At 39.2% G+C, this 1,153,433-nt stretch overlaps 8 protein-coding genes across 19 annotated transcripts; 4 read left to right on the top strand and 4 right to left on the bottom strand.

The window, feature by feature from the left end:
- The first annotated feature begins 518,491 nt into the window (after positions 1–518,491).
- LOC124156357 (homeotic protein spalt-major) lies at positions 518,492–807,700 on the top strand. Of its 4 annotated transcripts, none has more exons than XM_046530872.1 (8): positions 518,492–519,155; positions 788,135–792,808; positions 793,768–793,901; positions 797,008–797,253; positions 799,238–799,532; positions 802,487–802,632; positions 804,022–804,195; positions 805,355–807,700. In XM_046530872.1, exons 1-8 carry the CDS (start codon positions 519,080–519,082, stop codon positions 805,910–805,912), a joined length of 6,303 nt encoding a protein of 2,100 aa, XP_046386828.1. In that variant the 5' UTR covers positions 518,492–519,079; the 3' UTR covers positions 805,913–807,700. The 4 variants fall into 4 exon arrangements, 3 of the variants coding, with proteins under 3 accessions (XP_046386828.1, XP_046386830.1, XP_046386829.1); XM_046530873.1 differs by lacking the exon at positions 518,492–519,155 and adding an exon at positions 787,506–787,659; XR_006864305.1 differs by lacking the exon at positions 802,487–802,632 and having other exon boundaries at positions 805,355–805,441.
- Positions 807,701–811,874: 4,174 nt separating this feature from the next.
- LOC124156355 (ranBP-type and C3HC4-type zinc finger-containing protein 1-like) lies at positions 811,875–834,753 on the bottom strand. Of its 2 annotated transcripts, none has more exons than XM_046530870.1 (8): positions 834,560–834,753; positions 833,196–833,905; positions 828,945–829,105; positions 820,930–821,041; positions 819,880–820,062; positions 816,839–816,934; positions 816,278–816,421; positions 811,875–812,367 (listed from the first exon to the last, which is right to left on the bottom strand). In XM_046530870.1, exons 2-8 carry the CDS (start codon positions 833,775–833,777, stop codon positions 812,287–812,289), a joined length of 1,359 nt encoding a protein of 452 aa, XP_046386826.1. In that variant the 5' UTR covers positions 833,778–833,905; positions 834,560–834,753; the 3' UTR covers positions 811,875–812,286. The 2 variants fall into 2 exon arrangements, with proteins under 2 accessions (XP_046386826.1, XP_046386827.1); XM_046530871.1 differs by lacking the exon at positions 834,560–834,753 and adding an exon at positions 834,098–834,453.
- Positions 834,754–845,186: 10,433 nt separating this feature from the next.
- Positions 845,187–902,100, bottom strand: LOC124155241. Its single transcript, XM_046528958.1, has 18 exons — positions 901,922–902,100; positions 901,253–901,417; positions 900,739–900,883; positions 885,816–885,958; positions 881,517–885,702; positions 881,316–881,480; positions 877,908–878,097; positions 876,876–876,980; positions 874,438–874,676; positions 873,952–874,219; positions 872,479–872,834; positions 866,823–866,977; positions 864,516–864,697; positions 862,242–862,353; positions 860,753–860,935; positions 855,554–855,652; positions 846,238–846,381; positions 845,187–845,821 (listed from the first exon to the last, which is right to left on the bottom strand). Exons 2-18 carry the CDS (start codon positions 901,391–901,393, stop codon positions 845,741–845,743), a joined length of 6,894 nt encoding a protein of 2,297 aa, XP_046384914.1. The 5' UTR covers positions 901,394–901,417; positions 901,922–902,100; the 3' UTR covers positions 845,187–845,740.
- Positions 902,101–906,604: 4,504 nt separating this feature from the next.
- LOC124156354 (1-phosphatidylinositol 3-phosphate 5-kinase) lies at positions 906,605–976,443 on the top strand. 5 transcript variants are annotated; one of them, XM_046530868.1, is made up of 29 exons: positions 906,605–906,968; positions 911,250–911,386; positions 915,467–915,598; positions 915,707–915,896; positions 916,057–916,414; positions 916,742–916,951; positions 917,238–917,602; positions 920,430–920,564; positions 928,185–928,371; positions 934,322–934,483; positions 935,911–936,109; positions 936,963–937,586; positions 939,128–939,999; positions 942,055–942,343; positions 942,889–943,064; positions 946,665–946,912; positions 949,383–949,409; positions 949,932–950,069; positions 952,253–952,455; positions 953,050–953,371; positions 953,770–953,970; positions 959,170–959,522; positions 959,687–959,940; positions 960,982–961,207; positions 962,200–962,392; positions 963,346–963,647; positions 969,135–969,270; positions 972,468–972,629; positions 974,848–976,443. In XM_046530868.1, exons 1-29 carry the CDS (start codon positions 906,857–906,859, stop codon positions 975,027–975,029), a joined length of 7,095 nt encoding a protein of 2,364 aa, XP_046386824.1. In that variant the 5' UTR covers positions 906,605–906,856; the 3' UTR covers positions 975,030–976,443. The 5 variants fall into 5 exon arrangements, with proteins under 5 accessions (XP_046386824.1, XP_046386822.1, XP_046386821.1 ...); XM_046530866.1 differs by having other exon boundaries at positions 920,430–920,609; positions 960,985–961,207; XM_046530865.1 differs by having other exon boundaries at positions 920,430–920,609.
- Positions 976,444–989,340: 12,897 nt separating this feature from the next.
- Positions 989,341–1,010,298, bottom strand: LOC124156352 (E3 ubiquitin-protein ligase KCMF1-like). Of its 3 annotated transcripts, none has more exons than XM_046530861.1 (7): positions 1,010,121–1,010,298; positions 1,009,335–1,009,502; positions 1,009,112–1,009,251; positions 1,001,611–1,001,715; positions 998,269–998,366; positions 992,713–992,902; positions 989,341–992,184 (listed from the first exon to the last, which is right to left on the bottom strand). In XM_046530861.1, exons 1-7 carry the CDS (start codon positions 1,010,134–1,010,136, stop codon positions 991,222–991,224), a joined length of 1,680 nt encoding a protein of 559 aa, XP_046386817.1. In that variant the 5' UTR covers positions 1,010,137–1,010,298; the 3' UTR covers positions 989,341–991,221. The 3 variants fall into 3 exon arrangements, with proteins under 3 accessions (XP_046386817.1, XP_046386816.1, XP_046386819.1); XM_046530860.1 differs by having other exon boundaries at positions 1,001,599–1,001,715; positions 1,010,121–1,010,297; XM_046530863.1 differs by having other exon boundaries at positions 992,713–992,866; positions 1,001,599–1,001,715; positions 1,010,121–1,010,297.
- A 29-nt stretch (positions 1,010,299–1,010,327) lies between these two features.
- On the top strand, positions 1,010,328–1,026,159 carry LOC124156353 (dihydropteridine reductase). The gene is made up of 6 exons (XM_046530864.1): positions 1,010,328–1,010,452; positions 1,010,980–1,011,063; positions 1,011,193–1,011,298; positions 1,019,473–1,019,613; positions 1,023,520–1,023,712; positions 1,024,622–1,026,159. The coding sequence occupies exons 1-6, from the start codon at positions 1,010,363–1,010,365 to the stop codon at positions 1,024,719–1,024,721; spliced, it is 714 nt and encodes a 237-aa protein (XP_046386820.1). The 5' UTR covers positions 1,010,328–1,010,362; the 3' UTR covers positions 1,024,722–1,026,159.
- Positions 1,026,160–1,028,915: 2,756 nt separating this feature from the next.
- Positions 1,028,916–1,030,090, bottom strand: LOC124156351 (TM2 domain-containing protein CG11103). Of its 2 annotated transcripts, none has more exons than XM_046530858.1 (4): positions 1,029,690–1,030,090; positions 1,029,526–1,029,613; positions 1,029,335–1,029,450; positions 1,028,916–1,029,259 (listed from the first exon to the last, which is right to left on the bottom strand). In XM_046530858.1, exons 1-4 carry the CDS (start codon positions 1,029,830–1,029,832, stop codon positions 1,029,046–1,029,048), a joined length of 561 nt encoding a protein of 186 aa, XP_046386814.1. In that variant the 5' UTR covers positions 1,029,833–1,030,090; the 3' UTR covers positions 1,028,916–1,029,045. The 2 variants fall into 2 exon arrangements, with proteins under 2 accessions (XP_046386814.1, XP_046386815.1); XM_046530859.1 differs by having other exon boundaries at positions 1,029,686–1,029,771.
- Positions 1,030,091–1,030,167: 77 nt separating this feature from the next.
- LOC124156350 (protein FAM193A-like) lies at positions 1,030,168–1,084,528 on the top strand. The gene is made up of 20 exons (XM_046530857.1): positions 1,030,168–1,030,537; positions 1,030,764–1,030,870; positions 1,039,749–1,039,919; positions 1,043,137–1,043,279; positions 1,044,381–1,044,568; positions 1,044,646–1,044,782; positions 1,044,903–1,045,013; positions 1,050,887–1,051,231; positions 1,052,576–1,052,915; positions 1,055,813–1,056,056; positions 1,057,269–1,057,384; positions 1,058,549–1,059,227; positions 1,060,793–1,061,053; positions 1,061,786–1,061,940; positions 1,063,717–1,064,023; positions 1,064,659–1,064,813; positions 1,073,677–1,074,052; positions 1,075,678–1,076,658; positions 1,077,809–1,078,666; positions 1,082,541–1,084,528. Exons 1-20 carry the CDS (start codon positions 1,030,304–1,030,306, stop codon positions 1,082,726–1,082,728), a joined length of 6,096 nt encoding a protein of 2,031 aa, XP_046386813.1. The 5' UTR covers positions 1,030,168–1,030,303; the 3' UTR covers positions 1,082,729–1,084,528.
- Positions 1,084,529–1,153,433: the final 68,905 nt, after the last annotated feature.

Here is a 1,153,433-nt window from a genome sequence, read left to right as displayed (position 1 = left end):
CTTCCACCATATCGTGCCCAACATCATACAAGGACAACTGAGTTGATTAAAAAATTAAGACTCTTAATATATCTAACCTAACTCTCATAAAATTAACTTTGCAAAAACCATTTCAATTTCCATTGAAGCGAGTGGCAATAGATAAAATGAGGTTTATAGAAATTTTGAAATGGCCCTGCACGCCCACTTTCCCCGGATAAGAGTTGAAGACTAAAAGAAAAGAAGAGACGAATGTGTACCTTCTACCTTTTCCTTAAAAAAATTTACATGATTCCGCATTTCAGAAGGGGAATTAAACCAAAAGATAATCATTTAATTCATAACCTTCCAAAAACTTCCCTTGAGTTAAGGTGAATCATCGAAAATAGACGCGGCACGGATATGTGATTTCAGTTCGTCGAAGTGATGAAACGATGAAAATAGTATCCACTCACAGGTGCCATTCAAGGTTTTTATGCCTCTTACCATCCTTTTTTTTGAGCTCAACTTCTCCCGATGAGAGGAATCAAGGAGGGGTTTTATTTCCTTGTATCTTTTGCTCCATCGCATCATGCGAGACTCGAAGGATGTGGCCAGATCCGGTAGACGGGCTCATATAATACACAAAAGCGCGAGCCCTGGCAGGGATGTTCATTCCCATCGTCTTTGTCTCTAGCCTGCAATCAAAAGAATTTTATCAGGCGTTTATGGCAGTGATACCAATCAGTTTTGAAGGGCTCAACAATAAAAAAGCAATGTAATTCTATGTTTCCTTAAGAAAAATATTAGTCCGATTCGAAGTCTCAAAATATCACAAAAAGTTCCTATACCCTATTGTTTAAAGTAGTATAATTTTCAATAGTTTTCCAGATTTTAGATTTGATTTTTTGCTAATTTATGTCATCCACAATCGTTCACTATAATTGGAAATAAATTAGATTGATGGTATGAGTGATTAGAGGAGCTGGGTCAATGAATGGTACAAATACCCGATATAGCTTCCAAAAGTTTAATCCAGTGGGTGTGAAAACAAAAATCATCGTGCTTCTCTAAATTCTGTATTTCATGTAGGTATCTTAGCAGATATCAATTAATTAATACCAAGGTTAAATTAGAATCAGTCACACAATGCACGAGGAGAATAGGGATATACGTGCAAATGCCATTCACCATTGGTGGCGTAACTATGACGGGGAGGTTATAACCCTTTCCAGAACCGTAAAAATTCATGTTAGAAATCAAAATGTATATTTTTACCCAGTGCGGTATGTTATTCAGTTTAATTCCGCTCCTAAGTCCTAATTACGCCACTGGCGACCATTATGACATAAAAGTACTATTGCAAGATTGAAAACTTGACATGGAAATCATTTATTTAATTTTTTTAATTTTTTTATTTCACACACCACCGAAAACAGCACTGTTCGGCCTTTACATCGGGGTTAATAACATTTAACAATCACAAACATCCATGCCCTGGATAAGGGTAACTTACCCAGGCGGGACTCGAACCCGCGACCTTCGGATTGGCAGGCGAGGACTTTACCCCGCCGCCACCGAGTCCAGCGAACTTAGAAAATATGAGACCGATAAGTGTTCTAATTTTTGATGAAGATAAGAAAGATAATTTGACCACTCACGACTAGATTAGACTAGACAAGGGAAATTCAAAAATATTTGGTTTGTGTGATGTGAGCGAATATAAATTCAATCATGTACTGAGACAAGAGAGTTCACGTGATTTGCGCAGAGTTATAATGTTTGCCACTCAACTTTTAGGATACATAATTACTAAGACACAAAAACATTGTCAAAGGTAATGAAATTGTACCTTGCATCGATTTTGAATCCGTGTCTCAATTTCCTAATGGTGGATCCCAAACAGTTAATTACAACTGTTGAGCAGCAGCAGTGCTCTTCGGCCTTGGGTACACAGTGTATAGTCAATAACCTCAGATATACGTAGTGCGGAGTTTATGACTCGACAAGAGAGTTCTCCCAATGTTCGATTATATTTATGGAAAGAGGAGAAAATAAATTCCTGGAGGGAAGGTGAGGCATTCATGAAACCCGAGAGGCTATAGAAGAAGTGAAATTATTATGTGGGTCCGTACCCATGCTCCTTTTTAAGCTGAAAAAAGTGACTAAGGCTCAATATCTGACGTTGAGAAAATTTCCGAAGATGATTCTCGCATGATTTACATGACGTCTGGTAAAAACAAGAAAAATATCCTAAGTTTTCAACTAACTAGGTTCAAGTACATTATTCACTCCTCAACTGTAGAGAGATTGAAAAGACCAATAATTCGTAACATAAAACTTTTGACACCTAAATTGTAAACCTTGTCAATTTAATCATCATTAAAAACCATTATGGCCCGCAAATAGGATTCTTTGTACTATAGTGTCTACTCTCAAGAGTCCCCCAATGAGTTTGAGATTTCCAAATTCCAGGGTGAAATTTATCATTTAAGTCAGCCATTAACTCTACACGAATATTTCACACTTACTAATAAATGAAATATAATAGCTGTAGTTCATAAATTTGAACCATCAAAATAAATTGCAGCATTCTAACCATCAACTTCGAAAATCACGTTCGCATCGCCAATGTATCAGGCCATCAAAGATGGATCCATTGATGGAGTCATTGCACAAGCCTAATCCTAAACACTGATTTCTATTATTAACAGAGGCTGGGTCGCAAAAAAACCCAATGAGAAAGTGAAGTTAAGGTTGCATTACAGAGCTGTTTCAGGCTTTAGAAGTATCATGAAAATAAAATGAATAGGGCAGTTTCCTTCATCTAAGAAAACGAAAGGCATTGATTGCGATTAATTACCCAACATTTGTGTATTCATATTATACAAATTATTTTGTTTTGAAAATCCCAGTTTAAACGAATGTTATTGGTGAATTTTAACCTCATTTGAAAAAGGCCAGATTGGCGCCCATGCGATGCCACTTCACGTGACGTCATAGGGACCTAGATTCTATACGAGCAGTCATGAGTTGTGCATCATCTGACATTACCAATGCATGCACGAGGCAATGAGCTCTGGGAAACATCTCTTAATAGTCACCTATTAAAATTTCCTAAGATCGAAAAGTTTCCATCGTTTGATAGGGTATTAATAATCCTTATTTAAGCCAAGCGCTATCTGCTAGCAGGGTACTCTGCTATCTGCTAGCAGCCTGCATCGCAGCGGCGCACTTATCCTCGCCCCAAGGTCACTTCACACGGCGGACGCGGGAACCAGAAAGACGTCACACGGGCTTTTCCCAGCATTCATACTCTGCCGTCGCGTTTTCGTGCGCTTGAAAATTTTCACTTTCCATTTAATCGAGAAAAATAGATATCGTCATTTAAAAATCTAAAAGCGTGAAATACCTACTCCACGAGTAATAATCTCAATTTAGGCAATAAAAAAATAATAGGAAACCACCCTACTGATACATTTCAAAATATTTACCGGCCTTAGGGGAGAAAACAAGAATAACAACAACAGGGTGGACACGGTACGCCATCAATGTTATTAACATGGGGGCAGCAGAAAACGAACCTTTAGCAATTTTTTGTAAAATCGAGAGTAAGAAGTCTATTTGAGACTCTTTCAGTTTTTAATAACATCATACTATGGGCGTACACAGAGGGGGGCAGAAGGGGGCAAAATTTTCTTTCAAAGGAAAATAATATAATTGTATAAGACAAGGAACTAAAATAAAAAGTATTATTTTTTCAAGCAAATGATAATAAAAACTAGTAAATTGCTGTCATAATTTTCTTAAAATTTTGGTTACATTAACCCTTTCCGTGCTAAAATCTTACAACTTGAGCGAACGACCACGGCCTGCCAGCCCCCTTATTTTTGATCTTAGGTACGCCCTTGCATCATACACCTTCCTGTACGTATATTCCTTACATTACTTATTTCTCAACTTTCAAACAGTGAGCTCATGTACTTCAGTCAATGGTATCGAGCTGCGTGATGCCTGCTGATCCCCTCTGTAGATCTTGGTCGACCCATTACTGCCAAAGACTTTCACCCCTCGGCTTCGTCTCCCGCAGAGTAATTGCCTCTCCATTGACCGTAATTTCATACACACGACAAATCTGACCGGCGAGAGCATGAAAGATTGATGGAGCACGGCAATGGACGATGGATGGGGGAGAGGATGGCGTGAATGGAAAGAACAATTAGGAATTATTGCTGGGCAGAAACAGAGGGAGAATCAGTTGGCATCTACACGGATATCCTTTGCGCTACTCAGCGATGCGTTTCAGGGGCGTTAGGGTAATTCGATGGCATGGGATTAAGAATCGGTAGAGGGAAGTCAATAGCATAATTACTAAAAGGAGTAGTGAACTAATGCTTGACGTTACTCCCACAATACTAGAGCAAAGCATCTGAAAACAAACGAGTTTCATCCAGCTGAATACAATGCTTCAGGAGTAATTTCGTTATAACATTTTTTCACAGTAATTCATTTGCAACTTAAAGTTTGTTCATATAAAATACTGATTAAAGGCTAAGGCTTTATCAAATTACGTCTAATCTAGAATTTAACACTTGAATTTTTTAAATCGTTTATCGAGAAGCGTAACATACGAGTAAAAAAGTTAATAAGGAGTAAAATCAACTTAAGTGCAGCAACTTACGTTGCAGAAACATGGAAACTTCAGGAGGAGAACGAAAAGAGTCTGGTGGCGTTCGAGATGTGGGTGTGGAGAAGAATGGGGAAGGTTAAGTGAACGGAGAGCAGGAGAAGGTGCTGGTCATAATGGGTGAGAAACTATTCAGAGGAAACAGAAGGTATGGACTGAGCGAGTTCTGAGTGGTGATCGGATGTGAAAAACATGGTTAGAGGGTCGAATGTTACTTAAGCGTGGAGGAGGAAGTAATAGAATAAGATTCAAGGAAATAATAGAAGGGGAATACTTTCTTGGAAATCGGAGAGAGAAGTATAAGTTGGGACAGGACATATGCCGCTGTAATCTGCGAAATGCTCGATGAAAACCTATATTAATCATTTCGCTCTCACGGCAATTTCCGTTTTAGTTCCCAGAAATCACAAAGACCGATTTCTGAAAATTTCAGTTTTTAAAATATTTATTGCAAAGATAATTCTTGAAATAGCACTCTCAAATTTTGAATTGTTGTTCAGAAAATATTACTTTTTAAATAAAAAAATTGACTTAAAAATTCTAATATATATTTTTTGGTGGAAAATATTTGAACAAATATTTTCACAAACTCGGGGCCGATGTATCGGCGCCGTAAGCGTCTAAAGGTTGACCAATTTGTTAATTTAATTAAAATCCATCGAAATTTCAGTTTCGTTCGAGCGGCTGGCGTAAATTTATCAATACACGGCTATTTATTTGATTTCAGTGCTCGCTTGATAGAGCTCACAACAGTGGAGGCGCGCTTATAGGCGGAGGAAGTCAGAGACGGAGAATCAGAACGAGCGGTTAGGACGAGGACCTGAAGAGAAATGGACGCGGAAACCATTGCAAGAGGGAGAAAGACAAGAGAATTCGAGAGAATTGAGACAGGCCGGAGGGTGATTGTTCCTTGGGCACCCGAGTATGGAGAATTGGGGGGAAGGGTGGGTGGAAATTGCAAAGACGAATGGGGTGGTGTAGGAGGATGGCATGGGGTAAGGGGAGTTGGAGGGAATAATTGCTTCGTTCGCACTTAAATTGCGGATGGAAACAGCGGAAGGAGAGGGGGAGAGGGTGAGCAAGGGAAGTGTTGCACGTGGTGGGGGAAGTGGGCTGGTAGGGTGGTTGGCGAAACGGCCGAGGAGTGAAGGTCGGCTGGAAGGGGTGAGAGAGCAGAAGGCAAAATCAGCTGGATTGGACGCACAACGCATTCGAGGGTAAGAATGACGTCAAGAAATAGGTTTAAATATCTTCAATTGTTTTCGAGTTAACGCAGTGACTATACCAAAGAGTTTCATCAGCGACTCCTAAATGCTTCCAAAAATTTCGAACAACCCAATAAGTATCGGAATTCATTAAATTGGTCCTATTTTACTTATTTATAGATTAAATCATTAAACGGGCATAATTACTTATTGCAGTTTCAAAAGGAATTTATATTCAGTTTCCGAAAAGAAAATATTTTTTACCAATTTGTGAAACTTGCTCATGGCTAAATAAATGTTATGAAAACTTTGACAGTTCCACACAGCTTTACTCACTACAACCTTCGATACAAATACGTCCTCTTGATACACGGGACAGTTGAATCCGGGCGAGTTTCTACCGAACAAAGGCTGTGTGGCATCGACAAACTTTACAATTTAGTTACTTATCAATAAGTCAAAACTTAATAGTGAAAACAGGGTGTACTCACTGTGGCCTTAATCTTGTGGAAATCAAGCATATCAATATGAGACTGTGGCAATTTTCGCGGAAAACTGCAATGTCCCAACGATTTTGATCAGTGGCGGATACATATGGGGGGCAAAGGTGTCGCGGTGTCAGTTCTGGACTTGGATTACCGGTCCTATAGAGGGTCAATTCCCAGGTGTGATCACCACACAGGACTCCACACACTAGGCTGCTTTCCTGAGGAACACCATAGAAGTACGTCATCTGTCAGACGGAACGTCAAGCCATGATCCGTTTCCAGCCAGTCGTAGGTATAAAACAAATGCCAACTGTGGGCCTACCCCTTCCTTCCACGCTGCTCTTAATGCTCCACCACGGAAACTTTGGCAAGACAACCTTAAAATCATTCTTCAACACAAACAAAATAATTTTGCAAAACTGAATGAATAGTAAGTATGGACCTCCTTCATTGGCCAAAGGAAAAAGCTAAATATGAAGTTGCCGGTGACACGTACCTTACTCGGGAGAAGTATCTAATAGTTGATTCCTTTTAATATCCAAACATTAGATGTTAACAATACCAACCAAACCATACAATTATGTCTCAAACTTTTACCGCTGAAGTCACATTCAAACTCTGATGTCATTGGACCTCAAATTAGAAGGGTGCAAACGAAGGAAAAATCATGGCTAAAGGAAGAAAGATTGCTGAAAAAAAGGAGTATTAATCACTATCACTCCTCTGGAAGAAATATAATTCTTAGATTAACCGCCGAAAAATACGACTATTCCACAATTAGCCCCGAGCTAAAGTAACTGAAGCACATGATACACAGACTTATTTGCATATCAGCAACTTATATAATTAATATGATGGAATAAAAGCAAGTATACATCCAGCAAATAAGGCCTGGATCATTTTTTACATGTGTCTTCCGAATTGAAATATTGAAAAACGAAAAATAATAACTTTATGAAACACAGATTTTAATAATCGATGGAATAGTGTAGGTTTTAAATGCAAATAATCCATTTAATTTCATATTTTCGACAAATTTTCCATCACAGAAGGAAAATAACGCATTAATCAGAGGGGAATGCTGACAACCCATGCCTCCTCGCTTTCATTTCCATCCTCCTGGCACACGCGACCTATTCTCTCGAGAATACCACGACGCGGGGTAGAGACGTCAACGCTTTCAATTTTGAATAGAATCCTCCGGGTGAGGAATGGGGGGAGCGCTGGACGTGGTCGTAGAAGTCGTCTCTGAATGAGTGGCCGATGGGGAGACGGAAGAACAAGGTTTGAAAGGGGATTGGAGACAAGTAGCCGGGGCAGATGATAATGGCACACACAGGCAGGGTTGATAGATGAGAGGGTACAAGAAAAAGAGGGGAGGGAAAGATAATGGAATCGGAATTGGAAATCTAAGAATGTCATTTTTAATTAATGACACCCGAAGTTTTATTTGCTGAATGGCGAAAAAGGTTTCCAAAAAAAAAGAATACGGGCTACGTACTATGGAGAGCCGCTCGATGCAAAAGAAAAAAAATTAGATTTGTTGTTTCTTCGTTATTATTTCATGAAGACTCCTAATGGGGTTTCCATGTAAATGCTAATAGTCAAATCGAAACACTCTCAATCAGAGCTCATTGACGATTCGAATGTTTTTTAGCGATGTGCGTTAATTGGATTTAAAATTAATATGCCCGTGAGACAGCAATGTTTGCCAGAAACTGTGTGCACAGTGTCGGAAATATACCAATGAGTTTCATTGGTGATTCCTAAATGCTTCTAAAGACCAAATTTAGATCAAACCAATAGGAATTGAAATTCGTTGGATTGGTCGTATTTTTACTCATTTATAAATTAAATCATTGAAAAGAGCATTAATAACTTATCTCATTAAAGTTTAAAGAGAATCTATACTCAGCGTCCGAAAAGAAGATATTTTCACCAAATTTTCAATGAGATATAATATTGTTTCGATTGATTGCACAAATATTCCGTAATTCATGGGATGTTTCATACCATGTTAGCCGGAGCTTGAATAAGAGAACGTGGAAAGTAGTTAGTGCGAATAAACTCCAGGTCATAAAGAATATTCCATAAAAATAATGCTTTTTCTGAGTAGAAGAATCAAATAGCTTGCGTTGATATTATTCAAATGTCAAAATAACTATTATTTGTGCTAACAGGTTATCGAATTCATCCTTCGGGTTCATTTGGCTAACAGTAGTATAAGGATAAGCGTAATACAATGATGAAGCCAGCAGATGAATGTGGGTAACGATCAGCCAGACTTGGAGGAAAGACTTTTACTTTATGCGTATTGACGAAAAGGGCTTTAAATATTGAGAGCTATATAGAGCTTAGACTTGGGATTCAACTTTACCAATATTATACTGCTGGAAAAAACTAGATCCTATACCTAACAATTATGTTTGCTCCCTAAGGAGGTAGCTGAAAATCTTACTGCTTAAAAGACTAGCCTGCTTTTTCATCTATTCTTCGATCAATTCGCTAAAATCCCCACCAATTGAATTATGATCAAAAACATATTTGTAAGTCTAGAGATGGTTAGGAAAATATTGCAATACTAATAATATGGCTATTCATATTTTTCTGAGATGTATCCATTGTAGGGATCGAACTATAGATAATTGAATGCCCTGTTAGACTAGCCCCGTTAAGAAATTCACTATCTAAATTTTATGCGTAGCAACATAAGTTATAGAGTACGGCAATGTTGAGCAATGACATTATTCACAATAAGATGAATAAATTTATGATGTCATCATCTGAATCTAAATATTGTACAACTGCTTTTAACTTAATCGTTCATAGATTTACTAATACCTGCTTCTACGTTTGATAATGACTCAGGTTGCATCTAGATATTGAAGTCTTGCAAAAACTGCCATTATTCAACATTGTCATACTCTGTTAACTTACATACTCGCTTGGGAGTGTTATTTCATAAAAATGTATTATAAATGGTCCTTTCCGGTCATATCCAGGAACGTTAAAATAATGATCATGAATGAACGATCTAAACGTAGAAGTTTTACGGCCCACTTTCTGGAATTATTCGCCTGGAGTTTCTGGAGAAAACAGGAGGGCATTAAAAAAAACACCCTCTCCGCAGAGTGAGGTGGGTGTCAAGCGGTGTTCCCCCAGTCGTGCAATTCCAACTGGCGAGACTAATCTTTTCGCTTAAAACCTCTCGTCTCGATTGACAACGATGTCTCGTCAAACTCGTCCAACTAAGGCGACGAAGACACCGCCCCCGTGTTTTTAATGCACCACCGAGGCAACGACAGAATACTTAAAAAAAAAAAGAAAGAGGTAGCTTTAGCGGCTCAGGAGAGTTTTTCCAGAGTTCCGCCGGGCAGCCGAGCGCAGTAACCTCCCGCCGGCTCTTCTTTTCTCGTTAGTCACATCCCGGACTACTTCCTCCCACTCCACCACTCCATTTCCTGGCTAAGGATCCCCCCAACCCCTTGCCTAGAGAGAGAGAGAGAGAACGCCCGCCACTTGCCGTGGCCCGCTCATCTCGCCTCGCGATTCTCAACTTTTTTTTTCTATCCTCCTCCCACACCTCTCCTCTAGCTTCTGCCTCGTTCACATTACGATTGTCCGAGCGATCGTCCTAACGATAGTTGGCCGAACTAGCCGTGTGAATGCATGTCCTGACAATAGTTCACGTAGTTCCGAACGTTGCCACTTTACGATGGTTAGGCGCTGGGAGACCGGAAAAGGAAGCGACAAGAGAAAGACGAAAAGTTCGTAAAGATCCCTTCGCCCTATTTTTTTTCATGGATTTGAACAAGAAAGGAATACTATGGGCAGAAGAAAAATTATTGGTTAAACACACGTTGAACACAGTAATGTCTTGGCCCTGCATACCTCAACAACTTTGTTAACCGTAAATTTCCCGTTCACTTTAGATGTCTGCAGTGGAGGACAGCATAGATTTTAACCATCGTTGTGTGAATGCACGCTAGTTCAAACGATTGCTGGAACAATCGTAATCTGAACGAGGCATTCCTCTACTTTCCCATCCCATTTCACCAACTGTTTACCCACGAATATTACAAAAGAGGATCCTCAAGTCTAAATATGTTGTCAACCACCGCGCATTTAAATGGGTTTACAAGAGTTGCCAATCGCGTCGCTGAAGGACAAATTTATCCAAAGTGTTGAGAAATCAATCTAGAGGACTCGGAATTTATCCGAGTTTCATAGGGAAATAAGGCTATATTAGGGGAGTTAACAGAAATTTATATGCATGATTATGTGATCTATCAAATTCATAACTTTTCAATACTATTCCTCGCAATTAAAAGCATTATATAGCAATATATATTGGAAAAAAAGCGTATCGCATTGCATTCATTACCGCGCCGCGGGAATTTTTGTGAACCGATTAAAATGCAACCGAAGCTGCAATAGAAATCAGACTTTTATGGGGTGGGATTGGGCCTCCTCAATGCAGTCCCCTTGCATGGCCCGCTTATATCGCCTCCCGATCTTCAACTTTTTATTATTCTCCCCACCCCACCTTTCCCCCAGCATCCTCTTCCTCCTCACCCCATCCTATTTCCCTTCTCACAATTATCACACCATTATCCTCTCTTTTCCTTCCTGCGATGACTCATTGCAAATGCGATCGAAAATTCGACCCGAAGCGATGGAGGAGGGAGGGAAAAAGAAGACGGAAATAAAAAAACAAGGGGAGGAAAGAATCCATCCGCTCCTCTCAAAAAGAATTTTTGAAGAACGACTGAATCCCTTGCTCTGATTATTTCCCTCAGCCATTCTTCTTTCCATTTCTTTTAGTTTTCGTCTGCAAAACTCCTCCGTTTCCGCCCCCGGCCAAAGAACTCAATCCCTCCAGTCCTCTAATTTTCGCGAGCCGCAGTCATTCGACACCTCCTCCAACTATAGCTGAGTCCTTCCCGGCTCATCTACCCGCCCACAATGCCGGTGGCTGCTTGACTTTCTCCCGGGCGTCTTTTAAAGCTCCGTGAGATCGGGGAAAAATCCTCCCCTCCCCCTCGCTGCTTCCGCCCTTTACAGACCGTGCAATGTCTCGCAGCTCGTCCGTTTCAATGACCTTTCGCTCAATTCTTGTGTGTCGCCCGTTTAACTCGCAGTCATTTCGCTCGGCGTCTTCTTTTTTTATACGGCGGTTTTTTTGCAAATGGGACTCAAAAAATGATTACCAAGTCAATTACATGATATATTTATCTAATAAACGTCTAACTTAATGCATTTTGCAATTGGAATGTGCGTACAGGTCCGGTGTACGCCTGAGGGGGTGGCGTTTAAAAGGTAGAAAAAATAAGATTGAAAAACAAATGTGATTTATTAACGAATATAGAACGGTCGTTAAATAAAAACCCCTAATTGTGACCGGCGCAAGGGAAGCAACCAGACTCGAGAGATAAGGGAAGGTAGGGTACGTTGTTACCTTGGCTGCGGTGGTAGCGTGGTCTTCAGGAATTAGCCGTGGGTCCGTCTCTCAAGAGCAGCACTTCTTGCGTTGAACTTTCGACGAGGGCCACACCAAAACGAAAATGCCTAATGCTCGCGGGACAGCACTGCTTTATATATCTTGGGCCCACTTACTTTCATGTATCATAGGCGCCTATTGAGGGTGTCTTACCCGGTACTGTGGCGTAGCCCGCCAAGCTGCTCTACCGACACCATCAGAGTGAGGACGGCTCACAATGATATGTGAGTATGCAAAAAAATTAAAATTCTCAAGCAAATTTCTATCAAGGTAGTAACTAAAGGTTTTCACATTGCCGAGGAAAATCCCAAAATCTATGTCAGGAATGCTAACTCTACCAAATTCTGATATATTTGTCATTTCCTTGGATTCAAGCAACCTCAATTCAATTCGCCAATTATTAATTCGCATGGAAAGAAGACAATTTTATCACCCATGAATTGAAAATTCATTCAGGAAACCATTTAAATACAAGACTGAATTTTGAAAGATTATTGGAAGATTATCTCCACTTAAACGCTTAGTTCACTTTATTGGGGAATTAGGACACCATTTTGTATAGGCGTTATTCTATTCACAAAATCCTAATTATGCATCATAAATATTTACGTTATTTAATCACAGATGAAAATGCTCCTCTGACTAAATTGCTTCGAGAAAAGAATAAATGTATCCTGTGCGGACTGATCTGCATTGATCATGAAATAATGCCTATTCATCACTACCATGATACTTAATGATAATTTATATTGTTCTCATGTTTTCTTTCAAAGCCCTGATGATAGTTTAAAAATGAACTTAAACGTTGGCTAAAACTTTTTCGCATTGACCTATACTCCGAGAAATATTTTATCCTGATACTTTACTTAATTGTCAATGAAGGAGAGGTCAAAAACGATAGAATATTTTTAGCAACACTAAGCACTTACATTTAATATTTTATAAGTCTCGATTGGACTAGGAGGCAGGAATAAGTTTGTAATTACACATAATAGCAATAGTCAGCTAACCATTCATCGAAGTTAAGACACAATACTTTCAGTAATAACTGTTTAACCAATAATTCGACAGAATTTAGCAATGGCAATAAGAACTGTAAAAGAGTGATATAGAAAATAGACTTAAATGCAACATACAAGCATAGATAGACAAAGAAATTTGTCATTTTCAGAGCACATGCGTAGCTTTGCTATTCCTAAGAAATAGCTGTACAGAGTCTCCATGTCTCTCATATCGATCTCTGTCTATCCATGTCGATGAGCATTCTCCTCGTATTATATCTTAGAATAACACGACCATGCCTGCAGTACACCAGCCATATCCCTGTTTTGGCCCGATATTCAATCTGAAGCACATTTTTTCGGTTTGATGGGTCTGATTTCATCCCCGAAACAACAGATATAAGATTTTCATTAAAATCCCACAGAGACGTTGCGGTTTTGGTTAAGAAGTAGATATTTTCTTGCTCCTTTATTTTAACAGCTCAACCGCAAAGCCCGCAACGATTCCTGGTCTGGTGGAGACGACCCAAAAGGCGGTCACCCGTGGCAAAAAACTTGTGAAAAATCGTTCGGAAAAATTTTGTCTGTCATAATCAGTGAGCGTGGAGAGACAAAGAGCTGGTTAAATAGTCAGAACAAGAAATGGATCCCGAGCTACTGGATGGTATACTAATAGACAGAAAATCTCATATTTTATTCCTTAAAAAGAGAAATAATTTTTCTGGTAAGTCACTACTGATGCCTTCTTTTGTCCTTTTCATTATTGACGGTTACTGATGATGTAACAAGTAAGCTCAGCCAATGATTGCTTTCCATTCGGGAGTAAATTAAAAGCCACCATATTCCTTTACAATCTTCTTATGTTCTATAGTCAGTGTTTTCATTCTTTTTTAAACTTTATCTATGTGCTTAAATAAGCTATGAAGTTACCACTTCTAGCAAATGACCAACTATCAGTTTTCCCGGTCTACGATAAAAGGCGATGCTTGATAAATCGTGTTTACTCTCATTAGCTTACAAAAATCAGCAAAAGGAATAAAAATAACAATAAAGTAATCCAGCATTAGCTACAACGGTTGAATCCAACACATTCGATGCATTTCACATGTTTTTGTGAAATCTTTCATTTTAATTTTTACATTTATTATTTAAGTATTTTATTGATGTATATTTTATCCTATTATTTCTCGGCGTATGTATTAACACCGGGAAAGAATTGGTCATAGTAAAATTGACAATGTTACGTTTACTTCAAATAGCGAATGTCATGCTGCAGATATGCATATACGAAAATAAAGATTGAAATAAAAGATAAAATAATGCCTCACAGATCAATTCTATAATTCTACGAACTCTAGAACTCATTTCAGGAAGAAGATAGGAAAAAATTGAGTAGCAGTAGGTGCGGATAGCTCGGTTAATAAAGAGGGGCATGTCAAACAAGGAGTACCGGAGGAAGGGGGAAGAGAGGATTGCTAGGGATTTCGTTTCCACGGCGGGGCCCGTATATCAAGCCGCCGACGCCACATTGCTGACTTATGCACGCGGCCCTCCTCATCTACAGCACGAGGTCCGAGAGAGAGAGCGGTGGTGGGCCCCGGCGTCGGCGGCAGATTCAGTCGCCCGGACCTCATCAATAGTGCACGGCCCATCCTCGGCGGGCGCACCGAGGAATATCCACACGCATGGAGGCATCTGGCGGAGGGAGGAGGAAGGAATGAGGGCCGAAAATGGACGCGTGACGGGGCAGAAAGGGCCTCGATTGGATCGACATGCATTGGAGAGCGCAAAGAATGATATACGGAGGAAAATATAATTAGCAAGAAAACGTTAAAAATATTAATAATAATAATAAACGTCTTTATTGGGCGGGATTGGGACTAGAAAGTCCCATATTCCATCTAACCCCTCGTCAAACATGAAATATATGCAGTTAAATACATTGTCAAGTTGCTCATGAAATTACATGCAGAGAAATTACATAAAAAGAAATAAAAATTCCATTTTCAATCAAGAAATAAAATTATGAGCTAACAAAGTTACCATTGACCAAGTGTAAAAAGATGTTAGTGAACGTGGGAAAAACCTAAGGATATTGACTGTTGTCGTTATTGGAAAAAACCCACTGCAGGAAAACGTGAAATCCGTTTGCGTTTTTCGAACAGTTCATCACCAAATAAATCTCATTGCGACTTTTGTCGGTTGCGACGGGGTAAAGTCCCTGCCTGCTAACCAAGAGGTCGCGGGTTCGAGTTCTTCCAGGGTTTCCAATGCCCCTCTCTAGGGCATGGTTATTTGTGCACGCGTAATTGTTAACATGTTGAATACCCCGATATAAAAGCTCTAGATAGGCAACATAAATAGCAATAATTAGCCAATATGTGCTGTTTTCGGTGGTGTGGGAATAAATAAAAGTGATTAAATAATTCCTGGAGCATAGATCATATGCAATGCAAAAAGTTGTTTGCCTACGTTTCATTTTATTTTTATTTAATTAATCGAAATTAATGGCAACTAGATTTGGTAATAGCTTAGTTACCTGCTATCAATAAACAAATCCTGCAAAACTAAGGTATGTCAAAATTCTTGTGTATTCCCTTCTCATTTAAAAAAGATATATTATTGTAAAAAAAACTGTTTTGTAACCTTTATTTACGTATAAATATTGTATATTATTCTATTTTATTGAACTATCATTTTTTCATTCATATCCTTGATGAAGGATCTAAAATAAACCGAAACGTTGGCAAGCAACTTTTCGCATTATATGACCTATACTCCAGGAATTATTTAATCATTAATTAAATGAGGTCAAGATAAAAGAAAAAAATATATAAATAAATTGCCGCAAGGGTTCCAATAGTATTTATAAGCGCCTTCCACTCTCAAATTGAGTCTCTTACTTGAATGATAACGAAGCAGGAGTCCTTATTAATATTTAAAAAAATTATTTAGGTAAGTACATGCATTTTTATGTATTTTTTTAACAATATAGTTAGCCATTAGAAAAAAATTGTGATCACTCATATTGAGGAAGTGAGATATAAATATGTATGATCTAGAAGAAACGGATTTTCCCTTTATTCATCTTGTTTTTTGGATAAAAGGATGAATTTTATGAGAAGACTAGCCTTGATAGTGAGGAATGACTTTGCCTTCGATAGTTCGAAACTACCTAACCCACTTGGGTATCTGAAGTCTTCACCAATATCAAATAGATTCGCCGGGAGAGCATTAGATTTTACTTGAAATGGCATAAGAGATCCATTCCTTAAAAGAACCCGCTAAAATAACCTAGCACCTGGTTCACATGCATTATACTCGTCAAGTGATGTACTTCTTTCACCCCACTTCCGCGGAAAAATGGAGTAATATTTACTTCCGGAACAGCAAGAAACCGATGAAAGGCCTTAGGCCTTTTGGGAGAAAATATTCCAAGCATATTATTAGATGTGGAAGCTCAGGAATAAGGAAAATGCCATGTTGTACTGATTCCGTGTAGCCTTTCTTGTTTGAGGGTAATTTTAAAGATCAGATTTAGTGTTCAACCCATAATGTCATTAGTACAAGCATAATAGGTGGTCACTGGTCACTTCATTTCCCTAAACGGCTTGCCAATATGTATACTGATTGAATAGCTAAATCTTGCCACGAGGCTTAGGGACTTAATCCTCATTTTAACTGCAGAGTATGGCACATTGCCTAAGATGATTGTCCATAGATGTACCAGCAATACCACTTTTCTTTCAATATGGAAATTATACGAGCTAAAAAATGAAGGACTTCGGCCACTATTCGTGGGAGAATAAAGAAGTTTTTCATTATTCGTTGCTATCATCTACGAGATGGATTCTCATGTTGTTTTTTATATGCATAGAGCAGATCGCCAGATAAAAAATAACAAATTATTGAAAACTCTTATGGTTAGGATCAAATATACTGTTAATGAAATTTACTTGAATTGACGCACCATAGATACAAAAAACGAAGATAAGCCGAAGGATATGGACGTGTAGGAATACCTACGAAGAGAAAGGTAAAAGGAAGGGGGATGCGAAAGAGTCCTCGCTGTGCAGTATATAATAAGACTAGAGTCGCATGAGGAATGGTTTTTTTGAGGGACCGTGAGCGGAATTGAGATGACCGAAAGTGACTGGATGATTGATCGATTGATTTAACGATCGACCGAAGCAAATGGAGCTAGTATATTTGTTCCACATCACGCCTCTATCGATTGTTTCATCCCAATATGAAATTTAGAAACTGCATGCTAAAAGCAAAAGTGGCATGGAGAAGAATATTAAAAGCAACCGACTCATACCCATGTAAACGCTGAGAAATTTGTTATGTTTTTATGCACAAATGGATCTTTTCTAAGTTAGAATAGATAAAATTAAAACTGTACATCATCTTTGTAGTCTGCAAGGCTGAAATTTCCAACCTTAGTAGCCTTTGATGTACTACGGACGATGTTTAGTACCCTAAAGCACATAAATCTTTAAAAAATTCTTGGTGAAAGTCATTTAGGGTACGTGGTACGGGTAATATTTGCACAGCGTGGTTACATTACCATTTGATCGTAATCTGCATGGGTTTAATTATTGTCTTGTCTTATTTCTTGTCGCCAAAAATTCCTACGGGTGCACATAAAACATTTCACAGATATTCAACAAATTTATCTGGAAGCCATTTCAGACTCAGAGAAAACGTGCTTGGATTAGATTGCTTGAGCAATAAGAATGGATATCTTTCAGAGTTCTTTAGAGAACATCATATTAGAACCTCGCAAAGCTTTCAGGTCTGACAGAAGCAATAAATTAAGAGAAATATTATACCGGACGGAATAGGTATAGGAATTCGTTTTTTCCCCGAGCAATAAGATCTTTAGTAAATACGTACTGTACGGAACTTTATAAATGCATTCGCTTTTGTTAACTGCTGGTGTCCTAACAGCCCCCGCCACATGCCTAAGAAGACGGCTTGCGGGCTATTATACTGATGTAAAATTTTGCATAATTTGGTATAGATATACAGGCTGCCTGAGGCAGAAGTATCGTCGACCCGAAATTATGAAGGAGTGGCTCAAAATATACAAATCGTAATTACCCAGTTTAATTACATGCAATAATCCTCTAGCCTGAACGTATTTTCACCAGTAAATTTGAATTGAATATGAGAGAATATCGCAGGAAAGAAAAATATGACCATTCTTGCTAACTCAGAAACTAATGTTCTAAAGAATCATTTAAAAATTGAAAAACAAAAATAATTATCACAAATGAATCATTTAAAAAGTGAACAGGTCTGAAAACCTGCCTTATTTTCCGTTCAACTTATACTCTATCAAGAATGCCACCCATCGTGTCATTCCGCTCCATACGCAGGCACTGACACATAACACTCTCTCACGTATCATGCCATTCTGTTGGTAAAATATGACCCGAAAATCATGTAGGGCATTCAATAAATTTTCACCAAATTCTCCCGACAAACTGATCCGCCTGTTGACTTATTTCGGTGAGGTTTTCGTAGACGAGGAGCAAGATATCGGCTTGATAAATATTCGTCACGGGCGAGTTGAAATTAATATACACATTACACTAAGGGTGAACACTAATTTCACAATGAACATGGGCCACTTTCGGTCAGAAACGATAATATAAATTTCGTAATACAGGCCCTAAAAATCTATTAAACTAAATACCCATAACTCATGTATTAACATAACTAAAGCAATATTCTTTATGTCATTATTGGTGCATTGCAGAACATTGACGTTAGAATAATTGTGTGCACCTTCGCAGGCACTGAATCACAACACTCTCCTACCCATCGTGCCATTCTGTTGGCAAAATTTGAGCCGAAAATCATACAGGGCATTCGATAAATTTTCTCCAAATTTTCCCTGCAAACTGATCCGCCTGTTGACTTATCTCGTCGAGGTTTTCGTCGACGAGGAGCGAGATCTCGGCTCGATAAATATCCGTCACGGGTACATCGACGATTCCCACTTATAAAATCTGCCCACGTTAAGGTCCAGTCGGAACTCGGAAAAACAAATCACGGCCGATCGACGGGGTGGGGGGGGGAGGAGTTGGAGGGGGCGGAGAGAGGGAGGCAGGAAACAAACGAGAAGACACGTGAATAAACCATGTTTCAATTTGCTCTCTCCCTGAGCTCTTCCCATATGCCACCACCGCCACTCCAACTCCTTCCTACCTTTTCTTTCCGAACCGGCAGAAAAAAAAGAAAAACCCTCTGAGTGGGAGAGTCCGTGGTAGCAAATACAGGATTGCAGGGTTCCGTGAGGGATTCGAACGATACGGGGATGACGCCAGTGTGTAGAGGGGAGGGGAAGAGGGACTTCAGACTCTCTCTCCCTCTATATCTCGCATTGGGCAATATAAATTCACTTTGATACCGTGAAGAGAGAGAGAGGGGGGGATTAAAGAGTGCGGGGGTGTAGTAAGCAGGGAGTAGGTATTGCCAGGGGGAATCGGCAAAAGGGGGGGTCGCGAATAAGGGGGGTACCTATTTTTTCTCTCTCTCTCTGGAGGGGCCAGCAGCAGGAAAGGAGGAGATAGAGTACTGCCCCAAACTCGGGGTCAACTCATCGCCGAAAATGTCCTTTGGTCAATGGTTTTCGCTTTGACGACTTCATCTTCCCCGGTGAAACGGGATGAAATATTTAAGCGGGAACGGCAGGGATGGACGACATTAAGGATGGACTCCTGAACTCCCCCCTCCTCCCCCAAATACACTCATCCTGCCGATCGAGCTTTTTTTCTCAAAGGGACCTATCCCTTCCTCCCTCCGTTTAGGTCTGATCCACGCCACTTCCACGAATACTGCAACGGTACCACTATTAAGTGGATACGGGCAGAGTGAAGCACATTACGTACTTTAATTCAGTGCAACAATATTGATCAGCAACTAATCTACCGCAAAAATATTAACTTCCTTTTATCTGGCATTGTATAATCTATGATACAGTGACGTCCAGATTCCTTAACTGGACATTCGTTTAATAAAATTAGCAAATCGAAAATTTTGATCGATCTACAGCATACTAGTTGAAATCAGGAGTCATCACTACGAGTGAATTCTAATATTGTAATGAAGATGAAAATGGGCCACATCCTGTCATAACCGGTACTATAAATTTCTTAAAACAGATTTGTTAAACGAGGAATTGTAGGACATATCCTGCGGAAATCTTGCAATGTCTCATTAAACTAATATTAAGAACTTCCACCGCATCGTACCGCATACCATACCAAATATTGGTAATGTAAACCCAAATACTCTTTTATTAACCAAATATCTATGACTCCTGCAATAACATAACAAGTATATGAACATTTTTCCTATCACAATTGGTGCAATGCAGGGCAGCTACTTTGGAATAATTATGTGCAGATGCGCAGGCGCTAAAACATAACACGAGGTCATTGCAAAGTTTCCCAGGAATAAATAAAAATAACACGACGCGAGAACCGGCGGTCGGTCAGTCAAGAAGACGGGGGAAGAGTTCACGAAAGACCAGTCCCCTGGGAGGAGAGGCTCCCGCGACGTGATAGGAATCCACAATAACGTCGGCCAGTAAGATTTCCGTCCCGAAGAAAAAATAAATAAAAAAATAAAACATATCGGCCCGGATAAAAAGTGAATGAGATAGGGGAAGGGAGCGACAAAACTAAAAGGACACGGATGTAGTGCGCGTCTCTCGACCAAAGGGGGTGGGGAAAGGAGAGGAAGGACGGGAAGTTTAGTCCGACCAGAAAGTGGTGAGGAGTGAGAAAGAGCACTATGTTTGGGTATCAATCCAACATACGGCTCCGTCGACAGGCGCCACCGACTTTTGAGTCAGCACTCACTATCGCGAGGGTGCGAAGCTGGACGATGCAAAGAGTTTTGGAAGAAGAGGAGTAGGACGTTAATGTGGAGAGAGAGAGGGTACAGGGATGCACACAGAGAGTTGTGAGGGAACACGGGCTGGACGGACACCAGAGGGTTTTGGGAGAAGTTGAAGGAGTTCAATCCCGTTTTAAGAGCATACGTACACGCTTTAAGTCCGGTTGGGAGCGGAATATTGATAAGGATGGCTGCAAGTGGGCAGGGAGAGAACTTCAGGCAGACGGATTCGGAGGGGGAGAGGAGGGAGCAGATGAGATAAAAAAAATGCCCCTAGAAGAGGGTGGAAGAGACTAACGCTCTATGGAAAGTCCGAAATTCACTCAAGAGTTCCGAGTTCGAATCAATCAGAGCGTTCTTTTTTTCCCGAAAAATCCCAGTCCGGCGCCTGGCCTCCACCACCTCCACCTTTTCTGTTATTCCCCCTCCTTTCTCCTCTGCCTTCCGCCCCCCCGGGGCTGCTATTTTCTTTCCCAGAGTATCCGATTGATCCTCGTCATACACTCGGACACAAAAAAAATTGCCCAAGAAAGCATCGCAGAAGGGGGATGGCATCTAATGGGTGGACGTGGATAGGGGAAAAAATTGGGTGCGGAGAGATGCAAAAATTGCAGTCGGAGTGGAAATTGGTGCTTTGCTCTGAATAGGAAGGACAAGACGGATGCCGAGTGAAAAAGTGGGAGAATGCAGCAGTGGACAGAAGAAACATGGCCCTTGGGAGTAAAATAGCAACTCATTCGGTCCCGGAAACGAGGACTGATAAATTATTCGCATGAAAGCGAGGAAGCAGAGCTAGTTGGCCGCTTGAAGAGAAGACTTATACCGATGTTTGGAATTATAAATGAGAGATGAGAGCCTAGTACAGATCATTGGAGGAAGATGAACTTTCGATGGCCATCAGTGGTAATACCCCTTGGTAACGGCACACTGTCAGAGTTTAAACAGGCCGGGAATATATAAAAAAAAAGGTTTGATTCTTCTTAACATTTGTCATCATAATTAATCTCCTTCAAGTTTTTACCAAGTATGCTTAGAACCATAAAAAAATGATTTATGAATGAGAAAATAATGATTCGAATGATGAAAAACCTTGAAGTTGGTTGAAACCCTTAAATACCATGTATTTCAATTGACAGAGTAATGATAAGAGCTGGATATTTAAGAAATGCTCTTTAGCGTAAAAAAATGCACCAATTTTTATAGTAAGAAAAAAATCATACCATTAGATACCTTTTCTAATTAATTTTAATTTCCAATTTTCCAGTATAATAATTTTCCATTGAAATAAGAAATAGATATTCTTAACCAATGTTATCATAGGATTGGTTTATGGCAACTCCAGTTGATACGTGTCACTTGATACTTATCGATGTATTCAATGAATAGGTACATACATCGTTAATTATAGGTTTTTAGATTTCATTTTAACCAACATTAACAAATACATCGTTGTAGGAATACATCGCTAATGATAGGTATCAATTTTGTATTGATAAATGTTCTTACAACACATAATAACTCATATGTATTATTATAACACATATCTATTGTTATTCTGACTAAAAAAAAACACCTTAAAGTAACCCCAAAAAGTGCTCTCATGACATTATAATTGCTAACTTCACTATCACAGCAAGCAAAGGAAGACGAGGCCTAAAAAGCTATAAATGCGGCAGCAGTAAATATTGTAAGCATGAGTATTATAGGCTCAGTTCAATTCAGACTTTCTTGGGGAAATACCTAGGGCGATCGCGTACATGATATCCTCTTCCCACACCCCAAATGCAAAAGACTGCGACAAGAAAGGCAATTGAAAATAAGACGAAAGGGATTGTTAGGATTGAAAGTAAATAAAATAGGGAAGTACGTATTGAGGGAATTACGAAGGAAGACAGAAATTAGGAGGGACGGGAACGAAGCGACGAGGTTGGTGGCATAAGGTTCAGAACCAGCCGCCGCCGGATACAAAAATTCACCCGCTATCTCCGTTTTCTGAAATAGTTAGAATTCCTAATGAACATTAAGAATGATCACTCCTAATTCCAGAAAGAAACGGATAAATGTGATAGGGAATTGATAATTATAATAATAATAATTCGTCTTTATTGGGAGAGATAAAGACCAAAAAGTCTCATCTTCCATCTAACCCCTCGTCAAACATTAATTTTTTGCATTGAAATACATTGTCAAGTTGCTCTTGAAATTACATACAGTCGATTATGGCTAAAGAGACGTAGAAGTACGCTTTTCAATCGACAAACAAAATTTTAACTTAACAAAGTTAACATTTATCAAGAGTGAAAAGATGAGAACAAATGTGGGAAAAACATAAGGATATTGACTTTCGTCCTCATTGAATAAAATTCACTGCAGGAAAACGCCCGCACAAGGAGGGGGGCATGATAAATCTGCGAAAACCTTCTGAGAAAGAGCTAATGCAAATATGGGTATCTATAAATACAAGAAATTACGAGGAATCAGTAAGGTATTCCATGATTTTTCTCTCTATGCCTAAAAATGCCTCTATATGAATTAAAAGGTAAAAACATCATTTAGAACTATGAGCATAACAGGAAATTTTTTAGTTAGATTCGATTGGAATAGAAGTTCTTCCCTTGTAGTGGAATTTATTGTAAATTTATTCAATTTAGTTGGAGTTTACACCGCAACTCCGATTATCTAAGAGGTGATGGACTATCACATAAAAATTCCATCTCGAATGGTCAATACGAATTATCATTTCGGATTAGGAACACGATGGCGGTAGAACGCTTTTCGGCGAAAGAGCGAGAAGCGGAAGCAGTAGCATGATCGAATAGGATAGCGTTGTGAGGAGGAGGAATAGGAGGAAAAAAGGGATTTGCGTATTTTTCCGTGGAGTGCAGCGACGACGGATTTTTTCCCCGCCGGCAAAAGCTTTTGTGCATATCTGAGGAGGTGACCGGACGAGAAGGAGCGGGAGGGCACGGCGGCGTCAGCCAGGCGGAAGGACCGACAGGAGAGGACGAGGGGCGGCAAAGGATTGGAAAGAGAGAAAGCTCTCGACGCAAAGAATTCGCTTCCTTCTATCGGGGTCAACATTTTGAGTGTGTCCGGGCGCGCGTGCTAGAATGGGCCTAGAATACATATACGCGACGGGGACGCTGGGAGGAACGTACCAGGGGTGGGTCAAGTCGGGAGTGCGAGAACTGCCCCAACCTTCTGCCACCCCCGCTACAGCAGCTAACCCCCGGGGGGATGGCAGGGGGGGTGGGGTAGGAGAAGAATCATTCAGGGATTTTTCCCATTCCACGCCAAAAGGCAAGAACTTTATGGGAAAGGAAGAGGGGTTGGGGGCAGCGAGGGGAAATCGAAGGATTCCCCCGACACCCACCCATCTCTCCACCCTCGATGCGAAAAGGCCTCCCGATACTTCTCTGCCCACCTCCCCCGAGAGGTCCAGATGTCCAGGAGCCGCATCGATAGGGCGGGGGATGGAGGAGTTTTTGCAGAAAAGGGGGAGTAAGAGTAGGAAACCCATCAAAGTCAACGCGGAGTGACCCTAGGCGAGCAATGTGCCGGAAGGAATCGACTCTCCATAAGGGTATGAGGGGGCTATATAGGAGGGGGTACCTTTTGGGGGTGGGGAGGGAAGAGACGAGCTACAGTCACGGAATGGTCAGTTGCTTTGGGGGGAAGGCGCGGCTCGAATCCTCGTGCGAGCAAGCATGTGTATTCTCAAGAGTGGTCGACACGTAAGTGCGGAATGAAGAGAGGAACGGGGTGGGGGAGAGGCCCTGTGCATAAATCTGCAAGCCCCGAATGAGGTGAAAACGAAGTCAGTCTCTCGCAACACATATAAGGAGCCCAGAAGGACGCGGGTGGAATTCAAATCATGGCATGAATCAAGGTCCGGATATTTTTTATCGGGGAGACGAGCCCCTAAAGCGGAAATAGGAGAATATTTCGTAGCCCCTTATTGAGACCCCCTGCCTTACGTCCTTGAAGTAAGTTGCGGCAATGCAAAGAGTTGATGTTAAGTTGGAAGAGGCCCCTCGCCCGCATTATCCTCTTCATTCTGGTCGAGAGAGCCGGTGATTAGGACAAGGAAGGGCGTGAGTGGGTTTTTGAAGCCGGCACTTGAGAAACCACGCCGGTGGTGAGGTCACGATATTCGAGGGTGGTTAACACCGCGGTCAAATTCTCCTCTCGCCGCATAAGCACTTGAATTCCGCCCAATTTGAGACAACAGAAAAGGGACGATAGAGTCTTTCCTTCCGGACGCTTGGAAAACAACTCGATGACTTTTCGAGGGGTGGCAGTTCGGTGGTTATTCGAGACCTCTCCACCTCCTTGATTTCCCTCATTTTTGTCCCATCTGCCCCTCTGCGAACTAAGGAAACGGAAACATTGCCATATTCCGATTGGGGAAGCTTTAAAGACACACTTTTCGGCGTAATTCGGTGGAAACTTTTGATATTTAACATAATGGAAGAAGTTATGTATTTCAACACTTATTTATTTCAACCGATCCATTTTTCGGCAAATCTTGTCATACCTTGAAAATGGCATTATGTGCCTAAACCTGGTTCGGTTGAAATGTGTGGAAATAGACAAGTACTTTCATTATGTTAAATTGGAAAGCTTAGCTTGGAACTGGGAGCACAAAAAAACCTCACGGCTTACAATTCGAACAGAATAATGCTCATGAATGCTGTTCCAAATTATCAAATAATCTATATGGGGGATTTTGGGATTGCGTAACATGAAAAAGCAATCACAAACATTTTGATTTCCTCCAAGCTTGTCCCTCTCCAAACTCATCGTTAACATTATTGGTGATTCTGTCCTTAGACAGGTTTCAACGGGAGTGTTGTCTCCATCTCACTCTGTCCTGGGCCGGTCTCTTCATCTCTATTTAATTCCTTCATTTTTTTATGTCCATCAGCATTCCATGCCTCCTCCTCCCTCTTTTACTCTCTTCCCTTTTATTTTCCCTCCTAATATTAACTTCTGCATTCAGTCACTCCTTAAAATATGCCCCATCTATTATGCCTTTCTCTTTTAATTTCTCTGTTCTCGTACTCCTTTCCTCCCCTCTTCCCCTTAGTACTTCATCATTCGCTATCTTATCTTTCCATCCAATCTTCTCCATTGGGCATCATAACCATTTCAAAGTTTTCTTAGTACTTTTTTTCTCTCTTCTTCAACGTACACGTTTGCCATCCATACAATTCGCAAGATCTTCTCAGAACTAAGGACACGCAAAAAGTGAAGCATTAGGATTGGCAAGGCTTAGCTTGGCAGCGGAAGAACAAACGAAATAAAATCTCACATATCAGAATGCAGATCATAAATGATCTTCAAGATCCTCAACTAAATGAAGATAAAAAAAGACCCTTGTAAATTTATATCTTATGTAAATTAATATATAATCAAAAACTCACACTGAGCAATATTTGATTTTTGCTTATGGATTATCATGATCAAAGTTTTAATAAGAGTACTGCTTTTATATAATTTTTATATGGCACGACGCGTTTCGACACTAAGGCGTCATTCTCGAGAACAAAAATGAGTACTCGAAACGAAAAAGACTGCTAATTCTGTGAAAATTTACATCTTCATTCAGCGTGAATTTTGATCAAGAGAAAGCCGAATCCATCAATTTCTCCTCAATCAAACTTTAAGATGGCTTTCCGGCACACATACGGACAAAAACATTCACAAGTATTTACTTGGTTCTCGTCCTCCAGCTTTAAATGGTATTTCTATTGAAGAAAGACGTAGCATACATCTGAAATTAAGTAACTTAAGCTAGAAATGGGTAGAGTTTTCGCCGAAAAGTAAATTTTTTATGCCTTTATCTAATCAAAAATTCACACCGAGCAACGTTTGATTTCTGCTCATGAAACATCATGATCAACGTCTTAGCAAGATTACTACTGCTATAAGTCACTACAACCATGTCTCCGCCACTATCAATGCTCATTGGTAGAAGTAGGCATATAAAAAATATGCAAATGCTATAAATATTCCTAACTACGCGATGCTAAAAAAATAATTGTAAATTATTTCAAGTAGCAATGAATTTCTGCGATAATCATCATTTTTAATTTGTACTTAGGAGAAAGCACAGCGACTTTTATATGGACCACCGGCAAAAAACTGGCATTACATAGGTGTCTTACGGACAACAGCCCCAGCATTAGAGGATCATGGCCAATGAAGGCACAACGCCCAGATAAAGGAGCGAAATCCCCCGGGAAATCAAATCAGGAAAACAGTTTTCATGGCCACATTAGTTTTCTCGTAAAAAGAGCGGAATTCCGGGAAAAGGAAAACTAGAAGGAATAAAAGAAAACGTCGTCTGCATGTAAGTCCGCACGAGTTAACTCCTATCTGGCTATTGACCAATCAGACGCCTCGTAAAAAGACTGGATATAAATGTCCACGAAGGCGATTCACGACCCCGATGGGAACCAGATCGAGATTGGCTGATTGGAAGAAATAGAGACGGTTCACTTGTTAGTGTCACGCCATGCTCTTTGCAATCGATATCGGGAATCGTCGAACCGTGTCTCCCCACCGACCGCCTATTCGAACCCTCCCGATTGCGCTTTGTAAGCTCTTTAATATTTATCCATCGCCGGACATTAGTTAGGCATTCTCTAAGTCAAAATCTAGATTGGCTACACTGCAACAGTTTCTTCCCTCTCAGGAAACTCGACCCTGAAGGGGGAAAAGTTACTCCTAAAAATGTTTTTGGACTATTAAATATAATGCCACGTACACTTGCTACAGTGGGCGTGTATCACTTACGTGGAAACTGTAAGACATTATCCACCAAATGCAAAGAAATTTTAAAAATAATTCACGAAAATGAATGAAAGATATTCCCATATCGAATACCTAACCGAAGGATATTCGATATCACAAAAAAGTTTCAGTGGGAGAAAAACTGACAAAATAACCCCCATGCATGAATATTCTTTATGTCCCACTGTCATATTTGGGACGTTAAGAAGATATTTTTTTCGGAGGAAACAAGTCATTGGAAAATATGTGTGGAAGAAAGATGAAGTACTAATCAAGAATACAAATACTACAACATAACGTGTTCAAATGCATAAGATAATGTCCCAAACACACTGATGATTACAAACAATATTCAAATTGGGGGAAAAATCTTCTTATATTCCTTATTTTTTATTCTTATTCCTAAATATTCAAATTGCTTGATACTCTATAATTCACCAATGGCGCTAAGAACATGAATGAAAATATGATTAGGTAACGGCCTATTAAAGTCACCAAATCAGTCTCATTTATTGCAAAAGAACTTTGTCCTTCATTTAATATGAAGCAATAAGATTTTATAAAAAAAAGAGCCTACTCCAAGGAATTTATATTTGGTGTTTTAAAAAAGACAATGAATTAAGAAATGACCATTTTTCCTATGCTATTATCCGTCGCATTAACAGAAAAGAAACGGCCTATTGGAAGAATACAGTTTTAATATAATCGAATTAATTCTTGACTCTTAAAAATGATGTATTTTGAATTCACAGAAGAATTTCAAAATTTGCCATCCTCATAATTTAATATTTACCATAGTTTTTGTCCCCAGCTAAAAACTCTATCTAAAAGAGCACTATAAATGAGGCACTCTAAATATTTGTTCTAATTGGGCAAGGCTTTGATGATTACATAATTCTTTTTCCCATCATTTCTCTTTTTCATAATCCAATGAAATATTAATTTATAATTATCCAATCTGGATTTTGAGTTCTTGTTGTTTTCGTCGAAGTAATCAAGTGCTCGCGCAGACATTCAGGAACTTCTCAAGGTGGGAGGTATTCGTAAGAATATTCAGGTATTCGCCTGGGTAGTCGTGCTCCTAAACGAGTACTCAGTAACTTACCTAGGTTATTTGTAACCTGCCTGATTATTCGAATACCAGCTGGGTACTCGAATACGGGCATCTGAAAACACTTTAAAAATACCCGGAAAACGCCTAGCTGAAAGTTCAGCAATCAGCTACGCCAGCAACTTACCTCTGCACATTGAAGTAGTTTAAGGGTGGAAGTGTTCCGGTGAGTAATTTTTCCGTTTTCAGAATTCAATGGAGGATTTTCAGGGAATAAATGAGGAAAATAGTCTATAATGCGCAGAATTTGTTTGTGAAGATCCAAATTGATGGATAGGTGAGGAGAGGGTAGACAAAAAAGCTTAACAGTTAATATAAATTAATAGGAATAGATATCAAATCAATGGCAGTGCACAAAAATGGAGAGTACTTGTTAAAAACGTCCAGGAATGGATAGCTATGGATGAAAATGAATGGAAATGGAGAAATCACAAGACATGGAAATACGGTGTTCGTATGTTTTTGAAGTTTTGTAACCCTTGAAGAATTCATAATTTCTGCTGTAAAATATGTCTTCACAATCGAGGTATCCACAGACTGAAAATGTGTAAATGATATTGGAATAGTGGTTGTGGGACACTTTTGCAATGAATTAGTACATATTGACCTTAACATTTATAATATAATAGATACTCAAAATTTTACGTCAATGGGATACTAACCATTTCATTCAAAACAATGAAGAATAATTGAGAATCTCAACAGTGTAATCGTTTCAAAATCAATAGCACAAGAGAAGTGCATTAATATTGGAAACGTAAAAAGATAGAGGGTAAATAAAAAGAAATATTATGAGTTTGAAAATTTATGAAAAAGTATAGAGAAGTAATTGAGTATAATGAATCAGAAATGGTTAATGCCTTTTGCCTTATATAATTTTAGTGACGTCATCTCTGGGAGTATTATGCCGACATATCATTACGTGTATCACATAACGTGGAGGAATTCGCACGAATATATGAGTTAGATTGTTATGTCCCTCTCACATTCCTGGGGTAACAATGAAGCTACCTCAGCCCATTTTGCTTTGCATTGATTTGAGTATCCCGCCTCGGTGAAATTCCTACGGTGCCTTTTAATGTTAATATCCCGAGCGCATTGGCCAGAAAAAAATTAATATTATGCAGGTAGTATGAATGAATGAATATTTTTATTATGCTCTCGTTAAAACGTATGAGAGAGAAAAATAGAAAATGCAGGTAATGTTCTACTCTTAATAAGTGACATTTTAACAAAAATATGGCATTATGAAGATTATTGCTAGGCTAACAAGTAGTAGATGTTTAGACAAAAAAATGTAAAATATTCAATACTAATAACACAAAATATAAGTTTTAACACAGACCATAATGAACACACACATACATGTACTCATTTATGTAAAGAGTTTTGATAAAATCACAACTTTAAGATAATAACTTCAATGAGTTGAGGAGACTAACTTAAGCCCTAGACTTAAAATAGGAGTATGTGTAAAATTGTTGAACTACGTCAAAAAATGCATAGTATTTATGATAGTAGTAAGTCGTCCTCATAATTGAATTGAGTAAAAACCAAATTATAAAGATCATCCAAATAAAAAACATCATCGAGAAAATATTTAAAATACGCAATGAGTATCAAACAGATGGCACCACCGGCAGTGCGGAGAAAAATCAGATGCACCGGCACATAAAGCATTTATATCTAATTCGTATATCGCAAAACATGACGGGGAAACACTAATATTAATTCAGGTGGAAACAGAGATCAAAAGATTTCAGCTGAAGGAGACACCGGAGATCTCCCTTAATTCCGCAACAGAACGGCATAATCTGATCCCCAAATTTTCCCTCATTCCCATCGAAAGTCTCTCAAAAAAGCATTTTCACGGATTGGTGGAAATGTGTTAATCGAGTAACGGTGAAATCGGCGGGCCTTGGACGGAATTTGTTTATTTTTTCCCCCCTCTCGGGTAATGGAACAAAAGGATCGGGATGGATGGGTGGCAAATTTTGGTAGATGCGTTGAAAAGGGAAGGGCAGATTAAAAAAGGGAGTTCTCCATGCACGGAGGCACTCGAATACATACGCCGCGAACCGTTGCCGCGGGAAAATTTTGCGCCGGTGACCACTCTCCACATCTGGGCGTTTCCAGATATCTTTTTTTTTAATCTAAATATCCCATTCTCGTCCACAGGTGGATTTTTTCCCATACATCCACAATGAGTTTGCAGTGTCACATGTATTATAGCATGAAATGCTTCGTGAATGGCAGATTCAGTCATTGTACGGGGAAACATTTTATCCGAGGTGGATCAGAGAAAAAAAAAAATACGACATATCGAGAGAGATACAAAGAGAGAGAAACGTTTGCGTTTTTCGGAACTTAGAATTCGGAATTTTGTCCACATAAAATGCGGAAGGATGATGGCAGGCCGATAATAATACCCCATTATAAGGTTCTTTCGAAAGGCTTGCGATGAAAACACATTGATTTGGAAGTCAGAAATTCGAAATAAAAGGCTTCGAATGGGATGGGCATCAACAGAAGCAATGGGTCGACATAGGGTCAATAACAATGAAATGGGCCCAAAAAAACTACAGTAGTGACGACTTACATTCATAACACGGTATTATTTTATTTCGCATCACAATGTATGCACTTTCCAGATCATAATGAGCATGTAAATAAATTGTGGACGGATATTTTTCCAGAAAAGTCTGGAATACATTTAGCGCGATCCAACATTTTGGTGTGGCAGTGAAACTAAATTTTATCACCAAATTTCCATATAGGATAAATAAAAAAGGGTGCATCACATTACAACTAGTGCACCCAAAGAACCAGCCATATTGAAAAAACGCCAACTGAAGGTGGCAATTTCCATTTCGTAAGAATTACTTGAGATACCTTAGTGGGAACACTACAGAAATTTGCAATGACTTTTACAAGTAGGGGCTTCAGGGAATTCAAACTTATGCAAGCTTCTGAGGAGATCAAATGCTTCGCAAGCACTTCTAATTTCCTATTACGCCATTCATAGGGAGGGTGACTTTAATACCAACTACTTAGCATTGCTTTTTATCTCATTTCTTTACTTTTAACTTACTTTTTCATCTAAATATTTTCCACAAATCCTCCGTTAACTAAGCGGAGTACATATATATTTACCTCATATTTACCTCATAATATTTATATATCTATTACCTCATTCATAGGGAGGATGACTTTAATTAATTACCAACTAATTACCATTGCTTATTATCTTTCATCTCTCAATCTTATTTCATTACTTTTAACTTACTTTTTATCTAAATATTTTCCACAAATTCTCCGTTAGCTGAGCGGAGTACATAAATATGTTTTATTTTACTCGAATAACCACCGAACATTGATCGCGATAATTATCTTACCTATGACACTGAATCTTTTATTTAACCAATCGCATTGTTAAAAATTTAACACACCCACTTCTTAATATTTATATTTGCAATGAAATCACCGGTAAGTTACAATGTAAAGGCGTAATTATAAAAACCTGAAAACATCTATGTGTGTATCGATGTATGGTGCACTGTATTTAATCCCATGCCCATGATGTTACTTGAAAGAGACTCTCTATTCAACGACCATGATCCAGAAATACAAATAGCAGAATTTACGGCGTATTCTCAAAGGAATCATCCGGTTGATATCCCGTCACGTAAAGCATACGAGATACATTAGATGTAATTGATGTGAATAAAAAAACTAACAAAATCCAACAATTTATAAGCTTAGCTATGCTTCACATGAGTGAATTATCATTTTGAGAGTTATATCTTTTAAAAATCCATATTGAACACATTTTGACGCGAAAGACAATGATCAATGACTACTGAACCATCCCAAGAAACGTTAAAAAAAAAAATTTCGAGCCGCAAGCTGAAAATAAATCCGGACCAAAATGCTCCCATGAATTTACGAGGATTCCAGTGCTATCTACCAAACGGTGTGAGGACGCCGGAGAGAACAGGATTAGTGGAAAAGAGAATAAGGGTTAGAGTGCGACGGGCATGAATAGAGGGGAGTGGTCCAGACTAGTGGGTCTCCGGAAAAGAGGAAATTTGTGACCAAAAGACAAATAGGAGGGAGGGAGGGAAAGACAGTAGAGGGAGAACATCATCCCAGGAGGGAATAAAGGCTATATAGAGGGGGCGTGGGAATTCGTGCCCTTTCTATTTTTACCACCGAGAGAGAGAGGATAGAGCATAAGGATCCTTGTGTTATTCTTCCAAAGAGGTGCCGCGCATTTGTCCCCAGCATGTTCCGCCTATTCTTTTGCCTTTCATGTAGGGCTGTCTTCCTCTTATCCTCTTCTGCACCCGCCACTCCCCTCTGCAGCCCTCCTTTCGAGACATTATTTCAAAAAGCCACGCGCCGCAATAGCAGACAAAACAGGGGCAAGAATGAGATTTTGAGAGAGTAAAGGAGGGAGATATGTGAGCGCGAAGAGGCAAGGGAGGGGAGGAAAATGAGACGAGGAGAAGGGATGAGTAATATAAACAGTCGGATTTTTAAATGTTCCGTATCCGTCAAGACCACGGGAAGAATGAGAGACACATTCTTTTGGCGTAACCCTTAATGTCCTCACAAAGCGGATGGGAGAGAACCCTTTTTCAGCTATCCGACCCTTAAAGAGGCAAAAGCTCAGGGGAGACGTCGAGGAGTGCAATGTGACGACTCATATTTTACGATTACCGGGAAATATATCACGCCCATATGAACTTGTGGAATGGGTAAAGGATTAGAATGTGCTGATAAAGAACCACGAGTTGGTATATTATCATTACTGAGCTACGAAGCGCCGCGCCTTCTCAATTTGGAAGGTAAAAAATATTCATTTTACTAAGTGGAATGATGGTGATGAAAAATAAGATGATTTCTGTGAATAACCTTTTCTCTCTACACTCAAAAGTGAAGAGATCATTAAAAGAAAGTACACTGGTAGAAGGGAATATCTTGAAAGAATGATACCTTTTAGGTGCATAGCTAAGTACAACAACATATATAGCTTAAAAGAATCACACCTGAGTGTTTACACACTGTAGATAATTCGATTAGTTCCAAACTAAAAGTTAACATATTTTTGCAAAAAACTACAAATTAATTTCCAATTAAATACGATCAAATATTGAATTAATTTCTCAACATATTCTATATTTTTTCGCACCTATTATTCACACTGATGTTCTAGACGAATAGCTTATAAAGAGGTTCAATAGTCATAACTCATATTTGTACCCCATCCTCAACCCTTCACTGCGTTTTGTATCATATATGATACACTACTTTCATTAGCGGTTATTTCTGAAGGGCGCAATTCTTCCTCTCTAACGCATGGTGTATCAGATATGATACACCTCGCCGCTACACTACAATGTGATTCTCGGATAGAAGTTTTCAATGAGTATGTGTATCATATGTGATACGTATACATTTAATGCAAAAGTTGTGCATACATTTAATGTAAACAATAATTACGATTAATCTAAAAGTGATAGGCATTGTTTCTGTTAATTTTTATTCTAAATCAATTACATTACTAACTGATCAACAATCGATGCTCTCAACAATCAAATCAAATATCCTCCTAGAATACAAAGATGCAAATGGCGCAAAGAAGTTATTCGTCTTTTTGACCGTGTTCCACCAATTTTAAAAACCTGAAAAAATTAGGATTATAAGTACTTGAAGGTAGGGGAAACAAAAAAATTATTTCGGCGTGTCTATTGCTCCCTAAAATTTTTAATTTGATTTTTAAAATTTCAAACTTATGTAAAAGTTTAGTTTTCGGTCTTAAATGTTTGAAAAAAATCAGGATGATAGAACGTAATTGCATGAACACTTTAAATCAATAAATCAATTTTACCTAAATAAAAGCTGGAGATATGGTTAAAACACGTGTTTAAATTATTTTTGGGGTTATTTTCCATTATTAAGGCCTGAAAATTTGGGGAAACATAATTTTTTATGCATTTTAAGTGCACGTTTTTATTTTTCAAAATATCTCTGGGTACTTTTCTCCATCTTAACCTGCTTGACCCTTTCCCTTAAAAATAAAAAAATGTAGAAAAAGCTAATAAAATAAAGTTGTTTCAGTGTTTCTGGATATGTGTATTTTTAAAAGATTTTTTGGCACGTATTTATGACTTCATACACTTAAAGTTTGATTCAAGCGACACAATCATGGGTTGGAAATCAAATCATCTAAATAAGTAAGGTAACACACATTTTTGGAGGAATCATTCTTAGGTAAGGAATCTATTCGCGTACTCGTGCGATTCATAGCCTTTGACAATTTTTTGGAGTATCAAACGCCGAAAAAATAGCCAGGCACGTATTCAATTCCTAATGGGTAAACCGGTAAGATATACAGCATTCTCTCTGTCTTAAATTCATGAAGTTATTACGTTATCGATAGATAAAAGACCGCGGAAAGTGTCCCTGTGGATATTGAGGATTTTGTAGCAATGTCGAGAGACATTACCAGCACTAAAATAAACACCCGTAAATAAAGGCTCATTTTCGAAAACCGAAATCGGTTATACGTGAAGTATTTCCTCTTCGATCCATTCCTATAGTTTTTAAAAGAATAATCTCTAAAATTTCAATTAAATTTTTTGCTTAAAATAGAAAGAATGCTGGTTATACACCCAGAGCGAAGATAATTTTCAAGAAATAATATTAGGTAGTTCGGCTTTATTTCCCACTCTAATTGATAGAGGAAAACATTTTTACTGTTGATTCAACTATTTTATAGCTATCAGTAGAGTTAAACTCATTTTATGAAGCCTTAGAACGCCAATAAATTACTTTTCCTGGGCTTTCTCCTGCCATAAGCGGCCAAGATAAGTATTATTATATAATTATTCTGATGTATTGGGGAGATAGATAATCCCCACACATCTTACATTACTAATGTATAATCAATAAAATTTTTCCCGTGACATTGGATCTCAGCTTAAACTAAGGAGATGGGTATCGACACTCAGCAGGCATCAAAAATATCATTTCTCTTGAGACAATTATTTTCATTTGCAGAATTAGGTCACCAATATTTCCAAAGTCGTTGTGCACTTACTACTCCATGCTTAAATTTTCTTGGATTTTCGCAAAAATAGCTTCCGCAGTAGATGCATAAGCATTATTATCCCATGTTGCTTCAAGTATTGGGACGTGGGAAAAAACAAATACATGAGGGGGTAAAAATTTGCCGCCGCAGTCAGCGGAACGCTATAATTATGCTTATGGAGGGAAAGTGATACCTATCTTGGTTGGGACAACTGAAACCCTTTTACGGAAATAACCAAAACAAATTAAAATTCAAAACTTTTGAATTTCACCAAAGATAGCCGATATTAAATGAGGAAAAAACGACGTTAGCGTTTTCACTTCACCCATCAGTAGGGTTTCAGATACTTTTCATTTAGCATGAAGCATGCTTACAATGACCGCAACATAAAAAATCGATTACCTTATTAAAAGATAATAATAATATTTCTTCCTTACATAACAGAGAGAATTGCAGTGCATTGATCGATCAAATATCGTTTTAAAAAGAACTCGACCGAAAATCAACTACGGCAAAAAGGAGGATATAATATTTAAATCCTAATATCTCCGAGGCTGCGTAAAGCTTAAGCTAATAAATTTGTGCAATAGAAAAAAAGCGAAGCAAGAATACATGGCATATGTGAGAGTATACATGGTAAAAGGGAAATAAACCGTCCTCTCGTGGATAAGACTTAATCGCTCTCCGGAGATTTCAACTCTCGACTTAGGGAAAACACAAGTGATACGGCCACGGGGGTGAAATAGAGCGCTTCTGAAGGAGGAAGAGATACCGGGAGGCCAGAGGGGGTTGAAAGCAAAACGAATATCGGCGGGAGAAAGAGACGCTGGACGGCGTCGGGGCCATCGAAATACTTCGAGAGAAACTCCCACGCCTCGTGTATATCTCTCATTCCCCGAAAACCATCTCCTTATTTACGGCACCCTCCTTAGGAAATAAACGTCTGGGGGAGGGTGCGGATACAAAGGCATGAAGGCGCCGTGGGAGGGGGAAAAATAGGGGATGAACCAGAGCGGGGAGGAGGAATAGAAAGAGTGAAGGGCGAGGGTGCTCTAGGAGCAGGGTTGGGTGGAAATAGGAAAGGACTAGGAAGGAATAGGTGGCAAGTGAGTGACATGGAGATGGCCTCGTTCCCTCACCCCCTTCCCAACCTCTCCTTAACTCCTCATTCCGCAGGGACACAGAAAAATCCCTTTTAACGACCTTTTTCGAGAGACTGAAAGGGATGGGATCGTTTGGGGAAAAGACAAAAGGCCCACCGTCAAATGTCGCCAGGCAAGGAAGGATGGAGAAAGGGGAGGGAGGAATACACTAGATTGTGAACGGAGATCGCCAGTTCAAGGGTGTGCGCTTGGAGGGGGGGGGGGGAGGGGGAGAACGGGGCGGCGCCAGCCCTCCTCACCAAACGCTTAACCTTAAGAAAATGAAAATTTTACATTTTATGAAATAGGAATGGGAATCCGATTTGAAAAATGAAGTTATCACAATTTCCCACCCTCCACAATCAGTCCTCTCCTGTTTTTATATGCACTGTAATGGCCTATTGAAGCTATCTGAAGTTTGTTTCATATCATCCCCATAGCATATATAAACAGCAATGTCCACCGCAACTCGTTTTAAAAAATAGACACGAAGCTAAGCCTTTCCAAATATAGGAAGAGATTTAACATGAGTGTATTCAGAGGCTATTTCTTAGGAATGTTAAAATCTACCGAGTAAAAATTGGGTAGGTACAAGAATATGCATTGGAAATTCTACGATTAATAAGGAATAGAAAGATATATCTCCGCAATTTTCCACCTATTTCGTTGGATGAATACTATGTCGAATTTGAAACAGTTCCATTGAGTTTTAATAAAATAAACGAAGGAGGAAAAATAACCAACTCTGCGTTAGTAGAAAGGCCTCCCCTATTCAGGCATTGCTTGCATCCATTTCCGAACTGCTTGCCCATGTCCCAGGACTCTTCCGATCCCCACTGGACTCCTCCTCAGCACGAGCGTCTCTTGCTTTTATCAAACCTTGGGCCCCACCTCCCTTGTCCTTCCTGCCACCGACCGATCCCGAGACGTTTGATAAAACAAAAGGTTTCGTTTGCCCTCGTGACTTCAAGCCTCCGCATAAAATAAAATCATGAGAATCCCTGGGACTCCTCTCCGATCCCCTTTTCCCGGCCACCACCGCCGGCCCAGTTACATCCTAATCCGCGCCCGCAATCAATTTATTATCACGGAATCGCAATCGGTCGTGGTCTCGCAAAGCGTGGATGCTTAAAAAAGTTAGCTATGCGTGACCCCTACCTTTAGGGGATTTTTTTAAAACAATCTTTCTTCTCTCTCTCTCTACACCACTGCTTATACTCCTCACCCTTTGTGGTCTCATGTTTAACTAAACCCCATCCTACTTTTAACCCTCTCCTCTTTCCTCCACCAATCAGAGTCGTCCGCAGCACTTCGGTTAGCTTCCACCCCCTCGTCTCTTATCGCCAACTTTCCCACAAATTCTACAAGGTAGCCGCCGACCGAATGACTATAGGGGCTCACATTTCTTCCCCTCCCCACACAAGGGGCCTTCATCCTCCGTATCCACTCGCTTTTCATCTCATTTAAGGGTTGGTCATGAGATCCGCAAAAATAATGAATCCTCCCTTGGTCTTAAAAAAAAAAAGAAATTAAATGTCACGGCCAGCCTCCTCCTCCTTTCTTTCTTTTGGGGACGCCGATGAAATCTTGGGAGAAGACTACAGATTTATTAACTTCTTTTACCTGAGATCTGGCTTTACTTTCCGTATTTAAAGAACAGATTTCTCAAAGCATTGTTTCCCTTAGACTTAAGGTATCTGTCAATCAATTCTTCGATTTTATTCCGCCTTCAAATTGGGAAACGCTTACGGTGATAATATAACTGCCGAAGCTTCTTACTGCAAAATATAATTATTCGCACAAGGAAAAATATTTTAGCAAATATTTGGTAATTTTATCGCTCAGCCACGCGTTAAAACGAAGTGAAATTAATTTCGGCATCAATATTTAAAATGAGATTTTGAGAGTCAAGAATATTTTCTTATTGTATTTTATCATATGCGGCACTTATTATCGAAAAGTCATTAATTGAAATTCATGTAATTACCCTCTGTAGCGCAAGTTTATGCAATCAATGTGATTCGTAAAAAAAAAGTTTAATTTCAGTAATATAGGGGAACCAATAAGTTAGGAAGACTCCGATATTCAACCCTCAGTATCAAGCAAAATTATATTTTTGAGATGTATTATTCTATTATCATTTATAATATGTCAAATATTGCAAATCGAAGAATGGTCATTGTATCTAAAATATAGCATAGAAATTGTCAAACTCATCTGCTCACCACTAATACTTCAAAGCAACTAAGTCTAGACGAAAACCATAGAGTCGAAATTATTCTCTTACAATTAGCATTAAGTAAGCTAGATTCGCGGATGACTTCATGGAGATTTCAACTTAAGATGCACCCGATTAAGGTAGTCAAACTGGTGAGACAACTTTGGGTGATATAGAGGAGAAGGTATTTGAGTCAATGACTAAACAAATGAAAATGTTCCAGCAAGCTAATGAAATTCTTAGAAATAACGGTGGTAGTTCTAACTTAGTTCTTCTCCCGTTCCCCCTGCGACGTAATAAATTATTTTAGTTCACCAGATTTTACATATTATTGCAAATTTTTACCAACGGAAACATAAAAGCGAAATTATCATATGCTTCAAATAGGCTCGGTATTCAATCTCCACGCTTCCAGCGCAAGAAAAATTCCCCTTTCCCTTAATAAATGCCATCGTTAAGCACAGTACTTTGAGTCCCCTGTTCTTATACCACTCAAAACCCTTCCTATCCACTCCAAAGTCGCCCTAACTCACATTCTCATGGCTCAACTACACACTTTCAACCCTTCCCGCCCTAAAAACCGACCCGACTCCAATCTTTACCCCCCTCCCGCCCCAAAACCCACGGCCTTGTCCGGAGCACCCTCTCCCGCACCTCCAAACAAGGAAAAGCCACACGGGGCATAAAGTAATGACGATAAAGTTTGACTGTGCGGGAATTTTAACGAGGAGTTGAGTCTGGGATGGTTTTTAGTGGCGTGGAAAGTGAAGGAGGGGGAGAGGGGGAGGGGTAGGGTGGTGGTACCCGGAGTAGGGGAAAATAAGGATTGGGGGGATGGAAGGGAGTCTGAAGGGTGGAGGAAAGATCGGGGAGAAGGGTTAGGTAAGGAAGGCACAAATGCCGAAAACGGGGGAAAAAACGCTTTTTCTTCTGACTGAGAGATGGGCGCAAAGGGTGGTGGACTCGGAAAGAGCAATAAGGGTGAGGGGCTGGTTGGTTTTGTGCGTGAGACGATGGGATGGGTTGAAATAAGGTGGGGTAGATAGCATTCAAGGAAGGGCTGGCTGGAAAGACTGAAGGAGGAGGGAGGAGGATAATATTAGAAAGGAGACAACGATGCTTTTCGGGGCAAGATACGCTGAAAGGCTATTCTTTTGCCCGAGTCATTGAGACTTTTTGAAAACCGTGGAGGAGGGACTCATAGGCACCGGAAGAGTTGTAGAGGGGGGGGGAGGCCAAGAAAAGGGTGAAATGGATGATGGGATGGGAATGAAAAAGGCAACAAGGGAAGAAGAGACACATGAGTTGGAGTGGGATGGGTGGAGGTGGAATTTTAAGAGCGGCCTCACATATGGAGGTAAAGAAAAGGGAAAAGGAGATTTAATAGTGCTCGGGCAGTTTTATTTTTATTTGAGGAAAAGGGGCACCCTCGGGTTAGCGCTTCTCTCTGTCTCTAAGGTGATGGGATGGGTACTATGTTTGATGCCTTAGCGCCGTTCGCATAGACACATAGCGGTGTTGGCAAGAGGGACGGTCTCTCCCTAGAGCTCTTTTAGAGGCCAAAGGAGGACTAGGATTTTAAGGGAAAACGGCTGAGAAAAAGAGGGAATTAATAAAAGGCTGAAGGTGCCTGAGGGGGAAGGAGACAACTGGCTTAAGGGTTTAAGTGATTTGTAATGGGCGCAAAGTTTATGGCGCTACCCTGGCTCCCTTCCTCCCTTTTCCTCTATGACATGCTTTGACCCACCGAGTTCTCGTAACCCCGGATTGACGGCCGGCAATCCTTCTCCAGAAAGTATTCCACTCACGCTAAGGGATGTGATTTTCACGTTTTGAACCATTAAGACCAGGAACTTTGTTTTAAAGTGAGGTTTGGAGAGATAACAATTATTCCACATCGCCATCAATGCACCGCATTTGATGGAAAAAGTTATAGCTGAAAACTCTTCTTGAAGGTTGTGGTCACACTTAACCTGACGTAAAAGTGATTATAAATAATGCCTGCGGTAGTTTAAATGCGAGAGTACCTAAAAATATAAATCACCACGTTTACGATTCATAAAATATACCCGGGTCGTATGCGTCACTAACAAGTGCAATGCACCACATCAAAAAATAATTGGCAATTGAATTAAATAATTAATAAAAAAAAGTATATTTTTTCAAATCATCGAAAACTGCGGCCTTTTTTATTTTCTCCCAACAATCAGGATGGAGTTCTTCTTTCACTCAGTAACGGGTACAGAAAAAAACTCAAGGGGAGGCAAAAAGATATCTTGAGCTACCTTTACCTTTATGAATAATTATCAAAGTACATGCAAAGTTTAAGAAATTTTGCTTAAACTAAGTATACAAATATACAAGACAATGCCATCTTGTGACACTAAAAAGTTACAATTGTGATTCTGTAATGTTAGGCAATGCGGCGGCCCCACAAGGGGGAGGGGGGGGGGGGGCGGGCGCCCCATATGCATCCGCCAATTCTTTCGCTATTAATCACGAATTAAATATTCCCAATGCTGCTTGGTTTTTAATCAACCTTTTTGGAATGACGTGAGTTAACAATAAAGTGTAGAAGCTGCGGATATTGTTCGAGCCCATATATTTATCGATATACTTAGCCATTGAGCATTTTCACATTCAAACTTCGGATTTCACGGAATTAATTTGAAAACTCCCTACTTTTCAACACCTCAGCCTCTATTATTATTAACTTCAATGCATACATTTCTGTTCCTTATAGTAGTCGCTATTGAGTGGATGATCATTGGAAAACTGAAGACTACTCAATCAAAAGAGACGAGAGAACTTACGACGACAACAGATCATATAAATATGAAGGAAAGTAATTCTAGATGCTATGTGATTGATACAGCTCCAAACTGTCTTTCAGGTTGAAAAAATGAAAAAGTGAGTAATATCTCCATCAAGGCGAAGGTAAGTCGTGATTTCCTTATAAACTCATACACTATACTCTGTTCTAATACCACGATTGGTTAAATGATTTGACAAATATAAGTAAGTTTCAACGCATAATGTTTTGTGGAAATAAAGCTTATTAATATAAAATATTTATATGTTATCATTAAAAATTTATCAATATTTATTTTGGAATATTACTTTATCATAATCAGGACGAAATGTTCAATTAAAATCTTACATTCTGATGAATCAATTAACATTTCAATCCTATGAAAGAGACTTCTACGATAATTTTCGTTTAGCACTATGACCTGCGACGATATTAAAAGTGAAAATTTGGAAATATACCAGCAGAATACCAACTATTGCCGGTTTACGCATATAATTTGCTTACTCGTAACTACGTATATAAAACTCGGCCGAATATATCAGAACTAATGACCTCATATTTGCTCAAAATAGTAATGTTCATTCTTTGATTCTTTGAAATGTCATTGATCGTAGAATTATCACGAATTTGGTGTAAATTAGGCACAATTTTAAAGAGAGAGAGTCGAAGGTAATAAATATTCCAGCCACAGTCCTTGTGAATAGTCGCATTCAGAAATAATCCAACATAAAACATTTGCCATGATCAAATTTCAAATGCAAAATAATTTCTTAATGCAGCTGATATAATACACATTTACTAAAATATAGTTGGTCACATTTAAATTAAAAATAAATGAAATCACATTCAGAAGCAATTCCGAATGAATCATTTGCCACGAACAAATGATAATGGTAAAATAATTTCTTAACCCGACAAATTTAATCATCGTGTACGCATTACCTACTGCCTTTCATTTACTAAGATATGTTTAATCACTCTTCGATTGCAATAAATGTCCCAACATCGGTGAAAAATTTGCATTTCACGAACGTAACAACGACTTTATTTGCAAGCCATCACGCGAACCTTTACCACCGAACTTGCATCAACTTCCCCTCTCCCTTCCTCTCCCTCATTCTCTCGATATTCCTATTTTGAAACACTCCATTCTCTTTCCTCAAAAGAGCCAGCTGCATTCTTACGTGCCTCGCCAAGAGACTGTGTGTGTGTGTTTATCCCACCCTTTCCTTATGAGAAGAAGAACCTCTCTCGCCAACCCCCTCTTCCGCCCACTCTAAAACCCAACCCCTTTCGGGCCATTACGCGAAATACTTGCTTTCCGGGGAGGAAACAAATTCTAATCACTTCCGGGAATGCGCGTTGCTCCCTCTCTCTTCTGTAGCACGGCCCGTTCTTCTACACACGTGGAAGGAAACGGAGGAGAGCTTCTTTACCGACCGTATCCCTCTACTCTCACTCCGGAGGAATGTTCAAATTACTTCAAAATACTTCTTCCTCTCGCCTTCCTCCTCCGCCTCAGCGTCTTGCGTGCGAGGGAGAGAGAGAAACTGAATCTCAAAAGCCCGAAGCGAACACCCTTTAACACCCCCGACCCCACCCTCCCAACCCCCATTCAAAACACCTCCCACACCCCATCCTTACGCTCCGGGCTCACTCATTTCAGCAGTGCGTTTGGGGCCAAACTATTTTAACCTTTTAATGAAGACATTGTTTTTCGGCCGTTTCGTACTGGGTGTTTCAAGTGGGAGAGAGGAGAGAGAACGGGAACCGGTTTTGCAGTTTAGTTACCAGAGTTATCCGACCATTGGCGCATAAGACGTTTGATAGGGGGAAGCAAAACATCCCAAGCACATTAACGCGGCAAGTGATATTTTACGGTAGCGCTGGCTTTTAATCAACATTAGTCGTAAGAGAGAAAAAGTATTTCACACGCAAGGACCCGAACTTACGGTAAAATCTTTTCCCATATTGTGATCCTCATGCATTTGAACCAAGTACGTCCATACAAAATAAATCATCCAAAAAGGCGATTAATTGGCTAGAATGACTCATCTACCTTTTACCTAATTCAAAATTACCTATCTCTCTTTTATAGTGGTTAGAACACCAATAACGACAAATTTTCATCACATTTCCAGTAAACAATGCCACGAGTTTAACGACTGAGTCTTCTCCTTCTCGTTGAGACAGAAGCCATTGGCCTCGAATGCTCTTGATATTTTTCCTGTGGCAGTGATGAATTTAAGAATAGGCGTCTTTTTAATCACAACATATTCATGAGACGATTCATGAAAATAATGAAATCCAGCGTAAAAAATAAACCTAAACATTCATTGATACGTAATCATACTGGTGAGAAAAAAGAAGCCTTGCCAGATGATTCCAAAACCAAGTTTCACGCTTTCCATAAAAAAACCTTTCTTAGCATACATGAATGCCTTTATTGTGAACCGTAGCCAACATTTCATCATAGAAGGGAGTTAATAACCTTAAAAACTATTCTCTAACTGTTAGCTAAGTACTGTATGACAAGGGCGTACCCAGGATCGTAACCAGGGCGGGGGGGGGGGGGGGGGGGGGGGAGAGCCATGGTCAAGGGGGCCGGCAAGCCATGGGATTTATGAAATTATTTCCTTGAAAAAATAGTTTTATTTTAGCTACATATCTTATGCTAATATATATCATTTTTGTGGGTATAAAGAAAATTTGTTGAATACTTTAGTTTCAATTTAGTGCTGATTTTACCTAAAGACTTATGCGATTTTTGCTTCTAGGAGGGGGGGGGGCAACTGCCCCCTCTGCCCCTCGCTCGGTACACCCATGCTGTATGATAGGTGGTGAAGATACTACAGATAGGTGGTGAAGACGAATCTAAAATACATTCACACTGAGTTAAATGCAATCACACGATGTATTATGCAAGCATACAAACATACACCGTGAAGGCAATTCCATAACTGAATTGTATTTATAAAGACTTTTTGTAGTATTTATATTCTGTTGGCTGATATTCCTTAAGGCGTCAAATCTTCCTTAGGACAGGGTAGAGCGTATTTAATATTAATAAGTATAATTTAAGCGGTATTTCAACCAGGAAGTAGGATTGACAAGAGTCTGAAATCTACTGATTTCCACTACGCAGTAGGAGTGTTAGCTCCACTATCTCACGAAGCTCTCACTGCCGCAATAATGCAGAGCAACGATATTTATAGAAGGTGGTCATAAGACGCGGCAGGGAAATGAACTCGGGACTTTATGGTACGAATACCTTCCCAATGTATCACTAGTGCTCCATAATATGTAATTATATTGGTTCCCGCATTAGTATAGCGATTTTCTTAAATAAAAGAACACATTCATTGTGAAAAAATAATACAACAAGAAATATCGGTAATGATTCATTACTTCTTCATTCCCTTCAACTCTTCAGTCAATCCAGAAGGCTTAGAAGTCTGTGTCAGAAGAGGAAAGGGCGTCACTCATTCTTAGAAATCACTCAGACATCGATGTATACTTTGAGTCTTTTTTTCCCTTCACTATAACTTTGAATAACCTCTGATTCAATTTTTAAGAGGGCTCTTTTGATATGAATGAGGCACTTCCTGAAGACGGCAGGGGTACAGTTGGTCAGCAATAGAAGGGAGGGATATGTTCAAGAGCGCCAGAAGCGAGTCTATCCATGGACTCCGAAGAGCAAGCGACAGAAGGCGAGGGGGAATGGCCCGATGGAGGGAAAGCATTGAAAGGCGGAACACATCCGATATTCCGGCCATCGATCATTGCCCCCTGGGCACGGCAAGATTGACCTAAAGACCTTTTTCCTGTTTCTTCGTCATCCGCGGAGACAGGCTTCTCCATATCCAGAGGGGTGAAGGGGCACACGAGTGTGACGACCCCGAAACAATGTTTTAAGGGGTGGGTCAAAAAAGATCACGCTCCAAGCAATGACCAGTATTCATCAAAGTGCGTTGACAAGGGTATACAGTCATTTGGTATGCTACACACCAACAGGTCAGTTCTCCAAAATTCTCGGGTATTTACGAGGCAGGGTGAATACAACGCAGAATTTATACAAATACGATTTCATGAACACGCGGGTTTTTATGATGAGCAAATTAACCATAACTTGTGATGAACTGAAGCCTATTCAATATTCATTTAGCGAGTAGCAAAATCTATGCAGGCTACGTAAATGGGTTTCTATTTTAATCACGGTGTCAGTCGTAACGTATTTTATTTCGAGAAAGAAAAAAATGCCCTTTTGAAGTCGATTTATGTCGTTTTTCTCACCCCTTTTCCGAACAGTGTATCTCCCAATCCTTACAAAAAAAACGAAATTGCCCAAACCATGCTGAGTAAATGCCAAAGTAGACATCAATTTATAAAAATGCTATCAAATCTGTGTTCAGCCAGTACTACCCACTAAAAAAATTGTCATACACCATTGAATTGCATTCAAGCCGACGATTTCTCCAACGTTCATAAGTTCCTACCAATCTATGCCATCAAATGCAAAACTAGATCCCCTGGAGAACAACACCTTAAAACACTGTTAATAATTATTTCAATTCATAATTTATCCCAATCAGTCACTTCACAAATATATTAATTAATTTAGAAATTGACGCAACGGCATAGCCCAAAAGTTTTTAATCAACATGACTGATACTTATTGTTAATACAAAAGTCAGATGCCATGAGCAATATTTAGAGGAAGGACAGGATGGCCTTGCTTTCTTACTTGAGGGATGATGGATATTTAAAATATAATTTCTATATCCTTTTGAAATTACAGAATATGATGGATTCTCTTCTTTAGAAAAAGCCACTTACGGGGATTTTAAACCCGCAATCTAACCATGCCGTCACCGAGACTGGCTAGGGTATAGATGTTGTAGGGATGAAAAGTGCCATGAATCATCTCCCGTAATACTTGATTCACTATCTCAATGATTCAACCAGAAGTTTTTGTTGAATAGGTGAGGGTAGAACTCACCCCAGAATAAGCTGCAAGCGCGTGAAATTTACACTCAGAGTAAGAGGGCCACTACCTTAATATTGTATTTGCTCAGGGTTGACCGAGGATTTCACTTGGGATTTGAACTCACTAGTAGCCAAGCGTTCCACAATAGGCCACACCGCTCCCCGAAATACTTAAGCCTACAATCCGAAAATAAAGTAGGCAGAGATCAGTTGCAGAGTAAGTGACTCATGGATGCCAAGGCAATGGATGCCAATATCCTGCAAGATATTTTATCGCCAGATTCAGTCTCGCTCAAAGTTCTTGCAATATAAGAATATACTTGTACACAATGGGCTTTCAGGTAGGTAAAATGTTGGTCGGAAACATAATCACAGATATACTAATATTGTATGCTCCAAAACTTTTTAATGCTCTGACCCAGGTTCCAATGTTACATACTTTGTTATTCTCAAAGGTATAGTGTATACATATATAAAGCATATAAAGGATATAATCGAAACCTGGGTCAGACTATTAAAACATTTGAGGTACTTACAATAGTAGAAATAAGTCGGTATATGAGTAATTTTTTGTAATTAAGTAATAGCAGTAATTAAAATGGTATTTTTTGCATTTTGTAGCATATATTTTTTCTTTCAAGAAAAGTAGTATCTGTGAGTGTGTCCTGTTACACAGTTCCACCAAATATTGCCATCCACCCACGAAGTTGAACATGTAGGTTCATACTAGCGCACAAAAACAATTTCTTCGAAAAACTTGGTGGAAAACTAATCAGCCAGTAATGAAAACAAACGAAATCGCGACTCGATAGCTGGAGTGGAAGGACTCGATCGAGAGGTGTAAGACGGCTTAGTCGGACACGGAGGCAGGGGAATGTAAAGAGGGTGGAGGAAGTGATCAGAGTGTTCGAGGTTGGGAATTTTTAAGGAGAGCAGTGCATAAATCAGGGTGGAATTCAGGGGGCGGGGGGAAGACGCATGTTAAAGAGGGCGGGGGGGGGGGAGGGGCGAGGGATTTCGGATGCATTGGAATACGTCGGGTATGGGGGGAGACGCAGGCCGAGGGTGGAAAATTGCCGGCAGTAAAAAAAAGGAAATATCGGTAGCGAGTTAAATTCGATGGAAGGCCCTCATGCGACTGGGAAGAAATAAATGGATGAAATTGGCTCGACATAGTTGGTGTACTGGGGGAGACAACGACGTATCCAAATAGGAACACGCATGCCTTCAAAACAAAACTCGAAAGAGCGCCAAGAAGAAGATGGATATTAAAGTGAATGCGTACGGTCGCAAGGTCTGCACTTACGAGTAAAGAACACAAACAGCAACAAAAATATTCATATTTTACAAGTGTATAGCTAGCCAATATATGGAAACTAACATCATGCTAAGTAAAATAAGATTTGATTCTTCCCTAGCGAATAATGTGGGTGTTCTTTTCTCGAGATTCCCACTGGATTAAATTCTCCATTTTAGTCAACGTTTCCGACTCGGGGCTCATCTTCGGGGCGGCTGAATGTCGTTTTATTTGTATATTTGTTGCTAAGTCTCATTGTTACAGTGAATTTGGTTTATTTAACTATAAAACAATTACTACCACGCATGGTACCAGTTCCTTAGTTACTTTTCAGTAATTTTTTATAGTTTAATAAATCAAAGTAATTGTAGCAATGAGACTTAGCTACAAAAAAATAATAAAACGACATCCAGCAGCCCTGAAGATGAGCCCCTAGTCGGAGCCCCTAGTTGGCTAACATGGTTAACATGGTAGGGGTGCACGAATTGTTTGAAATAACACGAACAGTTTTAATTTTTACTCAAGTTTAAACGTATATGTACAACTATATTGGATGACTTCAACTCATAAATGTTCTATGGAGTATCCGGTTAACACTGTAATTTTGACAAAAATATGCAAAATACCAACAAGAAAACGAAAATTACACCTCGATGGCACTCGGTAACCGCGAGAAAATCAAATACATACTAAGGTCAGATTGAACGAGATGTAGTTGAGAAAAAAAAGAGAGAAGTTACACAAAAAAAGGCAGTCGGGACGCAGATATGAAAAGACCGTGACAGAAGGCGAGGTCGGCAAAAGAAGGGGTGAGCGAGTCAGAAATCCTGGTACAGCAATAGGCGAATTGGGAGGAGGGGAAGACAGAAAGGAGAGGAATCTGAATTTGGAATGTTTACGACTGAGGGGGGGGGGAGGAGATTGAGGAGAAATACGAGGGGGTGGGGGTACTGGGATGAAGTGTGGATGGATGGAGTGGGAGGAATGAATAATGCTGGAAACGGAGGCGGGGGAGGGAATCGCTGCCAAGTATGAAAAGAGCGGGGGTAAAAATCGGCTGACAGGAAAAACGGTATGGATTGGATCGTCGTGATGCCTCCGTTCCGATAGATTAAAACGATTGGGAATTTCTCTTCCCGCTACCTCATTCTTTCATTTTTTTATTCGGTATCAGGGAAGAGAGGAATGGAGAGCACACGACTGGAGGGAAGTTTTTAAGACCCCCTTCCGAAGAGCGACCCCACTCCCCTCCATTTCTTAAAAAATAAGCGACATCTCGGAGCATGGGGAGGAGAATTTCCGTAAGACACGATAGGGCAAGAAGAACACGAAGCATAATCTCATGGCCAATAACTTCTGGACGAGTTAAAAGGCTGGGCAAGCGTTATGGTACATGGAGAATCCTAATTTTACTGCCGGAGCAGTAATGAAATAATGAAACTGCCGCTTTTATTGAATTCAGTTTGGATGGGTATTGCGATCATGGAGAGGAATACGAAAGAAGTTCTTTCGATAGAAAATGAAATTTTCAGGGAAATTTCTTAGATCATTTCACTTCAAACAACAATTTTTTTAACTAAAAAAATAATTAAAGGACATCGATCACGCGTCAGATTCTCGAGTATCTCCGTTTCTCCCGAACTTAATCTGAATGAACTAAGTCTGATTTTGCCAATACTGTGCCTAAGATGAGAGAATAATTATAGAAAATGGTAATAATTTATGACATAGCAGCAATCTATACGAATGAATAAAAAGGTCAGTGAATGATATGCTTCCGTTAAATACTTTATCAAAAAGGTACTTTCAAAATTATTACAAAAAAACGTGTTGCTCAATTAAAATTTTGAATTATTTTACCCGTGCCGCTAAGATATTTAAATGCAGAAAAATTTCAAGAAAGTATTTCACCGCAATTAAAATTTGCGCTGAAAATATTGGATTCTCATTAAAAATGAAGATACTGAGGTATGTAACGTCGTGTCCATAATGCTTGGCTTAATTAACTATGCAATTTAAATTGTATTTTTGTTATTTGTATGCATATTTGTATTTATTTTGGTGTTTCGGAGTTTAGGGCGCTATGGTGATGGGGAGTAAACAGGGGATTGTTATAGAGAGAGCCATTTTGATGGAGGGGATGAAAGAAAGCTGTAAAGATTATAAGTGATTATTATTGTCTGGAAAGAAAAAAAAAAGGTTTCGACATCACAGGTAAATGATAATGCAAAATATGGGTGTAATTTAAAAAAAGTACGTCATTTCAGGATGGAAATTTTTGAAAGATGAACTTTTAGAACATAAATGGCATCATTCTGTGAGGAAAATGCCCATAGTGCCCTATTGCCGGAATATTTTCGGGGAATCGTGCTCGCATCTTGGAGAAAAGATTGGAATAAATAACGTTTTCCGCGGAGCCGTTAAGTCGCTCGCCGTGCAGCATTCAAATCGCGACAGTTGACATCAGTGGCAGCGAGGAAACGGAGCAGCAAAAAGGGGGATGCGAGCAAGTGGAGCGGGGCGAGTTTAATATGAAAATTGCTCCGCCATGAAGTCAACGGAGCGGACCAAGGGAGCCGTGCCCTTTTGGAAGGGAGAAAAGTGATGAGGAGAAGGAGTTGGGAAGGACCATAAGGACATAGAGGAGCAATCGGGTGGGTAATACGAGGGACACGAGAGAAATGCTAGCATGGATATGCTATCTTCCTTAGTGCCACAAAAATTTGGTGGCACTATGGGCATTTTCCTCGCAGATTAATGCATTTTCGCTGCTAAAACTTTCAAAATATTCCTATTATAAATTGACGTACTTTTTAAACTTTACACACATTTTGTGCGGCCGTTTACTCCAGTCACTTCATTTTCTATTGGAATTCAATATTTTTAACGGCGGGTTTACTTGCGATGAAATATTTTAATAAAATATTTCCGCAAACAATCTTAGCGGAACGGATAAAACAATGCAAAATTGTTTCATGAAACAGGCTTTTTTAATGAACTTTGGAGATAATTTTGGCGGCACTATCCAGAAGAGGAATCCAATAACTTCACGAATAGTCTGTCTATTCATTTAAACTTACCTTATTTAAGAAAAGCTATGACCCAAATGTATCTCTCTTAAAATTCCAAATTTCTGAAAACAGAGAAATCGAAATAAGTTGAAATAAGTACGTAAGGTGAAATATTTAAGTTGTCATCAGTTACTTGATGCCTATGAAAAATCTTAAAAAGAAACAAATTCTCAAATAAAATAAAATGAAAACTGACCAATGGTCATTGTATCTGAAATTTTAATGTAATTCACTGATTTAAAATAAATATCAATTTATTTCCCACTGATAAATTAAATGCTAAACCTTAAAAAAGCTATCCTTTATCATAGTTCCAGCTACCGAAAGTAGGGCAAGAGTAATGTTGCGTAGTACCCACGGTGATTAAACAAAAGTGGCAAAGACTTCAACAGGTTTCACTACTCTTGCTGTTTTAAAGTTCCCTGGTACTCATTTTCTTCAAACTCTGTTAAATTCAGCTAGGAGTTGGAATGCCATTTCTGGTTGATCTATAGAGCTCTTCATCTACAATAGCTAACATGGAACACGAGTATTGAACTGGAAATACAACTACACTACATCAGGGCGGCAGAGAAAGAGGGATCAAGTCAAACAGAGTGAAACAGAAGAAATGATATCAGCGATGGAATGAGGGCATAAAATGAAAATCTTGGCCTGTAGAGGAAGAATGAAGGGAGGAGGGTGAGGAAGTAATTGTCGCAGTTTTGAGAGAGAAAATGAAGCCATTGACAAATGAGCATCAATTCACTCATCCCACTAACCAGGCCCACTACGTTTCAGTCAACTCCTCTCCCGTCGCCAATTTTAATCCCTTCCATCCCTTATCAACAGCAGAGACAACCCCACCAGCAACTACCGAGTGAAGTAGGCCCCACCCTCATCTGCTCTTACAAGGAGTAGAATTTCCCCCTTCAAACCATCTCTCCTTCCACCCCTGAAGAGTCCTTTCATTTCTTTTCCAGCCTTTCTTGTTCCCGCAATGTTCACTTCTCCGACTCACCCCTCTGACCTTCCCCATGAAGCCGAGACCTTACCAAGCCAGATGCTTCATCTTTTATGGCATACATAATCATCCTTGAACTCATTAAAAGCCATTCTGATGGGGAGAGCGGGATAATTTCCAGAAATTATTGGGTTCTCTCTCTCCCTTGACATCGATTAAAAGAAATCTTTCCAAGTGGGAAGAGCTTCAGTTTTAGACGGAAACGGATCGGTACTCATATTCTTCCTTGAATCTCGCAGAAAATTAAGAATTCGGTCCTTGAGAATGCTTCCACAATGAATGATAGTACGTGCTTGGAATTTTTGCCTAGTTCATTGTCATCGTTGAACAATTTTTTGGTATTTAAAATATATATCATATGCTCCACAGTTCGAAATGTTTGTATTCACCTATTGTATATTTATTGCTCATCACAATCATTACCATTTTCTATGAAAGATAATACTTGAAACTATGAAATGATATTATAATAAGGGGTATAATCTGACAAATTTCTCAGGAGAAAAACGGAATAATTACAAAAAAAACTTACTAAATCATTAAATTCTTTAGGCACTCAGACCCATGCGAGAGCTTTACATCATCTATACTCTTTAAAACACTACGTAATTAAAACGCAAGGACGGACGAAGTAAATTTATGGATAGATGATTGGTTGGGACGCGTAATTCGTCACGTGTAATACGCGTAATTGATGATTTGTTTTCGGGTTAGTTCCAGTTCGACTCATTTTGAGTGGACGACAGTTTCGGGCGCGTTCCAGCTCCCGTCTTAGGGTCCAAATGAAAAAATTCAATTCAAATTCAAAATTCAATGTCGAAACTGTCGAAAATTAAAATGTCGAAACTGCCGTCCACCAAAAATGAGTCGACGCGGACTTAACCCGGAAACCAATCATCAATTTATAGGGATGTGCGAGTACTTGAAAATTCGAGTCGAATCGAGAAGTTGGTACTCGACTCGAGTGTTTCGAGTTGCATTACGAATGTCGAGTCGAGTAGTTTCGGTTGCAGAGCTGTCGAGGCCAGTAAGTTCCTAAATTTGCCGACTAGAGGCGCTATCATGTAATGATATCGTCTTTTAAGTCGATACTTCGTCCAAATGCCTTGGCCTGGAAATTTCAGCATTCTGTATACGTAGCAGTCGACCGCTATAGTCGTCGACGTGGGCGCTTAATAGCTTTTCGTCAGCCGCGGCGTCCGACTGTCTCCCGACCCGGCGGCGTTTTCGGAGTAATCCGAGTAGAATACTGCATCGCTCATACTTTCTCATCCGATACTTTTGTACCCTACCCTACTTTCTTTATTCAAACGCCAAGAGAATAGGTAAACTGTTAAGATTTCTGAAAGAAACAAGAATATGTCTTTAACTCGTAACTTTAACGTTTAATCGGACAAAATCGATTTTGACACAATTACCATCAACGTTCCTTGCTATCATTTCCTTGCTAAATCAGACTAAGGATCGAGAATGGAAAATTCAGAAGTGGATTGGAAAAATGAGAATATGTTGGACAATGCATTGTTGTATAGCCAAGTCCAGAAATTGATATACTCGACTCGATACTCGCGAGTAGTTTTCAACTCGATTTGAGATCAAAAAGTGCTACTCGCACATCCCTATCAATTTAATAATCGCGGAGGCCTCCATAGTTAATTTTAGGATATTGCATTTCAATACAATTAACTTGAACTTCACGGAATCGCCGAATAAAATCATGGAAAACGAGGCAGAGTCCAGGTCCAGACAGAAAAAAATTAACTGCTTACATAATGGGTTGCCTATATAAAAGCGACTTTCCATCATATTGGAGGATAAATCGATTACACGCTTAATTCAACAGAAGAAATATTCATCAGATATAAATTATAGCAATGGATGAGAAAAAAGGCAGCTATGGAGACTATATAACACGCCCATTCCATGATGCTCCAATAATTATATTATTATTCATCCATCATATTGAGGGCATGTTACAACACTTCTCCGCGAGGGCGATCACGATGGAAAGGCAGCAGAAATGATGGCATGAATTGAACGTGCAAGACCACGACATATCACGTGATTTGGCATGGTCGAATGCATTTGATAGAAAAAGTAACATTATATGGTCAGTAATATCATATGGTTATGCTCTGTTTACTCTCGTCAGAAAAAGGTTTATATTCATGTTACTTTTTTTCGATGTGCCATGGTTTAAAGAAATAGCTTGTGTGCTCACTGAAAAAAATCGACTAGAACGTGAGATATAACGTGCTAAGCATTTACTATATATGATGAATACATTCGGAGACCAAAACACAACTGTCCTTTACGAAACAACGTCGTTATTCCTAAGAAAAAGGTTAATCCTGATAGTGAGATATTAAAGGCACATGGAAAATATAACTGAGCATACTTACTACCTCTTTGGGATTGCTATTAAGAATCATCTCCATTAATGAAAAAAATGTCACCTACAAGGTTTGTTGAAATTTGCCCCTGCATTAAAGTTGTTTCAACCGTGAAAGAGTCACAGCATCATTAACAAGTTCTTAATACGGTAAAAGTTGTCCCATTTTGATGTTTTGAATCGTCGAGCTAACATTGACCAGCGTCGCATGGTGAAATATAACAGTAGTGTATAAAAAAATCTTAGAATCACCAGAAATCAATCACTAGCAACTATATCAGGTATGTAATTTTTAGTGAAAAAAATTATGAATGAAATTATATGGAGGCCATTAAAAAGAATAATGCCAAGAGAAAACACTTAGAAAAGGTATATCCTGGATATAGAATGAAGCCATTTGAACTTCAAGCATGCTGAAACATAAATATTGTAACTTTTTTTTACTTCCAACGTGAAATACGGCTTATAGAATCACCTACACATTTTGTGAACGATTATACAAGTTTGGAAGAAAGATGAGGCAATTTGTATACAACGTGACTAACTACTGGAAGAAATGCAATTAAGTCCATTCACTGACCGAACGAGAATTGTCAAACCTCAAACAGGTGACTTTTTTTTCACTCATTCGAGATCGTGCTCGAGAATTCAGTTTCTTAAACAGTAACGATGCCACAATTACAACAAAATTTAAAAATAATAAGTAAATTGCAGGGCGGATGTGCATTGCATTGCACATCTCGGATGGTCATGCCCTTACTGCACGTCTTCGTCGCGTCCTCCCAACAATACCAGGATACCATGTTGTACAGAGAGTGCAGCGAGAAGGCCTTGGGCAGACTTTCGCGGCTCGAGTTCAAAGACGCAATTTACCTGCGAATCAGACGAAGCGCAACACGCAGATGCGGCATTCGGCCGGTCATTCAAAGATGTAACACGAGATCAATGGGAGCGACGCGAACATGGAGCGGAGAGTTTTCGAACGCTCAACTTGCTCGAAAGAAATCGCACGGGATAAATAAAGGGCTGAGATGCGTCTGGCATGGCAATATGCGCCAATTCCAATTATACCCGGTAGTTAAGCCCATATTCGAAGCGACCTTCAAATGCTTTGCGCTTCATTTAAGGAATAAAATGCGTCCCCTTCTGAGAACATAATGTACATTGTGCGCGCACTCTTACGGTACGATCTGAATTATAATAGCGGCCGGAATATCCGCTCAGTGGTATTGTTTTTTTTCCTCGCTTGATCATTACTGATAGCCACATATAATGAACTGAATGTTCTGTTCAATTCATTTAGAAACTCACTTGTAATGGAACATAATTTCTCGGCGTTTTCACGGTTAAAACAACTACCAATGTGTAGAACTTTGAGCAGTTCTATTCCAATTTTTCGCTTTACTAGGCACTTAACAAAATCCCTTTACATAAAAAAATTTAATAGAATTAATGGGAACAGTTGTAAATACATTTAGAGAGGAAAGAACGATAAAAACAGAAAGTTTATCAGTAAACTAAACAATTATCGTTCTATAGATGTGACACAAAGTAAAAATTGATCAACTTCATAAAAGAAGAACATCAGATGCACTCGTGAATTACATGTCACTCTTAAACAATCAGTGATCAACAAAATGTGACATAATGTTACACGAAAACTGAACTTCGAATTTGAGTACCATAAGGTCATAAAGGCTTTCGATCGCAGTACCAAATGCATTTTAGGAATATTCTGAATGAAAGTGTCAACAAATTTCAACTATTGCCACAGCAATAGCCTCAGTAATCTATGTAAATCAATTATTAGCAATAATTTATAAGCAAACACGTTAGCGATATAAATTTTTTCAAGCAAATGTGAGCTAATTTATACAGACTTTTATAGGTGGCACCATACTTCCGGGCATTTTCAATGCAAACTAACTCCAAAAATGTATTAGGAAATAAAATGAAAGCTTTCATGATCTTTGAAATATTGATACATCCCGCTTACATCGCTCATAACACAGCTGAGAAAATTTGAATTATTTCACACTATCATCACAGGGGCCAAAATTACCGGGCATGAGCCTGAAAAAATACAATAAATAAAAGTCTTGTTTGAAATATCAGATTCTGATGAAATTCATCAAACTTTTCGGTTCATATGGAACATTGAATAATTTGGTAACCTTTACCAAACCAGTTTGATAAATAGGTACTATCAAACTTGCCGCAGCAGTATGATAAAAACTAATTAAATCAAAAGGCTAGTAAAACCGACGTAGCGTGCGCATGAACTTTTGACAAAATAAATCTTGTGCTTAAATATTCGCATCAAAGTTTAAGTACATTTAACAAAACCACTCCCCATCATACTTGTTTGATAGTTTTTGACTATTTGAACACTTTTTGATATCTGCATAATATGAAGAGTAAGTAGGAAGGAACGCCTCAACAGATGTATGAATGGCTGTCTAAACTGACTACATAGAGGTTATCGGGAGACGCTGAAGATCATTCGAACGCTAAGGGTCTTGATGGCAGCACCTACTTGACTACCGCTCCAGAGAATACGCGTCTTTCCTCGGATTAAGAGGGCTTCCGCATGGAATGGTAATATACATTCTTAAGTAGCGGGAACTCTAAAACACTAAGGGCCAGTTTCACCAACGAGGATAATGGAATTAACTCGGATATTATTCTCCAAAAACCGAGATATTACAACAATCGCGTTTCACCAGATGCATTAACTCGATTTTGGGCTGTTATCTCGGTTTATACTTTTACTGACAATATTCCGCCGTTCAAAGCTTATTATCCGAGTTAATCTGAGGACAAATAAAATATGGCAAGGCGCATATGCAGCTTCATCAGCTCTCGGAAAATACGAATGACAACGATGAAGAATATTGACATTCTATTCGGAGACCACGTTCACTATGGATAAATGAGCGTGCAGATTATTTTAATATACATGGTAAAGTAGGTACATGTATTTACTCATCCCAAAATGGCAAATGAAACTGCAAAGGCAGTTCTCGCTCTCATTGAAGAAGACGAATTTTACTCACAAGGGGAGGTGGAGGTTTCCAATGCCGTATATTTTATAGCATTCGGAATGGCGAACACATCTCTAAACTGGTAGTGGTTCTAATGAATGGCCCTTAGTTTGGCTGTAATTAATTAATTTTCATGCGGTACTTTTAACAAGCCTTGTACAATAATAAGGTATAATTTTAAAATAGCGCGCTATCGGATACTACTGGTAGTTGGAGTAGCGGTACCGTCGTCGACTCTCACCCAGAGGGCTAGGGTTCGATCCTTCGCCGTAGTAACTTCACGCGGTGAAAAGTATATGATTAATTTTAAATGAAGCAAGCATAGACATGAGCGAATTTTTTTTATCATCATAATGGATACGTGATCTCCCCTTGTCAAAGCAATTTCACGTTTCTTTCTCTTAAACTTGAGCTTTTCCATGCCTATGCTTCTCTTGAGCCAATGATTCCGACAACTCTTGCCAAAATATGTTCGTATTCATAAATGTTACAAGCCTTTCTTTGAATTTTCTTACATATATATATACAAAAACCTTTAATCTCTGTCCTCTTCCTGAATTAATACCTATGTAACAGCATCGTTATCTTCGAAATCGCAATTTTACCAATGTGAGACGTAATTGATTATTGTAGCACAAAATAACCAAGAACTGTGTTTATTTTTTAAATCTGGGGGTCTCAGTAAATTAAAAATTTTCATTTTTAAATATCGATGCATTAAACAAAGTTTCTTACAAGTTTTTTTACCGCAATATCTCGCTTTCCTTGCTCTTGCCAAACGCGGTTCCCCTATTTGTTTTTTATAGATTTTTTTTATTACCCGTGCGTGGTAATCGGTAAGGCACATTAATAAATCCTTCCACTAAAACGTAATCTTTGAGCTTTTCTAACTCTCATTGTCAATATTAACACTGTTGCTGTTCATTTTCTCACTCTGTACTTGATTGTACACTTACCGGCTTATTAAAGCTTATTCCATGTCATACGGTTGCTTCCTGTCATTTATTTTTCCCACGTCAGAGTTATGAAAAACGTACGAGCCAAATCATTTATTCTGATTATCTCGGTTTTAGAAAACTAAGATAAAACGTCGTTGGTGAAACACGATCCTCACATTTCTGAGATAATAATTTTAACCGAGTTTTTGAAAACTGAGATAATAGAGAATATTATCCGTGTTGGTGGAACTGGGCCTAAGAGTAGCTTTGACGGTGGCCTCCGAATTGTAGTTCTAATAAAAGGATGGTTTGTATACTATCATAAGCGAATTGAAAAACTAAAGTCGCATGTTAGCAACCAGAATGAAATATTATTTTCCAAAATTTTAAAGATTACCATGGAAGCAAGTCCTCACCTCACCTAACACCTCTACTCATAAAAATCAAATCATAGTGCCTAATTTCAGAAAAAGATAAAGCAATAATTTCGACGCATGTCTGAGGAATGGCAACAGGACAGAAGGGAATGCATCAAGAGATATTTAAGTGGATAGGTGCTGTGAAAAAGCATGAGCATGCGTGAGACGTCTTGATCGCCACATGTCAGATTGATGGGTATGGGAAGGAACGTTCGAGCAGAGGCGAAGAATTGACGCCGGGAGACGACGGGGGAGGTTGCCGGGACGGCGGGGGCGACGTCGCCGCGAAGGAAAAAGACGACCACTGTGCCGGCGGCAAAGCCGGGAGGCAGGCGCCTGCCGGAGGCGTCTGCCCGTCGGAGAGCGCGGATTACAAGTGCCGCGAGGAGGCCGTGGAGGCGGGGGGAAGGGAAAGAGGCGTTGATTGATGCCCCCGTGGGGATGAGGGACCTGGAGGAGGGGAAGATCGCGAGAAGAAGGCCTCGCAAGTGCCCGCGCGCGCGACACAGACGAGAGCAAATCATGAACACGAGAGGTTCACGAAGCGCAGCGGAAAGGCGTGGTGACTTCCTTGTCCTCGGTTGCCCCGGGGGACGAGTAGGTACCATGAACTCCTATCCTGCGAGACGAACAGCTGATCTCGATCCCGAGTAGTACCAACTGATTTCTCCCTTTAGCATAGCTCGGAGGAATACTTACATAGGCATTGGTTAGGCACATTTCTGCTCAAGGGGATCTTATTTTTAATTTATAACCAAGTGTACTAATTGCAAATCGAGCGAAGTCATACATTTAACCATAAACATTACAAAGGTGCAATTATTTGTCAGTCCGAACTTCGCAAATCATTGCTTTTGGTCGGGCGTAAGAAAATAAATGAATATGTGCAGCTATGTTCCGGTTCTAAATCCACTCTGGTCATGACTGAATATCACACACATTTTTACAATGAGCTTTGTGAATAATGTTAGGCGGCCCAGGAAACTACTAAATAAATAATTAAACTTAACTAGCTTGCCTGGGAGAATAGGGACATAGCTTATTGCTAGGTAAATAATGCCATTAGCGAAAATCGATTTTTGGTTTTTCTAAAAGAATAGTAACAGTAATAAATTCAAACACTAGGGAAAATAAAAAATTATGACAATTCATTCCCCCAAGATCTGAATTGAAACGGCACCTTATAAACCAAAGTAGTAATATTGGTTACAATATCCGAAATATCTACAGATTGCGCATACAGGAATCAGTCTACATAATGTTTTTACGCATTTATTGATGCCACTGCGCAGCGATTGATGATGTTTTAGTGGGAACATCACTGAGTGTCGTGCTCAAGAGATTCGCAAGCCGTTGGGGATTCGGATGTTAATCCTTCTTAGCGAGACGCGAATCTGATCTTGCTCCACATACAAAGGTAGAAGGGAATCTACCAATAAACCACATCGCAAACAGATAAATTCAATAACTCACAGTTGGATGACGGACTGATTCACTAACATTTCATAAGAGTAGCTAAAATTTCGGCATAGTCTCCCTGGACTAGCGTTTTAGTGCCTGAAATTGTAAAGTTATAGGAATGAAAAAGCTTGAAACTATCGTTGAGTCAATTATAAGCTGTCTAAGAAATATAATGTAATATGTACACTTTATTAGTGTGATATTTACCTAATAATCCGCCCTGCATAATCATAATTATCTTTGCAGAACATTCTAGCTCAAATATTAAGTTTAAAATACTAGGCTTTAACTTGCGGAGAAAAGTACAGAAGAAGTCGCGCAATCGTGTAATTGTACGATTCATCGACAGGAACATCATAGCAGTGGCGTAACTAGGAATATGCTTTGGGGAGTGGGGGAGGGTCACCCACCAAGGCAATGGGGAGTCTGGGAAAATTTTTCAAATGACATGCCTGGATATATATTTTACATCATTTTGGCACTATAAATTTAACTTTAAGAAGATGCAGTTATTATATATCAAATCTAGACAATAGTTGTAAGTATTTTTTTAATTCTCTGAGGCTTTGGGGGAGGTGGTCTATCCTCTCATCCCCTGCCATAGCTACGCCACTGATAATTAGCATATCATTAAGTCGGTGATTAAATATTAAGCCGTAACATGGGGGGAAAATGAATTATATCAGAAATAAAGTTTTATTTTCAGCCTTCATTTGGCAAAAAAGATTAAATAACTTTATTGTTAAAAATGTTTCTGATTCTCAAGCCTCATTTGGGGGCCTTCACCTGGCGTGGTTCCTAAAACCTGGAACGTCCAAAAGGTTATCTGCTTAACTTCCCAGAAAAGAAGACAACAACCTCTGCCTCGACTACCCAACGCACTCACTTTCCGATTCCCATACTCCATGAACCCTCACCTCCCTTTTGGCTACGCCTACTCGCTTTAAGAACACATTCCGCATTTCCCTGATTATTCAAACGCAACATCCGTTTCCGCATACGCCTTTATTTTCCTTAAAATAAAACTGAAGTTCCTCCTTCTTGCCCGAAAAAAAAGAAAACAAAAGAGAAACAATTACCTCGGTCTCCCGAGGGAGTTTTCTCGCCACTCCGAAACTCTTTTCCTAGCCCATCCCACACAACCACACAACAATCAGTGGATGTAACACCATCCTCATTCCACCCGCTAGGAATCCCCTCCTCCCACAATACACACTTACCTCATACTTTTTTTTTCCCTTGCTGTCTCGATAAACGACTTCACCCCTTTCCACAAACACCCCCATACCCCTTCAACCTTCCTAACCAACCCACCAACCCCCCGCCATCTATCTTACATTGCACTTTATGCCGGAAACTGGTTTCACGGTTTGCCAATTCCGTTGGAGCCGAGGATAAAAGTGGGGGAGGGGGACGCGGTGCAGGTGGAGTAGAAGGAAGACGGTGTTGGTAAGAATAGGAGTGTGGGGTAGGATAGGGGCACGAGGATACCCGTTAAGGGGGGGGGAGAGTAGAGGAGGGGGACGGGCGAACATTTTCGCCCGGGAGGTGTGGGAAGTGGAAGGGTTTTTGGTTTCACGGCAATGGGGACGACAAGTGCATTCGGGAAGCGCGGAGTGCGGCGAGGGAAGAAGGGGGGTTTTTCTCGAAGGTTTGGAGGAAGAATAAGGAAGCTGCTGCTGCCGCCGTCAAGGGAAGATGGCAATATGGAATGGGGAGCTCAACGTCCGCCACTTCTCCCCCCCCCCCCCACCCGCCCGCGACCCCGAGTATATTTGGGATCGTGGCCAGAGGAATCTCGTGTGAACTCGCTTGTGAGTGCAGTTAGAATCTTGGAATGACCTAAAAGCCTCCCAAGTTTCCGATTCCGCGCATAGTGTTCCGTCTCTCTGAAAGGACTTGCTTAAGTCAAGATTCCGAGAGAATCGATGAAGATGCCAGATTTATACGCTCTCACGACGTGCCTGAGGAGCGTGAAGCTTGAATTCTTGAATGCTTAAGATGCAACGGTTCTGCATTGAAATTAAAGCGAAATCGAATTTATTTCAGGCAAAAAAAAGGCCGGTACTGTGCAAAAGATAGTACATTATGAACCAGTTCTCAGTCCCGGAGGATGCAATGAGGCAACAATGATCAACATTAGACTATCTAGTTAAAATATATACGTGTGATATCGAGTCACCTTGACTTGACGTTCCTCAAAACAAAAAAGAATAAATCCACGAGCAATAGCAGTCCAAGCTCAAAAACTGATGGTGCTTGCTTACAAATGAGAAGGGAAATGTAAAAAGATCGCCATTGTTGACCACCATCTATCATAAATATCGATAATATTGAACACAATATAATCATAGTCATGAATATTTTCAATTATGCCATTACTGAAATCTACAAATTATATCAAAAACAGCAATTACATATATGTTTTCTGTATGTCTTTCCTGAAATGAATAGTAACATCGGCGAGAAAAACTCGATACTAGACATAAATTTCGGATGATTCCACGAGATTATGACATCTCATTTCATGCATTTTTCAAAATATAGCGTAAGCTGAGTAGAATATCCAATAAGTGTTAATAATTTGAACTCGGGGCCCCTTTTACGGAAGTTGCACTACATTCGACCATATAATTTTCTGAATTTTCACGGGGTAATATCACTCTCTATGAAAATATATTTGAAGTAAAATTATATCATTTACATTAATTATTATAGAAAAGTAAGTCCCTTTGCTTAATTTGTTGTGTCCATCTCTGATAGACGAGAAAGCAAATGTATTCAAGAAGAGACAAAAAGTATCTGAATCCACTCCGTGCTCAAAAATCCTCTTTAGACACTCGAAAATAAAACGAAAATTGAAGATCAGAACCAAATATCGCAATCATTAAATACTATTTTCGTTCAACTAGAAAGTAATAAGAATTCGACCCCTACTCTTTGAGTACTAATTCGAACTTTGACACTGAAAAGTGTACAGCATGCGCGCAGATACTCATTCCGTGTCATTTACACCTGGTTCCAATGCTTACTCTCTTTTCCCTGCATCTGGTAAGTCTTCTGAACCCCTCCTCCTTCGCGTAGTTATCCATCCATACTATTATTTCCCTTTCCATCCATGCGGGCTCGATGACCTTACCGATCTGTGGTGAAAGACGAGGAAGGAGATGGGGGAGATTGAAAGGGGATTTGAGGAGAAAGGAGTGGGGGAGAGAAAAGAACAAGGGGGGCTGAGGAGGGAGGGGAGGGAGAGACGCTTTGACGGACACAAGTCACGTGCTAGCATCTCGCCTCGTCTCTTTTCCAGTCTCGCTTGACGAGCGGCAGACGGACGGGACAGGGATGAGGGTAATGGGGAGAAGCGTTTGGGAATGAGTAGCGAGGTGAGGGAAAAGAGAGGAATAGCAAGAAAAACCGAATATTTTACTCCAAAGGCCACATGTAACTATATTTCAGGCAAGTTTCCTTTACTTAGCTCCAAATATATTTAACCCACAACCAGATGAATATAAAAAGGAAAAAATATACATATTTCATTTTATATACTCATTAAAAAATGGTTGTTTGTTTGTGCTGATATCGAAATTATATTTAACAATGTACATTAAATCGTTTTGCAACATGGAGGTGTAAAGTTATGTTGTAAAATAATTCTGTATATCACTGCAATATTTCACTCTTTTTCTTATAAATATTTGCGCGGTATTTGGATTACCTCCACACAGGATTTGATCTTAGGGTCAGATTTGATCTTATATTATTATTACAATGTAAATCGTAGTGTCTTGTTCAACTCAATTTTTATTCATTTTAACTAACGTTATTTACTTTATTTCGTTCGTTGTTTTGGTTTTTGGTTGTATTAATTTATATGTTCATGTATGTTTTCCTAGGTTGATGCTTTACGTCGTTTAGCGTTTGCTTAAAGGAACGTTGCTATGTGTTGTTCATAAAAAGAAGGGGATTGTTTAAATAAAAGTTTAAGAGAAAAGGCGTGTAATAAAGACGAGCGATACTGAATTGAGATTTCAAGGAAATTTATATTATTTTAGGGATCCCAGCGTCAAAATGTATATGCATAAAAGTTTAAAATAATTCGTGCATCGATACGCAAGAACAATTTTTATAAATTAGTGATCATTACATTTTCAATATTACCGCAACCGGTAGGTTCTGTTCCTCACCTGAATTCGCTTCAAAGTTTTGACAGAAAACAATTCAGATTTTCTATTTTCATCATTCACAATATTTTAAGTGATTGATGAATTATAAAAATTTTTAGTATTAAATAGCTGATAATATAATACTTTTGACTATTAGTGCTGAAAAAATTTTGGTCACTCTATGAAGGTGAAAAAGTAGACTCACTAAATATTGTAATTTTCCATTCTGTTTTACAGTGACTGGAAACCAGAAATTGGTCCACAAACGTAACTCAGCTCTCAGTAATTTTCGAATTTTATTTTCAATAGACGAAACATCCAAAAGCTCCCTTCTATCATTGGGGGAGTGAAAAGATTTTCAGCTAACACTTGAGCTTGATATTCAGCTAACACTCGAAAGAAAGTGAGCGTCAGATTCCATATTAACGAGAAACTGCGATATTTTCAATAGCTAAGAACTTCAGAAAATTACGAATTAATTTAGTACATTGTTTAATTGACAGCAAATTATATTCGGCCGTACTGAAATTTCTATTTATTTTCACGAAAGTGGTAAAATATTATCGAACATATGCCACGTTTCACTTAAGAATAATAATAATACATTTAGCACATAGAAGCACAAAATAAAGTTCAGGAAGGGAATGTTTATACATGAAAGTTCTCTGGAGCCTGCCTTACAAGATAGTAGCATTTTTCTACTCTTTACCGTGAGTTCTTCTTTTTAGTTTATTCTTGATTAATTTCACGTCTTGGTATGCGTTTTTACGTTAAAAAAACAGTACTAGCATCATAATAATAAACGGATATCCTATGAAGAAGCGATTTTCCGAGATGCCTAAGAAAAAACGTATTATTTTTTTCTCTCAATTGGATAAAGAGGTTGAGGACTCATGCGAAATTTATTTTCTCTTCTCAACACGCAGGAACTGTCTTTGTATAACTGATGAGATCTAACCCCACCTAATCAGGTAAGGAGTAAAAACAACATCCTTGTAGAGTGGACACACATGAATCGCATCCTGAAATGCTTTTCGTAATAGGTAAGGAGAAAAGCGGTTCAAACCTGGTGAAAAAAAATTATATGAAAAGATGAAAACGGGCTAAAAAATTACCATTGAAGAAGGGAAAAGCACGAGAGAATAAGGCGCGTAGATGCTGTCGGACAAGCGGAATAAAATGAAAGAATCGAAGAAAGAAAGACTAAAGATATACGGGTCGTGTTGGCATATAAGGCCAATGAGTGTCATAAACTGGCCTGCATTTTTAAGCGTAAAAGCCATCGATGACATAAAAGGAAAAATCCAGGAACAAGGAGATAAAATATAATTCAATGGGTATAATAAAGAAACTTGCTAAAGAATTTAACGGCAGATATCCAATGGATTTTTAGTCTTATAAGTAGCCATTTCATGTCTCTATTTCATGCATTTATGCCATCTATGCATGCTACACAGGGTGATGAGAAACCTCAGAGGAATCACCAAGACCACTAAAGAGAATGCCTATCAAACTCTGAAATAATTATAATTACCATAATAATAATATAAAGTATAACGCACAGGCGAAAATGATATGATTTTCGAAGTGTCCCTAAGCGACAGCCAGGCGGCAGAGAGCTATCGTATCGTAATACCCTCAAAATAGTCGTATTGATGACCCAACTTCTGAAAAATGTCCAACGCCCGTTTTGTAAAAGCTTAAGGACCCTAAAATGCCCGTAATGTCCATCCCATTAGTTGCGAATACGGATCGATATTAAGATTTCTTAATTTACTCAATTAAGTACATACACTTAGGTATAGCATTTAACAGTTAAAAGGAGGATAGAACGAAGTTCCTTATTTTTCATTTTCAAATTTCCTACACTCCATGCCCCCATGCTCCCTATTGTGGGTTGAATTAGTAATTCATAACTAAACAAACTTCATTATTATCATCATCACTGGTCAACAATCCTAAAATTTGTATGACGCAGCCCTCCGCTCAATTCTCCTAACAGCTAATCTTCTCACACCTACGCATTTATTATCTTTCGCGTCCTTCTTTAACTATTCCATGCGTTTTATCCGAGGTCTTCCTTTTACGTTCTTGCCATCCACTAGTCCCTCGACGATTGTCTTCATAAGGTCATCATGTCTCAAGATATGACCTAAAAGGTTGTTCCATCTTCTTTTTAAGGTTTTTATGAGGCTTCTATTCTTTCCAGCTCTTCTAAGGACTTCCTCGTTACTAACTCGGTCGATCCATTTGACCCTCATCATTCTTCCGTCGCACCACATTTCGAACGCCTCTATCCTTGATTTCTTATGGATCAAAGAGGGGTGAATAGCATCACGGTTTCAGCAGATTTTGGTGGAACAGTTTTTGGAGGAAATGGTTGTTTGCGAATCAAATGTATCATACACTCAACTAATCCTCTCACAACTAAGTCAGCACCTAGAACTCCCATAAACATATTGCATCGATTTGAAATTTTTACTGCAAGGGACATTGAAGGTGCTGCTATGCAAGCATAACAAGGATTACATGCTACAGCCCAGTGGCGCAGCAAGGGGGGGGAGGAATAACCCCCCCCCCCCAAATAGCTCAATGAAATTGTTAAGTTAAATCTATTTTACTTAATTGGATTAATATTACTTAAAGAATAGTGTGAGGATTAATAAAAAATATCCCGCAGAAGGCCGTAAAAATCACCATTTTGAATCATTTATCTTCATTTTTCTGGCGGAGGGTCTCCGCATCTCCCGCTTACCCTGGCGAGACGCACCATTATATTCCGAGAGGGAACGGTTAAGTGTGACGTTTGGCTACGTGATACAGGGTGGTATCCAGAAGTAGTAGGACTGAATTTAAAAAAATTTATTTATTGAACATTTTGATACATCGACTCAATACTCTTCAAAATAGGCCCCTTGGGCATCCACACACTTCTTCTAGCGAGTATTCCAGGTCGTGAAGACCTTCCGGAAGTCGTCCTCCGGGATGCTGTTCAGCACCCTCGTCGTCGCCGCTTGCACCGCTTCCACCTTATCAAAACGATGCTCCTTGAGGTGCCTATTGATTCTGGGGAACAGGAAGAAGTCCTGTGGTGCCACATCAGGGATGTAAAGGGGTCGAGGCAACGTGGAAACGCTGAATTTAGCCAGGAGATCCCTCACAATCCACGCGACGTGGCACGGTGCATTGTCGTGGTGGAGCTTCCAATTCTCCACCAGGTCTGGTCGCACGCGTGTGATCCGATTTCGCAGCCATGTTAGCACTTCCACGTAAAATCTTGCATTTACAGTATGTCCAGGAGGTACAAACTCCTTATGGACAATTCCACGACGGTCAAAAATGCAATCAACATCGATTTCACTTTCGATTTCGAGATTGACGGATGCCCGGCGCATTGGTCATCCTCGACGACCTCCCTGCCCTCCCGAAACAACTTGTGCCACTCAAATGTCGAGGAACGGCTCATGGTAACCTCCGTGTAGGCCTGCGTAAGCATTTTCTTGGTTTCAGTTGCCGAGTCTAATTTTCATTTTTATGACGCAAGAACTATAAAATGCCTTGATTTTCCCCCAGTTGAGAATCATAGGGCCTTTCTACTGGTATTATATAGACAGCCAATTTAATAAATAAAAAACTTGTACATTTTAATAAATGAATTCCAAATTAGAATAGAATGGTATTAGCATAAAGAATGACACTAATCGTAAAAAAAAGTTTAACTCGTTATTCGTTCATTGTTAAATTTATCTTCATATACTTCATTTGCGACGCCTAATTTCAATTTTAGCCCCAAAAACCTGAGCTAAAATTTGTCCAGTAGAATTTAAAATTTCAATCGAGATTTCCTCTGCTCAAGAGGTATTTTACGGATGATGAACCTGGTGTTATTCTTTTGTAAACAAAAAACAAGTGTCATGAATGATGGATGTATCCAGTTGGAAACTGCAATTCATTTCACTGAACGGTTCACTACCTTCAGAAGTTTTCGTTCTCATTTTCCCGCTATCACGGTTGAGAAAAGTTTGAAACGCATAATGGAGAGGAAACATCATAGATTCAGCATTAAACTCCCTAGACCTAAAAATTCCATTGAACAGATTGCTTTGCTCACTCTAGCGTGAGTGAATTTGCATTAGTTAAAATTGCAATCTATTTAGCTGCCTGCAAACAGAGATAATTTCAACTATTCATTGCCAATCCGACAAACTCTGCATTTTAATTTTGCTTCATTGGCTTTCATTCTTTATCTTTGTTGAATCCTTAAATATCATATACTCCTGAGGCACATATTGAATTGATTACTGCTGCATTTTACATGTAGTGGAGTCGCATGCATATTCATCAATTTCGCTCATGAAAAGGAGAAGCTTAGTCTTTAAAGCTTTATGTACTGTTGTGGGGCATCTCGAACAATACGAGGGTGTTTGTAACACTGAAGTAGTACCTTCATAACGAGTCTTTTATTGGAGACATCAGGTAAGGACTGAATAGCAGATGAAGAAATAAGGGAGATTATTAAATAAATAAATATAAGTAATCGTTTGCTTAACACTATTTCTCTTTATAGTGCAAAAAGCATGCAAAAATCTCGAGGTAAACAGATGTAATAGCGCTTATTGAGCTCGTAAAACGGTGGACTACAGATACTCCGAAATGATAAAGCTCTAGAGATCCGTTATGATACACAGACCCTAGTTGGGGGTTCAGAGATGCACCGAATAAATCCCAAAAAAATTCGATCCAATCCGGGCGAGGTTTCCATTGTTTTTTATTTTCACCGTGCGACTCAACTCCTGAACATATCAAAGAGAAGGACGACTCGTAACACGAAATGAAAACAACCAAAGGAAAAAACTATGACCCTCGCGCGCCTGACTGTTTGGATACGAGTTTTGTTTCAATTTCCTGATCGGCTGGAAAACTTTCATCCTCCCCATGCGAAATTTTCTTTCCCCAACAAACTGCGGCGGGAAGGGGGAGAGGAGGAGGGGGGAGGTGGATAAAGTTCAGAAGAGTGGGAGGAGGTGAGGTCAAGAGGGGAAAAGTCACGTGGAAGACTGATTTTCGGAGACCCCTTTGATGAAATGTTTACTCTTTTGTTTGTCGATAGCCCCGGCTATAAGCGGTGCTTGTGACAAGAGAGTCCGATGAGCAGAAAGGGTGGGAGGGGGTGAAATAAAGAGAAAGAGAGAGAGAGAGATGTCGAGGGCGCATATATGAGAGAGAGAGTGAGTGGGATGCAGACACTCAGTTTGATAACTAATGACTGATCCCCAGTTCCGTGCGTCGCGCGGCCAAGTGGGGAGGCCCCATTCAAAAACCCGCCACCGCACCGCGCCAATGGACACATACACCACCACCCCGCTCCCAATGTTCGCCTCATCCGAGTGTGCCCAAAACACCACCCCCAGTACCCCTCCTCCACCTCCACCCCCCCCCAACAATCCCGCCCGTCATTCCGGCAGCGCACCAACACCACCACCGCGTTTCTTTTTCGGCTCCAAGCGTCGATCTCGACTCTCCGGCATGATTAAAACGCAAACAGTCCCAGACCGCCATTTCGTCCGTAGTTAAGCGGGGTGAAAAAAAAGGGTATAAAACAAAAGGCGGGACGAGAGCGGACGGTCAGTCAGCACTGGAACACTCACACACGCAAACCGAAAAAGGGAGCCGTGGTGTGGGGGATAGGAGGGATTGGGTGCGGGAGGAAAAAGGTGCAGAGAGAGAGAGAGACAGAGTGGGTGTGTGAGAGAGCGGCAATGGCATCGGAGCGTGCAGAGCGGAGAGAAGGGAGCGGGGTGCGGAAAAACGGGTCGGTGTCCGCTCTTGTTTGTGCTTCCAATGACTCTTTGTGGAATTTTTGAAGCACTAAAAACTCCCACCATCTCTCTCTCACTCACTATTGGTAACGAAATACCCCTCTCTCTCCGTATAGGTCGCGCTATCGGCTGTGTTTGCTCCCGTCGGTGTGCTTTTACACGGACGAGAGAAGGGATGGAGGGAGAGGGACGGGAAGATTTTTATCCGCGGGATTGATACAGGGGATAAATGGTGCTACATTTTAATTATGCCCTTTGAAAGATTGACTTTAAAAATCTGATAGCAAAACAGGCGAATGAAAACCTTCCGTTACGGGTCTGCATGCATAAAATGCCGATCGTTTGGATTTCTGCTCTAAATGCACCGAGGTTTTTAAGCTCTAATTTTTTTTGTACTTGCTTGTTCCGAAAAATGATTCTAGGCTATGAAAACTTGCAACTTTTTTCTCAGCCCGAAAATATATTAGGGATTATTAAAAGAACTATTTGGGATGATAAGCCGAGCTTCTAATAATGATGCAAGAATATGAAAAATCATAATTTTTTTCTGTTTGAAATTAAAAATAGGAATTTTACAAATAAACAACTGGTATAATAAGCCAAACCATAAAAAAATAGAAATGGTTGAAAATTTTAATTTAACAACTTGATTTGAAGAAATAGTTTTTATGAACAACCAAGTAGACGAATAAATATTCTACGCAAGCATTTCTATGTCATAAAAGCCAATTATAGCAGTACAGTTTCCACTGAAAGTATAAAAACTGACGATGACGTATATTTCCATTTTGGCCTTTTTGCTCAGCTGGACTAATACGATTAATCTAACTAGAGATTAAATAGATATGTTTTTATTGACCATGATTTCAATTCCAAATTCTATGAACAACGATAAATACGTATTCAGGTAAACTGCAGGTTCAAATAGAGAGTTGGTGTGTGTGTTGCATATTGGTATAGTCCTTTGAAAGTTTTGATAAAAACATTTCACAAGAAAACAGGCGAATGAAAACCTTTAGTTCCCGTCCTCCAAACCCTAATATGGTGACCTCCTCATCATATTCTGGCGCTAGTTGCCTTATTAAAATATTTTCACTTCATTAGAAGAAAAATTGATAGCCATTGTACTGATGCAAGGGAAATTTAAAAAAGCAACAATTCGTCATAGAGCAATATAACATCTAAAATTTGAAAAACTGTTTCTATTTTCAGCTCCCAAAATTCAAATTTGCAGTAGGCACAGAGGATAAATCTAGTGTTCACTGAGGTAGATGTATACAAAATAAATAGTACAAAGGTAACTGATTAAATAAAGCGAAACCAAACTTTAAAGAAAATAAAACTGTAACCAACGTAAATAGGCAGTGGCACTAGCAGTCACTGGAAAAGTTTTAGCCAAATGCAGCACTAAGTGTGTGATCTGAAATACAGAATGCATGTTTTGGATGTGGAAGCTAAGTCTGGTTAATCCAGAAGCAGAAGAAGAGAGTCTATTTTTACTCCGCATCTTTATCGCTTATCCAAGTTTAAAGATATTTTGATAATTCACCCCAAAAATGTGCACCAAACAACTTGCATTCTGACAAAGTAGGTACTCTAAAAATATTTCTTTGTAAAATATAGTATAATTACTATCCTGCAAGCATATTACCTATCACCTGGACAAAATCTAACCCATCGGAATCCTGGTACTAATTTGGGAAAGAGATAATAATAATTTGAAAAGACACCCAGAGCATAATTATATTCTACGATATACACTTCCCAGAAAATATCCTATGGTTCCCATGGCAGAGGCTTTGCATAAGCTGATTTATTAGGCAGGTTGCCAGAAAAGTAGCTCATTCCATTCTTTGCATGGTGTATTACCAATGGCATCATTCGAATTAGAGTGAGCCTTTGTGATTCGAGAGCCTGGCATACACTCTGTTGAATACATATCCATCCCAAGACTCGATATCCGAACTAATCGCAATCCGAGCGGGAACCGAGCCATAATTCTCCCTACCACGATTAAGAAATACCAATAAATAACCAACCCCATCAAAACCAGGATACTTTTCGCAGACACGCAACTGCAATTTCAGAATGAACACCATTCTTACCCTATTCTTCGACCGGGCAGCATGCATTCTGCACAACCACCGAGTAGCATACACACGATCGGACAAAAGAATGAGCGGGGCATTGCTCCTCTATAAAATTTCTGGGCCCCAAAAGGGGGTGTAAGGGGAAGTTTGGTCGCGTGTCTCCTCTCCAATACATCCAACGCCACGGCCCCTGACTAAAATACACAACACACGCGTCCGCTGCCTCGTGGAAAAGAAGGGGAAGACCAACAAATGGCACAGTGTGTAGGGTTAGGAGGAGGGGGAAAGAGGAGGGTGTCCGGCCTTGGGGGTCAACATAATGGTCAGCGGGGGTCAGCAGTTTCCCCGAAACGGGAGAGAGATGAGGCTGGGATGATTGAGAACGAGCGAAGGGGTGGGGAGAAGCCTTTAAGGGGACAGATGAAGCGGTCATTTCTTCCGCGTGGATGGCGCCCTTACCACCGGCCCCTACCCTTCCTCAACATCGTCGGAGGCGGAGGTGCAGCAGCAGCCGGCGCGGCGGCGGTCTCCTTCATGCGGCGGACCCATCCCAAAATCGCCTCGCTCCCTCCCACCCCATTACCCGCACAGCATGGGTTCCACACCCACGCGCCACCCCTACCCCCGATCCCGCCCCTTTCCTTGCAACACCCTCCTCCCCCCCCCCCCCCGGACCTTCCTGGAGTCCCCTCCGCAGCTGCACGCCACACTCCAGCGACTCGTCTTCTCCCTTTCCAACCATCCCCTCACAGATTCCATCCTTGCTTGCGCCATCTCCTCAAGACACTCATCGTATCCCATCATATTTTCTTCTCTTTAGGCCTGGTCACAGGCGCCCCGATTGTTTTAAATGATCCATAAGTCATTATGCATGTCTAAGGATGAGAAAAATATCCCTACTGTTAGACAGTACCACCGACCATAATTTAAAAAATCAGTGCTACCGTAGTTATCGGCATAGGATGATACTAAATGCTAAAGCTGTACGGGAGGGAGGGAATCCGATCGATTGTTTCATAAATGATCTATTAGTCGTGATAGACTCTAGGAATGGGAAAAATATACTTATAGGTTTGGAGTAGTTTTGGTCATATTGAAATGAATGGTAGTACCTTTCATTACAATGTGATCAATTCTATGACCATGATGATTCTGGGGAACACATACAAGGAATATTTGCGGCATAGCCCTGAAGAAATTAAGATTCGTCAAGCGTACTGTGGGAAGATTTTCGGATGAGAAAGTATAAGAAAGGTGCTATTTCGTGCGAACGCACCTTGAATATGCAGCGAGCGTATTGCATCCGGTGCAGAAAGACTTAATCCGCGTACAGAATAAAATACAAAGCAAGGCTGCGCAGTTCGTCAAAACTGCTACGGGCGTACAGACAGCGTTGCCCAGATGTTAAGCAAATTAGGCTGTTAGCCGCTGGAAACTCGGAGGCTGCACGCTAGGCTTATATTGCTTGAACAATTGAGAATAGTCATCCTTAAGAGCGACACGGATAACATAATGTTAGATCCCCACTATATTTCCAAGGTTACTGCGGAGTAGTAGATATTTAAGGGTTACCGCGGTCCGCACCTTATATATCTACTGAACGCACTTGTTTACGGAGATTTCAGCTTTTCGTAAAGCTGCCACTTGACCGTGGTTAGCGCTGATGGCGCGGCCGAAACCGGAAAAAATAAGTATAATATGATCATTTCGAGACATTCAGAGCGAAAAGAGATAGGAGAAGAAGCTTCATCGTGGTACATAGTGGGGGATACGGAGTTATTCGACTACTACGCAGCTACTAGGCTACCTGGCTTACTTCAAATGAACGAATAGTCCTGAATAATCTTCGAGGACTAAGGATTTTTTTTATTGAGGATGACCAGTAAATAGGGTAATAGCAAATTACTCTGTACGCCGTTTAGTGTGATGAGTTTGAGAAATTGCTTGGGGCATTCAAGATGTGAGATTAGAAGGCAATGGAGAAGCTGAGATGGCGATGAAAAGGAATAGGTATAGGAAGATAAGAGGAAAGGATTAGCTAGTAAAAACGGCCAGCATCGGTCGTGAAACGTTGCGGTCACCCAAACGTTGACGCGGAAGAACAACCCAAAAGTATTTTATCACCAAGAGAAAAGGATGTTTGGAACGCAGAGACATGATAGCAGGAGAAAAGGCTTTCTGGTTTGAATAAAGATATGTCCTATGCCGAATTAAAGATATAAACACTAAGTGAAAATGGAAACAGAAGAGGGAAGACTTCATCTATCACCGTGAAATCCAGCTAAAAATGTATATCAGGTACTTTGTAAAAAATCGCAAATGCCGTAATCTAGGTTGTACAGCTATTACAACCGTGAGGCTTCTATACGTAAGTACGAATGCTGGCAAAGAAATACATGTATAAAATATGACAGCATCCTGAATTTAGTTACAGCAAACTAAGTCTGAGGTTCTTGATATATACACATGAGGCTAGTTGTTATTTTATTTGATAGGAATATAGCCAGTTAGATTAAATGGACGCAGTTCAGTTTGAAGCGAAAGTATATTTACGTAAATATCAGTATGAATTGAAACGCATCATGCTTTTAACCACATCACAAAACAAATGGGAGCCTGCTTTATTGAATAACAAATAAGAGTCCAGTCTACATGCAGCCAAACTCGACCGGTCAATAAAGCGGTATCATTCACAACTTTTACAATTTCTCATCCAGCAGCAATGGGGATTTTTCAGAGGAATTCTGATCCTTGCTCCAGTGCGGCGTGTACGACTATACGAGACAATGCATACTCCGTTTGGCGGATGGGATGTAAGGGCCATTTGGTCAGTTCGATTTTATTTTCATTTGGTCAGCATCTAACACAGACGCCATGTTCTCCTCGGCATTGCCTTCTTTTTCCATTAATTCCACCAGTAATTTTGACTTGAAGTTACTAAATAAGAATTCCCCATCACTCAAAAGTATACAACAAAACTTTCAAATTACATTAAGCTCCAATTAAAAATACATACTACGATTCGAGTTAAGATACGAAAACACGCGCGTTTCCATCCCTAAAAGATGTAATATATTCTCCACACACACTCTACGTCGTCTGACTTCTCCATTTTCTCTCCTTCTCGCTTTCCTCCAACTGGATTCGCCCTTTTAGTGACACGCGTCCTTCGGCATAAAGTCACGAGTCAAGTACTTACCAACCTAAGTTACTGAACAAGAATTCCTCACAGCTGAAAAGTATCAAAAAAAAACTTTCAAATTATATTACCTCGGTGGCGGCGGGGATAATTCCTCGCCTACCATACCGAAGGTCGCGGGTTCGAGTCCCGCCTGGATAGGTTGACCCTTCCAGGACATGGGTGTGTGTTATCGTCTGCTGTTAATTGTTAAAAAACTCCCGATGTAAAGGCCTCATTGTGCTGTTTTCGGTGGTAATGAAAATAAATAAATAAATAAAATACAATTGAACTCAAATTTGAAAGCGAGGTAAGATACGAAAACTTCCGCGTCTCCATCCAAAAATAATATATTTTCTACCGGTAATTTTGACTTTGAGTAACAAGCTGAGAATTTCTCATCACTCAAAAATATCAAGAAATAACTTTAAATCATAGAATAAAATAAAATTACTTTGCTCTATTCCACACTTTATTTTAAATAGCACGAACCGGGTTTCAGTATCTAATGCTGTCTTGATGATAGCATTAGATGCAGAAACCCCGGGTCGTGCTATTTAAAATAATGTGTGGAATAGAGCAAAGTAATTTTATTTTATTCTATGATGAAGCAATTCCACAAAGTAACGCCTGAGACCGTGTCTTATAATAACTTTAAAAATATAGTTTTAAGGTTTTCGCAGCGATTAGATGCACCATTATAATTCATTTTCGGGTGTACGCAGACGTACACCCGAAAATGGATTATAATAGTGCAACTTTAAAATTATATTGCGTTCAAATTAAAAACTCATATTTGAAGGCGATGTATAAAACGAAAACAATCGCATCTCCATTCCAAAATGACATATATTCCACACACACACACTTCACGTCTTCCGACTTCTCCATTTCCCCTCTGCCTCGTTTTTCCTCCGACTGGATTCGCCCTTTTAGTGACACGCGTGCTTCGGCAGAAAGTCACGCCCGGCGTAGGATTCTATAGAAGGAGAGCTGTTGGCAGGGAGGGAATGCCTTCCTATCCCATTCCCCCGGCAGGACTCCTCTATCCCCCCCCCTCCCTCCCTCCATCTCTCGAATCCCTGAAAACAACACGAGAGCAGGAGGTGGAGAAGAAGATGTAGACAAAAGAGAAGGAGGGGAGGTTTCCGAGGGTGGAGGGGGACACTGCGTTAGGGGGGGTTGGGGAGGGCGTCTGCCGCGTAGATGGAGGGAATAGAATGCGACGAGCTTATTGTGTAAATATAGAAACGACTGAAATTCTCTACAGTCCCAACTCATCGTCGCTCCGACTCAAACCAACGTTCTGTATGCTACTACTCCCCTTGCTCTTAACACAAAGTCCTCTCTCATGTTCCCACTCCAATCTCAACAGATATACCACCTAAACACCTATTTCTAGGAATGAGTCGATTCCAGTTTTTTTTCGATTCCGATTCTTTCAAATCGATTCTCGATTCTAATTCGTACTTATAGGTGGGATATTGATTTTTCAGTAGCTTTCCTTTCATTAAAATTTAATAATTAAAAGGAATAAATAACAAAGGCAATTAAGTGGTGGAAAACAGTATTTTTTTATAAAAATTGTAAATTTTTATTGTACTAATTTCCACAGCTTTAATAAAATAATAAGTTTTTTAACTGTCAGACATAAATTGTTAACTTAACAGTGTGCAGTGTACAATGGCTCAGTTGGTTAGCCTCGAGCTCATCGCCTATTTTCAAAATATTTAACTTCCTTGAGTCGAAGGAATCGGAATCGACTTCTGGCGACTGTCTCCCGCCCCCGCCGCTCAATGGGCTGATAAAAGCTGGTCAAGAAGCACTGTAGTCTTAACGATTGCTTTTAATTAATAAAAACATGTTTACAATTTATGTATTGTAAAGAAGAATTGAAACATATTTTGGATGATGCATTCTACAATATTGTATACGAGGCGAATAACAATAAAAAAATAAGAAAAAGTGATGAAAGAAATAGTTGCCAGAGACAAGTCGAACAAATCGTAAAATTAGGATTGACCATAGCAAATTTTTACACTGAATTAACTAAAAGGATATTAATATCAACAACTATCATTAAAAATCCCGAATTATTAATTATATTCCATTGCTTTGGGAACAAAAATTGAAGAATATTTTGTAAAAATCGCGCACTCAAGATTTCGTAGATCTTTGGCGAGCCGTAAAAAATTAAAGAGCCTCGCATGCCATGGGCATTCTAAGACATACTAATATTCCCAGTGCGAAATGAAAAATTTGATATTTTGATTTTTTGGCCATCTTCTTTCGATTTCAGCCCGCTGTGCGCCGTGTCCTCTGCGGATTTTCGCTTTCCTCGATTCGGGTGACAGCTGTCGCCTTTCGCCACGGGAAGCGCCCGCTTGTAGAACTGAGGATATTTATCCAGGGATAAACCTCGGCCAGTTTCAACACGGAGATAACTGATTCACAGCGCATTCATTCGTTTGCGCTCGGCCGCTTCCCGACTTTCCTTTGTAAATGCTAATTCTTTGGTGAGAGAGACAGAAGTTCGTTGAAAACTGCATTTAATAGTGATTATAAAATTAATATTATTACATAACATTCCCCACGGCGCGATCCCAGATGCCAGTATTTCATGCAATTTTCTATGCAATGGTAATATCGTCATAAATAACGTGTAAAAAAATCACAACTATTTAAGTTTTACCATGAAATGCATGAACATTTTCCGGAGATTAACTCAAGATACATTTACGAAATATAATTTCATAAATCGCAGAAAAATGGATAAAACATAAAACAACATAGTTTGCTGTGAAAAATAAATAATTTCTAATGTTTTTGGTGCTACAATTGTGGACATTTGGTCACCAAGATCATATCCATGCCTTTAAAATAACCATACCGTGTCTTCGAGCAAATAAAATGTTAATCACCAGAAGAAAGGATTCGTCAACAAAATCCAATCTATTTCCTAAATTTGAGCACTGTTCAACCACTATGCCACTCTGTTTTCTAACCTCCTGGTCATTGAAATCATATCGAGGATGAGGCATTGAATATGTAGTGTCAAATAATTTCAAGAATCATTGAAACGAATGTGGTATAGGTGATAACAATGATTTCAGTAATACTCCTTTTTATAATAGCCGCCCAAATTCGTCTATGAGGTGCCCCTAAAGCGCATCATAATGGAAGGTAATATAATTTTTGGTTTTTTCCCGGCGAACAATTGCAGTAAAGTTTTCTCGGGTTTCACACCGGGTCAGGTCCTCCATTTCTCCTTCCAACGTTTCGATGAACAACTCGCCCATCGTCTTCAGGGATTCAGGAATCCAAGGATTCCTGATCGGATTCCTGAATCCCTGAAGACGATGGGCGAGTTGTTCATCGAAACGTTGGAAGGAGAAATGGAGGACCTGACCCAGTGTGAAACCCGAGAAAACTTCACTGCATAATGGAAGGTGTTTACGGAACTGCTGGAATCTTCGTAATCCAATCAATCCGAAGATTTCATTCCCCGATTTTCCCCACCCCCAGCGAACTCCCTTCCGAAGACTCCCACCTCTCTTGACATGTCTCATCCAAATTCCTCGCCTCCGCCCCTCCATTTAACTCCACACACGCACCGCTGTTAGGAAGAGCGAGCGAGGGACGTGGGTGAGGCTATAGATAGAATTTGGGGAGGGAGGGAAGTGGGGGAGGAGGGAAGACAAAGGAAAGGAATGACAAAGAGGGAGGATGAACAGAAGAAGAAGGAGAGGAGGAAGGAGAGATTGGAGGAGACGCGGGGAGAGAGCAGATGGTGGAAACATGAAACACGGACGCACGGTGTAATACTCGTCCCGGAGGAATTATTGAACAGATCACTATATCAAGATGCGGAAAGTCCAAATATTTTGGCTGCGAACCTAATCATCTCGAAGGTTTAAGGAAGGATAACCTGTCTACTAATTCTTTGAATAAAAGTCATCTCGTTTTAAAAACCGGAGTTGCCTTGCTGATTTGTATATGAGACATGACAGAGCAAAAAAATTAATAAACCGACTTCAAATGAGGCAGTTAGCTTTTACAGAAATCGTGATGACGATGTTCGTTGAAACTTTGGGTTTGGTTTCTCTGAGAGAATGTGGTTTGGATTAGGTGTACAGGTTTAACATCACCAAATTTGCAATGGAAAAGCATAAATATACCTAATTAGAGTAATTTTTGGGCTGTGTAGGATTAATATCATCTATCGGTAGGCTGAAACGATTAGGAGACCCACAGCAACAAACGATCCCAAACAGACATGATGGCACTGCACAAATATCATACCACAGTATTAACTAGAAAATAATTGATCAATACCATTCTTATTAGAGGGATAAAGTGTCCCTATATTAACTCACGAACAATTGACAGTTGAATAATTTATTGCGCAGAAACTTCCCCACAATCCCGCTTAAGTCCATGAGAGTGTGAGCCATGAATCTGTCATAGCAATAATGGCAATGATTACGTTATTATTATGAATTCGATACTCGAAAATAGGAGGGCCAGAGGTAGCACTTAAGATCAAGAGCATAAAAGTTTGTAAATTCTATTTATAAATAATAAATATTTTATACTTTATGAATTCCGAAAGACATTTCACGAACAAGATCGAATCAAACATTAGACCTCCTCTTTACCTCTAATCCTAACAGAGAAATTCAATTCTCACCGCTAAAAGGCAAACAGTTAATACCGACCACGTGCTTTTAAAAATTCTCTGACGTATAAGTAGAATCGTCAGCAAACAAAGCACAACTAAGGTAGCAGTGAAGCTAATAAGATGCTGAGAAGATTCAGTGTATACTTTTCATTTAAACCATAGCTATTGTTACTATTATGTAACCATATTCAATGAGAATTTGAAAAAATAAGCCAGTTTCACACTAGTCTTTACGAAGGTCGAATGTGTCGTGATACCAAAAAAGTATCTCAAGGTATTAGTTCTAAGAACAGCTCATTCAGGGATGAAGCAAACAGCCTAACATATCCATCTCACCGTACCTAAGTCATGCGTGCGATAACTGTTTTTGCTGCTGAAAGCAGTACAGCAGACTACAAAAAAAGATTTAAAAAACCTAATGACAAGAACACTAACTTAATGGGTATTTTTTTACATTGAGGTTTTTAGGGAATAAAAAATAATTCACGGAGTTTTTCGAAGTACTTACCTATACGGTTGAATAATTGGCTGCTCTTCCAATCTTCGCAGCTTTCTGCATTTCTTCCTCCTTAATGGCGGCTTCATCTGTAAATCAATGGTGGTATTTTAGATTTTATCAATGTATTGAAATAAATAATACGTAAGTTTAAGTTACTAATTAGTACATTACTTGAAAATATACTTGGAATTATTTTATTTGTATCATGAATAACTGTTATCATTTAATAATAACTGCTTTCATTAAATAATGTCATGAAAACAAAACTAATGAAGGAATGTGTGAAAATTAAATCGTTACAAATTATTTCCTGAACCTTTTAACTCGAACCGTTTCAGTAGGACTTGCCTGATGTAAACTTCGAGGGTGTTTTTTTTTTCTTCCGTCGATCGCTCAGCAAAAACGCCATACAAGCTACAAACGAGTACTGTGCAGATAGGGCTACTGCGCGTCAGCCGCACCACACGCTAAAGTCATTTCTGACCGTAAGTTGTTAGTTTAAGGTCAACTCATCACCTACACTGCCTCAGATGATTCTCCCGCCAAGTGTGCACTGCGAAGCGGCAGCCAGAAAACTCGCCGAGTGGCTTCAGCATTGACTTGTCTTGAACATTATGCCGATAAAAGGGAATTTTAACGTCAATGCAGCCGCTCAGTGTGAAACATTACGTCAATTCCAATTCAAAACAAAAGAAGAGACATGATTACTTGTGGAACGCCCATGGCAACGCCCGTCATCTCAGCGCTGATGAAGCCCAACTGCTCCTTGAGCAATTTCAATGGGACATTTTCGATCACCCACCGTGCAATGCCGACCTATTGCCGTATGGCTTCCATCTTTACGCTGAAATATATATGTGTCTAGGAGGGACGAGCTTTCAAACGGGCGATGAGTTTCAGGATGAAGGTGAAATTCATTGAAGGTCATTGGCGGCAACATCTTATGAAGAAGGAATAGAAAAGCTTGTCCACAGGCACTACCAATTTCTCAATCGCTGAGGCCATTATGCCGAAAGGACACCACAAGTAAGCTCAATATTTAGCAATAAAATAATTTTTAATCAATCGCTTCATCTTCTGTTCATAATCTATCGGGGGTTGAAAAGAAAATCCTCGCACCTTGCGCATTCTAGAAACGGAAACAGACAGACATTATTCCCAAAATTCAGATTTCTGCGAATGTTAGGTTTGGTTTCCGTGGAAAATGAGATGGAGATACCATTAACTCGTTTATGATTCTATAATCACCATTTTTAAGTCACGGCCAGTTACATACACCCATCAAATAACTTACATAGCAGATGATGTAACACAAACACCAAAATCTAACACCATCAGTGTCCTTACCAGGCAGTCTCTCGCCTTTCAGAATATTAGTTACACGTGAATTCTTCTTTAAATTCAATTAACCATCGCAACTGGGATGTGGAATTCCGAGTTGGATACTATTTTGAGAGAAGCTTAATTGATCAGATTGAAGGCTTCTATTTATTGCAGAAATACGCAAAAATATTGGGAGATTTGAATTTCCGTCCGTGATATTTGGATTAGGAAGCCTATAGTCAACGATAACTCACACTGTGCTTTCCATCCACTCGCAGAGCATGACAACCGCGCGCATTCGTCAATGTTTCACAAATAGAATTACGGACTTTTTCGGTTCTCATCCCTCCAGCTCCAACGAAGAAGACAACCCTCTTTTTCTTTAGGGTATTAAGTTGCTGCCCCAGCTGACCCTCCAGGGATGAAGGGCGTCCGATAATGACCTCACCACCTTCCCTCCATGCTCCCAAACTTCCCTGACTCGACCCGGACTGACCTCTCAACCCCTGGCCAACGTCCTGCTGATTTTTTTTCGGCGAGCTTTCTCCAGAATGTGATCCGAAACATAACTCGCCCCCTCTCCCTACCGTTCTGCCTCGTTCTCTTCACGTTCCCCTTCCAAGCAAGCAGAGAATAAAGTTAACGACCCATGCATTAGCACCTGGTTTTATATGTATACATATTGGCTTGCAAAAACAAGGGAAAGGAAATTGCTAACGCCAATTAGCGTAAGTGTGGTAAATGTAAAAGATTCGAATCATACGTCGTCCTAAATTCATAATAGGTAATTATTGTTAATATTGATAAATGTTGACCGCAAGAACATAGTCACAAAATTGAAAATACATTCTCTCTCGAAGTGAAAAATAATTATGTGATAGAAAATCACCTGCGTGTCCTTTTCAATAATATTCAAGGTTCTAACTGCTAAATTTCCCTCAAAGTTTTCGATACCTACTTGCTGGTAGACAACAGTTTCTCCCGAAGAGTGATATTGGAACTTGCTTTATTAATTTCATTACTTTTTTGCTGCTTTGTTTTCCTTCCATCATTGCAATGTTTGCAAAATGCCCGAAAATCAGCATTACCAACATTCAATGCCAGTTGGAAAGGAAAGCATTACTGTTGTAGTCATTAGAAGTACAAGTATATGCTCCTTGTTTCTACTTTACAAATAGATTTATTTATTTCAACTGGAAACGAAATATAGCAAGAGAATTTCGGGTTCTGCAGCCTGGTTTTTCTAGCAATCCATTTAACCCATTTTACAGCTGCGAGTGACTACGTAAGGAACTTTTCATTAGTCCACGGTATTATGAAAATAACTATTATTTGGAAGAAGAGAAAAGAATATTACCGTTAATGTTCTGAGTAACTCCTTTCTCCTCCTTAGTTATATTTCCAAAGACTGTCCCAACATTATCGGTCGTTGTTACGTCGTAAAGTAGATTTAGACTCAAAACATTCCAGGGTCGGCTTCATTAAAGTTTTCATAGCCTAGAATATTCTGAATATTAATTTCATGAATCTTTTATTGAGATAATGCAATAAACTAAATCATAGCGCAAGAAATCCGAGACATTCATGCTGCAGAATTGACTAGATTACCTCATTCTTTTAACCTCCAGCCAACAATTCCCTTTATCTGCTCTCCTTGTATCTCATTTCAGCCTTTGCCTGCTTGCTGTCTGAAAAGACACGCTAGGACGCTCGGAAGGAAACCACATCTTGCATCTTATCGCGTCTCTATCTATTTTTTCATCTTTTGCGTAACAAATCAAGTCAGACAAGGATTTTGCTTAAGAAATGAGAGCTTTTATCCATTAAGTCTGTCTTCATTCCCAATCTTTTCTTCTCCTAATGATTTCCCCATTCATGGTTATCTGTTGAACGGCTGTAGGCGTAAACGAGTTCTAAAGCCTACCTTCGTGTACTAATTGCGACCATTTTATTTCTTGCTGTTCCACCAGCATAGCAGAGTGCAGATTTTTGTTTATTTAATTTTTAGATTGCTCCTTGGTATTATGATACTATATTTGCAGTAGATGTTTTTCAGTACTACTACATCAACTACCATCACAACGATCAATATTTTCAAAAGTAAATACCTAAAATTAATAGCAAAGCAATCAGTTTGTTGACTGACTAATGAACGCTGAAGGACTACAACTTGAATTAAATTTTCGGCCTTATACCCAAAATATTAAAATTAAAAATATTGACGATGACAAGAACAACTGGTAAAGTCTATATTTGCACCTCAAGAGTGAATATTTATTTTCGAATTCCATCTTTTAAGTGAATTAACCCAAATTTAATATACTTGAAGTATTACGGAAAAGTATCATCTCGAGCAATGCTTCTAAAATATGTAATTAAGGCTTTCAACATACAATTTTTAATTGATTCTATTTTTTTATTGATATTATTCTATTCAGCATATTATTTTTGTCAATTCTAAAATACAGGCCTGTGAAGGGCCAAGGACCGAAGCCAATCAATTGTTCATCGACCAATTACTGGACGCACATTCAGTATCTATGCCGTAAGATCACAATAACCACCAAGTTTACACTTGAATCAATATTTGGGTGCATTTGCTTGTGTTGTAAGTATAATATGCTGCTTGCGCTAGTAAAACTTTAAAATTAAATATTCAGAAATATAAATCAGAACATATTTCAGCACGCGTGAATATGGGGGGAATGAGGGGATGAATCCCCCCCAAAGCCTCTGAGAAATCAAAACATTTTATGAAAATCTTGTCCGGATGTGATATATTATAACTACATCTGCTAAAAGTGAAATTTTATGTGCCAAAATGATGCAAAATTCATTTTCAGGCATGCTATTTTTCAAAACTTTTCCTGAAATCCCCGTTTCCTGGGGGGTAGCTCCCACTAACCCCCCTCATCCCCCCAAAGCTCTCTCATCCCCCCAAAGCTCTCTCAACCCCCCAAAGCATATTCCTAGTTACGCCACTGTTTCAGCATATGGAGACAAGATGGAGAGGAGTTTTTTCACAAATGTCCTTTTCTAATTCGTAATCCGTTGAAAACTGACTAAACGACCTAGCACATTTATTGCCAAGCAATCGGCACAAACTAAGTGGCAATGTTGGCAGCATGAGGAATGCCTCTGGCAATGCCATTAATACAATAAAATGCACATTAAACCCCTTCCCAGCGTTCACAGACATCAGGGAGAGAAGTTAGAAGATAACTTCATCTCGCACAAATTGGAGACGCCCAGGCCCACCCCTCCCTCTCCACCACATTCCCCCCCTCCCCCGCCTTCCCTTCTTTTTTTTGCAGTCCTCCACTCTTTGCCGTCCTCCCAGGGGAAGGCAAATCTCTCCTGTCTCTGACACCCGCCCCCACCCCCAATCCTCAAACCAACCCCTCCCCTCCCCCCCACTGTCTACGCCTGACGTGCAGGATTGAAATGTATGGCCAGGACGCGGTCTCCAGATTCATGCCTCCCCCAAACCACTTCCCATCCTTTTTTTCTCCTTCGCTTTATTTTCCATCTTCCTTCCCCTCTCCATCTCTGTCCCACACTATTCTCCTCCTCTTTCCCAATTCCACCATCCTAAACCTCCACCAGCAATCAACCACGCCCAGTCCCCACCTGTTCCAAATCCTCTATATTTACATGATACCTTGGCAGTGAAGGGTGTTCGGCAGAGGTTGATGTTCACCAATTTGCAATAAAAAACGTTTTGATGGTACATTACTCCTCCAACCAAGGGTCTACCATATTTGTGCATCTTAACCTACCTAACTTATGGTTTGGTTAGGATATTTAACTAACAAGTCCTAGGTTAAGGATTATTTACAGGAATTAAAATAATTAATAGCCTTGATAATAATAATTAATAATAATCAAAATTTACTATTAATGATTTAACATAATTATTTTTTATTTACATACTCGCGTGCCGGCCTCCGAGAAAAAAAAACAAATGAATTTCCCCATTAACTTTCGGCAGTAACGTTTATCTGATTCCAATTTGCCCGCGCATTTCTGCCAATAACGTAGGCGCTTCGCTCGGGCGAGAAGCTTGGCATCCTCCAAATATCAACCTGCGGTACGGTACCACTCCGTGCTTGATTCAGGCTCCGGTCCTTCTGCTGCCGCCTAGGGGCAGAGCAGGGGCACCTCTGGGTGTGTGTCTATGTGCTCTCCGCCCCGGCGGGGCCAAAGTTCCCGAGGGTGACATCAGTCGCGGGCACCGGGAAACACTGAGGACAAACAGGGGGCGAAGGGGGGCTCGTCGTGCGGATGGAATTGCAAGGGACGAAGGAAAGAAGGAGATGTGAGAGGGGAGAGGTTAAGTAAATGTCGCATTGGATGGACGAAGTTTGGAGATATGGCCGAGCAGTGGACGGTACGACAGTTAGTCGGTGAGAGGAAAAAATAAAAAATAAACGGGCACCCGCATGAAATAGGCGTGCAATTAACTATCACCATAGAATACTTCATTAGTGAATGTATTTTTTTTATTTCTTACTTATTACCCATTTGTACCGAAAACTGCATAAATGTGGCATTTCACGATATAAATATATGTACGAATTTATTTTGAAGGGTTGAAATATTCAGAAATTATGTTCCAAAGAATAAAACAATCTTTATTCAACATAATCCAAACTAAATTTTACCCATGCAAAACTTTCAAATGTAGTTTTTTTTTAACTTTCGGCATTTAGGGGTAGTTTTCACCCCCAAAAAATAAAAAGCGTCCATTGGCATGATATAGATTTTGAAGTAGAGGGTAGGATTAGTCTAATCCCAAATTTTTATGCAAATCGATTCAGATAGAAAAATTTGCAAGGTGTTGTACTTTTATGAGCTTCATTTCCTGGACTAATAGGGAATGGTCAACAATTAACAATGTACGATCACAAACACGTATGTCCTGGATATGGCATTGCCTTGGATACGACGGCCTCGGTGGCGGCGGGGACAAGTCCTCGCCTACCATACCGAAGGTCGCGGGTTCGAGTCCCGCCTGGATAGGTTGCCCCTTCCAGGACATGGGTGTGTGTGTTGTCTATTGTTTATACTCCCCAGGCAGGACGCGAACCCTCAACCTTCCCATTGGCTGGCGATAACTCTACCCCACCGTCAAAGAGGCCGACGTCATTTTAAAAACATAACTCTCACGAATGTTTATTCCTGCGATCGTAATCACAAATTTTTCGATGCAGAGTGGATATATTGGGATTAACTACATTAATTTTTATTAAAGTATTCTACCGATTAAGGTAGGTTTCCATGGAGTACTTAAGAAGAATTCTGGGATCCTCACTTCCCCTTCAAACACTTCCCTCTTCAATTCACAATAAGACTACTCCATTTAATCCTATCTAGAAATCCTATTATTTTCCTTCCTCCCCCTCGTTTACCTATCATTCTTACCTCTAGCACTGTTTTCAACATCCCCTCCCCGCTAACTTCTCGCTCCATCCATACCTTCTGTCTCCTCCGTATCTCATCTAAAAGCTGCCTCTCCTCACCCACCATGTCCACCACTTCGTCGTTCGTCCTCCTCTCCGTTTACTTCACCTTCTCCATTCTTCGCCACACCCACATCTCGAATGCCTCGAGTCTTCTCTCGTCCTCCTTCCTAAGTGTCCACGTTTCTGCACCGCAGAGCGCTACGCTCCAGATCACGCTCTTCACTAACCTTTACTTTAAATTCTTACATAGCGATCCTCTCAGTAGATCTTTCCTGCTCACGAACTATATAACATCGCAAAAATAACGGAACACTAGGAATTTGCTACACCACTGAGATAGATTGCAGCAATGAAAACATTTCCAACGTCATTAATATTCATTTGAACTGCGAGAAAACGTAATCCAGGAAAGTAAAGAACTAGAAAATACGAATTTTTATATTGCAACTGATGACCATTGAGAGAGGGAAGGAAAAATGAAAGGAAGAAATCAATATCAAGCCTATATTGATCGATTTTAAATATATTTTTCCTTTTCGTGAATTTAAACATGCATTCCCACACATGAATGCAAATGCAGTCATAAATATGGAACTAAATATCCTAATTCTTACGGCTCTGTAGCAAATGAATACAAAAATCAATAACGATATTTATTTTTCCATTGTTTAAGAGATTTTTATGGTACTAAAATCACGGCATAATCTCATTATTAAACAAATAGCCCAAGTTTATACATCCAAATATTCAGGGGCATGGGGTTCCTCATGTGAAAGCAAAAACAAGGTATTTGATCCCATATTTATTTTAAAGAGAATATGAATATTTTAACAGCAGCACTCTCGTGTATTTCGGCTCATGAAATCGTAAATATCTGCGATAAAACACGAATATCGAAAATGAAAATCAAATATTTTCAGCGCATGAAAACCGATACGTTTCCAATGAAAGCGGAAATTTATATATTCCGTTTCATGCCTTGAAGCGATCGTTAGATATTTCGGACAATAAATCCGTCTCAATAATTTGCGGACTGTGAAATAAAAGAAATCGTCATAAATATCTTCGAACGCAAACTGAGATATGCTTTCACTGAATGGTCGCAAAAATAAAAAATAAAATCCTGAAACGATGAATATTGCAATAACCCTTCATATGCAGGTCATAAATCTTTTATCTCCCGGCCCTGGTTCTTTTTAATTGAAATGCGACGCAAGGACACAACGATATCCCATGTTTTTGCAAAATTCAATCATTCAGCTGTAAGCACACAAGAGGTTTAAATGGCTATTCGTCCACAAAATTACAAAATAAGCAACGGAGTCAATCAAGAAACCATCACGTGTTCATATGGTAGTCGATAGGAAAGCACTCATTAGTATAATTAACTCCAAATATGATGGCAAAATACTACCTCCCCGTTTGCCTCTTTCCAATATCCTCCACGCCTATCAAGATGGCGGCAATTATCCGAGCAATACCTTCACGCTAAGAAAAATACTTTCGAAAAAAAGAGTTATAAAGATTTTAAATCTTAATATATGGTTAATTATTTCGTCTTCAAATCCATGGCAGTAAATTTAAAGATATCAAATTTTGCCCAGCTCCGTAACCCAGCCCTAAAAACGGACTTCTTTTCAATCTTAGTTGAAATATTCTTGTGTTTTCTCCTTCACCCCATTACTCCACGGGTGAAACCAGGCACCTTTTTAATTATCTTTGTGGTGCAAGTGCGCTTCTTCTTATAATGAGGTTCGACTACAGAGCTAATTAAATATCATTTTTTCCTATCGATATCACTTTCTTGAGTATTTAAATGAAAGCCCCTCTAGATACATGCCACTGATATCAATTCAAAACCGTTAGGTTTTAGGCCATATTTATTATTTAAGTAAAAATATATCTTCGATGCCACTTAGGCATCTAAGGCATGAGTAAACACTAAGTACAGAAAGAATATATTGTTTGATAAAAACTTATGATAAGGAGCATAAGAATAAAACAAGTCGTGACAGTAACTATTATCTTGCCTGCTTCTGCGACTTTTACAACTTCTGCAACTGCAAAAATTACAGTTAAAATCAAAAAAGTGTTTTTGTAGAATGAAGATTGCACTAAAACAATTTCACTAAAATATTTACTGCTTAACCTACATGTTGAACTTCCTCAGTATGAACAATAAAAAGTTATGGTACCTTTTACACGATTTATTCAATACGACCGGTTTCGTCGCAGAGGCGACATCATCAGGTACAGAAATCGTTATATAGCTTTTTATTGTTCAGAATGAATTTTCACAAGGTGAAGCCAGAAACAATCGGGTTTCCACAGTATGCTTTCCAAAAATGATCTTAGGCTAAATAAAAGCAGTATTTTTACTTCAAGTTTGAGTTCGGGAATATTATTAAGATTTGAAAGCCATAAAGCATATTTTACACATTTCTTGCGAACATTAATTCATGACCAGAGAAATTTAGCTTCGAAACATTATTTCAGCGCGAGATGAAGTGGGGAACTACGGATCCTGTATGAAAATACATACACTCCACGCATGCACATTGGCAGCCGGCGCGGGGTCACAACAGGAGACAACTATTATTTTCCCATTGGCCATTCGAACGAAGGAACAATGATCTAACAGCAAACAGTTGTTTTACCTCAAGTACAAAGTCCGAAATATTATTTAAATTTGAATGCCATAAATTATATTTAACATATTTTTTGCGAATGCTATTTCATGTCCACGGAAATTTCGCTTTTCGAAGCATTATTTTGGCAAGAGCTGAATTTGGTTGTTTCCGGCGATACTTGGAGGAATTTGCTGAAAATGTTGAATGAATGGCTTATTCTAAATTTTTTCACATAATTTTATTAAAACGCGACCATGGTTTCGATGGTCAACGTCATCTTCTGGAGTAGAAAGTGAAGTTATTACGGAGAAGCAAAATGTAAGTCATTCATTTCGAATTAGAGCTGAAGTGGAAACCGACGGATGCTAGATGAAAGTGCGAACACGCGCGCATTGCCCTATTTAAAAAATCGCATTAAGCATTCGCATTTATAAGCGCATTCGCAGCGGATTCGGGGTCACGATAAGTGACAGTTTTATAATTTTCCCATTAACCATTCGAACGAAGGAACAATGATCTCACGTAAAATGAAAACAGTAGTTTTACCTCAAATTCAAATGAGGGAATATTTTTCAGAATTGAAATCCATAAAGCATATTTGACACATTTCTTGCGAATAGTGCTTCATGCCCACAGAAATTTGGCTTCGAAACATTAAATTGGTGAGATCTGAAGTGAGGGAAACCACGAATGCTTGATGAAAAAAAGAACATTCCACGCATACGCTTTGGTAGACATTGCATTAAATGAAAACTGTAGTTTTACCTCAATTTCAAATATGGGAATATTATTTAGAATTGAATGCCATAACGCATATTTTGCTAATTTCTTGCGAATAGTGCTTCATGCTTACAGAAATTTGGCTGCGAAACATTAAATTGGTGAGATCAGAATTGAAGGAAACTACGGATGCTAGATGAGAATGCGAATATTCCACACATGCGCTTTGATAGACGGCGCGAGGTCACGATAAAAGACAATTTTATAATTTTCCCATCAGCCACTCGAACGATGGAACAATGATCTTACATTAAATTAAAACAGTAGTTTTGCCTCAAGTTCGAAGTATGGAATATTATTTAAAGTTAAACGCCATAAAGCATATTTTCATATTTCTTGCGAATGCTATTTCATGCCCACGGAAATTTGGCTTCGAAGCATTAAATTGATGAGATCTGAAGTGAAGGATGCTACGGATGCTAGATGAGAATAAGAACATTTCCTTTGGTAGACATTACGTTAAATAAAAACAGTAGTTTTACCTCAAGTTCGAATATGGGAATATTTTCTAGAATTGAAATCCAAAAAGCATATTTGACATATTTCTTGCGAATAGTAATTCATGCAACAGAAATTTGGCTTCGGAACATTAAATTGGTGATATCTGAAGGAAGGAAACTACGGATACTATATGAGAACACGAACGTACCACGCATGCGCATTGGCAGCCGGCGCGAGGTCACGATAAAAGACAATTTTATAATTTTCCCATTAGCCATTCGAACGATGGAACAAAACACGTACGACCGGTGGGAGAAGTTAGAGAACAAACTTTTGGATTTGCAAAAGCTTTGGAAACGAGCCGCGGATGGAGTGGGCGGTCGGGGGCGATTGTGTGCGTTTACTTCGAATGCAATTAGAAAGCCGGAAGATTGCGTTGGGAGCTGCGGAGAGTGATTAATGCCGCAGAATGATGAGGATGGAGGTGGGGGGGCGTGAGGTGAGGAAGGGGATGAGCGGGAGGGAGGAAGGGAACCTCTGTTCTATGAGTTTTGAAGCGGAACATAGTCATGAGGGCAGAGGGTAATTGCATACCTCCAACCACACAAAAGCTCGCCCAACCAGACTTTCCCCATCGCATGCTAATTCTTCTTCGCTTGCCTTATTATGGCGGGGCAGCAACCGTACTGTTCAGTCGTATGAGCCGCGAACAGGTCAATCAAGGATCGGTGCGCTGTCGGGGCTCGCCCCTCGGGATATTTTTCGGACCGTCCCAGAGAGAACGCTCTCCAAATTCTCGCCGTCGGGAGGGGGCGACGTGCGGCGCTTTGTGTGAAAATTCATGAAGCCTCGGAGCGTGCATGCGATGGAAAACATTTGGGACCGTACATAGCAATGACCCTTCCCACACAGGAACAAACAGTCAAAGCGTGTTTCGAGCAATCGGAATAAAAATCTCGCGAAGGAAAAGTGAGAAAAAGTTTAAGAATAGCATGTATTGGAATTCTAATCTTATTAAGCAAGGGTCAGAAACGTTTTACTCTCCGCAGACCGTTTGCTTGTTTCGGTATGGCTACATTGAACCAAAATTAATGTATTCTGGCAGGGGATTTTCATAGTTGCGTAATATACGACGCAAATGGGGAGTATTACATGGGGAGTATGTAGTAGAACGTGAATCGCCATTCCTCTAAGCGAAATTGTTTTTTTTACTTCTCATAGGAGTGAGTATTAGTCGAAAAATACATCGAGGCTCTCATATGTGGTTCAGAAACAAGCGTATAATTTATTAATTTGAACAACCTCTCTGCCTCTTTCTTTTCGCCACAGATTGTAGCTTTTGAAATAAATACTATCAGAGAACAGCTCTGATGATAAAAGAAGCATTAGAAAAAAACCCTACTCCCGTGAGCGTTCTTCGGCTACTATCACCATATTAAATGCCGCATTATAGAAATATATCATCATAGTATCAGTGGTAAAAACGTGAATGCATGTAAGTTGTATGCGTAGCTTGAAAGTGCTCTGCAAAAGTTTACATAATTCCATACCTCCACCAGTGTCACAGCGAAGGGGAGTTTTGAGGGATAAACCCCCCCCCCCGAGCTCAGATAAATTTTTAAGTTTAATCCATTTTACTGAATTGCATTGATATTACTAATAGAATAATGCGAGGTTTAATAAAAATATCCCTCAGAAAGTCGTAAAACTCACCATTTTGAACCATTTATCTTAATGTTTCGCAATTTATTAATCTCGCACCTACCGCTTATCCTTGTGGCTATTTCAAACCCCCATACATCCCGGTATTAGTTGCACCTAAACCCCCCCAGCCTTAATCCACTGCATAAACGCTCAAAAATTGCCCACCGAATCAAATCCGCTCATCTAGTAGCCATAATAGTACTAGATGAGCGGATTTGATTCGGTTATTATTCGATACTATTAGGACTACTAGATGAGCGGATTTGACTAGGTGGGCGATTGTTGAGCGTTTGTGCAGTGGGGGCATCGAATTAGTTTGAGTTTACTTTTTACTCTAACTCTACATCCAACTTATTGTTAGCTAAATAGCAGCCAAAATAACGCGAGTAGGAGAAAAGCGGACATGAAGAGGATGAATATCTTCTTCGACCGTAATTCTCCTTGCCCTGACTCGTTGGAATTCGCCATTCCTCCTGCATGAAGGGGAGCGAGGGAAAAGAGACAGAAAACTGGGAGACTGGAAAGAAGAGAGCGAGCAAACGGTGTCCTAAATGAAAAAGGGTTATGTTCTCCTGTCTGCGGCAGTGAATGGCATTGAGAAAGAGGGAATTTTTGTCTCTAGATGGCCGTGGAATAAATGGATGCAAGGGGACTCGGGGGTGGAAGAGAAGCGGAGAATGGCTGGATCATAGGGATGGGGAGGAGGAACTGTTTGCATGCAGCTGCTTGAGGTTTTGAGAAGAGGGCGAAAGAATGAAATATACGAAGAGATATTAGAATGTGGGATAGGGAGGAGGGGGAGTATTTCTCTCTCAAACGGAACGAGGCACAATGGGCAATGAAAGAAATTGGACGAGTAGGGAGACAGTAAAATACGGATACTGCGATTCGAAGAGGGAGCGGACAGCGAGTGAGTGACAAAGCGATGCAGTAGAGCAGGCTTGATTCCACACCAAAATCTGGAAGAGGGCATTGGAGTTTATCGTTGAGGAAACCGGTGTTGAGAGTCCCAAGTTTCACTCACAAGAAGCAGATTAAATGATCGGCGATTTTGTGAACACACCTAAAGATCATTCCTGCGTGTAGTGAACTCCAAATTAGAGGCACTTTATATGTTCCTCTAATTAGGAATACAAGCTGTATGATCAAATATAAATATTTTTGTATTACCTCCTAAAATGCAACACGAAATACAGTTTGAAAAAGACAAGAATTATCTGGGATGATAAAAACAAAAGAAAGTAATTAAAAGGTATCGGTTGAAAGGAATCTCAAAACACCAGGACCCATCATTTTCAGTATAAAGATGATTTTTCGATATATTATAACTTTTTCAAACAAATCAACTTGAACTTGAACCTTCACATTGAACTTTAAGCACAGTAACACTCTACTTCAGGTGTCAACTCGAGGAAATGTAATGATCTTATGATTTGAGCAGTAAATTGAGTATGAAATGTTAAGAAAAATGAGTTAAATTACGTATACGATTATTGGTAATAGCCAAAGGTAATTTTTTAAATACGGAGCAATTTCTATTACTGGAGAATATAGTAACAATTTATTCTTCTTCTTGGTCTTCAATTATCACAAAAACAATGATTATGAATTTTATGGATACACAGATACAATAATGATACTCAATAGCCATATATCTGCCATTTTCATGCACTTCAAAGAGATGATTAGCAATTATTTTCCATCTAAATTCAAATACAACGAATGTTCATTTGCACCCAAGAATATCTGAAAAAATGTTGACATTAGGAAAATACAATTACAAATTAGCTCGCAAACAAACAGCAGATTACGTTGGTAAAGAATCAAGAGGTGGAGAAAATGATGAATTCATAATTAAATCTCAAAGACTTCAAATCATTGCAAGACGTTATTCATTATTCTTCCGAATACTGTAATCCAAAGAAATAAATTATAATTTTCGAGGTTTTCAATTTGAAATAATGAATGAGAACTTAAAATTATAGAACAAAAAGATAGTTTGCGTCTAAATTGACAATAATTTTAAATAGTTATACATCCACACACAAAGAGTCCCCGTGACTTTTGAGGAAAAAACTTTTGAGACAATGTAAAATATAACGAAAAATTGCGTCTAGAATATGCAGATAAAATCTAGTTCAAGTTCAATTTCTTTGAATTCATTAACCATCATCCCATATTTTGTCCATCCTCCACACCAATTTCCTTCTCCGCATGGCCTTACATTATCACCTCATAACTGTGAGATTGTTTATCCACATGGCCCTAGCTCCGCGTGGGGCCTTATCTGGGTTTCTTCGCCTTCCTATCGCTAAATGAAGAATAAGCCCATAAAGGGAGACTGTGCCGTCAACGTAAACAGTCATAATGACAACCCGGACTGTTCAAAAGACTAACAAAGATACGCTCTTTGATGCAAAGAGAGCCTCAATGGATTCTGCGGTAGTCTTTCAGTTAGTTCCATCACATTCAATGCCTTGATCTCTTTGCCCTTTGATTCAGCTCTTGTGAAGACTAGAGGATGATTGAAGGAAAGTGAGATTACCTATCTGAATATATTTTTCCTGGATTAACTGGCAAAAAGAGAGCACGATTCTTAAAAGGAAAATGAAAAAAAATATGAGTATAATTGAAAGAACAGAGAGATGGCACTTTCAATGCTTAAAGGATGTCATTCCACTATATCTCGTCTGCTTCTGTTACTTTCATGATTATAATGTTTGTGGAATGGCACAGTCAAAAGTATGGGAATATACTTGCTCGTGTATGCCTAACGAATATATAGAAGAATCATCAAAGGATAAAAATATTGCTTTGGAGAGTTTGAAAAATAATTATTTTGTCACCAGAAAAGTCATATTAATCTCAGGCACTATAGGTTAGACTATGTATTTGGAAATTGAGTAATATATTTTTTAAATAATTAGCTGAAAATAATAATTGATGAAAATAGCTGAGAAGTTTTGATGACAGGATAGAGATTAGAGGATCCTCCAAAAAGTGGTTGAGGTTTAGGTAAAATATTTAAAAACAGTTAATGCCTCAGCAAGGTGAAGTTTCTCTTTTGGCTTGAAAACATGGTAAGTTTTCAAGATAGAATATGCTGGTATTAAAAAACGCTAAAAATAATAAAAATGATAGCATAACGGGACAGGTAGACATATATGTTTCTGTCCCACTTAATACAACGTACTTGCGAATTATACATGAATGATATGAAATCGGTCTGAAAAATCACCCTGACTCATTTCATACCTTCAGACTCAAAAAGAAGCCATTAAGGTGAAACATCTGGTGACCTAAACGATATCAGTTGGATGCAGCAAAGAAAAGGTCAGCTAATCGAGTTGTGTTCTATCTCCAGATGAGGACAGCGAAGATAACGCGACCAACGGAGCCTCAGGACGGAAGGAACCATTCGAATAGCCACCCGGAAGGCCTGAGAAAACAACTTGTGCCAATCGTGGGAAAGGCGAGCAGTGGGAGATGATCATCACGAAGTGACGCAAGTGGTGCGCTTCTCGAGAGCTCAAGAGATAAACGCGAGATATGATCTCAAGAGTGAAATCACCACAGGGAAGTTCGGAAATTTTCGAAGATAAATCTAGCCTATGGTAAATGTCATAAAAAAGTGAAATTTTCCTATCCGATAAAAATTCTTCAAAACGGCCAATGTTTCAGTGACACAGCATGAAATTCTGAAGGAGAGGATGATAAAGCTGATTCTGAGTCATTGAAACATAGAGCCATTGAAACATACCTCCATTGCATAAATGCTCAACAATCGCCCACCGAATCGAATCCGCTCATATAGTAGCCCTAATGGTATAGAGTGTAGGTATCGATAGGTTGGATTTAAGTTTACTTTTTAAGATAGCAGTGAGGAACAAATATTGTAATTTATCATAGATGAGGATACCTTATTATATCATACATGTACCTCATAATATAATAGATGTAATACCTTTACGATCGCTATAGTATCAATCATAGAAGTAATTAGGCATAAAATATATACTCTATAAGAATACTTTTTAGTCGATAAAATAAATCCCTATCCTGCAGAAATAGTTATTGAATATCCGGCACAAATAATTTATGAATAAGCAACCGAAAAAATGTGGATGTTTGGGTGCTGGCATGCAAAATAAAAGAATATATGCGTGACTGTATGTAACGCTATTAGTTTTTAGACATGAACTTGAATCATTCTCTAACTTTTGTTCTAGCCAGAAATAAAATTTTCATAATTAGCATATAGCTTAGGGTACTACCATATTTCAGAACATATGTGTTGCGAAAACGCTTCGTTTTGCTACACGGAAATATCCTTATTTAAACTAGGCATCCGGGTGAAAAAAATGGAAAAGCAGCAGACGCTGCCGCATTGCAGAAAAAGATTTCCACGCAGAAAAACACATTATTTAGTGAAAATCATGGAAATAATGATGAAAAGAAGGCTTCTGAAAATTGTAAAGGAAAAACAAATTATGAAAACAATTTTCGACTCGAAGAATCGAACCTGAAACTTTCAGTCAAGATTTATACACCGTAACCACCGAGCTGCAATTCATTCTCTATCGATATATGTTTCTACGGCAATATAGTAGACTTGTAAATGTTTAACCGCGTCTTTTGTTTAAACTCTTGATTATATAAACCCATATGAGGGGCTGATCCCATGGTCGTGGACAGCTCCCGAAGGACTACAACACTACAAAGTTTGATTGAAATCTGAGACCCAATTTTGTGACACTCCCCTTGTTATTAAATTATTCTACTGATTAAGGTAGTTCTCCATCGAGTACTTGAGAAGATTTCTGGGATCCTCACTCCCCATCAACCAGTTCCCTCTTCAATGCACAATAAGACCTACTCACTTTCATTCTATCTAACATTCCTAATCTTTTCCCTCCTCTCCTTCGTTTACCTAACATTCTACCCTCTAACACTGTTTTCAGCATCCCCTCCCCGCTAAATACTCGCTCCATCCATACCTTCTGTCTCCCCCGTATCTCATCTAAAAGCTGCCTCTCCTCACCCACCATGTCCACCACTTCGTCGTTCCTCCTTTTCTCCGTCCACTTCACCTCCATCATTCTTCGCCACATCCACATCTCGAATGCCTCTAGTCTTCTCTCGTCCTCCATCATAAGTGTCCTCTTTTCTTCACCGTAAAGCGCTACACTCCAGATCAGACTCTTCACTAACCTTTTCTTTAAATTCTTACAGAGCAAACCCCTAAGAAACTCCTTCCTTTTCACGAACGCCTCCTTTACTAATGCAATTCTCTTCCTAATATCCTTACTACTGCATCCGTTTTCCTCTAATGTGCGGCTTAAATAGTTGAATTACTCAACCTGCTCAAGTTTTTCACCACCTACCCTTATCTTGAGTCTAACATTCCTCGCTCGTGATGCTTTACAAAACCGCATTGCCTTGATCTTCTTGTGATTAATACTCTTCCCATATTCCTCGCAACGCATAACAATTCCACTAAAGTCTGGAGCCCCTCGCTGACTGGCTAATCAACGCCTAAATCACTGATTTGAACACCAATCCTCCCACTTTTACTCCGGCCACTAACTCTTCTCATGCTTCTTTTACCATCTCCTTCGCGTACACGTTAAAGAGTAGCGGTGATAGAGGACAGACACTCCACTTGTGAGGCTAAAAATTAAAACCCTTTTGTGTCACACAAGAAGATCGCAGCCCCACTCCGAAGACTTCCACGGTACCCATCCTCCCTCTGTCCACCCTAGTCCGTGACTATCGTTTCTCCTCTGCTCCGGCTAGCGCGTACCAACATTCCACTTTTTCCACTTTGGGCCCTCAGTGCCCATCGGAAGGCCCGCACGTCCGCCGACGCCTCTCTCTCCTGAGTCAACCCCCCGTCCTCCCCCTCCTCCGCGCGGCTCGGACACCACCTATATTGATGTGCTCCCCAAGGAGCAGCCGGCCAAATGAAAAGCGAGAAGAAAAAAAAGGGAAGGACCCAGGGACGTGGACTACAGGAGAGAGGGAAGGAGGCGTGAAAAACGCACGGAGAGAGATGTGATTCCGGTGGTGTCTGGGGAGAGCTCCGTTGCTGTGGCGACTGCTCCGAGAAAGATGGAATAGGGAGGGAAACGGATTTGACCTCAAAAATAAAAACCTTTGACATCTAACTACCTTGCCAAAACTTGGCTCGATACAACCGTGAGCAATGAGTGAAATATTCCACTAATTTCGCCTCAGATCGTGCATCATCGGAAAATCGATTTTTAAACATCTGCCGGATTCGTTGGTCATGTGTTCGATACCCGCCACGGTAAGTTAATTACATCAAACGCATGCATAGATGTTTATGATTCGAATAGCTATTGAATGTTGGAACCACCGATGTAAAGGTCGTTCTGTGCCATTTTTGATGACTTAGACATTACATTACAATTACTTAGACATTATAATTACATCCAACGCATGCATGGATGTTTATGATTTAAATATCTATCGAATATTATCTGCGTAGATAACATTATCTACTGATGAGCAAATAATGTGACATATGCAGCATTTCCCGAAAGCAACCACCAACATTGATAAAAGGTGTGAAAATCTTCATAGAAAAATTAGCTATCGAGTGATGGAACCACCGATTTAAAGGCCGTTCTGTGCTATTTTTGGGGGGCTTAGACATAAAGAACTGATTGTTCATTGGACTGTCGATATAAAATAACACGTTCCTTGTTATTTACTTGAATTTAGGTATAGTTCAGGTTTTATTCAACACAGTTTACTCTCAGGGCGTTCATGTTTAACCAATTTATTTGTTTTCATACACCACCTTCTTGTCTCAATATAGAATAAAGCACAACTTGATACCATATTTCTTAACTTAACAAAAGCCTTCGATTCCCTCAACCACAGTGCCCTCCTTCAAAAGATCAGTCAAAGATTTAATATTCAAGGTGAAATTTTTATGAATGGTGATTTGGCAGCATTTCTGGATGTGGAGACTTTCAATAAATAAAAAAATATCTAAATAAATTATCAACGGATTATTACGCCACATTGAGTGACGCCCCTTGAATTCGAAATAAACCAGTACATGTAACTTTAAAATTTCGGGCCAAATAATACATATCAAACCAAATCTGTATCAACTTGTTGTAATTGGCGGCCAGTTTGCCCTTGGCCAATGACATAGTCTTACACTTGATTTAATTGATTGACTGGATTATATGTCCACATAAACCAATCGATTCCTTAAAGAGCTTTCCGTAACTCCCTCGATCAGATCTTCCTCAGACTCAAAATTTAAACCTCTTTGCGTCACTCAAAGAGCGCAGCCCTACTCCGAATCACAGCATGACTTTGCATCACGTTTCCATTTTCTGTAGCCAAGATGTCATGTGTGCAATTTCGGGCCTACACGTGTCAGGTTACGTTTGGACGTTAAGAATCTTGATGCTAGGTGAGCAATCCAAGAAAGCTTATTCCTTTTGAACAATAATTATTCTTTTTAAAACTAATTTCAAATTGTAAATTATTATGTTTTAGATGTTTTTCGTGCCCTTGAGCAATTTTTGTCACTAATCTTAGTTTTACAGCATTCATTAACAATGAAACAGAAAATTTTCAAGGGTTTGAAGCTCTTGAATGCCAAAAGGAAAGCATATGAGAATTCAAGGGGCATTTTGATTGTAAAATACCACTACAGCACTTTACTTTCCGGTTTACGGGAAAAATTTGGTCATAAGCTATGGCAATTGGAAACTAATTTAAGCCATAATGACGTAGCTTGACGAATGGTATTTAATAGGGTTTGAGGAAGAATTAGGACTCGATTTTTAGGGGTGAATAAAATGAACTCCATGCAACAATGGCCAGCCTTAGTCAGATATTCGACTATCGCAGCAAAAAGAACTTCTAACATATATATTCAACCTATTAAGATCAAGTATCAATAACATTCTTTGTGTTGATGAAGAACACTGAATAATAATGGTATTGAATAAATATGGCCGATCATTAGAAGATTCAGTAGCATATTCATTAAGGACCTTATGCTGAAGATAATGTTATGTTTGACCCAAAACTCCTAAGGGAAAGTAAGAGAATACCAGAAATGGTTCTTGAATCTCCTTTGCATGAAGTTAGGATGAAGAATGCTAAGTTTTTTCTCGGTGGGGTACTCCTCGGGATTGTATCAGATTTCTAGATTTATCGACGCGACCCCAAGATACATCCGCGAGTGTCACGTCTCCCGCAACAGTCCCGCTATTGACCGAACCTCAAACTATGAAAGAATTCATTTTTTCTAGAGAGAGAGAATCGTCACGACGCGACGCCTCCTATCCCGCGAAAGGTTAACTGAGGAATGGGAATGGACTGGGGGATAAGCGAAGGGAGGGTGAGACGAGGGAGGTGAACAGCGACACCTGGTGCGAAGTAGGGAAACGAAAACTAAGACTTCCTCCCATCAAACCCTCTCCCCATTCCCAGTCACCCCTTATATTTATTCCAGAAAAATTTGAGCTTTGAAAAGAAAGGTTTCGTGTGAAACGCGAGAAAAGGAGAAAACAAAAGGAGGCTGGCGAACGAAAAAATGACAATAGAATTCCAAATCGGACGATATTTCACGGCCATTCGTGATGGAGTGAACTGTTTGCGTTATTCAAATATTCTCCCCCCCCTTCCCGTCCACTCTGGCCTGCCTACCTCTGCTGTCTTTTTATTTCTTCCTTCCTTTCTCATCTCTACCTCGTCGCCCACACACACCCATGCATACATGTTGTCGGGAAGGAAAAGAGAGAAAAGGAGAACGAAACGGAGAGAGAGAAGTCTGTGCAAAAAACGGAGGAAAATCGGAGATGGAATGACAATGAGGCAAAAAGCTGCCTGCCAGGGACTCACGGATCTCACCTCCCACGCGGGTCCCCCCACCCTCCAGTCGCCTCCTCCCCATCCCCCTTTACCCTTCGGGAACAACCCTCACCCCTCCCCCTCCCTTTGGTGCCTCACACCCTCTTCCTTCTTCCCTCCCCCCTCTCAACGTCCGTAACAAGCAGTGTCGAACGTCGCCCGGCGAAAATTACATACGCTCACGTTAAATGAGCTCACGCAGTAAATATTCCTCCGACGCTTCATTTGCGAATGACCACGATTTCCAGGGACGTGACTCCTCTGGTGAGAAGAAGCGCAACAAGAATGGCGGGATAGCGTTTCTACCGTATACCCTCATTCGCCTTCCTCATACCATATTGCAATTTGTGAAAGGTTCTCTATCGTAACAGGCTCAACTTTGTGGAGGTTCATTCTAATAAATAAAAGTGAACAAACTATGTATAAATCCACCAATTTATTTTTGTGGTACTACTAGTTTCGACGCAGCGGCGTCATCATCTGGTACCTGATGATGACGCCGCTGCGTCGAAACTAGTAGTACCACAAAAATAAATTGGTGGATTTATACATAGTTTGTTCACTTTTATTTATTGTGAAAGGTTGTTGATATTCTAAAAAGGCAACTGGTAGATAGGCATTTTTGGGGAGTTTCTTGCTTTTTTCTACATTCTCATCAATGGATTTAACAACTCAACCGATCGAGAGATGGAGCATGTATTCTAATCCTGGAAATTATTATTCTAGTATATAATTGATTGCTTTAACTCTTCGTAACCACGTACCAATAAATCTTACTCTTCACCTCCCTTTACTTATAAACTCACTTCCAGACATCATTGACCCGTATCTTCTTTTTTCCTACACCTTCACCAATCGCGCTTTTTCGTAGGTACATCACAGGTAACTTTTAATAGTATCTTTGTCTTTTGTTATTGTTTTCATAAATTGCCATTTGCTATCTGGCTTATTGCAGAATTTCATCTTTTGCTTTTGTTGCACTGCGTCACTGTGAATTGATAAGTGTATGCAGAATTTTCTAAATAAATAAATTAATAATCTACTGGTATCGCTCGATGAAAACAAATATTTGAGCAAGCCATATCCATGATAGGTATCAGACAACTGATATACGGAAACACATAACTCCAAATGAACACTTGAAGTATGGTAGTTTACAGCCAGCCCTTTAGAAAAACTTAAACTGATGAATTAAATAGCATAGCAAACAAAATAACCCTGAAATTAAATGAGAAGTGGACTATTAAAGTGAAGTTAATTTTTGGAACTGATACGTCCTTGTATATGATTTAATACGTCCTTTTTTGTTTCATTTTAGAAATGTTAGTGTTCCTCCACAGTTTAATTATTATTCCATTTAGGTCTCTATACTATGTACAGTTTTACTTGAAATGTAATACATATCATAATTGGTCTCCAAAAATTCAATATGTAACTACTCGTTTGCATTAGCTATTCAGATTTACTTCAACACTTCCAGAAAAAGTATCCTGATTGCCAAGGCACTAGAACGGCTCTGAATCATTAAAATTATAGTTCATCGGTGTTTTCCACGTACTGATGCGATTATTTTTAAGGAGTGAAATTATCACAGAAATCACTTTTTCAATCTCATGAAAATCCTTCAACCATCGCCTCGGCCACCCACTCCTACCTGGTCACACGGTATGAAGAAGGAGGAGAAAAAAATACTGAACTCTTAGGTGGGAATGAATGAATCCTTAAAGAAGTTGAGGATTTCACCTCCGGTCGCGGCGCAGCCTGTCCGCGAGGCGAGACCCGAACAATGCGGAATATGCAAGCCAAGCATAACAGTTTCGACTCGGCGATAACTACCCACGGGGAACCCAACCACTTGTTTAATTCTCCCACCTCCTTGCAAAAAACCACCCGTCTCGCAGGGCACAGCTCAACGCTCTTTCTCGTTCCTTCTTTTCTCTTAAAGGAGCGTTGGTCTTGCGTTCGGAAAAATCCACTTCCTTCAACTCATCAATGTAACAAGGAAATGAGACTAGGATTCGCACACTTAAAAAAAAACGGATCGAAACAGGGATGAATAAAAGGGCAAAAACTACACGGGGGTAATTAATGTTATGATATATTATCCACTCCTCCTGAGAGTAGCAACTTAAACCACTTATTACATTTAATGATGACAAAATGGGGAAAAACGCATGAATATAACTGTAGTGATCCGGAAATGGAATATTTCCATTTCCAAAATATGCATAAACATGTTGTTGTGTGACGTCTCAGATTAGCCTGCTTGGTCAAACTATGCCTCGGGATTTGTACCTTTTCACTTTCAAGTACGCCTAACCTTCCTTTTCCCCTTCCTCTTTAATGAAAACATCCTGGTTCCACTTCCCTATACATTGGCACGGTGGAGATGCTATTGACACACACTTATTTACTTGACGCAGTAACTCAGTCACCAGTAGACTCGCCAGTGGTCTGTCACAATGTAGCCGTCAGTTGGAGTCGAAGTGCGGGCCGTAAGGCCCGTGCGATCTATGCACCTCGCTATCCACCCGCGCCGTCACCAGCAGCTCCTCTCCTTCCCGAGACATTGGTAATATCTTAACTTTTGGCTATTCTGGACGCACAAATTCATTATTACTTCATGCCTTTTGCTTTAATTGATTTGGAATTTGGGATTTTGAATGGAAATAAGTTTTGGGGTAAATAATTAAAATACTTGTGTGTGATTATTCACTTCCCGACACAGAGGGCAAGAACCCACGCACTTACAAAAGCGTGCGACCCGCGACTTTAGGTGGCGGGCCGTACCATTGCATAACCATGATATAGCCGCCTTCCCCATCACCATTAATCTACAATCCTAAGATTGTGGGTTCGAAGATTTTCGCGGCGTTGATCAGATGATCTCTGCATTCTCTTCGGGTTTTCACCGCGTCCGTTGGGTTTTGGCGACAACAGTTTCGCTGACATTGCAGTCAGCCTCTTCACCTTTGACCTGAAGACGCTGACTGCAATGTCAGCGAAATTGATGTCGCCAAAACCCAACGAACATGGTGAAAACCCGAAGAGAATGCAGAGTTCAATCCTGATATTGGTTTGACTCAAATCTCCATTCGTCTCTCCCATCCGCTAACCTATTCATAGCGACGTATTCTCTTTTACATCTTTTATAAACTGTCCTATGTAACTCATTCTCTTTTCTCCCACTCTTTTTAGCACTCTACTCATTACTTATCTGTTCGATTTAAGCACGCGATTTAAGTCCATTCTCCATGGAATGCACTCACAGAAAGAAACCTTTCAGTGCACCTCTTGCAGTGCCCAGCGATTGCATAATGAGAGTCATTCGTAGCAATGTTTATAAATTTTACTTTCTGGTGATTATATTCTGTCACTTATATATCTGTTATCCACACATAAAAGTGAATGAGACCATATTGCATCCACCCGCTTGCCGCGTCGCCGTACTCTCCGCCGCAGTCGTCCGAGCGTTCGAAAAAACGATTTAAAATTCGGGGTTGCAAATTGGTGCAAGGTTTGACTTTAGATTCACAATATAGAAGCTTCAAAGAACTACATGATATAAGTTACTTAGGGTAAGCCGGTGATGATGTCTACTTTTTTTCTACGTTTATATAAAAAAATGGGTTGAAAACAGGCTCCGCCATTTTGTTATGTATCTATGGTTATTGATGAAACAAAATCTTTAAAAACCCTTTAAATGAAAGAATAAGAAGTTTTAATTAAGATGGTATAACAGTTTTGTCGATAACACTATATATATAACCACTGCACGAGGATAAAGTCGGCAATTTTCAGAAAAAATCGAGGGTGGTCGTTTTTCGCTTAATTTGCTCAACTTTGACCTCACATATATTATTAAGGTGAAAACACAGGACCAAAATAATCTGGGTAGTTATGCACAATTTATTTGAAAATGTGTATGCGAAGTTTCAACTTCCTAGCTCAAAAAAATCGATTTTGGGGTTTTGGCCAGCTTTTTCCGATTCTAGCCCACTGTGCGCCGCGGCGGTTACAAAATCGCCAAAACTGTTTACAAAGGCTCATTCTTACTTGTAAAATCTTAGTACACTAAGCGACGCAAAAATGACCTTATTTTTTCCGCTAATACTGGATTTACCGTCGCTGAGTACCGATCGGCTAAACGGATATCGTGCGAGTTACGGCGTGTGGTGGGAAAAAAAAGCACGGCATGGTTCAGGCGAGCGGGAAGACCGGCGTGGTTTGTGTGAATATATGGGAAAAATGGCTTCTTTGTTCGCCGCTGGGGTGTGAAGGAAGGGAGAAGGAAGAAGAGGATATAAGTTGCGCGCGAGGGGCGTTTGCGGATTAGTGCGAGTGGTGGTGGGGGTGGAATGATACACCTTTTGCTCAAAATTAATTGGTGCCGACTCGAGGGTTACGGAGTATGAGGACGAGGCTCCTCCACTCACTCACTCACACGGCGGACGTTCTGGCACATCCCACATCCTGCCCCCTCCACTTGTGTAATAGCCAGCATACTTTCATTACATTCGACTCCGTTCAATTAAATAAAATTTTCCATCTAGCGCTGTATAAATCGGCCTTTATATTTCGGGGAGAAATGCCTTGAAACCATTGTAAACTTATAGTAACGGGCGTAAATTGGTGGGAATCCTTAATCGTAGGAATTGAATCGTAGGATTAGGAATTGACGAAAAAACTCGGCTATTTCCAGATGGCAATTTATTATGACCGACTATGGCTTCTTTACAGCGTAGCATTATCAAAGTGGTAATTATCAAGCGTAACATTATCAACTTGATAATGTTACGCTGTAACGAAACCATGGTCGGTCACAATAAATCACCATGTGGAAATAGCCAAGTTTTTATTTCTTCAGTTCCATTGTAAAACTATTTTAGAGCTACAAAAGTGTACATGTTTTTATTGGCAGTGCGCTGGCGTTTGAGATGTGGGGTGTGAAGAAGGATGGAGAAACTAAAGTGGACAGAAAGGCGGAGGAACGACGTAGTGCTGGACATGGTGGGTGATCGCAGAGTAAAATTCGCGTCATTCCGTGCTTTCGATTGGCAATGTCACGTCGCAGAACTTGCGGTACATTCGAAAAGGTTTGTAGCAATCTCCCCCCCCCCCCCTTCGCGGACTTCCCTCTTTAATTCGCAATAAGGTCTACTCCCTTTCATTTCATCTAAATATCTTATTTTCTTTCTTTCTAACCCTCGTTTACCCAACATTCTACGCTCTATCATTGTTTTCAACACCCCGATCAGTATTAGCTCCATCCATATGTTCAGTCTTCTCTATATCTCATCTAGAAGCCCTCTCTCTTCACCCACCATGTTCAGCTCTTCGCTGTTCCCCCTCCTTTCCATCCGCTTTACTATCTCCATTCTTTTCCACATCCACATCTCTAACGTTAGCTCACTACTATTAAAAAATATGCACATTTTTTGTAGCTTTAATTGTTTCTCAATGGTATCGAGGTACAGATATATCCCTATATATAACGGCCTATTTGTACAGCCTTAGAATGAAAATAGTATTTGATTCGACGGAGTCGTAAATCAATAAGTATCGAGGGAAAAATACGGTAGACTTAATATATAAGTAAAAATAGAATATACATGAAGAAAGATGTGATACTTTCCCGACGAATAGACCGCGTGAAAAGTTCTCGGGATCGCCACCGGGTCAGGAATTGTATTATTGCCGACGTTTCGATGTCCGACTCGGTCATAGTCCTCAGGGTGGTGGTGGCCTGGTAGATCGCCTGCTAGTGGCGATCATGAGACCTCTTCCCATGTAGAAAATTTACGACACCTTCGTATTCCAATAGCCTGATTTACTGCAATTTGGGCGTAAAAACCATCCGAATTGCTGTCATACTTGAACAACATCGAGGAGTTAAGTTCGCATCATTCCTTAACTTCGACGCAGTGGCGGATACATATGAGGGGCAGGGGGGAGCGCCTACCTCCCTTGCGGAGCCGCCCACATTGACTAACATTGCAGAACCACAATTGTAAATTTTTATATCATAAGATGGCATTGTCTCATATGTGCATATTATCAGTTTATATAAAACTTTCTTAAACTTCGCGTGAGTCTTAATTAATTGTCATTACTACGGAAGCAAAGGTACCTCAAGTTATCTTTTGCGCCCCCCCTTGAGTTTTTTTCTGTGTCCGCTACTTTTTCGAATGCCAATATCATGACGCAGAACCTGATACGAAATGACGAGAGGATGACTTCATTCAGTTTTAATGCTGAATTGTCCTCGATTGTTTGTCTAAGTTGTCAAAGACTGAACACTTACTGTGTTCCACACTTTACTTTAGCGTCCAAGCATAGTGTGGATGCATATGCAAGCTGATGTTGGCAAAGGCGTCATATACTTGATGGCATCATCATTCATCATCACTGGTAAACAATCCTAAGATTGGTTTGTCGCAGCTCTCCACTTAATTCTCCTCTCAGCTAATCTCTTAGTACCAATATAATTAATCTGCTTTACATCCTTCTTTACCTGTTCTATATATTCCATTCGAGATCTGCCTTTTCCGTCCATGCCATCTACTTGTCCGTCGACGATTGTCTTCATCAGCCATCATGTCTCAATATGGCTTATGAGGTTGTTCTTGTCAAGGTTTTCATGAGCCTTCTCTTCTATCCTACTCTTCTTAGGACTTCCTCATTACTTACTCGGCCGATTCATTGGATCCTCATCATTCTTCTGTAGCACCACATTTCGAAGGTCTCTTCTTCATCCTTGATGACTCCGCGGCTGTCACTGTCCATGCCTCAATCTACCGATTTGATCGATAGATTTTTCTTCCTCATAGGAAAATCTACTAAAATTGGTAGCATATTAATTGCGTAAGCTTGGTTTCGTTAGTAGTAGGACCTGCCCGCCTTTGTGACGGTGCAGGATTCCTCGTCCCTTCCTTCCTTCCCCGTCCTTTCCCTGGAGGCGTCGTCGGGCTCTAATCGCGGCGATGCCTCTAATCCTTTATTCCTATCTGTCCTCCCCCTCTCGAGAGGCACGGGCGAATAAGTCTCGGACTTGGTTCCCGGTCCTCGAGAGCGTAACCTTTGCGGGGCCCGCCCTGGGACCCCCGAACCCACTGTCCATGCCTCACCTTCGCAGAGAAGCATACTCCAAATATAAGTTCTGATAAACAGTTTCCTTACATAACTGTTTAAATTTCCCGCTGTAAGTAGATCTTTCTTAACATGCACTACCTACAAATGTCTATAGTCCACCCGTCTCCTTTATAGAGCGGTTAACCGAAACATTGTAGCTTGTTACCTAATAAACGGTTGAACAGATTACCATGAAGTCAAGATATGGGACAAGAGGGATATTGGATAAATTATGGAAAGCGTGGGGTGCAGGTGCTAACGTGGCATGCACTTACAAGATGCCCAAGTGTGAAGCTCACGGTTTGAGCCCGCCCGCGCCTATATCTTGACGGCCACCTGTTCCAGCGGCACATGGTCTCTCTCGTCCGCCGGGCAAAGAAAGGGTCATGAATGTCTTGTCTCGGCAATGTCACCACAGACGTAAATAGATTAAGGAAAATATTACCTTGAACTACAATAGATTTTAGATAGCTTGAAGTCTGAATGGATGGTGAGAGATAAAAAGGAAAAAAAATAAACGCATGGCTTGGGACAGTTTTTTACCCAGTGAACCGGAAAATCATAAAATTCAGTTCCACGATATACGTGAAATGATACCATCGTTGAAAATGGGGTTCGATGGCATATCATAAAATGGGAAGAGCGAATTTGGCCGACTATTCTGTATTTCAAAGAGAAAATATGCCGAGAAATTGGAGAATACAAGTATTCAATCAATGAAAAATAAAAAATATCAGGGAGAAAATCTTGAGATATACGTAGAAAATAAAAAGTTAGCTTGAAGTGGCGCTGAATGAATAAATGCTTAAGAATAGGATAGCTAACGGATTCCATACATGCAACTGAGAATGGACAAGTAGTTATATTGGGAGATATTATTCAATATTTCACTCACCTGCCTAATGATAATTCTGCTGATGCCTACGATGAATTTATATCTAAATGAAAAATAAATCACCTTCACAAAGAGCAGATGAACCATTAAAAATTTTATATGCATCTAAAATATTCGTGACTCTATGAAAACATGTTGTAAATATGGAAATGGAGCGTTTATTAAACAGGAGAATGCTCATTTTCACTTATGTAGTATTCTTTCGCTACGTTCACACTACTACACAAAAGAAATATGAAGCTCAAAAGCTGTGGCAGCAGGCATTTATACATTTCATTTGACTTATCCTCCTTCGTCGCGTTGAGCAACACAAAATTTGTAACAATGTTAGTAGACTAGTTTCACCACTTCATGACAGCCATTTTGTACCAGAGAAAAGAAAGAACAATGCACTACCAACTCCATGGCAGCGATATAGCAGCCAATAACTATGAAATTGATTAAAAACTATCCAAATTTTCAGTATCAAACGAGTTTCAATTACTTTTTTTTGAAAACATATAATGTAATAACTTAGGGTAAGATTATTACCAGACCACAGCTTATAAAGGCTCGAATTCACCTTTTTGAATTTCTTCAAAAAATTTCGTAGTGTGCTGGGGCAACTACAAAAAATTAAAAACTTGATTGCAGAGAATTTTGGGAACACAAAGAAATAAATTAACATCAAATCGATGACTTTAATATGAAATAAAGATACACCTTCATAATACTCAGGAATTCTATTTGGAATCGATTCTGACTAATTGGGTATAAAAATGAGATTAAAATAAGGACTAAAACTTCTTGGGTAAACTCGTAAAAGGGATTGTATGAATATGGATAGAGTAACCTCTTGTGCACTGATTCATTCTCTTCTACCAATACCATCTTGATGAGTCTAGAACTCGATCACAGCCGAGCATTTCCATTAGTTTTCCAAGGCGAACGTGAATAAAATAAAGCGACTCCGGGCACGTCAGCCTACAAATTGGCTTGAAGTGCCAGAAAATAATTATGTGGGAAGAAGTGCAAAGAACTCACTGGGAATGAGAGAAGAACGGAATTAGAGGCATTAGTCCCGTGCGTCTGAGGGCAGTGACTGGCTACGTTGCGTGCACACAGGCTGGCAGAGGGGTCACTTCCGTTCAAGCATCATTTGTCCAATAAGTAAGTGAGGGGAGAGGGGGTGTAGTGGGAAGCGAGTCGAGATTGCAGTTGCCAAGAAAAGAGACGCCCACCTCAAGTAATTGAAGGCATCGAGAGGTTGAGAGTGAGAGATCGTCAAGAAGTCGCAAGATATTCCGAGTGCACGGAGAGAAACGTTAAACTGATCACTTGGCAACGTGCGCCATCGCAGGGGAGCCTGCTTGGCTAAGCTGAGAGAGAAAGCAACATTATTGCACACAGAACTTATCTTCTAAACATGCCGTGGAGACGTAGTGTCAAAGAGTACTAAAATGCAATGCTATTTGCGTAAAATTTTCATATCGAACGGCCATTTTGTTTACTTAGAAAAGGGATGTCATCCTTTAGGATACCACTAAGACCATGTATACTTTGCTATAATACTTTATTTATTTATTTACTTTACTTTATTTATACATTTTATTTTTATAAATACTCGTACAAAATTTATATTTTTGAATCCTAAAAATCATGTACGCCTTTTGGTATCAGTTTCAACTTTATGCTATAAAAAACTCACCTGATATAGTAACCCAATATCTCTTTTGCAATGAAATAGCAAGCAAAAAAGGAAGTGAAATAAAACCATCCTTATATTTACTACGATATGAATTACAGTAACTTGCAAATACTTTCTGCAATGATAGCGCCCTCATATAACCATGACTATGGCCATAGGAAATTGGAGAATACAAGTATTCAATCACTGAAAAATAAAAAATAAAAGGGAGAAAATCTTCAAAAATGAATCTACCAAATTCAAGATATAGAATGAGCGACACTGATTGATATTTTATACGTGTAATATAACCCGGTAAATAACGAATAGAACATTGAAACCAGCAGAAGATCTGATACCGAAATTGGAAAGATGACATCCTGGCTTTAAAATTGGCAATGTTTTTTTCTGGTGAAATTCCGATGAACGAGTTGCAGCTCGTTCACACATGAATACGTATAGTTATGAACCTCAGACGTTTATCGTAAAATCATAACAGAGGGTAAAGTATTGTTGTTCATACAAACGTTTACGAGCATGATATACATAGGTAGACCTAATTCTACATTAAATATCTATCTCTCCCTATAATTGGCAATATAATTATAAAATAACATTTTAAACATAACAAGCAAAAATAAAGTATTAAGTGCGAACAGAAACAGCGTCAATTATAACTCATCCTTCACCCATGCGATTGGTGTAGTATATTTCTCCATGGGTTACCCCAGAGCATAAATAAAGTTTTCATTCATTATTCCATTAAAATTAAGTTTTTATATACTACATGGTACAAAGCACAACGCTTACGACACAAATTGAGCAAAGTGCACATTATTGGATGTAAGGAAGATAGATAGAAGCCGAGGTAAAATAAATAATGAAACGCTAACTCACAATCAGTAGATGGCGTGCTCCATCGGAATTAATTTCACTGCCGACGCTGTAAAAATAACAGTTGGCAGTAGGAATAACAAAGAAGGCAATATTTCGGAGATTGCCGAGCACATTACAATCGTGAGATAATTATCACTCTTAATTTAGCCAAGCTCTAAGTCAAAAAGCAATACCTGTTCCACAAAATTTTTCATTATCGTATGATAAACTCGCCAGTGAGACTAAGGCTACGGGCACTTTTAGCACTTCTCTACAAGAAATATAAATTCTCTCCACCATCGAGATTCAATCGGCGTCATACTCCTGCACTCAGTGGTGTAACTAGGAATATGCTTCGGGAGGGGATGAAGAGGGGGTGATCCCCCCTTCTGGCAACCGGGGTTTCGGGAAAAGTTTTGAAAAGTGACATGGCTGGAAATACATTTTACATCATTTAGGCACTTATAATTTAACTTTAAGCAGATACAGTTATTATGCATCAAATCTAGAAAATAATTTAGAATATTTTTTTTTTTCCTCTGAGGCTTTGGGGGGGGGGGGGGATATATCCCCCCACCTTCATCACCCCCATAGTTACGGCACTGCCTGCACTAGTTACCCTGCGCGGCAAAATAATTCGCATTAGGGAACAAAAGCGATCAAATTAATCTCCACGCGACAAACTGATTAACCATTTCTATCATGGCTATCAAGAGCCGGGATCGGAATGCCTTATGCAGTAAAGGGGATTGCTCAACCAACTATAACTTTAAAAAAATAAAGATCCCCAGCAATGAATGCTCTTCCCACCTCATTCCACTTTCCCACCTCGCGTACCCACAGGAATCCATTCCTCTGCTGGCCCTATGACGCGAAGGAGGGTAGGGATTTGCCGTTGCGGTGGTGTGGGGGGATTGGCGTGAACTCTGGGCAGAAGCAACGCACACACCGCGTCGGCGTTCGGAGGAATGCGATAATTAGGGGTGGGAGGAAGGGGAAGGAAGGGGATGGGGTGGGGATAAAAAGAAGATGGCCGACTGGACGACGACGAACTTGGGATACGAGAGCTGAGAGCCTTCCTTACCGACTATAGGGAAGGTGCGCACGCTTCGGAGAGTTGAAGGGGAGACCGGAATGAATCGCCACAATCAACTAAAGCCATCTGAAAAACTAGGCATGCGAGAACTTCTCACATTTGCACGGATTGATGGTTGGCTCATTATTTCCTTCTCCGCCATGCTTACTACAAGTAAGAAGTTCAATAATAATCGAAAGTTCTACAGATTTTTGTGGTAAAACAGCAGAATCATGTAGATTTTTTCAAGCAAATAAAAGTAGAATATAAATATAGTGAAGAGGATTGCACAACAGAGGTATCCATCAAGAAGAGGATATTGTGTAAAGATTGAGTAGTGACGATGAGAAATTCAGGGGCACCCTTATGAGCAACACATTCCAAGAATTTCATTCTAGGAAGAATTTAAAACAGACATACGAACGATATCTCTATTTAAACTTGTCTAAACGCAATTTTCATGCAGATTGAAATAAGACGAAAAGGATAACAATACAACTAATGATTTATATTTTTCAATTTCCGTCTATAAAATTTGAAAGCCACACTTAATAACATCAAGATGCAATGAGATTGATATCGCAAATAAGGGATGAAATAAAAACTAAAAATAAACGACTAGGCGTACAATACGACGTAGAAATTCAAGAGAATAAGGAAGGTTTATAAAACATCCGAGCGAAAATAGGGTGGTTAAACAAGAAGAAGTGTGGGAGGAACTAGGATTCGGATAAAATGGCGAGTTGGTAGCTCATAGTATGTGTTACAATTTCATATCATTTTATTAACCTTTTCTCACAGATCTCCGTCTTCCGCAAAACGCATAAAGAGCATTGAAATTTTAAATCCCCGTTGACGAAATTTGAGCGAAGAGAATAAATACACTTATGGCGGAATCCTCAAATCACAACTTTCAACAAACTTCTAACGATAAGACGCACAGGAAGGCCGATTTAATTTCTGCGCCCAACAACTATTGTTTTAATAGTATGATGGACTAATTAAATCGTCCTTCTCGTGATTTCTTCCCAGGTCTAATTTTTAAGGTCGTAGAGTTCCATCTCCAAAACCATTAGAATAACAAAAAACAAAATACGTCATTTGACTTCCATAAGACCGGAGGCAGGCGAGATGCTGTGGAATGTCATCCTGATTTAATGAAAAAGAGAGAAGGCAATTTTCTATTAATTTATTTAATAATATACGACGAATTTCGACCTTCAGGTCATTTTCAAGTGACTTGTGAATGACTTGACGGTCTAAACGCGTCGTACATTATTAAATAAATTTGCGAAAAACTTCCATCTCTCTTTTTCATTAAATTTTTTGCATCTTTTGAACCCCTTCAAGCATCCATATGCAATGAAATTTGTTACTAACATTGTATTCATACCAGTAGTGTCATGCAGTCGGAATGCGCTGGAGCGTCGCCGTTGAGAAAAGACATAAAAATCAAACAAAACTTTTATCAATTTTGGTGCCTAAAAATTACTAAATATATTCATTCCTAACTAAGACGAAAATTTATTTTAAAATAGGCAGGCGAAAATTTTAATGAAAAAAACACGCAGAATAATATTTCACTAGTAAAAAAAGTTAAGGGGAGTGTGTTTCATTCGTATTTGAATTGCTGCTAGGGAAAGATGACGAAGGAGTCACCTGAGAATCCATGAGCTGCATTATGAACCGTAGAGAGCTAAGCGAATCAACGGGGCTCGAGGAAGAAGGTTGAGTACATGGAGGGAGGGGGGAAGGTAATAAGGTTGAAGCAGACGAAGGGAATATGGTGGGAGGAGCTAAAGGGATAGAAGAGGAGGAGGGAAATAGGAGTGGGAGGGGGCGGTTACCTCCACCGAGGTTGGCCGGTGAGCGAACTTCTTCGTGGGGTGGGTGGGTTTAAGGGGACGAAATTTTCAGCGGTCTCAGGGGGGGAGGGGTGGGAGAATGAGGGCAGGGGTGCTGGAGGGCACGGCGGAGAACTTTTCGTCAGGATGCAAATGAGTAGGTCGGGCGGGCGTGGGGAGCGAGACGAGGCGAGGGATGCATAATGGGCGATGCGGGAAAATTGTGACGGGACGATGAGCATGATGATCAAAAGCGGAGATAGGTGGGCGAACAAAGTTTGGGTGGATTTTTCGGGTTTTGAAGAGATTCAAAAGATTCACGAAACGGAAGCGCCCTTAATTAGCCTCCGCAGCATGAAGAACAACAGCAAATGAGACGATCGCACGACTAAGCCGAGGATAGGTTTGAAGCCAATCTTTTATACCGGAGAGATACATCGTTGAGCAGTGTATTTAATGATATACAAAGACATCGTATTGCCCACTAAAATTTATTTCGCAGCTCTACCAAATGTACTTCGGTTTGCTTGAAAACATCATCAGGCACTGATTTCAAGAATATCAACTTTCATCGTTTCAAGTAAAAGGTTTGAACAACGCCGCGGCGAAATTCATGTCAAAATTTCCGGGGGGGACCGTAGGTGCCCTAAACAATATTACTTACTATTTATATCTAAAAATGCAATCACAAATAGTATAAAGTTGAAACATTTTTATTTCCACTTATAAAGAAAAAAAAGTAAAACAAATCATCAGTACATATTGTTACACAAAGATACCAATTTATGCTCTGTATGTTTTTTTAAGTTAATAGATTGTTTGAAACCTTTTTTGATAAAGGTGAACTTCTCTAAAAATGCGTCATTTGACGCGACAGGCGCTTTTACCCAGGATGACTCATGTTTACCGAGTTCCACAGACTAAATTGAGCAGTAAAATAGCCTAATTGATAGCCTATATCATAGACTATATAGCGTAGAATACGAATTGTAATTTCAAAAATTCCTCCAAAAAATTTGAAAAACTGACTTTCGACCAGCTTTTTTCCATTTAGGACCTCTGTGCGCCGTCACTTCAAACGAATGGTACGCTCAGCAATGAGATAGAAACGTGACTTCATCAGAGAAAATCGCCTAAAAATTCGAGTACATCACAAAAAGCCAGAGAGATATCCTAATTATGCTGGCAAGCAAAATTCAGGTGAAAAAGAGCCACTAAAATAATCTGAGCAAGAGATGTCAGGAAATAAGGAGTACGCAATTAAATTCTATAGAAAAATTAAATGAATTCGTAGACAGGCTCTGGGCATGCCAAAAAAGAATCAAATATTCAATTCAATTCGAAATATTAAAAATACCCCTTCAAAGTAGGCATATATTTTCATCTCTTCTTAAGCTTATTTAACTGTCTGTGGATGATAATGGTAAATTATAAAATTGCAGAAAAAATGATAAATACAATAAAATTGTGCCTGCAGGGATGTGACAAACTTTAAAGGAGGGAGCAAAAGTCGGATTGCACATATTTAAATATACTGAAAGAAAAATTGCGTTTAAAATGTGAAGCAACGGCAAAGAATGAGAAGACTTTGGACGGCGTACGTTTGATAGATGGGGAGACGAGGAGTCACGAGTCTTGTTAGGTTGGTTGAGTAAAACTTAAGGGATTTTGAGTGCATAAAACTGAAAGAGATTCGAGAAAGAGCTGGCATCAAATAAGATGAGAAAGACCCATGAAACGGTTGCGAAAATTTTTAACGTTTGTGTCCATCAGGTCAAGGTATCAAATAACAGTCGTGTATCACTCACCGCCGTCTTGATGCTCATTTAAACTTTTCTTAGCCGCTTCATGCGTCCTCCTTATCTTATTTAACGTCAGATCCAGCTCCGATTGAGTTATTTCAAAGTAAAAAAACGTCAACTTCTTTCTGGGCCTACATAAGCAGTAAGGAGTTAGAGTTAACAATGGAATTGCGGTGATTACTGTATAAGACACTCGCTCCAAGGATAATACTGAAATTTCAAAAGGATCTAAAAGAAGTGGGTGCATTTGTAGCAAATGGAAAATAAGCATTTGAAATGAGAATCAAGGACAAAGAATGAGCTGCTTTGGGTGACGCACGTTGGGATACTTCAGGGAGAAGACGAGGAATCAAGAGTCGGGAGAACCACCAACACGTGAGGGACATGGTTAAGCGGACTTGGCGAAATTCAAGGGAAAAAATGGCCATATAAAACTCAATCTGAGCCGGAGCTGACGTTAAATAAGATAAGGAGGACGCATGAAGCGGCTAAGAAAAGTTTAAATGAGCATCAAGACGGCGGTGAGTGATTAAGGACGTTTCGCGGGGGCGGACGGCGGCGCAGAGACTAAATTCGGTGCTGTTCTTTATGCAGCACCCCGAGGGGGTCGGCTGCCGCAGCCGCGCTGGAAGCTCCCTTCGTGAGTGACTTGGTGAAAGGGGTGGCTGCTGATTTGCATGCCGCTCCTCAACGCAAGAGCGGCAAAACAGGTTTCGGACGAATAATGAAAATTTCGCCCCGCCTGAGAATGGAACCTCGATATCCAGAAATGGATGCGAAGGGGGAGTCATGCGCTTCTACTCAAAGCCCCCGGGATTGTATACATGTGCGGGACAGAACGTTTAGTCCACATAAGGATAATGGAAAGGCAGTGCAGGACTGAGAGAGAAAATAGACAGGTACCTGAGGGACTCGTGCACTTGGTGAAAGCAATGAAGGCAAATTTGAATTGAGGAAATACCAGCGATTAGAGATACCGTATAACAATAGAATGTAACGCTTACTACCGCTCACAGTCGTATAATTCATTCATAATTATTAAGTTTGGTTGTAAATATCGATTGATATTAGACGAAAATTGGATAAGAGGCCTCAATTTTGAAACAGGGAGACTGCTGAATGGAGTTATTTCACAAATAAAGATTGAATCCATGATAAATAATCAAAAAGTTTAAAGAGTAAAAATTTTACGACATAGTGATTATAAAGCTCAATAAATGAGTGAAGTTGGATAAAATAGACGAAAGAAAGGCAAAAAACGCTAAGAATTATCATGTTTACATGAATAAGCGAAATTATCTCCTAAAAATACAACAGATGCGCATTTTCAACTACATGAAAATATTTCAAAAAAGTTGTACCGTGATTAAGGATGGCGAAGGAAATGCAAGAATATCCTAGACATGTTAAGAAGTAAAGATTGAAGACAAGTAAAAAATGGAAGAAAATTATAGATATGCATGGTAACAGTAAGGACAAGACACCAAAATTGTGCTCAATTAATGTAAAAAGAGCGTGGATCAAAGAATGGGCTGGAAAAGAGTAAATAAAACCCTTACACTGCTGTGAGAAAAGAGAAAGATATGGATAAGGGAAGGGACAGAAAGGAGCATTGGATTAGAAAATGAAGGAATATCCTAGACACTCGTAGAAGTAAAGATTGAAGACAAGTTACAACAAAATTATGCATGTTCGTGGTAACAGCAAAGCTGGACACAAAAATAGCGCACTGTAAATGTAAAAAGAGCGCGGATCAAAGAAGAAAAAACGAAATTCGTTCACTGCCGAGGGAAAAGAGGAAGACGTGGATAAGGGAAGGAATAGACAGGAGCACGGCCGAATGTGAATAAGAAGGAGGAGAGACGAAGAGGAATACGGAGCGAAGGGTAGGAGGGATACGAGGGGGTTGCAGGCATCTCCGCGGTCATGGAAGAGTGAGGGGAGGAATGGGGGAGGGGGAGAAGTGCGCTGGGGCATTCTGTCAGCCTCGCTGGACTGGGCTCTGTGGGTCTGAAACCAGGAGTGGGCGTGGAAGGGGTTGGAAACTAGGAGAGGGGGGCGGAGGAGGAGGTGGGGGCAGAACTCGAACGACGAGAGAAGAAGAGAGAGAGAGAGCAGCTTTCAGAAAGTCGGATTCGCAATTACCGGTGATTTATCAGGACAGGTCTCTTCCGGGGAGAAGGCAAAACCCACAGCACCTTCAGAGCTCACCCATACCACCCTCAACTTCTACCTCTTCCTCCGGCTCGCCCAGCGTCCACCACTCCGCATTTTCCTCCCCCTCCCCTCACCTCCCCCTTCCTTATCTTCGCTTTGTTTCATCCCCGTCTCCCCCCTTCCATTTCCTTCACTACCCCTTCCCCCAATCTCCTTTTCCCTTCCCCCTCCTTTCTTCCTCCATTTTCTTCCTTCACTAGGTACATATATATATATATCCTGTCTCTTAAAAAAACACTATGTCTATCTCAATACAATTTGCTTCAAATCGTATGAAATTTTAAAAATAAGGCATTGTACCATATACAGTGTGTTTCACGAGGAATCTACGATCAACTCGATGGTTTCAGACTTCACTTTGTGAAAATCCGTAGTAAAGAATTAAAAAGGGATGGTACTTTTTTCTACATTACAAAAGGTGGTAGGGGAGACAATTTGAGGGTTTTTTTGTCCATAAATGGGGTCGCAAATTTTTAGTTACTGATCAATGGCAACGCAAACATGTTTTTGGATGCTCCCTGCACTTACCCTGAATATGGTTTTTCTAGGGTGTCCATTGTCCAGCCTTTTTGACATGTTATTTAATATTCTGGATTTTTAAAGACATTAAACAATTAAGGTTGGCCGAAAATGCGCTATTATTATTGCCTGAAACAATTTACCTATGAATTTAACTAAACGAAATCTTTGAATGAATAACAAAAATACGATTGAGCAATCTCGCCCATTTTGTGATTGCGCAATCAATTCAGAGCGTTAAAAAGAAGGCTGGGTACCCAAGAAAGACCGTTATCATGGTAAAAGCAGGCTTCATCCAAAAAAATGTTTGTGTTACCATAGCTCAGTAAGTATGAAGTAGCGACTTCATGTTTATGGCCAAAGAATGATCAAATTTGTCTACCTTACCACCTCCTGAGGTATTGCAGATTCCTCCTATATAAATTGAGTATATTTACCCTATTGAGTATATATTACCCTATATAAATTGAGTATATATTGAGCGCAATTGCATTAAATATATGAAAAAACATAGTTGGTTACAATGAGACCGATTGAGACGTGCAAAATTCATTATCTGATAAAAAGTGTCTTAGAACAACTTCTTTCCATATCTCTGAGCACGTGCTAAACAACTGACGCCAATTAGGAGATGATATTCGTAATAATGTCCATGCTAAAACATATCCAACGTTATCGACAATAAAGAGCAGTCCCCGTCTATATCTTCTGGCCAAATGCTAACATTACTTTCTCGTATAAAATACCCACTCATCAGGACTACTAGGGTTAGTAATTATAACTACCAATAAAATAAATGCCGAGGGAATGATAGCTTACTTTCACACTATCATAAGTTACACAAAACCGAGATAGGTTAGCCACAGCTTTAACTGAAAAATGAAAAATAACTATCTTATTACTGCAGCACATTTGTCAACAGCTCTCTTTAATGTAGAAGGCACTATGAAGGCACACTTATCGGTTTGTATTCATGTTTATGTCATTCGTCTTTCATCTCTCTGACAGATTATATGCTCTAGTCTCAGTTTAATATTGCAATATTGAATAAAGCTATCCGTTTTAAAAGCTGAGTTATTCCAAGAGAGCAGTCACGACTTCAAAAACTATAAAATGGCGTGAAAAATATCTAAAAGGCATTGATATTAAATTATATATAAAGACAAAAAGGATTAAATTTGTACCAAGGTAAAAAATTCAGTAGTTAATAAATCACAATTTTTCTAATTATAAAAACTTTGAAGGATTGAAATAAAGCAATGTAGTAAGCTTTACTGAAACAGATGGACTGCTAACAAAAAATAGCAGAGCGCAATATCCATTCGCAAAGAAATAGAGCACTTATCGATTGCTACTTAAGATGACATAATAGTCGCAGGTATTAACGCTAGTAAATTGCCCATCGAGACTTGCTGGACATTGAGAGAGTTATTGGGTACAGCAAAAATGTATATCATGCGAGCTAGAGAACGTGAGAGATGCCCAGGTATGGATTCAGAAGGCACTAAAAAAGGGGGGTACGGGGATGGAAATAAAAAAATAACTGCGGCAAGGCCATGAGGGAAGAAGGTGGATGGAGGGAGGGAATACGTGCGGGAAAATAAAATGAGGACGATGAAATATTGAATATGGCGCAAAAGTGCTTTGGGCAATTCCCCAGTGGCTCTTTGGTGGGGTCGGGCCGCCACCTATGCCAAAACCCCTAGCCCACTTCTTCTTCAAGCGTTGCCTCTTCGACTTTGCTTCTCACCCCTCTTCCTCATCCTCTCTCCCTCTCTCGCATCTCTCCATTTATGGTTTATTCCCCCTCCTATTCCCCCCAACTACCAAACCCCACCATCTTTGCTTTAGAGTCCTGTGACTTTTTTCCTTCCGCTCCCGTGAGAAGACGACTGCGCGCCCTGGTCTCTTGAATGTTCAATGCTTCCAATTTAATAGCAGAGGCACCAAAACGACGAGACATCACTAGCATCGTATCAATTCCAATCGCCATCATATTTTATATCAGCTTTTTACTATCAGAAACCGATCAAAATCAAAGACTCGAGAACCAGCGAAGCCACAATTCCATTCCCTGAAACTTTTATACTCTTCCTTGACTGGCGGAAACGAAAAATCCGTGACTGGGATGCCGGTCAAGGCGAATGATTTTTTCTCAGTGGATCTTTCGCACGATTTTGTATTGCGGGTGAATCCCGTAAAATTAATCACCGCGGCTAGTCCCGGTATACTTTATACAGGCGGAAACGAAAAAAAATCTTTTACGGAAGTTCTGATATTTGTTTTTCTTATATTTTTCAACGTCGTTGATTTTTTGTGTTATAACTGCAGCACATTTTACAGTTCATATTTCTGCAAAATTGGTAGAGTAGGAATTGAATATATTTACAGAGAGATATTTCTTTTAACTCGTAAAAGAGGTTGGAGAGAACGAGGTATTAGGTAAGTTAAAGGTATAAGATAAGAATAAGGTAAGTTAAACTATACATGCTCTTAAATATGTTAATGATTGTGATCTTAAGTCAAATAAAGGATATTTTGTAATTGCTATCAATAATAGTAATTTTCATAGCAAAAACAGTATTTTTACTAGAAGACCAAGTAAATGGTTATATTTCACCTCATAAGAATTTAAGAACTTCACTTGGAAAAAAATGAAGAAAGTCATAATAAAGTTATCAATACCAACAACAACCAATAGCTTCATATTAAAGCATATATTTCCAATCATTTCACAAACGTTTAGTAAAACGACTGGTGGCTTTGTAAAATAGCGTCAAAATATCTGTTATATACGCAGATAAGAAGTTTTCAAATCAAGTAAATTCACCGGATAATAATTTCAGAATAGTACATCCAAACTAGTTACGTAAATTCACCGGATAATAATTTCAGAATAGTACATCCAAACTAGTTACGAAAGCACAAAGACAATCTCACACTTGCGTAGGTTGTTTTTCAGCCATAGAACTTACCCACAGAACTATTACGTACTAAGGACTCATGAAAGAGAGAATTGTCTATGTATCCATAGCGAGTCATGCAACGTTTCGAGGGGCATTTACGAACTGAATGTGTGGGTACTAAGTTTAAATAGCAGTAGTAAGCCAAGATTTACACCTTACCACTCTTATGTGGGATATATATGACAATTGGTTGGAGGTGAATTGGTCGCAGACCCATACAAATAAGAAATTACAAGATTTTTAATGAAATGAATTTCCGAATGAGTTTTGGATCTTTATATTAGTACGAGTTCAATCCCGTAGGCAACATTAACTATTTAGCACTCTATCACACATTAGTGATTCAACTAGGAGTTCAGTTTGGATTACCGGGGTAGAACTCACCACAAAAAAAGCCTTAGGTGTGGAAATAACCCACATTTATGGCATGGAGGCCAGCTCTCCCGTGGTAAAATAGTTGTCCATATTAGCTAAATTTCTCCTATTCCTAAACGTAAAATTTATCTAGGTTGATAAAAAAGCTACGATTATCGATTGGAATCCCTCTAAATAATTTCCACACCTTCTAAGATCTGTAACTAAGCCCTCCGAATTGAAAGCAATGCTACCTCGTCAATATACCTACCATTTCATCGGCACAGCTCATATCGAGGTCCAACATTGAATTCCTTTATTGTCGTGAAAGATCTTGGGGTATGAATACACCAAGGGATTTTCCCCCTCACAACCTGAGGAATATCAAACACAAAAACCCTAAGAATTCAAGGAATCTTCCGGCGATCATTCATCAGTCTCCATCCCTGCTGACTTTTGGCTCCCGAAGGAACTACTTCGTGGGGTCTTTTCTGTCCTCTCTCTTTCAAACTCATAATTCTGAATAACTCCATAACCTATTCACCCTCAGAACTACCGTTTCCGTCAGAAGAACACGGGCTGACCTAAACCTTCTCCACATAACCCAAGTCCGGACCAACCAGTTCCTAAAGTTCCTTCCCGATTATAACACCCAAGTTTTGGCATACATTATCCCCCTCGATTAAATTCTCCTCCACTCCGGAATCTTTTGTGAGGAAACTGTACGAATACTTAAAAAATTATCACTGTTGTTTTTAAATGAAAGAATTTTTCTGTTCATTAATTTTATTAGTGTTTGAACTATTGTTATCAAATTACTCTTTTTTTATACCATTCCTGTGATATAAAGAGATTGGAGTAGCTGCGACTCCTCGGGATGATAATGTCGTGGTTTCCCCTTGTCTTCCACATCGCAGCTACAGCCGTTAAATTAAAGTTTACCTCACCCGTAGTGAAATTTGTGCCACTGTACCGGCCAATATGCTCTCCACCTTCGCACATATGAAGTAGAGCTGCTGCCCTCTCTTCCCCGGATGATGAGAGACATAATTGTTGGCGGCCTCTCATCGCCAAGTCACGGCATCTTCACAGGTTTCGGTATCATTGAAATGGCTAACCTAACCCCAGGACCAACGGACCAATACTCCCTCAGAAAATCGTGGATTTTTGTTCACGACTGCTTATTCAACGAGAGAACTCGCTTATCTCACAGCCTACCTCAGTATGTAGAGGTCGACTCACCATCCGCAACCTGGTGGACACACTCGGTGCCTTTATGCTCAGCCGCAATATGCTATTCTTATTATTGTATTTTGGGTAGAATGTTATTTGTACTTATGTTTTTTGCTCTTATGGGTTTCCGAGAGCATAAATAAAACCATTCATTCAGTCGCTTTCCTGGTTCCCCTTACTGGCGCGTCTACAGCAGGGACAGCAAGTGAAACGAAAGGAAATTGTTTCGTTTCGACCCGGAAGGAAACGAATATACGAGACCTAGGTTCAGTTCTGTTCCTGCACGAAATTAAAATCACCAAGGAGGTTAGTTTCAACCTGGAACGAAACTTTACTACTGGGAATGAAACTAAATTAATCAAAACTTTTCTGCTCATGGTTATGTTTCGATTCCAAAAGTTGAGTGGAGGGGGATGAGAGAATAGTTTCGACCCATTACGTATGACATACGTGTGGAGACGTTAAAAAATTGAGCTTAAAAATTGAATGGCCAGTTTACTTTCACCGTTCTCTTGTTAGTGGTAAAAATATGAGTGCCCCACGCATCTAAAGGCGGTAGACCGAACCTCTACTTCATTCAACCATACTTCGCACTCAGTGTGTGGGTCGAAACTAAACCTCACGCAGGTGGAGAACGTCTCCGGTGAGAAAGTTAACTGCGTTTCGTTTCGTCCCAGAGTTTTAATTTGGTTTCGACCAGAAGTAGTTTTGACTTCATTTCGTTGCAACCCTGAGGTTACCTCCCAGGGTTTAAATCCATTTCGTTTGGTATCTCCATTACCCTTTCGGGAACGAAACTATTGAAATTTTTACTTTTATTATAGTTTTGACTTTCGTTTAGTTTCTGTTGCCATCCCTGGTCCACAGTTCTTTCCTTCCCTCCGCGATCGAGCCCTCCAAAACATCAGTTCAATAACCGAGCCGCAGCCACCGACTTCGTGGACTGGTATCTGGGGCCCACAACCCCTTGATTTTTCATTCCCCCTTTCCCTTGGCGATCCACCCCACCGCGACTGCTCAACCCCCGGCTCGGCTTCCACTCCCTAGATCCACTTAGGGGTTGAAAGGGTCGGAAAGCTACTTTCGCATATACAAGGTTATGCTTTTTGAATACTATATCTGTGGAGTGGACGATCAGCTCCGAGGGTTGCCGCGGAGAAATCGATTGATACGTCTCACCGCCTGAATTTTACATGGAATGTGTCTGGGATTCCTTTTTTTCTCTCCCTTGAAAGAAGAGTATGGTGGTTCTTATTTTCTAACGTGCACTCCTTGCCCTCTGGGACACTTATCTTCGCAGCTTGGAGTAAGTGTTACCGATATTGACTGCACCCAGTAGGTAAAATAGATTTACAGTGAAAAATATCCCTTTGGACACGTTACAGGAACTTCGAGGTAGGTACATATTGAAAAGGGCTGAAATAAATTCTATTCACTTTTCGGTTGCAGTCACTTAAACTAATAGTTATTTAGATTATTGATACGTGCAAGGGATCGAATTTTTTCGGAGAGAAACGCTGGTTTACCATTCCGAGGGCCCGGGTTCAATTTCAGCGATTCTTAAATAGCATATCTTTGAGCTAAATTCACCGGGTCAGCTGGTCCTTTTATGAAAATAATCCCCGCCACTTCACCTATTATTTAAATTACATAATCTACCTAACAATAAATACCTAGTAAAGAAAAACCTTTAGAGAATAATGAAATAAAAAGTAGTATTTTTGTAATTGCATATTAAAGAGATAATAATATATAATTGACCATAAGTATACGAAAAACATTGGAAATAACGAAAAAGTCATCCATGATTCTAAGAAATTAAACATTTAGGTTTTCCTTGAAAAGACCAGGAAAGAGGTGAAAGGTAAATTTGCAATGATGTAAGGAAACAGAGGGGCAGAACTTAATCAGAAATTATTGAATAAACGCTTCTTCAGGCTAAAAAAATTGATGTTCAGTGAATCAAGTAAATCCTGTCAACAACACCAAATTTTTATTCAACTGTGCTCAAGCTATCAGAAAATCTAAATTCTCTTTAAACACTACCGTCGTCCAATCACAATCCCTTCAGTTCCGGAAGGAGAACGAAAATCTTCAGCAGACCTAGTACAGAAAAATCTAAATTCCAACCAAATTAAACCAAAGTTGATGTTTAAATTTCACACTTTCCTCAGCAGAAAAGGCTTCCTATAAACTTGTGTGATAATAACACAAGAATAAAAATAATGGTCTTCAAACCAAAAGAACACACTATTTTCGTGCATGAAAACACTTCAAACGGACCTAAGTTTTACCCCATCGCGTGTGAAGTGTGATAACAATATAAAAAAGGGAAAAATCTATGCCAGCAACTTCCCCCAACCCTTATCGACTACCTATTTATAAGGAAGAACATCAAATGCCCATTAAGAACTGCGGTAAGACCACTTCAAAGTGAGAATAATTTGCTTCAAACCATCCAATTTTAAAAAATCCGTCAGATCAGCCACATGAAACATTCCGTAATATTTCTCACATATTTCTACCAGGAAAATGTGCACTTGATGTGATCCTGGGTATTTTTATTTTCCTAGATATCGCACAACGATGTTTCGAAATTCTTTTTTGGTCACTGCGTGTCCAAACCATCTGTAGAACACGTGCCTTCTCTAGAACTACCTGCCCAAAGGTGTAAAAAAATATTCTTATGTTGCTAGTTTTAAGATGAAATGTTATAATGAGTTACTTTCCTACCACTAAATTCGGTTTGAATGTCGTAGTAATTTCTGGTATCAGTTTTGTTTGCATATTTAATCATAGTAATTTATACAAACAGTAATTCCATTGTTAACTTTTAAAAGAGTCTGTAAGTAGTTGAATTTCATTAAATTATTTTCTAATAACTGGGCAGTCAGCCTTTAAACAGAAAAAATTGTGTTGATTTTCACTGATATTTTCCGAATTTTTTATTTTTCCATTTCTGTCCCTCAAAAAATTTATATTTTTTGTTTATGGGATAAAGCCCCGGGGCAATTATTAAATTTCATTCATTTATCCAAATTCCCTTCTTCAATCGTAAAAAATCCACCATTTTCTACAATAAACGTACTCTGACTCACATTTCAACTATTCCATTCATAGCAGCGATAGAATATAAAAGAATTCCTTTAAAAAAACTGACGTCAGGCGAGTCCCACCCTCCATAAGCGCTCTCCACAGCAGCTTAGAGGGAAAATTCCCGTGCCAGGGTCCCATCCCCGCACATCACGCGAGTCGACATCTTCTCCGTATAATATAAAATCCGTCCTAAGCTGTCAGCCAGCTGTCTTCCTTTCCCTCCCTCTCCTTAGGGAGTATAAGGGGGGGGAGGAGACAAAAGGTACATGAGGGTAGAGTGGGGGAATAAAGAGTTGAAGGGCGAAAAGCGGGTGGGGAAACAAATCTGGGTGAAGGCAAAATAGCAAGGGGTGGATGGAGTGAAAAAAAAGAGGAGACGGGAGAAGGCGGATCTTTTTCGCGACTTTTCATTCAAGTTTATGTATTGCTCGAAAAAAAATAGCCTGATGGTGTTTATGCGAGAGTGGGACGAGGAGAAGGTGAGAAGGATCCGATCTCGAAGAGCCCATTTTTCACAAATGGAAGGAAACAGACGAATATACAAAAGCGACACATATCGATCCCGAAGAATGCTGATCACAAAAAAATAAAACGTTAGACGAAGTGTTGAGGGAGCAAGGGGCGCATCAAAGGTGCCAAACTTGAGAGAATATCTATTCTATTTCCACTGAGGAGACGAACTCAGTCACCGGTTCCAAAATATTCTCTGGGTCTCCCTCATATGTATCAAATGTTGCAGAGCCTATAAATTGAAAGTAATTAACTAATTATTTAGTACGTAATGTATTTAAAAAATGAAATCAATATTGTTTCAGTACCGCACTAGAAAACAAAAGTGGTATTCGAGAGAAATGCTTTTCCATTTCGGTGAAGAAAACAACTCTCAAAATGTAAATTGATCATTAAAAAATTGATATTGTAGGACGTTGGACATAATTCAGGCAAAATATAATTCTTTTGGAAATCGGTAGGAAAAACATCGGAGTCAACAAACTGAATTCACAGCTCAGGACCTTGTTAATATCTGGATCTACGTAAAAAAAACTCCGTTGCAATTGACATTTGGATTTATTAAATACCTATCCCTGAAATGACTAGTCATTGTATACAAAGCGTTGCAAAGATACGGAGCTCAACGCAAATAAAATAATTATAAATTATTAGAAACGCGTTCTACATCGTTTGGAACAGAGTTTGCCAATGCCGAAGATATATCCAAAGAATATTTATTTATAACAGATGGGCGATACTCGAAGGTCCTATGGGATCAATATTCGGGATTGAATCTATCTTAGGACCATATGGCGGCTGCATATTCAAAGCAAGACCTCCACAAAGACTGCTGGAAATCCATCAACTACGCTCTCGAAACTTATTCCCATCCGTAAAGAGAAAAAGCATTATGCATGTATCACACGACCGCCCATTTCTTTTCAAGGAAACATCGCCTATAGCTCAGAGAAAATAAAAAAATAACATATCAATTTTATTTCTCGTTCTTCAGGTTTCTCTTTGAAGGACGACATCACAACTTTTAGTAAGAAAAATGCGACCTCATGGGTGGAGTGGGAGACTCAGGAGATAGCAGGCTCTTCACTCTCTCTCTCAAAAGCATATATAATATGTAAAGGAAGGGAGCTGCAAAATGGAGAGGCGGGCCGGGTCACTTTGACGGATCGCTGGCTGACTATTCTCGCGTTTATCGGTCTGGATGGGAAAAGGGCGTTTTTGGGGAGGAGGCGGGGGAGACGTTGGGGGAATGAGGGTGGGGGGCGGTAGCGATACGCCCAGGGAGTGTGGAAGAGATGATGGCATCGGCAGATATGCCACTGTGGGAATAAGGCGAAGTGATATGCACTCGAACCTGGAGGAGCGTCATGTGTCGAAGAAGAGCGCTCAAGTGATGCTCCCCGCTAGCGGATATCAATATCGTAAGAGAGCTCTCTCAGCAGAGAGCAACTTCAGCTCCCAGCGGGGGCTAAATCTGAAAAATCTGCCTTTTTCATCCGATAGGTTGTGTGCCTATCCGATAGGTTGTGTGCTACGTGATGGAAAATGTATTGAATATTCACCTGAACGAAGATGTGGTAAAAGGAAACGAAGGAGAGATATTTTCCCACCCCAATGGAGGCTTAATATATATATTTTAAAGCAAATTGAAATAAATACTCGAAATTTTACACGAATATAAAATTTATTCCCGACCTCGGTTTCGATGTTACCACATCATCTTCAAGGAGCAATATTTTTAATCGGCGAAAATTCCAAGTGTTTACTTCACTCCATTACGCTAGGATCTTTGGATTTTAATATTTTATTATAAGTTTTTATCGCTGGCGAATTTTCCCAGGAAGTAAATCGCTACTAAGAAGACCGGAAGAGGAAAAAAATTGTGGAGGTCTCTTCTCAAATATTAATTGCCAAAGTTTTTCAATAATTAATTGTATGTAGGCTTCACTGTAGCATCACCTGATATAGTGCATATACTGAGTGGGTTTAACTTTTATAAACCCAAAGAGGAATTTCGAGTTGAAGAGGATACTGATGCGAGGGAAATAAACCTAGATTACCTTAGGTATTTATACAGTACTGCTTAATTAGATAGGGATGGTGCTATATTTCCGATTAAGGTAGGTAAGCCAATTGTAAGGCAAGGAAGGCAACCAAACCTACTGATTGATCATTGACTCAATTTTTTTCTGCACGAGCCATCAAGGGATGGATGTAACTAATAACTCCAAAGCATTACAGAAACTGGTAGTTGCAAAATTAGTCAGAACTAGGTAAATATCAGGTTTACAAGTATACATCGCCGCATATTTTTAATGGGAATAAAGGTAAAAATAGGTTAATAATTAGTCTAGTGTAATAATCCCATTCCAAACTGTATGAGAAACGATGCATCTTAATGCGGTAAAATACTAACGGCATAAAATGATGTATGAACGCTGAAATATCCCACAAGTACAACATTGCATATGATCAGATTGAACTGTAGTACACTATGGAATTACTTACCATCCAATCGCTCTGGCTCCTATGACAATGGCTCCAATGACTCTGAAAACTTCATGTCCGTCTATGTTCCTTACAGTGTAGATTAATTAAAAATAATATTAAATAAGCCATAATATTAATTCAGTAGAAGTTCATAACAAACTTTCAAATGTAATCTTGAAGTATAAGTAAATATAGAATAATATCAGTAATAACATTTCTGGAGAAAAAAACAAGTACGGCGATTGCTAATTGCAGTTTAACAATTACAATTTGGCAAAATCGCAAATAAATCATATATTAATTACCAACTCATAAAAATTTAATCACTAAAATACAATTGGGGGAAATTAAAAAATAATGTAGTCGTAGACAAAAAAATAAGGAACAAAAATAGTAATGGAATAAAAATCCAGTGCATATTTAACTTTATCAAAGAAAAATGAGGTATTTTGAGTTTCATAAAAGCTATATTTTGCATCGGGAAAAAAATTTCGCCAAAAAACCAAATGCCGGAGCATAAAGCAGAGAGGTAAGGTAAAAGATAAAGAGCCTGCCTCAGTCATGAGGCAACGTAGATAAAATCGTAAGACGTTGCTGGCTGGCTTGGGTGCAAGCATGGAGAGAAAAAAAATACGAAAAAGAAAATAGGAAAAAGTACAAAAAAATGAGAGGCAATAGCATTATGGGTTTTTCGGGAAGATATGGGTGAGAGGGTATAAGGATGGCCCTTTGCTTTGGCTTGGTACAGGGAGCCTGTGGGGTGAGGTAAAAAGAGAGAATGATATAATGGTGTAGGAGGGGAAATATAGGGCGAGTATGTTGGGAATAGTGTGATCCTCCAGAGCCACTTCTCAAGGGTCACATCAATAAGTTGGACCAGAAAATGGATTTCTCATCTTGCGGCTTTTTGGTAGATATTTTTTCCTCCAGGGGGGCACATGGGGATGCTGCAAGGAGCAGATGACGAAGAGGATGGATAAGGGTGGAGTCGCAGAACGCGCGGAGCAGGGTGAGAGGGTGGGATCGGTGAAAAATGTACGGTATCTGGGATGAGGAAGGAGGCACTCGATAACCGAGGATGACTGAGAAGAAAGGGATCGGTCGGACGGGAAATGGTGATGGAAACGTATTGCTTATAAAACGTGGTATTGACTCTGAATGATAGCGCATGCAACACTGTCCCGGGGAGAGAAATGAATGGGTGAGCGTTTTGTTGCTGTATTCCGCGATATTCGAAATTCTTCGATGGCGATAAATAGAGGAGTCTCCAAAAAGGCATGCTCCATCAATTCTCATTAGTATGCTTACACTACAGAGTGTGCTTCGTTGCTTCATATACGTGAACAATCAACGTGACAGTATTTGAAAATTTAAGGAATTTTCATGGGTTCTACATCATATTGTATGAGTTCTGAAACATTCGAATCAGGTAATTCCGTGGTATTTAAGACACGTAGTAACTAATACATTGTTTTTCTATATTAATGCTGTAGAGAGAAGCGTCAAAATATTTTTTTGTAAATGTAATCATGGCCATTATATTATATAATTCATAAACTAAATACTATCATCCTTGACCACCATAATCCAGATACGTTTTAATATCAGAGCGCTCTTTAACATCCCTCAGGAGTAGAATAAAGAATATAAGAACGGTAAATAGACTAAAATTCGATACAGTAAGATAAATGACTTATAAATGGAAAATTTTCAAATGACGAATTGCCAGTGTAACAAAAAATCGTAATTCGACCTTATACAGCAGGTATTAACAGCACCAAAATTTTATATTGATGGAAATATTAAGAAAGTTTCGCATTGCTTTTGACACATGTAACAGAATAATCTCCGACGATTTAAATACAATATTTAATTTAATTAATTCATTTACCTCTTTGGTTATATATGAGGAAAATATCATGGTAAAAATGACTGACGAAACAAAAAAAATTCAAATTAAGGAGTGTCTCAATTTTTTCCCCAAGGATATCTATATTTCCTCAATATTTCATGCAATACAAATGTAGGATACGACCACGATACCAAAAGACAAAGCGAAGAGCATTGGCAACCAGAGAGAAGAGCCTAAATAGTGATGCAAGTATGAGAAAAACGGATGGAAGAAGGGAGAGCAAAAAATCTTACGATCCGAAGTTTCCCTTATTCTGCCATCGATGGGAATGATGAAGGTGGAAAAGGGGATAGAGATATGATGGCCTTGAATGGGGGAATGGGAAAACAAATAGCCCACTCGGTCGAAATCGGCCAACTGGACTCGTGGGGTCCTCCCCTGCCCCCCCCCCCCCCCCGACCCCAAACTCATAACCCCACGACCAAGCCCATATTCCTCCCCACGCCTATTCCAGATTTTCCCCTCGCAAACTCCCCGAGCCCTAGCGACTCCCCGAGCGGGAGTAAAAATAAGGACCACGGATCAAGAGTTATGGTGGGCTTTGCTGCGATATGGATTCAGCGGACTCCCCCAAACCATACTCCCATACTGCACCTCCCTCCGCTACACCTACTATCGACTGTTTTCCGTATTTATTTTTTTTTGCTGCGTCCGGCGCTGGCTGAATATCATAAAAGCCCCAGATTGGAGCTAGTGGTCATTCTTCCGTAACGCTGTCGCATTTTTTTTTTTCTTTTACACCAATTCGTGAGACCCGTACATTGTCCATTGTCTGATGGCATGGAGAAGTTTCGTATTGAAAATGAACGGTTCGAAAGAATGAGTTCATGAAGAACTAGCCCAGCATAAACGAAATATTACCTCGTGGATTTACGATTTTACACTTTCCTAGAGAACAGAATATTTAAACTTTTCTCAGGTTTTACCTCGCGGATGTTGAATTAAAAAGCTCGTTTCAATCCCTTAGCCTCTTCTGATATATAATGGTAAATGGTTTCTACTCCCACGGTGATTAATTTTAAATGTGAATTATAGGAATCAATAGCGTGCAATATAAAGCTAAAACCACATACTATTTTTTTGTCAAATTTTTGTTGCTATATATTTTCGTTCATATCAAATGAAATCGTAATGTACAGAATGAAACGGGAATACTTCTAGGACCGGGAATTCAATATCTGAGCCGGAGAATGAGCGGCTTTAAAAAATACGGAGTTTTATTGAAATAAAATGAATTCCCCAAGGCCGTACACTTTGCTGAGCAAAAAGGTGTGGGGTGGGAAGTTGGAAGGATGACAGTGCTTTTAATGAAAACCGAAAAACTGTACTAGTAAAATTCTGAAATGTGTTAGAATCTATGGTAAAAGCGTTCTAAGCTATTGATCATGACTAGCTTCTTCATCTATGATTATGAAAAAATAGGTTACATTCACACGCATCACTTGCGCGCAGAATTTAAAGTCATAAAGTATAAAAAAAGCTTGAGCTCTCAAATTTAACAATGTGCAGAAGTCATTCCGATAGGGATAAGAGCGTCGAGGCCATGATACTGTGGCACTAAGAAAAAACGTGCGATCTCGCATAAAAAGCAGCGGTAGCACTCCGAAGCATGACGAATGCGAGACCGCCGTGACATTCATGACAAAGAGTCAGTCGCATAAAAATCCCGGCTTCCAATTAAACGAAGGTATTATGAAACGAAGAGCACGGTAATTGCTATATTTTCGAACCAGTCCTCGCACACAGCACAGAAAAAAATGGGTCCGCAGTAGGCGAGATAATAATGACGGGGAAATAACAAAGACCCCTCCCCTCTCTGTATGGAAACAAAATATCGGGAGCGTGAAGACCTTAAATAAACTCTTTTTTTATTTCGGAGAAAAATTTGCTCTGCCATAAAAACAGATGGTGTTAGGATAATGCCGAACTGATTGTGTGCGTATAGAAAAAAAATTAAAAAACATGCAAGGGGCTAAAGAGTGTGATTCCGCCCCGCTGTTGTTTGGGCAGAGGCGAGAGAGACAGACAAGAGAATACGAGGGGGGCGTGAGGCGAGGAAGGACAGGGGAAAACAGTTCGGTTCCCTCGTAACGGTCGGTCCTCGTCCGGCAATGGATTCAAATGCCCTATTCCCACGCTCCGTGCTCACTGACTCGTCCACGGCCAGAGAGGTGAGGCGAGGGAGGAGAGGAGGTGGCGAAGAGGTGGAGGAGGATGCGGTAAGTACAAAATAGAGGAACGGATGGATAGCGGGCGAGGGATTGTAGGTATTGCGGGAGAGAGAGAGAAGGTCGTTATGTATTTTATCACCAGTGGAGACACACGGCTGCTATTCTCCTTGCCATCGCCCCACTCCAACCTTCCACTGCAAGACCTCTACTCCTCCCACCCCCCCCTCCATATTGAACCCTTTCCCTATACCCCGTGGATGGTTGAAAGAGAGGGTGGAGGAGAGAGAAAAATAACCTAACTCCGGAGCGTATACCTACAAGCTTTTGCCCCATGGGCGTGGTCGAATCCATGCAAATGACCGGGAAATTCATGCGTTATGAGAAAATTTACTGCGCGCATGTCCACGTCCTGCTCCTCCGTTCCCCTCCCCTCTCCCCCCTCTTCAACCCCACAACCCCCCTGAAACCATTCCGCAGTGCACGTAACACAATCACCCCATTCTCGCCCTATCCTCACTCTCGCGGGGCTGTTGTCTCCTCCTCTGCAAAAATCACTCCCTCCCTCTCGATGCACACACACAAACACACGGGGCTACACATGCATGCATATACATAACTCCATCCCTCTCTTTCCCTCCCTACCCCTTCAGGACCTTCAAAATAAAAATAAAGTCCCCTGCCCATTTCCACCGAAATACTGACTGCCGCGGCGGCGTCCATTAGCAACTCCCTTTTCATTCTCAATCCCCGCGAAATAATGTGATTCAATTTCCCACCACCAGAGCGTGCGAGAGAGAGAGAGTGAGTGGATGGATTTTTCAATGTTTTTCTTTTTTCTCTTGGCCGATTCTCGTCACCCCTAATTTAAGGTTTCTTCCTCGTTTAAAACAGTGACTCCCGCGGCATTTTTTTATATTTTTTGTTCCACGACAAAAACAACCCACTTTTTGAATGCAGCGACCTCTGATGCCGCGGATACGGTCAGGCTCTATTTATATATACATTCCCCGATTCGTTTTTAAAACGTCGAGAGCAAGAGAGAGAGAGAGACAGAATTAAAATACAATAGGTGGATTTGAGAAGTGATACCGTCTCCAAAAAAAATGTATAAAAGGGTACGATTTCGAATGGAGCGTTAAAATTTATAATGCATGATATCAATTGCATCGAATGCAAGCTAATGATTAAAAATAACCTTGGTCAATTCAAAAAAACGTTTCACGTAAACTTGATATAAAAATGATATACCTACATACAAAATAAAAAATTAATCAAAATTAAGTAATTTTGAATTACAATACAGACAGCTAAGTTGAGCGACTCGGTTAATACAAAAATTACAAATGTCTGGCAAGGGATATAATTCGTAATTCTGATTTTGTACTTACACTCCTTCAAGTGTACATAGTTCAACATAAGGGTTAAAATTGCTAAATCTTTTCTTGAAGCAGTGGAGATAGAAATAGCAATTCCATAATCGTATTTTATATCATGATCTATACATCTAAATCAATAGCTTGAGATTTTCCTATCAATTCATTCTCTCGATGATTTTGCTGAAAATAGATTTTTCCGATTTAGAAGGGTACGAATGAATTTATTTGTGAAATAATATTTGTGGAGGAGGAGCATTATTACTCTAATGCTTTTGTCATAGGACTTCCTCTACCAATCAATAGTTACTGTAGTACCATCATATTCTAGTTATTAATGTACCAAGAGAAGGAGGTTCATGTTGCTGATTTCCATATTCCATCGAATACAGTTTGTCCCTCATACCCAGAAATAAAAAAATTTCATCAATATATCAGCATATTATACTTATGGGAAGAGGTAGATCTGAATTAACCTTTCAAATACTTGGAATAACTACGTCAGCAATAATTGCTGTTATTGAGATAGCCATGAATACTTCTTCCATAATCTTGAAATTTGTATTGAAAAAGAAAATATCCTTCATCCACACATATCTTAAGAAGTTCTGATAGATAAATTTAGAATGGCCGGCTTGGAATGACAAACTTTCTTCTACTATTCCATATGGTAAGTCAGCATGTTTACTTAAATTATAATAAGATTTTTAGAGTGAGATGCTAAGCGAAGATGGATTCATCATCTTTGATATCCATAATTTAGTGGAATTAAAAAAGAGAACAGATTAACCTGTTAGCATCCACCCCATGATTGAAATGCGACAACAGCGATTCCCATCAATTATTATTCGGTCAATAGTAGAAGCCCAACTGAGTTTACCAATTCATAATTGAATCTGGATTAAAAATATATTCCGGGATAATCACGAAATTAAAAGTATAACGACACGCAAAGATCTATTGATTGAATGATGGAGAATCTAAAGATAAGGTAAACGCATTATTAGCTGATAAGATATTTGACTGACTTGGTGTATTGAAACAACCTGGAGATCAATAACATATTTATCCTGCCGCGTTAGCGTCCAGGTGAAAGTTACTTTCTTCCACGCATTGCCATCTTTGATGGATCGCAAGAGCCTAGCACCTAGTTCCATGAGCCTCGGTAAAAATTGCCATTGAAGACCAAGAACCAGAATAGCGTAGTGGTCTGTGCAGTGCCCCGGAAAGCCAAAGGTCGGCGGCTCGATTCTCGATCCAGGGGATTTTATTCTAATGGCAATTCATGTGAACCTGAAGGTAGTTACTGAATAAGACGAAGTGCTGCAAAATTTCGACGGCGAATGAGCTGTAAACCATACATAAACGCCTCTGTTAATAGTAAATTCTTCAATTATATTTTATATGAATATTATTGATTCAATTTCATAAGGCAATTTCATATACATTTCAGCAGAACGTAATTATCACTCTCCTAATTAGTCGCACTCGTGGAATTTCAAATGCTTCTCCCTGAAGGCAAAATTGGAAGTAATTTTATTCGAGAGTGTCCAAAGGCTTCTCCCAGGATTATGAACCGGGATTCTTTGATCAGAAGGCCAGTACTCCACCCACTAAGCCGTATGTCAACAATTCTAACAATAAGATTAGTTTGACGCAGCTCTCCATTCCTCTCTCCTATCCGCAAGCCTTTTCATATCGACGTATTTCTTCTATTTTAAAAACTTTATAATCTGTCCTATTTAACTCATTCGGGGCCGTCCCTTACCCTTCTTCCCATCCACCTATCCTTCTATTGTTTTCATCAGGTCATCATGTCTCATAATGTGGCAAACTGAGCTGTCCCGTCTCCTTCTCATCACCGAAGCTTATTAATATGGACTACTACACAAATGTTCGGGGCCCCCTGAGATATTATAGAGAACTGAAGCCTCAAAGCATCACGCAATACTTTGTGAAAGTTATTAGTCTTCATAATAAAATAAAATTGAAAACCCCAAGCATATTTTAATGTTAACCGACTCGAGTTTCGGAAGCTAGATTCCATTTTTGAAAATTTCAGAGCCAAGAAAAGTGCCACAAAGAGTGAGGTGGGTGAGCTTCTTTGCTGGCTCTACACTAGGAGACTCTTGAGCATGGTTAAGCACAGCGTCCATGCAGGAAACGAGCTTCATTCCAGGAATGTCGAAGTCAATCCAAAACTGTGGTCGTCCATAAATCGATTGTCAGTCGTCACGGGGCAAGTACCGTTTTGCCTGCGGGTCGACAATCTTTCCCTGAGGGGTTGCACTCTTAGTTCACGCCTATGAGTGAGGTCGTCGAGGGACGGAGAGGGTGAGGTAGATGGCGCTTTGACGAGGATGCTCGAAGAAGCTGTCACATGCACACGCACACACGCGATGGAATTATGTATACGACGACGCGACCCCGAGAGCGATGAGACCTCGGCGATCACGAACCCAATCACGGATGGGACGAGATAAAAATCAAGTGGGGAGGGAACCTGTTAATGAGAACGGAGTCACGTATCGGGAGACCCGTGCTTTTGTGTGCCCACTCACTTATCCCCGTAGGAAGTTCACGATCGCAAGGGATCACGTTCGCACGGGATCCTTTGTTTTATGGAAACTAGTGACAAAGGAAACCGTAATTAATAGTCGTGGAATGTTTGCTGCACGTCTCCTATATGCACCACGAATAAAGCATCAAATCAAGTCATTTTATACACGGAACGCATTCAATTTGGTAGAAAGAAGCTGACTTCTCAGCCCAAGGATCTAATTACCCAACTACCGTAATGTATATCAAATTCATATGCGGTCACAAATTGATTAAACCATAAGTATTTTGGTGGAAGAAGAATTAACTAATAATTATTGACAAACTGGTATTTTTTCTAAATGTGGTCATTAAAAAAAGGTATATTTTATGATCTAAGATAATCTTTGATTAAATTATTAAATAGTCATTGATAGGAATAATAAATTACTGCAACGATTGATTATTTTATTGACTCAAATTGTATATTTTACCCATTGTATTATTGATCTTTAATAGATATTGGAAGTAGAGCGAATAAATCGAATAGGCGTTCTAAAAATTGTTGAATGACTGTGTTTTTCATGATCTAGGGAGTGGATTTGTTGAAAAACTGAATGAAAAATGGCTAAAATATTCATTTCGTAAAAAAGAATTGTGCATAAATTTGGAATAAAACGACACGATGCTTTCATAAGGGCATGAATACAAATTTTAAAAATTCTTTGGCTTATGAAAAACTGTCACGTAAAGGGATGGGCCGCAGAAGAATCCGTCTGTCTCCGACCATTTTTGTCGTAAGTATGTGATCCTTTTCATGGCAACGTGACGTTTTTTTAGCTCGTTCAAGTAGAAATAATGTGTGACTACAATTATAAAACAAAGGGTTTATCGTAATTAAGAAAATATAATATATACTGCAACTGCGCTGAGAGTTTTTAAGTCATTTTTAACCCAATGAAATTTCAAACACAAAACGGTGAGACAGTGCCTATCACGTTCGCCTCCCCAATTATTTCTAGGTTTGGAAGGAAACATATCTTACGGGAAATATTTATTCCTGAAAGACATGCACAATCAAATAGTCACAAAAGCTAACTGATGATTTCAGGCTTATCTGTGTGAAACCTTTCCATTAAGAAAAATAAAGTAATAAACTTTTTTAGGTTCACCAATATCCTTGAAAACGCACGACCCGGGTTTCATAATATAGTTTCACCGTCAGGAATGCATGTTTAATCGATGCACCAAACGATGTAACTATGTTATGAAATGTCGTCAGGCATGCATACATGATCGATGCGCCTAACTATGTAACTATGTTATGAAATCCGGGTCGTACTTTTTCAAATATATTAGTGAGCCTAAGAAAGTCTATTCTTTCATTTTGCATACCTACTCATGCAAGCTTTTCCCTACAATATACGCGATAGTTGTAAAAAATGAGCAGCACACAAAACACTCACCAAATACATCTCCAAATTTTAATTACGTAAGTGACCGGTACCGTGAGAGGTCGGAAAGAGGGGTCACGCCCATTTGACGGCTCGCGGGGGAGTATGTCGATGCAAATGACAAAGAAATCGGTCAAGCGGGCATCCCCCGCGACCCTGGATGCAGTATCGTCGGTAGGCAATAACTAGCACGTGCAATACAGACGAGAAGAAAATAAAGAAAAATCCGATGCCACACTCTCGTCCAAAAACATGCATCAAAGGCGACTGAATAAATTCCTTTGAAGGACGGCGTCGGTCCGTGTTGCTAAATAGAAGGAATAAGGGCGGATGGAGCGGTGGTAGGGTTTTTATATTTAGCGGGAGTGAGCCGGGAGAACATGTTAGAGGCGTGGTGCCGGGGCTCTTCCGAGTGGACGTGGCGCCCGGAGAACAGCGGCGGAACTGCCCATGGATCACATGGATGGAGTCGCCCCGTCGCGCGGGGGCAAAGCACAGGGGGAGGATGGGGTGGCGCCAATCCCCAAGCTGATGGGTTACACCCCCAACCGGTCAGCGACGGCTGCAGTTCACACCTCTGCCTCTTCCCGGGAAGCACTTCCATTCTGAGCCCAGCGTTACATTCATTTCGGGAGGAAAAAAAAAGTGTCCAACGAAAAAGATACAGCAAAAACAAAGATGCTAAAGCTTTAGAGACAGGTTCCACAGTCCTTTTATTATTTTTTTAAATGGATTTACTCACCAGTTAAAGAGTCATAGGTTTCGAAAATAGGTCTCACGTAGTCAATAGCAAACATAAATATTCAAATCATAGTCGAAAACAGAATATGAATAGGTGAAAAGTAGTTCCACAGTCATTTTATTATTTCTTTGAATACATTTATTCACCAATTAAGGCTTCATGGGTTCTGAACCAGAGAAAAATAGCTCTTGCGTTTGCCAAAAATAGCCAACAATGGTCAACTCACTGTCGGAAACACGATATGAATCGGTTAAAAACAGTGAAAACATCACAAGAATCAAAAATCGTGGAACACAATGCACTTAACTAGAAGTCTTCTACATAGTTCTATCAATCCACGCTAAAAGCACAGCGCAAAATTAGAAAGCCTTTGAAAATACTGATATCCAAGGTTAAAATTTCATTTTTAATTTCAGCATTGAGTGAAAGAAGACGCAAATAAAATTAAAAAGATCGCAAGCGTTATAAATGCAAATCAAAATCCTTAAAGCGCGCACCGCACTAGCGCCAAGTTTATTTTTCGTATAAATAGCTTACTTTGGGTCTAAAATAGCATTAATATTTTACAAGAGGAGTTATAGGAATGTCTGAATGATTTCTCAAGATTTGTTCAATGGACATCGTTAGAAATCATTGCCACAAAACACAACATAACTAATTTACATTGCAAGCACTACGCAATTACGCTGATTGAAAAATATAAGCATTTCCAGAGGAGACAACGAAATGAATTAAGGAGAAAAAAAAACGAATGGATATCACATATTGGTCAAAAGAAACATTTTATAATTAGAGATGGATTTTACAAATATCTCTTCTGTAGCATAAAGGCTTTAAGGATATGAAAATGTATTTAAGAGATCTTGTGTCAATGTAGCAATTGAACTGACAATGACCATTGTGATATTAGTTCTGTAAATAGGTAACTGTTGAAATTTCATTAAAATTCATGATTTGTATACAATAAATCACTTCTTTTAAGACATTTTACCCTGGTGACTTTATAAAGCGAATTTTTATTTAAAGCGAGGAAAAATGATATTCTTTATTATAACTATATTCCCTTCATTTGGTCAAAATCAGTTTATTTCTTATTTATTTTATTTTAAATAAAATGGTAAACATACAGAAAGACTGCCAAATTAAGTGCCAAATCAATAAGTACAAATTTTTACCTACCCAAATATAACCTAATTTGATATAAACTTAATATACGTAACTTTATATAATATAACAAATATAATTTTAACCAACATTAAAAATAATCTCAGGGAATTAAAAATGTCATCTTCCTTCACCCAAGAATATGTCAAAATCCTTGATTTACATGTAATACAAATTCCTCTCGGTTCTCATTAATTTCCCCAATTCACTTAAGCCTGCTTCTCCAAAAAAATGGCAACCAAAACCAGCAAAATCCCCTCTCTTTCCCCACCACACCACCCTCAAACTCCGTTCGACCCCACCCCTCTACGGATCAAACGTCCTCAAACTTGAAAAGCACACACAAACAAGCCAAAAACCTCCCCTCCGTTCCCTTGCTCAGGGCTCTTTTTACACTTATCGCCCTAATCCAATCGAGGAGACCATGCACGAACGCCTAGCGCACACTCCCGAAACCGCATCTCAAAATCTTAAAGGTCTTATCCCCCATCCCACGGGGGACCCCCACAGACACCCATGCCCCGAAGACGTCCTCGAGTCGAGTCTTGGGGGAGTAGCGGAGGTGCACGGTCGCTGCAGGAGTGTCGCGAACGGATTAAGGCAGCCGAGGAGGAAGCGCGGCGCCAACTTACCACCTCATCCGCACCCCTGCAGTCCGCGCCGCACACAAATTTCCTATTCACGCCGCCTTCCGCGCGCGCCCTCTTCCGCCCCCATGACTCCGAAAACTTGGGCAAAGCGGAGAGGGTCGCGGTGGCATCACCCACCGTATAGAGTACCAACTCCTCCGTCCTTATTCCTCATGCACGCGAGCTTGATTCCGGGCCGGCGAAGCGGAAGTCGAAGCGAGCGGGGAGTGAGGGAGAACATACACGTGTGCGGGGAAAACTAAAATGGAAAGGATTAGTGGCGGTAAGAAAAGTATTCTGGTGCGAGATTAGCATTCCGAGAATCGGAGTTCGTGGTGTGAGACGAGATAGCGAGCGAGGAGATCGTCTTGAGGAGTCTGAGAGTAAGGGGTGAAAAACTTCACTGTGACCCTGATATAATAGTAATACAGGGGAGCTGATGGAATAAAACTTTGCTTTTCTCAAATGGAGATTTATTTTGTTCGACCACAGTTTCGTTACTGTGTAATATTCTCAAGAAAACGTTACGTTGTTAAGACGCCATGGTCGGAAAAAATAAATCACAAGGAGGGAAAAGCAGTTTTTTTATTCCTTCAACTACTACGGTAAAGGATATCTACCGAGTAATACCCGCTACTATTACTTATAAATAACAATGGAAGTTCTTTGCTGCATAGAGACATTTTGAAAGGTCTTCATGAGCAAGGAAACTGCAATTCGATGGAGAAAAATGCGAAACGAATTTTGAATCGTGGATTTTAATAAATAGGATGCGGTTTCTCTTATATTTCCCGTCGATATTATCGAGTAATATCTCATGAGAAATTTGATATAATTTCGAACGAGATGATACTTTTGAAACAACCAAATCGATTCCCTCCACAAGGGGAGTAACAACCCACGTGCGTTCCGGAAATGATCGTAGGAACGTTCATAAACATTACAGATTAGAAAATTTACGCTTTTGCCTTCTCAGCACTAAGTTATATATCTATGTTTGATATTGATCCAACGAATGGGATAGACAAATATACCTCCACACGAAGGCAAACAATAATTAACACGGATCAACTATTGTAAACAGCAATTTGGCTGAGGGATTCCTAAGTCTTTATTTTACAGATAAACTATAAGAGGCGGAAATATTTCTAAAACCTTGAAAAATACACCAAACTCAGAATGCATTAAACACTAATCATGACTTTTAATAACCTAAATTTTCAACAGAAAGAAAGCTAATACAAGGATTAGGGATGTGATGGAGGATCAAACGGAATAATACATAAGCCACCATAGCCGTTTTCCTCATTCGAGTAAAGATAGGTATTCCAAGATTGCTTAAGGTTATTATTCAAATATTACAGAGAACGACAGGCCAGTGGAAAAGAACGTGTAGAAAAAGATAAACGACATTAGGGATATTAATATGGTAACAATTTTGATACTTTCTTTCTAACTAACTTTCAAGTAGAATAAGACGTCTTTCAACTGTCAAAGTATTCCACACGTCAAGTATGTCTCTTCGTGAAAAGTTATGACAAAGATGCTCAGTTGGCGGACACCGCAAAAATATCGAAAAACCAAAGCACGATTTCAAGCATCACCCTGGTTTCGAAATTTTAAGCGACGGGAGCTGAAATAAACCCAAAAATTCACAAGGACGTGACTTTAAAAGTTCTTGGCCGTCTCCAAATATCTTGGCCGAACATCAAGGGAGTATGTCGACCTCGCCCAAAAAAGGCATCTACACTCAAGCTTTCAAGAGGCGTACTGCCTCCGAGAAAAATTGAACCAAAAAAATGAGTTGGGTGCATATTAAAATAGGAAAATAAGGCATGATCCAAAAATTATTATTATGTATTACTCATTCATTGTAAAAATAGAGACTGTTATTGGTGGGAGGACTAGGATGCTCTGTCATCATGATGCGCTTATGATTTATTGGAAGATAAAAATATATTCGCAATATTTAATCTACGGTTTTGGATTATAGTCAATCTATGGCTCTAGACAGAAATGGTTTGGGATAATTGCAATAAAAATATATTATTTTTTACGATAAAATTATATTACTCATTTATTGTGAAAAAATGGAGACCATTCATAATGGGAATACAAAGGTGCTCAGTTTTCCAGATTAGCTTATGATTTATTAGAAGAATTAAATATACATTGACCACGCCAACCACCCAAAACGCCAACCACTGTTAAGAATTATAGCCTACGTACGGCTCAAGGCAGAAATGGTTCGGGTAAACTACGACTAAAATACAGTGTCGTCAGCGTATTCGCAGGGCATACTTTTCTTTTAGCCCAGGGCAAAACAAAACGAATACTGCAAAGCGTTATCAAATCTGAGAAACATTTCTTAGCTATGAATATCAATTCAACCGATTCAGGCGTGATTGTAGCGTAAGTTTGACGCATTGAAATGAAAGGTAGTTGCACTATTCCAAAATTATTGTGGAAATATATTATATCATTGTGGGAAAGCGCAGCTAACCTTCATATTAATATGGATATCAGTGCTTCGCTGAAACAAGGGCTTTTCATGAAGCCTCACGCGAGTGCAATCACTGGGAACAGGTACAGGCATTGAGTGCCAGATTAACGGTAACGGAGAATGCCGTGCCTCGTGCCCAGGGTAGCGCGGACAACGAGAGATAACGCGCCCCGTAAAACTACTGTAAGCTTAAATGAAGAGAACGTGTTCAGGTAATAATGGACCGACGGGGCACGCAATCAACGGCCACCGAAAATTTCTATTCTTTTAGGCCACACAGGAACACATTCCAGGGGAAACGAGCCTAAAAGAATCAAGAAGACAAAGGAACATGCCGTGGTATCAATCGCTTCCTCAATTGGAGGTATGCGTTCGACACCCCTAATCTTCCGTAATGATGAAAAGCATTCCATTCGAACTTTTTTGTGATGAAAATGCTTTTTGTCTCGAAAACAATGGAAACCGCGGGCGTGATTCGAAATATACACAGCAACAGAACTGAGTCCAGCAGTGTTCCCAAATTTGAGAGAGATTTAGTAATCACTTCGACCTGACTTTATATTCCTTCACATTTACAACATAAACCTATAGTTGTATACCACGGACACATATTCGAGCGCAATAGTAATAATTTACATGAGTTTATTACGAACTTTTAATGTAAAACTGTTTATGTGTTAGATAGGAAGATGAAACAACAAAGGATTGTTTCATTCACAATCTTAACCTTAAGCTAATAAGCGGGTTTTTATGTACTTGATAATGGCGTGACAGCCGAAACCGGTAGTAATTTTTAAATAAATTGTGTAAGTAGCACAGTGTCTTTCACTGCTAATATGGAGCCCTTTCACCACGTACAAACTTTCATTTTCGATTTAATTCCAGCTCATAAGTTTAAATAAAGAAAACATTTTAAATTAATAGAGACAGCGACGATAAGAGAAAGCAGCTTTCCGTTCAGTTTGATTATTTATTAACATATGTCTTCAATAAAAATTTAAACTTAAACATCAAACGGCCAAATGCTTAACGTATTCCTAGGTTGCCCATGATATCAAAAAAATATATTGCATATAAATCTTGCGAGCATAGCTGTAAGAGAAAGGGATGATTTATTTCCCTTCACCTAACAAAAATTATATTCATTCAAATTTTACGCATGCCAACGCATTGAAACTCTCAGAAGAGAGCCTAAATAATGTTGCAAAAAGCAGCGATTCCGTTCAGTCTCATTATTCATTGATATAATCATTATTGTGATTAAAAAATTATTGGCTAGATATGTGGATTATTAGTTAGGCTCTCTGATTCAATAATATTAGACATTTTTAATCGAAAATGGAATAGTTTGTTCGGAATCAGGCAAGTACGAAGTTGTATCAAATTTAAAAAAAATGAGGATAGTCCAAGTAGCTGAAATAAGTGTTAGAAAAACTTTAGTAGTATAAGTTTTGCCTTTCTCCTGGATATAATATAATTCGATGTCTAACGAAGTTAGCAGAACAAAGAAACTTGTAAAAACTAACGAACAGAAAGGTTTAATGAAGGCGTAAATAGTTTACAGCCAACATTTTCCAATTTTTCAAAAAAAGCAACTTTCTAACGACGACAGACTATCATACTTGAAATTTAATGTGTCTAATTTTACCCGAATGAAACTGTTAAGTGTTAGTACAACGTACAGTGGATATTCAGGCAGAAAATATATATTTATTCATGATATGTCACTTGAAATAAAAGTAAGTAACAATAAAAAAAACTACTTAGGGATTTCTTCCGCTCTTTTCCTGGCGCATTTTAATGGACAAATTTTCAAACATTTATGCGTTTCACTGTTTCTTGAAAAAAAAACATTACACTGCCATAAATAAGACTTACGCTATATTTTCCATATTTTTCCCGAAAATAATTATTCCCGGTTAATAATTATGTCGGTATATGAAAATTTATAGTCAATCTTCTCGCAAAGCATTAACCGAGGTTAGTGTCAATGCAATATTCATTAAAGCTTTTAATGACATATAAGGCTTGATATTTTCCAGGCGCACGATTTTTTAAAGGATTTCCGCCGGGTGAGCTGTACAGCTAGATCCGACGTTTCAATGGATGATTCTGCCGTCTTCCCTAGGGCGTTGAATTAGCCATTGTTACGTCGGCTCTTGCTGAAGAGCTCACCTGATGGAAGTCCCGCGAAGAATTCATTCACCTCTAATCATATATTTCTCTACATTTCTTGACCCAACCAGGGGTGCCGACTTACAAAAAATAATGGGGGGCCCAAACCGGGGACCTTGCCCCGGTAAATTTTATAAGAAGTGAATTTTAAGTTTCTAAGATTTTTAGTAGAGTCATATGATCAACATTAGAACCCTTTTCACTCGAATCTCGATATCTGGACACTCCGGGGAAAATCGACAAGCCATACACATTTTTTCCTCACATCTGTAACGAATTTTTGGGGGGGCTCGGGCCCTCTCAGGCCCCATGGAGTCGGCGCCACTGGACCCAACTGATTACTAGAAATTCTTCGTTGAAACTTTCGCGGGTACTCGTCATGTTAAATAAAAACTTTTGGCTATGTCGCCGCGTCAATTTTTGGGTGGCCCCAATGTTTCCCGGCCGATGCTGGTCACTTTCCCAAGGGAATTCCTTTCTCAAGGTAGATTCCCTTGAGAAAGTGACCATCCTCGGTCGGGAAACGTTGAGGCCACCCAAAAATTGACGCGGTGACAGAGCCCAAAAGTGTTTATTTAACTTGAATAAAAGAATTATTTATAGCCAAGGTTGAACTATTTTTATCACGCGAATACGGTCGTTCGAAGGTCCGGCTATTCCACAGAAATAATCTCGAAGCATTATTTCACGGCGGGTCGTGCCTTGCGGCCATATAAATGTGACATTTTTGAAGCCGAGTAGTCATGGCGACCATTTTCCCACGCCTCCCGAGAGAAAGATGGGGGGGAGAGGAGTATGAAAGGGAGGGAAGGATGATGCTGGCTCCGTTTCGAGGAGCATCTTCCTCACTTACCTAAGCCTCCTACCATCAACCGAGCGCCAATACACAACCCCCCCAACCCCTCTCGACTCCCGCGCGCTTATCTCCTATCTATTGGCAATCCTTCCGGGAGAGAAACAGTACGAGAGGAGGAGGGAAGGGGTTAGGGAGGGAGGGGTGGGGGTTGAGGGTCTCCTGTCCCCGAGAGCAAAAGGGAGAGATGCAACTTCACGCTCCGGTGGCACCCTCTGCTTAAAGGGGTCGTGAGTGAGCCACCCTGCCCCCCGCGACCCACACCCTTTCTCCGCGGCCACCCCAGCCATCTTATACACCTCCCCAATCCCGACTACAACCCCTCCAAAATATTTCACCCATCATAACCCAATGTTACTTCTAAGCAACATCAAAGATGATTCATTTTCAGTTCTATTCAGGAAAGATATGAACTAAAAGTGCTCTAGTGGTGTGGAGTTTGATGGCGAAACATGTAGCTGCCACAATAATTATGAGTGAGTAGAAAAGTTTCACTTTCTTTAAATAAAAATACTTAAAATTTAATTTCCACCAGAAGTAGCTCCAGGTTAAAGAGAGCGATATGGTGGACTCCAAACAATTGAACGAGAACATTGAATATTTTATGTCCTCACGAGATAGGTGAATATCCATTGATCCATATTAGGCCACATGGCCAATATAGATCGAACTGATAATTTTTAATTAAAGACCACAGGTACAAATGAATAGTACAGATGCAATTGCGGTAAAACTGTCAAACAAAGAGTAAATAGCCCCTTTTTGATATATAGCGGATGTATAGAAGTCAAGAAATTATAATAAAATTTATTGACTTATAATGCATAATGTACGGCTTTATCGTTGATTTAAAAATCAATTAAGGCCAAAGATTTCGTAAACGTTTGTTATAGTTGTTAAAAATGTAGGTACTAAAATTTATATTGAAATTTATGGAAGTATTGACTTAATTTTGCGACTCTGGGTGAATCACAGTAATACTAAGGTTATACTGAATACGATTTCCGAGACGAGAAAAAACATCTAGTACCATGAGCCTCGGATCATTTTCCGTGAGAATTCAGGAACCTGTATCACCTAGTGTCTGCTCAGCGGTCCGGAAATCTAAAGGCCCGCGGTTCGATTCCCGGACCAGGGGAATTTTTTCTCGCGATAAGTCATGTATATTTTTCACCACAGTCCACGCGGCAGGCTTAGAAATATTACACTTGCCTGCCTACCACGAAAAAAAACAATCGATGTGAAATAAAATTATAGGTAACTGATGTAACCTAAGATCTCCTGGCTAAATTAAAGAACAGAAATCAAGGGCAGTATTCTTTATGAATTGTCGTTCAAGAAGGGGTAATAGGGTAGGGGGCGGGTTGATGGAAGGATGAGGAAGCAGAGAGGAGTGAGGGGTCCGAGAAGTGGGAGCAATGATCTTGGCCAGCCAGGTCACAGCCATGGGGACGACGGACCGATGTCACGCCGTGATAGCATTTTATTCATACAACCTGACCGAGTATATATTGACCCGTCTCCGATGAAGGCATTACGATGCATACCATACTCAGTCATAACCAGGCCGGGTTGACATATTTGCCTGCATATGGTCACCTTCGGATTGGAGTTGAATGCATGATTCCGATAACCTCGGAAATCTCCGAGAATAATGTCAAGATCAAAAAATAATTCCTATTTTCAGATCTTTTTTTTCTCGCCAATAGGATATCACGTTTAATTTCCAAAGAGGAGTTGGTAATTGGTCACCAGCTCAATTCCGCGTATGAATAATGATCAAAAATATTAATGGTATTTTTTTAACCAGTAGTTTGATGTTACCATATCAGAAGTTTTGATAATACTGGAGGAGAAACGATAATTTCATGGGTGCAGGTGATTAAATAATGCCTTCAATAAAAGGGAACACGGATCGAAAAATAAAAATGCGCACTTTTACAATTTGCTCTATGGAGATTAGAGGAAGAAAACCAGGAAAATTTATCATACAATTCAGGCAAAGCAAAATTTAAAAGACTAACTAATACGATTATTACAACTAGAATAGTATAGAATCTGGGTGAGTTAATAAGAATTTGGATCAGTCAACCCATTATCCGACAAGATCCGATGCAGTGTAGAATTGAGCATCAAAAAAAGAATAGATCGAGGGCATGACTCCGTATAGGCTATAGTTCCCACAATTCATCCATGAGATTGATTCTTACCGTGATAGTTGACAAAGGAAAAAGTAAGAGTTAACCCCATACGCTCGCATAGGGATGAAGTACTTACGATAGTACAAGTTAACAAATATCTTGGAGCTAATAGCATTTGCACCCATGGCAAACATAAAGGTGGCTAGAATGGGACTCTATTGCGGACTGAGTCAGACAGGCCTAAATCGATGGCGAAAGTTCTAACAACACGTATCTCAAAAATAGCAAATTTTCAGGAGAGCAAAAAAAAATATTAATTTCTTTTACTTGCACACTTAAATTAAAAACCAAAAGTTCATAAAACTGAAAAATAAGCATTCATTTGCAAATAAAGAGTTGTTATTTGCTTGTATTTTATTTTTTAATATGCTATTACACTTTGTTTAAGATACCTGTCTCAAACCGACCGAATTTGATATACGTGTTGTTAGAACTTAGCCATCGATATTTGAAACGAATCAACGTTATGCGTTTCCTTATTTTCAGGTTCTTGTGATTGCGATAAGGCCATAGAAACAAATTGTAGTCCGCCGCCAAAGGTTTTCGTACACAAACCCCAAACTTCTATGCGTAAGTAGGAGCATATACTACACGAGGTTAATGGTATAGCCCAAGAAGAAAGTTGTTTACCCTGAGAGAGTAAGCCCATCGTCTCCGTCAGTCATTAATTAATAAATGGCTTCATCAAAGCCCTCGGCCATTTTGACTTAGTCGAGGGAAAAAAGTGGACGCAAGGGCGCAAAAAGTCGTAAAAGATTGACGGGGTCATTTGGTGCCATAATTGGAACTGGGAAGAATGGATGGGAATAGAGAGAGAGAGAGGGGGGAATGTGGCGCCACTGAGGAGGGATGGGGAGACTTAAAGCAAATGGATGCTATGGACGAAAATGGGAACTGTTATAGAAAACGATGGAAATACATGCAAGACAAGATGAAAACAAACTATTACGCCCAAAAGAGCGCTGCATTCCCCATTTAAGACGAAATAAGAGTCTTAATACGCACAAATTTCTTCATTACTTCTGGAGGATTATATATCTCACAAAAAACGTAATATAGGAATAGAACTCAGAGTAATAAATCAACAGTTTGCGACTTGACTTTTTGGAATGGTGACATGATATACTAAAAAAATAAACGCTGAATTCCACACAGTATTTATAAAAAAAGGTCAACCAGTTTCTATCTTTTCCGGTCATCATCAAGAGTTGTAATGAAGTAATTAATGATCATGGATCAGACTTTATATTCAAAGGTGTCAAATATTCACAGCTCTTGCTAAGAAATACATACTCAATTAAAATTATCTGTTAATATCTTTCCCTGTTCAGAAAGTTTAAAGGAGAATATAGGGGTTGAGGGAATAGGCTTCCTAGAAGTACTCAGGACTATCTGTCAGGAATTCAAATATTCTCGAGGTATGGTAAATGTTGATTAGTTTCGTAAGTAACCTGTCAGGCACAGTCTGCAATAGAGTCCCATTCTAGCCAGCTTTATGATGTTTGCTTGGGAGAAAATGCTATAAACGTCAAGATAATTATTATTTTATACTATTTTATACAGGGTCAAAATCCTCCTCACGCCTTCAACATGTCCCGTATAACACAAACCAGAGTTAACATCCGATAATAAAAGTATCTACATGCTCTCTTATAAAGATATATTTACAGATTTTACCACGCCAATCGTAGGGAATGTAAGCGTTGAAAGCTCATTGATAGCGAAACAAGTAGGAATAAATGTAGCTATAACCTCCCATTATATAAAATTTGCATTTAATTCCTAATGACCGACACTCAAAGATACTAAACAACGTTAAAAATTCAGGTCAAGATAAAGAAAAAACTCAAATTCTCTGAATACGAAAATAACTTACGCCTAATAGTACATGCGATGAAAATGCTGTAGCAAATCGTATGTCCCACTAGATTCACAAGGGTTGTTGTGCCATGCCATCAAAGAACCGGGGGAATCCACTCAAAACACTCGAGAAAGCTAGATGGCGGCAATACAAGAGCTGTAAGTAAAAAGAAAAACGTGTATCTATTCTTCAGGGATGCACAATCAAACCATATGGCCACTCAAAACTGGCTCACTTCGCGAAAAAAAACAGCAACAGATCAAACAGTAATACGATCATGAGGACAAAAATAGTGCGGACGGGCAAGACAAAAAAAGGAGATCAACGGATTAGATAAGGAAATATCCAGAGAGGCACGGAAGGAGAGAAAGAGAGAGAAGTACGGAAACAAAGAACAGTAGTCATCCGTTCGCGACTGACCCCTCACGACCACCCCAAAGGGAAAGATGCCCTAGTATTTTGTCATGTAAGGAGGGGGGCCTGGAGCGAGAGGGGGGGTTTGAGAGGGGAAGGGACGGGCAGAAAAGGATGGATTCAATATTTATTTGAAGGGCTTTGAAAGAGGGCGGCTGCGCGATAGATAAGGTAAGAGGGCAAGAAGCTATGGCACGAGGAGAGATGGGTTTCGGGCGGCCGGCGAGCTACACAGGCATAAAGGCATGGGGGACAGAATGCCCAGCAGGGGAAGGGGGGGAAGGGGCTAGTGGGTATCGCGAGTGGAGATATTGCGAAATGATCAAATGTCCACAATAAGCGTATTCTATGTATCGATTGGTCGAAAAAATATTATGTAAAATTAAAGGTGCAATGATGACCCTGCATATCCACAGCAAATTTATTCCGATGGTCGATACTCAACAAAATGCCAGAACTTTCGACAGCCGACCAGCTGTTGTTAGTCGGCTCATTTTCAACGGTCAATCTAATATTTTTCATATCGATGGCTAATCTACCGATTTCTAGTCGAGCATTAACGACCAATGGTTATCAAAGAATGTTGGGTATTGTAAATCGACAAAAATCGAAGAGGTTCAACAGACTTGAATATGAAAAATCGATGGAAAACTCTGTCAATCGTCGACCAGTTTAATACATGGACCATAGTTGTTTGATTTGAAAGCGTTGACTATTTTTGACCATTGAAAATCGAAAAAGATATTTTTTTAAATATTCCTCAACCTACGTGGATCATTGTTTACTACCAAAATTCGATTGTCATTATTGATCGTCGCAAACATACCATTAATTTAACATAATTAGCACTTACCAATCAATGGCCAACCTGTATTGACATCAACCAGTGGCTCGTGAATCGACAATTGTTTATTAATAACAATTGATAAACCGGTACAAAATCAGACCGTGCTCATCAAATTTGACCCGCGATAATTTATGACAATGGACAACAAAAAATAATTCAATGTGAACTCAACCATCGTTCGAAACCAGCCATTGATATAGGTTATTTTAGCAATGGAATCTCGAAAGTCAAGATCTCCCATCGATCATGCTGGGTGCAGACGCTTCTGCCAGAGCAGGAGAGCCGAGCTGGTATGAGTACACGAGGGCCGTGCAGATGGGAAATAGGGGCATGAGCGTCATAAAGTTATTTCTGCGATGAATGCGATGCCCGGGATATATGTGAAGAGTGGTCCAGTCCAGAGGGGGGGGGGTGAAGCAGGGCTTAAACCCTGTTATAAGGGTCTCTCTATCATGCCGCTCGGACGACGCACTGGACCGAGAATCGGAAGAGTCCCCCGGGAAGATAACGTCCACGAGAGAGAGAGATAGAGAGAGGGTGTGCTATACGCTTATTTTTTTTGGCTGCCAAGAATAAGGTGAACTATCGCCGAAAAGCTAACACCATTGGAAGGGGAAAAAAGAGGGCAGGATGGCGTGGAGTAGCAAAAAATAAACGGAAAATGATGAGAAATTGGTCGAGGTAGGGAGGATAAAATTCGGACGAGTGCGTTCTTCTCTGTTCTAGGATAAAGGGAAGGGCGGGGATGTCAGGGGCAGGGGCCATAAATGTATCGCACGGTAGGTCGTTTGTTTTCTGGGAAAAATAACGGCTGCATAGGGAACGGTCGAAAAAAGGAACAGAAAAAGTAATAGGGTTCAATACAAGCAAAAACAGTCAGGTGTGTAATATTTCGAATCCTGCCGAGTGGACGGCGGTAAAATATGCATGAATTGCCATCACAAAAAAATTCACTGGACCGGGAATTGAATCTGGAACCTTTGGCTTACCATGCCGCTGAGTAGACCACTACGCTATCCAGGTTCCTGAATTACCATAGCAAATGTATTAGGACTCATATTACAAGATTTTAGAATGTTGAGGAATAAAGATGATATTTGCAAACAATGATGTCTCGTCTTGTAAGTTCCTTTCGGGAAATTCTGCGTTGAAAACGTTGATTCTCTTGAAAACTCTCCCAGTAGGAGGAGAGAAACGCTGAGCGAAAAATGTTTTGAACGCAACATTTCCCGAAAGGAACTTACAATACACATAAAATTAGCTGCGAAAATCTTCATAAAAAAATGTTTAGTGTTTTCCGGTACCTGTGAGATCAAATTTTCAGAATATATAAATTATTTTTTACGAGCTGAGAAAAATGAAATGATTCTCATCATAGCCAAGGCATATTACGTTCTGACGCAAGTAGAGACATGTGTTTCTTTTTAACGCAATAATAGTTCGACCTCACTTTCAGAGAAGACACCACAGACTTTTGAAAACACTCCCTTCACCCAAATTCAAGTTCTCTGATTCGGTAGATTTTTCTTATCATAGAAATTCCCTTCTGTCTAAATACTTACTAATTCAAATATCTTAGAATAAGGTGGAGAACTATTTTTAATGAACATCTTCATGAATTTTTTCTGCTAAGAACACTCACTCTCAAGATATTCCCAAGGCTCGGCGGGTAAAGCCACTTAATGGTCACTATTTCTGATTTTTGACTTTCCTCTCACTAAAAGGAGTATAATAATTATTAATATCAGCGTTAAGTATCGTAAATTTCAGACCTTAATAATGAAAAATCAACATTATTTAAATGATAAGTAGAGTTCCAAAAATTAGGAATGAAGATTCTTCGCAAAAATCAAGTTTTAAGCCTTAAAAGCGTTGTGGAACGCCGGAAAACCCCAACAATCATCTTTTACTGTTGCCGGCCAACAAAAGAGAGCGATTAAGACATCCGGAGAGCTTTTTCAACTTTTAAGTGTAGCCAAACGGAGCCACTTTCCCTCGACGCGTCGCTTATTTTTCTCCAGAAAGGAAAGTCATGCCCTCCCGAAAAAAAAATTTCGAACAAAAATCTAGCTATGATACTAAAAGACCGGACGACATTTTCCCATTGTTCTCCTTTTGTTGAGAAAAGAGGGCTTAGCGTTTCCGAATTGTCGAGATATGGAGAAGGGTTAGGAGTACGCTGCTTATACACACGACCTCTCTCTCTTTTTCTCCCTCAACCCTAGCAAACGCCCACTCTTAAAAAACTCCCGAGACGCTACGCTGAGCACAAAACACCTGCGCAATGCTTCCGGGGTTTTCATGCGTCCCTTTGGGTCGCACGCGCCTACGCAGGTGGCCATAATTCATCGCAAACGCGAGAGAAAACGTCCGGACGGCATAAAATGTAATTTGCCCACAGGGTATGTATATCTCTCCCTTTATTCCTCGCGAGGGAGCTTGAATTCTGAATGTGCGCTTTCGTTAAGTCTCTTATTCCCCACCGGGTGTAAATGAAATAAAAGAGCGAAATGATGACCGAGATCCGATCTGAAAGGTCAGATGTCAGGTTGTGGAATCGGAGTTATGCTCCGAGGTGGTCAAAGGTGTGACGGTCGATTATGTTTTCCGACGTGTGTGTAAAGTTAGCCGTGTTATACTTTGCATATCGTCTTCATATCTGACGAGATATTTATGCATTTTTCGGCTTAAGATGAACTATTGAATGTAAAACAGTGTAAAAATACGGAGTATCATTCTCCATAACATTTCAGACACTTTTTTTATAAACATGGCTCTTTTTTAATTTTGAGTGCATGAGGTTGACTTTTTTTTAATACTGATGACCAAATAAAGCGTTAAATATCAACTTTTGAGGAAGTGATTTCAACAAACTACTTAAAACAGTGAAGAGTTATTATTAGTCCTTTGTAATGCTGATGGAAATTCAAACTTTAAATATCAACTTTTGAGGAAGTGTTTTCAATAAATCAATATAACAATAAAAAATTACTTTCAGTCCTTTCCGAACCCAAAATCTCAAAAATTGGTCATTTTCTCCGTTGATATCAAATTAATCACCAAAGTATCATTACCATAAGATTGCAAATTTTATTCTTCGACTGACGTAACCCTTTCTAACCCAATGTTGCTTATGAGCAACGTGAAGAAACGTCATTTACAAATGTGTCAACTGGGTCTTATTAATCCTACAAATGATATATTTATGAACTACTGTTCATTTATTATGGAATGTTAAAATATAACGCTACTATTGATAACTGTGAATGACCCGAAAATGTTCATATTTTCTAAATGACAAATTTTCAAGTTCGATTTACCCAGAAATAACGCTGGTTTATGAAGGGTTAAAGAATGATAAAAAAATAAGCCAACCTTTTCATTAATATTTATTTTCCAGAAACATTCAGGATGGTTCAAGAGGTAGTTAAGGAAACTGAATACAACTTCACTGGAGTGCTTTTACTCCTTTGAAGCAAATGCTCCCGCAAATTAGCAGCTCTGAAAAATAAATTTTTATTTAAACAAGGAAACGCTTTCATGCGACTTCAGCCGTATCCCCTCACGCATGTCGTCAAAATATATTGCCCCTTTCAGGAATCACCCCACATCATGATTCCACGTCTCTCAGGTTTGCCATACTCATGAACCGCGACCCCTGATGCATAATTATAGACCGGATGGAGAACGCTACCGTACTTCCGGTAACAGTGAATGAAATACAAATGGCGTGTCCTTTTCAAAATGTCTTTTTCTGGAACAATAGAATCCAATCATATAACAATTCAAGGCCGCCCATATTTCATGTGCGCGGACGCAAGCGTGTTTCCAAATTTTCTACTGGAAGCTCGAGTTCTGTCGATCCAAGTGACACATTAAAGGCCCAAATGAATAAGGCCTAGAAAAAATGAATATTGAAGCAAAGCATATTTTAAGCAAAAGTTATACACTAAATATAATGTTATTGTTCCAAAATTCAATTTCAATATATAATGCGACGCCAGAAAGATAAGACATTATCGCATAGAGAATATCAAATATCCAGAATTAAAATATGTTGAGGGCAAATTTGACCCCATATATGTGTCTTTTATGTACATGCTTCACTGATGATGCGAGGTTATTCGGTAGATATAATAGCGAAGTTATACCGAGAGCGTTTCATTTCCCACCGTTGTTGTTCCTGCACGCAAGAATTATCCTTCTATTAGTGAAAAACATATTAGAGCGGATAGAAAATAGATAACCAAAATTGCCACTGCAATAATAAATTAAAAAGCTTCCCTTTCTTTATTTATTTAATTAAATTGATTTTCAAACCTTTCGCGAAATACGCAGCAGGACTTCATTAAGCATATTGACTCAGAGATCTAGGTCGACCAAACCAGAAATGTACCTACTTTGATGAGTGCCTCAGCCTGTATTTACTCAATACAGGGTTCTAGATATATTCTTAATGGGGTATACCTCGTATCTACAGTATGAATAATTAATATAGTAGAAAAAGGAAAACTACAATACGGAGTTTATGCTGAAGACGGGGCTTGGGTATTTAAATATTATCCGTAAGCTGAGGACAAATTCATGCTTAGAACGGCAACAAAATGTCAGTTTTTCAGTTAAATTTTCAACAGAAATCTGTGCTTGAGTTATTAGTAACAAAACTCATTGTATCAGAAAATGAAGAGAACGGCTTCCTTCAGTTGCCACAGGCAAAGTTACTCCAAATCTGATTCTATGTATCAGAGCAACACCTTTGCAAGTACAGCTCAACCTTCCATCAACGTATCAGACAATCAAACATCAACCTTTACTGTGTCTCTAATGTTGTTAGTCTGCTAATTAGTTCTAATCCTGTACGTTTCAAGTGTTCCGAAAATTTTATAGTAAGACAAACCAGCGATGGGTGCTGAGATTACGCCTTCCGCGAGGTAAATAACTGGTTTATAATTTGAACACTTTTTTACGTAACGGATTCCATTAATGCAAACGACGAAGTTTAATTGCCAATTAAGGTCGTCTCCTATAGTAACGAACCAGAAAGTTCTTCACTCGAGTAAAATTTGAAAAATAAATGAAGGCATTATGATAATTTCTTTCTTGAGATCAGCTCATCAAGAGGAAACTAAGAAACGGCTGATAAGTTTCTTCTGCTTCCAACCGATTCAAGAGTACGTGATCTGGCTTGGAGAAGCATGTGTTTTTGTTTCAGCATCAGAATTCTCAGAACAATCTAAGAGTGAGATTAAAAAAAAAAGTTATGTGTAACCATCCGAGTATCCTTAAGACTTCAGAGTAATTGAAAATGACGTTTAGTTTGCTCAACGTAAAACTAAACACCTGGTATGCATTGCTTTATGAACAATAGAGGTGGAATTATTAAAATAAGACATTGCAATATTTCCACTAATTTTATTGCTACACAACTCGTTTCGCCGTCACAAACGACATTATCAAGTGTGATGTAGTTTGTCATTATCAAGTGGTGATGTCGTTTGTGACGACGTAACGCGTTGTGTAGTAATAAAATCAGTGGAAATATTGCAATGTCTTATTTTAATAATATTAAGAATTTCCACCATATCGTGCACGGCATCATACAAGATAATAGTGATAGAAGATGAAATAAGAGACAGGAATACATGATGGCTCCGTCATAAGATGGAAAGATGGTCGGAAAGGCATGGACCTTCTGCTATCCGGGCAGATGGTTAGACCACCAAGTTATCAAGATTATTCCTATCATCGGAGTTCCCGGCGGGCGGTTTATGCAACCGCATTTCCCCATCCCAATGTGTTGGCCATGAGATGGCTCTAGGCACGCTTCCCTCCGCCAGAGAATAATTAAGCAAACACAGAAGACGAAATGAAATAAAAGATAGATAAACTCACTCAGACAGTAAGATAATAATAGCCCATGCGTTACGGAGAACGGTATTCCGACAAGAAGAAATAAACCGTTCAGATAACAAACGTATCAAATTAACTTTCACGCACGTCGCCTTTCATAGTTATACATATATATATAATTAATTCAAATACAATCATTAGACTAAATTGTGCAAAAGAATGATGGAAGTCAACTGACTATGTTCTTTGAAAGGTTAATAACTCATTTTCTGACATGGTGAAATAAGGGTTACGAAAATAAATACTGGCATTGTTGTAGTCAATAACCCTACATATGTAGGGTTCTTGGTTGTAGTTATAGAACGCCTTTATTGGGCGAGATTGGGACTAAAAAGTCCCATCTTCCATCTAACACCTCGCCAAACATGAAATATATGCAGTTATTTGTATAATGAAGTTGATCATGAAATTACATGCACAGAAATTACATAAAGAGGCATAGAAGTTCCATTTTCAATCAAAAAATAAAATTATAAGTTAACAAAGTTACCATTTACCAAGTGTAAAAAGATGTTAGCAAATGTGGGAAAAACCTAAGGATATTGACTGTCGTCCTGATTGGAAAAAATCCACTGCAGGAAAACGCCCACACAAACAACGGCATCGCCATTCACAATTATGTATACATATGTATATTGTAATTATATTACAATTACTTCATTTCATGGAATATGAAGAGTTAATACCAAGCCCTCCAATGAGGGTATATGTAGTAGAGGTAGGAATTTCGCTTCATTTGTTGGATTCGGTTCATTGGATTTGATTCGTGGCAATGAATCGGTTCCTTAAATCGTTCACAATAAACCGAGGGAATCTCACATATCGAATCCATGTGACTATCGAATCCATCTGAATCACGAATCTGTGGGAATCATGAATTCTTGGAGAATGCATTATATTTATATGTAATGAATTAATCATGCTTGAATCCATGAGAATCATGCTTGAACCTACTGCATTTCAAATATTATGGCGGATAGCAATTCGCAGTGATTATTTATTTTCATTTAGAAGGCATCTCTAATAAATTGCTTTCAGATGTTAAAACCTCTTCGATTTGTCTGAATGTAATGCTGTACAAAATTAGTAGCCTACGATGAATCAATTGTAAAATGCAATTACTCTTAATGTAAATAACTCTTAAACTAAGTCCAATCCGTCAAATTACAGACATTTTTACTGTTCCATTGCATGCAACTATTTCTCAAATACTTTCTTACTTATCAAAAACATTTAGTTGTGAAAGTGAAGAAGTCGTTTTCATTCCATCTAAAAATATTCCCGTGCCTCAAGAATTTTCATTTCACTTTTACAGTCAGAAGAATACTTATAGCACTGATTACTCCGTGAAAAAGCTCTAATCACATTCTACGAAATCAGCGTATGTTTGGTTCCGTCACAATATAATTCATACCGCATATTCCTACGAGTCACATCAATAGTAATTTTGGTAAAGAATTCATTTTTATTTCCAAACTGTATTCCCATTCGTCAGGACCTAATGATGATTCACCGTCTTTCATGGGTAGCATCAACGCAGTCAAGTCGAATCCAAATCGTTCTTATTGAACAATTTGGAATTGGAGGATTTGAATCTTCCATCGTTCATTTGGAACGATTTGGATTCGGCGGATTTTAATCTTCTATCAAATCGTTCATTTTGAACGATTCAAGTGGAAAACGTAGATTCAATTCATTCGGTTCATCCCCTTGAATCGTTGATTTTGAACGATTTATTCATGAACGACTCCGCTCTAATATGTAGTGTTCATCACCCTATCTCTGATACGGTGATGGCAGGATAAAAAATGTTCAAAATCATTAGATACACAAAGGAAATCCTCTGGTTTACTTGCGCATAAACACGTTGTTAAGCAATTTGATCCATTCACATCAATTGCTCTCTTGAGGCAATTCACGCCTTGTATTCTATATCCCCGAAACCGAACCGCTTTTATAGGAAAAGCGGCGAGAGAGGAGGGCACGAATATTACAAAAGAGGATCCTCAAGTCCAGGGGCGCAGCTAGGAATTAAGGGTATGCGGGTTTTAGGCGCAACTAATACTGGGGGGTCTGGAGGGTATGAAATACCCGCTAGGGCAAGCGGGAGGTGCGGGGGCCCTCCCCAAGGAAAAAATTAAAATAAATGGTTCAGAATGATGAGTTTTATGGCTTTCGGAGGTATATTTTATTAATCTTTACACTATTCTGTGAGTAATATTAATCCAATTAAGAAAATGGATTAAGCTTAAAGATTTCTCTGAGTTCTGGGGATGTTTTATCCCTCCCCCCCCTCGCTCCGCCACTGATCAAGTCGGACTCTAAATGGTTTGTCAACCACCGCGAATTTAAATGAGTTTGCCAATATTGCCACTCATGTCGCTGACTGACAAATTGATCCGAGTTTCGCGGGGAAATAAGGTATAATTAGGGGTGTTAGTAGAAAGGGCATAGCTGCATAAAAGGGTCCCCCCTCCGGGATTTTTCCCGCACTTTGGGCACTTCGGCAACAGTTTCCACAAAAATCTGTCCCTGCGGTGGGCATTACAATCAATATGAGCGTAAGGTTTCGTGAGAGGACTAAATATATGCAACATGGTATGAAACGGATGGAGGGCCAGTACGTAGAGAAAGCAGCAAAAAATGGCCAAAATCGCATGTTCTAATTTTTTTCGCGAAGTGCCACCGCCTAAAAACTTTTCCTAAAGACTAGCCGAAAGGTATTCATAAACGCCCGCGAAAAACATTTTTTTACGTGGCCCTCTCAAAAATATTTTATTAAAACATGCTTTCGAAATTTTCAAATCGACGCCATTTCTCCTTATCCCGATAAATATTCTTGAAAATAATTGGAAATTTGCTCCATTAAATAAGCTTTTAAATTCCGCAAACCGCATTTAAAAACATGCTATCTTGACCGAGATATCTAGAAAACAGTAAAAATCGTATTTTCGAGCTAGCCGGCCCTGGTGGTCCTCTAGCGGGCTGGAAGTGTGGGGAGGTTAGTCTTATTTGGTCCCAAATCGTATGCCCCAAGTACGGGAAAAATCTCGGAGGGGGGACTTTTCACCCTCTTTTTCCATGCCCTTTATACACAAGATGACGTGATGCATGAAATTCATTAATTTGCAATGCTATTCCTCGCTGTTACAAACGGTATACTGCAAAATATTGGGAAAAAAGTGGATAGCATTGCACTCATCACCGCGCCGCGGACATTTTTGAAAACCGCGGAAGCCTTCGCACCAATTTTCGAAAACCGCTGCGGCCAAAGCGGCGACCGAAATCAGCCTTCAACGGGATGGAATTAGACCACCTGTATTCATTCCCCATGAAGGAGAGAATGAAACATAGCGATAGCTATGTTCTAACAACACGTAAGTATCTCAAAAATAGCAATTTTTCAGGTGAGCAAATAAACCACTTATTTTTTTTTACTTGTAAAATGAAATTAAAAACCAAAAGTTCATAAAACTGAAAAAGAAGCATTCATTTGCAAAAAAGACTTGCTTTTTCCTTGTATTTTATTTTTTAAATGTTATTGCACTTTTTTTAAGATACCTGTCTCAAACCGGCCGAATTTGAGATAGTACGTATTGTTAGAACTTAGGCATCGATAGGGAGAATACAAGGGAAAGGGAAGAACACATGCGCACCCCAACAATGTGTGAATACGACGCGAAATAGTGAAGAGATGGGGTGGAGGCGGAGAAGAAAGGGTAGGTATATATATAAACATATACCTAAACGGGAAGGTGGGAAAATTTGTTGTTCAGATGAGAATGAGGAGATGCGACGTTTGAGTTATATATGTTTATTTTCACGTTCGCCTCATTTTATTCATCCCTTGGCGGGGCCTTTCGGAATGATGTCCGCCGATAAGGATCGCCTGGGTGAGAGCCACCTCAGCGCCCATCCCAACGCGCCCCGCTCCAGACCCACACCGCGAGCGTATGGGCAACTTCCGGTGTGAGTTCCAAAGGGTGGGCATGTCTGTCTCTGCTGGCCTCTCTCTCTCTCCCTCCCACAATCCCTATATCCAGCGGCCCGAGGAGGAAGGCAGCGGGGTTCGGGGTGTGGGGGAGAGGATAATCCGAATGGTGGATAAGGGAATGGGATGGGGGAGAGAAATAGGGCGAACAATACTATGAGACGAGAAAATAGCGGCGCGTTTTGTAATAACTACGGACCTGATCTGAGGTCAGGGCCGGATTTTCCTAAAGGCTAACTGGACCTCAACCTAGGGTCTCAAAAACATTATAAACCAACATTTCGGACCAGGATAAAGTTAAAACACTATAGGAAACGTGTTCATAGAATGGAAAATATTCTAAAAATCGCAATTCTAAGCTACTGTTGCACACTTGGTAGCAGTGGCGTAACTATAGGGGGGGATGAGGGGATAGATCCCCCCCCCCCAAGCCTCAGAGGAATAAAAAAATATTCAAAACTATTTTCTAGTTTTGAAATATAGTAATGAAATCTGCTAAAGTAAAATTTTAGAGCCAAAATTATGTAAAATATAATTCCAGGCATGCCATTTTTCAAAAATTTTTTCCCGGACCTTTTGCCTGGGGGGGTCACCACCTGAGGCCATCCCACCCCCCCCCCCTAAAGAATATTCCTAGTTACGCCACTAATTGGTAGTGTACTTAAATTTCTCATATCTCCTTCATGAGATGATGTCATCAATTATTTATACGAACTGTCGCGTTCACGAAATAACTAGTAACGATTTTCAGCTTACCAATTGTCACGGATACGAGATGTCGTGGTTACGAACTGTTCTTTCACGAGATGTAAGTAACGAAATGCCGTTTACGAAATAGCTGGTATCGTATTGACGTGGAACCGAGACCATGAGGGGCTTACATTCAAATTGTTAACAAAATTAAATTTACTCTATTCCAAAATCAGTGAACACAAAAACACGAATACGAGAATAAGGAAAAATTCTACACACAGGAATAAAAACAAACATAAAAATGTATTCGCTAAGATCAAATTAGCTAATCTAAAATGGAGAGGAATGCTAGATTAGAGAAAGGGATAGGGAATCAAATAAAGCGAGCGATACTATGAGATGAGAAAATAGCGGCGGGTTTGGTAATAACTACGGGCCTGATCTGATCTGACCAGATTCTCCTATAGGCTAACTATACATCATCCTCAAAATCCACAGGGGCCTACATTAATATTGTTGGCAAAATAAAAGATTACTCTATTCTAAAACAGTGAACAATGAAACACCTAACCGATATCAAGGAGATATTCTACACATATGAATATTAAATAGGTTCGGATTTTCCTGTAAGCTAAGTGGACTTCAGCCTAGGGCCTCAAGATCAAGAGGAGTCTTCATTCAAATGGTTAGCAAAATTAAGAGTTACACTATTCTAAAAACAGTGCACAATATAACACTGAACCGAGAACATGGAGAAATTCTACACATATTAAAAATAAAGAAACACAAAAATTCAGGTACTCTTTGACTCTAAACGCAGAATGACATGATATTTTATTTTGATGAATATTCGCGAAGGATTTTTCACCGAGGAACGACGGATGGAGATGAGAATAACACATAAAGAGTCGGGAGGTAAGCAGTGAGAGAAAAGACGCAGAACCGCAGAAGTGTGCACTTTTAAGTCTTCCGTGGGCGAATAATGTCCAACGGCAGGATGAGCATAGGGTGCTCGGAAACTTCTCTTTGTGGAGGACACCTTTTAAAAAAATTCAATAAGTTAAGTCGAGGCGGGAATATTTAGCACTTCCTCTTACCCACACGCAGCAGCGACTGAAAAAGGTTTTTCTTATGGGAAGCGGGGTTCTACTCGTGAGCGCGCGAGCATATACGGAAAGAGGATGGGGGAGGGGTAGGGGGAGCATATTAGGAGTGGGAACGGCGGTGGGGAGATTTATGTCAGCCGGATTCACAAAACTTTTTGGATAGAGACCCGAGATAAGGTTAGGGAGGGGGAATAAAAGACTAAAGAGGAGCGGATGTGCGTATAAATATAAGCACAGGCCAACGCACATGAGCACACACGGCTAGGCACTGGAGGGGGAAGGAGTTGTTGATGGGTCGCCCGCTGCCAGAGAAGTGAGGAACGCCGGGCAGAACAAATAAGGCGGGGAAAGTGAAAAAGAAAGGAACGATTATAAAAAAAATAAAAACTGGGGTCCCTCCGGAGGTCATAAGCTAAGCTATGTAACACGGCGTATCGCTATCGAGATAACCATCCGAGCATGTTTCATCCGTGCATAATTGGCCTTTATTGTTTTGATATGAGTGGGGATATTAAGGGAGTAAGGTGTCACAAAGTGGAGCTGTCAGTTTCTTTCTTTACACGTCGTCAAAAACAAAGTGGCTAATTGGGTTGGAATTTGTGAGGGAGACGAGGGATACGGCTGTTAACTCCCTGGTTGCTCATAAACGCATTAAGAAATCAGAGCACTCATTGAGTCTCACATATATTATTTTCAAAGGGCAATATTCTCAATATGAAGCCCTTGAGATGATCAAAACTTCTAAGAGAGACTGAGAAAGTTTGTGAAAATAATTTAGCCATCTAATTGAGTAAAAATTAACAATCAAAGAGGAAATACCGAGGTTTATCCGAGAGACCTATATGCTAATGTACACTCATGAGGCAAGTCTATGAATAAAAAGTTAAAATCGTAACAATGTACACCCTTTTACTTGATAAACAAATTCTCAGCACGATATTTCATTACATTTTAGTTTTCTGATGCGTTATTCATAATAATCGTCCCACAATATCTTAAAAACATTCACCTTTCAATAAAAAACGCTTAAAATTGTTATCATGGGGACGAAAAATGAGCACATAACAATAGAACTGATATAAATTCAAAGAGATGGTCGAAAATCCAAATATATTTTTGCCAAACCAATGCAATTAAGCAAAGACCATTTCATGAACCCTCTTTTCGATTTTAATATAATGGCACTGCCGTCTCTTATAAAACTATTTCAACTATACGGCAAGTATTTAGCTCATCGGCTGAAATAAATAAGCAATGATGCCATTCACAGCTTCAATTTAAATACAGCTAGAGACAATGAATATTTTTTGGAACCAGGAGCATACATTGCTGGCTTAAATGATTAGCTGGCTCTCCTGGGTACTAAAATATATTCTTTTTCAAATAGACAACGAGTTTAAATCATACCTCAATCAACACAAAGATCAAATATGTGAAACCATGATCTCTACTTATTTTTTTCGAAAGGCACCGTAAGTTAACTTCAGAAGTTACTTTATTTCATATGAAATGGGTATTTCTTTAGTTTACTGCGCCTGAACCTAAACATGCACATGCTTTTTATGACAAAATCAGAACGGTAAAACCGAATAAATGAATCGTAAAGTAGCTCTCTCGTCTGAATACTGTTTTTTGTTTTATAACATTGTTTTCTCTTATACCCCGCTTATATAAAATAAACTTGCTGACTATTATCTTCATTCATCAATAATATTTTATCTTTGACATAAACTAAGTGCCTGATCTTCTTTCCGATCAAAATGAAGTTCATCACAGAAAAGTGAACTTCTTATAATTCATGTTTAAGGGAAACAATTCCAAAAGCGCAGAGCAAAGCCATGTATAAAATGTATTTCATTAGGCCTCAAAAATCAAACAAATATTGCAAAAACAAAGCACATGAGCATAAATAAATAAGGTATGAAATTGGCCATACTTAAAAGAGATATTGCCTGAGTGGGTATTAAAAGTGAATGTTTTAGAAAAGATTTTTAGATTTGAAGCCTGGTCAACAGAGACAACAGCTGAGGGTAATCGACAACGAATCGCGCATACCAACCATTTCAGTTGCGTAGCGATCAGTTGGAGATAAAAAGGTAGCCCAAACACTTTATCAGAGGTGGCGGAACATGAGGTAAGAATGTAAATAAGGCCAAAGCGAACTGACACCTTGTGTCTCCGAATCTCGAGAGGAAACCTACCCTCCATACTCCCCGACCCCTCACAACAGCATTATAAGGTTCCGCCCAATTAAAAAGCACTGAGGGGGTTGGGAGGAAGGAAATATAAGACTAGACTGACGCCTTATAGCTGTCTTTTCTTCTTTCTCCCCCTCCTCCTGTCGTCCTGTGAGCGTGCACGCAACCTTCACGTCTCGGGCTATCTTCATCGCACGCGAGCCATTTGGTTGAACTCCTGAGTCGAAGGACCCCTCTCTCACCCGGAGAATCATAGCCGAGTCAACCATGTATGGGATCTCGAGACGGACAGAACGCGGTTCTTCACCAACGAGAACTAATTTATCGCCTCGCGCTCCATGCACTGACACCTCGATTAGACCCACGAAGGGTTGCAAAGGGTATGCCCTTCCGGTCTGGTGCGAAAGTACGATAGGGATGGCCGCCGCGATCGCGAGCGTGGTGGAAGGACTAGGAAATTAGGCGGCGAAGGAAGTGCGAGTCGAGACGGGCGTAAGTTACGCGAAGAAAGAGGCATTAATTATTGTGTGAGCAGGAGACACGATTGGAGAAATACCAGTTCGGGGCACACTAAAATTAAAGACGATAAATTTCAATTTTTGTATTCAATAATTCTTTTTCGACAGATAGAGAAACCAAAAGTAAAACCTTTGCAACGGCAACAGTTTGCAATAGCTGATGAATTATTCGAAAAAAATATAGAGTGCAGATAGATTTTGTTTCACTGAGAAAATTCGGCCATATCTGTGAAGTTTCTTCATGGGATAACTATTACTTATGCCACTTATTTTTCTTTTGATAAAGCTACCAGGGTTTCGATGAATTATCATCATTATCATCGCGTAAATTCTTAGCTATTTATCCAATTATTACCTGGGTCGCTTTGTTAAAAAAATACGTGGTATAAGTAATAGTTATCCATTCAAGAAACCTTAAAATGGAATTCCATACAGTTTAAATTTATATTATATCAGAGTAACTGAATATTTTTCAGGTATGTGAAATCGGGAAATAATATTCATCTGGCTTTCGTTGAATTTAGAGGTGTTTCTTTAGGACAAATGAGTAAATGCATGAAGATCAGAAGCTCAATATTCGAGAAAATGAAGAATAAATGAAAAGTAGTGTTTAAATACCTCTTGCTGATTTGGAGAGGAGCTGCATCCAGAGTCTGCAATGCAAGCAGCTAACAATAAGCTCCGCTTTTTTCAAGGTAGGTATATACGCCCCGCCGTCCCTGAAATGCGTAATAATACAGTTAATTAACAATTAATTCAAATGAAGACATCAGTTTAAGCGGTACGCTATTTTACCAGTTTAGGTACACCGTAAATTATTCTATGAAGCCAGCAAGCTATGAAAGGTAATAAAATATTTACTACCATTACTATAATATTTTTCTAGCATTTATCGCCATCGCAATGAGAAGATAGTTTTGTGATAATCACCCATGCATGGGGTTGGATGAAAGAAGGGACTTCCTTTTCTAAATACTGCCACAATAAAGCCATTTTACGAGTATTACTATTATTCATAGGACAACCCCCGTTTTTGTTTGAATGTATTGGATGAGCAAACCATAAAATTGAAAGTATATGGGTACATTTTATTAAGACGACATTCAACGGTAAAATTTTCGTAGACTTAACTCTTGCAATCGAAAAATATCTATGACACCAATTAATAAATGTTTTCTCAACCATAATGTCACACGAACGAGAAAAGTTTCAATAGCTGGTTGGTACACAAAGTTGATAGCATAGTCAATCAAACTAGCACTACACCAACGATTTGGCATGGTTTTTGATCAAATCAAAGTTTCGAATAGCATTATTTAATATTGACATAATTTAGATTAAAAATAAGGTATCAAAACAACTTTTTTAAATTATACGTTCGCGTAGAATGTGGAGACTAAAATGTCGCGTCCACAAGAAGCACTTAAAGCGCGTTGATAATAGCAGACGTAAATATTTTTTAAATTTCCACATAAAACTAAGGAAATCATCGAATTAGTAAAACCGAGTAGTTGCCTCAAGATCAAATAAATTATTTTGATATCAGTATGTTTTAAATTCGCTGTAAACAGTTAGGTTTTTCCATTTGCCATTTTTGATTTTTTGCATTTGGTAGGTATTTGCTCGTACATCATGCATAAGGATCATGAGTTATAAAATGATAAAAAGATAAGTGCGAGGCTATAACCAGCAGGAAATCTACGTAGTCACGTCCTGGCGATATCACTCAGCCACAGCCATTCCTGAACAGGCCCTCGTTGTTTTGCCAACTTTGTTGCCATTAACAATACCATTCACTGTCTCTCCATCTGGTTTTGGCCCTTCACTTAAGCACCCCATCGCCAGATAGGAAACCAAACAAGTGATAAGCGAACCCATCTTCGTGAAGAATGCCCACGCAGTGGGACGGATCGTGGAATGAGCAACGTGGAGCACGCTCCCTCTCATTACCAAAAGCACCCTTGCAGCTGGAGATAAAAGCCAAAGGGCCTGAGGGTGCTTGTTGGGACGGTTGCGATGAGGTGGACGCAAGGAGGAAAGGAAGGGGGAGGATATTCAAGATCTGCTACAATGGGACGAGTTGAGAAGCTACCACGGCCCCCCACCCTCACGAGAAGATGCCTGGACTGTCCCATTCCGTGCAGATGCCGCGTGACTATACAGACACGACGTGTTTTTCCAGCGCTATATCAGAACCCTCTGGAGACCACTTTTCCTCCATCCAGTGTTTTGCCCCACAGCTTGATGTCTCGTCCACATGACGATAGTAACTACGCGCTGAGGCCAAATTATTCGCGTGAGGAGATCTAGTTGGTGTGGTGGCTAGAGCGTTGGCTTCCCACCCCGTGGGCTCAGGTTCGAATCCCGGCAGTGGCATAGAGTTTTCATAGACTACCCGATCCCACGATCTCTGCTTGAATATTGTGTGGAAAACTTTTCAAATACAACACTCCGACCGTCAGATGGGACGTTAAGCCGTGGTACCCTCGGCGCCTTTCGTTAAGAGCAGCCTAATGCCGACGCCAGGTTTCTCTCCACCCTTCCCTCCATACCCTCCCTTCATGGCGCAAATGATCTCAGCTGTCGGTCGTCTCCTCCCAACACCATCCCATAATTTATTCGCGTGAAGCCTCGTGCCTATCGAGCCAATGTCGTATTTCCTTGAGCTGCCAAATAGCAGTGCGAAGAGCTCTCATCGCAGTCCAAATCGGAAAATAGCTTGAGAATTTTTACTTGAGGAATATTCAAGCAAAGAACGTATTCTGACGTACCAACATCATTGAGTTTTTGCGTCAACTGAGTAAGGTAATGATAAATTGGCTCACCTCTTCGTCAGGCCATCCATTGCTGCCGTCGTTTTGATGGTCGAATCGTGGTCTATGGTAGTTTAGTATCGCATTAAAGCCCGAAATATTCCCACGACGGAGATCACCGATGATGAAAACGTTTCTGACTCTTCAGCCCGAGAAGTTTTACGGATGTACTGGGAGGAACACCATAATTGGAATATCGTTGCATGGGGAACGGAGAGCGAAGTTGGATTGAGACGCTGGCTGCAAACGCAAATTGAAATCCTCCATTGATTGGAAGAATAGTGGGAAGAAGAAATCAGGAATGAGGAGCAGAAAACCATCTAGCGGCCTTTCCCCAAGCCCCCTCCTTTCTCTCTCTCACCCAACCCCTCCTGTTGATAACTTTCCGAAAAAATTGTATGCCCCCGCCTCCCTCCCCAAACCCCCTGGTCCATCCTCTTCCCTCAACGTTTCAAAACTTCGCTTCCCTCCTCATCCAAACCCCTTTCAGTCTAACCCTAACCCCCTCTCTTCTCCACGTCCCACCCATATCATTTATATTTATTCGCCAGTGGATTTCAATTTCAACGTCGGGTCGATTTTCATTAACGGTGGAGTAAGAAGGGGCTCGTAAGGAGAAGGAGAAAAAAGATGTGCGTTCAAGAGGATCTCCTATAAGTTTAGCATCAAAATATATATACTAGAGTGCATAGCATGTATTCTGTTAGATCCTCTGAGTATCAACTGTAATGACAGCATTAGGTGCTCAAATATAAATGGATTCAAGTCAATTAATCCAGTTAAAAAAGGACAGGACAAACATTTTCTCCCCGAAGTAATGGAAGGAATCTTATCGTCACCAGAGGTTAAGATTAATCTCCAAAACAATATTTTTTTCCATCTGAGTGATGATCCAAAAGAACTCAGCTTGGCATAAAAGAAGAAGGCAAATGAAAATAAATAAGACATTCCATGGTTTTCAGCTTGAATGAATACGGGAACGGATGAAAAGAAAAAGGATTAACGTAGATTCATCGAAGAAAAGAGCGTTTCGGGATTATCAAGTTTCGTATCAACACTTTTCAAGGCAGTCAGAAAATGAAAGATCCAGTAGGGTGGGTGTGTATGCATATGGAAGGATTAATTAGGGTGGGAGTGTTTCAGTAGATAAAAAATTGAGCCGTCACTTTTATCGAATGTATCTGAAATCAGGAATACTAAAAAAATATAATACTCTTATCGATCCAAAGCTAGAACTTTACTTTAGTATACCGGGGCTAGCCACGGTGATAACTTTACGGAGTCACCCAATCGCAATCCACAAATCCACAAATTGCGCGAAAGAGTCACAGAGAAAAACGCATTCACCTACACTGGGATTCGGACCCGGATCCCCCGATTTAGAGGGGAATGACGCCTTGGTAGATTAACTCACTAAGCACTCAACTGTGAATCGGGGGAACCGGTTTCGCATCCCTGTCGAAAAGAGTGACCTTTTCTCTGTCGACTTTTCGCACAATTTGCGAATTTACGTAAGATTTTATATTCTTTGTCACATATTACTTTGGAGTAGGGCCCACGCATTTTTATTCTTACAACATTGTTTGAAATCCCCTTAATAGACCTTAGCAATTGGCAATGTAACACTAAAACTTCTCAATTCGCGAAATAAGTTTATAAGGAGTGAAGCATATTAGCATGAATATTAACGGCATAAAACTGTCACTAGCAAATCATAGGCCCAAGATCAGTCTACAATGAATGAAGAACAATCAACAAATATTGTAACGTTGAGATTCTATACCACCATTTAAAGTTCGTCAAAAATAATTCTTGGGCTACGAAACATATATTTCATGAAATAGAAGTTTTGCAGCCCAAATAATAACGTACCTTTTAAGAGGCGTCGTAACAAATAAAATTTTTGCTACCCATACAAGTACACATTGACGGTTTGGGGTAGCGTTTTCCCGCCCTCACGCCAGAATTAAAACGCAAAACCTAAAATTTCAATCAAGAGCACTCAAATTTACGCCGAATTGGATAATCAACACACTTTTTAAGAACAACTCACACCATAAAATATGCCTCAACAGCATTAAAACGAATTTTGGTCATATTATAATTCAAATACAGGGAATATAAACCTTGAAACTTGGCAATCCGAAACGAGAATTTTAACCAAAAATATACCCAAACAAAAAAAGAGCATCCAATTTTGCTCGTATGTGAAAGCGGGCCTTTTCATGGAACAAGAGCAAATTAATACGTAGAGCGGCAGAGAGGACTCCTCCTCTTATAAGGATGAAAAGCACAGAGATTTTTTTTGGAGAGAATCGGTTGCGATGGTGATGATGATGATGATTATAGAGGGAACTGGATTGGGCGTGGAGCATTAAAAGAGATGCAGAGGAGAGAGCGAGTATGGGAGGGAGGAAAATATGTGTACAGGAGGGGAGGAGGAGATATGGAGAGAGAGAGATAGAGGTATATAGAATTCGGCAGGTTGTAGTTAGCGGCAGGAGCATCGGGGGTAGAGGAGGTGGGGGGTGGTTCGGAATAATGGCGTGGGAGAGGCGTGTGGCAGGGGATGCGGAGAGGGAGATATTCCCGAGGGGGGGAGGAGAGGGAGGGCAAGGAAAGGGCGAGATGAGCTCGTTTGAGTTCTCGTATTAATCCACTCAAGAACCTTGAAGCCCGGAAGAGTGGCGTGGGGAGTAGGGTACGTGTGGGGATGAAGTATATAAAAGGGTCGGGGGTGGAGTTGGAAGGGGGGGGGCAATATAAAGGCGAAGTTATGAAGGGGTGGGGGTGGGTGGGGGAGGGTAGAAATGGATTGGGTGGGGGGTTGGATTAAGAGCTGAATAAGGGCGGCGACCCGAAGTTGCGGGCGTGAACTGAGAGTTGATGAATATCGAACGAGAAGGTGATAAAAAGGGAGCAGCGCATGGGCAAAAGGCCAATATATATAGAGAGAGAGAGATCCAAAACCTCCCGGCCTCCCTCTCCATCACATGACTTTCCCGTTGATGATGAAAAAGATGGCTCTGAATGGATATCTCCCGACTAGCTTCCCTGCCTGCTTCCCGGTTATTGAAGCAAATTGGAAGAGGAGCTGATTACTAAATTTATTCCAAAAATCCACTATATTTGAAATGAATTTGACATAGAATTGAAGCAAACCGTCGCTCAGCACATGAATGTCCATGATTATTCGGCTTGCTTTGATCAGAACACTTAAGTAATAGAATTTCGCACCCAAAAATAGATATTAAAGAAGTTTTAACATACGGCGGCATAACTTGTTTACTATAAATGTAACCATCTGGTGTATAAGTGAAATGAGGCACTGCATTGCTTCCACGGGATTTAATTTTTTTGTAAAATCCTGTGGAACTTTACACTTAACTAATATTTAGAACTAATATTAAGAACTTCCTCTAAACCGTGCCGCATATCATACAGGATACATCTTGCATAGACTTCCCCGTTGATGATGATGACGAAAAAGATGGCTGTGAATGGATATCTCCGGACTAGCTTCCTTGGCTGTTCCCCAGTTATTAAAGTAGATTGGAGGAGCTGATTACTAAATTTATAATAAAAAGTGCACTATATTTTAAACTAATTTGACATAGAGTTGAAGAAAGCCATTGCTCAGCTCATGAATTTCCATGATTACTCGGCTTGTTTTTTTTCAGAACACTTAAGTAATGAAATTTAGTACCCAGCAATTGAAATTAAAGTAGTTTTGACGTGCGACGGCATAATTTTCTAAGTACAAATGAAAACACCGGCATATAACTAGTCCGAAAGATGACTCTATGTGGATACTTCCCGACGAGCACCAAGTCTACTTTCCAGTTTTACTCCTCGTCTATCCAAATTACAGCTTTCATTCCTCCACTAAAGATGCATTTTATATTTTCGCTACAGGTTAATAAAATTTTACAGACGACAAAAGAGCACAGATATTATTTGATTCTACTACCAATGATTGCTGCAAGGAAAGTTGACTTCACGACACTGAGCTAGGTATATGAATGACACCATATAAGGTCACTAAATACTCTTGGAAATTAAAAACGGGAGACAGATTTCATGGGGAGAGGGGATATCAGCATAAGGCAACTAATCTTTGAATAATCTGAGAGTAGAATTGGAGAGGGGTAAAAGATTACAGGGAGCAAATAGAGTGGAAAGGGTTATTTTGCAGGGAAAGAGGGGTCGGAACTGACAATGGACGGCATCCTTTGGATCGGAAAAGGGTTAATCGGAGCCTGCGAATGGCAAATGTAGGGAGGTGATTTCTAAGAGACGGCGACGTCGGAGATGTACGGAAGGGAAAGCAAGGGGAGGGGAATATCAAAAGAGAGAGGGGAGGGGTGGAGATTGAGGAGTGTAGGGGCGGGGGGAAAGAAAAGGGATGGGGTGGAACGCAGGGGAGAGAAATATGCAACTCCTGAAGAATGATGCAGAGGACGGCCGGAGTGGAGTTTTCAAGGGGTTAGTTGGATTTTACGCACGTAGAAGGCGTGGAGCAGCCATTATTTCGGGACCGTACACTGGGATTATACAAGGTGGAGAACGTCCTGTTGTTACGATGAATAGTAACGATACACAGTTAATAATCGACTGCGGGCATGAAAGCGTTGATGTTTCAATGGTTTATGATTCCCAGACTATTAACATTGATAACAGCAGACAACAATTCAATGATAAATTTTTTAAAAAATTAGTAGCTATGTCCACCGTTTTTTATTCGCGTGCTACTTGTCTCTGCGAATCAGCTTCGCCATCATCAGGTATAAATATTATTATTATCAATATTTAAAACAACTAGCAGATAATGTGGACAGAAGGTTTTTGGAGAACTATGTTGAAACCAGATAAGAGGAACAATAATAAAATATTTATGCATCGAATTGGTAAGCCATGAACTTAGTCACGTTACTTTTCCTAATTATCAATACAGCACCAGAGAGTGCGCAGGCGATGAATTAGGGTGTACCTACATTTTAAGTAATTTTTTATTGCACTATACAAATTATAACCAGCGCAGATGTAACATGTTATGCTTGTGTTCCCAGTCGTAGGGTGACAAATTCACCAAGGAGTAAATACTAAGATTAAAGAGTATCAGTAAAACTGGCTAACAAATGTATAAGAAAAATATGGCAATATTTTTCCTATCAGTTTGGCAATATGGCAAAAAATACGTATTGTAAGTGATGAAAGCATTTTTTCCACCACAAAACATTTACATTTTTATTTTCCGACCACGGCAATAAAGCATTGAATTGATACCATAATTACTTTGATAAGAAAATCATAGTTCAACCCATTTATCCGGGATTGATATCTTCATCAAAAGAAAACTATTGAAAATTAAATAAATAATTAGATTATAATCACGACGTGTTGTATGAATTCGGTGCAAAAAATGTAAACTAAAATTGTTTGTGTACTAAAATTGGGCCTTTAATGCTTTGGTGTGCTGACCCTATTTTTGATATCCATGGCACCAGCCCCTTATGACAATATGCGGTAATGGAAGATTTAATACTTTCCCGGCGAACAGAATATATAAACTTTTCACAGGATTCCGCGCGGGTAAGATTTTGTGAGAGCGACGACGTTTCGGGTGCGCGGCTACCATTATTACTATTCTTATAGCCGTGAGAATGGGTAACGAGTCGGTAACCGAAACGTCGGCGCTCTTACAAAATATTCCCCGCGCAGAATCCCGGGAAAAGTTTATATATATGCGGTAATGGATTTTTAGGACTCTGATATTATGAACCGTAGCCATTCTGCAGAGCTTAAGCAGGAGGAGAAGGGGATGAGGACAAGGTAAAAAGGAGTGAGGGGGGAGCGTGAATTAGGCAGGAGCGGTGGCGAAAGTCTATGACGGGAGTGAGGCGAGCGAGCAGAGAAGGGGAGGAGTCCACAGCCTCCGGAGATGCATGAATGAGCATTTCAATCAACACCCACTCCTCGCATTAATTGTCTTCCGGAAGTGTGGAAGCGCAGAAATTCGTGCCGTATTGTCTTCCCATTTGCACGCAAAAACGGGCGCTGCTAGGGTGAAGGGGTGAGGGAGAGGGGAGGGGGTAACGCGATGAGATAGGGGATGCTGAGAAAGATGGGAAGTACGGCGCGGTGTTCACTTTTTTCAAGGGGAGGGGTGTGGGGCGAGAGAGATTGTTCTGCAAGGGGGAAGCCGAAGGGTTACAAGGGGAGGACGACCCCACTTCACAAAGACCCCCCCCCCCCACCTCCTCCCTAGCTTTTGAGACCTTATTTTCCCATAAATTGAACTTCTGGTGTGAGTTCAATGATGTAATGCGGCATTATTTGTTCACTGCAGTCAGGCTCCAAAAGAATTAAAGTCCTTCAATGTATGACAAAGACGGGAGATCTATTCAGTTGAGGAACTCAATGCTAAATCCTATTTAGTAAACTATGACATTCAATCATAATTCTAGAAAAAAATTCTTCAACAATATGAAAACAATCGCATGGCCCATTGATATATTACGTACCTTATGTATTCTATACTATAAATAAAAATACAACTGTTCTTTATTTATTTAAGAATTCCTTTTCAAATACCTGACGGCTGATTTCTAAGTATTTATATTCGTAGTTGTTGAACGTCACCAGATGCACGAGACAAACTTTGTATTTTTTGAGTCGAATAAAATACTGCGCATCCCCACAAGGCTTGTGGGCGGGTTATTTTTTTGTTCAAGATTTTAAAACCTGCCTGAATTAAGGCGCCAAACAAATGGGCTACGAGGAAAATATTTGAGAAAATAAAGAATCAATGCCAATATTCAACGTTTCTCACCCCAAACTCGAACGTGCAATCAGAAAAAAACAGCTCGTAGTATTAACCACTCCTAGAGAAATTTTTCACTTAAAGGATCAGAACTATGCACTCTTAAAAATCAGAGGACGTAAATACAACTACGGGTAAAGTTGAGATCCCCTCGCGGACCCGAAGTGAAGCAGATTTTGTAAAACCATTATTTTCAAACGAATACTTCTCCCACGTGTCACCTGAGCGAACAAAACGGCATGAGAAATGAGCAAGGCGAGATGTGGATTGCAGAGAAGCAAACGAGGAAAGCACTGACGCGGAATGACGCTTTTTCCTCCCGCCTGAAACTGCACGACGAGAAACTGCGCTATGAAAAGACAAACAGGTTGCAAAAACCGCTGCAATAGTCCGCGTAAAATGTTTTACATGAGCGCTCCTCAGAATTTCGGTGGAACGTGCGACGCTCTCGTTTTCCTCCCTCTATTCCGAGCACCTCCGCACCAATGCCCACGTGCTCCATAGCTACAGTCCTACATGGTGCCTCGCGAAGGGTTCGGGCGAGAGGTTTGGGCAGATTTAATTAAATGCAGTCGGGCGACTGACTGCATGGAAGGTAGGAGGAGGTGGGCTTACAACACGGCAAGGTTTAGTGCTATACCGGCGTTCCAGATGCTCAGAAAAGAGTTCTCCCGCCTTACATTAAATAACATTCATCGTACAGCGCTACCACCTCTTTTTCTCGCTGCGACTCGAGATAAAACGTAAAACAGTTGACTTAAGGCATGCAAATCAACGGTAATGTAGTGTAATTGGATTGCGCGTGCGAGGCGTAAAAAGTTCCGGGGCATCGGGGCCGCCTCTTCTCTGAATGGCAAATACAAATGCCTTGGAATTTTTATGCTCTCCTCCGGAACGAACGTGCTTTTTTTATTCTTCACCAGTACACCTTTTGCGTCAATAACGCAAATAAAATAAGGTACGAGTACATTCCTCTGCTTCAAAATGGCCAACGTTATTTAATGAAGTTTTGTGAAATTATTGCGTACTCAAAATACTGACACTTCTTTACATGGTCATTTCTCACGTTAAATTACAAATTTTTCCGAAGAACAAAAAACTACTCGTCAACATTCACCCTATAAGCCTGTTACCTGTAAAAAGCCTTTATTATTTTACATAGTTTTACTCCGGTTTGAGATCCAATACTTTCAAATATGCCGATTCATTGTTTATAAAAAAACGACCAAATAAAAACAATCCTCTTTTATACCTAAACGGTTCTATATTTTTGAAAGAGGTAATCAAGGCACAATGATAAAACAGTCATAGGAATTTGTTCACTCGATTGCTTAAAGAATTATTCAGAAAAAATATAACGAAATACAAAATTAAACACGATCACTACAACCGATAGAACTCTCGAGGTAAGCCCAATCAGCTATCACAATTGATCATGAAAGAGGTGGGATGCAGCATAAAAGGAAGAGAAAATTAAAAACGAATGAATAATAAAGTTACGAAGTGTTAACTAGCATATAGAATGCTAAAATAATACCATACGGCGTAAACATTTTTATTAAGAGTATGGCATTACCTTAAGTGAAATAATAATGTAAGGAGGGTTTTAGCGGAGTAGCTCTACAAAACGACGAGCTGAGCTTGAGGAACACAGCTGTGAACTTGAGAAATTTAGACTCGCTTACGTTCAATGGTATCAGGCTTAACTATGTGGAAGTTGATATTCACAAATTAAAAGACGACTTCGTTGACTTCCACTGATTTATGTTCTTGGCAAGTCATGTTTCGATCCACAGAGGTCATTTTCAAGTACAAAACTTTGAATTTTAAGCAAGCATATACACTCATTGAAGGGGATAGAGGAGAGGATAGAAGGAGTGGGCGTTAGGTGGAGGGCAAGGGTTCGGTTGGAAACCCCAAATCGAGGTTACGTTGAGAAATGGATAAAAACCAACCGTTACAGGACGGCGCTGGTGAGACGCGTAATTTCAACATTCAGATACTCTGCAAAAGCGGATGTTCAATCGCATAAATCGCTTCCTTCTCAGTCTTGCATATCGCTGCTAAGCTTACTGTATGAATAAATTACACCGCTTTTTATGTCTAAATTTGAAACAGATGGCGAGATGCTCATATAGGTTGGAATAGACGCGAACTTCTTACCCTATCGCACCCTCCTACAATCCAATCTTCCATTGTCGAGAATGACAGACATCCGCCTACTATACTCGTACCATGCCACCCCTCCATCTACCCCTCCGAATCTTTTCCCGATTCATTTTTTGAGGTCGGATGACCCTCTCTCACACACAAGTCACTACAGCCATCATCCACATCACTCTATCCCACCCTAATCATAAGCACCCATTTTTATGAGTCATACCTAATCCCTGAAGAGTTCGCTTAGGGGTTTGCGAGAGGTTTTGACCCATTGCAGTGACATCAGTAACTTTGCATAGGATGAGTTTGAATTCTAAATTTCGAAGACCATGCCTAAGGTGCTTGAAGAGGACCATGAGATTCTGTACCACCCATATTCGTACATACGAGACTGAACTTTCCGTTTGGAAAGCCGAACTTATATATGTGTTTCAGTTTTTTAGGCAATCTGTAGTTAATACAACTGAGGTTATACTTCGCACAAGTTTTACTCTAAAATAATTGAGTCATTGGTTAATATCTTTATTTATTATCTCACCACATCAAAGTAGCATATCTTATATCACGATCTATAATTTTTCTCAATATTATAGTATATTGATTATCTGCAAGAGGTACGGGGTCATGCTGAAGACTCGGAGGCTGCGCGCTAGGCTTATATTGCTTGAACAATTGAGAATGGATATCTTTGAGAGCGACACGGAGAAAATAATACTAGAACCCCACTATATTTCCAGGTCCGACAGAAGCAATAAATTAAGAGAGATGTTTTGCTGAACGGAGAGATACGGAAATTCATTTTTTCCCCGAACGATAAAGGACTTTGATAAATGCATGCCGTAATTTCGTTAGAGCATTTCCTTCTATGTGTAAATGGCTGGTGTCCTAACAACACCTGCCACACACCTTTTAGGTGGCTTACGGAGTAGTATATAGATGTAGATATGCAAGTAAGAACAATATTACGTTCATTTCATTTCGGCCAATGCTGATTTTTTCCGAATATCTGTATAACGGCTGAAAAATCGCATATGATCATTATTACTCCAATGCTATGACGATCTATGTTGTAATACCTAGGTAGGATGGTATCCGAGAGAATCTTGCTTTATACACGCAAAAAAACGCGTAAAGATATGCAAATAATGTGAGATAAGTAGCTTTCTTGGCTGAAAAATTCTTAGCACTGCATGAAACTTCAGGATGTGACATTGACTCGACCTACATGAAACAGCACTTACAGGCGAATTTAATCTTTTGATGTAATATATAAATTATGAAAAATTCTACGGTCTTAAATTGGAGCTCATTTTCAATACGATTAACAAGCATTAATACTTTAAAAGAAATTCAAGAAAATTAACAATTCTTTCTAGAAAAGTTCTTTTCAGACTGGCATCGTAAGTACATCTACCGATTTTGATTGACCTAGCCTTATGCTTAGAAGTCCTGCTCCGCCATACAAATAAACTCATAAGTTCTAACTTACCCTAAAACTCTACAAGTATCAATATCCTCCCAAGACCCAACTGGATACATGTAACTATTTACATTTCGATTAACTTAGCCTTGTACTTAGAGGTCCTACTCCACCGTACAAATAAACTTCGTCATATGCTCTAACTTACTCTGAGAATCTACATATTGGTCTTGAACGTGTTCGTTGGTTGTTTTTCCAGCTTGAAATATGTGTGCTCCGTTTTTTAATCAGCTGTTTTCTAGAATTTGCATTTTCAGGTGAGGAGGTCGGTCTTGCTCCTTTTCAATGCTATTTCCGACTTCTCCACTAAGCTTTGAAAGTCATCACTCGTGGATATTTTGCTGCGGTTGCCCATATGCTCCACTTTGAATTGATGCTTGAACCCTAAAATTGGTAAGCAAGACTAACAGGCTTTGACTCATAGCTAGTATATTCTTTGGTCGCAGGTTGCATATTTATCCTCTAAGAGTGATAGGAGAGTGACTTTGTAAATTGAATAACCATGAAATTACAAATGGGTATTTGAATTTATATTCTTTCACTGTTACTGTTACTATTTCATTTTCACCTGTTTCACTATCCCTAATTCATAATAATTCGATTGGCCCAGCCTTACGCTTAGAAAGTCCTGCTCCACGGTACAAATAAAACTCATACTCGCGTTACTCTAAAAATCTACCAGTATCCATATCCTCCCAAGACCCCTCCGGCATACACTTCCTCCCTTAAATGCGCAAAACCCATTCGACGACCCCTCCATCGTGTCACTCACCATTCCCACTGTACACCCTCCCCAACCCATCGGAAATCCTTTCCCCACCCCCCAAACAACCCCAAGGGACCTCACACCCATCTGCCTGAAATCGTCAACTCAGGTTTAATAAATTTTAATCGGCTTAATTGCTACCTTATAATGCAAATACCTTATTCTCCCATAGAGGAGGAGGGCACGGTTTTGGGGGCGCGGGCAGAACGATGGAGACGGAAGGGGAGGGCGGTAACAGCCCCAGGGCGAAGAGTGGAATGCAGAGAGCGATTAGGCTTTAGGGTGTAGGAGAGGGGGAAATGAATGGGGAGATAGGGTGGAGGGAAAAGGAACAGGAGGGAGGATGTTCATACAGAGAGAGAGAGAAACAAATAGAGAACCGCCAGATACATTGTGACTAGAGGAATAAGAGGAAGATGTCAAAAATAATTAGGGGATGAGAAGCCAAGTGGTACAAGTGAATATTCTTCAAGATCATTAGAAAAAAGGTAGCTAAAATTAGAAAAGAGAGTTAGGTAGTGCATAAATAGATAGACAAAATGTACAAAAATTTGGTGGGCAAGGGATACGAGTGTAGTACGTCTGTTCTGTGCTAGAAAATAAAAATGCACAATTAAATATCTAGTTGGTCTCGTTTGTTTCTTTACCTATTTTCTATTCCAAAATCTGTTAAAAAAACACTTTTACCCCTAGTCTTCTCACTCCCATAATTGTATTCAACGCGTGGTTGAATCGTCGAGTAAAATCCTATGACTCAAGCGTGATGGCGCAGAATTTTTCCATATTTAAATAATTATTTGCAATTTCTCACGATTGTAAAATTTATTACGACTTAGGTTTCAATGTACACACATCGTCTTCAAGGTACTAGGCCTTGAACATTATGCAGTAACATCGAAACCTAGGTCGTAATAAAATGAATAATCTTGGAGATTTGCAAATGTTTATTTCTTTAAGAATTGTCGAGTCAATAACACAGAGAAGAAGTGACATAAAAACTAAAATGAACTAAATAATAATTCTGATTGCAAAACTTCGGCAGTAGGTTAAGGTATGAGAGAATCAAATACGCGTCGTATATCCTTCGTGTCGGCGAAAATACTTTCCAAATTACAAAATCAATATTTCCAACATGAGCAGCTACAAATTAGGAAAGAAACCTCTTACGGAGAAATAATATCAATGCAAATGCCTATTTGTAAAATTATGAGGTAATTCAGCTAACAAAGTCCCCTCAATAACTCTTAGAAGATAATCATGCAACGTGAGGCAAAGTGGTATACGAAAAATGAGTCAAAGCCTGTTGACGCAACCTTGGCTACTGATTTGAAGGTTGTAGTTTCAATTCAGAGCATTTAGGCGATACCAGCAAAATACCCAAGAGTCAAGACTTCCGATGCTTAGTGAAAATAGCATTGGAAAGGATCAAGATATCCTTTCCTAATACTTCAAGTTCTAGAAAACAGCAGATTAAAAAACGGAAATCCAAGGAAAAAATATTCCAAGCTGGAGAAACAGTCAACGAACAAGATCATTGCCACCACGAAAGATAAACCCACAATCATTTGATAATAAAAAACAAATATTTTCTCATTTTATGATAAGTGGCGTACATAAAATTCATTCTATTCGTAACAACTACCATTCATAACTACATTGCGTGTTTTTATTTGTGACTACCCTATTTTACATGTTGCGGGAGGGCGGGTATCGAGATAAAGCTTTCTTCCTCATTCTTCCTTTATTAAGTAAAGGCTGCAGCAACACAGACAATCTTTAGAAGGAGAATCCCAATTCCACTCTGTATTAGGGATAAGTTATAAGGAAAAGCATAAGCGAAAGGAAGAAGATGAACGAATAAAATCAGAGGAACTGAGCCTACTGACCCCCATCACCTTTTTCTCTGGTTATCCAGGCATCATCTTCCCCTCCCTTAACCTCCTCTCCAATCCGTTAACTTCCTTCTTCAGATTGTTCCATCCCCTCCTCTTCCTCTCCTCCCCCTCTTCTCCACCACTACAGTTAACAAAAATGTATGCAATGCATGCACAAGACACCATTTTGAACAGTTTTGCACCTTGAAGTTGATGTCATAACATCTAAACCTAAGTCCAGTAACGGATACAGAAAACACTCTCGTAAAAGATATTTTGGAGTTAAGGGGAGGTAAAAGAAATTTTGAGCTACCTATACTTTTATAACATTCAAAATAATTAAGTTACATACAAATTTTAGGACAGTTTTATTTAAACTGATTATATGCATATTCAAGACAATGATATCTAATGATATAAAAAAATACAGCTATGGTGTTCTTCTGCAATGTTCGGCAATGCGAGTAGCAAGGGGGGCTCGTTCCCTGCGTCCCCCATATGTATCCGGCACTGCCTGCGTCGAGAATAAAAGTTTATAATCGTGTAAAATTGCATTTGTTTCTTTCAATCAATGAAGAGGAATGAGGTGTAAGTGGAAGAGAAATTATTTTTTTTTTCGAGAGCGTATATGGGGATGGCGGCAAGGGAAAGAGAGAGAGGAAGGAGAGGGGGTATTTGGCAGGAGTTGCCAACGGCGCGATGGGTTGAAGGTGCATAGTGAAAGGACAGGAGTGACGGCAATGATTGATTGATAAGAGCGGAAGGGGCGAGTCCCCTCAGATGTGGCTCACGCCCTGTATCCACGCGGGGTAGGGCAAAAAGACATTCTCCACTCCCCAGCTCCCCCTACGGGACCGGTCCCTCACGCGGGTTGGCAATTGAATATCCTTAATGAGCGGCAGAGGGAGGGGGGAGAAGATGAGGGTCTCTGTGATGATGGGAATAAAAGTGGACGGAAAATGACTTAACGGGTTTTGGGAACAGCAATTTAATTCCGAGGGTCGAGTGGAATCCCTGGCAGAAATTTGATGATGAAATTAAACGCCAATTTGAAGAAAAGAGATGGTCACGACGCCCTATAAGTCTGAAATTGCAGCTTTCATATCAGGAGGAATGAATTACAAATTATCTTTGAAATGATAATGGATTGGTGGAAGGAAATTCTTCCTATTACATTATGAGAGCTAAAATAAGAGTTGTTACAGCATGTAGAATAACTCACACTCAAGAATTCAACTCAAAGATTGTCTAGGATAGGTGAGGGTAAAGCTAACCAAACACTAGGCCACTCAAGATTATAGTTTCTTCAGCAATTGTATTATATTTGACAGTTAGTTAATAAATAATTTCTTGCTAAATAAAACTAAGTATACTCTCACTTAAATTCATTTTAAAATATTTTAAACGAGCCTTATTTATTGTTAAAACGTAACACATATTATAGGGTACGAAAGAATACAATTAATACTAGTACGAAGTTTTTCACTATGAATGATTGCATGGATATTAATATTTCAAACAGTCAAATAGTTTTTCATGGCGAACTTCATCTGTTGGTGTATTTAACTTTGCAACCCTGGGAGTGACTACGTACAAAGTCACTTGTACGTGCAGTGCTTAGAAATTTATATACGTGCTGACGTGATCTATCAAAGTCATTACTTTTCAATACTATTCCTCGCTATGACAAATATTACGCAGCGAAATATTGGAAAAATGCGGATCACAATGCACTCATCACCGCGCCGCGGACATTTTTGAAAACCGCGGAAGCCTCCGCACCAATTTTTGAAAACCGATTAGAATGCGGCTCAAGTGGTGACAGAAATCAGCCTTCAATGGGATGGAATTGGACCACCTCCATTCATTCCCCATGAAGGAGAGAATGAAACATAGGGTGAGTACAAGGGAAAGGGAAGAATACATGCACACCCCAACAATGTGTGAACAGGACGCGAAATAGTAAAGAGAGGAGTAGGAGGCGAAGAAGAAAGATTAAAAACAAAGAAGAAACAAACATTACCCTGCAAAATATTGGATAAAAGTGGGTCGCATTGCACTCATTACCGCGCCGCGGACATTTCTGAAAACCGATTAAAATGTGACCAAAGTAGCAACAGAAATCAGCCTTTTGTGGGATGGAGTTGGGCCTCCTTAATGCAGTGCCCTTGCCTCAAACACACACCGCCCGGGAGTACGAATTCTTTTCCTTTTTTTTTGTCGAACGGGATACGGAAGAGGAGGCGGAGATGATAATGAGCGTGACTTATGATGACAGTAGCAGAAAAGGAGAGAGTCAAAGCGGATGAAGTCGTACGACTCGCGACGGATGGGAAGGAAGGCAAAAAGGGAGGAGGAAATAACAGTGATGAGGAGGATGAGACGACGGTCAGTTCGTCGAGCGCGCCGCCGTCCCTCCCAGCAAGGGCTAGCAGGTGTGCGTAGTGCGGTTGGGGGAGGGGGGACGCGTAAACTCACGAGGGGAGGGGTGGGGGAGAGATGGTTTCCCATGGCGACGCAGGGTGGGGGAGGAGGGAAGGGAGTGAGCTGAGTGGGTGGGCGAATGAAAACTCGGAAGAAAAGAAGCGGAGAGGAAACGGCTTCACTATTATGCGTTGAGCAGGAGGAGATAAAGGTATTGTGGGGCCAACACTCGACGCGTATTAAGTGCCCCACGAGATTATAAAAGCGGGACAGTTGCAACTTCCACGGCCGTGGGATGTAAGCACGTTAAAACGGAGTAAATATTAAGGCCGTTTTACACGGGGTACGGAATTGCGCAGGTTAGAACTGCATTAATTTCTAAAACGGCGTGGAATTTCGCGAATGAATAATTAGTCATTTTGACTGCGCCTTCGTGCACACGTCAGATTGTGTGTTGTACGTGCCCCGTGTAAAACGGCCTTTAAAAGCAGGGATTGCAAGGGAAGCGAAACGAAAATACTTTTGCCTAGGTTTATTTTCGTTCCCGCTCGAAATTAAGATCGCCAAGGAGTTTAGTTTCGACCCGGGACGAGACATTATTCCCAGGAACGAAACGAAATTAATCGAAAATCCGCTGCTCATAGTTAAGTGTCGATCCCAGAAGCTGAGTGGAGGTAGAAAAGAGGGAATAGTTTCGACCCATTTCACGACGGAATATTGGGAGGTAAAACTTGGTGCTTTAAAAATAGAATGGCCAGTTTGCGATCACCGTTCTCCTCTTAGGGCCAGTTTCACCAACGAGGATAATTGAATTAACTCGGATAATATTCTTCAAAAACCGATATATTACAACAATCGCGTTTCACCAGATGCATTAACTCGGTTTTGGGCTGTTATCTCGGTTTATACTTTTACTGACGACATTCCACCGTTCAAAGCTTATTATCCGAGTTAATCTGAGGGCAGATGTAACTTGGCATGGTGCGCATGCAGCTTCATCAGCTCTCGGAAAATACGAATGACAGCGATGAAGAATATCGACATTCTATTCGGAGACCACGTTCATTATTGGAATATGACGGTAAAGTACATTTATTTACTCATCCCAAAATGGCAAATGAAACCGCAAAGGCAGTTCCCGCTCTCATTGCAGAAGACGAATTTAACTCACAAGGGGAGGTGGAGGTTTCCAATGCCGTATATTTTATAGCACTCGGAATGGCGAATACAACTCTAAACTGGTCGTGGTTCTAATGAATGGGCCTTAGTTTGGCTGTAATTAATTAATTTTCATGCCGTACTTTTAACAAGCCTTTTACAATAATAATCTATAATGCTAAAATAGCACAATATCTTATGTGTCGGGCAGCTAGTGTAGTGGTACCGTCGTCGACTCTCACCCTGGGGGCCAGGGTTCGAGCCATCGCCATGGCAACTTTTGCATAGCTTTTTTTGCCATCTTCATTTTGATCATACGGCGACAAGTATATGAATAAATTTAATTGAAGCAAGCATAGACATGAGGAAAAAATTTTTGTCATCATAATGGGGTACGTAATCTCCCCTGGTCGAAGCAATTTCACGTTTCTTTCTCTAAAACTTGAGCTTTTCCATGCCTATTCTCCTCTTGAGCGTATGATTCCGACAAGTCTTGCCAAAATATGTTCGTATTCATAAATGTTACAAGCCTTTCTTTGAATTTATTTTACATATACATATATATATACAACAACCTTTAATCTCTGTCCTCTTTCTGAATTAATACCCGTGTAACAGCATCGTTATCTTCAAAATCGCAATTTTACCAATGTGAGACGTAATTAATTATTGTAGCACAAAATAACCAAGAACTGTGTTTATTTAAATCTGGGAGTTTCGGTAAATTAAAAATTTTCATTTTTAAGTAACGATACATTAAACAAAGGTACTTACAAGTTTTTACCGCAATATTCTCGCATTCCTTGCTCTTGCCAAACGCGGCTCCCCTATTTGTTTTTTATTTATTTTTTATTACCCGTGCGTGGTATTCGGTAAGGCAAATTAATAAATCCTTCCATGAAAACGTACTATTTGAGCTTTTCTAACTCTCATTGTCAATATTAATACTGTTGCTGTTCATTTTCTCACTCTGTACATACTTGATTGTACACTTACCGGCTTATTAAAGCTGATTACATGTCATACGGTTGCTTACCGTCATTTATTTTTTCCACGTAGAGTTATGAAAAACGCACGAGCCAAATAATTTGTTCTTATTATCTCGGTTTTTGAAAACTAAGATAAAACATCGTTGGTGAAACGCGATCCTCACATTTCTGAGATAATAATTTTAACCGAGTTTTTGAAAACTGAGATAATGGAGAATATTATCCGTGTGGGTGAAACTGGGCCTTAGTGTTAAAAATATGAGTGTCCCATGGATCTAATGGCGGTGGGCCGAACCTATACTTCATTCAACCATACTTCATATTCGGTGTGCGGGTCGAAACTAAACTGATCAACGGTGAAGCACGTGGTCCCTCCGGTTCGAAACGTTATCTACGTTTCATTCCGCATCAAAGTTTTTGTTTAGTTCCGACCCGTCATCATCATCATCACTGATCAACAATCCTAGGATTGGTTTGACGCAGCTCTCCACTCAGTTCTATCAGCAAATCTTTTCACACCTCCGTATATCTTCTCTTTCACATCTCTCTTTACTTGTTCCATATATTCTGTTCGAGGTCTTCCTTTTCCATTCTTACCTTCCACTTGTCCTTCGACGATTGTCTTCATCAGGCCATCATGTCTCAAGATGTGGCCTATAAGGTTGTTCCGTCTTCTTATTAAGGTTTTCATGAGGCTTCTCTTCTCTCCTACCCTTCTTAGGACTTCCTCGTTACCAACTCGGTCGATCCATTTGATTTTCATCATTCTTCTGTAGCACCACATTTCAAAGGCCTCTATCCTTGCTTTCTCCGCTACGGTCATTGTCCATGCTTCACTTCCGTATAGGAGCATACTCCAGATGTACCAATGTAGTTTTAACTCCGATTTCGTTTCAATCTTAAGTTTAGCTCCCCGGATTCAAATTCTCTTTCTTTCGTTTCCACATTTCGCTCCCGGGAACGATATTATTGAAATTTTACTGGTTTTAACTTTCGTTTAGTTTCTATTTCCATCCCTGATTAAAAGAGCGTTGGGAGTTGAAACCCAGCGAGGACATGCTCGGGCTTTCCGCATATTCGAGCCATTTATTGAATGATAATGTTCAAATCAATCGCTCGAAAATTCGATTTTCGACCAGCATTACCAGTTTCCCAGTCAAGTTGTATTAACAATCCTCACGACTGAATTTATTAAGCCCCTTACATAGGGGAAGATAAGCAAAAATTAACCATATTAATAAGAATAAATGAAAGAAGAAATACAAGTTCTCTCCCTTGATCACTGATCTTATCTAGAAATCCTATTCTCTTCCTTCCTCTCCCTCGTTTACCTAACATTTTACCCTCTAACACTGATTCAATATGCCCTCCACGTCACGCTAAGTACTCCCTCCATCCATACCTTCTGTGTCTTACATATCTAATTTAAAATCTGCCTCTCCTCACCCACCATGTCCAGCACTTCGTCGTTCCTCCTTCACTCCTTCTTCTCCATACTTCGCCACACCCACATCTAGAATGCCTCGAGTCTTCTCTCGTCCTCCTTCCTTAGTGTCCACGATTCCGCACCCTAAAGCGCTACACACCAGATCAGAGTCTTCACTAACCTTTTCTTTAAACTCTTACATAATTATCCTCTCATATGATCCTTGGTGTTCATAAACCCCTCCTTTGCAAGCTTTCTGATGTTCTTACTACTATATCCGTTTTCCTCTAACGTGCTGCGTAAATAGTTGAATAGCTCAATATGCGCAAGATTTTTCCCACCCACCATTATCTTGAGTCTTACATTCCTCGCTCGCGATGCTTTACGAAACCGCATAATCCCTCAGCCCTAACTACCTTAATAATTGAAAATAATTTTAAATTGTGCACTGATATTTTTACCTCCAGTAGCTCAATTGCTTCGATCACACCTTGGAAAACATTTACCGTTGATTCTACGCCCGAGGGATGCTGGCCCCATGATACTCAGAGAAAACGTTTACACACATTGCTAACCAAATACAGCTGCGTGTAAAGCTACTATTATTCAAGATAAAGCTACATTAACCCTTCGCATCGTGCCTTAAGTGTACAATCGCTATTAAAGGTGGACCGCAATGCATTTTCGTTGTTGCTTCTGGCTAGCAAAAGTTTTGCCACCTAAGGCACGGATTTCGACAATCACCACCGCACTGAAACAGCAAATATTACCCATAGCCTTTTGAGGCGCGATAGCAGGCCTCCGGGATTAGAATGTATGACGAGAACTATCACGAACGCATGTGACGGTAATGGAGATCTAACACTGCGAGGAACCGATGCAAAGCTCTGTGCACGCCCAGAGGACTTTCACAGCAAGGAATTCCTTCCGGCACGCAGGCAATCGCATCTCAGGTACCTTCCGACTCTCCATGAGTAAGACAGAAGCAATTATAATAAGTTTTTCGATACATCTATTAAACCTGAGCGAGAATTGCTTCCAATTAAATTTGCCAAATCTCCTCAGAGAAAGCAACTATTTCGGAAAACAAACTATGCATCCAGAGCTGTGACATTTCTACCAAAGAAAAGAATTGATTACGAAACGACTTGAATACGTTTAATATGCCAGGGAATCATAACATTTTCTTTATTATTATCTTAAAGAGATTGATATCGATTTGGTTGACGCAGATGATGACATCCTTAAAGAAATTCCGATTAAAATGAGAGCATTTAAATTTATTTAGAGAATATCAAGACGGTGACTTCACTTCACTGTCAAAAAAGACATTTTGATAAGGAGAGGCAAACGAGAAGAAAGGCGTAATTTGTGTTTGTAAATAAATCAACTATTCTTATTTTACAAGAGAGCGAGATGAGAAGTGGTTTAATCACGAAATTAGATGCGTTCTATTCGTAAATGTATCAACAGACTTCAAAATTGAACATATGTTTTAATTCGAACGTTGCTAACGAAAGAAGTTGTGAAGGAAAAAATACTTTGTCGAAGACCACGTAGCAATTTCAAGCAATAGATATACTCAGTATGGGATTTTCGCTGCAATATACTGAAATTGAATCAATGTTAGCCCAAAAGAGAACACTATAGTATACTTATTTCCCTCGAACAACAATTACTCTAACAATGAGAATATGAAGCCCATTCCTCGCACAAAACCTATTTAAACTAGGGATTACGGGATTCTTGAGAGCATAACATTCTACTCAAGATCAGTATACGAGAATGTTTATGACTTCACTCGGCCTCACCAAATGCGATACGCGACGAAAGTTTTCACCCTGCGGCCAACAATAAAGCATGCCAAGTAGCCTGACAAAGCCCGCACCACTCCCACCACCGACTCTTCTTTTGCCTCTTTTTCTCGACATCAATTTTTCCTCAAGTGCCCAGGTGAATGAGCGAATTTCGTCCACATGCGCAATGACACCCGAGTATGCACTCAAAAAGATAATTTTGGCCATACCCACCTCTCCTCAGAGGGGAGGTAAAAGCATTCTTCTACCCCCTTCCCCTCCTTCCACCCCAACCTCTCTCGTACTCGCTCGCCTCCTCCCTCGGAGGAAAAAAATGTAATTTTTTTCGCTAAAATCGTTGAGACCTGCTTTCCCACCCCCACCCTCCGAAACCGTCAGCGGCGGTAGTGGCGGTAGCGAAAAATTCGTCATTAAATGGCGCGGCAGAGCTGGAGCCCGCGGTGGGTCACAAAGCCTGTTAAGTGACACCGGGGTCGACATTTACGACTTTTTTTCTCCCCTAACAGGTGGTTAAAAAGGACGACGGAGAGTGGACTGGAGGCGCAAAATGGGGGATGGGTTTCTTTTTTTTTTGTCGGGGATTTGAAAAAAAAAATTTTTGGGGGTGTGTTGAGGGGTGGGTGGAGTGCGGCGAGGAGGTGGGGAAGGAACTCGCGATTATGGGCGATCGGGGGGTGGGGAGGCGGGGTGTGGAGGGTGGGCCATGCTCCCTCACTTCAGGGCCCCGCACCATGCCATCATCCAGCACACATCCATCCTCACGCTCACACACGAAACTCAGGACGAGCTACGCACGCACACATGAGCTCATTTGGCCCGCAAGCCGCGGTGGTAGGCACGGACCGACATTCGGCATTCCCCCTCCGATCTGGGCATTTGAAAATTAAAAAAAAATATATTCTTTCGGATTAATGGCACCTGAATGCAGAGATATGATGGTACCTGCTCTTCCGAGAAACGCGTCCATCGAAACGGATGGTGTATTTATTTTTCACACAAGGTGTATTTATTTTTAATTTTACGCAACAAAAACCTGAGCCCCTTTACTTCAAAAACGCGACTTCGTTCCAACGAAAGGGTTGTATTCATATTTTTTACATATACAACTTCATATTTTGGACTTCACATATTTATATATCTATACATCTATTTCTTTTAAATTTTATTGTCTTCTAAGAGGCGAAGCAATCATTATATTGAAAAAGAGGTCCTGCTTACGACCAGGCCTTTGTTAAGGATAATGACATGCATCTAAATTTACCAAATCAAAAGCCTACCTTCACAGAATAAAATATGAATATATGCATATATTGCGCATGATACTGAGGTGACGGCTATGTAAATCACAGACTTTCCATCAAGCTCCCAGGAAATTAAATTATTTTTCTCGGGACCAAAATACTTCTCTTAGGCAACTTATTTTAAGAGCCCTTCCCCTCCTCAAATACTCTACATTTTTAAAGATAACTATCATTTCCCAATGATCAATTGCATGCAGGTCAGGTCTGATAAGTTGTCCAAAAAATACGGATGCTAAATAAGCAAGAAATCTTACACGTGAAGGACATAAAGAAAAATAAATTTATAGCCTTCAAAGCGAACCAAAATAACACAACCAGATAAAAGCATTATTTTGAAATAATCTTTCCATGGCCATAGTATTAATTCCCAAATAAAATCTGAACAACCGTCTCCTTAGCTTACTGAGTGAAATGAATATTTCCAGTTTATTCAGAATAATAATAATAATTGTCTTTATTTTTCAAGCGAATTTAGGACAGCATTGCCCTCTCTTACAATTAACTTGACATTCACAAACATCCATGCCCTAGATGGTGATCAATCCACCCAGGCGGGATTCGAACACGCGACCTGTATGTTAGCAATCGGGGACTTTACCCCGGCGCCACCGAGACCGGCAGTAGTAATAGGTAAATCTGCGGACAGTAAAACTTTACTGAACTCACAATAGTCTCCATCCCTCAGAAAATCAAAATCTCGGACGGAATGATGCATTTTTCAGGCACCAGTATATTGACATGGCTAAAAATTCATTTTGAATAATCACCATTAAAACAACAAGCGACTCATTGACACAAATAGACATTTTTCTTCACTGTGTGGGTAAAAATTTCTCCCGCTCGCATAAGTTCTCCTTGGCCTACGAATCGCTGAATTCTAAATTAATTTTGGGATCGATAGCTATTTCACCGAACCAATTAATTGCGACCAATTGATATGGGCGGAAGAAGGTTAGGACGATGTGCCATGCTTGGAGGCCTGTGGATTATGAGGTTGAGATCTCGAGGAATTCAGGATATTCTGCAATCACTTCCGATCAGAAGGTGAAAGGTAGGTGAGGGTTTGATTCCAGTTGGAAGAGAAAGGTGGAATTTGGAAATGTATTTGGACCTCAGGAATTCCAATTCAGGGGACGTGGCGCGAAACACAATGGGGTGATAGAAGATAAGACGACTTCTAAGTCATACGAGCTGGCACGAATCAGAGAAAGAACATATTAACACAGGGCCGAACGGCCCTTTCCGCTTTAAGTATTTAAAGACGGCGAAGAAATTATGAAATGTAAAGGCACTAAAACGTAAAGAATTGATCGAGTTAAATTTTTGAGTAGCTACTAATGATTGTTGGCCGAATAACTTCAGATTCGTTTTTAAAGCAAAAAATAAGCATTATCACTAGGTTACTATAAAACCTGAGGAATAGTTTCTAAGTATACTTCGAGTAAACTCGTTTATTATTAATAAAAATGTTTATGAGAATTTTGGTCCGTATTATTTGCCACACTTAAGGTATAAACAGAAAAATATGCTTTGTGGAAAATGTATTAAGCATATATTTACATACTTTTTGGGCGCTTATACCTTTGGCCAGCAGGCATGACTGCTTTTTTTATAAATTTATAACTTTCAGAAAACTGAAAATTAATTTTTGCCCGTGGTATTTGCCTTTCTTCTAGTTTACGTAGAAATTATTCTCTGTGGGAAATGTATTCAATATATTTTTTACTCTTATTTTTCGTGCACTCCTTGCATCGTCTATCGGGCATGACAACTCATGATATCCGGCGTAGACTCGCATACTTCGTTGTTATAAAAAAAAGGGGATTCCAAGGCTCAGTTAATGGTTCACTATGGCCACAGGGGTGGTGAGAGGTAGACTGGGGAGGGCCACTGGACAGTGACGAGAATAAATGCTCCTTTGGGAGATGGTTGAGGCTTTTGCTGACTCCCAGGCAGAGCGGAGGAAGGAGAGAAGAAGTTCGAGAGGAGGGTGGAATAGAGGAGAGAGAATAAGAATGGGGAGGGGGAACTTGGGAAGTAGTTTGCAGTTTCTTCAGGGGGCTGACCGTGTAATGTGCAGGGCAGAGAGTTGACCGGAGCATGTGCGGTGGTTCCCAATGAGGAGGAAAGAGGTACTCAAGTACATCATGGGAGATACATTCTCTGACGAATTCGCTTCGGAACTAACTCAAGAAATATTCTTTTTGTAAGTTATTCCCAATGAGAAATGGTTTACAATGCATACATATTATCAGCAATATATTAATATCGAGAAAAAATTGAATCAGCAACCAAGTTCATCAATAATGTATGAAATATCCAGATATTACGATGAAACATTTTTTTATTAACGTCATTTCACCATGCATTAAGAAGAAGGTGTCAACCATTGAAAATATTTCAATTGCCAGCATAATTTTTTTTGTAGATGTGCCCCGACCATTCCTGCAATGATCAGTGTCAAAATCTTGAAATAGTGAACACAAATAATTTCAAAATCAACTCTTCTAATAACCGTAAACCATTTAAATTTAATTTGACCACCAAAAATTTGACCACTCATACGAAATAGTTACATGGCTAGCACAAGTAAAAACTATTTAAGCCTTTTGATACAATACCGAATTCCGAAATGGAAATAAACACGTTTCCTTATGACACTAAGCCATAGTTTACTCCAAACCTGTTTACTAATTGTAAAGAATGAATTGTAAACTAAGAATACATATTAATTTTGGCCATTAATACCAAACATTTACTATACTAGCACAGGAAAAAAAAGCTATTTAGGCCCGAGGAAGAAACTAAGAAAAACCTTGGATGGGTGTGACGAGGGGGTAGTGTGGATGTATGGTGGTATGGTGAGAGTGCGGAATAGAAGGAAATTCTTGGGTAGGGGGGAGAAGGGAGGGAGTGTGAGGGAGGGCTAAGAGGTGTTTGCGGGAAGTTTAGCCTCCCGAGGGTCGCCTACGTATTTTGATGGAAGTCATGTGGGTGAGGTGACAATATATCAAAGTCTGAGAGCGGCGACCCTGGATTTCGGGGAAGCCGAGAGGTTGGGTGGGGCTGCAAAGTAGAAGTGAGGGAGACGAATACTTCAGATTGGACGAAATGACATCCACCAAATGAGAGGTCCGAATAGAAAAAAAATACGATTACTACCTCTGAATTATAATTTCTGAAAAAATAATTTAATCCTCTAGCGGGCGCGCCAGATATTTTTACACAACCGGGCGCGTGGCGTACTGTGCCCAAGATAGATGCATTTATAGGATAACACTCGATATTCGTTAAAAATAATCTTTATTTGTAGAAATTAATTCAAGCTTGTACATTTATAGGTGATACAGATATAAAGATACATAGGTGGTATACGGCCGGTCGCGCGGCGTAATTTATACGCCACTGGTGTCGTGTTCCTTTTGCCGATCTAAAACTTTTCGGCTAAGCTAGTTTCACAGCGGAACCGCGGTGATTGACAATAATTTTTCCTCGGGAAAAGATATTCGAGGCATATTTTCACGCAGCCTTCCCATAATGATAGAAAAAAGGATTACTGTGTTCGTTTGCGATAGTTTATTTCAGCATAACAACGATGAGGACCGGATATTTCACCAAATAGTTAGCATTGACTCTTATGGGACTATCAATGTTTTGGTCAAAGTAGGCGTGGCTTTCCTACCCAAGCACCCCCATTCCTGCCACACTGCGCTCAACGCTCGAAACCAGTGGTGCCCCCTCCAGCATATTTACAACATCCTTGGTCAAAGTACATTGCCAGAATAGACGAGCCCATTCTAAATCATAATGTGCGTACAATGTTGAAATCCTTGGTTTTCGAAGATATGCGTACTTTATACGCTAGCGCGCCCGCCCGAGGGTTAATCAATCACATAGAATAGAGCACACCCTTCAAATCTTCTTATGAATAGAATGTAATTAAATGTAAAAAAATATAATACCACTTACAGTTTATGTTGTGCGACCAAGGGTACATTTGCATCATAGACAGAGAATATACTAATAATTTCATTTAATTAACAATTATTATATTTAAGATAAATCAATAATTATTTATAAAGAAGACAGAAAATAAATTTATTTTTTCTCATCGATGCAAATCTACCAGATCATGACAAGTCACGTCGAAACCTAGGTCGCGCTGTATTAAATTTATGTGGAATAATAAAGTTTTTTTTAATTTCACTATGTCAAGTCAATTGAATGAAGTCATGCCGGAGACAACAAATTCTTGACTAGAAGTTGGACAAGTAGCCAAACCAAACATAACATGAGCGATGTGGAAGAAATGTTGCTCGAGAGAGCTCGTCATTGTTAACTCAAAAAGCGAGAAATCAAAATACTCCCCTTCTCCTTAAATTACCGCCACTGAACTCAAGTCAATCATAGATCCTCTGCTGCATCCTCTGAAGGATTCGCTTTGGCACTTGGTCATGATATATTCTTTTTTTAATTATTTCCAGTTGGAAATGATTTGAAAGGTAGTATACAAAATGAATCAATAATGAGTAAATGAAGTTTAATTAGCAGCTAAATGCATATTTTCCCAAAATATTACCAAAAAAGAGGAATAATGAATAAAATATCCAGAGATTACAATGAATAATCTTGATATTAACGTCATTTCACATTGCATAAAGATTGAAACTTGGTGATTACTTCAATTGCCAACTTAAGATTCTTTGTTGGAAAAACCCTTCCATTCCTGCCAAGGGTAGAAAAAAATGTTGAAAAGATATATACAAAAAATTCCAAATAGACTCTTCTAATTAATAACCATTGCCCATTTAATTTTAGAATTTTAGAACAAATTTAAGAGTGTATACCAAAACCGACCATTGATACAAAGTAGCAGTTGAAGGAATAAAAACTTTTCTTTTTCCACATGGTGATTAATTTTTCCCGACCGTGGTTTCGTTACAGCGTAACATTTTCAAGGTGAGGAGTATAGGAAAATTGAGCAGTACGTATATATTGCGTTAAAACGGGGTGGGAAAACTCAACTCTTTAATTACTTACATTGATGAAAAATATTGACATCATTAGCACAGGAAAAAACTGTTCAATGCATTCCAAATTCCTTCACCGAAATAGAAATAAACACCTTTCTTTATGACACCAAGCCATAGCTTACTTCCGACCCTTCGCACGCCTCGTGCTAGCGACGCAACCAACAAAGTATTTTTTTTCTCCCCTTTGATTATCCTCCACTCGTTCATGACCCCACCCTCGTTCACTCCGCACCATTACTCTTCCGTCTCCAATACACTTTGAACCCCAACACTCCCCGTGCTTTCCCAGCCTCATATTCCCCGACACCACATACTCTCCTCCGGACCACACTTATTACGGTGGACTGGTGAAAAATGTTCCGCCAAAAACAGAGGAATGGCCGATGCTTAGCCAGTCTTCGAGAATGAATGACCAAAGGCGAGGGCGAGGAGGGGGTTATATTAGGCGGATCGAGGCGGAAAAGGGAGCCCGGAATGAGTTAATCAAAAGGGCTCCAGAGATGGATCATTCCAGATTAATTGGGAGCTGGGGAGCGGGAGAAAAATATCCATCATTGTTTAAGTTCGAGTATTGGGAGGAAAATAAATTAAGCGAAATTAATTGCTTCGTATACAGATAAATGACTGGATTTCGAACAGATTAATCTCTGCTCGCTTGGAAAGTGCGTCGACGGACATACCATTCCATCAGTATGCTCGATACTTTTTTCCCACCAGTATATTCGATAACGCAACCAAGAATTTTGAAACTGCAAAACTCCACCGGCTCCTCGTGCGTTGACATTGTTTCATTCCGATGTTTTAGAAAATTAAGCACGTAGTTCATTCGCCGTCCGATTGAAAAATAATGGAGCTTGCAGTTTGTAATGGAAGCAATGGGAGAAAATTAGCTGGTCGAGTGAGCTCAGTCTCACCAGACACTGTACTTCCTCTAAAACTATTGAAGTGTTTGCGGGGGTATGTTAATCGACACTACTGAAAACGAATGCCTCCAAAAATGCTTGAAAAAGAATAATTAAAGGGAAATTTCAGAGCAAAAGAAATATTTTTTAGTTCAGTTAGTTATAACCGTAAAAAAAGGATTAAAATAAAATACATTCCATGAGCTACTTTTGGATTGTTAAGTTTTGCCTTCATCAAACTCGTCTTTAAAACTTGAAAATTTAGCATTTGGGCTGCGAAGACCAACAAGGGTTAGTAGAAAGGAGGCTTTTAAATAAAATATAATTATAGCTCTAAGTATTTTCAATAATAGAAACCTCACACGGAGATTATGTACAACATAGAGAGAAAAAAACGATAAATTTCAGGAATTACTTAGTGAAATTTCTCAATTATAGAAAAAAGACAACATTTGCGAATCTCACAAGGAAATTCATTGCGACCCGGGTTTCAACACATTCCCTTAGCTAGTGAAATCCTCAGTTTTCCTTTTATCCAACATAAAGAGAGAACTTTAACCTTGGTTACACTTGGAAAAAGAGAAATTCATTACTCAATTGATTCCAAATGAAACCATTATAAGCACTCCTAAAGCCACTAGACAAGATCAGTTCATAATATCCGCAACTATAAAAAGATAGATCAACAAATTTTCCTGACCGATGAATCGTTAAACCGACTGGCAGTGGATTGCATGTACTTCATCCTGATCATAAAAGCTTACGAAATCAATCATTCAATATGGAATCCAATTTTTCACGATTTCATAAAATATTTTCCCCTAAATAATCTGATAAACGAATATATATCAGAGATACCATACCATGGATTCCGGATGTTTTCGGTTCCAGTAAACGATCCTCCTCACTTATTGATAGCAGCAATGAAAAAATGAGATTTATAACCGCTTACGAAAACTAAAATTCACCCAAATTTATATTGAAAATAACACAAAGTTACTAAGCTATCGCACAATTAAAGGAGGAAAAGATTACTGGGCGGGCTTGAAGATACGAGAACCAATACCGAGCTGTTTTCCAAAAAGATAAAAAAGAGCTCTTTTTCCGTCTTCCACCAAAAAATAAAAAGCGATCGCTCAACCGAAACAACCCCACGCTGCTCACAGACGTCTAGGACGGCAATTATCGGGGTAACGAACCCATAACAAAAATGTTACACCACCACCCGTCCAAAAGAGACTGACCCCTTAAAACTCCCCCTGACCGCCACCCAGGCACCTGTATCGAACTTTTTCCCTTTACTTCCTACTTCACAGGAAATAACCCCTCCCGAGCTGACCCTTACACTCTTAACAGCCTCATCCGGTCCAAGGAATCAACGCAGACCACACACTCCACCGCATGACCACATACACACACACACACACCCGCACTCTAGCCAACCTCTCCGAGTCGCAGAGCTTTCGTACCATCGACTTTTCCCATAAAAAAATCGGGAAAAAGAGGGACTAAGAAGTAGGGGCAGGGCTGGAACTAGGAGTATTGTCAGGGGGGGCAAAGATCACATTACCACCCCCCGTCCCTTGATCTCCCCTCGCTCCAACACTTCCGTACCCCCACCACTACTATATAATACATCCATAAGCTATTTTCTTTTTTGAGAATCAGGAGTTGAAATTACACACCGTACATTTCTTTTTTTTTAGACATTTTATTGATATTATTATAATTAATGCAGTCTTGGAATATAGGTCAGGAATATGAAATCCTTATGCGTTTTCTTATATCTTTATCAGAGCTTATTTGCACTTTGTTTAAATATTGTAATTGTTACAATCGGTAAACAATGTGCAAATTAGCCCTGATGTAGATATAAGTAAATATCGAAATGTCGGCAAACATTTTTGCATTTAATTTCCATGAGCTATATTCCATGACTGTATTAATTATCATGCAAAATGTGATCATGAAAAATAAATCGATTCATTGATATTACTGTGTAATTATTTATGCATTAATAGTTATTGTAAAATAATTTAATTAGAAAAATTATAAGACTTTTAAAAACAAACCTTTCAAATTTTACCGCCCCCTGAAATCTGCCCGGGGCACGTGCCCCCTCTGTCCCGCCCTTGTTCCGCGCCTTTGTCTGGGGTTGCAATCTGGAGTAAAAGGGATCTTTTTCTATCTCCCTCAATAATAAGACGGCTTGAGGGGGTCCAGTCATCCGACACGACCGAACTTCCCCACCATCCCTGACGGGGCCAGCTCTACAGACGTCCAAACCAATCCACCCGACCCGACCAACTTACCAAATATTCCTCAGTACCCAACGTGATCGCGTGGAGTGAAGTTGGTTTCGGCTTTTGCTGTCAATGGCTCCGTAATTTTCGAAAAATGAAAAAAAAAGGGCTTGGCTTTAGCCAAGTAGGTTCTCATTGATAACATCAGAAAAAAATAGAAGAGTATGGGAGAAGAAGTGACCGCTTGAAATTTCACCCACGTGAATTTACTTCGAGAATTGGATGGAAATGATTCCCGAAATTACTTGAGGATGGGCGAAGTGTGTTCAAAGGAGTTGCTTGGCAGAATCAAACCTCAAACCGACAGAAAAAATAGCCGTAAACAGTACAGACGTTGCGAATCCACAGACATCGGGGCAGGGCGGTCGGCGGTTGGATGGTCTGACAGGACCATGGGCGCAGGAATTAAGGCTAGAGGGGGGGGGGGGTTTAGGTGCAACTAATACCGGAGTGCGTGAGGGTATTGAATACCTACAAGGATAAGCGGTATGTGCGAGATTAATACATTACGGAATATTAAGATAAATAGTTCAAAATGGTGAGTTTTACAGCTTTCTGAAGGATATTATTTTAATCCTTACACTTTTCTATTAGTAATATCAATCCAATTAAGTAAAATGGATTAAACTTAAAAATTTCTCTGAGTTCTGGGGGGGTTTTATCCCCCAAACCCCCCCCCCCCTCGCTGCGCCACTGGACAGGACCAACCGCCCGACCGTCGGGTCCGACTGTATGCTCCGGGCGACAGGCCTACACACCCTCCGACCGTCTGTGCCAACGTAGTTGGTCCAAACAGTTGGGTGGTTTGGTCGGAACGTGTGTAGCGCCTGAGTGCCTCTTCAATATCTGTATTTCTTTGTCCCCTCTGTATGTATATCTCCTCCCTTGTCTCACCTATGACCCTGTAAGACCTCTACTAACCAATAGGTCCGCCTCTCCCCTGACGCTCCACCTAATCCTACGCCAAGAGTCCCCCGATAGTATTGCTGTGTCAAGAGGTCGGTGATTCTGACTTGGAGGCTATCCTCAAGGGGTGGCCGAAGAGTAAAGGCTACCCCTTATGTTTTCTATTTTTCGAACGAGTTTAAGAGAATCTGCTGCGATATGATTTGTAATGGAGGGATAAAGAATATGCAGGGAGAAGAAAGTAGAATCAAATCTCGAAAGCTTAGAGAAATTAATAACATTAACCCCGTTTAGTTAAAAAAAAGCCCCCTCTCAACTAAAACCGTTTATCACACTTTACTCCAAATTAATACAACACATGTTCAATTTCCAAGTGTCGAAGTACCCGGTGAATATTGGCCTGAACAAAATTATGATTAGATAATATTCTAAATTATCTATACATATTGAGAATCGTAATCGTAAGCAAATTTTCGAATCTAACTTTCACCAAAAACCAGCACAGTTAAAACATATCGTCATACCAACACCGTCTGGAAAAAATCGGATATTTTCGTAAGCATGCAATAGATGACTGAACTACCAACATCATACCCATTTGCTTACTCTAATACTACCAAAGGGAATAGAGTGCTTCGTGAAAACCAGTTTAACTGCATGCTCAAAGAATCATTTTTAAATGGGCAAATTCGATTCTTAGTTAAGCAATTCATTTGCCAACAGTTTTCTTTGACATTATCCTTGCATTCGGGCTATTTTAAATATATTCAAGATAAAATCATTCTGCATACCATTAAATTCAGTGCAAATTATTATTTATACCCTCACATATACTATAAAACATAGGTCATACGTAACTACATGATTCCTCGAAAAAAATTAGAAGTTCTTCAATGAGTGCACGAGATTTACGTCATCTTTCAGTACAGGAGACTATTGCAAAATAATTCCGGAATTATTTCAATGTATCAGCTTAAATTACGAAGAGAAAAATTTGAACCACAAGTATTACGGATAGTTATGGATTTAAACCTGCTATTCATCACCTTCGCATTTGTATAAAATATCTTTCCCGGGCACCAAAGCAGGCAGCTATTGCCTGCTTACAAGGTAGCCGGTGACCTTGCGCGGGCCAGATATTTCTGCATAACTTGAACCAACCATTCATCATCTCCAACGCCACTTTAAAAAATCAACTTTCTCTCTCGTACAAACACGGACAGAGAATTTTTTCTTGTCAACCTTTACTTTCATCCGACACTGACCTCCAAAACCAACAGTTCACGGCGCATCAGTTGGCTTTGCCATGAGAGATAGGGGAAAGAAAGAGGGATGAGTTGAGGAGGTAGCAAAGCCGGAGTAAAGGACGGAAGGAGAGATGGCCAGGAGTTGGTGGATTGGACGCGAAGCCCCGGCAGATGTGCCCTAGAGATAAGTTTATGGCTTTGAGGAAGGGAAGTAGTATCATATTGCAGGCGGGACATTTGAAGATGAAGGCCGTGAGAGATGTAGGAGGTCGCGGCAAAAATCAAAGCAAAGAAAGGAACCGGGATGAGAAGGAGGAAATAGTGCGTTATTATAATATGCGGCATAACCACGGTCTAGGGAGTCCAGAGATGGATAAAATTCTGCGCGAAATTACTATCACTCAAGACGGCCATTAAGAGCAGGTACAAGGAGCGCTCAAGTTGATTTATTAAGCACCAAGCTTCTTCACTCCGGCGGGGCTAGTTCCTGAAGCAAGACCAAGTTTCCAACGCGGAACATTTAGCGGTCCATATAAGATGCAAAACACGCTATGGATCAAAACTCTCTTTTACAATCAGGGCTTAACTTTCTTACGACTTAAAATTACATACACGCTCCTTAAATCCAAATTTATTGAGATTTTTCTGAGGTTACTACGTCATAACACTACTGTGGAAGAACTGATATACAATAAAATGCAAAAAAATTACGTAAGATGAACAGCACAGTCAAATTATTACCATCGTCATCATGATTACAAGCGTGAATCACCATATGAAAAGACACCTTTTATCCAAAGAATAAAATTTTTCTTACATATGATTAGTACCTACACCAAAAATGACATAAACTAGTACGGAGATTAATGTAACAGCTAGATAGCAGAAGGCTAAAAAAGAAGTGTGGACGGCGATGCTATTCCAGGCGTAGCTTGGTACTCCTTCATCAACGGTGTATAATAAGTAACGTCTGGCAACTGCGAGGCCGAGCACACATTAGGGCTAAACTAAACATAAGTATTCAATTCATGTTGCTATGAACTATACTGGTTACGACTTGGTTTGCGTCCAAGACTCAAAATATTTGTATTGTCAGATTTACATAAATTGCCATGGGAAACAAATTTAATAATATCAGATGGTGTCATATCTCAATGATTATATCCTTTTCACCGTTTACCGCGTTCCAATTAAATTATGAGTGCCTGTACCTAAACTGAATACGGAGAAAGGTCCTCTTCATATCATATAATTTATTTATAATATTATTAAAATATTATTTCTTAACAAATATTTTATTTTGACAGAAAACCACAAATAGATAGGCAATAGATGAAGACCAATGATAATTTCAGTACCCAAAATAAGTATTTGCGTATTTCTGTAGTAATTCACATAAAATGAGCCTTCTCTGTTATTTTACTGCATTGGGCGTCGCTAATAATACAGTTTAGATAAGAAAAAATAATTATTTTAAGAACACACAAGGAGACTTAAAAGTTAAGATTACACTCAAAGTACAAACACGGTAATAATAGATAATTTATTTTAAGAACTAAAAGTTGGATGCAAGAAATTAATATTTTTATTCAAAGATATCATCTGTGCTGAAGTGCATACAACAATTTGAAAGCATGGGTTTCCTCTGTACATTGCAATGACTGTAACTTATAAGAGAAAGTTGCTCCAGAGGTTCACAAAATCCTGACAGAATTATGCGTTTCAATAGAAAGCCATTTTTGATTAATTATGCATAAAAGCCGTTAACTTGTCATAATGTTACCCATATAAATAATATTGCAAATTTATAATTCCTGCCAAGTGAACAGGAATGGAAAGGTCTTATATGAATCCATCGATGGCTAACGAGCAAAAACTTTTCAATGAAAAATGAAAGGAGAACACGCGATATCATGACTTGCGAATTACTTATTACTTGGCATCAGTTCATGCATGGTATACGGTCAAAATTCGCTCCACACACATTTTTACTTTCATCAAAGCCGTTTTTGTATCCCCAGTGATGATTTAAATATCCAAACAAGCCAGGCTCTGAATAATTCGTTTCTACAAAACCTTCATCAAATTCCCTCATCATTTGTTGATTTTAATTAATACGAAGTGGATATTTTCTACTAGTTATAACTACGCGAATGCCAAGTATATGATGAGGAAATAGAATATCAAAATCCATTCGAAGCAACAAATATTTAAACGCATTGCTCATTTACGCTGCGTTAAGTAGCAAACGTGTGCTAGTATTGTGTCGGAAAACTTGCCTTGCGGGCACCACTATGAACCATCATCTCTACATTATCATCACCACTATCAACCGGCATATTAATTCTCCCAGGATAATCCTTTGACGAGGTGCATATTTTGTTGTTCAGCAATCCGAGAATATTGAAAATGATAGGGTTAAGACATAAATGGCATCTCGTTTTCACGATGAATACAAATCATTGTCAATTAGGAGTAAGGCATATTTCTTAGTGCTCGTGACTTGGCTTGGATCCCAGTAACTCCCACGCTTCAATTATAAACTCATTTCAAAGTAATTATTATGAAAGATTGCTCTGATTCATGGCTTCACCGACATTGCATCAGAAGTTGATGGATAATAGGAAGGGGAGGATGGACATTTTTCAAAAGCCGCAGTAAAATGATGTTATAACTAACTCGACGTTTGGCTATGCTACTAATGGACAGATATGTTATGATGGCTTCTTGGGCACTCCCACGGTAAATGTCCTATTTCTGAAGGATGATATTATGTAATTATGTTTTTAACAGGTACGAAACATTGGCAGTCGATGGAATTGAATAATTAAATAATCTGTTAGTATGAGACTCAAATCCAATATACCTAGGGTTTATCACCGCAACAACTTGTTAGATGGATGTGTAAAGACAAGATAACTCATTACCCTCTCGCAAGGGCAATACTCATCAAATGTCAATTCTGACAGCAGTTGGTGACATTTGGGTCGTGGTTTAATGTTGAATAAATATGATCTAATTTACACACTAATTGACACCGTGTGGGCTGGAAATCAAGGTTCAGGAAAATGGTGTTGAAAGTATTCGTTGTAAGCAACTAACGATTGCTACATACGCAATGCTACTTTTACGTAATGCCATTTTTAGACTATGTAAGCTCCACCAGAAAAAGTGAGCGGCGGGGTGAGATTCAAAATATTATAATCCCAGAATATGTCGTAAAGCATATTAGGTGTTTAACAGTCTTCATCATTAATCATTTTCATCATTTTTTTAACATCAACCTAGGAAAGCATAAGCTTGAAGAGGTGAACGAGTTCTCTTACCTGGGAAGCCGAATTACCAGCGATGGACGGAGCAAGAAAGAAATACACAGTAGAATAGCTCAGGCGAAGAGGGCTTTCTACAAAAAGAAGAATCTTCTTACAGCTGAAAATACCAGCATAGAAGTAAGGATACAATTCATCAGATGCTACATATGGAGTATGTTTCTCTATGGAAGCGAGGCTTGGACGTTGGCAGCAGCAGAGAAGTCAAGAGTGGAAGCATTCGAAATGTGGTGCTACCGAAGAATGATGAAGATAAAATGGATTGACCGTGTAAGTAACCAGGAAATGCTAAGGAGAGTAGGAGAAAAGAGAAGCCTCCTAAAAACATTAAGCAGAAGAAGGGACAACTTAGTTGGCCACATTTTGAGGCACGATGGTCTGATGAAGACAATCGTTGAAGGACAAGTGGAAGGGAAAAAGGGCAAGGGACGGCCCCGAATGAGTTATATAGGACAGGTTATGAAGGATGTAAAAGAGAATAAATATGTAGCTATGAAGAGATTAGCGGATAGGAGAGAGAAATGGAGAGCTGCGTCAAACCAATCTTAGAATTGTTGACTAATGATGATGAACAGTTTTCATTTTATATTAAGGTTTACCTATTTTTTATTAGGAATTTACCATGATTGTGTGTGTAATTTTTATGTTTGACCAATTATATGTTAAAGAAAGTATTTTTATGGCACCGATAAAAAATGCAATAGGGAATTAACGAATGAAGCATCTAACTAATGAACCGTATGTATTCGGAGATGCCGCCATAAAAAAAACAATGATGTGCGAATCATCTCAGTCGTGGGTACTTTGATGGAATTAATTCATGACTACTCCAACTCCAATCAAATACTCCAATGACATTATATAGAGAAAGATGACATTCCAGGATGAAATTAGAAGTCTCTAGTAACACATTTTCACCACGTCATAGATGAAATACATCTGAAACAAAGTCAAGAGCTGTTCATGAGAAAGCTAGAAAGACATAAGCAAAAATAACGTGTGGAAAAGCATCAAAACCAAATATGAGCGACATAAGGCAAAAAAGTTGGAAACGGACGCATTAACACACCCAAAAAGAAAAGGGAGAGATAGATGTGAAAAAAACGAGGAATAAGATGAAAACGACACGAGATAATAAAACACGTTTTACTCGAAAAAGGGAAAATACAGTGAGGGAGGGGAGAGAGAGAGAAGTGGGATGGGAGGAGAGGACGTGTCGGGTGAGGGCGGCGAGGATATAAAAAAATAAATAAATAATAAAAAAAACAAAAGTCGTCTGCGGCGACGTCGTAGATGGCGTCACGACCCGAGTAATGCTTCCCCCGGGGGTTAGGCTCCGTTTCATTTTTATAAGCATTTTTTATTTATTCACCTGCCTCTTCCTCGCGGAGAAGGTAGGGCAGGGATAAAATAAGAAAATAAAAACGATGGGAAAAGATACTCGGGGGAGAGATAGGGGGAGAGTGGTAGCGTGTGCTGGGGAGCAAAAGAGGAAGAGATGGATTTCAAAAGTGTGGGAAGGAACACTCCATAGGTGGGAAAGACATGTGAACGAGAGGGGAGCGGTTTGTGCCGAGGAGGACCGCGTGTTTTTCGGGATCGTCGTGGAGGTATGGGATGCTACGATATATAAGGGGTGAGGGGGCTTTTAGGAGGGTTCTCTGGATAGAGGGGGTTTTCCAGAGGATGGTAGCAGAATGCTTGGGGTGTAGCAGGAGACACTGGGTTGGATAGCGGAGTATCTCAGGGAATAGTCTCAGGAATCGAAAAAAAAACAGGGAGTCATTTGCTCATCTTATTGGTCCATTACATGACATCTTCGTTTAAAATGTTAGAGGGTTTTTTTACCAGAGGTGGTGGGGTGGTAATAGAATACTTGGGGTGTAGAAGGAGACGCTGGGTTGGATAGAAATGTATGTTAGGGAATAGTCACAGAAATAGGGAAAATCGAAAAACTTGGTAACTTCCTTTCCACTCACTCTTTATAGGGGTCATTCAATGCACTACTTGTAAGAAGGCCAATTTAATATCGTGATGTCACAAAGGATAGGTACATTTTAAATCGAGGTTCGGGTTAGAGTTCTGAATCTAGAATGTTGGCGTCCCACATAGGAGGCCCAGGTTCATATCCCAGCGGTGGCAGAGATTTTTACTACTAATACTCAAACTATGCCCGAGACAAAAATTGAATCTTTAGTTCATCTTCCGGGTCCATTCCAAGACATTTGTTGCGATACTCCACTCAAGATTGGTAGATTTCTTTCCTCTCTTCCTCCATTTATATCAACTTAAAATGTGCTTATCAATGCTAATTGAAGGAGGCGACCGACAGAAAAGGTCATTTGCACCGTAAGGGAGGGAAGGGAGAGAAAGGTGGAGAGAAACCCGGCGTCGGCATTAGCCTGCTCTTAACGAAAGGCGCCAAGGGGACCAAGGCTTCAAGTCCAATCCGACGGACGGAGTGTTGCCCTCGAAATGTCCTCTACACAAGCAGGGATTGCGCATTCTCTGAAAATTCTCTGTCAACGCCGGGATTTGAACTCGAGCCCTAAGGGTGGTATGCCAACACTCTAGCCACCACACAAACTCGAACCTCGACTTAAAATCCAGTTCATCCAATCGACTCCAGTCCTACACAGAGCACGTCATTGCGCAGATTGGGACCTAAAACATTTGTCGAAATTTTAAGAATGCGAGCTCGGAATTAGAGCAAGGGCTATTTTGCCATCTCGCTTACAGGCATTCTCGCGATTCACCGCTTAAAGCGATGCAATTTTGACTGCGCCTTCGAATATATATCAGATGGCGCAATAACTTGCCCCGTGGAAAACGGCGCGAAGATACTGTTTCTTTTCTATCCCTGAAGAATTGGTTGAGAAGAATGCTTCGGCCAAAAATTGTAATCTATTAAGCTCTCAAATTATTTTTATCGAATTAAATTGATTTTTTTACGACCTCATTGCTATGGGGTTAAGAAGTCAAGGGACGATTGAACCGAGAAGTAGGCATCTCCATCTCCCTTCATATAACCTATTTCGCCCTAACCTAATCACGTCCTTTCCTCCCTTAACCTCTCTCTCACATCGCTTCCATCGCCTCTAACTCCACCTTTTTTATATAACCTGCGCAGTCTTATGTACACCCACATCTCGCCTGCCCTCCCCCTCCCCCCGTGATACCTTCTTTCGCACGATCTAACCCCCTCCAAGACTGCTACGCTATGATGTAGTCGCGGTATTTCCGCTGATGTGAAATTTAAGAGGAAGTTAAAGGGTATGAGCGGGCGCTGGATCTGGAGAGATATAAGGAGGGAGGAGAGGTAGGCTCCTTGGTGCGGGAGGATGCTGCGGAAAGATGGTGGGGGTTATAGGGGAGAGAGTTTTAGTGGTTTTTTCCCCTCCACCCCCGGCACGTGATAGAGCGTAAACCAGGTCTCATCCACTATATTATATGCGAGGTTTTAAAAACGTGCTCTCCCTCCGGTGGCAGATGAAAAGGTGTTCGCGATGGGGATATATATATATATAAGAAGAGGAGGGTAAAGGGATACGCCGACGCGGAATGTTGAGGGATATTAAGTGAGAGGGTTAACGGAAAAGGGTGAGATGGATTTTTTTTTATTTTATGAACATAGATTGGGAAAAAAAGCGAGATGGTGCGAATACTGCTCCCGCCTCAAATAAGGATTTGGGGGAGAGGATATATAGAGGGGAAAAAAACCTGGTTAAAGATTTGTAGGGATGTAAGAAGATCCGAAATTAGATTAAATGGGATGCGAGTGAGGATATTTTAATAAGACTTGGTGGAGAGGAACGGCGTCAATTTCAAGGCTACAAATTGAGGGAGTGAGGGAAAAAGGGAGCATTAGCGTTGGTAAAATATAGCATGGAGCAGGATTCCCATAAAATATAATTATTGCTCGAGCGACCGGGAAAGATTAACTTTCCAACTTCAGACCGTTTAATCTTCGGATAACGATTCTGAAGTGTCATGGCTTATCACGAAAATTAAAAGCTCTCTTAAAATCTCACGAAACTCAATCCACATCGGCGTTCATATGATACAAGCCAACACTTTTCCAGCTAATTTGTTCTTTGATTTATGCTTGTACAAACCTAAAATCCCAAGGCCTTAAGTATTAATCTCGTAAAAACATGAAGGTTACGCTAAAACACGACGAAGAAAAATATTGATCAGCTTCTCAGGCAATTCTCACCTTCATACAGGAAAAACTTGAAAAAGGGATTTATTATATTAAGAAATAGCATGAGGGAATTAAAATGGAATATATTAGCAAACATAAAAAATACTACTTATAACCAAAACTGATTTGTAATGACGCTGCATGTATTTATACTCTCTTAATTTTAGGGTTATAAAAAATAGTAAAAAACATAAAAAGAATGAACTCTGAGAAAGATTTTAAACAGAGCGTTCAAGAAAGACTTTATGAATTAACTGAGTCGTTTTTCATAGATTTGCAATCATTCATAGAAAACAACTCTACTAATACTGATAATATCAATTTAACCAAAAACTTCAATTTATACCAAGGAACCCTCAGTAAAATGTAAAAAATCCAAATTACCCAGCAAGTTCTTACCAGAGAGTTAGATGGGTGCTTCTGGAGTAAATAAACTAAGTAAATCAATATTATATTGAAGTTTTAAGATTGCAATGGAGATTTGAAACAAAACTATAAATTAAGTGCTATCCATTAAAGATCTTTACGGTGCCTGAAACGTAATAGTAGGAAGGGGTTTTAATGACATTCTAAGATATTTATGCGGTGCCATATCTTGATAACTGTGAAAAATATTATAAGCTAAAACCATGTACAACTGACCTCGCCATGGAGTTGATGGGAGGTGGCAAGCCAAAAAAACTCATAAATACTAATTTATGCCTTGAAATTAGTCACGCGAGATGCTAATAAAACGGGAATCCTCTGGTAAGATGCTGAGAAGGGATCATGAGGAATAATAACGCAAGACTTCGAACGTAAAACCATGCACCATTACCAGGATCATGGATCAACTGAATTACTGTCTTCCTCGCCATTACAAATTTAATTTCTCAACTCTTTTTAATCTATGATTATGGCTGGGTTTCACGCGAATTTTAATTACATTTATGTTATGCACAATTTAAACGACAACAGTAGAGATGAAAACGATATAGTTTGAATTAAATTTTAATCAATTTATTTATCCACTTTAGTAGTGACTTCTTAAAAGAGAGAAAATCTACAAAAATTTGGCAATAGATAAGGTATGACAATGTGCTATTATGTGTATCTTAAATCCAATTTTTTATTTTTAAGTGCTTGAAGAGGATGACAACTGACAGTAATTTGTTTGAAAAATTGAAAAGGGTGGAAAGGAAATCACTTTCAAAAGGCTCCGACATAATGTCCCCACCATCATAACCTAGCAATCATAATTTTGTTCAAGGTATTATTTCAAGTCAACAAGGTGAATAGAACATCGGACAAGGAGCCCTGAACATACACCTGTACTATACCATAACTGGTTTGCAAGCATACATATCCCGTTCCTGATCCCCCGAGTCAAAAGCCATTTGCTGCGCCAAGAACAAACATCTGCACCCATGCTTCTATCACAGGATTCCACACACCTATTATCCTCATGCACCCGCGATTAACAAGTATATTCCCACACCCTGAACGTACGTCTCCACACTTGTCACCACAATACTACGGCAACCACAATAGGGTAGTTTCCTTCATCAAAGAAAACGAAAGGTATTGATTGCGATTTGTTACCCACAATTACTGTATTCATAATATACAAATTATTTGGTTTTAGAAATACCGGTTTAGACGAATGGCAATGGTCCATTTTTATCCTCATTTGAAAAGGGCCAGATTGGCGCCCATGCGATGCCACTCCACGTGACGTCACAGGGACCTAGTTTCTATAGGAGAAGATAGGAGTTATACATCGTCTGAGATTACCAATGCATGCATGAGGCGCAGAGCTCAGGGAAACATGTCTTAATAATCACCCATTGAAACTGGCTAAGGTCGGAAAGTTTTCTTCGTTCGATAAGGTATTAATAAACCTTTTTTAAGCCAAGCGCTACCAGACAGCAAGGTACTCAGCTACCCTCTAGCATCCTGCGTCCTATCAGCGCTCAGAGCCTCGATCAAGGTCACCTCACAAGGCGGGAGGGGGAACCAGAAATACGTCACACGGAGAGATTTCCTAACCCGTCGCGTTTTCGCGCGCTTGAAAATTTTCACTTTTCATTTAATCGCGAAAAATAGATGTTGCCATTTAAAAATCTAAAAGCGTGAAATACGTACTCCAGGAGTAATAATCTTCCGATATAGGCAATAAAAAAATAATAGGAAACCACCCTATTCACACACCCTTTCTGTGCAGTTGTGACATCGGGATCTCTCTGAAACTTCCTTGAAATTATTCAATCTGGCGTTGCTCTCCTTAATTACGCGTCTTCTCACTTAAACTTTCTAACAATCCCCTTCTTCTTATCACCAACAACATGGCAACGTTCTTTTAAACAAACAGTAAGATATCTAGACATCACCTAGCAAAACATACATTGACACATAAATTATTACAATCAAAAACCCAAATACCGAATGAAATTAAATAAAGAAATATCTCCACTAATCAATATTATCTAATAAATTACATCAACATAATATGATTAAAAAAATTGTTGTTTTACCTCTATTACATAAACGTGAGAAAGGGCCCAATGACAACAAATTCAATCTCGTCCTTACATTAGCATATTGTTTTTATGGCTCAGCATTTCGGAGGTTTATTTAGTTACTGTTGGCTGCATTTTTTAAAACCTTATCTGGTCGCCATACACTTTAAACGCAGAGATAATTTAAAGTATAATAAAATTTATTCAATGTTCCAAGTCGTTAATTTGCAATCAAGTATTTCCGAATTAACAAAAACTTGATCTTTAATTCTGCCTCAATAATTTCACTCAAACGATCAAATTCAATATAACTTGATTCTATTATGAATAATATTAGTTAAAATTCATAAAATATGGAAACTAAAAGCTTAAACAGGAACCATTGATTCATTTGAAATAAATTGAGATTGTTTTCAAATGTAGTCCTTAAGCCTCAATGGAATTATGCAGTGATAAAATGTTATAAGACTGGTACATAAGACGATATGCCAGTACATGCAAATGAAGAAATATCACAGGCTATAGCAGAATCAAATTCAAAAACTCGTTACGGGGCTATTAGATACACTCATCTATAAGCTGGCAGATACCAGTCCGTGAGGAAAAAAAACGAAAAATGACAAGACCATAGAATAAAAAATGTTTGGATAATGGAAGAGGAAATGGATTGAACAAGCACTCCCCCAATTAATGATAAAAATATCCTTCAAGCATATCACAGAAAACAACGTGGAGAAAAAAACAAGGAACGAGGAAGACAAGCAACATCCGAGCACAGTTTTTATTGCACAGGTAACATGTTTTAGCAGCGCGGCAGTTTGATCTGCATCACGCCGGTTCACTCAGGAATAAGGACAATCTAGCTTACCTCTCACTCTGAATTCAGGTAAACGTGCTTCAAATATGAAAATTAATAGCGACCAAATGACAGCTTACTGAGCCACAAGTGTATAAAATTCATACACATGTGGTTTTGTGTGGGGTGATCTCTGTCATCAAATGCCCTCACAAACCGTCGGGTTGAATGGCTGACTGAGAGACAGAACAGTTGCATCTAATCCCAAAGGTAGTCAATGGCAAAAGGTATGGCAAAATCAATAATAAATACTAATTCTTTCGTTACACGCCACCCTCACCTTTGAGGCCAATAGACAATTCAACCACCATAATTAATGCCTATTCGCTGGGCTAATAATTTATTCAACCCCACAAATATTGGCCCTGTAAGTTATGAGAATATTTGTGGAACTCATCAACTTATGAAATGTTCCTAAAACTCATGTGTGGTGTTCAACTTGACTAAAGAGTTTCTAATTTTATCAAATAGATATGTATCGTTCCTGCAACCAGAAATAAATGTAACACTGAAATATGGCAAGGGATTTCAAAATTGAAAGAATACTTACATGTTGGAGGAAATCCATGTCAACTAAAATTTGGTGAATGCCAGTTACTTTGCTCCTCCGCTGCGTTGGCTGCAAAGAAGAAAATTATAAATAGAAGATACACGCATCAAAATTTTAATGTCACGAACGTTCCTTTATTATCTTCCTCGCATGCTTAGGTGAACTTTATCGTACAATATCGACCACTCTATCAAGAGGATGATAATTTCTGCAGATATTGAGAGCGTTCCTTTACGCTCTTGGTGCACAAACACAGATTCACCACGTTTCGCCTTACGAAGGTAACGCCTACTGGCAGGGAATTAGCTAGCAATTTATATTGAAATTAGCCAATCACAGGTTTCCGTTCAAGCAGTCAATGAGATTGAGCGCAACGAAGTGTTCTACGAAGTGTTCTACTACCTTGTTCTACGAAGAGGGTTTGAGACAAGAATTACGTTTTCCTTTACAGACTAACACGCATGATCGCCATTAAGTATTTCGTCCAGCCACAGAAGTGAAACACACGACTTGATTTCGCAAAATAAAAGAGCTTCAACAAGTCCTGCGCTGTAGAGAACAGACTTCTACAAAAACAATTTTGTTAGAAATGGGAAACGTACAAGATACCACACTTCGAAATAAACTGATAAGATAATTCTTTAGAAAAAATACACAGGTTCTTACCTACCAGTGAGTGTTCTAAATTAAGTTGGCGTATGGAGTTTCCTGGTGCATAGCGTCTGCGTCTGTAGAAAATTGTTGTCATTTATTTATTTTATGCGGGACATTATAAGTAATCTATAGAACACGCCATATTTCAAAATATGTAATAAGAACAACGAAAAAAATAATTACACAGAAATACTCATAAATTAGTCCTCAACTTTATAGAGGTATTTCTAGAGGAGAAGATTATGCAATAGTCTTTTGATGGCATGCAAAGATGAGTCTTTTTTTAATATGGGATGGTATAACATTATATAGTTTTATCCCCATGACTTTGGAATCCTGGGAACAAAATGTAAAATTCTGTTGCATAGTATGCAAATCCTTAGATCTCCTGATGTAGTGGTTGATGTTGTTGGTGATTGAGTGGTTGATGAGGTGGAGATTCTCATTTCTATTAAGTTAACTGCAGAAAATTTATTTTACTTATTTTAAATAATTATTGCAGAAAAAATAATACAAACCTCTATCGAGAGTGTGCTTAGCGAGAGCGGACACAATAAGAATTTCTGAGATTTCGAAAGAATTTCTGAGAGCCTTAGCGTGTATAGGAAAAAGGTAGAATAAATAGCTTAGAGAGAGTTTTTGAAATATAGAACTTATAAGTAATGACTAATATCTGTACGTGGGAAATACTGAGTGAGCGGTGTAGAAGGGAGGAAAAAAGGATTGATTAGCAGGAAAAGGAGAGATTGGACATGGGTGGAAAAATAAGGCTAAAAAGTACGTTTTTGAGGTATACAATTTCCTATTCCGAAATAATAAGGCAATAAAAGAGAAGACACGTCCTTCTGATAGTGGAAGAAAAATTCTGCTCCCACCAAAACATGCTATTTACTGCAGATATCTAGAAATGCCAACATTTTTTCAGCGACTCCAATCGAGTGATTATAATTACGAAAACAACAACAAGAAATATATTAACATATCTCTAATAAGATACCTAATGTAAAAACTGTCGCATCATGCTCCTCGGTCAGTCACAAAAACATGAGGTAATCTTGGCAATTTTTAACCCTCAGAGTTGTCTCTCACCTCTAATCTTAAGCAAGGTTATGTTCAGGAAGTGCGTTCGAGGCGGGAACTCGGGAGCTTATCTCATTGAGGTAAGGAATATCCGGGTAGCCAAAAAATTGCATTTAGAAAACAAGACGATTTGAGGCACAATCTGATCTTTTACCAGAAGAAATGTTCACAAGACAACTGAAAAATCGCAGGCAGCTGCTATTACGTACATTGATATACCTCTCCGGTTTTCTGCGAGAGAACATTAAAAAAAATGATATGGCTAATTATATAGATTTAGTTTATGCAGAACAAATTTTTATTACGTAACCCTTTTTAAATATCTGGAATTTTTGGATTATTAAGATATGTCTGGATTGAAAAATAAAATTTTGCCATATTCTGAGATGGATAATTTGAAAAAAAAATTAATTGATAATTTAAATAAATTAATGTAGAAACAGCAGGAAAAAAAACTACAAATAATTTTCACGTTTAATATCAATCAAGACGCACAAAGGTTAAGAAAAGACTTAGCTGTTTCTTTCAAGACCTTAGTTTTGAAATGAGCTACTAATCATGGAGCTAAAGCAATTTGATGGAGCTACTTACGAAGCTATGCTATCCAAGTAATTTTTTAAGAGAAGTATTGAAAAGATGAAAAAGAGCATATACCTGATGAAAAATTATTTTTCGCACTACGGTCACGGGGTACATACACACCTGGGTCATTCTCCCACAATCGTACAAAATTATGTGTCATGTACTGCTATAAAAAAAACCAAAACTGGTCAATCAAAAATAAAATGGCATATTATTTTATGCACCTTTTTACTAATTTTAGAGACAAATTAGCAAAGAAAAAAATTATATTCCCAAATTTAATGCCCGCAGGCTATGATTCGTCATGTCCGTGGACAGTCCCACATAGATTTTCGAATAGGTGTTTATCGTATTAATAACTTTTACTGAATAATTTATCACAAACTCTATGATTAACAAGTTACAACAATATAAAAATTCCAAAATAGTCTTTTTGGGTTGCTTTCATTTCATAACATTTATTATAAAATAAAATAAAACATGTGTCCTACCGAAAAAAGCAATGTCCGTGGACACACAGGAAAAAGGGGGAATTTTTCATAGAATATGGTGGCAGCCCTGAATAACCACTGTGCAGAGAAAGATATTGTCAGCAGTTATTATTACTATTATTATTATGGGTTGTTTGAGTTTATATTTGTTTTAGTGAATGTTTTGACGCTGTAAGAAAAATTTTGGTTCATTTTTTTGAAGGAGCCAAGATCATCTCTCATGTTCGTGAACAGGTAAAACTTAGTAGAAGTAAAATCTTTTACTAATTACAACTGAGATGTCTTTTGCAGCTAGAAAATGCAAGTTCAATGTACAGTGTCCTAACTAACTGTAAGTCCCAACTATTACTAAATTTTTAAGGAAATCGTCATGTCCGCGGACATCATGTTCGTGAAATCTGCAGTCCGTTGACATGACAGATGGTAACGGACATGATGACACCTACACTATGACTAGTTACAGAATGCCCAATGACAAATTAAAAAATAATTTCTCGTGAGTGAACACAATATTCCTCTTCTGCTATGTCCGTGGACATATATATCATGTCCGAAGACAGCACAAAAGTAAAATTAAAAAACTGTTATCACTGCTAACCATCTCTGCCACTTACTGCTCTGTCATTATATTGTATGGATGACAAACTGTAATTAGACAAATTTGGTTCTCAATAAACAAAAATTAATTTTTTTCATATTTTTCCTGTAGAAAATGTACGATTTTTGAAGGTTGACCCACCTACACAGGAATTTCCATCAGCCTGACACCCTGAGATTGAAAGGTCAGTTTAATTAAGGTGAAATGATCGAAATATATTGTGACAGTAATAAAAATTTTGGCGACAAACGCTGATATAAATCGTGTACAAGATAAACCTATTTTCAAAAATAAATTTAATAAACTTGAGCATGATAAACCTAATATTTGCCGTCACCAAAAGAATAATTACAATAAGTTGATAGCATTTTTAAAACTAAACGGAAATGACATAAACGCATTTTCTAACACTTAACTTCCGAAAAGGATTCATATGGATATACTGTCTAGGTCGTACGTTAATGAAGAAACAGCGAGATCTTCACCCCTTGGATTCCCATTAATGCAAGGAAACTCATCCTCGGATCGGAAAGTTGAAAACTGAGTATTTGAGAAATTAGCTAATTTTATTTAAAATGCACCAAATATGAAGTACGCCATGAAACAATATTTGACTTAGCCGGGATTCGGACCCGAATCGTCCAATTCCTGGTCAGATTTTTGCTATTCCTGATATAACTAGCTAATACGCCTAACTGGCATTTGGGATATCCGTGCTCGAATCCCGGCTATGTCAAATATTTTTCCATGGCGAACGTTATCCTTGGCGTATTTTACGCGTAACTTTGCGCCCGTGCGCATAACTGCATACAATTTCACTTATTCTGCGCAGTGCTTTGAAATTTTATTTAATTCAAATTCAGGCATTTCTTGTAGAAAAAATAACGTAAAAACGGAAAATGATAACGTAAACTCTCAAAGTAGATAGGCAGTATGTTTCCTAGTGCATAAAATTAAAAACGATTATATAGTATTGGAACATTTTTTTCCGATTAGTCTCATGATAATTTCCTACTGATAAATTAAACAGGCAGGGAAAGTTTTTCTACTCAGAAAGCCCAATGCGGTATATCTATTAATACCTATCATTTTAAACGATCACTATTGACAATCGATGACTTTTAGGAATCAGCAATTGTCGAATAATTAAGTTGTCGATACCGAAGGTGACTGAGTCATTGATAGTGATAAAAATCAACGATGATACAATCTCGCACGCATTTTCAGTGATGCATTATGCCTTTGGAGTATTTATTTTGAAAATGTAAACAGGTAGATGCTCGTTGAGTCGGTGCAGCTATAACTGGTTAAGACAAGGGACCATATTGCGGAGTTTAATAGTCGGCATTATTACCACCGCACGTTTTTAGAGCATTAAGGGTGCATAAGGTAAAGAAAGTGAAAGTATATTTTGCATGACCAAAGAGATGGTATTACAGAGGATGGACATGTATGAATACCGAATATAAATATACACCTTGACTTTAAAAAATGCGTGAAGGGGTATAGAGATATGTGGGAAAATCAAGAGGACAAATGAGAGGGAGAAAGTATAACACGCCTATTAAATTGTAATAGAGGAGGGTAAAATGCCATCCTAATCACCAGTGTAATAAACTCAGTCCGTCGATGAGGATAGCGTGGCGTTAAGCATAAAGGCTGAATTTCAAGTGCGACTGAGTGATACCCGTCAACAGCATTAGCAAAACAAAGCTGCGCATATTTTCCCTTAATAATGCCATATTTAAAGAAACGGGGAATGGCATACAATAATAATTACCACGCGACATCCCTTGGAAAGGAAAAACGAATAAATAATGGAATGAATTCTATTTTATTCTAAACATAACAACTGTAAACCTAGTAGTTTTCAACCATCGCCCGAGAAGCAAAATAGATAAATTTTGTGCCGGAAGTAAATGCTTGTCGCTTTCCTCTGATTGCGCATTTTATAATTCTAGATCGAGAGCAGCAATTTGATGCAACTTTTATGTACAATTCGTGTTGTATAACCCTCTTCAAGAGTGTCTATATTCATATCCCAGTCATGATGGTAGAGGATCGAAGGCATTGCAAAGAAAACTAGTTATATGGGCGTAGATAAAATGGAGAGGTATTGATTTTCCAACAATAAAGTTTATATCCCCTCACCATTCTTGCCATCAGCAATTCCTGAGCCACTGTATCCTAATTTTAAACACGTAATCAGTCCAAAATTTAAATACCTTCTAACTGACCAATGAGAAAGAAAAATACGCAAAGAAAGCTCTAGGTTTTTCGGGTGGGAGGGGTCATTTCCAGAGTGGGACGGTATATATTTGAGCGGTAAATCCAAGTTTAAGCGAGGACTTTCTCTCGGCTTAGAGATGCAGATTTGTTGAGCAGGGGAACAGGGGATGAAAATCGTTGGAATGGAAATTTTGGAAACCAAGAAAGAATTATTTGGGAGTTTAATCAGCGTGAAAGTCATGTTGTTTTACTTTTGCATTGAAATTAGCAAATGAGGTTTTGCGAATGTGGGAGATTTTAATGAGAGAATTTTATTCACTAACCCCTAAAGTAATACCAAAAAATAGTGAATTCAACAAATATAAAACATGGTAACTTTTATTATTTCGCTCAGACCACCACGAAACAATGAAATGCATTGACGTAAGAAAAATCAAAGTTTCAAAACCGGCAAAAATAAGATAAAGGTGTATCACAGAGGTGTTGGTTATTTGATGCACATTAAAAACATATGAATAGTTGCAAGATCCAAGAATTGGTGACAATTACGACATGACTCAAGTTAAACCAACGCGAACAATTGTTTTCAGTCTCCCCTTGTAGAAGCATCTTTGTCATTTAAAAAAACTGACAAAAAATATAGATTCAAGGAGTGTTATTTCGAGGAGTTGATTTGTTTAATTTTGCCTAAGCAAAAATGCACGAAATTTAAAATCAATGAAGTTCACATATGATACAAGAAATCATTTGTCATCCCATGTGTTCGCCAAAAGAAAAAAAAACAATCACATTTTTGCCCGTGTGCTTTTTCTTATCAACACAAAAGAGAACTAACATAATATCGAGTAGCTAAGTCAGGAAAAATTGTGGGAGAATGTAATAATGATGGCTGGGTAGCATAATTCATGAATTATTATCTCTCAACAATTACAGCCACGTGGAAAATAATTACCAAATCCTTCCTGACGATCGAAAGCAAGATTGAAGATAGACGTGGATCGGCTATACACCAAGACATTTTCCTCAAAATTTTGAGAGCTTGATATTGTGAATCATTTCCATTCTATTTGCATGATCTTTGGTAGGGCAAATGCATATTTTAATTTTAATGGTTTCCTTTACTTCACCAACGCTTAAGTGAAAAAATATAAAAACAGCATTCTATACGTAGTATCTTACTTTAGAAAAATCAAAATCTTAATTCAAAAACAGGTAGCAATAATTCATTTATTCTAAATTTTAAGCATTAAATTAATGAAAAATTAGAGCAAAATCGGACATAGCGTCTTCAGTAATAAAAAGTTCTAAAAGTAATTTTTACTAAAAACTTTGCGCAAAAAAATTGGAGCATAAAGTGAGGATTTTCTATTAAAAATCCCTAATTATTTTCGGGCACAGAACTGGATTAATCATCAAGTTTCCAAAAGTTAATTTCTAAAAGTCCAAAGGAATCAACTCATACGTTGCTGATTACGGGCGGATGCTTCTTCCAAACATCTTTCATGAAATGTTTAACCCATATCAGAGAGAAGTTTTTTCAGACCACCACTAGATTACACGACCGAATTTAACAATGCATGAGTGAGTGTCAGAAAAAATGTGCAACGACACCATTTCCGCCAGCAGCCATTTGTGTAGGTACCACCGTCATCCGTAAAAGTGAAAAATGAAACGGAAAACAATTTCTTGGGGAGTGACCCTTTTGCTTCGAAATGGTAGGGCGTCGGAGCAGTTGGCCAAGGAAAATTCATTTTCTTAATGGAAGGGGATTATCGGTTTCCCTCTACCGTTTTCAACCCCAACAACGCCCGCGATGAACTGAATTCGAAATATTTGTTTCGCCATAACTTATTCACCGTTCCCGGCACTTGATTAATATTCAAAGGGAGGGAGAAGCCATCAAAACATCCCGGGGGGATTTAATTTGGACTCCGCGGTGCATTGAATTAATTATATTTTATGATTGTGATAATTTACTTCCCCTCCCCTCTCTACGCGGAAACTTTTACGAGCGACTACTTTGAATCGGTATGAGGCGAAATTAGCATTCATTCCTCATTATTGCTTAAAAGCCAATTCCCAAATGGATTCACTTCATTAAACTGATTTAATTCGCTGCAGGAAGGGATTGGAAAGGGTAGTAGTGCCAACATGCTAAAATATTTGTTGCCATACACTCAAACAAAACCACAGGTAAGTAGCAAATATAATTTTATCACTATCGTTATAGCTAATCTACTATTTAATCAAGGTTAAAACGATACGCAACGCATTGATAACAGCGTTCGCGGATACAGTCCAGACTAGTCACAACAGAATCGACCAACGTCAGACTAGATGATTGGCTGTATATTTTTTTACGGAATTGACCTCCGAAGAAACCAAAGATCATTAAAACCAGTTCGACGCAAAGAGAAACCTTTTCTTTGGCAAATTATTGATTTTGGAAAGCTGCATTTTTATGGCTATCAGGTATGGGAACATGTATCAACAAAATTGTTGAAGTTAATAGCAATTGGTAGTCATCAGGGTAGGGTGGTATGCAACTCATTGAAAGATACCCTTCGTTTCAATAATTACGTAATTGGAATAATAAGCGGGCCATTCGACTGGGTTACTCTACGAAGTCAGCCGTAGCGGAGCACGAAGCCGCGACACACGCGATCGATTTAATAAAATCTAGAATCATCGCGTGGGCGAAACATTTCAAAATCCGACTCATCCGCGAAAGAAAAACAAAAAAAATACAACAGAGATACTGGACTGAGAATTAGCAATCAACACATGGAACCCAATCATCCACAACATTTCTTCACCTCCCCCCTCCACTCCCCACTCCTCACACCCTCCGCCCACCTGAAATAAATAGGCAGCAGAAACACACTCCAGCTTGAAGAAGTGACTAGCAGTCGGTCTCGAAACGTCGGGGCAATTTTCGATACATCACGCGACATACATCCGTATGTCTCTCTTGAATTGGAACAATAATTTACAGATTCTACCCACAATGCTGATTACTTTGTGAAATTTTATATGGAATAGAAGCAAATTTACAATTGCACAATGGAAAACTATGACTAAAATCTGTTACCGTAAATAATCCTAGCGTTCCGACCAACTTTCGACCATAAAACATTGCTAACATCGGAATTAAAACATAATCCTGATTACTATCAGCTGTGCCAACGGCGCTGTAATGCCCCGCATACATACCTCCCAAACAAATCTATTTCCCGATGTTGGAGCATTATCCTAATGGACGCAATAGGGCTCCTCAACAAGTCGGCTCGCGCACGCAAACAGCCAAGACGAATAACGAGAACCAGAATATAAGGAAGAATGAAGAGAGGAGGTAGGTCCCTAGGGAAAGGGGTAGGTATTGCAGCGTCGGAGGAGGAGGGGGATAATGCATCTTCCGCGAGAGTGAGCGTTTGGGAGACCAAATCTGGAATCTCAATGTTTATTTGCGCTTCGCAGCAGCAATAGCAAGGGAAGGAGCTGGTTCTTTTCACTTGGGCATATACCTCCCTCCCAGACGAGATGCGTTCGGCAATCGGAGAGAACCAGTTTTCCTCCGCGCATGAGAGAGATACGGAAAGAGTGGGCGAAGGAGGAGGTTGCAGGTTGGAGAGGAAGATAACGGTGGGGCGGGAAGGGAGAAGCGAGGAGAGAGGGGACGAAATAAAAGAGGGTCGATGATAGGAATGAGAATCGAAAGGGAACAATCGATACTTCACATCGATTCAAAGTGAGACATTTTCTCCAGCAAATTATTCTTTTAAGAAGACATCTTTTTTATGGTTATAATGGAGCAGGAACAAATGTCAAAAACATTTTTGAAGTTAATGGTAATTGGTAATCTACTGACAACGAGTCAGTAGATTACCAATAACCATTGAGTATAACGATTGTGAGTATAACGATAGAAAATCGTCATTGAAATAATAATTTACTGCAGCACTATCTGTGAACATATCTACCCCCGCAGCTGTTGGATTCATGAAATTATACACCTACATTTTGATACAACGTCGATTAGTAGCCGTCGATAGCTGATCTGTAATGGTTTAGACAATAATGACCGTCATCATCATAATCATCATCACTATTCAACAATTCTAAGATTGGTTTAATGCAGCTCTCCACTCAATTCTTTTATTAGCTTATCTTTCATAATGACAGTTAACGTGCTATAAATACCTGTCCCGTGTTATACCATGAGACGAAATAAGTAGAAAGAGATTAGCAATCATCGATTGCTAACATGGGTGCATTTGCGAGGCTAAACTAATGATAATAATTGGCCATTATAGATGGCTTTATCATCAACAACAACCACTGCATTTCTAATATAATTCTTAACAGTAAAGGTGGCGACGGAATATTTTTTTTAAGAGAGTAAGCTTCACAATTAAATCGATAATGTTTATCAGACCACCCTATGATCAAACCACAATTATGGAGAGTTGCACTTTGTATATATACTTTTACAGTGGTGCAAAATGATGTAATGATTGAGAGAGATACTTTCGAAAAATTAAAACCTAAGAAAGGGATGGTTCGTTTGACATTGAACGGTCATCTCACAGTAATAAATTTTACTTACGAAATGTTTACGAATCGTTCAAGAAAACAGTGGTAAAACCGTCGACAACAAATAATAAGTGACAAAAACATCCGCAATCTAACGTTAATGCTCCCAAACCAGAGACCTTCAAATGTTCATTTCAAATGAATACGGCTGCCGTATTACGCATGCTCACGTAGAAGATGACGACGGATTGAACAAGCAGGGTCGAGATAAGCAGCGTAATGCTTTATTTGCAAGAGGCAGCACAGATCACTGACTCCTCAATAGCCTTCCTTTATCGCGTTCTGCTGGTAAATAGTATGGGTGACCATCGACAGAGGCCATTGGAAACACCATAGAAGTAAAGGTAGACAATATTGAAAGAACGGTAGCATCTGCGCGCTAGTTAAAACAAAGTCACGATATCACAATATGGTCCCCACCATAAATGGATGCATTTTTTAACTGAAAATTAGTAATACTTTTAGTACTGTGCAACAAACTCTTCAATGCGAGTGGTTGAAAAACTTATAAGGTTTAACGGGTTTTTTGCTCATAGATTGCTCTAAAATTTGTTGTCAATAAAATCACTCATTTTTATTTATAAAATGATGCATCAGGCAGATATATAGGTTTAATTCCAACAGCAAAAAAGGAAAATGGCAGTCTTGATCGATTGAGGAAAGTACACGAAAACTTAGGTGGTATTTAAATTAACATGCTATGTAATGAATAAATATTTTCAAAAACATAAAAGCGTTTTCCCCAATGGTTTCAATAATATTAGGCACGATATCGTGGATGTCTTGGTGACTACATTAGAGGTCTAAGAGGTTTTTTTTCTGAATATTATCTCTCGATACCTACATGAAAGAGTGATAGCCACGCCTACATTGGCGATATAATATACATCGTGTAGCTTCCAATTAGGCACTCAATACTCGGATCAAAAGCCACAAAGGGTCCAATGTAGTTAAGGGCTGGATGGAGAAAATCCTGAAAACTCAGAGAAGGGTATCTTTGTGAAAAATAAGACCAAGCTTTTGCTATAATGAAGTAAGCATGCTGAATACTATTGCAATTGGTACAATAATTAAGACGGTCACTGAAGTAATCGTTGCACCCAAATCCGCCTCAAAAACAGATTAAGGGAAAGGGTCGAGATAATAACACACGAACGCCCCTTACCAGTTATCATAGAAAAGTCACATATTCATTAAAAACATCAAGGAGCCGCTATGATTTCACATCGCGCGTGGGAATTCAAGGGATTAACTGATGTCACTAATTAGGAACTATTAGTTGAATTTACCGCTCTGCTAAGCTAAGCTGCATACAACAAAGACACTCAAAAGTATGCAGATCTAAATGCATCTACAGTGAGCATTAAAAAAATCAATATTATTCCCAGAGCAATGGACGACAAAATTCAGTATTAACATAGGGACAATCAGTAAAGACAGGTAGAAATTAGATTTTTAAAAATATAATACTTAATTTCCACGGATCCTAGCCCGACGCAATAAGGAAAAGAAATTTATGAAATTAATCGGAGATCAATGTGAGGATTGTATAATATTTCAGCCAAACCCACAATAGAGTTCAGGTATAACTTCATTTTACGGAATAATAATGCATGCACTGAACTAGATTAAAATTATTGCAAAATGAAAAAAATGAATCAGATGAAAATTTGTAAAGAAACAGCAAAAGAAACGATTTATATTTTAAATTGCACACTGAAATGAAAAACAAAACATTCATAAAACTGAAAAAGAAGCATTCATTTGCAAAGTTGTTTTTTGCTTGAATTTTATTTTTTTAATGTCATTACACTTTGTTTAAGATACCTGTCTCAAATCGGACAAATTTTGAGACACGTGTTGTTAGAACTTAGCTATCGATGTACAGAATAATTTCCTACGATGGGTCTTGGAAAATTATGAAGTTCCAGGAAATGCACCGCAAGCTGCACAAGTGAAACAATCCATACGTTTATGAGGGCACAATTGAAAGAGCAAGCAGAAGAAAAAAATCACCGGAAATAGGTAGACGACTTTTCCGCAACGGATTGCTCACACATGAATGAGTTTCTATTTATAGCTCCCGATCTTTTTTCTTCAGCCTTGATTAACACATTCCTCATATTCTGACAGAAGTTGTCTCCGACAAGGATTCAAACGTTACTGAAGCAAAAAAAAAATAGGCATGACCTGCTGAGGTAAATCTATTACTCCCGCTACAACAGATTTTCAACCAAAACACGTGTGTATTCTAAAGTAGTGAATGCAGTGGCGCTTTGCGTTCAAAACAGTGAGCTCAGAGAAAAATAATCAAGTTTGGTAATTAAATACACCAACGGATGAAGTTTGCCATGAAAAAATATTTGACTTAGCCGGGATTCGAACCCAGATCTCCCGATTGCCAGTCAGGTGTGATAGCCATTTACACCAGCAAGCCATTTTCTCAAAGCGAACTTCGGGATGGGTTTTAGGGAACAAGATGTTGACGTCACAAGTCCACACTGTGGAACATGTGGCTAGGGTAGTGCTTACTAAGCCACTGTCGGGGTGAAAAACCCTTATTTTGTCGGTGGTCTGCAACAACGGATTTCAAAACACTGCAGGAACAAAGTGCTTTGAAGTTTGGTAATGGTTGGATGAGATGGTAAAACATTTTTCCAGAAAGTAATAATTTTAATTCATGGTACGTCTTTTTTTAGCATTCTGATACACAACAATTTATAAAAAAACAGGATGCTTCAGTATGAATGTACAATTTCAATTAACTTGTGGAAATCGATGATTTAGCAACCTTCTATTCAATCTTAAATGTAGTACACTATTAATTTGTCAGCCCAACTACTGGATGAGGGCATTTGGATAAAAAGTTTTCTCCTCTCATGCGCAATATCACCAATGAAATAAATCGGCTGTAATCATTTGAATTTGCACCATGTGCACCTAAGTATTCCACCCCGATTCCTGGCCTCCAATGACTGTGTTCGTCAAATAAAATAGCTTTAAAAAATGAAATAGAAGAGACACTTCCATGAAAAACGCATCAACTTATCCGATTATTTTACACTCAAATATAAAAATTTGCTCCAGCATCGTATTCAGCACCTCAGGACAAAAATGAGCCTCAAGAATTTATGCATGAAGCCAAAAACATGGTTGATATCAAATAAAGTCCAAATTTGCTGCTCCAAATTTGTGAAATTCTATATTGAACTCAATGACATTATCTGTTACTCATTATTAAAATACGCGAATGGTCGCGTGATGTTGCTTAGATTTTAAATGCAAAATGCATTCACAACTGTTCAAATGCATTTACAACTGTGAAAATTAGAGCAAATTGTTGGTTATTTCCGAGAGTATTCTTCTCGTTAGAATCGCTGGTAATTAAACATGTGCAGCCCTTCCATTTAATTCTCTAAACGTTCAGAAAAATACTTTCGAGGACGTTAAAAATAAAACTGACAGAACTCACGACCCATACGTTTTCATACATTTAATCGACAAGAGCCCTCTCAGCTCGGAATATTTTGCTTCATAGGGATAATTCTTTGAAATTATATGGTATTTTTTAGCAGGATGCGGGATCACATTAGACGATTTTCTTAGCAGTTGTAATAACAAATGGATTTGTAACGTCGTAAAACAGTGGATTGATAGTGACCATATGACAAAGTAATTAAGATAATACTGTGAATACTCTGATTAGAAAATTTAGCAAACCAAAACACTTCCCTTTTACAACTCACTTCCACTGCCTCCAGTAAGCACTGAGCGACACCCTTTGATTTACTTTTCTGTGAGCATTTTAGAGTAAAAGATTGCGATAATTGACTGACATAAATTTCGAGATAGAGGTAAATTTTCTGAGATTACAAGATATTAATACTTATTCGTAAAAAGCCTTCACAACATTAAGACATAATTTTGTACGTATTTTGAACTATTAGCAGATTCTGAAGGGATTAATATTATTTCATACCACATAGCCAGTCGAGCTATTGGCTAGTTGATGTCCAGGGATATAGCGTTCAAAGCTGATGCCACTGAGAAAATATTCTACATATTTCTCATGATGCATAAAACGGATGACAAGAGTTGTCCGCAATCAAGTTCAATAACTCATTCATACTTGATCTTGCGGACAAAAGTGACGCCATTAGGCTCGCTATAGGATATAAATCCAGTTTCGCGCTTCTGGTGCACATCCGCTGGACACGCCTCGGAGCAGACCTGTCCGCATGGACGGAAATGCAAAGTGAAAGAAAAAGAGAGAGGGGGAAATTCAGGATGACTGCAAATCCAGAAAGCCATCGTTCATCGGAAAATGAGAAGAATGCAGCTCGACCAGTTAACTGGAAATGAACTTCTTTTTCTCAGCATTCGGGACTCATTTCTCTCTGATCCTCGTCTCATTTCAGAGCATGACCTGCAGCTAAATATATCAAAATTTGGAGTCATTTTGATCTCAATATTCCTCCCAATACTCAGGGACTCATTACCCTTCTTACTTACATCACCGTGCGCTCCAAAATTATTTTCATACACAATGACACAAAATCTCATCCATGCAGCATATTATTTTAATATTATAATTATCTTAAGCCTATAAAATTGATATGACAATGAAGGAAAATGTTACCGTTAACTTATACATCTCATAGAATAGCAAAAATTATTGGAATAGAATTATGAATGGTATTTAGATATTATTCTATTTATCTGAGACCAGTCAGGTGGATGGATGAGGCTATTTAGCTGTTCAAAATAACTCCAGTCGTTGATTATTACGGCGTCCTTAGGTATATAGCTGAAAATGAATGCTAAAGTTATGTAAATCTGCTGATGAGCCACACTCGTCATTGCGAGATTCGGCTCCAGAAGTTTGTGACGAGCTAGACTCGTCATTTCAGCTCAAGGGGATAATAATATCTTTACCTAATTTGCGATGTAAATTAATACATGAAGACTTGCCAGATTTGTACACATTTAAAGGATAATTATCCAAATAAAAATTGATTAGATGGGCAAGTTCTATCCCCAATTTGGAAAAAGTGAATAAAACCAATCACACCAAAATGTAAACAATATAAGTCAAGAACATCACGGAGCAGAACCAAGGCATTTTGTCGAATGAGTTTTCTCGAAAATGAATCTCACATTATTTCCAGTTCCCGATAGGTCTTGTCACGAAGACCACTTTTTGTTCACTCTGAAAAGCCTCAATGAAAGCACTTACACACACCTGCCGTATTTTCCTCTCCTGAGAGCGTTTTATGATCACTTCAAATTTTTCTTCCCAAAGAGCATTCTATCTTTACTTTGGCTCAACATAAAACTATCAATCTTCAAGCCATGTGACACATTTTACGTCTCACTTTGAAAAATGTCGATTGCTCAACCGAGTTGGCAATTCCAATTCTGAGATGATATATATATGCGCATGCTTTCCCCTGCGAAGCGGATTTCGCCGAAGGACCTTAGAAACTCAAGAATTCCTCCATGTCGCCCACCTTTTTTTTGCCAGCGTCACTAAAAAGGGAATTTCCTCTCAAATGATTTATAACTGCACTCAATTATTTCACATTAAACCACTTTTTATCACACCAGCATCATTTACCACCAGATGTTGAATTATTCATAGGAGTGGAAGCCAGTTCTCAGATTGTGTTCATAACCGATTATAAAATATTACTCTCATAATCCAACTTCAAAATAATATTAATCAAACTTGTGATTTTAGGTTGGAATTTATGAGAACGAATGTAGAAATATGAGGTAATAATTAAGTGCCTCGTCTTGCACAAATGTTTACGCTAGTTGTCGCTTTTTAAAAAAACGATTGATAGCTTCAGCAAAAAAATACGTCAATCACAAATGGTGCATTGGAATAACTTCCTTGAGGCACGCAGTTGACAGCAAACAGAAGTTAATTTCGAAGAATGATATTTTTATCGATAACCGCGTAAAATTAAATTTCAGTCGTAAATATGGGTGCATCATAATGATTTGTAGCTAAAATTAAAAATAAAAATTGAATTAAAGATACGTAATTTTTAAGCTAGCTTCCATCCGGCCACAATTTTTTAATTAAATAGTGAAAAATTATTGAAGTACATTTTGCAAAATTAAAAAAAAAACATATTAATGTCTTCATTTTGATAGCTAACTCCTGATGTCATCGCTAGGTACCAGTTCTGCAAGGGGAAAAATGATCCAGCACGAAATAAATTCCGTAGTATTATAAGTAAATAAAATAAGAAAAGATAAAAAAATTGGCCATGAAAAATTTACCAAATTAATGTATTTTTCTGAAAATATGAAAGCTTTCCGACGAGTAGGAATCATATATTATCACAAAAAAAGCTTTATTTTTCTACATTTTCCTCCGAAAGGCCATTATAATTTTTTCGTGAATCCATGTAAATACCCCAAAATGCTCGAGATTAATGCCCCATCCACCGTTCTTGCGAGAAATATATACGGAGAAATGGTTAGGAATGTAACAAAAGTAACGGCAAAGCAGATGCGAGTCATGGGGAAAACGAGGAGAAGACATTGGAATTCTATTGTCCGCGCCCTCCCCCCTCCAACAATAAGAGCCAACCCCACTCCGGAGACTCTTGACATCCCAAAACTGCCCGCCACGGGGAAAAAGAAACAATAGTAATGGCCGAGAGGAATGAAAAAAAAGTCTGCATCAAATACTTCTCACGGCCAACCTCTTTAATGCGACCGAACCCGTATAAAAGTAGCCATCTCCGGGAAATATAAAAAAAATAGCAAAAAAATTAAAATGAGCTAACACGTATTGCATCGTTTAATTTATCGATTTCACGCATATAAAGTAGCTTAGGAAAATTCAGCCATCAAGAAGCTAAACTAAGTAGGTACTAAATAAGAGCATCTGCCGTTTTTGTCCTCTTGCAGTGTTATACCATATGATCAAACAGTTTGCCATCAACAATGGCTTTGTGCATTCCAGAGCAAATAAACATTGGTCATGATACTTGAATAAAATTATGGTGAATGTATGACTAGAAAAAAAAAAACAAAAATAAAAATATTCTTTGCATTCCATTGCAATTTTCAATTAGTGATATTCTCCGATTAATCTCTACTCTTAAACTGCAAAATGAAAACATAAGCGAAAATGTAGGGCCTACTGCTAATTTTGAACTGCCACATCTTATATATTTAATATACTCACATAAAACTTGCCATCCATCATTATAATACCTAATGCAGTCACCAGGGCATCAAGTAAGTACATATTCTTCGCAGTATAATCACACGAAAAAGAATGCAGGATATTTCTGTACGTTTGCATAATATGCATAAGGCTCTAGCGCTTCCTCTGGTAGCGCATCCCAAGTTTCTTGACCACTACAACACTTGTATGACTCTCAGAAATCCTCTTTCCTAATGGTGAACTATGAGAGTTCTAGATTTATTGCAGTTAAATTATCAGGTACCTCATAACGTACATAAAATGCGTCAAGTTCGCCTTAGTTTTCACAGGAAATGAAACTCCAATCCATAATGTAAAAATTCGGTGAACTAAAATGACGGCGTAAAATGGAAATTATTATTTCGGAAAAATGGAATTAAAATTACCTGCAGTAGTATTTAGCACCTCATCAAGTTCGTATTCTCTAATCACGGGCAGTTCTAAAGGCCGTTTTACACGGGGCACGGAATTGCGCAGGTTAGAGCTGCATTAATTTCTAAAATGGCGCGGAATTGCGTGAATGCATGAACGAAAATAGAACAGGTGCTATTTTGACGTCTCGCATTCTCGCATGTGTTCTAGCAATACACCGCTTTATACGACGCAATTTTGATTGCGCCTTCGCACGTACGTCGGATTGAGCAATTCCGTGTACCGTGTAAAACGGCCTTAAGAACTTATCGATGGGAAGCAGGAGAAGTTGGAGGTGGTATTGGTGAGGTCATGCGTTGGATTTGACGACTTTGTAAAATACACACAAAGTAAAATATAAAATTTTAGAATCCTTCCATGCATCTTAGAATATTCGATGTGAATCCAGCAAAATAATGAATGTTCTGGTACTATTTCATCAGATTTAATATTTTTCTTTCTTGAGGACTTGAGCCCGACCGTCCCCCACGTTCGCAGCAATTTATGAATATCTCATAAATATAGCATACTTAAACAGTACGTGCTTAGTGATAAAACAAAAGTTTTTATACGATGAATGACAAAAACATAGGAATCAGAGGCTGCTTACTGGTTATGTCAACAAATTTCCTGGATATAGACAGTTACTTATACCACTTATTTTATAAGAGCGCGACCCGGGTTTCAATGAGTAATCATCATCATCAGGCGCTAATTATAATTTATTTATCTTGTTGTTAATCTTGTTGTTAATCTTGTTGTTAATCTTGTTGTTACCTAGTTACTTGATGAATTTTAAAACAGACGCCAGAATAGGTGAAAAGGATGGGTAGAGGTATTCATTTATAAGGGTACTATCTTGATTTTCAATAATTTTTCAAATTTCTAACTGTTCCCTAGAATCCAGTTCTCGACGGTCATTGCAAAAATTTAAAATATTCATTTTAAAGTCGCTTCTGTGGCAGTTACATATTAAGTGCTTAGCAAAATTACTCTTTTCATCTTTATTATGTTTGTAAGCACTTAAATGTTCTTTTTTCCTAATTTCAAAACTTCTTCCTGTCTGTCCCACGTACACACCATTGCAATTGCAATTAAATGCAAGGACCATATAGACCGATTGGATAGATGTGGAGTATATTCTTTGAAATGCAGCGATTGCAATGGTGTGTACGTGGGACAGACAGGAAGAAGTTTTGAAATTAGGAAAAAAGAACATTTAAGTGCTTACAAGCATAATAAAGATGAAAAGAGTAATTTTGCTAAGCACTTAATATGTAACTGCCACAGAAGCGACTTTAAAATGAATATTTTAAATTTTTGCAATGACCGTCGAGAACTGGATTCTAGGGAACAGTTAGAAATTTGAAAAATTATTGAAAATCAAGATAGTACCCTTATAAATGAATACCTCTACCCATCCTTTTCACCTATTCTGGCGTCTGTTTTAAAATTCATCAAGTAACTAGGTAACAACAAGATTAACAACAAGATTAACAACAAGATAAACAAATTATAATTAGCGCCTGATGATGATGATTACTCATTGAAACCCGGGTCGCGCTCTTATAAAATAAGTGGTATAAGTAACTGTCTATATCCAGGAAATAATGGAATACCACATAGTTAACCAAGAGTTAGTGAATTTTATGTCAACAAACTCAAGAAACTCCAATCACTCGAAATGCTGGGTAATGGGATGGAAACGCATGAAATTAAAGGAATGACTGACGTTGAGAAGTACTAGAGGCTCCGCCGATCTGATTGGCAAAATCTGGCGCATTCTGTTACCATCCCTATTGACGAAACGTGAGTTATTCTCCATTATTATTTTGAGGAAAAAGATGAAGATAAATACAAACTGTTCACAAACGGAGAGTGGAATTTGTTGAAAAAGTGTTGACTTTCTATCCATGCAAAATTGCATTGCACGAAATACCCAAAACGGCCGGTATCTTTTCTGAATGATGCCTGCAGATGGGTAGGTGAGAATTGGTCAAATTTACTGGTGCAACCATTAAACGTCATGGGTATCAGGACATACACTCAGTAACGCATGGAAGCTGGCACTGACAAGGATTCTATTAGCCCGCGAAGGACATAAACCGGCCAATCAGAGGAGTTCTCGATAGCAGGAGCAACAATAAATATAAATACCGGACATTTTCACGGACCTGAGACGACCTAATCATCATCTATTAGACGGCGGTCTACGTGGGGTTTTGTGGTTTCCCTCACGTCTCGGACGAATGATGGACCAATGGCCATCCCGGAAAAAAGAGCTGAACATAATACCGTATAAAATTGTTTCTGGCTTGATTTGGTGGAAGTTCGATATATCCATGATGAAAGAACAATATTGGTGCTTTCTATACTTAGACATATGTACACGATGAACCACGTTTAGGAAATTTTCTCTTCGGGGTTTGTCATATTGTTATTTCAAGTTTACGTATGCTTGAGAGCTTGAAGTAGCTATTATTTTTTTGAAATTGTTTATTACATTTTATTGGATTATTGGAAAAGATTGGTAATTTCCAAACTTTTTAATTCCCAAACTCAACAGCCGACCCAGGTTTCAACACATTGTAACACACATTGCACATCTGATTGCGCATCTGAACACACATTGAAAATGATACAATGTGTTGAAACCTTGGTCGGTTGTTGAGTTTTTGAATTAAAAAGTTTGGAAATTACCAATCTCTTCCAATCATCCAATAAAATGTTATAATACCTGCATCATGCTCTCAAGTATATGCGAGCTTGAAATAAAAATTAGACAAGCCCCGAAGAGGAAATTTCCTAAACGGGGCTCATGCTGTATATATGTCTAAAAGCTACATAAGTATTTTAATATCCATATTACACTGGCAGCATTGGAAATAAACCTTTTTTTGACTCGACTTAACGGACCTAAGATTAGCCCTGATGATGGGAACTGTTTCGAGGTTTAAAACGTTGGCAGTTATGTGAGTAATCACTCGATGGGCAACCAGAATAGCCGTCTTGCCGTGAGTATCATAAGATTCGACGAAATTCGACGAGGAACGCAGACAAAATGACCGTATAAGATTCGATGTTTTCCCGGCGAATAATATGGGTAAACTTTTCTCGGGAAAATAATTTCAATCGAGTTTCTGGGTACTCCATTGACAATACCTGTACACCCGTTCTGAATAAAATATCAGAAATGAGGGAAAGTTCGCGACGAAAAAAATCCGGAACTTACGTCATCAAGCGACACAGAGCCAACCAAGCATGATGCACTTTACCAAATTTCTTCGTCATTCCAGTTGAAGAACATAATTCACAAAAAGTTATATATATAAGAAAATAATTATTATCATTATAAAATACATATAGTTGCGATAAAGGAACTGGCATCATACTATTCAGTATTTTTTTATATTTTAATAAACAAAATCAATTGTAACGATGAGACCGGCAACCAAAAAAAAAAAAAAAACAAATAAAACGACATTCAACAGCCCTGAAGATGAGCCCCAAGTCGGAGCTTAAAACGTTGGCTGAAATCGATAATATGACCCTGTGGGAAGCCCGAGAAAAGTTACCCACAAACAGTGGTGTCATGTCAAAATTAGCAGTGCCAGAACGCACTTACTGAACAGTACAACGATTCACTCAACCAATTCACCAAACCACCAATTTTTTCAGCTATTATAGAATAAACAAATCGAAAAAAATTGTTTTTGCTGCGAATGTACATATTGTAAATATTGCGGCACCAAAATTGATGAAAGTGTTATTTGACTATTATGTCTTTTCTTCACCACATTATGTCTTTCTTCATGACACCACTTCCCACATTGTACCATATAGTTCATCTACTGGATGTTCCGATATTTAAGCTCCAAACAGCCCACCCCCAACACTGCCCCTTCCGGATTTCGGTCCTCACGTCCAAGATGGGACGAGCGAATTTCCGTCCATCACGAGCTCCGTCTCTGGGATGGAACGGGTTTGTCACCCTTCCCTTCTAACATTTCTGCAGACGGCGCAGGGAAAGAGCATGGAGATCTGCGAGGTGGACGGGGACGGAGTCGAACGATAAATACATCAATCTCCTTTCTGTCCTTTCAACGGGAGAGGTGGAGAGGCGGACACGGCAGCGTGAGGCCCGAGGAAGAAAGAGAGAACTCCTCTCAGAAGAGATATGACGGGGCGGGCTGGAATTCGAGTCCCTCCTATCGGGGGACGTTGCGTCAAAAGATTTCCCCCACTCTCCGTCACCAAAGTAAGTCCCCCGTGCTTCCTACGACGAACGTCCCCTCGAAGAGATTTTGCGAAAGCCCAGCGTCGTATTATTTTTTTTCTATTCACCCCACATTCCCGAATTACAATTTAAAATAAGTTCGTTGGTGGTCGACGATTTAGTCATTTTGCTGAGAAGGGATCAACACTGATTTGAAGATGGAGTGACATATTCAAATATAATGGTGTATATATTATGGAAATGAGTTTGTTCCGCGCTCTAACCTAAATATTTCACCTCAGCATCACTAAATTCAGGAATTTTCTCGCGAGAAAAGGAAATGGGCAGTCCGATACGAATGTAACTGTTTAACTGTATAATTCTTATTAAAGTTTAATATTTTATTTTAAATCTGATGAAAAAATTATACTGAGTTCAATTAAATACAAAACTTACGTTGGTTTTTCAGATCATTTTCAGCTAAAAATGTGATGATTCGAGTTATTTCGATGACATTTAAAACATAACTGTTCAGTCATATCGTCCACATAAACAAATGAAGCTATCCGGTTACTCAACCTTGATTGAAATTTTGATAAGAAACCAGAGACTTTGCAGATTTTCCCACACTTTTAAGGTAAGTAATTACTTCATTAAATTAGCTCGCACCATTCATGAATTGCATCCAATGCGCAATACCCATAAAGGGTGTATACGCCTTTAAATCCTTGTAATCCACGACACAATCTAAAAATTATTTCCTTGTATCACGGCCATCGATCGTAGCATTCAATGGCGATAATTCTTCCCTCCTCTTGTTCGACACGAAATGTAACTATTCATGAATACTTAGCTGTCATCCGCGGTTCTGTAGCATCATTCATAACGTCTTTCATCCTGCCAATAAAACCAGTAGTTATATCTAAGAAATGATCTGAAATCAGAACCAAAAAACTTGGCTGCTTTTCTCGCAAGGAAACAATCCAGAAAGATGGAAAAAAATACGGCCCCCAACCATAAGCGACACCAATAAATACGCGTCAATCGAAGCGAAAAAAAATAACGCAACTACATTCCACTTAAAATGGGACGCCGTCAAACTATATTTATGTCCTCGATCTGAGATATATACTTTTTGCTTCCGACGTTTTTGTCCTTCCTCCACTCCCTCCACTCCCCCCATCCCCACATGCTACTCTCCTTTTTTTGCTCGTCCTCTCACAACAGGCAAGAACCTCTCCACCCACCTGCGGAGACTTCTCATCCTGACGACCGCTGCGATCGTCCCCGTCTCCTTTTCTTTCCATGGATGAGGAAAAATGGGCCGGAATGGAAAAACCCTTTCGCCGGGCGTATAAAACCTCACTCACCTACCTCACTGTCACGTTCATTTTTTTTTCTTTCAATTCCGCACATACGTGTCCTGAATGCTCGCCATATTTCTGATGCGCATTTGTGGTAGTCTCGACGACCAGCTACGCACCTGTGAGGGAACCCAGCCTAATTGGTTCAAGCGATACAAGAGGGACCCACGGTCCCTCGGCTCGCTTCCTTGTATACATTTACTGATACAGGGAATCAGGATGCGCTGCCGTTCGGTGACGAAAATTAAAATTTTTTCCGTGACAGCCCAGGATGGTACTCTTAATGAATGTTGTGGAACGTCGTAAAGTTTTCAATTCCGTAAACCCTGCGCAGGGCACGGTCTGAGATTCTCAACATCTGGGCGCGGTGAACCTTACAGGCGCATGATGGAAAAAATTCTTAAAACGCCGTAGGAAATTTAAACAAAAATTCACCAATCATCAGCAGGATGTAGGTAATAAGAGAAATAAAAGTTTTTTTTAATTTACGAGCGTAAATTTAATAACAAAAACAAGCAAGTAAAAATGTAAAAATCACCAAGCTGAGCGGCATACGAACCCGCGACCTCCAGTGCTATCGGCGAGGTCTGTACCCCGTCATCAGCGAGGCGGGAGAATTTACTTAATCTATGATTAATTTTCACGAAAATATTATATAGTTACTTCTCAGATGAAGCCAATAGTCCAGAAAACGATCGCGTTATATGCATCCTATTTTAACCTATTATGCGTTAAAAAAAAAACGGAAATAAAACATGCGAAATCTTCTCGTCTCGGTCAACACATCCCTCGAGGCGTGGTGCCGGGCCATAAGTGTCAGTAACCGGGCTACCGAATGCCTCCTCCCTCCCAACCAATTAGCAGAGGGTCCGAAGACACAGAGAACACCCCCTTATACGGTGCGTTTCTCTCGGATAGGCGGAGAGAGAGAGTAAGAGAGAGAGAGAGAGAAAAGGAAGAGAAAGGTAAGCGAAAGGGAGGAGAATGAATCGTCTCATGTCCACCGTAGCCGTCCCTCTCCTGAAACATAATTTAAAGAAGGGTGTCCGCTGCACAGAGAGAAGTTTCATTCCACCCACCCATTTCCCTGGATTTTTTTATCCAGATTTATATGCATTTAAGAGACCAAAGTGAGTGATTTACGGCCTAATAGATTCATTCCAGTAACAATGCATGGGTGCGTCGTCTACCTTGTCTGATGCTTGCGTTATCAATTTTTATTTTCAAGGCAATCCAGACTGATTCCAATTTGGTGTTGTCAATTCGTTAATGATAATTACTTAATCAATTAATTACCTCATTATATAAGTGAAAAAATATTGGGTGATTAGAGAGGTTATTTTCAAAAAGGACTTTTTCAAATTCATTTGGACAAGAGAATCCTGATTACTTTCATTTTAGAGTTATGAATGAATTCCAAACTACAGGTAACAAGAATTGACTGAAGATAGTTCCTTCATTTTTTTTAAATATCAAGTTGAATCAATATCAAGGCATGCACTTAAATTATTTAGAAACCGTGATAATCGTTTTCCAGCCGAATACAAAATTCTTCAGAATAATTATCAAAGTAGCCTTATTATAAATATCAAAATATAAAAGCTGATATGGTAAATAAAAAATTCAGTGTAAAGAGTCCTAATAATGTTCAAAATTGCTATCTGTATAATTCATAAAATGGAAATGGGAATCACGTTTTCGTGATGAGTTTGAGGAAACATAGAATGATCACAGGGAGTGGATAAATCTATCGTTTATATTTAAGAATGCGAGTTTGAAATCCTTAATATATGCCTCCCAATATACTTCTGAAACTTGCATAGGGAGCACAGTAGGAGAGGTACCATTCGCTACCAATCGTACCATTCCAGGTGGCTAGTTAAGTCCTTACTGCATGCTTTTCAAGTTGTCTTATTATTAAATCACCATAAAACGTTTTTCCTTGTTTACAAAAAAATCACTTAAAATTAAACTTTATTTCATCATAGGTACCTTCACCAGCACTTACAATGAATGCATGTGTCACAGGTACCGAATTGCTTTTTAATGCGTAGAGTACCAGGAAATATCTAAAAATCCAATAGAATTACAAACAATTTAAACTTCTCTTTCCTATGAGTTCAAGCGGACTGAGTCCAAAAAATCAATTTCAGCTTGAGATTGAATACGAATTTCGAATTTCAGCCATTAAACAGTCGAATACTTCAAGCAGGATTCCTTCTTTAAATATGTAGCTGGAATGACTATCGAAGTTCTAAGAGATTAATTTGCGTCATTTGCGTCAACTCACTTTTTCTGACTTAAAGTACAGGAATCATTTCCAACAATAGACAAATATTTCATGGAATTCTATCTCGATAAAGGAAAAACTACTTCATTTTAGAGAAGTCAGTCTACGTTCAACAACTCCGTAATAAATGAAATACAAATTTGTATCATCCTAATTAATTTTACGTGTCCCCGTCCATTTTAGTCATTTTCCAGGGAATAATACTTCTTTAAAGTGACGTCAAGGTATTGTATCCGTATGGGTTTAAGCAAAATTAAGTGCTGAAAATGATACGTTCGTCTTTCAATCACAATGAAATGAATCTCTTCAAATTTAACTCGTTGAAGAATTAAAATAGACTGGAAAATTTTTGCTAATATGGGGAAAGACAAATATTAATGCATGCACTACTCCAGAATGGATATTCACGAAGAATCGTCTCCCGACTTCTGTATTGAAAATACAGTCAGCTAGATAGAATTCCTCGATGTAAAAATAAATAAAAAATAAAGAAGTTACGAACAACAAGAATGAACAGCTGAAACGTTCAGGAAACGTAGCAACATCATCATTTCAAAGGTGAAACTACTGCTTCTTCTTAGTTTTGGAATGAAACACCAGCAATCTTCAAATAGATAACTAACAATAAGTATAACTGTTTATTCCACCGAGGAGCCAATGATTTTGGTGCTCGCAACGACAGTCGAAATCGCGGAATGCATATTTATTAAAAATTTCCATTAAAATTTTTCATTTTGTATAGCAAAGATGGCATTTTAACTCCTCTTCCTAACAGCTCCGTAATAAATGAAATACAAATTTGTATCATCCTAATTAATTTTACGTGTCCCCGTCCATTTTAGTCATTTTCCAGGGAATAATACTTCTTTAAAGTGACGTCAAGGTATTGTATCCGTATGGGTTTAAGCAAAATTAAGTGCTGAAAATGATACGTTCGTCTTTCAATCACAATGAAATGAATCTCTTCAAATTTAACTCGTTGAAGAATTAAAATAGACTGGAAAATTTTTGCTAATATGGGGAAAGACAAATATTAATGCATGCACTACTCCAGAATGGATATTCACGAAGAATCGTCTCCCGACTTCTGTATTGAAAATACAGTCAGCTAGATAGAATTCCTCGATGTAAAAATAAATAAAAAATAAAGAAGTTACGAACAACAAGAATGAACAGCTGAAACGTTCAGGAAACGTAGCAACATCATCATTTCAAAGGTGAAACTACTGCTTCTTATTAGTTTTGGAATGAAACACCAGCAATCTTCAAATAGATAACTAACAATAAGTATAACTGTTTATTCCACCGAGGAGCCAATGATTTTGGTGCTCGCAACGACAGTCGAAATCGCGGAATGCATATTTATTAAAAATTTCCATTAAAATTTTTCATTTTGTATAGCAAAGATGGCATTTTAACTCCTCTTCCTAACAGCTCCGTAATAAATGAAATACAAATTTGTATCATCCTAATTAATTTTACGTGTCCCCGTCCATTTTAGTCATTTTCCAGGGAATAATACTTCTTTAAAGTGACGTCAAGGTATTGTATCCGTATGGGTTTAAGCAAAATTAAGTGCTGAAAATGATACGTTCGTCTTTCAATCACAATGAAATGAATCTCTTCAAATTTAACTCGTTGAAGAATTAAAATAGACTGGAAAATTTTTGCTAATATGGGGAAAGACAAATATTAATGCATGCACTACTCCAGAATGGATATTCACGAAGAATCGTCTCCCGACTTCTGTATTGAAAATACAGTCAGCTAGATAGAATTCCTCGATGTAAAAATAAATAAAAAATAAAGAAGTTACGAACAACAAGAATGAACAGCTGAAACGTTCAGGAAACGTAGCAACATCATCATTTCAAAGGTGAAACTACTGCTTCTTCTTAGTTTTGGAATGAAACACCAGCAATCTTCAAATAGATAACTAACAATAAGTATAACTGTTTATTCCACCGAGGAGCCAATGATTTTGGTGCTCGCAACGACAGTCGAAATCGCGGAATGCATATTTATTAAAAATTTCCATTAAAATTTTTCATTTTGTATAGCAAAGATGGCATTTTAACTCCTCTTCCTAACAGCTCCGTAATAAATGAAATACAAATTTGTATCATCCTAATTAATTTTACGTGTCCCCGTCCATTTTAGTCATTTTCCAGGGAATAATACTTCTTTAAAGTGACGTCAAGGTATTGTATCCGTATGGGTTTAAGCAAAATTAAGTGCTGAAAATGATACGTTCGTCTTTCAATCACAATGAAATGAATCTCTTCAAATTTAACTCGTTGAAGAATTAAAATAGACTGGAAAATTTTTGCTAATATGGGGAAAGACAAATATTAATGCATGCACTACTCCAGAATGGATATTCACGAAGAATCGTCTCCCGACTTCTGTATTGAAAATACAGTCAGCTAGATAGAATTCCTCGATGTAAAAATAAATAAAAAATAAAGAAGTTACGAACAACAAGAATGAACAGCTGAAACGTTCAGGAAACGTAGCAACATCATCATTTCAAAGGTGAAACTACTGCTTCTTCTTAGTTTTGGAATGAAACACCAGCAATCTTCAAATAGATAACTAACAATAAGTATAACTGTTTATTCCACCGAGGAGCCAATGATTTTGGTGCTCGCAACGACAGTCGAAATCGCGGAATGCATATTTATTAAAAATTTCCATTAAAATTTTTCATTTTGTATAGCAAAGATGGCATTTTAACTCCTCTTCCTAACAGCTCGAGATCATAATCTCGAATATGTAAAACGATTACCTCGATCCGATAAAATGAGGCGTAAAATCTTCAGCTTTATGGCCTAAGCTAGGTTATTACTTCCAGAAATATCGAATGCAAGGCAATAAAGTGAAATGACTAGGTCATAATCCCAAGGTTATATTTTATTTTTTTGACGTCATAAACAGCCTCTTACTCCAGGAATTAAACAACTCCCCTCGAGGAATTTATCTCATAAATAGTGATTAATACCGTTAAATTAAAGGATGCCTAAGTGAAAATCGATGTACACTCTGGCACTAAGTTTTTTTTACGATTAATACGATTCAACGTCAGGTAAGGGAATTCCCGTTCCATCATTAATATCTACCAACAACCAGCACGGTTTTAATGAGCACGAGTACCTACTTGTAGACGCAATGGCTAACGACGCTGACACTTTGCAGCTAGTAACGTATGATAACCAAAAATCTCTATTAGTCGCTAAGTATCCTAAACAAATGCTTTTAAATAACAAGGATGTCTCCCTCACCTTACATCAAAACCAGTTAGTAATACTTCCTATAAGGTCGGAGCTGAATGATGGTCAAAATTTAAGAAGATTCGATGAGAAAAAGAGAATTCTCGTTCCATCATTAATATTTGCTAAATACAACCAACAGGATTGTAAAGCACGAATGCCTACTTAGACACAATGGCTAACATCGTAGAGACTTTGCGACTAGTAACTTATGAAAACCAAAATCGTTGTTAGCCTCTTAATCATGACACAAAAAATGTTATCACGTAACAAGGATGTCGACATCACCGCACATCAAAGCCTGTTATGATTCCAAAAAAGTTGGAGCTGAAATGATGGCTGAAATTTTAAGGTAGATCCTGAATAGAGGAATGCTAAAAATCGGCTATTGCGTCGTTAGCTTAGGGGCGCTTCGAAGGTTTAATGCTCTCGTAATGGTGCGTCTATTTTATATAAGGGCATAAAGAATAACATTAACACTCACTGTGCGTTGACAAACTTCTTAGAGGTAGGATGGAGGAAGAAGTTAAGAGGCGAAAGAACGTCGTCCCATAAAACAGAGGCCACGCCAAATAAATCCTAAAATGAAAAATCTGAGCGAAGGAATAAAATGAGGTGACAATGAGCGTGGAAGGAAAAAGAGGTACGAGGAGAGAGAAGAAGATATACGTCTCGAGATGGGGAGGTCGCGATAGCACACACTAAGTGTGTCTTTTATGGCGCCTTCGGAAAGGCCATATGGGAAGAACAGTCCATTTCAAGGCCAATCGGCACCCTTTCATCTGCCTACAATGACGTCCCTATCACTCCCAAATACTAACTATCCTTCCTCCCGCGCTCATTTAAGCAAATATTCCGCTGCTTAATTCTCATCCTATCGCTCCATCCTTAACCGCGTTCACTCCGAAACCATACATTTTACATCAGCATAAATTAGAGCTCCAAATTTTCTGATCGTTTGAGATTTGACGCCATAGGAATAATTCGTTAATTATCTCTATCGCCTCAGGCTCAACTTTGTGGAAGTTCATTCCAATAAATAATGAAAAAAAAATGTTTTTATTCCATCAATTTATTTAAATGTGTTACTTTTTTCGACGCAGCGACCTCATCAACAGATACGTCAGTATAGTATTTGACGATGACGCCGCTGTGTCGAAACTAGTAATACCTTTAAATTAATTGGTGGAATAGAGCAAAGTTTTTTCATTTTATTATAATTCGCCAACACCAAATCGAGGCTTCTTAGGAAAAAATTCTGAAATTATAAAATAAAAGTGTAATTATAAATTTTCCTAAAAAAACTAATTAAACTGAAAAACTAAAAGCAAAACTGCTCTGCTACTCCAAATGAGTGTGGGATATCATCAGCAAGGACGCGATAGAAATACGATTGTCCAATAAAAAAATCAACAAAGACAAAGGACTTAACATCAGCAACACCTGGAATCCCATCATAAAATTGGCAGAAAATAATCCAATTCTGGTTCCTCCTAGCAGAACCGGCCTCAATTGTCCAGGATTTTTAAGCCCAATATCTTAGCAACCGGCATCAAGCAGCCCTGAGAACGATTAAAAAAGTATTTCATCGAAACGTCGGCAGAAATGGATTGCCTAACCCGGATCCCAGAGAGCCCCAGAGACATTCATGGAGACTTATCAATTGAGCTTTATCAGGATTCATTTTCTTCAACTGCCATCAAAAGACGTCGCATTATCACGATCTCCATTTAGGGAAGTAAAATGGAAATCAGGATACAGCACTTTGGGGAAGTTTAACAACGTGCTTTAATATCTTATGCGAAATAATACATATGAATCAACATTCGTACGTTACCAAAAGGTCATATTTCCTATTCAGTCTCAATTTTCGTAAGAATTGTATGGACTATGCATTTGCATATGCATATGTACAAAGGCTAATTATTTTTTGCCGAAGTTAACAACGGTTTATTACATTGTGACGTAAATTTTCAGCTTAACAACGATTTTTTATAACCAGCATTCCCAAAAAAATTACTGAAGGGCCTATTTTCTGCCTTAACAATAACTTGTGAATTTAAAATTAGTGGAAGAAAAATTGGCAAAGTCACCATTACACATGCGTTCCATACGGCCAGAAAACTAATTTTAAAAATCCAAATATGGCAACTGCCTTTCCATAATTTGAACCATCATCAGTACAGGAAAAAAATATGTTTTCGAGCATACACTGGTCACAATACACTTCTAAGATGAAGAGAAATACATCAAGCAAAAGTGGTATAATAATCACCAAGAAAATATTCTTGAAAACAGCATTCTCATCTATATTCTACTTTATCAGTTGAAACATCAGTCATTCCCACTGGCGATTGGACCAATAGACACTCCACTTCAAACGTCGTTAAACCTCACCCCACTTAACACACTCCAGCCTACCCTAGCAACCTTTCCCCTCACTCACACATACTCCATTCCCAATTGAACCAACCCTTCCTCAGACCACCAAATAACAAGCATCTTCCCTCATCCTTAAAACCCAGCCTCCGTCCATTAACACGGACCATCTCACGCCCTTAATCCCTCGTCTCGGTAGCATCTAATTTCCACGCTCAATCCAGCGTTAAAGGTAAAAGGGAAAACTAAAAGGTAAAAGGGTGAAGGCACTGAAGAGACCATCATCTTCACGGACACATCATTCACTCGTCCTTTGCACTCGCGGGCGTTTATTTTGGGAAGGTAAGCGGGTGAGTTCGGCAAAAGAGGTGGTCACCCTTTTTTTCCAGAATGCGACGGCCATCCAATTGGACGGGAAACCTTCCGAGGACCTTGAGGTATACTTGCGCTTCGGAGATCAAATTAATCGGGACAGGGGCGATTGTTATTGTTGGTGCTCGTCTGCGAGTCCCGTTTCACGTCGCGTCGATTAGGTTAGCTAGTCATTTCGACGGGGCAGTTGAGGGGTGAATTTGCCTGCTTTAACGGTGGCAACATTAGACTAAGTAGTCTGTTAATGGAGATGGAGCTTGTGCGGTTGCTAGCGTATTGGAACCCAATTCGGACTTAATGGGAAATGAAATCACTCTATAAGGATCTGATGGCCACCGTTACCATTCTGTTTGAAGGAGTCCAAAGGTAAGTTTTTGCTTTGTATTTCGCTGGACTGAACAGCGTCAACAGATACGTTGTATTTAAAATACATCTATGGCTACTCAGCTTAACGTACTTCCTGGATATGTAGATAATGAATTACTTCAATCTTGTATCTGCAATTGAGAGGTTTTCAAAAAGGCTATCAAATCCATTACATGGCATGGAAAAACACCTTGTATTCATTGTAGTGGCGATATTAGTGCGACAATAGATGCATGGCAAGACTAGTATCATGGTGCTTCAAGTAAATAATCTTTATTAGTATCTTAAATCAAGAAAATATTACCAAAGAGCAAGAATAAGATAATACCAATCAATAAGAGGATACCAATGAACAAAAAGTCACTGAAACTGCACATCAACTACCTATATAAATACCAACTACCTATACCAATATTAACAATGGCTCTTTCTATCGCGAGTACCTACAATGAAAAACTCCTCTCCTCCACTATGCCACATGTGAAACTCAAAACCGGATGATTTTCTCTAGCGTCCCACTATATCTTTCAGAGGCTAAAACATTCCGATACGACATAGTTTCCTTCCATTAGTTTAGTCCCATTAGGAGGGAGATACATACGGGATTGATCCGTGGCTCTCCAGCGTATTTTAAGTCAGCCTCCAATACTCGTATCCTATGCATATGTGAAATAAATAATCGACCCAACATTCCTCGAAAGATGGCGGGTCAAAAAAGGAAAGGGACGAACAAAATGGAAGTATAAAAAAATAGGTGGAACTGCGCGAGATAATTGGGCTCTTTCTCTCTCTCTCTCTCTCTCGCCAGGTTAACCCACAGAGGAGATACCAACCAATGGGAAGGACCCTTATGTTTGAGTGATATCGAGGGAAATGTAGAATTATTAATGGGAGTTCGGAGAGGGCGATTTTTTTCCTTCTCCTTCTCAGCCGCCTGGTCCAAAGCTGACAGATTAAAGCGATAAAAGGAAGACATGGTCGGCAACAGGACACGCACTCAGCGGAGGGGGGAGTTAATTAGGTAGACCATCGAAAATATGGAATACGCAGCAAAAGTTTGGAGAGAGGTATGGTAACTCAAGTAGCACGGGGGAGAGCGAGGCTGACTCGGGGAGCGAATGGGAAAGGAGAATTATTTTATGGCCGCTTATCCGTTCTGCCCGTCGCTTACATCACCCGAAGTTTCTACGCGATCCTGCACATGAGCATAAAACTTTCATATCGGAAACTTTTGAATGAATATTCATGAGAGATTTTTCATCCCGAGGTCATTAAAATAAAAGGAGCCGGCATGTAAATTTTCCAAAGGCTTTAAACTAGTGGATTAATCCGATGGGTATCGTGAGCGGAAGAGACGCTGCTTTGGGATCGGCCTACCTCCAGATTCTTTCATTTACGTCCTTTATGCGGAGCCGTCATTCCATATCGCAGCACCACCATTATGCCCATTTTATTTGTTCCTCGCTCCTGCTCATCGTATAAAATGTATCAAGCTTAGAACTTATATAAGAGCCCAATACGTGTTGAAAATGGGTGAACTCTTTTGTATTCACATGTCTTATTTCCTCTTGGGTCCAGCGGACTCATGATTTGGTTAGCAAAATTCACGGTTTTGAATATTTTTTCCGTTGTAAAAATAACCTAAAAAATCTTCGAATTTGTCTAAATTATTTGTATCTGTAAGGTACTTGTGGTCATATTTCCTGCTGAGTCCAGCAGACACACAATTTGGTTAAAATTTCACAATTTTGAATATTTTTATCATTGTAAAAACCCCTAAAAAATCTTCGACTTTGTTTGAATTATTTGTATCAGCAAGGTATTATTGACTACTTAGTCACGTCTTTGCATTCCCATCCGTGCCATAGCATACCACAATGATTAGGATATTAATATTAGATAAAAATGTACATAAAAAATAATACTTTACAATAAATAGCATACCAATACGAGAATAAGTTAATGAAAAGTAAATTTAAAAATATTGAATATATTGTACCTACGTAAAATTCAAAGTTGAACTCACACATAGGGGATGCATTTTTAAATTTTCATTCATTTCATATGCAGTCCTGACAATCAGAGTCCCGGGCTGTACCTGAAATTGATATGGAAAGGCACATGAATCTGCAGTCTAAATGATAATAGCCTTCAAAGCCTTCAAAATGTAATTTTCGGATCTTAACAGGTAATCTTTCAAGCTAAAGCTAATACAATAATTTTGAAAAATTCCCACTTTGACCGTGATGATAATCAAAGTCTTTCAGAAGCAGAAAGGGAGTAACAAAAAAAACTATGGGTAGGTTTATGGTATAAAGTACACTAAGTTTGAAAAATTCCCAGTTTGACCGTGATATTGATTAAAGTCCATCCCTAGAGGATAATAAAAATCCTATATCCTACAATAGAAAACAAAAATAATCATAGTCAAGCCACTTGGATAACAATGGGGTGTATAATGAAATAATCACCGAGTTAAAAGGCCCGGAGTAACTGAATTGATTTTTTAAAGTGAGTAACATAGCAAGGGGAGAATTAAAGCGAAAGAAATACCAATGAAAATAAAAAAAGGTTGGGAGAAATAGAGAGACAAGAGGGATGTTTGGTAAAAAAATATATAAAGGGAGGTGAAATCGTGGAGTGTTCGTCGGGGAAGAAGAAGAAAAGGATCCTCGGTGCCGTAAGATACTTCGGGAGGGAATTGACATATGCCCGTGACTGTGTGTCTTTTCTCTGTATGCTTTCGTAATTGGATCATAAATTTCATGTTGCCGCGCCGCCTGCCCACCTTCCTTCCCGGCGAAGCCACCCTTCACATCCCATTCCCACCCTCCACCTCACCCGAAGATCCCTCCTCTTGGAAAAAAGAAAATAAAAATAAATTTAAAAAACCCCTTCACATTTCCCTACATCCCCACCACCAACCAACTCACCCATCGCGGTCCACTCACAGAGCACCGTTGACCACACAGCCACCCCTCCCTCGGCCTATGTCCCGCAGGTCTTATTCCACCCCTACAACTACACTGCTTCCATCTTCTAGCCGCTAGGTTCGCCACATTTATGCCTAGAGTAGGGATTCCAAGCTTTGAAGAGATGAAATGAATAATGAAATTGAAATTATGCGTCGTGTTGTAAATTATATTCTATGTTGAACCAATTGCCTAAAGATTTTCGAAATATCAAAAACATAAATGAAGTGAAATAAGCAAAGGAATGGCTATTAAAATAAATTATCAGATAAATCAACTGTTTACTGCACGATAAAATAAAACTAAATTATATAATAATAAACGTAAACAATTTCATAAAGGACATAAAAATGATAATTCAGCACAGTAGATGAACTAAGCAAAAACCGACATGTGCTGACATGTCCTTACGGGCTTAGCAGAACCAAAATTGCTACGATTTTCAATAAAATATACATAATTAATGAATATTATAACTTATTTTGTTTATAAATTAACTTTGTAAAATATTTTACTACATTGATCTTGTATTGTTTGAAAAAAATCCTTTAAACGCGTGTCTCATCCAGTTAAATATACAAATCAAAAATTTCAATGGGTAGGTACACTCTCATTTCCGAGTGTCTCAGTTGATAATTGTGACGAGTGATCCATTGCGTTCGCATACCATTGGTTTGCCATATTAAATATAGGTATGTCCTTGATTGAAAAAAAACACTTATGAATATGATTAGTTTTCAGGGAGATATGCTTCAACTATTTGCAGACTTGCAGACTAACGTGGTAAAAAATGTATACTCTATAATTAAATATGCCAATAAAAAATATTTTGTCGTATAATGTCAATTCACTGAACATACTTGTACATACCACAAAAAATTAAGAAGAAAGCTTATAAACTGAGTTTAAGATTGACATAGATAGATTATAGGAGAAGTGAAAGGAGTTTGAAAAGAGAGATCGATAGGGGAATGATAGGTTAACTGGAAATTACAAAATAGAAGTAAAATATCATAGTACAGAATATAATGACGCTTTCGAGCAGTTCAAGGGATAAATTTGTAACCAAAATTTCTTCTCTTCCCTAATTCACTTTGAAAGTGCGAGAATTATTAATATTTTGGAAAAAAACAATGCATGCATCATATTTGAGAAATTTCCTATCCGCATCACATAGATTTTCGTTACTGCGAATGAAAAAAACAGGGAAAATGTTTCATTAGAAGTTGAAGTTGGTTGATAAAAGAAATCCAGCGAAACGAACCAGCGTACATATTGGTTGTAATGATGAGGGAATATTGAGATAGTAAGACTTCTAATTTAATGGTTTATTTAGTGTTTCTGGAGGGTGATGTGTTTTCACCATTGAGTACAGGTAGGAATGTTCGTAAATATGTGGTCTGGTGCTGTGCGCTGTGAATAAATATGTGATGGAGAAAAATTCTAATGGCTCTCAAGTACGGTTAAGTATAACTAATAAAATATGTATAGCTTACGTATCGTTTTACGAGAATATAGTGATTATAGTATGCAAAATATAGGAATCTTTTTTAACATGAATCTGGAACACATTAATGCACGCAATTACTGGATGTAATTAAGTTATTGCCTTGGAACACCAATTTAAATTGCCTTATAAACATTCTACCTTCAGTAATTTATACCAGTCACCATTTGATACCTTGGCAAGGCGATACAGAGATCGTCACTACCCTGGCTGTAGCGTGCTGCATTACAAACAATGCTTTCATATTGGAAACTTACTGAGACCATCCTGGCCTCGGGTCCATAATCGAAGACAGGCTCTGCATTGTGCGGCCAGCAAAGATATTGTAATTTAAACTCGTAAGGTTATGAACAGTTTTGGCCAGGACTTTTCCGGCCATCTACTGTTTCCGACCTACTACTGATTTCAGCATCAGTGAAAAAAATCTTTTTAAACCTTGTCTCCGAGTATGATGATTGCTGAAAAATATGTGAAATACACTAATTGGTGTAGTATTCTATCTTCACATCTAAATTTTTAGAAGCACCTGGAAAGACCGTTTTACACGGGGCACGGAATTGCGCAGGTTAGAGCTGCATTAATTTCTAAAATGGCGTGGAATTGCGCGAATGCATGAACGAAATTAGAACAGGGGCTATTTTGCCGTCTCGCATCCATGCATTCTCGCATGTGCTCCAGCAATTCACCGCTTTACACGACGCAATTTTGATTACGCCTTCGCACATTCGACAGATTGCGCAATTTCGTGTACCATGTAAAACGGCCTTAACAGAGTTTCGAAATGAGGAATTCCATTGGAATAAATTCAGCTATTTAGATAAAAATGAAGGCCTAGCGAAAATTTCAGGATATTTTTAAAGTATGGTTCCCGGGAGAAGCATCGTATTGGGTGTGTGGCAGCCTATCCATTCCAGGAACGTTCCTCATTCCGTAGCAACGCTCTCATACCAACATACGGAACAACCAATTCCTTAAACCCCACTCCGCTTCCCTCTGTACCTCCTCTCCGCGTGCCCACTCCACTTTCGAAGAACACATCCCCTTTGCTCGTTAATGGTTCCCCACGGCGATCGGGTGGGGAGGATTGGCTCTGGCTGGCTGGGAGAGAGAACGAAAGCAGGAATAAAGCGTGATCTGTGGGGGTGAGAAAGCGAAGCAGAAAGGCAAAAGACAAGAGGAGGGGGAGGATTTGGATGGAGACGGTGGTGAGGAGGGCAGCGCACACTTTTTTTAAAAGGAGGAGAAAAGAAGAGAAAAAGAATGGCGGTGGAGGAATAAGAAAAGATGGAGATGAACCGAAGGTTTTGTACAATGTCGAAGAAGGGATATTCTTTCTCTTTTTCTTTTTCATTTCGGAAAAAATCCAAGAAGAATAAAGAGAAGGGTGTGTGTTGTGAAGAGAAGTCGAGGAGTGGGAGGAGTTTGGGTGTATGAGAGAGAGAGAGAGATAGTGGGCGGAGTTAAAGGTTAAAGGGGCATTAAAAAAATAAAAGGGAATAAGGAGTGCAGACACACGCATAATGGAATGGCCGGCGCGTTAAAGCCTAAGATAAAAAGATATAGCATACCGAGCGATGGAGGAATTGCAGGCGGAGAGGTAAAAGAAAGGAAGCGCACGCTTGCGCCTATTTTATATTCTTTCTCAGAGGCCGTATGGTTCTTCCTGCGCTTAGATTGAGCTCGAGTGATCTCTCTAATTATTCTGATAAGTTTTTCATTCTTTGCATTCGATGAACTGGGCGGGGTAAATGAGTATTATTTTACTAAACAATGACACCGAATCATCCTACCTCTGAGGGTATTTTCATATTAAGTGAACATTTTCCGTTAGAAATAAGATGCTCTCCTTGCGAATTATGTGGGTACACTTTTCTCGGGGTTATTACCGAGTTATTGACTCCATTTTTGCCTACGCTTTGCCTCCAACTCATGGCTCATCGTTAGGGCTACTGAATGTCGTTTTGAGGAAATTGGCTATCTTATCGCGGAGTAATTTGTTTTTTGGTTGCTATGTCACATTGTCACAATAAATTGGTGGATTAAACTATGATAAATTTACTAAAATCTAAATTTCAGTTCCTTTTTTCAGGTATTTGTGTTTATTGAAGTAAAATCTATTGCTTTGTATTACCAATGCCACGGCATCAACATACCCGAGGATGAGCCTCAAGTTGGAGTTCGACATTTGGAGAAACTTGGAAATATAGAAAAGGAGTTTTTATCCCGAGAAAGATTTACCCATGTTTTCCATCAGATTTTAAGAATGAAAATACCTTGCCTAATTCGTGAAGCAAATTGCTCATAGTTCTCTTGTGATATAATTATTTTGAATTTAACAATTAATATTCTCATAATTACGTCAGCTAAATTTTAAATATTCTTAAGATCGTATACTCCATGAAAATGAGAAAAGTAAAAGTACAAATACATGACGAAGAATAAATGCAGAAATGAATCAAGTAAGGCATTGAGTACATACAATTCGTAAAATCTAAAGATGGACATACAAATCAACAGATGCCATTTCGAACTGAATTTTATACGTTTACTCCGCGCAGCAATAAATAGCATTCAGTATAGCGGCTTGTAGAACACACCATTTGACTGAATATATGGATACCGTAAGAGCGTTCTAACTTCTAGGTAAAAATTCTGAGTAAGCTGGGACAGTAAAATCCTGAATGTCTAAGTTAAATAAAGAATACGGACATTAAATTAGTGGAGAAAACACAAACGAATGACTTAAGGTTAGAGCGTAGGTTTCCGCGGCGATGGTTTGATCTCTGCATTTCTCCAGGGTTTTCTTCCGCGTCAGATTGTTGGTTGACAACATGTGAGGATTAAAGAACATCAGAGGGCGACCAAGAACAAGCAGTTTCAACTCTCTGCCATCGCCGAACATGCATGGTCGGAACCCGGCCATGACATTAAATTTGACGAGAAGAAACTATTAGTTAAGGAGTGCCGATACTTCCCTAGACAAATCAGGGAAGCAATAGAAATTCAAAAAACACCTTTGAATTTCAATAGAGAAGATGGATACTTCCTTCACAGCGCCTGGAAAAGAGTGATCAAAGAGAGAGCCAACCAGAGAGAAGCACCCAGTCAGACAGCCAATCACAGTGCAGCTCCCATCCAGCCTACAGTATATAATCGAGGCAGAAACCAACAGCCGACACCTTAGACCTGAAGACGCTGGCAGGATAGCCAGCGAAACTGTTGTCAACCAACAATCTGACGCGGAAGAAAACCCTGGAGAAATGCAGAGATCGAATGACTTAAGGGGAATAAATTTTTCTATAGTTATGGTTTTAAGTTTTATTTGTATCTGAATGGAAAACCAATGTCAGAATCGGATTAATTTATATCAATACTATCCCTGGTTGTCATTTTCAGGAATGTACCAAAAGCGCGTGGGGCAAAAGTTACAAATAAAATCCACGGAGTAAGTAATTGATGCTATCGGCCAGCATTTTATTCAATTATCCTCTCCATGAATGTTTCACGAATAAAGCGATTATTCAAATCATTAAGCTCTAATTTGTAAACTTAATTAGAAGGAAAATATTCGCCCAAATTTAACACTGAATTTACGCACTAACACGCGCTTATGAAGCCATGAAGATTTGTAATCACATTAGGGAAAGTGAATATTTAAAAAGGGCACCAAGCGATTTTTTAACACTCGTTTATGTACATTAACTTCTCGTTAATAAGTGTTTGCTATCTTTCCCTATTTTGGCACATGGAAAATTCATAAAACAAGAATAAACTAATAGAGTTACGTGGGAAAGGAAATGTATAAACAAGCATGTTACATGACGCATCAGATGTTTGATCAAATTTCAATATATGCTACTCAAGCCGCTAACTTAGCTCTGAAAGCTCACGGTATTGAGTTATTTAAAAATAACCATTAGTCAATTTAAAAATCCACTGGTTATAAATATACGTACACAAAGCGAAGAAAAATATTAATCATTAAAAGTTAACATTTTTCACTCAAAAAAGCTATATGTTCAAACTTCCATAACGAAGTTTCCCAAAATTTTAAGTGGGATAGTTTTATTGGATACTAGATTTATAGAAGTCTCCCGCAGAACTCGATGAGTGATTTAAATACATTATTGGTTTAGATGTTGAGGGAAGAGCTCGCACCCAGCATAGTCACAGGTGCGTGAGTTTCATATATTCAGGTTAATTCAGGTATGAGGGCCAGTCCTTTCGCTGGGATATCGTCTTCCGTGAGTACTTTGTTCAAAGAAATGCAAATGCTTCTACTAAATTTTAGTACTGGACCTTACATAAGGAGGTGGAAGTTCTACCTGATAGCTCACGTAATGTCGTGGTTTTCTCGTGACTCATTATATCAAATCATATACGGTAATATTAAAGCCGGTATTTTCACATTCATGTGCAACCTCCTAGCAATCTAAGTACGAAATTATTCCCATTTAACGAGAGTTTTATTTTGGCCATTGCTTTTATCTATATTTTTTATTCACTTACGAAATAAATTTTGGAATAACGTGCAAAATATTTTGGCAGTTACTTCCTCCTGATGAAAAAGTATTTTGTATTTTATCTTTTCTTATATCCATATAGTGAAGTGAACAAAATGAACTTAATCATATATCGCTGCCTCAAACACGCAATATTTCCACGAATTACGCAGATAAAATGTCCCAGTGTAGACCAGGAATGAATTTCAAACGAATTTCGTGATAAAAAATTAGACCTGCATGTATTAATTAAGAAGCAACTACCGGATGAGAAAAGGAAGATTTTCAAACAAGTGTAAAGATATAACCAGACAGCCACATGGCAGCCAGCTTATTGTATAGAACTTCTCTATTTCATGGAAAAGAACTATAGTCTCACTCAGTTTCAAATGGAAAAGCAAGCAGATTTAACATTTTGATTTCAGAATAGATTCAGACAATTATAAATAATATTTTATTAACCTATCAAAAAATATTTTCAATTTCAATGTCACAAGAAAATATGCTAATTTACATGCAACTTGTAAATTAAAAACCTATATTCTCATATCGGGTATGGTTCGCGATAAAAACACTTTTCTCTTAATATATTTTTGCTTGCCAGAGTTTCACTGAAATCTAAAATTCGATAACTCATAAAATTTTTTCCCCATAAAGGTGCTTCAAATCATTCAGATGATAAGCTTCTGTGGACAATGAGTCTTAGATCTTGGCCACCTTTATTTCCGCCTATGAAAACTACCCTTTTTCTTTTAGCCTTACTTTGTGCAAAAACAGCCACCCATCTGCACTTGATGGAATCTCTTTACATGATTAAGAACAGTAATATCCCATATTTGCCCTTGTAATCTTACAGCAAGTCTTTCATTGGTTCCAACAGATCCCAGCTGAGATTCCAAGATTAATTTTTCATAGAATAAATAGCATTACTTTCGGCGACATTAAGCTGCTATTCAATTTCCATTGCCAAAAAATAATGCATAAGATCATTATATTTTAGGGATGTGCGAGTACTCGAAATTTCGAGTCAAGTCGAGTTGGTACTCGACTCGAGTGATACGAGTAGTGTTACAAATTTCGAGTCTAGTCGAGTAGTTTCGGTTACAGAGCCGTCGGGGTCATTAAGTTCAGAAATCTGCCGACAGAAGGCGCTATCATGGACTCTTGTAGTAATTTATAAGCCAAGTTCTATACTTCAGTCGCTTTGTCCTCTAAAATTCTATGAATATTCAAGATCCATTTAAATCTTTGATATAACTTTTAATAAAGCTTCCAACGGTTCCCAAACCTTGCAACTTTGGAAAGAAACTACTTGTCCAGCTACACAAGTGTGTTGCGAAAGAAATTTTTCTGCAGGCAGCAATACTGTAACATGGAGATATCAAAACCTGCTGCCTGCCTGAACAATTGGTTTTTCTGCATGGAAATTTGAATGGGTCGAATATTACAAGATACAGTTACGTATCAATCTTAATTACTATGCAATTGTGCAAATATATTCGTTGAGGGTTTTTTATGAGCAGTTTGGATACATAAATTGACGACATATTACTAGAGGTAAATTCATTTCAATTGTGCTTATGGAACTGTTAGTGACACATTAATTTTCATTCATCTCCTAATTGTGACTCGATTACCACCAACGCTCCTCGTTATCTTTCCCTTTTTGTATCAAGCTAAGCATTAAAAATATAAAATTCGCAAGGGGGTTGAAAAAAAATGAGAATATGTAGGAGCACGCATTGCTGAATTGCCCAGTTCAATAATTACGATACTTGACTCGATACACGCGATTAGTTTTCAACTCGACTCGAGGTCAAAAAGTACCACTCGCACATCCCTAATATATTTATGAAGCCGCTAATCTACAGGGGCAAACGGACAAAGTAGCTCTTTCACCCTCCGATGTCATAAGCAGTGACCTCCAAAGATAGATATTTCCATGTCTACATTTCGTATTTTACTCCTTTCACAGAATCTCACTATGTCTATTGTATTTACCATAGGAAATAATGAACCAAAGGTCAGACGAACATCTTGAACAGTCAAATCTATTGCATCAAATTTTATGACTCGTCAAAATAATTATGCGATGTAAATACAATAGACAATAACCTCAAGTCTCATAAAAAATGTAATTTGCTGCCTTCAACGCATAGCATACATGAAAAGCCTCATATTTTCAGGGTCAAGTAGGGTGAGTAAAATATTTAACAGGTAAGTCTAGCTATATTCCGGCTCAGCTGCATAGAAAGCTCAAATTATTAAAGGAAAACAGCCATGTGCTAGGAAGAAGATGAGCTCTGTTTAGCCGTCTTGTCATTCTCTCGCTTTTCAGCATTATTGTTACACATTTTGAATGCACCATGGATCCATAAAACGAATGAAAAATTGTTCACAGATGTGATAAAAAGGGAATACATTCAGACGAGATCATATGGGAAGATAAGATGACGTCTCGCAACAAAGTATAGGAAATTTCAACAAAAATGTAAATAAAATCCCTGTGGAAAAAATGTTAATGACTGCGTTGGCCGTTGAAAAAAGTAATTGGGAAGAGTTGGAGACCGTGAAAGGAGAGAATGGCCATCTGTAACAGCACGGTTTAAACCGCTGGCCACGAGCGAGGAGCTGAGTTAGGCAGTTACGTTTTCTTATGGAAGAAATACGCTATAAAAATACGGTGGAAAATGGTTGAGGGTGATGACAGCCATTTTCATTTATTCCTCGACCAAACAAACGGGGAAGAAAAACCAACGGACCGGAGGTCGAATAACAGTCGAAATAAGTAAGATGATACAAACTATAAAGCAAAACTTGAACGTAAACATTTTAAGAACGGTTGAAACATTTCCTCAGTACTTTTTTTTCAGAGGTTGACTTCAAATTGTAATAACTCGGACCTGGCTCATGCAGTAAAATCATTTACGCTATCTGAATTCCGTGTAACAACTTAATGCTCCTTCCACCACTCAGCATGATGGACTAATAAGGGATAAAAATGCCACTGAAGTAAGTCTTGCGACGTGAGAAATACGCCAAAAATGCCACAGACGAGAATGGCGAATAAAATATGAGGCAGTGCCGGGATGATTGCAGTGGAAATGCGTCGATCAATGGAGGTCAAATATGCACAGCCCTCCGCTCATTGCGTCCATTTACTATCCTTTACGGTATCAAACGAGGTAATGACCAAGTTTGCCAATAGTGAGGTCCTTCATGTACTTATACTGCCTTGCGAATGGAAGTAATATCACTAGGCGTTATAATTTCAATAATACCGTATTAATCTGTAGGAGTCGTGCATTAAAATTCACCCTTTCAAGCCCTTATTCTTTGCACTTGAAATTGAAGGCTATGATTGTTCCCGTAGCCATTCTTGTTACGCAGTAAATAGGAAGCCAAAACACATTCATAATACAGTTTCTATGTTTATTTCCATGTCCTTCTCCACCTTTGTGCAGTTCGATCAGAAATTTTTTTCGTCCTATCCTTCTTTACCTATTCCATGTATGAACTTCATTCGACGTCTTCCTTTTCCGTTCTTGCCATCTACTTGTCTGTCGACGATTGTCTTCTTCAGGCCGTCATGTCTCAAGATATGGCCTTTAAGGTAGTTCCGACTTCTTGCCAAGGTTTTCATAAGGCTTCTCTCCTACTCTTCTTAGGACTTCCTCATAACTAACTCGGTTGATTCATTTTATCCTCATCATTCCTCTGTAGTACCACGATTCGAAGATCTCTACCCTTGATTTCTCCGCGGATGTCATTTTCCATGCGTAACTTCCGTAGAGAAGCATAATCCAAATTTAAGTTTTGATAAACTGTTTCCTTATTTATATGCTTTAACTTTCCCGCTGTAAGAACTTTTGATGGAATCCTCTCTTGCCTGGGCTATTCTGGTGAACATTTCTTTCTTGCTTCTCCCATTGCTACTTAGTTTTGCTGCTTCTCAAATAACAAATTCATCCGGCTCTTCCCTATTTTAATATTAGTCTTGATTTCTTGTCTTCTGCTGCTTACTAATTTCTTGGCTTTCCTTGTCCTTATTTTCAGCTGATAGATTTTTGCATAGAGTGGTCAAGATAAGTTTCCAGATGCCACTTCGTGAAAGGGCTGAATCTCGGTTAATGCTGTTTTCCTCCAGGCTAATTTTTATTCACCCCTTCACTGACAAGGTCCCAAAATCCAGAGTAGCGGGCAAGTATTTTGGTTTCACCAAAATTCCAATGGTGGTCAAACTCAATGCGAAGTTCACTGTGCCGAATTAAGCAACACTAAATCACGCGGGACCTGTGTAAGATGAGGAGGTATAAATACCGCTCAGTAAACCACCCTCGACACTTATTTCCCAGATTATTGTACCCGAGTGAGAAGCCAAAACGTTGGAGACCATGGAGATGCTAAGCCGCCAGGTTATCCGAGATTATTTCTTGAACTGCTCATATAATGCTTTGCAGATGTAATCGTCAACTATAATCCATGGATAATGAGATACATATACACAAAGATGGTTGAATTGCTATTCAGAGCCTTCGATTTTGTCAAGCAACAAGTCCAATATTTTATAGGTTTACTAATAAAGAGTAAATCCCATTGATAAACACTGAATCTAATTGCAACAATTTAAATCAAACATCTGAGCTTCTACTGTTTAAAATGAGACTCATATATCCTCATTGACAATAAAATTTGACGTGGTGAAAGATTGTAATTAAACATGTGCATACATGTCAAACTCCTATTCTAGAAGTTAGTTCACTTTATTAAGAAGCGTTGGCGATTTCATTTCAAAAGGATAGGCATTAAGCGTTTACATTGAAGCAGAGAGAAAAAAAGATAAGCTGAACGCAGCCACGGGCACATCTAATTCTGCCATCACAGAATGGAATTCACATCCCAATGAAGTTGATTCTTTTAACGGATAGATAATCTGGAACATTTTTGCGTTTGAATTCATTTATTTTTTCCCAGAAATCATTGCAACCTCAGTTTCAAATTGATCGTAAAAAAATAAAAAAGGTAGAGTTAAATACAAATATACATCGCGGCTACTCCATGATGATAGAAAAAAGTTTTAATGCTCCGATGGATGCATATAGATTCACATACACACGCCCCTTTTGCTCAACGACAATGAGTGTGGGAGGGAAATTGAAAAAAATAAAATAAAAATAACAGCCCTATTGAAATGGGTGGTCCGGTGGTAGGAAATGAAGAATCACGGGCCAGCGACTCTAATTGTGAAATCTAAAGCAGCGAATCCAGTCAGGCCGGCGGCGGCAGAGGCGCCACCATCATCATGGTTGGCCCCGCTGGTGGCACCGAGTTAAGGGGGCCATTCCCTGCATATGCATGTCCTTCCTCATCGCATTCATATACATGCGCACACATATAAACGCCCAAATCTTTTCTCTCCCTCACCCCTCCCCACCCCCTTTTAGCATCTTTTTTTCTATACTGTTTTGAATACTCACACACACACACACGCTCGTGCACTGACCGACCGACAGGACCCCCTTTTATTCGCGGACACCATACTATAACCCTCCCTTTCTCCGGCCACCCACCTACCCCGCACCGTCCCCCGATACGAAACGGAAAAAAAGAAGGTATTGGGATGGTGGAGAGTTACACTGCGCAGATTTACCATACGCACACAGGAAAAGAGGGAGAGGGGGGGTTGGTACGGCATGAGAAGGTTTGGGAGTGGGTGGTTGTTGTTTGGCGTGGCGGAACACATATGCAAATTCTCGCTGCTCAGCGTTATTTACACCCAATGACGAATGCACGGCCCGTGGACAGAAAGAGGGAGAGAGACGCACACATCGACGGGAGAGAGAGGATGCAAAAAAAGGAGAAAAAAATTAAAGATATAAATAAAAGGGCTTAGGGATGGGCAAGGTGATGGAGGGGCGGTGCACACGCCGCACGAAAAAAATTAATGGGATGCGGAATGAAGAGATGGTCCATAGCAAAAAGGGGAAAACGTACCCGGATGATTATTCGGTATGCGATCAAATGAATGAATATTTGTGCAAAGTTTGGGAACAATTTTTACTTATGGTAAGCAAATTTTGCTCTAATGAATCCATGCATTGTACATAAATTGCGATCAATGTGAATTTAACGCACAATTTTATTCATGAATGCGGAGGATTAACTACCGATAGTTAGTAAAAATCTGTAGTGGCTAGCTGATAAACACGAGTCTTTACAAAATTTTGCGCGTCTGCTTTAAAACTTTACAAGCATTATGTTGTGAAAACTGTTTACAAAGCATGCATTCTATTTTCACTCAATAATTACGCACACTATTAACACATACGATCTACCCACAATGGGATGCATACTTTTCAAATTTCATAAATAAATGACATTATTGACAAATTGAAAAAGATGCTATACTGTTAATATATGAATACAGGATATCGAATTAAATATTATTGAATTAAAACTTAGCACTATTTTCATAAATCGCACCCAATATTACCGTTTACGTCAATAAATATTTTGCAAACATTGTGCTAATTGGTGTTCCGTGACTACATGGGTCTAGGTGGTACATTATAATTTGTGTTGCGTACTAAATTTAAGTAGCCCACTGAATGAATGAGTCAGAAAGTGCATTCCTAATATGTATTTTAAACAAATTTTAATGCCATAAACCTATATATTTACGAACCAAAGCATAGGTTTCACTCCGAAATTTCGACCTTTTAGAAGTTATCTTTGAAATGTGTGCGATGAATTTATCCTCCATAAAAATTGCACGCAATTATTTCGATGAAAGGATATGAAAGATGAGCAGATGTCATAATTCTCTCTATTTCCCCAACCTATTCACCTGCAATCCATCGCTTTTCTCACATCATCCCTATACCTGACGCCAATATCGGTGGAGTCACGTCGCTAGTGTGACAGTTGACGGTACCTCGCCGCCCCACATAACCTATCGCATATGGTGCAGGACTTTGCAACCCCCTTTGCACACCGCCCTCCTCCCTCGGCCAAACCCCACTCCCCGCCACCCTCCCGCACTAATGAAGCGTTTGACCAATCAGTTGATCAAACAATCAATCAAGCCCAGGGTACCAATGAAGGAGCAGCGCGCTGTGATTCCGTTTTTCATTTTTTTCGCCAAACACTCCCTCCACGCCACTCGCGGGATTTTTCACGTACGTTTGAGCCACGTGCAAATTTTTTTTTTCCGCCAAAAAACCTGCCGACCGCCCCCCTCTTCACACACACTCCCCCCCTCCCCCCCCCCCCCCCCGAAAAGGGTTGTAGGGGAGGGGGTGTGGCGTGCGAGAGGGACTTGCCGTTTTTGCTTCTGTCGCCCGACCCAGTGTGCATATTTTTTGTGCATTTAGTTTTTGCCCCCCCCACTTACCCCCCCTCGCTCTCCTTTAACCCTCAGAGCGTTAGCCCTCCCACCCATCCCATTCCCAACATCTATTTTTTACACACCATTCTCCTGCACACACATATTCCCCTCGCAGCATTTAAAATAAAATTAAAAAAAATAAAAAATCTCACAAACATACGGTCCTCGGACCAACCCCCCACTGTGTGTCACACACTCACACGTATGGTCACCCCTTTACCCCCCCCCCCCCCACCAAAAACCTCCCTTGAGGGCAGTTTTCGGAGTTGTTTTCTCTCCCGTTAGCAGTGAATTTTTATCCGATTCGCGTTTTTGTCCGTTTTCACGCTCTCGCCGTGAAATATACGGTAAATCTGGCGGTGAGGGAGGGAGGGATGGTCACGCCCAGAGAATGGCGGTTTTTCAGAGGTGGCAACAAAACTGCAAGAGGATGGATATCTCCACCAAACTGTTCCTCCTCCTCGTCCCACCCACCCACCCTCGCTCTCGCGAATACTCTTCCAAATCTCTTCCTCTCTATCTGATTCCCTCACTCTCGCTCAACATCATCCTCCTCCACGAGTTTTTCTTTTTGTTTTTTTGTTTCAATCCGACCGATTCGGAGAGATTTTTCGACGGGACGGGGGGGGGGGGGTGGATGGAAAGTAAACGGATCCCGGCCGAAATGAGTAGCGCAGGGCGGGTCGGAAGTGTTTTTTAGGGGATGAATGACGATTAGCAGCTTTCCCGTCAGTTGAGTCTCGGATGGCCTCGGGCGGACGGTAGGGGGACTCCCGGATCGGCGATTGAATCCCTGATGCACTTGAAATCCTCGACAATATCCCAACCGACCTCGTTTAAGTCTCTAAGTGCCCCAGCAATACTTCACTTGTTTCCGCTATTCCAGAGAGAGAGTACGTCTCTTAAAATGAGGCAAAGATTATTAGTATTTATCTTATATTCTACCCGTTCTGTCACACTCAATGCAACAACAGCTTATCAAAATTGTTTTGGAAAAGCCATGCTCTCCAATATAACAAGCGCAATAATGAGACTACTGAGAATCGGGTTATTTTGGTGTCTAGAGTATTGGCTTCCCATTCCATAAGCTCGGGTTCAAATCCCGGCGGTAGGAGAGAATTTTCGGAGACTAACCGATCCCTGCTAGAATGTTGTGTGGAGGACATTTCAACCACAACACTCCGTCCGTCAGATGGGACGTTAAGCCGTGGTCCCCTTGGCGCCTTTCGTTAAGAGCATGCTACTCCCGACGTCGGGTTTCTCTCCACCCTTCCTTTCATACCCTTCCCTCATGGCGTATATGATTTCAGCTGTCGGTCGCCTCCTTCAAATACCATATCACATTTCCTTCATTTTGGTGAGTGCAAAAATATATTTCTTCGTATTCTACGAGACTAAGATATTCGAGTAAGAAGTATCAACATTCTGTTCGATATGTAAGGGCTCTTCCCTCGATAACGTCAGGAAAGAGGCATGCCGCTAACACCATGAGCAGTGAGCACCGTGGGCGGATTTCGCGGAAAAATTTTATTCTGATGCAAAAAAGGTCGTTATATTTTCATTACTCTGAATGCCTTTTGAACTAAATTTTTTCTATAGCTCTGTCTGGCATTATGAAATAGTGTAATGTAACGGTTGGGTGTTCAGGCTGCCAAAAATGCAGCTACTCGACAGCAACTTCGAATGATGATAATTCCAAATGAATCCATCTCGGAAATATTGAGTCACTTCAGTCCCACTGGACGTGTTACTGACTCCAAGCGGCATGAAACAATACTTAGATGTATCAACATAATTTTAATGATGAAAAAGGATCACGAAAATTTCCCTGTAGCTGTGTATTCTTTGAATCAATTCATCTGACTCCATGACTCTCGAATAAATGAATGAAAAAATTGCTGAATTCCACCTCATTTTACTTCAGTCACACCTTAATTCACGGTGCTATGAATCCAAGCGTCTTTTGAATCCGGCGATGGCTCTATACAAAATCAAAAAAACGAGGATCAATGCGAGTACGGTGACGCGAGGGGGCGTGGCGGGCATGTATGGAAAGTTGGATTGATAGAAGAAGTGGGAGAAAGGGTTAAATGAGGAGGATGGGTGATCGTAAGAGGGACGAGGGCGAATTAATCTCGGGGCAGGAAGTGACAAATTCACCGGAAGTGTACTGACACTCCCACTTCCCCATTCTTTCTGCCCCAATGACAAGCCGCCCATCGTCCACCATCGCTTCTCCCTCCCAAACTCCCTTCCCCTCCTCCTCACCGCGGCTATATCCTCATCTCATCCCCTCAACTCTCAATAACTTCCCAGCATCTAAGCGACCCTCTCCATAACCCCTCGCGCTAGAGTGTCCAACGCCACATGCCGCCCGAACTCCATAGAGTGGCAGTCTGTTGCTTGCGCAATCATTGAACTCACCCGCACATACACCGAAGCTTTTTCGATGGGCGGCTTTTGAAATTTCGATAATTAGTTCGACGGAGTTGGAAAAGGTATTTGAAATCGTGGAATGGAATTCAATGCTTAGAATTCTGAAAGAAATTGGAGTGCTCTGCGATGAACGCACCATTGCGCACAGTTAATATATCGATGGCTAAGTTCTAACAACAAGTATCTCAAAAATAGCAACTTTTCAGGAGAGCAAAAAAAACGACTGATTTCTTTTACTTGCACACTGAAATTAAAAACAAATAGTTAATAAAACTGAAAAAGAAGCATTCATTTGCAAATGAAGAGTTTTTCTTTGCTTGTATTTTATTTTTTAATGTTATTACACTTTGTTTAAGATACCTGTCTCAAACCGGCCGAATTTGAGATACGTATTGTTAGAACTTAGCCATCGATATGTATACCTGCAATAAAATGTGGACCCAGCCTTGCGGAAGCAAGAATAGGAAAAGGAGTGAGACAAGGGTGTGCACTTTCCTCCGTAATGTTTAATGCTTACAACGAAAAAGCCATCAATGAAATCAAGGAGAAGGCTTTGAGTGTGAAAATCCACGGAAAAAATAATATAGTAATAATATACAATTTTCTGATGACATCGCAGTCATAGCCGAGACAGAGAATTATTTGAAGAAGACTTTAACAAATATGGAAAAAATGCCCATATTTCAGCTGAATATCAAGAAAAGAAGACTAAAATATTAGTAAGTAGCAAAAGAGAGGAGCCCTGGACAAACATTTAGCTAGGAAAACAAAAGATTGAAGAGTTCTGTTACTTTGGAAGCCGAATTACCTACGACGGACGAAGCAAGAAAGAAGAAAGAGTGCTAGCAGAATAGTGCAGGCGAAGAGGGCTTCCTACAAAAAGAAGAATCTGCTTACAGCTGAGAGTGCAAGCATAGAAGAAAGGAAACAATTCATCAGATACTATATATGGAGCATGTTTCTCTATGTATGCGAGGCTTGAGCGTTGGCAGCAGCAGAGAGGTTAAGAGTAGAAGCATTCAAAATGTGTTGCTACCAAAGAATGATGAAGATAAAATGGATACACCAAGTAATGAGGAATTGCTAAGAAATGTGGGAGAAAAGAGAATTCTTCTAAAAGCCTTTAGGAGAAGACGGGACAAATTAGTTGGCCACATTATGCGGTATCATGGCCTAATGAAAACAAAAGGAGAAGGACAAGTGGAAGGGAAGACGGGTAAGTGACGGCCCCGAATGACTTACATAGGACGGGTTATGAAAGATGAAAAAGAGAGGAATTACGCCGCTAAGAAAAGGCTAGCGGATTGTAAAGAGGAATGAAAAGCTGCGTCAAACCAATCTTTATATTGATGACTAATGATGATGGTGATGATGCTGATGGACGAATTTCGTCATATAAAATACATTAATCGATGGATCTTGATTATTATCATGTCCATTGACTGCTGAACATTGATAAGCGATGGTGAAGTCATTGTCGATGTTTACTTAAGTCCGCTGTCAACAATGAGCTACGAAATTCTTTGCCGTTGATAGAAGATCTAGAGCCACATGGATTTTTCACCGTTTATTACCCGATCTACGATCCGAAATATGCTTTAGATCGAGGAAATACTGAATTGGGTTCGTAGAATATAATTTATAAAGAATTTAAAAGAAATAAAAATGTACGCATAATCTATTAATTTTTATTTTAGATTCTAGTTCGCACGACATAACAAAACTTAAGTAGGCTGAAAAAAACTATGGTAGGAGAAATTTTGGAAACTCTCCGGAATAATTATTCTTAAATATGCCAACTTAAATATCGTCTATATGCATTGATTATCGAATGTCTCCCTTTGATGGAGATGGTATTCTTAAAAGGACCAAATGGTTGTAGATAATGGTCGTTAATGATCGATTAATGAGAGAACGTATATGATTAATTATCGGTATTCATTGCACCAAAAAAGTAGCTATATAAAGCTATCGATTCATGATATCGACATGGAAACGTGCCATGGCACCAAATTCAAAAATCGATGATGTCTGTAAAAAATCGAAATCCCGAAAAAAGTAAAATGCATCCCATTGCTTCTATTTGAGTGTATCAACCATCACCCTGCACCATGGAGAAAAAGATGGATTATTCTGGCATTTTTCGCGCCAGATATTCCCGAACCGCAGCCTGCATCGGGAAAACTCACCCGTGATACCGCCAGTGTTTTCATACCCGGGCCTAAACTGAAGCGTAATTAGCCTCCCGCTCACGATGCAAATATATGCAGCGCCGGAATTATTGGATCTACGAATGCCTTTTAATTGGATTTAGTTTCATCTCGTCATTTGAAAAATACATTACTAAAGCCCTTATGAAGGATTACACTATGCGCATTCCTGCTTTGCGGATGCAATCTGCAAATTTAATGCGTTCGCGTCGCGTACCACTGATTAATTATCACTCCCACCGCACGGAACTGGGAGAAAAATTCAACAATAAAAATGTTTTGACAGTTTTTGGCGTAGCAAAATGTTGCATACACAGTTGAATTTAACGCAAATTGGCAGTAAAATGGATTCATCACATTGAAAAAGTTTTACAACACATTTAAACACGAAAAACGATGAAATGCGATCGCAACTCCAATTCATTTTAACGCTGAGCACAATCAATTTCCGGGAAGGCTGCGGCATAGAGTTTTAGCACATGGCATTACGGCATAGAATTCTATGTAAATCAAAATGATGGCGATGGATTATAGAGCAAGCGATATATCAAATGTGCTTTAGAACATCAGGATTAAATTATTATGTCAACAGAAAAAAATAACTTTTCTTTCAATGTTGTCAACAGGGATCAACACTAAAATAAGGGGCGGATAAAATATCTATGTGACTAAAGATATCTTAAATTTTTAATGGAATTCATATTTTGTTTGCAATATAGATGCATCGCATGTATCACGTTTTCAATTAAGAGATAAGCAATTAGCACTGAGGTGGAAAAAGAGTTAAAGAGAGTAACTTAAGTTCTTGCATAGGTACTTTGCTTCCCATTTTCCTTTTTATTTATTAATTTGTTTTATAGACTTCACAATTAGGAAAGCTCAGCTATATTGCTTGACAAAGAACTTTTTCTTCAATAATAATGACATAAATTCGCAATCGACATTTAACATTTAAGAATATATTATGATCAATGTAAAATATTAAGCATATAGCATGAGCATGTAGTATGATATATTGCAAAATTAATGTATAAACAAATGAATTTCTGATATTAATTACTTCTGTCTCTTTTATAAATAATCGTCCCAATTTTGGTCCTGCTTACTTCAACATCAGATTCAAATCAGAAGGAAATAAAAATAGCCCCAAAATCACTTTCCTTCATATGCAAGAACCGAATCTGTCATCAAAATCACGTTCACACTGTTAAGGCTACAAACATAAATTTACGGCATTGTTCTACAGAAAATAGGTGCGTAGGATCCAGATTATGCTAAAGAATGAGATTCTCGGGCGCTAAATGGCACCATTACAGGACCCCGACATTTCTTCCGATGCGTTTCATTACCGAAGGGGTAATGTTCCCGTAGTGCTCGTGTTTTCTCCACTACAGGATACAACCATGTCTATGGATCCACATTCTTCCGTCCCCCTACGATCGAGGAGGGGGTAATCACCCCCGTCGGACGCGTGAAGCTGCGCAGAGAAAGAGAGAGGTTAAAGGGTGGGGTTCGATACCCGCGGCAGACCGAGGTGAAATATGCAAATCTGACTGCTAAGCTGAGATGGCCATCGCCCCTCTCGGAGGTTCGTATGAAGACAAGCGGATGAAAGGGAGTGTAGGAATGAAGCAAACGATGCGGGAATGGAGAGCGGTGGTGGAGGTGTTAGGGAATGGGATTGAATGGGCTGGGTTGTTCCCTCTCTTCCCTGAGGATGGTGAGGCGGGCCTGTCTGGCGTCACTCCTTTGAAGAGATTTACGCGACGTCAAGGAGAGAGACACCCGCCGGAGTCGGGATGGATAGGGCGGCTGGAGGGAAGAAGGGAAATATCGTGATATGGGCGTTGGAGGAAGTGGAAATGTGGGAGCAAACTTGGACGGAATGCGCGCAATTGGAATGTTCTGGAGGGAGTAGAACATTTAGTGAAATGACGATCTCTGAACGATATCACACGGTTGAACAAATGGAGGGCTTAGAAACATATTGGTGTATTAGTTAAGTGAGAAATTGCAATATTTTCAATGGATTTCATTTTAACACGACGCGTTTCGTTGTCACAAACACCATTATCAAGTGCAGCATATGTCATAAGAGTTATTCCTTACATACGTCTTGGTGCTTACGGGGAAGGGGTAAGACGGTTGTCGAGAAGTGGGGATATTGAAGGTTGTGGGTGAAGGGTCGTTTTTTAGAGCAGGTGAAGGGGGGAGGAGAAAGGTTCCAGGGTGGGTGAGGGTACCACGCACCCCGTCACTGTCTTTTTTAGCGTTGTGATCGTTTCGAGGGAGTCCTCGTGAGTCAAAAATTAAATTTTTGAACGAATGAAAAATCAAGTATTTCAGCAATTAAACTCTTGCGTTTGCCATAGTTCTTATGGGTGTAATCCTTAATCATCGCTATATCGGTATTACCAATAGATTTAACAGTCTTTCACTATTGGGTTCCATTATGTAATGTTGTGATTCAGCAATCAGTGTCAGCTGCTTTGATGAACAATGGTGTAAGTCAGACTCACGTCCCTATGATCCTCAAACAAGTTAGAACTGTGCTCAGGGCTTCCGGTATTTGCTGCTACCTGGCAGTCCTATGTGTAATAATGCCTTACACCATTGTGTATCTAGGTATATAGACAATTTTGAAGTTGGTTGCCATGGGTATCTCAGAATAAACAAAAATTGATCTACACCAGTCCTCCAAACATACAAACCTACTCCATGCACAGAATCTGGCAGTGGTGGGCCAAAAGTATAACTTACTTCATATAAAACATATTTCACTCACGAAGAATCTCCATCTAAATGTCCCACTACAAGCCTACGGAATAGTATCTTATAGACAGTAAGTTATTCCCTTCATGTCCATCATAAATTAACTGTTTAAGAAAGTACCACTTCATGTCATCTAAATGTGCGACTGTAATTAGCTCTCGCCATGCATTATTTCCTGCGATTGAAAACTTAATATAGCTTGTAAATTACTCATATTGCAACTATATTTATTTAATTCATTTGTCACGCCCAATCAATCATTGGTAGAGTTTTTGGTAAAGTATCAGCAACATTACTGCACTACCTGGCGTTGGAATGGAAATGAAGTCTCGACAGTTACTACACCCTTACATCGTTCAGGAGAGGGTTTAATTTTAGCATCAATGTTTTGCCATCCATTTTTCTAGTTCCATGTATGTCTTAATATGTAACGCAGGTCTATAAGGATTTTCCCATTTCATTTGATATATCGACATGACCTCAAAAATACTTACTGACTCTCATAATGAGTCTCATACCATACCAGCCTATAATTACTAATATTAAGAATATATTATTTAGAACGCTGATACGGGAAAAATCCCAACAAATATGATTATTCCAAATATACATTCATTTAGATTAGGCATTCAAGCACAATCGGTAGCGTATAGCGTCATTCTCCAAATCATCTGCCGGAAACCTTTAACAGAAAAAGCTTCTTGGTGAAACTAATATTGCCGACAAATGAAATGATCGAAAGTCATATTACGCGTGAATTAAATATTGGGGAACTGTATCAAATAATTATTTAACAAAATCAACACGAAAAACCCAATCTAGAAAGGCATGCGTAAATATCTTATGCTTGAACAAAATGTACAATGTTGCAGATGAATCCCGGAATCAAGCGAAAATTTTAATCCACAAAATTCATACATTAAAATAATGATACGTGTATCATTGGAATGAATAAAGTTCAAATGTCATCGAAATGCCGAGATTATTCTGATTATCCTTGGCCTAATCTTTTGAAAGCATAAAAATCACACGATGAAAAAGCTCTACGGAAATGCCACATTTATCAATCCTTTGTTATACGCGCATTTTGATCTTCCTAACCAATGGTTTCCCATATTCACAACGGCTCCAGTTTGTTCTACGATGGGAGATGGAAGCAGTAGAGTATACAGAAAGCCAATCCCTCGTACTTCAATACAACTTCAACGTCATGGCGACAATTATCATGAGGTATCATCAATAAGCCTGTATAGGAAAGAAACATTCCCTACGGAAAGCTTTCATACCTACGATTAGCAAGAGACGAGATAGCAACATAAAATACCGCCGTATATATATCCGAGCGGTTTGTGGTCACAACCGCACGGATACTACTACACTGCACAAGTAACCGGTGTCCCCATACACGGACTGTCGGTTAGCACGCAATTTTTATGTCCTCCGGGAAAAATTAATTCGTGATAAACCAGGGGACCTCAATTCTCCCGAGCTCCCTCATACAACAACCCCCATGGGACGGGAGCAACTCATCCGTTATCGCGACCGTAATAAAGACTTACCCCCGGAGCTCAAACTTTGGCCAATGAGACGAGTAATCAGGCGCGGAGGGAAGCGCACCGCGCCGATAACACGGGCTCCGGCTATGCAGTCGCTCTCCGGGAGGCCACTTAATTACCCCCATGCGACGAACCCTTCATCAAGGAGAGGGAGGCCACGTACACAATTCACGATGCGCCGGGGCAAATGCATTGCGGAGGAGGCAGTCGACGCAGATATACATATATACACACACGGAGGGAAAAGTACGGACGCGAATGGGAAAGGGGAGGTGGGGTATGTAGAGAGAGGGAAAAATAACTGAACGATGCAGTGATTGCCTGCCCAGAATTGAAAACCCATAGAGCATGAGGCGTGGGCGGCAGAATGAGGGTGGTAATAAAGACATTAAAAGCATCCGCTCTCCCCTCCCTTCCTCCTCCCACCCCTGCTCCCAATTCCCAACACAAGCCTCCCCCCTACCCCCCCGCTCCGAATGCGTATCACACGTACGTACCGTGAGCTCAATGTGAGTCCGGCACATAAATTTCCTCCATGACGCTCCCCCGCAAACGTCCAGTACAACGAACGATGCCTTTCACATTTCTACTTCTCGTGCCATCCCCGGGCGCCCATCTACGATGATCTATCCCACCACATCCTATTCCTCCCCTGGTCATTTTCACGTTTTGCCGCTGCATCGACCGCCCGGATTCATTCGTCCATTCTCGCCATTATCCATCCATCCACCTCTCATTCTGCTCAGGTCTCTTCCTGACTAGATAATACACATCGAGGTATTGTGAAGAGATTGGGAATAACAAAGGCCATCATGAAATAATGATAAAAGCAGCTGTTTTTACCCACAGAGTTTTATTCAGTACAACCAGTATCCAATAAATCTCTGGATTGGGATAAAGTTGTTTTTTTCATTATTTCAAATTATTATTACTATTAATTGCCTGGTTACCTGAGAGTAATCGTAACCGAATCTCGCATTACAAAAAGATGCTAGATTTTGGTAGATATGTATTCTCACCGGCACCTGTTATCTAGGTCTATTTCTCGGGAAATCTCGATAGTGAAGTGTAAATATTATCATGGTAGACCTATGATCGCTCGTATGTTGACAAATTTGTTCAATCACTTACCAAGAAAATAAATTTTTGTGATTATCATAAATTTAAGGAAAGAGATAGACGTGGAAAACTTAGTACTGCCATTTCATCTTTACAGAACATTCATTCATTCGTTATTTTCAGTGCCTCGCCACAATTATTATCACCAAGGAAAGGGTTTCGGCAAAGCAGTTTATTTTAGAATTTCACTACATCTAAAGAGCTTATCTCCGTGATATTTCAACATTCGAATTGAAATTTTTCCGTAAAAAAGTGGGAGTCAAATTAAGAATTCTGATAAGTCACGTTTCTAATTTCATTCCCGGAAACATACTTCACGGTCCGGGCAAAATTCATTGCTTTTTGCTGTTATTTTTATTTGCTTGTGGTTTCGTTAGTGTCAACATTAGGCTAGTGGAATATCCTGAATTTTTTTCCTACGCGAAAAACTGGAAATAATTTCAAGAAACAATTTTTAAATATTATAAAAATGTGTTATGCATAATAAACTTTTTGACGATACTCTTTTCTCTTGAGTCATGCAATGAACACCTATGTAAGACCATTTCTTACTTTCTTTATTTATTATAAACCAAACCATATTTAAATGGCGGCCTACAGAACATTTCTTCTCAATTTTTATATGGTATGCATGGTACAGCATAGCTTTCATAGGCAAAAAATATAATCTTTGAATAAATTTCCCACGACCATAGGGGTGATGAAGATTCAAGCACGATTGAACCTATTATTTTCATTATTCACAAACACTGATTTATAGAGCAAGTCATTGCGTATAATATAAGGGTTACCACTAATTAATGCTGCAAATGACCAAATGAATATTCCACGAGCACCAACAATTAGTGAGAAGGATTAGAATGCTTTGTCTCTGCCATTGATTTGATAATTTTTTGGTGAACAGAAAATAAAGAATCTCAAGGAGTACAGACCTACATTTGTTAGAAGCCACCGGTAATTTTAACGCCAACGAAGCTGTATTTTGGACTAAACCAGCAGGTTGGGTAGAGCCCAGGAGCTTTTAACTTACAATTAGACCTCGAAAAAATAACAAAAACTGAAAATTTTCCTGGATTGTAAAATATCTTAAGTAAAATAACCGTGCAGCAACTACCAAAGCCATGCTTATAACTTTGGAACACTTAAAACTTCAAGCGATGAAAAAATAATGAAAATCAGGGGGACTCACTGGGACATTTCATTTAATTCTCACCACTTCGAACAATATACATCTGCAAAATTTTCAGCTTTTTTGTTTGTGTTCCTATGTCCGACAAACTTTTTGGCCTAAGTGCGAGCACTACGGAAAGACGAAGCATGTGTAATGTAGTTTAGTTTCATCGCCATACACTCCTTGCTCTCCCATCTACCAATCTCTCCTCAAAACATGGAATTTGCCCACCTCCGTCTCCACCCATACCTCAGCACGTCCCTCGCCCCACCCCATACTTACCCCAACCGCCTTCACCCCCACCCCCAGTAAACCCGGCCTGTTATACTCCCGCTCGGCAATGCCCTGCGTATAAAGGGCCTTGGTACACATAAACCCGCCCAAGCCAACCATTCCGATTCCCAGATCGGGTGTAACCCTCCGGAGCGGACTCCGAGTTAGACCGCGATGCCAGCTGTGGTCTGGGGGCGAGAGACACCTTCCCCCCCCCACTTCCCGCCCATACCTCCTCCTCCCTCGCAACAGATCTGCTGTAACCCCTCCCCCGCTGACTCCTAGCCGTGAGCAGAGGATCGGAGGAACTCATATGTTTATGAGGAGCGCAGGAGAGGAGGCATCAACGTACCTACAGCCGCCTCTCCTTCCCGCCCCCACACACGTCCCCAACGTCTCCACGACGTCCACACCCAGTCCCGACGATATTATTCCACTTGTATCGCCTCATCTAGCACTTCCTCTACCACGTGTTTAATGCCGCAGGACTCGTTTTCCTAGTCACCTCCGCCCTCAAGATGGGTCCACCAGACCTGGAGGCACAATAGATAAGGAAAATTCCTGGCTCTCAGGGGAATCACGACCGCAACGTTAAGCCAGTCCAAGTACTGGGCATTCAAGTCAATTCCTTCGTAAAAGAAAGCACTCTAGATCATCCCTCCATCATACAATTTAAACTACAGAGCATTATTCAATGCGCAATGTGGCACATATGGCACAGAAGCCATATTCAAAGACGTTTAAGGTAGACCTTTTAACGTAGGTATTAACGGTATACTTTTATAGATATAAATTTTGAAGCGACAGGTTTTACTACTAGCCACTAGTATTACATTAAAGGAGTATTGAGAGCGATTAATTTTATCACTTATTGGAAAATATATTTGACATATCGCTTTTTCAAATTTAATTTCATAATTTATACTATTTCCTGTAACTATAGCATGAAAATAAAACAATTACCGATAAAAATACTTCAATACCAAATATATGTTCCATTTGTCAGTTTTTTAAATCTATTATCAATTTATCAATAGAGGACTTGCAGCCATAAATACTATGGCATACTTTCGCTGAACAAAGTTAGTTGCGCTCAGGAAAACGCAGCCTCTAATTATATCTTGAGAGAAAGTTTCTCCACTGATGACTTTTCAGAAATAATTCTCATATTTAATCACTGAAAAATGTGCAAGGAGTAAATCAAATATTTAAGCGGATGCGAGCAGTCAAATTTAAAAAAAAAATCATATTTACGAATTTCCGAAAGTTAAATTTACAAATACGAATTTTAACCGTTGTAGATATTTATACCGTTGCGTCATTTTGAGTATATCATTAGATATCATACATGTATCCTTAAAATAAACAATAAGATGTAAGATTGAAATGATGAAAAGATAACTGTGATTCCAAAATCGGCCATGGTAGATCGTGAAGGGAGTATAGACTCCTCGTGCTCCTAAAAACGGATACCATCGAATCCTTGAAGGGAGCCAGACGAAAATTTTGGATGGTATCCTTCCAACCCGCCCACTCTCCCGCAGACACATGAAAAACTTTTAACAATATTAGTCCACGAGATGATTTAAACGCATATATACTCCTAGCGAACAATAACAAATTTTATCTGCCCGTTAAGCTCTTGATGGCATCTCAGAAAAATCATGTCCAAAAATGCGTTCCTCGACCGTTCCAAAGATTTTCCCAGAATCTCCATTGAAGTAACATTGTTACAAGGGTAACCACTCTCTAAAAACGTTATTGCATCCATAAATGGGCATAATATTGCGAGTATATCCATAGCTTCCAGGAATCGTCCAATTCCAAGAACTTGGGAGCTTTCAACTGCGACTACAAATAGCTATCGATTCTGTTCTCCACAAATGGGATGAAAAGGTAAGACTTCCAAGGAAACTTCCCTCACAGGCGTAGCATTCCTTTCATGAAGGGCCGCTGCGTAGGCGTAGTGACCGAAAACTTGGATGGACGAAGGCTTCCAAAGAAGGAAGCCAGCGGGATATAACTCGCCAGTAAAGACGAAGTCGTCACGCACACGCGGAGTAGAGAGGGCTTTCAGGCCGCTATTTTCAATTCGTATGGATTATACGTACTGAATATACAATGCTGGTAATTTCCTTTAGTGTTTCCTAATCTTGTGTCTCTCAATTTCCGGGTTTATACAGCGTTGTTCAGTCTTCTACGACCTGCCAAAAGACGCATATTGGAATATTGGCGAACAGTCGCAATATTAAACTTTACATCGCGAGATCATGAATAAATGTAGACATACCCGTGATAAATGGACTACCAAATGTATGCTAAAGATACACAAGCTCAAATAATTCAGACGGTATATTGAAGAATCTAAGTTTTTATCATAGATATGAATTTAAGGAATCGATGATTTATACAGGAGGACATTCACTCATCTTAGCTGTCATCCTAGCACAACACCAAAAATTGCAAGCAACCACATTGAGGCGATTAAATACAATCGTAAAATCACGAAAATTCTGCACGAATGCGGACGAGCTTCAAATAATTAAGATAATATCTTGAGTCAATAAAAGCTTTAACCTAAGAAGATAAAAAAACCGTGCGTTATAACAGTTTGAGGGTCAAAATATCTTTGAAAAATGGGGAAAGGAGTTGCGAGTGCTTCATTGATTGAAGTTGGTGAACACTAAGGTGACGTGTCACCTATCTCCGAAATTGATATAGTACATACAAACTCTGAATACATTCCAGCAGGATAAAGTGTCCAAACGAATATCACCCCAATTTTATCCACTTCCACACTCTCAAAGATTCAAATCGCCAGTTCCCCGGAATTGAATGCGCATTTTACGGCCGCGGTAAGGAAATAAAGTGATGAGGTAAGGGATGAAAAGGAGGAGAATAAGCGAGATCTACATTACGTGTAGAAATGGGAAAGGAAACCTTAGACGGGGTGAGATGGAAAGAGAGTGAGCATTTGAAAGGACGGAGGAGAAAATATAAGGAAAAGAATTGCAGTAAGCTGCGGACGGAGAGGGATTTTTTTTCATCCCTTTTCACTCCGATATGGGCGTGCGGAGACGCGGGGTAGGAGTAGAAGAAGTAAGGCGGCTGTATATTTTTCGGACACGTTTTCGCTCTCAGCCGGACCCAAACAAGAGTATATCCCAAATGGACCATCCTTGAGGACAAACCCCGAGGCGCGGAAGGAGGAGGGAAAAAATAATAAAATGAGAAAGAGGGGAGATCGGTTTCTTCGCCGCATCCAGGCCCATCCATCCGGGATCTCTTCCGCCTCCACCGTCGCCAAAAGCCTTCTTCCACCGCTCCTCTTCCGCATCCCGCGCCTCTCCTCCATTTCATGACGGCCTGCGGTCATGCCAACCCCCTAAAGGACGGACGCCAGAATTTAAGGGACGCGGAGGAAAGAAAAAAGGGTCCAAGGAAAAGGGTGCTGCTCTGTAGATTTTCATTTCACGAAATTCAAGTGCATCCCAGGTTCTCCGAGAGAAAAAAATGCGTTTTCACGAAGAGGTGTCCGCATGGCCGGAGTAACATAAACAGACCTTCCTCCCATGGCTATTCTTATTGTTTTTCCAAGAAAATTATAGCATTTTTGTGTTACTTTACACCCAGGTAGGAACTTGAAACTCCAATCACTTAATGGGATCGCTCAATCAACATTAAACAAATGACATCGACATAACAAGAGAAATATTATGATTTTAGAGAGATGATGCATACCGAAAGAGGTAATAGCTTCATAAATAAGAGATTAATGGTAAATAAGAGAGTAGTATTCTTTTAAATATCCTCCAGAAGAAAATATCGCACGTAATACGATATCATAAAATACCATTACTCTTGGTATACTGATTAAAAACTCATTGTGAATTTGTGATCATTAACTCCACAGAAATTCCATAAGTTCAATCAACACTATAACTCATCGAACACCTGTATTGAACCTTAATTTGAAGGATTTGACCAGTCAAAACCAAATACACATTAACCTACCCATTAAAGATCAAAACCGCGGATTTTCCATCCAAATTGTTAAAATTTTAAATTCATATACTTCACAAATTATTTTAACCTTCACAAATATCCCGACAAGAATGCATCAAAACAAAAAGGTATGGTTTCTATTCATATTTAATGCTGATTTAAACGTTTAAATATTATAATAACTGAAAATTTCTACGAAAAACAGATATTTTTCTTACATATGCAACGGTTTAAAATTTTGCCCCCGAAACCAGATGATGACGACGACTGAGCTGTATATGTGGGGATTAAATAAATACTGTAAAGTTAGGTCAATAAAAAGGGTAAAAAATATACTATATGTAATAGTATATAATGTATAGTATATAATATATAGTATGTAACATTTTTATTCAAATCATTAAGGGATATGAGTTTTTGGGACGTAAAAGCAAAACGGTTTTCAACGGAGGACATCGACCGCGACCAAAAGACTATGGAACTCCAGCGGAGAGACACCAACGAGTATTTGGAAGGAGAGACGCAAGATGAGGCAAGGACACTTTTCGGCCTGGAAATCGAGTCGGGGGAGATGGAAGTTATACACATGGACACTCGCCAGGGGGCTTCGACAAAGAAAAAGGATATCTTCATCCCTCTCTCCTTCACATATACACGCAGACGCATTCGAAGAAAAAAATCAAGCTACTATTTTATTCACGGCCGCGTGTGTGCTCGCAGCGCATGAGCACATAGAATACACCGAGTTATGTCACACTCCACCGAACTCCGGAGTGACCACTTCGGTTTGGAGGAGAAAGAAGGGACGTGTCCGGATATATGGAGGGAAAGGGGATATCATCGCGGGGTAGAATAAAGAGAAACGCGTCTCAGGGTGAGGACCCACGGAGAGAACGGCACAAGAAAGCTTTTGAGGTTTGTGTACGTCTTTATTTCCTCCAGAATTCTAACAGAGTCCCCAACTCCCTTCGCCGATACTATTTAGGTGAATCCTTTTCACGCCAAGAAGTTCGCTTAAGTTCTCAACCGGGAGTCGGAAAAGTTGAAAGCGTCACAGTTCTTCAGGGGAAAAAATTCTTACACTTTTTTATCGCAAATAAATTATGGAACGACGGTTAATCATACTATCTTCATCGAGGGCTCTGCATGATTTTCAAAGATTAGAACTATTTTTTCAATAAAGAAGCCGTTACATTTAATGCTTTTTTCAAGCGCTCATCGTCAGCTAATGGCATAATTTATTTTGAGTATTTTATTCATGCAAAAGCTTATATCACAGATCTTCTATCACTATTCTCAGATCCACGCGCAGTACGAAATAACTGGTTGTACCTTTAGTCATTCTTTTCCAATACCAAATAAAAACAAATTATTAGTTTGGTACCTATTTTTTCACTCAAGGTTTTTGCTCGAAACAAAGTTGAACGTCACGAATGACGATTTATAATTGAGTATTATTATTATAGTATTCTACCGATTGAGATAGGTTTTCAAGGAGTACTAACGGAGTGATTTGGGAGCCTCCCTTTCCTTCCAGCGCTACCTTCTTCAATTCACTCTAAGGCCTACTCTCTTTCAATCTATCTAAAATTCCTATTCTTTTCCTTCCCCTCCCTCGTCTCCCTAACATTCTACCCTCTAACACCATTTTCAACATCCCCTCCCCGCTAAGTACTCCTCCCATCCATACATTCTGTCTCCTTCGTACCTCATCTAAAAGCTACCTCTCCTCTCCAACCAGATCCAGCACTTCGTCGTTCCATTTCCTCTTTGTCCATTTCACCTTCTCCATACCCACATCTCGAATGCCTCCAACCTCCTCTCGTCTTCTTTCCTCAGTGTCCACGTTTCCGCACCGTAGAGAGCTACACTCCAGATCAAATTCTTCACTGACCTTTTATTTAAACTCTAACATAACGATCCTCTCAGAAGCTCCATCCTGTTCATGAACGCCTCCTTTGCCAATGCAATTCTCTTCCTAATTTCCTTACTACTATAGAAGATGAAAAATAATATGCTCAATCTTTTAAGGGTTACAAATTCCATTTTTCCATTCCACAAATTCCACTTTTGCCATTTATAAATTTCCTTTAAAAATCCGAAAAATCTCGAAAGTTAATGAGTGAGTATATGAGTGAGTCTGTCTCGTCATATAGACGACTGAAAGTGACTGAGCAGCAATGCATACTTGGGAAATCATAAACGTTGGGCCATAAAACTGATAATGAACGTGCTCAAAAAATAACATGCACACACCCTAAAGGGCCAGAAATCAGGCGATAAATGACAGCAGTATGCAGCCATATTTCATGTTGCGAGCGCCCGACCTTGGACGTCAGACGACATTGACGTCGCGACTAACATTCTCTATAATCAGAACATTGACATTCAGACGGCAATTTATTTTAATTGCATTACCAAAACGTGTATGGCTGAATAATCTTTTGAAATGAGGAGCGTGGGACTCGATACGATTCTTGATTTTTATGAAGAATTCAACTCCTATTAAAGAGAAGTTCCTTTACTATTTAAATCCAGTTCGACAAGATTACAAATATTAAGCTCATAAATTTTTAGCATTTTTAATTGCTTTACATATTTTATAAATCATTTTTCGTTTATAAGGTTTGCAAAACCTCGCATTTACATTGTTTCCAAGCTATAGATCATCTAGACAAGATAGACTAATACCAGAATTACTGACTGAAATTAACTGATTAACGGAAAGTCATATGCGCATGAGGTTGGGGTGTAGACATCACTTTCTTATTGGGTTCAAGTGCCGATTAGACAAAATATTATTTTACATTCATTTTTATCTACTATTATGAATGAAAAACCGTCGTATAAGATATTGCTAGCTTATTGCAAATAATAAAAATGGATGATTAAAATATTTACGTCTAGATTTTAGGTTCAGCCATGGAGGAGTGGTGAAGCGGCGGCAATACCCCTTAAAAATTGGTACTGTTGATATATCAGAATTAACATAATAAGATGAATGACCTCTTGTACCTGTCCTTATCCCCAACTTTGGAAGAATTTTATAAATCCTACCAAAAACCCTTAACACAGGTTATTAATTGATTTTCTCACTTAGATTTAGTTTTCTTTTCTTTCCATGAAGAAAGCGTTCAGACGAAAGCTCTCTTGTACATAAATGTCCTTACCCCGTCTTCGGAAGCTTTTATTAATCCTACCAAAACCCTTAAAACAGGTTATATATTAACTCTCTCATATTGATTTATTTTTATTTCCTCCCTCCATAATTTATAATATGTTTTATATTAAGAGCACTTTAAAATAAAACATGCTGGAATGGTGCGCGGCCGTATAGCGGCAAGAAAGTACGGTTTAAGGGTCCGCCGGTACTTAGCACGTAGGACGAAGTTGGAGGGTTGAAGTTACATTGTAGGCTTTAACAATATTAATCAGGACACAAGAGGAACAACATTTTCATGACTGTATCACTTGAATGTAAATATTGCCAGCCAGCAGGAGTATAGACTTTGTTGAGGGCGGGGAAGGGGTGGATGGAATGTCTCTAGCAAGTGGTGCAGACCGTACCTCTGCGGCACCGCGGTGCGGGGCAGCGCCCTGGGGAGTGGATCGCATTACGACGGATGATATCTCATAAACGTTTAGAGATAGGTCAAAACAAACAGAAATATTTCATGGCTTTCATGAAAGACAGACTTTCATTTTTTTTCATTAGGATAGAGGCTTTACAATAGAGACAATTTTCAGACGCAATGGTCCCCTATCTCTTTGTCTTTGCTCCCTACATGAGTGAAAAGTAACGAAGTTGGATGGCGAGTCGGAATGATGGAATTCTGGGATACGAACAGGGTCAATATCGGTCCCGTACTTTGCCACCATGAGAGAGGGTGGAGAAGAACATCTCACCCTGGACAGCCAACCTTGGTGTACGTTCTAAACTTCCTCGGCGTCGTGACCAATATAGTCAACAATTACGCGCCGGTCGCTGCACATCTATCCTCCTAACACCGTCGCACCTTTGGTACGTACCGCCTCAGTAAGCCTCATCACGATGGAGGCGCCTCCCTTACGTGGAGAGGTACTCGACGGAAGGTACTCGACACCCCCTCAATACAACACACCCTTTCTCCCCGGCTTGTGTGTTCCTCCCATTCCTGCATTAATGACTCGCCTCCTTTCCCGCCGCCGCGGATGTTGCCCGAGGCAGTCTGCATAAATAGGGAAGATGCGTCAACCGCTGAGTAAATTAGGGTAAGATAAAACCCTCCCGAAGCAAGGGTTCACTCGGGAAGAATAAACAAGGAAAAGATATTCGAGAGGCATTATTCCCTTACCTGTTAATCCTTTCAGCTATATCCTTTCGCTGAAAAAAATACGGAGAAAATTTGCTAAAAAATAAAATTGGTCACAAATATTTTTCTCAGAATATGTAATCCATCCAAAGAATACGATATTTCCAGAGAACAAGAGTATTGTGAATCAAATGCTGAAAGAAATTATCTCCTACAGTACCAACGAACCTTCAAATCTGTGGAGGTATGTGCATTTTCAATTGGATAAAAGTAATTTATTACGATTCACAATCAGTAACAAAAAAATATAAAAACGTATTTCTAAGACAGAATACTACAAACACCTTTGGTGGAAAAGGTACCGCAAAAATATAAGGCATTTATTTGATAACTTGATAAGGTATTAAGCAAATATTTGGTAACTTCTGACTATGATTATATTATCTGCATCAAAAACTAAAATTTGTAAGCTTTAATAGGGAGAAAGAACGTAATTATTTGGCGAATTCTGGAACATGATTAATTAATCATAAATTTTGGGAAATAAATCTATTAAATAAAAATAGTGAGCACATAGAGCTATGAAAAATTAATACATTTAAATGTTTAAGTATGAGTAGAAGAGCATGATATAGAGAGTAAGTAAATATAAATACCATTAGATCCTTGAGTGGTCTGAGCGTTAATTGCTGACATATGACCTTAGAAGACGAGATTCATGGGATTCAAAATGTTTAACTGGAAATAAAGATAAAACAACCCTTGAAATACCTATTCAAAAAGAGGATAGAGAAACATAGACGCCAGTTAAAGCAAACCGGTGTAACCTTAAGAGCATCAACATGAACGAAATGAAATGAAGGCCGAAGACAACACCGGGCTTTAGCGCCGAGGATGTAATTAAGTAAATACTGACTTATATGAATATAATTAAATACACAGAGAAAATTCGTGCTATTGCGTATGATAACAATGACACCAACTAAGTTAACAAAATTATAAGATATATCTCTGGATTGTGCAAGGAAATACGCACATAAACGCCGTCATATATCATTTAACGACAGTAGACTCAAGAGAACGGTAATAAATGGTAAGCAAAAAATGAAGCAGTGCTGTAGTTGATAAAAAAAAATTTAGGCGGTACTCACCGAAAATTGCCAACAGCTGAACTTGTATTATAAATATGGCCGCGATAGACATGTCGAACTCCTACTCTTATATTAGTCCCAAGTTGTGCCACTAGATAACTCTGAATAAGTTAATAATTATTTCAAATTTTCCTTTCTGAAATCCATTGGACAATATACAGTAGAGCTATTTTTTTACAGATTTAAAAAGGTAGTTTGACCGGTACGCTTATTACGAGTGCGGATTTTAGGGGCTACGCCGTACCGGCCCATACAGGCCCAACCACAGCACTGAAATGAAGTAATGCCAAGCATTCACAACTACGCAGACTGAAATTGTTTCACTCGTTTTCCGGCCATAATAATCGAAATTGTATCAAAATTTTATGGAATAGGTCAGACGAGTATAGCGTATGAAATAATAACACTCCAAAAAACCTATTATGAATATTTTTATTGGAATCATAATTGTGACGCATATTTAAATGACAATCAGTAAATTACAAAATTGCTAACGAAGTTAGTCAAGCAATGCATGATAAGTTAATTTACTTCCTCTCTGACTCTTTATAGCTGTCTTTCTTGGGTTTTAATTAATCGGTTCCAAAATTTCAATGCACATGATTCATCATATAATAAAGTATTTATCCAGAATAAGCGAAGAGGACAATTGATGATAACAATTGTTAATGACAAATGACAAGCTTTTAAGATGATGATAACAATTACATTTCCTAAGGACTTATCAGGACCTTCATATTACCTTTTATAACCGTTGAAACATTAAAGAAGTTCAAAAAGAGGGAATTAATGCACGAGTCGTGGGGCCTGATTGTGTAAAAAAACGTAACCCAATGCAGTCAAATGCACTTTTTTGAACTGATTGTGAGCTAAATCATGCCTTCCACAAGATTTCGCGTTATCAATTTTAGGACTTAAATGAAACAGAGACGCTTTAAAATTAACGAACAATAAACTGAAGAGGAAAGGTAAGAGAAAATTAGCATATGAGTTAAAATTAAGAAATAGGAAATATGGCGAGGTTGGTATATCAAGAAGCCAATATTTTTCAAAAAAAGCATGAAAAAATTATAGCAGGCAAAACGGATTGATTTCGTTGTTGCTTTCTAAATTAGTCACCATAAACATGCCGGTACATGAAAAAAGACATTTTATTCATGAAATTGGTTTAATTTAACTTTTTTATCATCTTTTAACACGGCCTTCACGGCCTGAATTCTATTTCTCTTGCCTAAGGTTTCATTCGTATATTATGAGCGCATTTTGAAGGGAGTATGGAAACTCTTTAGCACAAATTATGCGTATTCATTAAATTTTGTAGAAATTCGACTGTTCAAAACACTGTTCAAAGAGGAATAAAACATTAATCAATCCATACCCATGAACTACCTATCATGAGCGTAAGTGATTCAGTCACAGATGCGATGAAACATCATCTTTTTGAGATAAAAAAAGTGCTTGAGGTTTCTTACACTCCTCCAATATGGTTTCCCGGTAAAGTCTGTACTTCTTCCTCACGTTTATCCTATAGTAATTTTAAACGTTTAATCAAGGGTATTTGAAAAATAGTACAACTTTGACACAATGTTTAACACATGGGCCATTCTGTCGTGAAAATGGCAATAAAATCTATAAAAATGTCAATGGGAAATTATTCATGGTAACAAAAAATTTTACAGATGCTTGTACTTTTGGCAGATATAAAATAAGGAGCACATCTCATTGGTTCGTTACCGTTTTTAATCGTGCAAATAAACATAACCTTCACGGTACTCTTAAAAAATAGCTATGGAATGAGACGTTTACTCCTTTTCCTCATCATTCCGTGACAATTTTATCTCCACAATCGCACCATGGAGCAACGTCGCTAACGCCCAAGATCGCCCGGTTCCCTTCAAAATAACGGGCAACTTTGACTCCGTCAAAGGTAGATTCAAATTTCTACCTCATTCCGAAGCGGCGTACACCTGATATTCGAATGGTGTTCCGGGGCCATGAGAAAGATGTTGAAAAGAGGTGATGTGTATCGTATCCAGATACATGAAATATTTTACGTATAGTTGACGAGGTTCACCTTAAGTCTTTCTAGAAGGAAGAGAAGAATGCAATCCCACTGCTTTTCTCCTCCATCTCATATTAATGAGATTCAAAGGAAGAAACAGATGGAAACCAAGGAGGCATTCTAAAATCTTTGTATAAAGTATTTTCCCTTCAGAATGTGTCATCCGAGTCCCCTGCCTATCAGGTTTGGAGCGACGAAGGCAAGAGGATTAAAAAAAAATAATCATGGTCTGATTTCCCGTGATGATACGGAATTTTCTATCTGATGAAGATGAAATTCTAAGTCCTCAGGTATACCTGATGAACACCCGGGAGTAATCATAAAAAGTAATCATAACACATTGGTCAACGGGGAACAGTTATGATCACACAAACGATCGAGAAAAATGTCAATTTTGAACCGCATTCGGAGGAGTGATATATTGCTGAGACTGCGGAGACGTAATTCCAATGCGGGCCTCATGAACAAAATCGTGAGAGAATGTATCTAAGCCGTGGAAGAGCAACTTCAGTAACGAGAAATTCAACTTATGCTAAATAAATATTTCTATGGTGATAATAGCAATGATATTTCATTTTTTAATTAGGAAGTATAGAAGGAGCAACACACCCTTGGATTTGAAGATTGGTTTGTCTCACATGAAATTATGGTATTGAAGAATTTTCTCTAGTTGAAGAGACAATTAAGAATATAATTAATGTTCAAATGGTGTACAGGGATGAAGTGACTGCCAGGGATTTTGAACCATGCGGAGTGATTAGGAATTGGGAGGGGTGGAGAAAAACCCGGCTTCGGCATTAACCAACTATAAACAGAAGATGTCGAGGCAACCGTGGATAAACGTGCCATTCGACGCGCACAATCTAGCTCTAAAATTGCCCTTCACATAACACTCAAGTAAAGACCAGTCAAAAATGAAAATCGACCGGTCAATACTGACAAATAAGGGCTAACACCGAGTTTTGAACCTCAAACCTGGATAAAAATCCAACACACTACTCAAAACCCCTATTAATCCGTTAGATAAGGCTGGAATTAATTATCCCAAGTAAAGTTTTCAAGTGAGAGAAATAACCAAGAATAATGTCACAGAAGTATCAATCGAAGCAATCATTGCGAACCTCCCCTGGACTTGCCGTCTTAGGCGATACCTTGTGGAAATCGAGAATCGATATCATTATAAAGAGAAAACAGTTGTTTCATTTATACAGATTTTATTTCTTATCCAACGCAGGTTTTGACAGTATAGTCTGTCATTATCAAGGTATCTCAAGAGACCTTGGTAGTTCCAGAGTATATTATCAAAATATAGATCAGTTAAGAATTAAAATCGGAGGAAATAAAACAACTGATTTATCTTTATCATGATATCTCCCCTAGGCTGTCACGGAATATTTATTTTTTCATGAACCACGAAGAACAGCGCTATTGGACTTTTGAACGGGTTTTTCATTTGAATAAACAATCAAATGCAAACGAACATCCATGCCCTTGATAGGAGCAACCAACAAGTAGGACTCGAACCCGCGACCTATTGTGTGGCTGGCAAGGACTTCAATCCTCCGCCACCGAGGCCGGCGCTGGGCCAAGGGATACTGAAAACTCCTTCCTATTCCTCCAGTATGCCATGTAACTCACCCCAAGCAACTTGGCGACACCTTGGAATGGAAGTGGCGCCCAATTAATCCCGATCTTGCGATCAAATCTACCCGCTGGCAGCCGCCACCTCTCCGAGAACTATCAAAATAATCCGGGAGCGAGAGGAAGGAAGGGAGGAGGGATGTCAGCAGTGCAACGAGGCGATAGGCCACTTTGCCACCACCCCCGCAACACAAAGGGCACCGCGCGGAACCACCCTGACCCTTGACCCGTCCCACCCCTGCGAGATTCCATACGAGGAGCGAGGGAGAGAAACGGCAGGGGTATCGTCTTACAGAGGACTAAGGGTCCGATGGCTGGCAAGGATGAAGGGGGAGGGAGGGTGTCTGATGCGAAAGACCGGCCGTTCCCCCAACAGAGCCCGGGACCCACGACACCCCCGTCGATGGTCCACCCCATCTCGCCCATCCATCCCACCTCCGCTCCCCCGCACGGGCACCAACAGATAAAACTTTCCTCCCACGATGCTCGCTCCTGGAAATCAAAGACCAAATGTTAACCTCCTTCCCCATTGAATCATATCATATACAGTGGGGGAGAAATCTTCCCCGACCCCCCCGGCCTGAGATCTTCCCATTCTCTCTGGTCTCCTGTCTCACTCCCACAGCACACGATTTGGGCGACCCATCTCATGCCGTACCTCAACCTCCTTCTCCGCCCCCCGACCCCAAATGCCCACCCCTCCCAACCGGCTAACCACTATGGAATTCCCTTTCATCCCGACCGGGTCCCCGTCACTTTTGGTTCCCTTGGCCACTCCAATACCACCCACCCCACCCCTTACCTCTGTCCCACAATGCTTCCTGATTCCTGAGCTAATATAAGTGCGTTCTTTAGGCACATCTGTCTATAACATCGCATCCCCCATAGGATAAATGAAATGGGAAGGTGGTATATACACTATCAAACCTTGTGTCTCCCACCAATCTACAACAGTATCTTAGAGTTTATGCAAAATTAGGATAGATCTGGAAAAAATATGTTGAAATATACGGTGGGATGGACATAGTCATATGCAAGCTATATGAAACCAATAAACACATAAAAAGAGAAGAGACGAAGTTCGACCGCAATTAATAACTAAAATCAAGGTAATCATATACTTACTTTAAAATAAAGTTGAGCATAAAAATTAATTAAATACTGTGAGATACAGTGAAACTGCATTTTTAAATCTATAGATTAAGTAATTATATCATCCTGAGATGGCTTCCACAACAACACGCTGCTTTGCAGAAAGGCAGCTACGTTCAATACTATTAAAGTATTTAACTAATTTACTAACTTTACCCTAATATAGTCTTTGGATTTACGTTCACATAATGCCTGCTAGTGTTTGTTCCCTCCACCGCTAAACACAATATTTATCCGAGTAAATATTTCTAAAAGCATCATATCTGATGCTCGTGGAATTTGCAACTCTTGGGAAAAAATAACTGTGATAGAATATTCACAAATAACTACTGGAAATTATCGGAATTTTAGTAATCAAAATAGTACATGGTAAAACATATATCTTCGTAGTTTAGAAAGTTATTATTATAGGATATCATGCGTCGTTCAAATTTGCATAGTTTAATCATATAGCTACAAAATTCAGGAGTCGCTCGCCAGCCATAATCGATTTTAATTAAACCTTCCGCTAATTAATTTAGTCTGATTAATTGTAAGCCCGATTAATTTGACTCCATTATCCTTCCAGTGTTTTGGTAACTGTATGAATTAACGTTTCAGATTTATACTCTCACAAACGATAACAGCAGCGGTCCTTTATTCGATCAGTGTGTGAGCGTACATATTATGCTTTTATGAGCGTAGTCCTCATCTGTGTTTATTTTGGCAGATTCGATTAGCTTTATACTCAATATTTATTCAATAAACTATATTTCTGTGATGGCAAGCAGAATGTCCATTTCTGGTAAAATCAAGAAATGAAAACGCTCAAGTAAGTTCCTGAATTATTTAGAAGGGTTTGCTATTAAAAGAACTTAAAGTTCATCACTGGACATTCTTTGAGCGCTCATGTTCCAATTCCGTAATTATTCAAATTGGCGAACGAGAGCTTCAGTTGCATGGAAAAAAATGCCAAGCAACATTCTAATCTGTTAGGACTATATGCTATATTCTGTTACTACCTAACGGAATATAGCCATTGATAGAGTTAGATGAGAATTTATTCCTGAATTAAATCCATTGCCTTGTTTCAGACATCAAGCATTCACCAAATAGTACACCTGACTTTTCCTTAAAAACACCGAGCTCCTAAAAGGCATGGAAACGCCTCAGTAATGAACGCCTTGCATACACTTTGAAAATGCTCCTTGGGTTTCAATGTAAAATGTTAACAAGCAACAGTTGACGCGGATAACAAGGATTCCTCGAAGAAAACATCAACCTAAATGAACATCAGGAACAGACACAAAGCATCTGCCCCGCCATGAGCGCGTCCAAACTCGGCGCGATGATAATTTCAAAGCAAGACAAAGAGGCAAACCCTTATCCTCCCGCCACCCCATATCCCTTTTAAACAGAAGAAAAATAATGAAAAGAAGAGTGCGAACGTTCCCATCGTGCACTCCGCTCGATGCGTCGGCGGACGCATAACTTTCTACCCGCAATCTCTTCGCTCGATTCTCTCTCCGACAAACGGAAAGATATCCACTCCCAATCCTATCCACACAACCACCTTCCCCGCAAAAACTTTTTCAGATCTTCCCCTCACACTGCATCCACATCTCTTTCCTTTCCCTTAAAAACATCCCTCTAGACGTACCCCACCACTCGTAAGCGTAAGCGATATGTGCAATGCGAAGGAAACCGGGCGGGAGAGAAAAGATGCCGCAGAATCCTCGCTCCCCAAGGCTTAAGAGGAAGCACCCGTTGCGTCCCTTGGGAGAGGGGATCGGCCATAGAAGGTGAGGGGAGGAGGGGGGATTGTCGAGGGTGAATGGGGAGGTGGAAGGGGGTGATATTGGCCCGGACAGGCAGAGGAGGAGGAGAGCCATTGCAGAGATTTCTAGTCTTCGCCTCGTTCTTGTTTCGCACTGTCCCTCCTCATCACCCAGAGCACATGCCCCCTCCCCTTACAACCGTTCCCCCCCACTCAACCCGCAAGGAATGCTATTATCCTCTTTCAATATCACCTCTCCCCGCCCATATCACGCCCTCCCTCTCCAACTTCTCGCGCCTCGAAGCATTCCTTAGATATAACAGCCTCCCCTGCATCGTGTCTCACCACCTTCATTATGTGCATCGGTGCTGATGGCCTCACTTATTTTTCTTTGCGGCTCTTTCATGCACCAATCGTGTTTACGTTAACGCGAACCACTCAAGGTGGCGAGTTCTAAAATGGTAAACTAGGCAATTTCAAAGATCATATTATTGTTCAGAGAAGGATCCAGATAAAAAATATATAAACCGAAGCGTAATCGCACATTCGTTTAATGTCTCGGTGCTTTCAGACTAATTTCTTTTTTTCGTTTTAGCCCAGTGTACCGATCAATCTTAAAATAAAAATGCCATGGATCCAAATAAATTAAAATTAAATAACTTAGAATAAAAAGTAAGAAGCAACCGAATTAATATCAAATTAAAACGCTTAGTTTGGTGGAACGCCATCATAAGATAAACATAAACGTTTCTAGTGTATTTCTGAAAAATAAAACATTGCGTGTTTACTTTCGTCACATACTGGCTTCAAATATAAAATAAATAGATTGGAGATCAGGCACACTTATATAGAAACATCATCTCACCTTCACAGCGTCCCATGGAGACGATAGCCTCACCCACTTTTTAAAACTCTTTCCTACTTTTACTTCATCGGTCTGTCGTCTTCAAACACCTCAACTGACAACAATTCCTTTTCGCATCGCAGATTGATTCCTTTTGGCCGTAATTTATTCCGTTTCCTACATTAAAGAGAATTTTTTGTGTTATGACGTAGTTTTGGAAATAAATGATGGCAATAATAATTTTAATTCCGGTAATAATCAAAATAGCGGGGAGGGGATGACGGAAACGGTGCTAGAGGGTATAATGTTAGGCAAACGTGGGAGAGGAAGGAAGAGTATTTGATTAGGAGGAGAAGGATTATTAGATAGAATGGAAGGGAATAGGCCTTACAGTGATTTGAAGAGGGAAGTCCTTGAAGGTAAGGGAGGCTCTCAGAATGCTTCATATGTACTCTATGGAACCCTACCTTAATCGGTAGGATACTACAATAAAAATAACTAAAAATTATAAATTATTTCCTCGGAAATAAAGTTAAAAATTGGCTCGGCAACTTATGCCGAATGCTCAGATGAATTGAAAATGAAATATTTTTGAGTTGAAATGATAATCCCTATGCGCCCCTCTTGCTCAGACCTTCACCAAAACTCAATATTACAGGTTACAAAAGGACATTGTAGACAATAAAATGCACATGGTGATCCTAAAATGAGCCTACAATATGCCCAAAATAGTTTAGAATGAAAAAAAGGCCAGAAAAATATGTTTAAATTGGTTAAATACCTTTAGCTTCAATGAAAGTCAAAATTACAAATAAGTTTGATACTATAAAAAAAATTTGGGACCATTTAGTTACATACTCATGGTAATTGGTTCAATGTAACTCAAAATTAGCCATTTTTAAGGACATTTTAAAGCACCTCATAACAGCAGGCATGCATTCTATATAAAAAAGAACATGAATTCAACGAAATTAGGATGAAAAGGCAACTTGCCTTTCATTTATTTGAGACTTCGGATACTTCTTGATGCTCGCCAAGCAAAGATTTCTGGGACTTTGTAAACACAAGCTCTCTCATATTTCCGAATTCCAACTAATATCTCTCAAGAAAGAACACATCTTACCACCGCAACACGATTTCGTTTCAAACCCCCCATCTTCCAAAGCTTTCGACTCTTAATTCTCAGGTTACTAAAAATGAAGGGGAGAGTTGTTGCAGAGAGGAATCACTTAACACCGCACATAAACAAAGGGAAAGAGGAAGAAAATCTTCAATTTCAAACTTCTAACATTTTCAGGGCACACGGAAACATAATCCCTACCCTTTATTTCCCAGGAAACACAGTAAGAGCTTGGCCTCACCTTTTCCGAATATACACGCGTGGGTGGGCACTTGCATTCCCTTGAAACCACACCCTTCAATTCCTTATACACCCAACCCCTTACCATCAAATTCTGAGTTAAGGTTTACGATCTCTGGATTACAGAACCCTAAATAAAATTTCAACCCCGAAATCAAGACTGGCCATAAATAAGATCCTCGTATCTCAAAATAATGTTTGAATTTTTGCACTAACAAGATAAAATACAAGGCATTGTAAGATATTACACGATTAATTTTTTATCAACAAAAATATCACTCACCTGAATTTTTAAAAACTTATCATATTTTAGCATGTTTTTCCACATACTTCATGCACAATTATTTAAAATTGCTATTATTACCTTTAAGCAAATCAATTCTAATAATTTTAAGTAAGAGCATCAATTTTAATTCCTTCATAATTAATGACAACGTGACTGCTTCTCACCGAGGAAAATTATTTCTTTTAATCATAAATCTCGGAAAACAAAAAGCCAATATCAGGGACCAATATTACAAATTATATCTTTTATACATTTTTAGTGTTCATATTGTGCATTTCTTCCTTAATATGCTCGAATTGTATTAGTATATTAAATTAGATTAGCCTATTTAAATTAGTATAGCGTTCATTTCCTATCATCTTTTATTGCCTATTTTTTTCCTTCAGCAGTTCAGAGTGCGTTATTTCTCGTATTCCCGGGCATGGGAAGATGAGAATGCTAAACAATGGAATGGAACACCCCCTATTATTAATGCAACCTCGAATAGAACTGCCAACTACATCAGAGTAACTTCCACTTAAATAACACGGAAATCCAAGCACGAGAAATTGGCATGGCGCAAAATCAAGGAATACGATGTATCAAAAGCACGGTGGCCCCTTTTCTTAGCTGCCTTCTCCACATCAAACCCCACAAGCTTTTCCTCCACTGCACTCAACCCAAATAGCCGCAAAGATACTCCGAGCTCTTAGCCTATCCACCTCCCTTGAGGGTATTCATTTGAAGATTCGACAGGGAGGGGGATATATAGAGGGAAGAGATGAGCCGGGTGTATATAACGCTTGTGTGCGGCGAGTTAAAGAACAAGGAATCGCTCGGGACATGGCACGCACGTATAGCTATAGGAGGCTTATTAAGCCTCCGGCGGCAAAGTGAGGAAGAAAGAGGGGTCGGAAAAGCCGCAGTTGCCTGATAGACGAAGCGGAAGAAATTTGGCGAGAGCGAGAGAGGGGGAGTCAGTTTTTAAGGGTGAGGAAAGATTATTCTCACCATTCCATCTTCCCCCTCCCATATCGGCGGACATGCTCGCAAGAAAAAGTCCTGGGAGAGGAGAGTTAGCAGGGCGAAACTGTGTTGGGACAAATGAAGCGAGATGGTAGGAGTAGAAGAGAGGGAATGGAGCTGATCGGCGCTGGCGGAAGAGAGAAGGAAAAATTACGGAGGAAACTAGAGAAAAAGCCTTCTAATTCCACCCGAGGGTATTTCCCTCCCGGTGAGAAAATCTTGACCTCATGGCAGAAGAGTAAGCAGATTCGAGGAAACCTCATGGAGTTCGTTCTCGCTGCACCTTTTTCCAATCCAACTTGTATTGACACCAGGTTGAACATAGCGAATTTCACGTAAATAATTAAGAGCTGAGTAAAATGAGCATTAAAGAGGCGAGAAATTATACTGTTTAGCCTAGCATCTTCTAGCAATAGCTTAAATAACGATAGCTTGAAAAAGTATATGAAATGAATCTCATAGTATGCACTAATGACGGACAATAAATCGACTGGAAGCTTACCAAACACGCCATGACAACCTCCTTCCGGCATTCTAGTTACAACTTAACATTTTATAATCCAGTCATATGGAACAGCAATGGTTTAGGATTTTGCAAAATGAATACTGGGGAGAACAAGTCAAGGTACATACTGTTTTGTGTACAAAGAGAAAGTTTTATATTATATTCTTTGACCTTAGTCATTAAAAAGTGAGTATTCTAATGCACCGATATGATCGACAAACTCAGATGGCAGGGAAAAGTTTTCGACCAAAACTTTTATGCAATCATTTGATCCGTATTTAAAATTTTTGCATGAAAAGACTGTGTTACTAAAACTTCTACTCGATTATAATGCATAAAATAGTTAAAACCTTTCTTATAGAAATATTAATTCCATCCTAATACCATTGTGTAACTTTCAGGTAAAACCGAAAATAACGGTTAAAGAGTTTTTAGGAATATGGGCCTAAAATATAAACGGATGAGAGCGAGCGAAGGGTAGTAATCTGTAAAGAACTACTGACCATTTTAGATCACATCGGCATGATCATGATACAATTACGCTGAAGGTAATTCTTTGGCCATCATTTTCTTAACATTTTCTGATGACTTTACCAAGGGTTTGATCTTTTTACACCAGAGGATGAACAGTTCTGTTTATATACTTCTTCTATACCCTACTGTGCAGCCAATTGTTTTCGAGTATTTCTTGGCGAATTAGTATTCGAACCGAGGAAAAAATTTTGTGCGTTATTCATAAATCCATCTACGAATGTACTCCCGTAATTATATTGCACACATATCTAATTATATTAAGTCCAGTTCGTAAAAACCGAAAACTTACAGGAGCATTCAGGGTCTGTTTCATTATTGGTGATAGCGCCAACCACAACCCGAAAGAGCAAGTCAAATTTGCCTGGAGGTGGTTGTTATTTTCTTGTTGTGATTTCTGGACAGTATCTATATAACATCAGACTTCAAGCAAACCAGAACTTACAGCCACCACACGGTAAAGTTGAGAGTGGAATCATCTTATGATAGGCGCTTACCAAACATTATAAGACTAATAAAGTCAACTATCTGCGGGGAGATATAGCGAAACCACAATTCTAACGATAAGTTAAATCGAAACTTGATGCTTATGCGTGATGGAAGGGTTCCTTATGAGCAACGAAAAACACTTCGTTTCTTCCAGAATTTATTCAAAAATTACTAGCGGTTTCGGTTGTGACGCCATTATCATGTACATAAATACCCAAATATATAAAAAAGTATTTATATACTTGATAATGGTGTTACAGCCGAAAATTTTAGTCATTTTTAAATAAATGGTGGAAGTAAAGAAGTTTTTTTAATTGGCAATATCGAATGATAAGGAACATATCGTACTGCCCACAAATTGTATTAAAACAGCTTACTAGACGTGCTTCGATTGTTACACAACCATCATCAGGTACAATCGAAACACGTGCAGTAAGCTGTTATAGTGAAATTCGTGGGCGATACGACATCTTCGTTATCATTATTCATTATAAAACTAAGGTTCTAAGAGTATAAAAATTCCCTCATATGGCAAAAAAAAAGTTTTCCCACCCACCGATCGAAAACGTAGAGGAGGTGCAAAGGAGACAAAAGCGATCGGAAATCAGTTTTTCGGGAGAGAAAATCGGGATTGTGGCCGATTGGTTTTGTGGCCGAACAATACCTTCGGCAGGATAAGGACGGGAGCGAAGAGAAAAGGGAATTGCAGGAATTGGGGGCGGGTGAGGAGTTCCATCGTTGGTAGGCGGGGATGAAGGCGATCTGTGGAGGAAGAAGAAATAAGGAGGAGGCGGAGGCAAGCGGCTTAGTTGAGGAGAGGGACGAGAAAGGGCCGGATTATCCAAAGGACCGGCCGGATAGGAACTGGGAGCGATAAGGAGGCCACCAGCAGCGCCTTCGGTAAGGACAACAATGGCAAGTTAGGAGGGTGGCGTTTTTCGGTGAGGAGTAAACGTGGGGATGGGGTGGTTGGAAAAACCGTCCCCGAGAGTCAGACTGAGGGGGGGAAGAGATGGAGGAAGAGAGGATTAGGAGAGAGAGTGGAAAAGCTTAGCGGGCTTGCTAAGGTAAAGTAAAGGCGATTGGCGGGTGGAGGAGAGGGGGGGGGAGAAATAATCGATAATCACGGGTTATCTCCCGAGACAAAGGATGGCGAGAATAAGTATAGGATGTAAAGGGGGGTACAGTAACGGCCAACATCCAGCAAAAACAGGCAGGAAACTGTATGAGAAAAAATAACCTTGACTGATCAGACTGGCTGATCATTGACGTCAATTTACCGTTATTTCGTAGGCTAAAATCATGTAGAAATTGACGATAAACCGTTAATGGAAGCATTCATGCAAAGATATTGCTTATCAATCACACCAAGAAGAGATAGTGGCTAGAAAAGAAGCATGGAAAAGCGGCATTTACTCTGAAACCCAGAACGCCGACATAATTTTCGAAAACACTATCGCAGCCACTAAATTCGAAAAAAACAACAGCACTGGCTGGGTCACCAACGAAGTCATTTTTTAATTTCTCATACTGTACTTTACTACATAATATGCTTTTTGCTGGGGAAATTACCCTAAAATGGAAAAAATTTTGAATGATCATAGAGGCTTAAAATAATCGAACATTTTTTTGTCAGAGCGTAATTTTAAAAATCCAATGTAAAAAATAGCTAGACTTTTGAGATTTAATAATTTTGGCAAAGAATAAACTACTACAACATGTTTTCACCGAAGATTAAGACTCACGTTGATGAGGGTGTGTAGGATGTAACGAGTCAGTCGATTCTTCAAAAAATATCTAACAAAGAGTAAATTTAATGTGACAGCAGTCTTCCACTTTAAATTTAACAATCAACTGAAAGAATATACGCTGTATTATACGGCATCCTTAAAATTAATCAACCTCCAGAATACAAATTCAGGCTAAAATATCTTGAATTTTACTAAAACCAGATGGATAAATTTCAAGGAAAATAGAGCAAACCTCCAGAATAAGTGACGCAAAATATTTAGAAGATGTTCGCTCCCATTTCAATTCAATCACACCCTTACCCTACTTTGAAAGTATATTTAATCAGTTTCATTATTTCTCGGCCGCAACTTTTCCAATTAATTTAAGCTAAAATAGAATACCGATATTGTAAAAATGATTGGGAACTAATAAACTAAAATAGGAAGTGTTGTTCGAAGAAAAATCAATGATGCACAAGAAATAATTATCAAGAGAAATTCCGGTCTCACTTTTTCTCGGAAATTACAAAAAGTTTCTCCAAATCCATTGAGACACAACAACACTTGAGTTGAATCGGCGTAACTAAGGAATTGAGACCTGAGAAGAGCGTATGGTGGATTACAATAACAAATAATGGCTCCATTCGACTTAGAATGGTCATTAGTCTAGAAAAGAACAATTTCATCAGAAACATGGCCAACGGCAAAGAAGATAAAATACTTCTTTTGATAGTCGCATACTCTAATAATAGTCGTCTTAATGTGCGTTCACGATAAATTTATGACCAGAGCAACTATGGGTGAATTTTTTCACTCATTTGTCTAGGCCAGAGGCGGGCAATTGTTCGGGCTGGAGGGCCACTTTGAATGAGCGGAGGCTATCGGAGGGCCGCACCGTTTACAATGATTGTATTCATCGGTTAAAATTACATTTAATTTCATAAAAAAATAAAAATTGTGTAATAAAAATTGGAAGATGGTTATAGTTCCATTCTATTCTACTCATTTATTTGGTTAATTTTATATTAGCTAAATTTCTAGCTACCAACACATTTAATTATATAATCAATTTAATGAGACAAGTGTACCCTATCACTTTTTTGACATTGTGTCGGGCCATCACAAACTCTTTGGCGGGCCGCATGTGGTCCGTGGGCCACAATTTGTCCAACTCTGGTCTAGGCTATAGCAAGGTCAAGGTAGGGTCAATTTATTTCAAATTAAAGCGTTGTGAACCGCACTTACGAGTACGCTGCACTGGAACAAAAAAACCATGCTATATTTAAATTTGGCGGTAACCCTAGGGGCAAGGATGTTGCAGCATCGCGCTGAATGATCAGACACGGACGGATAAAAATCAATGGGAAAGAAATGCGGTGATGGAGAGGACTAAAAAACATATAGAGGTGAAGTGAAAAAGGAGCAAGAGATGAGCGCCCGTCCGTGTGACTTCACCCTCGTAAGAGACTTCTCCTTGCGCGGTGTTAAGGTTGAAGTTTAAGGGCAGAGTGTTAACCTCTCCTGTAAAGAATCGCTCCAAAGCCATGTTATGCACCGTGTCGCAAAGGAGGAAAGGAAGAGGAGATGGTCCCATCCGGGTGATCCTCTTGCAAGGAGCCGGCGCGGTCGGATTGACGGAGATTTAACTTGAGCAGATGGGCGGACGAGGCGGGGGAAATGCGAATTGAAGCAAGGGGTCGCGATTGCTTGGGAGGAAGCGGTGGATGGCCGGGGGGGTTGGTGGGAATGGGAAGACTTCGCAGTCGGTGAGAGCTTGCAGAATCGTTTTAGGGAAAGTTCCGTACGGGGATTAAAGTGAGGTCGAGACAAGCGGCGCCGGGAGTGGAAAATGATCTCTCCTCTCCAGTTATTCAGTCGGATTTCGAGCCATGTCCAAAGTTCGCTGCGGCGGATTGGCCGGATGAGGGTGTCCCCGTACTCCTCTCCTTACGAACTGCGTCTTAGTCGCATCGAGAGAAATATACATGCATCCACATACATTCCGTCGTCTCTCCAGATGTCAACCATTCGCTAAACGAAATAAGCTTTTTTTAGGGAAAAATGCACGGTAGTATTGAAGGAATTGTAATATAGAACATATGAATGGATTTGAAGAATTATTTTTACGGCTAGTTTATCATTAGGTACTTCTCAGGAATTAACGTCTTGTGAAAACACCACTTTTCAACCGAAGTCTTATTTTTGCGTGAAGACACCAGGCAACATAGACTAAATTAATGAAAAATATGAGCAGAAATTAAATTATTTCATCACATCAAAACTGCTTAAAAGTCTATAAGTGAATTGAAATATTATCAAATAAAAGATATTGAGGCAAAAAAATCCCGGCGGATTGGCCGGATAAGGCTGTCCCCGTACTCCTCTCCTTACGAACTGCGTCTTAGTCGCATCGAAAGAAATATACATGTATCCACATACATTCCGTCGTCTCTCCAGATGTAAACCATTCGCTAAACGAAATAGGCTTAAAATTACTTCACAGATCATTTTTTTAGGGAAAAAAAGCACGGAAGTATTGAAGAAATTGAAACATAGAAAATATGAATGGATTTGAAGATTTATTTTTACAGCTAGTTTTTCAGTAGGTAATTCTCAGGAATTCACGCCTTATGAAAACACCACTTTTCAACCGACGTGTTATGTTTGCTTGCAGACACCAAGAAACATAGAAATGAATCCAAAAGGTGCGCATAAGTTAAATTATTTTATCACATCAAAACTGCTTAAAAGTCTATAAGGAATTGAAATATTATTAAATATAAGATCTTGAGGCAAATAAAATCGAAAGAGATTTATTTTTCGAAAAAAAGAGCGGTCCCTTTTATTTCAGGGTTTTAATTTTAGCTAAAGTAGACTAGATTGATGAATCGATGGTGGAGGTCGATATTGTGTGGAATTAAATTGTGGTAATTGAATGAAATTATTAGTTTAAATGACGTTTATTAGTCTCCGTTTGTCATTAAGTTTACGAGTGAAATTGTGATAATCAAGCATCAAATTTTACGCAAGAAAATTTTATTATCCTATCATCAACCATTACTAAGATCTATTACCCGCCTTATTTTCCTAAAATACCTTAAAAATACACAACCAAATTGACGATGGACAATTAAAGTCAAGAATTGAACGGATGGCAATCACGAATTTGTTCTCGGAATATCAGAAAGGAATATCAAATATCTCGGAAAGACTGGACTAGAGTATTGGAATGCGACCACTAAATTTCGAAGTAAAAATGAAAATGAAACATTTCAGGCCATAATTCACGCAGAACAGGCTATCGTTCAAAAGAAACGTTTTGATTCTCTGCCGTACTTTTATAATAATTAAAATTGAAATACTTCTTGTGCCTTTCATTAAGTATTTGTATTAGTATTCACGAGGAAAAATCTCATATAAAAGTACTCTTGAATGCAAATTATTCACATTAATGTGATCAATTCCTCAAGTTTACTTTTTATGATACAATCAGAATATAAGGCGGCCTATTACAAATCCTCTCTACTTTTAAAGAGCGTAGAAAATATCTACGCCATACCCTAAGAATTCCAGGATTTCAATTCAAAGTCACTAATATTATAGTCGATGATTTTTTCAGAGAATAGAAGTAGGAGAGAAATCGGAAAACAGATCCGACGACTAGACGCGATGAAATGGGCACGCAATGGGGAGTGATTTTTTTTAATACCGGAACTGTGGGTATAAAAGGTCTGCGGATTCGAACGGGAAGGAATATTATGGTTAAAGGGAGACGGACAGAAGTTAAAATTATTGGGGTACGGGGAGAGATTAAAATTAGGGGATGCGATGAGATTGCTCATAGGAAATCGTTGGCATGAGTGGTCCACGAGGTCAAAAGGGGGCAGGGGATAGGATAGATATGAGAGACATAGAGAGGGAGGGGTTGACAGGTTTTGGGGGGCGAACCAACCAAGGGTTAAAATAATAAAAAGTCTCTTTTCACCCCCTCCCCTTCCCATGACCCCACACACGACTTGGGGATGTTAATTTTTCAAGATTGCTGGGGACACGGAGAGAAAGGGATCCGAACGGACGAAAAGGGGATGAATCTGCCGTTGAAGAAGGGGAGTTTTTTTCTGTCTTTCTCTGCACCAAAAGGGATTTGGTGGGAGGGATCCTTGAAGGATGTGAAAAAGTAGAGGGGGAGTTTCGGAGGGGAAATTGCGGAAGGACGAATGGGTTAGACGGCTTGACGCGGGAAATGGCCGGAAGTTTAAAAAAAACCACATTTTTTCACTATTTTTTTCTTTTTTCCTTCATTTTTATTCTTTTACGATTACACCGTCGGGAGGCGATGAATGTCAATGAGGCCGGTAAGGGAACTGTTGATCGCAAACAAAAGTAAATTGCCAAATTACTTCTACGGTACGGATGAAGGTAATAAAAAGAAAAGAGGAAGGGAATTTCGTCATTGCCCGATCCGCCCATTTTATTAGTCCATTGTGTGATCAGAATATCGAGTGAAGGAAAGCAGGCTTTCCATTAGCATTTCGTGATGCCGAGACATCAGTGGCTTCTATCGGAAAAATCAAATTTCCTATTTCGACGGTAAAAATAAGGGGATCGAGTTGGTGCGGTGGCTAGAATGTTGGCTCCCCACACCGTAGGGTCAGGTTCAAATCCCAGCGGTGGCAAAGAATTTTCAGATACTACCCAATCCCTGCTTAGACGTTGTGTGGAGGACATTTAAGGCGCAATACCCCGTCCTTCGGATAGGACGTTAAGCCGTGGTCCCCTCGGCGGCATTCGTTAAGAGCAGTTTAATATCAGCGTCGGGTTTCATCATGCCTTTCCTTCCATACCCTTCCCTCATTGTGCAAATAACCTAAGCTTTCGTTTAAAAATCAAAAAATGGTTAACGCTAAAATAGACATTAAAAGCACAATAACAATTTATTTTTCAAATGTTGTCTTTTCACTCGATTTTTCAGTAAATTAGAAGGATTTTCTTGCCCTGTTAGATGGTAAGCTAGATAAAATTGAAATGCGGCAGTTAAAAAAATGATCATGACTTAAGACACATTTCAAAAATTTTCAACAAATTAAAAGAATTAAATTTCGTAAGTTTCATATAAAAGAATTAAATTTTCATATATTATTTTGCACTGAATTTACGCAAACTTATTGTAATTAAATGGAAAATTTTAAAACTACCAATTTTTTTTGGGCGTTGACTTCATTAAATCATTGAATAAATATACGATATAAAAAGATTTGTATTCCATCGGATGATCATTTGCGAATTCAAAGTACAGTTTATAATAAAGGTTCTACCAAGAAGAGCTTGATGTAGAACTTCATTCATATTGATAATTATAAATTAAAGAGTTAATAAAATGCACGGATTAAGCATTAAAAAATTCCAAAATTGATTGATGCGATTTATATTAAAGATCACCATAAATCGATCAAATAGATTTTTACGAGACCAATACTTTAATTTATAATCTACTTATCTGTTCGGCAAATATAATCAATTATCTCCAACGAAAACTCTTTCAATCAAAACATTTGCATTGAAAGTGACGTACGAAGCATGTTCGAGTGTAATTTGGTGCGGTGTAATTCAAGGGATGATGTTTATTTGGATTTTTAGTAAAGTCACATTCCCTGTATTCCCAGAAAATTAAAATTGGGCAAAAAATATTTTTCCACGAAACAAGCTCATGTATTGACTCCACTCCCTCGATTTAATGACATGCAAGGTGATAAATCTAAATTTCTGCATCATTTTGACCGCTGCGCTGCTTTAGTAATATCCGGGTGGAATTATTTCCTTCAACCTAAATTAATTAAATCATTTGTACCACCAGGATAAAATCAGTACGCGTATAATTTGATCAATCATTCCCGACTAATGAAAAAGCACCATAAAAATTGTGTCCCGCACTCATTTTTTTACAGTTCGGCCCCGAAACTAGATATAAAAAAATCCCCGAGATTTATGCAGCGAAATATGCACCATTTATTTCCCCATTTCCTCCAAAATGAAACAAGAATATGGTGAATTGAGAAAAAAAACAAAAGAGCGCCACTAGGAAATGAATGCGGAGAAACAAAAAAGCAATTAATTTGAGTAATCGAACGGCCGCTTTATCATTCACGAATGAACAAACTGATTATTTCCAGGGAGGAGGGTAAGGAGAGGAGGTTGCTAGGGGGATTGTACATGGATGAAAATCCAAATGAATAACTCCCATTTAAAATGAGTAGGAAATCGGATGCCTTTGGGACGGGCTGGTTGGCCGTGGAGAAGGGAAGGCGTGGAGCAAATGGGGGGAACTACGGAGTATAGGGGGGGGGGGGGGTAACTACTACTGACTGCGGAGGACAAAAGCGAGAGGAGAAGATTAAAATGGAAAATGGAAATCGGTATGAGGCAGCAGCGGCATGAAAAGCTTATATGCGAGGGGGTAGGGGTCGAGTATTGAGGAGAGAGAAACTCCCAATACTTGCTTGCTGGCTGATGCAGGGACTATCGGAAAGGAGGCGGGGTTTTGGGGGGGGGGGACACACAGTAGTGGTGGTGAGGAAGGATAGGGTGAGGGTGGGGGAGGAGAGATAGGTTTTTATGGGCTGACTGCGTCGGAAGGGGTTTTTCCTGCGGGGTGGGAGCCGAGCGGAGTGTATAGCTGCTGAGCACCCGTTGATGTTAAATTGGGCGAGGCAGTGATTAGAAATATGAGTCGCTTGAATAAAGAAACGGAACCCTCTTAGTGAACCAGATTCATCCGCGGGACCCCTTCTCCCTTTCACTCATCTCCGACTCCCGCCCAACCCCCCTCCCCTCTCCCCGCATACATATATATAAAAATACACCCTTTTCCTGCTACCCACCCCCTTCACTCGAGAGCACCCTCCCGCGCCATTAGACACAATTCCTTCCCTCCCCATCTTACGCGTTGGCCTCTCGAGTCATTCCGCGCGCTACATCGAACACACGCACTTCTTGGTCGGCCGTAATTTTCTCATCTAACGAAGCACGTACCCCATGACGCAGTGATTAGGCGTTATGAGGAGGCTGAAGCAGAATGAAGGATGAGGAGACTTATGTCATCATCCCCACACTGTCCAACGAGTTCCTTGGAATACAGGATTTAGGTCATGTATTATATAAACTCTGTATTCTATGACGCTATCCAACTCAATGACTACATCTTTTAATATTGAATAAGCGAGAACGCAAGGGAATTTTTACTTTTTCATTTCTTCATTTTATTTTATTCCCAAAACCACTGAATACAGATCTCATTTTATATCGGAGTATTCAACAAATTTAGCTATTAAGCACACACGTACAACCATGCCCTGAATAGGGGAAACTTGCCCAGGCGGGGCTCGATCCCGCGATCTCATGTTTGGCAGGCGAGGACTTTAACCCGACGCCACTGAGGCCGGCAAAAATTAACCATTGATAAAAACTGACCATTATTTACACTTATACGCCAGTAGTTCTGACAGTGCCCTGGAGATTCCGTATTTCTAACCTTAGATATCATTTGTAACATTATTGCAATTATAACAATGTAAAGTACTCGGCTAAAATTGTTGTATTAAATGGGAAAAGACACCGTATTGGTACCTTTCTTAGATGGACAGTTCACAATATCTGAAAAAATCAAGTACATACCGCATAACTGATATCTAAGACGTGGAGGACATGAGAAAAAGATAGATTTTGAAGGTGAAGAAGAAGATACGAGAGAGGTTCACCACCGGCATTGACCTAACCTCAACTAAAGGCAAATCGAAGACCACTTCTTTAAGGGTACAGAGAGGCTGTACTCAATGTTCTCAAAGAACGGGAAATGAGGAATGGCAGGTGGTCAAAATTTATCTTCCGGGGAATTAGACACTGAACCCCGGCAGTTAACTTCCTCAGCAACTAACTGACCCCAATTTCAGCCCACATGAGCATTAAAAAAATTCTCTTTCTACATGGTTCCGTTTCAAATAAGAGATATTCGGTATGAAAACTGATTTGAAGTATATACTATGAGTGTTTCTGTCTTCCATTAGGTAGGCACAACCCCTCAATTTCTCTTAAGAATCCTCTCCTCTCTTAGAGCATTTGAAAGAATATACTTGAATCAGCAAACTACAAGTACGAGTACTAGTGGCTTACAATCAGCTATTGATCATGTGAAGCAATATTGTCGACTCCAATCTGAAATGCACGTCCAGGTAAATAGTTATTTAGCACTGAATTAAAATATTAGAGTAAATAACAGTACATTACCGCACAGCTAGTAGTTAAAACTAGAGTAATATTTAATATAAAAAACTGTGGAATTAAAATTGTTAGTTCCACAGTTTTAAGCATCAGGATCCATTTGAAATGGAAGCATCAGTGACTCCGCTCCTTGGAACACATATGAATTTGGGATTAATGAAAACTTCGACCAATTTTATTCCGAAGACATGTTCAGTCCTCAATTTATTCTCATAGAAGAGGAAAATGGTTTGCAAGCATCGAATAGAATAAAACTATCCAATGAATACCTATTCTTAGGTCTTCGAGCCATAGATTTCATTAGCAAGAAAAGTATGGAAACGAAAAAATTTGGCTACGAAACATTATTAGAGAATATAACACCGATCTTTCCAACGCTTTATGGCCTCAAAAATTTCTTCCTCAATCTATACCAAGATAATAATAAAATTCCGATTATAATCTAAGAAAAACAGCTCCCCGTATATCATTTTGATATATTTCCTCCATATATTACTTTGGATCAATATTCCGTTGCATTTCATTGTCACTGAAAAACAGGTAGATGTTAAGCTTGCAAAACTCATACTATCGGTTACTTTACTGTAGCGAGGTACTGAGAGCAATATAAGGTTGCCAATCGCGTCTTTCTTTCGAGAATAGAATACCCTTTCAAGCAGCTCGAATCTGGCGGGAGGAACGCGAATTATAGATTCTAGCTACAAACAAGGATTAAAATCTCCGCTTTTGACAGAAATTAGTCACGTCTTACTCACTATTTTGGGAAAATTTGAAGTATATGCTCTCGCTCCGAACGGGCGTGACGTTTCCGGAGGAAGTTACTCTGATGCATCCTTTCAACCTCTCTCACCCACCAACCAACTCGTGGACCAATCGACTCGTTGATTTCGTTGACACTCAAAAAACGCCGCGTGCGCATCCCGTTCCAAAAAATAAATCCGTAGCCGAAGCAATGAAGGGAAGTTATTCGTTGTTGACGCCGCGGGCGGAAAGGTAGGAGGAGAAAAAAGAGAAGATCGGATACGATGATGAGTTCGGGTTTTAAGGTCTTTCCAATTTGTCAATCACCCACACGAATTCCGCATCGGGATACACCCGAGGCCCCCTCTATAACCCTCTATCCTTCTTTCACCCCAGCATCACTGGGAAACCTTTCTGAAGGAGGTAGCAAAAAGAAATTCCCAAATTAATAATCTTATTTTTAATATAAGTAAAATTGGACATTTCAATATTTCCAATGAGTTGTATTTTGACACTACGCGTTTCATTGCTAAAAACAACATTATCGAGTGTAGTGTTTACCAATAGGTTTTAAAACTTGACGCAAGTCCAGTTTCTTGCGTTAAGCCTAGTTAAAAAGTAGTCTGTACTTCTTCAATTCAAGGAAAATTAGAACCAGAACTAAAGAACCCTGCAACTCAACATTCTAGTTCATTTTTAATTCCTGATGTAACGGAAATCCATGAAGTGCAGCCTCAAGACTCAAATCAAATCCCAAAAATTATCGATGTGAGACTTCCTGAATGATAGTCTTTTTGCGAGCTCTCGAGGTAAAAAAGAATCAAGAGTCAAAGAGTATACTCATTGCCAAACAAAATCAGTATTATCACAAGTCAAGACTGCTAGAGTTGGTTTGATGCAGCTCTCCATTCCGTTCTCTTAGCTGCTAACCTTTTCATAGAGACGTAAATCTTCTATTTTACATCCTTACAAACCAGTCCTATGCAACTCAACAAAATGACATTCAAAATCAAAAGACTTTAGCGTGATGGAGTGGAATACTTCCATGCTGAAATAAATACTTGCAATTTCCACGATTTCAAAATTTGTAACGACCTGTGTTCCAATGTTACTACATCATCTTCAAGGTGATGGAGGATTTAGGATGTGGAGACCTTGAAAATGATGTAGTAATATTGAAACGAAGCTCGTAATAATTTTTATAATGGTGGAAAATTGGAAGCGTTTATTTCAAAATTACATTTCCTTGATATGACCGCTCTGAGCCTCGATGTGACCATTGTCGGCCTAGGCGGCTGCGGGGTAGAGCAATCGACTGCTAAACCGAGGGTCGCGGGTTCGAGTCTCACTTGGGAAGGTAGCCTCTAACTAGGATGTGTGTTTTTATGATCGCTCATTGTTGAATGTTGAAAAAATCTCCGTCGTAAAAGACCAAACTTTTGCTGTTTTTGGGACAACTGGATAACAAATAAGTAAATTCTCCGCAGCATATCTAGTGGGTCGGGGAGGCAGTTAACCCAAGGGCGCAGAAAGTGTAGAAGAAGACAAGTAGGCAGAGAGGTTACCGGGTGGCCACGGGTTAATATTTTCCCACTACTCCCCCCAATAAGAGTGCCCTCGGCTTACCCTCCCCTCCCCCAACCTTCCTCTCGCCCATATAGCGTCGCACTCTTCAAGACGGGTGACACGAGTCGAATGACTGATTGCGAGGGGAGAGGCAGACCTTCCCAGAAAGAGAGACTCCGGATGGAAAGGCACATCTCTCTCTCTCTCTCTCTCTCTCTCTGTGTGACCCCCAAACCCGCAAAGCTTGCCGAGGGAAAACTCGTGTGTGTATGTGAGGGGATGGTAGGTAGGAGGGAGGAGGATGCTTTTGCTCCAGCGGGTGCTAACCCTTGAGTGAATCGCTTTTCATCTCAGCTGTCCATCCCCCGAGTGCCACACCATATTGCTCTCCCTCTCTCCCTGCCTGCCTGCTCCAACGCAGCATCCCACATACACGCATATCGCTCCCTCTCCCTCCAGTGGTCCACGCCCACCCCACAACCCTCCGCGTGGAATCAAGAGAAATGCTTCCAGCATCCGAGAGGGCGCCACCCACCATCGTCCCTCAAAACCATCCTCATCCTCCTCCTCTCAACATTCTCTGTTTTCTCCTTCGTATCATTCCTCGAACAGCACCTGCGTCCACATTTCTCTTTCTCTGGCCTTTTGGGCATGCCTGCGGTGAAGGTGGAGGATGCGAGGAGAAGACGAGATGGGAGGGATAGCTAGAATTCAAACGTCAACCGAAGCCAACTGCCGCTTTCAACGCAAAACATAGGAGACTCTTGTCTTCCAACTATGTAAATCACTTCGCGTAATAATTTCGACCATTTATATTACCCCTTTCAACGGATTCAATGTTAACTTGTGCATCTTTCAAACCTTGCGACACTGACTAGTTTATAGAAATAATGTACACAGCTTGTAATGAAAATCCATCCATTGAATTACTGCAGTCATAGCTGGATTAAGTAAATCCATAGACCAAGAATGAATGAACTTAATCTTAACTTCTTTAATTCAAAGAAATTACGAACTATATTTAAAGAACAAATTCTGCAGCTCCGCTTTTAGTTATTACAGCTATTTAATTCCTAGTGTTCTGGAATTCCATCATGTGCAGCTCGAAATCATCATGAAAAACAATAAGATGTCGATACCGAAAAGCCATATGGTTTATAGCGAGGGAAAGTCCGGATGATAAAGTCTAACCGCCAGTAAAAAGGGGAGGATGCGAGGAGAAGACGAGGGATAACTGCTCTTCCTGCGTGGGGTTGAGTGAAACAAGGGCGGTCGTGCTTTGGCTCCGACTTGGGAGGCTATTGAAGGTCAGGTTTCAATTTTTGGCGGGCGTCTCTCCCTCCGGATTTCCCCGGCATCATCCTCTTCCTCTCCGACCCCGCGATGCGTGCTACCCTTTGCGGAAGATATAACATCCCTCTCCCCCCAATCTCCCTTTTCCCGAGGGCCGTCCTCCTTCATAGTGGAGGAGTAGTTTTGTTTGTTTCACGGTTTTCGTTATCGTTCCACGCCACCTTTGTGGGATGATTAAATTCAAACCTTTTGACTCTGTGGGGTGGAGAATACATGTGAAGTCTCAAAGCGAGAGGTATAGCATATGGGTTTTCTCACAGTTTATGACTCAGTTCCCCCCATCCTCCCTCCATGACTCTTCCGCTCAAACCAAGTGAAAGCCTTTTCAGAAAGGCAGAAGTTAATAATGAAACCTTTTCTCCAAGAGTTAGGTCCCGATTCAAACGGTCATAAAGGAAAGTGATGTACCGTCCCCTTTTCTCTGGAAAATGGATCGGTGAATCAACGGTCAAAAGGGATATTATTTACACCTAACTATACGTTGGTTGTAACTGGTTGTAACACAATATCAATTGCAATTATATCTGATGTGTAAAATTCTGGCAACATTGCATAAAAAAGAATGCGTAACAAATACCTTTGAAAATATCGGGAAGAAAATTCAGATAGAAGGCCAGCATTACATGATGTTAATAAAATCGAAATAACTACTCTTATTATTGTATTTTCTAACAAAATGGTCAAACACAAGCAAATTCTGTTGAAATAGACAGATATTTTAACGAATACAACGTACAGGAGAAGAGGAAATTAAGAAGCGAAAGTGAAGTTTGATTAAGCACAGCAAGTGAGATATTAAATGAGCAGTGAGCACCATTTCAATAAAAATGTCGTAAAAAAATAAACATACTGACATTTTTCCTCATTTATATGGAGAATTTTGCAGATAAAACATTTAAAAATATTTTGAAAAACATGGAGGCGATATATCATCGCCCTTGGACTATTTTTGCCGAGTTGCGAAAAAGTAAACTGAGTATGAGTAGCAACTTCTTACACAAACAAAATTAAGAGTTTTTTTAGAGCATCTGCAAAAATACAATAGAAATTCAGCAATTAATAATGATAAACTCTTCATAAATATACAGAAACAGAACATTTGATGTGGTATACATTTCCTGCAAAATGAAAATTTTCTCCAATTATTTCTTAGACTCCTGAAAGCCCATACGACAGGATGGTTCTTCATTGGAAACTTTCCGAGTGTGGTTAGTTTGTAAAAGCATCGGTCATATTCACCACAAATCAATTCAACTACTTGGCAGAGGCAGCTATCATATCATGCACGGATTCTCAACAGGATTGAAACATAGAAATTCAGATGCTTAGAGAAATGAATTATTTACCTAAACCAGGTGCTCAATTACCGTCATTGTTTAGAACTGAATTCTTTGCTACGCATCTAAAAGAACGGGTAAAAAAATAAATTATAGTCCACGTCAGATAAATACGAAAAGCTTTATCTTTATAGTTTCTAATTTTTATTTTCTTCCGAATAGTATGGTACACCATCACAGCAATTTAAATGTACATCGGTTATTCTTTATTTTCCGTAAACTTCAAAGCGCGTAATGCATAGATTTCATTTTTATGCTTAGGCATTTTAAGGTTGTGGATGATTAATCCTTGGTATGAATAATTTCTACAATTTTATGCTTACTTCGGAATTATTTTAAATTTAAGGGAATTACTTTATAATAACATTTAATGCAAGTAAATGGCAATTAATTATTATTACATTACCTCTACTAACCTGGCAGAAAAAGTCATTACTTAAGTAAGATCCGTTGTCAAGTATGAAAGCCTCGTATCCTTTGTCTGATGAGATTCCTTACCACACGTGTGAAATTGTTTTATGCTTGACGAGGTGGAAATGCGGAACATCCATGATAAAATATAAATAACAAATGATGATTTCCACACTTAAACATGTAATTGCACTATCGGCCATGGTTTGGACTCTATAAGGAGTGACCCAAAAATAACCGGACGGAAGTCGCTGTGCACGTAACTCTTTACATTAATATTTTTTTTAAATATTTTGTGCTTCTCCCACTGAATAGGTTTTATTTCATCATTTCTGAGTCATTATGCAAAACGGTGTGGCTTTAGGCGGTTGCCATGAGCCCCTGTGACCGTTTACTTTCGAAGAGTTTTTTTTATCTCTTCAATTTTGTAAATGGCTGATATTCTAGAACCGCGCGCAGCGTTGAAAATTTGTTCTCTGCTTGGTGAACTTAAGTCGGACACGGTTAATCTCTTCACAACAGCTTATGAAGAACACGCCTTAAAAAGAACTGGAGTGCTCGAGTGGTATTCGGAATTCAAACGCGGCAACATGTCGATCGAAGACATTCAATGTCGGCCTTCCAGGTCCAGAACTGATGACAATGAGGAAAAAATATCTAGCCCTTGTGCACGAGGATAACAAACGTACTATTTACGAATTTGCTGAACAATCTGGTCATTCTTCTTTGAGTCACTGCAGTGAATTTAAGCTGAAGATTAGCAAACGAGACAAATCGCGGCGAAATTCACCCCACGTTAGCTGACTCCTGATGAAAATGTGGCACGTATTGCTGCTTGCCGCAACTTCAGTTTTTGGTAAAACAAAATTGTATGACACTGCTTTCTAACCCACCCTACTCACTAGATCTCGCACATTTTGATTTATTTTTGTTCTCCCGGATGAAAATGGTGATGATAGGAAATGTTTTTTATCGCATTGCGGAGGTGAAAATGGAATCGAAGGCGGTCCTGCAAGGAATCAGAAACAACGAGTACCAATGGTGTTTCGCGCAGTGGTAAAAACGTTTAAATAAATGTATCAGTTAAAATGGAGAGTACTTCGAAGGTGGCTAGCGTTTGTAACACAAAAAATTAAATTTTGATTTTTTTTATTGTGTCCCGTTATTTTTGGGTCCTCCCTCGTATATCATTTCCAAGGTGTGAAAAATGACATTAAGTGCCTTGAAAACGGCATAAGGTGTCGAAACCACGGTTGGTAACGGAGTTAACAGTAGATTTATATTAAAATGTGAAAATTAAATTTGTTTTTATACATCATATTTTATCCTTACCCCACCTCTCTATCACCATACGGGCAGGGATGGCAACCAAACCTGACAAAGATGATCAAATGAAAATATATAATTATAATACGTTGATGGGTTCAAAAATTTCAGATATATACTCTTATTTCAAAAGCAACGTATCTAATGTCAGTAATGACCAGGGATGGCGATAGAAACTAAACGAAAGTCAAAACCAGTAAAATTTCAATAGTTTCGTTCCCGGGAGCGAAATGTAGGAACGAAACGAAATGGATTTAAACACGGGGAACTAGACTCAAGGTCGACACGAAATCGGAGTCAAAACTACTTCGGGTCGAAACTAAAGTAAAACTCTGAAACGAAACGAAACGCAGATAATATACCCCACCAGAGGAAAAACGTGCTTCACGTTTAGTTTCGATTTTAGAACGGTTTAGTTTCGACCCACACACCGAGTGCGAAGTATGGTAGAATGAAGTAGAGGTTCGGCCTACCGTCACTAGATGTATGAGGCACTCATATTTTTCACGACTAACGGGTGAACGGTATACGCAAACTGGTCATTCGATTTTTAAGTAGAATTTTTTTACCTCTCTACACGTATGTCAAACGCAATGGATCGAAACTATTCACTCTTTCCTCCCTTCAACTTCTGGGATCGAAACTTAAATATGAGCAGCGGAGTTTCGATTAATTTAGTTTCATTCCCGGGAGTAAAGTTTCGTCCCGGGTCGAAACCAAACTCCTTGGTGATTTTAATTTCGTGCAGGAACAGCACTAAACCTAGGTCTCGTATTTTCGTTTCTCTCCGGGTCGAAACGAAACATTTTCCTTTCGTTTTACTTGCCATCTGTGCATACGTCGTCTGGTCTCTGGTCGTCTTTCCTGCCCTAACTCAACTTCTAAATATTATCTGTGAGGCGAAATCACAGTTTAGTTAATATTCGATTCAAAATAGAATTTTGATCAGTTGACGTCTGGAGCGATTAAAGGCCTCGAATTCTTATTTCATAGTGTAAGCAATTTCACCTCTATACTAATTCAGAGATGACTTAATCGGCCATATCATGGCATGTGATGACCAGATGAAGGCTCTTGTCGTTTAATGGACAGGAAGGACAAATACGGAAAGTTTCAAGTGACAAACTTAAATATTAGATCACGTTTTTGAGATTGCATGGAAAAAATAAGAAAAAGCCATTCCAAAGATTGGCGACCGACAACGATATCATATTGAAGCATGAAAAATAGGAATTACAACAACACACATTAATTCTTGAGTACATACCCTCACCGTGCCCATGCTTTTCACATTCCCTGTCTCACAATTGGTATTAAAAGGCAATCTCTATCTCTACCAACGCATTTCCTCGCCGAATCACAAGCATGACAATCTTGTGAGTGATAACGGTATCCGTTACTTGAACCTCGGGCATATGGGTTCATTTTTCATGACAGAAAACCTCTGCAGTTATTTTTTAGATGATTAAACCCGTAAATACCACCGAAATATAGTCCAAAATCCCGCTTCTTAAGTCAGGTCTTACAGGAATTCGGTCCAGACTATTCATTTTGAGGACTCGCAGGTATAATTGAATCAAAAAGAAATGCGTCGCGGGCAAGATTAATTGCCGCCAGTCGCGGAACTCGAGTTTGTAACGACATTCCATAGCCAGAACCACTCAACTGCTTTTATCTCTCTGAAATGGACTCAAAAATAACCACAGGAGAAAGAGATTCGATAATTTATGGGAAAATGTGGCTAATTTATATATTTTCCCATCCTTCATATTAAAAGTTGTATGACCGCATCCTATAATGAATGATAACCGTTCCCATAAAAACTAAAAGATTTCAAATCAAATTATAATTAATTCGGAATTCGTTGAGTAATAAATAAGTAACGATGGAATTTTGACGCTGAAATCATTAAAAATTAATTTACGATGAAGTAAAATATTTTATACCGATTCCATTAACATCATGTATCTTTTTATTGGTGCATAACATGAGTGACTCTAACAATCGCACATGTTTGGGATATTCGATTCATCAGAGGAGAGAATAAATTTACTCACTCAGAATGAGTGAGCGTCTCAGTTTTCAAGTAGTATCAATTTCCTTGCGCTATGATATGGAATTATCTTTAGAAGGCTGACGTCCGGAAAACATAAGGTTTTCCCAGTAAGGGCGCGAAAACATGACGAAATCCCTAATATAGAGAAGAAATACTGACTGAGAAAATACACAACGGCCAATTAACTTCAACAAAAAATTTTTAGTTAAAATATATTTATTAAAAAGCCTAATCCAAGATTGCCTCTCCTTTGAACGAGATAAGCCTAAGTATTCGATAAACATATTAGTATTCATAGTACTATTGGATCAAATCACCCCACAATTTCGCCAACCGCTAAATTTTCAGGATTCCACAGCATCAATGTGAAAAGAGTACTCATGACAAAATATATCGATTCTTAACTACATTTTATAACAGCGAATAAAGAATAACAACTATTATACAAACTTTACCATTATATATTCAGTTTCATCTGTTGAATTACACTATTACCAAATTTAAATTCAATACACGACCCATTCTTTCCCATTTATATACTAATATTTTTTGTGAATTATAATTGCCCATTAGATGTCACAGTCGGCTCTTAGACAACCATATAACATATTTCATTCAAATGTGGCTTCATTATAATACAATGCAGTATCAGTAGCGCCATTAACACCAGGTGATCGCTGGGATAGGCAGAGTCATCCGACAAGATAAAGGCATGAACTGGTCAGAATTAATTTTCGCCACAGTTTTATCTAAAAACTTATGAAAGTAAAAATAAATCATTTTGAATAAACACGAGTATTCAAAGGATATCATCAACATTTTTAGATCCAATGTAAACAATAAATAGGGTAAAAACATTGATTAATGTGTAAGGAGAGAAAACTGTTTTCTCCACAAACAATCAAGTAAATGACCATTTAAAAAATTAGGACGCCCCACAGCGGGTAGAATGCTCAAAACAGCTCTTCTATCATGAAATCTAAATGAGTGATATAATGTTCACGCGATATCATTCATTCATGTGAACAAGAAATCGATCATTCATGAAACAAATAAATAGTATTAAATATATAGGTACTACTGTCATTTACTCCGTGATGAAATTATAAAGAACCACGATTATGTCCAGTTAGCCTTCATTCTACTCGCATTTGATGAATATTTCGATTAAATACCATTTTTTACTCCGAGGGGAGGTCTATTAACACCAATATTCCCTTTAAGAGTGGGTATATGAAACCTCGCAAGAGGATTCATTTCCTACCTTTGCCAAAATATTTAGCTTCGTTTCATGATAACCACTCTTGTGAAAAAATATAAATATTCAACAAATTTGAGTGAACACGCCAGGGTTCAGACACCTAACCAAACTAATACGCACGCATGTACAAACACGTATTTTGGAATGATACCGTTAGCGACAGAATGAAAAAGGCACATATCATTCCCATCACAGCAAAGAGAGCAGATGAGCGGCGTTAAAAATCGAGAGGCATTTCACATGGGTTCCTAAAGCATCACGTGCTGACGAAAACTGTCGTGCGCAATGGACCGTGGAGAAAGAGAAAAAGGGGCATGGGGGAGGAGGGAGAGGAGGAGGAAAAAGAATCGAAACAAATAAATAAAATAAACAAAGAGAAACAAAAATTCAATCCCCGGAAAACCACCAAATATTTTCCTCCCACTTTACTCCTTTACCTCCCTGGTCAGATGGCCACCGAAATAAAAATAAATGAAAAACTTATACCAAACGCTCACCGTTTCCCCCTCTTCCCACACCATTCTACTCTCTACCCCTCCCGAAATCCTCCCCCCCCCCCAAAAAAAAAACCATTCCCTCCCCCCACGCCCTCTTTGAACCCAATTCCGAACGTAATCCACCCCTCTGACGCCCGCCCACCTCAACACCCTCCTCCCTTCACCAACTCACCCCTTTCGGAGCGACCGGTGGTTTGATCGCCAATTTCGGCATTAGCGTGTATATGTATGTGTGTGTTTCCCCGGCTCATATGTGTGTGGGAGTATAGAGAGGACTGGCGAGGGAGCGAGTCCGTCATAGCAATGCACGCTGAATACATGGCGGGCATTGGGGCGTGCAAATGGTCGACCGTCGGGCGGAGGACACAGGGAGAGAGAGAGGGTATACCGGGGTAAGGGGGGAGGAGCCGCCTCCGGACTCCCAGCGCTTTCGGCGGACCTATCTCTCTCCGTATGTGAGTGTGTCTGTGGCATTTCTATGAGATTCGATGTGTGCGTGGGAGAGAGAGAATTGTAGCGGGATGATCGGTCGCCCTGTATGTGTGCTTCCGTGACAACGGGTGGAGAATGGCCATAGAGAGACAGACACAGAGGATAGGGTCAGTCGGAGGAGGCATAAGGGAAGCGGGAGAACACGTACGATTGCGCCGCATGAGTCGATCGCGTGGGGAACAATGGAATCGCGGACAATGAAATTTGAATTTTATCCCCGGAAGGAGGGAAAATAGTGATGGCCGAAAACTACGCATCTGGCGTGGGACACAGTAATAGGCAATTTAAAGCTTCCCTCTCCCCCTCCCTCGGGGCGTTAACTAGGGATTAGCGTGTGTAATGCGCGCGCGGAGTCGCATTCAGTCGCAATTTTGATGATACGAATTCGCAGGTCCAAAACGGAGAAAGAGAGCCACGGGTTGACCAAGTCTCAGGATCTATTTTTGGAAGGATTATGTAAGCATTTATAAACTTCGTCAAAGTTTTTTCCGTTTCTTTCTAAAGCAATCAAAATTTTCATACTCCCAGCTCAGACGAGAAACAAAAGAGAAAATATTTTTATTTCACTCCGGGGAAACTGCAAAGAATAAGAAACCATGATAACGAAGGAGATGGTAAGGAATGTGAAGAAATGGTAATTTGGATAACATACTCTTTAGCTCCTTAAGGTCAAAGAATAGATATAGATTTTTCGTAAATTAAAGGCGGCTCCACAAGTAACTACTTAGTAATTTTATGACGATTCCAAGAATCAATAACACCGATCAGTAATAAATTTTGATTGATAAAATCGGTAATAATTTTTATTTGATTTAATGATTACGGCTACGATGGAATATTTTTTCTTAAAATGGAGAATTTATTCTTCCAGAAGATGTAAAGGCAGAGCAGATAACATCTGAACACTTGTGACGAATAATACATGAGTTACATTCTACATTTAATTTCGTCGATTAAAAAAAACTGATCATAAAACATATCCTGTGAATGCATTACCAAAAATATATATCCTGCATCAAGGCATATACGAATGTAACTACACTAACAAAACTATTAACTCCGGCGGCGGCCTTGTGAAAGCTGCTTAATAAACACTGGACGGCGACTCACGATTACTCCAAGGGTCGGGACCCATTAGACAGAGCGTTTAAAATAATCAAGGACACGGAACTCACAGTTGGTAAGCGAGGGTCGTTTCTCGGACAACCGCAGAGGCATTCTTCGCTTCGGGAGAGGAGGATAACACTCCCAGGGCACGGCGCGGCGGAGTCGCATACACTACTAGATGCACGGACGGGGTCGTAGGGTTTTACGAGGCTCTCTCCGTGGTATGGAGCGGAATGGACAGCATAACATGGTTGCAATGCTACGCCAGTAGTATCAAAATGCCGAAGCTGGGACAAGGTCAAATTAAGCGTCCCCTTTCACTCCCAGTGCATTCCAGACACGTGCCGAGCCCATAGCTTCTCCCACTCGAGTTGGATATGTTCCCATTAGCAGTTACCAAGGTCTTAACACGTGTGGTTGCAACGTGACTCCTCCCACTCCCGCATATAAATGACTCCCGAGTGATTATTACCTCATTCAACGTTAACATGACCTCCAGAACTGTTGCTGAGCTGCGAAGAGATCCCGAAGCCTCCCTGGAGGACACCAATCTCCGGGTGGAGAAGCAGTCAGATCCGGATACTTACATCGTGTACATCCCTCAACGAGGCACAGATTTTGTGCTCTCGGTACTTTTTAACGAAGTTTACTACTGCGTATTCCGACACCAGAGAAAGATATTTGAAGTGATCGGACAGAAAGTGACTTTCTCCGGCTTCGAGAATGAGAATGGTGTAGTGGAGAGATTTAACATAACGAACCAGGATGACATCACCGATCCGGAAAAGCGACGCCTCGCGGACAAGCAGCACCCAATCATCTGGTTGGATGTGTACGAGTGCTACCAGCCCCGAGTCTACGCAAAAGGAGGAGGAACGAGGACTCAAAGTGATTGTATTGACGGACCAAAACCTGTTTGTTATACAGACCATAGAAAATCAAAAGTGGATTATGGTACCACAGACGCCATTAAAGGTACCCGTCTGAGAGTGATAAAGTTTATACTCAAAATTGAAGTTGATATGTATATTTATTAACAATAAATATATTAAATACTATACTATGTGTTTTTTATTTCGAAATGAAAGACCAGGGTAAATTTTAACAACAAAAGTTTATTTTCTTCAACCACACACAGATGAGTTTGTTACATTGTTCACCATATACATGGTTTCATAGTTCATTTCCCCACTCATACTTATGTTATAATCCTCTTGAAACAATTGAACAGCACGTCTGAGCGCAGACAGTTCTCTAGCACTCTCGTTTAAATAACCACATTCGATTAAATATCCCCAGATACAATCATATTGTCTCAATTGTATAGCATCGTAAATGATCAAAGTGAACATGATGATGTAAAACAATAAAATGATACATTTGACTAGAAAATCTAACATATTTTATTTCGTATACACCAATCAGCTAGCTTAAAACAATTTTTTCTGGCACATTGTAGATTACCATCCATATGAATTTCAATTAAACAACCCTCATTCGTGGTCAATTTCGTGAATGAAGGACACCCATAAAGTTCCAGATTAGCCACACAAATTCCCTTGGGAAGAAGACTTGTTAAGAAGGCAGCTTTTTGAGCACCCTTTGTGAATAGATATTTAAAATTTTTAGTATAATTGTGAAGTATACTCTCCAGTTCTGAATAATCCACATCTCCAGAGTATTCGCACAAGCCGTGATAGTTGTTTCTCAGCCAAGAAGACTCTTTTGTAAAGAGCAATCTCTGTGGTGATTTAAATAACCACGTATTACAGCATTTATTCTGGACAGCGATAATTGCCAATTCTTTGACAATAAAATGTCCATTGCTACCCGTAAATCCTTGAAATTCGACAATGGCACCCATCGTGATGTATGTCCAACTTACAAGGTTTTTACACCCAATGCCAGGGGTTGAACTTACATCAAGACTCTCTAACTTACGGAACTTTCATTCACGCCAGAGGTTAGAAAGCCTTTCACTCACACAGGCTATTCATCAGCCGAACCATACGCTATGAGTACCATCTCTAATTCAAGTCTTTCAAAATCACAATCTGTGATATTCTTTGCTAATTTTGTGGCGAGAAAATGTCTCACTTTGTCACGACTAGCTGAAAGTCTCTGGAGAAATAAATCAATCAGCTTGAAGAGTTTCACCAATGCAAACCACTCTTCTTGCTTTAAATTAAAGGTCTTTTTAATAACCAAATGAGTCTTCCCAAAGTAATTCGCATAAGCCAAACAGGAAGTTAAAAAATGCTTTTCTCCTTTGTAAAAGAACAAATCCACATCCTTTTCACAGTTCAAGATGTTTGCCCACTCGCTTTGTGAAACAATTACACTTTTTTTTCCAACTTGATTAAATTGCACAACTGATTCAAAGTCTCTACCAGGATCGTAACCAATACACACACTCTTTGTCTTTGTTTTGTTCAAATAATACACAGTTTGAAGAAGTAAATTGTCCGATTGTCCAATAGAAGGAATAAAATTTCCAGCAGGTTTCTTTCTCTTCACCGGAGGAGACTGATGGTCTGCATCCACCGATGACTGCATGACGACTGGCGTATGGTGACGTAACCGTCCTTATTTAGAGGTTGATGTAGGGGAGGGGTGGGGGAACAGTCATCCGGGCAAGGATCAACTTCGGTTTTGAGACGGTTATACTGGAACCACTGGGCGAGAGAATGTGCATCTCTCAATGCGCAAGTGCTGTTGCGCAATTTGTGACAAGGATTGAGGCAGGAAAAGGCAAGAAAGGAACATTTTTCGGGAGGGGGACAGTTTAACTCTTTTTCGAGAGAGATGAAAGTGCGTCCCGTCAGATCGGTCAGGAACTCACACTCTGCTTCGCTGAATGCGTAGAGAGCGGTTGCACCCTCAGTCATAGCTTCCAGGATAGTTGAAAGTTCGGTGTGTGAAATGAATCCTTCGTTGAAGGATGTCTCATCTCGTTGTAAGGGGTCTGGGAAACGTAGCTTCTTTCCTCCAGCGATGAGCTTCCCATGTTTCTTGAAACTGCCCCAAAATAAACGATTTGAATCCACGTCGACGGCTGCAAGCTCCGTCACCCCGCCTTGGCTATAAGTCACAGATACCACGATCTGCATTCTGCGGCTGTTTCTTCTCAAATAATCACCTCCTCTTCCTGCTCATCGTATTTATTCGGGAACAGCACCGCTGAGCTCTGGGATGACATTTGGCCCGCCGAACCCGCTTGAAGGTCTGATGAAACAGCTTCAGGGCTCGACAGTCGTTGAGATGAGGGATGGTGTGATGAAAGTGTGCGAGGAATTTGTGTAGTGTTTGACCTAATGATTTACTAGCGGTATAGAGGCAGCAGTATTCACCGCAAATATCCGAACGAAAGCTTTGAATTTGAACGTGATTGCGAGTGACTGAGAATGACTTTAAAAAATTACTTATATTTGAAACAAAAGGAGGTAAGCCGTAGGAATCAAAATACTCTGCATAATTATTATGTAAATAGACTGCAACCCAGTGTGAACCCGGTAATTTAGATGGATCTAAATTTATTATGTAAACTCCATTTCGTGGTGATTTTGGTAACCTATCGGATGCGTAAACTCCGCGAAATATATTGAGTGGTCTTAGTAACCTGTTAATTTGAATTCCATCCATGACTAAAAGTTTGTGATAATGTTTCTGTTTTTATCAATTTCCACTGTTGCATCATACTCTGAGAAAAGTAAACACGTAACCGTTCTCGATAATTCGTTTTCAAATCTCGCCTCTATTCTCACCACACCTCTATCTCCTAAACTTATATAGTCCTCATTACCCGAATCATCGGGTGTTAGATCGAAGACTAGCATAAAATAACCGTGTCCAAACATATCGTAAGTGATTTGATTACCCCGATTGTAATGCTTTATCCCACTTCCTGAGAATATTGTGTCATACGCTCGCGCCCAATACTTTTTACTTGAAAAATTGCATTGTAATCCCTCGGACGGAATTTGCACACCGTTCACAAAGAGTGAAAAATTCTCGAGCGAATAGTGAGAGAGAGCAAATGGATTCTTATTCAAACTTCCCGCATATGCTTCATTATCCACCATTGTAAAAATAATTACATTAGGTATTCGACCCACGATCGCATTGTCAAGGCTTAAAGTTCGTCCACCAGAAGGAACAGTAAAGGTTTTCAACTCAGTACGCTTGTAGTGATATTTGGCATTGTTGTTTTCCAGGATTTTATTATGTGCAACTAAAATGGATGGGTTAATATCGAAATGTTGAACGTATAAAGTTGCGTCTAAAATTTTCAATAGTCCATCATCATTCCCTCCCATAAGATGGAAAGCATGATTAGAGAGCAATAGTCTTATACCGATGTCTACTCGATCCATCATTAATTGTATCTGATTAAAAACATCTACGTGCAGTTTACCATACAACTCAACCTCTGCACTGTTCTTAAACCAACCCTTACGCCTTGTATAACCAGAATTTGAAGTATCTGTCAAGTTAATATCGTCTCCCGTGTCCAACTCCCACCCCACATTTCGTAAATGTGTTTTGCTCGCATCTGTTCCATAATTTAACACATTTTCCAGGTAGCTTCTGTAATGGTAATTATCCTCTGATGGTGTGACCAACGTCCCATTGAAATAAACGTTACACTGCTCGAACAGAGAGTGCAGAATATTGTTCACTACTCCCGGTTGATTGGTAGCGGATTCATTGTAATCAGTCCCGTCTTTTTTGCAAAGTTTCACTTTAAGTCTAAGATATATACTATTCAAATCCTTATACGCATCCCCAGAGTCTTTGATCAGGAATTCTATAACCGATCGATTATCTAGCGAAGATATGGGTTTGTAGGACACGAGTCTTTTTGCCAAGATGTTAGTTTGCACCGGCGGATTGGGCTGAAATAAATCCAACGAAGTCAGCATATGCTCTGCCATTATCGCGAAAAAATATCTCCTCCAACAACCTTCTTTCCTCTTCGACTTCTCATCGACTGTCGCTTTTTTCTTACGCAGCTATGTTTTATTTTGTTTAACCTTGGACGTTTCGCGATCCTCAACCCACCCCCAGACATGCCTTTTATCTTTTCCTCGGCCTTGCGTTTCAAGTTCTGACCTGCCTCGTTTATTCTACTGCGCAGTATCTCCTTAACCGGTTTTGTTCCAAGGTCTCCAAGAGCTGCTGCCCCAGCGCTCGCGGCCTCCTTACCAACAGTCTTAAGCCCGCTAAATAGCAAAGGTTTTGCAAATCGCCACAATCCCGCGAGGAAACTCCCGATACCTCGTCCCTTTTGCACCCTATAAGAAGCTCTATACAAGGATCCAATCTCTCCTCCCACCTGTTTTGAATAATAACTATAATATCGATCCATCACCGGCGCCATCTCGTCGTAAAATGATGTACTAACGTGAATCAATTCTTTTTTATAAAGTGTAGCACAACTATCGAGCTTTGCTCCCCACTATGAAAAGAAATTGCTTCACCGAGTTTATCAGCAAAAAGAATTTCAACACTCTCGATATTGTTTTTCTCGACGGGGTAGTAATAAATCGGATTGAAAGTTTGATATTCACCAATTTTGACATTTATGATGCGGATGCATCGACTCAAAGTGTCACCCACCAACTGCGGTTTTATTATATCTGTGTAAACGTAAACATTTTTTGAGGAGGTTGCAATGCTTCTTTTTCCTCTTTTTCCTTTGTCTTCTTTAGTGTTAATCTCTACCCTGGCATCATCGATGATTTCAGCTAACTCATCATCTGTCAACGTTGAATCTTTAAATGATAATCTAATAAGAACAGCCGATAATAATGATAGGTCATTTTTTATCTTTTCCTTGCCTTTTCCACTAAAGCCTGACAAAGTTCTATTGAATAAGTTAGCAAACGAATCATACGTTCCCGGAGACAACGAGTATTTTACTCCGCTCGCAAAAATTTGCGCAGACCGTGGTAATATGCGTTCATCAACTCCAACCTGGTTAATCCTTACACTCAGTTTATCAATATAACGCATTACTTCATTTGAAATATACGTTTGTTTTTGTGTACTGGAGGTAATATATGGTTTTGCAAATGCCGCCGCAATACTGTCATAAGTACCAATGGAAATTGTAAAGTATGAATCATCTAAAAGTTTCACATTTATAACTTCTTTATCCCCTCGAACTAATCCCTCTTCAGTCCGGGTCCTATTATCCTTAGGAGGCAATTCGTCTGCTACGCGAGGCGCTGGAGTAAAGTTTTCGATAACAGCTGGTGTGTCTTCGGAAACTTTTTTTACCTCAATAGAAGGAATCGAAATCTCAGCTAGACCGACATACCACTCGTTATTTTCTAAATCGATGCGATGACTCAACTTTGTACGATAATGAGCGATTGTATTTCTTGGGAAAAAATCCCTCGAGCTATCGCTGGGTAGTGTAAGATAAAATTCGTTCATATTTTACGCACGGAAGAAGCTGAAATCCACGAGTTAAAAGACGGTGGGTATCCGTCCCACTTGATAAAATACTCTAAATTAGGACCACTCCCCCGACGTCTCAATATTTTCTCGATCCTGTACTCCGTGTCAGGAGACACGTTAACTTTGACTAATTCTTCCGCATAGAAACTACCCTTTATATCCTCCCCGTTCAAATCATTCAATTTATAGGTTGGTATTAGTTTCATTCGATCAATGTTTGTAACTTGAAATATTTCCTTGGTATAATTTGGTGTGTATCCTTTGGTGAATGGAATCCTCTCTTTACTAATCCTCACATAATCACCTTTATTAAATTTTGCATCCGTCTTCTTTAAGCTTTTTCTCCGACTAGCAATGATAAATGCATTTTTAGCATTCACTTGAGAGGGAGCGATCCCAATGCTAGAATGCGTACTATGGTTATAAGAACTGATGAGTTTTGGAAGCACATCGATATATTTGTAAGTTTCGTATTTTGTAAAATATTTATACATTTTTGTCTTGAGAGTTCGATTAAAGCGTTCCACGAGGCTAGCTTTAATTTCTGGATTATTTGTAGTGTAAAACTTTACACCTTGATTCGAGAGAAAACTTTTAAACTTGCTATTAACAAATTCCCCTCCCTTATCGCTCTGAATTTTCAATGGTTTGCGCTCGCGAAATATGACCTTAAATGCTTCTATAATTTCCTCTGGTCTTTTTGACTTGAGAGGACTAGCCCACGCATAACGGGAAAATATGTCTATTACGGTTAAAATGTAACAGAACCCGTTGTTGTATTTTTTCAAACTTCTCAAATCATTTAAATCACATTGCCAACACTCATCTATATAGTTTACTTCGTAACGGTTTCTAACAAACTTTTTTCTCACCGGCTTGTGACGCGTGTACGCTTCTTGAGATTCCAACCACTCGCGAATTGTTTTTATAGGGATTCCAGTCGCTTTATTTAATTTTTTATCTGTGGAAAAACCAGCAGGATGTGCGGGATTGTTGTACACGCTAGCTATTACGTCGTGTCCCACTCTGCCCCGAACATTTTTGGTACCCTTTTTCGCTTGCTTCGCCTTGGAATTGGTCTCGGAGATGTCCATCGCTCCTTTGGAGATGTTCTTTGCTCCCTTGGAGGTGTGCTTGGCTCTCTTGGAGTTGCTATTATCCGCTTCATTTTTCTCGGTGGAGAATCGCTTTCGATTTGTTCCTTTATTCGTGCCCATGTCGAATCCAACTCTGAATTTGTCCTCCTAATTTCGTCTAACCGCCTTCTCATTGCATCGCTACCCTCATATAGCCGTGTTGGTGGTGAGTGTTTCACTATCGGAACGTGTACGGGAGATTTAAAGTCTGACACTGAGTCGAGATATTTATCGAGTATTCTTTTATACAAATGCCACTTGTCAATATCCTTGAGCCCTTTACTCGCTAACACAAGTTTCATTTCCTTATCCAATTTACTCAACCTAGCCTTTGCATGACTTCGATCAAAGACTTCGGGACTCACTACGAGCATTTTCTGCAAACTCATTTTCCCAGCAGGCTACCGATCACACCGCTTAAAATCGAACCCAGTAGTAATGGCAAAAAGCCACCTTTTTGTACGAGAAGCGCTCGTTTTCTTTTTACACTCGTCCTCCGTTCAGCCAACTTTCTCAGTGTGTTACGATGCTTGGATAATTTTCGTTTCAATCGCCTATCGATCTTATGATTTCCGTTTAGAGTATTGAGGCAACAATCGCAAATTGTTTTAATCAACTCCTCGTCCGAGCTATTCAATATGGCAGTACGTAATTTAGGCTTTGCAGATTTTAGGACGTGGAGCAAGTGTTTATTGTTCTTCAACCTTTTCATCGCGTTGGGGCATGTAAATGACAGTGGCCCCGTCTTGGGGAAAAATTTTGGTTCTAAAGCGGAATATCTCGTCCGTGTCCTGACCAAGATCTAGAACCAAATAACCGAATGGTTCTTGCGTAACCTGTTTATATACCCTCTCCAATTCCCCCGATTTTTCCGGATAGACCTGCCTAGCTAAATGACCAAATTGTAACTTATCTCTGGGATTTTTGAACGCTACAATATACTTTGAATTCAATGATATGTTTCTCGATTGCTGGCTTTGATAGAAAATATTCTGCGTGATCAAAAACACCGAAATGTTAAAATGATGGCTACCTCTGGTGAATAATCTACACACATCTTTGCTGTAGGCTCCCTCACTCATTAAATCATCTATAACGTACAAAGTAGGAACACCACCAAATTCTTCGAAAGGAGGTATTTCGGAGTAAAATTCAACTGGTATTCGTATGTTAGGCTCACTCCCTGGGGCACAGCACCAAACCACTTGCTCTATCGGGCTATCTATCATATAATCCAATTTTTCCAAAAACCGCGTGACAAATGTGGTTTTTCCACAACCTGACGGACCCGCGCAGATGCATGTGAAAGGATGTTTCCAGGCTAACGTCATGATTAACACTGAAATTATGATTACGATGAAACTAGTTTTTATCAACTTCAATCATTACCAAATGCCTGATCATGTGTACGTTTCCGTGGAATTTTGTAATGTCCCCAAGCAAGCGTATTCATTCCATCCTCGCAAATATATCGTTTATCATCGGATGCATTTAGTGTCACCTTATTTATTTTAACAGTGTATAACTCGTGCATTTTGCTACGGATTACGTTCATCTTTCGAAATTGCGTCGAGTTCTCTCTTAAACAATTAATATAATCACCAAATTCTAGGCATTTTTCCTTCACAGATTTCGTTATCCCCTTTGCCTTCTTTTTTTCTTTACCCGATTCCATCTTGAATGAGTACAATTTGCTTCTTAATCCAACGAAAGCCGTCATAATGAGACCATCGCATTCGTCTTTGAACTTTCCAATGACCTTCTTGTTTTTTTCAGAATAACACGGATGTTCTTTTGGATAATTCGAGGTGTCGAATGCATCTAGGTATTCTAGCATATCTCTGTATACATCATCCGTTCTAATCTCATAAATGAAGCTGTCAGTGTCTGTGTAGGCGAGTGACAATTTATTTTGGTACTTGGGCAGCATGGTACGGTAATGAAAGTCGTACATTAGAGTTTTGCTGAGATCGAGAACGCAGAAACCAATGTATATTGGCTTAACCATTTTGATGGTGGCTTTCCGCATGTGAACGGCTACTAAAGACTCGTTGAAAATTGTCCTATCCAAAAATGTCGATTTATTGATTAATTTTTGAAGTCTTTTTTCGCTTGTCACTAATTGCATATTCATCCGTTTCCTTACATTCTCCATTGTCTTGCCAAATACGGCGTTATTCATGAGCTTGTAAAAGTCCTTCTCAAACTCATTTTTAGCAACTTTTCGACGATCTGTATTTAGGTCAATATAGGTCTTTAACCACGAAGACTGTTTGAACTCGATAACTCTGTGCACTTTTTTGAGTATGATGCCTAATTCTAATGCCTGTTTCAGGTTCATGTAATGAATTACATATTTACTTTTATTTTCGAGGGTGGTCAAAAGTTTTTCATGTTTACCGTTAGGTGGTGTCTTGTTTTCCGGGCAAAGAGGGAAATCTGAATGCGTATCGTGCAGCCGATGTGGGTACTCAAGATCCACTTCGAGAATAAATCCATTTTCACTGTCATCGGGAACATTTTTCACGCTAAAATCGTCAATTTCCTCCTGTTTTAACCACCGAAATTCACCGTAAGGAAGGGGTCTGGAGAGTGCCCATCCGTAGAGATTATTCGCGTCAAGATAGGTTAAAAATATTGAATCTTTACCTGGGTCATAACCTGACATGTACTTATTGTTCGATTCACAGTATCTTTTACAACACTGTGAAATTCCACCACGGATACCGTTCTCAATCATGAGTATCATATCGTAATCAGTCAAAAGCTCTAGCTCTATTTCGGTATATTTTAGCATTGCATCAAATGTTAAACCTGGTGCCGTGTAATACCACGCCGGGTCTAACTTGTAGGCTCCGTAGCACACGTCGCGAAAGTTCTCAAAAACATCGGCGAGAAGAGTGACGTCACTTTTCAAATAAACATCACTGTAATCACCGAGTGTTTCACATCCAAACGAAGACCATACGTTCAAAGCGTGACCATAATCTTCATCTGACACATGCTCGTCGTTCAACCTGTTGTAAAATTTATCCTTGTCCGGGAGCAAGGTTTCATCGAGCTTATTCAACGAATCAGTATAATCATAGGGATAAACCCCCTTTCGTGTAACTAGTCGCGTCTTGTTACCAAAAATTTCTGAGGTATTTTTAAATTCAGTCAGGTTCGAGACTAGAGAAGCAAGAGAAGCGGGCATAAATCGAAAGGTATCTACAAAACGAATTTTGAAATTATCCTCTATAGACTTGGAAAAAGTGATATATTTTTCTTCAGAATTTGGAATAATGAATATTTCCCTCTCATCATAGTCTAGCTCTCGTACAATGAAATGACCATCATACGCGGACAGGTTATGAATAAAAATTGGAAGAAATTGAGGCATCTTATACTGAACATTGCAAAACGAATGAGCTGGACCTCGATACTGTCCCGTCAGGTGATCGTGATCCCTAACCCTATCCTCGTTCAACTCATTCCCACAAATGTGGCACGTCGATGCGTTTTGGAAAGCGCTCTCTTTTTCCTCTGTGAGTGGTGTTATAGGAATAGTATTTTTGTACAACTTGAAAACCTTCTGGGCTTCATCTTTTATACTTTCAATAAAAACACGTGCTGCATTAGGCCCTCGATACAATACTGGCTCCTCGCATCCGTTTGGAGTCATCATGATATAACAAAAGCTGAATGGCTCATGCTTCTGTATGATGTTAGTGAACGAAGTATTAGAACACGGTTCGCATGTGTTTACATTTTTCAGTAGACATTCAAAATCGGCATATATCACGTAAGGTACACGGAAAGTGCGATTAATGTTGGTAAATTTTAATAATTTATTGTCCTCGTCTGGTAGCACTATTTTACTTGGAGTTCCCGTTCCTCTGCATAAGTCTTTGTGAGATTCGAGATTTTCTACGTCATGGTAATAAGTTAGACACCGTTTGCAAATAAAAATTCTAGTTTTATGTCTCGTAATTTGGGATCGCACGAGTCTTTCAAAATTCTTTATCCAGCAATAGTGAGCAGTGGTTTCGTTGGTAATGTAGAGGAGGTCGCGATGATCCTCAAGCTCATAATCTACAATTTTTATAGGATACACATTGTTTTTATCATCTAGTCCAAACACATTAATTGAAATGTTATTTGTACGTTCAAATTTAGGGATATCCTTCAGATCAACCGGGTAATCGACACATTCCCAATGGTAACTTTCATGAAATATATTAGTATTATACTTTGAAACTCTCTGGGGGTCTTTAGCGATATTTTTTGCCCATATCGCATACTTGAAACAAAACTGGTCTTCATTTTCCACGTTTATAACTGCTTTGGTATTTTTTATCTTTCGTGGCAAATCTATATACGTTGAACCTCGAAGGGGGGTGTACTTGTTAATACGGAGCTCTAAACCTACAACTTCACCCAAAGTCCATCCTGACCCTTTTGCTTGAAACTCGGACTTTTCTTTTAAAAGTTTGGAAAATTTCTCGCCCACAATCTCATTTAACTGATCAACAAGTAGTACTCGTTGATTACTAGTCTTAAATGAGGTATCTAGCTCCTCGTGTTCTCCTTTTCGAAATTTGCAAATCAATACAAGGTTGAACTTTATACTTCTGTTCGTCCTTATTTGCTCTCTAATTTTCTCAATCAATAGATTTTTTATTCCATCGAGAAAAGTTACAACGTCCCGAGCATCCCCCTCGGGAGTTATCCAAAAGGTTTTTAGCCTGGATCTAATTGCCGATTCGATTTCATTGAACCCTCTCCCTATTTGCTCGTTAATTTTCATCCGGTGTGCGTTAGTATTCTCATGAGGCATAGCCTCATCAAGGCTATAGAAGATTTCGCAGTAAGAGCAAAATTTTCTACCATTTGCTTTATCTAATGCATCTTTCATTTCATGATATGTTTCCATGTCATCAATGCTTTCGTTTTCAAAAGCTACTTTTCTGTAAATGCACGCTAAAGCCTGTTCAAGTTCTTCTTTAGTTCTATATGTATTGTTTTTAAAGTTAAAAATGATGTCTGTAATGGATGTCATGATTAATGTGAGAAATCTGAAAAAATAGAGAAAAGTTTATCTCATTCTTCGTCTTGGATCAATTGTAGGATCATAAAAACGTTCGATTCTAACCTCGTAACGCGTACCATCTACTTAAAATCTCAATTTAAATAAAATGTTAGTTTATTCTGCGTTGATAACTTCCTCAAGCTGTTATTTTATGTCGGGAACTTGGAATATGACTAAAAAGTTGGACTTACCCAGATGTAGATACGATGATGTTGTCTTCGTAGAGAGCAGATGACGTTGTCTGAGGAGTAGTCACCAAGAGGAAGTTCTCGGATCAAATGACGAGATTGCAATGAAAGTTTCCGTCTTCGATCGGTATTTTTAATAGAAAATCTTCTCCTCCTACTCTTCAGCGGATGGCTGCCAAGTGGGTTGAGATGACTGTATGATGTCAGCTACAGAGGTATTCCAACTAAGTGGAAAAAAAACCGAGGTCAATCCTCACGGATAGATGACAAAGTTATGCATTTCCTTACACCTAAATAAGGTAAGGAATGCGCAAAGCTGCTACTGAATGACGCCAGCAGTGTGGCACATACCTAGCTAAATTATCCTCGGGTGGATAGCAAAGTCGTTCCCTATTTCCTTTCACCCCAAATAGGGTAAGAAATCCACAAATAAGGGAGTTAGACCACCGCAGGAATTATCTCCTGAGTAAAGGGGTCACATCCTTGGAGTGAGGTGATTTCTTTTGCATACAAAAGATCAGTGGACACTTACTCATCAACATTCAAATTTAAACTATGGTCCTATTTGTTCAAATAAGGGAGTTATAGACGGTCGTAGGAATTATCTCCCGAGTATAGGGGCCACGCCCTTGGAGTGAGGTGATTTCTTTTACATACAAAAGATCAGTGGACACTTACTCATCAACATTCAAATTTAAACTATGGTCCTATTCGTTCAATTAAGGGAGTTATAGACGGTCGTAGGAATTATCTCCCGAGTATAGGGGCCACGCCCTTGGAGTGAGGTGATTTCTTTTACATACAAAAGATCAGTGGACACTTACTCATCAACATTCAAATTTAAACTATGGTCCTATTCGTTCAATTAAGGGAGTTATACACCATCGCAGGAATTATCTCCAGAGTATAGGGGTCACGCCCTTGGAGTGAGATGAATTCTTTTACATACAAAAGATGAGTTGTCACTTACTCATCAACATTTAAATTTAAACTATGGTCCTATTTGTTCAAATAAGGGAGTTATAGACCATCGCAGGAATTATCTCCAGGGTATAGGGGCCACACCCTTGGAGTGAGATGATTTCTTTTACACACAAAAGATGAGTTGTCACTTACTCATCAACATTTAAATTTAAACTATGGTCCTATTTGCTCCAATAAGGGAGTTATAGACGGTCGTAGGAATTATCTCCACAGTATAGGGACCACGCCCTTGGAGTGAGATGATTTCTTTTACATACAAAAGATGAGTGGTTACTTACTCATCAACATTCAAATTTAAACTATGGTCCTATTCGTTCAATTAAGGGAGTTATAGATGGTCGTAGGAATTATTTCCCGAGTATAGGGGCCACGCCCTTGGAGTGAGGTGATTTCTTTTACACGCAAAAGATGAGTGGTCACCTACTCATCAACATTCAAATTTAAACTATGGTCGTATTTGTTCAAATAAGGGAGTTATAGACAATCGCAGGAAGTATCTCCAGAGTGTAGGGGCCACGCCCTTGGAGTGAGGTGATTTTTTTTACACACAAAAGATGAGTGGTCACTTACCCATCAACATTCAAATTTAAACTATGGTCTTATTCGTTCAAATAAGGGAGTTATTAAAGATTTTCTTACAAAGATACCTGCTACTAACCTATATTCTCCTAATACCATCATTCATATATTGGCCCACCGAATCTAAACTATTTGCTCTATCAAAATTTTTCAAACGGAATTATTCCTTTACTCATCTCCCCGAATTTTAGAGGAGAAAACGAGATTACTAGGACCAGGATTTCTACCATACCCTTAGTATCCTAGGATACTTAAAAAATTTCATCCTGTTTTTTGACCGGGAGTCGAAGGGGGGTATTGAGCATAACACGCTCATGAATTTTCTCGGTTCTAAAAGCAATAGAAAAAATAGGAAAAATCCGAAAAACTCAGTTTTACGGATCATATTTACCTTAAAGCGGCAAACTCCTTCGGCGTCCGGGTCTCTGATGACTCTTCCGGAATTCAATCAGAATTCATAAAGAATTCCTACAGAATTCACTTCTAGAAGACCTGCTCGATGATTCAGTTGGACCGATGGAATCAGACTAGTTCTGAGACCGCTGGTGATTCTCTCAGAGACTTCACGGCCTTATATACTGCTTAGAAGGTACCGTGGAAGGGGCAAATCTAGGCGTAACCTACCCATCCCACTTGGATCGCTTGGAAACGACTTTCACTTATAGCCTTGTCTCCTAGGCGTAACCTACCCATCCCACTTAGATCGCTTGGAAACGCCTTTCACTTATAGCCTTGCCTCATACCATAGACAATATGTGCAGTTTTTGAGGAGGGTTCTGAAAATGAGTATTTATCGCTGTGGTGACGAATTTTTGGAAATGCTAAAGTATTCTAGATTGAATTTGATGATGATAGGAATTTGAATGGTGATCATAGCGTAAATATTAACAAAGTTATTGCGATTTTTAATAATCAACAATTGTTTATAAGACAAGATACTATTTATCTTCATAACTATGACTTGTATCGAAAAAGTGTAGGAGACCTTTTTTACTGATAATTATTTGCTCTTTTACTAAAAAGGATTTATTTTCAAAAATGTTCAATAGCAAAGTAGTTAGAGGTATTATTTCGGTTATTTCCGATGCCGAGACGGGAAAATACGATTCACGTTGCAACCGCACGTGTTTAGACCTTGGTAACTGCCAATAGGAACATATCCAACTCGAGTGGGAGAAGCTATGGTCTCGGCACGTGTCTGGAATTCACTGGGAGCGAAAGGGAACGTTGTGACGTCATGCGCCAGACTCCCCAAATTCCCACTACTTACGCCGTGTTAGCGCGAGATGGGCAGCTCAGGTGGTTGACGGGAGAGGGAGACGGGCGTTAAGGGCATCGGAGCAGCTAAAGGGCTCAGCCGAGAAACACAGCCACAAGGGGCCACACAAAGGCGGAGGTTCTCTCCCTCTATTCACATCTCTCCTTCTGCTCCTCCTCTCCACGCGTTACGGGAAGGAGATTCCGCTCGGAGTGGATGCGAAGGAATGTGAATGCGGAGACGACAATCGGAAGGGGCGGGGTTCGACTGCGGGTGACGCAATTGAGGAAAAATGGGCACGATCGGTGAATAGCATGTTCGATGGAGGATTGATGAGTCATTAACATCGAAATTTAACGAACTACGACGGGAGAACATCGCCGGGAGCCATTTAAGTGGCTTAAGCAAGGGGACTGCATTGTGTATACCCAATTCCATCCCATAGAAGGCTGATTTCTGTTGCCACTTCGGTCGCATTTTTAATCTGTTTTCAAAAACATCCGCGGCGCGGTGAGGAGTGTAATGCAATCCTCTCTTTTTTTCAATATTTTTTTAGATAATTTTAGTCATTTATTTCGTCTTTATTTTTTCAAGCGAATTTAGGACCGCATTGTCCTCTCTTACAATTAACTTGATTAACAATCAAAAACATCCATGCCCTGGATGGTGGTCAATCCACCCAGGCGGGATTCGAACCCGCGACCTCTAGGTTAGCAGCCGGGGACCTTACTCCGGCACCACCGAGGCCGGCAGTCGGTCATTGTGAGAAATGAAAAATAATTTGATACTTCACGTCATCATGTGCAGTGGCGTAGCCAGGAATTTCGATGGGGGGGATCCAAAATCAGGGGAAAAAAGTTTGAAAAACAGGGTACTAAGTAGAGGGTTTTAAACTTATTTAAATGCTTTTCATAGTCTAAAAAACTTCATTTGTTAAAAAAATATTTTGTAAATTCATGATTTTTTTCAATATTTAGTTATCTTTTATGGGGAAAAATAATCGTATTTTTATATTTCGGGGGGAAGGGGTCCGGACCCCCTGGGCCCCCTGGCTACGCCACTGATCATGTGTATCAATATCAGTTAATTATAACTTATTTCCCCGTGAAACTCGGATCAATTTGTCCGTCAGCGACGCGTGTGGCGACTTCTGTAAACCCATTTGAATGCGCGGTGGGTGACAACACATTTACAGGCCGAAATGAGGATTCTCCAATGTAATATTCGTGGGGGAGGGATTCAACTCTGGGTGACGCAATCGAGGGAAAAAAAAAGCACGAACAGTGAATAATTCGTTTGATGGAGGATGGATGAATGATTAACATGGAAATTTAACGAACTGCGACGGAAGCATCTCGCCGGGAATCATTTAAGTGGCTTAAGCACGGGTTTTATTATCCGCACCACGCCTTGTGAAAACAAAATGACTGAGCATTTTTCCCATCCTTTCCGAGACATACCACAATGCGATTCCAGGAGTCGGCTAAGTACACGGCTTTTTCCTTATCTTTTTCATCCTTTACATAAAATAAGGAAAGAGCACATATGAAGATGCTTGAACCAAAATTGATGGCTCTTAGCACTTAAGGGTCTATTCACTTATCAATGGCAATCGTGACATATTTAATTTAACTAGGGCATATTATGGGAGCAATGGTCACTGAAATTTTTACGCTAACACATCTTGAGGTGGCAGCAAAAATAAACTTGAAGATTAAAAACAGATTTAAACTGAAGATCAATATGCATTCTGTTATAAATAGCTTACTTTGAGGTAGCTTAATGTTATATACAATAGTTACTACAGAAAAAGGTGATCGAATGAAAATGCATAATTCTTATACGATGATGGGACCAAAAATTTCAGATATATATTCTTATTCCAAAAACAAGATATCTAACGTCAGTGATAGCGTTGGTCACCCCCTACGAATCGTACGTTATCATTAAATAAATATGCATTCATTTGCGAAGCCATGTAAGTTATTATTACAAAATACTATGAAACAGAAATTAGGTAAAATTAAATTTGCGAACGCTGGGGTGAAATACTTCCGCTAGAAAAAGAATTTAAGCACCCACACACATGTAAAATCAGGACTCAATCCACCGTAATTATCATTAAATACAGAATAAAAACTCAAGGGGAATCAATGCGCTGCGATGCGGCGAAAGAACTAAAAATGTGAACAACATATGGATAGAAACTCTGAGAGTACAACAATTCATTTGTCTAATCTCCAGCTTTCAAATAATATAATATTTTGAAGGGATTGACTCTTAGCGATGAATGTACCCATATGGGTGTGTATGACTATGTAGTCAAATCTACCAGAGGAGAAGAGAGAGAAAAATGGACTGATTACTTAAGAATAAAATGTAATTGAAATAAGTGCCGAGGATTTTCACCAACAAGAGGATGAGTTCCCTCCGAGAATTTTTTTAGACATATTCATGGAAACGTGAGGATCCTAATCCCTTGGTAAAACGAACGCGAAATCCTATCCGCGTATAGAGAAGTCCAAAGCGATCGCAACTCCAACAAGCGGAATGATATTTTTCCATCCCAGTTAACACACACACACACCAACACACATTCAGTGCAAGAGGAAATCCAGATCACTCCATCCTTTTCCATTTCCCCTCCCTCTATACTCATCCCCCCCCCACCAAATGTTTTAACCTCCCTCCTCTGATACATCCCCCACCCCCCCCTTCCCTATTTCCGACACACAAAAAGCACGCGAGCTCCGCGTTGGGGTGGAGGAGCAAAAAAAAGGGAAAAATTTTATTAAAAACCAAATGGGGAAGGGGAGGATCAAAAACTAAAACAAAAATCACTAGCCCTTCCGGAATGCCACGCAATCGAGTACGTTTCATCAATTCCCAGGATTCATCTGGAGTGGAAAGCGAGCCCCATGCTAGGCGTGTGCGAGAGCTGACTCGCCGCGCGCTCAGCATCTCTAAAACCTTTGCGTACCCTTCCTCCGCCCCAAAAGCCTAACTAAAACCCACCGCCGCCACCCGCTACACATTCTCACCCCTCCTCCGTCTCCAATGCTCCCCACACTCTCCTGCATTTCCCCACGCTCCCTAAATCCCGCTAACCCTAACTAAAACGTCCTCATTTCCACCCAGCCAAACCTGCATAACGTCCATCCTTCCACATTTGAAGCGAGCCGTGTCCATAGACGGTGGAACGGAAGGGTTGCGGAATATCTCCCGCTCTCTCTCTCTCTCTCTATCTCCACAACAGGTAATAATTCCAGTCGTTTGACCAGCTCTAGTGCTTGCGGCATTATGAGAGGCTTATGCTCTCGCTTCAAAACAAATTTAATCTCTGAGATCTCTCGTGCAATAACTATTCCTCGAATAAATACATGAACGAATCCTAAATCTCTCGTTTGCATGAGAGGAAGGCATGAATTTTTGTGTTCGATAACAATTTTTATCAATAATTCTAAACCTATGGTAATAAATCGAAGTAAAACAAGTTTAAAAAAAATAAATTGAATATCAGAATTAGCCATACCTATCAATATCTTAACCAGCATATATTAACATCGCAAGCATTTTTACATTTGTTGTAACAGGAAATTTATAGAATCAGAACATAATTTCTTCTACATGTTGAGTCCCTCTGAGCCATATGTGGTTCATCAGAAAGTTCTTTCCACTTTTCTCATTTTTGCAATTAAAATATAAAATACTGACATAAAAAATACATACTAGTATTAAGATTAAAAACTTTTGGGCTATGTCGCCGCGTCAATGCTTTGGGTGGCCCCAACGTTTCCCAACCGATGCTGGTCGCTTTTTCAAGGGATTATTAATAATTATTAATCCCTTGAAAAAGCGACCATCATCGGTCGGGAAACGTTGGGGCCACCCAAAGCATTGACGCGGCGACAGAGCCCAAAATTTTTTAATCATAATGACGAGCACCCGCGAAAGTTTTAACGAAGAATTACATACTAGTAGTAGATTAATTTTAAAATTGAGTGTTCTGAAGAGAAATAAAAAATGCAATACCACTACATTTATGCGCCTAATGACGTATGGTAGCATCTAGAAATGGTAAAAATTCAATCCAAAAATGGTATTACATTAAATTGCCTTAGAAATAGACCCTATTTGCCGCTTAAATAATTATAATCCACATTAATGATTCAAATGAGTTTCATCACTGTAGTTATTTGATTAAAATTAATCTGTTTTATAAGACAAAATACAAGTTAATGGAATTAGATATATTAAAAAATCATCTTTGAATGAAATTTTAACAACGATTTAATTTATTTACATTAATAGAAATTTTTGATTTGAAATTTTAATGTGATGACAGGTGAACTAGCGTTATTATATTATGTTTAAACTGCATTTTCATGATAGAACAAGAAAAATAATAGTGTTAAATATTTTATATAACGCAACCTATATTATCACTTGTTAATTTAATGCTTTAATTGAAAAAATGAGAAATGTTAACAAAATTTTCTGATGACTTTTCTCAGTTTTCAATATTTTCTCAATTCTGATGACGCATATGGTTCAGAGGGACCCAAAATGTAGGAGAAATTATGTACTGCTTCTATTACACCCAATGTGAAAATGCTTGCAATATTAATATATACTGATTAAGATATTATTTTATAATGCTTATAAAACAATAAAAATATTTTCTTTCACTTTTATAAAAGATAAAAAACAAAAATTAAATATGATACAAAGCTTATGAATCAAACGCTAGCATACGCGGTAATACCTGATATTTTTTGACTGAAACGTTCCTGAGCAGTTTGTAACTCAGGCATGAGAGGTATTAAAACAAAAATAAAATTAAAACTGCGACGGACAGATGATTAAAAAATACTTACGCCTCCGGTCTCAATTTCAATTCAATCCCGACTCACACAAAAACGCGCTTTGCAATGAGATAGCCAACTCCGGAATGACACCGTGCCCTTTTCGGCGAGAGATATTTTTCCGCGCGCACGCTTTTAGAACTAGGGTCGACAGATTACGATGGCACCGCTCCTTTTTTTTCTCTTCCCCCCCTCTCTCTCTCCCTTTCTCCTCTTTTACCGCGTGCTCGACCGTTGCGAATCATTTTTAATCACCCAAACCCTCGGAAATTCCGTGAAATGCCTATGATTAACCCCCTTTTCCGCGTCCTCCTCTCGCGGTCTATCTCATTCGTGCACTCTTAAAAACCTCCGGCGTGTATAAGCCGGAAAGCCGAACGTCGATTTCGAAATGGACAAAAACGTTCGTTCCGATAGATTCCTCCCCTCTCTCTCTCTCTCTCCCTCTCTCTCACTCTCCCCACCCTCCCCGCACCTGTTCCTCTGCGCTTTGAAGCCCTCACCCACCTCCCATCCTCTGTCCTCAGTCCTTCCGCTCATCCGACGGTCGCGCAGCGCGCCGTGCCTCGTGTGAGTGCATGTGCATAATCCGAATGCTATCCCCCTCCCCTAGCACCACCGCGCGCTGACGCCTCATATCCTCCACTCTCCCATAAACAACCTCGCCTCCCTTCAAAAACCATTCGCGCTCAGGATACGGTGGCTGGGGATGAGGGAGAACGCGATCCAAAAACTGAGGACCAAAGCGGGAGACTCGAAATTCGGGGTATTAACACGACTCTGCTGTAGCCGAATGTTTTGGGGGGGAGGGAGGGAGGGTGTGTTGATTTTTTCTCCATTTCCTCATCGCGTATTAGTATTCCAGAGAATTCTGGTATTGCTCTTAATTGGATCATCAGGATCTTTCCTAGTATTTAAACCCTCTATCAAGCCTTTTCTCCACAATACTAAGGTTATTTTTAATTTATCACTCACAATAAAGACTCAAATTTTGTTTCATTACTGTTCTGTGTATTTTCATATTCATTTCAATCATTAAACTAATAATTGTATTTTGCCCAACGCTGGATACTCATCCTTCTTGACTGCACTTTAGTAATGGATAATTTTTAGCCCCTACAATGTAATACTAACGCGGCCAATATCTTTAAATAAAGTATTACCTCTAGGTAGCTATACCGAACTGAGACTATTATAAAACATTGAACCTCATTGATATTTTGCTTTCTTGCATATTTTCTCTTTGAACCTATGGAATGTACCTGCCACACCCAAGGTTCTTAGAACCTTGTGCCACACCTATGGAATGTAATGAGTTGATAAGAAAAACTCTCACGAGATCGGTGTTCTATAGCTCTCTCTTTCACCCTTTCCCAAGAAAGTTCTTTGAGTTTCCTGATGTTATTTTTCATTGTCAGTCTTAAGAACCTATCTCTGGATCTTCCTCACGGGGCTTTTCCATCAATTTTTTCTATTATATTCCTAGCGGGGTTTATAAATCTATAAACTAAATAATAGGTGATTAGGTTCATGATAGATTCTTGTTCGCTTCGACACTCGACTCTTTCTCAAACGTTTAACCCTCAGCCGTCAAAATATTTTAATTTTTACTTCATTTTATTTAAATATGAATACCACATTCAGGAAACAAAATAAAATTATCCAGCATATTTTCTATTATAAATTGCAATCAACCTCGGCTCTCTACACTATCATTAACGCACAAAGACTCTAAAAAAATATTTCAACTTGGAACATCGAACAGTCTTAGTTTTTATCAACCATCATTTTACCAGTGAAGTGCATTCTTCCAGATAGCATGAAGCGAAGCATAATATAATCATATATATATATATATATATATAATCAAATTATTTAACCTTAAATAGCTACCAAGTTGTTCATCGTGAAATAATTGTCATTGTTCCATTGAAGAATACATTTAAAACGAAGCCATTTGCGATAACCCATGCACTAAAAAACATTACCAATTCACGGCTTTTGGGGACGTGACACAAATATTAAGGCATGATTTCCTACTCTCGGCATATTCCAGTGGTAACGTTCGCCAAAGGTAATAACGTCGTTCTTTTCCTATGATTCTGATCCAAGATTTGATTATTTCCAGCGTTCAAATCAATCCTATTCCATCAAAACTAGCCCATTCGAACGACATGCAAAAATAATTATTGAACGGTCATAAGGTAACTTTTCACTCACTCCAAGTGCAGCAATTACTTCAAGGTTGGAATAGATGAAATAAAAACTTGGATATTTCCACTTGGCAATTTATTGTGACTGACCATGGTTTCGATACAGCGTAGCATTGTCAAGATGAGTAGTTGTCAATGTTACGCTGTATAGAAACCACGGTCGGTTTCAATAAATAACCATGTGGAAATAGCCAAGTTTTTAATTCTTCTGTTCCTACGATAAAGGATCTCCACCTAGCCACGCCCTCCACTATTTATTACTTCAAAGTTATTGTCGTCCGCCAGCCTCAACCCTGTGATGATCCCATGATATATTCACGATTAACATTAAGAAAGTAAGAAAGAAGCACATTTACGACGGATTTTATATAAAATGGATTAAGGTAATTAATTAAATTACCTTATTAGTTAGATTATTATTAATTAGATAATTAAGAAAAAAGAACTCTTCAGAAAATCCGCGGCACTGAGCGGCAAATGTGGAATGGGATTGCAGGCATTCATTTTGCCAGCACAAATAATATATGTTACAAAAACAGTTGGTGTGGACTCAGAGTCCCGCACAACGACCAACTTTTCGTTGATCTCATTCTCTTCAATAAATACAAAAATCACAACATCAGTTTACATCAATGATCGACAACCCCTTGCCATTGATTGATTTATTAAAACCGCGCTGCGGAGCAGACAGCATCAAAGGATATTCAAATATTCTAATGCATGCATGGTGCTAACGTAAATACTTTAGTACAGGGGAAATTCGACACAAGATTAGCGACAACTACGATGCGATGTAAGGAAACGTTACTGCAACTCTGTTTAACAATTGCAGATATCAATAAGCAGTGAATTAATTGTAAGAAGGGAAGAATATATTTTCTCGTGCGAAATATCCACATCTCGTGAGATAAAATCCTGGGATGATCCTGGTCGAGACGAATGATTTTTTCTCTGTGGATTTTTCGTACAATTTGTGCATTGCGGCTGATTCCGAAAGAATATCAGCGTGGATAGTTCCGGTATACATAAATTAGTATGTTTTCTCCTTACGTCACATGACGCATTCTCCCGGTTCAGTGACCACAGTTACTTAAGTGTCGTGTATGGTATGGATTTGAATGCACTGGATTTCATTTGAGCAATCCAGAGTTTTCTAAATAGCATAAATTCTGAGTATTTCTCTCCAGCGGCAGAGAGAAAATATTCCACTTTCACCATAACTTGGCGGCCGAAAACATAATGACATCGTATACATTTTGACCATAAGAAGGCACACGAGTTAATGCACAATAAGGAGGATCATGACTAGAACGGAGAAAAAAATCAATGAAGAACAGCTCCTACTCCCATTGCTTCAAATCCAACCACTTAAATCATGGCAACGGCTTTTCCAATGAACCTTCTATTGATTTATTTTAATGAATTATAATATCAAAGGACAAAAGTTACTTAAGGCTCAACAATTAGCATAAATACCTATACATAATTTTTCATAGAAAACCTGGTCATATGGTCACTCTACTTTTTTGCCGCAATAATTTGAATGTACTTAGGGAGCATTTTAGAGTGACTATAACAGACATTACCTCAGAAAAAAGGGAGATATAGAGAAAAGTAGCAAAATCTTTCAAAGAGTAAAAACAAAATGAAAGATAGCGTATCCGCGCAAACCATTAATTAATCATTTCGAGGAAGGCGCTGTGCGATTATTAGTTATTTATTATTCGCGACCGCTGCAGTCGATGCCAAACAGCTACAATGGCTGTTATTCTCTTATTCTCCTTACTCCACAGTCCACAGCCCGTGCACCAGCACAGAGAGCAGCGGCTTCATCCGTTCGCCATTGTCTCTCCACCCCTATCGTGCAGATTTTTGCTGGGAGTATGAATGTGGTGGTAGGGAGGAAGAAAGTCACAGGGAGAAAGGGGGTGGGAAAGTTGAAAGAGGCACGGAGGCAGGCGTTTGATGACATGAGTGGAATGGTGGCGAGAGATTGGCTAGGAAGGACGGAGCATGCTTTGGAAACGTCAATTCTGACACGCCCCATTCGACCCAACCCCTTTTCTTCCCCTATTAATACATTTGCAAACATTCCCGGCAAATAATTCCACGCAAGCAAACAAATTTATTACGATAAAATTGCTAATCGCTCTCAAAAGTCACAACAAAATCGGTAACACCTAAATGCACGCTAATCCTACTCACTGTAACCCTCACATGTAATGCTATAAAATTCGGTTACCACGATAGTCCCTTTTATATGGACAGTAATCGGTTGTCATCATGCCACAAAACCAATGCAAAATTTTTTTGCATTGGTTTTTATAGCATGGTGACAATGGGCATCCTGATTGGGAAAACACACTTTGGCAGAGCAAAAATATAGAAGAAATGGCATAAATAACAAAGAGTGACGCAAATAAATAGCATATAGCAAAAATATCTCAATTAATTAATAATACACTTCTTGTGTACATTTTCTTCATTAACATATACTCCTGAAATACATCGTTTATATACAGCCAAGTTACTTTCCCACATTTATTACAACAATGAATATCTTGAAAATAGCAATAAAACTGAATTTTGCCTTTAGAAATGTTCTCCCACACAGGATTTATTTTTGTAAATTTTTGCGCCTATATTATATCTAAAATCAGGTGACGTGTTATTCTTCCTACAAATCTTGGTTACGACCTCAATGGCATAACATTTCGCCGCCCCATAAACGTTGGAAAAATCACTCCTTTTGCCAAGGACCCATAAGTCTTGGAGCAAATAATATATTTTTTTTAGATTCTATTCAGAAATTCTTTTTAAGAAATATGAATTTTTGCCACCCGCTGCACACGATTCTACCAAAGAGCTTCGGTCAATTCCAAACATAATTCCTCACTTTGTCCAATGGACACACCCCTGTCTCCATGGCGTAAAATTATGCCAACCTCTAAATATTGCAATTTGCCGGCCTCGTTGGCAGCGGGGTAAAATCTTCGCCTGCCAACCCGAAGGTCGTGGGTTAGTTGTACCGCCTGGGTAGGTTGCCCCTATGCAGGGCAGGGATCTTCTCGTGCGTTTAATTGCTGATTATTTATGAAAAACCGCGGTATAAAGGTCAAATAGCAGCGGCGTGTCAATTAATAGGAATGGTGGATAAATCACTCCTTTTGCCAAGGCCCCAGTGGCATGTGAATAACTACTTAATATATATTTTTTAGATTCTATTTAGAAATTCTTTCTTTTTTAATTGCATTGTTTTTTATTCTGCCACCCACTGCACACAATTCCACCAAAGAGCTTCGGTCACATCCAAAAATAATTCCTCCCCATGTCCAAGCGAAGCACACCCCAGTCTGCATCCCGCGAGTCATTTCACCACCACCGTTCCTCCCCTTTGTCTTTCCACACCAATCACCCCACCCGGCGCTACGACCCCCACCCCTCACCAGCCCCGCAACATCCAGTTTACTGGTTGATGTGCCGATCTGACGGACATAGGATTGTGATGGGCAAGCAGAGGGACGGATGGCCATCGCTCAAAGGGTGAGGGGGTGAGGGGTGACGTGGGAGGGGGAAGGTGGCGATGGGGAGGTGGGCAAGTAATCCGGGGAGAGGGAGGAGGAAATTCGGAAAGTGGAAAGTTTAACCCTTTGCTGCAACCTACAGGATTGTTCAACAATTTTTTATCATGGCAACATAATATTACCGCTACTACTCGTAATAGTGCTTCAATATCAGGATTGGTTTTACTGCTCCAACACCTTCCCCTTCCTTCACCTATAAAAAAGCCTTCATTGCCAAAAATCTTAGCAAATACGTATCTGAAAAAAGCAGCGATCATCAATCAAAATTCTCACAACTTGTCAGACTATCAAAAAAGCACTTTCTTAGATTTTTATGCCTCAGTCCACCCAAAACCTCCATGATATATCATTCAAATTATGCCATTTATGGGTTTGATCTTGATATTTTATTACCAGGCTAAAATTTCTATAATCTGAGTATAATTTTTTTCAGAACTATTCGACGACTTTAAGCTACATGCGTAAGGACTGAATTATTGCTTATTTCTGGATCAACTGCTTAAGGAAAGTGAAAGTCTTCTGCTATTCCATCTTTTGCCTCATCTACCCAAATGTACATGAGCAATAGTCGGGTTATGAAAATTATATAGGGTATTTATTTTGAATATTTATAATATTAACCTGACGAGGGAGAGTAAGGAAGAGAAAGGGAGTTTTAGATAAAATGAAAAGAAGTACGCCTTATTGTGAATTTAAGGGGGAAGTTCATGAAGAAAGGGGAGACTGCCAAAATACTTCTTAAATACTCCATGGAACTACCTTGATTAGTAGCATACTTTAATAATAACAATAATCCTTATAACTATAATAATTATCCTATCAATGGTATCATAACTATTAACCATTTACCCACAGAGTACATGAATTTGAATAAATATACATAGTTACATAAATATCCTAGAAACATCAAACGCAACAGAGGGAAGTAATGAGAGTGGAGTTAAAAAGGAACGGTGGCATGGAAAAAAGAACAGCCAACACAGCTTGGTCTATCTCCACTATTGGATGGATACAGGAGGGTTCATAGTAATGGAGAAAGCGAGAAGAGAAAGGAGGGAGAAGGCGAGATTTGCAATTACAACGTACGCACAAGGGGAGGGAAGGGGAGTACGGGGGCGGCATCATGTATGGGTGGTGGCAGTGGTGGTGGGTGGAGCCAGAGGGGAAGGGGGACGTGAGGGGCTTAAGGGGAGGGCAAGGACGCACGGCGAGAGGCGGGGTCTATAGCCACGCGGAATGGAGAAAGGGGAAAGGTGGGTAAGGACAGATATCCGTCGCCGATTCAAATCACACGGGTACACACACAGATATACAGGGGCATTCCCCGACGCAGCACACGTAAGCCCCTTTCCCTTGACCACACCCCCCTCCCGCTCCTTCCGTGGCTTACACACGCGAGGACGGAAGGTGCAGGGGGTGAGGTGAGATGGGGTGCAGAGGAGAGCTCCGTGCTGCTGGGAGGTGGCGGCCATGCCAGCGAATTCCACCCTTCCCTCCTGATTGCCTATGTATTCCGCTCTCCATAACACACACCCTTGCTATCCGTACCCCTCCCACCAAATCCCCTCCTCCTCCTTCCACACAACACATCCATACCCCCAACGTGTCCTCTCCCTCCTCCAAGTCACTACTGAGCGTGTATCTAATATAAGTTTTCATGACATAACTGTTGAAAGTACTAGTAACAGTTTCGCAGTACGGTAGATTACCGGGTTCTGTCCAAGTTTCCCATTTTGAAGCCACCAACATTCATCGCCATCAAAATGACAGCACGAACGGAACCCGGAGATCTACCGTACTGTTAACCTGAACGCCGCGAAAACTTACATGTATCAGGAACTAGAAACAACCGTTAATTGTAAACAGATAGTTAATTATTGTTGTTGTTGTCGCCATCGTTAGAGGGAAGAAAATAAAGGTGAGAGCAAAAATACGCTGTGTATTTTATCTTTATACTGCGCAATTTCAATTATAACTTTCAGGGAATTTTGACGGTAAAGCAATCGTTGCCAGATTTCACACTTTTATGTCTGGTTTTTCCTCAAGGCTTTTTGTCCATTGAATGATATAATCATTTTCCAACTTTTTTGGAATATATTTCTCTCCATTTGGGTTTATCCTTCTGCCATTGTATTTTTAGAATTCATGAGATGACCATTTAACCAACGCTTCGTGTATGTCTCCATAAGCTTTTTCTCTCCACCGTCTCCAGAATTTCCTCTTTGCTTTCTATTCCGAAAGCTGTAGTCACCTCACTCTCTTCTACCGCCTAACCTCACTGCCTCAGTAACGACAACGCTGATGCACTCCTGCACTTCACATGAGCCGCTCCACCAGCCTTTCCATTATGCCCTCATGTGTAAGTTTCCCTCATACCGTAAATACCTGCTTTAGCCGAAGAGCATCTAAAGGTAAAGAAACCTTCAAGGGAGGGAAAATGTATTGCGCTTATTTCAGCGGGAATTTTTTTTTTCGCTTTTTATGTTATTAACCTGGGAAAGTCCGTGCGGGCAGTATATCACCCCTTGGTTATTCTTTACTTAATAAGAATAATTATTAGTGCCAATTTAATTCGGTGGGCCTATTTAAAAAAGAACACAGCACAACTATATCATTCCAGGAAAAGAGAAAAAAAAATGTTTTCTTTAGGGTATCGAATACACCCCACGCGCCTCCTAATGTTAAATTTCGCCGCGCGCCCTCTCCTGGGTTAAAGGCGCAGATCATGCTTGGGGTAAAACTTATCGTTCAAAATATCGAGCTATAGAAGTTCTAATTATGGAAAATCTGGTATATTAAATAGAATTATGCTAGTTCGTCTTTGATTTTACGGCCAAAATATTCATTTCCTTCCCACATTCCAACCAAATAAGTTATTTGATTTCCATGGCTGACAAAGATTTCATCCTCTCGTCTTCATGGTATGGCAATATACCGTGCAGATTCAGAAACTTAATTATTTATGGAATAACTTTTCAAAATTTTATTTAATATAGTTGAATCGTTGACAAAGCTTTGTCTTGCATAATTGAGGGGTTGAGAAGTCAAGGGGTACGAGTTATTTTTCTTCCAAACAGAGTTACAGAAATCGATTGAAGAAATATACTAAGCATTGGTGGGCCAAGGAATACGAATGGGTCTCAGCTGAAATGGATTGTTCTGTGCTGAAATCTATTGGAAAATCAAAGGCAATGCAGAATATCTAGTTGTTCTCGATTGTTTTCTTCACCCAATTTCTGCACCAAACTCTATTTCGAAAAAAAATATCCAAAACTCCTTCGCTTCTTACTCGCTCAGTTAATACCCAAGCCAATCATTATGGATGGATTCCATGGAGAAAAATATTTACTCCTCCACTGAAACAATATTGAGTTTCTGGGGCATGAGAATAAGACATGGACCGTAACCTATTCACGGCAACACACCACAAGATTTTCCGCCAAAATCGGACCGATCTCGAGTATCATCCCTCCCCATCCTTCCAACGGAGTCCTAAGCTGCACACCTCTCTCGTCCCCAGCCCCCACGAATCCACCTCGGCAGTCGGGTTCACCCAAGGGGCTTTAAACACTAATGCCGGCCTTATCCCCACCACAGGCTCAAATGGGAGCCGAGAGTGTAGTATGCTGCAGCACAGACTGTGCATGCATAGGAATTTCACCCACCCTCGCTTCCTCTCCCAAATGGCCACCTCATCCTCAACGGCCCAGCAACCGCATTACTCCGAGGTCGTCGCAGGGCGGACGCCGCTCGCTGCTCCAAGAACGGCACCAAACGCCCTCCCCCCATCCCGAAACCATCTCCTTCCCTCCGCACCACTTATCCAATTCTCGCCGTGTGCATTAGACTGGAGTGTGAGCGAGAGGGAGATGCATGCACCACACGAACACAACAACCGCGCGGGGAGGTACAAAGGGATGCGATGACGGTTAGAGTCACCCCCGTCGGCGGCGCTGCGATCGCGGCTCGCAGAGATTTCAATGCCGCCGCCGCCACGTCATGCCTGGGAGTGCGATATTCCCTCGGCCCATTTGACCAGAGGCGAGGGTTGAGAGAGGTGGACAGATAACCGATATGCGTTCGTGCATTTCCTTTGCACTTTGCGCATGCATGCATGGCCATCGCTGACTGCCCTTCGGTCATATTCCGCCCCAACACCCCTTCGGCCTCGGTATAAGCTCTCCCGTTCGAAGAACCGCTGTCAGTGAGAGCAGAAATGAGCAACGGCGGAATTCTTTGACAAAAAAAAATGAATACTCTCAGCACTAATATTTCAAAAGAGGATCCTCAAGTCAGCCTGTAAATGTGTTGTAAACAACCGCGCATTTAAATGAGTTTACGAAAGTCGCCACTCGCGTCGCTGATCGACAAATTGATCCGAGTTTCGCGGGGAAATTAGGTATAATTAGGGTTGTTATCCGAAATTTATATACATGATGATGTGATCTATCGAATTCATAATCTTTCAATACTATTACTTACAATGACAAACAATATTACGCAAAATGTTGGGGATAAAGCGGATCGCATTGCACTCATCACCGCGCCGTGGACATTTTTGATAACCGATTAAAATGAAATTGGGCCTCCTCTATGCAGTCCCCTCGACTCTCGCGTAACTTACCAGATGACATCATAAGACGATGAAAACCTCTCCTCCCCAAGAAATCAATACCGATCTAAGGCATCAGAGCCTTGTGAGATGTCCATTGTGAGATCAAAGCCTTGAGAGTGAAAGTCGAGATGAATAAAATTACGCACATTGATGAACCTCCCATGATTTGATCGCATATTTCTTTAAGTAGCTCCACGATCACATTCCACCAACGCATTAAAAAAAATTAATTAAAAAAAATTCAGATGACAAAGCTCAAGCGATTGTTATTGCACTGATATTGAAATTTGCAACAAACCGAATCCCCAAAAATTAAGCTAGATAAGGTTCTGAGAAATAAGAAAAAATTGAAGCAATACCAATCTAATTGAGAATAACAAACATTTTTCTTATAATTCGTAACAGATTTCATTTGATTTTCTACGCAATGTTTGTTGGATTTTACATTCATAATCAAAATTATGTAGTCACGACTCCTTATCACCATATGGCTGAAATTCAATTGTATAGAAATATAATATTCGCAGGCATATAATATGTCTTTACATCGAATGCTGTGAGAAGCCAAAGCTCTGCAATCTCGTGCCACATAAAGTTGATAAATGAGACGCCCTACGAAGCTGAAATTGGACCGACGTGCTATGAGTACATTTTTGCGGCGCGATCCTTGCGAATACAGCGTCGGATTGCGAGACGTACAGGAAGGGAAAGGTGTGGGATAGTAAAACGTTGGTATGGTCGGATAACACTCGGAAGCAAGAAGAGCGGGCAGGACGCAAAGAGATATGGGATACAACAGGCAGAATCAGAGGCGGCGAAACCACGGTCTCCGAACTCATATAATCGATGACTGACCCCTCATATCGCGTAGATACCGCAAAACTCCATATATTCCCACACGAAGGTGGCCCTACCCACGCACCCGACCAGCCCAGCATTATCCACTACGAGGGCACAAGATGCTTCCTCCGAACATAACGCCATCTCTCGCAAAATTGAACCGTAAGCCGGCGCGACTGAACAGCGTAACGTGTTATCACAGGAGTTGGGTTGGTTTTCACAGGAGGGGGGTTGCAGTTTGGTGCGCACGGAGCGGCGACACAAGAAGAGGATACTATTACTATTACTACGACTATTGGTGAGAGGGAAGAGGGCGTATGAGGGATTGGAGGGGTTTAGGCTAAAGGTGTCAGAACCTGAGATTTATTTCGACACCTCCACTGCATAAACGCTCAACAATAAACCACAGAATCAAATCCGCTCATCTACTATTATAAGGGCTATCTAGATGAGCGGATTTGATTCAGTGGGCAATTTTTGAGCGTTTATGCAGTGGAGGTATCGATTAATTTTTTATTTCAAACGGATAACACCATTTCACAATACTGATCAAATGAAGAAAGCAACAACATCTAAAAACCACAGACAAAAATTTATCTACAACAAGTAATTACTTCAAAAAAATAAGTCTACATCTATGAAGTGACCCCATACAAGATAAATTAATGCATAATGGTTGATTAGATATCATGAGATAGATAGATAACATGCGATATAAAAATTTTGATACTTAGTTTCTGTCTTTTCTTTCTTTGTTTTAGTCTTCTGAATGAAGCTGCAGATTCATGGAAGAAATCAGTGTTGTACATAGAAGCAGTACTACCTGTTCTGAGAAGACGGGAGAGCCCGTTGTAATATGCGTAATTTGTAGAAGAAGATGAAAACGTTTGATATTAAAACACTGTTATATAATATCTTACACGTTTATTTCGGGAAATGCTACGAGGAAATCATTCTCCAAAAGGGACATATAAGACAGAGCAAAGAAGCACGAAAGTCTTCAAACAAACTGTTATTTACTCTTGTCAGGGAGATGTTGACGAAATGACAGGGGGATTGTTGAGGTGAAAAGGGAAACGAAAAATTGTATGAAGGAGTGTGAAAAAAAAACTATATTAAAAAAAAATAAAGAGGTTTTTGGAAAAGAAAACAATCGTCTGACGTTGTATAGAGCAATGGAGAACGGCCAGAGGATGCATCGGCGGTGGCTAATAAACATATACTAGGGCGGTCTTTTTTCAACCTCCGAACGCTCAGCTAAAAAAACCATAGAAGGGACAGGTGAGCACAGAGCGGATAGGGCAACTGCGCGTCCTCCGCACCACACACTCAGGTCATTTCTGATCGTAAATTGTTAGTTTAAGGTTAGTAGCAATCTTATTAACTACACTGCCTCAAATTATTCTCCCGCCAAGTTTGCACTGCGAAGCGACAACCAGAAAACTCACCGAATGGCTTTAGCATTGACATGTCTAGATCCTCATGCAGGTGGAAGATAAAATTTTAACGCACTGCGGCTATAGTGTGAAACAATACGGCCATTCCCATTCCAAACAAAAGAAATACATGCTGAATTCTGGAGCGTTCTGATCCATGACAACGCCCGTCATCTCAGCGCTGATGCAGCCCAACTGCTCCTTGAGCAATTTCAATGGGACACTTTTGATCATCCACCGTACAATGCCGATCTAGTGCCGTGTGAATTCCATATTTACGCAGGAATGAAGGTGTGGCTAGATGGCAAGCGTTTTCAGACAGGCGATGAGCTTCAGGACGAAGGCAAAAATCATTGGAAGTCATTGGCGGCAACATTATATGATGAAGGTATAGCAAAGCTTGTACACAGGCACGACCAATTCCTCAATCGCCGAGGTGATTATGTCGAAAGGACACCACAAGTGCGCTCAATATTTAACAATGGAATAATTTTTAACCAATCACTTCGTTTTCTACTCATGACCCATCGGAGGTTGAAAAAAACGGCCCTCGTAAATACAGAGAAAGAGGAGAAAAAAGAAAAAGAAGAATTTGTCATTGACCAATTTGCCCTTAATTTTCCCATCCGTTTCCGCCTAATTTACCAAAATGGGGTTATTCAGACAAAGAAACTAGACTACAATCAACATGCATTATTTCATCAAAGGGCACATAAATTCTGCTCAGAAACCAACAAGATCACCTCTACAACAGATATTAATTTTGCATCCTCATTCAAATAGGCCTTAACTAGTATTACATAAATCGTTATATTAAAGGTAAATTCTACCAGAAAAATGAAAAAATATTGGTATTAAAAAGGAGGGTGGCAATGAAAATTCCGAAGAGAAAGGGAAATACATTTTAAGCAGTTGGAAAAATATTCGTCAGGGAAAAAATTAAGAGAAAATGGCTAACGTGAGGCACCGACCGAAGGTTAAACACGACATTTATACCACATTCCTACGGCTACATAAAATGTCTAATAACGTATACATCAATGAATACAAGCATAAATTTATTTTAATCTTCCGATATGTGATGATTATCTAAGATAGTAAAAAGCAGAGACAAAACAAATACCACGATTGAAGAGTTCTACTCCAACCGCTAAGCACACTTAAAACATCAATTCTCATCACCATTCCATCACCATGTGAAGAGAATTGACGAAAAAAAGGTGATTGATAAAAATACCACATCGATTACCTAAAAGAATTCCACCAATCGTCGATGATAGTTCCCCACAAGTGCCATATAATCTCAAAGACACTAATTCCAAAGCACAATAATCACGTTATACGAGGAAAAATAAAATAATCCCACAACCAAATACCTTTAGAAATTGTTTTAGGTGAAGGAAATGCACCAATCATCAAAAAGTCCTAACTAGCGCCATTGAATCTCAGCGACACTAAATCCAAAGCATATTGACTTTATCCAGAAGATTAAAAAATAATCTCCACTACCAAAGAGACCTGTTGAGATTGTTTTACTTCACTGTTTCATTTTCTCTCTAAGACTATCCAAGCTCATGATAAGTAGACCCACTTTATTTCACTTCTTTGCTTTTTATTTTCAATGGAAATTAAAAAATAAATACTTTGGTAGGAAGGGATAAAGGTCTCGATGTGACGAACATAGGAGAAGCTAATGCATCTGTGTGCGAGAGAGAGAGAGAGAGGGAGAAGGGAGAGAAGATTGGTGGCTAGAGGGAGCTGAGTAGCAAGGGCAAAGGGTTGGGTGTGCGGCACTAGGACATATTGAGAACGGTGTGGGAGGATGCACACTGTGTTGCCGAGCGCGCGGGGGGAAGAGAGGCGGTGAAGGGGGTGAGCGAGCAACCGATGGCTATCCTCCTGTCGTGAATATTAGCGCGGAGCAGCGACACACGCCTGGGGCTCATCAAACCGATCCCCATCGCCCTGCTGCTGGACCATTCCCACCATTGTGCCAACCCCTTGCACCCATCCCTCCCTCCCCCGCCCCACTCTCTCCGTCCATGGGCGATCGCCTCACCCCCCAACGCTCTCGGAAGCAATCTGCGCCCCCGTATATCGACCGCCCCCAGGCATTGTCCATCCTCCTCTCCGTGTACTCCGCTGGACTCCCTTCGCGATCCCTTTACACCCACCGCACGTCACACGCTGCCATCCTCCACGGCCAAACTCCATCTCTCGATTTTTGTTCTACCATACACATTCAAACCGACAGAATGGAGAGAAGGGGCTTGTGTGCAGGAATTAATACGGTACTTATTGAATTTAGACACAAAAATACACCTTCAAATGTTATCAATTCGTTCAAAAAAATGTTCTTTATATGAGTGGGTTGGAAGCTGAGGGGTACAAGTGATATCTCTTTTCTATACAGAGTTAGGAAGAGAAATATATATAGAAAACAAACGAGATCAATTAGATGTTTAGTAGTGAATATCATTTTCCACTGGATGTCTGAACAGAACAGAGACTCACTCATTACCCTTGGAAACCATGTTTTTGTATATTTATTCTAACAATTAACTTTACCTAACTCTGTTGAGAAAAGAATCACTTGTACCCCTTGGCTTCCAATCCAATATATTCTAGGTAGATTGGACCTGAGGTTTCCACGGCGTTTCTCCACATCAGTAACGGCCGCGGATTATAAGTTCCCCATGCAATAGGCCTTGAAGTAATTTTCTACATTAAATACCATATGGGAATATTTTCTGTAAAGAAGTTATAACACTTTCAAGATAATTTAATGTCTTAGAGTGTGAAAAAAGTAACTTCACGCCATTTGTTGGGTCGGTCCCCATGACATGAAAAACGGTGAAGAATTCACAACCATGAAACGGTGGTGTTCATTTGAAATTTCAGATTTTAGAGTGCTATAAAAATTGTTATCTAACGTATTAATTGTACTTAAAAATTTATTTAAATTTGGCGAAAAAACTGATAAACGTAATGCATCTTGCTCACGCAATAAATTTTGCTTTGGAGCTTGGAGAATTTATTATAGACTTTGTCGCTAAATTCGTTAGTTGAATTTCACCACATCGAAGTTACTGTATCCTGTGCTTTAAAATACATATAATTAGTGGATTAAAACGTAATGGAGATCGACAAGATTGTCTTGAGGTATTCCACACAATATCCCAACGATGAAGGTACAAGCAAATATCTACCTCGTGCTTAGTCAATTTCCCATTCCTTCCACTCCTCAGGGAATGCAATGAAACCCTCATTCCAAACAAAATCAGAGTATAAAACACCTCATGAAGCGCCTCAAAGAATTTGCGAGGAAACCTACCCCATTTGAAGATAAAAACCTAAAATAAACGTTTAATTCATAACTGGCAAATGGTTATACCCATTTAGGCGTTGATCAATTAGCAGCCAAATTAGAAAGACTTTTTCGATAAATTGAAAGCATCAGAAACAATACTTGCACGTTTCATTGAATGAATAAATACATCATAATTATTGTGACTACACATACAAAATATAGTTCGTTTTTCATTGTATTTGTATTTTGTATAGAATACGTGTTACAATTGACAAGCTCAAATGATATCGCTTTTTCATATTGTTGTTGCAGCATTTTATTCTCTTTTAATAGTGCCTCCTCTGTAACAGTTGAGCCGGTGGCTTCAACATGGGAGTTTCTTCCAAAAAGGGCACCTTATTCCAGCTCCAATGTGTTTATAATTCATCTGTATACTATCGAATGAATCGGGTAGAATTCATGTTATTTTTTGTGGCCTAACATTAGTACACGTTATACCTAATGGGAACACTATATTGCGAGAAAAAAACTTCCTTTGCGCTAGATATTAAGCCGGCTATTCTCTTCTATAACCGCCTGGTAAAAATCATCCTATTATCAAATAAATCGGGTAGAAATTTATATCGTATGCTTATCTAATCTTTCTAATATTCCTACGCAGTATACCTGATGTGAACACAATTTTTCAAGAAAAAAAAACTTCTTTTAGGAGAGACAATAAGCCGGCTATTATCTACTACAACCGATTGCTGAAAATCATCCTCTTATCAAATGAATAGGGTAAAAATCTATATCATATATTTATCTAATATTACTACGCGGTGTACCAAATGAGAATACAATTTTGCGAGGAAAGAAAACATCCCTTGCGAGCAACAATAAGTCGCATATTCTCTCCCATAACCGATTGGTGCAAATCCTCCTCTGCACGAGAATCGAAGGGATTCCTTCCCGAATGGTCAGATGGCGTGGTCGCATCCGTGCTCTAGCGATGGCTGACGGAGGGTGGCAGCGGGGGAGGGTAGGGAGAGCATTGTTGGGGGGAGTGAGAGGGGGTTAACTGGAGGGGGAGGGCACCTCGTCTGACGGCGGTGGTGGAGAATTCCAGGGATGTTGCGCCGGTACTCGAGTGACCAGCGAGGTATGGTATAGTGAGGGCGGCATCGGCTCGGTCAAGGAAAGTTTTTGTTGTTATCATGAATTGGAAAAGGAGATATTGGAATGGCATTTGACCTGGTGGAAAATTTCCGCCCCGCCGAGAAAGATCAAATGCATTCCACAAAGACATTAGCCACGGATTTAACGCGGCAGAAACTACAGTGCTGGCTGGATTTCGGTTTGGGAATTCACCTGTTTCCCTCGAAAAAAAAGAAGAGAATTTGAAGGGATGTTCTTCAAAAGGAAAAGTCACCGTCACTGCCGGATGAAATTGAGACCGGATCACTCAATGGCCCTATCGTCAGAAGGGTCCCCTACCTTTCGCTTTACAATATCTCCCTCTCGTTTTTAATCTTTACTTTCCCATGCTGATTATCACGGAGTACCAGCTTTCCCTTATCCATTACGATTGTGGGCCGTCACTAACATACTATTTGGAGAAAGGTTAATTCAATTATGCCCATCTCCATAATAATTAACGGCCTCGGTGGAGGTAGGGTTAAGTCATCGCCTGCCACAGCGAAGATCGTGGGTTCGAGTCCCACCAGGGTAGGTTAATTAAGGGTCTGAAAATGTAACCACGTTACGAAACCCGGGTCGTGCCCATATTAAAATAATAGTGAACCTTACAAAGTTTTATTTCTTTATTTCCAATGTGGAGAGGTTTCACAAAGTAAAGCCTGAAGTTGTCAGTTTAATTAAGGGCATTAGGGGATAAGGTCAAATTATTAAAATACGTACAAATTTCCAAATAAGTGCATATATATTTCAGTCGTTTGTTGCTAATGTTGGAATCCCCGTCATAAAGGCCATTAGGTACTTTTTAAGGGGAATTTGGAAATAAACAAATAATTGGATACCTAGCTGTATGGACTATAAGTTTGGATAACATCCTCCTCCTTTTAAAAGTAAAAACCGATCGTTTCATAAGTCTTAAAAATTATTAAACTCACAGAATACGTCAACAAACATCGGATCTCAGTAATTGATATGGACTATATGCTTACATATCAGAAGCTTATTGAGTATGATCAATAATCATTCACAATCACCAATCATTACCTTTATTAAATCGAATATAATGATGTATTTTTTTGACATCTAAAATGCTCTAAGCTTCTCCCCTTGAATCCCACGCTAACTGGAAAAAGATTGCAATGCTATTGCCATACCTTTTATTTATTTTAGGACCAAGCTGAGAATGAGAATTTAAGTAGAGGATAGGGACTTAAATATATAGTATCCCTATCTATAGTATGATGACTATAGATAGGGATGTGAATCAAACTATAAATTCTATTGGAAATTTGCACGTATTTTACTAAATAATTTAACCTTCCGTGTGAGCGTGCACCTACAAAGGTTTCAATTTCAATTTTATTTATTTTTAAACGTGGCATTTAATTCTGTTGTAAAACTGTACTTGTTGTGGTAAAAGGTATACAAGTCGGGAAACAATAGTATATTTGAGAGGAGGAAGATATTTAGAGAAACATTTCACCATCCAAAACACGCAATCTGATAACGTATACCTATAGACTATCGAGAGTAAAAAGTAGGTAAACACATGATTTAACGATAATGATATCATCATAACCATCCCTATGAATGCGATAACCAGTGAACAACGTGAGTTGCACTTTTGTCCGATAGCTAAATTACAGGCCATAAACATCAGGAAATAAGCGATTTAACACCGTTTTTAATGCGCAATTTTGCACATCGAATGCATTGGAACGCACAGTTGCATGGGTCAAATCCATTACGCACCGAGACTGTTGCGGTAGAAGTAGAGAATAGTCGTAATGAGCTGCAGGATGATGCAATTACTATGAATGGAGGGATGAACGGGATGTGAGCTTGAGCAAACAAAGGAAACAAGAGAAGAGCAAGATGGATATCGCTCCCATGAAGTGGACGGGCATTCATTAAATGCATCCGTTTGAAAAACCTCATTAACGAGGGCGAGTTACGAAACTTAACGCAGATTGCCGGTCCACATAAATGAATAGGATTTAAATGACGAATAAAACGCTAACGATTTCCCTTTTTCCATTGAAAACATTAATGTATGCATGGATAGGTATGAATACCGTGCAAAGGATTACTTAAATCTACACAAACGAATTGAAAGCCTTGACAGCATGAGACAATATCGCCCTTGCAAAGGTCTTGGGGTCCATTTGATGCCAATATTGACCGGGACAAAATACTCGTAAGGAGTATCATCAAAAATCTACCAGAAACCGAATAATACGTATTTAATGCGTATTTATTTTTTTATTTTACGTACTCTGCTCATTTTAGAGGAGGATGGGGTTGCTAATAAGTTATACACAAATAAAAACATTTCTCAATCTTCCCGTTAAACAAATACAACGGGTTATCCAATCCTATTGTCTGTACTACGAACTAGCAACCAGCAAATAGGCCAAATCATAAAACAATATAGAGAGGTTTTATGAAGTGCATTGAAACTTAAACTAATGTCCAATGTATTGCAGTATGTGAAGTGGGTTATGTGGGAAGGAATACGTTCATTACCTATTGTGTACATTTCTAAATCAATACATTGTACAATAAGACAGCATTCAAGAAATGTTTTCTCTCCGATAAGCCTACATCTATCTAAATCTATAACGAAAGATCTATATTGTCAACTAGTCTTTCTTCCCTAAAATGACGGTAATGTGTTGACGAATTCACCAGTGACATATCGTAGCTTAAATAATAATATAAAGGATTGTAGCGGCCAATAGTCCGATACTGTGGAGCTCCATTATCACAGATAGTTATAAAACGCCGCAAATATTGAGTGCAATATTGCAAAGTTTAATTAAATCTCTGTGATATCAAAATATTAATATTGCTTCCCAGCATCAATAGTTTATGTTTAATGGCATTAACATATAAGATAAATTTCAACAGCAACTATCTGAACGACACCGTATATTACAATAAATTCAGCACTTCTACTGCAACTGATTTGTGGTTAAGAGGATAAAGTTGAATCCACTCTTAAGATAATTTTGAAATTATACCAATACTGCGATGAGTGTGATCGATTTCTAGGACTTAGGTAATTTGTAAATGAGAAATTCTCAACTATTTGTGCTCATATGCACATAATTAGCGGTGCATAATATTGTGACAATCACATCTTCAGCATCAGGATCGGTTTATCTCCGATATTCAATGACATCAGCATAAAAAATCACCTCATACTTCTAGAGACACGGCCAGTTAGGTCAGGAAGCATCGAAAACAGATAGCTATTCATGAGCCATAATAGAAAAGAAATATATCAAAATCTGTCTCGATAAGAATGCTGGAAACACGTTTGAAATACTGTTTTTCAAAACTCAAGACCTTGCATTAAATCGCAAGTTTCCGTAATAGCATTGTTAGGTATAAGACCAGTCTAGCATCGTCATCAACAAATCTGAATACTTTATCAGCTGGCCACTGTGGTGTAGATAAAGCATCACGATAAAAAATGTTCGCGTAATCTGGTTCAAATTTTATTGTGTTAATATATAGACAGACGGCGTTGAACAATAAAAATTTAGAATTTAATTGACGAAATGTTGATTACATGAACGTAATCAAATTTAGCTTGACGAATTTACTCTTTGGCAAGAGAACCGAGCCGATAAAGTAGCCAGTTGTGGAAGATAAAGACATATTTTGAAATTCCAAAAGCCATCTACATCACTACGGACAGAGTAATGACATGAAATAACCAGAATTGGCAAACAAAACAGAAAAAAGACATTTTTCATTACATTTTATGAAAAATATTTCACCATGGTCAATAAGGTGGAATCTCGAACGTGGAATGGAGTATTTTCTGGCGAAATAACGATCTAAATTAATCCCTGAATGCCTGGTTGTGAAAATCAGATTCATTCAAAATGCCGTTATTTATGCCCGTTAAGTAGCAATATAACAGTAACTTCGCTTGCAATTTTGTCAGCACGAGAGAGTACATGGCTATACATATATGCTTGCAGCAAATCTCACGGACGCCATTCCACGTCTAAATTCCCCATCTCTCCGCACACATACGTTCAAAGGGTGTTCTCGACCCCACTCCACCTCCCCTTCCCCTACAATCCTCTCCTAACCACCCATCCACCCACCCTCCTCCTCTCCCCCTCCACCAATCCTAGCATTCGTGATCACAGCACACGGAACCAAGGTAACGAACGATCGGCGGGAGCATTGTGATTCAATTTGGAGCCGAGAGAGGTCCTCACGGAATAGAACAGTGCCGCTGATCCCACGACACCGCCCAGCCTTCCCTCCTCCCAACAACTTCGAAACTGGGAGCAGAGTGGATGAAAGGTAACAGTTTCCGGCGTAATTCGATGGAAATCTTAGATATTTAACATTATGAAAGAACTTTTCCCTTCCCACACTTCTTTACTTCAACTGACTGAAGTTTGGGCACATACATCCATTTTCAAGGAATGGTAACATTCGCTTACAACGAATTTAACGTGATCGTTGTACTACTTTGTTATAAAAGGTATTTCGTTACATCAATAATACAGGAATATGCCCTATACCTCAAAGGATTGTCGGCTAATCAGTCATCTTTTCAGATCCATTACAAATAACTATCGTCCTACCCTTGCGATCAAACGGCTATAAAGTAAAGGATTTTCAAATCAGCAGTGTAACTGTGTGGTGATGACCACACGTGAGAACAACTGACGATAATTTAAGGAACGGTTGAGTAGATAAGTTGTCCTTCATTTCTTTATAACAGAAGAAATAATTCCCCAAGGGACCGAAGAATAGTTCGTAATAGCGAGGATTTCCTACCATTCGAACTCGTTACATGCGGGGATATTAACACTGGCAATCATAGAACAATCCAAAGGACCTATCTATCGGAAACCGGAACTACCGGACCGGAAACTATCTCGTAATAGGCGGGATTTCGTTACATGCGGGATTGTTATAAGCCACTTCTACTGCAGTAAATATTCGTTGAAAATGGCACTATTCGCCGCAACCTGGGTCGGTAGAAATGAAGACGTGTGGAAATAGAGAAGTGCTTTCACCATGTTAAACTGAGATCAGAGAATCCGTTCTTTAACCATTCACTTTCATTCCCATTAAATTAGGTGAGAGCAAGGTATGATAAGAAAATTGGGAGTCTTAAGTAGAGATTTCTCATAAAATTTCACAATGATTTAAAATGCCATTAGATTGTTTAGAATGGGAACTGTTCTCCCAAATTTCTACAAGCTCTTACTTATCAAAAATAGCAGCGATTTCAAATTAAAACCAAACCATTTCAAATTCCATGAAGGATTCAATGGGAATAACAAATTATTTTATTTTATTTGCATTTGAGGGGATTACTTTAAATAATATAGGTCCTTCATGCCATATTCCGTCAAAATGAAACAAAAGATATCCGCATAAAATGTAAGGTAATTCTTCAAACTTTTTGGTTCATTAGTTCAAACGCTCGCTTTATTGAATTAGGTGAGAATGCAAGACAAGTCAATTCGACTGGATAATTTGTAATAATTCAACATGATAATGGACAAATACGAAATTATGTTTTCTTAGAAAAGCTGTATGCAGCTTAACAAACAAGTAAACATAAAATAAAGCAAAATGGCATTGGAACCAATTATATTGCGTAAATCAATAACAAGTGATTATGGTTCATATGACGGTAGAGTCCAATAAGGTTCTTGATATCTTTATATTGGTCAAATTTAAATCTAAGTACAAATTAATTTTCAGAACGAGAAATATCGAAGAATTAACCAAAAGTTGTCATAAAATGTACGCATAATAAAAGCTTTAATCCGAAGGTTTGATACATGACGGCAGAGCTTACCCTAGACTAAGGTAGAGTCAGGTTGATCTCAAATATTCTGTTTTTCTCTAGTCCATCTAGGATTTCAGCAAAGTCCAGTATTCCGTACAATCACAACCCACAACAAGGATTTTTGACGGGAAAGTTCAAAGGTTAGACCCAGCAAATTATATGCATATCTAAAGCCACTGCTCCTCACTCGTAAACTTCATCTTCCTCTATCCACAAAATCTTTTTTCACATTGTAGGTATTAAAATGGGGCGAAAAAAATTAGTGACAGAGGAATTTGCTACAATGGATAGCGAGAAATATCAAAGAAATAAGTAACCAAAGTTGTCATAAAACGCGCAGCTCATAAAAGTTATTATCCGAAGGTTGGATACATGATGGCAAAGTTTAACGTATACTAAGCTAAAGGCTTATGGTTCTCAAACATTATTTATTTCTGTATTCGACCTACGATTTCAGAGAAATTTTGGATTTCACATAATCACAACCCACAACGAGGATTTTTGACGTGAGTATACAAAGGTTTGACCAACCAAATTATATGCATAACTAGAGCCACTACTTTTCACTCGTAAAATTCAAAATTCTTCTTTCCGCAAAACCTTCCTTCACAGTGCATTATAACGGGGAGGAAAAAATTAGAGTTAGAGGAACTTGTTTCAATGAGTAAAGGATAATTTCCTAGGGATACGGAGATTTTTTTTCTGACACCTGCCCTCCAAAAAATTTCTACCTCGCCTCACGTTTTTTTTTTTTTTTTTTTTTTATCCAGTCCGCTGGTTCCGCCCCCCCTCCCTCTCCTATATACTCATTCCCCTCCCACAACCAACACCTCTTCCCCTGGCCACGTGGCCGACAGGGAGGAATAGATTTTTTCCCACGCTGCAATAGTAATGATGCCATTTGAGTTTTACCGGCACACAATAAATCCCCGGATAAGAGCTCTTTTATAAAGCTCGGACAGTATCCTTTTCTCCCATCACACAATCAAACGCAGAGAGTCATTCTCTTTTCATTCTTTCATTTTCTACTTAGTTTTGTTTACATCTCCCTTTACTTCACTGAAATTTCTCTCTCCGCCCTGATACAGGATTTGAATCCCTTTAATTTGATTTTATCAATTTAAAAGCGAGCTTCTTTCACGGCGAGGGAGAGGAGTGGTGGTGGTTATAGTGGAACGCCGAGGTGGCAAGGGGTTGAACTACGCTGGTAAAGTGATCTAGATGCTTTCATAAAAGAAGAGGAGAAAGTACTGCTACTCGAGACCAAGTTTAAGTTTCTTTTAAAAAAAGGCTACACATGCACATAATCAGTTGTATCGAAACAAAAATTACTCATATTATGTTGTGAAAACAAATATACGAATCTTCGATTACCCAAGGAAAAAGGCATATAAAGTTTCAGCCTTGATACGGCTTACAAATAAGCTTAAACATTTCGTATGAATTTTATGTTAAACTTTATATTTGTTGGTGTTAACGTTTTCGTTAGCTCTAATTAGTAAGGTTTATTTTTGTAGTTTTTCGTATCTAAAAATGCAAAATTTACACTATTCCCTGGAATATAGAACAGTGCGTGATGGGTCCACAGGACATAAACTGTTTAGAAGCTTTTCAATAAAGGTAAATAGGTACCGAATTTGAAACCATTAAAGCATAGTAGGGGTTGCTTTTTTAAAATTATTGGAACGAAAAGTTTTAGGTTATACACAAATCCGTAAGAGACCAAATAAAATAGGGCATTTTGATATCTTGCAGTTTTTTTCTGATGCCGTAAAGTTATTAAGAAACCCCACAAAGTTTACTGAGATGCTGCTGGATTAGAAGTGGTAACAAGAGACGATATGAAGATGGTTAAGGTAGCGATGCAGAGAGACTGAGAGAGAAAATATCTCCGCCGATAGGTAAAGGGAAAGAGAATGGCTCGAGAGAAAAAAAAAAGATCTTGGCTATTTAGTTTTGACGTCGAAAGTCCACCTCTCTCTCTTTCCATCGCGTGTGTGCCTCGCTGGTCGATTGATTTTTCGGTCACAGATAGGAAAGAGCGCTGGCTGCGGTGGGGAGCGTATGCGGCAAGGGGGCATATGCGAATCAGTGGACATCAACCGTTTGGGGTGGGGTGGGGGGGGGTGGCGGAGATATCCGAAGGCAGGGAGAGGGAGGGAGGGCGCGAGTGGACCGCATCGCGGTGATATTCAACGAATGAGAGGGGGGATATGCATCCGGATGAGGGAACTAATGAAAAACGTAGAAATGACTCGGACGGGTGACAATTTCGAGATGATTATCCCAGGAAAAAGCTGCTTTTTTCGGAAGTTAACGTGCAATAACGTCCTTTCTCAACATGAAGCATTCAAGAACCGAAAGAAAAAGAGTGATCAACCAGCAGTCATAAAAAGAAGGCATTTTACTGTCCATAAAATGTTGCATGGAGAAAGAGGTGTCAACTTTGAGATAATTTTTCCATGAAAAAGCGCCTTAATTTCGGATATCATGGAACAAGCAACCTCTCCTATTAACATGAAGCTTTCGATAACCGAAAAAAATAATGATCAACTATTGTAGTTATAAAAAAAGGCGTTTCACTATTGATAAAAAGTTGCATGAAGAAAGAAATGACAATTTCGAGATTATCCCAGGAAAAAGCGTCTTTTTTTCGAAAATCAACGAAAAAATAATCTCTCCTCTCAACATGAAGCTTTTAAGAACCGAGAAAGCAGTGATCAACTGGTAGTTATAATAAGAAAACGTTTTGCTATTGAAACTTTCTCTACGTAGAATGACGGTATTTTAAAGGAATACAATTCGTTTTTGAAATGCTAATAGTCGTGACTGAATATATTTAAGGATGAAATAGGATAATTTTGAAAACACCAAATAGAATAATATTACGATATTTACAGCGCTTGGATTTTACTGTGGATGATCACAAAGGCGACAACAGACTACTCAATCGAAACTTCAAGGGATTTTAATGCCATCTATCGGTAGAACACATATATCGGTAGAACATCTATAGGTGGCGGATAAATTCCCATCCCTATAAAATAAATATACGTTTATTAAACAGTTGCAGTCACTTCAGGAAAATTAACGTAAAAAACGAAACTTGCGTAAAAAATAAAAGAGACCATACCAAATAACTTCACACACACGTGAATATACAGTTCCTAATACAGGTTATCTATAGAGAACAAATGAAAACGATCGGGATGGTTTCGCAAAGTTTGGAGGTGATGAAGCCGGGAAAAGAGGCTTTTTAATAGAATTTATAATACACTAACTTCTCAGCTGAATATAAATGGTCGCAATGCTTTCGCCAGGAAGTTAACATATTAGAAAAGGCCACTAAAGGAACATTTACAATGGTGAATAGATAATAGTGACACAACTTAGACTCCCCTTTCCGAGAATAGTTGCTACAGGTATCAAAACAAGGATAGCATTTTTGAGGAAAAATTATGTTTTAAAACACTTACGTGAATGGATATTATTTTGGGTGGGATATAATTAATGAAACAATGACTTGCAATTTTCCACTGCGAGATCCTCTCAGTTGTACCTTGAAAATGATGTAGTAACATCGAAACTCGAGTCGAAGTAAATTTATTATTGTGGAAAATTGCAAGTCATTGTTTCATTATGAATCAATTCCACTCCATCTCGCTTGATTCCTCGAATTTTATAGGATATGATTAAACAAAAATAACAAAAATAAATAATATAGCTAATGTAGTTGCAAATAATAATAAGAAAATGTAGTTGCAAATGGCTACAAAGGCAATGGTAGAGTTTCTAAAAATCTGAACATACATACCTGTACTATGATCTCTTAGCTTCACGCTTCTAAGATTCGTGTCTACGTATTTATTGAGCTCGGTTAAGCACTATCCCTCGGTCTTCATTTAATCCATCATTTTCTCTTAACTGTGGGAATTTCGGCAACAGAAGATACCGCGCAGTTTACATGCAATAATTACACACTAACACGATTTAAATACTTATATACGTGTACCCACGACATCAAAGATGGTTTGTGGATAAACAAAAGCCAAGTGACTTTAATTCAGACGAAGGAATCAATGGCCTAAGTCCTTGCCCCTCAAGAGGAATAGACACATAGATAAAGCCCTTTCGAAAGCAATTGTACTAATTTTTCGGTAGGTTGTGTAGTGTGCAAAGTAACTCCGCAATAGAGCATTGGCTTTCTTTATCGCCTATTTCATTTTTTCCCAAAAAAAGATACTATCAAATTTTTATTAAAATCTCTAGCCCAAAACATAAACCATAAGTTTTTTCTTCTGAAATAAATTTCCTAAAAGGTATTTTTGATTCACCAACCTCTCCGAAGCTTTTGGTTTTGCCTGATGTAATTTTGAGACAGAATTTGTTGGATGGATTTTACGCTTTTTTCTACCGATGGGGTTACAATAATTAATTAGTATTTATTCCTCTATGTTATAAATAAACGGTAATTTAATTATTAAGTCATGACTTATCTTCTACCTCATAACTCGCGGTTCTCAAACGTTTTCCAAAATTGATAAAAATGCACGAGATAACATTATATCCACTCAGAATATTTAAACAAAATGCTCACACACACCGACTGAGTAGTCAAATATTTTCGCCTATAATACGGTAATACCAAACAAAACGAAGCAAATGTTAAAAAAAACGTCAAATTCAGGAGACCAGCTCCCAAAAGAAAAGCGTGCTACTCATGCAATTGACCTCAGCTGTTTCGTTGAGTTCCCTTGCACTCATATTTTTTTGACCTGTCGCGTATCCACCAACAAACTGATCTCAATTGGGTACAGATGGGCGTTCGTGACGCGCTCTCCCACGAAGAATGGGGAGGCCTAAGCTTATGAAAATGGCTTCGGTATGGACGGGTGGGTTGGGCGGGCATTAATATCGGGGTCAGGTTGGCCGATTGGACAGCTAAGTGACAACTTCCCTCTTGGGAAAAAGTTTTAATAGTCCCCCGGTGGGTCACCATTGCCTTTGAAGTCACGAGAATCACCCTTCCTTGACCACAAATACTCGCTGCTATTCTGTTTATAGTCCGGAGGCCACAGTTGCTTACCCACGCAATAATTCCGCAGGCGAGGAAAACAGTCGACATTAGTTGGTCGCTAAAGTACCCATTGATCACCCCACTATATAGAAACAAGGATAAGAATAGGATACCTTCTATGGCATGAACCACAAATTGAGGATATTTTAAGGGAACGAGGAGAAATTAAAATACGACAAACGTCAAAAATCAAAGACTCATAGCCTGTTTGATGCAAGTAAGGGAAGAAAAACTTTGAACTCACCTTTCATTTGACCCTGTACAAACTGCCATGCAACTTCAGGGAGGATCTATCATCCTTGATGGCATTCAATATTTTTCTGCACCAACCGTCCCTGAAATAACAATCAAATGTTTATATTTGAATTACTTACCGGGTAAAGTTAAAGATGACTCAAAAACAAATAACGTGCACATCATTTAACCAATAGTAAATAATTCAACTAGCCTTAAGGAGACAGAGTAGAGGCTATGGGTTACTGAACCGACATTTAAAATTTCTCAGTAGTGTCTACTACGATAAGCTCCCAGTTATCCTGGTTTAAAATTAATCATTGATTGACTTAATTTTAGGAAAATACTTTGAACAGATTTAAGTAACTGCAAAACCTGCATGGTATGCGATATTATCTATCATTACGACTGCATATGTAACAGTCTCACAGGTTCAAAGGAGAAGGCGGCAATGGTTAACGTGTGTTTTTACTTAATAACCAATTCCCAAAGGAAAAAATAAAAAGAAAAAATCAATAACAATCATTTCCTATGAAAAAGGATAAAATTTTACCACCTCCATCATTAATCTACTCATTGGCCGGATAAAATCACAAAGCATCAAAGTGGTACATATAACATTTAACTGACAGTAACATTGGTATTAAGATTCCAAGGGACTTACTCATTCTTCGGCAAGTACGTATCTACTCCAAGAAGAAACACAAAATAGAGTCGTCGGCATCATGTTGCTAACATTTGGGGCTAAGTTTACAACTGACATTTTTTCAGTCACCACAAATAGATAAGCAAAAGCTCGATGCAAACTGCAATGTTAGATCGCACTATATTTTTCAATATCCCCTAAATTTAGAGCGCTTTGTAAAATTTTGCTTTTCATTAACACGTAAGTTTCGCCAAAAGTTAAATTAGGAATAGCGTCACGACCAATCGACCAATTCTGGCACTTATTCGACGCATGTGTCGGAGGATTTTCGTGGCATGATTCCAGCAGTTTCTCCGGTCTTTCAACTGGCTTCCAGGACACAAGCTCGCATTCCGGAACGCGACATATTTATTCACGAGAAAACAGAAAACAGAGAGAAACGCGGAATTTTTAATGATTATCGCATGCGCACGGAAAGTTTTACACGATGACAGGATACGCTGGAAGACACGATTGACCGAGAGGGACGAGAAGTCGAAAGGACGAGGCAAAGAAAAGGTAGAAAGGGGAAAAAATTAAGGGCAACATGGAAGGACAGACGAACAAAGGAATTTCAAGCAGTGGGGTAAAGGAAACGGCGGATGGACGCGAGAAGACCAGGCCGAAAGGAAGTTGGATGAGAACCGGGTAGGAGAAAGGGATGGATGACGGAGAAGAAAAATAAAAGATAGGAGAATGAGAGGCTCTGGGTATCACAGGTGGGAGATGATAGTGGGCTGAAGTGAAGACACATACGAGACGAGAATGGACACCTTGAAAATGCTACCCCATAACGAAACCGTGGTCGGAAAAATAGAAAAATAAATCACCACCTCCTTCAAATCCTAAGATAAAGGATTATTACGAAGTCACGCCAGCTACTATTCCTTAGATGAACAGGAAAATATCTGATACGAGAGAACGCCGGTGTAATTAATACACATATTTTCCAATGTACTGCCAAGATCTGGTGCCTAGGTGGCGAAACTAGGAATTATAATAATAATAATAGACAATCTCTATCGTCTGAGGTTCAACCATGTGGAATTTCATTTTATCGTAAATGAACGGATGAACTTTGGTAACCTGTGTAAAAAATAAAGTGGTGAAATATAGCAAAGTTTTTCTATACTTTTGCGATACCTAATACAAGACAACTTTAAGTATAGACGAGTGAACAGAGATGGAAATTCAATTTATTAGCGCACAATTTAATTTTTTTATTTGTACACCTCCGAAAACAGCACTATTCGGCCTTATAATCGATTTTTTCGTAATCGACATCTATCAATCAATCGTGCACAAACATCCATGCTCTGGATAAGTGTAGCAGGCGGGACTCGAACAAGCGACCTTTGGTTTGACAGACGAGGACTTTACCCCGCCGCCGTGGAATGGTCGCGGAATATAAAAGTTGCATGGAGAAGGGCAGAACATGATTCAAGAATGAAAAGTATTTCATGGGATCTTGTAGCCAAATAATGTTATAAATGCAGAATAATGGAGAAATTTCAAGTAAAAAAATTGGGAAAAACAAAAGAAAGCCTGTGTGTTTTCAATTGGAATTTTGCACATTTCCTGATAAGCAAATTGAGGGATGAGTATGATCAGGCAACTTTTTAATAGAAAGAAAAATAATAATTTCAATAATAGGAAATTAGTTTAATAGTAAGAAACATTTCCTATAATAAGGAGCACCATCAAATAAAAAAATGGCAAAGAAGTATTCTTTAATCGGAATTCACCGTACGTACTAAAAAGCAGCTAATAGACAAGTAATCAACAAAATTGACTAATATCTCACAATCAACCAATTTTACATAATATACGCTGAATTAAATTTCAGATTAGTATAATTTGGAAAAAAGTGTAATGATGCACAGCGCGCTTGAATATATTTACCGTCGCGTCGTCCAGGCGAAGCTCCTTCATGTATCTTCAAACATGGTATTCAGCTTCAGCCAACTAAAGTTGAAAGGCTGTGACCTTCACTAACACACCTATACATTGAACATTTTCAATACGCCCTGCTTATATTATGTTTTTCTCTGGGAATATATTTCACATCTCATTTGTCTCCAGGTGATATGAAAATATAGTAATCCCATGCCAAGAATTAGCATGCAACTTATTATCATACGGTGAACTGATTAAGATACCCCTAAATATTATATTGAGGGTTATATTACATTCATGTATATAAAATTTTACTTTATTACGGTCGTGAAGAATCATTTGAGGCTTAATTTGCAGAATTTGCTCACATTCATAACGAAACTAACTTTTGTGGGTTTCCCGGTCAAGGCGAATTATTTTTTTCTCTGTGGATCTTTCGCACGATTGTGCATTACGGGTGACTCCCGTAAACGTTATCACCGTGGCTAGTCCCGATATACTTTAAACTAACTTTGTCTTAAACCCACAATTACAATTTCACAACCGAAAAAGGGTTTAAATATAATTTTGAGACCAGATCGACATTCAGTTGATGGCAAATCTGTAAAACCCGGTTACTTTTTGGAATTTAAAAATTTGTATTTAAAACAAAAGGTAATGTTATTCAGAATACTATCAAGTGAGCCATTACCAGGTGTCTCATAATTTGGTCAACACTATAATTATACAGTGAATTTAAATTGGGTATTAATCATTCCTGTTCCTTTCATTTCTAAATTACTTTCGAGGATACCTGCGCGGAGTTTAGCCTACTTATTTTTGAAAAAAAATCCTAAAAATATGAGATTAATTATATCAATTGAGTGGGTGAGAAGCCAAGGGGTACAAGTGATTTCTTTTTTCTATGCAGTGTTAGGTACAGAAATTAGGTCTAGAAAACAAACCAATTACATATTTAGTATTGCATTTGATTTTCTATTCGATGTCAGCACAGAGCAGAGACTCACTCGTATCCCATGGTACCCAGGTTTTTGTTTATTTCTTCTTACAATTATTGTACCTAACTCTGGTGAGAAAAATATCACTTGTACCCTCTCACCCTATCAATTATAGTCTTAAATAAATCACCCTTTAATTGAATGGACGTGAATTGATTGGAGTAAAAATGCAATAGGCTGGAGGAAAATAATCGTTCATTAGCTTGGAGCACTAGCAGGATTGAACAATATCAAAAAAAGTCAAAGAATTTATACTTTGGAAGCGGAAGGGCAGAGGTGCAATAAAGCAATCCAGCATGTTAAATAATTCCATTAAAAATCGTCGCATTTATTGAAGGCTTGAATGAATAGAGACAAATCAGAAATGAAATTAAATTTTGCCTGCAATGCAGTCTTTCGCGTTGCAGAACAAAATATTTCACTCCTCTCGTGAGAATTCAAGGACCACTGAGGCCGTGAAATCACTGAGAAGCGTCATAAATTGTCAGCACCGACTCGCAACTCAAAGAGGAGAGGACATCATTGCGAGAATAAAACGATGAAATGACGGGATCTGAAGCGGGGCAAGACAAAGGAAAAATACACGCCGACTTAAATATTTTTTTTCGTCTAGACTGATCCTTATCACCCACATTTATCTTTGACATATGCCTCAAGTCTACCAAAAAAAATCCTTGTATCCATTTGACAGATAGACCTCGGAGCATATGCAGCAGGTGGACGACATTTGCATGCTATTTTCTTCGGAAAAGTTGGGAGGGGATGTCTAGGGATCGAAGAAGAAGCGAGAAACTATGAAGTGAGGGCAGAATATTTATAAAAATACTCGAGAATACGTTAGCGTATTACATAAGGAGGTTACATATTCCACCTGCATTCAATATTTTACCATTAAATTTTAACATTTTTAAGGAAAAATTTATTTGAAACTAATTTTAATGACGATTTTACATTTATAGTATTTCATGGTTTATACTTATATCAAATAAAGTCTCGAAAAGCCTCGAGAAACCAGATTGAAAGACGGAAAATGAAATCAGCTGATTGAGGCAATAATAGAGGCCCGGGTGGTCAAACACAGGATGGAACGGTGCAGGTCAGTGGACTTGTATAAGTAACTCCTATTATACGGAGAGGCCCAGCCAAAGGATTCGAGATGCTTTAATATCGGAGGCAGATGATTGCTATACTACTCTCCCCATGTGCGGCGGAAGTGCTATGAATAGCTCGGAGGAATCGATTTGGTTATCTGGAGTTCTGACAATTCAAACCATAACTTCTATTCATGCGGATCACATGAATGAAATGGTAAGAGAAGACTTCGAACCGTGAAAAATGCCATGTACTTCGATTGCATAAGTTTTTACCTTTTTTCAATACCTAATAAAAGTCTTGAGTTAGGGGCTGAATGAAATGCACATATTGACACTGACTTATCTTTCAAATAAAATTACGTGATATCGTATTTGTTTTCGCTGAGTTTTTAATTTCTTACATGGGAAATTTTCATTTTAAAATTTTGAACTAGATCATGCATTTTGTATCAGTTACGTCTTCCTAGATAAATGAGTATCGAAAATATGAGTACAATTAATACGGGCAAAAGTAAACATTTCAGGTAATTGGAAATAATTCAGAAAATTTAAAGGAACGTGGCTACTTAAACCAAACTCAATTATCGCCATGACAATACACTCTGGAATTATATGTTTGAAGGCAAGCAGAAAAAAATAATTAAACTCGCCTATCAACATAATATAGCATTCCCAGTTTGTACATCAGCATAACTGTTGCCATTGATGTCCATAATATCCAAAATTCGAGCATTTGTCTTCACATGAATTCTTCATTCATCTTTCTGAATAGCAATATCAAAACTAATACATGGGCGTACCCAGCGGGGCTACGGGGGTGCAACTACCCCCCCCCCCCCCCTAGAAGCGAAAATAAATTTAGTTCAAAACAAAATTTATGAGCTAATTTTTCTTTGGAAAAAAAATGATATCAGTATAAGGCATGGAACTAAAACAGAAAACATTATTTTTTCAAGCAAATTATTAAAAAATAACAAATTGTTGTCATAATTTCCATAAAATTTTGGTTTCATTAACATTTTCTGTACGGAAAAGTTACAATTTGAACGACCACAACCAGTTTTGTCAGCCCCTAGTTTTGATTCTGGGTACGCCCATCAACTAATAATTGATTAGGAAACAATTAGGCGTTTTATACTGTCTTTACCAAAATGCCACGCATATTCTCCACCTACAGAGAGTTCTCAACCCCCAAAAAAGCTTTATTTTGTATTTCTCTCATTCACCCCTTGGAAGTCATTTGCAATTTGCTTGCATTGTCACATAAAATTAATGATTATTCACTTACATCTACTCTCATAATTTAAAAACATCATCCCTTATGGAAAAATTCCTTAATAATTATTACAACGAGTTATAAGCAATAAGATTGCTTTTATAACACCTAAAGAGAAATTCAAGAGGTAGTGACTATTTTTTCGCCGGTAATATTTATATAAGTTATACACTTTATACCAACGAACTTAAATACAATTTTAGCGCAAAAGAATCTCTGTCATAAGAGTTATTCACTGAGAAGGTTCATTTAACTGAGTATTACATTTTAATAATTATATTAATACAATGTGAAAGATTTTACTTCGTCATTAAGTCATGCAAGAGAATCATCCTTGTATTTTTATTGCTAATTGTTAGCTTTCATATTACTATACAGAAAGATGAATTTAGTATGAAGACAAATACTCGAATTTTAGACTTTTCAACTTCAATGGCAACAGTTATTTGCAGTTATAATATTAAAATTATACCAGCTTTTAATATTGAGCGTAATTTTTAACAATAACTTAACAATAGGTCTGAATTATTCAGCGCATGTGGAAACTCTCGAAATAAGTTAGCATAACAATCGTTAATGAGAGGAGGCAGAAGGGTATATACACGAATGTATACGAAAAGATTCTCATCTCCGTAAAGGAAGTGGCGGAAGGAATGGCGCCCCAGAGATGGAAGGGAGGAGGAGACCTTCCGGCACTTTCCGACTGCATTATCAGGAGGAACACCTCCGCCCCCACCCTCTCGTTTATACACGGATCCAACCCATTTGTGGGGGGTTTAAAGGGCCTCAATTCGGGCATGTCTGGTCGAAAGGTTAGAGGGGGATGGGGTCCCAGGCGAAAAATAAACAAAAGAACGCGAGAGAGCGGCTCCTAACCTAACTCCCAACCCACCCTCACACCCTCCATCCCTACCAAATGAGACTCGGATGGTGAAGGAAAAGAATGAGGGAGGGGATAAGCAGAATAAGAGGGCAGAATACACACCCACAACACGCCCACTTCATTCTTGCGCCATTTCTTTCCCCATTGACACGACCAGGAATGGCAAGTGAAACGAAACGAAAGTCAATGCCAGTAAAATTTCAATAGTTTCGTTTCCGGGAGCAAAATGTAGAAACGACACGTAATGGATTTAAACCCGGGGAGCTAAACTCAGGGTTGAAACGAAATCGGAGTCAAAATTATAGTCTGTATACCGTAGGGTGGCGCATGGGCCCGCCGGCTACCTGAGTCGGGCCCATAGAGTTTTTAGGGTCGGTCCTTTCCCCACTCCCCAGGCGCTTGGGGACCCGCACGGGCCCACTATCTACCTGAATCGGTCCTATAGAGTTTTTATGGCCGGTCCTTTCCTCCCCCCAGCGCTAAGGGCTCGCGGACCAACTCAGGCAACTGACGGACCGGTGCACCACCCTACGGTATACAGACTATACTTCGGGTCGAAACTAAACTAAAACTATATGACGAAACGAAACACAGATAATGTTTCGCACTGGAGGGATCACGTGCTTCACCTGAGAACAGTTTAGTTTCGACCCACACATCGAATACGAAGTATGGTTGAATAAAGAAGAGTTTCGGTCTACCGCCATTAGATGCAAGGGGCACTCATGTTTTAACCTCTCTAAACGCATGTCAAACGTAATGGGTCGAAACTATTCCCTCTTACCCCCCTCCACTCAACTTCTGGGATCGAAACTTAACTATGATAAGCGGGGTTTCAATTAATAGTTTCGTTCCCGGGAATAAAGTTTCGTTCCGGGTCGAAACTAAACTCCTAGGTGATTTTAATTTCGTGTTAGAACGAAACTAAACCCAGGCCTCATGTTTTCTTTTCGCTCCGGGTCAAAGCGAAACATTTTCGTTTCGCTTTACTTGTCATCCCTCTACACAACGAAACCAATACTCAGAATATTCGATGGGTAAATTTTAAGATGAGATACAGAGGCGAAGGAAAATATGGACGGAGTGAGCACTTAGCGTGGAGGGGATGTTGGAAATTGTTTTAGAGGATAGAGTGTTGGGAAAACTAGGGAGAGGAAGGAAGAGAATAGGAATAAAGTAAGTAGGCCTTAATACGAACTGAAGAGGGAGGTAATTGAAGCCAGGAGAGACTGTAAGAATAGTTCTTAAATTCCCCATGCAAACCAACCTTAATAGGCAGAGATAATAAAATTTTTAGACAAGGTCCGATGACAACGTGATCGATGGGCTCCGATATCGATAGCGGTTATCGGACGATTGTCAACTATGGTAATCGATTGTCAACAGCTACATATCGTCAACGCCATTGTATACCGCTAGTAGAACCAAGATTGACTGACAGCTGATGGTTAACAATGGTCATCCCTTATGTAATGCAAACTAAGTGACAACTTTGAAAAAAGTTTGAAATGTCACCCGGTGGGTCAGCATTACCTTTGAGGTCACGAGAATCACCCTTCCTGAAATGCTCGCTGCTATCCTGCTTATTGTGCCCATGTCCAACAGCCACAGGCGGCCAACGCAAATATCCCCAGGTGAGGAAAGTAGGTGAGGAAAACAGCTGACATTATTTGTTCGCAAACTATCTATTTATTACCTCACTTTTCACGATCAGTGATGAGATGGACGATCCTAGACTTGAAACGAAAGTGAATAAAGTCTTTAATATGAGCTGATAATCATAAAATGGCCGTGAAAAAATAAAAACAAAAATGGTAATTTCCAAATTTTAATACATAAATCCACTACCGACCGTTATCATTTTCAAGGACTGGTATATGCACAAGGGTGGGTAAATTGTATATTTTTGCGTCAAAATCGACGACGCAGACTGCAAATGTATCAGACGATGACTTGCCACGTCGGGACGCCATTTCATTCTTTCAAGTCGATTCCATGAAGCCACGCCCGAAACGACGAGTTATGCATTAAAGTGTGACAATTAGCATTTTTTATTATATTATCATGGGTACATCGCATTACCACCACTTCGAATGATAAACCACTTCATACGATCATAAAATAAAACGCTATCAACAAATGGTAGGCCTATTAGTAAAATAGGACATTGCAATATTTCTACTGAGTTTTATTATGAAACTACGCGTTTCGTCGTTACAAACAACATTAATGTTATTTGTAACGACGAAACGCGTATTGTGATAACAAAAATCAGAGGAAATATTGCATTTTCTTATTTTACTAATATTAAGAACTTCCACCATATCGTACCCAACATCATGCAAGGTAAATGGTCGACCCTTGAAAATTATTTCATACCGAATCCGCAAAAATAATTTGCCAGTGCTCCTGCCCGCGACAGCGATTCATCCGCCATCTCGATTATTAATCGAACCAACCCCTGCCCCCATCCATTCTCACTCATTCCCACATGCTCCCGTCTCCACTGTCTCTGTTGCCCGGAAACCCAGACATCCGCCCCTGGGGTCGAATACCCGACATCACATTTATATTTCCAAGGACGAAGACGAATCAGACAGTCGGGCGCGTGGAACAAACCCCCCCTACCCACCTCCCCCGCCCATCCACGCCCCAAACTTCTTTCGATTCTTTAAGTCTCCCGACCCCATCCTCTGACCACTCCCCCAGCTCCCCCACTCCCTCCCTCGCCGTTGACAAGTGGGAAGGGGTGTAACAAAAAGGAAACGGATCCGCTGGTCACCCATCGTCTTTTAAAAATATAAGCTGCTGATTCTGCGTCTGCGCCAGGGTCTCCGCTTCTGTTTGGGTTGAGAAGGAAGATCCGTGGGTTTCGTCACCAGACCGTTAGACGCCCGCAACGGAGGTAGGAGAGAATTTCTTTTGACATGATGGGATTCACTTTGCGTTGAAGTTTCGACATAGACCGAAAAACTTCGTCTTATGAGGTGCTAATTTCGTCGGATTTTCGAAGTTCCAGAAGAATAGCACAGCGAAGGCCAATGAGCAGTAAACATATCGTCAATGTCACGATCAATGCCATCAATCAGTTCATGTATCTTCATGTCAGTGCTTCCCCATCTAAAGACCGATATAACTTGAAGGCCTTGCAATTTTTTTCCATTGAATGAAGGAAAAAGTCACAAAATAAGCGCTACCAGTAGTGAGAACCTCGATGAAAATGTACCCAAGTGATATTTTGTCCGTGTAATTCGAATTTCTCACAACTGATCGTCGAACGCAATGTTTTGGATGGGCTCCAAAGTTTATGGTTCAGAAGCTCGAAAATTAAAAATATTATTTGCTGCAGAAGCCATGATCCGATAGGATTAACAGCAATGGTTCCAGTGAGCATTAAAATACCTCAAACCGAATTGCCAAGAGGGATGCGCACGAAAAAAATATATTCATTCAATAATCTTATTCTACGTGTATTTATTTCAGTAATACAATAGTGTAAAGAAATTTATGAACATCTGTACTACATTCTTGCGAGCAAATGAGACTTAAATACCTATGTAATTCTCATAAACAATCTGATGTTTTACATAAAATTTTAGATGCTTTTACCAACTACAACCCCTCTGCTTCAAAATTGATACGGATGGTACAAAAACAGGGCCACTCTCTGACTCGTATATCTACCTTTTACGGCAGGGTATATTATTTATGTACATGGAAGAAGCATGCTTTTCAATATGTTCAGAGGCATCTATGTCTTCATTCAATCATTCATTCACGTGAAACATTATACTCCTCCTGGATTCATCCTTACAATTAATATTACGCTCACCAGAGACTCGCAAGGTTTTTAAACTTCACCTGCCATGGCTTCATGAAGTGATGAGTGGGAGTGAGAAAGTTCCCAAAGGGGCACAAAAGGGTGGTGCATATTACGGATTCGGCTGAGGTCAGGTAGGGGAAGCAGTGTGGGTGGTGCCTCTCCGAAAGTTGGGCCTCTGATAGCAAGGTCAACTCATGCATTGGTTTTTCATCACGGGCAATACTTGAACATCAAGGTGAACTTAGGAAACACTCAGACCCAGATGGCATGAGGCATATGTATGATTAATTATTATTCATACGAGTATCTTCTTCAACGTGAATTGATTTCAATGATAAATTAATGGACTCATTTTCAGCTTTCAATACCCAATAATTCGGCTGGCAATGGAGAAAATAAAACTGCAAGCCTATTCAAAGATATTCGTTTCATGAAAAAAATCACGGCGAAACGGCAGGTAAAAACAATCCAGTAATAGGGTAGTTTCCTTGATCAAAGAAAACGAAAGGCATTGATTGCGATTCGTTACCCACCATTAGTGTATTCATGACATACAAATTATTTGGTTTTAGAATTCCCAGTTTAGACGAATGTCAATGGTCAATTTTTATCCTCATTTGAAAAAGGCGAGATTGGCGCCCATGCGATGCCACTCCGCGTGACGTCACAGGGACCCAGATGGTACGCGGGTAGTCAGGATTTTACATCGTCTGAGATTACCAATGCATGCATGAGGCACAAATCTCAGGGAAACATCTCTTAATAATTACCTATTAAAACTGCCTAAGGTCGGAAAGTCTCCTTCGTTTGATTAGGTATTAATAATCCTTATTTAAGCCAAGCGCTACCAGCTTGCAGGGTACTCTGCTACCTGCTAGCACCCTGCGTCGTATCAGCGCTCAAAGCCTCGCCCCAAGGTCACCTCACTTGCGGCAGCGGGAACCAAAAGAACGTCACACCGAATTTTCCCGGCATTCATACTTAGCCGTCGCGTTTTCGCACGCATGAAATCTTTCACTTGTCATTTAATCGCGAAAAATAGATATCGTCATTTAAAAATCTAAGAGCGTGAAATGCGTACTCCAGGAGTAATAATCTTTCGATTTAGGCAATAAAAAAATAATAGGAAACCACCCTATTGGGGCTATACGTAGACCTGATACTTAAGAAAAAGAAACCCAATTCTGTGGGAAAGTAACACTTACAGACTAAGAAAGCACTTGATGATGTTTAGAATTCTCATAATATATGTTCGGTTTTAAGTTTTTACCGTCGAAAAAATGACCACAAGGGTCATAAAATTTGAGCAATAAAAGATAACATGAGTTTTCATAATTTCTCGTTCTCCGATTTCATGTCTCCGCGAATCCTTTTTAACCAAATGCACTCGCTTTTATTAACCGGGAATAAAGCGAGGGTCCATTAAAAACCACGAGTCAAACAAGTCGGACATATTTCATCCGACAGTAATTAAGCTTGCAGGCACCAGGTTACGGACCGTTCTCGCCGTGTCGTCAACTAAAACCTTTTTATTGCTCGCCATAAAAACCCTCCCTTTCAAAAATAAAACTCACGGCCGGAACAAATAATAAAAAACGAAACCGATTTTCTTATGATAAAACCATTTACCCTGTTGAGGCAATTATCCGAGTTGACTCGAAAACATAAAAGCATATTTTCTCGAGGTGGAGGGATGGTGTAAATTCCACTCGAGATAGACGGAGTAGGGAGAGGTAGGTAAGCGTGGGGGTGAGTTCAAAGGTTTCTTAAAAGTATCAGCATCCACGAAGCAATCACTCTTAGTACTTCATCTAGCCCCCATTTCTCTTTGCCTCCCATGGGTTTTGCCTTCTTCTCTTCGGTCGGGCAGTTAACTTTCTTCCCTGATGTCCACCATGCGGTCCCTCGGCAGCAATAATCACCGATGCACAATGGCGAACTCCTCCTCCCCCTCCCCACTTCACCCCCATCACTCTCTATGCAACATGCATTTGCCTCTCTTAACTCTTCCTCTTGTTCTCCATCCTTTCCCCAGCATTTCACAACCCACTCCAGTTTCCAGGCTCAAAACAGGAGGAATACCTTCCATTCCCATACCCTGTACCAAACCATCCTACCACTTCTTCACCTTATACCCTTTCGAAAGAAAAAAAATTTCTCACTCCCCTCCCCAACTCCACGCCTGTCCACGATTCCTCGGTCTACGCGACCGAAAAGTCGCAGAGGTGAAGCTATTTATCTGAGTCCTTCTGAGAGCAGTGGAAAAAATGGATGGGAGCAAAATACACCGGACGGCCATCCTATCAGGTTCGTGCATATGTGATTGTGTGCGCCCACGATTGCTGCGCGATCCAAGGCGGAGTCGGGAAGCTTCAAAAAGGGATCGCATTCCGCACTCGGGATATATTTATTTTTCCTTTGGTCTTTTTCATCTACCGCGTGGCGTATATATTGCAAGCGCATAATAGTGTATAACATCTAAATCAGAGGTGTGGGATGAGACGGGAAATCGTTTCGGCGTGTTTTCACGGCCAGACTTCGGACTTGGAAAGGTGCTTAGACCGTGGCGTTCCTTGGGTACCTTTGAGAAAGGTAGCGTAGTGACATAAAAACGTTTGTGCGGTCCACAGAACTTCATCATCAACCGTCCTAGGTTACGACAAATTATGTCGATTTCATCTAAAAATTTGTTGAAACTTGAGGTGGTTTGTAATAAAATTCAGTGAAGGTTACCTTAAAACAGGCAATATTACGACATAAAAACGCCTGTATGGTCTACAGAACTTGATCTTTAACGTCCTAGGTTACGACAAATTATTTCAATTTCATTTAACAATTTGTTGAAACTTGAGGTGGTTCGTAATAAAATTCTGTTTAGTTTACCGTGTAACAGGTAACATTACGACATAAAAACGTCTGTATGGTCCAGAGAATTTTATCTTTAACCGTCCTAGGTCACGAAAAATTATTTCTATTTCATAAAAGAATTTATCGAAACCTATGTCGTTTAGTAATAAAATTCTGTCGACCATTCAAATGTATATCCATCATCATGTTACCTGTTACACGGTACAACAAAATATCTCCATCTACACATGAGTACCTATGAGAAATATATTGTGCCAAATATGTAGTGGAGCCAAGAGGGTAAACGTATAAAGTCTGAACGATCTCCCAGGAAAACGGATGGTTTTAGATTTTAACAGAGGTAATCTTACGTAAGTGGAGACAAATTATAGGAGCGCATTAAAGCTAATGATTAATAAAAGAAAAGGACCTCACTTCTCACTCAAGTTTGAATTTGTCGAAGTTCCTACAACGTTCCTCGTAAAAACTTTGCAGACGGGGAATTCCATTACCGCCTAGACCCAGTGCAACTGCAAATTTTTCATTACGTACTTTACTTCTTCTCACTTATAGAAGGATTAAAATTACTTGCGGAATTAGAAAATCGTAAAGAGTAAATAAAAATACGTATTGCATGGGATTACAGAGATCATTCCACAACAGAAACGGAAGGATTAAACTGTTTATCACCATAATTTTGATGTATTTAACCTGCAGACCGCCTTTTTTGTGACTTCAACAGGCTTGTATATAAATTGTAATTTGCTCTGGACCACGAAAAAAAGTAGCAACAAATTACAAAATAATGACGAATATTCTATGGTAATTTTCTTTCACCAATATCGGTGAGCCATACGTTGTGAGGGCCTTTGAAAGTAACAAATCCTCTTCTATAAATAAGAAATACTCACAAAAGTTCATTGCTGAAAGAAATTTTGTTAAGCTTACTACTGATGGTAAAATTGACAATAAAGTTTAAATTTCCGAAACGTACGTAGGCAATGGAATATTTTTTGCATTCGTGACATAAATTCGAGAGGAACCGTACTGCGCAGAATACCACCACGAAATACTGCATAAGTCACTGATTATTTCACCATTGCCACCATATCGTAAATTGCAAGAAGGACATCGTATAACATTAGAGTCATTACTTTTCCTTGAAGAAAAGACGGCCGACTCGCAAAAATAAAGGTTTAAAAGAAAAAAAAATCGCTGGCCGGGGGCGAAGGGTGACATGGGAGAGAGAGAAATGCATGCTGGGACCGCGCGCGGCGCGAGTGTTTTGTTCGTCCTGCATTATATCCTCACGCCTCTGGGATGGTAAAAGAAAAAAATCGAATTTGAATGGGCTCATTATTTGTCCCGGTGGTGGTTTTTCTTTTTCTTTATTTCGTTTTCACCCACACATAACCACTCCCCCCCCTCTTCTCCTTTCCCACCTTTTCATAGATTCGTACATCCATGCCCTCGATCTCTGTCTCAATTGTCCCTCAAAACCACTTTGCATACAATCGAAAAGTGAGTTATGCCATGATTCACCCCGACGAAATTGCGGAATTTATTTATACACGCGCGACGGGTGATTCCTACGGCACCACGTTTTATAGAAAACCGCGCGACCCTAAAAACTTTTAACGAACTCCCTCCCATTTATTTACTAACCGTTTTAAATAACAAATAGGGTTGAGGGCGGCTGCTACGAGGCTTCCATTCTACGGATGCAAAACCCTCCCGAGGTGAACAGGTGACGCGGCGAAGCAACGGATATAAAGCCAAACAATAAGCGATGGAAATGCGAGACCGTAGAAAGAATCGCCACTATATGGTCTTATTCACTTACACTGACGTGAACTGTTGAATTTTGACGAAAAAGTGATTATATATCAAAAATGGCATTAAAAATTCACGAAGATGAGATATCATTGCGATTCACCCTTCCAAAAATATTTTTCATACTATTAATTTCCAAAAGCGTATTTCCAAATATGAATAACAAAGGCAATTGGATTTTTTTTCGTAACCTCGCGCCATTATCTTTCTTGTAATCTTCAAACGTAAAGACTCCAAAGAAATGAGTATTAGGTTTATCAAGCACATGAATCCATATAAGTAAATTAACCAAGGAAAATATTTTATTAACTTGGCTTTTTTGGCCTTGGTTTATACTCCCAAAGAATCGTCAGCGATTTCAAGGAAAATGATAGCGCAACGAATTAAAATCACTAGTTGATTTGAATCACTGAGCGCTCTACTTAGTGGCATCGATTCTCATATCTCTTTAAAAGTAATCCCTGATGTCTCAGCAACGTCTCGGGTAGCTACTTTCACTTCCCGAGCGTAAATCTGAGAGTAGATAAAGTGATGGAAAGCAAAAGATAACTAAACCTGATTCAATGAAGACCAACTGACCTGTGAGTATGGCCATGAGGATTAGGACGTAGAGCTGATGGTTGTGGCGATTTAGCGGATCATGTCAATAGCGTATTTCCGCATTCCGCACACGACCTTTAACCATACATTAGGAAGAGAGTAAAATTTTTAACATAGGAATATTCACATAGCATTTGAAATTATCGACGAAACATTTCACGGTTGAACTATGATACCAATGACCACATTCACAGTTCCGAGTATACGGATCATTAACGCTAAGAAAAGTTAGTATAACTGATAGTTAGTAAAGTTAGCATAGCCATTTAGCCTTAGGTATGACAAGCTATATAAATACAATGATGCTTTGATGAAATAACGGTTAATCGGCTAATAAATTTAAATCATAATTGTACCACAAGAGGCAATGAATCATAGGCACGGTAGCGTTAAAGTAAAATAAGAATAATTGAATACTGACAGGAGTATATCCCACAATGCTATAAAGCGCCAACCTTATGAATGGGATAGAGGTATGTACTCTAAATCATTGAAATCGCCTCTAAAACATGGTATTCGCATCATTACTCATTAGAACACAATGACTGAAGAGGATTTAGCAAGAAAATGTTCTACTTGCATAATACATGAGTACATAATAAATCGCAAGTGGTGTAAAAAGTGATTAGCATAATTAGAGCGGAAAAAATGGAAGAACGATTGAGTCATATCATTTATTGCTTTCATAGGCTCCCGAAAAATTTGATATAATTGCTACGATAATGCTAGTTTACCGGTGAAATAAGATTTAATGCTTCCCCGGCGAATAATGTGGGTAAACTCTTCTCGGGACTCCTACCGGGTTAAATATTCTCCATATTAGCCAACGTATCATGCTCCGATTCGGGGCTCATCCTCAGTGCCACTGAGTGTCGTTTTAGTTTACTGGTGTAATATTATTGACATGAAGAATATATGATTGCACCAGAGTAACAAAATGCAATAAATATCATGAGTGCATCTCAGTATTTACGGTCAAATAAGTGCTTACGAACTCATGAGAGGCAGTAAAACTGAAACACGCGATGGTTATTACAAAACGACCCACCGAGGGGACGCTAACAGCAGAGGGGAAATGGACTCGTAGGATTTCTCTGAAATTTTAAAGGAAGAGAACCATGATTGCGGGGAGAAATGAACGTGCAGACTAAACGCAAGCGTGGGAGGAGGAGGAGAAATAAGGGAAAGGTGAACAGGGACGGTTTAAGGCTGTAAGCAAAGTACGCGTCCGCGTAGCGCGCCAAGCAAAAGGGGGCACCTAAGTACCCAGTTTAATGATCAGTACTAATCAGACAAGGATATAAAAGGTTGACGGTTAATTTTCTCCACAAAAATATTGTAGAAGGTAGGGTATATCGTTATAAGTTCACGTTGATATTTATGTCTTGACCCTTATTTCTCCAAACTGCATCCAGAGATAATCCCTACTACTTTATATATGCTTGCATTGATGCTAAAGAGGGGTTCGGTGGAAAACGGGTCTTTTTAACCTCAACCTCGCCCGAATAAAGGCATCTATTATTACTACTACTACCTCTCAGGTTATTTTTGAGAGGAGGGAGGTGGAATATTGTTGAGATCAATCGATTCGGCTTGAAATACTACTAATACCGTGCTTGAAAATGACGCCTAAGTGTTTAAACGCGTCGCACCAATAAAAATTTCCAGTGAAAACTAACCAAGGTTGTTCATTTTTCATTTGGAATATTGTAGTTCGCTTACCCTAGAAAAATGTCTTGAACCGGCCCTGAAGTTGAAGGATATGTGGGATAGCTGGGAAGGAAGAAGAGAGAAGCGATAAGAGGACCGAAGTCTTGCTGGGGAGAAGAAGAAGAAGCGATGTGCAGAGTCAACTCATTGCAGACAACCCCCCTATTCCCCTATTCTTCTCCAATCTACCTCCTCACCACCGTGGGCAAGCAGGCAGTCCAGCGCCCAATCCCCACGACCACTTTTCTCTGCCTCCCTCCTCCTCAGCCATCCATCCGTGCAAATAAGGCGCTCTCGCCACATTCCATCTCCTTTTTTGTCATCTCACCCTTCTCTTACCCTTTCTTCCACTGTTCGGATGGGAGGAGAGAGCGGAGGAACGCCAGCGTCCCCCCTCCCACCCTCCATGCTCCCAACCCACCCTCCCCCACCCCACTCTCTCCCTCCTCTCTCCCTCACCCCACGACTCACCCTCCCCACCCTCAGCATCCATTCCGATCGCGACGATTCCCAGCCCCGCTGTCGAAGGTATGCTCTCTAAACCATAAAACACTCATTAAAAACCTTTAGGGCAGCGCTTTAACCCTATTTAATTTCACCTTCCTCCATCTACCTCCGTCGATTGCTGGATAGATTGCAAGCAACACTGATCGCGCCCATTTCGCTCGGTGGACCAAGTGACGGATGGTACCTTGTCATCGTGTTATGAAGAAGTTTCAGCAAATATAATTGAGTGCTGTTTTCACTGAAAGAACCCAGTTGAAGATGAGATCTTGCCATCATGTTATGAAGTATTCTCAGCAATAAATGTTGATGTAATGAAACGCTCATGTCACTTGGTGAACCTAGTTGAGGATAAGACCTTGTCATTAGCTTATGAAGTATTTTCAGCAATAAATTTTGATATAATCGAGCGCTAATATCTCATGGTAGACCCCGTTGAGAATGTGCCTTTGTCATTATTTTATAAAGTATTATCAGCAATAAATATTGGTAAAATCAAGCTAAAGATCTGCACTACTTGTGTTTTTTTTCTGATTTTTTTAAAATTAACACTCGTTTTCTACATATTCACAAACAAGGTCCCTCCTAGTCATATAGCTTGTCAGAGGACTCCATACATATACAATGTGGAAAAAATCAGAATGAAATATAAAACACAATGTTACAACAAATTATCAACATAAAAAATAGCTTATACATTTAGGCATTCCACTATTTTGAAGGCAAAGGCATTCATACCAAATACATATGGAATTTACCGAAGAAACGATTCTTACGAATACTTGAATAGACGTACGAAATATATAATCATTACGAACGAAAGACCACGGAATTCCTCACTCATAATTGTCAATTTAGAATTTAAAATTTACTAACATTCATATAGATCATACTGTCATATAGTCACAAAAACATTGCAAGCTCTGAATAAATGATTGGAAAATGGGAATGCTTGCATAATAAATACTTCGAACGCAATATAAAAAAAACTAATTTAGAGCAAAGAAGAATTCCGTTCACTAACTTTTTCAGGTTTTCCCATCTCTTCCCGCTGATCTCTACCCTTACTTCTCCCTCTACAGTTTAACATATTATACATTTAATATAATGTATTTATTTTATATTTTTTACATTATATATTTATTGTATATTGAGTGCACTACGCACCATTTGTACCTTGAAGATGATGTAGTAGCACTGAAATAGGTTTTAATACATTTTATCATCGTATAAAATTGCAAGTGTTTATTTCAGTAGGGAAAATTCCACTCCATCACGCTTAAAATATTCGGATTTTATCCATCTCTCCTTGAGCTCCTGTGTTTCGATATGTTAAGACAGGAATATTATGTTCTCCTTTATCCTATCATCCATTTCCTTGGTTTCCGTATATTCTTGTTGTTCCTGAGAGGTTATGTATCAAGTAAAAACCGTTATTAAATGTTTTTTTATTATCTTTTGTCCTTCGGACTTTGAAGATGATGTATCAGCATTGATACCTAATTCGTAATTGATTTTATAATCATAGAAATTTTCAAGTATTCATATCAATATGGAAAAACTCCTCTCCATCACGATTGAATCTTAGGTAATATCGAAACATGAGTCGCAATACATTTTATAATCGTGGAAAATTACAAATATTTATTTCAATAGAGATGGATAAGATCAAGATGGGCAGGACAAAAACGGAAGTCCGGGTAGATAGGAGGACGAAAGCCCTAGGTAACTAGCGTGAACAGGGAGAATGGGCAGTATTAGATCCGAAAGGAATGAGGGACAAGACATAGCGATGCGGTGGAGGTGGACATCGGAAGAGGTCGGGTAGGAGGAGAGATAGACAGAGGACGCAAAACGCCCCGAACATAGCCCACCATGCAGATAGGGAACGGCACACCATAAGGGGGAGGGAAGGGGATAAGGCAAGGGTACAAGAAGAGCCGCGCCATTGGTCAAATGTTTACACTTTGTAAATAGGGACGTGCTGACATACACTCTACCGCACACATGGACGCCGGTGACTCTACCTCCTCGTCCAACGCCGCATCCCACCCCTTTCCCTCCCCGAAGCCATCGCCTAATTCCCCTTCGCCATCCCTTCCACACCCCCCCCCCCTTTCTGCTCCCGCGGCGCGGCTACCGCCACACTCCCTCCTCCACCTTCCTTCCTGCATCCATCGGAGCGGCCATCCTGGATGACAAGCTCAACACGGCACAGCCCCGCCGACACACATACACACCAACATCACACACGCCCCCGAATGTGTGACGACCAGAAGCCCGAGGCGGCCATGGCTGGAATGAAGGGAGTGCAGGAGAACAAGGTGACGGTCCTTTGGATTATTATTTTTTTTACTTAAACGGCGATGGAGTAGTGATTTTCTTTTTCGCTGCAGCCGTAGGGGCGATAGAAGAGAGTGAGGTGTTTGTTATGTGTTGGAAAGCAAAAAAGTGCATAAATACCAGGACTTCAACAATGAAAAAGGCAGGAACCCTACCGTAAGAGTGTAAAAAGAAAGCAAAAGGCTTTCATACTGAAGGTAAAACAAAAATGTACATGTCTCGTAGACAGGGAGGAATTGCACGAAGCAAAGGTCCTTTGGAATACTTTATAAATTTAAATGGCAATGAAATAGCGATTTCATTTTCCGTTAAATCAGAATGATGGAGAATTAAATTATGTAGTGTTAGCATCATAGCAAAGATCTGAATAAATAGGGCTCGATGCCAAAAAATGGCAGTATCCTCCGACAATAAAATGAGAAAAATCAGCAAATGGCTTCCACGGTAGGGGAAAAGGAAAATGAAGAATAGGAAAAAATAAAGAAAACACCACGAAAATGCTTCCATGGAAAAAAAGAGTTTCACTGAATGAGGATGAAAACTAATAAATTAAAATGAAAATACCTGAGAAGCGTTCATAATTTTTTCATGCATTAGTAAAATAGTTTAAAAAGTAAAATAATAAGGAAACAACCCATTGCTAGGGATAACATATGATTTTTGGTCATTTTAATCCCGTCCATTCTATTCCTTAGAAATCTCGGAATACAAAATAAAACTAAATATTCTATGCAGATATCAATGTAAACAACTCGGCTACCCCAAGAATCCATTCCCTAATAGTACTTCCAGTTCTTACCTATGAAACATTACCTAATTCCACGTTAAAATCATCATTTATTTTTAACAATTCAATGGAAGAAAAATGAAGAAAGGAAAAATACGAAATAAAGTATGGAGAGAATAAAGAAAAACACATTATAGCTTTCTCATCTCAATAATTCATCATCTTAGCACGTCAAGAAGTACCTCAGAAATTTATTAGACGGTGAAGTAGATCATGAGGAAAATGAAAACGTTTTCCAATAGTATTATTACATCTACATCTTAGCTACTTTGTATACATAATCCTATCACAATATCTTCCGGCTAAAATCTGATTCATTTCGTTAGAAGTTCACTCCAGCTCAAAATTATTTTCATTGAAAAACGTTCCAAGCTAGGGAAAATAATATCTGAAAACAGGAAAATATAATCCATGAGCCGCACTAAAATTGACAGAAAATACTGAGATTGACACCAGAAACCATCGAAGTTTAAAATGTTTTCATCCAAAAGTGAGTATATCTCAAAGATAAATATTGTTGGGGGAATGATCTTGGGCGCTCCTGGTTACATGAGGTACATGTCGAGTATTATCGTAACGGTTGGCCAAAAACGCACGTGCAGAGTCCACCTCATGCGCCACATCGGCCAACGGTCACACTGGCACGGTTTGCGGGGTAACTGAAATACATAGGACCTGCTCGGCGTTGGCGTGTATGTGAGGGCTAAGCGTTGAGGGAGGAGGCCAGCTATTCGGCGTCGAGAACCTTCAACCCTTCGCCCCAACGCGAGTGTATGTGATTGTGGCAAGAGGGTTTTGTTGCACGAGTTTGCGGACTGATTGAGGAGGGCGAAGGGGGAGGGGATCAGGAGATTGGGGGCGGGGGGATATCCAGGACAGAATCCAGTTAGCGCATGGGTTTTAGAGATAGAACCAAGAGAGGGAGTTGAATGTGGAAGGGTTTGAGGTTTAGCGGAAGAAACTCAAAAGCAAGCAGTAGATGAAGAGGAAGGACGTAGCAGACGATAGTGAATATGGGGAATAAATTAGCATGAAATTCTATACAAATTACACTTTATACTGGGTAAGAAACGAATGAATTTCATGTGCGAAAGAGATTTTGGTCAAAGAAATGATGATGCCAAATTGATATATTTTGATTGTAAAAACAATAATCTATAAAATCACGGATAGGAATGGATAATTATGTTATTTCCTTACTTACGTAATTATGTTTACTTCATTACAGCGAGAAATAGGTTAAATTAAACTAGTATCATAAGATTACAGGGTGGGCCACCGGTAGGAAAAAATAGCTTTTCAAATTAATAATTAAGGATCTATTGATAAGGAGGTTGAATTAGCCAAACGTAATAATTAATACTATGGTCAATTTATTTATCATGTGTTGAAAAACTATCGGAAATTAATAAAACAACTCATGGCTCAATAGACATTATTATGCAGTACCCTTTTATTAGAGCACTGCAGAAGCATTTGAAATTCGTCGTCGTCGACCAGCGACAAAATAGGGTTTTTTCACTCTGACAGTGGCTTTGTAAGCACGACCCTGGCCACATGTGCCACGGTGTGGACTTGTGACGTCAAAATGAAACACTGACTTGCAATTTTCCACAAAAATAAAATTTAATTCGACTTAAAATTCGAATTAAATTTTATTTTTGTGGAAAATTGCAAGTCAGTGTTTCATTATGAATCAATTCCACTCCATCTCGCTTGATTCTTCGAATTTTATTTGTGACGTCAACATCTTGTTCGGTAAAACCCATCTCGAAGTTGATGGTGTAACTGGCTGACACACCTGAACGGCAATCGAGAGATCCGGGTTCGAATTCCGGCTAAATAAAATAATATTTTTTCATGACGAACTTCATCCTTTTGTGTATTTACCCTTTTATTAGTGAAAAAAACTGTTTTGTCACATTTAATTTCAATTCCTCTTCTCCGTCTAAATCGTTCGTCACACATATTATATTAGTATCCTCTTTTCTTACACGCGCATCTTTCATTAACTTCCACTTATTCCTCCTTTTCCTATTTCTCTTCTACCATCCTCCGTTTCGGGTCGTTTTCCTTTCGGCTCGGGAGAGTGGGAGAGAGAGAGGGAGGGGGGAGGAAGTTGTTGAGAGGGACTAGGGAGGCAAGACGACGCATCAATATTCATAGGGAGGGATGGAAACAAAAAGGTATTTGCTCCCGCTGCACACAACTCTCCACCTCCTCCGGATAAATCCATTCCAGCACTCTCCTATCCTCCCCACCCCCTCCCCCATCCACTAACTACACCTCCCCCTTCCCTCACCTACGGGAGAGAGGGTGGGAGGGGGAGGTATGGCCTGGGTGGGGTTAGCTGCGAAAGGGGGCGTGGCCAGCGCGATTGCTAATGAAGCGGTCAGCGCCAGGCACGACGGCGGAGGCGGGGGTGAGGGGTGGTAGGGGGGCGTGGTGGGCTGGGGTGACGCCAGAGGAGGGAGGTGGGGGAGGGAGTGCATATATGTGGAGTGATAAGGGAAGAGAGGATGGGAGGATAGCAAAGGGTGACTCTCTCTCTCTCTCGGCGGAAGCGAGAACACACGAATGGGGTCGAAAGGCGAGAGGACGGGAAAAATTCGCTCCCATGATATTTCAGTCGTGGGAGCGAAATAGGATGGGCGCAAAACGCGACGGGGTGCAAAAATCAGAGCGAAAAATTGCACGGTGGAGACAAATAAGGGCGGAGGGAGAGTAATTAGAGAATATAATGTAAAGCAAGTAGCACAATGAGCCGTTTACATCAATAGAAATTAGGGATGGACGGATCCAGGATTTTTTTCGGATCCGGATTCGGATCGGATCCTTGATTTTCGGAGTCGGATCTTTCGGATCGGATATTTTCGGATCCAAATGCATTTTCAAATTCCTGCAATTAAACGAATTAATTATTCCAGTTTACTCTGGGTACGTACAATCAAAGGAATGCTTTATAGATGTTCATACACATTTTAATATTTTTATAGGCTTTCAAGTTGTTTTTTTTTAAACATCTTTACATGCTCAGGACCCAAACTGTTACGCTTGGGTTTGGAAATGAAAATAGGAAAAATCTTCGGATAAACCACTGAACAGTGGCGTAGGACAACAATCGCAAGCGACGGCACATTCGAAGAGAGAATCGGAACTCTTTCCACCCTTATGGGGTGTTGCATTCACTGAAGCTATTGTTTAAAATTTCGGATCCAGATCCGATGTCTTCCGCGACTTTGGACCCGATGTATCTGATGAAGGGCAATATCCGCGGATATTTGGATCCGAGGTATCCGATCCGACCATCCCTAATAGAAATACATTGTTTCACCTTCCGCCTTTCTGTCTCCAAACGTTCTTTTATATTCAGACTTCCTTCTTCCATTAACTCCTATGCCAAATGTGTTCCAAATTTTGATCCTTTTTTCATCCCTCATCCATCTTGCACCATCTCTATCGTAATTTTCCCCCTATTCCTCGCACCACCCGATGAAATTTACTATTCTTTGTTATTTATTTGTAAATACTGTTGAATATTTTTGTTCATTATTGGTTACGTTGCTTAATATTATTAAATTGTTTCTCCCGTTATTGTGAGTCCTCTGAGGCCTCGTGCTGTTTTTGGGCTGGATTAAATAAATAAATGTGCTTCGCGAATTTATATCGCGATAATTTTACCAGCTAAACAAAAATTTCGCCACATTCATCCATTCACCACTAATTAAGCGTAAGGGATATAATTCTCAAAATGGCGCCACGATATGTGAGAAACCTAATTATCACATAGTATAATTTTTTCATTGCATTGATAATCTATTTTCACAAATAAGTAATGATCATCAAAATGGTAACTAATAGGCAATCGGCTCAGAAGTTCACACGTGAAGAGAAATAGTGCGATCGAAGAATGCTGGACATGATAATCGAAGGTGAATCATTCTTTCGCTTATTTTAATTACAAAAACACAAAACATTTTAGCCTTAATGTATTAGCAAACTTTTAACTATCACCATAGGAAATATCATATTTAAATCACCTGACCAACTTAGGACTAAAGCTGTTTTGAAAAAACATGCGATAACCTTGGGTACAATACGTTAGCATAATTTTTCGAGTAGGCAGGTTGTAGCAAAAATAACTGCTAAAAATAAAAACTTTCATGCATTGGAGGAGAGAGAAGTATTTATTTTTTAAACTGTTATCGCAGAAATGTTGGATAGAATGAAAGAAGACTGAAAAGGATAGAAAGAATGGAAATATACGACAGATGCAATGCAGATAAAAACTTTAGCGAAGAATAATGAGAAAATTTATATGAATAGACATTGGTGTGCAATTAATGGCGTTGTAAACATCCAGAGAAAATGAGCCAAGTTGGAAACTTGACCAGAAAAAATTTTCGGAAAATGACGACGCCAAAGGATAAGGGAAAGAGCCGCATAGAGTCCACTAAAAGGGAGGACGCAGGAATAGGTGTTGAGAGAGAGAGGCATTCACCACATAGGGAGGAGGATGCCAGCAGAGTAAAGGCTGGAGATTTGCTGGCAACGTGTTGCAAGGGAGCGAGGACAGTTTGGCTGGCGTGAGGGTGAAAATGCAGATGATTTGGGGAAGATGGGATGGACAAATAAAAGGTGGGAAGCGAAAAGTGGCTTTTGAGGATTGATTAAATGAGGTCGGACCCCTCCCCGATGACCCTCTTCCCTCCATTCAGAAGCAAAATTAAGGATTAGCACTTGTTTCCGACTTTGTTTGCAAATTGAGTCCCCACAAAGTCAGCAGAGAAAACGTTAGATTTTCGGCAGGGCGTGTGTGTGTGTGGCCCACAAGGCATGAATTCAAACGTGCGGCGAGTGAGGACTCTTTCCGAAAGGCGATGTTGACACACTTGCTGCGGTGACAGATAAATGCCACCGCAAGTGAGAGAAATTTCGGTAAACGAAAGAGTTTACGGGTTAAATACCAAATGGGGGGGAGGAGAAGGAACTTTTTCTCTGGATTTTGAAATGTTCATGCTTTGGCAAGGAACGCTGTCATTTCCTCGTCAGTAAGCTTATATTGAAAGTCAGAAAGCTTATACTGACGCAGGAATGACAGAATATCAGCAAAATTATTTTGTCATATGGATACTAAAAATTCCTGGAAGAAACAAATAAGCACGTTATTTTAAAATATATTGATTCCCTGAAGTTAAGAAAATTCAAAGATCAAATCAATAAAATCGTTCGAGTGGAATACCCAACATCCTTCAAAGCATCAAATAAGATTACTGAAACCACTTTAACAAATCATTATTATCACCTGCATTGAAGGGGCAAGTTTAGGATCGTCATCACTAATAGTCATCTATTTGAAGATTGATTTGACGAAGTTCTCCTCTCAGCTCTCCTGATAGCCAATCTTTTAACTCCGACATAATTCCTCTATGTACTTCACAAGTTCAGACTAATGTAAGTATTTAATATAGCAAAACTATCAACCGAAATATTGATTAAACAATCATTGCACAAATTAATCATTTGAAATATACCTCTTGATGAATGAAATATAATTCAGGCTAAATGGAATATAATTTGGTCACCACTGTTAAAAATTTATATAACAACATATTTTAAGTTAAAAAAAAACATACCGAGCGTGGTCAGTCAGTACTGAAGGATAGCTTATTCTTTCTGTAGTAAATCGAACGATAGATATGAGCAGACCTATTAAAAAGTATATCTACTCCAATGGCGTATAGCATGAGCCCAAACCGAAAACAAATACACAAAATGATTTACATAATTTTGCAATAAACCTGCTCAAACTCCATTGTAACCCACTCGATAAAAAATGAGGTTCAGAAAATAATAAAACAAAAAAAACAAAGCTAATGAGCATCGTCGAAATACAAATATCCGACGCCGTGCGTGACGTGAAGTGGGGAGGAAAGAGAGAGAGAAGAGAAAAGGGGAGATAGAGAGAGAGAGAGAGTAATGCATCGGTCGAAACGAATGGCACGGAGCGTACCTACCCGCCAAAGTCGCAGCACGGGTCACAAATCTCTCTTTGTTCCGAGACGAAAACCACCGCAAAAGAGGGATAATTTAAATAGGGCGTGCAGGACGCAAATCGTCGAGGGGAGGGAACGAAAATTTTCAGAGGAGGAGGAGGAGAGAGAAAAAGGCTAAAAAAGGAAAAATACTAAAAGGAAGGAATCTTGTGGACGGGAAGAATGTGGGTGGGTACGAAGATAGGGGGGAGGGTAGAGGGTGGGGGCAAGGGTGCGACCTCGTGTATCGGAGCGAAGAGGCGTGACTGCATAGGGGGAGGAGGGTTGGTCGCATATCGAGGTGCTGGTACGGAGGGTCGGGGTTTTGCGGCACCACCACCACGGTGGGGTGGGTTTTAAGGGAATGCCTCGAAGATGGATTTATGAGATCCGCGCGGCCTCAACAGTCGGCGAATAGCATCCTCTCCATCCGGAACCTCCTTCCAGCAAGCTATTCCCACCCTCAATCCCCCCCTCGGGACTGGGAGGGGAAGGGAATCGAACCCTGTCTCCTCTGCCTCCGTACATCGCCCTGTTCCTCCCTCTCTCTATGTCCGGCTGTTGTACATTTCGTGAGGAAGGAAAGATGGGTGGGTTGGGCTGTAAGGGTGGAGGAGGGATCTGATTGGCTGCTCTCGCTTCGACATCGTGCCCTTCGATTTACTCAGATCCTCCCCAACGCCTCCTCCTCCTCCCCCCCCCCCCCACATACACTTCTCCCATGCAGACCCTCCGTTCCTATCTCCCTCTCATTTAACTGGGGTTTTCTTCATTCGTCGTCCCGGCTCCGTGACGCCCTTCAGATCGGGTTGAGAGGAGGCAAAAAGTAATGGGAGACTGCCGAGTGGCCAGGTAAGCCAGCACACGATGCCAACCCCAATAATGGACTCGATTTATAAGGAAACGAGGGAAAAGTAAACTATAGTTTAACTCCATATCAAATGGATCATAAAAATCAATCACGGTTTTAACGATATGATGTTTTTCTCTCAAATTATTGAAGAGAATTGTATCGCATTATTCTTCTTTTTTTGTTGAAGGTATTTTTACGATTCTTCCATTATTTCAGCAAATAACACCCGTAGCAAGGAATGAAAATGCTAAATCCTTTTTTATTATTATCAAAAATTCATTTAAATGATGAAAGTTAAGCGAAAACCATTTTTGGGTTCATGGAGGTTTCGAAAGTATCTCCTGACGGCGCTTCCAGGAGAAGGAATAAAATTTGAGCACTTAAAGTTCATTTAGTTAACAGTTAACGTTAACTGCCAGATGAAGTTCATTAACTGTACTGTGTGCGCACCGTTTATTTAAAATTTCTGTACAATACTTGATAGAAGTGAGTGAACTTAATGGAAATATCTTTGAGAGGGAAATTCGCAAGAAACCTTGGAAACCAAATTTGAAAATACGAGAATCTTTCTCTACCAAAACATATGCCCACTGTATCAATGATTTCAGTTTCCAGGATGTGGTACTTAAAAAATTCTCTAGAGCCGATGGCCGATTAAGCAGTCTCAAACACAGAAGAATACAAATGCTACAGTGTCAAGGTGAAACATATAATTAATCATATTGACGTAGTATTATAACTAATCTTTTGCTTGGCATTATTCAAAGGAGGAAAAGCGAGGAATGTGGTGTGTATACCTTCGTGGTACCTATGTTTAAGGGGAATTCGCAGTAAAAAAAGGGTAAAAATTCTTTCATATATCAATCTGCATAGTATTTTCTTGTGCGAATAGCAATAGAACCGACTGAGTAAACATACGGACCAGTAAATTCATTTCAAATGGAAAAATTTATGATACTTTCATGGAAAATGCAAATAAATGCGAGTTTAATCCAAAGGACTGCACCATAACCTTTAAATTTAACTCCGTCCAAATCTAACCATTTTGTGATACTTGATGAATATAGGCATCATAATCTTTTTATTAATTTTTCTGAACTTTGTTTAAGTTTTATTTTACCTGCCTTCGGAACCGATTTCTTTTCATTTGACCACACAAGAGAGAAAAAAGTAAAATTGGGACCGCAGATAGCTTTTCAATGAAATAACAATGGTTAGAAGCAAAACATTTTTATGCAATTGAAAAAACGAAATCAATTTTATTCTATTGATTTCGATGTCTCCGGTATTACATTTCATTAATTTGGTAACGTAGAAATTAATAGGAGTGAATTAATGCTTCCGTCTAATTTGAACACCGGAGTAGTACATCAGTTATACCTCTGGAATGAAAGAAATGAATACGGCTGAGGATATTTAATTCATATCTAATGGGACATAACAATTTATACATGAAAACTGCTTCAGTAACTCATTTGCATTCTTGATTCAAGCAAGGAGTCATAATATTCGCCAACAGTTCTCGACACCACAACATCAACTTTAATACTCGTAGAGAAAGAAATTAAAATATCAATAAAGTAATGACTTTTTTAATTGCAACCATATGTAAACATTTTTTGGACGCTTATTTCTAAACTATGCATTAATATAATATCTCTCACTAACGTCACCCATCACTCAGCTATCACGCTGCCGACGATGTGCATAAGCTTAATTTTCCCGATCCCGATATTCTTTGCATCAAGTTGCAAGGTATAAGGACATGTAATGAACATAATGCTTCATTTCACAGAGATAAGGAATCAAAGGGCATAAATTAACTAACATGGAAACCCTCTCAGAGGTTTATTGAAAATAGTGCAGCTCGAATACTTCGGATATCCGATATAAGTGGAGACATTAAAAGCGTCATCTCCTGTTTTAATGCCAATAGTATTTTCACATAAATTTATACTCAAGGCTAGCATGCAAGTTTCTTAGCCTTCCTTCCACATTGAGCTATTTCTTTTTAATGATCTGTTTACGGCACCACTGAGAGGGAGATATAGGGTGCATATATATCTTTTACCAACCTCAAATGCTTCTGGATTAAGAGGATCTTTACAATTATATCATCATTCACTCTAGTCATTTCAATGCCAAACCTGCTGTGAGCCCTCCGTGAACTTTCCATAGCCATTGACATTTTTGTCTCGTAATCGCCTAAACTGATAAGTATCTCAATATTTGTGAATTAAAATTTGTTTCGAAGATATTATACGTCTCTAACACGGTGTCAGCTTTCTCTATCAGTTTTTAAACTATTGTAATGTAAAAATAGTTTCAATCACTGCATACTTATAGTTCTTCATAGTGAAATCCATGTGAAATTGACAAAAAATGTGAAGGAAAAGTAGTATCTTGATATTTTTCAAATTTTAAACTTTCAAATATGCATTAGAGTAGGGTGATACCAAGTCTCCATAACTGTGACTAATTCCAGTTAATACCAGTTTTTTATTTGAATGCAATGAGAGGGGTGATTCTTTCCGCTGAGGAGAATATCCAACGGAAGAAGATGGTTACACTGTATATGTATCCAGTAAAGGCTTATTTCCCGATTTCATTTGAATGTCTTGAAGTTCATAGAATTTCGCGGCATTTGGTTGCTTGTTGATCACTTTTAATTTTGAATTTATTTTTTTTGTCTGAGCTATGAATATGAATGAGAATAGACCTCCAATAATCATGCAATATGGAGCAAGGTGACGGCAAAAATAAACCTCTTCGAAAACACAGTTAAATTCATATTATTAAGATTAAAACATGAGATTTTTAAATCACGAAATAAAAAAGAACTATAATTACTCAAAGCCATTTAACATGTAGAATATACGATTATTCGTGTAGTTTTAGCGTTTTATCTTCTTTCATGAGTTCACTATGTAATTATACGTGGTGGCCTAGTGAGTGAAGCAATGAGCCACCAATCGTAAGACTGCGCAAAAATCCTCTTAAGTTTCCACAGATTCCAACAAAATTCCTCGCTTTACAAAGTGGTACAGTGAAAGGAAACTAGCCCATCATACAACCCTATATTCACACGCCACTGGCTTACTCTGTGATTGAGCTCTATCCTCGCCAATTCAAACCAGAGTTCGCGATAAATAACTATGTATATGAATGAAGTATGAAACTTACATACTAAGAAGCAGATTAAAAATCGTGATCAATTCCTTGATATTTGATGAAATCGATAGATTCGACTTTCATGTGGTGAACATTCATGCTGAATGAAGATAAACATTCTTCGTAAATTTTCACAGACAATTTAATCAATACGACGCGTTTAGACGCCAAGGCGTCATTCTCGAGCACAAATATATTTACCGGGAAAATATAAATTGAGATTTATCCGGCTATTATCTTTGTACTTGAGAATGACGCTTACAATTAGCATCGAAACGCGTCGTGCCAATAAAAATTTTTATCAAAATTTACAGTTTTTTATCTTCATTCTTTTTTATACTTATTTTCAATTTCTGGCGCCCTACAATAAATGTATCCTAAAAATCCAATTCATTCTCAATGAAAGAGCTATAATAAAATGTATAAAATCGCAAAGTTACTGGAGAATACTTTTCCCATTATTCTCTGTATGTACCTACAACAACTTATTTGTACCAGTATCATATTCATTTCTTCTCCATCAGCAAATTGTGGCATAAAATTGAATCTAACGACAGAATTCGCAGGGGTTAAAAGGCTGGAATTCAGGAAAGTGGCGTGTGGCAGGGGGGGTTAGGACACCAGCCGTCAACGGCTAAAAAAATGAAGTGCTCTAATGAAGTTGGCACTAGCGCTTATTAAAGTCCTTGATGGTTCGGGGAAAAAACGAATTCCCATATCTATCCGTTCGGCAAAACATCTCTCTAAATTTATCGCTTCTATCGGACCTAGAAATATAGTGTGGCTCTAATGTTATGTTCTCTGTGTCGCTCTTAAAGATATCCATTCTCAATTGCTCAAGCAATTTAAGCCTAGCGCGCAGCCTCCGTGTCTCCAGCGGCTCCCAGACTAATTCGCTTAACATTTGCGTAACGCTGTCTGTACGCCCATAGCAGTTTTTGACGAAACGCGCAGCCTTCCTTCGTATTTTATTCAGTTCGCGGATTAAGTCTCTATGCACCGGATCCCATACGCTCGCTGTATATTCAAGGTGCGTACGGACGAGTGCGAAATAGCACCTTTATTTTACTTTCTCATCCGAAAATCTTCCCACAATACGCTTGACGAATGCTAATTCCTTCAGGGCTATGCCGCAAATATCTCTTATTTGTGTTCCCCACGTGAGGTTCGAGGTTATCGTAACTCCCAGGTACTTCACTTCGTTTAGCAAAAAATGAAAAAAATGTACTATCAGGGGCAAAAAAAAGAGCAGAAGAGACTTTATAAAGACGGTCGTCCGGAGTCGAAGGGGTAAGGTAGTCCGAGGGGAAACACTCATTATCCGCTCTAAGGGAAAGGAGGATCTCGGAGCGATCTTATAAGTGGCGCCCTTCATGTCCTCAAGTCCTTCCTTATCTCGGTCTCAGCATCATCTTCCACCATCTCATGGGAAACTATAAGGACCTAAAACAAGTCAGACCTCTCCAATTACGGCTCTGAATAAATCAATCATGCCTCGCGAGTGGTTTGCGCCGGAGAGGAATAAGAAAGAGAGATCCGAGCCCTTTGCGTGGCCAACTGCAACCGTCCTCTTTTCTTTCCTATCCTTCCTCTAACCACACTACTCATCACGTGCCAGTGATATACAATATCCCCTGTATATACTCTTCGTATTTACCTGGGTAGTCCACAAAAATACTTATTATTCATCAATAGTTAGTGCGAATATATACCGCCATGGACTACTTTAATTCCCCTTCAATTTAGCGGCAAAGCGTAATTCAATCTGGGTTGCATACGTGCGTGTTTTAAAGGCCGTTTTACATGGGGTACATATTTGCGCAGTTTATTACAGCATTAATTTCTCATTATGGCGTGAAATTGTGCGAATTCACGAAATAAATTAGAACAGGGGCTATTTTTTCCATCTCACGTCCACGCATTATGGTATGTGTTCTAGCAATTCACCGCTTTACTCCACGCAATTTTGACTACGCCTTCGTACACACGTCAGATTGGGCTACTATGTTCCCCGTGTACAACGGCCCTCAGAGTTGCGGAATCAATTCACTGATTAAATGTTTACGATGGTAGAAAAAAAATGCTCTCTCGAAGAGTAAACCACCTATTATCTATTTTAAGTTTTACCAATGTATGCATCGCACAATCGCTAAAAAAATTACTACTACAGTGTCTAAATCTAATAGAATCAAGAGCAATAGGAAAATTCGAACTTAACAAATTAACTTTTTGCTAGGTATTTTCTCGTCTCACGTTGCTTGATCTTAGCAGTAACAGACCCGTCAATGTCACCAAAAAGCTAACTTGAGATCGCTCGCAGGTTGGGCACAAGGCAAGGTGATTTTCACTCGGGTAGATCGAGCCTCCTCCACCAACACCTCTAAAAGAATGCCCTGCGTCAGTCACAATTTCTCAAAAAATCTCTTGGCCCTGCCATTAGTAGTCGATTGAAGTGATTACTGTGAGTCGATAGTGAGTTCCTACCGGAAAACTCGGGCGTGAAGGTAGAAATGACATGTTTGACTTGGAGATAAATGGTATCAAAACCAGCTTATGGAGTGATATTATTTAGCTGTGACACATGGACTCTTCGTCAAGATGATAAGAAAAGACTGAGTTCATTCAAGCTATAGTGTAATAGAGGGACGCTAAAAACTAAGTGTATAGCCCAAATAACTAACGGAGAAATATTGAATCAAATGAAATAGAAAAGTAGCATATTGAAAACGGTCGTAAATAGGGGAGCCCAATTTTTGGGCATATAATGAGGGATTGGAGGGATCCTATTGGCAATCTTAGAGGGACATGTTGATGGAAAAAGGCCCAGAGGAGCACCACGGTTCAAATTTATAGACTGAATAATGAAGGATGCTGAATGCAAAAGCTTCGAGGAAATGAAGAGGATGGCGGGGAGACTAGAAGATAGGAGAGTGCCAAAAATTCGAGCTGCTGACAATCAATCTTAGAATTGAATACCAGAGGCAGAGGCTACCTAACAAGCAAACGTTCATCCAGCTTTCAAGACTTATCCAATCAAGCTCCTCAATTTACTGCTCTCACATATGTGACAATTTGTAAACGGCATTGAGCAGATAGAACATTGTATTCAAATTATTTGCAATGCTTAGTACTAGTCATTGGATGATTTACCCCGCGAATGGAATGAAGATATAATATCCAAAAATGGCTTTAGCCTTTTTTAATATATCTAAAGGTATATTAAAACGATGGTGTGATTTTGCGATCAGTTGGCCGTGTTTATAGGCAACATGAAAACGTAAAGGGAGAAGATGTAAGATACGCCAAGAACTCTCAGCGATCCATTAGAAACCAATATCAATAAGGGCATGCAATTTTAAAATAATACCGCATGGGATAGGAGGAGAATAAAACGAAATGGCATACATGAGAAAACAGTGGACGTTGCCCATTTCCATTCATAGTCAAGCTTAGTGATCTCAGGTCTTTCACTTTGTGTTCCAACCCTTAAAGAGTCCCTTTCTTACAAGAATATCATTCTCTTTCGAAGCTTAAGTGCCAGTTAGGGAGTAAATAGAGAACATTCTTCTTATATCTAAAATTTTTTGGTCATGTATTCGAAATCCTTGAGCTTCTAAGAAAAGGCTCGATTACTAGCAAAAAGAATTGGTAGTCGAATATCCATACTGTTAATCGCCAAATACAGAATATAGGTTGGAGTAATGACTGTTTTTCCTTTGAATCTATTTGTAATGAACCATACTACACGACAATAGTATGCTGAACCAACTAGAATTATATGCAAAGTTAGTACAGGCTTCACATCAGCCTGAAAGTCTGTAATCGTTGACAACGCCACGACAATTTCGAAACGAGAGTGAGTGGGTAGAAGTTTGTAATCATACTCCTAAAATATATTTCTGAACACAAATCTTTTGGTAGGAAAAGAAGATATTCATGAAAAATATACAGATATAGCTTTTTTAGCTACCTCTGAAATATATCTTTATTCATATTGATGTGAAAGTATCACCTAATGACGTGTAATCGAGGTAATAGACCGAATTCCAGCTAGTTTTGAAACATTTCTCAAGATATATTAGCAGATATATTTGACAAAATTCCATAAAATTATCTACATTATAAGAGAAATGCAGCCATGAATATGAAAAAAGAAAAACATATATCAAATTTGCAAAAAAATAAGCAAGCGCTTTTTTATTGCTACTAATATCGAATAAGATTGAGTTTTTGAATTCCGTTTTGGATTGAAATTTGTGGCTAAGAATATGCTACTTCGATTAAAATGGCATGTCATCGCTTTTTTTTCTATAGTATATCTTCGGGAAAACATAATACATGAACAAAAATAGGGAGAAATCCCTCCATTTCATCGTCCAGACGACACACGTCAAAAGTGCAATTCATTTGATGAATTGCACTTTTGACGGAATCATAACGCAAAACTAACCACAAGAACAAATCGAATTAAAAAGTAATTTTTTACCAACCTCAAACAGAAGCGATAAATATCGGCAATATTACGCTGCGTTAATTATTAATTTACACTGATTCATGATTGAATACGTCCTTTTTAGGTTTCCACCGCGTTTTTTTGATCCTTGACAACAGTTTAGGCGGTAGTCCCACCAATACCTTCAGGATAGAAGTTCTGACCTCAAGATGCTGGCGGGATATCCGGATGAACTGTCGACATCCGACAACAAATAACGCGGTTAAAAGACAGTTAACTAGTTAACTGTTAATTAGTTAACAGATAACGCGGATAAAAGACCTAGAAACATTTTCGCAGAAACCGTTCTCCGCTGAAGAATTCGCAATGACTTCAATTCGTGATTGATTCTCATCATCACGACTCAACAATCCTAAGATTGGTTTGATGCAGTTTTTCATTCCTCCCTCTTATTCGCTAGCCTATTCATATCGACGTACATCTTCTCTTTTACATCATTTATAACCTAGCCTATGTAACTCACCCGGGGTCGTCTCTTGCCCTTCTTCCCTTCCACCTGTCCCTCTATGATTGTTTTTATCAGGCTATCATGTCTCACATTGAGGCCAACAAAGATGTCCCGTCATCGCCTTAAGGATTTTAGAATACTTCTCTTTTCTACCACTCATATCAACACTTCTTTACTTACCCTGTTGATCCATTTTATACTATTTCCCAATTATTAGAATATTCATATTTCATCCCAAAACCATATCTCCCACTATTACTGCCTTTATGAAAAAACAGCCACTAAGACCGTGTAAACATCAGGCTTAATTCCAATAATGTGGATAATCAGCATGCCATCTTGACACCTACCATGCCAGCGCTAGTATTATTTTAGCTTCAAAACTATTGACCATTTACAACAAAGATATAGAAAGGTTTATACAAATTTTGTCAGCTTAGTTGTTTTTAAATTATTTACACTTTATTCATTGCTATTTGATCCTTATCACTACCCTAATGTACATTTTCGTGGATCCTTTCAAGATTTTAGAACTTCGAAATCATTGTTCAAACCTAGGATAAAATGACCGTAATATTATTTATGCTAGATAACATATGTACTCGGAACGCATACAATGTAGATCAGGTTGAACTTTTATAATAAAGTGAATGAAGTTGAATTAGACAATATTAATATGAAGCTGCCAATTCCAAGTCTTTCAGAGCCATAAAAGAGTATTTAGGAAATTGAATTTTCGTTGTTGGGATGAAATGATGCTTTTCTGTAAGTATATGCGAAACCTGTCTACTTTTATTTTAACGAATTAAATATTTTATAATTTTAGGAATTCTGTCATAGACATAGGCATTGAATGTGGCCCAAAAGACAACTCTTTCATTAAAAAACGACACTGCCATACCTCGGTGCCATGTCAGGGTCACTGATTTTCAATATTCATCACCATAGGTATATTCTGCGAGCAATTATTAGGATATCAGATTAGGTATAAATGAGATTTTTGGGCGGACATAAACCTGAAATTCTGTCGCTTTTGTTCATGGCAAGCCAGGAAAACTTGCAGCATCGCATTGCTTGTGTACAAACTCATGGTTTGCAAAGATTCCGTTTTTCCCTCCTCACACAGGCAGTCCGTAAGGCTAACACTCGAGCGTGATAGTGTGCACATATAAAAACTCGGTGATGCATAATATACACGATGTGTCAAATCTTACGCTAACGTATTAACTCAGGCGCTAAAGGCGACAGCGAAATCTATCGCTCCACTTGACTCCCATGTTCTGTACACTCATCATATTTATGACGATGTTGTATCTCTAGCAAAAGGTAATTAACTATGCAAAAGCTTTCGTGCGTCGCATACCTTATTTATCTATGAATAATATCCACACGTGGAGACATCGACCGCAAAATGCGAGAAAACATCTCATAAATATTGACCTAGTCAGGGCCTTGGAGAGGAAAATGAGTGGCGATGCAGTACCTTGCACAATGCACATTGACTGGACGGATTGCGGAATATGATCTACTTATAGGCTTAACGATCTAAAATTATATACCACTTGGACTAAAATGCTATAATCACTCGTAAATTTATCAAAACACAAATTATTACTGAATATAACATACTAAACATACTAATGCTCATGCAAGAAGACTGCGTCTAGAAGTGGCTACAATGGAGTGCTCTCATCACAGCTCAGTAATTTAATGATGACGGACCAAAAGAAGCTATAACCTGTAACCTGCTCACAATTAGCTTCCTACATCATATTTCGGGGCTATTTAAGGAAAAGAGCATTTCCCATTACTACCCTATTATGAAGCCATTAACAGCATCAGAAAAATGGAAAAACATTAAGCTTCTGTGATTGCCACTATTTTTTGCATTTTGAGACACATAATGAGTCAACACCTGGAGAAATCTTTCTTATTAAACTGCAGCTTGAAACGTTAATGCACTATTATCAGTGTAGTCTAACACTTACACAATGTCTTACGTGTAATATATACACCCCTTTTCACCCCTTCATACAGCTCTCGATCCAGCCGATGTGATTCCGATCGGCTGGGTGTGATTTAACATGCTCTTTACGTAATTATATTTCACCAAATGTATTCATACATCGAGTAGTAAACAATGTAGAAGCATCGAATGAACATGCCTAAAAAATATTCTGCCTATCAAAAATACACATCATCCACAGTTTATACAAAAACCAAGTAGCCGTGATAAAATCAGGGCCCAGCTGTGAAGAAGCAAGAATTAGGAAAGGAGTGCGACAAGGCTGTACATTGTCACCCGTAATTTTCAACGTTTACATTGTGAAAGCCATTAATGAAATCAAAGAAAATGCATTGGGAGTGAATATTCATGGAGAAAAAATTAGCATGCTAAGATTTGCCGATGACATAGCCGTTATAGCAGAAACAGAGACGGATTTGAAAAATATTCTAGTTAATATGGGTAGGGTAATGGGTAGATATCAACTGAAAATAAGCACAAAGAAAACCAAGATCTTAGTATGCAGCAGAAGAGAAGAAGTCAAGACTAACATTAAAATAGGGAAGCAAAAACTGATAGAGGTGGATGAATTCTGTTATTTGGGAAGCAAGATAACTAGTGACGGGAGAAGTAAGAAAGAAATTATCAGCAGAATAGCCCAGGCGAAGAGAGCATTCCACCAAAAGAGAGACCTGCTTACAGCAGGAAACTTAATTATGGAAGTAAAGAAACAATTTATAAGATCCTACATCTGGAGTATGCTCCTATACGGAAGTGAGGCATGGACAATGACCGCAGCGGAGAAAGCGAGGATAGAGGCCTTCGAAATGTGGTGCTACAGAAGAATGATGAAAATCAAATGGATCGACAGAGTTAGTAACAAAGAAGTCCTAAGAAGAGTAGGAGAGAAGAGAAGCCTCATTAAAACCTTAATAAGAAGACGGAACAACCTTATAGGCCACATCCTGAGACATGATGGCCTGATGAAGACAATCGTCGAAGGACAAGTGGAAGGTAAGAATGGAAAAGGAAGACCTCGAACGAAATATATGGAACAAGTGAAGAGAGATGTGAAAGAGAAGAAAAACGTAGGTGTGAAAAGATTAGCTGAAAGGAGAATAGAGTGGAGAGCTGCGTCAAACCAATCCTAGGATTGTTGACCAATGATGATGATGATGATGATCAAAAATACATCCCTTTAAAATTGTGACGATTCCGGGCGCAATGAGCTTTTTTGATCCAAATTAAAACAACTTCCCGAAGGGACGGCCGAAGTCAAACTAAGCGAGAAGGATACATGGAGCGTTTCAAAACAAACAGCTACTGCGAGCGTCAAGGGTCTATGCCGCCTAATAGCGCGAAGAAATGAAAAAGCACTCGCGCTGAGCCTGTCTGATCCATTGCGCCCAACGGAGGGTTAGGTTTGTTGACTAGTGATGATGTGAGTGATTTGCCGGCCTCTGGCGGACGCGGGGTAGAGTCCTTGCCTGCCGAACAGAGGTCGCGGGTTCGAGCCCCGCCTGGGAAAGTTACCCTTATCCAGGGCATGGTTGTTCGCGCTTGTGCAATTGTTGAAACGTTTATAAAAACCCCAATGTAAAAGGCCAAAGTGTGCTGTTTTCGGTGGATTTGAAATGAATTTTAAAAATTTTTAAAAATAAAATTTTAAAGAATTTTGCTTTGCGTATTCTCATTATGGCGTATTGTCACAGGACACCTTTCTTTTTTATTAGTAGTATAACCATTGAATGTACCAAGGTTTCTTCAACGGTCCTCTTTATCTTCAAGGACCGGGATAGACTTTTAATCCAGTTCACCCAACCGACCTTCAGGTAAAAGTATCAGGAGGCCCTTCCGGGGAAAAACAATCCTCACAACCTCACCACCAGCGCAACAATGCCACAAAATAAATTAAACAAATCCGAGCTCGGCCTGCATCGCAAAACTCCCCCTCCCGATCCCTTGGCGGCCACCAAACCCCCCACCCTCTGCCATTTTATGCCCGGGTTCTCTGTTATCGAGACCTTCGGCTCATCTTCATTACGGACATCCTCTTACCAAGCTCCCTTTTTAATTGGTGCCATTCCACGAATCGAGTGATACAATTCCTCCGCTCCTTCCACTCCACTCCTTTTATTTCTCTCTCTTTCCGTACATCTTTCTTTCTTTTTTTCCCCCCGACTTATTTTCCACGCACGGAATCCTTAATCCCGTTCCAGGAGATGATGCAGATCGCATTGAGGGACCTTTTTCCCGCTTTCTCACAGCCATGCACACATTCACACACACACGCACACATATTCACGAGTTCCCCTTTCCACTCTCCCGACTCCCGACGCCAATAACTCAAGATGCCGAGAGTCGGCCGGACCGCAGCAGCTTCGTGTCGCAGTCTGGTTCTCGGGGATTTAGTGTGAGATCTGAACGCAAATGGGAGGCGGCCAGGGGGAGTAGGCGGCGGCGGCGGTGGTGGTGGTGGTGGCCACCTCAGGGGCGAAGGAGAGTTATCAATATATATATAAACAAGGGGATAAATAAAAATCGATAGGTTGAAAATTATATTGAGATCGAATAGGAGAGTTCATTATGAGAAAGTCTGAAACTCTCAGAAACATAAAACACACTATATCATCAACCGACGGACCTTGGACAATACGAGATGGTTACCTCACAAGGTATAAGATAATTACATCTACATACTACATCGCAGGCCGCCTAAAAAGGCATGTGGCAGGGGGGTTTGGGCACCAGCCGTTTAAATATAAAAAGCAAATTCTCAAACGCAATTACGACTAGGATTTATTAAAGTCCTTTATGGTTACTATCCTGAATCCTATTGTCTTATGCTGTGGGGGAAAACGAATTCCTATATCTACCCGTTTGGAAAAAATCTCCCTTAATTTTTCGCTCCTGTCGGACCAGGAAATATACTTAAAAGGGCTCCGAGGTGATGTTCTCCGTGTCGCTCTTAAAGATATCTACTCTCAATTGTTGAAGCAATCTAAGCCTAGCGCGCAGCCTCTCTGTCTCTAGCGGCTCCCAGCCTAATTTACTTAACATCTGAGTAACGCTATCTATACGCTCGAGGCAGTTTTTGAGGAATCGCGCAGCTTTGTATTTTACTAAGTTCGCGGATTAAGCCTTTCTACACAGGATCCCATATACTTGCTGCATATTCACGGTGTGTTCGGAAGAGTGCGAAATAGCACATTTCATTTACTTTCTCTCAGCGATGCCGACTTACAAAAAATATTGGGGGGCCCAAACCGGTGATCTCGCTCCGGGAAATTTTCTAAGTATTGAGGTTTAAGTTTTTTAATCATTTTAGAAGAGTCATAAGATCAACATTAGAACCCTGATAACTCGAATCTCGATATCTGGACACTCCGGGTGAAATCGAAAAGCCTGACACTTGTTTTCCTTACACCCATAACGAATTTTTGAGGGGGCTCGGGCCCTCTCAGGCCCCATGAAGTCGGCACCACTGCTTTCTCTACCGAAAATCTTCCCACATACGCATGATAAATCCAAACTACTTCAGGGCTCTGCAATCTATATTCCTTATTTGGGAATGCGCGATGGAAGAAGTGACAATTGAAAGCTTTACAGCCGATACGATTATTGGTTTTCACTGGCAATAAACTGATGTATCAAGAGGAAACTTAAATAATATCTCTCGATTTACCGATCTGCATATGATGAGGCATGCATGCGTTGGAATGAATACGAATTACTGAAAGTGAAGGTGCACAAAGACATACCAGCTATATTTTGCCTCGTTGCGCAGAAAAAATGCTTATTACAGGTCTAATGGAATGAATTAATTCATTCTTTCGCATATAGGACAATACATATGCGGATTTAGGGGGGTGGGGTGCGGGGGCACGTTGTGAGACCAGACGCTTAAAAATGGGCGAGATATTTAATAAAAATATTAATAAATTTATATTTTAATGTAAAAGTTATGAATATCTACATATGAATAACTTTTATATTAACATTAAGAGTATATTTCGTGGAATTGCACGTGGATTGTTGCATGTAGTTTTTAATCCCAAATATGAGAAGACCATTTGTCTGTTAGACCCTGGTGACCCCCCCAGCAAAATACCCTGGATCCGCCCTCGTGGCAATAGATAAAGAGCAAAACCTTAAAAAGTAAATGCTTCCTGATATCTCTATACTAATGCATTACGAAGATATTTAAATGATAGCGTTAACTTGGAACATCGTCCTTCGCACGGGTCAATCTGGTCGCCTCAGGCAGGGTAAGCCGATGAAAGACTACTTTTCGGATTGAATTTTCCATTTTAGAAAAATTTTCCTTTCTGACACATTGGTTTTGAATAGAAAATTTTACTAAAAATTGAATGGATTGTCCATCGTCACCTAAACTCCAAAGTTTAACAATTTCAAAATTCAGGCGAAAAATGGGATGTAAAAGCCTAAAGACTCACAGCCGCCACAACTAACAGCCTTAGAGTGTATTAGTATTAACTATGAATTAATATTTTAAAACTGTTTCATAAACAGTGAAATCGATCAGAATAAACACACTGGATAGTTTACTGGGAGCCACAATTCATAGGCATCGTATGTAATACAGTACTGAAAAATCACCTAAGTATTCTACTCCAGTTACAGTGTAGGGTGATTTAATACGATGAGCTTCAAACAAGTATTTCTTACCCCTCTGTCAACAATTATACGAGAGGTCGCGTGACCTCATGTATGGCACTCTCAGTTAGCGGCTCGTCCTTGTTTAGGGAGGGATAAATTCTGACTAGTACCCAATAATGCCAAACATTTTATGATCATTTACTAGAGGAAAATTCAAACAGGGATTCCTCTTCCCTCATGAGTACTTTAAAACCGTACCTTTTCACGGGCTTGAACGTCCTGATTCTTCTCCCTAAAAATTTTTATCATAGATGATGGAAAAAGCAGATTTCAGAAATTGTGACTACGTAGGTTTCCGCGGTGTTCAGGTTCCAATTTCTCCATGTTTCCGGTGCAACCGCGTGGGTTAGTTGGTGATGAGAACAGTTTCGCTGGCACTATTGTCTGTTGTCTATTGCCATCTGTTGTCATCACCAACAAACCCACGCGGTTGCACCGGAAACATGGAGAAATTTCAGAAATTGTGTTTGCTTTAAATCGCCATTGATGGCAACATTATTCCTTTTCTTAAATGAATATATATTTTTCAGCCCAATTACTGCTCACTATAACCGTTTGCATCAAACAAACGAGTTGAAAGGGCTTGAAGCCATCACCGAACGCTTTAAATGTAATGCTTTATGACCCAGAAGAATTTTACGCTGAAATAATTCGCCAAAGGCAAAGACTTCAGCATTATAAGATAATAAATCACTTTGTTTATTCTCATGAAATAATTTATTCGCTCCTAGTATGCACGTGTACAAATGATCGTGATGACGTCTGGAGCAAAGGCCGTGGAAATAGATAAGTACACTTAAGTGGGACAAGAGAGTGATTCATTTTCACTATGAATCGGTTGTGCAGTCTGTGGTTGGAGACCACCTCTCGGACTGTACTCTAAGTTATTATGGGTGTTTTCTATTGAATTAGAGCTTTGAAAATGATTGCTCTCCATTCAGCCCAAAAGTATTCGAAAGTCTATTCCAAAAATTAATTTTAAAAAATTCGCTACCAAATTGGAGCAATGAAAAAATATGCGAGCAGAATCTTGTGTGCAGAAATGAAATCCCGATTCATTATGGTAGGGGAATGAAGAGAAATGGAATGCAGGAAGTGCGCGAATCGAAAAACCAATGATTTATTTCAGGTGAAAGCCACCAACAGTGGTCATAATGGGACGTTAACCCCGCGTGAACTGGTCCATCATCAAACGGATTCTACCAAAAAGACCTTCCGCGTTCGGTGCATTGCAACCTGTTTTTGGCACCGTGGCTCACACGCCAACCACTATAAAAGACACGTGGAGAATTTCTATATGGAGCAAGAAGAAATATGGAAACAACTTACGCATTTTAAAAAATTGGATACAGTGCGGAACACGAAATTCAACATGCGGCTTCAAAACCACGCTCAAGACAAATTGAGTGACAATACATGCAACGTGAATACATAACAATGACGTTCATGAGAAAAATAATAGCTATAGTAACTATACTGTTGACACGTAAAGATTAACAAACTTACTGTGAGAAGCAACCACACGAAGACCGAGAAACGAGATAAATACAAGATCATTATCTAACGGCTTAGTAATCGTGTATAATGCTTTTTCAGCCTAAAGGGGGCAGGGAAATTTTGTAAATATTCCCCAGTTTATTTGAAATTCAATAATTAATATACCATAGTTATTTCAATACTGGGGTTTTGTAAAAATTAGATGGAAATATAGAAAAAACCTCTGAGGGAAATTACTCATGAAACCAAGAACAGTTATCGCACAATTTATGTTTAAAATATTATCTGACACCCTACGGTCTGCTAATAATGGAATATACATGACATAATTTAATATCTACCCCAATTCAGAACATAAAAAAATACATATAATAGTTATATTCATGAAGGATGAAATAGAAAATTAGTAATTTTAATTAGTAAATTTCCTCATTGAACGTCTTTGAGGAAGATTCGTTGTCGATCGAAATATTGACAATTCAAGTACTCACCGTTGCCCAGTCGTTCCATAGATGGCAAGCGATTGGGTAAACTCTGTAAAGAAAAAAAGGAAGCGAGTGAAACATTTTTTAGCCACAAATGTACATGAAATCCGAATGCTTACAACAAAGCATTTTATAATGCTTTGTTGTAAGCAGCAGCACGCAATATCTAAATTTAATGGATTCCACGGAAATTACTTGAAATGTTCTATTGTGCGTGAAATCATTCGGATGAATGAAAGAAACCGTGCTAGCAGAGTTTATGTGGGAGGAGGTAAGTGAACATGTTTTCTTTATGTTAAAAACAGTAAAAAACATAATTTCTAGACACCCTCTCTAAGCGTTTTCAATACAAAGAAAGACGGTTCCTTCGTTTAAAACCCACATTGGACACATTTCTAGCAGAAGTTCGATTCTTTGAGGAATGATCGCAAGAATGAAAATAGTAGATTTTGACACATATCATGTTTAAACACAATACAGATCATATCAATGCGCATGATATTTCCCAATTCATCATTTCACAAAGGTAAATTTCACTTTAAAGTGTATCCAAAATAACAATAACATAATAAAAATAATAAAAATTAAATAATGATAACAAAATAATAATAAAAATAATCTATTCCCACGTACCTATTCACAATGAAATCAACGCTTTTATAGGGGCAAGATCGCGACTATGAAGTCCGTTGTTCCATCCAATCCCTTGCAATTAAACTATTTCTAATAAATTAAGTTAATAAAATTTATACATGAAAATTATAAAATAAAATATACAATAATATACAGTCCAAAATAAAAAATAATTGCATCAGAGTACATCGTGTTATAATCAATAACCCACATAGAAAAGATGACAGTCTCCTGAAATAGAACAAGATAGTCATAAAATGTGCGAAAAAATATGCATGTTGTGAGAAAAATCTGAAGATTTTGTTTGGCATATCCGCACATTTTTAGAAAAAAAGAGACCATAGGAAAAAAGGCCTATCAGTACCCAGTATGCCATATCTACTAAAATATAAGTATTTATCACTTCACAGTGAGGTTGAAATTTGCAACGCACTTCATCCACGGGTCATTCCGGGCGATAAAGTAACGCATCGGCCCCCACGAGCGAATGCATCACTGTATTGCATTACGACGAACTCGGAGGAGCGAACGCTCAGCGAGACGAAAACTGCCTCTCAGCAGCAATAACGCCACGGGTGGACATCCTCACCTTCAAATCTCCCCCCCCCCCCCCTCTCATTCAACCTTCCTCCCCAAACCTTGTTTTCATCATCGCATGAGACCTACCCCATATCCTTCCTTCTCCCCCATTCCAACCTCCCGTTCACTCCTCAAGCCTCCCCCACCCCCCCCCCTACTCGTTTTTTCCCACCCGACCCACCAGCGAAGAGAGTCCACCCATGTGCCTTTCACACGTGAGAACCCAAACAGTTCCTAGCAGCCATCGTCATAATTTAAACGAAATATGTCGACCCCGATAACATCTGAGTGGCTCGGGTATAGGCGGCGGTTAAAAAGGTAGAAGAATGGTTGGGAGGGGGTGGATTTTTTTTGGGGGGGAGGGGGTTGAAAGGGAGGGGGGAAGCGAAGGGGTTAAGCAGGGTGGAGGAGAGGAGGAGAGGCAGGGATGGGACCTCACATTCAGATGCGGCAGAGGAGGTGGGAGGGGGACTGGATGTATGTTCTGTCGCCACACTATAAGATGAGAATTGGTGTGTGTGTGTTGTGTGTGCTTCAGAATGCGCACGGCGAGTAACATAAAAAAAAAGGGCCGGCCGGGCGGGTGGGAAAGGGAGAAAGAAAGACGAGATGCTAAAGAATCAGAAACGGTAGGTGTTTAAGTAGAAGGCAAATAAATACTGCCGCGGTGTCCAAACAAAGTGCCAGAAAAGGTGGATTATATTCTATGGCGGTATTGTTTTCGCCGAGACAATTCATAGGCTGCATTCCTCCCATCTAGTTGCGCGGTCGTTCGAGTTTTCATGCAAATTATTATCCTCCCGCGAGTTATAATGATTACACAGCCCTAGAAAACACTTACAGATTATCTTGAAGGCGTCTGCGCGTGTTTTATCCTTTGATCCCTCAGACAGCATGAAGAGCACACGGAAGTTTTCTGAATATTTCTTGGAACCCAAATATATTTCTCAAAAAGATATGATAGACCAGGTTGAAAAATTTAACAAGTTCTAAAAACGTTTACAGTATTCACATTATAATGACCAAAAAGTACGTCAAAATAAAAGCTCAAAAAATTGGTGCAAAACCGCTGGAATCCATTGGCGAGCCCTATTTTACCTGCTGAAACAACTACAGTTCATTGTTAAAAACAAACAGCAATTCTGAACTTGACTCTAGAGTTTAGAGGCTACAAACTGAATAAATACACTTTCAAGATGTTATATAACTAAAATCGCATGAAATATAATATATATCTCTGAAATATATTCAAATACTCACCAAAGAAGCACACAAAAAATGTATTCCGAGCCAAACTAACTCCATTCGCCAAAAATTAGCCGTTTTTATGAATTTATTAGCTTCACCCACACACGTAGTATAAAATGTTAGATGCCAGTATCACTGGTTGCTTTTGGAAACAAATAACGTATACTTGCCCCCTTATACGTTCGTTTGAATAAATGAAATTCGTTTGGAAATATTTCGAATCAAATTCCTATTTTAGGATTATATGACTAAAACTATTCCACCCTTCTTGTAAGTTTTTGGGAAAGTAATTCCAGGTTATATAAATTTCAATCACAATAGTGATGAATATTAACGAAGAATTGACGTAGATAATTCATTTTTACGCACTTTAAAGGCAAATTCAATTGCAAAGAACACCATATACTTGTAAATTATAATAAAGAGTATGAAATGAGAATGAGGAAATCTGAAGGATACCTTAAACCATTTAATTTTTCGTGCTGGTAGTGCTTTCTAATGACAAAACTTTAGCAGAAAAACTTAATATAAATTAGTTTTCTCAATAATAATTCTTAACTCATAGCTAATGCCTAATTTGCGTTTTTAGAGCTACGCAATATATTAAGCTTGAGCTTGAGCTATCTGCACTTATTTCACAAAAAGCATCAATATTTACATACCGGTTCCTACAAAAAATTTAATACAGACCCTTTCAAATATTTGAGAAATTTTAAATCAGTTTTTGGATGTATTTAATTAATTCTCATTCGAGGAAAAAATTTCTTTTTTTGAAATAAGTAGCATTGATTTTTTTTCATTAACCCAAGGATGATAAAAGCTCCGGTAGAATAATGAAAATTCTAGTATGAAAGTGCCGATAATTTTAGAGAATATGTTGATCAGAACATAACAGTGTAAGTCTTTGCTGCTTAAATAGAGGAATGGCAATCTAGGTAATTATCAGATGAAATATATACCTCGTCATGGAAAAAGGAAGCTAAAATCATTAAAAGATCTTTGGAAAATGTCTATTTTATATAAAGTGAATAAAAACATTAATCATTGATTTATTTATTTAACAGTCTCAATCTTAAATTGCGAGAAATAATTTTTAGACCACAAAAAGGTAATGATCAAGGGTAATTATGATTCGGCTATCCCATTGAATGTCCTCTTCCTTCTTAAAATGTCTTACAGGTCTTTTGCTTTAATCCCACTAGAGATATATAAAACGCCATGAGAGGATTTCGCAGAATATATGTTTGTTAGGAAAAGGGCAATGTTTTTAAAATTTCATTTTTCTCTCCGGCTTATCATAACGCAGGATAATAATTTGCTAAAAAGCTATCAAAAAAAGAGCTGAGAGAAATACACATTTATGAGGATGAATACATATTTTTGAGATCAGGCAACTGGTCAGAGTTAAGGTAGCCAGTTACGCAAGCTGGAAAAAGAGACGATAATTTTTCTCGAGGAGCAATATTTAGATGGATTAAGGAAATTCGAAAGAAAGAGGAGTGGCGTGGTTTCAAGCAAGAGAGCTATGAAGGGGAAGGAAGCGTTAACTGCGCATATCATCGACGCCATCAAGCTGTTCGCGTAAGGGAAGAAGGGTCGGAAAATGATTTAGGGAAGAACAGATATCCCCAACGAAAAGTCATTTCTCACAAGGATATCGGCTCGGAACACTGAGGTTTTTTTTACACATCGACAAAGTTTTCAACATGAAGTTTTAAAAGCGTTGTGCCACAGTCGAACTAAAAAAATGAACGGCTCCCGGATGATGTTGGAAAGCAATTTCTAGAGGATGATAATAATAATAATAACCACCACTCCTACCCAGAACCGCATTTGACACAAGCAACCTCCAGCTAAGCTCAACGAACCTTTTCCCAGGCTCTTCCACCTGGGAAGCAAAGCCAAACCTTGTCTCACAGGTAGCATTAATGCTACGGAGATTTTGCGGGACGATATAAAGAGGACACCCGTTTCTGAGAAAAATATCCTTCAGTTTTGGCTGGCAAGTAAAAATAACTCGATCCAATACGATGAAATATTCGCATAAAAGTCTGCGGTTAACGTGCACGGTAATATCCTCGAGTCTCAGTCTCAGAAAATCACCTTTGGATATGAGGCTATAAGCAACGTTCGAGATTAAAAACTCCAAAGAAATATGAGAATTTTGCGACGACATATGCTGAGCCATTACATCACTTCCACTGCCCTAATTTATGCCCACGAGTAAAAAGCGAATATTTCATAAGAATATCAAAAACTCCTCGTGAAGTGAAACTGATTTCCCAGCGGCAGTTGAAGCGGTCCAAGTTCTGGTCTGCCAATCTCAGTTCAATCTGCCGCGGGTTCGATTCCGGGACGGGTGAGTTTCCTCGTGCAAGCAAGTGTATGTGTGATCTTTCACTGTTATACTACAGTAAATTTCAATGAATAAGACCCCAAAGAGGCCACAGAGAAAGAAATTACGCAGAGAAAAAATATGTGACAAAATGAAGCAAATTTTTTCTAGAAAGTGAGTACTTTCCTAGGATTCAATCCGTCTGCAGTCGCCTTTATGGGAGCCCAGCCCAGACATATAAGTAGGTAACTTTTCTTAGTTGTAAAAGGGAAATAATTCAAACTGCCAAACCACACATAGAAGTACAAAATATTTTTCCACGCTACTCTTTTGAAGCTTCTTCTCGGTTCCAGATGGTCATGAGCCATAAAGTAACATGAAAAAATAAAAGTATAAATATAAATTTTAAACAGGCATAAATAAATATTCTCAAATTTCCTTCTCTAAACTTCTAGTGGCTCATTTGAAACTCGGTTATTAAGGAAAACTTAACATAATCTTATTAATTTATTTTTTCATTTTGATTAAGGTAAATATTTCCCCAATGCTGACTAGCTTATCAAATGAAAGTAGGAATTTATAGTTTGAAACATTTTCCTTTTCTAAGTAAGATTAACTTTGGCCTCACTTACATTAATTATTATAACAACAATTAAGATCCCTTCATCAACATCTCTGAACGCAAAATTGGAAGCAAGCAGTGGAAAACTGTCAATAAGTGGATAAAATTGATTACGGTTTAATCGACTGAAATATTTTCTCGAAATTTAAAAAAAAAAAGTTGAATGGTTTCTAACAAAGCATAGGAATCATTAATATAAAAGTTGACTTCAAGGTGATCCCCGCCAACCTTGAAAAAATATGCCACTGAAAGAATTGCAGACAAATGATAAGAGTGAGTAGGTCCCATAAGTTATGGCAACAACGTCAACGATTCTATTTGCATTTGCACGCTTTCTCCAATTAAGTTGGTGACGTTCGTCTGCATCGCATTACTATGAAAGTCTAACTTACAGTCGCTATTGGTGTAAGACAAAATATCGCTAAATATGCATTCAAAATTGGAAAATATATATTAAAAATCCACTTTTACATCTGCTTATTTATGATGTATTTAAATAGCCATCATCATACGGTTCCATGGATACTCAAATGAGTAAAAAGTAGCCATAGAAAAACGGCAGAAAGAAAAATAAAATTGAAATGCCAAAAGACAACGCTGGAAATTAGAGAAATAAGCTAAGATTTGCAAAACGCGTATATAACAGAAGATTTTGCTTTACAAAATCACTCGGCATTTTTGAAACTTTTTTAAATACCTGGAAGGTATTTCATAATTATGAAGACTCCACCTCTCTCCACCTATGGATTCCGAATCATTCACAACGGTTTTTCTTTCACTCGAACCAGACCCTGTCTCGCGTCGGCTATGAAATTAATCGACGAAAATGTTGAATTTATGTATTTGGAAGCAATTAAGATCTTTTTTTTTCAAACTCGAACTTCCGCGACCATCCGCGAACAAGAAGAAATCAACCACACTATATATATTTTTTTCTCCCCCCCTTTCATTCCAGAAATTTGTCCCGAGAGAAAACATGATGCGAGCATGACGTAAACCCGTTCTTTCATGTCCGGCTCGGAAACACCGACAATGTCACGCTTGATTCATTCGCCGTGCACTTGGGGGAGTGAAATGAGGCCCGTGCTTTTCGAAGCCATAAATATGCCACCGAGCACTCGAGGCAGAGAGTGAGGTTCCACGTGGAGAGATGAAGACGAAAAACTCCAGGCGTCCCCCGACCTCCGCTTTACATTTCAGTCGTGAAATTGGCGACTGGGAAGGGACGCGCACCATCCAACGTTCAGTGCGACGACGCACGATTGCTTTTGCCCAAATTCTAGCCAAAAACCTATCGCCATGTCCACTTCGCATATTCTCTCGGACGAATTTCGTTATCGCCAGCGAGGTCAGTGGCGTAGCCAGGTGGGGGATCCGGGGGGTCCGGTCCCCCTCCCTCCTTCCGAAATATGAAAACACAATTATTTTAAATAACTCATAAATTAACAAAATATTTTTTTATTATTTTTTTTCCTTTTCTTGACCTTGTCACAACAACGAATTGGATTGGATTGGATTAAACGAAACTTGGATATTGAAATTGAATATGAAATGTAATATGAAATTGGATACCCGCCTTTCTGAGTGATCAATTTACATCAAAATTAATGGTAACCTAGGTGTGGCAATACCTTAGCAACAAAAGATCAATAAATATGTTCAAAGTTAAGAGGTATGTCAAAATTTTTTGTGTATTCCATTCTGTTCTTATATATATGCCTATATATTTTTTTTATTATATTATTGTATTGAAAAAACCGATTGTACCTTTTTTATGCATAAATATTGTATATCGTTTTAATCTTTGTATTTTATACTGTTCATACTTTTTTCTTACATAGCCCTGATGATGATTTAAAAATAAATCGAAACGTTGGCTGAAACTTGTTTTAAAATTAACCTTAACTCCAGGAAATATTATATCGCATATTTTTTTAACAAATGAAGTTTTTACGATTATTAAAAGTGTTTAAATTAGTTTAAAACCCATTACTTAGTACCCTGTTTTACAAAAATTCTCCCTCGGTTCTCCTTCTCCCTCTCCTGGTTTTGAACCCCCCCCCCCCCCCGGACCAAAATTCCTGGCTACGCCACTGAGCGAGGTGATAGATTTCCTGGATCTCAAGGCAACTGCATAGAGCAGGCACAATTTCATCCCATAGCAGGCTACTTTCTGTTGTCTCTTCGGACGCATTTTAATCTGTTTTCAAAAATGTCCGCGAGTGCAACGCGATCCACTTTTGCCCAATAGCTTGCAGTATAACATTTTTAACTGCGGAGAATAGCATTGAAAAGTTTTGGATTTGGTAGATCACATCATTATGTATATAAATATCGGTGAAGACACCTAATTATACATTATTTAGCCACGAAACTCGTATCAGTTTGTCCATCAGCGACGCGAGTGTCGACTTTTGTAAACCCATTTAAATGCGCGTCGAATGACAACTCATTAAGAGGACAACTTGAGGATCTTCTTTTGTGATATACTTGCGACGACGCGTCAACTTTCCTCATAATTTTACCCCATTTTTAATTGTTATTACTCTCCTAAACAATATCGTGGACAACATCATCCGAAACAAGTTTCATTCCATCTTTAAAATATGCAATAAGCAAAAACTTTAATTAACCTAGTTATACTTAAGATTACAGCTATTAATGGCCAGTGGTATTCGTTTTCGATCCACTGTGCAACACATGAGCGCTTTTGCTCAATTTTTAACCAAAACCCTAAGGTCATATCCAATATAGCATTTTCTTCCGGGTGAATATTTCGGATTCGTCAACGAGGTGATAGATTTCCTCGATTACCTATCTATTCCTATAAGGAATATTTACACAACAAACTTATATACAAATTACAGTTATGTAGATTAAACGAAACTGTGATAAATTGGATACCCGCCTTTCTTAGTGATCGTAAGCAAAAATTAGTTGTTGACGGAATTCGCTACCATGTATATAAGTGACATTAGGTGTGCCACAAGGAAGCGTAATCGGCCCCCTTTTGTTATTTATATACAATAATGACCTCTGCTCCCGAATTTGCAGTAACATACGTTTATTTGCTGACGACGCTGTCATCTATCAAGAAATTAGTGATCACTCTGACTTTGAAATTCTATCATCAGATTTAAACAACGTTCATTTGCGGAGCCAAGAGCGGGGACTCGACCTTAATATGAGCGAATGCATGGTGGTATATTTTTTGCGGAGTTCGTCGAACTATCCCCATGTTTATGCTGTGGATGGTATTAACTTAAAGGCAACAGAAGTGAAGTGCCTGGGAGTTACGACAGCTACGAATCTATCGTGGGGAACACATATAAGGAATATTTGCGGCATAGCCCTGAAAAAATTAGGATTCGTCCAGCGTATTGCGGGAAGATTTTGCGATGAAAAAGTAAAAGAAAGATGCTATTTCGCACTCGTCGTATCGCACCGTGAATATGCAGCGAGCATATGGGATCCGGTGCAGAAAGGTTTCATCCGCGAACTTAGTAAAATACAAAGTGAAGCAACGCGATTCGTCAAAAACTGCTACGGGCGTACAGACAGCTTTACCCAGATGTTAAGCGAATTAGGCTGGGAACCGCTGGGGACTCGGAGGCGGCGCGCTAGGCTTATATTTTTTGAACAATTGAGAATCTTTCAGCGCAAATAATTGAGGATATCTTTCAGAGCGACACGGAGAACATAGTATTAGAGTCACACTATATTTCCAGGTCCAGCAGAAGCGAGAAATTAAGAAAGATATTTTTCCGAACGGATAGATATGGGAGCTCGTATTTCCCCCGAATCATAAACGGCTTTAATAAATGCTAGTCGTAATTTTGTTTGAGCATTAGCTTTTGATATGTAAACGGCTGTTGTCCTAACACCCCCTGCCACACGCCTATTTAGGCGGCTTGCGGGGTAGTGTATAGATCTAGATACCCTGATCGCCTGGTTATGCTTGCTATTTCACCTCCTCCCCCGTTCCAACTAAGTCTTTAGGAAGATAACAGGTCAATTAAAATGAATCGATTTCCTCCGTAATTGGCGGTCATCATGCAACCATCAGAGATCCAATTAAATCGTACGGTGAGAAGACTTCTATGCTTCAAAGGCCATTTGCACGCAATGTAAATGTTAGCCTTAGTTATCTCGTCGTGCATTGCTATTCAACTATAAGTGACATAAGAACTCGAAAATTTTTTCGTCAAAGATGACTTAATATCACATTCCAATAAGTACGGTGAAACACAAACCCCTACTGCCTACATATGGATAAAATGAAACACAGTCTTACAAGGAATTTCTGTCTTCTGCCACAAGGTAAAATCTAAGAATTAAACCCAAATCGAGAGAAAATTAAGGATCAAATTATATCGCAAAATAGTGAAAAAATAACATTAATAACGTTTCGCTGCTAAAAATTTATCAAAGGACAACAAAAAATAGTTTGATGCTTGAAATCTACCTACATTTCAAAGACAGTAAAATTTCCTGATAGCATACCAAATAGACCAATTCAACTTAATTCACAAATTCCTGTTCAAATCGCAAGAATACATAAGGAAATATGTGATGCTTAACTATATTTGCCTTTGAATATTGTAGTTGTTGGCTTGTACGGGAAAATTAAAATAGTTCCCCAACTATCCAAATACCGATTATGAAAATTTTTAGAGACACAGAAATAACATCATGCATAAGCAGGAATCCAATGAACCGTACACAAACCTAAATATTTCGCTGCTTCCTGGCTCATTGAAGACGGAAAAGGATATTAGGAACTCAAATCCTTAAACGGCAATTTTTCCATCGGGAGTGCGCTTAAGATAGAATTATCTCCTGCGAGTTTTTTTGTCCCCCCGCGCCGGCTGAGAGCTTGTCGACAAATAAGCCCGTTATAAGACACAAATGGAGCTCATCGGCTTCCCCCCAACAAACGGGAGGCAGAGCGAGAAAAGGACACGGCGAAAACAGAGGGAGGGAAATAGAAGCGCCGCTATATTCGCAAATTCCTCCCGTTGGACGGTAGGAACTCCGAAGCGCTGAAAACGCGAAGGCGACTCGCGGGTGAGGTCGCAAAAAAAGTTAGAGATCAGCGGAGACAAAAGAAGGGGAGAGAAAAAACTTGGAACACGGACAAAATAAAAACTCTAATTCCGCCATCTCTCCAACCCCTCCTCATACGATCCCCATCGCCTTCCTACCCTCCTTTGTTTATTGCACTTTAAGTCTAAGCAGATGGCTTAAAAGTTTTCCACACACAACCCTTTTTCCCACCTTCCTTTAAAATAAAATAAAAAAACTACCCCCTCCCCCACCCTCTATCTCTTCCTCATCCCTTAAACGCACTCCTTTCCCTCTTTCCCCCCACCTCCTCCCTCCCCCTCCCTCTCTCTCAAAGAGCGGACACTTCGAGATTCTGAAATCTTCCCCACATAAATTCGACCCTTTCAAAAGGAAACCAGTTGCCGGACGACGGGAGTGGTAAGGGAATAGGAGGAGGAGGATGGAAGTGGGTGGGGGGGGGGGATATGATGCGTTCCGAGTCTCCGTTTGGATAGGTTATGCTATCATCATCAGGCGAGACACTGGAAGTGTATTATGGGAAGATATTCGGATGAGAAAGGTGCTGTTTCCGACCACGCCTTGAATATGCATAGAGCATGTGGTATCCGGTGCAGAAAGACTTAATCCGCGAACTGAATAAAATACAAAGGAAGGTTGCACGGTTCGTCAAAAAATAATGCGGACGTGCAGACAGCGTTACCCAGATGCTAAGCGAATTGGGCTGACAGCAGCTAGAGACTTGGAGGCTAGGCTTAGATTGCTTGAACAATTGAGAATAGATATCTTTCAGAGCGACACAGAGAACATCATCTTAGGGCCTCACTATATTTCCAGGCACGACAAAAGCGATAAATTAAGAGATATATTTAGCCGAAAGGATAGATTTGGGAATTCGTTTTTCTCCCGAACCATAAAGGACTTTAATGAATACTAGTCGTAATGTAGTTCGTGTATTTTCTTTTCACATACAAACGGTTGGTATCCTAACACCCACTGCCGCACGCTTTTTAGGAGGCTTACGGCGTAGAATGTATACGTAGATAAAAGCAGTAAGATGTAAATATATAAGTAGAAAGCAAGAGAGCCACTCAATGAGGGAGTTGGAATGAGAGGGATAAGGCGCAATCTTGTGGGGGAAATTAGAGGAAAAATAAAATTGTGGCCGAAGTGGAAATGACTCCAGCGGCCGATGGCGGCAATGACGCGCCATTCCACAGCAATGAAAACGCTCTCATCAAGCGCCGCCGATGGGATTTTCATTGATGCAGTCGGTTCGGTGAGGAAGGGACGTATTCTTTGGAGCAGATGATCTAAAGAGGAGAGAAATTTTGTTCAAGTCAGATGGAGGACCTCAACACGGGGTAAAAAAAGCAATTACTGAGGAAGCTCAATGATACAATCTCACTGGAAGGTGAAGCCCTATAGGTGTATCATGAAATAGTTTGCATTCAGTAAATTTTTATAAAGTAGAGGTGGTAAAAAGAGTCAACTTCAATTCTTCAAAAAGATAGTCAACTTGAGACACTGGAGATTCTTATTTTCATATTTTTTCATTACCCACGATAAAAATAATTCAAAAATGAAAAATATTTCACTCTTAATCAATCAATCAAAGTAAAAATCCTTTACATCTCTGTAACATTAAAATTCAGTCGTAAGTGATAAAACTATAGAAACAAAGCAATTCTATAGAATTGAATTCTGCAAAAAAAATCGCTTTTTGTCATTTGAAAATGATTTTTATACCTATTGCTACTAGCACGAAAAGCATATTGTTGATAGCGCAAAAAAGTGAGCCATATCTTACAGGAGCTTTAATGAAAGCAGCAAAATGAGTTTAGCAAACAAAGTATAAATATCAGAGGAAGACAAGTACAGTTTTGGCATTATTCTTTCTTAATAAAAATTTGTAGCTTAAGTCTCCAAGCAGTAAAACGGCATTAAAAATAAAGGAGGTATTCTGTACACACATGCACATGAATCACCGCATTACTTGAAAATCTCCTACGTCATTCATAATGCCACGATTTACAACAGATAAATCCTAAACTTGTACGTATTAAGATGCCAAACACTATCCAAGTCAATACTGTCTCGTTGGTGCTTTCATGAGAAGATTTTCGCTAAGATAAAGCAAATTAAACTAGAAAGTGGAGAAACTGCCGAGAAAGCAACTAACTCACGAGATGTAGACAATGAATCGAACAGCAGATGCTAATCTATAAACGAAATGAAGCAACAAAAATAAACGAAATAAATTAGTACGTGGTAAAAAATTTCACAGAGCTGTTACTCCATTGTCAAATATAAACAAAGTTGAAGTCAGTAGGTAAGACGGGACAGAAGACTACTAACTAAAACGTTGGTTAACTATCAGCACAAAATTAGACGGATAAAACTTTCCCATCCATTTAGCAGGAGTATGTCTTAATAGAAAAAAAAAACACCATGGACAGAGCCTCTATTTCTCAATATGATAACCCGTTGAAAGCCTAAAAATATGAAATGCGTTCTCGACTTTTCCTGAATTGAAATCTTACACATCTCCCAAATTAAATCACTAATATCTTCGATCATCTCCGACTCAGTTCAGATTTCGGCTGCTACAATTTTATTGCCCTTTCACTGCGCAGTGCAGGTGGCTGCACTCGGAAAAAACAGGTTGAGAGCACGGTCAATGAGTGGGATGAGGAATCATACCTTTTTCTGTGACGGCGCATATGTACGGTTCATCTCATGGTAGCTCATAAGTCAATCGACTGGATATTTCCGTCATCGTACACTGAGAATGTCAGAATCAATGATATATATTCCCCCAGCTTCGCGCATAACTGTAAAAGTAAGAATATTTGAACCACCGTGTCACTCCAAATTGAACGTTAAATTATATGAAAGAAAATCTTCTGACGATGGAATCGAACTGCTTCAGATTCAAGCTCGCGAATTCCCGTTAAAAAGTATATGGAGTATAAATGCAGCAGTAGGTGGATGAAACAAATGATGAATTACTTACGAGAAAAATATTTTCAACAAGATGACTGCTTGACCAGCATAAATAAAAAGATAACCAACTATTCCGAAATGGCAAAATAAATTCCGCGCATTTAATTATCTCTCAAGTTTAAACAACAATATGGGTACAGTAGTAAGACTTATAATCTAAATGGAGGTAACAATTGTTCACAAAAGTATTCTGATTCAAAATATTAAAATAATTTTACATATTTCCCAAATATGGGTCCCAAATAGTAGCTAAAAATGTCAGATTTTTGTAGTAATTAACTACCCAATTCTTCTATTCGTCCAGAATGAAAGCACTGGTGCAATTTACTGCCGTATCCTCCATGAAATCAATAAAATAAACTTTTTTGGAGCAAAAAAAGTGTGTTATAGCGGGTAAACTAAATAAGATCGTCCCTCTCTTTTTAGTCCCACGAGTCAATAAAAAACAGCAATCCTGGGCTCAGGTCATCGTCTCTGCGTATTTCAAGGATGAATTAGTTCCGGATTCGATACGAATCATTTACACCGTGAAATTCTCGAACACTGAACACACATGATAATGAGAAGCGATGAGATGCTACATAAATCAATCGTGGGACAAGGAAAAAAACGGGCTCTAAGAAAACAGTCAATAGATGTATATGAGCAAATTCGGAAAATAAAACGTCACCAACCTCAACATAACATGAATTTCAATGCATAATAAATCGCATATACCATATCCGAAACCGTTAGTTTTTATTCAGATCTTACGATCTTGTCGGTATGAATTGAAGAGGACGAGTGATCATGCAATCACTTGTGATTCAAGCAATGACACCGGTACAAATAAAAATAATATGATCAGAGAATTACTTCCTAATACTTAATATTCTTGCAGCATGAATCGCGCTGGTTGCACTTTTCTGCATTATCCTTCATGAAATCAATTAATATAAACAATAATATGGGTCCCGCAGTAAAACTTATTGCCTAAATTGAGGTAAAAAATGTTCACTGAAGTATTTTGATTCAAATACTAAATTAATTCTACATATTTCTAGAACAAATATTCAATACTTCCCTCGCTCACTATTTTTTCCTTGCTTAGGCCACCGTGCGACAATCAAAAGCAAATTAGGAGCATAACACCACCAGCAGCTGCACAAATAATGGTGATAGCATAAACACTAATAAGATTAAGCCTCAAATTTCATGGACACACGTTAGAGTATTTGAAAGTACGAATGCTAGTAATTCGGGAACCTTAATCCTTGGTCACGTCGCTCTTCTCATTACGAATCAAATCAACCAAAAAAGTGCAAAAAATGGTCTCTCTTAAGATGCCGTGTCTCATCAAGCATGCAAAACTATTCATTTATGGACCGATTTGAGGTCAAACAAAATCCTCCATCCGAAAACTTGTGCTTTTAATTAAAACGAAGAAAAGTCTTAAAGCACGGAAATAAAATGAAGAGAAAAACTCCTTCCGTCCCTAAAGACGGTAAGAAACGATTAGGAAATATCCAAAGTCGCTGATAATTAACAGAATTCCCAGGCTTTTGTGCTAAGTCACATGCATACGAAATCACAAGATTTTCAATAGAAATTCTAGAGATAGTATCTGAACACGCCATAGACTACTTATAACTCATGAAAGAAATCAAGCCGCATAATTTATTGTTGTACTTCCAATGATGAGAACGCATACATCAGTAAGATTGATTTAGGATATGGGTTACCAAATAAATACCATATGAAAGAAGTTTTGCTACTGCATTTACTGTTCTCACATTAATATTTATAGTCAGTAAATGCGTATTTAAAATCGATTTCAAGCCAATAATCAACATTTTTCCTCAACTTCTCAATGAATATTCAGCCTGCTCATGCTTGACATTGTTGAGGAAAAAATACGGAAACAAAGTACTGAAAGAGTTGCCTATCTTCAGAAACAATAGCTTAAATTATCCAACTGCATACTTTGAACTCAAAATGGGGGATAGAGGATAAAAGAGTATTTCGTGATGGCTGCAAAATAGAAATGGATGGCCAAGACTCGGTGAAAATGTCTTTTTGAAAATTTCGGCTGTTCTCGTCTCCACTACTCTGTAATTCAACAAACGAAAATACCCCAAATTACATATTCAGTGCATGAAATAGGAATTATTAGGGAAGACACGAACAGTAGTGAGATATGAAACAAGATTTGGAGTCGAAGAGGACGACTTCGACATAGAACTAGTTCGGTGTTGTCATTTGGTGATGATTGTGGGGCAAGAAGAGATGTTGCTAAATCTTTAACATTTCTTGTTCTTCAACAGAAAATTATTAACTGAATATATTCATATAATGAAATTAACTTGAAAAGCGTAGGAGACAAAAGATTTTAAAAAATTAACAAGAAGAGGCGCTAACACATTACTAACAGATTAACTGTGCAAAGAGTTCAGCAAAAATTAAATAAACAAAATAATCTTTGAAGAAAGGAATGGTAAGAAGGAAAGCAACTGATCATTCTCACTATCGGTGCAGGATACGAAAATATTGGCCTGCGTAATTTTTCTAGGGCTGTTTATTCTATTACCGATGCAAAACTAGTTGACAAGTCAAGAATTGTGCTTTACAAAATGAAATACATTAAATATATGACTGCAATCCCAGTGAAAATTAAAAGAATTGCGGGAAACACAATAGGTAAGAGACGCAGGTTGTTAACGCTAGTTAAATGCTGAAGATAGTTAACGGGAGGAAGAAATTCCGGGAAAAGTAAAACTCTAGCTCTGAAAAAAAAACAAATTGAAGGTCTTCAACATTCAACCAATGATGAAAGGTGTGGAATGATTTTGGGATTTACGAAAGCTAATAGACTGGAGAAATAATGAAATAGATCAAATGGGTGCTTGCAATAACACTGAAAAAATAACTGCAAAAACTGAAGAAAGTTAACTGGAGGTAGAAATTGACTAGGAAATCTAAATTCTAGCCCTAAAAAACGCCGGCACTATTTATTTATTTATGTATCATGTTTTATGCTCGCCCAACATATACATAATTATAGGACGAACAATACAAGAACATAATTACAAAAAAATTGAAAATAAATTGGTCACAGCCACCAAATAGTAACAATCATGATAACAAATGCTGAAAAATATTAACTAAATACTATTCTTCTACTATACTACGAAACATTCTTAACATCTTTTACAAAGCAGTATTTCTTTTGATACAAGTCTAGATCGTTGAAATTTTTGTTGTATAGTACACAAATCCTTCGTATTGGCGTATTGGAACAATAATTTGTTATAACCTTTGATATGTAAAACGTTCTTTTAAACCGGCTATTTATTAACATTTGGAACTAAAATTTTTATTTCCTTCAGTAACTAATAACATAGGCTCTTAATGATGACATCATGCAGAAACAGCAGATCGTTTATGATTCTTCTATTTAGCAGGGTATGGAGACCAAACACTCTTAACAAATCACTATAGCAAACATAATTTTTAACTCTTACCAAATCACTTTCACTCTTAACAAATCACTGTAACTAACACAACGTCTTAAACATGCAACCAATGATGAAAGGTGGGGAACGATTGTGGGACTTAACGAAAGCTAATGGACTGAAGAGGGCAGCGGTAAGGGCAAGCGATCGGAGTGAGTTAATTTTTTTCGCGAGCTCCAACGGGACCATGAGATCTTCCCCAGTGTCTGGTAAGAGTGAAGAGACCGCGAGGGAAGAAGCGATCAAGCCCCTTGGATCCCCTCCACCTTCCCACAACTTTCAGCATCTCTTTAAATTTTCCACTTCATTCCCGGATCCGTCTCCCTCAGGAGTCCGCCAAGTTTAAGTTTATGTATCTCCACATCCATCTCCACTCCGGAGGGAGCAAGGAAAAAAAAATCCATCCCCCTCCCCACGCAAAACCCCGAGATATAATTGCCTCTCTTCAGGGCTCAAGCCGAGGAAGGGCTGTGCCCGGAGAGTGTGTAGGTGCAAAGTAAAAACTCTCGGTGATAGATTGGGGAGGGTATGGGTAAAGCTGGCATTTTTTTCCATCTCTTCTCCACTAGAGTCGCTCCCTCGGTGCTTCCGTGAAATTTGCTAGCTCTATCTCTCCCACGACACCTTTGAAGATGGACCGTTTCGGATGAGTTTTCGCGGAATCTCCCTGGTAATTGAAATTAAGCGCAAATTCAGAAAAACTGTTCAAATCACAGCTCGTCAGTAGAGAAATTACGGAGCGATGTAACTACACGTAGGTTTCTGGAGGAAACTCACAAAGTTTGAAAAATGTTTCATAAATTTCGACGATATAACTTATATTGTAATTTAAGTTATCATTCATATTATTATCATTCAAGCCATGAAACCATTTTATAGGCAATACGCTTTGATCATAAACAAACTCAAAAGCGATTAAAAAACGTGATGTTTCAGCCGTATTCAGTATTCGGTTATTCAGGTCATTATATGGTGATTGTATTTCCAATATAACCGCATAAATACTTCCAATTCAAAATTCAAACGTAATTCAAACGAAGAGGTGATGAACATAGGTCACGTAATTGCAGATTTTGCATTAAGCCAGTCTTGTTTCATTTATTTTTTATGAGAAGGGTTTTTATTTAGCGGCACACACTACGAAAGCCTTAGCATGAACGAAGATGCGAGTTCAAAAGCGAGAAAGAAACGTTAGATATCACTTTCATTCAGTGTCTGGTTATTCAAGATATTAGATGGTGATTGTATTTGCAATATATAACCATATAAAGCCTTTGAATTCAAACTCCAAACTAAATCCGTACGACGAGGTGATGCACAGCGGTCACGTAATTACAGACTTGGCATTAAGCCACCCTCTTGGGATTTATTTCTTATGAAAAAGCTTTTTATCGACACAAACTGCTATAGCCTTAGCGGGCACTAAGTTGCCACTATCTCAGCCACGAGCAAGAAACGTTGCAGGATGGAAAAGAGCAGTGCAATGCTGACTTTAGAAGAGCGAAGAAAAAAGTCAGGAAGGATAGAGAATGAAGTGGAAGAGATAATTTTAATTGAGTCCCGAGGAGGATGGAGAAGGGAGAAGGAGCGTTTTTTGCGCCGCAAATGGCACATAATGATTTCAGATCTACCAAACGGAGGCGACCATATTACCACCGCGTGCAGGTGTTTCCTTAACCCCGGCACACACGCTTAAGACCCCTAATCTCTAACCTACGTAGAGACTGATGTCGCACCACCTACAGTAGGCATACGTGCACCCCGCATGTGCACGGAGAGGGGCGCAAACACGCCCCCGTGTACAAACACCCCTCCCCTCACCTTCCGCCATCTCCGAACGCCCTCAAGACGACTACAATGCCTGCGGGAGATACATAGTCTCCCAGGCCATACCTTCTCCCGTCGCCTAGCGCTGCCGCATACTTGACATACGCTGCTCCTTGGTATCAGCAGCCACGCAAGCAACATCGGTGTCCTTTGAGATGCTCAGGTAAACGCCTTTTGCTTTCCCCATCTTTTCTTTTCACAATTGAATTCGAAACCTAAGAAAACAGCACATATTTAGAGGATTTGCTTCAATTAATCCTCGTTTCCAAGAATAAATTAAATAGAAATACTAAAGAGGGATATGCAAAGATATCGCACTGTCCTCTAATTTTATATTAACAGCTCACAACACGTGTTTCGATTGCTTTACAATGAACTTCATCAGGTACTCCTGTTTATGTACGTGCCAGTGCTTGATGATGATTGTGTAGCAATTGGAGCACGTGCTGTGAGCTATTAAATAAAATTAGTAGGCAGTACGATATCTTTGTTTATCATTCAATATGTTGTTCCACGATATATCTTCGCATAAGGTTGACTTTAGAAAGGCTAAATTCAACAGATAAAAATTAAACAAACTGAGGTCGAGATATTTCGGCGATATATTGTACATATATGTAAGTTCTTCATATTGCAAAATATTATTGGCGCACAAAACATTTTTCAATCATAATTAATCAATAAAAGACTATAAAGATCGATGACAATGATTTCAAAGGCGTTTTGGAAAAAAATAGAACGGCTCATTTTCAAAATTATGTATAGAAAAAATAAACGTGAATGGACAATTAATTGCTGGAACACAAAACATCTTGGTGAAAAATCAACGTTTGGTGCTCATAACTGTACCTTCAAGTTGGATGTTGCACTAAAACTCACATAGTGACTTGACAATATATTCCTCTGCAAACATTTTAAGGTATGACGAGGAGTTAAATGGACGATGGGGCTTTCTAGTCCCAATCTCGCCCAATAAATACGAATTATTATTACATTTCATGATTTCGCTGAAACAAGGGCGTACCCAGGATCAAAACTAGGGGGAGAGGCAAGCCATGGTTGTTCAAATTGTTGGTAAGGTTTAAGCGTGGAAAAGGTGAATGAAATCAACATTTTAAGGAAAATATAATAGCTCTTTATTAGTTTTTAAAATTATTTGCTTGAAAATATATTATTTTCCTTAAAGACATTTGCAATATTTGCTTCTAGGGGGAGGACATCTGCACCCTCCTGCCCCTCGCTGGGTACGCTCATACGCTGAAATGATTACAAAGTAAAGGAACTTCAGAGCCGAAGATACGGATGGTGAGAGAAAAAAGGCACAAGGAATGAACAGGGGTTTCATGAGAAGTCAGACGAGTCGCGGTCGGGATTTCGCGCTCTCGCCATCCTCTTCTGAGAAGGGCTACTGCGTGCGGCATAGGATACGGTAGCAAGTGGCGTCCACGCCCCGAAGGGAGTGTCGCGAAATGCGTCAGACGGAATCAAGACACATGTACGCATACCCCAGAACAGCTTGCAAAACAGAGCAATGGTGAGGCTGCCGCAATTCTTGAAAGAAAAGGGCTAGAATATCCCCCTCTTCTTTATATTTACACACACACGAATGTTCGGATTAGAAATTTTGTTCTAAAAACATCAGGATCTATTCTATTACATTCACTGAAAAGGAAATTGACATTGCACCATGAAACGCCCTTATGATTCATTCAAATCCTTTTAAATACATATACGGTATATGATATCTATCACAACATACCTCTGGGATCTCCAAAAAGCAATATCTCTCATTTGCTAGTTTCATATTTTGTTTCCAACTGTGAAATTAATTTTTTCACCGTTCTATTTGAATTTTTAGAAAATCATTACGGATCAAACCACCACTAGTCCAAGTGCATTATAATGCCGACCCCAAGTTAAGTTACCGCCACCTTAATAATGCAAATAAATAATGATATTCACTCCACCCAGTTTAGACAATGAATGCAACATTCATAAACAAGAGGTTGTATTAATTCTACTCTGCCAAAGGATCGGCGTTACTCACACGATCGCTCTACGGTCTCTCGTCAGCAAGGAAAGGCGAGTGAAACCAATGTGTGATAAGAGAGAGTCTAAGAAACGAAATAATAAAAGATACGAGAAGATACTAGGCGTAAATTGTCGGTTCATAAAATAGCTCTCCCCTCAGCAAGAGTGCAAGTTTTATTTCTGGTAACACGCCCTGGTGTACACTCGTGTGTGTACGCGTACACTAAGCCATTTAATCGCTGCAATAATAAATATATCACTGACAGGAATTTTATGACCTATATACAGATGCATAAGACTAGATTGTTGGAACCTGAAAATCTCCAGAATAGAATGTTATTACACAGAAGCTTTTATATGCAACGCTTTCGTTTCGCTACAAAAAATGCAAGAAAGTGCTACGGGGAAGTTTTTTTTATCTCTATTCCAACATCTTAGCTCGAGAACGTAGAAAACTTGACAACCATTCTGATTTTATTGCACCTAGTTTATAAATAAGGTATATTTTTTACAATTCCAAAATTTAAGACTGCGATGTAAACGACGAATCACACTAATTATTTAAGTAAAATTGGATAGTTAAATTGGACATGGTACTTATTCAGTTATCTGAGTAATGATGCTCATATCAAATACCAGAACTAGAGAACTCTCCGAGTCATGTGATTTTATATAGCTGATGCAATAGAAGCATTGCTGTAAAATCAATATAAAATGGTTACGCAACGATTTGTTACAGTTGTATCAAAAAAATCACGCAAACAATTTTTTTAAATGGTCTCCGCACATCATTTGACGGTGACAATAATTACAAAAAATTCATCTGCATACATATGGCAAAATTTCTCTCTCCTCAGGAAAATTATAAAACTCTAATTGAACAGTACAAGGTTAACCGCTTATGACATTTCGAAACAGGAAGCCACAACGAACCTCATTTCATTTTTATTTCGTGTTATATGCATTCTAATATATTTTATCAACCATTAAAATGAGCCAAACTCAGCAAAAGAAATTGGTATGCTCCGGTAAAAGCCCGCTGCCCCCATGTTTACATAAATTATGACTAAAATCCTGATAAAATCCTCGTACAAATGCATTAAGTAAGCGTTATCACAAAAAACAAGTAAAAATAAAGTACACAAATTTGCCATTCTCCGCAAGGAAACATATTTCTGACAACTAAAAAAGAGAAGAAGTTATCTTCAATAAATGTGAATAATTAATTTGTAGATTACGGCGAGCAACCCAGTTCATCAAACAGGAAAAAGCAAATATACTGAACAATACACTAGCGATAACAGCACCGCCAAAAAGGAACTAAAAGAGTTGACACAGGCGGTGCATATAATACAGGAATTAGAGGGCATATTTTATCACTCAAAATGACGCGCATATACGGCCTTGAAAATTCACCCATGAATTATCACATGCGGTTTCCCAGTGATAGCTGTACGAGTACGGAAATGAGTTTACACAAATAAATCAAGTCCCTAGGCGAAATAATGCAAAAAAAATGCAGCAATTTATAATCATGAATTTAAAAAAAGACCTTTCTTGAAAAAGGCAGAGAAAAGCTTTTAGTTAGCAACAAAGACTAACAGCATATCTTACTCAAAAACCGGAACACGCAGAATATTTTTGCCGATTCTTTATCCCGGCATGCGTAACGCCTTATAAATCGGAATCATACCAAATGCAAAACGTCCCCAATAATCTTATATAACTGAGGTGTTGAGATGAGAGTTTGATAATTAAACCAATAATTGTTTCAAGACATCCAAAAAATTAGAAGAAATAAACCAAATAATTGCATATTAATTACGAAATGTAGATTAATGATGAACTATAGGCATTCATCTTCCTAGCAATGACAGCACGGAATCTGACTGATCTTAGGGAAATATTTTAATACTTGAAAATTCCATCTTCACACGGCAAAGGTAACATTTAAAGCATATTAATTAAGTATTCGAGTGAAAGAGCAATGATTATGCATGATTGGTGTCATATTAAATAAATAGAGTTAGGTAAATAGAGTAGCGGAAGGCTACAAATCGTATTGCCTCATAGGATTCTACATCCAAATACTAGTCAATGTTACTCTCCTTAAATCAACTTTGCTGTAAAGATACACGTGACAGAATATTTACGATAAGACCAGTAGTGACTTTCAAGGCTGACAATGAGACGTGCACTTCATCAAAACACGGTGAAAAAATCCTCATGTAATTTGAAAGAAAAAAAACGAGGGGTATCTATGTCTAAATTAAATGAGAAATGTGGTGGATTTGAATGAACATGGAAGCAAATGATATCCTAAAATGGGAGAATGTATTTTGATTGTTCGAGGAACTACGGTTGGCATGGCTGGGTAATGTAGGTGGAATGGTAATCGAAAAAATGCCAAAATTTAATTCCTAATAACACGATGAAAGGGTTCAGGTATGGAGTAAGAGGAAGAGATTACTACAGCATTAGATGAGGATATAAAGGCGATGTAAGTCACGAGATGGAGGGCTAAAGCAAGAATAAGTGAATGACGGTGCATCGTAGAGGGAGCCCATACCTGGCTATGGGGTTGAGGATGATGATGATGATGATAACCACTTCCTTTGGAATAGGTAAATTTGAATACATAAATATATATTTATCATAAATAATTATATTTATGAGCCAATTTCTCTCAAATGCATGGTAGCATAAACTAAAAATTGCATTAACCCAACGATTTATGATAACATATATTCTTACTGGTCTTGGTAAGGATCAATCGTAAAAACTTCCATGATGTAAAGTTTGTTCTGCATCGCAGATTAGTTTGTAATAACAATACGATTCTTATAAAGCATATTGTCTAAACATGGCTTGCAAAATCCAATGAGATTACCCAATATTTTGGTACCTATCACCAGGTCGTATCAAATGAATACAATAAAAAATGTTACGGGCACGAAAAAAGTCAATTTATCAAGTCATGAGGAAACCTCATGCTGTTATTCAAAATCGGTAATAGATGGATGAACTCTGAACTTCATCATCGCATTCATGGCTTTGAGCGGAAATTTTCAAGGCCAGATGCGCTTCTCGACAACGAACCTTAGAGAATAAATGTTCGCTCTTCAGTTACAATATTTGAAAGCCCAAATGCTATTGCTCAATGAGACGGTCAGCGCGGAAAATTCCTCAGGAGATTTGCACTTAGTAATGTGAAGGGCTTCTTGATTTTCGTGAATAATGATATTTGCGGCCTCAGACTCTTTGAATTTTTTAAATTTTTTAGCATACGTGGTGTTATTAACGATTTATTCACAAATTTTGGATTATCATCGGACTATACTACCACTATCGAACACTGTGAGCAATTAAGAGAAAGCGAAAATAAAGTTATTTGTAATAATCTGCAACTCTTTCCTTGTTAATCTAATACTCTGCAACCGCTCTGCTACTTTCGATAGGAAAAGAATAGGAACTGAAAAATTAGAGTAAACATTTGAGATCACGGGGAGTGTGGAAATATTTTGAGAAGAACGGGCGGGGGTTGGACCAGGGTGTGGAAGTCAGGACGAGCGGGCATTGTAAAAAAAATTAAATCTCGCCGAAAGGGGTAGAAAAAAAAAACAAGATAATGTGTGCGCTGAAAGTGTAGGCTGGCGGGAGGAGGAGCCGTTTGGTAGGGTGGCGGCGAATATAAAAGAAGCGCGGACATGGGCAGGTGGGTGGATGGGTGTGCAGAGGGACAAAAGGGCACGACAGTAGCTGCCGGAGAGGAGGGACGGATGATGCACGATGGAGCGCTGGGAAGAAGCAGTGGAGAGGGCGATGTCACGCCGCAGCGGGAGAGGGTTTGGGGACGGGAAGAAGGGAAAGGCGTGAGAGCGACAAGGAAGCATGGTTTAAGGACGGAGGCTGAGGAAGGTGAGGTGGTGGTAGGCAAATAAGGGAAGAGAGGAGCCCAGATGAGGGAGGAGGAAATAAAATCAGAACTACCAAGCATGATGGGGTGGAATCTTTCCATATTGAAACCAACACTTGCAATTTTCCACCATTATAAACTTTCGTTCCGACCTTGGTTTTGATGCCACCATATCGTCTTCAAGGTAGAATCATTTTATACCTTGAAGATGATGTAGAACAAGATATTTTCAAGACAGCAAATCTTTGCAGGCAAAAGATCTTCAAGGTAGAACCATTTTGTACATTGAAGATGATATATAACTGATTGTGAGTAATACCGAAACCAATTCGGAATAAAAGTTTACAATCGTGGATAATTGCAAGTGTTTGTTTCAATGAGGAAGGATGAAGCTGAGTGAGGCGGCCACTGGTACAGAAAGGGATGAAAAGTGTTTATCAGAAGAAATGTGATTTTTTTGTAAATCGCAGGAGCATCTGTTGACTGTTTGGCTCGGATATATTTGAAAATTTACTTTGAAATTTGGGCATTAATAATTTATTCCACTTATTTAGATAATATTCGGAGGAAGGCTGTGCATTTTGTTTGGTTTACGTTGGTATGTTTCTCAAATATCAATTGGTAAAGTGTTGTTCATGTGCTTCACTTAACGTGATTGCTATTATTTTACTTAACAAATAAAGTCATCTAAAATGCTATGAAAACAATTTTTTATTTACTCACTTCGGGGTTGACAACCAAATTTCATGCTATTTAAATTGATTTTTGACACTTGATATCCCTGAATGTGACGAAACGTACCTTGTTTTATATATTTATAGACATAGCAATAATAATTTATAGAGCCCTGAGGGACAGTAGCAGGAGAAAAGGGTAAATGAGCCATGTAATTTCAGAAAAAAAATAGAGCATAAACTTCTTTTATGGATATTTTTAGTCATTTCAATCGATTAAAACACTTTAATCTGTGGATTACATCTTTATTTTGAAAATAAACCCGAAACTGAAATTCCGTCCAGGCTCAAGTTCATCGTGTAGATCACATCGCATTTCGCAATGAACGTGGTAATAGTATTAAGTGGTAGGGTTATAAAACAATAGAGAGTGCTGTTAAACCACAGGGCCACATTTAGTTATTTCAGGGAACTGTGCTGAAAATAATCTCCACCTTCTCTTATAAGCAGTACAACATCCTTATACCCTGTATTCCAAATCACGATGGCTTACCTTCACTCACCATCCAGATTTACTACATACATATTCGTTAAAGTTGCAAACTGTAATCACATAACACAGATATTACCTTTATATTACGATAAATTTAGATTCCGTTGCGAATTGGCAACTCGCCCCGTGACGCTCAACGACAAAGTTGTGGAGCAACAGCATGGTAATAATGAAAACTGGAATTGATATTCGAGGATTTGAAAATGAATTCTAGCACTACAGCCTTACATGTTAATGGAACGAAAACATTTCCATCTCGTCATGCAGTTTGACACCCTAATTCGATTCAGGAAGGATAAGGAATTTCCTTAGATGCATAATATTAAATCAAAGTCAATATATATTTGAGCGTCTGCTCTCCAAATACGTGGATGAATAAATTGGCAAAACTTTGGAATTAAATAATCAGGTATGTCCTTTTCATTCCTATCCTGACTCTTATAACTATCTCCTTACATCGGCCAAATCCACTTTATCACCAAATCAACTCGCCTCGAATTCGTGAATCACTTACGAAAAGAAATGTAGGAGGCAAGGTGAGCAAAATCTGTTAAGTTATATAATACCACGGTATTGAGGGCTAAATTTATTTATTTTTCACTGACAACCATAATTAGAACGAGAGAAAAATAAATATTAGTCGACCATTGAGCGCGATGTATCATTAATAGTAATAATAATAATAATCGATGTCTTTATTCAGGCGAGGTTGAAACTAAAAAGTCCCCTCTTCCCCTTTTCAAAGATTAAGAGGAATTTTCACGGAGGTTGTGACTGAAGAGACAAAATAGAAAGAGTGGAAAAATAATAATAAACATTTATTATCGTGGATTCCTTGGTTCTTTATATATTGATAAATTGACAACCAATTAGAGAAACAAGAAATAAATGAAGCAGAATCCAAAAAAATACAACTCAATAATACTGAATAATAGGTGCACATAGAGTGAATAGATATACGACAATACATAAAGCGAATGAGAATGACAAAATACAAAAATATAACAATCAATTTCTCTTTTCATTTTAGCATGTTAGAATTTATTACATTGAAAACGTTCCTTTCAAAACTTTCCAAGGATTTACAAGCCTAAAAATCATCTGGCTGTGAATTCCATCTGTGGGAAATGGAAACTACGAACGATTTATGGTGTATATCTCTGTGGGATGGTGTGGGATCAATAGATCCGATAGATGTGTTCTTGTAGAACGCTGCTGTACATTTATTTTAACTACAAATTTGTTAAACGAATACGGCGGACAGGACTTTAAGAATTTTTACATGGAATAGGGTTGGGGAAGAGTGGGGGAGGTGGAGGAGGACGAAAGGCTAGGACGCGGTTGGGGCGATAGAGGGGAAAGGCTGGCTGCCGATTCCGGAAAGTCAAGTGGATGGCGCTGTAATAACGGTCCGCGGATGATGTATAAAGGCAAGGTTGCAACAGAGCATGAGGGTATGGAATTTAAACGGAGTAACGGAGTTTCGGAGGTAAGCAGAAAAAAATGGGAAAGTTCGCACGCGACATGATGCAGGACTTGGAAGCCGACCCTCTTAATATTTCTTTCGCCTTATTTTCTGAAATTCTGATCCAAATATGAAAACCCGGAAAAGGGGAAAATGATAAGCTATCGATTTTGTGTAAAAGGGAAGCAAAACACATATCCACTGCAAGGTTATTTATGGATTCATGGATCACGAAAACAAATGTTAGGTTTGTAGCAATTGATAGAGGAGAGATCATTGTGCCATTTAATTTTTTCCAGGGCGGGAGTCAATTTATTTCTTGAGAGAACATGAGTGAGGTTGATGATTCGGTCAAAGTTTTATCGAAATAGTGAAATCAAAATGGGATTTTTTACAATCCAACATTATTTTTTCCGTAAGTACTAACGCTAAAAAATCAATTGGCAGAAGCAGGACACAAATCTGCGACAGTTGAGTCACCAGGGTATTATCGACATACCTACTACTACCGAGCCAGCTCTAGAAGACTTCACTTAGCTCGAATCGAGAAAAGTGTAATTGGCACTTAGTTCCCATTGCTAAAATGAAATTACAGAATATGATTTTCTATAAGTCGTCTTTCCTTTGGGTATTGGTACGTATTTCAAAAATGTGTAATGGAGCAAAAAAAGAAAAGGAATAATCAAAGAAGATAAGCCTACAAAGATTAAGAATTTAAATATGCATATTGAATGAAGAAAACGTTCATGTTGAATTTATATTTATATGAGATAACTTTTTATTTATTTATTTATTTATGTATGTTTAAGAGAGTGGATATTTAAAATTTTTCTCAATCAAGCCATGGGACTAATAGGAAACAAGCAAGGCGGAAAAAGTCAAGTTCACTGAATTTGGGCTAATATCATTACCACAGGAAATAGATATCAGATCGATCTATATTCATTAAAAGAGGATTTCTGAGATAATTAATACCGTTTCACAACGTTGCCAACATAGGTTAGTAATCATAGCAAAGCATCATCAACAGCTACAATTATTCATGCATGCTTATATAACGTCAACATACTCTGGATTTCATACAGACATCAGAAAATGGAATCAATGGAGCGGCGAGTTTTAACAAATACCATGCCATCAAAAGGGACATTTGTAATTAGACTGAATGATAAATAACATCATTGTTCCCCTTCCCAAAGTGAAAATTGATGCTGACTAAATTCCATTACGAGAACCAAGTTATACCGGACTCATTTCCGACTCAGTACCGAAATTTCTGACTCATACGAGACACATCCACAGAAACTGGGCACCATCGTTGAGCCAAATGGATAAAATACATAATTTTTGAGGAAGCAAATCATGAAAAACCTCGTCAAAATTGAGGTTACCTCCACCATTTATGCAAAGACGATATCCATAGAAAGTTAAACAGGTTGAGAATTTTCATTAATTTTTTGAGTTGAGGAAGCATGATTCAACCGTAATTGCAACTATTGACCCCAAAGAAACTAGCGATACCACTCTATAGCTTAATACCATAAAGGGATTGTGGCAACACACTTCATTAATTACGCGGAGCTGTCATGCAGCATAACGATACCGCTATCAACATTTGCCGTAAAAAAAATTCACACAGGTGCCTTACGAGGAAGCACGTAAAAATTTACGGCGATTGCTGATTAATGTTCACATTTATTAATACTATTAATTTCAGCAATTTTATCCCTAAAAATTATTTTTACTAGCTATTTTTATTTTTGAAACAGCATATCCGCCGAGTTCGTTATTTCAAGTGGACAAGTTTTATCTTAGATGACTAAAATCCAGGAGAAAAAAACGAGAGCGGGCTAATTATTTCAATTCGCATGCTCTTACCATAGACGTCAAAAGATAAACGGTATTCCAACGAATATACTCGAATATTTCATTCAGTGATCACCATTACGTATCATTATTTTGATGAAAGAAAAAAAATTTCCCCATACCTAGGTGTCAACCTCAGTTTCAGGTTAGATTGCTGGATATATTTCCGACTCGAAAACCAGTTTGCTTCTCAAATTTCAATTGCGGAGTTAGTATCTATGCTAAGCAATCATTTATGAATCTATCCGAGATAATTCTGACACTCCAATGATGATTTGACACTTCAGCAATTTCTTTGAAACAGAGATCGATTGATTACAGCCACTGGCGTTGTGCCGAGAAAAACCTGGTGAGTTTCGATGAATAAGGGAAGTGTCCCTTAGATGCACACTGCGAATGAAAAAAATCCCTAACCTAAGGAAATTCGATCTTACTCGGGTGAATTAAAAAATTAATTTCTGTTAAAAATATCCCATATTTTACGAATTACAAGAAATCGCCATCGAAAGGTTGTAACTTGAACCTATTCAACCTTTTCCATTCCCGGATATATCTACCGAGGGAATCTCTCATTGGCAACAGAGCCATTTCTTTGACGTTCGCGATATCTCTTCGATCACTAGACGTATCCACTTATAATTCTCCGCGGCCTCGCATGTTAGCGACGCAGTCATGCGTCATATATCCTACACCTACGAAATCACAATAGCCGCAAAATGAGGAAAATATATTCCCTCTTGGAATTCAAATTCCAAACATCGTACTTAAGAGAATGCACATCGGAATTACTAAACAACGATAAATGTGTACGTATAAAAAGAAAGCGATAATTTTGAGCAAATAACACGCCATAGCAATGAGTAATGAGCAGCATATATGGTAAAATTTCACCGATTTCATAGACTATCTTTCATTTCAATACGCCGAACTTCCACTATGGCATGCCTGCGTCTGTGAACTTACTGAAGAAGTGGTCTCGTTCTTGAAACCTAGGGCACCTACGATTTCTCAAATCGCACTGCAGTAACTTCAATAGGGAGTGTCCCACGACACATCTTCTCTTGAACCCCTAAACTTAATTACCTGAAGTCAAACGCTAAACCAAGGCCAACACGCCCACGAACTATTAGTTATATAAATACAAATTTATTCAGCCTTCATAAGCGACACGAATTAATTATAAATATTTGTATCCTTCAGTTTATAATTGGTTTCAAAGCCATCATAGGGAGTCTTGTCATTAAATCATCACTAAGTCAGCAATTTTCGTGTTATGAGCAGAATTTTTTTCTTATGTAATTTTAATGTGCGTCATAAGATTTAACAGCCGATTTCATTATTTTGATGCAACGATAAACGTATTATCGTGGTTAATGTTGGGATGAATCCTTATGTAACCAAGCTCCGTATCGTGCGAAAGAAAAAAGTCGTAATGTGTGTATTAATTTACTCACTTCTATGCATTATACATTAATCAGATAGTGCACTAAATTACCCCTTAGAGCAAGTGCTCGTATGTATACTTTTTCGCACGTAATTAAACTAATAATTGAACAAAATGTTCACCTTTTGTAAAGGCGACAATGAGATTGATATTCAAATACAAAGACCCATTTGCCCAATAATGGCATTTTTCCAAGAAAAAATACTCCTAATATACTGTTATTTCACCCATTTTCTTTTAATTATCATTGAATCGCCATAGACTATATTAATACTGTACCACCTAGCCGATATATTATTCAGAGAAAAATGCGATAGAATGACAGAGGCTGACATAAACGAGTTCATTAATGAAGCTCATCGCGGATAAATACGCCGATACGAGGCATCAATTAGAGTTAATGATTTCCTATTTTTTTACATGGCCATCTACTTGCGGTCGCATCAAAGGGATGGTTACTAATACGGTGGCACAACCAAAGAGGGTTTTGATATAAGACTCCCCACAGCCAATATAGATTTTTAATGGAAGTCTTATCGAATTTAATTTAGAGAGGACTGAATGAAAACGTTTAAGATTTTCTTGGGGGAAAAGTTTTTAAAATAAATATATAAACCGCATGTTAAGCTATACTGAGAGAACATACCTGACATAAAATCTGACTTGAATGGTGAGACGTCAACTAATTCCTCTTCCACCTGTCCTTCTCAAGTCATCATCATTGTTAGTGAACAATCCCAAGATTGGTTTTACGCAGCACCCCACTCTCTTATATTCTAGCCATTTCATAGCGACGCATTTCTCCTTCTCATCCATTATAATCTCTCCTATGTTCGTGGCCGTCCCTTGCCCTTCTTCCCTTCCTCCTGTCCTTCCACGATGGTTTCATCAGGCCATCATGCCTCTTAGGACGTCAACTACAGCAACATTTAAATTATCTACGCGATTTTAAAAACTTAAATATCACTTGACACTATAGTTTTTCTTCATTTCTTACATCTCAACATGGCTTCTCTAACAACAATCCTTTGTTTTTTTTCCTATCACCAAGCTGCCAACTCATTCAGAATACTAAAACATCAACAAATAACCCTCATAAAATAAAACAGAATGATGAAGTATATAAAACATGTATAAAAGTTATGTGAGTCATTTAAAGAATATTTGTCACATTTAATTAGTGTTTTGCCTGAGAGATACCCTACAATACGTGGACCCAACACTTGCAGGGGTGGAGGCATTATTGGAGAACATGATACTATGCACTATAGGCCGTGGCTATTGCATCCTGCGTGGCTCAGAGAAAGTCACCTGTCAATCAGGAATTTCTTCCAGGACCACATTGTCACGATTCATCACTTCTTCAAATCAATAGAATTACTAGAATGGGGTAACTGGTGATAAAATTCCTTCAATTAGCAACCTAGCTCTAATATAATATTCAGAGTTGAATTTTCTTCGGGTTTGATTTATCTGGCAACGTAATAATTCATGGAATTTTAGGTACTTTTTGTGTGAGATAACATGGACATCATAACTTAAAATTTCTCGTGATATCCTACGTGTTTGGTTGCTATCGTGAGATTGCATGTATGTAAGGGATTAAGTATCTTAAATTTCCAAAATGTGAGTCTTTATTATTTGTAATGTATTTAATGCTCCAAACAGTTAAGTTTAATTTTCTGTTATGGTAGTTTATGTCAGTGAATTCCGGTGGGAAATTAAAGAGTTGTTATGAATATAGTTATATAAATTTTATTCATCATAATTACACCCTGCATATAAATTACTGCTTTATGTCTTTGTTGCCTCATTCCAGGCAAGTGGAAAGTTAAAACTGCTCCATGTAAGAGAATCCTAAGATGTAATACTATTTTTTGGATATTCATATATACTGCCGGTCTAAAAATAACAATTTTTGGAAAAAAATGTAATTTTTATATAAAATATTCTTCGTCACAGAAAGAAAACTTTTGCCACCATGGGAGAGCAATGAAATTTCGTGGCGTGACGATACGGACAGCTACCATTATAATTCTTTTTACGATCGGGAAAAATGACATGCATGAAACGTTATTTTTTGTTTTTAAAAGCTGTCATCTGTTAATTATTCTCATCAATGAATCCTATTATTTTCCCATCATCTCGTTGTATGTTGTCATTTAAAGGTTTATGATTGAACCCAAAATTCGCAATAGTTATTTACTTGTAGCTTAGTTTGAATTTTTGATAATTTTGATATGATCATGTTTATTACTGAGACGATTATTGCAATCTGGTGACCAAAAGATTCAATAATACGTCAGACTACAACAGAATTGTTACCTCTTTTTTCTTGTTGGGATTTATCACTACATTCAGAATCAGTTACTGCTAAAAATGATAGTAATAAACTACCAATTAGTGATGCCTACGGAAGGTTGGTTAGAATAGCTGAAGGTAGACTTAACTCAAGACTGAATCACAGGCGAGTGAAATTCACACATTCAGGTTTGTTCCTCCTCTTGAGTCGACGTCTATTCGACATGGATTCATTTCGTTTATGAGTGTTCGAAGACTTCATCCAGGTCCCTTCGATCGGTAGTCCAGTGCTCTATCCACTGGGCCACCACGCTCACCTATAGTAAATGTCATCATCATTAGTCAACAAACCTAATATTGGTTTTACGCAGCTCTACTATCCGCTAGACTTTTCATGGTGACGTATTCTTTCTCTTTTACATCCTTCATAACCTGTCCTATGTAACTCATTCGGGGCCGTCCATTACCCTTCTTCAATTCCACCTGTGCTTCTACGATTATTTTCATCAGGCTATCATGCCTCATAATGTAGGCAACTAAGTTTTTCAACGTCTACTGCTTAAGGTTTTTAGGAGGCTTCTCTTTTCTCCCACTCTTATTAGCACTTCCTCGTTACTTACACGGTCGATCCCTTTTATCTTCATCATTCTTCGGTAGCACCACATTTCGAATGCTTCCACTCTTGACTTCTCTGCTGCTGTCAACGTCCAAGCCTCGCTTCCATAGAGAAACATACTCCATATGTAGCATCTGATGAATTATTTCCTTACTTCTATAATTGTATTCCCAGCTGTAAGAAGATTCTTCTTTTTGTAGGAAACCCCTGCGCTATTCTCCCGGCTTTCTTGCTTCGTCCATCGCTGGTAATTCGGCTTCACAGGTAAGAAAACTCTTTCACCTCTTCAAGCTTATGCTTTCCTAGGTTAATGTTTGTCTTAGCATCCTCTCTTTTGCTGCATACAAATATCCTAGTCTTCTTTTCGTTGATTTTCAGCTGATATCTGGCCATTGTCCTTTCTGTATTTGTCAAAAATCTGAATCAAAAAAGTGAATCTAAATATGCTAGGCACCTTTGCATGACTAAATTCTTGCTTCAGTTTCCCACATGAGGAGAGCTCATGAGAAGTCTCAAGTGGTACTTTGTGGAAATAATTCGAGAAATTTATTATAAAATTGAACTCCCTCATGATTCTACTCTTATGTGGTATTTTAGGGAATGTGGTATGTTATGTGGTATGAAATCGTACCGAGTTCGAGTTCCTTAACTAACAGAGTGAGTAAGTTCAGACAATAAAGAAAATTATAGTGTTTTTAAAACAATATTTATTTATTCGTTTACATTCATGTTGTCGCCTTCAAAGTAGTCCCCATTTCATATAAATTCATGTGAATGACCATTTCCTTCAGTTTCCACGTTTCCATCGGCTTTTGATGTGCTGCTCGTCATCTTCAACGTTTTCACGAACATCTTGGAAACGCATATACCACACGGAAATTCTTGTTTTATCAATCATCATAGGCCTTTGCTAAAATTTCTCACATTTTGTTACACTTCATTTGCTGATCGTTCTTTGCTTTGCAATAATTCTTTGATTCGTTCTTTTTAGAAAACAAAAATCACCGATGTAATTAAAACCGGTATAACCTTAGCGACTGCTACAGGCAATGTAAACAATGAATACCTACAACTGAAAATGTCATCATAATTCAAGAGCATATATATACAAATATAAAAATAAACATAACAATCGCACTCTTCAAAGCCGCGAAATTCGTACATTGCCAGGTGAATTCCTCACCTCATTGACGCTCATAAGGAGTAATAATTAGGTACGCAGTAAAATGGATTTTTTTGGTAACTGGAAACAGTTGTGTCAAAGAATGGGGGAAAAAGGTCGGTAACTGACACCGGAAATAATTTCATTTCGTCAGAGAGAAGACTTGCAGAGTAAACAGCTCCCCGTGGACTTCCGGTGAAAAAGCAGGGTTTCCCATATGAATATCTTATTTCCATCCCGCTCCCGTCGAGCAAGGTGATTGCACCGCGCCGGAGCACTCCGTGAATTTGTAAACCCATTATATATAGTATATCATCACGAGCGGGGAAGGAATCCCGACAAACGCTCCGAGTGCGGGATTTGCCGTTTATGCTCCCGACATGGCCTGATATGATATCCGTTCATGCTCCGATCACTCCAGTCCCGTCATCGCCTCCCACGCGCGCATGAAAACTGGCCAGACACCCCCTCGGAGAGGCCGACCCAATGGAAATGCACCCACCCACTCCAACCCCACAATTTCTCACATTATTTCGACGGATAAGACCGGATGAGTCGGCCCTCGCTCAACCCGCTCGCCTTCGATGACACTTTTTGGGGCTTCCTGAGACTCCCAGGTGTCCGGATTTGCCAAGACGGGGGCGCGCGCGCGCGTCGAAAAAAGCTCTCGTACGATACATCGGCTTGTCGTCATCGTCTCGTTTTTTTCCCCCCGCCGTGGACACACTTATCATAACGGTCTGCATGACAAAAAAATAGGGGGGGAACCAGGAAAAAATGGACAGTGTGGGGTGAAAAGGGGGTTTGGTTCGTATCGCCCCCGCAGGAAATGTAAAAAAAAGGCGCTGTAGTAGGGGTAGTGCCCGGGCGAATTATTATAAGCCTTGGTGAGTTGCGGGAAAATAAAATTCGCTCGCGGGATTCGTCATCTCGTTAGCGGGATTGTATTTCACCGTAGGCGCGTCGAAATTATCCGTCGAATATTTCTCTTTCTCTCGCTGCTTCCCAAGTGGAATATGAGAAGGGCGTCCGATTGAGTATTTTTCTATTTATGAAGCCCTTCTTTATGTATTTAACGAATATTCTTCGGGAAATGTGACGGTAATGCGCAGGTAATTCTTTGCGGATAGCTCTTGACGCCTTGGAATAATGTCCCACCGTCCTTGATCCGATGTGATTGATATTTGTAGGGCATCTTCAATGCGTCGGCATTATAATTTGGATTGCTGTACTGTATCAATAACCAGATTTCAAAAGCGCTGAAAGTGCTTCTATGTTGCTCAGGAAAATAAATGTATTGGGACTAGTATAATAACCATATAACTTTACTTATGGAGGAAAATAAATGGTAGGAAGAAAGAACGTTCAGTATATCTTAACATTTAAATTATGTGTGGAATATGAATGATAAAACCTAGTATTATTCTGCGAATGCCTTTTTTTAATACTTATCTCGGATTAGTGTCAATTTCTTCGAGATAAGTACGCACATTTTACTGTGTTTTATTCCGTTAAGTACGACACAAGGAAATATTCTGTAACATTCTTCATTTTTTATATTTACGTTGCAATGGCATAAAATGTTTGAAAAAAATTGAATTATCCTCCGGTCTAGCGCGCAGCCTTTGAAATTTTAAATTATCAAAATATCAAAAGGAAATATAGGTTTTAGCGATGCTGGTTGATGCTGATGGCTAGATCATTATCGGCAAGCGACAACCCACGTCTTCTGCACCTGTTTCAATGATGACATGATAGAGCTTTAAACTTAATCGCTGCAATACCGAGCGGCAGCGCACATTACTACCTCTCCTTGGGAAGTTGATCACCACATAATATCTGATCTTCTCAAAGCAGTGATCCGTAACCCAGGGCCAGCGGAGTGGTTAACGCGATCAGGGCAATTTATTCTTTTAAACTTTGAATAATGGATGTACTTGGAGGTTCTCGTGGAAATTTATTTCATTATTTAATTCCTAAAAGAAATATATTTCACGAAAACGTGTCCTTCTTTAAAAGATCGTTCGGCTTTAGTAGACCGAATATTTTCAATCAGCAGAATGAGCAAAGACCTAATATTTTAGTCTTCGATTCCGGCCTTGCATGGTCAGTTTAACCTCTACCGCCTTGCGAATTTAACTTCAACTATAAAATTATTTTTGCACGAGTGTTTTTTTAGTATACATACGGCTACACCTTGTAATGACGTTTTGTTATAGTAATAGAGATGGATCGAAAACCACAGAGATATTATTAATTATTTAATTTATCAATTTCATTTTATTTATTTTTTGTTCATTTTGAAGGTGAGGACACCTCGGCAGCTCCATTGAATAAAGCTCTGGGAACGAAACCATCGGGTTAGGGGGATCGGGTTAGTGTGGTATCTGGAGTGTTGGCTTCCCACCCCGTGGGCTCGGGTTCAAACCCCTGCGGTGGCAGAGAATTTTCAGAGACTGCCCGATCCCTGCTTGAATGTTATATGGTAGAAATTGCAAGGACAACACTCCGTCCGTCGGGTAGGACGTTAAGCCGTGGTTCCCTTGGCGCCTTTTCTGGTTAATGCCGACGCCAGGTTTCTCTCCACCCTTCCTTACCTATCCTTCCGTCATGGCTCAATTGACCTAAGCTGTCGGTCACCTCCTTCAAAATACCATACCAAATGAAACCATGGTAGCCTAGTTAGCGTGCCGATATTCTATATTTCTTGAACTGCAAATAATAAAGATATTATTTCACTGCGCAAAAATTACACCTAGATACATAGATAATCAGTGAAATTAAACACCCAAGAAGACAAAATCTTTTGCAGGGGTTGCTATTCAATGAAAATAAGACAATGCTCGGCAGTAAAATTTTCAAAATAGTTTTAAACAAAAGCTGCTCATTTATGATTAATGATTGAAAACTGGGTCCTTATTCAATCAATAAAATGAATAAAAAGTGTGTGAACAATAGATAGATAGATAGCCTCGTTATTTACGAGAGAGAACCGCTGAGCGACTGAGGAGGCTTCAATGATAGGTATTGATAGAGACGGCACTTAGGAAAGAGCCGTGATCGCGTCTACGAACACTCTTGCCTAGGGTGCTAGAAGCAGAGCAAGCAGGCCAGAAACTCGAGCGGTAAAGGTGTAACGGGAAAGAAGGGAGGTGGAGGAGGAACACGAAGTCTGCGAGGAGTCGCCGCCGGCAGCGCATAAGCCTTCGCTTCTATCGGCACCGGCGGCTGTGCAGAGGTGTTGCCCACCTCTGGGGAGGCAAGCACACGTAAGGAAGGAGGTGGTTGGGAGGAAGGGGACGCACGGTAATGAGGTGAAAGGGAGAGCGGCTGGCTATCGCAGGTGACTTGTCCGATGATTTGTCGACCAAGCTATGGTAATATATCTGTCAACGGCTCTCAGCCGTTCTCCAACTCCTCGTGCCCACGGAAACGTCATTGTGCGAACCCAGCCATTGTTTTCCTCCTACACCACCTCTCCCCCTCACGCCACGGCCTCCGCCCCATCCCAAAGGTACCACAACCCCCCTTGGGGGCTCTCGGGCACCTAAAGAATGACATAACTTATATTGAAGTTATCGAATGAGCAGCAAAAGAAAACAAGTTGTCTCCCGCCGCCTCGTGGGAGCGTTTTCGCCAGCTGCGCTCAACGAGACGCGACCGCTTAGACGCTCATCCCAATGCGCAGAAACAATAAGTGCGACTTTAATTTTCGAAGGAATGAAAATTTTGCTTTTTCAGCAAGGTGATTTATTTTGTCGGACCTGGCAAGCAATGGCTGTAACGGTAAAACCTAAGCATCAGCTTACTTATATACTGTGACGAAATCGTTACCTATGATGCCAATAAAGTGGTAAAAATAACATAGTGGCCCAAGGGGTGGAGAGCTTGGCAAAATAAAATTCTAGATTTCGCTCTCAATCTCTCTCAAACTCTCTCGATGATTCTTTGACGATCATAACTTGGAGTATAATGCCAGGTGCACCACGAAAAGAAACTATTCCCTCTCCCTAAAGCGAATTTCACAAATGCAGCTGCCAAATATAGTTAACTATGAAATCTATAGATTCGGCTTCAACTTTGTGAAAATTCATGTTGAATGAATATAAACACACTTTGAAAAATTTTCACTGAATTTATTTGTTGGTACGACGGGTTTCGACGCAAAGGCGTCCTTCTCGAGTACAAATACAATAATTGGGCCAATTTCTATTTATATCCGCTAGTAGGGGAGGTAATGGGAGGGGGAGGGCAGGTTGGGGTGTAGTCGGGGTTGGATTGGGGGAGTGGTTGGGTTGTTTGACTAAGTTCTAAGATCATTATCTTTGTACTCGAGAATGACTACTTTGCGTCGAATCGCGTCGTACCAGCAAATAAATTCAGTGAAAGAAATCTAAAAGATAATGAATGAATCTTCAATAACACAGAAGATCCATTGCCACAATGATTTCCAACCAGTACTCTCAATTCACAAAGGTTAAGAAAAAGACTTCGCTGTTCCACAAAATAAAATATATTTGCAGCCGGTTTCGATACAGCGTATCATCATCTGGCCAGATGATGATACGCTGTATCGAAACTGGTCGCAAATATATTTTATTTTGTGGAACAGCGAAGTCTTTTTCTTAACCTTTGTGCATCATGAAGGAGTTCCACCATGTTACGCCAACCACCATCGCACTCCCAATTCATTCGATTTTACAAGTTCACTCACCCATAGATGCCCGAACTGTCGATAGCATATCCCTTATTCAATCCATACGATAAATGCACAAATAATACAACTGAATTTACGTAAGTAGCGAGATCAATGCCCTGATACGTTTCGTAAAAGAAAATGGGCAAGCAAATACATGACTCGTGATATCTGAGTCAATCTCATAAGCACATACTCGATCAGAATTCCCACTATGAAACATGTGGACGTGGGAACGTGGTCTGTAAAATGATTTTATCGGTCACCCATTCATCATCCAGGGGTAATGTAACGAGTAAATCAAGTCATAATTGATGTGAGCGCATAAGCGGACAAGGCGCAAATTTACATTCTCCAAACGTGGATAAACTATTCTTACTCATTTGAGATATATTACAATATGCTATCCACCCGTAAATGGAGAGGAATGGAAATTATTGAAGTCGTGTTGGAATAAAATCGTAGGTAATTTATGAAAGCTTTAAGTTCAAATTCACATTACACATGGAATTAACTTCGTATCTCATCGAAGATTTAAAATACCAGAGAACACAAATTGAAAACTTAGAACTGATCTCATTTCTTCTCAAGTAACTTTAAATTGTTACCTAGATAGTTTTATTATCAGTAACTATGCGAATTCAATACTTGATAACTTAATTCAGAAAGGAAAATATCAGCTATAGAATAGGAGAGGAAGATTTCAATAAATTTCATTCCATTTCCATGCCGTCAACTCAATGAAAATAATTCCGCTGCCCTACAAAGTGAGCTTAATGGCGCAATGATATAATGCGCGACAAGAAAAGCCGTGAGACATATGTTAGCCAATTGCAGAAGAATGCACTCAGGCGAAATTATGGGTGGGAAGAGGGGAGGTAAATGCTTTTATGTCTCTCATTCGTGATTCACCAAGCTTTATTCATCCGACTTGTGCCTATAGGAAGACTAATCCGCAGGTACAACGCTCCAGCGATTTGAAAAACCAAATCTAAAACATTAGACCGAGAATAAGCTGATCATTGTCTGCTCACGACCTACTTGTCTTTTAGTAGCTGAGGTAATACGTACTGAACGTGTAGGTCACGACATATCGTAGAGTGCTCCCCGATCCGCGGCTCTCCCTATGTTTCAGTGTGCAGGAGATTCATACAAAGGTAGCGTGTTCGACAGCTTTCAAAAAGCTTAATCACAAAACATTTGAAAATTCTAATGTTCAAAAATAAATAAAGTATAAGTTCTATCTTTGTAATAATAATAAACAATTCCGTTAATATTAAATACCGTTAGTATTCCTTTACTAATCAACTATACGCGACTTACAACGCGATTGATTAATAATGTCATATATAAACACGTAATACGAGAACATTAAACGTAGCGATATATTTACCTAAGGTGACCTTTTAACATTCGTAGAGCAGGACACCATTGATCGAGGGGGTTCTTGATTAAAAATTTGGTCTTTATTTTAATTTATTATTTTTGAAGTGAAAACTTCTTTAGCGGCGTTAAGCACTTTTGCGGGATGGGGAAAAAGCATAGAATTCGCGTGAGCGTCACCGACCCGACACCGCGATCGCTACAGCGAGATATAAATTACCGTCTTAAAATTCATCTCTTAGTATCACATCCTCGGTAGTATAGTGGTCAGTATCCCTGCCTATCACGCGGGAGACCGGTGTTCGATTCCCCGCCGGGGAGGATTTTTTTCTCAATCTCATAAAATTAAAAAAATTTTACAATAGATATTTCAACTACGCAGGCTGACTAGGTATAGTAAATAAACGTTGTTAATATATTGTTAGTATATAGACTGTTATAGTCTTTTGGTTTTAAAAATATTAAAATTGAAAATAAAAATCTATAGTGTATATTGTATAAGTTCATTAAATATAAAGAGCTCGCGCATGAACGTGCAGAAGAGTGTACACGCTATAAATATACAGGTCAGTACAATTTAAGGCAGTTTCTTTAATTGCATAGTGAACAATTATAGGTTTAAAGCATATTAAATAAAAGAAATAAAAGCATATTATATTTTATTATATAAATGACGTTACTTTCTATTCATACACATCGTATTTTTAATACATATTTAATAATAAACAGTTTGCTGAAAAAATAATTTCAATTTTTGTTGAAAAATGAGTATTACTGGAAAAATTAGTTCATTGATAATATTAAATCTATATAAAAAATAAATGGATAATAATTATTTCAGTTTTCACTTCTGTCGGCCAGTCCCACGACTGCCCCGTTTTTTTTATTATAAGAAAAATTACAACGATTTAAGACAACATAGTAACTTAATAAAAAGTAAATAAATGAAAGTATTTCATTTAATTAAAAGAAATGAAATATCATCATTAACTCTTAGTTTAGAGCTCTCTCATGTGATTAAGATTAAGATTTCAAAAAATAACCTTTATCCGCTGACCCACCCAGGAGCGTTAATATATATTCTCAAGAAAATCAAATATCGATGGAAATACATATCTTTTTACCCCCATAAATATTATTGACATGCTTATATTTATTATAAGCATGTCAATAATATTTATGGGGATGAAATGGAGACTGGAGACTGAAATTCACGGAAATGTTCGCACTCTCCTCAAAAACGTTATAAGTTCAATTTATCCTCGCTTTTATTTCCAATACTTTCGTAGCATTCATAGCGTAAAGGGTGCCATTGATATAGTTTATAATTCTACCTACAACTGATGTGAAAAAATATTGGCAAAAGATGACGAGTTATTACATAACTAAGAGGCAGTCATTACAAGAAACTGATTGTTAGATACTGAATGACTGTAAAATAAAAGGTAAGCAGTAAATGGCTTCCTACGATTTCCTTTGCGAATAGAAAATGATTTATATAATTATTATTTTACCTAATAACTTCCACTAAGTCTGACACATCATGCATTACCCTTTATATTCGTCTATTTAATACATTTGATTAGATAATCAGTTAAATCAATTTAAACATAATTATTTAAAACGTTAGTTTAAAATTTACACCTCAGGAGTTGTTTAATCCGTTCTCTTCTGGTTAAAAACCCAGCTAAATAATATATTGAGTCACAATTGGCGCACGATCTAAGATATTAGTAGTTCATCAATTTAATTATTTTTCTTACTATAACTATTAGGTTGAATGGATCATAAAGTCTCTGTTAAGGTCACAAGTTTTAGGATTAAAGTCTCCCTCACAATCTTCTATATTATTTCTACTGTATTGATACCTTTTTCTCAACTTATACGCAACCAAACTCTACAAATGAGGTACCAAAATGCACATAATTTATCAGAGAACATACGACGGCATATCTTACTTCCTAAATATTGCTATTGTTTCCTAAAATTGGTTTTTAAATGATTAAAAAAAACGGTACATATACCTAACTTTAAATTACGCACAAAATGATACATTTGTTCATTTGCAACAATATCTCGCATTCTTTAAATAACTTTTATCAAAATGCAGCTGATTGCACATTCAAGTCTCCTGTTGATACGTAAGTATGAGTCATCATGTGCGTTTAACAGAGGATAGTGTAATTACTTCCAATGTTGTGTTTAAAGAGGTCCTCTGACCTCAATTTGAACATGAACATTCCAGTTAAATTTGTACATAAGACCCAGCCTTTTTTTCCTACATTTTAAAATTAGAAACGCGCCTATCCCTCTAAGGACCTGCATTGAAAAGAATGGGGGAAGCCCGCTGGGAGCGGGCGCATCACGCTCGTGTATAATAATTTCCGGAATAATAAACTTTTTTCTATAAATTTTTGTGAAGAAATAGGATTGTATCTCAGATAAATTGTGAAATGACCTGAAAAATTCCAGTAAATTAAACATATTTTCACTGGTAATGAGCTAATCGTCTCTATACAGCAAACATATATTTAAGGTATCGATAACGGATGTGATCTAAGTATATCATGCAGGCGATCCCATCCCACGATGGTTTTTTTCTGCCTCAACCCGATTGGATTCCCAAAAAAACGAATGCGGGACCGTTGAGCTGAGCTCACATTTCTAAAAAAGAAATGAATCCTTTACACAAACCTAGTCCAAAAATTCCTATCTGCATAAAGATAAAATTAAAAATATAAAAAAAACTGGATCAAAACCAAACATACCCATTCCAAAGTTATCCTAAATCTGTTAAACGGATCTGAATAAATAAACAATCGAAGCTCTCCAAATTTGACAAAGTGGGATTATTTTTTCAACGCGAGATTTCATCAGCCAAAGTATTACGAGTCATCTAACCCCTCCGAGGCCCCTCATTCCATTCAGGGGTCATTGGTGCTCAGGAAAACGCATAAACACTCATCAATTCGAATGGATTGAGTGCAACCAAACAAGAGGCGCTTTGTTTCCGTCGATTTGAGGTAGTAAAAACTCGTTTTCAAAGCGAGATTAAAACCATCTCATCAATCACTCCAGAGAGAGACCAAGTATCCACAAACTCGATGGCAGCGCGGCATCGTGTTCTCCGTTGTGTTTCCCCTATATCGGAGTAAATTACATCGATAGTTTTCCATGGAAACTGCTTGCATACCTTGCGTGCATTCTTAGATGACCTATAGCCGAAACACTGTCGACATTTTATGACAAATTAATGGGAGCCTTTTCTTCTTTTCAAAATATAATAATGATAATATAGAGCAATCATAAGCTTTCAAAGAGCAGAAATTTAATTCCGTTCCATATTTTCATGTAATCATATGGTAAAGAATCGACGGATTCAAAGCGCGTGTGTCGCAGATTTACGGAAAGATAGGAAAGGAATGGCAATAGGCAAATAAGTAAGACAAAGGAAGTTTACGAGACAGAGCATGAAACTAATGCGATAAATTAAAAAAAAAATATCATGTCTTCAGCTCGAATAAATTTAAAAGCACTCACACAACATACACACATGAAGTCGCCAATATCCAATCCCCAAGAATTAGATGAACTGTGCAATCAAGGCTAGAATCCAAGACCTTTGAAACAAACAGAAAATGAAGTCGCTTGAATGTAATCAAGACCTTGTTAAGCGAAGGGCACAGAAGTTCCTAAAGACTTATTGCGATGTAAATCAAGAAAATGACAATGAGTGGAATTTTCAGCTGAAATAATTGATGTCACCATAGTCTTTATATTCAAGCACGATTCACGGCGCACAGATGGAAATTCCTTGCCGCATTACGTTCATCTTTCTATTCGCCACTCAACGCAGCTGTCATTGCCACAATGGCTATTTTCCAGTTTTGAACGCAACAGCAAAACGTGAACGAAAAGTAAAAACGCCATAGTATCTCCTAGGCAAGACCTTGCAGGACAATGAATATGTAATAAGACTACGCTCGCATACCAAGCGAGAGGCTTTGACGCCTCATTCGTCAATAATAATGCAAGCAGCTTTTATGAGAGGGTGTCATGAATTTATGGGATGTGGTGTGGGGTGGTACGATGGAGGACAAGGGAAGCGACGTCGGCGACAATAAAACCGCTGCCATCCTGATTTCCCGGCCACGAGGTGAAACCTTTTCATGAAAAGAGGAAATCTAGAGAGGGTAGGACGCGGACGAAGCTGACCTCAAAGAAAAGAGGCGGGGATGAAGAGCCGACAAAACAGCTAGAATAACGAAGGCATGTAATCCATACATGGAGAGAATTGAATTGATTTCGACGTAGCTGAGTACTGATGGAGACACTAACATGTAATCTAATAAAGAGTCATCTGCAGTCCTTTACGCCAAACATAAGATTTTTACCAATCACTCCTTTGCAGCAGCACGTATATCCAGTCACACAGTCTTCACACATAATATTTCATCTATTTTCAAGCATGACAGTAATAAATGCAAGTTAAACAAAAAATTGTTTGTAATTATATATAACACTCTATCAATCTGCTGAGATTCTATAGACAAGAAAATATTTACCAACCATATTACTTGATACCTATCGTTAACTATGATAAGATTACGTGTTTATTAAATAGATGAGAAGGAAGATGAGAAAAGGGAAATGATGAATGAAAGAGTAGAGGATAATGGGCGAACTGCCCTACGATTAGTGTGCACAGCGTGGTAAATCTCCTTCGCCCGTATCAGGTGACCCCGAGCAATTGATTGTTCAGCGTTGCTACGAGACTGCGGGTGCCCTTCGTTCGATTTAGGCAAAACACATCACGTTCAGTATTATAATGTCTAATTCCCGTTGTATCATCCCAACCGTTCATCAAAATCTTTACCCACGAAATTTTTTCGAGGCACAGCAATCGCAACGTCTTGGAAAACTTCACCCTCAAAACATTCTCCACGAAGATACAGCGAGGTAGGCGGGAAAAAAAAGAAGTTGAAAAAAAATCAAAATTCTAGTGTATGTGTTTTTTTAGAGGCGTTGAAAAGAATGAGCGAGGAGACATTTGGTGGATAAAAGAGGTGTTAGTGGCACGAGCTACGACATAAATCTTTTTTCTCTTTTTTTTTAAAAAAACAAGCAGAGATGAAAAAAACCTATCTCCCGTTCCGAGGGGAAGAAGATCTCGAATCTTACCTCACAACGTCTCCCTCACGCCACGACCATCGTTTGGAGCATCTTAAAACCACCACATCTCTCTCACACGTACACGAACAACAAGCAGAACCAATCCCTTCCGTCTTATATGACTAGAGCAGGGCGTTACATTACCCCTCCAACCCAACTCCCCTTCCTCTTCCCCCAAACACTGGTTTGTTTACCTTCGGTGGCGCCCCACGGCCTCCGGGGCTATCTCCCCCCGTGGCGCCGCCGGCCAAACCAACTTAAAACCCCTGTGCAGTGTTTTTGTATTTGCTGCTCCTGCTTGCTTCTCCTCTCGCGCTCCTTGGATTTCTGCCGTGGGCGCGCGCGAGAGAGTGTGTTGATGAGTTATGATCTCTGCCGCGAAAGCAAGGAGAAATCCAACCTCTTTCCTCTGGCGTGTCAAAAAAGCCGGATCGATGTCTTGGAAAACCGGGTATGTCTATGATGAAGGACTCACGGCGAAAAAATAGATGGTGAATTCTGACGAATATTTCTCGGCTTTGCAGCCAGGTTAATGATTTTATACAAGCCGACGTTTCGGCTTGTATAAAATCATTAACCTGGCTGCAAACCCGAGAAATATTCGTCAGAATCGCTCCAGTGATCATTTTTCTGAATCACACGGTCACTCCCGCCGTCGCTTTTCGCATCATTTCTGATATCACATCTCGTTGTCATAGGACCCGCATGACGAAAATATATAGCGTGTTTGTTTATCTATGTCGTTCCCACAATTTTCGTACGCTGCGCTGCAATCACACCATACGGTCATGCGTTCTGATTGGCTGATATGGGGATTTAGGCACGGTTTTAGCGACGGAAAAAGCGACCGGACGAGTGATGAAAAATAACGATGGGAATCCTCATCGCGATCGCGAAAAAGAATTGCCGGCGACGATCATTATGCGAGTGATGGCGATAGCGATCACTTTCGCGGCGAAAAAAAATGATCGTGTGATTCAGGCTTTAGACTAAAATTTATTTAAACTTAAGATGTTTCGGAAATATTATCATTTAAGTTGGGGGATGGCAGGCTCACCCAGGGCCCCACTCAAAACTTTGCTCATGTTGGTAGGACTGCACGAGAACAAACGAAACTGAAGAAGGAAGACAAGAGTCATCTTTTTTCCCACGGAAAATAAAATCCCCCAAAAGCCGCTGCCATTTGATGCTTCCCTTGAAGCACCCCGGTCGGCTCACTTCGCCCTCTTCCGGAGATAATCCTCGTTCGGTATTTATATTTTATGCGTCGAAGTTTTCTCCCGATCCGTTTCGTTTCTCATTTCCCGTTGAGCTACTATGTTATACGATCACCGGTGTTTAGAAGTTCGCGCTGGGTGTGTGTGTGTGGGTGTGGGTGGGTTTTATAGTCTCACCCAATTAAAATGGGATCGGTCGATGGGAAGTTTTAAACTTCCGGTTCCTATTTTACAAAACAACGATTCTATTTAAATGGCCGAAGCTTACTCAGAAATGAGGCGCCTACGATAGTTACGACAGAATTGTTCTTCAGACAAATGATCTCCTTTTGTTCGAACTTCCGGGGATTTTTTTTATACACGTGTCATTTTGAGAGACGTGGCTTCAGTTTATGTTCACGATGCGAATGAGGGGAGCACTCTATTGTGTTTTGTTCGGTATGCCTCAACAGATATATTGTTTGAATACGAGTGTGGATCATGGCGTAAGATACATTTATATATATAGCCGTTCTCGAAAAGGAAATCCTTACATAACAGCCGCTGAGTTGAATACGAGTCATCTCTCTCGCGCGTTGGACATGGGAAAGCAAAGGATTTAAATAGCCAAGGGATATCCGAGACTGAATCTAACCACGAATAGACAGAACACAATATGGGTTCAGTATGATAAGCAATAGGAGAGAAAGGTTTGGACGCATGGTAAGCAATGGGGACAGAACGACACACTTCGAATGTGATCTCCAACAAGCATGAAAGAAGAGTCGTTGCCTCGTGAACCAAGGCAAAAGCTGATTTTGAGGTGCTCCCATATTAATAGCATAAACATGAAAATATTTCCTTTCTAAATATTTTCCATGGACAACGACAGAGACCGGTTTGACAAGTTCAGCCAAACGCGAAACGGATTCATGGTACTCCCTCCCAGTCGACTCGCAGGATGAGGAATTCACTGAAACCTTTTCAGCGCTTTGGAGGGTATAATTATCATTTAGTAACGTTATATTTACTGCCCGAGGAGTGGCCCAAAATAAAATACACGTGGTCCCAAAATGATCTTTGCTAAATTAAATATATGATACGTAATTGGCGTTTTTATCTTGTTTCTATTATTGCGCCAAATAAAAAGATCCATAGTTCACACTTGAAGAGGCTTTATTTAAATATCTAGGGCTATTTAAAATACTAATGATACAGATTTAATTATTGAATGGGTTAAGATTTACATGGGGCCACTAAGTTGCACAATTGCGAAATTGCGGAGTCATTACTTACTTCAATATTAATTATTAAGATCATCAACCACTTATTATTCACTAAAATATTCTCTCAGGTTAGAGAGAGGCCAGTTGAGAAGAAGTAGCATATGACTACGTAGATTTCCGCGGTGTTCAGGTTCCAATTTCTCCATATTTCCGGTGCAACCGCGTCGGTTTGTTGGTGATGACAACAGTTTCGCTGGCACTGCTGCCAGCGAAACTGTTGTCATCACCAACAAACCGACGCGGTTGCACCGGAAATATGGAGAAGTAGCATATGCTTACACTGCATGCACTGTACAACACAGAAATGCGCAATAATCTATTAAGGCGTTAGCCCATGCATATAATTTCAGTTCTTAGTATTCTTTTCACTTAAATATTTATCTATTGTAAATTTTTTTTAAATTCTATTCAACTACATGAAGACGCGAAAAAATACGGTATTTGCAAATCGTTGAATCTCATGATCACTGACAGAGCGTATAAATGACCGAAAACACTTAGAGGACATGCATATCAACGTTAATCTAAATCAGGACATCAAACTACATTAAATTGAGGTCGTCGTCTAATGTCAATTGCATCATACATACATTAAAGAGGCATCCGAACCCGCAGTATTCATCGGTCACAATAAGAAGTCATAACACATCTGACTGATTACCAAGGTAAATGGATGAAATATATACATAACGTCAATGAGGCGCCGTCGAGGAGTCGTGTACCTACTTCGTGAAACAAAATGCACACGCTGAATGAACGGAGTACGTGTGGGTGAACTCTTTATAGCGCAGAGAAAAATAAATTGAGCAACAACTGTTAGGCGTATATTTTATAATTAATAAATCATTGCTACCTATCTAACGCACGATTTTTTTTAAGAACAAGTAAAAATTACGTTTTTTTAGTTACGAGAGGTTAGCAATTCAAATGACCCGTTCTCCCAGCGCCAAAAGGAAGATATACGAAATCGCAACATTACGAACGAAAAAAAGTAGGCATGAATCAATTCCACTTTTTTCGATTCCGTTTCCAATTCATATTTTTTCAACTCGATTTCCCATTCTCTAGTCCGATTCCAGGTCCAATAAAATAATAAATTCCTCAGCTTTAATATAATTATAAACACCTCAACTGTTTCCAACATAAGTTGCTATCTTAATAATGTATGGCAGTGGCCTAACTAGGAATACGTTTTGGGGGGATGGGATTGCGTGGGGGTGATGACTCCCCCCCTTCCCCACTCAGGCAAAATCTGGCAAAATTTATGAAAAATTACATGACTGGAAATGCACTTTGCATCATTTTTGAGCTAAAAATTTAACTTTTAGCAGATGCAGTTATTGAATGTCAAAACTGGACAATATTTTTAGATATTTTTTTAATTTCTCTGAGGCTTAGAGGGGGATCCATCCCCTCATCCCCCCACAGTCACGCCACTGATTTACATTGCACAATGCTTCCGGTATGTGACGGCCTTAATACCCCCTACTTTTAGTCTAAGTTCAAAATATTTTTATTTATCTTCCTATAATCGATGGAATCGTAGTCGACTATAGGCGATTGATTCTCGATTCCGATTCCGTGCCCAAGGGTCGGTGGAATGGAGAATCGACATTTGGAATCGACACATTCCTAGAAAAAGGTATACCTCGATAGAGAGGGAGAAATGGGGTGATAAAATACGAGTAAGTGAGAGAGATGTCATACAACCCTCTCACACGATCGGCCTGAATAAATACTCGATTGAGATTTTATGAATGCACAGGCATCTCGAAACGTATGCGCATACGTTTCCTCAAAATCGTACATTTCCATCGCTCCATTCACGTAGAGAGAGGTATATTCGCACATCAATTCTTTTCTCGCGAATTATGTTGATTGACGTCTCGGAGTACAGGTCTAGGAATTAAGGTAAAGCTGCCAAATTTCGTCCCAGTGCCTAATTTCGTCCCCCCAAGGTTTTCTGTTCTGACGGCAGGGGTGCCATCGGTGATATTTGTTGTTAGTTGTGCTCGTGGCCACCAGTTAGTACTGAAAGTTTCAAGCGACTAGTCGTCTGCGTTCCCCTTTGGGAAACCTTTTTCTAATTTTTAAAAAGTTGAGCTGTCGAAATACTATTGGTAAGTGCTCTTTACGATTTAATTTAATGTGTATATTTAGCTGTATTTTACCTATATGCTTAGGGGTGATGACTCCCCCCCTTCCCCACTCAGGCAAAATCTGGCAAAATTTTTGAAAAATTACATGCCTGGAAATGCACTTTGCATCATTTTGGCGCTAAAAATTTAACTTTTAGCAGATGCAGTTATTGAATGTCAAAACTGAATGATTTGAGCGTTTTGCCGTGTTTGGTTCACTTCACGTAGTATAGGAAGCAACCATATTGGCAAGTAGTACGTTCCTATTTTCGCAATATATTTTTTGTCTTCTTCAGGACTACGAGGGAATATGATTACATTAAATTAATACATGAAGGCATGAAAGATTATTTCAATATGTTTTACTACAATAAAATAAAAATAAAAAGAATCCAGTCGTACATAAATTAATGTATCGATTTAATTTAATTTAATAATATTCACTCATAGCCCTGAAAATGTATATAAAAATAAATGAAAGCGTTAGCAAATAATTTTACATATCATTCTTAGACCTATGCTCCGAGACGTTATCACTTCCCGTGCTGACCATTGTACAGTAGATCTGCGCAACAATGCTGGGTATTTTCAATACTTTTGTGTTATTTCTTAACCACAACATTTGATGCAAGGAATAGGAGTTTGACATCATTTTAAAGAATAAATTTTGCTTTTGTTCTTTTCATTTAATTATTTAGAAGATAGAACTACCACTTTGTTAAAAATAATGGCAGACAACGATTTTTTCAATTGACGGATGACCCGCTCGTAGCAAAAACCTGAGGATTTCTCGAGGCGTAATGATACCACAAAGTGTTTATTAAAGTTATAAAATTGGGCTCAAGAGAAAGAAAATAGAAATCGATTTATCACGAATGGATCTGGACGAGAGCGAAAGGAGACTAAAGGCCACTATACACTGTGAATGATCATACTGAATGATCACGTGATCATTCACGTGATCATGCGAGCAAAATAGAACATGTTCTAATTTTTACTGAATGATCATGCGCATGAATGTGCATTCGCGAATATTTCCGTTTATACACGGCGAATGATTTCATTCGCATGGCCATTCAGCATGATCATTCACCGTGTATAGCGACCTTTGAAGAAGGTGGGAAGAAAGAAAGGGAAAGAAGGCGGTGAGAAGTACTAAGGCGTGATGAAAATGGGGGGAAGAGGGTCAAGGCTCACGAAAGCTCATGTGGACCGGTTTCATTGGGTCGCGCAGACGCTCGTCTGTCTCCCGTCCCCTTTCCTCGGACGTCTCTCTTCCTTCCTCGGAGAGAATACTAACCACGGAACGAGAGGAATTCCTACATTTCCCTCCTTTCTTTATTCATAAGCACGAGTGATCCCACTTCGAGCGCCCGACAGACTCGAGATGCTAATAAAGAAAATTTAACGCGCGCAATGAGACACGAATACTCATTTGCTTGCAGCGGAAACGACAGGAATAAGAAATATATTTAAGGAGTACTCCCAAGTATGCCACGAATTCCCTCATGCCGCAGACAGGCTTCGAGATGAAAATATATGAAACAAATTAGATAGCGAATGATAGTCATGCTATTCTTTTAATTCGATGAAATTATGTTACTTTTAGCATTTTACAATATCTTAGCACTGAGAATGAAAACATAATATATTAGATCACCCATCTCACTTTTTAGTCCACTTAAGCGAAATGTAAAATTTATAAAACAAGGTAATAACCACTAAGAATTTTTCGCCAAGGTTTTTCGGCCGAAAAGTCTTGATTTATTTTGACCGTCCTAAAAAACATAAGCTAGGCGTACAAACATTTAAGCAAAGCGTGAAACTGCAAACTTTACCAGAAAAAGAATAAACCAAAATATAAGAAGCACCAACTAATAAGTCAAAATTAATTTTGATCTATTAAAAGTACAACAAGAATATCAAGAGGGATTTCACGGAATGGGCCCAGAAAGTGGGAAAATCGAAGTATCGCACCTTACTCATTGAATGCCGCCTATTTTGCATAATTGTATAATTGATGACAGTGAGCTTCACTCGCAGAAAGGAGTTAATATGATTCAATCGCTTGAGCTGGTGTATACGCATGAGATTGTGCCACAGGTGATGTGATCATCGCAAGAAATAATTTCGCAAGTTACTAGAATCTTATTCAAACGCCTAGGAAGGAAGCATTGATATATTTTCCGAGGAGGGCTAAACAGAGCTTCAGCTTTCTATGAGCGGAAACGCAAAAGGGGTCATTTATTCCTCGAAAGAGGCCAGCTATGAATTTAATGTCTTTCGCCGAGTACATCCATAGCGATACAGCAGTAAGCGTCTCCGTCAGTTCAGGTTTGATAGCATCACTGGTCCATAAGTTTAAGATTGGCAGTTCTCCAATCATTTATCCTATCCAGTGGCGCAGCGAGCGGGGGGGGGGGGGGTTGGGTATAAACCCCCCCTCCCCCCAAGAGCTCGGAAATATTTGTAAGATTAATCCATTTTACTTAATTGGATTAATATTACTTACAGAGTAGTGCAAATATTAATAAAAAATATCCCTCCGAAAGCCGTAAAACTCACCCTTTTGAACCATTTATCTTGATTTTTTTCTGAAGGAGTGCCCTGCACAACACGCTTACCCTGGGAGGTTTTCCACACCCCAGACACCCCAGTATTAGTTGTGCCTAAACCCCCCCCCCCCCCCCAGCCTTAATTCCTAGCCGCGCCCCTGCTCCCATCAGCTCACCTTTTCACACCTGCGTATTTCTTCTCATTCACATCGTTCTTTGGCCGTATATTTCATCAGAGGTCTTCCTTTTCCTTTCTTGGCATCTACTTGTCCCACGACGATCGCCTTCATCAGGCCATCATGGCTCAAAATGTGGCATATTAGGATGTTCCGTCTTCTTATCAAGGTTTTCATGTGGTTCTCTTCTCTCTTACTCTTCCAAGTACTTCATCAGACTTGATATACGTATATGTATAGACGAAAAAAGCATCCCCCACCCCGAGGACCTTGCCGACCTCGCTGCCACCTACGACACCTTCCCTTAAGGTCTTGGTCCCGCGATTCCATCCGAAGCTCGTTCGATCAAACTTCATGTTTTCAGAGAAGAGATAGTTGGTAAGGTTTCCTACTTCCATTCCAACATTGTTTTTTACGTGACACCATCACGTGGACTACCTTTCGCCTGGCTCCTACTCTTCGACTTATTTGGCATACCTACCGGGAATAATTGCGAATTAATCCCGCCAGCGCAGCTCTAGGGTTCATAGGAACGCGCAAGCCTTTCCACCGCGACAAGGTTGTATGTAGCCTGAGGGAAAGGGAGAAAATATTATTTTCTGAAATTTGCCTAAAAACATTTTCACATCACGGGGATACCAACGTATAACAAGGCATAAATGACATGCCATGAGAAAGCTCCAGCTCTGATTTCAATTCGGTCAAATGGTTTCCTTATGACCAACTTCATTCATTGGAGTGTGTGACTTTTCACCTATACGTGATATAAAAAAAGCGATCATACAATTATGAATGATTTGAAGCACTTCACCCTTGCCCTCATTTCCATCATAATAGCTACATAGGTATCTCCTGAACTGATTCCGAGCTTCTACCTATAAAACTAACGCGGGAGTAGAGCAACAGTGATAGATTTGCACAATTGAAAGTTTTCCGGCGTATACTTTGAAGGGATGATTCTTTAAGTTTCCCACCTGGTATAGTTTTGGGTTATTGGTCCCACCGTTTCGATGGCTGAGACTGCCATCGTCTTCAGCGGTAGCATGTGGAGCCAAATTCTTGTCGGTATTTTATTTATTTATATCTTTGAGTGCCCTGATTCGTGATTTCTCGAATTTTGTTTTCGTATATGGTAATTGATTATGATATCCCACGTATTTTTTATTTGGAAGCCTTCGTCTCTATTGACATTCTTTTCTTCCAGGTTAATTTCAATCGCTTCTTTTACGATGCATTCACAAAATTAATTATTCGTATGGCTTAGAACCTTCGTGCGGTATAGAACATTCGTATTTTTTAAATTTATTCTAAGTCAGAAGTCCAAGCAATGCTTTGCTACCGCTGATTACCGGTAATTGATGATTATGATATTCCACGTATTGCTTAGTTGGAAGCCTTTGTCTCTATTGACGTTCTTTTCTTCCAGGTTAATTTCAATCGCCTCTCTTACAATGCATTCACAAAATTAATTATTCGTGCGGCTTAGAATCTTCGCATTTTTTAAATTCATTCTATGGCCGAGGTGCAAGCAATGCTCTGCAACCACGGATTACCACTAATGACAGGAATATTAGCATTGTGTACGGAGAGATAGATACGATTCGGAGAAATAATAATAATAAATTTATTATTCCAATTTCTCAACTTTACAGCATTAGTAACAGAAAAATAAAGGAGCTTTAGGTAGTTCCAGTGGTTAACACCAGTGTGTTACCGTACTCAAAGTTGAATAAAATGTTAGCTACGAAAAAGAAAAAATATCAATTTCTAATGCATAATAAAATATCTCATCCAATATGACACGAAGCAAAAAGATATCACGTGAAGTACATTGAATTGCAAAAAGAGAAAAAATAAGAGCATACATTCGTCGCAATGACAAATATTTTACTGCAAAGTATTGAGAAAAAAAATTTGATCGCATTGCATACATCATAGCGCCGCGGGCATTTTTGAAAACAGATTAAAATGCGACCGAAGTGGAAACAGAAATCAACCTTCTATGGGGTGGAATTGGGCCTCCACTATGCTTTCCCCTTGGGAGCAACAATGGCAGGAATGTCAGCAGTAGCCCGGTCAGCTGTTGTCTCCGTAATGTGCATGACTATATTGTTGCTCTCTCCGAACATTATTGGACAGTTTCAGCTAACTTTCGAATGCATTCTTCTCAGAAATGCTAAATCTTAAAGAAAAATTTACTTGACAATTTTGTAGATATTGCCAATATTGTTGCCCTCTCCGATCATTATCGGAAAATGCCAGCTAACATTCGAATGCTCAGAAATGGTAAATCTTAGAGAAAAATTTATATAACAATTTTGTAGATGATTTCCTGATCTACAATTTTTGTCTAATCAAATTTTATCGTAAAACTAACCGCTTTGCCAAAACATGCAAAAACCCATTTCTGTGACCACTGACCTTGAATAAAATTTTTTACACACACGGGATCGATGTGGACTTATCAGGATAAGGGAGCTATTCCTAACATTCCTGTAAATTTTCAGCTTTTTGTGAATTTATGTGAGGGTACCCCTATTTTTTGGACTTCTTCGATCAGGCTATAGTGCTCAAGGAGAGAGAGATAAATACGATTCGGAGTGAGTAGCAAAGAGACGAATATAACTATTAGCGACAGAAGTATAACTTTTTGTGTGGCAAAATATTACGCAGGTTGCAAAGAGACGAGGACGAGAGAGAGAGTGAACCACGAGAGAAGAATGAAAGATAGGAAGGGAGGGAGGGAAAAAAAGAGAGGTGTCGTGAACTGGGAGAGCTGGTGTGTGGAGGAGGAGACGGAGGGATAGACAGGGCGAGCATGTGGGCGCTTAATGCAGTCATATTTCTCTTCCTGCCACCCCCAATACAGCCGCAGAAAACCCCCGTTCCTACCGCTAACCCGTTCACCCTTTAAACCAGCCCGTACTTCCTCCCACACCACCCTGCCACCACCCCTCCCCCCCCCCCCCACCCACGGCCCGCGTCCCCCATCCCCTTCAACGCCCCCAGGGGAGGCTCGGAAGCTCCCCGCCGTCCGTCATAATGCATTAAAATTCAGCAGGTGACGACTGTGTGTGACTCGGGAGGCCTTTGTTGCTGGGCTATTCCCTCATCCCAGCTCTCCCGTCAGACAGCGCCGGCCACTACCTTCCTTTCTCGCCCCCACCAATGCCTGCCATATTTTCATTTTATTATCTCTCTCTGCCCCCAAAACGATTATTATTTCCCGACCATCACGAGTTTGCCACATTTTGCTCAATTGATGCATACTTTTCATCGCTTCCTGCCTTTACGGTGTGTTTCCTTTCCATTAGGACCTTTAACTCTTAAGCAATGCAGTCTCGGTTCCACAATTGATTCGCAGGCTGGTTATTTTCTTGCTAATCATTAGTATCACCACATCATTAGGGGTTCAATTGACAGGTAAAATGGGTCACTTTGTAAGCAATTCTCTTTTTATGTCCCTTAAACTACAAAAATGCTGTGACATTTCCCCTGCATATTCGAAGTTGATTATCTTCTTCCCATAGCTATTATAAATTCTGAGATCACTACGATTATTAAAAGGATTTATTCACGGATGATACTGATCGCATAATAACAACGGAGATTCTGCTGCTCTCACTATAAGTTGTAATGCGGTCTTCGTTTTACCACAGGTTGTAAACATTATGATAGGCGTAATAGCAGCAGCGACCTTTTACCTTCTAATAGGGCAGGAGACCCAGTCAAAGCAATCGCGAGGATTTTAATACAAAGATGATTATGCCTAATTAAGTCGCACGTTGAGAACATTTTGAGCGCAGAACATAATGTATTCAAGGCGCAGCAGTTCCCTTCAAGGCCTCAAATTAAGAGTACGATAATTTTAAGAATAAACTCCTGCTCGCGTTTTCACTACTAAGCAACCATTTTATGTCGGGAATCTGTCAAAGAAAATGTTTCCGATCTTTAGAATAATTAAATTATTGTGAAAAAAAACTGATCTTTTCTGAAAACTGAACTAATTCGTTAACTACCTTTCATCCCCGTGCAATTAAGATCACACGCAGAAGAGATGTACTGAATCCCGCAAGAGAATCATAATTAAATTGTTTGTGGAGTATAATCTAAACAATACGCTAATATGTATATAGAGAGACTGTTACGCACAGTGAACGTAGAGGGGAAAGAGCCAAAACTGCATTTCGTGAAAATGCCCAGAGGCTAAACGCGTCATTCGTCACCAGAAATTACAAATCAGATAGGCTTCCTAAACCAAACCCTACGATACAAATCATAAAATACCCCCAACGTGGAGTACTCAGAATGCGAAAATTAAAATGCTCTTAAGCGAGAATTTCTTACAACGAAGAGCTTCTTTATTCTCCTTTTTATTTGCCTTGAGTAGCTCAACCTGAGGTTTCACTCTCGCTTCACGCTGAATTTAAGGAATCCGCTGCTTTCTCTACGGCAGGTCGCCGTTGTCTTTGCCTAACTGGGATGCAAATTTTGGAGACAGACGTAGTGAGTTAAGAGTAAGAGTAGGGTTTTACTACACCCACTCACTCGCTATTCCGTCCGAAGAGATAGGAACACCGTGATGGCTTTGATTCCCACTCCTCTTTTCCCATTTCATCTGATCGCCGGCCCCCTTCCATTTATACAATCAGCTGCCACTGTCACACCAACGGTCAATCTTCCTTCTCCCACGAGACGTGATACAACTTCGAGGTTTGTATTCTATGTTTCTTTCTCGAAGGATACCTTGTTCTCCAAAAATAACGCAAAAACAAATATCTCAGGAAAATTAAAATAAACACTACCAGTCTACGTTGAATGATAAATATCCCAGGCGGTGCAATTTTTTTAAACGTTTGCGCGTTTAAATATGAACATTATTTTATTACACTGTCTCACGGTAAATATAATAGATAAATACAACAATAATTAGTCAAAAAAGTCTTAGGATTTGGTGTTATACACGGAATAATATATTGCTTTAGAAAAATCAGGCATTATCACATTAATTCGAAAACTGAAAAACAAGAATAAAATTCTGTTTTTACTCATATTCAGTCTATACCCACAATGTTATGCACCGCAATTGTAAAAGACTGAAGATGATAACTGATAATATCAGAAAAGGGCACGCATTTGTATTCCCCACAATAGGCATCACTTTCCCATACAGCGGAAGCTTGGTATTGCGGAACGCAACAGATCTTCGAGTACACAAAGGCTTGGGAGAAATGAATCCATTGTTTTAAGCAGCTGACTTTGACCAGTGGAAGAAGTGAAATCGCTGGGGTTTCATTGGAGGAAAATGTTGACCAGTAAGTCTAATCTATAAGCCAAATGTTCACAATTCCGAGTTTCCTTGTTAAATTTACATAATTTCGCCACAGTCTTTCGGGTTTTATGAAATATTCTTATACATAGAGAATCCAATAATTCTTAAACACGAGAAAAAATGAGTTTTTAGGGCAAAAAATATTTTTTAAATTACTTAATCACGAAGACTTACAAAGGACATCACATAAAAAATGAGCCGTCAAATGGAAGAAAACCTGGTCATATTTTTTCCTACATTAGCCTTCTTTTGAAAACATAGGGGATATCATCATGTCATCGTCATTAATTTTCTTTAGGAAAAGACTTTGACTCGAACTATTATCCTCTAAATTCTGGCCGAATGCTTTACCCTGAGGCTTTATCGCAATGCAAATGCACTTTCGAGTGAGTTCACAACGGTTCACTGTTGTTTATTCCGCCGATGTCTCCAAGACTCATTAATACCAATCACCATCATGTTAAATGTTCGGCAGCAGTTGAGAACTGAGGTGATAAACTATTTACAGAATAGCTATCATCGAGCTGCCTCATATAACTGCGTACCCGGGAACATATACACCGCATTCCCGAATGCCACTAAAATCCCCAGGGTAAGACAGCGCTTTACTAGATAAGAGTAAGCAATTGGTTCACATACAGGAAATACTGGATCGAGTTCCGGTTAAGGCAAATGATTAGCCGATCCGTGAAATTTTGCATATCATTTTAATTGCAATCTCCATGAATACAGAATTGCTATCCAGCTACCTCCTGATGAGTTGGGAATCTAGCTCAAGTTTTCCGGTATCGCTTAAAATATCTCAGCCAAGGGGGCCTGTAAAAATGTATAACACAATATACTTCTAATCATTTTTAACTTTATTAATTTAATCTTCTCTCCTATGGTATACGGTTGATATAAAATATTCAAATAAGCTCTAAGCACTATTGCCTTCCCTCTCAAAGTATCTGATTTTCATTTGCTAAAAATATAGGAATTTTTGGATAGAAAACAGAACTTCACATATGAATTTATCCTTCATATGTACTACTTATACAAATATATAATGCTCAGCGGCCTAGTCAAATAACAAACTAGTCACATCAATCTGATAAGAACATCTGTGGAATTAATACTACTAATGAGCCTAATTATTAGCTAAAGTAATTATAAAAATCTAAACATGATTTTCTCAAAACTTACAATGTTGAGAAAGGGCCTGATTGCATGCTTCCTGAAATTACTCTACAGGATTTATCAGAGAGACCACAAATTTTACATTGACTTCAAAAGGATGGTTCATTGAAAAAGGATATCACCGCAATATGATTTGAGCACAAAGCGGAGAAATGATGCACTGAATGGTTGAGGCGTTAACTTTGTGGAAATCCATTGTGAGGTTTGGACAAATAACAACTTTGCATTTCTACGAACTTCTATTGTCGTCAACTAGTTCCGATACACTGTAACATTCTCAAGACATTTCTCCTTTTTCAACGGAGAAATTTTTCATCCTATTTTGTGGTAGTAAATTTATTTAGAAAGACATGGGGATTCTGCGCATCAACTTGTTGGTACTCACTTGCAAAAATGGTAAATAATTAGATTATGACGGCTGAGGGTCGAATAATAATTATTAACTCCTAGAGTGCTGGGGAGCGCTACCTCTCGCGAAAAGTGCCAGGACGCGTTAGCGCTCCTCCTGCAATGTCACTCTTAGATGCTGATAGTTCGCCAATCTTTCAATAGTCAATAATCATTTTATTTTAGCATTAACTTTTTTTAATCACAAAAATCAACTCATATGACCAAAATTCCGTCAAATTATGCATTAAAAAGGTAAAAACACGTATAATAAAGATTTCCTAAAGTTCTTGAATATGCACCTTTATTTTTTTTGTGGACTTTAACTTTTCACGATTCTTTGAAAAATTTCTAAGTTCGAATTTCCCGTACGTACATCAGTTATTCTAGTGTACTTACGGGGCAAAATTTTTCCAGTCCAGAGATTCCAAGATGGCGCTGGGCGCAATAACAAATGACAACAACATATGCGTATTAATGAAATAAGCTATTTATTAACCTTTAACATAAAATTTAACATCACCAAAAACTCCAATGGAGGCAGAATCTGGAGTCAAATTACTTTTACAAAATACAATTAAACGATCTTCAGGTTTAAATCTCATACACCTTTTAGAAGTTAATACATTCGAGGAAACAGTAGTACAATGCTCCTTTTGATAAGATTGAAAATTATTCATTTGAATAGTTTTATAACACAAAACATCAGATGCAGGAAAACTCTCCAAGGCACCAATATTCATGGTTACATTATTAGGTATCCTTGCGAAGCAAATAGTGAGCCAATCTGACTGAAAGTAACTGAAAAATCAGCAAAAAATGTCTCGGAACTTTTAGCATAGTGCCTAGAAAATCGGTTGGCACTCAAAGGTTTAATAATATACGTGCTATGTTTGTATTTGTAATAATGAAGTTTTTCAATAATTGAGACTCGATTGGATCGATCGGCACGCCACCTACCCCGGCTTCTAAAGATTCACTTGTTCAGCTCGAAAGAAGTTGTCTCCTTACCCTGCCGCCGGCCAGTCGGCTCGTTGAACTCTAAAGCCACGGTGTCTAAGTCAATGGGTTTAATATACCACAATACAGTGTGTCCCATTTCTCTTGAACACCCGAAATAACTTTTTGTCCAGACGTAAATTCAAAAATGTGTCAAGCAAATGTCCATTAGGCGTCAGGGGGACATTAATCAGCATGATTTCCTTCCTTGTAGTTTTGTTATTTACAAAGATATGAACAGCGGTATTTCTTTTTTAAATAGCATCATTTATTTTTTGTTCGGCAATTCAATTCCTCCATTTAAAAAAGACATACCGCTGTTCATATCTTTGTAAATAACAAATCTACAAGGAAGGCAGTCATGCTGATTAAATGTCCCCCTGACGGCTAATGAACATTTGCTTGACAAATATTTTTGAATTTGCATCTGGACATAAAGTTACTTCGGGTGGTCAAGATAAATGGGACACCCTGATTACTTAAATGCCAAAGTTTGTTTCCAAACTATCCCTACCTCAAAAATGCCGCAGGACAGTCGGAGAAGCGATTGATGTCGAAATAAATTATCTCCCATTGATATGCGAATATGTTTACTAAAAAAGAAGTTCGAGTTCTATTCCAGAAAAATATGGTATCACATTGGTATCATAAACTATCTTTAAACTCTCACTACTTATCCCTATCTCTCTTTTTCTCTCCCTCTCTCCTTAACAGCCAAAACATAAAATACATCGGAAACTGAAGCGATCATCAAACTATATAAAATCTTCCACTTGACGCCCAAAATATGCGTCTCATAATACACTTCCAACCGGAAGTGGCTTGGTCTTAAATGGGTAACTGAGCATTAAGGCAGAAAAATGTTGCAAGGGGTGGTAGGGAGAGAGGGATAAGGGGGAAGGGAGAAAGGAATGGTCGATATAAAGGAGCGAAGGGGTTGGGAGAGAGAGAGAGAAAGAAAGGGCCTACACAACCATTCTCGTCGGCTTGCGAGTAGGACATTTCCACGGGGCGGGCCATCCATTTCCCGCACCCGTAGCTAACGTCAACCAGCGCTTATGAATAGCCCAATTATGCAAGGGCAGTTTGAGTTTCAAAATACGCTCAAGCCGTTTGTTTACCCGCCAAACGGCGTCCCGAGACATAAAAGTTACCCTCATCTATAGGGGTGGTGGAATGGGAGGGAGTGGGGAGGAGGGGAGGGAGGGGAAGGGGTACGTGGGGTGGGGTGGGTGAGGACAGATGACGACCGGCGGGGATCAAGGGGAGGGGAAGAAAAAGAAAGTTTCTTTTTTTTATTTTTTCCCTCTTTATCTCCACCCACTATTCTTTTATTGTTCTTCCTTCTCCCACCCACACGCAACAATATTCCCAATTTCCTCCATTCCCTCCGTTCTACAAACAAATGTTCTCGGCGATATATTTTTCCTACACTGACTCATCCTCCTTCCCATCCTTTTCTTTGAAAAGTAATCCACCTATTTCAGCATGGAATGCATAAATAACTACATCGATTGACCAATTACCCCAAATAATATTTGATGCTGGCGAATTAAGTGGGTAGAAATTTTCTGGGTAGAACTTTTCTGGGGTTTCCACCGCGTTAAATACTCCATTCTGAAAAATGGTGGCAATTTTAGAAAATTTATTCGGTGGGAATCCCGAGTAAAATTTCCCAACCCCTAATAACAGTTTTCATCGTAACGGAAATAATACTCGCCGCTCAATAATTCAATGATCAAATTTCTTAAAATATTTTATAAAATTTAGCGAAATTAGGAATAATAAACAAACACTTCCTTCGGCTTGCCAAACAATAGATACCACTAAGCAGAAATATTTACAGAGAAGCAAAATTAAGAAGATTTCGACCTCATTCTCAATCGCCTCTTTTCCTTTCGTTTGCAATATAACAGACACAAATTTTGATCGCGAGCGAAGGTTCGTTAAAAAAAGATAACTTACAAATATTTGAGTTTCTCAATCAAAACAATCTAAACCCCAGATGTCTACTTAAACCAAGCATTAATGAAACAGCCAATTAGGGCTTAACTTATCTACAATACACTTATTTTAAATTTAAGTTGAGCGTTCAGCCACGGGTAAACTGTCGTCTAAATATGCGGATTGATATTCCGAATTGATAATTTTTAAGTTTTTAATTTACTTCAGATTGAATTTTTAATAATATCCATGCATGCATTATTTCCATACTTTTTAAACTCTGAATAAGGTTCCAGTGCTTTTCTATCGCCAAAATTCGCATAAAGCCTGCTAAAAACTAGTGTCACATCTATTTCACAAATAAACATGCTGTACAAGATAAGGCAGAGAGCAAAAATGTAAACGTGATCGATTTTGAAGTAAAATTGTATGTTTGCCATCTTGAACCATAGAAATAGTCATCAAACTAACATATTGGAAATAAAACAGGGACTGTGAAAACAAAGGTTTTTCTCTGCAACCTCCCTGTGTCGACGCCTTCTTCTCAGAATCCGATTATGAGTGCGAACCAAAGCATAAAAATACTTCGTAATTAATTTTTATTTGACTACACTATAATTTTTCTTTATAAATAATCATTAAAAGTAAGCATGGCAATTGATAGGCGCGGGATTCGGTACACATTACGTCAGAAAATAACCAGGTAGTGCAATATTAAATATTATAAATCAAGACTTTTCCATGTAGGCTATAGTTAACACAAAATGATGATAGAGTACTAGTTCTCCAAACTACAATTCGGGAAACCCAAGCGAAGAATAAATAGAATTAGAAAGGTTAAGGGAGCCACGAAATAGGGTGGTTTCCTATTATTTTTTTATTGCCTAAATCGAGAGATTATTTCTCCAGGTGTACGCATTTCACGCTCTTAGGTTTTCGAGTGACGATATCTATTTTTCGCCATTAAACGAAAAGTGAAAATTTTCAAGCGCGCGAAAACGCGACGGCTAAGTAGGAATGATGGGAAAAGTCCGTGTGACGTATTTCTGGTTCCCGCTGCCGCCCTGTGAGGTGACCTTGAGGCGAGGCTTGAGCGCTGATACGACGCAGACTGCTAACAGGTAGCAGAGTAGCCTGCTAGCAGGTAGCGCTTGGCATAAATAAGGATTATCATTCCCCTATCAAACGAAGGAAACTTTCCGAACTTAGGTATTTTTAATGTGTGATTATTATGAGATGTTTCCCTGAGCTCTGTGCCTCATGCATGCATTGGTAATCTCAGACAATGTAAAACTCCTATCCTCTCGTGTAGAAACTAGGTCCCTGTGACGTCACGTGGAGTGGCATCGCATGGGCGCCAATTTGGTCTTTTTCAAATGAGGTTAAAATTGACCATTGCCGTTCGTCTAAACTGGGATTTCTAAAACCAAATAATTTGTATTTATTGAAACCCCTAATGGTGGATAACGAATTGCAATCAATGCATTTCGTTTTCTTTAATGAAGGAAACTACCCTAAAAACCACGTAAGAAAGATAATTATTTACCCTATTCTCTTCACTCTAATGTGCAATAAAATTATTTTTCTCACAAATATTCCATTCTCTTTCCATTGAGAAAATGGAAAGTTGCCGGGACGTTATCGTTCCGCTCGAAGCACTGGGAGTTGAGTTCGCATGGGGAGTAATATATCTCGTCTATTGCATATTGATAAGCCAAACTGCCCGTTCAATAAGTGGGACGACTGTTCAATTGATCGGATAATGGAAAACCTGTTTCACTTTCATGCACGTTTTGTAATATATCAAATAGCATAACCTTAGATGGTTAGTCGTGCTCCGAAGCTTTGCTATCTACGCCCGCCGCTTTCAAGGATCCATGTTGTATCGACCTGAAGAAGACATATGAGACACCGGTTCGCCTCATAATTATCCTTATAATGCAACTGCAGTTCGAATTCAGATGTGCTATCAACAGAATGCATTATCTGTGATTTGTGAGCGAGATGTAGGTGAGTTTTTGCTTAATATCGGCGGATGAGACCAAAAGATATCGGTTCTCATTTCGAACATAAATTATACTGGTAAGCAAGTCGTTTAGACGACTCTTGGCCAATTAAAGCAAGCATAAAATGGACAGTCTTTTATAGAGACTATTCATACGAGTATCGTGATTGTGCAAGCATTTTATAATTCTCACACATCAAAAAATAAAGATTTATTCCCCTATTATCACAATCCAAACCTATTAAAACAAAGAAAAAAATACATTTAAATTATCCGTAGACGCATTACATTACAACAAAGGATCTCTCATGTATGCGTGAGTTTCAATTTTCCATTTCTTCACGGAAGATCGTAAATGAAGGCCTTAAAACCATCTCAGTGAGAAGATCGGAGATATTGCTGGGGATGGCCGTATCCAATTGGATATTAAATTCAGGTAAAATACAAGCATTAGAAATTATTTTAAAATATTCAACACATCATTTAGACCTCAAATAAGGCCTTTTTACTCATACCAGGCCCTAAATATGATATAGTATTACAGCCATATTAAACATCAACAAGCAAATCCTGTGGCAATCATTGAAACAATTATTTTTTGTCTTATGATTCCTGCCGTAAAAAATATAATAATACCAGCCAGCAGTAAAGTAACGAACCTTTACTCTGTGTACTCTGATCTCGGTGAGTTTAATTTGAATAATTTAGTACTTGCAATTTTTTGGTATGGAGATGATTGAATTAAGCAATCACTTAAATCCGTCAACTACTCAAAGAGACCGTTTTCAAAGAGCAAAATAGATTAGTCAAGACAAGAATGCAGATTTTTTGCGCAATTATTTACAACAGCTTCATAAAAAAAACCAGCAAGGTTTTGTGGGTGCACTCGAGGTCCCTGAAAGTTTTACGATGTCCTAACCAGTCTTAAATCTATATTAAAGTTGTAAGAAATTGAATAAGACATAAGGGTGCGATAAACATGTCTAGAAGGACATGGGGGTCTCTTACGTTTCGCTTGATAGCAATAAAAACGTTCCGCAAGGAAGAAAAGAACACGGACAAACGGCTTCGAATACGTCGTCCAGCTTCTCATTCGCCCAAGTAATTAATAATAAAACGCTCCAAAGAAAGCGAACGTTCATGAAAATTCCCTCTTACACTGCCTTACGCAAACGCATATCATTATGTCCAATTCCAAAACGGGAGAGGACTATTCTTCTCCTTCATGTCTCCTTCTCCAAATGATAAATTAGGGAAACAACAGGATGGAGAAGAGTTGAAGGGGTAGGAAGCAAGCTTCTTCGGTGGGAAGAGAGTGAGGGAGGGAGTGACATGTTACGTTAAAACGTTTTCCTCAAACGGCAAAGACTCCCGCCACGCAATAACAATATGCCCGACTCAAGAACTACTCCGGAAAAGAGAGAGCTCTTCCGTTCTATTACAGCCCTCTCATGGACTATTACGAAAGTATCAACATATAACAACCACCCCAAAATTTTTCCTTTCCTCCAATAAAATGCGTAACTTGCTAAATAATTATTTGCATGGCGTTATAAGTAAAGGTAAGAGTAGAAGTCTGACTCGTAGGATAAGTGTAAATGTTCCAAATAACAAATTATGGTACAAGAGGACTTTTTATGTTCTGAATGTTAAAAGTGACAACTGTAAAAATGTTTTTTTCTTAAATAGAATTTTGTGATTCCTATAATAAACTATGAAACGACCTGAATTTGTTGGAGCATAGGAGGAAATTTTTCCCGGAGGTGATGGAAGTTTTGCACAAGATGAGGTTATAAATCAAAATAACGTATGCACACGACCAGTTTGACTCTATTACATTGAAATTGTATTTATTTTTGTTAAATTGTGTACCCTGTAATTTGAATTTATACGTTTGACATAATTTAAACACAATAAATAAATGAAAAAGGAACCTAGCTGCTTATAAGAGGGAACTCTTATTATATTAGATTGAAACATAAAAATGAATGGATAGAATTCGTTTGAAATAATCTTGCGGTATATCTTGCAAAACATTTCTAAAAAATTTAACTGGCGGAAACAAATTCATACATTTCAGTTTCTTATTCACAAAACTAACATAGGCTACATTTGTTTGCATGATCTAGAAACGATGTCTTACATACTATACTACTCCTCGAAAGAAAGACCCCTGCCTTTTTACTTCAGTCCCTCCTGGTCAATTATGAAAGTATCATCATATAAAAACTTCCCTATATTCTCCCTTTCCTTCAATAGAATACGTAATTCGTAAAAGGAACATAGCTGCTCATAAAGGAGAAATCAATTACAATAGATTGAAAAATAAAAATTAATTAATAGAATTGGTTTGAAATAATATTGCGGCATAGTGTAGAAAAAAAATTTTTAAATTCCACTCGAGGAAAAAAATAAGTATATTTCAGTATCTTTTTCAGAAAAACTAACAGAGGTTATATTCACTTACGGAGGTTACATTGAAGACGATGGCTTACATAAAATATTTTACAATATTTGTAAAATTACTACCTGCTTAACGATGATCTTGATAAGCCTCTATACCAATACTTGAACTTGAACTAGGGAAGGAGTATGCATGTAACGGTTCAAGGTGGGAGTAGTACCATATAGACGGTGGAGCATGTCGAGGTGTATTCTCATCCTATGTGTAAAGGACCGGATTCCAGGGAGAGTGAATATTCATCAATTGAATCGTGAAGCTAGTTATCACGATGTAAACTTGGTAATACACAATGGAGTATCTAGTTCAACTAAGCGACCGCCAAATAAGTTCAAAACATCACTTCAACTCCCCAATAATCCTACTTATAAAAACCCACTTAGCTAATCGCCATCGATTAAGAAACCGAAGTCGCTTGCCAAGCAAATAGGAATAGTACACCTGAAGCATATGCGAACGTAAAACTAATATTCATGATGTATGATTGAGCAGATTGCTTTCGCAATTGCTATGATTGCTATATGTATCATTTTCGGCAAAAAAATAGGTACTCATAGTATCCTTGAGGTCTCTAATTACTCGCGTCATAAATTCACAAAACGCTCGCTTGTTTTTGCCAAGTGAACCATTAAAACAATAAGTCCCTCATTTGAATGCACTCTGCTTCTGCTGCTATGCCATGATTTACAGTATTATTCAGGCGTCAAGGCACAGAAATTTTCCTCCTAGAGAACATGAGTAGCGAAAAAAAATTAAGCGTTCTGCCTTCCACCCTACTCCATTACATAACTGCTGACAAGGATACCTCCTTTCCGAATGTCCTTTAAACCTCTCCGAAAAGCAAACCTGTTTTCCATGTGAAATAATGGTCGTCACATATGAAGATGTTGTTTGATATACATTCTATTCCCGGAGGAAGTAGCATGCAACGAGCAGAAAAGAAAGCAGAAGTGTACTTGGGCGGGCTGGAAAAAAAAGACGACGAAAAGACGCAAACAAAAGAGCTGGGTAGGGTCACTCCGGCTGGAGTCAGACGAGCGAAAACATTAGTCATTTTTTTTCCTCGGAGCGGGGTTCAAGAGTTCATAACCTTTTCCCTATACCCTCTGCCTCTTCCCATAGTAGAGAGGTAAAGAGAGGAGAAGGGCCGGGAAATGAGAGAAAACGCGTCGTCACTAGGAATACGGCGAGGCAAGGAGAGGAAGACATCTCCATTCCATGAGGAGGAGCAAAAGGCCACAGAAAGATAGCTTCGTGACCCGTGTTGATCAAAGAAAACCATAGCAAGTGACTCAAGTTCAAGCAGCTACTGCTAAAACGCTGCCTCTCCTCTCCCGTGAGCACGGCACATAAGCCTGGCGTGCCCCCGTTTGGCGGGGGTGTTGCGTATGAATCGCCTCGATCCATGGGGACGATACGACCCCGACCATTCTTCAATGAGGAACACCGGGGGCTGGGGTGAGGAAGGACAAGGTGGAGGGATGCCGGCAGGTAGCAGAGAGGGCAACCGGGAATCGGTCGTGATCTCTTCGCGCCGCGCGGCTCCGCTTCAAAGGGAAAATGGGTCTTATCTCTTTTGTTTCCGCGGGCACCTACGCCCCGCGTCCTCCGGCACCTAAATCACCGAGGAAGGGGTTCGATGGGGTCGTGCGGGCGGTGTTGGTTGGGGCCGCGAGGGAAGAGGAGCAGGCGGAGGAATGGCGGAGCTATTTTCTGTTTCCTTCGCCACGGAGAGGAAAAAGGCAGCGGTGGAAGGATGCATCACATCGCAAGAGCATTCGCCGGAATAAAAAGGCAAAAAGCCTCATGATTCGCCCGTTGAAGTCACCTCGGGAAGATTTAAAGGCAAGAGAACTCGGTACATGTCACCAATACAAGGACGGATAGCAGTACGAAATTTTTATTCGAGTGCCCAGCTGATTAATATAATCAAGTGAAACAAGAGGATGCAAACAAGTACTAAACATGGCAATCGACAAGACTGAGGCCTGATAACCCCCCCAAGGCCTCCTAGTCGATAGGCTTCAACCGCTCACTTGCCAAAGATATTAATCGGTAGATATCAGAGACAATGTCGCACGCTACTGAGCACACGCCAGTCAAAATCTCTGAGAATAATTATAAAAATCATTAGTATTGTGATCTCTTCAAAATTTGAGACGAAATAACTATTTTCTTTCAAACATAAACAGTGCTGTAGTTTGGCCGGTACGGCGTACCCCCTAAAATACAAACTCGTTATAAGCTTACCGGTTAAAATACCTTCGCGGCCGGATGTATAATATATGTTCAGCTGTTGGAATTTTTGTGGAATACCGCCTAAATTTTTTTTCAAGTACAGCACTGAATATAAATCAAAATATGATCTTTACGGGAATTATAAAACAGGCAAACAATCGGCCCTTTCCTGAGGCGTAATTTAAGGAAATACACATAACAAGGCGACTATCATCTAGGAACCATCGTCATATTATACTATTTTCAGTGATTCTGTTCGTTTACTTAAAATTTTAATTATTTCAACAGAATTTTAAAAATATGCTTGTATTAAAATTCTATAAATTAACTTTAGAACCAAAATTCACATTAAAGTCGCAGCAAAACACTGCCAAAACAGGAAAAAGATTCTACACGACGGTATAAATCCACTGTCAGATTTTCATCCGCAACACACAACTTTACCGCAGCATCGGGTCTTGGAAAATATTTATGAAATTCAAAACTATCATATACATACACACCGCAAGAGATGAAATCTTCCTCGACCTGTGGACCATGACTACGGCCAAATACTTGGGATGGTCTCGGAAAACGGAAGGGTCCGGCAATAAATCATCTCTGAATTTCCCTCTCATTCTTCTGTCCTGTTTCCATTGTGACCGGTAGAGGGACGGAGGGAAAATAGAATGCGAAGGTGGAGAGGACAGCCCTCCATCCTCCTCCTCCTTGCATCCACCGACACGACAACTAGCGCCACCACACAACATCTCCCAAGTCATAAAAATACACTCCCATTCCCCACCCGCCGTTCGCGCGCAAATACGATGCTGCGCAAGTCCACTAAACGTATTTCCCTAGCTCCTCGAGTTCATCGTCTGGCTACCTGGTTACTCAAAGCATCCGCTGGAGTACACCAGCATATGAGAACCTGACCACAATCACAACTTCAACCGAACCCTTCCGGAAAGCAATGCCAATATTTCCATCATTCAATTCTTTCATGTGCCTTCAATTTCAACACGGAGAGTATTTACAACAGAGGCAATGATAACCATTACAACAAATACTGCAGTACTTTAATATCCAGATGTCGATTACGCTGCAACTTAACGTCGCGATCATAACGAAAGACATTCCATATACCAAAGAAGCTATCACCAATTGTATTTCTCTAGATCCTTGAGTTCATTACCTAGTTAGTTAGCCTAAAGCATCTGCTGGAGTACACCAGCATCCACTTCGGAACGTTATACCAAGATTTCCATCAGTCCATTTTTTCATGTGGCTTCAAGTTCAACACGGAGATTATTTACAATCATGGCAATGATAACAATTAGGACACATATTGCAGTACTTTAATGCCCAGATCTCGATTGCGCTGATACTTAACGTCGGGATCAATGCGAAAGGTATATCACATACAAGAGAAATAGGCTTCAAACCGAACCAAATCTTTTTTTATTTTACGCACTATAAACCTGGTTACCAGACGGTGATGGAAGGTCCTTCAACAGAGAAAGATAATTTTGGGCCCTCATTAGAAACGGAAAGGCCAAATAAGGAAAAAAATGGACTTTCCTTCCAACAACTTCGCAATTTCCATACAACAATGGCATGTCTTAGATGTATATTACACAAAACTTTCGAACGATAATCGTAAATACTCCAAAAAAATGCTATGTTATGTGAAAAAATATTTCAAAGGCCCTGATAACTTGACGTATATGATTTATAGTGATTTAGAACGTATGGATGACTGCTAGTATATTCTATTATCGTTCTAGTAAACTCTAGTACCATTTTTTATACAAGATAAAATTACGAATACGATAATCCATAATTCCTATAATAGTTCGTAATGTATTCAAGTTCAACACCTGTATAGCAAAAGGAACAATGGCAAATAATGAGAGTGCATAATTATCCATATCTCCAATTAGTGGATATCGATCAAAGGATATTAGTGGTCTGTGTAGGTTCACAAAATTCAAGAATAGGGTAGGAAAGAAAATACCTCTCATACACTGTGGACTGATAAGAGTCACCTACCTCCAGCTGCCACTTCATTCCCACTGCAAAGCGAGGGCATAGCCTTTTGCTCCATCAATTGGAAATCCGAAACCCGGCAGTCGCAATTTGAAAAAGACTCCGCATACACAAATAGTTGATATCGTTGAGACACAGTGTAGGAGGCTACAAAAATATGCCCGACGATTGTATAATGTTTCACAGAAAGAATCGTACTGAATGAATTCTGAAACTCAATGGCTTTAGTAATGGTAGCTACCTATTCATTCATTTTGAGAGCTTATGACCGTGATCATATGATTTAAAAATGATTTCTTGTAGGAAAAATTACCTTCCTTCCTCGCGCATAATATTCCATCAACTCATTTGAAAAAGGTAGAAAACTTCACCTCAAATAAAATAGCAACATATTTTAATGGAGTTATTGCTGATATTAAGCTTAAAAAAGTAAAAAACCAGATATGAATACACTATTTTGGATTTGAATGAAAATCTCCGAGAACTTTAACATTTCTTTATAAAATTAAGAGGAAACCTTACATTTTTTATGATTAACAAGCGTTGGCAGGGGCCTTCCGAGAGATTTTCAAGAATAGTGAGTTTTAAGAAAATACCTGAGGTCAATTGAAAAATCCTAAATAATTTAAGACCATTTCATACAAGCTATATGTTTTATAGCACAGGCATTCAGACTTATACCCAAGAGTACACATAATTTGCCATTAAATGCTATGCAATTACACTCAAGTAAGCGTTTGCGCAATAAATTTCGAAGAAAAAAAATGCACCGCGAATAAAAATCTGAGGAAACACAACACAAACTTGATGACTCCGGCATCCCTTCGCAGAGGCAATTCACCAATGTGGAACTAACACCAACCCTTACCCCCGTCAAACCATTCAGTGTATTATCCTAGAGAGGATAGTACTCAGCTCTTTCTCTCGAAATGCTTCTCGAACCGCACGATCACTTTCCCCAAAGAAAAATCGAGCGACTGCTGAGTGAGATCTGAAAGTTCCCCATATTGTCTACCGTCGCATATTTTTCCCTTCTCCTCCCGCACGACCGACCGTAAATATCATCTGCCTGATTTTACGTATCTTTCCGAGATATCTCGCGATCGGCGAGAGCAGAATATTTTGCGGGAAAAATAGGGAAGGGAGAGCGAGAGAGGCGGATTGAGTTAAACGAGGCCGTTGGAAGCGTGTGGAGGACGTTTACGACGAACTTGATTTGTGGCTAAAGTAAATTACAAAATTAATGTATGCAAGATGTTTACTTAAAGGCATAAAAAATCACAAACATTCAATATTACGATGCAATAAAAAAATAAAAGTACGAATGAGAAATATTCATTCGATTCTCCTTAGGCAATAAAAGGTGAAAACTTAATAACATGGAAAAATGAATACGTAATCAATATTGGTAATATTAAAATCCCGATATACACCTTTGTCCTGGCTTTTAAAGTTCATTTACCTATTGTTTTCTTCGCCAACAAATCTCCTAACTTGAGGGCCACTGCTACAATAAGAAAGAGATGAAATCGTTCTTCAGATTAAATGGACTTAAATACGGACTTCATGGTGTTTCTACGTCCACTTCCTCGAAAACCCAATCGGCACATTTTTCAAATTGTAGTAACACTCCCCTCACGCACTGCGAGCTGCACAGCCATGGTATACCTCTTGGCATTAAAAGAAAGACATCCAATATCATTATTCCCATCACAAGAAATTACTCAAGTGCATTACAGTAATTTTTTATTTCCATTCCAATAATTAGATTCATGGGCTAAATCTGCATTATTTATGAGCGTGGGTCATATAAGTAAATAAAGTAGAAAACTATATGCATTACACATGGCATAGAAGTAAGATATAATAACGGTCTTATATCACCTGCATCATTACAAGAAAATAATGGTCTCAGTCAATGAAACCTAGCACTTCAATTTTCACCATTCAAACGTTTAAGAGGCTGTTTAACCTTAACTAGGAATTACCAATTTACAGATTAGTAACGGCGACCAAACAAAATAATGTTTGAACTGAAAGGGATATGAGAAAACTTTACATAATTAAAAGCATTTTTAACGGATCTTATAAGGTTTTTTTGGCATAACAGTATATAGGATTGCTCGTCAACTTAGTATGAAATATCGGTAGGCAGCGATTCTTCCGGGTTTCCTTCCGCGTTTATCCATTTTACTGGACAATATTAGGAGAACGTTCCAGTTGGCTTCCTTAGGTCCACTGAAGTGAGGAAGCCAACTGGAACGCTGGCGATATATTTTCCAGTGAAATGGATAAACGCGGAAGAAAACCCGTAAGAATCGCTGCCCACCGTCATAATCTCCGCGAAAGCCTACTTGGAAACTTTAGTATTAAATGTCTTCGTTTTGACTCGACAATCACAGTTTTCTCATTCTACCCCACACTGCTTATGCCTAAGAGAGGCAGTGCTGAAAATTCCCCGATCGATAATACACATATCGATGGCTAAGTTCTAACAACACGTATCTGAAATTCGGCCGGTTGGATACAGGCATCTTAAACAAAGTGCAATAAAATTGAAAATAAAATGCAAGTAAATAACAACTCTTTGTTTGTAAATGAATGCTTCTTTATCAGTTTTGCGAACTTTTGGTTTTTAATTTCAGTCTACAATAGGGTGGTTTCCTATTATTTTTTTATTGCCTAAATCGAAAGATTATTACTCCTGTAGTACGTATTTCACGCTTTTAGATTTTTAAATGACGATATCTATTTTTCGCGATTAAATGAAAAGTGAAAATTTTCAAGCGCGCGAAAACGCGACGCGTAAGTATGAATGCCGGGAAATCTCTCCGCGTGACGTATTTCTGGTTCCCGTTGCCGCCCTGCGAGGTGACCTTGAGGCGAGGCTTAGCGCTGATACGACGCAGGCTGCTAGTGGGTAGCCTAGCACCCTGCTGGCTGGTAGCGCTTGGCTTAAATAAGGATTATTAATAACTTATCAAACGAGGAAAACTTTCCGACCTTAGCCAGTTTTAATATGTGATTGTTAAGACACGTTTCCCTGAGCTCTGCGCCTCATGCATGCATTGGTAACCTCAGACGATGTATAACTCCTATCTTCTCCTATAGAAACTAGGTCCCTGTGACGTCACGTGGAGTGGCATCGCATGGGCGCCAATCTGGCCCTTTTCAAATGAGGATAAAAATGGACCATTGCCATTCGTCTAAACCGGTATTTCTAAAACAAAATAATTTGTATATTATGAATACACTAATGGTGGGTAACGAATCGCAATCAATACCTTTCGTTTTCTTTGATGAAGGAAACCACCCTATTAAAAATAATAATCGTTTTTTGCTCTCCGAAAAAGTTGCTATTTTTGAGATACGTGTTGTTAGATCTTAGCCATCGATATATACTTCCGTTTGATTGAAAAACCTTAGCTGCTGTTATATCCAAAATAAACAATGAACGCAGCTGAAAATTTTATCATATTTCAGGGAAATTTATGTGTTTATGGTACAGATCTGAGACTTGGACGAGACAAGGACAGAAGTTCGAGATGTGGGATTGGAGGAAGATGGAGGGAGTTCGGTGAACGGATAGAGTAATGAATGAGTAAGTGCTGAACAGGGTAAACGAGGAAAGAACATCGATGGCTAAAATAAATTAAAGGAAGGGTGACTGGGTGGGGCATGTGATGAGAGGTTATGGCATTCTGAAGGGAGCCTTGGAGGGAACGGTGGAAGGGAGCAGAAGAAGGGAAAGGAGAAGACTGAAGTTAATTGACAATTTAACGATGGGAAAATATAGAGACTTAAAAGAAATGACCGGAAATATATAAGAGTGGAAACAGCGTTGGCGCAAGGGACCTGCCGACAAGCAGAAATCCAGATAATTATTAGTATCAGGGAAATGCGTACCAACATGATTAAAAAAATTGACAATCGGATTCTCTAAACTCGTACCAAATTAAAATAAATTGGTTCCCATTATTTTTTGGACACTTTTTCAGAAATTTTCGCATGTAATAACAGAAAAAAGACCATCTCGTGATACGAAACCAGTGAATACGGTCCTTCTAGGCATCAATTTCAGCTTAATTTCATGCCTAAAGTGAAATGTGCTAGATCGCAACTTGACTCCCTTTTAACCGTCGGTGAGACGAAAAGTAAAGAGCGGAGAGAGCCCATAACTTCAGCATTTACCGAGTAATAGCGAGAGTTATCGGCGACTCGCTTCCCGATGGGACGTCGCCGTTCCATCATTCACCGTCCTCTCGTTTACTCGCCCCACTTCCGACTTCATCCGAAACCAAACTCCCCCCCCCCCCCCACCCTCTGAGCCCCTCCTTGGCGCCTCCTTCCCCCCCCCCTCCTCCTCCTTCCTTGCACCTCCGACCTGATGTCCCTCTCCCTTATAAAATCTCCGCGCCATCTCCGGTACAAAGGGGTGGATGGAGTGGAACTCTGGGAAGGGGGGGGGGCTGAGAGGGGAACAGCAGCATCAAGGAAAAGGACGAGGTTTGAAGGAGACGGGCAGACTGACAAATGGCTTCATTAAACTCACGACACTGAGTTAAGGAGGCCGGCTGGGACGGATTCACACCCTCCGTAGAAAGGACCTCATACGTCCCTCCGCCCTCTCGCCGGCCATCGACTCTCCTCCACACTACTGCCACTCTCTCTCACCGAATCCCTCAACAGAAGCATCTATCTACCCCTGCACTATTTCTCTGTCTAGATCCCCGCATGAAATTCTCACGAGTGAGTATTCTGTCGAGATGTACACGTTTTCGCAGCGCCGATCCCAGTCTCTTCTTTCATTCATTTCTTTCGGGATACATCACACGTCTCCGCACGAGGCCGGTGTTTCCCTGGCCTGACTTAGGAGTTCATGTGGACGTTGCGGTGAAAGGATCATCGGGAGACACCATAATGAGGTAGAAAAATCAAACTCATTCCATTTCATCTGTGAAACTTAAAAATGGAGGATCTACCAGAAAGAAAAATGAAAAATATCGTTTCGGCCAACTTTCGAACATTATCTTTCGTTCATGGTGGTATTTGGAGGATGCGACCGACAGCTGACATCATTTGCACCATGAGGGAAGGGTATGGAAAGAAGGGTGCAGAGAAACCCGGCGTCGGCATTATGCTCTTAACGAAAGAGTCCAAGGGGACCACGGCTTAACGTCCCAACCGACGGACGGAGTGTTGCGCTTGAAATGTCCTCCACACAACATTCACGCAGGGAACGGGAAATCACAGAAAATTCTCTGCCTCCGTAGCAATTTGAACCCGAGCCCACAGGGTGGGAAACCAACACTCTAGCCATCACACCAACCCGATCCCTTCTTTTGTTCATTACAAGGCTTAAGTATATGGATTGAAAATGAAAATAAATTACATTTACATAAGGTAAAATTATATTCCCGATGCTTATGCAAAAGAAAATCTACGGTTTACGAAACATTTATCTGTAAGTATCATATAAAAAATATGGCTAGTAATAACGCCATAATCACCAATTATTTTAAAAAATAAGTCAACTTACAGATATCTCCAATGGTTTTTTAATCAGAAATTAACATAGAGCTCAAAATCATTTTCATTTTAAGCCCAAAAATAAAAGATTTGCCTTTTACAGTGTGATTCTATTTGACATTTCAAGATTACTAAACTAGCTACGAAATTTATGGAAACTAACATATTAGCTTTAAATATATTTCACCGCAATCTGTACCTAATCGAAGAAGACTCAGAAATCAATTGCAAATGCAAATACTTAACTTAAGGAAAGCAGAATTTCTTTGACAAATGCTGGTTCCTTATACATTGAGTAGGCTGATGTTATTCAAGGGGAAAATATTTTAAAGTTATTCTTCTTTTCCTATAAATTCATGCGATTATCAAACAACAGTGACACACAGGAATACTATTGAATCATGGAGAATTATAAAACTACATTGTCCTAATTCATAATGAGAGAAAATTTGTTTTTAGGCAATTTAAAAATGTGAACTACGGTGAAAACGCAATATTAAATTTACACAAGGTCAAGAATAAAACAGGAATGAAAGCCTTGTCATGACAATTTCAGCTCAGGTTAATTCTGGATTTCAAGGAAGGGAACTAAACAAATTATGTCCAAAATGGACATGCATTAATGAACAGCATAGATTTACTGACTTCACATTGTCCTTAAATATTAATAATATAAGCCAGCATATATTTAATACCTTAATTTTAAACTTCAAAAGACGTTCATGCTCATAAATCGCCATGCAAGGTTAGCTATGTATCCGTTGATAAAATGTTTTCATTCAGTTATATACTCAGAAAAATACGATTTTACCGAGTGTACTTAAAATACTTGCTCAAAAATGTTCATCATTATTTTTATAAACTTATGAAACTCCCTTGCAAATATAAATTCATGAAAAACACATGAAAGAGTACCTTCGGCGTAAGGAAACAGTTAAAATTCTCTTACTACCCCAGGAATTTGACATTGGTAGTGAAAATAGAAAAATTTAAATCAAATGGCGGATATGTACGAAAAACAATTGGTAGTGAAAATAGAAAAAAATAAATCAAACGACGGAAATGTAAAAAAACACCTAGTCCAATAGAAATGATAAATAGAATAATAGATAATAATAATCGTAATTGTAATAGATGTGGTGAGAAGGAAAACGATGACTCAGAAAAGAAAACATAAGAAGATGACTAAAGTGAGACGGTAGGAATATTAAACAGAGATAGAGGCAAAATGAAGGAAAAGGAGGAGAGTTTTTTGGGGATAAAGAGACGTATGGGGGGATGAAGTGGCAGGGAGAAAGGCAGTGAAAGAAGTAAGGCGGCGCCGGGAGCGATGGAGAAATTGAGAGATGAGGAAGGCGGGGAAGGGGGAGGAGGGGAGGTGGAGGGTGGGGTTAGAGGGAGTTGGGATCACTGAGTAAGGACCCTGAGATGATGAGGGGAGGAGGAGAGAGAGAGTGGGGGGGACTATGGGTAATCATATGGGAGGAGGGTGTGGGGTGAAACTGGGGGGTGGAAAGAGTTCGGAGAACGAACCAGGCCAGACTCTGGGCGGCCTCGCGCGATGATAAACAGTGAGGCGGCAAAAGAATGAGGGAGTGCGCCACTAAATGGTGGGAATGGAATCAAAACGCCGTTAAAGATCGCCGCTTTTTCGAAATGGAACGGAAATAGAGAGGGAAAGTGCGTGGGGAAGTCCGTGGAAATTGAGGAAAAGGGTGGTGGTGAGGGAGGTGTGGAGGAGGAGAGGCCGCAGAGATGAGAAGAACTGGGGAGGGAGGAGGAGTGTGGAGAAATGTCGTCCAGATTGAAAGAAAACAAATCCTTTAGGAAGATCAGAGGAAATTGAGATGGAAAGCATTCTGCGGGGATTTTGCCTTTAATAAGCACGATGTGCGCAAATGGGTAATGGCCGGGGATTGCTTTTGCTTTTATTTCCCAATGACGCAGTTTAACTTGATCACGTCCTTTTTTCCCAAAGCTTACGCCAACAAAAAGTAAAATGATGCGCCTAAGCTTCTGAGTATATGCACGCATTTAAGTAGCGAAAACCTTTTTACGAAAATATGACGATGCATATACTACTCCAAGACAATTAAGAAAAGAGAGGTTTATTTTTTGTTCCTCTGCTTTCTGTTCCTCTGTTTTTAAGTTTTCACCAATTTTGGACAAATTTCACATTAGCTTCCTGTAAATATCCTAGATAAACAAGTAAACCTCTCTTCTTTATTTTTCCAGATTTTCGCTTCTTTACGCTGCCTTTTTAAAAGTAAAGAATAGAGATTTTTACATCAAGTCATCAAGGAACTTATGCAGCGAAATTCAAATCAGATCACGCGCATCTTTGATAGGAAACCTCTGCATTCTTAATTTCATCTGAACAGCTAAGAAAAAGCTTTCAAAAGGGTTTAACCTGGAATAAAATATTCACTATAATAAATTTAAGCATCCCATTATAAAAGCGCCGTCCAAACCATTCGATAGCCAGCATAATCCTAATTTACTTTTCTGCAATTTTTCCCAAGGTTAAACGCAATGGAATAATTGTAATTAATTTATCCAGTGATATTGCTATTTAGAACAAAGACTTAGCCATAATACAAAAATAAATGCATGAAATTTAATACCTCGATATAGGAAAGCAACAGAGCCGCTTTATTGAAATTCTTCCCTCGAGATTCCGATGTCTAAACTTCTTTTGATATTTTCTCCAGACGATCTTAATGGCCTGTAGTCGGCGCGTTCCTCGATCCAGTCAAAGGGTACCAAACCCTTTGAAAATGATATGGGAATGTGTTGAAAGGAAAAACGTATCTGGTGATAGGATAGCAAGTCTATGCTTTGGCCTATGCCGAGCAATATTGCAAAAAATATGATAAAACTTGCATTAGAATGAGAAACAGAATTGATCCGATAGTAATTTCTCGGAGAGTGAATGCGATGCCTGAGGAATGAGATGTTTATTATCGTTTCCAACCTAGAAATCGAAGAAATCTTTATGTACTATCCTTGAGCTAACATTTCTAGACATGAACTTAAGACCAACACCTGTTCTGATTTGCGAGAGTATATTAAAGAAAAACGTGACTAATTAAACTACCAACTTCAATATCATTTTCAAAACAGATTTCTCGCTTAAACTAATTTTATGGTTGATTGAATGATGATTTACGATTGATAGCAATATTTTGAGACACCTACCGATTTAGTCCAAGTACCTTACCTCACTAGAAGAATAACTGAAAAATTGTAATTCGATCATTTTTTTTAGTTTGAAACTATTTAAGTACATCTGCTACCCATATTAAGTGCATGAATCTCAATTATATATTCTAGGAACCGAAAATATATATATTTTTTTAAATAGAGAAAGAACTCCTTTTTTATAATTTTCAAAGAACATTCCTACCGATCAGGAATAACAGTATTAACCTGATTGAAGAAACAGTTTACGGATGTATCCCAACAGCTTTAATTCAGTCACTCTAAAGACGATGGATGAGTTATCCGCGGAAGCGTTGGTGCTGTATACATATATTTAATCCGGTGGAAATTCTGAGAAGAATTTATTAAAATTTTCAATGAACGTTACATAATAAACGTCATCGGATTGCTATTGGAAATTGAGTACAGGATAAATAACGTTTCTCTGCTCGGTTTTTTTCAATTACCTCCCATTTCTAGTTTTCGAATTGAAAAATGAAAACTGAGATTGGAGCCAACGTAAATGAAGAAGTAGGATCTGAAATTTTGCGGCATAGTGGAGATGAGATAAACAATTAGAGATTTCGGACTGGGGGTTGAAGAAAGAAGTGGAGAGCTAGGGTCCACCAGAGTGTATTGACGAGAATGTATATTAGGAAACGGTATAAGAATAGAAGAAATGCCGCGATAACTGAAAACTTGAATATTTTAGAATTTAACGAAAAAGATATCATAAAGATAAAAATAGTTCGACCGAGTAATTAATGAGGAAGTACTATAAGTACAATGAAAAGAACTAGAACTTATATGAAGAGTGGGAGAAAGGAAAAGTCTTCTAAAAACCTTAAGGAGAAGACGAAACAACTTTGTTGGCTCACTTAAGAGGCATGATGGCCTGATGAATCAATGGTAGAAGGTCAGGTGAAAGGGAAGAAGGGCAAAGGACGGCCCCAAATGAGTTACATAGAAGAGGTTATAAAGGATGTAAAAGAGAATAAATACGTTGCTATGAAAAGAATAGAGGTTAGGAGAGCGGAATGGAGAGCTGCATCAAACCAATCTTAGGATTATTGACTGGTGATAGCGTATGTATTCCTTTTTCCACTAAGGATGTTTTGCCTCCACTGATGATTCGAAGCAAGTATAATAATCTCGTGAGAATATGACGTTTTAAAATTAATTTAACAATAGGTATATCCGGTCGTTTGGTCTCTATTGATATTTAACAAAATAGCGAAGTAACTCAAAAAGTGACAGAGTGAGGACAATAAATAACAATTTTAATGTGACTATAACACTGAGACGTAATTTTAACGCTATTCTCAGAGGATTTATACTTTTTTCATTTCCTAATTTTTCTCATGACGGAATTTTCAGGATTCAACGAAAAATGTAGGTAGTCCATGAATTCATTTTACATTAAGGGTGTTTTGCCGCCAAAATTGACTCGACAGTATATATGCATGAAAGAAAAATAAACATAATCCCACCGGGCAAATGGTCCGCAATGCCTATTGCTCTGACAAAGACCACATAATATTCACTACAGCAAGCAAGCGTACCTTTTTCATGACCAAACAGCCCACTCAAAAAGCAACATACACCAGGCCACCAAAATCAGTGTCATAAATTCGGCGTGGGTCACTCCATAATCCCGGGACGAAAAACATCCCATTCCCCTTTTCTTTTGATTAACGGGCTCGTGGATGGGCGGGACATCACTTGGAAACGCCGCCATCAACGAGTGGGTACGTGCGTACGCCCATCTATGCGTGCACAAGACGATATCAGTCACGAGCGATGAAAGATCAAGGAGCCGAAAATGACAAAGTAGCCCAAGGAAAGGTCTATCACCCATCCGACGGAGTCACGCGTCCCGCACCGCTAATATGCTTCGGAAGGGATTTCCGACAGTCAATTATTTTCACTTTTTGACCGTCGTCCGTGATCGTCAGTGGTGTACATTATTTAAATGTATCACGAACTGTTGTTATTTTAAGTGAAATTCTTACCGTTGAATATTTTTGCTGGCTTAAACGATAGCACAGCAATACGCAATGTACGTAATTGCCTGCATACGATGGAGCTGCAAAGTATTTCATGATAACATACGATTGCACAGTATACGCAACAAGACTGCTACATTTCACGAACGCTGGCAATCGGTAATCAATGCAAACCGGAAATAATCTAGTCGATCCCACAATCAAGAGGTCAATTTCACTTTGGCGATTGCCAATAACAACTATGATAGTCAATATCAATCGAACCGCAGGTATTGAACCGTAAACGTCTACTCTGTTGTGGTGAGGACATGGAATTCCAACAACAACGTGTGTATGTACTTGCTTTCATTTCGGAATAAACTTCGGATTCTTCTACCGTAATTATATTATTTATCCAACTCGTTTCACCAAAATCCGGGATTTCAGCATCATCAGGAATTTGAGTCTCTTGTTAAAACCAACAAAATGAGGTTTTTTATTGTTTTTCTAGCTAGTATTTTAACTTATAAACATTAAAAAGTAAACAAAATTACGAGAAGATAAGAACTTACAAAATAACAAATGAAAAAAGTTGTTTCGGATTATTAAACCATAATAAATTTAAGTATAAAGTCACATCAGCTCCTATCAAAGCAAGTGTAATCCGGATTAGAAAAATAGGCGAAGCGGAAGAGAATATCGCGGAGTTGAAGTGCGCTAGTGAGAGGACAGCACGAGAGAGAGAGAAAGCGAACAAGCGCTCTGAGAGGTAACTAGGCAGGTGCGCAAACAATATGCGCAGTAGAGATAATCTCCCTAGTGGCAAGTGCTGGGACTAAAATTTACGCAGAGGCACACATTAAAAAAAACAAAAATTCGCAACAGAACTCTATCTTAAAAACCCTCAACATTACCAATGGAACATGAAACGACGACCTAATTGATTTTAGTTCAATGAGAGGAGAAACTGAAAATATTAAATGTAATAGCCTGGTATAAAATCGTTTCAGGCTGGACTGGGTGGAAGTTCAAAAATATACATGATAAAACTGCAAATGGTAAATTCCACGCTTTAATAAAATAAACTCAACTACCCACCATAGTTACAGCATTTTATGTCATTTTCAAGGAGGACCTTTTTTTATTTTTGAAATTTTCATAATTTGGCAGAATTTACCACTTGTAGTTTTTATCACGGATTTATCTACATCTATACCTACATAATACCCCGCAAGCCGCCTAAAAGGCGTGTGGCAGGGGGTGTTAGGACACCAGCCGTTTACAGTCAGTCAACAGTCAACAATCCTAAGATTGGTTTGACGCAGCTCTCCATTTCTCTCTCCTATCCGCTAATCTCTTCATAGCTACATATTTATTCTCTTTTACATCCTTTATAACCTGTCCGATACAAGCCGTTTACAGCTTTAAAAAAAATGAAGTGCTCTAACGAAGTTGGGACTAGCGTTTATTAAAGTCCTTTATTGTTCGGGGGAAAACGAATTTCCATATCTATCCGTTCGGCAAAACAATCGCAGGTACTAGCCTGGTCCTACCTAAACACATGCATACTACCAGAGAGGAGAATACTACGCTATCCTCCTCAAGCGACGAAGGGTTGGCTCTACCACCAGAAAATGACTGCTGCCACTCGTCAACACCCGTTTGGCTTCTCGACCCTCCCTTCCCACTTTTCCTTTCCCTCCGATCAAGAAACCAGCGTCGCCTCGAGATCTGTTCGTACCATTTATAAGTTCCAACCTTCCCCTCCTCCCCCCCCCCCCCTCCCCCTCCGCCTTCCCTTCTTTTGTCTCGCCTCGTCCGCCTGCGCGTCTGACTGTCTACCGTCGCCACAAATCAAAGGACACGCCGTGTTTCTTCCCCTTTTCCCTCCCCCGTTTCTTTTCAGCTCCTCCGACCGAAAGAAAAAGACTCCTCTTGATATGCCGAGGGGGAAGAGGACTCGAGGATGAATCGAGCATGACTCGGGATCATAATTAATGCTCGGAATATCATTCCGCCACTCTAAAAACGATGTGGCGACAACGCGATGACTGCTAGGCAGATGGCAAAGGAAGAGAAAAGAAAAATAAACGCGGGAAAAACAAAGGGAAATGTGAACGATGATAACGTGGATTTGACTACAATGGGCGAATAAAAACTACTCTCTCATTCAGACCGATATATACAATTTTAAGCAACAATTATCCCATATAAAAGACGTGAACAAACCATATCCATTAGGGCGATGAAAAGTTGGCAGAGACACATAGAAACTTATGTGGCATGGTCAAATCAATATACATTCAATTAAATTTACCTTCTTCAAATGAGCAGCTAAATTCTGACACATAAAAGGGCAACATTTACATGACCATTTTGACACCAAAAAAAAACTCAAAAGCGAATGCATACAAGTAACGTTGGTAAATTTTACGAGAATTTGAGATGTAAACTGTTCAGTAAAAAATATGCGAGAAAATTAATAGGGTATCTGGAATCTAATTATCAGCAGCAGCAATACAATGGCCACATAGTGGCGTAACTAGGAATATGCTTTGGGGGAGATAATGGGGATGAGTGGGGGCTACTCACCCAGGAAACAGGGAGTTAAGGAAAATTTTTGAAAACTTACATGCCTAAATTGCACTTTACATCGTTTTGGCACTTAAAATTTAACTCTAAGCATATGCAGTTATTATATATCAAATCCAGACAAGATTTTTAAATATTTTTTTGGTTTCTCTGAGGCTTTGATGCGGGTATATCCCCTCATCCCCCTCCATAGTTATGTCACTAGCCACATACATTGAGTCTGTTCCATTGACGCCCCGCGTCGCAGCAGCGGCAGTAAATGCCGAATTATTACAGGATTTTGATAAATAATACCAGCTGAGTGCCTTGGCCTAAAAAAAAAAAAACAAATCAAAATCGGCAATTTAGAGGACGGCCGATCTCACCTCATATGCCAATACAAATTGAAATAAACGCTAATGAGCACACTTCTTTCCCCTCAACATCATTTACGCCGAACAAAACACCCAAAGTAGGTATTCCATTAACCAGGCCTTGCGCTCGATAATGTATATTAAACGAATATTGAGGTTAATGGTTGCGTATCCAGTCAGCAACATAAGTTCAGAAATGAGAGAATGAAATAAAATATTAGTATATTTATAAAAATGGTGAGGTATCGGTAGGTTCGGTCATATTCAGTCACTTTTTTGTTTTGTCTTATATGTCAATATCGTATAAAAATGTTTTAACAAATCAACGTTAATATTCCAGGATTGATGACATAAAAAGAACATAAAAAGTAGGAGAATTAAAACACAGCGAAGGAAAAACACAAAATAACTTGCACGCACATACATGGGATCTATGGAAACATTATGGGATCCCTGACTTTCAATTGAACACCTCGCCTCGGAGCTACCGCGTCTCGGAGAACCCCGATCCTGCCGTATAGCCAGTCGGTGATGATGTTGGTAGTATCAATATTCAGGCCCAGACCTTTCGAGCAATGCAGTCACAACTGGCAAAACATAATTCCCCCTCGAAAGTTATTAATCACGGCTGGGAATGGGAAGAGGGTTGAGCAGAATGGCTTTTTATTTTATGTCCTTCGATATGACGGCATTGCCTTTACATAAAAATGTCGCAGGAGGATAGGTATTCATCCGGCAGGAAACTAATGATGAAAACAAAATGCCATCAAAAAACCGTTGTCATGGATGCCGACAAACTTGCGACGGAGGAGCTGAAGGAAGGATATCAAATAATTCCTTCCTCCTTTTCGGAGACATTTACGACCTCGTCTCTCCGACGGGCAATACCAATTATGAAGCCCGCGTTTAACTATTTCATCAACCACCGACCATTTTTTCGCCATTCACCCCTTCCACGCCTCCAATTAAAAACGCGCGGAAGGGTAAAGGTAGAGAATCAGGATGCCACGGATGAAATTCAACGGCGCTTAATAACCGAGCACGGATGACATGGGTGGATGAATATTCGAAAAGAAAAGCGAAGGGGGAGGGATAATGGGTTTGGAAAAATAAAACTATCACTCAGAAAAGAAAAGACGTTAAACACGTTGTTATGAGAGAGAGAGAGAGAGAGAGAGAGAGAGAGAGAGAGAGTAGGGACATCGAGAAGATGGACTTTTCATTAGTTTCGGATTTGACAATATAAACCGGGAAAAACTCTCTACCTTATCCCTAGTTGGCCTTGGCGGATTTTTATTGTTTTCATAACCTTAATTATGATAATAATATTAATAATCTGAAGCGAAGCTTCTAAATGGAAAACAGAACAAATATAGATTCCAAAAATGATGTGGTAAATGGTTGAACGGATTCAAACTGAAACGATTCGCTTCATCATTAAGGAAGAATTTAGAAACTAATGAAATCAAAGTTGTTATACGCACATTCAAGAAATTTACACAAGGAACTCACGAATATTTTCGATGTCAATAAACTTCGAAGAAATCGCAAGGAGATTAAAGGTAAAATACTGATAGATTGGATTCCCTTATGAATTAAAGCAGTATTTGGCACTATAGCTTTCATAATTCATTAGTATTATTAACTTTTTTGATAAGTTATTCTATTTGGAACCAACGAAGGTAATTTTTTCATTATCATCCATTTTTCATGCCATGGTTTCTTATATAAGGCCTGACAGAGCTCGCTTTAGTTAGAAGTTAAAAGTGCAATAGTTACTTCGCAGTAAAATCTGCCTCAGTTTTTCCACGGTTAGTATCTTAAACGTTTGAATAAGATTATTTAAACCTTTCACAATCGATTGGAGAAATGAAATTCATTATTGCCATTTTAATCGTAGGTAGGAAGAGAGTATCATTGTCAACATGGTATGAAACTCAGAGCACAAAACAATAAATGGCGGAGCCTAAAACCTTAATCTATCGACTCAAACTTGCATGTACTAATGATAGAAATATAACCATTTGATAAGACATACCTTCGAACTCAACCATAACTCAGAGTACTCTCTATAGTCAACAGCATTATGCCCTCTCTACATGGTTCAGTTTACCATATTTTAATAAAAAAAGGAAACATTTGCCATATTTTACGGCAAAATAAGTCTAAATAATAAAATTCAAGAAGATATCCTTATTTGATTCAATGAGTTTACTTCCTCCGACAACATTTTACTCTAAATTGTTCCAAATTTCACCCAGAAAAGCTGGCTCGCAAAGAACTCCATTGCTGCATTTCAAAACTCGCAGATTTTACACAAAAGGAGAGGGCAATAAATCTCGCTTCGCCATTTTATGGCTCCTTTTTCGCAACAACTCTCCCAGAGAAACCCTTCAGTTGAGCCTCCATGCACCTGAGCCCCAATGAAAAGGACGCCCAGATTCCGACGATACGCAGCTATTCTTCTAAGGGTGAGAAGTCATTCGTCCCTAAGAAAGAGACTTAACGGAAAAGGTTGTAAAGAAAGAGCACTGAAGTTTTCTCACATTCCCCACAAAAATCTCGGAACAAATACACCCTTATTTGACCTACCTAACTCTCACTGTCCACAGTGAAGGTATGCTCAAGCGGCCCTTAAATGCGTAGAGGGCTCTTGGAGTTCAAGTGAACAGTTCTTACGCAGGCCTCGAAAATTAACTCTTATTTTTAAATTAAGACTTAGAAATTAGACTTGGACAATACCCGTCCAGTAAAATTCCCGCATTCACTATTTCTATCTTATTCAGCACAAGCCGGAGTAAACAGTGAGAAGGAAAGCGTTATCCTGATGTTAAAATTAAGAAAATATAGTAATAGTGAACCGATTACCACATTAAGTACGCATTAGGGGCCCTAGATTGTTTGACTCTGTACGCGAATTGTGCAAGCAGACTAGGGAAGAGCAGCTCAGCGGATATTTTACTGATGAAAACACTTATAAGAGTGGTGATTTTTCTATCGCATACGCTGCGTTTAACATCTAACCACAGCACTGTAGAGCGTATTTTATTTTTTTAAACCGGAATGAATATACGATTAAAATTTAATGTTATAATTAAATTAATGTTCCGTGTGTCTCATGGAGTGGTAAGATTTGTTCCTCTAGTGAATTTCATTCTAATTCTGGGAATAAACAAGGGAGGATTTTCCTCCTCCCATTTTATCCTGACTGACTATAATATCCTGACTCCCATTTTTAATTTGCGTGAGATGGACGAAGTGAGCACATTTAAGAGCAGGCACACCTTTGTTTTTCTAAATAGATAAAACGTAAAAAAAAGTTTTGACTTCAGATACACCTGGATTTTCCTTCTGCATCAGATCACATGGAATGTCTCTCTCATGAATTAAACCAACAGGTGTTGATTCACGAGCGCGAAGGCCTATATGAGATAAAATCAATTTCTAGCATTTAATCGCAAGTGACTTCCTATTCGTAAGATAGCCGTTCTAAGAAATCTAGTTAGATTTATTCCTCACTATTAAAATTGATCTAATTACAAAGCTACTATTCACCAGAGCTCACAAAATTATCCCTATTGAATAGAAGTCATTACGATTACCAATTGTTTCAGGAAACCGAAATTGCCTCTTTGTGACACTCATTTCGGGTTGGAGAACCCGCAACACATTAAGGACTTTCAAATGTAAGCCGTCATATGTGTGAAAGAATGATGAATGTCCTTCACACGGTAGACGCGAACACGGGAGTTGTCTCGGCATGACCTTGCGTAGCGGAGCAAAGCGTAATAACACAACATTGACGCTCCCCCGAATTGAAGGAGATAACCGATGGTCGATGGTTCATAGGGGCAATTCATGAATTCCCCTTCTGAAGGTTAGAGTCAAATCACTCGATACAGCAATTAATTTTCAGAGGCACTCCGGTAACTAGTTTAAGAGGACTTATCGCACCCTCTTCAGAAGTTGAATTTTAATTTGTAGCGACAAATTACTCCTTTATAATTACTTTTGTCAACCTAAAATTTTCATGTCATACGGAGAGGCTCTTTTTCAATCTTTCCCCGTATCGCAAATATAAAAATTGTACGTCTAAGGAAATACTTCGGCAATCTTTTCGAACGCGAGGCAGAGACAATTGTTCACAAAACCGCACTCTGGAAAGCAATGAATACCCTGAAACGTTCAAGAAGTTAGCCCATGCTTTAACAATAGAAGGAACAGACCCGTAAATATAATTTGATTTTTTCACATAGAAATGGGGTAATACCTATCTACCTTAAAATGCTAACACTAGCCAAAACGACGGGTTAAGCTTTCATATTTTATTTGCTACGGTAACGCGTGTTTTATTCAGGAAATCACTACGCTATATTACGTCTGGCCATTCTGATGTTTTATTTAGCACGTTTATGCATTTAAAATTCCTTGTTACGTTTTGAATGTAAGGAAGCAGCATACCATACCGATTGGCGTGTGACAGGCAAGGGTAGAGGAACCAGGAGCGATGTGATACCTGTCCACTTTAGTTTTTTCATTGGAAAATTATTTGTCAAAAATAAATCATTTTTGTCGATAAAAAAGGAAAACGCTATATTTAATGAAATCATCAAATAATTTCAACATAAACGAGGAAATATTCAAAATAATTACTACCCATGAAAATGACGGAAATTGGTCATTTTAGGTAGCCATACGACCCTGGTCGTTCTAGTGTTAAACGAGTAATGCGTCACCAGAAAAAAACTTGTCGAGCGGGAGAGACGGTCGCGTCCTGCCGAGAAATCACTAAGAGCACAAGGATAAACGTATTTTTAAGAAGGGTGAAAACGCATTCCTACCCAGTTCCTAATTTCACTAGCCATCACACTCGTGTCACGATTCCGCAGGCTTTCAAATAGGGAAAATGACCAAATAGGTTAGCGATCAACCACCCGAATAATCGATAAGAATTGAAGGAGATGGGCGGCTTGTTGGACACAAGATCAGTAATGTGGAGAGCGTGAGGTTGGATTGAGTGGAGAGTGAGTTAGTGTGTGGTATGGGGATGGCAAAAGGTAAGGAGAACCGGATGATGAGACACAGGAGGGAGAGACGGGAATCGTCCGATATTGTGAATGGGATTGCGTCGACGGGAGGTCAGTGGCGTAGCCAGGGGGGAGGTCCAGGGGGTCCAGACCCTCCCCCGAAACATAAAAACACAATTATTTTACTTCATAAAAGAAAATATTGAAAAATCATGAATTTACCAAATTTTATTTATTATATTACATTATATTACATATATTACACATTAAATATTATAATTCATATTTCTTTAACAAATGAAGTTATTTCGATTATGAAAAGGGTTAAAATTAGTTTAAAACCCATTAATTAGTTCCATGTTTTTCAAAACTATTCTCCCCTGGTTTTGGACCCCTCCCCCCGAACAAAATTCCCGGCTACGCCACTAGGTATGGGGATGGAAAAAGGTAAGGAGAACCGGATGATGAGACACAGGAGGGAGAGAGGTGAATCTTCCGATATTGTGAATGGGACTGTAGCGACGGAAGGAGGGGGATGAGATGAAAAGAGACAGTGGGGGGAGGGGGAGTTTGTTTGGGGCGACTGACTAAATGAAGGGACGTCGGGTACAGAGGAACTAGAGGGATGAGGAGGAATAGAGTGTCATAAAACGCGGGGGGAGAGGGGGGTCGCTTTCCTTTGACGAATGGATTTCCCACCCTCTCTAAAACCCTTGGGGACTCTAAACCCACTTTTAACTCCCCCACGCACACACACAGTTCGCCTTCTCCACTTACCCTTGCATTTCAACCACTCCCCCATCACAGAGGGAAGAACTACTTACTCAAATCCGACCTCTCACCCCCAATTCGAACGCCACCCTTCTCCTCTCCACGCCATCCGACAACTCCCAATGAATCCGCCACCCCTTAACCTACAAATTAATAACGCGATGGAGTTTGAGGTTTTATCGGGCTTTCAATTTGGAGGCGATGGAGTTTACACTATTACCTTCCCAGCGGGGGGATTTTGATGGCAGTCACCCCACTCTGCCCCCAATAAGGGTGGAAAGTTGAGAGAGAACATTTTTGAAGGGCAAGACATTTTGGGGGTGAGTGGGAAAAGGTTGGGAGGTGGAATTTGGAGTGGGAATTTGTGGACAGAGGCGATGGAGGTGGTAAAGGCGAGAATATTGGAATGGGATGGCGGCGTGGTAAAACATGATTGAAGAGGGAAGGAAGGGGATGGCAATAAGTCTCGCAGGAAGTGTTTCCCATGGCTCAAGTGGCATTGAAAACCAGCGAAAAATGATTCTGCTTTGACACATACCTGAAGTATAATAATCGAGAAATAAATATAGTGTGAGTATACCGATGGGTTTACAATGTAAAAATGCTAGAAAAAAATAAGATGGCAATCCTTAGAAGGATCTAAGGTTTTCCCAGCGAATAGACTGGAGGAGGAGTTCTCGGGTTTCCAGCCGGGTCCAAGGGTTTTTCAGCACCGACGTTTCGAAGGTTAAGTCTGCCATCGTCTTCATGGTGAATGGCAGAAGAATTCATCCTGAAGACGATGGCAGACTTAGCCTTCGAAAAGTCGGTGCTGATAAACCCTTGGACCCGGCTGTAAACCCGAGAACTCTTCCTCCAGCGATCCTTTGACTTGAAACATTAACTATAATTCAGAGAGACATGAAAAGTCTGATGGCATCAACTTACTCGGACATACAAGCTGGCTCAATGTATCAGTATGAATATAACCCCATTCTGTGTGTCACACTCTTGAAGTATTATATCCGAGCGGTGAGTGAAGTAACTATATAGCAACGTTTTTTTATTTAGAAAATTTAGATATTAGTTAGCAATCCTCTATACTCTCTTTACTACTCTCACCATCCCAGGGATAGTTCTAGCAACGACATTATTAAGTCAGTACGACACAAGAAACTAAACTAAAATAAAACAAACAAACTGGAAATAACAACGATAAAAAATCTGGCGTAATTATATAAATTAATATCAAACGAGTGTAGCGAAAGCAATGCCATGACCAGAAAATACTTACTAGATAATCGCCTTAATCCGACGAATGAGACCCCTCTCTAGCAGCAGACAGGAATTTGCCAAATATTATGTAGAACGTACGATCAATGGCAAACAGGATAAACGAAGCACAATCCTGATCAGTTCAAGGAACACTCGGCGCACTATTAAAACGGAAAATTCTTTCAGTTCACAGCCGTGATGTACCAATTGGAATCGGAGCACTAATTCACTATCGGAGATCTCACTTTATGGAAAGCCACAGAAAACCATTAATCAGATGTCTCAGGAGCCTTGCATGCACACTTTCGTAGGAATATAGCATTAAATAATGAGCGATCAATCATTTATCGCAAGCTCCTTCTCACGATCGGAAACCTCAGCGAAACACGTATTAGTGAATGCATATCACTCACTGAACATGTTCCTCTCACGGTCAAACGCGTAACACACCGCCAACGCGGAACTCACCGCCGGAGGGAGCTTATTCCCGCCAAGACTCTGACGTCATCGGTGTCAAAACCTTCGAATTCATAGAACACCTTGGGACGTGACGTCATTCCTACACTGGTGGCTGAGAAAAGGCTCCTCGCTCAAACCCAGGCTCTTGAAATTTTAAATGCATATTCTCCACCACGAAAATAGTTCGCTGGTCAGCCGAAAAACCTGCTTTTTGCTCGTATTTCTGTTGGCATTCGGGTATTTATTTCTCGATAAACTTATTAAAGCCAATTATCGATTTACTGCGATGCGCTAAATGAATAGTCTTTATCTGATGTGGAGCCTTCATCCCAGGCCCTCCATGCCGCGCTTCGTTCGGTATATTCAGGCTTAAGTCATTCCTGGTTATTTTTTTATGATAAAGGAGATAAACTTTGACAATCCTTCATTCAAAGAATGGAACCCTTGCACATAGTGTCGCAAATGCTCACTATGATTCAGATATCAGCCCATCGGTTAAAAATAAATCTTCACTCATTAATAAGGAAAAAATCCAATTCTTCTGAAAAAATTCCTTGTTTAAGCGTGTGGATTTACACCAAACGAAAAAGAATTGCTACAGTGACTAAAGACAGTAGAGATTGCCAACCCCTAAAATGCATACTTTATACCATCTAGAATGAATTAAAATCAATTTTCGCCCAGTTGTCCATACATTTTGCAAATCATCTATTATTTTCTACACTTCCTTACCGTCTGACGGCTGTACTTTCTTCGTTCATTTCGTTAATGCAATAAATTCGGGCATACTGAAGGAACACATGGAAGGAATTTTATACAGCTACAAATATATGTAACGAAATCTTTTGATCGGGGGAGATCATAATTTTTTGAGCCATGAATAATTGTAAGAAGCTATCACAACACTGTCGAGGCAATGCATCATTAAAAGTTGGCTGAGGATTATACCAACGTTCTTTTTTTTATTTTCGTTTTATATAAGCGATATAAATTGTTACTGCTTTTAATAAAAGGAATAAAATGTAACTAGATTCCCTTTATCGAATTGGGTGTAAACGCTTAAGTATGTACATCGTACATAAAAACAATTCTACAAACTTTGGGTCGAATACAAAGAATAATAATCGCCTAAAACCTCAGCCTCGCAATTCACTTGAAAACATCCTTCCCTTTTAATGTTCCCAGACAATACTTAGGCAAAATATCGTACGTTACTTTGCCTTACTCTGCTCTTTCATTCAATCTACCGATTCGATCGATGGATTTATCTTCCTCATAGGAAAATCCACTAGGATTGGTAGCATATTAATTGCGTTTCGCTTGGTTTCGCTGTTAGTAGGGCCCGCCCGCCTTTGTGACGGTGCGGGATTCCTCGTCCCCTCCCTTCCTTCCCTATCCCCTCCCCGGAGGCGTCGTCGGGCTCTCATCGCGGCGGCGCCTTCTTCCTTGTTCCTTCCCGTCCTTCCCCTTCTGGGTGCAGAGGAGAAAAGCTAGCGCTTACAATCCCTGCCCCAGGAGTTTATCCGCGAACCCGCCCTAGGGTTTCGTTTCCATTGCTCCTTCATTCAAAATGTGGCGCTACCGAAGAATGATGAAGATAAAATGGATCGATCGTGTAAGTAATGAAGAAGTGTTAAGAAGAGTGGGAGAAAAGAGAATTCTTCTGAAAAAGACCGGAAAACTTGGTTGGCCACATTATGAGGCATGATGACCTGAAGAAAACAAAAATTAAATCCAAACTTGAAGCCTGAACGTGGTGGGTGGAAGTATTCCTTATTCGCAATGACAACACTTGACGTGATTACCAAAATTTATTTATTTTAAATAACGGCCGGTTTCGGCTATCAAGCCATTATCAAGTAAATAAACACCAACCTATAATAAATACCGAAGAATGGTATTTGTGTACATGACAACGGCTTGATCTAGACGAAACTGGCCGTTATTTTTTTAAATAATTGTGGAAGTCACGAAATGTTATCATTCCTTATACTGATGAAAAACATTGAGAGTGACAGGTGAAAGAGAAGACAGTCAAGGGACGGCCCCGAATTAGTTACATAGGACAGGTTATAAGGATGTAAAAGAGAACAAATTAGTCGCTATTGAAAAACTAGCGGATAGGAAAGAGGAATGGAGAGCTGCGTCAAACCAATCTCGCGCTTGTTGACTAATGATGATGATGGCTCTGTCTAACTTACGGCGTTTGAAAGTGAATGAAGTGGCTCATCATATCCTCACCATATGTATCCACCTAACATCACTCGGAATTGATACGCGGAGGATGAGGAAGGGGATGGGCTAGGATCGAGAGACAAGGTGCGAGCAAAGGAAGGGCAGGGAGGAGTACTTCCCCAGCGCGAGCCGTATCAAAGATTCAAGAGGTTTGCGAGGGAATCGACACCGGCGCAAAAGAACCGATCATGGTGAATTCCTAAACCCAAACCTCCCCTCCTTGCCTTGCACCCCTAACCAACTAGACTCACTCCTTCCCCTCCCCCCCCCACCTGAAACCATAACATCCACCGACTAAACCATCTTCTTCTCCATCCCCACCCCCACTTCCCCACTCATCTCTGAATCGCAACTTTTGCCCCAAGTAAGAAGAAGAAAAAAAAAACCTAAGCCACCACCGCTTCTCCAATTCCGACGGCAAAAGTGATTTGATCGGAAGCGGTGGCTGGTTTGTGTGGGTGTGGCGGAGAAGGAAGAGGGGTAGGAGGAGAAAAAGGGAATACCAGCCCTGTCGAAAAGGAAGCGTTCGGGGAAGTGTCCGGGTAGTGTTGCGGGAGTGTTCAGGAAGCGTTTAACGGTACGTGAACGCTTCCCGGCAGCTTCCCGAACACTTCCTCAACACTACCTGACTGTCGACCCTTCGCTTGCCGAACACTTCCTCGCCACTTCGTGGTTGAAACACTTCCCGGACGTTTCCCCGACACTCCCGGAACGCTTCCGAAGCGTGGGAAACACTTCCTCGACGCTCGCTGGACGTTTCCCCGACACTCGACTGCGACCGTTGTCGACACTCCCCGAACGCTTCCGAAACACTTCCGCGGAAGCGTTCCAAGTGGGCCATAATCTGCTTCCCGAACACTTCCGCGACACCTCCTCAACGCTACCCCAACACTTGCCCGCCACTTCCCGAACACTCCGTCCGACGCTTCCCCAACACTTCCTCAACACTTCCGTTTCGCCTGGGAGGGTATTTTTTCAGAATGAGGGGGGTCTTGTGTGGGGGGAAGTATTCGGGGGGGAGGAGGCAGGGAGAAATTGGAGATGGAGAGATCGTCATAATGCGGAGAATTCGAAGGGAATTCTGGGGGGAGGGGGAAATTCCTCGTAGCCGCCTCCCGATCGGCTCTGGGATGGGGGAGCGAATGGCTGTTATGGGGTTTTTGAGGAGGGAGAAGCAAGATCAGGCGTAGGGCTGGAGGGAGGGAGAGGGGTTGGAGAATTTCCGAAAGCGATGGCCCAGGAAGGGGATTGGGGGGAGGGTGGGCTGCTAAGACGATAAGTAAGGCGAGTTTAAAGGGGGCCTCATGAAGCGCATTTCTAAGGAGGGTTCTTTCGCGATATAATTCAGCGACGAGGTCAAATTCACTGAATATAGGTCATTGGTTCAGTTTTTATCCGACATGCTGAAGCCATCACTTAAGGGTGTATATCTACCATCAGTTCATCAGGAAAGCATTGTGTTTCAGAGTGTGTCGTAAATTTTCAGAGAGTTTCATAAATTAATGAAAAAATTTCCAAGACCTACACTTCAAGACCCTAATCAGCATTAATGTTTCATAAATTATACATATCGATGTCTAAGTTCTAACAACACGTATCTCAAAAATAGAAGCTTTTCAGGAGAGTCAAAGAAACGTTTTATATTTTTAATGGTACACTGAAATTAAAAACGAAAAAATCCATAAAACTGAAAAATAAGCATACATTTGCAAACTAAGAGTCGTTTTTTGGTTGAATTTTATTTTTTAAATGTAATTACACTTTGCTGAAGATACCTGTCTCAAACAGGCCAAATTTTGAGATGCGTATTGTCAGAACTTAGCCATCGATATACTGCATTTATTTTAAAGATTGGTTTCAAATATTATTTGCGATTTGCCTGCAATATATTTTGTAGATCGGGCTAACAGTAAAACTCGCAGTTGGAGTGAATGACAAAATAGTATATCAAGACGTTGGCATAGCAATTCCCAACTGCACACTCCCGAAGTTATCCATAGGGTAGAAGTGGTTACGATAAAAACACGATAACCATTGAGTAAAGGCGTACAAATATACCCTCTGTAGAAACGAGATGAATCCCTAATAGTATTTCCGTCCCCAGAGATAAAGGTCGATCCTTTTTCGTACCAACCGAATACAGATAAACTTAGAGGGAATTAGAACTATAATGAGAAACTAATAAGGTTACCTCAATGTCTAAGAAGAGGCGTTTGGCAACACACATCTATCACCTGTTGACCACAGTTATCTTCAAACGAACTTTACGAATGGTGAGGATGCTTGGCCATGGATCCATCACTGATTCATGACATTTAACCCAAAAAAATAGATGTAATATAATTTATTACCAAAGGATCATGATACCCAGTCATATCAAACTATACAGCTACTCGTTCTTCTTGGGCACAAATACATCTTTTCCACCATAATTCAATTGCCATCTTGGATTTTAACCATCAACTTTATTTCAATTTTACCCAACTCCAGAAAAAAACTCTTACCTTTTCATATTTGAAAATAGGCTGAGCAAGTCGTTTACGGGGATCAAATTCGACGATCAACTTTCAGTGGGCAACATATGGTCTGCCTATGTAGGGTATTGTACCTATTAAATTCGAAGAAAAGATCTGTTCTTTCAATTTGAACCCACGCACTGATTAAATAGGAACTAGAACCTTTTTTACTGAAAGCATTGCACCCAAAAAATAAAATTCCCACGTAAACCCACAGTAATCTACATTAAAGTTCATTACTACACAAGCATGGTTAAAATTTTGGAATACTTACCATAACTTTTGAAGCTGTTTAAATCTAACCTCTGGTGTATTTAACATTCTGATTTAACGTCCGTTGCCAAATACAATGTAATTTCACCATCATATTGGTGGCAACCTGTATTGTATAAACCTGTTTCAAATTTTGGCAATGGCCATAGCAATGTACAAGAATGTATAAAAAATTGAAACAGATATATATATAATGTTTTCATAGGGGGCAGCGCAGGAGAAGGATATTATCAATGCCATTTCGTACACTAAGAAACTGAAGTAACTGTAGCCCACACGATTCAACCTATTCAATGATTCTTCCTGCAGAACTGCTTCAGCAATCCAGTATCCTAGCAACATAAAGATTTTCAAGAAGAGATGCAAAAATTTATCGTAGAAAACTAATTTCACTGCTTATTTTAAAATTTCGATTTCACTGATCTAATTCCATTTTGGTCATTAATTTTTATTTATTCCATTATCATTACATATTAACTGTTATCACCAGGCAAATAGCCAACTTGTTACTTGAATGGTATAATAATAATGATAATACATTTACTATATCAACTAAAGATAGACAAGGAGAACAACAATTTATGCCAAGTCATAACAATATTACAATGATAAATGGATCATGATGGTTTCGTCCTGATAAGCCATTTAAAGCGTGTCAGCAGGTGCCGTTTTTATACTAACTTAGTGATCGGACGTCTGTAAAGCAAATTGTCCGGAATAAATAATTAATAACGGTTACATCCGTACAGCACAGGCAGAATTTTACTCGTGTATACTAACAATAAGTCGAAATTTGGTGTAAGGAATAAGTCGAGAATTTGCCCGTTTTTACACGTGTACTTGCTGTGTAAATTTGGGCCAACTCCCTTGACCCTTTATGCATAAAAATTTGTAGCAAAATTTAGTACTGCATATGCTGTGGTCAGCAGTAATCTAAACATGATGAAAGTTTCAAGAAAGATAATTCAATTGAGTCGTCTACCTTAATACCAGCAAAAGTTTCCCAACGAAATCTGGTTAAAATCATTTTACGAATCAGCATGTAACATATATTATACAGGTATATATTTTCTTATGACTGCATATATATAATTGCTTCGATGGAGGTATGAACGAATTAATCATCAATTGCAACTAGAATGTTGTCTATCAATTTAAAATTCTGAATAATTTCGAATTATTTGCGTCATAGCCTCGCACCACGCGGATTGAACGCTGGGAAAACAAGCACGTAACGATATAACTCGTGCGACTCGAACTGGAAACACCAAGGTTCGGTCTCTCTCTTTCCCTCGTGTGCTTGTGCTCAGTGAAACGACCTGCGGTTTTCCCAAGATTTTGTGTTTTTTTTTTTTAACTATCCATCAGTTCTTTTAAAAGATTCATCCATCATCTCATATTCGCTATCATCCTGTCCATTATGTTATTCACATTCATTTTACACGTCATTACCACTTTTTTGTCACATCATCAGCACTCGTGTTTTGTCCTGTAAGTATTTTCGGATGAATTATTTTATACTGAGCCTTTTTCTGAGACAATAAATGAAATTATTTGGACTAATATGTTGCCTGTGTCTTATTACCTGTTTCGTATACGTGAAGTGCCACCGTTTGCGTAGTTACAGCCATTTTCCCATCATCAACTATACTATTTCAAGAAGCCCTATCCCTGGTGGAGAATGGAATAACTCTAACAATCCCCTAATTGGGTTCCTTGAGCAAACACCTGTATTATCCGGTTTGTAGCGGACATAAGACCATTTATACACGAGGTTTATTCCGTTTTTACTCAGGTAATAACGGTTTTTATACGAGATAAAACACGTGTAATACACGGCCTATATGCTAGTTTGCGACCGTTTGTGCTGTATGGGTAGTATTTATATGTAATGGTTATGAAGATAACACTCCAATACAATAGCAATAATAATAATATAGCTGAACACCAATCAGGTTTCTTCCTCAAATAGACGTGCTTCTTACTTTCCCTTTTCCAGCTTAACCCCTTGGCAAAGAAAAAAACTGGGGCAAATCCCGACGGTCAACGAAGGCAGAAGGGTGCAAAGACCAAGGCGGAATACAATCGATAAAAGAAAAAAGGGAAGAGTGAGTTGGGAGTTGAAGTGCAACGTAGGGAAAGGCGATGCATCCAAGTGCCAGAGGATATTTAAATTACCATGTCAATTTTAATAACGGTGCATTATGTAATCGGATATGATACGTCCATCAATAGCATCGCGTACGATACAAATTTTAAATCGTTGCCATTTTTGTTCACGAGAAAACTGATATTGGAAAGAAAAAATTAAAATCCTTACGCCTTTTCCCAACTAAGCCGTCACTGTGCAGGAGGGTGAGTCAAGTTCACAGTTAAAGCGAGTGATTATGCAGGAAGATATATTGACAATGATGATTGTATGATCATTTCAAAACGGTGAGAGCTAATTCATTGTTAGAGAAATTCATAACAGCGATGGAGTTTACCACAATGAACACAAGTATATAATTGTGCAATATTTGTATGAAAAGTACTTCTCCACTCAACCCTTCCAAAAAGATAATTTTAAATTAATTTACTGACGCAAACTGGATAATATTGAAATTATTGCTAGAAAATGATGATTGATGAAAAAACTTTACATTTTCGCAGGTTTCTTCCTAATGCAAGGAGTCAGAGTAGAACCTCTTGCCTATTACAAAACAAGATATCAGAAAATAAATATCATATTAAGAAAGCACATCAATCAAGCACAAGAATTTTTAGATAAACTATTTAAATAAATGTTACTTTTCTGAAACATTAGCCAGCACTCACAGATATCCTTCTCATTTCAAATCAATGAAAACAGATTCAGAAATAATATACCTATTTCCAGCCATCACAGATATTATTATGTAATGCAAGACTCCACTCATTACAAATACGAATCAGACCTTTGAATGCGAAGCATTGAATGTAAAAAAAGGTAAGATTTACGCAAGACTTCACTTTAGTATCTCTTTTTTCGATCAGAATCAATGAATTGCAGCAAATCATTGCAAATTCATAATTCTTGTTATATGGAATTACCAATGAGATCACGCTCTTCCAAGAAATTTTCTCGTTTTTTTTTCATTCAAAAAAATATTTTCCACGGCATTATCAGTGCAGCAGAAAATTATGAGACGCATAAACAGTATTTGTTACGTTAATTAGGGATCCACTCATTGACTGGCATCACAGAAATAAAAACTTTGTATCGATATATTTCTTTTATAATTACCCCTGTACCACTGCAATTAATTTACCCGCAAACAACCAAGTAGCAGGCTCATGAGCAATTTGAACGAGTTCTTCGGTCGTTTTTCATTTAACCACGAAATGTTTTCGTAACATTCGTTAAGTTACCTCCGCGAAGACCGGTTTTAAAAATGAAAGATATTTTTTTCATTCCTCATTGTCTGGAATAACTATAAGCGGGAAAAAATTCTGTATGGTGGGGCATTTCCTGTGTTCCATTTTTCCACGATTATTATTTAATAACAATCTTAATATTATAAACTGTTGCTTCCCGTTTTTCAATGCAGTGGCGTAAAATTTTGGATCTAAAGAGGTCAAAGTAAAGTACATTAGACAGTTTATCTCATTATTTCCGTGTAGCAATAGATGGTAGATATTTTCGTAGTAATATATTTTCCGAGAGACAGGACCTACGTCATGAATCAAATGTACCAACAACGAAGAAATTCACATATCTTTATATCCAAATTTATTCCTATCCAAATGAGTATCGTTTAAGAAAAATGTCATAATTTGGGATTACATGATATCAACTAAGTACCAGGCAAATGCTCACCCATAACAATAAAAATGGCTTAAGGTAATCCCGGATTTGAGGGTCAGGTTTTCATGATCTCTCATTGGAATGGAATAAATGATACTTACCATATTCTTCTTAACGCTATAGAACAACACGAGGAAGCAAAGATATATAAAGATGTTCGTTTGCACGGGGGATAATAATTCCTAGTCCCAGTGAAGGTCAGAGTCAATTAAGAAGTCGCTTGACGGGACAGCAGGAGTTAGATCAGAATGACTGCGTATCAATGAATCTCGAGAAAAAGAATAACTTCCCTCGATTTCCCCTTAGTACATTGACTCCATTGGTGTGAGTGAATTTAAAATAGCAAGATTCGTATAATACCTAGCAGTTGGTACAACTTACGCTGTTACGTGAAATAATCTCATCCACACAAACATTGACCGTGACGACCGGCGACGCAATGATAAAAACGTACTACTTTCCCTCGTTAGAGTTCATTAAGAGAGCGTTGTAAGTATCCTTATTGTATAATCCTCAGTTTGGGATCATTATTACCTATCCGTAAATCGTGGCGGATCCAGAGATGGGATAGGAGAGGATAAAGCCCTCCCCCTTGGGTATACAAGTTACAATAGATAAAATGATATTTTTGTTCAGCTTTCGAATATAAAAACATAATACATTACCTTACCAAGAGTTGATTCACTAAAAATGTACACAAATGTTTATTCTTAACGATTATTTCTTTGGAAAATGAGTAATGAGGCAATCTTAAAAGTGTTGTCGCAAGCCTAGAAATTCTCAAAAATTTTCCTAACCTTCCCGACCCCCACTATTACTGGGAGGTTAACCCCCAGGCCATCACCTAGATCCCCCCCCTTGTCCCTATCCTGGATCCCACTGTCCTTAACACAGAATCATTAGAAAGCAAGTAGAATTAAAACACAATGATGAAATAAATATAAACACGCTTTGCATAATGTTTGGCAAAATAATACAACATCGATTATTAACTCCTCTCCAGCTGAGAAGTATACGTCTCTATTTATACAGCTATATAGTCGTCAAAATATTGCAATATTTTGCCGACAATTTTTGCAATATTTTGTCGGCGAGAACATGCCCATTTGCATTGCGATATTCTCGCCAAGTGGCATATATGATCTCGAAACTAAAATCTGTTATCCCTTTCAAAAAATGTACACATTGCTGACTAACTTACAAATTATATAACGCATGCAGCTAAGATATATTTTAAATCGGCGCAGAAATGATGGTGCACTGGGCCATTCGTCTAAGAAATTCGCACATCTAAGGTTTTTTTTCTTTCAGATGAACCACATGGCAAATCTCAACTGAGCTCTGCCAGACAAATATCAGATACCCAAGTGCCCTTTTGACTACCAGTCTACAGCTCTACCTAAAACGCCACACTGACCTCAGCCTTGTCAGGATTAGAAATTAATTTCCAAGAAATTCCCATTTGACATGCATGCATTTTCAATACATATCGGTTTATTGCCATTCAGATCAGCAAAGTAGCTTTATGGGCACAGGCTTAACCAAGAGGAACCACGTACGATTGCAGAACTCCTGCCGCTTTAAGCCAAAATGGATGTTGGATCTAAGTGTCATGAAATAGGGATTTGATCGAGGAGATTATCTAAATAATAAACATTTTTTTAAATGCATCCGCAATAGCCTCCGCAGAAGTACCTACATATAAATCATCACGAGCACTTTACATAATGCTCCCCTGCTAAAGAGGTCGTTTTCTGGCTGTCTGGCTGTTACTAGAGATAAGTACTCTTCACAGGTGATTATCATGTACTTTTTCGGTAATAATCATGTTTTTCACATTGGAAAGCGTGTATAATGTTAAGTATATTTCACTATCGATAAGTACTCTTCACAGGTGCGGATCGTGTACTCTTTAGGTAATAATCATGTTTTTCACATTGGATAGCGTGAATTATGGTAAGTATATTTCTTCAGGTTGCACAAGTGGCAATAGAATTTAAAGAAAACGAAAACCACTACTCTCTTCCACTATCTTGCGCCCGCACTTATTGTTAGATATACCGGATATGAAGCTTTGAAGGGGCGGCGTGCACAAGTTCCTCCCATCGCCTCAGCGCACCGTTCAATTCGCGGCCAGCCTAGTTGTGGATGGACAATCAACAAAAAAATCCGTTTCCCCGCCTTCCCCCGGCTCACAAAACGACAACAAGAGAACACCCAGCTCCTCCCAGCGGCCGCCGCGGAACTTAACCGACCCGAAAGGAAAGGGGGATGGGCAAAAGCGAAGGCACCCACCCCTTTGCTCCTCGATCCCCTCCACTGGGGCAAGGGCGGGCACCGGAGGCACCCGAAGCGGGGCCGGAAACGCCCGAAGTCTGGCGGCTATAGGGGATACAAGAAAGAGGGTGGACTCGAGCATCGGAGAGGAGTGGGGGAACCCTGGCTTACGAGGGGGTCCAGGGGGAGGAGGAGGAGAGAAAGGCTTAGGAGGGGGATGGTTACGGGGGTGTAGGTAGAGAGAGCGCTGACACTCCGGCCACGATTCTCGTGCATTATTTGATGTGCGCACTCATAACCGCGAGGGGTGGTGATTTGGAGGGAGAGGGGTGGGGGTGCAGGGGAGAGGGAGAGAGAGAAAAGGTACGGGGGAGGGGAGAAAAACTGCGGAAGGGGGAGCTCTTGGAGTGGGGGAAGGCACGGCCGAGGGTGCGAGCAGGGGGATGGGTTAGTAGCGGGAGGGAGGGCTACGAACCGAGGGAGGGGTATGCTGCGAGAGTACGGGGGGGGGGGGCGAGGAGGCCGGGGGCCCCCCTTGCTCGGAGAGCGCCGTATACCGCCGCTGACTGACGCGGGGAACGGTCGGGCTCTCTCGTTAGAGTGTTGGGGCCTCGTAGAAGTGGAGGTGCGGTATTAGTCCCGCTTGTTGTGTGTGATATCGGCCGGCGCCGTTGCGAGAGTAGTCGTGTGTCGTTTGTGTGCATGCAACGCGGTGGTGGAAAAATTACGAGAGGGAAGAGGAGGGATTTTTTTTATCATCGTCGCCTCCTCCAACGGTGTGATATTTTGTTGACAACTGAGTCCGCAAAGACTCCCCGTGATCGTCCGTAAGAAGAGACAAGGGAAAGAGCAGTCGCCGCCACCCTTCCGGATTGTTGTCAAACCCCAAATCATCAGCAAGATATTTTTTTTACCATTTTGCTTTCCACCCAAAAAATCAATTCCACCGAGGCTGTAGGAGCATCCCCGAAATTCCCCACATATCAACAAACTCGTCGATCGGCTGATTTCCCCGCCAGCGCCTAATCTTCCCCTTGAGCAACAATTTCCTTCTCGCTGGAAATCAAAATTCGTCATCTGCATCTCCGCCGCAGGAGGGAGTAAAATCGACGCTGCCCGACTCCGGCCACCTGAGGAGACGTGAAAGCGGAGAGAAAATCGCCGGGGAGTCGACGGAGACGAGACGGACATCGAGACCGCGAAGCAAGGCGACCAGAGACAATACCACTCACACATACACCTTGCAACACACAATAGCACCTTTTTATTTTCGTGCGAGAAGAAAAGGAATCGGAAAAAAAAGAAGCGACTTCCCTGCAGCACCTATCCCTCCCACCTCGAAGAAGCTCTCAGCCAATCGGAGGAAGGGATGGGAGAGAAACGGGGCGGGCTTCTCAACGTCATAACCGGCCACTCCTCATATTGATATCCATAAGCTAAGAGTCCTGCGCACTCGGCCATGTGGACCGCTTAAGGTCACACCCACCGCCGCCGACGACGAAGGGAGAGGAGCGAGGAGCCGGATAAGCGCGGCGACGTCGACGCGCTCGGAGAAAGGATCTGTAGGGCGAAGAGGCACGCGGCTCAGAAGGGACTGCCGGCCGGGATCAGTCAGCTGGCTTCGCTGGGACGTCGGCCGCCAGAAGTTGGCCGCATCGGCGGAGTTACAAAGCCGGCGGGATCTCTCGGGAGGAAAACACCGAACTGTTCGTGTTTCTACCCAGTGCCACGGACTTTTTAGGCGAAGTTGGAACATTTCCCCATGTGATTCCCCGTGCGGGGGTTTTGTGAGTGACTTTTCCCTAATCATCGCTCAGTATACGGAAAATAAAAAAAAAACTTGTGGACAAACTTGGGTTCCCAGTTAGTTGACTTCGCGAAGATGGATTCGCGTGGGATTTGAAAACGTGTCGTGTTGTGTGTTTTTTGTGAATCGGTGAGCCAAGGAAGAGCTATTAGGAGGGTTGGATTGATAAACTGACGTATATTATACATAAAGGGAGTTGGAATACTCGTGAGGGACCTCGGACATGCGGGGGTGGGATGGTGGACCAGGGTTCGGGGCGGGGGTGGGGGGTCAGTGCACGGAGGAAGGATTGTGATCACGAGTCGATCTCCGGTGGCGAGCGGCCGGTGATAAGGGCCGGGCGAGGAGTGAGGCGGGCGGCGGGGGGGTCGAGGGACAAACGCCGGCCCTGGAGCGTACGACGGAGGGGGGACTGGTGCCAAATCCAAAATCCAACAACCCCTTCCTCCTGAATTAATCTGGTGACAGGCTCGCGGGAAAGGGAGAAAAATGAATTAATCAACAGTCGACAGAGAAAGAGACACTGCAAGACATTTCACACAGTGATCGTGCAGTGATCGCCGAAATACCCGCACAACACAAAAAACCAAACACAAAACACAAACAAACCAATTATACGGACAAAAATCTCCAGAAAAAATAAGTGACGATCGGTGAAGCAGCGGACAGTCATCTTCATGTGACGAAAAAGTTTCTCCACACACCCTCCCAAACGCAAGTTCTCATCGTATCGGTAATAGGGAAACAAGGGAAGAGATTGTTCGAGAGAAACGGGGGTCAGGGTACGTCTATTTCCGATCGAAGAAGTTCTTCTGTTGTGAGGTGTGGCTTCGATATATAGCGGGGGCGACGAGAGAAGAAAGAAGATGTCAAGACGGAAGCAGGCTCGGCCCATCAGGGTCCTCGAGACGGGAGATGGCTTCCCGGCATCACCCCGAAACGGTGAGTCCAAACACCCAAGTGTCCTAAAGTTAGCTCCTTCCCTGTAGTAAATGTGCGTCAATCCTCCTATGAAATGCAATACATGTATGCGTGAGCACTTGACCGAGCGCAGGACTTGAGACGCCAGGAGGCGATGCGGGGGAAGCCCGGCATGTGCCCGGCCGTTCCCAGGGCGGCTGACGGACCCGGTTGGCCTCGCCAAGTGAGCAGGCCGCCTTGTCGCCAAAGGAGTTGCCGACCGAGACAGCCTTGTTGGTTCTCAGATCAACACCGAAATACGATTGCCTAGCATTTGTCCCATCATACAGCCACTTGTAGGATGTAATGGTAGCTGATTGTCACCGCGGTACTTCCCAAAAAGTATCTATCTATATTGCTATCTTCCCCTCGAATAAAAGCGGCTACACCCTCTCCGTTTATTTTTTTGGGGGAAATCAACGGGATTCCGTGAGGTTTTTGGCATTGCCATAAGTGGATTCAATCCCGAAAGTAAATGATTTCGAGGCCCATAAAATAATTCTCTATCCTCAGTTCACGTCTCCCAGAAAGAATTTCATTTCATTTATGATTAATCCAAGAATATAAGATAGGGATCACGTTAGTGGGTTCTGATAGAAAATATACATGAATAAAGGCTTAACATTAAGTCAAGCCTAACAAATGTTCTGACTGTGGCGTCAAGGAAAAGCATTTCAGCTGTTCAAGGATAACTCATTATCCCAAGACAGTGAAGTGAAAACGAGAGGAAGATATTTTATGACCACATGTATTTTTATATGCTCAGTGTGACTGTACTCGAAATTCCGTAATTCTTGAAGTTCGTCAGTAAAATTTCGATCGCTTTACGTGGTGTAACACGGAAACTTATATTACTCCGCTCTCGACTTCGTAATCTCCGCGCCACGGCACCTTGAATTGGCGAAAGGAGAATCCTTCGATCGCCAACACTATCAATGCGACCTCACCAGCTTAAACTTAGCTTCTGCCCTCAGCAGTCATTGTTCAGATCTGTTGATTTTCGCTAGAAAGCAAACAAGTAATGTGTTTGACATAAGATGCCTACTATAAAACCTACCCAAAATGCGATAAGAGTTAGGACTAGCGTTATCTACCTCATTGTCAGAGGGACATGGCATCTTGCTATTGCAAACGACGCAAACTGATTTTGCTTATTTCCGGTATCGGTCAATGACATCTCCATATCTATTTGCCGAATAATGAGAGATTACTGTGGAATAAAGCGGTGAATAATAGACTGGGCTCGGGTCTTCTTCAATCACGTGTAACTCGGCGCAGTCCAATTCTCTTGTCTAGAGAGATTTACATAAGTTCATCCCTGTCATAAAATATCCCAATGAAGCATGCTAATTTATGCATTTAAGGATATTTTCAGATACTTTCTAACACATCCTTCTTGCGAAATAAACTCTCAAGAAACAATTCACGCAGTAATTTAGGGATAAATTTTTTTCAGCAAATCTTTTAAATAAAATAACATGAAATGCCCGAGATACAATTTTTTTCCTTTTATTTGCATTTAAATCTATTTATTTTTATTTTTGTTGCATAAACTTCATTGATGAGCAATAAATACTTTGATTCCCAGCGGTACCAAGCTGTGTTCAGAAAACGATACTTTTTCGTAATATTTTCAATTTGCTGATCCGTATGAGTAGCAAGGAGTGATTATGGTGAGAGCGTTTGCAGAGTTTTAAAAGAGCGTATCTCTCACGAAAATTAAAAACAGTAGCTGCTGCAAGAGATTAATTAATTTTTAGTCTATTCTCATCCCAAATATTATCCGTCACGCGTAAAAAGTGATTTTATGATATACTTTTAAACGGTGAAACCAACCGTTCGCCTATAATATAGTTGTATGAAATGATGGAGGATTTTTGAGCATGCAGGTTACGATGTTCCAGAAATGTCACGAACTTTATTTTGAACAATACAAAAGTGTGTTTCACATTGTCGCTGGTACGACGATACGCCGGTGACTATTTTCTTTGAAATTAGCTGATTGGAAAGGAAATATTATTACTTAATATCGGCATGTCATTGCAGTAGACTTGACCGTGCGGTTTCAAATCCGACGTCTCCCTCTCCGCGGTGCAACAATGTAGCAACTTAGTTGCAGGAGATTGGAAAATTTGAAAGCCATTTAATTTTTGATTTCGATATAAATTATGGTGAAGGAGCCCCACTACAAATATACCCTTATTCCCGCAGTATATATCTGTATTACAGACGTAAGTTCGCATACATTGTTTCGTCAACCACTGTGGATTGCTCTGTTTGGGAAAGCGAACGGAGCAAATGCAGACGACAAATCTCAGGATTAATATGCATGAATAACAGGGCAGGTACACTACGCAATTGCCTCGACTAACTGAATTGCTATCTTGCTCCAGATGACTAAATATAAAACCAAATTACAAGCAAATACCGTAACTGAGCGTAAAATTTCAATATAACTTTGATTTCTTTTGATTAGGCTTATTAAATATATGTGCAGTGTTGTCATGGTGCCGGAATTGGTTAACAAAAGACAAGAGTCAATTAACACTTTAAACAAATTTGCTGCCTCAAAATTTCTAATTCATACACTCGTAACCGAAACAAAAAAATGTAATAAAATGTAAATAATAACTTGTAATAAAAAAACACACATAGCAATCAATATTTCGCTTCTAACAAAAGTTAAGGAAAGTGCGTTCCGGCACCGCTAATTTTGCCATGACGTCACTGCATATGTGCCGGATAAAGGTATGGTTATTTAAGTACTCCTTCCATCGCGCATGTATATACTAGGCATAAATGGAGGACTTTTATCTAAAATAATTCCATGAGACGTGTTTCAACGGATTCTGTGAGCGGGGTGAGTGGTACGAAGTATCAGCCTCCGAACCCATTGACACGTGAGTTTTGCAACAGACAATCAATCTCCAATCTCAGTCCTAAAGCATTATTATGGAGCAAGCGTGATCTGGAAGCTATTTTATAAATTAATTTTAAAATTTTATCAATTCTAAGTATGACGAGAGCTAATTTAATCGCTGCATTTCGAAATTAACAACATTTATTCAGCTTCCTAGTTTATGAGAATACTGTAAAATACCAATTTTGAATAGCGTCTTTGCTGTCTTTTTCGTTGTATTTATATTTAATTTTTACAGAGTACGTGGAGTACGAACTGATGGGATTTTTCCTGATTAACGCTAAAAGACAAAAAACTCTCCGAAAGAAATAAACGCAACTACATAATCCGAGCGTCGATGGTCCAACGTACGGAAATCAGTGGAACTGATCCCATGATAAATCTTGTGCAAGTGCATTGTGTTCATTCAAGAAAAGTTCTAGTGAAATCATAGATAAACCGGTTAAACTCGATGGAAAACCAGAAATCAAGTAAAATTACCTCACCCGTATAACTTTATGAATTTATAAGGAAAATTGTGGAAAAATTGGACTTTTTTCACGATTGTAATTTGATAAAAATAGATAAAGTAAAATGTTTTATTCGAGTAACGCGACTCATGAGGTCTCAACCATGTGATTTTCTTATTACATTGATTTGTACTACACATTTAACGGAACTTCATCACCATTGATCTCCCTCATCACCTATGCTCACACAATTTTGGAAGCGAATGAAGGTAAAAAATACCAGGGCGTAATCAAACTGGTCTATTCAGAAACAAAAGTCTTCCACTTTGCCAAAGAAGAGACATTAGTTATATTTCGCTCGTTTTTGCAACATAATTCCCCCTCCAAAATAAGTCAAGAACGTAACTCGTGTGACATCAAGTCAATAACACTGATTTTGAATGATTTGGTAATGTAAATGAGAAAGACATAAAATATAAATTTAATTTGATCTATTTCTTTGTGTTTTTGTTACATTAACTTTATTGATGAGCAATAAGTACTTTGATTGCCAGCGGTACCAAGCTGTGTGTACAGAAACCGATAATTTTTCGTAATATTTTCATATTGCTGATCCGTAAGAGCTTCATATGTTGAGAGCTTACAAAACTGTACTGGGATAAGCTACTTTGAACCGTTGATAGGTGTGAAATGTCTTCTTTTTCCGCATTGAATGGGACTGCGATCAAGAGACTTGGGTTATAATATCACTCCCTCATCGTATTTTTCACTTTCGTCAGCCCCTTAACATTTCTCTTCAACCACATCCCCAAATCCCGGCGTCTCACAGCAACCCGATATGCGTGGTAGCGTGAAGCTGTAGGTTTTTGTGAAAGAATGGTGGACGAAGATTAAAAAATAAGGCAGTTCGTCATCAAAATAATTTTATTATTCGCCACAATGGTACCACAATCCTTTAAAAATGTTTGAATTTGATAGCGCCTCAAATTTTACGCAGGCGTTTTATCCTGAAAATTTAATATTTTTTCTCAATTTTCTCCTCTATATGACTTGAATGAAACAGACGAAACCAAAAAACAATAAAAGGCTAATTTTCGGAAATACGAAATGTTCAATAATTAGCACAAAAGTTTTAATTCTCATAATGCATTGCCATATAGTTTGACAAGCATTGAGCAGTCGTGATGATAGGTTGACAGACAAAATCGGGCGCAAATCAGTGCTAAGTTACGAATGCCTTAGGCGTCGCAATTTTGTCTAATCAGATAGCTGAAACCGGAAAGGATAGCGGGTTGATCGTTTCTTTGATAAAAATCAAAACGGTTCAGCCCGGGCCTTGGTAATCGTTCCCGAATTTCCCAATTTATAATTTTCGATGCGACTTTTCTACAACCTAAGAAATAGCGTGATCATGGGTCTAAAACGATGACAAAGAAATATAAATCCTTCGGAGTTCACTTCGAGAAAAATGTCCATATTTGGTAGAATATTAAAAAGTAGTTGTTATTAGGAAGTAATTTTGTGGGTTTAAAAATTTTGTGGGCGCTTTAGCTGCGTTCCGAGAGTATGAATAAAATAGTATGAATAAGCATATCTTGGTGGGGTGGTGAAAAAATTCTGTTGCCAAATAAAACTGACTAAATTATTACTAATTATAGTAAACTAGCTTCTCTCCAGATGTGTACAATTATTTGTTTTAATCAGTTCATTTGACCGGTAAGCGAACTAAATTCTACCTATTTTCTGTCAGGTGAGCCAGTCGCAGTGCCAAACCTTCTTCTTCTACCGAACAAGTGCGTAAATCTAAATTCCGTGATTGATATGTGGGACGGATTCTAACTCAGTGCTTCACTTTCGGGGAGATTAGAGCCGACTTTGCAGTTTCGCAGCGGTGAGCAATAATTATTTCCAAAGAATAAAAGAGTCAATCACGGGCATTTGTGAAAGCGTTTATATACGCACCAAAGGATGTGATTCGCGAAGAAAATATTTGATTCTGTCGGGATTCATACCCGAGTAATTCAGAGGAAGCGCTTTGAAACTGGAGGTTTTCCTCTGGATTATTCGCGGGATGAGCGTTGAGACGACTCATAGTGGAGACAAGGAAGATGATGGACATTCGCGTCCCCAGATACCCCGAACAATAATGATTTCCAGTGAGTTCAACTATGATTGGCGAGATATGGTGGAACAATATGTGGAATAAATGATAAAACGTATTGTGCTGTCCACTGGTTTAATAATAATAACAACATTTCGACGCTTAGCGTCATCATCATGTCAAATAGAAATAACCAATCATATTATTAATAAGCAAGCGGACAGCACAATAAGTTTTATCATTTTATGATTTCCAAGCAGTATAGGAGCCAATCACGCGCATTTGTGCGTGCATTTAGATCCACCACATGATGTGATTTGCGAAGAAAATATTTGATTCAGCCGGTATTCAAATCCGACTTATCCAGTCGAAGCGCTTTGGAACTGGAGGTTTGAACCTGGACGATTCGCTAGATATGCGTTGAGACTCTTGCAGTGGAGACAAAGAAGACGATGGACATTCGTGCCCCCCAGTTCACCCCCTCAAGCCTTTGCTATCTCTTCACAATAGAGCGAGGGAGGAAGAACCCCCCCTTCTGACCCCCCCCCCTCCCGCCTCGTTCTCCATCGCCTCCATTTCAATCTCACGCTCACTTCTCACCCATGGTCCCGCCCCCTTTTTTCTCCAGCCGCGCCGTAGAGGCGGGCCCAAGTGCACCGACGGCCTTTACCGCACGCCGCCGAGAGGTTAAAATGTTGGAGTGAAGGCGCGAGATTACGCCCCCTTCGGCATCCTCCGACGGCGCGCCGACAATGCAGCGGCCACACCCCGATGGGCAGTTCGCGGCCGAGACAGCCTCGGGTGGCCGACCACTCGCCCGGAACTGAGGAACCGAAAAGATACCGAGTCCTTAAGAGCCACTGCCGGCCGGGAAGCAGGCGAGCGACCGGCCGACGGCGTCGAAGGCGCCGGCGGTAATCCTACCACATCCCTCGCGAATCACTTCTTGAAATTAAAATGAGAACTAAGTAGTTGTCCTCTCAATAAAACCCACATTTCAGGTACAATAGACCGAAGAAAGGCAATAACACAATCTACACAGTAGTATGTACTTGCACGAATGATAGACAAAATTTTAGACTTAGCACAAAAACGCCATAATTACATAAAGACATCATAAACCGATCGCCAGCTACGACGGAGTATCGAGTTAATAACTGTGTTACACAGTTTACCACATTAGCGTAGCGTAAGCTATCACAAAAGAAAATATATCTATTATTTCTGCTGATTTGGCAACAACGCGTTGTCCTATTAGGATTTCTACGTTGTTGTATATCCTCAGTTACAGACGGGGAAATTATTGATTCAGTCCGGTTTGTGCACAATGATTCAATTCGTGAAATTTTAATTTATTTTTGAAACAAAATGTTACCTCATATGGAAAGTCCCTTATATATACGGCCCAATACAAGAAGTTTGCTGATAACGCATCTCATACCATTGATCTATCACTTCTACGTCTACTAAACTTCTGACTTAATGGTATTTTTTTCATTAGAATGCACCTGTTATGGCCTAAGCCGATCCATTTATACCCTGATGTTTTCTCTTTGTCATTGGACAAGATGTTGATCCAATCTACCATTTAATCGACCAATGATGACATAGTTTTGTCATTTTATACTATGGAAATAATTATATTGGCAATTATTTGAGCTGTCGTTGCTGTTTTCCCACTGACTCAATATAATGGTGAAGTACTTCATCATTACAGCATGAAGGACAAGGGAAAATAATATAAAGTCAGTTGAACATGCTATATAAGCAGTGTTCATGCTGTGCGTAGTTGATGGGACTGATTCAGTGAGGACCGTTATCAAGTGTTTGAGACAGTCTTTAATGCAATTGCCAAGAAAAAATGAAGAAATACGCAAGTTTTTTCGGAAAACTGCCACAAGTGCAAAGCTTATACGACGGAAGTATTATGAAGTTTTCCACGCGATGACAGAAGTTTCTCTTTTCCATCCATTAAAAAGAACGAACTTCATCAACTTAAAAGTATGAAAGAAATAGCATCACGAGGTTTATCATGAACGGCCAAATTATTGCAACTTCGCTACCAACACATAAAACTTCCCGTGAGCTGAGGATGCATTGGGCTCATAGTTACTCGCTACCTATCGTTACCTATCCATTCATAAGCGTCTTCATTCCTATCGTTCATCCATTCCGAACAGAAGTACACCATCACGACTATAACTCCAAGACAGTGATTAAATCACTCGAAATACATCCCAACAAGAGCCTTGTCACAGACAAGTAGTTGACGTAGCCTAGGTTAGAGTCCTCATCGTAGGAACAATGTATTCGCAATATTATTTCGTATTGGAGTATTTTACCTACGAAGGATATATCCTATTAATCCCTTAAAATCATCCCATGCATCGTTGATATGATTTGACGTATTTGCTCACTTATTATCTTTCGGAAATTCTTTAGATAGTTGTTTCCAGATTAGACCAATCTGAGAAGCAGGAGAATGTTTACTTCGTCTATCTATGTTTCCCCACAGAAACGACAAAATCAGTATGATATACATTGTGACAAGATTTCTGACTCATCTGATAATAAGCAAAATCGCATCTACAACTAAGTATAGCTACCAGAACGCCACTACATATGTGATTTCTAATGTCGTTTGACGATCATATTACATAATATACGTCCTAAAATTTTTCTTGAATTTTCTCCGTAGGGGTTAACTGCGTCATCATGCAATTTTATAAACTTCATTTAGCACAGAATTTCTCGTAGTACGTTGAAACCTTTTAAGAAGATGGAAAATTACATCTGATGTAGGGTATACTCAGGTAATGTAGTGAAGGATTATAGAAGGAGAAGTTAGATCATGAGCAGAAAACGAAGATGGCATCGGCGCAGATTAATGTTGAAATTATCACATCTACTCAGGATAAAACAACCTTTCCCGGTGATCAAAGGGAGAGAATTATTACGTCCTCATTTGTCCGATAAACATGAAGAGCAAACAATAATATTCGCAATCAATTTGTCCAAACGAGCCATGTAATGACAATAACACGCAGGGCATTTTGAACCGACTTTTATTGGATTTGATGAAACGGGAGTGAGAATTAGGAGCATAAGTTTTGCATATCAACGGCCCCGGACACGATCTGTGTACTCATTTAGTGACTCTTAACGATCGCTATGCCTCCCAGGTTTGCTGCAAGCAATTCCAGTGGAAATAATATCATTCTAATCTCGATATGGAAAAAAGTCTCACTTTGTCCGCGTGCCTTCAATCAAGTTATGTCTCACCCACGAATCATCACGAATCGAACCAGTTCGTTCTTTAAAAAACACCTCCGGTAAGATAAATCCCCGATCAAAATGAATTTCCATAAAAATGCCTCCTTGATTAGGTATCGAATTACGAACCAATCGATAGCAACCAATACGCAATGAACGCCAGTTAAGAAAATTCAATGGCTCGTTCTCCTTCGAGTAAAAGTTTAATCTTATTTATTTTCAAATAATCATCCAATTTACCCGGTAGCAGGAGCTACGGTTTCAATAACTGATGGAGGTAATTCAGATATTCACGATTACAAAAGACTGTCGTGATTACCAAATAAGACGCGAACGGTTTAAAAATGAAACTATATTTACAATGATTAATGAATGAAAGCCTACGTCAACTCACAAGAAACTATTACGGAAATATTGAGTATTTTTTCTAAAAGTAATAAGTATGAATGAAATCACTGAGGTTTTATTAAATGCATGCTCAGGAACGCAGATGAAAATTTTTCACTGTGCGGTTACCATCATAACTAAATAAAAATTTATATTTTGGATTTTTAAATATTTTTTCATCAATGTATTGTATTAGAACTTCCAATGGCGCATAAATCAGAAACATTCAACTTTCGGTATTATTCATCTTGCAACCCTTCCATATTATATTGGACGTTTCCATATGCATAAAATTGTTTCCTGAGTAACCTAAAAACCAGAGTAGATGATGGAATGAACCCACAATATAAACCACATTCTTATCAGCTATTTTAATAGTAGAAGGTACGAATTTGCTTTGAATATCTGCAAGTGGACGCAGAATGATTTTCGTGTGTTAAAAAAGGTGTTCGTTTGTCGTTTCTCTGATAAGTTCATCAGATGCCTTATCCCCCAATTTTTAGAAATTTATAAGCTTGGTATCGTAACTCGACTGTACTGATGTGCTTTACCAAATTACTACTCAGTATAAGGTCTAATATATATTTTCAAATGTCATCGCAGAGTCAGCGGTTTCGTATTGAACAAAATACTAAGCCGTCAATGAAAAATTAGAGCCTGTTTTGCTTGATTCCTACAACTTGATTGCTTACAATTAGTGAAACCATCTAACCGTCCAGTGACGCTATACACCCCACAAAGTGCAGGAAGTCGCAATGCCCCTCTGAAGAGTGCGTGACTGATTCGGTAGGAGCACCAAAATCTCTTGAGGCTATAGCACGCCACCATTCAATCCCCACGGATCGCGTTAAAAAATATCATCGACGATTGCACACAAAGCAGCAAACTCGTCGACTCCATTCAATTTCCAGCCATTATCACTCGATTGTTTCCCAGCATCTAACACAAACTTCCTGATTCAGAAGTTTGGCGGGTGGGTATACGAATCTACCTATTGTGCGAATACGTAAATTCGATCAACTGTAGCTTTACGCAATTTACTATCACTGTATTTATTGCCGAGTGAACTTATGAAAATATCTTCTAAGTAGTTGAGGTAGCCTAACGTAGATTTCTCATCAAAGGAACAATGAATTCAAAAAATTCTTCCATAGTTTTGTATTTTACCTACAAAGGATACATCCTATTAATCCCATTGAATCATCTCGTGCGGTTTTGCTCAGATGCCATTCGACCCACGTTGCGACAACTTATTATTTATGATTTTACTCTTTCCCGGCGAACAACATGTAAAAAATCTTCTCGGGATACCGCGCGGGTAAGACTATACATATAAGAGCGCCGACGTTTCGGGTAACGACTCTCTACCCATTCTCACGGCTACAATGCTACGGTAGCCGTGAGCATGGGTAGCGAGTCGGTACCCGAAACGTCGGCGCTCTTATATGTATAGTCTTACCCGCGCGGTATCCCGAGAAATTTTTTTACAACTTATTATTGTCAAGCGACGAAAATACTCTTCAAATATGATTAATATTTGAATTAATACTGAGGAATTAATAGAAGTGTATAATGTTATAAATTTGCTGATTTGTCCGTCCCTATGGTTTCAGTATATTCTTGCCGTTTCTAAAGTAAACAACCAACCCTCGTGTCAATCTCGTCCTTCCTGTTTCAAGTCTTTTAACCTTCTCAAGACAGTCTTATTCATCTCTTTCTTTATTCCTTCCTCAAAATCATGAGCGAAATAGGGCAGCGTGCACTTTTTACGCCTGGAGCAATGAGAGGCGCCTACAGAGACACGGAGCTACAGTAGCAACATGCACGAGTACATGGAGAGTGGCGAGTGAGGATTGGCGGCGATAAGCTGAGGAGTCACGCAGGGACATGGGCTTTCACCGCTACTCAGTAACGCGCATGTAATTCGGGAAAGGTTAGGAAATCATGGGAAACATATGAAATAGGTATGGAGCAACGAAAGGAGGTGTTTAGGGGGAGCCATGATCAACCATTCATTCGCATGATTTTTAGCATTCATATAATATATATACTATAGAATCAAGATGAGATCGTCGAGGGAAAGAAATAACACATCCTCCCAACACAATCCCAAAATTTTCAAAATGACAGGAGAAATCTGAAATACCATTAGAAAGAGCAAGGGAATACCAGCACATGAGCCTATTTCGTCGGTAAATGAGTTAGTTGGAAAATGAAAAGGAGATTTCCAATGATTTATTTCGCCCGTACGACATGTTTCGAACCATAGAGGTCATTATCGAGTACCTACGAAGTCTCCCTTTTGTTTTCGAGTATTAACTTCCGCATGGTTGATCCTAATACCATTGAAAGAGTTAGTTGGAAAGAATCAAATTCGCTGCCTAAGATGTACAGCGAATATCACGATGGAGAACATTTTAAAAAGATGGATATAACAATTAAATTTTTATGAAAAAGGGGGAAAAATTATTCCCTTCTCACGTGTAAGCGAGTTATTTATAGCAATTTCCTCAAATTGTTATACATTAGCAATAGAAGGTAAAGCGGGAGACTCACTTAATACTTGACGCCTTCATTTGCTTAAAAACTGGTCGGATGTAATGACGGATTTCATCCCATTCGGCGTCGAATTTAGTCCTGATTGTGAGCTACCTTCGTAAAATACGCAATAGCCCTGCTACTCTTTAGTGAACTGATTTTGCGTGGCAAACCGACTCGCTAGAACTGAGACTACACGCAGTACGCAGCAATCAAACTCGGCGTTGTAGATGGGGATACCAATAGCACGCAATGAGTAATCATATCACACTCTGGGCGCAATCACGGATCTTATGTACACGCTACTGCTTAAGATATCTATAGCGTGATATATCCACCAACGAACACTGGTTATACCAGCTCTCTTTGAAATACACTGCTTACGCGCAGCTAGAATAATCGATACATATTAGGTAACATGCGAGCATCGAAAAACATCAAGTTTTTCCCCAATAAGAAATTTCTGCAAGCAAAAATGCAGCGGAAAGAAATATTTTATTTGGATTCATGATATCGACATAGATGAGAGAAAATTTGGATGAAATCTGACTTCGAGAGATCGTGGATAAAATCTTGCTGTTTAGAGACTGGTAAATTTGTTTTGAGCCATAACTTTTGAAGGCTATTAGTTTTTAATAATTGTATGAGCCTATTTTCGTGACACCAACTTGCCTTAGAATTTTCTGCGCACGTATCAAAGATGGAAAAGCATCTAAATTCCATTCTCCCTAATTAAACAGGGAAGTTTCCAAAATCATTTTAATACATTTTCTCTCTTATTTTTCTGAAATAATTTTTTCAAAAACAAGCTAATTATGTTATGAACTGATTCATTTATTGCATTCATGAATTTATAGCAATCTCAGCAGAATTTTCTTTGAACATTTCTTCGCTAGAATTAATGTTACATGATTCACAGAGGATAAAAGTCATAGGCAATCATAAAAGATGGCCGATGAAAGGAAAGAAGTTCTTATGGTTAACGCCTCAAATTAATTATCGCATGATCCTTCGAAGCTCATCATTGGTCGCTCTTTACTATGAAGTGCACTGTAATTGTCAATCCTACTGCTCTTGTGGAGCCTCTAAGATAAACTGTACACATTATACAAAATTATCAATTAATTAACACTTGTAAGTTTTTCATCATCTTTATTTTATTTTATCACCACCTTGCTGAGGAGACTTCTCTTTCGTGCGAAACATCTCCTTCGATTAAATCAGGTGGGAAACTAAGAAGAGAAACCTCGATCCTTCCCAATTGTTTGTCGAAGCCTTCTTTGAGAGGAGTAAAACTAGCGGAGGAGACTACTCGTCTGTAAAATGGCCGCCAGCAACAGAGGGGTCGAATGAAAGTAAAAAACAATCGCCAAAACTCGTGTTGGAACCGAAAAGGAGTTGATTCTGAGACAAATCTCTCCCTTTACCCGCCATTTCTCCTTCGCCTAACTCCCTTTCTCCCTCTTGATCGCTTTCGGACGAACATTTCCCTTCGCTCAACATGTTCACTTCCACCATCACCACAAACCTCTACCACCACCTTTCACAGCCGCGTTTCCCCTTCCAATCAGAGATAGGAAGGGGGAATCACTGTGGAATTTCGGGCGGCGGGGGGGCGGGGGGCTGATGGCGCCCGAGTTGGGGCGCTCTAGGAAGTAGTAAAGGGGATTCCGAAACGCTTTGAAAATGAGAGGGAGGTAAGGATCGCCGTGTCTTCATCCGACCGAATTCAAGATATGGCTTATGGGAAGGAAGGAAGGAGGAGAGAAGTCGGAAGTTGGGAATTGAAGCCACCATGTTAATACCACGGAGACGGCGGTAATAGTGAAGACGTAAGCGGTGTCGGTGGTGTTAGCCGGCCAGCCTTGTGGATGGTGAAGAGGGGGAGAGATTTGGAACGGGAGAGGCCTGCAGGGAAAGAGAGCCTTTATTTTTTTTTCTACGGGAAAAAAGAAGTGGGGACATGAGGTAGATGTTGTGGAGGTAAAGGGTGGGGCTGAGGGATTTCCGTGCGCGCATCGCCCCGGCGATAATCTCGCCCTTTTGCTGCTTGAAAGAGGATCAGCTCGGAGGGATAGTGAGGGAAGGGTCGGGGATAGAACGAAGGGGTGGAATGAGGGTAGGATATGCCTCTATTGGGAGAAAAAGGGTAGGCTGAGAGAGGGAACGATTCGAGATTTTCCGGAAGAGAGGGGGGGGGTTTGAGAAGAGGACGACACTATAGGTTGGGATTGTGGGGACAGTTGTGAGGACACCAAAGACGAGACCTGCCTCGTTTGGTGCCAATCTTTAAGCCAGCACTTAAACACCAAAACCAACTCGACTTGAACAACCCTTCGAAGCTGAAAAATCCGCAAGGAATCCTATATCTATCACTCTATCAAGGATAAATCTTAAGGCCGGAGTCTTCTCTTAATTTTTATCGTTTTCCTTCATTGTAATGCGCCTAAAGATCGTGCTGGATAGGTACTCCTTTTCGTACTCCCTAATATACGGGTGCCACACGTCTCAACAATTTTTAAACCAACTAAACTTGAACAAACCTTCGAAGCTGAAAAATCCGCAAGGAATCCTTTAAGTATCAGTCTATCCGAGATAAACCTTGAAGCCGGAGTCATATTTTTATCGTTTTTTATCATTTTAATGCGCCTAATCATCGTGTTAGATATGCACTCATTTTCGTATCCCCTATTATGTGGGTTCTACACGTCTGAACAATTTTTCATGAACAGCATAAACGTTTAGTGATTATTTGCATTCATATCACAATTACTGAAAATGTTGTGTCAAATAATCAAATACGGTAGAAAAAGTAAATGTTGCGAACATATCTTGCATCATATGAGGCAAGATGTGGTGGAAGTTATTAATATTAGTTAAATAAGACATTGCAATGTTTTCATTGAATTTATTTCGGCACGACACTTGATAATGTTGTTGTTTCAATGAAAATGGCGTCGTGAGGAAATAAATTCAGTGGGAAATATTTCAATGTCATATTTAACTCATAAGCTAAATAGATCATTGAATAAGTCTACAAAGCTTAATTTGTGCCCACACGAAAAAATAATACTGTAATTTTTCAAAAGCGCAATTTTAAAAGTTTATCAGGCAAAACTTCATGATTTTCAAAATCTTTATACATTGTCTGGGAATTCTGATGGCGAGCGATTTTTAAAATAACTGCCTGCGAAGTAGTTGCACGGGCAATATTACTGAAAGCGCTTAGATGTGGTCCAGACAAAATATTCCCAGACCCATACTGAAAATCTAAATCATTCAAGCCTGAGAAAACACCCCAATCTTCCGACCCCGACACAATGAAGATAGAACACTTTCATCTCTATCCTCATCCCTACCTTTTCCCGGAAATGCCTTTGTAACTCCTCGTGGAAGGAGGAAGAGATTTTCCATGGCCTACCGACGATAGCCCCGTCGCCGCTGAGCTACCTTCAATACAGCTGGATTAATGCGGCATCCAGCCTCCCTAGCTCCTAATTCATATTGTATTCTTAAAATACCCTCAAGAGTCAGTGACAATTCGGCAATTGTCTTGCACCGGGTTACAGCTAATAAAAGAGGAGTTACTCTCCGGAAGGTACATTAGGAAGCAAGTAGACTTGAGGCAAAAGGCAATTACCAACCACCTCTCAGGATCACATAATTTCGTACAGCCAGCGTCTGGGTAACCTTTGAATCCGATCTTGTGGTTTGTGTTATAGTTCTTCAGGCTAATGCTACGCGAAACTACTCTACGTCTTGTATTGAGGAACTTATAGGAGACTATGAAACAATATTTTATGGTAAAAGTACTTAATTTTATTATTACTTTTGCATCATATTAATGTCCTTGACATCTTAGAAGAAGGGATTATAAGGTCAAAGGTAGAGTACCGATGGAAAAAGCAGAAGAATAATTACGAAGGATTGCAGAGAGTCGAAATCGTCCTATGACCCTGCTAACGGGATGGCAGTTAATATATCTTCATAAATATTTTAGTCTCATTCTGTTTCTATTAATATAAAATGAGATTGATACGGTAAAGGTTATAAGATAAGGTAAGATTGATAAGGTAAAGAAGGATGTGAAAATGAAAAAACACGTGGGTGTGAAAAAATTAGCTGTCAGGAGAACTGAGTGGAGAGCTGCGTCAAACCAACCTTAGGATTGTTGACCAGTGATGAAGGACAATAGAGGTTTTTGTCATTAGAAACAATTTACATTAGACAAATAATATACACGCTTGAAGACGGTAAGTTCGATACCACGTATGTTTTTGACATATTGCCCTCATCGAAAAATTACTAAGTTTTATTTTTGAAACTGTCAAAACTTCCGTTTGACATTTTACTAAATTAAAAAAAAAGAATTTCTAAAATGATTTTAGAAATTCTTCCTTGCAAACGTATTCTATGTCCCCAATGGAGTTTCTAGATATTTAGAGTCTGTTTTTTTTTGGGGGGGGGGGGGGTTCGTCCAGAGAGTGGTACCGAGGCGAAATATTCTCCTGAGTCTCTAAGTGCGCCGTAAGACTCGACCCGAGACGCTCGCCTCCCCTTCGCCGATGAGGTCCGAGGCGGTGGCGGCGGACACCCTGGCCTCCTCCGCCGCGCGAACCCTTTCGCGATCCCCTCGCACTGAACATAAGGTCCCCGGTCGCTCTCGTCCCTCGAGGCACAAATCTTTCCCCCACTCACCCCCGCACCAAGCTGCCGCGTCTTCCACCCCTACTCCCGCCACAATTCTTGATTTTGGCCCGCACCCAAAATGACTGTGGTCCCACTTGGGAGACACCAGCGCCGGGAGGGATGAGTGATCCCGCCTCGGCACACGAATACTGAAAAGACCGGCCTAACCCAAAGTTCGTACGTAGCATCGCCTTCACGGCACCCACCGGCAATCTCACTCCGGCGTCTTGATCACAATTCTCAACGCCATTTTTGCAATCCATCAATCCACCCTACTCCATTCTGTAGCAACTGGCGTGTGACGGATTTAGAGTGTCGATATAGTTGATTCCGTGTGAGTCCTTCGTGATAGTTCGTAGATAGTTTTCATATTTCGCCGTAAAATCTACTAAATGAAATGATTGTAAATACTCTAGAACCGACTGGTTAAAACACTTGAGTGTTCTCATCAAGGGAGCATTACTCAAGTTCCCCTTACAATGACATATGAGTGTTGAAAACTTTCGGGTTATTAAAATTTTTGGCATACTTCCAAGAATTGCATTTTGCATTCAATAAATGGAACCAAGTATCGAGCAAAGCTGTGTATATCAGGGTTAAAACTACCATCAAACATGAAAGGTTTCAAAATATACAGTATATACGATGGAATATACATAGTCACTAGTTTATTTATGAGAATTACTGAAGCCAGTGTTCTGGAGAGGTGATTTTTGGCTGTCTTTTGTTGCGCTAATTAAGTAGTGACGGATATTTTGCTAACACTGTAGTAACATTGACATCTAAACTCTTTAACTATGCTTTCTACTCTTAATAGTTTATACGCTGCTTCGAAGTCATTCCCATCGCCAGAGGGGGGGCATGTGTTCTCAGTAAATCTCCACCGTTGCCTCAATACTTCCACAATCCAAATCCCCACCTTTGTAGCACCCTTTATTCAGCTCACTTACCTTTCGCTAAACCTTAGGCCCACTGAGCCGATGTAATCGCCTCCTATCCCCGCTCTTTAGCGCCTAGACCCGATTGCCGTAATTCCCCCGGCCGCCAACCGAATTCCCCCCTTCGAAAAATCTTTGTCCTTACCCCGTCTCACCGCGCCATCTCCCTCCCCCCCGCGCTCAAACCCCCCCCCCCCCCCCACACCTCCCTCCACCCCTCCCGATCATCCCTTCTTTTTTTTTTAGGGAACCCCACCCCCTCTGGCCCTTGGCAGTAATCGCTTTCACGATTTTTCAACTCCTCCCATTCCCACATCGAAATGAAGAGCTGAAAGTTAGGTGCCCGCGATCACGGTAGAGGACATGCACCTAAATGCATCGAAAATAATGCAAGACTACTTACTCATTCGCTTTTTGCGGTGTTGTAACACTACTTAAACAATTACTGGAGCATAAAAATGCTCGTCAACACGGGCTTTTGAACGTGCACGAACGTATTCACTCACTCTTTTTTTACTCACTTGGCGTTTCAATTACGGATCGAACAGTTAAACCATATTGGACTCACTTAAATCGTCCTCTCCACTCCTCTTGCGTCGGCCAATCGTTGTAAATTCCGTGTTGCTCTTTAGTTTTCAAAATCGCGAATCAAAATAAAATGCTCTAACAATTGCAGCTCGCTTTTTCAAAATTTGTGGGAACCTTTTTACAGCTAGTGTTTTCCCATCTTTTTCTCACTGCCCTGTCGGCATATATTTCTCGCAGCATTAATGGCCTAAGAATGCTCGTATCTTCCTGCTTACAGTAGGCACCAATGGAGAGGCCTAAGTAGATTTAAAAGATATCCTCTTCTCCGCTGAAAAAGAGATGGAAGGAGTTGGGTGCATGCTTGGGGAAGGGTATTAATTTGTTCGGTCGATTTTCCGATAAGTCCTCCTTATCCAATGCTGGCTGAGGATTTATCATCCCATCTTAACTACTACCTCCCTTTCTCTCTTGCCGTGCTCTTTTAACTTTTCTACCTGCCCTTTGGCTCCCCCTCTCCCCATCTTTCGATAAATCCACACTTAAAACCTTTTCTCAGATTTCGTTAATTACACCTTAGCTTTGTTTTTCACGTTGCATCGAGGGAATTACTGGTACGAGGATTGTCATCAAATAGTTTTCGGCCCGTAAACCGGCGAAAATGGTGGGATTTTAGAATGACCGCCAATTATAGCACACCAGCGCACATAAATCGAGAGGACATCCTTTTATTCCCAAGGAGATAAATGATTCTCGCTCAATTTCACCTCTAGAAACCACTTGCACCACATGGTAACTTCAAAATGATTATTTAATCCCTCATTGCCCCTCAAATTTCATAATTCTAACTTCCTCTTTTTGCTACTGCTTTCCCATCTAGCTTCGTACAGTGCATTCAAGCTAGGAAATAGGGTTATATATCAAACATGGTAGATACTAGTTCATTATTCACTCTTTTTATAGTGAAAGTCATGAATTCCTTTAATTTTCCCCCTATATTTAAACATTATTTCTACATAATAGCTTCTGATTCTGTGAGCAACATTCATGTCTCATACTTAATGTGAACCTGATATCGCGAGGTACTGGGGCCGTCCAAGTGTTTTTAAAATCATTCCCTCTAAATAACGCAAGAGAGAGATAATTGGATCGTATGAACTACACGATTTCCCGGTTATCAGAAACGATGCCACAATATATTCGCTTGTGTGCTGCCGCGCTGAATCGATTATACAAAGCTATTTCATATCCTATTCACAGTAGGGAACACAGTTATTTCCTAATAGAATATTAAACTCAAAATAGATGTCGAATCCGGGTATTCCTAGAATTTAGCGAAGTTCCAGCAAAAGTAAATGTAGTTTAACACTATTTTAATTAATTACTACTGAGCTACCCGTATTCAACAATATCCTGCACGGTATTTGGATCATTCGAATGGCAGTATCAATCTCACAATTTTAACTCTAAGTCGAAAAACAAAGAATGGAAATGGAGGATAAATGGATTTGTTATACACCATTAAAATCAAATAATAAGTGGAAGAAAATTTGCAACAAGTTCGCTTTAAATATCAAAAACCTTTTTCCAACATTGGTATAACGAAATACTCCAGTTGAATAGTGTCTTTTAAGACAGTTACTGGCTGCTTTATTTTATCCATTTAATAACTACATCTCTATTTACTTTCATAATCGATGAATATTCTTCGCTATCTCTACGGTGTTCATTCTGCTCCTTTAAAAAATCAGCCACAACTACCTATGTTAACCTTTCTAAGAGCGTTTCGACCTGCTTTTTTTATTGGAGGAATTACAATTACTTCAATATGGTACATCCTAATCGAGGTAATCAGACAATGCGCAAAAGCAAGGAGACAGTCTTGTTAACTATTATTCATTCCTTGTTGTAGCATTTAACTCTGAAGGTAATTATTTATTAAGCAGACATAGAGCAGAAAATGTTGAAAACAGTGATTCTTCATTCACATTTCGTGCACCCTCAGCCGTTCAACGTTGAGAAAGAAAACAAATGTCATAATATTACCAACGTTACAACAACGATTACGCCTGTTTTGACATAAAAACTACTTTACAAATATCTCCTGCATCCAAAAACTTTTGTCTGTATTATTGTATGATCAATGATAAAATTTACAATAACTAAAACCTTAAACTTTATCCCACGCTATGATGTTAAAAGAGGATGTTGCTGTCAATCACCCAATCCCTTATGCATTTGAGAGGATGGTGGCGTTATTGGAAAACACATTTTGCTTCATGAAATGGATGATTGTTATTTTCCGTACAATAATCTAAATAAACATAAGTCCATCAAAGCACCTCGCAATGCATTCTGGTCCTCCCTTTCTCTTCTTTGCCATGCAAATTTAGAACCAATTGCTCTGTTATTACAGCATAAGCACGCCATAACACGGTCAATTTATCCCACGGGTAATCTTCGACCGAAAATAATATACTCAAGGAAATCGCTCTCCTAAAAAATTAATCATAGGTGCTTAATAAGAAAGTTCATCAAATCTCTTTCAAACTGGAATCAATTAGCGCATTGAATTCCGAAATCCCATTACAGGAACCGCATAATACATTCAGGGAATTAAATTTTGCCATCAAAATTCAGATGAGGGTCTGCAATTAACGTGATGACGCATTTAGGCTGAGAGTTTGCCAAATTAAGGTCAAGTCAGTCAATCAAAATGGTTATTTAACGATAAATAGCATTTAAAGTAAACATCTGAGTGATTAAGTATAAATATTTAACATAGTATAGGATGAGTTTATTACCTATCAGGGAAATTAATCATCTTGTGTCTGCCCTTCATTGCGCGGTGTCTTATTTTCAACACTTATTCTTGAACACATAAATTCAAACAATAAAATATTATATTTTTCACCATTCTTCAAACATGCTCAATTTTATATGGTTCACGTGAGATGCGCGTAAGTGGAAAATGACTCCAGAATAAAATTAGAAACATAAAATTTATCTGAGAGGACGGAATTTTTCTAACATCTGAGATTTTGAATACGCTCTTGAATGATTAAAAATCAACGGAACTGAAAACTGCCCTTTCCTCGGGTTATTTATTTATTTATTTTCATCGTCCCGAAAACAGCTCACATAAGGCCTTTTACATGTGGGGGGTATAACATGAAGCAACAACTATCACGTACAACCATGCCCTGGATAGTGTTAATATACCCGGGCGGGACTCGAACCCGCGACCTTCGGGTTGGCGGGCGAGGACTTTACCCCGCCGCCACCGATGCCTCCTAACTGGGCCCATACTTGTCTTTCTCCGCGAGTGGATATGTGAGCTTGCTCATTCAACGAGTCGGTGCAGACAGAGATTCCGCGGAGAGGAACAAAAAGGCAAATGGCATGGTCGCTGTATCCCCTTCGGCTCACCACTCTTTTTCCGCCCGCGAAAAAATTAACAGTGGAGGCAATTCGCTAATCGGAATTTCATTATAACTCGTCCTATTGATCGGTTTTTCACCCCCTCAGCCCCTTCCCCCGCTCTCCACTCGACGCCCCCTCACCCACAGTTTTCAGCCCCATGTGCTATTTTCCAGAGGAGTCCCCCTCCTCACGACTGGAACTAGAGCCTCAACAAGTGGCTGGCTCTTTTACGCTAATACGTTCGCCTCGTCTGTGTCTGTCCGAACGTCGGCTTCCCTTCCTCCCTTCGTCCCACGCCCGCCACTATCTCTTCCTTCCCTCCTCTGGCTCCACAGCCGCCGCCGCTCCTGTTTTCAAAATCTCCCTCCATTCCGCGCTCATCCCTCTTCCCACACTCCTAGCTGTCTCGTTTTTGGCACTCGCTTGTACTCTTTTTCCCTCGCGAGCCGCTAGCTCAACAACCGGTCGGCTTAGACCCTAAGCGTAATGGCGGACGCGAAAAGGTTTCACCTCTTTTGTTTCCCCCTCGCTTTTTTTTCTGCAACGCGGGAAGCGATGGCTGTGGGATCTCCGGCTGTGTCTACCCCCAAACAATGGTACGATGATACATTGGCTCAAGCGCACGGATTCTCCATGCACGAGAAGGGCACGATGTCTTTATTTTAAATATAATAAATGCCTTTATTTTAAGCTCACATGGCGCCATAAATCTAAAAAAGTAATGAGCAAAATAATATCATGAGCCAATCTCCCACTTTCCGGTCAATTTAAAGTGTAATCCACTTTTACGAAAAAAAAATCATGATGTAAAGCTACAAATCCATTAATTATACCGATATAAAATGATAGAAACATATATTTTATTAGACCACAAGCGCCTGGTTCTCAAATCTGTTTATTTTACCGATACAGAATGATTTAACGAACCATTACGAAATATCATTCATAGGAAAAGGGACAAGTAATCATATTTTAAAATTCTATCAGATTAATATTATTTTATCGGTGTTCACTTATCTCGCGCAGCCTCCTTAAATGTCTGTTCACTGGTCAATATCTTATTCGCCAATGGCGTCTTCTGATCGCATGAATTTCTCTCATTTGTCAATCTCAATCAATCCCTCTCAATCACGCCCTGCGCAAAGAGAATTCATAAGGGTAAAGGTGACAAACCAAAGAGAATTCAGTAGAATCTTATGAGTGAGGAAGGGCGAAGGGCTTCTCCCTAATACGGGAGATGAGAGGGGAAGACAGAAGGAATGATAGGACATCGTGCGGGATGGAAAAGGAGTCGATGAGAATAACGAAAAAATGAGGTTTAGGATATGATTGAACTGGTCACAAAGCTGGAGATATGAGAATCGCGCGCCTCAAATAAAAGCTGATACACAGGTCAAATGTTGGGCGGAAGCACGGTGCCTGTCCGTCTCCCGAACAGTTAGTTCGCTTATTGGTAAATGCGTGGCTTGGACTTGAGTTTCGGGGCTGATAGAGGTAGATTCTCCCTTCAATTCATTTCTCCCTTGAATGAATAATCGGTCCTTCACATGCACTGAATTGAAGAAAAAAATTATGAATAAGTAAGCTTAAATTTAAATATTAAGATCCTGATGCAGTCCCTCCTATATGCGAGAGCCCGATCGAATCCACTGGATATTTACCCCCTGTCTAAATTTTCAGGTGTACGAAATACCATGGCATAGCTGCATCATTTAAAAAGGACGGATTATATTCACAAATAAAATGCCTCTTATTGAGTTGCGAGTACTGCATAGGTACGTGCAGATACTTTAATAAATGTATGTAATTGATAAATAAATAGCATGAAGCCATTTTGGTTTTAAGGTTTCCACAGCGATTAGATGCACTCTTACATTCCATTTTTCGGGCGTACGTCTGCGTACTTAATATTTAACTCGACGTTTCGTTCCTCCTGCTGGGAAAGTCGAGTTAAATATTAAGTACTCCGACTTTCACCCGAAAAAAAGAATGTAATGAAGCATGAACCCAGACTAAGTGTCAACATTTGCCTGAATAAATCTTCCCATAACAAGGAGTATTTTCTCGATAATTTGTTTAAATATTTATGCCATTAGATGAGCCTTACAAGATACATTTTCGACGCAACAATCCTTAAGTATTTAGCTGCGTTGGTAAAAGTATTGGGCAAAAATTGGTACAGACTCATGACTAGCTGAAAGTGGTTTCAACTTATGTTCTTACTTACACAAATGGCGTCATGGGAAACCCGAATGATGGGTCTTTTCGATGGTGCTTCCAACTGACCAAATCTCCAGGATAATGGATTTACAAGACATCCACCATCGCTCTCCTGAAAAATAATTTTAATTCACAATGAGTTTTTAATGTAACCATCTGAAATATGGAAAACATAGAATACTTCATTCTAGGCTCGTTTACATTAACTCAGTTTGAAAAAGCTGCCCTAACCACCAATAACCGCAATAAAAATTGCTTCTGAGAAGAAAATACGGGTAGCCTCTACACGTAATGCTGACCGTCTAAGAAACCAGCCTTCCCCATAAGATAATGGATAGATCAAAGGAGTAGGCATTAGGTAAATGAATAAAATGATTCGATTCTGCGCCAACCCTAATTCATTTCTAAGCCTTCAAAATTGTTAGTATCCACTCCATACCACGAAACTCCAAAATCCGTACTAAATTGTATAAATATTATAATGATTTTATCTTCATTTTTTTCTAAACCCTGACGTGCAGTCTTTATCTTCTCATGGCCATGCTTACACGAACCATTCTCATGCAACATTTCAAATCAGATTTTATTCCTAGCTAATAAGAAAACTTTTCCCTATAATCTATCCCCCGAGTCTTGTGTAGTGCACACTTAATATAGTAACAAGGCGAAATCCACCTCTACTGAATACATAGTTTATGGAAAGTAAATGCTTCTGGGAAATGCTTTATAAGCCCCCTTAAAAAGTAAGAAAAAAATTATACGTCTACGGTGAAGTATACTTTTTTTTAATATTTCAGCAGTGATTCAGTTCATCACTTCACATCATTTCTGCATCACCTCGTGGTGTGTCCGTATTCAATATCTCGGGAACGTCCGCTTGCAGAATGCACTGAGCGACCGTTTTCCTTTCGGGAACAACATCGAGCCTTCATCCATAATTTAACAGCTCAAGCATTGATCATAAATTATCTCCGATGCAGCGCAAGATCATGAGTGTATATATTCCTCTGTTGTTGTATTACTGGATGGTGCATGAATTCAATAAATACGGACGGTGATCCAAATTTGCATCAAGACTCCCATTACGAGTTTCTGGGGAAACAATCTCTTGGATTAGTAGTCCAAAACGTAACGGTTGAATTATAAGGGTCATTAGAGCTTAATTAAAAATATAATCCCGAAATAAGAATACCAAAACTCAACTTGAAATACAAGCCTGATAGTGAGGTCTTTTGTATTGTCGTTAAGGCCAGAGATGAATGTTTATTTTTTTACAAACAAAATCCTTTACTCAGCAACAATATGAAAATGACCATACGTAATAAAATCAGGAACTAGATGAACAATATAGTAATTAAGTTAAAATATGAACTGTATGATAATGAAGTTATGACGTCGTGATTACATTTTTTCCATCCCGCACCGAGCATGTTTTTCTCCACAGTTCCATTCTTGAAAATCCGCACTCGTAGGGTAAGCAGAGGACTGTTTTCTTTGGGCTCAACTCCAATGATCACAACTGCTATAGACTTAGAACTCCTCTCTTCGACATACCCAATTTTACAGCCAGTCCGTCTTCACGTCTTTTTCCACAAGGGTCACGCTTTCTCCTCACATCTCCGTCCCTCTCACCTGTGCGAATTGTGTTAGCCTTCTCAAGGATTCCACTGCTGCCCGCAACTTTTTTTCCACAGGGGGGGGGGGGGAAACACCGCCACGAAATACACACCCTCTTCACGCCCCCTATTCAGCGTTTTGAGACGAAAGTGTGCCGTGGTGTCAATGAAAAGAGTCCCTTTGCTTCGCTCTCTTTTTTTTCCTCGACTCCATGCTCCCACCAAAACTTCCGCCGTGCCACACACCCCTGTTCCCCTGTTCGGGGGTCGTCGCTCTTCCTCTTCGCAACCTTGTTGTGTCGCACGAGGGCTCTTCGCTTCCATGCCTCGTGTTGACGCCCGCATTGTGCCATCAAGGGTCATATTTCTGAGAGATGTCAAAGATATTTCACAATTGCCCATCCAGAGGTGATTTTTATCTCTTTTTCTTCCACTGTTCCCTTATTTATGTAGCACCTGAGTAAAACGTTCGGAGGAATTGAGTACGATCCAAATGAGTCTCGATACCCAGTCAATTTGAAATAGAGCGCCCACAGAATATTTAAACGAGTGTATTATTTTTTGTCGAATGAAAGAGTTGAAAATCGCCACCCGGGCAAATCCTGAAAATAGTCAGTCCCAATTGTTTTCGGCCTGTTGTTGAGTTACGAGAAATCAAAGTATGTGTTTGGTTAAAAAGAGGATTATGCTTGATTTATAGCATTAATTATGTTATATTTAATTTGAAAATACAACTACTAGCGTTCCCGGGAGGTAAACTAACTTGAATATTAGGTCCACAAGAATAGGTTTCTTCTCCTGACTTAATAGGGCGCTGCACAACAAACCGACAAGTCCTCGGTTCGATTCTGAATAACGTCTCTGAAAAGCAACCCAAAATCTCGCAACACAATTTTTAAGCAGACATTGTCTTAAGGAATCGAGAATTCAGACGGGGAGAAGGAACTGCATCACTTACCCAAATTTTGTGACAACTCCCGCCACTACTTACCTCTTATTGATTACACTGAATATGTCTATCCGCAGCTGAAGTAAACGTACTTAGGTATTTAATGTAAAACGATTCTTCATTATATTTACCATTTAGGAACTTAACAGCGAAATTCTCTGAATTTTTTCATATCGGCGTAAAACAGTCGTGCATGCGTTTAAGGCAGCATTTTGTCATTAAAAAGCTATATGAACCTGAGCTTTGCAAGCCAAATCAAAAAAATATATAAAAATGTCTCAGATTCTCGAGGATAAAATTACAAGGTATATAATACCTTATAAATTTATTTAAGACCGTATTTAATACCTAATGCATGTGCTATTCCAGCCATTGACGATTGTGGCATGTGTACTCATGAAATGATTCTAGTCATGACATCAACGGCTTGGAGGGACATACGTTTAACTGAATTATATCATTGATGCATTAGGTATTGCATGGAATACTTAACCTATCAGCTCACACGAATATATGAATAAAAGAAACCACATATGCGATTGCACTAACGAGCGCGGACGTCGAAACATGGCGCATTACCTCACGCCTCTTGTTTCTCTCTGAATGCACAGATTCCCCCTCGTCCCCGTCCCATTTCTCACACCCCCGACTTCGCAACACCGACGACGGAAACGTAATAAAAATTAATCCAACATGTTTTCACCACCATGACGTCGAATCGGTTCCATCGGAAGCGTTCAAAGGGAAAAAAATCTGTCCCGTCTCTTTCTTTTCCCGCCTCTCTCTCTCTCTTAAAGCCTGGTAGCCCTCAGAAAGGTGCGAGTGATATTGCAGTATTACGCTGTGGGAGATGGACCCGAAACAGCGGGGGTCCAGGGAGCCGCCGGAGATGCGCGTGAGATGGGACGGAATAGTCTGGGGTGGGCGGGCGGCTGGGAAGGAGAAAAGGTGAGTCGAGAGGAAAAAAAAAGAATGAATTTAGTCAAGAGGGCCGGACGAAGCAGGTATAAGGCGGGCTTCGGGTTAGTGTAACACATTTTTTTTCGAATTCTCCACCCGACAGGGTAATCGACGATTTTAATCGTTCGACTGCATAAAGAAAGCCATACCTTACCGTTGAATCATGGAGAATACCACCTTATAAAACCACGTATAATGATTATGCGGTAATTTTAGTGTCTTACTCAGTTCTCCAATCGGAAGGTTGGTTTGGATTAGCGTCCATGAATTCGTAAAAAATTTCTAATTTTCATTTCGCCTTGGAAATTTTTTATAATAATTAACGTCTTGATGGCTCTTGGTTGACTACCTTTTTAGTGCAATCGCATTTATCGTTTCTTTTATTCACACACTCGTGTGAGCTGATAGGCTTAGTATTCCATGCAATACTTAATAGATTAATGCTATACTTAAGGAAAACATATGCTCTTCCAAGCGTTGATTTCATTACCAGAATCAATTAATCAGTACCACGTACAGGTGTTCAATCTAAATCAGGGTGTGTGTTGTGTTTTACTAATTATAACCGCTACAAAAATTATCTTTGTATATTTCACTAAGGCAGTGGTTTAACTATGGAGGGGAATGAGGGGATAGAACCCTCCCCACCCCAAAGCCACAGAGAAATGAAAAATATATTTAAAAATATTGTCTAGTTTTGACATATAATAACTGCATCTGCTTAAAGTTAAATTTTTAGTGCCAAAATTATGATAAATGTATTCCCACGCATGTCATTTTTCAAAAATTTTCCCGATTGCCTGAGAGGGATAGCCACTCCGGGCAATCCCATCCCCCCAAAGTATATTCATAGTTACACCACTGTATCAAGGTAACACGCCTATGATAAGTAGTAACTTTTACCTATAATGCAGCTTTAAAACATGGTTGCTGTACGAAGTGAGTGAAAATGAATGTTGGGCTATAAGTCTGCTAAGTTTCTCTGAAACTAGATTGCGATATAGTGTATAAATAACCTCCACAATGTCCCTGATTGCTACAAGAATTCCCTGCCTTCTCACTGTAAGCTCATCATCAGTGATCAACATTGGCCAACAATCCTAAGACTGGAATGACGCAGCTCTCCACTCAATTCTCCTATCAGCTAATATTTTCGCACCTACTTATTTCTTTTCTTTCATATCCTTCTTTATCTGGTCCATGTATTCCATTTTTCGTTCTTGCCATCTACTTGTCCCTCGACAATTATCTTCATCAGGCCATCAAGCTACCTGCTCCATGTATTTCATTTGAAGTCTACCTTTTCCCTTCTTATCATCTACTCGTCCCTCCACGATTGTCTTCATCAGGCCATCAAGTTCAAGATGTGGCCTATTCGCTTGCCCCGTCTTCTTGTCTCTAAGTCACTCGCCCTTATTTAATAACAAATCCCGATCGCAGGACGAAAAGATACCCTCAATGGGATTCAACCGAGATATTCCCCATTTTTTCCCCCTTTCCTTCCCCTTCCTTCTCGGGAGCGTGTTTGGAGTCTAGAAAAATGACGGCTCGTTCGAAGATGACAGCAAAAACGCCTGGGGCCGGCCACTGAGCCGAATCGCTCAAAAGACCGCCACTCCGTTCCGCCGCTCCACGCCTCGGCCGCCTCGCCTCCCTCGCGGGGCCGCTTTGTGCCGCCGCGGGCGAAGCTAGGAAGCGCGCCACCAGCGGAGGGGAAGCACATTAAATCTGTCGAAAATCACTCAGCGGCGGCTTCCCTGATGAATCCGCCTCATAGCCGTCTAATAAATCACTTTCAAATCATGGAACATAATCACAGAAACACTAATATTGTATGATACACAAAGGTATCGTATTGCCCACTTATTTTATTATAATAGCTTACAGCACGTTTTTCGATTGCTGTTATGATAAAATTAGTGAGCAATATGATACTTTTGTTTATCATTCGATATGCTGTTCAACGATAGCTCTCCGTTGGCTTTAGTAATACTGTATGTTCAACAATGTTTTATTAGTCTGACACTGATTTCTACAATGTACTCTATGTCGTTCTCTATGGTGCACAGTGATCTTTGATATTGACATAGTGTACAGTGTCGAAACATGGGTCAGACCAATAAAAATTTGCGGACAATATAATACTTGTGTCTCTGTGATTATTTTTCATGTTACACATTTCCACCAAGTATCGCCAATCTACCCTTAACTTCATCACTTTCAAAACCACCAATCACTTCAATTTATGTTGTCCATCACTGACGTGAAAAAGACCTCTTATTCACCATCAACGTCTATGCACCTTGCTGTAAGCTGTACTTATCTCGATGAATTTAATTTTATCTATTACAGGTGTGAAAACACTTTTCTTTCGTCAACAATATAGTAAATGGGGTCGAAGGGCAGCATTTTTCGGAACTTGCTCGTGTATTCATGATCGAGGCTTGCAATCTCAATACTTGAGTCCGTAACTGGCTTCATTTTTGGGTTGTGTACATTATTTATCAATAAAAATATGATTAAATATAAATTAAAGTTTGCCTTTTCAACTGAACTCTAAGTAACAAACGATATATAAGTTATGGAAGGTTTCCATGCAAAGTTATGCAACCATACCAATATTCCATGGATGTAGAACGATCAATTTCTAACTCCATTTCCCCCAGCGCTGCGTAGGTCCTACCTCCTTTCATTATTTCAGCATTGCGGTCTCTGAGACATTCTTTACCGCTTGCCTTTTCATCTTTACCATCCTTCGATTACAAATAATATTTCCTTTCTATTCGAGATCCTAATTCGTAATATGTTTATTTACATTCAGTGACTAGGCCATTCATTCATTCGCCTTTGGCTTAAACAATGGCAGTAGGAAAGTATTAATAATATCTAATTCCAGGTATTTCATTCAGTAAATCGTTATGGAAAATGAAAGAATAAACTTTTTGAGGCTCACTAATACATTTGAAAAACCACCACCTGGGTTTCATAACATAGTTACGTCGTTGGGTTACAAAAACCTGACGCTATACTTATGTTATGAAACCCAGGTCGAGCCTTTTCAAATATATTAGTTAACTTTACAACTGTATGTCCTCTCAATTTCCATAGTTGAAAGTTTGAACACGATAAATCCTGAAATCATTAGTTATTATAAAGCTTTATTCCATTTGTGATTAAATATCAAGAATAGAGCATTGAATAAAGGGTTTTCAGCGCAATAACCCATATAAATTGGCTGGAGGTGTTTCCTTGCACCCTAAACTACAAATAGGAGGTCAAAAATGCCAAAATATTCCCCCGTGAACGAGGAACCTCACAGAACCCCAGGGGAAAAAATACAGTCCCAACGCCGCCGCTTAAAAAGCAGCTTATTATCGGCCACAACAACTCGTCATTTGCTTCAACCCTTCCAAACACACTTCCCCCAACCCTCCCCCCTTCTCACCCTATCCCCCTCCCGTCCTTATCTCCGCCCTCTGGGGCCATTTCAATCCCCCTCCACTTTAAATTCGACTGCACGTCAACCCTTTCCCCAAACCCAGCCCATGTAAAAACCCTCCCTCCCCAACCTACCACACACCCTCGCTCTTTTTTCGTGCTTCACGCCCTTCTGATTATTCACCCACCCTGAAAACAGTGGGGAATGGAAGGGGGGGGGGGTCGGCCGAGGGGGCCAAGGGGGTCGGTGGCGCGTTGGCCCCCGACGCACAAAAAAAAGCTGACGGGGTTGAAGAGAGGGGGTCGCTTTAGGGGGGTTGTGCGAGGGATGAACAACGCCCCCTATAGGTTGGGGTGGATGAAGGGAAATACCCACTCCTGACTTTCTTATAATTTTTTTAAATAGTCTCCAAAGCGCGATTTAAACGTGTGAAGGAACGGTGTGTAAAAAAATATGCATTTTCTCCGGAAGTTACGGAGCGGACTCTGTCGTCCTTATTCATCGGATGAGCGATTTTTGAAGTGTCATAGCGGGGTCGAGTGATTCCCGAAAATCGTGTCTTCCAAGATCGCAAAAGAGAGGAGGGAAAAGAATCAGGATGTGTTTTTTTCTGCCTGAAGAAAAGCTTTCCCATCTCCCGAAAAGGAAATGCAGCGGACTTCCAATTGTCAAAAGTTTCCATGTCATCCGTCGTCTCCATGGGGGTTCAAAAATATTATTTCCGATGAAAAAATGAGAGGAATAAACCATGAGACCAAACCGCCCGCATGGCTTGGTGACTGGAAACAAAAAATGTATTAACTCCTAAAAATATCTGGGGAGGAAGCCAAAATTTTCTTCGCCATACGAGGCCTATTTTAAACATTTTAAATGATATATCTCGGAGTCGTCTGAGTATATTCAGTATAAGTTCCTTACAATTTTCTTTAACCTCACCCTTTGATATAATTCGTTGTAGTTTAAATGTGATTTCAAACATTTTCACAATATTGAAGGTAATCTAATTGCATGAATGTCTACTTTCTTACCTAGTATTACCATTTATGGCATTACTAGAAAAGATATAGGAACTCATAAGAATTGACGGGATCAAATCAGTGCGAAGATAATGGCGACAAAGATGCTATACTAGTTTAGAAATTATTTTCATGTTTTAATCCATGGGAAAGATTAAAATTATTAATCGATCGATCGATCGATCGATAATGCCCAGCAGCTGTGTAAAACCAAATTATAGCACAGGCTTTATATCTAAACCTAACAGAATTAGCTGTCTATGCCAAATTTTCGTTATGTCCATAGCATATGAGGGAGTTAAAGGCCAAGGGGTTCATGCGATTTTTTTTCTCAATAGAGTTATGTACAGGAATTAGGTTATGGAAATAAACGTTTTCAACTAGGCATTTAGTAGTGCATTTAATTTTCCAGTCGATATCAGCACAGAATAGAGACTCTCACGTATCTCTTGATCACCAAGTTTTTGTATATTTTATCAGTTTTTGGCCCTATGTTTAGAAAAAAAAGTTAACTGTGCCCCTCATATGTGAGGGAGTAATGGCGACTGTAACACCTCTCCCCTGGTGTCGAGATAAAAATTTTCGGGAGGATCTTGAGTTTCATACCTCATTATATTAAAACGATGCCGTGATTCCTTGGGTTATGATATGGTATGATGCGGAAAGTGACGACGCAGGATTTTTGTAGAGGAAAGGTTAACGGCCCTGAAGGTTTCACATCGACAAGAGGTGAGAAGGAGTTGGAAGGAGGGCCACACCCCTGCCCGCCACCGCACCCCCACTCCTCCCGTCGACGAAAAATGCCCGAATCCGCCACGCTCTGGAGGAGCCCAGAACCCCGAATCCCCCAATACATCCGTCGACGAAAATGATTCCCCCATACAATAGCAAAAAAAATCAGCAACTTTTCATCCTGCCCTTAAAATCTCCCACTACCACCTGCGCCCGTCCCGAAGCAAGGCAGTGCTCAGAAAAAAATCGGTGCCAATTCGCTTTTAACCTTTCGATGAAAGTTTTGCTTGTCACGAACTTCCGATACCACATCGCGCAATGACGACTGTAGTTCTTCACCAGATTTTCATAATTCTAGCACTATTTAGGGGAATAATATAAATATTATGAAAGTTAAACGGTGTCAAAACATCTATAATGTACTCAAATAACTCATGTTTCATGAAATATGAAGCATTTGAATGAATGAAATGATTTTATGCCAATAGCGACAGCTGTGCTCTCGATGTTTAACAATCACTCATCATTCACCGATTACAAACTACAAAATACCATTCTACTACTTACCATTCCATTTAAAAATAACCACAGAAAAAAATGTATAGAAGACAGGAGCATGATATTCAGAACATTAATTGAAATAAAAGGAGTTAATATTGTTCCACTGGACAGACTTTGATTCCTGTCTCCAGTTTCATATGGAATCCCTGTCATGATCATCGCTGGTCAACAATCTTCAGGCTGGCTTGACGCAGCTCTCCACTCAATTCTCCTATCAGCTAATCACATACGTATACACATATACGTTTCACACATACGTATTTCTTCTCTTTCAGTTCCTTCTTTACCTGTTCCATATATTTCACTCGAGTTTTTCCTTTTCCGCTCTTGGGAATCCCTGTATGATACGTAAATGATATGATTCTTTGGCCATAGCGCACCCTGCTAACAAAGCGAGTTTTGAGCATGTGAATTTCACGAATCCTGTAAATTTTGTGAGATTAAGGGTCCATCTTAATTATTTTTGCTTTAATAATGCAACGGTTTCATTGATATTTTCTCATCCATACATGAAAACAGAATGAATACAACTTCTAAAAGCGCTTTCCCCTTCCAAACAAGCAGCATGAGAGGCGCCCAATTCTACTGAATAGTGGAATTATTCTAAAGAGAAAATGAGGGAGAAATGGAACTTCAAAAGGTAAAATTTTCTCGTCACAGGAAATAAGCTCACTGGCAAAGCATACTCGCTAATTTTTTTTTTCAAAATGGCCCCCGGGTCTCTCATAAGGTTGAGAGAGAGGATAAATGAACGGCGGAGGAGGAGGTATGCTGGAAATACGTGATGGAAGGAAAAATAGTGGGCGAAAAGAAAAAAGGGAGGGAAAAAAACAAATGAAAAGCACCACCCACATCTCTCACACATCTACACGTTGATAAATGGATAAGTTTCCAGGAATGGCCCGCTGCTAATGGGCACGCCCAACACTTGGAAAAAGAAGGAAAAATATATATATATTCTTAGGGGAGGGACTGAGGAGGTACCCAAGGAGAGGAGAGGGACGAAAGAGGTCATGAGTGAAGAAAGAGGGGTACAAAGGGCGTGGTAAGGGGGAGGTTTAAGGCGGGGGGAGCTAGCAAAACCCTTCCCGACCCAACAGCCCATCATTTCTTAGCCTACTTTTGTGCAATCGATTCCGGGACTTGGAGGAATGAGTGGCCAGGCAGCTGAGTGCATACCACGCTATATATAGTCCCTTGCTGGGCGCGGAGTAAACTTGGCCAAGGCGGGGTGCGGTGCAAGTGGGGGCGCCTCCAACACATGCACGTACACCCGCACCTCGAGGGATCACCATGGGAGCAGCTACTATGAACGGTGGCATTAAGCGTTTAATCACCCGGCCATTTTTCAACTCCCTGTCTCTATTTTGCCTCCTCTCCTGACGTTGAGAGCGATCGTAGCTCTTCTGGAACCGAGCCTCGTGATTCGTGTTCTGGAAATATTCTAAGCCAGCCGCGAAACAGGGAATGGTTTGATTCAGGAAAGCGCTTAACTTGAAGCGTATACTGAGACTTATTTTTCCCCAAAATATTTTGTAAACAATTCAGATCTTTGAGGGTAAACTTTTCCCGGGATTCCCGCCAGGTTAAATTCTCCATTTTAGCCTAAGTTTCGAGCTCCGACTCGGGGCTCATCCTCAGGGTTGATGAATGTCGAAACGTCGGCTAAAATGGAATATTTAACCCGGTGGGAATCCCGAAAAGAGTTAACCTACATTACTCGCAAGGGAAAACATAATATCTTATTCATCTATCATCTATTCCGATCTTTTTTCGCCACAAGGTTTATCGGCAAAATTATGATATTCGTGTTTCATGTCCGATTGGGGAATATTCTTCGAATGTTGTTGGGTTGCGGTGTGATTCATAAGATCATAATTATCATAGGAAAATGTTTACCAGGCTTCATATACAGTGACTCGCTAAGATATGAAAGCTAAACTGCACCGGTTTTCGCTTTATAACGCTCCATCGATACACTATATTTACGTTTTCACCTGTAAATCATTTCCTCCACGTCGGTAAAAACTGACTTTTGAATTGAAAACAGAAGCACCTCGCTCTTCAAGGCCACATTTTTGAGAATATGAGCGACATTTTCGAAAATGAATATTTCTTTCTGGTACCCAGAATATTAAAATTGCATTACGAGAAATATTTTGGAACCAGATACATCAAAAATAACTTATCAGTCTCCATAATGAAGGGCAATAATTTGGCCATTCAGTATGTGATTTTTTTTTCAAAACGGTGACCATTCCAACAGTTTATATAGGCTACACCGGGGAATTTTTGGTTTAGGTACATTGAGAAGTAAAGAAAAAGGGAGCTTAATTTATGTGTCCATGTCCTAGGAGCTGCAAGAGCAGATCAATTCGCATCTCTAACGTCCAGATCCAAAGACGCTTACCTAACCTCATTATTCCTAGTCTTATTCACCCTATTTTGCAACCTAATCTGAATTCTTGGCCATCATCTACGATCCGTCTTCTATGCTGTTTGCTTTTGGCCGCCTTATGCCAGGTTTACTGGCAAATTGGAACGGATGCATTGTTGTAGCGGACGGTAAAAATACACACGGGGGCGAAGGAGGGGGCTCTCCCAGCCATTCTCCTATCCCACCTCGGTGAGCTACCGATTACCTGAGTATCTCTCTACACCACGAAAAGTGCAAAGAGGCCTGGCTTAAATTATTGCCCACCAAGTAAGAGCTAATTCGCGAAATGGGGCAGAATTGCACGCGACGACGAGATTCCTATTGTGCAACAAAATAAAAGTATCCTCAAGAATTTAGGAGCACTCGAAAGGGAGACTAAATGCATTAACATGTAAAAATAGTACTCCTGGCGGATTTTATGGTCGTGAGTCGCTGAATTTTTCCTGGTGAACACTTCTTTATATAAAAAAATTATATATTTAAATGTCCGCAAGAGAAAATCACTCGGCTAGCACCAAAAACCAGCAAAATGTTTACGAAAATAATTTTGCATATGCACAAGTAAAAATTTCCTAATACATGCAATACTTAAGATCCCTTCCTTTGATCCAATTAACTGTTACTTCCATTTTGTTGGAAACGTAAAAACTCCTTTTTCGCTCTCTGACGTGGATTAACAGCTGGACCACAAATTTCCATTTTTCCCGACGAGAGGTTGAAAACAGGCAACCGCTCGCAAATGGGTGCAAAAGGAGGAGTAATAAATGTGCTAGGCTGTAAACACGGAAGCAAGATCGTTGAACATTGCACACTCCCACTCACTGAAAAGAGAACCACGGCCGAAAAATATACAGGAAGGGTATGAAGAGAAAAAAATGCAACGCCATATAAAGAGAGCACCACAGTAAAGGAGGTTTTATTTATGTGAAGTTCCTTCTCATCAGTCTAGTTTCCCCGCAGAGCACCGGATTTCTCAACGCCTACGCTTGTTATTTCTCAGCAACTCCTATCCTAAACGATTATCTTTGTTAATTACGCCAGCTAGAGGACGACGATAGGTAGGACATCGTCTTGGGTATAGGTGAAAACTTTCTGGAGCATTGGCTCTCCCTACAAACGATTTTTGAGTAGGAATAGCAACCAAAATAATAATAGTAATTTCATGTTTTCCATTGATTAATGTGGATGAAATGCTTCTACAGAAAAACCGTTTTAGATTATTTGGCATGCACACTCTAACTCAAGGTATTTCTGGCGTCAATCACAAATTCTCACTTGCGTCTTATATAGTCAATTACCTGTCCCATCCACTTATCAAGACTTATGTTCCTCTTTCCATTAAATTGGAAATAAAAAAGTGAAGATTTATCCTTAGAAATATCAAAATTCTCCCTTTGAAAACTCTAATTATAAAATGTATCCTGAATGTTCAGAATACAAGTTCCTTTACAATAAATCCTAAACCAGGAGAGGTACATTAAATTTAAATGCAAAAAAACTAGGGAAGACTTCTAAAAATGTTGAGGAGAAGACGAGACAAGTTAGATGGCCACATTTTGAGGCACGATGGCCTGATCAACACTATCGTAGAAGGACAGGTAGAAGAGAAGAAGGGCAAGGAATGGCCCCGAATGATTTACATAGGACAGGTTATAAAGGGTGTAAAAGAGAAGAAGTACGTCGCTGTGAAAAGGCTAGCGGATAGGAGAGGGAATTTGAGAGCTGCGTCAAACCAATCTTGGGATTGTTGACTAATTATGCTGAAATTTGCAGTTGCCAATTCTCCCGGAAGATATCCCCTATTACAGTTGAAAAACAACCCTTAGAAGACACTTATCCATCCATCCCTGGTCCTCACCCCTTGAACCACACCCCCAAAGTCTCCATGGAGAAGGAGGCACCACCCCATATCTTCGCTCCTAGCGGCGCGGCTCTTTCCGCACCCTTTCCAGCACCCTTGCCCACCCTCATATCACCACCACCCTTTCCTCACTGCCCTCTTCCTCCACTGCGAACGTCCAGTGAACTAGCCTCCCCTCTTCGCCCATCCCTCTAAGCTCAACGCTCTCCTCCTCCACATCCTCTCAGGAGCTCTCGCCCACCCCTCCCCCTTTCCCTGCATTCTCGTCGTGGATGGAGAGGAGGGGGTGGGGTGGGGAGGAGGCGAAAGATATGGTAAGGGTGGGGTGGGGAGGGCAGGTTGAAGGAAAGAGTGGGAGGGGGATGGCTAGAACGAAACTAATCGATTGGTTCTGGCGCGAGTGTTCTCCGAGGCGAGACGAAGGAGGGGGTTGGAGGAAGAAGGAGGGGGAGGGTGGGGGAATGGGTGGTTTTGTGTACGTGGGAGAGAGAGAAAGAGGAAATGCATCGAAGAGAGGCAAAAATGAGATGGGATTGAGAGGAGGAAAGATTGCGCGGAGGGGATCGGGTTGGTGTGGTGGCTAGAGTGTTGGTTCCCATCCCGTGGGCTCAGGTTCAAATCCCGGCAGCGGCAGATAATTCTCAGAGACTGCCCGATCCCTGCTTGAATGTTGTGTGGAGAATATTTCAAGGACAACACTCCGTCCGTCGGATGGGACGTTAAACCGTGGTCCCCTTGGCGCCTTTCGTTAAGAGCAGGCTAATGCCGACGCCAGGTTTCTCTCCACCCTTCCTCACCTACCCTTCGCTCATGGCTGGATGATATGAATACCCTTCGCTCAAATATGATATGGCCGGATTAATACAATCGTAGAAGGTCACGTGTAAATGCCGGTGGGCAAGGGACGGCCTCGAATGAGTTACATAGGAAAGTTTATTAAGGATGCAAGAAAGGACATACGTCGCAATGAAAAGTACTAATGATGATGATATTCAAATATAACCAAATATAAATATCCAAGTACCAATAATAAAACATTTGAAAAAATAATATATAATAATAATAATAAATAACCAAAAAATATATATTTTTATGATGTAATAACATCTGTAATGTTGTACCAATGTAATGGCTACCAAAAAAGCCAATATTCCTGTTTTAAAATATTTTAGTTATAAGGTTCTATTTCACAAAGACAACACAATACACCCACAATAGAACACGTGCGCCATTTTTAAATTGATCATTGTAAACTGGCTGGTTGGGGTGATCCAAGGTTCTCCGGTACAGCATTAAATCGCGCCTTCGGTGCGACCAGGACGTGGCTATATACCGGTTAAGAATTCACCTCTAACATTTCCAATAATTATAGGCGATATACACGTAAACTATGGATAAATTGATGCTTTTCCACGGTTTATAGTTTCAATCACATTTTGAATTTTTACCATCAGCAACACTATTTATCACTGATATTGTATCAGTGGAGCAATATTCAGTCTGAACAAAAATTGATAGAAGTGCGTTGTACCTCAAAGTTTCCATAATTTTCACGATTAACTAATACAATTTGAAGGTAACAATTAGTGAATCAGGTCATAATTCATTTTATAAGTGCATTTTCGCTATCATTTTCAACAACTCTAAAACGCTTCATATTCATAGCAGTTAGATTTGATTAGTGACTGCTCCTTACCTATACCTCTACATCCAATTGAAGTCCTCTACTAATTGTGACGTTCTACTATAAAAATTCCTTGCATTTATTTCTCACATTTATCTTAAAAGGACAAGTTCCTTACCCTGAGCCACTTCACACTAAGAGGATTATTTTTGGGAGTGATGAGGTCTCGCCCGAGATTTGAACCTCGTCGTAGGTAAGGGCCCAAACGCTTTAACAAATTAACATATCCCGTCTCCTATCCCCTTAAATGCATCATGATATACGTAAAACGCTGAAATAGGAGGAACCGAAAGGGTGAACCCAGAGCATGGGATATTTTCTGAATTGGACGCGGGTTAGTTGAAAAAAAAAGTAGGAAAATGATAACAGCATGGTGAAAAGGAAAAATGCGACAGTAGTGGGCAGTTGCAGGAGATGTACGAAGAGCCTTTAACGTGGAAAGACAGGGGGGCAAGATAAAGGGTGTGGATTCGAGGGAGAAATATATGTATGGAGAAGGAGTGCGGAATGAGATGAACGTGACGACGATGTTGTCGGTGGTCTGACTAGAGGGTGGCGGGCAGAATAAGAGATTGGAGCGGGCAGGAGGGGGGATGGGGCGGGCATCGGTGGGGCGACCTGTCACGACTTAGCGTGTGAATCGCCACGGGATTGAGGCGCCACAGTGTTTACTGTTAACGAGAACAAGAGTTAGTGCACGACCGGTTAGTATGAGAGAATGGGACTTAATTTACTATTCCAAGGGACAAGTAGTCAAAGACATTTTTGGAAAAAACTGTTCACTCACAAGTTGTAGCGTACGGGAATTTACAATTTTTATGACTTGCTCGGTTGATTTCCCATGTCTATATAATTCTGCAGGGAAATGAAAAGGAGTTTGACAGAAAAATTGCGCTAAGAAGCGGATATATAGCAGTCTTCTGCATCCGTATCTGGGAATTTATACTATCCATATTGCTCTCTTTTTAAGGTTTGTTTTAATACATTTTCACGCAGTCCTAATGAAGATCCCACGAATTAAGTTCATGCTTACATCTAATATAAAAGATTACATCACACACCAATTAATAAACTATTTTTTATCGATACATTCATGGATTTGGCAATACAATCGTCGATATTTTTCCATGAATGCTCCACTTTTTTCAAAACGTTGCCATTTAATGCGAATTAGTAGTTGAGTACAAGAAAGGGAATGACAGTTATTACCATCCTATACGAAAAAATTGCGTTTTATATATTTGACTTACTGAGGATCTCATTACTTTCCAAGCACAAATATCAAGTTGATTCGTTCACTAGGATCGTACCTATGAAACTCCGGAATATATTATATCGTGAAATTTGGGGCTGATCAAGGACTTTCACCACCTTTTACTATCGGTTGGTCATCTAACTTATTTGTCAACAACCTCGAACATTCTCAAGGTAATACTCGTTAAGAATTATTTATTCAGAATTGTATCAGATTAAACTGTTCAACATAATTCTTAAACCAAGGAAATAGGGTAGGAAAGGATATGAATCAATGTGTATAAAAATCATTCTGTGTGAGAAATTATGTCGACAAATTAAGGAGTAAGGTTCAGACTAAATTTACGCTATTATTTCTTGACACTGACAAGAATGATAAGTTAATATTAGGAGCAAATTGTCGGTATATTGGTAGGCTAAATTCACTTCCAGGTCATCAAGAACTGATTCGGAAATCTGGATGACTACCGGATACAGCTGAATAAGAATGGGCAAAGTTAGGATTGGTTTTACTGGTACATTACTCCCTACAATCCTCTAACATGTTTTTCTTTTGCGCTTTCTAATGAGAGCATTCAATTTTAAATTAGAACAAAAAATGTATTTATCTTATATTAATTGAAACCCAAAATGACTTTTGACTTATTCTGAATATGTACAATTTTTCACAAGTTTCCCGAACACCTTATAATCACCTACTAAGCTCCTTCTTCTCCATCCCCCTACAGAAAGATTACATTCACCTCAATGAAGGTATAGTAATCACAATTTTACTGAGATTGACTGGCACCTTAAGTACGGGAGAAGAATCCGTTCTAGCTGGATATTTTGTTGGGGTATTTAATACGCCCAGATCCTTAACTGATTGATATTGTCACCGGACTTCCGTTTCTAATTTTCCTGGCGTAGTCAGTCAACAGAAAATGAGGCGCTCTTAAATGGTTGCTTCCGTAATGCATCCGTCTTTTTAGCGCAAGAGCCCATGCGCAAGTCAAAAGTATTTAAATGAGTGATGATTTCCTGCGTTGCATAATACCTAAAAGTACACGCAACAAGCTTTTTAATAGTCCGACGCTTCAGCGATTTCGATTCCCCCTCCCCCCCTCTCGCTTGTATTCTGCGGTCGTTTGACGATATTTTTTAGTTTCCAAGGTTAAAGGATTCTGTTACCAGCAAAGACTGCCTGAGAAAGCCCATAATCTTAAAAAAAAATAAGATGCAAAGCATAATATAAACCCAACATGGGAAGTGTCTATTCGCGCATTTAACTTCATAATAATAAACTAAGTTTATATTCAAGTGAAATACTTATTAAACTCACTCTAAACAAATATTTATGATAAAGCACCGCCAATTCATTTCTTTTGGAGCACAGGAGTAAACCTTGATCTGATAAGGTAAATTATATGAAAAAATGTGGAGCGAATAAGAGCGTCAAAGCAAGGGTAGAGCAGTTATTCCAACAAAATGGATTCTTCGATAAACAGCGGAGCTTTAAATCAAGGTTGGTTGACGTCTTCAAACATATTTTTGTTCTTTACTGAGCCACATGTTTGGATATCTTGATCGAGCATGATAAAATTGTGTTAGATATGCTTGTTGATCCGAAATGATATGACGCATTTCGTCATGGTAAATTTATTTCGGGAGGAAAAGCTAGCTCGCTCCCTCTTAAAGCGCTCCGTATAACGCGTCCCCCTCACCAAAGAGAAGCAGAAGGGGCAGAGATAAACGATGAAATAACCAAAACGCTTCATACCACTTATTGATACTTATCTCGGAAATTGATTTATGTCAAGATTTCACACCACTCATTTCTCCCCTTAAGACCTCGCCACACTTTTCCGCATCGCGTGTCAAGGGCTCATAACCGCAATTTCCGTCTTTTATAACTCCTTTCATTTAAAAATCTATCCGATTGTGTCGAGACTGCTACAACACGTCATATATGAGAGGAGGGGAGTGAAGTCAGACGCCAATTACTACTACAAAACAAAAGAATTCCCCCTTTAGCATATACAACATAAACAAGCCGACACGTATGAGACATTAAGTAATTAAAAAAATCATGATAAAGCCATGAAAAATTCATAAGCGCTCCTCTCTCATCTGCAAAGCGGTTTCCTGGAGTTCCCTAAATTGCTAGATTATCATCATCTTGTTCAAGCTTTCATCACGCGAGGTGGAATGTTTGCCGTTCCCCCAAGCACACGGCCCGAAGCAAAGAGTAAGCGAGGAGGGGGGTGGTAAGAGAGGGGGTTAAAAAGCAGGGGGGGCACAGGAGTTGAAAGGGGGTGAAGAGGAATTTCGTAGCTGGGTTGAGGGGAAGAGGGATGGGTAGGGAAACGTAGGTGAGATGTTTATGAAGGGTGAGTTAAGGAGTCTTCCGGCTTGAATATGCTCAGGCGGTCACTATTAAACGCAGCTGACGTCGTGTTATGCATGAAAATGTGGCGGATTGACGTCGCTAATTCCGACGGAGAAGTAGCGCTGAACACATTGCACCACTGAAGGCGTGCTTTTCATTGCGAGCGCGATAATATTACGAGCGGCAGCATGAATCAAAATCACGGGGATATCTTTGATTCCTTTTGTTCGTGCACGGATTTTGTTTGCGAAATTCTAAGCATCTCATTTCAAGAGATGAAGAATGCCATTGATTTTCCTATCGATTAACGATGGATCGACAAAAATCAGCGATAATACTACAATTTTTTATACATGATCATTCATACTGCAATACTTGTTCTTCTCTTGACCTCTTTGCCTCCCGCACCAATTTTAATAACCAACTGAAAAGACTATCTTTTCGACACCCACATTTTTGTATGTATTATATATGTTGAAAATTGTTGTTATGCACGATATTATTTTTATGCGTGTTTCTAATTATATTTGCATAATTTATTTTGTTTATAAACCCGATATAAAGGCCGTAGTGTTGTTTTTGGTGTTATATAAATAAATACGTTTGTGAGGCATGCTAGCTTTATAAGTTTCCATGACGCGTGATAGAACGATACATACGAATCTTTCTCGGTTTCCATGTAACACATTACCGAACGAGTCGAATATTGAAATGAACGTATGAGGAAATAATGAAGTCAGGTGAGGGCATTTAAAATTACGACAGGAAAGAAATATAAAGCCCTCACGGCATATTATGAAGACGTTTACCACAAAACCAATTTTCAGAGTGGAAATTATATTTAATAAGATGGCGCAAAGTCGCGTGACTGACGAAGGTTCGCGTGAAGAAAAACAATTAAACTTTCTGGAAAACATCATAATTTTCAGATTATAGCTACTCTTAGACTTCGTGAAAGCGCTTGAATAATAGACATAAGTCATTTCCTTGAGGTACGAACAAATATATTCAATTGGTACCTGATAGTTCAAAATTGTGACTAATATCTTCATGGCTAATCGCCAAGTATTTTAGTGACATGCTTTGCACTGTAATTATCCTTAAAAAGTCATGTGAACCTACTTCATACCTCAATTTTCTGTTAACACTGCGGTGATTCTTATTTCATTCTCCCGACCAGATGTTACGTGAACGAATGATCGAGTCATAACGCAACAGCTGCTCATCGCTCAACGCTCCGCCCATTATCTCGATAGTTAGCGACAAATCTTTCTCGCACAGGACATCTTTGTCCCAAAGTATTCACAATTTCTCTCTTCTTTCGACCAAAAAGAGACAATCACACCAAAACAGGTTTCGATGCTGCTTTTTTTTTTCTTTTTTTTTTTAACCTCCTCTTGCCCGCGTTCGGTCGTGGAAAAATACGCGATGTCGCAAAGAAAAGAAATTCACGAGGGAAAGACTCGGCCGTGAAGTAGTAGATGGAAATGAAGGTAGATTATCCTCCGTTCGATTGTCCCTTTTGGCTTCGAGTGGAATCCTTGGTAATAATAATGAGAACGGAAATCTCGGAAAAGAGGCAAGGCATCACGGGATGGATGTTCTGGAGTTAGCGAAGAGTTAGGTTATCAACCGAGAGAGATACGAGGATGAATTGCAGGCAGTCGCAGGGGAGAGAGCCACCACGGAAGGAAAGAAAGATCGGAGGGAAAGAAGCCTCCTCCTCAGTCGAGGACTGGAGATGGAAAAAGATCGGTCCGCGCGACGCGTCGTCTGGGGAAGTGGCATGATGCGACATCTGCTAGCGGGAGAGCTCAACTACGGCCAAGGACCACCCCCTCCCTCGACGATCGAGTTCCGAGAAAGCTCGAAGCGGGGGAAGAAGAGGAAAAATAATAAAAAAAAAGAGAACTACTGTGTGGTGAGGGGATGCCGGGAATTTGAAGAGTGAGGCCGAGGTTACGTGGGATGCGATGGATACCGAAAAGGGTGAGGTCCCTCCGAGTCCGAGCAGTGAGGGGAATTAAATTTAGGAATGATGTACCCGTCATTGTTGGGCAGAGTGATGGAAAAATCGATCAAAATCGAAAATCGAGTTTTAATAGTCAAAGATCGAGGAAATCGAGTGCGAGACATGATCTTCGAGTTTCGATCCAAACTCGAATTTTCGAAAGTATGAAATCTTTTCAGGCTTGATTTTGCGGAAGTTCGATATATCCATGATAAAAACTCCAAATGGTGAATTTCCACACTGTAATACAACACTCAACTACTGGCCATGGTTTCAACGTATGTATTATGAAATCTAGAAAATGGCATAATAGGTTAAAACCACGGTCTGTAGGTGAGTGTTGTGCTACAGTGTGGAAATTTACCATTTGAAGTTTTTATCATCGAATTTTCAACTCCGATCTTAATCGTCCATTTTTTACACTCATACGCCTTCTCCCAAATGATAGGACAGAATTTAGTTTATAAATGGAGGTAATAAAAGATGCTTGGTTCGTTAATATTTGAATAACAATTTATTGCATCAAAATTAATGGAACTAATAAATGGAAACTCGTGAGGAAAATGCAAATAATTTGCAAAGAAGTAAGTCCCTCGCATAATTTTCAACTAGAATGTGCTATGGAAAGCGTTTATTCGTCTGCTAGGACGATGATGAAAATTTAATCTAATAGCTCAAGCTCTCCAAAACGTAATCAAAAATAAGTTTAAATAATAATGACTTGATACAACAGGAATTATATTTTTATCTCTGAAGATGCTCAAATGAAAAAATGACATTTCATAGAGATTTTTTACGTGAGGGAGGTTTGATTGAAACTTTAAATAAACCTATTCAGTCATTAATAGGGATAAAAGGTTACGATATCTACTAGTTTTGTTTCTGTTATTTACCTCTTACGCCGTCTGTATATTTGAATGTTGACGTGAAAAAGCCACATTCTGCTCTCAATGAAGTCCTCCTTCTTAGTAGGTAACAGTGACGTAAGCTTTGATCACCACAAAAGTAACCATAAGCCAGGTTGCTCCACTATATTATGAGTTTCAGTTGGAACTATTCGAATGACAGCACTTTGATAAATAAAAGGAACTTAAGAACGATCTGGGCGAATCAAGTTTGAAACCAAGGCAAACATTTGCGAAATATCCTTCTATAGCTAGTTATGCCTATCTACATGGGTATCTTTGGATCCTAGAGGAAAATAATTTATTACAAATAAACCATCTGTTACGGCCGGAGTATGTTTCGATCCCTGTCACGAAAGCACACCAAGCAATCCCTCCCTCTGTCAAGATTCCCTCTATTTCACTGCGTAGTTTATGCGTCCGGAAAATAGAGTGAATTTCTTCAACCAGGTCGTGTCAGGGCAGACAATTTACAACCCTAACGACCATTTTAGTATCGGAAACAAGGTAAAACTAAGTGCATCTAGAAAGAATAAATTTTTCGACTGAATCAACACTGAACCAATCGTATTCCCGGATGAAAAAAATCTGGATGGAGCCATGGCGTGGGTATATTTAGTCTCTCCTTCCCGAAACGCAGAGAATCCACCATATAACTATGCATCCCAAATAGCGATTACAAAAGGTCGAGACTATACATCATTCCGTATGGCTTGAAAGGTCTCGTCGCTAACATCAGCAGAGAAAACAGCGGCATCACAAAACCTCCTCCTCGTCCCCCATAGCAGCCACCAAACCATTCTCTTCCTGTCTTCCTGTTGAGTATACAAATGCGCGGGATTTATGAAAGACAACCGAGCAGCCACCCTCTGACACATGACTATTTAACCGTACCGGAAGAGGGCGTTGAGTAAAGAAACGTGGATTAAAATCGTCAGCTTCCAACGGCCCGTTTTATTTTCTCTTCCCTCCGACATAACAATACCGGATGATTCAGACCGAAGATGCATCATAGCTTCGAGGCAGTTCCAGAAGCTTTGAGTATAAGAAAAATAAAAAGCGAGAGGAAATTCTTCAAAAAAAAAAACATTTCAAGAATGTGGGAGATCGAAAAATAACGCCGTTCTGGATTGGGTTTGGGGAGTGGGACGGGGTTTTGGAGGGAAACAATAAATTGTTTGTGGCCACCCGCTCAAACCCGGATGGATGGAAGGGTGAGTTACTGTCGAAGCCAGGGGTTTCGGTGTTCCCTGTGAGAATGGGGCGAGTATTGTGGCGTCCGCGGGACGTCAAAACAAAAATCAGAACCATACGCCTCTCTCGGTGGCGGTGGGAGGAAATTTCGCGCCTCCAGGGCTTATCCTCCGTCCCACACCTTCGGCGGGGTGAATAAGTGTTTTATTTCATGAACGAGAACCTTTGTTGAGCCCATTTAACCTCCGCTGTCTACTCTAGCTGTATACAAGTTCTTGCCCAACCCTCTCTCATTCTTTGCAGCCGCGATCTTCTCTTTTTTTATTTTTACACCCTCCTCCTGGCCCCCCCTCACTACTTATTTGTCGAGTCGATTCATCCGCTCAACAGCATATTTACACCCTCACCTCGGCGTAACCTGAAAATGTTTCACTTCTCATTTCCTGCTTTCTTTTCCACCTGCCTGTTTTTCTATCCTTTTAGATTTAAGGCATGTCACTGTTTGCAAATGATTCGAGAAATGCTTGATCCAGCCCCCATCAAGTTTTCACGTTAAAAAATTCAACTCATTAAATTAATCTTATCTACTTAATCATCATTTAGTGCTCCAAATTCATGCCTGTGATTTGATGAAAGAGGAGTGTGGTATCTTTAAAAAAATATTTAACTCCCATAATTATATATTTCACTGAGCAAAAATGTCATTGGATGCCTCTGAAATACAAGTGTCCTCAAATTAAAAACAAAATGTTTTTCTCTAAAATTTTTACTGCATATTTTACTGAAAAGAAATTTTTACTTCCAAGAAAAAGTATTGGAAGACATATTTCACTTGGATTACTTCACTATTTAGCTCGCTGGTAAAAGTAATGCATAATATAACTTACGCTATCTTCTTCTCGTTTTATTTTACAGGTAGGTAAGGATAAGTGAACCAGCCCCAGACACTGCTTCCCCATTTTGATCTGAAACAGATGGGCCAAATGTTTCACTCAACCTCCGCCTCAATCTCTTCCCTGTGATCATGAATGATGGACTTAGATTCTTCTCCTGCGCGCGAGATGTGGAGAACGAGGGGTGATCTGGGATACCTCAAGCAAGGAAAGTCAAAACTTAAAACCTCCATTCGCTCCCGAGACGTCATCGCATTGTGTGCTTCCGCTTAGAGAGCATTCATATGAAATCCCCCTCCGTCTGTTTTTCGCGCCCGATTTTTGAGAACCAATGAAAGTTTCATTACCTTTATCTCGCTCTGGCTCGTCTATCTTAAGGGCGTTCCACTGAAGCTGCATGAATCAATTAAATTAATGCTAAATTCGACAATTTTTTCTTACCGTTTGAAATAAAAATACGTATTTCACCAGTAATGAGCCTTTAATACCGAGAAACCGATTTAATGTACTAAACATTCGGGATTTTTATATACTTTTTTTCAACCGATCGACCATAATTCCAAAAATCTCTCCTCAAGGCTAGGTATTCCCACGGAATTAATGATTGCTATTTTCGCCGTTGATCTCTTACAAAAGTAATAATTGCTCTAGTTCAAAATTATTATCATTATCGTATTCCACGGAGAGATCAATGGGCAGTTTACTGCAAAAATACAATTTATAGTTAGTACAGGGATTGTTACATTCTCCATATTTTGAGCTCATTATCGCATTTCTCATTACGAAACTTCCAAAATTATTATAAAATAATGCTTCACCTTCTTTCCAACTAATCAATTGAATTTTTATAATTTTCTCAAAAATATCGTTTACTGAGAAAAATTCATCTATAAGTTTTCTAGTTACAGAAACTTTTCCGAAGCAAAGAAAGGAATAGCTCTATATGGTACTTCTCTCCCTCTTTCTCTTCCTTATGTTCATAAATCTCGTGGCTATTGTTGAGCAAATAGCAATGATTCCGATGCCGGCCATAAGGTTTTGTACGCAGAAGTGAAATTAGTATGGCCATTTTTAATTCAGACTAATAGAGTAGTCGCTCCTAAGCTTCGATTTTAAAATCCATTGCTAGCTTCCTCTTCCACGGTCCTGATCAAATAGATAATAATTACGTAAATTACATCTCGATTATAATGTTTCGATAGACTCGAAATCAAAATCAATTAGTAATTCTAACGAAATTTGCAAATATTATGTCGCTTACCGTGCTGACCTTAGTAGGTACTGTAGATCTGTACCCCAGCTCTGGCCATTTTCAATACTTTCGTACTATTCCTTAACAACCAACCTTTGATACGAGGAATAGGTATTTGGAATCATTTTATAGAATGAATTTTCCTTTTTTGTTTTTTTCCATTTGTTTACTTAGAGGTTAGATTTAGAGGTTTACCACTTTGTTAAAAAGTGGCGATCTACGATTTCTCAAAAGACGGATGGCGTAACATTACGCACATAGCACAAAAAGTTATATATAAAGCTCGAAATGAATTAATAGGTTATAGTCAACGGTATGGAATTCGAATCTCTATCATATGCATCCGAACGAGTCTCGGATCTATTTATTCGTATCTTCATACCCATGCGCCTTCTCCGTATGCCTTTCATATTAAATGCAAAGAGATCCCGTGCAAATTGAAGGACCATACTGATTGAAGCTAAATATTTGGATCACGACAATGTCCTCGTCCGCCATTTTGTTCTCCTGTCTCCCCTAACAACTCAAATTTCTTCCCCATTGTTTCGCTCGTTTTGTGGCCCTCGTCATTCACCCTCCTCCCCCGCCCCCGCAGCTCTGACCGACTCAGCTTCCTGAATGACATCCATCGAAAAACCCGCCCCCAGCACAATTCACTTCAACTTCCTCCCTTTCTTCTCCTCTTACACACGATTTTCTTGTCTTCGGGGCCTCCATTTTGTGTCACCGGTCACCACCGCCACATAGAAGGCCCCTCGAGAGTGTGTGCGTTCACGTTTCCTTGTTCACCACGTCGAAACCTCGGCTCTTCAAAATGCGTCCTCCTCCACATACGCACGCACAAGCTACGGAGACAAACCGACAGCACGCGGAGAGAAAGATAGGAGGGGAATGAGACTTCCTTTCATTAAATTCTCACTCCTCCCACCCTCCCCCACGAGCAATCCCACCTCCTCCTTACCCATTCTTAATACCTTCCTGTCCTTCACGCAGAGGAAGGCCTCGTATCGCAGTTCCACGCGGGGGAAAACCACGCTCACATACACACTCATTGCTCAAAAAGTAAAAGCGTCCATTTTATTTTTCCCCTCTATTTTTTTCCCACCACTACTGCCCCCTAATCTCATCCAGGAGATCTTTCGGCCGCCGTCATTCTTTTATTTTTTCTCTCTCTCTCTCTCCTCCCACTACGAGCGACGCGTTCTTTCTTCACGCACTCTCCCATGCATGTCTCGCTACGCCCTCCCTCCCACTCCTTGCTTTAATCTTATCAGTTGCCCCCCACTCGTTACTCAACTCCCTGCCACCTATTATTCACCCTCGCCTCGCGACAATCTGTATAAATAATCTCGCATATTCTCGGCAAACGGCCATTACCGCGTCCGTGAGAACTTACGCCTTGCGGTTTAGTTAGGGCGGTGCGTGAACGGTTTGGGGGGTGGGGAATCTTTTTATAATAATAATGAAGCGCGCACTCCTCTCGTGTTTTTTATTTTTTTTAACGACCGGCTGAGAGTTGTAGTTCGGGGCTCGTTTTGGAGGACCCTGTTGGCCCACCGAGGACAGTGCGGTTTCTCCGGAAGTTTGATCGCTTTGAAGATATGCCTAGAGGAAACACCCACCGCCCCTTTTCCACCGTCCTTTGAACCGCCCCAGCCTTTTTGCACGTGAAAAATTAACAGGACTACGCCCGCAAAGAAAATGTTTAGAGTTTTTAAGGAGGCTTAGAATGTAAGCAATTACACTATCAGCGGCTAAAGTCTATATCATGCGCGATTTGTAATTGCAACTGTAAAGAAAGAAATTTAAACTGCAGTTCGGTAGACTTCTCAGAAATGTAACCCCAATTAAATTTCCTCATTCTCGGTACTGCAAATTTGTGATGCATGGAACTTCTGGAACGTCACTATTAATGTAAATACTTACCCAGCACCATGTCAAAGTCAAAAATAGCTATACTTTAATATCTTCATATCGCTTCCTGTACTCGCAACTACGTGATAAATAGTCACCTGCCGGAAGAGCCATGAGAAATATTTTTTGCTGAAAATAATTACTCTCGTGATAAGGCTAGATGCACGCCCGCGTTAAGACTACGGAAAAAAAGATAGTCTCACGTATGCACGGGGGGAATATTGCCACGAAATCAAAGTGAGTGAAAGGGGCGAATAAGGGGGGTAATGAATAATGACCGTCCGGACTCTCGCCGACTATTTCCCACACGCTGCTAATTAATCTATTCCCTTCAAGCACGGAGAGGAGAGAAGAAAAAAATACCTCCCAACCCATTTCTCGTGGCTGCTTACGTACTTTCACACCTCTGCCGCGGCGATATCGGGAACCAACCGCTCGCACCTCGGCCCTTTTGTTCCCACACTGGCTACTGCGCACGGCCCGCAAGAGGGCACCACCCGCGCACCACATTAACAGAGGGTGTTGAGATGGCTCGCAGTCCGCACGGTACTGTTTCTCCCAAAGGGGGTGGAGCTTTGAGGGATGCTACTAACTATGCCGGTGGCCGCACGCTCGTGACGGGTGGACCTGTGAGACGGCAACACCTTCTTGCCTATACCTCCCTCTTATTACGGAGGCTGACGCTTTTTATTCGACACCCGGACGGTGACACGGAGATTAGCGAGTCAGATTTAAGACTCCCCCGCGGAGGGCGGGGCTCGCCATTGGGACGATGGAGGAGGTGGCGAGGGCTGACTGGGAGAGAATCGCCCGTCGAGGAGGAGTTAACGACGGTGGTGGCAATGCAAACTGCAGGCGAATTTTTCGGGGTGTGGAGAGGAAAGGAGAGCTATTCAAGAGCTGAGGTAGTCCTTATTATGGCGGATCGACCACCGAGATAATGCATTCCTTTCACAGGGGTAAGCAAGGACGGCCAACCTTCACTGAATTCGAGCGTCTCATTAGAACTCGTGGGTAAAGAATGAAATACCTACTAGTACATAACGCCGTGGTCGGAGTTTGAGGGAGTCTGCCTTTTTGAGCTGACTGACTTATTCTTACGCCCTTGCGATCACCATTTTAAAAACATATTTACGTCATAATTTTAAATTGTCTCCCGGTCTATGGAATCTGTCTTTTTAATATCTTGTCTCGCAAGTAACGCATTTTGCATAGTGCATGAAAATCATCAGCGGTTCCACGCTGGGATTTTCGATTTTTTAAATATTTTTAGACATTTCGCCGCGGTTACAATCATATGGCTGAATGGAATGAAATTATTTTTAGCAATTGAATATTTAATAACTTTTATTTACCTAAATCAGGATTTATCGGCCTCATCAAATTAGTTTTTGGATACGGCTGGTATCGAGCTTATTTCTCCAAATGTGTAGCATATTAAAATTGTCTTCAAACTCAACTGTAACGCCGTAATCCATTAGGGCCTTCAATTCACGTAAACACAATCTTTGTATTCAATTTTCATGCAATAGGTGATGCCCCTAAAACCCATGCCACACATTATTAGGCCCCAGTAACTCGACAAAGCGAAGAAGTAGATTTACAATATGGCTTGGTGAAAGGAGGAATATTTTTGGGAAAAATTGGTAAACTTCTCAAGCATCATTTATGTAATAATATAAGAGATGGTTCGATAGAGAAAACAAGTGCGGAACAATATGTGTTCAGCTTAATATCATACCCGAAAAGAAAATAATTGAGCGCTCTAAGACTGATCAATCACAGCCACTGCTCCGCGAATAGCATTACGATACTCCATTAGTTTCAACGTGAAGGTTCATGAGAACTTTGCCCGGGTACCAAAAAAATATCTCATTGCAGAAGCTTCAGCAGTGTCACGCGCGCACGATTTTTCGAGGAACTAGAGGAGGTCGCAGAGGGGAAGATAAAAGGAAAGCGAGAAAGGAATGAACAGGAGACTCTCGGATGTATACGCCCGATGAATTCCAATCCCATTAAGCAAGACGATCCCCATGGCGAAGCAACGCATCCAGAGCTAGACTCGTCTCTCTTCCCAAACGCAAAAACAAGGGCGAAGCGATGGAAGAAAGACGAAGGGAGGGAAAGGTAGAGGGTTTTCTTCCAGAAAATTCCAACCTCTTGAAGACAAGGTTGGTCTTAGCGGCAATAATAAAGACGCAGACTATGGCTAGATATCCATGAATCGCGCTGGCCTCCCTATTTACAACCACTCCACGATTCTTCTCCTCTTCACCAACCGTAACCACGCGGACCTCACAAGCTGTTCTTTTTTTTCCTCCTTACCAATCTCTTTTTCTCTTTTTTTTTTAACTCTTCCTCTCTCGTTCTCACACGCAGACACACACAAAACCCCCTTGTCACCTACTTATACACCCCACCCCCTATTTTTTTTCTCGCCTTTCTCGATTCTCTTTACCACCGAGGGGATCTCAAGGCATTGACGCGCTGGAGAAGAAGACTCCGCCTTAATTACCGCGAACACCTATCCACGCCTTTCTCTCCCACATGTCCGCCGGGCCCTCTCCTCTCCGCCGTCCCCAGGCCATTCTTCGCTGCTCCACCCCCGCTTGTCCCCTCACGCCTTCGGGAGCCACTCCCAGCGCCTGATTCCTTCCTCTCCTCACCCACTGCACCCGCACTAGTTATGCACTGTACCCCCACCACTTTCCCTTCCACTCTACGACTCTCATTCCCTTTTGCTTTCCCACACCTTCTCTTCCTTTTTACGTTCAACTCTTCACGCCTCTCCACTGCGGACATGTCGTCTCCTTTATCTTTCCTGGCCGATCCAGATATTCACGATCGCTCGACTGAAATTTTCTCTCGTCCAGAAGGGAAGGGGAACGAGACGCGGTGCCACGTAGGTTTCGCGTGTGAACTCGCGCGAAAAACTAGTGATTTACCCCAAGGAGAAGTCGGTCCGATGAAGTGACTGGAGTTCTTTTTTTTCATTCCACCGAAAATAGCATACATTGGCCTTTTACATCAGGGTTTGATAAATATTTCAACAATTACGCGTGCACGAACAACCGTGAACCGGATAAGGGAAATTCAACCTTCGCGGGGCGGGACTCCCGACCTCTTGTTTGGCAGGCGAGGATTAAACCCTGCCACCAACGAGGCCGGTAATCTTGGTTTTCCATCCGGGGGTGTAAGTTTCAAAATCACGGAAGTGGATGAGATTGCGCATAATTTCATCCTTTGGATGGAATGAGCGTATCCGGGTAGGCTAATGCCGATGCTGTAGATTGCCACCCTTACCCGCACCGATCTACTCATCAATGGCGCAAAAACTTAATTATCGGTTTCCTCCAATGAATAATCATCCATTGAGTACAAATGAGAAATTTGGTGGTCTAAGAGACAATATAGTACGTTAAAGAACCGTGATTACCTGAAACTACCAGTGATCCAGTGCTTATAGAAAAGAAATATTAGATATTATTCAGGTAGAATATTACTAAAAAGGGTGATGAGTTAAGAAGGAACGTAATCGGTCCGCCACTGCAGGCTCTAGAAACATCTTCTCTGACTAGAATAACTACCCCACCAGTATGGTACAGCTTGGAGCTATTAAAAACCACGATGGCTTCTCTTCCCTATTTACACGGCAGAGTAAATCCCCCAATTCCGCATGTCCCATCCCTTGGCAATTCTCCGACTAATAACCCCCCACGGCTCGATCATACGACCCCATTAAAAACCCACCACCCGTCCATTCTTTCCGCTGCTTCTCTACACGACCACCCCCATTGTGAATATCACCCTCTTCAACACTCCGCCTTCCCCCCCCTTCCCACGTGTCTCCTTCTCCATCCTCCCCCCCTGCCGTACCCCCCGCGAGCGTGGACTTCCACGTTCCTTTCGACGCCCTTCACGGCCTACGACGGACGAAAATTAGAAGAAGAAAAAAGCAAATAACGCTTTCCGTGAGGAGCATAGACGGCAAGTGGGATAACAGGAGTTAAGAGGGGGGGGGGTTATACATTTTTTCCCCGAAAAAAAGGAGGAAATCGCAAGTTTTCGCGGTGCTTGGATTGCTTTTGTTCGTCGGGAGAGGGAATAAGGATGCTGTGGTGTTGGGGAGGGCGACCCCATCCCGAGTGCGCCATCAAAACATTGCAGCGGCGGGCACAACCACCACCTCCATTCTTCTCGCGATCCTCGTGAAAATTTTCGGAAAGGGGACATTTTGGGAGCGACCCCGGGGTGAGGTGGGGGGAGAGGAATTGGGGGGAGGGGGAGCGTCCCGGGGTGAGATGCAAACAATGGGGAGCGCTCAAAATAAAAGAAAAGACAATGCGGCCATTATGAGAGCAAAATTGGGGTTGGAGGTTTGGCGAAAATTTTCAGGGCTGTAGATGGAGAGGGAGAGAGAGAGAGAGAGAGGCTGTACTTAATACGTCTAAGGCGAAAAACCTTCATGCTGCGGTGTCCAAGGGTTAGAAGCGGGGAGTGGGGTACACGCATGACACTCGGCCGTGCGCGAAAAAAATAATAGGAGAACAACGAGAGAGTTTTAATTTCGCACGACGGCTTACTGTTGGAGCAGGCGGAGACGTACACGATGACTCCAACGCCTGTCGACATCAGCCAACCAACCAGTGAGAGGGAGAGTAGACAAAGAAGAAAACATGAAACGACAAATGAGGGAACAAACCTCGTTGTTCCCCCCATCCACCCCCCTGTGCTGCTTGTGGAGCAGGAGGGAAATGAAATAAAGGCGGAAAAGAATATTCGCGAGCCGACGAGAGTGGGCAGAGGGGGGATTATATGCATAATGGAAGCCAAAGCAGACAGGACACCCCGCGAATCTCCACCTTTTATTTCATCGGGCCCGTCTCTCGTCTGGTCTCGGACCTTAAAACAAATAGAATAAGCACTCGCACCGAAAGGGGCATATAAAGAGAGAGGCCGTCACGTGCGTATGCAGGCATAATGCCTCCTTGCCCTCCCCCCGCCCCCTTCTTTCCCCTAGCTTCCCACCTCCATTCTTCATGTCACTCTGGCTTCCGACTCAAAACGAATGAAAAACGAAGTTCGCGAGGAAGGGAGCGCGCGGACATGTGTTGATGACGGCCATTGGTGAGAACGGTTGGGGTTCAGTCTGGATGGTGGGGGGGACTTGCGTAGAGAGAGAGAGAGAGAGAGAGGTCATCTGCATTTGCGTATTATATATGCGTGTGCGTGAGAGTATGGCATTAGAAAAAATAGAAGCGAATCGGAAAGGAGGAGATGGAGGCGTTTTGATTCGCCAGGGGAACTCACGCTCATGAGTCCCTTTTTTTCAAATCCCATATATACCTTCCCCCACTCTTCCCTTCAGAGAGCGCATGTACGATTCTTGTCTTCCTTCGCAGCAGCGTCGCGTACACAGCTGCTATTTTTTTTATCTTTCACCCCGCTGCCATTATCCTCTGACCGTTGGTGGTGGATGGCCCATGGTCCTTGGGCACTGAGGAATTGGGATTAAGGCACTGGCCCGCGATAATTTGCCGCGCGTGTAGGAAAATGGCCGCCGGATCAGCCTGGGAATCGCATACAGACGATTCGTGGACAAAAATCCACCAGACTGTATTCTAGATGTTCTTCGAATGCTATACTGGATGGAATTTTATATTTATGCCACGCATCATACGTTAACGTGCACTGTCACATTCTCATACCTAGTACTGCCCTAAACATGTTTTACTATGTTGCATTCTTTAATTCCAAATAATGCAGCAATTTACTGAGCTCCGACCTCGAGATCTGTCTTTAACTACCTTAAATGTTTTCCTAGAGTTGGAACTTGCAAATTATATATTGAAAAACCCATTATCTCCATCGAAGATCACCAGAGATACAGTTTTAAGGGTGCCATGATATAACGATGGTTTCAATTGAGATTTCCAGGTGGTCTCACATTGAATGCGTATTCTGAATGTAATTTATTTGCCATATTGTAAATTGAGCTGCACTCAAGAACTCCAACACCTCATTTCAACTTCAACCCTCCATGTCATACGGCCGGAGGTAGAAAAATACCCTGACACATTCCCAGGCGGCGGATCGCAGCAGCAGCAGATTCATTATACAACAATCTATGAATACACTGCGCTTCTTTGAACTATAAACGTGTCATGATTACACATCATAATCAAGTATTACTCAATATGGAAGGCACAAAGCCTTCTCCGTTTTAATAAACATCATCATAAAACTCCGTTTTAATAATCAACATTTAATAAACATCATTTAATCACAGCAACATAAACAACACAACACAATAAACAACTTAATTATCCATGTTATTTCTTCATTATAACATTTAATGACATACCATAAGCCGCAAAAATAGAGGATAAACCAATAATCTTTTCATACTCATTGATTAAGGATAAATTTATGCTGTATTTAAATGAGGAGTAACTAAGAACGCATTTTCCGATAGCAATCCTTAGCCATGCGATACTTGTTTACGGTACTAATTCCAAAAAGTAAGTGCGTAAATTTTCATTGCATTTTAATTATGTTCGATGCGTCAATGAAAAAGTATATCGTGGGTTATAAATTTTACTGACGTCTGCCAACATTTCATAGCAGTTTTTCCAAGTGCGTCGCGGAATCGTATATATTTTAATGGATGTTTTATAGATAGTACTTGGCCTCCGATGCATGAGGCTTCAGCTATTTAAATTATCATACAGATTTTTTTAATCCCCTCACTCTACTACACTTCGTCAAATCTAATCAATGAAAACATCATTAAACTTAAGTGATTATTTATGAGAAAAAGCACTGGCATTAAATGCTGATCGAATTTACTGGCAAAATGATTTACTATCGGAGCAAACTTCCTCCGCCCTTATTTATCCAGCGTCTAAAATAAGCCCAACTCTTACAGTCATACCCATGAGTCTATATTATTAATAGTGATGCAATTCAGGAGTTTTCCACATCTCCAAATAATCTTATATACGATTTGGCCAAATTCCCCAATACCTGAGTCCTCTTTCTATAAGAGTATACTGGAACTGAAAGAGACTTTCTTCACTAAAATTAATCACACTTCGCATGGTGCACACCATTTTTTGACCAACTAAGGTTTCAGCAATAAACATTAAAGATAGGAAAATGTACTGGTATATTTCTGCAGTTTCTTAAAGATAAGCTGGGATCCTTCGCTTATAACTAGTTTGCACTTTATGTACGTACTAATGGAGAAATAGGAAACGTAAATTTACCGATTTAGCCTAATGCCGCAATACCCGAGTCCTCTTTCTATAAGAGCATGCTACAAATGCAAGAGATCTTCTCTAACATTAAATACTCGTCTCGTGGCGGACACTGTTTTTTTTACCATCGAAGGTTTAAGCCACAAACATCAAAAAATGGACACAAAGTATTGTTATATTTCTGCTGTTTCTTAAACATAAGCTGGAATCCATTGTTTTTTATTAGTATGCACTTTATATTCGGTGCTACTCATTAATGGAGGACTGAGAAACGTAATTTACCGTATCCCGTCCCCCATTTATACGGGCAGCGCACTGAGAAAGGTTTAAGTGTCAAAAAGCGAAGAAGCGGTCCGTGAGGGTGGGAGGAAGGCACGCAGAGACGGGGTGAGAATACAAACGGTGGAAAAAGGGGTAGATTTTGGTCCATTGGGGCATGGCTAATGAGCTTAGCCCCGACCACCACCTCCCTGGTTCGCATACGCCATCGCGGCAGAAGCAAAGCCCCTCAAATTGAACTCTGACTCCCTCCCTTCAACCTCCGAATCCCACCCCAGGGTAGTTTTCCCACCCCACAGCCGACCAGCGGTCCCCCATCCCACTCCGGGGCCATCATATCGCCACCTTGCGGAGAAGGGGTTTTCGGAGCAACGCAAACCTTGCACAGCAGCACCCTGGGATGATCAAAAAGGTCCTCCTGGGCCCTGCCATCGGTTATGACGCCTGCCAACCAATATGCGCGGCGGCCCAGCCAACCAGACGCGTCGCTTCTACCCTTCACCCCTTCAAAATGTGCCACCACCACCACCCCCGGGGGATAAAATACATAAAGACCCATTCTCCCCCCTTTGGAGGCAGAATGCAACTCCGCCCCCTTTCTTACCCTTGCATGAAATCTGTATTTACCCCCATGCCTGTCTACCCTCCCCCCTATCTCCGTCTCACTCATAAGCACATAATACACACCCCTTGGCGCGCACCATGTCCTCCACATCAAAAAACCCCACTCCTAAACCCCTCCCCCTGCTACCCTCACAAGAGCTTCACCCCGCGGACGCGTGACGTACACCAATAATAATCCTCCTACCATATCTCGCACCGCTGTTTCTCCTCCCCCCTTCCGCCCCTTCCTTCCTTCATATATATATATCTCTCTCCATATCACCTCTCCTCATCCGTCTGTAATATCCCCCACCCGACTCCCTTTACACCCCTCGCCTTATCCCTTCCACTCTCCCGTTAAAACCCTCGAAGTATGCGCAATACCCTTCGAGCGAACTCTTATGGCGGCCATGAGTGAAACCAGAAGCTCAGAACCAGCTAGCGAGAAGTATTCATAGGATATAAAGCTAGGAAAAATCAACAGCTGAGCAGAATTGAACGTGAACTATATCACTACGCCTCTTTTGGATTTGATTCCAGGAAACAGTTTTGGATTCATTTCCTTAAAAATTCACTACTCCAAAGTGCTCCTTGAATAGCAAATAATTAGCAATGCATATGGTCCTTTTCCAAACATAAAACTTTTCTAAGTCATAATTCATCTATTTAGATATTTGATTGCAGCTTTCAATCGGTAGATTGGTGAGATTATACGGGGCTCGTCGGGACAGCCCTCAGTACACCGTCTGCAATTGCAATACTTATCTCTTTTAATATGAATGATTAAGGTTAGTAAAATAGAATGTAACACTTACTTATACTTACATTATCACTTAAGCTTTAAATATATTTAAGGACTGGATACTAGTACTAGGCTCCCCGCGAGAAGCCGAACTTTGAGTGTAATACTGCGTAGAGGTGCCTACCGAAAGGGATATAATTGTATTTTTACCGGAGATAAGATGAGCGAACCAGTAATATGAATTTAATCGTTAAAACGTGGAAAATAACATACTTAAAATCAACTATCGCGTACAAACAATTATAATCTTAACTCTTAAGCCTGAGAGAATTTCCTGTCTATTCTGATATGGTCTTAAATTTACGTAAAGGAGAATTAAATTTGCAAATCCACAATTAAATCTGGTAGTAAGGTTAAGTTGGTGGTTTCCGGCGATACTTTGTGGAATTCGCTGAACGTATTGAATGAATAGGTAACTTAAAACTTGTTTTTCCACAGAATATTTTTATTGAATCACTACTATGGTTACGACGTTCAACGGTTAAGAATCGTCACCAGAAGATGACTTATCCGTAAAAACCAAGGACGTAATTTTTTTTATTCTGAGGAAAAACGAAGTTTAATTAAAGAGAGAAATACGGGTGTATGCCCCGTGATGTATCAGAAATCGCCCCGACGTTTCGTGACCGACTGCTGGTCACTTCTTCAAGGGAATGGTCATTCCATTGAAGAAGTGGCCAGCAGTCGGTCACGAAACGTCGGGGCAATTCCTGATACATCACGCGGCATACACCCGTATGTCTCTCTTTAATCACCATGAGCCGCGAAACCTTCATTCAAAAAAGTTTAAGTTAATAATTCAAAGGTGTATGGTTAAGGTTTATTTTAATTGAAAAGAATAATTCACATCAAAACCGATTGGATATTTGGTTTACGCCTTCTGAAATTTAGGCATGATGTCAACGAGGCAGGCAACGCGCAAGCGTCTAAAGGCATTAGTTACCTGCGTCAACGGCTGTCCGCCCAGTCATTCGGCGGGATAGGGAATGAAGGAGAGGAGAAAGTTAGAGCTCCAGGCCTCATCCCACCTCTCTTTCCACGCTCACCTCTTCGGTCTTCTCCCGACCGTGCGCTCTCGCCTCACCCCCTCGCGCCACCTCCAATTGCCGCCATCCCCACACTCCCAACCCCCGCTCGTCCAAACACCACCACAATTAAACGGCACCGATGCTAATGAACGCTCGCGTCCGTCGGGCGATGGGGTCAACTGTTGTTTTACCCCCTCCCCCCTCCCCACAACCCCTTTCCCGCGCGCACCAACTCCAAATGCCTCCTCCCTCATCCCATCCCAGCCGAGGATTGTGGAAAGAAAGTTAACGCCGGTTTTGCCTCGCAAACTGTGAATCTAAACCGGGGATAACGTACCATTTTCAGTCCGCCATTCAAAACCGAAGCGTTCCGCAGCTACCGGTGGGGAAGGGGGGGAACGTAGGTAAAAAAAACTGTCCCGTTCGCGTTGTGAGAGCTCGCCGCCGTTGATGAAACCTCCAAAACCGATCCCCGGGATTCATTTCGACTCGCATGCGAACTGATCGAGGCCCGTTTTTTATTTCTCTGGGAGAAGATTTATCATCTCAAATCAATTTTGCCCAAGCCCTTTCATTCCGCGAATGAGGATAAATATGGTTCCCGTTGGTGGAGTGAGGAGAGATTTTCGGCGTTGGCCGTGCATTACAAAACTACAATCTACCTTTTTCTTTCACGTGGCTTAACGTTGATACTATTCACCGTAGACCATTCGATTTTATTTTATTCTACACTAATAAAATCCACAAATTTTGTCTTTTCAGCTATTTTGAAACTGAGTTTATTCGAAAATAATAATACTTACTTCTTAATTTGGCAATAGGTATAAGTTGTAAGAGCATCTTCGTAGTAAGAATGAATGGTTGACTTAACACTCACACAATTCAGCGTAATTCGATCAATTTTAATTTATTCTACGGCTATAAAATCCACTAATTTGGTCTATCCTCCTTTTTTGAAACTGAAGTTATCACAAAAAAAATATATTTCTAAATTTACCAACAGAGATATTTTATATGGGTATGCTCGTAGTAAAATTGAATGGTTAATTAAATGCTTATGTTTCTCTTTGAGCATTATACCAGAAATAGCGCACTAATTTGACTCCGCGTTTTTTATTTGTGTGGCATTCATGGAGCTTTCCATCGCGATAATTATGAACGGAAAATTATGGTATCACTAAAATATGATGTAAAATAGGAATTCTCTGCATAACTATCTTTTCATAGTTTTTAAGTTTAAATAAGTTTTCGACGTTCAAATACTTTTGGCTCAATCTGTGTAGCCAAGCCTTGTCTTTGTCTCAATCTGCGGCCCAATCTGTATTTTTATATGCGTCACGGACTTCCATGTTAAGATCACCATCATTTACCTCACCATCTATCACATTATTTATCATGATTCCGATAAAATGCAATGACACGCATACAAGTCTTTTGCCTTGGAACTTATTTAACGTAGAACATTACTTTTCCTCACTGCTATCTGCTGCTTCACCCAAAATATTCCTCCATGACGATAATATTCACCTCTTTCCCTCACCGCTGTCGCCATCTTTTCCATTCCTGTCGCTCCAGTTTCTGTTATTCCGCTTCCCCTACAGATATGCGAAGCACGTACATACATATATTACTCCTTGTACCTTCCATCCCCTTCCCCCTCTACCCTCTCCCCCCATTCCTGCATTATCCAATCCCTCCTCCCTTCCCAGACCGAAATTTAATCCGGGCCATATTTTGTATTTTCGAACCAGGGGTGGATCCGTGTGGTATGACGGCGAGAGGGATATAAGGGGTGTGGGAGATATGGAGGGGCGTGGTGTTTCTGCAGCCATCCAATAGATGTCACCCGAATGGGGACGAGATCGGAAGAGAATGGAATATGGGAATGAGGGAAAAAAAAATGCGGAGGGGAGAAGGAAATGAAGGAAGAGATATGGGAGAGAGGGTTGATGGAGGAGGAGAGGGATGGGATCACGAGGCGAGGGAAAGATGTTGCAAAATGATAAATGGCTCGGAGAGGAAGGATATGCCGCGACGGGGTTTTATGCCCCGCGCAGTTAAAATGGCAGTAGGCATTTGGAGGACTCTGGCTGTATTCTCAGGATTCTGCGCGCTCAACTTCTTTTTCTTTTCATTCTCCAGACTCTCTAGACTAATGCTATCATCTTCAGTTTATTCCTTGATGCGCATAAATGCTCGGGAGAGAGAGATGGAGTTCATTTTTTACGACCATTTAAATTCGCTAGAGTAAACTTGCGTGCGAAGACTTCTAAAATTTCTGCTCCTTCGCAGAAATCGATGGAATACGACAGCAGTAGTTTTATCACCAGTAAGCGGGCGACGTACTTCTAAATCGAATCGCATTTTTCGAATAAAGGTTCACACCACCCATGCTGTATCGATCTTTCATGTGTCAGTAGCGAAAAAAATTAACTTCCTTTGTCTATAAAATACTTTTTTGTTCAAGCATTAGCTATTAGAATCTTATGAACTCAGCTTTATGAACGTTTGTGCTGTGGTTCACTATTTTCTTCGTAAAAATCGAGTATATTTGCTCGTTTAGCATATTAGCAGAGTCTTTGATCAGTGCAGGCAAATATTTTTACCAGTTAAATCTCTTCTCCTTCGTCAATGAAATACTTTCTTTGTTCAATTACGTGCTATAACAATCTTTTGAAATCAGCATAATGAAATTTTGTTTTGTGGTTCATTATTTTCTTCCTAATAATAATAGTTAGATTAGAATTACTCGTTTAGCACATTAGTCGTGGCTTTGATTAGCGCAGACGAATAGTTTCACAATTTAAATCTCTGATCTAGCCCTAAATCGGCTTTTAAGCAGGTACAGCAATTATGAAATTCTCCCAATTCTCTCGGCTAATGCGTGTCGGCTTTTGGTTTCACCGAGAGTAGCCGGAGTAATTATTTATCAAATCCACCATTTAAAATGAAACCGAGCGGCTGAGGAGTTAAAATAAAATATGCATAATTTCCCATCGAATAAAATAGTGGAAAGCACCGCACTGGTTATGTTATCTAAGGCTGCATACGATTTATTTATGGCTTTCAGCCACGCATATTTCAATCTTTTTTTTCTCTCTCTCTCCCCTTGATCCACTCTCGCCGTGAATTAAAACCCGTTTCCTCTTGCAACTTGGCGATAAATTTTCACGCCCAGCCCAATTAAAACGTTCTCTAAAAAAAAACACTTATACGGGCGGGTGTATATGTATAAATAAATAGTAATCCGTTCGAAGTTTTTCAAACGGGGAGTGATCATACGATCTCATAGGAGGAGAGGAGGAAAAGGTTGGATATCGCTACGCCATAAAAACTACACAAAGAGTCTCTGGACCCTGCCGACTTTCTCCGCCCCTTTCATACGTATACATATATCAGGGATGAGTCGATTCCACTTTTTTTCGATTCTGATTCTTTCAAATCGATACCGATTCCATCGATTCTTATTCGTACTAACAGCTGGGACATCGATTTGTCAGTAGCATTACTGTCATTAAAATATGAGAATTGAATGGAATAAAATGACAAAGACAATGAAGTGGCCCAAAAAGTGTATTTATTAAGAATAGCTAATTAATATTTTACTAATAATAAATTCTCAACTTTATTGAATTAATAAGCACTTTGACTGTTTCAGATATAAATTGTTATCTTAATAATGTAGAGTACACAATGGCTCAGGTGTGAGGCGGCCTTTATGCCCAAAGCTCATAGTCAATTTTCAAAATATTTATATTCCTGGAATCAAATGAAGTACATTCGATCGATTCTCGATTCCGATTCCGTGCCCGAGAATCGGTGGAATCGAGAATCGTCACTTAGAATCAACTCATCCCTTATATATATATGCATATACCCACCACCCCGATTCAGCCGCAATCCATAGTCAAACTCCGGAACTATACCAAATGACATTTACTACTAATCGAATTCGGAGCTTGGATTCAGCCGATGATTTAAAGCGTCGCATCCCTTGCGAGCCACCCCACACCAATTTTCATCGCACGTCCCATCCCCACTCCACCCTCCCAATCAAAACGGCAAACCCCCCTCCCAACCCCACACCGAAAAAAGCGACAGCGGAGTTGGGGTGGGAGCGGGTGTAGAGTAGCCGGCAGGGTGGGAGAGGAGGGGGGGGAGGGCAGGGCTTTACCGTTTGGTTCACTCGCCGCAAAATGAACGGATTTAGATGGAGAATATTCCGCATCTGCCATCCCCCATGGGAGCGGTAGCTTAGTGCTCGCGCGAACACAAAGAGAGACGTATCCTCACGCAAAGCTCAACGCGCGCAACTAGGCTTCCCAGCCGCTGCTGCCGTCTGTACCCGCTAATAAGAGAGGGTGCAGACACGGTGGAGCGATGATAACGCAGGTAGAAATTCGTAGGAAAGCGAGAAAGAGCGAATGCGGTGAGAGTAAATCGTTCCATCTAAGATGTGGTATTAAATACGTCGATGGCAGACATCGACACTAGCATTTCGATACACCATTTATCCATGGCCTACCGCCCATCTAGTTTCTACAATTATTCTCATCAGCGAAGGTCCTTTGATGTTGGATATCACTTGATCATAGATTGCCGCTCCATTGATAGTATGGATAACCGATAGTGAGGGCAAACTTCGAATACCAATGGTGACAATCAGTGGTCCTTGATTCTTGAATTCCAACTTCACAAGTATAATAACATTCATTAGCTAGAGGCATTCCACTGTCATCGTTTAATATCACCAGTTGTAAACCGTCGAACACCGACCAACTATCAAGCATCGGTTGACCGTCCGCTAAGGGTTGATAAATAATCGGTCGTGGGTTGAACACCGACGATGGAATGATCGACGGCTATTGAAATAAATTATTCGAATTTAATTATATGTATCGAATACTATCGATAAATATTATTCGATGATGGAAATCACACATCCAATGAGATAACACTCATTATTAGTTAAATGAAACATTGCAATATTTCCGCAGGATTAATTAGAGCATGACGCGTTTCGTTGCTACTACAACATTATCATTCAAAATGTTGTTGTGACAATGAAAAACGCGTCAGGTTCGAATAAATCCTGTGGAAATATTGCAGTTTGCGACTTTCGCAAATATCCTGTGGAAACAATACAAAGACATGGAGATATTTTCAAAGGATATATTCGAACTCGACGCGTTTCGTTGCTACAGCAAAATTATCCCTAACAAATGATGTTGTAACTACGAAACACTTCATGTTTGAATAAACGCTGTGGATATATTGCAATTTCTCACCTTACTATTATTACTATTTATAATAATTACTATTATTTAACTAATTTACATTAACCAATGTCTCATTTAGCTAATCTATGGAACTTCCACCACATCGTGCCGCATTTCATACAAAATAAAAGATTACCCTCGGCAAATAAAAAGTTATCATTGATGTATTCAACGGTGTTCGTCGAGACGTTGTATAACATATTTCAATGATAAATGAAATTGAAAAACTTTGTGTATGTCCACAGTATTTATTATCGTACGACGCGTTCCAGCGAATCACCATCGCCATTCGCTGATGGCGAGGTGATTCGCTGAAACGCGTCTTACGATAATAAATACTGTAGACATACACAATTTTTTAAATTTTCATTCATTTATCTTTAACGTTATCATGGATGAATAGGGTTAGGGTAGTACTGTGAGAGGAAAAGGGTGACAGAAGGAAAAGACGTAGTGAGGGTAAAGCGGCTAAAGGACGAGTTGATATTGCTGCTCTGCTAAACACGACAATTCCAATATGGCAGCCAAAGTCCCTTTTTGCCCCGACCACCTCCTCCTCCTCCCATTTATCTCATCCTTCATCCCCTCCCTCCCTCCCCTCTCTCCCTCCTCCCCATCCCCCGCCGAACATCCGCAGGTGCTCCGCCGAGTCGCGTCTCTCTCTCTATCTCTCTCTTTCTCTCTCCTCATCTCTTTACTTTCCGCCCTATTCCATCTCTCCTCGCCCCACCGTTCCTCTTTGCATCCCCCACCCCCTGCGTATTAGTACATACCCTTATCTTGCTTTCGACTGTCGCAACTTGGCGCTGCAGAACCATTACAAGGACCAATTTGAAGGGAAGGCGTTAGCCGGGAATTGGGGTGAGTTGCGGAACGTGGAAAAGAAAGGAAATGAAGGATGTGCCAACGATTAAAATCAAGGTGCCTTTGGTGCAAAGAGAGGGTAAATGTATATAGTGAAACCATACACAGAATAATAGAAATATGTAAGTGCAAATCCAAATCAATAATTACGCCACAAAGGAGCCCTAGCTGCTGATAAGGCAACAAAAACTAATGATCGCTGAAAGGAAAGAAAAATGATGCGAACTTAAATACCACGAGCCAAGGGAGTTGGGTTGGTTTTGAAATAATTATAACCTGGGGGCTGATTGTGGAGGGAAATTTTCAATATTTTTAAATTCCAAGGAAGCAGACCAATCACATAAGAGCAGAAGTGAGCGAAAGTACAGTTACCTTAGAATGCACATATTCTGAACCTTACAGAAAAAAATAAAGAAATGCGGGAGGAGAGATGGATGATGACGATTCATAAATTCTCCCAAAAATATTAAAACAAAATGTTTTAGAATATATGCTAAATATTTTTTCGAGTTTTTTTTCAAAAACTCGAAAGCATATTTGTTTCTTGGAGAAAAAGTTTTACTTGTACACGGAACTGTGCTGGACCTTAATATTTTCAGGACTTATTTGAAGAACACAATGTCGTTAAAGATGCATTAAGTCCATAAGAGTTGGCCCGGAAATAAAGATGCCTATGAATATATATTTTTCATGAGAGTAGTGAAAAGGTACACAGAGATATTGTACTGTCTACTTACTTTTATTTCAGAAACTGTACCACGCGTATTTCAAATGGCTTGCAGTCATCATCAGGTACCTGAAATTGATATAGATTAACAGTACGATATCTTTGTTTATTTTTTCAAAAGGTCTGGTTTTTTCCTTTCCAAAAGATTTGGTTGATTACCTGGTCCAAGTGGTTTTTTTGCTCATAAAATTGAATTGTGGTTGAGTGTTGGATCCGAAATTTCCAAAATACTTGCCAGTGTTCCTTTAATATCTTCCCTCTACTACGATTACCTTGTCGCCTCTCACTACTCAATCTCATTCCTTTCTTTTTCCATATTGAAATACACAATTGCAATTTTCCACGATTATTACATTTATTACTACCTACGTTTTGATGTTACTATATCCATCTTGAAAATGTTGAAGTATCACCGAACCCTATGTCGTGATAAATTTAAAAATCGTGGAAAATTGCTAGTGTTCATTTCAATACGCAAATCAAAAGGTTATTTTAGCCTTTTAAATTACGCCGAATGGAATTCAAGTCCTAAATATTTTGATTTAAAAAATTGAGGTTTTTCATTGTTTTTTTTATATTTTAAATCGTAAATGGGACTGAATATTCATCTCATGTGTTCCGTTTAGTGATAAGAGTAAATTGACTTCTTGGTCCAGATGAATTTTTTATTTAGAAAACTGAAGTATCGTCAGTGGGTTGGATACGAAATTTCCACAATTCCTGCCTATATGTCCCTTTAAAATCTTCTCTCCACAGCGATTACCTTATCGCTTCTCACTACTTCATGCCTTTCTCTCCGCTTTCCACTTGTATTCGTCTTCATTCCCGCTCCTCTTCCTCGTCCCTCGTTCCGGAACGCCAGCCCCCATCAACCCAACCCCCCCCCCCCCTCTCCTTTTGAGGGGATTTTTATGACAGCCATCACCGACGACACCAGCTCGTTCACCGTTTAAAGTTTCTTTTTCTTCGAGAGCAGACCTCGGATCACGATCGCTCGGGCAATCTTTGCTCTTTTGAGGCCGGCTCCGAGTATGCCTGATGTCCTACTAGATTAGAGGTAAACATGCTGGCCTTTAATGTAGTGATGCTGCTCGGAAGTTTTTGTTTTTGTAGAGCTCTTGATAATTTTCTGTGGTATTAGATTCGACGCTCCTCCCTTTTTCTCTCCCTGAAACACTAATTATATTATTTAGCAGACGCATTTCTGGAGTTGAATGTCTTTTAATATTGGTAGGTTTATATACCTACACCTCAAGAGATATATCTGCTAATTAACTGCAACTTTATTAACTATATAGAGGTCAAGAAGACTTAACCATTCACTAATTATACTTTTTTTTCTTTTCCTGATAAGTTGCTTCAATTCCCTCTGTGGATTTCTCGCATTCCATTAAATCGATGGTCATTAATCTACAAAAAGATTAAACCCTATCCCACCTACGTATGGCATTGGAATAAAATTCAGGTCTCCCTGAAGGCGTATTTTTCGAGTAAGTGTGTTCCAAAGAGCCCGATGGATATAAACCCGATTTCAGTCCACTCAGTCAATTAGCCATCTTTGAGGATTTTGTGTTCCGCTTATCCGAATCATTTAAATCAATACTTACAAGACCTAATATATTTTAAATAATGGACTCCACTCCGGCTAAGCTTTCCTAGAATTCACCGAATGGGATTCATGTCCTACGTAAAAAGAATACTAAAATGGAGGCTTTTCATTAACATCGAGTTCTTTCCAACCGAACAGGGGATTGAATATTCATCTCATTTGTTCCGTTTAATTATAAGGGTAAACTTGCGTATCTGTTTCGTTTTACTCTCAGTATGAATCATGCTCTCACCACCGGTCAAGGAAAATTCTATGCTTTATTCTATAAACTGAAATGCGGAGATAATTTTTGCTGAAGCTGATAGGTAGAGATAGGTAGAGTTCCGAATTTGACTATTCGCATTTTGCGAGCTTGGAATCAAACGTAGGAATTGGATAGCCCACGCGAATGGCCTAGATTATGTATTGGTTTTGCCCTCAGTTCCACGGCAACTTCAACTGTCTCATGCGTGCTCGGGCCAGACCCTCAGCTGACGTTTAACTACTCGAGCGCCCCTTATCTCCGCATCATTTCCAATGAAAATCCCACCACCATGTCTGATTACGCACCAATCCGTTCGTTCTTATCCGCCAGAAAGCTCAAGCGTTTGGCGCATAACTGCCGCCGTCATACACTAATCCAGGTTTGAGGCAAATGGAGGAATAGGATTAAGCTCCATTGCTACCGAGAGCTCTGGAATAGTCGACACATATGGCAAAGCAAAACCGGCTTTCTCCAAAGGTTTTCGCAAGTAAAAACCTTCGTATTAATTAGTTGTATTCTAATACTTTTTCACTCGAATAAATAATGTATTCTTCTTATCGAGTTTTTACTACATAGGTACTGAGCATTCATCGAGGGATATGAAGGTACTGCAACCAGAGTTTGTTTGCGCTTATCAATGTTATTCGATTTACGCAATGTCCAACTTCTTTTTTACTGCACTAAGCATTCGTAATGACGGTATGATTCAAATATATACTCTCAAAGTGATAAGAATTGTACATTTTCCACACCTAGCTAAAAAAGAGACTGGTAAAAGTTTCTAAACACTAAAGGCAACTCCGAAAAACAGTAAAAAAACACTAATATAAATCCTAACTAGAATTAAACGCTTTCTGAAGTAGGTTTTATCGAGTGAGTCTAGTGATTAAAAATTTTCAGATTAACTCACGTCAGCCGGCTGAGGACACTCAAAAAGTCGTTTCCAGTCACACGGAACGAATTAAAAAATGAACAGAGTCAGTAGAAAGAAACTCTTTTGCATTATTTCGTCCTTTCTAACGTAGCTCCGCCCACGCTTTAGCATTCCAAAAAAAAATTATTTTTATCCATCAAATACGGCGAACTAAGCGACCGGTGATATCCCCCATAGCGTATGTAACGCCCGTCCATAAGGATTAAATAAAAAAAATTTTTAGCTCCACCTCCCTTCCTACTCCTCCTCTCAGTGTATGCGGCGTGAAATTCATTCAAATTTATTTACATCGAATTTTCGTGAGGCCTTTTTGCATAGGGGCGGGGTTAAAGAGTTTGAAGGGCCGCTCTCGGATGAAGAGCGTTTAGGCGCAAGAGCCAGAGAGGAGAGGGTGAAGGGTGGAGGAAAAAAAAGAAAGGGGTGTAAGAGGAGCGTGTGTGTGTGAGCCGGCGCGAAAAAAGGGAGAATGGCATGGGCTGTTGGTGGTATCGGTCGGTGGTGGAAAGCCAAGAATGGGGTGGGATGTGGGGGAAAAATTTAGCGCGTGGAGCAGGGGGTGGAAAAAAAGGGTTTGGGGGATAGGCTGCGTTCGCGAGGGTATATATATGGAGGGAGGTTGGGGTGGGAGGGGGATGGGAATCGAATAATTTCAGGTCACGGCCCCATGTTCCCACGCGGAGAATCGAATTTCCATCCGCCCGAAATGATGCCATTTCGCCAAAATCTCTCCGTCGACTGATTCGGGAAGGGCTCGGTTAAAACCAGGGTTGTGGAGATAGAGAGAGAGAGAAAGAGCGATGCGTATAACCATCCCATGCTATAGGTTGAGAGGCAGAATTAGCAATCTGCTGAGGAGATGGAGAGAGAGAGAGAGCGCGATAAATGGTGAAAGAGAGAATTGTTGGGACCCGTGGAACGTATATATATGTATATAATCTCGTACGCGCCCGGCAGATGAACGCGAGAATGAGGGTCGCACATAGAGAGAGAGAGGGAGAGAAATGTGTGAATCGCGATGGACAGAAAAACGGTGGGTTAGAGAGGGAGGAGACAATTTCCGCGCGCAGCGCCTCTTTATGCCAAAAAATGAAGCTCCCCTAGAGGATCCATCACCTATCGATGTCCAGAATTATTCGCGCGCCGACTGAATCATTTCGAAAGCCATTATTATCAAGAACTATACTTTGTCGCATAAAGTAAAGAATATATCAAACCTAACAAATAATGTACTTAAGTATGATCACATTGGAAAACCAGACTTCCCATTGTTGTGCCAAAGATTAACGCAACGCAATTAATGGAGTGGTAATTCCTTTATTAATATTTTTATATCTTTCTTAGACATTTATTCTTACCATAGGTAACGTTCACAGATTATTGATGACACGATTTGTAAACGCTATGTACAATAAAAACGTCGAGTGTGAGGCAAAGCTTCGCATGTTCGTTGACTGACGAAATTATCAACAACCGGACGCATTGATGAAATGATCTCTTCATATCTGCATTTTGCTCTGGTTTGGTTGGATATGCCAGCTGGGTAATTTTCATGTATGATCTTTCCGTATTGATGAATATTCCTCAAATCCGAATAATTGATTATAGCTGATCGAGCCAACAGTAAATTAATCCAACTTTTTCATAGACACCCTTATTCACATGAATAATGAAACTGAATTGGAAATTAAAAAATGCATTCAATATCTGAAGGAATTCCATGATAATGAAGACCAGATTCGAAGTGCAGCTAATGATATTCCATCCAACTTCGTGTTCGGAATGTGATCCTGATAATTTGTGGCATGTTGAGGTACTACATAAAATGGCTTTAAAGCTGCCATTATCTACATCTTACAAGGACAACCACGAGCTTCCCATCCGCGCAGATAATACATTTACGAGTGACTAATAATGAGCTGTTCTAAAATATTCAGATAGCGTCGCGAAGCAAGCGATCCAACTTCAAGATAAAATCTTTGAACGAGCTCTTGCACATGAGGAAAGTATACCCACATTTAAAATGTGCGATTCCGAGTAAGTTGCATTCTACAGACTCTTATCAAGACTTTCCGAAAAATAAACTCGGATGCATTTTAATGTCATGAAGACGATGTGGTGAAGTGTTTCCATGGGAACAGACGAGTGCATATTATGGGAACTTGAGGGAGAAATTTGTAGTAATAAAAAGAGGCAACTTAGTACGCCTAACTTCTTGTAGATAGAAAATTTTTCGTGTCGTTCGAATTAAGGATCACGGTTAGCGTAGAGGTCCGCGAAGTAAACGCAGAGTGGAAAACCCGATGTCCGTGGTTCGATCACTGATCGAGAAAAAAAGATTCGCATTTGGCGACGCTGCGATTCATTTTTTAATATTTTTTATTTATTGCTGTGCCACCGAAAACAGCACCATTGGGCTTTTAGATCGGGGCTTTTAACTTAACAATTAAACGAACACGAACACCCATGCTCCGGATAGGGGCAACCTAGCTAGGCGGAACCCGCGACCTCTTGTGTGGCAGGCAAGGACCTGTCGCCACCGAGGCGGACAATGGCAGTACAAGGATCATCAGCAATCGAGAGCCATCTTTGTAGGATTCGTTTTCTCATGTCCAATATTGATATCAGTGTTCCTATATTTAACAGTTCTATACCATCAATATTAGGATCTATCGAGAAACGTTGCTTGCTAAGCAGACATTCACATATTGTGGCGTGGGTATTCTTTAAATAATATAAACTTCCTTGAAATTATTTAATTTGGCATTTGGCCCCTTTTAACCCATGACCCCTCAGCCCGCTCATTGCCCCTTTTAACCCAATGTTGCTTCCAAGTAATAGCAAAACTCGATACATTTCCGGCTCTATTCAGGAAAGATTTGATCTACGTGTTCTTATGTGCTGTAACGTGTAATAGCAAAATGTCTAGTTGCCACAATAATTATAATTGCGAATTTTTTACATTTGGTTAGAAAGGATTAATTATTCGCCTTCTCTCTTAAACTTTCTTTCCAACAATCCCCTTTTTTATCAAAAACACATAGCAAGATTCTTTTAAACTAACAATAAACAATGAAAAATCCAAATAACGAACGCAATTAAATAAACAATTTTTTTTTATTATATAAAAATGGAGTTGGTCAAGGCACGACGCGTTACAATGGCTACACCTCCTTCGCCTCCAAGCCCACCGCCACTGATATCCTCCGCGGAGACCTCCTCCGTCTTCGTCTCCAGCCTCCTCCTACCGTCTCCTTTCGATTTCCAAGAGAGTGTGTGAGTGTGCATGCCGTGAGATATAAGAGAGAGAACGGAGAACACACTCTCCTCACACACACACACACACAGCATCTACCAGAGAGAGAGTAGCCCTCCCTTTCCCCTCCCCCCACTCTTCCCTTGATCCTCGAGGGGCTCCTCACTCCCTCATGACCGCCAATCGGCTACGAGATATCAAACCAGCATGAACAGGAAACGCCTCCCATTGGTCCGGGGCCCGGTTTTGAATACGGTGGTGGTTGCCATCCTCTCTCTCCACCTTGCCTCCTCACAGACCCTCCTGCTGCCCGTCGGCCCACTACCTCTCCCACCCCTCAGCATCTTCCCCCCCCCCCTCCCCATCGCATATAGGGCCCACCTCCTGCGTCCATTGTCCGCCACCCTCCAGGCGATATCCCCCACCTCCTCCATCTCCCTCCCCTCAGCCTCATCCTCCGTTCCCCCTCTCTCCTCCCTTCACCCTCTCCAAGTTTCCCATACCTCCTCCCCCTCCCTCCACTCCAACACACAACAGCCTCTCCTCATTCCCCCGCTCGCAATACAACTCTTCGTCTCCTCCCGGACTGAATCTTATTCGCGCGACATCGGCAATGGCTCATGAGATATACTCTGCCCATCGATGCGCGCATTCACGGACACGCCGTACACGCATATAAACACACCAGGGCGAAATGAGAAAAATCTTCAAGTTTCTCTCCCTCCGTCCCTCCTCCTTCTTCTTCTTACCTCCTCTGATTATATCCGCGGCGATATTTTTTTTCTTCTTCTTCGACTTCTTCCACACGAACTCTTGTATCTCTCTTCCTCTCTTTTTTCCTTTCCTTTCTCTTTCTTTCAATCCTCTTCTCTCTTTGCGTATTTTCTCCCTTTTCAAACCTGTCCGCTGAGAGAGAGGCTCGTTAGGTGCGGTTGTGCAGGACTCCGCCCGCTCAAAGTTGACGTCCAAAAGCCTTTTATATTGGGAGCCTTCGGCCCGTCGCGATAATGTGACCGCACGTAAATTCACTCTCCCTCTCTTTAAAACAGGGAGGAAAAAAATATCTTCCGCTCCTCATTCTCGACTTGTTTCTCTCCTTTCGTTCCGTCTGGCTTGTATTTTTCTCCCGTGATATGAAGTAGGATGTAAGAGTAAAAGATGGGAAGGGGCATTGCTTGTTATGGGCCATTCCGGCGGTGTGAGAGGCTAATAAAAGCAGGTTGAGGAAAAAAAACAATGAAAAAAAGGCCTTAAATGGAGTGGGTGGCCAACTGAACGCTGATGGTGGCAATTAGAGCCGTTAGGAATCGTTCCGAGGTAAAGGTTAGTTTGTATTACGAGAATAATTTTGTTTCCAGCTATGGGAGGATCATTAGATCACTGTAATGCATCTTTAGATCCATGTAATCGATTTCGAATGCACGCATATACGCAGGGGTGTCGATGAAACTTAGCAATCCTTATCTACGCAAGTTATATATACTGACCTGTATCTGTATTTTCGTCTAATAAAGTATGTAATACTCAAAATCCTTGTTTTGACCAACCAAAAACGTTAATAAAATGCGATTATGATCAGCACTTTATGAGTCCACCCATTGTCAGTACAAATTACATGAAAGGCGGAAAGGTACCGTCATAAGTAAACGCTTTTTTGGGTCTTTCGCTTGGAGGAGATGATATTTTTTGATAGATAAAATACAAATGTGCGGTAGTATCCTCATTGCTCCTCGTCTGGATCCTCAATTCGCAGGAATTAAAATACTTTTAAAATACAAAAATAGGTTTTAATAAAATTAAAATACTAAAATAGGTTTTTCTTTTTACTGACAATGAAAGCAAATTTTTAAGCGCTGGATAGGGATGTATTATGACATTTTGAGATCTAGTAAACGAACTGAATCACGCAAAATTAACAGTTAAAGCCTGGAATATGTAATAATGACCTAATACAACGTAGGGAAATGAGTTCTGTCCTCCAGGACAATCTGCGGCCAAGATTTTACGTGTTCAAATCTATGTTGGATAAACTGAAGAATACAGAATAAAAATTAGCTAAATGCTATCGCATTTTATGGGAAATAGAGGAGATTAATTAATGAGTCACTTAGAAAAACAATAATGTTTGCGAAAGAATACTTATGCATTCCATAAAGTTTATTATGAATCTTCAAAAAAAAGGTATAGAATTATACAGAAAGCAACGATTCGTGTTTATGTGGTGTCGGAAATGCGGCATCATAGATTTTTCCAAGTGATATAACCATATAAAATATCACTGACCCTCTTGCATGGATTGCAATTTATGAAACTAAAATACTTTTGAATAAATACCACGAATAAAATGAATTTAATTCATTGGCAGCCGTAAAATTGAATAATGAACCAATGCTTGGAAAACATTTAATTGTGTCTCAGTTTATTCGTATAAATCATTCCATCTATTCATAATTTCCTTCTTTGCCTATTATGAAAAGTACTGAAACGGTGAACCCCAGTTCAGAATAGGTTGCGGTACCATTTGCAGATGTTTAATTACCCGGAGAAATCTGATTAATTACTCTATCGCATTTTCTACTAATGCCAATATCATCATCACTGGTCAACAATCCTAGGATTGGTTTGACGCAGCTCTCCACTCAGTTCTCCTATCAGCTAATCTTTTCACTCCTACGTATTTCTTCTCTTTCACATCTCTCTTTACTTGTTCCATATATTTTGTTCGAGGTCTTCCTTTTCCATTCTTGCCTTCCACCTGTCCTTCGACGATTGTCTTCATCAGGCCATCATGTCTCAAGATGTGGCCTATAAGGTTGTTCCGTCTTCTTATTAAGGTTTTCATGAGGCTTCTCTTCTCTCCTACCCTTCTTAGGACTTCCTCGTTACTAACTCGGTCGATCCATTTGATTTTCATCATTCTTCTGTAGCACCACATTTCAAAGGCCTCTATCCTTGCTTTCTCCGCTGCGGTCATTGTCCATGCCTCACTTCCGTATAGGAGCACTCTCCAAATGTAGGTTCTTATAAATTGTTTCTTTACTTCTATATTTAAGTTTCCCGCTGTAAGCAGGTCTCTCTTTTGGTGGAATGCTCTCTTCGCCTGGGCTATTCTGCTGATAATTTCTTTCTTGCTTCTCCCGTCACTAGTTATCATGCTTCCCAAATAACAGAATTCATCCACCTCTATCAGTTTTTGCCTCCCTATTTTAATGTTGGTCTTGACTTCTTCTCTTCTGCTGCATACTAAGATCTTGGTTTTCTTCGTGCTTATTTTCAGTTGATATCTACTCATTACCCTACCCATATTAACCAGAATATTTTTCAAATCCTTCTCTGTTTCTGCTATAACGGCTATGTCATCGGCAAATCTTAGCATGCTATTTTTTCTCCATGGATATTCACTCCCAATTCCTTTTCTTTGATTTCATTAATGGCTTTTTCAATGTAAACGTTGAAAATTACAGGTGACACTGTACAGCCTTGTCGCACTCCTTTCTTAATTCTTGCTTCTTCACAGCTGGGCCCTGATTTTATCACGGCTACTTGGTTTTTGTATAAACTGTGGATGATTTTTCTGTCATTATAAAGAACCCCAATTTCCTTTAGGATTCCAAGCATTGTGCTCCAATCCACGTTGTCAAATGCTTTCTCTAAGTCCACAAACGCAACGAATGTAATGCCAATATATTCCATTATTTTTAGAGTTTTTAACTACGCGCAGCGACGATCGGTATGGAAAGCTTGATTTTTACCATTCTAAATAATATATTTAGACGCCATAATTTCTTTACCATTAAATTTTTCAAAAAGACAGCAATACGGCATCCAAACGCTCGTCTTAAGGCGATGAGCAGATTGCCGTGATCTTGTTCCCATCACTGAGGGGAGGTAACGCTTGAGCTTTGCCGCGCGTCGGCCACTTCATTTGCCGGGAGACCGTCAGCAGCAATACCCGTTCAAGTAGCGCGGACTGAATTCCCTCCCTTGAGGTTTTTATTAACGTGTTATCTTATATCAAAATCGGTTCCCCATTTTATGCATTCCTCGATGGTGCTTCGTGGGAGTCGATCAAACTCTAGAAAAATCCTTTAATCACCCTATCTCAAAAACGCTGTCACCGGAAACATAACCAAGAAGACTAAGCGAGCACTACATCGAATATACTTTGAAATCAGTTGCAAGAAATATGAAGATTCCCAATGACACATTATGTAACCGTAGTTTCATATGAAGCAAAAGAATATTATTGACGTGTTTTTATGCAAGTGCATAATTACCAATATGCAAACTGCCAGTCGTGTGTCACTTCGTGATGCGTCATCTCTGCGTGTTTAGAATGCTAATATGAAACTTGAAGCCAACGATCTTCTCCAACTTCGGCTACGTAAAAGGATACTCGTAAGAGCATCCAATATTTTACTTAAGTTACCTCGCATGTATGCACATCAATGTATGCATACCACGGAATGCTATCAAGATTTCAGCAAACTGCCTCGCGTATTCGGGGGAAGACACATTATCTATGAAATAATTGCTCTTTCTGAGGTCACTGATTTCTCAACCAAATATTCCTCTCCACTATCATGAACACATGAATCACAATAGCTTGGAATAGTTAGTGTTTAAATATGCACTGAAGTAGAACCTCTGCCAAATGGCGCGTTCAAGCAGCTGATTCAATCTATTCATACCGAATACGGAGTTCTTTACTGAACTTATTCAGGCCATTCTATTTAGCTAAAAAATGTAACTCACTTTTCGCATATGTGGTACGCAAGAATAATATGAGTGATATTCTGCTGAATTTGCACAAAATATATATCAAATCATAGTTACGAATTTTAAACAGCCCAAGACCACCTGCAATATTAGCATACGAGCGAGGTACAACCTGTGCTTTGCATTAATTAGAATAAGAAAATAATCTCGTGTCTCTTCTCATAATTTGACTGAGAAAAAGGTTTTTTGTCGACGTAATAGCAATGAATAACTTGGTAATACTTAATTTAATATTTACTTGATTTCCCTAAACTACACTTCCGGTCAACATCACGACAGCGTCATTGTCGAAGCTGTTAGCAACAAAGTTGCAAGAGTTGAATACTGGCCAAGAATCAGAAACGGTATTTCTTGAAATGAATGAAAACCTCGTCTTGGAATGAAAAAAAACAGCCCGTCTCCCATAATCCGTGCAACATTGCGTCCGGCGTTGGCCATGATATCACAATTCAACGTATTAAAAAGAAAATAAATTCGATATCTAGAGGTAATACAGACTCGGTATCGGTAATTTTATGAAAGCAAAACTTCTGGAAGCATGCGATAAACGAACGTTTGGCATCGTTCCTTCCTTGAAACGGCATCGTCAGCTTGCACACAAAATGCTCACCTCCATCGAACCACTATCCGTATTTAAAAACGGAGACGAGGAGAGGCACATGTTGGCATACTATATCGTTGGATAGGTAGGATGAAATGGAAGGTAGTTAAAGTTTGAATCTCCGTGAATCGCTCGATTGGGAATGTCCTTCATTTCCTCCTCTCTCGCTCGAAGAGTCGACCTTCCCCGACCACACTCGCTATCGCCACTCCCTCTTTCGGAGGAGACCACCGAAACCTGTCTGGGGAGACACACTCACGGTCGCACGCACCGACCGACGCAACACACGCACTTCCTCGGTCACCTCTCCCTCCACATGCGACAATCCATCCCTCCCACCCTCCAATAATCTTCTCCCCCCCCCCCTTCCTCCACCTCTACATCCTCTGACTCTTTTTCCCCCTTCCCACGCCGTCACACGCCCACACACGTTTCCGCGGACACCGATTCCGTTCGCTCCCGCGAGACCGCCGCGTTCGTACCCGGGGCGCGGAAGGGAGGGGCGCCCGCAATCATCCGCGGAAGGTTTGGGCCAACTCCTCGAGGAAAAGATTGGCGGGACAGCGGTTGCGACCGAGGGGACTGCATCGAGGAGCGCATAGATGGCCGATTTCTGTTGTCTTTTCGGACGCATTTGAATCGGTTTCCAAAAATGTCCGCGGTGCGGTGATCCACTTTTTTTACAATACTTTACAGTAAGTATAATGTTTGTAAATGCGAGTAATAGCATTGAAAAGTTATCAATTTGATTAATCTCATCATCATGTATATGAATTACGGTTTACACCCCTAATTATACATTATTTACCCACTTATTAAGATTAGTTTGGCACTTAATAAATTACGAAGGATGTTTAAGTGAAATGAGTTACTTACAATCCCTTATTCCTGCATAACTACTCAGGGACCAATTGCCTGACAAGATTGGGGCCAAACCTTCAGAGGAAAGGTGTCGATAAATAAAGCTGATGGAATTATCTTGGAAGTCTCTTGGAGACGTATTAATTCCGTTTATTCAGAACAAATGAACTTAATGATTATATATATACGCACAAATATATATATCTTGCTAATCATCATACATTAATTTTCAATTTTAATGCTGTAACTCAGTTATCCTGTTTAGATTCATCGATTCAAACGAGTTCAGCAATTTTCAAACTGGCTTCGCCTCCAAATAATACGGTAATTATATTTACACAAGGAAAAGGGACTATGAGCTAAAAGAAAATTCATCCATGTTAAAATTGACTTGACGGCCGGAGCATGGTCACTGTGCCCAGTCAGTCAGACCCCAAACGCCTGCATGAGAGACCGCTGCATTCGCCTTGCTCTTCGCCTTCGCGGATGTAATAGTAATGCGAGTGAATAACTGCAGTCTCATTGTGGCTTCAATTCATGACAACCTAGAATGTGTCAATGATAGTCACACAAAGGGCGTAATGCAGTTCTATGTACAATATAACACAATGTGGTACTGAAGGTACCGATAACGAAGGCTTAGATGATGTCAATATCTTTCAAATGAACTTAATTTTTAACCTGTCGCCTCCGCACGTTTGCTTGCAAAACAGCAGTTCAAAATTTTTTTACATAAAACGTACATAAATTAAACCCTTTAAAATGCTGCCTTAATAGGATACCCGGCGCCATGGAAAATTACGGAATCCTCCTAAACCATATACATTTTATTTCTTTTATACATTAAATTTGCGCTTACAATCGATGAAAAATAATTCTCAAACGTCATGAATTTTAATGTTAAGATTTTTTTATTCTTCCAATTAGTTAAAATAAACTCAATGCAATAAAGTATTAGCGCAAGATAGAGCAAGTGAAAAGCGCACGGTCAAGATAAATAATTGTGTAAGCGAGTCATATGAATTTTAATTTATGCTTCTATCGGAACGAATGATCTTTGCATTTAAATTCTTTTACCCGATCAAGGCTATATTATTCAGCTGCTTATTCTTTACTCTGTTAGCAAAAAGATATCAATATTATGACTTCGCTGCATTGCTAAACCTCATTTTACGTCTTACACGATGCATTTTTTCGCCGTTTAGCGTAGGTTGTTCATAATACTGCATTAAATTGGCAAAAACGCTATTATTTAGGAATTCCTTTTCAATTCTTATGCCGTTCAGAAGTTCTTCGGTTTAGCTCTCCTTTACGAGCTCAAAAATTTTCAAACTGCCGTTAATACCAAATTATACGCCAATAATATTTAACTCAATGTATTTACTAGCGTTCCTAAATTATGCCGGAAAAAAATACTTATGGAAGTTAAACGTTAGTATAATATTGCTTGTGCTCGAATAACTTTTATGAATATAGACCGATTCGTAAAGTGTAGAATAAAGAAATAGTTTAATATCTACTTTTCTACTTCACAGCCTAGGTCAAAGACGCAAATTAAACGGAAAGATGTAGTCCTGACCATTATATGCTGAGAACAGTTGTAAATCTTGAGTACCAAACAAGAATTTTTGACTAAAAGAATATTTGAATGAATATTTTTTCTTAGTGCCCAGCAATCCCACGCATTGTCACCGCTAGATACTGGTGTCTTGGTTCTAAGGTCCTCTCCTAAGCGGATTTATGGCACCGAACTGGTTCTTCCTCGAAAACATCCTGAAGGGGACAAGGGATTGCAGCCTTGCTCGAAAACCCTTCAAGGCCGCCCCGGGCTTTTCTTACTGGCTTCCTACCCAACAATTGCCGGAGTTGCCTCTATTTTAAAGGTCTTTCTAGGTTTTGCTGATAAACAAAAAAAAACCGACGCCCTCAAACGGATACGGAGAGGAATTCTAAGCACTGTTTCGTGGAATAATTCATCTTTCCTCTCCCGACATTTTTTCCGGCCTTCTTTCACGTCCCGCCATTCTAGCTAGAGGAACGAGACTGAAAAGCAAAGATGCCAAAAAGATCTATTACAGAGAAAAGACGCAAGTGCGGTATTTTTGTGCAGTGCGGAAATAATCCATTTTGTATGGATGAAGATTTTTTTCAGCTCACTTGTTAGTATTGCCACGCAACGGGAAGAAGTGACAGTGCGTGTATTTGCGAAAAAAATATAGTGAGTAATATTTATTAAAATTCCACCCTCCTACTCCAAGCATTTATTCCAAAGCACGATCGACAAGATGTAGGAGACTCATGAGTCCCTAAATAATACCCGTGCGACGTAATTGGAGAAAATTTTCTGGTCCCACGTCTATTGTTCACCGATCTGCGCATTAAGGAACGAAAATATGAGATGACTGCCAAACACATAATCCTTTCGAAGAAAAGTGGATTCCGCGCAAATAAATGAATCTAAATGGACGTCCCCCGGCTACTGTGGGAATCCAAATGAATTTACTGATGCGACACACAGGGAAGCAGATACGGAAAGAGAATTAATTTCATCGGGGGCCCGTTATTCTCTTCCCAATTCAAAAAAATCATCATGAACCTCAGCTGGAATGGCACGAGATAATTGGGAATATATATATCCTTCAGGAACACATACAAACTGATGTAATTCATTATCTATTCATTTACTCGAAGCACGCCGCAAATGGAATGTAGACATTGGGGTATAATCATTTGAAGGAAAAGAGTAGAGGGACCGCATGAACAGATTTAATTTCAGCCACGAACGCTCACTCACGAACTGATAGCATGGATAATGCAGCTTCGAACACTTTCCCTCATATTTTCATGGCTTAATGCAAGAACGTAGGCACTTGTATGTTTATTTAGACTTATAGGGAAGCAAGTTTCGAACAAATCACCTACCGTCGTGGTTATATTGATGAAATAAATTATCCGCTCGGTTAACGTGGACTTGCTTCAAAGTTTGCTCATTGTGAGTATAAAAACATCTACGAAAAGAATGTTTCAGGGCAGCTATATATTATAAGTTGTGGCATCAATAGAATTAAGCTTGACAATTCAATTGTGCGGACCTGAAGCTGAGAATCTGAAAGACCAAATGTGAGATCAGACTTAGCATTTTTCAGCTTACTCTGTTTTAATAGAACCATAAAAATAAGCGTTATCAAGTTTTTTTACGTTCTGAAGATTCATTTGCACCTATTTTCACTCATTTAACTATAAGTAAACGATTTCATTTCTATTAAACATATTTCTTTATACCTTTTGCATGGTGCCTACAGCATGAAATTCAATCTTCTATCATCAACTTAATACCTCAATTCCTACGATTTAATTAGCCAAATGTAACAAATAATCGTCATACTAGGATAGGAAAGTTAAAAATTAATAATATTTCCTAAAAGATAAATGATTGAAAATTCACATGTAAACGACGAAACGATTCATCTGATGTTTTCGCCCAGATTTGAATGATCTTCGCCTTCCGAAATGACATGGTACATTGAGGATAGTATTTGAAAAGTTTCTGCCGTTTAATTGTGTCATCACTAGTGCTTTACAGTAACCCGGCGTTTTCGGTAATCCGATAGTGCTCAGGTTCGATATTTGCCGTATTATGGAGAGACCACTGTATACCCTCCAAAGCGGCGTCCGCGGCACGCAAGGTCTACCGAATGTTCACAAGCGCCACATAGGCGTACCCAGCGAGGGGCAGCTGTCCCCCAAAAACAAAAATCGGAAAAGTCTTTAAGCAAAATCAGTACTGAATTGAAACGAAAGCATTCAACAAATTTCCTTTAAACCCACGAAAAATGATATGTATTAGCATAAGATATGTAACTCCTAACTGATAGAACCTATTTTTCAAGGAAATGATCTAATAAACTAATGTCACAACTTGGTTTGCCCCCCAATAGACCATAGCTTGCCCCCCCCCCCTAGTTATGGTCCTGGGTACGCCCTTGAAGCGCCACTTTGGGACGAGAATAACACGAAAAAGGTGTGGGATACTATGTCCCTCTTCCTTTGGCGCCGCCGCCGCTGCGCAGGAACCAGAGAAATGACTCTGCTCGTCCCCGTGAACCTTTACGCGACTCGGATGAAGTCATCTTCCCGGGAAGAGTGACGTGCCTTCGGGGAGCGGCCTTCAACCCTCTCCCCTCCTCCTCCTCCTCTCCCCCCGCAGACAACAACTCTTTGGCCCAAAACCCTTTCGCTTCTTCCACCTGCCCTCCACCACCACCATTACGACTCCGCAGATGTGGACCTCCTCACCCCATCGGACGGCGACCTCACCCGCCCATGTCCGTCCGAAAGGGACAACGACGCCGCACCACCACCCATAGCACACTCTCACCGCGCGACTCCATCGTCGCCGCGGGGTGCTAGTCATGACTCTGCGACGCTATAGACGTCCATCCGCCCACCATTTCAGGGAATACTACGACCGGCAAGTTTATTTTTCACGGACTATCCCATAAACTTCGACTTGACCATCCTCTCTCCCCTTGTTGCCTGACTGACCTCCTCTACGAATTTTTGTTTGCCAGCACATATTATTACTATAGTATTCTACCGATAGGTATTATTACTACTGGTACTATATAGGTATTATAATAATTATTATAGGTACTATACGATAGGTACTATAATAATTATTATAAAAGAAATAAGGTAGGTTTCCATGGAGTACTAAAGAAGTGATCTGGGAGCCTCCCTTTCCTTCCAGCACTGCCTTCCTCAATTCACTGTAAGGCCTAGTCCCTTTCAATCTATCTAAAAATCCTATTCTTTTCCTTCCCCTCCCTCGTTTCCCTAACATTCTACCCTCTAACACCGTTTCCAACATCCCCTCCCCGCTAAGTAGGTACACCCTCCATCCATGCATCTGTCTCCTCCGTATCTCATCTAAAAGCTGCCTCTCCTCGCCAATCATATCCAGCACTTCGTGTTCCTTTTCCGAGGAATGAGTAAGTATGATATATGCAAGCACATGGAACAATGAGGATGAATAAATATTTTAACGTTAGATATTAAAATCTCTAATCTTGTTCAGAAGTCATCGAAAATGCACGCAGACAATCTTCACCAACCCATGTCATGTCCTTTCCTCTGCGACACTGGGGGCGTCTATCCTCCCACCATTCAGGGAACACTACGACCGGGTATTTTTCACGGACGATCCCATTAAATTCGCCTTGACCATATCCTCTCCCCCCCTTTTAATAACCCAAGACGCCTGACAGACCTCCTCTGCGTATTTTTTTGCCAGCGCTTGGAAGAAGAAGAATATTATGCTCAAACCATATGGAGGGCTGAGAAAAATATTGGTGTAAGTCAGTTTTTGTTCATTTTCAGATATCCATTGCAAGCTATTCCAAAATAGTCTATCCACTAAGAAACAAAATTGTGTAAGGCATAGATACAAATATTGGTGTAAGTCAGTTTTTGTTCATTTTCAGATATCCATTACAAGCTATTCCAAAATAGTCTATCCACTTAGAAACAAAATTGTGTAAGGCATAGATACGCAATATAGCAGCACACACTGGGAGCCCTCAACACAGTTCCATCTGGTTCCAAATTCTTTGCGAATCATAGTGAAGTGAGTATGACTTACATCATTGCGTATCTAAGCAGCTGATAGTGATAGCTGAATCACAGCATTGAATAATGGAACACAATAGTGAAAAAATGTTAAATCTATTGATGAATAGAGATGATACGATAAAGATAAGGATTATGATGCGGAGAAGAATGGAAAACACAAAGGTTTAATTATTAAAACACTACGATTTTTGACTTACACCAGCCCTCCATATGTATGTACTAGGGCGTTGCCGGAAAGAAGATACCGTCACTGACGGTGGAGCAGACTGCATCGTGCCCTCCTGAAAGCCGTCTTGATAGAAAGATATTACGGTAAGCGTTAACTGAGCTGCCACAGGTTTAGGCGAATGTTGAGGAGATGAAAAAGCATAGTTTGCGGCGCCAACAGATATTATATTTGTTACATTTATATCGTGCATCCCGTGTTACTTATCTGCTTAAGGGCAAAGATATACACGGCAATGTGGCTATGAAATAAGAGATTCCTGTCAAAATTGCAAAGTAACGTCAACGATTTCCTATTTCGTCAAGGTTTTAGCGTTACATATAAAAATCTTCAATCTTGCTCAGCTTTCAGCGAAAGTGGGCGCTGATTATCTTCACCAACCCATGGCCTCAGAGAGAAATTAATATTTCTAGAGTGAGCAGCTATTATCTTTTGTTGTAAAATTTACTTACCTTCGTTCTGGATAAAGTACCGATTGAAGATGGCCAGCATTTTCAATCTGATCAACTAATATAATGCCTGTAACTTATAAAAACTTCACGGATTTTGCATCTAAATAACTTTATCAGGATATTAACTTGAATGTTCGAAAATAAAACTCCAGCAGGCATATAGAAAGCCAGTGGGAGGTGCGTGTCTACCAAAATTTTAAAGAGGTTTAGCAGGCTTAACAAGGACTTGAAACTACATACTAAGCCATTTAAATATAACAGACTATTTTTTCACGCTCTTCCTTCACAACAAGGCCATACCAGGCCTTCTCACTTCCTACTGCCTTCCCCTTTTAGCCTCCTGACTGAACTCCGGATGTTTGAGGTCAAGCTGACCTCTCTCTTTTAAGTCTTCCCGATTTTTTCGGCCACATGTCGTGTGACCGCTCGCAGTGAGCGTGAACTAGCAAGCGAATCATCCGAGTAAGCGAGGTAAGGAGCATTGTTGCTCTACAGGGCGCTCGTTAAATGCTGCACGTCATAAAAACCTCGTTGGAATAAAAATGGCCGCAGAAATTTCATTCAGTCATGTCTAACAATATTAATTCCCTATTCTAAATGGAATCGAAATGCCTCCTCAAAATATTCTCCAGCGTGCGTGCAAGAGACATACAATGAGTTTGTGAATACTTATATACACTCGGCGGATTTCAAGTTGCGTTCTTTGAAGCGAAATCAAAAAGGTGCCGCCGAAACTCTATAAGGAGATGCGTTGCTTCTTGGGAGGAATGAGTTTTGACTAATAGCATCCGTCATTGTTGGGCGGGTCTTCACCTTTTTAGCATAAAAAATTGTGTTTCCGTTTAACTGCCCATAAAATTATCATCAGTGGAATTCTGTGATGGAAATTGTATGCCTCATATTAAAATATATAATTCGGCGGTAAAAGATGCCTCTGGGATGACTCGACGAAGATATTTCAATGGCTCAATATCATAAATTCAATACGTGGGTTATTCAACCGAGGAATGGGAGCGGAAAAGTGGAAATAATGGCTATTTGAATGCAGTAAATATCGTTAAAAAAAATTAGATTAATAGAATGTAATTCAGCTGAAGATGTGGTCTCAGTTTTAGTATTTCTGATTCCAATGTTGTGAAAAATTGAAGTGGCCTGATGAACATTGTGAAATAAAAGTACCAAATTTGAAATGATGCTAACCGCTAAAAGGCGATACCAACTGAAACCATTTTTAAATTAGGCTATAAATTGATGGATTACCAATCTTGCAGTTTCATTTATTTTTCTCCAATTTTATATTTTTGTATTTCGAAATAATAGCTGAAATAGTGATGGTACTGAAATAAACATACCTCAGTCATGTTATGACCGTTCTTTAGTTCTAATCATATGGAAAAGTAAATAAAAAACACTTAATAGAAAGCTTACGGGCATTTTCAGCAAGTACTGCACTGTTTTGGAATTTCAGCAGCCAATTAGCTGTTTCGCCACGGAAAAGCATCAAAAGCGTTCGCGGCCACGGGCTAAGGATGGCCTTAATCCAACTCGTTTTGGAATTGGGAAACTTCAAATTTGGTTTCGTCCACATCCCGCGGGGTAGAGTGACAAAGGTTTGTGTTGGTAAGGGCGGAGAAAGCTCCGTTGGATTGAAAAAGGCGTCCATCCTAATCATACTGTCGATTTTCCGAGGGGGGGGAAGTGCAAGAGAGATTGATGATAGAATTGGGAGATAACAACGGCCAAGTGTTTTCACGATGCATAAACGAAGGAGGGCTATTTGTCCATCAGGCAAAATTCGCTCTCTCTAATTTGACGACGGTGTGACACGGGCGGAAATTGCCTGATTCCCCCGCAGCCCCGAGATCACAACCCTGAAACGAAAAGAAATCTCGCGTCCCACAAACACCAGCGCCAATTACATGGAAATGGAGAGCTTGGGCACGCGTATTGTGGTTTGCGAGGCTTATACGATGAGGCGATGAAGGAAGGAAGTGTGAGTGAAATCATTCTAGGGATCAGGATCGTAAAACAAAACAACGCACGCCACTAGCATAAAGGTCCTCATATAATCAGGGATCGGGATTCTTATATTCCTTAAAAGGTCGCATTCGTCCGCCAACAAGCGCATCAAGGGCGTACCCAGGATCAAAACTAGAGGGAGGCAAGCCGTGGTTGTTCAAGTTGTAACAGAATAAAGGTTACGAAACCGACATTATAAAAACATTATCACAGCGCTTAGTTGGTTTTTAAAATTATTTGCTCGGAAAAAATATATTTATCTTGAATACATGTTTTATACTAATATCACTTTTCTTGCATCGAAAGGAAATTTGTTCAAAAATTTCGATTTGAAATAAATTTATTTTTGCTTCCAGGGTGGGCAGCTGTTCCCTCGTGCCCCCCGCTAGGAACGCCCATGAAGCGCTTCACAAGCCAATTTCTTCGATTAAAATATATAAAAGAAATCTGTCACATATTCGCACTTTCAATGAATCCATTGCGCATCCTTGGAATTAGGATCAGGCCTGACGGGTGGCACCCTTCGACATTTCGCCATTTCGGCTGTTAAAAACTATTGATTATGTTCGACTACCAGCTTAATAGCTGAAAATAACTTGAATCATTAGGTATCCTATGCCTCAACGGTTCTAATGGTTTAAACGATTAAGCTGTGCATTTTAGAAATCACTTTTAGTAGATAATTAAAAGATTAGCTGGGTACCTATTCATTGTTTTATTCATACCAATATCGATGCATCACATCTTTGAGTGTAAACTATAAAATTTATTGGCTCAGTCGCTCTTCCAATGTGTCTTATGCGTACCATTGCAATTAGGCTCAGGGCAGACTCCTTCATCATTTCGCTTCACTTTAACGGTTCAAAAAATGAAAATTTTCGACTACCAGCTTTATTGCAGAATATAACTAAAATTAATAAGTATCCTATCCCTAAACGATTCAAATGGTTTAGACGTTTAAGGTGTGCCTTTTGGAATTCACTCGTAGTGGATACTTATAAGATTGGCTGCGTATCTATTCATTATTTTAATTTCAACGACGCCAATGTCGACGGATAACGACATCTTTGAGTGTAAAATATAGATTAGGTTTGTACACTAGCCATTAAGAGTCATTTAAATTGTGAATTTGGTGCATGGCAGTCTCTCGCGGAAAATAACGCCAGATCTTAGCAAATACAATCATTTTTGAAAACGCAGTTGATCTTATTACAGTACGTTTAAGCGTTGCTTATCAATATTAAAGGTGAATGGTTCGATATATTAAGAAATCGGCTCCGTGAGTTTTTTTTTTTTCACTGAGAACGACGCAGAAAGGCCTTTATGGACGGTAACAGATAGCCGTTGTCAATTATACAATTGCCGTTGAAGGACTGACTTCCTTTTCTGGGTTATTGAAGAAAGACGGCACACGTCACTAAAGACGCTGGTCGCATGAATTTATTTTAATGGTGACTAAGGAACTTCAGATCAATTATCTTTTTATCTCCTTAGACTCTTAAATTTTATTGCCCCATTTCTGCATCGTGAGGTAATAAAAACCTTCACAGATGACCGGTGAATCAAAATAAGTACAAACAGAAAGATCACAGCAACATCTGGATTCTTCATTTCAAATTATTTTTGCATAAGGCTAGTGGATGGTTTAATTAAGTAAATAGAATGAGCACAGATTCACTTTATTCATTTCGCCATGTTAAGAATATAATATTTAATTGACACGCTCAATAAATTGTATAGATAAAAATAAAGGTGAGCAAAATCAATGCTCACGTAAAACATTATAGCAATCTTTTGAATGTGTTTCACCTGGCAGTGCAATTATTGCCCATTATAACATCTGAAAACGGTCATCATATTACTACGCTAGATTAACTTGATGTTGAGTCAACGTTCAGAAGATAAATGCGGTGATGGTGGTTACCGGAGTCCCATTAACTAATTGAAGCTATGTTATAAAAAAACGGATATAGCTATATTCTCCATTCTTACCTGGGTGCTGCTCGAGTCATCAACTTTCCGTATCAAGAATTAGTTTTTCACTCAAAACCATAGAATCACACAAATTCGGGCGTGATTTAATTCCCAGAATAAGATGCAAGTAGTTTCTAGAGGCACCATACTTAATACTATTTTAAATCTTTTAGAGTATTCGATTGAAAAAAAAAGTAATTGCCGTGAAAGTAACTACCAATTATTGTAATAGAACGTAACCGTAATATATATACAGGTAAAATAAGATATCGTAAAAATTTTCATAAAACATTTCCGGATCTAAAATGTTCGTAATTATTAAAACCATGAGGAGAATTTCTGTAGCTGTTTGACATCAAGCATATGCAAAATATCACCATATATTTTAACATGAGTAGAAATGATTTTTTATACCCATGTGTAAGTTAACGTCGCACCCAGCTGCCCACCACGGCGAGTTAGATTGAGCGTATAAGAAAATATTGTAGCGAGTATGGAAGCCATTATGCCACCGTGATAAACGAGGAGGCCATTATTGTACCCGCATAAAAATAGAGGACTAGAGAGGAAGGAAGGCCAAACAAGTCCACCCCTCGGCAAACTCCAAACAAGAACCCGTCTCAATTTTCCAACCCCTCAATCCCTCAACGACGGCCATTTTAAATGAAACGTAACTGTCACAAAGGTTACAAAATGGGACAGAGAATAATGTGACAGGGCCAGTCGGAGTATTAGAACAGAGATGAGTTGGGAGTGCTTTCCCATGTCTCAGGAACGCATACTCCCGTCGTCCTAGCACCATTCCAGTGATTACGCCATACGGAGCCAGCAAAGATGATTTCACGTAGAACACTAGAAAGAGCGACACAGCCATTGAAATCGTGAAATTCTATCGAAAGTGATCAAATTGCAGAAGCGCATTTTATAAATTATTTTTAACCTGCTTGTGCTTATTTCAAGGACAGTAGCTTCCGTTACATTTCCTTGTGAATCTCTCTCAGCCGTTTCTCGGCATGAATCTTAGCTTGCTAATTATGACATTAACTTCGATATGGTATGAAGCGCCCAAACATGGATCAGTTTGACTGAAAATCGAAATTATACGACTTTTGGTACGAGAGTGAAATGCCATCCGTCAGAGCTGGAGTGGCGTGGTTGTAAAACAGAGTAAATTAGAAACTAATTATTCAAGAAAGCGTATATAATATAGTTAAGTTCCAACTTCCATTCCTTATTCCGTTTTGAAAGCTGGCCTCGTATTAAGAGAACATTCGTTTGCTCTATTTGTGGCGATTTGTCGATCGCAGGTTTGAATGGTAGATGTTAGAGAATTCATTGACGCAAGATTATTCAGTAATGGTTGCGGCAAAAGCATGAGCACTCAGCCAATAAAATTCGACAACGACACATACTATATCTCCAAATTCCATAAATACTTAACACAATGTGAGTAAAACGTTCTGAGACTTAACGCTATTTCTGACTGGAAACGGCATATGAACGGCAACGACCGGTTGTTAGAAGCGAAAAGAAAGCATAAGAAGGGGGGATTACATAAAGGGAGACATGTATAACAGCAGATAGGCAAATCGCATGGCACATTGTTTGTGTGAGCGAGGTATGGGATGTATATAATGTACATTTCCTCTCGAAGGGGATTGCCTCCTCTTCCAAAACTACCTTCCCCCGCGGCGGGACATCTTTTTTCGTGTCACAGATCCAACCGCCCATCTTTTTTTCGGGGCCACGCCACTCATCTCTTCAACCCTCCTCACTCCCCATATCGCCCTGGTTGATTTTTCTACGCGATCCACATTCAGCTTCACCCTCCGGGACCATTACGCCGAGATTCGCTCTCTGGTAGTCGACCGTGGGCGACGCATGTCATACTGCACACACACGGGCTTGCCTCGCCATATGCTCTCTGGGGAGGCTTTATGAGCACGAACGGATGACACTTCCCCTACCATCCCGCCCATATAAACCCCCCTGCTCCCACTTACACACCTAAATGTTCGTGTTTTCAAAACCGCGTTGTAAAAGATCGCTCGTCAACTTCCAATTTTCCCCCACGGCCACGCAAAAGGTATATCACTTTTTTATGCAACACACCTTTCTGTCATCTAACGGTTTAACCAGATTCGCTAATCATCGCGAGAACGGCACTTGATAAATATCGCTTCGAGCGAAATTTGGCGTGAGAGGAATGTGTGGCCTCTGAATTTATTAATGTACTTGTTACTCTGTAAACATAGATAATTTAATCAACCAATTATGTCATATTCTTTCTAGCCAGTGGCAATCAAATATCTTGATTTAAATGAATGAATTCCTCCCGAATAAATGTATAGTCATTAGGCAGACTTCTACAGATGTCTTCCACGGCAGACCTTAAGGCCTGTTTACACGGTCCATTAACACGTACGGGTTAATGTCTAAGTGTATGAATGCGAGAATGAACGCCAAAATGTACCGTGTAACCACCCAACTTGTGCGAATGCATGCACGGAAAATACAACCTGCTCTAATTTGGTTCATGCATTCGTACATATTCCGTTCCGGTCCACAAAAATCATTCACGCAAACGTACATTAACTCGTACGTGTTAATGTATCGAGTAAACAGGCCTTTACAAGCAAGCTGACTGATGCAATATAACTTACACGTCCACATCATGTTTCCTCAACATGGCGAAGGAAACGGTAAAACTTAATATAGTTAGGTAATTACCGGTAAGGAACTGATTCATCTGCGCCTTTGAACAAATTTCTAAGTATATTGAGAGTTAATTCTTTTCAGACCGCACCTCTAACACTTATCGTGAGTTTCTATGAGAATTCCAATTAAGGATGAGTTATGCCTACTTTTGTGACATGCGTTACAGCATAAATATTTACCGTCACAACAAAAGTTGCCAAATATGTTGAAGCTCTGGGAAAATATGACAAATATAAATATGCCGACTGACAAAAGAAAACATGTGACTTGTGTTCGCACGTGCCATGGGACGTGTTCCGCCAAAAAATCCTTGACAGTTGCTTCGGGGAAACGCCATATTCATTCCCTAGAGCAGAGTTATGCACGCAGGTAGTGAAAACCCTGGGCCTTTCTTTCTTAATGTCTTCCCCAGCAGACTTTCCCTCGGCCCTGGCATAAAGGTGCCCGAACCTCTTTTCCTCCGACCGCGGCGGCTCAAAAACAACATATTTCATGCGCACAACCCTTGTCACGCCGGAGAGCGAGTCAAATCAGCGAGAGTAAAAACCCTTCTGCACCGTGCGAGTGCTCAGGGTTAAGGCGGCGGAAAAGGGTTTTTGGGGGTAAATTAGGGACAAGGGTGGTGCCAGGACATGTCGCTGACCCAAAATAAATGACCAAGGCCCAGGCTTTTTTGAGAGACATTTTTCTTACCCTTTCCTGCGAATTTTTGTCACTTTTTTTTTAAAGCCGTGGCGACCTCTTTTCGGACGAGCATTCACATGCATGAGACTGGGGCGAGGATACGTCTGCTTGACCATGTCAGACTACCTTGACTGACGCAAAGAGAAGAATTATTTCTGTTCAATGCTTGGGAAGCTAGAAACATGAGTAACGCTGCTAATTCTTGGTGGGAATGTTAAGAGGAACTTTAACCGCCCTTAACTACAATATTACGAGGAAAAAACATTGATATCCGGCACAAAAAAAACAGAAATCCTGTTACAGTATCGCACTGCAAACCACCAGAAACCGAGGTCTCGGCATATAGTGTCTTCATCACAATGTAAAGGCGGCATTTACAGCTGAAAATTTGGTCGGTAGTGAAAAAAAGTGTAGAACTGTAATATTTATTCAGTTTTTTGTATGGATACCTCAGTTTTCTATAAGTTAGGACCTGGAATATTTGTTTTTGAGAGCGACTCTTCGTGAGATGTATTTTAAACCTATGTCCGTCAGGCAAAAAATTCTTTAGCCACATTATACATCACTGATACTATTTCACTCCATAATTTACAATTATTTAGAAAAAGGATAGGAAAATAATTGGTTTTGAGAAATAATTCCATCGAGGGAGTATACTTACCTGCAGAGATTCATGCACACATTCAACTATTATTAATAACTATAAACTTTTATTACTTATTACCTTATTAACAGAATGGCTTTTACTAAACGTGTTTCACCTTCTACGTGTAACCATCAGGTTTCGGAGATTCATTAGAACATTTATGCCGAAGGCATGAAATTTTCGCTAATTTTTTCCTTCGTTCCCACTGGTTTGAACGCTCGAAATAATATCTTGTATGATGTTGGCCACGATATGGTGGAAGTTCTTAATATTATTAAAATAAGACATTGCAATATTTCCACTGAGTTTTATTATTGCACAAAGCCTTTCGTCGTTACAAACAACATTATCAAGTGTGTCACTTCTCGTCACCCAAACCCCATCCTCCACCCTTCAAGCACCAAGATATATACAAGGAGGAACTCTTTAAGACTTGTCACACTTGATAATGTTGTTTGTAACGACGAAACGCGTTATGTAATAATAAAACTCAGTGGAAATATTTCAATTTCTTATTTTAATAATGCTCGAAATGATGCTAATATTGAATCTGCAAGACATTACAAACAAATTATGCTAGTGAAACTCTCCGAAAAATTGGTATAAGAAGAGGTTTCTTCAACCTTACCCGCGCATTGGAACGAACTTGGGTCGTCTCCGAGATGAGAGAATGACGTCGGAGATATTTTCGAGGCGCATTTCATCGGGTGAGCTATACAGCAGAGGGTGGGAAAAAGACTGGTGTGACACCAGGATGGGGGGCTGGGACAGGAGGGCGAGGATAGATTTTACGGGAGGATGGACACGAATGGACGATTTGCTACCTTGTCCTACACTCCTTGCTCCGAAAGAAAATCTCGCTCATCCCCCAACCCACCACCCTTTAAGCAAGCGGTAGGCTAATCCTCCGACCGCCCTCACTCCATCCCCTTTCTCCAGCTTCCCCACTCCACGCCGCGGACATATATATATGTTAAAAGGCCATAGGGGTCCTCTCTCCCTCTGATGTCTCTCTGGTCGGTTGTCTCCATACGGCATTTCCAGGGGCGTAGAGAGAACGGGAGGTGGGGAGAAGCCGGCGGCAGCGCTGTGAGGCAGCCGCCCGAATGGCTAAGGGCAGAGAGACCCTCTCGCGCGCGCTCCTTCCCTGCCTCACCTATCCAACACCCACCTTCCCAAAAGAGGATATCATTTAGTCGCCGCACAACAGCCCCCATCCCTCTCCAAGTTCAAGTTCCTCTTTTCTTTGCATGTCGGACGCGAGCGAAACCATCCCCCCTAGTTTCCACAGAGGCCTCCTCCCCTTCTTTACCCCTCAGCGTGCCCGTTCCCGTCCTCTTACCTGCCGACACCCTGGCTTAAACGCTAGCGGGCCCAGCGCCGCGACCCCCTCTTCCTCCCTTTCCTCATCTCTATTTCATCTCCACTACTTTGTTGTCCTTTGCTCTCTTCTTCCATAAAAATTTCCGGCGGACGAGATGGCAGGTATAAGGGAGGGGAGGGGGTGAGGGTCCCACGAGTGGACCCGTCCCTCCTGGCACCCTCCGCCGGGGAGGAAAAAATTGTCCCCATGGGTCCCTCCCACCTTTTGTCGGCGGCTTTACGGGGAACTAATGAAGTCCGCATACTCTCCTCCCATATAAAGCGAAGACACGCGCAAACAGACGCAGCAGCGATTTTGGCAAGGGCTCCGTTCGAACGGTCCTCATGCGGAGGGATGCCGACGATTTTATCTTAAGGGGTCAGGTGCTTGAGGGCGTGGAAGTTGCTAGCAAAATTTTTTGCGACTCCATCAACCATAGATTTGAATATCTCAACGTTTTGAAAACAGAACATACTGCAGTTAATTCATGCATTGTCATACTTAATATAGTTCTAATACTATATAGTAGGAAATTTATTATTACTAGAAATATAATAGTTTTCCGCCTCTCTCGCATTTTATGGGAACATCAATGATTCACGTCCGATCCAATGCTTTTTCATGCTTGAACAAACATGTTTTGCTGTTAGCATAACAGAATTTCCAACTCTCTCCACTCTCATTCCCAAGTAACCGATGATTTTCATTTCATTATAGGCGATTTTTCATGTTTCCGTAATCCACTCGTTGATTTTTAACAACTTAGAAGCATTCATAGTGAAATTTAAGAAGTCAGCAGAAAGTCTAACGACAATCACTCGCGACTGAGCCGAGGAGGAATTGATTCCTGTAAATGAGAAGCACAGCAGCTGATAATATTTTCCATAGGTTTAAAAAACTAGCATGCCGGCTGCGGTAATTAGAAATGTGAACGTCTGCTTTGTTACCCAGATTACTATGAAGACACACTGCCATTCAGTATTTCTCAGCCTTACTACACCTGATGGTGGTAAAAAGTAGCAATATATATTAGGTTCCAGGAAATTATCTCATGCTTTCCCTAATTAAGGCAGTCTATTAAAGCAGGTATATAAATATTCTTAATTCTAACGTGATTTAATATTATTTTCGAGGCTCCGATCCCGGAATTTCTGGTGAAAACTATTTCTATATCCCCAAGAAAACTTCCGGTGAGCGCAGACACTTCGAAACCAGCCCGAAATCAATAAGACAGAGAGCACAACGTCACCTGCGTTGATACGATCAGATGATGACCACAATGACGCAAAAAAAGAGAAGAGTGGTTTGCTTCGATGTGGGAACAGAGAGCGAAGCGAGGGGCGGTGCAGGGGAGAGTGAGGGACACGCAGAAACAGGAGTTGTGACGCTGTAAAACCTTCCGCGACTCGCCCTGTTGCGGTCGTGCTGAAAGAGTGTGTGCGGAGTCACTCATCCCCACTAGAGGCCGCTCCCTCTCACCCCTTGGCGAAGCCATGGGAACTTCCCACACACACACACTCCTCCCCAAACCTAATACTCAAATGAGAGGACCTGCTCACTTTTCTAGCTCTACCCCCACCATCCTTACCCCCTCCCCTCCCCCTCCTGATTGATCGACCAATTATCGGAGCACGTGTCGGGGAACGATAAGAGAAAACGAAGCAAAAGAGTGCGCGAAATAAAAATGAGTACCTACCTAACCCTCCACTACTCCCGGAACACCTTTTGCTACATCGAGTTCAAAAATAAATCCAACGAGCTACTACTACTACTTCATCTCCTCATACCCCCTCAGCTTCTCCACAACCGTCATCCCCTCGGGAGCCTTCCCTCAATGCCTTACCCACACTGTTACTGCCCATAATAGCTCCGGAACCACCCCCTCCCCATTCCATTGACCCCTACTTCTTCGCATTTTTTTTGTCGAAAAATTGAAACTTTTCATTGACTTTTTTCGCACGCCGCTCACACGCCGCGAGCTATTAGTCTCTCCGAACGGACAACGAAAGGGATAGGTATGAGAGACAAAGAGAGAAAAAAAACTGTGTGGAAATTTAATTTTCTTACCCGCGTATAAAAGTGGAGAGTTTATTCGTTCGAAATGTCCTTCTCTCTCGACGTTTGAAGTTTTGAACTTATTACAGGTTTCCGGAAGTTATTTTAACGCCTCTCGAATCGATCATCATGGAGAAAATAGTTGGCGTGAAAAGCTATTCCGTTAATGTCTGCTCAGACTTCAATAGAGCTGAGCCGTTTTCCCAATGTATTACAATGGAGCATATCCCTCTTCCATAATGAGGTGCTTAATAAGAAGGTATTGGCATAGTGATGCTACAAAGGAGACACTAAACAAAAGCACTGTCGTTAAAAAGCAAATAAAGCCATCTAAAGCCTCGCAAGGTTTTAGATACTCTCATCAGAGAAAGAGAATCGTTTATAATTGTTTATGGATAAAATAGAAAATTCATCGTGCCAACGATAATTTTCTTGGTGCTGATTTAGAACTCATCAGTGAAGAAAGTATTATATAGTATGCATACAGAAAGCAGTGCATGTGAGAATACCAGCGCGCAAATGAACTACAAATTCATCATCATTCTATTTCCAAAAAATAGCTAATTCTAACATCTGTGAAATCAATCTTCAAGCATAGAAAGTAATTGAGTTGTCGAGAAATTTTTTAGGTCCATCCACTTATCCATTTAATGGGCAATGAATTTTGATTTATCTCGTGAATTCCGATGTTTTCATGAAAGAATGAGAATGAATTACACACTTTTATCCATTTCTTTCGGTGCTGTTTCACAAAATACACCAAGACTCAAAAAATCAATTTAAAAATATAATTGAATGTATCACCTATATAACAGCTTCATCAGGAAATTTTCTTATAATAATGAGTAATTTTTGACCTAGTAAACAGATTTAAGGATCGCCCCCAACTTTTGTAAATTGCATTTTATTCCTTAATTCAATATCATCAAAATAATATTTTCGTGCTACTTCTTCAACCTCTAACAACCAATTCGACCGCAAGTGGGTACATAAAATAATTGACGATAGATCATAGCACTGGCGCATCGCCAACCATCAACTATTTTCACCCCTGCTACGGTCATATATTTTTTCACTCATCTCCAGCGCAGAAGATAAGCATGATAGAAGTGTAAGCAAGATCATTTCAAGAGGGCTAAACTTCCTTCGCCGAAAGCCCATCCCTGATGTAACATACCGTCAACAAGCAAAACATAATCCTCTCACACTGAGTCAACAAATGACTGTCGCCACTTTTCGTTCATAGCCCTCATAGCTTCTGCCCACGAGTTCCTCGGCGGGTTCGATGCTATGAAAGCACATTTTCAAATTTCTGAACTCCTAAAACAATATTTCGAGATGTAGATTTTCATCCCCAGCAGAAAAACATTCACCATTCTCTGCACCTCGTTCAAAACTTTCCAGTTTTCTCGCGGGCTGAGGATAGTTGTCTGGGCGAGGTATGAGTTAAGGGTGAGAGTATAGCACAAAATAATACTGTGCAAGTAATCTCGGTAATCCGACACATATGCAACCGTAGCAAAGCCGTATTATCGAAAATGCCGGATTATTGGAAACGAACAGGAAACATGCGCAATTCCCAAAAAAAAACTTTTTAAGATATAATTTTGCAATGAAATGCTTATGGCGACGTCAACTCTCCTTACTGATTTAGGTGTGAGTCAGGGTATATACATGCATGACAATAAAACAAATGCGTATTATTTAAAGAAATGTTTTATTTAAAACTACGAAATTATATTAGCCGAAGGGAGGTCGCCAGCCCTGCACGCCAGATTCCTGGACGTGTTGGATTACCGCAAGGCCGGATTACAGAGATTTTACTGTTACTATTTAAGCATTCTACCGATTAAGGTAGATTTCCATGGAGTGCTTGAGAATAATTCTAGGATCCTCGCCTTACTTCAAGCACATCCCTTCTCAATTCACTTTAAGGCATATTCCCTTTCATTTTATCAAAAGATCCTATTCTTCTCCTTCCTCTCCCTCGTTTACCTAGCATTCCACCCTCTAACACCGTCTTCAACATCCCCTCCCCGCTGAGTAACCGCATCCATACCTTCTGTCTCCTCCGTATCTCATCTAAAAGCTGCCTCTCCTCAACCACCATGTCCAGCACTTCGTCGTTCCTTCTCCTCTCCGTCCACTTGTTTTTTTACTGTACTTACTTTAAATATAAGATTCCTTTAATGTCCTTCCCTTAATTGTATCCCTCCCAGGTTCTCACTCCTCCTTTCCTTAAGCATGCTTTCCCCTTCGTTATGGATACCAACCGGGTGCATAACTTACGCGGCACATCCACACCTTCTCGATAAGACACCCGTCTTACCGCTCCTCACCAAACACTCCAACCCTCTACCAACAAACCTGCTCCCCGTAATCCTTTCTAAAACAACCCTGATCCTCTCCCAAGAAACCAACCCCATCATCATTTCTCCCCGGTATACACGCACACGAGTGCATTCCTTCCGAAAAAACTTCCCACCTTCGCAAGTGAAGACGATGAGGGATCTGCTCGGGGCCTGGAAGCCAACCCCGTGACCCCTTCCTGAGTTCCAACATGACCCCCATCATCATATCCATCCCCGCTTCAAACCCCTTTTTTTTTAAGTTCTTCAGCCACCCTCTTAGTCCTCACCCCTTTTCATCCAAGGAAGCTGTTCAGTTTTTTTTTATACTCCCCTTTCCCCCCAATCCTTTCAAAGGAACGATCTTGCTCCATTTCTCATCGCTAGCACACTTCTTTTTTTTTAAACGCCCTTTTTGCTCTCTATTAGCATTCAACCCTCTTTTAGACGAATGCCTGGCTTGTAAGAGTCATAATGGCCTCCCTTCATATCCCTCGCTTCCTGCTACGCTATCTCTCTCCTCTCTTTCCCTTAGCATACAACCGAGTGGGTACGAGCCGAGAGGGGACGTTGGTGTCCGACGCGGAAATAAGTTGTTTCATAATGATCTTGATGGGCTCTCAAAATTCGTCCACAAACAAGGTACACCTTTTTTTTACAATCAAATCTCACGCCAATTCACACGGTTGAGTACACTTTGTGTCCGTTTCTCAGTCCCTGCTCACCCTTTTAACGCTCCATAATGAACGCCAGATGACGGCTGCCTGTAATATCTCAACCCATTTATGCGTATTTGAAAAACAGAATCGCGATTACACGTACGATAAGCACGGACGGGACGACATAAGATGAAGGGGAAACGTTGAGTGAACAAGTACAATGCCAGGTATGTCATTTTGGGCACGTTTTTAAGGATAGGTAGTCTATCTCAATGGGTGCAATTCAAGATTGACGATACCTAATGGGAACGCTAGAAGCTTAAGAATGGCACAAAAATAAATAGCATGCACCAGCTCTAATTAGGAGCGCGCTGACTGAAATTAATAAAAAGAACGTTAAAGTTTCTCAGTAGTTGTACATGATAAGATAAGTAGAATAATGATTCACACGATAGCTAAAACACTTCCGTGGCTTACATTTCGTATGACACATTTAAGTTTTCAACCTCTTTTATAAAAATTCATATAATGTATCAGCATAATTTTACTTCTATATTATATTTTAAGCTGATGAAGAAAATGAATAAATGCCTGATAAGCCGAAATAAAGAAGATGAACTATTATCAGTGACCATTATTTTCATTAATCTAGCAAAAAATATATCGCTGCCACTATTAAAGCTTTTCCATAAAACCAGCACCAAAGAGCTTGGGTAGCATTTCAAAGATTGTGGGAACGCAGTGGGTGGCATATCCATATTTTTTCCATCTGGAAGGGAATTTTTTTCAGTCGCAATCAAACCCTAAAATCGACATTTGTTGCCACCCAACACGAAATGTGAAAGACACTTTTAGCATTCAGCGCGAAAACGAAAGCTAAGAATTTTAACGCGATCCAATAAAGCCCCCTGGGAGAGAAAAAAAGCTGTGTTGTGGGTTGGGGAGAAGTCGATGGTGGATCATCGAAGGGAGTGGGTGAGAAAGAGAGAGAACAGGATGACGCGCGCTGCCTCCGCCACCTCCAGCAGGTAGCGTTAGATCGCGCTCGCTCACGTATATGATGGCATCTGTCTCCTTGTGGGCACCTGGACGCATTCCAGCTAATTGTGACGCGTGCTGAATGACGGAGTAGGCCAGTGCCGTAGGACGGTGGCGGGAGGAGAGAACGAGGGTGTGTGGGGGAGGGGGTGCGCTTCTGGTGCGGAGGAGTACGATGGGATGAGTGGCCAAGAGTAAGTGGGGAGGGAATGGGTCTGGGTTTTTGCGGAGTACGGGAGGAAGACGATTCCAACGCCGGTGACGGCAGAGCAGGCGCCGCCACGCCAGGAGGTAGGCGCTGGGTATCCCGCGGATGTCCATAGTGGTATTGACACGCTTCGTTCAGATACGAAGGAGTGAAAAGAAAAGCCGAAGTGATGTTTTTCTAAACAGAGTTAGGTACAAAAATTAGATTAAAAAAACAAAGAAAATAAATTAGATGTTTCGTAGTGCATTTGCTTTTCCACTCGATGCCAGCACAAAACAGAGAGATACTCGTTTCCCTTGGTCACCAAGTTTTTGTATATTTCTGCTATCAATTTCTGTACCTAACTCTGTTTAGAAGGAAAATCACTTGTACCCCTCAAATGTAATCGTTTCAGTAAGACTAGTTGATTTTTTTTACCTGTGTATGATTACTGCACAAGAAAAAGAGACAGTCAATAAAATTATAAGATACGTACTATCAATTTAACGTACAAGTTAGAAATAAAAATATATTTCTAAATGATATTTTATTGAAAACATTTAACAACATAAAAGTGATTAAGACTGTACGAGAAAGCCTCATTTTTCCGGATTTAGCAATGCTATTACTTGAAACACAAATGCTCACGCCTTCCGCATGGAAGAAATCATTGCATAAGAGAGAGTTAATTTTGAACCTCTTCCAACATTCCTCGCCACCGATTCATCAAGTAAAAGTAGGTAATGAATTCCGTCAATATCCTCTCTAATTTTAGGTAGTAAAAGAGGCTTTGTAAGCGGATTCCTATTAAATAAAATTGCTTGAATAAAATTGCTATTTTGAATTGACGACGACTAAGCATATTCCATAAAATTCAAAAGTAATTATGAATTGGCTTTCGAGTTACTCACCCTGCCCCTAAGGTAAAACTCAACTGAACAATTTTCGAGTATATTACGCCTTAGTTCATTATTTACCCTTGATATGAATACCTCGGTGTGATGAGGAAGTTGTACATCAAAGGGATGTCATAGCAAGACAAAAACTGAATTATTAAAGAATTTCAATGTATTTACATAGTTATTTAAATAACTAATTAAATGCGACAGAAATTTCCAATACGTCGGTGAATCTATTAATTGGATCCATATGCTAATTTTGAAAATTTTCATACCTTATACTTCAATGCATTCAAGCCTCATCCGCAAGCGGAATACTAAACATTAATATATTATGTACACAATTAAGACATCGGTCAGACATCCAGACATCTCATAGCGATGACAAAGATTTTTTACATTTTACATACTCTATTACGTTAAAAATTTCTGTTAATCGGACAGCATTAAATATTCAATATGGATTTTTTTACATATTTCAAAAGATATCCTGTCAGAAAACGATTCTATCTACTCTGATAACCATTGGAACTTATTTTCTCTCAACATTCTTGGGATTTAGAACGCAGCCAAAAAATGGAAGACAATGTACTTTAAAAGTTGCTCAAGATCGACTTAAAAAGGCATACACATGGGATCAATGACGCAATATTTTATTTAAGACCTATTCGGGTACGCTTTTCCTGTGTTCTGTTCTTTTTTATCTTCATGTTTTTATCTTATTTTTCTCTCAATATTTTATTTAAGACCTCTCCGGGTAAGCTTTCGCAAAAATTTCGAGCGTCGCGGCTTTAAATCACCCTGCAATCCAATCGCGATGGGATAAAAGAAAAACCGTATAAATACATTAATAAAAAGGGTCAAGATCGGGACGAAGACAGGAATTTTTATGGCTCCTGGCGAATTTGGCACGCGGCGCAGAAGAGAATGCGGAAAGTATGTACGCGCTAAGAAATGGCTTCGGAGGAGGACGATTGGCCTGTGGATGATGGGGTGAGAAAGAGAAAGAATCAACTTGCGACCCCGTCTTAAAAATTGCTCGCGTTCCAGCCCGCGATGGAAAGAGGAGGAAGATCCGACCTGAGGAGAGTACCAGATGATACTACAAGAGTCATCTGTTAACTTCTCTTACATCGACACATACTTCTCATTTCCCCTCGCCCTCATTTCGATTATTTCCACCGCTTTCCTCTCAGTTATGCAGAAAAATACTTGAAAAGCCTTATATTTACAATTCGCATTGCCCTATTCGTTGGTCTGGTTATTGTACCGAGATTTTTCGGCGTATAAATTGAAGAATATTTAGGAAAAAAGTACAAACTATACGAAAGTACATAGTAAGGGATGCCTCAACAGTATTTTAAGTGCCAGAAAATATATTTAATTCGAAAGAATTACTCAACAATGTAATTGAGATACAGAAAATCCTACAATTTACTTCAAGACTTGAATGCAACCCCAAAATCCCAATTAATTTTAAACCCCGAAATTAAATTAAATTAAAAACCCCGAAACCTTCTTAGAAAAGAGGCAATTTTTGAGCGTTACAAGGAATCATTTGCTGAAGAATTAATTCGTAATTTTTTTCTAAATATCCGTTTCATATTTTTAACGCAAGAATATTAAAAAAATAATCTATCAATAGCAAGCAGAAACTCGCGTAAAGCAATTTTTTTCAAATAAATTAAGCAAGGAGTACAACAGTGCCCAACAATTCATTCCTTCCCATGAGAATCTCCTTCCGTTTCTCAATTTTTCTGTTTTTTTTTTTATCGTCGCCATGCCCATCAGTATTCCCTTCGACGCTCTCTCTCTCCCCAGCCTTCCACCAAAGAGAGAAAATAGCCGTACCTCTTCATCTGCCGGAATTCCTCCGCATCATTCGCACATGGCTCTGTCCCCTCGTATTTTTACGATTCCAACTAAATATTCCGAGGACCAACTTGTAAGAGACAGGTGGATATCGATTATATTCTATTGTTTCGGCACCATAGTCGCCTTCGAAAGAATCGACGAACGGAGAAAAATGCATGTCACCTTCGATACCATAAAAACGTGAGCCAACTTAATGTATAACTGGCACTCAACCGATGATTCATAAATATATCTGGTGAGACAAAATGGCACAATTCAGAACAGGAGTAGGAATAAAGATGATTTTCAAGAAAAAAAATCACATCCCTATTGGTTCTATCACTGAGTTTCAAGATAGCCGTAATCGAAAAAAATTACACAGTAAAGCATATACCAAGTGACTTACATTTGGCAACCAAAGATTGCACGATCATAAATGTATCTGGTGAGACAACGTGGCGCAAGTCAGAAAAGGAGTAGGAATAAAGAAAATTTTCAATAAAAATAATCACATCCAACGGGTCATATCATTGAGTTTTCTAAATAACGACGATGAAAAAAATCCGCAGTAAATGGTATTCCAAGAGACTTACTTGATAAATGCGATGGTGGTTGGCGTAACATGGTGAAACTCCTTCATGATGCACAAAGGTTAAGAAAACACTTAGCTGTTTCACAAAATAAAATATATTGCGACCGGTTTCGATACAGCGTATCATCATCTGGCAATTACAAGTATCAGTACACAGAATTTATACCCTTGAAGGCGTTAGAGGGGTGGTAGAGTGGAGGTGGAGAAAGGGGGAACTTCGAAGTATCCATTATTGGATGCAATTAGTTTGATTGTGTTTAGCTCCTTCATCCTGTTGTAATTCGACAATGGAATCAATCATAATCTGTGAAGCAACAATGTATTGCTGATAGTTTGTGAGAGAAGTGGTGTCTTGAATTGCGGTGTATTATTTGGTGGAGGGGGTAAGGGAAGGGAAGGTAGGTTTGGGAAGTACGTCGCTGATGGGTCACTGCACGGTGTAGCCGAGGGTTGGTGTATGATGACGAAATACCGGCTTGAGGTTTTACACCCGTGGTCCTCTCCCATATCTTACATGTTAGATTGTTTTTACGGCCCGTTGGGAGAGGAGGAGAAAAAGAGGAGACTTACTTGAGGTAAGCAAAGGTTGCACGACAAATCAGAGCGAATTCTTAAGATTTCAGGCTCAGGATACGTTTAGTTTCGCGGTGCCATTAGAATCTCTTCTAAATTTCTTTGGTGCAGATTCTTAAGATGCTTTGACGGAAAACATCCGCGAAAATTTTTCTCTCTGTCTGGTCTTTGACAGAGGCAGCAATGTATGTCCTGCCCAGTTCTTAGGTCAGCAATGAAGCATAGCAGAGAAAAGCTCATGCCGATGCCTCTTAATCCCATCAATTTTTTTTACTTTAGCGCACGCATCGAGCGAGTAACGGGGTCTAAAAGGTTGATATATTCCTTTGTTTCAGATAAAGCTTGAGGTTTTACACCCGTGGTCCTCTCCCATATCTTACATGTTAGATTGTTTTTACGGCCCGTTGGTAGAGGAGGAAAAAAAGAGGAGAGATACCACTTATTTCGACTGCTCTTGACTCTTTGTCTCCCTCTTCGTCGTCTCGTTTCAACCCTCTGAACCCCTCCTCCCCCCTCCCCTCTACGTCCGCAGCGATGTCAAGGAGACGCGGCCAAACTTTTGATGAGAGATCCGTTGTTTCTCAAATGCTGCCAAATCCTCCGCCGCGTCCGAATAAATAAAGCTTTTCTACATCCTCTTCCGTTATTTGTCGATTTTTTTAATGACCAAGATGGACGAAGTTGGCTCTCGCATCACAGTGACCGAAGATATGTGTGACCTTGATCGCGTGATCGCTGGAAATATAATACCAGTCGTAATGTATTGTCATACTGGTCACGAAGATGCCCTCGCGGGTTTCTTCGGCTACTACATCATGGACAAGAATTCAACCCGACCCAAGACGTCTGCATTGCATGATTTACGTCTTCATAAGTCACCAATAGTCTGCCATAATACCGTATGTGGGAAGAGTGTTTGACTAACGCTTGCTTGAAAGCAGAAAATCCTGCCAACGCTTATATATGACAGGATCTCTCGGTAAAAAGCAAGGTTTCGCTAAGTGTCAGTTCTTTTGCGTAGATCGCAGATAATATAAGCCTAATCCCTCAAATGATCAAAATCCAAATGAATTATGCGCACTTTGAAATAAGGCGTTATTGTGTATCCTTCATCTTACGGCATGGTACTTTCCATGACAGAAAATCATTAAAAACTTCTAGAAGCTACAATTCAATTAGTTTTAGAAATCCTAAACCTTCTTAGGAATCTTCATATTGATTTCACGCAAAATATTATTAATTGCTCTCTGCTGGTTGAACTTGCTCTTCAGAGACTCATTTTTGCACCAAACAATAAGTCCTTGATAGTTACGTAATATTGAAGCTCGCGGATACACAGGAGCTGCAACATAATACTTGTAATACATCGTCTTGATAGAAGATTACAAAAAATTGTCTTTAGTTCAAAATTAAGTTTGATTTTACAATAATCTTAGTTCAAAATTAACAGTCATAAGAGATAATCAACCAAGATATTCAACTACTTGTGCGATTCAGAGTAAGTTAGGCGCCGAGCCAATAGGAAATAAGTCAATGGTGAAATGTATCGGAAGAATTTTAGCAAGTTAAGGTTTTTCAATGTGAAAAGACTTATACATCGGTGTCGCACATGTAGCTTGGATATTGATATGAGGGAAAAAAGTTCGGACAGAAAAAAAATCGTACATTTTATAAGCGAGGTGGAACACCCTCTGTTTAGCCCTCGCTGGACCTAGCCAAGGAATCTAAGGGATAAAAAGCCTAAGGCAATGTTTTAACAAAAGTATTTTCTCTCAAGAGGGACGTATTTATAGACGCAACATTGTTTCCACATGAACTAACTTGAGCTCGGAAGAGAGAGATTTGAAATTTCTGTGGACATCAAACAATTCTGTTTCAATCAGAGGAACGGCGCAAATAAACGGATGGATGGATTGTAACGATTGGGTGGTCGCATTCTACAAATATTAAATGCCTTCTCCGAAAGCAAACTCCAGTTTTATCGGCCTTTTTATTGCCACAAATTTCATCCGATTCGTCAGAAAACTGCCAATAGCAATCATGCCTCAGCCTTCTCCCTTGCTGCGAACTGACCATACTCCGTTTCCTACATCAAGGATACGCTTTTTTCTGCGACTTCCCTATCTCTTTTACTTCCTCATCTCGTTCTCTCTCTCTTACTCCGTTTTAGTCAGTTCTCTACCGCCATTTTTAGGTGACGAGGTGGAACCTTTCATTTTTTTCTGCTGCCCCTCTCGCACAAAAAAATCGCCAACAGCGCCTCTTTTCCTGGAGGCATTCCCTTCGGGACAGTTCTACCTCCTTATGCCCTACTCATCTTGATTCTCATCCCAACCCTTTCACACCCCTTCCATCACCATCACACCTCCCAGAAGGCAGCAGCAGCAACAACGGCGGCCCGCCCCCGCGCAAACCCCGGCGTTATGGGGGGAAGGGAGTCCTTCAACCCCGGAGCGCCACTCTTACCATTCCCCCCCCCCCCCCGCGAGAGAGATATCACCCCCACGCTCAACCCATACCACCACCCCCTCAGGGGCTTCCCGCAGCCGTGAAACACCCCTCTCACCCCCCTCGCCTTCCCCCACTCCCCGGGGGCAGCACCCAACAAACCTCCCATCGCGTGCAGAGTAAACATAGGGACTCTCCCTGAGCGATATTGCTCTTCCTCTTCTCCCACCTACCCCCATCCAAATCCTTTCTTTGCTCTCACCTCTCCACCCCTCACAGCCATACCGGGCAGATCCCATGCACGCGCCACATTATTCCTCCCCCCTCATACCCTTCCACCACCTCCTCCTTCACGCCCCCACCCTTGGAGACCACACGACCGAGCATTTATGGGGGTTTGGAAGCTCTCTCGTGCGCCCTATTTAATATCCACTCATTTGTTTATCAAACCACTCCCTTGAGGGACACCATGTTGGCTCACCCCCACGGTGGGCATATGCAAACGTGGCGCCTCTTGAGGCTCAGGCGTCTCTCTCTCTCTCTCGTGGTGGTGGGGAGGGAAGTTTCGGTGTGAGCTCATGTGGGGGGAGGGAGAAAGAATAATAATTCTTTGCCACCCCCATCTCCTTCCGGGGGCGAGCACCCTGGCTGCCCTGGATGCAAAGCGGGGCTTCTCCTTTCGTCCTCGGGCTGTTTTGTATTGCTTGACGGAGGCGCTGCCACGCTCGGCCATCCCTTATAAACCCGCATGGGAAAGGGGTTTTAGGGCTTGAATATCTCTCGTCCATCACAAGCGAGAACAATTTGTCAGGGTGGCGCCATTAATGAAGACCTTATTACCCGCTAAAGAGAATGACAGGCTCTCAGGCTGTTTGAACGATTCCTTCTGTTGCATCGGCTCCCTTCCAGCCTGTAGTCTGGGGCGGAGTAACTAATGACTACGCGACTCGCGTATTTATAAAGACACCATTGTGTCACTGTTTTCAATGCTTCAGTTTTAGCTAAAACAGAGAATATCGTAAATGTGACCAAAAAAATTTATAATTCGCCTAAAATACATTTAAATTTGACTATACTTGCTACGAAAAAGAATAATTTAATTCTCTCCAATTTAATTATTCATAGCTAATTGAATTATTTGGAAATCATCATTTCAAAATAATTCAATCCGACGGAGTAACCTATCGCTACCATTTATGAGTATCATACTTGAACCTATAACTTTGGAAAATTATTTTAATATTCTTAGATAGAATATGTAAAATCAAATATTTTAGTAACTCTCATAATCATTACTCAGTGTTATCTTAATTTATTTCCAGTAATTAAGTAAAACATTTTAATTCTAATTATTTTTTCTCTTTTTTCAGGTAATTGCTATATTCTGGACACATTCATCAACGATTCATCCCTATGATCATGGCTATATTCTCCTCGAGTTTATTCGTAAGCAGTTGCATTCGTCCCGTGAGTGTGCAGAATCCTGTAAGATTTTTAATGCATGAAATTCCAGATATAACTATTTTGACTTTTACTGTAGCTAAAGCGGTAATTTCTATTCATAATCGTTAAGCGATATTATTTTAAATGTAGTCTTAATGTACCCCAAACCGACGTTTCCAAGCCCTTCTCTTTCCTCCAACGCCACGACCATCTTTTTCCACAGTATACGATAAGAGGAAAATATCACCTCTCTCTCTCTCATCCCCGAAATAAATTTAATTTCCCGACGAAAATACTTCGTTTTATTCTGGACACACGGCAAAAAAGGTCGCGTGGATATGGGCCGCGAGGATTTTTCACTTTTTCTTCAGAGCTGGGCGTGGAAGGTCCTCCGACCCTATCATGACAGAATCACAGCGACCTTGTCAGACGACTAAGTTATCGCTCCGGGTGGAATAATGTCCCAAGATACAAACACACACGTATATATATATATACACACATATATAAGAGGGAGGGGGTGGAGGGTAATGTGGGAGAGAGAGAAAGCTTAATGGTCGGGAAAGAGGGCCGTGATGGATTGCCTCCTCCTTAAGGAGACAAATTCACACAGTTGCGTGAGTGCAACAGAGTCACGTGATTCCCGACGCCAGAGAGAGAGAGAGACCCCTCTCTTTTGCGCGCCTAATAACGAACGTCCCCACAAAACCCATTCCATCCGGCGCCGGCGAATCTCTCCCACTCTCACTTAATACTCGTTACGGTCCCCTTCAGGGCCTCAAAATCCTTCCCCAGGCGGATTTATGACCCTCTGGAGGGGACTGAAATTAAACCCACCTGAACTTATGTGTCAACCACGATCCTTGATAATCGGAAAGCAGGTTCTTCGTTTCAAATGCTAGCTCGTCAAATACACTGTGAGTCGCTACAATTCTGTGCCGTTGGTGGAAGATTTAAGACCTCTTTCTGTAGTTCCACTAACCTGCGACAGTTAGTAAAATAATATCAAACCTCTAAAAGTTAAATTTGTACTGAATATTTCATGGCGATAATGCTGCAAAAAGTTCGAAGAATATTTTACTATAAAAAGTAACGTAAAAAATTATATAAAAAAACTATAATTTTTTAGAGTACCTCTACAATTCCATAAAAAATACGTACATACACAATTTAAGTTTCAGCCTTTATTGAATTTCACTTCACTGGCTAAATAAATAGGAAAATGCAAATGAGAAGATTTCACTTTCAATGGAAATTTTTGGTCTATTCTAATTTTTCACGTGGTCATTTCGCGATCATTCTTCGCGTTCTCCTTTCTTTCGGCCCTAAGCATTATATTGTTAGGTTGGATTTATAAGCATGCATTGGCAGCGAAAACTATAAAATAATTAGCATTTGGCTGTACCTATCCATTTTATTACAATATTAATCAAGGGATGCTCTTCGATGTAACCTTAAAAGTCTAAACGTCCTCCAAATCTTATAATAATTACACCGGCATTAATATTCTTTCGCAAAGAAACTGGAATATAAATAGCTGCTGGCTCAATTGATTGAATATCATTATTAATAAATGAATGCACTTCCACAAAATCTTTACTGCCTATATATCCTCCAACTCCTCTAACAATAATTACCTTGGCATTAATATTCATATGTGCCTATGAAGGATCCAACACGGCATTTTATTGACCCGTTTCCCAAGAATTCGGGAATGAAGATGCTGACAAAATGTATTCTGTCGGGAAATTAATAAAGGGCTATTGCTACATTTTTAGACTAAAATAAAACAATGCGACGAATACAATCGTGAAAGCGAATTTATTATCTCAGATAAATCATGATATTTCGGTAAGAGTTGGACAGCTGTTTGTTACACCCCCTTCTTTCTGATCATGTCTCCGAAATGTATACCCACCCCCCGGCCCCCAAACCATCTTTCACCCCTTCTCAAACGCATATCCCCAATTTCTCGGCGCAGCCATTCTCCCCCTCCCCCCAGGGTCGGCCATAAGATTTCCCCTTTTTTCGATATCTAGGTAGGTATACGCCGATGCCCTCTTCTGCCCAGACCCATTTCATTTCCTTCCCTTCCGCGGCTCTCCCGAACGTGAAAATAGAGTGGACTGCTTCGTAAAAACCCTCTCCCCCTTCCCTTCTCACCCGCCGCCCAGAGTACAAAAAAACCGCCTGCGGGCATACGTGCGGTGATGGAGAGAGAGAGAGAGGGAAGAGTTCAGAGATCTGGATGTTTTGGCTGTGACTCCATCACTCCCCCCTTTTCCCGTCTCCATTCTCTCCCATCTCTAAAACTCAAAAATCTTTTCCGCGCCGTCGAAGAGCACACAACACAAAAACCCTCTCACACGCCCCTTCCTCATATCCTGCCCATCTCTTTACGACTCTTCCATTTCTTCTCCTCCGAATCGAGCACACACGGACATGCACACAAATATATATATCTACAGGCTGCTTTTGTGCGCATGCATGTGTGGTATCCCGGGCACGTCCTCACGCGCGGTCGCAAAAGATACATACGTTCATTCATATATCTATAGATTTATACACCGGGTGTTTCAGGAGGAATCTGCAATACTTCAGGAAGTGGTAGGGGAGACATTTTTTAGTATTGTTTGTCCATACAGATGGGGTCGCAACTTCTTAGTTACTATGGCAACGGAAACATTTTTTAATGCACTTTGCAGTTACCATGAAAACAGTTTTTCTAGGGCATCCAGCCTTTTTGACAAATTATTCAATACTTTGGATTTTTAATGACATCGAATGAATAATAATGGACGAAAACGTGTGATGATAATTGTCTGAAACAATATTTGAGCGTAAATAAATGAGAGCTTTGAGCGAGTATCAACAATACGATTGCGCAATCTCACCCATTTTGAGATACATTGTTTCAGACTATTATAAAGGCACATTTTCTTCCAATATAAATTATTAAATGTCCTTAAAATCCAGAGTATTGAATAAAATATCGAAAAGGCTAGATAGATACCGACGAAAACTGGCTCCACGGTAACTGTTAGGCAATGCGTACGTTGCCATAGCTCAGTAACTAAGGAGTTGCGACCCCATTCTTATCGACAAAAAAATGCTAAAATTGTCTTCCCTACCACCTTCAGAAGTTTTGCACATTCCACCTGGAACACCCTGTACATATATATGAATGAACGTATGTATCTTTTGCGGCCGTGCGTGAGGATATGCCTGGGGTACCACACATGCGTACACACAAAAGCAGCCAGTAAGCTTCCTCGTCCTCTTTCCCTTCCTCTCTGCAAATATTGCCCAGTCCGAAAGTAAAAAAATGGTTGTTTTTATGACAGGGGGTCCTGTATTTTTTTGGCTGACATGAGAAAAGAAATGGCCGCCGGAGAGGGAGCGTTTGGATTTTTAAATATTACGTGGCAGTGCCTCGGGGATTCATATGGCTTCAACCGTTTCTAGGTTTTTACTTTTTTCGTTGTGATCATATTCAATTCTAACTGCACACTTTGAAAAGCGTGGATATATCACTGATATCGCTGACATAAGTATGAAAAACAAGGGATCATTCATTTTCCGCTCAACATTCAGAAAAGAACATATAAGATGGTTAATCGCGTAAACAAAATATGGAGTTCTATAAGTAAGTTGAGTGCAAATGGAGAATACGTTGGCTCAAAGAATCTTATTCCAGAAAATCATTTCCTAGCTAATTTATTTCGAGATTCAGTATCTCAGTTTTTTCCAAATGCCAAAAGTAAGTTTCCATCTACGAAAATTGTTACGCTACCTCCAAATTACCTACCTAATTTTTCAAACGCGCCAGCAGAAATCCGATCAAAGAAATTTTCATTGAAAACCACATTCAAAATCATAACTTATTTCGAGAGGTTTGGCCAATCCGGAAACAACGCTTATTATTCTGTTTAGTCTCATCAGGGAACACATTACAGCCACATTACCTAAGGCCATTGAATTACAGATTTAAGTATCATTCCACGTCGAGTAAAATTTAGGGATCGACCACTCACAATCAGAGGAATAAAATCCTCCAATCCCGCTGTCATATCCTACTCCTACCCGTCATTTACTTGTTGCCATTTTTTTTACCGAACAGAATATAAAACAAACCTTCCGCGTAAAACGCCACCTATGTTTCTGGCGCATCCACAATTTTTTTATGATATAAAAAAACGATATACCGACGAAAGAGGTGGCAATTTATTTTTTCCACATCATTCAGTTGTATTTTACCGAGAGAAGTTTTTTATTCCGCACTGACGAGGATTTTCGCGGAGCGAGAGAAAAAAATAAAAGGAACAAAGCTTTAGCTGCCGGTAGGGATACATGACATCCCACCAGAGCACACTACCACGACGACGGCGGTGTTGGGTATGTCATAGGGCAGCCGGGAGACCACACACCGAAACGTCGTCCTATGAGTCTTTTTCCCCCGCGGAGTTCAGATGCGACTCCCTGGAGAGGCATTTCCGTCTACCCCAGGGCCACCCCACCCAACCCCTCTCTCCATTTCGTCTTCCTTCCTTCCTTCCATCCCCAGCAACCAATACTCATTCTCCCGCCACCCGCGCAAAACGCGTTTCGCTTCACCTACCTACATCATCAAATTCCTCTCTCCCGCTTACACTGCCCTTTTCATACCCTCTCCCCAGAGTCTGTGAATGCCAATTTTTATTTATCGTTGCTCCACAAAGATGACGCAACTGTAGAAACACCAATTTTTATTGGAAAGTCCGAGTTAGGGAAAAAATAAAATTAATGGACCAAGTGGTCCGTGAAATTAGACAGGTTTTCAACGGATCGTTTATTCCGTTTTGGCAAAATCCCATCAAATCCTAAGTTGTATTCACCTAATGATGTTCTAGATACAAGAACACTTAGTTTTTTTAAAGAAATTTTTCGGTTTAATGATTGTTCCTCTGGTGTAGTTTTTTCACGCATACAAACAAATAAAATGGTTACCGTCCTCCGAATTAGGATGAAATTTTTGCGCTCAAATCTTCGATATAATTGAGCAATGAGTTTATTGCTTCAAACTTAGAAATTTTATAGAAATAGTCCGTAATCAATAAATGAGACTGTCGGTGGTTCCTCGCACATTGTCTTTAATGTTATGATAATCCTCTGTAAATAATTTTTTGCTCAGTAACCATTGGACCGTTTCCACGCGAAACGCGAAAAGAATCAGCGTAGCAAACGAATATATTTTATTTTTTATTTATATGGAAGACATGGCCGTACCCCATGTCGTCTACCGCACCGTCGGCCGTCAAGCATTTTGGCGTGCACATCGCGAACTCCGTGGCACTGACCACTCCAAGAGCTCCGTACACGACCGACCTTTCGCGTCGGAGCTAGAGTAACGGACAACGGATCATGCGCGTCCGAAGCAGTCATACGTGCATTATTTTCTTTTACTTTTTTACACCATCCATTTTTTCCACTGAGCTTCCCGCTTTACCCTTTTCTTGGCCCTTCTCTGAAGTCTCGTGTGAGTAATATGAGTGTGGAAGTTCTATATCCAAACGAAATGAATCTCGAGACAGGAATGGAGTTGTAAAATTAAATATTCTCCGTCAATTATTAAACTAGCCCTTTATTGTATACCCTGCTCCCTCTATATTAATAGTTTTTATTAGTGTTAATGAAAAAAACAACCTTATAATTTGAGTTTCATTGCATAAATTGAATTCGACCCCTTCAACATAGTATGACTCAAAACAAGGAGGACTCAAAGAAGATAAAGAAGGAAGAAGAAATTTAGAGAAATAAGGGAGCTAACTACCTTGAGAGAGGTAGAAAGGGAGGGCCTTAGAGTACCAGTCTTAAGATTTCACCACAGTGAATGAATGGCTTAAAAATTATTTTAATACCAAAGCGATGGTAGTCTTGTAAGGAAAAAATACTGCATAAATGGAGATTTAATGTCGCAAATAATAATCCATCTTTAATTTTGAAATCACCCGTCACAAGAATTGTATTTGAATATGAGGACAGCAAGCATGCAACATTGGCCGAGTCGTCCACATCGTATGCGAATGAGGATATATTATGCGGGAAGTGTAAGAAAAGTATCAGAAACAAAAATATGAATAGTGTTGTAATGAGGACAGTCATATCAAAGGTCCATTAAGAAACAAAATCCTTTTCAATGCATTAGCATTCTTTTCTATTCAGACTTCCTTCTTCCATTAACTCCTATGCCAAATGTGTTCCAAATTTTGATCCTTTTTTTCATCCCTCATCCAACTTGCACCATCACTATTGTAATTTTCCCCCTATTCCTCACACCACCCGATGAAATTTACTATTCTTTGTTATTTATTTGTAAATACAGTTGGATATTTTTTCTTAATTATTGGTTACGTTGCTTAATAATATTAAATGGTTTATCCTGTTATTGTGAGTCCTCTTTAATTGGCCTCGTGCTGTTTTTGGATTGGATTAAATAAATAAGTAAATAAAACCATTTGCAACTAATTACTGAGCCGTAACGAGGTGGCAAAATAACGTGAATTTTCATTATCATCTCCTAACTCCTTTTTATAGCGTAAATCTCTCCTGTCACCTTACTCGAGCCACAATCTCAGTGGAAGGCATTTTTATGAAATTGATAGGGAGAGCGGTATGGCCCGACAAGGGGTTACTTGACCCTTGGGATTCTGTCCAGTCGAACAGCATACATAAAGCCCTCAACTCTCCTCTCGGTTATTCGCCGTCAGCATCCTTCCTTCTCGCTCCCTTTCCAAAAGGATATGCGTTGCATATTGCAGTCAAACATAAAATCTTATTGGCCTAGGGCGGAAGCTCACAAAAAAATCCATGCATGGTGATGTACTAAAAAAGATTTTCAGCGCATAAAATAAATGTACTTTTATGCGGTCAGCTTCCCTATTCCTGGTTCAGTTTTATACCTTGTATCTTCATAAAAGAGGATATGCAACCTCCATGGGGAATGAATAAAGTCTCTTTCATCTTACGATTTGTATCCAGAAGATGTGAAGTTTTGAAATTTTTATAAACTAGGTTCCACCAGAAATAGGAACGAAAACGCTATCAAACATTTCTTGACCCCTTGCCTGATCTAAAATATTTACATAAGACACTAGATCGAAATTCTCTAAACTTTTGTTTTATTAAGACTGCCAGCATGATGAAATAAATGCTATCATTCGTTCTCAACTAGCTCATTACTGACTTCAAAATTCCTTGGTCTATGCGCATTGCAAAGCGGTAGTCAATAATTTTTTTAACCTCCTTGAATCTATTCATGAAAATAATTTCTGAGTTCCAACTATTGTTAATAGAACTGTGGCAAAATCCACGCTTACACAGAAACTGCATACTTACGTGCTGTAAAATGGAGGTTTTTTATACCCTAATTCATAATAACTTCATTCTTTAAAAGTAAAATTTAGTAATTTCAATAGCTATCATAAATAGACGCAAAACATAGCCCTCCTTGAGGCATTAATTGACTCAGTATCATGCCTTGCCGTTTTTTCTTGGATAATTATGCAACTTTGGTCATTAAATCCTTGAAAGCCAATTATTTCATGGTGGTGTGCAACTCTCCCATATGTTCTTCTCAAAATATTATTTTAGTAAATGTCACAGAAATATTAAAGTTTAGTTTGCACTTAAAATGCCAGCTTTGAAATACATGCATGACTTTTAATATCAGTTTCTTGTCCATGATTCTTAGGTATCCTGAAGTGTAGTTTTTCGCACCATTCGAAACAGTATCTACGAACTATCTGGAATGGATTCCCCCAATTTCAGATCATTTGTTTTGACCTGCATTCATTCAGATAATTTGGATTTTAAATTTACGTAAAGCGAGACCTCGCGGAATGGCCTTAATCACATTTTCACAAAAAAGAGGGTAAAGAACGGACAGGAAGAAACATGGAACACAAATTAAGAGAGATGGCGAAATGGGCACTCGGAACAAAAAAAATAGGAGAACTCATTTTGTCGACGACATTAAACGCTAAGGCCGGATGTAAGGGACGGATGTGAGCGAGATAAGACCATCTTCTCATCCCATTCGTTGTGACCGTTTGCGCTTGTTTTGCATGTATACATATATATATATATATATATTTATATGTGTATGTGCATGCAGGTATGTGTATCCAGTTTAACCTCTACGACGCCTTGGGTCGCACAGGATATCCCCGGCACTTCAGTTTTAGATTGGCTGCCGTCCTCCCTCTCTCTCTCTCTACGTAGGAAAACGAGGCCCATTTCGCTCCCTGCGATTTGCGTCTTGGGAAATCCGTCGCAATTTGGGGTTCGGGACATGCTTTTTTCCCCACCTCTACCCCCTTCCTTATTCCTTCTCCCGCAGTGTGGGTGGGAAGGGTGAGGAATGAAATGGCATCGCATTGTGGAAGGAAGATAGCACTGCGACCGCATCCTTTTTCCGAACCCGACGGAATAATTCCCCACGGCAGTGCTTTCGCGCACTTTCTTCCTTCCTCATTTCGATCATGAAGACGGGAAAGGAAAAAAAAGATATATAAATACTCATGCACACACACAGAGAAACAAGTTCACCTCCCGCTTCATTATATCTCCTTCATTTATTTTTTTCGCGCCGCGGGAGAGGAAATTTCTGACGGGGAGGCATAAAAAAAAGTGGGAAAAAAGGGTTCTGGAAAAGTATAAGGGTGGACGGTGAATACCTCCTCCATCTCGCAGTCCTCCGATATGTCCCCCTCCGATGTTATTCCAGAAAGAGAGAGACAGACAGAGTATGCGTATGCAGATTAATCCCGGACCAATGGGCACACGTGGTTTCATTTCCCTACGTCCCTCACGCGGGGGCGCATGCGCGGAACGTCATCGACGCCCCCACCTTTGGCGTGGCCAAGAGCGGAACTGAGATCAATGACGCCTTCTGTTTACTCATCCACTTCAATCTTCGTGTTCCATGGCTTCTTCCTTCTGTCCCTTACCCCCTCCTCCGAGTGCACCCTCAAACCCCCGCCATTTACTCATTTCCGACCCTTTTTCCTACATTTCCAATTTTTTACGGATAAATACGATTTTTCCCCCAGTCTTCACATTTTTTTCTCCTTAAAACCTCATCTCGCTCAGCGGGATAACCATTTCTTTTGTTTTTTCTTCTTCCTACTGCCAGAGAAATGTAAATGAATCTAGTTCAACTGCCAGGAAGGATGCCTTAGTTAAAAGAACGGAAGGAAATTAAAATTACTCGAGGGAGACATGGAGGAAGAAGGAAGTAGTTTTTTTTTTCTTTTTCCTGCACACTGAAGGTGAAATGCAAATCACATCGACAAAGAGGCCTCCTGGAAGTCTGTGTCGTCACATTTTTAATTCGATCGTTAAAGGTACTGAATGACGACTCGGTACTCTTTTTTGTCCCCCGATATACTATTGCGTAGAGCTCCAAAGAAGTAACAGATCGTGAATGTTGGAACTAGTTAGCTAGGTTGGATTCCCACCTCGATATATCCACAATTCAAACTAAAATAATAAGAAATTGTAAAGACATGAAAGCTTGGATAATGCAAATTTATTGTAAACTTTTTATGTGATCATTCCGATCATCACATTAAGTCATCATCCGATGGTTGTTTCAGATAAACTTGAATGGCATACCAAAGGTTTTCCGAGATGCGAAGGTGGTAAATTATTAATTTGTAATACTGAAATTCATGTAGTGCTTACGCCTACCTGGTAACCATGAATAAACAAATTCATAACAGCGCTTTACCTTGAAAAACACAACGAGGGAGGAAATCTTTCTGATTAGGTAGGTCTCCAACTCAAATTAAATCAATCAACTTTTCAAACCCCACATGCCCGCCGCAGTCAAGGGGCAACGAACGCAGGTTATCAAAGTTCAAGCAGCGTCGTCAGCTTGCACGCGGTAACGAAGTAAGCAACTTGCATAATAAGTTATGGGGAAGCTGTGAACTTGATTTCAATATTTGATTAGTGACACCAGCCCCGTAGCATAGGTGTCCCACCGATATCTCAATCACATAGGTCTATTGAAATGAAAATTAGCTGCTCTTTTCCTCACTTATTTAATGCGTACGACGCGCTTTGGCTCACAGAGCTGATCATCTGATGCAAGACTGTGGGAAATAGCAGCTACCTTTTATATCAATACGTTGAAATTTCACTATATAAACGCCTAAAATCGGTCGAATTTACCATAGGCCAAACCCAGAGAAAAGTTCAACGACCTCGTGACGTCTCATGAGAGCTCGAGTTACTCTAGGAAGTCAGATATGGGTGATGTGAGGAGACGGTACCGTGAATGAGAGGAGGAATATGTGAAGTATCTGAGGTTTGATGGCCAAAGGGAGTGAATTGCAAGTCTCAAATGAACTATTGACGGAGATGGGACGGGCGACAGGGGGCATCAGGGGATAAGAGAACGTTGAATCAAGGAGGAGGGGGGGGGGCGGGCGAAAGCGAAGTGGGATATGGGGCGGAAAATTATTAGAAAGGAGTGGAGGGGCACGGCAGCAGATAGTAGGGGGATGAAGGACGTCGCGCAAAGGGAAGGGGGAGAAGTCCACGGAGAAGGGAGCGTTGGAGTGGGGGGAAGAGGGTTGGGTAATATGATGAGTTATCCTGCCTCGGTTCTCTTTGATTAAAAGGGTCCCCTCCGCTTCTGGTAGGAGCGGCAGCTATACGGGGTAACTAAGGGAAGCGGGTGAATGAAGGGGCGTGTTCGGCATAAGGGTAACGAGGGATAGGAGGGCGAAGGTGGTTTTAAGGGGATGGAATAAAAGGGGTGGCGTTATGCAAAGGCCGTTGGGGGGAAAGAGGAATTGAAGGGGGGGGGAGAGGGTGGCTTAATTTTTGTTCGAGGGCACTAAAGCGTGTAAAAGCCTCGTATGTTTTATTTGTACCAGGGGTTAGAGGGGGGGGGAGGCCTATGGTGTCGAATGGATTATTCGAGATGACATAATGCGATGATTAAAGTGAACCGTGGATCTTTTTCTTTCCTCGATCAACTTCGTGAGAAATGAAAGGGGTAACATTCCACGCTCATTGCCTCTCCTAAACGGCTGTTGATGAATAGATTTCATTAGTTTTAGAGCACGGGCGAAATTCTTATGCTTCTATGATCCTGATCCCATTTTTCAAGTGGCTGAAAGCAGCAAACGAGCCCTGCTGACTCTCACTGGTAATTGTAAAACCTTACCAGGTGGTTAATAGCTTCATCATGTCTTTTTGAGGAGAATTTTCGGGCAAGGATGCTATGTTTGAAATAAAAAGACACATTATTATCAAGAATAAATTTTAGGTTAATTTTTTCATCAATATTTTTATAACACTTAGAAAAAATGTAATGGCTTAGAAGTTGACGTTTAGTTGGAGAGAAATAAAGTTGAGTCGCAGTTGCGTAGTAAAGACTGTGCCGAATAAAATGCAAAGGCCTTAGGTACTCGCGGGAAAAATAGGGCATTTCTTTCCAAATACCTATTCATATGGCAAATTAACTCTTAATGGTCTCATGATAAGGCTTAATATTCTATAATCATGTGTGATAAATTTTGACGGTATTTTTTTTTATTTTCAATTCAGTAATGTTAAAATATTCGCGACAATTTTAAAATAAGCATGAGTTAATTAAAAGCTTGAATATGAGGTAAACAGAAATAAGTATTGCAATCTGTTTATTTCATCCCTATGGCATGGGAATGAAGTACAATTACATTCCTAAATATTATACTCGAAAGTGGAGTAGAAATTCTACGAGCATACTGATGACGAGATAGGTGTTCTTCAAACAAAGGTTGGCGCCTAGGAATTTAATTGTCAAATCAAGTTTTTTCGGGGTGTTTTCCGCGCAGCAGTATTTTCGAGCCAATATATATCCCGACTATGGAAAGGATTTGCTCATTTATAAGTTCCACAACTAATAAACTCCAAACATGAAGCATCCTACGGAGATAACGGGCGAAATATTACCCTGAAAGTTGAACCATATTGCGGAAACCCAGGAAAACAAGATTTTACCTCCTTCAGCTGAAACCTTCATCTAAGCTAAATTTCCCTACGTCATCCTTAAAAGTTCATCCTTCCACATTTTCTTTAAAAAGAAAAAAAATTGGTGCCCCGAAATGTGGGCCCTTGGAGCAGCAGAGATGAGGGAGACGGGTGGCTGCGGCGCGCGGGTAAGGGAGGAGGGAGGGAGGCAGGAGGATTTCATAGGAGGGTTTTGGGTTGATGGAAAAGGAGACACGCTGAGGCGGAAGGCATATTTCTCAAGATCTTCGACTTCTCCCGGGCAGGGAGGAACTTAAGGGAGATCATGGGGAAAGATTTCTTGGGCCAGGGGATGGGGTGGGAAGGGCGGAAGTGGAATTCGTCGGCGGGGGGTAGTAAGTGCAAGAGAGGAGGCGGCTCTTCGCGGAGGGGGAGGAAGAGAGGGATTATGAAGGTAATGGAGTTAAATAAAGTTTGTCTTTTCCCCCGACGTCGTAAATAAATCGGGCGATGAAATTTTCCGGAGATATTTTCCCTCAAGGAGAGATGGATCCAGGAGTTAAATGTAGTGGAATAAATTTTCCTCCTCGGAAATTCGAGCGCGTTACGCACTTTCCTTGATATTCTTGGCCACTTACAGCGTAACAGATATTAGAACCATGGAATTGAGTGATTTTTTGAACGATCGCAATGCATAACTTGAAAAGTTTTAGAGCCTGCTTTTGATTTAATTTGAACTATTACGGCTCCATATCATATCATGCGCTAGAATAAATTTAAACCTAAGAGAGGTTTACGATCACCACGCAATTCTCATGAAATCTCCCAATAATTGATGTTCGTGTACTTTCCTTTACTGCTATTGCCGTTTCACAATACTCATAAATAATGTGAATTATATAAACTTATGGGTTTAAGTAGTTTTTCATATAATTTTATTCGAATGATTCAAATATATTTATTAAGACGTGCCTATAAATTCACCAACTAATTCCCTTTCTCGTACATTTTGATCGGCTAGGGTTTTTCATCTGCTCAATAAAAATTCTAAAATCTCGAGGAAAAATAATTGCTCTGCTACCGGCATTATTCGGATATTACGCACAAAACAGGCTCGAAAAACACAAAGACTTAAGTCCAATCTCCTAACGAAAAAATCATATCTTCACCTCGCCTTTTATTCTATACCCGCAATAACACTGCTGTGCGAAGATGCACGGCAGCAGACGAATGCTACATTCGAGACTTAATAAGAGTACAAAGCAAGGAAACTGTGAGGAGATAAGGAAACAAAAACGGAGTCAAACGGAATTTAAGACGGAAATGACATTTCTACCTATTCAATCTCGTTGTGCATTCCTATGATGCGAGTAATCAATGTTCCCAAACATCAATCTAACTAGAAAGAAGAATATACCTTACCTTCACAGCCTTGTTCTTCCTCCCTCATTTGATTGTTCGTTTCCTCCTTCGACTTCAACAGCGAGAGCCTTAGCAACTCTTATAATGACATTGGAAGTACTCTTAACATGGCGTAGATAACTTTCTGAAACAAAATTAATTCAAGAATATTATGAGAGGAAATATTTTTTATCACATTGGAATAGATCTAAATTGATATATAATCCATTTTATTTCGCTAACTTTTTAAGTTTTGAAGCCCTGCCTCAATATTAAAGTACGAAGAATTCGATAAAACCAACGTCTAAAATTATTGGCAGTGAAGCATCAATTTTCTTCTATATTGAGAACAAAAAGTTTCGTATTTACAGTACAGGCACCGAATACACATTAAGCTCTGACGGAAGTCCAGCTATTCTTATGTGAACTGTAAACATTGGCATAAACTCATGTTGTACATATTGATAGGAAATGAATCGTTTTCAAGTGATGAATAAGCATGCTTTCATCTAATAAAACTCAATCTGTGCCTCTGAAGTTATTTCGCATAGCATAACTTCAGGATTTCGTAAAATAGGTAGTTATAAGTACAAATTAGCATACAGTTACAAGTACTGGCGGAATAAGGAAGAAAATGCACAGGAACTATAGCTTATGGTAACGATAAGTGGCCAAATATATCTTTGAGTTACTCGAATGGTGAATTTAGAAGATGAATCATTTAGCAGTGGAAAAGGAGACTTGAGAACTGATAATTAAATGGAAAATACTTTAATGCTCTTAGTTGGATATTTAAATGGGACATTAGCTAGCAAATCTACTTCATATTGTGAGGGCACTGGTTTCTGGGCGGTAAAATACCCTCACAATTCCTCTTGCTGATACCGAATCGTTCCCTCATTATCTAAGCTATCACCTAACCAGACCACCAAGCTATGGCAAAAGGGTTAACTCCTCGTATCCATAGGTTTTCAATAACTGCATTATTATAAAATCCAAAGCGCAGATTCTCTACATACCCACCTTCTGCATTCTTCTGACTGCTGATCGTGGCATTGGCGATGCGCCTTTCGTAAAGAAAAGGAAAAGATCGAGAATCGTAGAGAAGAAGAATCCCCGAGGGCTGTGACTGCGAGGGGGCCGAAAGAATGATGGAGAGTTTGTGTCCTCAGGGGGGAGGGGTGCATAGGAGAAAGGGTGCGAAGAACGCGGACACTACACTCTGCCACACACTCAAACAAACTCACACAACGCTCGCACACCTTCAAGGCTTCACTATCCTCGTCGCTTCCCCTCCCATAGGGCACTTCATTATTATTCCTCTCCGACCTCTTCGTTTGCGAATACCTCTCGCCGTTCAATCGCGATGCAGTCCTCTTAATCACCGGTTCCAAGTCGGTCAGTGCAAAATCGGCCAAAGCGAAAATTGTTAATATCTCAATGTATATACTATTCCTGTGACATCCAACGACGACAGTCGCGGAGAAATGAGGGATAGAGGAATGTGGTGCTGAAGAAGAATGATGAGGATCATATGGTTCGAACGAGAGAGGAATGGGGAAGTCCGAGGAAGAGTTGGAGAGAAGAGAAGCCTCTTGTAAACCTTGATAAGAAAACGGAAAAACGCAATAGGCCATATCATGAGACATGATGGCCTGATGGAGACAATCGCCGAGGGACAAGTAGATGGAAAGAACGACAATGGAAGATCTCGAATGAAATGTATGGAACAGGTAAATAAGGATGTGAAAGAGAAGACATACGTAGGTGTGAAAATATTAGCTGAGAGGAGAATTGAGTGGATAGCTGCGTTAAGCCAATCTTAGGATTGTTGACTAGTGATGACGTACTATTCCTCGAACCGCTGCATAATCGTGTTGTATGGGTTGTTTTACGCATGCCGTGTGACTCGAAGAGGGAAGAGTAAAGTTTGGTCGATTCAGGCTCAGCTTCCGACGAGACATAGCATTTAACAATCATTAAACACTTGCGTTTCCCTCAATGATGATTTACCGAGTACACTGGTGAAATTTATCATAATCCTATGGCAATTGAAAATAGCATATTTATTAAGAGAGTATTTTTATCACTTATTAATTATTATTTAACTGTAGTTACGTAATTTTTACTAAAGTGATTAAGCCAATTAAAAATTTCATTCCCGTCCTTATCTTTTGAGCTAGGAATCTCCACTATTTTACTCGATTAGCGTGACCTCGACTGGGAGAAATATTCCAACTGATCCATCGCTGTATATCTTTAAGCTATGGGCTAATCGCTCTGGGTTCCGCTTAGGAAACCAAGATGGCACGTCAGATTGTTCCTCACGTTCTTCGTGGCCGACCCAATTCGTGGGGAATGGAATCCTGATCAACTTCATTCCATTACGTTCACCATACAATCCTGATCCAATGGTTACCGCTACTTATTGTAGATACGCACAAGTGGCATGCAGCAACAGGTTTTCAGGTACACCGTTAGTTTTCACGCGATTTTTGCACCCGTGACATATTTTGCAAAGTATGTTAAACAAACTGTGAGCCCTGCACTTCAGGCAAGCTCTTTCTAAAAGTAACTAAGTTTCTTCGTAAGAAATTGAAAATTGTTACTAACTTTTCTTTCTCAGCTCTCGCCATATACCTTATTGTAGCTGTCACGCTGGTAATAATAGCCTGACGAATCTGCTCGAGGATTATAAACTCAACTCGTAAATAGAAATACTCTTTCCGGATACAATATTATTACTTGTCGGAGAGCTTCTTGTTAGCTTAGGCAGTATATTTATCCCTAGCAGTTGAGGATCCATAACCCTTCCATTACTACTACTCCTCCTAGGCATTTCGTAAACTATTTCTGTAAAAACTAAGCACTGGCGAGAGAAGATCTTGTGCCTAATTATGGCACACTTAAGAGCGACAATGTTTATCCCTAGATCCTTAAGTATACTGAATGCCGTGGGGTAACGATCATGAGAAGAAGTCACAAGGATTAAAAAGGATCGCGTTCATAAAGCATGAACCGAAATGGATTCGCCTCCCTTGGCGTTTGTTCCGTATCCATATGGCTGTTCGGTACTTCCCAATTCTTCCGCTTGCGTCCTTATTGGTATTTAACTCCTTCTGTCTCTCTCTCTCTCCATAAAGAGCATCATCCCCTTCACTTCGAACACCCGTTGCATACCCTCCCCTCCTCCTCCTTTACCCCCCCCCCCTTGCCCCTTCTTGTCTCGCCACGGCGCGATATTTCGGCTTCGTTTCTTTGACTGGCTAAAGACGACGGCTACGCGCGCGAGGAGCGGGGAGTGGGGGATGGTGACAACAATTGCCCATCACGGACGCGTCGTAGATCCCCTTCCGAAGACCCGCTCTTCTATTTATACACTTATTATAATGGTATCGCGTTTCGTGCCCTTCGTCGAGGAAGCTTTCGTTATACCCTTTCCTATTCTTGCCCACACCCTCCATTTCCACTCTCAATGTTTTGCCTCGATCGATTCCTCCGTTCCCCTTGTATTTTTACTAGTATTTCTTGAGCGATGAGAAATGGTCGAAGTAATTTTTTTAACATGAATCGCATGTTACCGAATGTACGATAAAATATCTATTGAATGTGTAAACTTAAAAGTTGCAGCCAGAAAGTAATTCGGTTGGTGCGGTGGATGTAGGTGACGAGGATTATTTTTTTATGGTACCCTGGCCAACCATTCACCCATTTTCTCATATTTGTCTGTTTTTATTTCCTTATTTTTTTTTGGAAATGTAACTGCGTAATTTTTAACTGGGAGAGTTAATTTATGCAGTAACTGTAACATAAGTTGAACCTAGAAAGAACCTAATTTTTCCCCCGAATCATAAAAGACTTAAATAAATGCTAGTCGTAATTTCGTTTATGCATTTGCTTTATGTATGTTAACGGCTAGTGTCCTAAGACTAGCCGTTAGTTAGCCCCCCGCTACACGCCTTTTTAGACGGCTGGCGGGGTAGTATGTAGATCAGTGGCGTAACTAGGCAAATACTTTGAGCGGGATGGGATGACCTGGCGTGGCGACTCCCCCCCTCCCCCTTGCATCAGGGGTTCCGGGAACATTTTTAAAAACGACATGCCTGGAAATACATTTTTAATCATTTTGGTGCTTAAATTTTAACTTTAATCAGATGCAAATATTAAATATCGACACTGGAAAATAGTTTTAATTTTTTTTATTATTCTGAGACTTTGGGGGGAATCTATCTCCTCATCCCCCCCATCGTTACGCCACTGATGTAGATGTTGATGTTGAGTTCAAAGGACTAGGCTCTTGAAATAAATACTATTCCACTATTTTTCCCCCTTCAAAATCACTCCGCGTTTTTTTTTTAGTCATTTGTTTCCAGCACCGGTTCTTCCTCGAACATCTCTCTCGCTCATCGCTCGAATCTTCCTTCTACGCATATCTTTTTCTTTCATCCCCCAAACCACTCGCTTCGTCGTCCATTCTCCTCATCGCATTATTAAAAGCCCTTCTTTCACCTACGCGACCGCACCGTAAAGTGCACTCCATCGGATAAAGCGAGGCTTGGCAACCGAGTTTCTTTCGCTTATAGCATGCATCCATGTGTTTTTGAACAGCTTCCCGTCGTCATTTTTCGTCCAGGTGAGATATTCTCTCTCTTTCCTCGCGCATCACATGATCGAGTCCTATTTGAGTAGTGGAGAGTGGTGCAGAAATTTCAAAGAGTTACCACAAAAAAGAAGAAAAGTTTCTGAGATGAGGATGATAAACATTGCTTTCTTACTACGTCTCATAAATGGAGAATCAGAAATGTGCCTAGGTGTTGATTCTTGATGTTGGGGCGAAATTCATTTAAAATAGGGGAATCATACCGACGACTAAAAAAAAGGAGAAAGACTGATGGCTGATGTAAATGAGACGGGCAAGAGCCCTCTAATTTTAAGAAATACTTTATCTTAGCCAGGAATTCTATTTTGAAACCAGTAATTGCTAATAAAAATATAGAATCGAGATAAAATTAGGCAAATGAGGCTATTTACGTCAACGGTTCACTGGATTCTAAGTATTAAAAGTTATCGCAATCCTTGACAGACACTGGCAAAATATCTTAAAGATTCAACTTTTTTTACAGTCCTTCACTGAACAAACCGCACCAAAGTTTCCCACGGTATTAGAACCATTAAAAATGAATGTGACTCACTTACTTGAAAATTGCACCTGGGGTAGGGGAAGGAACGAAATAAAAATGCTAATCCTTCACTGATTGGATGATTAACCCTGACCCTTACGACGATTAAACTCCGAAATCCACCATCGCACCATCACCAGCAATAAATACCGGTAGAGGTAGCAGAGTAGGTGAAGGGATGCATGAGGTAGGCAGCTCTCCGGATTACGGGGGGGTGGGAAGTGATCGGGAGAGAAGGGGAAGAAGCAGGGGGTGAAATGGAATGAGGGTGGGGGATGAAGTGGTGGTGCATGCTCCGGCGGGGGTGGCAGGAATAGCCACCGCCGCCGCCGAAGACTCGCAAAAGGAGAAAGCGAGAAAAGGAAAAATAGATGGAGGGAAGAGATTCGATGAGATGGAACGGAAGGAATGGGAAGAGCACCACTGATGGACTAAGAATCTCCAATATGTCGTTGACGACGCTAACGCATTTCTCAAATATTTAAATATTTAAGTGCAGTGCAGAAACTATTAATGGGCTCATTAACTTTCGTTTAATATACCTCCAGTGAATTTTTAGCCCGCGGCGTAGTCATGCCATGCCTGACGATATATACCCCCGATAATCAGAATGCAATACACCACTTAGCAATTATTAAGCTTTATCTGTCTTTATCTTTCATAAGGCTACGCATAATACCTTGCCGGTGCCTGTTACTTCCCATCTTACTACTTATAAAATTATACCGTTTTTTATAGATGTTAGTGTTCCAGTATTAATCCATGCAATCTTCATTTGAATATATTTAAAAATTTTAATAACTTTTTTATTAATAAAATTGATTTAATAACCTACAAATTAAGCGGTAGTAACAACATCTATTTACAATTTCTCAGTTACGATCAAATTTAGCTTTACTTGATCAAGGTCTAGCTATTAAACGGCTATCGGATGGATTTCGCAATTTGAGTAGCTCTATGGCCACTAAAGCCCTAATTTCTGCATTAAATGCGTCCAGATATTAGAAACAAACACATATTATACCCAATCTATGCGTACAGAGAAAGGTTAATCCGGGTGCAGCAGCAAGCAGTAGCGTGCTACGGAATAAGTAGACGGGAGAGGGGGAAGAAACGCGGGGAGGCCGGGGAGGAAGAAGGATAGATGCTGTCCTTTTTATTCCTTCCCTTTTGTTTTTATCCCCGTCGGGGTGGGAATGAGTCCCCGGCATTTCCCCGCTGTGATGTACTTCGCCAACCGCCGAAGGAGGATGAGTGGGCCGGCAAGGAAAGCTTTCAACCCGTCGCCGCGTGAAACACCCACGCCTGCCCCAACCGGCACCACTCCCCCTCCGCGATCCGATGCATCCCCCGCGAGGTGAAAGGAGAAGATGCTCTCCTCCCAGCCATTGTGCCTCCGCGCTTCCTTGCATAGTTGGGTGTGGGGGCATTCGGAAGGGGGGTGGAGATCATCCGGATGCCCTCTGGGAGCGAGCGCTTGGAATGCGATTAAAAAGCTTAGCCCCACCCAACCCACCTCCCTCTTCGAGAGCCACCATTGAAAAAGACCACGCGATGATAAGCCAATTGGTTGTTTGCGGTTTGGCCGGCGCGAAGAATAAAAAGGTATCTCGTGGAGTCAGATTTGGTCGTAGGAAAGGTTACATTAATAAATATAATACACACCTTCTGATTCCGCGGGGAGTACGCTTCGGTTCGGCATGGGTTTCGCCACGATGCATAGCACCATCAGCGATCGAAGATTCGAAGGCTAATTGGTGAGGCGAAGTGCAACTGAAGCTAAATGCACTAAAAATTTAAAACTGACATGAATTGTCATGAGAAAAAATTCCCCTGGACCAAAATCGAACATCCATTCCCAGTCAAGGTGAATTTTTTCTCACGGCAATTTATGTCTAGTTCACAGCCGTTTGCGAGGCAGGCTTCGAAATATTACACTTTCTAATCAGGTCTGATTGGTTTGCTATATAAAGTCTCTTCATAAACCTGTGATGCAAAACTCAAATTATTCCCCCCAACCTTTTCCTGACTACTAAATTAGCACGTATGGCATTTCCATTTAGGAATACAACTATCCGCTGTGTGGTGCCTTTATGTTTGAGCCCTTATATTACTGCCGCTACATTTGATTAATCACCTCTTTTTCGTAATTTAATGAGGCTCGAACCGAAGAAATTATGTGACCGTGAAAAATCATGCATTATCACGGACAATCATTGAATACATACCTAAAAAAGCCGCAGTGAGAGGAAATCTATCGGTTGCCAACGAAATATTGTGGCGTGAAATCTTCCACCCCCTGGTTACGTCAAACATGTTAGACCCGCGTCCGAAGTTGAGACTTTTTCCCGGCTAGTGACGAAGTGAGGAGAACGAGAGAGAAGAAAAAAACACTATAGCATTTAAAGCAGACCAATTTCAACGCGTTCTACACGCACCACATATCTACGTCAAAAAGAATTTTTTTCTCTCCCAGGAGAATCAAGGGAAAATCTATACTTCATCAGACCAAGTCTCACGCGTCGTAGGTTCCGAACTAATCTATGCGTGTAGGCGCCGTCCAAGCAGACTTTTCCTCCTCAACGCCCATGAGTCTAGCCATCCTAATAATGGGCCACTTCCACTTGACTAATGAGGGACAAATATCTCTTTTTTTCATAAGACTTATTTTCCTTCGTCTTCGGTGAAATTTAATTTTGTCGGAACATGCCAAGAATTTTGAGACGTCTATGACGGCAACAACGAAAGCATTATGATCAAATAATTATAATTAAGGGAATCCAGAAATAAACTACAATCCGACGGTTTAAAGATAGCCCAATCGATTAGGTCCGTTCAAGCTCTTCCTTGATGAAAAAATTGCATAAACCTTTCTTAGAATTTTTAACAGTGAGTCCACTCGGCTAAAATAATCTAATATATTTTGTACAATGTAAGGGTAAATTGCGCGTCCAATTTATTGATAGGCATGATTATTCGTATAAAAAGAGGAGCATAGTAAAAAATATAAGCTCTAAGGACGATACCATCATTATTCTCAATAGCGTGGACAAAATCTTAAAATTTCTATCGTCCATCCCTATTCGCTAAGTTCGGTATGTATACATCTGCTTGACCACAAGCTTAGTTCTTCTGTGTGAGAAAAACTCTCCGGCGATGTGGTCGCCTCCGACAATATTGATAATAGCGAATGTGCGCTGTACTAAATTGATAATCTCAATAAACACACACCAATACAACACATGTGAATAAGCCTGGAAATTTCGCTATTCGTTTCGAGGGACTTTACAGTATTACTCGATCGCATCGTAAATTAAGAACCATTCTGAAATGATGCGAATATGACTGAAATTCCTCTTTGATCTTGGCATCTCCTCAAAGGGCGTATATGTTATATCCGTCACAACATCGGGTGAATCCTGTTATTTCCCGGATCGTCCCATGCTGAGCATACAAAGCCCCTCTCCGGCCATCCATCTTTCCTCTCACCCCGCGTCCGCGGCCGTGCCTCGGTAGCCCGCCACCGCGCCCGTAAGAAATCTTACTTTGCGCTCACGCAGAACGCACATGCAGGGACGGAAAATAAATGAAGGGGCAGTAATAAGGGGCGAGGGGGGAGTGAGAGGAAGAGGGAAGATAGGGTGAGAAATGGAAAAGACATGAACTATGCATCCGAATCTGTATACGGCTCCGCGCCGACGTATAAATTGTCCGCGGAGGAGAACAAAGGATTTTTTTGAGGCGAGATCGAGGAAGAGAAATAAAGTAAAAAAAAAACGAGAAGAGGGAAAGGAATGGAAAGGGGGTAAGTTGGAAATGGATAAGAGGCCAAAGGGGTGGAGTTTTGCGATAGATGGGGGTGAGGCGGAGGGTAAATTGGAAAAATACGAGGATGGTGGTGGTGGCTGCGGAGAAGGACGAACGCGGAGGGGAAGAGCTAGCGAGGGGATGAGCCGGGAGCTGGAGTTCGGAGAGAGAATTTATAACGTACGACCCCGCGGGTTGGGAAGGGCAAGGAGGCTTGCGGCGCAAAGTGCAAGTAGATGGGAGGAAGGGGGTTAAAGAGTTTTAAAAAGAAGAGGGAGGTGGTTATGTTTGTGTTTGTGCGTGCGCGCCTGCAGATTGAGGATGGGCTCGTGAGAAAACCAGGTGGGGTGAGGGTCCGCGCGAGAAGAAAGGAAAGTCAGGGATGGGAGGAAGTGGAATGCTGGGGGATATTAGCACGGAGATAAAACGGATTTTCCCTCTGTTTTGTTCACCCACCCCCCCCCCCCCCCAATTCTCCTTTTTTCCCTCTCATCCTTCCCATTTTATTTTCTTTTGTTTTCTCCTCCGAGCAAGCGACGGGGAGAGAGAGGAGGAGTGTGGGCACGTCACGAGGTTATCTCTCCCGTAAGGGGTGGAGAGCATTCGCATAAAGATCGCCTCCTCCTTTTGTCTTTGGAAAGGTATTTTTCATTTCCTTCAGAGCGAGAGCGTCCCCGCCATTAATTCGACGAATATCTGCATTTTTCCCCATTCGCGAGAGACATTGGGGGAATCACCTTTGCAATACACGCGGGATTGAAACAGTCTGGCTTGAAAGTCGCAACGGAAGACGGAAAATGAGCAGAGATCAGCAACTCCCTATTAATTATAAGTCCATGCTCATTGCCGTTTTCTAGAAAATATCCTGCCCTTAGCAGCCCCGCATATTAATCATAAGTGTCATTTGCACACTACAGCCGCTAAGGGAATTCTTTAGGTCCCCTAGGCCAATAATGGTCTTGGAAGGGGTGGCTTTTCACTGAAATCTCATTGAAATAGTACCTACTTAAAATGAAATTTATTTTCTAAATACAATTATTACGAAGTAGCTAAGAATTTCAGCACAAGCACATCACATCTCATTTTATCCAAAAAGAAAATATTGCATCTCAAGCGATATCTTAATAAGATAATGGAACTGCTATTAAATATTGTGACGGAAGGGGAAGAAGGGATTTTAGATCATCGATAAGCCACAAATAAACCTATTTCTCAAATGCTATTTCTCTTAGGTGTACGAAGAAGTTTAAATGTCTGACTCACACAGTTCACTCTTTTTGAAGTAATAATACAACAGTTGCAGAAAAATTGGAATCCTTCACATTTGATATTATCGAAAGAGTTGGAACTTGCCAATCCGTATAATGGAGCAAGCACCCGATTAATCCATCGCACGTAGTAGTATTAGTAGAGCTTAAGTATTAGTGCACTAATATTTTTAATACGAAATGTAAAAATCTCTACTAATATGCAATGATTCAAACTCTAACAAGGACCCTGGCGATTGCAGAGGCGATAGCAGAAGTTTTACCGAATGGTTATCGGTATTATGTCACCTGATTAGACTACAAAATTAAACCCATCACACAAATCCTCATGAATCTATATTTGACTTATTTGTGATGAGTAAATAGAAATAAACCCATCGAACTACGGTTATGATGAAACCTTAAAATTAGAGGTGACAAGACATTGATTCAAATACCCAGCCGTAAGAAGGAGGAGAAAGATTATCATTGAAATAAATACTTGCAATATTCCAAGATTATATATATAATGTTATATGAGGGGATGATAAGGCAAGGGGTACAAGTGATATTGTTCTCAGCAGAGTTAGATAAAGTTAATTGTTAGAAGAAATAAACAAAATCTTGGTTACCATGGGATACGAGTGAGTCTCTGTTCTGTTCAGACATCGAGTGGAAAATCAATTGCTTCACTAAATATCTAATTGATCTCGTTTGTTATCTCTACCTAATTTCTGTACCAAACACTGTTTAGAAAAAAAAAGAAATCACTTACACCCCTTGGCTTCCAACCCACTCATATGTGATCGTGAAAAATGGAAAGCATGGAAAAAATTCAAGTCTTTATTTCAATATGGAAAACTTCCACTCCACCACCCTTGAATCTTCGGATTTTATTCTTAAAAACTAAAAATTGTCTAGAAATGAGCATAGGGCATGGCATTGATGAGGGAGACTTATGCCAACCAGGATTTCTGCATTTTTGGAAGGGCATAGGTTAAATGGGGGGGGGGTGGCTGAGTATTGGAAGGGCGCATGTGAAGAAAGGGCTGGGCATGTAAAGGGAAACGAGGGGTGGTTAGATGGGGTAAGAAGAGGGAGGGGAGCGGGATGGGTCGAAAGTGTGTTAAAATAACGGAGGAAAGGAGAAAAAAAAAGAAACGATGAGATCCCCCGGAAATCTGGCGTGGCATTCTCTGGCATTGTTTTAAACTCCTCTGGCCCCGATCCCTCTCAATTTCGTCCTTCCCCCTCTCCTCCCTCCCCTCTCCGCCTTCCCCTCACCCCCCACCCCACCCCCCTCATCACACGCTCCTCCTCTTTTTAACAACTCCCTGTCTGGAAATTTTTCTCCTCATCTCACGCTCATCCCAGACCTTTCAGTTTCCCCAACCACACACCAGAAAGGCTTACTTACCCCTTTATTTCACCTTTTCCTACCGTAGGAAGAGAGAGAGAGAGAGAAAAATGTCATGAAAGTATCCATTCTCCTTCCTTCACCCTGCTCTCATACTCTTTTTCAGCTTTCTCAGAATTTTGTGTGTCTAACGATATCTCCTTTCCCGACCGACGCTAGAGAGCAGCAGCGGCAGCATCATGAAAACTTCCTCCTCCTCCTCCAATATCCTCGACTCCGCCAATGTCTCCCTCTACACTCCTTCCGCCGTACACTTATGCCTCAAATAACAGTCGCGCTTTCCCCGAAAGACGGACATTTCTCTGTCTTACTCCCGTCCCGCATTCCCTCCTCCCATTCTCCTCTTATGCCCCCATCTCTCTCTCTCTCTTTTCCGACCATCTTAGTGCTTCTCCTGCTAGACCAGAAGGTAAGCCAGAGCCCGAGTGATTTATTCGTCGCAGACTGGATGCCAGCGGCGCTCTCCCCCTTCCACGCTCCCTTTCCCCATCCCCCCACTCCTCCTCCTCTCGATACACGTCCGCATCGTAAGGGCATTATCATCGGATTTAGCCGAGGACGTCATTTTTAGTCGCCGAAAAATCAAGCTCCACCTTGCTCGATACGCAGTGACAGTGCTACACGTTCAGGCATGCATTTATTTCTCTAGGTGTCTGCTGGCACTCGCTGGATTTTGAGCGGTAACCAAGGCCAAACGCAATAGCTAAAATAAGTTAATATAAGCATACATCACAAGTCGCCACATTCTTTGTGTACCGGATAATGTGGGGAAAACATTACGAAAATGAAGTCATAAAATATTTAAAAAGTAAAAAAATTATTAAAAATTAACTTCTTCCGCGGATATTCTATTCATGGCCAATGAAATACGATTTATTTTTACTGCCCGCTTCGAAGATATTTTCTTATATATACTGATGTATATACTATATTTTACATATACTGATGTACGTTTGACTGATTCCTAGATATTTAAGAGTTAATTCGAACGAAACGATTAATTTGGAGTGACCAATTCCATTTCCTATGAGTGGAAAACCAGCGAGTTCGTAATTAGAGGAAGTAATTGCAATAATTCTATTAATATAACTAAAAATTACTAGCCGGGCTCAACGCATCCAACGATCACTTTGAAGGTGCCTTGTTTCATTTACAAATCACGCATAGGACAAGTCTTTGATAATAATGTATAAGATAAGACTGTTTACCGATGCATCCACCGACTTGTTTAATACGCTCACGGAATAAGATGGTTTAACTATAAATATTCTTCCCGTATAAAAAGAGTAACTGCTCAAGTAAGGACGAAGATGCTTATTTTTTCATTATAACAGGAACAATCCGTACTGAGAAGGAAATCATAGAGACTAAGACATAGGTCGACATCGACAGGAAACTAGAAAAAGAATACAGATAAAATGGGCGGTTGACGGTAGAAGAACTAAGGCTGTCCAAAACGAAAAGGAACTTTAGCTTAAGAATCCACAAATGGAACGTAACCTTACCCATCGAAGAAGTATTGCCGTTGCAACTCGTTGATAGGGATGTACGGTATATTGCATGCATTCATTTTATTCCCCGTATCAGTTTTACCGAAATTTTTTAACGGATGATACCGCCAACAATCCCTCGCGAGAGACAAAAAAAGAGAGCGCCGCGAGGCAAAGCACCTGAATGAGGACGCGTAAATTTAGAGGGGAAAAATGTCAACGTGGCACGGAAAACACAAGCCCGGTGTCTCGATTGCTTACCTCTCCCCATGAGCGCGCGATTAACGAATAAAACCAAGCGGGGTAAGCGGCGGCCTCGTCTCCTCTCTCCTTTCGCCCGTCAGACATGCGAACATGCGCGAGTGTGGGGGACTCTCCGGAGCAGCGACACGCGCGGTTGGTGCCCGCCGATGGCCGATCACCTGACCGAAAAATTTCACTCGGCCCATGCCCTCCTCTTGTCATCTCCCTACCAGCCCCGAGTCTCCAGAGAACGACGACGACGAACTATTTACCTGGCAGATCGGAAGCGACACCGAGCAAGAAATTCCTCAAGAACGTACTTATCATTAACAACGATTGTCTTGCCTAAAATATGAAATTTCCCATGCGTGGGATTCATTTTGAGTTGGTAGTATTTATGCCTATTATAAATCCAAAAATCATCATTGTCATAATTCGACAACCTTATGATTGGTTTCACGTAGCTCTCCATTTATCTCTTCTAGTCGTTAGCCTTTCTATAGCGACTTATCTTATAGATCTGCCACATTCGTAAAAATCCAAAAGGGCTCCAAATTTATGCGAAAATAATTTAATGGTTGAGGGTTATTTTTTTTAAGTCTTGAATTTTGGTTCTTCCTAAATGTACACACTTGTAGAATGTGACTCTGAAATGATCTGACCATAAAAGTGTTATTAAACCTAATTATCCAACTGTTCCCTTAAACCCGAGAATTCTTGTAAATCACATAATTCTAGAATGTGACAAGAACTTCTCCAAGGTGTGGTAGGTCAAACCTACACTTTGAGCATGCCTACGCGTATTTGGATAAAGGCCTTTGATTGTAGACGGCGGGCAAAACATCATAGCCCTTGAGTTAGAATACAAGTCCAAGTATAATGTAAGATTACACGTTCCCCAGTGGATGATGCAGAGTTCTGGGGTTGAAACGAGTGATCGTACGGAAGGAATCACACTGCTACACACGAGATCGCGGGTTCGCATCCTGCCTGGGTAGGTTGCCCCTATCCAGGGCATGAATATTCTTGTGCTTTTGATTGATAAGTTAAAAATCCGGATTTAAAGGCCAATGATTCTGCTTTCGATGGTACAAAATAAATAAATAAAAGATAAATAATTTCGAAGGATTTCAAACGATGGCTATTTGAGGCTGGGCATACTTGAGATCAGCTAAACTTCTCATATCATCTCTCATCCTCATCTCGGCTTCCCTGCTTCTAAATCCCTTTTCCCTCTCCACATACTTCGCTCGCACTTACCCCACCCACTGACTTACCACTTCCCTACTCGCCATCCTCCTCTACACTCCGATTACACCGAAAACCTCCCTACCCAGACGACGCCCATCCCTCTTGTGCCTACTTGAACCACCCGAAAAAAATATCATCCCCCCCAACCCTTTATCTCCGCGGAGATACCAAGCGTAAAGAGAGCCGAAATGTCAGATAACGATCCTCATCCCTCCCTTCGTATGCACGTATGGGGTGAGGCGAGAGATTATTTGTATATATCGCGTGACAATGAGAAGCTATACCTCACAAGCGGCGACCACACCGCGGCGTAGCCGAGGAGTCTAAAAAGAGGCGGGCTCTTCTGTAAAAAAAAATAATACCACGCGTGCGTGCAAAGAGGCGTTACAAGAGGGATTATTTTTATTTCCGGACAACGAGGAAGAGATTGGCGGTTTTATATTTTACACTCGGGAGTCCCCCTGTAATCCGAGCGAGTCGAGAACTCTCGCTACTGGTCGGCCACCAATAAAGGGATGTAAATTTAGACATCATGGGCAAAAGGGGCTCCAAATTTGGAGAATCATAACGATCACGCAACGGTGGAAAGTTATTATTGTCACAATTTATACTTATAAAGCGATTACTGGTATGGTACGCCTCTAGCATTTTTCACCGCCTATTCAAAAATAAGTGGTTGAGTTATGTCTTGGTTCCCTAAAATATATTTTTTTATAAAAGCCTAACAATTTACAACACGCTCTTATGATTAGCTTAATTTATAATTTTATAACTTTATGCACAGAGCAGCTTCCTTTATCAAATTTGTGTCGCCATTCGGATAATCATGATTAAAATTATTTTTATTCATGACTTAAATAGCCACGTTCGCTGACAGGTTTGTACAAAAATCGTATTCTGACTCACCAAGCAGAAATGATAGGTGATAGTATGTCAGATATATTGGTTGAACATAAATTAAAGTTAACAGGCAAAAAAAGTTTTAAGATTAAACAGGCAAATAAACCATTGATATTTACCCCCTCGAATTTCTTCACTCTGCAATCTATTTATGCTACACAAAGCCACAGCAATACTTTATTGTCAATTAGATTATGTGATGAGGACTTTAAATTTTGTAATCGATCATAAAAAATGAAAAAGGAATTGCACAACCTCTTCTGCTCTCCGTTACATATAAAATCAGTTAAATTACACATAAAATGCAATTCCACTCATGATCAATTTTAGTAAAATATTCAAAAACTATTCCATCTACAACTAATGCAATCGAAACTATTTTGTCTCGCTCTGACTCCATCTTGTTAATAAATGCTTGATCAATTCCAATGATGAATATTTCTTTTTCTTTGTCACGTTACTCATTCCACACGAATGGATCATTTAAAATTATTGTGGAAATCGCATGCAAACGAACACACTCGCACATTTCCACGGACTATGAGAAAGTTAAAATTTAAACTCGGGATAACGGAGATCGATTGACTGCATGGCAATCTAAGATGCACGATAGGAGAAAAAAATGGAATTTCAGTAACGGATCCGTGGTGTTCTTAAAATATCCCACTCTCTTCTTCGCGAGAACGACCTTATTGAGACGAGCATCGACCTTTCCCATCCACGCGTATGGTGCGCACGTCACCGCGGTGACACCTCCGTTTTAAAATCCCTCGAAAGAGGGTCGCATCATTCCCACCGTAAAGAGAATGCTCCGTGATGAGCATTTGGTATGTCCGTAACTCGGGAGCCATTCCAGGAGGTCGAGGTCACTCGCATAGGATTTGATTTACTCCGTCTCCCCCTCCCTGTCTTTCCTCGATCTCCCCTCGGCTTTATTTACCGTTCCTTGCCCACTTCCTACTGCCACCAACATTTTCTTCCACCTTTACGTCTGCGGTCAGTTGGCTGAATAGCATACGTCACTGTTTCCGAATCCTCAAAAAATATCGTTTTAAATGTGGAGTAGCACCTACAGAGTGGCTGTTTCCGGAGAGTGTTCGAATATTGGCCCTTGTTGACATGCTGCAGATCTCAAGTCAATAAATATATATTCGTTTCAAGGCAGGATATCTTCAGCAGAAAAAGGTCAAACACAGACTTTGAATGCAATAAATTCATGTACAATGTTCCCTAGAACTTTCGGGAACTTCCTGTTACAATCGATCCACCAGAAGGAAAATTTCAATAGGTGAGATAACAAGTTAAGAAAATCTATGCTACATCAATATTTTGCATTATTTTCAGGCCTTTCTACAGATACAAAACATAAAAATTAACATTTTTTTTAATTTCCAGCTATATATTAGTTTATTAATGTGATAATAATCCTTTAAAATTTTTAAACAGAATGGTGCGCGTCGCCTTGGGACTACCAATATGGTACAAGTCGACTTCCCTTTTCACCTATTGTCAAGATTATGAGTAATTATTCAAGGTACTTTTGTTTTTTTGTTAAAATAATGAAATGGTAGAGTTTTAATTACGTCTTTTTGTCATTATCCCAAAATTATCATAAAGATAAGCACGCGAGTCCTATTCGTATTTTTCAGGTATGATAGGTAAAATTATTCTACGTTATGTATTAGCATTTTAGTATGGCAACGTAAAAGCCAACGACCTGAAAACGGACTTTCTGGCATTAAATCAACTCTCTTTAAGGGTTCTCCCCCTAAGCGCGAGATTATTCGATCCCAGTACAGGAAGTGGATTTCTATTCATGGACATACTCTGGCTAAGAATTTCTGCATTCTATCAGCCACTCGCTGCACTGTTTCCAAGAAGGACACATAAATTTCATGCCGATTGCAACGGTTCGAGATTTATTCATCCATCGATGCAATTTGCTTCACCACAAAAGTAAAAGACGTGAAATAATAAGCTCATATACGCAGCGAATCCCGCATGTGATCATAAAGAACGAATGCTATTAATAATTGCAGCATTGTACCCGATTCTCGCAACAAGGAGAAAGATTCCTTTTAAATGAGTTCATTCTGCGCATTAAATCCCACTGACATGCGTCAAACAGTTGAAGAAATGGGGCCACCTCTTTTCCGGGAAAAACGAACGGGGGGGAGTATAAAAAAAAGAAACTCTGGCGATGACAAATGGAACTGACATTCCTCGGCTTAGAGCGAGAGCATGTGCCAGCAGCAATATTGTCACCCTTTCAAGGTGGGAAGCGATAAAGACATTCATCACGGTGTTGGATGATATGCTTCCATCATCTGCTCGAAGACGATCACGTGATTGCGGACCCATATCACATTCTCTCGCGACTCCGCGAGCTTGCATCACATTCGCGTCCGCCGCTGCACGCGCTGAGCGAGTTCATAACTTCCCGACTCGTCCCGCCGCGGCGCCGAGGCGATGAAGAAGAGTAGTATGAGCGACGCACCATTCAGACCCGCTTCGATTGGCGACAGGTTACGAACATCGTTCGTCGGCTGGCTTCCCTCCCACACTTTCTGCTAATTGGGAATCGCGGCGCGCGTCCTTCGACGTATCTCGCTAGCTTGGAACTCGTCTCGCGACAGGGCAGTCTCTTGCGGGGGCGTACGGGCGCCTTCCGCTGATCGGGGTGCGCCTTCGCCGCAGGCCGGAGATCGGTCCCAATGGACGCATAGGGACCAGACGACTTGACCCCGCGACGGAACGGCGACATCCTAGCAACGGAACCAAGCACTCACCCCAAACTACAATTCCGCATTTTTGCACAGGATAAATTGAAGAATGTAATAAAATGACTTTATTCGTCATTCACTTCCTCCATTAAACGACATGTATGATCTTAGGTTTTCCCGGCGTATCAGGTGCAGAAAAGTTTCTCGGGTTTTCCACCGGTTGATGTTTTCCATGTCTTCCCATGAAGATGTTTTCCATATCTCCTCGGAAGTGGGAGACATGGAAAACATCAACCGGTGGAAAACCCGAAAAACTTTTCTGCACATTAAACGACATTTTTACAAAAATTATAATAAAAATTGTGGATAGGAAGCAGACAACAGATAACAGGTTTAATATATTTGAGTATGTAGCGGATATAGACAATAGTTATCGTACACAATGATTGGCATAAATTATTTTTTAAACTGATTGATCCGACAAACTAAATCTCTTTCGATGAAGTAATTGACATCACATCTCAATCATTAGGTCCAGACATTTTCGCAATTGATGTATTGAGAGGGATGTCAACACGGGCAGACATATATGGTCACAGCAAACTTATATACGTCAAAACGCTCAAGAATACCTGTCTTCGATTTTCAGCACGGCATATTTGGAGATTTCTTCTGGAAAGATAATGCCTTACCTTCTGAGGAATGTATCCAAATATGAGACTTGGGATTTCATGCCATATCTGGATATTGGAATCAGGAAAAAAAACTCCAGAAGTAATCAACTCATCGTATAACTTATATGACGTTTACTAACTTTGTAAAATACTGGTTGTGTCGGTTTGAGATATGCTGTTTTGTTATCAGTGCTCAACAAACGCGAGATAAACCTCAAGAAAGGAGGGTAGGACTCCCATAAAACTATCAAAAATGGAAAATATATCAAAAACCCCATATATTACGTATATCAGTCTCGAAAAACGTAGTAATTTTATACAAAACAATAAATAATTCAAAACATCAACCTAGCAAAACTGGCATATTATTACTTTCAAAAACCCAAATAACGAATGAAATTCAAAAACATGAAGTACCGAAATAATCATACGCAAATAAGATAACAGAAACAAGCTTACAATATTCTCGCGAGTAATTTGTGTGGAAATAAATTATCTCAGAAATGTTTTCTCTTCGCTTCGATAAAGCTCATTTTTTGGCGGTGAAAATTAACACAAAAGGAGAAGTCCGCGATTGTTTACTGCGGAACCGTTCCACAGGGAAATAATTTGCGAACAAACGTATGTGCCTCGACATCGTATTTTATCCATGTGATCGATGCAGATATATTTTATTGGAACCATACTTTTAATACGTGCATGCTAGGGACAATAGTGACCAAACTATTTGAATGAATTTACTAATTGCTAAACTAGTGGAACTAGTTAAATTTTCCACAATTTCCGAGTTCTTTACAGAGTGACGTCGGGATCCCTCATATAGCATAAACTTCCTTGATATCTCAATTTGGCATTGCCCCTCTTTACTGCACATCTTCTCTCTTAAACTTTCTTTTTTAAAAATCCCCTTTCTTTTTATCAACAGCACCTAGCAACGCTCTTTTAAACAAAACAATAAATAATTCAAAACATCCACCCTGCAAAACAGACACTGACTCATTAATTATTACAATCAAAAACCCAAATAACGAATGAAATTTAAAAACATGAAGTTAAATGAATTGATAAAATAGAGTTGGACAAGGCACGACATTACAAGTTTATCCGCACACTTGAAAACTCACTGCTCGCGCACTGCGATTGGGAAACTGAAAATCTATACGAAATAAAATCTCCTCCCTACCCCCAATGGAGTCGACTTCGGATTATTAAAAAGGAAAATTTCATATTTTTTTACGAAAGCCAAACAACTCATGTCGAATCAATAAAGCGCGTCAAATATATTACGCGATCGGAGACAAGGTGACGTCTTTCCTTGAAAGGATAGAGGAGGGGAAGGTCTTCCTTCCTTCCCCCACTCTACCTCCTCCCACCCCCTTTACCCCTCCCACCTTTCTTCCGCTCTCCACCCCCCACTCCTTAGAAACGTAGACCCACCGACGAACCCCACCCCACTGCCCAATACGAAGTCACCACTCTCCCCCACCTCCCTCACCGACCGCCTCCCCCCATATAACTTCTTCAGTTTTCCGGTCGCGTCTCCGCAGTGTCCCACCCGCGAGAGGACAAGGGGGGCGGCCCGTGTGTTTGTGCCCATGCGAGCGTGAGTGCAAGGTTGTGCGTGTCCTTGCGTGTGGCCTGGGTGAGGTGGAAGAGCTAACAGGAGAGAGAGGAAAAGGGACGAAGAAGAAATGTAAGGAGGAGGAGAAAAAAAGGAAAAAGGGTGGAACGCTTGAGATGAGTCTGCCGTGTCCATGGGGTGGGGGCGAGGAGGAGGGTAGGGTGAGGTTTTGGACGAGGAGAATAAAAAACGGGAGAAAAACTGAAGAGAGAGAGAGAGAGAGACCTTGCGGAGTGCAGGGAGGCTTGGAATACATTCTTAGCAGTCGGCCCTCTTTCTCCTCCTCTCCCGACTCGATCACGTCCCTCAGAGAACGGGGGAGGGGATAGGGGGGAAGTGGTGTATCATAATCGGAAACAACACCACAAGTGACGAGTATGCGATCCTTCCCGACACCCTGCCCTAACCACCCCCAATCCACATCTCACGAATTATTCTAACATTCCATTCCTTTCTCCAGATGCCATCCTTTTTTTTGTCTCTTCGACCATGCTGTTTTTTTCATGACCATGACTAACGGATGACGTCCGATTTTTTGACAAGGATTGCGGACTCGTAGCTTATTTTTAATTCTTCAGTGCACTAGGGCCACGAGCCAGAAGATGGTTCGTTGCGTATGCATTGTAATATTCATCAGCTACGAACTGGAGAATTAAAAAAAATACAACTACACGAAGCAAAATACCCTGGAATAGCTTGACCTACTAACCTTCCACCCTTTACAAGCTGAGAAATGTAAACCATTCAGAATTGGTACATCATAATGCAAATTAATGTTGTATACCATAATTTAATACTTAAAAATTATGGAATACAACAATTTGATTTATAATTTTATGTTTTGACGCTCTAGAACAAGCTGCACTAGTAAGGTAATAAGATAGAGCAAGGCAGTAAGTTATAATAAGGTAGAATAGCAAAATAATAAACCAATATCAATGGACGATCTGGAGATGTCTTTACGTCGTTACTTGTTTGTTCAAAAATCATACGAGACAAGTGCCGTTGATGGTAGGAATTGTCAAGCGGCGGTATAAAATATCCCATATAGATTTTGAAAATGGAGTAAATGATGAAAAGAGAGATTGAATTATGGGGATTAGGGGAAACAAGACAATGGTGGGAGGACAGGGGATGGACGATGGATGGGTCATGGACTGGGGGAGTGGAAAAAAGTGGGCTCCGTGACAGGAATAGAATAAAGCCTTTCACGCACACGCACGCAAGAGCACTAACGCACACAAATGCCAGCACACATTTTTTGTCCCTTTCTTCTTCTTCTTCCAATCTTCGTCCCCCCGGTCCTTTAGTGTCCTTTCCCCATCCCTTCCCACCATCTTCGATGCGAAGTCCGACTTCTCACCATCCCCCCTCTATGATTCAACCTCCTTCCGACCCCACCCCCTGGTTTAACCTCCTCCCTCGATCAAAACTTGTCCTCCCAACAACTCCCTTATACCTCCATCACCCCACTCTCTTTTGAAGTCCCGAAAACGAAACATCTTTCAGTTTCCTCGCTAACGAATAGACACATGTGCTTTTATAAGACTCGCGTAGCATGTGGATAGAATCGTAAAAAAGACGAACTTGGTAGGCATGAAGGTAATGTATCAAAGCGATTATATAAAAGAAAAACTTCAATATCACTTGACACACTTTTATCTTTCTTTATCCCTTACATATCAATATGGCTTCTACCACGACAATCCATTCTTTTTCTCTCTGTAACCAAGGCGCCAACTCAACACATAAACCTAAAAAAATCGAAACGCAAATACATGAAACAACAAATGAGCCCCAGAAAAAGAAACTCGTAAAAAGAATGTAAAAGTACAAAAAAAAACATTTATAAAAGTGATGTCGCTCATACAAAGTATATGCATCAAAGCGAGCGTTGAAGACCGTGTCCGAGTTCTTTCCATGGTAGGTTCTGTAAAAAAAAACTGAAAAGTGGTACCTCAAATAATTCCGTGACGAAAGATTGTCAAAGAGAAATTGACGCGTGTATTTTTACATATATTTATTGAATGTAGCAGTGAGTGGCGAGATAGCACTAAAATAAACCATTCAACGTTAGTGATCTGGAGAATAACTTTCGATTGTGCCGAAATTTTAGCTTATACATATTGACGAGATGAAATTTTAAGGTTGAATCAAAGTGAACAATTAGATTGTTTTATTTCCTTATCATATGCACTACACCCAATGACGTCAATATCGTTACGCGCAAATGCGCTTCTCATACTGATTTTAGAGCATTTTTTTACTTTCCGGATAACCCGCTGTGTCAAGATCGGTACACTGCTCGAATATACTCCCTGTAGGTACGTTTGAACCCTTTATGTACGCATGAGAAGCGCGTGCCAATGCAGGCTTATACATGAAAAACATTCAAGTTTTTTGCGAATATCTCATGGCTATAAGATGGATTGAAGATGAATTAAAACCTTCAAAAGACTATTCATCATTCTGTCCAAAATGCTGCATCACTGCGATTTTTTTCCTCAGGACAGGGTTTACATGCATGAGCGGAAAAATCCTGAATGTATACTTATATTTCTCATTTCTGCTCAAAAGCGAAGCTTATATATATGATTTTCAAAGGACTGGAACGGCTCCAACATTTCACTCGGGGATGTATACGAAGATTGGCTTTCAATATTTTCATCACGGCATCGAGAGCTCCGGACTACGTTCCGGCTGCTACATATCGATGAGGAATGATTTGCTAAGTCTGGGATTCGTTTTCTCATGGACGGGATGCTTTGTGTGTCCACGTCAAAAATTCAAAAAAAAATAAAAGCGAAATAAAATGTACTAATGAAGATATTGCCCCAAAAGACAGATACGACAGTGGAATAAAATATATTTTGAGCAGGCTTCGGCCATCGAAAGGGTTAGCAGCATTCGATACACGAGGCGAGGGGGGATTTTAGGGTAAGGGGTGGGCAACCGAGGGTAAGGGGTGGCCGCTATTGGGGTGGGGTGTTTGAATTAGTGCCTCGGTATTGGCCCGCAGAAAAATATGGGGGGGTTCGCGAGGGCTTTTCTCATTGCCATTTCGCATCACGAAGTTTGAATGGTGAAGAGGAAAAACGGAGCGATTCTTTCCGGCCTTTTGAGCATCCCTTGTCCACCCCTTTATAATAAAACTTTTTCCCCTTCCAATTCGAGACCTTCTTACCCCTTCATCCCCTAACTCATACCCGTCGCCCCTTCCCCAACAGAAGGCATAAAGATTCAGGTCTCGCAATGAACTTCATACTCCCATAAGCTCGACGATGCGTCAAAATAAAACTCCGTGTTCCATCTGACACACCGCTATTGATAATTTTACAGTTTTTTTCTCATTCTAATGCTATATTCGATTGCATTAACACATGTTAAAAACTATTTGTAGCTTAGTTTTGGGCATGATCATTATTTAAGTATTCTACCGATTAAGGTAGGATTCCATGCAGTACTTAAGAATCGTTCTGGCAGCTTCCCCTTCCTTCAAGCACTTCCCTCTTCAGTTCACAATAAAGCCTACTCACATTCCAACTAAAAAAAATTCTATTCTCTTCCTTCCTCTCCTTCGTTGACCCAACATTCTTCCCTCCAACACTGTTTTCAACATTCCCTCCCCGCTAAGCAGTCGCTCCATCCATACCTTCTGTCTCCTCCGTATCTCATCTATGAGCTACCTCTCCTCACCTACAATGTCCAGCACTTCGTCGTTCCTCCTCCTCGCCGTCCACTTTACCTTTACCATTCTTCTCCATACCCACATCTCGAATGCCTCCAATCTTCTCTCGTCCTCTTTCCTAAGTACCCATATTTCCGCTCCGTGAAGAGCTACAATTCATATCAGGCTAGACTTTTCTTTGAACTCTTACTTAACGATCCCTTCATTAGTTCCTTAATACCAATAGTTTATCGACATAAGGGTGCGTGAAGATCTTATAAGAACGTATTAAGTGTGAATTCATAGTTTCGACAACTCGAAACTGCAAAATTTGACATATTTTGCTCATATAATGCAAAAGCTATAATAAGTTACGCTAGGGATAGCTAAGTTACATATTTTACACTTGGCACGATCTGCGTTTCTAGCTTCCTCCTTCAATTCTTTTGCCACTCTCATGATTCGCACGCGTGCTTCACAATGACATATTGTAAATTTTAAAAATTATTTATTTTGCATTGGTTCCTCTCTCACAAGGCATAAAATTAATTCAGTTTTACATTTCCTTCAGAGTATATAGGATTGTTATTCTTCAGATCAATCGAAATACCTACGTAGCACAGTGGGTTGAAATCGAAAAAAGCTGACCAAAAATCATATCTTCCATATTTTTATAATTAGTGGGATGAAGTTCTTCCTACTAATCTTGTTTAGGCTATATACCATGAATAAAATATCATTTTGCCGAAAAATTGATCCGGGGAGTTTTTTAAACAAATTCGCGGAGACGAAAAAAAAAACAAAAATCGACTATTTGGACCTCTTACGCGTAGGGTGATGAAGTTAACTTCTTATTTGTTAAGACTGAAGTTAACAGAATTTTCTAATTACTCGATATCTAAACATCAAGGCTACCCATTGTCGAATACAGTTAAATGAAATATTATTCAAAACTCGGTGGCAAGCAAATAAGCAGCCGATTTATATGAAAAATTCCTTTGATTTCTGAAAATAAACCTATATTTTTGAAGGCGAATCTCTATCAAACGACAATCAATGCTGCACTTAAACTATAGCTTTTATCTACCCTAGTCTGAGCGTGCTTTTGCAGGGCATATAAAGGCAACGACTTTTGTCGTCGCAGAGGAAGCGTTAAAGTTATGTATTTGAACACCTTTCATCCCGCACAAACCATAGCGGACGAACAAACGACCTACACACAACTCGGCTGACCCGCTGGGTAGGTATGCGCGGAAAATTTGCAGCGGAGGAATTGGCCATGATATGGAACCTCGTGGCGTAACATCTCGTTGTTCCTCGTTTTATGGAATCGTTATTCTTCGTGCCAGAGGTTGTTGTGACAGTGGAGCCTTGTCGCCTTCAGAATAATGATGCGGTTAAGCCTGTATGGATGCTTTGTACTCCCAAATAGGAGGGTGAATCAAAGGAAGGGATCTTTTTTTTTACACATTTTCCTCATATTTGATATCACTTGAGTCTATAAATAACCTCTTTTCCATTTAACATTTTCAATACGCCTTGTATGCTCTTTTATCTTCGAAAATATCTCCTTTGAAAACATATCGAATCTTAAATTTAGTTGTGACATATTATTAATTCGTATCAGATTTCGTAGTAATCCATGTTTCATACCAAATAAATTTTCAATGGTAAATGTTTTTCTGCGATAATTTTATCCCCAATAAACCTTAATTCCAAAAATATAGTTCATAGGTAAACGGAGAAGATATGGTTCGTTTTAATATTATCATAAATATCATTACTATACCGCCTTTTTATACTATTTTCCCAGTGAATTCTATGAAGTAAAATGGTAATAAAATAAACTTTGATGTGCCTTCACAACGATTTACCTTTCATTATTATGGAATCGTGCCAAATGTCAAATCTTCATTTACGCGAGTATAGCAGCAGGATTCCTGAAAAATTAATACTAAAAAACAGCATCCATATTCACAGTTCATACATCAGTCAACCTCGAGATCAATATCGTTGTATTTTTCCATCGTATAAATCTCTCATAAATTATGTTTCATACGGAAGAAAAAAATCACCGTATCTCATTTATTCTTTAAACGAGTCCACCAATTACTTTTTTTACTCGCCGACCGGGTGGAGAGCAAACACTGGGAGAATTCTATTAGCAAATGGATAAAGTATTTGCGCATTTGACACTTCTACCCTTGGTGATCACTGAGAAAAAAATTTCTGAGTATCTCAATTCCAACGGTAGCCTTAATTATTAAAAGATAGTGGATGTGCAATGAAGTATATAGCCTATAGTAAAAACCTATTTATTCCCAATTCGACGTAAGTACTGGAAATATAGTAGCCATCTTCAAATATCTAATTGCAGCCTTAATTATCTTTATTCCTCAATAAGTAAAAGATAAGTTATCAAAATTTAAAAAAATCGTAAAACCCATTGATTGTTTCTTCGGGCAAAAGATAATTTAGGCGATAAGTATATATGGTCATTTCAATGCCTTCAGTGATTATTAAATACCCACCGCCAAATGATTCACCTAAAGAGTATTCTTCTCCGATCCATACGAGCTCGATTACACGCAGGCTGCATCATCATTACCGTGAAGGACCGCATTTGCTGAATATACCTACTACGTCGTCCCGAACATTCCGTGATTCGCGACAATCATGCTTACAACCCTCCCGACAACACATGCATCCCTAATCATCCCCCACACAGATCCACCCTCGAAACCCCCTCGTACTCGGGACGAGTGGCCACCGCCTTCCTCACCAAACCAACCCCCACCCTAACGTCATGCCATGCTCTCCCATTTCAACCTTCCCTTCCTTCCCCCAACCGCCGCCGCCGCCACCCTCCATCTCAACCGCTCATAATCACCAGGGTCATTAGGCCAACTTTCTCCCTCCTCCTCCTCATCATCATCTCCCGACGCAGGACTCACCCCCATCGCCATCCCATCCCTTCCGTTCCACCCGCCCACCTCCTCCCAACAACGCCCACGCAACATCTCATCCGCTCCGAGAGCCCCGCACTGACTCAACACTCTTACGTCCTTGTTTGCAGAAAGGGAAGGAGTAAATGATGACGCTTACGGAATTGGAGGACGCTGAACATTTCTGTGTTGCAGCATAGAGCGAAAAAATTCAAGTATATAGATTGTACGCCAATTGCCTTATGCTTTTTTCTGAAGAGCTATGCAATTATATGAAACTTTTATATTTTTCGCGACATGCAAGGGAAAGTATAAAATGAGCTCACTCCAGACCAAGCCACAGTCGTGCAAATGTCACATGCTCAGGGTAATGAAGTGCAGCTCCTTTCCCTTACCGCCTCGCACCAAGAGCATTTTTTTGCGCAGTGTTCAAGGACTTCCAGCGGAGTCTCTACTTGGGATCCTTCGGTCAGTGATCCATTAAAATACTAATTGAGCCACCACGCTCCCCGCATCGAAATATTAGCGTGGTATATCTCTGAGTAATGCGTTAGTTTTATCAACGTCCAGCCCCTGCCAAACACCCTAGAGATGGCTCGCAGGGTATTTTGTAAATGTAGACAAGCACACGGAGCGAAAGCAATGATTGTTGCTCTGAAGGCAAGGCATCTCAGCATTTTATCAAAATTAATGAGGAAAACTTCTCATTGGGGAATGCCTTAGTTTTTATCTACCAATCAATAAAAGGGCAATTCCACTTAATTGAGAGGCATTTATTTTTTATTCAAAGTGATTGACCACGCTGGTAGGCATCTGCTGCTCAACAAGAGTCAAGCGTCAAGAGATAGCCTTATATCCCGGAAGTTTTTATTTGGTCCGCATTTAAAAACTGCTTACTTCTTGGAAAAAATCGCAATTTCACGGGTAAAGGCTTTTTTTGCCAGCTATATACGTAAAAGTGTAAATATCCCTCATATTTTAGTTGACTGTATGATATTTTAAAAGTTGGCTCCCCTTAAATGACTAAGAAAGAATAGCAAAGAAATGGAGTAGAGATGTAAAGAAAACGAGCCACCACGATCCATAAAAAAACAAAGAGAAGTGAAAGTATGTGGATATATGAGGAGTGGGAGGGAGTTAGAGGCAACTTTGGGAACGGTGTCGACTTGTAAGCCCAAGAAAAAGTGAAGAGGAGCAAGAAATGGGTTTATTACTGGGGGGGAGTAGGGTTCCCTGGCATCAGCAAGGGGAAAATTGTTTTTGAAGGCGCGGTGCAGGTGTCGGCTTTTTGGAGTCCGGCCCGAAAGAGAGTGAGAGATGATGAAGGGTTAGGGATGTAATTATGAGAGGTGAAGGGTGTAAGGATATTCCTGTTTTGAGAGGAGACAGGACGGAGAAAGCGGAGGACGGGGCGTGTGAAATATTAGAGGCGAAAGGGGAGCGAAGTTTTGAGATTTTGTGCGCGGAGGAAAATCTCACGGTGTGTAGGCCATGGAAATTGGGAGTCGTTTGTTTGGTATACTTTCCTTACTCCTCTCTACTTCTCTCCCTCTCTCTCTCTCTCTCTCTCTATCCTCATACGTCACTTCAAATTTCACCCGTTAAAGCTCCCTTTAGTGGAGCTAACTGCCATGATTAGTGGTTCTTTTGGATCCTTAATTGAACATCGCGGCAGTTTCACGAGGCACACTATGTCTCATTAAAACTTATTTCTTCTTACGTTTTAACAATCCTGCTCAATATAGCACGGTTGGAGTTTAAATTAAACATTGGAGGCGAATGAGGATTCCTCTGAGGAAATAGCCGGATGAGTAATTTAAGATATTTAATCATTAGCTTCAGTCACTGATTAATCTTAATGAAAGACATATTAAATTTTTCAAAGAATTTTCCATGGTGTAAGTAAAATTATAAATTGTGCATGGTAAGAATTTTTCTGTGTCAATACCCTTTTTCACTCCTTCTGGAAATAATTCTCAAGTCCTTGCTCTTCGTTAAGCCTTAATATAATTCGCAAATAATATCACACACGTAAATTCATTTATGATCTATTCATGCGGCAATTCATAAAAATAATTTAAATAAATTAGTAGTGTCGACGTTATGTATTGTTGCGATAGTATGCCGTTGACTATGGAATAAGTTGTGGTAATCTAGGACATAGCCATAACGCTCTTATATCATACCTGGCATACGGATGCTGTAGTAACATTGTAACCTAGGTCGTAATACATTTTATAACCGAGGAAAACTGCAAGTATTTATTTCAATATATTGAAGTTCTTTTACTCCAAAATACCTCTTCACCTCCGAGAGACAAGCCGGATTTTAGTTAATAATTAATTAGTTTCACCTTGCGTGAGTACGGCTTAAAACAATTCGAGACTCAGCACAGTCACGTGAAGCACCTTTCGGGTTTTTTTTGGAATAATGGTCGAAAAATATGAGTACATCCCCGGCGCAGTAAGCCGACGAGATTCTGGCGAAATACGGCGGGAAACGTTCACGGAGAAGAGAGGGAGGGTGAGGGAATGGGGACGGCGCAATATGAGCAGGATTCCACCCTATGTCTATTTCCCTCGCCTCGCTCTCACCCCGTCTCCATAAGAAAATGACCCATTAGGCAGTAATGTCCGTTCCACCCCCGCCCCCCCCCCCCACCCATATTCCAATTCCGTATCCCTACACCCCGCCCCCCCCCTCCCTTCCCCCCCGACCTCTCGCATCCACACAAATGACCCTCAAGAGCGTTCCCATCTCTGCCTTAACGAGGGCAATGCCGCATTTTGCGGAAGGGAGATTTGGGTGGGGGTAGAGAACTACTGCCACACCACCTTTCCTCTTACTTAGGATTTTCTGTTTTCCCCAATGCTCTATTCTTCCTACCCCCGTTACCGCAACAGCCAAAGCCATTCGGGCCATTGCGAGCTCACGCGGGGAAAAGGAAAAAAAAGAAGGCCATCAGGCGGACATCAAACGCCCAGCCATCTGCGTGACAGGTTAATGTCACTTTTTTTTATTTAACTCACCCTGCTTTTCAGCCCTCCTAACAATTGGATGGGATTGCTCACAATATATCCGTGCGACACACATTCACGTCGAGTTCGTTTTATTTCTTTTTTTTTCGTCCTTGTCGCAAAATATTTTTTCTCCACTTAAGCACACTTTGCTGGAGTATGGAAATACGCGGCAATTTAAGGAAATTTCCCATTCAACAGCACCAATCGACGTTATTTCAAGTACATTACCTCTCTTCAAAGACCCATACGCAAAAAATCGCTGTAAAAAAAGTTGATCTTAAATGTCTTAGAGCACAAATGCTCCCTTTCCAACGTTTACTGAGTGTATCTAAAAAATGCTAATAATTTATTTCGCCGATATAAAAAAGGTATGCATTCACAGTATCTTTATTATTACTATCGAAATAATGCACCTTTATTAATCTACTAAAGTGAGCCACTTGAAATTCATATATATATCCACTAAGAATCATGAGGTGTGCTATAATCTATTCAAATTACATTGACTCAAACCCGAACATACTTAGAAAAAATACAATCATTAATGATATCAAGCTTATACTTCTACTTACTTACTCTAGAGCAACAAACACTGCCCGGTAGAAATTTTCCATGATATTAAGATTTCACTCACATCTTTGAAGCCCATCCAATTTACTACCTCAAGAATATGAAGTGAGAAACTATTAACATTGAACTATCGCCAAAAATAATTTCACGATCGATTAACAAGAATATTGAAACTAAATCACTGCTGGCATATAAATATCTAAGTAAGCGGAGAAAAATATGTTCTTGGGCAAGACATTCCAAGGCGTTGGAAAAGAGACTTATGTCATGAATAATTAGTGAATGGGAAGTATGGGGATATAAAAGAATGCCAAGACCCGGAGATATATAATGGATAGCACACTGGAAGCGGCGGAGGGGTGAGAACTAAGGGAGGTTGAGGGAGCACATCAATGGATTCGGCATTTGGTGGAGGGTGGGGGAGCTCGTGTATTTGGACGAACAGGGGGTGAGGGGGACAAAGGAGATCGAATGATGCAAGTCAGACTGGAAGATGTATCGTAATGGTCTTTTTATTGACCCCCAAAAGCATCAAGCCTTATGGAATCGCGGTCCGAATGGATGAGATGTTTGCCCGATGGGAATTGGAAAAAGGTGAAGGAAATATCGGCGCTGTACCTTCTACCTCTGCGCCATACATTCCGTAGGTATGAAAAACAATCACGTATCCGGAGGAGCAGAACTTTTGAGCCATAAAAGCCCCCGGTGCACTCCGGTCAAATAAATATTTACGGACTCCCATGATAAAGGGCTGGAGCGGATAATGGAAAACCTCTCTGTACACTTACCCTAAGATACCTTATTCAACTGGAACCATTAGTCATTATCATTGTTCCCAAAACCACAAAGCCCCACCAAAAGGAAAGTATTCAAAGAGGAAGGTTGCGGATTAAAATAATGAGATGAGAAGCTAGAAAATTTTCACGATAAAATTGTGAAAATTTCCATTGCAAAAGTAACTAGGACGATTAAATGGGCTCCTCGTCATCTCTAGTCAGCAATCCGAAAATTGGTTGTACGCACTCCACTTTCCTATCCACTAACCTTTGATATTTACCTATTCCTTCTCTTTTAAATAGACTTTAATAATTTTTTCATGCTCATTCGGTGCCGGCCTTAGCCTTTCTTAACGTCCACTCTTTCCGTCAACGATATCTAATTAAAAAAAATACTTTAAAAGGGGCCACCAATGTTTCCAATATTCTTTCCCCAATTCCGTGATATCTGTTTACGCGAGACTTCCGGCTTGGAAACTAAAATTCAATTTATTGCGAGTCAAAATAAATTGCTGATCATTACTGGAATAAAGCTTGGAATAAGCGAGATTGCTATGGAGCTGTTAAAATATATTCAACATTCAAGACCGACCAGATTAAATTCATATGTAATTAAGTTGTACTTATATTTATAGAGCTTAACTCTACTGCATCAACGGAATATTGCATGAACCTACGTACATACGCAGAAGAGACTAGTATTTTTGAAAATTTAAGGTAAATATGCTGGATAGACGGCGGACAAGTGAGTGTAACGCTTATGCAGATGCTATCTAACTTCTGACGATGATAGCGTAACGCGTAAGATAAACCTTGAAATGGAGAAATTAACGAGGCGTCGATTCTGTGAAGGCATATCACTCCTTTCATGAGGAAAGCCTTCATATCAGACCTTCTCTCGCATATATACCAACTCTGGACTATTGCTCATTATATCTCCGAATGGGCGTCCTATTCTCGACCATCAGCCGAGGATGTTTATTAGCCCTAACAGATATTTTATCCATGAATAGTATCCTCTACCTCCCCGTTCCATTGAGCTTTAATTGGGATGGGGAGACGAGCGACGGTGGGAAGCAAGAAAAAAATTGGGAGCTCGTAAAAAAGCACCCATCTAACCGAGAATCCCTATGATAAGGCGAGAAATTTAGGAGCCTCTATTTTTCCTTCTCTGTGTGCGTCAGGACTGCCATTAAAACAAACTCGATCAGTCGCCACCTTTGAATCGAAAATTTCCTCATTTTTACTCCTTCATAATCGCCCTTTTATATATGCCCATAAAGAGAAGCGTAATTTTTACAAGGGGAGTAAGATAGGTGACCCCGTCTAATGCAAGGGGTGGTTCGACAGACGGAATTAGAAATTCCCAAGGAATACATGAACGGATTTTTCGACCTAAGGTTTTATGACCCCCTCGTTACCGAACCTAATGTGAGAAAACTTTTTATTCTCATTCCTTCGGAATCAGTTGGCTATTTTTTTTGCCCTTACAATAGATGGGGCGCTTTATTCCTTAGGTTTTTCTTTAACTTGAAATCTGGCGTGAATTGTTGATACCAGTAAATATGACATTTTGTTGAGTACGTAAATGCATACTGCACGGAAAATTAGTACTCATGTCAGTCGATTGTAAACAAAACACTTCCTATTTTTTAGTCCATCTCAGCGGTCCTTCCGAGAGAAATTCCTCAAAAAGCTCATAAATTAATTCTGCTTATAGGAAATTCACAAAACGAGTTTTTATTTTAACTTATGACTTCTACTATATAAGAATATGAATAAGGAAACCATCTCATTTTTTCCTGATTACAATATTTGGTATTTGGAAAATGGTGACTACAGAGTATCTAATGAATAAATTGATATTACACTTCGTCGAAACTCAAAAAAAATGAACGACAAAACAATAATGATTTTATGTCATCGGTATATCATTCGTAATTCACTAAATTTATTTCCTTTTGTTTTTTTGCAGGTAAGTTGGCCTAATTCCTCACCGCGGACTCTATAGACCCTGTGTCTTCATGTGCCTTCATCATCCCTTCTAAACTCAAGGAGGTAAGATTCAAGATGGAAAGCAGAGTGCGAAATGGGTACGAGTTAAGAACCATCCAAGAACATGTTGGCGTAATAGTGACGTTTTAGGAACCCAGGCAAGCACAGAGGTTGCCTAGTCGACAGAAATAGACATTTGTTTACCGAGCCCCCCACTCTTAACGCGCACAATTCTTTCCTCTATCACTTCCTGAATATATCCGGGCTCTGGATTATAAATTCCTGAGACTGTGTTAATGAAGGCCGGTCGCATCTACCGTGCCTTTAATTCGGGATGACTGACTGGACGTAACTCTTTTCTAGAGAACCCTAGCGGATAAATGAGTTCAAATAAAATATCTGGCTTTTCAACACCCTAAAGAAAGAAGTCATTGTGTCTCGATTATCTATAAAAAATGGATTACCACAAAATTTAGCTTAAGTCGAATCAGCACACAGGCTCCAGTAAAATCTATCAACATTTTGTCAGTTGAATACAATTTAACGGATGCCTTATTGTGGCTCTGGCGCCGTTAGTTTGACAACAAGGTCGCTGCATTTCTCTCACTTTCAAGACAGCATTACTTCCAGCCACAAAGAAATTCTTTGGGTTATTAATGCAACGACGTAGGCCCAGACGAATTTTATGAAGGCAGCGGAAAGAGCGAAAAAGAAAATGTTTTCAGCACGCCTCGTTGGTCATTTCTACATTAAAATTTACGATTGCCTTGGCTACGTGTCACACTTAGTAGTTGAAGTGGGCACAAAGACATTTCTCTTACGTTTCAAAAGTAAAACATGGAGACAAATGGGAGCCGGTCTTGAAACTTCAAAAGTGCGCTCTTAATCAGCGTGCATCTGCTACGCGGTTTTTCATTAGGCTACTACGAATGGCGTTGTAGACTTCAAACACACAAGCATATACGTTCTGCGGGCAATAAAATTAACAAAAATAGACAGCCGCTGGTCGTCTCGTGATTCTGGTTAAATCCACTCGGAGTTCTACTTGAAGAAAGGCAAGCATGAAGGGTCATTATGTACAGAACTTATTTTCCCCTCGTAGAAAGGGGGCTGATAATTTTCGATTGGCCATCTCACTAATGACCTCCTATCGTCACTGAGAGGACAAGTCTATTATTCACTGTTACATCCTCTACAAAGAAGATCGTCCACTGAATGCTCGGCAGTAAATTGATACTGAGCGCGTGACTTGATTTAAGATAAATATTTTGCCGAGATATAAAATCAGCTAGTGGAATGAGAATCTTGAAAAAGAAAGCGGTAAGGATTAGTTTTGATGGTGGTAAAGGGTAGCCTTATGCCCGATATTGTCGTGATAAATGCATGGGGTAACCCATTATAACTCGTATTTGAGAGAGGAGAAAAACAAATAGACGATTCAAGTGAGTCCGGGAGAAAACTTGTTTGGGTTCCCGTGCCCCACGGCTGCTGCCGCGTGAATTATAGTGGACGATGCTTTAACCACTATATCTGATGGAAACAAAGGGATTTTTTGGACAGAGATGATGAGGTTTCTACGTTGTTTGCCGAGGCTGGGATACAAAAGCTGTCTCCAAAACGATCGCGAAGCCTTAGCTCTTTAGTTTCGGTTCGTTTATCGGAATATTTTGTTTTTTTTCCGAGTCGAAATTTTAGATTGAAGATAAAGGAATTTTGAACGCTCAATTTACTATCCTATTTACGATTCGCGTTGCTTTCGTTCGACTTAAATCGCAGCCAAATATTCTATTCCTGCTTTTCAAAAAAATAATATAAACCCAACTAGATCTCTACAACTCGTAAACACGTAATCAGATTAAGTCATGATGCTGAGTTTCTAAGATTCCTTACTACTTGTTGTCAGTAATTACCTAACGATGGTAATGCGCTATTTCTTTTTTTCCTAATTAAAATTTTTGTTTGAAACATAAGAGTAAAGATAAGTATTCCAACTTGAGACTAATATACTGTTTGACGATGTAATTTTTTAGTAAAAAATTAAGGTATTACCAAGCATGAGCTTCTCCTAAAAAGTGAGCTAAACTGGTTTCACACATAGCAGTCATTGTTTAATTTAATAGAGGTCATAATTGCAGTATCCAACTAGAGTTTGTGCAACGAACAAAATAATAACATTCTTGATTAGGGATGAACCCTAATAACTGCAGGAAAGAGTTAGCTCTCGAGGCTATAACACGATTTTAATAATTTGGTAAAATATATTTACATCGCCCAATACACTATTAGAATTATCCCTTTGATAACGATAATTTGGTCGAGCAAGGATCGAATATCATCAGAAAACATTTGAGATATCTAACGATTAGATAGTCACAAATAATTAAGCTATAAAAATGAAGCGTAGGCATTCCTATATCATAATGGTATTTTTAAAATACTTTCTTTTTATTCATACAGTGAATTTTGAAAAGAAAAATGTGGATAGTGAAAATTATTCTCAATGCTTATGCATGTCAATGCAGAGGCATGACTCTACGAGTTCTAAGTCCCACCAACCTAATGTTGAAGGACGGCCGTATGTAAGGCTACACCTTTCTAATTATGCATCTGCGTCTATCCAAGCAAGCAAGAACCACTAAATCACGCCAGCGGCAAAAGATTTGCGACCAAAGTCTCGACTTTGAACAGGTATACAATTTCTAACTCCTATCCGGGAGATGACTTAGCATACTGATTGCAGTAATTAATCAGCATGTCCGGGGCATCATACCGTGAAGCGGGAGCAAGAAGCATCTCCATCCTGCTCATCCAACCCCGAGCGCTCGGGCGAGATTAATTTGTTGATCTCCGGTAATGAGTGGCCAGGTTCCTTGGTCACCTTTTATTTTTTTAACCTTGAGGGCTTATGGATGAGAACCCGCATGATTTCTTTCCCTTATTAATGAGAGATTCGCTTAATTAATTCACACATAAAATCTGTTTTCTTGATGATTTATAATTCTAATCGCGACCTTTTCATTTTCTAATAAAATTTCTTTTTCCGATAACTTACAATTCAAATCGCGGCATTTGCTTCCCGCCTTTATTACTACCACTCTAAACTGTACAGCCTTAGAGCCATTTCAAGAGCCTTGAAAAGAATGTCTGTATCAGAGCACCAAAATCTACTATGCTTTAACAAAAGCATCATATTTTCCCAAAATTAAATGCCTTCGCAAACTACACGTATTTAAATTTTTCGCCCCCAACTTCTACCAACGTTCTTCCAGTGACAGTTTTAATGTGAAATTTTGTCCGTTAAATCGCCTATAAATTTCCCCGTCGACACGCATAAACTGTGTACGGTGGAAAATCATTCATGCACAAAATCAGAAACGGAATTGGCCACAACTAGGTATTAATATTCACTATAAGCGAGTAACTCATTATTAAGCCAGCATATTAACATAAACGTTTTTTATGAATATTACATTAGATGTTGAGTACACTTTTTTTTTGATTGAATTTTCCTAGGTGAAATGAGAAACAACGGCCATTGTTTTCATTCGCACCAAATATTGCCGTGTTGCGACATGTGATTTCTCCGCCAAGGCGATGATTGATTGGCAAATGGCGTTGAATGTGGTAGGACAGAGGGAAAAAGGGAGGAGAGAGGATCTAGGATGGAAAATAAAATAAAATAGAACACAAAGAGGGGACACGACAAATGACTGTTGTCACGCGCGCTCTGCCGCCGCAGAGGTAACCTCCGAACGAACGTCAGGATCGTAGCGTGAAAGTCGGCAAGGCGGCCGTGAGAAACGCAGATGGCATGGCTTTTATGATCTTCAGGTCATGGTTATGCCCAGGTATTATATTAAGAAGAGTCGTCAAGAGAATTTCATTATTACAATGAGAGGGTGAACGTTCACCGATTAGTACAAGAAACAACGAGCTCTAATCATGCTAAATAGAGAAACAAGATTATAGTTCTCTATAGAGTTATTTTAACTCTCTGCAGACGCTTCTTTGCCGAAAAATTCATTCTAAACCGTTTTTACGCTAAATGATAACCAAGAGGATGCTATCTCCCGTACATTTCCGTTTGTTTCAGATGATCTCGCAATCACCCATTTCATTCGCTGCGTTATAGGGCACGAATTTATTTATAAAAGCGTGCTGACGCAATTCGTGAATGTAAAGATACCTCGTTCAATGGCTTTTAAATAAATTCGTACTCATTGCTTCAGTACCTATTCCAGCCAAGTAATATATCACCCAATTCTAAAAAAATGGATTAAAAAATTTAGATAATGTAAAGAGTTAATTAGACTGAAAAATCCATGAGAATAAAAAATTATAGTAAACGCAGAATGTTTTTCCTTTTCATAACATAAAAAATCCATGACACCTAAGTAAAAAAACGGCAAATGGAGCTATGCACCAAGGCAAATTTGATACAAACACAAATAAAACTCTTGTATTCTTAACTTAACAAATAAAACAATGCTACAGCAAAATTGTGAGGAGAATTGCCAAAATAAACCACCTTCTGCTTCAATAGTCGTGATAAAATTATGCTGAGATGTGTATGATAAGGATATTCAGATTGCATGGAGTAAAAAGACAAAATTTGTTTCTCTGGGCTGTTTAAGCTATCAGGCACGCTAATTATGTGGGGATGGAGCATGATGAATTATTGGTAAAGGGAGGAATAAGTGAGAAAAAGACATGAGTGGAAACACGAAAACTATAATTGCGGAAGATAGATTTGACAGTGTTGGGGGGGAGGGGAGAATGGGAAGCTATGGGGGGAGGGAGTGGGACGAAAATAAAATAGAAGAGGAATAGTAAAAAAGGAAGAAAAAAGGGAAAACAAGCATTTCTCAGGCCGGCGAGGGGGGAAAGAAAAAAAGTAATATAAATATGACGCGGAGCGGGAACAGACTCGAAGGAGGGAGAGATAAATTCGAGCTAGCACTTATAAATGAGACGAAAGAATACGGAAGAAACGTTAAGAGTCGAGACAGGGAGATGAATATGATGCGATGCGGGCGGTTTGGAAAATACAATCATGAAGGAAAGAAGTCATCCCGGATCGGAAAATGGGAACGACAGATAGATACGTACGGAATAGGCGTAAAAATAGAAACGGAAAAGAAGGGACGAGTAGATTTTGAGGCACTCCAAACGGAGGAATAATGGGAGCTAGCAAAATCGGCATAATTAATGCAGACGCAAGAGTGTAAAGGTGGGCGCATGGCACGCCGTCGTCCCGCTCAAAAACTTCCCCCGCGAACTAAAAACGAAGGAAATACATGCCAAGGATGAAATGAATACAGTCGAAATAATGAGGCAGAGGAGACATGGGGATATTTCTGGGCGTTGCACAACGGAGATGACTTGTTCAAATGAGATTGGTCGTGCAGGGAGAATTTTTGAGAATAGGAATGCCTGGCAGGAGTTGATTTATGCGGGAGGCGAAAATTTTTCGGAAACATGCGCGCGCGCAAAATTCTCACGTCTCCGTAAGAGGCTGACGAAGGTTTTTATTTTAAGATCGTATTATAAATGGTGCCCTTCGCCAAAATACCTCAGTCTAGCCATTTATTAATGTAATCATAAAGTATGGTATATGGTATTTGGTATTTGGAGGCGGCGACCGACAGCTGAGGTCATTTGCGCCATGAGGGAAGGGTATGGAATGAAGGGTGGAGAGAAACCCGGCGTCGGCATTAGCCTGCTCTTAACGAAAGGTGCCAAGGGGACCACGGCTTAACGTCCCATCCGACGGACGGAGTGTTGCGCTTGAAATGTCCTCCACACAACATTCAAGCAGGGATCGGGCAGTCTCTGAAAATTCTCTGCCACTGTCGGGATTTGAACCCGAGCCCGCCGGGTGGGAATCCAACACTCTAGTCACCACACCAACTCGATCCCCATTTCATAAAGTTAAATGACAATATTAGTACCTTGATAAATGTGTTGGGCTACTAAGGTTCCTATCTTAAGAACGTAATGTAAATCGTAGTATCACAGATCAACTATGGCACCTAAATTGTAAGTTAATTATAATACACCATCGCAACTCCCTAAGGGCTGTGATAAATAAAAATGTCTACATTAAAAATTGTTATTTGATGCTATCAGTAGTATAAGATTATCAAATACCCGTAATATTATGCTTCAACTCATTCAAACCATACGTACATATCAACCATATTGAGGCAGAAAATTACAAATTCCTTTTAGCCCGTACAAAATATCCAAAGATTTTTACTGCATTCACTGATTACTGATGGAATCAATTGTTTAATTACTGACTTGATACAGGAATGTAATCGCTTTGATTAATTAATTTCATCTAATCCAGAGAAATCAGATGTTAGTTAATTATACCAAGGGGTTCTTTTTTTAATGTCTTTCGCGTTCTATATATAATTATTTCATCGAAAACGAGCGCTAACTTACTTCACTCGGGATCACATGCGGCGAAAACAAATGTAACAGGCAGCCAAGAAATTCTCATTATTTCAATTTGAGATATGTTTTTCAATAAGTACTTCGTGAGATGCAAACGTAAAACTCACAATATGAAGTATTTGTAAGGAAAATAAATTAACTAAGAGTGTCTTTCTGTTAAAATAACACATATTTTTATGCTCAGTAATCCTCACCACCGACGACAATCAAATCAGTTGATGTAAACGCCGAGGTTGGACGCATGTTTTACCGATTGCGTGGTATAAGCATCAAAGTGATACCGGGATGTCATACACGTCCGGGTAGTCCAGGTAGTCCGCCACCCGCAACGCAGCAAACGGAACGGGTTGCATGCTTTCGCGGCGTATCTAGCAGCCCATCAAATGGGGGGGGGCTCAGCCCAAGCGCCGCTCTCCACAGCAGATGTTGATTAAAAGGCAAGGATCAATTTTAAGTGTTGAATCTGATACTTAATAAAATCCTGTCTTACTAAAGGTATTCGTCGGCGCTTTCCCCTTGGTAAATGCCCATTGAAAACAAGAGATACATCTTGTTCAACGCAGCGGGACATTCACCCTCAAAAAAGAAACCTTCGATTCCGTATCCCGACATATTCGTACTCGGAAATGAAGAATATAACCGAGCTCTTGAAAAAAAATCTCGGTTTTATCCTGATATCGTACATGGCGGCGGGTTGGTGTTCTCGCCTGCCGAACAAGAGGTCGCGGGTTCGAATCTCGCCTGAGTAGATGGCCCCTATCCATGGCATGGTTGCTCGTGCATGAGTAACTGCTGGGCGATTGAATAAATCCCGATTTAAATGTCATTACGAGCTGCTTTCGGTGGCATAGAAATGTAAAAAAAAAGTTGAAAAATAGGAACTGAAAATAACGAACAGCATTAACGTGTAGCCAATAAAAATGTTTACAGTTTATTATTATTAAAGACGTATCAAATAGAGTTTCTGTTATTCATTTCTTCATTTGTGTTTTCATTTGGAAATGAAAGCAACTTGCTAGCGGAAATGTCCAAGAATTCGAAATAATCAGGCGTACGAGAAAGTTGAATTCTTTGGTTTTGATATTATTACAAATGATACCGAATATTCACCTTGTGATTGATGCTCGGCCTTCCCCACAGCACGCCTATCGCATTATTCCTTGTTGTTTCTTCGAGCAGTGTGCCGCCCTCAGCCTCCGGAGGTATCTTTCTTCCGCTTGCCCTCACAAAATTCTCCTCAGACTTAAATCTTCTCTCGCACTCTACACCTAAACGTCTTTTCTTTGTCCTCTCTCTCTCTCTCTCTGCCTTCCTTCCTTCTGCATACTCTTATTTTCTTTCGAAAATTCGTTTTCCCCTTCCTACTTTACTCCCTCTTCTACCCCTTTTAATTTATAAATGCAGTTGCCCGTGAAATGTCAGCCGGGCATTAGGAACAAATGAGTCGCCTTGCCTCTTTCTTTTATTTGCTAGTTTTATTCTCCTCTCTCCGTTATTCTCATGTTTTTTATTAACGCTTGCTTGCGAGAAATACTAGCAGTTCCTTCACTTTAAAAATCGGTTTAATGCATGGTTTGCACGCACAACGACTGAGGGGTAGGTAATGAAGTAGGCGGTACAATGTCAAAACTCCATTGGAAAAACGGAAAACGAAAGCTATTCGTTGGATGGGCTGAAAGCTTCCTCTCCATTTTTTCTCTTTTTGCTCGACCATAATGATTCTTTATACCTGCGTTCTGCCCACGGCTATCGCCGCTTTTTTTCACAATGATGTAGTCTGTTCTGTTCATTTAGCTCTTGATTTCAATCCAACAGCAATAATTAATACATGCGCTCGTTTATTACCATCTGGTCTTGTAATACGTCTCATTTTTTCCAGGGAAGGCCTAAATAAACACTAATTCTTGGTGAGGAAGTCCTTTGTTTTTCTTTAAATAAATTAGAAAGATTTCTCTTTTTCATCATTACAACTCAAAAGCAGTGCTTAGCAGCCTGCTTAACTTAAATGCGCACAGATTTTGTTAGGATGACGAAAGCATTCCTAAAAAGAAATACGATATGATTGCAAATTTTAGAAATGACACTACGTTATTACGATAATTATTTATCGTAATCATAGTATATCATCATTTTTATGATTAAATTCACTGGAGGAGCAAACAGAATAGAAAAAGACATCAAATCCTATCCCCTAAAATCCTCTCATTTTTATAAAATGGGTATATGATGGGAGACGTAGTTCCAATTTATCATGCCTTTGATTAAATCACGAGATATGTGAGAGCTACCGCCTCGTAATCTATCATCATCGCAGCGGAGTCAAGCTTTTTCAAGTTTTAACTCGTTCCTCACTATTTTTCCGTTCGGTATCCCTGAAAGAACGATCAATTGAAGCATGCCAGTAGTTTATACTTCAGTGAATTTTAAAAATTCAAGAGATATCCGGTCTTTATTTATTTAAATCGGCCACATTTTTTCATCAGAGACGGAACCAGGATTATGCAGAAATCTATCGCCGCTGTCCAAAAAAAAGTGGATTGGGGATCTAGACTGATCGGTGGGTTTCATAGGAATATTTTCCATTAAAACAATGCAAATTACGGCGGCAGTGACACAATGTACGCTCTTATACGTAATCCGGTAATTAATCAATCCGTGACTTTCCAATTCCGGAAAGATTTATCGCTCAAATTGTACGGTTTAATTGAAAGCTTGTTCCCGGTATTCATTTAACGATTTATGCTTCTCTCGCTGGAGTATTTGGTATTTCACGTGAGGGAGCCTTACACTTGAAATAATATCCTTAACAAACACCGATGATTGTATTTATATAGATAACTTTAAGCCAGCGCCCCCTATAAACGGATGACATTTAATTGACGACAGACGATTAAGCTTATGGAATGTGGCAGATATATTTCCCGGAACAAAAACTCTCGTTCATTTGACACTTTTATCTGTATTTATTTGCGTCGAGAGCTAAGCGGCAGGAAGAATTTAAAAAAAAAGCCAAATTCACTATTCATCAATAGAAGTTACCAATCGCATTGGACTCATATACTCCTCAGTATTGAGAAACAGAAAACACCAGCAGGCTTAAAATTAAAACTTCGATCTATCGTAAATAATTCACCGCGACCAAGAAAATGTAAATGTATCGCGACTGGGAGAACAAAAGGAAATCAACTGCGGTTTCTCAATGCGAGTCTCATCAATAAAATCCGCAAGTCCCACCTGCACGTCCAGAATCCATCCGTCTGACAGGCCAAAAAAATAAAGGATTAAAAAAAAAAGGAAACCGCCGAGGAAGGAAAGGAAAACAGCGGAATATTTACGATATGTAAGAATAAACTGCGATACTGAGAAATTTTGAATAGGGGGAAACGGTGAAAATGTCGATTCGGACGTGACGGAGGTAGTCACTGCGGCATGTAACACGCGCGCCCCTCCCTCTGCGGCTTGCGAGCTCTCCTCATCCATGCCATGAATATACACGCCTCGGCCAGCCATTCAACAAGCAGCGGAGAGCTTCAACTCATGCATTCTTCCTCCTCCGAGCGGAGGCTTCTGCTTCATGCATTAATCAAAACCGTCCGGCCCGATTTCACCTCGCCGGAGGAGGAAGAGGTGGGAATGGGCGAGGTTGTGGTGGTGCCCCCGGGGTGCAGCGGACGAGTCACGAGATTCCATCGACCCCTCCTCTAAGACGCGTATTTAGAGTGATCCCAAACCACCGCTGAATCTGATTACTCCCACCTCCCTCAACTCCTCGCTCCTCTCTGGACAAGGAACATCAATTTAGAACATGTGTACTACGTCATGTAATCGTATATGGTGCACCAATGTGAACCATTGTTCTGGAAATGATTACAGCCATATCGACTATTTCTCCTGGTACACATATTTTGAATACATTTTGCTACGCGACGTCCGCCTTATTATTGGGCCCTTATATCCGCCTTGTTGTTGGGCTTTATTATATATTATTATATAATAATAATATTATATTATAATAATAAGGCGGGCGTCGCGGAGCAAAATGTATATAAAATACGGTGAAACATCTCATTAACGGTACTCAAAAATAAGTCCGTAAATAAGAGGTGTCCGTAAGTTGGAAGTGACTTAAATAAAAGCTCATTGTTACGCTTAATGTTACCTCGCAAGTATTATGGTATAACCATCTGAACGAAATATTTTCCTTTTAAAAATTCTCAATATTTTTAAAGATCGTTCGGAAAACTCATAGCGATGGTGTTCGTTAAAGAGTAAAATTGTACCTATAAAGTGTTCGTAAGTGGGAGAGTACATATACTAGAAGTTCTACCCTTATACGTACAAATGCATATCCTTTTACCAGGTATATGAATACTGTCCTTAAGCCATAAGTGTCCTAGAACAGAGATGCCACTGTATATAAAAGAAGAAAAAATTAATATAGTTGTAAGCTTAATCGCTCTTCCTCCCTTACTCCTTTGCCTTATGACCTTCGAATATAAATTTCAATAGAAATAGACTATATTGATTAAAAATACTATAACTATAGTTTTTCTCTAATTATCGACCACATTCGCTGCTGATAATAATTCAAAATATTTCAATTCTATTTTAAATCTCATTATAACCATCATGAGACATGGGAAAACCGAAAACGAATTCTTTGCAGAGTTGCCTGACATCAGGAAGAATGCGCAATGATTCTCAATGAATTTGCTGTGGAAAGTGGTACCAGTTTGAACAATACCTAATGTTGCAAGGGTGATGAATCTGGACTGCTTGATAGCAGAGAAAGCGCAAGGGAGAAACCGGCATGAGATAATCGCACTGCCCTTCTATTGCAAAACAACAGGAAGCTCTAAATGTGAACGTTCCATGCTGAGCATGAGCTAATACAGCTGCATACATTTAAACACGACGAAATAGTTGCTTCTCCGGATATTTGAATGCATTCGAATGGATAATAATCCAAGCACGAACCGACGAACCACTCAGAAATCATTTCTCCTCTTTCGAACTAACCTAGTCTCCTCGCTCTAAGAACTGATATTTAGATTAGGGAAATGAATATGAATTATACATGCGATGCATCAATGGAGGAAATGATACCAGGATTTTGAAACATGCCATGAGTATTGACATTCTTTTCACATCACAATAATGTTCATGAATGCATATTAAATCCTCATACAATAAACAAAAGGACATGCATCACAATCAGAGCTCGAATGTCAGTAAATTTCCCTACATTTTTAACCAGCGTTGCCAATATGACAGGACCGAAAAATGAATTAAAAACTGAAGAGCCTCATTTCTCTCTCAGCCGCTATTTTAATTCTAGAAAAGCACACATTCGCATCAAAGTTAGCAAGTCCCCAAAAAATCCAACCGCCTCCATTTTCCTGTGGTATCCGCACGTATAATACCCAGTGGCGTAGCCAGAGGGGGGGGGGGTCCGGACCCCCCTCCCCGAAATATAAAAACACAATCATTTTCCTTCATAAAAGAAAACAAAATATTGAAAAATCATGAATTAAAAAAATACTTCTTTAACAAATGAAGTTTTTTCGATTATGAAAAGTGTTAAAATTAGTTTAAAAGCCATTACTAAATACCACAATTTTCAAAAATTTCCCCCCCCCCGAATGAAATTCCTGGCTACGCCTCTGGTAATCAACCAGTCGATGGCGCTTGAATTACGCCCGACTAATTGGAATAAAGAGAATGGGAGTGGACTATAAGCTGAGGGAGTCAGGCGAGTGAGCGATTTACAAAAAAAAATAGGCACGAAAATAATTAAGAGATGATTTTAACGAGAGGATTGGCGGCTGAGAGGGTGGAGGAGAAAGACGACCGTTTTTATTTCTGGCCCGCTTCCACGAATTTAAAACGTGAGACAGTAAACCCTTTTCTTTCCCATCTCATAAGTTAGTCTTTTCGGTGGTCTCGTTATATTTCCCTCTCCTCCTCCCTCGACATATCCAACATCTTCCTCGCTTTTCTCGTCCCTCGAACTTCTGCCATCTGATCCTTGCTCCCTCTCCGTCTCTCTCTCTCTCTCCCCGCTACTCTTTAACATATTTCCGGATTTTTCCCACTCGCATTCTTTCTCCCCTCACCCCCTCTTTCTTGAATGCCTTGCCTAAGCGACAGTAGGTATATATGAAACTAATACTTACTCACTCTCGTCTCTACTGAATATGACCGAGCGAGGTTTGGAGGAAGTGAGGGCGATAATTATTCATTTCTGAGCTAACTATGATATAAATAACAGGGAAAGACGCACCATTTATATAACCGTAAGGAAACACGAAACATAGATATTTTATCCCAAATGAATCAGAATTGGAATGACTCATAAACCTTCAGAAGAAATTTTTTCCCCATACACGAGCAACAAGACGTCACATCATGCGACCGTAATCATAATAACTGAATTAAAAAGTCATAACGTCAAAATCATAGCTGAGAACTCTATTAGTTATCCCTTTCAATGCTAAATTATTTAAATATCTTTTTTGTTGAAAAGGCTAAAAGCCTTGTTTTCAAAGTACCAAATTATAAAATCTCACTGATTAATCATCAAGAAACCCAATTAGAATCAGAAATTCGCTTCTGCCAAGTATTTAAGTTCACTATAAAGCAGGGGATTGATGAATTCAGAGAAATACGTTCCTTATGACTCCCTTCGCCCAGAAAATCCTGGCCAGCCGCGCTTAGACCCGACAACTTTATTTATCGGGAATGTTGCGGTGGACGTGCGTCACGAATTTTACATCCCAGATGAGCACGTGACGAGGCCATCCTGACGTCGGAGATGACACTTATTTTTTTAGCAATTACGCGCCCATCCCGAAGGTACTCCACCGTTTAATATCTCCACGAGACATGATTTGTCACACTTAGGGGCACCTAAATTATCCGTTTTAATGCCGCACGAGAGTGTGAGCATCTGTGAGCGATCGAGATGGCTTCCGATACTGGGTCGAAAATAGGTATGAGTCCACTTTTTTTCGATTCCGATTCCTTCAAATCGATTCTCGATTCCGATTCCATCCATTCTTATTCATACTAACAGGTGGGATATTGATTCGTCAGTATCATTGCTGTTATTAAAATTCAAAAATTTGAATGGAATAATGTTTTTTTAAGTAAGTGGCCCAAATGTATATTTATTTTTTAAATGGCGAATTAGTATTATATTAATATTTCCTCCGCTCTAATAAAATAATAAACACTTCTTTAACTGTTTCGGACTAGAATTGTGAACTTAATAATGTTGGTGCAAAATGTCTAAAGTGTGTGGCGGCCTCTATGCTCCTAGCTTATAGTCTATTTTCAAAACACGGGATGTTTCAAAAAGAATATACGCATTACTAATTAGGTATTATTTTGTTCAAATCATCGATCGTTGCGCCTCGATTTTTTCCAAAACTACACGAAGACAACTTCATTTTTGAACAAGACGGGAAATTTTCACTATAATGTAGTCTGTTCTGTTCATTTAGCTCTTGAATTCAATGCAACAGCAATAATGAATACATGCGCTCGTTTATTACCATATGGTCTTGTAATGCGTCTCATTTTTTCCAGAGAAGGCCTAAATAAACACTAATTCTTGGTGAGGAGGTCCTTTTTTCCCCTTAAATAAATTAGATAGAGTTCTCTTTTTCGTCATTACAACGCAAAAGCAGTGCTTAGCAGCCTGCTTAACTTAAATGCGCGCAGGTTTTGTTTGGATGACAAAATCAGTGCCAAAAAGAAATACGTATGATTGCGAATTTTAGATACTTTTATAATTCAAATATTCACGCTCAGTCGCCAAGTGCGTGAATATCTTGTAGGTTAGAAGCCAACTGGTACAAGTAATTTTTTTCTCAACCGAATTAGGTAAAGTTAATTGTTAGAAGAAATACACAAAAAACTTGGTTGCCCAGGGATACGAGAGAGTCTCTGTTCTGTGCTGACATCGAGTGGGAAATCAAATGCACTACTAAACATCTAATTGATCTCGTTTGTTTCCTATGCCTAATTTCTGTACCTAACTCTGTATATAAAAAAGAAATCACTTGTACCCCTTGGCTTCTCACCCATTCATCTGAATGAAACTCTACCGAATCGTTGGATTGGTCGTCAAGGAGCTGTTGACTTAGCATGTCTCAGGTGGACTCCACGGTCATTGGACTTGACACCATTTGACTTCTTCCGGCGGCGTTTCGTAAAAGACAACGTTTATGTACTACCACTGCCACAGAACCTGGAAGAGGTGAAGAAACGAAGGACATACTTGCCAGGGGATGTTAGGAATTTGAGTAATATCTATGTGATATTGTTCGTATCGCTAATGGAGGACATATTGAACATCTGTAATGCCCCGTTCAGATTACGATTGCCCCAGCGATCGTACTAACGATATTTGGCAGAATTAGTTGCGTGCATGCATGTCCGGGCAATAGTTCACGTTGTTCCTAGCGTTGCCACTTTACGATGGTTAGGCGCTGCGACACCGGAAGAGGGAGCGGCAAGAATAAGACGGAAAGTTCGTGAAGCTCCCATCGCTCTATTTTTTTCTCATGGATTTGTCCAAGCAAGGAAGAATATGGGCGGAAGAAAAATTATGCGTTAAATAAACGTTGAACACAGTAATTCCTTGACCCTACATACCCCAACAGCTTTACTAACCGTCAATTTCTCGTTCAATTTAGATTTCAGCACTGGAGGGCAACACAGGTTTTAACCAGTTCTAACCTTCGTAGCGTGAATTCACGATTGTTCCAGCGATCGCTTATGTCTTAAAGTTTATTAACATATGGATCCGAAAAACGAATATTCTTTTTGAAACACCTCGTATTTATCTTCTTGGAATCGATGGAATCGGAATCGACTCAAGGCAATCGATTCTCGATTACGATTCCGTGCCCGAGAATCGGTAGAATCGAGAATCGACATTTGGAATCGACTCATCCACGGTCGAAAATGATTCCTATCCCCTTGGTCCTCAATCCTCCAGTCACACCTCTCTCTTTCTCTCTCTCATTCCCCATCCACTCAGCCCGCTCCTCGATTCATAGCCAACACCAATCGTATTTACTTCCCACGAAGACCACACAGACGGAGAATTCAGCAGAGGATGTTTAGATCATCTTTCTCGCACACAGGACTTCCACCCTGCTCGCCATACCCAAAGGTCAGGATATTTTTTCGCCTGCCATTGTATCTCTGATGCGGCATAAAGTACGCTTTAATTTGGTGTTGGAAGTCGTCTCAGTCATTAAATCCGCCATGGGTGTAATTTGTTCATCCCTGAGTCGCATTAGATTTTTCTATAACAATCATAACTTGCTCCCGCGCGGAACAATGTATTGTCCCTCGAGGGACCAAATCATGTTAATACTCTGAGACGAGTTCTGCTAAAAATTCTTCCGGCCCATTAGTTTTTGTCTCCTCTTTTCTTTAAACGAAGACACTAAAATTTTCGAAATTATTACTCTTATCATACTAACTTGATCAATTACACGCCTATGACCCAGTAATCATTAAGCAATTAGAGGTTAAACTATCACCTCCAGGATTTGGAAATTATCCCGTAGATCATTAAATCCTTTCGTTTCCGAACAATGCTACATAGTGCCAGCTTCCAAATCAACGATGGAGATGTTATGTAAATATTAGTCGCGCCAAGGAGGCATTCTCGTTCCAAAATTCCGTCAGTCATCTGTTGGTATCTTATTAGCTGAAGCCTTGGAAACGAGCGGCAAAGAAACGCGCCAAAGACCGAATTCTAAAAGGATGTTAAACTTTACTGTGTTTCATCATTCTCAAACTATGGATTTTAAATATCTCTATTATCAGCCAATCCTTGCCTAAAGTTCCGTCTTAAATGTAACTTCTCAAGACGGATTTAAGAGAACAGATCTTATGTCTTGAATGTTTAAATTTCTAATTCATTTAAGAGAGCAAGCACCTGCTGAATTCATCCTCGGCAGTAATTTTAAAAAAATTTTAACCTTTGATTCTGAGATAATTGATAAAGATTACACCTTGATCAGATAAGAATGTAGCGCGGTATATGTCGTATCCCTAAGAAGTGATAGAAAGGAGTAAAACTATTGGCCTCAGTTTGATATTGGCTGCAAGAAGTACAATCTTTTCTGGCACCCAACCACGCACTGACTAATAAACATTTTTTTATTTTAAGTATGACGGCACTATCCACGGTGATAACTTTCCGGAGTCACCCGCAATACACTAATTGCGTGATACATCCGCAGCGAAAATAAGCAATTGCCTTGACCGTGATTCGAACCCGGATCCCCCAATTTTCGGTCGAGTTCTTTAGCCAGTTAAACTACCAAAAAGTATTGCTGAAATTTGCGCTCCGTGGAAATTTGACGACTATGCTGGATAAGATGATCTTTTTTATGAGCATATTATGCGACTAGCAGTCCAAGTCGTCCGTACAGTGCCGCATTCATTTTAAAGCCACAGCTTAATGAACATAAAGTTACTTTGAAATAGGAATCAGAGATATCGCGAAAAAATCGACCTCTCTGCTGACTTTCGCTCGCTGTCTATACCTTAGCAACCCTTATAACCTTCGGAGAATTCGGTTCGGGGGCCAGCGGGGGATGTGCACAGAGGAGCCGAGACGGATTTTTTCTTCAGGGGTTTCCCTCAGGGAGGAAGGGGGGGGTATGTTTGGAAATGGTGAGCGGGTTGGTTGGGTTGAGTGGGGTCAGAGATAGCGGTGGGAAGGGGGAGAAGGTTGAGAAAGGAAAAGAGAGAGAGAGAGAGCACTCTTTTATCGCGCTTGTAAATTTCAGGGGACCTGGGGTGGAGCCAAGCCTGTTTGGCACGTGGTCTCGCGAGCCGAGGCGGGAAAAGAAGCGAAGGGATGGGAGTAGGGGGGCGGGACGGAGGTGGAGGGGGGGTACGAGGGGGGGTACGTGCACATGAGATGCTCGGGTGAGCCATCGCTTATTGCACCACAACATACAGCAATACTATGTCAGTTTTCTAGTATTATCTGATTTTTTTTTTTAATCTCTGTTCAAATCACGCTCCACCGGCTGTTAGGGCTTCGATGATTGTTGTTCGGTGACTGAACCCTCAACTATAATCCGGAAACATAATATTTGTCATAAGAGCGTAAAACAATAACTCAGATTCCTTCATCATCTCTGGTCAACAATCCTAAGATTGGTTTGACGCAGCTATCCACTCAATTCTCCTAATGGCTAATTATTCCCAGCTTCTAGTACTACTATTCTCACTTACGTATTTCTTATCTTTCTCATCCATCTTTACCTGTTCCATATATTTCAGTCGAGGTCCTCCTTTTCCGTTCTTACCATCTAATGATGCCTTATAAAGACAACTACTTGTAATTTTTCACGATCATAAAGTTTATTACGGCTTGGTTTCGATGTTATTACATCACCTTGAAGATGATGCTGTAACATAGAAACCTAGGCCGTAACACATTTTAAAATCGTGGAATATTGCTAATATTTATCTCAATACGGACTAATTCCGCTCCATCACGCTTTGGTTTTCTGAATTTATACTGATGCCTAACATTCGATTGTGAGAATCTTCCTCTAAATCACAATCCTCGCACGAAAAAGCTTATTTTTGAGACGGCTAATGGTACGCGAAGATGATTCAGGTAATAAGCGGTTGTGTTTACTATATATTTTTGCCTAATAAGTATACACTTTTTCATTCAACGGTTTCCCAGCATGATGTGGACGCATTCTATTCGAGTTCTCCACTGGATCACACTTTTTACCTCCAGCATTTCGAGGTGTATGTTGTACATCATTATGCCCTGATTACAAGAGTGAACAGCGTGACCTAATGGTAACATTATAACAATACAATAACGCTTAAACAAATAAAAACTCAACACTCACCTTATTTAGCCAATTTTCATTAAGCTTCCAGGTTGATTCCATCAAAACCCTCAGGTATTATAGTATTACACCAGGCTATCCTGTTAATGCATACTGGTACGAGGATGGAAAGATTGAGAGACCATAATTTGGATGTTTAAGCACTTCGAGTATGTTTTTCATCAGGATTCCTGTAAAAGATATGGATAAATATTCATAAATATGTGTATATACCAATTACGAATTAGTAAATACGTTATTGTTGGCCAACAAGCGGTCGAAGAACATTATTTTAAGATAAACAAGGTGAAATTGAAGCCTACCGATAACTTTCTCATAAATATTTCGCACTAAGAAGGCTCGATTCACGGTAATCCCAAATCTCTTATCACAATCGTTTTTACAAACACTGCTGATATGGTTCTTCACATCGATTTACACATATTTCAATAAAATAATATCAATTTTTTACTAAACTGTCATTTTAAAGAGCAAAAAGTTATTAATAACTGGTAAGTCAAGATATTCTAAGGGAATTGGACTAAACTGAAACCTATGAACGATTTAACCGATCATTATGGTTTACTACGGGTATTCCTCACATATTTCAAGTAATACTGATTTTATACTGATTGCTTAGTTACCATCAACAAACTTATTAAAATATGGGCATAGGCGAACGTGAAACAGTGAGCATTTTTTTCAAAACACAGAGGACGTTGTTATATGTGAGATTTCTTAATTTAAATTTACGAACAGAAGTAACAAAACTGATTGCTTCGTCCCAATGCCCACCAGCGTCGGCAGCCATCGTTAAGTCTCTAAGAAAGCTGAAAATGAGGGATGAGTTTCGTCTCCGTCCTTCCCCGCCCTTTCGGAGAGCAAGTTTCCACGGCAAGAGGAGGAGAAGAAAGAGACGGGATGAGAGAGAGGGAGAAGGGAGCCTTTGTGGCGAAGGAAGTCTATGAGGCGAATCCTTAGCTGTCATATCTCTCACCGTGATGAATGTGGAATAAGAAATGCGCGAGCCGGAGAGATTTATTTTAAATGACTGCGGTGACTGCGCATTCAAAATAGTCTTGTGGGAACGAGGATCGGGGGAGAAAGCGAAGAGAAAAAGGGGATAAAACAAACGTCCGCTCCCTGCACCTCTGGTGGTCGGAAATTATTTTGGAGCTCAAAAGTCTTGACAAATGGTTTTCAGAACGCCACTCTCTTCGCCTTCTGTTTATTTTTTTGCCTTTCCCCATTCCTCCGCTCACTTCGGCACTGACAAAGGTCTTCTCAATCGATTTGCTCATCTTGCATCGTGATGTTATCTGGTTGCCGAAGTGTGCTCAGGAGGGCGGTTTTCTCCCGCCCAGTCTTTTGAAGGGGGCGAAGACTTACTGCTCCAGCCACCGCCTAATTGGCCTCAGTCGTTTGCTTTTTGAGTTTTTCCGGGTCTAGAAAGACTAATTCTCTCGCGTAATGGCGGTAGTCTATGGTTTTATTGCCACACTCATTTGAAGCCATTTGGTTTTAGGGGTAAGTATCGCAAGAGTCTCGTCCGTGATTGTGTTTGCCGATGTTGTCTGGTCCCAATTCCACGCAGTTAGGAGACGATTGGAAAAACTCCTTTCGTAAGCATCGAACCAAATTGAAATAAAATACTGTAACTATATTTTTTACACGTGAAGACGTCATAATAAAATTAAATTCACACGCTCTCAAGGCAATAATAGGGTATTCGTTTTGAGTAGATCGTCAAAACTATTTTTCTTCTAAACAGGATTCTAAGCCACTCCCGCTTAAAAAGCCATAAAAATGATGGGACCATAAAGTGCACCATTGTGACTGCTATTATATATATCGAGATCCTGGCACAAATACTACTTTCATCCTTTTGAAACTTCGTTCGCATTTGTTTCATATTTTTCTTTCATCGGTTGAGGAACGCTGAAGATTTCCACGCCTTACAACAATTCGTGGAGGCCGTTCTGAAGCATCTTCATCAACTAGGGGGATTTAGTATTTCTAAGCCTGCCGTGAAATATACATGAATTGTCATGAAAAGAATTTCCCCTGGACCGGGAATCGAACCATTGACCTTTGTCTTGTATGGTGTTAGGCACGATGTGGTGGAAGTTCTTAATATAAGTAAAATTGGACACTGCAATATTTCCACTGAGTTATATTTTTGACCCCACGCGTTTCGTTGCTACGAAAAAAAAAACATAAACTTGATAATGATGTTTGTAGCAACGAAACGCGTAGTTTCAAAAAGAAAACCCAGTGGAAATATTGCAATGCCCCATTTTACTTACAATGGCTTTTGGCTTTCCGTTAACTTGATGAATCCTTAACCGTTTCTCCGTTATCAACCATGATTTTTTTTTGTTATTTTAACTATTTCCCCAGTTCTTCCGCACCTCTTCCCATTATCCCTTCAGCCTTCCTCTCCCTCACACCAACTTTTGAGTAACGCGCGGCACCTGTTGGCGAAAGCGTGCGAAATGAGATTCCCTAGTCGACGCCACCCTTACTGCACGGCTTTCCCCCCCCTCCCCTCCATAACTCCCCCCTCTCCTCCACTCACTCTTTCCTCATATTAACCCTCTGCCCCCTCCCTATCTACATTCCCTCCCTTTCTCGCGTCCTTGCCATCACTCGCGCCCTTCCCCTCCCCTCCCCTCATCGCAATCACTCATCCCTCTTGCGCCCCCCTGCATACCAGCCATATTCCACCTTCCATCCGCCCCTAATTTTCTTCCTTCCCACCACTTTTATTTTCCTCTCTCCCGAGATTTTTTTCCTTCCACTTTACTCCTTCAGTAATTTTAGCACCTCGCCCCTCCTTCCCGCTCCTTCCTTACCCTATTAATTTCTTTTTTTCCGAAAAATTTAAAATGGTTTCCGAGATTTTTCAGACCCTCTTCCTCGCGGCTTGTTTTCATGTCACTCCGTCGCATCCTCGTCATAACCACTGCACAACTTCCCAGGCACCGTGCCTCTCTCTCTCTCTCTCACACACGACTCTCCCTATACGCTTAGCATTATGTGTCTGATTCACCACTTCATTCTCGCGCCAAAATAGTTCCGCGCTCTCGAGAGAAGTTAGCAATTTCAGCTTTTATACCAGATTTCTCAGTTCCACATTTCTTTCAGGACAAGATTATGGGTTTATGAGCTAAACGCCAGACACCATGAGCCAATATTCCGATATTTCAGATAGTAAATATTAATTTAATTATCAATATAATTATCAAGGTTAATTTTTAGTTGTCGAGGCATGACAGATGATTACTTTCACTTGTAAACACTGTCTGTATTTTTTAAGCTTCACTTAGTTCAGCTTCCGTGAAGCTAATTACAACAATCGCTGTAATTAGCATATGAATAACGATAGTGTAACATTGCCATTTTATAGCTAAGTCAACCGGATGAAAATTAGATATTAAAATAAAAAAATTATGAAACGATGGAAATTATAGACTCTATGCACTAAAACAACATCGAATCGAGATCTATGAAATACTTGACCTTCGAAAACAAACACCATTCCTTAGCCAGCCATTGAGAGAGATGTTGTCCTTCTCTGAGTAAATATATTTTGACTAACATATGATTACGCTTGCGTAGACTTGATAAGTACTGCAAAATAACTCATGGTTGTGAGGAGCTCTACCTAAGTGTTCCGTAGCCTAATGTTTACGTCTACTAAGCTCCTGCATTTTCGAGCACGCGGTCCGAGCCAAACGGGACGCGCAAAATGAATGTGAAATTACTTAGCCGCGAAAATGATACGCCTGGCGCCTTCCCGACGAAGGGCATACTCCACATCACTTTTGCCAGTAATTTTCCATTTTCCATGAGCCACTCAGCTAAAAGAAGTGTTTAACTTCAGTCCACCACTGATCATCATACATACGACGTAACTTAAGGAACACAGTCATTTCTAAAAAACCCCTCTTCACTGTTATAATACACTATAGTTACAATTGCTTTTTACTTTGTTCTAATATCCTATTACTATAAACTAACCCAATTTGTTCCACTTGATTGTTGCGATCAATAAATGGCGAATTATTTTAATTTAAGCGCCTAACGTTAAGAGTTAAAACCTGCCTAACATTTTAAGAATCATAAAACAAGATCCAAAATGGATAGCATATTACTCCAAAATTTCGTACTCCCAAAATCAGCTACAAGCTTGACAGCAGAGAACTCTTTTCAGGGCAGATAGTGGACATTAAACTATAATTTCATAGTTATTAGCAATAAAACCAGATACTTTAAGTGTTACAGTGCTAGCTATATAGCATTCCTGACCACCTTAAGACTTGAATAATAACTGGCATAAATACAATTAGACATTCTCCTTGCTTAGCTGTCTCCGCCTTCTAATTCCGAATGCTGGTCTTATGGCTTCATGTCCCAAGGAGGTGATTAACTGTTAGTTCCAGAGGACGGAAAATTAAATAGGACTAGATGCATTTTAAAACTATTAACGCTTAGTTGGCCTGACATTAAGTACTCACAACAGGACCTCCTAAATTTAGATTGTGCCGCGCATTAGACTCGCGAAAAGTGATCATATATGCGCTGAGAAACCAGAATGCCATCCAATTAAGTTTTAAATATTAAGGGTCACCTTATTTCGCCAAAATGTGGATAACTTGTAGCAGAACTACGTAGTAAAGACTCTTTACTGCAAACATTCGCTCGCCAGAGGTTAAAAGCGATGAACCAGCTGAAACATGAAAAGAAAGTGGAAAACCTTTCCGACTCACAAAATTAAACTAAGAGTAACCTATGTCACCGTAAAAATTCACGAGGGAGTCACAGTGACTAGACGCAGCAGCCTCCTACAGAAGAATAAGTAATTGAAAAAAATAGCTAAACTTAGGTGCCAACAATCTTACCATCCAGGCATAAATGGTTAAAATAAAAAATATCATCCTTAACCCACCATCATCAGAAGTTATATCATCAACTTCCAAAACCAAGATAGTTAATTGCAATATACAATGGTGATAAAAAATTAATTAGCTTTCGACTTAATTTAGTTCATATAGCCGTCATAATTTATGAGAATTCCAACTAGTTCGCATTTTTATCCATTTCAAAATACAATAAACATCCTATGAGGGTAATCACACAATTTCGCATGGACTTACAAATTAAATCTGCCGACAAATTTTTAAATATATTTCTTTCCAATATTCCCACTAAAATAAGACCGATTTTATTCTCCATTTACCGAATTTATTTAGCTAGGCCTAAGTATTTTCTTCCTAATTCCAATAAATACAAGTGACAATCACTAGAGCTCGACATATTCAAATTCCGTAAAAAAAAACAGTAAAGCAGCGCCAAATTCAAGCGCCACCTCAAAACGTCTTAATAATAATAATAATTTTAATTACCTCCCAAAAAAGAAAAACAATATTCACGAACAATTTACAGTTTTTTTTACATACAAAGGAGGCTTTAGGTAGTCTCTAGTAAATAACTGAGGTGAGGTTAGCATCCCAGAATTTATGGCTGATTATTTCTTTTTAAAAGAACTATACAATTTCTCAGAATAGTACTTCGCATCGTACAATTTCTTAGAAAAACTCTCTCACGCATTCAAAACCCTTCCTTATTTTCATAAGCTGATTTGAAAAAACAGCGTTTTCCTCTTCCTCTCTGTCAGCCGAGTCTCATACTGCTGTGATACGTCATACCCTCCTAGTAGTCATATCACACTCGGTTCTCTTCTCGCACGAGCCTCTTCGTTTTTCTAACATCCCCCTCACCAACGAAAAATAAAAAAAAAACGAATAAAAACATCCACTCAATCTCTCCCCCACTTACTACGCTCGAAACGCTAGACCGTCAGTCCGGAAGTTGTCAATTTCGGAGGGCGGGAAAACTGGAAAATAATACGAGCATTGTTACGCGTTACTAAGTGAAAGGTGTTGCAGGATATGTATATGGGGAGGAGTGGGGAGATGTTTGGTGTTGCACCACGGAGCATAGGGGTGAGGGGAAGAACGAGAGATTAGCGATCTCTCCCCCCCCCCCCATTCCACGAGTTCCAGCCTGCTGCCTTTTCCCCCCTTTTAACTTCCCTGAACTCCCCCAACCCTTTCACCGCCTTTTAAAACGGCTGCTCCACCTTCCATATCCCATATTCCTATCCTCCCCATATTCCTTCCCCTCTCCGCTCACCCCACATCCTTTATAGTGAAACTACCCAGCTGTTTCTCCGCCTCAACCTCTTACACTCTGAAACTGCTGTCTTTCTACAGCACTTCCCCTTTCCCCCCCCTCCAAACCACCCCATCCACCCGTTTGCTCGCTCCGTCTGAGCCTACTAATTATCGCCTCTTGATCTTTCTTTTTTTCCTTCCATTATTATTTTTAAGTGTGCGAGTAGTGGAGAGGGAGCTATTCTTCATACAGCGAAAGACAGAGAAGGGGAAGGACGTCATTTTGAGGCCATTATTAAGATAATACCTGAAAACAGGTGGAGATAAAAGTCATGGTATGAGTTACGGCCGGAAGAAAACGATAGTCGTCCTGGGCTCGAGACGTTCCGTTTTAGATGTAATCAAAAGTGCCAAAAACACGCATTCGATGGTTTTAAAGACTCGTATCGAGGTACCTTCCACGTGTTTGATCACAAGGGGATAAAATTTCAGCGATGACGACTTAATCACTGACCTTAATATAGCGAGTAATTCAATAAGTGTCTAACAAGCTTCATCAGACCATGAAGATACAACACGCTTGTCTCGTGGCAAGAACGGAAAATTTATGCCACTTGATGAGATAATTGCTTACAATTTCATAAATTAATGAGTTTTTTTCTTCTCGAGACCAGTGAAAAAGCATAGTTATTTTGGTGAGATAGCGTTTTTAGACATTCCGGGAATAAACATAAAACATTAATGATCTCAATTCGTAAGAAAATTGAGAGCATATAGTTTTTTTCACGTAGTTCATGAGAAACCGTAAAAATTATTACAAATATTACGGCTACAAAAATATATCAAATGCATGTAATCGATCAGCCATCAAGTAATGAAACTTTTTCGAATGAAAGTTCTCCATGAGGCACAAGATGAGGCATAAAAATTACTCAATACCCACAATGTATTGCAAACTAGCTGAGATGAAAAGGTCACCTTCACTATCAATCACAAGGGGATAAAATTTCAGCGAAGTTTTCAGCGAAGATTTCAGAAGGTATATCTGGGAATGAATAAACAATGGGGATCATTCGATCCCCATTGTTTATTCATTCCCAGATATACCTTCACAAGAAATACCAAAATTATTTACCTCACTACTTACGGAGAAAATGGGAAGAGTTACGGAGGATAGGAAATCTGTCAAGGAAACGGTTAATTACCACGGAGTTCTAATGATAACATGGATTCAAATCGTCCTCTTCTATGTTGAGGTGAACAAACCACCGATTTAGGAAGTAGATAAAAGTATCTGAAATCAACATTTATTATTTCCGCAAAGAGAAATGAAGGGCAAATGTAAAACTGATAATGCCATAAACTACCAAAAATAACAGGCATTAATTGCAGAAATGCATACGTTGAACATTTTCAATTTCCATAATTAATTGGCTGTTCGAAAAACTATACATTAACGTAGCTTAATCAAAGGCCTTACATAGCAGCTTAGTTAATTAAAGGATTGTAAGAAAAGACTGCCAGAGTAAAAACCATAATTAAATATTTATTTCTTTACCTCAGTATAGAGAAAACAAAAAAACAGGAGAATGAAAACGCTTTTTACCCGGATAGCTTATCTATGAAGAATCGTCGCTTCTCATTGTCAGTAGTAAAGCCTGCTCACGAAATAAATAAAAGGACTGTTTTCCACGCCTATGCTGTGACTTATAACCTTAAGCTGTAAAAAGTATCACGAAGGAATGAGTAAATGACACTAAGACTCTGCCGAAGTCATAGCCGAAATGAGTGAATAAGGATCAAGGCACACTTAATCAGAAAGATTGGGCGAATAATAGGAATATATACACAGGTGAAAATGTTCAGTTATTGAGGGTAAGGAGACCCTCTAGGGCAGAGGTCTTCAACCATTTTCATGCAAGGGCCGAAAATCGATTTCTCATCGTACGGAGGGCCACAATTCCCAACGTCATTTTACCTTCACATTGATAAAATAAATATAAAAAACATCATTTCAAATATGTTATAATCTTTATAGGCTAAAAAGTTCAATCAATCGATGTAAATTTTGACGTTGTTTATGTTTGACGAGTACGTCGATATTTGGTTCATGATACAATATTTTCTTTAGCCTCAATAGCCTCAATAACACAAGAAATTAGCCGGTGGGCCGTGGGCTGAAGATCCTTGCTCTACGGTCATTACTAGAGATACGTTAAAATCGCACTTTAATTATTTATTTATCGCACTTTCAATAACAGTTTATCGCATTTTCTAGCGTCTATTTTTTTTTTTTCATAATGAGGTAGTGTAGTGAAAGATAAAATGTAGTGAAACACAGTTATATGGCAAAATACAGAATATTTTAAATAATTATTTTTGTAGAACAATAATCAATTATGGAGTAAGACATATAGAGGCGGAGGCGTAGCTTGCCCGCGCCTACTTGTAGTTCGCGGCCACGTAGAGTCCCAGCCAACTAGCAGCTGGCCAGTCGCTCACATGCTTTAAGCGGTAAGTGTCGGCGGAGCATTTAAACTGCGCTCGGCACAAAATGTACGAATTTTTCCGTCGAAAAGGCTAATTTGCGTAAAAATATCATAAAAGTCCAGTCATCGCATCTATGCCTCATTTATTTGCGCACATCTCATCTATATCGCATTTATCGCATTTGCGATTTTCTCGCATCTCTAGTCATTACGATGGATGAGTGGCGAATAGGGAGGGAACACGTTGGAGTTGAGGATGTTAGCTGCGTATCGGAGAGGATGTGGAGAGAGGAGAGGGAGTGTCGATGAGTGGGGAGGAGTCGGACTATACCCGTTGGATATAAAACATCCTTCAAAGTTTTGCGTAAGCACACAAACACAAAAACCAGCGCACAATCCCTCTCTCAGAGGCAGCAGCAGCTCTTTTTCCGCCCGACCCTCAAAACCACGAGCAGCCCGCACACATGCTAGCCTCACGTCCGTCTGACTGACATCTACACGAATTTACGACTCCCTTAGCCCCCTCTCCTCCCCCCCACGCCTCCAACCCCCCGCAGATCCTTGCCTTCTCTTGCCCCACATATCCTTTATTCCAACACTTCCCTCCCCCCACCAACCCCTCAACTTCCTTTATAACTCTGCCCCATCTTGATCCAAACCACTTCGAACTCATTTCTTACCACCCTTTCCCATATCTCAAAGAATAACGCGTAAATAATTTTAGTAAAAATATTATTCTTATTATACTAGACCAAAGCTGGTTAGTGAACAAAAAAGTTAAGCATCAAAGAGAAACGAAAGGCTAATATCGATTTGATATCCACACCTTAAGCTGCCCAAAATGACATGGCATCAAATGTAGAAATGCATACGTTAACCATTTTCAATGGTCATACTTAAAGGGCAGTTTGAAAATCATGTACATTTCACGTAGCGTAATCTAAGGCCTTACTGCAGCTTAGTTCATTAAAGTATGGTAAGAAAACACAGATTCTAAATGCATAACTATAAATAGATATTAATTTCTTTACCCAGATATTTATTTCTTAATTCGGCACCCAATTCTGAGGAATATTCTCTTACTAGCTGCTAAAAATGTGGAAAGATAGATTAAATTAAATAATTAATAGGCAACAATAAATGCACGATTATTTCGTCACTGCAAAGATAGAGGAAGTCTGTGTGCAAGTGATCATAGATTGGCGGCTATGAGAAAATCTCTGAGGGTTTTCTTTGGAAATTCTGCCGTAAAAAAACTTGGGAGTAAGAATTTGTGTACTTACATAACATCTTTCAAGTATATTAACATAAAAAATGCCAAATGACACAGTTCTGCCATAAATATGAATCAAACATTGACATATTCATAAAAATGGTTAAACGATCGCTATATCAAACATATACATATATAACTATATTGGCTAAAAATATTAAATAATTATAGAATTTGGAGGAATAAGATTTAGGAAATTCATTTACGGAATTACATACAACCAAACGGATCTTTCGACCGATGAGTCGTTCACACAACGATGAATCATTTATCTTACATTGGTAATGGAGATAGTTTAACGACTACTATTTATTCCATATATTGAATTGTGTGTTGCGCACCATATTACCCATTTATCTTCAAAATGAGCTGCATTTAATCACATTTACAGCCGCTCCGAAAATTAATTACTTGACATATATCGCAACAAATTTTACGGCTCAAACTGAAATGAAGAAAATTTGTTTTTATCCCATTCCCAGTTTTCATTCAGAAATCTCTTTTTTAAGCGTCCGATAAATGGGATCGTTTTATTTTTTTTCTTTTCATTCTTTCATCCCAAAACCAAACTGAGTTTTTATCCGCCTATACATGCAGCGCCATAAAACTTGATTGTTTGCGAGGCAAAAAAAAACGATGTTAGTTTAAATCCAGAATATTTTCGCATAAAAAAGTAAAAACCACGTTTCCTTTCCGACTTTTGCAAAAAAATATAGAACGGTCCAATATTTTAAAAGAATCGTGCCATTAATTTTTGAAATCTTCTGCTTTGGCGATTCCGCGCGTCAATAAAATGGCTGGCCGTAAATTATAAGACCCTTTTAGCTTTTGCGATCGACGCTCGTTAAAATAAGCGATGACCATCACTTGTTGGAGGAGACGGCAATTGCACTCCATAAATAATAATAATAATACTATCGAAGCCGATATTTGTTCATTTGCGTGATTTCAAAAGGGAAAATTCACGCATGAAATCTTTCGGAGCTTTTCGTGATGAAAATGCGATACATCCATGTCAAAATATAAACTATATATGGTAATTTCCACACTTAAATATCAAACTCATATATCGACCACGGTTTTGACATTCTGCATACCTTCATGCCTTGAAAATCACATATAATGTTGAAAACATGGTTGGTAGTGAATTTTTACACTAAAGCCTGGAGATTACCATTTGTATTTCATATATTATCAAGGAGGAAGTGTGAATTCTATGAAACCGTTTTTTACCATTCTCAAAAGAAAACACTTATTGCTATGCAATAGTTTAGAAATCGTGATAGTAAATTATTAAATATTGGTAGAATTTCTCTCTCAGGTTCATTAATGATAAATTTTCATCAGACCATCATTTACGAAGCAACAATTTATTTTATTCCCCTTACAGCATTGAAACTTTGCCCGAGGTAGATTTGAAGCCTCGTTCTGGCTTTTCTTCGCTACTACTTATCATGGTTAGTGACAATAATAAGGTGACTTTCTATGCATTAATTGTTTTGAAACCACACCCGAATAAGAGATCAAAACCATAAGCACAATTTTTCGCCATAGAAATGGCCTCAACTTCGACTCGCTCTACGCCGTAACACTCACTACCTTCGATTTAATCGAAAAGAGGCTAAATATGTACGACCTAAGTGCCGTCTCACAAATACCTACTTATTTCCAATACCCAATCCCTCCCATACTCCATCCTTACGCTCCAGTAAAGATACTATTCATCATCATCGTTAGCCAGTTATCCGAATATTTATTTTACGCAGCTCTCCACTTCGCTCTCATAGCTGCCAACCTTTTTTTATTTGAGTGTTTCCTTTCTTTTGCATTCCTATCAACCTGGCCTGAGTAGCTAATTCAGGGTCTCCTTTGCCTTTCTTCCCCCCCACTCGTCCTTCGATAATTATCTTCAAAAGATAATTTTTATATTCTTTAATTATATTTATTATGAATTATTTTAAATGGCTACTTTTAATAAAGTAAGGCATATCTGCCGAGCTCTCGTTTTCTGCTGTCCGAAAATTCCCGCAAATTTAAATGGAATTCATTGTTGCGCATTATGATGTCAATTATGTCCTTAAAGACGGAAATGCAAACTCAGAAAATTGACTTAAAATCCGAGTCAAAACTGATATAACAATTCGGAGTATACTTTCAGTCCCACAATAGGTGCTGCTGATTCCTAAAATGCCCCAGCCCCCGGTTTCAAAGCTAACGAGCAACAATAGACAATTCATACCTTAAAGAGCGACAGTTTCAAATACTCCACGCAGAGCGTGTACATATACCCTTCTAGGTGAAGCTGAGCTCTAAAAGATCCTAGATGGAACATTTTTTTTTCTTTTACCCACCGGTTGAACATTTTACCCGCGTTGTACGAACCCAGAATACTGAATCTAAGGGAGGCGGTCAAGTTAGGCATTTGAAACCGCACCAATCGCGCTGCCCTGAAATTACGGTCTCCCCGGCAGCCAAATATGTATCGAGAATAAGTCAAGCGAAGTAAAAACGTCAGCGGTCGGCATGAAGTAAAGGAGTCGGCAAGACGACGGGAAAGGAAAAAAGGAGGAGAAGGGGCGAGTAAAAAAGAGCGGCCGATGTCTGAACACGTGCTCGGCAGAAAGGTTGTAAAGACTTTAGGAAGCGCGAAGTGAAAGTCGATCTTTCTGGAAAGGGTTTCGAGGAGACGGAGAGCCGAAAGATCGGTACAGACAAATTGTTGCTATGTGACCGTTCGTTCCCATGCCTCCTGTTTCAATACTATAACCAAGACTCCCGAGCACAGTAAGTTACTATGGTGACTCCACCCTTCCTAAAGGCCTGGTTACACGGTACATTAACACGTACAAGTTAATGTACGTTTGCTTGAATGATTTTGGTGGACCGGAACGGAACATGTAGGAATGCATGAACCAAATTAGAACAGGTTGTATTTTCTGTGCATGTATTCGCACAAGTTGGGTGGTTACACGGTACATTTTGGCGTTCATTCTCGCGTTCTTACATTTAGACATTAACCCGTTCGTGTTAATGTATCTTGTATCCAGGCCTTAAGTCTTGATAACACGATGCATATACCCGCACAGGCAGATTTCAGACCACAATCAAAACCTTGATTCAGCCTCATAAGGAGTCTAACTCATTTAAGTATACCGGGACTAGCCACGGTGATAACTTTACTAAGTCACCCGCAATGCACGTAATGTGTGTAAAGTCCACAGCGAAAAAATCACCGAGTTCCTGATTGAGATGAATGGTTTTTCTCTGTGGAATTTTTAAGTCCAACTCACTTTTGAGGAAGTCCACATTATTGATTATGTTCGAATTCCAAACAAGTTCGAAACAATTGTTTCAAAGAGTTTGGCGGGATAATGGCGGCAATGGAAATACTCGTTTTATGAAGGCGGTTGTCGCCTATTTTTCTGAGGGCGTTATTTCAATATCTCTGATTACTTCAGCAATCTGCATCGACGTTTACACATGTTTCATCTGTAATAACGGTGCGTAAGCCAACATTCTCTGACTACCTACGCGCGATTTATCTAAAAATTAACCTGCAAAGAAATTAAAAGGATCCTATTAAAATATCATTCACAATTCCAATTAACTTCTGGTGAAACCGTGTATCAACTTCTTCAATTCTAAGAAACGTTTTATCCCGGCGATAGAATTACGCAAAGCGCACAAAAACGCTAAATCGTCACACAAGCATTGAAATACTTTATGTACCCTGATATTTCAGTAACCGATCGAAAGTTTTAAAAATCCTGCGTGAAAGTTGAGATTGTGACTAGGAAGTTTTGTTGCTGCATTGCACTGCGACGCGAGAGGAAAACCTTACGTATATCATAGCCTCAAACTAAGGAAGGATTGAAATACTTGATGAACCCTGATATTATCAACCGATCGAGTATTTTTAAAAATCCTCCGCGAAAGTTGAGATTGCGAATAGAAAGTTATTCCATCATTCAATTTTGCCCGCCATATTGCACTGCGACGCGAGAGCTATACCTTACATAAAGCACACCCTCAAACCACCAGAGTGACACCTCCAAACCACAGCAATTCATTTTTTTTCATTCCCTGTTGACTGTAACTCCGCTGGGTGTTCGAAACCCCAGGCCGACTTGACCGCAAGCAATGTGAATAGGGATTGAACGGGAGAGTGCACCTCGGTAGTGAGCTTTCCGGGATGGTAAGTACCCACTCCGCAGTTGGGTTGAACGTCCCCTCCCGCGGCCAAGTCGAACAAACGGCGGCTTCTCTCCAGCAGCCAGCAGTTAGCACAAGATGTGCGTGTATACGTGTGTGTTGCGAGCAGCGCTGCCTATCGCAATGCGCGACGCGGAGGGATGCGGCCGGCCCCCGTGGGGTTGGCACCGTTCCTCCCGACTCTCCGTTGCAACATTCGACGCGGATCCGGCGGCAGTTGCATGTAACGCTCAACGGAGAGAGAGAGGGGGGAGGGCACCTTGTGCATTGTTCGGTGGTGTGATGCCATTTTAGTGACCGTCACGCGCAACTGTCTGCCTTCCGCGAGTGGGGTGAACGCTTCGACGAAAACGGAGGCAAAGAGAGCGGAGAGAAGGAATTAAGGGTCGAAGGTAATAACTCGACTTCAAAAATAAAAAAACAGTTAAGTACTTGAGGTGTTTTTGATGGGCTAAGGGGATTTTTCCTTTCTGCCATTCTTAAATTGGTGAGAAAGCCCCGGGTTCGACGACCTTTCGTGGCTCGTTTAATTTAAGTATAACGGGATTAGCCACGGTGAAAACTTTACGGAGTCATCCGAACAAGTAGTCCACGGTAGTTTTTCCTCGGTAGCTTAACTGGCTAAAGCACTCGATTGGAAATCGTTGGAATCGGGTCCCGATCCCGGTCGAGGCGAATGATTTTTTTCTCTGTGGAATTTTTGCACTTTCGAGCCTCAACTACCCAATGGGTATTTTAAAGATAATCCTCCTCTGGCTGGCAACGTGGTCACTGCGAAAGAGAAGTGTGTGTAAGGTTTTCGAGAGATTAACCAGGAGATGTACTGACTGATCGAGTTTAAGGGAATAAGCAAGGCAGCTTCGGGTTTAAACAAGGGTGGATAGGCGTGATAAAAGAGGGATAATATGAGGAGGCAAGCAAATGGTTGGACGTTAAGGAAGGGTTTGATGAAATTTCTGGGATATAATTTGAAAAATCACCAGTGTGAGATTGCGGAATAGGCACTGTAACCTCCCATTCCATTTTCTTATTGTATTACTTTTATTCAATTATCTCGCGAAAATGCAAGGTCTTGTGCCCAGCTATCCTTGCTAATGTCAACATGGGAAACACAGGTCAAGAGATAGCTAGCCCCTGCCATATGATTGAGATAAGGATTACGGAAGGATGGCAATTGACGGCCACGACTTAGTGACACAGAACTGGTTATAAAGGATGTAAAAGAAGAAATACGTCGCTATGAATAGGCTAGCGGATAGGGGAGAGGAATGGAGAGCTGCGTCAAACCAATCGTAGGATTGTTGACTAATGATGATGATATATTGACTAGGATTTTTAGTTTTCAACGAAGTTCCTCACTTTCAAAAAATAACTATGCAAAAATGGAACTGTGATTAATCCTAGGACGAATGTGATTAGATATTTATTTCAGTGGCAGTGTGAGGGTATTTGAGACTCTAGCATTATTCTTCTCATCATGCATCGGAACTACGAGTCTCATCTCGAAGACACGGATGCATGTTATACCGAGTGGGATGAGAGATTTGCGGCGATTGATATCTCTAGTGTTGCACAAAGTCACGAAGCACGATTCATTTATAAGCTGGTGCTTATGAAAGTCTCGAGTTATGATCTCACATGATATTTCTCCCTATAATCCCAGTAGATCTAGCTTCTGCAAAGTCGTTAAATCCTTAATTCGCTATGATATAATATATTTTCCGCTGTCATTCACAGGGATATATTTTTCGCCAAAAATAAAATAGAATTAAATGCTCACTCAACTAAAGAATTCATGCAAAATACCAATACGCTGGTAAGCAAAACACACGTTACAGGTGCACTGTGCAACACCTTTTTGGCATCAAACCACCCCCCTATGCAAGCAAAATCGCGTTGGTGAATTATGTGGCAACCTCGAATGTAAAAATACAATTTATGGAATAAATCGTTCAAGCGTGAGTGATAAAAATGCGACGGAGTGACAGATAGCTTTACCCTTCGTGAATCATGATGAGAAGTTGACTCGGACAATGAAAATATATGCAAATCCGCACCATGAGAATGTTTTGGTGCCATGGAGGGCGTTAGCGAAAATATTTTAATTCCTATCGCTTCCCGTTTAAAAAAAAAAGAGTAAGCGTCACGCTCCAAGCTCTTGGACAGCAAAACTCCAATTGACTGGAACTTCAGAACAGAAATCTTCCCCGTATTATTGTCCCCTGATAAAAATTCTACCCGCGGTCGTAAATAATTCCGCCAGATGGCCGAAGCAAGCCTTTGCATGGACAAATGAAGCATTATTATATGCACCGGAGTGGGGTTTGGAGAGCAGCGGATTCTTTCACGAGATGGATGAGAAGGATGATCGAGTGCATGGGGATTTTTTTCGAAGATTAGCCTCCCTACACCTTTTTTCCCCAATACCGATTCCCCACCCCTACCGTAAGTTTCTCTGGTTGTAGCAAATGAAGCAAAGACGAATATAATAATAATAATATTAGATAGAAATGTTCCCCGATGAGGTGAATAACAAAAATATCCCAGGTTGGGCAGAAACACAGGACGCAAAAAGATTTTTAAACTCACTCACTGAACTAAATTTTCGGTGGTATACATCCACCTTCCTCAGAGCTAGGTAGGAGACTATACAGTCTCCTACCCACTGTAGGCGTCAAAATGATGTGCCGCTGTACTTTGCAAATTCATATCTGGACTTCAGCGCATGCCATAATAATGAATTTTCGTTATTTTACAACAAAATTTGCGTTTTAAAAATACGCAAAAGGTATTTTATTGATCGACATTAAAGTTTGCAACTTATTGTGGAAGATGAACGTTGTAGACCTAGTAGTTTTCCCTAGGTTGAGTTGCAAAGTTCCTGAAGTTGACAAAATTGCTATATTTATTACATTAATTTATTACACACCTCTCCATAAGTATGAAACCTCATTCAGAAAAAATATACTTTTCTTTAAATATTATTCCTTTCAACGTAACGTAAAAGATGACGCAAACTGCTAAGCAGTCAAACCGAATACATGTTTGATACAAAGAAGGATTCGGCTTCAAAGAATCTTATGTAACTTAGATAGAGAGTTCTTACGCTTAGATTAAACTTTCAGATAGTTACACTTAAATTACTCTCTGGAACGATAACGCAAGCCAGGAAACACTATTCACCACAAGATACCGCGCATCATCATATATATATTGGGTTGATATACGATGTTTGTCCGAGCGGCGGCCTATCATATGAAATAAGTGCCTTATTCCGCTATTTCTAGTCCTTTTTTTTGTTTATTGAGCGATTGTTACATGCGGCGTGACAAACCCGTATATCTTGTAAAGGAGACGGATTTGCATACTCAATGCGGAGAATTCCTCTCATTACTGGCAAAAAGTCTTACTAAATATATACGCTAGTAGAAAATGTAAATGCTTTCACGGGCTTTAATAAACAGACATAATTATTAACTATTCTTTCTTCATTTTAAGTGAACAATACATGAAATACTAAAAGAATTCGATAAGAAACAAAAGATCGAGTATCATGTTTAAAAAGCGGTTTAAAACCATGGAACAATTAAATTTGTAACTTTTCCGATAATGATGAATTCAACGAGTTGACAGAGTGAATAAACTAGTGCTCATCTGCATTCACGGAATATTCAACGAAGGAAACCCATTCGATATATAGAGGTTCTTGGAGAGGTGATTTAGGATATTATCAATCGGATGAAAAACGGCCATCACGTAATTCTTTGAAGTGCGCCGGAAACGAAAATAGCGAATAAATCACGAAGTTCCTTTCGGTTCGGTTTCCAATCCACCTTAAATCACTCCAATTTCTCTCTTTGGATATTAAGGCTTACTTTTCTTTATGGCCAATAAAAATCATGGATGAGCTACGGCCCTCCATCTAATACACTCACATCTAATCACTCGGTGTAACTCACGGAAAAAGCCCCGAAAAGAAGCGGATAAGAAGAATAGCATTTGGCCTAGGAATCAATCTTTCTCTTCCTCTCCCCCGGACTCCTCCCGCTTGGAATATAACATCATAACCGTCCAACGTTTCCCTCCCCCCCCCCCCCCAACCCTCTACCAACGCACCCCTATTCCAAGCGAGAGAGGCCAACACTAACTCCGCACACGGGTGATATATATGGATTACCGATTCTGACTCTTCATCCTCCCCACCTTGTGGCGCAGAAACTAACTGCCCATACGTGATTAATTCTTAATGGCGATGATTTGTAATGTGTTTCACTTCAATGGCCATACAGTAATGGCCATGTAATGACGTATCTATCACTACTTATCTAAAATGATTCTATTCTAGTTTGGACAAATAATACTTGATAAATGGAGTCAACTGTTATTTAAATGAAATTTTAAAAATTTCCACAGGATTTATTCGAACATGACGCGTTCGTTGCTATAGCAACATTATCAAGTAATAGATCAAGCAACATTATCAAATCACTTGATAATTTTGTTTCTTCTTTGCTACAAGAACGTTATCAAATCACTTGTTAATGCTGTTGAAACAACGATCCCCGTCGTTTTTTAATAAATAATGGGGAAATATTGCAAAGTTCAATTTAACTAATGTTAAGAGCTTCCACCATATCGCGCCGCATATAATAGAGGAATTAACAGCGATCATTTGTAAGCTTTTTCACCTCATTAAGAGAAATTAAATTTATAAATAAAAGTTCTAGTGCAGAAGAGTGAAAATATGGAAGAGATGATTTAGAATGAGTTTTTTTTTATAAGTCCTAAATCTGAGGGGCAGATAAGTGTCGCGGCTAGGATTATTACTTCGAACGCAATGCGCTCGTGTTCTTGTGAAATTAGCAGCAACACATTGTGCCTGCAAATCTGATCCCGAGTTGCCTAAATGAGATGGTATGAATTGCACCTGTCCTTGTATTGCGTAATGGCGTCAATTCATAGCCACGGACCATAATTAACAGAGGTAAATGAATGCTAGGGTAAAAATCATTATCCTCATCCTCCCATCTCCATGCTTCAACCGCATCGCTATCAGAAGTGTATATTCTAACACGTAGGTTTAATAAAAAAATGCAGTACTCTTAAGCCGGAAAATGTTACATGGCTCCGCTGTAAGCATTAATGATTACACGCTTCATAACAAGTACTTTCCATGTGCCGCGGAGAACGTCGTATTGGAACCACGCAGTATCTTGATTGATATTCTTAAAGTGAACATTTCAACAATAAAACAAGGGTCCTGCATTTCAGAGCGAAATAATACGATCCTGAATTACGCGATGAAGACTTGATTGAAGCATCCGCATATATGGTGCAAAAAAGTAAAGAAATTAGGCCCGTAGCTGGTGCGCGTGGGTCTCCCTAACCTGACCACCCTTGTGATCTAACTACGAGATAACCCCTCAAATGAAATCTTTCGGCCGTGAGCCCTAAGGGTCATATTCTTTCCCGCAATCTTTCGCATCCCTTCTTTCCCAATCTGACCCGATCCTTCCTCTCCTCGACATTTTTATTCCATCCTCCATACTTCTACCGGCCATCCAAACTCCTTCATTTCAAGACCCCTTCTCTCTCTCCTTATCACCCCGAGCTAAAAAAAATAAATGTTGCCCACATACTATAAAGCCCGTCATTCCAGCCACCCCGTAACGCAGACCGTCTCTTCCCCTACCGCCGCACCAACTACCACCTAGCCCACCTTCCAACCCACCCACCCACGCCCTCCCTAACCCCCCCGACCAACATCCAGACACAAAAGTCATTTGAGAAAAGAGTTATGGGGTCTGCATTCGTGCATTGACGTCGGAGGCGGGGGTAGGGGTGAACCCGATGGGGGTGCGAGCAGGATGGTGGAGAGAATACGGGGCTGGAGGTGGGGAAGTTCAGAGGAGGAGGAGGAGGAGGAGGGGATTGAGATATTGAGGAGAGAGGCTGAGGGTGGTGGGTACAAGGGTAAGGAGGGGTGAAGTGTTAACGGCGGTGGGGGGCGCGGGGGTAGGGTCTGGTAGGCATAGGTGCGGGTGGGGGCGTCATTCGGTAGAAATCGAATCACCATCGGCCTCATCATTTATCTCTTGTCGAAAAGGATGTCTGGGGTGGAAAATACGCCGGCGAAATACTTCATGCTCGGTGACGATGAACCCCGCGAGAAGACACCCACGACACCCAAAGACGGCTCACGGAGGCGCAGGTGAAATTTTCCGTCGAAAAGGAAAAGTTGGAAATGTTCGGGAAAATATCACTGAGATGAAGTATAGGTACACCAAGTGCGAAGTTTTGGGTTACTGCGGGACTGGTTGCGAACGCAAAGTAAATTGTTATTTCCAATATTTCCGGGACGCTCTGCAGATCTATATTACCATTACAATAAAATAATGGCGTATTCTTATGTTATCCCCTCTGTATATCCTCACTGTGTGCACTGGCCGGTTTTGAGACATTCACCACGGTAATGATCACGATGGCCAAATCATTCGCTCGATAGAAACAAGAACTTAACATAAAGACTAGGCAATTGCAACATTTTTATTATGAGCCTTCCTCAGCTACTCTTTACACCCCATGTAAATGATATTTTCCCCAGTTGGATTCCACTAGGGAGGCATGAAATTATTAGTTCATTACTTACCTGAAATAAAAAAAACGATGAGAGCGTTGAGCAAAGCTTCAACGAACCAAGTTTCTTTTAAGACTTGGTTAGAAGCCGTACCATAATTAATAATTATCCGAAAGAAAAGAAACTCACACGGAATCATAGACCAGAGCTACAATGGACCAATCGGTAGATTGAATACGACGGAAAGGTTTCATTAACCTGAATAATGCGCATTAAAAAATTGTAGCCCAACCTAAACGCAATCATACAGCGGATTATCTCGATTTAAGTATAGGAATTTAAATCGGCAAGTAAGACACGCTGACCACCCTATATATTCGGTAGAAACGGTAGAAACCATGGTAGTGTACGGCGAACGACGAGAGAGGAGTAGGTAACAGTGAGCAAAGGAGGGAAACGAGAAGGCATTTGGGAGATCGGAAAAAGGGGCGAAAAAAATGGGTTTTGGCCTAGAAAACGGTGTCGATGAAGACGAAACGAGATTTTTTTTTCTTCGAGGATATTTTTATATTTTATTTTCTTATCCCACCTCCGCCTTCTGGCTGGGGAGAACTAGGGGGTAACACAGGTATATACATATATGCGAGGGATGAGAAATGAGAAGGAAGGAGTTGGACCGCACTGATGTGGGTGCAGGGGAAAAATGCAAGACGAGCAAGTAGATGAACGGGGAGGCGTGCGCGCGCGGTATTGAGAGAGAAAGATGGGAGGAGCGAGCGAGTGGAGAAGTGTTACTTGTGTGTGTGGGATGGAAACTGCGAGATGTGGCGCTGTATGTGTGTGTGCATGTGTTCGCAAGGGGAAGGGGAGTGGGGGGAGGGAGGGAGGGGTGATAAATTCAGTGCACTGGAGGGGAAGGGGCGCAGATGAAATTGGCGGGAGGAGAAGGGTTGGGAAAATGACGAGGTGGTGGGGGTAAAAATGGCGGTTTCGCGGTGATTTTTAGGAGTTGGGAGGCGGGCATTCATAAGAGTGGGAGGGGGGGGGGGATGAGAAATGAGGGATGGAATAAAAAAAAAACTCCGGAAGAATACGAGTGGGAGGCAAAAATGGAGGTGGCAATGCATCAAGCGGAGTGAGCTCCGCTTCCCACTCCATCACCCTTTTTACTCCCTCTCCCGCATCGGAGAAATATATATTTATTTTCGACGTGATTCAAAAGCCTTATGGCGAGCTCCGACGGATGAATAAAATATTTTGAAAGTTCTCGATGCAAGAGGCATTGATATCCTCGGAGTGGCTATGCCATTTCCTAGCTTGATATATATTCTTTTATTTGTGATTGTCATTTTTCCTCAACATATACTTTGTGGAGATAAGTTAACTACAAATACAGGCATACTGCCGTTATTTCTTTGTCATTGTAATTTTTCCTCAACATACACTTTGTAAGTAAAAAAAAGTGCAGGCATTCTGACGTTCGTTTACCGAAATGAAATATTCAAAGAAATACCTCGGATAGCGCGAAGATGTTGCCATAACGCGCATCACGCTCGCTTCCTTTACATTTATAATGTTTGCCTAGTATTTTAATTCAAGAGCATACGAAGGGTTGAACTGAGAAATAAAAAAGGGACTTCTTAATTCATACTCTTTGGTGACGATTTCCTCTAAAGTAATTCAGGAAAATTAACTCGGCTAGGTTAATTTATGGAAGTATGGAAAATTTTCCTACGGAGTTTAAATGATTTTCTGAATATAATATTTTAAAACAAAGTCGTCGCTAAGACATTTTCCTTAAAAATAAACTAAAATAAGGGAAAGTGAATTTATAGCTTGACATGCTCTTCCATGTTTTAAATGAATCATTGGGAAATGTTCCGTACAAAAAAGTGATTGATTTGAGAAATGAAACCCTAATTCAAATCTCAATTGGTGGATGTGAAACCTTCACGTTTACAATCTGGTCAATGAAATGATCAGATCCCAAGGCATTTCTATTTCCCGCACAAGGTTGTGACTGATTCGTATGACGTCAGCAAGATTCTCGTTGCGCGTATGGAATGCGATAAAATTAGATAGGCTAACATTCAATCAAGAATTATGATGGAAAATATTGTGCTTTGAGCGTTCAGAAAATAATGATGTTAGTGTTTTTTCGAAGGTATGGTATGGTATTTGGATGAGACGACCGACAGCTGAGGTCATTTGTTTCATGAGGGAAGGGTACGGAAGAAAGGGTGGAGAGAAACCCGGTGTCGGCATTAGCTTACTCCTAACGAAAGGTGCCAAGGGGACCACGGCTTAGCGTCCCACCCGACGGACGGAGTGTTGCGCTCCGTATAACATTCATGCAGGAATCGAGCAATCCGAAAATTCTCTGCCATCACCGGGATTTGAACCCGAACCCACGGAGTGGGAAGCCAACACTCTAGCCACCAAACCAACCCGATCCCCTCGTTTCTTTCGAAAGAAAGCATAAACAGTGAGGCATACAATCGCGTGCGGACATAGATTACACGAAAAGATTGAACAAAAATATCATGATGAGGGTGAATAAAGGAAGGAGGCGCGTCGAACAAAAAATATAATACGGGAGGAGAGGTTATGGAGGGCGGTGGTGCGCAGGCGAAACGAAAAGCTGAGCGAACGAGAGTAGTACCGGGGCATTTCTCGCGCCCTGTCAGGAGGGCTGCAAAGGGGAAAAAAACATAAGGATATCTTCATCTCTTGCGAGGGAGGCGATAGATGGTAGCACGGGAGGTGCCGGTCGTTTGGCGAGGGAGTGAGAGGGCGTGGTGTAAGGGAATAGGGGTGTGGTGGGGGTCGGGGGAGGGGAGGGGGAGGGGATTGAAGACGTATCACCTCTTTGGGGGCGCCACACCCTCCTTCCGTGACGTCACAATGTTCAGCACCGAAAAGGTAGGTGGAGGAATATAAGGGCGGACAAAGAAGAGTCTATGGGGGAGGAGAAAAATAAAGAAATGAGGTGCGCAGTTGTGTAGTCCTTTGTCATAGTCTGCGTTAGGGCCGTAAACATCTCAATCTCCTCGCTGGGTTCAGTGCGAGGCGTGGAGGTGGGGTGAGTCAGAATTTCTCGCTTCTCTCGGCTCGTGGATGAGGATGAATAGTGGGGAGAGGTCTCGGACAATATTGATAGCAATGATGCAGGATTCATCAGGGCATCGGGAAGGGTGGAAACCACGAGGGTATGGAAGATAATGCGCGGAAGAAAAAGGGTTCTTTTTTCCGTTCTTACTCCATCGTAATTTTCCCCCTAGTCCTCGCACCACCCAATGGAGTCTGCCATTCTTTGTTCTTTATTTGATAATACTGTTGAATATTATTTTGTTGATTGTTGTTTACGTTCGGCTTAGTAACTGTTAATTGTTTTCTTTGCTATTTTGTGTCCTCTGTAATTGGCCTTTTTGCTGTTTTTGGACTACATTAAATAAATAAATGAATATTTTGGCCAAAAGGAAAAAGGAGGCGGCATGTAATTCGAGAGTAACCATTCGAAAGTATCATCTGAATATAATAGAATACACCACATGAATTTTGATGGTTCAAGCTTCACTAAAATAGAGACGAAGCAAAGAAGGGCCTTTCAGCAGCATATCAACGATCGCTAACAAGAAAAATGTATGTTTCAGGGAAAGAGTTCATAAGACTTTGAAGACTTTTCATCAATAAGGTGAATGTATAAATGTACACAAGAGTTTTTAAAATGTGTTAACACTATCGTTTCACATCGTTAACTTACGGCAGGTCAAACAAAAATTGCATTCATAATTCACCTTGCGTTTGCACCAATACACCCTAATACCGAACGCGGAGAAGAAAAAACACACAGGAACATCAGGGGAAAAGAAAATTCAGCATTCTTTAATAAAGTTAGACCATGGAAATCAGGTGAAAATAAGGATGCGGCAAGGTAAAATAATTGAAGGAAGGCATACAAAAATTGTTTACCCTTCTTTTCAATAGTAGGTCATGCACTACACATTTGACATGGCACACTGGCCGAGTTAACCTTTCCACTCCTCATGCTACTTTAAAATAACAGCTATGAATACCTTCCATGAAACTAGGATTTTATGATTGAAAAAGTATTTTCTGGGCCATCACGTCCCATTTAAGGCGTAAGGGATCCAAAAGTTTCAACAAAATGCATGCGTGGGTATTTTATAGGAGGCGCCATTGAAACAAAGGGATTGGACGTAAATAAATTATGTGATTTATTTAATAAAAATAGCATGTTAGAACAGCTAAGATCGTGTTAACCATTGTTTCTACGAGAGTTTCTTGGGCCTCCATTCCATCGGCTTCTCGGATAAAAGTACAGGATGGAGGAAGAGTTCTCGGGTTTCCAGCCGGGTCCAAGGAAACCCGAGAACTCGTCCTCCAGTCTATTCGCCGGGAAAACCTTTGATCCTTCAAAATACAGGATATTTCTTTCCTCCGCCATATTCGGTTAAATTTTTGGACAGCTTTTTCACATATTTTCCCCACTTACCAGTATGCTTTTCCACGGTCACTCAGAAAATAAAGATGCCTTCCTTCAAGCTTTGGCATATATCGGTTTCTTAGGCAGGCAGAACAATATATAGTGTGTACCCCACGATTGCCAGATCTTTCTTCATGACACCCCGTTATAAATATGAGTAATAAAATTTTTAGACCCAGCAACGACCCTTACTTTACGGTCATCCCCTTCCTTTCTTGGCTGGGACTATAACCGAACTCTTCGAAACCTTTTTTTTCCTGCACAACTGGCCCCAGGAGGATTTCGGCAACTAGTCTTCGCCCACAGCCGCAACCTTTCTTTGCCGCTCAACCCCCCCCCCCCTCTCCCCAATCTAGGCTCAGCTCATCCTAAACATCCTCACTGGCCAAATTACTGCGTTCCAACAGGCTAATGCATTTCAGCAATTGGCGCAATCAGCCGCACTGAGCAATCACCTCTGATCAGCGAGCGTTGTGACGTCAAGGGGCTGAGCGCTGCTTGAATGAAGTGGCAAGAAGATGATTGTGACATGGTTCTGCCTAGCCTCCTCGATAAAATTTCTGGTGTGGCTTGGATATTCGTCAAAGACTAGGAGAACAGGTGATTCAGAAAATGATCGAACCATTTGAAAACATTTCTTCCATCCTGAAGCTATACGTGAGAGACAGCACCTTGAGTAGCTCCTGTTTGTAACTGACCATTAATGTATTTTCGAGGAAATACCACCATGGGTAGAACACAGTCGCTACCAGAACTCATGCTGATGACAATTGTGTAGTGACGTCAAGGGACTGAGCGACGTGGCGTCAAGGAACTGAGGGCTCAGCCGTTTAGAAAGCAAGTAAATCTTCGCTCACCTCTGATCACCATGGATCAAAAACGAGGAAAACAAGTAAGAGCCACGCTGCGTAGCATTCGTTGCGCTCTCACTGATCTACATCTACATCTACATAATACCCTGCGAGCCACCTATAGGGTGTTTGGCAGGGGGTGACCAATCACCAACATGCAGCATGCAAGAGGACCGCCACATGCACACCACACAGTCAAAGAAATATTACACACACTAGAAAAATATACATATGCTTATTCATAAAAAATTGCTAATGGTTAGTAATTCCTAGAGCAAATACATGCAAGGTTAGAACTACGAAAAAACATGCAATGGGTGATCCTAGCGAGCGTTGCCATTAATCCTTTCAATTGAGACAACATTGCTATCCTTAATAGTACGAGGGAAGAATGACATTTTAAATCTCTCTGTTTTGCAGTCTATTTCTTTTATTTTTTTCTCATGATCGCGTCTACTATAGTACGATGGTAAACGAAGGATATGCTTCACGTCGTCTGAGAAAATATTATCTTCGAGTTTCCTAAGTAAGTTAAGCCTATACTTCGATCTACGCTCCTGTAAAGATTCCCATCCTAACTCGTTTAACATACTTGAAACGCTGCACTTTTTGTCGTAACAACTCATCACAAATCTGGCCGCCCTGCGCTTTACTCGATTAATTTCACCTATTAGTCCTACCTCGTAAGGGTCCCACACGCTAGCAGCATATTCCAAGTGAGGCCTCACTAGAGTCATGTAGCTTATTTCTTTCACCTTTTTTGGGCATTTACCGAGAATTCTTTTTACAAATCCAAGTTTACGGTTAGCTTTCCCGCATACTTCACGTATGTGCAACTGATGTGCACTGATGAGTGATCATGACGCCATGATCTAGTGGTCACTGAGCAGAGTGTGGCCGAACACACCCAATGCTTAGGCAGAGCAAAACTAGCCACTTTAGTTGGATTACAATCTACTGCTCGTCAATTTCGTCGTGCTCCATCGATTTTGCCATTAAGTCCACCCAATAATTTCTGACAATCGAAGGGATATTTTTTTTTATAAATTTCAATATTCACCTCCAATACTTAATATATATGTTACTACAAAAAAAATAATTATATAAATCGTTACTTAAAGTTTATTCATACTTTACAAGCATTGCCGTTGGAAGATGTTTTTACTTTATGCCTGTGTGACATCATTTACAGGACCTGCAATATTAATCAAATAAAAGGAAAAAAATAGCACAACTTCGGGTGCGATCTACGTAGAAATGTGCCCACAAAATTCCCTCTGCTAGTAGATGGGTAGCCTTACGATTATGATTTGAATTGCAGCCATGCTAGCCCTCAAGGGGCCATCACTGCCATTCTATCCCGTTGGGTTGTTTTTCTCCCCTTCCCTAGCATCGAGAATACCCACCCCAACGCTCCAAACCTTTTCACGCTCAACACGGTTTCACCTTCCTCGCCTGCCCGGGAAGGGTCATTTATGGGTCCATTTAGTCTCCATTGAGGGCGCACAAGAGGGAAACTACAAGGCCTGCAATATAAATTTTTCCACCACCTTCCAAGAGATAACTCATCTACTCCCTTGACCTACGCCAGAAGAACTTATTTTCATTTTTTTAAAGCCAATTAAATTCTGTAACCTAGACAATACCATCGTTTAACCTTTTTGCCATGCTTTTCGGGCGGTTTTCCGGCTAAGATCCGTGGACTGGTTGGCTAAACAAAGCATTTATAAATTCCTAACTGATCCAACCCGCTGAACTCATTCAACTCAAATTATATCACCTAATAAATGTATATCACTATGTATATATGTGCACAAGGTATATTATGAAGATACAATATCCGTATACGGTAAATATTTTTAGGACCAGCATTGAATGCGAAGCGTTTGAATCCCATGCCTCAGACATAGTATAGTAATGAGTAAGAAAGAGGATTGAAATGTAATAAAGTTGGTAAATAATGACACTGTAATGCTCGATTTCGTTTTATAGGTCTAATTTATGAGTTATTTTCATAACTTTAAAGTCTGATAACCACTGTTTTTATATCGATACTGAACATTTCGTACCGCACGAACGGGGAACGAAGAAAGCGGTCAAGTATCAATGATTAATTCTAGGGGGGTTTTCCAGGGAAATATCAAATTTTTCTCCTCTAATTGCAAGGGACGTGTTCAAAGTGATCTGTACCACGCATTACGTTCTCAGTTCTTTTCCGCAGAAGGATCGAATCCCTTCGTATAGTTGACTAATTAAGGTTATGCTTGAAACGCTCTGAAGTGTTGACACGACAACTGAAACCCTTTCTAAGCCTTGGTTCCAGATCCTGCATTAGGTGCGAATGAAAGAAAAATATTCCAACCCCACTTCGTGTGAGAGCTCCAAGCAAAGGTAAATTTATGGAGGGACACGCAGAACCAAAATTCTAAGGAATCCGATCCGCTCGTCCCTCGCTTCAAAAGGGGTTGGCAGGCCCCTGGACAAACCCCTGTTTTTGCTTGTTGTGCCTATGCATACAATCCACATTTCCCAAAGTAACAGCTTCAACTTCTACCACACAATATTTATATTCAAACCTCGTGTTATAAGTAAATGTTTCGGTGTTAAGAGTGTGACAGCTGAACGTAAAAACGGTTCAGTCCGGTGCAAATTGGTAAACGGTGCGTTTCTAATATTCCCATTCATCTCTCTTATTTCGTTTTCGTCCCTAACTTGATAACTTGAGAGCTCACAATTCCTTATCTGGGATAATTCGGTTCACTTTTGATACCATAGTTAGCAATCGGATACTAATATATTCTATTAAAAAAGTTTCTAAAAGAATTACGAATATACTCTTCAGTAAAAGTACCCTTGTCCACTTCACATTAGTTAAGTAATACATTACAATATGTAAATCCTATTTAAAATATTATCTTATACTATAACGTTTAAATCCTGTGAAAATATTGCAAAGTCTTACTTATATAATAATAAGAGCTACATCGTACCATGGTGCCGTATATCATATAATTTATTCCCTTCAGCATACCGATGATATTTGTACATGGAACACTGAGAGTAGCTTCACATTCTCTAAAATTGGATTCCATTACATTCGTTAAAATGTCTAAAAAGATTTCATTAAACTATTTCTATCCTTTACATTCTTTTTGTGTAGGCGTGTCCTTCAAAGTTTATGTTTCTTCAATGCTGAAATAAATACTCGCAATTCTCCATTGTTATTATAAAATGTATTACGACCTAGTAGGTTTCAATGTTACTTCGCCATCTTCAAGGATATTGAAATAAAAGGTACTTGCATTGGCACAATACTATTGCACTTTTCCACAGTATTATTGAGAAAAAGGGCTACAACCTTTCATTCCAATATGTCGAACTTCCACTTTATAACGCCTGAATCAGTTGAACTCATCTTCAAGGAAGTTGTAAAATTGAAGCCTAGGTCGTAATAAATTTTATAAAAGTGGAAAATTAGAAGTATTAATTTTAATATGGACAAATTCCACTTCACCACGCTTGAATCTTCGGATTTTATTTGTTTTCTCAATGTTTCATAAATATACCCAACTTTGTCTCAAACCAGGGCTGAAATCCGATGTCAGGATGCGACACTGAATTCTCTCTGGAACCATTTCTTTTGTGTGTCATCTAATGAGCTAAAGAGCTGAAGTGAGGGCACGGTACTGTCGATGGCAAACGAGAGATCCAAATTAGCCATGCCATGAAGCACAACTCTATAAAAAAATCGCCAGAGGTTTTCAGAAATAAAATAGTCACATGATTAATCAACTATGGATTGGTATGTATGAGAGATGATCAACTCAATGGAAACATTGAAATCTATTAGGTCGTAATAAATTTTATAATAATAATGGAGAATTGCGAGTATTTATTTCAAAATTGAAGAAACATAATCTTTGAAGGACACGCCTACACAAAAAGAATGTAAAGAAGGATAGAAATCAATTCATGAAATGTTTTTAGACATTTGAGCGAATGTAGGAAGGTGATGGAATCCAAATTTACAAAATGTAAAGCTACTTTTATGAAGCCAACCGCCCCTGACGACGGGAGATCGCACGTTGTAGCGGGTGTCGATGGGTGTTTGATTGTTGACACAGGGATCCGTGCGTCGGACATCATCTGCCTTTTCCTCAGCCCTCCCCCTCGTCTCCCTCACGGTTCTTCCCGAATTAAGTGCACACTCCCAGTACTTCTCCTCCCTCTCCCAAAATTCGTCCCCTTTTTCCCACATCTCGCCGGTCCGTAAACACTGTCCGACATCCCTTTTCGCCTCCAACGCTCCAACCCTCGCTCCGTCAACTGTTCGTTACTCCATGCCGCTCGTGTCGTCAATAACATAATCACAAAGTCTTCTTTTACGTCCACGGCGCCTTCGCCTCGAAGTGAGTTGCCCTTGATCTTGTGTAAAGGATTGCTAACAACGCCAAAATAAAGCTGTGGGAAATAAAAATGCCGAAATCGAAGGTGTTAAGTGAATGTTTGGATACAGCATTTAAGGCCATTTTCTTTCGTTAAGTCATACAGCATTACACAGCATACCAAAATTCCTTCAAAACATGAGGGTCGTGGATTTATTTCTAAAAGATGCATTGTCCAACAGTCGTAAATGATAATGAGTAGCATAGGGGTTCGTGAACTAGTTCAATGTTTTCCATTCAGTTGATCATCTCTCATACATACCAATCCATAGTTGACTAATGATGTGACTATTTTCGAAAACCTCAGGTGGCTTTTTATAGAGTTGTGGATATCTTTGAAGAAGTACTTCATGAATGCGACCAAATCCATTATCCAAATGGAAAACTCACTGCAAGTAAAGCTATCAGTTTGAGTAAATCGGAAAATTTGTCGGATAGGAATATCGTTCTTATTGCGCGAAGAATAAGTTAGAGGCAGCTTTTGTTACAAAGCTCGAATTTCTTGAGTGATACCACGTGATATGAATTATATCCCAAAAATGAGTTTCCCAAAGCAAGCTTATCTTAATTTTAGAAATAATATACATGTAATAAGTGCATAACGGTCAAAGTAAGTCACCGTCAGATAAAGTTCATTGGTGGAGGTAAAACTCTAAATTGAAATCAATCGCGTCCGAATTTTGTGCTGTTCTTTACAAATAATTTGTTTTACGATGGACTTCAATTATCGATTGAAATTACCTATTCGATGTTCGATTTTGTATTCACCACCTCACAGCAGTCTTCCAAACTTCATTCCCCGACCAGATGTTCATTCTAGCCACTGAAGATCGAGGATAAGCATTCTTAGTTCTTCCGGCCCTCTCCTGTACGATGCGTGCGAGAAATGATAGGCATAATCTCCAACTTGAAGACAGAAACACGTCCAGCTCTTCTGAGGCTACTTCTCCACAGCCCAAAAGAGTTGGAACGCCTCTCCTCGTGTGTCATCGCGTATCAATTTCAGCGTCCGACGGTCGATATCTTCCCTTCAGCGACACAACATCCAAATGTATTAAGTTCAGTGGACCACCTATGCACTAGACACACTTGTGGCAACTTAATCGATGCTTTTAAACGTTCATATTAGAGTTCCCCCTTTTATTTCTTATCAGACTATTATTTTCAATCATTGACCTATGTTTATTTAAATATTTACAGAGATGATTAAGCTTCCAAATTTATCTCATCCCTTTTAGTTAACTGCCAGTTAAGGCTGAAGAGTGATAATTTTTTCACGCATCCCTCATGCATAGTCCTTTCTCCCTCTTCAAGACTATGAAAAAAGTTTGGTCGGGATACTGAAAAAATTAATCGCAGAATATCAGAATTACCGTGTTAGAGACGACTATAGAGGCACGTAAAAATTACAAGAGAACCTCATCCGGGTATGTCAAATGGAATGAACTCAAGAGCTCCACTTGGTTTTTTTTTTTAACAGTTCTTCATTTTTAATTTCTCATTTTGGTAGGTATAAAGTATTAAAGAGGAAAAACACAATAGATAAAATTAAAGGCTACGAAATAAAACGCGAAACAGAAACGAGATATTCCTTCAGTATGCTGTGAAGAAAGTGCGGGACTTGAAGGCTCTGAAGTGGGAGTCAGAATGAAGGGAATAGTGGAAAGGATTGTGGAGATATATATATGGAAAATAAGAGAGAGGAAGGACGAGAGTGGTCGAAGGCAAGAATGAAATGTCATTGTTAAGTCTAAAAGTTGTAAATATTCTATCACCACTATCGCTTTTGCGTCACTTGGTGATATAAAAGTTACACCTACCGAAGATGATGAAGATACGATGAAACGACCAAGTAAGTAATGAGGAAGAGCTAAATTCACTTTTAATCACGCATTTTCGTCGGTTTAAAATATTCATGAGGAAAAACGTGGCATATTACAGTTAAGGCTACGAAAGAAAATGCGAAACAGGAGAGTATTTCCCTTCGTTGTGCTGTGAAGACTGCGGGATTCGGAGGCTGTGAAATGGAGGTTAGAAAGAAGGGAAGAGGGGATAGGACGGAGGAGATGGAAACGGAAAATGAGAGAGGGGAAGGATGCGAGAGTGTACGAAGGCAAGAATGAAAGCAGAGGCTAGGATAAGGAGGTGCCTGGAAGGGTTAAACCCGTCTCCCATAAATCGAGAGTTTAATTGAAGGAACACGACTCGTCGTAAACATTTATCGGAAATTCCAGGAAAATGCTGTATGGATATCTCTCCCTCCTCGGGGTAACTAAAAATTCGTCCGCCCGTATGCAAATAAAGAAAGGGCAAGATGCTTATGCTTACGCCTGATATAAATAGACAGCTTGCGCTTGTCCTGTACATGCCACGGTATTTCTTTTTTTTTTGAGACCTTACTCGTTTACAACCGAGGGTAATAAAGGAAGAATTCTGGATGTCCAATTATATTTCTCGCTAGAAGTTATGTCTTCCTACGGGTCGCTGTTCTACACACGAATAGGTACCGATATTCCACGAGTGTAGGTAAGTTTTCCCGATAAAAATTAGGGGAATTGGCAGAGGATTTTTCTACGACTAACCATTTAGATTGCTCCTAGATACATGTTGATACATCAAAATATTCTTCCGCGCTGTTGAAGGCCTCGAAATAACCTTTGACCACTTTGTAAATCTTAAAACAAATTATACGAGCTTAACCTAATGTTGCTAACCCTCAACTATGCTTTACGAAGACGTTCGGTGAAGCTTCGAACATAAAAATGAATGAGTTATTTGTGTGAGGTCGTATCATATAAATGAAAGAATATAAAAGGGATCATTGAGTTAGGACGACTTGTTGTTTTAGGAAACTTTTTTTTCAAAGGCGCTTTGAAGTCGACGGAGGGTTTTTTTCACACGTTTCTTCACATTTGTATGAACGCGGCACTCATAGATGTGTAGCTCCTTAGGAACCCTCTAAACCTCAGCAAACATTACCAAATATTCCTAAGGTTTTTGAGGGGTTCGTCGGCGTGAACAAAGTGAGGGTGAGCGCGATTCTTTTTTGTTTTCCATCGTAGTTTTTTGTGCTCGGTGAGTACTTGGTGTCAAATCCCGCAAAGGGGCGGTTTCCGGGCGACGAGTGTCGAAAACACACGCTATCTGGCCCACGTCCATTGCAAACAAGCAACAGTTGGCCACAAACTCCTTTGACAAAAACCGTTGTGAGTTCGGTTTCCGAGTTTTCAGCTGTGTGAATGGGAAGTCTTCAATGGGGCGGCATCTCTTCCGCATTTCGCGGAATCCCGGTAATAAAACGTGAACCTTACACGCAGTGGAACGGGGGATGAAATCGTGGCGTATTATCCATTAATTAAGCCGATTCTAAGCGAATGAAACAAGAGGAATTTATAATAGGAGGGAAGAAGAAAAAGAAAGCTAAGCATACAAGTGTAAGCATTACGTAGATTCAGCTAATGACATTTACTTTTTACTGATGAAGGCAATCATCGAGAGACAAGTAGATGGCGAGAACGGAAAAGGAAGACCTCGGACAAAATATATGAAATACATGTATGATCTCAGCATTGGCGCACCCAACAGGGGGGGCAGTAGGGGGCAGATTACCCCCCAATAAGGAATCAATTCCCAGAAGCAAAATTAAATTCAGTTCAAAGAAAGTTTTGAACAAATTCTCTTTAAATCCAAGAAAAGTGATGTAATATAATACGTGTAATTAAAACATGCATTAGTATAAACCCTGTAGTTAAAATAAAAATATTTTTCCGTGCAAATAATTTTTAAAAACTAATGAAGCGCTGTTGGTTTCCATAACCTTTTCTGTGTTACAACCAGAACGACCTCGTCTTGTGACCCTCCCAAATGACTAATGAAAATAAGATTGGCAATGACGTTATTTTATAAGATCGTATTATTACAGTGCCAAAACTTCTGACAGAAATCACAGCCGGTAGAAGTTATACAGTTAGACGTCACCAGTGGTGTAGCGAGGGGGGAGGTTTGGGGTGTCCGGACCCCCCCGCCCCTCCGAAATATAAAAACACAATCACTTTGCTTCCTAAAAGGGTGCAAAATATAGAAAATCATGAATATATAAAATGTTTCATTGAAAAATGAAGTTTATTCGATTATGAAAAGTGTTGAAACCCCGCCGCCGCCGCCACCGAGGCCAGCGGGGTAAAGTCCTCGCCTGCCAAAGCGAAGGTCGCGGGTTCGAGTCCCGCCTGGGTAAATAACACTTATCCAGGGCATGGGCGTGTGTGAATGTCCTCCATTATTAAATGTTGATTCCCCATTGTAAAGGCCGTAAATGTGCTGTTTATGGAGTAATGGAAATAAATAAATAAATAAAATTAGTTTAAAACCCTCTACTCAGTACCCTGTTTTTCAAAAACTTTCCCCAATGGTCTTAGAGCCCCCCGTTCCGAACGAAATTCCCGGCTACCCCTTTCGACGTTACGCATTATTCACAGTCATATTCTGAAATATAACCAATGATCTAAATAAAGTAAAATCAATCATCCGATCACAAGCTTGTGATGGGCACCATGCTCCGTAAGTAAAATTGCAAGGGACAATAGCACGGTGACGTTTATACAAAATGAAAAGCGTGGGTGAAATTAATCTCAATTAAAGAAACGCCATCCCCGCGCTCCCATTCTCTCTCAGCTGGAACAAATGCCGGCGCTTAGACAAAGAAATAAATCCCTCCCACTTAGAGACGGGAAAGGATTTTTCAGATTGCACACGAGAACAAAAAAAAGGGAGTGAATTCCCTTAGGAAAAAAAAACTCAAACACCTCTCTCCCGACTTGTTAGAAATGGAATGAGAAGAAAGGTGGGTGCAGAGAGATTGTGAAGATTGTTTTTCTTTTTTTTAAAGCTTCACAAGTTCCGCCACCGCTAGTGTCTTATCTCACGGACGGTAGAAGGAAGAGAGCTTCCTTGCTTTAAAGAGCGCAGCGCACTCACTCGCCTTTGAGAGTCAAGGAGCATGCAGCGCGCTGGAATGACAGGAAAATTCATGATCCAAGCGAGTATTAACTACAGGGACAATGCTTCTACCTTTCCCCCACCAAATCCCTCCTTCTCTCTCTCCACTGCCGGAGTAACAACCATTGTTCGACCCGATGGTACCATCAGAGGGCATAAAGAGTGGACGAGACCAAGCAGCTTCAACCTCCGCAAACCCTCCTCTTCACCTTTCTCTCTCTCTCCATAATCCTATCTGCCTCCGTCCTCTCCCTCTAAAACAAACCACCCGTTTCCACGGTGATCGAAGTGTGCAGCGCTGGAGGATGCGTGTGGGCAGTCGCTCCAATCACAAAGCTCAAGGCTCAGAGAGCACGCACAGCGCCGGTGCTATGACCTACCATGCTCTCTCGAATGAGCTCAAGTCCCTCCCACAACGTTTTCCTTCAATTATGAGTAGGTACTTAACTGCATACTGTGGCGGAAATAAATCGTGAGACGCGTTTAAGTCGCAATTAACGACATCAATGAAATTTAATGATGTGTGTTTTATTCAGCCCGCGTTCAAGTGATTACGATCCTCCTAACTATCGTGAAGAGGAATAGGTGCTCGACCATTTGCAATGATAAAGCCTAACTTATAAACACGTAATATATATCCACAAAACATTTTCTTTCCCATATCCAATAATAAAATCTTTAATACGCAATTAAAATTATTAGCAGTTGTTCTAGGATATTTTAATGGGCAGTTAAGTAATACACAAGGCTGTCTCTGGCATTACTGTGAGTAAACCTTTTGTTAACTTCATGCTAGGATAAAAATATTGGTATGATTCTATTCTTCATCATAAAATAAGCGTTACCCTGATAACAACATACATTGCCTAAACTGAGCCCGCATGCTATGCATAAACTGTGGGGAAAAAACTAGGTTTTAATATCATAATGAAATGTACAATAATAAATTAATACAAATTTAATCCGCAAATAAGATAACGAAAACCATTTTTTCATAACATGGGACACTCACGACGTTCTCAATCTAGGGCTAAAAAATCTTGAGAGGAAATATCGGTCTATATGCTGAGTTTAAGAGGCATGAAAGATACGACTTCAATTCAGAACTATTTTTTTACGCAATGACTAAACCTAGTCTCGAAATCAGGTAACATGCTGGTTCTCAAGTACGGAATCAATTCCTGGAGAAGAGAACCAACTCTCCTTTACACGTACACCTAACACTGTAGCACCCGAAGGCAGCGGAGGTCCCCATATGGCGTCTGCGTTCACCAAGGCGCCAGCCTAACTCGCCACCACGTGACGCCATTCCAACCAGCCCCGAAGACAAACCTTCCAAACCAAAATCACAAGCCAACCTCCCGCTCGGTGCATCGTGGTCTTTTTTGAAGGACGCCAAAAACCTCAACGGAGACGAACACATTTCCCCTCTTCTGGAATCCTCCTGTTTAGGGTTTAAGAAGCACGGCGCCGAATGACGTGATGTTTATTCCAACAGCTCCCAAAGATTTTTTAATGGCCCACAAAGGCCACATATTTAGAGGAAACAGGGGATCAGGAGTTTGGTATTGGAGCGTTAACTCGGGAGAGGGTATGAGAGAAAAGGGGAGAAAAGCGGTGGTTTTCCTCGGTGTCCATAACGCCATCTCGCTCAAGTGGGTGAGGTCCACCTCATACGGCCATAAATGGGAAGGGATCTTTACCCACCCCCTCGATGCACCGGAAGCGTTATCATCATTGTGCGGATGTTGAGTAAAAAAATGGTCCTATGCCCGCTTTGGACACTTAAAATGCCATTCCGTTCCCCGTAACGTTTACCAGTTTACCATTCCTAGGCGGAAATAATGTTTATAGACTCCGCGAACGTGGTCGTAACTGTCGGACCGAATTCGTTGCATGGGGATAAATGAAAATGGGAGCCAGATTTACGCTTCATTCTACGCAATGCAGAGTGACGGCTTTGTTGGTGTTTAAAGGGTCTCCCATGAAATGCAATCTTCTTTTACAAAATAAAAATAAGGATCACATCGCCTGCGCAAACTCGATATTTTATTTGAGGAAGCGATTCAAGTTTTTTTTATCGTGGTTTTCTCAGCACTGCCATTGCTTTCAGTGATGGTAAAGTCGCGCGTTCTTTAAGGTTATGTAAATGTGAGATATAAAAACCTGGACTCGACTTTCAAGAGATTAGCTATCGAACCAAAACTCGGTCATGAACCAAATTTTGAGAGCCTCGTTTAGCTTGAAATGCGAGTTCGAATTGGGAGATAAACAGTCTATTTACATGGACTGTGTCAACGGTAGAATTGTTGAGACACCGCTGCGGAAAGACAGTTGATTTCCCTTGCTTCATAATGTAAAAATAAACGAAGAATCCGTCAATTACAAGCCTAAAATACCAATAAGGAACTTTGGAATCATCAGAAAACTCATTAAATCAGAGCAAATTTATTCCGCGCATCTGTAAATATTGGCCTTTCATAAGGAAATTTTTAACGATCGTCCGTAGTGAGAGTGTAAAGTAAACGTAGTGAGAATAGTCCTAATGAGAATGTAGAAGTTATTTTCATTTTGGAGAGAGTCACAATTTATTGCATACCTGTAGAATTATAGGCCGGTTCAACACGTCAGTACCCATTGATCGACTTGATTTATCTTTACATATTTCACACGAGACTGTAACCGCAGAACGCCGCTTCGATAGGTACCTCAAGGATAACCTGAAGGAGCCTTGAAAAAATTATTTTTTCTTCGGTGTGAAATTCGTCGTCACCTCTGTCATTCCACAAACTGAATGCGAGAAAAAAATCCCATTCGGCGCATAAACAGGCAAACTTTCGATCGCATGACAGTCATAATTCGACAATATCCGCTCACCTTTACCGTGTTCCACAGCCTCCTTCCTCAATCCCACCTCCTCATCGTTAACTCTTCCACCAACTCCCATCCAATAACCGACCGTGGCTATATTTTTTTTCCAACGCGGTTATTTCGCACGGGAACTGGTTCCGCCGCTCGCCGTCGGCGCACTGCTCAAGAGAGTGTGGAGGAGGTCATTGGATTCCTGGCCGTAATATATTTTATCTGCCGGGGAAGCGGACGGGTTTTTGAATCTTTAATTGACGTGCGTATTTTATGCAGGGCTTTTCTATACGCTTGGTCCCCCTCCTCGTCCTTGCCCACACTGCCCAACTCTGGATAACCCTTCCTCTCTCCCTTCAGGCCCGTATCTCTCGCCTCTCCCCCGGAGACTTCCACCCACCTCCGACACTGCCAAGCAAAGCACGCCGAAGAGCACCCCTCCCGCCTCCCGCCCACACCTGTCCCAAGGACTCCCCCTGCACAGAGGTGGGGCCGAGGGGAAGGCTGCCGAAATGGCGAGATTGCGTCTACCCCACTTGCTGATATGTATGATGAAGGGATGCTTTCCAAATCATGGCCGACCTAGGTGACGGTGGGGTAAAGTCCTCGCTTGCCATACCGAAGGCTGTGGGTTCGAGTCCCTTTACAGGGAATGGATGTTTGTATTGGGCAATGTTTATATTATAACCTTAGCTGTAAAGGCCGTTACATGCTGTTTACGGCGACGTAGGATATTAATAAAAAAAAATAATGTGTCCTCCACGCTGTTTCTTCGGCGAAGGGTGGCATACATTGGTTTTCTCTTGGCTAAGGGGAAGGCTGCCGAAAAGGCAAGATTGTGCGACCCTACTCTTGCTGATATGCATGATAAAGATTTCCTTCCAAATGAAAACCCAAACTTTTACTACTCTTATCATCAAGGATTTTTTTATTTGACACTTTCCTTCGTGAAAACGTAATAAGAGACGGCATATGAGATACATCTGGCCTCCGATTTGATAAATATATTCGTCCATGCAAATACCCGGTAATTCGCGTCCATACTATTACACTGGGTGTGTTTTCATCCACATGCAGTGCACTTTATGTTCTCGTTACGAAAAGTGAGCCTCATAAATTATGCTAGCGTTCAATAATCATATTGCTTATACTTGAAGTATTCATACCACAAGCCGGAATCATGGTCGGTAAAAATAAGTCAGCGAAGCAGTGAAATTAAGTGTGCAAAATGAATTTTATTCTTCAATACCAGAATTCGGTTAAGTATAGAAAGATAGTTAAAAAGGGACTCAAACTGTGACAAGGAGGTTTGCTCAATTATTCGATTCAATCAGAATCGTTCCCATCATCGAAAAAAATCAACGGTGAAGATTGGCGAGGCATTCATTGAACTACGGAGTCTATAGATTATTTCCACGATAGAACTCCACTGATGATGGACACTTTCCTGAAAAGTCCACTCAGGAGGGTCGTGGCACTACGGTTGAAGCACAATTGCTCCGTGTATCACCCAACGGCGGCGACTTGCATGATTGTCTGGCTTGAAAGGATGTTTGTCTTTGGGCGATTCATGGATCTTCGAAAACGAACAATCTATCTGCGCACGCCGTGCGGTCATGTATCTGAGACTCTTTTCCCAGCTATGGTTCATACATTTACGCCACCACCCACTCATTTTCTTCCATGGACAACTTCGCGCCTACTTTCCAACATCCAACGACCAAGTGAATTGGGTAGTCTTATGACGATTGAAATACAGCAATAAATATCTTATAAAAATGTTGCTGATACAAAATATGCTATCGCAACAACTATTGAAAATGGCAAGTGTTCCCCGTACAAATAACTAAACCCACACACCACACGATCAATATAAAATACTTATCTCAACCAAGCAGTAATAGAAAAAGTAAGGAAAGACGTATAAATACAAAATGAATGCATAACTTAAAACGTTATTGATATTTCAATGGATGCGTCGTAAATATACACAGCAACGCATGCATCATGAGGAAAACGAAAGTAGCTAAATAAAAAATGTAATCACACGTAACGTTCGGTATATTTTGAATTGATTTCTCTTCCAAGGTTTTCCATGCGTCTTGAACGATGATACTGAATAAATTTTTTTCTCATCCATTCAGTCTCACACTAAATACACGAACTACCGAGGGGGGCCGACGTCAAAAAAACAATTTAAGCCTCACTTGAAGATCAAATCCACTGGAGTGAACGCAATGAATCAACGAGCAACTTTGTCCACGTCTCATCGAAAACCACCAGGATTAAATTTACAGCAAAATTCAAATTATTTTATACAAATTTGACAAAAGTATGTGTTTGAAGCATTCATGAAACGACAAGCAGTTCTTGAACCATTATAATTTCCAATTATATAACGCAAAATAAAAATAATTTTACGTTCGCTATAAATTTTTGATCGTAAAAAAGGCGTTCCAATGAATTGATTCACCCTCAATGAAGATTGGTTCTCTAGATTTAAAATAACCCATTAGGTAGCTACAACTAATTTCCAACAAATGTGGAGCAAAGGCTGAATTTGGTGAATGGTGTATGTTGGCCGTTCTTTAAATAAAATGGATCTTACGGGACAAAAAAATGACAGAAATTCTTCAAATAGAAATAAATCTCGAAAACTAACGCAAAGCATTCTTTTGGACAGCAGTTTGTATTTTTTTATATATGCAAAAAAAACCTTTTACAGAACCAGTGATTTTTATCTCTAAAACTATCGTATAGTTAAAATCCATCGGTTAATCCTCACGGACTTGCTGGTTCGCATTAACGAAGATAGTGACAACATTTGCATCCATTTAAACCAAATTTAGGGCGGTCTTTTAAAACATCCAAAAGGGAGTGAATTTTTTTTCCTTGTCCTTAAAGAATACATTGACAAGCGTGACAGAATGCGAAAAAAATCAAAATTGATAGCTCTCGCAACAAAAAACGTCAAAATTGCGCCTTCACAAGAGAAGCAGGGGGGTAACATATCTTCCACAGCCAGCAGCATTCCGATCCAGAAAGCTCATCCAAAAAATCACGCCATTATTTCACCGCTCGACCATCCAATGGACGGTTTGGCTCTCTCACATGACACTCAAGAATCCCATCGAGTGAAGGGTAAGAAGAAATGGCGAGAGGGGAGGAGCGAAATCTCGGAGCCTTAGATAAGACAGGTACGAGGCCTGGACTTCAAGGTGTTTGAGGGAACTCCTCCTCCTATCTATTCTAAGCAAACCAGGTCCCATTTGAAACATATTCACCCCTCATAAATCTCGAGTTTTTATATTGCCTCCCTCTCAGCTTATAAGCTCATAGCGAAAGTTTTTTTTTCCCCTTTTCCCGATCTCATCTCTTTGAGGCTTCAAACGCTGAGGAAACCAACCGACACTCATCCTTTCACGGCACTCAAGACAACGTCGCAAGGTGGACCGTTTCGACTGACCCTCCCAGCCTATCAATATCACACGCTTGCGAGCAACACATTGGGGCTCAGTGGAGCGAGTAGTGAGCGCTGGAGAGACGAGGCCGCAAATCATTAGACTCGACTGGAAGAATCTCCTCCCATTCCATTCACGCGCACGGTCCACCATTGGTTTTTCCTTTTCCATCGTCGACGAGAGCAATACCAACTCCCCCGCGGCGACAAGACTTCCCCCCCTTTCCGATGCAGCTGAGCGCCGAACTCTTTCCTCCTCTCGAATCGACGCTTTCCGCGCCTCGATCGGTTATGGGCTGGTCTGACGGCTCGAGCCCAGGCAACCCGGCCGTGCGAGCACGATGCAGAATGGCGATGAAGTGTTGCGCATTAAATTGCGCGGAATGGAGGCCCAGTCTCTGCGCGCAACATCCTCACCCATCCACCCCCTCCTACTACGGTGGCCCCGTGTTATTATTTCTGCACGCACCGAGCGGAGAAAACTACAGATCCGCGCGCCGTTCACCAGCACCTTTGTCTCAATCACCTAGGTACCTGTATGATTTGTCCCATAGTTATCCCTTTGTCTTTACAACCTCAACTAGGTCTGATCCTAATATACGGTATTTCTCTGGGCATCTCACCACTGTTTATAGTAAATCATTTCTTGTAACAGCTTTTCATACGTGGAATATGAATGCCAACTGAAGTTTTAAATTACGGAGCTAATTTCGGCCCCAAGAGCCTGTAAAATTGTGCGTTACCCCCAAAAATCTATGTTATTTCCTCAAATCGGGAAAATTGAATGTTATTGCATTCTCATGCTCTTTGAGCGACCTCCAAATTTTAAACGATCGGGCGGAAACTTATCAAAGATCCATGTTACACCTTGTAGCATATTTTAAGAAGTAGAAATCAAAAGTCTGAGGGAAAAAAATAGACAACACCCTAAAATACACTCTTGATTTATAATCATCGCGATTCGATTTGTCAGGTTGAGAGGTTGCGATCATGTAATCCATTCTAAAAAATGCGATTTTTTTCAAGTCATACCGTATTCCCATTTACCTTTTCTGGATGGATTATTGTTGCAAATACGATCGAGAAAAGAAAAATAAACTATCGCATATTTTGAGCCCGGTTTTGGCACACTATAACTTCGACCGTGCTACTGAAAGAGATGGAAAAACTTCTATAAATGAGACAATGAGCGAAAAGTATCACAGATTAAATTTAATAGATCAGTTCAAATCGTTATTAACTGTCATCATTGCTCCATGGTGAAATATTCACAAACGGTATTTCCAAATACAAGCTACGGAAGAAATGGAGGATAATACTTCCCGCCAACTGCAAGAAATTTTGGGTCACCAACTTCCAAAAGCAAACATATTTTTCTATACTGCGATAACCTCGAAAAATTCCTCGCACGGGTGCAAAAATGCATTTAATCTGCACCATTTCGCTCCGAATTTAATTGAACCTGTGCTGTGAATCAACACGATTCGCTTTTTTCATTAAACGTAAATATAGCGGAATGCACTCCGGCGCACATGAATCAGTCATAAAAGACAGAAGGAAAGTTACGCCCACCATTTCTTGCTCCGCCACCCGGGTGTGTCAATGTCAAGCAGAAATTTCGACGACACGAGGTGGTCCAGAAAGAATGTAAAAAAGGATACGGACACACTTACAGGAGGATCATAATTGGTCCTCCTTTGATATGTAACCCGATTCCACTGATGATGCTGATCACAAAAAATTCTCGTTCGTAAAAAAATAAAATTGAGTATTTATAGTGTCTCAAGAGGAGGCTGGGAGGAAAGAAGAAGTCTTGAGGTCGTTAAGATGCTATTGGAATTTTTTATAGCCGAGGCAAGGATACGTTGGGAGTCATAAAAGATATACTCTAGTGCTTTACCTTGATATAATTTCAAATTTATTGCCCACACCTGCATTTGAATAAAAACGACCCTACCAGTAAGAGATGCTTGGTATTCTGAACGAAGAAAATGGCCCGTTTTTTCTTCACAAGTTGTCAATGAATGCATCGTTGCTCTTCATTATGTTTCTTTGGTTTAAGCCGGTCACAGCGGCAATGATTATAAGGGGCTATTCTCCAATAAATTTGAGATATAATATTCCCTCCTTAGCTTTTCCTATTTAATTATTCAAGTTAAAAATAAACTCCGCCACTTATTAGCGTTTTCTTAAAAGCTAAATAACAGTTTCAGTGAATCTCAGTGCTAGGTGTATAGATCAAACTTTAGATTTGTGTGCTCACCACGTCGTAAACGAAATAGTTTACCGCCATCAACGAATCAAAATGAAAAATATACTTTCGTGAAAGTAATTTTGTTGATAACGTTTTATAATTTAAAAAATATATCACATGTTAAGCACATTAGGTCACATGTTGCTAGCAAATAGTGACTGATTTTTAGTAGCCAACCGATGGGAAATGCTAATAATTATAATTTTTAACGGAGAATCAGGCTTATAAATTACACATTTGAGATGCATTAAGAGTATTTAAAGATTCCCCATTAGAGAAATCTTAGAAGCACGATTTAACCTTAATTCAAACTAGAAAAGCCAACTGCTTCCTTAAATCACTGCATTATCGGCGGTAAGAAAGATATTATTTGCGTATTGATTCAGGTGACACATGATCATCTTCTCAAGCTGGAGGGGTGACTGGAATGCTGCAACATTGTCGAAAAAGATGGCAAAAAATCAACTCAGACAAGAAATCTAATTGACAGACTTGAAGCTTATGATAACCAAGCACACGAACCACTGAATAAAGGGCTAATCATAAAAAGGAAACTCCTTGTTGCCCTTAAGGACGGAAGACGCAGCCACCCCAATTAACCCAAGAGGATCGTTGACTGGATGTGAAACGAGTTACTCTCTTGTAGTACCCTACGTTTTATAGTCGTCCCATTCCGTTGCTCAAAAGATTCCTTCCCCTCTTATCTCACCGCAGGAAAGAATGGGTAGGGACGTGTTTAAAAAAAAACGAGAGAAAAAAAATCTTCATGGAAAAGCTTGGGGTCATTTTTTGTAAACACTTCCCTACCAAGTCCTTAAAAACCATAAAGATGAGTGAAGATTTGAGAGGACACGGTATCCTCCCATAGCATGCAATATATAGATATATTTTAATGCTCAAGGCAGAAAGAGAGTTTGTAATTTTATACCCTTAGTCGAGAAGAGATTCTTCAAGGCCATTTCTGCCAATCAGGTGAACGACATAGAAAAAAAAGAAGGCACTACGCTGCGAAGACTTCCATGGCCTTTCATCACAAAGAATAACTGAGTCGATCATTAGTTAAAGTAGCAAACATGCCAAAAAATATCACCAAATTCACTTCTAAGATATTTAATGCTAATTGATACGTCTTGAATTTGCTAGCTGGGAAAACTTATCAGACGTGCGGAAGTTATTTACGATCAGCGGAAAGATGGAAGGTCAATGATGAAATTTAAATTTACTTTTGTGTTTTCGGCTCACATAGAGGCTGTAAAGAGAAAGTTTTACGAGCGTAGTAATGAAGCGATCAGGCAGGTGGATTAGTTTTCATGTAAGGTGAGCGATATTGACGTGAGGATGAACATTGGAAATACCAAAACCATTGAGGATATTGTGTCGTGGGATTTTGATCATCTTCTGCTCACTCTCTCGTCAACATCGCTCTTCTCAGTTAACTAATTATTGATCTACAGCGTATTAAAATTATCAAAATTACGCAATGCTATCCGAGTATAAATCTAAGCTGTAAAGTTGGTTTTTATTCAACGGTAGGAGGGTATTACGTGAGCGATGGTTACTTTTCTACGAGATTCTATGAAATTTCTACCAGAAATATAGGTAAGCTCGTGCATAAAGTCACTCCATCGTGCTATCAATTTGTAATTTAGGAAAATTAATAGTACAAGAATGTTTGCTTCTTAAAAACATTGACTTCTGATTCATATTTTGAACCACTGCTCAACCCCGGTCTCATTAGATCGATGTAAAGAATGAAATCTTCTTTTTGGAATATAATACTCTGATATCATAATACCTCATAGCGAAATCTTCCAACTTAAAAGTGCTGCTTAACCCTCTCTAACCTAGAGTTGCCTATTGGAGAAATTTAATTTAAAGCCTTCTCACCAAAAAATTTGGAAATTTTTTACTCAGTCACAATTATTGTGGCGGCTACATATTTAGCCATTAAACTTTGCATCATAAAAGAACACGTAGATCTTAAATCTTTCCTGAAGAGAGCTGAAAATGCACGTATTTTTGATGCTACTTAGAAGCAACATTGGATATAATGTGTTAAAAGGGCTTACAATTAAATCAAAAGCGAGAAAATTACAAATCTCCTACAAGATGTTTTTATTATAAGTAATGAATAAACAACCCAAATATATGAGATCCCATCCAAATTATACGAGATGAATAAACATCTCAACCACGTGCTTCACCACCATGGCGCTCAAAAATGAGGCAAGCCTGGAGGTGACTCGTGTGAGCTCAGGAGACTAAAAATCTGGCATTTATAAAGTTTATGGACTAAGGGAATGAGAGGGAACGAGAGTTGAGTAATTGGCGTTAAAAGAGGGATGCACGAAAGGAGTAATGGAAGAGGCTAAAGGATTACAAAGGAAACCCAAGCCGCGGAGGGCAGGCGGGCGTTCAGCGGTCTCCAAAAACTAGATGGGGAAGGAGGAAGGAGGAGAATATCAGGGCTGCATTGGAGAGGCGAATGGACGGTGAAAAAAAAGACAAAAAAATATAGGACCAGAAGGGGTGGAATAAAACACGTGAGAAGCAGACAAAGGCAATGTGGGGAAGGTAAGAAGAGGAAAGAAAGGATAGCCTAGAAAATTCCCTCTTGTGTGTGTGTCGTAGATAGATGACGGAGGAGAGCGGAGACAAAAATAATACGATATGTTAAGAAAAAAATGAGAGGCTAGGAGGGTTGATTGTCTGCAAAGATCCCAGGGGGGGAGGGTGGGAAGGCGTGCAGCCGGAAAGGTGGACTAAGAGAGCGGGGGCGTGTGGAGGGAGGAGAGGGGATAGGAGAGGGAGTGGGAGAAATAATTGGGGGAGGAGGAGGTGGTGGGGGCAGGCAATAACAAGAGCGGAGAGGGAGGCTGGAAGGAGAGTTATTGTGGGAGGGGCGGAGCTTGGGCCATCGCTCACCGAGTGGAGTGGGCGACTGGGAATGGTATAAGAAGAGGTGTGTAAAAAATAAAAAAGAATTTGGAGAGGGGAATGAGAGGGGGAGGGGTACCCACTCGAAAGGGTCCGGGAAAGAGAGGAGGGGCCTCAAGACAGGGTGGCACCACCGAAAAATTCCGACCCTCCCTTGCAGGATACCCTTTTTTTCCCCCCAGCCTCCTTCCCCACCTCACGGACCAATGGCCGCGGCGGGCGGGTGGATCCGTAGATTATTAGAGTCATAACCCACCCATAGAGAATCTTTGAGGAGGGGAGGAACAGGATGAGGAGTGGAGGCTTGGGGAGGAATATGACGTGATGGTGGTGGGGCGGGATATGTTGCGTTGGGGAAGATGTATCGAAGCGCGGCCAGTCTGACCGTGAGGAGTGGTTCGGGGTGGGCAGGATGGAGTGGTTCGGAGACGGCCACGATCCTCCCTCCGCCAATGGCGATCAAGGTAACACTTTTTTTGTGCGCGGTGGTATGGGTGTGTATACGTTTGTGCCGGTTGGGTGGAAGGGGGGAGGGATGGAGGGAGAGGCAAGGCGAAGAGGGAGCCTTAAAAAAGTCGACCAACCGGTTTTGGTGGGACGTCGGATTATAATAATTCATAGCATTAGACTGGAAGCATCCACCCTCTTTCCTCTCTCTCTCTCTCTCTCCCTCTTCTCCACCTTGCTTTCGCCTGCCTCCTCTGTTTTATCTCCTCCCCCGGTCCGTGCATCGGTGTTGCCTCCACCATTCTTTCTAGCGAGAGCCTAGCATCATCGCCCGCCACCCACGTGCACAAACTCATTACCCATGCGCGCCGGAAAAGTTGGGGACTTCAACGGCTGGGACCCCATAAGAAAGCTCATACCGCATTTTCTGAGTGGAAAATGAAGCCCAGATGTCCGAAGGATGTTTACATCGAAATTGTAGCGATAAGTTTCACGTTATACAAAACTCTCCGGAAACTGTTGAGATAAAATACAACTGTTAGCACATATTGACATTACTTCTACTACTGATAAGTTCGCTATGCAGTCGGTTCATAGCTGCGCAGGCTTTAGATTGCGTATTCTAGCAATCGGTGACGGTACATCACGATAAAGCAGCATGAAGATAATTTCCACCACGACCTTTTAGCTTTCTCTTCCATAGTCGAGGAGGGACACGAAGTCAACGCCACTTGTGCATTTCGTATAGAATTTTAAAAAAAGATTCCAATCGGTAAATTTCAATGGCTCGTTGAGACAGTTCATTTTTTTTCAATAGATCTTTGAAAGGCGATCATTTTTTTCGAATACACGTTAATACACGGTAAAATTGATGAAATCCTTTTTTTCCTCGGTTCCTTAAATTAATATAATCATTACTAGTATAAATTTAGTTACTATTACTAGCTTAGGTTTCCATGAAACAAAATAAATTGAACAGAAGTTAAAAGGAGAAGCTAGCAGCATGCTTTCCTTCACCGAGGCTAAGAAATTACTTGGGTTGAACGTTTTTTATATCCGATCTAAAGTGAATCACGGTCGAGCGCCAGGTAATTATAAAATCCATTCATGTTGCGCCGACAGCCCTTTTCAGCATAGCCTGGTTTCATAGAAATGGCAGCCGCAACAACAGTATCCATAAGTAGGATTGGGTATAAACCATTCAGGGAATAACAGGTTCAGAAGCAGGTCATGTCAACTCAAATGATAGGCAGCTTGTCTCCGATCGTGTGTGAAGTCCTCTACAAGAACCATCTTCGGCAAATAGGCTCAAATTTTATGGTAAATCCTTCCCTAAACAGCGTGCACTTAAATTACGAGCGAAAATATTGCCAATTACAGATTGATCATCGGGAAAGGTATATTTTATTCATACGACCTCGATTCACTTTACCGTAGTGGGTAAGTTAAAAGTAGGATTAGACTAAAAATGAAATATTTCGTGGGCAAGAACACGGTCAATCATTCTGGACAACCGAGTGGTATTGGTAGTGGTATCACGTTGTTCAAAATAGTAAAAATGTTAGAACTAACATATACAAAGCTTGTTTCATACTTCTTATTTTTCGTAATCAGTTGATATTGAGACTTATAAAATAAATATAAAAATTCTAGGCTAGCGTTGGTTAGCGCTTCAGCAACATCTACTTTCTGCGATCGAAATTTTAATGAACGCTCTTCCTGAACAGATTAACAACAACAGTATTGTATTCATTAAAATTACTAAAATTTATCTATTCGTCACTTCCATTGCGTTATAAATAATTAACCTCATCCGTGCATTTAAGCCTTGTTTTGCGCAGTCTAGATAGTTATTATTGACCAAATTGATAATTATTATTTCCTCGCTGATTCGCGTAATTTTTAGACAGCAAAAAATTTCAATTTCGGACAATAGCTAACAAATTGAAGGCATTTCTTTTTGAAAAATGACAGCTGGGTTCAAAAACCTGTTCATCGCATTCCATTTAAATATTTTAAGATAACTCTCGCACAGCCATAACTTGTGTCAAAACTCACTTCCCTGTTTTTGTAGCGAATTTAAAACTCATACTTCAAGGTATATAGAATAATTGAATACATATCCAATTTAATTTCATAATTTCAGGAAATTGAAATTCCGCCATCCAAATTTCATTAAACAACAATTCATGCCTTCACTTCAAAAACATAGTTATGTCATTATATTTAGCTCCCTAAAGGCAACTGGTTTTTCGTCGAGACTACATATTTCTCCTTTTCAATGTATACTTTTTCAAAGACCTAGAGCGTCTGCTTATTTGCTTCAAGATACGGTCAACACAGATGACCATTCTTTGAGTTATAATCTTTTATGTATTCAGGCCATCACTCTATGTCGATATTCAGCGAATATTCCGCACTCTTTTCCCACGCAAAGCGCATGTGTGTTCTCTTTAAAAGGCCCGTTGGCCATTATGGGTACAGGCACTCGGTTTTCTGGTCTCAACCGCCGACCACCATTCCAAAACTCCGGCTTCTGCTCACGCCGCCTCGCTTCCCTTCATTCAAGCACAAGGGGATTGCTACCAGCCGTGTCTACGATTTTGGACGTTTATATGTTTTCTATGCATATCGAGAGGCACAATTCGGACATTTTCAGTACAAATTCCATTATATTTCCCCAATAATTGTTTTCTCCCGTTTGCGGTAGATTTGGAATTTTTAAGACGAATTTCAATAACACCTAACTTTCGCCTGTAACTTCCATTATTCCTTCCCCAACATCGATCTAGTTTCTCCTGTTTTAAATCCTTCAAACATCTCGTAAGAACGTCGAGCGCAAGATAAGCAGCCAAATACGAAAATTCCAGACAAATGAACACTCAGGCATTGAAAACTAGATAAAAATGGACCGTCAATCGAGTAAGAATTCCATTATATATCATCGTCTTCAATTTAATCGTTAATAACCTAAATACAACAGTGATCGTAACAAAGTAAGAACAAACCCATTGATTTTCCGCAGTAAGTAAGAATAAAAATATTTACCCTACACGAACCATTGCTGCTTCTACAGGAATTCTATTATTAATTACGTGGTTAAGGACAAATATGACTGAAAAATGCAACAAAATACACTTCAGATCCACATGAGGCACAGGACAATAAGATAAATATTCCACGAACCAGGAATCGTTACCCTACAGCAGTCGGTAGACAAATTGACGTGCCGCTCTGACATTCTGAATGCCCTGAAGTCGGACTTCGTCTTTTACATATTATGCTTACATTCTGATTATAATTTCAAATAAAACACTTAGGATTCATTTCCCAGGAATCATTCGAGCTACTAACGTGAGCTGCTGAAAGTTTCACCAGCGTTGCAGCTGGTATCTTTAAGAGTTGTTAGCTCAAGCAAAGGACACATAGGACAACTGAGATACGCATTCTTAATTTTTCAAACTCCACAGAAGCTTTAGCAGCCTCTTTACTTACATATATTCGCTTCTTACTTTGGCGCAAATACTTACACGCGACCAACCGGAGATGAGGCAGCGTTGCCTTTCTTTCTATCAAACCCGTATCTTTATTCGGAATATTTTATTGTTTTTTGGATAAAGATGGGATGATAATTTTTTTATATGAAATTAATGAAAAATCGATGGTGTTCACACACTAAGGATACGGTAAATAATGAATTAGATATCCTGACCGAATTCCTAGCTACCAAACGCGATGTAATTTTTTAATCATCGCTACCTTCCAACTGACCTCCGCAGTCTGAAAAAGAAACATCAAACTGCCCTTATAAACAGAGATGACCAAGCGACAAAGGGAATGGGGCGAAGGGGACGAGGACAGTCGAATGAAACCACCGCGGACGCGATCGGCATGTAGCTTCGAGACCAATGTCACGCGGAGAAGTCGTCGTCATCTTGGCCCCACCGACTGCATACACGCGGACTTCTTTTTCTCCGACGCGCTTTTTCCCTCTCCCCGTTGGGCTCTCGGCTTCGCCACTACTGGAAAACGAAATTCCACCGTGGGTGGGCATAAGTTACAAAAGAGCAAGAACCGGTCCGGAGATGCAAAACGTCCCGTTCATTTCCCTGCCTCAATTCCGATCGCGGAGTTTGCGTCGAGGGAAATGGTGAGACAGGAGGTGGAGGGACAAAAGAGTAGCAGTGGCACTCCTCCGTGAAAAGTCAGCGATAAATTCACAGTCACTTCTACCTGCACCCTCCCCGATTGTTCGTTCGTGCGATTTATCTAACCCATTATGTATGGTTCAAGGCATCGATGACGTGATAATGTGTTTCGATTGCGATGGCCGGCTTCGGCCCCTTTAATTTCTATTGTAGATGGTAACGGCGTAAAAGTGAAGATAATAAATGGCAAACGAAAATCCTTGACATGAGATGATCATCGAAAATTTGGCAGCTATCGACAAACTTTGGCTAACGACAGCCAATAATCACAGACAGTCAACGCCCATAGAAAATAGGTAGTCATGGAGGACTATCGATTCAACATTCGACTTTTTGATGCCTAACATTGAAATCCCTCGATTACAGTGGCGCCGACTCCGTGGGGCTCGAGGGGGCCCGAGCCCCCTCAAACATTCGTTATGGGCGTAAGGAAAAAATGTGTCAGGGTTGTCGATTTTCCCCGGAGTTTTCAGATATCGAGATTCGAGGTATCAGGGTTCTAATGTTGATCATATGACTCTTTTAAAATGCTTATAAAACTTAAAACTCACTACTTATAAAATTTCCCGGGGGGAGATTCCCGGATTGGGCCCCCCCAATATTTTCTGTAAGTCGGCATCCCTGCTCGATTACTTTATCCGCCAAAAGTATACGGCAAACCCAGTCTATCGAAAAATCCCTATAAAGCTAACCAACTCAGATCACCATTTCATTCAAGTTGCTCTGGCGCTGGCTTCCCTAATTTGCCTTTAACCTTTTGGTTTCCGGAGTAGACAACAGAAAGGCCGAAATACTTCACGAACATAATTTGCAAGAACCGAATTTCCCTTGAATGAAGTTTCCGAAACGCGGCTGTTGTTGTACGGACTCTCTGTCCTCTTCGGAGGCCTTGCAGCGTAGGTAGTGACAATTGCGGCATTTGGAAAGGACGGAAGAATAAAATGGTCTTCAAATCGAAGGTAGAAAAAGAAGGGTAGAGATGAAAGGGATGAAGCTTTGATGGCATCCCGTGATAGCAGACATGTCAATCGTTGCTGTCACGGAGTCGTTTCCAAACCGCGGTGGCAGGCTTTGCTCATAACAATGGTTGTCTCGGGCGCTGAGACGGAAAAGGAGAAAGAAATACGGAGTCCAATCAGGCGACGGCTCAAGGACAGGAGAGAATATCTTTATTTTTCCCCACCGAGCAGCTCTCCTTGTTTAATAATTTGGAAATTTACCACCTCCCTTTTCAGTTTTACATCGTGACGCGTTGAAACTGTATCCAATACATACAACTATGATTATAAAGACCATTCTACATAAATAATTAACTGCTTACCACAACCTTCATGTGTCACGCTGAATTAAATAAGGGAAACGACATTTTACTTCTACTGTACGTACTTATCTTCTTCCAAATTTATCGCTGTAATATACACGGATGCATTGCAGTACAGCTCAAAGAAGTTACGGTTTTTATTAAGATAGTTGTGTAGTTGATTTAAGACTATGTTTTTCAATACATCTACATCAAAATTGGTGTCTACACATCATCTAATTTTTAAAACAAAGCAAGTGAATATGCCAACAAGTAAAATGATTTTTCAATTAGGTATACTGTAATATTAAAGAGAGAATGTTCAAAAATTACATTTAGTCCAGCGAACATTTCCAAATGCCCATCATGCCTAAGAAATCTCCTGTTCTCCAGGCAACGAAGCCGCCATTTTCATAACGCCATGTTCATGAGAACGAGACCAGTATTACTATTCACTGCCAGTCATCACCATTCCTAACTCTTTCACTTGCTCCCTTGGCAACCCCCATTCACTGTCAAGTACAAAAATCGCCTGCGGTTAACCAAGTTTCGATATTCAGCTCAAGTGAACTGAGGGGCACTTTTACCCCGTATCCTTCGCAATTCTTACCCCTACAACCCTCCGAGCCATCAGTCGGAGAACCCTTCATCACAATGGTCTCACCTTCCTCCCCCTTGCTCCTTCTTTCTGTGCTCTCCACAAATGAGTGATCAACCCTTACACTCTTCCTGTGGAACCACCTTCAAGCCTGCCTATTCTTCTCCCCCTCTCTTCTATGACCCCTTAGGGTTGCCTTGAGTAAAAAGGTCAACGTTCCGATACCAACTTCATGACGAGTACCTCCGAGACGATTAAAGTAGATGAACATAGCCAATTTAAAAATCGTTACGAAGTTGAACATGAAAGAAGTTTTGTATGAAGAAAAAAAGCTTTAACAACGCATTCATTTTCCGCTGTAACTAACATATTTACCTTACATGAACCATTGCTGCTTCTACGGGAATTCTGTTATTTATTTCGAGGTGAAGAACAAATATGACTCAGAAATACAATAAAATACATCAAAGGTCCACATGAGATACATCAATATCACCATTACTAGTCAAAATTCCTAAGGTTGGTTTGACGCAGCTCTCCATCCTCCAGATCATATCAATAAAATAAGAGAGATAGACTGTATAACAGATAGATTCAGAATGTTGTTTTTTCCACGATCACTAAGAGACTATAACGGCAGCGTTAGAACTCACAAATAGATTAGATGACTTGTACTGCAGCTTACTTACTTACGCATGCCTTAATGCATGTTTCTGAATTTTCTTATTATTTCTTACAGCATGTTTTGCGCGTTCTTGCTTTATTGGCAGAAAACCTTAATGAGTAGTTGGCAAGTTTTAACTTTGAATGAATATGGTATATTTAATGCGTTAGTATGCGTAACGTTTTTTGTACCGTGTGGTGTGCATGTGGGGATCCTACTTACTGTATGCTGCATGCTGGTGATTGATCACCCCCTGCCAGACACCCCAGAGGTGGCTAGCATGGTATTTTGATGTAGATGTAGATTCCTCTCTCTTATCATATTTTCTTTTTATCTGTATTACTAGTCGTATTTTTAGTGTGAACAAGAGTTCCTCGCACAGTCGCAACTCTTGTTCGATCTCTCCCCGTCTCATTATGGCCTCGAACACCCCCTCCTTCCTCCGAGGTTTCAGCGCCAACATCATTCCATGCGCATTTTTCAGCTATTACGCGTCTCCGCAGTCCGAAGGCGACAAAAATTTATTCTCCGCGAATACGGAATCGTCATCGCGGGCGATGACGGGAATGTAGTGTCATAATGAATTCAGTGGGCGTCGTCAACGGTCCCGTCTCCTGAGACGTTACCTTATGGCGTTTGAGTCTCCGTCCCTCTCCTCCCCCCCGCCCCCCGTAACCAATGCGGTCGCATCGGCTGCCGTGAGCCCACCTGAATCGTTGAAATTTCCTTGCCCTCGATAGTAAAATATCTTCGGAATAATAAAAGTGCGGGACATATCACCATGGGACGTGTTTTTTTACGGCCCTAAGAACATGCTGAGATATTGGTGCATGTGAGAAAAAAGTCACTGAAGCCAACTCTGGACGAGTTAAACAGTTCGCCTGGGCAACAAAGACTTCGGATTCCTTTCTCGGCCAAAGATTTATTTCTTTCAAAAGCGAAAATCGTCATCTGCGATAGCGACCTTGTAGCGATACAAGAAACATGACATTGATGCGAAACATTGACGAAGTTTAGCGATGCTGTAGCTCATAGGTAATACTGAATATTATAATTATTTTTCATTGAGAAATCACCGAAAGAACTAATTATATAAGACTTTTATTCCCTGGAAATTTCTTTAACAGGACCTACAAAGTTTAATACAATGGTGACGCTTCTAGCATTACTACCCAACGTTCACTACTGTGTGAGCAGGGATGGCTTATCCTCGGCAAAATTTAATTTCGTCTGGCCCCGTAATTGCATCTTTCGTAGCGTTATAGATTTCATACAGGTTTCACCGGTGAAATACTTAATCGTGGCATAAAAGTTGCATAAGCAGTTGTCGATCGGCCCATGCCATGACTACAAGACAAATAGAAAGACGCTCGTTAAGTCCCCCAGTTTTGTAAACTTGAGTTCTCATCGATACCATCTCCAGAAAGAAAGAAGGAGCATCGTAAAACCATGGGACTGTCATCGTTTATGGTGAAAACACTAACTATCTCATCAAAATAGCATGACGTCAGGAGCGTTAAAGAAACACAACTGCTTTCTCGACACACTCAGCAACTACGGATATTTCTTTAAAAGAGTAAAACCGTATGGTTGACAAGATATGGGTTAAATAACTAGCGCCGTCACTTATGACAACATGTAGGCGGAATTTTCAGTCATTTATCTTACCATTAACAGGATGTTATTAGTTTTTTTTTTCTAGAAATAGCCGAGCGCTATATATGGTTTCTAGGATAAACCAAATTCCAATTTAAGTTTTTCGATGCTGTACTACGCCAATGTCAGAAAAAAACTTCTTTGCGATGAAAAAATATTTCTCTTCGTTTATATTGTCGGTTTTAATTGTGATCTCCATTGAAACGAGATGATGGTTCAAGTGAATTTGCTTTTGATACTAGGAAAACTCGAGAGGCAACATATATGTTCTAATTTTGTACATAAAAAATCGCAACCAGTCGCCACTTTCAAATGTTCATATTTGTAAACAATGATTGACATGTTTTCTGGGCTAATAGTTGATTAATGATAAAGTTAAAATATGGCTCATGTTTAATCACAACTTGTCTGAACGTCCGAATTTGTTTGTATGGATTCCTAATTGCAGTCTATGCTAATTGTCAGTGTTAATAAATAAACATGATTCTAATTCATAACTATCCATAAGCTAACAACAATCCAATTCTTTCCTTTTCACAGGTAAGGTGGCTGTCATCCCTACGTGGTCTACTCAGAGAGATCGCTGAGAGAAATGGAAAACCCCAGAATCAACTCGTCGACGGGACTTATGAAGGTGGTGAACGCCCATCCGGACCAATGCGGATTTCCTCGGTTTTCGAGGCTATTAATCATACAAACCGATATGAAAACAGTTGTCCTTATCGTGATACTATCTGCCCTCAAAATACTGAATCAATCGATGGCATTATTCACGTGAAATTCATTCTCAAGAACACAAGAAACTTGTTTACCCGTACGAATTCATCTAATCTTTATGAAGCGCTTCAATTCATTCGGATATTTTTAATAAAAAGATAAGTTATCAGTCAGAATCCACTTTTGAATTATTTTATTGACTTAGATATGAGCACACTCATTAGTACAGAGATCACAGTTCTTCCTCGATAGATGCGATAACGTCGGGAAATCAATTTTAAAATGATGGCATGATATAACATTGCAAGAGAACGCGAACCGAGAAAAGACTTTGACTTCGTTTTCTCCAATTTACTTCCCAGCCAAAATCACAACTGCTATCATCGCGTGTTAACGTAAATGAAAACTAAAAAAGCAATTTATCACCAAATTCGAAACTTACAGTTATCATACTCCTCCGAATAACTTTCCCTAGCTTAATATATCACCAAAGGTTCATCTCGAATACGAATGTAGCCGTGGGACTATCATTCGGAATACGTTCTCGTTGTGTAACGAATTAGTTAACCTCATCATCATTATCACTGGTCAACAATCCTAAGATTGGTTTGACGCAGTTCTCCACTCAATTATCCTATCAGCTAATCTTTTCACAACTACGTATTTCTTCTTTTTCACATCTTTCTTTACCTATTCCATATACTTTGTTCGAGGTCTTCCTTTTCCGTTCTTGCCATCCACTTGTCCCTGGACGATTGTCTTCATCAGGCCATCATGTCTCAAGATGTGGCCCATAAGGTTGTTCCGTCTTCTCATTAAGGTTTTCATGAGGCTTCTCTTCTCTCCTACTCTTCTTACGACTTCGTCATTACTAACTCGGTCAATCCATTTGATCCTCATCATCCTTCTGCAGCACCAAATTTCGAAAGTCTCTATCTAGCCCTTGCTTTCTCCGCTGCCGTCTCAGTTAACCTCGTCTAAATAAAATTCCTCGCGAATGAGGTTAAGTTTTTGCTACGTTGTATATCTGTCCACAATACCTACACGTTAGTAATTGGGATAGTAGTAATTATTTAGCACATTAATGACGATTAACGGAAAATAATATTCCAATATTTTTACGAGCTGTCTTTATTAAACAGACCGTTTAGTTACTAGAAAAATTGTTGCCATCTAGAAAAGTACTAAATACTTTATGTACTATGAAATGCAAGAGTGGAAGAATTCGAAATGTGGTGCTACGTAAGAATTATGAAGATGAAATGGATTGATCGAGTAAGTAATGAGGAATTGCTAAGAAGAGTGGGAGAAAAGTTAAGACGGACTACTTAGTTGCCAACGTAATGAGGCATAATGGCCTGATGAAATCTATCATAGAAGGACAAGTGGAATTGAAGAAGAGCAATGGACGGCCCCGAATGAGTTACATAGGACAGGTTATGAAGGATGTAAAAGAGAATAAATACGTCGCTATGAAAAGGCTAGGCGGATAGGAGAGAGGAATGGAGAGCTAGTCGACAAATGATGATGATGTACTAAATGTTTAGCGCAAGTTCGGTGTTAATACCAAACGAAACCTCGTGTTCTGCAGCATCATTTTACGTGGGAAGGTGCGGTGTGCAGAAGAGGAGCTTTGGTTTGATCTCTGGCGGGGTGGAATCGTATGGATGGAGGCGAGCAAGTAAATATTTCAAGGAAGGACGCTGTGATCCCCCCTCCTCCTCCCATTAGACCATCCACCCCCTTCCCGACAATCTCTCTCCCCATCGTGCACCCACTTTCAACCCCTTCCACACACACACTACAGGATATTGGGAAGTCGGCGTCGATTGTAACTCTGGTAATAACTCTATGTTCGGACTTTAATGTGCACCCTCGGCTCACTCCTTCCTCCCCCCCCCCCCCTTCAGTCCCAAGCCTCCAACCCTCTCCTCCTGCCTCTCTTCTTCCAAATGCTGTACATTTATACTTTCTCCAAGCAACAACCTTCCTCTGACAAACCACTCTCTATGCCCTCCTCATCGCCTTCTACGCGCCATCCAACTTGTTCGCATTTTTCTACCTCTCTCTTCTTCTTCTTCTTTGTCTACAAAATCCACATAATACCCTGAGTGCCACCTGTAGGGTGTTTGGCATGGGGTGATGGGTTAGATGGACTTTCTAATCCCAATATCGCCCAATAAAGCCGATTTATAATTATTATGAATAACCAGCATGAAAGAGGATTCCCACATGCACACCATATCCTCATTTAAATCTTACGCATAATAAAAAAATATGCATCCACACTCATGAAAAGGCTAAACTTGCCATTTACTCATGACGGAAATATGCCTATGAAGCTAGAACATGCAACAGTGAGTCCTAGTGCCCTGGTGAGCCGAACCTCGAATAATTTTGAAGCTTATATAATCCGTAAGAAATTTTAATATTGTCGCCAGCGACTAGGATTGATGAGGATAATAGAGGAGGATAATTGTGGGTTTAGAATGCATCAGTGTAATTCTGCAAGTGTTCTCACAAGTGCAGAAAGCATTCGTGAATTAAAAAAGTGCACTACGTTGCAAAAAAACTCGTCGTAACAAGCAGTTAATTATCATCATCACGCAATACCATTCTCTTTTTTTTATTTCTGCCTCAAATATTTAATGAGGATTAATATTCGCGGTACATTTCGTCGTTGAATCATCGCTAAAACCACCTGATCATTCTCTGATGCTGGTTTTCTCGTCTTTACATTATTTTATTATAGAACCCACCCATTTTCGAGTTTTCATTAGTCTTCATAGTAATACATATAAATTTCCTTTGTGGCCACCTTACCCCACAATTTAAAGGAATACATCCCTATTCATCTTTCTCTGAATTATTAATTGTTACCAATAGCCTCTCTCCGTCCGTTTTCTAAGCAATCTCTTTCTCTGCCCTTCACGAATCCATAAAGAATTTCCATACCATTCCATTGGTAAGTAATATTTACTTATTCATATTCATCACCCCGAGAACAGTGCTACTAGAACTTTGCTCTGGGGGGCTACAACAAATAACAATGAACTATCACAAACAAACATGCCCGAGGCAGGGGAAAGCTACCCAGACGGGACTGGAACCCGCGACCTTCGGTTTGGTGGACAACGATTGTACCCCGCCGCCTCCGAGGCCGACAATTCTATCATTCAAAATATTCTCCTCATGCCCCTATATTTCTCCCCATCGCTATCGCCGCTTCATTTTCTTTCCTCGCAACCCTACATCCCATATTTCCTTCCATGGCATTGAGACTCCACTTTTTTTAAAGGCCTCGACCGCTCTTTCACCTCTTCTCTGAAACTTCAAACAAAAAAAAAGAGACCTTCACGCACTCACAGCGCCAGCCTATCAAACCAACCACTCGCCTCCTTTCCTCTCTTCCCTCAAATACAACAGGAGGCCAAACCCTTTCGCGTCCCCTCCCTCCCTCTGCTAACCCTCGGAGGGCCCAACCATTTCATCCAGTCCCTACCTGCCCTTCCCCTCAACGGACCCGCCTCCTCCCGTCCCTCACCCCACTCAAAGCAGCCTTATTCTTCCACCATCCCCCTCCCTCCCCTTACCCACATATCGAGTCGAGGAAGCGTTTTATTTTTCCATTTCTTTCCCACACATGTAAAAACCCCCATACTAACTCTCTTCATCCAATCCAGCAGCCCCCTATTTCTCTCCGCTCACCCCACCACTAGCATTAAAACCATAGGATTGGCTCTTGTAACCAACCCACGTTCAAACGAACTTCGTTCAACCATCATTAACCCGTTTTGTGACGTTGTAGTCACCGTCACTCTTTTGTTTCTATAAGAGAATAAGATTTAAAATATGGTCAGTAGAAATTAAAATGAAAGGTTTCTATATTGACGCTAAAATATTAAGGAACCAATTTTGTTTTCACAGGAGAAAATCGAAGAAGTTGGAAATGGTCAAGTTTATAGAATAGGTATAGGTGTGTACGTATTTGTTTTTACACAATGTGGAATCACTGCAAGTAATTGTCCCGCATTTTTGTCAATTTTTTTATTCGTTGTGTACAATAAATGATACCAGAGACAGTATTTCTCCATTTTATCGTTTCCAGAAACTATCAATAAAATAGACTTTGGCCTCCCACACGCCTCCACTTTAAAAAATCCGTTACGGGTGGTGGTGGTGGTAACGGTATATGTAGTATAATCAGCACAAGATTTTCAACCACGGTTGACATTAGTCGGAAGTTCCAGTTTCATGCATTATTACTGCCGCTTTAGTTCACTGGAGGCAGAAACAAATGATAATAATATAGAAGAAGACATTTAATGTTCCGTCTCAAAGCAAAAACAAAATATTTTAAATAATATCTACTAGTCTTTCCCTATTGTAATAACTATTACTTCTCATAAAAATAACCGTTCGCGCTAATACTTGGAAAATATGAGGAGACTTCTAAAAACCTTCAAACTGCATTGAGACTACCTTCATATAGGATAGCTGCAACAGTCTTATGAAATAATGCATTTCTAGGTACTTTTGTGAAAATTGTAATTATAAATACGATTAAGTAATAATCCAAATGGGCAATACTCAAAAAGGCTACAGGTAATCATGTGAAAAGATAAAAAGCTAATGGTAATTTTCACATGTAAATGTATAAATACACTCGACTACGGTACCGACCTAGAAAATGACATAAAGAGTGATGAAACCATGGTCGGTAGTGAAGTTCCACATAAAAGTGCGGAAATTAACATTTGCTGTTAATATTTTATCGTGGATACATCGCATTTCAATTACGTCAAGCCTGAAACGATTTCATAAGCTTTACTGAATTATAAACGGGGATGTTTTACCCGTTATGACCCAATGTTGCTTCTAAGAAACACCACAAATGCATAAATTTTCACCTCTATTTAGGAAATATCTAATCTACTTATTACTTAGTGGCGTAAATTTTAATGACGAAATATTTAGCTGCTACGAAAATTATGATTGAGTGAACATTTAAAAGTTTTCAAAATGAGAAATCTTGAAATTTGATTTCTCCCAGAAGCATCTATGGGATAGAAAGGGCTAATGAATGACCCAGGTCGAGCTGAGTATCAGGACATATGAGGCCAACCCCCACTGAATCCTTCACTCTTACAGCCAGTGGCGTAACTAGGAATATGTTTTTGGGGGGTTGGGATGGCCTGGGGTAGCGACCTATCCCGCCCCCACTCCCCCCCCCCCCAATACAACGGGAGGTCAGGGAAATTTTTTGAAAAATGACATGCGTGGAAATACACTTTACATAATTTTGGCAATAAAAATTTAACTTTAAGCAGATGCAGTTATTAAACGTCAAAACTTGGCTATAGTTTTAAATATATTTTTATTTCTATGAGGATTTGGAGGGGATCTATCCCCTCATCCCCCACCCCTCCATAGTTACGCCACTGCTTCCAGCCACTTCACCCCTTTCCCTCTCTTCCTCTCTCTTTTTCGCCTTCTTTCCCCAATCCCCATACGAAATCTTTTTTTTTTCCTATTCATTCCCACATCCTCCTCTCAGATTATTCCAAGCGCGCTCTCACAATCCATTCGAGAATCTCTTTCGCACCATCCTCTCTTAGTTCTACTCTCTCCATTACTCTTTCACCCCCCCCCCCCCTCCCCTTCCCACGTCACCCCCCCCAGAATCTTTTGTTTCACGCCAGGCGTCCGCTCCGAGTTGTACATCCTTGACAAGACTCGAACCCAAGGCGATGGCCCCCATTGCCTCGCAGCTCGCTAACACAATGGGGGCGGTCTCGGCGTCCGTTGTTCTTCTCTGAAGCAGAACTTGCCCATCGAAGTGTTTGACGTTTTCGGCGCGGGGTTCTCGGACAGCGCGCTCTTTTTTTTTTAGCATTTCTTTTTATTTTACCTCTTGAAGCAAGCTCCACGCCATTCGATAGCCGCGCTTTGAATGTCCGTTCCTTCCTCCCCATTGGCCGAGGGATGACGAAAATGGCGCAAATTCCGCCATCATGGGACGAAAGATAAAAAAAAGAGTTTACTGTGTGCGGCGGTACAGAAGTTTGCACTGAGGACACTTAGCAAAACTCTAATGCAATGAATATTTTCAATGAAGCAGCATCAGGCTTTAAATGATAAAGTATCGCTCAGAAATTACGACCAGAGTGAAATGATGTTTTTTTTCATCTCCATTTTCAAATTTAAACGTTACGGAAAATTCATCCCTGCAAGTACACTAAATGTAATACTACAATTCATCTACATATGGCAAAAAGTAGAAAGTATGACAGGAGTAAAATAGGAACTATTCCATCAATGACTTGTCTAATTTAGAAAATACAGATCCCATTAAATTTCCTGCTAAGTATAAAATTCTTCGTGAAACTAGATTAGAGATATAGGCTGATATAACAAGCTACCGAATCAAGTATTTTTATTCCCTCTAGCATAATAATAACCAATGTCGGCTGATATTAGTTACATTTGTCGCAGAATGTTGGGAAATTATATCAATGCCTTAATGAATACATAGAAATCAAAATTAAACAGCCCAAATATGTTCACTTCTTTCTTCAACTGTGGTTAAAAATCTGCATTCAAAAATCAAAGCACTAATCTTTCTCAATAGTGCCCTAACCACCATGTCGATCGCAAAAGACACACCAAAAATATCCATATCTTAACTGGAGGATGAAAAAGGGAACGGCAATTATGATGTATTCCTAGAAATAATTTCCAACATGAATTAGAATAGTGTTTCCTTCACTAAAACTTGGTACAAATCGCTCAGCAATATAAATATTCAATTTAATGACAAGGAACTCTTTGCAAAACTTTTCACATTCACACCAATATTACCGTGTTCTCTGAAAAAAAATTATTCAACTTCCGATGATTATATCAAACTTTAATCAAAAGATAATGACGATAAAGTCACTAATCATAATGCCTGACTCAACATCTCATTTTGCGAAATGACTGCATGACATCTTGTATTTCATTCAACTTACTGATAAAGAATCACCTTGTCCACACAACGTCCCATGAAGAGCACAATGGTGATCGATAACTGAATCCGCAGTGAATATTGATAATTTGACCACTTATCCGATGATACGTAAAGTGTCGAAGGAAATAGGTTTTTATTTTTAAATGGACTTTGGTGGCAATATACGAGACGGATGACAATTATAGAATCCTATAAATGTAGGCACAAAAAATAAAGATCTTATTGATGTTATGGTAAGAACTCAGATGTCTAGATAGTGTCAAGAGAATACATTTATCGCTCTCCTTTTTTAAATGAAGAGGTTTGAAAGTAAATAGCTAGATATCAGCAAAAAGTACACTTTGTTATCAGTCATTACTGCCTTCCAAGTCAAAGCGGATAAGCAACGAAAGAATAAACTTCTCTTTGCAATAAAAGTCGCCCGAATTGATTTTACTCTGTTTTTACACGTTAAAAACAAAAGTTAATTTTACAATTAATTAAGTTTACTTATTCAATTCAATGGTTTCTATGAGCTAAAACAGGTAAGCATGATGGTCTTCTGGTCATAAGTAGAAGATATGCGATGAAATAATACTAGTTCCTACGGTGGAAAACTTGGAAAAAGGTTAACCTGTGCGGATTGAATAATATAAGACCTTAAATTCTTTTAGGAGTTCAAATTTATATGAAGATCGGAATGTCGGCTTCCACACATCAATCACTTCCCCATAGCATAGCTTCCCCATTTTAGATTTACAACGCTTCATCCGCATAGGAAGCTGTATTTGAAGGGATAGTTGCTGAAAATTCTCAACGAATCGATTCATTAGCAACATGTCCTTCTGGATTCGAGGTTGGACACGGGTTAAATAACACCCGCGGCCCCCATGCACATACATTAACTCGAGATTTCGTTGGAGATTGATTCACAGGAAACGGATTCGCACAGTCCTGAAACTTAGGACGACTGAAGTTTCAAACTTACTCCTCTTTCAGTTTTAAGCCGTATCTCGGCCAATAATTCTATTTTCGTTTTGTGGACTCGATTTTCATTCATTTTTTGTATTATAAATTTTTTTACGATATTTCGCGCTCTCAATATTCCAAAGTTTACTGAAGATAAGTTTTGAAAATGAAATTTCACTCCTTCTTGTGGAAAGTTCTTGTAGAACCGAGAATTGGATTTTTAGATATAAAAGACACGAAAATTTTGTTTTTTTTTTTAATCATAACATGAATAAAATTGTTTTAAATAATGTAAATCGAGATCCCAAAACGAAAATTAAATAATAGGTCGATCTGGACTGATTCCAGGTACAGCTTTTTGGGCGGGTATTCTAACGTACGATTTTATGGGCGAAATTTCACGTACGATTACATGGCTCTTAATTTTTACACGTACGATTTCCTGGACTTGGAATTCAAGATATATCTGAATGGAATGATTTTTTTGATATGGTGTGTTACGGTTAGGAGCGGTCGATATGTATATATGTATCTCCACCATTTTCGTGAGACAGAAATCAAGCAAGAACTTCAACCTCCATCTATAAGCCTAACCTCTTGACTTTATCCACTTCTCGCATACCCCCACAAACCAGTCACACAAAATTTAAATAAATAAAGAGCACTTTTCCACAAGAATTTTTAATGCGTACAACTAGTTTCGGCTCACCGAGCCATCATCTGGTACAAGACCACTACCAGATGATGGCCGGGCAATGGTAAACGGCCAAGGTCTTGTACCAGATAATGGCTCAGTGAGCCGAAACGCGTTGTACGCATTAACAATTCTCGTGGAAAAGTGCTACGATCTTTTATTTGTTTAAATATGTCTAACTTCCACCAATACGGTAGGTAGTTTCCTTCATCAAAGAAAACGAAAGGCATTGATTGCGATTCCTTACCCACCATTAGTGTATTCATAATATACAAATTATTTGGTTTTAGAAATACCGGTTTAGACGAATGGCAAGGGTCAATTTTTATCCTCATTTGAAAAAGGCCAGATTGGCGCCCATGCGATGCCACTCCACGTGACGTCACAGGGACCTAGTTTCTATACGAGTAGATAGGAGTTTTACATCGTCTGAGATTACCGATGCATGCATGAGGCACAGAGCTCAGGGAAATATGTCTTAATAATTACCTATTAAAACTGCCTAAGGTCGGAAAGTTTCCTTCGTTTGATAAGGTATTAATAATCCTTATTTAAGCCAAGCGCTACCAGCTAGCAGAGTACTCTGCTACCTGGTAGCAACCAGCATCGCAGCGGCGTACAATATCCTCGCCCCAAGGTCACCTCACGCGGCGACAGAGGGAACCAGAATGACGTCACACGGGGTTTTCCCAGCATTCATACTTAGCCGCCGCGTTTTAGCGCGCTTGAAAATGTTCACTTTTCATATAAACGCGAAAAATAGATATCATCATTTAAAAATCTCTAAATGCGTGAAATACGCACTCCAGGAATAATAATCTTTCGATTTAGACAATAAAAAAATAATAGGAAACCACCCTATTGAAGCCTGAATCTGTTACACTTATTCAGACACAAAAAACCTTGTGTGTTCACCCCTCCACCAATCGAATGCTGCCCTCGTTCTTCCCCACCCCACCCCTCCCTCCACGATCTCCCCACACTGTGCCACCTTAACCGCAGTGCACACCGACGACAACACCCGGGAAGATACCAGCTTGACCGCATTGACAGCGGCGAATGAATCAGTTCGGTGAGCACTCGTCGGTTGCGGGGGGGACGAATAAGGAGGTGCTAAGAAGGCGGGGGTGCGGGGGGAGGAATGGTAAACGGCCATGGGGGATAGGGGAGGGGTAGGTTGGGGGAAAGGTAGGGAGGAGGTAAGTATGGAGTTGGGGCGGGAAAGAAAAATAAGAGGAGGTGGAGAACGCGGAGGGACGAGAAATCAAATGAGGGGAGAGTTATAGGGATGCCAGAGCGCGCACAAAGCAATCCAAAAGGAATGGAAGCATTAGCGGTTTTGTGATTCTCCCTTGTTTTTCCCTTTTGTAAGAGCGCAGGCAGGGAGGAAGGAGCGTATGGGAATGGAGGACTGGGAGATGGGGTGGACTCCGAACTAGGAATGCCATGGAGGAATGGAGAGAGAGAAGGGGGAGGGGGAGAGTGTTTGAAGAAGCTCATGTCTGGCCGAGGCGATCATTCCCTCTCTTTCATGAACTCATAAGCGGCCTCCCTGAGGCATATAAAGCAAATAACGAGGCCCTAATGAATCAATGTCGAGATCACTCCCCGATGTGGTCGTCTCATAGGGCTAGGTAATGCGATCCCGATCGCTCATATAATGGGGGGGTTCGAGTTGAGCATCGCTCTAGGGTGATTACACAAGAAATTACTCCTGCGACATTACACGCACAAAATCTTTATTCCTTTCGCCATGGCTGACGTGGGTCCGGAAAAATAATATCTGAAATTCATAACAAATGATTTTATTCGCTAATTTACTTTTCATATTAAAAAGAGGAAAATTTGCAAAATTAATTTTTAACATTCTCAATTTTTAAAAACGGCTACATTTTAAGCAACTAAAATAAGTTTTAGAGCAAGTAAACTAATGTACACAATAAAAGTTTCAAGTTAATATTATGCCTTACAAAAATAAATACGCCCTTCATTCAACATAAATTTGGGAGAATTGAGGATATAATTCTAATAATAACTTATTCAACGTATAATGACGCAAACTCTCACCACCTCGTTCGAAAATGGAAGGTAAATATTTTAGCGTGAATTAGCTTATTTGTTGATACTTTAATTTTGGTATTTACTCCATTAAACCGCTGCAATTCGGTAATTACCTAGATACAGATGAATTTTTAAGTATTCTATCGATCAAAGTTTGTTTACATGGAGTTTTTAAGAAGTATCCCGGCAGCATCGCCTCCTTTCATGGACTTCCCTCTTCAATTAACAATAGGGCCTACTACCTTGTATCATATCTAAAAATCCTTTTCTCTCCCTTCCTCTCCCTTGTTTACTCAACATTCTACCCCAAACACTATTTTCAACATCCCCTCCTCGCTCAGCATTCGCTCCATTACATACCTTCAGTTTCCTCTCCGTATCTCATCTAGAAGTTGTCTCTCCTCACTCGCCATGTCCAGCACTTCGTTGTTCCTCCTCCTTTCCGTTCTCTTTACTTTCCCCATTCTTCTATACACCCACACCTCAAACGCCTCCTTCTTTCGTCCACCTTTCTAAGTGTCCACGTTTCCGCACCGTAAAGCGATACACTCCAGATCAGACTCTTCCCTAACCTTTTCTTTAAGCTCTTACATAACGATCTTCACATAAGCTCCATTGCTGACGTAATTCTCTTCCTGATGCCCTTACTACTGTATCCGTTTTTCTCTAATGTGCTGCCCAATACTCAGTGTAGATTCTTTCTGCGCAGCAGAAATGAACCATTATAAAGATACCGATAGCATAGCAGAAATCACATAATTCTCCGAAACGAGGCAAAAACACCACTGCAATTTGATAATTACGTCAGTACAGATGAATATGACCTGATTAATTGAATGAGCCACAAAATATAGGCTAACTAGGAACGGTTCGCGGATACCCGCGGAAGTCTATCGCGGTATCGTGTTTGTGGCTGATATTATAAGTGAGGGCGCAGGTAAGAAACATCCCTAATTCAGAGCACACTAAAACTAGCAGCTCAGCCGCGAGGAATCTGTCTGAATGAAAAATAAAAATGTTTTCGTACGGGAGGGGAGGACGACCGGGGCGGGAAGATGTTGGGATCAAATTCTAATCCGATGCGAGGAGGCAAATGGGGGGAGACGAAGGGGAAAATAGAATGGGGTTGACAGCGCGGGGAGGGGGGGGGCAAAGACGACGAGGAGTGCGGGGCCCTGCTTGTCTGGCAGATCGAGGGAAAGGTTGGTCGGCGGAGGAGGATGCACGGAGTACCCCTGGGAATGTTAGGAATGGAGAGGGGGATCATGATGATGGGGGTGGACCTATAATAGAATGGTGCCCCCCACCCCTCTCTTCAACAATAATACCTTCCTTCCTTCCTTCCTTCTGAGACGACGACTGCACCCTCGATCGAACTCCTCCTCCCTCGGTGCATGACAAGAAGTTGACAACGCGATCGCTCTTGCGTCTTACTAACCCACTCGTATCCATTTGGTCTAGCAATATGCGTCTTCGGAATTAAATAGGAATGCTGCAGCATGAAAAACGCTCTTACCAGAAAGGTTAAACTAAATTATCACCTTCTCCCTTTGAGTGTCAATCGATTTTCTAGGTACTGTGCCAGAAGTGCCGGGGCATTTTTTTCTTATTTTGAAGTAGGTTGCGTAAACAAATTAAGTCTCATAAACAACTAAAGGTATTATTTGACGAATTTTTTTGTAATACGAGTTAATTTTTACAATTTAAAGAAAATAGTTAATGTTAAAATAAGATGAAAAATGAATATTGAATGATTAGTGTACTATCAGCATCTAAGAGTGACATTGCAGGACGAGCGCCAACGCGTTCCTGACACTTTTCGCGAGAGAGGAAGAGCGCCATAGAATTCCCCGGCACTGTATGGGTTAAGTTTCGTTAAAATCAGATAAATAAACCAAGGATGAAGTTCGCCATGAAAAAATATTTGACTTGGCCAGGATTCGAACCCGGATCTCCTAATTGCACTTCATCCTAAGAATATTTAACTTTGCACTCGTGCGCGTGACTGCGTACAAAGTCACTAGTTCCATACAGTGCTTCACCAATAAACTGAGACGTGTTGCTATGAAATCAGACTACTTTTTTTTGGCAAGCCTAAATAACCACTTTGTTTCGAGCTGAAAAACCGCGTATTGTCAAGAAACTTCACCATCACGACTTCAAAGAGTAATAAAACAGTGGTACATATAGTTCACGTACTTAACTAGAGTATTTCAATCAGAGACTGGAGGTATCTCAAGAAACTAACGCCGTATTGATTTCGCAAAAATATGGCATGATCGAGGTGAGAAATACCAATTTATGAAGCAAATTGTTTCTGTGTGGCATCAAAAGAAATCTTTGATCCTATGATTTAATACACTAATAAATATTAAAATAAGCAGACTTTCAAATTATCAAAAAATGTTTGTTGATGAAAATGATAGAATGAAAGAATTATGTTTAAAAACAAAAGATCCTGCGTATGAACCGGAAGTTTTAGCTTTAGGAAGATAGCAAATGAATGCTTCTTTTTCAGTTTTGTGAACTTTTGGTTTTTGATTTCAGTGTACAAGTAAAAAAATTAATCGTTTTTTTGCTCTCCGGATGCCAAGTTGCTACTTTTGAGATACGTGTTGTTAGAACTTATCCATCGATGTATTAGTCTTAACTTCTCAACTTCTATTATACGCACTATTAAACTGTATGAATTATTTATATATTTTTTGATGCTCACAAGAACAAATAATTCCCAATGAGAATCGGTAAATGCATTCCGCACATCGCAATATAACCTACGGAAAAACTTGATCGTTGATCCCATCCTCCTCCCTTCACCGCCACACATCTCGCCGCCGCGAGTCGTTCGCCTCGGTCAACCGGCGCGTTTGAGCGTGACGAGAACAGCCACCGGCAACATCATCCGAGCGCGCCTTCCTGATTTCTACAAGTATCGAGTCCTCATACTTGCTATTGAGCGCGTTATAAATGGATAACGAGGAAAGTGTTAGCGTGAGGGCTAATTTCCCCCGACGACGACCGAAGGTATGAGAACGTAGAGGAGGAGAAAGCCGTAGAGAGAGAGGGAATTGAAAAGAAAACAAGATGGAAAGAGAAGACGGTGTGTATAAGTGGGAAAAAAGGTTGGGCCACTGCCAAGTTCTATCCCCTCCTCCTCTTCTTCTCATTCGCACTCCCACCCCTCGACGCCTACCTTCATTTTTTTTCCCCGCCCACCTCACCCCTCTCCTCCTCCCCATATATCTCTCATCCGCGTGCCTCACACCAAAGACACCCCCAACAAATTTACGCATCGTAATTCGATTTCATGGAGAGAAAGAGAGGCGGCGCGCGGCGTGGCGTCGCTTTAACGCGCGTCCTCCGTCCGATATTCAGAACTTCGCACACCCATCATGCGCTCCACAAGCTCGGGGATTTGCCATGTAGTTGGCAGAATTCTCGTTGTACCAATATTGAACCTTTTGGCCTTGAGGTCGAATTCAATGTATGAAAGCGATTACGTAAAATAAAAACTTCGATATCGCTAGACACTATTTCATCTTTCCCAGTCAACACAACAATTGTGGCTACAATGTGGCCGTACTGTGGCCATAGTGGGTTGCCAAGATGGCCCCACAATGGTTTTGACCCCCGGCCATGTTGTGGCCAACGTGTGGCCCGCCATAAGGTGACTTAAGTATGGTTAGTACACTTTTTTTATAACACTAGAATTAACCAAACTTCCATTTTAATAACTCACCAACAAACCTGTATCAATGGCAACCGTAATATACTCATGTTTACTAATGTTTGGTTTGACAATCAGTGGCCTTCCTGAGACGAACCAAAGTGTGGCCATAGTTGCGCACGTGTTTGGCAAGCCTAACTACGGCTTGCCGGATGGCACCCATATTCGGGCCATAATACGGCAAGCTGTGGTTAGCCATAGGCATAGTTGCCACAGATAAACCACAGTTCGGCTACATTGTGGCCATAATTGCTGTGTTGACTGGGTTCTTAAAACATTTCATATTAATATGGCTTCTCTCACAACAATCCCTTGTTTTTCTCTCTGTAACCAAAGCGCCAACTCAACGCTAAACACTAAATTATGAAAAATTAAATGCAACAAACAATATATGAACTTCAAAAATGAAACTCGTTCAAATACGGGAAACGTGTATGAAAACATATATATAAGTGATGTCGGTTCTTCAAAGTGCATGCAGCGATTCTTTTCTCTCGTTAATATCCGCCCTCAAAAATCTCCTAATAATACAAAGAAACTCAAGAAAATAAAAAGGCTTTCTAGCAATTAGAAAGAGTTTTGGCTAACGTTGAAGATAATGGATTTACAGAGTTAGACAATTGTTAAAAATGTTTGATACAATCGATTTCGATGTCCAGTGCGTGTTTATCAAATCTTTGCTTAAAATTAATCAAAATACCTAGAAAACGACGCTAAGATACTTCCACATCGAATATCATGTATCAAATTTTGAATAATTAATAATTATTCTAACCATAAAACTTCGTATGCATACTGCTTTGTTTCAACATTTCATACTTCATAGCTTCATACAGCATGTGTGGATATACTGACCCTTTTAAAATAGGACCTATTGAAATACAATGGCACATATAAATATAAATCAAGAATTTCTAAGAAATGCATATTTATTCAGCAATATAAATGCAATAATTTCTTCCATCGGGGAGAATCGTCTCTACATTTTCCAGGCTTAGTTCTGTGAAATGGTCTCATGCCTATTGAGGTACACTATGACGAAAGTCTTCATGGAAAGCTATTTTCACTAAACAGATTTGAGTTGGTAATTCAGATTGTAACGAACGTGAAATTTATATCCCTTTGTACATAAATTATTCTTTTATATAAAATATCGGATAATTTTATATCAACGTACAACAGTCTTTCGACTGTCTGCGTAGTCGATTATGTATCATTGTGGTCACTCTTCTAACATGTACAGAAAATTAATCCTATTACAACATTTGTTGAAACCAAGGTCGAAACTATGAATGGATACTCAAGAACAGTCTTTCCACGTTTTTAAAATTTCTATTTCGCACTTCTTATTAAATAGCCATGATGTACGTCTGAAATGATATGCAGGTGATGAAATCCTTCCTCACTTTCCAATCCGTGGAGACGACGCGGAATGGAAAGGCATAGCAAAGCGGCGTGCGTTGCTCGGTAGCGACCTATTGCCATGAATGTATCATAAATAAACGAACTATCGTGACAAGTGATCTGGCAAAGATGAATGCATACTTATGACACACGATCGTGTTTCCGCTTTTATGAGATTCGAATTCATGACCTGCCTATCCTCACGTTGTGAGCAATACACTCACGAGTCCGTATCGGCATTAATGAGAATTAGACATGGACTCTTCGTTTTGAATTATTCATTTCTTGCCACCTTCCCAGTTCGATTCGAGTGGCATAATTTTACGGAATATCTGTTTCAATAATCTTTGAAAAACTACGTATGTCCAGTTTGTTACTGCTTTAAAGCGGGAAAAACCGAGCGCTTTCCTATACCTACTCCGGCGACACCAGCATCTTAGCATGTTTAAGAAAAGTACGCGTCGATGTTTTGATATCATAAATCAATTGATTGATCACCTGCTGCCCAGGGTCGTTGCTATGGTTATCAATTTAAGCTCATAATTATTTGTTGAGATATGGCATAAAATATCATAATAGGAATGTTTTTCTTAACCAAAAGAAACAGCGTGTCTGTGTAGTAACTGACATTTCATCTGTGTCAAAACGCGATATTTTTAAAACTTTTAAAATAAGTATAATGAAGTCAGTTCCGCAAAAAAAATGTATTTAATCAAATAATTTACTCTATCTTAATCTCTGCTGAAAGGAGAAGGCAAGTGAGATAATTTGAGGCATGTTTAAAGTACACCATAATTCTCACTATGTAACTTTCTAATTGTTTCTTATCTGTAATTGGCGACTATAATCTAAAAGTGATATCCACTTAACGCTCCCCAGGCTCAACCATGTTATTACTCTCAGCTGCGCCAACAAAGCATTAAAAAATAAAAATAGTTTCTACTTCTAAACTTTCGACGCTTCCCATGAAAAGTACGTGAGAGAAGTCCCCCCGGATGAGAGCAGCAATATGCGTGTTACGTAAAGGATTACGAGGTTTCAAGATTAACTTAGCCGTTTGATAGCTTTAAAATGCCCGATAGTATAACGCACTGAGAAGTATACTCAGAGCCGAGTGCTTGGATGAATGTGGGAAAGGGCATAAATAAAATTCAACTCCAGTTTTCAAACTATATATCCTGTGGTGACATCTGGGAAGTTCGTTTCCTTTTCCAGGCGGCGGGGAGCCTCATGTAAGCAATGTAAATACAGAATAGTCCATTAAGCCTACTAAAAGGCAAAATAAAGAAATTAAGTAATCTGTTAAGAGCTCCCAATACGAAAGCTCCTTAATGGCCTTGATTATCTATTCCGCCCTCGTTTTTCATGAATAAACATAACTCACTAATCCCCCTAGTCCTTCGGACAGAAATGCCAATAGATAAAACTTATAAATACTTTCTCGGCCTCATTAATTCCGCGTTATCGAGTGATTTATTATAGCCACATGCCAATTTACATCCGCATATGCACTCAACGATACGGTGGAATTCGATCATTATATTTACTCAATGCAGATGCAATTAACAATAATAAGAATGTGACGTCAGCACGAGAACGAACGCAGCTCACAGGACGGCTGCCTTGATACGGCAGGGAGGATAAGCTTTTCGTGGTTTAAATTGAGTCTTCCATCCCTAAAAAATTATCGTCTTTTTCCTCAGGCAAAGAAATTGTAACTTCATCGTAAATTCATGGGCAATTGTTGTATTCTCTAAAAGAGCAAAATATAAATAATAACAAAAGTAGTACGGCGTCGTCTTTCATATATGTAGATAACAGCTTCGTATTTTCATTACTATTGGCACACCCCATAACTCTAATAACTATGACACGAAAAACTGCAACTTTTTAGTTGTTTTTATCTTTAACTGGTGACTATAATTTAGGAGTGATATCCATTTAGCTTTGCCAAGGCTTTAGCATACTATTACTCTTAGCTACGCCAATAAAGCACTAAAAATAAAATAATTTCCACTTCTAAACCTTCGAGACCTTAATTATTTAAATTAGTTATGATTGTGTGTTCACAAATGAATAAATCAAACTATAACGTCGCCACTGAAAACTGGTTGAATGCGAAAATGTGAGTTTGGAAGGCAATCAAGGATATAGATACTGGCAAGCTATCTTGCGGAAATGGCGTAAAAATCAAACTAGGAGTTCGTCGGAAATTAAATTTAATGGCGGAACAAAAAAACCGTCTAAATACATTCCGTCTTTTCCCGCGGTTAAATATGAAAACATTCGTTTGAGAAGCGATCAAGGATGCAGGTACTGGCAAGTTACCTCGCGGAACTGGCTTAAAAAATCAAACAAGGACTTTTTCGCCTGAAATTAAATTAAACGGCGGAACAAATAAACCGACAAAATACATTCTGTCTTTCCCACACTCACGCCAATAACTAACCAGCCTCCTTCAACACCTCCATCTCATACCTCCCTAATGTACATTATTCTCTCGGATATTCGGATGGGACATGAAAATATTTGTGGATCTGAGAATAAAAAGAGCATGAGGGGAGGACGTAATTTAAATGCTTCTTCTTTTTTTTTTTTCTTCCACCCTGTTTCTCCCGCCTCTCCTTCAGCCCCCGGCCGGCTCCCTCCACCCTTGCGGTGTCCGTCCGTGTTCGGGCCGTCAGAAGAGCATCACGGGCCCATTGGGAGGCATAAATCGTAGGCTAATGCGCCTGGCGTCGACCAACCCGGGCAGGTAGGACTGGAGGAGTCGGAGTGAGTGTGAGGAGGATGGGGTGGAGGTGGGAATGAGACGTGGGGGTGGAGGGGAGGACGCAGGAGGTTCGAATGCGAGATAACGGAGGAGATCGCCGGCCGAAGGATGGGAGGGAGGGAGGGGGCTACAGTGTTGCCAAGTCGCGCATTCCCATAAAATTTTGGTCCATCAATAAAAGTGACGCGAATCACGAAACAATTACACGGCATAGGTGACGTGCCAATAAGTGTGTACCCTCGCTGGGTACATTCGAACCCAACTTTTTTTTCCTACACGTCCCTTTTCCCTCGTGATACCCTTCTGATACACCTTCGACACTAGAATATTGTAACCTCATCGTATATTTATAGGCAATTGTTGTATTCTCTAAATTAAAAAAAAATATCAATGATGACGACAGTAGTACCGCGTCGTCTTTCATATAGATAACCGCTTCGCATTCTTCATTACTGTTGGCAACTCCATAGCTCTAACCATTTCAAACAGTAACTTTTTAGTAGTTTTTTATCTTTAATTTGTGACTTTAATCTAGACGTGATATCCATTTAGAGCTCCCCAGGCTTTAGCATACTATTACTCTTAGCTACGCTAATAAATCGCTAAAAATATAATGATTTCCGCTTCTTCTCCAATTATTTAAATTAGTTATGATTGTGTGTTCACAAATGAATAAATCAAACTATAACGTCGCCACTGAAAACTGGTTGAATACGAAAATATGAGTTTGGAAGGCAATCAAGGATATAGATACTGGCAAGCTATCTTGCGGAAATGGCGTAAGAAGCAAACCAGGAATTCGTCGAAAATTAAATTAAATGGCGGAACAAATAAACCGACTAAATACATTCCGCCTTTTCCCGTGGTTAAACATGAAAAAAATCGTTAGGGCATTATTCGTTATTATTAAAAATTCGTTACTTAAATTAGTTTTGACTATGCGTTCACCCCCGTTTTCAATGTTTTACTTCTTTAAATATATCAGGCTTTCTTTCACTGTCACCCAACAATGACAGCGGTGAGTAACCAAGGATAATTTTTCTAACATACGTTAAAGCGTCAAGTATTGATTTCCGGCTACAATTTGTCCATACTTATTTGCACTAAAATCATTATCATTCATGCCTTCATATCGATTTGCAGATAAATTTTCCAAAACTGTCCTTGAAATGTTTTTTATATCGAGAGGAAACCCAAGGAACAAGGCTGGATTTACCCAGAAGTGAATACTTAATATCAACGATGGGAGTCTTTAACTTCATGCACGATGTTTTTATTGTAAAATATGAGCTTGGGATACCAGGAAAAACCGTTCAGATGTAACTACTACCCTTTGGAGAAGACTACCACAACGCTTGTCTCAAATTTTAAATGGTTCCGTAGACTGTTGCCCGATACCTGAAACTCAGACCTAACCGATTGCGCACATTCGAGTTAAAATGATCATCAACTCCTCAGATGTATATGTATGAAGATTATTCTCGAACTATATTTAAACGGGCTCATAGAATTTTTTACGATGATTCGCCCGTAAGATTCGTAAAGAGATCCAGTATATTCCTCTCGAACAATATTTAATCGGGCGAATAGGATTCTTTTCCGATAATTCGGCCGCGAGATCCTTAAAGCAGCAAAATGAATACATGTAAAAAATGTCTCATCCTTTTTAGTAAGATCTCTGCATTTCTCAAGGGTTTCCTTCCGCGTCAGCTTGTTTGTGGACAACAGTTTCGCTGGCTATCCTGCCAGCGTCTTCAGGTCGAAGGTGTGGTGAGGTGAGTGAGTTCAGGTGAAGACGCTGGCAGGATAGCCAGCGAAACTGTTGTCTACAAACAAGCTGACGCGGAAGAAAACCCTGGAGAAATGCAGAGATCAAACCATCGCCGCGGAAACCTACGTTCTAACTTTTTAGTAAGATTTGGCAACGCTGATCTGAACGAATCGGAAGACAAAAAAAAATAAAGGGAGGGGGAAAGTGTGGGGGAGTTAGGCATAGTGGGGATCGGATGGTTGAAAGAGAAAGAAAAGGGCTGAGAATGAGTGGAGGGAGAAAACATGTCCACAGCCTGAATGCAGAGGTCGTAAATTGGGGAAACTAGGAGGAGTGGGAGGGAGGGAGGTTTGTGAGGCAAGGGGGAAAAAAGGTGCGAGGAAAAAGGAAGGAGGAGGAGTGGGAGAGGAATAAGAAATACCTTGTTTAAGGGAATGATGGCAGCGGAGTTCATAAGTACCTGTCTCCCAGGTGACGCACCTATTTACCTCCCTCAACCTCCATACACAACACTGGCACCGTGAGCATAATCTGCTCGCATGAGGGCATATAAACGAACACCCTGCGTCCTTACCCCGATTCGTTTTAAATCTCGGCACATTTTTGCCCGCACTATTTATAATGCGATTTTATCACATGATTCAAGTCTGATCGAGGGGGGAAAAAACATCTTACCAATCCGCAAGCGTTTAAGAAATGAGATTTTATTAAAATAAATCTGTGCTGATGTATTTCCCGGCGCTAGATCAACCTGGAGCGATGAATCTACGATATAGCATTCTGTCAATCAAGTTTAATTAAGATCTTAGGCGTCCAAATATATAGCAAAATGCCAACTTAAGGAGCAACATTAACTGCTATATTTTCCATGTACTCTGATTCTTCCTGGTGTCTGAGGAGAGGATTTTGCTCAAAAGTTTGACGGCGAGAATATAGGGATGAAGGAAGAAACCGCTTTCAAGGAGTATTTTTGGAGCTTTTTTTTTTGGAAAAACAGGCTCAAGTGTATTTTTATCCGATTGAAAAAATCGTTTTATGTTCAACTGAAAAGATTCTTTGCCCAACAACGGCTTGGAAGAGGATTTTTATTTGCTTCTTATCCCCAATTGATGTCAAAATTATTTCCAAAATCTTATGTCTTTCGTCGATCATTAACCAAAGCTCATGGCCTAAGTAATACGAAATAAATAATTCCTTGCAGTTACGTAATTCCTTGTGCTTCTGATCAAAGCTTCATACCAGAAAACCGTGAATGTAACACCAAGAAGAAAAGGACATATCCTCGTCCAGAGGAAATTAATCTCGAGGCTTTTGGCTGTGATCCAGGGAGTAAATCATCGTTGGAGTTAAGATTCTGCTGCAAGCAGAGTGGGAAAGGTTGTTGCTGACAGCTACGTATGATTTAGAGGTGTAGATGCACCGTGTATCAAAACAGATGGCATGCTTAATGGGGAGAAGGAATTAATATCTTGCTTCTCGGCCTTATGGTCCCATGCTAACAGCTCAGACGTAATTTGTCCCCTTTCGTCGGTTTCACGGATTCAAGCGCTAAACGCATCTTAAATCCCTTGATGTCATCATCATCATCTCAAGAATCTTCGAAATATATTCCTCTGGATTCCCAGTAGTTATGATATACGATAATCCCTCACTTAAACATCAGCTCATAAATTCAACTTTACGGAGATAGGTTGACATAAATGTTTGCCATAAATTATATTCTAGTTCATTGAATAGTCGTTTGTAGACATGATATGTTTGCGCAGGAACGCCAGAAGCCCCAGTGATAAACGCAGGATTTTAATGTATTCCAAAAGTAAATACACAATTTACCAGAAAAAATTCTAACTTCACATATATTAGATAGACATGATACTCCAGTAACCCAAGCACGTGCGAAAATCTACAGGGAAAAAATATCATTCGCCTTGACCGGGATTCGAACCCGGATCCCCCGATTTCTGGTCAAGTACTATAGCCTTATTTTAGCCAAGGTAAATTAAACTAAGCACGTTAATTGTTAGTTCAGTAACATATTATTGTAAAACGCCGTAACCACGTACATTACAACATGCATGTAAGTTTTATTTCATCAAATACATTTCTGATGCTAAAGTCTTCATTTCAACGATCGCGAAAGTCGGGATAGGTGGACTTGTGCAAATAGTTAAGCGCGACGTAAATAAATTGGCAGTCGATCCTTTCGAGGGAGAGAATGCCCAAAATTTAAATTCAGGTCTTAACACGGAAGGCGCTATTGTCCAAAGCATGACACCGTTCTTCCGTCATCGCCATCTGAAGCCTTTTCCCGCAAAAAAATGACGATTCAATCCAGCTTACTGAAACGTAACTCTCTGAGTCAAACGGGTCACATGCCAGTAGTGCCTGCCAAAACGATTCTCACGAATGGTGGATTCTCGTTGGGACGATGAGGAGTGAGCAACAGCTACATTCTCTACCACGGGCAACGTACTCGCTGATATCAAGAGCATATGAATCAGTGGCGTAGCCAGGAATTTTGTTCGGGGGGGGGGGGGTCCAAAACCAGGGAGAAGAATTTTGGAAAATCAGGGTACCAAGTAATTGGTTTTAAACTAATTTAAACACTTTTAATAATCGAAAAAACTTCATTTTTTTAATATTTTGTTAATTCATGGTTATTTTAAATATTTAGTTTAATTTTATTAAGGAAAATAATTGTGTTTTCATATTTCGGGAGGGGTCCGGACCCCCCTGGCTACGCCACTTATATGAATACCGCTTCAAAGTATTCTTAAAAATGATATCCCGTCGTGTAAGATGTAAAATTAAAATTTCCAGAAGGACTTAATAACGTCATTAAAGGTTTTCAATTAAGGCATGAAGTTATATAAAGAGAAAAATGGTATTTCTGTGGATGGATTAGAGTTTTAGCCATTTTCTTATTGATAGGTTAGGAAACATGTTAACTAATCCATTTTCCTTTGCTAATGAGGTGAAAATAAATAAGCTGATGAAAGCGAGATGTCGAAGTAAATATTAAAATGACTTGGATGATTTATGGGAAAACATTTTATATAATGCTCTTCCGTTCTTCGTCCATGTACTTGAAAATGACCTTGCGGTCGAAACGCGATGCGCATTACTGAATAAATTTGAAGAAAAATTGCCATCTCTCTTTTTCATTAAATCAGACTATCTATCCCTATCTATCTAATTTATAACACACTCGTCACATAAAACTCATTATTTTCTGCTAAAATTTTCAAAAGTGACATGAAATAAGACTCAATTGGAAATTATTTGTCTTTTCCAACTTACGGAATCAAATTGTATTTCATTTCAATCATATCAATAATTTCATTTCATTCTCTTAACAGCACTTGAGGTTAACATTTATCGGACTGCCTTGTGTCAATAAAGAAATGGTTTTGTAACTCGCCTGATCAAAGATACGTCTCGTCCCTTACGAGTAATGTAAATGACCGAGTAACATGATTAGGCCGTAATATCTCCTTCACACCAATAAAATTACATGGTCTATCTTAGATTGTCCACCGATGAGGACTGAGTATTCGAATGTCAGTGACTAAACCTGCTTAGGGCGCTGCCGATCTGACCGGCACAGGCATTAGTTTTTGATGCCCCTCTCCTCAGAGGATCAAACGAAACTTGCGATTTTCATATTTTGATTGCTTTGTTTTTGTACACAAATAAATACTCAGAAAAAATATTTTTCAATTATTATTCCTTTTACATCCTGTACATCCCGGAGATGATTAGTAAATTTTGGCTTAACTAAATACGGCGCTTTAGGTATATTTTTCCGTCATTCCGCCTTTCAGACTCATCGCGCCACGATTTGGAGAATCCCATACCGCAACATACGCAGGGTTATTGACTGAATTTATCGAAAAGAATGTTGATTATGTCACGGCAGTGCGGAGTAGAGTTCAAAACGATGGTATATTGACACATCCGGAGGAAACTGAGAGAAAATTTTAACGAGGACTGGTGGAAACTAGGGAAAGAATCAAACTTTACAACCCCCACGAGCTCTCAATAACCTCCTCCATCCCCTTTGACACACACCCTTGGCCTTACCCGTCTCTCCAACACAAATATGGCAATAAATTACGACAGAGGCGAGCAGAGGAGTCATCACAACGTGGTGCCATTGGGTAATGCCGCGGTGTCCGAGCGGAGAAAGATGGGTACGAGGGAGGTCAGTCCCATTATACTTTTGGGGCAGTGGTTTTGAAAAGATTTCACGAGTGCTTGTCCATTTTCGAGGGTAAGGTTTGGTCGGTCGTCAAAATTGTCGATCGGTGTGGGTGGCGGTGGGTTTTCATCGGGAGAAGGTTCGACAGTTTATGCGACAGGGGTCACTGAAACTGGACAATTGAAAGGGGCTCCCCTGGTGTGAGCACGCGCAGGGAATATTCTCTCCAGGCCCCTTACGACCACCTTGCCTCCTCACCTTTCACTTCACATTTTCGCATTTTCCTCCCCGTGTCCACTCTCCGAGCAGCATGGACGAGGCTTTTTGACTCACGGCCCATAAAGGGAAAAAGCCGGCGCGAGGGTGGGGGCAAGGCCCGCGTCATAAAGTGTGACGTTGCCCTTCGGTTCTTTCGAACCGTCTCGTGGCTGGCTCGAGTACCAACACCCGCTACAAGCCATCTCCTTCTTCCGTCTGTTCCCTTCCAAGAAAAACTCTTGCAGGGAATATTTGCTGGTTGCTCAATGGATGAAGTCACTAAATTTCGCCACACCTAGTGAAAAACCAGTCGCTGCTACGTCTCGCTCGACTACAAGGGGTATTTAATTCTAACGAATAAAATAATGCTAATCTTCATGCAATGAATGAGTGGTGTGATTTTCAAAAAGTAGCCATCTCGATTCTCGGACTAAATAAAGACGCGAGGGTTGGTCCTCCGAAAAATAAATATAACACAGAATTGATAACTTATCAAAACTGTCGTTCACCGTTACGATAGAGGTTATTTTGAAGACCTGATAATACAAGTGTTTGCTGCTGTCAATACAAGGTTTCATTTTAAGTATACCCTAAACTTATAAAATAATATCAGCCCCAGGTGCGATATCAATATCTAGCTCAGCAATTAAGAACCAATTTGAAAAATATTGAAAAAGTCTCACTTATATGTTGGCAAAATTAGACTTTAAATCCCATTGTCCAAATATTTCATGGGAACACGCACGACTGGTAATGACGCGATTTCAAATGGAAAATATTTTCAATTGAGACGACTGATTGCAATCGCAGTATGAGGAATTTAAGATTCACAAGGTACAGACACGACACGATAAAAAGTTCACTTCTACTTACCATGCTGCTCTTAATCTTTCTAAGTGGGTACACACAGAAGACCTCGTAGGCCAGTCAAATACCGTAAATGTCGATATTTTTGTGAAGTTACTGTTAAAAATATGCCCAATGATGTACTAATTATTCTATTCTGGTTCCGTACTGCACCTGAAAAAAATAAAAAGATCAAAAAACATTTAATATCAAAATAAATCACCAACTTCCATATATACATGCGGGTAATACATAATCTGAAAAAATTAAACACATAATTGCCAATACTAGAGAACAAATGCAATGGTGATGTAGAAGACTAAGGCCGAATCTATTAGTTATAGTCAAAACTTTATACCACGGAAAAAAGAAATATCCCACCTTCAACCTCGATGATTTCATAATAGAAAAATTGTTTCCAATCCCTACTGTTTTCTTCTAACGAACCATTCCTAAGTATAATTAACAATTTTGAAAGAGGTTAGAAATTGTCGTTAAGTAGAACCGATATTTTAACGTTTTAATTAAAAATCAATCTTTAAATTAACGAGAGAAATTGGCATGAATATTTTATAGGGTAATGATTCTTTTCAAATGGCTTTCATAAAGTATTCATGGCAGTTAAGGCAATTTTACAGAGTGGGCCTTTTCGGCAAATAAAGTGAAATTGAGTATTTAGCCTGGGAAAGATAGTTTCTAAATGTGGATGAATTCCTTACGGGATTCCCACCAGGTGAGCTGTTCTATCAGAGCCTAAGTTTCAATGGCTAACTGTGCTATCGTCCTCAGGACGCCTCGTGGAGTTAGCCATTGAAACGTGGGCTCTGACAGAACAGCTCACCTAGTGTGAATCCTGTAAAGAATCCATTCACATCGTACTCCAGGAATGCACCAATTCTCATAAGTTTCAAAATGCATTTCCTGAAATTTCCAAAAATTTCCTGAAATTCTTCCCCGTTGGTTCACTTTCCTGCTCACCTTTCGATATTCGCAAGAAATTCAATTTAACTATTAAAACTATCGTTCCCCATTATGACAGAAGTGATTCAGAAGACCTGACATGGGCTTACCCGGCGTGGAGCAGGAGGGGACAGCTCCCCCTCCCCTAGAAGAAAATATCGCAAAATTCCTAATGGAAAATCACGACTGGATTGAAACGAAAGTTTCCAACTAATTTTCTTTAAACCCACGAAAAATGATATTAGTGTAAAACATGTAGCTAAAATATTTGTTTTCCAGCAAATAATGTAAAAAACTAATACAGCGCTGTTATAGTTTTCTTAATATGCTGATTGAATTCACCTTTTCTATGCTTAAATGTTACAACTTGAACAACCATGGCTTGTCCCCCTCCCCTAGTTTTGAATCTGGGTACGCCCTTGAGACTTGAGAATACAAGTGTTTGTTGCTGTCAAAACGAGGAGTTAAAGGTTTCATTTCCAGTACATCCAAAACTTATATAATATAATCAACCTCTAGTACGGTACAAGTATACAGTTCGGCAATAAAGAACCAATTTTGAAAAATATTGGGAAAGCCTCACTTATAGGTTGGAAAAATTAGACTCTAAATCCTCACCCCTCACAATGCGAGCCTCTTCTTTATTTTCCTTCCGCCTTCCACGGCCAATCCACCTCCTTCCGCTCTGCCCAAGACGAATTCTAGCTCTCCTCTAGCCGACCACAACCCCCTCCTCCTCCGCCCACTCGTCATCCCTTTCGCTGGAGTAATTGGTCTCGCTAGCCTCCCCCGCAAAAACGCCGTGTGCGACCAGTGTGCCCTCCAAGAACAAGAGGGAGTGTGGGAGGGAAGAGCAGCGACACCCTCTCGACAACACACTAGCAGAGTGCGCCCTCCACACTCCCATTCATTCATCGGTCCGCCGCCCCCGCGCGCGCGCCCTGGGTGTGGGGCGGCAGCTGTTGCCTTAGGGAAGGGGGCGGGGTTGGGTGCCTCCCTCTCAAGAGGAGCAGGGGAAAGAGCCGGGAGCAGTGTTGAGGTCGAATGGAATGGCTTCATCGGCTGCATTAATAATTTTGTCATAACGAGGAGTGGATTACGGAAAAAATGAGATGGGGAAGACGAACAGTTATACAGGGAGCACGTCTCTCGTCTTCAATCAAATAAATTATTTATGGCAATCATTGTGTGATATTAGTTAAATGAGACGTTGAAATATTACATAGGATTTATTCGAAAACGACTTGTTTCGTTGTAACGATAGCATTATCTAGTGCGCTTGATCATGTTGTTGTAGCAACGAAAGGCGTCTTGTTAAAATAAATCCAGTGGAAATATTACAATGCCTCATTTAAATAATATGAAGAACTTACACTACATCGTGCCGCATACCATACGAGACTCATAAAAATTATTCCTCCTTAAGTTAACTTAGCTTATTTACGACCATCTGGTCCTATATTTGAGTAGTTTTTAGACTCGTGGATCATGGTTGGACAACTGCAGAAACCCGTATCCTGGATATGGATAAGATATTTTATTCGAAGACGCTATATAAGGTCTCAAGAAATGAATACAGTATCAAAAGGATAGGTTGGATTACTGCAAAGCAAGGAAGGCTGCAATTGCAATTTTAAAAAAATGATAGCAGTTTTCTCTTATTAAATTTATCTAAATACCCATAATGCATATCGCCAACAATGTTTCCGTCGAATTGTACCTAGCTTGGTGTCGTTTTACAAACGATGTCAACTCCGAGGAAAATGAGTCCGTTGAATGTTTCAGGGTAGGGATTTAGGGTAGGGCGTCTTTCACGAGGGAAAATATTCCTGATTGAACTGCAAATGTAATCAGGGCACCGAAATCATTTGTGAGAATAGCGTCAGTGCAACCTTCTTACCGGAGTGGTAAAATCATATCTGATCGATCTTTTTCGCTGGAGGCGTCTTATATTGTTTTTTCCATATCACTGGCTGATTTATTAGGTCTATAATCCTAATCCATTCGCATTTAGTCATTACATTGAACCAATTTGAGTTGATTCCGTTTAATCTGTAAAAATATGAGTGCTAAAATAGAGCGTGTTCAATTATGTTTTCCTATTTCAATGCATTAAACTTTAAAGCACACCTAGCTACATATTGTATACTAGGAACACGCTGTCATTCGCACACTAAAAGAAACTAAAATATCGCAAAAACAGGAAATGAAGGAGTCTTATCTATTGATAAGGTGTACGTACCTACACGGCTAAATTTAACTGATATCGCCGAGTATTTACCTAAAGAAAATGGGTTTTTCCCAAACATTGTACCAAATAGCTTCCGTGTATCAAATCACGGCATATCAAATGTCCATATATTATTAGTGATGAAATACGAAGAGATGATAACACTTAAACATAAATCCATGTGCCTTTCTTAGTTTAGAGGCCCGTCGAATGACAAATGGTTGAGATCATAGAAATGATACGAATGAAACCAGGAATTCAGCACAAAATAAAGCCGATGGTAAGTAACAATGGAAAAGGAGAGGAATGAGGGCCCCGTCTTTCCCCTAGATAGAATTTAGCACCACCAAACAAAAGGTTTTTCATCCCATTTCAGCCTCCAGGCGAAATTGTTTCTAACGATGGGATTCTGAAATGCTTTTTGGCGAGAGTGGACGAGAAAGAGAAACGAGGCGAAATCATCCGTGTGAATCACTTTTGTTCTTCCGAAAGGAACGAGAGGCAATTGGCTCATAAAAGGATTTATTCGAGAAAGGCCAGCCATTGTTCAACAATGTCCGGGTAATGAAGACTTTTGGGTGGACGTCCTCTTCGCCTGGAGGTCGGACCGCAGCCGAGATTGATGACCCATCATTTCGTAGCTCTCTTGTCCTAGCCACGCGGTCGGCGGCCAGTCGAAATTCTCTTCGCCCTTGTCTCACCGCGCACGCCAGCGAGATAGCTTAATTTCCCGAGCGTCCCTTCCCTAATGACACGGCCCTATCCACGAAGGAGACTAGGCAGTTGGAATGGAACTGGCAGAGGCTGTAAATGGACGCCGGCTACAACAGTGGGGTGTATAATAGATGGGTCATTCTAAAGAATCTTCTCGATTTATTCTCAATACGCAATTACTACGTCGCAGGCAATTGTTCGTATGTTAGACCACTACGTAGAGGTAATATCCAGACGAAAATAAATTTTGGCTCTGAGTGGAGCAGCTGAATTCGGAGCTATATAGGCGGACAGCTGTAAAAATGAATAAGGGCATAACATGCATGAATTGATTGATTGATCGAGAAAAAATGGCAACTCATGTATATTTCACTACCGTTCACGCGGAAGACTTCTAAATATATATATGAAGAATTCAGGCTTCACTTGGTGGAACCACTCATGCATAATGCGAAATAGCTCACTTTGTTATGTTCCACAAAACGTTATTATTCAGATCCTGGGTTTCAACTACTAGATAGTTTGATAATACTGACTGACTAATAATAATGACTTTCTAGTAATTGAAACCCAGAGTCGGGATAAAAAATTTTTTGGAACATCACGAAGTGAGTTATTTCGCACTTCGAAATATTACAAGGGAATTATATATTTAATTTACAACGAAATGCTTATACAGAGATTACTCACGCAAAGCTTTAACCGAGAAGTAATTATCGCAAAGGCATCTAAATTTCAATCATGAGAAAAAATGTTTAAATGCTTTTAAAATTTCAGGTGAATAATTGTGTAAAAAATTAGGTGTTTTGGGTCAAGAAGGTTCTCTTAATAGCAAGTAAAAGTCTTTTCTTGCTCAGTGCACCCGATAAATTTTTCGATATATTCGCAACTAACTCCACAGAGTAAATATAAAATGTATTCTAGATGTTTCCTAAACGTGTTAAGCGATAATATAACTTGATACATCGCCTAATGTGTACCAAATAATATACAAATACAATAAACGAACAAAATCGAAAGTAGTCCAAGAGCAGTTTTTTTAAACAACGGGTATTGCCGGCCCAGGTGGCGGCGGTGTTAAGTCCTCGCTCGTCAAAAAAAGAGGTCACGGATTCGAGTCCCACCTGGGTGGGTTCGCTATCCTGAGCATGGTTGTTCGTGCACGTATAATCTTTAACCTGTAATAAAATCCCGATGTAAAAGAGCAATGTGTGCTGTTTTCAGTCGCAAGGAAATACGCGAAACTATTCATCAGTGACCACTTACAATTTTTCCATTCTTGCTCAGTAGATAAGATAGAGTTGGGATAAATAGAGTAAATTAGGAATAAATTTAAATAACTCGTCCCATTCAGCCAAGATTATATATAAAACTTACGGCATCAGACAATCAACCATGAATACTTAAAATATTAAAGTAATCAATTTTTAAATCTAAATAGGAATTCCGTACATTCAGCGCCAAATTGTTATCTGCCTTAACACGACGCGGGTACTATAAATCACAGTATTATTCTAAACAGTTAAAGAAAGTAACCGGGAAGTATTAGAAAATTTGAGTCAATATTTGTAGAAAAACTTGCACAGATGAGCGTAATTTTCCACACTGCCCCAGCAAGCGGAAATTCAAGGGGAGGGGGGGAAATATCATTAAGTAACACCCGTCGCCCTCAACCTTCCCGTTATCGATGCATTTGGACATAAAACTCTGAACCCGGAGTAAAAATAATACGCGGCAGAGTTTTTGCAGCAGGTCGACGAGGATCAGTCAGCGTTCTCTCAAACGTGGAAAAGGGAAACAGATGACTTCCAGAGAAGGGGTGGGGGTGGGGGGATGAGGTCTGGAGTGGAGCGCGGAAGGGAGACCCTAAGCTATACGTAGATGGTATAGCTTCCCCCTCGAATGCTATTGACGCATTGCTTTCAAAAAATTTCCAAAATGAGAAACCCACGCGCCAAATACCCCACGTCCCTTTCGACTCCACCCTATTGCATGCACACGAAGAGAAAGAGGGAGAGGAGGAAAAATTCCTATTTATAGAAGGACACGCGCCTCTCCCCTTAATTTTCAACCCCTATTCCCCATTTCTGTAAGAGTAGACTTTTAAAAGTTCCGGGAGCACTGCGGCGGGCCGAAAATTTATGTATTTTATGAGAAGCAGGAAGTGCCGGACGATATATGCACTAATAACGCGGGGATGCGGTTAAGAGAGAGGGAAGGAGGTGGGGGAAGATCGAACCGCTGAGGGGGGGGGGGGTGGACAGACGGGGAGGGATGGTAGTGAGAAATGGTCCCTTTTCTCGGTCGCCAGTCGCCACCCCCTTCTCCCACGATCTTCCCTTTAAAACTGTTTTAAAAGCTGACACCTTTCCCCCACACCCCTAGACGCCTAGCTCACCTCCCTAGGCCCGTATGCCTCTCAAAAGGCTCCTTGGATCGGTAACTAAATACAAATACTACGCAACCACAACTCACTTCTTTCCCCTATTTCATCCTCACGTTTGTATGAATGGTGCTCAATAAGGTCAATTTAATTTTAACCCATTTCCACCCAGAAAGTTTGAAATTTGTGATTGTGAAGATATTTAAGTACGTTGTTCCTACAGTCGTCTTCAGTAGTCCAGTGAAATATTTTGGTGATACATAAACCTTTTTGTCAGAATTATTTGTAGCCAAACGGCTACACGGGGTGAAAGCTCAATTTTTGCGATTATTTTGGGATAAATATATTTTTCATCTTACAAAATATTTTAATTTTTTATTGTCGAATAAATAATTGTTTATTTAGACTCTTTCTGGACCTAAAATGAAGCGTTCAAACTCTTGGAGTATTTCATGAATCCACTCATTACGGATAAGAATTATCAGCTATCGTAAAAATACGGCATGGAAAGCTAGTGGGTATCTTCAACGGGCATGAAAAATGGCACCTTTCAACGCTCGCGGCACGCGACGGAGACATTGAAAAAGATGAACAGCGAGAGAAGGAAAGACAAAGGGGCTTATTGATGGAACGCAGTTGCAGCGGTTCCGCAGGCATAAGTGGAAAACCATCCGAGCCTTGTTTTCCTTCTCTCCGCTTCTTAGGATCCCTCCCCTCACCAGCCATTCCAAGCCCTCCATCCTTAACATAACCATCTTCCTGCTAACGTCTCAACTCTCTCACCATCTCAGGTCGAGGCGCGTGCACCGAGATGCTATAGTTCCGTGCCCCGCCGATCATCCTGAGAAAGGCAGTATCCGAGGGGATTCCATTACGGGAGGCTCAATAACATATCTGTTGAGATTTTCGCGCGCATTTTATTCGGCGGCGCCACTACAACCCTGGAGAACCCTGCGCCAACATGCAAGGCCGTAGCCAGAAAATATTTTCGGGAGGGTTTATGGAATAGTAGGCAAACATAAAATTATTTTTATAAGATAAATAAAAAGCGTATACGGTTAAATATACATATTTATTATAAACCCTGAAAGGAAAATATAACAATATTATTATAAAATTGAATTTTGCCTTCTAGCTTTCTTTTGCAGCGACCAAATGAATTAACTCCTCGGTGTCGATGTCAATTCTGCGGTCCCTCAGGAGGCTCATAAGTCACTCACCTCTCTCCTAATTCACAGCACTATTATTTCACACACTGCACTACAACTAAACACACTGCACCTACAAATTCGCTTAGATAATTATTGACTTAAGTCGCAATGGACTACTAGATGTCCCTGAGCCGCTACATAATATCGTGGTGTGAGCATCAAGCGAGAATAAAGTATCTATTTAATTATTTTCATTTCTGGGGGGGGATCAATCCCCCTTGATCCCTACTACGGCCTTGCCAACATGGTTTACAACCAATCTCTGTCCCCCAAATGCACCTCACACCCTCGCCTAGTCATACAACGTTGTCACATGCATGTGAAGCACTGAAACAAGCCTGAACCACCAAAACAAGTCCCTTCTGCGAATCGCCAAAACAAAGGATTTTTCCTTTGGATCCTTCACGCTCGTCGTCTCTTCTGGCTGCTTTCTTCACGGAACCCTTTTGTTTACATGTAATGTGGGCGTTTCCCTTTCTTACCTGGCAACCTTGCCCCCTACCCCTTCTAGCTGTCAACGGACAACTCTCGGCGGCCGGACTATAGAGAGCGGCAGCAAGCAAGGTTTGGGGGATAACCCCCCCCCCCCAGAACTCAGAGAAATTTAATCAAGTTTAATCCATTTTACTTAATTGGATCAGTACTACTTATAGAATAGTGTTGGGATTAATCAAATATCCCTCATAAAGCCGTAAAACTCACCATTTCGAACTGTTATTCTTAAAATTTTTCTGGAGGAGGGCCCCCGCAACACCTGCTTACCCTGGCGCGTATGCAACACCTCCACACCACCAGGTTTCAGTTGCGCATAAAACACCCATTAGCCTTAATCCTTAGCTGCGCTCCTGGGGAGCGGTATCTCGTTCGCTGTGACTTTCGCCATTAGCCGCAGTGGAAGTGGTCTTTTTTTAGTGGAGAATCGTCTCGCATGCGTTAAATGCGTGGTCTGTATGATATATTGGCTCATTTGAGTATTGCTTCTGTGTATTTCCTCGCGAAAAGGGGAAATCGATGTCTGGTAGCGCCCGCGCCGTGAGTGGCGATTTTGAAGTATGATTTTAAGCCAATGTTGCTTTTAAGTAACATCAAAAATATCTACATTTTCAGCTCTATTCACGCGAGATTCAAATCACGTGCTCTTTTGTGCTGCAAAGTTTAATGGCTAAATATACAGCTGCCACAATAATTGTGATCAGAAAATTTTCACGTTTTTAATGCGAGAAGTCTTGAAATTTAATTTCTCCCGGAAGCAGCTGTGGGTTGGAAAGGATAAATAATCGCAGAGCGACAACAATTGTAACGGCGGACTTGAGGATCCTCTAATGTAATATTCGTGCCAGTGTCTATTTATCCCGCTCTTTCCCCGCGCTTCTCCTTTCGCCTGCCCTGAACAACAAGCCCCCTCCTCCGAAGACAATTCCCTGTTACGCCCTCTTCCCCGAGGAAAAGGGCTTAACCACGTGCCAAAGGATTCCCCCAACACTCCCACCCATCCTCAGGAACACTCCCATCCATCCCTACCGTAGTCATTTCCGGCTTTCTGGAATCTGAAGATATTTGCTGCCCTCGTTCCCGACGAGGCACAGCCAGCAACTGCTGCCGGATGGTCTCGTGCGCGTAGTCTGATACAAACCCCCACCCCTCCTCCCATAAACCTCCTAGCAAGGCAGATGGAGCGTGCCGAGGCCGATGGCTATGTTTGAGCGAGGTTCCGAAAATGACGAATAGCGAGCGCCTAGACAAGGGAAGGGGCGGGGGTGAAGAGATGTAGCGCAGGCATGGTAACAGATGAAAGAAGAAATCCACCCGCGGGTTCAATGGTCGAATCAATTATGATCACTACTGAAAAAATGTCTGAAAATGACTCCATTTAATTCATTTCCATGATTTAAAAACATATTTTTCAGATTCCTTTTGGAAATTTTCGCCTACATCGAGAATTACGTGAACGTACTTCTAGGCGTAGGTTTATAAATTTCTTTGCTCGCAGTCCATTAAATTAATTGGGCATATTTTTTTTAAACGTGGTCGAGAGTGTCGTCACAGATTTTACGTGTAAAGCTCTAGAATAAAGCCAGAGCTCGTGCGGTTTGTTAAAATAATGTCGCGACTGTTTCCCTTTTACGTGATTCACTGATGTAGGTTGGTTGAAGACATATCCAATTTAAATATCACTAACTTAAAATAGTAGATCCGCTACCACTACGAAGAGCAACGAGAATACACACATCGGAACATAATATATCCGCGATTCAAGGCTTTCCCGTTCATTGCGCAAGTGAACTTTTATCCATTATTTGTAATTCCTACGGAAATTATATAGTGTCATGGTGCTGGATTCCATGCTTTTGAGGTCCACCAAGGATGACTGAACAAAAGAAAATAAGTTTGACAATGGTCTACACATTCGCCCGATACACCAGAGGTTTTTGAATCGATTTCCGGTCAAGTGCATTTTTCCTGAGACAATTTTAGAGCAGTTCGCTAAACAGTGGTCAAATAATAATACTACAACTATGTCTCCACAAATTACATAGTATAATGCATAAAACATCCTATCTGAGGGATATTCCAAAAAGTATCTACGGCCCTCGGAGGTAGTTACAAAATAGTCCATCAAATCCATTCCAGGAATAATAGTTGATTTAATAAAAAAAATACTGAAAAAAATTAAGGGAACTAATCCTATTCGTCTTGAAACATTCACGCTGATAGTAGTCATTGTAATACAATTTTCCTAGCTTTAGAGCCACGAATGTGTCAATTACAGCGGGGTCGTTAACGTAGAGCCGCAATATTAATTCATAAAATGAATTCGTTACATGGACGGGAAAGATAAGTCTTTCTCATTCAGCCATTTTCTTATAAGTTTAAAATAAAAAAACGCGAAAGTTGACGAACAATATCCATGAGTTGGTGACGACAATAGATATCTGGATCCTTAATTATTCAGAGAGAGAATTTTCGAATTCCATCCAAATCGACAATTTGAAAAGTAAAAATAGTGAACGAGGCCATCATAGCTCAATGACACCCACATACCTAAAATAAAATTTTTCACGATGATTATAAATATACCATTGCTTTTTAATGCTAGGGATCACGGAAAATCAAACAGCGCTTTCGCGGTAAATACCCCTCGCCGAAAGATGATAGTCTGAATTTTGATCGGCAAATAATATTCATTAATATTACGCTCCTCACTTTTAACTATTTTTTATGAGTCAGGAGAGCATTTTATTGTGTCTTTTCGAATATCAAACATTCTATATACCTATTGGTATGAATGACGATTCTCCGTAATTGTCAGTGTTGATAAGGTATTACTTCACAACTCTCCCCGTATTTTCTGAGGACTTCCGGTGGCTTCATTCACAAGGTAGAGCCATGTACGGGATAACCATCACTAAAGGTTACCGGGAATAGTCAAAACGAAGATAAATGAACGTCCCACCGCAAGTCTGAGTGATAGCAAAGAAATAGCTCGGTACAACAAATCCGTTGCAGTGCATAAGTTTCTGGCCAGATAACATCATGTAAGCGATAAGAGGAAATGCGCTGTTGACTTTTCTCGAGAATTTTTGAGATTCATACAGGTGGTGGAGTGATGGAGTTATCTTTTTCTCTATTGCCTGCCCGTCATATCGCTCTTCCGTTACGTAATAAATTTTACAAACGATGATTTACTTTTAATTCAACTCCATGGCCTTGAACGATTGAAGCCGCATTTGAGAACGATAAACTCGCGCTCAGAGTTAGGTAGAATTATCAGCAGAGAAGACGCGCCTACGAGTGCTCGCTGCGAAGAAAGGCTACATAGGGAGTATTTCCGCGAATTCAAATTCCCTGAAAAGCATTTTTTCCACACTTCACGTCATCAGGAGTAACCCATGCGCTCGAAGAAATGCCTCGGATATAACAACGTTTCAGCACCAGGTGAGCTAGACACATTTACATGACGAGAAAAAGGATACAGTTGTGGAGGAAAACGAGTGAAGTTAAAGTGAACGGTGTGCAAAATGCAAAAGTGATTCCTTTTCCTTTCGCCTCCATATTTTATTATAGCCTTTTCTCAGCCTTACCCTGTTTAATTAGATCCCAGTAATATCATACTGGGCTCCTTCACCAGCGATTGCTTTAATATTTTTTCGGATAAAAAAATGCATACAATGGCATGGTAGCAATAAATATTAAAAGTATGAGATGGGTGTGAAAACCAATGTGTAGTCAAATAATTGTAAAGTTTAGAGCAATTGTATAGTGATTACACCACAGCGAGTGCGTCAAAATACATATTAGCTATCCATTTCAGAGAAAAAAATATTTTTGGCAGATTGCTCACGGAGCATGAGCACTCATGAATTCAAAGTGTGCACCAATGTTAATAGTTGGATTTTCTTTTTTTTCGCAGAGGAAGTGTCGGGTTCGTGCTCCGAGGAGGACGTCGCTGGAGGTAGCGGCGTGTCGGTGACCGGTGGGGACGATTTGACCTGCAGGCGGTGCGGCCAGGACTATTCCACCCAGGATGAACTGCTGGAGCACCGGCTGCAATGCCGGGAGGGCGCCTCGACGCCCACGTCCGCCGAGGGCGAAGACGACGAGTGTCTAGAGAGGGTGGGAAGGGAGACGGCGGAATCTCCGGACGGTGCAAGGGGAGAGAGCGGAGAGGGCGAGGGGTACGACGAGGAGGGCGACCGGGACGAGGCCTCCGAGGCGATGGACGCCGACGAGGGCATCCCCAGGCCGCTGGACGACAGGGCGGACGATGAGGACGACATGGAGGCGGAGGAGGAAGGGATGCGCAAGGCGGTGCGCCGGAGGCTCGAGGACGCCGACGACAACAACAACGAAGATCTCGAGAAGGACGATGGCGAGGAAGACGAGAGGGAGGGAGCCATGGGAGAAGTCCAGGGTGAAGACGGTCAGACGGTCCACACCCAGATACTCAACAGGAGAAAGGAACGCAGCAGAAAGCCGAGGAAAGCGGTGTCGCTGAAAGACGTTGTCGACCCCGTACAAGCCGGACTTGTGCACCCGGCTTTCCCCTTGCAGTTTCCGGCCACCGCTGACAGAGCGGCTCTCCTGGCACCGCTTTTCCAGTTCCAGCAAGGGGCAGTGTCTCCGGACTCCTCCTCCGTCAAGTCCGAAGGTGCGCCCTTGGGTTCCCCGGCGGCTGCGGCTGCGGCGGCAGCGGCGACTGCTAATCTTAGTCCGGCCATAGCTGGGTTGCTCACTCAGATGGGAATACCCGGACTATCACTACCGGCCACGAACGTGACCCTGGAAGCCCTGCAAAACACGAAAGTAGCCGTCGCCCAGTTCGCAGCGTCCGCTCTAGCGGCTTCCGGAGGTGGGGCTCCCGGAACTCCAGGCGCAGCCAATCCAGAAAAGGCAGCCGCAGCAATTCAAGAACTGGCCGTCTTGCAGTCCACACTGTACACACTCCAACACCAGCAAATGCTGCAACTGCAACTGATACAGCAGTTACAACAACAACTGCAGATCACGAGGTGCAATCCACAAGACAAGGAGAATGGAGAGGAGGGCGAAGATGGAGGGCGCGAGGACGAAAGGGATGAGGGAGGTAGCGGTATGGGCGGTGCGGAAGGTGATTCTCCCGGACCAGAGGAGGTCGAAGGCGGCAGAAGAAGCCCCACATCTCTCGCACGCGCAGCATCTTCGCCGTCCTCTTCAGACGAATCTTCCCCATCTGCGGCCGTGTCTTCGGCTTCGAAACGCACCACACCTCCGCCACCACCGCACCCGCCCCCGTCACAAACCCAACAGCTCCTCCAGAGGCATTTCGGGAGCGTATCGTCACCACCCACTGCCTCCAAAAGCATTATTCAACATTACTCGCATTCCCCCCTCCTATCGCACCAGCTTCCGCATTCCTCTATCCTCCTAGGAAGCCAACGGTTGCCGGCGTCCGCCCCGACCACATCCGGTCCCTCGTCGGCCAGCGCGCCGTCATCCTCTTTAGCAACGATGGCGCACACTCCGTTGCCGGCCACGGGAGCACCGCTGCCACCGAGACCCCCAATCACGTCCTCAGGTCTTTCCATGGCACAAGGAGGGGCGAGTTCAAGTCAGACTGCGCAGCAAACGGCAGCCTCCATACTTGCATCGACCATAATCACCAATTCCGACCCACCACCTCCTCCAACTGAGCCAAATACTCTGGAGATGCTTCAAAGGCGAGCGGAAGAAGTCTTGGACAACGCCAGCCAGGGCCTTCTCGGTCACGGGCTAGCTGACGAACTCGCTTCCGCATCCGGACGCAAGGGCGGGAGCGGAAAACCTTCGGGCGGCTTGTCACCGAGAAGTGAACCCTTCTTCAAACACCGCTGTCGTTACTGCGGTAAGGTTTTCGGAAGCGACTCTGCCCTCCAGATCCACATCCGTTCCCACACGGGCGAGCGCCCGTTTAAGTGCAATGTCTGCGGTAGTCGGTTCACCACCAAGGGAAACCTCAAGGTGCACTTCCAGAGACACACCGCCAAGTTCCCCCACATCAAGATGAACCCTAATCCAGTGCCGGAGCACTTGGATAAGTTTCACCCTCCCTTGCTTGCTCAGCTGGGACCACCCCCTCCCCCTCCTCCCCCGCCTCACGCAATGCACCCGCACCACATCAATCCGTTCGCTTCTGCAGCCTTCCAACCCCCACCAAATCAGCCCCCGCCCCCTCCCCCGCCCCCGCCCACGACCTCCTCGGCACTGTTTCGGCACGACCTCGTGCAACAGCACCTGCAGGCTACCAAACAATCCAGCTCTCACCCTCACATGCCACCCCATCCGTCGCTCCCTCACCATCTCCCCATGTTCGGAGGACCGCACATGCCTCCGCCCCCGCCAAACGTAGCAGTGCCTCCCCCGCAGGCGCCGCCTCCGCCGCCCCAAACGCATCAGGACACCCCCGAGAACCTGAGCAAGCCTCAGCAACAGGCCACATCACCACCTCCTCACTCGACCACCCCTGGCATACAACCGGGGGCATGCAAGAAAGAGCCAAGCGACGACTCTGATAACGCGAACGAAGGAGAATCTGTAGCGAGAGAATCGGCAGCCAGAGAGGAAGACGAAGGAGAAGAACAAGAGGAGCAACTTGGCAGGAACACTGGCGAGGAAGGAGCGCGTTCAAGCCCCAAAACTGAACCCGATTCAGAAGCAGAAAGATATCCTTCCCCAGGAGGAGTGTATGGGGGCGATCTCAGTTTAGACAGTAAATACAGTGTGGAAGATATGGGAGATGACGACGATGGAGTTATGCCAATGGATGGAGACGACGATGAGTGTCAAGACGAGCGAGGAAGCAGAGAAGGCGGACACAGTGGAAGTCGTAGCACTCCCGGCGTTGATGGAGATGGAGACAGTATGCAAGATCAACCAGAAAACTTATCTAAATCGGTTGGCGAAAGGGCAAGTTTTAGTGAGAGCGTCCAACGCTTACCAGCGTCCTTACCGTTCCCCTTAGGTAGTTCCAGCGGCTTGGGAGGGCGTGCTGCCTCCACTTCTCCAACCCTAATGCACCACTCAGGAGTAGGAATGCCCCATCTCATGGGAGATGTTGATCCAGCTAAGGATCCCGCGATATACACTTCCTTGCTACCTCGCCCAGGAAGTAACGACAATTCGTGGGAGAGCCTCATAGAGGTAACCAAGACGTCCGAAACTTCCAAGCTTCAGCAGCTGGTTGACAACATAGAACATAAGCTAACAGATCCAAATCAGTGCGTCATCTGCCACAGGGTGCTTTCGTGCAAAAGCGCGTTACAGATGCACTATCGAACCCACACCGGTGAGCGACCCTTCCGTTGCAAGATATGCGGGCGAGCCTTCACGACGAAAGGCAACCTCAAGACACACATGGGCGTCCACCGCGCCAAACCTCCGACCCGTCTGCTTCACCAGTGCCCCGTGTGCCACCGCAGGTTCACAAACTCGTTGGTGCTCCAGCAACACATTCGCTTGCACACGGGAGAGCCGACAGATCTCACTCCGGACCAGATTAGGGCGGCAGAGGTGAAGGATTTCTCCCCGTCTCCCATTCCTCCACCCCCGCCCAGTCTCGGTTCACACCCCGCGGCGGCCGCCGCCTTCGCCTCTTCATTCCTCCGACAAACGCCTCCACCTCCGCACCTGCAGCACCACCCTTTCGCCGCCCTGTCCCCCCTGCACCCCCCGCCTCCGCCACCTCTATCCCTACACCCTCCGCCGACGCCACCCTCCAGAACATCCCCAAAGCCGGAGCAAGGATCCGAAGACGCAGAGGATAAGGAGGAGAGCCAGAGGAGGCAGGAGAATGTGGAAGACGAGGATGACTTGGGGGACGGCTCGCAGATGGCGGCGGAAGAGGATGCCGGAGAAGAGGATGAGAGCAGGGCAAGCGAAGAGGGAGCTACCGACAGGGAAGTCAAGGAAGAGGACAGAAAGCACGCTTGGCACGAAGAAGCCGAGGAGGCCCGTCCTCAATCCGCGGCCGCGGCCACGACCCCTCTGCAGTTGCAGCAGCCTTCCTTCCTGAGACAAGGCACTCCGTTGGCGCTGCATTCCCAGCATGCCCTTCTCCCAGCGTCCCTTCCGCCGGTTTCCAACGTCACGTCTTTCTCCACTTCCCTGGCCGCTCTTGAAAACCAAGTGCGAACCATCACCACGATGGCCGCCGCCGCTGCAGCCGCGGCTGCCGCCAACCACCACGATACGTCAGCGGGGGGCGCGAGGGGGGATCGGTCGCCCGGTTCCATAGGAAGCCCGGGACGGGCCGGGAGTCCCTCGCATGGACCCTCCCGAGTGAGTCCAGCAGTGTCGGAATCTAATTCCTTGGGTGCGCTGGACCTCACGCCGAGGGGAAGTGGTGGCGGAGGCGGGAGTGGGCACGGAGGCGGTGGCGCTGCCGGAGGGAACATGGGCCCCATGGGCGGCATTGGCGGCGGACCCCACCATCCTCCGGTTTTCTCGGCTTTCGGCCTGATGCCGCCGTCCTCCGGATCTCCACTCATGACGTCTGCTCTCTCTTCCTTAACATCGTCGGTGCTCACGTCGACCGCTTTCAGCCCGATGGCCTTGTCCGTGGGACATGGAGGTAAGACACCCATTTCTTTGCCACTAGCAATTGATTCTCTATTGATTGATCGTCTTGATATACTCAAATTCATCCCTAAATGATATTTAAAATGCTGGTCGGGAAGTTTGCCGCGTATTTTCTTCTTGAAAAATAGATTCAGGTAACCACTTTCACACATACTTTCATAATCCTCAAAAAGGGTTGCATCACAGGAGACTTTAAATACTTAAATTAATGAAGGCAATTAGTAATACCCACGACCATATGAGTTAATTTCTCACCCAACTAGCGACCGCGGTAACCATTTCCTCGCCACGGTTCGCCTCCCCCATTAGGCACCGTGTACTCCAAATACATTTGCAAGCGCGATTTGACCTCCCCATGTTTTCTCTACCTCACACTATTACCCCCCCGCCAAAGGAGAAATGTAACCAGTTATACTTGCATGTAAAACTGCCAAAATTTCTTTCGTCAAATGTAGAACTTCCTTCTTCCACGTTGATTTTATCTTTTAAAAATCCAATCACTGAATCAAAACTGGTAATCGTAAAATAAAAGGCTCACTGAAACGCGAACTAACCCACATAATTTTTCCAATTATGTAAAAAACTTTACTTAAAAACTGTCGGGTATTGACATATATTCTATTATTCAATTTGTTACAAATTCAACACCATCGTCGGTAACAGTACAGTAGCATTGTAACGCATTCGTAAGCGAGAATTTAAAAAATACGGTAATTAGTATTTGGTAGATATGTGATCATAAAAATCTTGAAAATCTGCTATACATAGAAATACCAGTGATTGAAAAATTGTAGAAATGAGAATTTCCAGATTCCATGGCCGCAATTCTCGCCTGAAAGTAAATAATGAGCGAATATTGAATAAATACAAATTATGATATTTTAAGAGTGAATTAATGAATATTCTGAAGCTAACGAGCGCATCGAATTTCGATTCTTTTTTTCACTTCAGGGCGGGGAAATACAACATGTAATATATGCTACAAGACTTTCGCATGCAACTCAGCCCTGGAAATCCACTACAGGAGTCACACCAAGGAGCGACCTTTCAAGTGCACCATATGTGACCGAGGCTTCTCGACAAAGGTGAGTACAATTTAGTGTCTCTCCACTTTCCCATTGCTCTACGCGAGGCCTTTCGTGGCATTTTTGCACCAGGTAGCGCTCTCATTGTGCGCGTCATAATCAGAAAATAATAATCATAGAATCACACCCAAGAGCAGGAATCGCGTCGACCAGAATCAAATAAAATTACCTTAAATTAGTACATACAATAGCGAAAACATTCGCAGTCAGGGGAGATCCAGGATTTCTTTCTGGGGGGGCACAAGCAAGGCCGTATCCAGGATTTTGTTCTGGGGCAAGGTAGATCCGCCTATGCTCGCAGTTTATCATTTGCGTCACCCGCGGAAGCCAATAAGTAATTTTGTTTTACTGAATGATAACCAATCAATTCAATAACGAATTGCAGCTCACTACAGCCGAGTATTTCACTCTGAATGAAGCAGATATTTTAATCATATGTATACCACAATCGTATTTATTTCCCTGGAGATAAATGCCAGAAAATGCTCTGTATGAAAAAAAAAATATGCCAACCAAAAACTCCATCACGAGCTGCCTTCATCGTTAGAAAAAGAAAAAACGTTGTAAAAGGCTTCTTCCACAACGAAGCCGCGGCATTCGGATTCCAAAAAATGTACCGCGAATCACCTTGACATTCCGGTAAATTACGCATTTCTGAAAGAGCTCCATGGAAAATAAAATGAAGCCGTTCGCGGAATTTTTATAGCTTTTTGGTGGGAACACCCGAGGGTGGCGCTCTAGTCGAAGGAAGTTGACTGATGTCCCGTCCGTTGGGTGGTGTTTGTGCCGGTCTCCGACATGCCAAACGACCGACGACAGGGGGTTGGGAAGAGGAGAGGGTTGATTGTGGGAGGAGAGATGGGGAGAGTGTCGGTGCAAGGTAAAAAGAAGCGGCAAGTGAGGGGAGGAGTGCATTTGCTCCAACGGCGACGCATTTTGTTGCCTTGTAAAACGTCTTCAATCTTTTTGGGCGCTGGTGTGGGTGAGTAGATGGCACCGGCTACGCCCTCCTCCTCCACCCCTCTCGAGACTCCCCAACCCCCACGAACAGACATACACACGGCTCCCCCGCCCCCTTCTCTCCCCAACCACTCCCCCCCATCTCAAAATTAGCCGTCGTTGGAGCTGACCCAAGCCTCGGCTAGACCGTCGTCTGATACTGCTTATTTTAGAAGGAGTTTTCGCCCCCCTTCCATCGCCCTCTCCAACCCCACTCCTCCTCCCTAGTCCTGACGCTCTCTACCCCCTCCTCCTCCTCCAAAAACCACCCTCACTCCATACCTCCACCCACCTCACCCCCCCCCCATCTCTAATGCCATTCTTTCCACACCCCTTCCACGGTCTCCCCACCCACCTCCACCTTTGATTCTCTTTTCTAACCCTTCCTCCTCTCCTGTATCTTTCTAGCATGTTTTTCCATTGTCAAAATTGAGGTGATTTTTTTCAAATGATCCTTTTTTCCGTTATAGATAGTACATCTCATGCATTAGGAAATCAGAATAAAAATACTCCCCTACTCATTTGAAATAATATTCTATCTTGACGATGAAACCAATCTTGGCATGGCCCCAACCTTCATTTCAGAAAAATTAACCGAGGTTTGGCAGATAATTCCATTTTCAAAGATAAAGCTTGAAGACGCTTGTTCTAATATTTTCACAAAGAAAGTATGTACACCTAAATACAAGGCCATTCCTTGTAATTACAGTATGACCCTCCCTGATCCCTTTCTAATTTAGCACATTTAGGGTATCTTTAGAGCTTGGAATTAATTTATGGAGTTTTACAGCATTAATAATAAAGTTACATGACGTCAAATTTGTGGTATTTTAGTATATCTATCAACAAGTAAATGTCTATAGTTCAATCTTTAATTCAGGTGTGGTTTATAAACAAACATTTTTGAAAAAGGAATGAATAATAGTAGAAAGTGATACACCATGCGACCTGTTTTTATGAATTTTTAAACCAAAGGTCATTAATATTAAACTTTGATTAGTGGTGGGAAGGGTAAAACAGCACCACTGTTTACTTGAACATATTAAGGCTGGACTAAAAATTAATTGGAATGATTTAAGGATTGCTTAATGCAATTGCAAATGCAGTATTTAATTTCATATACATTCATAGGCGGATTTAGGGGAGGGGGGGGCACGCTTTACAAGTAGTTAAGATTTTTAAAATAAATATTGATAAATTGTATTTTCTATTACAAAAGTTATAAATATTTACAAATTAATAACTTTTATTTTAAAATTAACAGTATATATATTTGAGTAATTGTTGCATGTTGTTTTTAATCCCAAATATGAGATGACCGTTTGCCTGTCAGACCTTGGTGCCCCCCCACCCCAGATAAAAATCTTGGATCCGCCCCTGCGTACACATAACAGTTTCAGCTATTACTATGCTAAATCGGGTTGCTAATCTTATTTGAGTATTCAGTACATATTCTCATCTGACAATGTCATCTCAAACAATTTGACACTACACCATTCCTGATGATTCCTAAATGAGACACTAAAGATAAAAAACCTTACAGGCAGATAAAACACAAGTTGACAACCTCGATAGCCTTTCACCATATTTCCCATAATCAAAAGGTTGTTCTTGTTATACGGCTGCTTTACAATCACATATTATTAATCCCATCATATCTCCTTACATTATTACTGTTTTTGAAAGAATTTTGATCAGAGAATAATGTCAAAGTATGTAATTTGGATCTGAAAATTTACACCAGAGACAACTAAAGAAGAATATATTTATATACTTCATAAAATCAATGGAATGCAAAAGAGTCAATGTCATGAAAGAGTATACCCCTTTTACATATGCATAAGCTATACACGCCTCTGATAATGTCACATTAATTGATTTAATTAAACCTTGATCAAATCCTATAGCCTCTAGTTAACTATTTAAATCTTTAAAATATGTACATACATGTCAGTTATATTCCTATAAAAAAAGGCTTTAGCTTTCATTGGAAAATAATCAAGAATTCGTATGCTAAATATAATAGAAATGCATTTTTACACCTTCTCTGCCCTTCCTTTGGGTGAGAAAGAATTTTTTCGAAAATGTTGTTCTGCGCTGCTTTCAGGAAATAACCGAACTTCTAGACCCTCTCAACCCTAATGCCCAAGCCAACCATGGTGTATGCCTCTCATGTCAGAGGCGTATCCAAGGCTTCAACGGCAGCGGAGGGGGCAACCTGCAGCGCCAGCTGCCTCCACCCGCAAGACCAAGGCCTAAAAGGCGTAAGCGGGCAGGCGAGAAAGTGTCAAGGTTGCCCCCCCTGCCTCTGGGCCTACCTGTTGGATACGCCCCTGACTGGAACCCTTGGTTGGTAAGGGACCACTTCCCTTCATTATCTTCCCCTCTCTTGTCACATCACAGAGCAACTAAACCACAAACAGCTTTTAAATCAGCTTTTGTAGGCAAGCATGGCCTTGGTCACTTGAAAAACTTTTCATATTATTTTTTATAGCGGTTGGCCTCGTGTAGCATATTACATGAGTAAATGCCAACTTTTTCGTGGAACAGGAAATGAGTGAAAAAACAATGCATGCATTTCATATTGTTTTCTAGTGAAAAGTAGTTGCGCTCACTCAAATAATTGCTACTAATGTAGTGTGCCAGTAAATTTTACTGCCATATTGGAGCATTCATTTACCTTAAAAACCAAATTTTTATAACAAGAACTTTATATGTAGCTTTCTTCATGTAACCGATCATCTCTTGTTTAGACATCAAACCAATGGAATGCCCAATGAGAATCGGCAAAGATTTCCAAATTTCTAACCTGATGGATAAACTGAAGGTTAGGGAGGGAAATTACTTCCTATTAAATTGTACCAGTATCCCAAGTACCTTATGATACCAACTGATGAACCTTACCAATAATTATTGACATGACTAATTTTCAACAGATCTTGCTTCTTGCATGAATTCTTTCAATTAGGTTTCCATTCCGTTTGCAATATTTACCCTGAGCTTCATTTATAAAATAATAACTCAAATATCTGATGAAAATATTCTAGGGAATTAGAAATTGGACATTATTCTTGGGTGCGAAAGGATAAGGTTTTGATAAGGTTAGAATAACTCAAAATATGGACAGTTTAAAATTCACTAAATGCCAAAATATCAGTTTCAACTAATACACTACAGTTAGTAACAGTGCATTTGATTATAGAATTAAATTAAACAAACCTAAATTGAGTAAACAAAAAAGTAAAACTTTAATCTCAATAACAATGCAGTGCATTGCCACCGTACATAAAATATTTCCAGAAGAAAAAGCTTATGCTTATGAAAAGCTGAAAATTCAAAAAATAAGGTTACCAGATAAAGAGCATCTAAAATTGAAATAATTTGCTAATTTAATTATGTACTATCCTTCAACTCACGACTTAAAAAGAGTAAATTATTATAGACTGCTGCTGATTACTTCTCTTAACAGATTCGCAGAAATGAAGTTGATCCTCCTCAGAAATTCGTGAAGACTCTGAGACAAACTAACATTGTCTTTCAGCCTCTCAATAATTTTCTGCAGGCATCCAAATTTAATTATACCGGTACATTGAGCTAATTGTCTTCTTTCAATACTTTGCAAATAGATCTTGCAAAGTATAGCAAAAAGATGGATTAGCTCTTGAATTCGATCTCTTACAAGGATTTTCACAATGATAATATAGCAGTTGTGATTGTGAATTGCTTTTGAATGGCGTGGCTTCTATAAATATTATCTTTCATCATAAAATATCATATGAATGATAACTAACCCAGCTATGATAACTGCGACGCATGATATCATACATGAAACTATATCAAAAGTTTTTTCATCCTGCTTTGCACTGATAACTTGCTTTGCTGTGTGGAGCTATTTCTCAAAAATATACTTTATTGTCACCGTATAAAATGTCACTCCAAGAGTTGTGTAGTTGAAGTATATGTCATTCGTGAAAATGTAGAAAATTAAAATGGCTGTGAGATTTTATTAAATGTATCCCACAAGTCCCTGTAGAAAACTAAAAACTGTGGAACTTAACATCTCCTGAACATTATGCTCTAACTAATATGAACTTCAATAGTTTCAAAGTCACATGGTTAAGCTATGAAGGTCAATGATTTTTCTAACAAAAGTAAAAATATTAATTATGCATACCAAATGCCTTTGAGTTATTTTTTAAAGCTCAGCAATAAAAATCGATTTTGAATAGAAACACTAATTCTATAAAATTATCCGGAAAAATTATTGGCAGAGATCCTAACAGAATAGTTATGATACGAAAGTACCACCTCTCATTCATGTGTGTTTTATTCTTCAGGGAAACATGAAGCAGCATATGCTAACACATAAAATAAGAGACATGCCTCCCCACCTGTTTGAAGCAAGCAGCCGCAGCCCAAGCACAGGATCCCAAGGGCTGCCCATGAGTGAAGATGCCAATCACCATGGTGGAAGTGGGAGCAATGGTAGCATTTCTTCCAGTATGCAACCAGATGACATGGGACCTCTTGGCGATGTTAAATCTAACCCAGGGCCAGTAGCATTGGATGGCTCCAGCATCAAGAGGCCACCAGAAAGCGAAGGAACTCTTCCTGTCCCGAAAAGACCACCAGGCAAGTACTGATGCAGGGCCGTGTATAATTTTGGCCAGTCAGTTACCACTGGTATGAACAGGTTTAAATTTTCGGCAATGTATTATTTTTTTAATAATGCCTACATTAGTTTCTCATTCAGTCTTTTTAAAATGCACCTAGATTTTATTTCAAAGAAAATCTTGGAATCAACATCAGTCAATTTTGCAACCAGCCGCTAAAATTTGATAAATCTTTTTATCATAGGAAACTCGACTTGTGATACCATAAATAAAATAGAGTAGTTATCTTTTCATTAGCTTCAATATCTTAGCACATATGTAACCCTATACACATACTTTCAAAATTTATTAACCTTTTGCCAGGGCTGGTCACAAATTTAAGTCATAGAAATTGAGTTCATTTCTGATTGTTATAGATAGAAATAGTAAATTTGTCAAAGTTTTCTCATACATAATAATAAAAATAATATCCATAATTATTCAGTATAACTGTGACTCTATTGCATTACATTACAAGAAAAATTATTTAAAATACATGTTTATTAGTGTGTTCAATGAATTAATTAATGTTAACATATCTCATTTTAAAAATTTAAGATTTTTTCCTCATTTGTGTGGTTTGAATTTGGTATGGTAATTCACAATTAACGACCATTCTCAAAGAAAGCTAACTACTTGATTCCAGTAACCATTTCCTGGCCTTTGTTAGAATTATAACATTTTGCTATGCTTTGCCCTCTTCTGCCTTAACATTTCAAAGTGTGCTCAGTATTCCCAAAAGTGGTTTTGGTGATCCTGCATGATGACAATCAGAATTGTAGTCCATGGGAAACTTGTCTCTATATAAAAGTGGTCATGGTCATTGAAGGGAACTTGGAATAGGTCATCTTTTTACTTTTACACTTAAAAAATAGGGTAATTTACATCCTCAAGGACTGGAGTCATTGTTAATTCAAGTTCATTGATATTATTGCCTATTACTGAGAAATAAAAAATCCTGATTCAGACTACGCATTGAATCTTACATTGATAAGAAATTCCACCATGCAAAACACTCCATCTGCAATAATTTTACTACTCAAAATATGCGCCTTCAAAAAAATGTTATTCCATTTGTCAAAAAAATCCAATCATGTATTAGCTAAGCCCTTTATTTGACATCAACAGTAAAGAGCGATAGATAACGACATTTAAAAACAAAATTTTTACCAATCATTAATGAAGAGCTCAAGAAATTTTTTTACCGAATTTTAAAATTAAATAATAAAGGAATTTCAAGGAAACATTAACTCAGAAAAGCAGTCATATTTCCCCATTAAAGATCTCTTAAGTGGTTCAATTTTTCACCAGATCAGCTCCAGATAGATTTCGTGAGTTAAGAAAAAGACTTTTGCTGAATAAAAATTACCATGAAAATAAGTGTTTATTATAGCTAAATACCAATAAAATTCAACATATATGAGCTAGGACTGCACAATTTGTAGAGTATGTATATGGCAGGAGTAATTTCATTTTCTAACTATTGACAACCCTTATCTTAAATGCTATAAACAGCTTTTCATGATGAGCAGAATGAAATGTTACAGATAAAAATTTCACTTAGAATGCCTAGGTAAAAGATAAAATACAACCACACACTGCTTCAAGAGTATAAATAAAATCATGTACATCAGAAAACATTTTCACTACATATATTATTCTGATATTCTCTTCTCCAGAATATTTCTGATTGATTTTAAATTAAAATAACTTAGATACACATAATTTTAATAGCACGCAAGGAAAATTGTACCAATAGTATTATGAGTACATTATCGTAATAGTGAAATACCAGAAAATATTATTTTTTGGATAAAATTTTCATCTTTTATGTCATTCCTATTGTATACACAAGTTTCAAAAACTTGCTGTATTATTAGGTATATTATTGACTATAATGGAACAATAACTCAATCAAGCAATTTATTCAGAACCAAAAGGAGTAAATAGAATAAAAACTCTTGTTTTCATTCCAATATTTGCGATATGTCACTCCAAAATGAGGTCTGACTTGAAAAGATATCAAAAATATTGATAAACTGAACAGGAGAAATAAAATAACAAGAGTTTCCCAAACATTGATACAAATTTAATGAGCGCTATAACCCACATAACACACAATATCTACTTGATATCTCCAGCGTGTTTTCTATGTCTTGGATATTTTAAATATCTGCTAGGTGTCTAAAATATATCTATTTTGAGCTAGGACTCTTATTGTATGATTCAAGTGCAATTATACAAAAAAACACCCGAATCTAGGAAAAAATGTGACTGCTATGCTTTTTAGCGGATGGATAGATGAAGTCATTGTACACATATGCACTCAGAAACCGAAGGCAACTCTTATGACAAATGTTTATAAAAGCAATTTAAAGTTACGCAAACTCATTTTTCAAATATCTACTGGATGTCTAGAATATCTCTCTTCTATAAAAGTATGGCTATTGCTTGGACTTCGAAAATACCAACATGAAAGGCAGGCTGTAAACTGAAAAATAAACTCTTGTTACACAGAAACATATTATAACACAGTCCTGAATTTTCCCAGCGGATTCAATTTGAATATGAATGTTTAGAAAATATCTGCTCAAGATATCTTGTGGATATAGGAAAAGCAGACAATCGGGTATCTACAACCTGTCTAGAAGATGTCTATAAGTTATTACAAGATATTTCCTACATTTTAGCAAAAGATGTATTAGATATTTTATAGATATTTTGTAGAAATTTTTTGCTAAGTGGGCAAGTCGAACAAAATTTTCTAAATATTCAGAACTAGCATAGGGTGAATTTTTTTTCTTTCGATGCTATTATTGGGGGAGGGGGAAGTCTTGAACCCTAACTGACCTCTCCTCCGACCAATCCCCAAAATACTTTCCTTCTTACAATCTTCCCTTATACATGAATGCGTGTGTGTGTGTGTGCTTGCAGGCTTGCCAAAGCACTTGTGCCACGTTTGCAATAAGAACTTCTCGTCATCGTCAGCACTGCAGATTCACATGCGAACTCACACTGGGGACAAGCCGTTCAAGTGCACAATCTGTCAAAAAGCTTTCACCACAAAGGGGAACTTGAAGGTAAATATGAGTAAAATTTATGAGAAATTTTTCAAAAGATTAAATTTTAGTGCCCATCACCATGTTGTGATAACTGTAAAATCCAATATCTACAAGCACATATCCCCTTTCAGCAGTAGGGAGTGGAATGTTCTAGGATAAATTAAATTTTAAAATCAATCTGTAACTATTTCATACACATGAAATTTTAGAATTGCCAAAATGAATAGAACGAGATGTCGTGTTCAAATATGTTTGGAAAGGTTTCAAGAGTCAATGATGAAATTGCTATTCCATTTATCCAAGCAATAAAATAATGAATACCTGACAATTCATGAAATTAATGGAGAATTCACCGTAATGCTTTACAGGCTGAATCTCCTATAATGCAAGTCTTTTAATATATCACTTGTACACTTTCCAAGGGCCAGAAAAATATGTTCTCCAATTGCAAATCACTGAATTTTTTTGTTCCATGCGTACTAGAAGCATTGACCTACATGTTTTCTAAGAGTTCCACCACTCCAATGACGTAAAACAGCATATCTATTAAATTTTAATCAAACCATTGGCATTTAAAATTGAATCCCCATTTTGCACAAATCTGGAATCTAGCACAGTAAAATAGAGAATACTTAAAGACTAAGATGCAGTAAAACAACTTGTCACCCAACTGCAGTTGCATTATGTACTACAGAATGCCATTTAAGTAATATATCATTGAATTGAAATTTGTTACCACATTAGAAAAATAAAGCTTCATTACTGATTTAATATTTGTGCATCACTCTGAAGCCCATGCCTAAAAAAATTGCATTGCAGCATCAATGTGAAAAATCCCCTTCGAAGATAATATTACTTTTATCTGGGTGTTGCATAAATTCATCATTAAGAACATCAAATAAAAATTCCACTCCCTAACATTCCCATAAGTTTGTTAGATGAATTTTATTGGCTTAATCTTGTGCCCAATGTGTGGCCAAGTTCTTGTGGATTGCAGAAGGCTAAAATTATATAGCTACTCATGCTCTGCTTTTTACTAATGCTTGGCCTATCTGACTAACAATCCTTGAATCCTATTTTATGTAGTGTTGGTTTATTTAATAATTGTATTCGTAATTACACTCATTCAATCACGCAAGTTATTCCTACCTATCCATAAGGCTGTTCCAAAAATAATTTTGTCACATTGAGTAATAGTTTTTCTTCATTTATTTTTGTTTCCCCACTAACCTTTGAATTCACTATGTCCATTCATTTTCACTCATGTGTTAGTTTAATCAGTTTTATAAAACTTTGTCATTGGGTAAAATTTATTTTCTAGCAATGAGTTACGACTATTCATGAAGGCATGGAACCTATCTCACGGATGATGATAATTTTTTTCATAACTCTTTTTTTAATGAATAGGTGCACATGGGAACACACATGTGGAGCAACGGAGCATCTCGGAGGGGCAGGAGAATGTCCTTGGATCTCCCCCCCATTCCCATGACACCGAAAGACTCAGATTTTCTCCAGAGGAGACCTGATCTATTCTACCCTTATCTCCCAGCTCCCTTCCTCAACGGAATGCAGCAAAAGGTATAGTAAAAATTTCACACCATAATTATTTGTTAGCTTTTGATCTAATTGAAGAGAACCATAACCAGTGCTAGATTTACATATTTAAGCCCAGGGGCACCGACTCCATGGGGCCTGAGGGGGCCCGAGCCCCCTCAAAACTTTGTTATGGGTGTGAGGAAAAAATGTGTCAGGCTTGTCGATTTTCCCCGGAGTGTCAAGATATCAATATTCGAGTAATCAGGGGTCTAATTTTGATCATATGACACTTCTAAAATGCTTAAAAAACTCAAAACTCACTTCTTATAAAATTTTCCGGGGCAAGATCCCCGGCTTGGGCCCCCCCAATATTTTTAGTAAGTCGGCACCCCTGTTTAAGCCCCATACTAAATCAGTATCCATAAAAAAATTTCCTCAAGGATTCATGTGGAATTGGGCGGACTTCGGGGGAAATTATTTGTGAGGTGTCTATGGTAATGGCCCATATGCACCATGAACATGGGACACTTTGGATTTCAATGAAATCAGTTGGAGCAAGCCTACAGCTAAACTACAAACTAAAACTATAGCAGGATACATTGGTAATGTCAGCCAAAAGTTCAACATGCTGAAAGAAGCCTTGATAATAATGTAAAAACAAGTGGAATTAAAAGTTCAAGGCCTTAAAAACAAAAATATTTTCAAAATAATTATTTTTAGTTTGTGTGCAAAGCCAAGACCAGGCTGAGTAAGTGCAAAACCTGGTAAAACTTCAAATAGTCACATCCCTAACACTGGGAATCCTATCTTTAAACATAAAATTTACATTAAATCTTTAACCCTTTTAGTGCTATCCTTCTTCCCAGGGTACAGTCGAAAAATGCAGAGGGTATTTTAATAAAATGTAGCGACTAGGAAAAAGTCAACATTATATAGTTAATTTTTTAGATATCTTTAAGCGGTTTCTTTTTAATTAATGAGATTATATTGGACAATAATCACAACATTTTTATACGTTTACTGATATATAAGTCCTTTTCTTTCAATGTCCTCAAATTTAACAACAACTACGTAAAAGCCGCCACACTTTTCAGCCGAGCGGTAATAGCCGATATATCGGCGCACCGCACTAAAAGGGTTAAAAAAATATTCTCAAAATTAACATGAAAGTGGCTAACCAAATTTATTTGACTTTTCACAGTTGAATGAGATCTCGGTAATACAGAGTGCCAACAGCAACCACATGCCTGTCCCCCCTCAAGTTCCTCCAACGAGTGGACCCAACGCGTCTGCGGCTGCAGCTGCAGCTGCTGTGAGCAAGTACGCAGCCCTGGCTGCTTTCGCTGGATACGACAAACCCCTTCCTCCTCACCATCCACCACCCCCACCTCCTCATCACCACGCTCCGTCGGGCGAACCCACGCACTCTCCTCTCTTTCCACCAATTCTGAGGCAGCCAATACCTCCGCTACCCCAAGCACTCAAGGCGTCATCGCCTCCACCACCATCCTTAAATCCCCCCCCGTCCCCATCCATGCAGCAGTCCCAACAGCACCAACATGCTCTCAGTGGTGGTTCTAACGCCCAAAGAAACTCATCCCCGAACAGCCCTCCCCCCATGTGGGACCTACACTTCGAGAGGGAGCAACGGTCATCTGTGCCGGGGGATAGTGAAGGACTAATGGACAGTTCACCTGCCCCTTCTCCGTCGACCCCTTCTCCGATGGTTACCTCTAGGGAAGAGAGCCTAGTTGTGTGATGAATCTAGTGCAGGAAAAAGGAAGGAATTGATACAAGGAGGAAACATTAATAAGTGTTTGAAGCCAATGGGTTCTAGTCCAATCAAAAGGCTGGTTTTAGTCAACTCATGTTTATGTAATTCTGCTATTGAAACCGCCATGACCCTTTTGTGGCTAGAGGCACAAACTGAAAAATTAGTGGCAGACAAAAGATATGAGACAAACTAATAGAATAAGCATAACAGTGAGACTGAGTGATTGTGTTGAAAGTTGAAATGGAGTCTACATATCGTCTAATGTGGTTTATTTATTAAGCAAGGTTGGTGGAATAGTTACAGTGAGAGGATGGTATCAAGTATATAGGAAAAATTGTTATATATTTCCCATCATGGTGGCTTTTTGATTACTTTTTCAACTTTTTTTGTAATTATTTTTTTGTTAATTGCTGAATTCACTGCTGCAATGTTCCTATTTTGAAACTAGTCTTAATGTGCAAGAGATGGGGGTGAGGGAATCCTGTGCAACATGTAATACTTTGAGAGTAAGGAAGGAAGTGAATAAAATGGTGTTGACATTTAAAAACAAAATGCTATTGAACAGTTCCAGCTGACAAAGATTTTTATGTGTAGATCTGTTTATATATGCCAATGTGGATGCAATTTTGAAAGTATTGTGAGCAATTTAACACAGCTGTGGTTAGTTGTCAGCCAATTCCTGAAACATGAAGCTCTGCTTCTGCCAAAACTTTGAATCTCAATTGCCAAACAGGGAACAATAACAGTGCAGTAAAAATATTATCTAGTGAAAACTAGGAAACAATGGCTTCTCAGAGGTCATTTACACTCATATGAAATGAGACGGAATAGAAATATGAACAAATGAAGAAAAAATAAGTGTAAATGAAAAGTTATAAAAATGCATGGTGAGTTAAAGGTGCCTGCGAGTGACTTGGTTTCCATGAGATTCATACGGAATGTGCTTTGTGGCAGCAATTAAAATAAGCACTTACAACTCTATGAACCCATGGAGATTGATCATAGTGATTTGAAAAAAAGGGTTACTGAAGTCCTAATTTTCTGTCACTCCTTTCCATTCCCTATTCTCCTCCATCCTAAGTTTATTGAAGACAATTGATTCTCTGTGATACTACACCATTTACGAGGGTTCTGCTAAGAATGTCAAGACTTGTTCAACAAGATAAAAGGCGGGAGGGTGAATTGAAAGAGTAAGGCTGAAGATTGTTGAAGATGTGTATAAAAGAACAGAAAGAAGTGTTTGGTATATTCTTGAGTGTGGTAGGAACTTTTTAAAATCATATCCTCTTAAAGGAAAAGTTTCAAAACCCACAGTACTTCATTTTGAAACTTTATTCCCGATTCGGAAAAGTAAAAATCCTGCATGCCCACATTTTAAATGAGCTGTTGTGCAATTTACTAACTACCAACATCAGAAATAATATCCAACAGTGTTTCTCTAGTTCCTGGAGTTGAATGGGACAAAATTAGATGGTGCAAATGTGAAAATGGAAGATGCCTAAAACGTGAGCAGGAAAGAACATTTGAAATTCCATGATTTGAACCTTTTCATTTACCTTCCATTTGCCCAGCTTCATCCAAAGAAGATGAAAAACATTTCAATAGTTTACATGGAAAATCAGATAGTAGCATCTCACTCAAGATACATTTCAAGTGTGAAAGCAAAAATTCTGTGGGGTTCAAAAGAGGTATTGTACATTTGCTACTGTACTTTGGTGTTATAATAATCATACAATTGCTGTTCAGTGGATGTTGCTCGGAACAGAAAGAGTACCTTTTGAGTTTTTACTGATGTTACCTGAAAATGAAACTTTTTTCCTTAAACCCTCTCCCCAACACTCTCTGTGACTATTCTGGTGAGTTTACGTTACTGTACATAGTGTATATGTGGATTATAGGTGCATATCTTCAGAGCAATGTTTAATTAGCATAGTTTGTGATAGAGAAAATTCATTGAACACCCATTTTACAAACAAAATCCACCCTAAAGAAACTCACTTGCTACATCCTGCAAATTTGTTAAACCTGTGGGGGGCTGAAATATTATAAAATTGTGATGCTAGTATAACTTAAAACTGAAAATTATTTTACATTACAAAGAATCAAGAGCTAAATTACCTAAGGCACTATGGACCCTGAAGGCCACTGAAACATTCATTCACATTCATTGAAATACAACTCCACACCTATCCACAATATATGTATGTATGACGATACCACATTTTAATTTGTAGAACAATTAAATATGCATCTGTATCAATCAGAAACATTCAATGAAATCTTGACTTAACATTTCACACCATAATTGCAGGAATACAAATTCTTTCAATTTGTTCTACTCAGAAATGACACACAATAAGAAATTCTTTATTTATTTTCCGACATATTTTCCAAAGATGAAGATAATGTCAGCATCAGGATACTTTTAAATCACTGATTTGATAAACAAGTAGTTAGTAATACTGGATCTCATATAAAAAATTATAAGAATGCAGTTCATGAGTTGTGTAGCTGTGGAAGGCTGTATTTCTAATTATGTGCATTAAGAAGATATCAGAGCATTTATATACAACTAATTGATCTCACTTATACCTCAAAATTATGACTCCAGAGGTATGGGATATAAGTGGCATGTAAGGTATTCACATTTCCAAAAGTTATATATAAAATAAAGTGTAAAAACTATAACTTGTTTCACCAAATAATATTAATTTTTGGCCGTAAAGTTTGAAGCATATCGAACCTATTTCTCATTAAATTCAAATAAAATTATCATAATAATAATATTTGTTTATCAATGTCTTTGCACTGCCAAGCTTGAAATTGTTTGTCCAATAACCTATGGTCCAAAGTACATGAAAGAAAAGGGGAGGAAACTGCTACCAACAAAAGCCAACTGATGCAACGGAAACCCAGAAGATGGGCGCTGACTCATATGTTATTTTACTTGGGTATTTCCCATGCATTTTTATTTTTAAGGGCACATTTCATCTAATTTCATCAGTTAAAGTCAGGTCCTGAATGTTTGTGACATATATCCTAAACTTAAGCACTTCTGAAAATAATTTTTTGAAGTCCATGTGAAACCAATCATTTCAAATTTATGGGCGTACTTTTCACTCATCATCGAAAGAGTAATCTTAACGTTTAGAGCTTCAGGGCAGAAATATTGAGTTGGGTTAATCATAACTACATGGCATATGACTGTGATATAACCAACCTAGCCTGATTAAAGCTCCCAAAATGATACAGTGAAACCTCGATATAACGACACCCCACGGTGCACTAATAAACACTCGCTATAGCGAATTGTCGCTTTACCGGAGGTGGAGCAAATAATAGCCAATATACCTGTTGCGAACAGATATACAGGAACAGGAGTGGTGCGGCGACAGATAAACATCTATCCGATAAACGTAAGCATAATCCAGACAAAAGGCGATGTTTTTTTGCATCACTAAATTTCCTTACTCAGATAACGACTAACTATTCAAACAATTCATAAGTGCCGCACTGAATAAAAATCATGCAAAGCATTGTTTCGTCATCATTATATTTATCGAACGACAGTTTACTACATAAATTTGAGACTGAGCACTCCATTAACTTCATTTCTAACATATCGCTAGCAATTACAGAGGTTAAGGAGTCTTCATGAAAGTCTTCCGGCGGTGAAACCCTCGCTATGGCGAGAGCCAACACCGAAAGGGTCTCGTAAAAACGAATTTTTTAACACGCTTATTATAGGGTCAATTGACGGTGCATCGGCTATCTCTCGTAATAGCGGGGGTGTCGCTATAGCCCGTACTCGCTTTAACGAGGTTCCACTGTATTTGAAATGATTAATAAAATGTGTGGAGAGCATTTTATAAAAAGCCCATTCGAGGGTAAACTTAAAAGTAAGGTCTCCAATTATCTTTGTCATTCAATATGACATTTATTTAAATTGTTGGATATACCGTTGGAAAGGTCATAGCTTGAGGTATTTTTCGATGTAGTCATCCTGGCACTCGATGACTTTTCTCCTTTGCACAATGCACTTTTGAATACCATTGTCATACTAGCTTCTGTCTGCGTTGCGAAGGTAAGTTTGACCTCTTGCACCTTGTCGTCCATCACGAACTTCATCCCTCCTTGGTGTTTCGTAAGAGCAAGCAACATGTGGAAATCACTGGGTGATAGAGTCCAAAAAATCATCTCCTTCCTCTTCAAAATGGCAGAAAACTTCTTCCGCACATTCCAGGTGCTGCCACTGATGGTCTTTTGTATGCTCTTTGGGTACCCACCTGGCACTGGACGTTTGCGCAGTCAGAAAGGAACATGTGGCACCACCAGTGGTGCCGACTCCATGGGGCCTGAGGGGGCCCGAGCCCCCTCAAAAATTCGTTATGGGTGTGAGGAAAAAATGTGACTGGCTTGTCGATTTACCCATTTAGTCTCAAAAGAGTGGAGTTTTGCCTTGGATAGTACCTGCAGGTGAATTAATTTCCTTGAAGAGAATTAGACTGTTAAATGGATGTATGTATGTATGTAACACAAGCATGAGGAGTTACTGTCTGTAAAAAAAAGTAAGACACCCGAGTTTGAGGAGCTCTAGCGTCTAAATGAAGCAATCAATATCAACGCAACAAAAAGCATGCAAAAGAAAATTTATTTCTACATTTGATCGTATACTTTTAAAAATCATCGGCTCCATAGTATTTCCTGTACTTAATTTTTTCTCTAAAAAGTACCCGTTTTTGGCACGTAAAATAAAGTTTCCCAACTTTGAGCGCTCAGTATTTCCCATAGCTTTTGTTCCAGTGAATTCTCTTTTGCATGTTTTTTTTGCATTGATATTGATTGCTTCGTTTAGAAGCTAAAGCTCCTCAGACTCTGGTGTCTTGCTTTTTTTTTACAGACAGTAGAGAGACTCCTTTATTTTTTTTCCTACACCACATTAGCACTCCCTTCAATCAGTTCTGTGATTCTGCAAAGCATTATTATAATTACATATATTTATGTAGTGATATACCTGATTGCATGGGAATGCTTAAACACAGAGGAAGTCACAGTGACATGTGGACTTGGAGCTGGCAGTTTAGCTTGGACTAGATAACAAGATCACAAAAATGGTCAGGCCTAATAAATTGGTCTTTTCCTGACATAGATATGGTACCAATTTCTTATTCTGAGATGTAGCAGACTAACAATACTGCGAAAAAACTAGGGGTGAGCCGATAATTAAATACGATGTAAATACTGGCCGATATTGGACAATCGGCATATCGGTATCGGAGCACCGATATCCGATAATTTTTCCTCTACCATAATGTTATTTATGTATGTATTTACCTCATCAAGGTGAAATATTGGACCAGATCAAGTTATCGGTTCTAAATATCGGTTATCGGTACTAAATATCGGTTATCGGAAAAAAAGATTATCGGCTCACCCCTATAAAAAACATCATGAGTTTTTGGAAAGTTCTATCCCCTGCTCTGGTACAGCAGTGGTCAGTCCCGCAAGTGGCCTCCACAAACTCTCCACATGACAGAGGGTGGCCTCAAGCAGGTCAACACACTGCCTCTCTTCTCCCTTGCATTGCTGCACTGGCTTACATGCTGTGGATCTCTCATAAATATCCCATGCCCTTTGGTGGGTTTGCCATTAAGTAGAGTTGTGCTTGGAAAATCAATCAATGAAGTTACATTCATTGAATATGCGGTGCTTCAATGTACAGCAATTCAGGTTTTGGATTTTTAGATTTACATCCTCTCCTCGTGGGATTGATTATGAAGCAAGTCAGAAACTTCCTGACCAAAACACAATTCTGGCTATAAACCATACTCACTTTTACAGGCTAATAGTGTAATTCTAGTAATTTTAGTTGCTGATAAACATACATATAGCATGATTCCAAGTCTAGGTTGTGAGCTCAAATGAGAATTGTTTTCACTACCAAAAATTAAATTATATTGCATTTATTCAAATCCAAGTAATTACATGATGAACATAAAATGGATAACTAAGCAACAGCATCTGACTTCCTGGCCAAAATATTTTAATAAATGATACTGGATTTGTAAGATGGATATTAGATAAAAAAACTACAAATTCTTTACCTATATTTTACCAATGAACTGAAAAATACATAACCTAATGCCCTTGCACAGAGGAATATTTTAGTTCAAAGAGTACACCTCTGTTGGTTACAAACAGGAACATATTTTCTCTTCTTGATACATAATACAAAATGGAACATACATTACAATTTCAAAAGGAAAAACTGACCAAAATCTGTTTGGTTAGCATCAGGTCCTAAGTTTTAAAACAGTGAGAAATAAGCATGAACTTCCCTGATATTATCTGCTTATTTTTCAATGGCAATTCCGACAGGCTGGATGGCATTTTCTTCCGTTGAAATTACATTTGCACCCGCCTGTATTGTCTCCTCTTCCCTGAAATACAAAAGCATAAACATTCATACTCAAGTATTCTGCAGCATAATACCAACACACAAATAATTTTACAAAATGTAGGCATTCAACAGACATTCTAACTTGGCGATTTTTTGCTCACATAGCACCACCACCAAAACAACTTCTTCTTCTAAGAAGTGGCCTTGAAAAACTCACTAGCAGGTAATGTTTTTCTATGTGCTGTGGGCAGCAGTGGCGCAGCGAGGGTGGGGTTTTGGGGGTTAACCCCCCCCCCCCCCCCCCCCCAAAGCTCAGAAACGTTTTTAAGTCTAATCCATTTTACTTGATTCGATTAATATTACTTACAAAATACTGTAAATATTATTAATATATTATTAAATATCCCTCCGAAAGCCGTAAAACACACCATTTTGAACTATTTATCTTGAAATTTTTCTGAAGGATTGTCCCCACACCTCCCGCTTACCCTGGCGGGTATTCCACACCCCCAGGCACCCCAGTATTAGTTGTGCCTAAAAACCCCCCTAGCCTTAATTCCTAGCTGTGCCCCTGGTGGGCAGGAACCCTTGAGATAATCGCGTACGACCGTGAAAGGAAGGCTACGGGGCACTCTGCAGGGTCGTCCCACTGGGGTTTCAAAATGAAGATAATCCACGCTGACCCTAGTGTTCGGAAACCAGTCTGCTTCCAAGGTCATTTTTTTATTCAATAGATTTTTGGGTTTCTACGAAATTTATTAATGAGCTTTCTGGACCTTCAAAAGGCGAGCTATGACTAAACCATTGCAGGTGTCAGTCAACTGAAACCTTCCAAGCAAATCCCGTCTTCGTCGGTGCTGTGTTATTCTCTGGTGTTACCTTGCCTAAGGAATTATCTGCATTGCTATGGGAATGCGCTATTAGCATTTTCCAATACATATACAAGGAAATAGTGATGACAACTTGCCCATATACTCTGAGTGACAATTCTGTGGTAGATTGTGAAACAGTGTGTTAAGATGAAGTGTTGAGTATCAATCATTATAAAATACTTGGAATCAACTTATATCCCCTTGTTGAGGTGTAATTCCCCTTGGTGATGAACCAAGTGATTGAACAAGTGATGACAACTGAAAACTAGTCCAATGAGTATCAGAAAATATCTGCAAGAACCTGCCTTCCCAGAACAATACCGTATATCTCCGAATATAGTCCCCCTCTGAATATAGTCCCCCCCCCCCTAGTTTTGAGACCCCAGTTTTGGGAAAAATTTTAAAATGCAAAGGAAGGCAGTTTTTCTGTGGTTAGCAAGTTAAGATTCTAGAGTCAATAAAAACTATTTTTTTCTGTGAATAATTAGAACAAATCTGTTCACACATTTTCCATCACAACAAAATAACTATTCCTAAAATATGTTGTTATCCATTGCATGTATGTATCAGTAATTTATAGTTCCTTAACCAGATGTAATGAAGTAATGAGAAAATTTTTCAAGTATCCAAGGCTATTGTATATTTTTAAACACTCGCAAATTATTAATATTTTTGATTTCCAAATGACAACAGACAATGTAAATATATAAGCTTTAACATAAAGCCCATAAAGAGTGTTGCATTTGGCCCTGAAACTTCCTTAGACCCAGTGTAACACACCCATCACAAGTCATGTCAAATCCAAGTGACTAGAAGAATTTAGGAAATCTAAATAAAATTGTGTTAAATGAGTTATAAATATTATAAAAATATTGCCATCTAATGCCTGCTAAGCAAAATAATTAAACTACAGGACTTACAAATATCAAAGTAATAAAATTAAGAAATAAACTTTTTCCACCAAACATAAACACTGAAAAAATATGCTTTCAATTTTCAATGCATCGTTGCGAATCATTGCATAAGTTACACAAAGAGTTTCTGCTCTGCATTTGCGCACAAATTCGACGATGTTTTCCTCTAATTCTATGAATCTGCTGCATCGAGACCCCCGAAATGACTTCCGCGATGTATTAGCGCTTTGCAATCTTTCCAAAGACTTGCTTTCCACGCCAAATTTTTCAGCCGTCATGTGAATACTATGATTTACGGCGCATTCTGCAACGGCTATGTTTAAATTGGCATCGAAACTCCGTCTTTGATGGCTTCTAATCTGCCGCAGGATTGATCCTCATCTTTCTACTTGATCCATCACCTCACTGTTGAACGTAAAATTATTTTTAATAAAGAAAATATCGCGAAAATAATTGCGAAATATTATGTGACGTTATTTATCGATCCTACTTACCCTGGCGAATTGAAGATATTCCTCCATAAATTGATCGCACTTTCGATGCTGAGTTGCTGGATTTCGATCAAATGCAGTAATACCGGCGCTTCTGGTTTAAAGCCATTGATTATTGCGCCTTTTCAGAAACAAATGCATAACCATTGCGCATTCTTGTTCTGTGATGGCGGTAAAGGCAGTGGTTGTAAACACGAACCGCACGGGCACATGGACATATAGTAGCTACGGCCGCAATGAAATGCGAAATCGTCACGAAAGGTTTACTTTATCTGTTTATTTTTCGCAATGATTTAAATCGTGTTACTATTAAATGAGCGACGGGTACATATACTATTGATTCAATTCTAGTGTTCGATTAGTGTGATAGTGTGTGTTTAGTTTTGATGTTAATTATTTATTGTTTTGCGTCATTAAGTGATCAGTGTCGATTGAATTATTCTAACAATACTTTTCCAAGAAAAATTAACGGCTACCCCATGGATTCCGTGAAAACGCGTATTCGATATGCTATTTGAATCGGAAGAATCGTATCTTTACAACATTTGTGGCAAAAATTGTCTTAATTTCCGGTAAAACGTGGTAGTATATAGTCATATCTTCGATTATAATCCTCATAAATATACTCAAATAGAAAGACTACGAGAACATTAGCCATTATGCCGTTATTTATAACTTGATGGTCACCTTTAGTATGCTAAATTGGATTATACTCGATTATAGTCCCCCCCCCCTTACTTTTCCTCGGCCATTTTTGGAAAAAAAGGGGGGACTATATTCGGAGATATACGGTAATTGCTGCTTACATTAAGATCTGAACTACAAAAACCAGAGAGGTATTTAGTGGGATTTACACGATAAAAGATTTATGCTACAATATAATTTTTCTGATCTTAACCACGCTACTTATAGCAGCCCTTTTTGTTAAAATTGATTCTTGTGCAATTAATTCTCATTCCTTTTCCTATGCCTAAATTCAGCTGGTAATATTGAATTTTTTTATTAGGTTGGTGAAGAGGTTTTGAGTTTTTTCATTCCTTTGCGTAATCATGGAGACGTGCCTTCGATGGAGATAACCTTCTCAACCCCCATGGATGAATCACTGAAGTTTACATTCGATATATAAGGCAGAAGAATTTCTGCATGAAAGGCCAGCATGCTAGTGAGGCATTAGTTTGCTTTTGGCGATTCTTTCGCATTGCCACTTTTGAAGGTTCGTACCCAGCGTGCACTGCGTCAAGAACCGGTTAATGGGATTGATCGCTTGTAGTCAATCGCTGTGCCTCTACCATGGGCAACTGGGCTTGGGGAAACTCTCTAGTGCACAGAGACTCTGCGAGCACTATAGCTAATATGTGGTGGTTTCCCCTTGCTTGCTGCATCTCAGTACTACAGCCAAAAAAAATTTTTACCATGCCTGCAGTGAAATGAGTGCTGTTGTACTAACCAATGTGGTCTCCAGCATCACTCATGCGAAAAAAAGCTGCTGCCCCAACCAGTTCCCAACTGATTCCCTACCATTTCCATGATAACAACATTCCACACAGTCCAATTTCAGAGTTTAAATTTATTTTTGATAGGAAAGTACTTTGACCTATGCACGAGCAACACTGTATTGAAATGCTGAACAAATTAATACTTTGAATGATAAAAAAATAGGAAACAAAACTCACCAGTGGACCCCAGCGGGGACCTCTTGTAACCCAGCAAATTTCCAATTTGCAAAATGTGCACTGAATCCAGTCGCATCCTAAATCCTTCATAATGACAGCCATGCAAGATGGGCAATACATAGCAATCTGTCGCACTAGCATATCCTGAAACAAAAGACAAACATCATGAGGATGTTGAAATTAAGGATGAATACTAAGTTCACACTACTGAGAGAAACGAGCAGGAAATAAATTTTTTAACGCATGGAATTAACATCTAAAAATAATGAAGCATATGAAGGGCACTAGAGCAAAAAGAACAGCTGGCAAGCGGGATGATGAAAGTAAAACATAAAATAGTTGCAAATCTCATCCACTTTCAAATGTATGATGTTTGGTATAGAGAATAACATCCACTACACAATCACCAAAAATAGCCACATCATCAACTTAAATAACTTTGAACTTAAAAATGAGAAAATAAATCTGGTATGGTTACAGAGCAGAAAACACTCATTATTTCATGGGTATACCATTCACAAAATATATGACTACACGAAAAATTCATGCATATTAACTTACATTAAGAACATCCTCAGTCAATAAACCTTGATCATTTTCTGGGTTCCCATTGATTCTCTGTTGATACTGCCAACAACTTATTCCATCATGAATGCTCTGCAAGTGGAATACATATAAGTGTATCATTTTCCCTTAAAATGCCACATAATAGGAATAATTTCACATAGGTATTTTTAGAGGTAATAATCATTATTCTACCCTATTCTTCACTTGTGATCCTTCACCTTCTATAGGTAGTTTACATGACATATTAACACATACCTATTTTCATTGCAATCACAGTCACAGTAGAGGTCACAGTTGTGGGAAAATATCATGGCTAGACCACTCACTATCCTTGAATGCACCCATTATTCCCAGGCACAATATCAAATCCCTCTTTCCCTTAGAACTCTTGCTAAAGCACAGAGGCAACTGCGTAGCATTATTTCAACCTCCCTGAATAGACATGTCGACATAAGGACTTAAATATAATCTAGAAACACAACATTGGTAGCCGAGAACGAATATTTGAATTCCCGGCAATCAGCAATGAGTTCTCAAGCATGTAGTGATCAAAAAGCGTCTCTGAAAAATGAGCGAGCACTCAAATGAGTGTCTACGAAATGGTTGAATGCATGGCGACATTCAAATTTCCATAGCTGGAGCGCTCAGTCTCCAAGTGTCAGACCATCTTGGAGATGGGGACATCCATACTCTCACTAGCCTCGGAGGCTTATCCCCCTTTCTGCCTCTCATTTGGACTAGTTTTGCTTTCTATCCAGCAAGGAGTATTCATTCCATAATCCCAAGGATATAAGATATGAAAAGTGTAGAGTTGATATTTGGATGTGTTACTATGAGAACTTTTCTGGAGAAATGCTTTCTTAAGAGCAAATCTAGCAAAACACTCAATATTTTTGTCCTTAATTATCTTCCAAAGCCCCTTTGAGAAGACCAGCGGTGGATTAACATCCATTCCCACTAAAAGAATTGCTGAAGATAATACTTGACCATTAAACTCTCAAGGCATTGCATAGTGACTTCCACTCAGAGGGCACAGAGTATCTTTTAGGCAATCTGTTAGATAAGGAAAATTATCCTGTGCGGGGAGAAGATACAAAGCCACATGCTGGACTGTCTGGCACCAAGATCACTATTTAGGCAGTTGCAAGAATGCGGAGTCCGAGTACCATCAGATGAGCTCCATGTATAGGCAATGCAAGCACTCACCTTTCTAGAGGGTTCTCACAGGAGGCCTGAAAGCCTCTAATGACATGGATAATCGTCACAAAAACTTAATGCAATTCTGTGAGGAATAGTGCCACAATCTGCAGGACATTTGGGTGTGATATTGCTTTTATCTGCATCTATATCTTTGTGGGGGTCTCCAGGCAAGAAAATAAGACATATAGTGGACGATGATACTATTAATTGTAAAGGAGAGCATAAGGATCTGTCACAATAGGGTAGTTTCCTTCATCAAAGAAAACGAAAGGCATTGATTGTAATTCGTTACCCACCATTAGTGTATTCATAATATATAAATTATTTGGTATTAGAAATCCCAGTTTAGACGAATGTTAATGGTCAATTTTAACCTCATTTGAAAAAGGCCAGATATGGCTACCGCCCATGCGATGCCATTCCACGTAACATCACAGGGACCCAGATGCTATACGAGTAGTTAGGAGTTTTACATCGTCTGACAATGAGATTACCAATTCATGCAGGGACCTACTCTATGCTACCGCCATGCTTGACAGCAAGCAGCCTGCATCGTAGCAGTGTTCATAGGCTCGCACCCAGGTGGCCTCACACAGCTTTTATAGCTTTTCCCAGCATTCATACTTAGCTGTCGCATTTTCCCGTGAATAACGTGTTCCTCCTCCTTTTCTTGTGCGTTACCCCACCCCAAGATGGGGATTATAAAAAGGTTGTGCACGTGGAAGAAAGAGCATAGTGTCGCCGTGTAGAAAGAGCATAGAGTAGTAGAGTGAAGTGAGTGTCGGGCGGAGCCCATGCCCGAATTTGGGTGCGACACGGCAGAGAAGACGAGGGGCCTAACAAATCACGCGACTGATTGGCCTGAAATAAGAGACCCCCCCTGTCCGAAGGAGCAAGGACCAGCTGAAGAGGATGCATTCCCTCCGTTCCGGATGCAGCTTCCTCCAACAAGGGAGAAAGGAGTGTGCAGTAAATGGAACGAGAGTTTGTTGGATCCAACCTGGTCTGACCACGGACAACGATCAAGTAAGATCGCAACTATCCCAAGTGAAAGTGAAATTAATCACCAAAGTAAAATTAACACTCGTTGGGATGGAATTTCATTTACCTCCCCCATCAAGAAATAATTAAAAAGTGTATCATTATTTACGTGTTCACAACCGAACAATATTTTGTTGTTATCATTTGCTATTTCAATTTCATCTTGAAAATCAAGTTATATTGTTGTGTTTTTCTTTTTATCATCGATTTGTCATAAATTTTTTTCACCAACTCATACATCACTAGTTTATCAGAGGGTTTCTTTTTGTTTTGTCATACGCAGTCTTATTGTTTGAATTATATTTTGTTTCGCTGAAAGTGTTGAGAAAGTGTTTTGTTTTAATTCCTTCACGGGTCATCTAAAGGAAAAATATCCCTCGCCCTTCCTTTCGTCCCGTTCGTTTTTCTTTCCGTGAATGCGTGTTGGAAGAGTGCATAAGCACCCGAACGTTACCCATCAGGTTGAATCGGGAACCACCCACCCGCAATTATTTCCAAAGAAGGGTAATATTTTTAATTTATGTGAATTGTACAAAGAGAGTGGCATAGTTTTGTCCCATAGGTCCCATGCGGGGGGATCCACGCGGATTTATATATTTTCTTTTGTTTTTGTGAGACATCTCCCCCCGGTTCTATTTTGGTATCCGGGCGAGACAGGAGTGGGATGCCACAGTATGCAATAATGTCTAATGTATATATGCCCAATGTCTTCTGGAAAATAGTCAGGGATTACAATCTCAAGGAAATTATTTTAAACGAGGATATGAAAGGCTTAAGTAGGTTACATAAATTACCTTGCAAGAGAGGCAGTTGGTCCTATTACAAACTGGGCATGGAAATTCATTTATATTTCCATCAACAACGCACCATCCTTGGCAGTCAGGAGTCTTGCAATGAATAGCCTCAGCTCCCATCCTCTTCTCGGCAAGAGAAACTGATCGAGCTAGAAGCTGTTCTTTTACTTCCTCAGGTACAAGCTAAAAATGTATCATCATCAATAAAGTGGTTAACTGTTTGATAGAAAGTAAGTTCATGTTTCTCATAAGTAAGTAGAAACAGCTCAATAATAGAACATAGCAACTCGATTAAAGTGCAGTTGACTTATGCACAAAACATTTGCATAATTTGCATTCCATAATTATTGAAGTATGTCCTAATGTAATATATTTGAATGTAAATGGAATAAAAGTTATATTATTATTATTATTTTATTATAACATGCATATTATGTGAAAAATCTGTACAGATACAGTTTAGATGGAAAGAACCAACAAGCAACTTACACGCTTCAATGCTTCACCTAACCCCGGGCCATATTAACTGATATTTTCATTGCATACTTAAATATCTTTTAAAAATATTGCATACGCAATGAGCCAATTAAAAATCTCAGCCGAAGAACTAGCTTAAAACCAATTTGTCCAACAAACTTAATTTTTAATTTAAGAGCTATGGGAAATTTTCCCCACAGTTCCACTGCCACAGATTGCAACAACAGCACTTACTATCATAAGTATGCACATTGGTATAGCCATTGCGTGAATAGGGCTTCGCATACATGTGTACAACATCTGTATAAAGAAGACAACAAACTGCTGCCACAACTAATGCAAACTATCACCAGCTACGTGATAATTCTTAAAAGAGAGAGCAATCCATTTTCTAGTCACCAGTAAGACTAGAAGGTAGAATAACTTGAATGCTACAAAAGGTGAACACTGTTTTTCATCATCTCTTGATCACTACCTCCAATATTTTAATAATTAACCTTATATACTGAGTATCACCAAGAATCTTTTCTCGTTAAGTACTAATTGATAGTACTAAACGAGCAAAATACTTACGGAACGAATCTCTCTATCCTGTAGAATACTGTCACATGCATAATTATCATCACGGTATGGACACTTTACCTCTGCTTCCTCACTGTACTGGATCGTGCTTACTAGACATTGGCTACATGTAAACATAGGAGAAAGAGAAAACATATTGGAAACACAGGACTTGAAATATGTAATTATTATTTTTTTAGAAAGGCCTTGGATTAGCTCAGATAGGATATCATGATTCAATCAAGGAAAGTAATCTGTGCGCTCTAATGCCCTTTCACTCTTAATGGCTCGGTAACTCAAATCTGCTTTTGCTCCCTTTTTTAAAAGTAGACTCTGAAGCCTTACATGGAAGTGTTGAGAACAGTAAATATTTGATGAACAAACTAGGACAACCAACGATTTTTTGGTAAATTTTTTGTACTCAGGAAGGTAACCTATGCATGAAAAATTTGATTAACAGGTAATGTAAAAATTATTTTCAAAACAGAATAGATAGCTATGACCTCATTCCTGAATTCAAAATCAAAGAAAAATTTCTTGACAAAAATACTATGAGAGTAAATGATATCACCATTGCATTCATAGATTAGCCTAACATGATTCATTCATGCTAAAAACCCTTATCGAGATTGTTTTTAAATACATACATACATATTTTCAAGGGTGACTTGTGGCCATTGAAGTGGGTGCAGTGCAGGCCAGTCTCTCCCCCCAGAGTAGACTCTCAAATGGTAAAGCGTTTGCCCCCTCTTCTCCCCCTTCCCACCCCCATCTCCCGATTTCCAATAAAATGAAAAATTACAACATGAGGCAAAGGGTGTTGTAGCCAAAAGTGTGTAGAAATTTATATGAGGCAGACAAAAGAACAGTGACCAACTGCCAAAGCTAAGGTGACCAGCAGGGTTATTTCGCCAATCACATGGCCTGGCCATAAGTCGAAATCCACCAAAACTATGGCCTCGAGACATATGTATGGCTTCGAACAATTCTACTCTGAGCGAAAGGCCATAAGTCGGGTGGTGTGCCATAGCCTAAAGGCCATAATACTAGGCCTGCCTGCCTGCCTAGGAGGCCATCAGGGGTGGATCCAGGATTTCTATCTGGGGGGGGCACAAGCAAGGTCGTATCCAGGATTTCGTTCTGGGGGGGCACAAGGATACCTCGTAATACAAAATGAACGCAATGATAATGGGACCGTATTAAAAATCTTGCATATTTTTGAGGGTCTGGGGGGGGGGGGGGGGGGCAAGTGCCCCTGGGTACACCCCTGGATCCACCTATGGAGGCCATTACAACACGGGCCATACGAAATAACATTGCTTGCCTAAGGAGTTATAAAAGAAATTTACGAAGTGTCATCGATTATATAGCGATTCTTTCAATAAATATGTGAATATTGCAGGGGAGCATGTACGGATTCAACAGGCCTTGGCTAGATGTATAAAAGAAAAATGTCAATTTCATCTGGAAAGAAGGAGGAAACAGGATACGTGTAATCCGTTCGTATACGATGATATTTGCATAAAATATTTCTGCGCTTCAAAAGAAGTTGTTACTTACTTTGTAAGTAGATATAATGGATGAACTAAAAGTTCGCTTGTTGTTAAAAAGTTAGAAATACTTTTTAAATGGATGCTCTGTTGAAGTGAACAGAGGAACGGGCTTTTATTTGCTTTCTGTGCTACATTTGCTAGTAGATTTCTTAGTTATTTGTTTCGAAAAGCTGTAGGTAACTTGAAATATACGCTATGAATTGATTTATATTTTAAGATTCTCGTTGCATTGCAGGTCACGAGGGATAATATCAAAGAAACAGGGCAAGACATTTTTTTGGCAGTATGGCAATCTTCAGTAAGTCGATGCGTAAAGGACAAATGCCATCCACAAATCAAGGAAAGAATGATAGTCTCATATTGATGTTATAATTTTATACAGCTACCTAAATATAAGCCTCTGATAATAAAATTAATGAAAGTTAAAGTTTCAATTTCATCTTTAGATTTAGTGCATTGGCTGGATTTCTAAGGCTTTTGGGGGCAAATGATTGCAGCCATGAGACAATAGTTACATCATAGGAAGGAGAGGAAGGGGGCTAGAACTAAGAGGATGTCATGTTCTAACTCTATTCATTACGTGTACAATTCACGAATAGTATAACACTGTACGGTACAAATTTCTTCTGCTTCTTCTCGTCCGTGATTTGCATTCTTCACTTTTTTTCAAAGCTCTCCAGCGTCTGCCGCCAGATCAGTGTTTAAAGAAAATCTAAATTTATCCTTTAATAAGAGTCCACTTCGGTTAAAGAACACAGAATTAATTTTTTACCCACGTTGGAACAAACTTTCTTGTCAAAAAATGACTGGTTTTTAAAAAAAGTGAACCCAACTTATAGTACTAATTATAATTCTCATACTCGCCTACAGAAAGGGCTTTAAGACTTTTGGCTGGGCCAAAGGATATGGCCCCTCGAGAGTGAAATCGGTATAGGCCGTAATTTTGGGTCAGGCCATACCAAACTTATGGCCGGCCATACGCATGACCCCGTTTAGCAGAATTGCCATGATCCAGGATTTTTTTCAGGGGGGGCACAAGGGTCTGACAGGCAAACTATCTTCTCATACTTGAGATTAAAAACAACATGCAATGATTACTGTGCAAAATATTCTCTTTATTTTAACATGAAAGATATTTATGTGAAATTAAAAGATTGAGGCTCCATAATACACAAAACAAAACGGATGTAATGATAAGAGTATAAAAATGTTATCTGTTTTTTAAGCATCAAGGGGGTGAGGGGCACGTGCCCCTCCCCCCTAAATCCACCTATGCAGGTGACACTGGTGGGAAAACAAAATTATAAGTTCAATGGGCAAGGGAAGAGTTATGAAAAAATTTTACCTAGCAGGCATCAGCTATTGGAGCTGATGATGCTTCTCTGCCTAGCACGCGTTATTGCTGTCTGATGTGTCGAGTTTATAGGATGTCCTGTGGTTATTTGCCACTTCAAAAACTGTACAATGCCATACATCTCCATCCTCATTTGCAAAAGCTGCATAGTGATTCTACATAGGTATAGATAGGAGGGACCCAATTTGTCGAGTTTCTACGACGTCCGGCCACTATTTGCACTTCAAAAACTGCACAATGCCAAACATCTCCATCCTCTTTTGCAAAAGCTGCAGGGTGATCCTACAGTGGCAACAATTACACTGGTACACTATCCATTATTAAAATCTTAGAACTGGTAAGTCTAAAATAATTATTTAATTTTGGATTACTTTCAAATAGTAAAAAAAAACTCTGTCAATCATTATTTGATGATTTCTTTATTTTTAGCCTTCGTCAGGGGTGGCATCAACATTAACCACCAAAGATTCACATCAAAAAAGAAGAAAAAGACATACCGTATAAGCTCGTGTAAGAGGCACAACTTTTTTCCCAGATATTGCAGCCGAAAATGGGGGTGCGCCTCTTACACAAACTTCTTATCTTCCCCCCCTCCGCTTCACCGGTTGCAAGTTCAAGGGGAACTGAGTGGCCTTGGTTTTCAGCATGAGTCAGTCATCTGAAACCCTGGGTCAAAATCAAGCGGCAGGCAGGGGAGTTTCTCCCTTAGTGACGTATTTTTAAAATGCTCCTGTTTGAATTTCTTGCAAGCATCGCGCCATCACGTCGGTAACCCAGAGGTGAACATTGAAAAGATCGCGCGGAGGGATTCGCTCCGGAGCGCGCGCTAAATTTATTGCCACGAGTGGGCATCCCGCGGCATTTATACTGCATATAGTAATATTGGTGTCACAACCTGCGGTTGAAAAAATTCGAACGAGTGTGCTCATTGTTGGACTTAATGGTGGATAGAAGAAATCGGAAATGCTTACAAGTTAAGAGCGCTGAAGGAGAGGTCGAGGGGGAGAGGGCTCCCTCCCCTCCGTATTTAAAGCTACGAGCGAAGGAGCAAGGGAAGAACACGTCCGATCTTGCATGTGACGTCGTTGCCTTTAAAGCGAAGGGGCGAAGGCGCAGCAATGTGATACGCAGTTTGCGTTGCCTGAGTTTCCAGTCCGTCTCGTCTTGTTTGAATGCGCTTATGCTACGCTTGTTTCTTCTGAAAAAGTGCTGTTTGGACTATGTTGAATATTAGTAGCCTTATTTTAGCTATAAATCTTTAAAGATTTATAGCTTAATGGTTGTTGAAGATTAATAGCTAAAGTAGGATAATATCCATAGTCTTTAAAAATTTATAGCTAAAATAAGGCTACTTTAGTTTTTTGAGCTCTAATTGATTGACACAATTGTGTCAATCAATTAGAGCTCAAAAAACTTAAATGCTGTAAGATATACGTCGCGTTAGGTCTAATTCTTTTTAGAACCTCGTGCGTGTCATACAATTTCTGAAAGATATCGAGATATCTTCGAGCTCAGAAGGTGACTCAAGTAGCATTTGACCTCCAGAAACTCGGGGAATTGAACCTGGTAGACCGAAAAAGGTCAGTTGGTGGAATGGGGTAGGGATGAAACACGTTTCCATTGTTCCCCTGTGACTTGATATTTTCCTGTGGAGTCTCGGAAAGGAAAAAAACAGCAGAGCCATTAGCTGATGGAGAGCCGAGTGTAGTTCCGTTAGGCCCCTTGCACACACACCGATTTTGGACGGCCGGTAAAATATTGGCCGATATTTTACCGGCGAAGCGATGCTTGCACACACGCCGGATTTTTACCGGTCAAACGATACGTTGCTAAGTTTTTGAGCCGGCGTCGGCGATCCACAGTGACAATAGCCGGCAGCTAACCGGCATTTTGCCGGTGCCGGCGTGTGGTCGGTACGTGTGCAAGCTCCAATGCTCTCCCATTATATTCCCGATATTTTACCGGCCGTCCAAAATCGGTGCGTGTGCAAGGGGCCTTAAATATACGACGTGGTTATTATCCTACGGCGCTGAGATTGCCCCGATTGTTCTTCAATCTCTTGGGAAAGCTCATGCCATTTGCCTGTCGTGTTTTGCCTTAAAATTTTCCACGGCTGCATTTCTATTGCAATACTCCTGCGAGAGCTTTCAAACAAAATCGTTCGTGAGTAGGACAAGCAACATAGAGCGATGGCGTATGCAAAGAGAGGATCGGAACTCTTTCTACTCCCTCTTATGCCGCCGCAGTTATCAAAATTTCCTCTTTCAAATAGTACTGAAAGAGGACATTTCGATAACTGTCGAAATTCCAGGCATACGTCTGCAACACCGCACGATAGGATAAAAAAATGTCGCAAATTTTTTTTTATAGCTTCGATCCTCAAAATAGGGGTGCGCCTCTTACACAAGCTTATACGGTATCACAGGCAGTCTGTCATAAATTCTTTCATTTTACTGAAATGCTGTGGGTTGCTTTAAATTTGTCAGTTGATTCGTTTTTGTCTATAAAATTGCATGTAATCATGCATGGCGTTCACCTCAATTTCTACCAAAATACACATTCAGTTTTCAGTCATTTTCATGATAACTATTCAACCTACAGGTATAATTAAGCCCTCAAATTAAAGGCAATTAAAGTATGAACATTGTAATTTATTATATTTTTATGAGAGTACAAGAACTTTGGCCAATAATTGGCTTCAAACATGACTAAATCGAAAAAAATTAACTTTTTTCAAAAGATGATCAATTTCTGAAGAACTGTACATCCAAAACTTTTGCATGCACCGAGCTGATTTTGATCTCATTTAAAAAAATGTATTCATATTTAAAAATTGTATAAAAAACTAGTTACCCTAAATAACGCATAGATCGGGAGAAAAAAGCAAATATCAACAAAAAGTAGACATTTTTGCGCATATTGTCATCGCCAGGGGTCACACAGGTCTCTCAGAGTTGCAAATCATTACCAGAGATGCGTGAAAATCGCAAATGTGATAAATGCGATATAGATGCGATGTGTGCAAATAAATGCGACATAGATGCGATGACTGGACTTTAATGATATTTTAATTTCAAATTCGTACATTTTGTGCTGAGCACAGTTTAAATGCTCCGCCGACACTCACCGCTTAAAGCATGTGAGCAACTGGCCAGCTGCTAGTTGCTGGGACTCTACGTGGCCACGAACTACAAGTGGGTTCGGGCAAGCTACACCTCCGCCACTATGTGTCTTATTCCTTAATTTATTATTGTTCTACAACATAATTATTTAAAATATTCTGTATTTTGCCATATAACTGGGTTTCACTACATTTTTTTGTCACCTACTTTTATGAAAATAAAAAATAGACGCTACAAAATGATAAACTGTTATTGAAATTGCGATAAAATAAAAATGAAAGTTGTGTAAGTCGCCAAGGCCCTCTCGTCGTCTCGCCCGGGGATTGATTGGGAAAATCGCACAGAAGAAGGAAAGAACTCATGTCGTCAACAATCACACTTTATTCTTCCTTCATTTGAATACACACGTCGACTGCCCAGTATACTGTCGTCTCCCTCTGGTAAGCGTTTTTCTGTTATTCTCCGGAGCGTAGCAGGCTCACGTTCTTAAGAAAGATGTCTCACCTTACGTGGCCATGCGAGCACTTCCTGTCGGGGTAGGGTGGTTGGGAATTGTGGGAGCCGAAAGGAAAGTAGTTATCGCTGAGTTTGGATGGGAAAGGAAATGAGGTAAGGAAGACGACAGTCGCCTCTTACAAAGTGCAATTTTCACGTATCTCTAATCATTACATAGAGGTTTTATAAAGTGCCTGATATATGTTCATCATTTAAGGTATAATGTAGTAAACAGGGATAATCAATAAAAAAATTCTGGACTTATCGTTCCCTTCATAGGGGACATATGCCCCCAAGAAAGATATAGAGGTTGCCAGAAGAAATTGGCTATGGCATGCTAAGGTAATTTCCGGTGACAGATTCTTGCCTTGAAGAAGACCAAATGAATTGCACATGAAATTGATGCCTTATTTATTTAAATTCCACTCCGGACCAAGCATTTCATTAATGTCAAACAAAATACAGACCTAGCCTAAATGTGTCCTTTGAGTGTCTGCAGCGGACACCTTACAGCAGTCCAAAGGCAGTCTTAATTACTTACATGCGGACGTACAACAGGCATCCTCTGGCATAAATGCGGACAGCCTACGGACATCTGCAGTTGACTTGGTGGACAGTCGCCGGATGTTTTGCAGATGTCCGTGAGCTATGTGAGTATAATAATCATGGTAATGAAGTCCATCTCTGAGATCAGTAGAGAAGGACATACCAGTTGTAATTGTATGATAACTGACTCAACATTATCTATCATTAGTTAGTAATGCCATAAAATTCGAAGAAAAAGTGAAGTCAACTTATGAGTATCCATGAAGGTAGTGGCATAACTAGGAATATGCTTTGGGAGGTGGGATTGCCTAGGGTGGTGCCCCCCACAGGCAACTGGGGGTCCGGGAAAATTTTTGATAAATGACATGCCTGGAAATACATTTTACATCATTTGGCACAAAAAAATTAACTTTAAGCAGATGCAGTTATTAAAAGTCCAAACTAGACAATAGTTTTAAATATTTTTTTTATTTCTCTGAGGCTTTGGGGGGGATTTGTCCCCTCATTCCCCCCCCCCCCCCCCATTGTTACGCCACTGCATGAAGTCATGTATCTGACCATTTACTCAGAATGTATTCTAGGAAATAGTTAACTAAAAAATTCATCAGAGTAAAAGGAAAAATGCTTTCCAATATTCTAGAGTGCCATGATTAAGACAATAAAGGGTGCAACTGATACAATCCCAGATAGTTCAAGAAAAGAGCATCTGAAATCTTTCCATCCCTCACTCTATGTCCTTTACCTTACTCTTGTGGACCCCTTCACCACAGTAAGTACAACATTACAAGATTTTTTCACACCATCTAAAAGTGTGCATCAAATTTGCTGAGTAGTTTTTGCCTATACTGAAATCAACTAACCATGTATTCAGAGTACAGAGCATTCTGGCACCTCCTAGTTTTTACAATATTAAAAAAATTAATATTATGCATTCATAACATACATTTAATAGCTTACCAACAAAATGAATGCAGACAATTTCGCAAAGTAACACCTTCGTTAGCCACCACGTCAACAAAGCACACTGGGCATGTAATATCAACAGAATTTGGAACAACTTCTAACTCCTCTAAATAAAGGAGTTGTTCGTACTCTTGTTGTTTTCCTGCGTCATTTTCCTGAAAAATTTTGAAGCCGATTACTATGACTTTACACCATAATTAATTAATTCTTAATTACGAGGACAAAATATTCACTAGAATAGAATTTTTCAATAAAAATGATAAAATATGTGCATATGAGTACATAGAGTAGATGACAAAACCATTTCCAAGTCAAATTAATACGGGTCATTCCATGTCAGTTCATCCAGGCATGACACCCACCGACACGGATTTGGATGAATAAAACTGGGCAATTTTCATTCTTCCATGAAGGAATGAAAGCATGTAAAATTTTTCTTAGCTATCTCTACTAGTTATTTTCATGATCCTTTGAAGTTTGGGTAAAACTGCAGTTTTTCACTGAATGGGGTCTCCGAGGGCACTTGTACCTCAAGAAGTAAATAAATTGTTTTAGTCTCATTTTTCGTCTAATTCTTGCAAACATTTGCAGTAATGTCATAGAAAGCATGAATATTCAAAATATTAATTGAAAAATGCCCTAAGAGATATTGAAAATTCTCTAAACTAATATGTTTCATAAGATTTTAGAAAGTTTAGCATAAAAAACATACCTATTTCTATAAAAAATCAAATTTTGCCTGAAGGCAATACGTCAATCAAGCTAAATTATTTTTCTAATATTCCTCAAGATATGGCCCACCACATGTAAAAATAAAATTCATGGCTTTTTGCCTTCTATTTTGTTAAAAAAATAATGTTGACGTCCAAAAAAATCATTTTTCGCGACTATGGTAGTCAATATTGGGCCTTCCTACAAATGTAATAAAATATGTACTTTAATAGCTACATTCTTGTACACTGAGATAAATGGATGATGATCAGAGTGTTCAAAAGTGTGTAAAGGTCTGGTAATACAATTATACATTACACTATACAAGTTAATAAGTGAGAGCATGAATCATTTTTCTGGATAGGATCAGAGCAGGTACAAACGCATGAACAAAATTAGAACAGGTTCTATTTCCTGTTCATGCATTTACGCAAGCAGGTGCATTTTTGCATTCGTTCATGCATTCATACATTTAGACATTAATTCATGAGGGTAAATCATGTAAACAGTTACTAAAATATGCCTCAAACTTGATCCCAAGAACTCAACATTTTGTATACATGTCAAGATCACTGCCAACTATGCTCTGCTCAATGCTACAGGCCAGCAGGAAGTCCGAAAACCAGAACATGGCTTGCCCATCTGAACACATAGCCAATCCTGAATTCACTCAAACCCGTTGACGTAGATGACCACCAGTCATCCGGGACCCAGCTGAACGATCATCTTACAAGCCGAAACTGCTAAGGAAAGCAAAGGTGATCCTCCAAAAAGAGACCAGCATAGCTAAGGGACAAAGTAACAAGCTACTGCCTCTGGAGGGGTTCACCCCCTCTACCCTTTTAGCCCTCACTTCCAGGAAGAGGGTGAGGAAAGGAGAAAACATGCAAGAGATAGAGAGTATCTCTCTATCTCTTGGATGTTTCTACCCAGGCGTGAGTGACCATATTTCGAGTTCGGATGCACGCCTCGATCCAAAAAGAGGTAACCATGGTTATAAACATCATAGCATCCACCACATTTTCATTTTTTTCACATAGTGGATCTGAAAAAGTATTCAGGTCTTAATGATTCAATATAAAATCCATGCATTAGTTCTCAACCCCTCATTGGCCATGCAAAGGAACTACAGTGAAACCGACGACATATAACGACACATATAACGACACCCCACGGTGCACTACTAAACACTCGCTATAGCGAATTGTCGCTTTACCGGAGGTGGAGCAAATGATAGCCAATATACCTGTTGCGAACAGATATACAGGAACAGGAGTGGTGCGACGACAGATAAACATCTATCCGATAAACGTAAGCATAAATCCAGACGAAAGGCGATGTTTTTTTGCATCACTAAATTTCATTACTCAAATAACGACTAACTATTCAAACAATTTATAAGCGCCGCACTGAATAAAAATCATGCAAAGCATTGTTTCGTCATCATTATATTTATCGAATGACAGTTTACCACATAAATTTGAGACTGAGCACTCCATTAACTTCATTTCTAACAGATCGCCAGCAATTACAGAGGTTAAGGAGTCTTCATGAAAGTCTTCTGGCGGTGAAACCCTCGCTATGGCGAGAGCCAACACCGAAAGGGTCTCGTAAAAACGAATTTTTTAACACGCTTATTATAGGGTCAATTGACGGTGCATCGGCTATCTCTCGTAATTGCGGGGGTGTCGCTATAGCCCGTACTCGCTTTAACGAGGTTCCACTGTATTTAGATGACATTACACCCCTCAGATGAATTTAAGAACTGATGAAAGATTAGGACAGGCTAAACATAGAACAAAATTGTCACTGCTTACTACTAAATAAACAGAACCATTGATGGGGAATCAAATTTTAGATTCTTTTTAATAATGTGACAAATTATTTCATCCATTTGTGTGTGCATGCAAATGGAGATCAATTGAGGATGAAAGAGAACATGAAAAAGCATATTACTGTGTTACAATGTGGTTGCAAAAGTTCTCAGACTAGGCGGTTATTTCCAAAAAGGTTATCTCCAACCAGCCTATTTTCTTAACCCGGCTGAGTACTGCTCTTATTTTCCCAATATAAATGGTCACATGGGGTGTCCCAAGGATGGAAATCACAGCAAATTTCATCCTTGGTGTATATTGCTGCAAGTACTTGTTGAAATTTGCAGTGAATTTCAAACTTGGGACACCCCATGTGACCATTTATATTGGGAAAATGAGAGCAGTACTCACAGCTAGGTTAAGAAAGTAGGCATAGATAGGAGGTATAGTTGACTCATTCGTAATCTGTACATGGTACAGACTGTAGTCGAAGAATAATCAGGGTGGGCAATCATTGGGCGAGACATGAGGCAAGGTTGCCCTCCATACCCTTTTTTTAATATGTAGGAAGAAGACACAGTAAGAGAGGTGTGGGATGAGACAGAGGTGGGAGTTAAAGTGGAGGGATTGATATTTAAATCAGTGAGCTTTGTGGATGATCAGGTGTTGATTGGTCAGATGGCGAAAGGGTTGCAGGCCCTGGTAGACGAATTAGATAAATTGTGTGAAGAATATGGCGCAAGAATTAATCACAAGAAAACCAAATATATGCAGCCTTGTGAAGCATAGTAAGCTAGGAACATGAGGCTGACAATAAAAGTAAGTGATCACAAAGTTGAGCAGGTGGAGAAGCTCAACTATTTGGACAGCAGTAAAGGAAAATGGATACACTAATAAGGACTTCAGAAAGACAACTACATTAGATGAGGAGGCATTCATGAATAAGAAAGAGCTGATGAGATGATTGTCACGAAAGAGCATAAATAAAATGCTAGTGAAGAGTCTGATCTTGAGTGGAAGTGGAACAACTAAGTGGGTGGGTGAGAAGAGGAAATATCTAGACAAGTTGCGGAAAAGACAATATGTTTGGACAAAGGGAGTTTGGATCGGGGAGGGGAGGTTAAAACCCATGTTAGAAGGAAGAATGTTAGGTAAGCAAAGGAAGAGAATAAGATTCATAGATGGAATGCTAGAGCGTAGACCTCAATGAAAACTTAACAGATAGGTCCAATCTGGGATGGCTCAGCTAATTTTCATAACACTCCGCGCAAACCAACCTTAACTGGTAGAATATTTCGATAAATACATATTTTTGATACTGCCCTTCACTGGTTGTGAAATTAGATACACACAAATGGAGTAGGTAGCTACATTGAAGAAAGCCCGTGTAGACCACACAGGCTTTCTGTGAATGTATTTCCTGCTCATAAAAGTTGGCCTTAACTGGCAGGGAAAAAAAGTATCATTTTACAAGTATACAGCACAGTAAGACCTGTATCTACATCATGCTCATTAATTTTCATGAGAAAACTTGATCAAAAGACTTGAGGTAAGGTACTGGTAGGTTACATGATTATACGTATGGTCTACAAAGAGAATATGACATTGGACATTTTTTTTCCTGTGAGGCAGATACTGTTTCCAAGCAATACACAATTAAAAAGAAAAGAAATAAATCAAATAAAATGGCAGGAAAAATTAATTAAATAGTTCCACTGACCGAGTCCACCGCCAACTGCACCCCAGCCTCATTTTCTTTGTCTAAATCAGTTCTCCTTTCTTCCTTCCCTTTCATCAATATCCCATCCTCTATTCCTCTTTTTCTCCTTTCATCTTGGGCTTCCCCAGCAGTCTCCTCCACGCTTGCACCTTCCAACTCTGGCACAATTTCTCCATCTGCCACTTTTAATTTATCCAGTTCAGCTATGGCTCCATCAGCCTCCAAACTTTCATTTCCTAACACTTCTTCATCTTCCACAGCATTTTCTTCAGTCAATTCAATAATAGGTCTATCAGTCACCAATATTTCATTTCCTAATACTTCAACTTCTTCCATAGCATTCTCTTCCCTTCCTGACCTATCCAGTTCAATAATAGGACCATCAGTCACCAATCTTTCATTCCCAACTGCTTTAGCTTCTGCGTCTTCTTCAGTATCTCCTTCCATTCCTGCGCTATTCTTTTGCTGGTTTTCATTATCAAGAACTACCTCATCTTCCTGAACCTCTCTATCGTACTCTACTTCCTCATCACTTGCCATTTTCGGCTCTCTGATGCCTTGTATAGGGATATCAAACTCCATTGTAATTAGTCTCCACAAATATTAATGTCCAATGACTTTCAAGAAATCAAGTGCTTCTGCCAAGCCACGAAAGAAGGCAAAAAAACAATAACTGGACCGAAAAGAGCACGCCGTGGGTACCTGCCGATCTGAAAAAGTATTGAAACATACTATTTACATAACTCTTTAGCGTAACTACGTCTATTTATCAATTTAACAGTTAAATTTTCCGCGTGATTAAAGCATAAACTCTAAAAACGAATGCTACAGTGTGAGAATTTGCTAAGCACAACAGAAAGACAGTACCGAGAATATAATATATGGGGTATACGGTACCGTACCACCATAAAAGGTGAGTCAATCTTGGATGTTTATGTAAATCATGATATTCCATAATAATCATATCATCCGGTACACAACGCAGAAGACTTCATTCGCAAAAACATCCACGTGGGCTCATATGTGTAGTGTCAACACAAATCAACAGGAAATATAAGACATAACAAGCAAACAACAGATGAAAAATATTATCACAGCAGCCCACGAGTAAACCACTCCATTCGCTCATTACTTGATCACTTGTAGCGTCGAAAAACATGGTGCATGAATTTCATTCATGGGTAAAAATAATTATTCTAATGTAAGCACTAGAATCCTACATAATGATAATATGATTAAAGCAAATTTTGCTTCTAAAATTTCTCACAGTGACATGGTGACTAAGGCGGATACAAATTTATTTCGTTACAAATCAGTCGGAATAAATCCATAAGATAGGAAATTATTGTACCTCGATGACTCACCATAAGCTTCTCGGATTGAAAATATAAAATCCTTACGCAGTGAATGTGCATATACGTCTACGCCTTCAGCGGTAGAATCTTGCACGCACTCGCTCCCTCGCGTAATCCATTCCAGCCAAAACAGCGCAACAGCGGAGATGTCCAGTCTGCAGAGCAGTCCATTCCCCGTGTTTCCCGCGGTGCGGCCTAGCGGCGGGAAATGGAGTTCCGACGCTAAGAAATTGTTAGAACATTTGTCAGAACCATTGTTTGAAAGATTCCCGAAAAATCACCATCCTATGGCAATATTCTGCTCGCGATAATTGCATAGCCGAAGCTGTTTAATTGTTAAGGAGAATTAACTCGACTCCAACGACGTGCAGCGAGACCCTCGAGCTCCGCGCACTCGCGGAAAAAAAATTTGCTCGGGACCAGGACTTATACATCCTCATCCGCCTAATTGTTTAAGAGATCGGTTCTTCACCGTACCATAGGAGTACGGCCATGTTACAACTTTCTCATCCCAGCAACAAGAAGTTCTTCCTCTCAATACCTCGCCTCTAATCCTCAAAGCAGTTGCGGTAAGGCCCTCAAGAGCAGAAGTACTATACATTATTATACATAAGGAGGGTCCTGGGGAGACCGTTTCCCCCAAAATTAATTTTTTAAATTATTTCAGTAATTTACAAAATTGCCTCCGAAATTAGGCTTAAGCCTATTAAATAAATTATTTAAATTCTGGAAAGGTGAAATTTTAAAAAAACTATTGGAGAGAAACGTTCCCTCTTGCATTAGAGGTAAACCCCAACGTACCCTCTGGATGGTAGGTGGCCCTGGTGTAGTCCCATGACCCAGTGCCAAATTCCAAGGCTAAGCCCATGCTCTTCTCTCATTAAGGTTATTATATTTTTCACAAAATTATCTATCTCAAAGCAATTGCAGTTGCGAGTTAGGGGCAAGGCTGTATGTGCACAGTTGGCCAAGAGGAACTCCTTGCTTTAGGTTTCCATTTTAAGAAAATCCCAGTGGGGACCCTGATAGCATTGTTAATACTTCCCATGCAGATGGCTTCTTAAGCAGTCATACTGCCATCCCAACCCATGGTGAATGACTCCTTATACCGTCACGAAGCCTATGACTGTTCTTTCCATTCCCTCATCCTGTCACCACTGGGTAGGGTTCTCTTTTTGGCGTGTCATCATCAATTGAACCCCTAGCATCGTTAAGGAAGCAGTCATTCTTGGCGTACATGTATAATATAAGCTATGGCGAATGGCCGCTTAAGAAGTCAAGAAGTTTTTTTCAAGAAAAAGGTTTTTTCGGCAGAAATGTGATTATATGACATAATTGAACAGTAATCAGTCTTTTAAACATGAAACTAGCGAAATAATAGATTTACCATTGAATATTAACTCAAAATTTACACCCGCACTGAAAGTGTTATAGGTGGAGGAAGGGGTCTGGGAGAGAACCCCAAATATAGAAGGTATTGCCTAAGACTCGCGGCTGAGCTTTAAGCCACCGAGTGCGTCCACCGGGTTGTGGATGGTGGGTCAACCTCTAGATATAGAGGTTAGCTGCGATATAAGCGAGTTTACTTGACGAATAAGCAGTCGTGGACTAAAAGCGGCTGTAATCCAAGGTGGTATGGGTCTATCCCTGGGTGAGATAGGCCTTATAACTGATACATTAAACCTGTGAAGATACCGTGACTTGGCGATGAGAGGCCGCCAACAATTATTCCACACATCACCCGGAGGAGAGGGCTGCAGCTCTTCTTCATATGAGTGAAGGTGGAGATCATGATGGTCAGTACAGCGACACTCATTACACTTCAGGCGTGGTAACATTTACTTTAACGGCTGTAGTACTGCGATGTGGAAGGCAAGGGGAAACCACCACATTATTATCCCGAGGAGTCGCAGCTACTCCAACTTTGAATTATCTGACATGATGGAATTCTCTCAGGTAAAATATTCCGGAGGTAAACTAGTCCCCCATTCGGATCTCCGGGCGGGGACTACCCGAGAGGGTACATCGGTCAATTGTGATAAAGTTATGAGGATAGGTATATGGAATGAGAGATCACTCAGGACTTGCAGTAAGCTAGAAAACCTTAAAGTGGAAATGGAAAGATTGAATATCGACGTGCTTGGAATCAGCAAAATGAAATGGCCTGAGGAGGGAGACTTTTGGAGTGGAAGCTATAGGATTATACACACAGGATCCCTGAATGGTAATGCTGGGGTTGGGATAATGCTTAGAATGCGTGTGAAAAGCTTCCTACAGTACAATGAAAGGATAGTTATGGTAAAGATAGAGACTAAGCTGGTAGATACTGTAGTGGTACAGGTCTACATGCCTACGACAGACTACGAGGATGAAGAAGTGGAAGACGTCTACGATGAAATCAAGGAAGTAATCAAACAGGTAAGGGGTGAAGAAAACCTTATTGTTTTCGGTGATTGGAACACTGTCGTCGGCGAAGGTCAGGATGGAAGAATAACCGGAAAATATGGATTAGAAAATAGAAATGAAAGAGGAGAAAGGCTCCTGGAATTCTGCACAGAACACAAATTAGTGGTTGCCAACACACTATTTAAGAATCACATGTGAAGAAGATACACATGGAAAATGCCAGGAGACAAAAGACGATTTCAACTAGACTATATTTTAGTGAAGCAGAGGTTTAGGAACCAGATAAAGGACTGTAAAAGCTACCCGGGGGCAGATATCGACAGTGATCATAATCTAGTGATGATGAAATGCCATCGGAAATTCAAGAAATTAAAGAAATCAGCAAAGAACGCCTGGCAATTAGAGAAACTAAAGGAGCCAAAGAATCAACAGACCTTTCAAGAAGTAATGGAGCGCAAGATAGGATTAGATCAGCCTGAAAAATCAGTTGAGAATAACTGGACTAACATAAAAAGTGGGTTTCAGGAGGCCGCTAGAGAAGTTCTAGGGATAAGAAAATGTGTTAAGAAACAGCCATGGATCACGGATGAAGTCTTAGACCTCATTGAAGAACGGAGAAAATATAAGAATACAAGTACTGAGGAAGGACAGGCTTGCTACAAGAGAATAAAGAACGAGATTTGCCGCAAAGCGAGGAAAGCCAGAGAAGCGTGGATGAGGAACATATGTGAAGAAGTACAAAATAACCTCGTACAAGGGAAAGTGGAAGCGGCCTATAGAATAGTGAGGAACCATTTCAAGGAACGAAACACAAAATGTAATACCATAAGGGACAAGAATGGAAACATTCTAATTGAAAACGAAGACAAAGCCGAGAGATGAAAGGAATACCTGGAGGAATTATACAACGGAAGCAAGCTTAGCTCAAAAGTTATCGAAGAGGAAAGTGAAGTTGAAAAGGATGACATTGGAGCAAGCATCTTAAGATCGGAATTTGACGCTGCAATAAGAGACCTGTGAAAGAATAAGGCCCCAGGAATAGATGACATTCCAGCAGAGCTAATAAAAATGCAGGAGAAAAGGTCTTAACTCAACTGCATAAAACTATCTGCGATATGTACTCAACAGGAGATTTACCTTGTGACTTCGAGGAGAACATTATCATTCCCATACCCAAAAAGAAGAGAGCTGAGAAATGTGAAGAATTTAGGACCATCATCCTGACGACACATGCGTTGAAGATTCTGACAAGAATCATTTACAGGAGAATTGAACGAAGAGCAGAAGAATTCCTGGATGAGGACCAATTCAGATTTAGGAAAAGCAGGGGCACAAGGGAAGCAATTTTGGCACTTAGAATGCTCATAGAGAAGAGAATGGAGAAAAACAAACCGACTTTCATAGCATTTGTCGATTTAGAGAAGGCATTTGATATCGTGGAATGGAATTCAATGCTTAGAATTCTGAAAGAAATCAGCGTACTCTACAATGATCGTAGAATTATTCATAGTTTGTATAAAAACCAAGTAGCTGTGTTCAAATGTGGACCAAACGGTGCAGAAGCAAGAATAAGAAAAGGGGTGAGACAAGGTTGTGCACTTTCCCCCTTAATTTTTAATGTTTACATAGAGAAAGCCATCAATGAAATCAAGGAGAAAGCTTCGGGTGTCAATATCCACGGAGGAAAAATTAGCATGCTGTGATTTGCTGACGACATAGCAGTCATAGCCGAGACAGAGAAGGATTTGAAGAAGACGTTGACAAAGATGGAAAGGACAATGGCCAGATATCAGCTGAAAATCAACAAAAAGAAGACTAAAATATTAGTCTGCAGCAAAAGAGAGGAGGCTAAAACAAACATCAACCTAGGAAAGCGTAAGCTTGAAGAGGTGAACGAGTTTTCTTACCTGGGAAGCCAAATTACCAGCGATGGACGGAGCAAGAAAGAAATACACAGTAGAATAGCGCAGGCGAAGAGGGCTTTCTACAAAAAGAAGAATATTCTTACAGCTGAAAATACCAGCATAGAAATAAGGAAACAATTCATCAGATGCTACATATCGAGTATGTTTCTCTATGGAAGCGAGGCTTGGACGTTGACAGCAGCAGAGAAGTCAAGAGTGGAAGCATTTGAAATGGGGTGCTACCGAAGAATGATGAAGATAAAATGGATTGACGGTGTGAGTAACCAGGAAGTGCTAAAGAGAGTGGGAGAAAAGAGAAGCCTCCTAAAAACATTAAGCAGAAGAAGGGACAACTTAGTTGGCCACATTTTGAGGCACGATGGTCTGATGAAGACAATCGTTGAAGGACAAGTGGAAGGGAAAAAGGGCAATGGACGGCCCCGAATGAGTTATATAGGACAGGTTATAAAGGATGTAAAAGAGAAGAAATATGTAGCTATGAAAAGATTAGCGGATAGGAGAGAGAAATGGAGAGCTGCATCAAACCAATCTTAGGATTGTTGACTAATGATGATGATTGCCTAAGACCCTGAATTGCTTGAGTGATTTAGTTTATAGGGGTTCTGAAAGGTGCCAAATCGTTACGTGGGGTACAATTGGTAACGTAACAGGAGATAGTGCCTCCTTATGGATGGGAGCCATGGCCCTCAACTGAATTGGCATTGTAGATGGGAGGGATGGAATTTTTGTTACCCAAAACAAGAAGAACTCCATACTTTATTAACTGAAGAAGAATCCAAAATTTGCTATTTTCAGAATTATCAACCAAATCACATATGGAGGACTTGAAAGGATCCAAAAAGACCATGGAAAGAGAGACCATTGAAAAATTGTCATCGGCCTAGGCTGGGCCAACCCAAGGAACATAATAAATTAACAACCATGGAAAGAAGGAGCATATTACCACAGGGCGTCCAGGAATGATGAGGATCCATCAGTGGTAGGAGTTCTCTCTTCCACATTGCTTTCCTTTTCTTACACAACCTTTCCAAATAGTTGTAGGTGTCGTATGCCGCAAATGTGCGGCAGTTGGCGCAAAAGGGTTAACTTGTGCTACTCACAGGTTTTCATGGATCTGACTCAGTCTCTTTAATGCATAGATTAATTATCATTCGTATTTTCACACCATGAAAGGAAACAGCATCAACAATATGAAAGCATGCATTCCATAATGGTATCAAATATTACGGCAACAAACGAGTGAGAGGAAAGTTGGTTTTACCTAAACTATGAACCATTGTAGGCTGCATTTTCCGGGTTTCACCGCGTCGTGGTTGCGTTGGTGACAACAGTTTCTCCTGCATTCCAGCAGGCGTCTTCAGGTCGAAGTGATTATGCCGTGTTTTGGCCGCCGTTATATAGGCAGCCCAGTGGTGTAGGTTCGCCCTGATTGGTCGCCTTGCGGCCAATAGCATAGGGGCATGGGGCGAAGAGTCTCTTCCATGTGCTGTGGAGTGCGTAGCTATCCTCTCGATTGAAATTATGAGGATGTTTGGATATTTCAATCGCCTCTCGGATGATCCTCAGAAAGTATCGGGATTCTCTGGCGATAACTTCCCAGTTGATGTCGTGTCCAGGTTCACTGAGAGTGTGCTCAGCCACAGCCGACAGATGGAATTGTTTGTTTTTCACCGCTCTTCTATGTTCTTGAATGCGGCACTTCACAGCTCTCCCGGTCTGTCCAATGTATGACATACCGCAACTGCATTCAATTTCATAAACTCCTTCGTAGGCGTGAGGTGAGATACGGTCCTTTGGAGTCGGAATAAGTTCTCCAGTCTTCTTAACACAGTTGAAGCGTGTTGTAACGTCGAATTTTTTGAGGAGTCTCGCAATTTTTTCACTGGTCCCAGCCACATAGGGGATTGTCGCATAACCTGCTGCCTTGGGTTTCTCCGTTTTAGGACTTGGTGTCTTATTCTTGAGTTTTCTTTCTATCTTTGTGGTCCTTTTAAGGACCATGTCATTGTGATATCCATTGCTGGCCAAGGCCGTCACCAAATGTCGTTTTTCAGCTGGAAGTGAGAGTTGGTCAGAGATGGAATATGCTCTGTGCACTAATGTCGAGATTAGAGCTGCCTTCTGAGTAGGGTGGTGGTGGGAAGCCTTCGCACCAACTATGAACCATTGTCTATTTCACACACTTTCAGGAAATATAAAGTACAGGATGAAATGATAGAACATTGGTATTGCTCCTAGCTCTTTATGACAGTTCTCAATGCCAGATGGTCTTAATAAATACAGAGTAATAAAAATTCATCAAATATTCCTACTAATGCAAATTTCTGAGAATAAATTATCGTTGAGCATTGGTAGGTAGTGTATTACTCAGTAAAAATAGCACAAAGATACCAAAGTTTTGAGTAATAGGTCCCAAAAAGAATGAGTTTTTTCTATTTTCAATGGTTGATTCTAAGAAGACATGAAAATTTCTTTCAGCGTTTCATTTTAATAGTAACAGGCATGTAGTCTTATATATATTTTTCCACACTCTCAGTTTTGCGCAGAAATATTGTAGTGATGTAGTGAAACATCACTAATCACCCTGCTTTATGGGGATATGGGAAACATGTAGGCTGGCATTTGCCAAGGCTGAGATATGTTATGATTCGTTAAAAATTAGAGTACAGATGTTTAAATTATGGAAGCTCAGCGGCAATAATTTTTTTTATAAATTACCTACCACTCCAGCTAGAGAGCATGGTAGCCATGAGGGTAGAGAGCTTGACTACCAATAGCAAATAGGGTCTTGGTTTCAAATCCCAGGTGATACATTCAGACACCCTCCAATGAAGTTCTTTAAGAGAAAGATAAATAAGGGAAAGGAGACATTGACTGACTGTATGAATCACAGGCCCGTGGTTAAATCTGGGGTGAACTCTACCCTCACCCAACCAACCTTTGGTTTGAATCACCAAGGGAGTGGTCACTCTAGCTCCAAAATGCAGGGAAATTTGGATAATTTAGACTTCCATGAGATAAAATGGTCTGCAATTCATACTTTATGCTTTGTCATTACCACCATGTATCGAAACAGTATTTAACAATAATATTTTTACATTTAGCAATGTTTTAACTCAAAATTAAACAAAAAAAATAAATAAATCACTAAGCAATAATTTACTGAAAGAGTTGCAGATATTTTTTCACAGAATGCCTATAAGTTTTTGAACTATGCGTGTAAAATTAAAAAAGTCTACGGTTCAAATTTTTGGGTAATTCAAAATATTTGATCAACCGATCCCTTGTAGTTTAATCCAGTCAATGTAGCTAAAAATCAGGTGTAACCTCTGAATTCTTGAAACTAAACCCATTGATGTGAAATTTTGAGCATACATAGTTAGAGAATGTGTCAACAAATGAAGTTTCCACCCTCAGAATGGTTTCCACCAATTCTCGTGGTAGGAATTTTTTTCAATAAAGAAGTGAATACTGCTTTAATTACCTATACATAATTGAAAACCAAGTAAAAATCATGAGTAACTCAAAAGCTATGAAAATTATCAAATAAAATGGAAAGAACAAAAATGTAACCATAAAAAGCAAAGAAAACCGTTTGTTATAAAAGGAATGATCTAGAAGGAACATTAATCGGTACAGTAGACGCTCGTTATTACGAAGGATATCGTTGGTCCCGATGAAACGGCCTATCCGACGAATGGCAAAAGAAACGCTATTCCGACATTTTCGTTATTACGAAATTACGAACTTCAGTCCCGGTCCCGCCGGCTACAAAAAGAACTATATTACGAAGTTTTACAAATAAGCAACGGCATTTAGGTGGATATACACAACGATACGTTATAACTATCGCGTTACGTATAAGTTCTCCTCAGTCATTGTGCGCAAGAGCGTCAACTATGGCTCTTTCTTCATTAAGAGATACTTCAGTATTAGCGCCCGTGAATTGAACGTAAAGTAAGTCCTCCTATTAAGAATGCACGATTTACGAACTTTCAGAGATACGAAATTTGGATAAGTTTAAGCGTGCCCAAAATTTCAATTTTGGCGCCTTTCGCGTTGACGATGCGACGCGGTGTGGAGTAAAGGAACTCGAACTTCGGGCATAATCTGAACAAAGTTTCACTTCTGATGTGAAGCCAGGAACTGTTCAGAGTTTCGCCCGTTCTTTCTTCCAGCAGACAGCGATTTATTTCGGCTCCGGCTGCACAATTGTAATGCCTTGTTGCATTCTGCGGGATAGCCGCACATCTCGCTGCCTTGCATGGCTTTATGAACTAAAGATTCCTAACTGAAACGTTCATACGAACTTCGTTATTACGAACCTCTGGTTTTTTGGTCTCGTAAACTTCGTAATAACGAGATTCTACTGTATATGGTTGGTCGAAGGGAACTTTCTTTTAGCGCATACTCCAATCGTTGCTGCAGACATCAAATAACAAAAATAAGGATTGATTTCACAAGCATGTTGACTATTGCATTTTTATATGGTGCTTTAAAAGACCTTTTAACAGTTAATTTAACTGTAAAGTTTAAAAAGTAAAATTAACAGTGATAAAAGCCAATTAGAATAAAATTGGAGGCTTTATCATTAAAAAACAGATGGCTAACTTGCATTTATCAGAAAAAACGAGCTTTTAAAGCAGCAACATTTACATCAAAATTAGTGTTAATCAAATACATACATTTCACAATTACTTTTATTTTAGTGATTTCTATATGATTATAAAGTGTAACTGCTTTAGAATTCATGCAAAAAAAAGTACAACAAAAATCCTATATGCATTTCTCATAATTTTCCAAAAATTGTATTTTTTCTTCATAAATTTGAAAATAAGAAATATGTCCAAAAATCATGAAAAACAAAAATATATCAATTTTTAAAATTGTTTTTACAGCTTAAAAGGTAATGGATATATATAACCACATGAAGTTTCCATTTTATCAGGCACACAACCTGTACCAAGCCCTTTGATCATTTCTCTGTAGAAACAAAGAACTTGGTTTTGTTTTTGAATGAGCTACATTTTTGTCCTGGCACCGGTTTTGATAAAACATTAGTTTTGTCTAATTTGTGAAAAATAGTTTGAAATTATGATTTTTTCCCAAAGAAAAAAGTGTTTAATCAAGAATGGCAAAAGTATTGACTTATCAAAAAAAAATTACATAACTGGCTTAAAATTTTGTCCTTTATTTATTGGGTTATTTTTGAAGGATTTAAAAAAAACATGATCTCGTTGCTCTTGAAATTATCTTTCAAATTTTCATTTACATAGGCTACAGTAACTTAAAAAATTAACTGAGCATAGAAATAACCGAAGGCATTTTGCAAGATCAAGACAAGCAAAAATTTCTCTTAACTCCTTCAATTTTACTCTATTTGACTTCTTTAGTGATATTTGGAAGTTCTCATTAAGCACTACACCTGCCATCATACCCATGGAATCAATCCTTTTTCATTAATTTGATGCCATATACATCGATTCGAGTGTTCACCAAAGGAAGTTTCCTTCACCAACTATACATCCCTTGCAGGGGCGCAGCTAGGAATTAAGGCTAGGGGGGGTTTCAGGCACAACTAATACTGGGGGGCTTGGAGGTATTGCATACCTGCCAGGGTAAGTGGTAGGTGCGGAGGCCTTCCGCCGGAAAAAAATTAAGATAAATGGTTCAAAATGGTGATTTTTACGGTCTTCTGAGCGATATTTTATTAATCCTCACACTATTCAATAAGTAATATTAATCCAATTAAGTAAAATAAATTTAACTAAAAAATTTCTGTGAGCTCTGGGGAGGGTTTTATCCCCCAAAACCACCCCCTCGCTGCACCACTGATCCCTTGGCATTCCTCTTAGATAATTTCTAGACAGTTCTCTTTGTTTTTTAATAAGCTACATTTTTTTCCTGACAACGGTTTTGATAAAACATTAGTTTTGTCTAATTTGTGAAAAACAGTTTGAAATTATGATTTTTTTCCCATAGAAATTCTAAGTGTTTAATTATGAAAAGCAAAAGTATTGATTTATCAAAAAAACTTTACATAACTGGCTTAAAATGTTTTACTTTATTTATGGGGTTATTTTGCAAAAAAGGGTGGAAACCACCTCAAGGGTAAAAGTGTCAATCGGCACTATGTCCCTAACGTTTGTTGACACATTCTCTAACTATGTTCAAGATTTAAATTCAATTGTTTTAGCTTCAAAGAATTCAGAAGTGAAAAGCTTCAATGAATGGACTAGTTAGAATAAGTTCCACTAAATGGAGTCCCAAAATTTCTTTTACTTCTTAAGAATGAAAGTAAGAGATGAATCACACATTTCCAATATTTATTATCAACACATTTTACATTAAGAAAGCTTAAAAATACAGTCAAACATCTGTACAATAAATAAAAATTTGAATGACATAATGGAATTGATCACATACCTATCCTAAAACGTTATCTTAAGAACATCGGCAACACATACTGTTGAATATGTAATCAGCCAAATATTGAACCAATTGGAATATGCATCATCACTCAATTAATTGCAGAGAACAAAGAGTAAATTTCATCAAACATCATTCCAAAATGTGGCAAATGCTATAACACTTTTAAACCATTAATTGGATTTATTATTGTTAGACTTGAAGAATTGATACCAGTTGCTTGGCAAACAACTGCCCACTATGTACAATATCCACTTTACTTCCACTTCTGAGATCTCCTCTTGTACTGCCTAGTCCTCACCGATGTCAAATGATCATATATGGACAAGATAGTACAAAAAACTCTGATAGAATGTTCCCTGAGCGTACCCTGAATCATTTTTAGAGCAAGACTTGGAACTCAGGTATAATATTTACTTCTCTCAAAAATTTAGTGACAATAATTACACTTGGGATGACACTTGACTCCATTCACTCCACACTTACATCCACCACTTGTATCACCTTTACCCTAAAACAAAAAAATATTATTCTTAAAGATACAGCACAAATGCTTTGGTGTGTTTTTCATTAACCCATATTAAATTCAAGATGATGAATTAAACAAAATCATTTCCTATGAACGAAGATTTTCACATCAATTATGCTCAAGTAACATGCATATACACATCTAAAGGAGAGACTAAATTGAAAGAAGAAATTTATACAACATGGTATAATGATATATAATGATATAAAATGATATAATAAGATTTGATGCTTTCCCAGCGAATAATGCAGGTAAATTTTTATTGGTACTCCCACCGGGTTAAATATTCCATTTTAGCTGGTGGGTATCCAATAAAATTTTACGCACATAATAAAATGATATTACAAATGAGAACTCGTGGACAACTCAAGTAATAAGTGACTTGATAGAATACTTACCCCAGGACCCCACCGAGGGCCTCTTGTAACCCAGCATATTTCCGTCTTGCACATGGAGCAACGCAACCAGTCACAGCCCCATTTCTTCATTAGAACTACAGCGCAAGTTGGACAGACAATTGCCTCTCCTCGGGTCACCATTTCCTGTGATAGTAAAAAAAAAAGCCTTAGCGAAGGAGACAATATCCTTTTTAAAGAGCAGACAAATTTAAAAAACGTTGATACGAAGAAATCAGGATATAAATACATTTTGATGCGTGAGCAACTTTTTGTCATAAATTCAATGCACCATTTCAGTACATATACCAGTCCTTTTTGTATGCAACATTAAGGCAACAATGAAAATTACAAATAAAATAATCAAATAGAAAATACAAATTGAGAGGTAAGGTGGATAAGGGGGATTCCTCATCAAATGCCCACACACTTGATGAAGAGCATGTTAAGGCATTAATTGTAACCCAATCAACCATGTCCAGGCCCAACATTTCGTAACTTAGGAGGACCTTGCAGGACCACTTTAGCAATGTGACTAGGTTCCTGTCCACAGAAGCAAGGTAATGAGAAAGTAAGTCAAAATCACCATCAACTACAAACTGTACACTAAATTAGAACAATATGTATAAATAATTATGTAGCTGGCAATAAAAACTGATCCTAATATTATTTTCAACCTAATTAATTGATGCTTTCAACAAATGTCATCATAGGAAACATTGCCAATTTTTTTTACAGCTAAAGAAATTAACAAATAATTACACATCCGATATCACTAAATGTCAATCTATCATCAATTCTATATCTTATCAATTATTATTTTGTAAATTTCAACTTTGCATACATCTATACATGGGATTATGGCAAAAACAACTTCATATGATCTTATTCAATTGCTCAAAAGAATGGAAATCAGATTACAAAACTATGGTTAAAAACAAAGACTTCAAAAGTTCTAATCATGGTTACATATGATCAAAAACGAAGAGAAAAAATATTTTCAATGAATAAGTGAGCAAAATGAATAATATAATTTTTTTAAATGAATTACCATACAAATAAACAAAAATAAATTAAGGACATTTTACCATGGTACTGAAGAAAGACTACATTGTGATCTAGGCTAAGAAAAATATAAATTGTAAAAAATCTGTTTTGGTGAAAACAAATTCTTCTGTGTAATTAATTAAACATTCTAGCAGCCAAGAAATTTTTCAACATGAGTAGAAATCAGCCTATCGTAACAATTATGAAGTTAAATGATTTCAATGTTTACTCAGTGCAATACAATTTAAGTCTCTCCAAAGCAGCCTGTAATCATTGAAAGCCAACTGACAACAGAATATGGTCTGGCTGAAGTCAAAAGGTGAGAAAATGCTGCCATAGTCACATTAGATTTATGAGGCTAGCCCAATGGAAGCAACTATGAAAAATTTCAACAAGAATAAGCATTCTTTCATAACTCTCATAAACCAAATATTCTATTCAATGAACTCTGTCGTGGTCCTTCGCATCATTCAACAGCTCTATCTCTAATAAACCAATAACACAGAGTAAAAGTAGAATAAATATGATTATAAGAATTACTTAATAACTTAAAATCCAAAGAAAAGAGAGTAACATCTTGGTTATTAACTTTCAACGAACTTCCCAATGCATTAGTCATGTCCAATGAAGAAAGCTGACACAATGTGTATGTATTTATGCAACTGGAAAACTCAATGGAATGTAGGTGAATGGGAATAAAACAAAATAAATTCATTATTACAATCATTTATTGGACTGTTGGAAAAGTGTTACATTACTCATTAAGAGGCAATTGCAGTTACTGGAATATGCAGGACTTTTCAAGTAGCATCCATTGAATTGGTTGCCATTGCAATCTTTGGGTATTCCACTGTAGTCAGAGGATTTCACTTTAACAAGAGAAAAAAATTACGGCAATGTGAGAGGATAACTGTCTGCATGGAGTTAGACCAACCAAATGATAATGACTGCACATCATAAAAATCAATTTGATTGCTAGCAGTAGAAACAATAATTTCATTGAGTTGGAAACACACAACACAAGCAGGTGATATAGAAATCCAAGGATCATCATCTTTGTAGGTTAATTAAATCTGAAGTTATCAATTTTAAAGCATTGATTTGATCAGAAAAATTAAGTTAGATATTTCATTTAATCAATCAAACTCAAATTTAGTGACAAGAACATACCACAAATTTTAACCACTTGATTCAAAAAAGATAAAAATAAATTTGCATAAATAACATTATTTCAGATAAATCGTCTTTTATATCACACACAGTGTGTGCTTCACATTACAATAGTAGCTATTTTAAATCAATAACACTGAAAAGCACATGAATCTTAAGTGCTTATGTTTAATTATCATATTTAGCATTGAAACAAGAAAGTGTTGAAAAATGTTAATATGTTTATCAAAGCAAAAAAATGTGAAAAGTAGTGCAGGCCAATAATTAAGGAATATAGATTATTAAAACCCACATTGAAAAGTTAATGTAAAGAATTTTACAAACATATCAAAACAAAATAATAATAAGTCTTAGCTGATATTATTATAACAAAGAAAAACAATACTTAAGAGAGAAGATAATTATTGGTCTCAATTATCAATGATAATGTGTAAAGATAGTAAAATAGGCAATATAAATCTCTCCTTGATACATGATCATAAACTGAAATTGAATAAGATTATTTACATTAGCATCTATTTATTAATTTAAGACTTGGCAAAAATATGTGAAAATGTGATAACCAAGAAAACAAGATTGATTTCTAAATCCTATCCATTGCTTGCAGGATCTCATTTAAAAAAAACACCACTAATAAAATGAAATATAACACAATATCCAAGTAAAAGAAGTCCCAGGTTTCTAAAGCTAATGTGAATAAAGAAGAAGAAGCAAGTTGAGCTTTTTCTCAATCAAAAAAATTATCAACTTTCCTCAGCAGCAGATTTGTAATATCAGTGGCAAAACTTTAAGACCCCTCCAATAAAATTTTTTAGGTGAAGAGGAAAAGAAACCACTCCCTTATCATAAATTTATGAAATTCACATGCCTGTGGCTTAGTTTGGAGTGAATTCTACCCTCACATATCCAAACTATATCTTTGAGTTGAAGAACAGCGATTGAGTGCAGAACCAACAATCTCACACCACTGGTTACTGGGTATCTCAATTCCATGTGAACTTACTTTGGCACAGTAATTGTAAGATACACATTATGTATTATTATTACAATGCAGTAAGTAGCTAGTCATTCCACAATGTTAACTTTTGCAGCATATGTAAAACTTTCCAGTAGTCAGTTTCATCCAATTATTCCACGACAACTTGAATGCAACCAAGGTAACCAAGCTCATAATTCTACCAAATTTTCATTCCCCACACTTTCATGGGGCATCCATTAATTAAATGAGGCGTATAGGGGGCAGGGGGGCAGAGAAGACAATTCTCACCCAATCTCAAATGGGGGAGAGGGGGGTCTTGGCACATATCATGTAATTTTTTTTAAATATGCAATTAACGGATGCCTCCTCATGCTTGAGGATGAAATAGGTACATATTTAACATTTTATACAATTTCAATAGACAGGTATTAAAAGTTGCATTTGCAAAAAAAGTATTCTCGAAACATAAATTAGCATTTTATACAAAAAAATGATCTTCCCTCTATAATCAGTACAGTTATAGGGAGAAAGAATAATTGTTTAACCGCAGACATAATTATAACTTACTTTTAAGGAAAAATAGTACATAGCAAGTACAGCTTACATAATTTAAAGGTAACAGTCACAAGAAAAATTACATAAGATGTAATGGCCATTTAGTTCTGCGAAACATTCACTTGAATAACCCATCTGAACTACTCTGAGTTATTTATATTCTCCTTCTCCATCATATATCCTCCATTACATAAAGAAATTTTTCTTCAACATGGAATTCATGACCAAAAAACTGAATAATAAAGCAAACTTTCATTATGGTTGAGACCCCATTGTTTCAATGCAGTATTTAATAAAAATAGTTGACCAAGAATGAGATGAGAAGGCGAAAAAAATTTACCACATTAGAAGTAGTAAACCAATGTTTGTCTACATTGATCATATCTGGTGTGCAATCACTCGTGCTATGTTTATCTATTTCAAATTGTCTAATATCCATTTGGTGTGCTCTATTTTCCATTCAATCAACATTCACAGTATAAATAAAACACCTCAAATCTGATATTATCTTCCTAATCAATAAATTGAGTTCCAGAAAAGAATGCTTTCCAAAATAACCATTAAAGAAATCAAAAATGTAAATCGCAAACTCTTTCACATAAATATACATATCTTCATTTTTATACACATGAAAGGGCACAAAATTATTGTGACGCAATAGAAATTTCAGTGTCCAGAGATGAGCAATTACTTTTAGGGATATCCACTTTCATTTTTTGGGGATATAAAGTTTCATACATCCTATCACCCCTACTGTCATTGTCTCAATTTCATTTTCAATAAATAACCAATTTTTTAAATTGGTATTACATAGCTGACTCGTCTTAATCATTTATGTGTAAAATGTTTTTCATCTAAGTTATGCCAATTTTGAGGTCTTTAGAGCTGGTATTCCACAAACAAGATAGAATATAAGGAAGACGTTAAATTACCGTCTCACACCTGCTTGAGTTACAAAGGGCCAGCCTGGATGAAGATTAATGGCTCGCGTGTGACCGCAAATGAAGTGTGGGTCAATTATGGAAAGAATGGTGAAACGGATGTCAAGGAAGGATGATTCCAAAGGCTTTCTGGAGGGTTTTATGGCAGATGACGAAGGTGCTGCACTATCAGATTAAATATAAAATGAACTTGATTTGCGATGTGAATATTTTGATAAATAATGGATTACTTCGGATAATTATTTGGATATAATCACAGCTAAAGAATGCTCTACCTACAGAAACCTCAGCCACATGGTAAATCATGGAATAAATGTATTAACCCTTGGCCTTTGATTGACAACTTCTTGTCTCCTCTGAAAGTTGAAGTATGGCAATTAGACAACCCACATAACTGAGATTGCGAGGGAATTTCAAATATTTAATACAAAACATCTGATGGTTGCAACAAAATGGAAAAGTCAATTTGGCATCAATTATATTATAACATGTTCTTCCTAGCAATACACACAAAAATGCCTTCCACTGAGAAGAAGGTAGCCACTGAATACTTCATAACCTAACTCTGCTAAGAAGTTGCACTCACTCCAAGGCCAAAACTTATGAGCATCCCAACATAAAAATCAATTTGCTGGTCAAATTCCTCTTCTAGATGAGCTACATATGCACTCTTTTTATGCACACCTATCTTATGAAAAGGACTATCCTCCCTCCTCAGAGAGTTAGTTGTTATCCGAGACAGAGGTGTGGTATGGTAGTGTTGCCAATTTAGAGTAGAGTTGGAGTTTAGAGAGAGAGTTAGAAAATTTTTGGCCCCCAAGTGGTAAGATTTTTTGTGTGGAAAATATTGGTGGAGCTCCTATTAATGCATTTTAGGTATGAGGGTGGTTTGATAAGTCCATGACTTTTTGAATAAAATATATTTTTTTCGGCAAAAAAGTGTTTTATTTTTATACATAGATTCCTTTTAGCCCAATACCTTTTGTTCGACGTTTTTCCAAATTTTTTATTTCTTCTAAATTATAGCATTTATGCAGGCCCTCAAAATAGGCATTCGTTACAGCGATAACCTCTTGGTTTGACCCAAATCTCTTACTGCCTAACCATTCATTCATACATGGAAACAGAAAGTACTCGCAGGGGCTTAAATCTGGAGAATATATTGGGTGGGTTAGCAGTTCATAGCCTAATTTATGGATTTTTGCTATGGTGACTAAAGAAAAGTACATCCGTGTATTGTCTTGAAGGCGGAGTTGTATTTCCTCCTTCAAATGTGGTCGTTTTTCCTTCAAATCAATATTGAATCTGTCCAAAAGCTCTGAATAATATAAGCATGTGATCGTTTTACCCTATTCAAAATAATATATGTGAATGACATTGCGTGCATCCCAATAACTGTGGCCATGACCTTGTTGGGCGACGCACTCACCTGAGCCTTCTTTGGGGAATGTTTACCCATATTGAGTATGTACACACTGTATTGTGATGGCTTATGTTTCGCCCATGACTACAAAATGGCAAAAAAAAAACTTGTTCGGATTGGATCTGAACATTGCTAAACACTCCTTTGAAGTGTTCATATGATTGTGCTGATGCTTGAGTGAGGGCAATCGCGGCACCCATAGTGCAGATAGCTTTTTCATGTCCAAATAGTCATGTAAAGTGTTATGTAAGCACTCATTGGAGATGCCTAATGTATCAGTTATCTCACGAACTTTCATTCTTAGATCATCCAGTATCATTCCATGGATTTTACTGATGATTTCTATCATCACGACCTTTTTCAGGCATCCTGAATGCTCGACGTCACTTGTGCTCATATGACCACAATGGAATTAAGGGAACCATTTCTTCACCATTGAAATAGATGGTGCAGAGTTTCCATATTACATATTTATAAGGTCTTTCATTGGTTTGGACAACAGTTTTTTAGCACAAAAATTGTTTAGTTAGCACATGAAATTCACTTTTTTCAATTATCGTTAAAGTTCACAAGGTAGTCTGCTTTACATGGCTGTCAAATGCAAACTAAACGACTGAACTGCCTTAAAATTTCTCAGCTGTTTACATTGATGGCAACTAACAAGAATATTGTTGTATTTATAGTTACTATGAGAGAAATTCAAAAAGTCATGGACTTATCAAATAACCCTCGTATATCATTAACAATTTTTTTCATCACTAACTAAGACCAAAGGTGGCCTTGAAATACGAAACATTTTTGATGTTTCATTAAATATGGACCAAACTACACGAAATATTAATAATATCACAGTAATTACCGAAAGAAGTCCAAAGTATAAAGAAAACCACATAAAAAAGTGTTAAACTAGGAGATAAGGGTAGCTCTGACATAGAAGACTGTTTCTCCAAAATGATTTTTTTGATGAAAAGATGCCATCTTAAAACTCCTCATCCAGTACCCTGTGGGAGATGCATAACTGCTGAATTAAACAAAACCTGAAATATATAACAATTGCTATCAATTGCTTGACATAGGAGGTCTTAGAAGCTCGCTTAACTATGAATAACCGAACCAAGAAAATGTAGAACTGCTGGTGAATTACAGTGAACGTATTATGTGCTGGTTTACATTAGAGCACTATTATCATTAATCTATCTCCAAAGATGCTGTACTCTTCCTCAGCTATTTTTCCTTTTCCATTCCTCTTCCTACACTGAGCTGCCTTTTCTGATCAGCAGCTGTGATGAAGTCCACAAAACCCAAACTTGAAACTCTGACTTCACCCACTCTTACAACAAGCTATTTAATTGCACATCTGATTCCCTTATAATGAGAAGTCTGCGATTAATTTACCCTTGCCTTTATTATAATGATATTTTTCTCTTTGGAAATGTCTCACAAGTTACAGCTTTATTTTAATTATCCAAGATGGTGACCATGCACTTTGAATTAGAACCTACACGATTGTGAATGGAAATGCCTGTACTACAAAAGAGACAAGAAATCTTTTTTTGCACAAAATGCTTTTCCCAGTGATTTTGTGTGCTTATACGTAGTAGCTGTTAACTGATAAAATAAAATTTTCTTACTGAGGGTTTTGATTTTAAGCTCAACTTGACCCCTGAACTGATGAGGCAACACACATTTCATCCTCACTTGGAAATTTGGATGTGCTTCAGCAGGGTCAAGGATCGAGCTAAAAATTTCATGAGATCTCGTTCATATTCACATGAAAAAAATGAAAATGTGCCCTAAAGATTCAAACTTGTAAGTTTTATTGTAGATGAAGTATATACATACGTAGAAATTACTGAGGATTTAAAAACCAATAAAAGGATTAGCAACAAGGGTCTTTGGAATATTTAACAGTAGAAAAGTCACAAGGTATGTTATTGAAATCTCTACAGTGCATGATTTTGAAGGTTTGTGGATGAACAAACATGCCAATTCATAATTGTACAGCACTAATGAAGAATTTCATTTAAAAATTAAAATTTTATTTCTGGTAATACAAATGCATAATAATTACATGAAACAATGTAAAAAAATTAGAATTTTGGAATTTAATCTCTATTCTAGAAATGAAGCATTTACATGAATGATTTCACTCTTTACTGACAAATTATATTTGTAGTATTCTTGGGCTCACCAAAATATGAGCCTCAAGTCGAAATACAGCCGAAAATCAAGGCATTAGCCATCATGAGTCACCACTCAAAAAGTCCCCTGCAATTGAATTATATACTCATCTTGCGGCGGGACTTTAAGGTGTTATTCAGCTTTATTTGAAGAATTCATTTTTTGATATTTTTTTGCAGCCCCAAATTTGTTTCACTATTTTATGACAGCACCTCACAAAGAATGACTTACCAATACCCTACAATACTGTAGTTAATTCTGATAACATCTTCTCGCAACTATCATCTCACATCAATGATGTCAAGATGAACTGCAAGCTCTCCCACATGAATTTAGAATATTTTCATCTGAATCTATTTGAAAGTTATTCACAGATTTGCAGTAAATTATATACTTTAATAGAGAAGTAGTATGAACATTTCTTTAGAAAAATCACAAAAATTCACTCACATCTGGTATTAAATGAATTTAAGTAAAAACTGCCAATGATCATAGTTTGAAAAAGGTAGTGTTAATTCAGAAAACCTATTACTAAAAAGATCATTATAAATAGATTTCCAATCCTAAAAGATAGTTAACATGACATATTTTTATCTATTAGAACGAGCAAACATTTGCAAATAATTAAATTATGTGATACCCATAAAAAAATGGATATGAAGGGTATGGATACATAGGTGACCAAAACCAGTTCTTCTGATGATTAATAACCATACCAAAATATGTTATAACAGATCAAATTTACTACTTTTCCTACCATTGTGACTGATAAAAGAGACTATTTAAAATGGACCTCGGCATTATTTCTAAAGATCAGTGCTATATAAAATTCAATAGTTTGTCCACATATAAAGATCAACTGAATCATGCTAAAACTGTATAAAAGCCAAAAGTAAGAGGCAAAAAAAAGTCTATTATTATCTAAAGAAATTCATTAGCAATGCCATTCACTCCACTACACATTCAGTTTTTATAAAACTATTTGTGGCTATTAATGCCAGAGAGAATAGTGAACAAACTTACCTCAAGCATGTCCTTCGTCCTTTTTGCATCAACATTTGTTTCTGAATCCTTATTTAAACCTTCTTGGTACTGCTTACAATTGACACCATCATGAATTGCCTGCATACATAAAAAAGGTCAAAAATTAAAATTTGTTTATTTGAGTTAATTCATAAAAAATAGATGAAATCAATTATTAATTAGGAAAGGAATTATTACATACTAAATGTTTTAGTTTGATATTTCATGAGCACATGTAATCTTGATGATTAAGTTTTAATCTTTCTAGAGAACCTGTAAGTTTTCATTCACATGCAATATTTAATACTCAATAAAAAAATGGGAACTGATCAGCCATTTAGAATGAAATGATAATTTTATGAAGAATACTAAAAACATATTGTTAAGCAACTCATATAGATCTGAAAAATATATTAAACGCATTTCCAGCAATTTTTAAGGCTAAAATAGATAATCTTCCTGAGGTGAAATATAGAAGAAGGGATATGTTGTGCAATGAAACTGCATTTTTCCAACATGATAGTAATTGCCTAATGGGAATGGAAGTTTCATTCCTAAGTTTTAACATTAGGTAATTTATCAGGGCATTCTCTGATGACTATGATTACTGGGCTTTAACTTATTTGAGACAACTCAATTCATATCTCTATCCATATTTCCTGGTACACAACAAAACATATATGGGTAATTCCACCTCAATTCAACAAGCATTCTTCAGTAGGGTCTCAGATTTTGAAAAAAAAACAAAATGGGTGTATGCATATGGGTGTACTCACTCTAACCTATAGACCATTTTGTGACAAAAAATTCATGGGATTTATGCACATTAATTTTTTCACATTTTTGACAGAAAAACGTGACTGAACCTTTTATCTCCCCATAAAATTTGTGTAGAGCCATTTTTTATGACTCACTTAAAAGATAAGGCTTTGCTCACTGCACTTGGCATTGAAAAATGTATGAAATTCTATTTCCTATTATTTTTATATTTAATTGTACACTAAATAATAAGTAACATTTTCTCAAATATTTTTCTTCAAATCAGCCCAAAAATTTACCTAGCCATCTACAATGTTTACCTTACTATTCCAAAAATACAATTTAATGGCGAGTAATGTACGAGGGTCATCCGGAAAGTAGTACCCGTTCGTGCCGCATGAAGTGCTGACGACGCGAGTAGCCGCTGGACAAGGTCAGATAGCTTCAGTGGCTTGTCTGCCTTCTCTGAGCCAAGTTGCGTGACGCTAGCATTGCCTGTGTTGTTTCTGTGATTGTTTACAATGTTTAAAAAAATTGAGAACGCCGCCAGTTGTGAAGTGAGGGCAGTGATTAAATTCCTCAATGCAAGAAACGTTCGCCCATGTGATATTCATCGCCAATTAAAGGAGGTGTATGGAGACAATGTAATGGACGAGTCGTCTGTTCGGCGGTGGTGTCGCAACTTCAACATGGGGAGGGGGAACACACACGACGATGAGCGTTCGGGGAGACCGTCTGTCATTACAGACCGACTGGTGAGCTCAGTTGACGAATTCGTGAGGAACGATCGGCGCGTCACAATTGATGACATCTGTGAACATTTTCCCAATGTTTCTCGAACAATTGTTCATGAAATTGTTAAAGACCATCTGCATTATGCAAAAATTTGTGCAAGATGGGTCCCTCGCATGCTTACAGATGAGCACAAAACCAAGCGTATGGCTGCAGCACTGACGTTTTTGGGACGTTATTCTGATGAAGGAGACTCTTTCTTGAATCGCATAATTACTGGTGACGAAACATGGGTTTGTTATGCATCACCTGAGAGTAAACGACAGTCAATGGAGTGGCATCATGCCCATTCACCAAACAAACCAAAAAAATTCAAGACAGTTCTGTCCACCAGGAAACTCATGGCAACCATTTTCTGGGATCGACGAGGTGTATTGCTTATTGATTTTATGGCCCGTGGAGACACTATTAATGCCAATGCGTATTGTGAAACATTAAAGAAATTACGGCGGGCAATACAAAATCGGCGGCGAGGTCTATTGTCTACTGGTGCCATTCTCGTTCATGACAATGCCAGGCCTCATGCAGCTGGGATAACACGAAAACTTTTGCAGCAATTCAAATGGGAAACTTTCGACCATCCACCGTATAGCCCGGACTTGGCCCCTTCAGATTTTCATCTCTTTACAAAGCTTAAAGACTTTTTGGCGGGAAAAAAATTTGACAGCGATGAAGAACTTAAAGAAGGAGTGACCCTGTATCTCAATGAGCTGGCGGCGGAGGACTATGCAGCAGGAATACAGAAACTTGTCACACGTTATGACAAATGCCTTAATTTGCTTGGAGATTATGTTGAGAAGTACACCCATGTCTCGTATAGCGCAAGGGATGCGTTCCTTGGGGTCTTTGCGCTATACGAATTTGCGTTATACGAGAGCGTTTTAACATAGGGAAGATAGGGATGCGTTCCTGGTAGCATAGGTCTTGGGTATTGAATTTCCTCTAAAACATCTATATTCCCATAAAAAGCCTTAGAAAACATTATTTCTATAAATATTTATAGTTTAAAACATCTTTAAAGATAGTATTCACGCATTCAAATACTTTTATTCACGTTAAAAAAAATTCTTACGTGCTTTCGAAATTCCGTCCTGTCGTGCGGGTGGGCTAACATCTGCTATCTCAGGGGATCGTAATGCGTTGCCGGCAGTTGATGATTTTTCAAACTAGTCTAAAAACAACTATTGTGTCACCCAGGCCCTTTTGTCGCTCATCGAAATGATAGGAAAATGCTACTTTGAATGCCATTTCATAGCTAGCGGAGTTTATGAATGATAAATCATTTTAATTTGAAGTCCTCCGAGTCATTAGCAGCTACGTGAAACAGTCTTTAAATGCCTTGAAACCTGACCCAGGTTTTCCTTCCCTGAAAATGAATGAACGAGAATGCATTCTTTTCCAAAAGAATATCGTCTCATCTACACTAAAAACTAGTTGAGGGGGAAAGGAGCCACTTTCAATAACAGCTTGGAGTTCATCAGAAAATGTTGTGGTGGCTGCGCTATCAACACTTGCAGATTCACCAGCTGATATCGCCGCACTGAAAATACCTGCTTGCCGTTTAAATTCTGGAACCAACCGGAGCTTTCACTTAATGTCTTGGAGCGATTACCACTCTCGTCTTTTTGTACTGATTCACCATGAACTTTCCGTATGTGTAGACCGCTTGGTTGAAGTTGGTGCGGCTGAGGTCACTGATATTTTAGCTTCGTCTTTATTCAGAATAAGGTATCGTGAGTTTAAACTTCCGCGCAATATCGCTTTGACGCTCTCCATTTTCAAAGCAATTGACCTCTCTCAAGTCCTCTTCTAGGTTAATGGTTTTTCTTGATAAATTCTTGATTTTTCTACACGCATTCCTATTTTTTGCCATATTCTCTTGGTTTTTACCCTGTATGGCTCTATCTAAATCACCTTCTTCTGCTGAACTGTATTCCTGAGACGCAGAAGGGCTATGACTGCGGGGAGGGAACGAAGCCATTGTGTTTAAGACTCTATAGCGGACCCTTTTATGTGTTGATGCTATTCATGCGCAACTCGGTCACCGCTCCGTGAATACCGATGACCTTGAAGGCTTTAGCGTAGACTCTCTACCTGGAAGTCAATCCCCGGTAACCTACGACGGCAAAAATACGTCTCAAACCGTATTGCTGAAAAAAAAACTCATTTCCACTAGCCCCACGCTTAATTAACGATCTAAATTATTTATTATCATTCTGCTAAGGAGACGAGATAAATCTTCGGTAGGCCGGCTATCTAGACCCAATGACGAGTAATACTTTTGGCAATTGCGCAGCAATGAATTTCGATTAATATATAAACAAAAAAGAAGATTTGAGGCAAGAAATAATATTAATATGCGTAAATTGATAGAAATTTCGTGTGTACTTAGCGCAAGTTCACGTTTTATCACGAGAGCGTTTAAGATTTTTGATTAGGCTACACTGCGTTGCAATGTTTCCCCGAGGGACGAATTTGCGCTATATCGAAATTGCGCTAATCGAAATTGCGCTATACGAGACATGGGTGTAGTTTAAAGTATCCTCTTTCAAATAAATTTTGTTATGCTTGTTAATATTTACTTTTGTGTCTTTATTTCACGAACGGGTACTACTTTCCGGATGACCCTCGTATGATTTTAAAAATATTTCGATCATTACACCTCTAATCAACAAAAGTTTGCCCCTTAAGGTCTAAGATTTTGATAATAATTTTTGCACTGGTCTACATTTATTCAAACTAAACACTACAAGATGGCTTTTAAAAATTTAATTTTTATGTTCATTTTAATTTTTTTGGCATTGCATATTGCAAAATAAATAACCTCAAATGAAACATTCCTTTTATTTCTCCTCCACAATGAAATTTCCTTTCCCATTGTAATATTAAAATGTTAAAAAATTGTTAAATAATTTTCTCTAATACTCCACATTAGAATTCGCCAAAACTTTGTTTTATAACATAACTTCCTATTTTAAAAAATCCAGTAAACATTTACATGGTTTTTGAAAAATATTTAAACATTTAAAATTTTCTCCCATTCAGCATTTCAACTCCCCAATACAATCTTGTATTGTAACCCCACCCCAAGACACTTAAAAAATAGACAAGATTTTAATACAGTTATCATAACATTCGTTTTGTTTGTGTATTACAGAGCCTCCAGATTTATTAATTCATTTAATTTCATATCAATAATTTTCATATTAAAATAAAGAGATTATTTCATACAGTAATTCTTGTATATTGTTTTTAATCTCAAATATGAGAAGACCGTTTGCCTGTCATACCCTTGTGCCCCACCCTCCAGAAAAAAATCCTGGATCCACTGTTGTACACAATTAGCAAAAGAGTCCAGCTGGAGGAGAGGTGAAATTATTCTAGAAGGTGAACCATAACAGTCAAATGAGTCTGGCAGCATAAACGTTTGGAGAGCTATTTTCAATGCTTTCTACAATTGACAACATTCAATCTAAAATTCTTTGGGAAAATGAGTAAATCATATCACTCATGTTTTGGAATGACCAGGAGTGATATTTTTTTACAGATGGTGAGGTACAACCTTAGAATACAACTATAAATTTAGTCTGCCAACGTGATTTATCTTTCAGTAAAAACGAACATTATAAAAAAGATGCAATTTATTACCTGACAGGTGAGGCAATTGGTTTTCCGACACACAGGACAAGGAAATACATTGATATTGTCCTCAAGGACACACCACCCCTTGCAGTCAGGAGTCTTACAGTGAAATGCTTGGGCCCCCATCCTTTTTTCTGCGAGAGCCATAGAACGAGCTAACAGCTGTTCATAAACATCAGGTGGAACTAACTGAAATGAGGAAAATTCGATTACCTAGTAAACGGGACATCTAAGAAAAAAAGCAAATAAACCACAATGATCAATATTAAAGAACTTATGAGACCTGAATATTCTCCAAACAATTCAAATAACTTGTCATCTTAGATGAGCTGGGTTAAAACACGTGAGTTCAAGTCGAATTTTTTCCAAAATTTACTTTATAGAGGTTGATTTCTTATTTTAAAATTTGATCAAAAGTCGAGTTTAGACATCGAATTTCAACTTTTTTGCAACTGCAAATTAGATTTTTTTACATGCTGTTTGTAGCAAAGGGTCCGGCATGATATTCATCCTTCACGATGGCTATGATCATTTACAAGGTTTTCAGCAAAAGGAAAAAAGGAAGCTTTCTCAAAGATACAGTAAATATTAACCTCAATTAGCATAGTAACCAGATAAAAAACTACTTATGCTATTGAAAATTGAGATATTTGAGAATTAAATTAAGAACAGGAACCGAGAACCATAGCCAAGAACTGAACCAGACCCAAAAATAAGGGGAACCAACCCATCCCTACTTGTAACTGCAACTAAGTATATATTATGTACTTTATTTGAAAAGTTCCATTGCTGACTATAATATAATAACAATGAAGAAGAGTAACTGCAATAAATCCAGCCACCACTTCCGAAAATTTCATCTCCATTACTTCACAGAATGTTGTTCCACCAGTCTCTTTCAACTTATCCCGTTAACTACTGTTATCTGTTCACTTTATATTTGCAGGTGAGCTTTCATGAGATCCCGGTAATTCTTGGAGGTCTTTGCTGATGGGGGAGGGGTATTACCAAGGGAGAGAACAGGAGCAAACTCAACGCTGCCAAATTTACATAGTCACCCTAGTTTGGTTTGTTTAGTTTAGTTTGTAACTGAAAACGCTTGAGTCATGGGTGGCCACAGGTATTTTGGGCCCAGCATCGAGACAATATACCTACTCATTTGGAAGGTATTGAGGATAATCCATTCACAGAAGACCATCACATTGCCTGCTACTGTGACTGAATTTTTGGAGCGTTAGGCCACCCATACTGTCTGCTGATTGGCTAAGGGAAAGTTACGTAGGGAGAAACTTTCCCTCCCCTGGAGCCACACCAGAGCACCCACAAAGATAAAATGAACAGAGTCTATGTAGGTATTAGATAAAAATCCTGTAATTTACAAATTATCATTATGTATTTAAGCATTAGATGTGCGCTGTGTAACAAAAAAATCAAAATGTAAACAACACACTCTATGTTAAGTAACCTGTACGATATTTATCATCGACTAACTCACCGCACGAATCTCCCTATCCTGGAGTGTGCTATCACAGGCATAGTCATCATCACGATAAGGGCACTTAACCTCAGCTTCCTCACTGAACTGGATAGTGTTGACTAGACAAGGACTGCAATTTAACAGAAAAGAGAAGAAAATATAAGGGAAATTGTGAATACTTGAAATTTTACTTGGGTGAATACAAATTTATTCAGAATATATGTATACATATATGTGAAAATAAATACATTAATGATAACTTCATTCATAATAGTTGAGAGAATAAATTCCTTCACCATAATCAAGAAGCAATAAGTGAAAGGTAATCAATCAATCATAAAAAGAGAAGGCTATGTTCGCCCAATGTGAAGATTAAAGGATTTAAAATCAGAGAAACAACAAGATTGGAAGGTAAATTTTGCTTTTTAACATTCCGCATGCCTTTATTCTCAAAAAATTATGATCTAAATAATAATCATGATTTTATTTAAGGTGCAGAATAACTTAAGTCCAAAGCTCACAAGCTTAGAAATTAAGGTGGGAGGGGGAAATACGATACGACAGGAGGATATAAAAAAGGGGGAACCACAAAAGGTGAGTAATTTCTGTTCAGAAGGGTGGGAAGTGGAAAGTGATAGTTAGATGAGGGTGAATACATCAACAAGGATAACCATGATGTCAATACCAAAACAAAGAACAGAAGGACAGAGCTGAAGTCAGAAAAACATCAATAAATCTTATCAATGTTTGAAATTTCAACATTGGTGAATTTTGGAATACCGATAACTAAATCGACATTTGAATTGTTCTTTATTTCCAAAATTTTGTATTGTCCTAATTAATAAAATATTTTACCATTTCAATAATGTTTCACTTTAAAAGTGCCTAGTAACTGGAAAACTTAGAATGTGACACTTAACAAATGAAGGAAGACATCCATCATTCAAGGATACCAAGAAGCAAATTAGTGAGAGCTCTAGGACTTGAAGAAAGTATACGTGCACTCAAAAGCTTTAGCTAATAAAACGAATGTTTTCAAATGGAACACTGCCCCAGAAGATCTCAGGAAGGCCAAAATGGTGTATATACCGAGACGGAAATTGGGGCTATGAAAGACGAGTCGAGCCAAACCTTGGGCATAGAGTCATAAGTCAAAGGGTATTTATATCTTTTATTGTAATTTATGAACAAAAAGACATTGGACCCTGAAGATAGAATGGGAAAATTACAGTGTAGTTTATCAGAGGAGTGTCAGTTCATCAAACTTTATACACTAGCAGTGCATCAGATACTGGCCACAAATCACCCGACCACATGGGATTATATAATTAATAGCTAGGGCTGCCATATTGTGGTAAATAAAAACTTCACAAAGTGGTAAAAAATGGGCGAAAAAATGGCAAAGACAGTCAGTACAAAGACCCAGTTTGTAACATAAGTAGTATATAAAATGGTTAAATACAACCTTTCCCAAAAGCATATTGAAAATTTATATGATCCACTTGGCCACCATGATTTTTTAACATAATTTTTCCCAAATCAGAAAAATAACGACTTACTTCCTACAAATCACAAGTATTTGAGAAACCCTTAAGGTTTTCTATTTTTCAAGTGGTACATTGGCCTTAATAAATACCTTTTTTACATCGTAGTTAAACTTCTCTCTAGACTGTTTGTTTTTTTAAAGTGTGTAGCAAAATCTGTAATGACGATGGTCCAGCTACTTCAGAATCTTTCTTGCTTGAGTTTAGAGCCTTGGCCAGGTGCTTCTAGCACAAAACAAGAATCACAAATCTAGTCTTTCCTAGCATAGCAGAATTTAGCCTCTATTGAACACATAAAACCCATTGCTAGCACACTCGTAAAGCAAGTTAACTCCTTGATGCACAAACTTCATTTACAAGAGGAAATCTAAGTAACTGGCCGATACTGACGGACCTACAATTTGACTTAACCACACCTGCAGGAGAAAATAATTTCCTAAGAAACTATGTATTTCTGAAATCATAAAAATAATGTTTAATTCATTTGAAATATTTTTTCCAAAGAAGACGAAAATCCCTATGAAATGTAATGGTGACATCAACAGATAGCACACTTTTAATTCTTTAAATGTGTTCAATTAAATTAATTAAACACATTTAAAGAATTTAAAATTAAACATGCAACTAAAAAACCAATTTGATCCAAGCATAAATTACCAGGAGTTATTTCTATAGCGTAAAAAACACGATAATTGATATTTCACCACCCCATTCAACTAGGAATGCATTGCAGACCTCTGCAGCATACCGGCAAAAAGAGTGAAGGCAATCTCTCAGTATTACACCTTCATCAGCAACCACATCCACAAAGCATACTGGGCATGCAAAATCTTCAGCGTTCGGCACAAGTTCTGATCGCTCCAAATGTAGAAGCCGCTCATAATCACGTCTTTTTTCATCTTCTTCTTTTTTCTTTGCTTCTTCTGGATCCTAATCAATTTGAAAATTATGTCACAGAAATGTTCATTCATATTCTGCCATACTCTATAGTCTATGATAAATCAAAAAAGAAATCCATCACAACTATTCACCAGGACTCAATTTCAAATGATTGTTAATAAAAGGTAGTTTTTAACAAAACATTTCACACCAAAAGGTTCAAAAAGTAAATTTAAACATCATCAGTTGATCCAATCAACCATAAAGATCAACTTAAGCTTAATTTAGCTGCTAACATTAAGCATTGCCAATTTTTTTTATCATCTATTTTTATAGAAAAGTGTTGAATTTAACCAGCAAGATAACATTTTCCCCTGCCTTACTTGAATCAAGAAAATCATTTCCCATTGATATGATGAAGGCTAAATCAGGTTTTGTATGGTTATAATACAGATAAATTTCCATTAACTAAAGGCAAAGATGAATGAAATATTCAATTTCTACCAAAACATTAATCCATTTTGGTCAATGATTCCATTATATAAACTTTATTTTGCCACATTAAATTGAAATGGTTTCATAAAAAAAGCAACTTCAAAATACTTGATATAATATTTTTGTAAAAAAGGCTTATTAACAATTTTTACAGCATATGTGCTAGGAAAAACTTATATATGTATAATATATACTTTGAAAAGACAGTTGATATTTCTTTTGGAACACAAATTAACCCTTCAGCTGCGGAAAACGTTCAAGTCAAAGAGTACCAGTGACTTCACGAAAAACATAAAAGAGCAGAGGCAACTCTCCCTTCTTACCCAATCTTGTCCCTTGCTTGTTAGCGGTAGCATAACATTCCCTTATGATACTAGCCTATACTTCCATTTTTCTCTCAATACACCCTCCAGACTGGATGCAAGAAGTAGGAAGTATGAAAGAGTTGGTAAATACCAACTGACATCCTTGGTACTTGGTATCAAAATGAACAGAAAATTACAGACAAATTTCACATTAAATTTGTCATGTAAATTTTGGCCTATGAAACATTTTCACCAAATTAATGAATGAATCTCTGTGGGCCATTAGGAAAAGGGTCTGGAAGGGATTGCAAGGGTCTTTTACCTGCTTTTCCCATAACAGCAGAAAAAAAACCTCTGGCCTACTTGTTTACTTTCCTCACACAGAGTGGATAACTTGCGATCCAGATATCCCAGGTGAAGGGTTAAGAAATGGTATGGAGGCAGAAAGTATTAAATCATCAGACCCAGCAAAGGGAAAGTAGGCAGTCTCCCATTGGCCCCAACCCTGAGGAAATTTTTCCCCTAACCTCCCTGATATCTTGTTCATTCACCTTATTATGAGGAATAAACACATGTACAAGCAGACTAATTATATCTTTACTTGAATTTAAAAGGTGAAAATTAAATAAACTGCACAAACAAAACATATGTGCATTCAGTCTGTCCTCTTTCAGTTGCTTGTATTGCCTACAGTTTCTACAGGTGATCTGTCAAAGTAACTACCAATAGGGTCTGCAGTAAAAACACCTCCTTTAACTTTTTTAGGACAGAAGGGAAATAGTGTACCCAGAAGGAAATACAATTTGAGGGTAGTGTAATTTTCTTAAAAAGAAATACATACTGAAAATAAAGTAACAATACCATTTCAGCTTAATATCAGACATGTTCCAAAAGAAAAACAAGCAGAAAAAGCTAGTAAGGAGTACAACAAACATAAAACATTAAATTATAAAAAAATTCATAGTACTATCAGACACTGCGGTGACTAAAATCTGAGGTAGGTGGGAATTTTGTAAGAATTGTGGTATTTTAATAAAATTGTAAATTGCTTAGGAAGTCCATTTTATAGGAGGATCATACCATTTTTGCCCTGAATAAAAAATTCATACTATTTGCCTACTGCCCACAATATTTCACATGAGAATATTTTCACTAGGTCAACAGATCAGCTGCCTCCTCCACCCAAATATTTCGATTTCATTCCTCTGTTACTTTCAATAAGTTTTTTTTATCAAATGACTGCTCATAAGTCAATCATAAATTATATGGTACATATTTGAAAATACTCTTCTATTTGTTGACATTCTTGACGGTAATGGAGACCTACAGCAAATAAGTCTAAAAACTGCGGGTAACATAATATAAAAAATACACACCGTTTGTTTTCTTTCTTTTTCTAGCCTTTCAGCTTCTTCTTTTCCTGCTTTATATCCAGATGGTGGATGGTAAGTTTGTGGTCTTTCAGAGGCACAAGCAGCACAACCTGGCCTGGTAGGTGGGTTGACCAAAGTACATAGTGGACATTTCCAGCCTGGATAAATAAATTACATAAAAAGAAATTAACTAATAGGTATTTAAATAAATATACATTCACCAATTTTACAGTGATAGTTGATTTTAAGAAAGGGAGGCCATGTTCCACATTCTAAAAGTTTGCAGAAAGAATGGAAATGACCAACTGCACTCCATTTTTAAACAAGCAATAAATTACTCCATATTTCCAAAACATATAAGAAATCAATAGATAAAATTTTATTATTAGCACAAGTAAAGACATGAGATGCTAGATAAAAAAGTGCTATCTCCGTCATTGTGAGTTAATAGCAGTATTTAAAAGTTGATATTAATTACCAAAATAAATACTTGGATAAAAAACAATATGGGGTAAAAGTAATTAGGTAAAAAAACATGAGATATAAAAGTAAATGATAGAAGAATAAAAATATGGAAAATACATATTTATACAGTAAGAAAATAACCTTTTATATCATATCACAGCTGACCACAAAGAAAATAGAGATGATTGTAGAGAGAAAAAAGATGTAAGATGAGTGTTTAAATGAAGTCATCAGTATACATTACTGGTAAGTGAGTGTTTAATTTTGGTAAATGAGTGTTTAATTTTGGTAAATGAGTGTTTAATTAGAACCATCAGTACAAAACAAAGGAGAGGGAAAGTCTAATATTTGTCGGAAAAAAATCAAGGCCACAGCAAGCAGGGGAATCTTGAGGTTCAAAACGCACTGAAACCCTATGGAGAGTCTTCAGTATACTCCACTGAACCCTCAGCTGAAAACCCCAAAACGTACCCCCCTCTCCAAAATTTTTCTGACTAAGACTTTGAGGAAAATTAATCAACATTATTTACAGAATTTATCACAGCATTTCTCTGAATATAGTGCCCCCCCCCCCCCCCCCCAATTTTGAGGATTCAGCTTTGGGAAAATGTAAGAAATGAGTTTCAATATAGTTCCCCATTTAATTCTACCGTGGCCATTTTTGGAAAAAAAGGGGGGACTATATTCAGACATATACGGTAATTATCCTGGGTCTCCTACACAGCGAAGTGGAAGACCAGGGGCTGAAAAAACAGCACAGGGTAAACTGCTCATGGATTAATTAGAAAAAAAATAAGTGGAGTGCAGAGCAATAGGAATAAGAGATGCATAATTTAAGACATGATCTTCAACCGTCAAGAACTATACATGTATTTCATTTTGCCAAGAAGTGGGCCGTCATATAATTGATGCAGGATAGAAAATTTGAAGGAAAGTTCTGAAGGATTTGAAGTTGCAAACAGATTAAAAAATAAAAATGGAAGAGAAATGCTTGGCTTTGAATGAAGAAAAATAGCTCAAAGAACCAAAGTTTTGGAACCTGGAACCATTTCTATGAATTGAGGCCGGACTGCATTCAGTATTTAGAGCCCTCTAGTGGCACAAATCAATGCTTCAAGACTGAATTATGGTAAAAATCTAAAAATTAGATTCCTTAGTATTGCATTTGATATGTATGATACTACAATAAAACCTCCATAAAACGAACCCCCAGACAGCAAAATTTGAAGGAAACCTCCCAATTGCAAAGCCATTGTTCCAGTCCCAGACCATTCCAACAGTCAACACACACAAAGAAACCTACTGTAATGAACATTTCTGACTACGAAAACTCCCTGCAATGAATTCTGCGCTTGGTCCCAAAATATGAAAAGAACCCCCTTTGAATGAATTAATGAGAAAAAACCTAGTATTTTGCATTTATTTAAAGGTAATTCTTTCCATCCATATTTACATAATTTTCAGGAAGTAGCAAGAAAGCTGCCAGTATGTATGAGGATAGTAGATGATCCTGTACATGTTTATGTTTGTGAGGAGGTGAGTGAAGAAGAGATTGATAGAAAACCAGATTAGTTGTTACAGGAATTTTTGTACTTTTTCTGTCAGTGTACCAAACCAGTTGGGCCACTTAAAGAGTAGCAGACTACTGGGCCAATTCCATCAGAAACAAACGAAATAAATATAAAAAGTAGAGTAAGGGTGTACACCCATGTCTCGTATAGCGCAAGGGATGCGTTCCTCGGGGTCTTTGCGCTATACGAATTTGCGTTATACGAGAGCGTTTTATCATTGGGAAGATAGGGATGCGTTCCTGGTAGCATATGCTATATAGGTTTTGGGTATTGAATTTCCTCTAAAACATCTATATTCCCATAAAAAGCCTAAGAAAACATTATTTATATAAATGTTTATAGTTTAAAGCATCTTTAAAAATAGTATGCACGCATTCAAAGACTTTTATTCACGCTAAAAAAAATTCTTACGTGCTTTTGAAATTCCCTCCTGTCGTGCGGGTGGGCTAACATCTGCTATCTCAGGGGATCGTAATGCGTTGCCGGCAGTTGACGATTTTTCAAACTAGTCTAAAAGCAACTATTGTGTCACCCAGGCCCTTTTGTAGCTCATCGAAATGACAGGAAAATGCTACTTTGAATGCCATTTCATAGCTAGCGGAGTTTATGAATGATAAATCATTTTAATTTGAAGTCCTCCGAGTCATTAGCAGCTACGTGAAACAGTCTTTAAATGCCTTGAAACCTGAGCCAGGTTTTCCTTCCATGAAAATGAATGAACGAGATTGCATTCTTTTCCAAAACAATATCGTCTCGTCAACACTAAAAACTGGTTGAGGGGGAAAGGAGCCACTTTCAATCACAGCTTGGAGTTCATCAGAAAATGTTGCGGTGACTGCACTATCAACACTTGCATATTCACCTGATATCGCCGCACTGAAAATACCTGCTTGCCATTTAAATTCTGGAACCAACCGGAGCTTTCACTAAATGTCTCGGAGCGATTACCACTCTCGTCTCTTTGTACTGATTCTCTATGAACTTTCCGTATGTGTAGACCGCTTGGTTGAAGTTGGTGCGGCTGAGATCACTGATGTTTTAACTTCGTCTTTATTCAGAATAAGGCATCGTGAGATTAAACTTCCGTGCAATATCGCTTTGACGCTCTCCATTTTCAAAGCAATTGACCTCTTTCAATTCCTCTTCTAGGTTTATAGTTTTTCTTGATAAATTCTTGATTTTTCTACACGCATTCCTATTTTTTGCCATATTCTCTTGGTTTTTACTCTGTATGGCTCTATCTAAATCACCTTCCACTGCCGAACTGTATTCCTGAGACGCAGAAGGCCTATGACTGCGGGGAGGGAACGAAGCCATTGTGTTTGAGTCTCTATAGCGGACCCTTTTATGTGTTGATGCTATTCATGCGCAACTCGGCCACCGCTCCATTTCTCCCCCGTGAATACCGATGACCTTGAAGGCTTTAGCGTAGACGGCATAGACCCTCTACCTGGAAGTCAATCGCCAGATAACCTATGACGGCAAAAATACGTCTCAAACCGTATTGCTGAAAAAAAAATCATTTCCACTAGCCCCACGCTTAATTAACGATCTAAATTATTTATTAACATTCTGTTAAGGAGACGAGATAAATTACTTCGGTAGGCCGGCTATCTGGACCCAATGACGAGTAACACTTTTGGCCATGCACAGCAATGGATTTCGATTAAGATATAAACAAAAAAGAAGCTTTGAGGCAAGCAATAATATTAATATGCGTAAAATGATAGAAATTTCGTGTGTACTTCGCGCAAGTTCACGTTTTATCACGAAAGCCTTTAAGATTTTTGATTAGGCTACACTGCGTTGCAATGTTTCCCCGAGGAACGTATTTGCGCTATATCGAAATTGCGCTAATCGAAATTGCGCTGTACGAGACATGGGTGTAGTTATTTTTCCTTCCAGAGGGAAAAGGTTATTGAATAATAGGCATTTTGGTATGGAACGTTTGGGAGGGTTAAGTTAGCTATCCACTCCTTGCTCTTACTCATTTCTGTGCATGCACAGGGATAGTTTCTTGCTGCGTTGTAGGAATGAGAAAGGAAAAACCTGGCTTAAAATTTTCTTCAAATATAAATAGCTAATTGTGTTATACTTAATTACTGGATGAACCTTGACAGGGGTTGGGCAGCAGTTTGCATTTCTGGCCTGTCTCGTCTTGTGTGGGTGTGCTCATGCAACTCTTATTTCTTAGAAAATTGTACTGTTTGGACAGCATCGAATATTGGCATAGCCTTGTTGTAACTAGAAAGCTTTGAGCCAATTACTTAGAGCTTAAAAAAACAAATATACTGTCAGAAATGTTTAATCTCATTCTATTTTGAATCACGTGCATGTCTCGTACAGCGCAATTTCGATTAGCGCAATTTCGATATAGCGCAAATACGTTCCTCGGGGAAACATTGCAACGCAGTGTAGCCTAATCAAAAATCTTAAAGGCTTTCGTGATAAAACGTGAACTTGCGCGAAGTACACACGAAATTTCCAAAAGCTATTATTACAATCTTTTCCAATAGGTGACTCACATACCAGTTGCCTCCAGAAATGGGGTGAATTTGAAGCACGTAGACTAAAAAAGGTCAGGCAGTGAGACAGAGGATGGATGAATAACGTTTCCATTGTTTTCAAGTAACTTGATATTTTCCTTCAAAGCTAATGATTTATGGTCTGCTTGGTTTCGGAGAGGAAAAAAAAGTGTCAGAGGCAGAGGGCCGAGGGTTCGTGATTTTGTGAAATCTTAGACGTAGTTACTTTCAACTTGGTTAATCCTACAGCGCTGAGCCTTCCCCTATGGCTGTTCAATCTCTTGAGAAGATACACTTTATGCCTGTATATTTTCCCTTAAATTTTTCCACAGCTGAAATTCTGTGACATAACCCCTGCTAGAGCTTTTAAACAAAATGGTTCATGAGTAGGACAAGCCTAGCAGGGTACTGGCGCATGCCAAGAGAGAACTCTTTCCACTCTAATGGGACGCTGCATTCACTGAAGCATTAATTTAAAAGTTTGGATCCAGATGTGATGTTTTTCAAGACTTTGGATATGGTGTATCCGGTGAAGGGCAACATCTGCGGATATTTGGATCCTATGCATCTGATCCGATCATCCCTAACACTAACTATACAATGAAACCCCTCACGGCAAAGTTATGATTTTTCTGATCTCAACAAATTCATTGTATGGAGATTTTACTCTAACATTCACAAAAATATCAGCAAAAATTAAATATTTGTATTGATATCAGTTCATCCCTGATACAGAACCAAGAAGGCAATAAATACTTGCTTGCCTGGGCCATGCAGATAGTGATCATGAATCTTAACACTCATTATCAATAAGAGAAGTTATATGATATTGCAAAAAGGGCAATTTGAGACCTTGCAGTAAGTAAACCATTTTTATGGGCAAAATGCAAAAAAATCTTATATGCCGACAAAATTAAGCAAGTTTGTAGGCATGAATATGGCCACACTCTACAAGAGAGAAATACTACATAAATAGGTAGCAGGTAGTAGAGATGGAAAGGGTAAGAAAAGGAGGATGAAAGAAGGATAAAAGAAGCAAAGATGCAACAGAATGAAAACAAAGCCAGACCACTGAAAAAGTAATAAAAAAAGCCATACCTAGTTGAAGAGTGCCGGTTGGTTGATCTTTTTGAATTATATTTTTTGCGACATTCTTTTCAGTATCAGCATTACTAGTGTTCACAGCTGCTGCACCTTCGACTACCTCTTCCTCCTCCTCCTCCTCTTCTTCCTCTTCCTCCTCCTCTTCTTCCTCCTCAACTTCTTCTTCCACTTCTTCCTCTACTTCTTCAACCTCTTCTTCTTCTTCATATTCCTCCACCTCTTCTTCCTCCTCACTTTCTTCATCAGCTGTTATTAGTCTAACCCCATCCTGAGGCTGGTAAATGGGATTACTAGTAGTTTCAACTTGACCGTCGAGTCTCGTTAGATTTTGACTGACCTGAGAAGTTTGCCTAGAAGACAAAGTACATTCTAGCAAATCAAAGTGGCATACGAGGTAGCCGTAAATTAAGGATGATAAAGGATAATACATACAAAAATACTACAATTAACATCTCTGTTGATTGTGTCATTCTGTGGCAATGAATGTATCGCGAATGCCTTTTATATTATGCCTATACCTTCAACAGACAATAAATGATAGTTATTCCTCAAAGAGACAATAAAACCAGAGATCAAGACCCAGTCCTCATTAACATAACTATGTAGCAGCAGATGCCAAGGCAATTAATTATATTTAAAACTCAGCTGAGGAAAGTCTATTCCCAATTTATACATGAATAACATTTAGTACCAATATGGTGTCCTTTCATAGAACAAGAATCCCCAAAAAGGTAAACCACAATAGGTTAATTAGTACATAGTATGTAGCATGACCTGGTGCTATAGCAGCTCACGGAATGGCAAGTGACATCATGGCAAAATTAGCAGAGCTGGAACACACTTTCCTTAACTTTTTTTAGAAGAGAAATATTACTCTGTGTGTTTTTTTAATGCAAGTTATTATTTATATTTGATTACAATTTTTTCTGCTACCAATGCATACACTTGAAATTTTGTAGCAACAAAACTGATAAAAGTGTTATTTGACTATTATGTCTTCAGTTAACCAGTGCTGGAACGCCATTCCGGCACCATGACACCACTGTGTAACCCCTCACAGGAAGATAGCAAACTGGAAATATCAGAAGCTGACTTTCAATGACTGACGCGACTATTTTTTTTAAGCATTCAAGAAAGCTATGGAAAAGCAGTAATCGAACTACCAGCTTTATGATAATTCTCACACGGTTCCAATAATATTAAAATTCCATGGCTTTCTTGAATGGGTAAAGATACTGAGTCAAAATCTGGGATTAATTAATGATAACAATTGTCAGAAGGCATGGCCATTGAGAGAAGTGGAGCTTACCAAGAAATGTTGATCAATTTAATCTAGTTCAAGGGTATCTCAGCCTTATACTTGCAAATTACATTAACAAATCAATACTAGAGCCCAAACAATTCAATCAATTTCAGCAAAAAATTAAAGTATGTATGTATATTTAATAAAAATTCTCAATAGCTTACAAAGGCTGCTGTACTTCTTCTTGATCTGAATCACTGTCTGAGCAATAGCTGTATCGATCTTCTTCAAAGTTGTAATACCAGCCTCGGCCCCTGGGCATATCGTCTAGGGGCCGTGCAATTATTCTTTCCTCAGGAGCAGTTGGAGTTGGCAATGGCTCTTCTTTCATCTCATTGGCATCCACATGGTCACTCTCTTCACCCTTCTCTGAGGCTCGACTGGATCTGCTTTCTTTAGATGAAGCTGTTCCAGAAGCACTGGCTTCTATATCTTAGAAATATGAAAGACCAATAAAAATATTAATGGATCACAAAAATTGAATAGGATATTATAAAGCTTCAATGGAGGTATCAGAGAATATTCATACCATGGCTCATTATCCCCATAAATATAAAGTAATGGTACCCAAATAACAAAAGCATGGAAGAAAATTATAACAAGTTTTCAAAACCAACATTTTTTGCTTATCCCAATACGGCAAAACTTACCGGCTGGAGCAACGAGATATAAGAAGACAGGGGTGCCATTACTGGTTACATCATGCTGAAGCAATGTTAGCTCATCATTGGAAGCAAGTCTCCGTCCAATTATCCACCGCTGTACACCGATAGGAATTTCAAAATCTTGTTCAACTCGTGCCTTAAGTTCACCCACAGTCATAGAGGGACTAACAACCACAGGTATAGGGCCCAGATGTGAAACTTTATCTTCCACATACATATCTATTCTGTAAGTTAATAGAGGTTACAAATTTAATAAAAACACAAGAACTGAACTGTTCATAAATCATGACACAGTTTGTTTTCTGCTAGGAAAACAAAGGTTTTTATCATTATTAGCAGCCTGAAAAAATTATTTCAATTTTGGAAAATTAAAGCCATCTACATTCTACAGTAGGCTTCAATTAGTGCAAACAAAGTTTTCTGTAGTAAAATTTTGTATGCAGGAATCAAAATGATGGTCTACATAAAATGTACATCAATGGAAGGAGAAAAAAATTACAGGGAATTTATAAGCATATAGAAAAATTGTATACCTAATCCCAGTAGAAACACAAAAAACATGCCTTCAACATGGCTTGGCGAAAGATCATATATATATTAGAGATGCACAAATAGTACCCGTGAATACTCAAACACCTTCAATACGAGAAAGTATTTGATATTTGAGATCTCGAATAATTATGCTCAAAGTACGTTCTCCAATAATTATGCTCAAAGTACGATCTTGAATACCTCTAATATGTACTTTGAATTTCGTGCCATACACTGTCGCACGCACGTCGTATGTAGTTAACTCGGAAGAGCGTAGGGGACTCTAGTTGTTTAGTGCATGCAGCACCGTTTTAGGCAAATTGACAAATTACATCAAATTCACGGATTAGTGATGAAAAGATATCGTTCGACGTGAAGAACCGAAAATGATCGGAGGAAAAAATCTGAAAATCCCCGGTTTTCCCCATGAAATCCCTCAAAAAAATTAAAAATGGCGGGCAAAAATATCGACTTTAGGGGCACCTTCCGCTATGCATTGAGCTACTGCTCCCGAACCGTTCCACTCATCGGAAAGATCATCACGAATTCGAAGACTACAAGAATGCGGGCTTCCCTTGACGTCAGTTATGTTTCTATATACTAAATGACGGCTCCGCAATGACACATCAAAGTTGATAAAGGATCGAAATTTTCATTTAAATATTGGAAAAAAAAACAGCATATGCCCGGGCCCTTGGCTGAATGCATCAATACACCAACATTCAAAAAATTATTTTCACCACTTCTCATTCTATGCTCATCCAGGATGAACCCACAAGAACAGTCTTTTTCAAATGATGAGGCATCTACCGGAACAGAAGCATGCCATAACATTAGCTGCCTCTGACTAAAGTTTATTGTAGACATAACTATACCACAGCGCGATGCTATCAAGCAATTGATTGATGTTATCCCACTTGTGAATAGCATTATTAATTTTCTAGAAATTATAAAGAAGTTTTTGAATTTTCATCTACAAGGTTTTGTCAACGATTTGCTGTTTCCCAGTAAAAGTTGGTTTAATCTTCTAGAAAAAGAACAATTATTCCCTTTTGCCACAATTCTTGATGTACGATTCAAATCAGTGATTTCCAAGATTCAAATAAAGTTAATGATAAAAATTCAGTTGGCTTTGGAGATGACAAGTCTGTCTAAACAAAGTCACCCAACAAAAAGAGATACCTTAGGAAAATTGCAACCGAAAATAGCTGATGTAAAGCAACAACAATCAATGTGGGGAATTTATTCCAAATAAAAAAGTTTATTTTAAAAATGTATTTGATATATAGCTTTTTATTTATACATTCATCATGTGAAATAGAAGAAAATACGTTTGATATTCTTTGCACAATTCTAGTATTGGCGGCATTAGAATATTCGAGGTGTTCGAATATTCGAGCAATGATTTAATAATCAAATTCGATATTCGCATTTGAGAAATCTGCTATTCGACCCATCTCTGATATATATACACATATAGTTCCACCTAACTCCAGTATTTTACCATAGTTTTCAATTATCTTTGCCTTATCATGCATTCAGCACGGTGGATAAGTTTACTAGTATACACAAGAGCTCACATCAGTATATTATATGCAGTGTGTGGATGAAACATGAATATAAAAAACATTATGAATAAAAAGACTTAAGAATGTAGTACGTGGATACAGTAAAGTATTAAGGTGATAAAAAAACTACATTTGTAAGCAAGGATCAAGGAGGTGAGTGTGAATACATGAGAGAGGTAGAAATGACACTAGAGAGAATATATGAAAGGTATTGAGGGATAGTAGGAGCACTTTGGAGGAAATTGAAAATTTGACATCCTAGCCACAATACATAACTAATCGCCAGTGTGTTTTGTAGTAGTACGAAAACACAGACTAACTTACGTGATCTTTGTTGATGCAGAAGAAGATGAACCCACTGAGGATGCACCACAATCTCCTGCTGGATCGTGTGAATTACCAACCAAATTTCGTCTGTTGTTAGCATGCCTAGAAATAGTACAAAGCATCAATACCTGGGGCATTAAAGTAGCAACATTATGACATCACCTACCTTTTATTCACATATGCACAACAAATGATGCCAGCTAGATAATATTAATACGTTATGAATGTAATGCATTAGAATTTAAAGAAATAATAAATTAGACAAATATCAGCTGGAGCTGGAGAAAAATTTGCCAAAGTTGCTCAAGCAAATGACAAATGTTAAAAGAGATTTGCAAGACATGACATGATTATTTCTCTTGTAATGGATGACCTCAATGGTCAGGTCTATTGAAATCCATCTGAAGCAAGTCATTGTTAACCATTAGTCACAGTCAGGCTCTTCAAGAAAAATTGTAATTTCAAATTAAGCATTTTTACATTTACAATCACTGGATCCCAAATAAAAATGTGTTCTGTTTTTCTGCAGCAGTTGATGCTAACAAAAAAACCCTGCCATTGCAGGCATTTTAGTAATAATTATAAACCATAGACAGATATCTTTGATGCCATTACTTGATATTCGGCCTGGAGGTCATAGAGTTATACATACACAGTAATTAAATACTAATAAATTATTACCACTTCCCTTTGGTCGAGTATACTCTCACATGCTTCTATCTCAAAGAATGTGATTTTACTTAGAAGAATTTTTAAGGTTACTAACATTATTAGGACTCATTTAAGCCAAGAACTGCCTCTTTTCCCATGGTTTATGTGAATAAATTTAGTACCATTTGAGTAATTATGATAGCAAATAAGAATATTACCATGTTCCATCATGGATTCATGGAAAAATTGATTGAGTGATTGGTGATGATAGAATTAAAAACATTGAATGATGAATTATGTCTGTAACCACAGTCTAACTAGGATTATATTACAAATCACATTGATTGGAAAATTTAATCAAGCATTTATTCAACACACCTTGTTACTGAGCACTTAATCTTAAGCCTGGCCAACTGTCTGGCTAAAACTGCAGCTGATTCATGCTGTCCACCAGCTATTGCAGCTTCCAACCTTCGAAGCAGTCTTGCAACAGCTAACGTGTCAGGATTCAGTTTTCCTTGTGCTTCTTGATCTGTTAAGCTTCCGCCATCCTCAGGTAAGAGAGATGCTGCATAGTTGAAAAATAAGTGTCTTCAATTTACATAAGATTAAATAAGATTGTAAATTTATAAAAAAATAACATTATATGTTTGTAAATGTATGCCTACTAGTGCCATCTTAGTAGCCAAATTAAGACTTTAATTCAAAGAAAAAGTTGCCCTCACGGTAATAGGAGCAACATCAAATATTAAAGAATATATTTGGTTAGCATTAAAGACTCCCATGATTTTTGAGACAATAAATCAGATACATAATTTATAAACAATGAGCATGAACTGTGAAACACAAGCCTTTAAAATTTAAAAGGAATACAATGCATGAAAACTTGAGAATTATATTCCTATAAGTGTTTCATTTTTATCGGCTGTAGTTTTCTTGGTTGATTGCAAAAACTTTAATGAATCAATGCAGAGATATGTGCAGCATAAATAATTATAATATTATTAAAATAAATTTCAGTAATCTAGCTGGGTATGCAACCTTGCATGACACACTACTTTCCATTTAGTGGCTGCAGATAATAATTGTCTTGGTTTTAAAATCACCGAATACAAATGGATGAAACTTTTTTTAAATTTTCATCAATCAACTATTGGATGTATGCTGTGATAGACTGAGGAATATGGAGAATATGAAAAAATCCTGTAGCATACGAGCTGTATGGAGAGCCTAACATTATATCAATTATGAAGCAAGGAAGACTTCGTTGGACAGGTCATGTATAGCAAATGGGGTAAAGCATGGCAATCGAAAAAGCTTTTGCTAACACTCTAGGAGGGAGAAGTAGAAGAAGACCACAAAAGTCAGAGGCCAGAGTCCTACATGGGCAATAGGGCCGGGTCGTTGACCATGATTAATTGAATATAGACTTTAAAACAATCCCAAAGAGCAAGTGAATAATGCAACGGGAATAACTTAAAAAAAGTTCTGCAGCATTAGCAGCATGTTACATTAAACGTTACTAAACGTTATACACTGTGTGGTCTAACCCAGATAGCACAAAGTAAGAGAGTTAACCGTTTCTTATGGTTTTCTTACGGAAAAAATTGATAAGCAGCTTATCGTAAGCTAAGGGACTTATATAAGGCAAGGGTAAGATGTTAGGGACGTTTAGGTAAGGAATGCCGTCAAATATCCTCAGGCAATGTAAGTCACTTCTGTTGGAGCGCCAAAGGCGGCTGAACAGCGTACTACACATGCTACGCGGCTCATCTCGACATGAATTTAAAGGCTATTGGTGAAATTAAGCGAGTTTTTATAAGGGCTTAACAACTGAAAACAGATTTTCCCGTAAATAGAAAAAATTTAATAACTGCAAGCGACCGGCTAGTGAAGATATAAAGCATAATACAAGTACTCTATCCATGCGGCGGAAAGAAAAAAAATAACATCGAGGTGGAATCGAACGTGCGACCTACGTACCCGAAGTCCTGTACACTATCCCCTACACCGCGGCAGATGTTAAGAGCATGAGGCATAGCTACCAATTAAATATCCAATTATGTAAAAAAAACTTGTTTGGCATGTGCATGAAAAGCTGAAATTATTCAAGGTCCATACATTTAAACATTGATGAATTTTAAATTATGGCTTGATAACCCGATGACTACAATACGTATATTAGATGTTCCTTCCCGCATTTTTATATAATTCTACGTCGGTATTCTTGTGAAATTGTGTTTTTCTTACGACCTTCGTTTCGCTATCAGTTCATAAATGTGAATGATTTTCAAATTATGGCGGTATGATGTTGTTTCTCCTCATAATTTAGAAGCGCCAATAATAAAAACATTGTTTTAATACATAAAGGCCTTAAATAACACTCTGAAACGATGGGATAATAACAGCATCTACGGAAGTGCCTCAAGTTTGGCATCCATTTTGCCATTACTCTGGATGTTTGTCGCCCAGGCCGTAAGAAACCCATAACAAGCTTACTTGAGAAGCAACTTCCTTATTTCTTCCTTTCACCTTATCTCAATGACTTATAATGCGCTAGCTGGGAAGTTTTTTGAGCAAGTTAAATGCTTTGAGTCATCAAAGTGCACAAGCAAAGGTTGAAGTCCCACTACATGGAGATATCAACATCAAACTTTATAAATTACATGCATGAAAAAATTATAAAATTAGATATCTAATGCCAAAATTTTCACAACTTCATAAATCACACAAACAATTAAAGAAGAAACAATAACAGGAAAACAGTTTCATGCAATATAAAATATGCTCACAATAATTATATAATTCCAGCCTTGGAAGTAGCTAAAAAAATCATTTTCTGCAAAACCTTAGGTTGTAGGTTTCCAGGGTAGGCAATATAACCTTGGCTTTAAATGATTTTCTTCACACAAAAGTATATTAAAACAATTAACTATATAGGTTGCTAACAAAAGGTTAAGTTCTCTATGACTTGTTTTACTATTGTTTAGCAATATTAGCTAAATTTACGTATGCTCAATAAATTAATAAATAGACTAGCGATAAAATTATCCAAAATGTAAGATGAAAATAATGCATACCTGATAGAAAGACAATGTAAGGCTAAATAGCATTGAACTAGCTTTTTAGCACACTAGGTTGCACTACTTTTTAAAGATTCAATACTTATTACCCTATAGTGAGTGTAACAAATGAGATAGAAAATAAAAAATTGAAAATATCACAATAACCATAAAATAAGTTCAACAAAGGGTAGCCAAAAGACTTAAGTCATTTTGAGGGGCATCTATGGCTGGCTCCTCTAAATTAATTTCAGTGGATAACTTTTCATTTCATATGTTTGATTCCTTATGCCAAACTCACAAGCAAATGAGTGCATCTCATAGGTGACATTAGAATTGCTTCCAAACAATTGAAAAGCTTTTAACAGATCAAGTGATTTTCATGTTTTGCATTGTAATTTTTCATTCAACATAATGGATTAAGTGTTTGGGGTTCACAGTAATGAATTTGAAACAAAGTTTTTCATAGAACGAATTGAAACAGGTGAAAGCTGCTACAAAAATTTCATTCAAATTTGGTTATTTCACTAATGATCATGTATTTGAATTATGTCAAACTCAGTGTCATTAACTTCCTATTGTCATAATAATTTTCAAATACAGAGACTGATTTAAAAGTCAAAGTATAAATGATCCATATTCATATTCAACACTAATACAACCATGCCATAAATTAAGCTGCTAAGGCGCAATACTTAAAGAAATGTATGTGTTAGTAACATACCATGGTAGTTAGTGGCTTCCCTGAGATGAGGCAGCAAACACTTCACAATATCCTCAGAACTGCTCATGCAGTACAAGGAAGCATTTAAAGATGGACAGCTGAAGCCAAACTGGGTCACAAACCATGGATAAACCTTTGACATGCCCTCCACACAATGCAGGGAAATTCAACCTCTGCACCACAAAACATCAGCCCTTCTACCTTTGAACTTGGCCAAGCCTTTTGGTAGTGTCAGCTGTGCAGCAAGTCGATCCTCCTCATCTTTATTGTCTTCTGACCCTGTGGAATAGCCCTTGGAGGGCTGACTGGATGACACTGGAGGGCATGCATTATCCGCTTCCACAGCTTTACCTCTTGGCTGCTCATCACTCAACGGGTGCAAGGAGTCCTGCCGAGGAGAAGGAAAGGGCCCAGCTGGGGGAATGCCCATTGATGTTTGCCGGACCTGACCAACAGCACCACTCACACGGACCCTCCCAGGTGGTGGAAGGTTGGCGTACACATGCACGGGGAGGCCATTGGCTTCAGTCTTGGTCGCCTCAATACTGGCAAAGTCTCCCGCCTGGATTAGCTCAAAGGTGCCTGCCCCTATGACTTTCCTTTTAAGAGAAGTGTACAAGATGCCATCTTTGATGACTACCTCTCCCTTATTAATCGTTGAGAGTGATGGGGCTGAAGGTGGGGAAGGATACGAGGGGCTATTTATGGAGGAAAGTATGCTCTTGTGAGGAATACCACCAGCAGGAGGGATTCTACGCACTATAGCTGCACTAGTTTGAGCTGAAGATGAAACTTTGGTGCCTGGGGGAAGAGGATGGGGACGAACCTTGATGTTCTCATAAACTGTCTCAGTTGTGACTAGATACGCTTCTGCAACTTTTTCTGGAGGATTTTCAGCAAGCAAGGACGATTGTTCGACCAACTTCTGTTTCTCTACCGATGATTTTTTTATAGCTCCTTTGGAGCGGTGAGAATGAGGGAGAGAATTTTTCATCTCCTTCAGCATGTCTCGAAGCTTTTGCTTCTCTTCACCATCAACTATCCTCTTCTTGTCTTTGCTGAGAGTATCAACAGAGACAGATGCAGGCTTAACAATCACTTTTTTCTTCTCAGACCCAAATCGGGATGGATCATCTTCAGGTTTATCACATGTTATATTTACAGGCAATTTTTTTGGTTCAACTTTCTTCTCAGGTGAGCATTCCAAATTCGTTGCTTTTTGAGAGGTACTATCAGCAGAAGGCGGTTCACTATCTACTTTAGAGGATGAATTTTCTGTGACGTCTTCTTTTTTGAGAGAAAAAAATGCTAAGCGAGCCTTTCGAACTTCATCTACATCAGTTATCACATCTTTACCACAAGTTTCCTCTGGTATTTTCTCTGTTTTCTTCAATGCATCTACAGATTGATGATTCCCACTACTTCCGATGAAGTTTGGAACAGTAAATTCTTTCTTGGTAGTAGAATCTCCCAAAGGTGGTTGAGAATTGATACTATTATCCACTTTACTATCTTTTGTGTCTGCACTGGAATTTGACGATGCTAATTTTACATCACCAACAGTCTTGTTCTCTCCTTTCTTTTCTTCATTCTTTGGAAAATACTTTTGAAGTTCTAGCTCCCAGTTTATGCTTGAGCCACTCACTTTTGCATCAGAATTGGTACTTCTATCGCCACTTTGGGAAACTACTTTACTCTTCATTTCTTCTCCACTGGAGGAATTTTTTTCAGCTGTACCCTGTGAAGACCTCCACATGTTGCAAGCATCACATGTAAGCCTCCACTTTGGATTTTCCAGAGTGCATCGAGGACAAACCCAAACTTTAGGTGGGTCTTCCTTTGCAGGAGAAGATGAATGACCTACATTCAAATCTGAATTATTTATCCCAACCGAATTTGTATCAACCTTATCCACTCCAGAAGAGTTTGCTCCATTTCTCGATACTCTACGACTATTGAGTCTAGCACGGTTTGCATCTAACACTAATGCTTGAACAGTTTCAGCGGTACTTCGTTTTCGCTCCTCTTCCTCTTCAGAATTTTCTTCTTCTATCGCCATTGCAGCTGTGGTTGACACAAATGAAGTAGTCACTCTGGTTTCTCTGCTACTCACCACAGAACCCCCACTAATGGAATTAAACAGGGAAATGAGACTTTTTGTGTTGCCTTTAGTTTGGACAACCATATCTTCTTTGACTAGTGAAGAGCCTAAAGGAAGTGGTTCGGGTTGGGCTACACCTCCAGACCATGCAGCTGCAAGTACAGAGGGTAACTCTGGTTCCGTGTAAAATTTCTCATCTTCAGCTGATGCTGCCTCTCTTTCTTTCTTCCGCTCTTCACTTACAATTGCAGCTGCCTCTCGATCAAGTTCACTGATATTGGCCAATAGTGAAATCACTTGGGAGCGTCTTTTTCCTTGCTCCCCCTGGTCCCCACCAATATCACTTGCTGCTTCATCCACAACATGTTTACTTGAAATCTCAGGACTGTTAGTAACACCTAAAATCGCACCTGGTCTTCTATATCCCACTTCAGGCATCCAATCATCATCATCTTCATCTTCACCAAAACCAACACCATCATCTTCATCCTTTCTTTTCCAAGGTTTCCTCTTCTCAAGACTCTTGAAAAAAGATGGGGTCGGAGACTGGCCAGAATCCTTTTTGGCTGCAGTTGGAGAATCCCGTAAAACGCTTTTTCTTTTATACCAAGGCCTAGGGGAAAGTGTGGCCTTCTGCTCTGAAGTAGCATTACCCATCCCAATTTCACTTGCCTTCTCCACCGATGGCAATAACTGTCCTTTCTCCAACCTCAAATAGTCATTCCTACTGAAATTACTCATATCCTCTCCGATACGGGGGCTACCAGGTGGGCTACCCATTCCCCTTGCTGACACATTATTACCACCCATTGAAACCTTTCCCTTCTCCGCATGAGCACGGAGAATAGCTATATTAGCAATAAGTCGTCTCCTCTCATCAGGAGGCAAGTGACCCCCTTCACCAAAAGCACTCCTCGATCCATCAACAGCCTGAACTTCTTTATCCTCACGAACACAAGCATTCACAGGGGGAGGGGGAGCAGCCCTTTTCCTACGACCAAAGGAACCATAACGGGGTGAAGTTGGAGGAGTACTTTTTACCAGTGGAGTTTTAGGGGCTTCTTTAGGCTGAGGTTGAATGACAGTGGCAGGGATTGCAGGGGTATGTGACTGAGGAGGAGGGGGTGCCTTCCGTTTTCCCTTCACATGACAATAGCCACCACGAGTCCTTGATTCACTTGCACTTCGTCGATGTCGAGAGCCCTGTGAACCATGCTCAGGGTTTTCACTGTTCTTACCAGGATGCTCCAGGGTGTTGGGAAGACTAAGGTCAAATCCAGGAGGCAGAGGAGCTCTCCTTTTCTTTCGACCAAAACTAGATGTTCGGGACTTCAGCGATCCCTCCTTACTTGATTTCACAACACACTTTTCCAAATTTAACTTATTGATTTCCTCCCTCTCCCCTTCCACATCTTCCGCCACATCACTTGACAAAAGCAAGATTTTTCTCTTTAGTTCTGGAGTGGGCTCCACTTCAAAGTCATGCAAACGATACTTTCGTCTCAAAGTTAAATCTTGATCCAAATGGCGACTCCTCTCCCTCAACCTTAACCTATGGCGGTATGTATCTGTGTCTGGGCCACTATCGATCCCCAACTCAAAGTGATTCACCCCCCTGTTGAGGTAATCCGTGGGGGGAACAAAAGCAAAGCTGCTCGTGCTGGCAAGTGTATCAACGCTCGACCACGTGCCAAATTTTGAGGGTAGGCGAGGAGAAGCCGGGAGGTCGAGAACTTCATCAAATGCTTCTTCTTTCTCAGCTTCTTCTCTCTCACAATCTCGGCTACACTCTGCCTGTTCTTCTTTCCCCCTCTTGAACCATCGCAGGAAGGAGAAAAAACCACTCCTCCGCTGTGTAGAGTTAGTCCCATAAGAGTCCTCTCCCTCCCCCACAGACGACGACAAACCACCTCCTCCTCTTCCACTCACACTCTCCGCCTGACCCACAGGGCCTACTGCTCCAACCCCAGTCATAGCAGTCCCCCCACTGCCATCACTTGTCTCAACCCTATCCCTTCCCTTCTTCCCACCCCTCCTCCTCCTATGGGGAACGGTTAAAGAATACTTCACCAACTCTCCCCTTCCTAAAACTTTCCCACCCACCTCTTCATATAGGTGCTCCACAACAGGTCCCTGGGTTTCACCGGCAGTGTGGTCTATGGCATCATACCATTGGTATGCACCATTGGTTTCAGGCTCCTCTTCATCATTGGGAGGAGACACAGTATTCTTGCTTTCCTGCCGATTAACTACCTCCTCCTGGGACGCAGGAACGATAGAAGGTGGCTGAAAGCAGATCACAAATAAGCATCAGGGAGTACTGCTGTTTAGTCATGAAAAATGCAAGTGATTAAAGGAAACAAGGGAGAGGATGCATGATATAGAGAAACTCAACTTACATCTTTCTGTAGTTCAATTTTACTCTCTTTAAGTTCTTTCCTCGCCTCATTTCTTAGGACTTTCAGCTCTTTCTTCTCCCTCCTTTTCTTGGCTGCATCATAGCGAACTTGCTTGAACTCTTCTTCCAGCCACAGCTTTTCGCCTGCACAGGCACATGGGATTGATCAAAAAGGGTATGAGATGCCTTGGCAAATGGCCAGGGTAAAGGGTATGGACTTCCATCTCTTATCCATTCATTCCCCTCCCTCTCTACTCGCTCTCCCACACTCACTCCCCCAAAATCTCTAAAGTATGAAACAAAACACCCCCTCCCTCCCCCGATAGGACCCGTGAATGGGGCAGGATTGAAGGATGGAAAGAAGGGCCGAATAGGTTGGGATCGGAGGAAGAGAAGGAAGTTAATGACACACGATGGGCCCGCTCCCACGGGACGCACGCGAGAGGGAGTGGGTGAAAGACGGAGGGAGCGAATGCGAGGAAGAATGAGAAAGAAAGGAAGGGAGGCGTCGAGAAAGCACGCGGGGAGTGGCCGGGAAGTGGTGGTGTCGGGTGCCGGCGGGGAAAAAAACATGATTTTTCGAAGGGCGGTGGTGGAATGCGGCGCGGGGAAGGGAGCATTTGAACAGCGGGGCCGAGGGACTGGTACCGAGGGAGGTGGGGGAGGGGAAAAGTACGGAAAAAAATGCGAGATTAGTGAGCGCCGAAGGGAGGGGCGAGGGGGAAAGGGTTGAAGGGGTGGGCGCGAGTGACGAAGGGGGGGAAAAAGGGAAGGCTGAGATGATGCTCCTAACATGCTAATTTTAGTTTCTGCCTTCCAGACCTCCTTCAAATCGGAGGAAAATCCCTTCGCGAAGCATTAGCGGGCCCTAAACGCACGGCAGCGCGGCACGAGGTTCATAGACAAGAGTCGACAACTATTCTCCGCCACATGGACTGGTTGAGGCGACGACAGCAAAGTGACTCATTCTCAAAATGAATCCTGAAATTGCACTTGGGAGAAACCCCAAGCCAAAAATCTAAAATAACGTCCTCTGAAAACGGCGGTGCTCTTCAGTCAAGTCCACGGCTCAAGGAAGCGCCTTTGCGAGCTAACAAATAAAAACCACACTTCCTGAGAAGATGGCATGGATGAATTATAAGGAAGATCAGGCGTATGCTATTCTCAAACAGTGAAAGTGAAAATACTATCGGCAGACATGCAAAAAATTTAGCAACGCAAGCATAAATAATGAATTATATGCTTACTAATAAACCACTCCCAATGATTGCGATAGCAAGTAAAGCCGAAGAACCCGTTAGACGCATTAATTGCAAGTTAATACGGTTAATCAATTAATTAATCCACAAATAGGACTAGAAGAGCTAATAAATCAGTTCCTCAAATACATCACCTTGTGCAGAGGGAATAAAATTCTTTAGGAGTAGGTTGCATGGGAATTATAGTAATCGGATATTCCTGTCAGTGGTAAGAGTTCGGTGATGGAAGATGCAATTCCAAAAGAAATCACTTTTGAGGCTATCTAAAAAATAAGTATAATCTGTTCATAGAGAATTTTCCATCGATAAATTAAATAAGGATTACGCAGAATGTCCCTATAAAAATTAAATTATAATAATTTCCTCAAGCATCATCACAATCTAAGACGCGGAAACACGATAATAAGAAGGTTGAATAACATCGGCACGCAACAAGAACACCGACAAACACGCACGCATTGAGGATGCCACAGGCTGAGGTGATGCATGTGATCCGATGGTAATAGTTGGAAAAGGGACAGAACGCTTTCATTTGAGTGTCTAATAATAAAGGTAGTTTAATTTAATCAGGAATGAGCAACCGATATTTTCAGAGAGTAAAACGACAGAAGAGAGAGTGAATGCTAAGCAAGTGGAGACGGGAGAAGACCCTGGCACTGGACCACCAAGTCTCGCATGACGTAATGCAATAAACTTCGCCATGACGCCTATCCTTGATATGGAAGGGAAGAGGCTCTCGAGATTTTAACAACTACCACGTTGTGTTAGCTAATTTACAAAAGAAAAGAGTGAGTAGGTAATTAAGCACACGAATACATGAGGAAGATTATGCCTTAAAATATGCATCAATCCGACGATAAAAATATTAATTTGTGGCCATAGAATAAACGCAACAAATCAAGAGAATATTATCACTCGGATCCTTCTGGTCCGAAGTGAAGAAAGGATTTCAGAATTAAACTGTAGAAATTTTTAATTACATAAGCACCAAAAGGAAAATGAATCACACATTACTTTTAAGAGTTTCCAATAATTGATCGATACATACAATCAGCCAAGATTGTAACCATCGGCGCTAGGATATTGACTTACTTCTGACTTCGAAGGCAGACAGAGACCGATTTATCACGATTATCGCTGATCAATAGATTGTTAATGGCCGATTAACGATGATCGAATGATAACGTTGACTTTCGTCGATTTACCGATGGTCGAACATCTATTCATGTCACTGTTCAGTGATTTCTGCTTTATAAGTTGATCGAGTAGATGATCGCACTGTTTATAGAGGCTTCCATGAGGCCGATTCCAGAGGCGACGCTGAAACCGATCGATTTATTTTTCCAAGCTGCCGACGACAACCTTCACCTTAAGTGCTACCAATGTAAACAATGGAGTCCCTTTATACCGCTAAATTATTCATCTTTAGTACATTAACAGTTGAGTCTACAATTTTCATGAAGAACATCCGTGACCGTGAAGACATTGCGCTCCGAATTTCTCTCGACAACTACAATAACCCTGCGTAAGGTCGTAAAAGTTTCCATGAATATTGAGAATAATGGGAAATATAATAGACGTCAAAATTGAATTTCAAATTCGATTTTTCAACGAATTCTTACGGCGAAAATTAATCGGAAGGATCATAATTATAATAATGTACGATTCGCAGAGTACGGTATAAACCCTATTCATCCATAATTTCTTACCCTTCCAATGTAAAATCTGCGAATATTGTGCCAACATAGAGAGGAAACAAAAATAAAGTCACTTGAAGTATTGAGGATTCCAAGCAAGAATTTTCAAGAGTTTATTATAAATGTTTAACACATATGAACATAGGAACACATAGGGAGATATAATAGACGTCAAAATTGAATTCCACATACGATTTTTCAATGAATTTTTACTGCGAAATTTAATCTGAAGGATCATAATTAATAATATGCGTCATTTAAATTATTGAGGATTGCAAGCAAGAATTTTCAAAAGTTAACTATAAATTTTTAAGACATAGGAACAAATTTATAGTACATGCGAAACTGTGGTGAAAACAATTTCATAAGTGGTAACAGGATTTTTGTAAGCATATACTTCCGTTTATTTCTAAGACATTAACAAGATAAAACAGTCATTCCGAACAATAATAAATAAATAAATATAAAATTGTCGATTTACTTTTCAGAATCTTACCCTGACCCAAATTTGCAAATAATTCGCAACATTGTGAAATCCGATCTTAGAGTGCCTATCTAACCGAAGCCTCGGGACATATGAAATATAATACAAAATGGGCTTCCCGATAAGTTCAATTCAGCAATAGAAGTCCTAACTTCACCGCAATGGTCCAGACCGTAAACAGAAAATACAAAACCCACGAAGATTACGGTAAATTTTACCTAAAACACTGGGCAAGAACAGAGGCTGAATCCTTAAGGTAATAGGAAAAAATTATCGGCCAGTGTATGCATCAGCAAAGTCAGAAGTCATACCCTAAATTATAACAAATTTCTGTTGTACAAAACCTGTGTCAACAGAGACGCAAAAATATTAAGAAAAAATTATTATAACAAAAATTAGCCATGTTTCCATGTCTGAAGAAACAGCACGAGAAAATGGTTGCAAGCGCGAAAGAAAATTAGGAAAATTAGACAAATCTAGGGTCACTAAGAACCCAAAATCTTGAAAATGCATGTTGTCGAAACTAATATCTCCATAAATTATTACTCACTTGAAATAACTGAAATATTGTCTAGGCGTAAAAATAAAAAAATGTAAAGGCTAATAAGTTATTAGGTGTATGATCGAAAAACTAGTTATCAGTGCTGCAAAACCCGTCTCATTTCGTGTATTTTTCCGAGTTTTAGGACAATGGCTTTCCGGCCCACTGATCTATAAAGTATATTCAAAGAAAACCATTGGAGAGACCCCTAGGAGAATTGGTGGCACGGCGCTCGGAAAGACATCTCAAACCCTTTCGTCCTCGGGACGTCCCTATTCCTCCGTGCTATTATTACACGTAGAGTCGGCGCAGGGGGTGGAAAAAATTGTGTCCCTTCGAAGCCCCACTGATCTTAAATATAAAGTATGCCCACCGGTTAAAAAATAGACGAGGTTAAAAGAGGGATGTTATGAGCACGAAAAGAAAAAAAAACACGTCCAGATTTAAAGATCACGGATTACAGCGATAACACTCAGATGCACCTTAATGCCACCGCGGCATTGAGAGCAGCTTTCACGCCGAAGCTTCGCCCTCCAATAAACATTATTTGTACCAACACTTAGAAAAATATCCCGCGGGGTAGATTTCAGAGCTAATTTTAGGAGATAAAGGCAGCTATCCGAGACGACACGATCCATTTCATCGACCTCATGGCTGGACAATATTGAAGCACGACCCACTCTCATTTATGTGATTCCACAAAATAAATTACTGGCTCCGATTGACAGTGAAGTGAATAAAACATACTACCGTATAAATTACGACAAAATATGCGCAGTTACGACAAAAAATCAAATTAAATTCGAACTCAAGACCAGGCGGTTTTTCGCATTTAATAGTGCAGGTGCTGGCAACTTTTTACGGCTGCGTAAAGAATGCTCTTAGTACTTAGGGTGCAATAAAAAATTGATATTTCAAACAAAACCCTACCTATTAGTAATTACAATATATTTTGCCCTAAAATAGTTAATACCCCACAGCCGTGCGGTCTACTAGACGCTGTTTCGGAGGCCACGGTATATCTCTAGTCCAGGAAGTTTTTAATTATAACGCTTAACATATTTGCTATAAAATAATAATTCCCATTTAAATATTGACTTTTCTTCAACACATGGAACATAATGATAGGCATTAAAATATGTGGCATTTAAAGCTTTAGCGACACAAGATATTAAAAGTATCTTTACAGAGTGCATGCATCGATAATCCATATATAATAACTAAAACTTTAAAATTCTTAATAAATAAAATACGAATTAAAACATCGATTCGTAAGCGTAGGTATATTCATGTCGTTTTTCATATTGGCTATGACAAAAAAAGTGAAGGGTGAACTAGGAGACTTATTAACACCCCTATAGGTGCCAGTGGCGGATCTATGGAGGGGGGGCAAAAGGGGCCACAGCCCCCCCCGTGGGTATCCAATTTACACTAGATAGAATTGTAATTTTCTTCGGACGCCCACTACTGCTGGGAGATTTCTCCCACTTAGCTCATCCCCCCTTGTCCCTATCCTGGATCCGCCACTGACAGGGGCCTAAAACCAATATAAAATAAAAATGTAAGGATAGGAAATATCAGGTGGAAATCCGGAGGAGGCGAAGGTGGCGGAATAAGGAAATTAAGAAAATTAGGCATAGTGAACGTCGCGGAAAAAAGTGAACAAGTATCTATGCATACATACAACCCCTCAAGCTGCCGAAAAAGGCGTGCGGCAGCGGGTGTAAGGACACCAGCCGTTAGCCAATAAAAAGAAAATGCACTAAAAAACTTCTGCCAAGTAACGTCCTCTATTTTTCATGGGGTAAGACAAATCCCCATGCCTATCCGTTCGAAAAAATATCTCTCTTAATTTATCGTTTTTGTCGGACCAGGAAATGAAGTGGGGTTCTAAATTGATGTTCTCCATATCGATCCGAAATATATCTATTTTCAATTACTCAAGCAATCTAAGCCTAGCGAGTAGCCTACGAGTCTCTAGCGGTCCCCAGCCTAATTCATCCAACATCTGAGTAACGCTTTCTGTACGACCGAAGTATAAGGCAAATAAATAAGGGGATAATGGAGGCCAAGAAGAAACGTAGATGTAGTAACGAGCGACGAAAAATGTCAAAAAGTGGGAAAAGAAGCCACATTACGAAAAACGACATCCTGCCTATGATGTACTTCACTCATGAGTGATTGGAGAGGATCAGGGCCGGTACTCGAGATTTTTCTAGTAAGTGAACAACATTTCGGCGCCCCCCCTCAAAAATAACCTGAGAGGTAGTAGGGATTCTCTCTGGATACATTTTAATATAAATAAAAATATTTTAGGAACAAGGGTCAGCGTAAACTTATACGGTGATTGCTCTTATATATTGAATGCGATATTTTTAGAGCTTAAAAACAAATTATGCATTTATAAAAAAATCAGAGTAATGTTACGAATGAGACTGTAGTGCTGCACTTGAAGTGCTGAATGAGACTGGAGTGCTGCACTTGAAGTGTCACCCACACAGTACGCAAGCAAGGCTCGGACTTCCACAAGAAAGCGTAGCCAAGTCAAGGATTCGAACTGAAGACCTCTGGATGGGAAGCCAATCATGGTTTTCACTCAAACTAAAATATAAAATTCACAGTTTTTTCTAGGTTTTCACGGTCTGGATGTCAAATTCACGGTTTTTGTATACGCCATTTCAGGCAGAAATATTGATCGCGTAACGATCATCGGCCGCAGGTTAACTAAAAATTTAACAAACGCGACAGGCACCGTGAAGGCAAACGCAGCAATGAAAGTGCTATATCTTCTGACATCATACATCGTTTGCAAAATTCAGCTCCCGCTAAAGGTTGTGAGCGGGAAAATGGAGGGACCATGGTGCCAGGGAAATCAAGAAGTGTCTGAATTTTCGCCAGGGTTAATGAACACTTTGGTTACCAGTCTAATGGCTTTGGTACAGGCTTAAGGTCAATGTGTTATCATGGCACACGGACCAATAATAATTACGCTTAGAATAAATGTGGAGATAAATGCGTGGACAGTGTCTGCGCATGACTGACCTTGAAACATGATCGACATATCAATTTTTCTTTTGCTCTTTCAATCGCAGTTCTAAAATCAAGTTTGAGAGATTTTTAAGGTTTTATGACGATATTCACGGCTTTTTCCAGGCTTTTTTCACGGCAGACGAAATTCATGGTTTTAAGGTTTTCACGGTTGAGTCGGGGCCCTGCCAATATATTAGTCAAAACACTAATCCGATTCTCTTTTCTCGGAGAACTTCATTTCTTCTCAGTTAACTTTCCAAAAGTAAAAATAAACTTGGCAGGTGGTATAGTGGATGGTCACCACCTGCTGGGCGGGTTCGAACCCTACAAAAACACTGTAGGTTTTGATGACGAGAGTTATCCGAGGTACAACAGGGTCGACCCAAGTTGCATGATAATGAGCTCCGAGCTTGTAGAAAATTCTCGCGGTGTCTGCCCCAAGCCAACAAGTTGAATGGATAAAGTGACCGCGATTAACGGGCTCTTTCAATTAATCCTCGAGAAAATCTCATCGTGTAAAATTCAGGTTGACGTTGTAAAAGGAGCAGGAATTAAGGAGAGGAACGAAGATTTTACAACAGGGCGAGACCCAAAAAGCTGAGGTCCCGCCAAGGACGAACACCACGCAGGCTGAGAGGATTTTCCAGACCACAGAGGGACAAACCAACCTGTGTCGTCCAATAATTGAGTTGTAACTAAAAACTTTTATTTTCATACAAGATACAAGAAGCCATAAGGTAAGAGGTTTTCATTGGTCAGGAATTAAGTTTGTTAACTATGAACTGAATTAACTGGTATCCCTCTGTATAAAGTAATTGGATTTTGTGAAAAGTTTAAGTGATGAAGTGAGGGAAATGATTAGACAAAAGAAGGAATAATTATTCATACACCGAATTTGTGTCTAAATAAGAGTATACAGTTGGTCATGACCTAAGGGTATAAGGAATTATTTTTATATTTTTAAATTGCATGTAAATTTATTATTTCATTTTGTCCAATAAATTTCAAACTTATCTCTGCAATGTTTCATGTATTTTCTTTTCCGACGAGCAAGCTGAGGCAGAGTAATTAAAATACAAGGTAAGAGAAGATATAGAAATCGTGGTTTCTTTCCAAGAAAAAGAATTAATAAATTTCTAGTTACATTTTTAGCACACAGGTTGGGGAATTTCGCGTATTAATTTGTTATAAATTTCTTGTTACAAGATAATATCAGCAATAGAAACTTTCGTATTGACTGCAGGTTTCATTCCTTATTCTTGAGAACTACTATGCTAATGACTTATAAGACGCAAAAAATAAGGAAGAGTTTTTACACCATATTTCACTCTCTCGGTGTTTCAACAAGAAATTTGGTTCGAATGGGTAAGAATTAGGGATGGACGGACCCAGGATTTTTTCGGAATCGAATTCGGATCGTATCCTTGATTTTCGGAGCCGGATCTTTCGGATCGGATATTTTCGGATCCAAATGCATTTTCAAATTCCTGACACTGAGATTCCCCCGATGATTGTTCAATCTTTTGGGAAGAGTCGCACTATGTGCCAGTCGTATTTTACCTTTTCTATTTTCCACGGCTGAAATTCTCCTACGCAACCTCTGCGAGAGCTTTCGAACAAAACGGTTCATGAGCAGGAGAAGAATCGCATGCGACGGCGCATTCGAAGAGAGAATCGGAACTCTTTCAACCCTTACGGGGAGTTGCATTCACTGAAGCTATTATTTAAAATTTCGGATCCAGATCTGATGTCTTCCGCGACTTTGGATCCGATGTATCCGATGAAGGGCAATATCCGCGGATATTTGGATCCGAGGTATCCGATCCGACCATCCCTGGTGAGAATAGAGCTCAACCCATGGACAGGGGCGCCGACTTATAAAAAATATTGGGGGGCCCATATCGGAGGTCTTTCCCCGGGAAGAGGTTAAATTCAAAGTGTGTCGCAGCGCCGAAAAGCTGTCATGATTCACACCACCTGATTCAGTTAACCTGCTTAACCTTATAATTATTTGTTTTAACACATTGTTGAATTTATTTTAAAAGGTAACTATCGTCAAACATGGGAAAAAAATTACCAATATATTTTTGTGATTTCACAAAGCATAATATAACTTAATTATTTTCTTGAATTATTGAGGGGGCTCCGCCCCCCCAAACGAATCTTTGAGGGGGCTCGGGCCCCCTCAGGCCCCATGGAGTCGGCGCCACTGCCCATGGACAGGCAAGTGAACAACTCACATTAAGGGCAGGGGGGATAGTTCCACACCACGGGCTTCCTTCAACATGGATTGTGTCAGGGGATGCCCAAAGGCTTCATGCAGGATTTGACCCCGGAACCCTTCGTTCAGAGACCAAGCCCTCTACCCACGACGCTACCGCGCTCCCAATTTAAATTCGGAAAGAAACAGATGCATAAAACAACTGCATTTAAATTTAGCACATTCTAATAATAAATTATTTTTTTTAACACTCCACAGAAAAACATTGCGGAATTATATTTGAATAAATTAACTTGCAAGTGAAGGTGTCGCAAACACTTACCGAGCAAAGCTGTCCTACTAATTCAGACGATATGTCGTACAATTTATTTTTAATTGTGAATGAAGCAAGAGTGTTTCTCCATGAATCACAACGGAGAACTAAAAGGAAACCCGATGACGAATCGAGGCGTCAAATTCCGCACACTGTATGCCGACGGCATTGTACTTCCGCGTCTCCTTGCGCAATGTAGAAATGCCCCTGTGCGTGGCAGGAGAGATTAAGTGCAAATCTGAGTGCTAAGCCGAAGGCAAGGAGAGAGGAGTTAGAGATTCTGGTGGTACTCTCAAAAAGATGGTGGGGATCACATGGAGCACACCGATTTAAATAGAGATGATGCGGTGTTTCGGGAACAGTTGGAGGGGGAATCTTTCCGTCACTTGTTTTCCAAGGTAAAAAGCAGAGACATCCTAGCTCCGAAATACATCGGGCACACAAAATATTCTTCCCCAACGTTTGCAAAAAACACAAACCTAAAAATCGCGATGGATTATTTTGTCCGAAATGAGAAGTAATGAGACTATTTTAATATAATCCTTTCGTCAATATCGCCAGGACACAGTACCACTTTCCTCAACAGATACTCTTCTCACGCTAATACATGACGATTTATAAGCGGATACGTGTAATACATAGCTACTAAGTGTTGGATTTGACGACAGAAATTTAATTGAGAGAATTAGGGAGCGTTAGCAGGCAAAATAACAAATAAATTTTAGGAGATAAATTTCACTAATTTTTATCACTTCCAAAACAGCAAATATCATTATAATGGACAGTATGCCCAACACCTCGAATCAAACCGCTTTATAACCTTAGAGAAATCACGTTGACCTGCGCAAACATGCATTGCGTGCGGTAAAAACAAAATTCCCAATATTTTGTCTAAAAAGTGCATAACATGAAGGAAACAAGTATAATAAGAATCCTAATTAATCCTTTGGCGTGCCTGGTAAATAGCGCGATTTTATCTGTATAACTACAATGTGTTGCCAAAAGTTGGTCTTGCAAGCTAACGAAAGAACAGGGTAAGAACTAGTTTCCTGTCCGTGGAAATCAATGTGTTTGGTCCCACAAATGTACTTTAATATGGTATTGCGGTGAATTTTTATAATACGGCGAATTAACAGTGAAAGATATGATGGTTGCGGAAATTCCAGGATATTTGATTGCCTCTAACATCAAAAGGCTACAAGAGGAGAGACAAGAATTCTGATAGACGACTTTCAGTATTTCACGTGACCCAGCGGTGCGAACACATAATGAAATTGATAAGACAACTGGAAGATCAACGGTAAATTTATTCATACGAACAAAAAATGTATACTTCCACACCTTTCCAAAAACGACTTCGAGGACTCCAGAGAGGGTGCGCAAATTTAGGGAGCGAAGCCGCCGATTTGTTTTTACTTTAATTTCTAATAATATTTTGAATATTTACGATAAGATAAATACAGGAACTAATAAAAAATTAAGGTATTTGATATGCTTCAAGTCCTTATATTATTTTTCCTAAATCCCCCTATCTCCCTTTATAGTAATTCTCCGCAAAATCGAAAGACACTCAGCTTCTGGATAAAATTAAAGGCTATACCAGTGAGAAAATGTAACGTACCTTTCATGTACGGAGCAAAAGCTATTCAGCTTAGCATGAGGCATCACCCCATGAACAAACTTATATTACCATACGAACTAAGATTGATCACCAGATATGCTTCCTACGATTGATAATAACTTTCAACTCATCCATCAACACACACCTTCTTGAAGGGACAAAAAACTTGTAATAAAAATGTTTAATAACGAAACAATTGACTGAAGTGGCTACGCGCCAATATTAAATGGCATAATCTGCTCTGGAAGATGGGCGAAATGAGAGTAAATAGGCGACCACCCCTTGACCTACCTACATCTTAAGATCAATTTTACACTATTGAAATTCCCTCCTCCTTTCCGGGGACAAGGAGTTCTGACGTTTAACAATATAGAGATGCAAATAAGCAAAAGCTCAATGCGGGTGGTAGGGAAGAGGAATTTGAACTCGTATCTCATTAAACTATTCCGCACCAGGAATCGCTAAAAGAGGCGCAAGGTGTGCCATTAAAATTTTTGTACATGATTATAAGGGCAGGATATAAGAAAGGTACTGGGGTGGAGGTACGTCAGTGGAGGAGGGGCGCAATCAGGGTTTTAGGAGCATACGGAATCGATCCTGGGGAAAGGGGCGGGAACTCAGGCACACTATACACGCTGTTATCACGATTGTTTATTTATTTATTTCACGAAAAGTTGGAAACTTTGGCATGTCAAAGCAATCCTTCGATCACTTTCACGCAAACAATCCGAGTAGCAATCAATAAGCTCTCCAAACTCATGACAATGGTGTTGGGGTAATCCTTCACATAGTTTCCGAAGGTTTCCAAATTATAGTCCTATATGGATTTCCGGTTCTTCGGCATTCTGCAAGGTGAGCTCATAAATGATCTGTTCTCCTATATTTTCTCTCTATTGCATGCGCTCCTCTTCCACACTCAACCCCTTAAAATACGCCCATCAAAGAGTACGTCATTGGGGAAGTCCATTTATTTAATTTTCAGGCCTATGTTCCGATTCTTTTAAAATATATTAATACTTTATTCGAGAATGAAACTGAGGGCAGATATTCCATGAAATAGAATTTATTTTTTTCCCCGGTATGTGATCCTAGCGAAGGCTTAGCGGGTTTTTCACCGCGTTCGGAACTTGAAGGCCGACGTTCCATTTAATCTTGCCCTGTGCGTCCAGGGCGCTTGGTTAGCTAGGCATACAGCGCCATAGGGACAATGGACGAGTTATCCATCGAAACGCCGAGATTCGCCAATAAACGAATCATACCTATTAATTAATCTTTCTGTTAGTGCATCAAATCGACTGCAGCTCAATCATCATTCGGAAGTTGCCAATTAGCACCTTGAAGACCATCGTCGTCGAGGCCAACGCACGCCGCAAAATTACCTGCGGAATCCTCCGGCATCGAATCCTAAACTAAGCACAGAAGCCTATACACATATATGTTCCTTGATTTCAACTAACCACGTTTTCAACGCAAATAACAAGAAGCTACCAGTAGAACTTTTAAACCAAAATAACGGATATCAGTAATTCACAAATAATGAGTCCCCCATAACTTAGAATTGCTATTGAATACATTTACAAATAATTAAAAACCAAACGCCAACTACTTACGTCGACGGATTTGATGATGAGGGATTGCACTTACATTAAATTTAACCAATTGATTCCAAAAAGGCGAATTAGCAAACCAGTAAATGTTACATCGCTGCTGAGAAATCGTTCGAACGAGCGACAGCGGGGATACCACATGCGGGAGACGACCTGTGGAAATGTTGTGGCTAATCTTCCCCCTTCATCGAAAAGTTTAATTTCGAGAGAGACCGAAAAGAGAATTTGAGACGTTTTTCATTCCTTTTTCTTCGTCCAAAAAATGCTTAAGCACCGGAAGTGCGCGAGCGACTGGCGTTACGAAGGCCAAGGCGGGACGAAGGGGCGACGGAGCGCGTCACGGGGAGGAAAAGTCTTCAGGCGACTGGGACGACCCGCGGACGAAGACGTCTTCGGGTGAGGGGCGGGAGGCGGGGCGGAAACTTGGAAAGGTGCCCTCCGTGTTTTTTTGGTGTGTTGAAGGAACACCAACCACCACGCCTGCGCGCATCCTCGAAAGATCGAGAGAGGGGGAGAGAGAACACTTCCTGGAGACAGGAATGAGGGACGCGAGAGCGTGAAATATCGGGGATACGAGTTAATAAACGACTCGGTAAGGTATCTGCCACTCCCATTGTTAGAACCAACGTCTGTCTCGATAGTGTATGGCAGGGGTAGACACTCACGATTCTCTGCAAGTAGAGATGATTTCCTTAAATCCCAGCTTGTTTCAGGGGCACCTAAGATTTTATGATGCTTTTTTTCTTTACGTGGGTGCCATGCAGAAAGGAAGGATAGAGAAGGACCATGAGGAGAATTATTTTGATTGCATTGGATGGCCATAAAATACTGATCTCCTAGGCACCCTCCTTCACAATCAACCTTGGCATTCAGCTTCTCTATGTCATTGTTTTCAGGGATGTCGTTACTTAATGGCTATCCTGTGGGGTTAGTTACTACTTTTTTTTGGGTATGGGGTTAGTTACTACTTTTTTTTGGGTATGGGGTTATTCCCCATACCCAAAAAAAAGTAGTAACTAACAGTAAAGGAAAAATTTGATATATTTGCATGAAAGCCAATGATTCCTTATTTCCCCTTAAAATCTACTAATAAAATCTGTTTTTAAATTAAGGAGCTAGATTACAGCATTTTTACTGGTGTACCAACTTCGATGTTTCATTCAAACTGGTTAGGTACCGGCAAACTTCTGCCTTAGTACAAAATGTTTTGCAGAGGAATTTTATCAGACAAGAATATAATACAAAATTGAACAAATGCCTGATAGAGTCACATATTCTTGCTTTGGATAATGTAGAATGATGCACTCAAAGCATACGGATAAGATAAAATTTTAATTGATTTGGCAAGCAAATGCTAACAATACAAAAAAAAATATGGGGAATCATCAGCACCTTGGGAGACAATAATCGTGAAAAACCGAAAGGGATTAACTTTATTTCAAATACTGATTCAAAAAAGAGGAGCACTCCGATACCTACTCTGCACAAATGCTCAACAATTGCCCACTGACTCAAATCCGCTCATCTTAAAGCCCTAGTAGTACTACATTAGAACTAGCGGACTTGATTTAGTGGGCGATTGTTGAGCATTTGTGCAGTGGAGGTATCAATTCATCATGTAGGATTCAGATAGAAAACGATATATTTCTCAGCACTAGAGAAGGGGATCATGGTCTTATCAAATTAATTAACTCTTTTAAAATATCAAAACAATTTCTTTTTACAATTGATAATGATTTTTAAAACAATTTCGTGTTACACTTGATTTTCAAACTAATAAAAGGGATAATATAATGTTAATAAAGCCAGAATAAGAACATTTTTTGAAAATAGAAGATGTAATGAATTTATGCTGTATAAAAAAAATATCTCATTTACTCCCCATTTCCAAACAGCAATGAAAACATGTCAAGGACGTACTTTTGCCATCTAGACAAGATATCATTTAGATCTAAAACCATGTAATAAGAGTCAAGTAACAACCCACTATAAACAATACATAAAATGAGCTGAGTCATTGGCTAATCGAGAAGCAGGAAAGGAAGAGAGCAATATCGAAGTCATACCCAATAGCCCAACATGAACCACTCCAGTGACTCCACCTTAAACTTTGAATGAGGATGATGACAAAAAAGCATTTTTCTTACTTACCAAATCCTTGCTTGGCTCGTGTCCGAAGATCCGATTCTGGGATCACACTGGCAAGAGGAACAAAAAGTCCGTGAGATGGTTTGCAATAAAACAGCCTTTGCCCAGCCCATTTTCCGTCAACACCTCCTAAAGGAAGAGCCTCGTCCTGTTCCATCCAAAGAAAAAAAGAATTGATGAAAAGCACCCATTCCACCATACAGTGAAAGTGTCATTCCAGATGCTGAAAACAAGATACCAAGAAGAGTTCTTTACAGTTGACCAAAACTTGTCAACAATACTTCACCATACACGAAAAATGGTTCAATTGATGAAATATCTTATAGAAGAAGATAAATAGAATTTAATGTAAATAGGAGGAAAGGGTTCAGAGAAAGAAATGAGAGATTTAAAAAAGATTGAACCAACTTTTTGACTGTTGAACAAAATAGACTTTACTTAGGTGAATAAAATAAGCACCATTAATTTTCCCACGATTTCATGCCACATGTCAGCTACATTTTTAATGTCAACTAACCAATTCAATTCCTAAAGTCCAACCAGCTCCCATTCCAGGAAGCCGACCAATCCATCTCGCAGTGGCTGTACGAGGCAAGCCACTTCCACTTCCAAGCCATGCTATTCGCTGTCCAATCAACCAGCGAGGAGGATCTGACATTCCCCGACCTGGAGTATTATTTCACTGAATAGAATAATAAAGGCACATTTAAAAAATTGTGTGATAATTAAAGTCATCAAAAACCAAGTTTGATGGGCTGATACCCAATAGTTTAAGTTTACACAAGTTGACCCTATACATCCGATATATTGAATACATCATAAATGTGCTCAAAACTATACATGACAAAAGAAACAAATTAAGGCATGCAGTCGTCCTAAAGTATAACCTGATTCAGGGCACATGTAACACTTGTCTTAAACTACTACGTGTTACACCGTGTTAGCAAGGAGGGTCTACTGGCACAGGTGCATGCATTAGGAACAATCCTTGAATAGGACTGAAAGACGCAACCGATAAAGTGCAACTAAACATTTTTCCGAATTTAACCAAGAACATATTCGATCAGGGCAAATTATAAACGAATAAAAGCCATAAAATATTTCCACTGACAGCCACGAGATAGCATCACGAATGCAGATGGAGAATACATCAGCAAAGTGACATTTCTGTATTTTGTACGATTACCTTTGATTAATCCGATTGTAAGCAGAAGATAAATAAGGGTACATTTCGTCACTTCCAAGCCAACGAGGAAGAAGCAATTCCCAATGAGCACATTACACCAAGCGATACAAATAACAAATTAAAATTACACCTCTATAACCTTTGTAAAACAATAGGCGATGCGATAAGGTCTATTTTTGTCAATAGCCAGGCCTAATAAGTGGGCCAAGGAACAGAAAATAAATTCCGCTTGCAAGACGGTTTACGTTCATAGCAAACTGATACTGGAATTTTTAATCAATAATTAGCATACTAACCTAATTACGGCCGGGACCTTTTCTCTACCCACAAAAGAACATGCCGACAAAAAAACCGCACATTTGAGCGAAGGAGTGGAAACGCCGTCACAAGACAGTTGAGATCGCGATGGCGAACAGAGCGGGAAAACGAATAGGTAAAACAACAACACAATGCTTCGACTGCAACTTATTTCGCTATTTTCCCATTTAATTTATCCGTCTAACCAATAGTTAACTAAATAAATGAATCAAGCGATACTAAAAGAACTTACAAAACAAAATTGAGGTATTACTGAACGAGAATGCGTGTTGTCAACGATCGTATATAATTATTTAATGTCACCGTATATACGGTTCCGTTAGAATATCACAGATATTTTACCGATAGGTAACTTTCGTGGAATTGATAAGTCGTTTAATTAAGTAAGGTAAATACAAATAATATACCCACTACCGAATGATTGGACGTTCTTGATAACTGAATGAAACGTAAACTAGATGGTAGATACCATACGCAATCTGTCGAATAGTCCGAGAAAATGGTGACCGATGGTCTCAGCCAAATATGCGGATTACATACATATCAGTCATAACGTTATATAAACATCGGCTGTAGCCAATGTTTCTAGTAGCTATTGGGAATTAGCCTTTTTTACTAAAACTACATTTTATACCTGCAAAATTGAAATTAGACGTGTTTGAGAGATATTCGAAATGGCAGGCACATTTACTTTTATATGGCCACAGCCTGTTGCACGTCAAGCTTGAACCTCTGCTTCGAGAAAAATTCTTAGTCATCTGATGCTCAATGTTTTTACTTACGACTTACTTATCACACACTGTTACGGTGAATTGTGCATATGGCCTGCAGATACTATTATCCAAGAAATACTGTTGGGCGAGTGCCTGTGGTTGCAGTGGCGGTGATAAGGGCCTCACAGACCCCACGGTGGGGAGGGGTAAGGCTTTAATTCATATCCATTTACACAAACATGGCTTATATAGGGGCCCCACCAAAATTTTTGCCTGGGGGGAGTGTGGACGGAAGGAGGGAGAGGAGAATCCTTAGCACCTCCATTGTGTGGATGTGTTTTCCTTTGAATGCAACATAACGTATACCAAAAGACTTTGAGAGGAACACCATCATTCTTCTTTCAAAAAATAAAGTAAAACAGAGAGGAGTGAAGATTTTTTAAATCTGTTACTGTAAGTTCAACTAACTGTAGAGGCCTTTTCCCCAATTTCACTTGGATCTTCAACCTTGACCTCACCATAATCTATTCTTTCTGGTACCAGTCTATATCTCTTGACATCTTCTGTGTGCATATGCTCTAAAAATGCTGTATAACCATGAAGAATGCCACCACAAATGTCTTTCCACAGCAGAATTTCGAGACTTTCTCTTCTCTCGTTCCATTTCCCCAGCCCAGACTCCAATCTCTGATCACAGCATTTCAATTCATCAATACCATCAGGTTTTCCTTTCCTTCCTGTGAGCTCATGACTTTCTCTTGGTGCTCATACCTTAATATTTCAGTTTCTTCCTCTAATGATAGAACATTGGCTTGTATAACTGTACCATTACATTTGTCATTCCCTTTTCTCTTGGCTACCATTATCATTTCAAAGAACTGTCACTACACATTCACTCCTACTAGCAGTTCTTACAACTCCTAAAAGTTGTTTATCCTTGGACTATGTATATGCAGTGGAGTGCAGTGACACAGTGTGTGCAGTATATGCAGTGGTGGATCCAGGATTTCTTTCTGGGAGGGGGCCGCAGCCGCAAGCAAGGTCGTATCCAGGATTTTGTTTTGGGGGGCACAAGGATTCCTCGTAATACAAAATGAACACAGTGATAATGGGACCGTATTGAAAATCTTGCCTATTTTTTAAGGTTCTGGGGGGGCACGTGCCCCCATGCCCCCTCTTAGATCCGCCTATGCAGTGGTGTGCAATGACCCTGACCCGGTCGTAAACCCGAGAAGCTTTCATCCATGCTATTCACGGGGAAAAGCTCAGATTCTTCAGTGACAGTTACAGTAGGTGAAGTATAAGGGGGCCTCGGCTGACAATGAGCTGGGAGAGAGATAGGGGAAGGCAATGAAATTCTTTGCTACAGTCGTTACCCAAGTTTTATAATTTACTCCTTTTCACCAAATATGTAGAAAAAGGCTGATATGACAAGTGCACAACAATATGCTTCACTTCAACTTGTCACAAGCTTACTTGTCTATCACTGTTAAGGCTACCTGAGACTTGATAACACAAAAGCAGCCCACCAAGTTGGAGAGTGTAAAGCAGGGGCGCAGCAAGGAATTATGGCTGGGGGGGTTTTAGGTGCAACTAAACCTGGGGTGTGTGGTATACGCCAGGATAAGTGGGAGGTGCAGGGCCCCTCCCCCAGAAATTTTTTAAGATAAATGTTTCAAAATGGTGAGTTTTATGGCTTTCTGAGGGATATTTTATTAATCCTTATACTTTTATATAAGTATATTAATCAAATGAAGTAAAATGGATTAAACTTAAAAGTTCCTCGAAGTGCTTTATCCCCCAAACTCCTAGCCTCTGCTTTAGTTAGCTTCCAATTGGTTGTTGTGCAAGTTTGTAGAGTAAGTGTAGCTTCTGATTGGTAAGTTATGGTAATGGTCATACCTTTCCTGCCAAGTTGTGTTGTATTAATTAATCATTAATTGCAAGTAATTTTAATTACTGAATACTAAGATAGAAGCAGCGTTTTCCTTGCTTCATGTAAGTGCACGCTTCTTGTGTACCTATACGACTCTATAACCACCACTCCAGAAGATAAGCGCTCCAATCCACTTAATCTTCACTCATTTTTGTAGGATCCCTCACACAGTCAGTAATGCCTTGACAGAGAGTACAAGAGAATTTGTAGAACACTTTTCAAGCGGAAATCTTGAGTTCTTGGTCATGAGTGACAGCGTAAGTCTATAATGGGAATTGGATCTCTCTAATGAGTAATGGTGCGGAAAAATGCAACAGCAGATGTTGAGACCTCAGTAAGAGACAAAATTTAGACCAAAAAGGGTAGTGCCCACTAACTTTTAACTTTGGTGCTTTTATTAATTTTTTTCATATTTATAAAACACCAGAAATAACCATTATTAGTGCATAAATTCAGTCTTGTATGCTGGTGGTGAGACTTGCAAAAATTTCAGCAGACATTCCAGAGCTGCTATTCTGAATATAATTAAACCGCGGTGTAGTAATACCGGGGAGTAGCATGCATGCTCGCAGTATTATGGGAGAAGGCGTAACCATCATATACAGGCCAGACATTGGTCTAATGCTGGCTGCTGATAGTTAGTGTCAGGCAAACATAACCAATTACGGCCTGAGTAAGTGCACAGTATATTGGTCCATACATAACTGGTAAGCAATGTCATTGTGCCAAATGACAGTGCCAACTTTGGCTTACGGTAATACAATAATTAAGCAGTACATTGGCTTCAATGACATTGTCATTGATTTTGACAAGATTGTCAGTTAAGGAATGCAACATGGATAGAGAAAAATTAAGGATAAAAAGCATCTTGCCTATTCAAAATGATAGCATTTTGCCCCAGCTAAGTTTCAAAGCACGATTACTTGTTTGAAGAATTGTTTTATAAAGTTGAAAGGGAAGATTTGTTTTACACAGTTGTGAAATGATCAAAATTACGCATACGTGATGCTGACATGTTGAATGGATAACCCAACTTTCAATGAAAAGAAGATAAAAGTTTTGATAATGCTATCTGTATCACTTTGGTAAAGCAATTAAAAAGCCACAAGATAAGGTGTAGGAAGAGAAAGTATAAACAAATTACATAACTTTAATGTATGAATACCAGAGGATAAAGACATGAGAGTAAAATTGAAAAGATCTCCCCATATTGAATATTCATTTCTTGATATGAAAATTATGCCCACCTGCATACACTCACCTTCCTTCATCCACTTTACGGAAACTTTGCCCAGAGGAAGGATTTCGGTACAACAATTTCCAGCAGTCGTAACTATAATGGTACATAAACGTTTCAGATAATGATATAAATTCTCCTAAACAAATTTAAATGATGAATTCTCCACTGCATTACAATCGAGTTTTAATTGTTTAAAGACACCCACCTACAGGGTGTTGGAATGCTCAGCGATATATTACAACATTTTTGGTCAAAATATTGATTTAAATACCTATAAATTCAACATAAATCTTTCCTGAGCTTATATACCATTTTATCGTTTAAAATTCACCTTCTTATTTAATCAACGTTAATAATATTGCGTATTCCTTGTTTAACGTTACCATTCCCTCCAAATAATTTAAATTCTGTTTAAATAATTCGTTCTTCATTTTTTTCCTGTCATATGTTAACAAAATACGTTCGCAAGGCGACGCTGTGGAGAATTTGACATTAGTTTGACGGAATATTACGTAAAAGTTATGAATATGTGATAAATGTGATCTTTCAATAGTTTCTGTCCCACTTTAGTGAAATCCTACATGTCTTGTTTTTCATAATCAGCCGACTTCATTTATGAAGGCAGTAGATCCTTTCGAGGTCAGAGCATTGTTTTGATGTGTTTGCCTGATCTTATCTAGTCATGTGAATAAATTTCGCCATTAAATACTTGGGAAGACAGTGCGAAAATGAGTAATTTGCAGTCCCCGACGAAATTGACTGAATTTGCTCCATTGAGCCCAGAGGGAAGACAACCTGGTGTTGGATTCCTTTTATCCCGATTCTTTAAGATTAAACGGGGTAAGTCATTTTTTTATTGCCAAATAATGATTAGTTGGTGGTAACGCCATAAATTTTGCTTCAAATGATATCTAGGGCTTCACTAAGCTTTTTTCTCTCTTCAAATATCTTTCTCTCTATTTGCTTGTCAGATAATATACTTATTTTCGTGAATGTTACCCCAGAATTTTTGCTGTTGGGAAGGGAAAGATAATTTTAAGATAAAAATGACGATTTATTAGTTTCTATCGTTATATCCTCTATATCCATGTGATATACATGTACACTTTCTTTTAGTGCTCAGTATCCCATTCCTATTGAAATCATTGTAAATTAGCCTGGGACATTCCAATACTTGCTTGTTTATGATACTCATAGTTGGTGAAAGAAATTATTTAATGTACCTCTCATGTATGCGATGTAGATTATATATTCTATTGTTTCAAAATGGTAATTACCATAGTCAACTAACATATATCCCATTTTCCCACTAGGGATCTATAACTTACATCCGCACCCTTTTGGGACATAAACATCGGATCTTTTTAACTTAAAGCCCAGTTTAAATGGGGAATGTATTTCCCCACCCGATTTACATGTAGGAGCCCGTGTCAAATTGTTGTAAAGCCGTGAACTGCTGGAATGTATTAAAGTACTTCTGTAGCTAGGATTATTGGCAAGGGGGGGCAGACAGTTTTTCAGGTTGGGGAACAAGTATATATTCCTGGGGGGTGGGGAGGGCGGTAAAACGAATGTAATTGTAAAATGCTTGCAGTTCAAGTTGCTGAAATTGGGCAAAAATTCTTCCAGGTCGAGTGCTGCTTGACCTGCCCCCCCCCCCCTACCCTGACTATGACCCTTCATGCAAGAATGCATGAATGTGAGGTAGCAAAAGAGCTCTTGTTCTAACTTTGGCCAAGTATCTATGCATTTGCACCCCAGATTGAGAATAAAAGAAAGTCTAAGTAAAAGAAAGGTGCAATTACATGCCCTATTTAAAACAGCTTTAAGACTCCAAGATGAGGGATAATTAAGAGATCTTGTCTTCTCCCAGTCATGGTCCAGACTCAACATTGGAAATATTATTATCTCTGCTTAACCATCTACTCTTCCCTCCCCTTACTCTCAAATTAAGTGGCAGTCAGTGTTTTAAAATTGATTAGGCCAGCACATAGATATTAACTCATCTAGGGCATCGTCTTTAATGTTTTCGATGGGCAAAATGGATGGTGGGTAATGATGTATTGGCCTTAAAAGAATTATCCGTGCATCCCAGTCTTCTCTGACTTTTGTATCATTATATGTGATGTGATTATAAGCTGATGTGCTGGGTTCTAAGGTCTAGCAGTATGGTTCATCACTGACAATTGTAATAAATTGAAGGAATCCAATTAACGGAAGGGAAAATGGCAATGAATCAAAGTACATAAAAAGATGTTTTTTATTTTAGTATTATGCATAATTCCTTGAGAAGTCCAATAATATCACCAAAATTTTGCATCAACGATTAATTGCTTTCATCCTTTAGTGCCGAACATTGGGTGGAGCCAATGGGCATTTTCATACGCAGAAGACCTACCGTTGGGTATAGCTGTCGTGGATTTTTCAACCCTAATGACTGGACGTCGGCTCTAGCCGATGCGAGGGAATGGTAGTTACCGTTGAGGTAGCAATTGTCGGATGCATTCAGGCCCGGCCTGAGACCCAACTTAGCGAGACCATAGGGCTGCTCCTCTACAATAAAGCCCGACCCTCCCACGCATTCATGATCATCCTTACTGAAGGAATCCTTTGCAAAATGGTTATATTGTCTATGGTTTTTGCATTGATATATTTTGTTGCATAATACAATTTTTTTATACTTTGGAATGAATTCTTTGTTTTGTTCTGTGCATAAGCAATTTTTAAACAAAATTTTAGCATTAAAAATAATGGACTCGTGGATTTATAGTCTTATTACCTTATGTTCACTAACTTCGTTGTTATTAATGCTAGAAATCAATTTAAAATTCCCCATTGCATAAAAAAATATTCGTAATTCTTAAAGAAGAATAAATCATTAAAAATCACGATCAATATTTTGTTAAAAAAAAGACTGGTGCATAATAAGTTGACCGTGGATTCGTGCGAAGATAGGGTTAGAGGATTTAGACCAGTGGCAGGGGTAAGGGACGGGTGCCTTTTGAGTTTGGTCCCAAACAGTGGCGCTGACTCCATGGGGCCTTAGGGGGCCCGAGCCCCCTCAAAGATTCGTTTGGAGGGGTGGAGCCCCCTCAATAATTCAAGAAAATAATTAAGTTATATTATGCTTTGTGAAATCAAAAAAATATATTGGTAATTTTTATTTCCTATGTTTGACGATAGTTACCTTTTAAATAAATTTAACAATGAGTGTTGAAACAAATAATTATAAGGTTAAGCAGGTTAACTGAATGAAGTGGTGCGAATCATGGTAGTGTTTCGGTGCTGCTACACACTTTGAATTTAACCTCTTCCCGGGGCAAGACCTCCGATATGGGCCCCCCCAATATTTTTTATAAGTCGGCACCCCTGGTCCCAAATCTGATGGGCAAAAATACCAGGAAAACTCCACCCTAAAAAAGAGCTCTGCAAAGAGAGGTTTAAAATATTCTCATGCTACTCATTGCACTGAAAACGTTTTCCTGTTGTAGGCACCGGCAGGAAAGGGTTAAAAAGTTATTGCGAGCTTTCGAATGAAATACTTATTATTATAAAGATTTGATTATTTTCATTCTTACCTGTCCTTCCTTGTTCAATTAAGCAAATTGCGTTATATATTTTGGAGCTTTTTCTTCCAATTATGTATTATTAAAATTAAGGGATGAGAGATTTGTGAATTTCCCAGGGCAGTGTGCTTTTGCAGTCCATACATGAAGAAAGTCCAAGTTTCTCTTGTTCTTACCCCTAACTTTTACAATTAAGCATGTATGAAACACTGTGATGGCAAGAATACTTAGCTGAAAAGATATTTGGCCAAACATTGACAAATAATTAGTAACCAAAGCGCTGCTGTGACTTTGTACATAGGCTTTGGTAAAATTACTCACCAAGGTTAAAATATGCCGAGAAAAAAATCATTTGACTTCAACAGGATTTGAACTCAGATCTCCTGTTTGCTAGTCAGGTATGCTACAATCCCTAAATAGCGACAAAGCAGATTTTTTTCTCCCTGACGGCAGTGATGGATACATATGGGGGTCGAGCACTGCCCCTGCGGGGCCACCAGCATTGCCGAACATTGCAGAACCACGGTTTTAACTTTTTTATATCATAAGATGACATTGTCTTGTATATGTGTATCATCGGTTTTAAATAAAACTTTCTTAAACTGTGCATGTGAATTGATTTCTTTTTAGTATGGTAAACGTAAAGGTAGCTCAAGATATCTTTTGTGCCCCCCCTTGAGTTTTTTCTGTGCCCGCCACTATGACAGTGGCTTAGTTAGCAGGTCTTCCATCTCCTGAGTCAGTGCGGACTTAAGACCAGCACCTTGTTTGGTTAAACGAGTTTGAAATTTGCCTTAGAGGAAAGATGGATTGGTGGTATAACTGGTAGCATGCCTGACCGGCAATCGGGAAGTTCAGGCTTGAATCCTTGGTAAACCAAATGGATTTTTCTTGGTGTATTTCTCTCTTGGTGTTTTAGTAACTGGTACATATTCAGTGATGATATTTTAAATTATAAATTGATAATTCTTTTCTGCTGTATAAAATCTACGTAGTTCCTTTTGGCATCAGATCACAGTGATTTTCGGTATTTTTAGAGGATCATAATTCCCCTGGGTTCTTCCCTTTTATTTATTTGCTCTGAGGGTAACTGGGTGATACTTGTTGAAATCTCATGGAAATTCATAAATCTCTTATCCCTTTTTTATATGAATTGGAATAAAAATCTCCAAAATTTGTAGTACAATGTGCTTAACTGATCAATCAAGTTCAGGTAAAAATATAAAAAATAACAATCTTCATAGTAGTAAAAATTTCATTATTTAAGTAACAATAACTAGTTAAAGCAATTAATTATTGAAGCAAAATTTTGATGCTATTATTGGAAATTTTCAAGGAATAACCATAAAACTAAATCATCAAACACCTTTTTATGTATGAACTTTGATTCAATGCCATGGAAATATCACGACAAAAATTGTGTGTTTGTACTGGGCATTATTTTGTTTGTAATTCCTAATTATTTCTGGGATTGAAATTGACGTTTGTAGTTGTACTTTAAATCAAAAATAAAGTGGTGAATGTCAAATAATTTAATTTAGCAAACATCTTACAGGTTCAAGCCAGGAGAGTTTTTCATCTTCTAATGGATCATCTCAAGTTCCTAATCCTGAGGAGGCTAATGCTGCAGGAAGTGATGCCTTACCAAAGAGAGATGCGACTCTCCCTTGTAACTGGGAAGACAATAAAAATGTAAGATGTTTCAATCTTAATTCTGTCAGCAGAAATAGTATCCACAGGGGCAGCTACTCTCACCAAAACTCTATTTCATTAATGGATAGGTAAAATACGAACAAATTTGCAATCACCTTTGTATGCTGCATTAGACTAACAGCTTAATTAACAAAATACAGTTTTATAATTTCTCTTATTACTAATCGATGCTATCTATCAATTTCAAAAATATGTTGACATAGTTCCTTTTAATTCCAATGTTTGATTGGCATGTCTGCATTAAGAATATGTGTCACGTCTTATTGACCAATCCTATTCTCATTTAAAACTTGCGTTATCATCTTCAATTAATCTGGGTTTATAAAGCAAAATTTTATTAACATTTGCATTTACCTCACATGTAAAAATTTTACTTATGAGAAAATACTGATTACTATTAGAATTACGTTATGGACACCCGGTAATTAACTTGGTTTTCCAAATCCGCAATCACGGAGCTTGGTCGCGCACTGTGAGGTTTGGAAAACAGGAACACTGTGCTCCCATGAATGCAGCTAGGTGCTTCCATTTTACGAAGGGGATTCTGACAGAAATAATAAGCCCGGTGTATCCTTGCATTAATGCAATAATTCCAGTGATTTTGCATCTGATTTTATTTTTTTACAAAGATCGCAGAAAATATTGAGCGAGAGTGAAAATCATGCACGGATAATCCACAACACGGATATACCGCAGCCGGATAATCAGGAGTCTGATGTATTCCTGTTATAGTACCCTTCTGGTGAACGGTCTGGAATATTAGCGAATTGATGCGGCATTTTTTAGTGTCCCCCCCCCAGAAATTTCTCCGAATTCCTCCGAACTTCCTCCGAACTTATCCGCAGAACTTCTCCCGCTAAGGACTTTTCGTGCTAAGGTTTTTCGCGCAAAGGATTTTTGCGCAAAGGCCGTTCGACAAAAGGCTCGAAGAGACTAAGTCTCGGAAACTCCTGTCTCTGGAAAATCCTGTCTCTGGAAAACCCTGCATCCAGAAACCCAGCACCTAGAAACCCAGCCCCGAAACCCAGCCTACCTGCAGTGCAAGACTTATATATGACTACTGTGGAGGAATACTTACTCCTTGGCAATCAAGGGGAAATGGGTGCTGAGGTCCTAGTACAGTAAAACTTCGATTTTACGCACTTCGATTTTACATCAAGTCTCGTTTTTACGCAGCGGCACTCAAGTCCGGCCGGAAAGCATAGGGAATTGCAATGGTGAAACTTCGATTTTACATCTTTTCTTGATTTTACGCAGTTTTTCGATTTTGCGCAGCATAACCCTATCCCCTAAGAGGTCGCTAATCTTGATTTTACGCAGTCGTCTTTCGGCTTGTTTTGAAAATCCGACTGGAGCAATATGCAGTTAGGTTATTATTTCGTCTCAATGAGTTGCAAAATTAATACAGGAACGGTTGAAATGACGTCGCGCTGTTGAGCGTGAAACTAAAAACATCGCGAATCTAATTATTGCTTCCCCGTGAGCCCTCTCAGTAATATTTCAGGCTCCATTACGAACGCGAATGTCGCTCTTAGTTCAAATTCGCCGTAGAAGGATATCGAAACCTAAAACACACGGCAATCGCCGTGTATGAGTAACTACTTTTGATTAAGACATGATCGCTGGAGATATTAACATTATCACCTTTCGTTTATTATTAGACTTATTGATCGACGCTGTTTATATCCAGAATTATGAGCTACGGAATATCTATCCCTAACGCAAGGCTTTCTAGAATTTTGCCAACGCTACGTTTTCCGTCGCCCCAGCGAAATATAACGGCGAAATGAGTCGTTAAAAATACTTCCGTGCCAAAATTTTGGCTTCCAAGGTGATCCAAAAAGGATAGTCGTACTTCTAGTATGGACGTTAGTCGATGGTGATTCAACACGATGGTAAAAGCAGCATGCATTGTCTCATTCCCAGGCTAACCCCACATCTGCGGGACAAATGGAGGCGAGGGAAAATTGCTTGCTCTGCGCGCTTATCAGAACCGACTCAACTTGTATCTCATTGTCAGAGGGTTTAAATTAAACATGGTTGGAACTTGAATAGCTATTAGCTTAACTCCGCTAGGTGGCAAGCGTTTTAACGGAACTGTCCCTTTAAACTCAGAAATGGCTTAGTACCATTAAATCGAAATACAAGTGTCCAGTGTTGTTACCAGATATGGGGAAGCAAAATATTACGTGAAGCTGAGTCACACGGCTTGTGAGTCGAAGGTCCCGGCGCTGAATTTGCGGAAGAATGCCGACAGAGAAGCTTTCCCGGTAGATTCAATCTACTAATGCTAAAATTTCATGGGGAAATGTTTTTTTAATGCGTATAAATTATAAAGAAGGAAAAATTTTCAGGACTATTAGTAATTTTTTATTCATCACGGGCGGCATGACGGCAGTTGTGTGGTCATTTAAATAGCTCACTTTAAAAAAAGTGATCTAAGCACCGGAAATATCTGAATTTCCGAATATCCCGGGTCCTGTGTGCTCCGTATTATCTATGGTATGCTATTTGGAGGTAACCAACAACTGGGGTCATTAGCGCCATGAAGTAAGGGCTGGGGGGATAGGAACCCTATGTTGGCATTAGCCAGGTTGTAATGATAAGCTCAAAAGGGACCAGGACTTAACTTCCCATCTGATGGACAGAGTGGTGCACTGGAAGTGCCCTCCACATTAGACTCAAGTAGGGATAGGGCCAACTCTGATAAGTCTCTGCTACTGCCAGGACTTGAACCCAGGCCCACAGGGTGTAAAGCCTTTGTGATGTATAAGTAAAATTTTGCTCCCTGTTAATGGGGTTAATTTGGATGACTATCCTCAGGTATCTCATTTCTTCAATCTCCAATCTTTGTTTGTCTGCAGGTGGTTAAACGGATATCCTGAAAGCTGCTTTTAATGAGAATATTTTTGAAAATTAGCTTCTCTGCGACCATTTAGTATCACTATTCCGAGATTTCTCCTGGGTAACAGAAGAAATCTTAGCGCCAGAAATGCTAGCAATTGGCCTTGCTTTGGCTGTTACTTTTGGCTCGATACGGCATTTCAACCATTTTGTTCAACCATGGGAAACACTATTCAGGAATGCAACGTTGTTTCTCTTAAGGTAACACGTCATCTGTGGTGTTGCTTTTGAGTTAATAAGATTATTAGGCTTCATTTTCCGAGCAATAATGAGCAAGTGTTATCCTGAAAACTATACTCCTCCTCAATACCAACTCTTGATTTTACACACTTTGATTTTACACAGTGCCCATATTTCGGTCCCTCCAACTGCGTAAAATCAAAGTTTTACTGTATGCAGTTTGGAGTGAGAAGTATTACCATAGTCCTATCACAACTCTCTCTCCCTCCAACACCTCACCCCACTATGTCCCTCCCCTCCATGTGTTCCAATGAATATCCCTCTGATTCGACTGATGTCTCCAACCCAGAAGTTTGAGGGGAAAACTCCGGCCCTGCATGCTGTTCACTCCAACCCAGGGATGATGTTTTTTGCGGAGTAGCCTGTCAACAGGGGCAGTTACGCAGCAGATTTAACATCGTCATTTCTACCCACCCACTCCTTGCAATATCCCTCCCCTCCACACTTCCTCGTCGTGGAATACCCAGGTCTGTTCTGCTCGAGCGCCCGTACTGCACGGATGGGTGGACTGACGTGGGTGATCTTAGAAAAATTATACTGCTGGTATTTAGTTTGGTAATGTTTCCTCTGGGATCATTAGTTATCATCGTTGTTTTCTGTAATAATTCTGATTTTGAATACTTCTACTTCAAATAGATATTGATGAAAATAACTCCTAAATATTTTTGGCAATTTTTTTCTTGTGTGCTGATTTCTTGTTTGTGGAGTCTTTCCCTGAACCAGCTTGTGACCGACGGTTGGAGTTTCCCTATGTCTGGGCTTACGTGAACAATCTCCTAGATTAACGACGTAACGCCACATATTCAAAGAAAAGTTAGGGAATTCAACAATTGGATATCTCTAGCCACCCTTCATGAACTTAGCTGGTCCTTACAAGGTATGAATATTCATTGAGTTATTTTGAATGCATTGCAGAAACCTGGAGGAAGGAGTAGTAGCCGCTTGTCTAGTATCTCGTCAACAACCACTTCAACTATGAGTGTTGATGGTAGAAGTCTTCCCAATGTCCTGAAAAGAATAAGTAATCTTCTCGCTATGAAACCGACTGTGAGTAAAGTTTCCTTATTCCCAGCTTTTGCGTTCTGTGTGGTTAAAATCAATTTCAAAGTTCTAATTTAGTTGTGATTATAATATTCTCTCTGTTGTGAATATCAGAACCTACAAGCCTATGAGGACACTGAATTCAAGCAGTATTGGATGCCAGATTCTGTGAGCAAGGAATGCTATGAATGTGGAGAAAAATTTACTACATTCAGGAGGAGGCATCATTGTAGAGTATGCGGCCAAATATTTTGCTCCCGGTGTTGCAGTCAAGAGATACCTGGAAAAATAATGGGATGTACTGGTTAGTGCTTTTCATTAATCATCATGATAGGACTTTTTGATGGAATTCTATTCAAGTGTTAAATATAAGTCAAGGAATAATTTTTTGTAAGTAAGAGAGAATAATTGATTGAAAGTAGGGGGTTACCGTTCTTTGTAGTGCAGCAGATTTTACTTTTCAGGTGATCTTCGTGTTTGCACATATTGCTGCAAAGTGGTGCTAGCATATTTACAGTCATCAGATGCAGGAGCAGATCTTTCGGCTGATTTGAGAGCTGTTCAAGAAGACTTGCAAACAAAATTAGGATTAGGTGAAGGAACAAATCTTACTAATGTCCTGGAACTTCCTACACCTGGAGCAGGCCCTTCTGAAGGAATTCGGGGGAACAACAATTTTACCAATGCATCTGCTCCACCATCACTTGGGGGATCTCATACAGGGTCACATCACCATACCCACCACCATCATCATCTTGGGACGGGAGGGTCTCGAAGAAAGACTTCAGTTGGTTATCAAGAGGAGAGGTATCCTGGAGTCAGGTAATTTCACTTTTTTCAAATTAGTATGCTCTCAATTCTCGTTCAAATAATCTTTAATTTCTAGCTATTTCATAGATTAATATGGCCATGAACATATTGAAAGTCTGTCTTGGATTTCATTAATTTTACAAATAGGAGTGCAATATTATGTATGAGTTACAGCTAAGGCTTCTGAGTGTGCCTTAGTAAAATCAAGGATTTTTAGTTTCTTCCTGTCTGTGTTAAAGGCTCAATGAATGATATATATAGTTGAGTAATAAGATTTTTAGTATTAATGTTAACTTAATGATGTTTATGTTAATGATGATTTAATTTTGAAATTTACAGGAATGCAGATGATAACATATCTAGAGGATTGGTATCTCACGTCAATGGGAAATCAAAAACTCACTCTGCGGGGTTGCGACATGTATTTGATGAAATGTGGAGGAGTATAAATCTTGGATGTCATAGGTATCATTTGAGAACTTTCCAATCATGCACTGCAGGAAGTGACATAGTCGATTGGCTAATATCTCATGGTGTTGTCTCATCAAGGTGAGTTGGGAATGAAACAATGTAATGACTGTAATGATTTTTCATGTAATTCACCCACAAGTGGTTGATATGAAAATGAGAGTAACTGAAGTTTAACTTACACTCTTGTATGTTAATATTTATAAAGAAAAAGTCATTTGGTAAATGAAAATTTGTACACATATGAATGAAAATCTCTAGACATGTGGTGCCTTACTGGATCCCATTGCTCTTAGTTTGGCCATGTTCGACTCCTTAAGATTTTATGTTGATGTACCTTTCTCTGAAACCTTTGCTTATTTCATAGAGTTCAAGCAGTAGCCACCGCACAATCATTTATGGAAGCTGGTCTCCTTGAATGCATTTCACATCCTGAGGAACGGACTTTCCTGGATGAGTATGCATTGTATAGGCCAAGGAATTCTGCCTCTCTCTTGGCACCCACCACCTTGTCAACATCCTCTCCTTCATCTTCATCATCTTCGTCATCGTCTTCTTCAAACCAACCGGTAGGAGATATTCCTCACCTATGTCCATCATCATCCTCTTCATCAGTTCCTTCATCTTCTCCATCAGGATCTGAGTTGTCACCTGGGCAGGTCTGCTCTGGTGAAGGCCAAGAACCAAACTGGGTGAAGCAATTGGAACAGAAAGGAGATTATTACTCTGAAGGTAAAGTATGAAGCATTGCTGATTATGCTATACCCTTGTCAATGGTTTGCAAAATGCAGAGGTATTAAAATATGCAAAGGTTGGCCCAATAAAAGTAGCCTATAAGTAGAAAATTTGGCTTATACAGTGCAATAGTTGGTCAAAATGCCATTCACATGCTCACCTACTGGATACTAATGAATTTTTAAGTTTGTTCTAATACATATTCATATTTTGCACGATATTAGGTTATTGCATTGCAACAATTCACCAGTCTGTAGTCAAGCTAAAAGGGAATTTCTTTTCTAATCAAAGGCTTTTGTGACCATTATCAGTCGATGAAATGAAATTGATGTCCAATTCACCAATTACTGTGTGAAGAAATTCAAAATACGTAATCCTTTTAGTGATCCAAACGTGACAGTTCCTATTATTAAGATAAAGATGTGAAAATAAGTTAACAAATTAAAAAATGATGACTAATTATTGAAATACGAGTGTATTTTCAAATATCTCATCCGTCATGTTTTAGATAATGAGGCTCAAATCACCATGTGTACCAATTTTTATTAAAACTATAGGTGGTCTGTGCAGGTGCTTGTTATCGCTGCAAAATGACCCTTTGAGAAATTGAGAATATTTATGACACATGTAAATTTAGAAAGATATATATGTTTATAGTATATGTAATTATAAAGTAACTAGCTGACCCGGCGAACTTCGTACCGCCTAACAATCAATGAACTTACAGTTTACTTACACCATTTATAAATCAAGAGCGGCTGTATCGTTTTTAATCATGTTTAATTTATTATAATAAAATAAGGATACAAATTCAATAAAACTACGTAAATGAGTACCAAAATTGCTTGTCAGAAAGACATTTTCTTTATTGAATCTACATAGGGTGAATCGGAGCACGTTTACGCGGATTTTTTTCAACAAATTTTCTTACGTTTTAGCTTAAGAAATTTTGATCATTGTGGTTTAATAAAGCAGTTCATGAAATAAAAATTATACGCATTCAGTTGTTGGCTATTTGCGTTATTAGCTGTAAAAAAATGTTTTTAGGTCCAAGTCTGTTGCATACACTTGGCCCATTCAGGGGGCAGGTTGACACGACCCCAGACCAACGCTTGACTGATGCTCAAAATCGTGCAAGAAAAGCCCCTATGAAGCAGCATTCGCATTAAATGACTTAAGGCGCGCCAGTTTTAGTATCTCTATTTGGAAAAAATGCACTGCGTAAACGTACTGCATGCGTAAACGCACCACGGTGAGCCCTACACATTCGGGTTTAATGTCTTGCGTAAAGCACCTTCTGAGAAACAACAGTTTTTGTTTTGTTATCAGGCGCAAGATGAAGCGGATGAAGCTAAATAAATATAGCGAAACAAAGCAGTGACGCCAGGAGGGGAGATTTTGGGGGATAAACCCCCCCCCCCCCAAGAGCTTAGAGAATTTTTTTATGAAATATTTTGTTATTAATATTTGAGGGACGGATGACTAACAAACAAAACATATTTAACTATTCACACAGCCACAAAACCCACTATTTTGAACTATTTATCTTAAAAAATGTCTGGGGGAAGTGCCCCCACACTTCCCGCTTACCTTAGCGAGTTTTCTAGGGGATGGTACAGAGGAAGAAATACAGAGGATGGTTTATCGACTCGAGAACATAGCACGCTAAATTGACCTTGAGAAAATCATGGGTTTTCATTAGCACATGAGCACAAACAACACAAAAACTGAAAGAATAACCATGCGATTTTTTAATCGTTATCACGAATGCAACACGAATTGTAAATTGAATACATTTAGGCTCAAAAGGGCATATGAGTTGAGATCATGGAATCTACGGAATGAGGACTTCCTAACCTTTGAATTTTCCTTTGAGTAAAGTTGCGTGAATCACATTCATCGCCAATTTTTTTAATGATCAAACACGTTCCGTTGGATAGTTATGGTTGGTTTAGGCTTCGAAAGATCATGAGCACAGAAACTACATTTCTCTGTAAATCGTGCCTTGGTAAGCCAGGTACGTCCAAGGACTTAAAATACTCAGATAGATAGTTGGTGATTTCGTCTTCGTTTGTTACACATTTAAAAGATTTGAATCCATGCAGAGTACGAACTATTTGAATTTACCTCGTTTTAGTCATCCACATCTTCGTTCTTGCTCGCTAAATCAACCATCTTTGATTCTTTTGGTGATCAATCATATTCTGGAACTCTTTGTTGATGAGCTCACCTTCCGCTGACTCTAATTTGCAATCATTCTAAGGAAATGAGTCAAAACTACTCGATTCCTCGACAGGAACACGGACATTACCGTTTGTAAACAATTGCTTGGAGATTTGTTTACAAACACGGTAGTGAAGTGTCAACTCGAGCTGGGCCACGGCTGGGCTTACAATCAGCTCGAATTAAATTTTTAAAATGTAATTTCAATTTAATTAATATTTTGAATATATTTAGTTAATAAAATGTTATATTGTTACTAAATTCAGTTATTAAAGTGGTAAAAACAAAACAAATTATTTAATTTGTAGTTTTGACCGACTTATCAATTGTTGTGTTACTATAACTCCTAAAAGCATGCCCATAGGAAAGAGATGAATTTTTTTGGTGAAATTATCCTTTTTTTAATGGCCTATATGTTAACCCCGCCTGAGACGAATCCAAAGAACCAAATCTCATTGAAATCGGTGCAGCCGTTCTCGAGTTATAAGTGTTCTAACTAACACGATTTTCGACTTTCTTTTATATATATAAGATTTCATGCTCGAATATTGTTATAAACATAACTATAGAAATGAAAAATCAATTTTGTGGTCTTTTTCAGATTCTTCTAATCCTATAGCAGATGAAGATCAGTATAGACTTCCATCTTCAACTTCATTTTACTTGGACCTAAATCTTCAGGAAAACAAAGTAACATTATCTCGGCCAAAACGAGAGGAAATAGAGGAAAAAAATGGTAAAGAGGTTGCTGTTAATAAAAAAAGAGTCAGTCACAATTCAGGTTTGTTGGGAGTCTGGGGTGTGTTAGATCTCTTGTATCATCTTTTCCTTTCTACTTCACTTCACTTTGGCTTACAGTAAACTTGTATAGCATGAACTTATGATAGATCTAAGATGTAATGGACTGTACTTGTTAGGTGACTGAACTATTTGGCTAGAATTGATGAATGTATGCATTAGTTTATGATCATAATTTTGGCAAAATTATTTTTTGTGTGGGGCTCATATGAAAAGTTCTCTGCTTGGTTGTTAAAATGATTTTTAGAGTTTTGTTATCTTTTTATATCTTTTTGATCTTTAAATCTCTTTTTACACTATGATAGCTATCCAATGATTATTACTTTCTTTTGGAGTGTGGTAGTTTAGTGAGTAGAGCTCTTGGTTGCTGACTGAAAGGGCATGGGTTCAAATCCCTAGTGATGACATCGGACACCCCTAAATAAAATCCAAGATTTGCAAGGTAGTCCAGGAGAAGAAACTGGCACATCTACCCTGAAATTGTGAAATTCACACACCTGTGGCTTAGTGGGTGATGAGCTCTGCTTTCACCTACCCAAATCAACCTTTGGGTTCAATAACTGAACAAGTACTTAATTAAGATGGGTCAGAACTTTTCAGACCATTCACCTATGTAAATATGATTGAAATGTTTTCAAGCTTTCACTATTTATTTTGGCCAGCTCTTATAGCTTAAGTTATTCCAAATTGACAAAGGTGGAAGATATATGTAGGATGAAATACATTTATGAGCCTGCCTCTTCAGATCAGAATTACTCTATATTTATTGTTACTTATATTGGAAATAGTTGTGAACAAATGGAGTTAAGCTACAATATTCATCATGTTTACAAGTAAATTGATTTAAATTTTTTTGGTAGAATTTTGATTTTGAATTTAGTCTGCTTGAACAATTGAGAACAGATTTCTTCAGGAGCGACAAGGAAAACATCATCTTAGAGCCCCCCTTCCCTTATTTCCGGGTCCGACAAGCGATAAATTAAGAGAGATATTTTGCCGAACGGATTGATACAGGAATTCGTTTTTCCTCCAACCATAAAGGGCTTTAACAAATGCTAGCCGTAATTTTTTTTATATGTAGATGGCTGGTGTCCTAACACCCCATGTCACTTGCCTTTTTAGGCAGCTTGTGGGGTAGTATGTAGATGTAGATGGATGTAAAATGTTTGCAACCTGTCATTCAGGAATTCTGGTAAATCTTAGCTCCATGTAATATGTTTTCCTCAGCTTTTCTTCATTTTAACTTTATTTTTTAAAGCGCATGCATAGTGGTTTAAGAGCCTTTAATCTGAAAATTTAGACTGGTCCGAATATTGCTGAATTACCATACCTAATATAATTTTGTATTAGACCAAGCATTATTAGACATGAACAGGATACACCCAGAATTATAGTGAAATACTATCCATCCATAAAATTTAGAAGATGAAATTTTACAACAGCAGTTAGACTTGTTATTTGTCTACATACTTAGGAATATAGCTGCCAGCTTAGAATTGCTGTTTAAATTGAGATATTATGGATATCTCAGTTACATGAGTAAAAGTGCATAAATTCTGTGTTCATGTTAAGGAAATTTTTATTTTTAAACTAACTTTGATCGGCTTACCTTGAAATGATATACAAGTGATTTAATACAAAAAATTACACTATATAGATGATGAGACATGAAACTTAAGTTTTTCTTTATTTAATTAGATTTTTTGAGAAAATTGCTACATATATTCTTGCGTATACTGCAGCCTGTTGTACTGACTTCCTCCAGAGCTAGCTTGGAAGAAAGGCAAATACACCCATGTCTCGTATAGCGCAAGGGATGCGTTCCTTGGGGTCTTTGCGCTATACGAATTTGCATTATACGAGAGCGTTTTAACATTGGGAAGATAGGGATGCGTTCCTGGTAGCATAGGTCTTGGGTATAGAATTTCCTCTAAAACATCTATATTCCCATAAAAAGCCTTAGAAAACATTATTTATATAAATGTTTACAGTTTAAAACATCTTTAAAGATAGTATGCACGCATTCAAAGACTTTTATTCACGTTAAAAAAAAATTCTTACGTGCTTTTGAAATTCCCTCCTGTCGTGCGGGTAGGCTAACATCTGCTATCTCAGGGGATCGTAATGCGTTGCCGGCAGTTGACGATTTTTCAAACTAGTCTAAAAACAACTATTATGTCACTCAGGCCCTTTTGTCGCTCATCAAAATGACAGAAAAATGCTACTTTGAATGTCATTTCATATCTAGCGGAGTTTATGAATGATAAATCATTTTAATTTGAAGTCCTCCGAGTCATTAGCAGCTACGTGAAACTGCCTTTAAATGCCTTGAAACCTGACCCAGGTTTTCCTTCCCTGAAAATGAATGAACGAGATTGCATTCTTTTCCAAAACAATATCGTCTCGTCAACACTAAAAACTGGTTGAGGGGGAAAGGAGCCACTTTCAATCACAGCTTGGAGTTCATCAGAAAATGTTGCGGTGACTGCGCTATCAACACTTGCAGATTCACCTGATATCGCCGCACTGAAAATACCTGCTTGCCGTTTAAATTCTGGAACCAACCGGAGGAGCTTTCACTAAATGTCTCGGAGCGATTACCACTCTCGTCTTTTTGTATTGATTCACTATGAACTTTCCGTATGTGTAGACCGCTTGGTTGAAGTTTGTGCGGCTGAAGTCACTGATGTTTTAACTTCGTCTTTAGTCAGAATAAGGCAACGTTCGTTTAAACTTCCGCGCAATATCGCTTTGACGTTCTCCATTTTCAAAGCAATTGACCTCTTTCAATTCCTCTTCTAGGTTTATAGTTTTTCTTGATAAATTCTTGATTTTTCTATACGCATTCCTATTTTTTGGCATATTCTCTTGGTTTTTACTCTGTATGGCTCTATCTAAATCACCTTCCACTGCTGAACTGTATTCCTGAGAAGCAGAAGGCCTACGACTGCGGGGGGGAACGAAGCCATTGTGTTTGAGACTCTATAGTGGACCCTTTTATGTGTTGATGCTATTCATGCGCCACTCGGCCACCGCTTCTTTTCTCCCCCGTGAATACCGATGACCTTGAAGGCTTTAGCGTAGACCCTCTACCTGGAAGTCAATCGCCCGATAACCTATGACGGCAAAAATACGTCTCAAACCGTATTGCTGAAAAAAACCTCATTTCCACCAGCCCCACGCTTAATTAACTATCTAAATTATTTATTATCATTCTGTTAAGGAGACGAGATAAATTACTTCGGTAGGCCGGCTATCTGGACCCAATGACGAGTAATACTTTTGGCCATTGCACAGCAATGGATTTCGATTAATATGTAAACAAAAAAGAAGATTTGAGGCAAGCAATATTATTAATATGCGTAAAATGATAGAAATTTCGTGTGTACTTAGCGCAAGTTCACGTTTTATCACGAGAGCGTTTAAGATTTTTGATTAGGCTGCACTGCGTTCCAATGTTTCCCCGAGGAACGAATTTGCGCTATATCGAAATTGCACTAATCGAAATTGCGCTATACGAGACATGGGTGTATGCCAAAGCGAGTATGTATAGAAGAAAAGTGACAACATACTGATTTTTTCATAGCACAATTTAATTCTTTTTAGTGGAATGCTAAACTATTTGGATGGTAATCTTGTTCTCATGTGTATATTAATTTATTATTTTGTTCAATAGTTTGCAATAATTTAAGCAAAATACCCAGGTTCCATTTCTGTCAAGTGTATTTTTCTGTTGATTCAATCAGAATTGCTGAAATGTGAGCCAATTTTTTTTACCTAAGCACTTACTTTTTATCCAACTGTAGGATTCTTATGTACCCATAATGAAAAACCATTGTACGGAATATCATATATATGTTATGCCATTTATATTAATTTTTAAGAATTTGAAGGGGGGCACTTTTGGTAGAGAGGTATAAAATTAGCCTAAGTTTGCTAATTTTATGAAACTATTGTTTTCTAAATTGAATTAATTAACTAGTGCAAATATTGGGAACATAAATTGTCTTCATTAAAAGAAATATAGTTTCTTTGCATTACAAGGTCCAATCTTTAAGGCTTATGTTACCTTAAGTATGAAGTGCCAAACTTGATTATTTTCCAGTATACATTGGCCATTTTTCATACTGTCTTTTCTACTTTCCATGATGATCATCATCATTAGTATACAATCCTAAGATTGGTTTGACACTCGGAGTTGGCTTGCCTTGGAGCAGATGGAAGAATGACTTGAGTATCGGAAGACTTTGTAATATGTTCTCTTTAATAATTTTTTTAATATTACCTTCAGCATACACATTAAAAAGCAATTGTGAAATGTAGTGGACAGCCTTGCCTCACTCCTCTTTTCCTTCCACTCTTCTTCTCCGTCCGCTACCCTCACTTGCGCAGTCTGGGTGGTATACAGATAACGAATCCCTTCAACCCAAGCCTATTTTCTTGTGACCATCCATTAACATTACCCCATCCACCCTAATAAATGGTATTTCAAAATCCAATAAGCCAGCATATTCTAGCCGCCATTGCTTTATTCTAGATTCCTCTCCACTAGGGGCCTCATTACTGCTATTAGATCTTGCATTAGTTGGCATTCTTTTTCTGACACCAAAATTATCATTGCCAAAATTCCATTGCCTCCATTCGTCCATTTAATATCTTTGGTACCACTTTAGCGTGCAATATAAGGTTAATAGTCCTGTATTCATTTCTTTTCCGTATTCTTCAGCTTTCTTGTTTTGATGGTGGAATTAGAACTGTTGTCAGGAAATCTTCCGACCAACATCCCTTCTCATAGACCCTCCATACTAGTTCAAAAAGCTTTCTCTTGCTAGCCTTCTCTAGTTTCTTCTGAAGCTCATATACGGTATTGTCCATGTCCACCGCTTCATTTACTTCTTCTCCCCTATGATTGCTAGTAGGCAAAAAAATGTAAACTTGAATCATTGCAAGGTTGATGGGTTGCACCTCAATTTCTACCACTAGAATCCTAACGTTTACCTGATTTATACCTACCACTCTCTTACCTGATTTATACCCACCACCTTACCACTATCTTCTCATTTAAAACTAAAGCTTCTCCTGATTGAATTTTCTGACCACCACTAAAATCATCCCTTTCTCCATTTCCCTTTTGATATTCTCTACCTTGCCCATCCTCAATGAAAAACCAATCATAAATTAAGAAAATATTTTTTACATTCTTTAGTTGTATTTTTCATATTAAAAATGCTCTGGTACTGCCGCAGCCTTGCGTGAGGTTGAATACACCCCAAGGGAATCGGAATTTCATCACACTCAGGCATGTGTATGCCATGTCCAGTCTAGATTAAGCAAGAGAGGCAGGGAGTAGTGAAAGTACCGGCAATGGGGGCAAAAGTGGAAGCAGAGAAGCAGGTAGTAGAGATCACATGAGTCAGCCAGGTAGACAGTTTGCTGGAGTAAATGGAGCATGGGAAATACAAGTACAATAACATTATTGCCGGTAACAAGATATTTGGTCAGGTGAAGAAAGCTCTCAAAGAGTCCTTGAAGCAATTTAAAATAACATATTATGTAGTTAGTGTGGTAGCTGATCTTGGCTTAAGCTCATGTACATTTGAACTTAATATGTTCAGTGTGGTGGACTTGACACATGAGTCATTGGTGTCCCATTCTCAGAGATTGCATGTTGGCTATTGTGTATCAGTAATGGCTAAGTATGTAGTGATTTATGCATGCATGAATTTAATTTTGAAGCTTGAAGTTGTCATCAAAGCAATTTCCAAATCTTTCTTATCTATCATCTGCTCTCTTGTAGTCAATTATTGATTCCTTCATTGCTAATCAATTTCCGACTAACTAGGAGACATCATGAGAGTGATGTTCAGGATCTGGATGCCGATGTTTTTTCTGAAACTACATAGGTAAGGTAAAAAAAGTGTCGCGGCTTTCTTCTGCATAGGCCCAGGCACGTAAAGATTTTGCGCACCATGACTACCCTTGAGTAATCATTCCCTCTCAACCATCGAGTTGGTCAAGTGTTTATAGACTCTTCCCTCACGTGTGTGGCTCGGCTTCGAGTCCCAGTGTGGGCTTATTTTTTTCTCTCTCATAATTTTAGAAATCACAGTCACAAATCATCCCTATTCGTTTTATTTAGTTACTTGGCGAATTTTTTTTATTTTTGTATTAGTTTATGGATTTTGAATGGAAGTCCGAATTGTGCCTTACCGTGGTAATGTGAGGACGTATATAATTACACGTGAATTTCTGGGTTATGTGCTCATCTTCACCCCAGCCATTGCTCCCACAGCCTCTTTGTATATTTATAACCTCGATTCTTTCTTCTCACCAAATAAGCATGTTGGCTATCCTCACATTCAGTTAGTGACCCTTGTCAGTTTCCCCTCCAACCCTTTATGGCCCGTCGAGTGCAATGACCCTTCCTTCCAGCAGCCTGCTCTAGCCGTTCTTTGTGGAAATATTCTTTGTCTACCTTTTGCATCTGTTTTCACACAGTTGGGCCTCGATGTCTCATTCAGGGATTAGCGAGGGTCAGCTGTGGAGGGAGGGTTGTTGGGGCGGAACTCTTTGAAGGATGCTAGAAGGCATGTCATGAAGGAGATAGTGTGAATGGAAGGATATTCTGTATTAAGGAGCGAGATTTGTTGGGAAGACAGTGGGTGGGCTGTGGAGAAAATGTAATGGTGGGAAAGCCCTGTGGAAATGATGTTATGAATAAAATAATGTTGAGTCGAAAAATACCTGTGTATCAGGAATGGAAGATATACATTGAAAGTGGTGGCACATACCTCAAAAAACTATGAATAATTGATGTATGGGTGTACGATCGGTTCATTGAAGCGAGGCAGAGGTGTGAATGGGTGCCCGGAGTGGGCACCGATTCTCACCTCTGCCGGTGGACCGCACCGATGGACTTAGCAGGAGTGGGCACTCTCAAAGGCCAATCCGCGTGTTAAGGCACAATTCGGAGTTCCATTTAAAATCCATGTACTAGTATGAAAATTAAAAAATCGCCAATTAACTAAATAAAATGAATGGGGATGAGTTGTGATAGTGATTTCTATTATTATGTGAGAGAAAAAAATTAGCTCTCACCTGGACTCGAACCCAGGCCCCATGCGTCAAGGAACAATGGACCTATTGAACATGAGAGTGTTTAACCTCTCAGCCAATGCAGTAGTTGAAAGGAAGTGATTACTCAAGGGAAGTGAAGATGCGTGAAATCAATACATGCGAATATCTCTCGAACCCGTGCCTATGTGGAAGAAAGCCGTGACACTTTTTTTTTTACCTTACCTATAAAGTTTCAGAAATAACATCAGCATTCAGATCCCGAACATCACTCTCGCGATGTCTCCTTGTAAGATATAAAATTTCAAATAGAAGTTTTCTCCCCAGAAACAATTTCCAACTGTGGTTCCCGTACTCAACATTTTAATGACGTAAACTAAGTCTGCATGCTTATGATTTGCTGTGTCAACTGTTCATATGCTATAGTAGATATTAACCATTAATTTATGGAAATATGAATATCTGTTTTCATTATCTTCACCAGGGGACCCCTCATTGTACAATGGTCAGCATATTTTTTGCCATGGAGAAGCTCCTAATTTCCTCTGTGTTCCTCAAGACCAGCTTTCTTCTGACACAGTCACATCCAGTCCACCTCACAGTTGGCATTTAGTTGATGCTAAGCACCTAAATCCAGACAATGGGGAAAGAGAAGCATTCCTGAGACTAAGGTGGCATTGCTTCTGTTTATAGTAGAGTTTAATTATGAATAATTGCTTTAGTATAGTTTGTTTCAGTAATTTTGATTTTCTGGCACATTTATTTAATATTCTATACTTTTTGTTGAGGATGCTAAATTTTGATTTTGTCTACGTAAATTTTTCCTTTTGCCGTTACATTCCTGCCTTCAGGTTTCCTGTGTAGAAAACAAAATTTTGCTTTTTAATCCACTACAGGCATTTTTAATCATTTTTTATTTTACGATTTAATTATGACACAATAACTTCTTTCAATTAATATTTTAATCTTTGGCCATACCTATACATAGATATACACGTGTACGTATAACATTATTTGCTAAACACAAGTATTTCAGGTATCCTTGTGTCAGTAATTAAATAATTTAAATGGTGATTTCTAGCAACTGACTGAAATTTGGTTATGATTGATTTTTCATGAAACCCATTGAAAAATTAATTGCCGCAATGATGGAGTCTCCATTTGTTATCAGTTGCACCTACATTTGTGTGTAATGCATCATCAACCATGGAATTTTCACAGTAGGGTTGTTTCCTAGGTCATTTATTCTCAGTATAAAATATTATTTATGTTTAGAAAATTTATTTGAAGCTACCTTTTTAAAATTGATGCTTAATATGTTCCCAGTTAATTATATGTATAAAGGAAAATCTGTGTAGTGTGAGAAAATGGCTATTGCCTGTTGTTTTTTAAAAATTAATATTGGAAATGGCTGTGTAAGAGAATTCTAGGTATTCCTTCTAGATGAATTTAGTGAAACAAGAATTGCTAGAATGATTTTTAGCTCTAAACCATAATAATTATGCTAAAATTGATTTTGAAAGGAGTACATAACTTGAAGTGGGAGGGTTGAACGTATAAAATCATTTCAGGCTTGATTTTGTGGAAGTTCAATATATCCATGTTAAAAACATAACTAGTAATTTACACACTTTAATGCAAAACTCAACCACAAACCATTGTTTCAGCGTATTACGTCATTTTTAAGTGTGGATTTGTAAATATGTGGAAATTACCATTTGTGTTTTTATCAGGGAGGTTTGAAGTTTCATAAGATAAGCAAGAGGAGGTGAAATCTTACTCATGAGAAAAGCATGGGAAAAAAGTGGAGACAACATGTTAAATTGGAATAAAGGATACTTGGGTTCATAGACAGAATAAGGGGGGGTCACAGGGGCATGTGCCCTCCCAGACGCTTAAAAAATGACAAGATTTTAAAAACGGTTATCTGTATGTTCTTTTATTTTGTGTATTACGGAGCCTCAAACATTTAATTTAATATTAAGAACAAGGATGAGTCGGTCCCTTAATTTTTTCGGTTCTCGGTACTGGTCCGGATCTCCCCCATCGATTCTCGATATTTTTTCCCCTGCCAAACACCCTAGAGGTGGCTCGCAGGGTATTATGTAGATTATGTAGATGTATCTTCATGGGGGGTGAGGTCGGTTTCCAACTGGGAACAATTCTTATCAGGCTCACACTTCACAAAGGAGGTGTTTTTGACGAAGGATGTCACTTGTGATTATTTATCTTCACAGGGGGAGAGGTGTTTATGGCAGTAGATAATACTTATGAGGTTTGGTTATCTTGTCTTGATGCCGGTTCATTCACAGTGCATACTTATGACTCTCACGGCTGGGGTTTGTCACGGGCAGTAGTTTTCTCAGGTTGCAAAGACTACAGTTTCTTGTATTTCATCCCTCTCACTATCATCTCTCTCGTCACTCCTGCTTTTCACCCTTCTTGCCTTGTCTTCATGAGTGGACGATTATCAAATCTCCCTAATTTTAGCTGATAACTCTTCTTTAACCTTTTCCGTACTAAAGACGAAAATATGCATCAGGACTTTTCTTGACCCGGGTGACGAAAGCCATAAATTTTCATCCGAGATATCCTATGCAGGTGAACAAATGCCGAATATATATGTTTCCTAGCCCTCCCCCTGTTATGACGGTCGCGGGTGTGCGATGTCTTTGTTTTGGGACCCAACACAATGGGGCTTAGGCTTTACCCTCGAAATCCAGGGCAGGTACCCGGACCCCTCATCTTATATTACCCCTCGTAGCGGTAAGGGACCGTAGTCATACAATTGTGCATCCAGCCATTTTGCGAAATAAATATGCGTTCCTTTCTCAAAAAATATAAACCAAGAATTGAATTATGTATTTGTCTTTTGAGCAGCATTTACAATTTTTAAATGAAATTCTACGATAAATATTAACTTATACAGTAAAACTTTGATTTTACGCAGTTGGAGGGACCGAAATATGGGCACTGTGTAAAATCAAAGTGTGTAAAATCAAGAGTTGGTATTGAGGAGGAGTATAGTTTTCAGGATAGCACTTGCTCATTATTGCTCGGAAAATGAAGCCTAATAATCTTATTTACTCAAAAGCAACACCACAGATGAGGTGTTACCTTAAGAGAAACAACGCTGCATTCCTGAACAGTGTTTCCCATGGTTGAACAAAATGGTTGAAATTCCAGCATTTCTGGCACTAAGATTACTTCTGTTACCCAGGAGAAATTTCGGAATGGTGATACTAAATGGTCGCAGAGAACCTAATTTTCGAAAATATTCTCATTAAAAGCAGTTTTCAGGATATCTGTTTAACCACCTGCAGACAAACAAAGATTGGAGATTGAAGAAATGAGATACCTGAGGATTAGTTTAAAGTTTACCGGGACTAGCCGCGGTGATAACTTTTACGGGAGTCACCCGCAACTTTCGCACGATACCTGAGGATAATCATCCAAATTAACCCCATTAACAGGGAGCAAACTTTTGCTAATACATCACAAAGGCTTTACACCCTCTGGGCCTGGGTTCAAGTCCTGGCAGTAGCAGAGACTTATCAGAGTTGGCCCTATCCCTACTTGAGTCTAATGTGGAGGGCACTTCCAGTGCACCACTCTGTCCATCAGATGGGAAGTTAAGTCCTGGTCCCTTTTGAGCTTATCATTAGAACCTGGCTAATGCCAACATAGGGTTCCTATCCCCCCAGCCCTTACTTCATGGCGCTAATGATCCCAGTCGTTGGTTACCTCCAAATAGCATACCATAGATAATACGGAGCACACAGGACCCGGGATATTCGGAAATTCAGATTTTTCCGGTGCTTAGATCACTTTTTTTAAATGAGCTATTTAAATGACCGCATAACTGCCGTCATGCCGCCCGTGATGAGTAACAAATGACTAATAGTCCGGAAAAAATTTCCTTCTTTATAATTTATACGCATTAAAAAAGCATTTCCCCATGAAATTTTAGCATTAGTAGATTGACTCTACCGGGAATAGCTTCTCTGTCGGCATTCTTCCGCGAATTCAGCGCCGGGACCTTCGACTCACAAGCCGTGTGACTCAGCTTCACGTAATATTTTGCTTCCCCATATCTGGTAACAACACCGGACACTTGTATTTCGATTTAATGGTACCAAGCCATTCCTGAGTTTAAAGGGACTACCTTATCACTCACGTCTTGAATTTGACTTCAATTATTACATGACGATTGACGACTCGAGTTATTCTCTGAGGGCATTAACTCCCGTTCCGTTAAAACGCTTGCCACCTAGCGGAGTTAAGCTAATAGCTATTCAAGTTCCAACCATGTTTAATTTAAACCCTCTGACAACGAGATACAAGTTGAGTCGGTTCTGATAAGCGCGCAGCGCAAGCAATTTTTCCCCGCCTCCATTTGTCCCGCAGTTGTGGGATTAGCCTGGGAATGAGACAATGCATGCTGCTTTTACCATCGTGTTGAATCACCGTCGACTTACGTCCATACTAGAAGTACGACTATCTTTTATGGATCACCTTGGAAGCCAAAATTTTGGCACGGGAGTATTTTTAACGACTCATTTCGCCGTCATATTTCGCTGGGGCGACGGAAAACATAGCGTTGGCAAAATTCTAAAAAGCCTTGCGTTGGGGATAGATATTCCGTAGCTCATAATTCTGGATATAAACAGCGTCGATCAATAAGTCGAATAATAAACGAAAGGTGATAATGTTAATATCTCCAGCGATCATGTCTTAATCAAAAGTAGTTACGCATACACGGCGATTGCCGTGTGTTTTAGGGTTCTATATCCTTCTACGGCGAATTTGAACTAAGAGCGACATTCGCGTGCGTAATGGAGCCTGAAATATTACTGAGAGGGCTCACGGGGAAGCAATAATTAGATTCGCGATGTTTTTAGTTTCACGCTCAACAGCGCGACGTCATTTCAACCGTTCCTGTATTCATTTTTGCAACTCATTGAGACGAAATAATAACCTAACTGCATATTGCTCCAGTCGGATTTTCTAAACAAGCCGAAAGACAACTGCGTAAAATCAAGATTAGCGACCTCTTAGGGGATGGGGTTATGCTGCGCAAAATCGAAAAACTGCGTAAAATCAAGAAAATATGTAAAATCGAAGTTTCACCATTGCAATTCCCTATGCTTTCCGGCCGGACTTGAGTGCCGCTGCGTAAAAACGAGACTTGATGTAAAATCGAAGTGCGTAAAATCGAAGTTTTACTGTATCTCGATTTCAGTATAAAAATCAACATCAATATGGAAATTGTTGCTGCATTAAATACGTTAATATTGACAGTAGAGCTTTGTTCATAATTTTACAATTATCAGAATAAAACGAGGAATTCAATTTGAAGACTGCAGTTTACGTTGAAACCACAATTATCCATATAGCTTATTCTTATAAACAAAGCATGATTGACCGCGAACCAATGCCGCTGGTAGGGTTATAAACCCCTAAAGGAGGGAGCCCAACTACCCTCGAAGTCCGAGATAATGCAGAGTCCCCGCTAGGAAGGGTCGAAAAGGTTGGTGCTGAGAGTGCGTGATTATCAGCGAATGTCCTGAAAAATGTTCCGTACGGAGGGGACAGAAGAGTCTCTTTAGGCTCAGTACAGCAGTCATGCTAAGGGGAGAAAGGGTTAAAGGTCAGTGGAGGGTAAATTGTGTGGAATTAGGGTTGTGAGCGCTTAACGCTTGATGGGGAAAGCGTGGGATAGTGGAAGGTGTGCATATCACTCAGCTGTTCCTAACAATGACAGTCAACTTGGTCTGCTGATTTTGTAATAGTGGTTAGTCATATTTCACCAAAAATAAACAGTAGTAAAAACAGGGGGGCATAATTTATATGATCCAGGTGCACAGCAAAGGGGCAGGAGAGATGGGAAGGTATGGAGGCAGGGGGTCATTGTCTCCCAAGCATCAAGATTTTGTCTCCCCTCCCAATCACGATTTGCTCATGTTGTTGTGCTCCTGAACACATTAACTCACTAAATCACTATGTATAACTAAAATTTGCTGTGAAATAGATTGAAAGCACTACTGAAATGCTTCCTCTTTTTGCTCTGTTATATATGATGAAAAAGGCTAATTGGAATGAACATGAGCTATAGTGATTTATTGTTTTATGTTATGCAGTTTTTAGTATTAATTGGTATTCATTGCAATGTACACATATCATTTCTCCTAATTGGATATGTAGGCTTGAATTGCAAATTTGTTATTGCATTAAGCTTAGTGTTATTTTGTCCCATAAGCAAAGCTCTCGTTAATTTTTATGCAGGAATACCTTCCTTATTATTATCAAAGATTTGGATTAATCACATGCTACTTTATCTACTGTGACAATGATTGGAACAGTGAGAGAAAAATCTAATTCTTAACTTTTGGCATAGTAGAAAGTTTGATTTCAACTTTTAAAATTTAAAAAGGTATCAAAAAGTATGACTTTTATTATCCTTCGTGTATGGTATGTATAATTTGTGTTAGAATTAGAAGTTGTTATCTCGGTATCACTTGTTTTTTGCAGCTGTTTGTACTTTGTTATGAATTATCTTAATGCATCCTAATTACTTTTTGTCAATTTTCCTAATGTTGGAATGATTTTCTTCTTTCATAGTTCTGCTTACAAATCTCATCAAGAAGCCCTTCTACGTCAACTTTTGGTTTCAGAAGGGTTGGCTCAATCCTGGGGAGATGTAGTTCTTCCTTTGGTGAGCCAGATTGTGGAACTGGTTCGTCCCGATGTCCGAAGTGATACTTATGAAATGGATATTCGCCAGTAAGTACAGTGAAAACTAACCAAATGCTCACTTCTGTCCTGTCTACACATCCTTAACCTGCTAATTTTCCCATGCACTTAACATATTTCTCAAATCAGAGGTGTACAATTTGTGTGACTTTTCACCAACCATCTCATTTAACAGTCAGTGGTCACATTTCTTCTTTCTAGCAGCCAATCTTTATGTGACCAGCCCCAACCCTTAACATTGGAAGAATGCTTGTATATCCAAGCCACTACAAGCTAATGAATTTGACTTGCCACTCTCCTATGATGCCCTTAAGTTTTTTCTTCCGTCATACATGTTTATTCTGCATCCACTCCACTATTCCACATCACCCATCCCGTACTTAAATTTCACTACAATACCCTGTGATTAGAGGAACTTTACCTTACTCCTTGCCCCTTAAACTAATTTATGAGATTCATTAAAATATCCATCATTTTTTCCAATGAGACAGATTAAATATATAATTTCTCACACTTTTTCTTGAATTGCAGAACAAATTTCTCATAATCCTGTAAAATTTATTAAAAAACATCTTTCACTAATGGTTGAAATAGAGACTTGTCTCTTAAGTTTGTGACCTTTTTTTCTTGAATGCAGTAGTAGGAGACTACAAATATGTACCTTGAGAAACCAGGTTTTCCTTACCTGATAAATATACAAATTTGAGTCTCAAAATGTTTTTAAAATGAATAAACAATTTCTGTGTTTGAGTGAGGTTGGTTACAGCAATATTTTGAAGTCACTTGGAAACAAAAAAGGGGCAATAATGGTGCACAAAGCTCCCATCAGAAATTGTCAGTGTTTCCTGCTATGTTCACGGGGACAATATAGCCTCTAAAATTATGTTACACAGAGGGCTCCATGAGGCAATGACATGTGTTTTATTTTTTATCCCCTAAAATTGTTTAATAATGACAATGAGTTAGATCTGCAACAAAATACATGAGTAGCATCAATGATGCTCCTGCTAGTAGGCAGGAGATACAAGCTGCCTGCTGCCCATCACTTCACACTACATTGCTGTGCTGCAATTAGGTTTCCTGCACACCCACACTCACAAAATCTAAATTGTCAATTTGTGCCTTAATAGTCACATATAGGATAAAATGGATGAAAATTTTTATCTCAAGGACTCATCAATTACTCTTATCATGCATTTTTGTATTTTCAACCTCTTCACCGCATATAAGCTCACAATACCAGGGTCTTGGGTTGACCTAAAGGTGCCATATTTTTTGGGCCTTATTTGGAGTAAGTTCCACAACTTTTATTCAATGTGATAAGCTTCCCTGAAAAGAAATCGATTTTTCTGACCTTCACTAATTTCTCATTTCTTCTGTTGAATTCTTTTTTCAAGTTTCAATCCAAGTTTTTTGCATTTACGAGTGGACCTTAATACATTAATTTTTCTCTATAGGTATGTGCAGTTTAAAAAAGTTCCTGGTGGCAATCGTTCTGAATGTGGTATAATCAGCGGAGTGGTATGCACAAAGAATATTGCTCACCGAGCCATGGCTGCACGGCTCACCAATCCTAGAATACTACTACTTGGGTGTTCTGTTGCATATCAGAGAGTTGAGGGACGCTTCCTGTCTCTTGAGCCTCTTATGATGCAGGTAAGTTAATTCCAGTGCCATGCTAATGCCATAATTCCTCGTGCCAGTGGGCATGTATACATGCTGTATTTGAGAGCCACTTCCCTGAGAGGCCTTCACAAGATGCCTCTTGCTGCAGAGATCCCGAGCAGTGGCTACTCCATGATCCTCCACTTCCCCTCTGCCTCCCATACCATCAGGGAAGGTCTCAAATACCAACCAATGGGTCACATCACTCTGAATCAGTGGCGCCGACTCCATGGAGCCCCCTCCAAAATTTGTTATGGGTGTGAGGAAACATGTGTCAGGCTTGTTGATTTTCCCAGAGTGTCCAGATATCGAGATTCGAGTTATCAGGGTTCTAATGTTGATCATATGACTCTTCTAAAGTGCTTAAAAAACTTAAAACTCACTACTTATAAAATTTCCTGGGGCAAGATCCTCGGTTTGGGCCCCCCCAATATTTTTTGTAAGTTGGCATCCCTGCTCTGAGTGAAGTCCACCCATGACCCACCAGTGGCTCCCTCCACAATCAGACCCAGGGAAGGGGTATTCAGCTCCATAACGAATGTTTTAAGCTGGTTTATTGATCTAAAATCAGCTCTTGATACATGAACATGTACAAAAATGTTATTGATCTTCTAGAAAATATTATGTAATGTATGACTTTTGCTTCTTATAGATATATCTCTCTATTAATTTTGATTCAAATGGATGTAATTATTGAGTTGGTTCTGTGTTTAAAATAAGTGTATCATAATCAAATTGAAATGCTTGCCTGGATATCGGTGAATGTGTGGATAGGATAATTTTTCTCCGATTTTCCATTTATTTTTCTAATACTACATATTTGTCTTTTTTGTTTCATCTGTAGGAGCATGACTATCTCAAAAATGCTGTTGCCAGAATTGCCTCCCTTCAGCCAGATCTCTTGCTAGTGGAGAAAAATGTTTCTCGTTTGGCCCAGGATTTCCTCTTGGATTTGGGTGTGACCTTAGTGACTAATATGAAAGTTTCTGTGCTAGATCGTGTTGCTCATTGCACTAGAGCTGACATTGTTGGGTCAGTGGATGCCCATGTTGGACGCCCAAGGTTAGGGGCATGCAGAGCATTCTATTTAAAGACTTATGATCTAAGCCCTAGTGGAAGTGAAAAACAGTTCTATGGCCTAAATTCTCAGTCATCAGCCACCAAAACATTGATGTTTTTTGATGGTTGCCCTGCACATCTGGGCTGTACAGTAATTCTTCGTGGTGCTACTAAACCAGAACTAGCCCGCTTGAAACGGGTTGTCTCGAGGATGGTTTACATTCACTACAGCTGGCATCTTGAGAAGTCTTTCCTTATGGATGAGTTTGCCATGCCTCCTGCCCCTCTGCCACCTGATAGCGAACTTTTTGGGGATTCCTTGTGTTCTACCGATGGTGCTCCAACCCAAGATCAAAATCTTGAATGTAATGGTGAAGAAAATGACAACAGAGAGGTTTTACAGTCTGAGGTGAGTGCATTGAATTGTATACCATTGATTCATTTTATTTATCATTTCGTATTTTTGATAGAGGAGTATATTCTTGCCTAAGAACCGAAGTTACTTGAAGTTATTCAATACATATACTCATTTTGTAGTTTCAGTAATATCATTATAAAACTTGATGCATCTGCAATTGAACAAAGTGGAAATAGCATGGGGTTCATACTGGTCAGGGAAGTATAGTAGGGGAATAAAAATTGGGACTGCATGTCATGGAAGTGTCAGGAAAATCGGGTTATGGCCATGAAAATGCTCTAGAGGCATAGCAAAAAGAGAAATTGGGGTTGCACATTTGTAGCATGGCTGTGTTTGGGCTACTAGTTGGGTGTTTTGTTGCCATCTGGGCTGGGTGGCACGAGGTGCAGACTTGGTTCTACTTGACTTTATTTCTGCATTGTATGACTTAACTTTATTTCACAATACACTATGCCGAATTTTTCTATAAAATCCCTTTGCACCAGTGGTTTGCCTTTCATATAAAGTCAGGGATATGTATTGAATTTGGTCTGGAAATCAGGGAAGAGTTGGCAAAATTAATAATGGAATATTGGTATGAACGCTGTAACATTGTATTCTGTGGTTTTCATTTCAAATTACTTGAAACCAAGCCGAAAAGTGATAGGTAAAATGTTCTCTGTTCATTGTGTGGATTGGATGTGGTAGCTGATAATTTCCCATGCGACATAAAGGTTTTGGCACCCATGGTTCAGATTTTAACAATTTCAAGTGCTTGCTTCCATGTCATAGGTTAGGCTTGGATATTTTTAGTTTTCTAATGCCTTAGGTTTCTCTTGGTGCCTTTTTGCCAATGTGCTCTTTTGCTAGTTTGCATGTACATATGTACATTGCTCCATGAGTCACTTTGTAATGGTGCAGTTGGCATCTGTTGGCAAGCTTTTAATTGACCAGTCATTTCTTGACGACCTTGGCGATTTTATGTAAACTGTATCCCCATGACTGCCTTCACTATCTCTGCTTTAAACCACCTACTACACATACTGCAATCACAATTTACTATGTACCTTACTTTTGATCAATGTTCTGTTGCAATTGGCTGGATATTGTATGTGTACATCCTTGTTTAACTCTACCCTTAGGTCTTACCCAACCTCACCACTTAGAATATTTCTCCTTTTTTATGTATTCAATTCATCATCTTTATTATGCCACATATTATGTTCCCGGATATTTTGAAGCATTAGAATATGCATTCTTACATGAAGCTTTCATCCATAGTTGGATGAAATATATTTCGTCACCTAACTCAGTTAGAGGAATTAAGAGTTTTTGCCCATTCTTTGGTATCAGCAATTTTGTTTCAGTAAGCAATATTTTTGTGAAATGCCTTTAACTTTACTTTTTCATTTATCTATACCAATTTTAATATCATTTTTTTCACATAAGTTTCTCATTGATATCATTTTCTTCCACTGTTTTCCTTCTTAGTAGCTTAATTTTTTCCCAATGCTCTCTTTCTCAGTTCCTTTCATTCTATTTTATTTTTGCAGAAAAAATCCACTCCATCTCCAAGTATCCGTATGGCTGGTAAAGAAAAAGCTGCTGAGGATAGGAAAACTGTTGCAGCTGAAACTGTTAGTGATTTCAGCGATCCACTCCATTCTTATCTAAGTGTTGGGTCAGCAACCAGTCCAGATGTACTAAATTCAGAAAAAGGTGGTGATGCTGAAAAAAACCCACAGCAGTCGGAAGTTGAAGACCTCATTGATGAAGTATTTTCCTCAAATAGACTCTCTGTTGCATCAAATCCTAGAGAGTCAAATCGGTTCCGCAAGGCCTTAGATGACATCGTTTTGTCTGCCTCTCCATACTTAAGACATTCCGTTCCTTACCTTGATACTGAAGTTGGACGAAACTGCCCTCTGCGGAAATATTTTCCAGCAGAATTGTATTGGTCTGCCCAGTTTGAGAATAACCAGATGTGTTCTTTAGGGGAAGAGCCAGTCGCAAGCTCCGCAGTTGAGTCCCAGGTGGAAAAAGTTATGCCATTCACTCGATGCAAGAACAACCATCCATTTTTGAGGGCAAAATTAACAGGCAGTATCAACAGTGAAGCAGTGCAAACAATGCTTGCCAACTTTCGAGCTTGTGGTGGACATGTTCCACCATTTGGAGGTGAATCAGACGAAGAATGTGCTGAAGCTGAAAAGAAACAGCCTGAACGAGAAAAAGGGGGAAATACATACAAGTATGGACTCTTGGATGGACCCAGAGGGTCAATTGGCGAGACCCATGATAGTGCTGGCCATTGGCCAATCAAACTTGATGCTCTTGATCCATTTAACCATCAGTGTTTACCAGTTCTGCTATGCAGTTACTCACATTCTTCAAATAATGCCCCGTATTTTTGTGTTAATCCATGGTGAGTACATTGCTTTTTTTATGATTAGGAATTGTTTCTTATAAAAGTGCATGCAGTAATAATATGTGGAGTAAAGGTTTTATTAGAGATAAAAATAGTAAGTTGTTAAAATATGCAGCCATCCTTGTGGCCTATCAAAATGTTGACTACTTTAATGGGAAAAATTAGGGGTGCAGATTACCGTAATCATTTTGATTTTTGTAATCTTTAAGCATATATCTGTGAAATTGCTTATCTGGAGAAAGGATTATGCAAAGGTGTATTTAACAACACAAGTGTTAAACTTGAATATGTAAAGAAGACAGGTGTGTGGATGCAGCCACTGCACTACACAGATTGGGTTCATTAACCTACTTCAGTTGGATGCATCCAGTAGATAAATGGGAAAAAACTTTTTGGCAAATTTTTAGTGCTATATTTAGACTCTCACCGATCAATTTAATGAAAATTGGTGATTGGCACTGCCCACTTGTAAGTGAGTGAAAGTATCAGAGTTGCAGATTGGCACAAAATGTGATTTTTTGATGAGAGGAAGGTACGGGAAAGGACTTCCTTATGATAAAAGAACATTAGGGAACTAACTGCCATGGCGGTGAGATGACACAGGACCAATGAAGAAACAGTTTGGGTAGCCATGGAGATAGTGCCGAAAGAGGAAGAATATAGACAGGATAATCAGAGGTGGAATTTGGTACAGTAAACTCTTGTTATTACAAAGTTCACAGAACTGAAAAACCGGAGGGTCGATGTAACATACTTCATAAGAGCGTTTCTTTTAGGAATCAATGCTTGCATACATGCTGCGGCATACCTTCACGCCACACTGCGTTGCATCGGCTAACTCCATAGGAGCCAAATTTGAAATTTTGAGCACACTTGAATTTCTCGAATGTTCACTTCTCTGAAAGCCGAATCATCCGTCCAATTTATCTCTGGAACACTGGGTAGCATATACTGTATAAGAGCAGTGAGTGAGGTAAAAAAACTTCCTACACTCCTTCCATGATGATTAAGAACTTTGATAAATCACCTCTGGCAAGTGGGGAAGTTGCCAAAAAATCTAATTGTAGATAAAAAAAAGCCTGTAGTCATTAAGGGTAAGTAACTATCGGTGAACTCATTTTACTTCAGTTCAACTTGTATTGAAATCGTATTAGTTCAAATATGGCTCATCTACCTCTAGATGTGTGATGTGTTGTCTAAACTCAGGGGCTTCCAAACAACTTTCAAGTACATATTTCAGAGCTTATGTGAGGTGCTTCCCTTCTTGTTATACCTATCTCATTAATAATTTCTCAAGGATTGTTATGCCATTTTAAAATGTATCAGATTAGATAATATTATTATTTACCTGGAAAACTAGCCAAGGACTTATTGCAATAAAGTGGAAATTTTCATGAACTATTAATGTGCTGCAATAAAGAAATTTCAGACCAAAGGATATTTTTCTTTGAAACTTCAGAATTAGTGGTGGTTGAGAACTCTTAGGCGTATCATTATTTGAAAGGACAGGTGGGGTTGGCTTTGCTAATGTTGTTTCTAATTAGTTTTTGAATTGAGACACATCAAAATTGTCCTGTGATTGAAAATGATTTGATATAATTATTGTTCCTAGTTTTGTTGTTGCAAGTTGCCCGAGGCATACTTTTAAGGATTGCCTTCTTTATCCAATTGGAAGCAGCTATAATCAATCTCGGAAGGTTTTGCTTCATTTTAAAGCTCCTGACTTGGTGTGGCAGCTGGAAGAGGGGTAACATAAGGGAAACCAACGTACAATGTCATTTTGGCCATGACCTAAGACTCCTGCAAAGTATGCTGCTAAATAACTAAGTTTAAAAATTAATCTTTGTGAAAAACACAACCATTCTTGGCACTTGTGCATGTGTAGTGAGCCTTGGGCCTTATTTCATAAGGAATGCCTCTAAACTGCATTTCAGCACCTTTTCACTTGAAATATAGCCTATGGAAAACTTATTTATTCAGTTATTTAAAATTGAATTTTTTTATTGCTTAGTTTTATTTTATTAGTTGTATGATTCAACCTTTTCTTTTTAGGGTGTGCCACATGGAATTTTATGGACATTATGACATACCATTAGGGAAATTCCTTGAACGGTATTGCTTCAGCTCAACGTACTCGTGTCCTTCTGATACTTGTGATGTCCCTATGCTCAGTCACATTCGTCGATTTGTGCATGGTGGGGGATGTGTGCATTTAGCCTTAAAAGAACTGGATCGTACTATTCCTTATGTGTATGGGAATTCACCAGCAGGTCAAGAAAATCCTGAATTGAGAGGGCCAAATCCTATTCTGTCATGGAGCTGGTGTCCTGATTGCAAAATGGTCAGTATATAATTTGTAAATGGAGGTATTATTTTGAAGTTATGCAAATGATTAACCCTAGCTATTAAGTCATCCATCATTTCTGATTAATAATTCCTTTTGCTTTGGTAGCATCTTATTTTGTATAAAATCCTTTGTTTTCTTGCTATATTATTTATTCATTGTTATTTTGTGTGGTTCATCTGTGTGTCATGTCTGTTAGAGTAAATGTCTGTATCCTAGTTTCAATTATTACTCAAGTGCACATTCTTCTGCCAGGGAATCTAAGTCTGTCAATTGTCAGAGGTGACCATGAAAAGAGGTTTTACTCTATTTGCTATGTGAATTAATGTGATAAAACACAAATTTCAGTTTTATTACAGCAAAAAAAATTATTGTTTTATTTTCATATATATATCTACGTACTATATGCCAGATTCCAGGAATAAATGATATGCTAAGCTATCTACAGTAAAGCACTTGATTTTTTATTAGTTCAGACAACATTGGAGTGTATGTATCTTGCTTTTAAAAAACACTAATTTCTTTTTTCAATCAAATGAAAGGCATCTCCTGTGGTTCCATTAACATCAGAGTCATGGTCTATGTCATTTGCCAAGTATCTTGAGCTGCGCTTTCATGGCTATGTTTACACTCGGCGTGGACCCAATGGATGTAAACATTCCCTGCATCAGGAGCACTATCAGTATTTCTGCAAGGAGAAAATGGTTGCCTCTTTTAAGTAAGTAAAGTATAGTATGTCACACTTATGTTCTGTGTTATTGCTATTTTAAATGATTTTACATGCTCTAAATCTCCAAAAAAAATTAATATACTGGCCAGCATGAAAGTTTTTGGGCTGAAGGAAATGGCAGCCAACCTATACCTTATAGCCAGCTGTGATTGGCTTATTGTAAACTGTTGTGTTCTGTAACAAAAGGCACCGTACATCAAAAATTCTAAGCCCAACTCCTAGCCTTCAAATATTTTAAAAGGTTCATAGAGCTATGGGTGTAAAGTTTCTAAATAGGAAGAAATGAAAGGATTGTGGCATGGCCTACCCAGTAGGAGGGTGAGTGTTGGTGGGACAAATACTCTGGTGGTGATGAAGGTCTGGAAGCATATTGTACTTCCTTTACTCATTGAGAGCTTTCTTCACCCGACCTCAATCTTTTTAGCGCAAGCAATCTAAAGCAACAAACTATGTGCATAAATAATTAGGTATATATTCATTGATTTATGTAAATTAAGAGAATTAAAATACAGCAGACTCCCGATTACACCCATGTCTCGTATAGCGCAAGGGATGCGTTCCTTGGGGTCTTTGCGCTATACGAATTTGCGTTATACGAGAGCGTTTTAACATTGGGAAGATAGGGATGCGTTCCTGGTAGCATAGGTCTTGGGTGTTGAATTTCCTCTAAAACATCTATATTCCCATAAAAAGCCTTAGAAAACATTATTTATAAAAACATTTAAAGTTTAAAACATCTTTAAAGATAGTATGCTCGCATTCAAAGACTTTTATTCACGTTAAAAAAAATTCTTACGTGCTTTTGAAATTCCCTCCTGTCGTGCGGGTGGGCTAACATCTGCTATCTCAGGGGTTCGTAATGCGTTGCCGGCAGTTGACGATTTTTCAAACTAGTCTAAAAACCACTATCGTGTCACCCAGGCCCTTTTGTCACTCATTGAAATGACAGGAAAATGCTACTTTGAATGCCATTTCATAGCTAGCGGAGTTTATGAATGATAAATCATTTTAATTTGAAGTTCTCCGAGTCATTAGCAGCTACGTGAAACAGTCTTTAATGCCTTGAAACCTGACCCAGGTTTTGCTTCCCTGGAAATGAATGAACGAGAATGCATTCTTTTCCAAAAGAATATCGTCTCGTCAACACTAAAAACACTAGTTGAGGGGAAAGAAGCCACTTTCAATCACAGCTTGGAGTTCATCAGAAAATGTTGTGGTGGCTGCGCTATCGACGCTTGCAGATTCACCTGATATCGCCGCACTGAAAATACCTGCTTGCCGTTTAAATTCTGGAACCAACCGGAGCTTTCACTAAATGTCTCGGAGCGATTACCACTCTCGTCTTTTTGTACTGATTCACTATGAACTTTCCGTATGTGTAGACCGCTTGGTTGAAGTTTGTGCGGCTGAGGTCACTGATGTTTTAACTTCGTCTTTATTCAGAATAAGGCATCGTGAGTTTAAACTTCCGCGCATTATCGCTTTGACGCTCTCCATTTTCAAAGCAATTGACCTCTTTCAATTCCTCTTCTAGGTTTATGGTTTTTCTTGATAAATTCTTGATTTTTCTACACGCATTCCTATTTTTTGCCATATTCTCTTGGGATTTACTCTGTATGGCTCTATCTAAATCACCTTCTACTGCTGAACTGTATTCCTGAGACGCAGAAGGTCTACGACTGCGGGGAGGGAACGAAGCCATTGTGTTTGAGACTCCATAGCTGCTATTCATGCGCAACTCGGCCACCGCTCCATTTTTCCCCCGTGAATACCGATGACCTTGAAGGCTTTAGCGTAGACCCTCTACCTGGAAGTCAATCGCCCGATAACCTATGACGGCAAAAATACGTCTCAAACCGTATTGCTGAAAAAAACCTCATTTCATTAGCCCCACGCTTAATTAACGATCTAAATTATTTATTATCATTCTGTTAAGGAGACGAGATAAATTACTTCAGTAGGCCGGCTATCTGGACCCAATGACGAGTAATACTTTTGGCCATTGCACATCAATGGATTTCGATTAATATATAAACAGAAAAGAAGATACAAGGCAAGCAATAACATTAATATGCATAAAATGATAGAAATTTCGTGTGTACTTGGTGCAAGTTCACGTTTTATCACGAGAGCGTTTAAGATTTTTGATTAGGCTGCACTGCGTTCCAATGTTTCCCCGAGGAACGAATTTGCGCTATATCGAAATTGCGCTAATCGAAATTGCGCTATACGAGACATGGGTGTATCCGGCTCGGGTTTATCCAGGTTGCGGATTATCCGTGCATGATTTTCACTCTCGCTCAATTTTTTCAACGATCTTTATAAAAAAACAGAATCAGACACAAAATCATTGGAATTACTGCATTAATGCCGGAATTACTGCAGGGTACACTGGGCTTATAATTTCATTCAGAATCCCCTTCGTAAAACGGAACAAATCGCCCGCTAGCTGCATTCACGAGAGTACCCTGTTCCTGTTTTCCAAGCCTCGCAGTGCGTGACCATGCTCCTTGATCACGGATACACGTCGCGCAGCAGTTGCAACCGGGGCAACTTGTTCGAGACGCGACTACGTGGCGTGGTGACTGACAGTGTAGTTTCCGACGTCGAGCAGTGGTTTGGAAGCATTTGTGCAAACCACTTTTCTGTTTCCGTGATCACACAGCCACGGATGCGTGGTTTTCAAAACCAGATCTTACATGGAGCATTAATAATACAAGTACATGTTATCGCCATTAAAAAGATCGTGCACTGGCGAAGAAAGATCTCAACGAGTCCGGGAAGCACTCTTAAATAACAGAATAGCTACATACATAATAATATATTGTTTGCTTTACGTCGATTATGAACATTACCACACAATAAAGTGAAAGTTAACAATCACGTAATCGCCACTAAAAAGATCGTGGCCAGGAAAAGAAAAAGTAATTTCTAGGTGAAAGTTTGAATTATCCGTGTTTTTCGATTATTCGTGCCGTCTCTCCCCATCGTTAGCCCGGGTAATCGGGAGTTTACTGTAATAGGAAACTAAGTGCGTATGCAAAGTAAAAATAATCAGTTTTGCGACACGAAAGGAAGAAACAAATTATGAAAAAAAGTGATGCATCCAATGATCAAACCTATGACCTTCCGGGTAGGAGTCAACTGCTGTAACAGCAGGGCTACCGCTCCTTGTTGTTAATAGAGTATTTCTAAGGGGATATAATGACCCTGTAAATGTTTAACTGCATTTTTTGTTTAAACTATTGGTTATGTAACCCCATATGGGGGGTGATTCGTGGACAGCTCCCAATGGATTACAACACTATAAAGTTTGATTGAAATCTGGGACCCACTTTTGTGCCACTTTCCTTGTTAGTACGGTGAAAACTTGTTTCTGAGCTTAATGGGCTGTTTTTGCTGTTTATCTTTCTGTGAGTGGGAGGCTTCTCATCTGATAAGTTAATAATGTTTGCATTCATACATTTCTATCAAAATTTTAAAGAAAGGAGCATAGTTTTTGATTGGTGAAGTCATAGAACTTAATTGTTCTTTGCTTGTCATCACAAATTCATCTCTTGTGATTATTCAGATTGTATTTTCCCATAGGTACACCAAAATTTCTCCTTGGGAAATTTCTTTGCCTCAGCCACAAATCTTGCCTCGGCATTCACTCCCTCAGTGGAATGGAACTGCAGGTAACATCAATGGGGAAGGTGGAGCTGCTGTGGAGGAGAAAATACGTCATCAGACAGGCTTGGTGGTGGAGGAAATCAAAACATTGGCTCTGAAAGGCTACGAGGTGTTTGCTACAGTAAGGGAGAAACTCGTGGCTCTAACTCCTGAGGCAGAAAATGGTAAGCTTAACCATCATTACTGGCATATGTATGTCAACACTTATGATAGATATTAATAATGGCTTGCTGATGTATTAATATGTGCTTACTGAGAAATTCATTCTTAGTGACAAGAATGGGGTTCGTAATCTATTTATCATGCCATTAGCATTTGTCTGGTTGATTTTTCTATTTTCAGATCGTATTACAGTGAGTCCTCGTTCAACGTCACCCCGTTTAACGTCATTTCGCGATAACGTCACGAAAATTTTGAGATCGTCATTCGTTTATCGCACCTTCGCTTCGCGATAACGTCAAGTCTTTTAAATTTCGCGTGAGAAAAAACGCGAAGCGGCGGGCGTTGCAGGTTGTTCGTTTTGTGGGCGGTAGACAGTCCGTCTAAACGAAGTGTAAAACGATGTGTTTATTGTTAATTGCGATTACGGTTTAAGCAAATTTTCTGCAAAATTAATTCTTAGGTAGTTGCGCAAGGTTTTACTTGACATAATGGTTTTCAGGAACCTAAAAAGTGATTTCAAGGAATTTTTCCATGTAGAACTCGGAGTTTTTGTCGTCACTTTTTTTGCTGCCGTGTTCACAATAATTTTGGTTTCTGTAACTGCGACGATGTTTCAGCGATGATGATGCCCAGGCGACGCTCGCCCGGGCGACCACCATAGCGAAGCCGAAAAGCAAGTGCGGGAAGATGCAAAAATGGAGAAGGATTTACATCACTGCTGCTATTGTCGTCGATGAAGACAGGAACTCGTATTTATGCCATAGTTTGCATTCCCATCGTAAAAAAATGCCCCAGATATGATACGCTAAAATTTTTTCGCGTAGGAATTGTGAGGTCTAGAGGTTGATATTCACTTTTTACATAGTTTCTTATGGGATATTGTTTCGATTAACGTCATTTCGTTTATCGTCACATTTTTCAGGAACGGTAAGTGACGTTAAACGAGTACTCACTGTACTTTGCTAAGCTTGAAATACTTCTCAGATAAAAAAAATCGAACTAAATTCAACACTTCTCTAATTTAGCTTATTATTAGGTCATTTTTAATTGCTGGAAAGTCTGAAAGACTTTCCAGCAACTAAAAATGACCTAATTGACTAACTATTTCTTTAAATTGACGAATGACCCCTGAAAATTATGTTCGGCCCTGCATCCAGGCAGTTTAGTGTTGATATCTCCCAAATAATGGGTTAAATGATATACTTATCGTTTTAAAATTATACCTGAACTGGGAATCCTGATAAAATGAATAAAGACATGGGAGCTCGTGGTAAACTATTTGAGTACAGTATGACCTTCTACAAAAACTTCCATATAATGAAGTCCTACACTCAGTCGCCTCCCCATACATAATTCATGAAGAAAAATCTCCCACAATGTACCTTCAAAATTATGAAACCTTATGGTATATGATGAAGTGTACACATGGACTCTAGTTATGGAAATAACCTCTCTACTAAATATCATATCATTTATCATCATATAGCTAAATATTTTTCTTAGAAATTATTTTACCATCCAAGTTATTTCATTATGTTAAATGTATGTATGTACCTCCATAATTACTGGTACTGGAAGAATAAAATTTAGACGTTATAACTCTGAAACCAATATATTTTAAAATATTAATTAATTACTGATTTTTAAGAAAATATTTTTCCGTGGGATTATTGGGTTAAAATTGAGGATGCACTGTTTGTATTATGGTGGAAACTGATGTTATCGTCAAAGGTCAAATCTGTTCTCCTCTTGTGTTATTGAAGTTCAAGGATCTCTTCTCATCTCATCATATCTCTTATAACCTTTCCATTTTCTCACTCCTGCTCACTGGTGTGCAATTTGAATGCTCAAATAGTGAAGTGGGGTATGCTGAGAAAAAAATGCATGAGTACAAAAGGACTGAAAGCCCCTGTTCTATATTTTCTTTACCTATGCTCAACAGCATGAATAGCTGTTGTGTGAGAGTGTACTCCTAAGTGCCACCTAGTAAACAGTCTCCTAAATACATTTTCTCTGTTTAATGGTTTCTAATTTCTTTTATACCTTTATACATGTCCTATTTTCCATTATTTGTCAAATTGCAATTTAACGGCTGTTAATATAATACCTATGTAATTATATGTAATAAGTTAATATGTAATATGAGGCTCAACTGGTGTGCGTGTATAATGAAGACCATTCATGATGAATTAAACTCCCTAATAACCCCTTCAGCTTTGCTATAAAGGGCCCCTCCGTATTTGCCTTTTCAAGTGTTACCCTATCATAATGCCCTAAAACTGCATGCATGATTGTATTTATGAGTGCTATAGCTCATATAAAATATAGTGAGGATCTGGAAAATTCCGAAATTCAGAAGTGTTTCCATCCTCAGCTTTCTCATTTTTTTTATCATTCTTTGGGTTCCCATGCCATTCCCATCATTTCTTATAATTTTCTTTTTCTTCTGCTACAATTGTTGATGTCTCACAGCTTTAGCCAGAGCCATAAATTCAAAATGTAAGTTCTCTTGAGTTTTATCCTGATTAGTTCAGGCTAGTTTTATTAGCATATGAAAATTAGTCAGTAGAAGAATGTGTGTTCTAGCCTGGAGAATGTGTTGATTTTCATAGTGAGGTATTGCTGTAAATAAACCACTTAAATTTGATACCCGATTTTATAGCGTCATTATTTGAATGATTAATTACTTTCAAAATATGCTGAGGAAACTAGTGTATCTAGCAGTTTTGATGTTCAGGAAATTTTGTTTGTTAAATGTGTGAAAATGATCGTTGCAGATCCTTCTTTTCTTTATTCCAAATCTAATTCAGCACATTTGGTAATGATTTAATACTAATTTATAATGATTATTTAGTCATATACTATTGGGTACATAATAGGAAGCTATCGTTTCATTTTAGGGCCTTGCATGTTTATAGATGTTATGAGTAAATTGTTTGCTGTACTTTGTTCACATTTTTTATGGTAATTTTGTAGCACCCATTGTCATTTATACAAGAGGTATTTATTTCCTAAAACCAGGTGGTTCAATGATGGCTCAGTTGCAGAAGGATCAAACTTATTTCAAGTCTAAAATTGAGCAAATACAATTAAAGTTGACTTCCCCTACACTGGAGTCAAAGAAGCTGGAAGCAAGCCAAGGAGTTGCTGTGGCCAAAGGTATGGAACTTCTTAGCGAATTTGTATTAAGTTTTCATCTTTATTTGAAGTGTTTTTTTCATTCCAAAACTTTTTGGGCAAAAGAAAAAGTAAGATCATTTGATTTGTTTTCTAGAATCTTTCATATCTGTAACTTATTTTATCCCACTGGATACCCTGAAAGTGATGCAATGAAACTGACTTATTATCCAGTATTATGTTACTTCAAGTTGTGTCTGAATTAAAATCGTAAATCAGGGAATCAAAGTGGAGGAGAGCCTCCCGTTTCTTAATCACTTTGCTCTAAAGTGCTGAAGGAGTCCACCAAGACTTATTACTCAGCTGTGGATCAAATGCAAATTGTTTATCCTGCTCCAAAGCTGAACCATTTTGGCAAATTCCTCAGCTCAAAGAAGAGCTCACAAAAAGAAGTTAATGCTCGTGTTCAGTAGAGACCATATTGCATAAATTACGTTGATATGATAATAGATATTCAGTAAGTCCTCCACAGGTGAACACGATACATTCTTAGACCTTGTTCATAAGTTGAATATGTTCGTAAGTTAAAAAATTAGGTTTGGCATCAAAAATTGTAGTTTTCCTGCTGCATGCAGCACTGTACAGTGCAGCACAACAATTTTTACAAACTCATGATCATCACGTACTGATCCCTGCATGTGCGATGCGACTGGAACTGAAAACATTTTGCCGTCTGTGGGAAACAAAAATGGGTGAAACACTGAACATTATTCTGACTTCACATTGGTTGAATTGATACTTAATGTTGTATCAATGCATTTTAAATTTGTCAAGGCAAAGAATTCATCACACATTTTAGGCCCAAAGTGAGAGATTGTCCACACCGCAATGACAGTTGCATCAGCTAACTCCAAAAGCATCAAATTTGAAATTTTGGGCACACTTGAATTTTTCTATTGAGCATGAATGTTCATATCTCTGAAAGTTTGTAGGTCGGATGTTTGTAAGTTGAGGACTTATTTGACATGTATGTATATTGCACGACAAATTTTGTATGGGGGTCATTCCATGTCAACTCAACCAGGGTCCCACGCCCACCATCTCAGATTTTGATCATTTTTTCCCGTTAGTTTCAACCTTAGTTAAGAAAAGTCCAAAATATTAAAGACCCATTGCAAGTATTTTCCAAGATATGACTGTTTGAAGTCAATGAGGCACACACAAAAATTCTGCGCACCAGTCAAATTATTCAAAACTACCATATTTGTGCCCCTGTAAAACCTAAACCATGGGTAAGAAATGTTGTAGGATGTAATGTTGCCATTGCCTAAATTATTGGGCTGCTATTATGCATGTGCCGAGCATGTTATCCAGCAGATCCAGAAAGATGTCATATGGTAGCTCATGAAATGGAATTCAAAGCCATGTGAGGTGGCAAATGGTGGTGTATGGTTAAAAATGGATTTATTGTGCTTATTTGACTATTTTGAAGATTGTCCAATGCAGTTTTTCTATTTTAGTGTTAAGTCAAGTGCTGTAAATAGAGTGGTTTCCTATTATTTTTTTATTGCCTAAATCGAAAGATTATTACTCCTGGAGTACGTATTTCACGCTTTTAGATTTTTAAATGAAGATATCTATTTTTCGCGATTAAATATAAAGTGAAAAATTTCAAGCGTGCGAAAACGCAACGCGTAAGTAGGAATGATGGGAAAAAGTCCGTGCGACTCATTTCTGGTCCCCCCTCCCGCCTTGTGAGGTGACCTTGATCGAGGCTCTGAGCGCTGATAGGACGCAGGATGCTAGTGGGTAGCTGAGTACCTTGCTGGTTGGTAGCGCTTGGCTTAAAAAAGGTTTATTAATACCTTATCAAACGAAGAAAACTTTCCGACCTTAGCCAGTTTTAATAGGTGATTATTAAAACATGTTTCCCTGAGCTCTGTGCCTCATGCATGCATTGGTAACCTCAGACGATGTATAACTCCTATCCTCTCGTGTTGAAACTAGGTCCCTGTGACGTCACGTGGAGTGGAATCGCATGGGCGCCAATCTGGCCTTTTTCAAATGCGGTTAAAATTGACCATTGCCATTCGTCTAAACTGGGTTTTCTAAAACCAAATTATTTGTATATTATGAATACACTATTGGTGGGTAACGAATCGCAATCAATGCCTTTCGTTTTCTTTGATGAAGGAAACTACCCCATTGTTTGTTTTAATTTACAGAAGTCATGGATTTGCTGCTGAAAATTGAAGATTGTGTGGTCCAAGTAAAGCGATTGATTGCCGAGGCTGTGTCTGAGTGGAACTCCCGCTTATCTGATTTAGCTGTCCTAAAGAAAAAAGAGGAAAAAGCTCGTCGATCTATTGAGTCTGTCGGTAACCTGGACAAAACACCATTTCCACAGGTGCCATCTTCTGATTCTCTGGTATGTATGGTCAACACTTCATAAAATACATAGTGTAAACATTCAACTACACTGTAGTTAAGATCATGTTGTCTTGGTTCCAAGGTTCTATAGCTGGCTATTTTTTTTCTTTACAATTTGAATTAAGCACCCTTTCTCAGAGATCAAGTCCTTGTAGGGACTGAAATTCTAATAAGGACTAGTCATTTCTAGTATAATGTCGTTAATATTTTGCCCAAATCCTTTTCTACAAACTCAGAGGTATGAGTGAACAAAGTGATTGAGAGATTGGGGAAAGGTGAATGCATCCTTTTTCAGGCTTTTTTTCTGACAATGTATTTGATGAAGCAATATCCAAAAGCTTTACTCACATGTCGAATTTCTCTTTCTTGCTCACTTGCAAAATGTTATTTTAGTAGTGCTTAGTGATATTGTCTATCGTGACAAAAAATTTTAATTCTATTATTTATTGTCAACACTATTATGGAGCCCTTCCACCATGTTCTAGCTTCTAGTTTCGATTTAATTTTGTGAGCGGTGTTGATTTAATTCAAATCTGTTTATTTATTAGCTGTGTGTGTCTGATCACATCTGATGATAGTTGTTTGTTACCAGGTTCAAAATAAGTCTGCTGAGGAAGTTACTGTCCAATCTGTTCAAGAAAATGATTGTTCCACATTGGTGGAAGGTGTTGAGGCAGATGAGAGTATTAAAACAGATGAAAATGTGGAAATCCCTGAAAGATGTAGTTTGGACAGTGCCATGAATGAGGATTTCAACAGCTCATTTTTGACCTCTTCTTCACCAACCAGTTCTAACAACAAAGAATCCAAAGATGATATTGCTTCTGTTCCATCATCATCATCATTGGATCCATCCTCACCATCATTTTTGAGACCTCAGAAAAAGAACAATGCGTGTCCAAGTGAAGGGGGTGGTAAGAATATTTTTAACTCAGTAGTTTTCATCATTATGATTTTTTAATATGATGAATTTAGATTATTATTTTTTCTGCTTATTATTATTATTATTATCATGCATGATTGAATGATCAATGTTAAACAAGTTTTAGTTTTTATAAAGATTTATCCAGTACTTCTTGTTGCATTGTTTTTATTCACTACCACATTCTCTTTAGAATCAATTTTTTGTGCTTTTTAGCATGCCTTTGCTGCCTGAGGCTTAAAAATAACTCCATAATTTTTGTGTTTTGTTGCACAGTTCTTATCTAATTTAATTTTTACTTCATGATAGGTATTTAAGCGATGGATAATATTTTATTATATTTATAGATGCGTTGAAAAGTTTATGCTTATTGGAGCTTATACCTTTCAGAGATTAGTGTAAGTTGTAGTGAGGGAGATGCAAGTGAAGAAGGCAAATCACAAAGTTACGGTGACAAGGTTGAATTAAGGGTACCCTCTCCATCAGGGTTGAGCTTCACCTCACCGACAGCTGAAGGCCTTGAAGCTGGTCTTGGCATATGCCAAGCCTGGGCTGATGAGAATGAATTTGTACTCATCCACCATAAAGAAGGTGTGATTCTATATATGTGGTAAACTGATAGTCGGTTTTGTATGGTATACAATGAATTCATATTTAGTTGTGTAAGATTATCATGAAAAGATTGTATGAAGGTAAGTTTAGTGAGGCGATTATGTATGGAACATATTTCTTACTTCAGTCCCCAATGCAGAATTTTTTTTTACCTTCTTGCTACGATTGATGCTTAGACAAAAAACATTGTGAAAATGTGGCCATCTTAAGCATTAAGTTGTGTATCCTGTATTAATATCTTTCTGCCACCTTTACTTTTGATCTATCACAATGTCGTGCTGTCACTTGATGTAATGCTTTGGGGCTCATTATTGCTGTTGTAATTCATACTGTTTCCTTTGATTCACTGTGGTGAATTTAGGGTTCAAGCTATCTTAAAATATGCCAGTCACTCATTTTCATACCCATAGTTTAGCAATTTTGCAGCTATACAGTGATAAAATTACTGTTTGGCAAATATTGAGGCTAATATGTACTACATTCCTATCGGAGTGAGAGGGATAAGGTATTTGATTATTTATTTTCAACTGTAATTTTAAAGTTATATTTAATCAGGGTTCCCACTAAACCGTGAAAACCTTAAAGCCGTGAATTTTGTCTACCATGAAAAAACCTGGAAAAAGAAGTGAATTTTGCCATGAGACCTTAAAAATATCTCAATCTTGATAATAATACTACGATTGACTGATCGAATTCGTCAAGTTAATCTCGTTTCAAGGTCAGGCATGCACAGTCTCTTAGTCTACGCATTTATCTACGCACGAATATTCATAATGTAGTAATTGGTCCTTACTATATAACGACACATTGACCGATATTTTCCATTTTAATGGTAGAAGTCTGTTAATTTGTCCAAGCATTTCAATTTCAGTGATAGCTTGGGATGGACTTGTATTCGAAAAAGGACGAATGAAATAACTTGCATTTCTAATAGACCCAGAATGAACCAGTTACAAAAACTATCTGATTTGTCACTCTAAGTTCGGTTCTCACACAAATTGAGGGCACATGCCATATGCTTCGAAATATCAGTTTGCCTTTGGAATTTTACTTAAGGAAACATTTCTACGGCAAATAGGCTTTCAATTTATAGCAATTGCTCTCAATAGACTGCGCTCACCTCATTTGAGTTTATGTGAATAACAAAGTGAAAGTGAAAATAATGTGTATCAGAAGGTATTTATTTTGTCTTTATATATTTCAAACCAAGTGCATTATAATTATATGAAATACACCAAAGGATGAAGTTCGCCATGAAAAAATATTTGACTAAGTCACTAAGTATTTAACTTTGCACCTGTGCGCGTGACTGCGTACAAAGTCACTTGTTCCTGCAGTGCTTTATAATTATATGAAATTGATTTTTTCATTTATTACATTCTATAAACAATTTTAATAAAATAATTTCTGCGATCTCAGAAAGATTGGGTGAGGGAAACTTGATTACTGTGCGGCAATAACAACGTGCGCAAAAAAACAATCTCTCGGCGAGGAATTGAAAAAGGACTTCAGGTGTCCAGAGGGAATAAGGTCCTAAGGGTATTCGCATATTAAAGGAGGCCATGGTATTCAGCATTCGGGCAAGAGTGGGGTTGGGTTGGGCCTTTAGTTGGCCCTGAATTTTGCAAACAATAGGTGACGTCATAATAGATATCACTTTTCATTGCTGCGTTTACATTCACGGCGTCTGTCGTGTACATTAATTTTTAGTTAATATACAGCCGGTGATTGTCCTATTGTTGACTTACAAACGGACCGTGAATTTGACGACATTGAGACCGTGACAACCTGAAAAAAAAAAAAGCAGAGAAAACTTGAAAAAAAAGATGAATTTCATTATTTAGGTAGAGTGGGAACCTTGTTAATATTTTTATTAATGGTATTACAATTATTTACATACTTTCGTTCTTAAAATTTTCTAGCTTTTTTATCCAATCAACCTGTGACTTATATGCCCTGTTCTTTCCATGAAATCATGATTAGGTACTAGAAATACCTAATTGGTATTTTCTGTAGGAAATGTGATCAATTTATTCCAGATGGTGATAACTGCAGTGGGCAGGATGTTCTAATGCCCTGGTGTTGGTGGAGGGGGTTGTGTTAGTTTTTAAATGTACTTGGTCTCAGTTGCCTTCGAGCTTCTAGAGAGTTAAGGTGTGCATGATAGATCATTCTGTTGTGCAGCAGTACTCTATCAAATTATCTAGAGTAAAGGCGGGCTCATAGAAAAAATCAACTACTTATAAATTATCAGTAGAGAGAACTTATTGGAGATTCTAGTACCCATTTATTAATGGCTTTGTACATAGAAAATAATTGGTTTGGAATCTGGTGAAACTGGAGCAATAATTAGCATGGTGTTAGTTCAAATTTGTATTAACTGGAAAATTAGCATGAAACTTTGGAACACGCAGTGTCATAGTCATTTCTTTAAATGCACTTTTCATTTGTGTTTTGTTAGCTGTTACCGTGAATTGTGGAAGAAGATATCTCAGAAGAAAAAATAACATGGAAGTTATGTGGAATAGGGTGGTTTCCTATTATTTTTTTATTGCCTATATCGGAAGATTATTACTCCTGGAGTACGTATTTCGCGCTTTTAGATTTTTAAATGACTATTTCTATTTTTCGCGATTAAATGAAAAGTGAAAATTTTCAAGCGCGCGAAAACGCGATGGGTAAGGAAATCTCTCTGTGTGACGTATTTCTGGTTCCCCCTCCCGCCTTGTGAGGTGACCTTGATCGAGGCTCTGAGCGCTGATAGGACGCAGGATGCTAGAGGGTAGCTGAGTACCTTGCTGTCTGGTAGCGCTTGGCTTAAAAAAGGTTTATTAATACCTTATCAAACGAAGAAAACTTTCCGACCTTAGCCAGTTTTAATAGGTGATTATTAAGATATGTTTCCCTGAGCTCTGTGCCTCATGCATGCATTGGTAATCTCAGACGATGTAATACTCCTATCTACTCGTATAGAAACTAGGTCCCTGTGACGTCACGTGGAGTGGCATCGCATGGGCGCCAATCTGGCCCTTTTCAAATGAGGATAAAAATGGACCATTGCCACTTGTCTAAACCGGTATTTCTAAAACGAAATAATTTGTATATTATAAATACAGTAATTGTGGGTAACAAATCGCAATCAATGCCTTTCGGTTTCTTTGATGAAGGAAACTACCCTATTGAGAAGTATAATCTTGAAAATACATTGATGTAGTTAAGGAAAAACTCAATATATTTGCAAAGCTTACATACCTAAGTTTCCTTGGATATTATACTATTACTTATACCACTGCTTTTTTTGTATAAGTAATAGTGTAATATCCAAGTTAATAATGAGTTAGTGAATTTTGCTTACATACCTTCTGTGCAACAGTTTGCAGTTACATAGTTCTGTACAGGATGATAGATGGCCTCGAGTGTGAGATAATTTTTTACAGTAAACGTCCCATAGCTGTGAAGCTAATTTTTCATTTATTGTTAAATTCAAATTTATCACTAATCTTTTCTATAGATGGACCTAAAGGCTACCCTTAAGTTTGACTGTGAGGAAAATATCTTTGGGGTGAGGGTTAAGTGGAGGGGAACAGAATTTGCTTTTACTTCTGCCCTGTAAAATTTTTTATTACACTGAGGAAGTCTGTCACTTAAGTGTTTATATGAATTATTCAGGCGGTAGCAAGTGATTATGTCAGTAGACATTCAAGAGGACTGAGTAGAAATTGCTGACAAGCCCCTCAGTGGATAACCATCAATCCGAAAGTCAGAATCAAAACCATTGATTTGTTTTATATCATTGGCATTGTCCACCACAAGTCCGTGTTTACTGGGGCTTAGAATGTAGTCCTCTATTTGAAAGTGTTTACAAGACTGAAAAAGAGGTATACATCGTGGTAGTGATACTGAGGATACAAACCAGCTTCATCACAGAACTTCCTGGCCAGGGCACAAGCCCTATAGGTTTGCCAGACTTCCTGCAGTCCTATCTTGACCCCTACAGATTTTTTTTGTTGCCTTGGTGAAAATGAATCTTGAAAAGGAAATAGAAATACTCTAGCTCATATTACTTCGAACTTAACTTAAATCCCGGGGAGGGCCTTTTAGTATGCTTTCCAGTTTTATAGACACCAACACATGAGGTGTATTGATGAAAAAGGTGCTTTATTGAAGAAGTTTGACAAAATGTACAGATTAGGTATTTTTTAAGCCTGCCGTGAGAATGGTGGTGAATGTCACATTTCAATCAATGGAATATAATCCACTGCTTGGAAATTCAAGCCATATATCCCTAAGCCTTTCTACACAGAGCACTCTGCTATTCAGGTTTTCTAATTATGTACCATGGCAAGTTCACCAAAATTCATAGTTATTTTTCATGTATCTCTGTTGCTTTTTATCTTATGCTGTACAGTTTTTCGTTTTGCTTTATTTGTGCTCATGTACTTAGAATAACATCCCTCCAAAGGTTATTTTATGTAGGTTATGTTTTTTAACCTACTTGCTCTTTAATAATGTGAATGGGTAAATCCAACTGTAGCTGGAAATGGATTGATCACAGCAAAAATTAGAGGATGCTTAAGTTCAATGGAAGTTTGTGGAGTTTATCATTTCAAGGTATGAATTAAAAATATGTTGGCACATTGTGTTTTAAATCCATTCAAAATCATTAAAAGAAGAGTCTCAACGCAAGTGAAATTTAATTAACATTCAATCTTTAGTAGAATTTAACATAAACGTCACACCATATTCCACAATTGTTAATCCTGATGCTTCGAACTTCTATATTGCTTGCCTTTAGCCTGTTAACTGTGTGACTCATGCACTTTTTCTTGAGGCATTTCTTTAAATATTCAAGGTTTAATTTTTCTAGTGGGGCATGATACATATGCAAATATGGTGTGTAGAGGATTTGATGTTTTGCATTTGAACCATCTTTGTTATATATTAGTAGGAATTTTTTGATTGATGCTCTTTGATTCTTATGCTTGCTAGTTTGCATCTTAGTTTGCTTGTGAAAATTATTTACCTTAGTAGCCTGAATTACCCTCCAATTTAATAACATGTCCTTTAGTAAATTTATATGTGTTAGATGTTTCAATAAGTGTGTTTCTTTAGCATTGTTGATTTCTTTAAATTTGATCACTCATCTACGAATTATTGAAGTTTCTCATATTTTTCAAGTTCCAGGTCCTGAAAGTGATTTTGAATCCAGCATCAAGGACTCAGACAACATTCTGAATGAGAGCAAGAGTGATGTTAGCACTGTTCCTGGCTCAGTCTTAGGCCATGGAAGATCTAAATCTGAGGGTGATGGGCGTTGTCGCAGTTCAATACCTCCTCTTTCTGCCCCTCCATCTCCTGCCCCACCTACTCATTCGATGTCTGCTGATGAACAAACAGTTTCTTCTGCGGGGTCCATTATCACAGCTGTGAATATATCTTGCAATGAGAAAAGAAATTCTAGCCAATCGGGAACAGTGAAAAATATTTTGTCCCAGCTGCTTCCTTCAAATTCAAACTTCACTCCTATTCAGGTAAGCCTGAATTAGTCATCGCAATGGTTCTAAATGGTTGTTGCTAGGAAATTTGAAAATTAATCTTTTAAAATTTAACGATTATATTATGGATCTGGTCGCGCTACAATCCAAAATATCAGCTTAATGAATGAATTCAAATATAAGATTCCAATTTCTTTCAGTGTCCATTGGATGCTGGAGAGCATCACCTCCTTCCCATGTGTGCTACTGGGATTCCTGTGGTTGTTTATGAATCAGAGCCTAGTTCTGTTATTGCTTATGCCCTCTCTTACTCTGAATATCAGCGTTGTATCCAGGAAATCACTAGTGTGGGGCCTCGCCGCTTTCCATGGCAAAATATGAACAACACTGCCTCTTCAACTCAGTCTCATTCAGATTGTGAGGATGGAGTCTGCACTACGCCTACTGCCAAAAGGTAGTACAGAGTTTTGTCATAGTTATTTTATTCATGAATAAATTATATTCTTAGCCATCCGGTCTCAGCGTTTTTGATCATCTGGATCTTTTTATCAATCTAATGACCGTGGATTGGAAGAAGCTGATGTTTTTTATCCTTTAATTGTCCAGTAGGAGCCCATTTAAGTATGTCTTTTAGTGAGAATCGCATTGTAGCAAGTGCTTGGCATTGTGCCGTCAAATGGCCTATCATAAGCATGGTATAAAATATGGTTATAGCATGGCAAAGAAGCCCTGCCATGGTAACACTGGAGGTATATTTATTCAGAGCGGTGCATTACTAATTAATTAGAAAGTTCAGTCATAATAATGCCCACTTCAATCATGGTCAATGCCAAATTTATCTCTCCTTGTAACCTGTGGCATAAGAAATACCCTGGGATTCAGTCGTTTTGTGGCTGGTCACTTTGACTGGTATGGTGAGATGGGAAGTTTCAATGTGTCACTTTGACCGGCACGGCTGTCAACGTGTTAAATTTGTAAGTCAGCAAAAACAGATTTTCTACCTCTGTGAAATTGCATGTATAGAAAAGAAAGGCTGTAAGTAAGGATGAATATTAATTTATTCCAATTACCCCTGAAAGAGCACCTTGGCCCTTTATATCAGAGCTTTACCGTTAGCAATGAACTAACTCTAACACCTTGTGCCGGACAGTGGTAACCTACCCAGGCAGGACTCATCGTTGGTGTCCACAACCTTGGGTTTGATGGGCAAGAACTTTACCCTACTGCCACCAAGGCTGGCTTTTATTGGAATTTAGTGACTTCTGCCTTGAAGTGAGCACCCATTATCACATGAGATTTTTGCGGGCATTCAGAGCACTTGTTATACTGACCTTCTACTGTATTAATTGTGTACATATAGGTATTTTTGTTGCTGTTATAAATCTCTTGCAAGGAATAAGTTGCCATTATATATTTACTTACTATTTTATATTTACTTACTGAAGTGTTAATTAGACTTTTGTTTAAGTAATTTTCTATTTATTGTGTGTAAAAGAAGTTCTAGTTCTGGAAGTGGAAGAAATGTTGTCAACAGTGGTGGCAGCAGTAATAGCACTGGAACGCATAATTCTGGTCCATCCCAAAGTTCTCGCCCAAGCAATGAGGCTGGTGGAAATAATGCTGGAACATCAGAGCCTGATGCAGGTCTAGATAGTTCAAGCAATCAAGAGAGTGAAGGCATATCAACTAGTACTCCTGTTCCTCAGCAACTGCAACAACAGGTATATACCTCTACATATTGCTTTGATGAGGTATATCCAGTTGAATATTGTGGTACATATATGCATGAAATTGAGGATTTTCAGAGAAATACTTGACAGTCTGCCCCAAAATCACAGCTCCCTACTCTGTTGTAATCCTTGTGTTTGCATAATTTTCCTTTGTGACAATATGTAGTTCAATGTAGTGCGAATGGTCCTCATCTTGATGGCCAAGAAGGAGCTTGTCTTTTACCCATTTATGCTTCCCACTGTGAGGGTGGAGTGAACCCAAGAAAGAGCAGTACATCATACCCTCACCTTATGATATTAATCCATTCTGAATTGTAATTCCGAAGGACCAATTGTAAAGCAAATCACATCATATGTTGCATATGTATTATTTCTGGAAGAGGTATCAAGTTTAAAGAGCATCAGTGCATGTAAATTTTGATGGGTTAAAAATGTGTTTTGTTAACTACTTATGTGTAGAATTACATAATTGATGACATATTGTGCAAGTAGAAGCAAAATAAAATTGGCAACATTTGAAATTTTAAAAAGCACTTGCAAAATCAGCCTAGATTGTATGTTGCATCTATCATCAGTCAAACCCATTACAAAGCTGGGGTCAACTGTGCTTCATTAGTGATTGATGCCCAAAAGACTAAAGCAAACTTAATGAAGTAAAATGCTGAACTCCTAAAAACGTTCCCACAGCTGAAAAGTCTTGATCCCAAAGAGTGAGCACTTTACCGACTGTGCATAGTGTGGAAGTTTAAGTGGAATGTTGAAAATGTCAGGAAAATTTCTACCTTCTGTTCACAATTCTAGAAATGACATTCCTGCTTATTGGAATTTACTTTATTTTATTTGATATTATAAAGTAATAATTTTATATTTATTTGTATTCCTTTTGATGACTTTGTTTTGAGTATTTCCTTGCCAAAAATGTTTATCGTTACCATCATTTTTTTTATATTTAGGAGTGATTGATAATTTTAAATTATTCACAGGCTCATATTGAAGTGCAATTCAATGACCCTAGTGCTCATTTCTACTGCCGGGTTTATTTTGCGGAGCAGTTTCTTGCTTTGAGACAGCATGTTTTGCCTGATGGTGAAGAAGGATATGTACGATCTCTATCAAGATGTGTGAAGTGGACTGCTCGTGGTGGCAAATCAGGATCATCTTTTTATAAAACCAAAGGTATGTCCATTGGTATGTCGGAATGCAATAAACTCTCGTTTTTTACGAACAACTTAATTATGAAGTTTCCGTCATTACCAAGTTAATTCATGGTCCCATGCAATAATAGCATCCCATTGTGCAGAAGCACAACGCATATTTTGCAATTATTGTGGTCATGTTCAAAAATTAGTGGCAGAATTCTAAGATGAGGCATTTTATATCACTTGATAGGCTATTTTTGCCCACTTACTGCACTTCCTTGATGAATTCTATGCTGGCTGAAATTAATATAACAGTTTGTGATAGATTTTAATATGATCAGTAATTAAGTCACTGTGCCGGTATACAGCATCCATGCTTCTTCTCTTGTCTGATTGTACTCATCATTTTCGTTAAGGTTTGGACTTCAGTCCCGCCAGTAGAATATTTTCATTGTATAACCGCTAAACTCAGTGGGTATTATGGCTGCACACTCGGGGAAATACCCTTCAGAGTCAAATTATTTTTAGGTATGAAACTTTGGATTAAGAATGATGCAGCATGTGATTTTTCTCATTGCTCACTGGAATGAATTCCATGGCATATGTTGATCATATCAATACATATTTGGAAGCCTTAAATTATTCAATATTTATACTTATAATTAAAGTAATCACATGATAACATGAAAATCTTTTAAAAAGTATGAGGTATATATGTATTTTACAAGTATATCATTAAAATTACAATGTATTATTTTCAATGTTTCTGAAAAGAAACGTTCTTATGACATTCCTTAATGCAAACCTCCAAATATTTGGTCCCGTGAACTTCTTAGTAAGAAGTCTCTTGTATTGTGTTTGTTGATAGGATTGAAAAATATCATTGTTTGTTGCGCAGTTTTGCTTGTGGATAATGAAAAAAACTGAAAATATGACTTTTGATTAGCTTATACTTATCTTATGTTCATATTTCTTTTCTTTGTTTTACAGATGATCGTTTTGTTCTGAAAAATATGTCTCGGTTGGAGGTACAAATTTTTCTCAGTTTTGCTCCTGGATATTTTGAGCATATGCGCAGAGCTTATGAACACTCAAGCGTGTCACAAAATGCTGAGAATCCTAAAAATTTTTCTACTCCTCCTCCAACACTTTTGGGGAAGATTATAGGTGTATATAGGGTTGCTTTTCGAAATACTGGTTCAACTGGAAGTATTCTACGTGCAAATTTTCTTGTTATGGAGAATCTTTTCTACGGTCGAGGATCCCGAGTTACTCAGAGGTTCGACCTCAAGGTAAATTTTAGTATATATTACTCATGCTTACTGTATAATAAAGGTTCATTTTGGAATACACTTTTAATGAGGAAAACATGATCAGTATTTGTTGTATTCAGGCCTTCTTTTTGACAGTTTTCATGTTGTTAGTGCAACATTTACTTATAACCATCCTCTCAATTGTTAAATTTTATTTTCTCCTATTTATGGGAAACTCATAGCCTCACTCCATTCATGTCATTCATGGTTAAGAAATGTCTTTAGAAGGAATTCCTGCTGATTCCTATTTTTATGAAACTGGTTTTGCTTTGCTAACGGCCATGAAGTCATTCAAGAGCAAGAATACTGTTGGGACCTCCAATTCCTTTCAATTTGACCATGTTTCAGCTTCTCACTTTGATAATATTATTGTGCATAATGATGCATGTATAAAAAATGAGCATCAAGCTATTCATTTGTGGCAACTGATTCTGCTCTTTCCTGGCTGAGGAAAAAGTTGATAGTCCTGTGAAAATTTGTTAAGGTTCTGGAGAAATATGGTTGCTTGCTAATCATGTTATAAAAATAAGAAAAGAGACTTCACACTGTGTAGCACATAGTCCTTGCCTTCCTATTTAGATCATCTGCTACATTGGATGGCAAAGTTTGAGACTTTTGTGTGCTTAGACGAAACATGGGTGCCCACCGCATGCATATACTCAGTGGGCCATTTCCTGCTCTCTATCTCTACCAACCCCATGGTCTGCAGCACTTACTTGCCATTAGCCAGAAAATATAGGAATGCTTTCCTTCCACTCCATCTCCTCCTATCCTTTGAGTGGTTAATTTGATTACACGATAAAAATTATTTTCACCGTGAACATGGATTTTACTACAATGTAGAAGATTGCCATTATTACGAGCATCATAAGAAGATTGAACAAAAAAACTGGAATTTTAGTGATTTTGTTAGACCTTGTCCTGGATGGAATTATTCGTAAAATCTCCAACTGTTAACTTTTTCCATTTGTCCATTTTCATTTGCCATTGCATTTGCAAGCTTTACAACCCCGTAGCATGAGTGTTGTAATAAAAAAACCTGAATTTTTCCCCTCAAAAGTAGGAGCTTAGCACAGACATAACTAGGGACATGCAAAAGTCGCAAATGCGATAACGCGAATTTTAACGCGAATTCCGGGGTTTTCCCGCGAATACACGAATTTCGTGTTAATTGCGATTTCCTCCATTTCATGGGCGATTTTCTCTAACTCAGACGCGATTTTCACCAATTTTTTTCTTCTGCTCATGCTCCTCCCACGAAATTGTTTTTCGAGGCGTACATTTAAGCCGTAATTTTTTCACTGCATTGGCCGCTTTCCGACGCGACGAATTTCCATGGGCCGCCGTTCACGGCACAGCGCCGTGAGATGTCTTGTATGAAAGTGAGAGAGATGTCTCGTTTGAAAGTGGCCTGAATTTCACTGAACCAAGCCGTGAACGGCGGCCGGCGAAAAGTCGTCGCATTTGAAAGTAGCCTCAAGGTAGCACGGTGTGTATTTCACGCCATAAACGGCGCACCGCCGGGCCGGATTGAGCCTTGCCTTGCTGACCGTCATCAACGCCTTGCCGTCAACTGCGCGATTCGATTAGCTTGAAGACATGCATTGAGACCAATGGTTATCTGAAAGCACAGTGCCGTGCCGTTACGATGGCCGGAGCAAAGCAAAAGTCCGAAAGCGGCAAAAAGTGGCTGTGCGCCTTCTATTCCGTGAAATACACACGGGGCTACATTGTGGCAGCTTCAGCCGAAACGACTTATCGCCAGCTGCCGTTCCCGGCACAGCGCCGTAAAATTCAGGCCACTTTCCGACAAGACGACTCTCTGGATTTCGCGGCGCTGTGGCGGGAACGGCGGCCCGCGGAAATTAGTCGCGTCGGTGAGCGGCCAATGTCGTGAAAAAATTACGGCTTAAATATACGCCTCGAAAAACAATTTCATGCAGAGCAGAAGGAAAAAAATGATGAAAATTGCGTCTCAGTTGGTGAAAATCGCCCATGAATTGGAGAAAATTCATGATTTCCACAAAGAAACACACTCGAGGAAATAAGGCGACTTGTTTGTCCGGAGAATGTCTAAACCGCATTCACGATGTCTACAAAGTAGCCAAAATGCCATGGGAATCTGATGGTTGACTTAATAAAATTACTGGAGGGTTCAAGCTAACCAAATGCTCACATTCTATAAAGAGTTAACCCTTTCGCTACTAATGACGAAAATATGCGGCAGGACGTTTCTATACCCGGGAGACCAAAGGCCAAAATTTTCGTCTGAGATTTTCCTACCCAGGCCTAATGCCGAAAATACGTTTCCTTGCTCTCCTCCTTTTATGACATTCGTGGGTTCACAAAGTCTTAGTTTCGGGACCCAACACAGGCCAACACCATGGACTGGCAAAATCTGTAACGGCCGAAATCCTGAAGCATGAACCTAGACCCTCGTCTCTTATTACCCCTCTTTGTGGCAAGGGACCGCAGTCATACAATTGTTCATTCAGTTAGTTTGCAAAATAAATATATGGTTCTTTCTCAAAAAATATAAATTAAGAATTGAATTCTTTGTCTTTTGGCAGCGTTTACAATTTTTAAACGAAATTCTACCATAAATATTCACTCATATCTTGATTTCAGTATAAAATCAATATGGAAATTGTTAATGCATTAAATTCGTTAATGCTGACGGTAGAGCTTCGTTCAAAATTTTAAAATTCTCAGAATAAATCGAGGAATTCAATTGGAAGTCAGCAATTTACGTGCAAGCAACAATCATCCATATAGCTAATTCACATGAACAAAGCATGAGTTGACAGCAAACCAATGCCGCTGGTAGGGTTATAAACCACGAAAGGAGGGAGACCAACTACCCTCAGAGTCCAAGATAATGCAAAATGCCCACTAGGAAGGATCAGAAAAGGTTGGCGTTGAGAGTGTTTGATTATCTGCAGGACCTTTCTTAACAGATGTCCAACATAAATGCCCCATACAGAGGGGACCGAAGAGTCTCATGGAGCGCAGTCCTGCATTCATGTTAAGGAGAGAACTCCACCATTTTGAAAGAGTTAAGGAAGTTAAAAATGACCCTCGAGAAAATTCATAAGAGTACTTTTTTTTTTAGATAAAACCACTTATTACATCTGCAAAACATGAAAACCTCTATAGCAGCTGCTGTAAAGTCAATACTTATGCAGATGGCTGAAAAAGCATCAACCAAATTTAGTTCTCTTATGGTAGAAGACCTAAGCGGAAAAATAGGTATTTGAAAAGATCTCAGTTTTTGATCCCCAAGAAGTTCCGTCTACAGACATGAACCCTGACTTAAAAACAAAAAATTCATGGCCTGGAATCAATGGAGACAGAGAAGTTGATGTTGGGGTTGGGAGAATTACAGAAATTATGTACTACAAAAGCTAAATTCCCTGGGTTCAGTGGATGTAATTAAAGCAATCCAGGAGCTCAAATGTCTGAGACATCGTTTGCATCTAAGTGCCTTTAAGCAATTTGGATCCCTTCTGCAAACATGGACTGAGAAAGATTTCTTTCCTGCTATAACACTGTGTTAACAGATAAGAGAACAAATGTAAAAGATGACAACTTGATCACAATAGCAATATTTCATTTGAAATTACAGACATTTAAAAGTAATATTTCTCTATGTAAGCTAGATATATGTATACGCAAAGGATAAATATGTAAAATAGGTGAATTCAGTCAATACTCTACGTATATTATTGCTTAAATTATTCCCGGTAAATAATATCCTAAATTTAGGGCATTAGGTGGGCCACTGGAGGGATGGCTCTCAATCAACATCAATTATTTTGCTGTTAAAATAACACCGATTTCAGGGCAAAATAATATCGCTTTTGTAGAAAAATAACACCACTTTTGGCTATAAAATAACCCCACCTTTTGCATGTCCCTAGACATAATACACAAATGTAGCAACAAGGGTGGACTCCTATTGGTACATTTTGGAAAGTACAAGATGCTTAGTAATGCTATACACATGTGTATCCCCCAACAGTTCCCTTTACGTTCTGTATGCCTTTTCAGCATGTCATTTTTGCACTGAAGTGTCACCATTCACCAAACAGTGCAATAAATAATTTTATTATCTGATGGGCCAACTCACCAGTTTGAAATTCATCGGTCAAAATTTATTTCACCTCTTAGCATTTGCATAGTCCAAGCTTACTACAAGTTTTTGATCAATGCTTGAGAGGATGCTATTGGAGTTTGCTTATCAGTAAAGTGGAGTAAGTGTACACGTATGTACCCAGTTGGAATGGTATGAAATGGTGGATTGGTGTGATGGCCTATTTCAAGGGATAAATGCTACCATTATGGAATGGAGTTACCAACCTGTCTAGCAGCTTATATTTAATATTATAGGATTGTCTGAAATATTGGCCTCTGCATTTGTCTAAAATAACAAAGGATTTCATTTCCATGATTGATTTTAGTAGGTACGCATGAATGGTAAGTATGTCACATAATTTTAGTTATATTTTTTGGGCTCATCATAATGACCTCATTTGGCTAGGCCTGCTACTGTTTTTAAATTGTTATCTCTATGTATTATCGAGTGTACATCAATGTAAGCATACCTATGTTTTTGAATCCAGCCATCATCAAAATAGCCTAAATGAGTGGCAGGTTTAAAACTCTCCTTAGAGCAACTTGCTATGTTCATAATTTTTATACTTTCCCAGAAACTCCTAATACTTTAAATGCCATGTTTGGTTTTGCACCATTTACCCATTAATTCGATCCACATTTTCCTCTTGAGCCAATTCAGAATATCTTGTACTTTCCAAAGTGTGCTTAGTGGAGTGGAGTGTCTGTGTTGGTAGATGACTTCCGTACTGTTCCTTATAAAAATGCCTGCACAAAGAATTCATCATGTTTTTCAACCCAGTTGCATTTGTCAAAGAAGTTTTGATGCGTTTTTATTTAATTTAGTATTGAAATGACAATCTTAAAGTTCAGTGATAATGATTGATGAACTCCATTGGCGAAGAATCCGGATGAAATTATTTTCCTCATATTCTGCTGCAGTGGGTGTGGCACATCATGATGTTATGATGAGCTTTATTTTTATTATTAGTAATATATTTTTGTCAGTTGTTCTTTATACTTTTAGCCAGGAGACTATTATCACTCTTACAAATTTGCCATTTGGCCATGTCATTAAAAGATCAAGTTTTTTATTTGTTCCTTAAATTTTTTATTAGCATCATTTTCAATCCTTTATTAATTTTGATATTTTAGTATGCATGGAATATGAGGAAATAAACTGAATGAAATTCACTGTGAATGCTTGAAATGTAGGTTCTAATGACCTAGTAGTGGGTGAGCTCTATCTTGCCTATCCAAACCAACCTTTTGCTTGGAGCACTGAGTAAGTGATTTATAATGTAGTGTAATTCATGTACCATCAATTTATTTCAATTCCATTCATAATTGAAGGGGTCCATGAGGAACCGTTTGGTGGATGCTGCTGCCAGTAGTGGAGGTTCAGGCTCTTTGCACCCTGGTGCCAACGGAGGAATTCCCAATGTTGCCGACTCTGAAATCGTTCTTCTTGATGAGAATCTTCTGAAAAGTTAGTATGAATGCATTGGAAAATAATTAAGGATTATTATTTTGTGTCTGTCTTGTTTTTTACGTTGACTTTGATTAGTTTTTTTTTAATTTCAGTAAGAATTCTATTTCTAGAAGTCTATGAAATCAAATAGGTACACATATTTGATTTTGTAAAAAAATTTCCATTGTTGAATTATTCCAAGCTAACATTTAAAAGATACCTACATGATAGAAACCAATGTTAAGCATCAGATCAAACTGTATTTATGTTTATGAATTTGACCTAAATGTAATTCAGGTAATGCCACAGAATAATATTTGCTTTTATGTACCAGCCTGAATTGTTTTCCAGATTAATCATACATTTTCAGGAAAAAATGTAATAATCCCTGTTGCCACCAAAAACCAAATGAGTCTTTGTGATGAAAAAATTAGGGTAGCTATTCTAAATTGAATGAGTTATCAAGAGGGACATTTTATTTCTATTTTCAGCCATTGGAAAATATAGTCCACTAGTTAAGATGTTTATCCATTGCTTATTATTACAGACTAAATGAAAAAGTCTAGAATAGAATAACAAATTGATGCAATATTTTTTAATACAGTCAAACCTCAATAAGTGAGAAATCTCTGTGAGTGAGACTCATTGACTAGTCTTGTCATTTTTACCCTTAAAAGCCTCTATCAGGGAGAGTCTAAGAACCTTTAGATGTGAGAGATGTTTTGGCCCACTTCAGGTTGGGAAATGTGTGCATGCTGTCTGACTCCATGCAGAACGACAGGAAGCCTTTGTTGCACTTGTCGTGACCCGGACCCGGGATGAGCTGGGACTCGAGTCCGAGCTAGATTTAACGTGGGCTCTTGCCATTGGCATCGGGTATCAATGATAGCACGTGGATTGCATTTTGATGAAAAAAAGGAAAAGGAACTCTACCTTTTGGTGTCTCTCTGGCACTGAGAGACCACGGAGATGCGGGAGGCGGGAGAAGGCTGGCATTGGGCGGCGGCTGAGGATCGACTGGCGAATAATTGCCTAGCTGCAGCTAGAGTGCGTGCAATTTCCCGAAGGGGAAAGGAAGCTGATCTTTGAATTTCGTAAGTAGGGAATTAACGGCTAATGTCGCCCACTAGAAGGGCCCGAGAGCAAGGAACGAAGAAAGTTGAAGCAGAAGCAAGAGAGCCCGTGATGCGGGTACTGACAAGAAAAGTAGTGCGTGCAAGGCAAGGTTTTTAAAATAAAGATGTCAATCGACGCCGTCTCACTCTTGCACAATCACGATTAACCGCAACTCCTAACAATGGAGGTCATCTATTCTTTTAGTTTTACCTTTATGTAGTGTCTCTCGAATGACGTAGAGACGCTCAAAAAGCAAAGGTGGGGGTATTTTGTGAAAGTATATCTTTAAACTAAGCCCCCCTTCCGAAAGGTTAGAGCCCACGAGCGTTCTATTAGTTGTGTTTATTTCCTATTAGCCAGTCCTTTGGTCATCGCCTTCCTTCTCCATTCTCCCGGATCTCCTATTGTATGACAAACAGGGCTGTTTGCGCACCGTCCTCCACCTCGCAAAGAGCCCTGTCCTTCACGAAATATTTTGTAAATGGCCTCTGAATTTCGGGCCATTACACACTCAAACTTTTAATTTGTATACATTTTAGTTAACATTGACTTGAAGGGAACACATTCTTCATGACTCAATCAATTGCTGACGCAAACTTTGACAGAAGTCAAGAGGAAAAGAAATTGATATTTTTTGGAAGAAAATTTCATAAATTTACATTGTTGCATCTTTGAATCCAGTGAGTCAAGACGTGCTGTTGTTGAGTTTTTTTCAGAAAGGTAACAATCTATTTTTCAAAGAAAGGGAAGTGAGTTCAAAGTAATGTTAATGATGCCACTAGAGAATCTCAAAATGCAGCAAGTGTTTCTTAAAATAAGCATAGTAAATAATTTAAGTTTATAGATACAGTTGAGGACCTCAAATCTGGAATCTCGAAACCAGCAAAACCAGAAAACCAGAACGTTTGAAAATTCCTCTGTGTAGTGTTTCGACTTGCCACCTCGTGGCCCCACTCTCCGAGCATTGTTCTGGGACGTGTGGGAAGTTAGCACATGCCGTGAAAATACACTAACAACCTTGGCAGGGATGTGTAGGGACAGGGGCGGATCCAGGATTTATTTCTGGGCGGGGGCATAAGGATACCTCGTAAACAAAACAAACGCAATGAGAATGGGACCTAACAATCTTGTATATTTCTTAAGAGTCTGGTGGGGGCACTTGCCCCCCTTACCCCCTCTAGATCCGCCTATGTGTAGGGATCTCAAATATCGAGCACAAAAGCCTGAACGGATTTATAAATTAATTAACAAAATGCAGAAGCATTTGTACAGATTTACTGTCCGACTAAGGAAGGTATCCATAGATATCTCAACGTCGGCTAGGGAATGCTATCAACGAAAGCTATTGAGCATGAAGAAAAAGATGTATTTATTGCTCGTTCTCATCCAGTATTAAGCACGTATAGTTTATGCTGCGGAAGCTAAGGTCATGATTTGACGGCTTATCTGGCAAGTTTGTTGCCTCCTTCAATGTAGTGTACTTGAATCCATCTAAGGCTAATGTTTTGAATTGTATGAATAATAAATCACGTACTACTTTTTTCTGATAATTTTAAAGTAAAGTTATATATATTAAATTGAAATACTGCCTAAAAGTTTATGCTAATTAATGTTAAAACCCCTGTCATGTGTAATTTCTGAGTTATGGTTTTATTGCAATAAAATTCTCAAAAAAAAGTGTATCACTTTTTCCGCGTGCGTGAAGACCAGAAATCCAGAAAAACCAGAAAACCTTTGGTCCCAAGCTTTCCGGATTAGAGGCCCTAAACTGTAGTTACATACATTATAAGTTCATATATAATTGTGGATTCCCTGGACTCTCCTTCCTATACTACCTTCTTTGTTCCTCTATTAGTGAGAGGGGTCTTTCCGGAACCTTTGTAAGTGAGAAACCTCTATAAGCAAGAAAATAATGCCAGTCCCTTGAACTTTCACTTATCAAGGTTCGATTGTATACTAAAACAATAGTGACACAAGTTCAATTTGGTAAACCTTTGATATTGTAAATAATATGACCTTTGTGAAAATGAAAGTCTACTTTGATTTTTTTAATGGTTTTAATTGTGGTTGGTGTTATTAATTCTTTTTCATTTATACAGTGACATGTGAATCTCCACTTTATATACAATCTCACTCCAAGGCTGTGCTTACTAGAGCCATCAGCAATGATACATTGTTTCTAGCATCTCAGTCTGTGATGGACTACTCCTTGCTAGTGGGCTTAGATGAAGAAAAGAAAGAACTGATCGTGGGAATAATTGGTAAGTATATGTGCTTTGAGTTTCTCTATCTGTAATTGATTCAGAGTTCGATGCTAAAGATAGCGAGAAATTTGATCAGAGGAGAGATATGTATTGGTCAAAGTGGTATCTGAGTCTTTTAATATTTTTCAATCGGATTTAAATGGACAGCCATGCAATGGTGAACGCTTGAACATAGATTGTGCTAAATTAATGTTTACATGGTAAGATTTATCAATAATGGCTAAAGCTAATAAAAGTTGTGTGTTTTATCTAGTTATTATTTCTTAACCTGGAATTCAGTAATTTATTTCGCCTGTAGTGGAAACTTGATAACTTGGGAAAGTGAAGCCATTCTCCCTGGAAATTAATTGTCTTTCTAAAATCACCTCGAAATCTTATGCTGTGCTCTAGTCTGCTAAGATGTTTAATGCTACAGGCTAAATCACCTCAAGACTGATTTCTAGGGACTTTTAAGGATAGGGGCCGTCTCCAGTTTGTCATGACTTTTGGTTTTACCCAACATTGCCCACCACCTTCTCAACTTCCGCTCCTCCCCAAATACCTATATTCTCCTTGACTTCCTACCCCACCTTTACTCTACCCAAGGCGTTACTTTGTGGAACTGCTTCATCATAGAATAAAAAAAAATTACTTTGTTCTATTTCACACTTTACTTTAAATAGTACGACCCGGGTTTCTGCATCTCATGCACCTGATGATAGCATGAGATGTAGATACCCCGGTCGTACTAATTAAAATAAAGTGTGGAATAGAACTAAGTAATTAAAGAAATTTTTTTTTAATTATATGAAATCTTTCCTTTCTGCAGAAACATTTTGTTGGTAGTAGGCCCCACCATCCCAATGACGGTACAGGTTTTTCCCTATCCCCTCCCTTCCATCCCTATCCTCACCCTAGAGGCAAAGTCAGGCTCTCATCTTGGCGGTGCCTCCCATCCCTGTCATCTCCCTTCTTAGATGTGTGGGTGAAAATCGAAGGCTTATAGACCGGGCTATCGGGAGAGTAACCCCACGAGCACATCCTGGGTCCTCGTTCCACCTTTCATTCGGGCATTGGCTGTACCAGAGAACGTCGGTTCCTTCAAGTTGAGCTGGGGATTACTCTATAAGCAGGCGTTTGGTGCCCACTCACTATCCTTGGGTTGGGAGAGAAAGGAGCTGCGTAGTTCCTCCTCTGAGCCCTTGTTAAGGGAGGTGAGGGATGAATTGGGGCAATGAGATCCTTTCAGAGGGAACCACCATTGTAAGAACGTGAGAGGTCATTCATATTATCTGTGTCTGGCCTGCAGATTGTTCGTGTATCTCTGAGTGATATCTCACTCTAAACTTTGAGCTACCCCTCGAGCTTGCCGTGATCTGTATGCAGATGAAACAGTCCTTTCACATTCTTTTTTTCGATGAAGTACTAATGCACAGTGCATATACTAGTTAACGGAACGTGGTATTTTCTGAGGCACTCAACTTTTTTAAGTACACATAACTGGGAAAAGAGCTAAGAAACAGCATTATTAGACTGTTTATCCCGATTGTCTAATCTCTTTTCACCACTCATTAGCATAAAATCAGTTATCAACTATACTGCCATCTGTTGCTGCAAGACAGAATTTGCCTGGGGCTCATTAGGACATCACAACAAATTGCTAGTTCACTAAAACTTTCAATGAAAATTTAGGTATCCTTCTTATAATCCAACCTCCAGAACATGGAAATGATTCTCAGAACACATCAAAAACACCTACTTCAATGAAAAATTTTTTTCTCTGTTGCATAGCGTTATAAGGGTATGCAGTCTTTACATTATGGCTTTCAAACCTCGTTTTAATACTCTATCCTTCAGGGAGTTACAAAAAGATTGAAAAGTCAAAGAAAGTGTTAAATAGACACACCTCATGGTCATAAGATATTGGCCATGACATCATAAGTAGTATCTTTGTAAAATTGGTAGGGATGTATGATTTGGGAGTGAAAATGGTTTTACTGCACCTTTTTGACTAGGAATGAACAGTTTTTCATGATGCCTACAATAGCAAAATTTTCATGATAATATGAAGGAGTTTATTGGGAGATATGAAGGAGGAGGAGGTTGTATTTGAGTAAATTCTTACAAATATCTGAGTTAAAACAAATTGAACATTGCATTATGTACTCGGTGTCCAGGTACAGATGTACGATTTTTTTCCCGGCTGAATCCATGTTTTCTCTTCATCCAAATATAGATTATATCCGCACCTTCACTTGGGATAAACGCCTTGAAAATATGGTGAAGTCTGCTGGTGGAAAAACTCCAACCATAATTGAACCAGATCTCTACCGTGGACGATTTATAACTGCAATGCACAAATACTTTTTGCCAGTTCCTGACCAGTGGACTGGATTGGGAATTGGAATTGATTGCTGATGAGTAAGAAATCCATACAGCTATGGATATTAGCATCAAATATGATGATATTAATTTCCAAATCAGTTATCTGTAGTTCAAAGTTTTATTTACTTCACTGATATTTGCTTTAGAATTGTTGTCATCATCTAATGAATGACCAAGTATTTAGCTCTGTGATTTCTTATTAAATTAAATACCCTTATAGACTGCTAAATATTCCATTAGTATCTATCAATTGTTTTTATGCCAGATTTTATTTTTAATATGCTGCTGAAGGAATCTTCTGGATATATACCTGAGATTACCATTAAAAACTTACATATTGAGTTAGTATTTATAACATTTGTTACACTCAGATGTGATTGTTAACCCTCGTAATTTAATATATTCTACTTTTAAAATTATTTCACCCTTAGAGTAATGTGTTGAATTATCTAATTGTGAAATTTATATATGTGCTATTTACACTTATGTTTCAAGATTATTGTATCAATTTCAATAAGGGAAAGATGCATTTTATATCATGTGAACTATTAATGATTCCAAGATTTTCTATTATAAAAATCCTGAACTGTGATAAATCTATAGTTTCTCATGACTCATTAAGTTATTCATTATTACTTGTACCTGTATTAAATGATATTATGTGGTTATTGTAATATATTTTTGTCACATATTTTGTAAAACCTTGGCTCAAAGTCCATGTTCTACATCCCAGCTTTTATCTTTTTATACCTCAAGAGTGTATCACCATTATTTCATACTGTAAATCTCTATATTGCTTAAAGTTGTCATCTTCACTGCCACCTCCTAGTGAGCATGCATAAAAATGATCACTATGAGTATTGGTGGCTATAGAGATGATTGGGCTCCTTGACAGTCTGTCCAAATCATTATTCACTAACATTATTATTATAAATATGTATGTGTAGGCCTTTCTTCTAGTTGCCATTCACTGATTAGTCATACAATACCATTTTGGCATATCATTTGATTGGTTTTTATTGAAATTTAAATTTGGAGTGGGTTCTCTTAATCATTGTACCAATAAGTTAATTCTCTAGTCATATTTAGGTATTGAAGGGGCTGGTGTGAAAGAAGTGCATAGATATTTTGAATTTTGTTGTTGTGTATAACTATGTTTTTCTGATAATATACATTCATTTTGACCTCATAAATGCTTGCATGTGATATTTGTAATAATTACAAGCTGCTGAAAACACATCTAAGCTTGAAAATATTTGGATTTATTACAAATTATAATTGAAGCCAATTTATTTTCAGAACATAATGTTGACATTTTTATTTGTTCTGAAGGATATATTCTAGAATTTGTGTATGGTAAAACACAGTTTACATGTTAAACTCGGGAGAACTGTGATCAGCTGTACATACTGCCAATATGTAACAAAAATATATTATCATGATTTAACTGTAGAATATTTATTTAAAATTTATTTTAGGCTCTTAATATTCAATCAAATAATAACAATCAAATAATGATACTTTTATTTTAATGTTTCTGTATTGACTGAAAAATATTTTAGCTATAATATATGTAAAAAGATTTTGATTCTTTGAAAGTTAAAACTCCTTCATGCAATGCTGAAGATTCATATACCTGAGAGACAAAATGCATATTCTCTGTATGGTCAAGGTAATGTGTATTCCCAGTCATCACAAAAGATAAATTACCCCATTATTACCCTTATTTTACATGGGTAAAATGGGGAACTTGCATGAATTTTTTTTATTTCATAGGCAGACAGAAAATTATTTTCTGAATACAACAAAGAAAACCGCATGTAAATCTGAGTTTTCCTTCGCGAGATATTTAATGATAAATATAACGAATTTTAAAGCGCGGGAAAAACTCCCTCACCCCCCAAGCCACTGCCGACGAAGCCTCGATGACGTCAAAGGTGCCTAAACATCACGCGAAGCTATTGTTGTGATTGTTTGTAATAGTTTCCAGCAGTTGTGAGAGCTTCGTTTGTTAGACGTGTTGATTATTTTATATTTAAAGATAAATATCCGACGATAGAGGCTTGGAAGCCCTCGTATTTTGCATTATTTATAATATTAATATCAGAGTAAGGGCATAAAATATAAAACTGGAGCAGTTAAACCAAAAATTTGATAATACCTAAATAACATCGTTGTAGGAGTCTGAGCCACGGCCATTGGAAGGGGGATACGTTAATTGTAAGTTGATGTTATCGACGGCATATCATTCATTTAAGTATGTAATTAGAACGATTTTGATGTTTACTAATGTCCGATTAGCTTTTATATACAATAACTTCATCCGTTTATTCGTAGGTACCGGAGAATTCGGCGTTAAGGACTGTCTGTGCTTGTATTATGGGGTGAATTCCAGTCAATGCAACTTTTGCTCGCTGATTGGAGACATCCAGAAACATTTTTGTGCCAAAATAGTGTTATTTTCAACGTGACATCTCCCGTTAAGCTACTGCTAATAATCACAGTGCCAGTTGTTGTAATGCACGAAGTTTGACAAGGTTGAAAAATATCGGCCAAGAGTTATCAGTGTTCCATCGTGATTGAATTGTAAAAAGTGCTATTACGCTATCGATAAATGTCTAACAGTAGTGTAAAAATTGTCAGTGGCGTGCTAATCTCCGTTGTTCACCGTAGATATGACATTTCACGATCACGCTATTGAAATAAAAACTGTGTGTGAAGTTTGTTATTCCATTATTTCAACGAATAGTAGTGAGAAATGTCACCTGTGTGGGCTAATTTAAGGGTTTAAATCAGTGAATAAATAGTTGTATTCATCATAACGAGTTCTGTTATTGTAAGTTGTACGTGATGAATATAAGAATGTGATAGTGACATCCAGTTTTTGATAAGAGTATTTGCCTATTTCCCATTATATTTTTATGGTATATGCTAGTATATTGTTTATGGATTTACCTATATTATTTAAATAGGTTGTAGCTTGTGTGTGTGTTGGCAGCGGAACCGATTCGCGATCTCACATGTGGATTGTGTGCAGACTGTTTTGCTGTGAATTCGTACCGTGGGACGGATAGGACTACCTTCTCCGTTAATCCGGCGTTGCCAAATTCAACAGCGCAGCTTACTCTAATGTCAACAGCACAGCTTACGATCGTTATCCTCCAGTATTACAAGTTTCTTTTAGAACTCGATTTGCCGCCGGCGTATAGCAATAATTTGTCTTAACAAATTCCATGAGGGTCGTGGCATCAATTTTTGGTGTCCTAAAAAAAGGCTGGTGTCCTAACACCCCATGCCACACGCCTTTTAGGCGGCTTGCGGGGTATTATGTAGACGTAAATGAATTTCAGGTGTACTATTCGAACGAGTGGCAACGTTATCATCCATTTTTCTGATAACCAAAACACACGAAGTGAAACGCTTGTATTTCATAATCCCGATGCCGCATTATTAATATCCCAAGTAATAATCTAGGCACAATAGCAATAGGAGAACTTGCCCAAGAATAACAGAACAAAATAAAGTGACGATGAGCGGCTAAATACTCCCTCAAAACAAATTTTACACCATGCGCTCAGCGTATTTCCCTACTCCCTACGGTTGTTTAGGCACCTATGACGTCACGCCTGGCCTCGGCAACGCTCGGGTGTCTTCGCGCAGTGGTCGGCTCAGAGAAATTTTTCTCGATTTTAAATGCAATTTTTTTATTTCTTTTGATGTTGAATGGAGAAACTGAAGGTATTTTTGCGAGCTAATGTATCCATTTGACTTATTCAAAATAGTTTTTAGAGCAATCTACGACCCATGCAAGTTCCTCATTGTGGAAAATGATGGGTAGCCTGCATGTTAACGGGTAAAATATCTGTAAATTTAAGTGGTAAAATTTGGGTAATTTGGTGGTAAAACATGGGTAAAATTGGAACTTTTTCCGGGCTAAACTTCCCAATGTGACATCAGAGCCGTCTGTGGAGCTTTAAAAGAAACATGACATCACCCCCTCAATCGGTGCTATTGTGAACTAAGAGCACATAGCTTTAATGCGTTGTAGGCGTTCATATACATGGTAAATGAATGAAATCGACATTGATATTGAAGAATAACTGAAAAATGAGAAAGAAGAAACTTTGTGCTTTAACATGAATATTTATTCACATTTACACAGGCTCCTCAGGTCATCTGATGATGACGTCTAACGTTGATACCATGGTCGAATCGACATGAACGAAATCAACATTGATACGTATTGAAGAATAACGAGAAATGAAAAAGGTCACCTGATGATGACGTCTAACGTTGAAACCATGGTCGTGTAAATGTGTGAATAAATATTCATGTGAGAGCACAAAGTTTGAAAAATCCACAGAGGAAAAATCGTTCACCTTGACCGGGATTCGAACCCGGATCCCTCGATATCCGGCCGAATGCTTTAGCCAGTTAAGCTACCGAGGCGTCATTCTCCCCTGTGGAAATTTGTGGACTATACCGGACAAGGTGGTATGGACTGCTTAGTCGCATCATATGCTCAGCAGTCCATACCACCTTGTCCGGTATAGTCCACAAATTTCCACAGGGGAGAATGATGCCTCGGTAGCTTAACTGGCTAAAGCACTTGGCCGGAAATCGAGGGATCCGGGTTCGAATCCCGGTCAAGGCAAATGATTTTTCCTCTGTGGATTTTTCGCACTATTTGTGCATTGCGGGTGACTCCGTAAAAAGTTATCACCGTGGCTAGTCCCGGTACACTTTAATAAGCACAAAGTTTCTTCCATATCATTTTTCATAATGAATCGCTTTCACAAAGTTACGCCTCAAACCATCAATTTTTCGAAGAATAACTGTTTATTGAACAACGAAAAGTTACTAAATATATAAATACGACATTTGTATTAGGAATTAACCCCTTGGTGAAAGTGAAATATGTAATAACAAAAATGAAACCTACATTCATGAGGAAATACGTAGGTACTCGATGAAAGAGAAATGATCGAAATAAATAACAGCTGTACAATTTGACTTCTTTTAAAATAGAAACAATGTTAAACTTGGAACTAATTTTCTTCCCTTGAGCTCTCGGTGACAACAACTTCCACACCAAACTCCTCAGGGCAGGATTACGAGGAAACAAATTCACCCAAACGAGAATCCTAAAAACTGCTTTTCCAAACTTTTTTCACCTGAATTTTCCAATGAAATCACTGTAAATAAAGAGTGCTATATTTTAGCAGAGGTTGAGGGAATCAAATTTCAGTTATAAATGTTATTAAAAAGTATTGTCTCACCATGGCATTGCAGCAAAAAGTAATACTACACTCTGGTTAAATTTTCCACTGAATTAAATTTGACTATTTTCGGCATTATATCAGGTAACTTAGTTTAATTTAATTCATGCTTCAGTAATATTTAGAAATCATAATTGCCAGGCACGTTACTTTTGCAGTTGCGTTCATGTTCCTCCTTCATTGTTTATTTGTCCACTCGTAGCCAACGTTTTGGTCCACTATTCGCAAATCGCAGTTGAGGATCCAATATAGCCAACCATCAAGATGTGAATTACATCTGTCATATAATCATTTTAGCGAAAAATAATTATCCGATGAAAATCTTCTCTATGTATATACGAAAATAATCAGGAAATTTTGAAGTACTTGAATTTTTGTTAATGACCACAGCCTTTCATCGGTAGTGTGTATACAATGTGAAACCATTTGCAAAATGAAATCTAAAATAATTTGAAAAATATCACTAGTGTCGCTGTGGATGTATTGGACTTTATTTTTCTACTTTAAACTTTTCTCAACCTCATACAATTAAGTAAATGCCTCACTATATATTTTTATGCTTCAATGTTGGCAATTCTGCATTCGAGTAATTACGTGGTAAAGGAAGGGTAAAAGTTACTAGGCCAAATTTGCTCCAAATTACCAAAATAATTTCCATCTAAATTATCTTTTGTGCTGACTGGGTTACTTATTAGTAATTTAAAAGCTCACATCAATATTTGAAGCTCTTAGAAAAACGGAATACCTTTGTGGAAGTTTCATGATTACTTGCTGGGAAGTCATAAAACTTGAGTATTCCCCCACTAGACTCCTGTTCACCCATACAAACAGTACGGTCATGTTCAATCCCATAAATTTGCTACAGTTTCCCTGTATAGTAGATTTTCCTGTATGCATTTGACAATTTTGTATTGAGTCTCCTGCATGTGTTTACCATCTTTTTCTGTAGCACTATGTGTTCAGAATTTGAGCTGGTTTGATCTTGGCTTGTGCAATCGTGAGAGCAGAGGGGTTATCTGGGATTCCATACAAGTAACGTGCAATCTCCTTCAGGACAAATGTGCCACCTATTGCTAGAGGTGGAAACATTGGACTCAAAAGAAGTGTACCTAGTCATTCATGAGTAGTCATGCTTTAGGTAAATAGATAGAGATTATGTTAAAAAATATGGTGCTGTGATTGCCATTAGGGCTGCCCACAAGGGTGATATGCTATAAAATCTTGATAATACGAAGTCATCACACTGAAAAATCAACTTTTCGTAATATCATATTGAATATGCATAATATCGAATTATGTAATTTCAAGAATTTTCAAAAAGTTTCACAAAATATATTTACTTGTTTTTCAACCACAAATCATTAGTGTGAAATCACTTTGTAGCGTTCCACTAAAACTTTATTATTCCGACCTAGGGTTTTGGCTAGTATATAGTCACTATCAAGGTGACCAAATGGTTCACTGCGAGCCCCTTATAAATACAGAGTAAGAAGGCAGGGGAAGGGGTCAACAGGCAAAGAATGCATGATGAGAGGGGTGCGGGGAGCATTGTTAAGGAATTGCATCACGGGGGCAGGGGAGAAAGGTAAGGTCAGGCGGGAAGGGAGCATTTCATTTAAAGCATGTACATTGTTGGTTTTTGTAATGCAACTTAATTTCTAAGTTTTCAAGAAAGTCCAGCTTGATCCCTTTGCATTGGAAATGAATGACTGTTGGTATGAAATCACTCTCTGAGTCCTTATGAAATCATCTTTCATGAAACAGTTCTTATTTTATTTTATCCAGGTGTGGATGACGTGTCCTGTTTGACCAACATAGTATACTGCTGAGAAATTACAGAGATTTGACAATACACTAAATACCCATTACTGGTATTTAAATCTTAAAATTTATATTTGGAATTAATAACTTACTCAAATATTGTTGATTACAAAAAGAAACCTTGAATTTGTGTTTTGGTGTACAATTAGCTACTTTACACGATAAATTGCCAATGGACAGAATTTTGCTCCTCTTCAACAATGCTTTTCTAAGGTGTGGGCAAACTATTAATTAGCTTTTAGTTTTTAACATTTTCCATTGTTGACGGTGTAAAATCTTTTCCTCTATGTTGCTGTTGTAGCCGTTAACCTCTGCAATACGTTTGATCTAATTTATTTCAAAATGGCATTAGTATTAAACATATGAATAGATCATGGCCCTTATCCCAGGAAAATTGGGATCAATGGCAATGCCTTATCTTGGTTAAAGTCTTATCTCTCAGACCGTAAACAATTTGTGCAGGTAAACCTCAACCTCAATTCAAATGCTCGTTCTTTCAGATCTGATGTGGCCTCAACCAATTGTGGTGTACCACAAGGCTCTATATTAGGACCTCTTTTATTCATCATTTTCATTAATGATCTACATAATAACTTTCCAAACAATGAAGTTATATTATATGCTGATGATACATCCACACTGAACATAAGTGACAATTTCCTAGATGCTAGCAGTGCTGCCCGTCAAACCTTAACAACTATGTCCAAATGGTGCCGGTCAAACAACCTACTTCTTAATGAAAACAAAACATGCTTCGTTCATTTTCATAATAAAACAAACCCACCAATTCAAAGCCCTCTTCTCAGAACAGACTCAAATATCACTATACTTCACTGTGACACCACTAAATTTCTCGGTTTATATCTCAATATGAACCTTGACTGGCAGCCTCACATAACCAAATTAATCAATAAAATGAATACTGGGATCTATATGATCAGGAAACTTGCCCAAACCACCTCAACTCAGATTCTAAGTCTCATCTACTTCGCCAAAATCCATTCTTTTTTAGTTTATGGAATTGTATTCTGGGGTAATAGTAGTGCTGCAATAAAGGCATTTTCAATACAAAAGAGGGCTATTAAGAGTATGCTAAGGGTCTCAATTAGGACCCCAGGAAGACCCCTATTCAAAGAACTTAAAATACTTACTCTCCCCTGTATTTATATCTTGAATTGCTGTACTTTTGTGAGAAACAATAGGCACCTGTTTATGCCCAACTCGTCAATCCATAACCACGGGACACGTAGTAAAGACAATGTCCATCTGAACAATCAGCCTTATAATGTAAGCAGAAAAGGTCCTCACCACTCAGCCTCTATGGTTTACAATAAAGTTCCAAATGCAATAAAATGTGCAGTGAGTAATAATACTTTTAAAAATAAGCTAAAAGAACTGCTACTTAAGAAATGCTATTATAGCATTGATGAGTATCTAAATGACAAATTAATATAATTATGTATGTATTTAACTGCTTATCATTTATTGTAATTTCTATGTAACTTTTGTATAAACTTTTCTTCTTTTTTGACTAAATCCTATGTTATACTTGTATAGCCAACAGGAAATTAAATATTATTATTATTATTATTATTATATACTGGTTGCTAATCTTGGGCTCAGGATTGTTGCCTGAGATTCCACTTTTACCCCTCAAACACAACTCTGGGCACAGTGCGCTATCACCATGGGAAATATGGAACTAACTGTGCTATCGGCAGCGGTCTATGCTTTCGACAGCGCAGTTTTCCGTATTTCCCCTAGTGACAGCGCACTATGCCCAGAGTTGTGTTTGAGGGGAGGCGTGTGAGGGGTTTGAGGAGTGAAAGCGGAATCTCAGGCAATACTCCCGAGCCGGAATATGTCGGGAGATTAGCAACCAGCATATAAGGACCATGGAATAGATAATACTGTGAGCTCCATGGAATTGAAAGCTGATAATTTATGAGCATGATGGTGGAGGGAATCGAAAGGAATTATGTATTACATTTTAATAAGTAGATATTCTATGTGATAGAAAAAATATGATAAAAAATTTCTCCTTTTTGCATTCGAAACACCATAAAACAAGTTTAAGGGCACTTTATCACCAAGTTTGGGTGGTATGCTCTTGAATAATATTTTAAATTCATTCTGGAACACAAACATTTTGTCCTCATATGTCATCTCAATAGATTCCTTCTTATTTGAGAGCCAATTTCAACTTTCTGAGATGTCAAAAGTACTCTTCATGACTCATCGTATCAACATTTTTCACATCATATCTCAGACTAGATACTATAGGAAAGTATAAAAGAAAAGAGACAATGAAGTCACTTTATTTAAGTTGGTACCTTTTTGATGAGAGATTTTTCCAGAGGGTGTTCCAGTATAGCACCCATAGATACAAAGATAGAGATGAGATCATGTCCCTCAACACAAACTGTATGTTGCTGCTATTAATTTCATGGATTTAAATAGTTTAATTTATGGCTTTCTCTCTGTTCTCCTGCATCACTCTCCTGTCTTCTGTTTCACCAGCTAGAAACATTATTCGTGTACTGCTAGCCAAAATATTATTGGTAACCAATCACACAGAAAAAATTTTTAGGGGGGGGAACTGAAGAATCCACAATGTTTGTATTCATCATTAGCTTGCCCAGAAGGAACACTGGAATTCATTTCACTTCTAACTTGGACATGGCTCCAGCCAGAGTTGATACATACACCCAGTCTTGGAGGCATCATGCACTGTGTACAAGCTGCATTTACCAGGATCAGGATCCCCTTGATTGCCCTCAACTTGCAGGATATCCCAGATATTCTGAGAATTAGGGCATAATTCCCTGGACACCTGAAAAATATGGTTATAATTTGGACCAGGATGCACCTGCCTCAAACGCTAAGAGAACATCGGGCACATTTGCATAAAATGAAACCTTAAGCTAGACACCTCCTAGCCGTCAGGCTCAAATAATTTGATGAAAAAACATGGATTAACCCTTTCAGAGGGGTGACTATGGCCTCCTGCCACTTATTCCATCTAAGTAGGGAAAACTACTGAAGCCACTTAATTTAAATGGAATACATATTTGGCTATTTCCTTTACAGCTGAGAGTAAGAAATATTTAGATAAATCTCAAGTTTTCATGCTTGATCACTTTACTTCTCAGTCACTGAAAAGTTTCAGTGTAGATTTCCGCAGCCAGGCCATGACTAGAAGGATATTACGATATGTATAGCTATCCCTGATACAGTTTTATCTTTCAAAATTATCGCAGAAAGTTAAATTCCAGTTAATGTTGTTAGATTTGTTAGTTAAGTTATTATTTATCTTGCCTTCTTACAATACCTACAATTAAGTTACTGGACATAATTTAAATCTATAAAATACTATGTGCTTGTAAGTGCCTACATTTTTACCATAAATATAAAAGTTATCATTTTGCATATTGGAAAAAGCCCAATTCTTCAATACAGTCAAAGAATAACACTTCTCTCGAAAATATGGAATCATTGGGTAACCACCAAAGGAGTGTGCAATGGCAATGAATTGGCCATACAGCATAATATAAGCAATGCAATCATCAAACAATTTTATAAGGATAGAAAAAGGCATGTATGGCACAAGGACATAATCCATAACCAATGATGGAATTTAAAATTATTGTTATGAGTTATTTAAAAAATCCTGAATCCGTTCAATTGGATGTTTTCCTCATCAGATTCTAGTGACACAATGCCAACCTCACGTGCCAAAACAGATGACTAGTGCAATGCAGTAAACATCATTCTTAGCAGAGAGAACATTTAGTTAAAAATTCAGTGCATATATGTATTTCAGAGCCAATTTGGAACTTAGATGATGGCTAAATTAAATACAGAACTTGACTGCTTTAAAACAAAGGTTTTAAAATGTTTCAAACTTGATCAGAATCAGTAGGAAGAAAAATTGTAAGAATCGGTTTCCTCGAAAAGACCAATTATTTAACTAAACAAAAATAGTGTATGTATCCCTCCTTAATGGTGATGCCACATAGCATGTGAATTCTATTTTGAACTGAACTAGAATAATAGCAAGAAATAAGTTTCATTTCATGATAGATGCATGGTGTTAAGATATTAAATATGCTATGATCAAGTGATTGACAATGTTAGTTACATGGTGTGTAGTTAGGAACCGAGTAGTGTGTGAGATGTAAGAGTAGCATGCTTGAAAATTCTCCGCATGTATTATGAAGTGATCCACCAGAAATTGGGGTCTAACGTGAGTGAACCTTCAAAGTTTATTTCACCGAATATTATGTGGTAGAAAAAGAGTTGGTTATTATTACTAAGAGTGTGGTCTTCAGTAGAATTTTTAATCACGCGGTTACCGAAAAACTCTATAGGAAAGCTTTGAAACCTTCCTGTAGATTCTACCTTTCCATGGAAGACACTAAGCACCAAAATTAGGCACTGTACTCGACAACTATCATCGAGGGTGTTCATGCTCAGCCAGCTGTCTAAGAAATCTTACCTTACTTGAATAGTTGCCAATATCACTCCTGCTATTTTAGCTTGCTCGTGCTTCAATAATGCTTATGGCTGCATCTCAAAAATGACACCTCTCTTTTCAAGACTTCTACCTATATTTCTTCGCTTATGTTCATACATATTTCCTTAGAATGTAATGCCAAAGCATTTAACAGAGGTGACAGACCTGTAAATTATCATCATTCCAATCCAAAGACATCTGCAGGAATAGACTTGCAAGGACGTGAATAAAAAAATGTGTATATCTTTCAAACATCAGGAGCACACACCTGATGTAGCTTCAATAATTATCCAATAACAGTAATAATTTGAAGGATTTACATCAATGTCACAAGAAGCAAAATAAGCTAAAATACTATAAGAAAGCTGATAGTATAGCCAGTGTTTTGGCCCACTACTTCGAAGTTAACCCTTGACGCTGGGGCTTCCCTTAAAATGGAAACTGCAATTTAAGCAAAAATGCAATGAATTTGTTTGTTCGAGAAATTTTGGAATGTTTGTGCCTAAGCCAATTCCAATGTAATTAGAGCAATTGAAACCTGATTCGGCGATTGAAAATATAGTGATGCAAAAACAACTTTCTTGAAATTATAGCTTGGTGATTTTACGAAAGTGAATAAAATATGATGGTTTGCATAAGCATCGTGGAACATTTAATTCAGTTTCATCTCAGAAAAATCCATGTTGCAACAGAAACAGAAAAGAGGGGTCACTACGCTACCTCTAGCCAAGGTGGACACCCTAGTGGCTGCTGTGGATGTTAATACCCGAAAGCTGACATGGGATCAGGATGAACGAGCACACTCGTGTTTATGCAGGCAAGTATGGGAGCCACTTTGCAAGATTCAAATCCCAGGAAGAGTTATTATTAACATATGTGATTAAGGAGAGCCAATAAAATCTTTACTGTCACACCTGTTTCCGTGTAAAACTCCTGTATTAACAACAAGGAAGCCATACTGTGATAGCTTGTAATTTGGACACACTTGTTAGTTAGCGTTTATTAAAGACACAATGGAAATGTGATACATCAAAACAGGAAAAAATATCAGAAATGCTGCTTTTACCTTACTTGGATTAGCTGAGTAGCTCGAACAAATAGTTTGTGGGTAGTACTACAAATTTTCGATCTTGAATGCTATGCTGGCAGGTGGCATTCTATTAGATTGGACACTGTTAAAAAAATAAGTAATATCGATTAGGGGGTGATGAGCCATGAGGTTCAGCAGCAATCTTATTGAGTGAGCAACGTTCATCAGTCTCATTTTTATGAAATATGCCCAATAAAATAAAGCATTCTTACAATTCAAAATAAGGAGAAAATAAATGAAGGTTAGAGTATAAATGCTCATAGTGAATAGGCTAGTGGGTCCCAGCCAAGTTGATGAAAACATCATTCACTAAATGACAAGTTTGGGAATTCTCTTAAATCTGAGGAATGCTACGTTAAAGATAAATTTCCTCAATCAAGGCAATAAAATTATTTCGTAAATCTCTACAAGAAATAAGCAATTCTAAAGACCGTTTTACACGGTACACGGAATTGCGCAATCTGACGTACGTGTGAAGGCGCAATCAAAATTGCGTCGTGTAAAGCGGTGAATTTGCTAGAACACATGTGTGGATGCGAGACGGCAAAAGAGCCCCTGTTCTAATTTCATTCATGCATTGGCGCAATTCCACGCCATTTTAGAAATTAATGCAGCTCTAACCTGCACAATTCTGTGCCCCGTGTAAAATGGCCTTAATAAGATTGGTGTGTCTCATATTCACTGAAAACTGGGAACCACTGTCCTACATGGCTTTGAGGATGCCAAATGGATCATGAAATAATTAACCTTTATTTCTTGACAACCTTTCACACAAAAGGTAGTACATATAGTTATCTGATTTCCAATATCGGATGCACCACCAAAGCAGGAGGCAATAATCTTGATTTTATACTGTGCAGAAGTTGACATTCATAATTTGTCATGAAACTGCCAAGCAAGGGGCTTTAGGACTAGTATTCACCTTTTATCCAAGTCGTTCATCACAAAAGACATGTAAAGTAAAATTACTGTTAAAAGGCAGCATGTAGGTTAATACCAAAAAGATAAACAGTTATATTTAATACCAAACGTTCGTATCAAACAATGATGGAGTACTTTTTGGTTTAACTTGCTTTTTAGCATATTCAATATTTTTTAAATCACTGTACACCATGACTTCCCAAAGATATAGATATACATATATTCACATCATATTACTCCAAGTAATTCATCTCTAATAGAAATATTTTGTAAGACTTAGAATAATAGTTCTGTATCAGGGCAACACCATACCACATCATAATCAAGAATGCTTTATTTTTTTTTTGTAGTGGAACCACATAACTATCATTAGCCTTTCCTCAATTTCGACCGGAAAAACTAAGTTTACACAATCCCAAGGCCAATCAAGGCACCCCACACTTCTTGTCATTAGCCAAACTTGGAAGACAAATAAAAATCTTCCTGAGACATCATGATTTGGCAATGCTGAAGTAACTTAATTAGTTTTACGAGTAACTTAACTCCAATATGACATTATAGGATGCCTCCTTAAACAGATACTAGTTCCTATTTTGGACATAGTAAGTGTCGAATTCCGTAGAAGTGACTCCCTAAAATAGCCAATGCAGCCAACTTCCAGTGTCATTTAGGATTTTAGGTGCTTTGAAATGTAGAAGGACTTCTTGCTCAAGTGACTAGACTTGCTGACTCAAATTTTATTCACAGAAGAAAAAGAATTCTTGCAAGAAAAAAGAAACATTCATATCATGGAATACAATGTACAAAAAGCCATGCTGAATCACTCTGTAACTTCTTTAGCTCTTTAAGCAACAATAAAATGTTTCAAGAAAACATTAAAATTGACTCAGCTTTCATAAATGTACACACAGAAAATAATATTTATCGGCATAACTGTTAATGGCCTGCTCCATGAATAGAAGATTTAAAACCCCAATTCTGTGCTAAAGAGCACTTATATGTAACAACGCAACACCCATTAGGATAAATGAACTCATTGGCCATTGGCTAATTTCATCATGGCTACATTCACTTCCTCATTGATCAACACTGCCAACGGTATACTGACTCATGCATTAAAAATGTTTTGTTAGCAACTGTTACGGACAGCAATCAAATGTAAGATTACTTATAAAAGTTTATCGCCTGGCACTCATATACCATATAACTATCGGCAGTACACAACTGGTTTTCTACTAGTATGAAAACCATGAAAATAATGCCATTGGATATAACTGCTTTATTAATATCGGATGAAACAAACAGAAGACATTGTTAATTTACCTGAAATGAAGTACATCACTCCAATATGATAAAGTATGCATTAACTAACAAAATATTCAAGCAGTCTTGAAAGGAAACCAAGTACAGTATGTAGGTGTAGTGCAATGATGATAACTTGTGTTGATAGATGCATACCAATTGACTTTTAAATTAAACATTTTTATGCAAAGTGCATGCCTAACAGTTGCTATTGCAAAAGCCTTGTCTTGCACAAATAAGTGAGACGTCTCATTTCTTACTGTTTAGAAGTATTTCCAAAGTTTTGTGAAATGATTTCACTTAACATGAAGAGAGGCCTTTGTCTATTAAAAATACCTAAGATTGGAGCACCCTGCCAAACCCCAACATCACACAATTTTGGTTTTAATTTACTGTTAGGCAAACAATAATGTTCCACAGGAAAACAAGAAAACTCAGTATAAACATGGCGTAACAGTTCCCAAATACAGCACACACTGGCAGCTTTTCTGTTTTTACACCCCTCACCTTCCCTTCCTCCACCCCTAAAAAATTATACTTGCCGGCTTTCCAAGTACACACACACAAATAACAAGCTATTATACAACAGGCCACAGAAAAAAGTTGGCAAGACTGAAGGTGTAGAAGCAGCAGTGTTGGCAGTCTGTGGCACAATATAATTCAATCACTTCCTTGGCAAAAACATCCCTCTTATGGAGCCATAATGACTTAATAAAGCAGCATTTTATTACACAGATTCAATGCTCATATGCTGATTAGCATGAGGAGATAACATTATCTCCCAACGTAAGTCCTTCACATGGCTTCCATAACACAGTCAATAAGGGAATTCACCCTCGATTCTCAAAATTTAAAGGGGATATGTCCAAAAACACCAGAGAAAACCAAAATATTGACTATCAAAAAGCTATTTCCTCTTCCACAATTCCACATTCACATGCCCATGAGCATTACACAGTTACATTCAACCTTTCACATCCCCCCTCCTTTAAACCACACCACTTCAAGTACAGGAGGAATACAAAATTTCCTTACAGTCTCACCAACTTTTTAACAGGTATATACAATGACTGCAAATAATAATTATTACAACACAAAGTTAACCTAAATAATTAATTTAATTTTTTAAGAGGGGAAGGAAAGATAATAACCATTTAAGGCAGAATTGCAGTGGTACGAGATTAAGGGTTTGCAAAGGTAAAAATGCGGTAATTGGTGGAGGAGCGGACGGGGCCAAGGTATCGCAGAGATGGGGAATTGGGCCACATCTATTGTTATCGACTAGCTCATCTTGTATTAGTGAGGGGGTGGAGGCTCCGTAGACTGGTTCCTCCCTTCAATGGGTCGGACAGGCTTCCTTCTGGCAGTGCCTGGTGACCCTGCACCGGGCCCAGCAGCTCCACTACCACTGCCTCCCCCAACACCTCCCCCACTCATTCCCCCACCTCTCGAAGACACTACCCCAGAGCTACCCCTGCCTACTCCCCCCACTGCTGGTGTCACCACACTGCCAGGCTGCTGTGGCGGTGAAACAACCTCGCGTATCGTGCCTGTCCCAGTAAGGACCCGCTGAAGTGAAGGCATCATTCCCCTTAGCCCTGGGCCTGCATTTGAGCGCATATCATGGTGGTGAGGAGGCAGACCAGAGCCTGATGCTGAAGGTACAATGCTCCCTGGAGGTCTGGCCATGCCACCTGTTACCACCACACCTGTGGTGCGCCCAGCCCCAGGACCTGAAGCTCGCTTTGAAGCTGGGACTGTTGGCGCCCATTTCTGCTGCGTACACTGAATATTACCGGAAGAAGAACGACCCGATGATGTACCTCCATTCGCACCTCCGTCCTTTTTTGAGGAAGGTTTGTTTGGGGGTGCTTGGGAACTTGGATTCGTAAGTGACAGGTCTGCTTGAAGTTGTTTACCATTCAGTGAGAGAGATGCTAAGCGTACAGCTTCTTCCACACCAACACCTAAGGTTCCCAGGATCAACTCCCTTGCAAAAAGACCACGGTCTGCTCTTTCCCTTTCAGCAGCTCTTCTCTCCGCTTCTGTAGGGACTGGGTCCATGCCGCGAGAGAGAAGGAACTGTGATTGAGGTTGGCCCCCATTTCCACCACTTCCAGGGCTTAAAACCCCCGTGGCTGAAGATGCTTCCACTGCACCAGCAGATGAAGCTGCAGAGGCAACAATACCAGAAGCTGCAGCCGCTGCTGCTGCCTGGGCCTGTCGCCTAGGTAGCCTTTCCAAAGGTTGCCTGGCAGCCTGGGAAAGAAAAGTTTTACAAAATCAACACACATCTCCGAATGGAAGAAATAAATAAGACTTGAAATTCAGTTTTGTGATATCAAGACAAAAGCTATTCTCAATATAAAATCATGTGCAAATCAAGAAAGACATACTCCTAGAAATGATGAATATTAATAAATTATTGTTAAATCAAACAGCTCAGATAAATGAAAAGATGGCAACTAAAATAAAACCACTAAGTTTTCTTTCTGGTTTGCTATATCACAAACTGAGGCTGCAAAACTTTCATAGAAGCTACCAGCTCTTCCTTTCGATTAATGATCAGCTGAGAAATTTATTTTTAAACTACTTGAGATGTTGCCAAACTAATTTCATAAGAGCCTCACTTGGAACAACAACAGTAACTGTTAGTGCACACAAAGAGAGAGAAAACCCTAGCTTTTAACATTGTGGCATATGAAAGTAGTTACATGGCCATTATATTACCAAGAGCATTAAAAAGACAGCTATCAAGATCAAAACAATAGGAAATACATTGCATACCTGCTGTCTCTCTAACTGCAACTGCATTTGTAACTGCTGTAGAGAAGGACCAGCACCTTGGGTGCTACCTGTAGCAGCAGCAGCTGCCACTGTTGACCGCCGAACTCCAGATAGCTGAGATAACAATTCTGCAATTGGATCCACATTCTCTCGGCTGGATGGTGAGAGGGAGGACAGCCCTCCAGAGGAACTGGAGGAAACCACATAACGGAAATAATAATGGTCCAAATGTTTGGGAGATAACAATAATTGGGATTTTTTAATGAAAATTTCTACAGAGAGAAACCTAATGAGGAGTCTTTCAGACAGGGGTAAGCACATGGTAACTTCAACAATAGCCATAGGAGGGTCAAATTAATGCATGATGATTGCAAGATAGCTGATTATTACAGTAATGAAAGCTAAAGCAACACTAATTTTTAACAATTTCTAGAAAAATTTTGTTTCTATCTCAATAAATTTTGGCAAATTGAAAGTGCAAATTTCTAACTCACCCATTTAAACCCGGATTCTCTCACGAATAGCAAAAAGTGTACTACTAACAAAAAACTAGACTTTTTTTCTTACGTAGGATTTAAAATAATAAAGTAATCGTGGTAACATTTATTTTTGATTATTGAGCAGTTCTTTTAACATACAACTTATATTATACCATTTACATTAAAAGTGACCCTGCAAATTGATAGATGTGCTCCAAAGAAAACATGCTAACATGCAAAAGACAAACAAAAAAACTGTTATAAAAGAGGAGACTTTTTTAAAGCAACAAAGCATAATATACTTTTTTACTCTCTCACCAAAAACTGCCATGTAGCATTATATAGTGAATCGGGAAGTTGGTTGATTTTTGTACATTTTACTGACTAAAGGTAAGAATCAATTTGCATTCAGTAACTGCTAACTTCTAGTAACCCAACCACTTATAAAACATGATTTTAGAAAAAGCAGACAGTGGATTAAATTCTTTAAGCATCATGAAAGAGTATAAATTCATAACGTTTCAATGACTGCCACATTCCGGGTTTTCCAGCCGTGTATGTTGTTTATGATTGACACCAATCATAAACGACGAGTCAATCATAAATGACAAATACAGCAGTGACATTCATGTTGACTGCCAAATTTCGGGTTCTATTGGGGTTCCAAATTCTCCAGCCGTGTTTGTTGTTTATGATTGATGCCAACCGTCAATCATAAACGACAAACACAGCTGGAGAATCCGGATTTGGTATTCATCATGAAAGTCTCTGCGGAAATCTATGCATGAATCATAATGCTACGCCTGATTACTTATTATACCACCTCACATTAACCAAGCACCAGAAGTTTTTCTATAGATGCTTTTATCAAAATGTTGCCGTATGCTTGCAGTTGGGAAATCAAGGAGACTAAGATCATAATTCAGAATGTAAAAAGAAACATCTATAAGCAAAATATTTACTGCCCCAAAAACAGTAGATTAAAGACTTCTAATTAACCAAGAGATTAACCAAGCACCAGAAGTTTTTCTATAGATGCTTTTATCAAAATGTTGCCGTATGCTTGCAGCTGGGAAATCAAGGAGACTAAGATCATAATTCGGAATGTAAAAAGAAACACCTATAAGCAAAATATTTACTGCCCCAAAAACAGTGGATTAAAGACTTCTAATTAACCAAGAGATTAACCAAGCACCAGAAGTTTTTCTATAGATGCTTTTATCAAAATGTTGCCGTATGCTTGGAATATTACCAACCAATCATATTTACATCAATGTTGTACACATTAGTTACGGCATGTACTTCTCTGGGGAATCAAGGAGACTAAGATCACAATTCAGAATGTAAAAAGAAACACCTATGAGCAAAATACAGTAGAATCCTGATTTAAGGTTTTTCAGGGGGGACAAAATTTAAAACACTAAATGCGGAAAAACACTAAATGAGGACCTGCCATTTTTTTCAGGTTTTAGGGTCTGTAATGATTGGAATGGCTTTTTATGAATAAAAAATATTATTTTAAGTAACTAAAAGGTGCTGAATGCAGCAAAAAATTCTTTAATGAAATGTTCTCTGCCCTGTGAAGGTTGGATAATACTTTTCAGGAATCAGCTAAAAAAATGGGTAGTAAAAATAAGTAATGAGAGGATGACAATTGTTTTAATGAAATATTTTAAGAAAATTCTAATAAACATCAACTTAAAAGCATTCCCACACAGATTATTATTATGGACATTAGTGATTCCATTTTTATGCATATTTCAGTGGTCTCGATGAAATTTAGAATTTTTTCTGTAAAAGTGACATGTAGGTGACTATAGCATTTCTAATATAATAAGAAAAGGTGTAAGTAGGTACTCGGAAAATCATGAGGAATGAGTGAAATAAAGGGACAGCAGAAGATCGCTAATCCCGAATTCTCAACTACCGAATATCTAGTAAAAGGGAGGTTTTCTGGAATTTTGCCAACTTAACGTTATCTGTTGCCTCGGCGAAACAAGGGATTTATGAGCCTTTAAAAAGCCTCCTATGCGCACATTTTGGATTTCGAGGTCATTCAAAAAAGTAGAATCTTATTTTATTATGCGTACAAGTCGATGGTGATTCAACTCGATGATAACACCAGATTCGTTGTCATATATCCGCGGCCTTATGCAGGTCGAATGGAGCCGGGAGAAGTTGCTTACGCGGCGCGCTGATCACCTTGACTCTGACTCGCCTTGTTTCTCGGCAGCTTTTAATAAAATTTGGTTGGACCTTGAATAACGATTAGCTAAACTCTGTTACGTGAAAAGGTTTAATCTTCAACGGGACTGGATTTCATCCGAAAAATTGTCAGAGCCTCTGGAGTTTGGCAATTTCGTCAGGGTTATGATGTCGAAGTCAACCACCAAGGGATACCTGCCGGATTTTCGTATTTTTCCGCGCTCATCTATTCTACCGTGAGTATGCGGTGATTTTTTTCCAGTATGAGCGATTTATTTAGTCATGGACCGTGATAGTTCGTCAAAACTCCGATTGTCATTCTCTTTTGACATTAGTTAGCACCAGATAAATATTTTTGAATCGACAGCGATATCAACCAGCCGCATGTCGATAAATTGGCTCCGAGATATCTAAATTACGATGTAAAATAATGTTGTTCCGTAGGGAAAGAATGCTCTCACTCACGGTCATGACAGGGGAAACACTTCCTCTGTTCTTTCGCTATTCCTCCGTGGAAACTGACCTTGGAATGGATTATAGAGAGAATCTTCTAGTGAACTGCGCAATTGATATTGGGCCTCCTCTTTTGAACAGAGAAAGTAGCCGACTGAAAAAATATTGGGTTAATAATCGACTGCCCGTAGGAAGTAGAGTTAAAAGGGGCATAAGCCATCAATTGAAAACATAACGAGAAAACCATTATTGTAGCGGCCCTCGGAGGATAACTCGTGTCCTCAGTCGTCACGTATCATCGAAGTCAAGTTCATGAAGTGAAGGATAAGGTAGTTCGAGGTAATTAAGGGATGACTTTGCTCCATTAGATCGGATCTGATACAAAAAAAGCCTGGTGTTTGGATCAGAAGGGGAGCGAAACGTTACGAGAAGACAAATCACCCAACTTGCGAGTTGAAGGTCGCAGCGCTGCGCTCGCGGAAGAAAGCAGTTGAAGAAGCGTTCCCCGGTTGATTCTATCGACTCTTGGTAAACTTTCATGAGACTGTTCTTGTTGATGAGCATATAAATTCGAAGACTTGGATGAACCGTCATGAAAAAACGTTAAATCGGGCAAAAAAATCTTGAGCGGGACAAATTTTTACGACCATAAATGCGGAAAAACGCAAAATGCGGAAACACTAAATAAGGATAATTTTTACATTGTCCTAATAGGGAATGAATCGGGACCCAAAAAAATAAACCCTAAATGTGGAAAAACGTTAAATGCGAAGACCTTAAATCCGGATCCGACTGTATTTACTGCCCCAAAAATAGTGGATTAAAGACTTCTACAGTGAGTGAATTTAAAGGACAACATTATAGGACAATAACATACATCCATGCCCTGGATAGGGGAAACCTACCCAGGCAGAACTTGAACCTGCTAGGCAGGCGAGGTCTTCGCCCCGCTGCCACCTGGGCCAGCAAATTATGACATCATTTGATCATAATTTGTGGGGTGTTGGGGGGATAATTTTTGTGTCAGCTATCCACTATATCAGCTTCATTTCAAGCCAATGACTTCATAATGTTCGCTTGAAAAAAAAACTGAGGGAACCTTTACGACTTCTATGAGGCACTTGATTATGTAAATTACTCTCACCTCCTCCACAAAATTAATAATTTGGGAGTATATTCATAATAAGTAAAGAAACCTGAAAGTAAGAATGTTCTTGGTTGTACCTAGGTTTTGAAGGCAAAGCAAAAACCAGGCAGTACAGTTGAACAATATAGAACTTGGTTGGAGCTCAAGGTTTCTCTCAAATAACTGGTATGGATTGCAATGAAACATATTCCCCAGTGGTTAAATGTAAAAGCATTGCATAGTTAGTTAATGGGTTTAGCAGTAGAAAATGGATGATTGCAAGAGCAAGTGGGTGTACTGTCGGCATATTTGAACAGTCCATTGAATGAGGTAGTAACAGGAAACAATCCAAATATTTTAATAGGGAGGACAAAATTATGTTTTTAAACTAATTACGAGTATTTATTGGTCTTAAATAAAGTGGGGGAGAAAGTTATGAACATATTGATAACATACTTCGTAATCTAAAACTGAAAAGATAGATGAGTGATCCAAGTGTATATTGTGATGACAAGAAGTAACTCATAATGGGAATGTATGCAGATGACTTGACACATTGTGTTATTCATTTTTTTGTCCTATGAGTCACTCCCTATGTTGTTACAAGGGTGGTTTATGAATTTATTCACTTCCGTAACTGTGAATTTTAATGCCAACAAGAATGCCCCAAAGTGTTCCAAAAACAGGCTACAGAACTTGACTCAATACATGACACAGAGATTCAACCTGAAGGCTGGTTTGGATAGGAAAGGGTAGAGCTCACACCAGACTTAGCGACAGGCATGTGAACATCACACATTTCGGGTGGGGGGCCCAGTTCCTCTCCCTAAGCCACCTCACACTTCGCAGCTTTTGTTTTGGAGTTGCCCTAAGGCTTCACCCAGGATTTGAACCAGGGAATCTTTGGTCAGCAGCCAAGCATCTTCCCACTAGGCTACCACCCTCCCCAATACATGACTAACATAATCAAACCAACTTTTTTATCACTTACCCTTATTCAACTTTATTATACAGAAAAGCAAAAAATATCTTATATGCCATAACTTATATGTGTCGCACTTAAACCAAGACAAGATATGTAAAATGTCAAAGTCACTAGCATTTCAGGTTGGCACTAGGTTCATCTCTATACCTAAAAATTACTTCTCCCATTTCAGACATCAAAGAAATAATGGTAGGAAATATTTTAGCTGCTAGGGAGCAATTTAAAATTATCAAAAATTAAAAAATTGGGTGTAACAGTCTGACCTTTACCATCACAACATTTAAATGAGATACAAAACAAGAAATCACCTGAAATGCATGTTTGATCTTCTAGTCCTCGGCCCTCCCACTCCCCGAGATGGATGTGGTATTCTTCTAACTCCATGCCTGGAGGCTACTGGTTCATCGTGAAAAACGGTTAAGGCAACAATCCAAAATACATTTCAATCAATGAAGGTCAAAAGCAATGATTTCATTATCTGAAATAAGTAAAACTAAAAATGCTAATCGGAAAAATAGAAACTGGACATTTGAAGACAAAATAATTCACAAAGAAGACTGATAAGGGAAACATCAAGAATGCAATTCCTTATTTTTCACAGTTTTTTCATCGTGTATGAACATTTTTTCGTATAAATAATAAAATTTTCATATAGCACTTGATAAACTGTGACTAAAATTCTAAACTCAAAAGGAACCATAATTTATTGACTCACAACAGGACAGTGATTTTGTCTTGAAATGGAGGTTAATTGAATGTAGGTAATTGGTTACATTAAAAGACAGTTTAAGCTATACAACTTTTTGGGCAGTTAGAATGTAAGTCAGGGGAATAAAAGTGAATGGAATAAAAAGTATAGAAGATAAGTCAGTACAGAAAAATGTTCTGCCCAACACAAGCTATATAAATTATTCATGAATATTTATGGCTTTAGTGAAAAAACAATGAAGGTAATACAAGGGAAGATAAATAAAACAGCAATTATTTTCTGAATATGTATATAAAATAAATTGAAATTTAATGCAAGGAAAAATAATTCCAATGAACTTAAAATGCTAACTGAAAGCAAATGAACTGAAGGAAATTATGATTTTAAAAATAAACAACACTAATTGGAAAGAAACCAAATTGAAAAAAATAAGCAAACTTTTATGCCCTTAGCTTCAAATAAACTTATAAAATCTCGATTGATGAATATGTCTATTATGCATGGAGAATCCTCAAAATTTAAAACTTATTTGGTGTCACTACCAAAAAATAATAAAATCTTGATTAAAACAACCTATGAAAATATCAAGTAATGTTAAGAAATAATAACTCACGCAAAAACATTTTGGGACTAACATAATGATAATGTGAAGGCTTTCTCAAATTTTTAGATTTTTCTAACGGCAACTAGTTTCACTGAATACATCATAAGAGATGAAGATATCAACATTTCTATGGGCCACCTTATTCTCACACTTTCTGTTTAACCAATAAAGCTAATATTATAGCACAATTTTAAGACTCAAACAGTGATTATTGAATAATTTGTGATAAAAAATGCTGATCTTTCTAATATTAAAATAAGAAATCCCTTTTTGAGAAAATAGTCGAGTGGAAAAAAATTCAAAATACTGTCCTAGTTATAGGCTTAATTGACTATCTCATGAAAATCCACAACAGATTTACAGCGATACTATTAAAAACTAAACACACTCTCATGCATAAATGAGTAAACTATGAAAACACTTAAGTGCACAACTACTACCATTCATAAAAAACAATACCACCTTAGATCATCCATTGCATGATCTCAAACTACAAAACCCAATGAACCTCTATCGTTGAAAAAAGGGCAACAAATATTTTCAATAAAATCAAATCATCCTACTGTTCAAGTAGTGGACAACAGCCACAGAAGCAAAGGAATAGTACAAAGAAAAGGAAATTCTACTCAGGAGTTTGGCATAATGGTTTTGAATACATGCTACTTCTGGACATGCCCTTCAACTAATTTTCTCACTTTCCATTTTACTAACTTATATAACGTACTCATAACGTAAGATCATACACAGAAAACATGAATATTTTTTAAATCTGGCAGCCAAATTGTAAGGAAGGTGATGCAGATTGTTCCATTATATTGATTTTTCATCATTAGAAAGCCCATATTTGAACTTCAAACCCACTTATTTAAATTCAAAGTGTTTCAATATTGTTCATTTGTCCACATTTTACATCACCTGGGAGGAATTAATGGCCATGTAAAAGTTATAACAATAGGTAAGAACTGGATCCATGTAAGTTTTTAGAATATTCAAAATAAATGGGAGTACATTGTAGAAAAGCTTCTACATGGATAATGCCTCGGCGATCTGCTATATAAGCCAATGCATGTCAAGCATCGGGATTTTCTGAAAAACTCTAAGCACTGAACCTCATAATACTGGAGAGCAGATTTATAGGACACACCATCTAGGAATAAGTTTACCTTGCATAGTATGATGATGAATTAAAAAAATTGTGCAACATGCACAGTGAGCTCCTGAGGGGTGAGCAATGAATTTAGTGAACAGCTGTCAGACGTGTTAGCAAGGGAGCAGCCAAGTGAATCACCCCGAGACAGTCATGAGAGAGGCACAATCCAAGTGTGAGGTTGTGGTGCTGGAAGATAGACAACACTCACTAACTTATGACACCTGACGAGGTATTTCGAAGGGAGCAATTCTTCCGATACTGCGCGTTTCAGATTTATGTTGTGTTTTGCCCATATTTAGTGTTTGCATGTGTTGGGCAAGTGATTCATGCATGATTTGAGTGAAGGATTAATGGTGAAGTTATTAAGTATTTGGGTACTACTGCCTCTACATTACACAGCAACAGTAGATGTAGTAGCACCTGAAGATGAGGAATGAACACTAGTGCCACGGTGAAGTTATTAAAGTGGACATTTAAATTGATCCTACGAATGGTCATAAGCAGTAACTTAGAATACATACACTCACCGTCAAAGTTAGAAAAAAATTAGACCAATATGACAGCAGACCTTTTTAGCACCTTTTACTACACCATCAATAATGAAAATTTGAAAATGGCTTATAAATAACCAATTCATACGTAGGTAGAAAACATTCAATCAAGTTGCTTTTTGAATGAAGGAAAGGCATAATCTTAGCTAAGATTATAAGCCTCAATGTTTGATGGAACATTTGAGCTGGATAGACTGAAAACATTGATGCTGCCTGACAGAAGTCGAAGTCAACATGAGGATGCTACATTTTTCAAAGTGTCCTCAACTTAATTCTGATCATATAAACAAAATGATGGCATGCTTAATATTTGAGGTTGAATCTTCTTCCTTCTAAAGACATAAAGGCAAAGTAAGAGATCATATGCCTGTAAAAACAATATGACCTCAGCTAATCAAAAACTTATGAAGAGAAAAATAAAATACATCACTGTTAACTACAAAATATCATAACAAGCAATCATACCGACAATTTCTACGCGTAATTACTAAGCAACATGCAATAAATAATGTATGTCCAGAGCAAGTAATATTTCATTAATAGATTTTGGAAAAAAGTCACTTCTGCACATCAACAAAAGTTGAAATTAGTTTGTGTTGGGCAAATTTTGTATAAAGAGGATATGAGGAAGGATATCAGGTCCCTAGGTCCACTGCGATGCTCTAAAGTCAGGTGTCCAGCAAAGTCCTCCGTAACATGGTTTGGATCTCCTCCCGGTAATGAGGCACATACAGGGCACACCTGTTTGAACACGAAAATTTGTAAATACTATAGACACAACAAAATACACAGCTGGATATAAAAAATGGCATACAACAACAATACTAAGTTCTTCAACATCTCTACTTTCTCATAAATCCAATGAAACTTTCAGCAGAAATTTCTCTATCCTTGAGACCTCCAAGGATATTTGTACATAAAGGAAAAAATGTGAACCACTTCAGCCTGCAGGTTGGAATTTATAAAAGCTTGAAGTGCACTAAATTGTCTCCACTTTACAAAATTTTTAGAGCAAACTGTTATGCACAGAAGTTGTCTAACCTTGAAAATATATAAAAGATGCAACTTTTTTAATAACTCCAGTTACAAATTAAACCTCAATGCCACCAAATTTTGATAACAAACAACAAAATTGTCATCAATTTTTTTTCAATTAATGCTACCATTTTTCAAATAGAGCAATTATCACTAAAATTTAAAACCATAACTTGCCAGTCCTACGTCAATTTTTAATGAATGTGATGAATTCGTATCGTGGCCAACAGTGTTTGAAGTGTGGCAGCAGGTAACCCACAAGACATATTCTCTTTTTCCTATATTTCTGAGGTAAAGTACCAGATGAAAATGTGTTTATCAGTCATGAGAGACCAAGTTTTTTCATCAAAATAAATAGTTATCATATATCATATCATAATATAAAGACCAACATGCACATTTATTCTCATCATTGGAATCAATTCACGATTTGTTTTAATTGTCTTGAGAGAGGATGTTTACAGTCCTGGCAAAAGGGACAGGGTTGTAACTATGCAATTCTCGTCAGATCTTTGAGGCAAGCTAATTTAGAGTACCTACTTGTATCAGCATCGCATGATTCATTCTTTCAAAATATTTTCCACCCACAGAAAAATATAGCCCTATTTTTATCCCTGAATTACCATCATTAATAGCAGCTATAATCTAACTGACGAGACATACAGACCAAGTTGCACTTTTTATTATCAAAGGAATTATGATCTCTTCACACACCTGGATTTCATAAAATTCAAGAGGCACTAAAAGACACACATTAGAATTATTTATTGTCAACAAATGTAGTTTGTGAATATTTTTCTGCAGTGTGGAATTCCAACCATCTTTTCTTCTACACTTGTTTTTTATGTCGCAGATTGAGGAAAGGCTCACTTTTAAAAAAATATTGTATTTTAATTGGAGGCACCAATGGCCTAGCAAGAGTAAACAAATTATCTCTCAATATGATCCTTCCTCCAAACTTCTAATTCCACTCCCCATTCCCATTCATGGAAATTTATACCCCAAAAGCCTCCTTATTGTATCCTACCTTTCCTTTCCAATTCTTGAAAACATTCATTCCAATCCAATAAGCATTTTTTTACTATCCATCCTTTGGTGTCCATATTAATGAATCAAAAAAATCATTTGAAATACATATAACTTTTGAATTTTTTATAATGATGACTTAACACGTTGCGTACGGATGGCGAGAATTCTCGTCATTTTTCCCAGAGCGTTCCGGACGGATGACGAAGATTCTCGTCATTTAAGCGCGTCAACCTAAACAATTTGAAAGCGTACAATACGTATTCGTTAGTACGTTTTCAGCTGTTGTTCGTTATTCATAATGAATTGATTCATCATCATAATGATTGGGTAAAGTTATATTCTAAACATTAGCTTTTTAACCTTGTTTAAACCAAAGGCATTATGCCCTAATAGGCACATATATCCAATCTCGGCGTTCCTTGGAATTTAAATACCCCGGTACGCAACGTGTTAACAAACCTTTGATTCTGACAATTCACTGTTGAACATTCCATTATAATGTAATTAAAAAATTGCTTACTTTAAAGGGACTATTCTATGAATTATCAAGATTTCTATCACAGAAGTTTTGACTACCAGTTAGATAAACAACCCTAGGCACCAAGAGAATTTTTCCCAATGAGTACCTTGACTTTGACTAAGTTAAAAACTGATCATGTTAATGCTGACCTGTTCCCCACCATAATATAAAATATATATGTATTTAAGAAAATCTGAATACGAACAATGTACAAGTAGTCAACTGTCTCGCGCATATTACCTACTGGAAATGATCAACTAAGATATCATATTGCCCACAAATTTCAATATACAGCTTACTGCAAGTGTTTCAATTGTTACACAATCATCATTAGTACCTGATGATGGCTTTATATTGAAACACATAAGCTGTATAATAAAATTTGTGGGAAATACAATATTTTAGTTGATCATTAGATATGTATGTCGTTCCATAACATCTCTCCACTAAAAGTTGACTTTATACATACTGGTAAGTTTCACCTTCACAAGATATGAAAGGACATGCCCTCTTAGCCTTAATCTAACTGGCCAACCTTACCTTTTATTGTGACTACTATTCAAAATCTTTTGACAAAAAGGCTTGGCTAATGCCAGTAGCTTTGAGAAATTACTAAAAAAATACTTGACACTGAATTTCATTGGAAGAGGTAAGCTGCAAACATTTCGTGCAGCCTTACAAAATATGTACTGTATTATTGAGCTGATTTTTTCTGTGGTTTGTTTGCAAATAAAATTGCACCAAAAAATCATCCGCACCCACCAAGTTAAAAATAAAATAAATTCTTTGAGCCACCCTAATGCAAAGGAAGCAAAAAGGAAAAACAGCTGTCTATATGATTCAAGTAAGTATTTTCTAGAAAGAGTCAGTCACTTGGTTCCACTTCTCAGCCAGCTACTTATTTTTATCTATTAAATACACCCATGTCTCGTATAGCGCAAGGGATGCGTTCCTTGGGGTCTTTGCGCTATACGAATTTACGTTATACGAGAGCGTTTTAACATTGAGAAGATAGGGATGCGTTCCTGGTAGCATAGGTCCTGGGTATTGAATTTCCTCTAAAACATATATATTCCCATAAATAGCCTTAGAAAACATTAATTATATAAATGTTTATAGTTTAAAACATCTTTAAAGATAGTATGCACGCATTTGAAGACTTTTATTCACGTTAAAAAAAATTCTTACGTGCTTTTGAAATTCCCTCCTGTCGTGCGGGTGGGCTAACATCTGCTATCTCAGGGGTTCGTAATGCATTGCCGGCAGTTGACGATTTTTCAAACCAGTCTAAAATCATCTATTGTGTCACCCAGGCCCTTTTGTCGCTCATCGAAATGACAGGCAAATGCTACTTTGAATGCCATTTCATAGCTAGCGGAGTTTAAGAATGATAAATCATTTTCATTTGAAGTCCTCCGAGTCATTAGCAGCTACGTGAAAGTCTTTAAATGCCTTGAAACCTGACCCAGGTTTTCCTTCCCTGAAAATGAATGAACGAGAATGCATTCTTTTCCCAAAGAATATCGTCTCATCAACACTAAAAACTAGTTGAGGGGGAAAGGAGCCACTTTCAATCACAGCTTGGAGTTCATCAGAAAATGTTGGGGTGACTGCGCTATCAACACTTGCAGATTCACCTGATATCGCCGCACTGAAAATACCTGCTTGCCGTTTAAATTCTGGAACCAACCGCTTTCACTAAATGTCTCGGAGCGATTACCACTCTCGTCTTTTTGCACAGATTCACTATGAACTTTCCGTATGTGTAGACCGCTTGGTTGAAGTTGGTGCGGCTGAGGTCACAGATGTTTTAACTTCGTCTTTATTCAGAATAAGGCATCGTGCGTTTAAACTTCCGCGCAATATCGCTTTGATGTTCTCCATTTTCAAAGCAATTGACCTATATCAATTTCTCTTCTGGGTTTATGGTTTTTCTTGATAAATTCTTGATTTTTCTACCCGAATTCCTATTTTTTGCCATTTTATCTTGGTTTTTACTCTGCATGGCTCTATCGACATCACCTTCTACTGCTGAACTGTATTCTTGAGACGCACAGGGCCTATGACTGCGGGGTGGGGAACGAAGCTATTGTGTTTGAGACTCTACAGCGGACCCTCTTATATGTTGATGCTATTCATGCGCAACTCGGCCACCGCTCCATTTCTCCCCCGTGAATACCGATGACCTTGAAGGCTTAAGCGTTGACCCTCTACCTGGAAGTCAATCGCCCGATAACCTATGACGGCAAAAATTACGTCTCAACCAGTATTGCTTAAAAAAACTCATTTCCACTAGCCCCACGCTTAATTAATGATCTAAATTAACTCATTCTGTTAAGGAGACGAGATAAATTACTTCGGTAGGCCGGCTATCTCGACCCAATGACGAGTAATACTTTTGGCCATTGCACAGCAATGGATTTCGATTAATATATAAACAAAAAAGAAGATTTGAGGCAAGCAATAATATTAATATGCGTAAAATGATAGAAATTTCGTGTGTACTTAGCGCAAGTTCACGTTTTATCACGAGAGCGTTTAAGATTTTTGATTAGGCTACACTGCGTTGCAATGTTTCCCCGAGGAACGACTTTGCACTATATCGAAATTGCGCTAATCGAAATTGCGCTATACGAGACATGGGTGTAGTTGGTTTCCTCTAAGGATCATTAGCTCAATCTACAAGTTTGTGTTGTTGAGGGATAGGTCTATGAAGAAGACTTCAGCAAGTGGTCATATTTCTTGCACTATGCAGTCCACCGTCTTTACCAAGAGACTGGTTAATAACAATTGAAAGTGACATGAGTACAAAAAAAACTGGCTGGATTTGAGCATCACCCTTTGGAAAATATTTGGCAGTATTTTTTACAGCTAAGATTCACACAAATACCAAAAAATCAAATGAATTTCAAAGGTGTTGAACAAAAAAGTGCAACAACTCATTTTATGATAGGGAATCTCCTACAAAATCTACACCATTTATCTCAATGCAAGCTTCATAAGGCTCTGTTAATTATAAAGGCACTTTGTACTTTCAACACTTATTTTAATACTCGGCAACCGGTTTTGACGTATTCTATGTTGCAGTGCTTCTGAATGAGTTGAGAAATTGCTGAGAAAGTGAAGAAAAAAAAGAAGGTAGCTGCGATAGAGAATGGCATAGAATACACCGAAACCGGTTACAGAGTATTAAAATAAGTGTGTAAAGTACAAAAAGTCTTTATAATTAACATGCATAACTTCTACAAAGTAAATTCACCCACTATCAACAACATTAGGCATTGTATTGAACTGAAGGACTTTCAATGAGGGATTGAGGACAGAATAGAGTGATTGGTTTGTTTTTCATGTTCCATACTAAACTCTCTTCACCCGTAAGTCACCAACAATGATCAGATTATTTTCTGTACTTAGAATACAGTTGTGCAAACAAAATAGAATGTCAAATGGAGGAATATTATTATCAATTGTAAAGAAGAGACTGGACGTAAGAGATTTCAGCAATCATACTTCTTATTCAAATCACATCTCAATTTTGAATTTATCATGAAATCTCACGAGTTCTACTTTTAGAGAAACAGCAAAAATGAAATGACTTAGATATGAAGATAGAAACACATTTAATTTAGAGTTGAGTGACTATGAGCCTATTTATTCCCAACAATCCCCTACAAATTCCCAATTCTACACCTCTTCTTAAGATCAAAATCAGAGGGAAAATTATGATTAGCACAATTAATTGTCAAAAAATCAAAGAATACTCTGAACAGATTAAATTATTGCACATAGTAATATTTCCAATTTTCTAACGTCATATGTTTAGGAATAAATAATTTATCATTTAAGAAAAATAAACATAAACACTCGAAGCTTCTTTGAATACTAAAAAAACATGCATAGATTCACTATTAGCACAGCCATGGATTCAAGAACCTCATCTACAAGAATATAAATTAACTTGAACTTGATAAAATAGTATAACCAGCCTTTTAAGCGTGAACATTTGTGCATTAACTACTTAATCTCATGAAATCAGTTTTTCTAGAGATCGTACATTTTCCTAAAATCTCCATGGAAGAAATGGTAAATTATAAGTGAATTTGGAAGTAAAATGTTGATTATACATTTAGGGATATTGAAGCTCAAAGAAGCTCCATGATAAAAAAAACATAACCAAGTACATTATTAAAAATGAAATGAGATAAACCAGAAAAACATGGCATAATAATTATATTTATCATGTGAGATAATGTGTGCCTAAAACTTTTCCTGAAAATTGCTTCCTACCTTTGCTACGACAACACTTCAGGATGCCTGAGAGATACGGGTATCTCTCTAGATACTTAAAATTAATGTATGTAATTATTTATAAGGAGAAAGGTATTTCAAACACATGATGCATAAGTTCAACACTGATGGATGGAGCAACAGTTGGAACCAGAAATTAAAAATGAAACTTGGACAGGGAAAGCCATTTTTACCTTCTGATGAGAGCTCAAATCCAATACCACACCACTATTGATTATGTCTTTTTTATGCTATCTACTTCATGTTTCTTCTTTGGTCAGTCTGAGTTTATAACCGCCATTAGCCACCATGCTAATAACTGAATGCATTACAAAAACGACATTCCGAGACACAAGAGTCACCTAACAATAAAAAAACTGGTCCTTGAAATAACTTTCAAAATCGATACTTAGGAATTCCTAAATGTCTCAATACATATTCCATAAAGAGAAATATCACGTGTTATTTGTCAAAATCTCTGGTTTAAACTTCTGCATTAAATGGTTACATCAACATTCAAAAAATAAAAAAATTAACAATGTAATATGAGTGCAAACAAAATTTAGATATGAAAATAACGATTGAGGAGGTACAAGTAAATTTTACTGAGGGTTTAGCAAACCACAAGTCTCACTTCTAGGAATTATTAATATCTTATGCTTATTGCTGCATTAGCCTCACGGGAGCAAAAATGGTTAGTTATTCCACTTACTCCAGAGTCAAAAAGGAGTGTAAACTTAGCATTAACACCATATAAATATAGCAAATGAATAATAATAGATAACACAGCTAAATTGTGCACACATATTACTAACCCAAGTATTGCCCCTTGAATAAAGGATCTATACTCATACATCCACATATTACCCCGCAGATGAAGATGAATAGCAAAAAATATGAGCCGTGAAGATACAATTTGATTGAACTATTCTATTAAAAAAATCGATATTTGCCATTCATTGATTGAAACGAATAAACAAAGGACACATTTCAAAGCCCAGTAAGTTACGTTACATACCTGATGAATGAATAGAAATTAAATTATACAACTCGATGCAAACCTTTTCTCAATATGCTCTGGCAAATAATCGAATGTAGAATATGGCTTGCAAATTAGTAACAATATTAAATTCCCATAGACATTTCAAAATAAAAACCTACCTATATCAACCCAAAGTAAAACATTGGCGGTTGCACATTGTCATTGACTTATCGCCTTATAACTAAGCGACGTCAAAAGGTGTATTTAAATTAATTTTATCTTACGACTTCAAATGAAGTTTCCGAATGCTCAGATGTAACATGCTCCTGAAGGGTGGTTTCAGTGAAGCCCATCTTTCCACAATACGGGCATGTAAAAGATTGCGGTTGTTCAACCGAGAGGGATTCTCCCCCGTAGTAGAGATCTGAAACAATCACAGAAAAACTTAGAGCTTCTCAATAAAGGAATATACACTGAAAAAGAAAATAATGAAATAACAATAATTACCAAAATCCGATCGGGTGAGAATGCATTGCATTGGGTGCTCCGTTGTATGACGTGTGGTGGTTGCTCCAGCTTCGTAGCATAATGCGCATAAATCATAATCATAACAAATTAAGCACTTATAACGACGTCCACGAAAATTTCCTTTTAAACACGAATCACAGCTAACACCTATTAAACAAGTAAGATATGAGGGCTGTATAAAACAATAACAACATAGAACTGAGAATTTCGTAATATAAAGTTGATATAAGGAATTAAGTATGGTGGAAATGAATCAATTTCAATCAAAGCCAAGTTAAATTAAAACATAAGCCATTAAGATTATTGCATGCAAACATTCACATTGGGATATAAAGTTCATATTTCCATGACTATACATTGATCCCTTTACACATAATCAAAGTTCCCTTTCCGAATTCCCGTTTCATGAACAATATCATATATTGCATTGTTCAGAAAGAGACCAAGGTAAGAATTGTAGAATTATCACATTTAGCAGGTGGAATAAATAAAGTTAAGTCCATAGCAAACAGGTGATATATAATATAAATTAAGACAAAAACGTCTTCCGTAGTGGATATTTTCCTGTACTAAGTGTAGGAACTTCCGAGTAATATCCAGTTTAACATCATAAATAAACATGATTCAAAGAAAAATAATGAAGCAGCTAATATTACAATTGACTATATCAACAAATCCATGTTTACTGAGATAGCAATAACATTTAACATCAGTACTTAAGCCAGGGCAGGACATATCAGAATTCTATATTCCGACTGAACTCACCTTCATGTCGAGACATTTCGGGGTGCACACTAAAGTTTCAAGTCTATAATTATATTTTTTATGCACTTAAAATATCCTAGTTATGTTATTGGGAAACGATGTTAAGTTATACCGTAAAATACATCCCCAATAACGACGAAATTTCAGTGGTTTCCCATGTCTAATCCTATCCCAACTAGGCCATCATGACGTCACACATTCTGTGGCCCCAGCATTCCACTCGTCGTAAATCGCAGATCAACATGGCTTCTGTGCTCGGAAGGGTGCTCATATATGGGGGCAGGGGAGCATTGGGAGCGGCATGTGTTGCACATTTCAAAGCGCACAATTGGGTAAGCATATGTATTATTATTTGTGATATCATTAGTCTGCGATATAAAACATATTTTATGTCCATTATTTCGATCAATACTAATCGTCGACGAGTGAAAGGGACTCCAGAAGGTTGGATGGTACGATGGAACATATTCTGTCCCAGTAAATTTCTAATGTGTGTAATTCATCTTAAGTATTCCAGGGCCTTAATTTTCCGAAACTAATTTTCCCGGATGTCCGTAGAAGCACAATGTAAAAATTTTCCATTATGGAATAGAACCGGTTATTTTTTTTAGAAATCGTATTGAGCATCGTGAACCGCGGCCCGAGGACATTTAATCGAGCGTGTCAATCTTGCCACGCAATTTCTAGACCGATATCCTTTCACTTCTACCGTTGAAGTGAAAGGCTTAAATTCCGCCTTTTGGCGCCTCGGATACAGTGGGCTCAACGCAACTGTTGAATCATTTTTAGTCTGATTGGTGCTAGTTTTTGCAGTTTTTTTCAGGATGTTTTTCATGCAATTTCTGTGAATTTATTCCAGTGGGTCGGTTCTATCGACCTCGTCGCTAATGATCAAGCTGATGCCAATATTTTGGTGAAAAATCAAGAAGGATGGGTCGAGCAGGTTAGTAGAAATTGCACCCTTTCCCCTCGAAATACTTCGAGGAGGTAGCATATTTTGAAGTGATAATGCTTGGGATGCAGATTAGAGTATGGTTGACTTATGTATTTATCTTTACTGGGGCTTATTTAGGAAGCCAACGTTTGCGAGATGGTGGCTGAGCTCTTGAAAGGAGAGAAGGTGGATGCTGTGATATGTGTTGCGGGGGGATGGGCCGGCGGAAACGCGGCGTCGGAAGGTGAGTTCTACTTGATGGCGCGGTGCCATTGGATTTTCATTCGTGCTGTCCAATGCTCAAGATATTCTCGTTGTGGGCAGAGTATTCGTTTCATTTATCACTGTCAATTCGTTAAGGAAGAAGTAAGAATTTTCGCGGAGTCGCTTCCGTAATGATACTTGATTTCGGTTCGATGTAGTGGTAGTGGTTCTCTCAGGGTCAAATTGCCGTATTTCAGGGTCAAGGTGATCGTACTATGTCAGAAGCGATTAACTATTTTATTGTGATAGTTGTGGTAAGGTTAGCTCTTGCTACGCTCGAAATCAATTGGATGAGGTTTCTCATTGATTAAACGTCATTTTTGGTTTAAATTAGTTAAAATGCGACCGCCTATTTAAGATTGTGCCCGATCTTCTCAGTGCTATTTCCATAATTTTGGAAGTTTTTTCTTGTTTTTTTTTGACATTTTTGGCCATAGGTGCGCGATAGCTAATGGAGAAACTTGGAGACGGTGCAGTTAAATTTCTTTGCCGTAGTTGTTGATCTGGCTCTGAAGCATGATTTCCCATGAAAGACATTTTCGAATCGATGCTGAAGTGTTTATTATGAAGGAGGAAAATTGAAACAAGGAAGCCGTCATTTCTTCGCTTCGAGTGAATTCTAACTTTTATGTTTTTCGTAGATGTATATGTTGGGAGTGTAGGGTGCGGTAAAATTGATGGAACCGTATTTGGAGGAAATAGTGAGGTGGAAAAGGGTAAAATTCCAAAATTGAGTGGGCATAATATACTTCCCTTCATAGCTCATAGTAGTCTTTATTAAAGGTGAATATTGAGTGTGGGTAGCTATGGTCACCCATGTTTTAATTGTTCAGACCCTTACCTTCAGATGATAGTGACATGAATGCTAACCATACTCCTATATTTTTATTTTTTTAATGTAATATTCGTCAACATAACTGAAGTTCTTATACTTCTTAGTTTCATCCTGTTATGGATTCCTGAAAGCATGCCCATAGGCTTTATGAAAACGAATCATTTTATGCTAGAGGACATTGAGATAACTTCTTTGTACATACTCACCATGGTAAACCTGTTCGCTCCTTAGAATTCAATGTACAAATATCCTCACTATACTACTCTTATTAGGCATTTAGTGTAGCTCTGTGCTGAGAAGTTTCGAAGGGAAGACCCTATCCTTAGCAGCCCATCCATGAATTCTGTATCAATGATCTAATCAAGCATTTCACTCCCACCTTTACCTCTGAGGGAGATAGCATAGCAGACATATTTGGTCTCTCTAACCTTGATATACTCGTACCCTAAAAGGAGAGTAATTTCTTCTTCCAATATGTAACCCCACACAACCTACGTAAAACGTGATCTGTCTCTAAATCCAACTCAACTGAGATTGATGGAGTCTCAGTTAAATTTAATAAGGCCTTGTCAACTGTACTTCTGCCTATAATGCAAGATATCTTTAATTTTTCCTTAATGCCATCTGAATTTCTGTTTTTATGGAAATCATCACTTATTACACCTATTCAAATAGTTAAAAAACTATCTTCTCCCTGTGGTTATTGGCCAATCACTATTTTGTTCTTTTTCTAAATTCTTAGAAAGGTTTTTTTTTCAGCTGTTTACAAATTATCTGAACCAAAACAACTTGCATGATCCATATCGATCTGTATTTCGGAAAAACTTCTCTACGCAAACTGCACTACTCAAATTAACGGATGTACATAGAGCAATTCATAAACGGATGGTTACAGTTCTAGTCCTATTTTATTTCTCCAATGCTTGTGGTCTAGTTAATCATGCCAAACTTCTCCACGTGTTGAAAAGCCTTAACTTTTCCTGTTCGTCACGTAACTGGTAAAAGATCTTCATCAGGCAGTCAAGGGTGTGAATAGGAATATATCATAATGGAAAGTGGTCATCACAATGGACCACTCTCCCTTGTGGGGTCTCCCAAGGGTCTGTTCTAGGTCAGTTATATTTCTCCTGTATGTCCTTGATCCGACTAAGTGCTTTTTAAACTGTAAATACCTTTTATATGCTGACAGCCTACAGATTTATCCTCACTACCATTTGCTGAAACTGAATGATGCTATTTCAAAAGTCAATGAGGACGTTCAAGCCATCAATTCATGGACTGTAGACAATAAATTTATGCTTAACTCCAGAAAAACAAAATCTATATTACTCAGTACCTACCTCAAAACTACTCAACTATGTTGACTTTGATGTCTTGCCGAAGATTATTGTAGGTGATGCTGAAATATCATTGCAAACTCCGTTAAAAATCTTGGGGTCATTCATATTGATGTATAATTTGTCTTGGCAAAACCATGATCAAGCTATCAGCAATTAGATTAACATGATCCTGTTTCAGCTAAAAAAAACCCATATCAACCTTCTGCCCTCTCATACCCGCAAACAACTTGTATCTTTGCTAATATTCCCCCATATTGATTACTGCTGTCCTGTGTATCATGACCTAACTGAAGAGATTAAAACCCTGAATCAACCGCAATTAAATAAGTGTGTCAGGTTCCATTATGATCTTAAAAAAGATGAACTTATATCCCCTTATTTCTCTAAGTGGTAATGGCTTAAAGCTAAAACAAGGAAGGAATGCATGCTTGTCTCCTTTTTATATAAACTCTTCAATTTTTAGCAGCCTGATTATATCGTGCAGTTTTTTCAGTCCAAAGAGAGAAACCGAAATGTTGCAAATCGAATGTCACCGGATTTTTTAATTGTCCCACAGCATCGAGCCACTACAAATTGTGATGATCACAATTACTTGTTTTTCTGCTCAGGAAAGTTTCATGATTACTGTAGTTGATTTTCAGCGTGAAATGGTTAGATACATATACCAGCATTATAGGCTTCCATTTGCTTACTGAGCAAACATTGTACTATGAGAATCCTACTGTTTAGGTAAAAAAAAATGTGGCATATTTATGCACTCAAATGGTTTTGGTGCTTGCTGTGTCATTTCTTGTATTTCTTCTATCATTTTACAAGTTCATTCACAAGACATTCACAAGACATTCTACAAGTAGTGCTGAAAAAAGTTAAACTCTGCTATTGGTTTGAATGCAGTACTTCTCTTCTCTGGAAGGTTTCTGGCGTTGTAAATAGGTTAATAAAGTTTGTTTATTTTGAGATATCTGATTTATTACTTTTTATGGTACAACTTAAAAAATATATTTGGAAATTAATTCTTTGATTAGAAGGTTGGTGTAGACATTCATTTTCCAAAGAAATCTAATTTCATGTAAAAGATTTTCTAAAAGATGAGCATCTTAAGGGTCATCTGCTAAAGCTCTGCCTTAACTTAGCCCAGCCACACTAAACCAAGTCTCTGTTAGAGATCTTGGGACTAAGCGACTGGGGCCTGTGGCATATGATGCCTGGTGTATAGATGGCTCACTGAAAAGAATTCTGTCTTTGGGTATTGCGTCAATGCCTCTGATAATACATCGTGTGTAATAACGTTCAAAATCTACATTGGGTTTACTAAAGTGAGGTTACTGGATCAAAATACCAAAGTCCTTTAACATATCCCTGTTTTGAAGAAATCTGTGGTATGGTATTTCTCTTCTGATATCAACTCCCAAAATTTTCAGATTGGTCTCCATGGTGGCTTAGGATATACCAGCTTTTTGGGATAATCTAGAAAATGAGACCTTGTTGATATGTTGTTTTGGAGAGGAATATAGGACATTGTCTGTGTTTTGTTAAGTTATAGTCTTTCTTGGATTCTCCTCATTACATTGGAATTAGGAGTGTTTTTCTTTGAATTTTAAAGTGTGTTGTAAAATACTTGGTTCTTTTAAACTCAGCAGCTATGTATTCCTTGCATTTATTCATTTTACTATGGTGTAAATAAGTCAAGAGAATCTGCCCATGAAGTCATGTATTAGTTCTTATCACTGCCATAGCCAGACGACATTATCATTTAGCAGTTGATTGTGGGCTGAAATCTCTTAAAATATATATCTTGAACTTTGCTCCCCTGTGTCAGGCTCTGTCCAGTCCTTTGACCTTCTCATCCTGATAATGTGATCCTGATAAGGTGTTTTATCATATTCTCATCCCCGGGTATTGAAGTCTGCTTATCTCTTTGGACTTGAAAATATTTAAGTCCTAGATTTATGAGTGCTGTAATATTTGGGGGGTAGTTAAAAAAAAATCTGAGTGATCATTGTGTGGGTACTTCACGGAGACAGTGAATTGTGATTGTTTAAAAAATGGCTGTTTTCAAATGTCCTATTACATTTTCCATTTGAATTATTGAAATTTTCCATTTAGTGTTGAATTTTTTCTTACGTTAAGGTAAACAGTATTAGATTTGATGAATTATTTAGTTTCCAGTATTGTTCAATTTTGCCTGTTGAAGCATTTCAATTTAATGCCTACCAGTACAGTTATCACTTTATTATGTTGATTTAGTTGTTAATTATTATAATTGGTGCTCTTATTTCATCTCATTTAAATTTAAATCTTGTAAATATTGGGTGTTATATGTGAGAAGCATCATATGGCGACTCAACAGGATAGTGGTGATAGCATTTTTTGTTGCATCCAGTGTACACAGTAATGCTTATAAGTAGTGGCTACAAGAGAACTCCAATCTGATAATTGAAAAAGGCTAACATTCTTTTAATGATCATTTTCGTATTACCTAGTTTTGTCTTAGGTCTTCATGCCATGCCTACTTCACACATTTCACTCCATAACATTAATTTTAAACACACTAGGTACTGATGTTTTATACTGGAGAGTAGTAAAATTAAATGCGATGGTGGTTGGCGTAACATGGTGAAACTCCTTCATGATGCACAAAGGTTAAGAAAAGACTTTGCTGTTTCACAAAATAAAATATATTTGCAACTGGTTTCGATACAGCGTATCATCATCTGGCAATTACAAGTATCAGTACATAGAATTTATACCCTTGAAGGCATTAGAGGGGTGGTAGAGTGGATGTGGAGAAAGGGGGGAACTTTGGAGTACCCATTATTGGATGCAATTAGTTTGATTGTGTTTAGCTCCTTCATCTTGTTGTAATTCGACAATGGAATCAATCATAATCTGTGAAGCATACAATGTATTCCTGATAGTTTGTGAGAGAAGTGGTGTCGTGAATTGCGGTGTATTATTTGGTGGAGGGGGTAAGGGCTCTTCAGATGATGATACGCTGTATCGAAACCGGTCGAAAATATATTTTATTTTGTGAAACAGCTAAGTCTTTTCTTAACCTTTGTGCATAGTAAAATTAAGTTTTTAAGTCCAATTCAGAAAGCCTGAAGACTAACTTTGCCCTCCTTGGATTAAAAAATAATTAAAAAAATGAGGGAATGGTGATTAAGGAAGGAGTACAAATACATAGAAAAGTAATAAACCAAGGTGAACGCATACTCAGGGTATTTCTTGGTCATCTTCCTCTTTCTTGCCCCTCTTCCCCCTCCCAGAAGCTCATATTGTGACCATGTGGGCGTGGCCTTAAGGGGTTACATGAGGCTTACAAACCCAACCTTAAGGAGTAAGGGATAACCAGCTGCTAGTTAGAAAATATCAAAACATCTAATGTGAAATATTACAAAACATGTAATTGTGAAGAAGCAAGCTTAGTGCTGATGTTTACAGTGATAAAAATGTAGTATTCAGCCTGTTTTGTGTGATTCGATGTAGTAGGAAATGAGAAGCGTAGGAGAAGAAGAAAAAGCCAGGGTTTTATGATTTTGCAAACCTGCAACCTTACAGTGAATTTTGCGGTGATGTGCTGTACATTTTTTTGTGTGCATTTGTAGAAAAATGATCTGCCTCGGGATGTGTCTGGACTCCTTTTTTCTGTTCCATTTCAATTCTTAACCCTTTCCTGCCGGTGCCAACAATATTTTAAACCCCTCTGTACTGGGCTCTTTTTTGGGGTGGAGTCACCCTTGTATTTTTGTCCCTCAGATTTGGGACCCAGCTCTGCCCATCCCTTGCCCCGGCCACTGGACTACACCCTCTAATCCAATCTTAGCACGAATCCACGGTCAACTTATTGCATTACCAGCGTTTTTTTCAACCAAACATTTTTTTAAGCATTGTGGAATTTTAAAAGGATTTCTAGCATTAATAACAACAAAGTTAGTAAATAGAAGGTAATAAGACTGTAAGTCCGGAAGTACGTTATTTTTAACGCTAAAATCGTTAAAAAAATAACACAGTATCTTGCAGCATTAATGAAGACAATGCCATTAGATGGGGTGATGCAAAAATTCTTTGCCATGCACAACGTTACTGGGACTGCAAAATTAAGGAAGCCATCGACATATGCCTCAATCCCAAAAATTTCAATTGTGATACTGGCTTCCATCTTAGCAATACATGGAGACCTGTTATCAGCTGCATAAAAAACATAAAGGAAGCACATAGAGAATTTCAAAAGGCCTTCAGCCATTCAGACGACACCTGAGCCTTATTGATGGGCTTTGCTAAATGGTCGCTCCGGTTCAGTGTTAAATGGGACTTTCATTGAGTGACACACGCCTTGAAAATGAGAGACAAGTCATCTTCCAAAACGTCGGCCTAAAGACTTAGTTAACCTGGTTTAGAACCCGAGAAGACTTCATCAATCCATGTGTGGCTTTCTCTTATGAAAGATTAGAGATATTAACAGGAAAACATGGCCCTTTAGTTGAGGTTACTGCATCCATTTAGACTTAGCAACTGTGTCCATCCAAAACCTGTACTGGAAAAACCTTGAAATTTTCAGGTGAGGCCTGCAGCGAGGTCTTACCTGGCTTACCCTGTGATATGACTGGGGTTTAGGTGTATTATTTTGTTGGTGCTGAAAATAGTTTACTTTTGTCTGTTTAATCATCTCTGGTTTGCTCCTCTGCAGTTTTTAGATATGCCTGCCACTAAGGTCCGTATTCTTAGTCAACCCTGTGGGGCCAGCCGACCCTGGGTACGTCATCAGCCCCTACATAAACCGATCTTGCCCTACATACGCCATGTCAAAGCCCTACATATGGCCGTTTTTGGAACTAAATGGGCCCTACTTGATGTAGGGTAGCTGAACCAGCCCTACACCCTACAAAAACATGGCGGCCAAATTTCGTCTGCTGATCACTTCGATTAAAGAATCTACGTCGTAATGCATATTAAGCGAGACTAAATCACACAAACTATTTTAAAATGTACAGAAACACAGCAGAAAGGTACTACCACATTATATCCACCAAGTTAAATAATTTATAAAATTGACTGAACTAATAAGAATAACATAGCGGTACACATGCACCATGTTTCTACGAATATATAATAATATTTTTCACGCTTGGCAGTTCGTATACTTTTGGGAAACCAATACTTAGTTTACGTATAAACCATGTATTTCGCGATATTTGGCGAATAATGGCATGAAAATGTATTTTCATGCCATTATTCGCCACATAATAAACTTAACTACGGAAGGTGAAAGCGAATAACGAACCTTGATGATGCAACGTAAGTTCCCACGTCAATGATCATATTTGTTCCGTAGTTATTACTATCTTGTACAGACCGCTTTTGAAGTAATTTAAAGACAATAAGGTTCTACTTTTGGCTCGATATGAGAGTGTTTGTAGTGACAATTAAGGTACCGACACGACCTGGCGGACGACACCGATTTTTTATTTACCTTGAGCCCTTGCCTTAACAATACACCCGAAAAAATTTTCTTAGTTTCATAGTTAGTTCCCATTATGTCACCAGAGTGGAATATTGGTGCTGTGCCATCTTCTATGTCATCTCAGAGAACTTGATGACGGAATCACCCCCCACCACTTGTGTAGGGTCGACTGATAAATGCATGTAGGGGCCTTTTGTTATGTAGGGTCGACTTAGAATACGACCCTAAGTGTTTGATACTCACTCCTAATGCCACAAGGTGTTTCATACTGACTGGGTGGGGTTTCCAGCACCCAGAGCAGGGATATTTAATCTTCATAAGGTTTAAATGGTTTAGAGTACCACGTAGTTCTAATCTTGATTCAATGGAGATGCTAGACTTCCTGTTGGTCTTTCTGTTCTACATATTTCATATTTATCTTAGCTTATGCATATATTTTTCATTCAATCTGTTGGTATTTTTCCTTTTTGTATTTTGGTTGAAATTTGAGTCCCCTATTCACTATTTAATTTCAGAGTTAGTCAAGACTGCTGATTTAATGTGGAGGCAAAGTGTTTGGAGTGCAGCTATTGCGGCATCCATTGCTGTAAAAAATCTGAAAGAAGGTGGTCTAGTCACACTGCCAGGTGCCAAGCCAGCTCTAGGCCCTACACCAGGTAATGACTTCATAATACAGCTATGGCACTTGCAAATAATAGTTTCTGTTCCAGCTCTGGTTTGATTTATTATAAGGTTGAATGTCATTGATGGGCCTACCTTGTTGAATGCTAATTTATAAATGACCTGCAAATAGGTGTATCTTACTTTGAAGGTTTGCTTTGAATTTTTGTTGCCCTAAATCTCATTCTACTTTGGTGTGTGACATGCTAATGATAATTTGCAATGGTATTGGTATCCTCCATCTGCAAGTATAAAAATTATGTGACTTTCACTAATTAATCTGGTCCTCTTTGTTTTCTTTCAAATGTGTCATACATCCCTTGTAAATCATTAAATAATGTAAATTTGCATAGTTTTGTGACAGTAAATTTTAATAATAATAGTAATAACATCTTTATTTGCCCAACGATTTGCAAAAAGCAAATATAGGGCACATCAAAATGATACATTTAATTTTATCAGATGTAAAGCACATGGGATACATCAGAAGAGAGCAAATTGATATAAACACAAAGATGATATAAACATCAAAATGAACCACATGATTGTTTCAAACATAAGGAAATCAGGTGATACAAACAAAAGTAAAAAAAATATGGAGATTTAAACAAGATTAATAGCATATAGACAAAAGAAGAATGTCCATATGCATTTTGCACTGAATAGGGTAGTTTCCTTCATCAAAGAAAACGAAAGGCATTGATTGCGATTCGTTACCCACCATTAGTGTATTCATAATTTACAAATTATTTGGTTTTTGAAATACCGGTTTAGACGAATGGCAAGGGTCAAATTTTATCCTCATTTGAAAAAGGCCAGATTGGCGCCCATGCGATTCCACTCCGCATGACGTCACAGGGACCTAGTTTCTACACGAGAGGATAGGAGTTATACATCGTCTGAGGTTACCAATGCATGCATGAGGCACAGAGCTCAGGGAAACATGTCTTAATAATCACTTATTAAAACTGGCTAAGTTCGGAAAGTTTTCTTCGTTTAATAAGGTATTAATAAACCTTTTTTAAGCCAAGCGCTACCATGCAGCAAGGTACTCAGCTATCCGCTAGCATCCTGCGACGTATCAGCGCTAAGCCTCGCCTCAAGGTCACCTCACCGGGCGGGAGGGGGAACCAGAAATACGACGTACGGAGATATTTCCCGACATTCATACTTAAGCGTCTCGTTTTCGCGCGCTTGAAAATTTTCACTTTTCATTTAATCGCGAAAAATAGATGTTGTCATTTAAAAATCTAAAAGCGTGAAATACGTACTCCAGGAGTAATAATCTTTCGATTAAAGCAATAAAAAAATAATAGGAAACCACCCTATTCGTCCAAGCTATAGAAAGCATTTAATAACAGATAGTTCTTGAGATTACGTTTGAATCCATTTAGTTCTTTTACTGACTTGAGGTAATGTTAGTGATGAGCGATGATGGGTCTGATGAATATGTTTACTAGTGCGGGTGAAATGAGTATGGATATTTGCATTTGATTTAACTAGGTGAAGGTTTTGTTTGATGAAGAGTAACAGATTTAGGACATATGCACAGGGTAATGTGTGTAATTTATGAGCTAGGAAGTGGGGTCTACATGATTCTCTATAGGGCAGTTTAGAATGATACGTAAGGCACATTTCTGAAGGAGAAAGACTTAATTCAATAGGGTGGGTGAGCCACCCCAGAGTAAGATGCAAAAGGTAGCTCTGCTATAGAAATGGCCGAAATAAACAGCAAGTAAAATATTTCTGGACACAGAGGATGTTAGATATCATAGACAAAATATTGAGGAGTGCAGTAGTGAAATAAGTTTGGAGACATGGACATCCCATTTTCCGTTGTACTGGTCATGTACATGTAAAAGTTTAATTAATGTTGTTGTTTTTATTATGCTGCCATCCAGCATTATATCTGGAATTTTTGTCATGCAATTATGTGTAAATAAAACCAATTCAGTTTTTTGCTATTTAGCTTGAGAGAGTTTCTAGTGCTCCACTCAAATACTGAGTCAAGTAAAACTTGGGCTTCAGGAACTAATAAGTCAATGTTGGGGGATGAAATTAAAAAGCTGGTATCATCAGCATAAGTTGCATTACCAACATTGCTGTTGTTCCCAATCCCTAATAAGTCATTTATAAAAATTATAAATAATATTGGGCCAGCTACAGATCCCTGTGGTACACCAGTTTTGATAAAGGATCAGACATATTTATGTTTATCATGGTTTAAACAACACAATTTGGTATCTGTTGCTTAGGTAGATAGAATCCAGTTTTAAGCCACACCCCTTATACCAAATGCATTGCATTTCTTAAGCAGCAGTTGATGGTCATCCATGTCTAAGGCTTTGGAGTAATCCAAAAACATTCCCAGAGTACACTTTTTCTCATCAATAGAGTTGAAAATAAAGTATATTGCATGGAAGAGGGCAAGAGAAGTAGATCGCCCTTTCCTGAAACCCCGCTGGCTATTAGATGACAGTTTATGATCTTCCAAAAATGGAATTAAAGGATTTAAAAAGATTTGCTCAAATATTTTGGAAAACTGCGAGAGCAGGGATATGGGACGAAAGATATTTAAATTATCACTATCACCTCTATCTATGTAAATTGGCATAGTTGAACTAGTTTTCAAGGCTTTTGGAAATAGACCCTCATGTAGGGACCAATTAATGAGGAATAGAAGGGGATCACCCACTTTCAGACAAAACAATTTTCTACCAGCTGCCGTTCACGGCACCCAGCGTTGCAGAAAGTCGTCTCTTCTGAAAGCCTGCCGAATTTCATGTGAATGGCTGCCGACAAAAAGGTGTTACATCTAAAAGCGGACTCAATATAGCATTGTCTGTATTTCACACCGTAGACGGCACATCACTGGGCCAAATGGGCACCGTGCCGTCAATGGTGTGATTCGACTCATTTGGAGAAGTCCATAGAGACTGATGGTAAGTTGTAAGAATGGTGCCGTACCATGGGCGGCAGAAGGCGAAAAGTCTCGTTTGAAAGTGGCCTGTGCGGCCGTGGCTACGGAAAAGTTACAAAGTTGACGAGAGCGACAAACTGATGAACACTTAAATGCACGAGTTAGCCAGAAACTCTCAAAAGAAAATAAATGTAGAAGCCATACAATCTCAAAGTAATATATGCGTTTTTAAATCTCTTTTCACTTTTTGGCCTTAAATACAATGTTGACCATTTCAGCTTTGGGCTCCAAATTAAAATCCTCCAAAGTACTGACTTTATGCGACCGTTCTCGATACCAGTTCCACAGCCTAGAACCAGCGGCACTGAGAACTGGGTACCCAAACTGACCCATCTCTAATCTAAACCTAATATGTTAATTGCCTGTGAGCCTATGCGTTTCCACTCGTATGTCCATTGGAAATCCATAAAATAGGCTAAAAGTAGGCCAAATATCACTTTGGCTCTGCCTTTTGTCAATATTTTATATAGAGGGTTACTTAAGTGCATGTTTATGAGAAGGAAACGAAAAGACCTATGTGCAATGTGTTGTGTTAGTTTAACAATTTAAACCAAAGGTTAATGACTTCAAACATTGACCTGGAATATGTCATAACATTTGATGAAAAAATTTTTTCCCCAAGTGTCACTATTTCCTCTAAAAATATAAAAAGGGTTAATTGTTCTGTCTTTAGAAGTGCAGCTATGTCATGAAATCAGCATGATACTATTAGCAGACCCAACTTTCCTGCAAAAACAAATTGTAAGCAAGAAATTGATGAGAGAAACTAGTCTTCAATATTTATTTATTTGTATTTTTTCTTATCGAGTACCGTATGTTTATTTGCTTCATTGTAAGGTTTATTTGCCAAATAAATACACATTGTGTTAATTGATTGTTTGCTTTTTCTTTGATATATTTTTTCATTTTATGTGATTTTTAGGCATGATTGGATACGGAATGGCAAAAGCAGCTGTCCACCAGCTGACCAAGTCACTTGCTGCAGATAAAAGTGGCCTCCCTCCTAACTGCTTAACTGTGGCAATTTTGCCTGTTACCCTGGACACCCCAATGAACCGGAAATGGATGCCAAGTGCTGATTTTTCCACCTGGACACCACTGGAATTTGTTGCTGAGTAGGTTTTAACTGAATTTTTACAGAGAATTTTTAAATATATTTACACCCATGCCTCGCTTGTTGCAATGTTGCTAGAGGATAAATTTGTTCGTTGGGGAAGCATCTCAATGCTGTGTTGTCTAATCAAATAACCATAACGCTAACCACAAACTAACCACTTTGTCAATTTCGCCTAATAAGTTGCAATGCTCAAGAATACAAATGCATTATTGCATATGTAAAGAGATACAATCATAAAGAGCGTCAAACTTTACATAGTATGTAAATTTAAATGTTGACATTTGACACAAATGGTGACACCATTATATAAAAAGGTCATTGTAAAAATTGATGATTTAAATGAAATTGATAAATTGATATGAATGAGTCAAACTGAGTATACTTAGTGTAATAAACTAGAAAAAATTCAATTATATGTTAAATATCTGAACAGCTTCGTTATATCTCAAGGGCATCTGAAATTTTCTATTAAAAGAAATGCACCCTTGTAACCATTTCATAGCTATGTAAACATTAAATTAGTATGTTTTGGTGTAATTCTACTTCCCTATGTGAAGCGAACCTTGAACAAGTAGCTTATTAATACACATTAAAGGCACAGCATTATTAGCCACTTGGTAAACATGGATGAAACTGACAAACTCTACTTGTTCATGCATACCATTTTCTTTTTGACAAAAGCAAGGTGTGATGTGGTTATAATAAAAGGTTATGCTAATGCAACAGAATTATTTAGCATTGTCTTCATTATCCAATTGCAAAGACCCAGTTTAACCTAGAACAGGTAATATTTGAAATTAAGAATGTGATCTGTCCAGAGGGTCAAAAACATTAAGCGACCTGACCCAAAACTTAAGATCCTGACTTGTGCATTCCCAATTATAACATAAAATTCATTATATTGTAGGTTGTTTCTCCGTTGGAGCAGGGGAGAAGATAGACCTCCAAATGGAAGTCTTGTTCAAATGGTGACAAAAAATTTTAGAACTGAACTCCTGTTGGCTTGAAGAGAATCTCGGCAAATATTGCACACAAGAAACACAAGATCTGCTGTCTTTTTCATGAAAATGGAAAGGTGCATCTCTCTGTAGGTATTCAATTTCATGTATAAAGAATATTTAATTTTTTATTGGGGGGGTTTCATCTTGCTGGTTATCTGTTTTATGTTTATGCATAATTGTGGCAACTACCATTACCTTACTGGGAGGGTTTTCATCTCATACAACTGTGTATCTATTCCTGCTTATGTATTTCTTAGTAGTAGACTTGCTGACACTTAACCATTTCCATTTTTTTCTCGTATCTATTAGACATTCCGTGACAATAAGTGATTGTAATCAGTGTAATTGTCTTCCTTGTGCAATAATAATCCACAAGAGCATGACAGAAAATTATTGTTGGTAGAGTCGAAGCATTTGTGTACAGATGAAGAATTATAATTTCACCCATCATTTGAATCTCATGTACCATGGTGAAGTAATAAGTCAGTGTCAAATGAGTAATATTCTATCATTGCCTGTAGTGTTTATTGTACATTTGTCAGTGAAAGAAGCTCCTCAATTAGATATCCATGACGTATTGCATTTTGAAATTAAGTACCTTTGCATTTTTGAGAACTCCAATAAGCATTTACTTTGAACCTATTCTTGCCATATTTGCTTGAATTGATATTGAAATTTACTGCAAGGTATAGTTTGAGAAGCTTGATACACATTTCCCGTTTCAAAATCCCCATCATTTTTGTCATCTCACTGAACTTTTGTGTATGCTCATATCCTTTTTTATTGGATGCATTTATTTACAAAGCACAAAGTGGTGATAAAGGAATGGTGTGGTGTGAATTTTATATCACCTTACCATCAAGTTGTTGGGTTTTGCGATTTATCTGTTGATAATTATGTCTTGCTGTTACTTTTGTCATTCTATTGATCAAAATTGTTGAAAATCATATCACTGAAATATTTAAAGGGTTATTAAAAGTGATAGTTCTGATGTTAGCATTTTTTTAATAGCAAAGAATATATATACATATTTAGGGTGTTAATTTGTAGGGGCATTAGGTGTTAATGTAGTTAGAAAAAGTATTACCTAAAATTGTATCTATGGAATTCTGGTTTTAAAGCTGCATTTGTTAAATAGTGTACAGAAATATCATGTTGATGTTTTCATAGTTTGATTATTGGTTGTTTTATTGCATATCCTAATACATTTATTTTTTACTCTGAGAGATGTTGGATAAATGCTGTTGAGCAGCATAATTGTTTGCTTTATCTTTATTTTTATGGTGCAATTAACTAAGTTCTCTCAGATGTGCAAATTTTTGTCAGCGCAGTAAAATAAATACTCAATGTTCAATGTTTGTACTTGAAAAAAAATGACCAAGAGAGAATTTATCTGTGATGGATTGTTCTGTACGACTATTTTGTGTAAAAGTGTTGAGCATCACCTGTTTGTTTTCATTTAAACTTTCCTATTTATCCCAATATCTTTTGATGTGAAAATGTTCTTTTGAATCATGAGAATTATCTACTACATGTCGTAATTTTTTTGATACTAGTTCGAAATGAGTGGCTTATGAAGTGGATGATACCACCTACTTGGGTTGCTGTAAAGAAGGGGCACGGAAGTAATTGAGATGAGGCACCAGGAAGGAGCTGGAGTTGGTTGTCACAGGATGTGACCATAATTAAATTTTCAAATGGCTAGATACTGCCAAGACTGCTTTCAAAATTACAGTACTAGGATGGCATAGGTGTTGTCTACAAGTTTGTGGAACCAGAGGGGTAGTGGCTCCAACAATTCAAGGGAAAATTTTTTGGATCTCATTTTTTACTTCAGCTAATAGGGTAGTTTCCTTCATCTAAGAAAACGAAAGGCATTGATTGCGATTTGTTACCCACCATTAGTGTATTCATAATATACAAATTATTTCATTTTAGAAATACCGGTTTAGACGAATGGCAATGGTCCATTTTTATCCTCATTTGAAAAGGGCCAGATTGGTGCCCATGCGATGCCACTCCACGTGACGTCACAGGGATCTAGTTTCTATAGGAGAAGATATGAGTTATGCATCGTCTGAGGTTACCAATGCATGCATGAGGCGCAGAGCTCAGGGAAACATGCCTTGGGGGGGGGGGGGGCACACTCCACCGAAGGGGTTAAAATTTTTAATATTCTGTGTGATTTAGTGAGTTTTTAAGGCAATCTAGGTACAGTGGAACCTCGTTAAAGTGAGTACGGGATATAGCGAGACTCCCGATATTACGAGAGATAGCCGATGCCCCGTCCATTGACCCTATAATAAGCATGAAAAAAAACAATCACACTAACAATCAACTCAACTACAACTAGGCCTATTTACATACCAATCAATCATTCGATAAAACAATTTACACATAATAAGTTAACTGGTCACCAAAACAAGGTATTCTGCAACACCAAGATCATATGGCCGCCGTCCGGCGCAGAGATCACTAGTTAAGTCGCTGTGTGCATGCTCGGGCAGCATCCCAAGACTTCCATAAGGCACAAGCTTAGACGTGTCGTAGCACCAGCTGCCCCCACCACTACCACTCTTCATATAGTAACTGCATGGTGATGGATTGGGAGATTCTGGCCAGTGCCCCATGGCTACAAATACAAACTTCTCGCGCTATTTTTCCTACATTTTTGATGTATGCGATTGATAAAACAATTTGGTTAATTAGAAGTATAATTAAAACTGAAGTGGTATTTAATTTTTTTTTCCTTTTTCAAATCTTTGAGAGGGGTGGCATCTGAGAGTCCTTATGGGCAAGCCGCCACTGGCTGAGTCGCCTGACAACTTAACCAAGAGTTGTCTGGGTTAGAGTCCCTGTGGAAGCAGTTTGCTAGACATAACCAGTTGTGATTGTTTGTATGGTGAAAATGTTGTAATCCTATATTTATGGCGGGGTTGTAGGAACAATGGCTGGGGTGTAGGTGAATGTATTACCAGGAACGTTAACGGGGTTCACATGCCCCCCCACCCCCCAATCGTTATATAGGAATCTCCAAATTCATGTGGGAAGTCACCATTCGGATGTTCATTTAATAAAATATGCTGAGAAAAAACTAATGTAACTGACATTGTGTGGGTATGAAACGATTCCCTCCATGAAGTACATAATGTACTTGAAATGTTTTTATCAATGTGTGTAATCAATTAATGTGCAATAACACACCACAAATGGGAATTTATAGTGTGCTCATGAGGGCAACCATTACATTGTGAAAAAATTCAGTTCATTGGTGGTCTCGCCGTAGCCCAGCAAACAATTGAAATGTACACAGGACACTGAACTTAAAAAGATTTCACTCCTCAATGTAACTCAGACCGAAAGGAGAGTATGAATACTTCTTGAGGCAGGGAAATGAGCGGTCATTTTTGCTATGGTATGGATGGTACTGTACTATACTCAATTTTGTGATGCATTCAATAAGATAAAAATTTAGGGCTACATACAGGCTATGAATATGAAGGCTGTTATACATGGGGCATGTTATTTTGAATACTAGAACTGCATTTATTTCTCATTAAAGCATGCAATTGCACAAACAAAATCAGAAGGGGCCATTTTGCCATCTCACATCCATGCATTCTCGCAAATATTCACCACTTGACATGTTGTGATTTTGACAGTGCTTTCACGGAGTAGATTGTGCAATTAGGTATGTCATGTAGAATGGCTGTAAGAAATTTAAATGCTGGCTTTGGTATATATAACCCGGGTGGCCATTCAAATATCAAATAACTTGCCATACTAATGCTGTTGCAATTTTCCTATTTGACATTGTTTTTAAAGAATATTAACCGTGAGAGAAGTAAAATATGATTTGATGGACTTTCTTGCATAAAGTAACTTAAAAATTTAAGAGTTACATAGGACCACCTGAATGACTTTCAAAATGTTTTTCTAATCAAATGGGAGTAACGTCACCATTTTAAATTTAAAATAAATATGATAATACCAAAGTTTTTCATCATTTACTCTGGCATTCCATGAATTTCCTGAGGAGTGGCAACCCTGGTCACATACTTCAACATCGTTGTAGCATAATTTGCAACGGTCAAGTTAATAGTTTGTCAGGATTCACTCTGTGAGCAGATCTGCATTAGTCAATCTCAAATAACAAAGGTAAGTGTAACCAGTAATTTGAAGGAAACTTGTTTAAAAAAATAATTGAAAACAATAGCATTTATTGCTCTAGTTGATAATCAATAGTCCACATGTAGGGCAGGTAAACCCATCAACCTATTTGTAGTGAAGTGACTGCAATCAGGTACGTATTAATTGTCTTTAAGTCACACTACACATAACGATTCCAATTGCTTCCATCCTCTGGCAGCAGTCCATTGGTGACGAGAAGGACAATGTCCACAATCCACCATATCCCCACTCCTCCAATGGTCAAAAGTTTACCCACTGCCGTGCCCGTATGACTCAGGCAGAATCTATCCATTCCAAGAAATCCCAGAAGAATGCTATAAATAAGGGTCGTGGCGAAGTAATTTTTGGCGTATCTGGAAATACAGAAGTAAACATGAGGTAAAAGGATTACAAAAACCTGAATCCCCCACTGACAGCTGGTAACTTACTTGATGCATGGGAATCCTCCGCGGATGAAGGTCCTATTACCGTAACATTCTATGTCTTGCAGAACCGTACACGTAGTATTAGCCTTTTCAACGTCTTCGTAACGATATCCACCGTACTAAACAGCAAAAATTATTATGTCAGCCAATCTGAAAAGACAATCAATTATCAATGAATAACAATTTTAAATTACCTTGACGCATCCCAATCCGGTATCTTCTTTAGCTGTCTTGTTGCCTTTGAGGTCCAACGGCTGCTCACAGTCCAAAAACTCTAAGGGGCTGAATGGGAAAAAAATGTATTAATTGAGTGGAAAAATACAATCTTAAAAAAACTTTAATAATGATTTTTACCTACAGGAAACTACATTGCACCAAGGGCCCATAGGGTAAGTATGTCTGTGACTCTTCCCCCTGGGAAGTTTTGTTATTGGCATCGCCACGAACAGTCACAAAAATCGAGAGAAAGACCAGAATGGATACAGATTTTACTATCATCATGCATAAAGTAAATCAGGAAGGGAAACATTTATCAATACGCATGACAGCGGTGACATCGCATACGAGTGCAGGGGTATTTGTCAACAGAGCGCAATACAATTGACACTATATATATATACCACAGAAAAATTAATGTTAGAGCTTTAGCTTAAGGGTAAAATAGGAATTAAAGACGAAACACACAATGGAATGATAAATAACAGAAAACCACATCAAACATTATGTTTTCCAACTTTTCCAAAAGTCGAAAAAAACAATAACGACAATTCCTTCCAATTCCGTTGTTTGCTGCGACATCTGCTGATAATCATGTTTAGTTAGACTTACGCCATATTGACCGTGGGTATACGTCAAGCTTCATTGGAATATAGTAATTTTTAAGGCAATGTTTGCTATGTTCATCCCGTTTTCTGGATAATTTTCGGAATTCTGATCAAGGCTGTAGTGTTGTTTTCAATTATTTGTGCTATAATGAGTTGCTCGGATCTAATGAAATCCTCCGAACATAAGTGTACCGAGAGCGGTAACATGGGTGACGTTCTGGGAAAAGAATGTGAGGATGGTGAAAAAGATGAACTTCATGAAGATGAGTTCGCTGATGAAGTGCGTGAGGAAGCTGACGGTGCTCCGAGTGTTGATGAGCAAACGCCACTTGCTTGTGGGCAACCTGTGGGGTATGAGTTCAAGCAAGCTGATGAAGCTAAGGTACGGAACTAGGCCGATAGGGATGTCTCAATGTGGGACTCATTCTAAAAAATAAGCAATTACGTGCAATTGCTATCGTATGTCAATAGCCTTAATTGACTTCATTTGGTATAATTTACTCTTTTTTCTTCATAAATAAATCTTTCATTTAAAGACTTACGTATGCGAAAAGTGCTACAGAGTAAAACTTGAGCATTCTATCATGTGATTATTTCATTTTTTGAAGGGAGCGGCAGCTGTACCCGAAGAAACGGCTGCATCTGCTGTGAATCCGTCGAACAGTGTTGTTCGGGACGAAAAACAGTGTTCATGCGAAGCTTGCAAGAACAGGAGGTAGGAAATTACGAATTTCATTGTTTTAATATCGATTCACCATCTTTGTTGTGTAATTTAACTTAGTGTTTAGTTTTTAATGTCTGGAATAATTATATTTCCTGTTTCTTTGTTAGTGATATTTTGGTGGTCACTCAAAGGGATGAAAAAATTTATCATATCGATTTTATCATGTAGTGGTTATTTGATTCCCAAGTTCGCATATTTTGTATGCATTAAAAATTGCTCTGCATTCATATGATGTTTTATATCAGGTTTTGGTAGTGACTCTTTAGTTTATTTGTGTTAGGATGTTAGGAAGGAAATGGATATCGAAATCTTTGGTTGTACTTGGTAGTTGTCAAATTCAGTGCTTGCAATACACCTAGATATTTTGCCATAAGTTTCTCGAGCTATAATAGATCGCATAGTATGAATGAAAATGTTCTATGCTTTCTGCTTCGTCTTGGGAACCCACCAAATATTAGTTGGAATTAGGTTTTTAGGCTTGTGGGCCGTTTTAAGTTTTAACTTGCGGTATTACCAACTGCTTTTAGATATTGAGCAACTTGATGTGTTTCTCAAAGTAATCTTATGGTTAAGTGCATCCCAGTTTCCTCTGTACTACTATTGTGCTGTTTTAAATTTTGACGTTCATATTCCTTGCAGCCATTTTTACCTCCATATTTGGAGAATTTTTGCCATTCGCTATTTCATATTTGCCATTTTTGCTAAGTGATGGACGTGATTTATTAGGCTGTTATAATGTTAGGTTAGTTATAAGTTTATTAGATACTCATTTTATTTATGAAACATCACTCCTTCCTCAGAGTTTGTAAGGAGTGACTGCTGTCCTCTTTCATTTTCCTATTATGTTTTGTTGCATAGTATTTTTTATTATTTACTTAAGTGAACAAATTTATGAATAGGATGTGAAATTATGTCTTGGTAACGCATTAGCATTTGCTAAATTTTGAGAATCCTGAATGCCTCTTGTCATACAGAATAGGGATTCCTTAAAAAAAAATCAATTTGAACACTTGTAAGAATTCATTATTTAAACTTCATCCATCATCTCCTGTCAGTCATCAAATGATGTATTGGGAGACATACAAATTCCGTAGTATGGTCTATGTTTATATTGAATTGCAAGGAAAAGTTTAATAATGTGTACTTTTTCCATTTGTCAACATAACTTTATAGATTTTTAGGGATCCATTTTTCACATATTTAAAATTGTAAATTATCGATTCAGCTCATCAGAATGTGATTATCATGAATAGACTGTTGAAGTTTTGCTGCCGAATTATGGGTTTTGACATTGTCCTCAGGCAACAGCTGTTTGTTTATTGTTATTGTTAGTGTTCTTATTCTAAGTGGTTCTAAAAGGCAAAACAACCTCCTATCAGGAGAGATCTTTTGAAATTTATATTCTTGAGCACGTTAATGTATTTAAGAAACATTACAATAACTCTGTTTTAGCTGCAGATACTAGTCTTTTTTTCTAGATTCCCTCTGTTGATTCTCTTAGTAACATACATAACTACAAAATCGGCGTTGCAGCACCATCTCGAAGTCAAACTGTAAACTTGGGAATTCAACTTGATTTTAACATAACAATTTCAACAAGATCATGCACCAAACCAACCCTGCAGTGGGTTCATAGTGATAATTCTTGATCCAGAATGGAAATAACAATATTTCATTATACATTCATTGATGAGTACAACATTTTTACAATAGTTACCTTCTAGTATCCAAGTATTTAGTATTCTAAGCCATAATGAAATAGGAAGCTCTAATAACAGCTCACTTTAACTTGAGAATGAATCAAAATGCGATTGTTTAGAAATCTAGCGTATTTGAAGGTGCCACCTGAAAAGCTTATACAAAAACTTGATTCAAGATCAGTCAAATGTTATATGCTTGGTTATGCAAATAATGGTTACAGGCTGTGGAATCATATGAAGAATTGAGTTGTCATTGGTCAAAACGTAATAATTGATGGAGAAAGATTAGAACTATGAGAGTGGCATACAGCAAAGAGTTTATCGGTGCAGAAGGAGCTAGATCTAAAGCATTAGATGAAGGTAGATATAACAACCTCAGGATACAGCAAGAATACGTCAATGCTGGTGGATGTAAATATGGGGAATTGGTAGAAGAAAGATCAGAAAAAGAATCTTCCGATAAGAAAGGGAAAGAGAAACCTTAAAAAAGGTACTGACCATCAAGCAACTAAAATATGTGGAACACTATGAAATTGTATGGGTCTTGAGTGCAGAGGCATATGTTGAAGATAATCCTTATAGTTATGAAGATATAGCTTAGGCCCGTATTCTTATTCGACCCTGTAGGGCCAACCGACCCTTGATACGTCATCAGCCCCTACATAAACTGATCTCGCCCTACATATGCCACATCAAGCCCTACATATGGCCATTTGTGGAACTAAACGGGCCCTACTTGATGTAGGGTAGCTGAACCAGGCCTGCACCCTACAAAACATGGCGGCCAAATTTCGTCTGCTGATCACTTCGATTAAAGAATCTACATCGTAATGCATATTAAGCGAGACTAGATCACACGAATTATTTTTAAATGTTCAGGAACACAGCAGAAAGGTAATAATACTTCCACATTATAGCCACCAAGTTACATAAATTATAAAATTGACTGAACTAATAAGAATAACATAGCGGTATACATGCACCATGTTTCTACGAATACATAATAATATTTTTCACGCTTGGCACTTGGTATGCTTTTGGTAAACTAATACTTCGTTTACGTATAACCATGGAAAATGTATTTTCATGCCATTATTCGCCACATAATAAACTTAACTAGGGAAGGTGAAAGCGAAAGACGAACCTTGATGATGCAACGTAAGTTCCCACGTCAATGATCATGTTTGCTCCGTACTTATTACTATCTTGTACAGACCGCTTTTGAAGTAATTTAAAGTCAGTAAGGTTCTACTTTTGGCTCGATATGAGAGTATTTGTAGTGATGATTAATGTACCAACACGACCTGGCGGATGGCACTGATTGTTTATTTACCTTGAGCCGTTGCCCTAACAATACGCCCGAAAATTATCGGACGTCTTTTCATAGTTTCATAGTTAGTTCCCATTACGCTGACAGAGTGAAAAATCAGTGCTGCGCCATCATCTTCGTCATTTCAGAGAACTTGACGATGCAATCACTCCCACCACTTATGCAGGGTCGACTGAGAAACGCAAGTAGGGGCCTTTTGTCGTGTAGGGACGGATATGTAGGGTCGACTAAGAATACGGCCCTTAGTGTGAGGATAGACAAATATGATTTGAATCCATCATGGAAGAAATATGTGCACCAAAGGAAAATAATGCTTGGGAAATTGTTGAACTATTACCTGGTAGGAAAGCAATTCTAAATAGATGCGTATTCACAATCAAGTGAAAGGAATACAAAGAAATGAAAATGTACGTAGCCCATCTAGTAGTTAATGGATGCTCAAAAAGATATGGATTTGACTACACAGAAACTTATGCACCTGCAGCAAGAATGACAGGATTGTACTGGCAATAATCAATGAAAGGAATCATATTTCATGTGTCATAGATGCTTAGAGTACATATCTATATGGAGTTATTATGGAATAAATCCGTTAGAAGCTACTAGCCGGGCTTCTTCAAAATCTCAAAATCAATTTGTAAACTAATATGATCACTTTATGAGTCAAGGCAGGCACCAAGATAATGGAACAAATGACTTGAAGATTTCATTCTTAAGTTAAGTTTTTCAAGATCACAAAATGATCCTTACCTGTATATTAAGAAAGAAGGAAATTTATGCTTATACTTCCTATTATATGTGGATGTTTGTATAAGGATTGGAAATTCAAACCTGAAGTTAGCTCTAAGTAAAGAATTTTGTATGAAATACTTAGGGGAACAACATTGCTTCTTAGGAATTACTATTTTGTGAACTGGAAGTGAGTGACTACTTACCCAGCATGGAAAATTGTAAACCTGTAAAAACAGAAAAATTAAAAGAGAAGGAGTAATTAATTCTTTTGATATAAGACAGGGAAAACCTTGTTAGTTATTTAACTTGTGGGGTGTTTGGTATACTTAATGCAAGCAATTTAGCCTAACTTAAGTGCAGCAGTGAACTATTGATGTAGATTCCTAGGAAATGCAAGGATGAGCACTAGAGGAGACTAAAGAGGGTACTTTCGTATTTACTAGGAGCAGTGCATCTTAGATTGTTCTGCACCCTGAGCAGCCAAAGTCTCCCTTTTCGGAGTGGGCGGCGATCAGATGATCGCAAATATTCTCATACCTATATCATACATTTAAGACGTTTTTCTGCCCACAGTTACTTGCGCCAAAAGTACTGGTCAAAGCAGAGTAGAACGTGAGGGATGTAGACAAAGCTAATCAGAAGATGAAGTTATAAACTAGCCTTATTGTTTGATAGTAATATGTTTTGAGGGAAAGTGGACAGATGTAGTAACACAGAGAAGCGAAGGCTAGAAGTGGGATAGAACTGAAAGTTAAGTTTATTTCTCAGACTACACACGGAAAGTAAGGAATGATTCTTGGTGTGTAGGTGGTTAAGGTTATCATTCTACTTTGGCATAAGTCTTCCTGTCGTAGAACGAATACCTTAGTTTGTAATCCATATTTCTTTACACTAATGCTGTATTTCAATACAAAATAAAAATGCCATTCGCTAACAATGTCAGCTCATCTTGTATGATGTTAGGCATGATGTGGTGGTAGTTCTTAATATAAGTAAAATTGGAAACTGCAATATTTCCACTGAGTTTTATTTTGACGCTAAGCGTTTCGTTGCTACAAAAAATTACACTTGATAATGTTGTTTGTGGCAACAAAACTCGTAGTGTCAAAATAAACTCAGTTGAAATATTGCAATGTCCAATTTTACTTATAATGTCAGCTCAATTATGCATATATACAATGTAACAAAGGGGCAGCACAGTGGCAAGAATCCGAGGCCATGAATTCAGGGCAGTTAGTGCTGCTTATGTGCCCATATTTTGAGTCTTATATTATGTTGTTTTATTCCTAGTTCTGTAAAACCTTTAGATACGCACAGAGGGTTTCTGGCTCTCTGAGTATTCCAATTACCAGTCTACTTGTAAGTGCATAGATGACTGGTTTTCATGGCAAGTTCATATTCCTTTGACTTCCATTTACATTACAGCAAATAAATGTATGTATCTCATGAAGTTATTTAAGTAAAAGCGTACTGTTGGAGAACCAAAGGGTAGAACAAAGAAGCTTTTATGTAATCACTTGAAGTATTTGTGAACATGTCTGAAAGGTAGTGTGATTTTAGTATTTATTTCATTATCAGCAAAAGACTAGAGTTTAATATTTCAATCTAATTCCAGACATTATGTAAAAGATACATTATTTTGTATTACAAGTCAGTTGAAAATGTGTTATCTGGCTATAAATAGGGAAATCTTTTACTTGACATGTTCCTATATGCACAGCTTGTTCAATGAATCTATAAGTGACTAGGAAGACTGAATTTTTTCCTTCCATCCAAAAATTCTGGAGCAGAATACAATAGTCAATCATGATGTATAGACTTCTTTGGCTTATATTTTGCTGAATGCTATGGCAACCAAAAATTAAAATGGTAATTGAAAATTGATCTTTTAAGTACACTTACCTGAGGTCATCGATATTTTAGCTCATTATTTTAGGCTATAAAATTAATGATTTGGAAACTGCTGGACTACGGTAACCTGGACATCAAAATTCTTTTACCTTGGTATGGTTAAAATAGCTTTTTCAGCAAAATGTATTATTGGTAAAACTAGGGGTGAGCCGATAATTAATTCTGATATAAATACTGGCCGATATTGGACTATCGGCATATCGGTATCGGAGCACCGATATCCGATAATTTTTCCTCTACCACAACGTTATTTATGTATTTACCTCATCAAGGAAAATCAGGAAGTATTCATTCATACTCTGGTATCTAGGATTGAAATATTGGACCAGATCAAGTTAATCGGTTCTAAATAACGGGTATCGGAAAAAAAAGTTTATCGGCTCACCCCTAGGTAAAACTATACTTCTCAAATAATTTTACTTCTGAGAAGATCTTGTGGATTCTGTCAATTCATAATTTACATCCCAGTTTCTCATACATACCGAGTGAAACCCCTTGCATCTTGAACATAATAGCTGTTTGTGTTTTTTTTTAACACTTTCAGCCCCAGGCCTATGAAGTGGTTATTTTTCTAGAGGACCGACGTTTTTGTTTGTTTTTCAATGGGTAATATTTTATTATAAATAAATGACATAGTTAAAGTATTTTTCAGGTTTGTAGAATAAAGCTGTAATAAAAATAGGGAACAATTTGGAAAACAATTGTTGAACAGTTGAATAATTGTTTTCATGTAAACATTGTATGTATTAGACGAAAAATAAAAATATAACTGATAACTTCATATGATTCAGGCTGTACTTAGTGAAACTTCTCCATATTGAAAATAAAGGAATAAAACTTTGTAAGGTTCACTATTGTTTTAATATGGGCACGGTCCGGGTTTCGTAATGTAGTTACATCTTCAGGTGACTGATCTTACATGCATCTTATATTTATGCATACATATGGCAGTAAGGAAATCTATCGGAAGGGAATGGACTGGTTGAGAGGGTGGGGGAAAAATTACAAGTCCATATACTGCTTATCTACGCAAACTGAATCATGAAGTTCGCAAATCCATTGTTTGTGGGAGCACTGTGCAATCATGACCTGCTGAATGTGGAACTAAAAGAAGGCAAAGCAATTATAAAGGGCCAAACCCGACTTATACTCATTCGTTCATGGCAAAACAGGAGCTGAAGTACAGTAGCCCGAGCCAGACCTGGGTTCGGGCAGGAGGGCATTTCACGTATGCTCGGGCTTGGTCCTGAAAGTGTTGTGTATTAGTGGTTAATGACACATTGAAATATAATTGCAATAGAATCTAAAATGATTTTTATTCTGTTTTGAAGTACTGTAGTCATAATGACCACTTTGATCACAATCCATTTCTAAACAGTTGTTCATCATCCATGGTATGATTCCACTGGGATGTAGTTGCTCAAATGAAGACGAAAATGATGCCATAAGGAATTATATCCTGAGTGTAGCACTTATACACCCAACTGCCACGCCCCTTGTAAAACAGGCATTAAATTGTTAGGAGTAACTATATCCTCAAATAAATTGTTAGATCACTTTTTATGGACTAATGGACTATTTTTTAATGTGTGTCTTTTATGATGAGAAGTATGTATCTAAATACATATTATTTTTCTGCTCCCAATTACCCAAATTTATGTAGGTGAACTTTTGGAACGTATTGAAAACCTGTAGGAAGCAATTTCTTTGGTTATTATTGAAAAAAAACTTAGGTAAATACTAGGAAATTATGAAAAAAAATTGTGGTTATCATGTTATAGGTGCAGATAGCTCCTCAGCTAATTCTAAAATGAAAGTTCTATCGGACATCTTGGAATCACATGCAAGCTTGTAGGGAAGGCCAGACCTACTTTCTGTAGCATTTGGAAAAGTTATGTTTCTATAGTCACAAAACCTCTAAATTGAATTTATATTCACATGATTACCTATGATTAATTTAAAACAATGGGAAACTGTGGGAAACAATGGGAAACCCCTAAGGCACAGAGTATTAAGCACCCTAAATCAGTTTATTGCAACTGAAAAAACTCTCCTTGTATACAAAATTGGAATTCAAGTGTTTAAGGCCTTAAATTTATTTTGTTTTGACCTGGCTCCAAGCATTTTAAGATATGGTGCCGCAAAATGCTATCCCTGCAGTCTGTGGGGCGAGCAGGGGTGCGGTGGTGAGTAGCTTGAGTGTGTGGTAAGGTACATCTTGTAATATTGGTCGCAAACAGCTCAGAGAATCGACGAAGACATCTAAATAACATTATAAATACAAGAACAGTCAATTGGCCACTTACGGTCATTATTGGTAAAAGCTGCCATCGACCGTGACCTGAAGCCTCCTCCCATAAGTAACTTAATTTTCGCATTATTTTTTCCAAAAAATTAAAATTAAAAATAGCTTTTTTACTTTAAATATTTTGGATCAAATTGGAAAAAAAGTGGCTTTTGAAAGAAAAGGTGAAAGGTCAATTGACCATCCCCGGTCATTCAAATGTTAAAAGTGATCTACATCTGGAGTAAAAATAGTACAAAAAGCATTTAAAATCAGGTAATCACTGTTAAGTCCATGTAAAACTAATTATTTGCAAGAAAATGAATATGTGGGCAAAAAACTGTAACCAACCAAACAGTTTGCTGTAACAAAGAAAAATTGAAATGTGACGCCTTATCTGACCACCAGTGTCCTAACAACCTCACTACAAGCCTATTGAGGTGGCTTAGGGGGTGGTATGTTGACATTTTGCTGCATTTTTCCATAACATCCTTATGCATAACTGCTTTGATATATAGTCAGGGAAATTTGAAATATTCAGACTAGAAATCAGGAAAAGACAAGGAAGTTGAAAATGGAGTGTCAAAATGAACACTTTTTGTATTTTTGCGTACTTTTTCTTTTGAAGGCCATTGTCCATCACCTAAAGATCCCAATTATGGGGCCATGTACTTATACGCCCAGCGCCCCTTGTGGAGGGAGCAGGGGAATGGCAAATGTGCAATTCCTATACAGGATAATGTTTGGCAAAAGGAAGTTATTTTCTTTTGTCCTATTTTTAACTTTTTTGTGATTTCTTATCTGAAGTTCTCACTTTTTTTGTTGTCATGTTGCATTCACATTTTGTTGATGCTGTAATTATTATTGCTATAATTGTTAAGAATTTAAGGTAAAGCATCTATTCATTTTCAGGGATACTGCTGCTGAGCAAATGGAGGAGCTGCGTAGGTTGCAAGCTTATTGGCTGGAGGTGAGGCAAGACATACGGCAGATATACAGAATGGCAATGGAAGGAAATATCGGAGATAATAGTAAGACTGAAGAATGGCCAAATGAATCCAAAATGAAGGATCTTATTCAGCAGTAAGTTCAGTATCTTTTTCTTGTAATGATTTTATCCTTTGCTATGGGAATAATTTGAAAAGTATAATTATTTAATGTTTCAAGTGAGCCTTTTAGACCAACTGTGTTCCTTCATATTAACCTCATCCATAGATGATATTGCTGTTAGAAAATTTGTTTTTTGGTAATTTAATTCCTTATCATTTCCTCATCACAAACTTTATAGTACAGGCATCCCCCGAGTTACGTATGTCTCGACTTACGTAAATCCGTACTTACGTAAGCGATAGCCATATTTCAAATGATTACGTTAATTTTCGAATGCGAGCGCGAAGAAGTAGATATTCGCTCGTACAACCTATGGTAGATAAAATATCGAATAGTTATCGAGTTTTTTACGTACTAAAAATAACAAAGTGACCCATTTTTGTCATTCCTCGAAGGAATTTTCATTAATTTCTGTAGAAAAAAATTAACGTGAAAATTTGCAGTTCTAGCGATGGATGTGGTTGCGCTCATTCCTATACGATACAAATTGTTATACAGGATGCACACCCAAACTCCGACTTTCAACTATTTAAAAATTGTATCCTTAAGTTTGTTCATTTCCATCTGTGGAATTAAAAGAAAATGTTCAAGTTCAAGCAGAAATCTTTATTGCGGAAAAGAATTGATTAGTACCTACGTAACGGCATTGAAATTTTGAGTGTTGTCAATGAACGCCGCGAAAAAGTTAAGAAAAAGATGACACACAATATTAATTGCGTAATTGTTTACATGTTTCTGGCGGAAAATTTTATTAAGCTGCATTTTCTCGTTCTCTCATATTGTGTGCAACTGTAAATGAATATTGCGTCATTGAAAGCTTTTCCCCACTAACTTTGTTGCACATTAATGATGGAGTTGGCTGAATAAAAGCTCTTTTTTAATTAGCTTCGTGCTTTGGAAATACCCTTCTACGTTTCCAGCGAAGTAAATATTCAAATGACGATATTTTCATGTTATTTTATTGAGATATGAGAGAATGAAAGTATGTTTCCGTGCGTGAAAGATTAAATGTATGTGCATGTGAATGTATCTAAGAATATAGTAATTTACTGGTATTTTTTGTGTGTTATTTGCTCGTAATCCTAGACTCCTCCTAAGTGTTTTAACTGTGACAGTGAAACCACCAGATTCATCGATCAACATAATATATAAAAGGCAGAATATATAATGAGTACATGTAGGTAGACGATGCATTCTTTGAGCCCTTAGGTCGCAGTATAACATAATGAATCAATTTAAGTATTCAGTTTAGTAATGTAGCGTTGAGATACCGTACTTTCCCGAATCCACGCGATCGGTCAACTCGGGGAATAATATTACGCATTTTGATTGGCAATGCTCGAGATGCAACTCTCAGACTATATTAATGTTTATCGATTTTGTATCTAATGACGTAAGAATACGCGGTAGAGTTCACGAATGTCGCAGTGAATTGAATGAAACTTCACCGAGAATTTACCACGCCTTTCACTGCGTCGATCGCAATCTCTGAAGCACTAACGCAGAGGTTCGACTTACGTAAATTTCGACTTACGCAGAGTCTGCCGGAACGCATCTCTTACGTAACTCGGGGGATGCCTGTATATTTAAAAGTTCTTTGAGTTAAGGCAATCATCATATTTAATATATTTTTGGTACTCGACCCTTAATTACAGTGCATTTGTACGTAGTATTGCAATTCTAAGGTTGTACTGGACACCTCTATTTCTTCCTGTTCTTTCATCTCCCTGAGGTTCTTCCCTGTATCCTTCTTGGTCTGTCCCAGGTAGTTGTCCCTTGGTCTTCCTCTGTGGACTTTTCCATCAATTTTTCCTTCCATTATGTTTGAGCTTAAAATTAGATAAATAAATAATCAATTATAGTGATAAACTAAGAGGGCAAGTGGGCAAAAAAACCCATAGAGAAAAAATCATTTCACATGACCAGGATGATGTGAATGATTTTTTCTCTGTGAATTTTTCGCACAAGTTGTGCATTGCAGATGCCTCCGTAAAGTTATCACCATGGCTAGTCCCGGTGTACTTGAATTAGGGCAAATGAGGCTTAGTGGAAGAAACAGTGTGAGTAAATGAAACTTGTTGGAAGGAAGGAGAGGCGCGTGCACTGTATGACGTAAACGAAGAACCTGTTTTTTATACCTCATTCTTTTTTCTGATGTGTCCTATATGCTTACTTAAAGCTTTATTTTGTACAGTGTCTTTTGAATCAATGTATTATTATTCTAATTATTGCTATAACCCCAATAATAGGGCATTTTTTCACTCGACCAACTGAAAGCGGAAAAGAAGACTTTGATAAATCTAGCACTTGGGAGTGTATGCATTCAGGAGTCCACTGCTTCTACTATGCATAGCTCCCTGAGAGCACATTCCCCTAAATGCATGCAAATAAAATGGCATGTTCTTAAGCAAATTTATGCATATTCTGTCCTCTTTCAACGAATATCTAATGTTTAAATTTGTTATTTTAGGGAGCCTGTCTTTTTTCAAACAGGATTGTTTAAGATGTCCCCTATGCACTACACTTGTTGCAGTTTCATTTCTAGGAGTCTGTCCTTATGCCTGCGATTAGTTACAGACCAATGCTAAGCATTTGAGTATCTAGAGAAAGTTACAGTTCAATGTGACATTTTTTTCTTACTGGAATGCTGAAAATCTCCAACATATTTAAGAATATTATTTCTAATATGTTTACCTTATTGTATTCGAAATCCAATGCAGAGTCAAGGCTAGAATTGGCCACGTATCATTAAGATTCTGGCCTAGTTTCAAAGGTAAAAAGAAGCATTGCTAGTGGTAATTAGATTTGGATCAGATTGCTTGTTCAGTGAATATTAGGGTAATGCTCTAGATTTGAACCATGGTACTTCTAAGCCAAATACATATTTTGGTCTTATAGATTTCCAATTGACATTTTTCCCTTAATGTTGAAAATGAAGTTGAATATTTGATATTGACTGGATTTAACTGTTTTGACCTGAAACTTAGTGTTTTTCCATGTCACTTAATGAATTGTGAATTGACATAGCAAGCCACAATTGGGAAGATGCAAGCTTGATGGCTCTGGGTATATGAGTTAAAGAGGGAATCTTTAAACAGGATTTGTGTCTAATACATGATAGATTTAAATTTCGACCTAATTAGTTTGAATGTGCAAGTGTATAGATTCTTAACTGTATTATACTTTTCAGGTTGTGCATACAAGATCCTCACCAACTCTTTCAGAGACTAGAGTCACAGGTTCAGGAGTTTGTGATAGAAGCAAAAGTGAGACTATTGGAACTTCTTCATCGTGAGGAGAAAACACCATTATTAGCAAAGATATTTCTTACAGGTATATTCTCTCTGAGGCATAGCTCTAGAATATTATTTTTAATACAACCTTGTAAATGAGGCTTGTGAATGCATTTTCTTTTTTGTTCCTAAAACTTTGATGCATAAATTCTTAAAGAGTCCTTACATTTTTATTGTAGGTATATTTCTCAAATCTCTACTTGAGAATTCATTTTGTTTTCACCATCCTGCGATTTCATTTTACTTAAACCTGGATTGACTCTCTACCTATTTCCTGTAAGATAGGCTTTGCGGTATTTGTATTACAGTGGAGCTCACTTATGATGTACCTTCTTTTAGCAATTTCCCATTTTTAACAAAGTTCTATCTATTCCCCATCAAAAAAGGTCTGTCTACCATGTAAAGAATCCCACTTATTTGGCAATTTGTGGAATGGAGTCATGTTTCATGTTATTTTTTACACAAGTGGAATTAGACCAGGAGATCAAGTAAACTCTTGATAATATGAAGACATTGTAACCAAAGAATTAGAAAACTGTAACACCAAATTTCATGATTTCAAAAATTTCAATCAATGGCGAAAGATGCACTCTTCTGTTATTTATATGCCTTTTGTCTTCAAGGTGCAACATCATCAATATGCTGCAATAAATAGTTAAGTTGCAAGCTTTTCATTCATGTCTGTAAAAACAATATTATTTCTTCCAGAGGACCGTGTCCGTGGTTCGCCAATTCAAATTAAATTTGAATTATTGAAAACTTCATATTATCAAATTTAGCATAGGCTTTTAATTGGGACCATGAGTTTCACTTTGTACTATCAGAACTTTGTATTATCCTACTTCATATTATCAAGGTTTTACTAAATTGCCCTTAAAATTTAATATGTAATGCCTCTTTTCTTTGGTAGTACTTCATTCTTCAACAATTGTTTATCTTCATTGTAAGTCATGAAAAAGGTGTACAGACAGTGGCAAATGTACATGGTTGAGAATCTTAGTAACACTTTTCTATTCTTTATCTCCTGGTCAATGCTTTCTGATAATTGAGATCTTTTAGTCAGAAATTATTGAGCATATACTTGCTTTTTATGAGTGGAATTTGCTGTTTGCATTGTTTGATGTATTACAATTCTTCTTAGGGCTACTTGAGGGTTACAAGAAATTGTGCCTTGCCTCCTTGCGATTGGCCCCCTTGCTTCATCAACTTGAATCGGAGCACCTGCGTCGCTTTGGCTTGTCATGGGAAGTTCTTAACAAGCACCTTTATCAGAGCTGTGTTTATACTGACCCCTTAGTTCAAAATAACTTGCCAGCATTCATTACTCAGGTAAGATAATTTTGTCCAAATTTACATGATGTAGCAAAGAGTAATGAAGGTATTAATTTAATGCTATCTTTTTCTAGCTTCGTACCACACTTCTGCCGGGGCAAGATCAGAAAGAATATACAGATTTAGTTAGGCAATATTTAGCCTTTGATGATGAAATGACTCACATAGGAACATTGTGGAGAGATATAGAAACACGAATATTGGAGTATAAGTAAGTTATTTTCATAATGGAGCTTGGCTGGAAGAGCCATTATTCTAATAATTCATTGTGTTTATATCATCTGGATTATAATATTTTTAAGTGATCAGTGATTGTGGATTTTTTTTTCAGTAATGAACAGGCTACTCTCAAGGCCAAGCAGCGTATGTTACGGGAGGACTGGGAGCTTTTTAAAGCTCATAGAAAATTTTTCCATCAGCAGTTGTGGAAGAAGAACAATGGGTATGTAGAAAATTAATATTTGAATGATGTTAGGGATGGATAGTTATGTGAAAATTATCATATACAGTGCAACCTCGATATAACGACACCCCACGGTGCACTAATAAACACTCGCTATAGCGAATTGTCGCTTTACCGGAGGTGGAGCAAATAATAGCCAATATACCTGTTGCGAACAGATATACAGGAACAGGAGTGGTGCGGCGACAGATAAACATCTATCCCATAAACGTAAGCATAAATCCAGGCGAAAGGCGATGTTTTTTTGCATCACTAAATTTCCTTACTCAAATAACGACTAACTATTCAAACAATTTCTAAGCGCCGCACTGAATAAATACTGAATAAAAATCATGCAAAGCATTGTTTCGTCAATCATTATATTTATCGAACGACAGTTTACCACATAAATTTGAGACTGAGCACTCCATTTACTTCATTTCTAACAGATCGCTAGCAATTACAGAGGTTAAGGAGTCTTGATGAAAGTCTTCCGGCGGTGAAACCCTCGCTATGGCGAGAGCAAACACCGAAAGGGTCTCGTAAAAACGAAATTTTTAACACGCTTATTATAGGGTCAATTGACGGTGCATCGACTATCTCTCGTAATAGCGGGGGTGTCGCTATAGCCCGTACTCGCTTTAACGAGGTTCCACTGTATCACATTGTTTGGTAGCAATGGCATAACGAAGGAATGGAAGGTCAGATGGTGTAGTGGATGCTTGCTTAGGTTTTAATTAACCTTTTCCCTACCGTACACGTATATATACGTGTGGACGTTTCCTGACCCGGGAGACCACGGGCGTATATGTACGTGTGAGATTTTCCCGGTCAAGAAAACGAAACCCGTATATAAACGTTTTCTAGCTCTCCCCCTTTCAGGACGGTCGTGGGTTTAGGTCGCCTTTGTCTCAGGACCCAACGCTTCGGGGTTTAGGATTAACCCTCCGAATCCAGGAGCAGGTACCCGGACCCTTCGTCTTTTATAACCCCTCTCAGCGGTAAGGGACAGCGGTCATACAATTGTTTATAGAGTCAATTTTCGAAATAAATATTTGTTCATTTCTCAAGAAATATAAACTAAGAATTGAATTGTTTGTCTTTTGAGCAGCGTTTAGAATTTTTAAACGAAATTCTACGACAAATATTAACTTATATCCCGAGTTATGTATAAACATGAACATGGAAATTGTTGCTGCGTTAAATGCTTTGATAATGGCCTTAGAACTTCGTTTAAAATTTGACAATGCTCAGATAAAAATGAGGAATTATATTCTATGTCTGTAATTTACGTGCAAGCAACAATTATCCATTTGCTAAATACATATAAGCAATACATAAGTTGTCCGCGAAACAATGCCGCAGGTATGGTCGTAAACCCGGAAAGGAGGGAGCACAACTACTCTCGGAGTCCGAGATTGTGCGGAGTCCCACGGTGGAGAGGTCGAAAAAGGTTCAGTGAGACCCTTCTTAACGAATGCCCTCCAAAAATGCTCCGTACCACGAGAAAGAAGAGTCTCTTGGGGCTCGGTACAGCAGTCAAGCTAAGACGAAAACTCCACGGTCTCGAAAGGGTTAAGAGTACTATTATCCTGTAACTTTGGAAACTGGTAAACCCGGAATATTCTGGGAATTTTCATTCTCATGGAAAAACTCTGGGAATCCTCCGTGAATTCTTGGCGAGTTACTGGGAATTATCAGGTTTTTTTTTCTTACAACATCCGGCAAAAACTAGCTCAATTCTTGTGAATCACTCAAATCTGAATCAATTTGATGGAAGCTTTTCTTCCAACAACTTTCAACTGCTAGAATTTTCTAATAGAATAGTAGCTTAATATTCTCCACTTTTTCACTAACAGCTCATATTTGGGAACTTGTAAGCAGAACTGTTTGTGTACTGGACTTGAGCTCTAGGCCATAAAAGTTTATATCTGGGGTATCACAAGGTGTTTAATAGCCCACCATATACCTTGGTGACCTTTGCCCCAGTAAAGTCCCTGTTGGTCATCAAGTGAACATTACCGATCAGTAGACCTTACCTTCAATTTGAGCTCCCAAAGAAACCTATTGTGCAGCATCTTGTCCCCATGATTTGGTCCAGCCTTCAGTAACCTATGACCTCTGTATAACCATTGAAGGTCAAATGTAGGGCAATTTGAAGCTAAGTACATAATCATTGTCTTTGGCACCCTTGATAGTCAAAGGTTGGCCATATCTTAGTGCCTTCATAGTCAGACGCATGCCTCAGTAACCTTTGCCCCCACAATACCTCTGAATTGGGTATGTATGTAACTAGATTGGCTTATCTCTTCTTGTTGGAATCAGCATTCTCTGAAATGCATGTGCTATGTATATCCCATTGTCTAAGTGAGGAATCCCTTTAACATCATCACGGCCATCCAGGAAATACTTATACCTCTTGTAAATTCATGTTTACTCATCGGAGACTCGACATAGGCCATTTTTGTTATTTCACACTCTTTGTTATGCTTCATTCTTTGATTTGCAATCATTATTTGATACATTTCCTTTAATAAACGAAAATCGCCAAGCTCATAAAAACATATCTAATCTTAGCTGCCATTGACAAAGTAAACTATGGAAATAGCTGAAAATCTTATCGTACTTTTGGAGCATGTGTACCAACAAAATAAAAAACATTTTGACAAACAAGACTTTCCATAGCGGCAAAATTAAAAATCCTTGCTTGCACAGCCTTTATGTTTAGCCCATAATTTACCAAATCAAGCAAAGTACTTTTTATGTAAGAGATGAGTGATTGGATCTCACATTATTTACAGAAAATATGTATGTCTACCAATTACAAAAATTTGGTTGCAAGAAAATGCCCTATTTCTGAGTTTCAGATCACTACAAAAAAAAAGAAGATAGGGATGATAGATGTATTAGGATTATGCGAAGTGAAAAGATGGTAGGGATAATTGGAGTAATGGGTTATATGTAGTAGTGGGGAGGAAGTCAGTGAGGGGTAGCTTTAGTATTAAACAGGAAAATGGGTAAGCGTATGATAGGTATAGACCAGGTAAGTGATAGGATTCTGGTGGCTGAAATTGAGGCATGACCCACCAACCTTGTGGTGGTTCAAGTTTACATGCCCACTAGCAATTATAGGGAGGAAGAAGTAGATGAAGTGTATTAACAGCTCGAGGAAATAATTAGAGAAACTGGATAAAAAATAACTAGTAGTGATGGGTGACTGGAATGCTTCAGTTGGGGAAGGGAGGGATGGACACGAAATAGGATATTTCGGACTAGGAATGCGAAATGACAGGGGAGAGAAAGTAGCAGAATTTTGCAGGAGAAAAAAATTATTCATCACGAACACGTGGTTCAATCATCTTAAAGGAGAAGGTACACATGGAAAAGTCCAGGGGATGTGGGGAGATATCAGATAGACTACATTATGGTAAAACAGAGGTGTAGGAATAGTGTGAAAAACACAGCTTCCCTGCAGCGAATGCAGATTCAGACCACAACCTAGTTCTCATGAAGTGTAACGTAAGATTTAAAAGAAATACTTATGAAAAAAGAAGGCGAGGAAATGGAATATAGAAGCTCTGAAAGTGACTATGAGGAGATAAATAAGCTGTGGATTAGGATGCAATTGTAAAAGAAATGGAGGAGAGAAGGAAGTGGAAGAACGTGGACACAGAGCAGGGCAAAAGAATGTATAGGGAACTAAATAATCAATTACAACGTGAAACTAAGAGGGCAAGGGAGGAGGAGGAGAAGATGGAGCGCATTGTATGCCAAAGTTAAGCCGCTATGGGGTGGAAAAAGAAGGCAAGTCATGTCTAAAATTAAGGCCAAAGATGGAAGGATGCTAACTGAGCGAGAAGAGGTACAGAGTAGATGGAAGGAATACGTGGAGTATCTGTATGACAAGGAAAAGGCCGGAGAGATTGACTTTATAGGAGTCAAAGTGCAGTGGAGGAGGATAATTTTGGGCTGGGGATCTTAAATGTGGAAATCGAGAGAGCACTTTGTGGTATGGAGGCTAGGAAAGCAGTGGGCAAGGTCAATATCCTGTGTGAGCTTCTGAAAAACCTAGGAAGGGATAGTAGGAAAACGTTTTTATCCTAGTACGCAGCATTTATGAGGAGGGATGTTGGCTGGAGGATTTTGTGAAGAAGGTTCTGATTCAGCTACTGAAAAAGAAGAAATCTGTGGAATGCGGAGATTATAGGACTATTAGCTTAATATTGCATATAGTGAAATGGTACTGAGGTTATTTAACAGACGAATGGAGGCGAAAGCAATCGAGTATTTGGGTGGAGATTAATTTGGTTTTAGAAAAGGGAAGTCAACTTGTTTTGCAATTGCAGTAGCGAGATCCCTCGTGTGGAGGAACCTGGGATGTCATCGTCAACAGCTTTCGGGAGCAGGTGCGTGTGGCGCTCTGTAGTGCGAGCTTTCGCGTCCATTGCAGGCCATATCATCAGGCGATGAATAATGTTTCATCGCTCCAAAAGCCTATGTTCCAAGTGAACCTAGAATGTGACCAGGACGTTTATGCCTGTTTCATGGATTTCAAAAAAGTATTTGATAGAGTGAACTGTATAAAGTTAATTGATACTATAAAGAAAATAGGACTAGATTGGAGGGATAGGCTACTCATTCGAAATTTATATCTGGCCCAGACTGCACAAGTGAAGGTAGCGGAGGGAGAATCTGGGTGGGCAAGCATCAGTCGAGGAGTGAGGCAGGGCTGTCCTCTATTGCCGCTACGTTTTAATGTATATGCTGAGGAGAGGAGCATTGGGATGAGTTGGAAGCCGGAGTAAAAGTGGGAGGAATGATGTTTAAATCAATTCGGTTCATGGATGATCAGGTGTTGATCCCCCAGTCAGCCAGGGGACTGAAAGCTCTAGTGGATGCGTTAGACAAGCGATGCAAGGAGTATGGGAAGAGGATTAATCACAAGAAGACCAAGGTCATGTGGTTTTGTAAGGCATCACGAACGAGGAATGTGAAACTCAAGATGAAAGTAGGTGGGGAGAAGCTTGAGCAGGTAGAGCAATTCGTCTATTTAGGCAGCACATTAAAGGAAAACGGATACTGTAGTAAGGACATCAGGAAGTGAATTGCATTAATAAAGGAGGTGTTCATGAACAGGAAGGAGCTTCTGACTGGATCGTTGTGTAAGAGTTTGAAGAAAAGGTTAGTGAAGAGTCTGATCTGGAGTGTAGCTCTTTACAGTGCAGAAACATGGACACTTAGGAAGGAGGACGAGAGAAGACTAGAGCCATTGGAGATATGGGAGTGGCAAAGAATGGAGAAGGTGGAAGTAGACAGAAAAGATGAGGAACGACAAAGTGCTGGACATGGTGGGTGAGGAGAGGCACCTTTGAGATTAGATACGGAGAAGATGGAAGGTATGGATGGAAGGGGTACTCAGCGGGGAGGGGATGTTGAAAACAGTTTTAGTGGGTAGAATGTTAGGTAAACAAGGAAGAGGGGAGAAGAGAATAGGATTTTTAGATATAATGAAAGGGAGTAGGCCTTATTGTGAATTGAAGAGGGAAGTGCTTAATGGAAAGGGATGCTCCCAGAATGCTCCTTAAGTACTCCATAGAGAACTACCTTAATCGGTAGAATACTTTAAAATTAATGTTATACTAAAAACAAGTTATTTATCACAGCAGCTGTGATAAGTCCATTGAAGTGAATTTTAAAAGTTAGTTTATGTTTTAAGTTATTCTTAAACCCATATGGATATTTTTCAATGTATCAAATCAGTTAAGTGGTTGGTGAGAATGGAGTTCAATGTATGTAATTTACTACCATATTTTGTGAACTTTGTGAAACAGGTAGCTAATATTTCTTGCAATTTTGTTTGATATTTAATACAGAGAGATATGTGAACTTGGCGAATCTAATATTCCTGGCTGTCCTGCAACTGGCCTTGGTCCTCCACTTTCCTGCCTAGATCTTGAGGAATCAGATGACCTTGCTTTGAGTGTTGGAGGAGGAGCTCCCCCACTTCCTGAAGGGAGTGACCAGGGGCTTTTCTGTCCTGGATGCAGTGTGAGAAGGTGTCCTTGTGTGGAATGTAGTGTGAGCCATATGTTATCTTGCTGTTTGGCGTCACCTGTTGGCCCCCCCCCTAACTCATCTCAGCCCCCCCACCTTCCGCAGAGTCCATCTTCCATATTGGCTCCTTCAACACCTCAGAGGATAGTTCAACAGGATTCTGAGTAAGTATTCTCCATCGATGTTGGTAGGATAGTAGGAGTCAAATTACAGTCCAAATGGATGGTACATTTCAAGTAATCCTTCAAATAATAAGTAACTATCATTCACTACTACTCCCATGTGACACTCAACTTGTTTTGAAATTGAAGTTGCTTTTTTTCTTTTGGTATCCTATTCATATAGTGTTCTGTCTGGGTATTATATCTTTTTTTTAAGACTTGATTTATATGGTCAAACCTCTGTAACGAAACATCCACAGACAGCAAATAGTGAAAGTTTAAGGTCCCGATTTTCCACCCATTTGCTGTACACTCATGCCTCGCTTAGTGCAAGGGATGCCTTCATTGGGGTCTTCGAGCTAATCAAATTTGCGTTATTTGAGAGCATTTTAACATGGGAAAGATGGGATGCGTTCCTGGTAGCATAGTTGGGTATCAAATTTCCTATAAACCATATATAATTCTATTATTAGCCTTAGAAAACCTAATTTTTATGAGCACTTATAGTTTAAATATCTTCAAAGATAATGGGCACGCATTCAAAGATTTCTCGTTTAAAAAACTGCATGTGCTTTTGAAATTCCCTCTGCTTGTGCGGGTGGGCTAACATCGAGGAAAAAATGCAGTGTTTGTAATGCATTGCCGGCAGTTGACAAATTTTCAAACTGGTCTAAAAACAATTATTGAGTCACCCAGGCCCTTTTGTTGCTCATCCAAATGACAGGCAAATGCTACCTTGAATACTATTTCATTGCTTGTAGAGTTTTTAAATGATAAATCTTAACTGACTTTAATTTGAAGTCCCCCAAGGCATTAGCAGCAACCAGCAATTTGAAACGGTCTTTAAATGCCTTGAAACCTGTCCCAGGGTTTTCTAACCCTGAAAATGAATGAACGAGATTGCATTCTCTTCCAACACAATCCTGTCTTGTTAACATTAAAAACTAGTTGAGGGGGAAAGGAACCACTCAATCACAGCTAGGAGTCTATCAGAAAATATTGGGGCGACTGTGATCTCAGCACTTGCAGATTCACCTGATATCGCTGTACTAAAACACCAGCTTGCCGTTTAAAATTCTATAGCCAACTGGAGCTTCCACTAAATGTCTTCGAGCAATCACTGCCCTTACCTTCTTTTATTGATTTGAATAAAGCCACAGCTTTTGTATAAATAACTGCCTATGATAAAGGAACATCATTCAACGGTTTATAATAAATCCTGGTAATCAGATGTCCCTCTTTTTTTCCAGCAATGAATTGTGCGTACGTGTACGGAAATTGAAATTTGATGGAAATTGAAAATTGATGAAGCGGGATTTATTTATTATTTCTGATATTTTTTTCTAGTGTAACGCATGCTGTGCCAGAATTGGGATTATCTAATCAGCAGCACCCCTGGCAGAGGTCAGCTGGTGAGGGCAGTGAAGAGAATGCCTCTTTTGCGTTATTGGAGGACAGGGTTGCAGTTGGACCACCCCTGGATATACCAACTGAGGTTCTGGATAGGCCTGCCTCACCCACAGAAGGGTCTCCTTGTCCTGGTAGTGATGATGGCGATGACTCTGGTTCAATGGATGAGGGAGGCAGTTCCTCCACACCGCCTCCCTCCCCAGCCTCCCCTCCATCACCACCTCCACAGCAGCAGAGTTGTGAGTGCCATGTATGCACTGCACCGCTTATGTCACCTGTAAGTCAGCCTGGTCTTGTGTTTGCTCTATCATTGTAAGTTGATTAAGTGCATTTCTCAATTATGTGGGGATATATTTAGACATATTGATGATAAAGAAGTATCACATTTTAATCACGTAAAATTAACATCCTCTTTCAGCATGACGACTTTCAAAGATTAAATTTCTTAGAGGAAGGGATCGATTTTTTACCTAATTTTGAGAGACTCTGGTTCCTATGGGCCTTTGTTATTTGACGGCTGATGGTGGTCTTAGTAGTCTAAATTTGGTCTTATTATACCAAAGATCATCATTGAAAATGGAAAAACAGGGCATCTTGTTGTCTAGGCTGTTTAGGCTCCTGTCTAGGGATATTGGTAGTTAACAATATATGTGGGTCAATGGTAGTGATTCTTTGCCATTATTCACTCATTCTTTGTGCAATACCGGTGGTTCTCAAAAATTGAAGATCAACTGCCATAATTGACTGCTACCAGGCAAGTAGCTATGGAGGGAGTAGTGCTGATATGTTTCAACATGGTTAAGTTGAAAGTCCTTTAAGGTCTAGTAATTACTCCTTGCCAGACCATCGGATAATATTTTGATCATATAATCATAATCATAATTTATTCAACATTAAACATAATACAATGTAATAGTCTTCGTCAAAGAAAAACTAAATCTAGAATATACAATTTAGAGTATTGCTCTCCAGAAATTCATTGAGTGAATAAAAAGCTTGAGTCACAATCCACGAGTGAAGAACACCTTTAAACTTTCTTAAAGTACAATTTTTGCCTCTTGAGGTAAGTGGTTGAACATGCAAAGTTTAACATGGTCAAAAGAATTTTTTGTAGTTGACAACCTACAGTGGGGCTGTAACAGATTATTTTTGAGCCTTGTGTTGTAATGGTGGACATCAGCACCAGTTTTATGGCTGTCAATATTCACTTTTACATTTATTAAACATTTAAATATATATATACCGTACAATGTCATAATCCCTTGCTGCCTGAATAGTGGTTTGCAGTGTTCCCTTACGTTAGAATTGGTAATAATCCTAATGGCTCTTTTCTGTAGAATGAATACTATACTTCTTGTGAATCTAAAAAGGACCAAAATGTTGGGAATGATTCCATTTAATTGTTACTGCTGAACTAAAGAAATACTGGGCGGCCACTATTTTTGGACGTCTGGAAAGTTGTGGAACTTCATGACTGATAATTTTTTATACTTTTGAAGATAGAAAGTATTTACTGTAAAAGACAAGAGGTGATTTTCTCTCTTCATCTTTTTCAGTTAATTTTTGATATTTGAGCATCCTTATCCCAATATGTCATTTCGATTATGCTTGATTGGTGTCTTAAGTTCATTTTATAATGTTATTTTACTTATTTTGCTTTTGGGTTCATTTCAACAGTACTTAAGAATAATTTATCGCTTGTTAACTTAAATGTCATGCACCACTCGCATGCACATGGGGCTAGTAAAGATTCCACCATATTAAATCCATATTTTACTTATATCCATGTCTGGAAAAATTCTTGCGTGTGTGAACCAGATGTATCGGGTATCTTCCAGCCAAATTTTGTCTTATCAATAGTGTAGTTTTTCAGTGATAGTTAGTGACAGAAAGAGCCATAGACTTCCAAATATGCCCATATCCCATGCATTTGTGACTTCAGATGTACACCGATTGAGGAAGTTCCCTTATGGATTTTTTAAATGTTTCAAAAATGTTTGGGATTGATTTTACTGTAATAAGTAAACAAGGAATTGGTCAGGTCCACTTTTTTTTGTTCTTGGTGCCGGTTTTAAAGCAACACTGAAATAGCATAATTTTCAAAAGTGAAGAGATTTTAATCTGATTCCTATACATATCTGGGATAATATCAGCTGCATCTTTGATAAAGCTATCTTCTTGTATCACTGCAAACATCGCAAAACAACCAGAGCCAACATGAAGAGAGATTATATTACCAGTCCTGAAGTCAAAACCATCAATGAAACAAACCTTCAAAGGGGCAGAAAATTTTTTATATGGTATTAGATTGGTCTGTAATCTTAATATGTTTACTGCAAGAGCAGGCAGGAAGCACTAAGGGTTAGGGGACCCAGAACTCCATGAAGTGATCTATTATTGCTGCTTAAAGTGTCATGAGCCTAGGCGAAGTAGTAGCTTCATAGTCAATTGTTAATAACAATATAACACAAAGAATGTTCTCAAAAAAATATTGGCAAAATTTGAATGAATCTATCAGGTAGGGCTGCTTCATAGGCTTCTGACAAATCAGATAATTTTTTTTTATTACATTCAGTCTGATGGTGACAAGTTATTCTGAGTTCTGCAGGGGCTACCTTCTTATGCTTCTTTCTCCTTGAATTATTATGTGATAACTGATAACACTATTTATTCTCTAAAGGCAGCTTTTACAATAGTTTGCTGGGAATGGATAGATGACTTAAGCCCCTTTTGCAGAACGCAGTGTATTATTTTCCCAATATTTACCCATACTTACCCTTTTCAAAAAATGAAAGCCCAGTAATGATGATGCAGTGCACCCAAAGATCCTTTCAAGAGGGGAAGATATGACAATTTGACTTGGGCTTCTTGGTATAGCACACTTGAATTTTTTTCAATAATCCAAATTTGCCGATGAAGAATTTTTATCTTTGTTGAATATATTTGATAATTATTTAAGTTCCTTATTTGCTTCATTTTACCCTGTATTCCTTAAGAAATAATGTGAGTCTGTTATGATCGGAACCAAAGAATCAAGCTGACCCATCCCTGGTGTTAACTTTAAATCCCATCTGAATACCTCAGCCTTCCATGCTTAAGTTTCTTCTATTTCTTTTTGAATTATTTCCAACATTAGTAGCAATTTTCTACCATTCTGTATTCATTTTTTTGCAGGTTGAATTGATGGACAATTATGGGTGTCAAGGTTGTGGTGTTCAGCAAGGATCCTCTTCCCTGACTTCTTCTTCGCCTAGTGGCTCCTCATCATCCTCATATGCCTCAGCCTCTTCTATTCCACCCCCTGCTCCTGTTGTATCCTCTTCTGTCTCCCCATCTCCATCAGGTGTTGGAGGAATTAATCTAAATCTTCATGGAGGAGGATTTCATCTTTATCCTCACATACATGGCCCAGGAATAGGTAGGCCTCAGTAATTCTTAATTAGGAAACATCATTTTGCATATTCGGGGTTGAAATATATTAGAATTTAAGAATAGGCATCATTTCACAGTATTTCCATATGTGTTTTTGTTCAAGTAATGCTATTTTTATGCTGTGGTAATGCACAAATTTTCAAATATGAAAGAGCTGCATATCTAAAATCATGGTACTACCAATAGAAGGTTGCACATTGAAGACATCATTTCCAGTGATGACGCCATTGAAGTGTATTTACAATTTTGTATCTACAGGTGTATATCAATAGCTTGGTATCCAAGGAGTTAGTGTTGTTAAATTTCACTGGGAAATAGGCATGAAAAAAGGGAATAATTTCTATAGAATCAATCCACTCCATTTGTTGAGCTGAGGAAGAGGTTATTGTACATTTTTTTAGATTCAGAACTAATGGCGACAGCTACTTTGAGTACAACCACAAGCTGTGGGTGAAGGAAATAATGATATTTGTATTATATAAACATGTTACTGCTGTGTTGGCATCATATCGATACCGGATAAGAAGAATGTAGAAATTTAATTTTCCATTTTCCATCTCCTATTTTTACTAATTCTATAATGCAAAGATTTCTACGTAAATTACATGATACATAAAAGTCTCACACCTAACACACAATGATGCTAAAATGATTTGGTAAAGGCAGATTATGGACAAAATTTCTTGAAATTACATAATATGTTATTACAATGCGATAATGTTTCAGACCGGATAAGTTTGTTTTGCCAAGAGTTTTCAGTATGCCTTTTTTTGATTGTCTCTTGCTGTCACAGGAGATGATGAATCTTTTTCTATCTCATATTATTAGTAGTTGAACTAGACATTGGTTTTGGATAAGAATGAAATGTTGCATAGTAATGAGTGTCAGAAAACAGTTGTTTTAGGATGTATTTGGTGATGTGGTATTATAGATCGTAAAACAGATAACTGATAGTATATTAAATCTCATTTATCACTTGTGAACCTCTCAATCAGGTGGTTCCCATTTATTCTCGTTTAGTCTATTTTCAACTGTTGTTAAGTTCATATCAAGTGACACAATGATGAATCTTTTGTTGCCATATACACCATGATGGCTTGGATCGATAGGACTGATGTGTCTCATGTATTTTCTTTGGACAGGTTTATTCATTATTTGATTTGCTTTTCATAAACAACTGTTGTTTCATTCCTTATAGGAAGAGATACAAGTTGCTTGTATCCCCACTTGTACAATATCCATCCATCACTGCTCACTCAGCTTGGGACCAAGAATCCCCAAATAGGTGGCCACCCCGCAGACCAATCACAACAGGTACATATATGTACTTAAATAGCCATAACCATTATGCTTTATATAATACCTCATTAGTAATGTATTAAAATAATTTCTTCCTGTAATCAATGTGTCAAGTCCTTTTTAACATCATTTACTTTTTCTGAAGAATCTAACTTTTAAGTGTATTCAAGTTGTATGATAACTTAAATCTAATGGAAACAATTCGAGAAATTATTGATTAGAAGTGTCACCTAATTGCGCAACCCTTTTATGGGTTAATTTTGACAACAGAAAGCTCGAAAGATGCCTTCAAAGTGACTGACTGTAAGGAAATTTCCAAGTGGATTACTGACAAAAACTGATTGTAATTTTGCTCTCCAATTGAGTTTCACCTTTTTTTAGTGTGTGAAAAGAAGAGGAGGTCGCCCATCAGAAATGTACCTAAGTCACTTTCTTATTAATTGTGTTTGCTCCCATGCAGTCATATGACATAATTTGGTGTTTTTTAGAAGCAGTGCCGACTTTAACCTGCATAAGCTGTAAAAGTTTATATACAGTTTTGGGAAAAGACATCAAACAGCATGATATTAAATGAGGACTTAACTATATATAAAGTAGGATTTCAGTTAACAGTTCGCTTATTTTAATTCATCTCTTTCTTTGTGATGTGATAGTGCTTAGTAAAAACCAGGGTGTTCACTAACCTGGCGGACTGCAAAAACCTGGAATACTCGGGGAATTTTAGTATTTTGGAAGAATTTTTCGAGTTCAGGTAGTGTTTGAAATATGTATCACTTTTTGAGGTATACAACATCCGACAAAAACTATCCCTGTATTTTATTGGTGCACTCGAAGAAAAGCAAAAGGTTATTTTTGTTAGAATTTTGTTCTAATTTTCCCAAAAATCTAAATCCATTAAATGGAAGCTTTACTTCCAATATTTTAACAAAAATTTTCTGGTAGCTTATAATTGATTGCTTAGTTTTGCTCTGTGAAAATTTTGTCATGCATGTTAATTTTTTCCAAAATATCTTGGGGTGGATAATGATAATTCAGTGTTCAATGCAAGTGCATATGTTACATTTTGAATGATCTGTGCATTAGAAAATGCAGAGGTGAAGAATATTGGTCAATGAATGGCTAATCAATTTTTACTTCATCCACAAACTTCTCATACTGCCTCTTTGTTTGATTTTTCAGCCGTCCACAGGAGGAAGTCATAAGCATCCACTTTCACTTCAAATGCCATTAGGTGCTCCACACCAAACACATTCTACGGCTCCTTTGCTCCTTCCGACTGTAACTACCCGAGGAATTCTCTCTGCTCCTCCTCAAGCTGTGTCCTTCCCCACCCTTGCACCTGGTATGGATTCACTGCCTCAAATTGTCACTGAATTTCATGCAGCCAATCCTACATTCCCATCCACACCTTTGTCTCAAGCATCCCCCACCTCAGCAATGCTGATCTCTAAGACTTCATCGAATTCCCCCCCTCCCCTTCTACCAATATCCCAGTCCAATCCCCTGGTCATTTCGTCGTGTAATCAAGGTATTCCGATTGGTACTTCTGGTCATTCGTCTGCTGCGACCCAAACCAGCCCCAAAATTCGTAGACTTTATTCGTCGGGTGAAGGACCTTGGTGTCCAAATCCGTCGATCCCCCACTTCCAGTCCCCAGCACCCTCTACTCCTCCCGAGTCAATATCTCCCGTTTTGACTCCCCAAGCTTCTAAGGGTCATTCCCTTACTGGTGCTGCTTCGCCAGCCAATGCTGCTTCAGGCACTAGATGTCCTCAACCTTCCTCACCTATGTCATCTCATTCGCAGCCTCTGAACACTCAAGTGCGTCACTCCACCACTCAGACTGGAAATCGTGTTTGTGAGTAAATTTTACTTATGCATTCTATTAAAAATTTGTTAAGTGTAAACTTGTTTTGCAATAGATTTAGGTATATATATGTCTTTGGTAGGGAATCCAGTGGGAAATCTCTTTAAAGAAAAGCCAGGAAAAGCCTTGAAAATGAAAATATATCATTTATATTTGCTGTAAAAATGAAATGTTAATTTCTGCTCATCATCTTAAGTAAAGTTATATACTTGATATAAACACATTCCTTTCTCAGCATGTCTATTAGGTGCTGCTCCTTGATTGTAAAAATTCATTTTTATATCGTGATTTTGCTTGATTTGTTTTATTTAGAAATTTAGTATTCAATAAGATACAAAATATCAGTCTGGAATAATTGAAAAATATTCTGTAAATTTGGAAAAGTCGGGAGATATCAGTTTGGTACATATTTAAGTGGCCACCCTGAATTAATCTTTTATTAAAATGAGTGATTTCCAGTTAGATGTTTTCTACATTTATGTGACTTTTTAAAATTCTTTTCTGTGATACATGGCACAATGATGTAAACTTACTTCCATATTAACCATGACGGTTAAGATCGATAGGACTGAAGTGCCATGTATTGCTGCCTCGCAATATAGCATCTACGAGCTTACTTCATAGTCTAGGATAGTTAGGGGTCAAAGTTTTAAATAGAATTGATGATTTTTATCGACTAAGTTTAATTGTAAGTCTTAGGTCAAGGGTTAGCTGTAGTTAGGTAATGCTTGTTATGGCTAATTTTTAATCGGCAAGGCTATGTGGTTATTTGCTTTACTGGCATAATTTCAGCCCATTTCCAGTCACATTCATGTAGCAAATCAGGAATACCATGGTGGATATTTAGAAAAATATATGATGTAGGCCTATGAGAGTGATTTAAAAAAATAACAGCTTTTAATTTCTAAGGGGTCATTCCATTTCATATCAACCAGGCCCGGACACACACCATCTTGGATTTTCATGAAACTTACATGGTCATTATAGTATGATTAGAGATTTTATGCAATTTTAGCCTCCAACTGTCAATTGCTTATGAAATATGATCAATTAAAATTTGGGCGTGACCCCTAAAGTGCCGCAACGTGCAATGCACGGTGATTTTTATTTTCATCCATAAGTCCATTCCTTTATGATGAAAAGTCATGATTTTTTTCTAGAGCTAAGTAGTCCATCATGATCCCAAGATTATCATTATTCACTGCATGAAGTAATTCAGCTGCAAAAAATTCTATTCTACTAGATTGTTAGTAAAACTTCTGGTGAAGTCTAAAAAGGGGAACATAGTCAACATAAGGAATAAAATATCTTTATTTATATTATGTTGTACCCTTGGTCGGTTTTACTCTCACGATTCAAGTTCTTTGGAATTCTGTAGATTTTTCAGTGCAATGGTACCCATGTATCTGATGAATTATTTATTTGCACTTTCTTGTTAATTGTCCAGAAGATGTCAAATTGCTTTTATCCTTAAGATTTTTTTATTAATTAAGATTTTTTTATCAAGATTGCTTTTATCCTTATCCTTTATTCTTATTGTACTTTCATCCTTATAGCTGGTGTTCTGAGGTCAATGCACCATGTGTGTAGCCATGACTCTGGGACTCCTGGCTCAGCCAGCAATGGTATTGTCAACCAACCTGCCTCAGGTCCTCCTCCTAATGCAAGCACTCCACATCCACCTGCCACAAATCCACCAAATGTTAGGCATCAGAGTGTCCATAATAAAGCGTCAAATGGGTCATCTGGCCATGCTTGTTATCGAGGAGGGAAGAGTGGAGGTCCAGAGCCAATAAAACGTGTTCCAGGGGGAGAGTGTAAGTGTGCTCCATCATTAAACGCCATTATGCTGTAGTCTTCTGTGATGTCTAGTGTCAACATCCTTTCTCCGGGTACTCGTGGCGTCAGTTGGCTTTTTGTGACATCATTTTGTCCCCTGTCCCGGATACGTCCTCGGGAAATGTGACAAAACTGGTGACAAGAAGAGTTAGCTGACTTGATGTGTACTCGGAAGATGGACGTTGCTTCAACGCCATTGAAATTAATAAGTTGATTGGTTCCTGGGATTTAGGTTTTTTTTTTTCATTGGTTTTATGCGTATTTAGTGCATGAAGTTTTATTCACTCTGAATGGCCATAAAATAACTGGTATTATCGCTAGGTTGGTCAATTATTACTTTGCTCCAAGATTTATTTACACTTTCAACCTTGACCCCTTAACAAATGTCAATCAAAAACTTATGTAACACAAAGCTGTTTTAGGGGTTAAGGGATATATCCCAATAAGAGTTAAGCAGGTATCATCTGTAGTGCCTTATTGCTGGTTCCATGATGTAAAACATAAGCCAGATGTTTATACCATGATGGTTTGATCGATAGGACTGATGAACCAGATTTAAAGGCTCTTCTTTTGATGATCTATAGCGTAGCTGAGTTGTTAAAAAAAATTATTTACTAATAATTTGGTATCCACCTCTTAGTAGTCTAGTATTTGTTTTCATTTTGACATGAGAAAATATTAATAAAATTATTATTGGGATACTATTTCAGGCCCTGAAAGAGTTGGTGAAAATAATATAGATTGTGAAGATTCTTCAAGCCAAGATGACTCCTGCTCTGAAAGGTCAAGCTCAACAACAACATCAACTCAGAGGGATTCAAGGCACTGTGATTGCTGTTATTGTGAAGTTTTTGGTCATGGCGTGGTAAGTTGCTCATATTTTTAGACATTGTAACTATATATATAACTAATAGTAGCAGAATTATTTTGGGGTTGAGGGATAGCTACCAAAAGAGTTACGCAAGTATCATCTATTATGTCTTATTTCTGGTTCCATGATGTAAAACATAAGCCAGATGTTTATACCATGATGGTTTGATCGATAGGACTGATGAACCAGATTTGAAAGCTCTCATTTCTATGATGTATGGTGGAACTTCTTTAAATACAGAACTTGATTATGAGCAGGTCCATTACAATTGGGCTCCACAGTGCGTGAATTTTATGTTATCACTTTTTATTTTAAAACTCATGATATTCTTCATTTGCTTTTGTCTCCTCATTCAACTATATGTGGTATTTTCTTTCGGTTATTATGCCACTAATGCATGTGTATTCCTTGAGTGGGTACATTATTGCAGTCGACTCTCGTTATTATGAAGTTCACGGGACCGAAATACCGAAGGTTTATAATATTGTAATTAGAATGAACCTCTTTTAGGAATCGTCGACATAAACATGGTTTTTCAAAATTTCTTATCTCTTCCATCTCCCGAACTTACAGTCGCACTACAAAATAGCTTCAGAGTTAAGTGCATAATATACATGATTAAATTACGCGTAAATGTATGAAAACATGCACATTAGTTTCATTTTTTCAATGGAAGAATGTTGCATAATGCAATTGAGGGTTGATATCTTCCCGATTACAATAAGTCCTCAACATACGAACAAGATGCGTTCTGAGACTTTGCTCGAAAGTTGATAAACCTATGCAGGCATTTAGGAGTGCAGCTATCCTGCATAATGCAACACTGCATCACAAATGTGCATTAACTCACGATTGTGATGAACTAATCTAGCTGGGCGTGCGATGCAGCCGGAGCTGAAAGAAATCGCTGCCCGCAGGAAGGAAGAATGGGCAAAACACTGAACAGTTTCTGACTTCACACCAGATTCAATGATACTTTGTTCAGATTATGCCCAAAGTGTGAGTTCCTCTAGGCCATACCGCATCGCATTGGTCCACTCAATAGGTGCCAAATTCAAACTTTCAGGCTCGCTTGAAAGTTTCGAATGTTCGTATCTCTGAAAGTTCGTTAATTGAATGTATGTAGGAAGAGGACCAATTGTACGTCGAATCAATGAGCGGTAATGAGTTGGTCACCATGATTCCACAGGAATGAAGCTTATTGTATGATGTTGCGTGCATTGTGCACTTGTGCACTGAAGTATCTCCTGCTGAAGAAGGAACTATAATTGATGCTCTTGGGCTCAGTGCACGAGGATAACTTAAACATAGCACAATGATTATAATGTAGTGTAGTGTATTTTAGCCTAAATGCAGTTGCTCATTCATGGAACTTCGTAATAAAGTTCATTTTGTAACCGCCGGGACCGGGACTGAGGTTTGTAATTTTGTAATAATGAAAATTTTGTAATTGCGTTTCTTTTATTATAGATTGGATAGGCCTTTTCGTCCCCACCAATGATTTGCTTTGTAATAACGAGAACTTCGTTATAAAGTTGTTCATAATAATGAGAGTCTACTGTAAATTTAATAAGCATATTTATAGATGAGGAGTCAAATACTGCATTTACATTATGATTTCATTTGTGATTAATTAGTATTTGGAGTCATAAATTTTTGTCAGATTTTGCCTTTGAAATGAATAAAACTTGAGCAAACTGAAGAAAATATCAGTTAAGCTTCTCATGAAAATTCTGTGAAAATCTAATTGATGTTTTTATATTTTTTCAGCCATCGGTATCTCCAGTGACTCGTAACTATCAAGAAATGAGGGAAAGGCTTCGTCTCATCTTGACTAAAAAGAAAGCAAAATGTAAAGCTGGTGCTGGTCAAGCAGCTCCAGCCAATTCCAGTTCCAATGGGGTTAATTCCAATGCTCCTCCTCAGTTGTCAAATGGTTACACATCCTCCTCTGGAGCATCTGCTCCTGGAAGCACAGTGTCATCGGCTAACAGCATGTCGAGTAGCTCAACATCATCACATTCAGCTCTTGGAGCAGCATCTTCTGCATGCTTAGCTGGAGAAGTTGGAGATACTGGTTAGTAGTATGGATGTTCATAATTGTGCATTTCAGCCCAACTAAAAATGTAGTTGAAGATATAGATGAGGTGGGACAAATGTTAAAAATAGCTTCTAGGTTCTAATTTTTCCTTTTTTCATCAATTTACTAATGTCAGTCAAAAACTTACGCAATGAAAAGCTGTTTTATGTCTTGAGGTATATCTCCCAATAAGAGTTAAGCTGGTATCATTTGTAGTGCCTTATTGCTGGTTCCATGATGTAAAATATAAGCCAGATGCATATAACATGATGGTTTGATCGATAGGACTGATGAACCAGATTTAAAGGCTTCTCTTTCGATTCACAGGCATCTCATTTGTAGGGGTTGTATAGGATCAATGCCATATGTTTTGGCAAATTCTTTTTCTAAATATTTGGAAATAATATATTAAAATGTGACCATCAGATTAACTTTGGTTAGGCATAACTTCAGTGATAAATTGGTCATCATGAGCAGATACCAATGACACAGGGACACAATTTTGAAGAAATATATTTGATTTTTTATCATCTTGAAAGAAGGCCTTTTACGAATAACTTTTTAATGATTTGTCTTCTTTTTGTGGCAATATTTTTAACTAAATTTTATTTTATATCCTTACAATTTTCTAGGAATGGCTGCCAAGCCAGTGGAAAAAGAAGATACTAGGGATCTAGAAGAGTTATTAGAATTCATTGAAGGTGGAAGTGGGGGTGGTTCTGGTGCTCAGAGAAGCTGCAAGGATGCTAAAAAGGCTGCAAAGAAAGCAAGGCAAAAACAGAAAAGGGTGAGTCTCTGTTTAATGCTATTTATTCAGTTAGATGTAGGCTTAACGTGGGAAATTAGCTGCTTGCTCAATGTGGACTGCTGTAAATTTTCATTTTAACTTATCGTATTGCTGTTTTTGACTGGGAATATAATTGAGGGGATGAGATGCTAAGGGGTTCTATTTTTTTTTAAACAGAGTTAGGTAAAATAATTGATAGAAGAAATATATAAAAACTTGGTGGCCAAGGGATACAAGTGAGTCTCTGTTCTGCACTGACATCGAGTGGAAAAATTAAATGCACTACTAAATATTTACAGTGGAACCTCGATCTATCGTTTTTCAAGGGGATGGACGAAATGAACGATGAAGGCGGGAAAACGATGAATACGGGAAAGTTTGGCACGGTTGCCTATGCGGCAGGAAACGCAGGATGTTGGCGCGTAATAGTGATATTCTATAAAGGATTCATGCAGGAATATAGCTGTTTTCTATTTGAATATTTTATTTGAATTTTATGAAATACTTTTGGGCATATACTTGGTTCGACTAATATATCTTTCAATAATCCTTAGGAATACGACACCTCAATAAAAAATGTTTGCTCGCCGTCTTGGCATTCACACTGCCACGACGGATTCAGCAGTCTCATTACGACCATCTCTCATCACCAAAATTCAACTGCATGCTAAAATACGCATGCTTTGCGTCAAAACTTGGGCACATCAGAAGTGTATTCCGAAATCTGTTGCAGGCCTGTTTTTTCGACGGAGTCCCGAAGACGAATTGTGCCTGTGGGGCACCAACACTTTCTGGTGTAGTCTTCCTACTTCCGCGTTCGGAATGAGATTGCTTCAATACCCAAAAGCCATTACGACGGTAAAAAATTTATCCTCTGGCCTAGGCTTGCTACAATTTAAATTACATTGAATCCGGGCAAAACTGATTATTTGAGAACGACAAAATACATCGCTCTCTCGGAGCCGCAAACCCTTGCCTCCCCGATGGATAATCACAACGATAATCATTACACCACCATACCTCATGGAGAGAGCGTTGCTAGATATTTTTAAATGATGTAAGTCATGTTAAATGTACCACGTAAAAATTCAATCAAACTAAGGCCAATTCCATGGAACCGTACCCTTTCTGAGAAGCGTTCGGCATTCCGATTGCCATCAAAATATGGCATTGACAAAGGCGTATCGAGGTACGATATCTCCCCTCGTCAGTGGTCTTCAAGACCTAGCGTCGGTCGTCCACTTGGGATGAGAAGTTCTGGATTCAACCCAAAAATAACGAGCCAACTAACGGAACATTTTATTTATTTTCTAGGAGGGAAATGTTTTCATGCGCTGATATATTAAAATTATGTTTTCTTACCTCAGTGGGTATTTAAATCCCCACACAAACTCCCTTGGTGAAACTGAAGAAAATAGTAACCAATCTGAAAATATTTTAGTCGTAGGTGCGGCACTTCCTTGTTGTTTTAATGCGTCCTTCAGGCTATAGTCAAATATTGATGGAATGTCATAAAATCAGGAAAGCCCTCTTCAAAATTATCAGGCTTAAAAAATAAATAATTCCTTCCTATTTTATCGCGTTTTTTATTTGATTTCCATGCACTCATTCATTCACTCGAGAATGCATCGCTCATCACTTCTCTTCAAACTGGGCGCCAAAATACCGTTGGTACTACCATAGAGTAAGTACATACATACTCTATGGTACTACAGGTACCTCAAGCATATTGGAATTTTACTGGTTGCAAACAAACTTTGTCGAACAAACACAAGTTATAATTGATAAAACCCATTAAATAATAGTACCTTTTGAATTACTTTTGGCTAGGATACACTATTAAAACTGTTCACATTTTAATCGCTACGCTTTTGAAAGAAGTCATGCATTGTCTTCTGTTTCTTAGCGGTATTCTGACGTAGTTGAAAATATGATTTTTCAAGACTTAAAAGTGTTTTCACGATCCTCGTCGCTTCCACTATGCGCATAGAAAAACGCTTTCACTTTTTCTAAAGCTTCGTAAGTCTCGACAAAGCTTGGGATTACTTCTACTTCGTTTTCCTCTTCTTCCTCTACAGCCCCAGTAGATGTGTACGCTTCGCACAGTTCTTCAATGGTTTCAGTGCCACTTGTAACCACATAATGATCTACTGCTCTGAAAATCGTATTTCTGGGCTCTACACATTTCTTCCCAGTCTTGATCAAAATCATCAATATCATCATCTGCAAGTTCATTATTATCAATCGGGTATCTGTGCCCAGCTTTACGGAAGCAATTCTGAATAGTGTTCTGGCTCACTTTTTACCATGCTGCCATAATATAGTGGAGTGCTTCAAGTAAGTTTAGTTTTTTCTTCATTGCATTTCCTGACTCCATAAGGCAAATGGATTTTTGTACGAGGCGTTGTCTATAGTACGCTTTTAAACTGCGTATAATCCCCAAGTCAAGTGGCTGGAGCGTACTTGTACAGTTTGCTGGGAACCGTACCACTTTAATATTCCTCAAAAAAGATGTGTCTTTGGAGTGTGCCGCAAAGTTATCCACAAAGAGGATAATTTTTCTATTTTGCCCCCCATTTGCGCGTCTAATGCATGGAGGAACGAAATAAAAATTTCTGTTGTCATCCATGATTTACTGTTTGCGTAATATTTTGTCGGCAATTTTCTTACGTTTTTGAAGCACCTCGGTTTTGGCGATTTCCCTATCACAATCGGCACTTGCTTGTTGCTGCCATCACTATTCACGCAAAGCAAAACCGTTAGCCTGTCTTTGGATAATTTACCTCCATGGCAGCATTCTCCTTTATAGGCCAATGTTCTATCTGGAAGCACATTGAAAAACAGACCAGTCTCATCCGCATTATACACATCTCGTGGATCGTAGCCTTCCAGAATAGGGTGGTTTCCTATTATTTTTTTATTATCTAAATCGAAAGAACATTACTCCTGGAGTACGTATTTCACGCTTTTAGATTTTTAAATGACGATATCTATTTTTCGCGATCAAATGAAAAGTGAAAAATTTCAAGCGCGCGAAAACGCGACGCGTAAGTAGGAATGAAGGGAAAAAGTCCGTGCGACGCATTTCTGATTCCCCCTCCCGCCTGGTAGGTGACCTTGATCGAGGCTCTGAGCGCTGATAGGACGCAGGATGCTAACGGGTAGCTGAGTACCTTCCTGGCTGGTAGCGCATGGCTTAAAAAAGGTTTATTAATGCCTTATCAAGCGAAGAAAACTTTCCGACCTTAGCCAGTTTTAATAGGTGATTATTAAGACATGTTTCCCTGAGCTCTGTGCCTTATACATGCATTGGTAGCCTCTGACGATGCATAACTCCTATCCTCTCGTGTAGAAACTAGGTCCCTGTGACGTCACGTGGAGTGGAATCGCATGGGCGCCAATCTGGCCTTTTTCAAATGAGGATAAAATTTGACCCTCGCCATTCGTCTAAACCGGTATTTCAAAAACCAAATAATTTGTGTATTATGAATACACTAATAGTGGGTAACGAATCGCCATCAATGCCTTTTGTTTTCTTTGATGAAGGAAACTACCCTATTGATGGCAGACTTTCCAGCCAGTCATCCGTGCTTTCAGCATTTACTTCTGCACTCTCTCCCGCCAGCTTCTTGAATACAAGACCATGTCGATTTTTGAATCGACTTATCCAGCCATTGGAAGCCTTAAAATTTTCGACGTTCAATTGGGTGGCAACAATCTTTGCTTTTTCCTTTAATACCACTCCATCAACGGGAATATTAGACTCCCGTGCCTGCTGGAACCAATTGAAGAGCACCGTTTCCAATTCGGCAAATGTAGACTCCTTGCCAGTCTTTCTCTTCTTGGATGCGCTTCCACATCTGTCTATTTGCTCTCGAATCTCACTCTTCTTGGCTTTTATAGAGTTTAATGTACTTGCTGGCAACCCGAGACGTTTTGCAATGTCAACTCGCTTTTCCCCCAGATTTTTTTCCACTTCTTCAATTATTTTGTGACGATCTTTCAAAGTTCTCTTTTGCTTCATCGGGACGGCCATGGTCAGAAGACGAATAAAAATTGAACTACCGTATAAGCTTGTGTAAGAGGCGCACACGTGTAAGAGGCGCACCCCTATTTTGAGGATCGAAGCTATAAAGAAAAAAAAATTTACGGTATTTTTTTATCCTATCGCGCGGTGTTGCAGACGTATGCCTGGAATTTTGACAGTTATCGAAATTTCCTCTTTCAGTACTATTTGAAAGAGGAAATTTTGATAACTGCGGCGGTAATAGCGGCATAAGAGGGAGTAGAAAGAGTTCCGATCCTCTCTTCGCATACGTCATCGCTCTACGTTGCTTGTCCTACTCACGAACAATTTTGTTTAAAAGCTCTCGCAGGAGTATTGCAATAGAATTGTAGCCGTGGAAAATTTTAAGGCAAAACACGACAGGCACATAGCATGAACCTTCCCAAGAGATAGGACAACAATCGGGGCAATCTCAGCGCCTTAGGATAATAACCACGTCGTAGATTTAAGGCCCCTTGCACACACACCGATTTTGGACGGCCGGTAAAATATCGGCCGTCCACATTCCAATAGTGAACAATGGGAGAGCATTGGAGCTTGCACACGTACCGAACACGCGCCGGCACCGGCTAAATGCCGGTTAGCTGCCGGCCATTGTCACTGTGGATCGCCGTCGCCGGCTCAAAAACATAGCAACTTATCGTTTGACCGGTAAAAATCCGGCGTGTGTGCAAGCACCGCTTCGCCGGTAAAATATCGGCCGATATTTTACCGGCCGTCCAAATTCGGTGTGTGTGCGCGGGGCCGTTTTTTTTCCTTTCCGGGACTCCATAGGAAAATAGGAAATTATCAAGTTACAGGGGATCAATGGAAACGCGTTTCATCCCTACCCCATCTCACCAACTGACCTTTTTCAGTCTACCAGGTTCAATTCTCCGAGTTTCTGGAGGTCAAATGCTAGGTGAGTCACCTTCTGAGCTCGAAGATATCTCGATATCTTTCAGCAATTGTATGACACGCACGAGGTTCTAAAAAGAATTAGACCTAACGCGACGTATATCTGACAGCATTTAAGTTTTTTGAGCTCTAATTGATTGACACAAAGATTTATAGCTAAAACAAGGCTACTAATATTCAACATAGTCCAAACAGCACAATTTCGGAAGAAACAAGCGTAGCATGAGCGCATTCAAACAAGACGAGACGGACTGGAAACTTCAGGCAACGCAAACTGCGTATATCACATTGCTGTGCCTTCGCCTCTTCACTTCAACGACGTCACATGCAAGATCGGACGTGTTCTTCCCTTGCTCCTTCGCTCATAGCCTCGTAGCTTGAAATATGGAGCGCGCTCCTTCCCCTCGACCTCTCCTTCAGCGCTAGTCCAACAATGAACACACTCGTTCGAATTTTTTAAACCGCAGGTTTTGACACCAATATAATTTTCAGTTGCAAAAATCCTCATATTAGCGTCTGAAGATAATTTTTGAAAAATCAGGTGCTCAGCGTAATGGAAATTGCTCGGCAAGACAGATGTTGACGAATCAGGTATGTCCTTCAAAACTACGCGGTTCTATACGTTTGATAAGCGATTACTATATGCAGTATAAATGCCGCGGGATACCCACTCGTGGCAGTAAATTTAGCGCGCGCTCCGGAGCGAATCACCCCGCGCGATCTTTTCAATGTTCACCTCTGGGGTACCGACGTGACGGCACGATACTTACGAGAAATTCAAACAGGAGCATTTTAAAAACACGTCACTAAGGGAGAAACTCCCCTACCTGCCGCTTGATTTTGACCCAGGGTTTCAGATGACTGACTCACGCTGTAAACCAAGGCCCCTCAGTTCCCCTTGGACTTGCGACCAGGTAGGGGAGGGGGGGAAGATAAGAAGTTTGTGTAAGAGGCGCACCCCCATTTTCCGCTGCAACGTTTGGGAAAAAAGGTGCGCCTCTTACACGAGCTTATACGGTAATAAAAATGACACCAGGCTTCACAAAGCCTCAAAGAAAACACTGGCTTTAATTCAGCGAACACAGGAAAATACGGAACCACTCGTACGAGGTGAAGTTCGGAACTGACGCTGAGCCGATTGTCGAGGGTGAAGCGCGACCAAAGTGTGTAACAAAATATCCTGAGATATCCCTTTGTTTGTGAATCTGACAAGAGAGATTTATACGAGTCATAGTTTGTTATCTGATATTGTTTCCGGAAAAAAAATGTTGAATCAACAGTGGAGAAGCTCAAATGCGAGGGTATCGAGTTTCGTCTGCCTCGTCTTTTACCAGTCATTTGTTACTCACCTTTGAGGCCAATAGGTGACTCAGACAGCAATTGGCTTCCAGAAATGTGAGCTTTGAAGATGAAAAAGGTCAGGGGGAGCGGAAGGAGGAGGGGTGAAATACTTTTCTATCATTCCCGGGTAACTTGATATTTTCTTTCAAAGCTAATGAGTTATGGTCTTCGTAACACGAACCCATCGCGAATTGTGACCCGGGTCGTTAAATGCCTCTTGGTTGGTTTCAGAGAGGAAGAAAGAGTCAGAGGGGGTGGGGGACAAGGGCTGACGGGAGGGGGGTAGCTGATTGTGAGAACTGTGCAACGCAGACAATCCCACGGCCCCGAGCTGCTCCGGAGGGCCCTATGGTGCTTCCATCTCTTGGGGAAGATTAATACTATGTGCCGGTCGAATCCGCGAATGCCACATTGTAAATACGTCGTTTCATTTTTGTCAAACGATGAATGCGGGAAAAAAATACATCGGGACCGTGATCTTCGAACGACAAATGCAGGAAAACGATACTTCGGGGAACGATAGATGCGGGAAAAAATTACATTCTCTTTATGGGACTTTTTTGGGACCAGGGACGGCGAACGATGAATGCGGGAACGATAAATCGGGGTTCCACTGTATTTGATTTCATTTGTTTTCTTAACCTAATTTTTGTACCTATCTCTGTTTAGAAAAAAAATCACTTGTACTCCTTGGCTTCTCACCTCAATTTACCCCTTCCAAAATGACTCAAAGTATTGGTTATTAGCCAGTCATAACAGCTTAACATGCATATATATGGAGTTGAAAACTTGGAAAGAGATTCTGCTGGCTCACAGCAACTTGAGGCAACTATAACTTAGAATTTGACTTCATCATGCATAAAGAAAGCGCAGAATTATCTTGTTAGTACCCAGTAGTAAGGAAAGATAATAATATCTAATGAAAATCATACACGCTGTGAACAGCCCTTCTATAACAATATAATAATTTATGTTGCTGGATCTGTGATCAGTGGAAAAATATACTTAATGGTTTGGGCTTATGTTATACCAGGTGTAGATATTGTGAATGGGGCTATATTCTCATAATAATTAGCTCTGGCTCTGGGGCAATTATGAAAAAAATATATGCGTTTTCAACGCCATTGATCAGTCTTCTGAAGAACTAACTAGAAAGTTCTTGTCCAGCCACACAAGTGTGTAGCAAAAGGCAAGTTTCTGCTGGCAGTAATACTGTAACATGGAGACATGAAAATCTGCAGCCTGAGCATATAGAAAAATTGGTTTTTCTGCATGAGAATTTGAAAGTATCAAATATAAAATTAATAAATTACAAAATTAATCTATTGCAATTGTGCAAATGTCTTTACTCAGGGCTCTTCCTAGCAGTTTAAATATGTATATGAATTGAATTTTCTACATATTACTAGGGGTTTATTCATTTCAATTCTGCTCATGAAACCCTTTAAGACACTTTAATTTTCATTCATTTCCTAATGTTGACACAATTACTATCTATGCTGTATTACTAAAAAATGTCCCTCATTTTTTGCATCATGCTAAGCATTAAGAATAGATCATTCAGAAAGGGGATTGGAAAAATGAGAATATGTTGGAACATGTATTGCAATTTTGCCTGGTCCAGAAATTACCATGCTCAAATTGACTCAACTCGATACTCACGAGTAGTTTTCAACTTGACTTGTTACTTGAATCGAGATCAAAATTTACTACTCGCACATTCCTAGAATTAACCCTAAGGCTTTGGGAGTACATGATTTTAGCTACCAGCCTGTGTGGGAGAGAATCAAGAAATATTTTTCCCTCTAGCCTGGTCGAGTGTCTTGCAAGGAGTGAACCTTTATAATCCGAGGCAACCCTTCCTTCTCTCCTACCAACAGAGGGGACATTTGGGCACTTGTCATAGGCATATTAGATGCGTGGAGTGGGAAGGAAATAATACGAAATGGGCAGCACGAAAAGAAATGCCAGGAGGCACCCCCTGCCGTGAGGGATGGCCAGGGAGAGTTAAGCCGCTTTAGCGATCCCTACAGTGAGGGATAGTGCACATGGGCTCTACCCGGGTACCAGTAAAGATTTTGGGAAACTGCCGAGCCATGGTCAAATGTTTAAAAACGTTTTTACCGCAGTCAGCATACGACATGTTTAAAAATGTTCTTGCAGTCTAAGGGTTAATTAAACACATTTAAAATGTACATGGGTCACTTAAACAACTGGCTATGATACTACCAGTTCCAACATTTTCAGTCTAATTTTTTCATTAATTAATAATCAACCAAACCTCACTCTTAATTTTTGTACTAATTTTATCAGGTTTTGCATTAAGTTTTTATATGAATGCCTGCGTGGGTGTTGGAGTCCTATGATCAGTGCTACTAATGGATAATTTTTTCCTTAATTTTTCCACGGAACAATTCTTAGCCTCAACAATTCAATTTTAATCAGTGAATGTATTTCACTTCTTATACATTATGTCAGTTGTTTCTTCCACTGGAGGATTTGAGACTGTTTGTAATGAGTGTGGAATATTTTCAAACATAAGTTTTTTAAAATTTACAGCTTGAAGAAAAAATGAAAAAAGAGAAAGAAGAAGCTGAAAGGCAAAGACTGGAGGAAATTGCCAATAAGACGCCTGAAGTGACAATCACTGTGGTCAACGCCCCTGGAGCAACTCCTGTGATTCCCCCTGTCAAAACTGCCATTCCTTCCAAAGGGGCTGTGACTGTTAATAAAAAAGACAATGGTTCCAAAGTTAATGTTGCTAGTGCGAATGAGGCAGTGAATGGGAATGCAGGAGAGGAGAGGCCTGTTCCCCAGATGGTTACTATCAAGAGGGTGATTGAATCAAATGGTGCAGAGCCAACTGTCACAATAACACTGAAAGGGGAGACACCTGATAAGGACAAAGTGCTCTTTACACTTGTGAATGGGCAAGGTAAGGGAGTATTGTTAGTGTGGTAGTAATATATTACGTGCGGCTGCAATGGCTTAGCTATTACTTACTAACGTTCACATGCCTCATCCTGATTTTTCAGCGGACATGATACTTACTGTGAATTAATTGGAATCTTATAGCTTACTCATTCTCCATAACACCAACTAAGCTCCAAGAATGTGTGTAACATGGAGTGTATATTGTAGTATTCTAATTTACTTAACTAAAGTATTTCTATTTAATGGATTGAGGCAATTTAGGTGTAATTACTTCAAACGCAAGAAGTACCATTTGACTGTAAAGAATCCAATAGTTATCAAATTTTTATTGCCATAACTTTGGGTACTCACTGTCACATACTTGTGTGTACCATTTTCATGTTCTTTTTTTGGAAAAATGTTGTGGTAGTGTTATTTTATTTGCTTTGCTCCAAAAATTAATGTCAGCTTTTTTATGAGGTATATTTCAGCCAAGTTAGTTGAGTGGATATTGGAGTTTAAATGTTAACATACTTTTCATTAGATGAGCGAGTCTGTTTATCATTTACTCAGCATCAGTATTAGGTTTTCTATGCACATATTAAATTGAAAAGCAAGTTATTTTAACTTTGAAATTACCTGATTCCAATTTTTCTCACTCTTCAAAAACACTATATTACCCAGTCCCATAACATAAGTCCAAACTTTAATTGGTCAATAAGTAATTTTACATGCTGAGTGAGTGGTTGGTATGGACTTGCCTGTTAGCAATCGAAATATCTAAGGCTGATCAATTACCATTCACCATCTTTAGTTCCATGAAGTATCATTTTACCTTGTTTGTCGCACCGTAATAATGATTCTGACGAACATCTTGCATGCAGTCATTGTTTAAAAAATATCACCTGTTACCAATACAGAAAATCAACTGGCAAGTGTAATTGTGATTGATAATTGGAGATGGTATCTTTTAATTTTTATCTTACTATGTCTTAACATTTATGGACCATTTTTTGGTATTGTTATTTTTAACATTATGTGAAGGAATCCACATTGCTTTTTATTTTATTCATGGACGATAATAAGGTAAATGCCTCCTTATTAGCCCTTTGACAGCAATCATAATGTCCATTTTATTTTTACCCTAGGCATTTTAGGTAAGGTTAGCTATTTAAATAAGAATTTACTTGTCATCTATGAATTATAAAGAATAAAATCTAATTCAGAATAGACATTTGTCTGCAATATATTCTCAGGTCATCATGGCCACTAGGCCATACAGGCTGTAAGTCATTCGCTATCACTCAGTTGTAAACAGAATATTTTGTTTGTAATTTCCAATCACGAATAATTTGATGGTTTAGAGGGCTGGATTCAGCATATTTTCTGTTTTGTATCCCTTATCATTAGTAGACTGGCTCTGTCAAAGTTCATAGAGATTTGTCTTACTATTTGCATTATCCCCTTATGAGGATGTACATTTATCCATGGGCCTCAAAAATAGTTTTATGCTGGTGGCATAGTGGGGTGTAAAAGGGCTGCTGGTAGTGAAAGAAGTGAAAGTGAGTCCAAGTGTATCATCTTGTTGTAATCTAAGGTAAACTTACTTTCACCTGCAAGAATTAATTCTGTGGTCTTGGTTTTCAGTTTGCCAAGCTCAAGATGTTGTGGATGAGGCATCAGCTAATACCTCTGGAAGAACTAGCAATGGAAATTCTAACAATAAAAGTGCAAATAACAATAAAAATTCCAGTCAGAATCAAAAGAATCAAGTTAATAATAATAATAATAGTAATACCAATAATAGCAATGTTTCCTCTGGAAATGGAAAGAAGAAGAAAGGAAAATCGGGTGCAAATAATAGTAATAATAATAGCAACAATAATAACAATAATGTTCCTCAGACTTCCCAGTCAGCACCTCCAGTTAATAATGGCAATCAGTCCTCTGTTTCCATTCAATCTTCCAACTCTTCTAAAGCAAACAATTCCCGTGCACCGCAACCCACTAATCAGAAGCGCACCCCTGCTCCTGTTGCGCTGGTGAATGGCCAAGCACGTCCGAGTGAAGTTCAAGCTCTAGTTTCTTCAGCTGTAGCTATAACTCAGGGTCAAAGTCCCTCCATTCAGGTGAATAATGCCATCAATGCTTCCAGGGGAATTCCTATTCCCCGAGCAGTCAATGCTGGTATTGGATCAGTTCCTGTCATTATGCATGGTCCTTCTCTGATACCAGAGACTGTAGCTCAGAGAGGGAGTAAGCAGTCACCTCAAAGCTTCAGTTTGGAAAACTTGAGGTTACCTCCTGGGATCACCATCACTAAAGTAGATGGTCCTGGAAATGCTCAGATGGGTCCGCCTTCCTCAGCATCAAATGTTCCTCAGAAGAAGCCTGGTTTCAATGGGACTTCGAATCAGAATAATCCATCACCTCCACCAAAGGTCCCAGATCCCCCTCCCAGAATTCCCTCAGGACCAGCGTCAATCGTAGCTGCACCAATGATGCCGGCTGGAAGAAACTCGAATGGTTCCATTGGAGGATTTCCTGCTGGGCTTAATGGTCCTAACGTCATCGTTGTTGATACTGGAAAACTGAGAGAGGATGGGGAACCCCAAAATAATATCACTGGTAAGTTGAAATTAGGTTGATTTATAATTTCTTCCGTAGGGAGAATATTTCTTTGGCTGTGACTATGCATTGCCTCCTTTTGGGTTGCTGTTTTCAATAATTCCATAAATTATGAGAAAGCACGACACTACCCTTGTGTGTTGAGATTGCAATTTATTGCTTCAACTGATTATATGAATAACATGCTTATTGTTGGTATAATTATGACATGTATATTGTTGCTGTTTTGCTTCCTAGTTACTTGAAAAAATAAAACGAAATCTCATTACTTAAGTCAGCAGGAAGTTCTTTTTAGATTCTGAAGTCCATAAAATCTGTATTGTGGAATTATTGAACCTAATACTTTATTTGGATGATTTTATCCAATGAACATCAGCTTTCTGTTGAAAGTTGTAATTTGAAGCTACATAAATAAATAATTAATTTTATCAGATGCTATTGACTAGGTATGGTCATATTCCATAAGCTGATACTGATTCTACTTTACAAACTCAAAATTCCACGGCAAAAATATTTAGCTTCAATCTAATCAGTTTAGAAAAAAGTTTTGGACATGGAGCAAGCAGGAGAAACCTGGAACTTGGCAGCAATACAATGCCCCTATCTTTTTGGCCAGCTCCAGGTAGCTCATAATGCATTGAACCTTGCAATAAATAATACCTAATAAAACAAGATAGAATTTGCCAAAAAGTTACTCAGCAATAGTATTGAGAATATAAATCACTTCAGGGAACAAGGTGAAGCTTTCTGTATATCCAAACTTCTCTTTAGCTGGGTGTGTTTCTTATAGAGCACTTTACTGAATTTCAGATTTCAGTATTCAGTTGGCTACTCCTAAAGGATAGAACAGATAGGGAATAGGATAGTTTGGTGATTGTATTCCTTCTTGCTTTTTTCTGTGAACAATTTTCAGAGTATCAATTGTTACCTGTGTATGTATGTAAATGATAGGGTTCGGCGTAAACCTTTTTAAAATTATATCTAAATGAAATTAATACTTCTCACTCCAATTCACAAAAAATAACGAGTTCTGAGACATGGTTAATTGGGTGCCCATCAGTAATAGGATCTCGTGAGCCATCTCTACCATGTAGTCTAAATTTTTTAATGTGGAATTTTGGGTAATTGATAATTTTTACTTTTCATGAAGAAGAACCTCAGGAAAACGGGCTCGCTTCTGGTTCTAAAAAGAAGAATAAGAAGAAAAAGAACAATGGCAACAACAATGCAAATGGTAATGGAACAAAGGTCGTGGAAACTGTTGCTAACCCGGGAGTCATTAATGTTCCTAAAAGTCGACAAGTTAGTGACACTCCTCAGCAAGTTCCTCAGCATCAGATTCAACAGCCTCGGAGTTCTATCAACGCGAAACAATCTCAAGTTTCCAATCAACAGAATGGTTCAAAAGGACAGATTATTAAGCTCCCAGCTCAAAAAAATGGTGTTCAGAAGAGTTCCAGTGAGGTGAATCAAAATTTATCCAGCCATCAACTGCACGAGAAACAAAGTAGTGTGAACACCAAGGGAGTGCGTAGCCAGCCAAACTTATCGCCGCAAGTGAGTGAAGTCATCCAGGGTAACCGCAAAGTGCCTCAAGTTAGTAGTGTCATTAAAGGCAAAGAGAATGTGTCCCAAATGGGGAAGAGGCGGGAGGAGACCAATAATAAATTGGTACCGGAGAGCAATGGTATACCTCATGGAATAACCAATGGCCGTCCGTTGGATAACAACCGAGGGCCACCAGCTCATGGCCCTGTTGTAGTGCCCACTTCATATCCATTCAAGATGATTCCTGAAGCTCCTCAATGTCGCCGTGTTTCTGTTCCCGGCCAGACCATTACAGGAGCTCCTCCATGTCAGAGGATGGGAAATGGAATAACTGCTACCATTGGCACTAGCACTGTGGGTGATGCAGTAGCTGCTGCAGCTGTGGCGGCAGCTCTGCGGAATAAGAAGAAGAAGAAAAAGAAGGGGCAGAATGGGCAATTAGATGACTGGAATTCTGTTGGTAAGTACCCTTTACTCTCCATTTTCTGTGCCTATATGGATGTAATTTAATGGATTTGGCCACAGGAGCAGGGTTTCATTGCAAAAGGTCTATGCTATTTGTCTAATGCAGAAGGTCTATGATATTTGTTTATGGTACAACCTAAATAGGCACCAAATATTTCAAAATAGGCAATTACAATAGGTGCTTAAAAATATTGCATGACTAGCCCATCATTGTCTGATCTCTGCTGTCCCATTCACGCAAAAACAAAGAATCACTTTGCGCTGTCGTTTAAAGTAATAGACATTATTTTCAAATTGTTGCATGTATTTAAGGAATTTAATAATTAAGTAAGAATAACAGACTTAAATGAGTTTGATGAGAACAGAAAACCTAGTTCTCCGAAAAGCTGAAATAGATCCAACCAAATATCTTCTTACAATCCTTCAAAAATGCTCGAGTTTACTTATGGTATTTCTGAAAGACTTATCAGATGAAGTAAAATATATTTAAATGTTTCTATATTAATATTCCAGCACAAGTAACTGCCTGACTAAAAGATGGCTTCATTAACCAGTTATTGCTAAAACTTACAGGCAATTAATTTGAATAAATGATCATCATCATCATCACTGGTCAACAATCCTAGGATTGGTTTGACGCAGCTCTCCACTCAGTTCTCCTATCAGCTAGTCTTTTCACACCTACGTATTTCTTCTCTTTCACATCTCTCTTTACTTGTTCCATATATTTTGTTCGGGGAATGAATGATATGCAAAGAAAATGTAAAGACCTGTAAAATGAGCCATTGCATTCTTTCATATCTTCCTAATTTACAGAGATACGATGTCTGATGGGAAGACACAGGAGTAAAATTTCAGTTTTACAAGATTTAATATTTTCTAAAACTGAAATCTTGCAAAAATACTAAGTCATTTTCTATTGAAATGAAGATGATTTGCCAAATTTTGTCAAAATCGGTGACACAAGGGGCAATTTCAATGTTGAATAAGGTGGAATGACCCGGGTATTTTATGGAATGAGGGCTAAAAATATGTTTGATTCATTTTTCTAAAATAAATAACACAGCTAATTAGGATTTTTTGTGCATTCGGGAGAAGTGGGTTTTTTCCTAGATTGGCAAAAATTCCCAATTTTCTTGTGGAACACAAATGGCTATAATCAGATAAGAAAAGGGACAAAATTTGTGGATGCTACTGTGTACAGCAATTAATTTTCAATTGATAAAATATGTGTGTATATGTATATAAAGTTCTGAGATGCTAAGTTACCAAAAGCAAATAAAAAAATGTTTCTATTTTTTTTCTGAATGTCGTGAAATTTTATAAATAGACCTCAGATTCGGATCCATCACCTCAAAATGAGGACGAGAGGAAGAAATTGAAACTGCCCCAAAACCATCTTATCAAGGCCCTTTTTGAGCACCCATTGACTGGACATAATTGTAGTGTTTGAGTGCATTCCCCACAATTTCAATCCTGTCTGTGAAGGCCGATCAACTCTGGCCATTATATCTTTATTCTAAGCTGTTCATTCAAGAAAAAGTTATAAGCAATTGAAATTATGGTATGTATGCAACACATATAATTACTGTAGTTTTTTCTTCTAATCCAACGAAATAATCGATGGATTATTCTCATTATAGATTAATCTTCCAATTTCGTTGGCACATAAAATTATGGATTCGCTAGTAGTGGGCCCCATCGTCCCAATGGTGGTATGGATTTTTGCCATACCTTCCATCCATATCCTCCATCCTGGAGGCGTCGGCAGGCTCCTAATCATGGCGGCATTTCCCTCCTTTTTCCTTCCCATCCTATCTCCTCCCCGGTTGACTGGGCAAATCAGTTCTGGTACTTGGCCCCAGTGGTGATGGGTCGGTCATGAACGATCGAATCATGTGACCAGGGTCACCTCTGAGATTGATCGGTGAACGGGATCATTCAGATGACTGATAGGGTCATTTCCCCACGTCGGTCGTTCATGACCGTGGACGTTCTCTATCAGTCGCGATCATTGGTCATTCATTATTGTTTCATTGCGAGGATCCAGATGCATGTCATTCGTGATCTTGGTCATTCTCCGTCAATCGCCAGCCATTTGGTCATTCGTGATTGTTCATTGCATAGGTCATTCTCAAACACAGTCCAATCGCTATCATTCTTCGAAGATGTCGCGGCTGATGAACGTCACTCGCGACCTGAATTGACCGTATTTGACTGCTCTTTCACTCGTGGTGATGAATGGCATGGTATTGCAATCATTTTTTGGGGCAAAGTTTGTAATAATTGTAAATTTTTCTATAATCGACATTTCAGGGTACCTATGGCCTTCATATCTCTGGTGATATGCCGAAAATCTTGAGAGAGCCCAGTTTTCTCTCATGCCTTTCAATCAGTTCCATTATTTATATTGACTTTCCATAATAAAATATTGATCATTAACCCTATGTCCCACGAATGATTGGAAATTATTGTTGATTCTGCATCTTGAAAAACAATAAAAGGAGTGTAATACACAAATTTAAGGCACATTCTATATTTGTAAATGTTTTGGAAGTAATTAATATAAAAATTAACTAGATTCTGAATTTAAGTATACCGGGACTAGCCACGGTGATAATATGCTCGGCAGTCCATACCACCATGTCCGGTATAGTCCACAAATTTCCACAGGGAAGAATGACGCCTCGGTAGCTTAACTGGCTAAAGCACTCGGCTGGAAATCGAGGGATCTGGGTTCGAATCCCGGTCAAGGCGAATGATTTTTTCTCTGTGGATTTTTCGAACTAGATTCTGGTTTTAATAAATGAAACAACTTTATAGATTAATAATAATAACAACTCATCTCTCGTTTAACAAGCTTCATTGATATAACCCTTGAGAAGAGAGCGATCAGCGGGTCATGATTGACAACAGGATAGTGACTGCCCCCTCGGTCGTGATTGTCTATGCGGTCATGATTGCCTACTCGGTCGTGATAGCCGTCCACTTTCCACAATCGTGACCCATTCAATCATGACGTGCCGTTCATGACAGAGTCACTCAAATGAATGGTCACCGTGATTGGGATCATGAGAATGACCGACTAAGTCCATCACTACAGCCCTCAACCTTGAAAGGCCTCCTTTGGGTCTTCATCCGCTGTAGTTTTTCCCACTCCGTATACAATATTGCCTAGGATTTTATGCATGTTTAATGGCATAATTTCAGCCTTAACATAATATGTGTATAATAAACTTTTAAGTAAAGCCTAGTTCTGCAATAATGTGAAGTTTGGTGACAGTGAATAGATAATTGCTTTTTTAAGCCCTTAAGTCGTCTTTATCAGTAGGAAAAGGCTAAAATACGTAAGATGGCATTTTTAGGCAGTACCAAGACTGTAATTTTCCGTATATGATGCTTGATGAACATACATCATAGAATTGGTATCCTAAATACAAGAAAAATAGGCATTTCATTTACATATAGCCCTATGCTTAACTATCTCTTTTTTGAACCAGTTACCTGAGATGTGGAGTTACCGTATTTCTCCGAATATAGTCCCCCTCTGAATATAGTCTCCCCCTAATTTTTAAGGCCTCAGTTTCAGGAAAAAATTTAAAAAATATGCTTGAATATAGTTCCCCCTTTACTTTTACCATAGGCATTTTTTGAAAAAAAGGGACTATATTCAGATAAATACGGAATTTAATTTCCTGCCATTTAATGGTGAAACTGGGACTTGATATTTGTGACAGTCACACTATTTAACTATTGTTTAATATAGGTTTAATTGCTTTACTTTCATTTTTTATGTGTTGATAAATTCCAGTATTCAGTGCAGTGAGATTGGAATCAATGAAATCACATGCCTTCTTCATCTATTACAGATAGTGTATTTGCACCAAAGGAGGATATTGACTTGGAGAATGGTGATATAGATGATGATGAAAGAGAGTTGGAGGCCTTCAAAAGGTTTTGCTTTAACTCTGTTCCCCTGGAAAGAAAGGAGAAGGTTCATCTAAACATCAAGGACATTGTGTTGAAAAAGAAACATTCAGTTCTGGGTTGTAGCTAAAGTGCTGGATGTAAATCAACAAGGTGTGGTGGTTGGGAGATATTCCCATGTTCATGGGCTGAATACTGCTGGTTAACCATTCCCTTTAGTTTAAGGATTTCAATGAAATATTGAAGGAATGTCAGCAATATCACAAGGACTGAATTTAGTGTGTTTTAAGTCAAATGTAGTCTCACTTTGAGTGAGCTGCATTATTTGGAATGGTATTTCATACGAGGCATGACATTGCAGAGGTAAATTAACTGATGCATGGACGCCTTGACAATGTTTTGAGACTGTGCTGATGTCTCATCCCATGATTTCATTACATTAAATGATACTGCCATAAAGTATTTATATGAATACATTTTTAAATTATAATTTTACTTGTATATCTACGTACATGATGTATGCTTTTTTCTGTCTGCATTTTACTTTTGTGTATGTTCTAGAGAATATTATGTATATAAAAGAGACTCATTTTTATGCTCCTTTCCCTTTGTATCAAGACTACAGTTGTTGGTTTAATAGTTATTTCGTTTTATCATTTCGTCTTACCAGTTTTAAGTCCTCAATATTTTTGCACAATGGATGAGAATATGGCTGCGAGTAACATACCTATTGAAGACATGGTGCTGCAATGTTTGTTTATGCAAGGGTGACACTTTTGATGGTCTCAATGATGTATCAAGAATGATACAATTTATCTTTGTTGAATGCACACCCTTCTGCATGCAATATATAGGGCAAGTAAGAAATTAATGTGAATAATTTAACATAGAACCTGAAGATTGGGTTGACCAAAAACATTATGTGTAACAATTTTGTTTTTAATCCTACAATTCGGTGTTTAAATTGTTTTTTCCCCGAAGCAATCATTTCCAAGGTTTTTATTGTTTAATTATTTAAAAAAAATCAAATAAATCAGCCCGTTATGTATTGCAACCTGTTTCTTACCTTTTCTAATTGATGTGGTTATATCATTATAAGTGCATGAGTTTGTGTCATTCCCTGATTTTCAAGACTCAAGTCTTTAAAGAATTTTAATGTATTAGTCTGTGGTCTCTTGTTTTTGAGGCCTGGATATGTGGGCTAATTTTTCACTTTCAAAGTTACTATGTAATTTTGAAAAATATTCTATTAGTCATGTTGGTATTTTGTATATGTATGATTGTTTATTATCTTTATCAATGAAATCATCTTATATTATTTACAATATTAGCAGATGAGCTGCCACATCAATCAGTATTGTCAAAAATTGTCTAACTTAAAATTAGACTGTTTGTATGGGTGGAAAGTGCATCTCTCTTGTATATATGCGTGAAAGATGCTGAAAAATACTTTTATCAATACGTAATTATTCCATGAAATTGTGAAACCTTAAGAATACTCACCTTTTTCTGTGTGAGGATTGACATATGCCTATTTGACTGCATATATTGTAGGTGCAGAGTTGAGAACTCGTGGGTTATTTAATCGTACGGTGAAACTTGAAAAATGTTTGTTATACCAGATCTGTGTAGTACTAGAGTCTATGCTAAGTAACTTTATTAGTATATTAAATCAATCTATTAAATATGAGCATATTAGCATTTTATATTTTAAAATACAGCTTAACTTGACCTTTCTCATATTTTCATGAACCTTGCTTGTGGTAGCTTTCTTTATGGTATGTTTGCATTGATGAATCCTGTTGATGTGTGAACATCCTAATTTGTTGAATATATATGCCAATTAATTTTCTCAATTGAAATATGATATAGAAATTGTAAAATCTGTACAGAGATTGTTCGTAAACAATATATGGTTGCAGAACCTCAAGGTTTCGCAGTAACTTTTTTGAGATAACCTCTGGTTATTTCATTCTCATGCAAGAACTCTTTTCTGTGTAAACCGCACCTGACGAAGAATTGACAAGTGTAATTTGGATAGTAGCCCAGGCTAAATGGCATAAGGAAGTGGAGCATTTATTCAATTACTTGTCATGTGGCTGTGAAGGCAGTACTTATAATTTAGAAAGATGTGGTGTGTGCCTCTTTAACATCCATTAGATATTTGGGATATACCAATTGCTTGCTGGAGTTAAACAGTATGTACATGGCCGGGCTCCCTCAAAAATTGACCTTCCTGATTGCATTCATCAGGTTTTTTTTGGATTGGGATGCTATGGCAATGAAAGTCAAGCATCACTCCTCAACATTTATATATCAGAAAAAAATTCAACAAACCTTGATGCTATTAAATCATTCGCTCCTCTGTGTTTTAAACATTCTTATCAATGGAAACATTTCTGATCAGGTAATGAGTAAGTATACCTGGGATGTATTGTTATCATTGCACAGTACTCCCTAACATTATAATGGAAAGGAAGGTGTATTATGCTAAATATTTTGTGTTTCATCCACAATTTTATGAATATGATGTATGATCTTAAGAAACATAATGGTTTAAGATCTATAAGTGGGTGGTTTTGATACTGGTACATAAGGGATGAGGAATTAAATCTTGAAGTTTCTAGTTTTTTTGCAATAATCACCAAGCACCTTAAAGTTTTTACTTTAATTTGTGTAATAGTTAATGAGGCTCTCCGAAATATAGTAATCCATTAAATGACTAGGTTTCCATCACGTAACCCAAATTTCTGGGAAGGGATAGGGAAAAGAAGATCTTCAAGTAAATGCTTCATAGGCTTTGTGGTTGAATTTAGGTGGGGAAAATTATTTAATGAGCCGTGGTCTTATGTGAGAGGGGAACGAGTTTGATATGAGAAAGTGATGGGTGAAGTTAGTGAAAGGTGATGCGTTGTTGTAATCTGTGATTGAGAGAAAGAGATGCAAAGTTAACCCCTTGCGCTGAAATGACGAGTCTAGTTCGTCGTGAACTTCCTATGCCAAATCGCGCAATGACGAGTGTAGCTCGTCATCAGCTTTTCACAATTTTTTCACTATTTAGGGGAACAATATAAATATTTTGAAAGTTTATTAATGTTAAAACATGCCTAATCAACCGTAATGTACATAAAGAACTCATATTACATGAAATGTGATGCATTGGAAGTAATAAAATGATTTTATCGGAGTAATGATAGCTGTCTTCTTGATGTATTTAACTAGAGACTTTACAATATGAAGTAATCACTTTTAATTTCACTGTCCTATGCTGGTTGCTAGCTACAAAATGTAATTTCATAACCTACCATTCCATTTAAAAAGAACCGGAGAAAAAATAAACAGAGGATAGGAATGATATTCAGAATTGAAGTGGAAGGGATTAAGGATGAGAAAAGGCTTCTTTGAAGGGGTGAAGAGAAATAAGACAAGCCTACAAGCAAGTCATGTGATGAGACTTAAAGATAAATTGTATTTTCTATTACTTTTTAGGGATTTTTCAACAGATAGGTTGGAGCTAGTTACGGCATTATACCACCTGGGAAGGGCCCTATTTTTCATCCTCAATGCTTTGTGTCGAAGTAAGGATAATAATGTAATCGCGTAAATGAAGAGTTGTTTCAGGCTTAATCTGGTTGATAGTAAATTAAAAGTTATTGGCAATTTTCTACAAATACTTTTTTCTCCTAATATTTTACTGTAAATATAATGGTAATCGATTTGCATGTTATTAAATGAGAATATAGGTGCGCTGGTCCGATTTATAAATGGAAATGACATGATGCTTATCCGTGTATGAGTTTTACACTTCTTCGATGTTTTCCGCGATATTCATAAAAAAATTAATCGGGCGCAAAATCACCGGGATATTTGCGACGAACACTTTGCGCCGATCTCCAGTCGGGCCTGCCTGTCGCACGTTTTCTTCGCTGGACCACGACCCGCTTACTTTAGAGGTCTCGTCGTCGTTCTTTCTTTGCGTTTTTTTGCTGGTGCGATGGAAGAGTCTAGCAAGCTCAACAGAAAATGGCGCTATCGAAAAAGACGGTAGTCCAAGAGAAGGAAATCGTACAACAAAAAGAATTTACTGCAATGGAAAAATGCAGGAGAAGTTTAGAAAATATTTAGTGATATATGCATGAATACTCGAAAAAAAAACTTGATTGCTTTGTGCGCTGGCGAGTATAGGCGGATCTAGAGGAGGGGGGGGGGGTCCACGGGGTTACGTGCCCCCCCCAGAGCTTTAAAAAAATATGCAAGATTTTTAATACGGTCCCATTATCATTGCGTTCGTTTTTTATTACGAAGTATCCTTGTGCCCCTCCCCCCCCAGAAAGAAATCCTGGATCCGCCCCTGCTGGCAAGTGATTAACGAAGTTATCATTGAAAATATTATTAGACTCTTAGTTTCAGGTGCTTTCGAATTGGTAACTGAAGGGGTACAGAATGGAGAACATTAACCGGTGTAAAACCCGAGAAACATTTTTGTATTACGAAGTATATTGGAGATAATTTACCCCGATTGAGAAATGCGGAATCTTAATGAATTAATTAAGGTAATTTTTCGTATGTCATTTGGTTTTTCCCCCCCGGCCCCGTTTCGAGAACTGCGTGCGGTGATATCTTAATTGCGCAGACAGACTACATGACGTTAAAATAATGTCATCAACCACAATTCAATATTGAAGTTGTTATTGATTTCGTGATTTTGACGTAATGCCTGCTTACACAATGAAGATAACATCGTTGGCTCTTTCAGAAAATGTGCTTGCTCAAACGGACCCTCGAAATCACAGGCCTATTTTCTCAGCGCATTAGAGTGAAGCATGCCCCCCATAAGTTTATACTTCCTCGCCACCTTCTAGGTATCACATATCAACTCTGTCTGCGATTCCGGTATCAAATTTCTCCTCGAAGTTGTCGCGGGCGAAGTTGGCAGGGGAGTCCTCTCTTCCCCCTCTCGGAGCTTCGGCTTCGGTCTCCATGTGCCGGCGCCGCGGCTAGAGGGTTTCGTGAGCCGTCAAATTGGGAAATTCAAACGCCCCCTTAATTACGTGAGATGATTTCGGCGATTTTTGATCCTCCCCCACCCCCATAGTGAGATATGTTAATTTTTTTAATATCAGACATGATGCAATTTCCTCAGGAAAAATATTCCAGGGGTATACTGGTCCATCTTTGGCCTCTCCGGGTGGGGATCACCCGAGATGGTACATCGGTCAACTGTGATAAAGTTATGAGTAGAAGCAGTTACTTGTCTGGACTGTTGGTAGTAGTAGTTATTAACCCAGCACTGTTTAGCAAACTAGCACTTGAAATGGACTTATATTAAAAAAAAGGGCTATTTTTATCCCATTAGATACTAAATACTTAAAGTAATTTCCTTACCCTATGAATGTAATAAATTCAACAATATCAGGTGTTATTTCTAGCCACATAAGGGCATAATGGGGAGTTCCATGACTTCTTCCCCTGATAGTGAACTCACATCTGAGTTGTACGCACGATTCCTGTAGCAAGGGGGAATATTATGTGAGGAATATACTGAGGTCTAGAAGTTTCTTGAAATTGTCAATCTCACTTTTTATCGAGTCTACACGCGAGTGAACATCGTGCAAATTGAGTAGTAAGAGTTCGAGCTCCGTATTCAAATATTCGTTTATTCTCCAATTGACTGGCCCCAGTGGCGGATCCAGCGAAGGAGCTATGCCCTTCCCCCCTCGGGGGTATCCAATTTACACTAGATAAAATAGTAATTTTTTTCTCTTGTCGAATTTATACAGAAGAAGAGAGCCCCTTGACTCCCTTTGTCCCTATTCTAGATCCGCTACTGGCTGACCCCATTTATTGCATTTATTCTGATAGTGTGATTCGATCAGTTTCAGTTTCTTTTAATGTCACGAACCTGAGTATTTGATCTCAGCTTGTGTGTTAGCTTTTCATTCGGGAAACTCTTTCTCGACTTCAGTCCTTGTCGCTTCCCCTTTCTTCCTCCTTGCAAGAGACCCACCCCTCTTCCCATACTCAAACAGCCCAGGGAGTTATTCTTCTCACGTTCTGCAAACGCGGGCCTTAGGGAAGCGCGCCGCTGCACGAGCCGGAAGTAGGAAAGAGTAACCGATACGCAGAGGGGGTTAAAAAACGCTCACTTCCCCCTCATCTTCCCCCCCATCACGCGGACATCCCTGAAATAATTGATTCTCCGCGGCCATCCACCTCGTCACCTCGAAGGACTCATATTTTATTTCAATGAATGTTATCCTAATTTCGGTCATTTCAATGCAATCAATATCTCCTCACTGGGGACATGCACTTATACTGTATTCTGAATTACAATAATCAATGGGATATGTCACCTTTTTTTCACTGTCGGCTAAGTTAGTGTTTGATAAATAAAAATACCCACATTTTTTCTTGCACGAAAGGTTCCTTCTGAAAGAGTAAATGGATCAGAATTCCTGGCGCTACTAGTTCATGAAAAGAGCTATTTATTTTTAATAAGAGATTTTGAATAGTTGAATTGAATGTTTTTAGCATTACCAATGTAATTTGGTACATATAAAATCTAAAGGGTGGTGCCAGTAAGTAAAATCGGTCACGTAAATAAATTTATTTGGGGAAATGTGATGCTGGACACTATTTTTTGGCCCTCAAGTTACACTTTTATTTTTGAGTATTTTGAACTCCGTATTCAGTGATTGTTTACATAAAACCTACCAGTAATGCATATGTACCGACTCTTGAGACTTTATATGCTGAACGTGAAATTCTCATTTTGTCAGTCAAGAGCCGTTTATTAGAGCAAGCGCTTTAGTTTATACAATAGTTTTAAATATTTTTTAATTTCTCCGAGGTTTTGGGGGGGGATGTATCCCCTCGTCCCCTCCATAGTTACGCCACTGACAATCCATATAATCGTGTGGAAAGAGTAATCCGGCGGCTAGTGCTATTTCCATATACTTTCCATTCCATTTTTGCGACGCAATATTTGTTCCAACGTGCTACTCTAACCTATTTGCAAACTGCAATATGCTTCGGTGGTTGAAAAATTTGTACGTTGTATTTTGCAAGGGTCTGATGGTCGTAAACGTAACCAAGAGCATTATATTTCATGGTGTGGCGAGACAACGCCCGAATATGATGACGACTGATACTGCTTGGTTTATTATCCACGTAGAGTCCACTATCGACTAATGTAATCATCTCCCCAAGTGTTTATGCTCGCCCTCCCCTTGGTGGAAGGAAGCTTTTTAGAACCCCGTCGCCGACGATTTGAAGGGAGGGAAGGAGAGGGGTTTGTCTGGTCACCGGCCGTGTGATGAAGTGGAAGGGGGGAGAATCAATCCCTTCCTACCTTACATGCTACATTCGTCTACACGACCGACTCCATTCATGACCTCAAAGCGTACGCTAGTTCAGCGACAGTATTTCTTTTCTCTGTACGAGGATATCGTAGGCGACGCGACGGGATGGAAAATGGACGCGTGAGGCCACAACTGTGTAGTCAGTAGCGTAGCCTGGATTTTGAAATCGGGGGGGTTACTGGAGATTTCGGGCCCTTATGTGGTATGGAAAACACCTTAGGGCAAAGGGGTCCGGAAAACGGAAAAAAGGGGAAAATATTTGGATTTTTTTTGTTTTTGAAAACGTAATTTTTAGGACTCAAAAAACAGTAATTTTTTACGATTATTTATTAAAATAAAGTATATAATAAATATAAAATAAAGTAATAAAAGCTCAAAGGGGTGGGGTTTTTAAACCGGAAAACACCCCCATGGCTACGCCACCGGGTGTAGGGATGGAAAAATCGCTTTCGATTTAAATCGAATATCAAGTTTTCATAGTCTAAGATCGAGGAAATCGGGATCGATCCATGATCTTCGAGTTTAGATCCAAATTCGATTTTTTCCACTTCGATCTTGAGTATTTAGTTTGATCTCAGCTGCGTCACTACACGCCTATGATAACATAATGTGTCCCATGTGAAAGACTTATCTCCGAGGCCGGTAAAATTGGAAAGGCACGCCCTTGATCATCAGGAAAGTATCTCAATCAGTTGATCTTTATTGAAAGATTTAGTGAAGCCGAATGATTCTAAGCGGTGATCCCAAAACTTTTACCTGCGTACATTTGTAAATATTTACTGCTAATAATTACAGCATGTATTCGAATAAGACTTTTTCTACCACTCAAATGTGTAACTTGATTGCCTTTCCAATTGAGAATAAATTTTTTTTCAGCAAACTTTTTTTTTAAGAACAGTCAATTTTTTTCAATTTATCGATATTTCGGTTCAATTTTCGATTTATGTTTAAAATTTGAGCTTTTCATTTCGATTAAAAATCGTTCGCTCGAAAAATCGATTTTAACCGACAGTATTCCATCAGTACCCCGGTGCGGACACGTTTTGTGTCCAACCGACTGCGTGAGGGTAGTTGGTCGAGTCTGTGGGGGTTTGCCGGGGTGGTCGGGTGAACTTCTCAGTTGCATTGTACCCGCAGTGTCGCTCAGGTTTTCGTAGCTTATGAGATACTGTATGACAGAGGATGAATCGTCAATGATAATTCGAATGTTCTGGTTCGATTAGCGGTTCTGAATTTTTACCGTTGACTTTCAACGTCTTAATGCAGTGGGAAACGGGATTTCTGCGTCAAAATATTTGTTTCAATAAAAAATATTGTTGCAGATAGTTTCCGAGGTTCGTCGATTAAATCGATATTTGTTACGACTTTCACCCCTTTGTTAGTGTCGAAGTAAAAATGCATTAAACAGAAGGTATCGTGTTCGATTCTGTGGAATATGTATATCCTCTTACCTGATTTAAGATATATCCCGCTCTTTGGAATGAATTTTAACAAATCACGACAACCATTCTCCGCGGCGCTCCTTCCGTCAGCTTAATGGCAGTTGGACGATGGTGGGGGTTTAGGGTGATGCCTTTGGAAATATGTATTGACGACGTAGGATAGTCTTATTTTCAATGAGCAACCAAAGTGAGACAGGTTTGGATGAGCAAATGATCACCTCCTATCAAATTTTATTTCTTGAATGATTTATTGTGACGTTGACAGCAGCAGATAAGTCAAGAGTGGAAATTCGAAACGTGGTGATATCGAAGAGTGATGAAGATGAAATGGATCGACCGAGTAAGTAATGAGGAAGTGCTAAGGAGAATGGGCGATAAGAGAAGTCTTTTAAAGCCTTAAGGAGAAGATGAGATAACTTAGTTGGCCACATCATGAAACATGAAAACAATCGTAGAAAGACGGGTGGATTGGAAGAAAGGCAAGGGACAGCATCGAGTGAGTTACATAGGACAGGTTATAGAGGATTTAAGAAAGAAGAAATATTTCGCTTTGAAAAGGTTAGCGGATAGAAAGAGGAATGGAGAGCTGTGTGAAACGAATCTTAGGATTGTTGACTTATGACAATGATGATGAATGATTTATTATTTTAGTCTTGCATGCATCTTGCAGATTATAATTTAAGAAGACAATAGGAAGAGATGGTGTGGTCAGATGTTGGCGGTTGACACCGACAAGTTTTTTTTTTACCTCTCGCAGGCAACGCCAATCTCAGACAATTTGTGTCGGTGTACTCGAGACGCCACTTCGGGGGTGGTCTTCTGTGATCGGCTGTGATAACAGTCGCCTAAGCGGGAGGGTTGATCACGAATAGAGGACGGTGAACAACCTCACGAAAGGGCCGAAGAACAAAGAGCAATCTCCGAGATGTTCACGGAATATTCAACAGTTTTTTCATATCGAGACCCCTGAATCAGTCGTAGATGGCTTCTTTGTTGAAAATAATTGGCCGATGAATCCTTGTTTTTCTTCGTTATCCTCTATATTATTTCTACTGTATAGATACCTTTTTCTCAACTTGTCCGCAACCAAACTCTACAAATGAGGTACCAAAATGCACAGAATTTATCAAAGAACATGCGACGGCATATCTTACTTCCTAAATATTGCTATTGTTTCCTAAAATTGGTTAAAAAAATAATCGATAAAAAATAATAATAATCGATTTCGGTAAGATTGTCCTCGTCCCAAGAATACATTTAACGCCGTCGGATCCCACCATGCCTTTTAATTTGACTCGCAGACAATTTCCCATTAAGGTTTCATATGCGATGACTATTAACAAGGCTCAGGGTCAGACTTTGCAAAGAGCTGGCTTATTCCTGCCTGATCCTGTATTCTCTCATGGCCAACTTTATGTAGCATTCTCTAGGGTAAGATCTTTTCAAAATATTTTTGTAAATATTAAGGAAAGCGCTAAACAAGCATTAACAGTGGATAGTGTAATTACTTCCAATGTTGTGTTTAAAGAGGTCCTCTGAACTCAATTTGTACATGAACATTCCAATTAAATTTGTACATAAGACCCTGCCTTTTTTTCTACATTTTAAAATTAGAAACGCGCCTATCCCTCTGTGGACCTGCATTGAAAAGAGCGGGGGAAGCCCGCTGGGAGCGGGCGCATCACGCTCGTTTATCATTATTCGTTATTATTATTTCGGTATTATTCGTTAATATTATAACGGTAACGGCAATTAATAATAGTCTTTAGTGGTAAACAATGCCGTGGATTATATTACAATGGCCGTACATATTGGAAGGGCATAGCCAGTGTATTTGGTCCATCACATGGGTGGGTTCGTTTTCCATCATTACCCCTTCTACTAAAAACCATTCATGTTGCTTTTAAACTTAAAATGAAATAAGTACAGGCTGTTCTCACCATGGTGTCGCCTAGAAAATAATTTAGGCTGTGGCTACGAAATATGCACGAGAGATGTTTGCTATAGCTCTGTTTTGTATTTTGAAATGGTGCGGTTATTTGAATGAGATTGCTAATTTTAGAGTTGTTACTTGAACCTTTTATATTGGACTAATGTTAGGGGAACCGTGAGAAGGGAGTGGATGATACTATAATATTGAAAAGGATTGGACTTGAACTATTATCGGCGTCAAAATGATGTGCCGCTGTACTTTGCAAATTTATATCTAAGGTTATGTGCATACTAAAATAATGAATTATACGTCATTTAAAAGAAAATTTTATTCCTAATTTTGAATTTTTTTAAATGAAAAATTTAAGAATGTAGACACGCCAGAGCAATAATAGACTCCGCGCACCATAAAATTAGCCGTTTTGTCAACTACATAAACTTTTTAACTCAACCTAGGGAAAACTGCAAAGTCTACATTATATTCATCTTCCATAATAAGTTTCAAAAATTAATTGAGATAAATAAAGTGGCTTTGGCGTGTTTTTAGAACGCGACAGTTAGGAAAAGTTTTCATAGATTTTTGGCGTGACTAGAGGGGTCACTTGGGTTGCCTACATCCTAGGATGTTGGATTGGAATTGGTGCAATGGTCTTCTGATTCGTGTCATCCCACGCTATCTTCAGTAATTCTCTTCTCGTTGAAACTTTATACTGCGAGTAAATTTTATCCTCTTCTCTAAATTATTCTAATTTCACTTACGTTTCATCTACTGGGCATTGTATCCGTTTGCTCTTCTCCATCCAACGTACGAAGTAATGTTGGTGTGCAAGGGCAATTTATACTATAGCTATATTCCTCCTTTAATTATTTATTAAACATAAGTACCAGTTTTTTTCGGGAACTTCCCTCAGTGTTGGGAAGCAAGTGTGATGAAATGGTTTGCGGAAAGAAATAAATAAAATTTTAATGTGCGGATGATTATTTTCGAGTCACCGAAGTATGCCTCCCTCTGCTTTGACGTACTAACTAACCTGTTTTGTATCCACGCTGATTCTGCAGCGTCCATGTATGCGACGTCATTAGGATGTTTAATGTCCATTTCTTCATTTTGCTTTCCTTGAAATTTTCTCCGATTTCTATCTAATAACAACTCAATGTTGCATTCTTGCTGAAATATTTCTGTGTATCGTCCGCTAGAATTTGATTTGATTAATATTTATGTATAACTTTTAAATTTTGATTTACTATTGAAGCATTGGTTTGAGAATGCGCTCACCAACTGCACTTGTTTTGCATGTTTTATCAATTTTTTCATGGGGAATACTAATTCATTAGAATATTAATGCCTACTAATTCATTTGTGGTACACGGAAGTACCGAGTGTAGAAATTTGGATTCGCTCCCTCTTTTAAATTCGCAACATTATTTTACTCTTGGAGAGTGGAAGCAGTTAAGGTTTTAATATATGGGCATATGTGTTTCCTCTGTTGGGTGTCAAAGCCTCTCTTTCCGACTTTATTGATGCGCAGTTATTCTCCAACTCACGGATTGGACTATGGCGTCGGTCCTTGAAGATTTTATGCCTAGTGTCTTTCGTAGTGTCATTTTTAAAGCCGAATATCGATTTATGTTTGGCTGCTTGATAGTCATTCAGTCAAACAGTCGATGTTTTCGATGACATTGATTCCCATGCAATGGGCGAGGTGTCGGCAACGCCTCCATTCCCAACGAGGCAATGTGCTCATTTCATTAAGTTTTATTTATTTATACTACCAATAGACACAGTGTGAATACGGCCAGTCACACATTGTAGAGACCGGCAGAGCAGTACATAAAAGGTTAAAAGAACATCTCGAACATCCTCTAAGAGTAAAGTAATTTTGCAAATTTGAAAGAGGGAGCGAATCCAAATTTGTACATTCGTCACTTTCGTTTACTATAAGTGAACTAGTAGCCATGAATATTCTAACGAAATAGAAATCCCCATCAAAAAATTGATAAATAATTCAAAAAAGTGCAACTATTGAGCGCATTCACAATCCAATGCTTCAACGACAAATAAAAATTTATTGCGTAGGTATGAACAATCAATTCAAACTCTAGAAGACGATTCACAGAAATATAACTCCAAGAATGCTACATTGAATTATGTTTTGATGAAAGGGGGTGAATATTTCAAGGGAGTAAAAACGAATACATCGTAAACAAAATACCATTAAATCCATCAACCCTTCTTCAGAAATAATTTCTCTGATAAAAGAGGATGTTTGGAGGTAAAATAATGAAGATTGAGGTTTACTCAACTTCCAATTCTCTCGTTGTTGTAGCTGTAAAAATTTCTTGTAAATTTCGTTACTTTCTGTAATATGTAATTATTAAATGATTTATTTTCTATAATAAATTATAATTAAAATTGAATGATATTATTTCATTATTTTCTAAAAAATAATCGATTCTTAATTTCGTAAATAATTCTTTCAGTATTTCCATATCTTTCATAAATCCTCAATCCTATATTTTCTCTGTCAATCACTGATCGCTACCATAGAAGGATTAAAACAGATTAAAAATTAATTTGCAATATTCTAAACTCACACATTGATTGCCCTGATTCGCTTTCCTTCACGTATAACTTCATTATTTCTTACGCCTATCCCTAGACTATCCCTCGTTAAGCGCTCACTCCAACACCGCCTTTACTCCCTGCTTAATTGATTGCCAGATAATATTGATCCGTTTTTTCTGTCCTTAAAATCATTTTTCAATCTCGCCATGTCCCATTCCCCGGTGAATAAATAAACCTCTGTCTTCACCACCCTTACCACGTGTCCTGTATTTTTTCTTTACTATCTTTTGCATGTACTCTTTGTTTTGATTATTTAAGTTTTAATTTCATGTTTATTATTACTGCGTCACTGTAAATTGGCTGAAATGCTGTATGTGAGGTACTACTTAAATAAATAAAATGAATAAATACATTCGACCGTGAAAAAACACGCGTAGTGAGTGGTTGGCGAGTCGAAGTGAAACAGGCGACGTAATTGAGGAAGGTTTTTTTTTACGCCGCTCCTTATTTGGGAGGCTGTCTTTTCGGTCGGACCCATCGGCATGCACCGCTCACCCGTACACACTCGACGTGAGCCCGGACACGCAGTCATTCGGACATGGGGATCCATTTCACCGCCGAATTTCCGTCCCAGGCCTACCGCGGAAGTTCGTTCAACTCAGTGAGAAGCTCTTTACGCACGGTACTAACATCGCAACGCACTTCCTCAATCCCAAAGTCTTCTCCGCAGTCATTATCTCCATTTTGACCGTCACACTGCGAATTATAGATGGAAAAATCGATTCATATTAAAGTCGAAAATAGAGTTTTAAGAGTAATACATAGAGAAAATCGATATCGGGACATGAAAAATCAAGTTTTTATGCGAACTAGATTTTTCAACTTCGATCTGGACCATTAGGTTTGATCTCAACCGCAGCATTACTATCGGCCTATGATGTCATCTGTATCATGTGAAAAAATTTCCTCCAAGGTAGGTAAAATTGGAAAGGCACGCCCTCGATCATCAAGAAAGTATCTGAATCAGTTGGTCTATCTTAAAAAATTTTTTGAAGCCGAGTGGTTACAAACGGTGATGCCAAAACTTTAATGTGCGTGCATTTGTAAATTTTTACAGCCAGTCATTCAAACATGTATTCTAATAAGATTTTTTTCTTTTATTCAAATGAGCACTTTGAATGTTTTTGAAATAGATAATAAACTTGTTGTTGTAAAAAAATATTATGAAAAAACCTTCGATTTTTTTCTGTTAATCGATCGTTTGGTTCAAATTTAGATTTTGGTTAAAAATTAGATCTTTTAATTTCGATTAAAAATCGATCGCTCGAAAAATCGATTTCGACCGACATTTTTCATCACTACTCCGAGCAAGAATCGAAGCATGAGGAATAATCCCGCCGCGTGCAACCTTCCTTCTGCTAAATCTTATAACGCTAAGGAGAACTGAAGTGAACTTCATGAGAGCTACTTCTCTGGTCACTAATATTCTCTTCGCTTAGCTTTCCCAGAGCTTGCGTAGTACCCGTCGCCGCAATCTCTTCAGTGAGGGGGAATGGAGAATGAAAACAACGCGAAGGGTCCCATCACTAGTCCATACACACTAACAACTTATGCAAAGAGATGTTATATCAAATATGTTTAATTTCATTTCAGTATATTTTTTCCTCATGCTATATGGTAATTTGATTCGTATCAATTAAGGGTGAAAGTTTTTGCGCCATATTGGCAATAGATTATAACATAAATCCAGTTTCAAAAACGAAAACTGCAAAATGAATTCCCTTCAATGCGTCTTCGCTAATCGCAACAAATAGCAGCGTAGGGAAAATAGAACCTGTATTTGAATTCAAATGGAATTGAGCATTCATTGTGGTATAATAAGAATACGAGGCAAATGGACTAATACTTTAATGTATGGCACTTTCATGAGAAACTGTTTCGAAAGAAAACAATAAACTATTTCTATGCCAGCAGCCTCTAAGCCAGAGCACGTCCCAAAATATTACAAAATGAACTGAACCTTGCAAGAGTCATTGCAACGCGATTAGTACCAACCTACATGATGTAATGAAAATGGTTACTTCTTGCATGTAGGCAGGACCAGGATTAATAAATTTAAACTTTGTAAGTAGAGGTATTCCAATAATGCACTTCTTGAAGATAATAGAGATACTCAGAGGAAAGAGAAAGGAATTACTCTTCTTCTTTCTTAATTGCTGATTTTGATGTAGATTGATTAAAAAATGATAAAAATTTGGTTCCGTTCAATTTTGCAGCAATTGTCGGTAAAATATCGATCTTTCAATGCATCTTTACATTTTAAAATTTTATAATTAATGCTGTTTTCTCACTAAGATATAGGTTAATTATTTGCAATCATATGCGTAATATATATTTTTTGGGCTCAGAAGCTGAATGATAACTTGTTGAAATAACAAAAATGAATATTTATTTAAATTTTATTTTTCTTCTAAGTCAACAGTGAAATGAAAAATGTTTTTAACGGCTTAGCAGTTAAAAGCTTCCCTACAATATGCTGAGAACTTAAAGAAAAGCACCAGCGCTTATTTTAAGCTACGAAAAGAGAAATGTCGAAGGTTTCTATGGTCTTATTATGAAATAATCACTTACAAATTTCCGATATTATAAAATTTATTACGATCCATGTTTCAATGTTACTACATAATCTATAAGGTTACTACACCAACCTCAAGGTCGTTAATACAGTGAAAACCAGGTCGTAATAAATTTTATAATCTTGGAAAATTGCAAGTGTTTCCGTGGCATCCATTAATTACGTGAAGCGTTGTGGGGGAAGGGGGGGGGGGTCAAGCCGATTCTCACCTAACCTCACGTGGAGTAGAGGGGGGGTCCTGGCAAGTATCACGTAATTTTTTTTCGCAAGAAGCTGGTTAAAAATGCTATCTTAGTAATCTTAAATACTAATCTTAACAAATCTTAAATACGAATAAATTTAAAAATTGTTAAAAAAAAATAAATTCAACGCAATGAAACATTGATTTACGTATTTACTCAGAAAATACGCATTTTGAACAATCTCACGTGAGATTAGAGGGAGGGGGTCGAGCCAATTCTCACGATGTCTCACTAATTGCAAGGGGCAAGCTGGGGGTAATCCAAAAATCGCCAGAAGCACCTCAATTAATGGACGCTCCCTTATTTCAATGTGGAAAAATTCCACTCCATCACGTATAAAATCGATTCAAGCTTGATTTGGTGGAAATTCGATGCACCCACGATAAAGTCTGCAAAGGACTTGCCACACATAAATTCAAAACTAAATTGCCGATCATGGTTTCAATAAATTGTCATTTTCAATGCCTTGAAAATTCAAAACTCAAATAACGACCATATTTTCTACATATTATGTAATTTTCAATACTTACCTTGAAAAAAACATATTATGTCATTTTTAATGTCTTGAAAAAAACATATTATGTCATTTTCAATGCCTTGACAATTCAAAACTCAATTACCGACCATGGTTTCAATATATTATATCATTTTCAATGCCTTGAAAATTCAAAACTCAATTTTCGACCATGATTTCAACATACTATGTCATTTTCAATGCCTCGAAAATTGCGTGATATGCTGAAACCATGGTCAGTAGTTGAGTTTTGAATTAAAGTGTGGAATTTGCCATTGGAGTTTTTATCATGGATCCACTCCATCACGATTGAATCCATGGGCGTACCAAGCGAGGGGCAGGAGAGGGCAGCTCCCCCCCCCTCTCCCCCCCCCCCCGGGAGGCAAAAATCGCAAAAGTCTTTAATGAAAATCAGGACTGGATTGAACCGAAAGTTTTTCACAAATTTGCTTTAAACTCACGAAAAATGATATTATTATAAGACACGTAACAAAGATATTTTTCTTCTACGTAGTGAATTGGGGAAGAGGTTGGTATCTCGTGTCATTGGCAGCCATTTTGGTTCAAACAGATAATTTTAAAAACTTAATTAATTTTTAAAATTATTTGCTTGAAATAATGAAGCTGTAATAGTTTTCTTAAAATTTTGGTCAGATTCAAATGTTCCATGCTTAAAAGCTACAACTTGAACAATCATGGCTTGTCCCCCCCCCCCCCCCAGTTTTGATCCTGGGTACACCCTCAATTGAATCCTCGGATTTTAATCTCCAGGGTCGCTTTCAGCCGGGGTTGTGTACCTCAGCGATTCGATTTTCCCTCTGCCCCCTCTCTCCCTCCTCCTCCCCTTCGATTCGATTAAGCTTCTTCCCGCGGTGCCTTCCCAACGGCCAATCACTCTCATTGGCCTCACCCCCTCCTCCTCCACCCAGCACTTCCTGTTTCCTTCCCTTTCCGGTCATGCACACGTATCACGCATCAAGCAACAGTCCGCGCACGCGCACTTCTAAACCCCTTCCACTCTTGTTAAGCACAGAATTTGAAACCAACAGTCGTTGAGTATTGGCCATCCATATTTCTCCCACCCTCCCTTGCTACACCTCGTACCCTCACACGAGGGTCTCATTCTGACTTCAAATCAATTCAGAGTACGAGGAGGAGGGGAAGAAGAAGAAAAAAAACACGGCAGGGTTCAAACTCCTATACGTTGTTCAGTTGTTTCTTTTTCGTACGCACAACCGATTGGCTGGCGGGCATGAAAGTGATCGATACTGCGTAGTGAATAGGGGAAGAGGTTGGTATCTCGTGTCATTGGCAGCCATTTTGGTTCTGCCGAAGATGGAGTCGAGAGATATCAATTGGCTTCTGTTTATTTTTTTACTATTTGGAAGCGGTCGGCTTTGTCCCATTCAGATTAGTTCGTTGGGGAGCATGAAAGGAGGGGGGGTTACTGACACAACAATGGACGGGCGCCCGACGTTTTAGATGCGTCAGCAGATTTTGGTTTTAAATATTATTTTAGCAGTGCACCCGGGCTTCGTACGTCATCTGAACGGCCCCTTCTATTGATGTGGCGACGGGTTTAAATATTTTTTTTGGCGTCATTAATTTTGCGTATGCGAAGCACTGCGTAACAGTAATCGAAGGTGGAGGGAACGTGAGCAAACTTCTTCTATCTTTTCGTACTTCAATGAAGGGGTAATATGATTTTGAATGCGTGCATTAACCCTTGTCATTACATTATTTATTCTTCAACTTCCTTTGTAGCGTCTTGCATTCATAAAATGACTGTGGTATAAGTAAAAAGTACCTTTATAGATAAAAAATGCAGAGAATAATTTCAAAGAAGATGCTGTAATTACTTACGCCAGGGGTGTCGATTTAATATGTTGTTCTTAAAGATACAATATTAGTGAATTTGTATAAATATATTTTTTTAAATTTCGACAGCTCCACAATATATTTTATCTCAGTTCAGCTGAAATATTGTTGGTTGGTGATTTTTTCAATAAAATTAAGAAGGATAAAAATTGTTTGATTCAATTTCATTACTTCCATACAAGCCGTGAGTTCATGTATGATGTGTCATTTAGAGGTCAGGAAAACACTGCCATCATGCAAGTAACTCATGAAAATGTCATCGAAGATGAATTTTATTCCAAATAGATCTAATCCGAGATTTTTGCTCTCCGTATCATGCTATCTAACGTTTTGATCCTTGGATCCTTCTTCCTCATAGAATGATCCTCCAAGATCGTTAGAACATTAATGGCTTTGCCTGTTTTCGCTGATGGTAGGACCCGCCCGCCTTTGTGACGGTGCGGAATTCCTCGTCCCTTCCCTTCCTTCCCTATCCCAGGAGGCGTCGTCGGGCTCCTATCGCGGCGGCGCCTCCTTCCTTTCTCCTTCCAGTCCTCCCCCTTCTGTGGTGCAGAGGTGATAAGCTTTGGCCTCAGACTCAGCCCAGGAGTGTAACCTCGCGAGCCCGCCGTAGGGTTTCGTATCCACTGTCCGTATCATGCTAGTCAGAATATTTGCACGAAAAAAATTCAAGTCTAAATTTGCGATATCATTTTTATTGTCATTACAAAATTACGTTCATTTTCCGCGATAATTTTCCAGTGGCTAGTAAGATAATTTACATATCTTCATGTTTTTACTTTCGTATTTATTGATGATTACTTATAATATTTATTGATATTTTTTATGGTGAAAGACGGATTCTTTCCGTCAGCATCTCTAGTTATTACCTTTCAACTCATATAAGAATGAAGGAAAGAAAAAGAAATTCTTCGTAGAAAACAAGGTTACTTTTTTAAATTTTAATCACACGTACGGGTTTTCTTCGTATTTGGAGAGCTTATTAACGTGGCTTGCAAAGAAAATATTTCATTTCGTTTTTTCAATGTTGATCCGTCGTGATTTATCATTTCAGGATGAGATCTCATGTGCGCTAAATTGGTAGTTTTGGTTTGTTAATAAAAAAGAATTTGAAAAAAAAAAATTGCGCATTTTAAGGTAATGGAGAGCTATTGCGCATTTTTGCACCATATCCATCGTTATTTGGCCCCTACTTCTCGCACCACCCTATGAATACCACCATTCTTTGTTATTTATCTGGTAATGAATAGTATTTTTCTCTCTGTTGTTTACGTTTTGATTACTATTTGTCAATTGTTTGCTTTGTTATTGTGGGTCCTTATTAATTGGCCTTGTGATGTTTTTGGACTGCATTAAATGTAAAAATAAATACATAAAATAAATAAAGAAAATAACATAATAAAAGTGAAAGTTTAAGGCGTAACTCAATGAAATTGCGTCATGTTGAATAAAACAACTTGAAAATTTCACGTAAATGAATTTAATAACGGGCAGTTCCGTCGATGTGCGACATTCTCAGGTACAAATACAGAATACTGCATTTGTATCAGTATCAGTATCTGTATCCTGTATTTACACCAGAGGATGTCATACAGCGACGAAAATGGCCGTTATTAAATTAATTTATGTAAAATTTACCAGGTTTTTTATTCAAAATAAATAAATAAAATTGTATCTTGGTTTGCATTTCTCGTGTGTAGAATGAAGAAAAATGAAGGTACCCCGTCCGCTCTTAAGGCCTTAAAGAGGCCTTGGGGGTAAATAAAAGTATAACGACGGAAGTCGTTCTCTTGTCGCACTCGTAGCTCCGCGTTAACTCATTCCTCTTCCTCATTTTATTCCCTGCGTCCCTACTCTCGCGTATATGGATCCAGGAAACATTTCCTGCGTCTCCCTGACGGAGCGTATCGCTCCCGAGTCTCTTGAAGACTTCTTTCATCTTGCTTCGCTTCCGTGACTCGTGTACGCGTCGTAACTCATTTCTACTCGCGCGCACTAATCGGCCACGTAACCATCTCTCCTGAAATCCCCTTGTAGCGGTTCCACTGTACTGGGCGCGGGATCAGAAAGTGCTCTTCTTTTTAAGAAATGAAATGCTCCGATTGAGCGGATAACCTTGCGATCACTTGTTGCGCGAAGGACGAAAAGTCATAGGAAACTTTTTCGTTGCGATGAATCAGTCTGCATCTCAGATTGCTACCTTTCAACTCATTTAAGAATTAGAGAAAGAAATACAAATACTTTATAGAAAACAACATTTGACATTTTTTATCAATTTTAAATTTTATTAATACCTCGCATACAGAATTTCGTCAATGGAATCCTTTCCACGCCCTGACGCCAAATCCGTCCAGATACTTTGATTTTTCAGATCACTTAATTTTTCAACCACGGATGCCTTAACTCAAAACCTTCTTGAGTTCTTGACTAAGCAAATCCAGACGGTTATGAAACACCAATCACAATCAAGTAATTCAAAATATTTCCTAGTTAGGTTTGAATTTTAAAACCAATGTGAAAGAAGTAGATGGATAAAATTTGTCTGATTTTATTTTTTTGTGTTAATATGCAACATATTGAAAATACTATAAGGGCATGGCACTTAAAAGGATTAGAGAAAGATGATTTTATGTCAAAAACCTTGAGTATACCTCAAAACCGGAGGATTATAAAGTTAAGATACGGAATGGGATCTATTATTAGGAAGAATAATGCCTTTGTTATGGAAGAGCACAAATTTTCTTCCTTGGATCCAGAGCGTACCAAGGTCGTTAAGTGATGGAGTGGTGAAACGTAGCTGAGTTTTATACTAGGGAGGATGCTCATCTTGAGATTTATGAATGGCTTGCATCTCTGGAGGCATATTGCTGATCCTCTCCGGCGAGATTGATCTTGCATGGAAATTTACAAATCATCCCACTCTTTAATAATGCTTTTTTATGTTTTCGTTGGTGAAATTTATATTTAATAAATTATATGATAATATTTAACCTAAGAAAAATAAAAATTAACTAGTTATTTTTCCCTGGGAAAGTATTTTAGTTCGCTACACAATGAGCAACCACGTTGTTGAAGACAATGTCGTTAACACCTAACGTATGAATCGTGAGGGATGATGTGGTTTCCCGGCGTCTAATATTTATAAAGTTTTCTCGAGTTTCCATTTGGGTTTCAATCGTTACCACCGCCATCGTATTCAAGGCAATGTAGGAAACGACCAAAATCCTGTTACTGGAAGAAACTCATTGGAACTCTCTAATAAGCTCTTATAAAAATTTTTTTTTTTTAAACCAGCCTTTATATTTAGATTACAGGGGATGAGCAACGTTTATATATGACACAAAGCAAAAAAACTCAGTGACCCCGAAAAACCAAAAGTGACGTATTAAAAAAGTCACTATATTTATTACTACGAATCTGCAGGCGCTCGAAGGGAAGAAAATTTTTTTGACGATTTTCGAAAAAAATCTAAGTGCCGAAAAATTTCAGTCCAGAGTCCGGACCTGGGACGACGGAATACGGACGAAATTTTTCCAAGTCCGAAGCCGGACCCGAGACGACGGAGGGACTTTGAAAAATTTTCGAAAGCGGGGGTCTCGCCGGGTAAAGCAAGACGAATCCCCCAAGCTAGGGCTGAGTCGATGGGAAATTTTATGGTGGATAACTTTTACTGTGGTCGCAAAACACGAAAATCGACCATTTGGAACTTCTTTGATCAAAAACATGTTTTGGGGGGCTATAGGTTGACTGGGGGGTGGTTAAAGGGGGGTTGGAGAGAAAAAGTTATATTTTCATGTATTGTCATCGGAAATGAAGAAGTGTGCAAAATTTCAGCGTTTTTGCTTCACAGGAAGTGAGTCAAATTTCAGTTACAAGATTTGTACCAGACAAACAGACAGGTTGGTGAGTTGATATAAAGACTGTAAAAAAGTGATAAAACTGTTTCACGGAGAAATGAAGCTTTATGATAATGCTAGAGTACGGGCTTTAAAACACAAGAAATAATACTGAGGATCTCACGAGTGGAAGTATTTAACTAATAGTTTGATGTAATATTACTTTCAGGACTTTGAGAGGGATTTTATTTTTTCGTTGCATCTCCTTAGAGAAAATGGGAATATCTGGACGAACAACTCAAAACATAAACTTTTTTAAAATTGCTTTATATTTTACATGTCTATTACTGAAGTTTATTAGTTAATTTCGTGCCATTTTGGGGTGAATTTCATCAATATTGATTATGAAAAGATTCAAGTGGCACATTAGCTTCCTAAATGGCTCTAGTATATTTTAAGCATGCCTGTTTAAAAAAAACCTAGTCTAGTGTATATGTGGACATATATAATAATTAATGTTTGTTGATGATCCCCTTTACGGTTCGATAAGCTATTACGATTCTATTTAGCTATTTTATCACCTCAAGGGGTTCTATATACTTGAGATATCTAAAGACAAAGCCATCGGCTTCTCTAGGTATCAGACTTCTTTCACCTTAGATTTAAATTTCACATTTTACTAGGAGATATTTGAAAAGATTGTGATTGGTGTTTTATAACCTGAGTCGAGAAGGTTTTGAGTTAATGAATCCGTGGTTGAAAAATTAAGAGATCAGGAAAATCAAATTAGCAGGCCGGACTTGGCATCGGAGCACAACAGGTGGAGAGGATTCCATTGAAGAAAAATTAAATTAAAATGCCATTTCCTCCTGTCTACTACTTGGCGAGGCAATTAAATCCGCAGCAGAGATAGACGTTAGATAGGAGTGAGCTATAACAGTCTCCGCGGCATATTCGTGCCACAGCTTCCGGAACAAGGGGTTCTGGTTCATTAGAGACGGAGTGGCGTGGCGATGAATGGTTTCTCGGCTTCCGGCCCCACTGCAGCCTCCCCTCTCTGTCCCACTCGCTCCCGAAACCAAAGCATTTAGTTTCGTTGCTTTTTTAACCCTCTTCCGGACCCGCCTCTCTTACAAGCGCCACCCCCTCATGGGGAATATCCTTTTTCTACTTCCTCTGTCTTTTTCTCTGGATATATTTTTTTCTCTCCTTGAGGTACGATTTCCCTAACGATCCTTACTGTTATCACATTTTTCGGCAGTGGAAGTCGTTTATGTTTCTCTGGATTGGATGCTTTAGAAGTTCCCATGAGTCACTCATTCCTTAAAAAAGTTGGCGCTTTTGTAATTTTCATGACTGATCGCTCATTGTAGATCCTTATAAATCGAAATAATTTGGGGTAAAAAAATGAAATACCGACGATATTATTCACCGAGTGAGCAGTAGTATTCGTCGTAAATAAGAATGATTAAGGACATAAAAATATTTCGATTGATAAGTAATTTTATATATTTTTTTGTTTGTATTTTTTTCTCTCCTTGAGGTGCGATTTCCCCAACGATCCTTACTGTTATCACGTTTTTTGGCAGTGGAAGTGATTGATGTTTCTCTTTCTTTTCAGATGCATTTGAAGCTCCCATAAGTTAAATATTCCTTAAGAATATGGCGCATTTTTAATTTTGATGCGTTCATTGCAGATGTTTATAATGAATAAAACTCACTTAAGGTTTAAGAAATAAAATTCTTACGATATTATTCACTGAGCATTAGAATTAGTTCGAATAAGAATGATTATATGCAAAACATTTCCATTTTTATGTATTTCTGTGTATATGTTATTTCTCTCCTTGAGGTGCGATTTCCCTAACGATCATTCTTCCTCACTGCTATCACGTTTTTCAGCAGTGGATGTCAGTGATACATATTTCCTTTCAATGGAGCTGATACATTAAAAGTTTCACGAGTCACACCATCCTTAAAAAATGACGCATTTTTAATTTTCACGCGTTTGTCGTGGATACTTATAAATAGAAATCACCTTGGGCTTAAATAAATTGAAATATATATACTTAAAAATAGAAAACTCCTTAAAATACTTACAGTATTTACTGAGCAGTAGAATTCGTTGGAAAAAATAATGATTAAGGGCATTGAAATATTTCAATTTTTATGTGATGTATAATAATATATTTCTATGTATATATTTTATCTCTCCTTGAGGTGCGATTTCCCTAAAGATTCTTTCTTCCTTGATGTTATCATATTTTTCAGCTGTGGATGTCGTTGATGTTTCTCTGTCTTCGGAGCGGTTACATGAGAAGTTCTCATGTACTCCCAGTCATATACTCCTTAAAAAAGTTGGCGCAAAAGTTTTCACGCGTTTATTTTGGGTACTTATAAATTAAAATCACCTAGGGTATAAGAAATATACTGGAGATAATATTCCATGAGAATCATTGGAATTCGTTGGAAATAAGAATGAGTAAGGGAATTCAAATATTTCGGTGAAACTCTACGGATTAAAACTGCGTTTGCTTGTTCAACGTACTTTCGTTAAGGTATATCGGTTAACATAAAATCTCCTCATTTATTTTTTCTAATTATTGTTTTAATTTTTAAATCTTGCTTATTGAAAATTATATATGCATTTATTTAAAATGGAGTTCGTATATAAAGCATGAAAATAATTTTATTTATATATCAAACTTGAAGTCCATTTGTTGTAAAACTCCCATTGCAGGAGTGTGATCTGAATGTATACGAGCCACATCTCTCTCATTTGGTGAAGGGTATGACGGACTGCATATTTCCACTCTGGTGCACTGCTGTAGCAATTTTTTATTATTATTCATGATATGAACTCTACTTAGACCATTTGGGGCCAATAAACAAAGTCAAATTATGCCTCATAATTTTGGGGCCATAAAAATATTTATAAACCCTATCTCCAGAGGCCATTACAGTTTTATGTATTCCAAATAGAGTATGTGATGTTTTATGAGATTCATTATTTCTCCTATGGATTCCTGTCCTGCTGAATATCCTCTCATTTTCGACTCTGGAATCCCTCAGAACCGTCACTACTATGTCTTATGGGTTTTCGCTTCACTCCCGCTAGCATCTGCGGGGCACTTTTTAAGAATTTTATTGCACCATGTATCCTACCATGAGCATAATTTTTGATAGATAATTTAAATTAAAAAAATGTGAGGTGACAAAACGTTCCGCTGATGGGTATTTGATGATTAAATAAATCTCTTCAATTACAAGCATTCGTTTCAGTGGTGTACGAAGTCATACGAGAAAATCAATATCAATTCGATAGAAGCTTTGCGAAATTGCCAGAACATATTTTTCCATAAAAGGATCAACGTGCGTCTAGAGTGTCTGTTTCTATCTATTAATACCTTTGGCTGAAGATGGAAAATTTCACGAATATTTTAAAAGAGGATACTCAAGTCGGCCTCTAAATGTGTTGTCACCCACCGCGTATTTAAATAGGTTTTGCATAGTTGCCACTCGCGTCAATGATGGACAAAGTGATGTGAGTTTCACGGGGAAATAAGGTATAATTAGAGGTTTTAATCGAAATGAGTGTATATGACGATGTGATCCATCAAATTCATAACTTTTCAATGCTGTTCCTCGCAATTACAAACATTAACCCGCATGGATCCGAAGTGGATCTTATTTCACTCGTCACCGCGCCGCGGACATTTTTGAAAACCGATTGAAATGAAACCGAAGTGGCAACAGTAATCAGCCTTCGATGGGATGGAATTTGGCCTCCTCTATGCAATCCCCTTGGCAAATTTTATGAGGTAATAATCTTGTTCATTTTGTTTATTTCGAGTTGAAACTCCGCGAAATAGGATCATTTCTTATAAGTTCATGAATATTGACCCCTGATTCCACTAGTTGAAATTATTTTAACGTAAGTTTTAGTTTAAGTTTTAGCCTACATTATTAGTGTAATTAATGCTTAAATTAAATTACCATTTTCCGTCAAATTTGTCGATTCCCCTTAATTTAAGTTATAATCGTGCCGTATTACTTAACCTAGCCTTTAATTGATATCAACCACTCTCCCTGAAATATAAAATCTATTCTTTGCTCCACAATCACAGGTAAATAATGTATAATTGTGAACCTGAAGTCTGAATGAAATGAAGTGAAAGTTAGTGGAGATGCTCAAACGTAGATCTCAGAATCTAGTATTTTTCAGTTCGATATTTTATCTGAAACCCAAACTCCTCACTTCTCCCCAATTTTTTTTGCATTTCCGTTATTATTATTCGTTATTAACCATTATTATCTCCTGATAACAGGAATTTTCGTAGAAAATTTAGATTTGTAATTCAGCGAAATCAAAATATCTCCATCCATAGGGGGAATTTGTGCAGTGGTATTTGCAGGTCCTTGCGCCCGTTATTCAGGTTTAATAAATATTTTGAGGTGATACCACATTCTCATTCTTCCATCGATGCGTTAAGCCTCGTGAAAATGTGTCCCATAACAGTTATCTTGGATCAGGGTTCCTCACGGTTACTCTCCTTCCTACCCTTCATAATCCTATCCCCTGTTAAGGTTAAACCCCTTTTTCTCTCTCCCCCCGCCTCTTTCTGAGATCAGCCTAAAACGCGAGTTTGTAAAAAAAGGAGAAATGAGTTTTATATGAGTGAGTAAATAAATAGAACCAATGTTTTTGTGACACTACCTTATTTTCTCGGCATGATGGACTGTAAACTGACTTTTTGACTATAAACACAGATTGAGTTTAATTTAGTATAGCATTGCTAATTTGTTTCCGGCTGACATCGGCTTTATTATTATTTCAACGCTGCTTTCGACTTTGATAATATGAAAAAAAAACATTTGCATAATAAAATGGCAATATGTTACGATAAATAGGGTAGTTTCCTTCATCAAAGAAAACGAATGTCATTGATTGCGAATCGTTACCCACCATTACTGAATTCATAATATACAAATTATTTCGTTTTACCGGTTTAGACGAATGACAATGGTCCATTTTTATCCTCATTTGAAAAGGGCCAGATTGGCGCCCATGCGATGCCACTCCACGTGAATACACAGGGACCTAGTTTCTATACGAGAAGATAGGAGTTATACGTCGTCTGAGGTTACCAATGCATGCATGAGGCGCAGAGCTCAGGGAAACATGTCTTAATAATCACTTATTAAAACTGGCTAAGGTCGGAAAGTTTTCTTCATTTCATAAGGTATTAATAATCCTTATTTAAGCCAAGCGCTACCAGCCAGCAGGGTACTCAGCTAACCGCTAGCAGCCTGCGTCGTATCAGCGCTCAACTCGCCTCAAAGTCACCTCACAAGGCGGCAGCGGGAACCAGAAATACCTCACACGGAGAGATTTCCCGACATTCATACTTCCGCGTCGCGTTTTCGCGCGCTAGAAAATTTTCACTTTTCATTTAATCGCGAAAAATAGATATCGTCATTTAAAAATCTAAATGCGTGAAATACGTACTCCAAAAGTAATAATCTTTCGATTTAGGCAATAAAAAAATAATAGGAAACCACACTATTGTTTTCCTTTAAATTGGAGTAAACTTTAGTGAATTTTTTTCTCATCAATTATTGCACATGCAAGTTGCTTAAATTAGATATATCTTTTGTCCTCCTTTGGTCGTTTTTTTTAAATGCGATATGTTGGTTTATTTTCGGAAAATAGTAATAAATATACTTTACCTTTAAGTTGTCTGCACAGTTAAAAATGCATGTTAATCAGAGCCTTTTTTCTATTCCTCTACCTCTTTCTGAGATCACCCTAAAACGCGAGTTTGAAAAAGAAGGGAACACAGGATTCGTCTGGATGAGTTGGGGGGGAGGGAAAGGGGAGCGAAGGAAACATAACCAAGAACACGGTGCTCTCGTCCCCCTCCCTCCCTGACGTCGTCGCCATTGACAACCGAATCATCTCCACTTCCTACTCTCGTTCACATCTCGCCGCGAGAGACCCCTTTCGCTTCCTTCCTTCCGTTCTCATAAAAACTCCCGCGTCTATATTTCTCCTCCCGTAAAGCATTTTCCTCTTGTTCCTTCCGCCGAAAAATCTTCTCCTCCAGCCACTTCCTCAACACATCGAGGGTGCCTTTTGATGCCCCCGCGCGAAGCATCCTGATGGGTGACACCGGGTCCGCCCGTGGCAAATGCTGGTTTCGTTCAGACGATCGACTGGTTTACGTTGCGGCGGAAACATGCTTATTTTATTATTTGGGGACGAATTAGGATGCGTAGCCAAAGACGTCAGATTCTTTGCATGAACAATCCAAAGATTGCCGGGACCATCTTCTTTTTAGCACCCCGGCGTGGCCCGTTTATTTTTTTCTGTTATGCGGTTACTGAAGGTAATATATTGGGAAAGAGAGAACCCCAGGGCTGCAATACAAAGACTTAAAGATTGTGCTGAAAATGTTGATTTAGTTCAGAGGATCGACTTGTCGACGATGGTGCGGAAAAATGCTCATTTTCTTGTTTAGGAACATATTAGGACGAGTGGTCCAAGACGTCAAAACTGGAGAGAAAAATACAAAGATTACTAAATCCATCCTCCGTTGAGTACCTTGGCGTGGACCGCGGTGTTTTTTTTTCATTATAAGGGAACTGAAGAAAATAGATTGGGAAAGATAGAAATGTCGAGCTGCAGTGCAAACACATAAGGATTGTATCACAACGAGTTAGTCAATGAGTGAGTGCTCTTGTTGTAAACCCGAGCCAATTTTAATTTACTTCGCATCCTCTTTCCTTTCACCAGTTTTATAAGAGTAAATAAATAAAGTGAAATTATGTTTTTGTGAAGCAATCCACTTTTCACGGTATGGCGGACTGTCAAATGACTTCTTTGTTGTAAACATAGATTGAGTTTAATATGGTATAGACGTCGCTGTCCTTTTTCCAGATGCAATCGGCCTTTTTTAATTCTTTTAACGCTGCTTTCGTCTTTGGTAATGTGAACAAATATTAGGAAAACCAAAAATAGCACTATGTTACGATAGAAGTTTTTCCTTTCAATTGGAGTATACTTCAGCAAATTTTTTCACGTCAATTATTGCATTTGTATGTTATTCAAATAAGTTGTATTTTTCGTCCTCTTGTGTTCATTTTTTAGTTTGAAATATTGATTTATTCTCGGAAAAAGTCATTTATTTAGTTTACCTTTAAGGTGACTATAAAGTTAAAAACGTAAACTTGGAATTTTAGGTGATTATAATTTTTCTCTCACTAGTATGCGAATATTCTTTCTTTTTACTTCATTCTTCCATTTGTCAACTTCACTTCGGTGCATAAAAATCCGTGGAAAACGTAATGTTTTAGATATTAATTCTTAAAGAGTTAATCATTAATTTCCGAAGTAGAAGTAGAAAAAATAAATATAGGTATTATTATCCTGATTTGATGCCGAAGCATACACAGTATGTGCATAGAATTGTGCCATAAAGCTAAGTTTCCATGGAGTGTAACCCATTATATTCCTTTTAACGAGTGTAATTTTTTCGATTACTATTCGCCGTCTTCATTTCTCGATTTGTGATCATGAGAAGTGAACTCGATTGTGAGTTTGGCGATCATAATGACATTTTGAAAATTTATTCGATATCCTTACAACAAACATTTTCAAAATGCCAGAGTTTCGAACCGCTGCGCTGTTTATATTTTACGTAAATGATACGTAAATTAGTAAATGAGTTTTTCTTTGAAATGAGATTTTTTTCTCATGACGGTTTTCTCATTTGATTAAGCTCGGTAGTTGTCAGAGATTTGTTTATTTTAACGTATGTTAAAAGTCTGAAATGAAGTCGGTGAGCATTTTCTCGAACAGCAGATATTGTATGTTTATCTAAGTTTTATGTGTTATCAATATTAAATTTCAACTCCCATGGTGTGAAATCGGTATTGCACAATCATAGCTTATGTTTTGAATAGGAACAGATCGCAAAAATTTGAAGAATGACAACGCGTGGTTAATTTGTTCATATTTTGAGCACTTCCCATTCAGTGCCAAACGGGAGAACATAAAAGCCGGTAGTTGTGGGTATGTAGTGAAATTTGAATTCTTAAGTTCCAGAGGAACACAACCAAGGCAAATTTATCGTTTCAAATTTTATGGCTCACTCTTAGATGAAAATTGATAAATTTGACGTACTTTTTATTATTTATATTTTATTGTTTATTATTGCATATTTTTAGCTTTTAATAAGCCACTGTAGAGTTAGTAAGCCATTCCTTAAATAGCTTCTGTCAACATTTCGTTCCTGACATGTGAACAATTCATATCGATTCGAATTATGAACGATTGATTGCGAATCATCATGATAATAACTGATGTTCGAATGAATTACATTCTATTGCGAAGTTATTGTTTTCCTTTTTGTAGGACACATTAGGCACCAATGTTTGCTGCGAAAATTTCAAATTGCTAGTGAACTATGTCGCTTCATGTCTCCTATGCCCTACGTTGTCTCATCCAACGCTGGGCTGAAAGCAGCCAGTTCCTGTCTCAACCACGACTTACTCAACGGCATAGATTTGAGGCAGTGGAAGGTCGTAAAAGTTTCAACGTTGGTTCATTAGCGGATGCGGTCGATTTGGATGCCTGCCTCGCACATCGTAGACGTCGATGTCTCGAACGTGGTTGTTAGCGGAGAAGACGCGAGTTGAAGCCCCAGTGAAGCCTATATAGGAAGCTAGTGTTAGCACGAGGAAGTCTAGAAAGTACGCCACTGGAAAATGGGAATGAAAGTGAAAATAAATAAAAAATAATGTAAGATAGTCAGGTTCAGCTTTAGTAACAACTTTAGGCAATGTCATTCAATGGCAAAAAAGTGGCAAATGGTAAATAAAAATAAAAATGGTAAATGGCAAAGTATTTTTAGCTTTTATTAAGCCACTATAGAGTTAGTGAGCCATTCCTTAAATAGCTTCTGTCAATATTTCGTTCCTGGCATGTAAACAATTCATATCGATTCGAATTATGAACGATTGATTGCGAATCATCATGATAATATGTTGTTACTAAAGCTGAACCCGACTATCTTATATCATTTTTTATTTATTTTCACTTTCATTCCCATTTTCCAGTGGCGTACTTTCTAGAATTCCTTCGTGCTAACACTAGCTTCCTATATAGGCTTTACTGGGGCTTCAACGTTAATATTGACTTATTTTTTTGTAATTGCCATAAGGTGCTCGATTAAACGCACGACCTGACTACCTCCTTTGCTTTTAATTTTTGAAGTAAAGGCTTGCCATTGCATTACGTAGCCTGAACTTGTTACTAAAGCTGAACACTGACTATCTTCGTGTATCCCATTATCAGTCCACAACTTTTCAAAAGTTACCGTTGCCGCCTCACAAACATGGAACAACCTTCCCAAACTAATGAAAGATTCGTCATTACTGCAAAAATTCAGAAAACAATTTTATCTACTTCTAACTAGCCGAAACTTTTTGACCTTTTCAATGCTGCATATTCATTTTTATATATTCTGTACGGTGGTTTCATATTTCTCCTTCGTTGTATGCTTTCATTTGTTAATAATTTTAAATTTATTTCTATACTTAAACATTAATAGGTAATGAATATGGTAACTTTGTTCCTAAGACGAGACAGGATGTAAAAATGAGTTTAATTCCTGAATGGAAAATATTTTTACCTCTTTGTTGTATATTTTAATTTTTTTATCGATTTCAATTCATTACTATTTTAATGCATTCAAATGATTGCTGATCTGAAAACTATTTATACAAAATGTTCAAAAACGATGTAACAATCTGTGAATAATAAATTATGTTATTATTGCTATGCCACGAAGCGAGAGTAAGTAGATAATAAGGACCTCAGGCTCCACCTCTTTCTCTTACTCCACTAATAATTTTACAATTACTGGGATGCTACAAGGAGAAAAAAGCCCGTAGCCTGTAAAATATGCATTAAAACTGTATTTAATCTACGCGTTTTTACTCGTTGTCAGTTATGTAGTACTGTTTTTAAATTTGATATGAGCATCAATCAAGTGCTTCCAGCAAGTTTTCCTGGAAGGTATTTAACAAGGATTCATCCACTTGGGTAATATTTGTCCTAACGTCCTATTAGTAAAAATTGTCCGAGAGTTAATTTACCTCATAAAATTTTTAATAGGAGATGAATGCGATTGAACGTTTCCCACTAATTTTCGTCGAATGAATTGCAATATCATTCTAATTATAACGAGAGTCCTTCCTTTACTTAGTAAATAGGGTGCTTGCATTCATGTGCCTCACGTAAATCGACGACTATGAACGATAATTATATTTTCATTAATATTAGAGAACCATATTGCGAATTAAATTTCGCAGGTCTTAAGATAAATTACCGTGTGAGGCTTTTTTTAGATGGCGCCAAGTCGTCGGTTTTTCGTCTCCGAGGCCCTGCCCTTGATGAAGCATTTATGGTTTTCAAGAAGCAAACGAGGTGCTTGTAGCTGTGGAAAGATTAGGGGAGCCATCCGAACCCTGATTATGTCCAAAAACGAGAATGAGGATTTATTGTTGTTTCTTGTCGTGCTCCTGGATTAATGGGGGACGTTGAACGGGCGGAATCTGCGAGCCTTGTTAGTAAGGAAAGCTTGTTATTATTTTGGTGGAAGCATTGCATTCCCATTTCGGTGCTTAAGCGAGGGTGTGCTATTGCGGTGATTTAGGGTGATGCTATCCTCAGGGTAGGGGAAAGAAGAGTTTAGACTTCATCAATTTAAATTATTTACTCGCCCAGCATCCTCGTGCATTGCGTGTAGATTAATAAATCACCTCAGCCGCAATTTCTTTCTGACGGAAATTTTCGTTATATTTGAAATCCCAGTTTTATTCCTATGTAATACTGAACTTAAAGTGATGACGGAAAATACCTCTTTTCAGTCTCAGCTTTAACAGCTTAGTAAGAAATGTGTATTTCATTGACAGCCTGATTTTACGATTTTGTTTAACCTGGGGACGATCGAGGCTTAAGTTGCCAATACGCTGTGAATAATCCGACAATCCATTCGGTGTCGACGAAATATTATTCTGATATTGAAACCCAAGAATTATTACAGGGTGGATTACGAGTAAAATTGTGTTTCACCGGTTGTTCAATTTCCTGTATGCCCTTATCACTGGCCATAATTATGGAATCTAAAACAAGAGACTTATAACTTTCGTAGACTGAAGTCCAAAAAATTGTATTCTTTACCTGCGTTTAAACAATGTGTGTGACGAATTACAGCTATATAACCCTGGATAATTCAACTTCATAGCTTGCAGGGAGACCCAATGTGTTCGACTAAATATCATATTTACCTGTTGTTGATGAACAAAGATTTCATTACTCAATGTATCAAAAAGACGAGTTGGATTGCCAATCTGTCTTTCATCAACCACAAGCGCTACAGGCTCCAATCATGAGTAAAATTACAGTAACTAAGCATGGTTTACGTCTGCAAAATATATGCTGCTCCACTAACTATATTTGTTAGTTGAATATCGGTATTTCACGGTGTCACATGCAAACGGCGGAGTACGTGCGATCCGTTCTGTCAATGAAGTAAATTTATAATTGTTTATTTCAGTTGTCTTTGCTACCAATAAATGTCCTGATTTGCCGTGCATGTAGTTTTATATTTTTTGAAATTTTTTAAATGCACCTTCTCTACATAGACTGTCGTTTGTTTCACGTTAAATTACGCATCCCTGAGGATTAGTTCCATATTTGTCTCGCTTGTGTGTAACGCAGCCTCCGTAGTTCTTGGTGTAATTTGTGCTCATAAATTGTGGTAGTGAATAGCCTTCTCGGGAAACATTCTCTCGACAAACTAGCTGTTTTTTTAAGACCTTTCATCGCTTCTTTAACTCACCAGAATTCTTTTTCCCTCCGTATTCCATGTAAATTTTATTCTCCCTTCCTATTCTTCCCCCATTCCAGCCTTTGCGTTCCTCGGCATCCCAGGACCCCAAAATCCGAACATCTCCCTATTCCGACACTGACAATCCAATTTTAAGTATTCTTAGCTTTCTTAAAATTCATCATCGTTTCCAAGATTACGTTTTCTCAGGATTTACTCCTATTAATCCCTTTTGCTGTTAGAAACTGCTGTATCTCAGAGAAAAAATGAATTACGGCTTTTCATTCCTCATAGATACCTGAAAATTTTACTTAAAAATTAATTGACTCATTTTTAATCCAGATTTTCACAAATCGTATCACCGTTATTGCTTCCTTTTTTTCACTCTTCTTTATTCCATTTTTAGCCGTCTCTCTGGTGGAGTCTATGCTTATTTCATTTGTTGCTGGGGTCTGCTCGAGGAAAATGTTCGAGGAAAATGAATAATGAGTGAAAAATTTTAATTTGAAATTCTTTTTCTGCAATGCCTTCAAATTTACGAGGTCTTATGCATCTATAAATTTGAGAGGCTGAGAATGAATATTTTAAATTACAGTCATACCAAATATATTTTATTCAATAGAAAGAAATAGTTTTTCTCCCCTGATATTTGAATGTTTTTCATGTGTCTATTGGAGTTCCCCATTACAAAAATAAGTTTCGAAAAGATACTAAGTTCCTTTCCTTTTTTATTTCTTCGTCGGCTGACCTACTGACTTACTTATCTTAACTTTGTATTTTCTTCTAACTGGAACGGATGACATTATTGGGTAAATTACCGGTATAGACGATTTTTCTAATGTCCCAATTGGGGGTAGTATTTTGAATAATGTTGCGTGTAGTATCGTTCAGCTCATTCTGTCTCCGTTGATAGGGCTAGCAAATCATTATTATATTCTTTTGCAAAATGGCAATGGCAAGTAGGGGAAAAATATTCTTACAATTACTTTTTCATATTCATTATTTGCTCACTATACGTATAGAAAGGATAGAGAAACCAAGCCTAAATCGAGCAATTTAGTATTTTTAACTATAAATATTTTTAGGTGGTAAACTTAGGTTGTATGTAAATTTTCCAAATAAAGATTCAGTTAAGCCGTCCGTAATTAATGGCAAGGATCAGGTTAACGAATTCCCGTTTCTTATTTCAATTTTTATTATTTCGAAGTACTGGTAATGTAATGAAGGATTTTTCGGTAATTTATAAATGAATATCGTAGGAAGTTGTTGGCGTTTCAAGAAAAGTGCGCGGGTGACCTTTGGAAATCATTTATTTTTGGATAACAAATGGTGGATTCTCGGGGAGTTGTTTGTTTCTCGGATTCTTTTTTCGCTTCCAATTATCTTCCAAGTAGTCAGCCCACGTACTTTCCACTCCTCCTCCCCCTCTCTCCACCTGTCAATATTTTCTCCTTCCGTGCCTCGCCCCGACCGTCCTTGTCCTTCGTCGCTTCTCCTTCCCATTCAAATATCTATTCTCGCCCGACTCGCCGCGCCCAAAATGTCCGTTTGCCAATAACCACTAGCATATATCCTATCTCCTTCTTAATCACTCATCGCTTGTAATCAACTAGAGCATAGGCGGATCTAGGGGAGGGGGGCACGGGGGCACGTGCCTCCCCCCAGACCCTGAAAAAATATGCAAGATTTTTAAAAAGGTCCATTATTATTGCGTTCGCTTTGTATTACGAGGAATCCTTGTACCCCCCCCTCCCCAGAAGAAAATCCTGGTTACGGCCTTTCTTGAACCCCCCCTGGAAAGAAATCCTGGATCCGCCCCTGAACTAGAGTGCTGAAGTACAAACTGTGCACTACTGTTTTTGTTAAAGATTTTGATTCAAAAAGTTTTAATTCATTGTATTCAGGTACACAATAACAATCAGATACATACACTAATAAAAAATTGCAGATATTTTATCAGGGACTTTGGTTGCTCCAGGACCAAAGATCACAGCAGAAAAGCTTGCATGAATTAACTATTGCTCTATCACCTCGTGTGAGGCTGAGGGGTCATTTTTATGCAATAGAAATATTCTGACTGATTCTTGGCACCAGTTCACAGGAGTGCTGTAGTGCAAACTGAACGACTTTTCTATTAATTATTTTGGCTCAAAAAGATTTTATTCATTATATTCAGGTACACATTAACAATTAGGTAAACACAATAGTAATCAGGTACACAGGCCTCACCTCGGCCAAAATTTCCGTTTGCCAATAGCCACTAGCCTATTCACTATTTTCTTCTTAATCACTCACTAAAGCAATCAGTTGGAGTGCTAAATACCAACTGTGTACGACTTTGTCATTAAAGATTTTTGTTCAATAAGTTTTAATCCGTTATATTCAAGTACAAAATAACAATCGGGTATACACAATTATAATGGCTAAGCTGAGGACATTGCCTAAAATGCCTATTTTTTCTTTTATTAGTGAAATAAATTTTATGAAGTTATGAGTTCATTTCATGGTGAAATTAAGGCAATTTGTTACTGCCTAAAAATGCCTATTTATCAGCCCTTTTCTGCTGATATCGCCCATTTAAAGGACTAAAAAAAGCAAACTTTTTCCAACGTCACCAAACTTCTCTTTAGTGCGGAGTTAATCTGTTATTTCAGTTTCTTTTTTAATCTGTCAACGTTGAAATAATGGCATTAAGCATTTATAAAGGAATGTCATCCGAAGAATCATTGTGTACAGAGCTCAAAAACCACTATGGTAATTTTACGTGGTGCGTAACACATGCGATGGCTACATTCAGGTGCGCAATGGGATGATGATGCTCACGGTGCACCTTAGTTTATCCAAAAGAAAGAAAACAAACGAATTGATAATTATAGCAAAATAATTAAAAATCTACAGTCCATCTACAGTCCTAGAGAAATCGGTACGACAATTTAAGCTCTTGTATGCCGCTATATTCGATTTGAAAATTAATTACTCCTTTTATGTTTCCAATAGCTAGTATTGCACTTGCTCATGCTTTCTTGCAGCGTTAAAATAAAATACTCATGTGCCCGACCTTCGCTCAGTAGATAAGGGATGTCAATATTAGAATAGATATGGATGTTGGAGTAAAATTATGTTATTATTACGCATTATTTTTATGAATTAATCACAATTATCAATTATTATATGCATCAAAAGCCATCCGGAAACATTTACATTTTATCACACGCATAACGTCTGTTGTTTTTAATTGGATAATAAATTGCCGTCTAATTTGAATGAAGAAGGACCGACTTAACAATTTACCCATTCTTTATTTACTGCTCGCAACTTTCGCTGCCAGCCTCTTATCTGTATCGTCTTCTAAGCCACACTTAGATTTTTACTAGCTTTGTTGATAGTTATTCTCATTGGAGTTTCAAACGAAAAATTGCGAAAATTCATTTTAAAAACTTCGTGCTCCAAACTATACCCTCATAAATGGCATAAAATGGCTTATCTGGTATGGTATTTGGAGGAGGCGACCGACAGCTTAGGTCATTTGCGCCAAGAGGGAAGGGTAGAGGTAGGTAAGGGTGGAGAGAAACCCGGCGTCGACATTAGCCTGCTCTTAACGAAAGACACCAAGGGGACCACGGCTCTACGTCCCATCCAACGGACGGAGTGCTACGCTTGAAATGTCCTCCACATAGCATTCAAGCAGGGGAGTCTGAAAATTCTCTGCCACCGCCGGGATTTGAACCCGAGCCGACGAGGTGGGAAGCCAACACTCTAGCCACCACACCAACCCGATCCCCAAATGTCTTATCTACATATCCAATTCGACTATTTGGTGTATCGAAATGCTAGAGTTAAAAGATTCGGCTGAAGAAAAGCACTCTCCATCGCGAAAAGTGTATTTGTATCGAAGTTTCGAAGTGAAGTTGTGGAACGAAGAAAGGAACTGACTATCCCTAAAAAGTAAATATTTCTGTGATGCCTTGAAGAAAGGGCTTATCTTTTCTCGGAGCCATCTGCTCGATATTTTATTTAATTCCGAAGTAAACGGTGAAGAACTCCAAGGTGAATTGTACAGGCGCAGGTGAACAGGTGAAAAGGTAGAAAGCACTCTTTATATGAAAACCAGGACAACGGTTTACCTGTATTTCACCTGAATTCTATATTGATTTTGTAAGGCATGAAATTGATGATTACCGGGCCTCTGGATACTGTTGGTGCTCGTGAAAAAAGTGGAAAGGGACGTTAACTCAAAAATCATAGTTTACGCCATAATTTTTGTCAGTTAATGGAATTGGGGTTGACAAGATTCTATTCATGAACTCAGTGAAATCTATTGAGTTTCTAGCCTCTAACGGGTATAGCGCCACCTTTGAATTTTGAATTGATATTCTGCACAAATCACTGCACAAACATCCCTAAAAAGTTTAATGAAATAATAATATATTTTTCTCTTTCTTATCCAAAACAAGTTGGGGTATTCTCTAGTCTGAATCACAGTTGACAGTCGGTGTATTAATTCAATTTAGAATACGCTTTTTTATAAAGTTTAGCTACGAAGAAACTAAAAAACTGACTTGTATCCACCCCCTTACGGTTATTTCAATAGCACTATTTATTGTCGAACGGAGTTCCAGGTATTTTTCTTGCATTGGGTGAAGATTAATCGGCGGTTATGAGGAATAATTCGTGGGCGTAAACCGTAAATACTCATCCTATCAGTATTTCATTTCATTAGAGATACGTAACCAAACTTGAACAGGATTGTATGGTGACCAAGTGGTAATTAACACGCCATACTTTCATAACCTTTTTCTCTTAAGTAATTCCCTGATCTATCTCCTATTTCCACCGGTGGAAATTACGGAGCACATGATAAATATGTAATGAATACTTCCTCCGCAGCCATTAAAATATGAAAACGCTTTAAGGAGTTTGGATATAAATAAATTTTTAACTTTCGCGAATGGTATACCGAAAAAAGCTTGTTTGACCATTAGTTTCAGCTCATTCAAATTTGGGTAAATACGGTCGTAATTATATTACGAAATTTTGGTTAAACATCCATGATTTTTCCCTGCCGAAGGTTCATATCAACAATTCATACAGTTAAAGATAGACACGTGCGATTTTTCTGCTCTTAATTGTTCTGTATTTCAACCTTCGGCATTTTGACGCAGGATCTTTTTAATAGGGCTACCGCGTCGCTAGGAAAAGGATTACGAGCTCGTAATATGGACGTAATACTGTTGTTTTTTGAAGAGAGAATGCGGATGAAGCCGTCAAGACTTAATTTTTTTATTCCTCCTTCTATTTGTTTTTTACAACTTCCTCTCCCTGGTCCCGCCACTGCCCACGTATATATTCCTCGCCTAACGACCTCTCGTGGCAGCGTTGCCAAGTATTTTCTGACGCGTCTGTGCCACGCGCCCTCGTAACTATTTTTTTCATTCTTCGTTCCCTGGATCCCTTGGGATCCATTCTTTCTCTTCTATTCTGAATGGATGCCTCCCCCCACCCCCTCCTCGCTATCCCCCTGCGTTAGCGTTGCTTCCCAACCCCTTTAACTAGTTGGCCAGCCGAGAGAACCCCTGGCAGAAAATTACGACAGGGATTCGACGGATAGCTTCCAACGCCTCATATAACTCCCACACTCCTTCACCATCGACCTGCTCTGAATTTAGACACTATATTATTCCATAAAATGCTTCCAGACCTCTTTCGTCTCTGATTTTTTCCTTTCCGCCAGAGGTCAGGCCTGCGAAGGAGGTTGTTAAATTGATATATAGGTTGTTACCCGTAGCAAATAGTGGGGAATTTGGCAACATTGTTGGTTACTTCATACTGAAACATTAAGTGACTTTAACTTTGGAAGTGAGCAGTTATGGGTGAAAGGTATCTTTGGTGTAACAGTGTAACGGGAAATTACTGGTGCACCAATTTTGTGCGTTCCATAAATTATATAAATAATTCTCTTCAAAATAAAATTTGTGGAACATGTAATACAATATTAATTTATTAGTGATTATGTCGCCTTTGGTAATTTTATTAAACTTTTGAAAAACCAGATGAATTATGGAAAGATTTTTCTCGTTAAAATTAGAGAAGAACAAGATCCTTTACAATGTGGACAATGCTGTTGAACTATTCTTTCAATTACATCTTGTTTTGACCAATCGGGCAGTGATTAACAATAATGTTCGCCCATGTATTCTTAGATAAGCTTTGGAATGGCGGTTTCGAGATGGAAAACTTGCAATGAAATATAAATTGTACAATTTGCGCAATGAACAGTTGCTGTAAAAATCACCAATTTTCCACATTTTTTTCCCCTGAAAAAAATGAGTGACTCTTTGAAGCTTTTTGTTTTGACTTTGGGATATCTCTTATTTAATTTTTTGCGTGTGCCTAAAAATACATCCTGATTCTTTGGAGAAGTTTGCAGTGAATTATTTTATATATTTTTTGTTAGATAAATTAACCGTGACGTAAGAGTGTGATGGTTGCATCAATGAGGTAATCAGAGGGTCATCCTATATCAATCGTAAATGAAGCTGCTAGATCAGAGTTGCAGCAAGGAACAATGTGCCGTTGAAGTTTCTGGGATCGTGGTAACTTGTGGGAGTGAGGGGGGTGAGTCATTTATTTTGGAAGATTTTAGTCGCCAGGTTATGGGGCACCTGAGGAGGGCAAGAATTCGGCATGCATTGAATTTCAATGCATGCCGAATTCTTGCAATGCAATGCATTGGATGGTTTCTAGAATTACATGGTGACATACATTCATGGTCAAGTAGTGGCACAACAATTCAACATATATAAGTTTGTTTTACGATTCTGTGCAGCATACGTTCATCGACCAATAATCCTTTCCTATCACAAACACCTAGGTTGTGAAAATAATTTTTTTTTTGCGGAATTATGGAACTTGGTTTGGAATTTTTGATTTCTAAATCCTTCTTACCGTGGAAGAAATGATTATACAAAAAAAATCCATTGATTTTTTTCCAATCAAAATTATCCCATCTTAAAAACCGAGGATTCTTGCGAATCGAGTGGATGTTTTACTTACTAGAATGAGTTATGGGTGAAACGTAATATTTCTTCGGCCCGCGTGTCAATATTTGCACCTAAAATGACGGTAAGTTAAATGGAAACTTGGAATGAAGCACATTTTAGGAAAATTGCATGTTTTCATTTCCGTGATGAGGTCGAAAGTCTGCCGCTGAGATTTTTTTTTAAATAGAAAAGAGAATTTATTAACTTTGAAGCCTTGAAACACGCGCACGAACGTGCTCTTCTTTTAGCGCGTGTTACGTATGGGAATCAGTTTTCTCTCCAGGCATTATTTGTTCGGGTGGCTAACCTGTTTTCGGAATGGATGGTATCAAAATAGAAGTTCCAATCTCCAGAAATACATTCAATTAGCGGTCAATTTATTTTGGCGACCTTATAAAACGGTGGAACTTGGACAAATCGCTTCCTGTTCCCCATGCTGACACGGGAAACACGCGTCCAAGTGGGTAGCATATCTGTCCCAAAGGAAGACGAAGGAAAAAAAAGCTTCCAAGCAAGCATAAATCTCCCCGGCGAATGCCAGGCAGCTGTATTGACTGCGGGCAGAGATGGAAGAGGATCGTTGTCCTCACGGCCGGGACAGGTAGGTACACAAGACGCCGCCGGAATCTCTATTACTGCCTCCTTCCCTCCCAACCCTGGCTGCAGAATCGGAACTCGGCAAGGCGTGGCCATCACGTCCACGGAACCTCAGATCGGATGTAATGTTTCTACGGCGTCCTTACTTCATTATTTTATAGTTTATTTTATTCATAATTTTATACATTATTCACCTTTACTTTGTTGCTCTGCAAATGATTTTGTTTGTAATAAATAAATATTCTTTCGAGCTTTGACGACAAGACAGTCGACATCGCTGTCAGATTTGTGTTTCAAGTTGAGTTTTGGTGATATTATTTCGGGCTTTAATTTTTAATTAAGTTCAAAGAACCCTTATTTCTATGCTGGTCACATGTGTTTTTATTATGTTGACACACTACAACTTATTCGGCATAATTTAGTACGAATAAATGTATTCAGTACATGCATCCTAAAATGGTTGTTATATTCATAGAGCTTCTAGAAGCTCTATGGTTATATTGGTAGTAACCAAAGAGAGTGTATAGCAAATGTTGTGGTAAAAATTGATGTAAATTAGTTATAAATAAACTGTTAATAAGTAACTTCAAGGCTCACTAACATTATTAAGAGATAGTCATGGTATAACTACTACACGAGCTGTATATATCTTTAAGTTAAAGCATGATGAATTATTATTTGATGGTAGTCTTAAACTGGTTCCATCTTCAAGGATACCTAAAATTACTCCACCTTTGTCATTGAAATTTAATTTATTGTATGTCGTGATAAAACTTATTATATTTTTATTATATTTTTTGTATGATATGTGGCACAATGTGATGGAAGTAATTACTACTTAAATAAGACATTGCAATATTTCTACTGAAATTATTTGAGAACTTGACTAATGAGTAATGCCTTATTTAACTAATAATAATTTCCACTACATCTATCCACATAACATACGGGACATTCGCAGTACCAGGCCAAACTTTCATAACTTGGCTGCAGATGATGTAATTGAAAAGGTTGTTGTAACATCGAAACGCTTCGTGCTCAAATAAATTCAGCGGAAAATTTTAAATGCCTAATTAAACTGTTATATTTTAATGTTTAATATGTAAGAAAATGAAAAAAGAAAGTACTTCGGAAGCTTGAGGAAATAAACTCATGGTAACTGAGATAAAACTACAATTTGAGACTAATTTTGCTTATATTTTTCTATTGTATCTTTTCATGCTAAATATTTTTCTACTTTTTCTTTAACAGAAAAAAAGCCATAATTTTTTTGCCATTGTATTTATTGTGGGAAGGAAATTCCAGGTTCCAACGAATTCCTCCTGTAATATCTAGAAGTAAATCTCCCTTCAAGCATTTCAATCTCTAAAATTTTACCGAAGAGTGAATAAAGTCTATCAAAGTACATTTACTTATTCATCCCGTTGTCGATGTCCCGATGTGAACTTCTTCAAATATCTACTTTCCTGAAGGTGGAACATCTCCCTATCGGCTAAGGTCGGTTTCTTTATCTGCAAAACTAGTTCGGGAATGTCTTACCTACACTTTTAACCTGGAAGCACAGGCATCGTTGTTTTCTACCAGCATATTTACAAGATATTTGTTTTGAATGGTATAGTCACCGTGGACACTCTTAAATGCCTTAGGTACACTTATTCCCTGAAGGTACAGTTATCGTCGATTTCTACTAACATGTGAACTAGCTATATATTTGTTTTGAATTGCATAGTCGTTGTGAGAAGTCTTAAATGAGGGGGTTAGAAGCCAAGGGGTACTAGTGATATTTTATTCTAAACAGTAAGTAAGTAAGTAACAAGAGTAAGGTACAAACATTAGGCAAAGAAAACAAATGAGATCGACTAGATATTTGGTAGTGCATTTGATTTTCCACCCGGTGTCAGCACATATTATTGGCTCTCTCGTATACCTTGACCACTAAGTTTTTGTATGATTATTCTATCCATTTCTTTACCTAATTCTGATTAGAAGAATAATCACTTGTTCCCCTTGGCTTCTCACCTCTTCAAATGTGTTACCTACACTTTTTCCCTGAACGTACAGTCATCGTTGATTGCTACCAGTCTATTTACTAGATATTTGTTTTGAATTGCTTTGTCGCCGTGGGAGCTCTTTTAAGTGCGGCAGAACTGAGATTACCACAGTGTGTTCCTAATACCCTTAACGTGTTCTTCCCAATCAGCATCGCCTGGAGAGGCTCCATCTCCGCCGCTACCGCCGCCGCTTGTCGCAACAGAACTTCTCAGAGGCTCATCTCCTCCATTCAACAAGAGGGAACGGAAGAGAGAGAACAGAAAGAGAGAGAGAGAGAGAGCGAACCAACGGCGGTGGGACGGTCCCGAGTTAATTATAGGTATATCGGATGGTCCGAAGCCAAACCTCCGTTCATTCACTCGGATGAGAATTCAGGGAAACGAGACGGCGCTATCCTACGTGCGACCTTTTCCCCTTCTGGTGGACGACGCGACGCATGTCGGAGTAAGGAGGCGCGCTTCAAGTTGTCTGTTTGGAGGAAGGAGTTTGGGATTACAGGTTTTCTGAGGGGTCTGAGGGTTGCTGTGAAATTGGAAAGAATTGAGCATTCCTAGAAAACCTGTCTAAAGTCACTGTGGTAACCAGCTGGCGTAATCTCCATGAGCATTTGCCGTTTCCTAAATCAACAATATGATTACTGGAGAAAATCACAAAATTATGGATAGAAGATTATGCCTTCTAAAGGTATGCCCCCAAACTGTTTGGCAAAAACTAACTGACTGTCAAACAACCAAAAAATGTTGGTGAAGTTGGGATTTTATCCCATTGATCCATCGGCTGAGTCTCTCTGATCACATTCACTTTCAATTCATGTCTTTTAAGTCACTTTATGGCAATTAACGCGATTTTCTTCCTTCCAACTCCAACCAGGATATACCGTGAAGAAGCATTTACCTTCTTGTTTTTATCCCTGACATGCTGCTAATATCCGACCTAGTTGTGACGTGAAGTAAGCACTTTTCCAATTTTCGAGCCTCTAAATGAACCACATACTGGATAGTGAGGGATATTTGTCGTCGATGAAAGCGAACCACTCGTACTTGGTGTCAGTTGTTCTAGCGGGACAGGCTTAACATGTTGGTAAAGTGAGGACTTTACAAAAAGCATCCCTTGAATGCATGGACTAAGTTTCTCTGATCACATTCTTTCAAGCCCTTTCAAGCCATGGATTTTAAGTCACTTAGTAGCAATTACCGCCACGAAGAATAAGACACTCCACCTGCTTCGGACTAATCAGTTCCTTTTCAAGAGTATAATGTAATATTTTGTCTCTAAAAGAAATTCTCGCGTAGGAAAATATGCAGGGGAGGGAATTGATAATGGGAAAGACGTTTGGGGAATTGATTAATTTGGAGAGTGAACATTATATGTTATTTATGAACTATATTTGTGGAATATGCGTTTTCACGATTTTTTTAATCATCAAAATCCCACCAAATAAACGCGCTATAATTTGTTTTTAACCTAGAGGAAGTATAAGGATGAGTAGTAGGTGCCATTGAATCAATTTATCATAATCGTTTGGAAGCAGGTGGGCCGGGAGAAACGAGCCGTATAGCTGATGAAAATGGTTGGATAGAAACATTGTAACTTGCTGTTAGTTTTATTTTCCAAGATAATCGTTGCCAAGAGTCGTGTATTATTTTCAGATATACAAATCGAGTTCCTGCTCTAAAGCCCTGACGTGAGTTCAGTGAGTAATGCCCACCGTTCCATATCAAGAGATGAGTGAGTCAAGATTAGCTCCTCTCAACGCAAGCGTCGAAAAATGGCGTCTATTATTGCTCTCGAGTCCGTTTCAGATTGGGATTAAGGGGAGGACTGAGGCGAATGATTTATCGACGTGGGAAGGCGTTGAGAGGCAGACGAAAGAAGACAGATGAGCGCATTGAACGCGAGTGATACCACGAGCGCTGCCAGCATTCGTGGTCATGCAGACAGGTACTTGAATTACGGTTATTTCTTTCAGCCTCTCCTGCAATTGTGACGAAAACTTCTCAAGAGTTTTTGACGACTACTCCTTTTTTTCTGCGGTCATCGTATTCATTCTTGGCTTTCCCCTACCCGGCATTCTCCTCTTGTGCCAATCCGCTTTGATTCCTCGATTTGGCATCTTTCATTACGTTCTAGTCTTTTCAATTCTCTTGGTTATATAATGTCTTCATTGGTCTTCATTGTCGCAGAGGAACTTTATTAATTTTTTCTAATTTTTGAATATTCTTTGGAGAGGAGAGTATACTCGTTGTTTAGAATATAATTGGCGTTTTCACTTATGTTTGTTTACTCCCCTGTTCTCAAAGTATTTTTTTTGCTTTTCTGCGGCCTAAAACCTACCAGTAATATTAAAAAAAAATCTTGTCTTCCAATCAGCTCCTGTCGAATCATACGAGGACCATGGAGGAGTTTTGACCAATTTTTCTTCGCACCTTAGTGCATAGTTTTCGCTTGCATTATTTCTGATTTAACGTATATCACTGGTTGTTGCTCCACATACTCTTATCCTGTAAGAAATAGCACTACGTAGGATAACCTTTCCACTACTAATTGCTCGTTAATATCAATCCATCGGTATTACTTTTAAACGACTCTGAGAATGAATTATTTTGTTATACGAGTATATGTTTGATGTGTCTCGTTTCCCTGCTTATATACAGTCACATGCCATCGACTAATTGCTATGTGTCAGTAAAATAAGCATTTTAGTGGTCGGAAATAAAGTATCTCTATCGATTGAAGTATTTCTGTTGGTCTTGGATATTTTCTGGATTACTTATTGAAATGTTTCGAATCATGAACTTTTGCAATAATTTTGCCATAATTTTCGCAATTATTTATTAGAAAAGTTGACGACCTAATTCGTAAGAAAACATTGTGTGGTAGATTTGGTCAAGGAAAACTCTGATAACAATATACGAGTGGTCATGAAGTCATTTTTCTATTCTCGCCAATGAGTCAATGAGGATTTTTGCAAGGATAGCTTTGAATGTAGCAGATAATATTTTACAGAGCTTTCATCGGGGTGAATATCTCCATTATCTTCATTTATACTCTTTCTCCGTATTTTCGTGGAATTGACTGAAGCTCCTTGCCTCGTCTTCACCGAAAAATAATCCTGTTGATAGCTCGAGAGGTTTTCTTTCTTTCCAGAAGCGAACATAGTTTTCTCGACCGTTGATCCTCTCCCATTTTCCCATTTTCGTTTATGACTTGCTTGGACAAACAGAGTCTGCCGGCGCATACGAAAAACAGAGGGGAAGTATATCAACTTTTTAAGTATCGTATTTTATTGGGAAAGCTGCTGCCAATAATAACATCGTGGTGCCTTTATTTCTGTCCATGGGAAACAAAATCCCTGTTCTTTGGGAAGATTACGTCGCCATAGCATTGAGTCATAACAATTTGAAAATTTCAGCTTTATGCAAAGTTTATATACTATCATAAAGTAATCGAAAAATTATCTTATTACTTAGGTGAAACGTATTAGTCGGCTCTTGAATGCACAGATTCATCAGTCTTAAGGCCGTTTTACACGGTACACGGAATTGCGCAATCTGACGTACGTGCGAAGGCGCAATCAAAAAGGCGTCGTGTAAAGCGGTGAATTGCTAGAACACATGCGAGAATGCGTGGATGCGAGACGGCAAAATAGACCCTGCTCTAATTTCGTTCATGCATTCCCGCAATTCCACGCCATTTTAGAAATTAATGCAGCTCTAACCTGCGCAATTCTGTGCCCCGTGTGAAACGGCCTTTATGATTTTTATTTTTGCGACTAATTATTGGACAATGACTCATTCGAATTTACAAATTTCACTTTGAACTATGAATTTGTCGAACGACCGCTATAATTGATGATGAAAGTTTCCGTCTTTCCGCAAATAGAGTAAATTTATCTCACATTTGAGTTTTTAAAGTCTTCCCTACCTACATATATGTTACAATATGGATCTCAATATTGCTTACCGGGCTCCAGTTTCGTGAGGGTGAGGGTGTCCGCGTTCATTTCAACGTTATATGGTGAAACGCTATGGAAGTGGAATAAAATCCCATTTCCGTCAGAGAAATACGAAAATTTGCAGATGCTAGAAGGAGTACTGTTAGTAATATTGATATACATATTTTTTACATTTACGTTAGTAGGTAGGTGGTAAAAACCTCAAATGTGAGCTAGATATACTCTATTTGCGGAAGGAGTTAGGATTTAAGACACGAGTCTTCAACCTCTTTTAATGCAAGGGCCCAAAATGGATTTCACATCGTCCGGAGAGCCACGATGCTTCACGTGAATTTATTAGCACATCAATAAAATATGAAAAAAATTCAAATTGCCATGATCTATGTCGGTTAAAAGGTTCAATCAATCAATGCAATTTTTGGCGATGTTTATTTTTGACGAGTGTGTCGATATTTGGTTTTATTTTTGTATCTGCGATACGATGTTTTCTTTAGCCCCTAGTGGCCGCAAGAAATTAGCTGGCGAGCCTCGGGTTGAAGAAACTTGATTTAAGAATAAGAATATCTCGTGTCATCTCATTTTCGAAGACGTCATGCGCCCCGAGTGGAGCCATTCGAAGACGAGGCACCGATAGATCGCTGTCCGCCAAAGCGATAAGTGCCGGAAAACTGAGAAATAAAATCCGCGGAGGCGTTCAACAAGTGATTTCGTTTCCGAGCTTAGCCGTTGATCCGCCGAGAGGCGCGCGGGATTTTCTCCGTTCGCCTCCGAGGAGTATTTCGAGGTCTGGGAGCGTTATTAGCGGGGATGCTTCCTTTCAAGATGGACATTATGGACTTCATGGGAGGTCCATGGCAACGGCTTATGTAGTGGGCCTTGAGGCAACGCATATGTGTGTGTGTGTTTGAATCGAGAATGTGCTCTTTCCGAGTGTTCCGCTTCCAGAGAGTCCATTCTTTGCGTCATTCTTTTTGCATTTTTGCCGTTGAATCATATAAGCGAATCCCCACTGCTTCGTTTGGCAAAGGCGATTTGAATTTAGCTCTTCGGACGTCTGCATATCGTGCATATATATCACATTCTTGTTGCGATCCTTACTCTCTGTTATTTTGCATTTTTGTCTTTGAATCGGTTAGCGAATCCTCTCTGTTTCGTTACGCAGTGGCGATTTGAAGTTAGCTCTTCGGAGGTCTGCATATCGCGCATGCGTATTACATTCTTATCGTGATATTTACAAACAGCAATATAAGTTGCCAATTACTATAACTAAGAGCTGTTGCTCTATCCGTTCGCTCTCATGTCGCCTTAGTTTTTTCCCTCGTGTTAGTAGTAAGTACAGGGGTCGAGAAAAAACATTATCTCAACATATCTCAGTTCACATTATATTTTAGCATATCTATCAAGTCATGCCAATTAACCATGATTATAAATACCCTTAAATCAAAAGCTAACTCCGTTTTAGCTTCGGTTATTCCATTTAGACCGTTTTTAGATCCGACATGGTAATTTTTCCTTTACAATTGAAAGCTTATTCATTCAAAAAAAGCTAAATAAAGCCAAAATATGTTTGTATAAATGAAAAAAGTATGAATGGAAAAAAAACTTTTTCGGTTTAAATAATTAGTTCACACACCCGTCAATTGTTTTTACCTCTCACCATCTATTTACGCTTTTCGCAGAAAAGGCGTTCTGTGGATTTTTTATGGAGGTACTCTACTGAATTTGGTTTACATGGAGTAATTTACGAATTTCCCCGGGCTGTCCCCTTTCCAAAAGAGAACTCGCTTTAGTTCTCAGGGATACCCATTCACTGTCATTCTATCTAAAGGCCGTTTTACACGGGGCACATAATTACACAATCTGACGAGTGTACCAACTCGCTGTCAAAATTGCAACGTGTAAAGCGGTAAATTGCTATAACACATGCATGGAAATGAGATGGGAAAGTAGCCCCTGTTCTAATTTAATTCGTGCGTTCGCTAAATTTCACTCCATGATGAGAAATTGATGTAGTTATAACCGGTGCAATTACGTGCCCCGTGTAAGACGGCCTTAAAATTTTTTATCTCTTCCTCCCCTTTTCCCCTTCGCCTAAAAATTTTTCCTATTACCCACTCGATTTTCAGCATCTTCTATTTGCTTAGTGCTCGCTCCATCCAAGTGCTTTGTCTCCTACATGTCTCAATTAGATGTTTTCTTTCCTCCTTCATAATTTCTAGCAATTCCTCGTTCCTCTTCCTCAGTATTTTCTCCACCTCAGTGGCGTAACTGTGGGCAGGGGGGAAGGAGGAGATAGATCACCTTTCAAAGCATAAGAGAAATTTAAAAAAATAATTTAAAACTAGTCTTGTTTTGATTTATAATACCTGTAGCTTTAGCTAGCTTTAAGTTAGATTTTATGTGCCAAAATTATGTAAAATGTGTTTCCAGGCATGTCATTTTTCAAAAAATTTCCTGGGACCTCCGTTGCATGGGGAGGGTGCGCCCCCTCAGGTATCCCATCCCCCCCACCCACCAAAGTATACTTCTAGTTACGCCACTGGAGTTGACCTTCTCTCCAGATCTCCACTCTCATCACATCCATCCATAGCTCAGAACGCCTCCAATCTTTTCTCGCCCTCTTTTCTCAGAGTTCACTCCTTCACACCGTAAAGCGCTACTTCTCAGATCAGACTCTTCACTACCTTTTGCTTTGCACGATTGTAAAGAGTATCTTCAGCACGAATGCCGAGTCGAAAGTCATTTTCGAAATTTCTCCAGTGATAATCTACTATCGCACGTCTCTGTGATCAAGATGTTGTGGTGAGTGTAGTACATTCATCTACATCTACATAATACCCCGCAAGCCGCCTAAAAGGCGTGTGGCTGGGGATGTTGGGACATCAACCGTTACACATAAAAAGGAAATGCGGAATTACGATTAGCGTTTATTCAAGTCTTTTATGGTTCGGCGAAAAAACCAATTCCCAAATCTATCCGTTCGGCTAAACATCTCTCTTAATTTATCGCTTCTGTCGGACCTGGAAATATAGTGGGGCTCTAATATTATGTTCTCTGTGTCGCTATTAAAGATATCCATTCACAATTGTTCAAGCAATCTAAGCCTAGCGCGCAGCCTCCGAGTCTCAAGCGGCTTCCAGCCTAATTCGCTTAGCATCTGAGTAACGCTGTCTGTACGCGCGTAGCGGTTTTTGACGGACCGCGCAGCCTTCCTTTGTATTTTGTCCAGTTCGCGGATTAAGTCTTTCTGCACCGGATCCCATTCGCTCGCTGTATATTCAAGGTGCGGTCGGACGAGGGCGAAATAGCACCTTTCTTTTACTTTCTCAACAGAAAATTTTCCCATAATACGCTTGACGAATCCTAATCTCTTCAGGGCTATGCCGCAAATATTCCTTATATGTGTTCCCCACGAGAGGTTCGAGGTTATCATAACTCCCAGGTACTTCACTTCGTCTGTTGCCTTTATGTTAATACACTCCACAGCATAAACATAGTTATAGTTGGACGAATTCCGCAAGAAATGTACCGTCATGCATTTGCTCAGATTAAGTTTGAGTCCCCACTCTTGGCTCCACAAATGAACGTTGTTCAAGTCCGATGATAGAATTTCACAGTCAGAGTGATCACTAATTTCACGATAGATGACTGCGTCGTCTACAAATAAACGTATTTTACTGCTAATGCGGGAGCAGAGATCAGTAATGTATATAATGAACAAAAGGGGTCCGATTACGCTTCCTTGTGGAACACCTGATGTAACTTTTACTACATCAGAGCTAATTCCGTCGAGAACTACTTTTTGTTTACGATCTCTGAGGAAGTCGTGAATCCAGTTTACCACTGTTTAATCCGAATGACTGTAATTTGTATAAAAGTTTGTTGTGAGGTAACGAGCCGATAGCTTTCTTAAAATCTAGAAATAATGCGTCAATTTGTCTTTTCGATTCACCAGATTTTAGAACATCGTGAAGAAAGAGCACGAGCTGAGTTTCGCATGATCTACCTTTTCGGAATCCGTGCTGACAGTAATGGAGGAAGTTACGTCTTTCCAAGAAAGTCATTGTATTGCTAACGACGATATGCTTAAGTATCTTGCCTATAATCGATGTTAATGAAATCGGACGGTAGTTGCCTGGGTCACATCTGTTTCCCTTTTTAAATATGGGTTCTCCTTCCTCTCTCCTTCGACTGGCCCTATAGTGCCACACTCATTACACATTTCCCCCTCATCACATGACGCTTGAAATTTTCCAGTCTAGCGGTGACTTTCTTTCGGAAAGTGACTTCTTGAATATTATATCTAAGTAAGGTGCCAACTGTGGAGCTAACTACTTGAGGATACGGGCAGGTCTTCCCTCCGGACCCGGAGATTTACTATTCTTAATCGATTGTAGTTGTTTAGTTATCCCATCACGTTGTATAGAGATTTCTTCCATCGGTTCCTCAGTATATGGGATGTCTAAATTAAATTGAGTATCGTCAGTAGTGTTCACACTTTCGAAGTGGGAATTTAACGTGTTTGCTTTCTTTGCCAATATTTTCGTTGACAAGTTTACCATCTTTATCAAATAACGAATCTACGGTTGAATGTTTTCCCTGAAGCTCTCTCGCGTACGACCAAAAGGATTTCGGGTTTTCTTCGAATAATTCACCGAGTACTTTTTGCTTGAACTTTCGCATTCGCATTACATTCAGGTGGTACAGGATGGGGTACAACGAGGCGGGGGTGGAACGGCGGTCCTACACTGGTTACTCCGCTTTGCAATCAAAATTACTTATTCATCTGAGCATTTTTTCTCGGGTTTTCATCCGCGTCAGTTGGCTCGTGGACATGTTATGCTGGCTATCCTGCCGAATATAGCTGAGTCTGAGAAAATTTGCAGAAAAAATTGCAGAGATCAAACCATCACCGCGGAAAACTTCTTTGTTCCTAACATAATTTGTTATCCTGAAACGAAAACGAACGATGAAATGGAGAAAAAAAATCACAGCGATTCCCTACGGAGGTTAAATGGTGCGCGTGCCCAGGAGATGTAGGAGGTTTTGAAATCCGCCGGAAGATGGCTCTGCTCATGCGTCTCCATATTTTGCGACGCTCGAATACGCGAACGTGGTCCTGGCACGTATTCCGCGGCTAGCTTCTTTTGAGAAAACACGAGAGGATATAAAACTACGCACTTGAGTAGTGGCTTGACTGGGACTGGGCTTTGGGGGCGAGGATCAGATTAAATAGCACACCACTTCGGGTGATAATTCACGAAATTTCAGTTATATTTGTAAATTTGGATAGGAGATAGGCATAATACAGTCACATCCAAACCTTTTCATTCGGCATATCCTTCATGCTCGTCCAAAATTAAAGAAGAACTTATATCAGTATCAATAGGAGGATAAAAGGAAAACACCTTCGTTAAAGGTATGACCTCTACGTCGTAAATTGAAAATATATATTTTTTCGGACGAATGACCTGCCATGAAAGTTAATGCAACCAAGTAAATTTCGGTATTTTAACGACACTATAGGTAAAACTTCTGGGTTTTACGTTATCCGGTTATCACTTTTTTTAGAGGAGCATTTTGTTTTACTTTTGGGATGCCAAAAAGTTATTTCGATGAGAATTCAGCCTGTTCAGAACGTTTCACTACTTCCGTTGTACTTTATTAAATATTTTTAGCACATCTTTATATCGCAATTCATCGTTCTAATTTTCCACCAGGTATTTTAAAAATAAAGTTTACGCCTTTCGTGGCGATCTGGCTTATCAGCAATGATGAGTGCAAGAGAAGATTCAATTCAATTCAGCTGGGCAATGCCAGTCATTTTTTCCATTTGATTTTTCGTATCGCTTGAAAAAATTATATCCGTCTATGTCCCTGTTGCTGACTTCCTTAAGGAAACGTGAGAGAAAATAAATGGCATGTTATGCAGGGAATGGAGAAGAACAAACCGACAACTGTTGCGTAGGGGGACTTTCAGAGTGTTTTTAAATGCGTGGATTGGAACGCAATTCAAAAATAAAGTCGGCAATTCTGAAAGAAATCGGAGTGTTCTAATGTAACCGATAATTTATCCATAACCATTGGAAAAAAATCTAGCTGGTGGATCCAGTTGGGAAGAAGCAAGAATAAGAGAAAGGGGGAGTTATGGCAGCGCAGTATTCCCCACGATTTTCATTGTTTCCATTCAGAAATCTATCATCGAAATAAAAAAGGAAGTGCCATTAGTGAATATCATGATCATCACAGGTCAACAATCCTAATATTGGTTTGACGCAGCTCTCCACTCAGTTCTCCTATTAGCTAATCTTTTCACACCTACGTATTTCTTCTCTTTCACATCCTTCTTTACTTGTTCCATATGTTTTGTTCTAGGTCTTCCTTTTCCGTTCTTGCCTTCCACCTGTCTCTCGACAATTGTCTTCATCAGGCCATCATGTCTCAAGATGTGGCCTATAAGGTTGTTCCGTCTTCTTGTTAAGGTTTTCATGTGGCTTCTCTTCTCTCCTACTCTTCTTAGAACTTCCTCGTTACTAACTCGGTCGATCCATTTGATCTTCATCATTTTGCTGTAGCACCACGTTTCGAAGGCCTCTATCCTTGCTTTCTCCGCTGCGGTCATTGTCCATGCCTCACTTCCGTATAGGAGCACTCTCCAAATGTAGGTTCCTATAAATTGTTTCTTTAGTTCCATATTTAAGTTTCCCGCTGTAAGCAGGTCTTTCTTTTGGTGGAATGCTCTCTTCGCCTGGGCTATTCTGCTGATAATTTCTTTCTTGCTTCTCCCGTCACTAGTTATCTTGCTTCCCGAATAACCGAATTCATCCACCTCCGTCAGTTTTGCTTCTATATTTTAATGTTAGTCTTGACTTCTTCTCTGCCGCTGCCTACTAATATCTTGGTTTTTTTCGTGCTTATTTTCAGTTGATATTTCCCCGTTGCCCTAACCAAATTAACCAGAATTAGTGAATATACACAGCGAAAAAATTAGCGTGCTGCGATTTTACGATGACATAGCAGTCGTTATAGGAACGGAAAAGGATCTCAAGAAATTTCTGGTGAAATATGTTTGTAATGGTTGGGTGTATGTTGAAGAATTTATTCTGAAGAAAACTAAATTTTAAGCATATAGCAGAAGAGAGGACATCAATATTAAAGGTGGAAACCAAAACTTTGAGGAGGTGATGACGAAGTCCTGTTATCAGGGTATCCGAGTGATCAGCGATGGACATTGCAAAAATAAAATACTCGGAAGAGCCCAATCTAAGAGGGAATTTTCGAAAAAAGATAAATCCCCTAGCAGCTGGGAGTGAAACCGGTGAAATAAGTCAGCAATTCACTATGACTAATGGCAAGGCTCTACATGGTTGTTTGTGGTAGTGAGGCACGGGATACGTCAGTTGCAGTAGTGTAAAAGGCAAAATATTCCCTATATTTGGTGTTACAGAATAGAGACGATGAAATGGGTCGATGGTGTTAGTAACATAGAATTCATAAGACGCATTTGGCAGAAGTCTTTTGATAAATGAGGCGTTCATCGTGGCCACGGACAGCTCGTTAAACTCCTGCTGAAAAAGTCGTCGGTGAACCGCGGTTGACCCCCGATTGAACGGGGTCCCGGTGAAGCGAGTGCTCTGCGCGCAATCAGGTTCTAGAGTACGGTGCTTTACATGAAGCGGTGCTGTAGTATGTTGCTTAGGTGAGGAATACTCAGCTACCACGAGTGATGGACGTTCTGACGCTGCTTCTCATCGACATCGCCTGTTCCCTGATTATGACGAGCTATTTGCACGTATTGACATAGCCTATTCCTTGCTTATGACGAGGTTTTTGCACTTATCGACATCGCCAGTTCCCTGATTATGACGAGGTATTTGCACGTATTGGCATAGCCTATTTTCTGCTCATGACGAGGTTTTCGCACTTATTGACATCGCCTGTTCCCTGCTTAGGACCAGGTATTTGCACTTACAGAAATTGCCTGTGCACTGCTTATGACAAGGTATTTGGAATTATTGACATCGCCCGTTCCCTGCTTAGGACGAAGTATTTTCACCTCCCAACGCCTTCGCATGCCGAGGAAACATTTATTTCAAGAGTATTTTTGTCCTATCTGGGTATCTCTATCCTTCCTGCAGCGAAAGTGGAATCACGCTCTTCTGCCTCAACCGTGATCATCTTTATTAATTGTAATCAACTTATGTTAGTCAAATGGCGCCGTTGTATTTTATTATAGATCCAAAAAAGCTGAATATGTTTTCTTAAGGTGCACTACATTGATGAAAGTTAACAGCAAATTGTTCGATGGCGTATTCGTGTTTATAGATCACGTTTCCTTATCTGATAATTGACCCCACCATATTCTCTGGTCAGAATAGTGGAAAAGATTCATTACATGCTTTTATTATCTATACATACAAAGGAGGATATCTGTTGGTCTGTCTGCTATGCATTTCCATACGGCAGCACGGATTGGGACCAAATTTAGTACATAAGTATCTCATGGTATCGAACCCCGTAGTGCTACTTCCGGTTGCGTCCGTCGTGTCCTTTGCGTCATTTTCTCATTACTATTTGAAATTCACGTCATACAGCTTCTGTGGTTGGACATCCTGCCGGGTAGGCATACCTCTTGACACGCTCTAAGAGAAAACCTTGCAAAAAGAATTCTGCACTTAGCTATTAATCCTCTCGGTACAAAACCTTTTGCTGGTGCATGCGTTCACACGACGTTTAATGCTCTACGCACGTACGCATAAATCACAATCAATTTTGTGGAGCGGGGTGTAAGGTCATCCCATGCACATAGGCGGATTTAGTGGGGCCACGGGGGCACGTGCCTCCCCGCCATGCCTCTTAAAAAATAGACGAGATTTTTAACATATATTAACGAGTTTGCTTTTTTATTAATGACTTTTTTATCGTAATGTAAAAGTTAAACATATTTAAATATTAATAACTTTCATTGTGTAAATTAAGTGTATATTTCGTAGAGTATTGTTTGGATCTATTTTTTAATCCCATGTATGAGAAGACCTTTTGCCTGTCAGAACCCCCCCCCCCAGAAAAAAAATCCTGGTTCTGCCCTTGCCTGTGAACGGTATACGGATATCGTTTTTTCCATTGTTTGCTTTTACATATGAATGCCCTCATCATACCTGCTTTGTTCCTTTACCTAATACCCCTGCCATGTGACCATTGATTCCAAGTTCCAAGTTCTCTGGATACTATCCTTCCCGAGCAAAGCCAGGTGACCTACTAGAGATGTATACAGGTAACACACAGTAACTGCGAGGTCGAAGGGTCAAAATTGTAAAATTTTACTTTCAATCAACAAAACTTAGGACCTTCCCCCATAAGTATGCCAATTTTCATGCATATTGCTCGATGCGAAGTTACTAAAATTAGATGTCAAAAATGGCACACGACCTGTGGGACAGGCTGTACAAAAGGGCGTTGGATTCTCACGCACAAATACGTACTTGGCCTTTCGAAACCGGTGAAATTACTCTCATTAACTCGACATTGGTATGCGTCATTTCTCCAGGTAATTCATGGCTTCCGCCGCTGTATTTATTGAATGCCTGCGTGCGCACGCTTGCTGATACCGCCTCTTGCAATTTGTCTGCCGCAGCTTAAAAATCACTCGGCGATGTCTCCCCTTTGATGCCGCATAACGATCGTTAGTGGTCCGGTGGCACCCCGATGTCTCCTTTCCTTTCATCCTCCTCCGTGCTTCCATTCCTCCTCCAGCGGTTCCTCCGCGAATCTAAATAAAAACCCTATCAAAGGCAGCTGCTGTGTCCTTCCCACTTCTCCTCCCTTTCGGAAGCCTGACTCCCTCACTCCTTACATTTGCGTCTCACCACCCACCCACTTGTCCAACGCTCCCTCCTTTCACTTCCTCTTCTCCCACCATTTCTCTTTTATGCTTCTTCTTAGTCTTCTCTCCCCCTTGATTTTTACTTTTCCTTCCAACTTCTAGAAGAAAAGACGCGTTTAATTCTAAAAAAATGTGATTATTACCTGGAAATTTTTTAAATATTTTTTTGAAATTACCACGACACCACCGATAACGGCGATATTTGGTACGAGCATCGGGGTCTTCATAATAATTAACTATTAATTCCACACGAACATCCATGCCCTGGATAGAGGCAATATACCCAGTTGGAGACTACCTCGCCGCCACCGAGGCCGGTATTGCGTCGTGAATAATTTAGCGCCGTTTTGAAGTTTATAAGGATGTATGACAGTAAAGTTCCTGTAAAATCATTTTAAAGCGCTTAATTTGTTTTTTGAAAGTATGTGAAAATTCCGTGAACTAATTCAGAAGCTATTCGCGATATTAGCCCCCCAAAAAATGCTAGGGACTTAGTTGAAGGACCCGTTTACGTGCGCTGGAAATTTAGCTGCGGTGTCTTACTGAAGTGTCTTGGATTATGAGTAGAAATTATAAATACATATTTTCCACGGCAATACAGAAAGCCTGCAAAGTATTTTAGTAATCAAAATCAAATAATTTTTCAAGCCGAGATGCTGAACAAGTTTTCATCTTTAAATGTTTTTTTTCCGCTGGGTAAGTGTCGTGATTTAGCGGCAAGCGCCTAAAGGCATTCCTAAATCTTCCGCTTATATCCCAGCATTCGTCATGCTCGTCACTTCGACACCCCCCGTACTCCATTTTCTTTCTAACTTCCCAGCCTCATCAGCAAGTGCAGGGAACAAATATTAAGTCCTAGTAAGTATAATCCTCTCCAATACCCTCTGCCACGCCCTTATGTGGAAACTCTCAGGCTAATGTGTAAATGAAGGGATGGTAAACGTAACTAAACGAAAGTGAAAACCAGAAAATGTTCACTTGTTTCGTTCTCGGAAGCGAAATATTTAACGAAACGAAAAATAATAAAACCCGGGAAGCTAAACTCAAGGTCGAAACGAAATCGGAGTCAAAACTACTTCGGGTCGAAACTAAACTAAAACGCTTGAGCGAAAAGAATCACAGATTATGTTTCGCACCGAAGGGACCTCGTGCTTCACCTTCGAACAGTTTAAATTCGACCCACTCATCGAGTACGAAGTACGGTCGAATGGAGTAGAGGTTCGCCCTACCGCCTCTAGATGGATGGATCACTTTTCCAATCATAATGCGCAACGCAGTATTCAGTCGCAATATGACGAAGCTACATTCTTTAACCTCTTTATATTACTAGTCATGAAATAGTTCGAAACCATTCCCACTTTTCTCCCTCAACTGACCTTTTGGTATCGAAACTTAACTATGAGCAGCGGGGTTACGATTAATTTAGTTTCGTTCTGGGTTGAAACTAAACTCCTTGGTGATTTTTATTTCGTGCGGAAACAAAACTTAACCTAGGCCTTGTATTTTCGTTTCCCTTCCAGTCGAAAATAAACATTTTCTTTTCGTTTAACCGGCCATTCCGGTGTAATTGTAGAATTTGAGTGAATCAAATATGTTGAAATTCTGTTCCTTGCACAACTAAGATGCACCCTCACATGAAGATTTTCAGCGTAGAGTGAATATGTAGAACTTTTGTGAATCAGACGTGCTGAATTTAAGTTAATTTTCCACCTTTGATGCGATTCTACAGTCACGGGCTAAACGCTGGCCTTTCTTCTCATTACTTTTGGCTCGGCATCACGATGGCCTCCCGGAGACGATTTCCATCTCATGTTCCCTCCACTCTCTCTTTACCAGCCTCATCCTCCTGTCTTCCATCTCATTTTTCTCCTCTTTCTCTCTCTCCTTCGCCTTCCCCTCTTCGGTTCCAGCCGAGGTCGGTCTCGCCTCTCCCCCACTATGTGTCTCGCCTCAACCCCCCCTCCCGTTACCCCCTCTGGCACCGGATTCATTCATTTATCCATTTGATCTTCCATTCATGATTTCTTGAGAGTAGACCGCGGCACCCACCCTTTTTCCTCCACCCACCCACCTCCTCTTTTTCTTCCACTTGACGCCCCATCCCCTCCACCCTTCCCTTGCTCTTCAACTCCCTCGTCCTCCTCCTTTTTCCCCCTCCAGAGTTCATTCACAAAAGCTCTCCGAACCTTACCACCTCCCAACAACCCCTCATCTCTCTTACGCCCCCCAGTTCCTTCGTACTTCTTTTTTGATGCTTGAAGTGGAGCGATCGGGGAGGGGGGGGGGGGTGAAATGTCTTTCCAAGTAAGAGGAGTCTTGGATTGGATGAAATAATGATATGGATTCTTCTTCGTGTCAAAGTCGGCGTGTGAGCTGCCCGATCTCATTCGAGCGTACATGCTCGAGTCCTTTTTTTTATCGTGGCGGAAGGAGTGTTGCTATGTTTTGACGAAGATCGAGGAGGTTGAAATGAACTCGGTGAAGTGCTATGGAGACTTACGTTCTTATACAAGGTGGAGAAAAATCGTGTCACGAAATTTGAACCCTGGATAGCTGATGCCAGTAGGAACCAAAATCATTGATGATTTTTCGGTCGAAAAAATACTATTTTTAAACTACAGTAACTTTTATCTCCGGAACAACACTTGATCTTAATCGAATGCTTAGCCTGTCGGATATCGCGATATATCCAGAGCATCCGCCGACAGGGTAAACTCGCGGCCAACCGGAGCGCTTGGCTCAAAGTTTCAGTATTTTGAAAATGGAGCGTTCTGACCTAAGCATCATCAGTGATTGTGATTCCTACTGGAATTAGCTACACAGGATTAAAATTTTGTGACACAATTTTTCTCCACTCTGTATAAGTCAGCCATGTTCGTTTGGTCATGCATGTGCCAATTTTGTCCTTCACAGGTAGTATTCCTCGCCTCTTCGGCTTACCCAGGTGCCGTGATAGACGTAAAGGTCGGAATTAGGGCTAAAAAAGTAGCAGGTGTTATTATTTCTGCTGCTAAGTAATGTACCAGATAAATGTTCAATTTAGCGCGTATTTGCAGTGAATGGACCAAAATTCAGTGAGTGGGTACATGCAGGGGCGCGGCTAGGAATTAAGGCTAGGGGTGGGGGGGGGGGTTAAGGCGCAAAACACTGGGGTGTCTGAGGGTGTTGAATACCCGCCAGGGTTAGTAGGAGGTGCGGGGGCCCTCCCCTCGAAAACTTTTCAGATAAATGGTTGAAAATGGCGAGTTTTACGGCCTTTTGATAGATATTTTATTGCTATTTACACTTTTCTATAAGTAATATTAATCCAATTAAGTGAAATGGATTAAGTAAACTTAAAACATTTCTGAGCTCTGGGTGGGGTTTTATCCCCCAAGCCCTCCCCCTCGCTGCGCCACTGGGTACATGATTTGATTGTGTTGGTGCAAAATCGAATTGGATTCGAAATTAATGTTTTCCTATGACATGATATTTTGGGTCAATTCTTGTTGCATTGGCCCTCAGCGGTATAATTTGGCACGGAAAATCGTGAAATTATACTGGAGAAAGAGGCCAATAAGAATTACTTAAGGTTAGTTATCACATTAACGATGTTTCTTGATAATAAGCGCAGAGTAAATTTGTATTTTTAAAATTTCTGGATTAACAATTCAGAATATCAAAGCGCAATTGCAGATGAGTGTCTACTTCTTTAGCATTATTCGCTAAATCCACAGCCGTGATGAATAATGTTCCTAGTGGATGTATAATCATAGATAAATGTTTGAATGAACTCATCATATTTTGATCCACTAAGAAAGAATTTTTATTTATACACCAATACTGCCATGGAGACAGCACCAATACTGCCATGGGTCTGTGAGCCGCCCGAAGTACACAAGTACACTCCTCTCAGCCCACAGTCCTCTGGATGGCAGTTCTCTACACTACTCCCTCATAGGGTTTTTGTTCAACTTTGTAGCGTATTATTGTCAATCCAGAGGACTCTGCCTCAGCCCTGCTGTGAGCGCCTTCGACTCCCCGACTCAAGAGTGACCAAGACATCTTACTACTTTACTCAGGCCATTCACAGGCTTGACTACCATCTATGTGAAGAACTCCGGGCATTTCCTCAGAATTTAGAAAGAAATAAGTGTCCTACAATTCTGCATCAAACTTCTGGAGAAGAGTACTCAAACCAACTAGATATGCCTTTTCCTGGTCTTGACCTATATTTTTTAATGATCATAAGTATCTTGGAGTTAAGGAAGTTTCTTGAAGTTTAGTTCCATCAATAAACAACCCTGTACAAAAATAAGCCCAAAAGATGGTTTACAAATAAACCGAAACGTCAGCATAAAAGTTTTGCATCATTTTGACCTAAACTCCAAGATACTTATGATCACCAACTAGATAGATAATAAAAAGGAAACCCCAGGGAAGGCGGACCAATGAGAAGTCTCATGCCTCCTATATGGATCAATGAGAAGACGCCTGACTCCGACGGATGTGTTAAAAAGACGATCGAAACTACCCCTCTGCACTTCATCGACCATAAGAAGCCAGCTGCAATGCCGGCGAAACTGTCGTCTACGAAGATGGACACACGCGGTGCATATCCGGTAAACTTCTCTGCTGAACACGTTCCTCCTCTTAGCAGCAACAAACTAATAATTTATGAGCCCTTCGTTGTTCGAAAGGCTTACCTTCTACCGTGGTTCACTACCGGAACCAGTGGCGTAAATATGGGGGGGGGGATTAATGAGGGAATTTAGATTCCCCCCTAATGCCTCAGAGAAGTAAAAAAAATTTAATATTTATAAAAAAATAAATTTAAGTAAATAAAGAAACAATTATTGTCTAGTTTTGACATATGATGACTGAATCTGCTTAAAGTTAAACATTTAGAGCCAAAATTACGTAGAATGTATCTCCAGGCATGCCATTTTTCAAAAATGTTCACCCGATGCGTGGGGGAGGGGGAGCCACCACCCCAGGACATCTCATCCCCGCCTCCACAGCATATTCCTAGTCACGACACTGCCCGGAACAGCCTGTTCATGAGATGGAAACGTGTATAGAATTGAAAGCTACTGTGACTCTGCTAAGTATGCATTTGATAGAATATTTAGTTTTATAATGAAATGATAGTTGAGTGAATTGCGCAAAAAATTATTTTAAGCCTGATGTGATTGAAAAAAACTTAGCATGAAGAATTTTTATTTAGTTACTATCTAAAATTAAACTTTATGTTGTATCTGTTTCTGACGAAAACTCTTTTTCTAGTTTTTACGATTGATTTCTGATAGTATTTGGCATTAGGGGACGCGCCTTACTATTGATCTTGTTTTTTTTTGCTCTAATAATTAGGGAAAATAGTAGTAAAATGAGAAAAACAATGAAATTTTCTGAACAAGACAGCCGAAAAAAGGGTGAGTATGTCAATGTTATTTCGAAAATAGAACTGGGTAGGCCTTATTTGACTGGAAAAAATGCTTGCATAGTGGCCAAGTGACGCAGTACTGTCGCCGCAAGTAGTTGAATACTGCAAACGTTAAATGTGTTGCTAGAAAAATTAGTTTATTTATTTAGTTTGAAGTATACCGGGACTAGCCGCGGTGATAACTTTTACGGGAGTCACCCGCAATGCACAGTCGTGCGAAAGATCCACAGAGAAAAAATCATTCGCCTTGACCGCGATCCCGGTCAATGCGGATGATTTTTTCTCTGTGGATCTTTCGCACGATAGTTCATTTATGTCAGCCTAAAGGAGCAGGAAAAGTATTATGATTGATGTAATTTCATGATACTTTTCGAAGTATTTTGAATTTATCGGATAGTCCGCATTTCCTTGAGTTCTGAAAACTAATAAATAATGTGGCCAAAATAATAGAAGGGATTGGGGGATATTTAGTTAATTTTTTTCCCACAGGTGGCCACAAATGTTAAAAACTGATCTTTATATATACCATGCAATGATTTCAAAGCGTGGTCGCAAACCTATCCTCCATTTTGTAGATTATATTTCAATAATGAAAATAACACCGAACACGTTTTTTCTTAATTAATATGTGATGGATGTAAGTTACGAGTTCTTTATATGAAACGCTTTTTTGGTGCATGTGGTTTTAACTCTTTAAAATATCCTAACTCTGCATAAATATACTGATGATAAAGGAACTATCTCGTAAGATATGAGACGTTGTGCTCAATACATTCTGTATAGGATTTTTAAGTTTTTTTTTAAATTTTAACATGCATTTTATCGCGCAATTTTGTGTACAATTTTTAAATCGAAATATTTTTTTGAAAAGCAATATTGCTCAATTTTGCGCATAAATTGAGATCCCGATTATGAATACTTTGCATATAGAAATAAGTAGTATTCTTGTCAGGCAATGGTGCATTTCAGCATACATTTTAGTGTGCAATTTTCAGTTCGGAACATTTTTTTGAAAAGATATATTGTTCCTTATTGAAAATAAATTGTTTGAGACCCGGATTTGAATACTTAGTGGATGGGAATAAGCGGTTTTTATGCCAGAAAAGAAAATACTGGTACCTACATTGAGGTGTTGAGAAATCCGAGATCCGTTGTTCATCAATGCTTGGGCAACAATCGTGTGAGCATCTCACATTTGTCTTCTTATCATGCTTCGATGTTATATGAATTTACATTCGAAGGACTTATCATTCCCATGAGGAAACTGTTATGCAAGCCGTCAATTACATAAGAAAATTAAAAATTATATAAGATACCCATTTGCATAATTAAAAACTTTGCGTTAACAAGAGTCTTGAAGTAAAAAAAAAAACGTTTCCTCTGCTCCGCCAGATACCTCTCCAGGAGACCTCTTCCAGGCTATTTTTCTCCCCTCGTACTCTAATTCCTCAGTGAATGTGCAGGAGATGGCCGTCATACGAAAAGTTTCATAGTTATTGTGGTTTTAACTCGTTAAAATATCCTAATTTCAAAATCCTAATTAAAACATTCCAGCCTAATTAAAAAATCCTATTTTCATATCTCTTCAGGGTTAACTTCAGAGTTTTTCATTATTCTTCTATGGAACGAGAAATTTGTAACCATTTGATGATACCCATTTCATTAAATTGATTCGTTACAATATATTTAACTGAATCACTTACATTTCATTATTAACCCTGCGCACACGAGAAATATTCAGAATAAAATATGTATTCCATAAATGCAGATCGAGTGTATATTTTTATTAGTTAGTCCTCCAGTGCCACTGATAAGAACCAATGAATGGTCAAAATTGGTTTTTAGGAATAATTTTCGGTACAGAATGTTGAAAATGCTTTACAGGTGCCATAGTTGTGCCATAATATAATAATAATTTATTCAATCCCTCTAAATATTATTTCCTAGCGTTAAGAATGCGGTGTTATCCTAGAAAATTGGCGTATATTATTTAATTCTCGGGTTTGTCGCCAATATTGAAGACACTAGAATTATTTGATTCTCGCTAAAATATCATTCACAAATTTCTAGAGACGTAACCATGTACTATCCTTTCTCATTTCTATGGTAGAAATTATTTACTGTTATGATAATATGAATGTTTTTCTCTTTAATTTGTTATAAAAGCATTTGTACTACCCAAAAAAGCAATGTCCGTGGACACACTGGAAAGGATGACAGTGTCCTAACTTATTGTCATCCCCTAATATAACTTAATTTAGAAGAAATCGTCATGCCGTGGACATCATTTTCGTGAACGTCATGTCCATGGACATCCTGTTCGTCAACTCTGCAGTCTATGGATATGACAGACGTTAACGAACATAATGATGCACTATGACTAGTTACAGAATGTCCAATGACAAATAAAACAAACTTTTTTCTCGCGAGTAAACACGATATTCCTCTTCTGCTGTGGACAATGGACATATATATCATGTCCGTAAGCAGCACAAAAGTAAAAATAAAAAATAATTAGATAATACTAACGATCTCTGCCACTTATGCCATTAGATTGTATGATTGAAAAACTGTAATTAGAAAACTTTGGTTCTTATAAAAACAAAAATTATTTTTTTTAAATTTTGCCTGAAAAAATGTACGTTTTTTGGATATTGACCGGTTTCGATTCCCGCACCTGACTTTTTTTCTTCCACTGGATCAATCACTCGGATTTCCTTCGCCTCCACATTTTAATTCAAAGAAGTTTCACCGTGTCTTCTCTTTACTTTCTTTAACATCCCAATAGGTTTTGTGCTACATTTTTAATGATGTTCCTTGTCATAAGACTGTAGTGTATAATTTTAGTAAAATGAGACTCAGCAATATTTCCACAGGATTGGAACCACTTGATATTTCCACAGAAAAGCTGTGGTAACTAATATTAAGAACTTCCAACTGATCGTGTCGTGTATCATACAATCTATTGGATAATGTTATCCTGACGGCTGAAGTCAACAAAATGCACTGTACTTGGGGTACAAGTGGTGCGTATAGATCCGATTTTTTATAGCTGATTTACACCAACTGATGCCGTACATGCAAAGAATTTTCGTTTCGTATTCCACCGAATCGATTTTATATTTAAAAAAAAACTCATGCCGAAACTAAACAGTTCTTAAATAACTTATGCAGTTAATTTTATTAAACCTTGAATGATATCTATTCAAATCAAATTTGCTGATGTATCCCTATTTCATTGATACCAAATTTGAGTGAATTCTGTTCGCTATTGAAGCATGCGCACTGCTCTAGTATTATCAGGACATCATAAGATAGTTTTCATACGTAGAATTCGTTTAATTCAGTTTTCTCGTATTTTCAAATTCCATTTTAATTGTATTTTTCATCCATGCTGAAGTTGCAGTTGATTCTTCCATCCATAAAGATGACTCTTGAATGAAATTTCAATAATTAGACGTGTGCTTACAATTCTGTGTAGCACTTCTTCCTGAATTGAGCAATACCGTTGGCTATCCTCATAGGAAAAAAAAGCGATGGACATCACACCCTCGGGTATATGCGTTTAAACACGCCGTGCATGCATTCTTCCTGACCACCTTGGCAACTAATCCAGCCTAACAACGCTCGATAACCTCTACGGAACACATGAGCTCCTCTCAATTTAGTGTCGCAGTTATTTTCAGCAACAGTGCTATTAGCTGGAGAAACTGCCATTGCTCTGCCATTTCAGGATAGTATGGCTTAATTGACTTCCATCTAACTTGCAGAGAGGCTTTGATTAATTTATAACCATTTTAGTGGGGAGAAACGAGCCTGTATTCTGTTTCATCCAAGATAGGAGTGATAATCTATTCGACTAAACCGTTCGTCGTGTTCGTGAGGGGAGAGACAGTGTGTAGAAGAGTGTTTCGCATGCCTTTTCCATTCCTTGCGTACGCAAATTCTCTATATTCTCCCCTCAAACCCTTCCCCTTACACCATAGCTATGTGTTCAAATGCTCCCTGCCCCTTTCCCTCCACCCCTTGTCGCATTTAGATGTCCTCCACACCCTTGAATCGCCCTTGGTACCCGCGCTAGCGTCACATCTGCGCATGGTAGCTCTCCTCTCCCCTCCTGGCGAAGGTGGGAGCTTATTTTCTCTTTATCCGTATTTTTTTCTCCCACCTTCCATCTACCCATTGAGTTTTTCACCTTTTACCTTCGTAATCCTCATTCCTCATCGTCCACGCTTTCGGAGAAACTTTAACGAAACACTCTCCATGCACCCTGAATTCAGCAGGGTGTGGCAAGGAATGTTTTGGCTCATAAAACTCAGTAGAGGGGTGGATATTTACGGGGTACAAAATAAAAATATCTCCGTGAAACAAAATGTAAAAAAAATCAACTCAAGATAGGTCAGTTTCGACAATTTCTATCCAGAGATGGCATGGATATTCAGAATATCACGATATAATTTATAAAATTTGACAATTTTGCAAAACCTTGTAATTGCCTTACATATTTAGGAATTTGCTCTCTATAAGCCTGTTTTGATTGCTTAGAGCTTTTTATTTAATTTATTCAGATTGTAGTTTAAATTTTAAACTCTACATTTATCAATACCAAGACTTATGTAGTTTATCACGGTTTTTCGTCTATTCCTAGAACCTCCAGTTCTCTGGATCATGACGGCCATTGCCCATTCTAGCCTATTTTATTTCGTAAGACCAATAATTTAGTTACAGTTTGAGGTTGGTTTCTTTGTTATATTGACTAATTTAAATAATTAAAGGATATGCGGACCTCATGGTTGATTTTGCGCTTGCGTTTTTGTCATTTTGGAGGGATGGCGGAGAAAAAGCTAATGTGGAAAAGTATTAATGGTAGTTTCATTGCCCCATCTCACTGTTGAAACTCAATTGAGATGCTCTCCCTGTGCTAACAAATCAAGGATAAGGACTATTCTAATGAAAATATCTTATTTGCCAAACTTCAAGGTTGAGCCTAGCAGATGGACACTGCTAACCCAGAGGCACCTTTCAAAGAACATTTCACCCTACCTTTTATGGGTACTTCAGTCCGGAAACTCATCCCTTACCTCCTTCTACAAATTCGGAGTAAAATAATTTCTGAGTTTCATATTCCTACCTGAATACCTTTCTATCCCTCGGTTTTAACACGCCTTATAGTATCCCACACAAATTCAACCCCATACTAATTCATTCTTTTTTATCTTCATATTTTATTTAATTATAGCTTTTAAAAATGTTTTTCGCGGCCTTTAACTCTTGCTATATTTCTGGGGTTACGGCGAGAACGTGTTGACGTAGTGCTGACGTAAAATAGGACGTGGTTCTGGGGTCTCGTCCATTCATTTCGACCTTAAAAAAATGAATATTAAAAAAAAAGACTGCGTTCCCTCTGGTCTCCAGGAGTGTGGATTCGGCCTATTTTATCCTGGAATCTTTTTCGGTCGTACGTTTTTTCCCCCCTCCCCCCTCAGTTCCCCATGTGGTTGGTTCCGTCGCGCGACGCACCTGGGATCGTGAATGAGTCACTTTTTGGAACGCACTCTCGGCCCGTCTCTCTTCCCTCGGCTTCATTTCCCACCCACCCCATTTTGTCCATTTAGAAATTCTCGCGAGAAATTGATGATTTTATACCGGCCCTAAATTGCGGAGAAGTTATATCTGTTTCCTCGCTGATTCAGGGAGATAGAGAGAGGGAGATCCTATTTAAGTTATGAATACATTCTGTGACGCAGGTAGTTTTTTTTCGCGAACTAATAGAGCAAGACCTGCCTTTGATGAGTGGACATTCAGAGGGAATTGATACTTTATTTATTTTTAGCATAAATGCGTATATTAAATTGACATCGTGATGGAGCAGTGGCGTTACTGGGAATATGTTTTAGGGGGGGATGGAAGGGCTTTGGGAGAGACTCTCCCCCAATCAAGCAACAGGGGGTCCGGGAAAATGTTTGAAAAATGACATGCCTGGAAATGAATTTTTGCATCATTTTGGCTCTTAAAATTTAACTTCGAGCAGATGAAGTTATTATGTGTCAAAACTAGACAATAGTTTTAAATATTTTTTGAAATTTCTCTGAGGCTTTGGGGGGGGGGGGATCTATCTCCAACATCCCCCCATAGTTACGTCACTGTGATGGAGATTGAACTATAGTATAATTGTACTTGAAGGTGGGTTTACTCGATTACCTTCGAGTCTCTTCAAAATAATTTTAACTTATTAATTTATATCCAAATATTATCCAGTTGGCCACAATTCCATTGCTTTCGTGTGGACGGACATTCTACAGTATGTACGGGATAGTTAAAAAACAACCCGACTCGACGCATAGGCTATTAATTTTTAGAATGTCCCTCTCGCCCACTCACTACTAGTGTAACGCGCATGCAAATAAGCTCTTTTATAGGTAGTGTTAGTTATTCTAGATGCACGAAGCTCCTCAACCTTCTCCTATTGAATTTAAAATTTCAGTTATTTGGAATTAATTACAAATTTTTTTGATAATTATTTGTGTCACATTAAGGTGGGATTCATCTATTTATGTAAGCTAGCTCACTAGCTTTCTTTATGTATTATGATCATCATATTTCATGGATACGGCAAATTAAGAATACGCTTCGTGATTGCTTGGTACCAGAAATTGTAGAGAGTGAACCTCAAAGGAAATAGATACAAGCGCGTGCATGATGGCTGTGGGGTAGCCAAAACTGAGGCCAAAATCGAAACCTCTAACTTTTGTATTGTTCTGGTTAATGTGAACAATTCGCAAATTAAAAGTTTATGAATGGATTTTATTAAAACCCTGACACGGTCCTTATTTTTTAGTATTAAATTTAATGCTGAGAAAATGTCCAATCGTAATTCACGACATGGAAATTGTAATAGTCATTCAATCAACTCATCAGAACCATCACGTGATTTCGGATGTCGGCATTTCGATCTTAATCCCTTTCTTTTTCGATCTTAATCCTTAACAGGTGTAACACTATGACAGGCAATAGCGCCACAACGAAAGGCGAAAAGACGACGATCTGTAGCGCTGCAGAGTCAACCTGGCTGTTGGACAGGTAGGTAGGATTTGGCTACTTTGGCTAGTTATATTTTCATAAAATTAACACTTTACAACTAGGGCATATTTTTCCAATAATTGCACGACGGTCATAGACGTCTTCATAGATAGAAAAAAGCTTAGATAAAGCTTTCGGTCGTTTTTACATGTTCGAGCATCATTTGAGCATCTTTCCATAGGCAAGAAATTACCTATCTCTCTAGCTATCGGTCGCCCCTTCAAAATATTATATTATTATAAAACTAACTCTTAATTACAGGGTCGTATTTTTCTGTTAAATGCACAACCGCCATACAAATACATGTTTTCTTTAATGATAAAAGTGATAATAGAGCTTTCGGTCGTCCTCACTCTTTCGAGCATCACTTGAGCATCTTTCCTTGGGCAGGAAATTACCCTTCTTTCTCCTTGAGCCCTCCTTCCTGCTTGACGGGCGTGATCTGCTCCCATCCACTGTTTACTTCCCAAATCATCTCCCTGACTCCCTTTATTTTCCCTTTT

Source organism: Ischnura elegans, chromosome 3, assembly GCF_921293095.1.
Source record: "Ischnura elegans chromosome 3, ioIscEleg1.1, whole genome shotgun sequence".
NCBI classification, from domain to species: domain Eukaryota; kingdom Metazoa; phylum Arthropoda; class Insecta; order Odonata; family Coenagrionidae; genus Ischnura; species Ischnura elegans.
This window is presented reverse-complemented; position numbering and strand designations above follow the sequence as displayed.

What these genes read in the sequence shown, in the direction of transcription:
- LOC124156351 (XM_046530858.1), bottom strand. Translation starts at nt 1,029,832, where the DNA reads ATGATGATAGTAAAATCTGTATCCATTCTGGTCTTTCTCTCGATTTTT. An exon ending in TTGGTGCAATGTAGTTTCCT is followed by an intron (nt 1,029,614 to 1,029,689) that starts GTAGGTAAAAAT and finishes TTTCCCATTCAG; the next exon opens with CCCCTTAGAGTTTTTGGACT. An exon ending in GGAGGATTCCCATGCATCAA is followed by an intron (nt 1,029,260 to 1,029,334) that starts GTAAGTTACCAG and finishes CTGTATTTCCAG; the next exon opens with ATACGCCAAAAATTACTTCG.
- LOC124155241 (XM_046528958.1), bottom strand. Translation starts at nt 901,393, where the DNA reads ATGTCAGATCCTCCTCGCTGGTTGATTGGACAGCGAATAGCATGGCTT. An exon ending in ATTAAGTGCTCAGTAACAAG is followed by an intron (nt 876,981 to 877,907) that starts GTGTGTTGAATA and finishes TACTATTTCTAG; the next exon opens with GCATGCTAACAACAGACGAA. An exon ending in GAAGAAGTACAGCAGCCTTT is followed by an intron (nt 872,835 to 873,951) that starts GTAAGCTATTGA and finishes TTTGTCTTCTAG; the next exon opens with GCAAACTTCTCAGGTCAGTC.
- LOC124156355 (XM_046530870.1), bottom strand. Translation starts at nt 833,777, where the DNA reads ATGGAGTTTGATATCCCTATACAAGGCATCAGAGAGCCGAAAATGGCA. An exon ending in TGACTGAGGATGTTCTTAAT is followed by an intron (nt 816,422 to 816,838) that starts GTAAGTTAATAT and finishes CTTTTGTTTCAG; the next exon opens with GATATGCTAGTGCGACAGAT. An exon ending in GTCCCCGCTGGGGTCCACTG is followed by an intron (nt 812,368 to 816,277) that starts GTGAGTTTTGTT and finishes TTTGTATTTCAG; the next exon opens with GGAAGAGGAGACAATACAGG.
- LOC124156350 (XM_046530857.1), top strand. Translation starts at nt 1,030,304, where the DNA reads ATGAGTTGCTCGGATCTAATGAAATCCTCCGAACATAAGTGTACCGAG. An exon ending in ATGAAGGATCTTATTCAGCA is followed by an intron (nt 1,039,920 to 1,043,136) that starts GTAAGTTCAGTA and finishes TATACTTTTCAG; the next exon opens with GTTGTGCATACAAGATCCTC. An exon ending in CCGCAGACCAATCACAACAG is followed by an intron (nt 1,057,385 to 1,058,548) that starts GTACATATATGT and finishes TTGATTTTTCAG; the next exon opens with CCGTCCACAGGAGGAAGTCA.
- LOC124156354 (XM_046530865.1), top strand. Translation starts at nt 906,857, where the DNA reads ATGAGTAATTTGCAGTCCCCGACGAAATTGACTGAATTTGCTCCATTG. An exon ending in AAAAATAATGGGATGTACTG is followed by an intron (nt 915,897 to 916,056) that starts GTTAGTGCTTTT and finishes TTTACTTTTCAG; the next exon opens with GTGATCTTCGTGTTTGCACA. An exon ending in AAAATGGTTGCCTCTTTTAA is followed by an intron (nt 943,065 to 946,664) that starts GTAAGTAAAGTA and finishes ATTTTCCCATAG; the next exon opens with GTACACCAAAATTTCTCCTT.
- LOC124156357 (XM_046530872.1), top strand. Translation starts at nt 519,080, where the DNA reads ATGTCAAGACGGAAGCAGGCTCGGCCCATCAGGGTCCTCGAGACGGGA. An exon ending in CTTGTCCGTGGGACATGGAG is followed by an intron (nt 792,809 to 793,767) that starts GTAAGACACCCA and finishes TTTTCACTTCAG; the next exon opens with GGCGGGGAAATACAACATGT. An exon ending in TGTCCCGAAAAGACCACCAG is followed by an intron (nt 799,533 to 802,486) that starts GCAAGTACTGAT and finishes GTGTGCTTGCAG; the next exon opens with GCTTGCCAAAGCACTTGTGC.
- LOC124156352 (XM_046530860.1), bottom strand. An exon ending in TCTCACCCGATCGGATTTTG is followed by an intron (nt 1,009,252 to 1,009,334) that starts GTAATTATTGTT and finishes TGATTGTTTCAG; the next exon opens with ATCTCTACTACGGGGGAGAA. An exon ending in TGCAGTTAGAGAGACAGCAG is followed by an intron (nt 992,185 to 992,712) that starts GTATGCAATGTA and finishes TTTCTTTCCCAG; the next exon opens with GCTGCCAGGCAACCTTTGGA.
- LOC124156353 (XM_046530864.1), top strand. Translation starts at nt 1,010,363, where the DNA reads ATGGCTTCTGTGCTCGGAAGGGTGCTCATATATGGGGGCAGGGGAGCA. An exon ending in CGGAAACGCGGCGTCGGAAG is followed by an intron (nt 1,011,299 to 1,019,472) that starts GTGAGTTCTACT and finishes ATTTAATTTCAG; the next exon opens with AGTTAGTCAAGACTGCTGAT. An exon ending in CCACTGGAATTTGTTGCTGA is followed by an intron (nt 1,023,713 to 1,024,621) that starts GTAGGTTTTAAC and finishes ATTATATTGTAG; the next exon opens with GTTGTTTCTCCGTTGGAGCA.